At 44.4% G+C, this 1,153,433-nt stretch overlaps 2 protein-coding genes, 1 long non-coding RNA gene and 1 other non-coding gene across 9 annotated transcripts; 3 read left to right on the top strand and 1 right to left on the bottom strand.

Moving 5' to 3' along the window:
- Nucleotides 1-277,635: 277,635 nt before the first annotated feature.
- PRLR (prolactin receptor) lies at nt 277,636-847,747 on the top strand. 6 transcript variants are annotated; one of them, XM_086960520.1, is made up of 12 exons: nt 277,672-277,883; nt 461,104-461,186; nt 616,994-617,075; nt 652,287-652,356; nt 741,783-741,901; nt 770,988-771,120; nt 775,967-776,136; nt 784,861-785,021; nt 810,600-810,741; nt 834,684-834,783; nt 836,088-836,157; nt 845,216-847,747. In XM_086960520.1, exons 5-12 carry the CDS (start codon nt 741,832-741,834, stop codon nt 846,233-846,235), a joined length of 1,866 nt encoding a protein of 621 aa, XP_086816646.1. In that variant the 5' UTR covers nt 277,672-277,883; nt 461,104-461,186; nt 616,994-617,075; nt 652,287-652,356; nt 741,783-741,831; the 3' UTR covers nt 846,236-847,747. The 6 variants fall into 6 exon arrangements, with proteins under 6 accessions (XP_086816644.1, XP_086816645.1, XP_086816646.1 ...); XM_086960518.1 differs by lacking the exon at nt 616,994-617,075 and having other exon boundaries at nt 277,636-277,883; XM_086960519.1 differs by lacking the exon at nt 616,994-617,075 and having other exon boundaries at nt 277,654-277,883; nt 461,104-461,182.
- Nucleotides 336,172-339,699, top strand: LOC147726397 (uncharacterized). The gene is made up of 3 exons (XR_015309433.1): nt 336,172-336,893; nt 336,951-337,017; nt 337,545-339,699. It is a non-coding gene; the product is annotated as an uncharacterized LOC147726397 (long non-coding RNA).
- Nucleotides 387,998-388,215, top strand: LOC147726396 (small nucleolar RNA SNORA73 family). The gene has a single exon (XR_015309751.1). It is a non-coding gene; the product is annotated as a small nucleolar RNA SNORA73 family (small nucleolar RNA).
- On the bottom strand, nt 680,577-685,460 carry LOC147726395 (uncharacterized). The gene is made up of 2 exons (XM_086962932.1): nt 681,511-685,460; nt 680,577-681,427 (listed from the first exon to the last, which is right to left on the bottom strand). The coding sequence occupies exon 1, from the start codon at nt 683,269-683,271 to the stop codon at nt 682,228-682,230; it is 1,044 nt and encodes a 347-aa protein (XP_086819058.1). The 5' UTR covers nt 683,272-685,460; the 3' UTR covers nt 680,577-681,427; nt 681,511-682,227.
- Nucleotides 847,748-1,153,433: the final 305,686 nt, after the last annotated feature.

Raw genomic sequence — 1,153,433 nt, 5'->3', positions numbered from 1 at the left:
GCACATTCAATTGCATACACAGTAATACAATTTCCTTGAGCAATCTCAGAATCCATTTGCATCGTGCTGCCTGGCTATTGATACACTCAACCACGGTCATGTTATCAGACCAGAATACCACAGAGTGATCACTGAACCCTTCGGGCCAAGTTCTCAGGGCCACCAGAATGGGGAAGAGTTCCAAAAAAGCAATGTTACTTGTCAGTCCACTATCATGCCACCATGACGGCCATTTTTGTGCCGCCCACTGAGTGCCGAATATGGCACCAAAACCAATGCTCCCTGCCGAATCTGTCCACAGCCCCAGCTCCTCAGAGGACACCGCCGGTTTGTTCCAGACTATTCGACCATTGAAATCCGCCAGAAATGCCAACCAAATGCGCATGTCCTGGCGAACCTCTGCCGAGAGCCTCGTGCGATGATGACCCTCCTTCAGGCCGACCATGGCTTGAGCGATCGAGCGGGAAAAGGGGCGGGCCATCGGTATTACTCTTAGGGCAAAATTCAACTGTCCCACCAATTGTTGTAATTGATGCAGCTTAACCTTGGACTCCCTTATACACGTTTGCAGGCATGCCCTGAATCTTAACACTTTGTCACCTGGTAAACGAAAACAACCTTCTTCAGAGTCGAGCTCGATCCCCAGAAACTCGAGGCAAGTCGAGGGACCCACAGTCTTACCTGGTGCCAATGGCACGCCAAACTGAGTCATCAAGACACAAAATTCAGTCAAAGCTTGTCCACATTCCTGATCCCCGGCTGCCCCCAGAAACAAAAAATCATCGAGATAATGCATAACATGTTGAAACCCCGTCTTCTTTGTGAAGACCCATTGCAGGAAACAACTGAACTTTTCAAAATAGGCACAAGATATAGAGCACCCCATTGGCATACACCTATCCATGTAATAGTGACCCTGAAACATGAAACCAAGGAGACGCTGGTCGTCTGGATGTACCGGGAGCAACCGGAACGCTGACTCAATATCAGATTTTGCCATCAGCGCACCGGGCCCTAGGCGATTCAATATGGCTACGGCCTCATCGAAGGATGCGTACCGCACCGAACACACTTCCGGGTCTATTGCATCGGTTACGGAAAGACCACGTGGGGCTGATAAATTATGTATCAGCCGAAACTCACCCGGGTCCTTCTTGGGGACCACCCCTAAAGGGGAACACACAAAGTTAGCAACTGGTGGCACATTAAATGGACCGGCGACTCGACCTCGAGTAACCTCTTTCACGATCTTTTCCTGTACCACGGTCGTATGTTGCAAGACCGATATTTGGTTTTTACATTTCGCTATACCCTGAAACTCCCCCACTGGGATGCGGAAACCATATGAAAACCCGTTCCGCAACACCCCAGCTGAAGCGTGATCCGGGTATTCGCTGAGCCAGGGAATCATTGCCATGGTATCAATCGGAGTAGGTAAAGGCGCCCCTCGGACTATATCAGACCTGTTTGGCGCCTCCTCTACCCCCATTATCACCCGTTTTGGCTCTGCACATGGACTCAGGATGGGATGATTGCCCACACCCCCCACATTCGTGCCTAAATTTGCATGACCCCTGGGGCCTCGTACATTTACCCCTGTTAAAGTTCCAACAAATCCCCCTTTTACCTGCGTTGCAGATCGGCCTCGAGTGGCTGTCGTTACTCGTACTTGATCGAAAGGGCGTCCCAGCATATTGGCGGGAGGATTCACCCACGCTACTCCCTACCAATGGCAACTTCAACATACCAGTATCTTCCATTTTGGACCAAGACACAGAATCATAACAATCCCAAGTTACGTTTTTATCATGCTCTTTCGCTTTTCTGAAAATATTATCGTAACAGAACCATTGATTGCCCTCGTGTGATACAGAATACCCCATGATCCGTGACTGATAAATCGGCAGTTCGGACAGCAATTCGGGCCTACGTTCACCCATGATGGATGTAAAAATCCCCCACGCTCTGCCCCAAGTGCCAATGTTTTCATTTACCTTGAAGGCGGCCATCTTTGCGCGCCAAACACTCGGATGCATGAGCTCCTTCTGGCTCTTAACATGCTCCATCTCATAATGATCGGTAAGCAACGAGAAGATGTTTATATACTCCTCTGCCCATATCTTCTCTTTAATAGCCAGAGGGACATGTTGACCCAATTTTTCCCTTCGTGAGGGTGCAGACTCATCCCTTGCAATCGGCAATGGCCGCTTACCTGAACCGGAAGCTGTATCTGCGACTGGACCTGTCCCAGGTGGCTTCTCTACTGCCGCAGCCGGCGATGGTGCCTTCGCCGCTTCCCTTGTTTCACGCAGTTGCTTCATCAACACCCGCGCGTCGTCAGCCGTGGCGCCCTTGCTACCTTTACCCAACCACGCTGCTAACTGTGCTGCCAGCTCGGGCGGCATATCCTCCCCGGACACGGGGGTGACCACTACGGGAATCGGATTCCCCTCTTCCGGCACCGGAGTTGGTTCTTCGAGTGAGGTACAGGGAACCGGGATGTCTCCCCCAGCTGCTCCCCTTCTGGGCCTCTTGCCTTTCCCTCCCGGCGCTGCTCCTGCCAAAGGACGTTTCGGTCCCCCTTCCTCGTCTTTATCCGCCATTCGCCTCTTTAGCTCGGTCACCTCTTTCATAAGAACACGCAGCATCTGGTCGGTAGTCATTCGCTTTCCCGCTTTCTTGGGCATTCTCCAACAGAGTATCTGTAAAACAAACAAGAAAGATTACAACGCTCAAAATTGGCTCTTCGTTCCGTCTCGAGCTCACGTGCAGCGAGGAGGTGCAGCTTCAGAGCACAGGAACAAGAGGATGCTTTCTTGGCTTGTCGCTCCTTTTATCCGTCTTCAGGGCGGGCGTAAACCCGCCCCTGCCTGCCCCAAGGGCGTGGCCGGCCGCGTCAGTGTCTAGGCCAGCCCACTCCAGGGCGGGAAAAGGCGCGCCCCGGCTACGCCGCTTCGGGCATACCAGCCGAGACTCGCCTCCCGCCCAAGATGGCTTCCCGGGGGGATCGTGGTACTCCGCCATACGTTCGGGGGGACCGAATGGTCGCCCCTTTCCAGACTTGCCACTGCAGTGTGTGTGCAGTGTAAAATGCCATGTCGAATTGGCATTTAAAATCCCTTGCCAAGCCTTAAATATCCCTTTATTACATACAATTCACCTCTGAGGTAGGCCCTGGGTAGTCCAAGGGGGGAGTGTGCTGTGTAATCAAAGGTAGGATGTGTACTTTTTAGCTTTGCATGTCCTCACAGTGAAATATACCCAAATTCGTTTTCACTACCTAAAGGAAAGGTTCACAGGTTACATTGGGAATTTGTTATTATTCTTTATAAGCTATAATTCCTTAATAAAAAGGAGTAGATCTGTCATGTTTCACATCACTGGGATGGTAATGATAATTCCTCTTTACTGGTAACGTCGAATTTATCATTACCCTTTTAAAAAATGCCAATTGTAGAAAGATATTTGTAAAAAAAATAGATAATCCGACCACCTTATTTCTTTCCTGCTTTTTATTTTAGCAGAATAAGGACCAATATAGACCTCTTTTCATTGGTTATTATTCGTCAGACCTTTATATTTCAGACAATTATCTTATTTCAAACTATTTGCTTGGAAAGTGATACACATAAATCAAGTTACATGAACAACAGTCATAAACACATTGCAAATATAACAATTTCTGGGAACTATATAAAATAACAATTCAATTCAATTCAAAAGTGCTTTATTCGAGTATTACTCATAAAAGCAGACAAACAAACACATAATAAAATACAATTAAATTACAAGATCGAATATGACTTAAGCAGATTACACATTAAAAAGACAATTAGAATTACATTTCATCCTACTTTATACAATCCAAGGTGCAAAGTTCATATGATAAAAAACAGATTAAAAAAAAGCAATCCAATATCACTATTAAAAATCAATATGATTTTTAAAATTATTCATCAGATAAGACACCTCGCGTGGGAACAGAGAATAGATAATCTAGCAGTCTCTGTTCAACTAAGCAGAGAGTAGTTACCCTACTAGCAATCTCTGCCTAATTACCCACGCCCACCCCAAATACTTTGCAGTCGCTATTATAATCCAGATTAAGGAGGTAGATTTTACAATGCGTAGAGCTACCATACTACTTTTAGTACCCAGGTTTCTACACATAGGAGCCAACCAAACACGTCTGGGAGCGGAATATGCATAACAGGAGAACAAACCCAACGTTTCCTTTCCTTCCCCACATACTGGGCAAGTAGCTGGACCTCCATCTCTCCATTTTGATGTTAAGTTACGTAGAGGTAGAGAGCCAGCCCTCATTTGGAAAAACAGTTTCCTATCCATGGGTTTCGTTATGAAATCCCAATACATTTCATACGTAGGAAACAGCTTAGCTTCAAGGAAAGCAGTCGTCATAGACCCATTGTTATTGCTAAGCAGACTCCTGTTTAAAATAACGGTATACCAGGTAATACGCTTGATAACTGGCTGCCTCTTGATACTCCTACTTTCTCCCGCATTTTAGCTAGTATCAAATCAGGCTCTCTTAAAGATCCCCTTCCCATCTCCACCCTCCAAAAATTGGAAATACCTAATCTTAAAATTATTATGGAACTTCTCAATACCTCACTGCGTGAGTCAATAGTGCCAGCAGTGTGGAAACATGCCATGATCCTTCCCTTGTTAAAGAAAGAAAATGCCAATCTGGAAGTTTTATCCAACTTTCGTCCGATCTCATTGCTCCCAGCTTTCTCCAAAATCTTGGAAAAAAATGTCAATCTCCAGCTGATGCAATGTGTAGACTCCAAAAGATCCTGCATTCCTCTCAATCTGGCTTTAGGGTGGGTTTCTCCATCCAATCCACGCTCCTGGGAGTCACCAAAACTATTGGTCAACGGCTGGATATGTGAGATACTGTGCAACTCATATTACTTGATTTGAGTGCCGCTTTCAACACTGTATCCCATATGACTCTTCTTCAAGTCTTACACTCTTGGGACATTGTCAGATCAGCACTTATATGGCTGGCGATCTTTCTGTCTAACCCAACCTTTCAGGTTTTTTCCCCGACTGCAAGCTCTAAGCCCCAAGGTTTCCCATTATGGAGTGCCTCAGGCCTCAATACTTAGCCCTTTACTTTTCAACATATATGTCAGCCCTTGGCGACTATAGCTGAAGAGGCTGGGCTAACTATATACGCATACACGGTTGATACCCCAGCTTATCTTTTCCTTTTCGACCAAAGAGACATTTAGTGTGTCCTCTCTCAAAACCGGTCTACAAGAGATAGCTCCCGGAATGCACACTAACACGCTGAAACTAAATGGAGGAAAAACTGAACTCCTAATCCTTGGGGAAAACAAAGATCTCTGGGGCCCCCAACATTGGCCTCTTCAAATGGGTGACCTCCCCTAACCATCACAATCTGTCTGTAACCGCGGCATAATTATAGAAGAACAATTATCTATGCAACAGCAAGCAGTTAAGGTCGCCTCAATCTGCTTCACAATTTTGAAATGGCTCAAAAAAATTCTCTGGATGCTGCCACCTTCAACACAAAAAACTGTGGTCCAAGCCTTGATCGTGTCTAGACTGGACTACGCCAATGTCCTGTATTTAGGTGCTAATAAGGAGGTACTTCGGAAGCTGCAGTTTGTTCAGAACTCTGCTGCCAGACTTCTATGCCAGCTACCTCGAATGGCCTGTGTTTCAGGTCTTCACGACCTACACTGGCTCAGGATAGAAAATTGTTCCAACTTCAAAGCCCTTTGCTATATACACATTGTTGGACCTGCGATGGGCAAGCCCAGCACAAAGGGGGGTAGCTTGGCTCAAGTGTCAAGGCAAGTGAAGGCTGTCGTGTTAAGCCGGCTTTGACCCAATAATATCTTCTTGTACAACCACCAAAAAGAAGGACGCCACACCACTGTTGTAGAAAAATACGATTCCTTTATGTAAAATTTCTCTGTTGTGAATGGGGATCAATTAGGAAAGCACATTTATATTTCTTTTGGTCACAATTTGCTGGGTTTCGAGTTTGGAATAGATACAATAAATAAGCTCAGGATTACAATTCATCAATAAATAGAATAAATATCAGGAATAAATATCTTCAATAAATAGAATAAATATCGGGAATAAATATCTTCAATAAATATAATAAATATCACTTTCTGTTTAGCAGAATAAATACTGGTTCAGTTACAAGAACATTCACAGGTTCATTCTGGTATCGCTGCCACCAATTAAATACTTCAGGAACATTACATTTGCAAATACATTTCAGGTTGGAAAGATAACTCTTACAGTTTATGACGATTTCACCATTAATGTACACAGGCTTCTCTGGGCACAAAAGAAGTGTTGGACTCTTTAAGAATCACACGGGGGTTATGTGCGTGTATCTAAAAGGCAAGGAAAGACAGTGAACACTTCATTTACACTCGGCTGCCACCGGGTTGAGATCTATGTCTGCCGGTGGGGTCTAAGCGCGCCTAGGGGCTTTACCACTGCTAGCACTCAGGCGGCACCAGTTCAAAGTCTGTAGACTGACGAACGGGGCTGCCGAAGAGGTCACACGAACTTCGTCTCAGTCAAATAAATGCCGGTTCACAGTTCCTTTATATCACCGCTTCCCACCTGAAGAAACGGGCCCACCTCACATCGGCTGCAATCGGAAAGCGATTCAATCGGGTTCAGCACTTCTCTCACCAGCGACGGGTTCTCAGGGGCTCCATGGACCTCCCTCCGACTTCCTCAAACAGGGATGGTTCCCTCCCACAGCTACAGCCGCCGATTCACTGGGGAGGGGCAGAGACAGTAGTCCCGCCCAACGAACGCCGGCCTTTCCCTGCCCCGGCGCACCACCTCACCTCAGTCTGCGCAGGAAGCACTCTACGCCGGTGGGGCTCGGAGACGTCCGAGCTCCTTGCTGGAGGCGCCTGTCACAAAGGGGGCACAGTAGACGCTCGCGGTCGCGGCAAACTTGCTCTCGCCTCGCGACCTGAGTCTGTCGTAATTCACCACCGGGGGGGTGGGGAAGGCACACGGAAACGGCCACAGTCTCTTGGGGGTGACGAGGCACTCGCTGGGCAGGCGCTGTAGGTGCGAGGTCACCGCACACACAGCTGACTGGAACGCCAGTCAGGATCCACGCCAGTGACCCTTGCTTGCTCTACTGCCCGCACTACCAGCCGCCTCAGAGGTCAACAGGGCAGGTGTCAATCTGGTGTCAAGTCTGGAATCTCCTTCTTCACCTAGATCTGGAACATCATTATCCTATCTAGTCTTCTGGTCATCTAAAATGGCCGCCAGGGACTGGACCTTATATAGCCAGTGCCCTGAGGTGCTGGCTTGTGCCAGTAGGTTCTAGAACCTTCTTTGGGCTAAGCCAATGACATGGCACTTCTAAGAGGTATTTGGGACCCTAACAGCCACCATACTGGGGTTCTAGAGCAGCCATTTTGTGTACCTGAGGAAAATAAAGTAATTCCTGTCAGGAATGCGCGCCAAGTAAAAGGGCGCCAAAACCTTGAAAGGTCAAGGTTCATGGAGGCTCCAAGGGGAGTCACTCACATGAGGAAAAGGGATGGCCACCATTTTGAGGCCATTCATACAGGTTGCCAATCCAGTCTATAATGTCACAGGTTTCGCCAGGCGCTTTGTAAATAGGTGCCAAAAACCTTGTGAACAACTGGGCGTCAAGGAACATCTAGCCCCATGAAACAGCACACAAATGGTCCTGGTAGACAAAGAAAAGCAACAAATTTTGGGAAGTACAGGGGAACAAAAGAAATCATAGTGGTGAGGGGACTCTCAGAAGCAGACGGGTCTAACACACATGATTAAGGCCGCTACAGCACGACTTTATCTTAGGACCTTAGTACACCCATACCTCCCTATGCGGTCAGCCAATCGGGCCAAGTTTCAAGTCCCCAGGATCCACCGCGCACATATGGGCAGACGTTCCTTCGCTTATTTGGCCCCGTCTTTATGGAATTCTCTCCCACTCCCACTCCGCCAGAAGCTTAACTACCACAAGTTCTGTAAAGGATTCAAAACATGGTATTTAACCTCTAGAGTCTGTCCTTCTTCTCTCTTCCAGCACGGGTCCATAGGCACCGGGAAACCTCCAGGAAGCTGTTGCGCCATATAAATTAAAAAAATAAATAATAATAAAGGCATTGTCATTTACAATGCCAATAGCTCAAACTTGCGTGAATGCGAGACCTATTGCATTGTAAATGCTTGTTTCTATTTGGGTCTTATTTTGTTCATATTATCTATAAAGACAAATGGGGCTTTCGTAGAGGGGATGTCACCTCAAGGGGGGACTGTGAAGTACTAGATGACAGCATCCGCTTTTCGGCCCATTGTACCCTGAGGGGCTCTGATTTACAGACCTCCTGGCCCTGCTGGGTCCTTTCTTCAGTCATTTGGTGACATTGTTGTCCCTCTGGTTCTCCGATTCTCCAAATATATTGTTTTAGGAGACTTCAATATTCATCTTGACCAGGCAGAGGCCAGTGAATCGTCCGACTTTTTGGATAGTCTTCATCTTGCTCAACCATCCCAGTGGATAAGTAGTCCCACCCACCAAGCGGGACACATTTTGGATCCTTTATTAACCAATTTTTCCATCAAGGTGGAAGATCCGTGCCCAGTCCCCTGGTCGGACCATTTTTTAACCTATTTCTCTTGGGCAATCATCAATGGCGACCCCCCTGCTCGTAGCCACTGTAAACCAGCATTTTTCAAAATTGATCTGTTTGCATTCAATGATGTCTTGGATGCTTCTAGGCCTCCCCTCCCGGGTGATCTTGAGGGTGGCGTTGCTGGATTTAGAGACTGGATGACTAATGCCATGGACACGTTAGCATTATCATGTCCTCCCAGATTTTCTAGGGAGTTGCCTTCTAAACCCTGGTTCACCCTAGAACTCAAAGTGCTTAAACATGAATGTAAAGTACTTGAGCGAAGCTGGCGCCGTAGCGATATTTGTCCAGCAGCTAAGCTGCAACTTAGGCATAAACAACAAACCTACTGTGAGGCCATAACCCAGGCCAAAAGGTGCTTCTACTCAGCACGCATTGACTCTGCTAATAACAATGCCAAGGAAATCTTCTCAATTGTCCAGAGCTTTACGTCCCCGACTGCCCATGTAATTACGTCTCCATCGAAGGACTCCTGGTGGTACAATCTTTCTTGCTTCTTCAGAGATAAGATCTGTACCATACAGGCGTCTTTTGCGTCTTGTGATAGTGCCTTAGGGGTCTTACCGGTGACATCATCGGCTCACCCTATTCACTCTCTCCAGGCCTTCAGCCCCGTGGACCTGTCGGAATCTCTTAAAATCTTAAAGGGCCTGAAGTCAGGTTCTCTTGCAGACCCATGCTCAGCCAGACTGTTGACAGCGGCTGCTGAGACTATCAATGCCGAAGTGAACGGGATCATTAATCTGTCCATGCAGAAAACTTGTCATCCGGAGGGCTGCAAGCAGGCCGAGATTCTTCCAATCTTAAAAAAGTCTTCTTTAGACCCCCCCTAGCCCAGGGAACTACTGCCCCATCTCCCTCTTGCCCACTTTAGCGAAGGTCTGTTAGAAGGTGGTGACTAAACAATTCACTGAGTTTGTTGAAAGAGCAGGCCTCGTGCACCCAGCTCAGTCAGGGTTTAGGGCCTCCCACAGTACCGAATCAGCCTTGTTAGAGGTCTCAGAAGCCATCAGGGAGTGTCTGGACACCGGCAGCAGGTCGGCATTGATTTTCCTCGACCTGTCGGCGGCGTTTGACATGGTCACTCACTCAATGCTTCTCGCGACTTACCGAGATTGGGGTCTCTGGCATGGCCTGGAGCTGGATCAGGTCCTTCCTGGATGGATGGGTCCAGCAGCTCTGGCTTCCGCCGGCCTCTTCTGCTCCCCAGACAGTGACCACGGGAGTCTCCCAGGGGTCCTCTCTTAGCCCCTTCCTCTTTACCGTTTACGTTGCACCTTTGGTTTACTTGACAGAAGAACTGGGGGCGAAGATTATCGCCTACATTGACAATATCCAGCTTCTCTTTACATGGGGGAAAAATATGGACTCAATCTCTTCTACGAAGCACTGTTAGTCCTCCATTATTAAATGGCTTGCCTCCGCGCAGCTTAAATGCAACAAAAGAAGTCAGAGATTCTTCTCTTCAGGAAATTTCCACTTAAGTTTAGGGACACTCTCTGGCCACCAGAGTTCCCCTTGCCTATCTCTATTGGGAAGCCTGTTAAGAATTTGGGGGTGTGGTTCGAGGAGAACCTTTCCTTCTACACTCAGATCAAAAAGCTTTCCAGGACTTGCTTCGGCCTGCTCAAAACCCTAAGGAAGTTTCTCCTCCTTCTCCCTAGGGCTGTGAAAGAGGCAGTCATCCGTGACCATATTCTATCTCGGCTGGACTAAGCCAATGCTCTCTATGTTTGCATTCCTGGCTACCTGCTGAAAGGTGGTCCAGAAAGCAGCAGCTAGGCTTCTTCTTGACTTGCCCTCCAGAAGTAATGTGAACCACCATCTGCTCTCACTGCACTGGCTGCCCTTTGCTGTAAGGGTTAAGTTTAAATCATTAGTCATTGCACATTGTGCTCTCTACGGCCAAGGCCCTACTTAACTACAGAAAGGCTTCTCTTTCTATGCCCCTCTGAGACAATTGCGCTCCTCGTCTCAACTTCTGGCCCTGGCTCCCCGCTTTAAATGCCAGAGGTTAGGTGGCAGCTCTCTCGCATGGAAAGGTGCTGTGGCATGGAATGCCCTTCCCTTTGCTCTTCGGAACACCAATGACCCACTAACTTTTAGAAAGCTCCTGAAAACACATCTCTTTGATTTAGTTTCTTTTTCCACCCCTAGTATGGCTCCATGCCGGGACACTCATGAGTATCTGTGCATGTTATAAAATAACATAACATAATCTATTTTTCTAAACTGGTGTGGGATTATTTGGTGGCATTTTCACTGTGTTACTGTTTGAAGTGTTGCACAAATACTTTGTACATTGCCTCTTAAATTAAGCCTGCCTGCTCTTTGCCAAGCTACCAGAGGGTAAGCACAATTTAATGTATGTATGTATATATAACACACTTATAAAGCGCATTCTGTCACCCAACGGGCATCCTGGTGCTGAGATCAAACAGGTCCAGAAACACGATCAAAGAAGGATCATAGAGCAATTTCCTGACCTAGGAAACAAATGAGTTTTTAAAAGTTTTTTAAAAGAAGGGAGGTCTCCTGAGCATCTGAGCGACAGTGGCAGATCGTTCCACAGCTTAGATGCCGTGAAACCAAACGAGCGGCCACCCATTCGCTTTCTCCGGAACTTAGGAACAACCGCCAAATAGGCAGATGCAGAACGGAGAGCTCTTGCGGGGGTGTACCAAGTGAACATCTCCTGTAAGGGCAACGGTCCCGAGCCATGCAGAGCCCGGAAGACCAGACAAAGCACCTTGAATTCGATCCGTTGAGGGATAGGGAGCCAATGCAAGTCTCTAAGAGCTGCGGAGATGAGACAATGGTCCAGGCTTCTGAGAGGCGCAATCCTTCCAAATCTGCTTTCTGAAGCTTTTCAGCTGGCAGACAACGCGGATGAAAGCTATAACGCGCTCACCTAGCAAATTAAGACCACCTTGGATAAGCTGGCTCCGCTAAGAAAAACGCGAGACAGAACAAAAACTGCCATGCAATGGTTTTCGAGGGAACTTCTTCAACTTAAACAGCAGTGCAAACAGGCAGAGCGGAGATGGAGGAGACATTATCTGGCATCGGATAAGATTCTCTTCAAACAGGAACTGGCAGCCTACAAAGCACAGATTAAGTGTGCAAAAGCGAGGTTTCTGGAGGAGACTTTACTGTCAGCCTCAAACAAAGCACAAGCTTTGTTTAAAATTGTCAACGAGCTGTCACGACCGGCCTGTGCTACCACCGCTATCCCAGCCTCTCAGCTACTATGCGATTCATTGGCCAAGGCCTTTGAAGACAAGATCGCGACCATCCTGAGCAACCTGAATCCCACGACATCTGGGGCTGCTCATCCTCCTATATTGGAGTTGGAGGCTGGGTAAGCCAGGCTGGAAAGTTTCCCTCTCCCGTCTTTTGCAGAGTTTGGTGTCCTAGCGGATAGTGTATCCTCTGGGTCCCCCCTTGATGTACTTCCGCACAAACTCTGGAAAGTCTTTAGGGAAGAGTTGTACCCTCCTCTCCACGCAATTTGTTGCCAATCTCTTGGCTCCGCCCAGGTCCCGGACAGCTGGAAATTAGCAGTTGTTTCTCCATTACTGAAGAAAGAATCACTGGATCCCTTATGCCCCGCTAGTTACAGACCCATATCATTACTTCCCTTTCCGATTAAGATCCTGGAAAAACTGGTCACAAGACACCTGTCCAGCTTTTTGGAAGTTAATGAATGTCTGGATGCGGTGCAGTTTGGTTTCAGACCAGCGCATGGAACCGAATCAGCCTTGGTGACTGTCTTGAGTGACCTTCGTTCGCGTGCCGACTATGGACGAGCAGCCTTTTTAGTGCTGCTCGACATGTTGGCAGCGTTCGATATGGTCAGTCATGCCATCCTGACCAGGAGACTGGAGGAGGTTCGTGTGACAGGCCTGGCCCGGGATTGGCTTGTTTCATACTTGGCCAATAGACATCAGGTGGTTGCCCTGCCCCCCTTTAAGTCCACCGTTAAAAGGGTTGGTTAGGGAGTACCCCACGGCTCGGCCATCAGTCCTATTCTTTTTAATCTGTACCTCCACCCCCTGGTCAAGCTAATCAAATCATTTGGCATTTCAGTCACCAACTACGCTGACGACACCCAGCTTATTTTCTCCTTCGAAGGGGAGAATGCGGTGTCCCTGGAGACCTTTCACCATTGCATGGTCACCACGGCAACATGGCTGAGCAACAACTCGCTGCAATTTAACAGCTCAACGACAGAGGTGTTACACTGCTCAGTGGACCGGGTCCCTCGATCTCTACCACAGGACTTCTGGCCCCCCTCCTTTCAGGGCACGGCGGCAGCAGCTACCTCGGTTCGGAATTTGGGAGTGACAATGGAACCGAGTCTTCAACTGGACGGTTTCATTGACAAAACAGTATCCACCTGTATGGGCCTGTTGCGTTCTCTCGGGAAGATTCTTCCTCTGCTCCCTGTCAATGCTAGACCAGAAGTAGTGCGCAGCATCATTCTAAGCAGACTGGATTATTGCAATGCACTACTTCTGGGGGCACCTGCTATGGCGATAGGTAAGCTACAAAGAGTGCAGAATTTCGCGGCTAAGCTAGCACTCTCCCGCCGTCGTTCTACAGTGTGTATCTGACTTACCCTGACTAGGATTGTGGTTCCTGCTTGGGCAGGGTGTATACATACCTCTGCCAACCAGAAACCCAATTTTTAATATTGGTGATCAGCAGTGAGGACAGGACTTGTGTTGTGCAGTACCATATAGTAATGTGGTCTACACTACTATTCCACATCTAAGACCACTATGAGTTTTAAATTCTCTTTTTTGCCTCAATTGGTAATTTTTCTCAATTTGACCCCTGCTTCCCCTTTATCAACTTGAGACTCTTTGTTGTTGCACTAGTTATGAATTCTCAGAATGTCAATGGATCTCTTCTGCCTAGCATACTACACTGTGAGGGAGCTAAATGAGTTCTGCAAGGAGAGGGGGCTGAATGTGGGTAGGACAGTTCCAAGTTGAACCTACAGATAGTTCTCCGAGCCTAAGAGGAAGTCAAGAGGCTGCAAGCAACAGAGAGGAAGAACCATCAACATCATTGAGCGTTACAGCATGGCTGAGCTGAGGAAGGTGTGCACTGAGAGAGGACTGAATATCCCTAAGGTTCATCCAAAGTTTAAATATCAGATAGCCCTTAAAGCCTGGGAGGTGGTCCACAGAATGCAATTTGCACCACAGGAAGAGTCTGGAGAGTGCTACTTCACCACTCTAGAGAATGCAGAATCCTGGTCATACCTGATCTCAGAAGGAAGGCCCCAAGAGGGCAAAGGTCCTGAAAAGGACGAGGAGGAGGAGAAAGGAGGAGAGAGGGGGTCCTCTACTGGATCCTATGTAGGACGTGCTGTTTTCTCCCAAACCCCATCCCCTGAAGAGTTAAAGAACAGACAGGCTGAGAATGATCTGAAGCTGCAGTTGGTGTAGCTGGCTGCAGAGGAGAGAAAAGCTGAGGCTGAAAGCGCCTTGGAAGAGAAAAAGATCTTGCTGGATAGTGAACTGAGTCTCAGGGTGCTGGACCTGAAGATCAAACAGCTGACAGAGTCTAGCTGAAATGGTGGCAGCAATACTACAGTGTCCAGTGGTGAAGTATGGATCCACATACCCTTGGACTTGGTGCCTTAGTTCAAGAAAAGTGTTTAGAGGCATATGAGGTTACTCTAAAAGTGCACATAGCGTCGAAATCCGCCTACTGCTACAGGAGCAGACTCCGGGTGTTCTATTTCTTACTGATACCTGGCTCACAGAGGTCTCAGGCCCGGATATAGTTAAGGCCTTGCCCCTAGGTTATGTGATGAGCAGGCTCGATCGTCCAAATGGCCGGGGCAGAGGTATAGCAATCATTTGTAAGAATTCATTCAAGTGCCCTACTTTTGATAACCCGCTACCGGAATGTGAAAGTCTGGAATTTGCTATTTCCTTCTCCCCGACCTGCACACTTTCGGGTATTTTATTGTATCGTCCACCAGGATCTCACAATAGTTTCTGCAATGCTCTCCTTGATAAAATTACTCATCTCAGTAGTACTTCCTCTAATTTTTCCATCATCAGGGATTTTAATATTCATATCGATGAACCTGAAGCTCTTGTCTCTCAAATCTTTTGGCTGGATTGGAGACCCTAGAGTTGAAACAAATTGTAGAGGGACCCACTCACTCTGCAGGCCATCTGATCGACCATTTTTATACCAATCTTGCGGACATGCAGTGGAAGGAGTCACAATTTTTTCCATGGTCAGATCATGTGTTACTCTCATTTGCATGGACGCCAGCTGATGTCATCCAGTCGACTATAACAACCAATAAGATGGGCCGGATCGGGTCAAAACTTCCGGTGGCAGAGTTGGCAACCTCCTTAAAGAATTCTCTCCCATCACTTAAGGAGAATAACCCGACTGAAGCTAATGGTGCTTTCAATAAGTGGCTAGAGTCCTCCCTTGATCTCACCCTTCCTAAACTAAAAGTAGTGCACCGTTTCGGTTCCAATAAAATGCCCTGGTACACGGCAGAATTGAAAAGCCTCAAACGGAACTGTAAGAGGGTAGAGAGAAAGTGGATAAAGAATTTCGCCCTGGAAGATAAAATGGAATATAGAGCAACACTAAGGGTGTATAAGACTCAATTAAAATCGTCTCAGGCTGTATTCTATCAGCTGGAGATCTCAAAAGCTGCTAACTCCCCAAGGGAAATTTATAAGATACTTTAAACAAGGTCAAGGTGCACCACTTTAGAATTTGCAAAAAACTGATAACATTGATGAGGTTAGCAGCAATGATCACATTAATTGTTACTTGTGTTCTTTAAGAGTTCTTTTATTAAGTTCAGTTGAAAGTCAGAAAACACACAGGAACTACAGCCGACGCGTTTCGTCCTCTTGGGACTTCTTCAGGGCAAAAAAAGGATAAGAAAGTGTCCTTATATCTTCTCCCGTGGTTGTTAGGGTACGTAGATGTGTCTGTAACGTAATTACTTTGCTCAAAGGGGCATCCTGTTCAAAAAATATAGTAGTCTGTGGAGGAATCTGGTCTGTCAGAGCCGTTCTTGTTGTTAGGCGGTATATATATTTGTAGTCTCGTTCTGCCTAGGCTCTCTTTGTAAGGTATTTCAATATTGTATATATGATTCTCATCAAAATATGGATGATGGCCCAATTAGAGCTGGAACCAGGGTGGTAGGCATGGGATGTAGGTTCTGTCTGACTATCTATTGTAGTTTGCTTGTAGTAGGGGAAATGTATATTACTCCTCCTGCTTGGGCACTCTTAATAAAGTGAGCTAAAGCATCCCCTGGTTCCTAGATCAGTATGCCATGAAACGTCCTCCTCCGTCAGGTGCTGCTACCTGACGGAGGAGGACGTTTCATGGCATACTGATCTAGGAACCAGGGGATGCTTTAGCTCACTTTATTAAGAGTGCCCAAGCAGGAGGAGTAATATACATTTCCCCTACTACAAGCAAACTACAATAGATAGTCAGACAGAACCTACATCCCATGCCTACCACCCTGGTTCCAGCTCTAATTGGACCATCATCCATATTTTGATGAGAATCATATATACAATATTGAAATACCTTACAAAGAGAGCCTAGGCAGAACGAGACTACAAATATATATACCGCCTAACAACAAGAACGGCTCTGACAGACCAGATTCCTCCACAGACTACTATATTTTTTGAACAGGATGCCCCTTTGAGCAAAGTAATTACGTTACAGACACATCTACGTACCCTAACAACCACGGGAGAAGATATAAGGACACTTTCTTATCCTTTTTTTGCCCTGAAGAAGTCCCAAGAGGACGAAACGCGTCGGCTGTAGTTCCTGTGTGTTTTCTGACTTTCAACTGAACTTAATAAAAGAACTCTTAAAGAACACAAGTAACAACTAATGTGATCATTGCTGCTAACCTCATCAATGTTATCAGTTTTTTGCAAATTCTAAAGTGGTGCACCTTGACCTTGTTTAAAGTATTCCATAGTTCATGTTTTGAACCAACATTGTAACGGTGGGTGTTTTTGAAGTGTGCACACATATTTCCCATGTATTACAGTGTGGGTCTAAATCAATGTTGGGAGAATTTTTGACCAGGTGCTGTTCTGTTGGGAATCCTCCACCGTTGTTCTTTTTCTAAAAAGGAAATTTATAAGATCTTTAAGTCATTGGTTACCCCACCTAGTCCCCCGAATGAAGTGGTCGATCCCTTAAAACGGTGTGAAGAGCTAGCCAATTTCTTTAGCTTAAAGGTTGCTAGCATCTACTCCTCCTTCTGTGTGAAGTACGATGATAATGACTCCATGCACCCTACCGCGCTCATTCCTCGATTGGTTTCTTCAACAACTTTGGATGCTCTGCCCCTGATGGATCTCCCCACAGTAGAAAAACTCTTGGATAATCTTAAGTCAGGCTCTCCATCGGACATGGCTCCGCCCTCCGTCCTGAAACAAGTTTCAGAGGAGGTGGTCCCAGTCATGAGGGATGTGATCAATTCATCCCTTTCCACCGGAGTGGTCCCCCCACTATGGAAACAGGCCAAAGTTAAGGCTCTTCTAAAAAAAGCTAATCTAGACCCTGAGGATTGGTCCAACTACCGCCCTATCTCCCTGTTGCCAAGGATGAGTAAAATTACGGAGAAGTATGTAAACCTTGCCGTATCGGCCTTCATTGAAAATGAGGCAGTGCTTCACCCTACTCAAACAGGTTTCAGAATCAAACAGGGCACTGAGACTGCCCTGGTTGCTGTAGTGGAGGAAGCTAGGAAGATTGTACATGCAGGAGGCTGCGCAGTGGTGGTCCTTTTAGACCTCAGCGCAGCCTTCGATACGGTAAATCACTCTTTGTTGATCTGCTGTCTACGGGAGGCAGCTCCCCCTACATTACTGCGTTCCCCAGGGATCATCACTAAGTCCTACCTTATTTAATATCTATATGAGGCCTTTGGCTGAGGTGGTGCTTCCCTGGGGAATTAAATTGGTCACCTACGCCGATGATACTCAGTTAGTGGTCTCTTTAACTAGATCTGAGGCTGGGACCTCTGGAACAAACAATCTGCCCCTGTCTCACAAGGGTTTGTGATTGAATGGAGGCCTCATTTCTAAAATTGAATAGAACAAAAACTGAGATCATGATCATGGGGTACAAGGCCCCCATGAACCTCGATCCATGGTGGCCGAGCTGTCTGGGTCCTCCCCCTGCCCCAAAAAACAAATCAAGAGTTTGGGAGTTTGGCTTGATCCCTCTCTCGGATTTCAGGTGCAGGCAAGGAAGGTTGCCGCAACATGTTTCGGCCTGATCAAGGTACTAAGGAAGGTTTTGAACCTCCTCCCACCGGATGCCAGATGGCTCCTGGTCCAGTCCTTGATTCTCTCTCGACTGGACTACTCTAACGCACTCTATCTTGGAGCCCCGATGGGCACGATCAAAACTCTGCAGTCAGTCCAGAACTGTGCTGCCCGACTATTAGTCAAGGTACCTAGACACAGCTCGGCGAAGCCTGCTCTGCGTGCCCTACACTGGCTCCCGATGCAGGAGAGGATAAGATTCAAGGCCATGTGCATGGCCCACAAGTCTATCACAAATAACGGTCCTGCTATTTTGTGCCCACTCTTTTGCCCCTATCGACCCTCTAGAGCCCTTAGGTCGAGTGAACTTAATCTCTTGGCAGTCCCAAGGATCAAAAGATCCCGAATGGGGGGACGGTTGTTTTCCCTTCAAGCGCCCAAATTCTGGAACAATCTACCAGAGAACATCCGACTTGAGCCAAACCACCTCGTGTTTCGGAAACAACTTAAGACCTTCCTTTTCCGATGAGTGGCGGTGATTTGCCCTGGGTCAAAAGCGCTGGGATGCCTTAGGGTAGCTATGCGCTATACCAAGTGTGTGTAATTAATTCATTCACAGGATCACTGAGAAGGATTGGGGAGCTGGCATGTGGAAGCATATACCTAGAGATGGTAGGGATGCCCTACTGGCCCTGGAGAAGGGGGACAGGATGAGGTATCCCTCAATGAAGGAGACTCTTGTCAAGATGCATGGATTCGAGAAAAGTGCAGGTTATGATTCAGGTTCAGTCAAAAACTTTCTCACTTGTCCTGGGAGGATTTTGTGGGTTGCCTTTGCAAGGCACTGGATGGTTGGGTGAAGGGTAGTAAGGTAAACACCTATTTGAGGCTGTACAATGTGATGTCCAGAGAGCACACGCTCAGTTATGTTTTCCGAAGCTACGCCAACACCAGGTGGATTGCAAGTTCAGTCACCCCGGGTAGCTTGCAAAGGATGCAGACTTCTGAATGAGTACCAGACTATTTGAGAAGGCATTGGAGAGTGATCCTAAAGAGGGTGGTTTAGGTTCCCCTTAACAGATTGAGAGGGAGACATGCAGTGACAAAGACAGGTCCCAGCAGAGTAAGGGGATAAAGGGTCCCATGTCCCTTCTAAGGGTAGGAAGAGAGGTGGTGTTGAGTACAGACCCGGGGAGACGATCCACTGGTGAGAGTTCCACAGTGTCAGGAGAGCTGGGTGGGGCAGCTGTCACAGGCGCCCTACCGTTTCTGCTTTCTTGGGGTGCCACTGCACAGCAGAGGGTACAGAGGCCCAGGAAGTGGAAACAGTCCCAGTGGAAGGACAAGTGGGTCAGGAGTTGCCAGCTCTGAGAACAGAGCACCCCAAGACTGACCCTGGTGAGGCCACTTCTTGCCAGGTGGGTTCTATGCACTGTTACAGGGACAGAGGGCTGAGGACCTGCATCAGGCAGACTCTTGCATGACCCATACAGAGTGTGTCTCCCTTCAGGGGATAGTGGTACTCCCCTGGAAGGCCTGGCTTGCCAGGCACATGTTTCGCCTAAGGGCACAGACCTTGGGTTGAAGGACCAGTTTCAGGATACCACCCCTGAACTGGTGGGACGTAGAGTGGAAAAAGGGTGTAAAGCACCCAAGGCTGATGCTACCCACTTTGAATGACCGCAGGCGCAAGAGACCCATGGATGGCATGGCTCTTGACAATGACAGATGTAATTGGCTTCTGTTGGTTTTTTGTCCTCATGGACATAATTCTCCTTGGGTTGGAGACAGAAGTCTAGTCCTAGGGGTGGAATGGGCCACATCTCTTTGTTGTTCATGGTGGTTCTGTCTGCCTACTGGGATGCATCTGTGAGCAAGTTAACGCTAGGTGCTGCACACATGGGGTCTACAGGTGAAGAGAAGTGTTCCCCATGAGTCATCTCAGTAGACTATAGACAGAGGGATTCAACTGGGTTCAGAGAGTCATAGAAATGCCAAGTGCCCCTGTAGTAGTGGACCATTGTCCATGTTCTGTCGCCCTAAGCAGGGAAAGTCTATCAACATAATGTTTAGTCTACCTTGTCTTTAGGCTAGAGGGGCATCGTGTTTGAAATGGCCCTTTCTGAAGGATCGCCCCAAACGGTTTTTCTTCATCCTCCTTTTTTTATGACCTAATTTCTTTGGCTTTCGTACTCTGAGCACTTTCCCACAGCTAACCAGCGCTAAGGTGCATGTGCTCTCTCCTATAAACATGGTTGGATTGATTTATCCACATTTGGCATATTTAGCTTACCTATAAGTCCCTAGAAGAGTGCACTACATCTGTCCCATGCCTGTAAATTAAATACTGCTGGTGGGCCTGCAGTATTGATTGTGCCACCCACGCATGTAGCACTTTAAGCATGTCTCTGGCCTGCCACTGCAGTGTTTACACTGCCAAGTCGACTTGGCATTTAAACCCCCTTGCCAAGCTTTAAACTCCTCTTTTATTACATATAAGTCACCCCTAAGGTGGGCCCTAGGAAGCCCATGGGGCATGCATGGTGCTGTCTAATCAAAAGGTAGTATATGTTCTTTTAAGTTTTGCATGTTCTGGTAGTGAAACACACCCCAATTAATTTTTCGCCACTGCGAGGCCTCCCCCTCTATTCTATTCTATTTTAATGTTTTTGTATAGTGTATGGCTACCTGACCGGACCTTCCAGTGCTGACAACAACACACCAGCCGGACTACCAGGGAACTTCAAGCTAGTGCTGAGCTTAGAAAACTTGAGTTTGAGGAGTTTTCTGAAACTAGCTTCAAACTGATGGAATCTTAGCGAGGAGGGGGGGGGGGGGCATTCCAAAGTTTAGAGATGTGGTAAGCAAAGGAATGGCCGTTGCCTCTAGCTCTGTTCTTAGGCACAGTCAGGAGCCTTAGATTACTGGACCGTAGAGACCTCCTTGGATCACAGGGGGTGATTTGTTTCCGAATAAGGAGTGGGCCTTTCCCATGTGTAGGCGATGCATAATGCCTTAATGTGAATTCTTTTCTTCACCAGGGGCCAGTGCAGGGCTGCTAGTGCTGAACCAGCTGATTGATGAGTCCGATTTTTAGAAGAATCCTGGCTGCAGTATTCTGTACTACTTGAAGGCTTTATATTACATACTTTGGACTACCTACATATATGGAATTTTCATAGTCTAGATGTGAGTTAATTAGTCCTTTCTCTGCCACTATCCTGGTGGATATTGGTAGCATGGTGTAGGAATTTTCAGAGAGTTCTCAGAATGCCAAAACAGGACCCAGCAATTTTCCTGGACTGTGTTTCCATGGTGAGTTTGTCATTGATCGAAAAAAGTGGGTTTTTCACTGCCTGCGGGCTTTGGAATCTCTCCTAGGTATTCTGACCATGACAATTCTGTCCAATTTGAGACAAACCACAGGTACTTCTAGGACCCCACATTTTAAAGCTGGGACGGCTGAGAAGAGGGCTTCTTTACATACCTGGAAGCTTCTGTTGACCAGGAAGGCTTCTAGCTAGTTAAGGGTATCCCCTGAGATTCCTACTTCCTTTATCCTCTGAATGAGGGTTGACTGTGAGACAATGTCAGAGATCGCACTTAGGACTAACATTATCATAGCTGCTGAGCTGCCTTGGTCCAGAATTGACAGGAAATCCTCAGTAGCTACTAACAGGACGGTTTCAGGGGTACTGCTAGGTCTAAAACTAGTCTGGGTGGGGGGAGACTGGCATGAGTTTCCAGGAAACCAGAAAGGTGTTTGTTGATATGTTTTCCAATGCTTTGCTTGCTACAGGAAGTAGAGAGATGCTCTTTAGTTTTCTGCAAAGAGAGAATTGCAGTGAGTTTTATTTAGGAAAGGTTTTACTATGGCATGTTTCCATGCTGAGGGGATATTGCCACTTGCCAGGGAGTGATTAATAATGTCTGTTAGAGTGGACAGGAAAGTGTTACTGCCCTTTCCTAAAATAGCAGGAGTTGCCTGATCAAGCATAGATCCTGATTTTATCAACTTTAGGGTTGATTACATAATTTTTTAGCTTACTCTAGGGATTCTCTCATAGGTTAACATTGGGAATTGCTTATTACACTTTATAAACTACAATTTCTGATATAGAAGGAGTAGAATTATAATATTTCATAACACTAGAATGGTTATGATAAATCCTCTTTACTGGTTAAGTGAATTTATCATCACCCTTTTTAAATGCCACTTTTAGAATAATGGTGTTTTTCTGCCTTTAGCCGTGTGTGCATGGAGCCTGTCTCCTACAGATGTCTGTGGTGGTTTACAGTTGGACGTTATGCATTCCCCATATACAGCCACACACAAAGGGAGCTTAAGTGTAGCTGAGTGGCTATCCAAATCCTGATGGGCCTTCTTGGGCAGGATAGGAGGGAAACACGACTGGGTATAAGAACTCAATTTCTGACCCTACCCCTTCAGTACACTACTGGACCTGTGAAGAACTCTTCCAGGAGGAAGGACTGGTGTGCTACTATGAGGACTGAGACTGTGCTGGACTGCTGTTCTGGAAGAACTGCATGTATGCTGTGCTGCCCTGCTGCCTACTACCCGCTGTCTTGCTGAGGAAGGACTGGACACATCTCACTGGAACCCAGAGTGACTTCCAAGGCATGCTGGCTTGCCCCCTGTTTCAAGTTTCAGGGACATCAAAGACTTTTCATCAACCTGCAACAGGACCCTGGACTTTGTTTGCTGCAAGGCTTGCCATGCCAAGTGGTGCCAATCTAGTCCTGGGCCCTTGGAAGTCAAAATAAAGTGCTGCAATTGCTAGAATCCACGTATCAACATCATTGTGCCCATCAGAATTGGTGCATCTCCCTCAACGCTGATGCATCACTGCTGCTGCATGATGGGCCCGATGTAGGTAAATCTAATTTACCACTTCTAAAATACCGATTCATACCGATTCGGTATTTAAGAAGTGGTAAATTAGAGGGGGGGGGGGAATGTAGGTGATTATGAATCGGTAAATACCGAATCTGTAAGATTCGGTATTTACCGATTCTGTAAATACCGAATCGGTATCCCCCATTGATTCCTATGGGCCTTGAAGCCCATAGGAATCAATGTGGAATACCGAATCGGTATTTACCGATTCGGTAATTACCTATTCTTGCAAGGGTGCTACTAAATTGAGAAAAACCCTAATTTTAAGACTTTCGGTATTCACAGAAGGCGTTTAGGAGTCTGAAAGTTGGGAGTCCTAACTTTACTACTACTAAACTGAGAAAAATCCTAATTCTAAGACTTTTGGTATTCACAGAAGGCATTTAGGAGTCCTAAAGTTAGGACTCCTAACTTCTGTGAATACCGAAATGAGTAAGTGTCTTCTGTGAATACCAAAATGAGTAAGTGCCTTCTGTGAATACGAAAATGGTTGTAAGTTTAGGATTTTGTCTTAAGTTAGTTCTGTGAATCGGGCCCCATATGAGGAACTTGCTAACTTAGTTTAGACTAGATAATGCATAACACTGTGCAAGCTGATTTTGAAAAGATTTGTACCAAGGCAAGTGTGAACCTGATCTTGTGGTGATTTCCTTTCCTTGAAGATATTTATCATCTTTCTTCTTTTATGAGATTTACATTTAAAAAGCCTGATTTATTACATGCAGGGATTCAGCAATATAGACATCTAATTGTGTAAAATGTGAAGTTGAAAGCTCCATTTAGTTACACTGGTTTAGGTAACATTTTATTTCAGGTGTTAAAAATCAGATGCTCCTTAACCTGTTATAGATCATGAGAGGAGGAGATGTTTCAAAACGTGTGTTCCCTTTTCCGTTATGTATTTTAAATGATTTGTGTTTGTAAATATAATGATTATCATAAATTGTCAAATGATATGGATATATTCTACATATCATTCTAAATCACATGGACATGTTTGCCAATCCTACCATCTTATAATGAACTTCAAAGAAGCCCATGGTACAAATGTAGAGAGGACAGAAGAAAATTCAGTTGCATGAAAATTGTATCGGAATCAGCTGGTATATTCTCATTGTTTTGGGAATTCAAGGTAAGATGCAGAAAATTCAGGACTGTGCGGACAGAATGGTGGCAGAGACCGCCAAATCTGAAAATGCCACACATATTCTACCAATTCAGGTTGGAAGATGGTCCTAACAAGGGCCATATTGCATAACTTCAGACTCCTGCATTGATGTCTGAATGAGGAGTGGCCACCATATTGTACAACAACTATTGTGAAGAATTCACCAATGAGCCAAATGAAATGATTGCATTCCAGTCTGGGCACATGCTGGCATTTCACTCATGAATGACTGGGCAAAAACTGACTTAAAGCTTTGACCCATTGTAGTACAGCTTAGAGACTTACCTTTACCCATAGCTTTATCTAAAACTGAGAGCATGCACAGCACTTCAATATCTGAGGACTTCAGTGCTTTGCGGTTGGATATGGTATGCGTGAGGAAAATGGTTTATAATATTTTATGGTTATGAGACCTCATTGTGTAATAAACACACTGCCTGTATTGGGTCTAGTCAGTCAGTAATAACTTTATTCAATACTTTTCAGTAACATAAAAGTGTGCTGCAGATTAGATAAAAAGCATACATATTGAAAACAACTCTTCATATATACAATTCATTTTTGAATGGTCAAGAGAATAACTAATTAAGAAAGAGACCAATTTCATCCACTCAAATAGCTCATTCTGAAAAAAGTACAAAATAAAAAAAAAATGTTACTCAATCTTATCATGCAACTGTTATCCTGTAAGGTACTTTAGTTATGGTGATACCTCCCACAGGTATTTCCTTATTTTCAGTCCCTGCCATAAGAAAGAGGAAATTACACAACACACATATTGTGTGTGTAATAGTTGTAAAAATAAAAGAGCTGGCCGGCACTGTCTAAAATTAAATGTTTTAAATACAGGTAAAATATATCTCTTCTTAGGAATTTCATAAATTTTACAAAAGAATACCATGTGCAAGTTGGTTATAGGCAACACGCTGTCACAAGGGCACAATGTTCGATCTGGCAAAGAGTGGCACTTATTTAGAAACCCTACCATTAGAAGCAGCATCCTTTCCCTGAATAAGGTCAAAATAAACCTTTGCTGGTCATTGTGTACCCAGATCAACTATGGTTTCAAGCCCTCCTGGGGGGCGATTCAGTTATAAACAAGTACAGATGGTTTTATTCCTTCGCCTGCCCATCTCTCTCTCATGGCCTACAATGTTTCAATTGTTCTTTATCTAATAGTTTACAGGAATCTGGGTTAATAAAAAGATTTGCTAGGCCAATCTCCTTGCATACAGAGTTGACATATCTCAGCCATGGAATCTCCATCACATAATCTAAGTTCATTACATCCCTAAGAATTAATTTACTCAACCCCAATTCTTTGCACAACCAAATTGTGAGCCAAATCAATATTGTGCCAGCTTTAATGTATCAGAGATGTACAGGGTTCCCATTTCAGTGTGGGCTACATAGTTTGAGCAACTTGAGGGGAGGGATAGAATGGATTTAAGGAATGAGTCTTAGACCCTTGGATACTCTGTGTGTTAACCATTCCCCATACTCCTGCACTGTATCAGGGCCACTGCCACTGTTTTACTTATGTATATGGTGAGGAGTTCCCTTATTGCCTTAAAACCCAATTTCCTTGTGAACGTGGATCTCCTATTGATGGATTTCCCATTTGGCACACCTGTTAGTTATCATAGGGGACCATGAGTTCTAGATATCTCTAGATAGCAGAAGGTGGGCAATTTACTCTGTTTATGCCCCGCCGCATAAGGTTTTATCCTAGGTTTGGTCCCATAGGTCACTGTGTAGATTTTGGAGCTATTTAGTTTCAGATGCAGGTCCACCATAAAGGCAATGTGTTAGTGTCATCTATTAGACCCTGTAACCCCCTCCCAGTTCTAGAGATTAATACAGCGTCATCTGCATAGAGTAGAATCAGGAGGCAGAGCAAACCCAACATTGCTGTGTCCCTGGTGGATAGACCTTAGGCCTGACTACCCGATTCGTGCAGAGGGAGAACAGGAAGGGGGCTGTTGAAGATAGCTGAGCAATCACCATCGCTTCCAAAATGCATGCAGGTGTTTGCATTGGTATACAAATGCTTGATATAGTTGGTATTTCTTGCCTTGAACCCCAGATCCTCCATGATTTTTCACAGTCTTGAGTGCGAAACGCAGTCAAAAGCTGCAGACAAATCTAAAATAATCAGGCCTTATCAAAAGAACAAGTGTAAAGCAGTAAGAAGTACCAAAACATTAAATAAGAAAGAAACATGTCTCAACAGATTTTCAACACTAATTTATAAAAAATATATGTATTTATATGTTCAAATTCACATCTGAAAAACAAAAATCCACTGGAGGGTTCCTGAGATATGAATGTTTAAAGAATGAAACAGATAAATGCTTTTTCATTCAACAATAAATCATTACAATTTTCTGCGTTCGTGGTCAAACCTTGCAAAGTTTGGAAAACTTTAATATAGTTGTAAACTACTACTCTTGCCTGCCTTGGGGAACCAACTCTGGCAGGGAGCGAGCCATAGAGACCAAAGATGCCTGGTTGAACAGTAACCTTGCAGTGAAAGCAATCTCCAGTCCAGTCCGAAGCTCTGTGGGTGAACCACCATAGACTTTATTGGAGTGGTCCTGATGCAACAGAAACAGGATGCTGAAGATGCAGTAGGATGCTGAGAATGCTGAATCAGTGGTTGGGTTCATCCTGAGGCTAACTTCAGTCCATGAGTATGGTTGGCCGACTTTGGTGACAGTGGTCGATGTCCATGAAAGTCTGGTTGAAGTCAAGCCAAAAACCAGTTGCCACCAGTCCATGGTCCTCCGTTACAGTGAAACCAGCAGTACCCTTTAACTGGTGATAACTTATTTACTGGATGACCTAACTGCACTCCGATGACTCTTACGAGTGCATCAGACTAGGGTGCAGCACACTCTGTCTCCCAGGCTACATGTTGGTGGTCGCCAGCAGTTCGGTGTTCTTGGCTACCAACTCATCAGGGTAGGCTTCTTCAGCTTTCGTGGTCCTATAGCTGTAGCAGTAAGTCAGCTAACTGAAAGTTGTAGTCACGTCTGTCTAAGGTCTGGGGATGACTGCAGACACAGTCTTCCTTTGCTAGTCCAAGAAGCAGCAGGTACAGACCGGTCTTGGTGTAGCCTCTCTTTGCTGGGTCCAGAAAATAGCTGGGTAGTCCTTCTTTGGTCCACTTTCAGTACGGACTTGATCTGAGGTCTGGGTGACAGGGGTGTTGCTTTTATGCCCATTCTATGCCCTCCGGATATGTGGGGACTCCTAGGCAATAGGCCACCAGGTCACTCCCCGCCTAGTGATGACTTCCAGTGAAGTGTGGCATGAAGCTAGCCCAGAATGCCCTATTCTGCCCACTCTCAAGATAGCAAAACCCTTATTTTGGAGTGTGGAGATTCCGAGGCCTTCCCAGATGTGTGCCAAGCTGGGGGCCACACACACACAGGAAAACTAGTTTGACAATGGCTTCCCCCTCTGTGTCCTTTATGCCAACCTGTCTGCAAGAACAAATGAGCAGCACCTCTCATGTGTGTCCACCATTTGCCCTTCATGTCTTCCCTTTTGAAGCTCACCGTTTGGGCTCACATCCTGTTTGGCCTTCCGGCCAGAGAGAGGTGACAACTCTTCGAATGGCAAGTCCTTTGGGTTCCTTCCTAAGAGTCATTCTTACCGTACCCTAAGCAGGCAGAAGGCTGTCTCGTGTCCAGCAACTCTAAATGTTTAGAACTCTAAATGGTCACTGGAAAACTTTGGGCAACAAAGCGGCTACTTACCAAATTTGCCATTTGTGCAAAAGTTACATTAAATTCCCCTTGAATTATCACATTTAGTAGTCCCATTCAGAAGTTACCACTGCTGAGTTCTCAGCGTGTAATCCTGTCCTCATCAATGGGACTAGTAGTTTCCCATAGTAAAATCGACAAGCCACTGTTTTTTTTTCTATCAGGACATGTAAAGTTAAAAACTATGTGCCACATGTATGATCATTTCATTTTGTGACTTGCAAATTGCAATTTTTTGTGACTCGCAATTAACAAATCATAAAATGAAATGTACACCAGTGTCTCAGACGCTATTTGCGATTCACAAATGAGTTGTAAGGGTTCAGCCTCATTAAAATTCATGAGGCAGTTCGCAATTTATGACCCATTGGGAACGGCACTCACAGGGATGGTGTCCTGTAGACCACCATGTCTGTGACTGCTTTTTCAATAAAGCTGTTTTATAACAATAAAAATGTATCCTGTTTTTCTTAATAAAAAACTGAAACATTTCTGTTTAATTTTTTAAGAGAAGACAGAAGTCCATGGGACTACTGCCTGCTCTTGAAAAACGTTTTTACTGCCTATCACAAAGGGGAAGGGGCCAAGGGGCCCGATGAGGACCCCTGCCTGTTTGTGAATGGCTTACCCCCTACTTGAAGTAGGCAGTAAACTGTGATTGTTTGGCAACCGCATTCTGAGCTTTGAAAAATCGAACATTCCCCCTATGATTCGCTATTAGGAAAGGACTCCCTTAGCACTCCCCTTCCTAATAGCAACCTGCACCCCCAATTTTGCAAGTTGGTAAAAGGGTACCCACTCAGAAAATGGGGTTGATACATGCTGCAGGCCGTTTTAGCAGTCGCAAATGGCCCGATTTGCTGTTAGTGACTGCTAAAAAATTTTGTACATGTGGCTCTATATATTTAACATTTTAATATAATGTACCCTGCCTTTATGGCTCAGTAGGCCTGCCATTGGGGTGACCTAGAAGGAGGATTAAAAAGAAAGGTTTGGTTTGCCATTACTTTAAATTGCAAAGTCTTGTTAGCAGTTTAAAACTGCTCTGCAAGTCAGCAATGGCGGGCTGGGAGTAATGCTTTGCTTTGTCACACTCATGATTCCACAATAGGTGCTGCATACCACGAGGGGACTTTAACTTACAGGCCCTTGGTACCCCTGGAAACATATACTAGGGACAAGTAAGTTAACTTAACTTATGCCAATTGTGGGTGCATAATCAGTCATATACCTTTTAAGGGTCAGAGCACTGGCACTGAAGTCTACTTAGCAGGCCTTAGTGCACCTTCAGAGTCAAAAAACCAGAAGCATTAGTCCAAAACGTGGGGGAGATTATGCAAAAAGAGGCATTTCCTTATGGTAGGGACATTTCAAAATATAATGTATACTATGCAACATAATCATTTTGGCTACACCTGTCCAATCCATTGAGTGAATGGGGGGAATTACATCCAGAAACCAGCTTATTCCATCTATCTTAAACATGCACATACAAAGACCTGAATGGCAGAAGTACCAAGGACAACAATTTTGCTTAAAAAAAGAATCATCAGTGCCGGGGTGGGGCAAAGGGTTAGTTTAGACCAATTAAGTTGCAAACCTAATATCATTTAGACTCATTCAATTAAATCTAAAATGTGTGAAACCACTGGTCTGAATACCCTTAATAAAAAGATGAAGCTACTGAGAAGGTCCTATTGAAAGGAAGTATAGAAGGCAACATTATAATATCAACAGGGGTTATGGCTTAGGTTAATAAATGCACCAAGACCAACAGTTCTAAAGCCTTCTGGGGGGGGGGGGGGGGTTATCAATGAGATGGAAAAGGTGGTAACAGGGCCTCATGTGACAATATCATGGAGGAGGTTTGGGTGACATGGGGCCCGATTCACAGAACTAACTTAAGACAAAATCCTAAACTTACTACCATTTTCGTATTCACAGAAGGCACTTACTCATTTTGGTATTCACAGAAGACACTTATTCATTTCGGTATTCACAGAAGTTAGGACGCCTAACTTTAGGATTCCTAAATGCCTTCTGTGAATACTGGAAGTCTTAAAATTAGGAATTTTCTCAGTTTAGTAGTAGTAAAGTTAAAAAAATCCTAATTTTAAGACTTTCCGTATTCACAGAAGGCATTTAGGAGTCCGAAAGTTAGGAGTCCTAACTTTACTACTACTAAATTTAGAAAAATCCTAATTTTAAGACTTTCGGTATTCACAGAAGGCCTTTAGGAGTCCTAAAGTTAGGAGTCTTAACTTTACTACTACTAAATTGAGAAAAATCCTAACTTTAAGACTTTCGGTATTCACAGAAGGCATTTAGGAGTCCTAAAGTTAGGACTCATAACTTCTGTGAATACCGAAATGAGTAAGTGTCTTCTGTGAATACCAAAATGAGTAAGTGCCTTCTGTGAATACCAAAATGGTACTTAGTTTAGGATTTTGTCTTAAGTTAGTTCTGTGAATAGGGCCCTTTATTACCAACTTGTATGGCCCCACTGCTGCCAACCTAACTAGCCCAGATGGGAGTCAACATTACAGAAAATGTAACAAAATAGTAGCATTGATAGGTTTCAGCCCAGATAAGGCACTATATCTGAGTAGAAAATAAATAGCCGGATTAGATTGAACAGGGCCCCGGTCCCTAATGGACTGCCCAATTCTATATTTCGAGCCAACCCTGATATGTCGACCGAAGTCCTGACCCCATTCTCGAATGCGGTTCCAGCAATGAACATTGTTCCACAGTCCAGCAAGGAAGCATAGTGCAGTCAATTTATAGAAGTGGCCCAGCAGATAATCCTTCAAATTATCGGTTAATGCTCTAACTGATGTAGAGGCAAATGTCTTTGCCTCCCGAATATTGACCGATCTGTAAGAATATGCAATATTACAGGAAATAATCCCAATTAAATCAATCAGAATTTCATAGGGGTGAACCTACAATCACTAACCTATTAACCCTTTCCATACTGGCTGAGCTTGCTGTCTAAAAAAAACCTCCTATTTGTGTTTTATTGACCTAAAAGCTGCATTTGACTCTGTTCCAAGATCCATACTATGGCGGAAACTTGCTGGATGGGGTATTCAACAAGAACTTCTCAACGCTATCATACTCTTGTACACAAACACTTGGGTTCATGTTATGTTAGGTGATGGATCCAGACTGTCTTTTAGGAACTAAAACCTATAATGGCCCCAAACAAAGCTGTGCATTGGCTCCATGCCTTTTTAACCTTTTTATGTCAGATCTGTTTCAGCATTTTGAAAACAATAATGCCCACTCTCCCAAACTTGGAAATGAACCTCTTAAATATCTCCACTAGGCAGATGATACTATTTCACTCAACCAAACCCCAGTAGGCCTAAAACGACTAATCACTGCTTTTGAAGAATACATTAGAGTCAACTTTTTGAAAAATTAATGTCCAAAAAATTTAGATTATGATAATTGGCGCAATGAAATCTAAGACTCGACCCTGAAAAGCAAGAGATGGGCCAATTTAGGTTGTGATGACTTACAAGTACCTGGGCATTTTATTTGATAATAAAGTTTGTTTAAAAGTCATTTTAATGTTTTAAGAGCAAAAACATCCTCCATCCTCTCTAACATATGCTTTTAAGTCATTGCATAATTTATTAAGATGCCAATCGTATGATCATCTTCTTAAAGTCACGAGTGCCAAGTTACTACTGACTATTGCATATGGCTCACCCATAACCAATGGAAAAGACTCTAAATTATTGGAACCGTTTTTAATTAAGGCTTGGAAATCTGCCTTTGGAATTCCTAAATCAATCGGCCAAGCAGAAATTTGCTTGGAGTTAGGTCTTCGAAGAAAGTCCTTGGTGGTGCACGGGTCATTTTTGAAATGCATACATTCACTGTCCCTATCTGAACCTGACAATCTTAGCAAATAACTGTTTAAATTACATTGTTGCATTCATTTTATTTTCATTTGGTTTACATTACTTTTCACTTATTCATCATTCTCGGTACTGAGAAATAAAAGGGAATTGCCCAGTCTCGTATGCCTATTAAATAAACCAGAAAGGCAGCATTATCACACAAGTTCCCTTGTGCCACATTCGGTAGCTCAACTGCTAGAGCTCTTTTTGTTGGTATGAAATAAATCACTCTGAATATGCCGATGCTTTGGAGATCCTACATTCTAACATATTTTCAAAGCTTTGATCTGCAGCCAGGGTCTCTGGAAATAAATAAGCTCAGTTTTAAACAACTTTTAAAAAAATAGATAAAATCAAATTCATTTATTGCGGATGAAGAGGCTTTATCTGCAAAGGAGCATGCCTGGATGGTGATCACCACGCATCAGAGCATGGGAATTCAGCCTTATTTGACTACTTTCTTTTCATCCCGTATGAGAGACAAATATTTAAAGGTACGACTTGGCAGGTATCCCATTAAAGACAGCGCACCAAAATGGATTGAGCAATGGACAACTCGTGATTGTAGACTGTGTGTGCTCTCACAAGAAGATCTATTGCACATTGTTTGTGTCTGCCCAATCTTGCTTAATGCACTTCATATTCTTTTAAAGCCCTCCTTTCTTATTGTAGATGTGAAATCCGCCCACCAGTCTATCTTGTGCTTCAATCTCCTACCTTGCCAGTTGATAACGTGTTTGACCATTCCAGAAAGAATCCTTGCATCAGCAGTTTAAATACTTATATGGCCGGGATGCCTGTCACCCCCTCCCAACACAATCCCCAAGGATGGGAAGGAGGACGCAGTTCTGAACTTTTGGAAGGCGGGAGGGAGTTACCCTCCCGGCCGTATTTATTAAAATATGAAACAAAATTAAACATTAAAATAAAAGTTTCATATCATGTACAATTTTCATTTATTACATTTCGATGAAGACATGTTCATTGGCTAACCTTAACAAATCTCTAGTACAAAGATTTTCCTAGCCGAGTCTAATATCCTGCAAATGCATACTTTCTAAATTAAAATTGTACATCCTAGCATTACGGGCCAACGGCAAGGTCGCAACCGGTGTCAGATCCCTACTACCAAAACTCTCGCCCTCACGGTGTGAGTGGCGGCCGCGCAGAGGACTGTACCCTCTGTGCCAACTCCAATTTCCCTTGTCTTGTTGGGGGCCCCTCATTTTAACTCGACGCCATCTTAAAGGTCGTCCGAGGACCCGTGTGAGGTGTCTGTAAGAAGGCAGCGTGGACTCCCCCTCCCACCCCACACTGTCTATCACATCCGCCGTCGCGGATATCCAGGCCCCGGGAAATTCGTAGGAGGGGCATATAGCCGCCTCCTCCCCTGGAAGGGGCCTATGGCCGTCTTCCCATAGGCGACCCATACTTAGTGAGTGCCGCCTCCCCGTGGGAGGGGCCAATGGCCGCCTCCCCCCGGGCGCTCCCATCCATAGTGGGTGGCGCCCCCCTCTAGGGACCTTGAAATTACTGCTCACCGATCATGACCTTACCGCCCGACCAAAAAATAAATACGACATTTGATTACCTACTAAGGGAGAAAAAATCATCCTGTTTATTTGCAATATTTGTCTATACTACAAGAAAACAGTACCTTCAGACATTAATCGTATCATTAAACTAGACCGTCATATACTGCTAAACAAAGGGAAGAAGATGTTATCAGAGAAAATTACTTTAATGCAGAACTAACATTGCCATAAGGGGCTGGTGGGTGGGTCAAAATTGCTCCTTGTTCCGTCGAGGGCTCACGTGCAACGAGTGGGTGCAGCTTCCAAGCACAGGAACAAGAGGATGCTTCTTCGGATTCCCGCTCTCTTTATTCCTCTTCGGGAGGGCGTGAACCCTCTACTGGTATGCCTACTGGGCGTGGCCATCGGTGTAGGTGTCTAGGACAACCCCTCTTGGGCGGGAAAAAGGCGCGCCCCGGCTACGCCGCTTCGGGCATACCAGCCGTGACACGCCCCCCGCCCAAAATGGCTTCCCGGGAGGATCCGGGCCCCCAACCATACGTTCGGGGGGACCGAGTGGTCGCCCCTTTCCATATGGCCGGGATGCCTGTCACCCCCTCCCAACACAATCCCCAAGGATGGGAAGACGGACGCAGTTCTGAACTTTTGGAAGGCGGGAGGGAGTTACCCTCCCGGCCGTATTTATTAAAATATGAAACAAAATTAAACATTAAAATAAAAGTTTCATATCATGTACAATTTTCATTTATTACATTTCGATGAAGACATGTTCATTAGCTAACCTTAACAAATTTCTAGTACAAAGGTTTTCCTAGCCGAGTCTAACATCCTGCAAATGCATACTTTCTAAATTAAAATTGTACATCCTAGCATTACGGGCCAACGGCAAAGTCGCAACCGGTGTCAGATCCCTACTACCAAAACTCTCGCCCTCACGGTGTGAGTGGCGGCCGCGCAGAGGACTGTACCCTCTGTGCCAACTCCAATTTCCCTTGTCTTGTTGGGGGCCCCTCATTTTAACTCGACGCCATCTTAAAGGTCGTCCGAGGACCCGTGTGAGGTGTCTGTAAGAAGGCAGCGTGGACTCCCCCTCCCACCCCACACTGTCTATCACATCCGCCGTCGCGGATATCCAGGCCCCGGGAAATTCGTAGGAGGGGCATATAGCCGCCTCCTCCCCTGGAAGGGGCCTATGGCCGTCTTCCCCTAGGCGACCCGTACTTAGTGGGTGCCGCCTCCCCGTGGGAGGGGCCAATGGCCGCCTCCCCCGGGCGCTCCCATCCATAGTGGGTGGCGCCCCCTCTAGGGACCTTGAAATTACTGCTCACCGATCATGACCTTACCGCCACAGGCCGGATAGTTGACCGGCTATCCGGCCCCCCCACAAACTCCTCCTAAAGGTCATGCTTTCTCAAACCCCTTAGCCATGCTATGAAGTCTCCTATGAGTAAGACATTCCCCTCCCGGGACAAATGGACCCATGCGGAATACTGTGCAACTGCGCCGAGCGAAACAACCTACCAAGTTTGTTGTTGACTTTTTTCACTGAATGGTTCAGTGCTGACACCGAGAGGCCCCCCCGCCACACCTTCCTGGGAATCATGTGGGACCATGCTATCGTGCACCCCGGGATCCTTCTCGCCAGCCAGCTAACAGTAGATAAAACTCGCTCGAGTAGTACTCGCCGACCGAGTGCCACCATGTCATTGCCCCCCAGGTGTACTATGATTACAGATGGCGGTGACCTCTGCCGCCCTAAGAGTTCCTCGACAAAAGATTCAAACTGGTCAATACAGAGCCCGCCCCTTCCGTGGAAGGTCACTCTGTACCCGTATTCCCCAGCTGCGTGAGTCACGTCACCTGCTTTGAATATGTCCCCGGCCCGCCTCACGTATGAGTGGCCCACGACCCACACCACTCTCTCCTCAGCCGGTGATCTCTGACCGCTGGTCCCCTGGTGCCGGGTCGACTGCAAATTCCGCCCCGCATAACATGCTCGCGAAACTGTAAATCAAACAGAAGACAAGAAGCGTGAGTGCATGTAACTTGACTTCACAACATGTGCAATCGCACATACCTTTTAAAACAATTCGAGGACCATCGTCCCAGTTGTTTCACCTCTTCAACACTCTGACCCCTGGCTGTAGCCTCAGTAGCAGCCCCTATCCTAAAGGAATGGGTCCCAAAATCGCACGGGTCCAAGCCCGCCGCTGCGATTGCCATTGTCAGCACCCTCTGAAACTGAAACCTCGTCAGTGGGGTAGCATCAATGTGTCTCAGCAGGCTTCCCCCCCATGTATCCGCCCTTCACGCCAAATATTCCTCAACGCACTTTACCGGGCACATGGGGGACCCTCGCATGCGCTGGACAACAATACTGTCTCCCATAGCCCTCTGGTCAGTCTTGGACTTGGCTATTGTGACTACCATTGAATCACCCCTAATCAGGATGTGATCCCGACACAGACCTCCCTCCACATCTTTCTTATTCTTTGTGACCAGTTCGCTCACCCGCATAGCCCCATGGAACGCTAATGCGAAAGCGGCCCGGAACAGACCTGCTTCAAAATGGGAGGAACATGTCGTGGGAAGTATCGACATAAGCAGGGACAACCTTTCTAACCCAATCGGGCGCCTTTCGTCTACTGTACGACCTTCCAGGCGTTGCCAACCACGAAGGGCTTTCTTTACCAAAAAGGACGATGTCGGGTCCTTGACACCATGCGCCTGCGCCATGAACGAAATGGCGGCCCGGTGCCTATTGGCCGTTGCTACTGATCGACCTCCCATGTGTAATGCTACCAGAAACTTTAGGAAGCAATCCTCCTGACCCCATTTGTCCTCCCCTGCCGGACCCAAAAATGCACAATAGGAACGAAACGCTCCTTCGTATGCCTTCCTTGTCCTGGGGGCTAAGCTTGCTGCCACGAGGTCTTGTAATCCGGGGCACCGAGTAGCCAGAGTGCTTCGGGAAATGGTGCCGCCGCTAGGTCCGCGGAAGGTAGATAACCCCTGAAAGCCTGCATGTGTGAACGAGAGAATGCATCAGCAGCCTGATTCTGTACACCCGGCACATGTTTCGCCCTGAATTGCACGTTTAGTCTCATGCAAAGTAGTACAATTTCCTTCAGTAATCTCAATATCCACTTGCAGCGTCTTGCCTGATTATTTATACATTCAACAACAGTCATATTGTCGGACCAAAACACCACAGAGCGATCTCTGAACTCATCCGGCCATGCCATCAGAGCCACAAAAATGGGGAATAACTCGAGGAACCCAATGTTACCTGTGAGACCGCTGGTGTGCCACCACGTCGGCCATGTTTGCGCCGACCATCGATTACCAAAGATTGCGCCAAATCCCACGCTCCCCGCCGAGTCGGTCCACAAACCCAGCTCGTCCGAAGACGCTGGCGGCTTGTTCCACACCACTCGACCATTGAAATCCGACAGGAATGCCAACCATATGCGCATGTCCTGGCGAACCTCTGCGGACAGTCTCGTGCGGTGGTGTCCTTCCTTGAGACCAACCATAGCTTGTGCGATAGAGCGGGAAAAGGGGCGGGCCATTGGTATCACTCTTAGGGCAAAGTTAAGCTGACCCACTGCTTGTTGTAACTGATGGAGGCTAACTTTCTCCTTGCTAAGGCACAGTTCCAGGGAAGCCCTGAATTTCGCTACTTTCCCTACTGGCAAACGGAAACATCCCTCCACAGAATCGAGCTCAATCCCCAGAAACTCGAGTGAAGTGGATGGTCCAACCGTCTTACCTGGTGCCAATGGCACTCCGAATCCCTTCATGAGGGTGCAAAATTCCTGTAACGCCTGCGCACATTTTGTGTTGCCGGCTGCCCCCAAGAACAAAAAATCATCCAAGTAATGCATAACATGGCTATGGCCAGTGGCCTCGGTGAATGCCCATTCTAAAAAACAACGGAATTTCTCAAAATAAGCACAAGAGATGGAGCAGCCCATTGGCATACATCTATCCATGTAGTAACGTCCCTGGAACACAAAGCCTAACAGACGCTGATCCCGTGGGTGTACCGGGAGCAACCGGAACGCCGACTCGATATCTGACTTCGCCATCAGCGCTCCAGGCCCCAGGCGATTCAGCCTGGTGACGGCATCATCAAAGCATGTGTACCGCACCGAACAAACTCCCGGGTCAATCGCATCGTTCACCGAGAGACCCCTCGGAGCTGACAAGTTATGGATCAGCCTAAATTCCCCCGGGTCCTTCTTGGGAACCACTCCTAACGGGGAACAGATGAAATTAGTTACTGGCGGGTGCCTATATGGGCCAGCAACCCGGCCAAGGGCAACTTCTTTTGCAATCTTCTTCTCCACCACCGCTGGATTATGCTGAGCCGACAGTTGGTTTCTACAAAGTGGTTCCCCACGAAAATCCCCCGCCGGGATGCGGAAACCATATAAGAAGCCATTCCTCAACACCCCAGCGGAGACATGATCAGGGTATTCATTTAGCCAGGGGATCATTGCCATGATATCCACGGGGGTAGGTAGCGGTACACAATGGTCACCCTCAGTCTTGCTTGGCCCCTCCTCTACCCCCAGTCCCACTATTCCTGGATCTGCACGAACTCTCGGGGTGCGAGGAATTCCCGCAACCTGCACACGCATGTCTGAACTTACACGTCCCTTGTGGCCTGGTGCAATTGCCCCTGTTAAAATTCCAACAGACCCCTCTCTTACCCCATTCCCACCAGTCCTTGCTTGGTGGTCGCCACCGGGGCCCGCTCGAAAGGGCACCGCGGGCTGTTGGCGGGAGGGCCCCGACCCATTTCCGCCTAGCGAGGACGACTTCGTCGCGCCCGGCAGGAGCTGCTTCTGCCAAGAAATCGAGTCGAGACAATCCCACGTCAGAGATGAATCGTACTCCTTGGCCTTACGGAACTTCATATCGTAACCCATCCACTCATTGCCCTCATACGTTTCATAAAAATCCATTATTCGTGTCTGATAACAGGATAATTCGGCCAAAACCTCGGGCTTACGTTCCCCAATAATTGCAGTAAACATCGCAAAGGCCTTGGCCCAATTTGTGATTGTCTCATCAACCCTGAATCCCGCCATTTTTGCTCGCCATACACTCGGGTGCCACAAATCCTTCTGCGTCTTAGCACACTCCATCTCGCGATGGTCAGTTAGCAGAGAAAACATATTCACATACTTATCAGCCCAAATCAATTCTTTCGTGGCCAACGGAATATGTTGGACCACCCTCTCCCTCCTTGAGGGCAAAGACCCCTCCCCCGCCATTGGCGATGCCTGCTTACCCGGCTCAATTGTCGTTCCCGCTGTTTTTCCGACGCCAGCCGCCGGTCCTTCCAAGGTCACCTGTGGGGGGACAAGAGGGAGATTCGCCTTTGCGGCATCTCGCGACTGCCGCAACTGCTGCATTAGTAATCTGGCCTCTTCGGCCGTGTCCTCTGGTGCCGTAGCACCCCCTTTCTTCCTGCCGAGCCATGCGGCCAACTGGGCGGCTAATTCTGGAGGCATGTCCTCCTCGTTGGCGGGCGTAACAACCGGAATCGGTTGACCCGCGTCCGGGATTGGTACCGGGGCCTCGACTGGGATGACCGGGCTTGTCGGGGGTACCTCGGGAACCGGGACCTCCTCCCCTGTCGCCCTATTCCTGACCCATTTACCCCTACCCGCGGGGACAACTCCCGGCAATGCGGGGCCTATTACCTTCTTCGGTTTACCCGTATTGTTCATCGCAGCCATCTGCTTCTTCATGCTCGCCATATCTCTTATCAGCATGCGAAGCATCTGGTCAGTCCCGGACGTCTTTCCTGCCTTCTTGCCAGGTATTGTTATCGAATATTCGATCCAAGTTGATCAACACGGTCCTGGATCCTTAGCCTTAAAGTCACTGAAAGAGAAACACAAGAATTACCAGTTCTCAAAATTGCTCCTTGTTCCGTCGAGGGCTCACGTGCAACGAGTGGGTGCAGCTTCCAAGCACAGGAACAAGAGGATGCTTCTTCGGATTCCCGCTCTCTTTATTCCTCTTCGGGAGGGCGTGAACTCTCTGCTGGTACGCCTACTGGGCGTGGCCATCGGTGTAGGTGTCTAGGACAACCCCTCTTGGGCGGGAAAAAGGCGCGCCCCGGCTACGCCGCTTCGGGCATACCAGCTGTGACACGCCCCCCGCCCAAAATGGCTTCCCAGGAGGATCCAGGCCCCCAGCCATACGTTCGGGGGGACCGAGTGGTCGCCCCTTTCCATTTTTCATGTTTTTATAACATTGAGTGATTATTGTCTTACTATGTTACTTAAACTTCTTTTCCTCTTACAAGTTTATGCACTTGGCACTTTCCTGTCTATAGCTTGGATTAATTATATGACCAGACATTTACAGTGCTGCATTGTGCCAAGGCACATGGCACTTTTTTATCAGGACTAATGTATTTTTATGGCTAATGTTGGAGTATTATGTTTGTCGAATATGCTGTTTGTTTTGTTTGTACTGTAAAACATCAACTTTTGGTGTTTTTATTGATGCAAGATTAAGTAACGTCTCCCAGACACATCGTTCCCCACGCCCTCGCCTCCAGGGACTTCATACTACTCGGAGACCTGAACTTCCTCCTAGACAACCACAGCGATCGCAACGCGACTGTCCTCCTAGAGAACCTCACCAACATAGGACTGAAGCAACTTGTCTCCACCCGTACTCACACAACAGGACACACACTTGACCCCATCTTCTCCGGAGGAAACAACATTTGCTTCAGGCACGCCACAGAACTGCTCTGGACAGACCACCACTGCATCCACTTCTCCTTCTTGAAACGCACCGCACACAGTGCACGCCCCGCCCCCTCACAGCAGCTGGAACAAATTCTCTGAAAAGCACATCACCTCCACCCTCAACTGCACCCCTTCCCCAACTATAGCAGACGCCAACATAGCGGTGAGCAACCTCCACCAATGGATCGCCAACTGCGCCAACGCTCTCGCCCCCCTCCAGAACACAATGAGACAAATCAACAAGAAAGCCACTGGTTCACTACAGACTTCCAAGAATCCAGACTGGAGAAGATGTGCAGAAACAGCAAAACCCCGGAAACACGCTACGCCTACAATGCGGCCACCATGGCACACAATCATATCAATAAAGAGAGACTTCATCCAAGACAGAATCCGCTCCAACTCCCACAATTTCAAGGAACTTTTTGCCATCATGCAAGAATTTGCCAGACCCAACAGCGAAACAACCGACGTCCCACCCACCTCTGCAGCAAACTCAGCTCCTTCTTTCATCTCAAGATCAAGACGCTCTATGACAACTTTAACAACCAAGATTGCGGCACCGCCCCAACTCTCACCCCCATCAATGGCATCCTACAGACCCTCCTTACCTGGACCCTCTCACAACAGAAGACACCATAAAGACAATGAAAAGCATCCACTCCGGAGCACCTACTGACCCCCGCTGTGGCACATCTTTCACAGGGCCTGCCATTGCACCCGAACTATGCCAAACTATTAACTGCTCACTTGGGACCGCCACATTCACCGACGACTTGAAAAAGCGCTGAAGTCAACCCCTCCTAAAGAAGCCCTCCGCAGACCTGAAGGATCTCAAGAAGTTTGGGCCCATATCACTGCTCCCTTTTGCCACCAAAATCATCGAAAAAGCCATCAACACACAGCTGGCACACTTCATAGAAACCAAGAACATCATAGACACCTCTCAATCTCGATTCCGCAGCAACCACAGCACCGAGACCACCCTCATGATGACATCTGCGCCCTCTTCTACCAAGGCCACACATCAGCCCTCATCCTCCTGGACCTTTCAGCAGCCTTCAACACTGTCTCCCACCGCAAACTAGCCTCCAGGCTCCACAATGCTGGCATTCAAGGCACAGCCTTAGACTGGATTCGATCTTTCCTCTCAGGCAGAACACAAAGAATAAGACTCCCGCCCTTCCTCTCCAAACCAACAGAGATCTAATGCGGAGTAGCCCAAGGATGCTCCCTCAGCCCCACACTCTTTGACGTCTACATGGCCCCCCTCGCAACATAATCTCATATGCCAATAACACCCAGCTTATTCTTTCCCTCACCAAGGAGCTCAACATCACCAGGCACAATTTCAAAGAAGGGATGAAAGACGTTGAACCCTGGATGAGCAACAGCTGCCTGAAGATTAACTCAGAGAAAACAGAAGTCCTCATCCTTCGCTCCACCACCTCCGCTTGGGACAACAACGGCCCTCGGAAACCCACCCACCCCGACGGACCACACATGCAACCTCAGCATCATAGTCAATTCTTCTGATGGATACATCTGCCTGTGGAGTCCCCAGCGCCAGCATTCCACAGAATATTTTCCAGCTATCCACGCCGACGAGGATGTCACAATGCTACGGCTCCGCTCGCGACTCCGCATGACGTCACCGGAGCCATAAGAGAGCCTCATCAGCAAGATGATGTCAGTTCCCTTTTTTCTGCTCCGTCGACCCATAACATTTTTCTAGGACTCTCCATATTGTATTGTGTTACTTTGTAAGCCTTCATCTTTAACTGTTGCTGTTGCGATGGCTTCGTGGAGGAAGTCCAGGTTTAAGCCCTGTAGGGAGTGTGGGGGTCACATGTCGATCACTGACCCCCAGGATGATTGTCTATGGTGTTTGTCGTCTGAACACGACGTGGAAGACTGTTCCAGTTGCCGAAAGATTAACCCAAAGGTTCTAAAGGAACGGGAGGCCAAGCTTTTTATAGAAAAGGCAAAGAAGGAAGGAAGAGGGCGTAAAAGTTCAAAGTCCATTCATTGAAGGGTAAGGCTTTGAGGTCACCTTTGCCGGCTCCTTGATGTCGCTAGAAAAACTTGGTGTCTCCTTTGCCTTCTCTTCGGATGTCTCCTGAGCGATCTCCTTCTCCAAAAGGTACTGTCTCTGGCACCAAGGTGTTCACTGGATTCGGAGGGTTCACCAGTTCAGGATGCTCCCTCACCATGAGACTGAATGTGTGGCTCCGCCAGTGGATCCAGCTTTTCCGATGTCGAAGGCTCCTCGTGTGAATGTTGGCTGAACTCCATTTCCATGGTTTCCAACTCCAGGTTCAGATCCAGCGCATTCTTTCATTGCAATGTATGAAGTATTTGCTAAGGCAGCCTTCCCCTCCGGAGCACCTTTGGGGCCTGTGGGTCCGCTGGCCTTCAATTTGGGAGTGCCTCAGCACTATGCCAGGGCACCCTTAGTACCTTTCATGCAGATGGCTCCGCCATGGCAGTTTCTGGCTCTGAGGTTTTCAATGCGATTTACGGAGTCCCCGGCGCCGTCTGGTGGGCCTTCCTCTCGGCCTCGAACGGTGCCAATTCCACCTTCGGATCCTCCTTCGAGGTCGACTCCAGAGATGTCGGCGCCGCCGATGCCACAACCGAGGTTTTGTTCAAGGAGAGAGTCTCAGAGACTGCTGGAGGAAGAGAGATGAGATTGAAGAGGGTGAGTTAGAAGTATCTGTGGATGAATTTGAAAGAATTCAGGAGGCAAGTGGGCTTGACACTTCCCCTGAGTGGGAACTTTCTTCATCAAGAGCTTCCCCACCTCAAGAGGTAGCTGCTTATCATATTGTCACCAGAAAAGCTGCGGAGCTTTTGGATTTACAGTTGCCTACTGCTGAGTATAAGCTGAATTTGCTTAGTGAAGTTTTACATTCGCCTTTGTCAATAGTTGAGCCTTTGTTGCCCTTTAATGAGGCTTTAACTGAGCCTATCATGGAAGTGTGCTGTAAACCTCTCTCTTCTCCTGCTGTATCCAAATCTGTAGCAAGAAGATATAGAACTGCTCCAGGTGACCCACGTTTTTCTTTCCCCTCATCCGTCTCCAGAAAGTTTGGTGGTGCAGGCATCCTGCTCTAAACAATCTTCATGGGTATTTCCCCAGGCTCCTGCAGACAGAGACTCTAAGAAGTTGGAGCAATCGGCTAAAAAGGTATTTTCATCATCTAGAATGGCTCTAAAATCAACCAATGCTACCTATTTGTTGGGCTGTTACATACATGCTTGGATGGATTCTGCGAAGCAATTGGCGCCCAAATTGCCTGATGAAGAGCGTGGGACTTTTATGGAGGTTCTGTCGGATGCTCAGCCGGCTGTTCGACAGGTTATTCAATCTGGCCAGGATACTGCTGATTCGGTTGGCCAGAATATTGAGTTCCTCAATCGTTACCAGGGGACAGGCCTGGCTTAGATCCTTTGGGTTTTCCCCGGATGTTCAGGCTACCCTTCTTGATTTGCCCTTTGATGGCTCAAAACTTTTCAGTGAGAAGGCTGATTCTGCGCTTCAAAGGTTTAAGGATAGCAAGGCCACGGTGAAGTCCTTAGGATTTCAAACCCAGTCAAGGGGGTTTGGTTATAAAAAGTATTGTGGTTTTGGGAGGTCTTCCTTTCGCAGCTTGCGACAACCGCAGCAGCACAATCCGCTCTATAAGTCCTATAGAAGAAGAGCCAGAGGTTGTCAATGTGGTTCTGCCCGTAATCTCTCCTTCTCCTCTTCTACCTCCCTTGCTCCCCTTGGTAACACAGGAAAGCAGCCCTAGATCCCCATCCTGGATCATGTGGGTCCTGTAAGGTGTCGGTTGTCTCAATTTCTACAGGGTTGTAAATCAGTCACGTCAGACCTCTGGGTTTTAAACCTTGTAGAGAATGGGTACGCCCTTCCCTTTCAGGAATTTCCTCCACCTCTCCCTCCTTGTCAAGGATTTTGTTCAGAAGACCATTTACTTCTTCTACAGAAGGTGGTTCTTGCTTTATTACAAAAAGGTACTATAGAGTTATTTCCGGAGCAGGAAAGGGGTCAAGGGTGCTACTCCCGGTATTTTTGATCCCCAAGAAGGATGGCAGGTTACGTCCGATTCTGGACCTCAGGGTTTTCTATTTTTACCTGAAGCAGGAGAAATTCAAGATGCTGACCCTTGCTCAGGTTCTTTTGGCGTTCCAGCAAGAGGACTGGATGGTGTTGATCGATTTACAGGATGCGTATTTTTACATCCCCATCCTGAAGTCGCACGGGAAGTATCTCCGTTTTACGGTAGGGTTGCAATACTATAACTGCACCTCGGGTCTTCACAAAGGAGATGCCAGTGGGGGTGGCTCATCTCAGAAGGTCGGGGATTCCACTTTTCCCTTATCTGGACGACTGGCTGCTCAAAGCGGAGTTGCAGGAGCTGGTGCTTCGTCATCTGAAAGTGACAACTCAACTGTTGTTAAACTTGGGTTTTTCAATAAATGTGCCTAAATCTCACCTGCGCCTTCGCAGCGCAACCTGTTCATAGGGGTGGTAATGGATACTTCTGTGTGTCGAGCTTTCCTACCTCCGTAAATAATTCTCGGCATTCAGGAGATGATTCCTTTGTTTTACAATGGGGCACTTGTTCGGTCCTGAAGGTCCTTTGCTTGCTCAGTCTGTTTGCTTCCTGCATTCTGTTGGTCAACCATGCACGCTGGTACCTGAGGGCACTCCAGTGGTGCCTCTGTAGGTAGTGGTATCAACTCAACAGAGTTCTCAGGGAGTCAGTCAGAATCTCCAGAGAAGCTGCAGAAAAGCTGAATTGATGGAGTGTGCAGGGCAACCTGTCTCAAGAAAAACCCTTTCAGTGTCCTCCAACAGTGGCCACAGTGATCATGGATGCCTCCACTCTAGGGTGGGGTGCTCCTCTGGGGGATTTAGAGGTCAAGGGTCTTGGTCTCCGGAGGAAAGGTTGCTGCACATCAACCTTCTGGAATTGCGGGCGATAAGTTTCCTTGTTTGGAGCTCGCATCTCCTTTACGTGTTTCTTCCCATACCCTTGATTCCTCTGATTCTGAGAAAGATTCGCCAAGACCGGGCCTTAGTTATATTGATCGCCCCGGAAAGGCCAAGAAGGGCGTGGTACACAGATCTACTTCACCTCTCATCACACCTGCTGCTCTGTCTCCCTCTGAGGCCAGACCTCCTCTTGCAGTCGCAGGGGCAGGTTCTCCACCCCCACCTTCAGAGCCTACACCTTCATACCTGGAGATTCCCTTTGCGGTCAATTGATTCAGGTCCTGATGGACAACACTACTGCGATGTGGTACATCAACAAACAGGGAGGTGTAGGGTCATATCGTCTCTGTCGAGAGGCTCTGCGACTCTGGTCCTGGATTCAGAACCATCAGATTTGTGTGTTTGCAAATCATCTAGACGGACGGTGTGCTGAATGTTCGTGCAGACAGTCTCAGTCGGCATTACTCCGCCGATCACGAGTGGTGGCTTCATCCCGAGGTGGTCCATCACATCTTCCAGATGTGGGGGTCTCCTCGGTTGGACCTATTTGCCACTTTCGAGAACACGCACTGCCCGTTGTTTTGCAGTCTCCAGTATCCAATGCAGGGAGTGTTGGGGGACGCGTTTCAGATAGATTGGAGCTCGCATCTCCATTATGTGTTTCCTCCCATACCCTTGATTCCTCGGGTTATTATTATTATTATTATTATTATTGCATTTATTGAGCGCACAGCTACCCGAAGGTTTCCCGGCGCTTGCCTTGGGAACCCGTCCTGGCTTTTCCCTGTGAGATAGCCCCTACAGGGCATCCCCAAGGTGAAAGCCAGGCATCCCGCCACAGGGGGGCCGTTGTGGAGATTAAGCAAGCTTAATGCCCAGAGTTGCAGAGTGAGAAACCATGATTAGAGCAGGCACCGAAGCGAGAATTATCGAGTCCGTGGACATTTGAGCTCAAGACCCTGCCGCGTCTGACCTCAGCTTCCGGGTCTGCCTGCTCTACACCGTGAGCCACACTTCTCCATCTTCTTCTGGGTTCTGAGGAAGATTCCCAAGGACCGGGCCTAAGTTATATTGATCGCCCCAGATTGGCCAGGAAGGGTGTGGTACACAGATCTGCTTCACCTCTCATCACACATGCTGCTCTGTCTCCCTCTCAGGGCAGACCTCCTCTTGCAGTCGCAGGGGCAGGTTCTCCATCCCCACCTCCAGAGCCTACATCTTCATACCTGGAGATTGAACGGGGCAACCTGAGTTCTTTCTCTCTCCCACCGGATGTAGTGGATGTTATTTTATCGTCCAAGCGACACTCCACTAAGTCTATTTACTCTTCCAGATGGTCTAGTTTTGGTAAATGGTGTGGAGGGTGATCCTTTGATCCTTTAAAGGCCCACTGGTCAGATATTCTTCAGTTTTCACTGTTGTTGGCCTAGCAGGGTTGTGCTGTGTCCACTGTTAAGGGCTATTTGTCTGCTTTATTGGTGTTTCATTGTTTGCCGGATCAGCTGTCTTTATTTAAATCTCCCATTGTTCTGAGGTTTATTAAGGGCCTTACCAATAGGTTTCCGCCTACTACTTTTGATATGCCTCAATGGGATTGGAATCTTGTTTTAACTTTCTTGATGGGTTCCCCATTTGAACCCTTACATAGTTGTCTTTTGAGGCTTCTGTCTTTTAAAACGGTCTTTCTTGTGGCTATTACCTCAGCAAGGAGGGTGAGTGAGCTTCAGGCTCTTAGTTCAAAACCCCCGCTTTTGAACATACATGCTGAAAGGATGGTCCTCAGGACCAGGGATGCTTTTATGGCTAAGGTGGTTACTCCCTTCCATCTAGGGCAGTCCATTACTCTTCCCGTGTTCTATCCTCCCCCTCACTTTTCCAAGGAGGAGGAGAGACTTCACCGCCTGGATCCTAAAAGAGTGGTGAGATTTTATTTGGAAAGGACTAAGGACTTGCGATTGGACGATCAGCTCTTTGTGGGCTATGTTGGACGCATGAAGGGCAAGGCTGTGCACAAGCGCACTCTATCCAGGCCGATCATCTTGTGCATCAAGATCTGCTACGCCCTGGCTGGTAAGGAGCCTTGTGAAGGTATTAGGGCTCATTCTACCAGAGCCAAGGAATCTAATTCCGCTTTGGCCAGAGGTGTACCTGTAGCGGACATTTGTACGGCAGCGACTTGGGCCCCCCTCTGTACTTTCACAACGCATTATTGCTTGGACTCCAAAATGAGGAGGGAGGGCCATTTTGCGTGATCTGTCCTGCAGGACTTTTTGGTATAGAAGGGTGAACACCATCTTCCGGGAGTGGGACTGCTGTGGGAATCTATTCATAAGGTGAGGAATCCACAGGCAGATGTATCCATCAGAAGAACAAGCTACTTACCTTTGGTAGGGCTTTTTCTGGTTGATACAGTATCTGCCTGTGGATTCCTCACTGACCCACCCTCCTCCCCGATGTCCACCCTTGTATACTTAAAGGTGGCATTGTTTAACATGTTTGTTTTATATTTGTTTCTTCAATTTGCATTTGTGTGATTTATAGGAAATGCTTTTGCTCTTTGGCTTTCCTTTTGATTTTATACTATGTGTAGTTATTTGAATATTATGTACTATGTATACTTTGAATCTGTTGTCGGTCCACCTGTTAGCCTCGGAGGCATGGAAAAAATGGGTGGAACTGACATCATCACGCCGACGAGGCTCTCTTATGGCTCGGGTGACTTCATGTGGAGTCACGAGCGAAGCCGTAGCATTGTGACGTCCTCGTCGGCGTGGAGAGCTAGGAAAAACTTCAGTGGATTGCTGGCGCAGGGGAAATTCATAAGGTGAGGAATCCACAGGCAGATACTGTATCCACCAGAAAAGCGTTACCGAAGATAAGTAACTTGTTCTTCACTTACCATGAACAACCAGATTAGCGATGTGTCCTCCACATACTTCAACACCCTCCACATACTTTGCAAAACCGTCAAATGTATCCTCCTGACTCCAGGAAGACCGTCACTGACACACTCGTCACCAGCAGGCGGGACTATGGAAACGCTCTCTACACCAGAATTAACAAGAAACGCCAGACTGTCCAGAACGCCACAGCAAGACTTATCCTCGACATCCCACAACATGACCACATCACCCACTCATCCACGACCTCCACTGGCTCCGCGTCAAAAGAAGAATAACCTTTAAACTGCTCACACACCTACAAAGCCCTCCATAACACCGGCCCACAATACCTCAAACAACGAATCTCCTTCCACGCCCCCAAGAGAAACCATAGCTCTGTCGACCTCGCCCTAACTACGATCCCTTGCATCCACACGGCCACAGCAGGTGGCAGATCCTTCTCATACCTCGCAGCTAAGACCTGGAATTAATTCCCCCCTCGCATCCGACGAAGCCCGACACTGCACCAGTTGAAAAAGGACTTCAAGACCTGGCTCTTCGAATGACCAACGGGCTGCTCGGACACCCCCTAGCACCTTGAGACCCTCACGGGTGATTAGCGTGCTCTAAAAACCCTGTAACTGCTTTGACACTTAGATCATTTTGTTACTTCCATTTCATACGTTTCAGCCCTTCTAATATAGCACAGGGATCTATTTACCGCCATCAAGGAGCTGCATAGGGGCGTGGCTTGGGAGCCAATGGTGGAAGCCGTCTGACCGAAGAGCTCCATACCTAAGCCAGCAGTTATCCTGAAATCCTGAGGGATCCACGCCGCCAGAATCTGGGGGAATAGAGTAAACCCGCCCGGGGGAGAGGAGAGCTCCACAGACAGCACCGGAGTGCTGCTATTTTGTTTGCAGGCTCGAAGAACAAAGTGACTGAGAGCGGGCACAAGATGGCCGCCGCTGTCCCGAATCGAAACTCGGGAGAGCGGAGCTTGCGGTGAGAGCCGCCTTGATCGCGGCGTGGGAACGGAGGACTCTGGTGAGGCTGGCGGCGGTGATTGGGGACCCCCCGGCGGTCTGGGGAAATCAGTGGTGAGGAGCGGAGTGACCCCCTGAGGCGAGCGCACTGGGCTTGAGCTGAAAGCTGCCTGCACTGCGATTAAGAGTGGGGGCGGAGCTGCAGCGGAGGAGCCCAAGGCGCCGACAAGAGAGTGGAGCTCTTCCTGTTATCACGGGTGAGCGGAACCGGCCCTGCTGCCAGTGGGCAGGGAGCGGCGAAACCGGGATCAGTGAGCTGGGGAAGAGGCCATGGAACACCAGGATTTCGCAGGTAGTCTAGCAGTGCCTGCGGAGACGTGGAGCGTTGGTAGTGGCTCGGTGGGCCCAGGAGGAGGTCTCGAGGTGGTGATTGGGGGGCGAGGAGCTTCTGCCTGGAGCCTCTTCCTGTTTCCTGGGCCTCATCTTTGCCACTTGGGCTGCCGGTGCCTCCCGGTGACTGAGATATTTGTCCGACTGGCCCGAGTGCGTGCTGGTGCTGGCGAGGGCTCTTGAAGCCTGGGAGATGAGAGACGGTGTGGCGTAGTGACAGAATATACAGCCCACACGCTGGAACTGGCGTTGGTGCAGCAACAGGACGCTCACCAACGCGAGGAGTGGGAGAGAGTGCTGGGCAGTGGCCTGCTTGATTTAGGCGAGCTGCGTGGAGGTAGCCGACACTGTCGTTGAAGCGCCTACCCCTCACCATGGTGAAACCGAAAGGCAGGAAGGATGGAGCCCAACAGTCGTCCGATAACGAGTCCCCGGGACGGACGGACCGCGACGGGCAGGGTGCGCAGAGAGACCAGGGCCTACAGCAACAGCTCGATAAAATCCTATCAGCGATTACGGACAACCGTACCATGCTCCAACATGACATTGCGCAGGTCGCCACAGGGTTGGGCCAGCTGCGGGCGGACCACGCAAAATTGGCGGACAGAGTGAAATCAGTGGAGGGGGCGGTGGCGTTCATCGAGCCGGCGCAAAAGCACCTGAAGGCTGAGGTGGCTCATGCTCTGGATCGTATTGGTGTGCTGGAGAAGCGGACTGAGGATGCCGAAGGGAGGAATCGCCCGAGCAACGTCAGCTTCATAGGCCTTCTGGAAAAAGCTGACGGACAGGACATAGTACGATATCTTGAGTCCTGGCTGAAGACAGATGTGGCACCAGAGGGTTTATCCTCTTTTTATACTCTGAAACGAGCGCACAGAGTACCGGCCAGGCCGCCGCCACAGGGACGCCCTCCCAGACCGGTGGTGGCCAGACTGCTGCACTTTCGGGACAGGGATCTGCTGCTCCAGAAGGCCCGAACAGAGCATCCTTATCATGTCGGGAATAGTAAGGTCAACGTATTTCCGGACAATACCTTTGAGACCCAGCGACGCCGGTCATCATTCTTGGCCATTAAGCAGGAACTGAGGGAAGAGGGACTTCAATACTCTCTGTTCTTTCCGGCTCGGCTGAGAATCATTGTGGATGGCAAGACATGTTTCCATGACACTCCGGATGAGGCCTGTGCTTGGTTCGAATCTTGGAAGGATGGCCAAGACCGCGGAATGCGAACCGTCCCTGAGGGCTTGCCGCAGCGTAAATCGCAGAGAATCCGACAGAGACGACGAGGCCTGCAGAGACCTATGGTTCAGCAGGCAGAGGCGGACCGGCGAGGGGTGCTGGAGGAGATATCGGCGTTGTCGGGAGAGCGAGAGAAGAGATCCCCGGAAGGGACTGACTTGGAGAAGAACAAGGAACAGTCAGACACTGAAACTTCTGAAGTTGATGGTGTGCGTCTGCCGCAGGTCACTCCAGCGTTAGCAGATGGAATACTGGATGAAGGCTGAGGCTTCGGGAGGGGAGAGCGAGTTGTGGCCGCGAAGGACTGAGGATTCTGCGGGCCGAGGATTGGACAGCCTGAGGAAACCGAAGGGGTAATGGGGGGTGACGGGACTTTTATCCTTGTGTGAAGCTATATTTTGGGTGAGTTGGCTCCTATGGTGCTCTCGAGAGGGGTTTGGTGGCACTTTGGGGGGATAGTTCATTGCAGTTGTTAGGTATTTGGGGCTGGATTAGGGCGGATGAATGACAGAGGTTGAGCGGCAGCCCGTCGGCACAGGATCCCCCTCATTGCCCATAAGGCATTCCCTCAGCAACTGCTGGTGGGGTTAGGTGTGTGTTAGTTCTGTCATTGATTTGGATGGGGACTAGTTGTTTTGTTCTAGGACCTGTTCTTGGGGAGATGGTATTGATGCTTTGTTGGGGAGAGGGTTGGGGTTTGGGATACACCGGTGCGATCTCTGGAGTAAGAAATGTGAGACTGGAGCTACCTGTTGACAATGGGGCATACGGCTGATTTTAAGATGCATCACCTGGAATGTAAGGGGGCTTCACACGATGGTAAGGCACCACAAGATTCACGCATACCTAGTTCGTAGAGGGGTTCACATAGCATTTCTCCAAGAAACTCATCTCACTAAGGCGGAAGGTCTAGCTCTGCAAAGGCGGTGGAGAGGGCTAGTGTTTAAGACTACATACTCAGCTTTTACGCGAGGGGCCCTAATTTGGATTAGAGCTGGAGTCCCTTTTCAGGTCACAAAACAGACAATAGATCCAGAGGGCAGGTTTGTGGCTATGGAGGGTAGTTTGTGGGGCAAAGGCATAGGGCTCTGCAGTATCTACGCGCCTAATGTTGAGCAAACGCGTTTCTTGGAACGATTGTCGGGGTCGCTAGCTCATTGCTAGGCTGGTCTGGTGGTATTGGGGGGGACTTTAATTCTGTGACGGATGTATTGTTGGACAGTTCGCATCCCCCCCTGGCCGACTCCCCGGTACACAGGTTGACTAAAAGCAGGCTGGAATGGCAGAGCAGTTGGGACCTGGTGGATATGTGGCGCATGCACCACCCGCTAGACAAGGACTACTCATATTTTTCGGGGATGCACGACCTACATGTCCGGTTGGACGCGGTGTTGTGCTCGCCGCTGGTGGTGCCTGAGGTGGTACACACGGAGTACCTAGCGAGAACGATCTCGGATCATAATCTGTTATTATTCACTATGCATTGGATGACCGGGTTATCGTCCATCCCCACTTGGAGGTTAAGGCCTGAGACACTGGAGGACCCGATCTTCCAGAGGGAGGTGGGGGACGAGATAACCCATTATTTTACTGAGAATGAGGGATCGCCCTCCGCGAGATCGGTGGAATGGGACGCCTTTAAAGTAGTTATCAGGGGGTTCTGCATAGGGAAGCATGTAGGGGTGCGGAAGGTGCTGCTGCAGGAAGTAACCCGAGCCGAAGGCAAATAGCGCGAGGTTGAACGAGCGTGGCCTGGCCATCCTGAAACTCATGAGGAGGTAGGGACAGTGAAGGAAGAGGTAGCGGCGGGGGTGGAGAAACTGCGCTGTTTTGACCACAAAAATTATATTTTGAAGACGCATGCAGAGGGGGATAGGGCAAGAACGCTGCTGGCTTGGCTAGCTAATCCTGCGAAGAGAGGTTCTTCCATTCTGGCCAGGGAAGATAGAGAGTGAGTGGAGGTGTGTACCCAGAACAAGATCTTACACTGCTTTTTACAGTATTACGAAGACCTATACGAAAGCTCGTTGGTGGCGGCAGACTCCGACATTGATACCTTTCTAAATGGGGTTACACTTCCACATCTGGAGGACAACCATGCGAAATGCCTGGGTCGAAACATAGAGGTGGGGGAGATCAGATGCGCTATCAAGTATATGGCCCGCAATAAAACGCCAGGGGTAGATGGCCTACCGATAGAGTTCTATGGGAAGTATGTGGACGCACTGGCGCCGAGACTAGTAGAGGTGTATAGGGAAGGGAAAGAGTTGGGTCAATTGCCTTCTTCCATGCATGAGGCTTTGGTGATCCCACTCCAGAAGCCGGGCCGGTATGGGAAGAACACGGCCTCCTACCGACCGTTATCAATGTTGACCACCGACTATAAGATATTGAGCAGAATTCTGGCGACCCGCCTTCTAGAGCATATGACGATGCTAATACACGTAGATCAAGCTGGGTTCATTCCAACTAGGAACACATCCACAAATGTTAGGAGACTGGTGAGGATAATGGAGGAGGAGCAGCCAAGAGCGTGCCATCCAATGGTGCTGTCTGTAGATATTGAGAAAGCTTTTGATAGCCTGGAATGGATATATTTATATAAGACGATGGAACGCTTTGGCCTAGGATCTGACTTTGTGCTGTGGAGGAAGGTGTTGTGTGCATCGGCCGTGGCCAGGGTGCAAGTGGGCTCGCTGATCTCGTCTCAGTACCCAGTGGCGCGAGGTACCCGGCTGGGGTGCTCGCTGTCCCCCTTGTTATTTGTATTGGCTGTGGAGCCACTAGTGGCAAGGGCTTGAGCGGGCGAGTATTATGACGGATTGTGGTGCAGGGGAGGCCAGCAATATATTTCATTATAGGCTGATGACTTGTTGTTTTTTCTCGAGAATGCAGGAGGAGCGTTGGAGGGTGCAGCGGAATTGCTGTCGGAGTTCGGAGATATATCAGGGCTGCGAGTTAATTGGACGAAAACATACCTTTTCCAAATACGGGCTGGGGAGATCCAGCCAATTACGAGTAGGTAAGTAAGGTGGGAACCGACTTGTTTGGTGCACCTAGGGGTGCGGATCTACCATGGAGCCGCTGATATGCTAGAGGGCAATGTGGGACGATTCATCAGAGCATTGAAGGGCAGCATGCCATTCTGGGCAGCCCTCCCATTGTCGGTGACGGGCTGCATAGCCCTTCTGAAGATTATAGCGCTCCCTCGGCTGCTCTACTTTTTTAGAACATTGCCACTATGGATCCCGTGCTCGGTGTTTAAGACACTGTGGTTGCTAGTGGTGGGGTTCATTTGGGGCTCTGGTAGGCGGAGAGTGGCACAGACGACATTAATTAGGCCCAAGGTAGAGGGGGGATTGGCGGTCCCCGATTTCGAGCTGTACTTTTTAGCGGCCCAGTTGCAAGTACTGACGCAGGCTGTAGCTAGGGAATTTAGGGGGCCAGAGCTACGGAATGGTGACGGGATCCCGCACCAAGTTTTGTCTTTCATAGCTATGCAGCAAAAGCTAGACCTTAAAGATATTTTTATGGAAGAGAAGATGCTGAGACTGTGCTGGAATGGGTCACAGCGCAGAGAGGGAGTCTTGCACCATTATGCTCCCGAGATTCCACTGGGAATGGTGACGGCGTTGCCTCACGGCGGCGACTGGGCATCCTTGGAAGAATGGGAGACTGCAGGACTCCAAGTGATTAGAGATCTGTATGAAGATGGAGTACTGTTGCCATATCAGACCCTGCAGGACCGGTATGACCTTCCTAGGGGAGGATTTCTGGTGCATTTGGCACTAATACGGGCTATACAGGCGCACTGGTGAAGCGGTCTGGCGGAACATGGTACAACATCGGTGTGTCAGTATGCCATGATGGCAGCGGGGACCTTTAAGGCAGTTCCTTGCCTCTATGCTAGGATTCTATCTGAAGAGCTGGCTCCACTGGTTACCCTGAGAGAAAAGTGGGAGGCAGGCATAGAGAAACCTATTCCCGAGGCTGCATGGGCACAAATAGTGTGCAGAGCATGGAAGACCACGAGGAATGCGAGAGTCCAGCTGGTGCATTTCTATATCCTTTCTAGGGAGTATCTGACACCAGGGAGAATTAGGAAGTGCGTTGGGGTAGAAGAGGCGACGTGCCCCAGATGTGCACAGGCGGGAGTGGAATTGGAGCACATGCTGTGGTCCTGCCCAGGGATCGGAAGTTATGGGGAGGAGGTGGGCATTATTTTGAATGCCACCATGGAACGGCAGCTGCATTTTGATATGATTCAGAAAAGGGGGTGGTGATGAACAGAGTGTCTGAATTAAGCAGACCACTCTTACCCAGTCCAAAGATCAGGGCTTTATCCATCACCGTTATTTATCTCACTGCACCATCCCAGTTCAGAACCTGGCTATATGCAAATCAGTCTGCCCCTGGCCCAGTGCATCATGGGAACAGGGCAGACTAAACTACCAAGCCAATTCTTCACCAGAAAGGAGACAAGCTACCGGGGACCGGTTTCTGGCATTTCAGCCGTCTTCGGCCCGGCTTGCTTGAATCCTGATGGTGCAGTGAGAAAGGGACTCATGTCTGAGTATACCCTGCCACACCTATAGTGGCCAAAAACGATTCAGAAAAGGGGGTGGTGATGAACAGAGTGTCTGAATTAAGCAGACCACTCTTACCCAGTCCAAAGATCAGGGCTTTATCCATCACCGTTATTTATCTCACTGCACCATCCCAGTTCAGAACCTGGCTATATGCAAATCAGTCTGCCCCTGGCCCAGTGCATCATGGGAACAGGGCAGACTAAACTACCAAGCCAATTCTTCACCAGAAAGGAGACAAGCTACCGGGGACCGGTTTCTGGCATTTCAGCCGTCTTCGGCCCGGCTTGCTTGAATCCTGATGGTGCAGTGAGAAAGGGACTCATGTCTGAGTATACCCTGCCACACCTATAGTGGCCAAAAACGATTCAGAAAAGGGGGTGGTGATGAACAGAGTGTCTGAATTAAGCAGACCACTCTTACCCAGTCCAAAGATCAGGGCTTTATCCATCACCGTTATTTATCTCACTGCACCATCCCAGTTCAGAACCTGGCTATATGCAAATCAGTCTGCCCCTGGCCCAGTGCATCATGGGAACAGGGCAGACTAAACTACCAAGCCAATTCTTCACCAGAAAGGAGACAAGCTACTGGGGACCGGTTTCTGGCATTTCAGCCGTCTTCGGCCCGGCTTGCTTGAATCCTGATGGTGCAGTGAGAAAGGGACTCATGTCTGAGTATACCCTGCCACACCTATAGTGGCCAAAAACGATTCAGAAAAGGGGGTGGTGATGAACAGAGTGTCTGAATTAAGCAGACCACTCTTACCCAGTCCAAAGATCAGGGCTTTATCCATCACCGTTATTTATCTCACTGCACCATCCCAGTTCAGAACCTGGCTATATGCAAATCAGTCTGCCCCTGGCCCAGTGCATCATGGGAACAGGGCAGACTAAACTACTAAGCCAATTCTTCACCAGAAAGGAGACAAGCTACCGGGGACCGGTTTCTGGCATTTCAGCCGTCTTCGGCCCGGCTTGCTTGAATCCTGATGGTGCAGTGAGAAAGGGACTCATGTCTGAGTATACCCTGCCACACCTATAGTGGCCAAAAATGATTCAGAAAAGGGGGTGGTGATGAACAGAGTGTCTGAATTAAGCAGACCACTCTTACCCAGTCCAAAGATCAGGGCTTTATCCATCACCATTATTTATCTCACTGCACCATCCCAGTTCAGAACCTGGCTATATGCAAATCAGTCTGCCCCTGGCCCAGTGCATCATGGGAACAGGGCAGACTAAACTACCAAGCCAATTCTTCACCAGAAAGGAGACAAGCTACCGGGGACCGGTTTCTGGCATTTCAGCCGTCTTCGGCCCGGCTTGCTTGAATCCTGATGGCGCAGTGAGAAAGGGACTCATGTCTGAGTATACCCTGCCACACCTATAGTGGCCAAAAACGATTCAGAAAAGGGGGTGGTGATGAAATGCCAGAAACCGGTCCCCGGTAGCTTGTTTCCTTCCCAGTATAAGAATTGGCTTGGTAGTTTGGTCTGCCCTGTTCCCATGATGCACTGGGCCAGGGTCAGACTAATTTGCATATAGCCAAGTTCTGAGCTGGGATGGTGCAGTGAGCTAAAAAACGGTGATGGATCAAGCCCTGATCTTTGGACTGGGTAAGAGTGGTCTGCTTACTTCAGACACTCTGTTCATCACCACCCCCTTTTCTGAAGCATTTTGATATGGCCACGAGTGTTTTGCACTGGTTTCCTCATACATCTAAAACCAAGGTTACTAGCAAGTTTGCGGATATGGGATTGATACTACCAAAAAGAGGCAAGGCATTGGAAGGGGTAGAGAAGGCCCTTGTAGCTGGAGGTGGAGGGTGGAGTTTTTCAAGTGGGCCAGTGGCTAGAGTATGGTTCGGTATCGACAGGCAAGACGGCTTAGTAATGAAAAGGCACTGGAGGCGGCAGCAGCGTGGGAGGCTTTACTGCAGGCGTTACAGGACTACCAGACAGATGGGGTGAGAGAGGTGGATTAGCGTAGTAATGTGGGGGTGCCCGAGCGAGTACAAGTGCTTTGGAAGGTGGGGTCGGCTGTCACAGGCATTTAGCATAAGGCGACCATTGTGATAAGAGGATACGCATCGGTGAGGAGGGGGAAAGGGGGGGTCGCTAGTTGGGGATGATGTACGTCATGTATGGCTGGTAGTTTTATGTCATTGTTCTTTAGTTACCAGACTTGCAATTATAAGCTAGGTGGTTGGCGATGATAGCGGGGATACGGGGAAGAATGTCGCCGAGATTAAACTACATCGCTGGTTGTCCTTCTTGTGATTGTGTATAATGACTGTAAAAAACCAATAAAATCAGTTTAAAAAAAAAAATCAAGGAGCTGCATCAAACTGTAAGTCACAGGTTTTGAGCCTTACTGTTTTTTTCCTCAATCTGTTGTTATTCTAAGATTTCAAAGAGCTCCTGTGGGTATTAACACAATCTTGTTAGCACAAACAACCCCAGTCACTGCATTACTCTTTTTATCCTGACTTTGTGTTTCTCCCGACCGTTCAATAATGTCTACAAGTATGGACAAAATGATTCATTGTCTTATATAACACTTCCCTTATATTGATGTATACACTTGCATGATGTATTGTGTCTCTGTCTGTGGTTTAAAGCACTCTTACAGCCTACAAGGGGATGAGAGGAACTATTGAAGAACTAAATAAAAGTAATATAATATGTGCTATTTAAATCATTATTAGTATAATTAGTTAAATACACAAATAAATCTTGCATTCTTACAGTGCATACACATCTCAAATAGGGGAGGGGTGGGTGTTGAACAAAGTAAAGTGATACGCTGTGTGCCTTAGTTTGATTTCATTGCATTGACATTTAGGTGTTAGGATCCAGATGGCTTTGAGCCAGGAAGGTGCTTGAACAAAAACAAGCTGATGGTCATTTAACTCAGGGCGTTGTTTGTGCACGGCTAGAATTGAAAATAAGAAAGCTCATTGCTGCCTACAGGCTGCTGTTACGAACAGAATTCAGAAAATGTGTGGCCACTGCTGAATTGTGTTCCGGTGTCAGAAACACCAAGACAAACTCAGCATATTTCACTGTGTTGGCCAGATCCTAGCTAGATCCGGCCCAGAAATAGCTACCAGAAGCAAGATCCAGCACAATACCCCTACTTTCCAGCACTGTACACTATCCGATGCAATTGCGATTTTCCTCTTACAAATAATAATGCTAATTATCCAATTTGTCTAATACATAAAATAAATGCTTTTGCTTGTCAACTAACAATATTTGAGCTCTTAGCTCCTCGGGTGGAGGTGTGTTGCAAATGAGGCCAGTTTTCTGCACCTACCCGGGTGCGATCTAGAAGTGAGGGTATTTTGGGGAAAAAGTTGTTACAGATGATAAGGACATGCTAGGAGCACCAATCCCAATGGATCTTATCAGACTGATTGCTGGAGATACCCATGAGATTCCTAAGGGTTGAAAGACAATATCTGGGCTGGCCTTCTTAATGGTGAAGCATTTTACTGCTCTCTAGTGGAACAAAACATTTAAATTGAAGTTCAGGACCTGACTACTTGAACTTGCAAAATGTCATGACCTGGTGGGATGAAAATATGAAAGAGGTCCCCCAAACCTTGCGCCCTAAGGAAATTTGGTCCCCATGAATTACATATCTATTTAAAACTGATAGTAGGTTTTCACCACAATGGTGTGCTACCATATGATCTATGTATCTATGACATAGTCATTCCAAGGTTGGCATAGCAGCAATGCGGGGTGGAGGGATGTTGGGGCATTATTTTTTTAATTCGCAACGTATTTGTTGGGAAATGCAATTTCAAAATACATGTGTTCCACATACTGCATTATTCCACAGATGAATTTTAAAAACTCACATTCACTCGTATAGGACAAACAAGTAATTATTAATCCAATGATTACATGTGCCTGCTGGGGTGCCTGGAAAATTAACTACTCCAAGTATGGCCACTGTTTTGTCCTATGTGAGCGTGACAAACAAATTAGATTCAGAAGGCACATGGCTGACAATAGTGGTTGTTATTTTTTCCCTGTGACTGACAGCTACCAAAACAGAATGACAGTGACAGCTAGGAATCTCTTTGGCAGAGCTTTGATCAGTATTAAACGTTCTTTGATTGTCTATGAGCGATATGACTAGCAGATAGATTTGTGTCTTGGGAACACTCAAGTGGGAGTGAATCACATTTCATGTGAAGGGAGTAAGAATGAATGAAACCATTTAGCTGGTGAGTCACAGGAGTTACAGACACAAGCAGATGATTAAAACCAACTGGATGACCTTTCTGGAAGCACAGAAATATGGCAAACTCATACAAGTCACCCTGCCAACATATAAAGTAAATGTCCATGTTGATTAATCATTTTCATTGACTCTAGTTTTTTTTGCCACAGATATTACTTCCCTGCAAATCTCCTATCAATGTTTGAAAAAAATAGGCCTTTACAAATGTGCAACTTTAAAAGCATTCAGCTTCACTTGCAACACTATGGGCCAGATGTATGAAGCCTTTTGCAACTCGCAAAGGCCGAAATTCGCAGAATTTCGGCCTTTGCGAATCGCAAACGGCCTTTTTGCATGTTGTGGAATGTATGAAAAAATCGCAATTTAAGGAATCGCAAAAAAATTGCGATTCCTTATTTTGCAATAGCATTTAAGGAATCGCAATTTTTGCGATTCCTTAAATGCTATGTATGTAGCAATTTCAATTTGCGAATTTTGGTTAAGAAATCGCAAATTACCACCAACTTGTTGTTGATGGTAATTTGCGAATTCTTTAAAAAAAGCAAAAATTGTCATTTGTTAAGGTGGCATGTGACGCACACACATGCCCATAGGGCATGTATGTGCGCCATATGCACACACATGTACATTTCAGGGGTGCAGCAGGGTGTCTTTGAGACACCCCTGCACCCTTGAAATAATTCTCAAATTGCGATTAGCAAATTGCGAATTCGCAATTTGAGAATTACTTCACAATCATACCTATGGGCCTCCTGGCCCCATAGGAATGCATTGAAAATTATTCCTTATTTGCGCATTCGCAAAATGCGAATTCGCAAATAAAGAATATTAAGGAATCGCTAAAAAATAGCGATTTTGTACATACATTCCATTTTGCGAATTCTAAATAGCGATTCGCAAAAAATCGCTATTTAGAATTCGCAAATTGGAATCTTGATACATCTGTCCCTATATGTTTTAGCCTCTGTCATTATTTCTTTAAATGTAAGTATAGCACAGTTTGCTTGCATTTTATATTTCATTACCATTCAGCTTTACCCAATTTTTAAAGGCACATTAACAGTTTTCTTACATAGTGTTAAATCTTTCTATCCAGTGACTGCACCATGGACACCAACACCAAATCAAGGAAAAAGGTTTAGACTCACTACCAAACACGACCATGGCCAAATAGTCAGGCGTCACTGGTCCTGTTGGTTTTATTCCAGATTAAGGCAGCATTTTCTATTCCTTGGATCTTCAACAGTTTTTTTTACAAGAAAATAGGTTCCTTCATAGGCAGACTTCTCCCAGAAAGATCTTGGATCCTGAGTCAAGTGAGAGCTGCTTTCCAGACTCAGAAAAGCTTTCCAGTTCCAAACATTCAAGATTAATGATCCAGGAGTCATACTCTTCAGTCATTCATCACGCTAAACAGAATTCTTCCATGAAGGTAATCTTCATTCTTCAAAGTCTCAGGCAGTATGATTTCTTCTCCAAATCCTCCAACTGAACTTAGTCTAGGATTTCCTCTCTCCCATTCTTAACAGTTCATGATATTTGCTCCCTATACGATGAAAGTAGAACATATCCCTTCTAGGAGCATCTTCTCATCCTCACCCAAAGGGTATTGACACCTTCCAGTCTGTGGCATATAAAATAAAAATTCATATTGACTAATGACCTTTATTTTTGTTAATTAGGTATATGCTTGCAAATTCATTTCTTACTGATCTTCTAGCCATACAATTGATTTTGAAACTGCAAGTTAAAAATTGAACTTCATCCCATGTAACTCTCCTTTTAAGCATTAGTTTGGCACAGACAGGATCATGTACAACTCTGCCTAACTGCTCACATGGACTGACCACTCACTCTTGCACTTCCTAATCCCCACATCACCAGTCAACACACCCACCAGCACCAACCTACCCCCTCCCCCAATAAAACCATGACCCCACAACATCTACAACATGGGAGGACCACCAATCTGCAACACCCTCACCCATATCATCTAGACTTCCTTCAAATCTGCCACCTTTCCAGAAGACTGGAAGCATACAGCAGGCAACGCCCTCTTCAAAAAACCACCAGCCAACCCAAGCAAGCTGAGAAACTTCCGACTTCTCTATGCTTCCATATCCATCCAAAGTGATGGAAAAGGCAATCAACAAACACCTCACCAGCTACCTGGAGCTCCAGAACCTCCTGGATCACTCCCAATTAGAATTTCAGAGCAACTACAACACTGAAACAGCATTCATCGCAGCCACAGATGACATCGCACCACACTGGACCTTGGAGAAACCGCAACTCATCATCCTACTCGACCTCTCTGTGGCCTTTAATACAGTCTCCCACTACACCCTCATCATAAAACCACCAATTGCATGATCAACATAGAAAACTGTTACCAGCCACTCACCTGAATCCCAGGCAGTTCCGATAGGATCCCTCACTCACCTGAAGGTGACATGCTTCATCATATGGGTCCTCCTTACCAGTGAAGAAATGTAAATGTAAATGTAAATGTATGTATACTTGTAAAGCGCACTATCACCTTTCAGGCATCCTGGCGCTGTATACCACTGTGGAACCCTTCCTGGCTTTTCCTGTGAGATGCCCCCTACTGGGCACCCCCAAGGTGAAGCCAGGCATCCCAGCGCTTTCGTGGCCATTGTGGAGATTAAGCAAGCTATTGCCCAGAGTTGCAGAGTGGGGCCCATGATTAGAGTAGGCACCGGGGAGAGAACTATCGAGTCCGTGGACATTGAGCCTAAGACCCTGCCGGGTCGGGAATTGAACCCTGGTCCCGGGTAAGACCTCTGCATCAGGGTCTGCCGCTTCTAACCACTGAGCCACACTTCTCCAGAAATCCTAGTCTATACTGGGAGCTTCGACTTCCTTGCTGTTGTGAAGGAGCTCAGAGATGTTTTTTACTGTAAGGATGGGTACTAATTCCCATATGTGAGTATGATCGGTGTTGTGAGGTTGCAGACCCGTGTGAAAAAATAGGATAGTGAAAAATGTTAAAACTATGTAGAGTAGATGCACTACCTTGAGTTTTATTGTTGTGCTCTACCTGACAGTATTAAAACGTAAAGCAACACAGTAGTTTGGATTTAGAACCACTGTCAATTTATGGTCAACATGTTTCAGCCAAATGATCAGTTCCCTGTATCGATGGCTTTCATCAGGAAGAGCTATGATAAAATATTTGCTGCTGCTACAAAGTGTGAAAAATAATATTCATACAAAACCTGTATTCCTGTTTCTTCTTATCAGGTAATACACAAGGTATCCTCAATTGTAGGATAGCCCTGCCTCACCTCCAGCAGACATCTAGTACTGCTCTGACTTCTGGTTAGAATGTTTGTGTCATCGTGAAGTTGAAGCATGTATTCTTAATGTTTATGTCATCGTGAAGATGGAGCATGGATTCTTAATGAATTGCTTGATAGATGTCAACACAATTTTCCTGAAGCATCCCAAGTGCAGCTCAAGAAAACTCTGGACACCCACTTATCATGTGCTGAGTCTAGATGTCCCAATTGTAGTCCATTTGTCAAGCCAGAATCCACAAAACTTGTGCTTCTATGGAGCATCGAAAGGTTTTATACCAGGAAGGTTTATTCTTGGTAGATCCCTGCTAGTGCAAGAGTCTATTGCATGCTTCAAAAATCAAAGGTTCAGTTTCTTAGAATCTACCGCACCTGAGCTCAGAGCACAAAAAACAAGAACAGTTTTTTAGCAAAAATACCTCATGTTACGGCTGGGATGGGAGGGAGTGATCACCAGACTCACGCCACTATGGGACGCCAAGGCCCTCGGTAACCTGCGCAGCTCCAAGGGGTTCGACCAATGGGACAACATTGGGATCTCAGCGGTGGGCGACCTATGGACCAGAGAGGGTGTGCTCTCCTTTACGACCCTGAGGGAACAATACAGCCTTGCAGAAACCGAAACATACAGATACATACAAATCAGACACGCACTCCTGTCGGTGTTGGAGATTGGTGCGACGCTTCCGGAGTCGGCTCCGTTAGAGGACCGATTGCTTACAGACTACATGGAGGCCGGGGCAACCTCCCTCACTTACCGTAAACTCATGAATAACCTGCCGGACCCCCTGGGGAAACTAAAGGAGTACTGGGAGGACGAGATAGGGGACCTAGATGAAGCGGACTGGAACGCAGCCCTAGCATCGCCCAGGGAGGCAGGTATTTCCACTCGATTCAGACTGATCCAGTTCAAAGTGCTACACAGGGTCTACTACACCCGCACAACACTGTATAAAATACATAGAGCAGAACACCCACATTGCCTGAGGAATTGCGGGGAGGAGGGTACGCTGTACCACACTATATGGACATGTCCACATATACAGGACTACTGGCGGCGTGTCACACGCACGATCGGTCAGACCCTCCAGCACCCATTTGCACCAGACCCTAGGGTTTGTCTCCTGAATGTGTGGGGCCCAACAGATCTATCACTGCATGCGAAGAGGTGGGTGATCATAGGTGTAATGCTGGCAAAGCGTGATATCGCGAAAAACTGGGGGGCACAGGAAACACCGACACTGGCGCAATGGTGCAGAAATATGGATGTGATCATGTTGACTGAGCGGGCAGTATACCAGCAGAGACATAACCCTCGAAAATGGAACGGGACTTGGTCACCCTGGAACACTTATAGGGGAGACATCTGTGAGCCTCTGCCCGAGGAGGAGGATGGGGACAGCTCAGGGGATGACGAAGATCTGGATTGATGGGTGGGAAGGGGGAGTGGAACGTGGAGACAGTGAATGATACAGGGCCCTGGGAACCTACAGGTAGAGGAACATACTGAAATGTGTATTTGAACCAAGACCTGATAGTTGCATTTGGACACACCGATGATGATGTAAACAATTGTTATGAATAGTGGATCTTAACCCTAATAAGTAGCAGGTTGAAGTTGGGGGGGTAAAATATAAAAAAGTTGCTCTACTGATTATGGCAGCTGAATGTTGACGCTGCACTGAAAGCCTACTGTCCGTTATTGTGTACCATGTGACAGCAACAACAAAAATAAAATAATAAAAAAAAAAAAAAATACCTCATGTTAGATTGTTTCTTTTGTCGCCTTTTCCTTCTTCCAGGAAATCCGATGCTGGAGCAGTTGCCCGGTTAGGAGAGGATCCAGGACATCTGCAGCCTGAAGCAGAGAATTGAGGAACAGCGTGAAGACGGGGCTTGGCGAAAGGAAGCAGGTGAGTGCAGGACAAAGAGGCCAAGCAGGAAACCATGTGGGGGAGGGAGCAGCCTTTAAATAGAAATTGTCCTCATGTTTCTAGAAAACATCACCAGTTGATTTTTGGCCGTTTCTCCACTTGAGTTTGATTGGCAAGTGGAGTGACCCTTGACCCTGCTTGCAAGTCAGGCCGCACCCCACGCCGCACAGCATCTCCGCTGTGTCCGTGCCTTTCCCCCGCTGCTGCTGTAAGTTTGTTGCTCCTCCATTGTAATTGTGCCTGATTGTCCTGTAATTTTATTTCTTGTTGCCTACTCTTCTCTTCTGTGCCCCTTTGTCAATTGTTTCCATCACTTGCCCTGTGTTGCTGCTGACCCCCATTTTTGCAGCTAGTACCCCGCTCTTCCCTCCGTTCCCGCTGCTGCTCCCCTGCAGCCCCGCCCACTCGCCGCCCCGCTCCCGCCTCCCAGCTGCGCCTCCCTCCCACCTCCCCATATATAGAGGCCGCACCGCTAAGGCAAGCCCGTCTGCGCCCGTCCACCCCTGGACCGCGCCCAGCGCCAAGACCCCTGGCCCAGTGAATGCCACGTCGCCTGCCTCTGCTACGACTCCAGCACCCTCCACGCACTCAACGCTGGACGAGCACGCCTCTGCTGCCTGGCTGCCCGAAGAGCACTCAAGGACCCTTCTCCTGACGGAACTGCAGCTTCACCAGCATCCGGCCCACCAACCCATCTACTGAAGAACCCAACTTCCTCAGATGCATCCTGCTCAATACCCGCTCCGCCCACAAACAGGCCATTGAACTCTGGGGCCTACACAACACCAACGCCCCAGACGTCGCCTTCCTTAAGGAGACCTGACTGAACGCCTCCTCGGCACCCAACATCGCCATAGCCATCCCGGAAGGAAGGCTACAAGATCACCCGCAAGGACCGCACCAATGGAGTAGGAGGAGATATTGCCATCGTCCACAGAAACACCCTCAAAATCTCGATAGACGCCGACGACACCCTCAGCAACACCGAACACCTGCACTTCCAGATCCACACCCAACACAACCCTTAGAGGCACCCTCGTCTACAGACCCCCCGGCCCCCGACCGCAGTTCAACGACGCCATCGCACACAAGCCCTCACCTCCACAGACTACATCGGGGACCTGAACTTCCACCTAGAGAACAACAACAACACCTGCTCCTCCACCCTGATAACCAACCTCACCAACCTCGGACTCAGACAACTCGTCACAACACTCACCCACTTCGCCGGCCACACGCTTGAGCCCATCTTCTCCGCAAGCTCCCACGTCTTCTTCAACCACACCACTGAACTCCACTAGACCGACCACCCCTGCATCCACTTCACCTTCCGGAAACCCACCACACACCACCGCACTGAGCAGATGCCTCGCCGCCTCTGGAGCATGGTCACCGAGGACCAGCTAACCACCCCCCTCACCCAGAGCCCACTCGCGCACCCGACCATCCCCAACACCGCAGCCCGCAGCCTCGGACAATGGATCAACGACTGCGCCAACACCCTCGCCCTGCTCAAGAACCCCCCCAACACCCACACCAGCAAAAGAGCCAGCTGGTTTACTGAAGACCTCCAGGCCTTCAAGCCAACCTGCCGAAAACAAAAAAAACTGGATCCGTGAGCGAACACCGGAAAGCTACACAGCCCACAAGAACACCACCCGCGGACCCCACCACCTCATCAGATCTGCCAAAAGGACCTCCTTCAAAGACCATCTAGACAACAACGAACACAACAGCAAGGAGCTCTTCAACATTGTGAAGGAATTCTCCAACCCCAGCTCCAACACCAACGACATCCCACCGTCACAAGGCCTGTGCAACTCGCTGCCACCTTCTTCCACCGCAAGATCGCAGACATCTACGACAGCTTCAACACCGTCACCACCCCGGCAACCGCTGAGACCCCGCTCCCACGACCACCACCCGCAACAACCGCCTGCTCACCTGGACCAACATCAACGACGATGACACCATCAAGATCATGAACACCATCCACTCCGGATCCCCGGAAGTACCCTGCCCACACCACATCTTCAACAAAGCTAGCAGCACCATTGCTCCCCATCTCCGGAAAACCATCAACATCTACTTCAAGACAGCAACCTTCCCAGAGAGCTGGAAGCACGAAGAGATCAAAGCCTTATTCAAGAAACCCAAGGCGGACCCCAAGGACTTCCAAAACCACCGACCCATCTCCCTGCTCCCATTCCTGGCAAATGTCATTGAAAAGGCCATCAACAAACAACTGACCAGCTTTCCCAAGGAGAACAGCATCCTGGACCCATCCCAGCCTGGGTTCTGCAGCAATCACAGCACGGAAACTGCCCTCATCACCGCAACCGACGTCATCAGGACCCTGCTTGACAACGGAGAAACCGCGGCCCTCATCCTCCTGGACCTGTCAGCCGCCTTCAACGCGGTCTGCCACCACACACTACGAGCAAGCCTCCACAACGCCAGAATCCAAGAGAAGGTCCTGGACTGGACCACCTCCTTCCTCTCCGGCAGAACACAGAGTGTCTGCCTCCCCCCCTTCTGCTCCGAAGCTACTGAGATCATCTGCGGCATACCCTAAGGCTCATCCCTCAGCCCAACACTGTTCAACATCTACATGGCACCACTCCCACACGTCACACGATGGCACGACCTCAACATCATCTCCTATGCTGACGACACTCATCTGATCCTCTCCCTCACCCAAGACCCTCACAATGCTAAAACCAACCTCCATGAAGGAATAAAGGCCGTCGCCGACTGGATGAGAAACAGCTGACTGAAGCTGAACTCAGACAAGATGGAGGTCCTCATCCTCGGATCCTCCCCCTCGGCCTGGGACAATTTCTGGTGGCCGACTGCTCTAGGAGCACCCGCAATACCCACCGGCCACGCACGCAGCCTATGGGTCATCCTCGACTTCACCCTCTCCATGACGAAGCAGGTCAACGTTGTCTCCTCCTCCTGCTTCGACACCCTTGCATGCTTCACAGGATCTTCAAGTGGATCCCCCCCGAAACTAGAAGGATGGTCACCCAGGGCCTCATCAGCAGTAGACTGGACTACGGCAATGCACTCTACGCAGGAGCCCCGGCCAAACTCCTGAAACGCCTCAAACGCATCCAGAACGCCTCTGCACGCCTAATCCTCAGCATCCCCCGCCGCAGCCACATCACACCCCATCTGGGAGACCTCACTGGCTCCCCATCGGCAATAGGATAACCTTCAAACTCCTCACCCTTGCATATAAGGCATTCCACAACACCCGACCAGCATACGTCAACAGCCGACTCAGCCTCTACACCCCCACCCGCCAGCTCCGCTTCGCAGACCGCTTCGCAGACCGCTTCGCAGTCCGCGCCCTTGCCACGGTCCCCCGCAGATCATTCTCCCACCTCACCGCCATTACATGGAACACCCTCCCCACCCACCTGTTGTAGACCAAAGACCTCCTATCCTTCAGGAAACTCCTCAAGACCTGGCTCTTCGAACAGTAGCAGCGTCCTTCCCCCCCAAGCGCCTTGAGACCCCCATGGGTATGTAGTGCGCTTTATAAATGCCATAATTGATTGATTGATTGAAGTGCACCTGCCGCCAGGGTAATGGAAAGTTCAACTTGAGCAGAGTAATTAGTCTTGGCGTGTAACTGCTGCTGCCACCAGGATCATGGAACATTCAGAGTAGACAGAGCAATTAGTCTTAACAGTTTCACCCCATGAATTTGATTAATAGGTATACTTGTCACTGTTAGCAAGATTCTGGAGGGTTCATTTAGATTTGTAACGAGCAGACTATTGGGTTTAGTTCAACTGTCTGTTAAGGCCACTATGCCACCAGGGAGTGAACACACAGCAACCCACACCACAGAGAAAACATGACATTTGGGAAAGGAGGAGGAAACAAGGAAAGGGGGAAATGTTAAGGGCATAGAGGGTCGTGCAGTGACTGGGACCATGACACAAACTGGATGAGATCAAATTGCCTGAAACTCATATCTGACAATATGGAAGTGTTGATCTTCATGAACAAGAACTCTCCTTGGTAGTCCATCTGGTGTCCATCAGAGCTTGGATCTACATCCACACAAACTGACCACACCTGAAACCTAGGAATCATCCTGGACGAAAAGCTCAACTTGACAGAGAAGGCCAATGTGGTCAGCTCTCCCTACTTCCTCCTTCTTTGCATGTTCAGCAAAATATTCAGATGGATACCTCTGAATACCAGAAGCAATGTCACACTAGCCCTCATCACAAGCAGACTAGACTAGGGAAACACACTCTATACGGGAATCTCCAACCATCTCCTGCACTGACTACAAACCATCCAGATCACCGCAGAGAGACTCATCCTAAACATCCCACAGCACACTCACATATCACCACAGAGCTCCACTGGCTCCCTGTTTGGAAACACAGCCAATTCCAACTCCCTTTGCATGCGTGCAAGGCACTGCACAACATCGGACCAATATACCTGAACAACAGTCTACACTTTTAACAACCTTTCAGACATTTTTGCTCAGTGAGACTCTCACTCCCACACACTCCCACTAAGCGTGGGCGGAAAATCCGTTCCGCTCGCGGATTTTGCGGATTTTCGGGAAATCCGCAATCCGCGAGATTTGCGGATTTCCCGCAAAATCCGCAAATTCGCACGCAGCGGATTTTTTTGGCGGCGCGAGGCGTTGGTGATACAATTTTTGCGGCGCGCGGCGTTTATCATCGTTTGCCGAGTTGTTTTTTTCGATAGTTTGCGAGTGCTGCGCCATTTTGGATCTTGCTGTGTGATCCCGCGGGAATTGGCGAGCGCGATTACGTCATCGCGGCTTGCCAGCGATAGTTTGTCAACGCGAGTACGGCGAGATCACGTCTCGCGGTACTTCGCAATTGCGAGATTTGAGATGCGGCGAGCGAAAATATAAATTTGCAATTCTGCACAAGAAATCCACCAGCAAGCAGCATAAACCTTCTAGAAATGATGATTTTTATGTGAATAACTCCTTAGTTTGACATTTGCCTGCACTTTTTTAGCGAGGAGTCCATTTTGGGGAGGGGGGCAGGGGGGTGGGAGGAAGGAAGTGCCCCATAGTCTTCAACTTCCTGTTCCTGTTCAGCAGGCTCCTCCCAGTGCTTTGTCCATCTCCTGGTCACTTTTCATTCGGATGTGGACCTGGAAGGATTACTTTTTGTGGATGCTGCTGGATCTTTGGATTTGAGGCCTTTTTGACTTTCTTTGGATCACTGTTGGATTAGAAATTTTACAAGTAAGTTTGTTTGGGGCATTACAGTTGCTGCAACTAAAATTTTGGGATTTTCGATTTTTGGGCTGTTTTGGGGCCTTTTCCCCAGGGGTACTCAGTGGTGGGTGGACTGTGGTTGTCTTGAACTTAAACATCATGGAGGCCATAGATGAATTGGGATTGGCTGATTTTTCTGTGTTTTTCGATTTTTTTTTTTTTGTAAAATTTTGTGTTTTTCGATTTTTGACCTGTTGTTGGGGCCTTGACCAGGGGTAGTGAGTGGTGCATGGGCCTAGTCTTTCTGTGGGCTGTCTTGAATTTAAACATCATGGAGGCCATGGATGGAATGGGATTGTGCTGATTTTGCAGTGTTTTTCGATTTTTGGGCCTGTACTTGTGGCCTTTTCACCAGGGGTATTTGAGTCTAGCATGGGCCTAGTCTTTCTGTGGGCTGTCTTGAATTTAAACATCATGGAGGCCATGGATGGAATAGGATTGTGCTGATTTTGCAGTGTTTTTCGATTTTTGGCCTGTACTTGTGGCCTTTTCACCAGGGGTATTTGAGTCTAGCATGGGCCTAGTCTTTCTGTGGGTTGTCTTGAATTTAAACATCATGGAGGCCATGGATTGAATGGGATTGTGCTGATTTTGCAGTGTTTTTCGATTTTTGGGGGTGTTCATGGGGAGGGACATGCCATGTGGCTGGTGGCCATTTTGAGTGCAGCTACAGGCACTGGCCATGTGCTGGCAGGCAAGTGGCCATTTTGAATGCAGGCTTTGTTGTTAGGCCTCCAACCATTTTGCCTACTTTTCAACCTTTATTTATGCCCAGGGGTAGTGAGTCTTGCATGGGCCTAGTATTTCTGTGGGTTGTCTTGAATTTAAACATCATGGAGGCCATGGATTGAATGGGATTGTGCTGATTTTGCAGTGTTTTTCGATTTTTGGGCCTGTACTTGTGGCCTTTTCACCAGGGGTATTTCAGTCTAGCATGGGCCTAGTCTTTCTGTGGGCTGTCTTGAATTTAAACATCATGGAGGCCATGGATGGAATAGGATTGTGCTGATTTTGCAGTGTTTTTCGATTTTTGGGCCTGTACTTGTGGCCTTTTCACCAGGGGTATTTGAGTCTAGCATGGGCCTAGTCTTTCTGTGGGCTGTCTTGAATTTAAACATCATGGAGGCCATGGATGGAATAGGATTGTGCTGATTTTGCAGTGTTTTTCGATTTTTGGGCCTGTACTTGTGGCCTTTTCACCAGGGGTATTTGAGTCTAGCATGGGCCTAGTCTTTCTGTGGGCTGTCTTGAATTTAAACATCATGGAGGCCATGGATGGAATGGGATTGTGCTGATTTTGCAGTGTTTTTCGATTTTTGGGGGTGTTCATGGGGAGGGACATGCCATGTGGCTGGTGGCCATTTTGAGTGCAGCTACAGGCACTGGCCATGTGCTGGCAGGCAAGTGGCCATTTTGAATGCAGGCTTTGTTGTTAGGCCTCCAACCATTTTGCCTACTTTTCAACCTTTATTTATGCCCAGGGGTAGTGAGTCTTGCATGGGCCTAGTATTTCTGTGGGTTGTCTTGAATTTAAACATCATGGAGGCCATGGATTGAATGGGATTGTGCTGATTTTGCAGTGTTTTTCGATTTTTGGGCCTGTACTTGTGGCCTTTTCACCAGGGGTATTTCAGTCTAGCATGGGCCTAGTCTTTCTGTGGGCTGTCTTGAATTTAAACATCATGGAGGCCATGGATGGAATAGGATTGTGCTGATTTTGCAGTGTTTTTCGATTTTTGGGCCTGTACTTGTGGCCTTTTCACCAGGGGTATTTGAGTCTAGCATGGGCCTAGTCTTTCTGTGGGCTGTCTTGAATTTAAACATCATGGAGGCCATGGATGGAATAGGATTGTGCTGATTTTGCAGTGTTTTTCGATTTTTGGGCCTGTACTTGTGGCCTTTTCACCAGGGGTATTTGAGTCTAGCATGGGCCTAGTCTTTCTGTGGGCTGTCTTGAATTTAAACATCATGGAGGCCATGGATGGAATAGGATTGTGCTGATTTTGCAGTGTTTTTCGATTTTTGGGCCTGTACTTGTGGCCTTTTCACCAGGGGTATTTGAGTCTAGCATGGGCCTAGTCTTTCTGTGGGCTGTCTTGAATTTAAACATCATGGAGGCCATGGATGGAATGGGATTGTGCTGATTTTGCAGTGTTTTTCGATTTTTGGGGGTGTTCATGGGGAGGGACATGCCATGTGGCTGGTGGCCATTTTGAGTGCAGCTACAGGCACTGGCCATGTGCTGGCAGGCAAGTGGCCATTTTTAATGCAGGCTTTGTTGTTAGGCCTCCAACCATTTTGCCTACTTTTCAACCTTTATTTATGCCCAGGGGTAGTGAGTCTTGCATGGGCCTAGTCTTTCTGTGGGTTGTCTTGAATTTAAACATTATGGAGGGCATGGATGGATTGGGATTGTGCTGATTTTGCAGTGTTTTTCGATTTTTTTGTGCTCTATAACTGAACTGATGTTCCTCTGTCTTCCATTGCTTTTAGGTGCACAAGACTCAAGAGAACCACCAGTGCCAGGAAGAAGTCCTGCAGCGGTGTGTGTGTGCAGCATAACGTCACGCGACGTCACGTCTGGCCTCAGACAACTCTACAATTCGTGCAACTGCGGCCTGCTGTCTGACCTGCTCTGAAGAAGATGGCCCCGCCCCCAAAGAAAGTTCTCCGTAGCTCCTCTAGCAAGAAAGTTGCTAGTAAGGAGCAGAAGAAGCAAGTTACCAAGGAGGCTGGTGTGCCACCCGCCACTTTTTTTGGGAGCAAAAAAAAAAGTACGCCTGCAGCAGCAGGATCTGCTGGGGACCAACCTGAGAGCAGCACCCCTGCTCCATTGGGTTCAGTGCCTCCACCACCACGCCAACTGAAGTCAAAGCCCTTGAGTGCTTCAGAGGCAGTCAGTGTACTTCTCCAATCACCATCGACCAGTGATGTTGGCTCATCGCAAGAAAGTAGCAGCAATGTCCCTGAATCAACACAGGTTGTTGTAACTCATCTGACAAGTGTTGAACAACCACAGCCGCAACAACAACACCATGTGCAAGTACACGCCCAAGTACATGTGGAAGGAGAGGCAGCAAAAGGAGATGCGCAAGCAAAGGTGCATGGACGTTCACAAGTGCCCACAATAGTTGTTCCTCCCGAAGTAGGGGCACATTTGGAAATCGACAATGAAGCTGAGGTATCATTGGAAGCCACTCCTCCTGATGATCATTCATTGTCTTCCACATCCCTAGCAAGGAAAAGATCAAGGGGGGTGTCTACATCTTCTTCAAGCCCACCTCGTTCTGGTGCAAGTGATCTGTCTTGGGAACCACAACTGCGGTCTGACAGTGAGGCAGAGGCACACCATGATCTGACACCGTTACCTAAGCGTAAAAGGAAGGTCGTCCAAAAACTCAAACCTATGGAGTGTGATGAGGCTCAACAAGAAGTGACAGATACTGCTGGTGATGAAGCCTCTCACGATGACGACGAGCCAGTCATCACAAAGGTCACTGCAGCCCCACCGGGCATGCAGCAAAGAGACATTTTAACCCTATCCCGAGAAGCTGCTGAGCGTGATGATGATGTCGGCGAGGAGGCAATGGAAATGGAATCATTAGATTTGGAGTTAAGTAGTACACCAAAACCTACCGCTTCCATATTTCTTCGCAAGAAGGTACCCACCTCGTCCTCGACCTCAATTCGTGGTGGTGAAAGTGCAAAACGTACTGAAGTTCGGCAATCCACATCCTCCACTTCATCTGTCATTAGCAGCAGGACCACCACCACCAGTATCGCCGCCTCCTCCGGCCCCCGAAGACATTTCAAGTCTCCAGTTTGGGACTTCTTTAGTGTTTGCCCAAAAAAGGAAAACGTAGCCATTTGTAGCCTTTGTAAGCTTCGATTTAGTCGTGGTAAGCTTGGTTCTAACTATGGTACCGGAGGCCAGAGAGGTCATCTTGAGAGAAGGCACACTGTCGAATGGTTTCCGCACCTAGAGGCGGTCAAGAAAGCCGGAATTGCACGTAATGAAAACGTTGATTTGTCATCTGCTGATGACGAGGAGGTAGAAGAAGACGATTCAAACACTTCACTTACACCCAGTTCCCATGTCAGCAGCACACCCCATGGGAGCCACACTAAGAGTGTGGGAGAGAGTGAGACATCAATGCGGAAAAGTTCATCAGCGAGCGTAACTGGGTCGAAGAGATCATCATCATCCCGTAAATCATTGGTCCAGGGCAACATTAAAAAGATGTTGTTTACAGAAGCGCAATATGAACGCAACCACCCAATGACCCGTCTGTATAACACTAAGCTGGCTAAAATGCTAGCTCTGGACCTTCTCCCTTTTTCTTTTGTAGAAGGGGTTGGTTTTCTAGAATTAGTGACAGCGCTCTGCCCTAAATGGAAGGTTCCTAGCCGGTTCTATTTTGCCCGAGTTGCGATTCCAGCACTACATGAAGATGTTCTGAAGGTGATTGGGGCAGCTTTGCAGAAGAGTGCTGTTCACACTATACATCTGACAACAGACATGTGGACCAGTGGCGCAGGCGCTGATTACATGTGCATCACTGCACACTGGGTCTCTTTTTCAGGGGCTAAAGCAAAGCTAAACTCAGGTGTTGACACTAACATTGTTTTTAAAGGTGCTCGGAAACATGCAACACTAACCATGTTTGGTTTGGAGAAACGTCACACAGCAGAAAACATTTTGGATGTCTTTAACACAAAGGTCCTTAACTGTCTGTCCCCACTAAAACGCAAGGTTGGTTATGTTTCCACGGACAATGGCTCCAATATAGTTAAGGCCATGAGGGACGGTTACTATTTCAGAGTGCCGTGTTTGGCGCACTGTATAAACCTGGTTGTCCAAAAATTCTTGGGTAATAAACGCAGTGCAGCGTACAGTGTATTGGAGAACTGCCGAAAAATTTGCAAGCATTTCAGGCATTCTTTTAAGGCCCGCAAGCAGCTGAGGAGCATGCTATATCAATGTCAAATGCCAGTGAAAGCACTCATCCAGGAGGTGGTAACACGTTGGAACTCAACCTTCTACATGCTTGAGCGTCTGTATGAGCAGTATACGCAACTCGATCAATATTTCTTGAAAGAGGGTATAGAGGAGCTGAGGATGGGTGGGCCGCAATGGAACATAGTTGAAAGCCTAACACGCATGCTTCGTCCTTTTGAGGTCTTCACACGTGCAGTCAGCAAGGAGGACTCTAATTTGGGAAAAGCTATCCCATTGTTGTACATGCTGGAGGACCAACTGAAGGAGGTGTGTTCTGTGTTTCGAAAAGATGACAAAAAGAAAGACTCTTTGCTTCTGGCTGAGAAATTATTAGAGCTCCTACAAGGTGATGAACGTCTTAAAAAGATCCACTCAGAACAGCATTACATTTGTGCTACTATTCTGGATCCACGCTACAAAAAGGCGCTGGCAGGCAGAGCATTCTTTCCTTTTGCTGATGAAGATGTTACAAAGTACAAACGTTGGCTAGCCTTGTCAGCCAAGAAGTTTGAAACAGAACGGCTGGAAATTGAAGGAAATGGCAGTACATCAGCAGGCCATCCCCAGTCAAAACAATCCACTTCTGCACCTGTGGCTGTGGCACAAGTGACCTCTCAGCCGTTAAAGACACCGGCAACCGGATCATCTGCACGAAAGACAACTGAAACATTGGAGGCTGAAGAGGATTGGCTAGCTCTGCGTGGGTTTGGTTCTCAAAAGGTCAGAGGCACAGCAAGAGCTACGCAAAGTGGAGGAACCTTGGAGGAGGACCTTGAGTCGATGGTGAAGGACTATCTGAATGACTCCACAGAGGTCTATGTTAATTCTGACCCATTGGCGTATTGGCATGGGAAAAAAGAATTGTGGCCACAGCTCACCAACCTGGCTTTAAACTACTTGTCTTGCCCACTCGCAAGTGTGTCTTCTGAACGGGTTTTCAGTGCGGCTGGTGGGATTGTAACTCCCAAACGGAGCCGCCTCTCGCCCAAAAATGTGGAGAGGTTAACAATGATCAAGATGAATCAGCACCTCATACCACCAGATATAAGAGTACGAGAGAGCGTGCCGGATGAAGAGGAGGTGGCCAGCACCATAGATGAGGGAATTTCTACTCTGTCAGGTGGCACTGACCTCACCCTGGCTGAATTCGCAGAGTATGATGACGAAGCCTTATTCTTATTCCTGGACCGTGATACCGACTTCGAGCCCTGAAAATGAGACAACGAATCAATAACTTTCTTTTTCATCCTTATTCACTTTTATTCCTGTGTGTCTGTCTTTCTTTGTTGTGCACAGTTAATATAATTCAAACTTTAATCAGATAATCACAAAAACAAGCCCATCAGCAGAACTGTCTTCACTTGTTTGCTAATTTATTTGAAGGTGCCGCAGTCTGCATTCCTCAGGTTCACAAGTTCAGAAGAACATGCTCCTCTATCCTCCTCCTCCAGACTCCTATTTCCATCAAAGCAGAGGGCTGGTTTACGCCCAATGAAGAAAGACTCAGCACTTGTGGGGGTGTTGTTCTACCTCTTTGCAGGTGAGTTGACGGGTCTGGGGCCATTGCTGGGAAGCACTAAAAGTGGTTTGTGCCAAATCCGAGGCGGAAAATTTTTTGTGTTTTTGATGACTTGCTTGCCTTTGAGGTGCTCTTAGGGGGGGTTCCGTCTGTTTGTGGGTGAGTTTCGTGGTCTGAGAGCATTGCTGGGACACTCTAATCTTGATTGCATTTGCTTTTCAGGAAATCCGTCGTGCCAACCCCGACTTATGGCCTAGCTACGCAGCGCGTTTGGACCGAAGGCCCAGAAATATTGCAAGTATGAGATTTTGCTTTTGGCCTGTTTGGGGGTGTTATGCTTCTTGGCGGGTGGGTTGCCGGGTCTTGGGGCATTCCTGGGAAGGTCTAATACCGGGTAGAAGTGGTTGGGACAAAATCCAGGCCGATTTTTTTTTGGGCTATTTCAGACATTTTGCTCTATGTAGCGTTTTCGGGGGCCTGTTTGGGGGGCTTCCTGGTGTTTGTGGGTGAGTTTCGTGGTGTGGGAGCACTGCTGGCTATATATACTTTACTTTGCAAGAGGTTTGAAGCAAATCCATGGTGGCTGAGGGGACTTAGGGCCTAGCTGCAGAGCGCGCGCGGAGTGATTTGGGAAATTTGTGAAAAAGTGACTAAGTCCCCATTTTTGTACTTTTGCTCTTTGGCTGTTTGGGGGTCTTCTACTCGTTTTCTCCTGGGTTGACGGCTCTGGGGCCATTGCTGGGAAGCTCTAATACCGGATAAAAGTGTTTTGGACCAAATCCCAGGCGGAATTTTTTTTGTGTTTTTGATGACTTGCTTGCCTTTGAGGTGCTCTTAGGGGGGGTTCCGTCTGTTTGTGGGTGAGTTTCGTGGTCTGAGAGCATTGCTGGGACACTCTAATCTTGATTGCATTTGCTTTTCAGGAAATCCGTCGTGCCAACCCCGACTTATGGCCTAGCTACGCAGCGCGTTTGGACCGAAGGCCCAGAAATATTGCAAGTATGAGATTTTGCTTTTGGCCTGTTTGGGGGTGTTATGCTTCTTGGCGGGTGGGTTGCCGGGTCTTGGGGCATTCCTGGGAAGGTCTAATACCGGGTAGAAGTGGTTGGGACAAAATCCAGGCCGATTTTTTTTTGGGCTATTTCAGACATTTTGCTCTATGTAGCGTTTTCGGGGGCCTGTTTGGGGGGCTTCCTGGTGTTTGCGGGTGAGTTTCGTGGTCTGGGAGCACTGCTGGGACACTCTAATCTTGATTGCATTTGCTTTTCAGGAAATCCGTCGTGCCAACCCCGACTTATGGCCTAGCTACGCAGCGCGTTTGGACCGAAGGCCCAGAAATATTGCAAGTATGAGATTTTGCTTTTGGCCTGTTTGGGGGTGTTATGCTTCTTGGCGGGTGGGTTGCCGGGTCTTGGGGCATTCCTGGGAAGGTCTAATACCGGGTAGAAGTGGTTGGGACAAAATCCAGGCCGATTTTTTTTTGGGCTATTTCTGACATTTTGCTCTATGTAGCGTTTTCGGGGGCCTGTTTGGGGGGCTTCCTGGTGTTTGCGGGTGAGTTTCGTGGTCTGGGAGCACTGCTGGGACACTCTAATCTTGATTGCATTTGCTTTTCAGGAAATCCGTCGTGCCAACCCCGACTTATGGCCTAGCTACGCAGCGCGTTTGGACCGAAGGCCCAGAAATATTGCAAGTATGAGATTTTGCTTTTGGCCTGTTTGGGGGTGTTATGCTTCTTGGCGGGTGGGTTGCCGGGTCTTGGGGCATTCCTGGGAAGGTCTAATACCGGGTAGAAGTGGTTGGGACAAAATCCAGGCCGATTTTTTTTTGGGCTATTTCAGACATTTTGCTCTATGTAGCGTTTTCGGGGGCCTGTTTGGGGGGCTTCCTGGTGTTTGTGGGTGAGTTTCGTGGTGTGGGAGCACTGCTGGCTATATATACTTTACTTTGCAAGAGGTTTGAAGCAAATCCATGGTGGCTGAGGGGACTTAGGGCCTAGCTGCAGAGCGCGCGCGGAGTGATTTGGGAAATTTGTGAAAAATTGACTAAGTCCCCATTTTTGTACTTTTGCTCTTTGGCTGTTTGGGGGTCTTCTACTCGTTTTCTCCTGGGTTGACGGCTCTGGGGCCATTGCTGGGAAGCTCTAATACCGGATAAAAGTGTTTTGGACCAAATCCCAGGCGGAATTTTTTTTGTGTTTTTGATGACTTGCTTGCCTTTGAGGTGCTCTTAGGGGGGGTTCCGTCTGTTTGCGGGTGAGTTTCGTGGTCTGGGAGCACTGCTGGGACACTCTAATCTTGATTGCATTTGCTTTTCAGGAAATCCGTCGTGCCAACCCCGACTTATGGCCTAGCTACGCAGCGCGTTTGGACCGAAGGCCCAGAAATATTGCAAGTATGAGATTTTGCTTTTGGCCTGTTTGGGGGTGTTACGCTTCTTGGCGGGTGGGTTGCCGGGTCTTGGGGCATTCCTGGGAAGGTCTAATACCGGGTAGAAGTGGTTGGGACAAAATCCGCGCGGAAAAGCCTTTAGTTTTGGCACTTTTTGTAACTTAGGGTTCGTTAGGGTTAGCCCTAGCAGCAGGATTGCATGTGTTTCGGGGTGTTCTAGATTTTTCAAACTGAGTTCTGGGGTCTTAGAGCACTCGTGAGAATGTGTAATTTTGGTTGCAAGTCATTTGAAGAAAATCCATGGTGGGAAAGGGGGGATTTGGCATAGTTAAAGAAAGCCTTTGCCACTATTCTTAACTTAGGGTTCGTTAGGGTTAGCAGTATTTCTATTGCATGTGTTTGAGTGGGGGGGATTTCGAGTCTTGGAGCGATGCTGGCTATGGCTACTTTTGCTTGGTTGCTTGCAAGTGGTTTGAATGCAATCCACGGTGGGTAATGGGTAATTAGGGTACTTCGGCCTACTTTTACTTTCAAAGTAAGTTTTGTCACCAGTTTTCTGCTAGGCCTCGTTTTTTGAGATTTGATTGGGGGTCTTCTACATTTTTGCGACTGGCTTTAGTAAGGGTCTGGGTGGGAGCACTGCTAGGAAGATCTAATTTTGTTCTAAAACACAGTTTACAGTACACCTAGCTTGAGGGGCAAGATCCGATACATTAATTTGCCCATACTTATTTATCCTTCAAAAGGTGACTCAGAGTACGCACTTTCAAAAACATTGTACTGTCTACTAGGAAAAACAAATTGTGACTTTTTGCACTCCACAGCCTACATACCTTATATTTATTTATCAGTGGTGTTGTAATATTATATCACTTCCTGTTTTTCGTTGAATAATTACAGGCCGGGTTTCAGTCTCTGCAATGGGGAAAAAAGGATGGAGTCAGGCTTCACAGTAGCGAGCCACAATTCAGCATCAGGCAGGCAGTGGACAGGGTGTCTTCTGGTGACCAACATCGATGGACGAAGCGTCGGCTGCAATGGAGGAGTGCCGCTAATAGGAGGATTTTTTTTCTGCGGGCAACTTACTTACCACTTCCAACAGGACCACTACAACCACATAGATACAGTATCCCTTGCCTTTTTCTCTGACTGTGACTGCATTTCTTGGCTCTCTCTCTGCTTCTACATTGATCCCTTAACACATCACTTAGTCCACTCCACTATCACATCTGCACCACACATAGTCATTTGTAAGTGCTCCTACGTAATTCGCAAGTCGCAGCACGCCCCAGGCCGTAGAGGACTGGGATGGCCCCAATGATGAAGCATGTCACCAAGGGGCAACCCTGGTGAGTGAGGGGACACCTAGAAAAAAAGCAATTTCTCCTTTTCTATCTACTATACCTTCTGTCAGGTTACGCAGCCCCTAAGCGCCTACCGTACTATGAAACTACATTTCCCATGAGTAGGCGGGAGACTTGCAGACTATTTAGTGAGACTATATGAGAGTACCCTTGTATGTTAGGACAGCACTTCACTGATGCCTGTCTTGTCTTCTGTTACAGGTATCCTTTCCCTGCTGACCCTACCTTTACCCATCCCACATTTTTTATTTTAGTTTGTTATTTTTCTCCCCCGCCTAATGCCTCGAACACCCTGTGTTTACACTTCTGGGTGTTGGTGACATTTGGAGGTGGAACCATATTTGCATCGACTGGATCACGGGGAGTAAACCTGACACCTTCCAGACCAACCCCATTGAGTGTTGTTGTGAATGGATTTATAGTGACCAGCAAGGCTCTCAGGTATCTGGCTACAGAGACCTTATGTTGAATATAGTTATCAATATTTCCACCCACGCCCTGTACTGTCGCATTCTTTCTTCCACAGTTGTCGAAAGTACTAATTACTTTTAACTGACATGCATGCAGTTACAGTAGTGTATGCACTTTCAAAGATTGATGGATAGGTTTGTACCCAAAGATTTGTTTATGTTCACAATTGTTCGTCCATGCTGTGCTACTTTTTCTTGTCTCCCAAAACCTTTCCCAAAAACCCCCGTACCCATCCATTTTTCAAACCCTAACCCTCTTCCCCCGGGCTGTGTGGTTTTGATTGATGTGTGACTAAATTACAGCAATAAATCCACACACTTGCTGGGGAGGATAAGGTGATAGCAACAGGCTGGTGAAGAAATCCGAGGATATATTCTTACTCTGCTTGACAAAGACCCATGGCTAATGTCAAAGAACTTCAACCGAATTAGTTATACTTTAACATTTGTTAGGCTACAACGTGGCACTGTTCTAGTGTACTTCTGTCACCTGCTATATTCTGTATTGTACCTTTGTATTGCTCAGGAGGACAAACCAGATTTCATTTTCTTTTTTTCATAGGCAAGCAACTGCCACTGTGTCACACCACTAGTACCACCGCTATGAGGAAATTTTATCCGCCCAGGATTGCCAACCTTATTTGCTGTTTCCCGTGGAGCCAGCCCTGGGCCTAGCCCTACTTGCAAACAGAAATTACAGGTAAGATAGGCGTTTGGTTGGAGGTAGTATAATGGAGTATTAGGAGAGACGAGAGATTTGATTGACGGTAGTACTACTAAAGTCCTAGGACTATTCAGGAAAACAAACTTACTGTTATGTTAAACCCCCACCCACCAGACTCAAAAGCAGTAAAAAACAGGTATGGTCAGATAAAGTTTCAAAAAGTATATTTTTATAGCCCTAACAAAAGAATCTCCCGCAAGACCCTCCCTAACCCCAACGATTGTCCTTCAAAAGTCCCCAAAAATCACAACTCCCAATTCCCACCCCCCAAAAGTCTCTAAAAAAGGGGCAAGGGACACTATGGCAGGGTGCTGTTGGAATTAGCAGCCAGGGCATCATGCTCCTTGCGGAGGGTGGCAAGTTCGAAGCGGAGGCCCTCCACCACGTTCTTATAATTATGGACCTCCTGCTCCAGGTAGGACAGTCTGAGGGATAAGCGGCGCCGGTGTGCCTTGCAAATCCTGTGAGGGGCAGCTGCTTTCTTTGCTGCTGGGCGGTGGCGTTTGGCTTTGGTAGCCCGGCTCCGTACCGCTGGAGCACTGCGCTGGCTGGCAGCCCGCACGGAGGAGGAGGCAGCTGTCCCAGTGGACGTTGTTGTTGTTCCAGACTGCGTCTCCTCCTCCTCCAGGGCCACCAGCCGCCGATATTCAGCAACAGTGGCATCCAGCCTCCGTTGCCGGGCCATTCGAGCCTGCTCCTTCCTCCTTGATGGTGTCTTGGATTTGGAAGGAGAAACTACATGAAAAAAGAAAGACATAGTCTGTAACCAATGCTCCTTAAGATTAACACAAAATGATTGAGCAGAAAGTTGTCACAGTACAAGTAGCAAATTGAAAGCACAGTGCATAACTATTGAGGACAGTATCTATGTAACCTCCGACTTCTTCATCCTTGCTCTAACATTAGTGGGAGTTTAAGGAACAAATTCTACGAGCACTATGGACTTCTATTACAGTCGACTATGACAGTACACCACTCTTATTCTTCTTCTTCTCTCTTGTTTAGGAAAATTGGTACGTTATCTTATGCAAGCCGGCATAATGCCAGCGCAGTGAACTTGCACCCGAGAAAAACAGACGCACACCATGGTGAGTGAGACAGACTTGCGTTACTGTACCGGTCCAGTACATGCAGGTGGTGAAGCTCTTACTTTTCTATTACGGGTGGCACTGAGAAAGAATACTCTGTTAAAAGGGCTACTGCTTAATTAATTTAGCTTTCACCCTACAGTGCAAATGAGTATTAGAAAAGGAAAATGAAGAAGCTAAATTATCTGATTATCTATCACTTCACATGGGATGTATTTGATGACATATGGGATGACTTTAGGTGCTTTGCTTATTATTGAGTGAACAGTGATACCCCCACACATGAATGACGTACTACTACTAAACTAAAGTTATTAAGGGAGGTAGGGAGTGCCCACCGTAATAACTGGATATATGCTGTGCTTGCAGTTGCAATACAAACTACTGCTACTATTCATGGTAGTCTTTGGACAACGTTACAACTTCTTTTCCTTGCCTTTCCTACACTGGAACGGACGTGCGGGTGCGGTGTTACATGCTCTTCAAAGTAACACTTAGTTCATCCAGTGACCGTCTACTCTCTCTAGATTCACATATGCTATCTAAGAGTCAGATAGTACCATGAATGATCCAGGCATCCATCCATTCAAAGTATATTGCACACATACAGTTTCTGTCTCACCCACCCAGGCTGTTCTCCTTCCACCCATCCTTGCTTCATCATTCACCCAGCCATGCACCATACCATTTTCTTACCTTCCCAGCCACCTCGGGGACCAAGCAAACACATATCATTCTTCTTTGCCAGTCATCATTACATTTCTCGTGCTTCCACACTTACTTACACCCTTCTTTCGCTTTTCGTTCATCCCATCCATCAAGTTCACCTCAGATCTGATTGGGATTCTTCTCGCCAAAAACTTCACAGCTAAGTCGAAGTACATTTAGAGGAGGCTACTACCTGCTTTTTTTATAATACACCCGTGCAGAAAGCACACTCTGCAGTCTTCAATCTCAATGACTAAGGAATGTATAGCTTACCTCTGCCCGCCACCACCGTGTGAACCCTCACAGGCATGTCCTTTTCCGGCACTTGCACCGCCTCCTCCCCAGAGTTGTCCTCCTCGTCCAATGCCACCACCTCCGCGCTGGCCCCGTCTCCAGATGTTCCACCTACAAAGTACATTTAATAATGTTAGAATACACCACTCACTACTATATAATATTTGGTCTAGGAGGAAGAAAGAAATGTGAAAAAAAGTGTACAATTTAATAATTTTTGACTGTGTACTCTAGAGTAAAAATGTCCCTTTTTCCAGGGAAGGCTGTTGTCTTGCTGCACTTTTTGGCACAACTGATGAATGTTTGCTTTTTACTTTTTAACACGCACCACTTTTTCTCCTAACAGACAGAACCTTGACTTAAAACACGAGCAGGATCAAGTTCAAACCAGGTGAGAGCTCGGCTCGACCACAAGAAATGTGTCCAATTAATCGTCAGCACTAAGCACTTTTCCATTTTCAGTTACACGTTCACTTTTATGACAAACTTGAATTTAATAAATGTGTTTACTTTTAATAAAGCTTTTAAACTTAAATAGACTCTGTGGTTTTTGGTCCTCCAGACTAGAGTGGATGAGCTAAAGGTTTTCGAATTTTTGCAAGCATGAGTCCGTGCCTCTGCCATCGGTGACTTTGGGAGCTAAATGACTCTGCCACACTATCTAGTCAGTAAGGAGATTGGGGGTTCAACTACAAAGTCTGTTATCACTGAGGTATGTGGAAAGTCTAACAGTTACAGCACCTATTATAATTGATAAGCTAAGCGATGCATTATTTAGTGTCCATAGTTCTGTTTGTGCAGATTTGTCCCTGCAACAGTAGTAGAATGGATTGTCCTATCCAAACCAAAAGTAAAGTAGTATCTTATTATTTCTTGGTGGTGGTCATTCACCTTTTTATTGTTGGCAATGGTCAAAGCATAAACATTTAGAATACTTGAAAAGACATTATGGACAATCCCAGAGGACTACACTCAGTGCATAGAGCTATTGCTGACTAGAATGGGAGTCCAATGGAAATGCCAAATGTGCAATCTTAGTTAGCTACACAGACAGACTAATAAGAATAATCTAGTAATACCACACGGAGTCATAGGGATAAGAATTTAGATCCTGTCTACAAGAAGATCAAAGACGATTTAGAAAAAATCGAATGAGGAACGCTAGGAAAAAATAAGTACTCTATATTAAAATTAAAACTTACTGGGGCCAGCAAAGGAGCCCTCGACTGCCCGGTCCTGGCCTGCATCGACAACAGCACCCTCCTCCTCCTCCTCCTGTGTCCTCCTCTTGCCCCTGGGGGAAGCTGATGTACAACATGAAAGAAAGAAAAACAGAAAACATGGATGATATTTATTTCTCAACCAAATCAAACATTTAAAAAAGAACTAACAAAGTAACAAAATATTTTTGCGAAATAGCAAATAGGGAACGACTCCACGGGATATATTATTGACCAATCTCATGTGGTCGACTACGTCATTACTTTAGTATTGCTTGATTTGCGGACCGTCGAATTGGAAACTACCCTATGTAACTCACTAAACAAAGTACTAAAAAGGTTTGCCTAGGATTGGCAGGCAGCAGTCCGCAGCACGCAAAGTGACAGCCAAAGTCCATCGTGATTGAAGATCAGCGACAACACTAAAGTTTCCTACTACATTCACCAGTCATTAAAATACTCAAACTATTAATCCACCACCACTATTTCTTCTTATCGCCATGTGTACAAAGGAAGGACTGGACTTGAGTCTGTAGGGGCTGATTTATAAGGCCCTTGCGGCTCTTTTGCTCCATTGTTGCGTGACTTTTGTGACGCAGCGACAGCACAAAAGAGGCGCAATGGTGCGGCGTATATTAACAACGTGACGCATCTGGGAGATGCATCACGTTGTAAAGCCCTGCGCCAATAGGGGTGTTCCGGCGCAAGGGAGGGCGTTCCTGCGCAGGAACGCATCCTAAAAGTGGCTGAGGGAAATCTACAAGATTTCAATCAGTCACTTTGAGGACAATGATGCGTGACTCAAACCCTGCGCCTGCTTGAAGCAGACGTACGGCTTGACGCAGCATTGGGGAGATAGGGCACCCCAGAGAATTGATGGAGCTGCACCATCGTTGCGACGCAACTCCAGCAATGCGCCACCTTTACGGCACAGATGCGTAACGCTTTGGTGACGTTTTGGGCCCATGGCGCGCCGCATTGTAATACGGCGCACCATGGGTGATGGTGGCGTGACGCACAATTACTGGCGCATCCCTGCAACTTTGCAGGGATGCGCCGGTAATTAAAAATCTGAACCTTAGTGTGTAGCATTGCGCAGTTCTTTCAACTACACTCATACATAATTTCACAGGCCAATGAAATGAACACAAAATCTAAAACAAATAAGCATAGTAGCAACACTACTGAGAAGGAGAGCAGTGTACCTGAAATGCACAGAAGATTTTGAAATAAAATGTACCTACAATGTAATGAGCAGCATTATTGCTCTTGGTAAAAAACAAAAATTTGCAATATAATAACACAGCAGGAGAAAACATAGTAGTAAAGACATAGCTACTACTACTCACCAAGCCCGGGGATCTCAAGGCCAAGGAGGTCGAGCAGATCTCGCTCACGGGTCAGGACATCCGTCCAGCGGTGGGTGGCCTGGTTGTAGGTGCGCCAGACCCGAGAGTGGTGGTAAATGGCCTGGCACACCTTCTCCCACCGCTTCCGGCGCTCCCGGGCCCCGTACCCGGCACTGATCTTGCCGCCTCCCATGATGGTCCTTGGGAGGCGGCGCTGAACATAAAAAATGAGTTGGGCCACCTCCTCCGGGGTAAAGATCTCCCGTGGCATCACTAGCTCCCCCCTCAAACGCCCGCACGGGAGCCGGACACGGGGTGCGGGACCCTTCCCCTTCTCGGGATGCTTCCCGGCTCCCTTCACCATGGTCTGGGCGGAAAGGAATAAAGAAAATAGAATAGGGAAGAGAAGAAAAGAAAAGAGTTTACAAAAGTAGTTTAAAATTAACCAAAAGTAGCAGTAAACACAAAAATATAGGGCTAGAAAAATAGAGGGATAGATAATAAGTAAAATAGATTAAAAAAAACTTCAAACAAGCAAAGGATGGCAGAGATTGACAGAGGATACAAAGACCATGCCCAGAACCATAGCAATGAATGAGAAACAAGATGGCCGCGCCCGTTCACGACCGCGCGGGTAAGTTCGCGCGAGATTTTCCTTGCGAACACGCGCGAGACTGTACTGGCAAACCGCGGACTTTGCGAGATTACACTTCGCGCCCGGAAACGGAAATACGTCAGGCAAACAAGATGGCTGCGCCCTTGAACGACCGCGAGGGTAACTTCGCGTCTTGCGCTACGAGCGGCTCGCAAAAACGCACAAAACCTTGCCAACTAACACGCCGCAAAAAAAACAAATTGCATATTCGCACGAATTTGCGGCTTCCGAATCCGATCTTGCGCGTGTTCGCACCCCGCGAACCCCGCGAAATTGCAGAAAAACGAGTTTTTCAAAAGTGAAAGCACTCGGCAGGGGCAAGAGTTCAAACTCATCATTAGTAACAATTCCCGGTAGTGCTTCCTGACTGGGGCCCCTCCAGAATTCAGTTGCTAGTTGCAACAATTGTATGACCCTGCTCTGACCCTCACAGCAGGCTCATACAATAGCTACAAGTAGGCCACAAAGAAGGTCCTGGGGAAAAAAAATGCACTGCAACAGAAAGCAAAATTACAGATAAGGAAGCAGGTGCCAGACTGGAATTTTAAAACAGTGACACATTAATAAACTAACCCCAAATTAATTCATCTGAGTTGAAGCAGGGATGGTGTGCTTGCTTTTCCCCCCCATAATCTACAGTAATGATGAACCAGAGGGTGGCATTGATGTAACAGAGGGTTGCAGTGGTGAAACAGAGGGTGCTGGGAACCTGTGATGATGAACCAGACGTAGAAACAACATAATTCGCGACCGTTGCGCGACGAAATGTAAGTTCGCAATTGCGAACTGGTACGAAACCCTCGCGAACTGGCAGAAATCCTTGCGAACACAAAAAAAAAAAAAAATCCGCAAATTCGCAAGAATTCGCGGATTTTGCGGATTGCAAGTTCAAAAATCCGCAAATTCGCGAACGCGAGATCCGCAAAATTCGCAGATGTTTAACTCCCACATCCATAACCACAAAAGTAGAACAGGAGGTCAAGCTTTTTTCTACATAGCACCCAAGACCTGGAAAGACCTCCCACAACACATAAGGGTCTCCTCCTCAATTCTTGAAAAACTTAAGACTTGGACCTTTAAATAATTCTGCGGGGTCCGATACCCAACATCCTTCCTCTTCTGAATACACATGTGCTCTAGCACATGGATATCCTCATGGGTAATTAGTTGTGCCAAACAAATTTACATAACATAACATACCATAACACAGACTACATTTTAGTTTTAAATAATATATGGTTTTATATGACATAGTAACAGCTGTTTTACCTAGTGTTAAATTCTATATTCTAATTCCGAAAACAGGTTCAGAAATCATTTCAACACTCAGACATGTCCTGCAGTATTACATGACTGTTTCTCAGCTAATGTTATAGGTTTAGTTCCAGAAATGAAGAAAAAGCTTTTGCTGCTCATGTTTGGAGATATTGATGTGTTTTCAGCTTTTTGTGAGGACTCTACACCTAACACATACAATATGGCCCGTTGACCGACATTTTAAAAGGATGACTTTCTAATCATTAACATTTTAACAGATATTTTTCCCTTTGATCGACATTAAAAGCCAACCTATGAGTTGGTTCCACATCAAAGACCTCCATACTAAAACAAATGTCATGGCTTCCCAATGATTTAGCACACCATATTTCCTTAAAGTATGATTTAAAAGTCTCAATCTATACAAAATAAAATGTGAAAGTTAGTACATTCCATCTCCACCCAGCATTGACAGACACAGCCATTCTCATTCAAAAACATTGCCATCCCTGCAGAAGAAAAAAAGGGATTAAAACAAGTTTTAAATCTAAACATTTCCTGCCTCATTTTGAGGTTAGCCAAAGATGATATAGGAATGATAAGTTTATTGTGCCATGAATCCCATTGAATCCCATAACTGGGTTGTGAATTCTTCCTTAAAATATACCTAAAATCCTTTTCCCCAGAAGAGTTTATTTCCATTGTTACCTTCAATACATTTTTCAAATGTTTTACACGTACTAAAATACTGGGAGAAACCAAGGAGAAATGATCTTCTACATTTAAGACAACAGCTAGATCAAATGACTACTCAAGATCCAGAGAAATTTCTGCTTAAGAATGTTTATAAGATTTAGACTTACTTAAAACTTTCAAAAACAATCTAGTGTTATCAGAAATATGCCAGCCTTTTGATAAAGCCAGACGGTTCCCTTCCTATTAACTTAGATAATAAAGAGTCAAGACGAATGGCAAGGATGTTATCAAAAATGTTACAATCCAGATTGACAAGCAAGATGGGTCTATAATTTTTACATAGCTTTGTTTTCTTTGGGAAAACAACATATTAAAGCATCTTGAAAGGCACCCCCAGCCAAGTTAGATGATATAGAGTGAGTAAAAAACTGATGTAATTTAGGGGTGAGACATTTGGAGAAATGCATATAAATTCTATGGTAAATCCATCAGGTCCTCTCGCTTTTCCCTTTTTGCTGGAGCACATAGCAGTGAGAATGTCATCAATGAGAATGTCATCATCTAGTGAGGAAAAATCTATATCAAGATCGGTAGATGGTTTGATCGAGGGTAAATACAGAAGTATATCATCCTGATTTTCATGGGGTTCTGGAGTGTATAAATGCCAGAACAAGTTAGTAAATTCAGATAATATAGCTTAATTTTTATGAACAGTGCAGTTAGTGGTGGACAAGATGGAGTCTACTTTAGTCGGATATTTTTTAATTTTGAGATAATTAACAAGAAGTTTCCTAGCTATATTTTGTTGTCCGTAATACTTGGGGTTGGATTTAAGGAGATATGAAGTAACATTCTACATTGAAATTGTATAAAAGGTAAATTTAGTATGAATAAAATCCTTTAATAGTTTTTAGATTTAGAAAGGTAATAAGTGTGTTCTAATTATGTAATACGATTCAAAGTTTGAGTTAACTTCTTGGAGGAGGACTTCTCCTTGTGGGCTACAAAAGAAATGATGAAATCTCTGGAGGCAGCGTTAACGGTATCCCAGAGAGTCTGAGGAGAAATATCCAGTTGTCTCATTATCAATAAAAAAGGTTTTTTGCAAAACTTTCAAAGTTTTGAGGAAAATAAATATCCAGGAGAAGAGAATTGTTAAAACTCTATCGCTTAGTGCCAGGAATATCTGGACGAAGGTCTTAGTTCAGTGTGACAGGGGCATGATCAAAAATTAATACAGGATCAATTTCTGACTATATAATATGTTGTGCAAGAGACTTTCCCACAAACAAATAGTCAATTCTAGATTGGGAGAAATGGAAAGTGGAAAAAAGTGTAATCGTGTAGGGTAGGGTTACAGAGTCTCCCAGCATTGAATAGAGATCTCTGTTTTATAATATGTTATTTGTGAATGACTGGGTGATGGGATAAATTTGGAGTAAAGATCAATGAAGGAGTCCATAACCATATTTCAATCACCACCAAAAAAATTAAATAATTATCATCTAAATGCATTGATTTTAATAAAACATCATGCCAGAAAGATCTATCTAAATATTTTGGGGCATAAACAATCAATATTGTTACAGGTAATTTATTGATAGTTATAGAAGTAGCAACCCTTCTGCCCATTGAGTGTGAGTCTTGGTAGATAACTTGGATGTCTAAGGCTTTTTTACAAAGTATAGTCACTCCATTATATTTCCCTGTACCCGGAGAAGCAAAAATGTGACCAACCCATTGTTTTTCAAGTTTGATCATTTATTTTATGGGTAAATGAGTTTCTTGCAGTGATGGGCCTAGTTCCACATCCCATATTTACTCGGGAATCCCTGGTAAACAGACCGTTGGTGCCTGCTTAGAAGTGTAGAGGGGACAAATATCTTGTCTAATTAGATTTCACTATTCGGATTTACCATAACTTCGAATAATCACTGACTCCAGGTTCTAAGTTTAGTTAGTTTATTACAAAGCTAAGAAAAATTGGACATACACACACCTCAGAACCAGGGTGTAGAAATACATCAGAAAAAATACAAAGCCAAATCTACTGGCAAAGTTCAATCTAAGTATACAAAGAATGACCAGTTCTAAAATCAGGACACAGATAATCACTGTGCCAACATCAAGAGTATTCTTCATCCTTCATTCTTCAAGAGTATTCTTCATTTGAGGTTCATAAGTGAAATGCATTAGTCAGTCCCTACAATACAACTAACATGACATCCCGACTTAACATTTCCCTAGGCAAGTTCAGGAAAAAGGTGTCAACGGATGAAAACTTTCTAAGAAGTACACTCACGTTAAATGGGTCAAGCTACAAAGCTCGTTCTAAGATGCTCCTTTTCTCTTCTTCAGATCATATCACAAGATAATCCCATCTGGCTGGATACTTCCTTGTAGGTAACTTTCCTGTTGACTCCAATCCTCCTAGCCTCTGGCTCGATTACCTAAATTCCCAGGCCTTCTCCAGTAAGAACACATTCCCACATTATCAGCACACCTTTTTCAAATGTATCCTCTCCTCCCTTTGCCTAAAACAAAAGCATTATTCTAACTAACAAAGATGCATTCCTCCACCTGAACAGAAATGTGAGAAAGTAAAGATTCTGCATACACATGATTCAGTTATGAGAGCCAGGGAGAAATACCCATGAGGCCTACAAAATTGGCTAACATAAGAATCACTATATCTTTGTTAAATACACATATACATGAGCATTATTACTGTGCATGTTTAAATCAATGCTTTGCATGGCAGTAAATAATTTCTCATTGGTCATTTGCAAAACGAGCATTAAGACTTTTCCATTCAAAGCACAGTTACAATGCTAATTTCTTCATGTTGCACAAAATCCCTCTACCACATTACTTTACACGTTATTATATTTCCCATTCTAATGATCAAAGATTAACACAATACAAGAATATATGCGGGTGAAAACTACTTGTTATTATATTCCACCCCAACAAATTGAAGAGCACTATTGCGCTATTGCGCTCTATCCGTCCACCCCTCTGATGACAAGTGTCATCACAATCAATCACAATTCCTTGTAGAAAGAACCAACCTAAACAGAAGTTGTAGCCAGTATTCCCTGTCAAAACTTTTCTAGGCTCGTTAGATTCTCATAGTGACTGACCTGCAGTCTCCTCTCTCATTCCCTAAGAGATCTCTCAACCTTTTCTGACTTATGCCATTTGTAAGCTCTTATTACTCCAATCAAATGAATCACACAAACTACTACTATTATGATGGGCTGCAGAATGTAATCAAGAATTCACTTACCAAGATTTGCCAACCAACTTCCAATTTTTCCAAATCCTTTTCCGACCTTGTCCCAAACCTCTTCAATTGCCAGATCATGTCTCTCATGGTGAATCTCAGTGATGTAACCTATGTACTTTCTCAGATTCTTGCTATGGTCTGGGATATAAGTACAACACTGTTGGTGGGCCCTCAGCATTTTACAGACTCCGCCCTCTTTCTCTAACAACACATCTAAAGCAAGACGGTTCTGCTTCACCATAGCTCTTATCAACACCATTTCTCCATCTATAAGCAGCAGAGACTGAGCTGTATCCACTGACAACTTAGCCACAAAAGTTGACAACCTTCTAATCTTTATGCCGTTCAAAACCACTCACAAACTTGGTATCATTGCTCCAACTACATCTCCAACAATCTCTCCTGCAATTGGACCTCACCTTTCCCTATAGGATGATCCCTCTTCCAACGGACCCAAATCTTCAAAGTGATAAATCTTGGGAAACACAACAGCCACATAACATGTACCATACCAATTCAATGGCAATCGCACATACGCATTCTTTCCCACACAAAAAGTACACATTCTGCAAAATTTGTACCGCCTCTTCCAAAAACTTCTTCCCAGTGGCTTCAATTGTGAAAATATGATCACACACACTCTGTCCAACATGAATCTTATACTAATAGGCTTGTACCTGTTTTATACAAAGTTTAATACGAAGTCCAAAATCTAAAGCTATTGGAGTGTAACTCCCCTCCGCCATGTGTCCTTGGTCCACTCAAATATTCCTCCTCTACTATTAAATTTAACTGTTAGTTGTCTATGTCTCCTCTACTTGATCTATAAAATTCTTCTATATGGTAGTCATTATGCAAGTCAAATTGTAGCGATGAGTGTAAGCTGTGCCTAAGTTAGCAGTAGGTATGAAATACTTCCCTAGTCTCTCCTCATGCTTATAATAATCAAACATTATTCAGGTGCTTGTAAGCGGGAAGGTCTGAAAGCACCACGTCGTAATTAGAAAAGTAGTATTTATAATGACACTTCCCGTCAAACATACTAAGCAACAAACTACATGTGATACGCGTGGAATGGTATACTCAGATGTGAGTCCCTTGTTCACTGCACCATCAGGATTCAAGCAAGCTGGGCCGAAGACGGCTGTAATGCCAGAAACCGGTCCCCGGAAGCTTGTTTCCTTTCCAGTATAAGAATTGGCTTGGTAGTTTGGTCTGCCCTGTTCCCATGATGCACTGGGCCAGGGACAGACTAATTTCCATGAAGCCAGGTTCTGAGCTGGGATGGTGCAGTGAGCTAAAAAACAGTGATGGATCAAGCCCTGATCTGTTGACTGGGTACGAGTGTTCTGTTTAATTCAGATACTCTGTCCATCACCACCCCCTTTTCTGAATCGTTTTGTCCACCATAAGCGTGGAAGGGTATACTCAGATGTGAGTCCGTTGTTCACTGCACCATCAGGATTCAAGCAATCCGGGCCGAAGACGGCTGTAATGCCAGAAACCGGTCCCCGGAAGCTTGTTTCCTTTCCAGTATAAGAATTGGCTTGGTAGTTTGGTCTGCCCTGTTCCCATGATGCACTGGCCCAGGGATAGACTCATTTGCATGTAGCCAGGTTCTGAGCTGGGATGGTGCAGTGAGCAAAACGGTGATGGATCAATCCCTGATCTGTTGACTGGGTACGAGTGTTCTGTTTAATTCAGATACTCTGTCCATGACCACTCCCTTTTCTGAATCGTTTTGTCCACCATAAGCGTGGAAGGGTATACTCAGATGTGAGTCCCTTGTTCACTGCACCATCAGGATTCAAGCAAGCAGGGCCGAAGACGGCTGTAATGCCAGAAACCGGTCCCCGGAAGCTTGTTTCCTTTCCAGTATAAGAATTGGCTTGGTAGTTTGGTCTGCCCCGTTCCCATGATGCACTGGGCCAGGGACAGACTAATTTGCATGTAGCCAGGTTCTGAGCTGGGATGGTGCAGTGAGCTAAAAAACTGTGATGGATCAAGCCCTGATCTGTTGACTGGGTACGAGTGTTCTGTTGAATTCAGATACTCTGTCCATCACCAACCCCTTTTCTGAATCGAATACATGTGATACCATGCATCAGAGGGAAATGGTGATATTGAATCCTGACCTTCACTGACGCAGGCAACTGCATACAAACATAACAGTTTCCCACATCCATCGTGTACATAATCATACAGCAACTTCACATAGCCATTCAACGTGTGGGCACCCTTGGACAAATATACATGCAACAGGTGACTAGTCTGATCTAGCATACCCTTATCAGCTCCTAATGTATCCTCTTTTGTGCTAGAAGTGGTAGGTGTGGATGTCCCACCCCCTCAACTTCTTCCTCGTGGGATATTTTTACAGACATCATAATAACTATCGCTATAACTACTATTACTCCTACTATAAGTGTACCTATTATACACTTAGTTCTACAGTTCCGATTTCCGGACTCCATTTTTGACTGAGTTTGAGTTAACAAAGCAAGAGGATTAGTACAAAGTTTCTTACTTCCAATTAACAAAGTTCATGCACAGTTCCTCTGAGTCCTGGAAACCAGTTTCACAGTTTGTTGTACAATTATTTACACAATTCAAAAAGTCTTCCTTATATCTCTTTCTTCTTCTACGGAAAGTACCTACATTTCTTCTTCTTCTGCTCAGGCGTAGGTTATCTTCTTTAAACGGAAAGTGTTTTGTTTACTGTTCACAGTTCAATCAACAATCCCTCACAAGATCAGAGCCAACTTCATCAATGACACGCTGTAAAATTTCAAGATGCACTGCTGCGATCTCCTGAGCTGGTGGTTGATAACCGGAAGTTGGAAACAACAAATATCACAAAATCAAAATCAAAATCAAACTGTGCGAGCCACCCAGTATCGGAGGGTTTGGTACAGTCACGGTCAACACTCCATTAGCTTCTATTCCTGGGACCAACAATTCCATCTCAATTTTCAGTTCTGGACCTCTGCTGGACCTCTCAGTCTCCTGTTCCCCACTGTTTCCAGCATCTGTTACCAGATGAGTCTAATCTGTAGCAGTGTACCTCTGGCATGTCACTCTTGCTCTCCTTGATCTCCTTACTCCGTCTTATGCTTCCTCTGTGACACTCAGTTCTGATTCAGACATTTCCGATACAGGACTAGGTCCCATTCAGGAGCAAGTCTCAGATTCTATCACTTCTGTCTCAGAGGCCACGACTCCCTTGCACCCTCTGCTCTTCTTCTCGACACCGACCACTTTCCACAACAGTCTCTTCAGCTGAGTCTGACTCTGTACCACTCGCAACAGTACCATCTCCCTCATCTATACCTGGGACTTGTGTAGCGTAACCCCCCTAGGCTTGCTCTGGTGGGTAAGCAGCTTCGTCAGGAGCCCCCACAGCTTGGCTTGTCCTCTCCAGTGACCTCGCAACCATTGCCGATCTTTCTTCAGGGAGAGGAGCTGTTTATACCAAGGGTCCTGAAGCTCTGCGGGTGTGAGAGGTGTGAATCCAGCTCGGCAAGCCTCCACATTTCACAGCTGTATTTGTCACCAAAACCACTTTGTACGGATCTCTCCAGCGAGCATCAAGACAGTTCTTCCTCACATGTTTCCGGACCAGTATCCAATCACCTAGACACGTCATGACAGAGGCCCTTCGAAGTTAGTCCAGTTGCAGTTTCAACCTTATGAAGCACAGAACGGGCCACGTCAGCCAGTCCTCTGCAAAAATCAAGAATCAAATCATCAGTGATGTTTATCAATGCTGTAGATGGCGCTGCTGGTAATCGCATCTCTGTCCCCATTAAGATTTCATAGGGCAAGATGGCGGCCGCACGGTTGGCCAAGTGAGCTCTCGCTGCCAATTGTTTTCCCCACCTTCTACCAGTAGCATGACAGCATGGCACTGAGGGTTTTTTCCTGCGGCTAAAGCCTGCCGTTCTTTGAGGATTAGTGTGAGATGTTGTGGGACTTACTTACGTCCCAGTGGCTCGTTAGCGGTCTCCGGTTCACACTCATATGCGCTCAATTGCTGTGGCACCCCTGTGTAGAATCCATCGGGTCTCGTTGTGGGATTGGCCTGGGGCAGCTGAGACGAGGATGCCCCCAAGGAACACTTCAGCAGCTAAGCCTCGCACTGCCGGTGAAAGCACTGCCCCCCTGAAACACCCGGAAAATGCCCAAAGCAGACGACAGGGAGCAGCTATTGACACTGCAGCTGGATCTGGAAATAGTTGCAAGCTGGCTTCAGGGAAGAAAACAACTCCTGCAATCTTCTTGTTGGTCAAGAAGGGAAAGACCGCTAAGCAGGATGAGAGCCTGATGGAGGAGGCTGTCTTGACTGCACGGGTCTATGAGGTGAGCCCTGGACGGTTGGATAACTCAGGCTGCAGGGGTGAGGCTGAGGCTGTGACGACCCAGGGAAGGCAGGAAAGCTCCCAGTGTGACGCCGCAATACATGCTCTGGGGGGGCAGGAACTTCAAGTGCAGACAACCTCAGGGTATGCCTCGAACAAAAACACTCCAGAGTCTGCTGCTGCTGATGTGGAAGTAGAGCCCACTAAAGTGGTTGATGGTAGGCCCCACATAATGGATGTGGTAGAAGTGCCAGGGGCTAATGCAGGAGATCATTTTTTTCTATGTCTGATCTCTCCCCGGGAGAAATAACGGACTTAACCAATGTACCTGCCCAGGAACAGCTGCTTTCCACCTCTTCAGGTATAGATATAGCCTCAGGGGTGAATGGGACAAGGCCAGTCTAATGTATCTAAGCATCAGGAAGATTTCTCGCTGGCCGTTATCTATGAGACAATTATGTCACTTAGGGATGAAACCCTGGCTGTCAAATGACGGTGGAAAAAAGATGGGAGCTGCGGCAGTGGATAAATCTATTTCAGGCTAAAGGAGCTCAGGCATTTCTTTTGAACCTCGCAAAACTTAAGATAATATACGTGGACAAGATGCAGTTTTTCACATCTGAAGTTAAAGCTAAGGATTATTTACATATTATTACATGTTAGGAAAGGGTTCAGAAGTAGATCAAATCTGCTTAGAGCACTGTTTGTGGAGACCAGTGGCAGATGTATATCTCTAACATTAGCTTTTTGGATTTCAAAATGTGCTGTGCTTTGATATCTTCTTATGGTGTTGTAGGGATTGGGTGAACTGGGAGGAGGGGAGAGCGATCGGCAGGTGTTGCGAGGCTCTCCATCACTTTAGACATTGGGTCTTGCAGCCTCGTATTGGTAGGGTTGGGGAAGTCTCCGCTGGCAGTGGAGGTGCCAGGGTGGGCGAAGCGGGGTACCTGGGAAGGGGGGTGACTGTCTTAGGGGCACAGGGTGAAAAGTGAAAATAAGCCAATAGGCATGTTAATGCATATAAGAGGAAAGGATGTGATATTTTGGGAGAGAGGGGCCAATCAATGTAGTTTTAAAACAGGTTAATGATGAATGTTTTGTCTATATGTTCGTTCAATGTACTCAGTCTTAAAGGCAGGGCCAAGTGGCAAAGAGTTGCACAGGAATTTAGGACTATGTCCCCGATGTGGTCTGCCCTCAAAGGACGCATATTCCTTTGAGTAAGAATATGACACATATCTCCCGCCATTAACACATATCACGCCAGTAAGGCCGTGCAAGGTGGTTGGTATCTTCCGTCAGAGGGGAAGGCAGATGAGGACAAAAAAAAAAAAAAAAAAAAAAAGAATAAGGTGTTAAGGGATCTAGGGCCAGATGTAGGTAGGCATTTACCGGTCGGTAACGGCCGAATTCGGCCGTTACCGACCGGTAAATGCAATTTGAGATGTAGGGCCCTGTATTTTACAGAATCGGTAAATTTACCGATCGGTAAATTTACCGATTCTGTAAAATACCGAATCAGTATTTTTTCCGATTCGGTAAAATTGATATGTAGGTGGGACTCTTCTGAGTCCCACAAGCATTACAGAATCGGTATTTTACCATCAAATACTATTTGATGGTAAAATACAGATTCTGGTGTGCATGCACATGTGTACATGCACACCTGTGCCATATGACAGGCAGACCTGCCCTTAGGGCAGGTATGCCTGCCACATGGCCCCCGAACCTTTTTTGGGGGTGCTAGAGGGTGTCAAAGTGACACCCCCGCACCCTTGTCAGAATCGGTATTTACCGATTCGGTAAATACCGACCGGTAATGCCCCATTCATTCCTATGGGCTTCAAAGCCCATAGGAATGAATGGGGCATTACCGGTCGGTATTTACCGAATCGGTAAATACAGATATTTACCGATTCGGTAAAAGGAACATCTGGATGTTCCTACATATCCACCCCTCAGATTTACCGATTTTTAATTACAGAATCAGTAAAATTCGGTAATTAAAAATCGGTAAATCTCATTTACCTACATCTGGCCCCTAGTGTACAAGCTTTTGGTATGTACTTGGAAAGGCTCTAGTACAAAAGGTGCGGCCATTCTTGCCAAGAATAACATTTTAATGGTTGTCAGAAGTCTTGCAGACAAATATGGTCGCTGGGCAATGTTGGAATTGGTGGTCACTAATAAGAAGTTTACAATATGCTTGGTATATGGATCTAACCATGATGAAGCACAGATTCTAGGGTATTTGAACATTGAGCTGGCTTCATGGGCCTCCCCTCTGATATTGTGTGGGGATTTTAATATTCAGCTGGAAGAAGTATGACTGGAAAGAAGAATCGAGGTCAGAAGTTTAGAGTTTATAAGGTTCTACAGCAGCTTCTCTATGAGCATGGCCTAGATGATGCTTGGGCTAGGTTAACACACCCGGATCCAGGGTATACGCATTATTCTTGCCCACATCAAAAGATGATCTGGTTAGATTACTTTTTTGTCACTAACACATATTTATCAGAGGCACATATACAGATTATTCCTACAATTACCTCGGACCACAATCCATTGTTGCTTAAACTCATAATGTATGGTGTGGCACGTCCCTGTGCCTCTTTCTCCTTTGATAGGAAGCTTTTCCTTAATGAACTTTTTATCTGTCATATAGAACAGTGTCTAAATCAATTCCTGTGGAAGCAAAAAAAAGGCTTGGGTCTGTGTACTAACTGGCCTAGACCACTCTAATTTAGAACAACAAAACAGATGGCCAGTTAGATTATTTAGAATGCAATTGTACCTCACTTAGCCCAAAAAGTCCTAAGCGGGCACACTTTTCATTTAGTGATTTTTACTTATTTCATGAATTTTTAAGAAAACATTTGCATCTGTCCAAACATCAAGAATACTCAAATGGCAAAATTCACATGGAGTACGATACTACAAACGCACATTTTACAAACAGTATAAATGAGACAAATTTACAAAAGACACTATATACATGAAAAAGAAAAAACGATGCCACTATTCATTCAATGCATGGGGCACCAGTCCTGATAACATAGCAACAAACAAGGGGGCGTTCACTTCTTTTTTGCTGGCCTGCTTGTTTGACTGTGCTGGAAACTTTTTAGTTCAAAGGTCCAATCTCAGGTAGACAATGTCCCGAATTAAAGTCCTGAGATGCCCTTCCTGAATACTGTTCCAACACAGAGTCAACGCGTTTCGAACCCAGGCATTATTTGGGGGTTCTCCTCAGGACATGGACTGGAAAGTGGCCTGTTCTGTGGAACATACAAATAAATACATGATTGGTGTAAGAAGACTGATACATTTGTTGTCCCATTCTGACTCACACACCCTTAAGCTTGAGCTGAATGTACCTGATAAAAATCTTGCTGGGGCGACTGTGTAGCTTCTTGTGGAGGCAAATGAGATTCTGCAAGTGTACAAAATAAAAAATGCCAAAAGTCGCTACAGTGTTGTGTTAAGTGACTCAGCTAACAAAGATACATACACGTGATTAATAATCCTACCTCGCTTTAGTTTTCGTGGTCTAATCTCGATCTGTTGTGGTTTTTTATGGTACCCGATGCTGTGGACAACAGTTAGACATGGATTTAGTCACCCTTACTGGAGGTGTTTTTCAACGCTCAACTCTACTAGAGAGCGGAGAGGTTTTTTGCACATACCTTAAACTTCTAAAGGGAGTCTATCCGTGTTTAGTCAGAGTTGTCAGAGAAATGTCCATTAGAGATCATGGCCACCGGGTCGGTAAACATGACAAAATGAAGATGTTTAGAAAACTTGTCTTCCCAACTTCCTCATGTTGCAACTTGGGTCTTAAAAGCTAGTTGTTTGCTTACTTGTGCTCCATCTGTATTCACTCGATTCACCGAACGTATTTTTTTTTTGGCTAAGTGAGGTACAATTGCATTCTAAATAATCTAACTGGCCATCTGTTTTGTTGTTCTAAATCAATTCCTGGCCATCAATCACAACTCCACAAAATGCGGCACTTTATGGGATGCTTTAAAGGCGCGGTTCAGGGGGTAAATCCTGAGCTTCAGTTTGCATGCCCAAAAGCAACAAAGACAGTTTTTGCAGGGACTATATGATAACCATCAGCAAGCTGAATATGCTCTGAAACATGCCCTGCAGAGGAAATTATACATCACACAGTCACAGACTGAGGTGGCCTGTTGCAAGGCCAGGATAAATGGGGAGTGGGCTATGGATATTGCCAAGAAGTATTATCTTTTTAGGAGGGAGTGCTACGAGGATGTGGAGGAAACAGGTAGATGCTTGGCCAAGAAAATCAGATGTAAAAGGTACAAAATGCAATCACAGCCATTGAAGATCCAACTGTAGAAACACCGGTGGAGATTATGGAGGTTTTTAGGAGATTTTTTTGAGGAGTTATACTTGGAGGAGTATAACAGTCAGGACAAAACAGGAGGATTCTATAAAGATCCTTATAGGAGGACGATAAGCTCTGATGATTGGAGATATTTGGAGGAGCCTGTTGCTTTAGAAGAACATTTGGACGCTGTTGGTTCTTTAGCAGCAGGAAAGGCTGCTGGACCGGATAAGATCCCACATGAATTTTATAAAGTCTTTCTAGCTGAGATACAATCAGACATACTTACGATGTTTCAGGAAGCACAGAAAGGGGACACCCCACATCGTGGAATATTGCTAGTATTGTTATCTTTAAAAAAAAAGATAAATCCCCTACGCTACCAGGGTCATAAGACTCATTTCACTTTTGAACTGTGATGGGAAAATATAAGCAAAAATCTTGGCTTCACAACTCTCCTAAGTAATAGCCTCCTTGATCTCTACTCGCCAGCACAGATTTATCCCAGGAAGAGGCACGGTCACCACATTAGTAGAGTAGTTACCATGCTGGATGCGGCTACTCTGCAAAAAGCTCCATGCGGAGTAGTACTACTTTATGCAGAGACGGCGTTTGATGGTGTCTATTTGGAGTTTTTATGGGTGACTATGCGGTGGCAAGGTTTTGGGTCTGGCTTTATTGAAGCAGTTAGAGCGATGTCAATATCAAGGGGTACCCGACAAAGTTACCCTTGCTCCCCCCTACTCTTTGCTCTTTACATCAACTCCTTTTTGAATTTATTGGAGAATAGGTTAAATTCGCCGCCGGCGAGGCCTGGGTAGGATCAGGTTAACAGATTAGCGTATGCGGATAACATTGCAATAGTCTCGCTGTTTGCAGCTAGGGTTTTGGTAGAGATCGAGCAATTAGCATCCCTATTCGGGAAAACTTCTGGGTACAAGCTAATATAGCTGAGACCTTAGGAGTCTGCACAGATCATGCATTTTTAATCGATTCTCAGGTTATGGAGGAGGCAACATACTTAGGGGTACGTATCAATGCATGTCTGGATAAAACGGTACGGTCTAATTGGGACCCGATGGTGCATAAAATCAAAAGGAATTTAGACAGAATGGAAGGTTTACATTTGTCAATGGTGGGAATCTGTAACGTTATAAAGATGAATATTTTACCAAAGGTTTTGTATTATTTCAGGTCGGGCCCCCTGGAACTCACAGGGAAATAACTCCAGAAGCTTCAATTTATATGTGGTAGTTTTATATGGCCTCAAGGCAAACCTCGCCGCGTAGTGAAATATATGACCCTAACATGATCTCAAGGGGGCTGGGCTGGGCTGGGCCTAATTTTCTGTTTTATTATTGGGTCCGTCTACTTCAACATATGGGTATTTTGTTGGTTGAGGAAGGGGAGGTTAAGGTAGAGGAGTCCCCGCATATTTTTCAAATGCTGTTAGGTTTCAACGCAGAGAGGAGTTTTTTTCAAAATCTTGAGCCCAGCTATTACAAAAAAACCTGCTTTAAAGTGGTTCAGGCAGCTTATACGGCATGGCTCCAGATTCGAAGGTACCTGCAGATTGGTAAACTCAACTTCTCTTCCAGGGGATACTCATTAATAGTCATAAGCACTGAATTATCTCTGCTCATGAGCGGGAACCCGGAACACATAAACAATATACATATATATGTGTAAATATAACCAAAAGTACATAGTGCTAACTAATTATACACATATACATGTATAATAACCATAATATGCAGCCTAACATGTATACATAGGCTAATAAAGCCAAACCATACACACGTTCTGAAGCATGAAAATATGCTGTATCTAAATGCAATAAACAGGCATGAGCCTAAAATGCATTTCGTAACCATGAAAAACCTTTTATTTTCATCAGAAAACCTGCTGTAAACAGTTATTAGCCTATAAGGCTGCATATGAAAAAATGTCTTTGTACAGAAAATCAGACTGGCACCCTGCCTTTAAGGCCCCAGAGAATCTGCACACTTTACCTTTAAGGCCTCCAGGAGAACTCTGTCCCATCATGCACCACAATTAGGTCAGTTCTTTTTTCCGGCTTGTTCTGTGAGGAACCTGGAACTTGAGCTCTGCTCATTTGCAGTTTTTTTCTGTCAGAAATTGGTTTTTCTTGTCTTTTTTGACAATATATTACTTTGGTGGTGGCTTAATATCAATTTCTGACTAAACTGTTGGTGTTTTTTAGTCAGAATGCCACCTTTATTTTACAAATGTCCCTCCTGTGGGAAGAAGATGTCAAAAACTGATCCACACTGTGTGGTTTGTCTTCCAGCTTCTCATAAGGTGGAAGAGTGTTATCACTGCCTCAACCTTTCTCGCAGGACTTTAAGAGAAAGGGAGAAAATGAGGTTGCTGGGCCTTTTGGAGAGAGAAAACCGTGGTGAGAAGAGTTCCAAGATCTTCTCTGCTAAGCCATCTTCTCAACCCAAACGTCGAAGAACAGCTTCTCCAGAAGGTAGAACTAAATAACATCGACTCCAGGGAGCGTTGCCATCAAAAAAGGTGCGTTCGACGTCGAGATCCAGATCGCCGTCAGCATTGTCGGCGTCGAAGAGAGCTCCATCGACGTCGAGGACTTCGCCGGTGAGGCAAGGTTTAGTGTCTCGACAGTTGCCGCCGAAATCTTTTTCGACGTCGAGACATCTGGTGTTGATTGCAGTAAGGACGACGTCGGGGGCACAACGTTGGACGTCGAAGGAAGAGAGGCGTCCGACGTCAACGGATCGAGTGTCGATGTCAAAGGGTGCGACGTCAAGAGGGAGTCATTGATCGACCTCAGGGCAGTTGTCAGATGACAGACAATTGGTGTCCAGACAACGGACTCCATCTGACTCATTGGTCTCTGAGCACAGTGTAGTCTCCAGAGCCTCCAAGTCTTCAGCAGGGCTGCATATTGTGCAGGTTTCACCTGAGCGTGGAGAGCGACCTATTAACATGTCACCTAGGTGGCTGGAAAGTCTTAGACATTGGAAGATGCGTCCAGATGTAGGACTAATGGGGAAGAGGGCTCCGGTCCCTCAGATGGAGCTGCATAGAAGATCATGCTCGAAATCCCTTGTGAGAGAGAGATCACGTTCAGGGGAGCGTAGGAGGCAGCGATCGGCAACTCCTCAGAGGCGGCGTAGAACCCCTTCACCATCTTCTACGTCGTCTTCGTCTTCTTTAAGATCTTCGTATAGAGACTATTCTCCCACTATATCATCTACTCCGCCTTCCAGAGTGTCTCCTGTGGATGATTTGAGCACATTTAATGATGCGTTATGCCGTGGGGCGAATAAGTTCAACATCAAGATGGCAGTTCCTCAAGTGGCAACGTCAGTTATCTTTGAAACCCTGCATCACAAGACGACTGGCAGGCCTCTTCTGCCGTTAGTGCCCGGTTTGATAGAACCAGCAATGAGAACATTCTTAACTCCGGCCACGGTGGGTTCAGGTCCTTCTAGGATTGCAAAGAAGTACAAGGCTCCAGAAGAAGATCCAATATTTTTGCGTTCTGACCCACCTCCAGACTCACTTATTGTGGCGGCAGTCAGAAAAGCGCATTCTGCAGCATCTACCTCTTCTGCTCCACTTGAAAAGGATAGTAAAAGTATGGATTCCTTGGGGCGAAGAATGTGCAATACCTCTGGGTGGGTTATGAGAGTGGCCAGCGCGGCAGCCTTGTTGGGCCGCTATGATCGTCTGCTCTGGGACTCGGTGGCTCCTTTTGCAGATAAACTCCAGAAGGACTTCATGGAAATTGTGGAAGAAGGAGGATTGGTGGCTAACCAGAGCATTAGCGAGGCTGCTGATGCGGCGGATCTGTCAGCTCATGGTTATGCACACGGTGTTTGTGCTAGGCGTTCAGCTTGGCTTCGCCTTACTGGGCTAAAGCCTGAGGCCCAGAGGAAAATGGTGAATTTACCGTTTAATGGTTCGACTCTGTTTGGATCTCACGCTGACGAAGAGATGGCTACAAGGAAAGTGGAGTTGGACACTCTTAAGGCCGTAGGTCTTGAAAAGAAGAAAGAATTTAAACGTCGGGGCAATTTTCGTCCCTTTGATAAGAGATCTTTCCTGCAGAGGAACCAACAGACGAATTGGTCTTCGCAAAACCAAGGCCAAAATCAACAGAGGTCGCAATTCCAACAGCGACGACCTGGACGAGGCAGAGGCAATGGAAATAGGCAGCAGTCATCTGCTACCAAGCAGCCTAAAAAACAATGAACGGAGGCTTCCTCCACAATCGTGTGCCACTCCGGTTGGAGGAAGTATTGTGTGTTGTCTGGACGAGTGGAAACAGATCACAAAGGACAGATGGGTGCTGTGTATCATTCAAAGCGGGTACCTTTTGAGATTCAAGAAGCCACCCCCTGTCATGCGTTCTCTAAAGAGGTTATAGTGGAATATAAAGCGTTTACAACAGGAAGCGAACATCCTTCTGAAGGTGAAGGCCATAGAACCAGTACCATCTCAGCAGAGATGTCAAGGCCTGTACTCTCGATTTTTTCTCGTAAAGAAAAAAGGTCCAGCTATGGAGTTCAGACCCATTCTGGATTTGAGACGATTGAACAAATTCATTAGAAAGGAGAGGTTTCGAATGCTGGCTCTTCATCAGATCGTCCCTCAGTTACACCAGGGGGATTGGATGTGCTCCATCGATCTGAAAGATGCTTATTTTCATATTCCGGTATCCAGAAAACATCGCAAGTTTCTCAGGTTTCAAGTAGCTGCTCATCATTATCAGTACGCAGTACTCCCTTTCGGCCTGAGATCAGCTTCCAGAACATTTTCAAAATGTATGGCGGTAGTTGCGGCTTGTCTTCGAAAGAGACGGATTTTCATATATCCGTACTTAGACGACTGTCTTCTGAAGAGTTCATCCCCATCTCTACTGGAAGAACATCTATCGATATGTCTCCAACTCATGTGAAAGTTGGGTCTTCAATTCAATTACAAGTAGTCCATAATGAACCCCACCCACAAGATCCACTACCTGGGTGCTCAACTGGACACGGAAGAAGAAAGCGTGTGTCCTTCGGAGGAGATGTGGTCATCCATCAAGGCGAAGTGTTTTCTTCTCCTTCAGTCTGCACGTCCGACAGTTCGGCAAGTGTCCTCTCTCCTGGGGTCCATGGCATCGTGCATCTTCATCGTGCCAAACGCACGTTTGCATATGCGTCCTCTACAGCAGTGTCTGGAAGATCAGTGGAAACAGAGGACGGGATGCTGGGAGGATCGAATCCATCTCCAACAGTCTGCAAGAGATTCCATCTGGATGAAAAAGGCACACTTGATGAAGGGAGTTCCTTTTCATCAGGACCCACCAACGCAGACTCTGATCACAGACGCCTCTCTCCAAGGTTGGGGGGCGCATAAGGGCCCTCTGCAGGTACAAGGGCTATGATCAGACTTCGAGAAAGGATATCACATCAATCTACTCGAATTCAGAGCGGTCCATCTTGCTCTCAAGTCCCTGGCTCCATCTCTACAGACTCGGTCACTCCTGGTGCAAACAGACAATACGACTACAATGTATTACTTAAACAAGCAGGGGGGTACCAGATCCAGGACTCTGTCCTTAGAAGCCCAGACCATCTGGCATTGGTTACTTGCACGAGACCTGTCCATAACAGCGATTCACCTACCAGGGAGTCTCAACTCACAGGCGGACGACCTCAGCACAGACTTTCTCGAAGCGCACGACTGGGTTCTCAACGAAGACGTCGCGCACAGCATTTTCCAGGCGTGGGGAACACCAGACATCGATCGGTTCGCAGACGCGTCAAACGCAAAATGCCCCGTCTTCGCGTCCAGGTTCTACCAGAAAGGGTCTCAAGGGAATGCCCTTTTGATAGACTGGTGTCAAAACTTGCTGTACGCCTTTCCACCGACACCGTTGATACCAGCAGTGATCAATCGATTGTACAAGACCGACTCCCGAATGATACTGATTTGCCCAGAATGGCCACGCCAGTGGTGGTTCCCAGATCTCCTCCAGTTGTCAATAATGCCACACAGGAGATTGCCGTGTTGCCCGGATCTTCTGTCCAAACAGGAGGGGCGAGTGTTTCATCCCAATCTGCCCTCCCTGCGCTTGGCAGCATGGCTCCTGAAGTTATCCAGTACGGGCACTTACAGCTGAATCTGGAGTGTATGAACATGCTTAAGGAGGCAAAGCGACCTTCTACAAGACAATCCTACGGATTTAAGTGGAAACGCTTTTACCTTTGGTGTCAGAGTAAGGGTCTTGACCTTATTCATGGTCAAGAACAGGTGATCTTGCCTTATCTACTTTACCTTGCTGAATCTGGTTTGCAGTTTAATTCCATCAAAGTCCATCTTGCTGCAATAACTGCTTATTGAAAATTGCCAAAACAGATATCTTTCTTTCGGATGCCTGTGGTGAAGGATTTTCTGGAAGGGTTAAGGAAGGTGTATCCTCCAGTCAGGTCTCCTTCTCTACCTTGGGAGCTTAATGTGGTGTTGACTAAGTTAATGGGTCCCCCCTTTGAGCCCATACATAAAGCATCTTTACAACACTTATCTTGGAAAGTAGCGTTCCTGGTGGCCATCACTTCTGCTCATAGGGTGAGCGAAATCCAGGCTCTGTGTTGCAATGAACCGTACACAATTTTTCATGGAAACAGAGTGGTACTCAGAACTCATCCTGCTTTCCTGCCCAAGGTGGTGTCGGATTTTCATATCAATCAAACCATAACATTGCCTACTTTCTTCCCAAACCCTTCGAGTCCGGCTGAACGGGCTCTACATTCAATAGATCTGAAAAGGGTTTTGAAATTTTACTTAGATAAAACAAAGTCTTTGAGGCACACGGACCGTCTTTTTGTGAGCTATGGTCCTACAAATACTGGTTTGGCAGCGTCCAAGAGATCCATTTCTAGATGGATAGTGTCATGTATCCTACTGGCTTATCAGCTAGCCCACAAGTCTTTATCAGGTAGACCTAGGGCGCATTCTACGAGGGGGAAAGCTTCTACCACAGCTCTCCTTAGGAATGTGGCTATGTCAGAGATATGTAAAGCAGCTACTTGGCGTTCAGTGCATACGTTTACACGCCATTACTGTCTAGATTCTGATGCACAGTTTGATGCACAAGTGGGGCAAGCATCCCTCAGAAATTTGTTTGCTAAATCTAGCTAAACACTATGGTTTGAAAGTGTGGCTATGCATTTATCTGTTCGCCCGCTTCTGGTGGGTATGAGCTTGCTACTGTATTCAGTGCTTATGACTATTAATGAGTATCCCCTGGAAGAGAAGGATTAGTTACTTACCTGTAATCCTAGTTCTCTTCCAGGGGTATACTCATTAAAGTCATAAGCACCCTCCCGCCTCCCCGGGCGAGCAGTAGCATTGAGGTTTTTTCCTTGTCAATTTATATTATTAGTTTTAAGTGCAGATTCCTGCTAAAGTTTACTGTACCGTACAAAATAACTGACCTAACTGTCACCTGTGGTGCATGATGGGAACAGAGTTCTCCTGGAGGCCTTAAAGGCAAAGTGTGCAGATTCTCTGGGGCCTTAAAGGCAGGGTCCCCTTCTGATTTTCTGTACACAGATATTTTTTCATGTGCAGCCTTATAGGCTAATAACTGTTTACAGCAGGTTTTTTGATGAAAATAAAAGGTTTTTCATGGTTATGAAATGCATTTTAGGCTCATGCCTGTTTATTGCATTTAGATACAGCATATTTTCATGTTTCAGAACGTGTGTAAGGTTTGGCTTTATTAGCCTATGTATATATGTTAGGCTGCATATTATGGTTATTATACATGTATATGTGTATAATTAGTTAGTACTATGTACTTTTGGTTATATTTACACATATATATGTATATTGTTTATGTGTTCCCCGGGTTCCCGCTCATGAGCGGAGATAATTCAGTGCTTATGACTTTAATGAGTATACCCCTGGAAGAGAACTAGGATTACAGGTAAGTAACTAATCCTTTTATACGCCCACCACTTCTTTAGCAATCCCTGTCTCTGTCTTTTCTGATACTACGATGGCTAGATGGAGACGGAAGGGTGTCCTGACCTTGGGAGATTTAGTGGATAATAGTGGTGTTAGGGCTTACTCTTCGCTGGTTTCTGAATATGATCTTCCTAAGACCGACTTTTTTAAATACCCTCAGGTCAGGGATAACTTGATTAGAAAAGCTGATGTAGTGTGTTTGGCCCAAAACAGCAGCATGTTAGAGATAGTTAGGAGGCATGGAAAGATTGGGTCTTTATATCAAAGTTGTAGCAAAATACAAAGGGATCATCTGGAGGTGCAAAATTCAAAATGGACCATCAGGTTATCCCAGGGAGGGAATATCCTACAAAAATCCATTGCACTGGCTGATAAGCTTTTGTTTCGTCTAGCCTTCAAGCGCAACAATATAAAACAATGTTTAATTGATATTATACACCTGCCAAAATTGCTCGATGGGGTGGGGCAAATGTACACGCTTTGGGTTGGGTCAAGCTTATAGTGTGCACATGTTTTATGCATGTCCAGAGTTGAGACAGTTGATAAATAGGATGGAGGCCTTTTTGACGGCGGTCACAGGGGCACAGATTGTGATTACTCCTACAGTTAGCTTTTGGATGTATTGGATAACGCACTGGCATCTCAAGAGATGTCGGCATTTAGGTATTTAATAATTATCGCTGCGGCTGTGGCTAGACTATGCATAGCATTACTCTGGCGGCAAAAAGAACCCCCAACCCTTGAAATGTGGAGAGGAAGACTTTATTCTATGTGCAATTTGGACCACAGTCTATATGCCGTTAAAGGTCACCAGAAACGGGGACTGGGCGTTACGATCTGGGGGCTCTAGTGGATCATTTAGTGCCTCTGGGGATTTATGTCTTGCGGTGCCTCTGTCATATCTGAATTTTTTTAATGTTTTTGGTATAAACAAGGCAATCTATATGTAATTATGGCATTCAAAGGCATGATGATGTAATTGACCGCTACAGCAGTATAGTCATATAGAAGCATTATATGTATGTTTTTTTCTCCATTTTTCTTTGTTGTTTTATGTTCATTTTTCTGCTTTTCTCCGTTTCATTTTGTCTGTCCTTTCAGCCCCTATTCTCCTTTGTGTTCGAACTCAAGGTTGACCAGAATATCATTGTTGGTTCTATTTTTTTGTATTTGTCCATGTCTTTGTAATTGTATATGATTGCTTATTGGCTTAAAAAAAAAGAGTAATACAAATAAATAATAGAATTCAAGGGGCGAAAGTCCTGTCCTATCGGGAATGCTACATACCAAAGGCAATTCATCAGCCATTTCAAAGATGTGGAGTAACAGACCCTTACCATTTGCATTTTGGGAGTTCCATTAATCTGCTCCACCAGACCAGATTGCTCTGGTCTGTAACTACAGTGAAATCTCTGATCAACTTGTAAGGCAGAACATAACAGCCTCATAATCTCACTTTGGAAATGCATTCCTCTATCAGACTCCAATGAAGTTGGAAATCGGTAATGCGGAATCAGTTCCCTCAGGAACAGCTTTGCGCCTCTGAGACTAACACACCTTCTCATTGCACATGCTTTCACCCACCGTGAGAAAACGCCCACCACAACTAGCATGTATCTCAAGCCATTGCACCTGGGCATCTCAATGAAATCAAGCTGGATCCTATTAAAAGGACTCCTGGACTTTCCAATGTGACTCAGTGTAACCATAGTTTTCTTTCCAGCATTCATCTGTTGACAAGTAACACATCTGTGACACACCGCTTCAGCAAACAAGCTGAACCGGGGATTGAACTTCGTTTGTCTGAACACTCGCACCATTGCATCTCTCCCAATATGAACTGCTTCATGAATCTGTCTCGCCATAGGGCTCAGTAAACAATCCGGCAATACTGCTCGACCATCAGCTAAAATCCAAATACCATCATCTCTTTTTTCACAACCTGCTTTAATCCAACCAGCTCCTTTTTGTTCTGACACTTCTCCCTGCAGACACTTGACCTCATCTTAAGTGTCCGCTATGGCTAAAATCATGCTGAGCATGGTTCTTTCTGTGCTCTCTTCGGTATAGTCTCCATTGAAAATGCAACCTTGTTCAGCGCAAAAACGTGCAACTTCATTGGCATACCTGTTGCCCAATGATACAAAGTCCTCCCCCATCCCATGGGCAGTACATTTAACTACAGCTATTTCCTTTGGTCATTGCAGAGCTTCCTACAATTGTCTCGCATATTTCCCATTTCTGATGTGAGATCCTGATGATGTTAAGAACCTCCTCTGTGACCATAGCTGTCCGAAGTCATGAACCACACTGAACCCAGACTGGCTTGTAGATGGTGACTCGGATCTGATCCGAAACAAGGCATGCACGTGCCAAAACAATAATTTCAGCTACTTGTGTGGTCTGTACTTCCTGTAAACAAGCAGCTTCTACAACTCCAGTAATGGTACAGTGGTACAGACAGCAAACGCTGCTCTCAAATAACCCGTATTATCTCTTAGACATGAACCATCAACAAAAAGGATTTGGTCTGACTCAGGCAGTGGTTCATCAACAATGTCGGGTCTTTGTTTAGTGTAAAGTTTAGTCACACAGAGCCAGTCATGGTCCTCACAATCTTCCCCTTCAGTGTTCAGACTAGGCATCAGTGTAACAGGATTCAACACAGAACATCTTTTTAAAGTTATGTTTTCAGATGCAAGAATAACCTGCTCATATTGTGTGAGCCGCTTATTCGTCAAATGTTGGGTTTTGGTTCTTGTCACCAGGGGCTCAACTGAGTGTGGAACATAGACAGTAAGAGGATGACCCATCACAATGCTTTTACACTGTTCAGTGCTGACACCTGTTACAGCAACAGGTTTGAGACATCCGGGCAACGCTGAAGCTTCAGGATCTAATGTATCTGAAAAGTAGGTAACTGGTCAACGGACATCTCCATATGTCTGAGTGAGTACTGACAGCGCACAACCTTTACTTTCACAGAAAAATAAAGAGAATGCTTTGTTGCAATCAGGAATTCCTAGAGCTGGGGTGCAACACAAGCTCTCCCTCAACTCCAGGAAGACAACCAAACAGTCATTGTCCCATGGTACCGGATAACTCACATCTTTGTTTGTTAACCTCTGCAAAGGTTTTGCTTTCAGTGAGAAGTTGAGAATCCACGGGCAACAATAGCCAACCATTCCCAAGAACATCCTGATTTCCTTTTGCATGGTAGGCACATTTATTTTGATGATCGCCTCAATGTGGTCTGGTGACACCTTCCTGTTGCCTTTCTTAATGCGATTACCCAAATACTGAACTTCAGTCAAACAATATTGGAGTTTGCTCAGGGACACCTTGTGTCCATTTTCTGCAGGTGATTTAACAGTGCAACTGTATCGATCCTACAAGCCTCATTAGTATTATATGCAATCAGAAGGTTGCCAATGTACTGCACGAGTACTGAACTCTGTGGCAGTACTAGACTCTCAAGGTTCTTTTTCAGAATCTGAATAAAGAATGATGGACTTTCAGTTTACCCTTGTGGGATACGACACCACATTAACACATGATTTTACAGATGGAAAGTGAACAAAAAATTACTTTCCTCGTGTAAAAGTTTAGAAAAGAACGCCTGACATAGATAAATCACTGTGAACCATTCAGCCTCACAAGGAATTAGGAACAAAATCACAGAGGAACTCGGTACCACAGGACAACATGAATCTACAATTGTGTTGACCTTTCGCAGGTCCTGCACAATCCTGTATTTTCCACTCGGCTTCTGCAATCCCATTATGTGCGAATTGCACGAGCGCCCCATGATTTCTTTTAGAATGACCTGCTTGATTATTGACTCAATCACAGGTGTAATCCCTGCCACTGTTTCCAGAGTCAGGTTGTACTGAGGGGTTCTTGGAAATTCAGCAATTGGCTTGACCTGTATCTTAGCTGGTACAACCCCTCAAATCAGTCCTATCTCTTTCTCCTGTGAAACCCCACACTACTGGAGTGACAGCATCCCTCAAATCATATGGCAGATCTTCCACTGCAAACACGGGGAACATCTCTATACAGAGAACCTGATTCGCCAGTTTGATTGCAATGTCGTCATCATTAGTTTGCAGCTCTATTCCTTTGGGCACGCAATAGATAGTACAATTCCATTTACACAAAAGGTCACGACCCAATAGACATACTGGACTTGAATCACACACCACACATTGGTGTGGGTCTTGAAAGGTTCCTATTCTCACAGGTATCTTGTCTGTTAATGGATTCGTCTTTCTCCTGTTGGCAACTCCTATGACTTAGATCGATTGGCACGAGAGGGGCAGGTTTGGAACTACTGCGGACTTCATGGGTAGCACCAGTATCAATCAAGAATGTGATGGGATGACCGTCCACATCTGCCTCCACATACAGCCCTCTCTGGTCTAACTCTAAGACTGCTCCAATGGTACAATCTTCCTCCCCCTCAGGCACCGTCATTGTAACTGGTCGGGATCAAACTCATCCAGTGCAACAATAAAAGGCATCTGATAGTACACTTGATTTCCCTTTCTTGGGAACTACGGGTCTTCCTTTTCTCTGACTTGCGTGAACTGATGCGTTCTGGGTCTCTCCATCACTATATCCTTGCTTCCTGCCCAATGGTACTCCGCTTGTCCTCACTTGTTCTACCCTATCTTCATTCATCATCTGGACCAGCATTAGCTTATGCTTTATTTTCGCATGCTTAGAATCCACTTCGTCACTACAGTATCTGGCATATCGCAGAATCTCCTCCACGGACTTGTTTTGCCAGCAAATTAGATGCTGCTAAATCATGAAATCAATTTCTGGTCCCAATCCCAAGACAAACTTGGAAACAAGCTGTCCCATGTTCTTGGAATCCAGAGTGTCTAACCCACAATACTGCTTAAAGGCTTGCAATAGCCTTTCCTAATAAACATGTACTGTCTCCTTGAGTTCTTGAAAAGTTCGATCTATCTTGACCCAATGAATATCTTGTGGCGAGATCTTAGACTGTAACCATGTGATTACCTGCTCAAACTTTTTCATGACTAAGGGTCAAGGACCATACGTTATGGGTTCTCGATCCTGTTTGGCAGATGGCCAATCAACAGCAATTTTACAAGCAGACCACAAATCACTAGGTAACACAATGTCAAACAGCGTATTCAAAATAATCCACAATACGTTTGCGATTTTAACAAAGCGATCAACTTGTTTTTACCATTCAGCCGGTTTCTCTCTCAGCCGAGGAAAGTCGTTTGTGAATACTGCCAAATCACCCCTGCTCCAAGGCACATGCACATACCCTCCACTCTGTACCTCTCGCAATGGGTAAGCCTCTACTCCTACTGTTCCCCCTCCTCTCAGAGGTGGCGTATACCCTATCTCCTACTTAATATTCTTCTTCTTTGACCATCTATCCTCCCACTTCTCAAGCATACTTTAAGCACTTATTCCTACAACAAATTCTTGAATGTGCGTTTTCAAACCTATGACCCTTTTCTCTTCCAATTCCTGATCATTGTAATTTAACCTGTGGCTTCCCTGTAACATTTTCGTTTTGGACAAATCCACATCATACTTTGGTACCAATTCTGTTAATTTCCCATGAGCCCACCTAGCCTTGCGAGTAACATCCTTCACCATAAACAATAGCTCATCCTGTTCCTAAAGCTCTATCCTCTACACAGACTCCCACTGATTATCTTGTCCACTCCTACCGTCATCCGTACTACGTGTACACCTTGGCTTTTACTGTGGTCTTGATGGTTCCCTGATTTGACATGCTACCCTGTTCTTCCCTTTCACTGCTCTGATTTCTGTGGCGACTTTCTGTCACTGTATTCTGTGATATGTGCTGACCCCCAGAAGCTCCCAGATTGACTCCTACTTCTGACATCCTTCCCACGGGTCCTCTGACTGGAGCTTCCTACAGCCTCAAATCGGAAAGTGAATCCGCCAAGAACACTGATCGTACTGCACTACACCCAATGCGCACCCTTGAAGGGTCTGTAGTTGCTAGCAATGGTGGTACTAGCTTCACCAGGCAGAAATATGGATCACTTCCGTTTGCTGTAACATTTCCTCCTAAGTTGACTCTTTCCCTTCTTCCTGACGGTAGCTGACAACTACTTTCCCCCTGACTCGGGTCATACGCTGACACTATAGGTCCAATGGTGACTAGCACTGTAAGGGCTTCCTGTAAATGCATAGCAGTGTTAACTCTGCTAGTCTCTGTGCTACCTGACAATGGTATCCCCGTTCCTTTCATTGCTGTTGAAATCTTTCCCACTACTCAGCACTGGGATTAGCCTGTGGTACTCCCATTCCCTCCATGTTTGCTGAATTTACCAATTCCTGTCTTCCTTTGCCCAAATCTGGGTTGTATGGCGGAGGATGCTCTGCTAGAGACCTATCTAACAAAGTCTCATCAGTGCCACTATCGTCCTCGTACTTCCAGTTCCGAGAGTCTCCCTCTTTCACCAACAGTGGATATAACCTCTCTCCCTCAATGGTGTCTATTCTCCACTTCTTCAACTGTGCATCCCATCGGGCATCTTCACATGCCTTTATCGCTTTTTTCATCCTCCACTGACTTCTTTCCCTGCTCTTCGCTTGTGCTGCTCACATCCACGCGTCTAGTGCCTCAAACTGTGTTGGTCTTGGTGGAGGTTGCAATGAAGCCATCACTCCCCTCAACTGATGTAGCACCTCCAATCGAAAGGAGCCGTAATGTGGAAAAGCCAATTCTCCCTCCTTTTTCAGTAATCTTATGCCAATTTTGAAGCCAAACTATGGTTTGGAGTCCTACGTTAGTTGCCATGTAATTTGCCGGCGTATCTTCGGGTGGTGCTTTCTCACCCACTCAAGTTACCACCTCTCTAACTCCCTTACAAAGATCCCGTAATACTTTAAAGCATTGCATTATTGAATCAAACTATTTGCCCACAAGATGTTTTTCGTTTTAACTTCCCAATAACAACCCACCAATGCCAGCGCCGCGTTATACAACCGATCTATCACAACTCGGCACACTCCGACGTCACCCCTTTCCTTCCCTTCCCTTCCCTTCCCTTCCCTTCCCTTCCCTTCCCTTCCCTTCCCTTCCCTTCCCTTCCCTTCCCTTCCCTTCCCTTCCCTTCCCTTCCCTTCCCTTCCCTTCCCTTCCCTTCCCTTCCCTTCCCTTCCCTCCCCTTCCCTCCCCTTCCCTTCCCTTCCCTTCCCTTCCCTTCCCTTCCTTCCCTTCCCTTCCCTTCCCTTCCCTGCAAGCACATTCACGCATTGTCACCTACGACCCACGCTGACCACATGAGTCTTTGTAGTCCACCTTTGTGCACAAGGCTTCCCAAATGACTCTGACAAATCCATTCACACAAAAGTTCCCTGTCTCAGGTGAGTCGTCGAAAGTGCTTCATGACTTTCCACAATCATTGGCCAGACAATTACATCAAATCAGTGTATTCTACACTACAAATCTATCCTGGGATCTTAGGCTACTCTTCGAGCCTGACATCAAATCAAATCATCAGGAACCGCACACTTTTGGCCCGAAACCACATTCACTCGACTCTGATCCCTACCCTGCAAGACTTCAAACAGTCAAATCATCACAGCAATCTAACACACGACATCCCTATTCACTCCACCGTTCACCAATGTTCTCGCCTCACCGTCAATCTCTGTTGGTCCCCACCAAAGCCTGTCATTCTCTGCTCTCGAACTTTTGGTCTCTCAGTCTTTGGCGCCCTATGGGGCTCTACTCTTCTGGAACTTTCTAGAATCTCCCCTCACTTCAAGAGTAAAACCATCCAACATTGCTAATTAGAGATCATGCTGGGTTCTGTGTCCTAGATTTACTCAGGAACCCCTGGTCGACAGACCGTTGGTTCCTGCTTAGAAGTGTAAAGGGGAGATATATCTTGTCTAGTTAGATTTTACTATTCTGATACACCATGACTTCAAAGAATCACTGACTATAGGTTCTAAGTTTAGTTCGTTTATTACAAAGCCAACAATTGGACATTCAAATACCTCAGAACGAGGGTGTAGAAAAACATCGGAACTAATACAAAACCAGATCTACGGGCAAAGTTCAATCTACGAAGTATACAAAGAATGACGACTTCTAAAATCAGAACGCAGAGAATCACTGCACCAACATTAAGAGTATTCTTCATTTGAGGTACGTAAGTGAAAAGCATTAATCTGTCCCTACACTACCACTAACGTGATGCCACTACTTAGCATTTCCCCAGGCAAATTCAGGAAAAAGGTGTCAGAGCGTGTCAGAGAGTGAAGACTTCCTAAGAAGTACACTCACGTTGAGTGGGTCAAGTAGCATAAATCTACAGAGCTTGTTTCAAGATGCTCCTTCTCTCTCTGCCAGATCTCCTCTCCTAACTAAACCCCTGGGGCACTGTACCTAATTCCAACATCAAAATCCTAGGACACACCCATCCTTGTATCACAATATCATCCCATCTGGCTGGACACTCCTCGTAGGTAACTTTCCAGTCGAATCAGATCCTCCCACCCTCTGGCTCGATGACCTTGATTCCCAGGCCTTCTCAAGTGAGAAAGAACACCATCCCACATTATCAGCACTCCTTGTTCAATGTATCCTCTCCTCCCTATGCCTAACTCCTAAAACAAAAGCGTTATTCTAACTAACAAAGATGCATTTCTCTACCTGCAACAGAAATGTGATAAAGAAAAGATTCTGCATACACATGATCATTACAAATGCTTCAGTTATGAGAGCCAGAGAGAAATACAAATGAGGCCTACAAAATCGGCTAACATAAGAATCACCATATCTTCATTAAACTCACATATACATGAGCATTATTACTGTGCACGTTTAGATCAATGTGTTGCATGGCAGTAAATTAATTTCTCATTAGTCATTGGTAAAACGAGCATTAAGACTTTTCCATTCCAAGCACAGTTACAATGTTAATTTATTCACTTCGCGCAAAATACCTCTACCACATTACTTTACACGTTATTAAATTTCACATTCTAATGCTCAAAGATTAACACACACAATACGATATCCATGTAAACTTGAAGAGACATGGAACATACCTAAACGAAGGAATACAAGTATACTAACAATAAATTAGAACATATGTGCTGCAGGAAACATTAAGCATAATATATAACTGCCATTTAAAAGACCGATGAAAAGAAAGTTATCCGAAAAATTTTAATTACATAAAATCAAGTAATCCATATAATCAAGATTTGGAAATATCCACTGCGTCTCTGCTGCAGCTATGCAATGACATTTTGCAGGAGGGAGGGGTCTTCATAAGTAGTTGATTTGTTATTGTATATTACTTTGAATAAACAAGGGTGTAATAAAACAAATCTGGCATTGAGAGAATGAAGAGATGGCCGCATATCAAGAAATTTCTTCTGTCTTTCTGCTGTAGCTTTGACAAAGTCCTGCACAAAAAATAGGGTAGATCTAGATCATGAAATAGCTCCTTTGGCTGTTTTGATCATTTTGAGTAGATCCTAGTATTCTAAAAAATAAAGGAGTGAGGAGAATGTCCAGGTCTGTGTGCCCTTTGTATTTTCAAAGGAGGGGAGGTAGGCCGGTCTAAGACTTTGGGAAGAAAGGATTGGAAGAAAGATGTGGGATTGGGGCCCTCCACTCTTCAGCCAAACAATAAATGTGTAGATTATTTCCCCTGTCTTGATCTTCTGTGTCTTCAGCATGCTTTTTTAAGGACAAGGCTTCAGATTACAACATCTTTACAGTCAGCGCAGTATCCTCGAGCACCTCAACCCTTCATTCCATCTGATTAACTCTGTCCTCCATGTAAGTCTACTTTTTATCCAGAGTTTGAAGTTGCTTATTAGTGTCCTTCGTATAAAGCTTGGGCGCTTGGATTTCCTCAAGTAGAAGATCCACTGAGATTGTAGTAGTGCTTTTTATGGTCGAGGGAGGGTCCCTTTTAACTCTTTTATGCATTGAGGTATCAGAAGTTGTAGGCAATTTAGAGTACATTTTGGTCATAGAGGTGGAGTGAGAGCACATCAAGGTAGAGGAAGATGAGGAAGAATCTTGACAAGCACCACCCAATGTCCATCATATCCAACAGAACAAAGAAAGGATTAAGAATAGTAACGTTGGTGCTGTTTTGGGTAGCTGGTTTACTGGTACTGAATTGAAGGTTCATGTGTGGGGCAAAACAAAAAGTCAGGCAACACATGGGGCACAGTAACTAATAAAAGGTGGTAGGCAGATATAGCAGATACATAGTCTCTCCCAAAAGCAGTATTGTTGAAGAAACCTGAAGAATTATAGGGAAGTATTACTGCAAATGCCCCATTGCATTTATATGGAAGGCAGTGGTATTCTGAGGCAGCAGAAAGCGATTGCAATGCTGTGAGGCATAAAAAGAAGAACCAAAAGGGCGAGCACAACGTTCTCCTCAGTGAACCTGCCGAATTCTGTAAAAATTAGTCATTAATATAGAATGAAATTTATCTGCTACAAAATTGCAGCATCTGTGAGGTTTCCCTTGGTGTTTCTCACAAAGGAATGTGTTCCGTGAATAAGAATGTGGCTCATCTCCCCACCAAAGCCATCACAGAGCTCTATGAAAGGCGGCCATCCCGTAACTGCCCCAAGCCATGCCACTCTAAAATGAACATATCTAACATGTTTAAAATGTCATCTAAGCACCCTAATGCCTACTTTTTTGTGCTACACTGAGAGAGCATGGAAGGCAGAGCACCTTGCAGTCTAGTGTTTCTTATGAAGAAGAGACACACTCCATACCTTGTTAACAGCAAAGGGTGTCTATCAGTAGAGGTGTGAAGGCAATGTTGCCAGCAAAGCGCAAACACATGCTGCAGTAGCAGTCTTCTTCCAGGACTCAGCTTTATCGGCTTCAGGAGAAATATAGCATCTGTACAGTGTGAAGAGTGCTGGCAGTAGGTGAGAACGTCTCTGGCAGAATCTCTGGTGATAATCTGGGCGACGGACCTCTCCTGACACGTGGCCAAGTGGCAGCCCTTATATACTAAATCATATCAGAAATTGGGAATTTCTGACATAAATTTGGGAATGTCTGACATAGATTATGTGCATAAAGGTGCGCATCCCAGACATTTTCTTATGATCATATAAGGTAAAAAGACGCTAATTCAGACTACACTATTTTGGCTATATGTCTTTATCTGTTCTCATTTAACCTGATATTATGAAAAGCAGACATTTGTCCCAGACGAATCTTGCATCAAGTGTGGTATCTGTTAATTATCAGAGCTGCCTTCCACTAACCTGCTGCGTTCCTTGTAGGTGCTGGAGTCCTTGCTGGGCCCTGCTGTCTGCATGGTGGAGGCCACACCGCGCTGATACCGATCTGCTATAAAATGGCGGCCGCCGCAGAGCTGTAGACCTCCTTGAGCCAGAGAACCTGCCCGCCTGCATCATACTCCTGCGCGACCCCCTATACTGCGTGGGAAGTCGCGCCGGTGTGGGGTGCCTGCCTGTGCTGTGACATCGCCTGAGCCCGGTACCAGGGGAATGGAGGCCCGGCGGCGGCGAGCGGCGAGCGGCAGTGCGGCCTATGGGCCTCGACCCTCGGAGCGCCTGGAGTGTGGAAGGCCCTGGAGACTGGAGAGGCCTTCTCTGGTGGTAAGCCCTCGCTGGGGCATCCTGTCTGACCGGTGCCCGTCGGTGCTGGTGGCGGTGAGTGGGGCTGTGGTGTGACTGAGGCCCGGGTTGCGGAGGCGGGTTCGGGCCCCGGGGTTCTCCGTGTCCTGCGAACTGCGGCCGGCACGGGGCCTGGTTGGGGGGGCGTGCCTGATGTGGGTGCTGCACTTTGTGCACGGTCTTCGTGTGGGCCGGGAGTGTCAATCGACTGCCTGCAGGCAAATCAGCAGCCTTCTTTGCACCTGCCTGCGCCTCCACTGTGAGGCCCACATAGCGCATACACTTGGTATTCTTGAGGAGAGAGCATTGTGTGGGCCTACTGCGGGCAGTTTCACATGGGTCCTTGCTGAAGCAGTAAGGCTGCCTCCTCATTACGATTGCCTGTCCATTCGATGCTGCTGTAGCACCTCGCCCTATGGAGCATGTAGAGACATTGTGACCAGGGCCCGGGAGTGCATATCTGCGCAGTTTGGTGGTTCATGCAGAGTTCTTGCCTGTGGGGCACCCCTGATTGCGCGCCAATTGTCCCTGGGTGTTATATTTTGGAGCAGCTGTGGTGAGTCATGGAACTGGCAGCTGGGGGACACTATTGCACTGCGACCCTCCGTGTCGCCCCGAGGCCTGCGGGGTCTACCTGTTGACCCTAGCTGTGAGGGTAAACAACCATTACAACGCAACTGTTACAACGCACTGCTTTTACAACGCAACTTTTGCAATGCAGGATCTGTTACAACGCATGCCATTACAACGCATGCCATTACAATGCAGATGTCATTGCAACGCAGATGTCATAACAAATAATGTAATTACAACGCATTTTTGGGTAAGTGTATTATTATTTATTTTAAAAAAAAGTATTTAAGTAGGTTTTTATTTTAATAATTGAGTATTTTTTTGTTACTCGAGTATTTTTCTGAAGTTTAAAAAAAGTATGTTTTTTTATTTTTATTTTAAGGTATTAGTGTATTAATTTGCATATTTTGATTATTATCAAGAAAATAATTACTACTCTAGTATTAAACACACATGTTGTAAGAAGAACCTTTACAGGACTTTAAAAAAAAAATAATAATACTCTTTTTTTAAAAAAATTAATACATTATTTTGCATATTTTGATAATTATTAGGAACATAATTAATACTCTAGTATTAAACACACATGTTGTAAAAAGAACCCTTATAAGACTTTTAAAATGTTCTTTAAAAAAATAATACTTTTTTGTAAAAATTAATACTCTAGTATTAAATACTCATGTTGCTTTTAAATTTTTTTAAAAAAATACACTAGTATTTTAGAAATTAATACTCTAGTATTATAAACACATGTTGAAAGAATAGTAAAGTATTCCCTTATCATACACTTACCCTACTATTACTATTAGTGTAATTGGTACCCCTACACTATCCAGCACTTTGGAACCCATACACTATACTGCACTTTCCCTACTATTACACCCCACTTGAGTTAGAATAGTAATTGGAACCCCTACACTATTCAGCACTTATCCTACTATTACACCTCTCTGGAGTTAGAATAGAAATTGGAACCCCTACACTATCCAGCACTTTCCCTACTAATACACCCCCCTGGAGTTAGAATAGTAATTTGAACCCCTACACTATCCAGCACTTTCCCTACTATTACACCCCACTGGAGTTAGAATAGTAATTGGAACCCCTACACTATCCAGCACTTACCCTAATATTACACCCCCCTGGAGTTAGAATAGTAATTTGAACTCCTACACTATCCTGAACTTACCCTACTATTACACCCCCCTGGAGTTAGAATAGTAATTGGAATCCTTATACTATCCAGCACTTTCCCTACTATTACACCCCACTGTTGTTTGAATATTATTTTTTAACCCCTACACTATCCCGCACTTACCTTACTATTACACTCTTCTGGAGTTAGAATAGTAATTGGAACCGCTACACTATCCAGCACTTTCCCTACTATTACACCCCACTGTAGTTAGAATATTAGTTTGAACCCATACACTATCCCACACTTACCCTACTATTACACCCCCCTGGAGTTAGAATAGTAATTGGAACCCCTACACTATCCAGCACTTACTCTTATATTACACCCCCATGGAGTTAGATTAGTATTTTGAACCCCAACACTATCCTGCACTTACCCTACTATTACACCTCCCTGGAGTAAGAATAGTAATTTGAACTCTCACACTACCCTGCATTTACCCTACGATTACACCCCCATGGAGTTAGAATAGTAATTGGAACCCCTACATTATCCAGCACTTACCCTACTATTACACCCCCCTGGAGTTAGAATAGTAATTTGAATCCCAACACTACCCTGCACTTACCCTACTTTTACACCTACCTGGAGTAAGAATAGTAATTTTAACCCTCACACTATCCAGCACTTACCGTACTATTATAATCCCCTGGAGTTAGAATAGTAATTTGAACCCCTACACTATCCAGCACTTACCCTACTATTACACCCCCTGGAGTTAGAATAGTAATTTGAATCCCAACACTATCCTGCACTTACCCTACTTTTACACCTCCCCGGAGTAAGAATAGTAATTGGAACCCCTACACTATCCAGCACTTACCCTACTATGACACCCCTGGAGTTAGAATAGTAATTTGAATCCCAACACTATCCTGCATTTACCCTACTTTTACACCTCCCTGGAGCAAGAATAGTAATTTGAACCCTCACACTATCCAGCACTTACCCTACTATTACGCCCTCTGGAGTTAGAATAGTAATTGGAACCCCTATACTATCCAGCACTTACCCTAGTATTACACCCTCCTGGAGTTAGATTAGTAATTTGAATCCCAATACTATCCTGCACTTATCCTACTATTACACCTCCCTGGAGTAAGAATAGTAATTTGTACCCTCACACTATCCAGCACTTACCCTACTATTTCACCCCCCTGGAGTTAGAATAGTAATTGGAACCCCTATACTATCCAGCACTTACCCTAGTATTACACCCCCCTGGAGTTAGATTAGTAATTTGAATCCCAATACTATCCTGCACTTATCCTACTATTACACCTCCCTGGAGTAAGAATAGTAATTTGAACCCTCACACTATCCAGCACTTACCCTACTATTTCACCCCCCTGAAGTTAGAATAGTAATTGGAATCCCTATACTATCCAGCACTTACCCTAGTATTACACCCCCCTGGAGGTAGATTAGTAATTTGAATCCCAATACTATCCTGCACTTATCCTACTATTACACCTCCCTGGAGTAAGAATAGTAATTTGTACCCTCACACTATCCAGCACTTACCCTACTATTACACCACCCTGGAGTTAAAATAGTAATTGTAATCCCAACACCATCCTGCACTTACCCTAATTTTACACCTCCCTGGAGTAAGAATAGTAATTTGAACCCTCACACTATCCAGCACTTACCCTACTATTTCACCCCCCTGGAGTTAGAATAGTAATTGGAACCCCTATACTATCCAGCACCTACCCTAGTATTACACCCCCCTGAAGTTAGATTAGTAATTTGAATCCCAATACTATCCTGCACTTATCCTACTATTACACCTCCCTGGAGTAAGAATAGTAATTTGAACCCTCACACTATCCAGCACTTACCCTACTATTTCACCCCCCTGGAGTTAGATTAGTAATTTGAATCCCCATACTATCCTGCACTTATCCTACTATTACACCTCCCTGGAGTAAGAATAGTAATTTGAACCCTCACACTATCCATCACTTACCCTACTATTACACCACCCTAGAGTTAGAATAGTAATTTGAACCCCTACACTATCCATCACTTACCCTACTATTACACCCCCCTGGGGTGAGAATAGTAATTGGAACCTCTACACTATCCAGCACTTTCCCTAATATTACACCCCACTGGAGTTAGAATAGTAATTTGGATCCCCTACACTATCCAACACTTATCCTACTATTACACCCCCCTGGAGTTAGAACAGTAATTGGAACCCCTACACTGTCCAGCACTTTCCCTACTATTACTCTCCACTGTAGTTAGAATATTATTTTGAACCCCTACACTATACAGCACTTACTCAACTATCACACTCCCCTGGAGTTAGAACAGTAATTGGAACCCCTACACTATCCAGCACTTACCCTACTATAACACCCCCCTGGAGTTAGAATAGTAATTGGAACCCCTACTCTATCCAGCACTTTCCCTTCTATTACACCCCCCTGGAGTTAGAATAGTAATTGGAACCCCTACACTATGCAGCAGTTACCCTACTATTAGACCACCCTTGTGTTAGAATACTAATTGGAACCCCTACACTATCCAGCACTTACCCTACTATTACACCCCCTGAGTTAGAGTAGTAATTTCAATCCCAACACTATCCTGCACCTACCCTAATGTTACACCTCCCTGGAGTAAGAATAGTAATTTGAACCCTCACACTATCCAGCACTTACCCTACTATTCCACCCCCCTGGAGTTAGAATAGTAATTGGAACCCCTATACTATCCAGCACTTACCCTAGTATTACACCCCCCTGGAGTTAGATTAGTAATTTGTATCCCAATACTATCTTGCACTTATCCTACTATTACACCTCCCTGGAGTAAGAATAGTAATTTGAACCCTCACACTATCCAGCACTTACCCTACTATTACACCACCCTGGAGTTATAATAGTAATTTGAACCCCTACACTATCCATCACTTACCCTACTATTACACCCCCCCTGGAGTTAGAATAGTAATTGGAACCTCTACACTATCCAGCACTTACCCTAATATTACACCCCACTGGGGTTAGAATAGTAATTTGGAACCCCTACACTATCCAGCACTTTCCCTTCTGTTACACCCCCCTGGAGTTAGAATAGTAATTGGAACCCCTACACTATGCAGCAGTTACCCTACTATTAGACCACCCTTGTGTTACAATACTAATTGGAACCCCTACACTATCCAGCACTTACCCTACTATTACACCCCCCTGGAGTTAGAATAGTAAATTGAATCCCAACACTACCCTGCACGTACCCTAATGTTACACCTCCCTGGAGTAAGAATAGTAATTTGAACCCTCACACTATCCAGCACTTACCCTACTATTACACCACCCTGGAGTTAGAATAATAATTTGAAACCCTACACTATCCAGCACTTACCCTACTATTAAACCCCCCTGGAGTTAGATTAGTAATTTGAAACCCCTACACTATCCTGCACTTACCCTACTATTACACTACCCTGGTGTTAGAATACTAATTTGTACCCCTACACTATCCAGCACTTTTTCTAATTTTACACCTCACTGGAGTTAGAATAGTAAATTATACCCCTACACTATCCTGCTTTACACTACTATTATACATACCTTGAGTAAAAATATTACTTTTTACTCTTGTAATATCTAATATATATTATTGGATTATAACCCACTTGCATTTAAAAAAAGTAATTATATTTGTAGTAAATATAAATGTAACAAATTAATTAAGAGTGTATTTTAAATTAAAATTATTTTTAGAAATGTTATTATAAATTAATGAAGTTAAAAAAAATAGTTATATTGGTTGGAAAAATAGGTAGAAAATATATATTTTTTTAAATCTCATGCTTTAACATTGATTGCAATGAAAGGAATTGGACTAGATTTATTTCAATAGCTCTCTATGTGAATATCGCATACCTGAAATAAGAAGCTGGCTGGAGACTACCTGGGTTCGTTTTACATTAAAAAGAGAGTATGTATAAGGTATGAATAGTATAACATTTATATAAACATTTTAAATAAATAAAAATATACATGTTTAAATATAAAAGATTTGTAACATTATTTAATACGACTCATTTTATTGAAGTAAAAATGTAAAAAAATGTATTTCGTGACAGAGTTTATTTAAATATATTTTTGCACATTTTTTAATATTTTAAAAAAATTAAGAACATTTAAAAAAATAAATTTTAATATTGTTTAATAATAAATAAAGTTTAACCAAAAAATAGTCCTTTTGCTTTTTTTGCAGCTTGTGATGATGTATACGCCGCGTGAACTTCAAACGCGTAGGCAGCCATATTGAGGAGCGTCGCTGGACAGAGCAGAAGCATGGAGATCTGCGCTCAGGTAGGAAACTTTATAAAGTTTATATTTACATTTAAACAAGCATAGGTATATATTTATTGCAAGGAAAGAATAGGGAGGTGTAGAATATGTAAATAAGATGTTTACGTTATATTCCGCATGTTCACGAACACATTGTTAGAGTATGCCTATGTCTGGTCACGTGTTTGTTTATCTTTTTTGCAATGTATGCTTCAATAATTTTAAAAAGTAGTTAAACAATGGTTTGAAAATGTATTTTTGTGAAATTGTTTGTTCGGGATTCCGTCGGACACAGAAGAATTTTGATTTACGAACATTGGATTTCCACTGGAAAAAATGGATTGTTAATAGTGGAGGATTTAAGGAATCGTGGAATATATCTTTGGTTTCTTTTTTGGCTTTGAATTTCGATGGATTTACAATTTTGGAAATGGATTTTGAAGGAGTGCTGATTTGGAGTAAAGCTAGAGGATGGATCTTTACTTGTTTTTTTTTGGACTTTGGAATTCAAGAACAGCAAGATGATGGAAACATTTACGATTTTTTTGGATTTGGAGATTGTTTCGAATTGGAGAAGAAAATGTTTTTGACTGGAAATGTTTGTTGTAAACCGATCTTCAAAAAAGGAATTCCTTATTTTGGAAATGCCTTTTGTTTTTAAAAAAAAAGCAACAAGAACATTTATTTACTTGTTTTTTGGGAATGGTTTTGAAAAAATGGAATACAAAACAAGCATGGCTTTGGATTACATTGGATTGCATTAAAGAAAAGAAAAAAAGAAAAGAGAAGACATCTAAGGTAAGGTGACCCGACTTTTAATTTTGCAAAAATTATTTTAGAACAAAGCCAATTAAAATGCCAAATTAAATATGTTGTATTGTAATTTAGGGCAAAACAGGAAAGTAAAAGTGAAGGGAGTATTAGTAGTGGAGTATGTGTGCAACATTATCTAGGTAGTATGAAACCACACACAACAAAAACTGTTGTAAAGCTCCCAATAGTTGTTCTGACATTTCTCTTCATCTTTTAGAGATGCGTGGGTTCAGACTACCTGTTAATGATTGTGACATTCTCATTTCTTGAAAACTTTGCTCCTTCCTCAAAGTTTCCAAGAAATGATAGAAATTTGGATGAGGTTTGCCAATTGTGTGGTTGAAGGAGTTGTGCCATCCCTCTATGGCAATGTTTGTTTTTGCCTCTCCTTCTAAGCAGGACGTGTAGAAGTTCCACCACTCCACATGGAAACATGGCTTCCTCCTGCGACCCGACCTGCTTAGATGACCAATCCATGTGTCTTCGAAATAATTTAGCATGGGTGCCAATTTTTCTTCGTTTGTAGCAAAAAACTCTGATTCGATAATTGCAGTGTAGTATTCGTCTACACTTGTAGGAGGGACGAAACAAAGTGCAGTTAGTTTTTTAAGTTCGAATTGCAGTTTGCTGTCTGATATGTAATCCACAACTAGGGATGATTTTTGTATTTAATGCCAAAATGCCTGGGAAAAATGGAAAAAACATCCCTGAATTTGGATATCCGTGTACGTTTTGGAAATAACATTTATCATAGCAAATTCAAAATCAATAATTATTTTCCGAGGACTTTAATTGGATGTCTGAGATTCAACCACTGTTAAAAGTTCAGTGTATGTTGTAGATTGTTTACCTGGAAGCAAACTGTATACTAGGGGTACTACTGTATGGTTAATTTTTGCATGTATAGTGTATATTTGGGTGAAAGGATGGGGCGTACTTTTAAACGTTCCATCCATCCTCCAAATATCACTATTTTCTAACTTAGCAAGGTTACGGGGTGTGCTAAAAATAATTATTCGTTTTTGAGGGTTTTGGTTATCATGCATGATAAAGGTTTCATTAGAAATAGAAAGAGAGAGTTCAGGAGGAATTACAATGTCACTGAATGTCTGGGTTTAACTCTTTGAGGGTTACTTGCCTGTTCTTTACGTTGAATAATTCGTCTCAAATTAGGTATTATCGGCATACTACTAGCAATGTGGTCAGGAACATGTTGAGCTACCTCCCTTAAAATCGAACCAGAGGAGTCATTGGAGGTGCTTGCAATATTTTTCATTTCGTTAATGGTTTCTCTAACTTCAATCTCCATTGCAGAGGCAGAATGGTTATGCTCAGTTGTTTTTTCAACGGTGTCACCAAGAGTAACCGCTCTGCCTTTGCAATGGGATGAGTAATATTGCACGCACCTCCAATGTCTCCTTGGTTCAGTTATTCTTTCCTTGCAATAAATGTAACCTGCATACTGTAGCAGTTGGTTTCCTTTCCTGCTTTCAGTGTATGTTGCTGCTTTATCTTGAGACATGTTCTGAAACGATAAAAAGACAAGAAATTTTTTTGTACATTTTTGAAAAATGTTTTTATACATTATATTGCATTTACATTCCTTTATGTGGTTTCATTTTACTTTTTGTGCCCTTTCTGGCGTAGATTTAGGTTAGTTAACTGTTTTTGAAGATAATTACCTTGTTGCTGTACTTTGAGTTGATTTTTAGATTGTTCTTGATTCTGGATTGATTTATATCTTATCGGTCTGTTGGTCCTGTTCTTGAGTTGGTTTTCTTGTTATTGTTTACGAGTTTTCTGTAGATTGAAAAAAAATATATAGCTTGTTTAATTATTGGTTTAAAATACCCTATTTCTATGGGACAGAAATGTCAGTTTTGAAATGGTTAATATCAATGACCTTTTCTTAAAAAATAAATTTGGGGACAACAGCAAAACATTTTTAGAAATAAATTCAAAGATTTAATTCGTAAATTTTTAAAATAGTTGATTCTATTTGCTCACTTACCCTTTCTGTGGTAATAATATCTCTTTCAGTTTTGTCGAAAAAGAGATGTTCTTCCTTAGCTCTTGTGTTTGAAGAATAAAGATGATTTCTGTTTTAAATTTAAAAAAATATAACGGATGTTTATTTCTACATTATAGATATGTTATGTATTTTGAATGTAAAGAAACATGTTAAAATTGTTAGTTTAATTGACTGATTTAAAAAAAAAACAGTTTTTTCACTACACTACACCACCAATACTTTCATATTTTTGAAAAAGGCATTTTTAAAAACAATGATAGTACTTGTTCTATCTGGTGAAATCAGTTCATTTTACATCGTACATTATTTAAAAATGTACTTACCGAAAAAGTATGGTTTTTCGATGTGTTTCAGTAGTTTGTCATTTTTATGGAAACGTTTGTTTGGTGTTTCTTCGCAGCTTTAAGTTTTTGTCTGTAATTAAGAAAAGATTTTTTTTAAATCTATTTCATTAAAATTTCTACACACTATTTAAAAGTAAATTACTGTTTGACATTTTTTTAAATCACAATATTTTTCCTTAAGAATGTTTGCTTGCAAGTTTTAAATGTATTACATTCCGATAAAAGTGCATTTTTATCTGTTTCTATTTCTTCATATTAGCGGTTTATTACACTTTATGAAATGTAAAAATATATTTAGCTTACTTGTTTAAATGGATAGTTGTTTTATCGTTTTTCTTCAAAATAATTCTTATCAAAGTGAATTAGAAATTTTAAACATAATATCTGTATATTAATTTTTAAGTTAGGTAGATTTCGTAAAGTATTACTTTAAATATAGAATAGGTTACTTACTTTTTTTAATGTAATTTCAATGAGAGAAGCTCTGTGTCAGTCACGTTAGCAGTGGAGTAAAATGCGTCTGCTCTCGCTCGTAGTCATCCGACCACTGAGTTCAAAATGGTGGTTCACCTGTATTTATAGCTTTAATTGTGTGTCATCAATATTTTTCTAAAAATAATTGTTGACTGTGTCATTTTTTAATGTTTCATTTGATGTGAGGATGTATATTTTAATGTATTGTTTTAAAAAGTGTGCTTATTCTGTTTTGGTTCGGCCTTTCTCCTCCATTTTTTTTTACTATGCGTTCCATTTATTGTCATTGAAACTATTGTAGGACTGCTGCATTTGCGAGCTTCTAAAAGGGTGGCTTCTTTTATTTACGTTTGCTTACTCTCAATGAAGCATTTTTCCTGGCTTTTGTTTTCAAAACCTAATTTTGGCAAAATGTATTCTCCGTGGATTATCTATTTTTTTTAATTAAAATTTAAAAAAAAGATTTTTAAGTGTAATACCCGAGTATTAATTTAAATACTCGAGTATTACTTTTAATACTCGAGTATTTATTTAGTTAAAATACGTCACTTTTCGTAAAAAAATCCGTTCAGTTCATTTTACTGTTTTAATACATTTCCCCACCCAAAACCCCTATTTTCCTTGCATCCCGTGCCAGGTTGTAGGTTACAAAAATAATATTCATTATATTTTTTAAAATATATATGCGTTGTAATGGTATGTGGAGTATTGTCATGCGTTGTAATTGCACGTTTTTTAGTATTTATTACACTTGCGTTATAATGGTATGCGTTGTAAAATCATTTGTTGTAATGGTATTTGCATTGTAAAAAATGCATTGTAATGGTAGGCGTTGTAAAAGTGTGCGTTGTAACGTCATACATTCAGCTGTGAGGTGTCCCTGGGGGAGGTGACTGCCTTGGAGCATCGCTGGGTACTAGGAATCAGGCCTTGGAGTTGGCTACTTTGGGGGCCCCTCTGGGAACTTGACCACTTGGAGTGCTATTGGGGGCCCCAGTATCTGTTCCTCTCTGCACCAAACTGTGCACGACAACTTACACTCCCCATTATGGGGTGGGCAGATAAGAACCAGTCACGCCTTACTTTTGAGTACCGCAGGGCTCCCAAGACACCGCGGAAGACAGCCTCGGACTCAGAGGCTGATGTACACACAGATGGCCCCCCTCGCTCAAGGCCACATTGGTGGCAATGCAACGCACTTTACAGTCAATAGCCAGGGCGATGACTGCGGTAAACCATAGGAGCAGAGGGTCTCGGTGGCGGAAGATGGGCTGTCCACAGTGTCTGACAGAACCTTGAACATGGACAAGGTGCTATCCCTTATTCAAGCTCAAAATGAGGATTTAGAAGCGCGGTCCCAGTGCAATATTATTCGCATTACCGGGATTCTGGAATCTACAAATGTGGGAAAGATGGAGACCTATGTAGAGCACCTCATTACAGACATCTTTGGCACGGAACAACTCTCCAGAATGTTCATTGTAGAAAGAGCTCATTGCTCCCTGGCGGTGAGCCCGGTCCCGGAGCCACCCCCGACCTATTATAGCTCGTGTTTTAAATTACAGGGACCGCGATGCCATCTTGCACATGGCTAGGGAGAAGGGCACGATTTCGCATCAGGGTAACACTTTGGCCTTCTTCCCTGACTTCACGGTTGCTGTCCAGGCTGCCCGGCAGGAGTTTAGCGCTGTGAAGCAATTTCTGCGAAATGAGGAAGTTCCCTATGCCATGCTTTATCCCGCCTAACTTCGCATAGGTGCGGTGGAAGAGAATAAGATCCTTACCCTCCCCGAAAGCTGCAATGGAACACGCTAAGTCCCTGAAGCATAGGAAGCGAGACTCTATGGTGGCACTTGAAGAGGAAGACTAGTAACTTCTTGGCTTTACTGTGTTGCTAGATGTTGTAATTATGTTTCTTGTTTTTGATCACTGCATATGGTGTAATGGGTGCACAGCCTGTTTATGGTTTCAAAGGTAGCTTCTGTTCACCTGTGCGTTACACCCAATGAGAGATTTGACTGTTCAAGTTAACAGTTACCTTCTCACTCCTATTACAGTCCACTTTAACATAGGGCTGCTATTATGGGATTGTTGTGGGTCTTTCTGTCCATTCATGTAGGGTCCTGCTTGAACAGTTTGGGTTCGCTGTACGCTCCTATAGAGGCGTCAGGCACTATTGGATTTCCATACATTGTCCTTGGACATGTGATGCATTTTTTCTCCATTGTTTTGCTCGGTCGACTCCTGCTTTGCGGGAGGGTTCTGCCTCTGTGCCCTGTGACTTTTGGGAGTGCCCCAATTCTATTTCACTAGGGTAGGGTGGGGGTGGGGGTTGCGTTGGGTGTTGGGATGGCTTTGGCATGGTTGGGGTGCTGAAGTGGGTGGGGGGATGGGGGAATGTGGGTTGGGGTTTGAGAAATGTTCTTGGTTCTCTTCCAGTCATGAGATCAGACCGTATGGATTTAGTCACTGCATGTTATTTGACAATGTGAGATCTATTGCCTATCTGCTTTTGTCATTACCTTGTCATGAGTAACGCTCTTATGTTGGAATATTTGCGGCCTCAACACGCCCAATAAAATTAGGTTGGTGTTTGCGAGCCTTGATCGAATGGGAGTGCATGTGGCCATGTTGCAGGAGACACACCTGATGACCGAGTCGGCCCAAAAAATAGGTGTGCGTTGGGCGGGTGTAAGGGTATCATCTTCCTATTCATCTTATGCTAGGGGAGTGTTGATTTTGGTGAAAAAGGGGGTCCCCTTTACAGTGCTTTGAACTGAGATGGATGATTGTGGAAGGATAGCGATTGTGCATGGTCGATTGGGTGGTGAGAGAGTGCTCCTTGTGAATGTCTACGGGCCTAATATTGATGACCCTTCATTTTATTCGGATGTGCGGCGCAGAGTATTGTCGTTCCCGCCTGCGGCACTTGTGTGGGGTGGGGATTTCAACGTGTGGCTGGATGCCTACATGGACAGACATGGAGTCGTCGAGGCCAGGCCCAAATGTGCAACAGACACGCTTTTGGGGCATATAGATATGGGTCATATGCACAATATATGGTGTCTTCGCCATCCCGCAGCTCGGGAAAGCACGTTTGCATCGGCGGCGCATGGCTCTTGGTCCCGTATTGACCCCTGGCTCGTGTCGGAGGAGGTCTGTACTTGGACAACGGGGTTGTTGCATGCAGCCCGCTCCTTGTTGGATCATTCTCTGGTGTTACTGGAGATGCGTATCCCGGAGTGCTACTTACCATCTTTTGCCTGGAGGCTACGACCTTCAGAGCTTAAAGATCCTGTTTTTAAACAGACCATAGTGGCGGCGATTCAGAATTATTTTATCGAGAATGAGAGCACTGTAGAAAGTGCTGGAGTTACTTGGGAGACCTTCAAGGTCACCATCCACGGTGCCTGTATCGGGGCTCAATCGGGGGTTTTGATTGACATTCGGCGTAGAATTAAGAAGCTTTCTGCAGACATTTTGCATTTGGAGCACGCGTATGACCAGGACCCTTTGACATCCAAGCTGGCGGAAATACTTGACCTAGTATCCAAACATAATGAAACGGTTGATCGGGAGCTGCTACATTGCTCGAGACGTAAGATAGCTCGATACTATGGTGAGGGTGGGAGGCCTAGTCGATCTCTCACCCAAAAACCTGCGGAACCGCGCCGTCAGGAGGCTGTCACCGAACTGCTGGATAATAGTGGTGAGCCCCGGCATTCAGCTGGAGATCTCTGCGACATTGTGCTAAAATTTTATACCGATTTATATGCAGCTAGGGACTCTCCCTCCGCTGAAGAGGCGCATAACTATCTTGTCGATGTGGGTTGGGTTGGCTGTCCAATGGGCACCGGGAATACCTAGTGCAACCCTTTGATGAGGAAGATGTGTGAGAGGCCATCATGTCACAACAGACCTGAAAGGCGGCGGGTCCAGATGGCCTTCCGAGCGAGTTCTATAAAGCATATGCAGCGGTGTTAGCCCCACGACTGCTAGCAGTTTACGCTGAGGCTTATGAGACCGGAGTTCTGCTGCCTTCTCTCCGAGAGGCCCTCCATGTCACTTTCCTAAAACCTGATAAACCTCCCAATCAATGTGGGTCGTACCGCCCACTTTCAATAATCAATATCGATACGAAAATCCTCGCCAAGATGATCGCTATACGACTCCAGCCCTTGATACCCCTGTTGGTCCTTCCGGACCAATCTGGTTTTGTGACGGAACGTTCCACGACGCATACTTTACGAACACTGTTTTCCACATTACACTACTTTGAGCCTGACTTCCAAGCGGTAGCTTTCCACTTCGTCCACTGGTCCTACATGTTTACTGTACTGAGTAGGATGGGTTCCCCCTTTTTTCACACAGTGGCTAAAGGTACTATACAATGGACCGGTTGCACGGGTGCGTATGAATGGCAAGGTGTCATCTTTCTTTCCTATTGAGCATGGCACCCGGCAGGGTTGCCCCTTGTCCCCTATGCTTTTTTCATTAGCGTTAGAGCCACTGGCATGTAAACTACGCCAAAAGCATTCAGCCGATGCGTTGCGCTTCAGGCAACGCCCACTGATCGTTTCATTATATGCGGAGGATATGCTGATTTACGTCCGAGAGCCATCAGTGTTTCTGTCCCCGCTACTCAGGGAATATGTCCAGTTTGAGAGATTTTTCAGGACTTGAAATCAACTGGTCCAAATCGATGGTCTTTCCACTCACGAAGTACACTAAGGAGGTTGAACTCGATTTCCCATTTTCCTGGACCTCTGATCCTGTGAAGTACCTCGGAGGATGGGTGCATCGTGTCCCCGCAGTGGTGGTCAATGAAAATTATGGGCGTACAATTACCCGCATATCTGAGCAGGCTGAGCGGTGGTCTCACCTTCCCCTTTCATTGGCAGATAGAATAGCAGTCATAAAAATTGTCTTTTTGCCTAAGTTGCTATATTTTTTTGTTAATATACTCATTTGCCTCAACATAGTACTGTTCCGCACCCTGCAATCAGCTCTTCTGACGTTTGTGTGGGGAGGGAAACAGCCTCGTTGCCGATGGGATCTCTTAGTGCAGCCATTTGACAGGGGGCTTTGAGGCTCCAGACTTAGGATTATATTATTTATGTGCGCAGGCTCACTTTGCACATTACTGGCATTACCCGAAGCGCTTTCAGCCACATGTGGCTATAGAAGCAGATGCAGTGCTGCCTATCCGGCTGCTGGCGAAGGTCCTGTCGGGCAGCTCAGGTGGGCCAAGAATTGAGATAAACCCTTCAGAGTGCACGTGTTGGGCTTGGCGTGCGCTGGCAGCCAGGGCTCAGCTGCCCTACCTCTGTGCCCCATTACTACCTCTAGCATCTCACCCGGAGATATCAGCGGCGCGTAAACCTACTGCCCTGAAACAGTTAGCAGCTGCGGGTATTACAAGAGTGGGGGATTTATATAAGAAGGGCCGCTTTAAGACACTGCGTGAGGCACAAAATACTGTGGAGCGCAGATGCATGTTTAAATTTTCATATGTGCGCGTACGCCAGGCTGTTCGCGCGGTATATTCTGATTAACCGTCGGAGCCAACAGCGCTTCGTGCACTATATGCCTTACTCTCAGGTGAAGACCGCAAGAGATTAATTACGAAGTTATATAATTCCTCGCTGCGGGAACGGGATAAGGAGGAGTGCTCCTCATTGCTGAGCTGGCAGGCCGCAATAGGCCACCCCATCTCTCCGGAGATATGGACGGCGTGCTGCCAACTCACAGGCCGACTGCAATCTCAGAATTATTCACTTTAAATACCTGCATCAGGTTTACTACTTTCCTGTGCAACTATACAATATCGTCTGAGAGAGTCGGCGAAATGCGTGAGGTGTGGGGCTGCAGATGCGGATTTTTATCATGTCGCATGGGTGTGCAGCGGTGTGTTTGCTTATTGGACTTCGGCGGTTCGCATCCTGTCGCATCCTGTCAGACATGGTGTTGGAACCGGTGAGTTGTATGCCTGAGCTGTGCTTGCTGGGATATGTAAAATAGCTGAAACCAGCTAGCAGACGTATTGTGGCGATCTCCACTTTGTTTGCAAAGCGAGCAGTGGCGCAGCGCTGGGGATCCAGGTCAGTGCCCACTATCAAACAGCGGCTCCAGGATCTAGTTTATTGTGGGGATCAATTGAAAGTGTATGAGGAGGAGCTACCCGAATCCTCCCGCCCTAAGAACTTTTGGGCACCTGTTATGTCCTATTTGATGTCTAACCCTGATATACTCTGAACGTCACATATCATGAACTGGTTCTTTCTATTGTCTTTGAATTGCTCCTGTATGGGACGGCGATGCTAGGTCTAACACGTGTCAGAGAGAACTACCCATCCCCTTGGGAGTTCTGTTCACTAAGGCGGAAAAACCTGGACAGACCGTCAGCGTTGGCGTGGTCGGTACCAGGGCGATGTTCTACGATGAAATCCATCACCTGGAGGGAAATGGACCACCGCAACAGCTTTGGATTCTCCCCCCTCATCTGCATTAACTATCTGAGGGGCCTGTGGTCGGTTTGGACCCGGAAGTGAGTCCCGAACAGGTAGGGCCTCAGTTTCTCCAGGGCCCAGACCATCACAAAGGCCTCCGCTCGATGGTGCTCCACCTTTGTTCCCTGGGTAGTAACCTCCTGCTAATGAATGCTACTGGCTTGTCTAGGCGCTCCTCATTCAGCTGTGATTGTAATTGTAATTGTAAAGGCATTTCTAGAGCCCATGGCTACCCTAAGGCCTCCCAGCGCTGTGGACTCTGATCAGTGAATGTTACTAATTAGCTTGATGGAAATAGCATTGTTTTCAATAATCTACGGAAAGTAAGGTGGTCGTCCACCAGTCGGATGTGGTCAGGGAGGGCATTCCAACTTCTGGAAGCCACATAAGAGAAGCGCTGCCCTCCAAGTCTAGTTTTTAAGATTTTAGGAAGTATAGCAAGGTGTGTGTTGCCAGAGCGAAAAAGTTCTATTAGGATGGCAAGGGACAATCGTTGTCTGAAGTATTGGAGGGCATTTAGCAGTCAGGATCTTGTGTGTGACACAGAGGACTTTGAACTGGGTCCTTTCTGCCATGGGGAGCCAATGCAAAGAGGCTATAGCTCTTCTGGCTGATTCTCTACGGGGGACGTTCATGAGAAGTCTAGCTGCGCAGTTCTGCACCACCGGGAGACTCATTATTGTAGATCGTGGTGACCCAGCATAGAGTGCATTTGCATAGTCCAGGCGTGAGAGAATTAGTACTTGGACCACTCATTTTCTAACCTCTCATGATAACAGCGGGAGGACTTTCTTCATCATTCTGATTAAACCAAAGCAGCATCCAGCAACTTTCAATGCCTGGACTTTCATATTAAGTTTATTGTCCAGCCATACTCCCAGGGATTTAATTTGATCTTGGGGAGTGGGAGCTTTCCCTAGACACTTGGGCCAAAGGGTGACGACCCCCTCTGGAAGTGGTTTACCCAGGAACATCAATTCGGTTTTGGTTCCATTAAGTTGAAGAAAGGAACTTTCATCCAGGTAGAAATAGTTTTCATGCAATTTGCTAGAATGTCTAGGCCATTTCCTGGCTGATTGAGGGACACTATCAATTGGGTGTCGTCAGCGTAAGTAACAATTCGGATTCCAAAGGGTTCAACAATTTTAGCCAGGGGACTCATATAAATATTAAAGAGTTTGGGGCTCAGGGAAGAGCCCTGAGGAACCCCACATTTCAAAGGCATGCTCCTGGATGTACAGTTTCCCTCATAAACCCGGAAGGATCGGTCCTCCAAAAAGGACTTCAACCATCTCAGTGCAATCCCCGACACCCCTACTTCTCTAATCCTCGAGATAAGCAGGCGATGGTTAACGGTGTCGAAGGCTGCACTCAGGTCCAAGAGGAGGATCACAGCTGAGACTCCGGCGTCCCTAATCCTTCTTGTTTCCTCTGTTACAGCAATTAGAGCTGTTTCTGTGCCTTGTTGGGGTCTAAAACCTGTTTGTGTAGGGTGAATGCACCCATTCTCCTCAAGGAATGCTGATAGTGTAGCATTTACATGCTTTTCTGTAATTTTAGCGATACCTGGCAGTAGAGATATCGAGAGAATGTCTGGGTCGGTTCCTACTTTTTTTAGCAGTGCCTTCACCATGGCTTGTTTCCAGGGTGAGGAGACATTGCCAGTACTTAATGACAGGTTAATGATTTCAAGTATGGTGGGTCCTACTATATGAGAGACTTGATTTAAGACATTGGGTGGAGCCATGTCTTCTGGGGATCCAGATTTTAAACTGTTGAGATAGGACTTTAGGATTTCCAGATTCATAGGTTGAAAAGCCTCCAGGGTTTTCCCAGCCTCACTCTCATTGCTGTCCCCCTGAGTGGAATTCGAGGGCATGGTATAAGGAGAGAAGGTGCGATAGATTGATTGGATTTTAGAGTCGAAAAATTCTGCTAAATCATTGCATCGTTTGAGTATGTTCTCTGCTATAGGTGCGGGTGGAGCCGGGGTAGTGAAAATTCTAAAAATTTCCCACGGGGCATTAGCGGTTGCCGAAATTTTAGATTCATAGTAATTCAGTGGGTTTTACATATTTCTAATTTGTAAATTTGTATGGCCTCTCTGTAAATTTGTTTTTTTTCTTTAGAGAAATCTTTCCTCAATTGGCATTGTGATAGAACTGCTCCTATGCCATGCTCTGAGGCGTCGGTCTGGACAACAAATTCCCGGGAGTAGTCAGGGGCCTGGAGTACTGGGGCTGTGCACATGGCTGTCTTCAAGGTGTCAAATGCTTTCTGACAGGCAGGGGTCCAGTGCACCTTCTTAGGCTGTTTCTTAGAGGTCAATTCTGTCAACGGTCCCACCATGCTGCCATACCCCTTGATGAATCTCCGGTAATAACCGGTGAGGCCTAGGAAGGCCCTCATCTCTGTCTGGGTCCTGGGGGGTTCCCAAGCCAGGATGGCGTTGATCTTGGGTTAGAGGGGTGCCACCTGGCCGCTCCCTACCTGGTGCCCTAGGTAGACCACCGACCCTTGTCCAATCTGGCACTTACTGGCCTTGATGGTGAGACCTGCCCCGGGTCAGGGCCATCAACACCTCCCAGAGGTGTCGCAAGTGTTCTCTGCAGTCGGTGCTGAACACTGCAATGTCATCCAGGTACGCTGTGCTGAATTCTTCCAGCCCTGCCAGTACCCGGTTGACCAGTCTCTGGAAGGTGACTGGGGCGTTCTTCATCCCAAAGGGCATCACCCGGAATCGCTAGTGTCCGTCAGGGGTGGAAAAGACGGATCTCTCCTTTGCCCCTTCTGTGAGGGCGATTTGCCAGTCAGGGGGTCAGGTCTAAGGTGCTGAGGTAATGTACAGATCCCAGGCGGTCAATGAGTTCATCTGCTCGGGGGATGGGGCTTGCATCAGTTCGCGTGACAGCATTGAGTCCACGGTAATCCACGCAGAACCTCAGTTTGGGGGTAGTAACAGGTGCGGCCGCCTTTGGGACCAGGACCACTGGGCTGGCCCACGGGCTGTCAGAGGACTCAACTACCCCCAGGGCAAACATTTTGGAGACTTCCTCCTTAATGCAGGACTAAACTCTGTCTGGGACACGGTAGGCTTTGTGCCCCACAGGGGGGGGTGTCCCCAGTGTCTACATCGTGGACACACCAATCGGTGACACTGGGGACCAGGGAGAATAGATCGAAGAACTGTCTCAATAACTGGTGACAGTCTTCGTGCTGTTCGGGGGTTAGGGAGGGGGAGAGAACCACCCCCTCTACAGAGTCATCCTTTTCCTTAGCACACAGGAGATCGGGTAGAGGCTCAGTTTCCTCTTCCACTCCATCATCGGTGGCTAGGAGCATGCTCACCTCAGACCGATCGAAGTGGGGCTTGAGGCAGTTCACATGGAGGACGCTTAAAGGGTTCCTTGGACGTCCACTAGGTAGGTGACCTGGCTTTTGTGCTCCACTACTTTGAAGGGACCGGTCGACTTGTCCTGGAGAGCGCAAGGTTCAACCGGAGCCATCACCAGGCTGAAACTCTACCAGAGTGGCATTCTGATCATACCAGCGTTTCATTTCTTCCTGGCTAGCTTCTAGGTTTGCCTCAGCGAGTTCCCTGAATTTCCGAGTCTGATTCCTTAGGGCCAGGATGTATCAGAATGCATCTTGGGGAGGGTTCCGGGGGGCTGTCTCCCAGCCCTCTTTGACCAGGCTTAGAGGTCGTCGGACGGGGTGACCATAGAGCAGCTCAAAAGGGCTGAACCCTAAGGACTTCTGGGGGACTTACCAGTAGGCGAACAGGAGGCAGGGCAGGAGGACATCCCACTTACGCCTCAGGGGCTCTTCGAGGCCCATGATCATGCCCTTGAGGATCCGGTTGCACCTCTCATCCAGGCCATTGCCTTGGGGGTGGTACGGGGTGGTGAATTTGTAAGTAACCCCACATTCCTGTCACAGGGACTTCATGTATTGGAAATGAAGTTGGTCTCCCTGTCGCTAACTACCTCACTGGGGAATCCCACACGGGAGAATATCCCCATCAGGGCCCGCCCCACCATGGGGGCCATCACCGTTCGTAGGGGGATGGCTTCGGGGTACCTGGTGGCATGGTCCACTAGGACTAGGATGAATCTGACAGCTACTTGCAGGGTGCCTGAGACTCCCCCCCCCGCTCAAAGGAAATTTGGGCCATTATGCAGAGACTCTAAGAATTGTCTGCCGCAATGACGGGGCAGAAGACGTGAGGTTCAATTTGCTCCTCAGAGACCAGGTGACATCGGACAGCTGTGACACTCGCACCGGTGTCGTGGAGGGCCTCTACCCGGTGCCCATTGATGGTCACCCACTGCCGGTATTTCTTAGTGTTGGCCGGCAGCGGGGCTCCGGGGACCATTTCTCCATCTCCTCGGGGGACCAGGGACATTGCAATGGGCTCCCACTCCTCGGGAGCCTCTAACTCCTCCCCTAGTTCGGCAGTGGCTACCTGGCGGGTTGGGGCAACAGAGGGGACTGGCTTTTTGTATAGGGGACACTGGGTATCACTGGCGTAGTGGCCTGGTTGCTGGCATCTATAACAAGATGGCGTTCCTGAGCCCAGGTCTGCCTGGTGGGGCCCCGGGACTTGTCACTGGGGGAGACGGTGAATTTTGATGCTGGTTCCCTGGGGGGCTACGTTGGGGCCCTGGCTGGAAGTCCCGCTGCCTACCTTGGCCTCCCCCCTCACTGTCGGGGACCCTGCTCGTTCCTGGCATAGTCTCCCACAGGGCCCCTGGGGACCCGGGTGTTCACCCAGCGGTCTGCCTCCACATCAAGCCTTCTAGGGTTAGTAAGCTTGCTGTCAAGTAGGTGCTGGCGCAGTTCCACAAAGCAATTTAAGGACAGGTGCTCCCAGGCTATTATATCGAATAATTCTTCGAACGTGGTGACCTTGCTGCCCTTTATCCAACCTTCTAAGGCTCTGCTGTAAAAGTTAACATACTCTACCCAAGTGGTGCCAGGTAGTTTCTTGTAATCCCTGAATCGCAGCCTGTACATCTCTGGGGTGAGCCCACACCTAGATAACAGGGCCTCTTTCATGTGGCTGTAGGAATTCAGGACAGTGGAGGGTAGGTCTAGTAAGGTGTCTCGCCCCTCACTCAGGAACCTCCCCCACAACCCGGCCCCCCGATTCTTCTCCGGGACCCGGTGGGAGGTCATAGCTACCTCAAAGGCTTTAAACCACTGTTGAATGTCATCATTCCTATAGTATTCCTTTACATCTTTGGGGATGTGTACCTTGGCTTCTCCAGGGGGAGGGGCCCCTCGGTTCCCCGGGGCACGGCTTCCTCATTCCTAACCCTGACCTCAAGCTCCCTCAAACCCCGTTCATGTTCTAACTGGAGTTTCCTGCCCTCATGCTCCCGCTGTAGCTTTTTCTCTTCCAACTCCCCTTGTAACCTCAACTCTTCCATAGCTAACTTCCTCTCTGCTAATTTCAGTTCTCCCTCGATTTTGAACTTAGCTAGCTCTAACTCATGTGCTCTGCTTTTCTCTCGGTCCGCCAGCTCCTCCGGGGACAGGGCTCTCTCTGACACGCTACTGCGCGCAGGGGAGACTGCTCTCTCTCTTTCTTTAACCCTGGGTGTGTCCGGCAGCCCATCCCTAATGCTGTTTCCTTCAACATGAAGGGGAGGGGCTCAGGACTCCACCCAGGCCCTCAGGCCCTTTTGGAAATCTTCCTTGGTGCTTAGGCCAGTCGTAGGAATTCGAAAGTCTTTACAGAATTGTTTCAGCTCCCTATGGGTGTAACTTTCTAGTTGATCTTCCTGAAAGATTGGGTTCACGTTGTGTCCAGTAAGACCCATGGTTGTCGGGGGATGAGACTCTCCGTGAACCAGTTCTGGAGATAGTCGGACAAAAAGGGCTTAGTTTCACAACCTCAGGGCTACGTTAGGGCCTGCCCTCGCAAGGTAGTATGTCAGTAACTCACTGTACAGTACCCATAAATGCTAGTTCGTATCCTTCTGTTGCCTCAAGTGTTGGAATTGGAGGTCTCTGGGTGGTAGAGGTAGATACTTCTGACCACACAGGGACCCACCTCCTCCAGGAACGATGCCGAGCATTTTAGTCTGACCCTCAGATGGGAGGGTTATTCATTTATGGTCGTGCACAGTAAGGTCTCACCACACTACAAAGGGGCACCACACCAGTTGGTTATACGAATAAAGGGCTCTTCATATAACAATTGTCATCAGATTCGCAAGGTCAAGGAGTACACTATACAATCAGTTGGGGGGTAGGGGCATACCCAGGCATGTAGTGACTAAGGGACAGTTCAATCTGGATTAATCGTAGAGGCGTTCCCAGTACTCCCAGTCCCAAATGGGAGGTGGTCACGAGTCCAAGGGCACGAGGTACACAGCGCCCGGGCCGGTTCTGGGGAACCGTGGAGAGTAGCGGTGACATTGCAGCGGGAGGTACGAAGCGTTCTGTGCGGCCGACAATCCTCGAGCCACGTGGGGACTGCTGGACTGCGGATATGAGGCGTACCAGGCGTACAGCTCTCAATCCTCGAGCCACGTGGTACGGTGATGCTGCAGGTGCGGGCGTACCAGGTGTATGGCTCGCACTCCTCGAGCCACGTTGATTCTCTGGGGTTGCGGGTGCGTGGCGTACCAGGCGTATGGCTCTCAATCAAAGCTCGGCTTGCACTCCTCGAGCCACGTTTATTCCTTGGGGCTACGGGTATGGGACGTACCGGGTGCTCGGCTCGCGCTCCTCGAGCCGCGTTGATTCTTTGGGGCTGCAGGTACGGGACGTACGGGGTGCTTGGCTCGCACTCCTCGAGCCGCGTTGATTCTTTGAGGCTGCGGGTACGGGACTTACCGGGTGCTCGGCTCACACTCCTCGAGCCGCATTGATTCTTTGAGGCTGCGGGTACGGGGCGTACCAGCATTCAGCTCGAGCCGCGACCAGGTCAGCAGGGCTCAAGCAGTTGAAAGTGGACCGTCCATAGGGCTGAGTAGAGTCGCGACCAAGTCAGCAGGGCTCGATCCGGGGGTCACAGGACATACTTGAGGGTTGAGTCGAGCCGCGACAGCATCAGCAGGGCTCTCCGGGTGCCAGGGGTGAAGCGTACTTGAGATTCAAATCGGAAGAGCCGCGACCAGGTCAGCAGGGCTCTCTCGGATGAAAGAAAACGACAACCCCCCGTAGCAGAAAGGGGTGCCAGTTATAGTCCTTTTCTCTTTGAAGTCCTGAGCTCTCGCAGGCAGTTCCCTGGTGCCCCAGTGCTGATTGTGGGGGCTTCCTGCCAGCTGGCACCTCGATCCTTTTAAGTCTTGCCGCAGGGTTTCTAGACGACCGGCGGGGAGACGGACATCCCTGGGGGAGACAGGATGTGTGATCAAAACTACTCCACCCCCTCACTTGGGAGAGGCTTGCTACCCTCAGGCAGGGGGAGACAGCCTGGCATGGTGCATTTGGCGTCCAGGTTTCCCTTGGTTCGGGGCCCTGCATGGGGCTATGGAGTCAGGGGTCTTAGGGACAGGGTGATTTCTAAACTGGGCATTCAATCGTTCTGCTCTATAACTAGGCTTCATGAATCTGGGGGATTGGGGTGCTACGGTGGGATTTCTATTATTTCCCCGGGGTCATGGGGGATCTGCGAGGTCAGATGCCAGGGTTACCTTGGGCTTCGCACGGGGCTACTGTTAGGGGCATTGGGGCATCTCGCCTGAAGAGTGGGTCAGGCCTAGGGGGGTGGATGTAAGGAGGCCCACGCCAAGGATGCTAGGTCTAACAGACAGCGTGCTGTACCTGGCCTCCCTTTGGCAGAAGGACATTAAGGCAATTTTTATGGGGCAGAAGTGAACTAGGAGAGGGTTGGGGGGGTGGGGTGGGATGTTGAGACTGTAAGTTCCGATTATGCAGCTGTATTGTCTGGACGTCTGCCATGTATGACCTGTTTGAAACCAATAAATAGATCTAAAAATAAGTGTGGTATCTATGTCATCAATCATATGACTTGACAATTTCACAGTTCTTAGAAAAATAACAACAGATAACATCTATGTCTAATGGTAGGCATGGCACGAAACTCATGGCATGAAATTCAGAGAAAGCGACAACATCCATTGTCTAAGATTAAGAAAATGGGGACCTCCATTACCTAAGATGGAGTTAGGGCCTACATAAAATGGAGTCAGTCAGACCTTAGGAGCTTTCCATCAACAAAATGTGCTACAAAATACTATTCACATGGTGCATGTCTAATGTACTACTGCAAAAAAACAGTAGTAAGTTCAGCACCAACCACAGCAACTGCAGCACCTTACTATAGAACATAATGGAGGTTAGGACTTTAAATAAAACCCTATGGGGGCACATGGCTGACAGGACGCGCTCCTAAGAGGCTCCCGGCTGACCCCAGATTATCCAGCAGAATCCTGCCCTAAACTCGTCTGCCAAACCCACTTCCCTATTGCGTGCACTTCTACCTCATCGCTGCACCCCGATATCCTACTGAGCGGATCACAGGAGCTCCCCTGGCAGCAGTAGTGAGGAGTGCATTGTGACGGGCCTGGAGGCCGCTGTCAGGTGAGCCTGAGGGCTGAAGGCGCATGACTCCAGGGATCGCTTGTGCACCTTTGTGCCAGAGTCCCACCCTTTGGCGTTGGTATGGTTGCTGGTTGCTGGCTGCTGGCCGCTGGCTGCTGACATAGGAGGTTGTCGAGCACTTCAGAAGGATGTACCATCAGGCGGGTCCACTGCAGCTGGCCCCCGTCTGCTGCAGCGGGCCAGGCTGCGCAATATTATGAGGCTAGCTCCTCATTCATCACTGATGAGGGCGAACTGGAAGGTAATTCATATGGCTTGTGGGTGCCGGTAACCTTGTAATCGGAGGTGGGCATGTTGCAGCGGTGCACGGCCCTGATGGTCCCTGGCGAGTGTAATTGCAGAGTGAGATCTCAGGGATCCCTAATGTGAGGCAGAGGGACGGCTCCCCAACTTTGTTGCCATCGGTTGGGGCTGCGCCGCCTGCATGGCCTCATACACATTGGCACTGCAGTGGTGCCCCAATAGCAAGGCTGGAGGGGGGCCTCTTGAACCCAGTTGGTGTCTCTGTTGTACTCTGCCCTACCGAGACATTACTTGTGGGCAGTCCCAGATGTGCTGGGCCCCCCTGTCCTAAGATTATATGCGCAGGGCATCATACACCTGGTTCAGAGTAGAACTTCTGTCCGAGTCTATCCCAAAATTGAGCAGTATTATTGAAGAAACCGGAAGAATTATAGGGAAGCATTTCTTCAGATGCCCCATTGCATTTATATGTAAGGCAGTGGTATCCTGAGGGGCAGTTCTGAGGCAGTGTCTTGCCTCTACACATTGCAATCCTTGGCCCCCTTCTTCCTACTAATTGGTGCTCACTGGCCTGTCTTGCATTGGGGATCACAAATCTGAGACAAACTGGCCTGCACTTTAGTGCCTCCCACTCCCCATCGCACATGGGGGTCTCCCACAATGGGTGTAGAACACAGGAGCAACTTTCCCCTCTGGGATTTGTGTCACTGGGGTTGCCCCATATTGGGGGTGACACGTCCCGCTTTTGGTGTTAAGCTTGGTTGGTGGCCTTGGGGGTATGGACTTCAATGATTGCAGTCACCCCGGATTTCTACATGGAGAGGGATTAGCAGGCTGGAAAAACTCAGGGAAACGCCATGTAGTATTATACTACCCCGGTGCCTGCCTCGCAGTGCACTATATGTCAAGCCTCAGGTGGGGGGATTGAACTCTGAAACTTTCTGCTGCAGAAGCTACTAGGACGGAGATACTGGCGGCCATCCAGGGCTCTAGGGTGGTACTGGAACACCGAATTGAAACTGTGGCCCTCAAGGTCAAACTGCTATGCACGGACCTCCGTAAGGTCTCTGATAAGGTCCAGGTGGCCGTGGGTTCCACTGCAGAGCTCCAAAAGGGGGTAGCTACTTTAAAGAAGCATGTTGCCACGGTCATGTCCAGATCAGACTCCCTGGAGATGCGAATGGAAGATGTAGAAGGAATGTTGTGCCGCAATAATGTGCACCTGCTGGGGTCACTGGAACGGGTGGACTAGACTTCCACTGAACATTTTGTCTAAACCTGTATCTGTGACATTCTGAAACCTTATGGTCTCTCCGCCAAGATTACTATTGAGAGGGCGGAGATTGGCACTGGCAGCTATGCCTCAACCTGGAGTGCCACCCCATACCATAATTGGTTGCATATTGAACTACAAGATAGGAACTCCATCCTCCAAGCAGCCAGGGACACTGACACTGCCAGGTATGAGAACCAATGTATTTCCATCTATCCCGGCTACACCAATAAGGTGCAGGGGACAGGAAAAACATTCCTAGAGGTGAAAGCCAAGCTGCACTAAATGGGCCTTTGATTTATATTGTTGTACCCAGCCAGGCTGAGGGTGTTGTTTGGAGGGGCAAATCTAACTTCTTTGATAACCATGAAGATTTCTGGAGGTCTGGGACAGTTTGCCTAAGGAGAGTTCGGGACCCTGGAGATCTGGGGTCGACTGATATGAGCGGTCCCACCTGGAGGGCAGCTGTGGAGAACCTGCCTTGGGACAGTCGATCAACTGAGAGGAGTGGCCTGCAAGGGTGATTGAGATTCAGGTCAATGATACAATGGCATTAGCTTCCCTGGAACAACATTTGGAGCCGGAAGGAGGGGATGGGGGGGGGGGTTGGTTTTTTAGGTGGAGCCGCTAATACAGAACAATTCTGTCATTTAAGGAGACACTAGGAGATCTGCATATGTTTTGTCACTCTGCCTAATTACCATTTTCCACACACAGGTTGGGTTTGCATTTTCCTTTCCTGCTGCTCCTGGTTAGAGGAGATGTATGCAATGGGTGTTGTTGAAATGGAATATGAATTTTTGGCATGTTGCGTAATGCTTGCCTAGACTTTTAAAAGCATTATATTCTGTATTGGGGGTTTGGGATGCCACTCCATGTTAGAGTTAGGCCATGGTTGGTGGGTTAGGCTGTGGGTCCTGTAAGCAGGAATTACATTTGATTTGCAGTATGGTGAGTATTGGTATGCTGCCCATCCGGGGTGGGGAAGTTGTATACAGGTTTTTGTTCTCTGATCCCACTGTTTGGGGTTGCTTGTTATTTTTCTTTCAGGGCGAGATTGTCGAAAGTGCACATATCTCCTTGTTTGGTGGTTTTTGACATTGGAATTTGGAAGGGAGGGATCCAGGGTGGGGCCGCGTGAAGGTACACGCTACGCATGTGGATGATCAACTCAATAGTATCACGTGGAATGTCCGGGGCTCTGCAGTTGCTCCAAGTGCTACAGAGTCCACTCGTTCTTTAGGCACCATAATGTACAAATTGCTTGTCTCCAGGAAACACATTTTATAGGGTAGAGAACAGAGAAGCACAGCAAGAAATGGAGGGATCAGTTGTTTTCCATTTCTTACTCCTCCTACATCAGGGGGGTGGCCATTTGGCTAGCTCCAGGGGTACCCTTCAGGCACAACTATAGCGAAACGGATGTAGAAGTACAATATGTCCTGTTGCAGGAAACTTTAAATGGCAGGGAGCTCACAATACTAAACTCATTTGATATTTGATATTTGATATTGTGATATTTGATATTTTGAGGGGGTATTTCTAAAGTGCAGCGTTCGCTCCGGAGGGAGCATCATGGCGCTGAGAATCCTGAATGCCCGGTCGAGAGAAGGCGCGAGGGAGGCTAGATGGCGGCTCTGGTCCAGTCGTCGGGAAGGTTATAAATCCACGTTTTGAGAAGTTTTCTGAAAGGCTTCTCTAGGGTCTGATGTCTCAGGTATTTAGGCATGCTGTTCCATGCTTTGATGGCCAGGGCGCTTAAAGTTTTCCCACCTTTTGACTTCAAGTTGTGCCTGGCGGAGGACATGAGATTGTCTTGGGCAGAACGAAGGGAACGACTCGGGTTATAGTGTGGGAAGCGTCTAGTTAAGTATTTAGGGCCAGTTTTGTTAAAATCCCGAAAGGCAACGGTAAGTATTTTGAAGAGTATTCTCTTCTGGAGGGGTAGCCAATGCAGGGTATTTAGGGCTGCAGAGATTGAGGATTTGCGGGGTAATTTTAGGACCAGGCGGGCAGCCGTGTGAAGGACGCTTTGGAGCTTGGACAAAGTGGACTTTTTGGTCCCAGCAAGGAGGCCGTTACAATAGTCAATGCGCGAGATTATGAGGGCTACTGTTACAGTTTTTCTGGCCTCAAGAGGGAGAAAGTCAAAGAACTTTCTAAGAGATTTGATTATGCCGAAGCATCTGCCGCCAACAGTCCTGGCATGCTGGTCGAATGATAGATCAGAGTCAAAAAGTACACCGAGGTTTCTAGCAGTAGTGACGGTCTGGAGAGGGGCAACAGAGTTATCCGGCCACCAGAGGGCTGGGCAAAAGGAGGTGTTCTTTCCGATGGGGAGGATCTCTGTTTTGCTAGAGTTACAGCGGAGGTGGTTAGTGTCCATCCATTGGAAGACTGCAGTTAAGCAGTTTTTAAGATTAAGCTCAGCTTTGTTTGAGTTGTCCTCTAGGGGTACGATCAACTGAGTATCATCGGCATACGAGGTGACAGGTATGCCGAATGATTCAATCAAGGTAAGGAGTGGGATGAGGTAAATATTAAAAAGGAGGGGACTTAGAATGGACCCTTGGGGTACTCCAGAGGAGACCGTTTTCTCCTTAGATTGAAAAGGGCCGAGGGCGACAGTTTGGGACCTGTCGCTAAGGAATGATCTTATCCATGATAGGGCTGTGTCTGAGATCCCAATGTCCATCAGTCTGTTGATCAGGATAGTGTGGGATATGGTGTCGAACGCTGCCGTGAGGTCGAGAAGTATCAGAATGGCTTTCTTCCTCTGATCTTGCAGCGTTTTGATTGTGTCAGTCAGTTCGATCAAAGCAGTTTCAGTAGAGTGTTTAGGCCGGAAACCGGATTGTTGAGGATGAAGTATGTTGTGTGTTTCCAGGTAGATTTTGAGTTCTTTATAAACTAGCTGTTCGGTTATTTTTCCCAAAGCAGGGAGAAGGGTGATTGGGCGAAGATTGGTCAAGTCCACTGGGGATTTGTTAGCCTTCTTCATGAGTGGTTTGACAACACCCTTTTTCCATATGCGAGGGACAGATCCGGAACTGAGTGACGAGTTGACTATGTCATTGATGGTAGGGTTCACCACATCTATGATTTGATGGAGAATCTTGGGGGGGCAGGGGTCGGAAGGGGAACCGGACTTGCAGGATAAAATAGCATCTCTGGTTTGGGCCAGAGTGACAGGGGTGAAATTTTTGAGACTGCCAACTGGCGAGCTAAGTTGGTCGGGGTTAGGAGACCCTTGGGGGGTTTGAGGAGGGGGGAAATTCCTTTGGATGGAGGCGATTTTTTCGTCGAAGTAATCTGAGATCTTGTCGCATAGATCTTGGGATGGGGGGATTTCGGGTTGGAGAGCTTTGGGCTGGGTGAAAGTTTTTACTATGGAGAACAAGGTTTTTTGTTTTTGACTGGCTTCTTTGATGGCTTTTACGTAGAAGATTCTCTTGGCCGATTTAATGTTAGAGAGGTAGTTTTTCCTCTGTTGGATATAGGCGAGACAGTCGTCATTGTCGTAGGTTCGGCGCCATTTTCGCTCAGCTTTCCTGCAAAGTAAGTGAGCGGTAGCTAAGTCAGGGGTGAACCAGGGAGCATTGTTTTTTGTTTTTTTATGAATTTTGCCGGGGCGATTGGTGGGGCTCCGGTTTATAATTTCTTGTGTAATCCAGTTATGGAAGAGGTCAGCATCCCTTTCAATGTTACCGGATAGAGTGGGGAAGTGGGATTGAAGGATGGGATTAAGTATAAGGTTTTCCTGAACGGTTTTCCAGTTGACAGAGTAGTCACGATGACGATTTGTTTTATTGATAGTTTGAGGGTGGCTACTTGTGATGTGGAACGGGATCAGGCTATGATCTGTCCATATCTGGGGGAGTGGGGGCTGGGAGGTGAGAGAAGGGAGATTAGAGCAGACACCATCAAGGGAGTGTCCTAGTGAATGGGTGGGCAGAGTGACACTTTGTTGAAGATGGAAGATTTCAAGTGTCTGTAGAAAGTTACTAGTTTGTGAGTCAGATGAGGACTCAAGGTGCATATTAAAGTCTCCTAGAAGAGTAAAGTGTGGATAACGGAGTAGGAAGTGTCCCAGAGCGTCGTTAAGGGAATCAAGAAATTTGGAAGCATTACCGGGTGGGCGGTAGATCAGACCACCTGAGAAGGAAAGGGATTGGTTGAGTTTGATGGAGAAGCCCATACCTTCTGTGTCAGTTAGGGGATCTAAACTGAACGTATGACAGTTGAAGGTGTTTTTCAGGATAATTGCAACGCCTCCGCCTCTTTCTTTCAATCTATCTTGTCTATGAAAGGAATAGCCCTGGGGGAGGGCAATGGCTATATCTGGGTTGCTGTCTTCTGTAAGCCAGGTTTCTGTAATCATGAGACAGTCTAGATCGGAGTCTATGATGAGGTCGTGAATATCTTGGCTATGTTTACACATAGACCGAGCGTTTATCAGACCTCCTTTGAAGGGTGGCAAAGGGATCTTGGGGAGGGGGAGGGGAGGGGTTGAATGGGCTGGGACAACGGTGAGTGACCAGCGGCATTGAATGCAGCAAGCCGGGCCGGATACTTTTGACAGGTCAAGTTTGCAAGAGCAGTCGAGGTTACCTCGGAGTTGGTGGAGGTCGCTAGAGAGGTACCTGATATGTGAGGTGATTAGGGCAGAGTTTCCTGCGCCTGTCACGGTCTTGTCGCGGACGGGCGCAGACGGGCTTGCCTTAGGCGCGCCTTCGGCGCGCAAACGGCACTCCCGCTGCGCTCGTCCGCTGCGCGTCCTATGCATGCACATATCAAGGGATTAGAGGGGGCGTGGCCTAAAAAGGGGGCAGAGTCAGCGCGCACGCCTGGACTGATGGCGGCCGCTGAGTGCGAGCGAGGAAAGGCGCTCCAGCTATTGGGATCAGCTGTGCGCTGTAAGCAGGTAAAGCTCGAAGGTGTGCGTGGTTTTAAAAAACACAGAAAGTGACACCACACAGAAGAAATACAATTTTCACAATTTTAAAATCAAAGTGCGAGTACCGCCAGCTCCCGGCTTCCGCCTCAGGACTGGGACAGGAGTTTGTCTGTCTGCCGCTAGGAATCAGCGGGTTAAGTAGTGAGAGCGGGGGGCGTGGCCTAAAAAGGGGGCGGAGTCAGCACGCACGCCTGGACTGATGGCGGCCGCTGAGTGCGAGCGAGGAAAGGCGCTCCAGCTATTGGGAGCAGCTGTGCGCTGTAAGCAGGTAAAGCTCGAAGGTGTGCGTGGTTTTAAAAAACACAGAAAGTGACACCACACAGAAGAAATACAATTTTCACAATTTTAAAATCAAAGTGCGAGTACCGCCAGCTCCCGGCTTCCGCCTCAGGACTGGGACAGGAGTTTGTCTGTCTGCCGCTAGGAATCAGCGGGTTAAGTAGTGAGAGCGGGGGGCGTGGCCTAAAAAGGGGGCGGAGTCAGCGCGCACGCCTGGACTGATGGCGGCCGCTGAGTGCGAGCGAGGAAAGGCGCTCCAGCTATTGGGATCAGCTGTGCGCTGTAAGCAGGTAAAGCTCGAAGGTATGCGTGGTTTTAAAAAACACAGAAAGTGACACCACACAGAAGAAATACAATTTTCACAATTTTAAAATCAAAGTGCGAGTACCGCCAGCTCCCGGCTTCCGCCTCAGGACTGGGACAGGAGTTTGTCTGTCTGCCGCTAGGAATCAGCGGGTTAAGTAGTGAGAGCGGGGGGCGTGGCCTACAAAGGGGGCGGAGTCAGCTCGCACGCCTGGACTGATGGCAGCCGCTGAGTGCGAGCGAGGAAAGGCGCTCCAGCTATTGGGATCAGCTGTGCACTGTAAGCAGGTAAAGCTCAAAGGTGTGCATGGTTTTAAAAAACACAGAAAGTGACACCACACAGAAGAAATACAATTTTCACAATTTTAAAATAAAAGTGCGAGTACCGCCAGCTCCCGGCTTCCGCCTCAGGACTGGGACAGGAGTTTGTCTGTCTGCCGCTAGGAATCAGCGGGTTAAGTAGTGAGAGCGGGGGGCGTGGCCTAAAAAGGGGCGGAGTCAGCGCGCACGCCTGGACTGATGGCGGCCGCTGAGTGCGAGCGAGGAAAGGCGCTCCAGCTATTGGGATCAGCTGTGCGCTGTAAGCAGGTAAAGCTCGAAGGTATGCGTGGTTTTAAAAAACACAGAAAGTGACACCACACAGAAGAAATACAATTTTCACAATTTTAAAATCAAAGTGCGAGTACCGCCAGCTCCCGGCTTCCGCCTCAGGACTGGGACAGGAGTTTGTCACTCATACACCCCTAATGTTGATGATGGGCAGTGCTTTGAAGGGCTTCTGGACCTGTTGGAGGGCAGTGTGGCAGTGTGGCTGCACCCATACTCAGGGCGGGTGATTTTAATTGCATCTTTGATTGGGCGGAGGACCGATATCCACCCAAAGGGTGCACTAAACCACTAATGGTGGGCTCGCTGAGGAGGGTGATGCATAATCTGGGCCTGCTGGGTGGCTGTTAAGCACTGCACCCAGATGGTCACGAATATATCTGCCATTCCTGGTCCCACAATACCTATAGTCGACTAGACCATTTTTTGGTGGGAGGTCTGTATCATACTCCTAAAAACTAAGTGAAGCATTTGGGTCAATTTCTTTTTAATCATGCCCCAGCATTATTGACTCTGGCCTAGGGGGATAGAACTAGTAGGTTCAGGTCCTGGTAAATGCCTTCTGACCGTCTTGTGGCTGTAGCTTGCTGGGAGGAGCTGGTGACAGCTTTGGAGACCTATGACTTATCTAGCAGCAAACTGGTTCACCATGAACACTAAAGCGGTTGAGTGGGAAGTGCTCAAAGCGGTATTGAGGGGACAATGTATAGTGACAGTCTGTGAAGTTCTGAAGTGACTAATAGCAGACCTTAAAGTGCAGGAGGGATGCTTAGCTGACTTACAGAACGTGAAGCACATTGATTCTAAGGGTATATAGGGAAATGCAGACGTTCTGGCACACACTGGAAATGGCTGCCCTTAAATCCTACCGTCAGCTATTACACAGAGAGTGTGATCAATCTAGCAAGCTCCTGGCTTGAGTCCTCAGGCGTTAAATGGTCTGGAACATATGTGGACATCTATAGATCTGGCGACATGACATTTTGCCGGCCCTGTTGGACCACTTTAGGTTGGGGTGCCAGGTTGGCTCTACAGACCTTTAGGGAGAGACACATAGGTTTTTGGCTAGGGTTGGGCTCTCCCACCTGCTACGACCTCATGCAAGAATTATAGGGGGACCTTTCATTATAGGACTTAGGTACAGCCAGGGCAGCGTCAGTAGATTCAAGGCCCTCTGCGGAGATGGGTTTCCAAAGGAATTTTATCAAACCTACACTGCTGTCCTTAGGGAGAAGTTGCTGGAGGTCTTTTGGGAGGTGAAGGAGAAAGGTCCCCTCCCACTGACCATGCAAGAGGGGACAGTATGCTTAATGTTGAAACGTGGGGGAGATTTGGCTTACCTTACTCAGTTCAGTTCATTATGTCTTTATTTCGAAATAAAATTCATAAAAGACAGCATACAATACATAAAATTTGTTAAAAAACTGCAGACATGTCCCATAGTATTTAAAAAGTTGTAAGCATACGGCATGTACTTCATATTATGACAATTCATTTAAACAAGAGTTCAATTTCTTAATACGGATCAGCCACGCCCAACCCAGGAATTTAGCCACACAAATCACAAAAAGCTCAGATCTGATATTACCCAAACTTCTGCAGGGCTTCAAGGTGTCCCCTACAGTCAAAACTTCTACATAGAGGTTTCAGCCGTTTGTGTCGTGGGGCTCGATAAGCTGGGCAGGCAAAATACAAATGGCCAATACTTACTACATGATCCGGACACCAGGGACATTTATTGCTTACATTCTTCGCCCACTTTGTAGTGGAAGAGTTGATGGGGAGTGTACCTATGCGAAACTGATGGTACAGTTTCCGATCCAGAGTTTTACATATAAGATCCCAATAGGGCTCAAGGGAAGGTGTCAATTTGTGTCTTAAAAAAAGCCCCGTTAGGTTTGTGTCCGAGGAATGGGTAACCACAGTAGTTTTTATGGAGGCCCAGAATAGATCTTTGAATTCTTGTTTTGGGGGGAAGCTGGAACACCCGGGATTTATCCACAGCTCAGGAAAGCCCATTGCATACAAAACATGTTTGACTTCCCTGAGCCAGGGAATTCTTTGGGCACCCCACAATGATTTAACCTCATCCAACTCACGAGCAAAGAGGCTAAGCTCTGGGAGGTGAAGGAGAAAGGTCCCCTCCCACTGACCATGCAAGAGGGGACAGTATGCTTAATGTTGAAATGTGAGGGAGATTTGGCTTACCTTACTCATACAGTCCCCTAGTAATGTTTAATATAGATCTTAAGATATTATGCAAAATACTAGTGACTAGATTGCAGGAGGTGGTCCGCGAGTTGGTCCATGAGAATCAAAGTGACTTCATGCTGGCATGTAGAACTACTCATAAATTAAGCAGGTAGACCCATGAATTGCATCACGCCTTGAAGGGAAAGAGGCAGACGGCTTAGTTTCCTTTGTTCTCGGAAAGGCGTTTGATATGGTGGAATGGAGCTATTTAATGGCAGTGATGCGTGGCATTGGGTTCGGGCCCAATTTCTGCACCTGGATACGAGTCCTGTAAACTGAGTCCTCTATATGAATCAGTCAGGGTGGGTGGCCAGCTTTCAGAGTCATAGACAGTAGGTAGGGGAACCCGAAAGGGGTGCCCTCTTTCATCTCCTCTTTTTCCACTAGCAATTGAACCTCTTGCACTGTTAGTGTGCAAAGAAATGGAATGTTGGGGGATCAGGGTGAGTGACAGCAATCATATTGTCTCATTATACGCATGACGTGTTGGTGTATGTAAATCCCTGGTGTGTATGTTCCATTCCTGGTTCTTTCTGCAAAGTTTCAGGTCTAAGGGTCAATACCCGCAAGTCACTCCTGTTCCCCCCCGTGTGGACTGTTCAGAAAACAGATAGGCTAAGTACCTGATGTGGGTCTTAATTGGGAATTGGAGGGGTTTCGGTATGTGGAGACTTGGATCACACACACAGAGGCACACACCAGCTTAAAAATACAGACAGGGTATTGACGGGCCTTGAAGTTGTGGAACAGGCTCCCTCTTTCTGTAAAGGGAAGGGCAGCTGGTGCAAAAATGGTGTTCAACAAGAATTCTTAGCAGTCCAGAGCTCTGGACCACTAAGAAGTTTCAGACGCCCAATATGTTGACGCCCAACTCGGCAAACTGAATATACGTGGTGTCTCAACATGATACAGATGTATGACTCCATTAGCAACCAGTGGATACCCTTTGCTTGCTTTGCAACGCCTTGAAAAAATAAAACAGGCCTGCGCGCCAAGAGGGGGTGAGACACAAGTTAGCTGTGGTCTTAGAACCAGTTACTATGGCTTCAACAGTCACATTGGATTTCTGGTTCACCATGGAAAATAAAGACATAAGAAACACAACTTGTGATACTACCAATAATTTCTATTGGAACTGAAGACACATTTCAACAATACCAACTTGTCCTTGTCTTTATGCATACATTTGGACTTAATGGCATAGAGGTTTTCCCATTTAACAAGGACATGAGGAGATACTGATATCCCCATTATTTAAGGAAGGTCATACCTAGGAACTCTCACCCCTCTACAGTCGGATCTAGATTATACTCAGTGTAATGCATGTTTACAATAATGACTTACACATTTATAGTGTTTTCAGATACCTTATGGCACTATAAATACACAATTCCCTTTCCCTGCTGCACCAAACAGGATTCAATTCTATGGGCCTCTGATTGCAAACATAGTCATCTGTAGCGATCGCATTAACCAATAGAGGTTTCGTAAAACAAAATAGTGCATTTCCCACTAATTAGATTTACTTTCATTTACTTTTCAGTTAAGGTGTGCATTATTCTATATGTAGCTACTTGATGGTGAAAGATCAAATTGTTACAGAATATTTTGATCTTTTTAGCCACGTCTTTGATAACACCTCTGCACTCACTGGCCCATCCCCATTGCAGTATCCATACTTTTTTTAATTCACTTCAACCACTTAATGAATAGCATGTATGTGGGCAAGCCAACAAATTAACAAGGAGAGAGAATACAGAGCCGAGCCAAGGGTCTGACTATGATCTTAGAGCCTGTGCACATGCCAAACCCTTATACATTTGCTATTTAAAACATATACCAAACATCAAGTAAAATATGATAAAGTAGCTTCAAAATTCAAAAGAAGTGTATTTCTTTAATGTGAAGCACTGACTTTAATATCTCACATTATATTCTGTTAAGTTCTCCAGTATTGGATCTTTCATAGATTCACATGCATGAATCATCCACGTCGTCGTAGTGGGAGACCCACGGTATACATATAAAAGCAGTAGATAAAGTTACCCTAGGCTACCATGCAATGAAAAGTCAGTGCCATAGCCTATCCACCTTCTTTTGTAAAAAGAACCAAATCCAACCAACAGCAATCAGGCGACAGCACCCTCTAGAACAATCCCAAGAGAGGCTAGGTTCATCAGATTTTTGTTTAAAAAAATCGTAAATCCAGTATTTGTAAAGCGCAAACTACTCAGCTTTACGGGTCTCAAGGCGCTGGGGGTCGTGGTGGAAATTAAGTGAGCTACTGCCCAGAGTCACATGGTGCTGAGCTGATCTGCCGCCGGAGCCAGTGATCGAACTGTGAGCCCAGTGCTCCGAAGTCAGCTGCCCTGGCCGCTGCACCACACCTCTCCACACAGAGACTCAGTCACACAACAGAGAGAACGCACGTCGTGTGAAAGGGAGTCTACCTGCGCTCCCTGAGCTCTACTCAGTTTTTCTCTGTTTGTTCAAGTTTCTTACCAGTATTTCTTCAAACATGCCTTCTAAGAACGGTCTCTTCAGGTCGTGTGAATCATTTGGAAAAAAGAGCATGCATTCCGAAGACCCATATAAGGACTGCATTTACTGCCTTTACCCTCAACATAATGTAAAAGATTGCAAGATATGTGGAACCTTTTCTACTAAGACCCTCAAAGAGAGGGAGGGTAGACTACTGATTAGGCTTCAAAAACTTAAGGAGAATTCTGATGTTCTCTCTGAGGATGACGAGAGCTCTACCTCATTGACATCTAAAGAAACACCTAAAAGGAGAGAAGGAGCTCTTGAATCTCCTGAGGTTTCTAAAAAGAAGACATCAAAGAAATCTCGTCATGAGGAAGAAATTACCTCACAAAAAGGAAAGCTTCCATTTCTTGCTGAGGAAAAAAGCCTTAAAAAAGACAAAGACAAATCGAGAAAACCATCCTCAAAACAAGTTTCTCCTTCATCGTCGTCGAAGAAATCTCCATCGCCGACGACAGTCCCATCGACAACATTTCAGGTGATGACAAGTGCTGTGCCTCCAACAATCTAATCGTCGACGACAACATCGATGACGACTGCAACTTTTTCGTCGGCAACCTTGTCCTCGTCGGTGGTCCCATCGAAGATGGTTGTCCCGTCGACGAAGGTGGTTCTGTCGACGGCTACCTCTACGACTGTGACGACGACAATGTCATTGACGATACAGGCGATGGCTGAATCTGGCCCTATCATGTCCTCGTCGACGATGCAGACGTCTTTACCGTCGACAAAGTTGTTCTCCTCCTCGCCTGGCCGTAAGCATCCATCTTCCCTGCAGCTTACACGAATGTATCCATCGACGTTCTCATCGACGACACCATCGATGAGACAATTTTTGCAAAATCCTGCGATAATTTCTCCTTTATCTCCTTCAACGTTCTTGGAGGAATCTGATTATAAAGGGATGTTTTGATCTGCTGATTGTCCTTCCCAATTACATGTAAAGTACCAGGAAGATGATGACTAGGGTACACAGTCAAAATTTTGAGTAGGAAATTTCGACCTACCATAATATCGAGTATGAAATATCGAAGGAGCATAATATCGAAGTCAAGAATATCGTAGGACAGAATATCGACCCTAAGATAAGTAATATTGAAATTCTTTATATCGATGTTAGTAATATCGAAGTTAGTAATATCGATAGCATATATATCGATGTTACTAATTTTGATGACACTAATATCGATATTTGTATTATTTTATAGTTTTTTATTATGTATGTGTTATATGTTTAACTTAAGTAATTAAAATAATTACTATTATAAGTGTATTAATTTTATATAATAATAAATTATTTTATAAGAAAATTGTATGTTTTAGTACTGGAGCGGGTTGTGGGTTTATAGGGGAATAGGGTGGGAAGTCATTTAATTATGGTAAATTGATTATTAATTAGTAGGATTTATTAATAAATTATAATTAATTGGTAATTATTTGTTAATAATTGGAAAATAATTTTATTTAATTTATTAATTGATATATATGTTCTGTAGCGGGTTGTGGGTTTATAGGGGAATAGGGTGGGAAGTAATTTAATTATGGTAAGTTGAATAATAATTAGTAGGATTTATTAATTAATTATAATTAATTGCTAATTATTTTTAATTAATTGGAAAAAAAAATAAATCAATTGATTAATTGATATATATGTTCTGTAGCGGGATGTGGGTTTACAGGGGAATAGGGTGGGAAGTAATTTAATTATGGTTATTTAATTAATAATTAGTAGGAATTATATCATAAATGTAATTAATTGGTAATTAATTTTAATTAATAGTTAATTAATTTTAATTATTTGCTAATTAATTTTCATTAATTCACAAATGGATAAATGTGTTATGTTGTGGGTAGTGGTTTTATAGGGAAATATGGTGGGAAGTCATGTAAATTTAATTAATTAATAATGTATTAAAAATAATTGTATTGTTAATAATATAATTGTTAATTAATTATTAATTGGTCATAAAATATTATTAAATGGTATTATTTAAAATTTATTTTAGGTTAAATATATTTCGCTAAGCATGTATTTTATAATTATGTATAGGTATTGTATATGGTTTATATTTATTTAATAGTTTATATTTTTATAATTACAAAAATCTTTTATTTATAAGTATGTTATTTTAACCCTTATACTATCCAACACTTTCCCTACTGTTGCACTCCCTGGAGTTGGAATAGTATTTTTTACCCCTACGCTATCCAACGCTTTCCCTACTGTTGCACTCTCTGGAGTGGGAATAGTAATTTTTACCCCTACGCTATCCAACGCTTTCCCTACTGTTGCACTCTCTGGAGTGGGAATAGTAATTTTTACCCCTACGCTATCCAATGCTTTCCCTACTGTTGCACCCTCTGGAGTGGGAATAGTAATTTTTACTCCTACGCTATCCAACGCTTTCCCTACTGTTGCACTCTCTGGAGTGGGAATAGTAATTTTTACCCCTACGCTATCCAACGCTTTCCCTACTGTTGCACTCTCTGGAGTGGGAATAGTAATTTTTACCCCTACGCTATCCAACGCTTTCCCTACTGTTGCACTCTCTGGAGTGGGAATAGTAATTTATACTACTACACTATCCAACGCTTTCCCTACTGTTGCACTCTCTGGAGTGGGAATAGTAATGTTCACCCCTACACTATCCAACGCTTTCCCTACTGTTGCACTCTCTGGAGTGGGAATAGTAATTTTTACCCCTACGCTATCCAACGCTTTCCCTACTGTTGCACTCTCTGGAGTGGGAATAGTAATTTGTACCCCTACGCTATCCAACGCTTTCCCTACTGTTGCACTCTCTGGAGTGGGAATAGTAATTTTTACTCCTACGCTATCCAACGCTTTCCCTACTGTTGCACTCTCTGGAGTGGCAATAGTAATTTTTACCCCTACGCTATCCAACGCTTTCCCTACTGTTGCACTCTCTGGAGTGGGAATAGTAATTTTTACCCTTACGCTATCCAACGTTTTATATAATTAATTGTAAAAAATTAAATGTTTATTGTATTTTTTATATTAGTTACATTTTATTTATGTTATTGTTTTATGTTTGTAAATGTATTAGTAATTTAGAATATATTTTATTAATTTATAAATTAGTAAAATAATTATTAATACTTATTGTTCAGTACATATATATTATATATTTACTGTATATATTTAATTAATGTATTATTAATATATATGTATTATTTATTCATTTTAAACATTATTAGATACTTTTAACTATGTAGATTTTATTTATTAGTGTTATATACTTTATTTTACATTTATATATTTAAAGAAAAAAAAACGATATTTATAACATCGATATTTTTTACATCTATATTATTTTTTCGATATTTTTGTACTTACCATGTTGTAGATAGGATGTCGATATTCTTGCCATCGATATTGTTGACTCGAAATTCCTGTAGGTCGATATTTAGGAGGTCGAAATTCTGTCAGTGATCCGATGACTAGGACTATGGTGAATACTATCAAAAGGAATATCCCCCTCCTCATGCAAAAATGCAATATATGTAGCCAGTTTCTGGACCTATGGTTCACCTTCCTGTTGCGATGATTCAAGATCTTCAAGATTTGTTACGAGACTATCATACACGTTTTCCTTCAGCACCTGTTCCTCCACCTCCTCAACCTTCACCGCCAGTCGCTACACCACCTCATACTTCTGTGCCTGTGCCTAACCCGTCCCCGATGGGAGATACTAGTGGGCTGCAACTGCATCCTGATACCTCTGATGAGGGAGAGATGGAGAATACTCAGCCTCAGAATGGGATGACTATGTCATATCTACACCAGCTTCTCCATCTCCTCAAATGATAGAATCTCCACCATAGGACATCGGTGGCTTTCGTGCTTTAATTGAGAGATCAGCAGCATGTTTCCAACTACCTCTTACAGTAAAGCAATCAGACTGCTTTCTTTATGATTTTAAAGACACATCTAGGAAATCGGTTAGGTCTATCCCTATTGTTGACCACATATGGGAAGAAGGATTAAAAGTGAGGAGAACACCAGCCACTGTTATTCCGGTTTTGCTTAGAATTGACACAAAATATAAGGCTCTGGACGATGCTCCAGTGTGCCTTATAAGTCATCCTAAGCCTGATTCTGTTATCACACAGGCTGCACAACGAAGATCGAGGAATCCTCTAATGCCCATCACTGCTCCACCTGACAAGGAAGGGAGGTGTTTGGATAATATTGGAAAGAGGTTTACAACCACATCATGGGCAACTGTTCAAACTCCCAACGCTCTTGCGATTCTAGCCAGGTACAATCGACAGCTGTGGTCGGATATTTCCCAATGTTTAGATCTACTTCCAGAAGACAAAAAGATGGAAGCAAGGAAAATCCTGCTTGAAGGAGAGAGGTCAGCTTCCGAAATTATCAATGCATCCATGGATATTGCATCTTTGGGTTTCCGCCAGCTTGCTGGAGCCGCTATTCTGAAATGCCAGGGTTGGCTGAAAGCAACCATGTTCAACCCTGAAGCCCAAGCAGAATTTTGGATATCCCGTTTGATGGCGAGTCACTCTTCCGCAAGCATGTTGATGATGCTTTACAAACCATCAAAACAGATACTGACACGGCTAAGGCCTTATGAGTGCTCCAATTCAAGGAAAACCCCTTTCGTGGAGCACGGGGAAGAGGAAATTATTATTTTCGAAGGAGGTTATCAAAGGTACCGACATCAATCATACACCTCCTACAGGCCGTCCTACCAGCAGCAACAGCAAGATGGCGCACATCCACAGGCAGCTCACTCTAGCCCCTTCCCTGTGGGGGTAATTCCCCCACGGTGCAGTGGGGCGGGGGTGAGAACAGTACTGCGGTGCTGGTGACGCGACCAGCTTGTTATGAGTCACGGTGGAGCTGTGCTCATGACGAGCTGGTCTCGTCACGACCCCGCCCACTGATTCATTCGCCCGCACAGGCAGGAAATTAATTGCACGTGGGCGGAGTGCAGCTGTTATGACGAGACCAGCTCGTCATGAGCACAGCTCCACCGTGACTCATGACGAGCTGGTCTCGTCATGCGCACCGAAGAGGCTAGACAACCTAGAAGAAAACAACAGGCTCAGCCCAGAGATACGGGCTCTAAGCAGTGACAATGTTTTGCCGCCTGACACTCCTCTGAATTCCAGAAAGAAAATCCCTCTCTCTCATTTCTTGAATCAATGAAAAAATATAACATAAGGCAAATGGGTCCTAGATATAATAAGGTATGGCCATACCTTAGAGTTTACCACAATGCCACCTTATCACCCACCCCAAAGATCAACACCTCATAATCTTCAGTTATTAAAGAAGGAGGCTTTAATAATGCTGCAAAAAGGAGCAATAGAGCTTGTTCCACGTTTTCAGAAGGGGAAGGGTTTTTACTCTTGTTTTTTCCTCATAAAAAAGAAGAGGCTGGGGGATTGGTGTCCCATTTTAGACCTCAGAAAATTCAACAAATACCTGCTGAATAAGTCCTTGTGCATGGTCACTCTTCAAGAGATGTTACATCTTCTGAACCACTCTGATTTTTTAGCAAGCCTGGATCTGGAAGATGCTTATTTCCATAACCCTATTCACCCCAAGCATCACAAATTTCTACAGTTCACAGTGGCAGGTGCTCATTATCAGTTCAAGGTCCTTCCATTTGGCCTTCGCTCAGCCCCACAGGTTTTTACCAAGTGCCTTGCCCCCGTGGCAGCATTCCTACGGCTGAAAGGCTTGCCAATCTTCCCATGCCTCGACAATTGGCTGGTAAAAGCTTCTTCTCTTCGTCAGGCTTCAGAAAACATCTCTTTCTGCCTACAACTGTTCTACTCTCTGGATCTGGCAGTCAATCTTCGAAAATCCATTCTAGCTCCTTCTCAGAGGGTTCTAGGAGCACTGATAGACACTCTGCAAAACAAGGTATACTTATTAACAGAAAGACTGAACGCTATCTTGTCTCTGGCTCACAACCTTCACAAAAGAAAGTGCGCTTATGTACGTCTCCACAAATCCTTTCTCTGGATGTTGTCTTCTGCCATTCTCATGGTTCCTCATGCTTGGCTGAGAATTAGACCATTTCAAGAGCAGTTAGACGCCCAATTGCTTCAAATATCAGGATCATTCGACAACATAGTTTGGATAACTCCGACCATGAAAGTGGGACTTCTTTGGTGGCAATCTCCTCACAATCTCTCTCTGGGACTGCCATTCCTTTCTCCTCTTCCAGAGTTTGATCTAACAACAGATACATCTTTGGAAGGCTGGGGAGCACATCTGAAAGACCTACAAGTAAGCAGCAAATTGAGTCGCTCTCCAAAATGTACATCAATTTTCTGGAACTGCGGGCAAGTTCTCTAGCCCTTCAATCATTCCTCCCAAGGAAAAAAGCATCTTCAGTCCTCATACGCACGGACAACACTACCTGCATGCATTATCTGAACAAGGAGGGAGGGATAAGATCCCTGATTCTATCTTTGGAAGCTCAAAAGATATGGGAATGGGCATTACAGCATCAGATAACCATCAAAGTGCAGCATCTCGCTGGAATAAAAAACAACCTAGCAGACACATTGAGCAGGTTAAATCAATCGAATCACGAGTTGGAACTAAACCAAACGGTTCTCAACCGCATATTTAAAAAATGGGGAACACCCAACTTGGACATATTTGCGTCTCAGGAGAACCAGATATGCCAGTAGTTCTTTGCCAGCAGGGAACCTCAGACAGGGTCATGGGGGAATACGTTTTCGATCAGATGGTCAGGAATCTTTGCGTACGCTTTTCCCCCATATCCTCTAATCTCCAGAGTGTTGATGAAAATGAAGAGGGGACCGTGCCAGCTCATCCTCATTGCTCCACGTTAGCCTCATCAACACTGGTTCACAGAGCTTCTCCTGCTGGAACAGATCCTGCATCCTCATCCAGCTTCTCTGCAATTGAATGCCTGGAACCTGAGCACAATGAGTACAAGGATTTAGTCATCCCTCAGGATTGTACATTTATTTTGTCCAGGGCAAAAGCTGAGTCTACGTAAAAAACATAGATTGAAATGGAAACGCTTTTGTTCTTGGTGCCATCGTAATTGTATTCACCCTGTTGACTCTTCCCCAGAAAAAATCCTGCCTTACCTTTTATCCCTGTCAAGATCAGGTCTGGCTTATGCTTCAATAAGACTCCATCTTGCAGCCATCTCTCGATATAGACGGACATCGGATGCTTCTTCTCTTTGCTCTTCTTGCATCATCAAACAGTTTATGTAAGGCCTTTTCAGAACTTGTCCTCCTATCAGGCCACCTCCTCCTGAATGGCGCCTTAATATAGTCTTGTTACAATTAATGAAGATGCCTTTTGAGTCGATCCACAAAATAGAGCTCAACTTTCTCTCACTGAAAATAGCTTTGCTTCTCACGCTTACATCAGCAAGAAAAGTAAGTAAAATCCAAGCCTTCACCATCAAAGAGCCTTTCTTAAATTTCACAGCGGATCATGTGATGTTACAAACAAATCATAAATGTGTTCCAAAGGTGCCATTCCAGTTTTTCCTTAATGAACCAGTAATTCTGCGCACCTTTTTCCCGCATCCTTCATTTCCAGCAGAAAAATCTCTTCACTCCTTAGATTTGAAAAGATGCCTTAAATTCTATTTGCAAAGAACAAAGCACCTGCGCAGGACAGATCAACTCCTAGTATCCTATGGAACTGTTAAGCTAGAATCTGCGGTTACGAAAAGAACTGTCGCACATTGGATTGCTGCTACTACTCAACTGTGTCATGTGAAAGCGGGTAAACCGTTTACCACCAGAACCAAGGCGCATTCCACAAGAGCAATATCTTCTTCTGCTGCTCTCTTTGCCTGCGTCCCTCTGGACAAGATTTGCCATGCTGCTACCTGGAAGAATGATCATACCTGGGGGCGCTAGAGGGCGCACGAGCTAATGGCCGCACTTCAGTGATGCTCTGGCTGCCTGGCCAGAAACATCCTTCATATATCCTCTTAGCCTGCGGTTGGACGCCCAGGAATCACAGCGTTGGTGGACCTCCCTGCTCTGCAGCAGCAGTCCGATTTTGGGGAAGATCTGAAGTCCGATGCCTGACTTACGCGTCTGAGAACGTTGTCCGGGGAGCGCTGCTGCGGAGGGCTGCCGAGACGACCTGGACACCGGGCCACGCGAGGCCGCGGCTCTCCACGAGGTGGCTAGGCCTCGGAGTTGCGGAGTTCGGACTGCAGGGCGAGTGGCCTGCTGGAGGCTGGTCGGGTGGCGGCGGAGGTGAGTCTCTCCCCCTCTAGTGCCGCTGCAGCGTGTGGGGATATTTTGCACTGCTCCGGTGGCCCGCGGGAGGAACGATCGAATCTGGCGGCACCCGCCTGGGCCTAGCGAGGGGGTTGGACTTCTCCCCGGCCTTGATCCACGCATCCCTGCCGCGGCCCCAGAATCCTCCTGCGACCTTGCTGCATCTGGGTGCAGAGACCTGAGGAGTGACAGGAGACCGCCGGAGGACATCGGCAGTGCCCGTACTGCAGGTTTTGCTACCCGCGGGTGGCGCGTTGGGCCTTCCCGCGCCCCGCCGCCCGCCACCCCCATTTGTGCTCCTTGGGCCAAGATCTGCCTAGCTTTACTACAGCGCTCCACTACCCCGCCTCCCACCGCGGACATTATCGGCTGGCCCTAGTCGCAGGGGCGCGGAGGGGCGAGGGGGTCACTTGGACACTGCTGGCCTCTTTTCTCGAGTTGGCGACGCCGCCTCGGGCGTGACCGCGCGCGGGCAGCTGCCGAGGCGAGCGGACTTGTTTGGGAGCGGAAGGCGCTGGACCTCTTGCCATTCACCAGACCCATCGGGTGCTCACAGGCGGGGCACGATGGGCAAGAACGATAATAAACAGCCCAAGCTCTCCTTTGAACCTGCGGCCACAAAAAAACCCCTGCGTAGCACGACAGGAGCCGGCGGTGCCCCAGGACCGTCGGGCACTGACCTCCCCTCTACACCCAGGGATCCGGAGTTGCGAGTGCTGATGGAGGAGATGCGGCAGGGCTTCGCCACGATAGTGGACAAGGTTGATCGCTTGTCCTCCAGGATGGATGGTTTTGCGCAGAAACTAGAGGTCCACAAGGAGCGCTTGACGGAAGCGGAGCGACGCATCTCTACTTCAGAGGACACGTCCACTGCCCACGATGCGCGCCTAACCAGAATGGACAATATCCTGAGAGTGATAGCGGCGAAGAATGAGGAGTTGGAGGCGAGAAGCAGGCGCAATAACATTCGCGTCACGGGGATTCCGGAATCCACCAACACTGGACGTATGGAGGACTATGTAGAGCGCATACTCATCACTGCAGTGGGCAGGGAGGCCTTCTCCAGTCAATTTATAGTCGAAAGGGCGCACCGCTCTCTGGGTCCGGTTCCCAAGCCGGGGGCGCAACCGCGGCCTATCATCGCCCGGTTGCTTAACTACCGCGACCGTGACGCGGCGCTACGCGCAGCTCGTACGAACCGGAACCTGGCTTGTGATGGTGTACAGTTCTCCTTATACCCGGATTTCACGCCCATGGTGCAGGACCAGCGGAGGAAATTCTTGGATGTGAAAAGGAAGCTGAGGGACATGCAGGTGGATTACGCGCTTCTGTACCCGGCGCGGCTCAGGGTGACCCATCAGGGCAAACAACATTTTTTTACAAACCCGCAGCACGCTGAGGACTATGTTAAGAAGCTCCGCACTGCTAGGAGGGACAGGCGAAACGAGGATGAGGACGAGGCAGGTGGGAACCATGCCGAGCACGATGAGTCCTGATTGTGTCCTTGTGAACATTTGCTTGCTGACTCCCTGTTCTTGTGCTGATGCTGGACTTGGATTTTGTGGCCTGCTCCCGCCGGCGCAGTCCTGCCCTGCCTGTAGAGACATGGATGACTGATTCGTTGCCTTGCAGACTTGCTGTGGAGGGACGTGCGGGTTCGAACATTTTGCCCCACTGCTGGGATTGTTCTTGGATTGAGCAGGCTGCTGGCAGTGCAGGAGCCGGAATGGGCAGCAGCTGATACGTGGACGGCTAACCTGAACTATTTGGTAACTTCTCCGGATAGGGGGGCGGCGATGAGAGATGCTGGTTTGATGTACGGGCTTAAGCCTGCAGGGGTAATACATGCCAGGCACCACCCCTCCTTCTCTGTCTTCTCCGTATGGTATATGCGGGACGAGAGGGGAGTGTGGGGGTGTATTGGTGCGCACCTCTGATGTCCCCAGGAGGGGATTCCCCACATGGTTTTTCTATGGTTCTTGAGTGTGGGGTTTGGGGCGGGGGGGTCATGGTACTGGCAAGTTTGGGTTGCTTCAGTGGGTGGGGGGAGGTCCTGTTGTGCGGGGGTTGGGTTGCTGTGCGTGGAGGGAGGGGGGGTGTTTGACTGTTGGGATGGGTGTTGTTGAAAGTGGAGATGTTGTTGCGGATGACGTTCATGGCAGGTATGCAGGGACTGGAGTTCGGGTGCGTGTGTGCATGGGTGGTCGGATGGAGCGACTGTTCTGGACAGCAGGGAGATTGGCACTTGGTACGTTCCGACTGAGGGCTGGAGCGATGGCCATAGGATTCTTTCAGGGATATGGTGATAAACATGGGTGATAACGCTTTGACTACTGTCTCCATAATGTCCTGGAATGTTCGTGGCCTTAATGACCCCCGGAAATGCAGAAATGTAATTGCATATTTAGATCGGCATCATGTGCAGATAGCGATGCTCCAGGAAACCCACCTAAGCCCACGTAGTGTCCCTAAGTTTGCGAGCAGATGGGCAGTTGTGAGAGAGTTTTCCTCCTACTCCACGTACTCTAGGGGGACGGTTATTTTGATCAATAAAGAGCTACCGTTCCAGAAGTTGGGAGTGCGGGTGGATAATGAAGGGAGATATGTCATCCTTTGGGGAAGGCTGGGCACTGATGTGATAATGCTTGTAAATTGTTATGCACCTAATATTGACACTCCTGGTTTTTTCTTGGCGTTGTGGGGTCATGTATTGGAGACCGAGGCCACGCACATAGTCTGGGGGGGGACTTCAACTTATCATTACATCCTGGGGCGGATAGATCGGACGGTAGTGGACAATACAACACAAAAGCCAGGGACACACTCCAGGGCATACTGACAGAGGCAGGACTAGTAGATAGCTGGAGGCACTTACACCCGGCAGCTAGGGAAGGTACCCATTTCACTGCACACGCGCGCTCATGGGCACGGATCGACTACTGCTTTATCTCGCGGGGCCTAGCTGGGGGGGTCGTTCGGGTGAAACATCTACCTCGTACATACTCGGACCATTGCCCTGTACTGACCATTTTAGCCATGCCTGGTTATGCTAGAGTGCGACCACCATGGCGGCTCTTCCCCTCGGCCCTGCTGGACCCTGTCTTTAAACATGAACTTGGTGAGGAGATCGAAGCCTTCTTCCCTAGGAACAAGGGGTCTGTCGATAAGGTCGAAACCATTTGGGAAGCCTTTAAAGTGACTGTGAGAGGGATCACGATCTCTAAAAGCTGTAGTATACTAAGGGAAATAGTGCGCACATTGACTAAACTTGAAGCGGAGCTTAAGGCGCTAGAGGCAGGGATGGTCGGAAATCCCTGCCCTGACCTAGCGGTGCAATTCAGGGCCAAGCTGTCGTCCTATGAGGAGGAAGCGGCCAGAGAAGTGAAATTCCGAGGCAAATACTGGACGGCTAGGCGCTATTGTGAGGGGGATCGGCCAGGAAAGGTTCTTGCGGCACTTACGAGGCACCAGCGCTTCGCCACCCATATCTTAGAAATCGCTGATGGCGAAGGAAGGACCTACCAGGATTCTAAAGGAATTCAGGACACCTTCCTGCAGCACTACAAACGGCTATATGTTATGTTATGTTATGTTAATTTCGATTTATATAGCGCCAAATCACCAACAGGTCTCTTAGCGCTTGCTTTGGGAACCCGTCCTGGCTTTCCCTGCGAGATAACCCCTACTGGGCATCCCCAAGGTGAAGACCAGGCATCCCATCGTGTGGGGCCGTAGTGGAGATTAAGCAAGCTATTGCCCAGAGTTGCAGAGTGTGAACCCATGATTCGAGTAGGCACCGAGGCGAGAATTATCGAGTCCGTGGACATTTTGAGCTCAAGACCCTGCCACGTCGGGAATTGAACCCTGGTCCCGGGTCTGACGTCTGCATCAGGGTCTGCCTCCTCTAACCAGTGAGCCACACTACTCCACACAGCAGGTAGGCGAGGTGGAGTTCGGAAATTTCCTAGATGACATAGCACTCTGCTGGCTAAGCGATGGCGACAGGGCGTTCCTGGGATGCCCTTTCGAGCTGGACGAGATTAGGAAGGCGATCATGTCCCTCAGCAATGGCAAAGCTGCGGGGCTGGATGGTCTACCGGCCGAATTCTACAAGTGCTACATCGACATCATGGCACCGGTACTGAAGGAGGTCTTTGAGGACTCGCTAGAGGTGGGGATACTGCCGGGTTCCATGAGAGAGGTGGCGATCACTTCGCTTTTGAAGCCAGGGAAGAACCCGGTGGACACCGATGCCTATAGACCCCCGTCGCTGCTAAATTGCGACGCGAAGATTCTTGCAAAAGTGCTGGCGACTAGGCTGTCCCTGCTTATGAATACTCTGGTGCTGCCGGATCAATCTGGATTTGTCCCAGGGAGAGCCACATCCCATAACCTCCGTACGCTGTTCTCCCTTATACCTACCATTTCGCCTGATTTGCCGGTCGCTGCTGTATTCCTGGACGCCACCAAGGCGTTCGATTCGGTGGAGTGGGGTTATCTGTTAGCCATCTTGAGCAGAATGGGGTTCCCCCGGATATTCATCGCTTGGGTGACGCTGCTCTACACTTCTCCAGTCGCTAGGGTCGTTGTCAATGGTGTGCTCTCGGCACAGATGCCGATCACGAGGGGGACCAGGCAAGGGTGCCCCCTGTCGCCCCTGCTCTTTGCCCTGGCAATAGAACCGCTGGCTTGCAGGATCCGGCAATTGCACAAGGCCAGTGCCTTTAACTGTAATCAACGGCAGATTGGTATTTCCCTCTATGCGGATGACGTCACTCTGTATGTGCGGCACCCACAAGAACACCTCAACCCGCTTCTGAGAGAATTTGTAGCGTTTGGCGGCATATCCGGAGTGCACATTAATTGGAAGAAGTCGCAATTCTTCCCCCTCACGGCCTCAGTTACCCGTTTTCCGCTAGATTACCCCTTGGAGTGGTGCAGTTCTGACTTGAGATACCTGGGCATTGAAGTGTCGCTCAATAAGGACGACACTATCCGGTTGAATTATGGGGTGGCTATCTCACGGTTGACTGACAACGTGACCCGCTGGTTGGCCCTCCCGCTTTCGATGGCAGGCAGAGCATCCCTGATTAAAATGGTCGTCCTCCCACGTTTCTTATACCTATTCCAAAACATACCCTACTACCCAGGTGCCTACTTCTTCAAAAGGCTTCGATCGGAGCTGCTTCGCCTTTTCTGGGGCGGTCAGCAACCGCGCCTTAGCTGGACAGTCTTGACGCAGCCATATGATAGGGGCGGATTTGATGTACCCGATCTAGAAGTGTATTATCTCAGTGCTCAGGCTCAGCACGCTTATCACTGGGTTAGCCCCGCTCCCTTTATGCCACAGGTCGCTGCTGAGGATTGGATCGTGCATCCACTCCCGCTCAAGGGCATGCTGATGGGACTGGTTGGGGATGTCGAGACGCCTGCTACCACTGTTACCTCAACTATTGATGCTTGGCGGAGGGTAACCACACTGCTGGGTGCCCCTATGCTTTATTCACCGGCAATGCCCCTTGCATACCACCCGAAACTATCACTTTTATTGGAAAACGGATTTCGATCCATGTGCAACCGCGTACATCTTAATACATGGGGTGACTTGTTTTCAGGATGGAATGTTCCGTACCAAAGATCAGATATTCCGGACTACTCCCCCGACGCCCATGGAGGTGTTTTATTATATTAGGCTCCGACAGGTTATGCGAGACATTCTCCCTAGCTTCCCGGGGGAACCGGGGACGGTACTGCCATTGCATATCTTGCTCGTATCGGATGGCAAGCACTTGGTGTCAAAACTGTATGCAGCGCCCGATGGTTCTGTCTAAAGCGCAAGCTGACTGGGACTCTGAATTAACCACTGCACTCACTGATGAGCAGTGGAGGTATTGCTGCTCGGTCACGGCTAAAGTCTCCTCCAGCTGTCGATTGAAAATCATTCACTACAAGTTTGTACAGAGATACTATTATACTCCAGTCAGGAAGTTGCGATTTCGCCTCTCAGAGGACGATAGATGCGCTAGATGCCGGGCAGAAGGCGCGGGTTTCCTCCATTTGGCCTGGGAGTGTGGAGCAATACAGGCATACTGGGAGCAGGTACATGCTGCGCTCCAAGTAATGATTGCTGGCCCTCTTCCTCTGAAGCCGGTGGTGATGATGATACTACTGGGATATACCAGAAATGTGCCCAAGTCAGACCGTAAATTTGTTGATATCGCGTTGCTCCTCGCTAAGAGGAGGATTGCTTGCAGATGGGGGAGGGGTAGGGCACCAAAATTTAACGAATGGCTGGACGACCTCACGTATTGCCAGGACCAGCATGGCGTTTATGCGGAACTGTTGCCCGCCCACTGTACACCCAGGGACTTTTGGTCCCCCTTACAGGTCTACTGGTTGTCTCAGACGACTCACAGCGACTCCTCTGGGGATGACGGGCCGGTTCCGGGCCCGTGAGCGTATAGGTGCTTTACATCACACTCGCCATACTACATCTCACACGGTGGGTGGTACTTTGGCCCGCCTTGATTAGGGTGGCATGGAGCGATTGTTGAAGGAGTGTTGGTGAGGAGTCTGGGATGATTGTGGGTCATGAGATACTGCTTAAGGGACAGGCCTTTCTAACCCTCCCAACACTTTGGCACAATGGGACGGTGGGGGCAGACGTATACACTGGGTCCTGCGCTTGCACGTTGTTACAGATGACATCTGGGTTGGTGAGCGCTATGCACCGCTTTAAACTGTACTGAATGTAGATTGCCCTTACACTGAACACTCGCTGAGGTGCTGAGCGGTGCCGCGCTCTCTCGACACACATATGACACACTACTGCACATGGCGAAGCAGCTAGCTGACTGGTAGGGACGGAGACAATCGTGGGTCGGAGGGTTCTGTGGTAACTCCCTTACTTGCTTACCATCACACCTGTATGCGGAGGTGAGGTGGTCTCCCCCCTCCTTCCGCCCCTGACTGGATGCGGGGGGGGGAGGGTTCCCTGTTGATTGGCCTTCCACTGCTGGACATTGAGGGATGTGATTGCACTGTACTAGCCCTTGTGAAGATGATGCTTTTCCACTGAATGTACCATGAATATTGCTTTATTGGATTGTAGATGCTGTTACTGTCATGAATCTCTGTTGAACGCAACTAATAAAGGTTTAAAAAAAAAAAAAAAAGAATGATCATACCTTCACGCTGCACTGTTGCCTGGACATGGAACTTACAGCGAAGCAGCAGTGAGACAGGCTGTCTTGCGCCATCTATTTCAATACGGTAGGCCTCTGTCATAGAGATATATTTTGTTATATGTATATAACTTTATACAGCTTCCATATACTTATCAATAGATATGTTGTTAAATGTTCTCACATTATGAATGTTCCCACTCTAGCATCCTCTATGGTACAAAGCTGATAATACAATATTATTAAACGTGCATGTTTAGGAATCTGCTATATACTCTGATTCAAGCATGTGAATCTATAAAAGATCCAATACTGGAGAAGAAAATGAGTTACTTACCTGTAACTACTGTTCTCCAGTATTGGTATCTTTCATAGATTTAAGAAAAAGAGAGAGGGGGCTCAACTGTCCTAGGGGACCGAGCACTATATATCAGTAGAAATTAAGTATACCCCTAGGATCTAATTTGACACTTACCAATGACCTCTATTCAGACACATTCAATCATTCAAAACCTAATATACGCAAATCCTGGGGTGATCCCCCACACTGTCATTCCCCCAAGCCCGTCTCCCCAAATAAACTCACTAAAGTTGGGTTATAGCACATAAAACAACTGGTAATTTATTTAAAAAAGAGTTTTCGAAAACAATATCTAATCTTTAAAAACATAGAATCAGTCTTCCAAATGTTGGAGAAATGGAGATACAATTTCATTACCATCTAGTTAAAAAAAAAAATTGCAAATACATGTCATAATATCACAATATAATGGCAGAGACAAAAACCTTGAATTGGCCAAAAAGGAGGAAACCCTAGTGGCAGAAGGAAGCCTCAAATTAGATCCTAGGGGTATACTTCCTTTCTACTGATCTTTCATAGATTCACATGCGACCCACCCTCCTCCCCGGACAGGATTACTTTATTCTCTAAGCTTTAAACTTACACACTTGTGCTGGAAAATCTGAGGAACCTAGCCTCTCTTGGGATTGTTCTAGAGGGTACAGTCACCTGATTGGTTGTTGGTTTGGATTTGGTTCTTTTTTACAAAAGAAGGTGGATAGGTTATGGCACTGACTTTTCATTTCATTGCATGGTAGCCTAGGGTAATTTTATCTACTGCTTTTATAAGTATACCTTGGGACTCCCACTACGACGACTGAGAGGATTCAAGCATGTGAATATATGAAAGATACCAATACTGGAGAACCGTAGTTACTGGTAAGTAACTCATTTTATTTCGGAACTCACATATTTGAAATTGTACCATATGCATTGATGAAGTGAAAGAATTTTGGTGAAGTAAAATATTTAATACACACAAAGCCCTCGGGTCTGGTGCAACAATGGAACGCAAAAAAGGGGCTCATTACAGGGAGGTGACCATTTTAAGGACGGTTTCCTTCACACACCAATGGTGTCATGCTTCATCATTGGGAATCCTCCTTGCACCATGAAGCTAGTCATGGTGCGCGCTACAACCCCCTCGCTACGAGGGAGGAGCTCAGTGATGTTTTATATCAGAGGGGTTATTACCAATGTTCCCTCTAATTTTTTTCCTCTGAGTGCCGCAGTGGAGGGTCTCTGTGAGCTGCAACCATGGCTATGTGCGGCAGGAACCAGACTGCGCGCATGTTCAGAGCCACATGTCACTCCAAACGTTTACTTAAAAAAGTGAAAAGTTGGTTCATTTTCACACATACAGCGCCACGTTAAGGGTCTTAAGGCCAGGTGGCAAATTGGATAAACACACCATGACATGAATTGGTTACACAGGCAAGTACACTTCAGGTTTAGAAAAGAACAAGACTCCAGCGGTGGTACCATCATAGGATTTTACTAAATATTCTTAACTGGAGCACTGTTCATTAGGTGGGGAATTGTTGAGAGCCTATACAATATCACATATACACAATAAGTTACAAAATTGCATAACATATTTACAATTTGATGTGAAAGCTACTGAGTAATGTTGGGCTATCCCGCTAGAGATAGTTTGTAAAAAAGTGTGACATCCAGGCAAACATGGACTGTGGGAGAGGGCCGTTCAGACACGTCACGTGGCATCACTAGATGTGTGATAGGGTTGCTTCTCACGGCGATCCTTGCCATTTTTCCAGTGCTGATGAACTCTATTGAGGTCAACTTTCCCATTCAGGAGGTTGGGTGAACAAGGAAATTCACAAGGAGGACTGAGCCGCACACAAGCCATCAAAAGATCCCACCTGAAGATGACGCAGCAAGTGGCAAGCATAAAATGTCATAAAGACTTTCTACTTGAAAATAAGTTACTTCTCTAACACTTCTATTTTCTTGTATCACCTTTACTACACCAACCACCCCACACAATCCAGCCACTCTCTGCATTTTCTTTACCTTTTGCCATGTCAATGTTTTAACAGCTATGTGTCTCATTCACACACATTTGCATGTAATCATAATTACAATAGACCATGGATACTCGCAAATATTTTCCCAAGGGCCAAAAATATTTGGTTGTGGTGTGACAGAGGGTCGCACTGATGCATGCAGAGTAGTGGTCTGGGATTTGGGAGGAGTTAAGGTGGACTTGGAAAAGTATGTACATTTAATGGCTGAACAATGTGGTACAAAAAAACTTGGGATCAATACTGGCTTCTCCGCTTTACTTTGGCTGGATAACTGAAGATTGACAGACCGGCTGCAAAGAGATCGGAGTTTTGTCTAGTGGACGTTTTGACTCATTATAAAGTAGCGGAGGAGGTCAAAATGCCAGATGCAAAGCAGGTGAACCATGCAGATCACAAATTGCATGCAATGTAAATAGATCACTGCATTACTGCTTCTGTCAGAGAGCCCCTTTTGTTACTTGTAGTTTATAAGTTTAAATCCCAATATAGAAATGTGAGCTATTAATTATCAAAGAGCTGCATACAAACTGCAAGGTATAGATTAGAGCATTATGAAGTGGGGCTAGGTAGATTGGGGTGGAGTGGGGTAGATTGGAGTGTAATAGATTGGGGTGGAGTGGGGTAGAGTAGTGTGGGGTAAGTGGTATGGAGGGGAGTGGAGTGTTGTGGAGTGCCTTGGAGTGGAGTAGCATGTTGTATAGTAGAGTGGCGTAGAATGGAGTGGTGTGTCAGAGTGGAAGGGCATGGAGTGAAGTGGTGTTAAGTGAAGTATGCATGGTGTGGCAGCGCACTACCATTACAGACAACACATTTTCAATTGAAATGAGCATTATATTCATACCAAAAAAGGGTAAAACTCCACACAATGTGTGCATAAGTCATCACCTAGTGTATTGATGTGTTTTTATCATATTCAAATATTTGTTTCCATCACTAGAATTACAAAAAAAATTGCTTGATTTGTACTGATATTAATCTATTTTCAAAAAATCAGCACAGTTATTTTTTTTATGTGCTAGGAAAAAAAATCCTACACTCTCTCCTCTTACATGGATGCTCAGCAGGATTGTCGCATATATTGTCTCACTTTGAAGTTAGAGAAAGAAAAGTAAACACCAAGCCCCCTCTGAAGAGAGAGCTTGACATTTGACCTCTGTCTTTAAATGCACAGCAAATGGGACAAGTAAAAGACCAAGATGTAAAGACCTCATTACTAGAAAGTTTGCTTGTGGAAGAATACAGTAATCAAAGTTTGGGTAACAGGAGGGACAAACTCAAGCTGGACAGCCTAAAGCAAATAAAGCCATCAAATAGAAAGCATGAAAATGTGAGTTACAAACCCCAAGCCAATGGTAAGCAACGGGCAGAATGCATTCCTAGGTCAGCTTTCTGAATGTCTCCGAAATGTCTTTAGCAAACCAGACAGCGCAAGGCTTTCAGATAAAAAAATGAAAGCTGGCTGGAAAACGACACATTGCTGCAGGTAGGCAGGGAAGAAGTTCAGTGACAGACTAGGGGATGACAGGAACTGACAACATTGCTACAAGTGGGTGTAAAGCAAATATCAAATATCATGAAGGTTAATATCATGAACAGCTATTTTTGCATAGAAAGGTGCCGCTTCACTTTGGTACTTTGTGTGATCCTGTACCTCATTAACTCATCTATACATTTTAGTAGAACCTAGAAAATGTGAATATTGCCAATGACTCAATGGCCGCTTGTTAACAAAGTAGCCAATAGTACAAGGTGGGGGACAAATGCAGCTCCAAGAGAACCAAAGCCCGCTACATGTATATTTGCAAGAATTTGTAATAAGTCATTTTCCAGCCAAGTCTAAAAAATGTAAATCTTGGGAGGAGCCAAGATGGCGGACGGGACGGACGCTTGAGCTCCCGGCTCCGCAAGCCGTCTGGTTTCTTTTGGACATCCTGATCATTTATCCTGACCTGCGCCGTCCTACCACAGTGAAATACTGGCGCTGAAGTGACTGGCGTTCTTCCGGTACCTTTACCGGCGGAATTGGTGGCAGACTCGGTGTTTTTCCGACCTCCGGCGCTTCCCCTGGACCCTGCGCTGATGGCCGCCGCTGGACGCCGAGAGACGTGGATGGGGAGACGAGCTGGTGAAACGCTGCAGACCACGGGGGCGTAAAGCGCTGCCTGGACGACCGGAGTCGGACCCTTCCAACTGGGTCGGACTCTCCTTCGCGCAGCTTGTGGCGTAGACGATGCTGAAGCCCCCCCACGGTTAGCTCTCCACTGCCACTCCATTGAGAAACGAGCGGACTCCATCTTGGAGCGTCTTCCCTGTAGTGGACGGCTGCTACCCACGGGAAGCGTGGAGGACTCCCATCCTGTGCTGCCTCCGAGTTGCTCGCGGAGTTCCCCCGGCGGCTACATTGTTGCTTCTTCAGATGCCGCTCTCACCCCCGTATCGCCATTTCTTGTGCGCAGCAGGCATGGACATGGCGCCTGTTCTCCCTGCCGAGGCGTTGGCTGATCCTGGGTCTGCAGCGACTGGGGGCCCTTATGCCCTGGTGCCGGTGACCGCATCGCGTGAACGGGGGGATAATGCGGACCGGCTTCCGACACGGATTGACCCGACCTGCGGCGACATCCTGGCCGCTCTCATGGACTTGAAGGCTGAAATGCGGAGCACTGCCCGGGCACTGGTCCGGAGACTTGATGAAGCGCTGCCAGGCATGGGGCGATCCCGGCTGGATGGTCCCCCGCCGCCCCTGTTCCGACCCGGAGGGGATACAATGTTGCCAAATGCAGAGAGGGCGGTGAGGCATTCTCCTGGCTACAAGGTACCGAGTCTGTCCATCGACGATGTTACAGTTGCAGAGGCACCCTCTACTTTCGACGCGACGACTCTGCCTACAAACTATCCACCGGGGCCCGGCAACTCCTTTTCCTCGTCACTTGTCCCCCTCGCTGCCTCTATCATTGGAGCCCCTGGGGTATGTTTTTGCACTGTTTGGGACCCTGCGGCACAAGGAGTCTTCATTGTCCCCTCTCCTCGTAAGCGGCCATCTTGCTTCTTTGTCCTGGTTACAGGCGCCTCGCAGCAATGGACAGGCCTGGAGAAACTCTGCCGGTCCGGACAGGGTTGATGGATTGTCTGTTGTCGTATTGATTGGATCGGCTGGCGAGGACCTGGACTGAAACATGTTTTATGATATTGGCTGAGTAGTCTTTAATGTCCTGTTTTTCTGCTGCACGTTGCTGTCGATTTCTCCTGTTGCTTATTTCATCTGCTGGGGGGGGACCTGTGCTGGACTGAGGTACTGGGTGTTACTGCTTCTGCTTTACTGGGAGTACAGTTTTTTGTCATTGTGTTGTGTATGGCGCGGGAGACACTGACGGTGAGGGTAGCCGGGAGTTCGGTTGCTGGGTGGGCTCCTCCCCGCTTTTCCTTTTCCTGGGAGTAGTAGGGTAGTGTATTCTTCTCTCTCTCCCTATGTGCTACCGTGCTTTCATGGACTTTTTCTTTTCTTTCTTCGCTTGTATTCTATATTTCGGGTTCTCTTTTTGGGGCGACAGACACACTGCTAAGGGGGGGGTAGGCCATAGCCTCGGCATGCGTGTAGGGTGGGGGGTCTTCATCGGTTCGTTTTTTGTTTCTATGGGCCTTCTTTTTCTCTTTTTCTGTTTTTCTTTCTTACATGCTTTTTCCTGGGTCACTGGGTGGGATTGGTGTTAGGAGGGTAACGGCTGGGGGGCACACCTCGCTATGTTTTGTCATCCTGATATCCTGGATTTGTGCCGCCATTTTAGATATGTTTATTGTGAGTGGAATCTCCTGATGGACGTTGCCCATTTATTCCTTGGATGTATGTACTGTACACTGATCCGTTCTAGCTTCTGTATCTCCTTATATATAAAATTATTTAAAATTAACCTTACTACTTCCTGACACTTGGGGCACGCGGATTTACTGTAATACATATCGTAAGCTTCTATATACTGACGTGCTGCCGAGTGGATGTATACTTTGCTACCGAGCTACAGAATTGTCGAGGCCGGCCGGATGGTTGTAGGCCCGTATTTGTCTTATGAATCGTGCTCAATAAAGGTTTTCAAAAATTTAAAAAAATAAAAATAAAAAATGTAAATCTTCCTCAAACTGTAGGTACAAAGTAAGAGCCCTACATTTTGTGCACGCACCCACAAAATCCTTAAAACGTACACACCACTTCTGTCTAGCAGTCCACCGATGTTTTACAGCCATTTTTACATGTTCCTTAAAGCATTCTCTTAATTTACATCTGCACTGCCACTGTTTCAAGTCAGTTATTTAAACTGCACCACTGCTGCTAGGCTGGAAGGCATCCGTGTCTTTCGTAGCAAGCAGCGCAATGAGGTTTTATGTACAGAAGGTATTGTTGTGCCAAACTTTGACACAAGTGTGTTACTAAATGATTTGGCGGTACTCCGAGCGTTTAATGTATGCACAATTTTCCCGTTTGTGCAATCTAGCCCTGCAGATTGCACACAGCACGACTTTCAGTAAATCTAGCAGGCCTTACTTTATTAAGCTGGAAAGCATTCCCTCAGTTAGCATGCACACCAGGAAGGCACTTTGTAGAGTTTTTGATTATTTATTCCCCTGTGTCTTCAGTAGCCGTGCTAGCACTTCTCTGTGCCAGTCAGAGTAAGCATGGCTCCATTTGTGCACACATAATACATTGATGCCATGCTATCACCCTCAGCTGATATATACAAGTTCGCCAAGGGGCTGGGTGCCAATGAACTCTTCGGCCTAACATTTTTCTGAGACATTTTGCGTATTTCCATTAGTGTATAAAAATGAGTTCATGCCAGAGTCACAGCATCTGGTGCTGAGCCCCAGTCACCTTCTCAGTGGCAGTGTAAAATATCATGAGATTTTTATTATCTTGGCTCCTGCACCGCTTCTTTGGGCTTGTTAATTCCACGAACCCCAGACATAATTGCTGCGATAAAAAAAAAGCTGTAAAGTAACAGCAAATATTTATACAAACGCAATGCATTCGCCCTAGAGTTACAAAACTTTAAACTCAGGCGCGGTAATGCAAAGGTGGTCACTATGAATTGGATCAAGTAAAAAAAATAACAAATTCATTGATAACTGGAATCTACATTATTCTAGATGTTTTTGATAATGCCCTACCATGCACTTCCGCTCCTCTTCAGAATTACCCAGTCGGTTGTACAGCACGCGCACTACACAGTTAACAACAAAATGTTCACCAAATGTTTCCCTAATTTGCATTAAAAAAAGGTATACATACATACTTATGTAAGATCTAGCTGTGCCAGTTTGCTGCATGCTCTCGCTATGCTTTTCAGAGTAATTCTCACTATCAATAAACAACCATTCGCCTGGCCCTAGAGGCTGGCACTGGCAGCCGGAGAAGACACGAAAAAACGAATGCTTCCTTCAACCTCACTTCCCCAGCCATGACGTTGTGCGTCAGAATAAGGGCAGGTGGTTGTCAGCTGCTATTACTTTTACCACCGCCAACACGGCGTGTGGTTTTCAGGTTAATCTGCCTTGTTTGTAGACTTGTGTAGTATTCTTAGTGTTGTGCCTCTCAGGCACCTGTATTTAGAACCTTCATTTCTTTATGTTCCAGGGTTCTTCTTAGAATGTGAGTGTTTTGGCAGTTGATCTCTGTTCCTGCCTCAAGTGGGTGAAGATGAATGTGATGGATGGGATTGATGGTTTTGTGAGGGAAAATGTTTCTGATGCTCAGAATAAGCAAAAATTGTATTTTGATGAGAAGAAAAAATCTGTTCCTCACAATATTTGTGCTGGTGATGTTGTTCGCATAAAAAATCCTGTTCATGTTACCAAGGGGAGGAGCAAATTCTCCGAGCCTTTAGTGGTTGATAAGGTTTGTGGTAATGCTGTGCGGGTGAATAACAAGAATTGGTGGAACATTTGTAAAGTTGTTAAGATCAGTAGAGATGTTGATTCCTCTAATCACCTTTCTTCAGGTCCCAGTTCTGTTTCCCACAATGGATGTCTAAGTTCTGTTGATAAAGGTGGGAAGGGAAGTGATAGTAGTAAAATTGATGTATCTTTTGTGCCAAAGCCTCGCAGGAGTCTTAGGGTCTGTAGTATTCCTGCCAGGTTCAGATAGTTATAACTTTCTAAGTTATGTTCTGTTTTCAGTTATGCCCTTCTACTTTTACTTTCCATGTTTCTTTTCTTTTCTTTCCTTTTCTTTCTCTCCTGTGTTTTCTTCTTCTTATTCTTTCCTTGCGTTATCTTGGTTTTATCTTTCGCTGTATAGAAAAGAGGATAATGTAGTATTCTTAGTGTTGTGCCTCTCAGGCACCTGTATGTAGAACCTTCATTTCTTTATGTTCCAGGGTTTTTCTTAGAATGTGAGTGTTTTGGCAGTTGATCTCTGTTCCTGCCTCATGTCGCTGTGTTTCTCCTGAGCTAAATAAACACAGATTTAAACCCTCTTCTGGTTCATTCCTTGAGCTATTACTACAACTTGCTTTATTGTTTTGTAAGAAAAGCGAGGCTTTGTGGGGGGGTGATATTGAGTGCTGTTATTTAAGTATTCATTTTAATTGCAGCCCCCTTCACAATCTGCGATTAACATGAATACTTAAATAACAGCACTCAATCTCCCCCATCCCCGACCGCAGCCTCACTTTACTTACAAAACAATACAGCAAGTCTGCAAACTGTGCGTGTGTTCCAGGTCAATCCAAAAGTACACACGGCAGAGCTCGCCGCTGCGATTGGAAACAAAAGTTCAGCTAGTGCCCACCTGCCGATCGCGATTGTTTACTTCAAGGTGGTCACTTTCATGGTCCTCAGCAATCAGGAAATGCCCGTTTTTAGCGCCGCTCGCCCTAAAAGCGGCTGCGCAAATACTCTTGTGGGATGTGCACGCTCCACACATGGAACTGCGCGCTCGGGGGTACAGAAGTGCGCGGGTGTGCGGCCGCGTGGCTTATTGGGAACACTGGTTATTACTAAAACCCAATATGAGCTAGTGGGGTGTCATGAGAAGTGTAGTGCAAGTATGTGAGTGAGTAAAAACTAACTACAAGGTTAGCCTCCTGACCTTTATTTTTGCTACGCCTTGTGCTAGAGTTAAAACAAAATATATTCCTGAAACCATTAGATACAGTTGTACTGGATAGTGATAAACATATTTCAGCCAATGACCTTGTCAGTATCATGTGAAATGAAACAGGAGTAAACCCGTTACCCCAGCTGAGACCGGGTAAGTATGATGGCAATAGAACAACGCCTCAACTGGTATATCATACAGGGGACTGTTCATCAAAAGTGTATAAATCACATAGCACGGGAAAGCTATGAGGGAGACCAAGTTAGGGTGGAAGGGTTGTTATTTACATATAAAAGCACTGCAACACAACTAGATTGCAGTAACCATAGCAACCAAATGTGCAATGGAAGTGTTTCAGTGTGTGAACGCTGGAGTGACACAGGTGATTAAGAAAAAACGTGAGGCGGCAAAGAAACAATAAATAGTGGGGGTCAAACAGGTTGTTAGATCTGGGAGTCTCTAGTTGGCAGAGGTAGGTACCAATGTCTAAATAGGGACCCATGCTTCTAGTCAGGGTAAGGGGGATACACTCCTTAGATAACCCCTGCTCACCCCCTTGGTAGCTTGGCACGAGCAGACTGGCTTATCAAAGGCAATGTCTGAAGTATTTGTACAAATACTCACAGTAACACAGTGAAAACATCACAAATGGACTCCACACCAGTTTAGAAAAATAAAGTATCTTTATCTAAACTACACAAGACCAAAACGACAAAAATCCAACATACACAGTTCAAGGATATGATTTTAAAAGAGTTCTAGGGTTTGCGTCAAAATAATCTACAGTTGCATCACGTTTAGCCCAAAATACCTGTAGATGCGTCAAAGTTCCAAAGGGAGGCTGCAGCCTTGAAAAACAAGTGATGCGTCACTCCTGAGACCCTGGGGAGGCGATGCAACAGCCCCGCTGCACGCAGCGGGCGTGTTGCAATGAATCTGGTCTGTATGGGGAGGGATGCGATACAGTGTATGGATTCCAGTGCGCAGGTTCGGTAGAAAGCGTCTCGCATAGGCACGATGCGATGATCTTTGGGACGGCGTTGATCTCAGGTGCGACGGCGATGCGCAGCGTCGATCTTCTCTTCTCGCGGCCCCTTGATGCGATGGCTCTGTGAAGATGTTCGCAGCGACGTGATGCGGTTCGCAAACAAGCGGTGAGAAGATCTCACCTATCGACGACAGGCTCTGCTACGATACTCGCAGCAACAGGAATCTTCCCGCATCGGGGTGAAGCGTTCCGCAAGCGAATGATGCATAAGTATGGGCGAAATTTGTGAATTAGTGATCCGCGATTTGTGCGAAAGCGAACTCACAATTCGCAAAATTCGCGAATTAGTGCGAATTAGCAAATTTGCTGTTTTTGCCAGTTCGCGAGGGGTTTGTACAAGTTCGGGAACGCGAACTTACTTGTGCGGTTGCAACGGTCGTGACCATGTTGTTTCTACGTGTCCAGCCTGTTTGCGACCCTGTGGTTCATCGCGGCCACCCTCCGGTTCATCACTGCCACCCTCTGGTTCACCAATGCCACCCTCTGGTTTGCCACTGCCAGCCTCTGGTTTACCACTGCCACCCTCTGGTTCATCACTGCTATCCTCTGGTTCATCACCTTGGAGTTCACCACTGCCACCCTCTGGTTCATCACTGCCACCCTCTGGTTCATTACTGCCACCCTCTGGTTTGCCACTGCGACCCTCTGGATCATCACTGCCACCCACTGGTTCACCACTGTCACCCTCTGGTTCATCACTGCTATTCTCTGGTTCATCACCTTGTGGTTCCCCAATGCCACCCTCTGGTTCATCACTGCCACCCTCTGGTTCATCACTGCCACCCTCTGGTTCGCCACTGCCACCCTCCGGATCATCACTGCCACCCTCTGGTTCATCACTGCCACCCTCTGGTTCATCACTGTCACCCTCTAGTTCATGACTGCCATCCTCTGGTTCATCCCTGCCACCCTCTGGTTCATCACTGTACCCCTATGGTTTATCACAGCACCCTCTAGTTCATCACTGCCACCCTCTGGTTGATCACTGCCATCCTCTGGTTCATCCCTGCCACCCTCTGGTTGATCACTGCCATCCTCTGGTTCATCACAGTGTAGGAAGGTGGATACCGGACTATGGTTACCCCAGATTTTTTTGCCTAGTGTTTAGCTGGTTTTCGACTTAGTTGGCCTGGGATCCTGCTGATCAGGGCCCCAGGCCATCTGCTCTCTCTGTAAAATTCATATCCATGTACTTTAGGTACATTACTAATTGGGATTGGATCACCTTATCAGCCCCTGTACAGAGTAACAAAGTACTATTGGTACCCAGGGCATAGGTGCATCCAAGGCCTACCAGGGGCTGCAGCATAACTTTTGCCACCCCTGTCTGGCTATCCAAACTGACAAAACTGGATGATCACTCAGCTGGGGCAAGATGGTGTAATCACCCCTTGCTTAGATATAGTATACCTATATCTAAAGCTATATTTGGACACATATGCACCTATAAGTCATTCCTATGGCAGGCCGTAACAATCCTGGAGGCAGAGTGCTTGGTTTTATGTGAGATGGTGCTCTAGCATGAGCTGAGCCTGTCTGCAGCTTTTGGAACCATGTCCTTTAGCTGTTCTGGGATATTGCCATACCATATACTCTTAAGTGTATTATAATCCTCGCGGTTACTTGCTAACTTTGGTTTGGCTTTATCAAAACATGTCGTGTAAGGTGTCATACGCTTTGGAATACTATCCCCTCGCCATTTCTGGTGATGGGGGTAGCATTCCACCCTTCTAGAGGGAGAAGACATGTTAGTTTGCTTAAACGCGGTTAAATCTAACCAGAGCCTCAGCATCACAAAATGGATGCTGCTGCCACAGACCCAAGTCTGGCCTCCTGCTGCTGACCGAAACTCCGGCATTGGAGGCCTGGACAATAGGTTTCCTGTCGCAGGGAGATGAAACACCTCCCCAGATAGGAGATAGTGGATTGGGGCAGGGAGGGCTGAATGAAACTAGACACTGCCTGGGGCACACAAGGTGTCCCATGCAAAGTCCAGTTCAAACCGGTGCTGGGGCTCTCCATCCCCAGCACTGGCGTGAAACTGGACAAAGGGAAAGGGGTGCAACCACCCCCTTCCTGGGTCCCACTCATAGTTGGGACCTAGCAGGAGATCCAGCCCCTAGATTTGGAATAAAGGTAGGAGCTGTGCCAATGTAAACCAGATCACCCTGACTGAAACTTTGAAATGAAACTCTGGACCGTTCGACATCCCACTCGATGTGGAAGACTGAAGAATCTCCTTTGTGGTCAAGGAGTGGCCACCCTGTGCAAGCAGGCACCATCAGCGCATATAGACTTTCTTTGCTGTTGCTCCCGCCAGAGCTCAAACGACAGAGATCCACAAGACCCAGACTTCCAGACATCCAATAGCCCGATCCACAGTCCTGGCAAAGATGAGACCTGTGGAGGCAACGAGAGACGTGGAACCGGCCATCTTGAAAAGTCAACAAACTGCTTCCTGTGCAGCTCTCGAGACACCCTCGATGCTGTGCTTTGGGGTTTGAGAAGTACCATCCCTGAGCAGCCTGTGCTCCAAAGATCACCCCTCCACACTCACCAAGTGCTGCGTGGGGCCCTTTTGCACTTTTCCTGCTCGACACATTGTCCGATCGCTTGCCCGTTGGCTAGTGGCCTCTGTGACGACGATCCATCAAAACTACACTGCTGGTCTGGTTGCTCCAGACTGGCCCTAGCCCCCCTGAAAAGGAGCCATCGATCTGACCTTCCCGGTCCGATCCAGAAGACATCTTTGAGTCCTACTTGGGTTGCATTTGCCAAGGTTTGGTGACTCCAATTCAAGAACCGACACCGCCGACAGCAAGAACCGTTGTGCGACAACTCGTGTTCACCAGCTGGTCATCTTCGATCCTTCCTGGTCCACGTGGCAGTGGAAACAAACTACTCAACAGCACCTGATTGCAACCGGTCACTGCCTGGTTCCGTCCTGGTTCCATCCTGGTAGCTGGCTAGTGACCTAGACTCTGTCCCCTCTGCTTTCAGGTACTCTACATCTTCGATCCACCCTTGGATCCAACCGGACTCTTCTCTCCTGGCCGCCTGCAGCATCTTTACCTCCAGGCTCCATAGAACTCCACGAAGAAACCTGACGCACTTTGGCACCTATGCACCCGCTTCCTGTGGGTGAGGTAACAAGATTACACCGGTGCTCCTATAGTGGTTTACACCTCTAGTGTCCTAGTTTTTAGTGGCTAAGTTCTAGTCCAGTAGGAAGACTCCTAAACCTATAACTTTCTGATTTTTACGCACCATTGACTTGTATGGTAAATGCGGTTGCCTATAGACACTGCACCCGCATCCTGTGGGCCTCCTATGTCCTAACCTTTGTAAGTCCAGTGTAGGCCCAGCGATTCCCTAGGCCCTAGGCCTGTTTATTGTGCGTGGCGTGGTACTTATACCACTTTCTTAATATATGGTTTAAGTGGCCACCCGGCCTATCCATAATTGTGCATCTTATTGTATGTTATACTGTGTTCTTTGTTTAACGCTTGTGCTCCTGTGCTCATAAAGAGTCAAGGAGATTATTCTAGAAATAATACATATATTTTATAATATATAACTTGTGTGGTGTCTTTTTATTTGGTATTTAAAGGATTGCATATGGTAAAACAGCTGGCTTCACATGCCCTCTTGAGTTTAGCCTAAGACTGCTTTTGTCCATGCTACCACTAGGATAGCTGGTCTATAAGGTTGACTTACAACCAATAACCATAAGGGTCGTTTGGACTGGTGCAAGGTGCTCACTAGAATAGTGATCATCATATACCAGGGCAACTTCTCACACACAGCACCCTCTGGTTCGCCACTGCCACCCTCTGTATCATCACTGCCACCCTCTGGATCATCACTGCCACCCTCTGGTTTGCCACTGCCACCCTCTGGATCATCACAGTCCCCCTCTGGTTTATCACAGCACTCTCTGGTTCATCACTGCCACCCTCTGGTTGATCACTGCCATCCTCTGGTTTGCCACTGCCACCCTCTGGATCATCACTGACACCCTCTGCTTCAACAGTGCCACCCTCTGGTTCATCACTGCCACCTTCTGGTTGATCACTGCCACCCTATGGTTCAAGGCTGCCACCCTCTGGTTGATCACTGCCATCCTCTGGTTCATCCCTGCCTCCCTCTGGTTCATCACTGCCACCCTCTGGTTCATCACTGCCATCCTCTGGTTCATCCCTGCCACCCTCTGGTTCATCACTGCCACCCTCTGGTTTACCACTGCCACCCTCTGGGTCTTCACTGTTCCCCACTGGTTTATCACAGCACCGTCTGGTTCACCACTACCACCCTCTTGTTCACCACTGTAGATTATGGGGGAAAAGCAAAGCAAACCTTCCCAGCCTCAACTGAGATGAATTCATTTGGGGTTGGTTAATGTGTCACTGAATTTGAGCTTCAAGTCTGGCACCTGCTTCCCTAGCTGTAAGTGCTTCCTGTTGCAGTTTAATGTTTTTTTACAGGAGCATTGTGCCATACTTGTAACTATTCTCTGACCTTGCTTTGAGGGTCAGAGCAGGGTCAGAGAATAGTTGCAAGTAGGCAACTGAACTTTGGAGGGGCCCCTCAGGAAGCACTACAGGGAATGGTTACAAATTACCTTGTACTTTTGCACCTGCTAAGTGCTTTCAGTTGTGCAAAATTTGTTTTTCTGCAATTTCGCGAGATTCGTGGGGCGCGAATTCACACTAAATCGAACTCGCAATCCGCAAATTCGTGCAAAATAGCGGATTTTTTTTGCGAGTTCGCTGGGTTTTTTGCGTCTTCACAAGCCGCTTGCAGAGCACCGACCGCGAAGGCCATCTTTTGCGCGTTGCGTATTTCCGGTTCCGGGCGCTATTGGCAATCTCGCTTTGTGTGCGGCGCGCTATTACGAGTTTGCCTGTGATTTTGCGAGCTCGCAGGGAAAATATAGCGCAAACTTACTCACGCGGTCCTCTATGGGCGCGGCCATCTTGTTTTTCATTCATTGCTATGGTTTTTGGGCATGCTACCTTTCTATCCATCTTACATCTTTGTAATCCTCTGTTTTTCTGAACTTTTTTTTGTTTTTTTTTGCTTATTATCTATCTCTACAATTTCCTACATCTATATTTTGTGTTTTTTTTAACTTTTTGTTACTTTATTAACTACTTTATTTCTTTCGCTCTCTCTCTTATTTTTTTTCACACCTATTCTTCTTTCCTTTTTCTTGTGCCCAGCACCATGGCAAAGGGAGCCGACAAGGGCAAGGGGAAGGGCCCAGCACCCTGTACCCGGCTCACTTGCGGACATTTGAGGGGGAGCTAGTCCAGGCCAGGGAGATCTTCTCTGCGGTGGAGGTGGCCGCCTTGCTGGTTTTTGTACAAGTCCACCTCCCTAAGACCGTGGCAGCAGGTGGGCGGATTGCTTCCGGTTACGGCCTCCGGGAGCGTCGCCAGCTGTGGGAGAAGGTGTGCTGGCGCATGCGGAAGGAGTCTGGGGTCCGGCGCACCTACCAGCAAGCGACGCACCGGTGGAGTGACATCCAGGACTGGGAGCATGACATGCTAGACCTGCTAGGATTGGAGATCCCTGGCCTTGGTAAGTAGCTATTTAAAAACTACTTTTTTTTCTTTTGCTCTGTTATATTGCTAATCTATTTCTTTCCTGATGAGTACGAATGCTGCTGTTTCGATTACATTGCAGGTAAATTAATCTTTAAATAGCTTCTGTCATTGCAGGTGCTCGCCTGGTTATTGGCGTTGCTACTATGCTTACTTGTTTGCAACTTTTTACTCATTTGAGAGCATTACTGCGTAATGGTAGAGACAGTAGACTCAAGTCTAGTCCTTCTTTGTACTCCTGCTGCTGCCACTTTGAAGAGATAGTGGTGGATTAATACGTTGAGTATATTATTTATTACTTGTTATAGGACAATTGTTAGTGGTCTGCAATCATGATGACGGACTGTGTCTGTCACGCGACGTCCCGTGCTGCTGAGTGATGGCAGTCGTACTAGAACCTTTTTGTTGTTGGTGTAGTTAGTGAATTACATAACTTTCCTATTAGACGGTCTGCAAATCCTGCAATACTGTACTACTATCCTCCTAGTTGACCAGATCAGATGCAATTGTTGTTAATTTGTTTCCCCGAAATACTTTTAGATTGTGTTCAAAGAAATCAAATATTTTCCTAAAAACAATCATCCAAGTTGTGTTTCTTTATTTCATGTTCACCAGAAGCTCCCAGGGGCAAGGCAGCGACGGCGACTGAGACTCCGGTGGAAGAAGGTGGAAAGGATCAGTCCCTTGCAGGCTCTTCTGCTGGCCCCAGTAAGTTGTTCTATTGTTACATTAATACTTATACTTCCCTAACTTTTACAGCTCCTATTCATTACAAACTGTTTCCTAATAATTCTATGTTTTACAAAATAGTCTTTGATCTTCTTTTAATGTAGACTACTTTCTACATTCTTATCCTACCTCTACCATCACTCTCTGTGCTACTACTATTTATGATTATGAGTCGGTCTGTGTAGGTAGCTAAGCTTGCCCAGTCGGCAAACAGTGTGAAACAAAACTCTGATCCAGCAATAGCTCTAGGCACTGAGTGCAGTCCTCTGGGTTGCCCTTGCTGTCTATTCCAGTCTTCTTAATGTAAGTGCTTTGACAATTCCCAACAAGAAAATGTAATTGTTTACACCAAGTAAAAGGTAGCAGTTGCCTTTTTGATTTGAGAGGAGCACATCCCATACCGCTAGTGTTTCAGGGACTATTCTGCACACAAAGAAGTATGGACAAGTGAAATAAGACATTGTTGATGATAGGTGCAGTTCGACTTTCGACATAGCTCAGTCCGAACAGAAGTTGAACCCCCAATCCCCTGACTGACTATCTAGTGTGTCTGACCAATGATTTTACGACCCAGAAGAACAGAAGAAGACTACCGCCGAGTCACGGCCTATCTGAGTCACTGAAACATGACTGCCAAGTGCAGTAGTTCCAACCCTTCCGCTCATTCACTCATGAACAAAAACCACACAGTGTTTGTTAGTTTTAAAGTTTTATTTATAAATAAGAAATGAAAACATGATTTCTTTATTTTTAATAGCGTAGTATTCGGAGCGAGCAATGGTGATGGATGAAGACGACGTTAAAGTTTAAACAACATTACCATGAATTAAATTACTATGACTCAAACTTAATAATAGTTAACAGACACATGAAATGATTAGAATAACTGTGCGGGAGCCCCCACCTTCTTTAAAGTACTTAAAGTACTGCTGGTGATGACTTACTAGTAGTTGGTGAATCGTCTGGCAGAAGGGCAATGGAATCTTCTTTCTGTAATGAGAAAAATGGTGCACGTTAAGCAAGCATTCACCAGCTGTCATAAGAAGTTAGCATTTATTGGAATAAGCATATAAAAGGTTAACACTTCCTCCCCAAAACCGTTACTTTTTTTCAATCCCAGTAATAAAAAATGTGTTATGTAACATTTTCTTCCATTACAAGATAAAATAGGGGTTGTGTATGGCATCTGAAAATATGACATGTTTTTCCTAGACGTCACAACATCTGATGCGGCACAGATGACCACCAGTGCCGGGGCCAGCAGTGCGGAGGGGTCGACTCTGGATGCGGCGGCGCCAACAGGAGGAGCTGGGGGGGAAGACTCAGCGGCGGCGGACGGTGGTAAGTTATTATACTCCTTACTCATTGAAATGTTTTTGAGTAGGCTCGCAAAGGCGTGTATGATGTACTGTACAGTAGTACACAGTACACTACTATAAGTAGACTGTACTGTTAAGAACAGTTACTAATTTAGAACTACTTTTTGGGCTACTATCACTGAGAAGACAGTCAACCTTGACTTCTAATAGCATTAGCTGCGGTACTTCTCGGGTAATCAATGGCCCCCTCTATTTTACTTCAACTCAGCTGGCAATTTTTTTTGTGAAGCCAAGTCATATCAGATGTAGTTTAGGGATGTGAAGAACGAAAAGTTAAAGAAGGGTGAAACGAAGGACAAGCGAGTCTTAATATTTATGACTGTAAAGAATGCTTTTGTTGAATGCAATTCAAGATAAGAAGTCGGCGGTTTCCAAAATATAATGAAACGGGTGTTAGTTGGTTGTTGACAAAAAGAAATTTTGGTACATTTGAGACATTAAGAAGAATCATAGACGTACTTTGGAAGCCTGGATGTTTTCTTCTTTATCCTCATCGATAGCAGAGGTGTATGATGTAGTAGAGCAGATGCTGAGTGGATGAAGTATGGCCAGTGGAAGTGCCAGCCCTATAGAAAAGTAAGACATTCATATCCCCACCTGCATGTACTGCGAGTCTGCGTCATCATGGCCTGTGTCTTTATTTCTTGGGTGAAAGCTGAGTGAGCTGCCATTATGGCGGCTACCACAAGTTCACGTACCAGTAATTTCTTTTGCAACACAAGAAAAAAAAGTAAAAAAGGCCTTTTTTTAGTACTCTCTGACTATGTATGTAGTAGTAGTAGTGAGTCCACCCATAGTGCTGCTAGTGGAATTCCTGAAACTCCCAGTAATGTCACAGGCTTACAAAGACGGCGGAATGATACATGCCAAAACGTTATACTGTTACAACAGGTATCTGTGCACATGTCGCCTTTTACAGAGTAAATGCTGTAGGTAATCAAACAACACAACCAATAGACAAACAATGTGGAAGTAGTCTTGATAGAAGTTTTTCTTCAATTCAGATTTTATTCACCATGCCCAGCCAACACGTTTTTCGTTAGGGCTAGTAGCCCATGACTTCATCAGGGCTCCCGCGGGCAGCGGTTCCAAAGCTATTGCCACAATGGCTATATGCTCTCAGCCGGTTCGAATTCCGAGCCGGCTACCGGGTACTGTGGAGGTTCTCGCTGATTCGTCTCAGCCGTCTGTGTGATGGTTAATACCAAAGATGCGACACACCATAGGAGCATGCGTGTGCGTGGCAGGTTCAGCCGTACTGCTTTCCAGCGTCTCCGCGTGTAAATGTGGAAGTCATTTACACGCGGAGACGCTGGAAAACTGAGACGGCTGAGACGAATCAGCGAGAACCTTCACAGTACCCGGTAGCCGGGTCGGAATTAGAACCGGCTGAGAGCACATAGCTTTGGAACCGCTGCCCGCGAGAGGAACTGTCTGAACTGGGGTGGCAGATTGGGCTAAAGAATGGTGATGGATTAAACCCAGATCTTTTGACTGGGTGTGAGTGTTTGATTGATTCAGATGCTCCGTCCATCACCTCCCCCTTTTGTACCACCCGTAAGGAGATGGCTGTCCGGGCCAGGGGCCGTAAGCTGGAGGCTATTTGTGCCGAGTATTGCCGGTTGTGGGCTCGGGAGCATGAGGACACTACAACAACCAGTACATCCTCCTCCAGTGCCCCCGGGTCCACCAGCCACAAGCCTCCAGCCAAACAGAGCCGTGGCCCGACAGCCTCCCGCCGCCGCCGCACAGCAGCAAAAACAACAGCTGCCTCTCCCAGAGCCTGGATGGTACGTCAGTGCCACCTCCGAAAGCGAGTGGACTACCTGGAGCGGTTGGGCGAAAAACATCAGCGCCAGCTCTGGGACCTCCGCAAAGAGCTGCGGGACGTGCAGCGCAAACTGTCCACACTACGCCACCGGAGGAAGTGACTGTCCCTTCCCCTTTTTTAAAGACTGTTGGGGGGGGGTGGGAATTGGGTTTTTGGGAAAGGAAGTTTTTGATTTTTGGACATTGGTTTGGTTAGGGAGGGGGGGTGAGTTGGGGTAATTTATTTTATTTTTGTGACAACAACATCCATGATTTATATTTCTTAATAATTATATTTTTCATTCCAAAACACAGTATACGCGCTCATATTATTTTGTGTGGGGGTTGGCGGTGGTTACTGGACGTTTGGTTTTTCAAACTTACCAGCATGAATGAAACATCTTGTCCTGAAATGTACCAAAATGCAAGTAACCGAGTTAGTCGATTCAGTAGCCCTACTACTGTACTTTACTAGTAGTACTGTCAGTCTCTGCTCTCCTCCCAACTTAGTCCTAGCCCATTATTCTACTACCTCTCCAATATGCTTATCTTACCTGTGATTTGTGAATCACGGTTGGTGAATAAGGTTGGTTGTTGACTTGAATCCTCGAAGGATGCAATATCATTGTTGTGCTGGTAGCAGTAGTGGTACACACTGGCAGTATCACCATATGAAAATAAAGGAAATGAAACATTGAGTGGGCTGAGCGTAGCATTAGAAACAGTACATTAGATAGTACGGTAGAGAACAGTGCCCTAAATTGTAGCCTAAGCAGTGTTAAATTAATGTAAATATAAGAAGTAGTTGCGTGGAGTTGGACTGCTATAAGAAATTAAGGCAAAGGACACGTCATCAACGTAACGTAAGCATTAAGCATTTGATTGTTCACGTCGTGTAGGAGGAGGATGTTCTTATCAATCCACGATGGCGCACATGAACTTCTGATTGTAATGATTTTGGCTGCTTTGACCTTATCCTCCCCAGCAAGTGTGTGGAATTTATTGTTGTTGTCAGTCACACCACAATGAAATACCACACAGCCCGGGGGAAGAGGGTTAGGGTATGAAAATTGGATGGGAATGGGTTTTTTGGGAAAGTTTGGTAGAGAGGAAAAAAAACACAGCATGGACAGTCAAACAACAAATGAAGAGAAACAAATGTTTGGATTTGAACTACGAAGAAACAAGTTGAGAGTACAGGGCTGCAGTCATTACGCAATTTCACTTGCCTCTCCGCCCTCAGAGAGAATAAACAAGTAGAACATTAAATTACTGTTAAACATAGCAAAAACGTAGCAAATTTAGAAGCAGAGAGAAAAGAAATGCAGAGACACACTCATAGAAGTTCACAGCAATAACATTACTTAAAAGAAAAGTAGAAATGAATGGATACTGTTACTGTATGTTGTTGTAATTGTCCTGTTGAATTTTGGAAGTTGCATGCATCAAGCCATTCCAAGTTATTTGCGGTACTCCTCCGTTCCATCTGACGCTCCGTCGATCAATGTTGGTGACCAGAAGACACCCTGTCCACTGCCTTCCTGGCGGATGCTGAATTGCGTGTCGCTAATGTGAAGCCTGACTTCATCCTTTTTTCCATTGCACAGGGTGAAAGCCGCCCTGTAAATGTTGATGCAAAAACAGGAAGTGATATTAAAACACCACTGAGAAAAAAATATAAGGTACGTACGCTGTGTAGTGCAAAAAGTCACACTTTCAGTTTCAGAATCGACAGTACAATAGTTTCGAAGGGGCGTACTCTGAGTCTCCCTTTGAAGGATAAATAAGTATGGGCGAATTTTGCGGATCTTTCCCCTCAAGCTAGGTGTAGTGTAAACTACGATTTTAGAACAAAATTAGACCTTCCCAGCAGTGCTCCCAGACCCTTAAACACCGACGCTAAAATGTAGATTACCCCCAATCAGACCACAAAAAACATGCAATACTGCTACCTGTCTGAGGACTAGTGGAAAATGGTGACAAAGCGTACTTTGAAAGTAAAGTCGGCCCAAATCCCCCCTTTCCCACCATGGATTTTCTTCAAACCACTTGCAACTAAAATTAGACATTTCTCGACAGAGTAGACCCCAGAACCCAGTTGCCAAAATCTCGAACTCCCCCAAACACATGCAATACTGCTAACCCTAACGAGCCCTAAGTTAAAAATAGTGTCAATGGTTTTCTTCTACTAGGCCCTAACTCCACTTTGCCACCATGGATTTTCTTCAAACCTCTTGCAATCAAAAGTATCCATGCCCAGCGTTGGTCAAAGACCCCAAAACCTACCCACAAACACCAGGAACCCCCCCAAACAGCCCCCGAAAACTCTAAAGTGAGCAAAATGCCTGAAAATGGAAAAACTTTTTCACCTCCGATTTTCTCCAAACCACTTTTATCCGGTATTAGACCTTCACAGCAATGCCCCCAGACCAGTCAACCCAGACGAAAACAAGTTTAACCCCCCAAACAGCCAAAAAGCAAAAATTGAAAAATGGGCACTTAGAAATATTTAGCCCTAGTTCCAAAATCACTCCGTGCGCGCTCTGCAGCTAGGCCCTAACTCCCCTTTGTCACCATGGATTTCCGTCAAACCTCTTGCAATTAAAAGTATCCATATCCAGCGTTGCTCCCAGACCCCAAAACCCACCCACAAAAACCTGGAAGCCCCCCAAACAGCACCCCAAAGACAGGCAAGTGAGCAAAAACACAAAAACTAATTTCACCATGGATTTGATCCAAAACACTTGATTCTGATATTAGACCTTCTGAGCTATGCCCTCAGACCCCTGCAGCCACCCGCCAAAAAGCAGAACACCCCCAAACAGGCAAAAAGCAAAAATGGGCCTACTACCTTCAATTCAGTCTAAATACGCTGTGCAGCTAGGCCCTAACTCCCCTTTTCCACCATGGATTTCCTGAAAAACAAATGCAATCAACATTATACTGTACCAGCAGTGCTCCCAGACCCCAAAACCCACCACAAAAACCTAGAAGCCCCCCAAACAGCACCCCAAAGACAGGCAAGTGAGCAAAAACGCAAAAACTTTTTCACCTCCAATTTTCTCAAAACCACTTGATTCCGATATTAGACCTTCCGAGCTATGCCCCCAGACCCCTGCAGCCACAAGTCAAAAAGCAGAACACCCCCAAACAGGCAAAAAGCAAAATTGGGCCTACCTTCAATTCAGTCCAAATACGCTCTGCAGCTAGGCCCTAACTCCCCTTTTCCACCATGGATTTCCTGAAAAACAAATGCAATCAACATTAGACTGTGCCAGCAGTGCTCTCAGATCCCAAAACTCACCCACAAAAACCTAGAAGCCCCCAAACAGCACCCCAAAGACAGGCAAGTGAGCAAAAACGCCAAAAACTTTTTCACCTCCCATTTGGGCCAAAACACTTGATCCCGATATTAGACCTTCCGAGCTATGCCCCCAGACCCCTGCAGACACCCGCAAACAAAGCAGAACACCCCTAAACAGGCAAAATGCAAAAATGCAAAAACTCATACTTAGAAAATTTTCAGCCAACCAGTCAACATCGGTCCAAACGCGCTCTGCAGCTAGGCCCTAACTCCTCTTTCCCACCATGGATTTTCTTCAAATCACTTCCAATACAAATGATGCACTCCCAGCAGTGCTCCCAGACCCCCACACCCTCCCCCACAAATCTAGAACACCCCCAAACAGCCCCCCAAAAACATGCAATACTGGTATATTCAAAACATGGCAAATTGCGCTGTTCACAAAACATTGCTGTTTTCAGCAATTCCACTACTTCGATCCTCTTGAAACTCACCTGGACAATCACTTGTTCCAGCGATTCACAAGAATCTCAGCAAGGCAGAACAAGATCGAACCACTGCTCTTTGAAGAAGAAGAAGAAGAAGAAGAAGAAGAAGAAGAAGAAGAAGAAGAAGAAGGTCTACGACTAGTTTTCACTTAGCTTTCACCCAAACACACGCGCCCGCAAAACACCCAAAAAGGCCATAATTCTGCCAATTCTGGACCAAAGAACACCAAACCCCCCTACAACATTGCCAACATCATTATGAATGACCCTGCATTGGGCCTGCCCGAGCCCTATAATCAGCGTGAACCATATCAACTTATACCCAAAATCCCTAGTAAATCGCACTGAACCCTAAACCGTAGATATGCTTTGTCTGTCTGTGTCATGAGTTACAATTACTGTGTGAAAGATTAGATAATAACTAAGACAAGACATATGAATCATCCTTTCATGCACAAAAAACAAACAGCCATTGGTTTCATCAGAGCCAGACAGCCATTGCTGTCCAGTGCACGCCATCTTCTCAATTATTCATTACCTGTTCTACTTTTTGTCCGCATCTTCTTCGGAAAGTGAGGGTCCACAGGGCAGCCTCTCCTGTCAATATCAAAAGTAACTCTGTCAGCAATCAGCAAACATGTAGTCAGTCAGTAATTTCAGTCCAACTTGAGGGGACTCGTCGTAATCCATCCATCTGCCTTGAGGGAAATGGATAGGGGGAGTCTGGTGGAGGAGTATAAAGGAGCATGATTGAGTTGTGAACTTGTGAACCTCAGGAATGCAGACTGCGGCACCTTCAAATCAATAAGGAATATAAGATGAAGGCAGTGCTGCTGATGAACTTGTTGTGATTATGTGATTAGAGTTTTGTTGTGGTAAAAGTTGCAAAACAAAGAAAGACACACAGGAATAAAAGTGAATAAGGACAAAAAAAGGAAGTCATTTTCAGGGCTCGGTGTCAGGGAAGTAGAGCTCGTCCTTCAACTCCATGATTTGAGACCGGAGTAGGTCAGGTAACAGAGAAGAACTTCTGTCACCTAAGTCGGTGTCCTCTTCTTCCTGCATGCATTCACGTACTTTGTAATCTGGTGGTATCAAGTGCTGATTCATCTTGATCAGTGTTAACCTCTCCACATTTTTGTCCGAGAGCCGGGACCTTTTTGAATTTACAATGGCACCAGCAGCACTGAAAACACGTTCAGAAGATACACTTGAGAGTGGGCAAGACAAATAATTTAGAGCCAGGTTGGCGATCAGTGGCCATAGAGACATTTTCCTGTACCAATACAAAGACCTGTGTTGGCTCATCCAGATAGGCCTGCACCATCAACTCAAGGTTCTCCACGGTTGCTCCACTTTGCGTACCATCTGTGGCCTTCTCAGCACCGGAACGAACAAACCCTTGATGAGTTAGCCCATCCGCTCCGACAATATTATGGCTGGGCCTGGTGCAGGTGAAGATGATGATAGGGTTGCTGCTTGTGTCGTTAACAGCTTTGAGGGAAAGTGACTTCCTTCGGCCACAGATTCAGAAGATTCAGTAGTGGAATTTGACACTAGATCGCCTGCTGATTCAGTTGGGCTTCTGACGGTTCCTTGAATTCTCTGCCAATCTTTTTCGAACCGTCTGACTGACACAGCTATCCAATGTTTGTACTTTGAAACATCTGCCTCATCAAAAGGAATGAATGCTTTGCTGGCCACTGCCTTTTTGTACCGTGGATCCAGAATACTGGGACAAATGTAATATTGTTCTGTTTGTATCTTTTGAAGCCTTTCATTAGCAACTAGGCGGCTTAATAAGTTCTCCGCCAACAGATATGCAGCTTGCTTTCCACCATCATCTCTCAACGTTGAAGACACCGCCTTCAGTTGGTGCTCTAGCATGCGCAACAATGGTATAGCTTTGCTCAAAGAACAGTCCTCCCTGCTGACTTCACGCGTGAAGACCTCAAAAGAACGAAGCATGTCTGTCAGGCTTTTAACTAGTTGCCATTCCTCCGACTCTAGCCTCATGTCATTAATAGTAGAACCTACTGTAAAGATATAGTCATAGATTACCATGCACTGCTCAAACAGATGCTCAAGCATGTAAAAGGTTGAGTTCCAACGTGTTGCCACCTCCTGGATGAGTCCTTTGACTGGCACTTTACGTACATGTTGAATGCTCCGCAGCTCCTTCCGGGCCTTAAAAGAATGGCTGAAATGTGTGCAGATTCTTCGGCAGGTGGTCAGTAACTTCTTGACTTGGTTTTCATTTTCCAAGAAATCTTGAACAACCAGGTTTATACAGTGCCCCAAACACGGCACTCTGAAATATTCACCGTCCTGCATGGCCTTAGTGATATTACTGCCATTATCCGTGGAAACATAACCAACTATGCGATTTCTTGGTTGCAGCCATTCAGAGACCTTACTGTTAAACTCATCCAAAATGTTTTTTGCAGTATGACTTTTCTCCATGGCAAACATGGCTAATGTTGCATGTTTCCCAGAAACTTGAAAAATTGTGTACAGGTCAACAACTGCACTTGACTTGTCTCTAACCCCTGCAAAAGACCCTGCAAAAGAGACCCAGTGTGCAGCAGTGATGCACATGTATTCAAGGGCTTGGCAACTGGTCCACATGTCTGTTGTCAAGTGGATAGTGTGAACAGCACTCTTCTGCAAAGCTGCCCCAATCATCTCCAGCACATCTTGATGTAGCGCTGGAACTGCAACTCTGGCAAAATAGGACCGGCTAGGAACCTTCCATTTAGGGCAGTCTGTTGCCACTAATTCTAGAAACCCCACCCCTTCCACAAAAGAAAAAGGGAGACGGTCCAGCGCTAGCATTTTAGCCAGCTTTGCGTTATACAGACGTACCGTTGGGTGGTTACGTTCAAATGGTGCCTCCGACCAGAACATTCCGCTAATGGTGGACTGGATCATTTTACGTGATGATGATGATGATGAACTTTTCAAACCAGTTAGGCCCATTGATGTAGTTTTTCGCATTGGTGTCTCTCCAACACTCTTAGTGTGCCTCATAGATGTTGCAGGGGTAGAGGGTGTGGGTGATACCACTGCAGTGCTGCTGTCAGGGGTACTGGGTGTACCAGAAAAAATGGCTGTCGCTTCTTCACTTCCCCCCTGCACAATCAGATTCTCATCATCATCAGATTCAGTATCAATGGATACATTTGGATGTGTTTTTCTTTTGGCTTCCTCGATCTTCCTCATGTGTGCTTCCCACTGGATAGGGTGGTGTTGTTTGAGATGACCTCTCTGGCCTCTGGTACCATAGTTGGTACCAAGCTTACCCCGACCAACTAATACTCCTCTCATACCTGGACTGTGCTGCTGTTTCTAAGGCTCTCTGTCAACGGCTCGCGGAACCCGCTCCGCGGGTCCCGCTTCGGATTTCTCCCTCTGCTTGGCGCTTCTGTGGGGGTCCGAGAGGCTGCAGGGCTGCGAGTGGAACCCGGGACTCACACTCCCAAGAGTCCCGGTGTAAGCGGCCGTATCACCTGGCCCCGCTCTCCCTGACCGCCCCGCCCCACCTCCACCAATAGAAAAGAGGGAAGGACCCTGTGCTGCGTGGGATACTCCTCTCATACCTGGACTGTGCTGCTGTTTCTAAGGCTCTCTGTCAACGGCTCGCGGAACCCGCTCAGCGGGTCCCGCTTCAGATTTCTCCCTCTGCTTGGCGCTTCTGTGGGGGTCCGAGAGGCTGCAGGGCTGCGAGTGGAACCCGGGACTCACACTCCCAAGAGTCCCGGTGTAAGCGGCCGTATCACCTGGCCCCGCTCTCCCTGACCGCCCCGCCCCACCTTCACCAATCCCCGCCCATTGACCTTGGATCTACAAATACGGACACCAAACGCAGCACGGGAGCGCGCGCGGGACCGACCGGGGCGAAGACCGGGCAAAGAGCGGGCCGTTTGAGGCCGTTCGAGGACTGAGCGGACTGGACTGGCCCATCCTCTTTCGCCCATTGTTCCCTATTACAGAGGACCACAAAGCTCAACTCTTCGCCCTCCATTCCACATATTATTTGTTGCCTGGCCTTGCCCCTCGCTTAAGATATGTGCACTAGAATAACCAGGAGTAAGGCCTCTAAAGGTGGTCATCCAATTAGTGGTCCAATGGATGACTTCATTACCCGCACTAATTTCGCCATTGACCAGGAAATATCCAAGCTCCAAACTCGGGTATCTCTTGAGTTGGCAGCGGCTAGAAGATTGTCTGAAGTTATGGCTACCTCCCAAAAATCCTCCTTGGGCCCCATAGCTGCGGCGGTTACTCCAGAGCGCCCTCCCATTCCCCATTGTATAATTTCACAGGCTGAGGTTCATCCGACCCGCTCCCACTTGTCCCTTCTCCACACCACGTCCTACAACCCAACCTAGTGGAAGCGAGTGTACCTGCCACCTCTTGCACTCAGAATGTCACTACTATCATTCCCCCTCCAGTGGTTTTTAATGCCCCTAGTGCTACCCAACCAAACCGGAAGCCTCGCTCTCGTTCCGCTTATTCACGGAAGAAGGCGAAAGTCGCGGTGTCACAACACTTGGCACTGACGAAAGGCTCAACACCTACTATCAAAGGTGTCCGGCCTCTTGGGAAGCAGCCCCCAACGGAGGGAGGTGGGGCGGGGTCATCCACCGAGCAATCACCCGGTACCACCCTAGAAACCGAAGGCTTACAGATAGATGGTTTGGGCAACAACGATAGGGAATTTATAGATCTGGTATGGGAATCCCTTAAAAAGCTTCTTTCCCCTCTAGATCTCAGACTCTCACGAATCGAAAATAACCTACTTGAGATGGAAAAGAGCATTATTGCTCTGGCCACTCTCGGTTTGAGAAGTCTTGAGAACCAGGGCCTCCCTGTAGCCGATGCTATTCCTCCAGCTCCCACACCACAAGTACACCAAAGTCTGCCCACTATACCTACCACTGCACGCCCGGTCCCCAAACCGAGGACTGTGGCTGTGGGCCAAATGTCAACTACCACAATCCCTAAGGCCCCTAAACGGGCTTCCACCCACTTACCTGCTAACACTAAATCTGGTACAACTTCAAAACCCCAGCTTGGCGAGGCGACTATACCGCCTACCCAGGATTTCCAGGTAAAGAATAACTTTAGAGGGGGTTATATTGACCTTCCCCCGGAAGCCAACGACTTTGTAGTTGTGCTGACGGGAGTTCCTCAGATTAGCAGCGGCCAATATGAGAATCATTGGTCCTTGAAAAATAAAATAATGCATTGGCTTAATGTCAACAGACCTATTCCCAATGGCCGCAGAAGTAAAGTTCTGATGGTGCGCAGAACTTCCTGGGTGGGCCCAACTAGGAAAACGAATGCGGGGGATTGTATAGTTGTAACTTTTGATGATCCACACACGGCTCAGCATATATGTTCGTGGCCCTGCAGTGAAGGGTCCTCTGTCATCCCGAGGCCATTGTCCTTTTTCTATCCCCCACGTTCCATGTATAATCAGACGGACAACTGGTCATTAGTTCATCATCAACCAAGGAGAAACCACCATAACCATCAGGTGGATCCTCTTTCACATTGGAATGGTTTCCCAATCTCAAATAGATTCGGAGGCCTGGAGGAAGTAGATTGACTCTCCAGGCACTCTGGTTCCCACATAGCGGGTAATGTACTATCTTTGCCAGCCCATGGGTGTTCCGATTCCCTTTGTGTAGGCATCGAATCCTTAGTCACTGTCCATCCCTCTGGCTTAGTAAGAACATCATATAGCCCTATTTTTGAGGGGGGGTCGATAGATACGAGCAGCGCAGATCTAGCTGAGCTGACTGATCTGGGAGCTTTTAGCCCACAAGGTAGGAATGACCAGTTGGCACCCTCCCACATCTTACCCAAGGCCCCCATCCAGGCCACACTATCTGTAGGAACCCAGCCTGAGGGAATTATGGTCCCTACATCCTCCCATAAAATTTCCCAAGATGGGTCCTTAGAAAGGTTCCCCTTAGTGGCTGTGCCTATACCATCTGCACCTGCTCACTCTCCAAGCCAATCTACCATAGCTGTACCCCCGTTAAAGATTGTAAGCTGGAACGTGGCAGGGCTAAATCGGAACTTTGATAATCCAGAACGGAATGTGTTCTTAGAGCCATTTGACATTTGTATCCTGCAAGAAACCTGGACCCAGGAACCAAAATATAGGGTAGGATTTACCACCTATTTTGTCCCAGCTCTCCAACAAAGGGGTTCAAAGGGTCGCCCGTCTGGAGGCCTTTTAATATGGGTCAGCATTGCTCTGGGTCTAAAAGTGAGCCATAGGTCTACACATTCTCCCGACCTGCAGAGGATCTCAATACATTGCCAGGGGGGAAGGATGTTAGAGGTTTTCAACCTATATCTGAGGGGCGCCAGGAGCGGGACATCAAGCTTACCTCAGACAGGTCTTAGCAACGACCTAGCTGCTTGCAAGATCGACTCCTATATTCTCCTTGCAGGCGACTTTAACTGTTGTTTTGAACCCTTGGCAAAAGAAGATATTTTGGATTCCTTTGAAGAAGACGCAAGGAGGGGTATCCCGATCCTGTCCCTTGACCCGATTCCCAAATGGACACAAAGTGCGATAGACATCAATGCACTCTGTTTGGAACACAACCTGAGGTCAGTGAATGGTCGATCAAAATCGGACCTTATGGGTGCTAACACTTATAACAGAACGGGCTACACCTCCAGAATTGATTTTATTATCTTGAATTATAATCTCTGGCCTTTTCACCTAGACATGGAGGTTGTAGCATCTTGCGATAGTGATCATAACCCCCTTTGCCTAACCCTCTCTTCCCTTTGGCAAACTAAGAAGTACGATAAGCAAGTCCATATCTGGAAGTCATCCCATGAAATTGTTCCGTCCAATTGTGGCAGGCGTTTGAAGTGGGCAAAAGTTAAAGCAGACGAGGCAAGGTTGGCGCAAGCCGGGACCATCTTGTCTGTGCTGGAGCCCCGGCTTGACGCTTTAAACCCATCCAGTACAAAAGTTTTATCACTGTTTTCAGAGACTATAGTAGCACTGAGCAAACTGTTTATTATTCAATATACTAAGCCCAGGGTGGTTTCCAAAAGTGACTCCAATGCTAGAGACAAATGGTATTCCCCTAAATGTCGTATTGCTAAGGGGGAGCTTATTGCTGCGGTAAAGAGTAGGGACACAGCCGATATTAGTTCCGCAAGGAAATCCTACAAAAAAATAGTGGCTGAGGCAAAGGAGGCTCATGATTATCACTTCTGGTGTGACCTAACCGAAGCTAGTAGCATGAAGGATTCCAAAGGGTTTTGGGATCTCCTAAGAGCAAGGAATAAGCCCATTGACCAGCAAATAACCTGTAATATCTCGGGTGACGCTTGGTTTGCCCACTTCTCCAAACTTTATTCTGCTGCACTGGGCTTGTCTCTTCCATGTCCGGGATCCTTGTCCAACACAACAGTTAATCCCCTTGCTATTGACGTCCCTTTCACTAGCCAGGAAGTTGAAAGGGCTATTAGGGGCATTGTCCCCAATAAGGCTCCAGGACCCGACGGGATCCCAGGTGACCTACTGAAATCCTACCCAGCAGTGTGGAGCAGATTAATCGCTTCACTTCTAAATGAGGCTCTGCTAGGAGGATCTTTTCCTGACTCTTGGAGGGGCGCAGAAGTTGTGCCTATCTTTAAGAAAGGCAGCAGGGACGACCCAGCCAACTATCGCCCTATAAGTTTGTTGGATTCAACACAGAAGGTTGCGGGGAAAGTAGTCCTGGGTAGGATTTTGCAGTGGGCCGACGAGGGAAAGATCCTGTCCGATTTCCAGGCAGGCTTTAGAACAGGGACAGGCACCATCGAGCAAACATTCCGCCTTCTAATGATATATTGGAAGGTGGTGGTGCTGGGAGGGGGCACGTTATATCTAGTCTTCATAGACTTGAGAACGGCCTTCGACCTGGTCCCGCGGGCACTACTATGGAATGTCCTTGATGGATTAGGGTTACCCACCTACCTGTTGTTCTTGCTTAAAAAATTCCATGAAGACAATTTCGCCCAGATCAGGTGGGGTGTCCAGGGAGAAAAAACATCTCGCATCCCAGTAGACAGGGGCGTCCGCCAGGGGTGTGTGCTTGCCCCCACTCTGTTTTCTCTCTATGTCAACGGAGTGGTGGAGCATCTGCTGCAACACCCTGCGGATGCACCTACTCTGGCGGGGAGAAAAGTCCCAACGCTCCTGTTTGCGGATGACACCCTCCTGATCTCGAAATCCCCAGCGGGCATTCAGAAATTGCTTTCTAGCTTTAAATCCTTTTGTGACACCAAGGGTCTAGCTATAAATATAAGCAAGACCAAATTCCTTGTCCTTAACCCCCCCAAGAAATCCGTCGCCCCACCCGTTTTAGACTCCATCCCTCTGGAGAGAGTCAAAGAATTTGATTACCTGGGAATACGTTTGTGTGACTCAATGAGTTGGAAGGCACACCACCAAAAGGTGTTTCTGACTCATAAAAGGGTCACAGGAGCCTTGCTCAAGGAACAACGAGCCTCCTCCTTGAAACCAATTGGGGCAGTGCTAGATATCTACAGAGCAAGGGTTGTAAGCGCAGCTCTATATGGCGCAGAACTGTGGGGCACGCAGAGAGTTGATACCTTGGCCCAACTTGATAACAACTTCCATAAAGATCTGATGAGGCTACCCCACAGTACTCCTACAATCCCTCTCTTGCTGGATGCAGGTACTCGCCCAATTTGTGAGCAAGCAAAACTACGCCCCCTGCTACTCTGGTCCCGGATATGGAATGTCCCAGAATTGTGTAGTTACGCTGACGCCTTGAAAGATTTGTTGTCCCTCCCAGGTTGCAACAAGATACCCTGGTTCAGGGAGGTAAAACGATTGCTCTATGAGCTAGGATTAGGAGATGCCTGGGTCAGCAAAACAGCACCGCCCAAGCAGTTCCTAAAGAACGTTTACTGGTTATGGGTAAAAAACAACAGAATGCGTAACTCCAACCATTGTAAATCTGTTGCGCAGTTCTTACTAGTCAAGGAGCTCCCCCTCAGGGAACCTTATCTGGACTTAATTCACAACTCCGGAGACAGATCACTATACTTCAGATTCAGGGTGGGTGTTCTCCCCCTAGGATTGCTAACTTCCTCTTGGAATCCTCCTTTCCAAACGGTCCAGTTTTGTCCGTTTTGTGATTCAAGGGTTGAGTCTGTCGCCCACCTCTTGTTTGAGTGCAGTGTCTATGCAGCTCCTAGATTGAAATGGCTAAAGCCCTTGTGTAGGAGTCTAGGCACAAGATCACATCTAGAAGCCCTACGTATACTGCGCTCTGATGCCCGCCCATTCTTTGCATGCTGCATGGCAAAATTTCTTGGCTGGGCATGGCGTATAAGAACTGCAAGAGAGCTATTGATCCAGTAATGTGTTTTTTTGTGACCTGTTTTAGATACTAGTGTAAATATCTGTAAGGATATCTTAAATGTGTAACTTGTGTCTCACTGTTTTTATTACGATTTCCTACGGTATTTTTTATTATGCATCTTTGTAATGTTTTTATTTATGTTTTGTACTGCTTTTATGATATGTACCGTATCGAAATAAAGCTATACTACTACTTTACAAATCGAACAAACGGCCATGTTTTCCGCCTTTGCGCTAACAGTAAAAAAGTCCCAAACTGGGGATGGGTTATGTCTGCTGGTGGTGGAGGTGCTACTTTGACTTTCAATGCCAGATGAAGTGGAGGATGGGCGTGGCTAAATTCGTTTCAGTTGTTCACTTACAGCACCACTACTTGAGGTCGAGCTGGATGGAGGTCCATGCCGGCCCTTCTGACTAAAAAAGATGGAAGCTGTAGGTTGTGTTGGTGTTGTAGTTAACGCTGGTGGTACCAGTGCCACGCCGCCCATATCCCGCTCAGCAGCCATTCGGGCTAGGGTTAAAATGTCTGTCTGCTGCATGCCTGCTGGGGCTGGAGTGACGATTGTGATGACTGGGTCATCGTCAGACTGTTCATCAGCAGCAGAAGATACCACTTCTTGTTCGTCGTCATCACCCATAAGTGGAAGCTTTGCGGGAGCCTTCCTTTTAGGCTTAGCTACCTTTGTGGGCTCATCATGGGGTAACTCACTCTCAGACTGCATTGGTGGGTTCCAATCAACATCAACATCATCAGAAGGAAGGGGTTTGAAGAAGAACTTGTAGTATCCCTCCTTGACCTTTTTCTTGCTGGGGATCTGGAAGACAATGGATAATCATCATCAGGAGGAGTGGCTTCCTCGGATACCGTTTAAAAAGAAGAGGGGCCCCTTACAAATACCCAGTGGGCCTGGGGCACTATCACAGTGTATAAGTAGAAAAATCCCAAAGGGTAAAGCACTCATCCAGCACTTACAATTCTACAATTATTGTGAGGCTCACACTCATACCATTCACTCGACAAGGATGTACTACAACAATTACTCAGTGTATAACAAGGGCCGGAGACCTGTTTATACTCGTCTTATTCTTTATTCCGTTGACGTTGACGTTGAATATACAAGAAAGTTCCTATGATTAAAAAAGCTGAACATCAGCTAAACAAATTAAAACATTCCTAAATTTTTAAAAACACAATTAAAAACAAATACATATGTTGGACAAACAGAAGGAGAGTATTGCACCAGACCTACACAATTGATCTTGGAAAATTACACATCCCTTATTTGATTTCAATAATTCATTCAATACTTAACAATACAGGGTATATTTATCGTTTAAGTAAGGTGGATTTGGGGGATTGTGTATTCAAGAAGGTGCGTCGACGCGTTTCGATGGACTCAAAATTATTAAACCATCTTTGTCAAGACCAAGAGATCACTCTCCTATGGGCTGGATACAGTTAAACATTGCGTGTATACCTAAAGTTTTCCAGGGGTAGTGTATTTAGTTAGACACCGAAACTTGTTAGCCTCATTCACTCTGGCTGTCTATTTGTGGCTTATTCTGTGGTAACGGAATGCTGGGTAGACTGAAGATGTATCTAATCTTCCCTCTTGTTTATAAGGATTCACTTATTCCTTTATTGTTTCCGTTTTCCTTTTGGTCCTTCACTCTGTAAATCTGCGTGTGGGGCCACTTCTTATATACGTGCCATCCAGTTCCTCCTCTAATGTTTAGGGATTTTCTTTAGGGCTAGTTCATTACCGACTTGAATTATTAAAGTCTGTATCTTTGTTTTAGCATATCCCTCCGTGTATCGTCTTCTTCAATTGCAGGGTGCAATTGAAGATTAGGGAAGATTAGATACATCTTCAGTCTACCCAGCATTCCGTTACCACAGAATAAGCCACAAATAGACAGCCAGAGTGAATGAGGCTAACAAGTTTCGGTGTCTAACTAAATACACTACCCCAGGAAAACTTTAGGTATACACGCAATGTTTAACTGTATCCAGCCCATAGGAGAGTGATCTCTTGGTCTTGACAAAGATGGTTTAATAATTTTTAGTCCATCGAAACGCGTCGACGCACCTTCTTGAATACACAATCCCCCAAATCCACCTTACTTAAACGATAAATATACCCTGTATTGTTAAGTATTGAATGAATTATTGAAATCAAATAAGGGATGTGTAATTTTCCAAGATCAATTGTGTAGGTCTGGTGCAATACTCTCCTTCTGTTTGTCCAACATATGTATTTGTTTTTAATTGTGTTTTTAAAAATTTAGGAATGTTTTAATTTGTTTAGCTGATGTTCAGCTTTTTTAATCATAGGAACTTTCTTGTATATTTGTCAACGGAATAAAGAATAAGACGAATATAAACAGGTCTCCGGCCCTTGTTATACACTGAGTAATTGTTGTAGTAGATCCTTGTCGAGTGAATGGAATGAGTGTGAGCCTCACAATAATTGTAGAATTGTAAGTGCTGGATGAGTGCTTTACCCTTTGGGATTTTTCTACTTATTCCTCGGATACCTCCTCTTGAATAGCAATTTCCTGATATGCCCCTACTTCTGGAGAAACAAGCGTTGTAGGCAGTTGTGCCGTCCATGACCCTCTAGTTGTGCCTCTCCATGCGCCTCTCTTTGCACCTCTCCTTGCCCATGTACTTGCGCTTGTACTAGTTGCACCTGTGTTTGTGGCTGTGGTTGTTGAACACTCCTCAGCTGAGTTACACCCGGCGTTGATTGGATGGTACTTTCTTGTGATGAGCCAAGATCACTGGTCGATGGTGATTCAACAACCAAAGTGGCTGCCGCAGCAGCACTCATGGTGGTCTTGGACTTAACTTGGCATGGTGGCACTGAGCCCAATGAAGAGGAGGTGCTGCTTCCAGCTTGGTCCCCGGCTGACACCGCTGCTGCTGCAGGCGTAGTTTTTTTTCCCAAAAAAGGTGTCGGTGGGCACACCAGTCTCCTTGGTAGGTGGTGCCACTTGCTTCTTCTGCTCCTCCTTACTGGCAGTGGCACTGCTGACTTTTTTCGCTGAGGCGCTACGGCCAACTTTCTTTGGGGCCATCTTCTTGAGATGTCAGAACAGCAGGCCGCAGTTGCACGAGTTGCAGAGTTGTCTTGTCTGTGGCCAGACGTGACGTCACGTGATGTTGTGCTGCACAAACCGCTGCAGGACTTCCTCCGGGCACTGGTGGTTCTCTTGTGCACCTAAAAGCAATGGAAGCCAGAGGAACATCAGTTATACACACCAAAAAGTCGAAAAACACTCATAAATCCCCAGAATCCCATGCCATCCATGCCCTCAATGATGTTTAAATTCAAGACACCCCAGAGAAAGACTAGGCCCATGCATCACTGAGTACCCCTGGGCATAATGGTTGAAAGCAAGGCAAAGTGGGTGCAGGTCTCAGCACACTGCCTGGCTTCAAAATGGCCCCTTGACCCCCACCACATGGCCAGGCCCTGCCTGTACCAGGTCTCAAAATGGCCCCCACCCACATGGCAAGGCCCCAACAACAACCCAAAAAGGCGAAAAACACGCAAAAATCACTACAATCCCATGCCATCCATGCCCTCAATGATGTTTAAATTTAAGGCACCCCAGAGAAAGACTAGGCCCATGCACCACTGAGTACCCCTTGGGCATAATGGTTGAAAGCATGGCAAACTGGGTGCAGGCCTGAGCACACTGCCTGGCTTCAAAATGGCCCCTTAACCCCCACCACATGGCCAGGCCCTGCCGGTACCAGGCCTCAAAATGGCCCCCACCCACATGGCCAGGCCCCAACACCACCCCAAAAAGTCAAAAAACACTAATAAATCACCACAATCCCATGCCATCCATGCCCTCAATGATGTTTAAATTCAAGACATCCCAGAGAAAGACTAGGCCCATGTACCACTGAGTACCCCTGGGCATAATGGTTGAAAGCAAGGCAAAGTGGGGGCAGGCCTGAGCACACTGCCTGGCTTCAAAATAGCCCCTTGACCCCCACCACATGGCCAGGCCCTGCCTGTACCAGGCCTCAAAATGGCCCCCACCCACATGGCCAGGCCCCAACAACACCCCAAAAAGTCGAACAAACACTCAGAAATCACCACAATCCCATGCCATCCATGCCCTCAATCATGTTTAAATTCAAGACACCCCAGAGAAAGACTAGGCCCATGCACCACTGAGTGCCCCTGGGCCTAATGGTTGAAAGCAAGGCAAAGTGGGTGCAGGCCTCAGCACACTGCCTGGCTTCAAAACGGCCCCTTGACCCCCACCACATGGCCAGGTCCTGCCTGTACCAGGCCTCAAAATAGCCCCCACCCACATGGCCAGGCCCCAACACCACCCCAAAAAGTCAAAAAACACTCACAATTCACCAAAATCCCATGCCATCCATGCCCTCAATGATGTTTAAATTCATGACATCCCTGAAAAAGACAAGACCCATGTACAACTGAGTACCCCTGGGCATAATGGTTAAAAGTAAGGCAAAGTGGGTGCAGGCCTGAGCACACTGCCTGGCTTCAAAATGGCCCCTTGGCCCCCACCACATGGCCAGGCCCTGCCTGTACCAGGCCTCAAAATGGCCCCCACCCACATGGCCAGGCCCCAACACCACCCCAAAAAGTAGAAAAACACTCAAAAATCACCGCAATACCATGCCATCTATGCCCTCAATGATGTTTAAATTCAAGATACTCCAGAGAAAGACTAGGCCCATACACTACTGAGTACCCCTGGGCATAATGGTTGAAAGCAAGGCAAAGTGGGTGCAGGCCTGAGCACACTGCCTGGCATCAAAATGGCCCCTTGACCCCCACCACATGGCCAGGCCCTGCCTGTACCAGGCCTCAAAATGCCCCCAACCCACATGGCCAGGCCCCAACACCACCCCAAAAAGTTAAAAAAAACACTCACAAATCACCACAATCCCATGCCATCCATGCACTCAATGATGTTTAAATTCAAGACATCCCAGAGAAAGACTAGGCCCATGTACCACTGAGTAGCCCTGGGCATAATGGTTGAAAGCAAGGCAAAGTGGGTGCAGGCCTGAGCACACTGCCTGGCTTTAAAATGGCCCCTTGACCCCCACCACATGGCCAGGCCCTGCCTGTACCAGGCCTCAAAATGGCCCCCACCCACATGGCCAGGCCCCAACACCACCCCAAAAAGTAGAAAAACACTCAAAAATCACCACAATCTCATGCCATCCATGCCCTCAATGATGTTTAAATTCAAGATACCCCAGAGAAAGACTAGGCCCATGCACCACTGAGTACCCCTGGGCATAATGGTTGAAAGCAAGGCAAAGTGGGTGCAGGCCTGAGCACACTGCCTGGCTTCAAAATTGCCCCTTGACCCCAACCACATGGCCAGGCCCTGCCTGTACCAGGCCTCACAATGGCCCCCACCCACATGGCCAGGCACCAACACCTCCCAAAAAGTCCAGAAACACTCACAAATCACCACAATCCTATGCCATCCATGCCCTCAATGATGTTTAAATTCAAGACATCCCAGAGAAAGACTAGGCCCATGTACCACTGAGTACCCCTGGGCATAATGGTTGAAAGCAAGGCAAAGTGGGTGCAGGCCTGAGCACACTGCCTGGCATCAAAATGGCCCCTTGACCCCCACCACATGGCCAGGCCCTGCCTGTACCAGGCCTCAAAATGGCCCCAACCCACATGGCCAGGCCCCAACACCACCCCAAAAAGTAAAAAAAACTATCGGAAATCACCACAATCCCATGCCATCCATGCACTCAATGATGTTTAAATTCAAGACATCCCAGAGAAAGACTAGGCCCATGTACCACTGAGTAGCCCTGGGCATAATGGTTGAAAGCAAGGCAAAGTGGGTGCAGGCCTGAGCACACTGCCTGGCTTTAAAATGGCCCCTTGACCCCCACCACATGGCCAGGCCCTGCCTGTACCAGGCCTCAAAATGGCCCCCACCCACATGGCCAGGCCCCAACACCACCCCAAAAAGTAGAAAAACACTCAAAAATCACCACAATCCCATGCCATCCATGCCCTCAATGATGTTTAAATTCAAGATACCCCAGAGAAAGACTAGGCCCATGCACCACTGAGTACCCCTGGGCATAATGGTTGAAAGCAAGGCAAAGTGGGTGCAGGCCTGAGCACACTGCCTGGCTTCAAAATTGCCCCTTGACCCCCACCACATGGCCAGGCCCTGCCTGTACCAGGCCTCACAATGGCCCCCACCCACATGGCCAGGCACCAACACCTCCCAAAAAGTCCAGAAACACTCACAAATCACCACAATCCTATGCCATCCATGCCCTCAATGATGTTTAAATTCAAGACATCCCAGAGAAAGACTAGGCCCATGTACCACTGAGTACCCCTGGGCATAATGGTTGAAAGCAAGGCAAAGTGGGTGCAGGCCTGAGCACACTGCCTGGCTTCAAAATGGTCCCTTGACCCCCACCACATGGCCAGGCCCTGCCTGTACCAGGCCTCAAAATGGCCCCCATCCACATGGCCAGGCCCCAATAACACCCCAAAAAGTAAAAAAAACTATCAGAAATCACCACAATCCCATGCCATCCATGCACTCAATGATGTTTAAATTCAAGACATCCCAGAGAAAGACTAGGCCCATGTACCACTGAGTAGCCCTGGGCATAATGGTTGAAAGCAAGGCAAAGTGGTTGCAGGCCTGAGCACACTGCCTGGCTTTAAAATGGCCCCTTGACCCCCACCACATGGCCAGGCCCTGCCTGTACCAGGCCTCAAAATGGCCCCCACCCACATGGCCAGGCCCCAACACCACCCCAAAAAGTAGAAAAACACTCAAAAATCACCACAATCCCATGCCATCCATGCCCTCAATGATGTTTAAATTCAAGATACCCCAGAGAAAGACTAGGCCCATGCACCACTGAGTACCCCTGGGCATAATGGTTGAAAGCAAGGCAAAGTGGGTGCAGGCCTGAGCACACTGCCTGGCTTCAAAATTGCCCCTTGACCCCCACCACATAGCCAGGCCCTGCCTGTACCAGGCCTCACAATGGCCCCCATCCACATGGCCAGGCCCCAATAACACCCCAAAAAGTAAAAAAAACTATCAGAAATCACCACAATCCCATGCCATCCAAGGCCTCAATGATGTTTAAAGTCAAGACACCCCAGAGAAAGACTAGGCCCATGCACCACTGAGTACCCCTGGGCATAATGGTTGAAAGCAAGGCAAAGTGGGTGCAAGCCTCAGCACACTGCCTGGCTTCAAAACGGCCCATTGACCCCCACCACATGGCCAGGCCCTGCCTGGCCCAGGCCTCAAAATGGCCCCCACCCACATGGCCAGGCCCCAACACCACCCCAAAAAGTAGAAAAACACTCATAAAACACCACAATCCCATGCCATCCATGCCCTCAATGATGTTTAAATTCAAGACACCCCAGAGAAAGACTAGGCCCATGCACCACTGAGTACCCCTGGGCATAATGGTTGAAAGCAAGGCAAAGTGGGTGCAGGCCTGAGCACACTGCCTGGCTTCAAAATGGCCCCTTGACCCGCACCACATGTCCAGGCCCTGTCGGTACCAGGCCTCAAAATGGCCCCCACCCACATGGCCAGGCCCAAACACCACCCCAAAAAGTCAAAAAACACTCACAAATCCCCACAATCCCATGCCATCCATGCCCTCAATGATGTTTAAATTCAAGACATCCCAGATAAAGACTAGGCCCATGTACCACTGAGTAACCCTGGGCATAATGGTTGAAAGCAAGGCAAAGTGGGTGCAGGCCAGAGCACACTGCCTGGCTTCAAAATGGCTCCTTGACCCCCACCACATGACCAGGCCCTGCCTGTACCAGGCCTCAAAATGGCCCCCACCCACATGGCCAGGCCCCAACAACACCCCAAAAAGTCGAAAGAACACTCAAAAATCACCACAAATCCATGCCATCCATGCCCTCTTTTTCTTTTCTTTTTTTACTTTTTAGATTTTATTGCAAACAAGTCAGAAAAAATTACATACATTTTTTCTTCCGCTTTTTTGTATAAAGTACATAATGCATACACTTTCAGTATAAACAGAACCAAACATAAATGTTTTAACATTATTAAGATAGCCAGTTCCATACTATGTTCTCAATTCCTCTTGAATCCAAGACTGTAATGGTAACCAGATTTTCTTTCCCCTTTCCTTTTTTTCCCTCCTTTTGTTTCATAGATTGCTGATTCAAGATTAAATTTAGCTAATAGCCGGGCTCTCCAAATAGAGAAAGAGGGCGATTCAGAACTGATCCACTCTTGAGTGATACATGCTCGAAACACAGACATCATAATAAAAATCAAAAGCCGGTGTTCATCTTTGAGGGGAGCAGACGAAACCCCAGTTATAACCCATTCCGATGTTAATATGATTGATGTACCCAAAATATTTGAAAGAAAGCTCTGAATTTCATTAAGTATTTCAGTCAGTTTAGGACACCCGTAAAACATATGTATTGCGTCTGCTCCTCTCAAAGTGCATCTATTACAACATATGCCTGTGTTTATTCCCCATTTCATAACTCTAGCCGGTGAATAATAAAGATCAAACAAAACCATATTTTGCTGTGTACGTGAGCGACCGGACAGAAGAATAGAATTTGCACGCTCTATTGATTCCTTTATTAAAACATTGTCCACCCCCGATTTTTCTGACCATTTCTGTTGAATCACGGTTAGATCATCTGGAAGCATCGAGATAAGTACATTATAAAAAAAACAATCCTTTTTTTAACATAAAGGCTATCTATCAATACAATCTTTTTAAGACCCTGTTGTTCAGAGGATGTAATAGAGCTTAAAAAGCTAAATATCTCGAGATATTTAAAATAATCCTGTACTGATAGATTAAACCGTGATTGGAGTGCAGAGAATGTAATTATACGATTATCTTTCCACAAATCTCCAAGGTGAATAATCCCTTTATTCTCCCATTTTCTCATAGTGGAATCTCTGAAGATTGGGGGGAAGAAGTGTGGTGAGTTTAAAGGAGTAGATCTTAATAAATTTGGAATCATTGGGATTTTCTTAATAATTTTCCTTGCCCTGTATGCTGCAATTATCACCTTGAATTTTGTTTTTTTATAATAGCTTGGTTCTATAATACTTAGTAAGTGGCCGCGAGCTTCTGTACCTAAAGCAAATTCGTAGATAGATGGCGTATGTGATGGAGATATTTGGGCTTTAACTCCTACTATTAAAGGAGCTATAAATTGCAGTACTGCAGCAAGGTAATAGAATAAGAAATGTGGGACACCCCATCCTCCACTAAGTTTTGGAACAATCATTTTTTTGTAAGCTCTTCGGTTACCCCTATAGCCCCATAAAAATCTGCTTACATAGTTTTATTCCGAATAGAGACACTTCAGATCATATTTGGAGGGTCATTGCCTTAATGGACTAGGCAGAAGCTACTAAGACGCCTATCGGGATCACCCTATTGGATGCCGAAAAGGCATTCGATAAGGTGGCCTGGCCATATCTTTGGGACCTACTACATTTAAAGGGATTTGGCCCAAGTATAATAATAGCATTGAAAGCGCTCTATTTAAATCCAACATCATGTGTTAAATTCGGAGCTAATAAATCTGCTTTGTTTCCTATTCAGAGAGGTACCCGACAAGGATGCCCCTCTTCTCCACTTCTCTTCGCTATTTATATAGATATTTTTCTGAATGAGTTAAACCGAGCATCCATGCCCTCAATGATGTTTAAATTCAAAACACCAAAGAGAAAGACTAGGCCCATGCACCACTGAGTACCCCTGGGCATAATGGTTGAAAGCAAGGCAAAGTGGGTGCAGGCCTCAGCACACTGCCTGGCTTCAAAATGGCCCCTTGACCCCCACCACATGGCCAGGCCCTGCCTGTACCAGGCCTCAAAATGGCCCCCACCCACATGGCCAGGCCCCTACACCACCCCAAAAAGTCGAAAAACACTCATAAAACACCACAATCCACATGGCCAGGCCCCAACACATCCCCAAAAAGTAGAAAAACACTCACAAATCACCACAATCCCATGCCAATCAATGCCCTCAATGATGTTTAAATTCAATACATCCCAGAGAAAGACTAGGCCCATGTACCACTGAGTACCCCTGGGCATAATGGTTGAAAGCAAGGCAAAGTGGGTGCAGGCCTCAGCACACTGCCTGGCTTCAAAATGGCCCCTTGACCCCCACCACATGGCCAGGCCCTGCCTGTACCAGGCCTCAAAATGGCCCCCACCCACATGGCCAGGCCCCAACAACACCCCAAAAAGTCGAAAAACACCCAAAAAACACAACAATCCCATGCCATCCATGCCTCAATGATGTTTAAATTCAAGACACCCCAGAGAAAGACTAGGCCCGTGCACCACTGAGTATCCCTGGGCATAATGGTTGAAAGCAAGACAAAGTGGGTGCAGGCCTGAGCACACTGCCTGGCTTCAAAATGGCCCCTTGACCCCCACCACATGGCCAGGCCCTGCCTGTACCAGGCCTCAAAATGGCCCCCACTAACATGGCCAGGCCCCAGCAACACCCCAAAAAGTCGAAAAAACACTCACAAATTTCCACAATCCCATGCCATCCATGCCCTCAATGATGTTTAAATTTAAGACACCCCAGAGAAAGACTAGGCCCATGCACCACTGAGTACCCCTGGGCATAATGGTTGAAAGCAAGGCAAAGTGGGTGCAGGCCTGAGCACACTGCCTGGCTTCAAAATGGCCTCTTGACCCCCACTAAATGGCCAGGTCCTGCCTGTCCCAGGCCTCAAAATGGCCCCCACCCACATGGCCAGGCCCCAACACCACCCCAAAAAGTCGAAAAACACTCAAAAATCACCACAATCCCATGCCATCCACGCCCTCAATAATGTTTAAATTCAAAACACCCCACAGAAAGACTAGGCGCATGCACCACTCACTACACCTGGACATAATGGTTGAAAGCAAGGCAAACTGGGTGCAGGCCTGAGCACACTCAGCTTCAATTGCCATCCTGATAAATATCCTGTACTTAGCGGTGGTCAAAGAGATCCGACTGGCTGGATCTGAGCTTTGGAACACCTGAGGCTCCTACCGAGCGATTTTCGGCACCGTACCTGGCCTGGTCGCGCTGTGGTCCGTGGCCCTCGGAGGCCTGTTGGGAGCTGCAGGACGCGCCGGAGTCTCCCCTCTGGTGGCGCGCTGCTTTTACTGTGTGCCTGGACATCCCGAGTGCCGCTGGTGGGTGCTGCGACTGGCGGGGGAAGTGGACCACCCTCAGGCTGTGAGCGGAGGCGGAGCGTTGGAGGAGCTGCGGACTGCTTGAGGCCTCCGGCTGCGGCCGTGCTGCCCAGCGCGAGCGCGAGCGCCCGGCTCCACCTGGGCCTGCAAGACTACTAGGCGAGATCGGGGACCGGCGGCCGACGAAGCAGGTGAGGGTGTGTGGCGCGGGCCCCCTGGTGGCTCTGCGACTCCTCCTGAGCGCCCGTACACCTTGCTACTGCCAGCTGCGACCTCGGCCGAGCGGTTCGGCCGGTAGATCCTATTACTAGGGGAGGCCCCACCCGCGGGCGGCCCTTGACCGTTGGATCGCTGTGAAACGCGCAGCTCCCTGCTCAGTCTGGCTGCGGCCTACCTGCCCTGAAGCGACTGGACAGTGCCTGGTCTGGTGCTCCAGATGGAATCGGGGAGTGAGTGGAGTCCCGCGGTCTCTCCTGGGACAGGTGCGGCGGAGGACCGGGCCCTGCGAGCCCCCCTGCTCCCACATGCGGAGAGAGTACGATACCTCTGGGGGCAATTGTGACTCTGGACTGGATGTCTTTCCACAGGGCCCTGGCTATAGGTTGAGACCCGACTACTGGCCAACAGAACGCATTGTGCTTTGCCATACCGAGCTACTGTGAGGCTTCTCGCCTGTTGCTGCGGCCCTACCTCGGCCGTGGCGTGGGAGGTGCCTTGCAACATTACACGGGAGGCCTGCAGGTCTTCTCGCCCGGCCTGACTCTGCCTTTGGCCCCTGCGGGACTGTGCTTTACTACTGGGACTTGCGGCCTGGGCCCTGTGGGGTTGTTGGTCTTCCGGAGGCCCTAGCTAGGCGGCGGTCTGAGACTGCGGTGCCGCCATGGGACGCCCTGATAGAAATCAACCTAAACTCACCTTTGAAAATAAAAGGTTCAAATCCAGCGACCCCACATCGGCGGCGGAGAGAAGTGGTGTGGGGTCGGCTCCAGAGAGCGAGCCGCAGGATCCGGACGTTCGCTGTATACTGCTGGCCATGGAGAAGAACTTGCAGAGCAGGATCACCTCACTGGGTACAAAGATGGACGCTCTAACGTACCGCATGGACCGGATGGCGGAACGGTTGGACAAACACGCTGAACGCCTCGACATGTCTGAACACCGCATAGGTGAGGTGGAATAGGCGCAAACCACCCTCGACTCAGAGCATAAGCAGCTTGGCAGGGTGATCCAAACCTACAAGATAAGTCGGAAGATTTGGAGGCGCACTCTCGCCGCTGTAATATACGAATTACAGGCCTGCCGAAGAGTACGCAGACGGGAAACATGGAGCTGTTTGTGGAGGCCCTCCTGAAAAAAATGCTAGGGGAGACGGCTTTCTCGCCATGTTCGTGATCGAAAGAGCACACCGTACCCTGGGCCTGAGACCCAAGTCTGGGGCCCCCCGCCTCCCATCATTGCCAAGCTCCTTAATTACAGGGACTGTCACATTATGCTGCGGCTCGCCAGAGAAAAGCAGCCACTGACATATGAGGGCTCCACTCTCTCCCTATTCCCAGATTTTACTGCGAGGGTACAGGAGGCGAGGAGACAATTTGTGCCAATGAAGCGCCAACTCCGCGAGCTGGGAGCTGATTACGCCATGTTGTACCTAGCCAAGCTGAGAGTCAACCGCCAGGGGAAGTCCATGATTTTCACAGACCCGAGAGCACTCCAGAAAGTTCCTAAAGACTGGCGCAGAGAATCGCGACCTTCACCGGAAATAGATCCCCCCGACGACGCGGTGAACGGCTCCCTGGACGATCAAGATTGAGTCTATGTACTGCGACCTGAAGGAGCCCTCAATCTGCACTGCGACGCTGTCTAAAAGAGAGTAGTGCCCTATGGGGGCTGACTCTGTCATGTACACATTATGATACGGCTCTGGGGGACATTCTCCATTACTACAGCTGTGTTGTTCTAAGATTGTGGTCACATGGGGAGGATGGCAGGGGGGAGAAGGTTATTGTATGCAGTTTTAATAAGTTAACATAGCACCACTGTCTGACGCTACACCTCCTGAGATGAGGTCCACAGGGTGTTTGACGGAGTTTGGTGGTTTTGTGCCACCACGCCCGCTCCAGGCGATAAACATTGCGGCTGCTCCTCTATTTGCATAAGTTTACAGGGGCCATTATTGAGATGCTGGACAATTGCCTTAATGGGTGGGCCGCAATGACAACACAACGCTTTTGTAGTTCCATATGGTTTGAGGTTTACTGAGATGACACAGATGACCACTAGCTACGACTATTCAACCCAGTTGTAGGGGCAGGGGGGCGGGGGGCTGCAGCAAGGTATGTATCGAGATTGAGTGTTACATTTGCTGTTAGCGACCTACCTTTGCCCCGACGTGTTACACACATTTCTTAGTGAGACTCCTCCATCTGGGGGATCCTTTATTTTGTTTATTTTACTTTTGGTCTTATTTTCTGAGCGGGAGGGTGAGAGGGGATTTGGAATTATGCCGGGGTTTGTGGCGTGGACTGGGGAGGTTGGGAGGGTGGGTCGCGGCCAAGTTGGGGTTGGGCAGGCGTGGGAGGGGAGAGGGATTGACTTGAGGGGTTTGTTTCTGGCCCTGTTCGGGGGAAGGGGGAATTGTTTGTTCGATTGTTGGCCGGTTGGTAGTTTTGGTGGCTCAGCACGAAATGGCATGCACGTTGGACATGGGCGTGAAAGACGACTCCGGGTGACTTACTTCCCACTAGCTACCCACTATGACACAGCCGAATTGGGACACTGACACAATCACATTGTTGACATGGAATGTTCGTGGACTGAATGATCACAGAAAAGTCAGACGTGTGCTCCAGTTCCTCTGTAGACATGCAATAGATATAGCACTACTGCAGGAGACCCACTTGTACCCTTATAGCTCAATTCTCATTTACAGTCCAATATCATCCACGCTGCTGGTTTCACCTCTCATGCTAGGGGCGTCCTGACCTGGGTGAACCCTAGGGCCTCCTTGACATTGTCCCCGATAGACACTGACGGGGAGGTGCGCTATGCAATCTCTAAATGCACTGGCAAGGGAATGACATTGCACGCACATAGTCAATACTTATGGCCCCAACGTTAACTGCCCCTCCTTCTACACGAGATTGGCCTCTAGAGTGCGCAACCTCTGCGGCGATTGTGTTCTATGGGGGGGGTGATTTTAATATGGTTAGACAGCCTGCGCTAGATAGATCGGATGGCCCCAACAGGCGCCCTTCGACCTCTGCTAGAGTTCTTGAGGCAGAGATGACTCGGCTAGGACTGCAAGATGTCTGGCGCGCTCAGTACCCGTCCAAGGGGGGATACACGCACTACTCTGCTCGACACGATGTCCATACCAGCATTGACTATTGGTTAGCCACATCGCACCTCCTCTCTAGGGTACGGACGTGTACGATTCTGCCTCGAACCTATTCGGATCACTCTCCGATTCTTGTTGCTCTTCGCGCTCCGGTGGGACGCCCCCCCCCCTTTTTCCTGGCGCCTCCCTCCTTACTCGTTCTTAGATGACGTCTTTCGGGAAGAGTTAGCTACTGCAATTGAAGAATTCTTTGACAAAAACGTCAGCTCTATGGACTCTTTTTCGACGGTATGGGAGGCCTTCAAGGCCTACATACGTGGAGTGGCTATATCTAAGCATGCGGGTGTTCTTAAATCCATCAGGGGGCATTTGTCCTCACTTGAAAACAGGATTAAGGACATAGAGGCTCGTTGCCTTCACGGCTCAAATGAGGAATTGCAACGAGAATTGGCCCAAACGATTCGTGAATACCACAAGGAAGCGGACTCCGAGGTGAAGCATCTGGGGAAGTATGCCATTGCAAGATCATATGGCGAGGGTGAACGCCCGGATGTGGTATTGGCGCGGATGGCGCGGCAGCGCAGACAATGCGCGGCGACTCCTGAGTTGCGATGCCCACAGACGGCGGAGCAGATACCAGATGAGCAGGTTGCGGTCTGTTTCAGGGATTATTATTCCTCCCTATACGCCTCTAGAGGGCCGGCTTCTGAAGAACGTATATAGGACAACTGACCCATATCCAACTGCCTTGGCTAACTGACACACATCGTCAGATCGTGGCCCGGCCATTTGAGAGGGAAGAGGTAATTTGGGCATTGTCTTCCATGAGGGCTGGCAGCGTGCCGGGATGTGATGGCCTGACGGCGGCGTTTTATAAAACCTATTCAAATTTGCTGCTCCCTCACTTGTTGTCGCTTGTGGAGCACATGGCGGAGGAGGGCGAGATGCCCCCTACGATGCGGGAAGCCATCATAATTGCTATTCTTAAGCCCGGGAAGCCCCCGGAGGATTGTGCATCATATCGACCTCTCTCTGCTTAACGTTGATGCAAACGTTTTTGCGAAAATTATTGCTAACCGCCTCAGCCTGCTAGTCCCAACGCTGGTTGCCCCGGAACAGGCAGGCTTTGTACCCAATTGTAACCTCACATACAACCTGAGGACTGTGTTCGCGGCATTTCAACATACATGCCAGGACGTTCCTGCGGTGGCGGTCTTCCTGGACATGGAAAAGGCCTTTGATTCTGTTGAATGGCCTTTCCTTCGGCTGGTACTGTGGCGCATGGGAGTGAGCGACCTTTTCCTACAACTACTGAACACGCTCTATGCCTCCCCCTTGGCTCGGGTTCGCATAGGCTCCCTTACAACTGAGTCTTTCAATATCGGCTGTGGCATCAGACAGAGTTGCCCTCTTTCCCCCCTTCTTTACGCCATAATCGCTGAGCCTCTAGCTTGTGCATTGCGTGAATATCACAGCGACCGCGGTATTTGTTTACCCACGTACAATTTAATCGTGTCTACGTACGCGGATGACACACTACTGTATGTGCGACACCCGGAGGAAAACCTATCGACAGTGCTGCTAGAGGTGGTGCTGTTTAGTTCATTATCTGGTATTCATGTGAACTGGGGTAGGACTCTAATGTTCCCTCTAACACCTGCCACCAAAAGAATAGACTCGACTATCCGATACAGTGGACCACAGACTCGGTCCGCTACTTGGGAATTAGGCTGCACACGGACTTGGAGGTGGTGCTCAGGGAAAACTATGGGGTAGCTATTTCTAAGTTGGAAGATAATGTGAACAAATGGATAAACCTCCCCCTGTCATTGATGGGTCGCAAATCCTTGTTGAAAATGATCGTTCTCCCTCGCTTCTTATTTTTATTCAGCAACATACCCATGGTCCTATCAGGGACGTTCTTTCGTCAATTGCACTCCTGGGTGCTGAGTCTCACGTGGGCTGGGAACCAACCTAGAGTAGCATGGGACATTTTGGTGCGTCCCTATGAGGAGGGCGGCCTAAGTGCTCCTGACCTCGAGCTCTATTACCGAGCCGCACAGAGTGCTCACGCATTTGGCTGGATTCATGGCCCGGCCGGCGCGCCACATTTGCGCATAGAGGTGATAGTGGCTGATCCGACCCCACTACCGGCGCTGATGTCCCACCCTAGAGATCGATGGACGGGTATTCTTGATTCTTTTAATGCCGTTACTCATGCCTGGCAACATCTAATGGATGCTCAGGCCTGCTCTCTGCACCAGAGGCACTTCTGTCCTGGTGTTCGTGGCTCGACCCCTGCAGAGATAAAGGCGTGGTGACTGCCCTGACCAAACTGGACGTCGTCCGAGTGGGCTATTTATTTGCGGATGGCAGGGCCCGCACCTGGGAGGAAATAGACCCGGAGGGCGCTCCTGACACCCCACTCCTTTCTTGATTTCAGTTCCACAGAGTTCGGCACGCTTTGAAGGGGCTGCTGGGAGATGAAATGGCTGAAGCTCAGGTGGTTACTGTTAGGAATCAGTGAGGCTGCGAGAAACCTTGACATGTGTGATTGGCACAGGAATCCCGTTATTTTTCCTATCCCTAACCCCTGTAATGGATAGGTGATTTTAGACGCTCCCTAACACGCGTAAAGAGGCACGTCGAAACGTAGCCGTTGCTTGGCTTACTGTTCCAGTACCACGCCCCCCTTCTACTTCCTGATTCCTGAGCGCGTTCACAGCGGCGTGTTGCAGCGCCCTCTGGTGACAAACCTTCCTGCTTCTTGTTGCCGTTCCTTTCCGCTGTGCCCAGCTTTCACCGTGCTCAGTTGGCAAGTTTCCTTGCCGGTCTCCGGCATTTCTCGTTCGTAGCGCCCGAGCACGCACGGGCTGTTTCCCTTACCTTTTCTCACCTATTTTGCGGGCGTCCTGTTCGGCCCATTACTATCGCCCGTAACTCTGAGGCATTTAGAGGCGACTTTTATTCTTCCCTTTCATTTATCCCTTCTGAGAGTGAGCGCTCCGCCCTGGTTCTCCGTCGGGGCCGGGTGTCTCTCCTCCTGAGTGTGATAGTGCTCCTCTGTTCTGGCCCCAGCACAGCCGGTCGGTACACCTCATTCCTTACCTTGTTTTATTTTGTGTGTTTGCATGTGTGAGTCCTTTGTGAGTTCTGTCCTTCCTGGCCTGTTATTGGGCCTCCTGGATTTCCCCTTGAACTACAGAACTCATCTTTACACAACCTTCATCTGGGGTAAGAATTACCTGATTCAACCACGCATGTCAATGTTTTGAGTATTACATGTATGTCTAGCTAAGAGTATATGTTACATAGTGCATCCTGTTCTTTTTCATAGCCTGGACCACCACCTGAAGCACTTCTCCCTGTATGCTGACCCCCTCGTATGAGGAGAGTGGTGGACACTCCTTGGGTTTTTCCCTCATACTTTTAGGGGACAGTGGACAGGAGTGTGTTCCCTATCACATTCTTGCTTCTGTGTCCTGGAGGTAGTGGGATTCTTCTTCGTTCCCGTGGAAGCTGGCAAACCTGCTAACAGTTACGACATACGATTATATAGTGAACGCTAAAACGCCGGCCAAACTAGTCACAAACTTGTACCGTACTACGCTTTCGGAGCGGACAATTAATTACACTAAGTCTCGCCTTGCTTGGCAAGCCGACCTGGTGATCAAACTACCTGAAGACAATTGGAAATACTGCTGTGCAAACGTTAAAAGAGTGGATGCCAGGAACGACTCCGACGGTAGCTAAATGGTCATGCGACATGCTATACTGCTGTACGCAGACGGAGCTATATAGCGAACTACTCCCCCCCACCCCTCCCCGCCACCGCCCCGAGAACTACTGGGCACTGTATTTGGAGGGGAGGAATGCACAGGAGTCCCTTGACCCGACAGAGCCGCAGACAGTGGAGTTAAGGGACAGGAGGGATGACATAACACAACCCACTGATGTAGTAGCCACTACTTAGGTGAAAGCAGATGTAGACTTCAATTAGGGGAATTGAGTGGATACTGAGGGGACTGTAGAAGGCGAAGTGGAGTTTTGCGCAAGTGCTAGCATGGAAAACAGCAATGAGAACTGGACCAAATTCACTGTTTACCATGTATATAATAGTCAGCAATAAGGATGCCCTAGATTCGTTGGAACCTGCTTATGCCACTTGATTGTATAGCTTTGTAAATGCTGGATATATGCCACTTGACTGTATGCTTTTTTTTAAAATGCCAATAAAACAATTTTTAAAAAAACACAACAAAAAAAACATCTCATACAGAGATCATATGCACTTTAGCACTGATCAGCAGTGGTAAAGTTCCCATAGTCCTATTGCCAACAACCACAGGTCAGGAATAACAAGGGAGGAAGAAGCAAATGGTTTGAGTATTACCCTGCAAAAAGGGCCATTTCTAACACAACCCCCTTCCAGCCTAAAGGCAGGGTACACCAAATGATACCTTGATGGGATTCCCTGCTTAAAGCGATAGAACACGGAAACTGGCCCAAACACCAGGGGACTATTCCTGTTCTATGCCTTCCTGAACCTATTTGGATCCCTCTATCCATACTTTCAGCGCCCACTAGGCTAAACCATGGGGGACCCTTCTCCTCACCTGGGGACACCATCTGTGCAGCGCCTAGCCTTACTATGCTCACAGATGGGTCCACACTGGTAGACAGTACCCATATGGCCAACACAGAGGTGTGGCCCAGTCCACCCCCAGGGTGTGACTCCTGCCCCCCTCCCAGGGGCAACTCTGTCCACCTGGACAACCTCCCACAGTGGCCACTGACAGATATCAGTGATGAGAGCTAGGCCTCATGCCTGTCAGGCCTCTCTAACCTCTGTGGTGTCAAAAAGTGGGGTTCAGTAGCCCCAGGTGCCTGGCACCTTACCTCCACTCTCCTTCCGGCCAAGTCAGGTAGGGCATCCTGACATTGGCCCGCCAGCCCATGGTCTGTACTCTCAGGCTGACCAGAGGTCACAGGCAAGGCTCTCCTCTCTCTACCCCTCCTTCTGGGTTCCCGCACTCTCCTCCCAGGAGAGGCGCTCTCAGAACACAACTCTCCTACCAGTTCAGGACCTTTCTCCCACCCTAGGGTCTAAAACCTCGGGTTGCACCGGGGTCAGAGGCGAGGACTCCCGCTCTCTGCACCCCCTTCCAGAGGGCTGCACCCCCCCAACTGGGGTGGTACCTCTGGAAGCAAAACAGGTCAGGACACTGCTTACAGATATCCTTCCCTCCAGGTCAGGCAGAAATCAATGAATTAGGACAATGGTTCAAGGGCAGAACCAATCTCAGAAATGATTGGCCTGCCTCGTGGTAGTCTTTGAGTTTTATGAATTTTGTGAAGTATATAAAAGTATGGAGTAATTGGTTCCTTTGTTCAAAAACAAACCTGCCTCCTTGGGTGTTATCCACTCATTGTCTAATGCTTCATTCACCATACATGAAAAGATAGCCAATATCCTGTTGGTTGGATCGGTGTGCAGTGGAAGGAAAGACGTGCCCATCCCAAGTTGGTGTAGACATTAAGACCTGTATGTAGTTGTATCCTTTGTATCCTGTGGCTCCTCCTTTATCTGCCGACTTGATTATGATGGATTTGTCTTCGCTTAGAGCTCGTAACACCAGTTGTTCTCTCTTTGGTAGGTTGTGATAGACTGGAGGCAGTGGTCAGTTTTTTCCAAATATCATTTAGAACGTGTGTCGTGTGGAGACATCAGGGGGCTCCGAAAAGTTAGAATCTGAATATCAGAACACAAAAGTACCATCAGGTGTGAGAAGCAAGCAACAAAACTTACAAAACGCTTTTTGGAGAAGAACCACCAAACAGATGCCATGAGACGGACAGTCCTAGATAAACCCAATTTGTCTCCCACTACACCCAACATGACTAAGAGGTTATTGAGAATTGAACAGAGATGGGTGTTCAGGCTGGGTACATCAGAAAGAGGGCTAAACAATGAGATACCATGGCTATCCCTCTCTTAGACTTTTTCTTCAATCTTATTAGTATACCTATGCATAATGGGTAAGACTAAACTTTAGGGAAGTCAGGTCAACAACCTAACACATAACAGCTTCACACATGACCTATTCCATTTTCTAGAAATTGGTATGTGATTCTCCTCTCTTAATTCTTGTTTTATAACTCATAGAAACCTGGAGGTAGATATATAACACAACACAGAACAGCCATATGAAAAAGGATTCCAGGTCGCTGCTAATCCTATACTGATTTATATAACACATAGCCTTGTCGACACCTTCTGTGCCCCTACTAGAACTCAATATAATTTGGTTTCCCTCGACTGCCAGCAACCATTGGGTAACCAGTTCTTAGCATCTGGGATTCCGTTTATTATTGTTTATTTTCAACTTATGAAGTGGTCACATCATTTTCCACAGTAGCGGCAGTCTGTATACCTGATCAGATTCTACCAGTGCCCCTTTACACTATTTATTTATTTTTGAAGCTTATATAAAGCACAGCTAACCCCAACAGGGGTGTCCCGGCGCTTGTGGCAGGCGGCAGATGAGGTACTAGAGAGGGTCTAAGGGTTGGAGAACAGCCAGGTCTTTAATGAACTTCGGAAGAGCGTCTCAGACTCGACCACCCGCAAGGAGATGGTGGCTGTTCCAGGTTTTGGCTGTGATCACGGCAAAGGCTCTGCCGCCTATTCTAGAATGGCGGAAGGGTGGAGTAGCCAGAAGGCAGAGACTTTTTGTTCTGAGGACACTGCTGGACTGGGAGTGCTTGAGTCGAGCTCTAAGATAGGCTGGGCTGTGACCCTGACGCGATCTAAAGGCCAGGACAAGAGACTTGAATTGGATGCGTTTGTCACGGTAAACAATTAAGTTTCCTCAAGTGGGGAGAAATTGAGTGGCGATAAGGGATTTTGCATATCAGTCTGGCAGCCGTGTTTTGAACGATCTGCAGACGTCTGATCAGATAAGCTGGAGCTTCCACATAGAGACTGTTTGCATAGTCGAGATGGGAGGTGATCAGGGCATGGATGATGGTACGACGGGACTCCAGTGAAAGAAAGTGAAGGATTTTGCAGAGCATGTGCAGCTTTCCAAAGCAGGCCAAAGAAACCTAACTGATTTGGGACTTACACAATAGTCCATTATCAAACTGAACCCCAAGGTTCCTAGACGAATTCATCGACTTGGGAGGGGGATTCAGCTGAGATGGCCACCACAGGAATGTAGGAGGGGGGCTTGTTTGATTGAGAAATAGAACCTCAGTTTTGTACGAGTTTAGTTTCAGCGTGTTCTGCGACATCAAAGTGGAGATATTACATAAACAGTGTCTGGAATTGACAAATGCTGCCTCGGAGGGATCATCGAACGAGAACACCAGTTGTGTGTCGTCGGCATTGTAGATCACTCTTACCCCACAGGATTCAACCAGTGCCGCCAGGGAAGAGATATAGACCTTGAAGAAGAGGGGGCTCAGGGCAGAGCCCTGGGGGACCCCGCAATACAAGGGTTTCTCCTCGGAGACAAAAGGTTAGAGAGAGACTTGTTGAGTGTGGCCACTCAGGAAGGATCGAGTCCAGGACAGAGGGGTGCCCTGGATTGCAAGGTTTTGGAGTCTCTCTAGCAGGATAGAGTGAGAGACCAAATTGAATGCCGCCGACAGGTCGAGGAGCACTAGCATGGCTGATCTGCACGAATCCACATGTTTGCGGACGGTCTCAGAGACTTCAAGGAGGGCAATCTCAGTACTGTATCCGGATCTAAACCCGGACTGGGAGTCGGGGAAACGACGCCCATATTCAAGATAACTAGACAACTGTTCTTGAACTAGCTTCTCCAAAACTTTAGCTGGTGCTGGAAGGAGGGAATTGGGATGGTAGTTTTTAAAAACAGATGGGTCAGCATCCTTTTTTTTAGGATAGGTACTAGGAGGGCCTGTTTCCAGATAGAAGGGAAAGTACCCGAGCTCAGGGAGGAATTCCAGATTCGGTTCAGTGGCGTATTAATAAGGGGAGGCTAAGGTGTTAAAGAACTGCGCCAGGCAAGGATCCTGAGGTGATCCAGATTTTCAGGCGAGGAGTTTATGAAGTGAGGTGTCAGTGGGGATAGGGCGGAAGGAAGTCAGTGCATCGCCGGAGGCCGTTGCAGTGGCTGGGATAGGGGAAGGTGAAGATGGGGCAACCGAGGAGTAAATATCCAGGATTTTATTGTGGAAGTAATCAGATAGCACGTTGCAGAGATCCTGGGTAGGGTGAATAGTACTCAAGATGGCAGACGGGTTGTTGAAGTCTTTTACTATTTTAAAGAGAACGTTCGGCATGCAAGTCACCAAACAAGCACTCCCCGTTTCCGTTATATTCACTTGCAGTTTAGACGCCTTCACCCGATATCGATGTCCCAGTGGACACGTCACAGCGTCTCAGCGCATGATATCGGTAAGTCGAGTGATTTTTTGGGGCGTCTTCCTGTTAAGAGGCCAAGTTCCCTCCAGTGAGTTTCACCACTCGATAACCATTGCCTTAGATGTGGCGGGATTTGTGCCTTTCTGTACATATTTGCACCGTAAACAAGTTAGTAATTTACCGAGGTTGGTGTTTACCAAACGAGATGGCCAATAGCAGGTACTGGGCATAAAACAGTCCGTTTACTTGCTGGACTTGGCGATACATGCCTGCCAGTTTTAATTGCATTGTGTTTAATAATTATGAGCATTACTACACGAGGTCACTGTAGTAAGACACTCAATAGAAATGTCTTGTAAGAGTAGTTTATTTGATAGTAGACTACACAGCTGATCATTTGCTTGCCACATCCATCTCCACAGTCAGCTGGTCGTCCAAGTTAAAGCATAACATTGTATGTGGAACCTGATATCATGACATCACAAGCAAGATAACAGCAGTAACCATAAGAGAGACTATTAATACAGTATGTAACATTGAATATAGGATATAACATACCTCCTTTCCTTCAAACAAAAGAAAACACACACAAAAATGAAATAAAGCTATACCTAAAAATACCAATACTATACAATGTTAATCACTGAATCTGTGGAGAGTAACACTAGCTCTAGAACTCTTTCTATGTTGTCCAAAAGAATATGTAATGGAATCTTGCTGTTTATTCAATCTCGGAACATCAGGAATGGGACAAGACCGAGGGCCAGATGTAGGTAGGCCTTTACTGGTCGGTAATGGCCGAAAATCGTTAAAATCGGCCGTTACCGACCGGTACCCATGAAATGAGATTTAGGAGCTGAATATTTACCGAATCGGAAAGCATGAGTCGGTAAAAATCCGACTCGGTAAAAATGAGTCGGTTTTTACCGAAGCGGATTTTACCGATTACATAATTACCGAATTCTAATTTACCGAATCGGTAAATAAGAAACGGTAAATAAATGGCCATGGAGATGTAGGAAACACGAAAAATACCGAATTCACGGAAATTCGGTATTTATGATTCTGTATTTACCATGGAATGAATGCAGGTGGTAACCAGGTGAAGACTATAAAAAGAGACCCAAAATGCAACAGTGGTTTCAGAATGGTGGCTTTGTACGTCATTGCAAGGCAGTTGAGACTACAGTCAGCAAAAGAGAGGGAATGGCAAAGGGAGGAACAAGTGTACAGGCAGAGGATAACACTGTTCCAACTGACAGATCCTGAAATACTCCAGAGATACAGGCTACATCCCCAAACCATCATGGACTTGATCAGAGACCTACACCCACTCCTGGAGCACCCAACACCCAGGGCCCACGCCATCCCACCCCATGTACAGGTGCTGTGTAGCTTACACCTGCTTGCCTCCGGGAGCTACCAGAGTGTGATAGCAGCAGTGGGTGGTGTGTCCCAGAGCTGCCTGTCCCGCTTCTTCAGGAGGTTCCTTGACGCCATGATGCAGAGGATGGAGCATTATATATCATTCCCTGACACACCTGCGGAGCTTGCAAAAACCAAGATGGAATTCTATCAACTGGCACACTTCCCTCACGTGATAGGCTGCATAGATGGAACCCACGTATCATTCTGTCCACCTGCAGCCACAGGAACCGCAAGTCAACACACTCCATCAATGTCCAGGTCATATGCAACGCTGGCAACATCATCACAGACATCGTTGCTAAATTCCCTGGGAGTACCCATGATTCGTACATATTCCAGAACAGTGGAAATACACACGCCTAGTTGCTGGAGAATTTGGAAACGGATACCTGCTAGGCAAATTACATTGACACACCCTGACACCCACAGCAGATCATTGTATCATGTACATGCAACTAATGTCAATCTTACTCCTCCCGAGGCGACAGTGCATATGCCCTGCGGTCCTTTGTGCTCACTCCCTACCTCAATCAATCCACCAGGAGTGAAAGGCGGTACAATGTGGCACACAGATTCACACTGTAGAGTGCACATTTGGACTGCTCAAGAGCAGGTTCCGATGCCTCCACAAGAGCGGAGGGGCACGACAGTACACTCCAATCCTGTGCTGCAAAATCATAGCGAACTGTGCAATGTTACCCAATCTCGCCACCAAGGAAGGCACAGAGGTGGAGATCACACATCATGAGGACATTGATGATGACACAGAACAGGCAGAGAGGCCCATGGTACAGTAGCGGAACCTGCTACAGATGGGAGACTCAGACGGGCGGAGGTCACACAGCAATATTTCTGAGTAAGTAATGAGACACAGACAGGCATACATTTTGACGTACGTAGTTTAATTTACACTAAGCAAGTGCAAGGATACCACACTATGGTTAGAGGTAATATGAATGTCCACGACTGTATGGTCACGGTTAACACCACCGTGACCTGTCCCTTGGGTGGAGGGCATTGTCAATGTTTACGTCCACGGATCACAGGGTGGGATTGCTGTGGCTGTGTGTCATGGGTTACGGTGTGGCCTGTTTCTGACGAATGACGCCTGCCGCTCCTGCGTATCTCAGGGACAGGAGTGCTTGCGCCACTTCTGCTGGTGGACTCCTCACTTTCACCCACACATGTGTCGCCTCGAGTGGCAGTCTGTTGTGCGAGCAAGAGCTCCATGGCAGAGGTCACCCTGGCCATTCCCACTGATAAATTGGTGCAGCACTGAACCACAGCATCCTGCATCGCCACTGACCATCTGCACAGCAGGGAGGTAGCAGTCGCGAATCTATTAAGGGCTTTTGTCTGCTGCCGCACATCTACACGGGCCTTGCGCCTCTCCAAATGGTCCCTGTCCAACTTTTCACACAGGACAGTCATGCACTGTGTCATGTCTGTTATGCCAGATGCCATAGACTGCATGCTCTCTGATAATTCCCCTATGCCCTTGCCTATGTCATTCAGCTTGTTGTTGGTGGTGCGTGCCTGCCTCTGAACCCCCATCATTGCTGGACTTTGACCATGGTGGCCTCCAGACCGCAGAAGACCCCCTGACCGTGATGCTCTTCAGCTGACTCCTGTGACCTTCGTCCTCAGACACTGGCCTGCACAGCTCTAGGAGTGGGCAGCTGTTCAGCGTTGGCTGACTCTAGTTGGTTGCTGGGCATGTCAGCCTCATCCTCTTCCTCCTCTGATGTTTCCAGTAGGCGGGAGGGGGCACATCAAGACGCCTTGACCTTTCCAGCACTGGGGACGGAGTTGTCGGGGTGGGTGACTGTGCAGCCGCTCCTGACTCCTGACTCTCAAACATAAGAGGAGACTGTGGCTGTGGTGGTGTTATGTCCTCAGGTGACTTGGCTGACTGCTCATTGTCCTTCCCTCTGTGTGCTGAGCTGGTACCAGCTTCTTCCCTCCTCTTCTCCCTGGTCTTCGCTGTGCTGCGCGATGACTCTCCTGTGGAGAAACATGGACATTGTGTCAGTGGAGTTGTTCACCTGTGTTACTTGATTGAACACACTACTATCGCACATTTGCCTGTCCCTCATTTGCTTATGCTAGTACGGTGTTGCATCCCTTGCTGTATGGTATATTGACTGCATAGAGGTATCTACCTATGACTACATCTCCCATGATGCATTGCCGGGCATTGGTAAAACCTGTTCAGAACCTGTTCACAGGGTGTGGAAGGGGATTCGGGAAAAGGGATGATGACAATGTACATGCATCTTACCTTGTTTCTTTGCAGTTCTTGCGGAGCTGTCAGCGTCCCCAGTGCCATGGATGGATCCTAGCTCAAGGGTGGATTCCACCTTTTCCTCTATGTCTGTGAGTCATGGTGACCGGTTCCTTCCTCCCCCTGTTGCTGCAGCTTCTTTTCGGTGGGCAGCTAGCTTCTTTTTTGTTGTGATGCGGAGATCATACCACCGTTTTTTCAAATCGTCTATTTCACGGTGGGTGACCCCAATGGCATTTACCTTTCCTTGTATGTTAATCCAGGTAGTGTGCTTGATGGATTCAGCAACATGCAGTGATTGTTTCCCAAAAATCTTGCTGTAATGTTTGACAACCTCTGCAACAAGCACCTCCAGTTCTTCAGGGCTGAATTTAGATTTTCTTCTGCGCTCAGTAGCATCCCTCTGTCCATCCTAATTCTCCATGGTGTAGTACAGGTAAGCTCAGGGAAGCCTGCTCCTCAGTCTGTCCTCCTGCTCTCCTGACTGTTGGTTTCTGCACCTGCATGGGCGTGGCCACTCCCAGGTTCCTGGGGAGGGGTACTTGATTCTGATTGGTTGATTCCACTGAACCTTTGGGTTTGGGTGTGGTTGGTGTTCCTGATTGGTTCACAGGCTCACATGTTTGTCAGTTTCAAATTTCCGATTCGGTATTTTCCGAATTGGTATTTCCCGAATCGGTATATTCCGAATCAGTACTTCTCATTCATTCCTATGGGCCATGGGCTCGTTGGAATGTATGGGTTTTACCGATTCGGCATTTACCAAGTCGGGAAATACCGATTCGGTGAATACCGATTTCAGATTCCGACTGAGTCCGAATCGGTAATTTGTACCGATTTTTTACCTACATCTCCTTTTCCGATTCTTAAATACCGATTCGGTATGAGTCGGTATTTTAGAATCGGTAAAAATTAATTACCTACATCTGGCCCTCAGTCTTGACCACCTTGGATAAATTTCACCAACCACCAACCACCACCCTCAACTTGAACAGCATTGTTACAGATTCTAATACCTTTTACAGGTTCACCAAATTTACATTTTCCTTTCTTGGTGTGAACAGAATTCTTAATGCGATTAAAATCACCAATAGTAAGAGGAACAATCTTGACACCCTTTTTCTGTCAAACCATTTTTTCTCTTTTTCTGAGGAATGTCAGAATTGATTTTAAGTTTTTCCATGAGAAATTCAACATTTGTCAGAGAATCTATCCATTTCCCCATCCATCCTGGTCAAAAGCTAGTGTTAGCCTTTCTTCCCCTTAATAGGAGAAATTTTAGTAGATGAGTGAGGTGTAGTTGTGTAAAACCATAGCATACTCTCAAGCGAGCTATAAACATCATGTTTACCATTCACTGCCCACTTTACACACTAACCCACAACTCTGTTCAAACAACTGAAATTCTTCACTTACAAATTGAGTTCCATTGTCAGAAACCAGAAACTGTGGAAACCCCTCCCTCAGAAACTTGACAACAGTGGAGGAACTGGCCTCTTTGACCACCTTAATTTGAGGCCATTCAGATGTATAATCCATCAAAACCAATATGTACTTCATTCCTAAAGGTAGAATTTCATATGGCCCCGTTATGTCAATTCCAACTTTGACGGATGGACCAGACGGGCATTCGATGGGAGATAAAGGTGGTGTAACAACCTTCAATTTTTTTTCTGATGAACAGCAAACAGGACAATTTTCAACTGTTAAGCTGATCTCATTATCCATGCTGGGCCACCAGAAGTCTTGATGTACACACCGTTTGGTAAGAGTGATGCCTAAATGCCCTTCATGTGCTTCTTTGATAATTGTGGGTCTAAAAGAATGTGGTGGAATACGTTTATCACATCTCATTAGTAAACCATCTTCCACAGATATTTCAGACTCAACTTTCCAACATAGTTGAAGCATATTAGGCAAGGATTTCTCTTTTGGCCACCCATTTTTGACAAACATGGAAACTTGTTGTAGGAGATTATCTCCTAAAAGAGCTGCTCTCCAATCTGTTTCTGAACCAACTACAAGAACCGAAATATCTAGAGAAGCAACAAAACAATCTTCAGTATCTTCATCATTTAAATCTTGCAAACTGGTCCATTCACCAAACTCATTGCTCTGAGCAAAACGTGACAAAAAGTCCGCTCTTGTGTTTTTCCCCCAGAGATATGTGAAACCTCAATCTGATATTGAAGTAGTTTACTGACGATTCTGGTAATTCTTGGTGTACAACATTTACTGGGACCAGAAGATAATATTGATACAAGTGGCTTATGTTTGTTTGTGTAATCTTTATTGTTTAAGTTATTTAAAACCATAACAATGTTATAGTACAAATATAATATCCCTTTAAAATGATTAAAAAGTATTTTTAAAAAAAAGAACAAACATGTTAATTGTTTAGTCCTAAAACCCGGAAGCAGTATCCTTCTCATGATGCCAATTTAAAGTATGTTCATAATTCTGCAACATCATATTGTTGTCGATTTATGGTTTTTGCAAGTAGTGACATATAAAACATTTTAACGTTTTTTATAAAATTGCAATAAAGTTCTAAACATTATTGTTTTGGAAGTGCCACATAGTTTTACTCATAAAACAATAGAAATGTCATCATTTTACAGGTCAGCTGAGGGTCTGTAGTGCCAAGTTCTCTAATGATTGCAGATCTACAAGTTCGAATTTTGCTGTATGGACAATTCCCATCCAACTTCAGAGAACTCTTGTGGCCGTCTGATTTTCCCCAGCCAGGCTCAGTTACTATCGCTGCCAAGAATTTGGGAGTCTGGTTCGGAGAGGATCTGAGATTCGAGGCACACATAAAAAAACTTACTGCTGTGTGCTTCGGCTCGCTAAAAGCCATGAGAAAGTTCTTCCCGTATCTGCCATCATCAGCTAGAGAGTCGATTGCTAGAGCCTTAATTTTATCTAGGCTCGACTATGCCAACTCTCTTTTTAGCGGCACTCCAGCTTTCTTAGTTGCCCGACTGCAGATTATCCAAAATGCGACAGCACGGCTGCTGTATAACATTCCAAGCAGAGAAAGCGTGCAATCACACCTAAATAAACTTCATTGGCTGCCGATCGCTCAAAGGATAACTTTTAAAATCCTTACTTTAGCATTTAAGGCAGTCCATGACATGGGACCATCCTATCTAAGAAAAAGATTCAGCCGCTATGTCCCCACATGGCCGCTACGTTCAGCTGGCTGTAATCTCTTGAGTGTGCCCCGCTTTCAGCGAGTACGACTAGGAGGCTACTCGCTTGCTGTTGTCGCAGCTAGGACTTGGAACGCCCTTCCCCTCTCTCTGAGATCGACTGAAAATTTTGTTTCATTTAAGAAAGCACTAAAACTCATCTTTTTAGAACAGCCTATTAGTGTCATTTTTCCTTTAGCTGGCCACTTGCTTGTTTTCTTTTTTCGCGCCAGGATACTCTGGTAGTAATGGAGCGCGTTATAAAACAGCAAATAATAATAATAATAATTCCTCTGTCATTAAAAGTCTTTTTTAGTAATACGACGCGTTTCATTTTTAGGTTGGGGCAGACATATATTAGATGGATAATATCTTGCTAGGCTTCACCACATAAGCCACAGGATTTGACGCCGGTATTCTTCCATGATGGTTGTTCAGCCAGGCTTGGTAATACCCCAAATCTAGTTGCCATTAGCTTGCGTTTCAAGTGGGGCGAGTATGTTGCGCCGAGATATTCCGCCGGTCGGAGGGATGGAAAAGATTACAGAACCATCCAGCCGTGGGATCTTTTTGCTCAGGTACCTTTGTCTTCCAATAATGATTGTAATGTTGCCGCCTTGTTTGTTAAGCTACGGAAAATTTGGAATGAAGGGTTCTTCGCCCATAGATCCATCGTCTCTGTGTCATTCAACGCCATTTTCAAGAATTTGCCGTAGCTTGAGTTTGGATCCTCCTGGGCTTGTCACAGAGTGTCATTTAGTATATTAGATCGATTCTGCCACAATTTATACCAAGTTTTGATCACAGCATATTTTCTCCCAATTTCCTGCTTGATAAGGCCGAATCCTAGTCGGACCAGTGCCGGAGCTGCTGACTGTGGTAGACTGAAGACTTTTTTGTAGGCCTTTATTTGTAAAGAGTCTCGGATTTTTCCATCTTTACCATTTAACACTATGCTTGCATACGTTATTGCAGGTAGTAGCTTCGCGGCTATCAAGGATATTAGTGGCATGAATGAAGGACCATATACCTTCTTTGCGATAGCACAAAAAGCATAAATTATTCCATTTCCTTTTTTTCCAAGATATTGTTTCTGAAATTGAAAGTTCATTCTTTTGTCTATGTATATCCCCAAGTACTTATAGGTACTTACTGTTCCGAGGCACGTCTCTCCCATTTTGAATTGATACTGATAGTGTGAGTGCCATCGTTTTTGTTTTGGTATTGTTAATCTCCAGTGCGTTGGTATTAGCAAACATCAGGAGTTCATTAAGTGCTCTTTGTAGACCTACTCGGGTCAGGCTGAACAAAACTATGTTGTCTGCATACGAGAGATGCGTTATGGGCAATGTTCCCAAACGCGGTGGGTGTGTATTTGCTTGATCCAGTCAGGGTGAGTGGTCTGCCATAAAAATGTTGAATAAATTGGGGGCTAATACACAGCCTTGTTTTAATCCAATCTCAGTTTGTATCTTTTTGGATAATTTAGTACCATTCGCCATTTTCACACAGACCCACGTGTGCATGTACAGTTGTATAATGGGACGTAATATTGTTTCCAGAAGACCCAGATTCTGTCATTTGGTCCATAGTAGCCCACGATTCACTCGATTAAATGCGGATTTGAAGTCTATAAAACACAATTGTAGTGGTCTTCGCTGACATTTGCACTTATCAGCTATTGTGGCAAGGGCTAAAATATTTGTTGTAGTGCGACATCCTTTACAGAATCCGGTTTGGTTTAATGGAATCAGCCCGTTTGTATCCAGGTCCTCCAGGATTAATGAGGCGAAATATTTTGCTTGCACGTCCATAAGTGCAATTAACCGATAATTTGCCGGATCTGTCCTGTCACCTCCCTTGAAGATCAGATTAATGTTCGACCCCTTCCAGCTTGTGGGGAGGGTATTTGTTAAACTGATTTCATTGTAGAGACTTGATAGCGATTTTGCCCAATAGTCGGGATCAGTCCTGAATATGGCCTGGGGGATGCCATTATTCTGGCAATTTCTTCTACTGTTTGGCATTCTTCTACTGTTTGGCATTTACTTTCCAGGGCTATGATGGTGCTGGGATCTTGAGATCCAGGGTGATTCTTCCCTATGAGGACTGGGATTGGCGTATCGCTGTTAACATTAATTGCACGTTTCGTGGATGATATGTGATCTTCAAATGTTTTATTTAGATGGACTGCCCATGCATTCTCTGATACTGAGGCATTGTTGATCACTTTTTTTGATCTTATTGTGCCATTTACTAGTTCCCAAAAGAGCCTGTTGTTTGCTTGTTTGGCACTAAAAAGTAATTTCGTCCAGAGGGTCTCCTGTTGCGCTTTCTGATCCTTCCAGATTTGGATTTTATACAGCTTCTTGACGATCTTTATATCCCGCCATGTATGATTTGGGACTTTCTGTGTATTATTTTTACTCACGATCTTTCTCAGCTCTTTTCTTAGCAAGTAGGCCTTCTTAGACATGTTTATATCGGACTTGAACCTGCTAGTCTGTGCATAAATAATTTTTGGTGCCTGAATCAATAGTATATTCGTGAATATGGACCAGCTCTCTACTAGGTTTTTGCCGGATGTATTCTTAGCTTCAAATATTTCTTTTGCTAATGCTGATAGTTCAGGTAGGGTTATTCTTATTCTCATCTTATTCTTTTCAGGTTTGTTGTGGTCAATTGACCCATCTCTATGGGAGCCAGACAATGTTTTTGATGGCCTGTTTCCAGTTCAAATACCTGATATGCATGATCACTTCGAGTAGAATATTTGATCTTATATTTCGTCACACGTAAAGGCGAGTATATTCTAAGATTGACTGCCGCTGGAAACCCTGACAGGTCCACCGTGGAGGAGTGTCATCTTTAGTTCTACCATTTAAGACTCCCAAACCTAGATGTTCTAGTGTCAGGACCAGCTTTTGCCCATTTAAGTCATGTCTCTTTATTAATGAGGATGATTGTGGAGGAACCGACCATTGCTCGTTGTCCGCTATCAGCTGGTCATCTTCATCTGGTGTATGGATTAAATATGAATTGAAGTCGCCGGTTATTATTATCTCCCACTCTGGGTTTTCCAATCTTATAGAAGTGACTAACAACATCAGTTTTTCGGATTGTGCCTCTTTTTTTCTCGCGTTTGGATGAATGAAGAGATTTATTAATATTACTGTTGTTTGATTTTTAGGCCCCTGGACCATTTTAATTACTTGTAGGTCTGATGTCCCACTCGGTAGTTGTTCTGAATTTATATTTAGAGCAGTTGATATATAGGTTGCTAAGCCACCCTTCGGCCTACCATATTTGTGTGTTCCGGTTGCCTTTACTTGGTGGAGTGTATAATTAGCCACATCCTCACACTGCATCATCCATGTTTCTTGGAGGGCGATGATGTCATAATACTCCCAAAGTGCTGGGGCATTATCTTCCTCTAGTTCCTTTTTAGCACCAACGATATTCCAAGATAGAAATTTTACTGTACTATTATTGGTGTTTTTGCCCTTTGTGGCAAGTCATTCCGTTTTCCGAATATTTAAGGCTGGGGCCATTCAATTCCATTTGTTACCATCTTGTTGTGTAGTAGGACTCCCCGTAACATCTTTAGCGGGGTTTATTTTTCCTCTTGCTTTTAGTAGTACTGAGTAAACTGGACCCTTTTGGATTCTTTGGTTCAGTTAGTAGAGGTGAGGGATATCGTCTCTTTGTTGGTCTTGTCATTGTGATACCCCAACTTTCAAACTCTTGTCTGGCATTCATTTTTAGAACTACTATTTCTTCGTTTTTCCAGGTTGATAGTGTTGTTTCCATGCTACTATTTTCTTCTTTCTCGATGAATTCAATTGACAGCAGGTCTGAAGTGGTCAAATGCTTTAAGGTAGAAATTTCAGCTATTAGTCTTAATAAGTTCCCTCTATTGAAGAAATCTTGTTGGCCCTGAGAGAAATATTGGGGGGTCAATAGGATCTGTTTATTCCAAATATTTTCTTGATTGTTTCCCGATGGTTTGACTATTGGTGCTGCGCAATGAAGTACCTCTCTTTGACTGGTTCCATGTCTGTCGCCTGGCCACTTGTTGATTTTGATTATAAATGTTACCTTGGGTTCGTCTTCTAACGGAGGTTTTGTGTCCTTCCTCTCAGTGATGCCCTTTATTTGCACTGGGTTGTTCCTATCATCAAATGATTGCTTCACTGGAGAAAGTTCTGATACCTCTCTTTGATTACTTCCATGTCTGTCACCTATTTGTGTATTGATTTTAATTATCAATTTTTCCTTCAACACCTCTTCTTTTGGGAAGTTTCTTCGCTCCATCACTGTAATGCCCTTTCTTACCACTGCGTTACTCCTACAATCCAATGATCACTTCTCTTGAGTCTGTTCTGATATCTCTCTTTGTTTCTTTCCTGAGAAATCCCCTGTTGATTTATTGATTTTGATTGTGTAATTTTCCTTCTTTTCTACCTCATGTGGGGGGTATCTTTGCTCCATCTCTGGGCTGCCCATTGTTTGCACAGAATTATTCCTGATAGTGGTTGGTCGCTTCGCGAGGGTTCGTTTCGATGCACATAGATTTTGAATTATTAAGTGATTCATCCGTTTGTATATTATGACTTAATGAGGTCAACAGGGTGTGATCTCCTTGTTGGCGCTCTTCCTCTGCTGTAGACCTTTGGTCTATTTGTGTGCATGGCATTTCAGGACCTCTATTAGTTTTTTGGGTTTCGAAAATATGGAATCATTTCCTACTGGTATTCGTGTCTTGTATTGTGTTAGGATTGTTCTTTCTGGATTTCCTTGCTCTTTTTCTCTGTCTCTTGGTTTGCTGGCATATCTCTATCTTGCCTTGGCCCTCTTGTAAGGCCTGCTCAGCATTTGCATGGGCTACGTTTTTGTCTATGATCCTTATCCCATCGCTGCTCATCTTTGGTTGATCCTACCCGGAATTACTGTTATTATTATTGAGACTTCCGGTTTTAGTAGACATCATTGATGTTTCTGCCATGATTGGTGCATATGTGTAACCAGTAATAGAACTTTGAAGGTTTAGTTTTGAAGTCTTACTTATAAGATTTAGCTTTATTTCCCCACCATCGTTGATCTTTTTCCTTCCGTTAAGAATGCTTGTTAGATTCATTGGAACATTGCTTAGCTTATTGATTATTGGGCCACATACACAATATTTGCATACTACAGCGTTTATTTCTCGCTCCTTCATAGTTAGATCAGCTAGTGTTTCCAATTTTGTGTTGATTCCTATGATATATGAGGCAATTATATTCATCAGGTCAATCTGTGTATCTAACTTGTCTGACTGCATATTAAGCACTGTTATTGTGGTTTCCAGTACTTTTAATAGTGATGAATATGCAGACTGCTGGATCCCTTCTTTAATTTCCAATGCAGGCGTACCTCCACTACTATCTTCATTTCTATCTTGTTCCACAACTTTATCTGCTGTTAATCTGGTATTCTGAGCAAGACTTCCTGTGTTGGCACTTTGATGCAGCCGTACCGCCAGATCAGGATCGCCTTTTTTCGTATTGTGACTTATTAGGCTCTGAGATTGGAAGGGCTGCGCCAGTGTACTTGATATTTCAATAATTGGATGTGTGGGCTCTATCCCTTTTCTTATTGATTCTCTGCTCTTTCTATTCTCTGGGAAGTTGGTAAACTGTGTTTTTTGCAAGTTTCCGTTTCCAGAGCCTGCAGGAGATCTGTATTGTTTGTTAATGAAATTGAGTGCAGCCATGAATTGTTCTGTTTAGTATTTGCAGATTTGAGGTTATCTGAAATTTCTAAATGTATCTCTTCTGGCATTTGTTTTAAAGGTATTAGATGTAATACTGATTTAGGTGTTGAATGTGAATAGTCAGAGAAGTCAGTGGCGTGAACTTGAGCTTGGATGACTAGGTGACTATTATTCTGTATGTTTTTGCTCTCCAGGTTGTTGTTTTCAGATCTTAAAAGATTTTTTTGAGGTGTTAATGGGTTCAGAAGGCCCTCCAGTTGGCCTGTTTGTGATAAGATAGCTGTCGTGGGATCTTTTCAATACATGAATTTCCTATTGGTAGCCGGTTTTCCAAATATTGAATATTGTAAGGAAATTAATGGGCTTGTCTTTTCTTGAACTGATTTCTCCGGTGACTTGTCCATCTCCTTGGGTTTCTTCCCACCTTGCTTGCCCCCTTTTTGTGTCATTTGCTTTCTGGGTCTCCCGGACCTCATTTTTGCTTCCAATTCGGGCGTTTGCTGTTTTATTACACTATATGATACCGTTTATTGTTTATGGGGCAGTGTTCACTGAACAATTACTGCAACTGTTTCCTATGGATTTTTTGGGGGGGGAATTATTTTTCTTCCTTGTGATGCAGGTGTACAATTATGAACCAATTTATACCCCTACTTTAATCAGGGAGGGGATAAAAACTTCCTGTACCACGCAACACTGGTCCACCAATAAACAAGCCAGTAACTCTCTCAATTACTGAGTACTGGACTTCTGCACTCCTAAGCACTCTTGAGGCGAAGGCTACTGTATTTTCTTGACTACCATTCTGTTGTGTGAGAATAGCCCCTATACCTACCTGACTGGTGTTTACAGTTATACAGCAAGGTAAGTCACGGTCAAAAGGAGTAAGGGCATCACTTTCTTTCAAGGAACTCAACTCCTTTAAGAGCTCATTCACACTCTACACTCCACACTCATTTTGATGAGCACTTGAGTAAATTACTAATGGGCCTAACCATTGATGCATAATTAGGAATAATTCTTGAGTAATACTCCAACAAACCTAACAAAGATTTAACACCAGTTTTGTCTTTGGGTATAGGGGCATTTAAAATGGCATCAATTAGCCCTTGTCTGGGTTTAATTCCTTCATGTGACAGTAGATCACCAAGATATTCAATTTCTTTGCACAAAAATTAGCATTTCTCATTTTTGAGTACAACACATTTTTTTTTAAATCTTAAGAACATTCCTAATAATAACATCATGTGACTCACTGTCTTTTGCATAAATAAGAACATTGTCCTGAAATACAAGGACTCCTTCTACATCCCTCAACATGTTCTGCATCACCCTCTGGAACACTGATGCAGTGGAGGTTAACCCAAAAGGCATCCTCCGATAACGAAATGTTCCTAGAGGGGACACGAAACCAGTAAGGGCATGAGAGTCAGGGTGGAGTTCTGTTTGATGGTAGGCGCTAGCTAAGTCTAGCTTAGAAAACACACATGCCCCTCTGATACTGGTGAATAGATCACTAATTTTGGACAAAGGGTGTGAATAAACCCAGATTTCTTTGTTGAGTGACCTGAGATCCCCACACACACGTAATTGACCATCATGTTTTTGTGCTACAACGAGGGGAGACGGCCATAGCGAGGACTCAGTAGGTTCGATGTTGCCCTTATCACAACATTTCAACAGCTCCTTATTGAGGTCTTCCCTGACACTGAAAGGAACACCTCTGAGTTTGCGCTTGACAGGGATGGCACCATCCTTAACAATAATTTTGTGTTTGAAGCATGACATTTTTAACAAACCATCACTAAAGACAGAAGGAAATTCAGCTTTCCATTTAGTGCAGTCCTATTCGCAAGTAACTAACATGACTTGTTCTTTTGTTCCTGGTTTTAATATCATGCCAAAAAGGCCCTGGTGTAACCCCCCAAGAATGTTGAGACCCTTGACTGCTACGTAGATTTTGCCCTGATTCTCCTCCCCTGAATACAAGAAAATCTTCAATAAAACCCAACAGTTCAATTTTTCTTCCCTCATAGGAGACGGGTGAGCGATCAGTAGGGAAAAGGTCCCTCTCACCGCAAGTTTCATTAAATAGTTGCTGAGCTATCATGGTTACCCTAGCGCCAGAATCCACAAGTAAATGGAGCTTCTTATCACCAACTTGGCTTTCAACGATAGGATCAACACATAGTGAAGGATCACCAGTAAGAGGTATAGACGTTTCATCCATTAAAACTTCATCATGAACAACTGAGACAATTTCTCCACCTGAATCATCAGATTCTATGACGCAAGTTACAGGTTTCTTTTGAAAACTTTTTTGAGACAAACAGTAGCCAAATGCCCCATTTTCTTGCAATAGTTGCACATAGAATTAAGAGCAGGACATTTTGACCCCTTGGCTTGAGAAGAACTACCGCAGCGTAGACAAACATTACTTGGTATAGCTAAATCCGATTTAATTTTAGTGGGATTATTGCTGACCTTCTAGATGTTTTGTTCTTGGATTTTTTTGAAGAGCCAACAAAGTTGACATTTTCAACAGGTTTATCTTCAAGTTCTGTGAGAGAGATTTGAGAGGTCTCAATACTTTTTGCAATCTTAATAGTTTCATCAAGCCAAGGATTATCCATAGAAAGTAATTTTTGTCTAATTTGTGACAAACAAATTGGTCACAAATACGTTGTTCAGTGAAATTTTCAAAAATGCACACTGAAGCAAACTTTCTGAGAATGGAGATATAAGTGTCAACATCTTCATTCTCAGCTCGCTTCCTCTTGAAGGACTTGTGCCTGAGTACTGTTAAACTAGGTTGCTTGTCAAAACATAACTTAAGTTTAGCTACAGTAATTTGATAATCATCTAGCACATCACCATTATCAGCTAAATTAGGTAGATGTTTACATATTGATCTTCCCTCAAACCCAAGGGAATGCAGTAATAAACATTTCTTTCTTTCAGGACAATATCTTAAAACTCCAATAGCCCCTAGAAATGTCTCGAAAGCGTCAAACCAAATATCCCACTTAACAGGTGGTTCTCCCAGGGTTTCTAGAAAAGGAGGAGCATTAATCGACTGCATAGTAGACATCCTGCAGGAATGAAAAGTATATGAAACCTATGTGAAGGTTTTGCAAGTAGAGATAATACAGAGAAAAACCACTTACAGTTTGAATCCTGAAAATTCGCGTCAAAATTGAAACTAGTGTGCGTATCACTGGATGCCTAGCAGACAAGGTAATTTGCGTTGAGCTTGAAGTTAGTGTGCGAATAACCGTAATGTGCCTAGAAGATAAAAAGAAATTAGATTTGACTAAACTGTTGAACACATTAAAAAAATTAAGGAAAATTCAACACAGATGAATTCCAGCGTCAAAAGTACAGTAATATAGTGTACAAATAACTGCGATCCATGTTGTGGAGAAGTTGAGAAATAATAAAGTGCTTGATATAAATTGCTAGATTATAATTGTCCTAAATGCATCAAAATCCAAAAAGAAGAAAGAAGTGATATAAAATCGAGGATTTGAAAGTCTTGAAAATGTTGGTAATTATGGAGACAACAACTTGTAAAAGTCACTTGACTTCAATGTGACGTATTTTCAGCGTTGAAATAGAAGATTTCTTTTCGTGGTTGGCAACTTCTGGTTGGCAAAACGTGAATAAACTGGAATACAGTATCGTGGTTGGCAAACAGCGCTTCTAATACAGTAGAATTACAGAGTAGTGTGGTTGGCAGCGTAATAATTGGATGAATGTGGAAAAAGAATGTGATTGACAAGGGACGCTGTAGTGAGGATCCGTTACATGAAATAGAAACAAAGTCCAAGTTTGGGTTTCACCATTTAAGGTTTAATGGCAGAATAATCAACCCACGACCATTGAAGCAGAGAAACAGGTATGCAATGGTTACAGGAAACACATCACCATTCTAAGAACATGAAATAAGAACCTAAGCATAACATTCCTTAAAGAGCAAGTAAGGTAAAGTGAAATAACGCTATGAAGTACATACTACACATCCTTCCCCTAATAAATGAAAAAGAAAAGCAGATAAAAGAACACAGTTAAACAATATAAATGGATACATAAAAAACAAGGTTAATTCAAAACATAATCATGGACTCTCACTGGAACAGATCTGATTCTGCGACCAAGATCCCTACCATCACCCGCACCGATGGAATTGGAAACAGGCTGTAAATTGGGAGAGGGAGTAAAAACACTTGAATCACCCTGTGCTAAAAAGGAAGGATCAAGGAAAGAGGGATTAGTAGGAACTGAAGTAACAGATGGAGACATAGAGGATTCTCCAACTCCAAACCAATCAGAGCTGCAATCCTCAGGCAAATCAGAGGACTGCTTGTTGGAAGAAATGATCTTAGCTTGTTGGTCAGAGATTCTAATAAGAGCATTCTTGTTCCACCAACCCCTTTCAAATAAAAGAGCTGCAGAACGAGAAACTTTTAAAACCTTAACAGGAGCAGAAAATTTGGATTGCCCCTTAGTTATTTTAACCGGTTTCTTAATGATAACCCAATCACCAGAAACAAGTGGTTTTTCTGAGACATGCATGCGTTTGTCATAATTAATCTTGTAACTTTCCTGTTTGCTCTTAACATGCTCACGAATTTTAGTTAAATCCACGTTGACAACAGAACTTTTCATCAACCAAGATGGGTTCAATCTAGAAATGGGAATTCTACCTCGCAGTAAAACAAAAGGGGACACTCCTGTAGTACTATGCGGGGTACAATTATAGTTCCAGATCTTTTCACTTAGAAATTCGGCAATAACAAGTTTATTAGAACAGGCTGTTTGAATGGCTTCCTTCAATAAACGGTTAGCTCTTTCTACGAGGCCATTAGAAGCAGGACTATAAAGAGGAACCAACATGTGCTTAATGTCTAAATTGTTTAAAAACAAATTCATCTCCTGTGAGATAAAGTGCGAACCGTTATCTGAAACAATTTCATGTGGATAACCCTCAATGACAAATAAACCCTTTAAAAATGAAATTACAGCAACAGAATTAGGGTTTTTGACCAAAGAAAAATAGATCCATTTGGAAAAGTAATCAATGGCAACGATTAAAAATTTGAAATCATCATTGAAAACAGAAAATGGACCAGAAAAATCTATGGCAATTTTCTGCCAAGGAGACTCAGGCCACTCTACAGGGACAAGTGGTGCATTGGACAACTTCCAGTGTTTATCAGAGCATAGACACTGTGGGCATTGATTGACAAAGGTTTTAACCTGGCTATCGATACCCGGCCACCAATAGGTGGTTTTAATCTTATTGGTAGTACCAGTGATACCAGGGTGAGATTCATGGGCCAAAGAAATAATGGATTGTCGGATGCCAACAGGTGGGACAAACTTGTCTTGCCTGAACAAGATGTCACCTGACACCGATAATTCAGAAGCAACCTGTGCAAAATGATTTTCCTCAGTAGACATACTTCTATCCTTGGGCCACCCTTTAATCAAAAATTTCTTGACATTGAGTAAACAAGAATCGTTATCCATACTCTTTAACCACTCTTGTTTAGTAAGTTTAGTACCAAGGAGGGTATCATCAACGGCAAACACATACTCTATATCAGAGTTGACAAAATTACATGTGGACAAAGGAATGCGTGACAAACAGTCAGCACGAATGTTTTTGCCACCCGGTAAATATTTTATCTCAAAATTAAATTCTTGGAGACGTGCCAATAGTCTAACTAAGCGAGAAGAAGCTCGATTGGAGGAACTCTCACCAAGCATGTATATTAACGGCTTGTGGTCTGTGTATAAAAGAAATCTGGTACCCCAAATGTACATTTTAAATTTTTCCACAGACCATGAGCAAGCCAAGGCTTCTCGCTCTATGGTGCTGTAATTTGCTTCAGCAGAAGATAAGGAACGAGAAGCGAATGCAATGGTGCATTCCTCACCTTTAATCACTTGACTGAGAACAGCCCCTAGACCACGGGAACTAGCATCAACAGTAATAATGCACTGAACACCATGGGAAAAGGGCTTAATGGCAGGAGCAGATAGTATCAAATCTTTGACGGAGTCAAAAGCAGATTGAGATTCAGAGGACCACACAAATCTAGCATGTTTTTTTAACAGATCCCTAAGAGGCTGAACAACAAGAGCATAGCTCCTAACAAAACGAGCGTAATACTCACTCAACCCCAAAAATGCTCTGAGCGAGTCTTTATCCAGAGGAGGAGGAGCGTTTTTAATAGCTTCCAACAAAGAAGATTTGGGTTTAATACCATCTTTCGAGAGATTGTGACCTAAGTAATCAACCTTATCAGCCAAAAATTTACATTTCTTCTTGTTGACAGTAAGACCATTGTTTTGTAGAGATTTTAAAACATACTCCATCAAAATGTAATGTTGATCCAGGGATTCGGAATGAACCAAAATGTCATCCTGGAAAGCCTGAATGCCAGGACAATTATAAAAAATAGAGTCCATTAATCTCTGAAATATACTGGCTGCAGAGGCCAGACCAAAAGGTAACCTTTTATACATATACACGCCAAAGGGTGTAACAAAAGTTGTGAGAGGTTGAGAATTTAAAGATAAAGGAATTTGGTGGTACGCTGAGCGCAAATCGATAGTGGAGAAAAATTTACTACTACCAATGTTGGCTAGCATATCATGGATTTTAGGCAAGGGGTGTACATCAATAACAATATTACGATTGAGTACTCGCAGGTCTGCACATAAACGAATTTCCCCAGAAGGTTTTCGTGCTACGACGGCAGCAGAAACCCATTCTGAAGACTCAACTGGACAAATAATGTCTTGGGCAATAAGTGACTCGATGTGCTTTCTCAAATCCTCTCTTACAGACAGGGGGACCGGCCGTACCTTTTGGATAACAGGACAAGCGTTGTCTTTTAACTTAATATCATGTTCGAAATTCTTCACCAACCCAATCTTATCTTCAAAAACAACTTTGTATTTCTCTAAAACATTGCAAAGAATGGGGTCATTACAATCATCAAAGACAGACAGTATGGGAAGATCACCCAAAGCAACAGGTTCAGGATGACCGGGTCTTAAAATTATGCCAAGTCTGGCTTGGTCTTGCCAACCTATAATATCACGGCCATTGTGTGCAACATATATTTTAGTATATATGATGCGTCCTTTAAAATCAATGTTGTCTGGAAAATATCCTCGCATAGTTATATCAAAACCCCCGAAGTGAAATAACGCTATGAAGTACATACTACAGACGCACACGCAAAGATCCTCAATAATACAAAGTTCCAGTGACGAAGTTCAAGGAACATTCGTGGTGATGTGCGAGACTCGCTCTGAAAGTGATGCGCGAGACTCACTCACACCAGCAGTTCCTGCCACAAAGTTAAGTTGTTGCGTGAGGAAGCTCTCGCTATGAAGCGCGTGTTCTCACTGCACGAGAAAGCTCTCTCGATGATGCACGTGTCCTCGCTGGAGAGATGATAACTGTCATTGGGGAGGCGCGTGCTGGAAATGCTTGCCAAAGGGGACACAATAGATAAAATAACACACCGTTGTGTCCAGAGACTTGTACTGCAACTGAAGAATCGCTCCGGTTCCTACAACTGCTCGGGAAAACCGTAAGAAAGCAGGTAAGAGCGAGAATGCTTGCCAATGAAAGCCAAAGGGGATAAACATAAATAAAATCACCCACTGGTGTGTCCAGAGACCTGTGCTGCAACTGAAGAATCGCTCCGGTTTCGACAGTTGCTCAGGAAATCCGGATGGAAGCAGGTAAGAGCGAGAGCAACTGCTCATAAGCGCTCCGTATGAAAACGGGTAAAAGTGAGGGCAAGTGTTAAAATCCAATAGCTCAGACTGCTTCACTTGAATCTGCTCCAAACGCTCCGACTGCTTCTCTTGAAGAGCAGACTGTCATGGAAATAAAGAAGTAGCCAACAGTCTAGTAATGAGTTAAAGACAAAATATATTACTTTAGACCAGTAAAGCTTGATAGATGGATACAAAGCTGGTTGCTGTGAGAAATGTTCAGGATGATGAATTCCCTCGAAGAGTTTTGAAAAGAATTTAATCTTGACAATACTGGATACAGATGGAAAAAAATCCAAATTTGAAGAGATCTGGGTTCTGCTGTGTAGTCAAATCGCTGCCAAATTTCTGTAGCAAGCCACTCAATAGAAATGTCTTGAAAGAGTAGTTTATTTGACAGTAGACTACACAGCTGATCATCTGCTTGGCACATCCATCTCAACAGTCAGTTGGTTGTCCAAGTTAAAGCATAACATTCTATGTGGAACCTGATATCATGACATCACAAGCCAGATGACAGTAGTAACCATGAGGGAGATGATTAATACAGTATGTAACATTGAATATAGGATATAACATACACTTCCCTAGTTCTTCCCTTTTTTTGCACCTCTGATGCGTCGCCTCAGTCAAGATTTGTGTCATTTACCTGATGGCCATCATATACCAACAACATTAAATGCAACGGTGGCTAACATACTATAAATATTGGGCACAGAGAGCATAGGCTGCAAGGGTTTAGGCACAGTCTATGGTTTTTCGAGTTGGATTGCGAACACGCCTCCACTCCACTCATTACTCATTATGCTATAAATATCTGGTCTACTGCCAAAATCACCACAATCTAGCAATTATTTTTAGGGTCTGTATCTGATGAATGTGGAATCCACCTACATCTAGATTTTAATCTTCTATCTGAGTTGAATATGGTCTCTACTACTTTTTTATGCTTGTCTCTATCACCACAAATTGAGGAATATCTCCAATGCCACAACCTTTACCTAAGAGGTTGGAGTAGTGTGTGCACCTTAGGCAATTAGTCAAGGACAGATGGGGCATTTTACCTGATTATTGCAGGTCAGTGGCTCTAATCATAGATATTTTTCTAAGAGGATATATAATTCTTATAAATAGATACATCCTCTGAGAAATGACAGATTCTGATTGTTTCCTGTGTCAGCGATTTTGATGAAATAACTGTGTTTTGTTTTCTTCGCACTTTGAATTGTCAAATATGGGTTGATGTACATCACATTTACAAACTGACTAAATTGCGCGTTATGATGTTTATGTTTCACCCCGAGGTCCTACCGGTGAATCCGTCCTTTTGAATTGCGTGGATCACTGAATTAGTATTCATACTTGATACGCTGATGCAATGTTATTTTTCATGGTTTTTGTTCACTTTACACAGCAGTAGCTAACATAGAGATCCTAAAGTTAGCCACGATACTGAGAAGGTCATTGGCTGAGACATGTTGGTCACTATCCAGTGCAACTGAATCTAATGGTTTCAGTTGTATTTTTTGTTTTTAACTCTAGCCCAAGGGGTAGCCAGAATAAAGGTTGGGAGGCTAACCTTGCAGTTAGTGTTAACTCACTCATGTATTTGCACTGCACTTCTCACGACACCCTGCTAGCTCTCATTGGGTTTTAGTAATAAGACCTCTGATATAAAACATCCATGAGCTACTTCCTCGTAGCGATGGGGTTGTAGCCTGCACCATGACTAGGCTTCATGGTGCGAGGAGGATTCCCAATGATGAAGCATAACACCATTGGTGTGTGAGGGAAACCTTGCTTAAAAGGTACACTCCCCCTGTAGTCAGCCCCTTTTTTGCGTTCCACTGTTTCACCAGACCTGAGGGCTGTGTGGGAATTGAGCATTGCAACTGGGGATTTTGCCCTCACTGGTCTTTTAAATCTCCTCAGCCCCCTCTGTGTATATATAGAAATAACATATTTGCCTAAGAGCACACAATTTAAGCAGGGAAGCGATGATTTATCCACGTTCCTAATTTAACTTTGTACAAATCAGCCAGGAAATGGGCATTTATTTGTCTTTCTCTATGTTAAGGTTTTGGTTTTACTTCTTTGTGCATTTTTCTGCAGCTTTTATATGGTGTGAACTTGACTCAAAGGTACTGGTGCAGTTTACATGAGCACCACCTATATTACTCCAGGTCACATCCATTGTTTATAGACAAGGGAGTAGTTTGCCCAGAATCACAGGATGTTGAGCCGATGCTGAGACTTGAACCGGATTCCCCAGGTCCAAAGTTGGCAGTCCTGGCCCTAACACCACATCCTGTGTAGAAGGAGGGAGGCAAACAAAAGCCACATGAAAGCTCCGCTCGTTATGGGCCCGAGATTCCTACAGGACCTTGAGCTGAGCCAGAGCCAGGTTTTAGACTCAAGCCTGGCTCAAGCTTTCAGTGGCTCCCCCTCCTCTAGAATAGCTATATAATAGCAAAAAAGCCACTGATATTAGCATATGGTGTCCTGTGTTCACTTGCCTTCATTATGGGCTTTTTTTTATATTGTGTCAGATTAACCTGTGATCTGTTTTTATTTAACATCGTGTACCATTCATCTTATAAAAAATTACAAAAACACTGTCTTCTGGTTTTAAAGAGGATTGAGGAAAAATGTATTTAGTCAGTGGCTTAAGTGCACTATGTGTTATCTGGACGCCTAGGTTCAATCCCAGATTCCCTCCATTAGTAAATTGACTGACCTAAGTCAAATAAATCTACTTCATGTGTCTAGCTTCCTTGATAAGAGACATTTGAGAGCACTTTCAAGTAATTCAGTTTAAGATGGACTGTGTACAAAAAAACTCACTTGTATATTTTATTAGCCTGTAATGTTCCACCAGAGATAATAACATTGGCCATGAAGTGAGGGACACCAGATAATTGGTACACTTTGATCTCTCCTGGTGTTATGAAGAGGGAGTGTGAATTAATGTTTTAAACTTCATGTTTAGAAATGTTCACTTCAAATAAATGTCAATGCAATATTTTGCTCTAATATACTAAATTAAAGCACTACAATATGTTTTTTAAAGTTTTTATTGTATATGCTAAAAGAGGTTATGTAGCACGAGAGTAGCCATGTATGAGCAATAGATTCCATCATACAATTACAGAAGAGCAGCATTGGGTTATTTAGGTAGAGTTAGCACACATGTTTTTTTAATTTTTCTGTGTAACAAACTGGCCCATAATAAACTGTCTATCCTGCCCTCCTGCCCAGTTGCGGCTGTGTTAGCTATCAGGGTAGGGAAGTAGTTTAATGAACCATGTGGTGCTTAGAAGAAAGAGTTCTAGTGGGGACATCATGACAATGTGTTAGAGATAGGTGCCCTTGAACCACTGCCTTGTGTAGATGCTTAGATGTGGCATAAACAACTAGTACATAGAAACCAAGAGTATGTGTTAGGGGTTGATTACAGGGGAAGCGTATGATCCTCGGTGCAGTCTTTAAGCCCTTCACCAAAATTTCACACACCTGTGCAATAAAAGATTTTCTCAGATAAGTTCATTCCTCCCTATGTAACAGGGTGCTCTCGGATCGAAGCAAAGAGAGCAAGACCTTGTTCCGACTTACGATAGTTGGAGCAAGTGAATCCTTCCAGTGCAGAGTAATATTGCAGTTTACTGGAACAAGAGCCAGGTGGAGGAACTTGGTGAAGGGTTTCTCAAATTTAGGGTGGGTAATACGCCCAATAGGCCCACGTAAGGGGAAGTTCTTAGTACACAGTTGGTTGTGGTTGACAGCACTGGAGAACTGAAAGGAGTGTAGGGGAAGATCAAATCATATGCAGCAAATATGCATCTAATTTCATACAGCAAGGACATGCCATAGGGGTTCCTGGGTATATTTTGTTCAGAATATTTAAATTTAATATACTTGAAACAGGAGCTGTGAGATACTTTGTGGGGATATTCCAATATTTTAGCCCAGTCTGATTCATGCAGAGGTTTAGCCATGCCAGTCTCCCATTTAGTACAGAGAGAAGCCCTTGAGTGGTTCCTATGTTACAGGAAAGCCCTGTAAACCCATATTATCAGTTTGCTGCCTCTCCCTATGGTGTAGAGAATCGGGTACACCTCATGTGGGGTTTGTGTTAGGTGGTGGACATGAAATATGACATCTAATTGTTGCTTAAGATGTTTGTCAGAAAGGAATTAACCCCGGTGAAGACTGTAGTCTGCCATAAGGGTTTGGAAATCAAGTAGCTTGAAAGGCCTGAAGCATGCCACTGACAGAGTTGCCCTGAGTGAAGCCGTCCTGTGTGAGTGGGGAGGTCTAGTGAAGGCATTGTAGGAGCGCAGTGAGTTTACAGGTTCTAATAAGGTAAGAGAAAGACATGTGGAATAACCCCGGGAGGCACTGGTTAAAATGGTCATTAGAAAACAAAGAAAAGTGCAGCAAGCCTTCAAATGATTTACAGGTAAACCCCATCTCATGCAGGAGGTGGACAGACAGCCTGCAAAACACACATTGGAACTGTGCAGCTAAATATTAGTGCTCTAAATCCAGAAGTGCTAATCTAGCTACAGTCAAGGGTAGCTTTAGAATGGAAAGAGCTACCCGGTGGTGCCCCAGCACCCAAATCAGACGTGTTGAGGTGTCTGAAGAAGGAACTAGCGACGAGCAGGGGAAGGTGTGTAAAAAAATTCAATACAATAACCAACGTAGCACCACCATCTTCACTAGTGCTATGTGGCCCATAACTGAAAGCGTAAGAGAAGACCAAAAAGCAAACTGGGCTCAGAGGGACCATGCCTCTATGTCTGGATTTACATACTGCCAATCAGTGGGGGAATATTAGATATTAATTTCTGAATATCTACAGTTAACTGATTCCTATTTTCAATCTAGGCTCTAATTGTATAGAAATGGGAAAACACTACCATATGTTAAAGAAACACTTTTACATTACAAAACCTTTATCATGTTCTTAAATGTTGCTTGTGGTATTTACATCCCAAATAGTTTGAAGCTTCTGCATAAACTTTGGCACTAAGGGAAGAGCCAGAACCATTTTAAGACATGGACAGGGTAGGCAATTGCCCAAGGCACAATCTTTTACTGTGTCTGGTCCCTACTTACCCTTCACAAGCACGTCCCGCAGCCCATTGCACCAGCAGACTTTGTCAGAGGGGATGGGTACTACTTGTTCAATCACTTGACAGTGACTCTTTTGTTTCTCTCCTCTCTGCTGAGACAAATCCCTAGGTGCACAATAATTTCCAATACTCATGGCAGGCCCATCTTGTCTGAGTTTAGGAATTATCCCACCTTGTTCTTCCCTTCCTTATTTATCTGGTTCTTAGCGACAACCCTTTGAATCAGTTGTTGTGGATTTTCCGTCAGTTCTTGATTTCATCCTGCTCTTTAATTCTCTTTGATTGATAGTCAGGGCTCACAGTTCTGAGATTAATGTAGAGTCCAGGATGCACACTCTAGTGCTAAAATAATACCGACAATCTGTGGGTACCTCACTTACTCCAGTATTGGAACTTTCATAGATTCACATGCTGGTATCATTCCCCGTCGTTGGAATGGAAGTCCCCAGTATACATAAAATAGCAATAGCAACCATCACTAAAACAGAACCTAGGCCTAGGCCCAATCCTGTTTTACAACCTATCCACCTCTTTTTGTAAAAGAGACCACAAAAAATGAACAACCAATCAGATTGGCCTCACCCCCTAGAATCCTCCTGAGAGAAGCTCAAAACCTCAGAGTTTCTACCGCACATTGTGCAAGGAAGTCTCCACTGAGCTCTGATCAGTTTTGTTCATAGAACTTGGTTTTTACAACTTTTTCAACAGTTTTGTCTTCTACAATTCCACCAAGATGTCAGATAAAGAGAAGAAGGCCATCTATAAGGCATGTGCTACCTGTGCTAAGAAGAGTTTATATATTGAAGACAAGTACATGGACTGTATTTACCGTCTGTACCCAGACCACAAGGCTGCATACTGTAAGATTTATCTCACCTTTTCTACCAATACTTTACTTGATCGTGAAGGGCGTCTTTTAACCTGGCTCCAGAAGCTGAATTCAAGGAAGGAGCCAGCGTCCAGTGACAGTGATGAAACATCATCTGCGACCTCTTCTAGAAGGTCTGTAAAGAGGGGTAGAGCTTCTCTTTCACCTTCTGAGAAACGCCCTGGTAAGACCCTGAAAAAGACCTCTGAGAGATCTAGATCTACAGGGCTTAGTCCTGTCGAATTTCCTCACCAAGGTGCAAAGGAGAGGGTAGGACTATCAAAAGAAGTGAGTCTTGGGAAGAAATCCAGTTCTGTTCCTCCAACGTCACCTCCTGCGGCTTCAAACCCTTCAGAAAGCCATCATCGTTGACTTCTGAGGTAAAATCATCAAAAGGACTCACTCGTCAACGACGCCGTCATCCTCTCCATCGACTAAAACTTGAAAGGTACACTCTTCTTCATCTTTCACCCCGTTGACGGGCTCGTCGACTGTAGTTTCCTCGTCGACAGTTCCGGCACAGGGCTCTGTGTCGATGAGTTCAATGCCGGTGGTATTAGTAACGTCGACGATGGTTTCGATGACAACGTCGTTGATTGTGACGACGACGGTCCCGTTGACGATGTCATCAACGTTGAAAGAATGTCAATCTTATTTAAAAAACGTCAAATTACACCGGACATGACCTCGCCAAAGAGGGTGACTCCTTTACCACCTTCACTTCTCTTAGAAGAAGAGGAATCGGACGAGGAGGAAGGATCTTTTGGCTATGCTGATAGCCCTTCTCAACTTCACGTTAAATGTCAGGAGATGGATTCCGAAGGGGAGCACAAGGATTTTCAACAATATGGTCCTCCCTCTCAATATCAACGGGAATATCATCAGGAGATGGTCCAAATGCCCTCCTCCTTACTGACAGATTTACAAGCTATGCTCTTGGATTACAGGAAAAGATTTGCAACATAGCCTCCTGTTTCAGTGGGAGTACCAGCTACTGCTATCCCTCCTGCTCGTCCCGTGGCCACACAAGTACACATTTGTCACCCCGAGTGGGATGGGTATGCTCAGACGTGAGTCCAATGCACTCCACACCACTGGATTCAAGCAAGCCGGGCTGAAGGCGGCTGGAATGCCAGAAACCGGTCCTCGGAAGCTTGTTTCCGGTACAGGGAAGGCATGGCTTGGCAGTACGGGCTGGACTGTTCCCATGAGTCACAGGGTCAGACTGATTTGCATATGGCCATGTCTGAACTGGGGTGGTGTGGAGTGCAAATAAACGATGGATTTAGGCCCAGATCTCTGTACTGGGGTGAATGTATGACATTGTTCTGCATTCTGTCCATCAACTGTGTTTTTTGCACACAAGTACCACAGCCAATGATTGAAGCACAGGATGTTCCACCTGTTACGCCTGCCGTCCAAGATGACACCTTTGACGACGATCAAGGAAATGTCACGATTCCAGATCCAGATGTAGAGTGGAATGACTATGTTATTCCAGATCCAGCTTCTCCTGCTCTGGCACCTGTTGATTCCCCCTTGTGGATGTAGGGGGTTTCCATAACTTAATGGAGAGAGCCGCCAAACGGTTCGCACTGCTGATGACCAAGGTGGAAGTGGAGTGCTTCCTTTATGACTTTAAGGAGCCTTATAAGAAATCAATCAGGTCAATTTCGATTGTGGACCATGTTTGGGAGGAAGGTTTAAAGGTGATGCAAGATCCAGCTACGGTTATTCTAGTTCTACCTCGTCTGCAGAAAAAATATAAGGCTCTGGAGGATAGCCCAACCTGTTTGACCAGCCAGCCTAAACCGGACTCTGTAATCTCGCAGGCTGCCCAGAGGAAATCTAGAAATTCTCCGCTCCCCTTACCACTCCTCCAGATAAAGAGGGCAGGCATCTGGGTAATGTGGGCAAAAGATTTTCATCCATGTCCAGCCTGCTAGTCAGAGCTGCTAATTCGTTAACTATACTTGAACAATATGATTTCCCGATGTGGTGCGATCTGTCCCACTATCTTGATCAGTTGCCGGAAGAAGAAAAGAAGGAAGCTAAAAAGATTCTTCAGGAGGGCGAAATAGCATCGGCAGGAGTCATTGATTGTGCAATGGATATTGCAACAACAGCTTTTCGCTCCTTAGCTGGAGCGGCGGTTCTTCGTCGAGAGGGCTGGTTAAGGGCTACTTGGTTCTTCCCAGAAGTCCAGAACAAAATCTTGGATATGGCTTTTGATGGGGAAGCACTGTTTGGAAAACATATTGATGATGTGCTCCAAGATATTAAAAAGGATACCAAAACAGGAACATCCTTAGGGACTCTGCAGTACTGGAAGTTCCCATTCGGAAGAGCAGGGGAAGAGGTAACTCTCCTTACAGGGGAAGTTATCAACAACGGCATTACTCCTCATATGGTTCCCAATCACAATCCTACTGCCCTAGTTACAATCAACGGCAAAACCAATCTTCTTCGTCTTTCCTTCATTTGAACAACAGAGGAAGACAAGGTCGCCAGGGCAGAGATAACTCTAAGCGCCAATAGCGGCTTGCTGGCTCTGCCTACTGCCCCCTTTCCTCCTGTGTCATCAGTGGGAGGCAGAGTTTCATATTTCCTCCAGAACTGGCAACAAATAACATCGGACCGTTGGGTATTGAACATCATTCTTTACAGCCATAAGCAGGAGTTTTTCCAACCACCACCATTCAAGCCCCCTCGCACCACGATATCGAAACATCTCCGTCTGCTACAGTTAGAGGTTCATCAAATGCTCCTCAAAGAAGCTATATAACAGGTCCCTGTCTCTCAAAGGCAAAAGGGATTTTACTCCTGCTTCTTCCTGATCCGCAAGATGTTAGAAAAGTGGCGCCTTATACTAGATCTGAGGGAGCTCAACACCTATCTCATCAAACAATCTTTTTAGATGGTTTCTCTACAAGACATCCTTCGTCTTCTCAACTCAGGGGATTTCATGGCCACTCTGAAGCTAGAGGACGCTTATTTTCAAGTACCCATTCACCCAGCTCACAGGAGGTATTTTTGCTTCACAGTAGCCAAGAGCCATTTTCAATTCAGGGTTCTTCCCTCTGGTCTGCGATCTGCTCCACGGATCTTCACAAAGGTATTAGCTCCGGTAGTAGCTTTTCTACGAAGACAAAAGCTTCAAGTCTTCCCTTACCTGGACGATTGGTTGATAAAAGCTCCTTCCAAACAGGCGTTACAAAATAGGGTCAACTCAAAAGGAGTCACTGGGACCTGGGTATGCAGTATTATAGTCAGAGGGGTCCCAGAGCGGGAGGACAAATCACAGAGTACTCAACCACACCTTGGTATACATTGCATGAGATTAACAATTGGCAAATATTTGTGCCCAAAGGGGGAGGGGCGGGATAGAAAACGTGAAGTGGTAGGAAGTAGAGTAGGGTAGGGAACGTGGTGCAGGTCAAACATACTTATTTACAGACACTAGAGAGACAGGATTTATATTGGCTTCCCACGGGAGCCAGATATTAGTACCACAAATGTTCATAAGATTTCAAACAACCAAACTTCTGAAATCAGCAGTTTAATTTGTGCTAGGGGTAGATGCTAGTACGGGGGGTAGTAGTCTACGTTTTGACCCTGAGTGGTGTAGGGTAAGTGTTCCCGTACAGATGGGTCTTCATCAGGACGGGAAAAAGGGGGGTTGGGAAGATTCTGCTTGTCAACAAAGAGGCTTCAAAATTGGTAATCAGGCTGCCAGGAAGCTGTTGAAGATTACCGCGGTCCTCTTTCAAACGGGAGAAGCTGGGAGTCGCATGGCCATTCTTAGTTGGTGGAGCGATTTGTCTGGTTAATTCCAATAACGAACGAGACTCCTCCATGCTAACTAGTTACGCGACCCCCAGCTTCTCTAGTTTGAAAGTGGACCGCGGTAATATTTGACCGCCTCCTGGCAGCCTGATTACCAATTTTGAAGCCTCTTTGTGACAAGCCCAACCCCCCTTTTTCCCGTCCTGATGAAGACCCGTCTGTAAGGGAACACTTACCCTACACTACTCAGGGTTGAAACGTAGACTACTACCCCCCTTACCAGCTTCTAGCCCTAGCACGAATTAAACTCCTGATTTCAGAGGTTTGGTTGTTTGAAATCTTATGAGAAGCTGGGAGTCGCATGGCCATTCTTAGTTGGTGGAGCGATTTGTCTGGTTAATTCCGATAACGAACGGGACTCCTCTATGCTAACTAGTTACGCGACCCCCAGCTTCTCCAGTTTGAAAGTGGACCGCGGTAATCTTTGACCGCCTCCTGGCAGCCTGATTACCAATTTTGAAGCCTCTTTGTGTCTGCCCACCCCCCTTTTTCCCGTCCTGATGAAGACCCGTCTGTAAGGGAACACTTACCCTACACTACTCAGGGTTGAAACGTAGACTACTACCCCCGTACCAGCTTCTACCCCTGCACGAATTAAACTGCTGATTTCAGAAGTTTGGTTGTTTGAAATCTTATGAACATTTGTAGTACTAATGTCTGGCTCCCCTGGGAAGCCAATATAAATCCTGTCTCTCTTGTGTCTGTAAATAAGTATGTTTGACCTGCACCACGTTCCCTACCCTACACTACATCCTACCACTTCACGTTTTCTATCCCGCCCCGCCCCCCTTTGGCACAAATATTTGCCAATTGTTAATCCCTTCCAAACAGGCAGCAGAAGAATTAGTCATAAAATGTACACGCATGTTTGCCAATCTCGGCCTAACACTCAACAAGCAGAAGTCTTCTCTCCGTCCGTCAAGAACAGCCAGATTTCTGGGGGCCATTCTGAACACATCCGTAAACAAGGCTTTCCCAACCTTGGAGAGGCAAGAGAAGCTAATGTCCATGGCTTCCCGATTGTTAAAAAGGTCACTTTCAGTTCGTCTCTGCAAGTCCCTGCTCGGTTCCATCTCCTCATGCATACCACTGATTCCTCACTGCAGACTAAGAACGCATCCACTCCAGGAAGAGTTGGACTTGCAATGGCGCCAAGTCGACAGATCCTTCGTCGACAAGATCTCAGTTACCGAGGCCATGAGAGACGCCCATCTTGGTGGATGACCAAGGAAAACGTTTCTCAGGGTCTCTCTTTCAAGCTAGCCCCCGCTCCTCACATTATAACTATGGACACCTCTCTCGAAGCCTGGGGAGCGGTGTTGCAAGTCCTTCATGTGAGCGGCCGGTGGCGGCCTCCTCATCCGCTATTGCATATCAATCTGGTAGAGCTCAGGGCGATTCGCCTAGCCTTACAAGCCTTTCTTCCACAAATACAACGGTCTACAGTCCTTATACGTGCAGACAACACGACGGCCATGCATTATATAAACAAAGAGGGAGGCACCAGATCTCGACTGTTGTTGCAAGAAGCCCAAACAATCTGGGAGTGGGCAATTCAACAATAGGTATCACTCTGAGCAGAACATCTTCCAGGTGTCCTCAAGAAAGCAGCAGACAAGCTCAGCAGACTGAAGTCGGTCAGCCATGAGTGGGAACTGGACAACTTCACTCTTCAAAAGGTTTTTCACAGATGGGGCACACCTTCCATAGATCTCTTAGCCACTCCGGAGAACAAGAAATGCTGGTTCTATGCAAGCAGGATTCACCATCCGGGAGTGTTGGGGAATGCGCTTTCGATGGCTTGGTCAGGCGCATTTGTTTACGCTTTTCCCCCATTCCTCTGATCCCCAGGATTCTCAGGAAGCTCAAAGCAGAACCATGCAGGATGATTCTGATAGCTCTGACGTGGCCCAGACAGTTTTGGTTCACAGAACTTCACCTTCTCTCCCTGGACCTTCCTCTTCTGTTGCAGCCGATTCCTTCGCTGTTGACGATGTCCCAGGGCCAAGTCTGTCATCCGGATCCTCATTCTCCTCAGCTCTCTGCATGGCTCCTGAGCAGCGAGAATTTTGTGGGCTGAATCTCTCAGCAGAGTGTAAAGAAGTACTTTCTCAGACAAGAGCCCGAAGTACAAATAAGACTTACAGATTAAAAAGGAAGCGTTTCTGTATTTGGTGCAGCACAACTGACTCCATCCTTTTAATTTGGAGCCTCATGAAGTTCTTCCATACATTCTATCATTAACTTAAGCAGGACTGGCTCACTCTTCAATCAAGGTGCACCTGGTGGCGATTTCTCGCTTCAGACGCACATCTGCAGGCCCTTCACTCTGGTGAGCTAGGATCATTAAACAGTTTCTCAAGGGACTTTTCAGAGTTTTCCCTTCGGTTAAGCCTCCTCCTCCTCCTCAGTGGCATCTGAACTTGGTTCTCGCCCAGCTTATGAAGACTCCTTTTGAACCTATTCGCAAGGCAGAGCTGAAATTCCTCTCCTGGAAGGACTAACTTTGACTTCAGCTAGGAATTCGGGTGAATTGCAGGCTCTCACCATACAGGAACCTTTTCTAAAGTTCAAAAAAGGAATGGTGATTCTACATACTAACCCAAAATTCATATTTTCGGACTTTCATTAGGAAATTCATACTTTCGGACTTTCATTTGAATAAGCTGGTAATTCTCAATACTTTTTTTCCTCAACTGGCTACTCCCACGGAGAAAGCACTTCACTCTCTGGACGTTCAAAGGTGCTTAAAGTTCTATTTTCAAAGAACTAAAGACTTCAGAAAGTCTTCTCAAATGCTTGTGTCTTTCAGCGACCTTCGTAAGGGGTTTCCCCTTTCCAGATAGGGGATCGCTCGTTGGATTACCAATTCTATCCAATATTGTCACAGGGCAGAAGGCAAGCCCCTGGAAGGTAGAGTCCGTGCTCATTCCACAAGGGCAATTTCCTCTTCTACAGCCCTCTTTTCTGGTGTTTCTATCGGGGAGATCTGCAGTGCAGCAACCTGGAGCAGTACACATAAGTTTCCAAGACATTACTGCCTGGATGTGGCAACACAGAGTGACACAGCGGTCGGCCAAGCAGTCCTGTGGAACCTCTTTCAGTAGTGGTGAGATTTTCCTTTCATCCCTCCTTCAATGTTACTGTTTTATCAGCTCTCGCGCATTTTTGAACCGCATGTGTTAGGGTTCATGGACTTGACGTCCGCCTTTGATTGGGTGCAGAGAGGGAGGCTCTGGGAGAAGATGTTGCAAATGGGCATTGAACCGGACATTGTGCACTTCCTAGCAGCAATGCATCAGGATGTCACGAGGAGGGTACCTTATGGAGCAGATGGGGAACTATCAGCTACAATTGAGATGAACCTTGGGGTACGAAAGAGATGCGTGCTTGCCCCAATTTTATTCTGTCAGTATATAAAGTACCTAGAGAGCCACATTAAAACCGGGAATGTGGATGCTCCTCAGATAAGTGGCAGGTTGTTACCAGCATTTTTATATTCAGACAATTGTGTCCTAATGTCCAGAACTGGAGTGGGGTTGCAGAGGCTTTTAATTAGTTTCAATAATGTTATGGATGACCTTGGCCTGAAGACAAATGTAGCTAAATCTCACATCATGATGGTGGGCAAATCCCCTGTAATGCTAAAGACATGTTTCATAAATAATGAGAAATTGCTTTATGTGCCCACTTTCTCTTATTTGGGAATTCTTTTCGTATCAAAAAATACCTGGTCTCATCTGTTAGAGGCAAGGATCAGGGGTTTTAATCAAAGCTTGGAGGCAATATTCAGGTTTACAAAAAAACTAGGCTCCTGACCCATTAAGGTAATGACTGAAATCTATAAAGCACGTATGTGTGCTGTCACCGTGTATAGTGCTGGAGTTTGGGGCTTTTGCAATGTTGGACGTCTGCAGGGAGCTGAGAATATGTTTTTGAAACGCTTGCTGAGTGTTCCTAAATCCACCGCTGATACTATTTGTGATAGTGAGCTTGGGGTGATTCCCCTGTCCTTTCGTATACACTTGGCTCCTTTGTTATTGTGTATAAGTATTGGGATTGATTAATTTAAGGAACCTAGAGGCTAGAATCACATATATATTGATTATAACAGGTTACCTCTAGTACCATTGATTCGTACTGTTCTTTCAAAGGCAGGGCCTTAATTTTCCGTACCTGTGGTGTTCAATTAATGAACTGGTCTTTCTATATATTCCTTATCACATGGATCAGTGCACAAACATATCCTTATAACATTTTATAAACATACACAATGTGTAGTCAATAGACCTTCATTTTTGAAAAATAGTTTTACTTCAAAATTGTTTTGTTTTGTTTTCTTTTTCAAAATATTTTATACACTATATTCTTTCATATACTTATAGCTTGATATACAATTGTGAAAATAAATTATCTACAGTGCACAACCAAACAACAATCATTTTTACCATGACATTACATTAGTGCCATAAAGTCCTACTACATTGTCCTTATTTATCGGGATATATACTACTTACCCTCGATATTTGATCTTTTTCTGTGGTCCAGGTAACAGAGTGAAAAAGGTGTTAAGGTCAGAGAACACTTTTGTGTTTCTTCTCAAAAATCCAACCACTATGTGCTGGTTGTACTAACAGTCTCTTTTTCTTTTCGTTGACTCAACGATAGCGATACTCTTAACCTTAGGTTGTGGATAGGTAATTGAATGGGTAGGTTGATGTGCCGACGCATTTATAAAATGTTTTAAGGATATGTTTGTGCACTGATTCATGTGATAAGGAATATATAGAGCGACCAGTTCATTAATTGAACACCACAGGTAGGGAAAATTAAGGTCCTGCTTTTAAAAAAACAGTACGAATCCTTTGGTATTGTGGCATAACATTTGGGCGAAGGAAGCAACAGTTTGTTTTAAATTGCGCTATTATTACAGACTGTTTAAAATTGGAATGGGTGAGCACAATCCCATGGATCTCTTATGTCAAGGTACAACTGGAGACACTGGGCTTGTTAGATTGTTTTGAGAATCCCGGGAATATTGCCAAAACATCAAGGGCAAAGCTGAAACAGGAAGTTTTTAGCTCACTCATACTTGTTGAGAGACATACAGGAAACAACGAAAAAAGGGTTGTTGACCACTCACTTCTAGTCTGTTCTCCAGGCGTGGAGTTTTATTTATCCCTTCATCATAGCCATGCCAAATTGTATTATCTTATTAGGTTCTTGTTTGGAATCTCTCATCTGTTGGTTTCATATCCCCGAAATGTATATTCTGATGCCAAATTAGATTTATGCCCCTGTGACTCAGAATCAGCTCAGAGCACATTGCACTTTGTTTTTTTGTAAATTTAATACTAATGAAAGACGGGCCTCTTTAAAACCATTTTTAAAACTCCTAGATATTAGAAATTGTCGGCCCGCCCTGTGTCATCTTCAGCTTTTAAATGACAAATTCACTTGCCTAATGGTTTATAAATATATTTCTTCTGCATTTCGGATACGAAATATTGTTGGAAATTGACTTTTTATCCTATTTATTTTTCCCACAGTGATTATTGTTGAAACTCAATCATGAATTGTGTTGCTGATGCGTATTACACTTGTAGTTGTTTCCTTGTTTACGGCGATTACATTGGATCTTTGTATTCTATTTTTATTATGAAATGATGCATTCTTTTATGGATGGTTATAGCCGAATAAAGATTTTATGACTGACTGACTGAACCGCGTGTGTTTATGTTTTTTGAAGTTTCTAAGTATGCTGTTGACCATGGGAACTGTCTTTATGGTATATTTTTACTATGACTTTGTTCCTAGTTTGATATTACTCATGGTTCCAAAAATGTGCTGATAATGGCTAGCTACTCTGATGCAAGCATGGGAATATATGAAATTCCAATACTGGAGTAAGAGAACAAGTTACTTACCTGTAACTTTGGTTCTCCAGTATTGGAACCGTTCATAGATTCCCATGGGACCCTACCGCCTTCCCTGGGAAAGCTCAGCCTCTTCCATCTTCAGTGGTTTGATTACACAACGGGTACGAAAATCTGAGGTTCTCTCAGGAGGGTTCAAGGGGATAAGGCCAATCTGATTGGTTGTTCATTTTTTTTGTTCTCTTTTACAAAATAGGTGGACAGGTTGCAAAACAGGAATGGGCCTAGGCCTAGGTTCTGTTTTAGTGATGGTTTCTATTTCTATTCTTTGTATACCGGGGACTCCAATTCTGACGACAGGGAATGGGAATCTATGAAAGCTTCCAATACTGGAGAACCAAAGTTACAGGTAAGTAACTTGTTTTCATCCAGTACAACACAAACACAGTCACCTGAGGGATTTGTTTAGGTCATCACAGACCTCATGTTTATCAAAAGCTTAATTAGGAGTGTGGGTCATCAAAAGATTTTTGAGGGGTTCTCTTACCCTCAACTTATTGAGGCATGCTTCATCATTTGATGCCCTCTCACACCGTGGTAGGAACAATGCCTCCCCGGCAGACTCAACCTGAGGAAGCTAATCTCCCCCTTGGAGTTCTTGTAAATCTATGGTAGGGACAAAACACTTTGGGCCATATGAAGTTAGCCCAATACCGGTCGGTAACGGACAAAATTACCGAATTTCGACCGTTACCGACCGGTATTTAGGGTTTGAGATGTAGGAGGCAGGTTTAAGGATTCAGTAATTACCGATTCCTTAAGGAATCGGTAAAATACCGATTTGTTATTTTAAGTAATCGGTAATTACCGAATCCAAAAAGCTATGTAGGAGGCACTCAAGTGAGTGCCTTCTTGCATTCAGGATACGTTATTTACCATCAACTACAAGTTGGTGGTAAATATCAAAAACCTTTAAAAAAGCAATTTTGTGCTTTTTTAAAAGTGCCATGTGGGAGACATACATGCCCTTAGGGCATGTATGTTTGCCACATGTGCACACATGCACGATTCAGGGGTGCAACAGGATGTCAATATGACACCCTGCCACCCTTGAATATGTGCCCCCTATTACCGGTTAGGTATTTACCGAATCAGCAATAGTGAATGGCTTCCCATTCATTTCTATGGGCCTCCAGGCCCATAGGAATGAATGGGAATTACCGAATCGGAAAATACCAATTCTTACATACCGAATCGTACTGATTCAGTAATATTTACCGAATTGTTTCCTACATACCATTTACCGATTCTGAAATACCGAATCGGTAAAATTCAGTATTTTAGAATCGGTAAATGTAGATTACCTACATATGGCCCATGGTCCTGTTTTTTACTGTGGATAGGAAAAAGCTAAATGTTTTTGTTCAACTTGTCTAAACCAGCAGATAGTCACTTACCTAAACGTTTCCCAACATGTTTGCCAAGGATTTTATAATGTTCAGAAACATAATCACTTTGGGGGCTTGGCTTGGACGGCAATGCAGGCAGACGCCTAAGTCCGGGACCTCCGTCACCCTGAGCCAAAGAACGGCGAAAGAGTTAGCGAAACTGCCCTGAAAACAGCCCACGAGCGAAGCGGAAGGCGTGGGAAATACCAAGGTACAAAAGAGGTGCAAGTAGCACAGACCCAAGGAAGGAGGGAAGAAGTAACGAGCCAAATCGTGAGGAGCGTAGTCTGCTGGAGGAACCCAAGATGGCGGCGCACTAAGGAGCAGCGGTAGAATAAAAGCCAAACGCTCCGCAAGGAGAGAATGCAGAGAGGTAGCGTAAGCAGCAGCAACTAAGCTGAAGCCGTGCCACGGTGTTCGTTTGAGAGGAACCACGCACGCCGGTAGGTCAGCGCAACGACCCCGCAGGAGTCTAACGGCTGAAGGTACACCAGAGAAGCGAAACTGAAAGCAAAGCCTGGGTGCGGCCATTTTGAGGCAAGGCGGGGCAGCGGTAAACAAAGACATACACTGAAGAGGCAGCGCTCACGATACTGAGGAAGCAAACAGGCAAACCCCAAGGCGGGAGGTACACAAGAAGTACGCGCTTGGGCGAAGTAAGAACGAGAGGCCAGATAAGTATGCGCAACCAGCATACCGGAATGAGGAAGACACGGATCTAACCTCGAAGCCAGTCCAAAGCAACACTAACCTTCCAGGCATATCTAGCTGGCCGCTAACAGCGGGTAGGTCCGCGCAAACCACCAGGCAACGCAGGGCGCAAACCCAGCAGGCAGCAACAAGCTAGGAGCGAAGAAAACACAGCGAACTAGTAAATGCCGGCGCGGCCATCTTGCGGATGAGAGAGCGGAGCGAGCGGAAGCAGGGAAACGATCCCGCCATGAACATAAGAGCGCGCTGCACCCAGCAGAGAAGCTGCCACTAGCCACAAGGGAAAAACACACAAACAAGAGAATCCCCACCCGGCTGCATACTGGACACCTCTGGCGACACCCTCTGTCGAGGCAGCGGACCAAGGTAGCAGGCAGCGCTCAACCATCCGACACCCGCAAGCACGCACAGGATAGAACCAAAAGGGTAATCCCAACACAGTACGCGAAGAACACCGATGCGAACGATCGCCACAAGCGAAACCAAGCCCTAAAAGCACAGCCAGCAGACAACAAGAGGGCGAGTGACAGATAACCCACACAAGCTAACCCAGCCAACTAAGCCAGGAAAAAAAGCAAGGGTAGCAACCCAGCTCTAACGTGCCTAGGTGACAAACCGACGACGAACAAGAGGAAACAAGGTACCGGCCAGCAAAAAGAGCTGGCTTTCGCCAAGACCAGGACAAGGACAATAAGGTGGCCAAGCAGATTCAGACTGGATAGCACACCCGGAAACAAAGATACAGCAAGTGTTAGTATCAACAGATCACACCCGGCCACTCAACAGAAACACGCCCGACTGTGCACATACCTAGCGAGAAGAGGCTTCGATAAAATGGCGGGAAGAGACGAAAAAACACCCAGTGAAAACAAGAAAGTAAGGAAGGACGTTACCGAATCTCCATCGAAGCTGAAAAACCACCCTACAAATGAAATAACACTAGACACACTCCTCAGGAAGATAAACAAAGCAATGAACGAGCAAAAGCCATGAAAAAAACTATTGACAATATGCAAATGGAACTCACAGCCATAAGAGCCGATCAGAGCAAAATGAATGGCAGAATTGACGTGGCCGAGAAAAGGATAAGCGATCTAGAAGATAACACATCCAGAACAAACAGAGACATGCACTACGTGGTAAAAACAACCAGCGACCTACAGAAGATGTTGGCAGACCAAGACGATCGGAGCAGGAAGGGAAACATCCGACTCCTGGGGGTGCCAGAAGGCGAGGAGGACACAACTGGCTCATGCGCGGCTCTACTGGAAGACCTACTACCAAAACTGACTGGCTTAAAATTCGACAGGCATTTTGAAGTGGACAAAGCGTACAGGGTACCAGCAACAAAACAACTGCTGGGGAAGGGCCCGAGGCCGATCATATGCAAGCCACTGCGAGCAAACCACACGGAAGCCATTTTCGCCTTCGCTAGGAATAGCCAAAACGTGAAATGGAATGGTCAAAAGATCATCATAACACAGGACTTCTCTAAGCTAACAGTAGAGACAAGGAAAGGGTTCCTGGCGCTCAAAGACAGACTCCGGAAAGCGAACATAACTTTCAGCTTTGTGGGACCAGCCAGAATGCGAGTCACGGATAGGAAAGGCACAAGGATCTTTGATGAACCAACAGAGCTGCGGAGATATCTACAAGGCCCAGACCCCGAGGAAATGGAGGCACAAAGCCTAGGGGCTGCGAAAAGAAGAGCATCATCAGATGATTCCGAATTTGGTGCAGAAGGAGGACACTAGCAGAGACATTACCTAATTGCCGAACAGAAACAATCTACCTCAGCACAACAGATCTACCTCAAGACAATAGGCACGGAAGCGAGTCAAGAATCCCCAGGATCAATAACACTAAATAGGAACTTCACAAACAAGTAGCTACCTCGCAAGTGGCACCAAAATCAACGGGACACTCAGGCCAAGACACCACCTGTTACCTCAGGAAGATGCCAGACCAGCCACATATCCTTTGCCATCGGGGGTAATATGTTTACAAGGGATGGGCAGGAAGAAAAAGGAACTCGGGGATGATGGAGGGAGGGAGGACCCTTGCTGTCGCATGCCTACAGCACGATGACGGGGGGAGGGAGGGAGGGCGGGTGGGGTGGGGGGGAGAGGGAAGGGGAGCTGCATAGTACAGTTAGATGCGCCTTATTGTCTTCACATTCTTTCTATCTTTACCCTTCTTTACTTCCAGTCTATCTCCCAGGGGGGAAACCAAACAATGCACCAGGGCAAGCACAACAACGAAGAGGGTGGTACGCAGCCACACGAAAAGAGCTAACGAAAGAGACAAACCACCATGACTACACAACCGCACACCCAACCACTCTCAGACATAAAAGTGGTGTCCCTCAATGTAAAGGGCGTAAACCACCCTATAAAGCGTCGGAAAACCCTAGACTACCTAGCGAAACTCAAAGGGGATATATACGTCCTCCAAGAGACCAGGGTCTCTGAAGAGGACGCGCAACGCCTCAAAGCGAAATGGATAGGAGAGATAGTATGCTCACCGGCAGTGCACAAGAAAGGAGGGGTCGTACCAATCATAAGCAAATAAGCCAAAATCTCAATACACGAATACCACGCAGACACAAACGGGAGGGTGCTAGTCACAAGCCTGAGAAGAGGTGAGGAGTCGATTCACGTAGCCAACATCTATGGGCCCAACTCGGCAGACAAAGCCTTTTGGTAGGGAGTGGAGAACAAACTGAGCAACATTCCCCAGGGTGAAGTACTGATCCTAGCAGGGGGCATGAACCAGACCATAGATAACGCCATAGACAGACACCCACACAGAACCAGCCATGGACCACAAGAACATAGCACCCTCAAAAACCTCTGTGCCAAACTAGAGGTGACAGACCCATGGAGACTCCAACACCCAGACGCAAGAGAATACACCTTCTACTCACACCCACACAACTCATACAGCAGAATCGACTACATCTTCATGTCTGCCACCGACATACATCTCACCGACTCGACGGAGATTGGGCCAATGACAATCTCAGACCATGCACACATCACCCTCACGATCAGCGGCAAACACAACGAGAAGCCTAGCCGCAGCTGGCGACTAAACAGTGACATCCTAGAGAACCCGGCCAACATAGCGGAAATCGGGGAGGCAATTAAATAGTACCTCACATTCAACGACACTGCAGAGATACACAAAGGGACTCTGTGGGAAGCACTGAAAGCGACAATAAGAGGTAAACTCCTAAGCATCAAATCTAGAATGAACAAAAACAGAAACAAAAAAATAACAGAGCTAGTAAATCAGATCAAAGACCTAGAAAGAGGCCACTGCGCAAACCTTTCAGACAAAAATACTCTCACTGAGCTAACCAAAAAGAAGTATGAGCTCAACAAAATTCTGAGTGAAAGAGCATGCACGTGGATCAATACATATAAATCTATAAACCTGTGCTCAGCCTACAAAGCAGGGAAGGCTCTAGCAGGATACCTAAAAGCAAAGCAGAGACAACACTACATAGCAGCAATAACAGACAAGACAAACAAATCACACACATCCAAAAAAAAAATCCTAGAGATATTCAAAGATTTCTACAAAGAGCTATACACAGTGGACAAGGGCCTGGCAACAGACGGAGGCACGAGTCTGCTATACAAACTCAACCTTCCCAGACTCACAGACCAGCAAAGGGAAGCATTAGAAGGAGTGATAACGGGGGCAGAGGTAGAAATGGCGATAACCTCCCTTAAACCAAATAAAGCGCCTGGTCCGGACGGATACACGGCCGCATTCTATAAACAATTCCTACACCAGCTGAAGGATACCATGGTCGAGCTGTTCAAGCTCTGTGCGCAGAAAGGCAGCATGACTGACTCAATAGCCCAGGCTGATATCATAGTCATTCCCAAAGACGGGAAAGACCCACAGTTCCCACAAAACTACCGCCCGATATTACTCATTAATGTCGACTGCAAAATATATGCCAAAATAATGGCAGCACGGCTAAACATGTTCCTGCCCCACCTCATCCACAAATCACAGGTAGGATACCTCAAAAATAGGCTCTCTCAGGACAATACCAGACTCTTATATCATCTCATACATCGCACAGACAATATTCAAGAAAAGGCAGTCATGATCGCGCTAGACGCTGAAAAAGCCTTTGACAGGGTTTCATGGCCATTTCTGGACCGGTGCATGGACAAATTTGGACTAGGAGCCAAATATCGAAGTATGGTGAAGTCACTATACAACAACCCCATGGCCCGAGTAGTAGTCAACGGGGGCACATGAGTAACTTCCACCATAGAGAGCGGTACAAGACAAGACAAGGCTGTACACTCTCCCCAGACCTATTCCTACTAGCTCTGGAACCACTCCTATTCATGATCAGGAACAACCCGCAGATAACAGGCATTCGAGTCAGGGACAACACGGTTAAATTAGCAGCCTATGCGGATGACATTCTGATCACAACCAACAACCCGGATACCTCAATAGCGGCACTAATGCAAACAATTGAGGAATACGCCCTAGTTTCAGGCTACAAATTAAACAGGGATAAGTCTGAGTGCAAACCCATGAACTGCCATACAACGAGCACAGTCCTGGGCACATCGGGAATAACCTGGCAAAAGACACCCCTAAAATACCTCGGCCTCCTCTTTGGCAGAGACCTAAGGTCAATTCTCGACCACAACGATGAAGCGATCCTAAAAAAAATCAAAACGGAGCTAGAGTCCTGGAGTCCTAAATTCATTAGCTGGTGGGGAAGAGTAGAGTCCATCAAGATGATGATCACTAACATGCTCAATTACATGCTTAGCATGCTGCCACTAACACTGACTGAGGATTTCCACAAAAAACTCGATAAAACTATCAGCACATTCTTGTGGAGAGGGAAAAAGCCAGAATAAGCCTGCAAAAACTGAGACTATGGAAAGAACTGGGGGGGCTGAATATGATGAACTTCAAGGCCTTCCAAACAGCATGTCTGGCAAAACAAGGTATACACTGGATTATTCCTACTCCAGAATACACACCAGTCTGGCTCGATTTAGAGAGAGACATCCTGGGGGGTGCCAACCCTGTAGCACTACTCACAGCAAATAAGCACCCAGAGGCTAACAATCCCGTGCTCAAAAATACTAGGATAGCACTCTTGAGAGTAGACAAGGAAATGGAATGCACCGTCAAAAGGTCAAAATGGGAGTCGATCTGGCACAACTCAAAAATAACCTACAGAGGTAGGACACTGGCAAACAAAGAGTGGTATGAGAGAGGGATCACAACACCTGCTCAATTAGAAAAAGAGAAGAAAGTGTAATGGAAAAATCACAAAGGGTGCGCTCTTTCAACATGAAACTGTGTAGTTTCTTCACATGTTTCTTTCAAGATAGAGGATCAGACAACGGGTTATGATCATCCAATTGCTTTATTCATATCCAGTTGGTGCCATTATCCATTATTTTACAGATTCATCGTGATCATTGGAATTCATAAGCATTACTTCATGCCCAATGCATTTCGGGTTAAACGAGGTAACCCTTCGTCAGGAGCCAGAAAATGGAAACATAAAGGACCTTAACATTCAGCAACATACCATGTATTTATATAGTCATGCAATAAACAAACACTCTCTGTTACATAAACAAATGAACGACTATAGCGGAGCTGACTTAATTCAACGTGCAAAGCATGGTGATATGCAATCAGTGCTCTCAAAAACGAAAGCTGTGGGGTATAGTGCATAAAAGGAGATTAGATTTAAACTGGCGGTGTGAAATGAACTCGAAAAATATACGGAAAAACTAAAGGATAAAAGGAGAGATTAATAATAATGAAAACAGGTAACGGGCAGAGCTCAGACTTACTTGCAGAAGTGATGCGGAGTTCTTACGGCGTTCCGGACCAGGAAGTGATCGGATGCCTTGGGAACCAATGGGGAAGTTTCTTATAGTGAGATAGTCCGGTCACGTGGGACCGCGACGGGAAATGGGTGTGTGAATGCGAGCGAGCAAAACTCGCTTTAAATGAAGATAAGAATTGAGTCATCAGGAACATAAGGATGTATGAAAAGTGAGGAGTAAAAATAAATAACAAATTGTATATATACGGAGCAAAACCGTAAGGACTACAGAGAAAATGTAAACGGCATGCTGATAGGTGGGTTATGGTCACGTGGGTATAGAACTGAATGCGTAAACACGGAATGAGGAATGTGCATTCAAGTAGCAGTGATGCTGAATACGTAAACAAAGCCTGAGGAGTGATAATTAAAGTGACAGGCGCTGAATATGTCGTGCATTGGATATGTACTTGGGAAATGATATTAAAGAAAGAGGAAGGAACCTATTGTGAAAGAATATGACGAAAGAAAAATTTATGTAAATAGTGAGGAAAACGATGGTCAAAATCGAGAGGTATAGACATTCAAATACATAAATATATAAATATCATGAGTACATAAAACTTAAATAGAATGTGGATTCATATAACTATAGTCAAATGAGGGCGAGGAAGGGCCACTAGGTCCAGTGGTGTGCAACAATGTCAGAGAAAGCATGAAAATTCAATTCTATCATTAATCCCTGTCGGTTGCAGGGTATTTAATTTCTTGATCCAAAAAATCTGCCTGTAAACGCTGTTTAACAGGGTCCATGTTGCAGCGTTGTGGGAGTATCTGCAGTATAGTAAATTTCAGTTGTGCTATTTGATGATTACATTCAAGCCAGTGAGTTGCCACAGCAGATTTTGTACAAATAGCACAACTGAAATTTACTATACTGCAAATATTCCCACAATGCTGCGACATGGACCCTGTTAAACAGCGTTTACAGGCAGAATTGAATGTTCATGCTTTCTCTAACATTGTTGCACACCACTGGACCTAGTGGCCCTTCCTGAGTTTTATGTACTCATGATATTTATATATTTATGTATTTGAATGTCTATACCTCTCGATTTTGACCATCGTTTTCCTCACTATTTACATACATTTTTCTTTCGTCATATTGTTTCACAATAGGTTCCTTCCTCTTTCTTTAATATCATTTCCCATGTACATATCCAATGCACGACACATTCGGCGCCTGTCACTTTAATTATCACTCCTCAGGCTTTGTTTACGTATTCAGCATCACTGCTACTTGAATGCACACTCCTCATTCCGTGTTTACGCATTCAGTTCTATACCCACGTGACTATAACCCACCTATCAGCATGCCGTTTACATTTTCTCTGTAGTCCTTACGGTTTTGCTCCGTATATATACAATTTGTTATTTCTTTTTACTCCTCACTTTTCATACATCCTTATGTTCCTGATGACGCAATTCTTATCTTCATTTAAAGCGAGTTTTGCTCACTCGCATTCACACGCCCATTTCCCGTCGCGGTCCCACGTGACCGGACTATCTCACTATAAGAAACTTCCCCATTGGTTCCCAAGGCATCCGATCATTTCCTGGTCCGGAACGCCGTAAGAACTCCGCATCACTTCTGCAAGTAAGTCTGAGCTCTGCCCGTTACCTGTTTTCATCATTATTACTCTCTCCTTTTATCCTTTAGTTTTTCCATATATTTTTCGAGTTCATTTCACACCGACAGTTTAAATCTAATCTCCTTTTATGCACCATACCCCACAGCTTTCGTTTTTGAGAGCACTGATTGCATATCACCACGCTTTGCACGTTAAATTAAGTCAACTCCGCTATAGTCGTTCATTTGTTTATGTAACAGAGAGTGTTTGTTTATTGCATGACTATATAAATACATGGTATGTTGCTGAATGTTAAGGTCCTTTATGTTTCCATTTTCAGGCCCCTGACGAAGGGTTACCCCGTTTAACCTGAAATGCATTGGGCACGAAGTAATGCTTATGAATTCCAATGATCACGATGAATCTGTAAAATAATGGATAATGACACCAACTGGATATGAATAAAGCAATTGGATGATCATAACCCGTTGTCTGATTCTCTATCTTGAAAGAAATATGTGAAGAAACTACACAGTTTCATGTTGAAAGAGCGCAACCTTTGTGATTTTTCCATTACACTTTCTTCTCCTTACTCAAGGCACTGTTAGGCAGAGTGCGACAAGGATTGCGCCAAACTTAACCTCTCAATTAATTTTTCTATACACAAAAGGAGTGCACGGAGATACCTACAACTTCACAATTAGAAAAAGAGGACACTCCGCTCACATTTGGGAAGCTGAAAAAGACCCTCAACCTACCCAACATTGAATTCTATGAATTTCCTAAGATCAAAGCAGCCATCGCCAAAGCAAACCTCTCCAAAGGGAATCCCTCCATCATAGAATACGTGCAAAACCTCAACAAGATAGGTCACCAAACCGCCCATCTATACAAACTCATATGCCCACGCACGTCGACAATAAACACCAAAACCATGTCGTTCTGGGAAACAAAACACAACAGAACCTTCAGTGAGGAAGAGAAATCCAAGCTCTGGGTCTCAGCTTCAAAAAACAAAGTATCCCCGCAACTAGCGCAAAGAAAAAATTCTGGCTACTGCACAGAATGTTCTGGACGCCAGCCCGACTAGCGGCAATAGGCGCCACAGAAACCGACAAATGTTGGAACTGCCATAAAGAGAAAGGAGATCTGACCCACATCATCTACGAATGCCCCAAAGTCAAGAACTTTTGGAGCAAAGTGTATAACTTTATCAACACAATACTGGGGGGGGGGAACATTCAACAAGGCCTAGAACGAATTGCCACAGCATTTTAGGCCCCAGACCTAAAATCCAAGGGAGACAGGGAACTAGAGGACCTTCTACTCACAGCGGCTGTTAAGACAATATTAGCGAACTGGAAGAACACTAGCAAAGCAACATTTAAGAAGTGGTTTAACTGGGTAACCTTCCTGAGAGGCGCCGACAACATCACCGTGAAACACTCAGCGAACCATACAGCCAGAGGGGAAATGTGGGCAGCCCTAGACTCACACCTAGGAGCATACAAACCCCCGTAGACCAACAACATGCCAGTGGTCAACCGCGTACCCCCCACCCCCTTTTTTCTCTCTGCTTTCTTCTTTCTCTCTCTGCCAATAGAATTTAGGGGCAAACGAAACACCTGCCACGCAGATCAATATCAACGCCAAATGTAACTAGACACAACAAACGCATTGAGATTGTATGTCTATGCCCCCGCAACATTACTATACTGTATTGTATTATACTTGTAAAATCTTTTCAATAAAATAATTTTGAAATAAAAAAAGAAACATAATCACTTTTGCTGTTGCTTTTTCCTCAAGAAAGATTGGATAGACTTGGGTTGGGGTAATGCCCTTGACACAATGTTCAAGGACGTTAATTTACTATTGAACAAGGACATAATGTGCTACATGAATATACCATACCCAAAGTCAATCACTTAAAGACCAAGGTAAATAAAGTGTGCGTGTAAAAAACAGTAAAGAAATGCACTGATAAAGTTGTGGTGTATTATAGCCTCTCCTTTGATGTGTTTGTAAAATTGACCTTTTGTCCTAAATGTTGACCCTTGGTCCTGAAGTTCCCACTGTCCTGTGCAGAATTTGCCACCATGCCCGGTGGTCATCCTACCCTAGAAGCGCCTAGATTTGATTGACAGTACATAACTTTCCTCATGTGATTATTTTTTCTTCTCCACGTATGTACTCTTATCACATGCACCCAATTTGAGATGTTTTAATTTGATTCCCACATTCCTGAAAGTTAATTGCCCCCTAACCCTGGGTACTGGCAAACTCTGGACACTTTGAGTTCTGAAGGAAATCAGTTTCGCCCGCAGCAAGGAACATGAATGTTGCAAGCCTGGCTCCGCCTCTGCTGAGGAGAGCCGCTCTGCTCGCTGTAATCCTCACAGAGTAGACGGCGGCCGCAGAGCATCCGGCTGCGGGTCTCCCAGGCTTTCCCAGCTCTTGTTCTCCCCGAGCAGCCCCTTCCCAGCCCGGCCCAGGAGAGCCCCGGTACCCCGCGGCTCGCGGTCTTGTCAAGGGACTCACAGACCGAATCAAGCCCCCCAACGGCAAGGAGAAGCCTGTGAACCGGCATGGATCGCGGCAGCCAGGAAGGGGTGAGTGCTCCGGCTAAACCTGTTCTCGCAGCCCTGTTTACCTGCGTGCGGTGTCATTACCGCGCGTGAGCGAGGCGTGCGCCGCTGTGCGGGGACCCCATGGCCCCGTGGTCTCGTCGTATTTCAGCTGCTGTGCGTGGGCTCCGATGCTGCGCTGATGGCGTGCGTGTCTGCCTTCCGTGCGTGTGTGTAATGGTGCCTGCTGTGTATGTGTGAGCAGGCTTGAGTCTGTGAGTCACAAGCGAATGTCTGTTACTTCCAACATATGATGTCTTGGTTATGTATGTGTGTGCATGTGACGTCGGTTAATTGAAGTGTTTGCATTTACCCAGTCGTTTTGCCTTAATATTACTGCATTGTTTTTTAGTGTTTGTCTTGCACAGCACATATGTAACCATGCGTGCATGTTTGTAAACATATGCGTATTATATGCATGTGCGGCTATATTTCTATAGTTCGTGTATTAGTCATTTTGTCTGTTCGTATGTGTGTGTAATTTTTCCATATCCTCGGGCTCTCTGACTATATTTTAGAAGAGGTGATGTGTGTGTTTATTTGTCTCTTGGTCTGCGTATGTCCACACATCTATCTTTGTGTATCTTTTTATGCATCTTCGGTGTACCTATCTACCTGTGTGTCGGTTCTGTTCTGCTTATATTCGTACACACGTGTCAATTTTCCACGTTTTACATAGTCATTATTTTAATATTGTCGCTTCATTGTCGTTGCTCCATTGTTGTTATGTTGTGAGTGGTCAAGTTAACCAGCTCCATTGTTGTTATGTTGTGAGTGGTCAAGTTAACCATTAACCTATCTACCTACCTAAGTATGTATTAGTCTACCTACGTATGTGTGCTTGGTTTTGTCTATACATCTATCCGTATGCCTAAGTGTATTTTTATGCACCTGCCTTGATATCTCTGCATTTATTGTCCCTGTTCTGCTGGTGTCTCCGTGTACCTTTGATTCTATCTATCTATCTATCTATCTATCTATCTATCTATCTATCTATCTATCTATCTATCTATCTATCTATCTATCTATCTCTCTGGATGTGTATCTTTGTGTCTCTATATCTGTACATGAGTTTGTGTTTTTATGTACCGTACAGTCTGCCAACCAACCCATCCATCCGCTGGTATCGAAATAATACTGACATTGATGAAGTTCTGCTTAACTGCCGCTAAAGTAGAGTTATCTCCACTAGTCATTTCTACTATTTCGGACGCAGTAGTATAAATGTGATGTGCAGCAGTGGGCAGTGTTGTTACACATCGCTTCTTGCTGATGAGTAGGGCAGGGTGGGCTGGCTCACTCAGTGATCAAGGTGTATTCAAATCTCTACAAAAATACATGTGTAATTGCACTTCCTGATGGTTCATATGCTTTGCAAACATAGAGTTAAGTATATTGATACTGAAAGATTGATGGCCGCCATGTTAGCAGGCAGGATGATATATATATATTGTCAGACAGACAACTAGGTATACTGTGGGCTGGAATATTTATACTAAGATAGGGTTATTTCTACGTACATATACAGGTAGGTCGAGGGTTATAAAATAAAAAGAGGCATACGGATAGATAGATGTTTTAAAGTTTATATCATAATCTATGTTTCACAAGACACAAATATGTATGATTTGTTCATGATATATATGAACTGACAGGATAGTATATAGCAACATAAATAAATTGGTAGATTAAGAGGTAATGAATAAGGAAGATATATTTATGGATAGGTCGGGTTATGAGAGGCATAAAATAAGCTAAACATTTGACTGGATAGATATACAGGTAGACTGACAGAGAGGCGTATTATACGATAGACACACATTAAGTCAATGGATATATGTGTCACAGGGTTATTGTGAGAGAGACATACGCCTAGATGGATATATAGTTAGACAGATTAACAGGTGCATAAAAGGATATACTAGCACTCTAGTGGACAGATATATACATAGTTAAATTGAGAGGCATATCGCAATATATGCATACATTGAGTAGATGAATATATAGGTAAGCATATCAAGGGATATTCTAAGATATGTTTATGGTAAGAGTGGCATATAGTTGTAGAGAGATATGTGGTCAAATGGAGGGGCATATTGTTTAAAATATATAAATGAATATCAATAGAGCCTTGTATGGCAAGAAAGACACTTATATTCGCACATAGATCTAGAGAAATATAAAAAGATAATGGAAGATATATGACTAGATAGGCATGTAGCTATAGTCTGCGAAGACTATAGTTAAATGGACAGGCACTGATATATAGTAGTGTAGGTCAAAAGATTGATAAGTATACATATAGTTAGGTTTACAGGTGGATGCATACATATGTAGTTATAACAATAAGTACTAAGATAGGTGCACAGATGCATAGGCAGATAGGTAGATAGGGAGCTTAGCAGGTAGACAGACATACAACTGCATGTGTTTTCCTTTGTAGCCAGTATGGTCGTCTACATTTTTACTTGTACGTAATTTTCAAGCCTATGTTTCTGCTGCTTGCGTTTTGCCATGCCTCTCTTCCTATTTGTCTTTGCTTCTATGTATACGTGGTGTGCCCCTTGTCTCCCCATCGTTATATTTAAAATGTAAAGCCCCACCCCCGAGGGCCATATATTGTGCGCACGTGATGCCAAACAGATGCTTTGAGGTCTAAGGCTTTGGTGATTAGTGATTGTCTGACTGTGGATATTAAAGACTCGAGGTGAAGACCCCTCACTGGGTGGCTTCCTGACAGCTTCATTGGATAAGAACTGCGCACTGGGGGGTGTCAGTAGCCAGGTGCACCTGGGACCGTGACTCTGCGTCACACAGCTTTGGCGCCTTGTCATAGGTATGAGGAACTGTATAACTGCAGCTTTGATCCCACACCCTACATGGACCGAGTCCCAACGGCTGGGGATGCGGCCGCGGGGAGTGTTATGTACTGACAGTAAACAACTTACATAATGGCGGACAGCAGGTAGGGGGCCTGTGATGAATGCCAGTGAGATTTCCAGATGGTTTCTACTTGATCAGACGTGTTCGATATTTGTACCTTGCCCTCGATCTGTCCAGTGTAAACAAATATGGATACGTCACGGGGTAAATAACAGTATGCTCTGGAAACAATAGGCAGAAACGTCAAGAGCAAGTTCTCGGACCCAGCTGGATTATGAAATGCTCTCCTTAGATGTTTTGTAGATGTCCAAAAACAAATGAAATCACCTAGATTCCGTTGATCTTAGTAGGAACTGTTGGGCTTGGGTTTCCACGGGGGGGGACTCCTTTTCAGACGGTTAGGTGCAGAAAAAAACTGTTTCACAGACCCCATAAATCTGCTCTCTCCGGAAGGTTCCTTCACCTATAAAAAATGGTAAAATAAAATGTCTCAGACGCCGATACAAATCTGAACATGCACTGGTTATTTTGGTGACGATTTCAAAAATTTGGTTGCAAACTTTTCCCGTTTCAAACCTAGGTCGTTTACCGCTTTCACACGGTTGTCTTGAAGCTATATTCGTGTTATCGCTTTTTTTTTTAAGTAATCCCTTTCTTGGCTTGAACACGACAGTAGCGTATTCTTTTTGTAGTGGTATTGTTTTCAGTGATGACAAACAGCTGTTGTGTTTCACATGGAGCAGCAGAAGCTGTAATCTGCACCTTCTGCCAAATGATATAGCAGGGCTGAAAAAGTACATTTACTATTTTTGATTCGTCTCCAGATGGGCTTCCGGCAGACCCGAGAACATTCCATGTATATCAAATATATTTCCCTTCTGGCCGGTGCATATGCTCAGATGTTATGGGCGGCTGCAAGCCTGTCCTCGTATTCTGCTATCACAAGAGTAGTTTATATCAGACTCAAAGGCCCAGACCATCAAAATAAAACCAAAAAATCGCAATCACTTGCAGGTGTGCAATCACTTGCAGGTGTTTTAGGTCTCAAGCTTACACTGCCATGCCCAGACCTGTAGAGCGGTAGAGTGCTCTGTAGCGCCAAGACCTCTGAAGGAAGGTGAAGAGCATCAGGGATCAAGGGCCTAATTCCACCTTTCATCCCCCTTAAGACAGGATAATCTTTGGTGGCGAAAGCTATATTTGTTCGTTTAAGTGCAGGTCAGCCTCTGGCCTGGGTCCCATTTACTGTGAGTTAAGAAGACGAAGACAAAGGCAGGGGACAGCAATGACAATGGCGACCGTAACACGTGTTAGCTTTGCAACGTGGTCAGAACAACGAATGCGCCTTAACCACGCATTTCTTTGCCACGCATGTCGCTATGATGATATGCCTTAGATAAAGCGGCGTTGGACTTTAAAGTCCAACGCTTTCCCTATTGTTGCTCAGACTGGAGTAAAGTATTTTGTTCCGAAGTCAGGGGCGGCCTTACGCATGTGCAAGCTGTGCACCTGCACAGGGCCACCAAACCCCAGGGGCCACCACTCCAATATATATCCTTAATATAATAATCCTCTGAGGATGGATACATATTTGCGTGGCGGCCCCTGGCAGGGATTTGGTGGCTTGGGTTACACTTCCAAACACCCTGACCCCCCCTCTTCACTGGCCTCCGCGCTCCACCCCGCCCGGACCCCCTCTTCCGGGGCCCCCTACCTACGCTCCCTGCCCAGGGCTGCCATAAGCCTAGAGCCGCCCCTGCCGAAGTCCAGTGCTTTCCCTAAGGTAAGTCGTTGTAAAGACGTGCATGGTAAAGGAATGTGGGGTTAAGACGAGTTTGTTGTTCTGACAGCGTTGTTAAGGGACGTGTGGTTTAGCAACGCGTGGTTCTGTCATACAACTGACAAAGGCGTTTGTGGAAAACATGCAAGTCTGAGAGCAGTGTGAGGAATTTGGAAGGGCTTGGGGTTTGTATTTTGATGCACCTTTTTATTGTCTGAGTGAGTGAGTGCACCTAATTTATTAGGGATATTTATAGAGTTCACAGCTCGGGGGAGGCGCACAGTACTGTCCCTGGCAGTAGTGATGCCAAATCCACAGGTGATACAAGTCATGGGGCAAGTGTGCCCCCTAAAAGGAAAGGTGGCATCAGGGTGAAATGATGAGGGGAAAACATCATTGGGTAGTAGGCAGATCTCAGCTTAGTTTTATCAAGTGGGGAAAGGCGCAGAGGGGTGGGCATGTCTTAGGTGTCAGCAGTCCACTATGAAAAGAAAGAAAGCCTGTCTCAGTGTGGATTTATTTTGTATGTTTTTCGAGCCTGGTTAGGGAATTAAATCCATGTATGTGCTGCTATCCCAGTTCTAATCCAGTGAAGATGCTTTGCACCTTGCTTACCAAGTATTCTGGTTTATTCAAGTGAAAGGCCTTATATATAAACTGCATCAAGTTAAAGTGTTTCAAAGTAGGTGGGGTAGGTTTAAATTTCCCTGGTTGTGGTTACACCGGCTGTTGAATATTGTGCATACTTGTGGTTAGAGTGTATTTCCAGTTAGTGTGGTTATCCCCCTTCCAATATGTAAATTATGAGAGCCTTGACTATGGGGCAGGATTGATAGGTAGGAGAATAAAAGACTTGCTTTTGTGCAGTAGACTGGCCCACAACCATGCAGTCTGAGCCTGCTCCTTCACATGGGCCTTGCTGGAGAGGCTTGTGTCTTGGTAAAAATGTAGACATTTAGCTCCTGTGAGAGGTGGGGAGATGGCGAGCCTTCTGGGTTCATCCTCCCGAGCCCTGACTGAAATTAAGTTTGGATCACAATCATGGGCTTGGTGGGATTCATCCATGTTTTAATGTTGTCCAGTCATGATTAGAGCTTAAGAGTGTAACTCACTGGTGAGATTTTAAGGTAAGGTTGTAGTATTTTCAAGGTAATGGTGTGTATTGTGAGTGTGGTGGTGAAGTGCAGCATTCTTCTAAGCCAAGTAGACTATTCAGTTGCTCACTGTAGGCCTCAGAATAACACTTGCGCATTTTAGGTTTCTGAATAACACTTGCATTATAGTTGATGCTTCTTAATGCCTCTTCAGTATTTGATTTGCACCTTTTACCTCTCTTGATTATTATGTGTATCTTTTTGAGATAGTTGTGGTTATTTAGGATGAAGAAGAAACCACAGAGTTGGCATTTGTGATTGTGCTGTGAATATGAAACGACGACCCCTTCAGCCCTTACGATAATTTGAACTCTGAAAGCTGTGATGCACAGTCTGATCTTGTGCAGCTGGAGGAGGCAAGGATGGTCTCCTACTGCAACAGAGATTCCTTTCTCAGATAGATCCTTTGCATGCTAACATACCGAAGGGTGGCTTGCCCCCATGTTCTCTGGGCATACCAGTGTGGCACCCACATATTGCACCACATGATTGGAAAATTAAACAGTGGGTTGAAAGTAGTGGAGGACTCACCCCAGAGCAATGGACAATACCACATCATGTACTGCTGGCAACACTGCAATAAAAGATTCATGCACTAAATATATACTCGGAGCACGTTTTTCTTGAGGTCGGTACCTGTACCTGATTACGGCAACAGAGGTTCCGAGGTTCAGGACTTTTTGTTCATATATATATATGTTATGTTTTAAAACTTGAATACTTAATATTTATTAATCAAATTACGTTTAATTACAGTAAAAAAGTCTCATAATTACTTACAATTAAATTAATTTAGCAATTTTAAGCGGCATGATCTTTAAAAAAAAAAAAATATATATATATATATATATATATATATATATATATATATATATATATATATATATATATATATATATATATATATACATATATGGGTCGGGCACTTATATCTAACTTCCCTGCGAGTCAAAGGCTGAAGACTTACCTGCATGTAAAGATTCCTACTGTAATGACTCTTGATGTAAAAAAAAACCCCGACCATGATTTCCATGGTAACTCCCCATTTCTTAGGGACCGCTCAAGGAAAACTTAGACTACCACTATATTTTCGCATTACGCAATTATCGGTACCCGCGATATTGGTTATTCCGGGGGCTGGAATGCCAGGGCGGTTTTCCTGGCCATCTTGGAATGCGGGCCTTAGAGTTTAAAGCTGTGGCATAGTTTCAAAAACAGAGTACTATTAAAATTCATTTTCGCTTTGTCATTGCATTTCGTTTTCTGCCTACTTTTGAATTGGATGCTCCTCTTTTCTTTTTGTCTATCTTCTTTACAGATGTTTATTGACCACTATTTAATCAACTTTCCCAGCGAAAGAACGCATACATTGTTAATAACGCATTAATAATGCAGGTGTCTGACTGATACAAGCACGATTTTCTCACTTGAAATGACTCGTCGGCGTTAGGGCATCTGTGAAAATGAGGAAGGGTAAAAGTGTGTGAACGTTTCAGGACCTAAAAATATATATTTTTCTCCATGTTCGAGTGGAGTGAGTCTCTTGTTAAGACTTCGGCATCAGAGCTCCGTTACAAATTAACGGGTGCTCGACAATTACAAACCTGTTTTTTATGCAACTTTTGGTGACATGGCCTGAGCGCATTCCATAGCTGGTAGCCAATACCCTGTGACCCCTGCTCCTTTCTCTTGTGCACAGGCTACTGTGCAGCAATAATGAAAGACGGACATTTTTAAAGAGCACATTACATTAGCCGATGGATGCACTTGGAACCTCAACTAAACACACAAGCTTTGCTGTACAGAAAGTACTTTTATATATTCCTTACAGGTATTGAAATTTGTGGTATTGGTACAGATTTGGGAAATCTAGAAAATCTCCAAAACAATTTGGTAAAACGGTTCAATGGCGTCAAAAGAGTGAGTGACCCATGATCGGCCATTATATATCAATTATTTTAGCAATGGTAAAGAAAAGAGTAAGAGAACAGCCCTTTAAAAACTGACCTCTTTCCAAATGCTTAACAGAAATGTCCTTACAGAATTTTCTCTCATCCTGCTTTACTTTTTCCTCATTATCAGCCTGATTCATCATTGGGAAGTTTTGCGAGTCTGAAATAGCGATTCATAAGGAATCGCTATTCCAAACTCGCAAAACGGGATTCATGTACGAATAGCAATATTTTTTGCGATTCCTACAGATTCCTTATTTGCGATTAGCAATTAGCTAATCGCAAATAAGATAGCGATTTAAAGGGTGCCAGGGGTTTCCAAAGGACACCCTGTAGCACCCCTTAAATGCTAATTTAAACAGGTGTTGCGCACACACATGTCCAAAGGACATGTGTGTGTGCAACATGCAACTTAGAAAAATGCTTTTAAAAGCATTTTTCTGAGTTTTCGCTATTTACCACGAGGTTTGACCTCGCGGTAAATAGCGGCCCGAAATTGCGATTTCGCAATTTGAAAATGGATGATGAATTGCATTTAAGGAATCTCAAATAGAGATTCCTTAAATGTAATTCCTCGCAAATCTGCGAATTCGCTATTAACGAGTTTTGCATTTGGGATGATGAATCCCACATGCAAAAATTGCACTCGCAAAGGGCCAGATTCTCAGAATCTGGCCCTTTGCGAGCGCAATTACCTTTCATGAATCAGGCTGTATGACTTCAGAGATGGTGTTCACCCCCTTTAATGGCTTTTTGCGTCACAGTAACATATGGTCTGGTTTAGTGTTTGATGGCCAACCGTCTGCCAGAGTGGTGGAGGTACTTTTTGCCATCCTCCCGGACTACCTTCCAACAAATTTAGAGATGGACGCCAGACCCAGGGTCATCCCTGTACACTGAAAGTAACTGCCAACTCTTCAGTTACTTTCAGTGACCAAAATGGGCTGGTTGCCTTCAGTTTTGAGAGCTATTCAGCGAACTTTTTCAGAAACAAACTACTGAAGCGGAGTTATTTTAGAAAAAACAATAGACTAATGACCACCACGCCCTGGCAGTTTTCCCACAGGGCGTGGGGGGTGTTTATGTTTTCTGTCTCTTACTGCAGTGGTTCTCAACTTTTTTGACCCGCGACTCCCTTGATCCATTGGCCATTGCCTGTGGCTCCCCACTTTTACTTCTTTTGGAGGGTGGTGGAGGATGTAGGCCCAGCCTCTGTAGTACACCAACGCCAGGCCCTAGTGCTCCTAGATCTCTCGGCCGCATTTGACACGGTAGATCATACCATCTTGCTTTCCCGTGTCAGGGCGGCTGGGATCGGGGGCACTGCTTTGGTCTCCTTCCTGAGTGACCGCACCCAGGCCGTCCGCCTGGGTGACTTCACAGCGGACGCCTGGAAAGTCCAGTGCGGGGTCCCCCAAGGTTCCTCCCTCTCCCCCCTCTTGTTCAACCTCTATGTTGCCCCTCTTATCTTTTCTCTTCAACAAATGGAGGTCGCCGTATTTAATTATGCGGATGACCTCCAGCTGGTCTTTAACCTCTCCTCTTCGCCCTCTTCTGTCTTTAATTTTCAATCTGTCATGCTCCACATCCGGGACTGGATGAACCACAATCACCTTAAACTCAACCCCGATAAGACCGAGCTGGTGTTGACGGGTGGTTCATCCAGTCCCTGGTCCTCTCTCTTCTGGCCTCCTTCTCTTGGTCCTTCTCCTAAACCCTCTACCTCTGTCAAAACCCTCGGCATAAAACTCAACTCTCAACTCACCCTTCACTCCCAGGTTAGCGCTGTGGTATCTTCTTCTTTCCTTTCACTACGTACTATACGTAGGGTGTCCCGTTTCTTCACTTTCTCAGCTCTCAAACTCATCACCCTGGCCATGGTGGTGTCCCCCCTGGATTATGGCAACGCCCTGTATGCAGGCATCCCTGCATACAGCCTACGGCGTTTGCAGCAGATACAAAACCAGGCGGCCCGCCTGGTCTTCAATCTTCCCAAATTCCACCGTTCCTCCCCCCTCTTGAAATCCCTACACTGGCTCCCGGTGCGAGCCCGGATTCAATTTAAGCTCGCATCCATCACCTTCTTGGCTCGCCTGGACCTGGCTCCAGCATTTATCTCTTCAGAGATCACTCCCTACGTACCCACCAGGGAACTCCGTTCGTCCTCTCAATCCCTCCTCACCATCCCACGCTACCGGAAAAAGAAGTGGGGTGGCTCGAAATTTTCTACCCTCGCCCCGATCCTCTGGAACTCCCTTCCCCTGGATCTGCGGACCATCACCTTGTACCCGCAATTTCGGAAACAACTCAAGGCCCACCTATTCACAAAGTCTTTTAATTAAATCCCCACAGTCTCCCCCGCCTTCTTAGCCCTGGATCTTGTTAGTTGTAGCGCCAAGAAACCGCCGGTGTATGAGCGCTTTACAAGTATTTTAAAACTCAAAAAACTCAAACTTTCTCCCTGAAAACAATTGAGATGAAGCTGATGAAGGTATTATAATTATATATGAGTGTTTCATAATACTAAGGCAGCCCCTCCTACACTTCCTTGCCAATGCCTTTTTTTACAGTATCCTTTCAAATGTTTTATCCCACTTACAGTGCTAGATAGCAGCCCTATGCATATAGGCCCCATTGCCAAAGTGTTTCTGCACTTGAAGAATATTTGCATGCACTTCCATTTCAACCCATGTCATACGTGCGAACACACCTGTCTCAGCAGGGTGACTCATGATTTTTTAACCCCCATACAGCTTTATTTTGCTGTCTCCTCCCAAAAATTGCCTAAAAATCTATGCAAGTAAAATAAATTCCTCAGATTTTTTTAACATCCTTCTTTCTTGCTTCCAAATGTTGGCATTATGCCCTATATGGTGTTTTGCTTCCCTGTGCTCTAGGAGAGAGCAGGCCTGTCTGGAAATGTGTGTGTACTGAAAGAAATGTGGACTAGAAGTACCTATGATTCAAGTACAAATTTCAATACTTAATAACAGTTAGTGTGTTTAAAGACAGGACAACTGTACTTTCCTGATATCTTGTATTGGTATAAAATGCACTTGGTGAAAACAAAACAAGTCTAACAAAATTAATCAGGCATCATCCGCTTACTTTGGGGTGTGTGAACGTGGAGATCCAGTGAAATTTGGACATGCTACGTTTACAGCTTTAGGTATGTCACTTACAAATCATCAACATCATGCATTTAAGTCTCATTAGTTTAATTGAATCCACAGACCCTTGAACATTAAATGCATTAAAGTGCTTAGTGTATGACTTTCCTGGCTAGGTTTGATGGCTCCTCAGGGAGCCACGGCGCACAGTTTGGGATCCACTGCCTTACTGCCTCATTTTTCTTGGGGGTGATGGCCAAGGAAAAAAAGACATTACACTGTTCATCGTAAATTGGGCGGGCAAAGTAGTGTCCTTCCTCCAACAACCTCTATTCTATTGCAGGGAGTTTTCCATCGATTGAGCCAACGTAGACTCCGTTGATAAAAAAACGTAGGGTCTCATTACGATGGCAGGCGGACTTTCCGCTCGCCACCTTAACGGAAACGGGACCAACTGCCAGAGGTGTAGCGGTCCCGCGGGACCAATTAGGATTCGACCGCCACTCTGGTGGTCGCATCCATCATCTTTATCATTACAGCGGGCGGTGCTGTAAGCAGCACCCGTGCAATGTTAAAGTGGCATGTTGTGCATTGCCATGCAAAAACGTGAGAGGCACTTCGCGATGCCTGCCACCTAGTGCGGGGCAATGAAGGGGGTTATCATAGGTACCCCCCAAGTGCAGCCAAAACGTCGGGGGCCCGCAACGGGACCCCAAAGTGATTTACCGTATGCCTTTCCATGGCAGAGTCTCCGCCATGGAAAGGCACACCCGCCCCCAGCATCATAATATGGATGGTGATGCCTGCAAGGCACCGCCACCATATTGTGGGCCTTTTCCGCCCGGCAATTATGCAGATTGCCAACCGGCGGAAAAGCGTCGGACGGACTTTCCATCTGCCGCGGTACCCCCGCCATGTTAATATGGCAGGGAGTTATGGCGGACAGATCGCCACCGCCCAACCATCATATTAGGCCCCTAAATGTCTGTCCGTCCATCCTTCTGTAAATGAGGCGGGCAGACCGAGGATTTGTTGTACAGTGTACTTCGTCATGTTTACAACGGAGGACCCTATCCACCAACAGTCTAAATTGAACCCTCAGTGCGTATCAAAAGTCTGAATGGTCATTGAAGTATCCTGAAAATGTATCCAGGGCAGAGTACCGATATTGACCCAAGTCCTTTGAGTCTCACTCTGTTACCCAATTCCAGTAGTAGCCTTTTTATGGTTACAACATGCCTATTTACAAAACTGGACCCATTAGCCCTTTCCTTCTCAGAGGGAGCTGCATGTTTACATATTTCGGTTGCAATCACATTTAGCTTGGCCATGACACAACAAATCACTTGTTCTTGCCAACTTTGTAACAGCCGACCTGTTGCTTTAAAAAGAGCTTCCTTTGATTGTGCCAGTTTATTAATATTACCTTCAAAAGCATCATGGTGAACAACTCAGATGCACCACCTGCTAAACCCAACTGAATGTTGCCATAAAGACTCTGAAGTAGTTATTATTATTTTTCATTTCCTAGAATCAACATATTTAAACTCAGTGCAACACAAAAATTAGTAAATGGGCCAAAGTGGAAGGGCACAAACTAACAACACTGATCACCAATGTAATTACAGGCTGCTCATATCCATGCAATGTATTCAGGATAATCACTGACTATGGAAATAAGGTTACACATTTATTTTCCATGAATATTCTGATAACCTTGTAAACACCCTGCCCACCTAGACATATTTCGGACCCCTCTGCTCTCTGACAATCTGCAAAAAAGCGAACCAGTTATTTTTTAATATCTTTTTTAAGCGGCATACTCCACTGCATTTCACGTCAAATAAAATCTCAGGTAGCAGAAATGCTCAATATTTCTCACTGCTCAAATTGGGAAATCTTTCTTAAGAGAACTATCAAGGTTATTGCCTCAAATGTATGACGTTACAACTCATACATTTACAATGCATGCCTTTACAACGCAGTTTTTACATCGCAACATCCCTTACAACGCATTCTTTTACATAGCATGCCATTACATCGCATTTTCAGAAACTACCTTTACAACGCATTCCATTACATCGCATTATACCTTTACAACGCATACCATTACAATGCATTCCATTCCATTGCATTTAAGGTAAGTATTGGAGAGTATAGGTGTGATAATTACTATTCTAACTTCAGTGAGTGAGTGCAACAGTAGGGTACGTGTTGGATAGTGTAGGGGTAAAAATTACTATTCTAACTCCAGTGAGAGCAACAGTAGGGAAAGTGTTGGATAGTGTAAGGGTACTATGCGTTGTAATGGTATGTGTTGTGATGTAATGCCTGCATTGTAGTGACATGCATCGTAATGACATGCATTGTTTTTGACATGCAATGTAATCGCTGCATTGTAATGACATGCGATGTAAAGGATGTTGCAATGTAATGACTGCTATGTAAAGGTAGTGCGATGTAATGACTGCGTTGTTTCCCTATTGCCTCTCTTACAAAGCAACAGTGGGTGAAAGACAGAGGGTTAAAGGACCAGAGAGCTTTTGATTAGCATCTCATAAAAACTTCTAGGGAAGGGCATTCATGGTGCAGTCTCTGTTGTCCTTACCATGGGCTATTGTGAAATTTCTTTCATTGTACAGTCCTCAGAGTTCAAGCTGTCTCAACAATACACCATGTGCTGTAATTCTCTTGCGAACTTTTACAAAAGGTTATGTGTTGTTTCAGAGTGACCCAATAAATGAACTCTGTAATGCAACCAGAGCCTGGCCTTGGTGATGTAATGCTAACAGTCCATAAGCTTGGTGGTGTGTCACTGATAGTGCAGTGTCTTTAACCTGAACACCTGTTTCACAGTGGACTGCAGTTCTTGCCACTCATTGTGGACTGTTAAGTATATGTCAGGAAAAATTGCTGCTTTCTGTAAACACAGCAGGCTTCCAAGTTTAACAATGATAGGCCAACCCACTGCTTCCTCTTTACCACAGGACTTCTGCCTACTAATCTGCAAGCTTTATGCCAAAGAAGACGTTGGCAGGAGTTAACAGGAAGGACTTACAAATTCAGGAAATCAGTTACTTGGATATTCTCCCACGGTATCTGCTGGTACTCAAAGGAGAGGACAAGTAGGTGCTCAGATTCCATGTCTCATATGTTCCAGTTGCACTTCCATAATGTTTACATGACATGCATTTTCTGAAGAATTTAAGTGCACCCAAATAATTTACTTTCAAGGCTAAATAACTTGGCTTCCACTGCCCACTCTAAATTTTACTCCCCCAAAAAAGCTTTTTTTCATATTTTTCCAGGTGTTAAGTAGCACTCTCCAATGACTTCTGCTTTTCTATGACTGTACTTGGTGTTTTGCTAAAACTCATGCAAAACCTTTTGACTTAGCCACTGATTAGTGGCTTATTCTGGGAAGAACCTGGTGAGATGCCACCTATGTGCTCCCTACTTAAAAGGAGGGGTGGGAATCTGGGATGAAAGTGCACTTTCGACTTGCTTCTTTAGGCAGTATTAGGACTGTCTGATTCACACTGCTGTTCCAAGCATCGAAATGTTTGACGGAATGCCACAATTTAGCAGCATGGCTTCCAAAACCTAAAGAGCCTCAGGATTGGGCACTGGAATTCCTTGTCTTCTGTCACTCACCACAGTTCTGTTCCAGTGGAGAAGCCCTCAGACTGAAGGGTAGGCAGTGTGTCTCACTCACTGCCCATGACTCCATGTTCCTTTCATCCAGCCCGATCGCTGAACATGCCCTATATTTCTTTGATCCTGGTCGATAACAGCACGTGTCTCTGTTTCCCTGCAACCCGTGCTATTTTCCAGCCCACGTCTGTGTAATTTCCCACCGGGGGTGGAAGTTAACCACAGCAGAACCAGGGCGTCACAAAGCTGTGGAATGATACTCCTTGAAATATATATATGTTACTTGTCCCCTCCAACAGCAGCGCATCCCACTAATAGCGTCCTGCCAGTCTGAGTGCAGAAGTCTCACCTTCGTCTCCCCAGTTATGGGCAGAGGCCATTGTGAAATGTACTTTGTCCATCTAGCGGCCTCAGGCTTTAATGTAACTGTTACCCATCTCCAAACCAAAATGTCTGTGAAACATGACAGTGCATTCATTTCAATCCAGCATCCAGCAGTTACTCGTCATGCAGTCTTCCAGCGCCGATGTATGGTCGAAGGATCCAGGGAATTGGATAAAGGAAAAGCAGCTCCTTTGGAGCCCATTGAGCTCTGCCAATTAGGTGTTTTCCTCTTATAACACGAGCAGTATGGCTTGTTTTTAACACGTGAGTGCTGAGCTATTGGCTTTGCGAGTGTTTGTTTGTTTGTTTTAGTCTTGTCAAAAAGTTTTTTAAAAAGTTTTAAAAAACTCAAAATGGCAGCTGGGACATGACAAGAAATGCACATGCATGGGAAGCAACCTTGGAATGTTTTGTCTCGTAATTTATGAGAATAACCATTCTAGGATGTCCTCGTATTTATCACCAAGTACATCTTGAAAATGTATTCCTCATATTAGAAAAGCATTTTAAGGTGGAAGGTCTTGTGTGTGCAAATGTGGTGCCCTATCGGCTGCCATTTTGGCATTCTTTTAAAAGTTATGTTTACAGTTCGAAGTAGGCTGATGGCCATTTTCAAACCTTATATATTTTTTTTAAGTGCACAGGATGTCAAATTGAAAGAAGTGAGTTGCACAATAGCAGAGTGAAGCTGCTGGGAACTCGCAAAAATATTTTGTTATTAAAAAGGGAAATAAAAATAAAAAATAACAGTGAACTGTGAACAGATGAGCGCAAGTATGTTTGAGAAGCAGGAACAGAGTACAGGAGTGGGGAAATAAGCGAACATGGATAGAGCAAGAAAGGATGTGGTGCCAAAGATTACTAAAATACCCATACAAATATTTTTCTGATACCAGCAGTGGAAGGGTCTAAATCACTCAATGAGATCTATTGGAAAGCAGCTGTGCTGCAAGGGCTGGAGAAACGGAAGAATAAGGAGGAAAGACATTGAATAACGATGCAGATGACAGCTAGCCGAGCAAGATAAACCAATCTTGAGGAAGAGGCTGACCCAAATCACTCTCTATGTACTGTAAACAAGAGGTCTTATACAAACTAAAGATGTCAGTAGGCAGACCTAAAATCATGTGTTCTGCCTTCTCTGTGTGCCCATTATTCCTAAGAAAAAATCACCTCAGGGTATTTCACTTAAAAATAATTTTACGTAATTATTTGTTTATACTTTACTATAAAGCACACTCAATTTAGGGGTGTCAGTGCACTGTACGTGAAACTGAAGGAAATCAAACTTCACATTACAAAGGGAGCAATCAGGGTGGTGCATGCCAATTTAAATAGGGGGAGGTGTAAGAGAAGGGTGTATAAAAAGGAGTACGCGAGGTGGAAAGTAGTGCATGTAGAGAAGATGTAGGGTAACAGCAGAGTGCAGTCATCAGGTCAAAAACGAATAAAAATACACAGAACAAGAAGGTAAAGGTGAGTAAATGGGGAAGGTAGATTAGAGAGGGTAAAACAGATATACAAAAGAGTTTGAGGCAATATCCTTCTGTATCTGACCCTTCCGTGGGAAAAGTAAGTAAACACTTATAAAGGTGCACAGTTCTGAAAGTTCAACCCCTTACAACTTTCAATGAAAGAAAAATCCAACATAGATCAATTATTGTCGTTTATCACTCTTTTGTTTAACCCTTCGCTGCGGGGGTTATTCCCCCGCTGTGCTGGGGGTGAGGGGGGGCACGCACAGTGCCCCCATGCTCATGACGAGCTCAGCTCGTCATGAGCTACAGTGCTCCTGTGCTCATGACGAGCTCAGCTCGTCACAGGTGTATTGACTCCCGTGGAATGCTCAGCACAGCAGGGGAATTCTCCCCGCACCTGCGCGTTCCACGGGCCATGACGAGCTGAGCTCGTCATGAGCACCGGAGAGCCGTGGCTCGTGACAAGCTCAGCTCGTCATGAGCGTCGAAGGAGTTAAAAGACCATATTATTTCTAACTCATAGTCATACAACACAGAACTCATGACATTCCATGCACAATTGTAATGACTTATGTTCTTCTTAAGTCTATTCAAAAGAGCTTATTTCTTGGATCCTGTGGTACATATGAGTTCTTAAAGGGGAACACTTTGCTTTTGGCACAGAAGTTGTTGCCACAGCTTACTGATGTGTTTCTTGTGACATTTTAGGAGTGCGATTGCTCCGGAACATGGAATTGAGTTGCGATGTACACCAAAGTAAAATGCAACGTGGTCTCCTGTGAGAAATCATATGTACTACAGTATCCGAGAAATAAGCTCTTTTTCACGTAAATTGATAAAATACGTTTGAATCTATTGTCTTCAATAAGAACAGCTTTAAAATGAAGCCCTGAAGATGTCCCTCAGGACGAAATGATTTGGCTACTATGGCTCTTAATTTTAATGGAAGAAGAATTTGAACAAGGATAAATAACATTTTTTAAATACACTAAACGAAGAACATGAGCCATTGAAATTGTGCATGGAATATCATGAGTTCTGTGTTGTAGGACTATGAGTTAGAAATAATATGGTCCTTTAAACAAAAGAGTGCTGAACCACATTCATTGATCTAGATTAGAGAGAATGTAGAGAACGTTGGAACAGGCCATATACTCTGGGGAAAAGAATGAGTGAATGAAAGCAGAGGACCTCTTCTTGCTGGCTGCAGGTAGAAATAAGAACAACAAACTAGATGGATGTTGCTTAGCGGCTAGAGTTGCTGACTTTGAAGCTAGGGAACAAGGTTCGAGTCTGGTGGGAGGCTCAAGCATCCTGTGATTTTGGGCAAATCACTTAATCTCCCTGTGCCTAAAATGAATGTATCCGTCTGTCATGCAACTGAGGCTCAAATAAAGCGCTTCGATACCTTCGGGTCGAGTTCATGCTATATAAAACTGCAACAAACAAATAAATAACAGTGTCACCCAACGCGTTGGCCTCCGGTGCGCTGATCGCCCTCTTTCTTTAAGCTAAATAAGGTGCCTTCTCACACATATTGTTTTGAAACAAGTGCAGAACATTTCTATTAATAGCAAAGTACAATTGTACTCTTCACTTCATTCATCTTTTGCTCCGTCTTTGTTGAAGGCACACATCGGAAAGTAATCCACTAAAATAGAGCTTGAAAGAGTCTTGCGTGAAGCTTCACTGAATTTCACTAAGAAATGTCCGCAGGCCTTGTCGAACTGCGCCGTGTGCTTCACGCTTTCACCGACACCAGATACCGGGAGGAAACCTCCCGCCGAACCTTTCAGGGTGCTCTGATGAAAGATCTGGTGTCTGGGAGTTTACTGATCATCATGGGCAGATATGCTAACAATCATTTATTCCAGCAACACCCTTTGCATGAGAACCCACCGAGCTCTCGGTGGGCGGCCTGGCTCCCTCAGAACATCAGTAGGCAGAAGTCAACCGGTAGAAATACACAACCTACATTGTTCTTCTCAGGGGCTGTGCCCTGAAGTCAGTCACGCTCGGCCTCACTTGCTGCTGTGAAAAATAAACATGGTGCACCAGTGTGTTCACACACTTGTACAGTTCTGTCACTCAAATACTACACGTCATGAATCCCCCTCCAAGTTGATATTTCATGCACTGTTGAATTGAGTGATCATTTTCAAAATATTATTTAGAATGGCATAAAACGGCATAATGACTTTCTAGAATTCCCAACTAAGTAAACAAGGTAGTAACTTCTTATTTAGTGCTTAATGATCTTTTGACGGTTGTCTTTCAGGTGCTTCAGCACAGAAAGGCGATTTTATAAGCGTAGAATGTGAAGAAAGGTGTGTAGGGTGGAGAATGTGCCCTTTAGGTTGAGCAGGTGAGCTGATGTTCTGCGACCATGGCCCCTGAGAGTTTGGACCATGTGGAAAGCGAGTCTGACTAGTTGAGGCGTTTCCTGCAGATGAAGCTGAGTGTGTTCTACAATTTGGGACCTTGTACTCCAACGGACGGGTCTACCTTTGTGTCTCATCGTATCGTCTTGAATGATAGTTGTTCGATTGAGCTGGGAGCCAATGAGCACAGACTTAATGCTGGGGCAGACTGTGGTGCAAGTATTTTGGGCCTTTTCTCCCTTTCCTTTGATACCAGTTTCGATTGATGGGTTGTGGAGAGACTTTAGCTTTTATATGGTTCCTCTTACAAAGGTTGTAGCACATTCTGGCCTCCTGCTTTTGTAACTGTTGTAGCCTGACCAGAAGTGATTAGGGGCAGTCAGTAGTTCTGGTCATTTTTTCCACATGGTGGTCAGTTTGGAGTATTTGAAAGAGAAGAGAGAGCTGGAAATTAACCCTTTTGATTTGTAGAACAATTTGTAGAACAAATGACATTGCTAAGTCAAGGAGTATCTCTAGGTAACTCCAGGTTTCGTTTGGGTGTGATGTGCAAGGTTCAACGCCTCGTCAGCGCTACAACATGTTGCAGATAATATCTGGGAGGCTGGAAGAGTTAATGGTTTGGATATCAGAGGCCAGATACAAAGTGTATCTTTCTTCGTGTGCAAATGATTTAGGTGCCTAAAACAACTAGTCTGTGGTGGGTTGGGCAGGAACAGAGGGTTATAAACATCACCTTCCTAAGGGCAGCGGATGAAAGGAAGGGTATATAGAAGTCACCACATGGGCTGCAAGGCATGTGGAAGTTACTACATGGGTAGTACCCTGATGCTATAGCACTGCTTCGCAAAGACGCCGGCCTGGAAGCGATGGGAATGATATGTAAGGGAAATGGGCAAATCATTTGACTACTACAGCCAATAGTGAGGCAGAAGACGTAAAGCAAAAACTTCTGGGCTGAGCTCCCTTGCACCAGAGGGAAAGAAGTGAAGACACTAGGGGCCTGGTAAGGTAGGTCTTCACCAATATTTAAAAAACGCATTCATGTTCTTTACTGATATTACTTTGGAATTTCATTCCATACAATTATGTTCATTTTTACCAGCCACAGTAGTATTGAGAAGAACGCTGGTTATGTGTAATTTGGAACTATCATGTGTTTGTATTATAATAAAGTCAACTAAAATAAAGAACAACTAATTTAGGTTGTGTCGGGTCTTGATGGGAGAGGAGAGATGTACTCCCAGAATCATAAACCTGAGCTTCATAAATGGACAACTTTTGTCACTAAAACAATCCAGCCTGTAACATGCAAGTCAGGCAATACTAAACGATCCACATTTGTTCTGCCTATGAACAGTAGTGTCACTGCGGGAAAGTGTGACAGGATACAAGGAACAACAACAGTGTATTATTTTGCAGTACTTAACTGCTTGCTTATATTTGGTAACCCAATAGCATGATTTAGTGACAATTACTAGAAGAAATTTCCCTTAAATGTTGTCTTTAAGAATCTGGAACAAACTGAAGTAATCAAAAATTAAATCCATTCTTCTAAACCAGGGGGGTCCAACTTTGTTTTGCATATGCTAAAGCCATCCTAATTTTCAGGACATCCAGATGTAGTAAATGTACTAAATATTATTGTAAACGGGATATATCAACTACACAAGAATATCCTCTTAGGGAATAATCATCCTGAAATATGCCGTCGCTTAGCCCATCATGGAGCAACATCGGACCAGCTTTGGATGCACTTGATCTAGAGCACTGATTGATTGAATTAATTTTTGACAGTTTAATTAGATCAAGAAAATCAGAGAATGCTCAGGAAGAAAGAAAATATCCTTCTGTCTAGAAAAGAAGCCACTGCAAGAACCTTGCTTGAACTTATGATGGAAATATGTCAGTGCCTCTCCTTGAAGTTAATGGCATGTATACCTTAAAAAACAAATGAGACAAGATCTGTGATTTTGTGATAGCTCTGGGGCCCACCTGGATCATTTCCTGAAGTTTGGCCTGAAGGAGGCCCCGTAGACTCATGCCATGGATGAGGTTTTGCGGTTGCCCTGGACTACTCCCAGATTGTGCCCCAAAGGTGACTCGTGTAATAGAGGTGGTTTTGAGGCTGCCCTTGACGACTCCCAGATTGTGTCCTGAAGGTGACTCGTGTTAAAGAGGTGGTTTTGAGGTTGCCCTTGACCACTCCCAGATTGTGTCCTGAAGGTGACTCGTGTTAAAGAGGCGGTTTTGAGGCTGCCCTTGACGACTCCCAGATTGTGTCCTGAAGGTGACTCGTGTTAAAGAGGCGGTTTTGAGGCTGCCCTTGACGACTCCCAGATTGTGCCCTGAAGGTGACTCGTGTTAAAGAGGCGGTTTTGAGGCTGCCCTTGACGACTCCCAGATTGTGTCCTGAAGGTGACTCGTGTTAAAGAGGCGGTTTTGAGGCTGCCCTTGACGACTCCCAGATTGTGTCCTGAAGGTGACTCGTGTTAAAGAGGCGGTTTTGAGGCTGCCCTTGACGACTCCCAGATTGTGTCCTGAAGGTGACTCGTGTTAAAGAGGTGGTTTTGAGGTTGCCCTTGACCACTCCCAGATTGTGTCCTGAAGGTGACTCGTGTAATAGAGGTGGTTTTGAGGCTGCCCTTGACGACTCCCAGATTGTGTCCTGAAGGTGACTCGTGTTAAAGAGGTGGTTTTGAGGTTGCCCTTGACCACTCCCAGATTGTGTCCTGAAGGTGACTCGTGTTAAAGAGGCGGTTTTGAGGCTGCCCTTGACGACTCCCAGATTGTGTCCTGAAGGTGACTCGTGTTAAAGAGGCGGTTTTGAGGCTGCCCTTGACGACTCCCAGATTGTGTCCTGAAGGTGACTCGTGTTAAAGAGGCGGTTTTGAGGCTGCCCTTGACAACTCCCAGATTGTGCCCTGAAGGTGACTCGTGTTAAAGAGGTGGTTTTGAGGCTGCCCTTGACGACTCCCAGATTGTGTCCTGAAGGTGACTCGTGTTAAAGAGGCGGTTTTGAGGCTGCCCTTGACAACTCCCAGATTGTGCCCTGAAGGTGACTTATGTTGTGGCAATGTTCTTACAGTGTTTTGCTAAGCAACGTTAAGAGGAACTCTGTACTGCAGTGAACATTGCAACTTTTGATTTACAATAGTAACTAATCCTTCTACACCTGCGTAGCACAAAGGGAGAGAACTAACGCATATCAAATGACAAGTATGATCAAGTGTTTTATGTTTACTTCTATGTGTCTCTGATAGGTTCGTTTACTGGAGCCAAACAAACTAGACTTTGAACTCTTGTAGATTTCTCTTGGCTGCCATCCATTTTAGATGTTCTGCAAACGAAGTTGTACTACGTTATTGTTGAAGATAACGCAGGCCATATTTTTTGAAGATCCCAATTGTAGTAACAACGGAGGCACTTTTAAATAAATTGAAAACTGCATCATTTGCATTGATGGTGGGTGTTCTGTTTTAAAAGCCCTGCAGTCGAGTTTTGGCCCAAAAGTTTATTTGCAGACAAGGTAAATAGTGTTGATTTACTTCAGAATCAAAAACCAAACCTGCAACAACGTCTGTCATATCACTGAGCTTCAGCATTGAGGTCTAGACTAGGGATATGGAGGGCTCTCCTCAAAGCGCTCTAATGTTTGTTCATTTAGCTAAATGGTTGCTGTGTGAGTCTGTTTGGGTGGCAGGACCGGCACTTTAGAACCTATCTGGTCTATGCTGTAAGCACTTAGAGACCTTTTGGTGATTTGGCGCTCTACAAATATAAATTAACATAACATAACCGATGTAGAGCTACCTGTCTGGCACTCATGTGCGTTTTCCTCCATGGCTGAGCAGTGTCTTCCTTCTGCTCTTCCACGTATACCTGGCCACTGTGCCAGTGTACACATAAGTAGTAAAATTGTGGTCAACTTGTATATTTTCACTTGTCCTGAAGATGGTCTCGGCAATCAAATTCTAGAGACCGAAACGTCGACCAACGCTTTTTCTTTTTGATTATCACGTATTTAGTACAACAATGAAGAAAAGCGTATATTTGCAGACAAGGTAAATAGTGTTGATTTACTTCAGAATCAAAAAGAACTGTTTTATAATACTAGACGGCGGTATCTGTTGCCCGGGCAAGAGCGGTACTGAATCGTCACTGGGGATAGGAGAAACAGAAGGGAATTGTAGCTGGACTATGCAGACAAGATGGCAGGCTGAGTGAGTTAGTTTAACCCTCTCATCTGGCATATTCTGTGATATGCCAGTCTCCATTATGAATGCCAGTATGTCATCATAGCCTTCTATGCCTCCGTGGTTGTAACTTGAGAAGTTTTAATTTGGGTATAATATTAAGACCTGTTGTTTACAGTTCGTAGACAATGCAAGAAGTGTGGTGCAAGGCGCTATAAAATAAGATGAATTATTATATTAAGATCATGGTGATGTATGAATAAGTAGGTCGAAGTCTTCAGAAAAACTGCTAAAAAGTCGACTTGACCCTAGCAGGTGTGAAGGAAAGAAAATCAATGAGCTACCCTAGTAAACTAATTACAATACTTCCTGTTGGACCGCGATTTAACCCGCAGAGCTCAGTGGATAGACTTGGATTGACATGGTTGAAGACAGACTCGGAAGAGTTGCATAAACTGAGCTTCCGCACTCTTTCTACATTGTCTCAGCAGAAGTTACTGCTCCCAGGGAGTGTCACTGGGACAAGCAAAAACCAGGACAGGTGGACCAGGGGATAGCATAATAGCACTGGATGAACTATGATGCACTTTCAACCAAACCTGCAACAACGTCTGTCATATCACTGAGCTTCAGCATTGAGGTCTAGACTAGGGATATGGAGGGCTCTCCTCAAAGCGCTCTAATGTTTGTTCATTTAGCTAAATGGTTGCTGTGTGAGTCTGTTTGGGTGGCAGGACCGGCACTTTAGAACCTATCTGGTCTATGCTGTAAGCACTTAGAGACCTTTTGGTGATTTGGCGCTCTACAAATATAAATTAACATAACATAACCGATGTAGAGCTACCTGTCTGGCACTCATGTGCGTTTTCCTCCATGGCTGAGCAGTGTCTTCCTTCTGCTCTTCCACGTATACCTGGCCACTGTGCCAGTGTACACATAAGTAGTAAAATTGTGGTCAACTTGTATATTTTCACTTGTCCTGAAGATGGTCTCGGCAATCAAATTCTAGAGACCGAAACGTCGACCAACGCTTTTTCTTTTTGATTATCACGTATTTAGTACAACAATGAAGAAAAGCTTTTACAACCGTTACAGTGTAGTTGTTTTTTTCTGTATCATTTACTTCTTGTAACATTGTAAATATACTTTCCAGTACCCTATCTTTGATTGAATAATATATAAAGAATATTTTCTGTATACACCCGTTATCTCTGCTCTTTTTTTAATTTCATTTCATTGTAATTTTTTTTGATTATTTAAAGTGATTATTAAATTGAATGAATAACAGAACGTTAAATGTTTGAACATAGACCTCTATTCATTGGGGTCTTGAATTAAGTTTTCTTTAAATACACAAAATATTTCTCAACAAAATCCCTTGAAGGTACCTTTACCATATTAGTGTACACATACAGCCGTAGGTACAAATTTTACAATCAAAGGGCGGTGCTTACCACAGCTCTGCTGGACAATCTGCCTCAAACACTTGTCCCCCTGCTGTATATTAGTCGGTTATCCTGCCTCATATTCACTGGTCACTCTGCTAATTGACAGTTAATCTAGTTAATCTACCTTAACATGTGCTGGTCAGAATGCCTCACAACTTGACCTCATTTTACTTCTCACTTACTATCAGTATGTCTTTTATTCTGCAGGTTTGTCTGGACGAATACTTCATTGGTCAGTCGATCTTACTATAATGCTGTTCTGGTTTATTGAATATAATGCAGGCTCTCCATAGTATTGTGGTTTTCATTAGAAAGAACATGGACTTTTCTCCTAGGAAATGACTGCTCCAGCTTATAACATATAGGTCGCCAAAGATGTTGACTTCTTCACCTTCATAATCATACAAGCATATTTATAGCTTAAAGTACTAGAAACAGAAAATGTCCTCCTCTAGAACAACTTTAGTAAATGTTGTCAAATTATTCTTTTCAGACCACACCTTATGAGAAGTCTCAAAGCTTATGTTAAGCCTCAGGTAGTCCAAGGAAAGCCCCTCTATCGCCATGTGCTTATCTCCAGCATAGAGGGCATAGGGCATATGTAGGAAGCCGTTTGCGAATCGCAAAAAGCGTTTTGGTATGTATGGGTCACATAGCAAAATAAGGAATCGCTAAAATTGCGATTCCTTATTTTGCTCAACCTTTTAAGGAATCGCAATTTGGGATTCCTTAAATGCTATGTAGGGGTGCCTTGAAAATTGCGATTTTGAGCTTAAGGAATCTCAAAATACCACCTACTCCAAGTAGATGGTATTTTGCGATTTCCTGTCAAAATGCATTTTTTTTTTTTAAATTCGAAGTGCCATGTGGCGCACAGACATGCCCTTAGGGCATGTCTGTGCGCCACATGTACTTACATGCACATTCCAGGGGTGCAACAGGTGTCCTTTGGACACCCTGGCACCCTTGGAATTGTGATTCTCATAGAAAATCGCAATTTGAGCATGTAACTCCATTCATTCCCATGGGCCTCTTGGCCCATAAGAATGAATGGGACACTTGTTCCTTAATTGCGATTCGCAATTTGCTAATCGCAATTAAGCAATTCGCAAATTTGCAAAAAAATTGCGATTTTTTACCTAAATTCCATTTTGCAATTCTTAAATAGCGATTCCTTAAAAATCTCTATTTGAGAATCGCAAAATGGAAATTACCTACATATGCCCCTAATCACAAGTGATTATGTTTAGGACTGGGTCTGCACCAGCTGGGCTCAATGGAGAAACGGATAGAAAAGCCATTTCAGAGCTGTGGAAAGATATTTCAGAGTGTAAACTTCTTAGGATATTTAGAACAAATAGCAGTGTTTACAGCCATACAAAAAGGGTTGTGAACCCTTGTGCATGTTTGGCAAAAGGCAGAGAACCCTAATCCTGTTTCAGAAACAGTCCCCAACAATTAGGATTCTCTTTTGGTGATAATTTCTGCTTGAGTCTTGAGAACAGCATCTTTCTCTGGATGGTCCTTATAACTCTAGAAACCTCTAGAATTGTCACTTTAAAATATTGCCAGGATTTCTGCTGTCTATGTTGAATGTTTGCCTGTAGTTATCATGTAGTTGAATATGTTTATTGATATTTCTTCATAGGCGATCACAAGATTGGTCAATGGTACTAGACATATGTGACATGTATCCTGAAGACGCTGTCACACTCTTATTTAAGAATATCGTCCAGATGTGACCTCTTAGGCTGAAAGTCCACTAGAGGGTTAGAGAGTTTAGTTCCTCAAACGTTTTTTATAGTACTTGTTTCTACGGGTTTACTTTCTTAATATCGTTAAGATTTGTTTTACCTCAATTATGCTACTCAATTAATTGACCTCGGAAGGATAAAGGACTGGGTCGGCCACTTTAGGATTAAAACTTGTGATTGGCAGGTGAGTATTTAAAAGCCTGCTTTCCTGCAGGTTCTGGTCACTTACTGTAGTCACGGGTAGACATTACTCAGAAGAGAGAGGCTAAACTCATAATCATCTGTATTTTGAGGCGTGGGAAGTAGGGGTACAGTGGGTGCTGCAGTACCCCCAAAATAAGATTGCTGGAGTTCAGATGATAAATTAGCAATAAAGATAAATTTAGCATTTTATGTTTGTTATATATAAATGCAATTACAATACAATATAGGTCAAATGCCAGGCTGTCTTGACAAATTGCTGCTTATTGTTTTAACATGGAAATCGGCGTTTTTCTCTGACTACAAAGTGAGATTATTTTGTTATGTGATCATCTTGCTTAGTGTGAAAGGAAAGGCTGAAGAGTGTTAACTTTTTTGCTAACACACAACAAAACTTGAACTGTTCTAATATTTCAAACTATATCAGTAAATTAGAGAGCACAAATGAAGCATTTTCTTTTGTAATTCTGAAGTGTGAGAGAACAAATATTTTATTAGGATCAAAACAAACCAAGACCCTTTACTTGGTGGTGCACAAATTATAAATATTCACTGAAACCGGATTTCCATACATTATTGTTTGTGTATAGTGTTGTCAGTAGAACTACATGTCAGTGTAAATTCAGTGGCCATTTCACTGGAAAATATTCTGTATGTAAATGATAATATGACACCACACCATGCTTACGTAATATATTAATGACAGTGTGCTCCAAAATGGAACACCAGCTATATTCCACACCCATACCACTCTCCTGCTGAACGGGCGTGGCTCTATTGCTACACTTGTTTTTCACAGTCCCTATTACTTCAGGGACGTAATACTGATGGCAGCATCCCCACTCTGAAAATTGTTCCAGACCCATTATCTATATTCCCTGAATTCTGTGTTTTTGCCTTGTGCTTCACCGCTGACCTCTTCCAGGAAGGTGCAGGAGGTAGGACTAAAACGTCTGCCAACAGGGAGTGCCTTGTTTTGTGTACACTACGCTTTTCTCTTAAGCCTTCCTGCTCGATCACTGCGGAGAGAGGGTAGTGTGCGTGACTGGTGTTTCCCAACAATTATGAACGTTGAATGAAATCATTGTTTGCAGTCGGGCATTTTGCAACCGCTTTCGCATATGCATACATTTCCAACACAGGGCCTTAAGTTCATCTTGGGAACTTAAGGCCCAAGGACCCAGGACGCGCTATACTTGCATGTGTTTATACATGTGGTTCACTACAGTAGCGTCTTATAATAGACTAGTCGAACTGCAAATAATGCTCTATTTGTAATATCACAGCATGTAGTTTACATAGATAAAGCTATCTCTGCTACTACTAAAATACCAGAATACTCTTCGGACGAGATTTGCCTAACATTGGTCAACAAGAGCTGGTTCCATGCCAGATATTCAGGAAACGCCCAACAAATATATTTACATAAATGTTTCTAAGGAAATGATTAAATAATCAGTAGATATTCTGAACATAGTGCATGGGTTTTACTGTTGGACTCCCTTGATATAGACCATGGAGGTATCTTGGAGTGCCTCAAATCCTAGAATGACAGTGGTTTAGACCTTCTAGAAAAGCTTTTTGCTAATTCGGCACCGCTGGTAAGCTTCTGAAATCACACAGATACAGTCTCTAGGTATGCCTGACCTATGTATGCGTCTTTCCACTTGTTACATTGCCTTACACAGATGTCCATTCCATTTGTATTGATTTCCACCTCTCACTTTCAAAGGAGAAAATGTCCTTGTAACTTTCGGTGTTGTGGGTCAGTGGTGTTTCTTTCTTCAGCAGGAATATTGGTTAACTTGTGTGGATGATTGGTAATGGCCAGAGTTATTCCTGACTACTGAAAGTGCTGCAGTCCCCTACTGGGAGACAGTCGTGCTCTTTATAAGTGCAAAATAACAACGGTGTGTACAGTTCCTTCCTGCAACTCCATTTAAAATTAAAGATGCCTATCATTTCTACGTATATTTCTTTTCAATGGAAGACAAACTGTAAAGATTGTAAATCAACTAAGGTAGGCTGGACTGTGTTGCCTTGAGTTCACAAAGCAAGCACTGAACCTCGCTGCCGTCTTTGTTGCATTCCAGGTTGGACTATCAAAGGGCAGTGAAGGGGAAAAAAGTCTTACAACTCGTCACACGGTCGCAGATCAGCCAATAGTCACCGCGTGCCCAGGACAAGAGGCACGAGGGTCGTGAGAACCACACTTGCCAAAGCCACTTTGCCCTGAGCTGGATAAAGTACCTTTAAGAAAGCAAGAGTGCCTATAGGTATCCATTGCAGCAGGTCATTAAACACACCTTCCCCTCCATTAAATATATGATTTTAGTTCCCTGTTGATGACAATGCCAGTCATTAAATGTACTCTTCTGGAGACCTATAATGCAAGTGATGCCGTTTGCTTCTGTAGCTGTGGCCAAAGGCAATAATGCTGTTAGAACACTGGCCTATTGAGGGTAGAGTGGCCCACTTTAGACAAAGAAAACCAGAAAGACTAACTTTGGCATGTTGTAGCCTAATGCCCCCCAATACTCGCCCTCTACCACTCTCCCAGTATTCTTGTATTTTTGTTTGAATATATTTTATTAGTTTTCCAGCATTTATTTTCAGTGCACACTTAGGTATTGAGCAAGAGGAAATGATATACATAATCTGTACAACACCATAACGACTATACAACACAATGGTAATACATGGTGAGGTTTTTAGCATACTTCACATTGCTTTGGCAGAGTTGATGGAATATATGAAGAGAAATGGTGACTTTTTGTCTCTGCATATGTGATGCCGCATGGTGTTTTGCGCATTGTAGTCTGAGGTACAGGGATGAGATGTGGTGTGAGGCGGCAAGTTCTCTCTGTCGTGCGCCTTCCCCTGATCTCGTCAATTAGTTAGCTTGTGGTTTATCCCCCGTCGTGAAGTCGCAACGTGAATGATCCGGATTAGACAGTCATCTGTAACTAATGCTATATTCACAACTTTATATCAAACGTGTCAAAGGGAAACTGTTTTGGCACCCAAACTTAACCGAGAGGGAAAGAATAAGGAGAAGAAGATGACTTAAAGAGGAAGGATGAGGGTGAAGGTCTGGTGTGGTGGGAAGAGTGTCAATGTGTGTCTGCAGAGGTAAACTTTCAATGCAGAGGCGTGGGGTGATCGAGGTCATGTGAAGGGTAGGTCCCTCCCAGGGGGGGGGGGGGGGGGGTGGAGGGGAGAGAGGTTCCGCAGTGCCTGATGGGCACCGGGGCAGCGGTGTTGGGGCATTGGGGGTTCTAAGCAGTTGTCATGTCACTACTCTGCAACAGCGCCTCGTCATACAGGTACGGGTTGCGTCTTTCGCCAAACTGAGCCGGTGGGGTGTCAGTGGAGGCATAATGTTTTCTGTCCCAGACGTTTCCTAGAGCTGTCCTAGAGAGGGATGTGCCACTTAAGTGATCCCCTGGTCCAAGCTCGCCTGCTGGAAGGATTTCTGGGTTTCGTCCCAAAGCTGTGCAATGGGGAATTTCCTCAGCCCCGCCGTCCCTCCCTGTGCAGTAAGACACCTTCCGCTCCTGCCCAGTTGTCAAAGGAAGCGTACCAGTGTTTGGTATGTGGGGGTTCGCCCTTTTTCCACCGCTTGGTGAGGAAGCGCTTGACTGTGACGAGTCCTAGGTCCTGGAACCTAGCCGGCACCCTGTTGAGTTTGGTCCTCTTGTATAGTCCCAGAATACAAGCCTCCCATGTGTGTGGCAGGTCTTCGCCAGTACTCTGCTTCAGCAGGTTGGTCACTGTATCCCAATATGTTGATATGATAGGACAGGCCCAGAGAATGTGTAGGAGGTCCGCATCAACCAGGGAGCATCTGGGGCACGCAGTGGTGGTTGCCGAGAAGTATTTATTGATCTTGTCTGGTGACAGATAAGCGCGGTGTAGTATGTAAAATTATATGATTTTAAAGCGGGAGTTGCGTGGAATATTGACAGGGCTAGCCAGTACCATTGCCTATTCTTTGTCCGTCCATGCCCTCCCTCTATCCACCGCCCACTTATCTCGTAGTTGTTGGGTAGGGTGTTGTGTGTGTATCAAGATGGCCTGCGTCAGCCAGTGGACTATGTGGGTGCCATTGCCCATGACATGGAGGTATTGTATAAAGTGATGTGTCTGCAACTCTTCAGTCATGTCTCCCCAAGGGCGCGCAAGTATGTGTGTTATGGACGCGTGAAGGAGAAATTGCCCGGCTGGTAGACCTGTGTCCCTGGCCAGGACCTCAAAAGGAAGTAGGGCGCCATCCGCATACAAATCGCCCAGTGTCTCCACCCCGGCATGCACCCATCTTTCCAACACTGCCTCTGTCACCACTCCACCGTCTCTGGGGTGCCTAATAGCGGAAGCGCTGGGGCATAAGGCTTCACCTCGCGTGTTATTTTCAAGCTACGCAGGAAACACCTGCGAGCTACAGCCACATGTAGCTGCATCGGGCAGGGAGCTCTGGTCAGGGGGTGAAACAGCGTGCATATCTGCGCATGGGTCCAGGTTGTAACGTCCGTGGCAGTGTCGTCTAGGTTCCTGCCACTTAGCCATCCTGTCACCCACTGCATCTGGGCTTCCAGGTGATACAGTTCCAGGTTGGGAACCGCAAGGCCCCCAGCCTCCTTGGGGTCCCAGCATTCTTGTATTGTATTAATTTGTATTGTATTGAAATGATATAAGGGTATCTGAAGCACATCATCATGTATGTAAAAAATATGATTATGGATTTGTGCCCTGCTGATGCTAAGCCATTACGCCTGGTAAACATACTAAGGCCGTTGATGGGCATCATCTTCATGTATCTGATTTAAAATGCTTATGAAAGGAGTGCCTCTAATTACCAGAGTCCATGTTCATTTAGTTCTGCCTTTGTGCCTTGGAAAATACTACGGAAAGTTTTAGGTTACCAATATGGTACAATTTGGATGGATAAAGCACTTTTATACCTGTTTTTTTATCCTCAAACGTTTGTGAATGTTTAATATGTCTAGTTCTGTGTCCAGATCACATTTTACCCCTGAATAACACAGTTAGGAGGACAATGTATAGTGACAGGATATAAACAGGCTGTGAAATTTTTTGAACAAGATGATGAGAGGCAATGACAATTTAGTATAGTAACAAGTCAAAATAGCAAATAATGATTTCTTCACAGGTTTTCTTCTTTATGCTTTGAAATTACAGCCAATGCGTTTTACCCTTCGTAGCATTCGTTGGACTGTACACAGGAGAAAACTATCTTGAACTGAATGGATTTACTTGTTTAAAGACATCAGAGGCAACAGAAATAACCTAAGTGCTCATGTTCCTAGCTTTCTATGGCAAGGACACCAGAACACTGGATTAAACGATGGACTAACGTTACCTTTTTCTGCCACAGGCAGTTTGAAGTACGAATATTTGAATAGGTCCCATCATTAATTCTTGCCCTGAAGAAGCCCTTTTAGGGTGAAACACATTGGTTGTACTCATTTGTGAAAAGGAAATAAGAAATAAAGACATTTCAACGCATATCGAAGAAAGCCTGTGAAGAAATCATTATTTGCTATTGTTATTTGTTACTATACTAAATTGTCATTGCCTCTCATCATCTTGTTCAAATTGTATTTTATTTTACGTTTTTGGAGGGTACAGTAGCAAACGGCTGTCAGTCCAATCAACCTTACAAAAAAGAGCTTATGTTCTACTCCAATTTCTGATATTTTTTTTTTTTGTTACAGATCCATCTTAGATTGGTAAATAAAATAAAATGGCGTCTGCATCTTTTCATAGCCACCCACGATATGTGTGTGATTGCATGAGGATGCATGCTTCATTGCACCGGTTGTTTTCTCTTGGCCTATACATTACAGCATCAGCAAAAAAACAATTTCCAATGTTGTACAGCATCAACATCAAGCATTGGCGAGGCTAGCAAGACCCAAAGGGGAGACCTATTGGCTTTGACAATGCTTGATTGATATTTGCTTCAGGTCACACTTAATCATTCATAACTTTTTTCCACAAAAAGTATTCACGCCAAGCTTTCAGCATTTTCCTCTCATTTTGAGCATTATGAAGGTGCCCAGGTTTTGCAAGTTCCCCTTAGTAAACAAAGAAAATGGCCAATATGTGGGAATTATTTTGGAAAATGGTATAAAACTGATGAGTAAAAAAGTTTTTTTTTCTCATAAAATGGCATAAGCAAAAGTTCGCTGAGCTAAGATCACAATTTTCCCAGCTTTTAGAAGAAAGCAGAGTTGTAACAAATATTGCTATTATTCACTAAATGTTTTGCAGTTTTCTTAGATGTGGTCAATATTTCCTATTTTTGAGGTTCTCCTCACTTGCAGTCTGTAAGGGGATAGGTGTGTTACATCTGTCACCCTATTCCGATCACAGAGATATATTCTTTTTTTGTCCGTTGTCAAAAGCATGAAATGCTCAGAACCATCAAACAAGCTGCAGCTTTTAATGATTTTCCATTGTGTTTTGACCTTGCATCAAATCATAAGGCAACATTTAATGAATAAAATACGATTATAAGGGAATGTTGTGTGTTTTTTTAAATGTGCATAAGTGTTTGAGTTTAGGAATAGGGGTTGTTCTTACTACTCTGAATTTATCCATAATATTCAGTTATACTATGGGTGCTCCTTTGACATATTTTGTAGACAAAAATGTAATGAAATTCATTTGATAACAAATGTGATACTATTCTGCATTTATACACCGTTCCCAATAATAGGATGTCCTCAAAAAGGCCCTAATGTGACGTGGATGCAGCAAGATTCCTCCTTTAAATTTCAACAATATCAACAAGAGAGATAGGGCGCGAGTAAACACTCCTGTACCCCAACAAGTATATCTTCAACAACTAAGGAGTGACTCAGTGAAACGTAAAATACGTGTGACAAAAAAGAAATATAAGAGTGTCAGGTTTTGCAGAGGCCCCTACCCGATTAAGGTAACTGTAAGATTTGGAAAATTCCAATTTTAATAACCAGGAGGTAGCAACCCAGTGAACTGGTGTGATTACACCCAACTGGGAAGGACAAGTAAACCTCTGTTAAAAGGACCCTCACTCACCACTAGTTGGTGACATGATTCATCATTGGGTCCCCGCTGGTGTGGCCGAATGCCCCCCCACTTACTCTGCACATTTTTTTAGGTATACCCCTGTTACACTCACCACCAACCCGCTCCACTGTAAATGAGGCGTTGTAGCGCGCTGGGGGGGCATTCGGCCACCCCAGCGGGGACCCAATGATGAAGCATGTCACCAATTAGTGGTGAGTGAGGGTCCTTTTAACATAGAGGTTTACTTGTTCTTCCCAGTTGGGTGTAATCACACCAGTTCACTGGGTTGCTACCTCCTGGGTATTAAGATTGGAATTTTCCAAATCTTACAGTTACCTTAATCGGGTAGGGGCCTCTGCAAAACCTGACACTCTTATATTTCTTTTTTGTCACACGTATCTTACGTTTCACTGAGTCACTCCTTAGTTGTTGAAGATATACTTGTTGGGGTACAGGAGTGCTTACTCGCGCCCTATCTCTCTTGTTGATATTGTTGAAATTTAAAGGAGCAATCTTGCTGCATCCACGTCACATTAGGGCCTTTTTGAGGACATCCTATTATTGGGAACGGTGTATAAATGCAGAATAGTATCACATTTGTTATCAAATGAATTTCATTACATTTTTGTCTACAAAATATGTCAAAGGAGCACCCATAGTATAACTGAATATTATGGATAAATTCAGAGTAGTAAGAACAACCCCTATTCCTAAACTCAAACACTTATGCACATTTAAAAAAATACACAACATTCCCTTATAATCGTATTTTATTCATTAAATGTTGCCTTATGATTTGATGCAAGGTCAAAACACAATGGAAAATCATTAAAAGCTGGAGCTTGTTTGATCGTTCTGAGCATTTCATGCTTTTGACAACGGACAAAAAAAGAATATCTCTGTCAGCTCCAGAAATGTCTGAAAACTAGATACCCAGATGAGTCTAGGGCGATGTGGCCTGCAAGGTTGCAGCTGGTTTCTCTCACTCAGGATTAAGTGCAAATGCCAGTCATTCGCTCAAATCACAGAATGTTCGTACATTTCTGTGATGGAAAGTTTCAGAATCTGCAGGAATTGACGAAAGTCTTACCACCCACCATTTTCATGTGTCGCCCAATAAAAGCGGTACCCCACTTATGTGTGTGGGCCTATCGCCTGCAACAGGAAATTTCCCAAACTGCAACATGGAAACATCAAGATTTTTCCAGTGAATTTCAGTCGTTCTGGGAAGTGGTAGCTGTCTTTTTTGGGCCAAGGTTTGGCCTGCAGACAGGAAAGTCCACGAACCCCAGACATTTTTTTAAACTGGGCACTTTAGTGAGTGCAGACTTGTGTGGTTAGCATGGACCCCACTACGTATTTATACTCGGAATGACTTGCAAATTAAAACCTCTGCTACATTCACAGAATTTTTGTCACACTTCTGTGAGGGAATGTTCTTGAATCTGTATGCCTGCTGCAAAGAATGCATACCGTGTAGATATCAGATCCTTATTTTATGTCGATAGCTGCGTCGATTACTGCTTTAGTCACAGAGATCCTTTTGTTACCACAGTTCACAGGGTACAACCCTAATATAGAACAGCGACTGTTACGAACTGTCATCAAAGAGCTGCATACAGACAGCAGAAAATAGGTTAGGACGTTCTGTTTCCCCCACCAGGCTTTTTTTAACTATTCCTAATGTTGCTGTAAAATCTTTTTGGGGGAAGATATACATTCTTATTAGTAAAATCGGCCTTTACATGTGCTTGCAAACAAATTAACTGTATGTGAGAGAGGGGCTATGTAGAGATGAGGGGCACTTTTGCTTGGTGTTCGTGAGGGAATCTAAGGATGTGTTCATGGGGGGGTACCAAAAATGATTGTCGGACCGGGCATCAACAGCTCTAAAGCTGGCCCTGCAACCAGTTGATGAATGAAGGATGCGGTGCGTGAATGCTAAAGTAGGTATTACTCAAATTTGTCTGTGAAAAAAATACCTATTTTGTCCAGTTAAGAAAGGCATGAAGGTGGAGACCTGTAAGTAAATTCTTATAATGATCTCCAATACAAGTATATTGATCTGTATTTATCTACAGAGATGTAGGTTGCTTTTACTAGGTTTAAGTAACCGAAGCGAGCAGTAGGGAAATGTTAATGATTCCAGGAGCATGCACGAGTTCAATGGTATACCTAAGTTTTTGTTGGACGGCACAATATATACAGTATCTGGGAGAAAGACAGATGATGAAGGAAAGGGTGGCATGGCAGATAAGTCAGGTAAATAGAGAATTTTGGTTTCTGAATAGTAAGAATTAAAAGTGGAAGGCATCACGTCGCTGAAGGCACTGAGTTAATCAGAAATTATAGTCTGGAGAACAGATCAAATCTATGAAAAGGTAAAGAATATTTGTATTTCACTGGTGGATAGATGATGAAAAAGACAGAGCTGATTATGTGACAGAGGGCAGAGCTATGAAAGTTGAAGAGGTGAGTTCACAAACTGAACCCTAGGGCTCACCACATTGAAGAGGGTGTGCTGGCGAGCGTGAAGAGAAGTGGAGAGCAAAAAGGAGCAAACAGGGAGATTAGAGGAGAATCATTTAAGAGCCTTATCTGGGATACCAAGGGATGCTGCTGTCACTAACCAGGTAGGTCATTCGAGTGGTTGAAGGCAACAGTAAGATCAAGAGGATAGGGATGGAGGAAAATGATAAAGACGATCAGAAACGATGACGCTTAGAACATAAGTGAGAGCGGTCTCATTCGAATGGGGCTGGTGGGCTCCAGACTGTAATTAAATTGAAAGATGAGAGGTAAAAGATGAATCTTGAATTCCAAAGCAGTGTTCAGATGGGAAGAAGGGTCTACAGGGGCAGGATTAGAGAAGTTTGAAAATATTCCATAGTGGAGCCAGTGAGTAGGCGAAGACGAAGAGCAGGATGAGACAGGCCAGAACACTGAATTAAAGAGCTATGGGCTCGATCAATTGGGGATGTTTTTATTTGCTGTTCTGTGCATGATGATCAGTCTAGAAGTAAGGTGCTGGAAAATCAGTTGTGCTATGTAGGGTAAGAGTTTATGTGGGATGGAGCATAAGAGGGTGGGGGCAATCACCAGCATACATCAAAAAGTAATACCTTAGAAGACTAAGATAAAGGGTGCTATTATTTTGCAGCTAATGTAAGTAAGAGTAAAGGAAGGATGTGATGGTGTGGGACAGTTGCGATGGCTGGAATTTTAACAAGTATATTAAGTTGAGGAAGTCTGTGAATTTAGTTGAATCAAGGACAGGGGTAAAAGTACTTTAAAGCACTGTATATGCATTAAGGTCTTCTGGGTGTGAAATTCCCACCATATGTGAAAGCAAGATCGCACTTGTCTCCGGAGTGCATGGTTGCACGGTTTTATCCGTGGCTGTGGATGATGGGTCTTCGATGTGAATGTTTCTAAGGCGCAGTGGGAGTTGACAGCTTATGAGACCGTGTTACCGAATATGTCAAAGGGTCTGTTAGTTGGGCAATGGACCCTGCTTTTGTATATTTGCCGCCTGTGATTCTGCATATATTAATTTATGTCAACTTGCCTAAATTTGTAAGTATCTACAATGCAATGTACATATATATAGTGTACACATATTTAGATTGTAAATATGAAAGGAACTAGTGCATTGTCAAATATTGTCCCAATAAAATGTCCCAACCCCCTCCTTTTCACATTCTAATTTCTATGCTCTGATCTCAACTGGAGACACTCACTAGACTGCCTTATTTATAGCACCTCATATCCGAGTTGCCCCTGCTACAATAAAATTGTTCTTTGTAAAGTTCTCTGGCTCTCGTAAGGCTACATCTGCACTTTTTCAAATGTATTATTAAAGTTGTAGCTTACAGTCTTAAAGAAGTTGTGGCACAAGAGAACTTGTCTGAAGTACAATTGCCCATTGCCTCCTCGGACAAAGTGACAATTATTTAGGGAAAACGTATTATAACAAGAAGCAGCAGGTCAAACGAGGGGGTAGAGTAAAGTACCTATAAAATGGAGCAGTAAAAAGAAACGGAAAAGTTGACAGCATTTGGAAATCAAAGCTGGAGCAATAGGCTTATGAGGATTCTTTTTATAGAAACTCGTTCACAATCGATTGGAGGTTTCTGGGTATCGCCTACGCAGCGTGCACGCGCTGCATAGGAAAAAGACCTTTAGGAATGGATTCGCTTTTTCAGGAAAAAACGTGCACGTGTTGCATTGCCTTGAATGGCAACGCGTGCACGTTTGGCGATTCCCTTGCAGGAGTGAGAGGTGCCATGTGTTAGCACTTATCGCGCGCGCTCCCGCAAGGTAAACGCTGCGTGCTCCTGCTCTCGGCCGAACTCCCCCACCCCTCGCACTTGTTACTTTTAGCTTCACAGGGTATAAAATATGGTAGTTCCTAAAGAAAGAAATAAGTGACAAGTTATCCTGAAAGAAATAAAATGACTCAATGAGTTCTGGCATTTTATAATGCGTGCAATTTAATAACCTGAAAACATGTTTGCTCAAATTTGCCCTTCATATCCTTTTCGGATTCATGGGTGTAAGGTGTCTGAAACAGCAACACATGCACTGGTCTCTTCATTCCACTGAATTCCTAGAGGTCCGAGGAGTGAGGAAAGGGCAGCATGGTGCGAGGCGTCATGGCTGTGACTGTGGGTGGAGGAATTCAGAGCAATAGGTTTGCCCAAATAGGGACCCCAAAAATTGCATTGTGATATGAGGAACTTTGCACTAATAGAAACTCTTGCAGTTTATCTGGGCGAAACACCACTATTACAGTGAGAACAAATTATTTGTAAGGCAACAGAGAAAGAGCAATCCGGTTTATTAAAAACTTTGCTCTGAATGTATTTTTTGTTAGCATGAAACTCGCCTTTAAGCATACTTGTACCTGCAGGAATGACCGATTTAAGTTGATTTGCAACAACTTATACCATTAGTAGTGTACTCTGCAAACTTTAAACTGATTTTTGAAATCCGAACTTGTGTCTGCATTCTGAATTTTCATGTTGTGAATGCTTTCAAAGAGGTTTGAGGGGCAAAACATTATCTGCTCATAATACTTAAAAATATACCAAGTAGAAAGCCTGCACCAAGTTCCATTAGTATTCTGTGTTTTAAGAGGGAGGAACAGCGTTTATGTAAGCCACGTAAGCCCTTCAATTCAATCAACTTTTAATACGAACACTTTCTTCTGTACGCGGGCTTTATAACCACAGGACAAGGCTTACTGCTAAATTCAGAACCACAAGTTTCAGTTACTATATCAAAACTTTCCTTTTATTAACCCATCGATAGCAAATTGCCTTTGTCACATTATTTAAATGTATCCGCCCAAACCACCCGATCACAAATAAATTCATACCCACTGTTGTGGAGTCATCAACTAACCCTATGGGTAAGAAATCAAAGAGAAAAAGCTGTGAAACCGGTTTACCAAAGGGACTGAAACCACCATAAAACACGAATACCCTGATTAGATCCCCATACCTTCAGTAACCTTGGTAGACCGCCATGACCTGTAGCTGGGTGATGTGCTGGGTATTTCACTTAAGTTTTGTTTGCGTGCTTGAAGAGACAGCTGAGTTCGCTACCGAAAGAGATCTCTGAAGTGCGCTATGAAATCATATGCTTAGTAAAACAGAGGGCGTTTTGAATTATTGTGTTACATGCAAATATTTTCAATAGTGTAGCTGTATCTCATGTAAAAATTCTTTTTTGGGGTAGTTGTGCTCTGACTTCCTTTGTAAACCTGTGCCACTCAGCTCTCTACTTTTTTCTTTACCTCCATTATTTTTTTCTGCTGACTCGGCAGTTTTCGAGCCCCGTTCGGGGGCCATTAGAGTGGAACAGACAAGACTGCGTATAAAAAAAGCACACTTCACAAGTATTAGCGCAGAGGCCACTTCTTTAAAAAACAAGCATTGGCATAGCCAATAGGTCTCACCTTTGGGACCTTATAAGTGCTTAGCCATGCAACAGTTGATGTTGTTGCATCAAGGATATTTTGCTGCATAACTAAATACTTATAAGGTCCCAAAAGCGAGACCTATTGGCTATGCCAATGCTTGTTATCTTTGTTTTTCGTATATTTATATATACATATAAAAATAAACAGTTAGAATCCACTCCTTGAGATTAAGGGTGTCTCCTCCACAGTGGGGAACACCTTTATGTTTTTAGGTCCCCTCACACACCAACAGGCCCCTTGGTGTCATGCTTCATCATCGGGGTCATCGTACCCCTCTACGGGGTACGGCGTGCTCCGACCTACGGAGACGTGGGAGCACTTGTTAGACTATGTGTGGTGTTGGTGAGGGGGTATTTTGAATAAATGTGAGTGTATTGTGGGGTTTGGGAAATAGTGATAGTTAAAAATAACCTGGCTCGTGGGGTGACTAAAAATTATTTAATAAGCCCCCGGGCTGGTGCTGTTAAAAATGAGGGTGGGAGGTCACTACGCTGACAATGTGCCTTACCTCCTTTTTGTGTGCGTCGACATGTTTCGGTGCCAGAAGCACCTTCTTCAGGACGGGGTGCACAAATCCCCACCGTAGTCACGTTTCTCTAACTAATACCAGAATTTTCTAATAAAAGTGAGGAAAAATTACAGTGCAGGTAAAAGTAATGTACCTAGCAAAAAAAGACGTTGTCTATTGATCAACTGTGAGGTTCCGTGACAATCGTAAGTGGTGTTTTCGACTCGCATGAATATGGTCGAGTCTGGTATCTATGAACCACAAATGACGAGTTTAGTGGGTGTACGCGTTTTCGCTGTGCTAGCCTAAACCGTTTGTCTGTTTTGTGGGTTTCTTCATCTGAACCCACGGGTTCCATCTTAGATACGGCATCCATTTTGTTTCTTGCCCTCAAGTAGCCAGCGAACGGACGCTGTCCGCTTCGCGACCCTGGGATTCCCAAAACTCTTGCGGAAGACACGTTTCCTTTGAAGGTGTCTTTATGATGAGGGGGATGACACTGTAAGGCAGATGGCCCCGCTCGAGGCTCATCTCGCCGTGCCGGTCTATTGTCTTAGCTGTGCATCTCATTAGGCACGTCCCCTTTGATGCCTGCAGCTCGTGTTTCCCGATACCACCCCTTTTACACCCTTTTCGATCTGCTCACTGTTTCTGTCTTCCTTTGCACCTGTTTCTGTCTCTTCCTCGATTTGTTTACTACTGATTGGAATGTGCTAATGGTGGGAAGATGTGCTTTTACAGTTGGGAACTACCAAACGCCACTGTACTTATGTTCCGGGCCCTGAATACATGAAAGCGATCCCTTATGGTCTTTACGATGGGAACCAAGTTGTAAACCTTTGTGTACTGTGTTATCCTATGCATGAAAACTGTATAAAAGGAGCGATCCACAGATACAATTCGAATCAGACTCCTCGAACCTACACATGCTGTACTTCTTGTGACTTCTGTGTTCCCTGCAGTAATAAACCTCGAATCTTTGACGCCGAAGGAAGTGTCCCGTGTCTCTGTCATTTGTACGCCGGAACAGGTTACCCACGAAGGTTTTAGGTGTTATCCCTGGCACTGCTGGGTCTTAGAAAAACCCAGTCCTTCAACTGTTTTGGAGTTGTAGATAAACCTCATGAGCCAAAACGTCAGGATCTGGTGTGCTAACTAGCACGATTTCTACGAGGAAATACCTCCCGATCGATCCCTACGTGGCTCCGGTGATAATTATATTTATATACACACCTGTCACTAAATTTACAATTAAAATTTTAACAAATAAATAAATATGCAGGTATAAAAATAATGCAATATTTAAAACCCCCTGTTTTGTAACCGTGTATAATTACATTTCAACAACTAAATACAACGTGCAATTTTAAGCTAAATAAGAGTTGTTTATCTTAAAAACAATGCAGTAATATGAGAAAAGATGAGTGCGAGGGGCTAGACAGTACTAATATTTTATTTTGTTAATTATACAGTATAGACCTGATTCACAAAGTTGTCTTTTTTATGCCTTCAGAGAACTCACAAAGGGATTCCAGACAGAAGCATATGCATTAACGATTGCTCCACTGTGAGTGGAGAAAAATGTACACTCTTAAATCATAACCCAAGGATTGAGAAGTTGGCTTTCCAAAACATGGTTTGCCTTGCTTTGGGAATGCCCACAAACGTAGAAATAACTCCCCTTTTTACTGCAAATGATCATAGATGCACAATAAAAATCGCACTATTGTGTTAAGCTATATTAACAAGGAATAATGTCGCATTCTGGGAGGCGGTTTTAAAACACTTGAAAGGCGTAACGGGTGGTCGATTCAGCACTCAAGCCAACAGGTGCTCCTGGGACTACTACCAAAACCCAAGAGCAAAAATCTTACGAGGCGATTTCTGCAGCTGGGGATCGTGTTAGCAAAACGACAGATAGCAATTTGCTGGATGAGCGTAGTGCCACCCACACTGAACAATTGGACAAAAGATCTGGTGGAGAGGGCTACAGCGGAATTGATTTGCATGTGACAAGTCCAGATGGACGAAGAATTAGAAGATGATGCGAGAGCATGGCAGGATATAATAACAGAGGTCCCGCTAGAGGAAGAGCAGGGGGGTTCCCTCTCGCAGCTCACGGAGGATACAAATTGTCCGCCACGACCTGGAGGACTGAGATCCCGTATAGAGCACCGTAGGCCGGTGAGCCTACGGGTGGGCTGCAGCAACTGGCACTATACACAATTTTGAGGCCCATGATACACAGGTGGTGTATACCCTGATGATTCTAGGGGGTAGGAGGGGTGTTGTTTACAGTTAAAATTATTTAAATACGTTTTGGATATTGTTCTTCCATAGTCCACTATAGCAGGAAAAATGCAGCACAGGATGAACCACCCAAGGGGATCCTTAACAATATAAAATGTACCGTTGTGTTAGATACAAGGACAGGCTGCTTGTGTGTGGATTATAATTATACTTGCTACATACTATGATGGTTTGTGGATGAAACTCAATAAAAACATATAAAAAACAAGGAATAATGTTACGTTGAAAAAAAGAGATAAACTCTGCATGGAAACAATTTGTCAGTGTCTTATTTCTCCTCTGCTGTACTACCCTCCTCGTGCCCCCAGCTGGGTCTGCCTCAAATGCGTTCAGTGTCACACTATATTTATGGGCCTCCCGTTGGACACTTGTTTTGCTCACTGCAATGTTCCATGACATGAAGCAGCGGGGATGCTCTCTCTGCTAGAACAGAGTGATTCAACCACCCCTGTGAAGCAAGCAACATCATGATTAAAACCACGAAAGAGGGCTCCCACTGCTCTTCCAGTGGATAGATCACCCCCTTCACCGTAAATTCACTGCTATGTATTAGGTAGCTTTAGTGTCACCAACCAGTTTTATCATGTGCCGTAGCACCGCGTCCCACAGAATCCTAACTGTGGCTGCCATTTGCTACCACCCTGAAGCTGGTGGGGTGGGGAGTGTTTTCACTGCTTCTGTTTGGATCCTTGGGACCATTGCAATGCCACAGTCAAGAGGTGGGTGTGGAGGAGACAGATACACATTCAGAAATTGCAAACCAAAAAGAATATCGAAATGAATAGCGTAGGTGATAAGTCTGCAGAAAAAGTATTATTCCTTACACCCAAAATGCTGTATTTTGCCGGGGCACTTTCAGTGTGATTCAATTTCATTGTAAAAAAGAGCATGTGAGTCAGAGCAGCTGGTATGTAACAGATCTGTCGGGGTGGAAAACAAATGACACTCACCTCTGCACGGCACCATCTATCCTCCATCACCCCTCTGCTTCTCTTCCCGACTCCTAGAAGCAGAAAGCTCCCCTAAGCCAATTACGACGCTGCTGTCACCAGCATGACTGCAGCATCATGATTGGTCGGAGCAGCCTGGTTCGGCGCTCAGACAGGGAGTGAGAGCCTGTGCATTTTCTCCACCCTGGCTGTGCAATGCAGTCAGGTGTAGAACATGCTAAGTGAGCCTGACTGTTTGGCCGGCCAGCCAAACCCTCATGCGCACTTAAGTGCACATATTTCCTCCTCCACTTGCTCTAACAGCCCAGCCCCAGGCCACCCTAACTTTGCCCGCACTGAAAAAAAAATATCATTTTATTTTTCCTTCTTTGTACTGCTGTAAAGCAGTGGGGCTACGCTCCTCCGCCTTAGTGGAGGAGCCGCCGCTGGTGTGAGTGTTCAAAAGTTCTTTTAAAAGGAACAGGTGCAAGAAGGACTAGGCGGTACAGGGCTCTGTACACAGAGTTGAGTATCCGCATCTCGAGCCAGGGTGCATTAAATACAGAAGAATGAATAAAAGCATTTTAACAAATTGAAACATTATGGAAACCTCTGGCCTATTCACAAAGCTATTTACTTGTGTAAGTTTCACTCGCACTTAGTCTTTTGTTATGTATTGGAAGGAGTTTTCAAATTCATAAATTAATTTTGCACTCGTAAAGTCACTCAGACATCTACTTATTGGCTGGCAGCGGCCATATCAGGCTGAAATGCCTAGAGGTAATTAACAAAGCAGGAGAAAATCCCTTTCCAGGGTGGGAAAGGGACAGAACACTGCCAAAATGGAATAACAAGGAAGATAGTTCTCCTGATTGTGTACTGTTGTGTGTAGCACAGTGCAGCGATCTGAACCAAAATACCTCTGTAGAGATCATTGATAAGAGACATTGTGTGGTTGCTTGGAAGTTATAAGCGTTGTATGTCAGTCGAGCATAGGTGAAATAGAATGTGCACTCTGTAGTATGAGAAGGGTACTCCTAGCAGAGAATTGCAACTGCTAAAGCCACTTCAGTTTCCTTAGAACGTTTAATTCTTGCTTTAACTAGTTCTGTGATCCCGTTAATGTGCGTGTAAAGGCAGTACGAGTTATCCCTATCATCGAGCATGAATTTCCAGTCTGTCTTGTTCTCGTCCTGTATGTGGCCTGTGGTTCTCCAACTGCAGAATTCAGAAAGACTTAAGTCCTCCAAATCCGCTGTCATGGCTTGTTGGTGATACACAGGCACTCATGCGAATCTAAAGAAATTTGGGGTGTGTAATATCTATCACCTGACAACACAGAGATATTATATGGGGTCAAGGACAACAAGTTTTCATGTTTTTTTCTTCATAATGGACATGTAGGGCAAACACTTTGCAGCACAAACCTTTTCACTGCTGATTTAAATTATTAACTTATGGATCTTTGAAAGTAAATGCTTAGCATCAAACCGTAAGATTGTAACTTCATGCATAAGCTGTTCAGACTTGAATGCAAAACTTTTAGGGTAAGGGTGACTGCCTTAAGGAAATGCTCTCAGGAAATGCTGTGAACTCAGTTTGCATTACTAACAGTGGTTCCAGTATAAAAACATTGACACGTGTTTACAAAGTTTAACAATTCTAGGATACTTATAATGCTCCCAGAATGCTCTCTGGTTATATGCTAATATGCACACAAGTCGAAAAGCTAGAATCTTTTTATTGTCTTTTACAATAAAATGTGCAAAAAAAAGATAACTTGAATACAATGTTTTACTAAAAAGTTGTGTAATTTTGGATACAATTTCTTTAAGGCATCATTTGATAAAACATATTTGATGCATGCCAGTATTTAAAAAACGTATATTACTATTTGAGAATCAGCAAAAAGTCAATATGGACAACATCATGGGCAACATGAAAATAAATTACTAGACCAATTCCTAAAGAAACTCACAAAGTTTCAAAAATGTACATGCCGGTATACATCCTTGTATGAGTGCAGTGTTTACAGAAGTAAACCATACTCCTAGAAAAATTGTGAATTCCCCTTTCGAATGAGCAAACCTACATGAACACATTTGCTAATGTGAAAATGTGCTGGGCGTTTGCAAACTCACTTTCCCTGTATGCTCCTTTTTTCCCACCCTGGAAAATGGTTTACTTCTGCCCTTGTCGGTAATACATTTCCAACATTTTCCAGTGTGGAAAAGTTTGAAAGGAAGTGGTGAATACCCTTAAAAATGTAAATTTGTAGATGTGAACAGACTTACAGGGAATTCCAGTCCTGGAATGACAACTTCCTATCTACTTCCAGCACCTGTGAATAGATTTGTGAAAATGTGGCAACATAAGAGCATTGTTAGAATCAATCAATCATAGCATTTGTAGAACGTACTACTTACCCGTGAGGGTCTCAAGTCGCTGGGGGGTGGGAGGGGTGCCGCTACTGCTACTGCTATAATAGGAGCACTGGCAATATCAGAGAAGCTATTTTCAAGGTTGCCTTACCATAAGAATGCTGTCAAAATGTCTCACCTCACTGCATGGCACCAAAATGGATACGTGGATTTTTTTACAGGACAAGTATATTTAGGAAGCATCCAGCCACAAGTCGCTACTTTATAAAATTGCACACACCCGCTAAAAACCACTGGTGCACTTAGCACTATGGAAAGTTTGGTTACATCCTCTTAACAAGTGAAAAAGACAAAACACATCCACTCATTAACTTATATCTGGAGCCTAAGAATAAAGCAACTTCTAGATGTTTGCCAACGCGTCTTCTACATTTCTGGACTTTGTTTGGTTGCCAATAATTGTTGGGACCTGTGTATATCCCACAGGAGGAGGATAGAGCGACCTCATAGTTTTTCAGAAATATTGCTACATTTATCATACGAATACAACATTAATAATACAGAATGCTATTGAAATGATGATGTTTCTCAGGTGCGACTCTGTAGGTACAATTTAAAACAAAATGCTGTGCCTGCCATTGCAGGACTCGGGAATCTGTCCCAGTTTCCTGCAAAAGTTCAAATAAACAGGATGTGAGGAGGCAGGATAGGGACATCCTGACTGACTCCCAGGTACTTGTGGGGGTGGTAGGAGGCGTCCAAGGGACCCCCGAGTACCTAGATGTCTTTTTTGTGCCTTGGGTACTGCAATACTCCAGTGGGACCTAGTGTGGCCCTCTCTTGAAGTACAATGGTACTCTCTCGGGACCCAATGCTGCCCTTCTATGAGGTACCATGGTACTCTGGGGGAGCAGCAGCCGAAGCTCCTTCCATATAGAACCAAGCAAGCTTCCCAGAGGAAGCTTGCATGGTAGCGCAATAACAAGGGGGTGAAGCCTGAGCACCACGTACTGCAGGGGTATCATAGTACACAAAACATGTAAGAAGCCAGGCCCTGTGGCTAACCCCTCACTGCTGTTCATGAATGAAGGGAGAGTTGGTGGCATCAGTGATGAACCCATAGTCACATAGGGCATAGTTACTTAGTGTATATGTGGGTCCCAAGATGAAAATAGCTTGGAGGGAAGTGTGATTGTGCATGTAGAACGTTATGTGGTACTCGGCCTACAAATCACCAAATGTTGGGTTGTATTACCCCATGTTAAAACAATGTAAAGGCTGGTCACAGGTGTAGCGTGTTTAATTACTTCAAGACCATGGTGTCACAATGATTGAATGGTCATTAATGAGATGATGTAGCCTTACGGCAAAAGCGATCGACCTTGAAGCTGGGAAACCGTGTTCGAGTCTCGGCAAAGACTCTCAACATCCTGTGATTCTTGGCAAATTACTTAATCTCCCCATGCCTAACAAAAATGAATGTGTTCATCTGTAACAAAACTGGTGCTCGTGTAAAGCGTTCTGATACCCGCTGTCTCGAGTCTAGTTTGCGCTATATAAAACTCTAAAATTTCATGAATTATGTAATATGTGAGGTCATAAGCAATTCATGGCGGGGTATACATTACAGTTAGCTTAGTAAACTTCAATGGGTGAACTTCAGTGATTTTTCGTTTTTAAACCTTAGTTTTCATCTTATCTTGACACTTAACCATAACATCACTTTAATCTTTGTTTATTTCAGTAAACTTCTAGTTTTTTTATGTAAGCTATGCTGTTGTTACCATACCTAACTAGAACACAGTATTAACCTTTGTTTTTTTCAGTGTATATATATATATATATATATATATATATATATATGTATGGTTATGTGAGTGTGTGTTTGTGTACATGTATATATAAACTTTTGCGCGGTTGAGCCTAACTGTGCTGTCAAGTATATGTTACTATTTATGGGGAGTTTAGTTTGAAGGCATATTCATTCATCCTCTGTATAATGGCTGATGCAGAATACCGAAAGGAGAAAAGATTTGAGCTACTTGAGACATCAATTCCACATCTTAGGATTGTGTATGGAAAATTGGTATGGGGTGTTACCATGAATTGATTTAAACTTGCTGTGAACCTGATGTTTAGAAAGCATACCAAAACCAAATAGAGATTTAATAAAGTAATATTTAGATAATGAATGTATCATACATGCGAAATTACTACTGAAACAGAACATAGTTCATTCAGTTTTATAACATTGCCTTTTTCTTAAAATGAGGCAATTTATAGATGTATATAAATGTTGTGTGCATGTTTTATAGTCCAAACATAATAGAACAGCCTTCATCAGGAAAATGTTGCACTGTTTTTAATATTACATTTCAAGCATGGACCTATCTCTCTTAATAGGCATGATTTTCTTCAGGCAAGTAACAATAAGCTTTAGCCCATTCAGCTCTGTATAGAGATCCTGTAAAATAATTCATACTTGGACACATCTAGCATGTCTTGTCTTGCCATTAGTTAATTGTGACCTCTTGAAGATTTAGCATTCCCCTTCACTGAATATATTTTACTGGGTGGACCTAATCAATGTCTGATATGAAAAAGTCTCTCTCTGCTATGAGCCAAAATATATTGCCAATATGCCCTTAAATGGATTTGAATCAGTTGATGACAATGATGAGACCTGTAAGCCCCCTTTTATATGTGAACACGTCTTTTTCCATGGTTTATATAAAAAATGTTTTGCTTTACTCAGCACCAGTTTTCTCTTAGCCTCCTTTTGTGCTATTACGTATATATTATATTTAATATAATTTATTTTTTGTTTGGAGATGTCTCATCATGGCTTTCTTACCGTGGTTGGGGAGGCATAGCAAATGTTTTACAATATGTTAAGAGAAGGTGAATTAAAGCACATTTCTATTTGTACAAATGTTGATAGAAGCGATGCAGACAATGTAAATGGCCATATTTACACATTGAGATAGATATACAGACCACATGGAGTATTCAAGATATATTAGCAGCATGTCATAGCATATCATTACAGATATTTAAATTTACGACAACCAAACTAAGAAGTGATTTGAGAATACACTTCAGATCTCCAGTTCACTTGTCCCTTCAATACAAAACAGCAACACATCACATATTCTTGTACATAGAACAGGAAATATATGTTAGGCTCACACACTGATAGAATGTGCACTGCTACCCCTATTAATAACATCTGTGTAGTTTGCACTGTGGTTTGTTACGGAAATGGAGGCACATAGTGTGATGGCCGGGATACAGCTGAAGTAAAGTGCGGTGCTAAAAAATAGTACCTGGAAACGCAGGTGCACATATAAGAGAAGCGGTCAAGGAGCAGCTAACATAGTGGTGCTATGTGCCCAATCAGAAACCCGAGCAAAGATACAAATAAATCATTATTGAAGGGTTAAATAAACAAGGAAAGAAGATAAAATCCATTTATATTGTAAGGGTCCATGTATTACATATATCGGAAGCTAATCAACAAATAAATGGTTAATTTAGTGGTATTTAATTTGCAGATTACTAAATAATTAAATAAGTTAATGCAGTGATCCCTGAGGACAGTACAGAGACAAACAATGACACATAAGGACTCTGATACCTGTAAAAGAACCAGCCCTATGTATTTACAGAAATGCACTGTGTTCGACCTGCGTATAAGTTTATATTAACTTGAAGATGAAACCCATCATTGTAATCAAAAATATTTAGCAGAGGAGAAAATGGAAAAAATATTGTCTTTTACAAGTGCAAAGAGTATATTTTTAAATATACTTGCAAAAACATAGTGATGGATAAAAGGTAGTTAATTGAGTGTACTGTCCCATACTACTTACTCCCTGACCAATATACTTCTGAGGGCTTTCTGGTTGTCTATCTTTTCAGGTATCCAGCGCCGGCCTGGAAAGTCACAAGGGGCGTAGTGGCCACTTGCGACATCCCAACAAAATAGCACACCAGTGACGGATTACCAAATAGGCAAAGTAGGCCCCGGCCTATGGGCACCACTCCTTTTAGGGGCACCGCTATGACGAATCAAATAATATTGATTTGATCTTAAAAAGAAAATTACAATCAACTTGTCTTAAATATTGTTTCCAAAAGAGAGAAAAAAATTAATCAATTAAAAAAAACTCTGGGGCAGATTCACATAACTAATCTAAGACAAAATCCTAAACTTATTACGTTTGGTATTCACAGAATACATTTAGTAGTAGTAAAGTTAGAATTTTGTGCTCATAATTACATGGCACCTCATGTGTGATTGCCAATTCTTTGCCCTTGTCCTGCACTGCCTCCCACAGATGTGCCCAGAAAAAGAGGCAACTTCAAAGCTCAACCATGACAACACTTTCAAAAGTAAATCAAAAAGATATCAAAAGATGCCTCATAAAAATTGAAAGTACAGTAAAAATTACCTAGATATTTAATCTCACTAAACACAGTGGAGCACCATGAAAGAATTATTGAGACCCAAAGTGAGAACATAGGAGGAGTACGAAGGGCACAATATTCAATGCATGAAGAAGAAAAAAGAAAGACAATATTGCAGGAGGTGTTCCAAAGGAAAGAAGAGAAATAGAATATTCAAATTCGCTGGAAAGTAAAATGCAGTATTCAAAATGTGCTGGCAAGTACCACAGAGGTCAAATAAGCATGTGTCAACAAGACCCCTAGGTTCATGATCCCTCTCGACAGTTCAAGTCTGTTAGCTGGGTGTGTTCCGGACCTTGCGGGTCTGTGTACCGGACCTTGCGGGTCCTGAATCGGGATCAAATCCTTCCTCCCCCTCTTGGTTTGTCTTAAGTTAGGATTTTGTCTGAAGTTAAACTTAAGTTAAACTTTAGTTTGTCTTAAGTTTTGGTCTTAAGACAAAATCCTAATTTAAGACAAAATCCTACCTTTACTACTACTAAATGCTTTCTGTGAATACCAAAAGTAGTAAGTTTAGGATTTTGTCTCAGATTAGTTCTGTGAATCGGCACCGAAATCTTTACATTAAAGACTTTATAGAGAAAATACTGAATTCATGTAACAGTTGTGTGCACGTGTCGGCCAACAGCCGTTGTGAGCACTACTGTAGTGCTGCGCACCTCTGTTGGCCGACGCTGCCCTGCCCACCTAAAAGAACTCCCGCACCGCGGCGGAATTTGCGCCGCGGCTAAGGAGTTAACAACATAAACCTGAGACATCAGAATCACATAACCGTTTGTCGCCTAAAAGCTCATCTTCTGGCAGCTGTCAGTTTGTCCAAACATCCGGTGCATTGGTTATTAGGAGACAATTTGCGTGGGGGACCCCAAAATGTTGACTGTCTAGGTGCGCCCAGAGGGTTTAATGAGGCACTGTAGCACACTATGTACATACGTTGTGAAGAGATGCCAGTGATTGGCCATTGCTTGTTTACATATTAACTGGGAGGGAGGGATGGACTGCAGTACAGAAGATGTCATGCAGAGTGCAACTTTAGAGCTTCAGAACGTGAACACCTTAAATAAAGTGAGCCTGAGTCAGCAGGGGAGGTCCCAAGACCTGCAAGTGCCCAGGGCTGAAGCCCTTAGTGCCGCTAAACCCATCCGCACTCACCCAGGCTGAATTCCCAGATAATCTGAACCTCCAAGGGTGCATTGATATAAAAGTCTTCTGCAGCCCTAGATGGTTCACCACTGGTAGTATAGTATATGTGTGGGATCACTTGCAATTACAACATAGCTTTGTGATGGGCTCTGTACATATTATCTATTCATAGGTTCTTACACCTGTTCCTAGATGGAGATTACTAGTGAAAGATAGAAATGGCCGTATGTACCTTCATATTGATTTGCATGTCCCTACATTGATGCATAATGGTCCAAGAAGGTTTTGACTGTCCCAGATATTTGAATGAATGACCAGCCGGTGATCAGCAGGTCTGAACCTTGGGACCAATTCTGATTGTAAGAGGGGCCAGTCAGAATGGCAGAAACGGTAAGATGATTTAGCAAATTTGACTGACCGAGCTCTGTGTCTCAGACATAATGGTTTAGTGACAGAAATAAAATAGTAGGGTTATATTTGTGCATTAATTGAAATCACGCCGAAACGGATGGGAAATTGAATAGCATTACCCCAGAAAATCATGAGACCATATGGTGTATTCTCACAATACTTGAATCATTCTCTGATGAGATGTAAAGTTTTTGGAGGAGCATGGGCAGCAATAACATATTTGTGGTGTCTATCAGAGCTATTTACACTGCTGTCTACAAAGCCCGGTGAATGTCTCTCGGAGCATAAGATGTTTAACGGAAAGAAAAGAGATGTTATGTTATTAATGTACAAACCAGCACCTCCGGTGTGTTGTATCCAGTTTTAGAGGCCACACGCAAAAGGATAAGAATATGCTGGAGATGGTGCTAAGACGAAAAGTACAAAGATGGTGAAGATCTAAACAAGCAATAGGCAATGGACATGCATGACTTGCGGGGAATAAAAATGACTTGTAATTAACCGAGAGGTATTACTAAAACAGAGAAAGTGAGGATTTGTAGCAGAAGGTTAGAGGCTGATCTCAAAAATGCCATTAAGAAGTTCTTTACAGAACCAGTGGGAAAGTCAGGGAACTGTCTGCGAGCAGGAATCATGGGGGTAAGATGAGGACCAGGCGTCTGACAAACACATGGGAGTAATCATAGTGTGAGAGAAACATAGCCGGTGCTCCAGCGGCCAGGTAAGCAGGCAGCCTAGATGAGTCTGTCAGTCACTGCTGGCCCTGTGCCTTGTGCAGTTTGAGTTCTTCCTGTTATTTTGCACCAGGAAGCATTACTGTTGAAAAAACAGGTCAATTGGTGTGGCAGGCGAGGAGACAACAACGCACAAAGAACGAGAAGCAGATGTGGTGCAGGTCAAAACAACCTCAATGTAAAAGCAAACCACATCAGATGGATGCTAATGTCACGCAGACAAGAAAAACCTGTAATGCTGCTGACACGCACCGGTCTATGAATCCAGCCTTGCCCCCTATTTATTTATTTTCAATTTAGGTAATTGCATTTCCTGCCTCGTTAACAAAGTCCCAGAGAGTTTTGAGGGCATGTTCTTTTGAGATGTGTTGTTGAGTAGGAGTCTCATTGTGCTGCTACTGCCAGAAGCAAGAAGAGTACTGTATAACAGGCACGTGCTGGATCCACTTGCATCTCCCTATACGCTGGGAGCTACTTCAGAGACTTAGGCATTGTGATTCACTTGTACTGTCAGGAACATCTACCATGTTTATCGTGCCCCAAGAAGTTTAGATTGATGGATCCGCCAAAGGCCTTTTCGTTTCAAATCTTATTTACACTGGTGACATAATGGTTCAACAATCCACTGATAAGGGCCAACTGGCTCTAGCAAATGCTTACCACAATAAGCTAGGCTTTGATCGTAATATTTCAACATAAGCATATTAGACCTATGGTATCAGCCATAACGGATCCCAACACACCAATAAGGCTTATAGCTTGTCACCATAAACAACTCAGGCCTCCTGTTTGGAGTGTAAACTTTTCTACAAGACATAGTCACTGAATTAGAAAGATATAAAAAATTGCACTTGGCTAAGAAAAATACTCTCTCTCCTAACCGCAAACCTCTAAATCGGTGGGTAAATCTTTTATATCCATGTTTTGGCACGTGGGGTAACCAACAACAAAACTATAGCTTACTACGGTAATCTGTGAGGTTTCATTTAACAAGATATCTATCTGTAGGCTTTTATATATAACAATAACAAGGCCTGGGTAAAATTTAAATGACACCAGTGTAATTCATGTCATTTTGGGAATTTCGCATTCCGGTTGTTATGTGAAATTCCCGAAATTACACCATCACTTCACTTTGCTTATGTTCCATTTGTGGTATATATTTACAGTCAAACATGCCCTACACAGTAAAAATTTACCATGAAAACAGAGGAACAACTGAATGCAAACTGTTGTTGGTTGTGGCAGTTTTGTTTAAATGCTTTCCTGCACCAAAAAGTGAAACGGGACCAGTTTTAGGCTAAAATATAGCACAATATGATAGATTTCCCTTTCACATAATTTCACGTAACTTTGCCGTCATTACACAAATGCAAATTATGTGAATTTTTCATACACCTAGTAATACAAATCTACATCGAAATGCTTATTAACTTTAGCATATGCTTTTCACAGTAATTGCTCCAGGCCTTCTGCTTTTATTATAGCATTTCATAATAAAGAGATCATGTCAATAGCCATGATCATTGACTTACCACCATAACCGACTCAATCCTGCAGTATCAAGCATAAGCTATACCGCAAGCCAAAAAAGTGCAATACAAGCAGTCCTTTTAGTGGAAGAACACAAACCCCCAGATTCATCATTGTCATGTTTTGCGAGTCCTTAATAGCGATTTTTAAGGAATCGCGTTTAAAGACTTGCAAAACGGGATTCATGTAGAAATCGCAATATTTATTGCGATTTCTACAGCTTCCTTATTTGCAATTCGCTAATTGCTAATCGCAAATAAGGAATGACTCCCCATTCATTCCTTATTTGCGATTAGCAAATAGCTATTCGCAAATAAGGAAGCGATTTCAAGGGTGCCAGGGTGTCCAAAGGACGCCCTGTAGCACCCCTGAAATGGTAATGTACACTGGTGTTGCGCACACACATGTCCAAAGGACATGTGTGTGTGTAACATACAACTTAGAAAAATGCACTAAAGTGCATTTTTCTAAGTTTTCGCTATTTACCACGTAGTTAGACTTTGCGGTAAATAGCGGCCCCAGATTGCGAATTCGCAATTTAAAAATGGTTCATGAATTGCATTTAAGGAATCTCAAATTGAGATTCCTTAAATGCAATTAGTCGCAATTTAGCGATTTCTAGAATTGCGATTTTTGCATTTGGGATGATAAATCCCAAATGCAAAAATAGCGCTCGCAAAGGGCCAGATTCTCAGAATCTGGCCCTTTGCAAGCCGATTTCGGCTTGATGAATCTGGCTGAAAGTCTGCTGATCATATCCTGTTCTGAGGGGAAACAACATGTGGGTGGAGAATAAGCCCCTCTCTCAGTAGTACTGTGAAAGCTCTTTTTTGCTGATCACACAAGGTCAGAGGACAGTTGCACTGTCAAGCCAAACCTAAAAATCCATGTAGATTAGTGTAGCTCTGGGCATTCCATACTGGTCTCAAACACAAAACTGCACTTTGAATTCTAAAGTGCTGCGACTGCAATACATTCCGCATGACTACCCTCCTCCCATCTGCACTTCTGTAAGAGAAAAACAGACGCTGTAAATTATCTAGTTATCCAAGACAAATGAACAGCATGACAGTGTCATGCGTACGCCCCTGAAAGTTCAAGCTCAGACAGCCACACTGCTGGTGGCTTAGGCAGCTGGATATTTAAATAAAATAAACAAAGCTGTGTGGAGAGGAGCAACTACTTTCTGTGGACCCACAGAACTTCTGACCAATTAATATGTGCTACTAGCTACCAACAAGTGGGTGCAGACCCTCTCAGTAGTATTCCTGAAAGTTTTTTTTTTTTTTTTTTATGTTGGCCACTTAAGTCTAGAGTCAGCTACACTGTCGATCCAGATCAAAAAATGGTCTTGTTGCTGGGTTATGGTGGCACCAAATGGAGAGGTTAGTTTGTCTGGAGCTCTGATTTGGGGGCAGACCAGGCAGGGTTTGGAGGGGAGGCAAACATGGTGTTAGCAGATTTCCTATCCATAACACGATAGTGTTAGGGGAGTCATGAGAAGTTACACAGTGACAGTAAGGGTGGCCTAAGCAGAAGCTCCCCTCTGCATCAGTACCCAGACCACAGGCACTGTAGACTACTAAGACTCCATGAACTTCTTCAGAAGAGGGGAAAATGTGCATTCCACCCTTGGGGGCAAATGTAGTAATCCAAAGGAATACCAATCTCCATGGGGCGCATCCTCTCAGATGAGTAGAAGGTCCACATAACTTATGTAGAAGTGCAGGGAGCATGCACCATGGGGGGTTCATCTATTGGTGTACCTATGTTACCAGGGCTTTATGGGCATGCTACCCCTATACACAAATGCACATACCTTGCAGCAGAGAAGGATGTGGCCTAACGGCTAGAGAGGTTGATCTAGAAGCTGGAGACTCAGGTTCGATTCTTGGCAGGGACGCTCAACATCCTGGGATTCTGGGTAAATCACTTAATCTCCTTGTTTCTAACAAAAATGAATGTGTGCTTGTGTAACGTAACTGGTGCTCATCTAAAGCATCAAGAAATCAAAGGGGGAGTGAAGAGGGAAGAGGTAGAATCGTACTCCTCTTGATATTGTTATTCAACACAAGGATTCTACCGCCTTTATCTAGATATATTTGTGCATTTGAATGTGCTAATCATAATTAAGTGGTAAACAAATGACAATGGTGTGAAAAAATCAAGCACCCCCTTTTGTTTTTGTAAGGGCAATATTTTAGAAATTGTGAAATACCCATCACACACTGAAACCTGATTCAGTGTCATGCTTCATCATTGGGGAGTTCCCACCCCTCTATGGGACGGGGAGTGCTACGACCTAAGTAGATGCGGGAGCACTTTGAATCGTGATTGGTGATTATGTGTAGTGCATGGGATCGTGACAAATATGTGCAGTAGTTAAAAATTCCCTGGCTAGTGGAAAAAATAATTTTATTGCCTTACATAGCTGAGAATATAAAAAATGGGGTGGTGTAGATGGTGTACTATAATGAGTCACTTTCTACAGGGTCAACATGTTTCAGAAGCCATCCCCCTGGCTTTCTTCCTCAGGACCAAAAAGAACGTTCCCTATGTCACCTCAATAGACGATATACTAATATTTTTGTACATATGCCTGCTGGTCAAAAGTACTATTCTGTGTACACCTTATTTACGCAATCCAAAGGTATATACCAGTAGTGTATTGATTGTAAAATGATCTGTGTGTTAACGTCATTGCCCCATGAGCTGGCACGAGAGGTAAAAAGGCGCATATGTACAGACAATGCTGGAAGGAGCGTATTTACCCAGAATACCTTCTCTTGGCTCGCCGGAGCATGTTTACAATCAATATACTACTGGTATATACCTTTCGATCGCCTAACTAAGGCGTACAGAGTACAGTACTTTTGACCAGCAGGCAAATGTACAAAAATATTAGCATATCGCCTATTGAGGTGACATAGGGATCTTTCTTTTTGGTCCTGAGGAAGAAATCCAGGGGGATGCCTTCTGAAACATGTCGACCCTGTAGAAAGTGACTCATTATAGTACACCATCCACACCTCCCCATTTTTACTATTCTCAGCTAGGGATGGCAATAAAAAAATTTTTGCCACTAGCGAGGGAATTTTTAACTACTGCACATATTTTTCACGATCCCACGCACTGCACATAATCACAATCACAATTCAAAGTGCTTCCACGTCTACGTAGGTTGTAGCACGCCCCGTCCCGTAGAGGGGCGGAAAGACCCCAATGATGAAGCATGACACTGAATCAGGTTTCAGTGTGTGAGGGGTATTTTACAATTTCTAAAATATTACCCTTCCAAAAACAAAAGGAGGTGCTTGATTTTTTCACACCGATGTCATTTGTTTAGCACTAAATTATAATTAGCACATTCAAATGCCCGCATATCTATAGATAAAGGCAGTAGAATCCTTGTGTTGAATAAGCTCATCTAAAGCACTCTGATACCTTTGGATCTCTGGGGTTCTCCATGCTCCATGGCTGCAGTAACCCCGGCATGGCTGCCTGGTTGAAGTCACAAGGGCTGCCTCCTAAATGAGGATGACGTATGCTCATTGCTCCTGATAGGGTGGAACTGGAGGCGGGACTTGGGTGGAGGCGGCCTACTGTCAAATTCAAATATAGCATAATGTATATTGCTAATATCCAACTTATTACTTTGAGCATTCATTTGGATATGCATACCAAATACAAGTAGGATTGATACATTTAAGTGTATAAAAAAAATAGGGGTTTTGCATAGTGTGTTCATTTAGTCACCCCATTGTCAGCATCCCACTGTAATCATGTGCACTTTCGTCGGAGACATGGAGTAATTGCACCAATCTTACTAACTTTAAGGAACTTTGCTAGTTAATTTGTGCATCTTCGGGGAGGAGGGGGGACGTATGTGGTCAAAAAAAGGGTTTCATGGAGGAGACTGACCTCTCTGGCGGTCATGCGAAAACCCTTGCTTTCTGCTCGTGTTTGCAGTGCCAACCGGATGATTGTGGAGGAACGTCAGAGACTTTTTTCTCATTTCTAATCTTATCTGTGTTCGTTTTGCCGGGTTTGTGGCCTTGTATGTTTTTTCAGGCCTTATTCTTCTTAAACTATTAGTCGCGAAAAAGTCTCTATTTTTCAAGTGCTCGACGGCTCTAAAGCGCTGCATTGTATGATGAGACGGCATTATCCAGCAATAAATTCCGCGTGAGCTCTTCAAGCGTAGACCCGTACCCCGAGAAATGTTTGTTTTCTTTAGACACACTTGGCCTTTCAGAGGTATCCGTGGCAGAACGGCGAGGGATGTCACCCTCGCTGAGACGGAGAGTCACGGCGCCCTGGTGATAACGCGGCCTTCGCTTCACCGAGCAGCCCGTCGCTGTCCCAGTTTGCACAAGGCTTGTGTACGCAATTTATTAGCGACGCCAAAAAAAAACAGCTGTGCCAGGTTAGACGCAGGTTCATCTCCGGTCCCTCTGCTCCTCCCACTGTCTGCAAAAAAATTAGATTTAATGAAAAATCGCAGTGCACACATCCAGTGAGGTCACTGGGGGGAGTAATAGGCCTAGTATTGAAATACGTGCATGTCAGGGGTGCCTTGAATGTTTAGTACGCAAGCAGTGTTTTTGCAAAATTCCAGTATATTGGCGTTCAGAGGCAGCGAAGCTACTCCGAGTTCGCCCATCAAAATCAATTTACTTTTATGCTGAAACGGTCATGGACTAGGGCTTTTAGGCGCCAGGGGCCATGTTTTGCAAGATGTAACACAGCATATCAGCCCACCTTGCGATGCAAGGTTATTGCGCCTGCTCCTCTCACAGAGGCGTGCACCCCCCTGAAAGAAATGAGATAACCCGCTTTCCTGCTTCCAGGCAAAAGGACACACTTTAGAAGTGCCACAGCGGAATCACATGTCTCAGAAATATGTAACCTGCTCGGGTGGTTCGGTGTGATGACGCATTCAGGCAGGAACCTGCGTTCGCCTGCATGGTCAACATATTCAAAACCCTGGGGGCTTTCAGGATTTCATTCTTCAAAGGTCGATGACAGCAGAGGAGTACAGTTGGGTTGGGTAACAATAAACAATAAATAAATGTTGCTGTCAGTGCCATGAATCCCCTGCTGGGGTGAATGTGTCTTTACAAATATACATGCGAGACCATGTCAAGTTTGGAGTTTGCACATTAACGCCCACAATGAAGTGATCCCTGGAGAAACAGCACACTAGAACAGTCAGTTGGCCCTTTACAGTTTAGGCTTGAGCTTTTGGGGAACCTGAAGAGTCCAGTGACATAGGTTTACGTACGCAAATGTGTTTCTGTGGTGCAGTCCTAGCTGGAAAGCATGGGAGTGTTGTAAAACATTCCCCTTGGACTCTGAGATCTGCTCGGGCGTATACTTTCTAGAAAAGAGGTGGTCACTGACACTGAATCCTGCTGGAATAGTGAGACATATGAGAGAGAGGGTAGGGGAAGAGGTCTCACTACATTAACAGGGCTCTTGTGCTCTTGAGCAGATCAATATATGCTCAGAAAGAAGAGCTTCTGGTAAGCAAGCCATTCCAGAGCGTACTGCCCTCATTAACCTCATGCGCGCTAGCGGAATTCCGCTCCTGCTCTGAGATTTTTCAAATCGCACTTTGCGTGACGACCTGGGCTCGTCATCAGCGTGCGAGTGGGCTACGCCATTACGAGCCCAGCTTGTCATCAGCCTCGAAGGGGTTAAAGATTCTACAGCTTCCTATCGAGGGCAGTTGTAAAGCATCAGGCCAGGGAAGGCTTTTATTTGCTGGGGTAGTAATCTGATGGTATGAGGGAAGATACACTTGTGGGCAGCGTAGGAGAGGGCTCCATGGTCTTCACTGTGGCGTAGAGTTTAGCAGATTCTGATTTTTAATATAGGCTTCTACCTACAAGAAACCTTATCGTGTGTATTATGCTGTGCTTTCAATGCCAAGAGCTACCAAGAACCGTGGGCCCATCACTACCTTCTTGATGTCTTTTGCGTGCCTATGGCCTTAGTAGAGCTTAAGGGCGGTCCAAGCTTGAGGGAGGAAGGGATGGAAGATGCAGATGTGAGAGGAGTGGTTCTCTGTTCTGGAAAGCCTCTTGGTCTGGCAGACTCCGAGGAAGCCCTAAGAGGGAGAAGTGAGGGCCCACCTCATTCTGGGATAAGATTCGTGATAGTGCTGCAGAGGTGACTGGAGTGTATCACTTATAATCCCAGCGTGACCTCTCAGAAAGAGCGGAGAAGACAGGCTGCCATTAAAAGGAGCTCACTGATTGCTGGCTAACATCAAAAATAAACAGCTTATTATACTAAGCTGGTAAAGGGGTAAATATATATTATGGGTGAGAAAAGAGCCTCAGACCCCAAAGAGAATACTAAAGTCCTAATCATATTATGCAGCACAAAGAATGTAAAGTATTCACAAATACTGTCACTGATACCGTAAATGATACCCAGATTTTATCTGACAACTCAAAATGGCCTACTCACTCTTAGGTTAAGTGAGCATAAAATTCTCAACACTAAGAAAGGCAAGTAACAGATTTGATGCAACATTAGATTAACAACATGGTGCCTGGCTTTTAAAAAGCGTTTTCCCCGACACTGATATTACCCATGCCGTGACCGAAAGAAGGGCAGGATTTATTGTGCCTGGATTGGATGCTACAATTTGGTAGAGAAGAGAGAAAGCTGAAAAGTACAAAGTGGGACAAATTAAAAGACCTGACCCAAAGTAAAAAGGTGGGAAGGAAGCCTCTCATTATTACCTCCAAAACACAGTAGAAGCTAGCCCCCAGCAGATGAAAGGGAAACGGACTAATGTGGGAAAAATGAATTAAGATTGCAGTGGTACTAACTTTTTGACCCAGTCAGGGATGGGAGAGGAACATATTAAAAGTATTATAGCAACAGAAAATGTAAAAGGTAGTAAAAATGCAAATTCAAACGCCAGAGTTAAACCAAAGCGAAAAAATAAAGCAAGCTCGGCAGTGCATAAGATGGCTTAACAACCAAGAAAGGTGCAGTACTGCTGAGGTATGGAATGTAAAAGAAAAGCTGTTCATATGTGAACTTTAATTGCAGATTTCAGCCAAATCCTGCTGAATTGTAGTATAGTTCAAAATGTGGAACTGCAAATTTAGAGGATTTAAGTGAGCTTGTAGATGTTGAAGGAATACCCCGCTGAGATTTTAGAAAAGAAAGAGTCATTGAGCCTCAAGGACAGTAAGGTTCAGTATGTAAAGTTCTGGAAGAAATCGCCATAAGCAGGGAAAAACACGAAAATGTAACAGCTTTAGAGAGGAATTGAAAATACATATGGTTGATAAAGTTAAAAAATCATTTCTGATACATTTACTGTGAAATAGGGAAAAAGTGATTTGAGGAGTAGCCATATGGGAAGGTAACACATACAGATGGCATTAATAGGGATGCCGACATCCATGGCTTTTTGGATGAGTTTGGGTAATCTAATAACACTTCACAATTGTAAAAGACAAATGTAAACCGTTTTAGGTGGTGAATACATTAAGATATAAAGTACAATGATCATCTTGCAAATATGTGGTCTACAAGGAGTAGTTTAAAAAAAAAAGTTGAAGGCCATTTACTGACTAACAAGAACATAGATGAACTATCCTGTGTTTAATACCTTTTAAACTGTATATAAAGATTAAACTGATAGAAAACAAGACCCTGAAAATGTACTCATTTCAAATCAAAACAAGACCCTGAAAATGTACTCATTCCAAATCAAACGTTTCTTGGTGGAATAGGGGAACTTGCACAGAAATTCACTTAATTGGTGAGCTCAAAATTACAGACTGTCCTATGATAAAGAATATATGTGTAAATATGGCCATTGTTTTTGACAAAGCATCAGAAGGGGCAGCTATGAAGACACCATACACCAGCAAAACTAAAGAGAATTGATAACCAGCTTACACACTTCACACCACCAAAACTAAAGAGAATTGAAGACCAGTTTAGACACTTTACACCAGCAAAACTAAGGAGAATGTATAATCTGCTTAAATGCTATATACCAGCAAACCTAAAGAGAGTTGATAACCAGCTTAGACAGTTAACACCTGCAAAACTAAAGAGAATTGATAACCAGCTTAGACACTATACACCAACAAATCTAAAGAGAATTGATAACCAGCTTATACACAATACACCAGCAAAACTAAAGAGAATTGATAACCAGCTTACACACTTCACACCACCAAAACTAAAGAGAATTGAAGACCAGTTTAGACACTTTACACCAGCAAAACTAAGGAGAATGTATAATCTGCTTAAATGCTATATACCAGCAAACCTAAAGAGAGTTGATAACCAGCTTAGACAGTCAACACCTGCAAAACTAAAGAGAATTGATAACCAGCTTAGACACTATACACCAACAAATCTAAAGAGAATTGAAGACCAGCTTGGACACTTTACACCAGCAAAACTAAAGATAATTTATAATCTGCTTAGAAGCTATATACCAGCAAACCTAAAGAGAGTTGATAACCAGTTTAGACAGTTAACACCAGCAAAACTAAATAGAGTTGATAACAAGTTTAAGACTTCACGCCACAAAACTAAAGAGAATTCACCTTGCTACTCCAAAACTACGATTGACTGATTTATTTAAGTTATTATAGAGCGCAACTATCACTCCCAAAGGAGCATCCTGGCGCTATGCGAAAAGGAGCAAAGAGTGTCAGGTAGACATGTGCTGTATGTCAATTTATACAAGTGAAGAACAACATATATGTCAGTGGACCCAAAGATCCAAGTCTGCAAGGCTTTCCTGAATTGGGTTTCTGATTCTATCAGCCTTAACTGTGTAGGCATGATGATCTATGCTCTGCTTCTCAGCACTGCCAAGGATTTTCCTCCTTTAGTTTTGTATCTAAATGTAGGTCGTTTTAGAAGGTTTGCGGAGGAGGATCTAAGTGTCCTAGCAGTAATGTAAAAAGTGAACCTGGCCGCTATTTGGGTCCTAAGTCTCTAAAGGCTCTAAAAGTAATAAGCAGAACTTTCAATAGAATTCTTTTGTGAATAGGCAGCCAATGAAGGGTTTTAAGGGCTTCCGAGGCAAAAGATTGGCGGGGCAGTTTCAACTATACAAGGATGTACAAAAGTAACAGGTTGTCACATCTTCGAATATTGGGGGAACTACGGAAAAAAAAATCCCCCTTGCTACTTTTCGGGACCCTCTCATGTTGGTCCCACTCCATTTGTGAGCATTACATGCCTGTTAATTCCTTCACTTCCAAGTGAGGCATAAGGCCCTCTATCTTAAAAGAAGAATTTGATAAAGAATTGTTAGTACTTGAGTCCAGGATTGGTTTGCACATGGAAACCTCTCATTATATTTGGTGTATCGTAGTAGAAGGCATTACATTTGTCCTCAGGCCACTCACTGAATCATAGGATCAAGTATATGAGGTCCATAATCATGCATGGATTCATTTATCTTGTTTGGCTTTCAAGTTATTAGACTGTCTCACAGGTTTGTATCTTACTCCAAACAACCTTTGTTTATACATGAGTTTGAAAAAGCAGGTGCGAAATCAATATACTAACAAAGATCTCTGCCATCACTCTGTGAGGATGCTATAACATCCAAAAATATGTTAAATTGGCTAAGCAACTTTAATTGGACTCAACCATATGTATTTAAATTGAAGAAGGCGAAAAATGTACAATGAAGTTTTTTCAAGCGTCCACATGTTTCTGCCTTTACGATAGCCCCAGTCTTGAGCATACATGAAGAAAATAGTGCTAAACAGTCATTCCTACCTCCTTCTTTTGAGGGGGGGGGGGCTAAGAAATACTTGATAACTATTGCCAGAAATTCTCCATTTTTATTTGTCCATGATACAGAGGCTGTCCTAGGAAGGTTGGGAATGGGAGCAGAGAACATAGAATGCAAATATGGTGCCAGCTGGAAACACATCCCTACTTGGGGGACTGGAAAATATTGGAATTAATAGGAGGCCGGTAGGGATTTTGTAAAATTGTTAAATGTTTAAGACCTATGACATTGTTAATAAGGGGTTAAAAATGAGGACTGTTTCTAGTGGCTCTACACAAAGCCAGTTAGCTGTAAAAGATGGCGTGCAGCTGCAGATGTATATCATTGGCTAATATTAAGGAGCGCCAAAAATGACGTATAAGAAAATGTCAAACTCAAAAGTGCTTGAGTTTCCTACCACTTTACGACCTGTTTAAATGTACAAGTTGCGCATAGTGATGTCTGCCTCTCTGTAAAAAGTTACATGCCACAGTGGCCAGACCAAAATACAAATGTTCTTTTGTGCCGCATCTCTTGTTCCCAAATAGCATAAAATGGCATGCTGAATACTGGAAAGGAAATCGTAAACAATTCCTTTTTATTAGCGGAGTAAAGCAAGAGCTTCTCCGCATAGTGAAAAGAAGCCCTGTACAAAAATGGTTTATGGGGGCTCCATGTAGCTTATCCCTATCTTTATAGCCGGAGCTGTCCAGACGCCGTGTTAAATGGTTGGTTGAATTTGACCATACAAAGAATGGTTGGGTCACGAAGCTCAACATTAACATCAGAACACTTACTGAAGTTACTGGTTTCTGTGGCAGTGCAGCTGTTTTTTACAAAACACATGTGTAAAGTAATTGTCCGACAAAAATAAACTGAAGGCAGGAGTTACACCGTGCTCACCCTGTAGGTCAGAGAAGTCTGAATTTGTCATTTAAATACGAGTTCATAAGAGCTGCCGCCATTTTGAAAGGAAAGCCTATAGAACAGGAAGCATTTAGCATCCTATGAAGCAAATGCCAATGGACAGGTTGAAGGTTTCCACCTGCACTTACCTTGCCTCCTCTAGACCATGTAGAGTGCAAGCAGTAAGAACCACTGTGCATGCTATGTATGCTATGCAAGTGACTTCTAGTGGAGCACACTGCCACCGGTAGGGTCTCCTGGTGCTGAGATCAACAGAAGACCACTCATACAAGTTATAAATGCACAAAAACTGTAAATTAAATATGAAACTTTTCAAATGCTTCCTGAAACAGGAATGCGAGGAAGTGGAGCGTAAATCAAATGGGGGAACATTCCAGGAAGATGGGGCCTGGGTAGAGTGTATGGCCACCACACTTGTGTTATAGGATGAGAACGGGAACCCTTCAGTAAAGTCGGATTTGAAGAACTCCGCTGTCTAGATGCTCACGGTACATCTTACACCGTAGGCACTTAAGCCCACACAGGTCAGGGTTATTGCTTCTGAGGCGAAGGAGCATTATTCGTTCAATGGGGATACATTTGAGGACCTAAATTTAGCTGAAACACGAAATACTCGGAAAAGATCTCCGCAGAGATAGTTTAGGAAAAGAACGTGTCTCGTCTGATTTTTGTTCTAGCTTTTTCTAAGAAGGCGAAATTCGAGACGCACATTAAATTGTTGTTGAGTATTGACGTCGCCAGCAGAAGTATTTGTATGATAAACTGTCCTGAGTCCAATAATAGGTTTAGAAATTTGCATCGCTGGAGAGAAGAAGGTGCGTCCTTCTGTTATTTTATTAGAGCATCAATCTTGATGTGCTGTTGGTGAGTGCATCCGTTTGACTTTTTCTCTTTTTTACTGCTGATGGTTTTGTGCTTTTGGAAATTGTAGGTATTATAGGAAGGTGCCTCGCCGCCAAGCCTGTTCCTGTATACAGTAGGGTTGTGGTGCATCATACACCTGAATGGACTTGACAGAGTATGCACACCAGTATTTATTTACAGTTCTTTAGCTAAACGAATGCGTTGCTTTATCGGCATAGAAATTATTATCATATATGTCATTGACGGATTCTGCTGGGTGGTCCTATCAGACAGTGTGAACAATGTCAATGCATTTTTTTAAAATTGTTTTTCCCATTGAGTTTTACATAGCGCGAACTGACACACATAATGAACAAGGGAACCGAGAAAAGAATAAATAGAATGAGAAAATGCTTCAGCTGTTCAGATTTGTATGATAGTCAACAAATGCAGTAGATAGTGACGATCACAATAAGCTGTTGAAATTGACAAATCAAGCATTTTTCAAGAAATGTAATATTTAAAATAGTAGAGATAATATCACAATGTGGTGAAGTGCAAAAGTGAGTACTATTGTGACAGGGGGAGTCCCTGTAGCTCACATCATACAAGCGCGTCACATTACATTAGATCATTGGTATTTTCTAAAACAAAATAACGATTATCAGGAGATTCTGAGTGGAAAATGAGATTCTGAGAGGAAAAGCAAATAATATCAAATTAAAAAAGTTACTACAACACGACTCGATTCATTCAACAGATAAAATAAAGTCATGATTAATTCGTACTTCACACGTGGCAGTGTTCCTCAAAACACAAAGTATAAAAGGTTGTTAATAAAGCAGCCAAGTTATCAATTGAATAGAGTATGCTTCACACAGATGCAGTTTAGTATACATTAACATTTCGATCCTAGTTAATCGGTTTTGTTATTTGCCTTCTGCAGGACAAAAGCATTCATCATTTTTCACAAGGATTGCAGCTTACTTGTACAGAAAGTGATATGTGGTACCTTCCATATTACAAATGGGATTCACAGACTCGCCAAAAAGGTACCAAAAGTATAGAGGAATTGTTGGAAATCAGTGCAAAATTATTACTACAAATCCATTTGCATGTCTAGTGTTTTATCTGCTTAGAAATTAGAGCCTTGCTTGCTTAGAAAGTGCAGAGAGAATGAAATGATTGTAAGATACCACCATAAGTTGTCAATCTATGAACAGGGGATATGGCTTGTTGCCCTGGTGGAGACGCTCATGCCATTGCTAGTACAACTGAGAGTTCCACTGAATCCTCTCAGTTTAGTTACAGAGCTAACCAGTAAGAATGCGGTCTGTCAGTTTACTACAAAAGAAAAAATATGTATCGCATAGCTGGGGGTCATCTTTCATCCCAAGAGAGAAGTCTGGAAGATGTTGCTCAAAGAAGGCAGCCCTGGTTCGGAGTCAAGTCAAGTCATAAAATTTATATAGCGCACTACATACCCAGAGGGTTTCAAGGCGCTTAGGAAGGGGAGGAGGATTATTTGTCAAAAATCCACGTTTTAAGCTGTTTTCTGAACGCTAGGTGATTCTGGGTGAGGCGAAGGTAAGCGGGGAGTGAGTTCCATGTTTTGGCAGCCAGGTATGAGAAGGATCTGCCTCCCATGGTGGTCTTGTTGATGCGAGGTACAGTGGCGAAGGCTTGGCTGGAAGAGCGAAGTTGGCGGGAGGGGGTGTAGAAGGACAGTCGAGAGTTGAGGCAGTCTGGTCCGATGTCGTAGAGTGATTTGTGTGCGTGGGTAAGCAGTCGGAAAGTAATCCTCTTATTGACGGGTAGCCAGTGGAGGTCTTTAAGGTGACCAGAGATGTGTTCGTAGCGTGGGATGTCTAATATGAGCCTGGCTGAGGCGTTTTGGATTCGTTGTAGTTTCTTCTGGAGTTTAGCGGTGGTACCTGCGTAGAGGGTGTTTCCGTAGTCCAGTCGGCTCGTGACTAGAGCGTGGGTGACTGTTTTCCTTGTTTCGGTGGGGATCCAGCGAAATGTTTTTCTGAGCATGCGTAGAATGTTAAAGCAGGAAGAGGATACGGCGCTGACTTGTCTGTTCATTGAGAGTGAAGAATCCAGGATGACGCCAAGGTTCCGTGCGTGGTCTGTCGGGATGGGTGCATTTCCGAGGGCTTCCGGCCACCAGGAGTCGTCCCATGCAGAGGGGGATTTACCTAAGATGAGGACTTCTGTTTTGTCTGAGTTCAGTTTCAGACGGCTTTGTTTCATCCATTCGGCGACTTCTTTCATTCCTTCGTGTAGGTTAGTCTTGGCGGTGCTGGGGTCATTGGTGAGAGAAAGGATCAGTTGAGTGTCATCCGCATAAGAGATGATGTTGAGGTTGTGTTGGCGTGCGATGGCCGCGAGGGGGCTCATGTATACGTTGAAGAGGGTGGGACTGAGTGAGGATCCTTGTGGTACGCCGCAGATGATTTCAGAGGCCTCGGACTTGAATGGTGGGAGGCGGACTCTCTGGGTTCTTCCGGTGAGGAACGAGGTGATCCATTCCATTGCCTTTCCTTGGATTCCGATGTTTCTGAGGCGTTGTAAAAGGGTGCTGTGGCAGACTGTGTCGAAGGCTGCAGAGAGGTCGAGGAGGATGAGGGCGACTGTGTCTCCATTGTCCAGTAGAGTTCGAATGTCGTCTGTTGCTGCGATGAGGGCGGTCTCAGTGCTGTGTTTTGCTCGGAAGCCGGACTGTGAGGAGTCGAGGGATTTGTTGGTTTCGAGGAATGCGGCGAGCTGGTTGTTGACAGCTTTCTCGATGACTTTGGCCGGGAATGGAAGAAGCGAGATGGGGCGGTAGTTTTTGAGTTCGGTGGGGTCTGCTGTTGGTTTTTTCAGAAGGGCGGTGAGTTCAGCGTGTTTCCAGTCTTCTGGGAAGGTAGCGGAGTTGAAGGAGCAGTTGATGACGTCTCGGAGGTGCGGAGCTATGACGGAGTCTGCTTTGTTGAAGATGTGGTGAGGGCATGGGTCCTGTGGGGGATCCAGAGTGGATGGAATTCATCAGGCGGATGGTGTCCTCAGTGGAGATTGGGTTCCAGGCGTTAAGGGTGTTAACGGGGGGAAGATGGTCAGCTGATGGTAGGGTGGGTTGGCTTCCGGGTTGGATGTCAAAGCTGTTGTGGATGTCAGCAATCTTGTTGTGGAAAAAAGAGGCTAGGGAGTCGCAGAGGGTTTGAGAGGGGGTGACGTCGTTGGAGTTGGCCGAGGGGTTGGAAAATTCCTTGACGATGTTGAAAAGTTCCTTGCTGTTGTGGGCGTTGTTGTCAAGTCGATCCTTGAATGCTGTTTTCTTGGCTTTTCGGATCAGTTGGTGGTGAGTACGGATGGCGCTTTTGAAGGCGTCCTTGTTGCTGGTGGATGGGTCTTTTTTCCAGGCCTTTTCAAGGGAGCGGCACAGTTTCTTGGACTTCTTGAGGTCATCGTTGAACCATGAGGCCTTCTTGATGCCAAGTTTGTGTTGACGTTTTTTCAGTGGTGCTAAGGTGTCGGCGGTGTTGGATAACCAAAGGGTGAGGTTGGAGGCGGCTTCGTTGGCGTTAGAAGAGGGGGCTGGGGAGGTTTGAAGGAGCGATGTGGAGATCTGCTCCGTGGTGATTTTGTTCCAGTTTCTTTGTAGAGTTGGTTGGAGGTGGATGATGGGTTTCGGCTTGTTGTAGGTGAAGTGAACGCAGCTGTGGTCAGTCCAGAGGAGATCCGTAGTGTGGCTGAAGGAGACATGATTGCTGGAGGTGAAGATGGGGTCGAGTGTGTGACCTGCGATGTGGGTGGGGGAAGTGACCAGTTGTTTAAGTCCGAGGTTGGCTAGGTTGTCCAAGAGGGCGGCGGTGTTGCGGTCGTTGATCTTTTCAAGGTGGAAGTTGAGGTCTCCCAGAAGGATGTAGTCTTTGGAGGGGAGCGCGTGTGGGGTGATGAAGTCCGTGATGTCTTCACTGAATTTTGCGCGGGGTCCTGGTGGTCTGTAGAGGAGGGTGCCTCTGAGTGTGGTCTTGGGGTCGATGTGGATCTGGAGAGCTATTACTAATCTCCTGGGCCATCCCATCCAGCCATTACACCGAAAGCCACCTGTGGTCCTAGCTTGCCACGCTTCAAAGACAGAATAATCTCTGCCACTACAATTTCAACCTGGGACCCAACATTAAGACAAGGATACCATTTAGATGGCGTACTTCCAAATACTCTGCGGTGGTGAGTTATTATGCCAAACGATCTCAGGCTCCTTAGTTGATTCCAGGAGCAATGATACCTCAAGCAATAACCGCAACAACCCAACAACTAGACATAGCTTCCCAGTGGGATTTGCACTTGATAAACTATCCTCAGATAGCACAACAGTCACCGGTTTGATGCCCAATGTTAAACTTTGCGGTTTAAATGCCAGTGATGGAGGTTGGTGCTTTAAATGAAGCAAGAAGTGCAAGTTCCTTGCCGGCCATCTATCATGTGAAGTGCTGATTATGACTTATTAAAAGTGAAGCAGTCATGTTGAGATGTACCCAGTCATTTATTAACTCTATATATGATTTTTGTAGGGTGCTCTGGGAACATGGAGGGTTAGGGTGTAATGTAGAGAGAGAAAATGGGAAGGAGTTGCCGAGAATGCCTGTAGAGTAGTTCCGCAGCCTTGGAAGTGAGCGCTGTACTTTTGCACTTAAGAGGAACAATATTAAAGGAGAGAAGGTGTGATTGGGAATTAAAGACTAAAAGGCCTAGACGGTGCAGAGATCTTTCTTCCAAAATGGTTGCCTGTTAGTTTCAGGAGGCCTCCCCTATGTGTAAAGCATCTGGATGTTCCACCTTTCTTTTATGCTTTCTGATTCCGTAAATACTTTACCTATACAGGTAGTTGAAATGATTAGATCATTCTTTGCAGCTGCCTTCTCCTGATTAAATGAGTTCTGTAAAAACAAGAGACTAACAGAGGAGACTGCTTTTATCCACTCTAAGCCCATATCTCTTGAGAAAAAGTATATCTATATATTCTACACGTTTTTTCTGAGCCCTGCAAACATTTGTTCATTCTTATTGTACTGTCTTCGCCAACAAATAAGTATACGGCATATATTTTTCGGATACAACAGCAGGGCATGATTAACAAAAGCACTGCATGAGTTGCCATCATAATGGCAGGATTTATTTATTTTTGTGGTCTTTATCCAGGGCACAAGTCGGGGGTACACGCGGGTGGACGGCGTCCACCCACTTTTTCCACAGGGTGAACGCCATACACCCTGCCAAGAATTTGGGCCCACTGAATAATGTGCTGAACTCGTCCCGGTGTAATTTACAAACACCTGTACACTTTCAGCAGCCCCTGCACGTTGTCTGCTTTCGATCTCCAACAAGCAACAATGTGCAGCCGGGGACGGGGCTTTCTTATTTAACCTGTTGCGTGCTCCTTGGTGCTGCGAACGGCCAATGGCCGTCGCAGCCCGCCCACTCTTTAGAACGCCGGCACCGCGGCAAAAATTGCCACCGCGGTTAAGGCGTTAAAACTCCTGCTGGGCCCATAAAAAAGGCCGAATTTGAGGGGTCACCTGGCCTCCTTTTGTTCAGTCTCTTGGCTGGGAGCAGTCAGGAGCCTCACACCTGATGCAGATGAAGGGGGGGAAACAAAGACTCACACCTTGTTAGCACTTCACACATACTTAAGAGACAGCTTTTCACTTTGTTCAATCCCTGTTTAGGAGATATGCATGCACTGTAAGAATATCAGATGTGTTGGTCTTTCCCAGTATTTACACAAATCAAATTGCATTTATATAGAGCTTACTTGCCCTGAGGAGGCGTTGAAATAATTTAAGTACCAATATTTATTCTTGTATAGTCCTACTCATTCCAATGCAGGGTGTCAGAGTGCTTTACATCAACACATGCATATTACATGTACAATAAATTATATGTTTGTAAATTAATGTACAGGACGTGTTACATAAAACTGGGGGATTTGCAAGGTGTAGAAGCCACATATTATCTTCCATGGCCCACTGTGCTATTATCCTCGCAATGCGCCCAAACACATCATAGACCTGCTAAACACTTATGTGAGGGCTTTAGATCTGATGCCACTTCTTGTGATGCCACTTTCTGTAAAGTCGTGGCTTGTGATGCCACTCTTTATGATGTCGATTCCTGTGATGCTATGTGTGATGTTGTGCACCATATGTTGTGTGCTGTGATGTCGTGCATCGTGATGTCGCGCACCGTGATGTCTTGCGCCGCGATGACACTTGCATTCTACCAAAGTAGGTCAGTCCCCCCCACTTCTTTTTCTAGGACTTGTGCCCTGCCTTTTTCCAACATTTCTTAAGACACCCTGCACGTTGCTGCATGCACAGCAGTGCTCCATAAAGTTCTGCTGGAGCTTGTTGCCCTCGGAACCTAAGGTGGAAATCGGAGCCTTTTGCAGGACGGGTCGTACAAGTGAAAGTTGCATATTATGCCTTCAACTATTGGTAATTGCCTGTCAGGGAATGTGTGTAGGGACTGAGCATTGGTATATGTATACGACAGGACTAAGCATTAAATATTATCTATATGCCCCTTTCACCTTATACTAATTTGTTTCTGATCGTATTATCGTCTACAAACACCCAGGCCAATATTATCCCTGCCTGCAGTAGGCCTCCGCCAGACAGCGTCTGCCCTTGTAAATACATGTAAAGTGACACTACATTTCATGGCAGGAACCACGATGGACAAGAAAAAAGAGGGAGATCCCCTATATGCCAATATGGGACAGGGTAGGATAATGTTAAAACACAAGAAAGTCCCTAGTTGTCAGGGAGTGCCCTCTGTCACGGCCCCTTGTTCCCAAAGGACCTAGCGCGACTTCAACAATAGTGTTGAAGTCGCGCTAGGTCCTTTGGGAACAAGGAACCACGATGGGCCAGATTCACAGAACTCCTACTAATAAAAGAAATGTAGCCCCGTAGCATTACCGACTTTATGGAATAAAAAAAAATCCACTGGTACTCTTGGATCATTATACAAGTCATTCATATCCTTGAGTACTAAGATACATACACCTATAAAAAGAGCAGTAATGGCCCATTAGAACCACACGCAAGACAATAACCAACCAGTAGAGATTAGTTGTGCTTCAACCCTTGGAGTTCTACTGCTCATGAACCCTTAACCCAATGACAGAATATACTAACTGAGAAGGGAAGTGCTTTAAATATCACAAAAACATCCTGTCATTTTTCATCACTCGTATCCAAATAATATGAAACAGTCCATTGAAATGATGATTCTTCTTTCAGCCCATTAGTACACAGGAGTCAGTGGTGTTGAGCCCAACATTTGTTATTCTTCAAACCAAGATTTTCAACCCAGCCAACGCGTTTTGTCCTTCACAAGAGGTCTTCATCAAGGACAGAAATAATTGGCACTCAATCCAAGTCTCCATCCAGAAGATACTGTTTACTCATGATCTCACTCTTACTCCAATTCTTTCAAGTGTAACATCAGTTTGTTCCACATCCCTTTCACACATGCACAAAAACAATTTCTCATGCATATGCAAAAGGGATGCGGAACTAACTGATGTTATACTTGAAAGGATTGGATTATGAATGACATCATGAGTAAACACTCCTCATATACTAATGCCACATATGGAAATCAAGTGTACAATTCTGATGCAAAAATTTTACATATGTGCAGAAATTAATTATAGGGTACAGATGAATAATTGCCTTAACGCTTAGTTCCCTCAGCATCAGTTACCTTCTAATGTAGTAGTTAACTAAATTTAAAAGACATTTCAGGTACTGTACAGATAATTTTGTTGAATATCCCCCAAATTATCCAGACAACTTAAAGTCCATTTACTGTTTATTTATTCTTTATAATAAATACTGACCATTCATTTTATTCATCCAGTTTACCTTCTAAAAATATCTTTGACAGATCCTTCACAGAGATTTTCCCTCCTTATAATAGTCTCTGCAAACAACCGACATGTGTTTCGCAAATAACCTAAAATGGCTCTATGGTAGCAGCGGTGTGACCTGGCTCTGTGATAGCAGTATTGCAACATGGATAAGTGGCAGCAATGATATAACATATCTATGTGGTAGCAGTAAAAAGATGTCTTTGAGGAAATAGTGATGTGACTTTGTTATGTAGTAGCAGTTCTATGATATGCATAATTCGAAGTAAAAATGTGACATGGGTCTGTGGCATGGCTGTGTGGTGGCACGTGTAATAGGAGTGGTTTCACATGACCTTTGTGACAATGTTGATATGAAATACGTAATAGAGTTGTGTTATACGTATCTAGTAATATCGGGTGACATGGCTATGTGATAGGATTTGGTCACTGTGTGAAAATAGCAATGTTTTTGACATGGTTATTTGGTAGAAGAGGTGTCTAGGCAGGCAGTGTGGTAGCAGAAGAGTGGCTTGTGGATGTGACATCAGTGGTTTAACATTGTTATGTGACAGGATTGATGTAACACAATCATGGGGAGCAGTGCTGTGAAATGCCTGTAAAGCTGCTGGGGGGTGGGAGGAGATAACATGTTTGAGATGTCAGTAGTGTGACAAGTTTATGTCATAGTAATCCTGTAATGTAACTATGTGATGGCAGTAGCATGACATGGCTATGTGGTAGCAATGGGGTGATATGAGTATGTGGTATCAGTGATTTGAAATGCTCATGTGATAACATTGATACAACAGTCATATTGTTGGTCCTCCTTCGTCTCACCTGACCTCTAAGCCTCCTCCTCCCCCTTCACTCTACCCCCTTACCTCTATCTGCTCTATTCATCTCTTCTTTCCAGTTTTGGACCTTTGCCCTCTCCCGATGTTGTTCACTGTTTCCATCCTGTTAAACACTTGGACATTCTTCTGTGAACTTTCCCTCGTCTGTGGAGACCTAGCTATTTTGACTGATGCCCGATGGAGCTACCTTGCTAGCTATAGGGGAGATGGACTATGGATTCCCTCCTCGGTCGTCATCTACCCAGTCAGTCACTGGGCAAACTTCCCTGTGTCTCTCCTGCTGTCTTTTCACTCATCCTCTCCCTTCACACTTTGCCCGTCCCCCTCTCTGCTCTATTTGTCTCCCCTTCTTTTCTCCTTAATGTGTTGCTTATTTGATGTAAAGTTTAATTGTTATCATTTTTGTAACTTTGTGTAATCTAATGTAAAGCGCTCTGATAACTACTTATCTAGCCAGCGCTATATAAACTCATTAAATAAATAAATATCTTTGACACCCCTGACCATGCCACCCTTATCCACATCCTGAAGTCTCAATTGGGATTCACGGAAAATATTATTTAATGGTTCTCCTCCTACCATTTAAGTCTGAGAAAAATTCCCTTTGGGATATTCTGTTGTCATACAATATGTCCAATCATACCTCAGTATTCAACAATCATTCTAAAACATACATTGGGTCAGTACCATCAATACCAGAAAGTCAACATATAGACAAAAGTTATTTTCCGTGAGGGAAAAAATGTTATTCAACTAATTTGTATAAAATCATTTGTATTTCTTGACTTTCTGGTATTAATGGTACTGACCCAATGTATGTTTTAGAATGATTGTGTCGAGACTCATGCTGCTGTGGTTCTTGGCGGCGCTGCAGCAAGGTCAGAGCTGAGTTGAAGTTGCAGTCGTGGCGTTGCAAGCCCGGTTAGAGGTTTCCATGGCTTTGGTGTACACAGCAGCGATGTGTCAATTTCATAGAAATGTAAAGGTTCCAACTGACGCTCAGGGTCGATTTTCTTTGTTTGCAGCACGAAATTCACCTACAAGAGCCCAGCACTGAGTTTGGCACCAGTCAAGACTCACAGCAGAGGAGCCCAGGTGCTGGTTGCAAGATGCTGGCCAAATCTTTGATGTCCCTAAGACTTCAGCAATAGGAGGCAATCTCAGTCCAGCCAGATCGTAAATCTCAATCCTTTCACTCCCAGGCAAGAAACAGCATGCAGTGGGCCAACACAGGCAAGCAAACAGTAAAGTGGCAGTCCTTTCTGGCAGTACAACAGCTCTTCTTCCTGGTAGAATATCCTCAGTACAGAAGTGCGCTGGGTATATGGTATCAGAGGTCCAGTACGTATACCCGTTTTAGCCTTTGAAGTAGGGACACTTCAAAGAAAGATCTTTGAATTGCACAAGTCCCTCTCTTCAAACTTGAACAAACCCTCCGGACCGACTCCTCCTTCCGTGACAGTGGATCGGGGCTCCGACCTTGTCATCCGGATACCTCCTCCATGAGCATCAACTCATGAAGACAGCCGCCGGGACCTCGCAACGTGGGACAAGTCCGAGATCACCCTCGGGAACCTCCTCACAACTCGGTCATCACAGCCTTGCATCGCGACCCTAATCACCGGATTTATATCACAGAATCTAACTCCACTAAGCGACCCCGGCGCCATCAATTCTTAAACTTTTCCCGGCTTCTATCGAGGAACCGAGGACATCCCCTCCACTTAATTATCTCGTATTGCCATCAATACCGTCCGTTCACTGTATAGCACTTATTATTGAGAGTGCACAGTCATTATTTAATGTCTTGAACAATATGTACACAGGCATGTATAAATATATGTCCTGAAGATGATCCCATTTAACTCTCTGCCAGGGATTGAATCGCCGTCAACAGTCTTTACACCATATGCATGTAATATACTGTGAAGTTTTGTGTGCAATGGTGTTTGTATGTTACCTAAGTCTGATATATTTCTATGCCACCCAGACACGTTTTCCCTTGCCTGAACCCTGCCTTTATTTTTTTTTCCCTTTTCCCCTTGTGACAATAGGACGCTGGATGTGTCCCACTTGAATTTTTGTGCAAATTTGATTTGTTTATCTGATATTAAATCCTGTTTATTGAACTATAATATTTCCTTTTTAGGTCTCGTGGCGTTGAACAGCGCTTAAGCGCTGTCTCGCCAGAGATCTATTGTCGCTAAGTCTGCTTCACAGGAGACAGCACCTGGCCGCGCGCATCTTGAAAAGGCGTTCGGCGCAGGCCACGCGCGCGCGAACGCACTCGCTGTGGCCAGCTGCTGTCTCCTGGGAAGCTCCAACACCACACACGCATGCGCACACACAGAGACACACACACGAGCGCACATACACACACGCACGCATACAGAGACACCCCCGCCGTCGCACACATACACACACACATGCGTGCACACTTACACACACGAGCCCCCCCCCATCCCCTGAATACAGTCCCACTTACCGCCAATCCGGTGTTCTGTAGCCTCCGCGGGGCTCTCCCTCAGGCATGGGAGCCCCGCGTCACCACTGCTCCCCGGGCCAGGCACTCCGTGGGCGCTGCTTCGCACACAAGACGGAAGTCCCGCCCGCACGCTAGGTTTCGTTTTCATGACTGCGCGCGCACGTCTTGTTTTTTTTGTTTTCAATCTCCCACGTCCCTGTCCTAGTCAATGTTGGCATGTCTGCTAGCATCTCATACATTTTACAACGCTATTCACTCCCTCCAAGAGACCGCTTTTGCAACAGAAACAAACATTCTATTTGCCCTTTAAGTGATATTGGAAAAGGCGAGATTTTACGTGGAAGAAGGTGAGATAGGAACATGTTTGCCTACGAAAGTTTCTTTAGCTACTTCCTCGAGATACTATTGCCATGTATGTGTACGTGCGTGCTGCGACTACCCCTTGTCTTCTTAGGAACTAACCCAGTATTCCTGAATGCTACGGTCAGTGAATTCCTGATTTGTCATATTGCGCACATCTATATGCCCCCTCAGTTATCGTCACTTTTTTTCACCATTTTATGTCGCCCTTATTTTGATGTTCATTGCAAGGTGCCGGGTGCATCGTTTCAACCCAACTATGCGGAATATGACTCACAAACCAATTCACCTGTTCACAGATTTCACCCCGGCGGTACACTTTGTCTTTTATCCTTCTAAGGTCGATAAACAAATTCCGGTAGGTAACACTCATCTGTTTAAAAATGTGAGATGACGCTGGGGTAGAAATGGGTTTTTATAAAATCCACATTGAAAAATCGTAATTAGCTGCATTATGCCTGAGCATACGTATTTTCAGTGTTACCCCCAATTGACTCTGTAGCACTGTTTCGGTTTTTGCCCTTGGAACTTAAGTGAACCCGGAGACCCGAGTAAGAATCGTGCCTCCTCTACGTGCACAAATTGTATGACTTTGTGCAGGTCACTATCTCTGGTGGCTTCACAGTTCCCTTACCTGCCAAAATGCTGGCGCACCTATCAGCGTCTCGGTAACGTGCAGCACTGCACATTTTCTGCTCGGCAGAGAAGGTGCGCACAACACCTTGAAACACTGAAGTTTCTGCTCCGCCATTCCAAAGTCACCTATCGCAAGCGAGAACGCTCCTGCCGCATAATGCACTGCCGGGTGCCGCTTGGACACGAATCTTGCGTCCACCTCCACCCCCCCCCCACACCCCCCCCCACCTGCCTAGCTCCTGATGGATGGAATGCTTGCATTAATCTCAGTCACTGGTAATTATTCTGGCCGCATCACAATAGTTCGTTCCTTTGCCCAAATGCCACCGCAGTGCTGACCCTGCCATGTGCACACCATTCTTCACCCTACTCACTACAGAAGCAGGTAAATACGCAACAGCAGAGCACAGAAATCAGCGAGACGAGCCCTCTCCTGTGAAGACAAGCAGCGGAATCATATGAAGCTTAGACAAAAAAGTAGCTCAACCATGAAGTCAAACGAACTGGGTCGCCAAAATCTTGGGATGCCCAAGGCAGAGCATTTGAGATCTCTTTCACACAGGTATGGGTACCCGATCATTCTCAAAGAGGAACCGAAGACAAAGTACTGTTACATCAGTATTGGTATCCAGCCACTTATCGCTATTGCCAGCAGTCATTGTTTTGAGGTAGTCGGATGCATAGGAAGATGCTGTCATAGTAGGATGGGTGGTCCGATCACCCGACCACCCAGCAGACTAATGCAAGCTGTGTGAATAATAACACCTGTGAGCAACAGCATACTCTTGCACACACTCTCACTGCTCACCAATTCAAAGTTTGCTAAAAAATGTATGCAACGCATTGTCATACACAATGCCAATAACTCAAACTTTAATGCTGCGAGACCTATTGCATTGCAAATGCTTGTTTGTCTAGGGACCTGTCTAGGGACCTCCGTCTTTAGAAAATCGCTACTTCAGGCAGATCGATCTTCACGACTGCTGGGCCCTCTGAACTTTCTGTTCTCCGATCGCCCGCACCGCTTTCAGCTCCACCTACCAAGGAACAGTCTCCCGCACGGACTGGACTCATCCTCTGGTGACGTCATTCCCGCGACGCACCAGCCTTGCACCCACAAATCAGAAACTCTGTCCTGAAGATGATCTTGAATTATTAGGATCAAAACGCCTTCCACATTTCATCGCAATGCACGGCACCCAGTCAACTATGGTTAATGTCGAATGACTTTTAATACATGATCTATGACTGTGAATAACTTTAATGAACCATATATTCCTGTATATAATTGTCACTTGGTCATGTTGAGCCGTTCACTGTTTTTCTCGCACTTGTCACTTGCGCCGTCACTATGTGTGTCACAAGCACATTAGTGTGCACAAGATTTTGGGTTGCCCCTGCAATTTCTGCCTTCAGTGCTGATACAACTGTCTTATATTGTTTGTGCAATTCAATTCTATATCTCTAATACATGATGCCTTGGGCGCCATTTACAAGAAACCACAAGTCTCCCATTTTCCTTTTCTAGTAATGTTTTGTGCATACTTGTGAAATAGTCTTTTTCAATAATACCAGTTGAGACATTGTTGCTATTCTTAACTGACTAAAGTGGCATTTTCAGACTTGCAGTTTGAAAACCAATTCCACTAAAAGATGTTTTTTAAATTGTGAGTCCAGAGTCGCCAAACTCCAATTTTCTATCTGCTCCTGATTGGAAGTTACACTCGTAAAGTGTTAGAAAGCCACTCCAATGCTAGCCTATGGGTGAGATAGGCCTTGCTGTAGTGAAAAATAAACGTAACAGTTTTTCACTACCAGGACATGTACAACTTAAAAGCACGTCCTACCTTTTAAATACACTGCACCCTGCCTGTGGGGCTAACTAGGGCCTACCTTAGGTGTGCCTTACATGTAATAAAAGGGAACAGTTTGACCTGGCAAGTAGGTGAACTTGCCAGGTTGACATGGCAGTTTAAAACTGCACTCACGAGCTCTGCAGTGGCAGGCCTATGACATGTTTGAATGACTACTCATTTGGGTGGCACAAACAGTGCTGCTGGCCCAATAGCAGCATTTGATTTACAGGCTCTGGGCACACACAGTGCACTGTACTAGGGAGGAGAGAGCAAATGCACTTTAGCACTGATTCACAGTGGTAAATTGTTCAGACCCCTTAATCCAATAAAAAATAATGTCAGTAAAATAGGCAGATGAAGGCAAAATATTGGGGATAACCCTGTAAAAAGAGTCCAACACCCTGCTTCATGGTGTCCCAGAATCCATACTCCTTAAGGGCATCATACATAAGGAAACATGTATCATCAAGGGCCTGAAGAAATTTGATCACATGGCACCTATTGTGATGTAACTTTATCAGCTCCCTTTACCAATTTGCACTATCTATAAGTATAGCTGCACCATTCAAAGCCATCACCAGCTGTCTGACTGACAAGCGCACTATCTTTTGTGGCACTTGGCACATCTGCAGCCCAGAGACCATCAGTCATACTGGAGGCAGAGAAGTGTAAAAAAAGAAAATAAAAACACAACAACAGGCCTTCTCCACCTATGGTGCTAATGGGTTTGCTAACACATTGCAGCAATAGTGTGTATGAGTGCAGATCAGTAGCTGAAGGCTCAAATTACCTAGTGAAGAAATGTCAGGACTCATGGCATGACATGAAAGAGCCTGAAGCTCTTGTGTGATATGGTTTTGGCAGGCTGGCTGCAGTGGTGCTACATGGCCTCATGGCGGAGGGCAGCATTTTTGCCATTGTTAACGTGGTGCAATGGTATGAAACTATTTTGGAAGTTATCATCAGTAGAGTTATAAGAATATACGGAGGCAAAGGGCCAGTTCTATAGTATTTTAGCAGATTTGCTTTCATTAAAGCACATAAAATATTGTTGACCACTCTCATCTAAGGAAGGCACCTATAGCACCAAATGAAGTACACTTTCAAATAATTGTTCCTTCTTTCGCAGTAAAGATTTGTATAGCCCCAACCTAATGCTTCAAAACACTTCTGCTGACACATCAGATACACCCAACTTGTATGGAGGCTCCTGTTTTAGCTAGACATATCCTTGCTAATGCTATTCCCACCATAGCTCATGGCAATATGTATATTTATAAAAAACAACTCTCAGATGGGTTAAAATACTCCCATAATGCATTAAAAGTGGATTAAGTTTCAGAAAGGGAGAGTGAAATAGATAGAATGACAGACAGATAGTCATTTGTAAAATGCAATTATTATTTTGCAAAAATTAAAGTGAAGTGTTTCTCTGTCTGAAACAAAGTCTAAAAACCTTCACACGCAGCGTAAGGTTGGTTCAATTCCAGCATGGCCAAAAGCCTCACTTAGAGTCCATCAGGTAACCTGCCATATTGCCATATTTAGAGATCTCTGCTGGAGATCTCTGAGCTCCAGGTGAGCTGTGCCATGGGGGGCTTCTCTAAATGCAATTTGTTGAGCAGCCACCATGTTTTATGTAGCCACTCAGCAAACTTTGTGTTTTACCAAACAAACTCCCAAAGTTGGAGTTTATTTTTATAAAACAAAATTCTCTTTGGGACTGCCAGGCTTCTCCTGACAGTCCCGAAGAGACCCCAAACTGTTAACAAGATGGATGTTTTGCTGTACCTACACCAATGACCATAAGTCGATAGGCCTGTTGCTGTATGATTTCTACCAGTGCCAGCGGGGGAAGAAACACAGTGGCCCATCAGACTGTAAATGGTACAGGCTGGCCATCAGTCTGGTGGACAGGGTACGCCACCATGTTTGTGGCATATTATCCTGTCCATAAAACTCTAAATCAGGCCCCACGTTGTGTCCCTAATGCTTTGGGAAAAATAGTTTGGGGTTACAAGTCCGATATACCTAAAACATGGAGAAACGAAAGGCGAGCAGTAGTGGCATGGTGTTTCCCACACATACTATGGTTCCACTTTTCTCCAAGTGTTGATGTCATCACCTATGCTTCATTCCTTGCTGGATTTCTGATTTAAAAACCAGCTTGGGAAAGTGACCTACTGTGTTTGAGTTCAAAAGACAAGAGATTTCATACGATAAGTCCTTCGTAATAAGCAATGAAAAGTTTCTGAAGTTTTTAATATCATATAACATTATTAGAAATCAGATTATACACTATACAACAAGCCCATTATGTTATCAATAATTTTACAACTCTTAAATTAAGGGATAATGATGTGCTACTTACAGTGCTTAGAAACTGCAGAAATGTGGTATGAAGTGCTATATAAAAATAAATTACCTATAATTGAATGAATGAATAGCGGGATTTCTAGAGTGCATGGCAAGGTCCAGTCTGGATACAACCAAGGTCAAGATAACTGTTATCCTCACAGGCAAGGAAAGTATCGGAAGGAATTTATTAGCTGTTCTCATCAGATCGAAACATGTGCAGACAACTGTGTTATTTAGATTTTGTAGAGTCTGCTATTTGTAAAACGTGCCTACCAAGTTTGTCACTGCTTCTGCTTGGTTGTTGGGTGAGGGGGCCCCATCCAACCATTGAGCTTGCAGGTTAAGAGTGGAATTATGTCCAAAGCTAAGGAACTCTCTGTCTTGTCAGAGTTGCATTTGAGCTAATTAGTACCCATCACTTGAATATTACTGATATGCAGGGTTTAATGGCATCTTGGGCAATAGGTTCACATTTCTTGAAATAAAACACCCACTGAGAATCATCAGTGTAGGAGATTATCTTGGCCCCAAAAGACTCGACAAATGCTGCCATGGGGTTCATGTAGATGTTGAACAAAGTTGGGCTCAGGGCTGAGCCCTGGTGCACTCCCACCGAGCCACTGCTCATGCCCAACGAAAAAGGTAGCAAACAGACTTTTTGATATCTGTCATCAAGAAAGGAATCCGCTCACTTCAGTGCAGTGCCCCTGGTGCCTATGTAATGAAGACAGGCAATCGCCTGAAGTGTAGGACCCTATTAAACACAGTAGATAGGTCCAACAGTACCAAGACTGCTTTTCCACCTGCTTCTAAAGTGCATTTGCTCACTTCAGAAACTTCCAAGACTGCAGTTTCCGTGCTAAATGTAGGTCTAAATTTGGACAAGCTCGAATGGAGGAGCCGGTTAAACTCTATGTATTTGGAAAGCTGCTGATTCACAAATGTCTCCACAATTTTAGATGAATCTGGCAGTAGGGAGATAGGTCTATAGTCAATCAATCAATCAAAGACATTTATAGAGCGCACTACTTACCCGTAGGGTCTCAAGGCGCTGGGGGGAGGGGGGTGCCGTTACTGCTCGAACAGCCAGGTCTTCAGCTTCTTCCTGAAGGAGAGGTGGTCTTGGGTCAGGCGCAGGTCGGTCGGGAGGGAGTTCCAGGTCTTGGCGGCCAGGTAGGAGAAGGACCTTCCTCCTGTTGTCGCTCTTCGGATGCGGGGGACGGCGGCGAGGGCGTGGTTGGCTGATCGGAGGTGGCGTTTGGGAGCGTAGAAGTTGATTCGGTTGTTGAGGTAGCTCGGGCCTTGGTCGTGTAGGGCTTTGTGTGCGTGGGTGAGGAGGCGGATGGTGATTCTTTTGTTGACAGGGAGCCAATGCAGGTCTCTCAGATGTCCGGAGATGTGGCTGGTTCGTGGGATGTCGAGGATGAGTCTGGCTGAGGCGTTCTGGATCCGCTGGAGTCTCTTCTGGAGCTTGGCGGTGGTACCGGCGTAGAGGGCGTTGCCGTAGTCCAGTCGGCTGGTGACGAGGGCCTGGGTGACGGTCTTCCTGGTCTCGATGGGGATCCACCAGAAGATCTTCCGTAGCATGCGTAGGATGTTGAAGCATGCCGAGGAGACGTTGTTGACTTGCCTGGTCATGGAGAGGGAGGAGTCCAGGATGAAGCCCAGGTTGCGTGCGTGGTCTGTCGGTTTGGGTGCGGTGCCCAGGGCTGGAGGCCACCAGGAGTCGTCCCAGGCGGAGGGGGAAGAGCCCAGGATGAGGACCTCCGTCTTGTCTGAGTTCAGTTTCAGGCGGCTGGTCGTCATCCACTCGGCTACCTCTTTCATCCCTTCGTGCAGGTTGGCTCTGGCGGCGGCGGGGTCGTTGGTCAGGGAGAGGATCAGCTGGGTGTCGTCGGCGTGGGAGATTATGTTCAGGTTGTGTTGGCGTGCGATGGCCGCGAGGGGGCTCATGTAGACGTTGAAGAGGGTGGGGCTCATCGAGGATCCTTGAGGGACGCCGCAGATGACATCGGTGGCCTCTGACTTGTACGGTGGTAGGCGGACTCTCTGTGTTCTTCCGTCGAGGAAGGAGATGATCCATTCCAGAGCCTTCTCCTGGATTCCGACATTGCTGAGGCGCTGTACTAGGGTGCGGTGGCAGACAGTGTTGAATGCCGCGGAGAGGTCTAGGAGGATGAGGGCCGCTGTTTCTCCGTTGTCCATCAGGGCTCGGATGTCATCGGTGGCGGCGATGGGGGCGGTCTCGGTGCTGTGGTTGGCTCGGAAGCCAGACTGTGAGGGGTCGAGGGATCCATTCGTCTCAAGGAAGGCGGCCAGCTGCTTGTTGACGGTCTTCTCGATGACTTTGGCTGGAAACGGGAGGAGCGAGATGGGGCGGTAATTCTTGAGTTTGGTGGGGTCCGCTGTGGGTTTCTTGAGTAGAGCGCTGAGTTCGGCGTGCTTCCAGCTCTCCGGGAAGGTGGCGGTGTCGAAGGAGGTGTTGATGATGTCTCGCAGGTGGGGTGCGATGACAGCGTCGGCCTTGTTGAAGACGCGGTGAGGGCAGGGGTCGGTCGGGGATCCGGAGTGGACGGAGTTCATCGTGCGGATGGTGTCTTCGGTGCTGATCGGAGTCCAGGCGCGGAGGGTGGTGGTGGGGGGTGGTGGTACGGTCGTGGTGTGCGTTGGTTGGTTGTTGAAGCTGTTGTGTATGTCCGCGATCTTGTTGTGGAAGTATGAGGCGAGGGAGTTGCAGAGGTCTTGCGATGGGGTGATGTCGTTGTTTCCTGCGCTGGGGTTGGATAGCTCTTTCACGATGTTGAAGAGTTCCTTGCAGTTGTGTGCGTTGTTGTCCAGCCGGTTCTTGAATGCAGTTTTCTTGGCGGCGCGGATCAGCTGGTGGTGCTTCGGGTGGCAAGCTTGAGGGTGGTCATGTTGTCCGGTGTTGGTTCCCTTCTCCAGACTTTCTTGAGGGCTCAGCAGTTCTTCTTGGAGCTCTTGAGTTCGTCGGTGAACCATGGGGCTTTCTTGCTGCCGGGTCTGCTGGGCGGGGTCCTCAGCAGGGCGAGCTCGTCCGCGCAGTTGCTGATCCACTTCGTGAGGTTGTCGGCGGCCTGGCTGGGGTTCGCTGAGCTGGCAGGAGGGTGCTGGCTCAGGGAGGTGGCGAGCTGGTCGGCTGTGATCTTGTTCCAGCTTCTGCGGGCAGTCTGTTGCTGGTGGTGGTGGGTCGTCGTTCTTTTGAAGGTGAAGTGGACGCAGCTGTGGTCCGTCCATTGAAGCTCAGTGGCGTGGCTGAAGGCGATGTCTGTGCTGGATGAGAAGACTGCGTCGAGTGTGTGTCCGGCGAGGTGGGTGGGGGTGGACACCAGCTGCTTGAGTCCAAGATTGGCGAGGTTGTCGAGCAGGGTGCTGGTGTTGCGGTCGTTGTTGTTCTCCAGGTGGAAGTTGAGGTCTCCCAGGAGGATGTAGTCAGCGGAGGGGAGGGCATGCGGGCTGACGAAGTCGGCGATGTCCTCGCTGAATTGGGTGCGTGGTCCCGGAGGTCGGTAGATCAGAGTGCCTCTGAGGGTGGTCTTCGGGTCGGTGTGGATCTGGAAGTGCAGGTGTTCGGCGGTGGTAAGGGTGTTGTCGGTGCTGGTCGTGATACGGATGGTGTTCCTGTGGATGATGGCGATGCCTCCTCCCATCTGGTTGGCGGTGCGGTCCCTCCGGGTGATCTTGTAGCCCTCTGGGATGGCGATGGCGATGTCGGGAGCTGAAGAGGCGTTCATCTAGGTCTCCGTGAGGAAGGCAACGTCAGGGGCTGTGGTGTCGAGGAGGTTCCAGAGTTCGATGGCGTGTCTGTGGACGGAGCGGGTGTTGAGCAGGATGCACTTGAGGTGGGTGCTGCTGGAGTTCGACTTGGCGGGTGCTGGTGCGATGCAGGTCTGGATGCAGGTGAACTTGCAGGCGTGGCAGCTGAAGGGTCCGTGGGTGCGTCATGGTGTGGCGTGGTAGCACCCTGGGAGTCGACCGGCGTTGAGTGCGCTGAGGTTGGCGGCGGTGTACGTCAGGCGGGTCGGCCGGGGTCCTCGGGGTCCAGGGGTCCTGGCACTGGGCGCGGTCCAGGCGCGGACGGGCGTAGACGGGCGTAGACGGGCTTATCTTTGGCGCGCCTTCGGCGCACAATCGGCGCGCCCGCTGCGCGTGACCGCTGCGCGTTCGCACGGTCGCCATATATGGCGAAGTGCGCGGGGGGGGCGGAGCAGCTGGGAGGCGGAAGCGGGGAGGGTACAGAAGGCAAAAGGGGCGGGGTTAGCGGCGGTGGCGGGAACCGGGGAGCGGGGGCGAAGGGGCTAACGCACAAGCAAAAACAGAAGGCAAAAAAGCAATTTACAGGGAGACAGGCAAGTAACTTGCAAAATTGGGGTATGCATTTTTTAAATTGTTTTTAGAAGAGGCAACATCTTGGCCTGTTTCCAGTTAGAGGGGACTATCCCAGATGACAGAGATTTGTTCAGTATGGAATTCAGCACTGGATTGATAGCATTCACTCTCTTTGCTATAACAGAAGGAATGCAAGGGTGGTAAGGTGAGCCTGACCTAAGATTTTAAAATGGCATGGTTTGAATCCTCTGTCGAGAACGGATCAAAGGAGGAGAGTATGCAGGTGATGACTTGGGGGAAGGAAGACAGAAGACTGAGAGACCCAGTGTGTTGAGGCTACTTTAAAATTCCTAAAAAAGAAGGCCAATTCTTCACACCACTTGGCCAAGGGATCTCTGCTATGGTGGCATGCTACTGGAGCAAGAAAATCTTTGTACTATGGGCAGACATTACGATGGCCAGACTTCAATCAACTAGCTAGAGAAGTCAAACCGCACAGTGTCACGGATTCCATGTTCCAATTATTTAACAGAGGAAGACAGCAGTAGTTATGCTCATCATGCTGATTCAATGTGATTGAATCTCAAACCAGAGATGTAACCATTCGCGTTTCAAGATAATTACCCTTGTTTATAACCTATACGCATAGAACCAAAAAGCATGGCATGTATCATATATATGCAGATGTGCAGGGTTGAATATGTATTACTGTTTCTGAGCTGCAGCATCTCAAGGGCAGAAAGCTCAAATGGGTCTTTTTGCTTCTCCCCACATCAACAATGCTGCTATAGCATGTTACGCGATACTCAGCTGCATGTGTGGCTTATGCCATGCTGTTTGTTATGTTTTATTCATTATACAGAAAGGTATTTAGGCAGAACCAGAACACAGTCTCATTGAACAGGCCAACTGTACTAGCAGTGAGGATCCATGAGCAGGATGATACAGAAGGCACAAACTATGGAGCTCTGCTAATGCCCTAGTGTGGGATGTGTCCTTTGATCTGTAGTAACATCATCTTACACTCACCTGCAAATATGCTATTTATAGGCCACATGCCAACTCCATTTCCAATTATAAATATGATTTTACATGTAATTATACATATAATAAATATGAAATAGTACACCTTGTAACTCTATATAATTACTATTATTATAACTGAATTATCTGTATACACCCAACAAGCAGCTTTAATCACAGTGAATTATTCTAATTTGATTGACCTCTGGACTAAAGGTCATCATGATTTAGTTGAAGAGAGAGCTCATCAGCACTGAAAGAGCCAACTGAGTGCTCTGACAGCCAAGTGAATTTTCATACACAATTGGTGATGGTGATGATGAAGGGTGCAGTTAATATCTTGCAGGGCCTTCTTCACAGACAACAAATAGCTCTTCCTGAAGGCTCCAACGAAAATGTAGCATGTCCCTTTCTGATCTCAAGAACACTACTCTTCCTGTAGTTTGCTGAAGTAATTTTGTGTGCGTCTAGCGTGGGACACAACATGTAATATGTTGAGAATTATTGATATCCTACGAATTTGCAGGTATTTGAAACTATTTTGCCAGTCCACCATTGGCAATCACCCTTCACACTCTCTAACCTTAAACTTAGGACCATGAAAAACCAACCGTGACAGCAGATTCTCTGCTGTTCTAAGTTAGTCTGCAAGTGCAAATATCCACAGATCCAGCATCCGTGAATCAGTTTCTTGAATTTTGTGAGCCTAACCGAAGTTCAATTTTGGTCCTGCCAAAATGCATATGAGTGAGGACTGCACATATCCACAGTATGTCAGACCACAGCAAAAAAGTGGTTTTTATGTAGGAAAACCCGTAAGACAAGTGTACCCTGCCTATGACTGCCTTTTGCCAGCGAAGATTAGATATGCGTCCAAAGTGGGAAAAGCCAGAGAGAATTGTTATGGATACTCAAAAAGTTCTGCATTTGTGGATGTGCACAACTGGGTTTTCGCACTGTATAACAACCACTTTTCTCCCATTTCCCGTAAAATTTCTCATTCAATTGAGTTGACAGTGGTTTCTGTATGAATAAGGTGATTTGCATTTGTGAAAATTTCAAATCTTGATTCCACAATCTGAATTCCAAGTGCTGATCCAAAATGTTCCTCCCATAATGCCCGTACTAAAATATCTTGTCATTATAGCCTTCTGTGACTTAGGCCTAACCACAGATTTTTCTCTAAATGCAGGTGATGAGATCACCTACCTCCAGTGCAGTCTTAACTCCACTGGTTGCCTGTTAAATTTATATATCGGGCTCAAGACATATCGTGGACTCCAACTTATTATGGGATCTTTTCTTCTCCTGTCTCGCTCTCCTATAGAAGTTCTGCATCATAGCGTACACAGAGTTGACATGATGTTCTGTACCCAAGCCACTCAATTCTGGAGCTCCTTGCCTCTAACACGCTTACTCCTTTACCCACTCAATCACTAATAAGAACTGTGCACTGAGTAAATATTGATACCACTGGGTGTGGCGTTTATTGGGTAATTCATGGAGGCTCAGTAACATCATGCTTGGTTGCGGACCTGGGAATATGGGAAAACGTCCCACCAGCATGTTTTTCCCATTCCTTGTTGCACAAACTCTAAATGTTGGGTGTTTGTGTGCAAACTTTGTGCCAGGTTTCCACACATAAATCGTGCTGGCTATCACCCAGGGGGCTCACAATTCCCACCTAAGCCATTTGTTGTGGATGCAGCTCCCGACACTCTCATGTGCGCTCGGGAACATAAAGTAACTTGGAAATGTATATATTGAAGTTTACAGCCCAACAGACCCTGACTAGATGCTTTCAGCTCTACCTTTCCACTGTCACTACACCAGCCAGAAGTCTGGAACTAAAAGACCGTGACAGGCTGCAGGTAAAGAAATGGCAGGGTCTGGAGACACAGAGCGAGGATACACCTCAACCACATACACAAAATGTGATAATAATGCGAACATGGAGAGTGTGCAAGAACGTAACATTACCTTGACTCTGAACATATATGTTTAGCAGGTCTATCATGTGTACATTGGAGCGCATTGTGAGGACACCTTGCAATCCCCCAGTTAATGTAACACATCCAGTACATTCATTTACAAAAGTATATAATTTATTGTACATTTAATGCGCGTGTTGATGGAAAGCGCTCTGACATCCTGCATTGGGATGAGTAGGGCTATACAAGAAAAACAAGCATTGGCATAGCCAATAGGTCTCACCTTTGGGACCTTATAAGTATTTAGTTATCCAGCTCAATATCCTTGGTGCAACAACATCAACTGTTGCATGGCTAAACACTTATAAGGTCCCAAAGGCGAGACCTGTGGGCTATGCCAATGCTTGTTCTTAAGCTTATCAGTCCTTTGTTTTGTTAGTAGCCCAAACAGATACCATATTACTAGTGAATTCCGCACAAAAGAGTTTGAATATATTTTTATCTTTGATTGGATTTGTTATTGGATAATCTTACGTCACATCTATCGAGCAAGGCAACCGAGAGACCTTACACAAGCTTCTGAGGTGCAATGGAGCCCTGCCCTTTACAGTTTCTCAAATTCAGCCAAAGGCTTATATTTGTGAGATTTGGGAGAGCAAGGGACTCCTCCTCACAATTTGCATTACGCCAGTTTAACAAACATATTACACTGACAACCCACAAATCAACAAAATGCAAATTTCTGGTTTGGACTTCCTTGAAACGAGGTATAAGATGCAGAAAAGTTGGGCATGAAATCAATCGTACCCCAGATTTAAGAAAATGTGGAATAAATATCCACTACAAGTCCCCGGAGAGATGCCTAACAGGAGAAAGTATATAAGAATGAAGCATACACATCCAATAGTGAAATGCAATCATGACATCCCTACATCACAAGATGAAATTCTGACAGAACATTGAATAAAAATGTATAATTATCACATCTGACTTTCCTCACTAACATTCTGCCGAGCACTGGTAAATTTCTGTGGAAAAACTGCAGCTTTGGATGGCGTTCGTGAGGAAAAGTAAATCAAATGTGTTTATAAAAACATTTCTGCACAGTGTCAACTGGTGCAATTTCCTGGTGCATTCACTTTATTTCCACGTCTTTCAAACACGACCCAACGAAGAATTGGAGAGGCACTAAAGGGGGCCAGTGAGGGCAGCAACATGAAACATACGCTGGTTCTAGCCGTCTACAAAATGAAACAATTAACCAGCCTTTGGCACTAACTCAACCGAGCTTTGAAACAAATAAACAAAAAAGTACTGGCATGAAAATCTGACAGAAGGCCCCACCCCCCTCCTGGTTAAAACCTGCCACACAAACGCACTTATGATGAACAAAATAGAAACAATCAAATCCCAGAGATGATTAAAGCTGTTTCAAAATGAAAAAAATGCAGTCAACTCACAGGTCTTTATCGGGGCTCCGAGTTTATAGAGCAATATTCACCCATCCCTTGATGGCAATCAAAGACTCTGTTACCTCCAGAATGGCTGGAAACTGTAACAAGACACAAAATTCAACTTTAACGTTAGCGCGTCAAAAATATATCCTAGTTGAGAAAAAGAATGTTCAAAAGCGTGCTGCTCCTCACGAGTAACAGAGAAAGGCTGTCATGCATCAAGTGACATGAAACTCTCAGCTCAGCAAACAAGCTGCATGCCGGTGTGTCAATTTCGATCCAAGAACCAACAATGACATAAACGAACGAGTAAACTCGACCGGGGAAGGGAGTCGCCATGATGGAAGGAGCAACGTGATGGCTTGAGCACAAGCACTGAAATACAGGCACTGCCCGCGGCTGCGAAAGTTAATTGTGAGACGGGGGAGCAGGAGGTGAGCTCGCGACTGATGCGCATGCACGCGCTGGTGATAGCAGGGCTCCTCCAAGCAGGTAGAACACAGAAGGGAGTGGGGGCCAAGACATGCGCTGTTGACGAGAGAGGAAAGCCAGATGGCGCCTCTGCTCATAAGCGCGCGCCTGCACGCGTAACAGCAGGTTCTAGCTCACAAGCAAAAGCGCCTGGTTGCATTTTCTGAAGCTCACTTACTAAAAGTCTCACCACAGCAGTGCATGCGTTGGCTCAGGCGAGACCTAAATAGTGGTATTCAAATTATTTCAACGCCTCCTCAAGTGTAGTAAGCTCTATATGAATGCAATTTGCTTTGTGTAAATACTGGGAAAGACCAACACATCTTACATTCTTACAGTGCATGCATATCTCCAAAACAGGGACTGAACAAAGTGAAAAGCTGCCTCTCTTAAGTATGTGTGAAGTGCTAACAAGGTGTGAGCCTTTGTTTGCCCTGCGCTTCATTTACATCAGGTGTAAGGCTCCTGACTGCTCCCAACCAAGAGGCTGGAACAAAAGGAGGCCTGATGACCCCTCAAATTCGGCCTTTGTTAGGGGCCTAGCAGTAGTCTTAAATAAGAAAGCCCTGTCCCCGCCTGCACGTTTTTGCAGATGGAAAGCAGCCAACATGCAGACGCTGCTGAAAGTGTCCCAGTGTTTGAAAATTACACTGGGACGAGTTCAGCACATTATTCAGTGGGGCCCAAATTCTTTGCCGGTTGGACGCGTCCAACCGCGTATACCTCCGACTTGTGCCTTGCTATGCCTGATTAATGGCTCAACACTTTCACTATTTGGGCAGTTTTTAGACGAAAAAATCCTTTGGGCAAGCAGTACTTAAGTAAAATTTGTAAATGAATACATGAAGGACAAGCTGCCGCACCGTGATGACTTCACTCCTGAATCTTCAACGATTATGGCATCTGCTGTGGTACAAAGCCCGTGATACTTCATTCCAATTTAATACCTGCCTCGAAATGGAAATATATTTCATATGTGGCCCTTTTGTGCGTAGTTTAAATATAGACGAAGACATGGGTGTTTTTCTTCAGACCCACAGAATATTTCTGGGTGTTGCTGTGTTATTATCACTATGCCACTATCCAAAAGTTAGCGTGTTGCTTTGGTTCATTCGGATGGTTCTGAGGTCGCCATACAATCCCTGAAGTTCCGCTGAACCTGCATGAGACGAGGTAAAACAACACCTCTTTTTTATTGAGTTTTATTATTGATATTACTGCAGCCAGGAGTTTAAGCTCTCGTTTCGGGAAAGACCGCGGCTGTCCATGAAGCGACAGCCAGTGTAAACTTACATCCCTCTAAGAAATGGGATGACATCACCGACATAACTGGTGTGAGTTGGTCGCAACTCATTCTATAGAAAAGTGAGTATGGAAATGCACTTACCGTGCCTGGATCCCATTTTTGACGTGAGGAGTCGAAAAAATCCTCTCAGCCTCCGTGTCTCCATCCAGCCTGTCATAAGCTAGGCCAATTGATAGTTTTGACTGAGAAGAAACGACTTATTTTGTTAAAAAAAAAGAAAAAATGTTCAGTAAAAACGCATGTTAATTCACATAGTATATATTGATACCGCATTTTTGGTAAACGCTGGGTTGCCTTTTGGGAGTTCCAAGTTTTGAGGCCTTATACACCCAGGAAGCTTCTTAAAAGATCAATGGTTGGACAGATGACGGGTGCTGTTGGGTTTCTGATGAATAGTGGGGAGTCGGTATTGTGAGCCTTGGCACCAGTCAATGGATTCCTTTAAGGGGAGCTTTGATGCAGTCTCGCTTACAGAGGTTTAAGCACAATCTGGCTGCCTGTTTTTTTTTTCGTCTTCAGTGTCTGGTGATGGGTTTCTTAGGAATGACGTTGTAGATGGTGTAAGCTCCACACAGCACTATAACGTGTCTCTGTGTTGAGATTTGAAATATTTACCACTAAAAACGTGTGAAATTGATACAGCCTGTGTGCCCTGTAGGTCGTATCACGGAATGCATGTAGATAGGCAGGCAGACTGGGAGATGGAGAGCTCCATATTGCATCTTCTGAGACCACATGCGTCTTACGTGACCTGCCCATGGACATATGTGGGTACAGCTCTTCACCGGGCACAGAGGCTGAAGAATGTAATTGTGCATGCAGTTAAAGAAAAGAAGTGGGGAAAAAATCTAGAGATACTAAAACTCCTTAAGAGTTAATACAACAGAAAAGCCAATCAGTTTTGCAGGCTGTCACTAGGCAGGGATGTGGGATCAAATAAGTCTTACATTAAGTGAAACATTAGAAATAATTTTTCTTGGCAATTCAGACACAGAGAGGACCTCACAGTAATCAGAAACCAAAGATATGAAGATATGTTCTTCATTCTTTTTTTTTAACTTGGTCTGGTACAAGGGAGCCTTAGTAGAGGATTCGGGATGTGGGAGGCTGAATGGGCCTCGGAATCCTTACCACCACTCCGGTTGCATATATGAACACAAAGAGGACAGTACTGAAGACAGTTCTTCTTAACACTTTCTTGCTCCCTGAAAAGACAGATTCCATAGAAGGGACAGCACACAGCATCTTGGTGTTTTTAAGGTCTGGCTTGACAGCGCAGCTGTCGCCAGACAGTTATGTGAGAAGAATCACCATGAGAGCGGCTTTGGCTCCACTCACTTGATGGGAGCCAGGAGGCAGAAGTTTTGTGCTTCCACAAAAAAGTGCTTAACCCCTTCGCAGCGGGGGTAATTCCCCCGCTGTGCTGGGGAGCGTGCACAGCGCCCTCGTGCTCATGACGAGCTCAGCTTGTCATGAGGCACAGTGCTCGTGTGCTCATGATGAGCTGAGCTCGCCATGACCACACCCGTTCCCGAGGAACGTTCAGCACAGCAGGGGAATTATCCCCGCGTGTGAGCGTTCCACGGCTCATGACGAGCTCAGCTCGTCATGAGCAAGGATGGAGCTAACCTCTACACAACTGGTATTTTGTTTATTGATCCAGCTGCCTTAGCTTAAACTTTCAGGTGCACACAAATGACACTCTAAAGCTATTAAAGTGTCGTAGATTAGGTACCTAAGTGCATTAAAGAAGAACTCACCAGCAACAAAACCCGCTATAAAGCTTGCCACAGCCAAGAGTGGGGAGCCAGTGCAGTACAACCGGGCCACACAAGACAGGGTATCAACCTGCCCAAATATCCCAGCAATGCGTTATGGTGCCACTAATTACAATAGTCATAGCCAACCATGATGTTGGGGAGATTGAGAAATTCACCACAGCATAAAAGCAAATGAAAGAAACCTATCTCCAGTGAGACATCATTTGTAAACGTCTGTGAGCTTGGAGTCTCTGATGGCCAGCCACAAAGTTTAAACTTTGGAAACATGCAAGAGCCACCATCTTACTTGACCATTAGACCAATCGTGAGGTTGGCAGGCCCACTCACATCAACAGTTTCTCCACAAATGAAAGGACAAATCTCTGATCAGACTCCTCTCAGGGACTCCGAAATAATGACAGTTCCTGCATTTGATCATACAGTCAACATGCTCAGCGACACAATAAGTCAACGTTTGGGAATTCCTGCCAGCCCAGATGAAACAACAGGGGAAGCTCACCGAGTCATGAAAGCACAATAGAGAAAGAGGAAAGCAAGCTGGAGCAGAGACTATGTGCACCCCAGTCCTGGAGAAGCTAAGCACCTGAGTTCCTGGGGGAGGTCATTGAGGACTTAAAAGCAATCAACATGCCAAAACCAAACATAGAACCTCCCCTATGGCAGGAATGTGAAGCTCTTAGTAGGGATGCTTAGTCTATAGAATAAACAAAATCTACAGTGGTGGAGCCTGCACAGCCCCTCCCAGACTTTCAGTCCTGTTAGATCAGGACCCCAACAACGGGCAGCCCACAGAAAGAACGCAAGGCAGAAAGGATAAGGGGGGCGAGGTTAAAAACTGAATAACTTCAGAGGTTGTCAACAAAATCAACCATCCATCAAAGAAGAAGCCCCTTTACTGCTGCGGCAGGAAGCAAAAACAGAAATCATGAAACGAAAACTTCCCAAAAACAACGTGGTTAACAAACTATGCCATTTTTGATAAGTCAGGTCTTAGATAAGGAAGGAAGACATAACAGACACCATCCAACACTGAATGAGGAGACATCAGAACACGTCACTACTGAAAATCAACTATTTTAGACACTAAAACCCAAAGGGTCCCCACTAGGGTTCCCATTCTGCTCCCGGATTATGTCCCAGAGACTCACACAGCAAACAATCCTGTAACTGGCCATCCAGAATCTGCCAATCGCCTTCCAGTTCCAAATGGCGATCAGCACAGGACATTAGAAACCCCCAACCAGGTCCCAGGCCTCCACCGTCATGCATAGGGGTAATGAAAATTCTGAAATCCAAACCTCCCCATTCCAATTCTGGAAAGAACGAATCCTAAAAATACTGCCTCCTGAAAAAGGATGGTCTTAAACATCACAGTAGGGTTTGGCCTCTTTCAAATGCCCCAGGACAGGAGGTAACACAGACTTTCCTATTCTTGATTCAGCTTACATCAACCTCAACCAACCACCTCCAAGCAGATCCCTCCCAAACTAGCCCATACAAAGTCCATTTGCCTTCAATAGCGACCAGGCCTAAGGAGCCATAACCGACTCAACGCCAGTATAGAGGAACACATCAGAGAATCCCCAATAGGGCCACCAAGTGTATCTCTGTTCCACAAAAAATATCGGTCAGTGGCAAATGAAGACACTTTAAATCGAGGGAACATATTCAGACTGCAAAAGCAGATTCCCACACTAGTAGGGGTCCCTGCCACTGAAATTGAGCCTGTCCAATTCATCAGTCCAGCAACAGGGCACCACAGTGACTCAACCAAGGTCATTGGAGATCCACAGAAACAGCCCAGGAAGTCCTAAAGAATAGCAAACAATGTATGGACTGAGGGATCGTTGTGGATATCTTTCTTGAACTAGGGTATCCACACCCTCTGAGTTGGCTCAAAGACGCTCAGATGGAGATGGAGAAAACAATAGTCTCATCTATACCCTACTTTGTCCTCATGAAAGCGAAAGGGGCATCACCACGAAAGCAAATAAAGTCAGAGGCCCGTACCTAAACACCCACTCAATAACTCCACGCAGAGGGGAGACCTCTATGAACAAATGGGGGTGGATCACAGGAACAATCAACCGGCAGCCACCATCAAAGTGAACCAACGTTTTGTACTAAACTGAAGGACAAAAAGTAAATACTTGAATTACCGCCTTGGGATCTTGCCCTCCTACACGCAAAATATGCCCTGGCTGAGGCCAGAAGGGGAAATGACCTGTCGACTATGAGGCCTCGCGACTAAAGACCTCATGCACATCATCTGACTCTGCAATTGCACTTTAGGAATACATTGATAATGGCTGCATCCTCTTTCGAACCTGTAAGGGGTGTGCTCCTGCAAAAAAGCCATTTTGGCCTGCCTCAACTCAGCAGGCCAGAAAATAATTTTCCGGAGTGTATAATATCTCCTAGGAGTAGAGGGGGCTATTAAAAAGGCAAAAGTTACCTAACTGCCCCTAAGACATAAATCAAATCACACTCACTCCTTTAAATTGATTCTGTGTACATTGAACATTTTAGCTGTACCCCAGTATTTTTAACTGGCACTTATTTTAACAAATTGCTTCATTTGCTCATGCTAAAATCTTTAACAACTACTTTATTGTTCCCTTTTGCATTTGTACTTTGCTTAATGCTTTGATTTTCTTCAAATGATACCTCCTGTTTGCACTAGCCCTTCGCATAGTGTAATGATTTTAATTAATCTAACAATAAAGGTTGACTTGACTTAGATAACTTGATAATGTATGCTTTTTTTGTTTGGAAGCATCATACGTGGAAGGAGGGTTTTCATTAAACAACATTGATTTTTAGGTCTGCCTTAAAGTGCAACTGCCACCTCACCTTTTAACCTACACCAATATTTTCCTACAATTCTTTGCTTCAAAAGAAATACATATACCTTCCAATGCTATCTACTTCTAATGCTTCCCACTGCCGTGCAACGTTCCTTTAAAGTCAGACCAATTTGCATTGCCAGTGCTTGTCTTTATTGTAAATGCTTCTTACTTGTTCTCTTTTATATACTAAGGCCCTTATATAAAAAGCTATTTTATGGCTGGAAAGGCTCAGCTTCATAAAATCGGATCCTTTGTGACCCAAAATTGCATTTTTATATTCACATAACCAACATTTCGATTCAGTAACAAGTCATTGAATCACAATTTGGGTTTGGGAATACATACCAAATTGTTATTTTGAAGAAGCATGTTAAGGGCCTCCTTTTCAGAATTGGATTCCTTAAGGTATGTATTAATATTTTGCAACCAAAATTCAGTCACAGAACATGAATATGTTACCGCCAACTCAAAGGAGGTCTAAGCCATTTACAAACAGTTAGTGACCTCTTCCCCTTTGTGAATAGTCACAAAAACATTTCTTAGGAGTAGGCAGTGGTCCAAGCCTTCTCCTAAAAGGTTTGTGTATTTTTCTATTTTTTTAATGCATTACGTTTTCTTTTAAGTAAAATAGGCTGCATAAAAAAAAGATTGCTTTATTTAAAAATTGCTTCCTGACTCCAGCAGGCCACTTTGTCTTTGAAGGTAGCCAATTGTATTCATAATAATGAGGTAGGTCGGATTGCAACCCATTACAATTCAATATTTAATGAACGAACCTATTTGTACATAGGTTGGTTCGCAAAATATCAATGCAGTTGGTAGAAGTCGTTACGCTGATTGCAACCACTTCTCCCAAATGCATTTAAGTACATTTCATTTAAGAAATCACAAGTTGTGATTTATTTGTCGCATTTTATGATTTTTTTAAATCCATATCCTATCCATTATAAAGGGCCTTGGATTGTCATAGGTGCTCGAACAACAACCGGGTAACCACCAACAGGGCAGATCCAGTAACCCTAAGAACCTAAGTAATTACAATATATCAACAACAGTGTTTCATACAAACAAAAATTGGGGCATTATATGAACATAGAAGAAGGACTACAACTTTGCATCTGTCAAGAAGGATAAAATTACTTAATTGCCATAGAAACTACAGACAATGACGCAATAAGGGGTAAATCATCAAAGCAATTTTTACGCACCGTATTATTTGAGTTAACTATGTTACTTTCGCTAACGGCTGCTAACTAATCCTGCATTGCAACACATGAAAATATTTTAATAGAACGCATTTTGCCTCCCTCTGTCTTCAGAGGAGCGTCTCCGAAAATAGGAACGTGTGCCAAATTGTGAAGGTTGTCAGGACAGATGATGGAAAAACCAGCCAATCCGGGACGCCTTGTCACCCTGGTGTTTAAGTCTGTTTACTACTGACTTCATTTCCAACACTCGGCCCAAGTACAGATGCCACTCCCTTCCTGCAGCGCCTGGCAGGACTCGTAGTCACCAACATACCGCCCTCTGCAGTCTGATGTTTGACCCCTGCTTTCCTCTTTAGCCTGTCACCTTTTCACACGTTGCCCCTGGTACACACCACACGCAGGCCACCTGTGTTTGGACTTGTCAGTGCGCAAACACTGTTGTAGCAACACCAAAAACTATTCACCTACAGGTCAGATCATTTGACTTCGTCACTGCTTGTTCTGCTTCCTTGGAGCTTTTCAGGGTGGAGGCTGAACTTTAGAATATGGGGGTACATGGGTGCTTGCTTCCGGATTGTGCGCCACCTGTTTGACCAACATAGAAGGTAACATGTCTGAGGACATCTCACTGCGCCTCACAAATCACTTCCGGAAACGAGTAGTGCTGCTTCGGAGAAAAACAACTGCCTTGTTGCTCTCTGCGCCTTGTTTCCATTGCTACAGTATTCCCAGCCTGTCCTGTTGCTCCGGAGCACGGAAAGACGCGCATGCGCAATGCAGCACTGGCTTCCCGTGATCGACAGGTCTGCTGAACAGCAATGGTTAACGTCTTTTTTAGGGCTAGCCGAAATCGCAATTATTGTAAACCATTTAATGCACATAATTTTCCGAAAAGTAAGCTCATTCATTTCATTGGTTTGCTAGGATGGACGTCGAATACAAAATAAATCCCAGATACCAGCCAGCGACTGCTTCGAGGGAAGAAAAAACATTATAGAGGAAAGCACTTCCGGCTTTTAAACATCCGTCTGTTGAAACGAAAATTAACTGTTACATGATAACGGTAAAAAAAAGTAATTAGGCAAGATTACGCGAGTTCAGTGGAAGCTTCATCCAACCCTAAAATGAATACCATACATCTATTTAAACACGCGCCCGTTTATTAGTGCAGCCTTTCGTTGATTCCTTTAAAAGTGTCTGTATTTTAATTTACTCCTTAGCCACAGAAGGAATCTTGAATATTAATTCTGAGCAAGGACATAGCTATCAGCCCAGGCGTCTGAGGGACTCACGCCACTCAAAAATAATTGTTTTGTACTTTTAATTGTACCACCAGTTCCCTGCACCGTGGGTCCCAGTCTCCTTGCTTGCATTAGCGCCCATTGTACCTTTGCTACTCCACTCCCTCAGCTTCTAACTACACACGCGCAATGGTGTTTTCTACTTTGACCTGCAAGTTACATGATATCAGTAGTCAATGTGGAGGGGCATGGTCCATACATGATAACTATTCCACATTTGTAAGCTGCAATTGATATTATTTGATCTCCCTTGCACATAAAACTTCCTTCAATCAAATCAAGGGATTAAGAAAGGTAACGTTCAACAATTTTCCCCCTTGTTGGCACATAAGTTGGCCTGGTGGTCCAAATCATGGCCCATAAAAGGGTGCTCCAAATGTTGGCATTTAAGATAGCCTACATTAGCACATAGACCGTCTATGGCAATGAAATAGTCAAAAGCAAGCAAGCGAGGGGCAACATAAAAATAGCCATTGGGAAAATTTGGCTAGGTGATCCGGCTACTGGCCTCAGATGGTCCCACTGAGAACATTTGACACCCAAACTGAAGGGGGCAGATTTACAAGCCCTTGCGCCTCTTTTACGCCGCCGTTGCGTCACTTTTGTGATGCAGCAGCGGCGCAAAAGATGCGCCATGGTGCGGGGTATTTACAACGTGGCGCATCTAGGAGATGCGTCACGTTTTAAAGACCTGCACCACAAGGAGGCGTTCTGGCGCTGGGGGGGGGGGGGCGTTCCGGCGCAGGAACGCCTCAGTCACTATTAGGCCAATGCTGCATCAAAACCCTGCACCTGCTTGAAGCAGGCGTAAGGCTTGACGCAGCATTGGACAGATAGGGCCCCCCAGAGCAGACGCAACTCCAGCAATGCGCCACTTTTACGGCACAGATGCGTCACGCATCTGTGCCGTTTTTGCCCCATGGTGTGCCGCATTGTAAATGCGGCGCACCATGGGTGGCGAAGCTGCGGCGCACAAGCTGCCAGCGCCTTGAGACAATAGCGGGTGAGTAGCGCGCTATATAAATTGACTGATTGATTGATTGACAATAACTGGCGCATCCCTGGGGATGCGCCAGTTATTGTCAATCTGCCCTATGGTGTTTAAGCAGGTCCTCAGCTTCGTTGTATGCGGCCTCTGGAGCCCTTGCCGCTCATAGTGTCCTCCATCAGCCCACTGGAAAAAGTCAACTTCCACTTTGACGATTAAGTGTGAAAATACAACTGGTGAGTAGAGACAAAAGCTATGTTTACTCAGCCGGGTCAGCAAGAAGAGGTGCATAAGAACTAGTTACCCATGACCACAGACTAATATTGGCTCTGTGTTGTTTCCTGGTGCTTTATGGCTTTCAAACTTTAAAAAGATCATAAACCATTTCCCCTCATATGATTTCTATCATTTTAACGTTGCTTTACTTGTTAAATGTTTCCCCTTTTTGCTAAATTGGTTTGGGAATTTTACTGATTTTGTAGACTTGTATTGTTCTTGCTGCTTAAATATTTTACACTGAGAATAAGCCTGCAAATGTGTGCAATCGCTACCAGAGGTTAAGTCCGGGGTTTCTCCTTGCACTTTTCTCCTAGCAAGGTCCGCAGTCAATTCTCAAGTGAAGTTTCTTGCCCTGTCCATTGGTTGGCGTTTCCATTGTTTTTTCCATTCGTTATTGAGAGGGTATTAACACCCAATTTGGCAGGTGATTCATATTTTTCACCTGCAATTTATTGGATAATGTGTTGTGTACTTTGAATTATGGTTTAATGTTTACAATTCATTCTTGCATCGAAATTGTGGACTAGTGCCTTTATTTGACTTGCTGCAAATTTCGGTGTAGGAGCTGCTACAGGAGACTGTTGGGTACTACTGGCCTGAGTAACTCTAGACGGATTTCTTAAAATGTTGAAGTATACTTTAAGAGGTAGACATATTATCCATTTCCTTCTCCGCCCTTTTTTGATGGTGGTGTCACTGAGACAGGATAAACAGGTATGCTTAGGCGTGGTGATGAGCCTCATTACTGGACTGTTTCGTTAAGGTTTCACAATTGTTGTGCTTGTTACAAGGAACGCCTTTGTATAACATTTAGCAATCTGATTCCAGGCAATTTCACCTTCATGGGCAGTTGATTTGTGCAGATGCCTGGTATGAAATTCATGGGTCTTCGCATCAATTTCTCAAGACTCGCTGGATTGGTGCATAATTTAAGAAAATTGAAACTAAAGAGAATGTGTTGCTACCATTTAATTGCTGAGCACACTACTAAAATAATCCAGTTCTAATCCTCATCTCCCTGAGAAGTCTTGACAGACCATTCTGAGCCTCACACCTGAAGATTAAGAACGCAGCGATTAAGGGTTAAGCAGAGCTGATGAAGCCCTTAGTGGCTGGGCTCCATGAAGTGTCAAGTTGCTTCTTACAACAAATAATATAGGAACCTATCTCAAAATATTTTTTTTGTGAAACATATTTTCATTTTCTGCAGTTCACAGTAATGAAGGCTGCGCGAGTTGGAAGGGATCAAGGAAGCTAATGGCCAACCTCTCTTCTTACCAGCTTTTAACGTCTGAAATTACAAATATAGGGCCCGCTCTGTGTGGAAGGTGTTGAGTGTCAGACTCTCAGTAAAGGCATCCACATGCAACTCTCTGAAAGCTCAGCTCGTGATCAGTAGCCCTGCTGCGCTGGTGTCGTGTTCAGCAACATTTGTGATCTGCCACCTTGGTTGCTGGTTATTTTTCTGAATGTGGAACAACATCGTGCAGAGGACAGCCCTGTCCTTGAGGGTAGTATGGACCTTCAAAATAGCCAGTCTGTCTTACAGCTGTCTTCCTTTTCTAAGTTAGGTTTTGGTGCAGTGTGTTCATCTGTCTCTTGCGGAGTCACCGACATTACTTAAAATACGCAGCTGCCCATTCGTTTGGTTTCAGTTTCTATAGCTGAACGTTGTATTAGGCCACACGAGTGGCCAATAATGGCTTGTAAGAATGGAAGGTCTCCAGTCTATTCTACATGTGCAAGGCACAAAGCCTGCCACAATATTGCACTCACCATAACGTCATCAATTACTCTTAATACTGAAGGGTATCATTAGCAAGGCCATGGCTCCCTGCCTCTTAGATTGACTTCAACCTAGAGATGTTTTAAGGCATGGGCAACGTGGGTTCTGGCCCAGGGCCCCAGCCTTCCTGGGGCCTCCTGAGTGAGTATTGCCCTGATGTACTTGAATAATTCTTAAACAGATTGTTGTACATATCTTTTTCCTTTAAAATATTTTTAATGAGGGGAATGTGTGAGAGACATTTTGCAGACATTTTCCAGACAAATGTTGTGTTTATGTTCCATGCAACATTCTTAACAATGTTTCTTTTAGATCAAAACAGACCCTCACATGCGAGGAAGGGGAAAGAAATTATTTGCAGTAAACATTAGTGAGCTGCTGCTGTGTTACAATATTGAAAAACACCTCACTATCCCTGAATATTAGTTGTAAACATATTTAGAATTTGGACCAGTGTGCTTGTGAGCTGTCAGTGACTTGGCCAAAGAGGGCATGAAAGAGCTGTGACTGGATCACAAATTCAAATCTGTTCCCAACTGGGCCCCCCCGAAAAGTGTTTGGCCTAGGGCCCCCCAAATCCTTAAGACATCCCTGCCTCAACCAATCTGTAACCTCCACTTTTCTACAAGACCTTGTATATGTATGTATGTAAATGTATAGGCATTTATATAGCGCACTACTTACCCGGAGGGTCCCAAGGCGCTTCGACCGCTGCGAAACCCTTCCTGGCTTCCCTGAGAGATGGTCCCTTAATGGGTATCTCCAGGGTGAGACCAGGCATCCCCGGCGGTCTGGTGGGGCCGTTAGTGAAGATGAGGCAAGCTAATGCCTAGAGTTGCCGAGTGTGAACGCTGATCAGAGTGGGCACCGAGGCGAGAGAATTATCGAGTCCGCTGACCCTGGTCCAGAAACCTGCCGCGCCGGGAATCGAACCCTGGTCCCGGGCCGTCCTCTGCTCTCGGGTAGAGTATCTATGTAGCAGCCAGCCAACGTTTTAAGCGAGTCTTCACCACGTGTGTTGGAAGGGGTCAAGGAAGGTAATAGCCAATATCTCTTCCAGCCATGGACCAGTTGGACACTTCTGACAGATTTTAACATCTGAAGTTAGAAATCTAGATTTTGAACGGTGTACTATCCAGCGGGGGTCCATGCAGGTAAACACAGTGGGGCGGGGCGAAGTCAACGGAATAGGGAAAATAAATCAATAAGTAAATCCTATTCTGTCGTCTGTCTGCATTTCCTCCCCCCCCCTCTCCCCGCCCCACCTCCCCACAGCACTTACCTACACAGACCGCTGCTGGTGCTAGCATTTGGTTTTGCACCAACCCCCGGGACTGAAACCTAACCATCATTTCTCACTGCCATCATGTGACTTGGTTTTGACATAGAACTGCCCTGGGATTTAGTGTACACTCACAGTGTGGAGGAATGCCAAGCAGAGCACAGATTTCACCATAGCGATGTGTGCTTGCCCTACAAAATTCAGCAGTGCAATAACTAACATCCATCAAGAGTGCCAGCTCATTTTATGAGTTTCTGTCACGCCCTTGATTGCGGCAGGGCCCACACCTTAGCATTTTAAGAGGCGTGCTCACATTGCGCTTACTTGGCATTTTTCCTGATTGGCCTGAGGCTTTAGGGACTGCGGTGGCATCTAGTAAGGCATCCTGTAAGGATCAGTATGTGTGGAAATAAAATGGATTTTGTGGTAAGTGGCATAGAAGAGCTGATCTACTTAAGCGTGGGAGCCTGGACATATTTTGTGTGTGCCACCTGTCAGCCAACAGAAGGCGCAGCACCATACTATCCTGTGAAGGATGAATCAGTACCCGAGTATTATCCACTGCATTTCCTGCACCCCTTGAAGGATGGTGTGTTACCTCCAAACTTAAAAGTCGGCTCTTAATGAAACTGAAATGAGTACCATTGCAAATGTCATCAATACCTAGTCTTACAGACCCACGCCCTGTCGAGATGAGCCCTAAAAACGCGTAGCACTTGATCACCTGCACCTATAGACTGTCATTGGTGCTTTGTGGCTCTGCACAGGGCAACAGTAATTCCGCACACCACAGGATTACAGATGTGCATACTGATAGGTTGTTGGTATCCATTGCCCACCCTTGACAGCCCTTCGTGTTTATTGATGGTCTACTCACAAATCTGGCTATTGAATAACAAGGTCAGCATCGACTGCTGCATCCGAGGAAGCGATGAACAGATACATTAAAAGTATCACTAACTCTGTGTCTCAATGTGCAAATGTAATTTTTGTCTAATGAATCGAGAATTTCAATGGAAAAATACCTTACCCTGTTTCCACTCTATCTAACAATAAATTAAATGCAGGCGGATGTGTTTCCATAGGGAAGCATCCAAGAAGCACAACTATTCCAAAACAATACATGCTCTGGACCGAGATTGCAAATTCACTGCCAGCAAATTGACGCACTGATCTCAAAACAAAATCCCTGTGTGCAGAGAGTGGCTGATCTGGTTACAAACATCTCCAGACTTCCTGCAAGGCAGTGTTTTCATCCTACTGTGGTGACAGGTTTGTCTTTCTACCAGGCAGTGCAGTGACCAATCGTGCATCGCACTGCAGTTCAGTATTCCGATATGTTGCGATACATGGGAATAGACAGTGATAAATCTTGAATTCAGACCACACATCTCTGTTCGAACTCGTCGGTGATGTCTTTCATCACCGTGGAACCAGGCTGGCTGATAAGCTGCTCTGACCCTGAAATAGCAAAGCCGGGGCTGAGTGGCAGCTGCAAGTGTGATGCCAACATTCTCAAGGCTTACTCACTCTGAGGCCCTCGCTCCAAAACACCTTTTTTAAATCAGTGCAGAATGAAGTATCACACGGATGCTGGGCGCGCTGGGTCCGCGGCGCTTTACTCCTCTACTGGTGGCATCCCCTGTAAGTGAACTGCTGTCAGGTCTAGCATCAGAAGAGAACCCGAGAGTTTACATCGAACATATTTAATCATTTCACTATTAGCAGAATGGGGTACCACGCATTTACTCACGAGGCACTAAGGAAGAGGTTATTACGCATATGTCGGCGAAATAAAATAAGCATTGGCACAGCCAACAGGTCTCAGTGGTGAAACCTACTAGCCACTTACTTTTTTTACTTTGCTTCTTTGAATCTACAGCAGTGATCTTGAAATGCATTTTGTCGAGTATTAATTACTGATGGAAGCTTAACCCTTAGCTGCTGTAGCGTTTCTCCCTCCCAGCGCAGAGCCCTTCGATTGAGCAGGGGGACATCACGACTGTCATGTGCATCTTCTTCAGAAACACTGAAAGACAAGTCATCATCGGTGGAACTCCACCAACTGAATAATCACTTCCAGATTTTTATCCATGATCCTCTCCCTCAGGTGCAATCTTACTATCAGAACCTGCATCAGAGTTATCCTCCATTATCTGAGATAATGCCTGGGTGAGTAGCTGTCATCCAGTTAGATGCCATCTCAGTTAACCATCTAAAACTCTTCCTTAAATTCTGCTGCTAAAGAGAATGAAGAGTTACTATTGGAAATGATGATACACTGATAATTCTGTGTGCATGATACAAGCTGAAAGTTAGATAGCAATACAATACCGTGCAACTGAGCGTGTACTATAAAAGTGATAGAGGCAAGAAAAGCAATCACCTCTAGAAACAAGACAAAACACTTAGCTCATAGGAAGTCACTACATCTAAGAATCTGAAAGAGAAAAGAAAATACTTGGCAACTTGCTACACAAAATAAAGTAAACTAAAATGCAATTACATTTTCAGGGAAGGTGAAATGTTGAAAATTAATTAAGCTCCCTTGGTTTGCTGTCTCCCCCCCCCCCCCCAAAAAAAATCCATGTTTTTTTAAAAACGTTACTGTTTGGTAAACACAGCACACGTGCAGGTGTTAAGTCTGAACCAAACCTGGTAAGTCGCACTTCCCACGTCATAGTATATTTCTCTGTGGTGTGCGTTAAGCAAGTTGTTTTGAGTCGGATTTATTGTTGAGTATGTAATAGCCATTCTTTGAGCTAGGAATGGCGGCTCCTGGCTTTAGCTATCCTCCTATGAGAAAAGGACTTCACCATTCTTGTTTTCTCTTATCGCTGGACCGATTTTATTTTGGCAGTGGATTCTACGAAAATGCTATTTATTTTTCTTAGTATGAGATTGATTTTGGTAGTTGGCATTTCATTTCCTCCAGGTTACCTTGATTGTCAGTTTGAGACCAGTTTAAATCAATTTCAGTAACGGACACTAGCGTGTACTAACTATTTATTGAATGGGGCCAGATAGTCCAATGATGGTCAAACTAAGAGACTTGCCATAGTACTATGTCTGAATCATGATGGCTCACTTGTCTGGTATACTACATTTTCTAAGTCAGAAAGTGTAAACTGGTCAAGATCAGGCACATTGTGTCAAATCATTAATCTCTTCACTTTAGCTAATCTGGAGAACTGAGTTAAAATGTGTGATAATAGAACACTGCTCTAGCACAACTGCTTGAGAAATGCACTTTAGTAACTTGAAAAAAAAGATAATGTGGCACGATTTGGTGAAAATCCTTAACTTGTACGAAGCAGAACGTTACCTATGTAAAACTACACATGCACTAAAGTTGGAACAACTTCGGGTTGTCTGTGGCTTGCTGGCTGTGATTAGAAGTTAGTTCATTGGGATTATATCATGTAATTTTAATGTTAAGTGCTCTTATAACGCGCAACAGCTAGTCCAAGGAGTGTCCCTGCGCGAATCCAAGAGGAGTCCCTGAACTACACCACCCTCAATTACAGAAACAGATAGGTTTTTAAAAGTTTTTTGAAGGCTAATGGATCATGAGTATTGCACAGTGAAAACGGAGGGGCATTCCAACCCTGGGCAGCCTTAACAGCCAAGAAGCAACTGCCCATCTTATGCCGGATGAAGCGGGTACCCTAGCTTGAAGGAGGGCTGAAGAGCGCAGTTGTCTCAGCGGGACATAGAAGGAGAACTGCTTCTGTGAGTAGGCCGGCCCGTGACCATAGAGGGCACGATGCGCGATAATCAGGGATTGAAATGTAACCCGGTCCGCCACGGGAAGCCAGTGGAGAAGGCGGAGATGTTCCCTCATGCTGCACTTCTTATCAATTCCCAAGAGAAGCCTGGCAGCCACATTCTGAATGACCTGGAGTCTATTCAAAGAATATCCAGGGATGCGTATGTACAACATGTTAGCATAGTCCAATCGGGAGAGGATCAAGGCACGGATGACCGTCTCTTTGGCTGGCCTAGGGAGGAGGGGTAAAAAACTCCTTAGTGTTTTAAGAAGGCCAAAGCAGCTGCCTGAGAGCTTTTTCACCTGGATGGAAAAGGAGAGTTTATCCTCAAACCACACTCCTCGGTTTTTCGCGGATTTGCCATTAGGTAGGGGGAACCCGTGAGGCCCGCTCGAGTCTCTGAAGCCAGGGGGGAATTTCCGTAGAGAAGGATCTCTGACTTGTCTTCGTTACATTTGAGTTGGGCCAACGCAAGCCACTCGAAGACGGAAGACAGGCAATGCTGAACGAAAGATACAGAGTCCTCATCCTTTCCCCAGGTAAAGAGAGGCTGGGTGTCATCAGCGTAGACTATCACTTTTGCCCCCAACCACTCGGCTAGATAAACCAGAGGAGTGACGTAGATGTTAAAAAGATGGGGGTTAAGGGAAGACCCCTGTGGGACCCTAGTGGTGACCGGCTGCGGTGTTGAGGCGGCCGGTGGCAGCCAGACCTGTTGGGCCCGCCCTTCAAGAAAGGACCTCAGCCAGCCCCAGGCAGCGCCTGAGACACCTATCTCAGTGAGTCTGGTGAGCAACAGGAAGTGTGGTACAATGTCAAATGCCGCCAATAGGTCGAACATTACCAGTGCTGCTCTCCCGCCGGCGTCCAAGCACTCGCGGATGGCTTCGGATATTTCCACCGGCGCTGACTCGGTACTGTTAGAGGAGCGAAACCCAGACTGTGCTGGATGCAGAAAATGAGACCCCTCAACAAACTCTGAAAGTTGTGTGGTCACAACCTTCTCACAGAGTTTTGCTAAGCTGGGCAGGAGAGAGATAGGGCAATAATTCCCAGGGATCAGGGGATCAAGAGTGGGCTTCTTCAAGAGGGGAAGGATTTTAGCCTGTTTCCAGGCCTCCCCTACCCGCGCTTCACGAAGGGAGGCGTTTATGATCATATTAACTTCGGCTTTGATGTTCTCCGCCACTGCGGCAAGTAATCTTGCTGTACAGGGTTCCGTGGGCGAGCCCGATTTCAAGCCCTTCAGGATTTTAAGAGAGCTAGACAGATCCACGGATGAAAAGGCCAGCAGGGCGTGCCTGGAAGCAGCAGGCAAGATGGCAATAGGCGCAGCGACAGCCGAAGGTCCGGAGCAGTAGGTGAAGGCAGCCTGAATCGTGCGTATTTTATCCCAAAAAAAATTGGATAAAGTGCTTATTTTATCCATAACAAAATTGGATAAAGTGTTACACCAGCCCTCAGTGGCTGGGAGAGGGCACGATTGTGCTGCAGGGGACAATGGAGAAAATCTCCTTGGAGTTATTTTGTGCCTGTTCACTGCGGGTGGCAAAGTACTGCCTATTAGCCAGTGATATCGCAGTATAATAGTTTTTTTGTCTGCCCCTGAGAGTGGCCTTAACCAGGGGACAGTACTCACTGAGGCGCCCAGCATGTTCCAGTTTTTTACAATCCTGCTTAAGCACGGACAGGTCCAGGGTAAACCAGGGTTTAGATGGCAATCCTCTGGAGAACCTGGACGAGGTCAGTGTGGCATGCATGTTTGTAGAATTGGATAATCGATTAGAGAAGCCTGCCAGACTTCGGTCAAGAGCCGGGGTAAGTGCGGGTGGCCAGTATGGACGGTTCAATTTTTTTGAAAGCTGGTTTCCAGTAGCAAGAGCCCAGAGGGCAAGCCGAGGCTAGCTCCCAGGAAAAATGAGTGAGACAATGGTCTGACCAAGCGACTGGAAGCCATGATAGCAACATTGGAACAGATGGGGTCAAGAATATGAACTCCTTGATTAGTAGGGCGGGTGACCCTAGAGACAATTGGGCCAGCTGGAGGATGTCACCAAAAACAAGTGATTCACTTAATTGGGCCTGGTCAAGATGAATATTCAGATCCCCCAATACCAAGTATTGTGGGAATCGAAGAGCCTTGGACGTCACTGCATCACCCCATGATTGCAGGAAGGACCTAGCCGGGCCCAGGGGACGGTAGATTAGAGAACCTCCCAACAAAGAATGGGGGGAGAACCTGATGCTAAAATCCAGAGCTTTGCTATCCCCTCAGGCCTGAGCGTCGCCCCTAATGAAATCCCATGTGTCCCTGTACATGATCCCTACTCCACCCCCTCTTCCTACCAGGCGATCCGCCTTGGCAATTTTAAAGCCCTTAGGGGTGGCAAGAGCAACAAACGAGCTCTAGGCTAGAGTTAGAGCAGCAGCAGCAGCAGAAATAATGTGCAAATCGGTGACCGAACAGAGATACCTGGGTATGGTTGCTCTCTCTCAGCTGTGAAAGTGGCATTTGGGAGACCAGGCTTTTGGCCCATGATGTACTGTCCAGATCCACGCTGTAGGAGAACAAGCTTTTCCCGCAGTCTTCGGATTGCTGAGCTTCATCCTGTATATTCCTATGACTTAACAGAGTCCTCGGACTGTAACTGAGGAGGCAAATTATGTGGGGTACACAATGAAGCATGCTGCTGATGTGTGCAAGAGAGGGTGGGTGTGGTGTAATATAGCTCTTTGCTTCTGAGGTGGGTCAAATATTTCGTTTGTGAAATCCTTTGGCTGTACTAACAGTTTTCTTTTTTTCTTTAGCTTAACAATCTTTATGCTTTTGGGTAAGTAGCAGGGCAGGTACCAAAGTCTTAATAGTGTAATTACTTTAATAATAATCAAATTACGCTCTGAAGTTTTTCGTGCTCATGAGTGTGCATAGATGGCATGGATATTGTAGATGCAGACAACACAGCACCAAACTTTTAGTTGACAAGGGCTGAGTGCTGTTATATGTGGTTCTTGTTGTCAGAGGGGTTACTGCATAGGCTGTTTGGGCTAGGGTTCTGATTGGCTATTAGGGCTAGGGTTTCCTATTGTACTTAGGGGTTGGGGCTTTGATTGACTATTAGGGCTAGGGCTGTGATTAGTTAAATAGGGCCCAGTCTCTCATTGAGTTTAGGGTCAGGGTTCTGATTGGTTAGGTTTAGGGCTAGGATTTCACTGGCAATAGGGCTCAAGGCGCCTCAACCCAGGTGTCTAGGCTAAGGGTGGAGAGGACAAGGGCAGTTGCCTGTTTGGGCTTGGCGGAAAGGACAAGTACCATTGCCTGTCTGGGCCTATTCGGGTAAGGCCTATGACGTAGGGCCAGAGATGCTGCCCAATTTTCCCTTACGAGCTAACACCTTAATGCCTGCACATCCACCAACATCCAAACACATTTTAAGGCCTTCTACTTGTGCCCTACAAACAAACTCATACAGATTTCAATCTGTATTGAACCACTACACAACACTACCAAACCCAACAAACCACACGTACACACAATTCTGGGGAGAGGATGTGGCCTTACAGCTAGAATGTTGGTCAACCTCTTCGCTGGAGAATCGAGTTTGAGACTCTGCTGGGACACTCAATATCCTGTGATTCTGGGCAAATCACTTAATCTCCTCGTGCCTATCAAAAAATGAATGTGTTCGTCAGATACCTTAGAGTCAAGTTTGGGCTATTAAAAAAACTCTAGGAAAGAAACGAATTTCTACCCCAACTACAACCCTATGGCACCTGCATTCTCACACAAAACACAACTCCATCCACTAACACATCAACAACACAACACAAAGCCACACTCATAACTTTAATGCATACAGACACACTCTCCCTGTTCCAACAGAACACCAGCTCTATCTTCTTGCTCCTAACTGATCCCCTTTAATCATAACAAAACCTAAACTCAGCCTTCCATCTCACCATCCACCAACACTACCTCATCTTTTTACCAATTACACACAACCATACAATGCTAAAACTCCACTCTACCACACACATTTCCTATTCAAGTGATCAAATATAACACAAACACTCATAACTCTTGTCCATTGCCTCTTACACACCACACACTCTTGTCCAAAACACATCACCACCCCCTGTACTATTCAAATACTACTCACCAACAGTACTGCACATACAAATCTTTCACAGAAAACCACTACATCAAAATCTCCTCTCACTATTCCACAATAAACAAACACACAAATCTCAATGTATTATTTTCCTTACACATATATCCCCTTACTATGTAATCATGTATCTATATAGTAATTATTTTTATCCTATTTTACAAGAAAAAAATGACACTCTCAAAAGCTTTACTCTGTCCTACCTTTACTCTACACCTCTATCAATGTATCTTCTATCTTCACTCTCCCATCCCAAAGCTCAGACTACTAGAAAATTGTGGTTTCAATGTGATGATACAAAATTGCTCAGTAAACATGGATTTGGTCAACATGGACCACGTTTATTTAGAGAACAGGCCCAAAAGAACGTGGAAAAATGTGCTGTGCATAAAGAAAAATATTGCATTATACCTGTAGTCATTGATTATCCGCATCGCTGCGGCGGCTTTTCCCGCTGTGTGCGGCAAATTTCAAAAAGCTGCATTACATGACTAGCTCAGCTCGTCATCCGCACACGACCACCCTGGCTGATGACGAGCTGAGCTCGTCATCAGCAGCGAAGAGGTTAATATGAAAAAGATTGAAGGGCGCAGCGCAGAGCACCGGCCAGGCCAGCCCCTTCTCCCCTCTCTTCTGTTATGCATTTGCAGTAATCATGCTTACACGTATGAGTCAATGTTTGTATTCAAGCACAGCACCATTATTCTTGTTCTTTTTTACCTTTTTCTAATTAACCTCGCTTTGTATTGTACAACCATCGCCTTCTTGTGGAACTTTAATTAAATTTGTATTCAATGTTTATTTCAGGGTTGCATGTGTTTATATTGGGCTGCATTATCCCTTAATTTTGGAGCGATGAAGCACATGTTTTATGTTTTTTGATTTAGTTTATTTCAAAGATATCTATTTTAAAATCGAACATTTCAATGTTAAGTCTCTGAAATCCTTTTTTGTTGTTTTTAATGACGAGGTGGGTGACCCCTTGTGCCCCCACCTTCCTTTGACCCTACTCTTTAAAACGTTTCCGTTAACCATAAGTACTTTTTTGTCTTTCCCGTTTTATTTTGTTCTTTTTTTTGTTTACTGGGTGTGTCCCTTCCCCTCCTTCCTCTAACTAAACTCATTTCGCTTTGCTTATTTAACTTCAAGCCTCCCCTTACCATTACTTTGCCATTACTTTTCTCTTTCCATTAACATTGCCCTTAACCCATAGTACTTACCTGTGGATGTGTGTCACTATATCAAGGTTAAATTATCGATATCATATTAAATATTTACATCTTAACTCCACCCAAGCTTACCTTAGGGTATCGGTATTTATGGACTTATGAACATTTATTATGTCCTTTCCCTACAATGAAGTCGTAGGTCAAATTCATTGGATGCAATATTATCACCATGAGATATGGACATAGTGACACCTCCACCTCCACTGGCGACTTGAACCCACTACAACATACATTTATTTTATTTACTGCAGTTAACTCTGTTGCCTACATTTCCAGGAAAAGAAAGTTTGGTTAAACATTAGGGTAATTATCACATCTCCAAATAGATACCACATCTCCAGATTGTCTCCACTATCGGGTCCACAGTGCCCAGCTGTTGGACCTCAAGTAGATACATTAATCTGTATAGCTCCAATATGCAACTGGTCTTAGATCATACCATGTCTAGTTCTAGACAGTATAATCTGTACTGTTAACAATAAACGGAAGAGGGTCCCTGAAAAAATTGAATGAGTTGTAAAGACACCAGGCAAATAACAAGACTAAAACACACAAAACTCCCCTCACACATATAAATCTAACATTGGCAATAAGTCCATTAATTAGAGACTCCCACAGACCAATAATATTTTAATAAAATAATTTTTAGTTTATTTATTTATCAAGATAAATAAATCTATTTGATTTCTATGCATTTTTCTTCATTTTCATATATAATGCATGAGACATCACACACATTCAATAAAACAAGACATAAGCCCAGCACAATGATGTCGTAGGGGACCTATGAGTAAATATACATGTAACCATCCCAACCACCACATAAGAAAAAAAACAACAATAACTGACAATAAGCTAGACAAAACAAATTATGACAAAATACAATATGTAGCAAAAACAAACAAGAAAAAAAGGGCAGACACGTGTTTCGGAGATCCCATGTATATCAGCAAGCTCCTTCTACATGGCGTAATTTATTTGTATATTTTAGAAATAACCATATCTTGGCTGTAAACCCAGATATATAGATATATATATATAGATATAGATTTACTGTTCTGAACTCCACTTTTATGTACCTCTGCACAATGTATATATCTTAAGGTTATGTGGATGTGAAGTTAAAAATGGTAAATCTATATTTATCTATATATAATTACATCTTAGATGATGTGGGTAAGGGCCTGAGCTGACTTGAGTGGTGGGAACCAGGTTTGAGTCTCGGCGTCAACATACTGTGTTTATGGGCAAATCACTTAATCTCCCAGTACCTACAATTCAGCGTTTTGAGACCCTCACGGTGGTTTGCCCTGCTTAAAAAGCCTGGATTTTTTAATTTTTAATAAAACAAGAAAATGAATGTGTTTTTTTTGTAATGTAACTGGTGCTCATATATAGCATTCCAATACTTTTAGGTCAAGTTTATGCTAGATAAAACTTTTTTAAATGAAATACTTCTGCAGACTGAAGAAGTATAAACGCAGATGACAGTCCTCAATTCGTGTGATATTTGATTTTACCGGTGTCCAAACGTACATTCATTTAGAAATCTGCTCCCGCGGAGTACACAGTGAGAGTGGAGGCAGATGCGGCAGAAGGACATTAATCTTCCACTTACTGACACTGGTTGTTTTTGTGTGGAACTGAGGTTGTGTGTCCCCACTGTAGTATCTAGGGAAATCACAACAGGCTTGATCACGAATACCGAGAAACCACCGGCTCGAATTAAGCACTGCCAGGCAGACACCACGTGCTGGTCTCTGTGCATATCACTTATTGTACTCCATGTAAACCGCACTTGTGCGCCAAGCATGCAGGAAACCTTCTTGTTTGTAACCTAACAAAGCCAGACTTTGATGTGACGTCACCAAACTAATCCAGTGGGGTGTCTGTAACCTGTATCCCAAGAGACCCGGATGCAGAATGTATTTATTGTTGTTGCTTTTTACAGGTGTCTAGCATCTCAAGGTGGTCTGGAAGGTTCAGCCCCGCCTGCGCGTAGATGCAGTTTTTGATCCCAATAATAAAATCAGATGTCCTCTTTCGGAGGGCGCAGCGGGAGCGCTGAGGTCATCAGAGGTCTATTTCTACCGCAAACACGCTCTGTTCCTCTTGCGCTTGCAGTGAAACGGAGCCCCTCTCCAGGCACGTTTCTCAGCAGCGCTCCTCTATCTCACATGAATGCAGAGGAACATTCGGCGCACAGCTGTTGTTTTCATTCCCTCGCTGGTGTGGGTTTAACAGGCGCCATGGTGTGATGGGTGCACAGACCGAGTCTGCGCAGGCGCAGAGCCGAGCTGTGCGCTCTTTCAACAATTAAGTTACTTCTGTTAACTCAGCAGAGGGGTAGCGCAGCACTCAGATGAAGACAGGTTTTCGAATACCTTGCGCCAGCAAAGAGTCATGCAAAGTAACGCCTCCTTGAAGCAGGCGCTAATCTGGAGAAATGTTTTTATTTCTCAAACAATTTCGCGGAATTTATGTGCACATCTTCATAGAGCACACATCCAATGTGTGAAATGGATTACGCTTTGGAGTGGAAGATTATGCTTCCAGTACAAATCCTATACTAGACATCACACCCACAAAAGCAAAGGTTGTGCGTGATGCTTGGCAGCCTGTTAGCGCCCCAGGCACAGGGGGTGACAGCAGCAGCAGGGCATTTTGAATAAAAATGGCTTGACATGGCTCCCCTTCTGCAGTGCTGCCACTTTCTTGTTGCAGTGTGTTGCGCTAAACATTAATAAACTTGCCATGCAGAGCCAGTCTTGACTGTTGAACTGACGCACCTCCCCAGTCTGCATCTATCATTCTATGTTCTCAAATCATGTTTCTGGAGAACAACTCTCATTCATTGTATTACTGAATGTAATCTCATTTTTTTATACAGGTCAACATCTGCCTATATGACATCTTGGCCAAAGCCAGAAATCATGCCACGTCTGTTGTTAGATGATGGTGACATCTTGCTACCTGGATTCGATCTTTAAACTCTCTGGGATCAGTGCTCTAAACCTTTACTCTGCACAAATGGGTTTGCCACTGGTGGCGATGTGATTTTTATTTTAAAAATGTGGGTCATTTACAAAACATATTTTTGGATGCGCATTTGAACCTAAACTGTGCGTGTGATGTGTCCCAGTGGTACACCTCCATTTCCTCAGTACAATTACATGGATCATTTAATCAACTGTGAGAATGACCGGTACTTGCTATTACCTTAAAGTAACTTTAACTCCCAAATTGTTTAGAACTAGAATTAGTATTGTAAATTGGCCAAGTTAAGGCAATGGCAAGTCATGGCCAGGTAAAGGCCATGGTCTGATATGGTGGAAGTCACTGAAAAGGAATGTGAGGTTGTGGCATCCACCTGTGTCCTACTAGAAGCAACTCTCTGATTTAAAAGTGTACAGACTGCCTATGCAGCTCCAAGATCTGATTTTCTGTGTTCTGTCTACTGATCGACTGAAGATCAAGCAGACATGTCACCGGTGTCAATCTTGTCCTCTGAGTGATAGCAGAGCTCAAGGTCAGCATGATCACTATTGCACAATACTTTTTTGCACCTTGTAAAGGGTTAGCAATAAATATTTTAAAATATTGATGATGGATCTTCCAAGTGCCAGCTTCATGTCTTTGGGCATCACCGGGCTGAAGATAGGGGCATACTCTAGACTTCAGCAGACCATTATCCTTGCGTTTTCTGCTGTGAAGGAGCATAGATGCACCAGATTTATTGCATGGCCATTAAGGGACCAATAGAGCACTGAGACTCTGGACATCCATACTAAAATTTGGTTACTATGCATTTGCACATGTTGGCCACATTTTGCATATTTACCCCATGATCCCTTTGGCATTGACCTTTTTAGGTCCCAGCTACTAGACAGTGCACACACTGTCTGCTGCAAGACTATTGTTAGCTTACAGTGGTCTTACAGCCCACCCATTACTTACAATTGGTAGGCTTCATTGTCACTCTCATTTGCTTGCTTCTTATTTGTTAGCATGTGTGGGCTTTTCTTGTGTTTGTACAATTCCCCTGAGCATGGGCGTAGTATTTGTGTCTTTCAACTGTTTCTGCTTAGGCACTGCTTTTTACTATTTGTTTACATTCTCACGAGACTGTGAGTCTACTTCTCCCTTTGCACCGTGCTCGCTCATGTTGCTATTTTGCTGCCTGTTTACCTCCACTGCCATCCTCCTTGATGCCCTTGTGTGATTATACCATGCATTGCTTTTTCACCCATGTGTGTCTCCTTCCAGCTTCACGTTGAGCTTGCTAGTCCATTTGCACCACCACCTTCCTCTGTCTCCATTTGCTTCCCTCACCCACACCCTCCGTATTCTTTCCTCCTCACTCTGCCCTCTTCTTACTTACCCAATCCCCTGTGATTGCGAACAGCCCCACCTCAGTGTTGCTTTGACCCACCTGCACCTTTTTTTGTTAACCGATCCAACAAGGGTAGGCAAACAAACATTTTTTTTAAAACACACGTCATTTCGGATGCTTGCGCATGCTTGGTGCATGCACCTAGTCAATGATGTGACCAGCCATGTTATAGGATTTGTTTTCCTTTTTTTATCTCCCCTACAACTGTGCATGTGCTCTCACTCACGAGAGATAGTGTTTTCAACTAGGGGCTTGGAGCGCACCCAATGCTTACACTTTGTGGGAGTCAAAGTCTCTCTGATTTGCTGCCTGCCATCATCCCCTTTGGTATTGCCTTCTAATTGGACAGCACGTGCAGGATTCACTTCCTCTTCTTTCTTTTGGAGAACAGACCAAGTACTGATTGCTCCATTCTGATTAGGGTCTGTCAATGGCTGAGGTACTATTTTTCATACATTCATTGTTGTTGCTTCTTCACCCCCATTCCTCACTCCTCTCGTGTCCGTATTGCTTCTCCCCCACATACCCCCTCCCTGCTGTCCTTGTTGCTTCTTGCTTCCCACCCCCTTCCCTCCCATGGCCCACCCTCCAATTCTCCATGCTGTCTCCTCCCCCACCTTCCCGTTGTCTGAGTTGCCCCCGACCCACCATAACAAGAAAAAGAGATGTGACGTGCCTGTAGTGCGAATGTCATATCGCTTTTTCGTTTTTAGTTTTCTGTTTCCACACCGGAGCAATTTTTCTTATGCTGCGCAGCAGTCACGCTGCTCTACAACATGGCTAAAATACATTGAGAAAGAAGTCATGCTTCACAGCATCAGTGTGTTCTCATATGTGTCACAGTTTTTTTGTAGAAAAATGTGAAACATAGCATTCCCTTGCAACATACTAGTGATAATATAACAGAAGTTGAAAAATTCCCAAAGGTCAGACTAACAAGAAGTGATGCTTGAGGTACAAGTTCACCAGATCTTCGTGTAACCATCATCTTGTGTTTAGATAATGTTTTCATCGTTGCTGATTATGAGGAGGTCATCTCTGTGGTCCCTGGCTGTTATCTTTAGTGCACACGCGTTTATCACAGTTAGTACCAAGGCCATAGGAGTATATACCAGCATTCTCATTTCTACATTCTTTTTGAGGAGAGGGTGGGAACAGGATGACATTATTTGGGGTGCTCGAATTCATCTGCAGAAGAGGCAAGCCTGTCCTTCAGAAAGCTATTATTGATGTTACACCGTTTTAAATTGCCTCACGTTTCCTTGAAATGTTTTCTATACTGCAGCTTAACAGGTCTTAATTATTTTATTTTTCTACTACGGAAAATTATATTTCTCCGTTCACCCAGGCAACGCATCTGAGACTAAATTCCAAACCACATCAGTATTTTCAATTTGCCAAATTATTAAGCAGGATAAGGAAATATTCTAGACAGCATGTCATTTGAGTTATTTTTTATTTCAGCTGTGTGCTTTGGCCAAGTTTGCATCTTTCTGATCTGCGGGCCATTTCTCTGTCAACACTATTTACAACTTTGTACACTTGCTCATTGGTTCGATTTAACCAAGCCCTAGTCTGAAGGCGAAATAAATGTGAGAAATAAGACGCTGTCCACTTTGTGGATGAAGACCAAATCAAACCATACTGAGAAGCGAGGAATCATGAAGTTATGCTGCGGAGACCTATAAATCTCTGGAATGCCAGTGATAAATACATTTGTGAAATGTTCTAATGCTTTGGCTCAGAAAATCCATTTGAGAAAGTCAATCAAATCATTAAATGTAGAAGCTTAATTCATGGCAACTCTTCAAATTGTATAAGAGTTATGCATCTGAATGTAAGCCTGAGTTATTTTGGAAACCATTATGGGTCAGTGGAAAATTAATTTCACCTCCCTCTTCTCTGTAAGGCCTGAAAGCAGGTAAGGCAGCTAGACGCTGCAAAAGTGATTATTACTTTAGCTTTCTTGCTTTTTATACGTTCTTTTCCTGGGATAATACATTTCTTTTGGAGTTTATTGCGAGGGTTTTAACAGTTGACTGCTGTCAGACTGCTGTCAGAGGCGAAGGGAGTTCAAGTGACAGCAGCCATTTTGGGTGTGCTCTGTTCGAGGGCCATTTTGCGCCCTTCAAAAGAGGCTGATGCGTGCAGTGGGCACGTCACTGGTGCCCCAAAAGAACGCCAAAAGCAAGCCTGTCTGCACCTGGTTGATGCCAGGGTGGATGGCGTCAGGGTCCTGGCACTATGTCAGTTTCACATTCACAAAGAGCAAACAAAATATAAGAGATGAGGCCCACCCATGGGAATTACCCTAGCTGTGGGGACTCTGTCTGGTGCAATAAATGAATTGGACTATAGGATTAAGAGAAGATTACAGCATATTACCAAAAAAGCAAGTGCTGGCCTCACACACCCTTTGAGCATAATGCTTCATCATTAGTCATCCCTGCTCACTAAAGAATGCTCAGATGGCAGGCAGGCTTCCGGTGTTCGCAGGAAGCACTTGAGGACAAGAAATACATAATGGGAGCCACAGAGAGAAGAAGTAAAAATCATAGAAGCCTGCTCCTAGGAAATACCTTTATTTGGCAAGGGGGCAACAAGAGCATTAACATTTTAAGTGATGCACGACAGTGATTTCTCCTCCTGCATCATACAGATCAACATGTTTCAGCTGTGGTCCATGGCTTCCATCAGGACTAAGATTCCCTATTTGCTTCTGCAGTAAGCATACATTCAATTTGCCACATAGAGGCACACACACAAAAATACCATGTCTTCTGTTCCTGATAGATGCTGGAATGCTTCTACAGCATAACTGTATGGTCCCTCGTATTAGCTTGTGAGAACCTCATGGAGCAATGCGACAAGGGGAGCCTTGTAGTTGTTGCACATTCTACAAAGGTCTCACCCTGTCGAAGCACCTATATGCGCGCCTACTTCATCCCAACTATGTCAGTTTCCCCAGGCAAAATATAAATTATATGTCTGCTCAGTTGCACCTCAATTTGGAACTGGCCTACCAGGACTTCATCTACCCTGGTAACTGGGAAAATCAGTGTAATGCTTGTCACTTCTTGCTAAAATCCACCACAAACTGGTTGTGTTCTAGGGGGCATAAACAATAGCAAGATGGAGAACTTGTCTAAATTGCCAACCCTGGTTAGTCATGGAACCGATATTTTTAATTTCATTATGGACTATGGTCCTGATATGCTAGTTCTAACAGCAGCATGACTTTACCCAGCAGTCAACCCTGATACAGTTCTTGCTGTCCCAGAAGGTTATGGCATTAAGAGACTGGACAGAATGAGTAGAAGGGGTGGAGGTATAGCTATAATCTTTAAAGAGATTTACGCTTGTACACTACAACAGCATATTATCCCAGACTGCGAGAGCGCCCTTTTCTATATTGGCTTTTCTAAGAACTTTATGTTCTCTACAGCTCTTGTGTATTGGCCTCCTGGTCCTGATTAGAATTGATTAGAAATTTGTAGAAATTATTTCACCATGCGTTATGAGATAAGCCAATTGTAATGTACTTGGATACCTGAAGTTACATTTTGACTCTAGGTAGTGTGCCCATATTTCTAACCTGGTCAACGATATAAAAGCCACTCAGCTAACTTGGTGAAAGGTACTACACCGAAAGCAAGACATATTCTGGACCCAGTGTTTTCTATCCTAGCCTTCCTTAAATATCCAGACCTCTTTTCCTCTAGCCTGGATGACTCGTTATTTTGTGGCTCTAACACAGGTGATAAAGAATTGGACATGTTAGGAAACATGTGGATCCCAAATTAGCATAAACTAGAAACAAATTGACAAAGAGATATTTCGGTATTTGTTACTGCTTCATTTCCTAGTGATTGACTTTAACTTAGAAGATTCAGTGATGAATATTAATTTTTAGATCAACACTCTACTTGATACTGTTATCCCTGTAACAATGGTTAAACTGAAAAAGAAACCACCTATGCTCTGGTTTGCTAATATTATAAAAGGGCAAAAAAAGGAGTAACGTCCTTGAGCATGCATGGTATAGATCATATTATCTCACGGATAAAAAGATCTACTCAGCGGGCATTAAAAATTATCATAAGTGTTAGATCTGTGGGTCTCTAGTTGGCAGAGGTCCAAATAGGGTCCCTTGCTTCTAGTCAGGGTAAGGGGAATACACTCTTTGGATAACCCCTGCTCACTGCCTTGGTAGCTTGGCAGGAGCAGACAAGCTTATCAAAGGCAATGTGTAAAGTAGTTGTACCAACACCCACAATAACACAGTGAAAACACAACAAATGGACTCCACACCAGTTTGGAACATAAAGTATCTTTATCTAAACTACACAAGACCAAAATTACAAAAATCCAACATACACAGTTCAAGAATATGATTTAAAAAGAGTTCAAGGGTTTGCGTCAAAATAAACCACAGTTGCGTCACTTTTAACCCGAAGTACCTGTAGATGCAACAAAAGTTCCAAGCGGCAACTGCAGCGTAGAAAAACAAGCGATCGTCACTCCTCAGAGCCTGAGGAGGCAATGCGACAACACCACTGCATGCAGCAGACGTGTTGCGACAAATCCGGTCTGTATGGGGAGCGATGCGCTACCTTGCATGGATTCCGGGGTGCAGGTTCTCCGGTAGGGTGCATCTCGCACAGGCACGATGCGATGATCTTCCGGGCGGCGACGATCTTCAGTGCTGCGGCGATGCGCGGCGCAGCCTTGATCCTCTTCTGCCGCAGACCCTTGATGCAATGGTGTTGGACTCTGCGACGATGTTCCCAGCAACGGGATGCGGTACACAAGCAAGCGGTGCGATAGTTCTCACAGCAACGACAGGCACTGCGACGATATTCACAGCGGCAGGAATCTTCCCGCACCGGGGCGATGCGCTCCGCAAGCGAACAATGCTTCGGTTCTTGCAGCAGCAACAGGCCCTGCGACGATGTTCGCGGCGATGGGTATACTCTCGCACTGTCAACGATGCGCTCCGCAAGCAAGCGATGCGTGCAAATTGTAGATCTTCTTTTCTTCTTCTCCAGTTCCCCAAACAACAGGAAACAACCTCCAGAGGCCTCACAAATGGATCAAGCTCTCCAGGCAGGTCAGAACTCACACAGCAGAGTTCAGGGGAGAAGCTGGGGGTGAAGTCCCTTTGTTCCTGAGACTTCTTAACAGGAGGCCAGCTCTCCTCGGGCCCTTGGAGATCTCTTCAAGCAAGGGGACACAGCAACCTCAAAGTCCTTCCCCTCTCCTTGGCAGAAAAGCAACTACTAGTCAGCCTTGCAGCAGGTCAGTCCTGCTTCAGTCTTCCAGCTTTCTCCTTGGCAGAGGTTCCTTCTTGATTCCAGGATAAAGTTCAGGGGTTTGGGTGTCCTTTTTTATACCCATGTTTTCTTTGTTCTCTGTAGGCAGAGAGGCCTTTGCATGGTCCAAACCAGTTCTGCTCAGTCCTGGAGCACTCTGTTTACATGACTCCTTCTTTCCTTTGAGTGAGAGGGGCAGGGTCTTCAGCCGCCCAACGGGAGGTGGAGCCAGCATTGTGGGAGGCAGGCACAGCCCTATTCAGGCACAAGTGCTATCCCTTCCCACCACTCAAGATGCAGATGTAGCTATTCAGCCCAGTGCTGACTCACCCAGCCTCCTGAAGCCACCCCAGCCCCTGTCACTAACAAACCAGACAGTCAATTCACAAAGAGGCAAAGGCGCACAGAAAGGTTAGACAAGGAAACAACTACTTTCTAAAAGTGCTGTTTCCAAACACAGTATTTAAAAAACATCCTTCCTTAAAGATGGGTTATTAAATTCTGAGTTCAGGGATACCAGACTTCAATTTTCTATCCTGCTCCTATGGGAAGATATGCAGGTAAACATTATACACAGCATTCCCCATTATATCCTTTCAATAGTGAAAAACGAAAATGGCTGTAATTCACTATCAGAGCATGTCACCTTCACTAGTACATGCTCTACCTTTCACACACACTGCACCCTGCCCAGGGGGGTACCTTGGGCCTTCCATAGGGGTGTCCATTGTGTACAGAAAGGGAAGTGTTAGACCTGGCCAGTGGGGACACTGGTCAGGACAGCATGGCAGTTAGCAACTGCACACAGGCACTGGGGTGGCAGGCCTGAGACACCATTTTAGGGCTACTCATGTGGGTGGCATAATCACTGCTGCAGGCCCACTAGTATAATTTGAATCCCCAGCCTGGCACACTCAGTGCACTTTACTAGGGACCTACTGGTAAAACAAATATGCCAATCCTGGCTTACCATTCACAATAACAATTTATCTAGGGAGCACTTGCACTTTGACCCTGATCAGTAGTGGAAAAGTGCCCAAAGCATCTAAACCAGCAAAAACGAAATCCAGCACAGCGTCAAAAATACAGCAGGTAGAGGCAAAAAGTCAGGGGAAACCATGCCAAAGATGACAGGTCTAACAATAAGACAATCAAAAAGGCTTGTGTGAATTATTATGAATATTGAAGGTAGTCATAATTCCGCTAGGGAAATGTATGACATTGTTCACTACCTGCTCAACGTCTCAGATAAGTCTACTCTAATAGATAGATCAAATGACAAATGCAATCTATTAACAGATTATATTGTACAGAAAGTGAGGGATATTTATATTAATTTACAAGGAACGACATCTTCCTTAGCATAGGTTAAGACATAAGTCTCACCAGAGTTCTGGCCTAGACTCAATCGAGCCTATGAGTATGGATTGATTCCAAACTCTTTTTCTAGTATTAAATCTGGTTTGCCATGTTATCCTGCGTAACCGGATATATTAAAATAAACGGGATATATTATTTTTATGTTTTTTTTTAGATCGCTAAATCTATTTATCTTGACTGCAGTTCTGCACTGCTAGAAACCTGATGGTTATTCTTCTATAGAAAAAAAACCTTAATTAAATCATAAGCTACCAGAAAACTACCTGCCTATCTCTCTTTTGCCAATTCTAACTAAAGTACTAGAAAAATTCATCAATAGGCAACTGATAAACTATTTAAAGGAACACCACCTCCTACACAAATCGAATTTCGGCCAGCTCACAGCATGGAGACGGCCTTGCTAAAAGTTACTGAAGAGCTTTCTAATATTGTTGGACAAGGGCGGGCCAGCTGCCTTGATTCTACTGGATCTTAGGTCCGCCTTTGACACTGTTTCCCTCAAGGCTCTGATAAATAGATTAAATGACTGTGGAGTTGGTAGGAAGGTACTTTTTTGGTTCATTATTCCTGGAGGGATATTTGTTTTAAGTAATATCCCCTCCATTCTCCTCCAGGAATTTTCAACTTGAGTTTGGGATCCCTCAGGGTTTTGTCTTTGAGGCCCATGCTCTTCAATATCTATGTCCTGCCTTCTTCGGACATTCTCGAAAATATTGGTCTGTCACTGGAGTCTCATGCTGATGACGCGCAGCTCATTCTGTCACTGGCCTCTAATGATTCGTTTTAGATTTGCCTCAGGAATGGTATGGCATCTGTGGGAGAATAAATGAATACAGATTGTCCAAAACATAATGCCAACAAAACAGAGGTTTAAATTATTAGTAATCAGTCCTCTGATTGGGGATTGAAGTTCATAAGTGCTTTTAGTGACGACAGAACCGTGGATTGAATTAGACCAGAGCATTTAGTTCACAGTTTACCTTCACCAACATATTCGTACATTCTCTTCCTGCCTCCAGATCATCTTCTTGTTCGTTATATTTTTCCAGTTGAACTGCTTCGAAGGTATCCTGATTGATTGAATTTAAACACCAATAATAAATTCAATCATAATGACAAACATAGTGCATGGAATGTTTTGGAGGCCTTCGTTGATTATTTTCAATTGATTTGCACACGACTGTACACACTAGAACCAAATAAGACATATGCCTTGACTAGTGTTCTTGCATAATTTAAATTATATATTGCAAATGAATTCTTCCAACAAAAAGAAGTGGCAAAGCTGCTCCATGACTGTCTACCTACTGATGGCGCACAATCTACAAGAGAGCTAATGTTGAAACCTCCTATATTAAGGAAGCCATTAACATCATTCTGTGTCTGTGAAAGGGAACAATTTTCAAGTGCGAATTCATGTATTCAGTTCACAGCAGCCACAGTCGAGGGTTCCCAGGAGCACTGCTGTCTGTAATGTTTGTGAAGTCTGAAAAAAGTCTAAACTTTTCTCCGGACGTAGTTTAACATTTACAGGAGTTAATATCGGACTTATTTTCCTGAATCGAACCCAGAATGATTGATTCCGAAAATCTCATATTTTTCTGCCAAATAATAACAGCGAATCCCCTGGCATCATTCGCATTAGATGCAGAAGGGGGAATGGAGATTGGAGCCTTTTGTTTCAGCTCGCAAATCAACTTTGACAGAAGCCTAGTTAAAACCTAAAGCACCCATAGTAACTAGCTCAGAAATGTTAACTGCTCACTAATAAAATGGCTTTTTTTTTTAAATGCCTCAGGTTGTTTTGGTAGCTGGTCTGTCGTTATTTGCCGCCATCGACACTGTCTGGTAACATTTGTCTTCTGTAAGGATTTAGAGACTTTAATAGGTGTGTGGGGGGCGTAGCTTGCCTCCCACCCGCACCCCCGCAACACCCAACGCACAGCACACATCTGGCTGCTTCTGATAACGTAACGTGGACTAGAAGAGATGTAATAACTACAGGAATAACTGCAGCGAGAGACCAACAGCACTAACACAAACAGCACTCTTCACCAGGCAAACCACAAGCCAGAATCAAGCACCACCGCAGCGAGAGACCAGCAGCACTAACACAAACGGCACTCTTCACCAGGCAAACCACAAGCCAGAATCAAGCACCAACGCAGCGAGAGACCAACAGCACTAACACAAACAGAACTCTTCACCAGTCAATCCACAAGTCGGAATGCAGCACCACCACAGCAAGAGACGTAACAGCACTAACACAAACAGCACTCTTCACCAGGCAACTGCATCAAGCACCACCGCAGCGAGAGACCAACAGCACTAACACAAACAGCACTCTTCACCAGGCGAACCACAAGCCAGAATCAAACACCACCGCAACGAGAGACCAGCAGCATAAATAAAACAGCACTCTTCACCAGGCAAACCACAAGCCAGAATCAAGCACCAACGCAGCGAGAGACCAACAGCACTAACACACACAGAACTCTTCACCAGTCAAACCACAAGTCAGAATCCAGCACCACCGCAGCGAGAGACGTAACAGCACTAACACAAACAGCACTCTTCACCAGGCAAACCACAAGCCAGAATCAAGCACCACCGCAGCGAGAGACCAACAGCACTAACACAAACAGCACTCTTTACGAGGCGAACCACAAGCCAGAAACAAGCACCAACGCAACGAGAGACCAGCAGCACTAACACAAACAGCACTCTTCACCAGTCAAACCACAAGTCAGAATCCAGCACCACCACAGCGAGAGACGTAACAGCACTAACACAAACAGCACTCTTCACCCAGCAAACCACAAGCCAGAATCAAGCATCACTGCAGCGAGAGAACAACAGCACTAACACAAACAGCACTCTTCACTCGGCAAACCACAAGCCAGAATCAAGCATCACCACAGCGAGAGACCAACAGCACTAACACAAACAGCACTCTTCACAAGGCAAACCACAAGCCAGAATCAAGCACCACCACACCGATAGACCAACAGCACTAACACAAACAGCACTCTTTACCAGGCAAACCACAATCCAGCATTAAGCACCACCGCAGCGAGAGACCAACAGCACTAACACAAACAGCACTCTTCACCAGGCAAACCCCAAGCCAGAATCAAGCACCACCGCAGCGAGAGACCAACAGCACTAACACAAACAGCACTCTTCACCAGGCAAACCACAAGCCAGAATCAAGCACCACCGCAGCTAGAGACCAACAGCACTAACACAAACAGAACTCTTCACCAGGCAAACCACAAGCCAGAATCAAGCACCACTGCAGCGAGAGACGTAACGGCACTAACACAGACAGCACTATTCACCAGGCAAACCACAAGCCAGAATCAAGCACCACCGCAGCGAGAGACCAACAGCACTAACAGAAACAGCACTCTTCACCAGGCAAACCACAAGCCAGAATCAAGCACCACCGCAGCGAGAGACCAACAGCACTAACACAAACAGCACTCTTCACCAGGCAAACCACAAGTCAGAATCAAGCACCACTGCAGCAAGAGACTTAACAGCACTAACACAAACAGCACTCTTCACCAGGCAAACCACAAGCAAGAATCAAGCACCACCGCAGCGAGAGACCAACAGCACTAACGCAAACAGCACTCTTCACCAGGCAAACCACAAGCTAGAATCAAGCACCACCGCAGCGAGAGACCAACAGCACTAACACAAACAGCACTCTTCACCAGGCAAACCACAAGTCAGAATCAAGCACCTTTTGCAGTTGTTCCACCCCTGTGTCTGCCTTCCTTCTTGTGGATCCTGCTGACCTCCATAATGTGGGTCTGGAACTCGTAACCTATTGGTGACTGCACTAAAATCGGACCTTTTCAAGTCCTCCCGGCTCCTGTGTGTGTTTTTAGTGCCTTCCTTTCATTTCGTGTGTGCTAGTTTGGTCAATATTGTTTCTGTGTCTCTAAGGTGGGTTTAATACCGAACATAACAGCTGCAGCGCCTCGCCCGCGTGTCTTGTGATCTTTCCAGCACGCCTGATGCCAGCTCCCTGGCAGCACGTACATAATAACTGAGTTACAGGGTCATGCTTTTAAATGAATAACCACATCATATTACAGATTACGTAACTGTTAAAATATAGAGAATATCACGCTCACAGCATTACATAAAATTCTGGCACGTTCAGGCAGGGCTTGGCGAGTGGCAGCCGCCCACTACCGTCCTTCACATGTCACTCTGGGCTCCTCACGCACTATTTTTAGGTCTGGCTGAAAAGAGCTTTATTTTTGCTGCCACCTTTATGCATACAAAACATAAGGGGCTTTGATGGATGCATATTTAAATGTTTTCAGAAGAGGGCTGTTTTTGTGTAGGCCTGAAACTGCTTTTTAGGTCTGGCTTAAGAGAGAGTTAGCCTCATTTGCCAGGGTAAATAGTGTGCGATAAAGGACTGTGATAACAACTGGGCAAAAATGTGCATGCCTCGTTCTGGGAATGTTATTGGTGCTAATTCTCAACTTGATAATGTTCTGGCTGAAACCGCCTCTTCGGAAAGCATAACGCAACCTGCTTATGCCTCTCCGCTCAGTCATGCCAGCGCTACCACCAGCCTCACTACCACCAACGTATGCCTATTGGACAGAGTGCATTATTTATACTTCCTTATCCTAAGTGCTTTGGAGAAAATGTACATATGTGAGTGATATATGCATAAGGAAACAATTGTGAATATTATAACATGCGATAGGCAATGTATACAATGCATAACTTGCACAATATATTCCCAGCAATTAACTCTCCTTAAAAGTCCAATCCAATGAAGCCATTAATGGGAGACACCAGCCCCATTAGTAGTATAAGTTATGTAGAAATTCCACATATCGGGGCTAGTTCAGCTGGAGATTTTATTTTCTGCAAGCAGGCGAAGTGTCCAGTTGAAAACATGCAGGAATCGACATGGTGGGCCTCATTGCCACATATTAATAAGTCCAAGGGGAGTGAACAGTGGATTTTATTCTAAGACACTATTACTGAGGGCCAATGTGTATATACCACCTATATGTTGTCGACACCCACGCAGCCGTACATTAAGCATTGTTCATATTACTAGTTATTTCTGTATGGTATGTGAATCGACACATACGTTTTAGAATATTGTCCAGGTACATTGTTAGTGACGTGTGGTCTTTGCATGCTCTTTTCATTGCATTCAAGAAACACACTGTAGTTGATCTTGTGTTTAAAGTCAGAGCCTGGTGTCTCATAGCCACACTAAAAGGTATACTCCCCGCATAATAATACACTTGTAAGGGGCAGGGAAAGCAATACTTTTTCACTATTCTAAAAAGGATAGGTTTGGTTTTGACTTTAGTAAATGTTTCTTAGTGCTGCCAAAATTATATAAAACTGACCTAAACTTTCAATCCAACATAGTACAGTGCTAGTCTATGAAGCCCAGATCCATGGCAGAATTTATATATATATATATATATATATATATATATATAATCCCAGAATGGTTCCGCTCTCCTCTTGTTTTTAGGCGCTGCTGGCAAGTGCGTCGCTTCACGCGGTAGAACCAAACCGCAATGTATTCAAACTGCGTTTGTCCCCAGGGCCTCCCGGGTCCAAAACAAAAGAAGCCGCCACTGCAGTCAATGCATTTTTTCAGAAATCCTAAGTTTTATTATTCGAACCTCTGCAGCATGTTATCACAGCGAAAACCAACGCGTTTCGTGAGCTCCCAACTCACTTGATCACGGTTGTTACAAACACTGTTTGCTGAGAATAATTTAAAAGGGAGTCCCTCCCCCCCCATCGGTCACATGATTTCGACCATGTGCTTCTATGACACTATGGCCTTCTGGGATTCGTAGTTTTAACATTGCAAAATGTAATTTCATGTTTTTTTCACAGAAAAGAATTTTTTTACACCCATTCCCGCTGATTGACAGTTTTTGAGTCACAAATCCCTTTTATGTTATTTACATTTGGCATTTCTTATGTACCGGAAAAACACACAATCATTGTTTTTACTATCTACAACCCAGAGGATTGAGATTTGTATCAACTTTACAGTGAAAATGAAATCAAATGAAAATAAAAGCCCTCCAGTGGGCTGACTCAGTCATGTGAATGCCTCATTTATCATTTGCATATAACTTTTTGCAAATTCAGTGTTTCCAGTACTTTAAGTTTTTCTAACTCATTTCAATATACTTTTTCAAAATTTCAACAAACAAACCATAGGGTTATTTTTTATTTTTTCGTATGTCCCGGTCTGTTTCATTAGATCTTATTCTCAGCAAACAGTGTTTGTAACAACCGTGATCAAGTGAGTTGGGAGCTCACGAAACGCGTTGGTTTTCGCTGTGATAACATGCTGCAGAGGTTCGAATAATAAAACTTAGGATTTCTGAAAAAATGCATTGACTGCAGTGGCGGCTTCTTTTGTTTTGGACCCGGGAGGCCCTGGGGACAAACGCAGTTTGAATATATATATATATATATATATATATATATATATATATATATATATATATATATATATATATATATATGTATATATATATATATATATATATATATATATATATATATGTATATATATATATTTTTTTTTGCAACAAGAAAGAAAACCAAAATATATATATATATAAATACATATATATATATATATATATATATCCGAAAACAAGAAGCAGGGTCCTGCTGGGATTCTTCCTCCCGAGTCAGGTGGCGCACGTGTATCGGCGGATCGCAATGCCGATTTAGATTAAGAAAATCCAAAGTAATGCTTCAAAGCAAAGAGTTGCGCACTCAGGAATCCGATTTCAGCATAAACAGTTTATTTTCAGTTACCATGCTACGCGTTTCGACACACAATGTGCCTTGATCACACGTGAACCACCCTGAACAGTGAGGCTTGTTATGCTCCAAACAAAGGTAGGCATGGAAAAGGTGACTTAACATGGTAAACTTAACATTTCATCACTGAAAAAGTACCGCCATTTTGTAACGGGGTATTTGTGAAACAAGTTAAAATCATCTACTACTTATTCAACTGAGATGTAATAGCACCCTGCAGAAATTCATAACAAGAAATTATATGACACAGCAGAACGCTTTGTTGGTATGGTATTATCTAATCATACGGTAGAAGATCAGAGATGTATCGGTATTACCAAACATCGAGGCGGTGAATAGTCAACAGATGCACATGTAAAAGACATTTCGCCATTATTTTTTAAAGGGAGATCATTCCAACGCCTATCATATTTAATGTCAAAACATCCTAATGTGGAACTGCATAGTGCCTCACACAAGTGTTTCAATATGCATGCAGGGATATGAATATATCTGGGTTATCGGGCATCTACATTTGACTTACATAAGGTCTAGTGCCTATAGTCCTAGCGAGTATATGTGTGCCCCAGCCAGCTTGGATATTTATAATTTATTCGGTCTAGTGCCGAAAAACTGTGACTACATGTGTCTTTGTCGTTATATATATATACATATATATATATATATATATATATATATATATATATATATATATATATATATATATATATATATATATATATATATATATAAGGCTCAATCACTGCTTAATGTAGTAAAATTAACCGCACTCACATGGGGGGACGTTTTCGGTAAACCTCTTTATTGCGATGTGAACAGACGCATTTCGGCGTCAAGCCTTCTTCTGTGTTCATGACACCAGGAGGTTGGAACCTTGATAAAGTTTCGTCACAGCCCAGAAATCATTTAACATAGAGAAGGGACAACACAACCTCGGTAGAACATGGGTGCTATCTTAAAGTGTAGATGCATATTCGTGTACAATGCCCCATAGCATGCTTTAGCGCATCATATATACATCACTGTAAGCCTAAGTGTTCGCCAAGGTCTCGATTCATCAAGCCTTGACTGAGCTTCATGTTAGCGGGATTCCACTACCGCCGACCGCACCCGCTGAAGAGTGCTCCGTTGAACTGTGGAGACTGAGCATGGATATATATATATATATAAATATATAAAAGCTTATTTTGATTTGCTAGTAACTTTGGCGCCATTTGACGACTCTTCACAAAACTTTACCCAAAAAGTTCCTCCACCTCAGCTTCTTACTGGAAAGTTTTGGGGTGTTCTTTCAAGCAGGAGCTGAAAAAAAGTCCGGGTCCCCAAACACTTTTTCCCCATGCAACTTCCATTGGAAAAAATCGACATTAAACAAAAAACAGATGAACAGAATTACAAGTTTGGCAGAAAGCTAAATCTTTACCCGGAAGTCATGCCTTTTTGTTATTTGCAGTTAATCTGCCAATCTGTTAAATTATTTTGAAGAAATTAAGGTTGAAAAATTAGCAATATCTAGTGCTCTGGTGCTCCTGCGGTAAAAACTTCAAAATACAGCATTGTAATTTGCTGGACCTGCGGGACCAAGAACTGATATTTACTGGCTGCAGTATGCAGAGAAATGTTGTGTCAGCCATTACAGGACTCAAGGACTCCTAACAAAACAAAAATATAAAAACCATACATGGGAACATAATCGGGATACCCTGATCCCTAGACCCAGTGGGGGAGTTCCTAGAGGGACCGTCCCTGGGGACAAAATAAAAAATCTAATTATTGGGTTGTCACGGTCCCGCTGGACTCCTGCAGAAGCCAACACAGCCCGTGTCCTCCCGCTGTAGTCCACCTCCTGCGATGAGCTGGCCACAAGTCCTGGCTGCAGGCATGGCGGGGGCACGGGTTATAGTTTCCATTGCAGATTGTACAGCAGATGATGGATTATGTAATAAGCACAAAATCTATAATGATGTGAAACACGCTGTGGATGCGTAATCACATAATTCCAGAGGCCCTGCCTATGCCTTCAAGCCAGAATGCTTGCACACAGGTTCTCTTCTCTATCATAAAGTTTACTAATACTTTTGATGTAATGACTAGTGAAGGATGGTGCACACATGCAAAGTATTGTTCAATAAGACATAATCCTTGATCTTTCGAAAGGCCGTAACAAAAAAAGATTGTCTTAAAGTATGAGGGAGTCCATGAATACTAATAAACACCACACACACAAGTATATACATGTGCACAGACACCACGTAAACCAAAGACTACAAATAACGGTATATAATGAGTATACCATTTTAGTTGCATTCCACTCAAAGGGTAGGAAGTGAGTGGTCCAAGTCTTGGAAGTTGGTAATGCTAATAAATGCGCATAATTGAGGAATTCTCAATCTGAATACCTCTTCCCACCCTGGAAATAGCCTGAGGTTTTCTCCAGTCAATGGAGGCCCTCTGTAGAGTTATCTGCCATAGAAAACCCTGCACAGCACAAAGAGAAACCTTTGGGAAAAGTCATTTGACATTCCCAGAAGTGTGCCTGGATATGTGCGCCTCAGTATGCCTGGAAATCTGCACCTCGCGCACCTTTCCTGGTGTACTTTTGGGAATGTTTGTGAATCTCAAAAACAAAAAAGTATGCTTATGTTTGTAAACATTGCCCCATATTTATAAAACAAAGAGTTACCCCGGAGCTTTGCGTTTATGAGGTTCATGGACAAGTATCACATCCAGCCCAAGGTTTTCACTGGACAGTCTGGGGCTGGCAGTTTTCTGCATTCTAATTTATATTAGTTACTTCAAGTACTATAATGCGATGGGAATATTGGATTGGAAGAGCTACCACGTCTGGGGAACTCGTGGTTACTATTTTCTGTTAACTTTAGCCTGAAGACCTGCACTTTCAAATGGTTGAGAGGATTTTTCTTGGATTGACGTACAATGTTCATTGTCAGTAGTCAGAGTTTTCCACAAGAAAACAGGGACCTCTGATTCTGTGGCCCTTGTTTTTAGGGAGCCTGGAAGCAGCACTGAGCGAGGCTCGGTTTCCAGTCTAACTACCCCTCACTAACCTCCATCTATACTTCTGCTGCTACTCCAAAAATCCTTTAGTCACTTGAGGGGCGTGGGGGGGTCAGTGTCCTCACTCTTCTTCTGCAGGCAATGGCAAAACATAGCAAGATATCACACAGCAAAACCCCTCTTGCTTTTCAGTACTTCCTTGTTCCTGTGAGTCAGATGTTTCAGTGATTGACCAATGTTGCAGGCATCTGTTTGTAATCTACAGATAAACATGCCAAATGCCTGCATTGCCAGCTCGCGCAGTTATTCTCCAAGGGCCTACATACTTACTGAAAATATTACCTCCTTATGCTGCTCTATGAAATGTCAAGACAGAAGTGCCAATCTGTATTTCTGAACTTGAATCTCTATTATTCTCAAATATGAAACCCCACATGCCAGCATTAATGTGCTGCCTTCAGTGGCTGTTCTTAAAGTGCAGCACAGACCCTGCTGTGCCTCAGAGTGAGACAGGCCATGCTCTACAGGCTCAGCCACACTAATCTAATGCAATCTAATAGTAAAATATTATATTGACTCACTTTAAAACTTCAAATCCAGGCTGTTGGCATTTCCAATGCGTGGTTAATATTGGCAGAGACCTAAATAATTATGTCATTTACATTTTCTGGACTCTCTTGAAGTTATGTCTCCGATCTGCTGTAGTGTGTCTAGTGCAAAGCAGTTTGATGCAGCCACAAAGGTACCAAGCGTAGTCGGTGGCAGAACATCTGTAAAAGAAACAAATGTGCCCTGGTTGCCAGATGAGGGAACGAGGTATAGTTTCATGGATGGCAGCTCATATCCCTTCACCACCCTCTCCATTTGAAGCAATTTTGGAGGTATAACACTGCAAATCCCAAATGCGGGCTGATGGCTAAATCTGCTCTAGAATGAGCTGACATTATTCAAGTCAGCTTCTTTCCTAAAATGGATTGAAAATTTGATTGAAATATTGTAGTTGGCTACTATTAAAGACCCAAGGAAATGATGGCAATTGATCAATAATATTGATGGGAAAGTATTCAGTCACTGCCCTGACTGTAGTTCTTCAAATGTCTAGTCCAAACATGTCCAGGTTCTGTATGTAGGTAACTGTATAACGTTTGGACTATGAATCTAAACTGAATGCAAAGTTGTTGCAGGAGGAGCGCGAACACTTGACTTGAAAATAAAGGTTCTCTTCAAGGGGATACTCATCAATAGTCATAAGCAGTGAATTATCCCCGCCCACGTGCGGGATCCCAGAATCCTGCACGTGTTCGGGGATAATTCACTGCTTATGACTTTGTTGAGTATACCCCTGGAAGAGAACTAGGATTACAGGTGAGTAACTTATCCTTTTCTCGCATTGTAAAGGAGAGATTCGAGAAGGGTAGCTAAATCTCGATGAACATTACTATTGTGTAAATACTATCTGACATATGCTTAGACAGAATGCTGTTGTGGTGGTGGGGTGAGGGGAACAGCATTATTTGCCTGCTCCCGGATTACTCTGCAGTTTTCGACAAAGTAAACAGAACATAATATGGCAACAGCTTGTGATATGGAGAATCAATGGGAAAATGCTGAGGCACCGACTTTTAAATAAGAATATTTGGGTTCAAGTAAAAGTAGCAGATGGGCCAAGAATGTCTACATATTTTCTTAAATGGAGGTTTGGAGCAGTGATATGTGCTAGGTTACATGCGCTTCAAAACATATGTAGCAGATATGGGGGCATATTTTTTGGGATATAAGCAATTTCCATCCAAATTGGATAAGCAGTTAATATCCCTACTTCACTACGCTGATGATACGTTCATAATGAATCGGGCAGTTGTATCTCCACAATGGGCATTGCATGTCATGGAGCAATATAATATAAACATTATTTTGAAGTGAAACATAAGAAAAAAAAGATGTATTAATTTAGTGGGAAAGGAATTGGTGATAATAAATTAGAAAAGGTGGAATCTTATAATTATTTGGGGAGTTTGCTGGAGTCGCGATAGGGCTCTAAAGCCCATATCAATTGCCTAAAATCTTAGTATTCCTTCTTGACTCAGGCTCTTGTAAATTTTCACAGTCCCACACTAGTTCCAGTATTGACTGTATTTCAAAGCAAATTGTGTACTGCACTCATTTGGTGGGCATCTGCTTTTACAGAAGAATTATGACCCTGGAAGGATAAAGCTTTTGGTCAATATTACAGGACTGTATTTAAGCTTTCTACATCGTCCTACTTGGGGAACTATGATTATATTGGGCTTACTAAAACAAAAATTGGTTGGAGGCTCACTTTATATTATGTATTGTTGTGGCCTTTGACAGCTAATTGGAGAGCATTAACGTTGTAATTTGGTTACAAATGGGTTCAGGTTTGTGTTTGCAGTTTAAATAAGGTGTCAACAAATGCCATTTAGATTGAAAAAGGATCCTATGACAGTTTTAAATGAAGTAGTAAATTAAGACTTTTGGAATGAATGCTCCCATCAGACCGACCGGGTAATGTTGGCATGCTGGAAAAATTGATTTACCCAAGTAGACCGATTGTTTGTTAATGCAGCAACTTTATATCACAAATAGGGGAGGGGAGGGGATGGAGCCTAGAGCAGTCAACCTCGAAGTTGGGGAACCGGGTTTGAGTCTCGGCAACGAGGCTCAATATCCTGTGATTCTGTGCAAATCACTCAATGCCTCGTGCCTAACAAAAATTAATGTGTTCTTCTGTTACATACTGATGCTAATGCAAATACCCAATGTCTCGGGTCTAGTTCGCGCTATATAAAACTCTAAATAAATAAAATAATGTCAAAAAGCCACTGAAAGAATGTATTTTGTATAAATGTATGCATTTCAGATTATTTTTGCCTTCCACAGTAGAATCTACGAAGGGTTAATGCATTTTGATGAATAGAAGGATTGTTTGTCACTGTTACCACCTTTGAGGAGCAAAATATGAATGCTTAATCTAAGAAGGCTGTGAAGGCCTGGTTTCATCGGTCTGTTCTTTAGCTAGTGGGTAGCCTTTGTAGATTTTTAAATGAAGTGATTAAGGGATTGTCATATATTTAATTATGTAAAATCACATATTCATGCGCAATGTAGCTCAAGCTCATATCTCACCTTTTATGCCAAAATTGGCTGTACTTGAGATGATTTCTGCCTTATACAGGTGTGACATACATTATGTATGCCTGATTTTATAGTTTTAATTCAGTAAGAGAATAGAAGAACGTGTAAATGACTTTTTTTGAAGTAAATTGTTTTTAACGGGTAGCATTGTCGCTTGTGTTATGTATGGCATTTAATTTTTTTAAATCTTTTTACTTGTTTGCTGTGGTTTTAGTTAATTTTGCAAGTACATTACGTCTTCTTTATGTCTTCAATTCCAATTTTATTTGTAACCCTCTCCCTGTGCCTTTTGGCTCATCTACACAGCGTCTTGAGTCCTGCACATTCTGGCCTTTAATGTTCATACTCATCACACAGGACACAGAACCCTTTCCATGCAGGCCTCGCTAGGAACTCACACCTTTCCATTCTGTACCTTACACAATGATGCTGTGCCAATTTAACACGTTCCATCTGCCACTCCATGTGACAAGAGCACCATCAGGCACTCCCCAGGAGTACTTTCAAACGTCGGCCACACCAACAACCCGCGGTCTTCAAAACCAAGCACAGCCTGTGGAGTAGCGTGCTTCCCGTCTGTCAGAAGCACTGTGGTGCCTCCTTAGGGATGTGCAGCGCAATGTGAATTTCAGACCTGGCAGTCAAATGTACAATATTGTTTATATGGAGCTGAGGCTTGTCTGCATTACGTACCCACTGGCACAATCCCTGGACCAGGGAAAACACCAGCATAATTTATCCCTGATATTGAACTGTGTATGAAAACAAGTTATTTGAGTGGTCTAATCGCAATGTACGACAATAACAAAAGAGCTATCAGTCTCTACCCCAATTTAAAACCTGGATAAAAAAAGCTCTTGACGGGCCAGTAGGGCTTTTACATTTTTTATAATTAGAAACGTTATAGCTGGAAATTATTTCATATATACTATATAATTATTTTTATTGAAAAACACTTACATTTACTTAACGCTTACTTACCTCTCAATAAGTACAAACGCAGATAAATGCAAACACCCACTTCAAATTAGTGAATGATTAACATAAAAGGTAAATAATTAGATCATCTTAATTTTTAAGATAAGAACGCTGAAAAAGTACAATCTGATTTTTTTCGGGAAAACCCCCACCTCCTTTTTATTCTCTCACACCTTTTTCTAATAGACTGAAACTATATGAATTATCAGTCTCCCCATTTGCCTTCCAGCCCCATATCAAACCGATTTCCCCTTCTCTGATGACACCTTTTATGTTACATGCTATGTTATATGTTATCATTTATTTATAAAGCGGAACGTTTATCCGTAGGTATCTTGGCACTGCTTTAGCATTAAAAGTAATCTGATCTAATCTTAGAGAATATTAAACATTAGTTATTGAAAAAGCAAGCTTTTAAAGCTTTTCCGAAATGCCAGCGGTCAGGGATGGATTTCATATGTGTTGCAAGAGAGTTCCAGAGTTTCGAGGCATTTAATACAAAGCCAAGTCCTCCCAGGAGGCGCGTTTACAGTTAGGAATCATCAAATGTTTGCACTGCTAGAACGTATAGTTGTCTTGGTGGATTGTTCCACCTGAAGCTTTTTTGTAGGCATTCTGGGTCTTCAATGTGGGGTGCCTTATGTGTGATACAGGGCTTAAAAAAAGATTATTTGTCGGACAGGTAGACAGTGGACCTTATGAAGTGCTTGCCACGTAGAATGATATTTGGGAAGACCCTGAAGCATGTGTGCAGCGGTGTTTTGAAGGACCTGTAATTTATTTAGATTTGTTTTTAATGGTGTAAAAAGCAGAAGAAATTACAGATTTTATTTGGTGTCCATAGGTGGGTTTGTTGTCAATTTCGACTCTAAGATTTTTGACTTTATTTACTGGTGTTGGAAGGTTTCCCAGTTCTTGCGGCCACCAACTTGTTGACCAAAAAGAGGCGTATTTTCCAATAAGGATAACCTCTGTCTTTCCCTAGTTCAACTTGAGGCAGTTTGATCTCATCCATTCATTGGGTGCTATCATGCAATTGCTGAATTTACTATTGGTGTTTTCATTGCTGTTGGCCAGAGATACACCAATTTGGGTGGCATCAGCATATGACGTAATGGAGAATCCATAGGATTTGACAACGGTGGCCAAGGATTTAACATAAATATTGAATAATGTAGGGCTATGTGAAGATCGCTGAGGGACTCCACAAGCCAGAGAAAAAGGTTTGGAGACAAACAAACACAAGGTTACAGTCTGTTTCAAACATCACCTTGTGGATGACTGTATCGAAGATGGCTGAGAGATCAAGCACAATTAAATGCTGCTTTAATGCCACTGTCTAATGTGGACCTAATTTGTCTGTAGCTATGAACAGAGTAGTTCCTGTGCTATGATCACTCCTGAAACCATATTTAGTTGAATCCAGGAGTCGACTATCCTGTAGATAGGTTGATAACTGTTGCTTAATCAATTTTTCAACAATTTTGGCTGGGAATGGATTACCTGAAAGGGGGCCGTAATTATTGGGATCTTGGGTGTCCAGATTAGATTTTTTCCAGCAGTGGAAGGATAGAGACCCATTTCAATTATTTAGGGAATATTCCTGTAATGAACATGTTGTTAAAGATAGTGGTTAATTGATCAGCAATAATGTCCGTTGCCAATTTGACCACTGAAGGGGGGCAAGGGTCAAGTAGGGAGCCTGATTTAATGTCACTAAGAAGTTTTATTTCTTGCTCCTTCTTTTTGGGGCGAGAATTGATTTAGACCTAGAGATTCTGTTTGAGGAAGGTCAGAACTAACTGAGTTAGTGTGGAGGGCAAATTTGATAAAAATTGCTTTACCTTTATTAAGAAAGTCATTGGCTAGTGTGTTACAAAATGACTAGCTTTGGTAACAGAGGCGTTAGAGTAAGTGGCAATATTATCAACTGTCCAAAAGAGTTCTTTGGTTGAATTGTTTGCCAATTAGATTTTTTGCAAGAAATATTGTCTTTTAACTTCTTCTATAGCTCATTTATATTCTGCAAGATATAGTCTGTATTTTTCTTTTTCTATGTTCCTGTGGTTTAGTCTCTAATTACGTTCTTGTCTCCTACATTGCAATTTGAGTATTTTCAGTCTGCTTGACAACCAAGGTGCAGATAGTTTCCGTTTAGGATTTCGTGGACTCTTTATTGGTGCCAGGGTGGAAATAGTGGTATTAAGCCAATTAGAATAACTAATGGACAATTCATCTGGGTCACCAATTGCTTCTGGTTGGGATTCCATAAGGTGTAGGCTCGGGCTGAACCAGATGCCATGCTCTGCCCTTTTATGAAAATATGGTAAAGTTTAACAAGCACTGGCAAAGCCAATAGTTTTGACATTGATGATGTGATATTGATGCTTCCAAGAGCTTGTATATGAAGTGAGGAGCAAGCTCAGACATCATTTGAAAAATGGATGCTAAAGACAAAAGAAATGCTTTTTTTCTGTAGCATGCATTTTTTTCAGATACTTTTGTCAGCACTTGCTCAGTAGTGCTAACGGGCCACGTGCTAACTGTGAAGTAACCCCTCACAAATTACAATGGAGATGGAAGGACACACCCAAGCTGCCAATAGAAAAAAAGTGAGACAGACATGCGCCTTGCAGCTGAGCCAAGAATTGATTGACAACTTCTCAAGCTTAAGAAGCTAATGGTTGCAGGAGGCTGACCAGAAGCCTCTACAGTTAGGTGTAGAATGATATATGTTTGCCACGAATGCCGCTAGTGCCATACACTTAAACCTAAAAAGGGGCATTGGCAATTTTGTTCTGGCTTTAAGTCAATGTACAGATGAAAACACTTTTTCATTTAAGAGTGATAGTATTTAAATCTATTCATTTATTTCACGCTGTCTAGTTAGGACATGACACTGGATCCCTTGCCGTGGATAACAGCTGTGACCCCTGGCTTGCCTCTTGCTACCCCTGGCACTGCTTTTGCAACCCCTGGCATCAGAGGTGGCAAAATGAGTGCCCGGAACACAGGGGCAGCTCTTACTTATGGGCGCTGGTTTGAGCTCCACTTAACTGGTGCCTGCCTATTTTTTATTTTGCAAATATTGAATAATATTATTCACTAATAGTGGAATAAGACATTGAATATATTAGCTGGAATATGACATTAATAAACATTCTGTTAAATGTATGTTGTATGCATGCTTGCGGGTGAGAGTGTGTTTATGTGTGCGAGAGTGTGTGAATGTGTTAGCATGTGTATGCATGTGTAAGCATGTGCATGTGAGTCAAAGTAAAGGTCAGATGGCGTGCAATGTCACTTCCGCTACTCCAGACATTTTGGTGAAGTGACATCCATGTCTCTTTTATGGCACTGCAGACCCATAACACATGTAAATGTATATTTTTCTCGTTATGAGCTTCCTATGAGTTGAAAATCTGCAACTCAAGGTAATTAAGTTCCCCTGGTGAACTTTGGGACATATAACAAGTCGATGCTCACATTCCGATAAATTAAGGGCTTGTGTTAGCCTCGTGCACACTTTAGCTATGATCATAAATATATCTATTAGTTAGAACATTTCCAGACATGCGGCACCTCTGCATTGCCCCCTATACATGGCTTGCTGCTGATAACAGGCTTGGGGGCCAGACAGGTGTGGGTAGCCGGGATCTTGCAGTCTCCAACATTAAACAGCAAAGAGAATAGACTGCAGAGGGGCTGAGCCACTGTCAGCTTCTTCACAAAAGCTAATTAACGTTAAAAATAGCATCTTAACTCCATGAATCAGCCCTAATGTGCTGCGCTGCTAAGCTCTATGCAAACGAAATCCCACACAACGCGTCTGAAAACAACATGAAAGGCTCAGTGTGTTGCCTGTGAAACGAGTACATTTTCACGTCTGAAAAATATGCCTCATTCAGAAGCCTTTTTTATTGACTGAATTTGTGGAAGAAATTGTTTTTCTCTTTCGCTCTGGTATTAAAAAACATAAAATCTTCAACGCATCTGAAAGGTGAAATGTACTTTGAGGGCCCTGACGTGCTGTGCCTCCGTGGGCAGGTTTGAGAATGTCCACACAAAGAAATCATGTCAAAATCTGCTCCCGCAAGTTTACATCGTGAATGCATACAAATACTAACATTTCAGTTTCCCGAGGAACTGCTGGAAAATATTTGTGAATTTTTAATTTTGTCTATGCGAGACAGTTTCTCGTACATAGTTGTGCACAGAGAACAGCTGTGCATGGGAAATGTTTTCACCAAGGCGAAATTGCAATTTTCTTTCTCGATGAGCACGATAGGAATACATATTTGACTGATTCCAAAGTGGGAAGGGCTCTTGGACAACATTGTGAATATTAGTCACACATTTTCATGTTTCTGGGTGTTTCTAAACTTACCTGGGCATCACCGCTCGGATAACAGATGTACTGATGAAAATACTTGCTATATTTTTATATAGCACTTAAGAGCAAATTGATGTTGGATTGTAAATGCACGTTTTGTGAATATGTTGCACCTGTAGAGCATGACATTTGGACATATAAAACTAAATTAAACACACAACTGGCTTTGTGAACCAGACCACTGGTTTTCCATAGGCACTGCTTTCTACATCTGGTGTTTTCATAGGTATCTTGGAGCGGGTTCAGATTCCAACATATAATGTTTTATTGGGAGCTACAACAAGGAGGGTTCCAAGTATAACATCTGGTGCTTCAATTAGGCATAATGTTTAATATGTTAAAACACAGGGCTATGGAGACACTGGGGCTTTGGTATAATGACACCAGGTTGCAAGACTTGAATATTGGCTCCGAGACGCGGTCATACTTGCACAGGAATGTGGGGATAGCCGCAGTGACACAGGGACATACTAACACTTGGCTACAAAAATACTGGCACTAGAATGTGGAAATATGGATACTGACATTGAGACAGGGACACACTAACACTGGACTACACTCATACTGACACTAGTGACATAATGTGTTTGTATTTGATACTGACACTGAGACTGATATACTGCACTAGAATGTGGAAACGTGGATACTGACACCGACACAGGGACACACTAACACTAGGCTACACACATTCTGACACTAGGTTGTGTTTGTCATGGATACTGACACCGAGACAGGATCACTGACACTGAAACACTGACACTAGAATGTTTAAATATGAATACTGACATTGAGAAAGGTACACAGACACTGACATACATTGACACTGTGGAAACATGGACAGGGACACACTAACACTGGGCTACACTCATACTGACTCTAGAATGTGTTTCTCATGGATACTGACACCGAGACAGGGGCACTGACATACTGACACTAGAATGTGTTGACATGGATACTGACACCGAGACAGGGGCACTGACATACTGACACTAGAATGTGGAAATATGAATACTGACACCGAGGCAGGGACACACTTACACTGGGCTACACTCATACTGACTCTAGAATGTGGAAATATGGATACTGACATGGAGAAAGAGTTACTGACACTGACATACTGACACTGGAATGTGTTGACATGGATACTGACACCGAGACAGGGACACTGCCATACTGACACTAGACTGTGGAATCATGGATACTGACACTGAGACAGGGACACTGACATACTGACACTAGGCTGTGGAATCATGGATACTGACACCGAGACAGGGACACACTAACACTGGGGTGCAAACATACTGACACTAGAAAGGGGAAACATGGATACCGAGACCGAGGCAGGGAAACTGACACTAACATACTCACACTAGAATGTGGTGGCATGGATACTTACACCGAGAAACGTACACCCTGACGTTAGAATGTGCAAATATGGATACTGACACTGAAGCAGTGACACTGACACTGACATACTGACACTAGAATGTATTGACATGCATACTGACACTGAGACCGGGACACAGTTTTCTCAATAAAATGTACCACAATTGAGAGAGATTTAATTGGAAAGATTAATATTATTTAAAGTGAAATTAGAGCCAGCACTGGGCCACTGCCATAATGATTTTATCATGTTGAGCCAGGGATATTGATACAAAAACAGGGACACACTTATACTGGGCCACTGGCACACTGACAGTAAGAAGTGGACACATGGATTCTGATACTCAGAGAGGAACACAGACATCAACATACTGACACTAGAGTGTGGTGACATGGATACTGGCACTGAGACAGGGACTCTGTTTATTCAATAAAATCTACCACAATTGAGAGAGTTTCACTTGAAATTATTAATCATTTTTAATGTGAAATTTGAGCAAGCATTGTGGCACTGTAATGTGAGCAGATTTCTCCACTTTATTCCGTCTTCATTAAAACTTTGTTTTATGTAAATGTGTTGTACTTGTACCATGATAACCTAGCAGGAAGGCAGCAAATCGCTATACCAGGTCAAAGATACAGTCAATACGTGATTGGCGGGGTAGCTGATTTCTGAGAATAGAAGTGGACTGTATGTATATGTGTATTGGGAGGAAAATTAAATGGGTTCAAGTGTGTGGGTCTGCATCCTCCAGATGGAAGACGAGAAGGGTGGCCACTACATAGTAGACTAAATGTGAATCTTCCTTATCACTTGACCTTTCTGATTTGAGTCCTCACAATCCAACTGGTGGTACTGAATTTATCAATAGAAGTATCAAGAATTCTTACACTTCCACCCAATGGACACCCAATAATAAAATGTGTAAAAAAATGAATGGAAGAAGAAAGTTGGATGATAGGGTTATTATGAGTTTTCCTTAAACGTCAGTGCCTCATAGAGCCTGAAGACACTTGGGCAAGCCAGGTCCTTATGAAAAGAAAATGAAGGTGGACATTGCACAAAACAGTGCCACAAATCTGGCAGGCAGAACTGGAGACTTCTGGTTAAAACTGGCTGGGTTACACATGATTACTCTATCCAATGACATTTTGACAGATAAGCACCGTACATAGAACTTGGCCTTAAAATGAAGTCATCTAAACTTGGAGCACACTGCGTGTTTGTCCAGTGAATCAAAAAGTTGTTTGTCAGGTTTCCTGTTGTGCAACAGTATTAAGCAACTTCTTGAGGGCACGTGCATGTGTTGCTTTCATCAGGTGTAAATAATTATGTACGTTGGCAGACAGACCTCTAAAATTGTTGGCTGGAGCTTCATTTATAGCATGTTGCCTAAGCAAGGTGGATTCTATCCGATGCCAGTGTCAATTCCAGTGTTGTGTTTTGGAACAACTGCTCTACTTATCAAGTATAGGGTTTGCTTTTATTAAAATCAGTTCGTTTAATTATGTAGCCACCAAATTGTTGGCAAATCAAAGCCTCACGTGGTGATCCTGTTGAATAAAGAAAGGTCATATCCACAAAATTCTCACATTAACTTTTACATGATTTTTCTAAGCAGTAATTCAACAGAAATTGGATTTCCTAATAATACGTTGTTTTAACTTTGAAAATACTTCATTTCAGATCACATTTAAACATTCCTGGGCCCATTTCTCTGAGTGTGATGATATATCATGTGAGGTTAATTTAGGCAAGTCGAATGCTAATCTAATTAGCCACAAATTATAACATAGTTACTAATTTGGCTTCCATGAAAAAAATATGGCATTCTGTGGAGCATTCACAGTGTAGCATAGTCCAATGAACCGTGGTACATAGGATTCATAAGAATGCATGTTGTTTTAGTTTTAGGGCCTGTGGGGTCTTGCTACTATCCATTGTTTCCCAGTTAGTTATTTAACTGCTAAAGTTTGGTGAATTTCTGAGAATTTCACGAGCTAGATTTTAGGTCCATGGGACTCTATTGGAAGTATGTTATTGGCTTATAATATTAAAAAGGAGACATTATTTATTTATAAGCAACTCTATCTGGCATTATTTTCCTAAAACGGGATAGAGGGCTTATAACATTGAATAGCAGCCCCCTGTACTGCATCAGTGTGGTCGTACAGCCCATAAAACTATCCATGACTGAGGGAGACTCTCACCCATGGGAGGTGGATTTGGTGTGGTATGTCATGCACTTACCTCGTCCCAACCACAGAGACGACATTAGAGACGATGCGGGACTTCCTTTCACACCCAAAGACAATGCCAGTTAAGGAACTGAAACTTTAGAACTCACACTGTCCTCCTGGGGGAAAGCAGGGTTGACATAAAAGTTGAAAAGAGAGACATGCTTTACTGTATCTGTTCAGCGACTGTGCAAAACTACATAACAGGATTTGTCACTTCTGAGAGCATCTACGTTTGTGAGGTAGATGTACACTAGACCAGAACCTCTGGCTTTGACGCCATGCACTGGAAATAACAAGAGGAAGCATTTACCATCAGTACAATAACAAGTCTTTACGTATAATGAATATACATTGACTTTATTGACATAAACCAACACAAGTCCTCAGCCGCTCGGCTTGAGAGCAGAAATACCAAAATCACAGATTGGAGTGTGCTAGACACTCCTAGAAATAAACTTAAAATACAGATTGGAATTATCAGCGCTCTTCAAGATACACTCGAAACACAAAAAGAGGTACAAGGTAATGAATACATCAAAAACTTGGAAGTGCTTTCTCTTGCCACTACTGTTCATCAGGGAAACACTGGCGTAAAGTCTTTAATGCCTCAGTGGTGACAGTTCTAGCATCAAGGTTGCAGGGAGAGTCCGGAGTAGAAACACACAAGTCTTTGAAGACGGGGATACTCAGTCATGTTTACTACTGTAGGAGGTTTAGTGCACACTACCCTAATTTCAAGTACTTAGCAAGTTGTAGCAGTTGCCAATATCCAATTGGGGGGAGGCAAGGCTGCAGCAGTGGCGGCAGGGTGCGGGTGGGTTGAATTAAAAAAAAGTACCTGATCCTGCAGCCGCCTCGCGCTTCAGTGCTCCTTATCACCTGATGCTCCTGATGGTCCATGAGGCTGACTCCCCAACCAATCTAGACGCTGCTCTCATACTATGAGAGTAGTGCTGGGAGTGGCCTTAGTGGGCTGCTTTTATGTTCCACTCAGGCACGAGGAGTACGTGCCCTTTCTCCACAGCTGGGTTAGAAAAAAACCTAACTGTGCATGTCTGTTTGGCTCACCTAAGATGGCTGGCCAAACAGACATGCGCATTTAGAAATGCACAACCACTTCTCCCTTTGACCTCAGCCCTGCCCCGCCGTACACACTCTGGCTCAGCCGGAAAATGAAAAATAAAACAATAATAACATACGTTTTATTTTTAAGCTGCTGGCTCTTAGCCAGTGATGCGACGCACTTCCGCCATTGCGAAGGAGCCGCTGCTGTACTTCACCTAGTTCTTCAACTTGTCTGAAGTTCGAGGATGATCTCAAAGCCTTGACTCAGGGAGACATCTGAAGGGGTCTGGAGCAGCTGCGCAGAAGGGAGAGAGTAGGAAGACGTTAAGGTAGCGGATGCCACGCAAACCACCGGTTTGGAAGGACTTTCAGGAAACTGATGTGGGTATTGGTTCCAGCCGGATTCTTCAGGTGAGTGGGACGGGTTAAGATTGTTCTGCAGAGAGCGAGGCCAAGCCACTATTCAGGTTTAGGTGGGGTTACCTACCCTCTTGAAGGCTCAATGTAAGAAGCTAGATCTCGTGCAGCATGTGAGGCACATGTCTATCGGGAAGGTTCTCAAACTTTGGGGGAAACACGTGTTAGTACACTCTCCATGACCTTTCAGAATGGGCAGGTGCAACATGATGATCTAGACCAAATAACTGGAAACTATTGTATTGTTTTTGCTTGAATGTGGAAAACAACACCAAGGCCTAAGTAACAGCAAAAGCAAGGCTTGCCATTGGCTCACGAGATTCTGGGGGAAGCTTGCAGGGATTTAATGGAAAACCACACGAAGGCACTAGAAACTGCACAAGTAGATAATCCATTGGGTCACGGGATTGGAAATTATGGGAGGTTATGAGGGTGCTGGGGGAACACCAGTTATGTTGGTGCATCAGTCATAAGGGTGTTGGGGAGGACTAGCCATGAGGAATCCTGGGGCCGCATCAGTCATGAGGGTGCTGGGGGAACATTAGTTATGAGGGATGCTGGGGTAGCATTATCCATGAGGGAGCTGGGGGAACAGGAGTTATGAGGGATGTGGGGGAAGCATAAGTCTGGAATATCATAGCATGCATAGGGCGCCATAGGGGTAAAGCAACATGAGACTTGGGGCCCTTGAGCCCCTCTCCAGAATGGCATTCAACAGTAGGCAAGTTGTGGGTGCGACATGAACACTCACCAAATACCAAAACATTTTCGAAAATACCAATGGGACGGCTCACCAGTTAGGACTCATCCTTGGGTGCCATTGGGCTCCGCCTAGAGCGTCAAACAATGGAAAAACTGTGAGTGTTCTAGGTGGGACCAGTACCCCCAAAAATAAAATTAAAGAATGGGGCATGTGGCTGTAAAAAAACAGTACTAAATGAGCGGCCGGAGCTGCATATTTACTATTCACTGTTTCTGAATAGCGGCGCCCCATAATACTCTTCCTTGGATAATTCGCATATTGTTTTCTGCTTTATGGTGTGCCAATCTGGGCAGAGCCAGCACCTACATATGTGAGGCCCTGTAATGAGTGCAGCAGTCCCCAGAAATTGTTTTAAAGTAAGCATATGTTTCCTGGGCCTTAAAGCACGTGACCCCATGAAACGTTAATGAACTTTCCAAGCATTCCCAGGACTGGAGCTTTTGCTCTCCAGTTGGGTGTTGCAGGGACCCTTTGTGGCTGGTTTTATCCCTGCAGTATGTGGTCAGAGGTGTGTGAAAGAAAGACTCACACTCATATTTAATGTTGTGTAGTATAAAAATACTTTATATAAAGGTTTATTGATACACTTTGCAATGTTTCTACTAATAATAAATGTCTATGAATATTGTTTTGGATTTCATTGGCTTTAATGTTGAATCCTAGCTAGCGATTACTGTTTTACTAGGGTTATGAATTCTTGAAACAAGCAATAGTCTTGGCTTCATATATTGGCTTGATGACCCCCTGACAAAGTCAATAGGCTTGACTTGTATAGTGATGTGGTCGCCTCTTGACAAAGCCAATAGGATTGCCTTGAGATAATGATGTGGCCCCTTGACAAAGGCAATTGGCTGGCCTTTTAGATTGATTTGGTCACCCCTTGACAAAGCCAATGACCTGCCTTATTCAAAATGACACCACTTTTATACCGTGATGAGCGCTCTCATTGGCTGACTGTGCACGGGGGAAAGGGAGGTGGGTTGGCCACCATCTGTCCGGTTTGGCGCAGAGATGTTATAGTTAGGTATGTAGTAAGATCATACTTGGCTTAACACAAACTCTAGAAATTCACTGAAAAAAAAGCATAATTGATTTTGGATGCAAGGATGCATTTTGTGCTAAAAATAGCACAACAAAACAAGCCCCGTAACTAGTTGCCACTTGTGTCATGCCATTTCCACTGTTCCCATGCTCTTGTGTTACATTTGTGCAGTGAACAGCGTGGGATTACATAATGTGGTATAAAAGCATAATTTGGGGAATTTCATTTCACAAATGTAACCCAAAATTACAGAAACTATAGGAAATTACAATGGCGAAACAGAAATTTTGTCCAGGCTTAGCCACAGAACTAGGACATTAAAACAACTCTCAGGCGCAACCCGTTCCTGAGCTTTTTCAATCATGTGACTTTTTTGCCCCCTCTATTTCTAACTTTTCCAAAATTCGGAAACATTTTCACTCTGGTTCACGAAGTATTTTTGATGTGCCCATGTTTAATGAAGACATTAAACAAGGCGTTAGTTTGCCTCCTGTTTTACGTTGTTTGAATACAATCTGTATTTTAAGTCAGCTGTGTGTCGTTGGCAGGAACACCAACCATAATGAAATATTTCCCACCTCACTTTCTGAGAAAATGGAAATTGGTTTACACGCTAATGACACGATTTGTGCTGGTGACAGTTCTAAACCAGTATCTCATTTACAATGGAATTAACGCGACCGAGAGGCACTGCTTGGAAACCGGAGGACGTGTATATGTTGTGAAGTCAGGGAGAGAGAGCGGTGGGTCGTGAAGGCGGTCAGGGAAGAAGTATTGTGGCCATGTAAAGAAGCAGCACACGCACACTCATTGGGGCCACTAACACATTTTGAAATTTGTTTAAAGCAGTACTCCTGCAGTCAGAGCTTAATTTGAGCCCGTACTTATGACAGTCTGCTGCATGGTGGTGCTCTTTGTTTCATTCAGAGACGAGCATAACAACAGTTGTTTATTAATTCAATGCATTTTGAGAATTACTAATACTCGCTGCCAAAGCTATTCTTATGGCTTTGGGGTCTGGAATAGTCAGAATGGTCACACTTGTAGGAGTGTGATGGTTAGTAGTTGTGCTGTTCCTGTTATTGGCAGCGCTGACAGCAGCAATGGGCGGTGCAAGCGGAAGCAACCTCCTACAGAGGGCCCTGGCACTTCTATTTTTACAATGAAGCAGTGTCTGCAGTACGCATTTATGCTCTTCTATATGTCTTTGTGAATTGCCCCAAGACCGTCTAAAATGGGAATAGAATCAGAATCTTCAGTGTATGATCATTAACACTTCGTGCAAATCGAAAGGCCCGTGCCTCTTTTGCAGTTTTACTGATTGGGATCACAACTGTCACTGCCATTTCATAATGTAAGGGTATGTAAAAGAATAGTACTACTATGGCCCACATGCATCATTGCATCCGTTTGCGATTCCTAAATTGCAAAAATTAAGGAATCGCAATTTAGAAATCGCAAACGGCAATGCAGGAACAAATCGCAATTATTTTTGCGATTCAGTATTTTTCCTTAATTGCGATTCACAATTTGCGAATCGTAATTAAGGAAAACCCTTCCCATTGATTCCTAAGGGGCAAAAGGCCCCTAGGAATGAATGGGAAGGCATTCACATTTTGTGAATTTCATATTGCGATTCGCAAATAAATGCATTGCATTTAAGAAATCTGAAATTGCGATTTCTTAAATGCAATCGCAATTTTAGAAATCGCAACATGGTTGCGATTCCTAAAATTGCGAAATGCATGATGCATTCCAAATTAGTCAATTGCATTCGCAAACGGACGAAAATTGCGATTCGCACCATTTGCGAATGCAATTCACGTTGATGCATGTGGGCATAATGCCCACATGCATCAACGTCAATTGCATTCGTAAACGGCCGAAAATTGCGATTCGCACCGTTTGCGAATGCAATTGACGTTGATGCATGTGGGCATTAGTTCTGTACTCAAAAACCGGGCCAGGCTGGGAAAAAAGCAAAGAGCCCTGGCAGATTGCTCCTATGACCCCGGAGATCTGGAACTGTCGCTCCTCCGATTTGCACTGTGCTCCTTCCCCCTCATATTCCGGAGAGAAGAGATAGATGTCCAGGAAATACATCACACGTAAAGCTTTACCCAATCCGTCGCAGTGCCAGTAGATCTTTCCTGGACGCGCCCCTTCCGTTACGACATATCCTACGACTTCTACGCGGTTTCTCTCTGGCACAGATGCTGTTCTCCCCATGCTTAAGGTTTAATAGCACCGTGCGTAAGGTTTCAGAAGTAGGGTGCCTTTACCTAGCTTTGCTTTCCGCCTTATATGCTCTACATCTATATTCTCTCTCCAACCTTAAGCAGATCTCCTGGCGCCTTGCTTCTCTCTCTAGTGCTCTCCAAGTGGAAGGTTATACCGCCTCCTCCTATCGGCTTCACTTCATACCTGGTTTACTTCTGTCTTCTCCTTCTTTCTTGTCCCCTTACCTAAGATACTTCTGATGAAGCTCGACCTGAGTGCTTCACTATTCGCGTTAACGCTGTAGGAATCCTTGGTGCCCACCTTCACGCTGACCCTTTACTCTTACTGCTGTCCGGATTGTAGATAACCCCCCACTCAGTATGGTGCCCATGACTACAGATGATCCGTCACCTCCATCGTGCTCTGCTTACAAATTGGGTTGCTGTTTGCGACCTTCTCCATCGGTTTTGCGACCTTCTCCATCGGTTCCTTGCGTACTGATATCCGGCAGTAGCCGGCTTTAAGATCTGACTTTACCAACTCCTTACTTACTCTCCACGTCCCAATATACCCTATTTGGACCTAATCAATATTCCTTGAATGTTCTCTCCAGTTAGAGTAATGATTGTCTCCATGACTATATATCTGTTCTGCTTAATTGAGCTCTGAACACTGCATTATAACTAGAAAGTATGTCTCTTTACTTGAATCCTCACGTTTGCCTATACCTCTATGCCTGGTTTAGGGGTCTGGCGCCGCTGTGGCCTAGGCCACGCTGAAGCCAAATAACAACATTTTGCACAGAAAATCATTAATCAAGAGATGGCTTTTAGTTGGCGGGGTAAAGTGAAGTTTTACATATGCACCACAGTGCTGCCAATCAAAGTAACTGCAATAATATTACATTTGAAAAACAATACTTTTTCCTGTATAATGATAAAAGTTTCCTAGTGAATTAAATCAGATAACAGCGCTTTACAAAACTCCTAAATGAGTAAATAAAATTGCATAAGATAATGGTGCCCAGAATGGCATAAAAGGTGTGCAGCAATCAGAGATTTCTACTTCAATAACAAGATGGCTCAGTGCTTTCAGGCAGCCTCTTGAAATCAGCCTTGTGTTTACAGGTTTAAATCTAGGGGGTGAGCAGTGTTGAGTCGTGTAATAGTAACAATTATGCAAAAATGCAAGGTCTGTGGTCTTTGACTGTGACTATTCCAGCGGTTGCTGTTATCATTGCCCTATGTCTCTATTATACATCACACATTACGACCTCCGCAGCATTCTTTGTCACTGTCTTAAGGCGCGAGGTGAGGCCTCATCCAGGAGACATACTATTCTCTTGACCCCTGTACTAGTTATAAAGACTTTCCCCTATTCCTAGAGGCATTTAAGGCATGGGTAAAGTGGGCAATTGCCCAGGGTAAAGTGGACGATTGCCCAGGGTAAAGTGGACGATTGCCCAGGGCTCCTACCTTCTGTGATTCAGTTGGCTCTTTTTATCAGCACCGTGAGGCCCATTACTGAGTAGTTGTTGCGCTTTATAAGGCAATCTAACATAAAATAACCTTCTCAGGGTCCACTGGGAAAGTGAATTTTCTCTCTATTTGACCTCTGTCTATCCTATTCACCAATCTAAACCTCTCTCCCCCTCTGTCTGTCTCTACCTTTCACTGTATCTCTCAACCCGATGTCATTTTAAGATTTTATAGGGTCCAGAGCAAGATATATTTCAACTGTTTTTGGTGGGACCCCGTTAAAGTCCACCATATAATTGAGTATTGTCATCATGCAGGCTTGAAGTAGCTAGAAGAGTAGGTTTTGTTTTGCTTATAATTTCCATACAAGGGCCCCCAAATATTTATTTTCCAGGGCCACCAAAATCCATACGGTGGCACTTCCCCTTCCTAGGTGTAACCACCTTCAGAGGCACATCACTGTATCAACCCAGGAAGTGTCATCACTTCCTGTACGACGAGGCATAGTTGAGTGAGGGCGGTTTGGAAGGCTGAGACCATGAAGGTCAGACTCAGAGTAATGAAGAATATCAGTAAATAATGAGGACATTCCAGTCTAAGTCCATCCCAAGACTTGTTGCACCTGAACTAAATAGTGGAGTGGTGCAACTGAGAACTGAGGACATGTCGTGACTAAGCCTTTCTACGTCTGTTTTTCGAAGCTGTTGGTAATTGTGATTACACTGCTGGCACTTAGTCATCAGCAAATAATGAGCTGAAGAAAGATTTGGGGTGAGTCAAAAGAAGATAATTACAATCAGTAGGAAGACAACTTATGGCCATTATCTCCACCACTCAACATTGAGGGCGTTGGAGAATCAGTCGCAATTCAGGGACTACAGGGTTTTGATTGAATCTAAGCCACAATCAGCATGAAATGTACCTGCCATGGCCAAGAAATTCTGCTTGGAAGCTGCAAGCTAACTGCAGGAAGCCGCCTGCGACTAGAAGTGACTCACAGAGACAAGAAGTTCTCAGCTAAGCTTCCCATCTCACACTAATGATGTTCTGTCTGTCACATATGTTTCTAATTTTACCAGGTGAGTCGTATCTGTCTGCGCCTGTTGTATCTATTCATTACTCACCAATACCCGTTTGCAGTGAGATATCTGTTAACAAGACATGTGTCATCTACATTTGTACATATTTTACTGGCCAAATAAAACATTATCAACAACATACTCATTTCTTTCTTGGAGTGACGATGATGAATGAACTCTTTTGAAACCCCAAAAACAGATAATCTTGGATTTTTCTCTTTATCACTATTGCAAGCGAGGCTGGAAAGAACACTCTGGTCCCAGACTTGGAAGCAGTCTTTGGTACCTCAGTAAAGGTTAGCTAGTGGTGTAATTCAGTGTACTGAAGGCAGCTTTTCCAAAACAATGTTTAAATTCTGATCTGGTTATATTTGCCATAGGGCATGCGGGTTGTTATGTGCAGAAGGCCTCTAGCAGCAAATACCGGGATTTATTAAATACCCTCTCAAATGACCGCTTCAGTATCATTGATAATAGTGATAACAGTCACCAATCTTGTCTTAAAACAGGCCGATGCCCTAGCATTGGTGTTCACGGAAGCTTTCCAAATGCATTCACTAGACAGTGTTTACTTTCCACCCATCTGGGCACAGAAGTAGCCTGCTCTTCATAGGCATATCTAAGCGGGACCCACTGCTGTTCTTTTTTTTATTTTTATTTTTTTTATTTCAAATACTTTTATTGAGGTATTTACAAGGATTCTGGCTCCTACACAAGACATATTGGACCCCGTCCAAACTAGCTAAAATAGGGATAAGAGAAAGCGATGCGTGCTGGAACTGCAACAAACAAAAAGGGGACCTAGCACACCTAATAATCCACTGCCCTAAGGTCAAGAAATCCTGGAACAGAATAAGCGACTTCATAAACAACGCTCTAGGCCTCTCAATACAGCTAGACTTCCACGGGCTGACCCACTGCTGTTCTGTCCCACCAGCTGAATACTAGAAGCTACATTGAATAACATGTCATCTTCCCACTGCTGATATATGAACATTAGTTCCTATCTCCTTGGCAGGCATACCTGGCTCAATAAACATTATGGGTCCTGGCCGCCCGGTCAGCTCCAGCCAATGACTTGGTCAGGATGGCCACTGTAGGAAAGAGTACCACTCCCTCCACAAGGTCTCCAGGCTGATAAACAGGAATGTTATTGCGACTGAAGCAGCTGGGCAAGAACTGCTTTGACTAACATCTTGTTTTTCACTATCCTCTCTCTTTTTTATATGCTTTCTTCTTTCTCTCAAGTACCCTGTAATATCAGCAATAAATAGCTCTCTCATCCCAAGCAGTGAACATATCACAAGCCACAATACAAAAGGAAAATGAAAGCACAGCAAGGAAATAAAAATTCTGATTTGTCAAGGTCATTACAGAGATCAATAAAAGGGTAAGGCAATGCAGGATCTTAAAGCCACACACAGCACAGAGTGGATCAAATGAGAGTAAGAGATTGCAACGCATTAGCGTCAACATTGTGAGCAACCAGCACTTATACAGAACTCAAGGAGGGCATGAATTGGGTATAGGGCAAAGAGAGTTCAAGTGAGGAATGCTTGTGCTTTGAATAGGCGGTACCATATCTGGCTGGTGTGGAAGGGCGATCAGGGATGCATATAAGGGCAACAGAGTGCTGGCACTTTAAAATAAGACACAGGAAATGACACTGAAAAAGGTAGGCAACCAGTGGCTACAAAGTAGAGTAAACTAATGTACAGGTTAGATATGTTATATATGCTGATATGTGTTCTTATCTTCAGGACTAATTATAATGTAATTGGAAAATAGTTTTCAATACAAAGCATTTTTACGATCAGAACATTTCCAGCCGCAAAAATGTGCGCACATATGTTCAAAGCCGAATCTCAAATTGTGTTTGCAATTCGATATTTAGAGGTGGTGTGTTTTGGATGTTGCTTCCAAATACCATATCTGAATTGGATGTATTATTGTTTTACAACAGAATTCTGGTTGAAAAACATAAATAATTCACCGAGTCCTTGAAGGAGGTGGTAACCCATTCGCAAATGGGAAGGGGTCCAGTGGGACCCGTTCCCTTTTGAAAATGGAAAATTATATTTTTTAAGAGCAGGCATGGGCCCATGGACCACTGCTACACTTAAAAAATGAAACTTCAAAGTATAATTTTCTATTTTTTTAAATGCATAAAAAAAGATTGCTTTATTAAAATCCAATCACAGACCCCACAGGCCACCGTCCCTATGCTATCATTCCTAATCGGTTGCAAAATGCGACCTAGCTCGTTAATATTAATGAAGTGGGTAGATTTCCGACTCACTAGAAGTCGCTGTTTGAAACATGTACATTTTCTTACATCAGGAATTGCAATTTTCTAATTGCAATTCGGAAAGAATCGTAATTAGGAAATCACAATTCTAGATTTTGTACATGTGGTCCCATGTATCAATAATTATATATTACAAGTTTGCATGTGACGCACATTGACAAAAGCGTTATAGAAATAAAAAATAAACATGATATACTGCAGTTAAAAACAGGGTTAAATTATGGTTGTCTGTAGTTGATACAATATAATCTAACTATAACTATGCTTTATCCTTAAATATAATGCTTGGTAAACACTGTTGGTTGCCAAAATCAATGTTCTTGATGTACTTCAAATGTTTGCTGTTACATTTGTTCCTCCACATCCTGGTTTAGGTAAAGGGATTGCTTTTGTTTTCCTTTGCATTATCTAGCTGCTGCACTCACTATTCACAATTTCAAAAGGGATGGCCCTTGCGGTCTATCCCTTGACCAGCTTCACCGTCTCACAAAGGGTGGCCATGAAGAACTCTCCTTGGATAGTTTCACTGCCTCTGTTGGGGTGGTCCTAGCAGACTTTCTTATGGGCATCTTCACTGCCTCAGAAGGGATGGCCAGACAAACTCTCTGTGGGCAGCTTCACCTCCTCAGGAGGGATGGCCCCGCCATAGTACAGCTATCCAGGCACATTTACTCAAGCTCAGTAGATGCATAAAAGACTACATGGCCAAATACCGAGACCACACTGGTTTTGGTAGGAGAATATTAAGTTGCATGTTCAGTAAGCAAAGTAATTAATTCATTTACGGTTAATCCAAAGGTTGCAAGCAATGTTAAGACCTGTGCTGGCTGTCTGTTTGACTAACCATCAAGTGGCAGGGATACACTACATCTAGTACTGAATCTTTGGAACCCACCTCCACATCTGCATTCCCTAGTGCAGGACAAAATGGTACCAAGGCAAGCCTCTAGTTGTGCAGACTTAGAACTTCCCATGGGACTAACCTTGGGCCGTTTCTTTCATCCTGGGCTCCTGCCATAAAGTCTCATGGATTATTGGCCTGATGTGTCCTTCCCCCTCCCCCAACCTTTATAAGGCTCTTACTTGTAGTTGTTTTCTCTATCAAAGGCATTTGGTTATCTCTATAGCGTCACCAATCTTCAGGGGGTAACAAACGCCGGCACTGAAACCTCACCTTTTTAGCTACAAGCAACCAACTCTAGTGCCTCCTGCAAAGCCAGCAAGAATATGTCAATACCCACATCTATAACAAAGGGAACAAAAATTGTATGTACATGTTTGTAACTAAAGCCTCTTTGTTTATGCTTGATGTACAATTTGTGCTTGTCCTGGTCCTATCTGCTTAAATTTTGATCTGCTCAAGGGCCAGCTTTCAAGGCAGTGATCACAACACAATAATGAAAGAATGGGTGGAGTAATGTCTATATACTTGGCTGAGTCTCATAGGCACACTATGAAGAGGATAAGAACACCACATGGTTTAGTCTGTTAAAGTCACCGCCCTCCCCTAGATGTGACAAAACCCAAAGGGGATGGGTGTCTCTCTCTTCAGACTGCTGCCTGCTCTACGAGGTGAGAGGACATAGAAGGGTGTATCTTGTCAGAACATTGCAGCACTACATCACTTGCCACCCAAATGTCACACTGTGGATGATACAAATAGTCACATACACTCCATTATGCAGCTTCATTATATCTATGATTGACTCTCCCATGGACATGTTCATTGTCCTAAAAAAGAAGGCCTGATAGACTCTCCCTTGAACATCTTTATTGGCTGAAAAGGAAAGGACCTGATAGACTCTCCCATGGGAATGCTCCCATTGTCTTAAAAGAGGAGGTCCTTGTAGACTGCCTCAAAACCGATAGTCCCAGTAGATTCTCTCAAGGGTGGCTTCACTGTTTCTGAAGGTGTTCGACTTTGTTGACTCTCCTAAGGACATCTTTGCTATTTCAAAATTGATGGCCACAGTGGATTCTCCTATGAACACAGTCACTGCCTCGGTAGGGATGGCCCCGGTTGGCTTTCCTGTAAGAAACTCCTTTGTTTCAATATGGAAGGTCCCAGTGGGCTCTCTTGTGCGTAGCTTTACTACTTCAGAAGGAACAGCCTGGTTGACTTTCCTGTAAGAACCTTCACGGTTTCAGAAGCAATGACCACAGTGGACTCTTCCATGGTTAGCTTCACTGTGGACTCTCTCATGGACATCTTCATACGTCCGAGGAGATGACCCTCGCAGACTATTCCACACAAACCTTCACTGTTCCAAAGGGATGTCCCTAGAGGAGTCTGAATGAATGAAAGGATTTTATAAAGCGCACAAATACCCTGAGGAATCTTAGCGCTATGGACAGAGCATCAGAAACCAGTCCAATACCGAAAAAATGCCAAAGATCGTGATAACAAAATTAGTCTAAATCTTTGGTAAATAGCCAGGTCTTCAGCGGCTTTCTAAATTGCATCAGGGATGGTTATCAACCCAGCTTGAAAGATAATGAGTTCCAGCATTTTCCTGCCCCCGTGGAGAAAGCCCTACCTCCCCATCTTGCTTTATTTGACCTGGGAATGATGATACTTCGTAAGGAGCTAGATCTCAGATTTTTGCTTGGCCTGTACCAGGAAAAAAGATCCTGAAAGTACTCAGGGCCTGTCCCACTCGCCCATGGACATCTTCACAGTTTCAGAATGGAAGGCCCCAGTGGTCTCTCACATGGATATCGTTACAAGGAGGCATTACCAAATATGGTGACCACCATTGCCACAGGGTGCTTACCATGTGATTGGGTGAGTGCATGGATATTGCTTGGTGATTGGAAGAGTGCATGGGTAGTGCCTGGGTGACAGGTTGAGTGCAAGTGTAGCTCCAGGGTGAGAGGATGAGTGTATGCTTACAGCCTCATTTAATGGATGAGTGCAAGGGTAGTGCCTGTGTGATTGGGTGTGTGTATAGATAGTGCCTCCTGTTTTTAAGAAAATGGGGTATGGTGTGCAGAATCTTTTTTAACCCCTTCTTTGCGGGGCATATTCACCTGCAGTGAGGGGGGAGGGGGGTCGCGTGCGGCGCAGCCGTGCTGGTGACGAGCTTGCTCGTCACACTGCATGGTGGCGCTGTGGCGCTCATCATGACCACGCCCATTTTCGAACGTTCAACACAAAGGGGAAATTATCCCCGCGTGCGAGCGTTATGACTTGCTCAGCTCATCTTGAGCACAGCGCAACCGTGCCTCATGACGAGCTGAGCTCGTCATGAGCATGGAAGTGTTAACAACCCAAATTCTGCATATTTCTCCTTTTTTCCAAACCTTTTCACCTAATAAATGTCAGCACATTTTTATCAGGGGAATACTGTTAGGGTGTGTTAATTATCATACAACTTATAATTCCGATTTGTGTGTACAGGTATTGTAATTTCACCCTTAACTTGTAATGAGGGCCTATGTGTATTGGCAGTGATAACTCTGTGGGACAGCTGCGCTGGCAGAACTCAGGCCTAACATTGGGATGGGAGGGTGGGGAAGGGGGATGGAGCTTCTCCCCTATTTGAAAACCCTGGGGCAGATTTACTACTTCTGGCGCAACTCTGCTAATCAGCAGGGATGGGCCAGAAGAGTTGCGATGCATCTGCCCACCCGTGCGCCACCACTGATGCGCCGCATTTACAATGCGGGGCACCCTGGTGCACGGATGGGCAGATGCTTGTCGCATCCCTCGGCGGAAAGACGGCTCATTGCTGGAGTTGCGTCGCAAGCACGACGCAGCTCCAGCAAGGCTCGGGGGTGCCCTATCCCTAACATGCTGCATCATTTTTATGCCTGCTTCAAGCAGGCGCAGAGTTTTGACGCATCATGGCCTTAAAAGTTACTGAGTGAAAACTTGTAGATTTCACTCAGCCACTTTTAGGTGTCGTTCCTGCGCCGGAATGCGCCATCCCCACCCTCCCTGCGTCGGAATGCCTACATGTGGCGCAGGGTTTACAATGTGATGTATTTACCAGAGGCATCACGTTGTAAATACCCCGCAGCATGGCGCTGGCTTTGCACCGCCGCTGCGTCACAAAAGTGACGCAACAGCGGCGTAAAAGAGGCACAAGGGGCTTGTAAATCTGCCCCACCGTTTTCAGGAAATTGTTACCCTCTCCTTCCTTTCAAAATTATATTTCATGCAATCATGAGATGGAGAAGTCTGTCTCTAAGGGTGGAGAACACCACAGAGAAGTGTTCGCACCTCTATGGGAGGAGGATTCTTGATGGACAGAGAGTCTTGCATTGGAAATTGAATCTGCGCGAGGTGCTACAGGCAGCCTGCAGTTACAGCGGCTAAGCAGGACAAAAACATGCCAAAAAAAGGTAGAAAAGGTTTAGGAAGAGTTTTAAAAATGTGGAAAAATATCTCTGGTAAGAGAATGTAAATTGCTTGGTGTCTGAATGAGTCATTCTTATTGTCTTGTCACAAAACAGCAGCTAAAAATATCTGACTGGGGTAAGATGATGCTCTCGGCTCTGCCTGTGCCTGTGAGAATTATTTTCTAAAGCAAAAAAAGAACAAGAAAGAAGAATTTGCTTCAAAGCTTCTTGATCGTTACACCTTGTAAAAGACATTTAAGATGAGATTGTGTTTAGTCTGAATATTCTGTTCTGGCCTACGGAGAATGTATGCAAAACGGAAGAGAATATGTCTGCATCAGATTTCTCCAAAACACCAACCCAGAGAACCTCAATCGAGGGCGCAGGGACCCACCCGCAGTACCTGGTTAAGCAGGGGTGCTATTCAGGGCCGGACTGGCCTTTGCGGGCATTCCCCGGTGTGCCGCAAGTGTGGGGGCCGGTTTTGGGCCCCTAGGGGCCGTTTTTTTTACAGGACCGTTTTTGCAGCATAGCTTCAAAATCGGCCCTGTAACAAAATCGGCTGAAAACCGGCCCTGGCAAAGAGCTCGTCGCACCCCAACCCCCCCCCCCCCCCCCCACCCCCCACCTGGTTTTCGTTCCCTGTCTGGCCCTGATGCTATTGCAGCAGATTCCATTGTTTTATGACTCTTAGGTCATCACAAGTCAGAAGTTAAAACCAATACATTCTACAAGAATAAACTGTGAATACACAGCTAATAGATATGGGCGGCCCCTCTTCACACTCTGCAGGGTGGTCCCATTATTTTGTGTTTGCCTTGCTCTCTGGATTACAGTGCTTTCATGTATTTCACTTTATCCTTTAACTATGAATGGGTGTTGCTGAGGCTAAATACCAAAAAAAGGAGCAAAACACAAACTTTGGCAATTCAGGTATTTCCTAATTATAATAATATTGATAATTTTGAGAGAGAACACAATTAATTTTATTATGTCTTGGCACTCGAATTTTAGAAGTATGAAAGCCTAAAACGTTGACAAAGAGAAAGAAAAACTATTAAAATGACAGAGATTTTTTTAGAGGCCAAGGAAAGCAAGTAATATGCAATTTGTTAAGAAAAGAAAAATGAAGCATGAAGCCACAAGGGTACAAATGGGCACAGGAAATAAGGAAAATGGTATAAAAGAAGAAAAGAAAGAATGAAGGGTGGAAAGAAGAAAAGGAAAGATCAAAGAAATATAAAGGAAAAAGAAAAGCAGAAAAATATAATGAAGAACTGTGAGATGAAAGGATGGACAATTGAAGGAAAGAAGAGAAAGAAAGAATGAACAAATTGAAGGAATGCAACAAGAGACGATGCAAAAACGTCGGGAAAGAATGCTAGGACCAACATAACAAAAACAGATATAAGAAGAACACAAGGCTAGAAAAGAAGACTGATGGAATGGGAGAAGAATTGATGGAAAGAAAGAATGAACTACACAAAAAACATAAAAAAGACGATGGACAGAAGGAAATAAAGCATAATAAAACATAAGTTGGAAAGGATGAATGTGAGAATAGGGCAATACGGGTAAATGTGTAGTTTTGGGCGAAATTCCTTTAAAATCATGCCATAATAGTCATTATTTTGCATAATTTTCTGAAACTTTCCACAGGGGTACACTCCCTTATGACACTTACGCATGCGTTTATTGCTGTATATGGGTCAAAGATGGGATATTTAAATTTTTCTGACAGCTTCCTTGGCCTCAATAGGTGCCGATCAACCACCCAGCGCAGCCCATCCCCTGGGGTCTTCCTGACAATCAATTTTCTCACTTCACAACTGATATTAAGCACAAGACACCCAAAATATTTTCATGGTAAACATTTGTTTTAAAACCCGTGAGGTTTCAATATAGCAATGTTTATAGAACAAGGACTTGTGCCTCATTTTGGAGGACGTTTTGGTGGCTGTTTGCTTTCCTCCTCTCCTTCCATGTTTTCGTAAAACAGAGAGTAATCTGTTTACCTTTTCTTTTCTACCCTGTGCGCTCTTTGCACCTCCTCCCAGCCCTCCCTGGCTTCCTTTCACACTCCACCCCATCTTCTTCGTCTTTGTGTTTTTTGCAAGTCTAGTACAGTCATTTCACACATGCTGGTAGAACCAGCCCTAGTTGTCTCTGGGGTTGGTTTGATGGTAAGGGTGGGCTGAATAACTTTGAACAGATATGGAATTTTAGTCATAATTTGAAAATATAATAACCCAATAAATACTAAAACTATTTTTCCAAGTAAAGTCTCCCTACACGCATCTAGGGAAGGTTTAAGACCCATTCCCACAACTCCTTGTCAGCTGTGCTCATGTCCCAAGTCTCACCAGTGCAGTTTGGCACCAGAAACTCCAACCGTTTTTTACTTGGAGTACTCAAAGTGACAGAAAGCAAAAACATTATTCTTTCTTGGTGTTTGTTTTCATTGATTTTATTCCTAATATATAGCCCAGTTCCTCATGGTAACTTTCTCCTGGTATACTGTAGCTTTTCTGAATTAATTCCTCGAAAGTCTGGTGCCAGAATACTACAGAACGAAATTACCCAGTTGCACGGGAATGTTTGCATTGCTTATCTGTTGTATTGTCCATGTCACTGATAATGTACAGTCACTATAAGTTGTCAATTCACATGTACATGGTGTTTTGAGTAGTTTAAGATCTTTCTATAGCCAGCCTTAACCATTGGGTGGCCTCATGTTTCCACAATTAAAAAAAAAGTACATACTGTAATTGTATTTGCATAGTGCTTACTACCCCAGACGAGGCGTTGGAGCGTGTTACACCAGGCAGCACGCTGCTCCGGAACCCAAGGTTAGAGATTAGTTTAAAGTTATTGGGTATTGTTGCTCACTGAGATTAGTCCTGTGCGCTCAAGCTGAAACCCTTCCATGGCATTCACTCAAGTTTCTTAATGATAGGTTAACTTTATAGGAGTTACTTATAAACACTTTGGTAACCAGGTCGAAGAAGCAACAATAGGCACTCTGCACTACGTGTGAGGAACGTAGAAAAAATATACAATTAGCGTAGATGGCGCTCAAAGGAAAAAGTGTTGGTTACCAAACAACCCTATATATGTCCCTCCAAAAGGAGGACATACAATCTCAACAGAATAATCCCAGCACTTATAAATAAATTAATTATAATAAAGAGTCAATATCCATTCTGACAGTAAGTGACATAAAGTCCACTTTTATCCAATTCATCTGTTTGGTTCAAAGGAGGTGTAGTCCATAAATCTTCACAAACAAGGCTCGCAAAGTTCCGCAGAGCCACTGTAAATTCCCATCAATGGTAGGATTGTACAGACAAAATACAACAGTTTAGCCAATAATCCGGTTCAGCCTACACGTATTTCATCAACAGGTAAGTGATACCTCGACTTTTTCATGGCTGTATCTACACCAGTATTAACACTAATTACAGAATCAAAAATATGGATCGAATTATGTATAATTTCCCCAAAAGCAGAATCAACCTGCACCACACCCAAACCTTCCCATGTAATATTTGCAAGTAAACGATTTGTATCAAAATTAAAGAACCAAACTTGGTGCTTTCACAATACAGAAACTTGTTCAGAAATAGGAACACAAGATGGAACCACATAAAACTGGTAGAATATTTAAGATATTCCTAATTGAAAACATGGCATGTTGGTAGCCTAATTGTGGGCAGGTCATACAAGACCACCGATTTAAAGCCCAGATATTGTTTGTGGGAAGCAGAGAAAATGGTATGTTTGAAAAAGGTCCAACAAGTCACAAGAAGAGAAGAGCAACATAAGATTCTCAGCATCCATAAAAAACTCATGATGCCACTATAGGCCTGTCCGTTGCTCTAGACAGATGAGTTGATGATGGTTCTCTGTTAAGTACAATATTGCTTTGCTTGGACAGCACTGGGTTGACCCTCTCGTACAAAGTCAGGCTGTCCATTCTGTATTTTCCAGTAGATTCCAAGCATGAGGGGTGCCTTAAGACTGGATGGGAGGCAGTTTCCAGCCCTTGAAAGCACTCCGCCAATATGTTTGAATCTATATGCTGGAATCCGTGCCTGATTTGTAAAATAATATGTGCAGAGGCCAGCGTTTTTCTTAGATGCCCTCCACCTATGGGCAGATTTTGGGGTCTGTCCAGATGAAACCATTTACACATCTTGCCTCTTTCTTCCACCACCATACATATCGTAACTCTTTATCTCACGTTGCAACCCTGGTTTTGTCCTTTGTTGCTGTTTTAACATATTTATTTTCCTCATTTTTTCCCGATTTTTTGCCTTTGTCGTGCTTATTCTGGGTCAAATTCTGATGAAAAATCAGTCCTGGCACCCAAAAAGAGTGATGGTGCCCACACCTGCGACCTATGGCACAGATTGAGCACTGGCTGTAATATGCATATTTGTGTCCCAAGGATTTTGTCTTTGAGTGGGATGCCTCTTCCAAACCCACTGGAGAGAGTCAGATTGCTCGCTATGCTTACCCAACTGTGCATCACACAGCTAATTTAAAACTATTAGTCAGGACTGGGGATTTTCCCCTCTCTGGCCCAGCTTTGGTAACTAGCACATATTGTGTCGACATGCTCACAGAACGTGCAGTTCACCTTTTCACTATAGATTTATAGCCTACTGTGCAGGGCTACATCGATTGATAAAGGCTCTGCACCCAAGTTATAGGCCCGAGCCGCAGGCAAGGACCTCTAACAAGGGAGAGGGACTTTAACAGCCGGTATTTCGTGAGGCAGAAGGGCTATAAAGCAATTAGAAAATTCCAAACATTCCACCGACTGAGAGTAGAATGTTTTAAATTAAAAAGGGAAAAACAGAAAGACACACTTTCGAATGTTGGAGCAGAAGGCTTATGCCAGCCATTATTAGCCCTGAACCACTTTATTATCTTCAATGGAGTTCCCAACATTCTAAAGTTCTATCACAGTTTATAACATCTTATTTTCCAATTAGTTATTTGTGCGCTGAGTGGTAAACCTCATCTATATTTTGACAGCTATGCCAGCTGCACTCCTGCCAAAAATCTGTGGTATTGTAAACATAAATACAATAAACAAATGGAACAGCAAAGACCCAGGCCAGTCAAATTTGCGTGTATTACTGTGAAATATTGAAGCCACTTATATGCAAACCCCAAAAATTGCTTCTTTAAAATGAAGTAGACGAATATGTCAAGAAGTTAAACGCAGTTTGAGCAATTATACCGCCGGTGTTATTTTTATGCAGTAATCCTGCATTTTGTTTAATCGTGCTCTGATTTGTTGTGTGGTATTTGGCCTACGTTGTGAAATCTTTTGTTTTTGCAGAAAGGTAAGAAGTGGATCTCAGCCAAACAGAATTTTTTTACACACAGTTCCTGGTAGGGTCATCACATGAGAATAAACCGATGCTGGATATCACGTCAAGCACGTAGCTTTATTTGATCTTCTGCCGCTCCCTGCCATATCCTTTTACGCTTTTGACAACAGGTGTTTACACTACTCATCCTGGTTTAGGTTGAGGGATTTATAAGTACTTATATGCAAATTATTTCCTTCCTCAGAAAATATTTCCATATACATCATGCGCTTCTTGATCATCGCCCAACCCATGGATGCGGTGGTGTGGCTTTCAGTCCGAGAAACGGCCATGGCCCTAAAAAAAGAACATTGTGCTATGAAACAAATCATGGCTCCGCACTTATTTACTTATTTTGTTTTTTTTGCATTCCAAACAGAAGCTATTTTGGCAAGAAATTTACATAATAATAGTGACACTGTATATGAGTTCTGCACAGTTTACATGGTGTACGTGTATGACTTCATTACGAACTGGTTAGATAATAACAACTCCTACTTAGAATTTAAGAGTAGTGAGAAGTTTGGGTCACCAATATTTTTCCTAGGAACTCATCAGCAGGTCAAATCTGCAAATATTTATCAAGGGATCGGATTTTAACAGGTAAAATAATTATTGCATTCGGGCTATGCTCGTATTCAAGGACATATAATTTTTTGCGTATGAAACACGATGAATGATGATTAAGAAATAGTAGACAAGATTAACAAACACTGATCATATATGCATACAATACATGTTGGTGGCAGATGGATGAGAGTCAAGATGATTGTTTTAAGTGCATCCACTTTCCAGATTGAGAAGGTAATTCCCAAGGGCAGTTTACATCAAATAGTACTTTTACAATGTGCCAGCTTTCCAGGAAGAAATTGCTTTCCCGAAAATAGTTCCACCAAATAGAATAATGTCCACCAAATAGAATAATGAGTCATTCTTAAGACTCAATAACACCATTGGCCCATATTGATTTGTCTCTCGCCGCTGCTACATGCACGCATCTGCCAACCAAGGATTCTTTTCCACGATGAATGCCACAATTGTAGGTGTTTCGTGTAATAACCGTGGTACAATATATGTAACACTGAATTGAGAGTGCGCCCTCTAGGTATCTTAACCCTTCCTGCATATAGGTTGTTGGCTGATTCTGCTGGATAGGCATGTTAAAAGTTAAAAAAATAAAGGATTTGATTCACTAAAATAATTTGTAAATCCACTTAGGCATTAGCATACAAAATTTGTGAAGTGTTCTTCATTTTTGGTTTCACAAATCAGCTGTTTGTACTAAGAAATAAACGATTCAATTTTTGGATTTCCTGTCATATGCTTGCTGCCCTAAATTTTATCCAAAAAGTACACTCCTAGAGAAATGTGTAGATGCTTTGATGGGATCAAAGGGAACTTCAAATTAATGTTGGCCATGTGAAGAAATCCCTTTCCTGCATCCCTTTGAACTTTACCACACTTTCTAAACCATTTACTCCCACTGTATGCAAATGAAGTGTTAGAAATAAATAGTTGTGATTGCCAGCAAAGTGAATTTCATCTTGCATTAAGCTCCCGTGGGAAAACACCATATTCCATCACTCCTTATGAATGTGTGGACATTACTTGTCTTGGGGTTTTTCCCCAAGCATGAACATCATCTGCAGATGGAACTTTCTGTAAATCCTAATTCTGTGAATAAGAATCTACTATTTGCGTTAATAAGTGCTATATTTTGATTACACATACTTTGCTTACTGTACTGTCAATAAGGGCCACTATGTTTCACTCCATATATCCATTATACCCCACTATTCGGCCTTTCAAAGAATATTACATAAACACCCCTGTTGCCAACTCTCTTGTCTATTATGGGCCTGATTACGAGTTTGGTGGTGTGGCACCAGGTCCACCCCCTTCCCCACCACCAAACCCCTGATGAGGCCACCCACCAGATTATTATTATTTCTCGTGTCTGGATGGCTTTTTTTGGTGTTCCCACGCGGTGCCTTGAAAAACAGGCACCGTAATGTGAATGCCAAAAACAGTTCCTGCATGGCACAGACTGAATAGTTCATGCCATGTGTGTGCTTGTACACAGGGGGGCACATGTTGTGCCCCCCTGTGTGCATCCACAGGTGGAGGAGGCACAGGTTTTCTTGCCGCCAGGGTTTACATGGAGCAAGAACCTCCATGTAAACCCTACCAGAGAGGAAACTGGTAATATGCTTGGTGGGATCATTGCAGCCCTTCCACAAATACTGATTCCTCCTGACCTCCAAAATACTCCCTGGTGTTGGAGAGTGATTGTAGTTCTAGAGGGAGATGGTTCCATTCCTTCGTTACATCTACACATTCCTTTGGGGCATGTGTGTGCGCAACATTTGTACACAGATCAATTTCAGGGGTGCAACAGGGTGTCCTTTTGACACCCTTGAAATAGCATGCTCAATTTGCGAGTACCTATTAGGTACTCGCAAATTGTGCATGCAATTTCCCAATTCTTTGATTTAATTCCAGTTTTCCACTATTGTCAAATTCGAGCTTGCAGCACCTGCACTCTTGCCAGAATGCGGCTGCATGGGAGCTGCCTTTGTAAAGAGTCGTTTTTAACCCACAATTGATTGCTTTTACCATGTTTGTATTCTTGAATGCCTCAGCACTGCTTTATTTTCCTTGAGTTATTGTGATTGAGCTCATGTCTTTTGTTAGTCAGTTGATTCCAGAACAGTAACATTGTCACGGGCACAGTAGGAGGATGAATGAGGTGTCCTCGAGATACTTCATGCTAGTAAGAGGGTGTTCTCTTCACTTCAAATAAGGAGGTCAGAAAAGACGTACAAGTGCCATTTAAAGCAGAAAATCCAGGGAATTCTTCTTACTTCGGGCCAAGGTCTGAGGTCCAATACAGTCAGTTTGCCAAAGAGCCAAGAGCACTCTTAGTGCATAAGGCCAACATGGTAAATAGGCATTTAGTCTTACTTACATCAATGCTTGTTTTTATCCTTCTATGATTAGAACGTTCTAAGCTCGACTGTTGTGTAATTTGGTATCTGCTTTTGAGACAGACCTGCGTATGCGCCTAGCTGGTATTTGCCTGGTGTTTGTCTTTTAATATTAAGATGGCCAATTAAGGCCCAAGCTGGTCTTGCATTGGAATAGCTTTGACTCAAGGACTTAAGTCAGCCTCAGGTATGCTTTTCTCAGGCAGGTTCTTCACCTGTGAACAGATAATGGACATACTGTGAGGTGAGGGCTGAATTCAATACCCTGTCTTTTCACACAGATATATTTCAGTCTTCGGACCACACCTAGTTCCACATTCTTCTCAGACATGCAGCGGGTATATAAGTGAAAATGTCCTGTAGAAAGAGAAATATCATCCCGCATTTAGAAGGGGGTGCATTTCAAGCAACCACCTTAAACATAACATCCAACTAGAAACATCTAAGATCTAGTCATGTTTAAACAAACTTCAAGAGGAGAATATAGAAATAAAACACAAGTTTCGTAGACAAAGAATTGAAGCAATGCAACGACTCAGAGTTACTGTCAAATATTTCATAGAATTTGGAGCTTGTTAGCTATAACTTTTTCTCATTATCATTTTAATTTTTTGTTCAGAGGAAAAGCTACATTTTATGTATAATTATGTGGGGAGCAGTCAGCCGGGAATACTGCTGAATATAAATTGATGCTGCTGGTAGATTACAGAACAATGTGTTCAGGAGTATGAAGTAAGACATAATAGTTTTACAATATTGAGAGATTGGAAAGCACAGAACCCTACATTTTGGACATTTACAATGACCCACATGCCAGTACTCACCCACAGCTCTTGCAAAATCCCCTGTTCATCTGCAGACAGTCACCATAAACTGCACTGAATTAAGTTAAAGGACAATTCTTCCAAAATGAGCTGGCCGAAAATGCTAATGCTCTTTACTCAGTTGTTTCTTCAGTACAGTCCAGGAATTTGTTGTAGACAATATATTTATAGTTCTGACACATGTCCACAATTAGGAATGGGCAGGGTTTAATAGAAAAGATAGAACAATGGGAATTCCTATTAAATCTGAACAATTACTAAATCTTAAATATATTTTGATGTCTTCATTTCTGGGAAAATGGAAAAAATGTAGGTTTTGAAAACAAAATTAGAAAGTCAATGCCACAAAAAGTGATTTTCAGTCGCAGAATAAAATCAGTGGAATAGATGGGGCATATGCAAAAAGAGAATGGGACTAAAACTGATCTTGTAGATTTAAAATTCTGCTGGAAGAGCTGTAAGTTTGAATATTTTCAAATTTACAAAGATGTGAAGTATGGGGGCTTTACACAATGTCACCAGTGTGTGAAGTTCACAGCACAAACATGTTTTTACATATGTTTCGCATGATTCCAAACAGCTAAAGCCTATTTGTTTGCTTTTCAATTTTTGGGGTGCGTTACTTGGATTTTTTTATTTAAAAAAAAAAATCGCCATCAACTGGTCAACAATAAGGCAGGTGTAAACAAAATCTTGAAGTGTTTGGAAGAAGCCAAGTTCGAAACCTTTGCACATCCTTTAATGAGACAGTCTGGTCACTCAGGGCGACTTTCTTTTGCTGAAATATCAAGTTACCTTTCATGTGGTTGCCATTTTTTTCTCATGCAGGCTCTAGGCACTTCTGTTTTACCACTTTGAAAAAGTAGATTTGTGGGGCTTGGTTCATTTTACTACAGTTGGGCATTTCTCTTATATGTTTTGGCAAACAACATTTATGTTAATTATTTTTGTGATTTAAATACTTCATTTCATCAGTCTGCGCTTCTGCTCCATTGACCTCTTATGATGCAATCATTCTTTGTTGTTTATTAGGAATAGTATTATCTCATACTAGTTTTAGAATAACCCTCAAATCCCCCAAAGTTTGTGAATCTGAAGCAAAGTAACAACTTTTCTCAATGTAATACTCTTGTGCCGCAGAGTGACAAAGCACCCGTCCTTATCACAAACTTTGAATCTGAAAAATACCTGCCTCTACCATTGTTTCTTATGTATTCATAATTCTACTGCCAGTGGGTAGTTATGTACAATGTTGTGATGATATGATATTCCGCGACACCATTTCATGTTCTGCTTAGGCAGGTCTTTGTTACCCTGATCTGTTCAAGGATGTGATGTTGGTGAAAAACATGGACAAAAACAACTCAGTCAATGATGTACTCACTGCATTGCTGAGTATATAGCGGGTGAATGTCAAACATTTTAATTATTTTTTGCAACAGCTCCTTAAAGGGGGGTTATACAGTATTATCAGGGTCACTTGAATTATGTGGCAATGGAGGGCCACTTTTTGTTGCAACGTTACTAAATTATGGGGTAAATAAGGCAAATTATGCTGCAATATTCGATGCATTTCGTGACCCTATTACCTCAATATTTTTTTCATATTAACGCCGCTTGATACAAAGTGGATTCCAATTACTATGCAAATTTCAAAGGCTTCATAGGAAAGAAACATGTGCTCACTCCTCAGTTACTATTTAAATGTAATTTATCAGCAAAGAAAGGCTTAGGAACAGTTTTTTCTTAACACCATCCCTTCTAACTCCAAGATTAACAATGCACCTGTTAAGAAAATGTGTACAGGTAGCCTTGTTTTCACTTGAATGCAACACTGTTTACTGCACTCATGTACATATAAGCTTGCTGAGTGTAGCAGTTGTTAAGTACTAAGCAGAAATCCCTGCGTGTCCACACATCTTGTAGTAAAAGGTGTCTCTTTTATAGTTAATATTTAGAGCTGGTCTCCAGTTTGGGGTTTACTCGATCAGTCCATCCGGCTTCAAGAAGCACCGCTCCCGGAGAGCTGCAGAACACTAATGTTCATTTTATATGTATCATGTAAGTGTCTCGCTTTGGGAAACTGCAAGGTTCATTTATTACACCTTTAAAAGAGCAGTAAAATGTCTGGAACTTTTCTGTACTCAAGTGCCCTCTTGAAATTATCACTGCTTTGAGAACAGCATCTCTGTGGCAACATCAGTTTGCATGAATAATGAAACAAACCATTTTCATGACAAAGAAAAATTCTTCATTTATACCCTGTTTGACTTACATTTAAACAAGTAAGGATTTTTCTGTTGGAGCAACGGATTTAACTCATTAATGTCCTGCTTAGCAGCAGTTCATCTATCTATATCTGGCGGACTAGTAGAGGAGTGTTTTCAGTATTTGTCAGTGTTGCTTGCATCTAGCTGTACACCCTCTAGGGAATGCAGGGATGGCTGAATCAAGATGCACCATTCAAATCTCATCAAATCCGCCATAGTATGAGTGCTCATAATGATTTTCTGCTGTAAAATTAAACCATGTCATATATAAAGGGTGTTATCATGCACCTCAATATCTGGACGATCGTTCATTCGCCTAAATCTCAGGCACTGGAATGTTTCAGTCAACAAATATTTCTTTTCCTCCCCACATTAGAAGGTTCTTGCTTGATATTGCAGCTGTTTCTTCCTGTAGTTTTATATTATGGCTAATAACATTGTGTTCCCCTTACTGACATCTTTCTTGAATTTGAGTCGTCTCAAACAAGAGACATTAAGAAAAGCAAGCATTTGCAATTCAATAGGTCTCACATTTTGAGAGTTTGCGCTATTGGCATTGTAAACGACTAGGCCTTTTATATATGTGTTTTTTAAAACAGATAAATAAAAGGCCTTGTAGTTTCCAATGCCAATAGCTTAAACTCTAGCAAATGCAAGACCTATTGCATTGCAAATGTGTTCCTCGCCCATGCTATAAAGATAAAAACAAATGATAGGAGAGAGCATATCCTGCCTGCAACAGCAGACAGGTTAAAGCGATTTGAGAAAATAGCGCTCACAGGCTGTAATTAAAGCCTAGAAGTAACAACACACATAATAGTTGGAGTCCTCATGGGAGGTTACAAAATGAGGCAAGGCGGTACTAAGGAGGGACTACTAAGCATATTGACCAATGAAAACCAACGGTTTCCAGTGGAAAATGACACAAGCCAATGAAAAATGTGGGCGGAGCTTCAAGTCCATAGCTGAATACAGCATGCCTCGCAAAGCAGCGCATGCACTGCCCAGGTTCGACCTAATATGTTTGATAAATCGTGGAGACTTACCAAGAACATACTTACTTTACTTTAAGTAATTAGTAATGCTGAGAACTCTTATGGACTTGATAGTACATGACATAGTCTGCTTGCATGTTTATAATCAAGATAAGTTAGAGTGTGAGTTTTGAGGAATCAGTGAGCATGCTCTGTTTACCAGAAGGGTAATAGATTGAAATATTGATAAAGGAAATAGGACTCCCCAAATGAGTACTAGCGCCACCAAAAAATTTACTCTTGGGGATGCGGACTGGAGTGTATAACACAAGCGCTAAACTCTTTTAAGAGCACAAACTTTCAAACAGGCATTCAAAAAGGGCGTTTAGTACAGCACTTGGTTGATTTGGAATCTACATTAGTGGTTTTGCTCTTCCATTAAGAGTTAAGTATAAAATTGCCTTCATATCTAGTAGAATGGCTTGTGCATAAGTCTGAGAGAGCACATTCAAAGTTAACTAATATTTTATAGATGATTTGCCTTTCATACAAATGTTAGCAAGTGATAATACCTTTCTGTATGCTGGCATTGTTCTCAGTGACATGTCTTTAATCATTTCTACCGCTGGCAAACCAGGCAGTGCTGCCCCCGGTATTGGCAGTGGCACAGGAACCACATGCTAAATAGTTAAAGCTGCTGATGGCGTTGTGATCCAAATTAAATAATGAAGAGCGTGCGTCATCAGGGCAGGGAGACATCGCCAAACATAGGAATGTGAGTCCTGGAAACAAGAGACATGTTGCCAAGCAGGATGGATTCTGAAATGAAAAACACCTGTTGCATAAACAGTGGAAAAATTAAGAACTAGAGATGACACGCAATATAGGAGACAGTGTAATCAGAAAGGGTAGGTGCTTACTAAGGTAGTACTCCTGAAGAGATACCAACAAATGTATTTTTCCATTAACCCTTTTTGTATTGGCGCTGAACTCTCTCTTTCACCATGGGGCTGTGGCCCATTTGTCCCCTGGCAGGTTCTAGATGCCATGTACAAGATACCAGGAGCTTGGGCATGCATCAGGGTGGTTGGTGGAAAATTCCATAACACACAGAACTGACAGCCAAAGGTTAACTCTTGTAAGTTGTTTCCAAAAACCTACAATGCAATCAATCTACTCACGTATCCTAGTTTGGAAAAGCTATATCATTTCAATACGCCATAAATTAAGTAATTGACAAAACAGTAAACTGAGAAGAATGTGGGATTGCCTGCTGTCTTTTGAACATGATTTCCCCCAAATATTGATGAATGGGTCACAAGTTGAAAATACCATCCTTGACCAAAACATTGACACCAATCTTGTTTAAAGAAAGGATTTTCTGTTTGCTATGTAACACAATTTAGATAATTTCAGAAAGATTGTAGCCTAAAATCGTTGATATAATCATTGCTTGCTAATTTTGTAATAAACTGTCAGTGAACATGGCAGGAGTTTTTTGTAGGCAATGATGTGGGTCATAGGATTTGGTAAAAGGTTTTGGTACAGCAGCAAACCTTGCATTCACGGCCTGAAGCGAGAATGAGGCCCACAAATGAATGAACTCGGAGGTTTCAGAACAGATTTGTAGGTCTACAATTTCGCTCTTGTTTCATTAATGATGTTGAGCCACAGATTCAATCCATAGGAGTAAATTATACATTATTAGGATTCACTTATATATCAACAAAGTACACTCTACTGTACGCTATAAAGATATTGCAAGTCTAGGAGCTCCATTATCTTGCAAGCGTAACATGCTGAAAGCCATTTAAGTATCCTCTATTTTCCTATGCTTTGGGGTGCTTTGTTCCTTTTAATATATAGTGACCATCTTCCCTCTTCTTCACTCCATACGTCCTGTTATGCTTCCTCTGAAGCAAGAGACCTTTTTGGCTGCAGAGCCATCAATCTCAAACCACTTTAGTGTAAGCCACTTTCCAACACAACTGACTGTTTTAAATGCTTGCAACAAGCAGCTTAATGGTGTCTGCTAAGAACCGCAATGGTGACCTATGGTGGATGGTTCCGTAACCGTTAAAGGCTGGAAGAGACAGAAACAGATTGCTTTGCTAACATGAAATGGAGTCTTATCCATGTATTTAATTATTTAAATTGCCCTGCTGTGTGCGGGGCTGCTTTAACAGTTGTTGCTGTCTCTTGTTGCTTTTACTGTGACCTACATCCTTTTTTTTTGTTGCTAAAGTGTGATGATGGTGCATACTATGATACTATGGTGATACTATGGTGGTGGTGTGGAAGCAGTGCATACTAAGGTTTGACCTTGGTTGTACCCCAAGTTTACTTAATGTAATAAGGCATAAGATGTGTTATCATTCAGTTCAACACCTTTTGCATGCTCTGCATCCCACCCTTTTTATTGTACCCGCCAGAACCTGGTCTAATGGTCCAAAAGTATAAGGACAACTGGTAACTCTGCAGAAAGCTCGCACTGGGTTTGAATCGTAAGAGGTAGGGAAGCAAGTCAGATATGTTCTCCCCATTGGTTACTACTACTTCTGAGTTACATTCAATATCTTACTATTTTCCGGTTCTCAAAGAAAGGCTGGAGTAAGCAAATGGGTAGGAGGCAAACATATACATACCTAAACAGGTGAAAAAGTTTGCATAATAAAATTAGTTGCAAATGACCTTGTCCCTACGTACCCTTTCGAATTACTCCTGAAAAGTTCCAGGAGGGAAATCTCTTGCAAGGGGCTTTATGCACGAGCATGCCATTCGCGATGTTGCGCTCGTGCGTTGTTGCTTGCTTACATGTAGCTTGTTATTATATGAAGTAGACACTAGTGGGACTCATTGTGAAACACTTGTATCTAATTCATGAGCTGCTTTCCTGAGCAGGTTGTTTTGTGGGTTTGGCTTGTGAAGGCAAGCATCTCTCAAACCCGGGGTGAGGGGGGGAGAGGGGGTGGTAAGGGGAGGAGCGTATATATGGGTGTGGGGTGGCAGTCATGATCACTTAGTGTCTGAACCTGCTTCGGTGGATACGTCGTTTGAACAATAAATGTGAAGCTGTCACTTTACCCTGTCAAGTCTCTTCTATCTGTGTGCCTTCTCCCCACAACTGTTCACACAAGGGGTATGTGAGTACCTACAAAACTGAAGGTAACTTTATTTTCACTTACTTTTGTAGGCAGGACCTCTCTGTACTACCCTCCAATCAAACCTATACTAAGTTTCCAATTTCAGGAATGGAACTTTTTTATGGATAAATACTATTTTCAAGGATTAACATGTGGCAATCCTGAATCTGTGTATCAGGATTGGGACAATGGCATTCCAAATTCTCAATATTTGTAGCTAGGTTAGAGTTAGGTGTTAAAATTGTTTAGGGAATAGGCACCTCTGTGGACAGATGAGTTTGCAGGCTGCTTTAGTCATTACATTCCCACGTCCATGTTGTGCTAGGGATCCCGAATCTCTTGTTCTGGTGTCACAACCAATCAGTCAAGTATATTTTTTGCTGGCTGTGGGATCAGTGACCTGAAATATATTAAATGAAGGTCATGCAAACTAATCTATGAGTTTAAAACATCTAAAACTAAAAGGAATATTTAACCACAAGTTTATATTCAAACCAAACACAAAAAGAACAGCTTGTGCTCTTGTGTTTTGTAATCATCGTCTCTTTCACAAAGCATGAATAATATGTACTTGATCTGTAGATAGGAGTTTGATGTAGAACTTTTGGATAGAGAGAGTGTAATAGGGAGACCGATTTGTTGAGTTTGGTGATAAAAATTCTTCTTGAAAGATGTAATTGTGGGCATTATATTTCTGTAATTAGAAAAATGCAAACCTAAATACGATCATTAACATGTTCGTTGCCTGTGTGTTTGTGTGTGTGTGTGTGTGTGTGTGTGTGTGTAAAAGAGAAAGAGAATGCCTGTGCATGTAGGTGGAGTTTTCCATATGCACACTACAAAAATACAATTAATTAAACATGACTGTACTGTAGGTTTCTATGTATGGTGACACTGTAGTAAATAATGCCTGACCCCAGAGCCCTACCATGTGATCCAAAGAGTAAGTATTAACTGGCGGCAGGTCAGTGACTTGGATTGGTGGCAGAACTTGTTGAATCATATGTTGCTTTTAAAAAGCAGGATGGGCTTGGATGCAGCCAGTTAAATGTCATGTCAATGTGTAGCATAGCAGGTCAAGGCCTAGATCTTTCATGTGAAAGAAGAGGGCCTCAGATAATGGGTTGAGGTGTCAGGTTAGAAGCAGGCTCTCCAACCTTTTTTGTTATAAGAGGTACTTATGTTCAATTAAAATTAACACACAATACTAATGACTTACTACTCTTGTTAGAATTGTTTTTATGACCACATCAGATACGATTATACTAGTGGCCAGCATATGCAAGATTGCAAGTAACAATCACCTCAGTGCATCAGGCACAGTTGTCAACTGTAATGTAAAAAATGCTTTGCCACTGTGGAATACCAATGCATGTGTAATACATAAAAGCCATAGCTGCATGGCCCCGGGTACCAAGTTGATAATATTAGTAAGAAGTCTCCCCAACACCACATGATGATATCAGCATTAAATATATTTCGGAAAAGCAACCATGTTTCTCCAAACATCAGTCATTGAGTTCTGAAAATACACACATTCCCAGCTCTTCTCACTTTTCACTTTTGTTATAAATATATTCATTCAACAAAGCAAAAGCTTCTAATTTAGCAGGCTGGGCTGCACCGAGGCGACCCACATATATGTGGTGAGCTACCAGTAGCTTATGAGCTACTCGATAAAGAAGTCTTGGCTAGAATGTCATGACTTCGATGTCCTTTAGTCAGGGCAGTAACTTAGAAAGCTGCACTTTCAGGCCAAACAGCCCTCAGAGGATTGTGCAGCTGTTTGTAGATTTATACACTTAAATTGTTACATTAATATCTATTTTGAAATTACGGTTGAGCATTGTAATCCTTAGATCTTGGATTCTCTGTTGAGTCCTGAAAAAATCTCAGCCAAGCATTCTATTTGGTTTCTTAAGGCTCTGCTGCTGAAGATTCAGTTGCTTATGAAAGCTTCTCCAACAGGGTCGAACTGGGACAAAAAAATAGGCCCACGCACCAAAATAATAGTGGCCCCTATTTGTGAAGCAAATGACCAGAAACATGGTAAATGTAGGAAATCAACAGGAAAAGCCCGCCCACCTGGCTTTAAAACTAGACGCAACTGCTACAAAACTGGCACGCACACTGATCTGTCAGTTTAGCCCATCGGATAGTACCTTATTGCCCGATAGGCCAGCCTGACCCTGTTCTCTAACACAGTAACTACTCGCTGAGCACACATATGACACATGGTTTAAGGCATATACTGCTGATGTTTATTTAGTATTTTTTTCTGTGTTCGCTAAACTGATCATAGCACAAATGCTGATCACTGTGGAGACACCTTTTATTTTGGGTGGCATTGTTCTATTTTTCATTATATTGGCATGCAGTTCAGTTCTTACTAGAAATCTTTTGAAATTGAGTATTGTTCAGAGTATAACTAGTAACATATCTCGAAAAACGTCTTGCAGTTGTTCACATGGCTGTAAAATGATTATAATTCCTTGGTATTCTTGTGAAGGGTTTCTACCTGTGGTTTACACCTGAAGATAAGTGAACAGTGCGTTTTCTCCTCTTGTGGTGTGTAGATTTAACAGGTGAAATACTGACTACACAGTGTAACATTAAAACCAAGGCTGGCATTCCTCAGCTACACTTTATAGGTGGTAGGAGAACAGACATCAGAGTGATCAAAAAAAAATGTGCATATTTCTATCAAGTCTCATTTTCACAACTTGTAGCTTTCTCCTGCAGGTCAGATCTAATGGTATAGACGGTGGTGGAAATAAAACAGAAAAGAAAGGAATCAGTATTCATAGAGCATGCCCAGAATATAGTAACTTAAAAAAAAATAATAATGGATCTTGCTTCAGAAATTAGGTATTCTTACCACTGCTGGTAAATAGAAAGAACCACAATTCTTTCTTTAGAGAGGGAAAATACTGCTGGTTGTTGAAAATCACTACACCTACTTAGCACTGGTAATTAAATAAGGACTTGTAATAAGTGCATTACAAGGGCCTTACCCCATTGTATGTAGTAAGACTGCTCCAAAATGGTTGTGTTTACCATTAAAATGAAATTTAACCTGAGCTCGCATTTAAGAGGTGTAGGTAGGTGCGGTAAGTCCACACTGAGGTAGTGGCAGAGGAGTGTTATCAATCAGGTCCCCTTACGGCATCTTCAATTCACCCTTCTGCTTCTTACCACTGGTATGTTTTTCACCTCCGACAGTAAATGCTGTAAAACCGAAACCGATGCCTTCCACTGTTGGTATGTTTAATCCAAGGAAATAACTTGCCCACTAGTGGGAATGCCACATTACTATTTATCAATTCAATAGTTTTAGTGGTGTTTCTCAGAACTCTGCCATGAGAAAAGTTACATTGGCAGTTAAATTTACACTTCCTTGCCCTGTCTTTACGAATCATTCCACATCTTTAATTATCATGTGAACTTTAAATTTCAAAAGTTGATGACTATTACTCTAAGATTATTGACCAGCAATTAGTACAACAGTGTGTACTTGTTGTAATAATAACTATAGAGGTGCTGAGTAAGTGCTCAATGATAAATGTGCAAGTTTGACAAATTGTCTTGTGTGCCCCAAAACTGACAGATTTGGCCCTAGATTAAACTACTGAAAAAAGTAAAGAATATTGTAATGCAAGAACCTTCCATAACTCTTTAAATGTATATATTTACCTGTAAAATAGAGTGTACCTTAGTTTTTGTAAATGTAGAGTGCAACCTGCAGTACTAATTGTAGGCACACCATGGTGATGGGGTGGTAAGTGCCACAGCTGGTGAAGTTTAAGTATGAAACTTAAATATTGTGATAAATTCTTTTGGGTAATTGTGTTTTTTTAGGTCAAGTCTAGCACCAGAGTGCATGCGCTGCACGCTCTGCGAGACTGCGGTAGTAGAGTATGGGAGAGAAGCCGCGCCCACTCTCCTCCTATTTTTTTCATTGTCTTTCGTAAATGCTGCCTTCGGATTCATTTATCGGCTTGTTAGTCTCTCCTTAGTATGGCCTTGTCTTCATTTGTACCCAACCATGGTGACTGGCCCTTTTACTTCGGTTGTTACATGGGACCTGCTGTTTAGTCTGTAAGCACGATCTACTTTATTGAGTTTCTCTAACTGCAGGCCAGGCATGCGCTGCTTCAGCTGAAACCGCTTGTGTTTTTTTAAGCAGCATGGCTGCCCCCGTAACAGTGGTGCATGCATTCAATCATTTTAACCCAACATTATCTTGTGTCTGTTTCAACCCCCACCCCCAAGTAAAATGGATTTAGAACTGATTAGCGAAAGTCATGTGAAATCCAGGAAGCACACAATCCTGTGTTAATGGGCTGAAGCTGACAGCAGCACATCTGTGTTACATGTCATATGTACTAAATCCACCTGACCGGTTGTTTTCAAAAGCCTGTTTTAGTAAAACAACCTCACCACCAATACCACCACCAAATACAACCACCACCAGTGTCACCACCACCACAACCAATACCACCACCACGAATACCACCACCACCACCACCAATATCACAGCCACCACCTCTACCACCACCAATACCACCACTAATACCACCACCACCACCAATATCACCACCACTACCACCACCAATTCCACCACCACCAATACCACCACCACCAATACCACCACTACCAATACCACCACCACCAGTACCAATACCAATACCACCACCAATACCACCTCCAATACCACCACCAATACTACCACCACCAATACCTCCCCCACCAATACCAGGACCACCACCAACAATACCAGTACCACCACCACCGATACCAGTACCACCACCAATACCAGTACTACCACCACCAATACCAGTACCACCACCAATGCCACCATCGCAATAACACCACCACCAATACCAGTACCACCACCACCACCACAAATACCACCACAACTAATACCAATACCTTCCCCACCAATACCATTACCACCACCAATACCAGTACCTTCCCCACCAATACCAATACCACCACCAATACCACAATACCATCAATATCACCACCACCAATATCAGCACCACCAATACCAATACCACCACCAATACCATCACCAATACCAACACCACCAATACCAATACAACCACCAATACCACCACCAATATCAGTACCAACACCACCAATACCAATACCACCACCACCAATAGCAGTACCACCACCACCAATACCACCACCACCAATACCGCCACCACCAATACCACCAATGCCACCACCACCAATACTACCACCAATAGTACCAATACCACCACCAATACCACCTCCTAAACCACCACCAATACCACCACCACCACCACCAATATACCACCAATACCAATACAACCACCACCAATACCATTACCAAAAGCAGTACCACCACCACCAATACCGCCACCACCAATACCACCACCACCAATACCACCACCACCAGTACCAATACCAATACCACCACCAATACCACCACCATCACCAATACACCACCAATACCACCACCACCAATTCCAAGACCACCACCAACAATACCAGTACCACCACCACCAATACCATAACCACCACCACCAATACCATCACTGCAATAACACCCCCACCAATACCAGTACCACCACTAATACCATTACCTTCCCCACCAATACCAGTACCACCACCAATACCAGTACCTTCACCACCAATACCACCGCCAAAAATACCACCACCACCAATATCGACTCAACCATCAATACCAGTACCACCTCCACCAAAACCACCACCAATACCAGAACCACCAATACCAATACAACCACCAATACCACCATCAATACCAGTATCACCACCACAAATAGCTGTACCACCACCACCAATACGACCACCACAAATACCAATACCACCACTTCAGCGCTTCTCGCTCACTGGTAATAGTAGGGGCACTCTACGAGGCCGGAGCTGCAGCCGAGACCGTCTCTCCCTCCCACCATGCCTGCCATAAAGCACAGCCCACCCTGTACCAGGAGATGAAGCCGGAGTGTTTTTTGTTAGGCCAAAGATAGCAATGACATTACACAATGCCACACTGCACACTTATATCATGGAGAGGGCAGGAACTAGCTCCACCCTCCTGGTCTTCCTCCTGAGCCGCAACAGTGTAGTCACAGAGCGAAAGGTGTTGGAGCACTTTGTTAGTGTTTATCGCTCAGATCATATGTAGCTCTCACTTCACACTTTGTGTTGGTGTAATTTACAACACTTACACATCTTCTTCACTGCACTATTTATCACTACTTTGAAGACGCCGCAGGCCGTTCTCTTCCTCTGATATTTACAATCTAACAAGCATTGAGAAGGCCCCTTTTGTAATGCAATAGGTCTGACATTTGCAAGCGTTTAAGATATTAGTATTGTAAATGACAATGCCTTTTATTTATGTTTTAAAACCCAAAACATAAATTAAAGGCATTGTCATTTACAACGCCAATAGCTCAAACTTGCGTGAAGGCGAGACCTATTGCATTGCAAATGCTTGTTTCATATAGAGTGCAAACTGCTGTACTAACTGTAGGTACACCATGGTGGTGGGGGCTGATGGGGGATCCCCCAGCTGGTGAAGTTTAAGTATGAAATGTAGGTGTTACTATACATTCTTTCAGGTAATTGTGTTTTTTCATTTTTGTCCTTTTTTGTTTCTCAGAATGTACTTGTTTGATACACGTTTCATCACCCACTGCACCCTTCATATACACCACGTTCAATTCTTTATGCTGATCTTTGTTGTGTATTTTTCTTTGCAGACACATTTTGACATTGTGACAAGACTTTACTAAGGGACCTGAAAAGGGAAATGACAGCGCCTATTGGTGGAAAAGAAAGGCACGTAAGTCAAATACAGTACAAAACTGTGGAAAATTGAAAATGGAACAAATTATAAGACCTGAATTTCTACATTTTAATTATTATATTTCTTGCATCCAGAATAAAAGACATAATACACAAATAAAAACAGGAACACCCACTCTTCCGTTCTACTTTTAATTAGGGAAATGTAGCAGACACTGATACTTTACAGTGTGAAGTCACCAAAGACAAGGAGCGAGAGGGGTATTTTATAAGCGTGTGTGTGCATTTAAATGTAAATATATGTGCTGAACAATTTGCGTTAGGTATGCCATGCTTGTCTACACATATCAGTTGCTAATTAGTTCTCAAACTCTAAATTCATCATTTGAAAGGACATTTTCATTCTAACTCTGAATTTCTCTAGTCATGGATGATTATCTAACATCAATGCTCATAGCCTCAAACATGACATCACCAATAAGGTCACAAATATTACCACTGATCGACATCACATATACCAACCACACTCAACAGCTTCTGTCAGCAACTAAATGCCCTCAGAGGAATTATAGAACGAGGAAAGGATGCAGCTTCTTCATTCACATATTATTGGGATCATGGCAAACTTTAATAGAGATGTAATCCTTCAGGTCCACTGTCAGCACCCAGATGTCCCATGGAGATTGACTAGGGAAGGCAGCGTATTTTAGTTACACGTCCAGGTCATAGAAATCCATAAAGTAATTAGAGACCTGATTCACAAGAGGCAGCAGGTTCAGAGTGTCAGACATTTGGAGCAAAATGTTTGATGCTTTTTTTTTAATTCTCAAAAAATGCCAGGATCTGTAGTTTTTAAAGAGTATTCACTTGTACACAAGCTTTCTTCATATGGAGATATAGTTCAAAATATTTTCTGTTCCTATAGAGGGGCCCCTTCAAATTATAGGAGTGTACCATCCGCATTCCCACCCTTAAAAGAAAGCTCTTCTATTGTACTTGACAATAGTAATTGTTTTAATGTTCCAGGTTAGATAACTACTGTAAACGTCTTTGTCACTATCTAGAAAAAAAACAGTTCGTGGATTTCCACCAGATTTTTCAAGTGAACTTAACCAGAAACATCCACACTCCTGAACCTACAACCAAATTTGGGGATCCGAACATTCAACTACATTGACAGAATTATTTTGTTTGCAGATGTAATTTGCCCATGGCCAAAGTCTGCTTATGCTGGTTCAGTTAATCAGGCTTGGAAATCGGTGCACATAAATTAACATTTGCCACTTGAATTCAACTTATGTATGCAAATTCCTTTATGATCTAGCCCAACATATGTTTTTCCAACTGCAGTTCAGCCATCATTATCTAGGTGTCCTCCAGAGATGAAATAAAGAAGACAAGATGCTCCATTTACGCTAATAATTGATAAAACATCTCACAGATATTAAACATAATTCTAAGGTTGCAGTAAATTGTTATCAATAGAGCCCCTTATTGAGGAAAAGGCTGAATTTCAACTATCTGGAAACAAATGTCACAAAGTACAAGGTGGTGGCCCTTCAGGGGTGCCATCAATGAAATTGCTGGTGTTGGTACAATTGATCTCAGTCATTATGCCATTTGTAATGTGATGTCATAAGAAGTGGATTAGGGGTGCTATGATTATATAGCTCTCCTTAACTAGGAAATTGAGGGATTGATCATTACTATAATGGCCATTATCAGGGAATCTTGACTAAAATAACAATTTTCGGAGAAATATTTTAATCAAGTAGATAAATAACAATATTAACATATCTTAGCAGTGACCCCTTTGTACACTTAGTCATTTTACCAGCTTAGAAACCCATCTCAAGAGCAAACAATAGTGTGCCTTTACTACAAATATTTCAGCTCGGTTCAGGGTATTCTAATAAAATATTTTAATAAATGGTCACAATTTAGCAGCGCATCTACCCCCAGAACCTGCCGTGCAAGGCCTTAGCACTTAGCAGACGGTGTGGCCGAGTCTCATGAACTATAGCCAGTATTGGCAGGGATTATCTATATTGTGCCCAACAAGTACTAGAAACAGTGCACCATGTCATTAACCGCCTATCTCTTCCACAAAAATTCAACATGAGGTAGCAGGTATATTAAATATATTCATACTTACATGCAAAGCAGGTAGCATCTAAGGTTGATGACAGTGCATGGGGAGAAAGATCACCTTGAAATTCTTTAACATTCCAAGAATGTTGCAAATATAATGGAAATTGAAAAATAAATTATCACTTGAGGGCGCCTTCGAGTCAGTCCGGGGTACACAGTTAGTGCTGAGGATACAAGTGTAGCAGAAATATGTGGTACAGAATAGAGGAGCCAAGGTGGCACTGACTCCCTAAACTCGCCTCAGCACTCTTTTCAAGGTTGTCGTTGGTGGAGTGCGACACAGGTACGCTGACCAGTTGTATTTTTCATTGGTAGCCATTTGTGCAGTGTTCGTCTATTAATTGGCTGCTATGAAGTCTTTAGCCATTTGCAACAGTCTCTGGAATGCTCAACCACTGGGAGATTTAAACTAAAAAAGTAACTAAAATCGATGGCAGCAGGAAAAAGAGTGAGTTGGGAGTATTTTTCAACATTACACTCCTGGGAATGTAGCAATTACAATGTATTGTACATTAAATTCGTACATTTTACTTTCTTAAAATGTACAATGGAAAAACGTAGAAGAAAATGCACGTGCTCCATGGCGCAGTGCTGGTTAATTGTGACATAAGTGTAAATGTGTGTAGGAAAATGGTGATATAAGAAAATACTGTTGGTTGAAAATGCAATTCAGTAATCCGACACCAATGTTCAGTACTGGTATTTTGTACAGTGGCAGCTGTTACCTGGAAGCAGCAGTGTGGCGGAATCGGGGGATCAGGTGGGGATCAGGTTAAAAATAAATTCATTTACCTCTGAGCCGGGCCGCTGGCCGTCCACCGCCACCTTTCCTGCGTCCTCTTCCCGGCTTCTTGGGGAAACGAAAAGCAGGAAGCACCTGGGCTCCCACTCTCCTGGCAGCCAATCACAATGCTGCAATGGAGTGCTGTGATTGGTCTGCGCTGTGACACAGCGCTCAGCCAGGGGCTGGCATGTTCTCCACTCCGGCTGTAATGCAGCTTGCATTTGAGAACATGCTATGTGTGCATTACTGTTTGGCTGGCCAATCCCTCATGCTCACATCGAGAGTGCAAACCACTCCTCCCCCTGCTCTGAGATCAGCCGCGCCCCACAAAGACGCCGCAACTGGAAACAATTAAATGATAACTTGAGGTTATTATCATTTCATTTTTCCTTTTTTTGCACTGCATAGCTTTAGCAGAGGAGCCACCACTGATTGTGTATAATACATGAAATGTCCAAACAAATTGTGCACAAGTACTCCAACGCTGCGACTCTAATAAGTTAGTTAAAGGCGGGCTCTGAATCAGGACAGCAAACATTGTATTATCCTCATAGAAGGCAATCATAGAGTCTAGAAAATTGTATGATGCGTGTCCATGCGCATCAATTGATGGGACAAATGAATTCTACCATTTGTTATAATCCACGTGGCTGAATTGCATCATTAGACACCACCAGACCCACTGTCAGTTTTATACTTATGTCACAATTCAACAGCACCGCGTCATCAGATGGAGCTCCTGCATTTTATTTTCATAGAATTAAAATGTATGAATACAGTGCACAATGCAGTGTAATTACTATGTTCTCAGGAGTGTAATGTTGAGAAATACTCCAACGTACCCTATTGTTACAATCTATTTTAGTGGTTTTTTACATTTAAATCCGAGGGAACCATTGTTTAGGATTCCTAGTTCTTTTCCCAGAAACCCAGGAATACCAAGTTGCCTGGTGTTTTGTTCTCGGTTATGAAAATAAGCAGCAATTTAATCCGAGGAGGTCTCTGATAGGGGACAAGGAATAAAGACTGAATCAGGGGTTGTTCCTGGTACCGAGTCATCCTTAAATGAGGAGATTAATGGCCTCCCTGGAAGATAGAGGCAAGATACGAAATGTTCCTGCCTCAGATGCCCTTTCGGGTCCATTCCAGGGATAATAATGTGGTACTTCATGCTGCACTAATGAATGGAAACTTCTAAATCAGTCTTGAAGGCCTCACGGAGGCAAATGTAATAGATTCATCCTGTTTTTGTATGATTAGAACTCTGTGATTTTGTGCTGGACTTCACACTGTGAGAAATAATGGGCTCCATGCTGCGATTAATTATTAAATTCTTACGACTTTGCATTATATAATCGCTTCTGAGAGTCGCGAAGCGAAGTCAAATTTTGTCTACATGCCTTCACAAGAATAAACCTCATTCTCAAGCCAGGGCATGCCAGGATAATGTTCTGCATTACTAATTTATCGAGTTAACTGAAAATGGTCTTCTTGGTACAGCTCTGTGCCACAGGTGTGCTGTTTCTGGAATTTTACTGGCTGTCGCTAAAGCCAGCATGTGTAGGCTTGCTTGGTAGTTTTTGTTTACGAGATGTATGGTAATATAACATTTTAACTTTTCTATTTTTTCAGAGTTTTCTTTTTTATGATCCCTGCATTTGCCTATTGGTTATTCATAACCTGCTCTTTTTAAATGCTGCCATCCCTCTTAAGTCCCCGAAACTGCCTTCAAGCTGTCTTAATCATTCACCCATCTACGACTCCTTCTCGTACTCTGCAGTCCTTTCTATCCTCACTTCACCTCGCTAACTTTGCTCCTACATTGCTCCTTTAAATTCATTCATGCATTTCCCCTTTAATGTAGCCATCCATCCACGCTACTTACTTATTTATCGGCCCATTGATGTTCTCACACATCTATCCATTCATCCAACCATTGACTGATGTTCACAGTCACCTTGATCCACTCACCCATCCACACAATCACATACACTAACAAGCATTTGCAATGCAACATGTCTTGCATTTGCGAGAGTTTGAGCTATTGGCATGGTAAATGCCTGTTATTTATGTGTTATTTTTTAAACAAATAAATTAAAGGCATTGTCATTTACAATGCCAATAGCTTAAACTCTCATAAATGCGAGATCTATTGCAATGCAAATGCGTTCGGTACCCATGCTAAAAATATTTTTTTTAAAGCATTAGGAGGTGGCATGTCCTGCCTGCAACAGCAGATAGGACAAAGCAATTTGAGAAAATAGTGCTCAGAGCCTGTAGTTAAAGCCTACTGAGTAACAACACTCATAACATGGGGTTACTTGGAAGGTACTACGGAGGTTACATAATGAGGCAATAAGGGACTACTGAGCCTATTGACCCATGAACAGCCACAGTTTACATGTTCACAATGACATAAGCCAATGAAAATATGGGCGTAGAGTGAGTGGAGCTTCAAGTACCTACCTGAATACTGCATGCCTCGCAGAGCAGCACATGGGCTTCCCAGGCTCAACCTATAAATGAAGGAGCACTTTTACTTATAAGCAAGACTGACTGGTTTTTGCCGGTGCTTGATTTTTAGCCAGCAATCCTATGCGTCGTGTGATTAGTTGGGCCAAATTAGTAACATCAAAGAGTTTATAGGTTTGAGAATGCAACGTGCTGCCAGTTCAGGTAGTCAAGCCTGGACTGGATGAAGTTGCCTACAGGCAATCAATCAACAGTCAATCAACGCCATTCTTTCCTTTCCCATAATTTTGTTTTAGATACTGTCTTAGTGTTTTTGCATATTTGGAATATTACGCTATTTACAGAATGTCTAATGTATGAGCTGTCCCTCTTGTGCATATCATCTCTCTACCATAGTAAAGAGCTGGAGGTTTGTGGCAAGAACTGAATTCATCAGCATTCCCTGTTTTCATATATCTGTGTAAATAGAGTTAGTTACAAATCGCGATGGTAGACTGCTGTGTGTACCCTGCTGTCTTTGAAACATCTTATATCGTAGATACAGGCTATAACTGCGAGGATTCTCATAGTTTTAACTGTGTTTTCTGTTTCTTCAGTTGAGGGATTCTTATGTTGCTCCTGTGTAGTTTTGACTTATTTTGCTATTGCCTTTTTTCCTACTTTGTGGAGGATCTTCAGTCATCTATGTTAAAAAAAACCTATACAATACATAAGTACAACAAATGCGATTCTTAAACTCTATAAAGGGGAGTGCAACTTGGGTCCTGGAGGTTGGAACTATACTAGATTGTTGGGATATTCATATAAGATACATATGTACACAATGATCCTGAATGCAACCTTTATCCATAGTCAGAGTGACATCGGCTATCCTTAACCTCAAATGGACACTCCTACTCCATGTGATCGCATTTATGATGAGTTGGCTTAAAGTAATGTCATATGAAGCTATCTAGTGGTGGACCCAGTCACTTATAGTTCTTATCAACATTTTCTCAAATTACTTTGAGAGTATTGGAGGAACATATGCAAGTCAATGTATTTGTGAGTGGAGTTTCATGCTATTTATTCCACATATTTAATATTTTATTTTTCACTTGTTATTCTTTCTCATTTCATTTTTGTATTGCTGATTTCCTGTTCTTCTACAATCCTAAGTTCTTACCTTCCTGTAATAATTCATTAAACAACAGCAGAACTATATCTTAAGTAAATATAGCTTTTGTGCATAATTGACATTAAATGACATTTGGTCTTGTGGAGTGACGTTTACGTGAGGAAATTTCTCCTAGGGCTGGTCAGTTAGCATCTCTCGGACAGCACTCATTTGATCACTCAACTCACTCAGATTGCTAGTTGACCAACAACTGCCACCTGGAACGGAGCTTTTGTGACATATTCATGATTGGGGATAAGGTCTAGGCGTTCTTGGGTTTGTGATTATTCACCAAAAATGTGCAGGTAGTTTCCTCCAATACACCTCAATCCCCCAAAAAACTCGAATACATTCCTGTTGTCAAGGCAAGAATGAGATTTCAAGGTGAGAAACAGGAACAAACTCCTTCAGCATTGATGGGGATCAGAGGGAGAAGTTTTATCAAAAGAAAACACGTTATTCTTACTGAGCAAAAAGGGAAAAAGTAGTTTACAAGTGTGAATGCAGTTTTACCTTGTATATTAGTGTGCAGTAATGTACACCTGTTACATTTATGCTTACATATTAAGTTATGTGTTTGAGTATTTTCAAAGTCTATGACTTGTGTAGATATCCAATAGAACTATGCGAGGTCAATGAGAGTGCTTAACATTGTGGGAACTTATTCAAAACATAGGTATAAGCACATGGGAGTAAGATACAGATTTTTCATTACAGGTTTTGTGAAAAACAATCTATTATTCATATATTTTGACTCTTACATCTTTGAAGTGTCAAAATCATAAATTCTTATAAGTAAGCCGGGATTCTGGAGGAATATTGTTGGCTGACTGAGTCAGTATCATGGCCAACTAATGTTAAGTATTTCTTGGCTAAGCTTCTTAAAACAACCTTGCCAGGTGTACGATGGACCACTCTGCAATATCTGTGTCTGATGTGGGTATTGATGGATGTGCTCAGCACTTTCATTGAGTCCACTGCAAGGTAAAGCACATCTTAAAGCATTGCGGGTAAAATGGGAGAATATTAACTCTAACAATTTCAGTTTTAAGTCTATGAGAGTGAACCTTGGCATTGAACTCTATAGAAACCAATGTTATCCTTTGTGGAACTGCTAAAAGCCAGGAAATCGACCTATTGTGACTAAGCAGGACCTGGACAAAAGTTAGGTTGACTCACAAACTGCACATGGTTGGAAAGGGCTTTGAAATTAGGTCTGGCGGACAAAGTTAAATTAGGACTTTCACATCTTCAAGGAGTTCAAACTTCACAAGCCTACACTGCTATAATCACAAGGTTAGATACACTGTTTTGTTTTAGTCACTGCACTGGGTGCTTTTCTTTCCCCATTGTGGCAATGCCACAGGTTGTTGGGCTCCATGCAGGCAGGCTAGAATTGGACAACTGATTCATGGCCATTTCTTAAGTTATTTAGTTTGGGCAGCCCAAGTCCTTTTTCTTTTTTCCCTCAATTCCAATATAACAGATCCAAGATGTTTCTTAGAAGAAGTTCTCTCTACGTTTCACTCCTGTCAATTCAGCTTCAAAGGAATCATCAGCTATGAGTTGGTGTTGTGGGAGCTTTCAGGCAGACCTAGGAGAAGGCTTTTCTTCTACTTTTAAGGACAGTAACCACATTGTGTGCCTTAATTAACACTGATCAGGCAATGTGGATAGGTAACAGGTCCCATAATACAATGGCTTCCTAGGTATCATTCATGGTAAGAGTTTACTAATTTCAAAATGTGGGCTCCTATTACTGAGTGCAAAAAAGTACATGATATGAGTTGAATATACAGTTACCAGGCTGAATTAACCATGTATCATCATATGAATATCTTGATTTTACAAATGCTAAATATATGGTTGAAACAAAAACAGGTTTAGTTTTTTTTCTTCACAGTTCAGCAAAGGAGAATTACAACCAAAACAAAGTTTACAACCATAATACAGATACATGAATAATATAGCATAAAAAATTAACTAATCAGAGGCCTAGCATCATACATTCATATACTCAGAAAAGACTCCCCGTATATACTCTCCTAGTTGTCGTTTCCTAGTTCCTTTTATAGAATACAGGCTTGTTTCTAAATTAGTTAAATTGTACATTTTCATACGCCAAAACTGAAACCTAGGGGGTTCAGGATAAAGCCACTCAGAGGCTATACATAATTGAGCCACAGTCATTGCCACAAATACAAAATACCGCTGTTTATAGAAGGAATTTCCTTTGTTATCCGCTTGCCCGATCCCTAACAGAATTAGAGCTGGTGTAATAGTAAATAGTGCTCCAAAAATATTAGATACATCATTTTCAATATCCTGCAAAAAATTATTTAATTTAGCACAGGTAAAGAATATATGGAGGCTATCTGCATCATTTCCCCCACAAAGGAAACATTTGCCATCATAGCGATCTCCCCACTTATGCATGCGTGCAGGAGTGTAGTACAAGTTAAATACAGTTTTAAAAAATTCTACTTTTAAATTTGCAGATAAAGAGACTTCATTAGACCTAACAATTGCCTCTTCTACTGATAATTCCTCTCCCAATATGACAATCTACTGTGCATTGTGTTTCTCCAAATCATCCATTCTATATGAAGATAATATTCTATACAACACCCCTATCTTCTTATGAGATCTAACAGCCTCAATAAGTGGGTTTGGCCTCAATTTCAAATTTCTACGACTTAAAAAATCTCGCATTTGGAGGAATTCAAAAAATTGTGAATGAGACAGCTGATGTTGTCTTACCAAGTCCACATACTGGATAATAAGTCCCCCATCGACATATAAGTCAAAAACAGGTTTAAAGTGCTGATCCCGCTTAGATAGCACAGAATGTTTTTAAATGTATTCTTGGTTGGGAGACAATAGTTCTTTCAACCCAAAATGGAAGGAATCTGCAGGTATGTTCAGGGCAAATGCTGTGTGTCTGAAGCAAAGATAGGCGGGAATTAGGGTTTTGGAATTATGTAGCAAAAACGCCAGTGAGTCTTGGTGGGAGCAGGCATTTAATCTAATTGGTGAATATGCTTGATGGGGAACAGCAGATGGAGTCTTTAGAGTCAGAAAAGCGAATCCGAATGAATTCATAAGACCTCCTCAAGAAGCAGGAAGCATTAGAGAAGAAAAGTGGGATGACTTAATACATGTATCTACTTCGCTCGAGCGATGACAGCAGCAGAGAAAAGAAACAGGAACATGGAACAGATCACAGGGTCTGTGGGCGGGCACGCTGAGATCCATTTTTAAGCACCAACCCTGCTATAGCAAATTGAATGAAATTATTTTTTCTGTCTGTGTATACGTTAAAAATAGCATAATATATGGAATGGGTTAGTGCTGCCTGCAATGAAACACTCTGGGGGGTATTATTTGAGCAAAGTCCAGTCTCCCGCAGGTCTGGCTAATAAGAGGCTACACTTCTAATACCAGTGATACTTGTTCAGGTTTCAAGTTCAGTCGGTGCAGACTGAAGCACAGGTGTTCGGTAGTTCTTTCATTGCACCATTCTGTCACATGACGAGCGCCGTTTACTCAAGAGGAACATTAAGAGACTCATCAAATAAAACCAATTGAATTTCCCTTTCTGCCTATATGTACTTTACCTCTCTGAAAACCCTAATGCTTCATTTTGCGAACTTAGCCTCAAGCATGTTTTAGACCTTGGAGGCATGATGGCATAAACAGGAAACACATACTTGTTTTGTGCCTTTTCTTCATTTCCAGATGCTAGCATGGAGTTTGTCCGAGTTTTTGTAAGTACCGTGATCGGAGTCCCCTTGATATGGTTGTCTCAAATGGGATGGAAATGTAAATCTGTTAAAAGTCGCCAAAAACAGAGCCCTGGGGACTGAAGTCCTTGGGAGCCGCACAAGCTCGCTAATTCTGCGATCTTCCTCGCGCTGTCCCTCCCTTACCAAGCCGGGAGCCTTCGATGTATTTCGGACCCACTGCTCAGTCAATTCTGACCTCTGCACTGAGGAGAAGTAGTGGCATTGCTCACCAAAATAACTTTGCTCAATCAATATGTGTTTAATAAAACTCTTTTTATTGAGTTTCTGTATATACAACAGACATATATATATATAATTGACGCCTCTTCCATTACAACATGAATGAAATATGCTGTCCTGTCCATGGGCACTGGCACCTTCAGGTCAAGGAACAACAATACAATCAACGTCACTTATACTGGTGACAGCTGATAGTAGTTCTACCATGGCCCCATATTTTATTGTGTTTACGTGAACATACCTCTGGACTGGTACAACAGCTATATTTTTGGGAGCCAATCCATGCCACTTAGACCCACCTTATGGGGTGGTACCGCTTCTGACCTCTAGATTCTAGTATCTTTCTAGGACGGATGAGTGCCCAGGCATCCCAGGGTCCGCTGTCCTCTTGAGCGCCTCAGCTCATCTATCACTTCCGAAAGCCTTGCTGTGGTGAGACGTATCAGTATAGTAGACAATGAATGAATAACCTTGTGCCAATAGACTTTGATTATTAGACACATCGATGGCATGGAGGAAGTCATCCATTTCCACCCCACATCTAGTGACATTCGGGAATTGTGTTATGCACATTTTCCAGAGTTAAAATGTATCAGAGGTAACCGGCATAATGAACGGTTTCATCCCTTTTCCAGACTTTTATTGACTTTATGGGGAGTTGTGAGACATATGAAAATGAAAATCATGCTGTCTGTGCTGCAAGAAGAGATCTTTTTAGTGTCAGAAAATCCTCCATACCGCACCTTGGGTCACTGGGTCTCGCAGTCAAATACGCAGAGCCGGTTTAGAAAATATTAAAGTCGCTGGAAAATAATAGATACAGCCTGGGTGTTTCTGTGGAAGGCGTGAGCTGGTTTGCATACGTTGGGTCTTGTAATGCCACCGTCAAGCGAGGTATGAACAATATTGCCCAGATAAATTACAAGGAGTTTATTTATGTATTTAATGGCCGTTGTCCAATTAAAATGATTTGTCTCACAAAACCAACAACCATAAATTAATATTTGGTTCTGGCTCTCTCATTTCAAACATATTCAATCCTACAGGTAAGTGCCAGACCTTTCACTGTAAAAGCGGTGTGTCCTGGCTGTCAGAACCCGATATTGCAACATTATGAGCCTGTTGTGTCCTTCTTGTTATGCTAATGTATGTACACCAATTGAGATGAAACAAAGATCTTCATCACCAACAACAATGAAGTACATGTAAAGAACTAACGAATAAGTACTGATACTGACCGAATGCCTTTTCTGTTTCTGCGGCCACATGGGTCCCTGCAGGCCAATATGCTCTGAGTGGACAAGTTCTTTACAAATATTAAATGATGAGGATGACAAATAAAAGTAATTGTAGGGTTGTCTTTAAGGTGCACCTGTATCCCACATTAATCACACATGCATAACTTTAGTGGACACATTGTGCAGAAAAAAAAAACTTAGATTTACGAAAGCGTTCCTGGAGATAACATCATTATAAATACGCGGCGTAATTGTTGCAGACAAATCTGATAATGTGTTCAGCAGGGAACGACCAATACATTATCCACTCTTAATGATGGCATGACTGGGTTAACTGAATAACATTAATATATTAAGAATGCAGTAGACATTTTGATGCTTGGGTGCCTGGTGTAGATGAGAGAAAGCCGACATTAAGCTGCCAGCAGCAATTCTGTGGAAGGGTCTACATCTTTGGCCACTTAAAACTGAAATACTTACAGTCCACCCACACCCTATGCCAGAATTCCAAGCTCTACGGATATCACCTAGAGGCATATTTCTGGCACTTGTCCAGTGGGCCACAGTCTGGGAGCTCCTGTATTCAGCTGTGCACACAGCATGCATGATGAACACCAATTTTATGATTTTTACTCGGCCCCTTATATGACCTTTTCCCCACTGGTGACAGAGTAGGCCAGCATTTTAACATACAAGATTAGACTGAAAAGAGATTGTACCTATGTCTCCCAAAGGAACAACTGTGGGGCTGTGCAACTTAGCTCTACATATGCTAGTCAGAGTTCAAATCATACTTAACCCCGAAGATGCTTCATTGGCACCCTGTTGTGAAAAGGGCTTGATTTAAGACACAGTGCTTTGCAGAAAAAGCTTACTACAAAACTGGCCCTTAATTATTGAATAACACATTTTCAAAATACGTTGCTTGTATATATTTACAATCCACACATGCAGAGTTACTATAAGCCCGCCAGTTCTGGAATTCAGTGTGAGAGCTCAGCATTCTTTGCCCATGACATCAGGCTACGGAACTGAAAACAATCTCTATCACCTCCTGTTTAATAAGCAGCTACTGCCAAACTCAGCCACGAGGGACCACGGATGCAACTGAGCAGCTCTTTTACTGAAGCCTGTGACAGACCAATGAGCTGTTGTTCTGGAAGAGTATAGCTAGAAGATGTTTGGCTGAACACCCTGACCCCTACACAACACAACTCAGCCAAGCTGGAAACAGCCCAGTGTTTGTCTAATGTGCACTAGTCTTTTGTCTAGGTAAATCTTGGTCATTGATATTTAACTATTAGTAACAGATAGGGACCATTACAAGGTGTAGAACAACTTGAAGGAGCTTATTTTCTTGTTGCATGCAGCAACCTAGAACGTCCATGATACGATGTTAGAAGTGGGTGTCTCTGCTTGGCAGAGGTAGGTACCGTTGTCCAAATAGGGACCCTTGCTTCTAGTCAGGATAAGGGGAATGCACACTTTAGATAACCCCTGCTCACAACCTTAGTAGCTTGGCATGAGAAGACAGACTTATCCCAAAGGCAATTTGTAAAGTATTTGCACTCAAAACACACAAGAATACAGTAATAACACCACAAATGGACACCACACCAGTTTAGCTGAAGAAAGTGTCTTTGTCTAAACTCAACAAGACTAAAATGACAAAAATCCAACATACAGGTAATAAGATATGACTTTAGAACAGTTATTGCAAAAAGAAAGCTTGTAGAAAACGAATAGCTCCACCTTGGACTTCGTGATACCAATAAATCCAAAGTATGGTGCCTACCTCAAGGACCACGGTGTCGGGAACGGAGTCACATGGACCCCAATCAAACAGTACCTTGGAAACAAAGTCTATGAAGAGGCACAGCATTGAGGAGGTGAGGTGTCGGTGCACAGGTTGAGGCTGGCTCCCTGGCTGCCACGGGGGAGGTGAGGCGACATGATCGCTAGGAGGCGTCTTGTCGAGTCGAGGACAGGCATAGACGGTTGCATCGGTTGTGAAGCATTGGTTCTGGTGATAATGTAAAGTCGGCAACTTCGTGGAGCCACCCTCGGCGGTTATCGGCGCCGCGATAACAGGATGGAGGAATCGGTAAGAGCGCTGGCGTCAGGAAATGCTGGTAACTGCAGGCGTAGAAGGGTGTCGGAGCTGCGCTACAGGCTGGGCGGTGCGTTGTTCACTTCACGAGCGGTGCCCCTGGCCTTGGTGCAGGTCGCTGCATCACAGCGGCTTCTTTGACAACCTCAGAGACAGGTTTTCTTACTTCTCTTAGGTTTCTTCCAGCTCCCAACAGCTGAAACAACCTCCAGAGGCTGAAAACTTGAATAGGCACCTCCTGTCGGGTCAGAACTCTCAGCAATAGATTTAAGGGGAGTTGGGAGGTGAAGTCTTTGTGAGAAGTGTGGCTCACTGGTTAGCAGAGGTATACCCTGAAGCTGAGGTCAGACCCGGGACCAGGGTTCTATTCCCGACGCGGCAGGGTCCTGAACCCAATTGTCCACGGACTCGATAAGTCTTGCTTCGGTGCCCACTCTAAGCACAAGTTCACACTATGCAGCTCTGGGCAACAAGCTTGCTTAATCTCCACAACGGCCCCCCCGCGGCGGGATGCCTGGCTTTCACCTTGGGGATGCCCAGCTCGGGTGATCTCACAGGGAAAAACCAGGACGGGTTCCCAAGGCAAGCGCCGAGATGCCCAAGGGTAACATCGAGCGCTATATAAGAACACACATACATACATACATACATACCCTGAGACTTCAGAACTGGAGACCAGCACACTCAGGCCCTTGGAGATTCTTCATCAAGCAGGTTCACAGCAAAGTTCCAGTCTTTGTCTTTTATTGGCAGAAACAGCAACTACAGGCCAACCCCACACAGCACACAGCAAAGGGGCAGTACTCCTCCTCACAGCTCTTCAGCTCTTCCCATTTCCAAAGGTTCCTCTTAAGTCCAGAAGTGATCTAAAATTCTGAGGTATAAGATCTACTACTTATACCCATTTTGTCTTTGTTCTTTTTGTGCAAGGGTCTCTGAGCCCGATCCAAACCAGTTCGGTCCTCACTAGTGCAGTATGACACAGGGGGGCGGGGAGAAAACATTGTACAAGACCTATTCAGGTGCCTCGAAATCTCCTCCCACTTCTCTAAATGTAGTCAAGCCCCTATTCAGCTCAGAGCTGAGTCATCCATGAAGTGCCAGGCACCCTCAAACACTCAAACCCCCAAGCCCCCAACGCCCCCCCTCCAGTGGCTGTCTACAGTGAATGCACATCCCCAGTCCCTGTCACTCCAAAACCAGACCGTCAATACACAAAAAGGCAGAGGTACACAGAATGGTTAAACAAGAAAATGCCTACTTTCGGGCATTTTCAAATACACAATTTAAAAACCATCTTTACTAAAAGATGTGTCATTAACTTCTGAGTTCAGATAGCCTAAACTTTATTTCTTTATATTGTCCCAATGGGAAGATATACTTGTAGGATGGTACTAAGTATTTCTCATTCTATCCTATGGGACAGATAGCCTTTCATTAGTGAAAAATGAAATTGGCAGTATTTCACTAACAGGACAGGTCACACACAACTGTGCATGTCCTGCCTTTTGCATACTCTGCGCCCTACCAGGGAGTACCTTGGGCCTACCGTGAGGTGCCATACATGTAAGAAAAGGGAAGGTTAGGGCCTGGAAAGTAGGTGCACTTGCTAGGTCAACTTGGCAGTTTAAAACTGCATGCAGACACTGCAGTGGCAGGTCTGAGATACCTTTTCAGGGTTACTCATGTGGGTGGCACAATCAGTGCTGGAGGCCCACTAGTAGCATTTCATTTAAAGGCCCTAGCACACTCAGTGCACATTACTAGGGACTTATCAGTAAATCTATTATGCCAATCAGGGAGAACCAATTGAAATAACAATTTACACAGGGAGCACTTGCACTTTGACACAGCAGTGGCAAAGTGGTCCCCAAAGCATCTAAGCCAGCAAAAACAAAATCCAGCACAGCATCAAAAGTACAGGAGGTACAGGCAAAAAGTCAGGGGAAACTACTCTAAACATGCCAAGTCTAGCATATGAATACTTTATTTTAGAGCTGTTTGTAATAATCATTAAATATTACAAATCCTTCGTAAGAATCACTTCTCAAAGCCCCTATGGAAATTGGTTATTTTTAGCTATTATAATAGTAGTGAATCCAAGGCCAAAAGTCATGTACTGGAGACGCCTTCGAGCCAAGATCACAAAGCTTTTGTAAAGAATAATCAAATTCTTACTGGAAATTCAAGAGTAAGTCCTCTCTAAAGGAGGAGTAAGGCACAGCAGCTCACAGGAGCGTTGTAGGGGTTCCATACCTGCATTGTAGAAGGATTAGTGGAAGTGACTAAGTTGGCTGTGCACAGGCTGCATATGTGGGTCTCAGTGTTCTGGGTTATTACCTACAGAGTTGCCACCAGTTGGGATACACCAATGCCGACGTCTGACTCAGTCGGTAGCTCCACATATTTTTGCTTGTATTAGCTACTCTCTTCGTTCTTTCTGATGATGAAGATCAACACCTGATTTGCAAATTGTATAACTAGATTTTACATGCTTTCTTCACATTTCACCCCACAGTGAACCTCCTCGTAAAACATGGGCTGTGCAAAGTGCCTCATAAGAGGCATAAGGCTTACTGCCTTAAGGGTGGAGAGAGAACATTTGAATGCAGGCTGGGACACTACAGATTGGGAATGAGTGGAGGAGGAACTGTGTTATGTAATTTCTGAGAATGCAATTACCACTTAACAGGTACTGGCAGGCGATCTGTTTAAGCATGTGAAATGCACAGGTGATGTGCTCTGGCATTGTATGGTAATTATATCTTCAATGAGTGTCTTGGTGACTGTTTGTGTGAGGCTTTAAAAGTGTTCTCATAAAGTAGGATTAACTTTACATTACAATGACTGGCATCCAAAGAGAGGGCATGCTATATTGTTCTACTGTATGAGATGTGTTTTGAGGAGTTATGTTATCTTCTGTTGTGTTATTAGATGTTATGTTGTGCTATGTCATATCATGTTGTATTATTGAATATTATGTTGTATTTTACTATGCAGTGCTGTGTTATTTGTTACCACTTTATGCCACGTTCAGTTCTTTGTGTTTGAATCTGCTTTCCCCTATAATGTGCATACTTCTGTACAACGGTCATGTATGAGAAAAATAAATTACATTATAATGTTGCTGCTTATATGGTTTGTAACTTATAATTACAGTGTGTGTCAGACTTGTCTTCAGTGCAGCATTTGCTTAATGTGTATGAAAATGGTGTTTGCACTGCCATGTAGTGGCAACTGCCGCCTTTCTAAGGGGGTAGCAACAAAAGTGGGGGAGTGATTCGAATCAGGAGTTCAGAGGCTGGAATCAAATAATCATATTAACACAAACAGGTACCTCTGAAACCATAGAATGGACTTTACTTAAGCCACAATAGTTCTTTTTATTAGCTATTGGCTCCAATTACTTTGTTTCTATTTTTGTATTTTTTAAAGGTTCATCTCACCAAAACTCTTTGGACATACCCTCAGTGTTATGTCAGAAATTAGTAGCAATAAATGTCCAGGCTTTGTGTTAGTGATAAGGCTGTGAATGTTGAGATTCTTTGTGGGCAGGCAGCACGCTGCAGGTCCCGCTCCTGTGTTGACTGTGATCACACGAGAGCTCAGTTGCTCTATTGTTCAGTAGTGGTAATACTGCCTCTTCTTCTCATTGGATTGCCTCATGCTTACCCGTAGTCACCGATTTCTAATGCTCATAACTATCAATCAATCAATCAATCATAACATTTGTATAGCGCGCTATTCACCCGGGAGGGTCTCAAGGCGCTTGGGGGGGGGGGAGGGGCGCTACTGCTCGAACAGCCAGGTCTTGAGTTGTCTCCTGAAGGCGAGGTGGTCCTGGGTCAGCCGAAGGTGGATGGGGAGGGAGTTTCATGTCTTGGCCGCCAGGTAGGAGAAGGATCTGCCTCCGGCGGTGGCTCTTCGGATGCGTGGCACGGTGGCGAGGGCGAGGCTAGCGGATCGTAGCTGGCGGGTGGGCGTGTGGAAGGTCAGGCGGTCGTTGAGGTACTTGGGGCCCAGGTTGTGGAGAGACTTGTGTGCGTGGGTGAGGAGCCTGAACGTGAACCTCTTGTTGACGGGGAGCCAGTGCAGGTTCCTCAGGTGGCCGGAGATGTGGCTGCGTCGAGGGATGTCTAGGATGAGTCGGGCAGAGGCGTTCTGGATGCGTTGTAGTCTTTTCTGCAGCTTGGCTGTGGTTCCGGCGTAGAGGGTGTTTCCGTAGTCCAGCCGGCTGGTGACGAGGGCCTGGGTGACCGTCTTCCTGGTTTCAATCGGGATCCATTGGAAGATCTTGCGGAGCATGCGGAGGGTGTGAAAGCATGAAGAGGAGACGGCGTTGACTTGTCTGGTCATCGAGAGGGAGGAGTCCAGGATGAAGCCCAGGTTGCGTGCGTGGTCTGTCGGCTTGGGGGCGCCGACATCCACTGTCAACAAGTGTGAATGCACCAGTCATGCAGACAGGTCTCTGCTGATAGGGAGCCTGCAGTGGCCGACCGGAGTCTCCACGTTGACTTTCAGAGGATTTTGCCATTTATCTATTTTGGATTTAGCGACAAACCACCTGCTATCGACAAAAAACAGTCATATTTAATCTAGCTTCTAAAGCCACCTTGAAACTAAACATAAGTGTATCGCTTTGAGAAAGGACCAAGCCTGTGCACCATTAAGGGGTAAAGCACGTGTGTGCTGGCACATTTACATAAACCTCTACGCAACTAATGGCATATGAAACACCAATTGAATAAAATACGATAAATAAAGAAACTAGTTACCCAACTATTCTGATTCAAGTATTCGAGCTTTCAACTACAATTAAATTGTGGGACTCACTGACTCACCAGTACCTTTGTTTGCTTGATTTGACAGTACAGCTGCCTGCAAGAGCTATTGTAATTAATTCTTTAAGATAACATAAAGTGGGTAAGGCACCACCCTATAGGAGTATTACTGTCTCACCTCACGCTTTTTGCTGTTTGGCATATCATTCCTCTTTCTTTAGAGTGCTTCGATTCCAATGTATAAGAGACTATTTCACATCTCAAAATTATCTCACAATTTGTTAGTTTTCTCTTAGATGCATTGTACACAGAAAGCAACCAGATTTTTAGTTCAGTTTTTTTATTTACTGCAGCAGGCTTTTTAAAAATATTGTGATCTTGTTCTCAGTCCAAACCTAAGAAACGCTTCAGTAAGATTTCCCAAGGGACATATTTTCCTGGTTTCATTGTTTATGGGAAAACAAATCCAGAGTGTTTATTTACAGAATAACGCTTACCACCATTCAAGGAACATGTAATGCATTACAAATAAACAGGAACATAAACAAGAGTTATGGTCCAAGCATCATAAAACAAAAGACTAGAGTCAGGGAAAGGCCAGATAAGAGAAATTCGTTTCTGAAATTAGTTTCTGGAAACGTTCTTCGTCCTGCATTTACTTCTAGAGGTAGAGCGGTCCTAGCTCTAACCCTGCGGTTGAGAAGCCCCACATCACAGCTCGGTGTAAGGAGCTCCGGGCACCAGAGCAGGCTCAGCTCTGATGGTTACAGTCACACCCATCATAAGCCCAGAGAGCCAATGTGGCCTCCACCTACTGAAGTTCAATTCTCTATTCCATCACACCTTTACTGGAAGCCACTGCATCTTGTGTGCATTTGTAGCGGTGTGCTTCGCAGCATCCATGCTGTGTCAAAGGACGACTTATGCTCATGCAGCGGAGGTTGGGCCACACTGTATGCCACCCATTGAGCCAGTCTACAGTCTGAGACTGGCTGATCTGATGTTGGCGTGCACGGATTTAGTTGAATGTAATGTTAATAAAGTGATGCTTTGGTGTGTTGATGGAATGTTATTGTGCCCATGATGGATCCTTAGTCAATTTTTGGGTATGACCAGCTCAACCAAAACCTAGACTTTTTATGGGCATCATACAGCTTGCCTCTGACTTTGATTATTTCACATTTAAAACCAACAGATTGCAGGTTAAACATTGCAACTTGTCTGACTTTGGTGCTGTCCCTGAAAAGAAAGAATCCTTGTATACCATCCACACTTACACACTCACAAAGCCCTGAATTATCCGAGGATCCCTATGGTGAAAATACCACGGAAATGTTTCTTCCACATCAGGCTGATCCAGGTACTGCTGCGGGCACTTAGGTTGTCCTATAAAATTGCTTCTCCTCTTGTGCAGTTCGCAAGTTCTCTGACATCTCTCGCCTACTGTGTTGGCAAAAAGGTACATCCCAAAGAGTGGTTCACTTTCTCATCCTCTGCCTCAGGCTCTATCTTCTAATAATGGCAGGCAGAAATAGCAGAAAATGCAATTAAATATTTTTCGACCTATTTTATCAGCCTTAGAGGAACAAAACATTAAGCTGTTTGACCAAGATTATATCCTGTGGCTCTCTGGATAACAAATGTTGTCTACAGCAGGTGCCTTAGCCCCCTAACCTTACTTAAAATGCAGTCAGTCTGTGACAGTAAAATAAGCAGCTGAACAATCTTATTTTCCGGGTGTTTGTATTTAATTGAAATATTGGTGGCACACAGTGTGGCCCGATTTCTGCTCCATGACCATAAGTTGTCCTTTGACCCACAACAGTTCGGATGCTATGAAACACACATCACAAAAAATACATACAATGTGCAGTGGCTTCTTGTAAAGGTGTTATGAAATAGGGAATTGATTGGGGGCAGTATTTGTAAAAAATAATGCACATGAACCTGTAATTTACTAGTGACCCACAGGATGAATGTAATTGGCTTTGCTCTTCATGACTCTGTACCCCATCAAATTGCCATGCTTGATTCTATCACTCCACAATTTTTGACTTCCCAAAGTAAATATTCTCCATTTACAGCTTTGCGTCCAGGGTAAAGGGGTATCTTTATCCCGGGCTGCCATTGCTGCTAGGGCCGACCCACCTTCACATCTATCTACAGCTCTAGTTGTCTACAGCTTCTCTACAGCTCCTGGGAACAACCTGATTGTTTGATAAGGTGTTGTCTCAATAGTGCAGCATGTCACAGTGCCCTCTTTAGTGCATTTAGAAATGAATGATTACTTTTTTAAGGTTTATTTCAGGTCAGCTAGCTGTTTTTGCAAGTGGAACATTGATGGTTTTTGGATAACATGACTTCCTTCCAAGAGTTGTCAATTAGGTGAATAGTGGTGCTGAATTTTAAAAAAGGGTTACAATACAAGTGTGTCTGCAAACCTGTCGTTTATGGATGTATAGCCTGGCCTCTATTGAAAGGGTTGGTGTTTTTTGATTGAGGGGGGTCACATATCTTTTTCCATAAATGTCTCTCCTGTCGCCTACGACTGACTGGTTCATTGAGGTACTCAGATCTCTATAACATACCATAAGATTCCACCTATTTTTGCCTGTACAACTGAATTGTTGATTCTTGGGTATACATGGTGTTTGGTAAACAAAACTATTCTCTTTGCTGCACCCTTTGTCGTGGTTAGCACAACCTTTTTTTAATGTTTTGGTTTCAAGCTCATTTTAATAACAGTACATTTTATGCAAATGCATTGAACTTACATTTTACCTAGTACATAAAAAAGACTGTCAATAAACATCCTAGTAACTAAAATACATATTCAATTATTTGGCAGCTTTCAACTAAATTTAAAAAGGGATCAATTAATTTTAATATAATTCTCATATTACTTCCAAATCTTATGAAATGTTTTACTGACACCTATTTACTCCTTTCATTTTGTCAAGCCAAGCATAAAAGCATGGTGGGGTTTCCATCTGCCACTAGGTAGTCATTACCGTCCTACCTACTAAAGCCTCAATAAACCACCAATGTCTTACAGGTTTAGGTCCCAAATGGCCGGTGCTGCCATGCAGGATCAGATCACCGTCTGAATTTATCTGTATTTTAAGACGATTCATTACAAATTCACGGCTTTAAAACAGTGGAAAGACCCTATTGTGTCGATACAGTTCCAGAGTTTAGTACACCTTGGGCATTCTTCTGAGGTATTCGGAGTATGACTGTGGAGAAGCTCCGGGGTATATTATACGAGCCCTTGGGCTTAAAGATGCATCCTTTTAAAGGTTGTGCCCCATAGAGCCGTTGCAATATACTCCGAAGCTTCTCTCCAATATATGAAATGAACTTCTATTGATGTTTCTGGTTTCCATTTTATAACAATGTGTTCTTGAATAGCACAAGGGATGTTTCTTCAAAGGGCAGATATAGGCGAGCTAGAAGCCAAACCCTAACTGGATTGAACTTTCCCTATAAAGGGGCTTGGCTAGCTGTTTCGTATTCTCTATTTCAATAGAGGGGAAATTGCATGTTGATCTGAGAACATGTAAGTAGGAAAACTGCTACCACCCCATGTTAGTTGTTATTTGGTTTTATAAAATAGGCTCCCATGTATTCTGTTGTTGAAGTTGAAGTTGAAAGTGCTTATAGAGCGCACTGTGACCAAGCGGTTTCCTGGCGCTGGGTGATTACGGGTGATGGAAGGAAGCAACGGTGATCAGTGAGTGGAAAATGCTTGGGTAAACAGATGTGTCTGTGAATACCACAAATTCCCCCACTTCTCCCAATCCTATTTCTTTCCAGAATTTAAGGTTTAGACACACTGCATTAACTTACTGATAAAGTGATAATTTAAGTAAGACATGTTGTCTTTTCTAATGTTTGCAAATCGTTTTAGGGTTTAGAATAAAATTGGATGGGCTCTTCCAATTGCAGACATTCTCTTGCATTTGAAATCTAATTGCAACACAGACTCATGTATGTGGTATTTCTAGAGTATGAACCTGACCAGTAGTCAGTCAGTGGAGCCTTTAACTGGATAAAAGACGAGCATGAATTAATAAGTGATAAGAGAGGTAGCTGGTTTGTGGATGGTTAATGCATTGTAATGTAGTGTTCTTTAACACCATCAATGCTGATGGTTTTCCCCTCCTGTGCTGGCCACGATTTATTCCCATTGTTCATGACGAGCTCAGCTCGTCATGAGCACAGCTCAACCGTGCCTCATGACGAGCTAAGCTCGTCATGAGCACCGAAGGGGTTAAAGAGGTACATCCTCACTGTTCTCTAAAATATACCAGCTTTTCGGTGGTTCTCATGGATAACAGGATGTTTTTTTTTAGACCCTGGGTGAATGAAAGGAAAAGGACTGCTATCTTGTTTTTCCTTTTGTGCACCTCTTAGCCTGCAGTCAGATGGCATCTGGCTGTGCAGAGAGCCACAAGAGATGGTGAGCTTGTCAACTAGATAAGCGGGGGTGCTGGCCTTGATAGCTTTGTAAATGATGAAGTTATTTTTTATGATGGTGCGGTCTGCAGGGGAGCCAAAGGAGTTCCATTAGGATGGGGTGATATGATCACATTTCTTCACACCCTTGATGAGACGTGCTGTAGTGTGTATGATGCCCTTAAGGGGTGCCAGTGTAGCATCTGGGGGGCCATAGAGAACATTTTCAATATGGAAAATTTCAAGGGCTTCAACTGCATTTCTTTAGTTGCTTTCTGGAAGAAACAATTTGACTTTCTTTAGAAAAGGCGGCAGGTAGCAGGATGTCTTTGTGGTTTTTAGGTCAAGCCTGGCCAGTGCATGCGCTGATCTGGAAGGGGTTAATAGTAGACTTTACTTTAATAGATTTAAATTAATAGATTTAATCCTATCTGTAACCGGATGTGGGAGCAAATCACCATTATTATTCTGTTTTAGGGTAAAATAACAGATAACCAAATGTACGACTCTGTAAAACATTAGTGTTTGACAAACATTTGAGAAGAACAGACTAGATTTCTGGCCACTAGAGAGTTATGAAGTGTGATGCACTGTTATCAACCACCTGGACTCAGATTATGTAAAGGATGGCTTGCCCTGGTCTGCACAACAAGAACAGAGGTTTTGTGGATCTTTAAAAAAAATAATGCATGTATGAGCAAGCTCTTTGACTAGCTATCATTTACACAGACACAAATGGACTCAGCCTTTCAGTTGCTGAAACGTTAAACATTTATCTAACTTTAAATGGTATTGTGCTATACATTACTGTAGATGGCGTAGTGGTCATCAGTGCAAAGCGAAACAAGTGAAGCAGTGATTAGCTTTTGAAATAAGACCCATGGAACCTTTGTTATTATTGGGTGTTGTACCCATTTTCCGTACAAGAGTGGAAAGGGTTGGTTTTGTACAATTCAGGTCTGAGTTGTGGCACATCTTTACCTTGATGCACCAGCCACAGACCAGGCAATTACCCCTTATTACAGGTAATATGTTCCCAGACCAGCCTCAAACTCGTGCCTGCTCGGAAGGCAGCACACTTGTGAAAGGGGGACCAGCTGTTTGAAGCAACTGGTCTGCCTTTTGGTTTAAAGATGACAACTAGGCCTGTAATACAAAGTAGGCAGAAGTCCACCCATAGTAGTAAATAAAGTGCCCGGGGGCACAGAAAGCAGGTGCACATGTCCCTTGCATCACTGTCAATAATTTGGCATCTGAAGTTACTAAGGGTCACAGTCTAGACTGTGATTATGGCCAGAGGTGGTATGCTTGATCTGATGATGCACTCATTTTTAGTTCAAGCATTCGAGACCTCTAGAATATACTTTTCAACTACCTCTATTTAACTGTTTTGATTGAAAACGACCAACAGAGGTCAGTAAAATAGTAGAATTGCTTTCTACTGAGGGACTTTAGCATTCTCTAGATTCCAGTCCATCGAAATTGTCTTCCACGAGCACCCGTAGACAATAATATATTTTTCAAATCTTGAATTTCCAGTGATGTGACCAGCGACGAAGGCCCTGCTTTTATATTAAAAACAGAGCTTTGTACTATACCATTTCCAGCTGAAAGGCAATATTTCTTTCCACGTTTTCCCATACCTGGCATGCCACGCAGGTTGGTGCTTACTTTCCCTCCATGTTAAAGATCAGTAGATGTTTCAGCACCCAGGCTAATGTGCTGCATAGCTCAATACATATAAGGTCCCAAAGGCGAGACCAATTGCATGGCACATGCTTGTTTGATGTCCTACTGCTACAAATATCTGATATACTAATAGCTGAGGGCTACAAATAACTGGAGTAGCAATTGTATCCATACTTGAAGGTATGAAAAATTGTGGTGTGCCAATGGTACTGGTAACTAAGATTATTAAGATCTGCCACAACAATCAGAACCAATACATGAAGGCAATAAACAGCCAGATTATTAACTATACCTATGAATAAAGGCAATACATATCTGGTGTACCACTGGTAACTGAGCACTATTATCATCCTGCATATCAAACTGAAGGCTATAAATATCATACGAAAGGTACCAATGAATTCCAGTTAGAAATATCTGTGTACCAATGGTACTAGTGACTATGGGGAATTGCATAGCAATTGTACCATTATCAGAAGTCGAGAAATAGTGTATTCAAAGTACCAATAACTAATGGCTATAAAATAAATATCTGATATACTAATCCTACCAACAACTGAATCCTATAAAATCCTAGTGAATGGTTGGAGTCTGCAAATATCAGTACTTAGGTGCATAATTATACTGAACTATCGCAAGAGTGTACTTTGATCATTAAATGCCAACTGTGCTTTGAGTTTCTTATTAGTCAATTCTTTTAGCATCTATCCTGCGATGGTTGCTTATAATGTTCATCCTCACTATTTCCACATGTTGTGAAAGTACACAGGCTTTACGTGTCCTTGAATCAGACCTCATCCATTAGAAGGAAGGCAATGCTGACTTCATATGTTTTGAACAGAAAGAAAATGAGTAACATCTTGTTCTCACTGGGGTTACTGTTGTTGGTGTGTTCTGAATAACCACAAAGCTCGTCTCTACTAATTTATGCTCACAACTAACCATTAGGGCAATTTTCATAAATTGCCACACATTGCTAAAAACAAATGCCCTGTACAGTTTAACCTTTCCAAAGATGCCTTTGAACTTGTAATGTGTCTAGAAACAATTATCGAAAAAACTATTTTTTCAGTGGAAGGGTATAAAATAGGTGAAGAACAACATAAACTTTGGATAAAGGAATTACATTTACAACAGATGGAGAAAGACGGTGGGGTTTAATCAAGGGATATTTCAAGAAAAGATGGAAACACTGATTTTGCCTGGACAGGAAGAAAAATCCTATGACGCAAATGTAAAAAGAAATCATACCATCTGAGATAAAATTGTACTCAGCCTAAGTGAAAAAAAAAAAGATTACAAACGTTTTGAACTAAAATTTGATGGGGAAAGATTTCCAATTCTCTTGGGAAAAATCTCTGAGGGAACTTTTTATGTTCCTATCTCAGTAACCCCCCTAAAACTAGTTGGAACAAGATCCTGCATTCTTCTGTGTTGTAGTCGGAGGGGTACAGCCTACTAAAATCACAAACATTTATTGTGTTGTTAATAAAAAGTATTCTATCTGAGTCTGATAGTACTTTTCTGTCTGTTTTCATAGGAGATAAAGCTGTAGGGCAATCATAAACCTAAATCGGAACATTCAGTTATTTCCAAAGGCGTCCAGGAGGCCCTGCTCTGCCATCTGCCAATGTATTTGTGGCACCGGCAAATGCAAATTGATTGTTTTCTTCTTAATTGCTGGGAGGGCCAGAAGTGTAAGTTGTTCCCTAAATTGATTTGGAACATTAAGGCCTCGTGATTCATTTGCAATCAGTTGGAAAATCTCCATTTTGTACCATCAAGCCGAGGCGTGCATAATTGAGTTTTTTTCCAGAGGTAGCGCAGAGTTTTGAAACAAGCATTCTGCAAAGAGCTGTGAGGTAGAAACCCCTGCTTCGAATCAATGGTAATTGGCGATAGCAGAAGGTTGCATCACCAATGGACCTGTAGACATCATTAGGAAGTTCTTGCATGTCCATTATGCAGAGACCAAGAACACAAAATGACAATCCTTGTTGTCCTATTGGACGGGAGGGGGGGCACATCCAAATCCAAAAACAGTTAATACAGACTAAACCATAGGCAGGAAACATCAAATTGATCTAGCTGTCACAGAAAATAATAACTCTCTCTATACTATTACTTCTTTATCTTGGGTCTGCCAGGAGAATCAAGTAAGTGTGGGCTCAGTCCATGGACCAATGCTATGGAAAACATGCACCTAAAGAATTTCGTATTGAGAGGGCAAATACTGCTAGGTCAAAATTTTCTATATCTAGTTCTCCCTTAGGCATATACCAAAGAAATCAGACTGGCCTAATTACTAGGACTTGCAAGATGGAGGGCCTTGTGCTTAAGAACTGAGTCCATGAATATTGCCCAAAGCTTCACTGGAAGGCCAAAGGATGGATCACAAGATGGGGAATCTTGTCAGAGTCTGTTGTCACCCAGTTCAGCCCAAGCAGCAGCATTTTGAATCTTCTGGAATCTACCAATAAAGAGACAACTACAGTTTTCAATGTGAGACCCAATAAATGTTTTGAGTTTCAAACAGTCGAGAGCCTTATTCTTAAAGTATAAGTAGATGTACAAGCGTGCACATTATACATTCACATAGGTATGCAGGGAAGAATGTTGCAATAGAAGACACTGTGTCAGGAAGCTATGTACACATATACTTATTTAATGTTGCATCAAACCGCACCTTTTCATGCATATCTGTAGTACTGTATCTATTCAGTCGGGTTTATATGTGCATTTTTATAAGAATGGGATACTCCTATGTTAATATGTATTTGTACCTATGTGTGTAGAGTTTCATTCATATTTGTGACTATTCCCGTTGTGAAATTATGAATGAATGTATATATTTATGTGTTTATGTATGCGTGAATTGCACATTCACATGTATTGTTGAATGAACCATGTGACTTGGCCTTAGTCTAAGATGGCTTTACAGTGTACAATTTGCCGAATAAATTGAGAAAATCGTGCAAAATGTTGTTTACATTTTAGTGCAGAAAGCCATTTGTGTTAAGCGAGCAGACACAGTCAAAGTTCATGTACTAACCCCCTCAAGTTCACGTTTGAAAATGTAACCAGACCTTTATTGATCATAGTGGTTTACCTACCACTGGTGCAGCCAGTAAAAGGCACCGGGGCCCAGGTATGAAAGGGTCCCAACTGCACTGGCATTTTCGCCTCTAGATGCTGCTTCTTAGGCGCGAACAAGCTGTTTCACAGCCCAAACCTTCAGGTGAATGACTGACTTAATAGCAGGCAGGTGCCATGGATATTGTCCCCATTCTGCTGCTGTGACACTTCCAAAGAAAAGTCACACATTCAGCCAGGTTTGCAGCAGTGTTTTTTTTCCAGTACAGAACAAGTTCCTGGCACTAAAAATCAGCACAAGCTGCCCTATTCTCCTGTTACAAGCTGATCAATCTCAGGAGTGCAGAGGTTAGTGAAAGAGACAGCAATAATCTGGGTGAAAGGATAACCTCTTGCCACTGTAAAGCACAATCTGTGTTTGTTTGCAGAAACACTCAATGACTAGTTTACGAAAGTAAACCTAAAGCCACATAATTTAGGTCTAAGATTTCAAAAGTAAAATGCTGAAACATTCTATTCCCCACGCTCGATGAAGAGGACACGTGATGTGCAATGTGATGCCTACTTGTCTGCACTTCGTATACTAGAAGCGAAAGTTCTGTGAGGACTCCCTCATCATCATTTGTTCTTTCCATAAGGCTTGTTCAGGGGTCGGTGCAGATGTAATATTTTGACTGAAGCTTGCTAATGTGGAAGTAAAAATCCTCATGTACTTATGCATGTGCCATATACTTCTCAAACTAAGAATCCAGGGAGGGCAAAGTCAGCTGCTATGGTGAGCGATACCAGTGCAATCAATGGAGGTAAGCTTTTTTTGAGGGTGAGAAGGCCTGAAAAGGGGTGACCCTATTCAAGTCAATGGAAAGTATTTTGAATATTGAAAGAGTGAAAGTATTTCTGAACATGTAAGACTCTTTACTCAGAGGTAGTGAGATATTGCAGCCTTCTGCTTCCTCTTTCTGCTCACAGGAGCTGTAAGACCACTCCCCGGGGGTAAAGGGGGCAGGGCGAAAGCCTAGCGGATGGTCATTGATATCAGGCGTGTCTCCAACACAAGCTGTGTACAAGGGGGGGGGGACTCTCCATTGATGCTAAAGGAGTCTGAGCTAATGTCTGGTGGGTCGCTGCATCAAAATATTTGGGGCTAGTCCCCCGATGGTTGTGGAGTCTGTGTGGCTCAGCGCTAGGTATCCACATTCGCCATCAGCATCTCTAAAGGTGAACGTGTTTCATAAATTGTGTTTAGCCCTCCTTCCAGTCTCCAGTAAATATGGGTCACTTAAAACACTCCTACACTCCACATGTTCACACAGTGCAGTGTGTTGTTGTGTAGGGATTAGCTTCTGCAGCTAAGTGTGTAAAGAGCCAGATAATGTAAAAAGCTCTGTTTGAAACAAATATTTGTTGAAACCAGAAGGGAGCGGTAGTTCGTAAAAGTGATATTGGACACTAATTTTTTTTTAACTTTTATTTATTGACTTTTTTCATCAGTAACATACAAGCATTGTTTGGCATGTGCGAGGAATATACAGCAAAAACATGAGGAGACATATGGTAAACAAAAATCAGAATACATCAGTGTCAGCAGGCATGGACATAGGTTAGCAGTGTGGACAATCATACATTACCAATGAATACCAATATAAAAAAAGAGTAACAAGAAATCTGGAATTCGCCAGTACAAACTGCAACAGATACGGAACGTCAGGGGATATAACGTAGTTAGAGAAGAGGAATATGTTCTATCTGGGCCGTCATTAGGGAGGACTGTATTATACATTCAGTGGCTCAACTGTGGGTAAGCAACTCAGGGTTTTAGGGCGTGTCCACATCATTGCTAGGGTGCTCCACTAATTATGTCCATAGTGGGCCCCAAATGTCACGAGGACGAGAGGAGCGCGGAAGTAATTCAGCATAAGGGCATAGTTGATCTTGCCATAGTATCATGTCTGACAACCAATGTTTAAATTTGGGTGCCCGTCCCCTACCCCATCTGCAGGCCACCCGCTGCTTAGCCAGCACAAGACAAAAGGACACAAATTTCGGTGCTGAGCAGGGATTTGTTCAGTGTATCCTAGAAGGGATACAAGTGGGGATCTCGAGATAGGCACGGAGATCATAGTATCTAGAGCCGTGAGGACGGATATTGGGCACTATGGACCTGATTATGAGAGACTTATTAAGTTTTTGTGCTTGTGAGGATTGTTGTGAGATGTTTACCACACCCTATAATTACTGGGTATGATAAGGTTTCCACTCCATGTTACATTTCAGTAGGGCAAACTTGCTGGAACCTGTTGACAGGTCAAATCTGCCAGAATGTAATTTGGGGAAATAGACCCGGTAATTAACAGACATGTGGATTTAGGTTCACTGAACACCAACATCTGCATGTCATTTCTACCCTTGGAAGCGTTGGTTAATTCTCAAAAATTGGAAATCCACACCCAAACGTAGTAAACCAACATCAGAACAAATCTAAGGGATTAGATGTATTTCATTAAAGAATTTGAACGTTAGTGAGTTTTGGGGCTATCATGTGACAATTCGTATGAACAGCGTATGAGATAGGAAGGCATCGGAGATGAAACATGCATGCATGCGGAGCAGATGCTCGCATTATAAATCCTATTCATCATCATGATCGTCATGATAGACCGTGGCTAGTGCATGAAAATCATAGCTTGCTGGTGAAGTTTGAAGTAGATTGTGATGCTACCTGAATCACAGGTGAATTTGTATTTCCTTTTGAAATGGTAGTATTGTGATTTAGCAGAAATGCGGAAACAGTTTTTAAATAACTGCTTTGGACACAGGGCAACAAGCTAAAAAAAATCCAAACCGCACCTAGGAGAACCGAGTGTTTCCTTTATGGATTTGAAAATGGCCCATAGATTAGAATGGATTTCTGCAACCAGGACTTTAACCCAATTGATTAGTCTTTTGAAAAGGCATTTGGGCAGATGTACGACCCTACCAATTTGCAAGTCGCAAATTGTGTTGTATTGCGACTCATAAATAGGAATGTACAACAGTGTCTCAGACATGTTTGCGATTCCTAATGGGGTCGCAAATTGCATGCCTCATGAATATTCAAGAGGTAGATGCAATATGCGGCTCCATTAGGAATGGCTAGCACTCCCGGGTATAGTGGCCTGCAGGGGTCAGCAGACCACCATGTCTGTGACTGCTTTATAAATAAAGCAGTTTTTTTTAAATGCAGCCCATTTTCCTTAAAGGAAAACAGGCTACATTTAAAAATGTTAATGAAATGTTACTGTTTAATTTTTAGGTCGAGCAAGTGCTACTGCGAGGCATGCAGTAGTGGAGTATGACTTTGAAGCCCCGCCCACTCTCCACCCATATTTTTCATTGGCTTGCGTCATTGTCTTTCATAAACGCTGGCATCCAAGTATTATTAGGCTTGTTAGTTCCTCCTTGTTACCGCCTTGTCTGCATTTGTTACCTTCCATAACGGCTGGCCCTTTCAATGGTGTTGTTACATAGTCTGCTTTATAAGTCTGTGATCGTTATTTTATTTAATGTTCTTCCCCTATTCCACCCATTACCTCGCAGGACACCGTCCTCTTTTATATTAATTTTTACTAATGGCGGTTCCCTTTACTTTAGCAGCCGTGTTCATTATTTATTTATTTTGGAAGCCCGGTCCGCATTTAGCGGCTGCGCTTATTTATTTATTTTGTTTACTAACGCCCATGCTGCACTTTCACATTCAGAGAGGCCATTCCCCTATCTTTACACAAACCGCATCTAAAGAAAGGTACACAGCTGATATTAAAGTGAAAGCGCGGCATGGGCGCTTTTACCTAAAAAAACATCTGTTTGTCAACTTGACAAACGTATGCTTTTTTTTGGTCAAAGCCCCCATGCCGCGGTTTCACTTTAATTTCAGACACGCCCCTTTCTTTAGATGCAGCTTGTCTAAAGAAAGGGGTGCAGGCTTCCTGCATGTGCACACGCCACATGAACGCTAGTAAAAAACAAATATTTGCAATGCAATAGGTCTAGCATTTGCGAGAGTTTAAGCTCTTGCATTGACAATAGCTTAAATTCTCGTTAATGCGAGACCTATTGCTTTGGAAATGCTTGTTTAAGAATAAGCTGGGGTCCGTGGGACCACTGTCTGCTTGTAAAAAAAAATTCAATGGCAGTTACAAAGGGGAAGGATTCCCCTGGGATCCCTTCCCATCTGCGAGCGGCTTACCACCTCCTTGAAGTAGGTGCTAAACTACAAGTGTTTTGCGACTGCAATTACGGGCGCAAACCAATCATAGATTAAGGTGCGAGCCACTATTAAGAAGGGACGCCCCTTCCTAATAGCGAATCGCACACCCTATTTTGTGAGTCGGTAAAAGGTTACCAACTCGCAAAATACGGTTTTTACATGGGCCAGACCTATTTTGCGGTCGTAAACGGGCCGATTACCCGTTTGCGACTGCAAAAAACTGTCATACATCTGGCCCTCAGCCTCTTATCAAATCATGATTGAAAAATGAATCATCCTCAACTTGGCTTATAGGAAGCACTATTATCATGCTTTCCTTTGTAGACAGTATGAAAAGGACAAGTACAATATAGTTAAAGATATATTCTCTATATATCTTGGTGAGATTACTCCCACCTCGAAGACATAGGCTTGGATTGACGTTCATCAGAGTCAGAGACAATGTGTGACTTCAGAATAGGTTTGCATTGTATGCTGGGAAGTGAACTCATCTGACTGATTCTTAATTGTTCTGTGTAAACTGCTACTAGATCTAGGTGCATGACAGTATACATGCTCATTAGCAGGGGCTTTAACAGTCAGAAGTGAATACTCTGTGAAGTAATTTGCATTTGATAAACTATTGTTCCAATATCCATGCCGATTGGTTAATCTAGCCATAAAAGATGCTAACACGTGTTGTTTGTTCGCTGCTCCTCTTCAGATAAGTATGGTTTTGCCTCCAAACATTGCAGTGCACGGACTGGGGTATGGTTGTGCACATAGGGTAGATAAAGGGTGATGAAGTGGGAGGTGCATATTATGTCGGAGGGATTTGAGGAATGGCTTCTGCCGGAGGGACTGCGATGTTAATAAAAGGAGGGCCCGTTTTCCATTCACTGCACCCCTCTGTGTTAACGTTTGTGAAATGTTTGCCTCCCAAGTGTATTGAGAGTGAATTCGAGCTCAAAATGTGTACTTGTTCAGCAGAGCCATTTGAATTTTGAGTGGTCCTTCCCGAACAGTTATGTTATGTTATGTTATTTATTCTTTTGTATAGCGCGCGGCTACTCAAAAAGAGTGTCCCGGCGCTTTATGGAGAAGGAGGGCTGCAAGATGATAACATAACACCATTAAAAAGAAAAGAACAAAAGGCCAAAACAAATACATACAGGAATAAAACAGGCTACTGGGTAAACAGCCAGGTTTTAAGGCCTTTTCTGAAAGCGAGTAGGCTGGTAGCTCCTCGCAGAGTGAGCGGCAGAGAGTTCCACAACTGTGGCGCCAGTAGTCCAAAAGAGCGGCCTCCCAGGCGAGCTCTCTTCACACGCGGAACAACCGTGAAAGTGGAACAACAGTGAAAGTGCAAAGGGCACAATGTTTTACCATCCCTTACCTTTTCACAATGAAAAGTGCACATGAATTTATTACTGCTCAGGGGATAGAAGAGAATTTTTGCAGAGTCCAGGAACATCTATGGATGTCATTTAGGGGTCACCAGGGGTCGCAGGCCAGGGGCCTTTGCGACCCCTGGCCCCAGAGGTAGCAAAATCAATGCCAAGAAGAAAAGGGATGTCTCTCAATAGCAATATTAGGCTCAATACTAGTTTTCTGCTCATTGTTCTTACATCATTAGTGAATATTAGTTTATTATTCACTTTTAGTGTCAGAAAAAGTGGAACAGCAAGATGGAAAACGGGGCCTTTCCTGGCATCTTAAGTGAGAAAAATGAAAACGCTTCAATGTTTGTACGAGAGTGAGTTTGTGTGAGAGAGCATGAGTATGTGTGAGCATGAATGTTTGTATGGGGGATCGTTCGTGTGTGTGTGTTGTGTAAGTGAGTGAGTAGGTATAAGCAGTGCTCCTGGTTTTATATTCAGTTTTTAACATTTCTGTCTGCACTTTTCCATATTTATTTTTTATTAATTTTATCACGATTTTTCCACATTCATTTTTTCATGTTGGGAAAGGGAGAAGCTGCAATTGACATTTTTTCACAATTATTCAAGTAAAAATGTACATGTACTCGGCTTAATTAACGCGCATAGAGGCTTGATCGCTTAATGCAAACAAACTCTAACAATATCTATCTCACCTTACAGAGGACATGTATGACCACCACATCACAGCGTGAGCCACGAAGTGTTCAAATAGCCCAACCATAAATAGATAAGTGTACATTTTTCACTAGTGGCAGGAAGGATGTGAAACATGCTTTTTTAATGTTTCAAGGACGTATCCAATATCATAAAAGATCTGAGCTCACCCTTCTCCATGAAGGACAATGGAATACAAAAGTGTTAATTAAGACTGGTGAATAGTTGATGGCTCTCTTGAAGAGAAGCATTTCAAAATAAACAATGGTGCTTCACAGTGATAGGTCCACAAGTGAAAAGGTTTTCACTTGTTTATTTTTTAAAAGATTATTTAGAGACTCTGAGGAGCACAGGGATACAATGTCACTATGTTTTCTGGTGTTTTCCTTGTGTTTTTGCCTTTGCCTCCTGTGTTTTTGCTGTGTGTTGGACTTCGTTTTGCTAATCTAGATGCTTTGGGCATTTTGCCACTGCTGTTCAGTGCCGAAGTGCAAGTGCTCCCTTTGTCAGTTTGTCAATTTTGTTATGGATTGATGTTTTCATGAGTGGTTAATTTGGTTTACTGTTAAGTCCCTAGTATGGTGCACTGTGTGTACCCAGGGCCTGTAAACCAAATGCTGCTAGTAGGCTTGCAGCACTGATTGTACCACACACAAGCTGCCCTTCAACAAGGTTTCAGACCTCCAATTGGTGTGCCTGTGTGCAGTCTAGTACTGCCATGTCACCCTGGCAAGTGCGCCCACTTGCCTGGCCCTAACCTTCCCTTTTCTTAAACGGTAGTCACCCCTAAGGTAGGCCCTTGGTACCCCTGTGGGCAGGGTGCAGTGTATGTGAAAGGTAGGACATGCCCTGATGTGTGTGGTATGTCCTGATAGTGAAATACGGCTAATTTTGTTTTTCACTATTGTAAGACTATCTGTCCCCTAGGATAGAATGGGGAGTTTGCCCATAACATCTTATGAGCATTACTACCCATGGGAACAAGATAGGAATATAACGCTTGATATGCCTGAACTCAAAATGGTAAAATGCATCTTTTAGTGAGGGTGATTTTTATATTTAGGGTTTGAAAATACCACTTTTAGAAAGTAGGTATTTTCTTGCATAACCATCCAATGTCCCTCTGCTAGGTTGTGTATTGACTGTCTGGCTTTTGAGTGACAGGGGCTGGGCGGTAAGGAACTGACAGGTCACCTCCCCTGTGCTGCAGTAAGGAACCGACGCATCACCTTCCCCGGAGCAAGGGACCGACTCATCGCCTTCCCTGAGTGTAAGGAACCGACGCATCACCTTCCTTACGACCCTTTTTGCTTGCATTTTTTGACTCATCCAAGGTACTTTGTGTAAAAGTGTCACATCCAACATTTTCTTGGAACAGAACTGTTTCTACCTTTTAAAAATCATATTTCTAGTACTGTATTGTGGATTTTTGTCGTTTTGGTCTTGGTCTAAACTGGTGCGGTGTTCATTTGAGGTGTTTTAACTGTATTACTGTATGTGTTCACAAATGCTTTACACAAAGCCTCTGAGATAAACCTGTCCGCTCGTGCCAAGCTACCAGGGGGTGAGCATTGGTTATTTTAGAAGTGTATCCCCCTTACCTTGACTAGGAGAAGGGTCCCTACTTGGACAACGGTGCAAACTATTGCCAACTAGAGACCCCCTTTTCTAACAAGTTCAAATGAGTGCTAATGAGCGAATGAGTGCGAGTGAGTGAATGTAAGTCAGCATACGTGAGAATGTGTTGTTATGCTTGCAAACCTGCTGCTGGACCTGGCATGTTTCCTGGCTTATCGAAGTGAACTTGGTGAAATACTGGCACTAGCATACTGTAGGCGATACTTGTATTTGGGATACCCACAACAAAAAGCTAGTGCTTGCACACTGTTGGAACATTTTGGCATGGAGCATCTGTGAAAAAATGCCAGTGCTGGCAGGCTGGAGGAAATTCTTGGCATAAGTGGCACCTTTGGCAAATTGCTGCTACTGTTGCTGGCACTTTGGAGGAAGTTCTTGGCATAGGGGAGGACAACAGTGGCAATGAGAATGTGGTCCTTGGCATATTAGACCTATCCATAGGATAGAGCATGCGCAGTGTCCAGCCATTTGGAATTTCAGGTTTGTGGCTATCACCCGCACTCTGCTATGCATGGAGGCCTTATGCATATGGCAGCGTACCCCAGGCCCTACAAGCCTTGAATTATCATTTAGTATTGCACGGCAAATGATTGAAAGCGCACAGACCACCCAAAGATAGCTCAGTGTTTAGCTCAGTATTTTAAACCTGTGGGCAAATCAATTTACTCTATCAGTAATATCCAATAACACAATAGTATTTTGCATTATTGGAACAAGTTTGCACTTGAACTCTCGATGTCTAGTAAGGCCTACATGCACCTTTTGCATTTTGAAATGTAATGACTGCTGTTCACCTTCACCAGTTTGATGCCATCGAGCTGCGTACATGCGTCAGTGTACGACTTGAAAGGAGTTTCACTGCTGCAATATCTCATTTTCAATCTCTCTCCAAACAAGCTCCAGCTTTTCATCTCTGGGTCTCTCGAGGACACACGGAAGCACTGTGATTGCCTGTGGATATGTGTGTTGTTTCACCAAGATACTGCTTGTCCACAGAGATAACCTGCTTTGTTTACTTAACAGCACAAGGGGGTGAATTGCAAACCAAATAGTGCTGTGAACAAAAGACATAGAGCACTCCGAAAAAACATACATAACAAAGTAGTTAAATATAGCCTGGGCTGGCTCATAATAGGATGCAAGCTCCGCAGTGGTGAACACAATGATCTAAAGCAGCAATGGACAGATAACCACACCTCACTCTGACTTCTGAAGAAGTGGAGCTACCACATTTCCCAAGTTCACGAGTGTCTCATCCAGTCCAGGATTTTCAGTTGCATTCTGAGACTTGTAGTCCTGTGTATACCGTGATACAATTATGAATACATTCCCCAAATGCAAAGCAAAAGCCTGGACTGGATGAGGTACACATGCCTGGATGTGGTACACATGAAAGCTCTGCAGATGCTAAAGTTGTTGTTTCAGAAGCATAATGATCCAGTGCTCTTGGAGTGCAGGTCTGTAACCATCGTTGAATGACAGTTAACAAAATACAAAGCGCCTAATTCACTAAGATTTTTTTCTTTATTGTTTGTTATCTTTCGTAAGTTCTTAGATGTGGATTACTCCTGAATATTCAGGCCTGATTCACAAAGAATTTTCTGTTATTAGGTTTGTCTTACTACAGCTTTAGATGTTAATTATTTTGTAAATTTTAATAGTAGGAAATGCCTACTCTTGAACAATATATATATTTTTGTACTTAAGCATGTTTTACAGATTTCTACTCCTGGAAATCTGTGAGTATGTCGTTTGTGGGTGTAGTTAAGACGCACTTAAAATTATTCGTGAATCAGGCCTGAAATACCAACATTAACCAGGCAACATGGGGTGTTCTGATTGATATCCCACCCTGGAAAATGGTCCTTGTTTTTTTGGGAGTAGAATTTCAGGCTTTTGGGGTTTGGCTTGACAGCACAGCTGTCTTCAGAACTTATATGATTAACCTAAAAGGTTCTTTCGGGAGTATTACATGGGGGTATTTGGCTGTGCCCACATGTTGGATAGGAGTTGATGTTTTGATTGGGCAATGGTTGTCTGCTTCCATAGAAAGGTTGCTTTCTCTCCACACAGCTGTGGTCATTTTGAGTATTTATTGGCTGTATACACCAGCAGCAATAAGGCTGCTCACTAACACACATAGAGGCTCGAACTTTCTAGGGCACACTCATGGCATTGTAAAAGTGTCTTAGATATAAGTAGATAATTTAGGGTGTTTGTCTTTCTCTGACAGCAACACAGATCCTCTTCCATTCCCATCATTAATTTTAGACTTCATAGCGCAGTTGTGTGTTTTTGAGCAGTGTGGGATGCCCAAGGTTACAGTAATCCACATTTATTTTTAGTTCTGCCTTTGCAGCTCAGCTGTTTGTGGACCCTATGTGCTCAATAAAAAAAGAGCTTCTGAGTACTAGTGAGAGAGGAGCTTAGCCTTTTCCTCATGGTGGTTTCTGTAAGTAGAGGATTTGATTGGGCCAAATTTGTGTGCTTCCACTAAAAGGAGTACTTGTATTGCACTGTTTTGCTTTTGGCAAAGGTATATTCAGACTAGCATGGCTTAGTTAGTTATGGTGGTAATCCAGTGATTATGGCTATAGACCTGACCTTTTTTATTAAAAGGCAATAGGCTTGATGTATTTATTGTGAACACGCATGTGTTAAAGTCAATAGACATTTAAAGGTAGATTATTATCACGCTGCATTAAAGCTACAGATAAGTATTTTACTACATAGAATCTTACAGATTATCGTAGTAATCAAGGGTTTTGTAGAAATGTGGGTATAGAAGATTTGCACTGTGAAAATCCTTGTTATGACTGTTTATAAGACATAGTATTTAGGTGTACACATTTGAAAATGTATGACAAAATACATGGAGGATAAAATGTGGGAAAGTGTACCCTCAGTACAGTAGACCTGAGTATTTTATGGTGACAATACATTGATAACAAATATAGACCTGATTGGTGTGCAGGGGAAAGATATGCTGGTTGCCAAAGGACTGGTCTGTTAAATATGAAACTTTATGACAAAGACCATAGGCCTGGCTTATTTATTGTGAAAAGAATTTGTCAAAACCTATAGGCCTTTCACAGTGGATTGTAATCCTACTATGTTACAATCTGTAGAGAGGTATCTGGTTACATGTAATATCACAGATTACCATAGTAGACAAGTGTTTTGGTGTTTATCACCCACTCTAACAAATTCTTGAAGTAGAAGATTTTCACTGTGATGATTCTTATTAGGAACTATTGAGAGGGGTTGTGTATTGCTTTCCCAAATTTAATTCTGAATATATTTGTACATTTATAACCATATGCATGATGGTTGGAGTTGTATGCACTCTTAGTTGGCCTGTGTTGGTTATAGTGTGTAGCTATCAATCAATCAATCAAAGAATTTATATAGCGCACTACTCGCCCGGAGGGTCTCAAGGTGCAGGGGAGGGGAGGTCCTCTACTGCTCGAACAGCCAGGCCTTGAGCTGCTTCCTGAAGGCAAGGTGGTCCTGGGTCAGGCGGAGGTGGGTCGGGAGGGAGTTCCAAGTCTTGGCGGCCAGGTAGGAGAAGGACCTTCCTCCTGTGGTGGCTCTTCGGATGCGGGGGACGGCGGCGAGGGCGTGGCCGGTCGATCGAAGCTGGCGTGTGGGAGCGTAGAAGTTGAGGCGGCTGTTGGGGTATCCTGGGCCTTGGTTGTGTAGGGCTTTGTGTGCGTGGGTGAGAAGACGGAAGGTGATTCTCTTGTTGACCGGGAGCCAGTGCAGATCTCTCAGGTGTCCGGAGATGTGGCTGCGACGGGGAAGTCCAGGATGAGTCGTGCTGAGGCGTTCTGAATCCGCTGGAGTCTCTTCTGGAGTTTGGCAGTGGTTCCGGCGTAGAGGGAGTTGCCGTAGTCCAGACGGCTGGTGACGAGGGCCTGGGTGACCGTCTTCCTGGTCTCGGTGGGGATCCACCGGAAGATCTTAGGTAGCATGCGCAGGATGTTGAAGCACGACGAGGAGACGGCGTTGACTTGTCTGGTCATGGAGAGGGAGGAGTCCAGGATGCGTGCGTGGTCTGTTGGTTTGGGTGCGCTGCCCAGGGCGGGGGGCCACCAGGAGTCGTCCCAGGCGGAGGGTGAAGATCCCAGGATGAGGACTTCCGTCTTGTCCGAGTTCAGTTTCAGGCGGCTGTTCATCATCCACTTGGCTACGTCGGTCATCCCTTCGTGTAGGTTGGCTCTGGCGGTGGCGGGGTCGTTGGTGAGGGAGAGGATCAGCTGGGTGTCGTCGGCGTAGGAGATGATGTTGAGGTTGTGTTGGCGTGCGATGGCTGCGAGGGGGCTCATGTAGACGTTGAAGAGGGTTGGGCTGTGCGAGGAGCCTTGAGGAACGCCGCAGATGACTTCGGTGGCTTCTGATCTGAACGGGGGGAGGCGGACTCTCTGTGTCCTTCCGGCGAGGAACGAGATGATCCATTCCAGTGTCTTCTCCTGGATTCCGACGTTGCTGAGGCGCTGCACTAGGGTACGGTGGCAGACAGTGTCCAAGGCCGCGGAGAGGTCTAGGAGGATGAGGGCCGCTGTTTCTCTGTTGTCGAGCAGGGCTCGGATGTCATCGGTGGCTGCGATCAGGGCGGTCTCGGTGCTGTGGTTGGCCCGGAAGCCAGACTGCGAGAGGTCGAGGGATCCGTTCGTCTTGAGGAAGGTGGCCAGCTGCTTGTTGACGGTCTTCTCGATGACTTTTGCAGGAAACGGGAGCAGCGAGATGGGGCGGTAGTTCTTGAGGTCGGTGGGGTCGGCTGATGGCTTCTTTAGTAGAGCGCTGAGTTCAGCGTGCTTCCAGCTCTCCAGGAAGGTAGCGGTGTCGAAGGAGGTGTTGATGATGTCCCGCAGGTGGGGTGCGATGACAGCGTCGGCTTTGTTGAAGACGTGGTGAGGGCAGGGGTCGGTCGGAGATCCGGAGTGGATGGAGTTCATCGTGCGGACGGTGTCTTCGGTGCTGATCGGGGTCCAGGCGCGGAGGGTGGTGGTGGGGGGGCGGTGGTCAGATTCTGTTTTAAATGAATAGTTATGACAAAGCAAATAGGCCTGATAAGTATTTGTTAAAGGCAATACGCTTTTAAGAGATTTTTTGTTATTGCATCATTGTGCCAAAGCCTTTAGGCAGGTATTTTGTAGGGTGCCAGAAATTTGTGTAATTTGTGTTTATGTAATTAGATTAATTTTCAGAAAAACTACATGAATAGCACTATATTTTAGCGAGAAATACATAACTATTTGTAGTGTGCACACATTCCACTCAAAAACAATTGTGCAATGAACATAGGTTTGGCTTTTAACTGTTTGCTTTCTTTCGGTGCTATAATTTTGTAATAAACTGCAGCATATTTTTGAAGCATGTCATAATGGCATAATTTTGGAATATTGCATAACAATTTAATGCGAAATTCACAAAAGTATGCAAATGATATTAGCATAATTTAACTTTTCCCCAGGCCCTATTATTTTGATAAACATAATCTCACAGATTACAATAGTAGGCAAGGGTTTTGGTGAGCCACCTAAACAAACCATGAGGATATACGATTTTCACTGTAGTTTGTTCTTATCAGGCTCTATTAGTAGGGATTTTATATTATTTTGACAACTGTAACGTTGTACATTGTGTTTAAAGGTAAGAAATTGCAATGAAGAAACCCATATGAAAATAAGGCTATCTTCATTGTCATGTTTTACCTTTAAATAAAAACTATATACAGGTCTTTGACCCTTTAGAAAAAAATTGTCCTTTCTTTACATAACAATCATTTTTATGAGACTAACTTATTGAATAGGAAGGAATTCCCATAAATGAAACATATATGACAAACATTGTCTTTTTTCATAGATATATATATATATATATATATATATATATATATATATATATATATATATATATGGAGAACCAATGCTGACCTCTTTAGAAATCAGCGAGACACATGCTCCGGGCTCAAATGAAGGATTTATTTGGCAATTATGCAGTCGCTTCCTGAAGTTTGTGAAACGCCATGGCAGACGCGTTTCTGGCCCACATTGGCCGTCATCAGTGCCAGTTCCACAAGAAAACAAAATTTCAAGCGCTCCAGAGACCACTTCAATATCAGCAGTCCCTTGGCTCCTCCTCCTCCAGGTGAGTGTAGTAACAGCGTTGCACCTCCCAGGCGCACTGCCTGATGGAACCTGCAGTCCACGAGGTCCCGTATACCAGTGTATGGGACAACAGACTCACTTTCGTGCCCCCAATTGCTTGGCGCTTCCTGCATTCCACCACAGGGTTCCTGGGTATAATGTTCCGGCCATTACCTTCAAATGAGCCCTTATCAGGCAGCGCAATGCCGCCTCCTCTCTCCCCTTCGCGCAGACACACACCAGCTGGTTAGTACCTCTGCTAGGGGGGGCGCCGTGTTGTGCTTCTCACACTCCACCACAGTTTTTGCTGATCCACGGAGCTCCAGAACGAGAGGGCGTGCCCCTTGCCGGTATCAGCAGAGACCCGGCTACACAAGGAGAACCAATGCTGACCTCTTTAGAAATCAGCGAGACACATGCTCCGGGCTCAAATGAAGGATTTATTTGGCAATTATGCAGTCGCTTCCTGAAGTTTGTGAAACGCCATGGCAGACGCGTTTCTGGCCCACATTGGCCGTCATCAGTGCCAGTTCCACAAGAAAACAAAATTTCAAGCGCTCCAGAGACCACTTCAATATCAGCAGTCCCTTGGCTCCTCCTCCTCCAGGTGAGTGTAGTAACAGCGTTGCACCTCCCAGGCGCACTGCCTGATGGAACCTGCAGTCCACGAGGTCCCGTATACCAGTGTATGGGACAACAGACTCACTTTCGTGCCCCCAATTGCTTGGCGCTTCCTGCATTCCACCACAGGGTTCCTGGGTATAATGTTCCGGCCATTACCTTCAAATGAGCCCTTATCAGGCAGCGCAATGCCGCCTCCTCTCTCCCCTTCGCGCAGACACACACCAGCTGGTTAGTACCTCTGCTAGGGGGGGCGCCGTGTTGTGCTTCTCACACTCCACCACAGTTTTTGCTGATCCACGGAGCTCCAGAACGAGAGGGCGTGCCCCTTGCCGGTATCAGCAGAGACCCGGCTACACAAGGAGAACCAATGCTGACCTCTTTAGAAATCAGCGAGACACATGCTCCGGGCTCAAATGAAGGATTTATTTGGCAATTATGCAGTCGCTTCCTGAAGTTTGTGAAACGCCATGGCAGACGCGTTTCTGGCCCACATTGGCCGTCATCAGTGCCAGTTCCACAAGAAAACAAAATTTCAAGCGCTCCAGAGACCACTTCAATATCAGCAGTCCCTTGGCTCCTCCTCCTCCAGGTGAGTGTAGTAACAGCGTTGCACCTCCCAGGCGCACTGCCTGATGGAACCTGCAGTCCACGAGGTCCCGTATACCAGTGTATGGGACAACAGACTCACTTTCGTGCCCCCAATTGCTTGGCGCTTCCTGCATTCCACCACAGGGTTCCTGGGTATAATGTTCCGGCCATTACCTTCAAATGAGCCCTTATCAGGCAGCGCAATGCCGCCTCCTCTCTCCCCTTCGCGCAGACACACACCAGCTGGTTAGTACCTCTGCTAGGGGGGGCGCCGTGTTGTGCTTCTCACACTCCACCACAGTTTTTGCTGATCCACGGAGCTCCAGAACGAGAGGGCGTGCCCCTTGCCGGTATCAGCAGAGACCCGGCTACACAAGGAGAACCAATGCTGACCTCTTTAGAAATCAGCGAGACACATGCTCCGGGCTCAAATGAAGGATTTATTTGGCAATTATGCAGTCGCTTCCTGAAGTTTGTGAAACGCCATGGCAGACGCGTTTCTGGCCCACATTGGCCATCATCAGTGCCAGTTCCACAAGAAAACAAAATTTCAAGCGCTCCAGAGACCACTTCAATATCAGCAGTCCCTTGGCTCCTCCTCCTCCAGGTGAGTGTAGTAACAGCGTTGCACCTCCCAGGCGCACTGCCTGATGGAACCTGCAGTCCACGAGGTCCCGTATACCAGTGTATGGGACAACAGACTCACTTTCGTGCCCCCAATTGCTTGGCGCTTCCTGCATTCCACCACAGGGTTCCTGGGTATAATGTTCCGGCCATTACCTTCAAATGAGCCCTTATCAGGCAGCGCAATGCCGCCTCCTCTCTCCCCTTCGCGCAGACACACACCAGCTGGTTAGTACCTCTGCTAGGGGGGGCGCCGTGTTGTGCTTCTCACACTCCACCACAGTTTTTGCTGATCCACGGAGCTCCAGAACGAGAGGGCGTGCCCCTTGCCGGTATCAGCAGAGACCCGGCTACACAAGGAGAACCAATGCTGACCTCTTTAGAAATCAGCGAGACACATGCTCCGGGCTCAAATGAAGGATTTATTTGGCAATTATGCAGTCGCTTCCTGAAGTTTGTGAAACGCCATGGCAGACGCGTTTCTGGCCCACATTGGCCGTCATCAGTGCCAGTTCCACAAGAAAACAAAATTTCAAGCGCTCCAGAGACCACTTCAATATCAGCAGTCCCTTGGCTCCTCCTCCTCCAGGTGAGTGTAGTAACAGCGTTGCACCTCCCAGGCGCACTGCCTGATGGAACCTGCAGTCCACGAGGTCCCGTATACCAGTGTATGGGACAACAGACTCACTTTCGTGCCCCCAATTGCTTGGCGCTTCCTGCATTCCACCACAGGGTTCCTGGGTATAATGTTCCGGCCATTACCTTCAAATGAGCCCTTATCAGGCAGCGCAATGCCGCCTCCTCTCTCCCCTTCGCGCAGACACACACCAGCTGGTTAGTACCTCTGCTAGGGGGGGCGCCGTGTTGTGCTTCTCACACTCCACCACAGTTTTTGCTGATCCACGGAGCTCCAGAACGAGAGGGCGTGCCCCTTGCCGGTATCAGCAGAGACCCGGCTACACAAGGAGAACCAATGCTGACCTCTTTAGAAATCAGCGAGACACATGCTCCGGGCTCAAATGAAGGATTTATTTGGCAATTATGCAGTCGCTTCCTGAAGTTTGTGAAACGCCATGGCAGACGCGTTTCTGGCCCACATTGGCCGTCATCAGTGCCAGTTCCACAAGAAAACAAAATTTCAAGCGCTCCAGAGACCACTTCAATATCAGCAGTCCCTTGGCTCCTCCTCCTCCAGGTGAGTGTAGTAACAGCGTTGCACCTCCCAGGCGCACTGCCTGATGGAACCTGCAGTCCACGAGGTCCCGTATACCAGTGTATGGGACAACAGACTCACTTTCGTGCCCCCAATTGCTTGGCGCTTCCTGCATTCCACCACAGGGTTCCTGGGTATAATGTTCCGGCCATTACCTTCAAATGAGCCCTTATCAGGCAGCGCAATGCCGCCTCCTCTCTCCCCTTCGCGCAGACACACACCAGCTGGTTAGTACCTCTGCTAGGGGGGGCGCCGTGTTGTGCTTCTCACACTCCACCACAGTTTTTGCTGATCCACGGAGCTCCAGAACGAGAGGGCGTGCCCCTTGCCGGTATCAGCAGAGACCCGGCTACACAAGGAGAACCAATGCTGACCTCTTTAGAAATCAGCGAGACACATGCTCCGGGCTCAAATGAAGGATTTATTTGGCAATTATGCAGTCGCTTCCTGAAGTTTGTGAAACGCCATGGCAGACGCGTTTCTGGCCCACATTGGCCGTCATCAGTGCCAGTTCCACAAGAAAACAAAATTTCAAGCGCTCCAGAGACCACTTCAATATCAGCAGTCCCTTGGCTCCTCCTCCTCCAGGTGAGTGTAGTAACAGCGTTGCACCTCCCAGGCGCACTGCCTGATGGAACCTGCAGTCCACGAGGTCCCGTATACCAGTGTATGGGACAACAGACTCACTTTCGTGCCCCCAATTGCTTGGCGCTTCCTGCATTCCACCACAGGGTTCCTGGGTATAATGTTCCGGCCATTACCTTCAAATGAGCCCTTATCAGGCAGCGCAATGCCGCCTCCTCTCTCCCCTTCGCGCAGACACACACCAGCTGGTTAGTACCTCTGCTAGGGGGGGCGCCGTGTTGTGCTTCTCACACTCCACCACAGTTTTTGCTGATCCACGGAGCTCCAGAACGAGAGGGCGTGCCCCTTGCCGGTATCAGCAGAGACCCGGCTACACAAGGAGAACCAATGCTGACCTCTTTAGAAATCAGCGAGACACATGCTCCGGGCTCAAATGAAGGATTTATTTGGCAATTATGCAGTCGCTTCCTGAAGTTTGTGAAACGCCATGGCAGACGCGTTTCTGGCCCACATTGGCCGTCATCAGTGCCAGTTCCACAAGAAAACAAAATTTCAAGCGCTCCAGAGACCACTTCAATATCAGCAGTCCCTTGGCTCCTCCTCCTCCAGGTGAGTGTAGTAACAGCGTTGCACCTCCCAGGCGCACTGCCTGATGGAACCTGCAGTCCACGAGGTCCCGTATACCAGTGTATGGGACAACAGACTCACTTTCGTGCCCCCAATTGCTTGGCGCTTTCTGCATTCCACCATATATATATTTGTTATAAGTAGCAGACTCGAGCCCAGCTTCGTGTGTGTGAAGATTTTATTCACAACAAAATTGTCCTAACACCCGACACGTTTCGGTGCAGCTGCACCTTGGTCAGGGGTAAAGCAATTTTGTTTGTCAATACATTTAAAGTGTTCAAAACATAAAAAGTGAAGTAGGACTACCTGTCCCAACACACGTGAATGTTTGTAAGCGTGGCTGCCATATTTGAATGTCACAAAATTATAAGTATCAATACATTCACCTTTAGTGGGTTCTAAATTAACAATTTGATCACGCCATTTGACATTGTTTCATCCAACCAGCGTTTCACAAGATATTTACATGATTCCATTTCATATTTTGTATAACACGGTATCGTTTATATATTTCTACACATGTGGGCAGTTTCCGTTTGAGATTTATATATATATATATATATATATATATATATATATATATATATATATATATATATATATATATATATATATATATATATATATATATATCCCAAAAATCGCCACACTGCAAGCTGGAGCTGCCGATTGTCCAAATGACGAAGAGTAGACCCATCAATTGCTGGTGCAAAATTGCTTTTTATTAAATTTGTGCCAGCGCGTCCGCCATGACGCGTTTCGTCTCAAGAAGAGGCTTGATCACATGACATATATATATTATAAAGTCTTAGGGTCAGACTTTTTCTTCCATTGGTCTGCCTGAGTGGCTTTTACACTCTGCTTCTGTCCTTGACAGTGTACTGCCTGGGGTAATGGTTCACAGTCAGCTCTCATGCCTTAAGAAGGATGGCAGTTTCTGATCATGTGCACAACCACCTCAAAATGAATGCAATACAGTGTCGGGCTGGTCGGCCAGGCCTTTAGTTTTCAGTTTGCTCCATGTATATGCTCCATTTTAATTTCTTAGCCTCTTCTCTTTTTGTTTTACATTTTATTAAGACAATACTAAGGATTTTTCGGCAGTGCCTAAAGGTCTGCTTGCTTGCCAATCAATTAATCTGAAATTTGCTGCATCCCACGTGGCCCCTTCCTCTAATCCAGGAATCCATTTTAGAATTCCATAGTCCTTAGCGTACTTTAAAACAACAATAGACCATGAACACTACTACTTGCAAGATAGACATATGCTGCTATATTCATTTTCTGTATTGCACCCTGTTTAGTTGTTCGCATATGTTCTTTTTCCACTTTTCTTTTCGTGTATCCTGCTTATGCTGTTGAGTGGGCATGTATTTGTTGTGTCAGGGTGAATGCAACAGCGAGTCTGTGAGGGAATGAATGGATGCATGAGTGCAAAGATGTGTGACACAGTGTATGACTGACGTTATTTTGAGTGCCTAAACTATCATGGAACAAAAGGCACTTTCATTCATCAGCTAGACTTTTGAGCGTTGCCAATGCTTCTTCTTTATTGGCTATGGTCATGTAAAATATTTGTGAATACCAACAAATATCTTTTATAGGTTTTCCAAGCTTTTTGTATGGTGACTGCAAAGGCCATCGCCCAACCTACCTCTGAACAGCATAACACTGTTCTTGTGCACCGCTTTGTCACTCCTCCACGGTAGACATATTTAGACTTTTTATAAGTTTTCCTAAACTGCAGCTGCGAGGTAGGATCTTCCAAATCTGGCGCACGGTGTAACGCAGAAAATTAAATGTTGGATTACAGCATAGCTCACATGTTTAACGTTTCACGGTGGCTGCGTACACTGAGGTAATTATGCACCATACATGTAGCCATGCCTTTACAGGGTAGGTTGGACTTGTATGGTGCGGTCCATGCTGTCGCATGTGCAGTCCCTACTGGATGACCCAGCGGCCCACTGACCACACTCGTGATTGGCTGCAGCCTGCAGGAGGCCCGCTTAGCACCAGGGGCAGGACACCCTGGACTTGGAAGACTTCGCTGTGGTTCGACATGTGTGAATAATGGAATACACTCCCAAAGTAGGGCTACCCCGCAGGTGTCCACCACAACACGTGTTTTCTCCCAGCGCATGGGGGGACACTCTAATAGAGAGAATTCAGTGACCCAATGCCATGTTTTACAGGGTGATCTTTCATGAAGCCAGCATCGCTGAAAATGGGGCCAAGCCGGACACTATTCTTGTCAGAACTTTTTACAGGGTCTGGAGAAAAAAAACGCCCTTCAGGGAAAGACATCAGGGAATCTTACTTTTTTTTATACATATACAACATCTGGCACCCACGAGTTTGCAATTCCTTGTTAGTTGCTTCATCAATATTATAAAGAAAAGGCAGGCTTGCTTTATAAAAGTAAAAAAGTGCAGTGCCACGGACATACTTCCTCCTCACAGCTGCCGGCACCCATGACCTATAAACCTAAGTCCTAGCCAACCCCTGCCCTCGCTCCTTTGCCATTTCTACCACTGGCGGATACTTTGCACATACTTTTATATAAGATTTGTATTTTTCCTATTTGACATAAAAATAACAGAATTACTACTTGTAATTTCTTTGGCAGTCTTGCACATGTGTGGTATTTTGTATGCCGAGAATAAGAGATGTTCCTATTACCCTCACATAGTGGTTCACATTGCATCAAACTTGACAGGATGAAAGGCAGAGCCAGCATTGCCGGCTTCAACATTGTCACCTACTGACTGCTCACAGGTCTTAGTAGTGTGAATTGGTCTCATTCACTTAATTTACTGGTAAAGTAAATACAATTCCATTCTTTTATATTTCTGGCGCCACATGCTGTTGATACACAAAACTTCCATTGATTCTTGCTTCACCATGAACTAAATGCATCTGCAGTTGTTGTTCCTGCCTGGGAGCAACGAATTCAGATGCCATGATTGAACCGGGCAACTGTTCCATAACACGAGATAGAACAAAAAAGGGATTGAAACAATGGTAGGAGTCTCATATGTACATTCCAATTTTCAGTGCTTCAATTCCAGTAACTGCATGCCCAATAAACATAAGGCTGCCTTGCCAAGTACAACAATACCTTAAAAAGCTTGAAAGGGAAGAATGTTCTAACATGGCATTCCAAGGGCTAGCTGTCCCTTAAAAAGAAAATTAAGCTTTTAAAGTTGTACTACAACATTTCAAGGGATTAATATGCCTTAAAAAGCGAACTGGAATTGAAAACTCTAACATTATAATAATATGTATATACAGGCACACGCACACGCACACGCACACGCACGGTTTGAACATTGCTAAACGAGTGACTCTGTAAATCGGAGGTTTAGCAAATGCTAAAAGCCTTGTCCCTTTTTCCGATGTACTACATGTATTTACTGATTCGGAAAGAGTGTTCGTGAATTGCTAAATTGTTTAGAAATGGATGCCAATTTGTTATTTGGAAGGGGTGTGTTGTAGGCTCCTCTTCTATGTACCAAATCGGTATGCTGTCTATCAATGTGACAGAAAACCATTCACAAAACATTTGTACACCTCAAAGAAGGTGGCAACCCATTCACAAAGGAACACTTTCTCGTTTGTAAATGTAAAAAAAAAAAGTTTGTTTAAGAGGATGCAGTCGTCAGGCAGGAATGGCCTCCTATTTAACAAAAGAAAGAAACTTTTCTCTTTAAATGCAGTCCTATCTCCTTTAAGAAAAAGGGGCTGCACAAAAAAGGTTCTTTATTAAACAGTAATTACAGACATTGTGGTCCGCTGACACGAGAAGGCCACCATCATTGGGATGGCAGAGTATAGTAGTGGGTTGCAACCTCATTAATATTCATATGGAAAGTCAAATTGCGACCCACTAAGATTCTTTTGTTTACAAACTGATTTACTAGTACATAGGTCAGTTCGCAAAATACCGCACTGGTCACGAAAATATAGGTGAAAATTGCAACCAGTATTTTGTAACCAGTGTTATATCTGGCTCTAGATGTGCTGCTGCAGGACCGGGGAAATGCTGTAATAGAAAGAAGGTATTACACCCTATTTATTAAAAAATGCAATAATCACAGAAAAGGCAACTAAATGGTTACTCATCTTCTGTAAGTTCTGCAACTGCTAGCTCAGAGGAAGTGAATGAGACAGGTACCAATGCAAGCAAGAGGCAACTGTAAGGAAGCACAAACATCAGTTCAATGACTTAGCCTCACCAGATTAAACCAAGGGAAGGCATGGGAAGAAAACAAAAAAATATATAGCGAGAGAGGAGCCGATTAACTAACTACACGGAGAAGGAGAAAATCCATAAACTTACAAAGATGCCAAGTGATGTGAGAAAAAGGGGAAAGTCAAGACTCTTCTTAGTGGGTGCCAAATTGGAATAGGCTCAATAAATGCCTGACTTTTTAATACAAAATGGAGCTGTCATCTTGGGATAGGACCCACATGGTGCCACCCAACGCCCTGTTGCACTGCAGTCTGAGAGCCGGGCACCAGATCTACCAGTCTCCTAGCCTGGATCGGCTGTCCATCACAATGCTGAACTTGTTGCAGGACCGATCGTGGAGTTCTGGATCCCAGACCTGGCGAGAATGCACAGGTCCTGACAGTGAGAGAGAAAAGTGGCAAAAATATTTACCAGGCATTCCACAGTGAAGTGTGGTACAATTAATGAATTGCACCCTAGAGCAGGAATACCCATAGGGAATTTCGAAACTTTGTTTCCCAATGCTTGTTTAGCCCTAACAAGAGAAATATGCTTTACAATTCGAACATTTCATTCCATGGCATCCATAGCCCTAAAAAGAAGAAGCGATTGGAACATTTTATTGGCTTCAGAAATAGCCCTAACAGGAGGAAAGGGTTTAGAAATTCTGACATTAGATTCCACGGCATGAATAACTCCGATTGTCCAAGAGATATTATCTCTAAACGACTTGAGAATGTTTACCATTACATTTGAAAGCATGACTCACTCTGTCTAGAGCAGAGAACGTACTCGAAAAGGCAAACATTGTACAGAGATGGATGGCTCCAAAAAGACTGCATTTAAATGGAGTATCAAAGCTGTAAGGATAAAGAAGGGAAGGCATTCAAATTTATGAAAATGTCATGACAAGCAGACTGGGGTTCTAATATTTTATGGCTGCGTGTCATACAGCCATCAGATTGAACATCCCTTAGTGGTAACTAGAGGGTAGCAGGTGTTACATTTATGCTCAAACCAGCATGCAGTGCCTATATATAGCTTTGTAAAGCCCCATTCTAATGCCTTGTAAATTGTGTCAGTGTTTACTCTTTATTAAGAGGAAGCAGGCTCGAGAGTGTAATTAATTGTTGCAAAAAACATACAATAGGTGCATTATCACTTGATGTGAGTTCTTTGGGGTCAAAGGGCATGCAGTCAGTCTCGTTCCCCTATATATTTTAAAGGGAGGTGGCAAAGGGCTGAAGGGGATGTGTGTCCTGACCTTGTAATTCAAAGATTAAAACCACTGGAAAAGCACAGCAGTGCTATGTGACTTGCAAATGGATTAACTATTCTTAACTCCAGATCTATATACCTTGATGATACAGATACCAGCAAGGTACATATATGCGAATTGACGGTTAGTAATTCTATGCTTATTTATGTATAGGTGCCTTCATGATATTCTGGTAGTCGATATTATCGCCATGAGGTTTTAGCAGGTTGATATTAGAGCCTTGATATGCTGGTATTAAACTCGAGTAAGCAGTGCCTGCATTCTAGGTCTTTGATTTAAAGAGAAATTCATGGTAAACAAATCCATTGAATGGTCTTCTGTCCCTGGACCTTTACTTTCACTTTTCAAGGCTGGGAAGATGATGTGCACCCCTGTAATCACATATTGAATAGTTTGACTACCCCTGGGAAAAAGGCCTAATGTCAGTTCTTCAAAGAGGTACAGAGGCTAATTTCTGTCAGGGGGTGATGGTAGCAGGTATTTGATGTTTGTGTACTCCTGCCAATTGCAATATAAATGTAACCAAAGATTACGTACTGGACTTCTAGTTAAGGAGAAACATGAAGGTAAAGGGATGGTTGGTGGAAGAAATTTGGCACCCGGTGTGAACTGGTATTGAGCCACATCTTTGCTGCCACAAGTGCCACATTTTTCTACTTTTAAGATAAAACTAACACCGAAGGCTAATGTGGCCTTTAGAACCATTTCTGGTTAAAGTCCTTTAGTGTATGTTGTAAATCTCACTAGATGTTTATAAGTGCCTTGCAGAAGAGTACAACACTACACTTGGACTTAGGGCTTGATGTAGAGTTTGCCAGATGGGTTACTCCATCACAAACAGGACAGATAATCCATCCACCGTATTACAAGTGCATTATATCCTGTAGCACTTGTAATAAGGCGGACGGGATATGTGTCACGTTTGTGATGGTGTAACTCGTCTGCCAAACTCTGCATCAGGCCGTTAGTTCTGGCACTCTACAGTCCAAGCAGACATCTACCAGTGCCATTTCTCTTCTGGCTCTTCCTCACTTAGCGGAGTTCGTACCTCGCTCCCCATTGCATGGAGGGGAAATTGGGCACAGATTGACCAGATCCTTCCAAGCTCCAAACTTCCAATCAGAATCTGTCTCACTCTAATCAGAGACTGCTGGTAGACATGTGAAGTGAGGGCCACACAGAATGTGTAGCCTGCTGCCTGAGAGTTCAGCTGCAACGATAAAAGATTGAACAGTTGTTTTTGTTAAACATGGAACAGAGCTCTGAAATGAATCTGCCAGCAATGGTGCAATCCAATTGTTTAAATAAGTCGTCATTCAATGAAGAGATATTTACGGTTTGGGAATATGATCCCAAGTATTTTATCTTGCCAAAAGCAAACTGGAGAACTTCATGTTTGAAAAGTGCAACTAATCCATATCTGGATATGTTTATTATGCCTTGGACAGCTGGTTCAATCATTTCGAGGAATTGGAGTGATGCAGTAACTTAAAAGTGTAGGGGGTGGAAGCAGGGGGGTCCTGATGAATATATCCACACACCTCAGGAATGTAAACAAAGCAGATGGGGTGAGAGCATATATGGGTAAGTGATGGGGTGAGAGTATATATGGGTAAGTGTGATTGTAGAACAATCACCAAATTAGTAGAGTGGGCTCAGGTGTGAAATATACTTTGCCTATGTTGCATTCTTCCCTCCGCAAAAAGTGTTATCCAAAAAGTGAGCTCCCACATGCAAATCTGAACTCATTGATTGCCCCTGCTGGTATGCCCCATGTTAAAGTTGGCTTACGTCCCCTGAAGGGAAGACCAAATGGCTGGCCACTCTTTATATGATGGTAGTATCTATACATCCTCTAAATGTTGGTTCTTTGAATACTAGTACTGAGATGCTCACTAACATATGCTGTGTGGATGTTTAAAGTTCATGCTGTTTGCTGGAAATGTGTGCATTTCTATTTGCACACTTGTTGCATCATTCATGTGCTAAAATCTCTCTCCCTTTGACTCTGTGAAAGGCAAAATAAATGTAGGTGCTTGAGGAGTAATACATTTTTTAAATTATTTTACCAGGCTTTTAGGAGTCAAGCCTGTAACTCTTGATGTAAACTAAATGTGTGTTGGATTGTTTTTTGGAAACAGGAATCACATTAGTATTGTTTGACAATGGAGCTCTGATTGACATCACTTGACTCTGGAGTTCAGGTTGACAGTTCCCTGGAGAGTGCTTTGAAATCCCTGGACACTGAAATTCCTATTAACAGATCTGGACAATGGAGTGCAGATTATCAGCACTGGTAAGAGGATTCCACATTAGCATCACCGGGAATCAGAGTTCACATTGACTGAGAAAAGCAGTAGGTTTAAACTAACAACATTGAACCCTAGACACACACAGACAGAAATAGATTCCTGGTCTCTACAAAATATGATTCTTCTAGCTTTATATTCCTTCCAACAGAAATTCACTGCACAGTTGCATCCAATCCACCAAAGCCAATTCTGATATTATTTTATACTCCTTTAATTCGGTTTTTTATAGTGGTCACCACCTAGCATATAGCTGAGTTGGTGGATATCCCTTTTATGGATTGATTTTAGTTGGCCTGGTGACCAATCTTTTAGGAATACCACAGTTATTTAAAAAGTCTATAAGTCATAGTTAAAATTTGTTGGGAAAACCCTGTGTGTCCCTGATTTGATGCCAATTCTTTTTTCAAAGGCCTACTCAGAAAATCCTCCCTGGAGTAAAGCAATTGATATCCCCAGCAGATCAGTGCAGCCAAGGCTAAGGAGTAAATTCTCAGCAGAACAAATTTAAGCCTTAGAGTTTGGACTGGGACTGACATCCCCATGATGCAGAGTGTATGTAAATATTTTCCTTCAGTTTACTGTAAAATGGATCAAGACTTGAATGGAATGTATTCCACTCCATCTAGAAGTATGGCAGAGATTTTTCCTTTTTAAGCATAGAAAACATGCTTAAAATCTCTTTTCTCAAGAGCTCTGTTGAAGGCTCTTTTACACCCCTCGCTCCCTTCCCCCAATAAGCCATGCAGGGCCGGCCAGGGAACCCATAGCATCCGTGTCATATTTCGTCATACCATCCCCCTTACTGTGAATACCGAGTGCAGCAAGTGAAGCTGACCACTCCAAAGAGTAATTTGAGAAAAAATGGTGCATTCTGTGACACATTTGTCATTATATATTCAAGTGTATTAGATTTTAAAGCATGCTAAATGATGATCTTACTGGGCACCAGGATACAACAGTCCTTTTGGGGGCTATTCAATGATTCCTTCTCTATCACCATCCAGCAGTGCCTCTCATGTCTCCTTGGCCCCTATCTCATATGTATTTTATTTGTTTTATAGCACCTCTTATACCAGTGTAAGGTGTCCGAGCACTTCACATCACACACACATTCACACACACACACACACACACACACACACACACGTCCTGCGCATCCGAAGAACAACCACTGGTGGGAGATCCTTCTCCCACCTCGCCGCCAAGACATGGAACATCATCCCACTGAGCCTACGACAGACCCAAGACCTGCTGACCTTCAGGAGGATACTCAAGACCTGGCTGTTCGATCAGTAGCGCCACTCCCCTCTCCCCCCGCCCCCCCGCACACCTCCCCAGCGCCTTGAGACCCTCAGGGGTATGTAGTGCGCTTTACAAATGATTGATTGATTGATTGATTGAGAGACAATGAATCATACATGTGTAAATCAGTGTATAGAAAATGTTACAAAAGGCAAGAGGGAATACAAGGTGTAGGATTCATATTCCATCCATCCTGGTAGGCACTTTCTAATAGTGCTTGGTCTGAAGAAGCACACATTTAGGATAAAAAATTTAACAGTGGTTAGGGTTAACTTTAGTAATAAGAATTTTTAGACCATTTTTAGCAACATCATTATAATGAAAGACTGAAAAACCATTTTTTACAGAAGACCAATGTGGCTGACCAGGGTTCAGCACTTCTATTCCAAAGTGAAAAAAGTCCTTTTTCCGTGCACACCCGTCCGGAGCTTGTCGCACTTTCACTCCACTGAGAACCAGACAAAAACGTGAGGGTAAGGACGGTGCACCAGGAGCGAAGTCAAAGAGGGCTTCAAATGTATCCAAAATATCCTTTATTCCATAAGTTACTTTTTTTTGTAAATTGAACCACAGCCAACGCGTTTCGTTCTTTCGAACTTCGTCAGGGTTTATTATTTATCAGACTCAATGGTCCTACGGGTGGCGATTCATGTAAATTGTTTAGGGAGGACTAAATTTCAGACATCGATGTACTTGAAACCTTTAATACTTATACTTGTTGATGTAGAATGCACTCAATTAAAATTCTGAATGGTGATTTTACATAGGCACAGTAGTTATCATCAATAACCGGGAATATCTGATGATGCTTTATGTGTTCAAAAAGATTTCATCTTTACTGGCTGCAGACTGAAAAACCATAACTTTTCAACCTGTACCATGAAGCTTGTTTATATAGCCGAGATACCCGCCACCCCCTCTCAACACAATCCCCAAAAGGAGTGAAACCGGAAACAGTTCTTGAAGTTTTTGGAAGTGGGATGGAGTGACCATCCCGGCCGTATTTATTAAAACAAAATTAAAACATTAAACGTTTCATGTTATGTACAATTTCATTACCATATTGCGATGTTTGGCTAACCTTAACAGATTCTCTAATACAGAGGTTCTCCTAGCCGAACTAGCAACCTACAAAACATTTCTTGACATATTGAAATTGTACAACCTAACGTTTAAGGGCCAACGGCAAGGTCATAACCGGTGTCAAGATCCCTAACCGGACTTACCCCTCCCACTTGGGATGGGCGACAGCACGGAGGCGTACCTCAAGTGCAACTACTACCAATTTCCCTTGACTTGACGGGGGCACCTAAAACTCGACGCCAGTTAAAGGTCGTTCGAATACTCGTGTGAGGTATCTAGAAGGTATCGTGGCCCTTATCCCAACCCCACACAACTTACCGCATCTGCCGTCGCAGATGTCACTGGCCCCGGGAAATTCCCCAGGAGGGGGCTGTAACCCCTCCTACAAAGGAAGGGGCCTTGACCGCCTTTCCTTTACTTCCGGCGACCCATCCTTAGAAGGGACCGCCTCCCCATTGAGGGGCCAATGGCCACCTCTCCCGAGCGCTCCCATCCGTGTTGGGTGACGCCCACTCATAGGGATCTACTAATTAGTGCTCACCGATCATGACCTTACCGCCTACCAAAATAAATACGACAGTGCAAATTAACCTAAGAATACATTGGCCACTATGACCGAAAGAGCATACATCAAAATTCGACACTAACTGAATATCTTTAATGGCAAACATACTCAAAACGAACATTCTTTATTAACTCAAAATCAACATGGCACTACAACCTGGAAACGAAAACAAAACAAAATTAATCAACTTTATTATACACAACTGGCTGTCTTCAGGGGCTGGTGGGTGGGTCAAAATTGGCTCTTCGTTCTGTCCCGAGCTCACGTGCAGCGAGGAGGTGCAGCTTCAGGGCACAAGAACAAGAGGATGTCTTCTGGTCTTGCGTCCCTTTTTATCCGTCTTCAGGGCGGGCGTATACCCGCCCCTGCCTGCCCCTGAGGGCGTGGCTGGCTGCGTCGGTGTCTAGGCCAGCCCACTCTAGGGCGGGAACGAGCGCGCCCCAGCTACGCCGCTTCGGGCATACCAGCTGAGACGCGCCTCCCGCCCAACAATGGCTTCCCGGGGGGATCGAGGCACTCGGCCATAAGTTCGGGGGGACCGATTCGGTCGCCCCTTTCCATATAGCCGAGATACCCGCCACCCCCTCTCAACACAATCCCCAAAAGGAGTGAAACCGGAAACAGTTCTTGAAGTTTTTGGAAGTGGGATGGAGTGACCATCCCGGCCGTATTTATTAAAACAAAATTAAAACATTAAACGTTTCATGTTATGTACAATTTCATTACCATATTGCGATGTTTGGCTAACCTTAACAGATTCTCTAATACAGAGGTTCTCCTAGCCGAACTAGCAACCTACAAAACATTTCTTGACATATTGAAATTGTACAACCTAACGTTTAAGGGCCAACGGCAAGGTCATAACCGGTGTCAAGATCCCTAACCGGACTTACCCCTCCCACTTGGGATGGGCGACAGCACGGAGGCGTACCTCAAGTGCAACTACTACCAATTTCCCTTGACTTGACGGGGGCACCTAAAACTCGACGCCAGTTAAAGGTCGTTCGAATACTCGTGTGAGGTATCTAGAAGGTATCGTGGCCCTTATCCCAACCCCACACAACTTACCGCATCTGCCGTCGCAGATGTCACTGGCCCCGGGAAATTCCCCAGGAGGGGGCTGTAACCCCTCCTACAAAGGAAGGGGCCTTGACCGCCTTTCCTTTACTTCCGGCGACCCATCCTTAGAAGGGACCGCCTCCCCATTGAGGGGCCAATGGCCACCTCTCCCGAGCGCTCCCATCCGTGTTGGGTGACGCCCACTCATAGGGATCTACTAATTAGTGCTCACCGATCATGACCTTACCGCCACAGGCCCGGATAGTTGACCGGCTATCCGGGCCCCCCACCAAAACTCCTAGCTAAAGGTCATGTTCCAACGTTGTTAACCATGCTAAGAAGTCTCCTATGAGTAACTCATTTCCCACCCGAGACAAATGCACACCATCCCCCATATACATACTGTCATCATTAATACAACCGTGCGAGATAGAATGCAATGTCCTGGAACGGAACAACCTACTCATTTTGTTATTAAGTTTCCTAACAGAATGGTTCAAAGCAGGGATCGAAATAGCCCCCCGCCACACTTTTCGTGGGATCATATGAGACCACGCAATTATGCACCCCCGGAACTTTCCTCGCCAACCAACTTACGGTGGAAAGCATTGCCTCCAGGAGAAGTCGTCTACCGGTGGTGACCAAATCATTGCCCCCTAAATGTACTATGACTATAGACGGCGGTGACCTCATCCGCCCTAACAAACCCTCAAAGTAAGCTTGAAACTGGTCAATACAGAGACCGCCCCTTCCGTAGAAGGACATCCTGTACCCGTATTCCCCAGCTACGTGAATCATGTCACCTGCTTTGAATACGTCTGCGGCACGCCTCACGTATGAGTGGCCCACGACCCACACCTCCTTTCTCACAGCCGGTGATGTCTGACCGCTGGCCCGGTGTTGGGTCGACTGCATAGTCCGCCCCGCCTCGAAGGCTTGCGTAACTGAAAACCAAACAAAGGACAAGAAGCGTGAGTACATTGTTACAGCTTCACAACATGTGCAACCGCACATACCTCTTATAACAATTGGAGGACCAACGCCCCACTCGTTTTACTTGTTCCACATTAAGACCCCTGGCTGCAGCTTCAGTGGCAGCCCCTATCCGAAAGGAATGGGTCCCAAACTCACCCGGGTCCAAGCCTGCTGCGGTAATTGACATCGCGAGCACCCGCTGAAACTGAAACTTTGTCAGTGGGGTGGCGTCCGCGTGTCTCAACATTGTCCCCCCCCATGATGCCACCCTTTGTGCTAGGTAATCCTCTAAACACCTCACCGGACACATGGAGGACCCTGGAATCCTGCGAATGACTATGCAGTCTCCCACCCCACTTTGATCGGTTTTTGACTTGACAAAGGATACCGTCATAGTCTCACCCCTGATCTGAACGTGTTCCCGGCACAAACCCCCCGCCACATCCCGCTTGCTCCTTGCCACCAGCTCACTTATCCTCATAGCCCCGTGAAATGCAAGCGTAAAAGCGGCTCGGAACAAACAGGCCTCGAACTGAGACGAGCATATGTCGGGGAGTGTGGCCAGCAACTGGGACAACCTATCCAGACCTATCGGGCGCCTCTCATCTACTCTGCGACCCTCAAGGCGTTGCCACCCACGCAGCGCTTTCTGTACAGCAAAAGACGCTGTCGGGTCCTGGATATTATGAGCCCTGGCAACAAAGGAGATGGCAGCACGATGCCTCTGGGCTGTAGCCACCGACTTCCCAGCCTTACGCAAGGACATCAGAAAATGTACTACCCAATCCTCATGCCCCCAAAGTCCCCCTCTCTCAGTCCCCAAAAAGGCCAAATAAGCCCGAAACGCCCCTCCGTATGCCTTCCTCGTCCTTGGTGCTAGACTCTCTCCCACGAGGTAACGAAGTTCGGGGCACCGAGAGACCAGAGAGCTTCGGGAAAGGGTGCTGGCTCGGGGTCCGCTGAGGGAAGGAAACCCGAGAAAGCCTGCATTTGAAAACGAGACAGTGCATCAGCAGCCTGATTCATCACCCCCGGGACATGTTTTGCTCTGAATACCACGTTCAGTTGCATACACAGTAAGACAATTTCTTTAAGCAGCCTCAAAATCATTTTACAACGTGCTGCCTGACTATTAATGCATTCTACAACGGTCATATTGTCAGACCAAAATATGACAGAATGATTTTTGAAACCATCGGGCCAGGATCTGAGGGCCACCAAAATAGGAAACAGCTCAAGGAAAGCAATATTACTCGTCAGCCCCTCATCGTGCCACCATGTTGGCCACTTTTGTGCCGACCATTTTGTGCCGAAGATGGCGCCGAAACCCATGCTTCCCGCTGAATCCGTCCATAGACCCAGCTCTTCAGAGGACAAGGCCGGTTTGTTCCAGACGACTCGACCATTGAAATCCGCCAGGAATGCTAACCAAATACGCATGTCTTGGCGGACCTCGGCCGATAACCTCGTGCGATGGTGACCCTCTTTTAGGCCGACCATCGCCTGTGCAATCGAACGGGAGAAGGGGCGTGCCATCGGGATCACCCTTAAGGCAAAATTCAACTTCCCCACCAATTGCTGCAATTGATGCAGCGTAACTTTAGATGCAGTGATACACATTTGCAGGGCTGTCTTGAATTTCGATACTTTGGAAGCTGGTAAACGAAAACAACCCTCACTAGAGTCCAACTCGATCCCGAGGAACTCGAGGCAAGTCGTGGGACCCACAGTTTTACCTGGTGCCAACGGCACGCCAAATTGATTCATTAAAACACAAAATTCAGTCAAGGCCCGGGCACATTCATCATCCCCAGCGGCCCCAAGGAACAGAAAATCATCGAGGTAATGCATCACATTCCGAAAACCTGTTTTCTTCGTGTAAACCCATTGCAGAAAACTACTGAATTTCTCGAAATAAGCACAAGATATCGAGCACCCCATTGGCATACACCTGTCCATGTAATACAAACCTTGAAACGTGAATCCCAACAAACGTTGATCATCCGGGTATACCGGGAGCAAACGGAACGCTGACTCGATATCTGATTTCGCCATCAGCGTCCCGGGCCCCAGGCGATTCAACATGGCTACGGCCTCATCGAATGATGCGTACCGCACCGAACACATTTCTGGATTAATTGCATCGTTTACAGAAAGGCCATGAGGGGCTGATAAATTGTGAATCAATCGAAACTCACCCAGGTCCTTCTTGGGGACCACCCCTAAAGGAGAACAAACAAAGTTCGGTACCGGGGGGACAGGAAACGGGCCGGCAACCCGACCTCGGTTAACCTCTTTCCGGATCTTATCCTGTACTACAGTAGTATGCTGCAAGACGGAAAGTTGATTTTTGCACGACCCGACACCCTGAAAGCTACCCACCGGGATGCGGAAACCATATGAAAAACCGTTTCGTAGCACCCCAGCAGAAGTACGATCTGGGTATTCGCTGAGCCAGGGAATCATCGCCAGGGTATCAATCGGGGTTGGTAAAGGCGCCCCTCGGACTATATTAGACCTGTTTAGCGCCTCCTCTACCCCCATTTTCACCCGATTTGGCTCTGCACGAGGACTCAGGATGGGGTGCCCCACAACTACTACATTCGTGTTTGAACTTACAAGACCCCGGGGGCCTAGTACATTTGCTTCTGTTGAAATTGAAACAGAACCCCCTCTTCCCTGTATTGCCGGCGGGTCTCGGGTAATCGTTTGTACCCGTACCCGACCGAAAGGGCGTCCCCCCATTTTGGCGGGAGGACTCACTAACAGCACTCCCTACCAATGGCACTTTCAACATTCCCGACTCTTTCATCTTATTCCATGTTAAAGAATCGTAACAGTCCCAGGTTAAACTTTTGTTATGCTCCATCGCTTTCCTGAAAAGGTTGTCATAACAGAACCATTGGTTACCTTGGTGTGATGTCGAGTACCCCATAATTCGTGACTGATATACTGGAAATTCAGGGAGCAAATCAGGCCTCCGTTCCCCCAAAATTGCCGTGAAAATTCCCCAAGCATTACCCCAGTTACCAATATTTTCATTCACTTTAAAGGCGGCCATTTTTGCGCGCCAAACACTCGGATGCATCAGATCCTTTTGACCCTTAACAGTTTCGACCTCATAGTGATCAACGAGCAGGGAGAAAATGTTAACGTATTCCCCCGCCCAAATCTTTTCCTTTATTGGCAAAGGAACATGTTGCCCCAATCTTTCTCTACGAGAGGGTGTTGACTCATCCCTTGCAATCGGCAATGGCCGCTTACCTGCACCGGACGCTGCTTCCGTCCCTCGTGGCTTGTCTATCGCCGCATCCGGCGCGGGCACCTTGGCTGTATCACGTTTCTCGCGCAACTGCTTTATGAGAGCTTGCGCTTCGGTAGCCATGGCGCCCCCATTACTGTCCCCCAACCATGCTGCTAACTGTGCCGCCAACTCGGGAGGCATATCTCCGGCAGACGTCGGGGTAACTATCACGGGAATCGGATTCCCCTCATCCGGTACCGGGGCCGGTACCGGGGCTGGCGCCTCGAGCGGGGAACAGGGAACCGGGACGTCTCCCCCGACCGGCCCCCTTCTCGGCCTCTTTGGCTTCCCTCCGGCCGGTGGACGCCCCGATCCCTCCTCGCCGTCTCGCTCCGCCAACCGCTTCTTAATTTCGGACATGTCCTTCATGAGTGCCCGAACCAACTGGTCAGTCGACATTCTCTTTGCTCCTTTCTTGGGCATCCTTCCGACGAAGTATCTAAAAGACAAAGAGAGAGATTAAAACGCTCAAAATTGGCTCTTCGTTCTGTCCCGAGCTCACGTGCAGCGAGGAGGTGCAGCTTCAGGGCACAAGAACAAGAGGATGTCTTCTGGTCTTGCGTCCCTTTTTATCCGTCTTCAGGGCGGGCGTATACCCGCCCCTGCCTGCCCCTGAGGGCGTGGCTGGCTGCGTCGGTGTCTAGGCCAGCCCACTCTAGGGCGGGAACGAGCGCGCCCCAGCTACGCCGCTTCGGGCATACCAGCTGAGACGCGCCTCCCGCCCAACAATGGCTTCCCGGGGGGATCGAGGCACTCGGCCATAAGTTCGGGGGGACCGATTCGGTCGCCCCTTTCCATGATTGTAACATGAACTGCACAGTAACTAAAGAATGTCTGTAACAAAAGCAGTAATCCAGTGAGCCATGCACATAAAATATTGTTCTTTGATATGCATGGTACACGTTCTTTGTAGCAGGCATATTAACCCTCTGCGCTACCTTAGATGAGTCAACACTGTCACTGGACAAAACTCCCATCTATCTCCAGCAGGTACATTAATCACCAGAGTTAAATTGACACTTTTATTGCTGTCTTAAAACTGCTGAATATACAATGAGCTTTGCAGTGCTTTTAAAACTGCTGCACTGCAACAAAATCTCCGCCATCCTGGAGAAACAGCCAAATGAATGAATGAATAATTTTATTGCATAATTACTTAAAATCATTGTAAATTGTGCATCGGTGACATAAAATATCATTTAAAAACGATCCTCGCCCCTTTTGTAAACAATGACTTTGTGCAAGAAAATACAACCTGACATAGAACAATAATTAAAAAACGGACCTCGCACCTTTTGTAAGAAAAATGGCTTGCCAGTAACATCCGATACCTGGTATGGCCTTATTACTCATCTGATTTACGTGATGTTTAGGATTAAGGTCAAGTGAAAATACTCTTCCTATATGTGGGCATGTTTTGTCTGCATCTAACATCCAATTATAGTGACTATTTTTCTTGCCACCACTGAAGGTCACAACCCTACTTTGTAGCACGTTGATCTTAAGAAAACAGTAGGTTGCAAAGCAGTACATTTCTTCCAAATTGTGGAGCATCATCAAAAAGAATCAAGGGTTCTGCATACATTACGGTGTGTATGCAATTAGGCCCTGCCTGGGAGGAGAGAGATTTGAGGGGATAATTCGTTAAATGTAAAAATACTCTTGTTAAATCATGAAAATATAATGAGAACAGCTGGGGAGCTTGTAAACAACCTGTCTTTGCCCATTCCAGGTTTCTATTGATTGAATGAGTTCTCTATCTGTTCCTATTAGTACCTTGCACTATGTAAAGAAATGTAGAGCAGTTATTAATTTTAGAAGGTTCATCGGTATCTCAAGATTAGCCAATTTCTGGGTCTGTCAACGTGTTTGAGGACTGTTGAAAAATCAATAAAAGCCAAACATTCTGACTCATAAAAAAAATAAAAACTGTTAATCGTTTCTGCATGGACCAAATGTGATATATATATATATATATATATATATATATATATATATATATATATATATATATATATATATATATATATATATTCATAATAACTTTATTTCGACTATTACAGTCATAAAAGCTCAGATGTGAATAAAAAATCAACTAGACATTTTCATAAAATCTAAAAACTAAAAACCAATTACAGCATGAACCATGGTTTAGCACACAGACTACCAGTGGTTTTCAAATGGTAAGACAGTTTTAGAATTATATCCACTTTTAAAAAATATAAATAAAAATATTAAAACATTGTTAACATTGTACAATAATAGTTAAGATTCGCTCCAATTGATCACAGATAAATAATACAAACAGAGCTCTCTAGATATCAGTTTCCAGAAGGTGCCTTCTTTTCAGCCACATTGCCTGTAAAAATTTAGAAATTGCAACCACATACACCAGGTCCATATCATATTTTAGTATTCTAAAAAAGACATGATAATCCCTGATGCCCACGTTCCTACACAGTTGAATTAGCCATTTTGATCTAGACTGCTTATATGCTGAGCAAAAAAAAAATACATGAATTTATGTTTCTTCTGCTGCTCGACATCCGGGGCAAAGGTAACGGGCCTCATCTGACCACTTATTAGTTGTTGCAAATAGTGGCAGGGTCCCGTATCTAAATTGAAGGAATAACCTCCTCAAGAACAATAGGTTTATAGAGTCTAAAACTTGTTCAAATTGGTAATGAGTTTTTAAATTCAAGAACCCATGAGTCAAACTCGAACCACTGGTTGCTCGGATTAGGCTATCCAACTTGTGATGTTTGATTTCCTTGGATAACATTTTTTGGGAAGTGGCTGTACACGACTCCTCTGGAGAATCCCAGACGTCCTCCCTGCCGTTGGCATGAAGCAAATCTTTCACAAAAGACAACCAGGGAATACTACCCACGGCCCCATATAACACTAATATTGCTTTGAGTTCCTCCCGGTAGTGGCTCAACTTAGCTGTACTCCACAGCCGACGCCAGTATAACAGGGGGCGGCTCCATATTAAGTCCGCTACCGGAAAGATGCCCAGGTCCATCCTATGGGGACCTGTGGGGTATTTGTTGGAAGGGCAGTAATACTTCTAAGAAATTTATTTTCAGTGAGCGTCAATTTGGTGGCTATACTGTGACCCCAAAGTTCTGCACCATACATAGAGGCTGAACGTGCTTGAACCTTATAAATTTCCAGTGGGTGGCTGATTGCTTTTAAAACACAGCTTTTCTGTACTTTCCATAGTCCCCCTATCGCCTGTGTGAGCTTTAAATTCGCCCTATCAATTTGTGGAGCCCAGGACATTTTATCATTCAATGTTATGCCAAGATATTCATAAATGTGCACTCTCTCTAACGGAACACCGTCCATTAGTGGATGTGGATAAGTGGGTGATTTGGCATTAAAAAACATGTATTTGGTTTTACTGATATTGACTAGCAGTTTTCTCCTCTTACAAAACTGGGAAAATTCCCTCAGGACTCTTTGCATCACCATAGGTGACTTAGAAAGGAGCAGAGTATCATCCGCAAACATCAGTGCAGGGAATCTGCGGGATGATATTATCGGGGAGTCCAAATCTTTCGCAAGGAGTAAGTCATCTATTAGTCCATTAAGGAAGAGTGAGAAAAGGGTCGGCGCGAGCACACAGCCCTGCCTGACCCCCTTATCAACAGGGAAAGGATTTGTCAGTTTAGCATCTTTACCATATCTCACTCTGGCATAGGTACCCTCGTGGAGGCGTTGCAGTTGGAAACAAAGATACGGTGGTACCCCCATGGTCAATATTATACACCATAGCTGGTCCCTATCAACCATATCAAACGCAGATTTCAAGTCCACAAATGTGAGATAAAGGCTCCCCTTTTCTAAGACCACATGCTTCCAATATATCATCTGCAGCTTAAACAACTGATCTACTGTAGACATCTTTGCTCTAAACCCAGCCGGGAGTGGAGTAAGTATATCACAGTCTTCCATCCAATCCTGTAGTCTCCCTAGTAACAGCCTCCCATAAAGTTTCTGAGAGACGTCGATAGGGCTAATTGGCCTGTAATTTGAGGGTTCCAATGGGGAACTCTTTTTATATATTGGAACAATCTCTGCGCCTGCCCACGTTGGCGGTGCAGGGAGGCCATATTGGATAGCTTTAAACAGCGATAAAAAATATGGGGCCCAAATTACCTGCTCGCTTTTGAACGGGTCACCTGGATTTCTATCCAGTCCTGGGGCATTATTGGGCTGAAGTTTAGTTAAAGCAGACATCAATTCGGCCATAGAAAATGGGGGTTTCACAAAGAATTTGGAGGTTAAAATTACACACTGGAGCATGATTAAAACTTGCATCTGAATGGGAAGTAGAGTATAATTCCTTAAAATGTGAGTACCAAGCATCATCATTAATATTGGGGTCAAGTGAAGTTCTACCTTCCACATCCCCAAAATGAACCAAGTTCCAAAAGCTTTTCTATCTTTTTGGTCCAAGGCCTTCTTGATCTCCAACCATCTTTCTGTCTCCCTCTCAGCCTTCGCATCTACAATGGTTTTTTTGTAGGTCGCCCTTGCCTCCTTAATACGAGTGCAATCGGTGCCCTTTAGGGCGGCCAACAAACTTAATTTCGCTGCCTTACACTTTTTCGAATACCAGGATTTCCTAGTGCCACCTGGTTTATGATTAAGAGTACCGCTCTTAAAAAAGAAAGCAGCCAAAGCCAGGGTCAGTTCTTGATGTAGAAAACCTATTTCACTATGAAAGCTGGGGTGTATTGTATTTGCCGCAACGGCTCTAGATCTCTCCAGAACATGTATAATACTAGCGTAGAGATTTGCCATCGATTCCTCTGAGTGATTTATAAATTCAGTGGCAAAGGAGAGCGTTTCTTAAACAGATTTTTGGAGAGTATACATGTTTGTGTGAGTCCCGATTTTCAGTTGTAAATAATAAAATTGTCTTTCCTTCATTACTGGTGTGCCAGCTTGAGTTGCTTTACTTAGTGTTTATCCCATTTTTCTGGCCTATGGCATGAAGAGTGTTTTCACATGCCTCATTCTTGGTGCCCGAAACTGAGCCTCTAACTAATGCTAAATTGATGATAGCATTTCTAGGACATGGTCTGCACATATAGATTTTTATTCCAATAGGGTTTAATTTCAAGCATAAGATTCTACCTAAGGTCAGTTTTCCGTCAGATAGTTAAATCTACTTTACCTCTGGTTTGAAAGAACCTCATAATAGCAACTAAGGAATCTCAGATAAGTTCTGTTCAAAAGGCAAGCTATTGCTAGAATTTCTTTTATATAGGACTAGCATTGCTGTAAAAGACCCAGCATTTAAAATTGAAGGTGGATACAGTTTCTATATCAGGGACTCTAAATTTCAATGGCAGTAGGCTATGTAATTTTGTGTCTTAGTTTCTTCATCCTTCATTGAATGTGGGTTATGATATTCCTCAACAACTTTTTCTGAAGACTGACCTTCTCCAAAATTTGACCATTGGTTTGAGCCTTTAAGTTCTTAGTGTTTTGCTGTTGTTTCTGTTACGTTTGTTACCTTCTTGCTAGGGGAAGAAAGTTGGGATTTGTGGTAGTCTAACAGAAGAAGCTGAGAGCTTGGATATTTTTCTTGTGATGCTTTTGGACATAAAGGTGGCACAGGCATATTAGAAATTAGAGTTCTGGGGCATACCTTTGGCTAGTCATCGTTTAGCTGACTACCTATCGAGCGCCCCAAAAATAATAAATGTACTCAAGAAAATCTTCTTCTGATAGAATTTAGAGTTTAGTTTGTGTGAACTTCAGTTACCTCAATTTTACAATAACTGTTGTTTGCAGTAGTGGATTCTAGTATTACAATGGCAGCCCTGGAAAAGGTAGCACCAGAATTTACATAGAGTGCCTTGCATGTCCACTGGAAACAGTAGATACTGTTGTTTTCAGTTGTTTTTTTAAGTTGAGCCCACCATGCGGTGCAAGCAGTGGCGGCTGGTGGAATTTGAAACTGGTGGGGCGTATGCAGATTGAATAAAAGTATGTGAGCGAGCCTGATGGCAATAAGGGGGGCTCGGGGGAATTTTTTTTGTAAATTGGCATCTGTTTGGTGAGATTGTCAGCACTATTTCTGTGATAAATGGACTAAAAATTCAGTATTTCTAGGCATTCATAAATGAAAACTTACACATTATATCAGAGAATTTCTGGGTTGCCAAGTCACAAACACCGACAGGCCCTGCACATTTGTTAACTTGCAGAGGCGTTGAGACAGACGCACTGACACACACCACTGTCAGACCACTAACACATGCAGGCTTGTGTAAGGAGAATTACACAAATCAACATTCAGACACACAGGTTCAGAAGATACAGAAAAATTGTGCAAGTACTGAAGAGGAAAATAAAATATAAGAAACACCAACCTGAAGGAATCACAGTCTTGCAAACATTACAGCACAGGGATATCCTAGCGACAACTACCTGTTTGACCTGCAGAGCTCCTTTAAAACACATTTGCGTCAAGCACATGCAGAAGCAAAACAAGCACTGGCGTCTCGCAAAGCCAATATGCCTGGCATGCATTTTGAGCCTCAAATAATACATAAAACCCTGCTGCAGTGTAAAATCAAACAAAACGATCTGTATGCAGTGTATCTAGGAGATAAAACATCATTAGTAACGATTCAGAATAGTTTTTGAGAAAATCTTGCAATTGAAAGCGATAATATCTTCCTGAAACACATACAAGCACTAGTGAGACACTGTTTTGCCCCGCGACTCACCAGCCTCTTGGAGACCAGCTGAGCTGGGGTGCTCGCAATTCAGCTAAAGAAAATGGGGAACCCACTCACCACGAGAAGTTCGAGCCAGGGACTTGGCCACAGGGGTCATTGAGTCCAGGGTCAAGAAGGTGGAGAGGCCGAAGAGCTACAGGTGCGAAGGTAGCCCGAGGGTCAAATGGGGTCTGGGGGTCCGGAGATACACCGGTGTGCAGGTCTGTAAGACACTGCTCAGGCATGACGCGCCAGTTTTCCAAGGAAGCCACTCGCTGCGTCAGAGCAGAAACATGTCAAATATTCATCTGATGTACACACTAGACGAGATGGAGCTGGCCAACTCTTAAAGTAACACCACAGCCTGTAATTCACAACCAAGGGGTTCTGCACTTTTCAAAGTCACGAATCTGTTTCAAAATGCTTAGCAATTGCGCATATTTCCTCCTGAAATACTTGGCATGTACCATGTTGTGTTTCTCCAAAATCCCCCGGCCTCTCCCCCAAAAAATAATATTTTATTGCACTCTGTACAACGTAGTTCAATGCGTTTTCTGAGCTATATCCTGAAAATAAATCTGAAATCCTTTAGAAATTTAGCGCTGAAACAGCAAACTTTCGACGGAGTACAATGATTCTTTTGAGTGTCGAACACATGCTTTTATACACAACTAACTCCAAAAAAAGTCACTCTGGCCACAACACAGGCTTTTCTTTTTAAACTTAGCAGAGGCCAAACATTGAATGGGTATGAATTCGGACCTCTACTCTCACCATTAGGGCCAGTTAGTTACACTTTGCAAGAATGTCAGAGATACTTAAGAGTGCTCAACGTCCGCACCCTCAGCACTTTGCATGCAAACCAAAATTCACGCACTACATTGTACCTAGTACATAAAGCAAATGCAATCTGTAGAGGGCACCGTGTAGGAAACCCACACCCTTCCTTGCAGTGATGCCGTTCACTCCAGGCCGGCAGCTATGGAATGGGCTCTGAAACCAAACGATACTCATCCCTACGCCTTCATACTCGTGACCCTGTGAAGAAGCAAGGATATCGTTGGGTCTCTCGCCCATATAGCAGGGGCTTGGGGTGATTTTAGAACAACCTCCACTGCTTGGCTGAAACAGGAGCGCTGCAAAGCCGAGCTCCTGAGCCATCCCATTTTCCAGATTATCGACTGCGTGCACAGTGCAATCAAGAATTCTAGGAAATGCAGAGAGTAATAAATCTTGAGGGGCCCTTGGAGCACACATGCAGCTGAAAAACCGGGCTCACATTCTACAAAATCACCGACATCGCGCAATTTTCACATGCCAGGAAATGAGCACTATCCAAGTGCGTTTGTCTTTGCAAGTTGTTTTCGGAAAGCCTTATATTAAAACACCACTACAAATATAGAGCACTTAGAAGACACACCAGGAAAGCAGTGCACGCCGCTTTCTACTGACCACATTGTTAATTTACCCCGATGTCAGCCTCGTGTAAAGTGTCACGGAAGAGTCCTTTATTGTTTGCTTTAAGGAGTTACTAGCAAAAGCCACCCGAACTATACATGTGAGTGCAGCATTACTTTAATAATGTGTATTACATGAATACCATCCTTTCCGTCCCGCGACTTCCTGTTCACTGCATTTCCACACCATGTCAGCCACCCCAGAATTCATAGGGGGGCACGGGTTTGATGAACCCCGAGTTCTCACAAACTGCGCTTCAAAGATTAAATTAAAAAAACACAGCCCGCTCTCCTGCAGCGACAACGTGGACACCAGCCCCTCCCCCCCCACCGCAGGGCCCTGACCACGCCATCGGTCTGCACGTCTTCAGTGCACAGCCCAAATCTACGATTTTCCCTCTAACTTTGCAGTATGCTATCATCCCACATTTTCTTTTAAATTAATGTTCTTGTAGTCACTATGATGTGTTGCAGCGTCTACTCTCAATGACGTTTTCTTTGACAGATTTCATTATTGTAGGTTGTCAATTGCTATATGTGTCACCAAATGGAAATTGCTTCTCCAGTGTTTTTATCACTTTTAGGAACGCGGTTATGGTTCCCAGACTACTTGACCGGTGGGCAGTTGCGGCCGGCATGACTTGGAGCCTGGAGGTACGTGGGGGGAGGTATTAAATTAACCAGGTTAATTTAATTAATAAAACTTACCAGGCCAGGCATCTCCTCCGGTCCCGCGTCGCATCACGTCGGCTCTGCAATGGTGGAACTAACTTCTCCCCGCTCTTTTCTTTTGCCGCTCAACAGGAAACTAACTGCCAATAGAGCACGCACGGCGGTAACTCAGTCAATCCTGGCGCAGCATAACATTGCCACCGCGCCTGGATTGGTTAAAGTGCAGGGCTAATACTGCCCATTTTGAGACCCGGCTCCCCCGGGTCTCTGCCTGTGTTCGTGATAGAGGAGGAGGAGGAGGGAAGGGGCTACTGCGTGTGTGCGCATGCGTGGGCAAGTCCAAAAAATGACTTGTCCTAAATGCGCACACACTGCTGCTGCCCTCCCTGCCACGCTGTGCTATGCTATCTGCCACTGCCAGCCGCCTGCCACTCACTGCTACAGGCCCGCCCCCCACCCTTCCGCGATCGCATGACTACAGAGTGATGACTCACTCACTCCGATTCTCCGAAAAAAAACTGACTGCTGCGCTCGTAATTTTAATTATTGCCGGTATGCGCAGACAGTGTCAGACAGTGATGTGACGGTCGTCCATGGCTAGTGGGGCAACGCCCCAACGCCCCCAATGGACGAACCGCCACTGGGTGCAAGCTATCTGGTTGCAAAAGATTTATTGTGGGCTTAACAAGAACTTACATGGACTATGCCCACCCTTTGCTTGCTATTGGTTGGCTCGTCCATCTTGTGGTTGTCCATTTCTTGGATAATAGCCTCTTTCATATCTCTCTGATTGTCTAGCTTCTATCCTTCCACTGCTCACTTTTAGGGAACTACTTTTTTTATTTTTACTTAAGCACTCAATGAAAGTTCATGTTTTTTCCAGCGCTCTCCCTCATGTGCCTCTTTCCCCTGCGCTCTTTGTTTCTGTTGCGTTTGTGTTGCAACCTGTTTCTACTTTGCTCCACCCCCACACTCTATGACTTGCTCACTCTGTGTTGCTTTTTCCTCATGACCATGTTACTTTTCATTCTATGCTGTTTCCCCTCCGATAGCCCACTCCCTGTTGCTCCCCCACCCTCTCCTTCGTTTCCCCTCCCACACTCACCGTCTTTTTTTATTTATTTATTTTTGCAAAAGACCAGCAGCAAAATGCTTTTGGCACCCCACCCTGCCTTAAAAATGTAGAACTTTCATTCTACTTTTTTTCATCTAATTTAATTTACCCATCCATTTTCGATCTGTAAACAAAAAAAATGGTTCTCTCGTCATTTTGTAGGCTTGCCTGCTTCATGACACACAGGTAGCTACACAATAATTTGGCCGTATCATCACATTTTTTTTCATTTCTTTTTCTTTCTTTTTTTTTTTGCTTTTGGAGAGCATCTTGCTGATGCTGTAGAGCATCACCAACATACATTAGCAAAGCAGTAGATCTTAAAGGAGAGACATATTGTCTTTACAGTGTTTGCTTACCCTGGAGTTTGCATAGGTAGCACTGAATGTTGGAGCTATCAGTGGTAGTACTCTACGCTGGTGTTTACAGTGAACGCACTAAACACCAGAGGTTATACTGGCAGTGCTGGATTTTGTTAGTTGCACAGACAGCACTGCACACTAGATGTCGCTTTGTCAGCAGAATGTACTGGTGTTTACAATAGTAACACTCTTCTCAGGAGTTCGCAATGTCAGAACTGGACACAGAATTGTACAGTACTGCTCATAAATACCAGTCCATAGAATTAGAAGTGTTAAACTGTAGGCGTTTATTCGGAGTGTGCACAATGAACACATTTTACAAAGTATCTGTGAGCTCGGATGGCTAACAATTTATCTCCAAATCGTGCTGCTGCTCCTAACTGCTTTACGTCTGTGAAATCATAGAAGGGGTGATCCTGGTGAAGACAGGACCTGCCAAGGACCCCTTCCAGAGACAGACTTAATGGCTAAACCTTTAACGACTGGATTTTAATACTTTGCACTTGTAGTTAGCTATTATTAATTATAATCTTGTCCAGGCGCCACAGTCTTGAAAGAAAAGACTGCGGTTCCTTAGCACCCTCCCCCTCGTGTTCTGCCTCTTTGTGTTGCCCATGTTGTTACAGCCAGTACTGGAAGGATTATAACACTTGTGACTTCACCAGTCCAATCACTATTCTCTTAAATATAAGGATTCCTATAGCTGTTTGTGGCTGCCAAAAAAGGATGTGATGTTGGTGACAGGGCCGATTTAGCAGTGCAGCCACACTGGGCGCTGACCGGGATGGGGAGGGGGGGGGGGGGGAGTAACTGCGTGGGGGGAGGGGGCGCTGCATTTAGCAGTAAGGTTCGATTTAAAAGCACTTGCTGCAGAGTTCCTTGTGGGGCCAGATTTCAGGCAAAATAAAAATGGTATAACTCTTGTGATTAATGTTCCTGCTAGAGAGAGGGATCATTTTTTTCTAGTGGCAGTTTTGACTAGCCATAAAGTAGTGCAGAGAGTTAAAATGCCTGCTGTAAAGAACATAGCTGTATTTTATGTGAATAGCTGAGTGAACTAGTAAAGCCAGCCTTTACCAGCACTTTAAAACACATTAAATGTATTTGAGCGAGGGGCTATAGAGAGATGAGGGGAATATTTTTCCGGATGAAGTGAAGGAATCCGAGAAGGAGGTCATATGGGGGCAAAAAAGATTGTCACACTGGGCGCCACTAAAGCCTGCTATGGTTGGTGAAATCATGTTCCGGACATTTTCAGGGCTTTGTCGTAGTCGGCTATAACTGTGCAATTGAGATAAGGCCAGTGTTGTAATTCTAATACGATAGTGAAAAGGTGTGCCATACTCTGTTATAAAACGAATTCTTCCCTGCAGCTTGCACCACCCATCGCCACTCATCGCTGTCAACGACGGTACCAAAACAACTCTTTCGCCTGTAAATTCTACAGTTCAGATTATTCGAGCTCCCAAAACTAAAGGAATTGCTGGGGAGGTAGGAATTAGTCATTTTGAAAGCATGGTGTATTTATAAACAACCTTTGTTTGGCTCATCTCTAACTTAGATGAGCAGTGCCACGATGTGGCAGACTGTCATACCTGTGTTGTTGACGATTAAGTGCCGGTGCCGAGCACCTGAAACCAATTAAGTGCTGGTGCTGAGCACTGGAAACCACCAGCTCTAATTAAGCACTGCTTCTCTGTAAATCAGATCTAAACATAGTTGATTCCGTTTTTGAAGAGGCCAAGATTCTGACTAACACATAGAAAGCGTTTGAGATCAGGTTTTTCCATTGTGTGCTGTTTTGCCAAAATGACGCGGTAAAAAAGTGATTTTGCTTTTTATTTATGTAGCTGACGTTTTTGATATTGGTATATGGCCTCGGTGGCCTGCCAGCTGTCTGGAGTAGGTTTTCTCAAATCCATTGATGAGTACTGTCTCCCTTCTCCAGTGGAGCATCTCTCAATCCAGTGATCTTGTCTGTCAGTCTGGATGTATAAGTCTTCCTGTAGCACTGACTTTGTCTCCCTGTCTTCGTGTCTCACTCTATCCGGGTTCCTCCGTCTCCAGTGCTCCATGTCTCACTTTCTCTCAGTACCTGTTTCCACGTCTCTGAGAATCAAGGGCCATGTCTCCTAATCTCTGAGCATGACCCCCCCTGTGTCCATGACTCGGTTGCTGTCCCCGTGTCTTTGTCTCCCTGTTCCAGGGCCTCCTAGTCTACACTCTGACCCACTGTACGCACCAAAACCACGGCTGTAATCACAGGCCGGCAAATAATGGTGACTATAGGTCCTGTGTGGTGCATTGTCAAGATACACATTTGCAAGTCTAGAGATCATTCAACACCATGTTTGTACTGTGATCATTCGAGATACACTGTTGCAATTCTAGACATGAAGATTGTGGATAGGTTGGATGCATGGTTGCAGCTCCAGACATGAAGAGAACACTGCGTTTCTATTCTGGACATTTGGGAAACACAGCTGCAATTCCAGATATGAAGAGAATTCCACGTTTGAATTGTTGACATGTAGGATACACTGTTGACAAAGAGAACATCGTGTTTCTATTCTGGATATTTGGGATACACTGTTGCAATTCCATACGTGAAGATCACACCAAGTTTACATAGTGGACATTTGGGATACACAGTTGCGATTCCATACGTGAAGATCACACCAAGTTTACATTGTGGACATTTGGGATACACAGTTGCGATTCCATACATGAAGATCACACCAAGTTTACATTGTGGACATTTGGGATACACAGTTGCGATTCCATACGTGAAGATCACACCAAGTTTACATAGTGGACATTTGGGATACACAGTTGCGATTCCATACGTGAAGATCACACCAAGTTTACATTGTGGACATTTGGGATACACAGTTGCGATTCCATACATGAAGATCACACCAAGTTTACATTGTGGACATTTGGGATACACAGTTGCGATTCCATACATGAAGAGAACACAGAAGTTTGGATTATTGACATTTGGTATACACAGTCGCCCTTGCAGGCATGACGACAACACCAAGATAGTACTAAGGACAGCTGGGTAGGCTGAGCACTATAATGCACGTTCACTGCAGATGTAATGAGACACAGATATCAGAAGAAAGGTGATGCACTGATGCACATTTGATCTTCATTACTTTTTCACTATTAAACAAAAGCCAGATCTCAAAGGGTGTCAGAGAGCGATGAATTATTCATGCTGGTTAGGAGCCCAAGCTAACGAGTTTGACAGTGATGTTTATTTGTGCCGAATTCATCACTACTTGTAAAAGATGTCAAGTTAGCCCCCTGAGGCTATATTATTGCTTTATGTATATTGCAGATGCTGGTTGTTCAGAGCCTTGTTGCCCGGTGATGCATGGCCAACCTCATAACACTGGGTACAAGAAGCACTACGCTTGGCCACGCGTAGCTGTGCTTGTTTATTTCAAAGACTAGATGCACTATTTAACTTTTCTGTAGTAGAAGCACTGTCATGCCCAGGGGTTGTAAGTGCAACCTCTATAATTTATTCAACAGTCATTATGTTTGGAATTATCTGGTCTTCTGGCCCTACAGCGCTTGCAGGAGAGGTGATGTGGACACTTTTGTGTTAAGAACCCTACCAGCAGGAGTCAGCAAGGAACAGTAGGGCAGACATTCCGTGGTGTATGTCAGCACCAACATTTAGGGGTCAGTAGGGGCTGCCCTTCTCAATATTACCTTGTGATAATTGCATATCCCAAGAAACTCAGAGAGTTCATTTGATATGATGCCTCTGGGCTCAAGGTCACATAATGTCACCTTCTTTAAGTCCATGAAAAAGTCAAAAATGCTTTTGATGTCAAATGCGCTACTTCTATGATTTTGGTCAGTTAATACCAGTGCCTTAATGCTTGGCACATGCAAAAACAACAATTGATGGATAGAATGCAGAACAATGTCATACATTCACCCCAGTACAGAGATCTGGGCCTAAGTCCATCGTTTTTTTGCACTCCACACGACCCCAGCTCAGACATGGCCATATGCAAATCAGCCTTGACCCTGTGCCTCATGGGAACAGTCCAGCCCGAACTGCCAAGCCATGTCTTTCCTGGACCGGAATCAAGCATCCTAGGACCGGTTTCTGGCTATCAGCCGTCTTCAGCCAGGATAGCTTGACTCCAGTAGTGTGGAGAGCATGGGAGTCACGTCTGAGCATACCCATCCCACTCGGGGTGACAAATGCAAAAACCACAGTTGATGGACAGAAAGCAGAACAATGTCATACATTCACCCCAGTACAGAGATCTCGGCCTAAATCCATCGTTTTTTTGCACTCCACACCACCCCAGTTCAGACATGGCCTTATGCAAATCAGCTTTGACTCCGTGCCTCATGGGAACAGCCCAGCCCGAACTGCCAAGCCATGTCTTTCCTGGACCGGAATCAAACATCCTAGGACCGGTTTCTGTCTATCAGCCATCTTCAGCCAGGATAGCTTGACTCCAGTGGTGTAATGCTTGGCACAACATGAGCAGCTAATGCTCAATCTGCTTCACAAATGTCTGTAGAAGTCTTTGCAAATTCATACTTTTCCACATTGACATGAAAAATGTGACTGTTGCCAAAGATAAACTTGTTGAAAAAACATTCCATATCTGTGCTATTGAGCATTCAAAACCTGTGCAAAGCGTAACATGAGGAAAACGTGTGGAAACATTTTCCATTTTGATGTGGTTTCATTGCAGTTGCTAGGGATGAGGACTGGTGGTTAAGGATGAGTGCTGGTGCCTAGGTCTTAGTGCTAGTGTGTAGGACTTAGGGCTAGTGTTGAGGGCTTAGGGTTGTGTTTTAGGTTTCAGGGTTGATTTTTAGAGCTTAGAGTTAGTGTTTAGGGCTCAGGGCTAGTGTTTAGGGTTAGTTGTTAGGGTTTTGGGCTAGTTATTAGGGTTCAGGGCTGTTTTTTTGAGGATTTTGAGCTAGTTTGCAGGGCTAGAGTTCCCAGAGTTTATGACTCAGGACCTGTGTTTGTTTTGTGCATATAGGAATTGGTGAGGTTCGGCTGCAATTTTTTGTTTTTATGAGTTGTTTTGGCTGGATTTTGCTTGTTTTTGAATGAGCACAGGTGGGGAGACTTTGGGGTCCAAGTTATACCCGTTCTTGTGGTAGGATCAGGATATGGCTTGGTGAGGGAATCGGGGACACGTGTGATTTGTTTCCCTCAAATTTCAAAAGGATCAGACATGTGCAAGTGGTAGAAAACAAATTGTTTCTGAGGCGCCAGTTTGCAATGTTATTCAGAGAGACCTTTTTGGAGGTTGCCAAAAAATGCTTTTGGGGCGGGTCCAGTTGCTCCTGGTAAAAGTGGCTTTTATCAGTGAAGGCTGGGGGTATCTAGTGTGTGGGATTTTTTGGGAGATAATCGATCTGTGTGAAGGGATGTTTTAGGCCCAGTTTGTAATGGCAAAACACCTGCATTGGAGCCTAAGGGATGGAGCGGTTTTGCACATTTTTGGGATGAGATGAGAGGATGTTCCAGGTGGCTGAGATTCTCTAGTTTTGTTTGCAAGTGGTTTTAAGGAAATCAGTGCAGGGAAAAAGGTGCTTTGGGCCTAGTTTCTGGACGTGATTTCAGCATGACTTGAGGCCTAGTCGTGGTATTGCATGTTTTTGGGACCAAAATTAGGGGTGTTCCGTCTGGTTGGGACTGGGTTGGAGGGGTTGGGACCTATAGTGGGAATGTCTATTTTTAGATGAAGGTGGAATTTGACCCTGTTTTCAGAAGCCATTTTTCAACCATAGGCTAACATGGGGCCGAATGCGGTCATGGCAAATGAGCGCCACAGAAGGGTGTCTTAGGGCTCAGAGCAAGAACAGGATAGGCAGTAGGTTTGTGGAAGATGGCAAGGTGTGAGAATGGGTTTGGGGAGCGAAGGTCCTCCTCCCAGTCCTTGCCCTGTCAACAGAGAATTGCCCGACGTCCCACCTTGGATTGTCAAATTAAAAATTATTAAAAGTTTGTGAAAACCTGGCAGCAAATTACAGCTGCTGCTGCCACCAAAAGAAAAGAAAATGATGAAGAAATGGGGAAGGGAGTAACAGTGCAGTGTACTAGGATGTGGAGTAAAAGGGTGACAAATTGCCAGAGCTTAAGAGGAGGAACGATCTGGTTGGGATGGAGGAGTGTAAAAAGTTAAAAGAAACAGACACAACCAAATGGGAGGGGCAGGTTTAGCAGTGGATGATTTGTTTGGAAGCAACATAGAATGTAGGTGGGGTTTTCAGTTGGAATGTAGCAAATTAATTAGATAGCGGGAAAACACATGCATTCACATGCAGTGCTCAAAAAAGAAAACGTTTTTTTCCAGTTTGCAAGCAGTAGAAACGCATGTCATCCAGTCAACAGGGTGATAGACTGGTATGTTCTAGAGTAAGAGCAAACACAGAAGAGAGAGGAAAGCCAACCTATGGTAAGTAGTGGGATGACCCAAAGCCCTTTGTAAATATTGATATTGTCTACAATAGGTCTTTAATTAATTACAGACATCTAAACACTGCTTGTAGACAAGATCTACAACCAAGCAGAGGAGTATTTCTCCAATGTAGAAAAATAAAAGTGCTCATTCGGCGTATTCCATTGAAGCAACCTTGTTCTGACACAGCCTTATTTTTACTATCTCCATATTTGTTTTACAACTGCTTTGTGTAACCCACCTAAAATTATAGTTTTTTTTGTTTACTTGTGAGCATAGCACCAAACACGTCTGCAGCCTTTGTCAGGGAAAGACACAAGCATTGTATGTGGTGTCAACAATACACAGAGTGGCCGAGGGTGTTTTTTCGGTGGTGTATTGCATTGACAGAGGCTGAACTCTAGGACTGGCTTACCAGTAAAAGTGCTGTTGGACCATAGCTGTCAACAGTTACTTTGGTAATAGTTGGGTAGTAGAAATAGCTGACTAAGATAGTAAATGAGAGAAGAACTGGAGGGCACACAGGGCATAAAGCCCAAGGGCCGTTTTGTGGACAGAGTGCAGCACAATTGGGCAATTATAAAGCATCCATGCTCTATGGGGTCAGCTTGGTCAATGAAGTCAGATGCTAAGAGCAACCCTGTGGTTGATGGAAACACTCTGCCGTCAGCTATGGGCATGAAGCAGCATTCTAGCGCAATGGGTGCCGGAGGAACTGAAATTGATATACAGTTTAAAACGTCGCCGTCGCTAGCAGCATTACCTCTGATTGCAGACCCTGGAAGATCTGAGGCAAAGATGTTCTTGAACATATCAGTTTTAAGAATTGGCATTAGTTTTTGAATATATAGTTCAGGGCTGTCCACAGTTCCGGATCCATTCCCAGAGTTCAGCCTCTGTGTTTCTAATGGCTGATGGGATGAAGTGGAGTCACGTGGCAATGCTGCTGGTAGGTATACTGTGTGGGGCAGCGTTTGCACGCATGACAGACCATTGTTCCAGATGTGCGAGTCTGTGCACGCGCACACCTTACAGTCTCCCATCACGGCCCACTCACATGGATATTAGTAATCAATGGATATACCCTCCTAGGGGATGGCAGAGGAACAGCTCATTGTACCTGTTGAAGGGCAGTGCACCAATGTAGTCTCTCCAGCTGCCCTCCTAACTGATATTCAAGATCATCCAATCACAAATAATCAATGCCGCCCTGGTTGGTAATATAATTATTGCAGCTGGCTCATGCCTTGAAGCTGCCTCTGTAATGCATATAACTCTCGAAGGAAATTGTTGCCGCATCGCATCATAAAGGTCCTCAGCACGCTTGATGAAGAATATGTGGAAGTGGATGGATTTCACAGTGAGGAGCTGTCATCCCTCTCCCTTTTATGTAGACAGATTGAGTTCAACAGTGAATGAGAAGCTATATTGCTTGAACACGACCCTCTGATTACAGAGGGCAGTGATAATTAAGGCAGTGTGACCCTGGTTGCTAAAAATAGCACGTTTTCCTGCCCATCTAATAATACGGAATCAATCTTTGAAATGCCAATCTACTTGCATCTTCAGCACAAACTGTACATCACAGGCCGACGTGATGAGGTGGCATTCTTGATCCTGACAGACGCTGCTTTGCATCCACAGCGAGCACACACAGTTCAGCTAATATATCCATCACCAGAGATAAGGGGAAACCCATTCCAGAAGGATCTGAAAAGATGTATGGCGTAGAGTAAGTCTGACATGGGCTTGTTCTGGCACACGGCATCGCCTCTGCCGCCTTTCAGATTGATATGTTCCCAATTTACATTTGTTAACTTTATAACAAGGCGGTTTGAGCACAGATGGGTGCTTCAAGTGCAGAGATAACACCTAAGTACCACCATGCCATCAATTTTCCATTGTTCATTTGAAGATGTTTTTCAGCATGAACCAAATCTGCACAGTCATAGGGATGCAAAACAAATTAGAGAAGGAAATCTAAACGGAGATCAAAGGGAATTCAAGAGAAGACCAGTATTAAGCATTGGTCTCTCAAATGTATCATGGCAAGGTAAGTCTTGAGTTTGCCTCAAAATGGAAGATTGAGGTCAGGGAGGAAGGGATTTCAGTGAGTAGGGGGTTCCATTTAGTGGAGTTGGAGTTATGTATATCTTATAGCACGCTTGGAATTGGGTTTTGTTTTGTGTTTCAAGGAAAAGATTTCACTTTTACGTTTGTGTCGGCTGATTTCACACATACAGTGCATGCAGTTGCAGCTCTCACGGGTAAGATCAGTGGGGCGAGGTGGGGTGGGGTGGTGGAAGTCGACAGACAACAGGATAAGTAATATTAAATAGATAAATAAATAAAACCACTGACTTTGCGCTCACCACATCCCCGACTTAGCGATGCGGCGAGTGCAAAGAAAAGCGATGCAGTAAGCGCAAGTGGTTTTGTTTATTTAATATTAATTATCCCCTCGTCTGATGTCTTCCACCACCCGCCACCCCACCATACCCCCCCCCCGCTTTTCCCTGTGCGAGCGCACGGAGTAGCTGTATAAAGGTGGGTGTGATATATATGAGGGTTTTATATCAGTGGTAGGCATGTAGTAACAGTGAGAGTAACTTTAATTAGAACACATGTCAATTTCAGGAACCAAATAGAAGATCATTATCCTTTGTATTATCTAGCAAGTATGAGCACAAATGGTCTTAATTTAGAGCTGTAATCTTATCTAGTAGTGTTTCCATTGTGTTTTGTGAATGATAGCTTTGGAGCGAGCATGAAGAAATAGGATTTTGTATGAAAGTTGAGTGAGTTGACATAGCTCTTGTAGCAGGCAGATGTCCAGAACTGGATATGAATGTTGGAAATCCTTCGGTGATAGAATAGGGATTACTCACTCTGCACATGCTCTGAAAGTTCTTCAAAAGTCTCCACCAGACACATTCAAGCCATCGTCACCAGCCGCTTGGACTATTTCAACACACTCTATGTAGGAATTACCATGCACCTCCAGAAGAAACTGCAGACCATCCAGAATGCAGCAACCGGGCCTCCCCAGGCAAGCCCACATCACCCCTCACCTGAAGTAACACCCACGCCTACAAAGCCCTAAACAAACAAGGACCAACATACATTAACCACCACCTGAGCTTCCACCAACCCTCCAGACTCCTGCCTTGCACCTCTCTGTCCCTCACTCACATCCCTTGCATCCGCCGAAGCAACAGTGAAAGACGCTCCTTTTCCTACCTTGCAGTGACTTCCTAGAACAACCTTCCCCTTCATCTCCGGAATCCACCCTCCTTTCAGGAGGGGGCTCAAGACCTGGTTATTAAACTGATGCAACCCTGAGCAGAATGGACCTCAGTGCCTATATACCGTAGCAGATGATTAGCTGCACTTTATAAGCCCTGATTGGTGGATTAATTGGTTGATTAAGGAATGGTGTCATGAAAGGGGCTAGAGAGATACTTTCTTTAAGTAATGTTTAATATATATTTATAATTGCATCCAACAGGGCAACCCTGTTCCCCAGAACCTGGGGCCAATAAATAATATACCAGCTGCAATGGTTCAGGGAATGACATTTAAAAGGGATATAATTAACAACCATTCTAAGAATATATTGTAGGTGCCAGAGCCCTGTGCTCATACACATTCTTAATGTCTCCCTACTCCTAATTTCTACATTCAAATGCAGTTCAATTGAGGCAAAACATACATATGAATACACAGATGTGAACTCCCTGAAGTTCCAAAATATGGGATAAAACATATAGGTTGATCTATTGTAGTTAATTGTGGCTGGTTTGCTGGTGAACAACTCAAGTCTGTAATTAAAAATAAGTATTTAACCCACAAATTGATCACAAACACCATATCACATGAAAATGTTTGAAACTATATTCATATGTGATGTAACCAATGTGTAAAGTATTTTTGCAACACTTCAACCAGTAAAACAGCGCAAACACCACACAAAATGGCCCCACACCAGGATAGAAAAATAGAGCATAATGAAATAAATAAACAAGAACACAACGACAAACCACCAATCAGTAGAACCAGAATTTTGAATTTTTAAAGATTAAGCTGCAATATAGCTCCAAATTGCATAGAGCTCCAACCATGACTATCTGGTCGCGCTGGACCTGGTCAAAATCAAAAGTTCAGGCTGACTGCAATGGAGCATGGGTCAGATACAGTCTCAGGTTAGTCACGGTTAAGATTTACTTTCTCAAGTTTTGTGCTAAGAGTCCCGTTCGCGTTGGAGAAGGACTCAGGGAGCAAGGAGAGCAACACTGATGGTGGTCAGTGTGGCACAAGGAGCAGGCCAGGCATCGTGGATGGGCAGGAGCCTCCCGTTGGCAGTTTAGAGCCTCGCGTTGCCGGTCCTCTGCAGTGATTGATGCTTGCTGTGTGTAGAGACGGCTCGAACTTGTTTATAGTGAGAGTGGCATGGTTCCAGTGCAAACAGGCCCGTTTGCAGTCGTGAATAGCCAAAAGCCTGATTTACGAGCTCCCTGAGCCACACCAGGGGGCCAGGACCTGAGAGGCACATCTTGGGGGCAGAAACGCACTGAAGACAAGTCCCGTAGCTGGTAGGGAGCCTTTTATGTCCCTGAGATTCAAATCAGGCCAGTAGACTAGCCCTGTGAGTCACTCTGGGTCCCGGGTTCAAGATGGGTTGCAGATCCAGTTCTTCCTCCCCAGGCAAGAGGGCAGCAGGTCAGCACAACAGGGCAGTAGCTCGTTGGGAGTAGCAGTCCAGCAGAGTGACAGTCCTTTGAGGAGTACAGCAGTACTTCTTCCTGGCCGAGTATTCACAGGTTCAGATTACTGAAGATTTGGTGTCTGAAATCCTTCTTTTATACACTGGTGGTCTAGTTCTGGAAGGTGGGAGAAGTTTCTAGGCAGTGTCTTTGACATGCATGGGATTTCCTACCTCCCCTGACCTAGCTCCAAGCTGGCTGAAGTAACAATGCAAGGTTGGTAGGCCTTTTGTATGAAGTCATGCTTTACCCTATTCAATTGTAAGTGAGGCGTGGCCCAGCTCTTCCCTCCCCTCCCATCCTGGTAGTGATGGTCCTACCAATCGCACCTAAGATCTCATTGTGTGTGGCTGTGGCAACTGCATCCAGTTATGTGATCAGATACAGGCTGCAAGCACAAAATGGATGCCTGTAAATGGCAAATTTATATAAGTGGCATTTTCAGAATTCCAATTTAAAATCTGACTTCACCATGATTGAGGATTTTGAATTGTGATTCCAGATTGAAGGGGCTATCTCTTCCCATTTGGAAATTACACATAAAATGTAATAAGGTAACTCCAATGTCAGTTACCCTGTGGGAGAGGTAGGCCTTGCAATAGTGAAAGGGGTGTTTCACTACCAGGACATGTAAACCTCAAAAGTACATGTCCAACTTTTTAAATACACTGTCCCCTGCCCTTTAGGCTGTCTAGGGTCTACATTAGGGGTGACTAATATATATTAAAAGGAAGGTTTGGGCTTGGCAAAAGCTTTATTTTACCAGGTCAAAATGGAAATTCAAACTGCACACACAGGCTTTGCAGTGGCAGGCCTGAGACATGTTTAAAGGGCTACTTAGGTGGGTGACATAATCAGTGCTGCAGGCCCACTAGAAGCATTTAATTCATAGGCCCTGGGCACATGTAGTGCACTTTACTAGGGACTTATAAGTAAATTAAATGTGACAATTGGGGATAAGCCAATATTATCATGTTTTAAGGAGTGAGCACATGCGCTTTAACACTGGTTCGCAGTGGTAAAGTGCTCAGATTCCTAAGGCCAATAAAATAGGTTCAGCAAAAAATTAAAAGCAGAGGCAAGAAACTTGGGGGAAGACCACTCTAAGGCTGTCAGGTATAACGCATGGTTACGTTTGTTATCAGTGCACTGGAGGCATTGCCATAACTAAGGCAAATGTCACTAGCTTTAAAGCTTTGGATTGTAAACATGACATACCAGTGGCGTAGCAGCTCTACGGTCTCCTGTGTTTGCCACCCACAGCTGGCGAGATTCAGCCGATTGCTGCCCCTCAATGGGCGAACAGGCATATTGTAGAGCTGGGCCAATCCGTGGAATCTTGCCAGCACCCCCTTTGCTACTCCACTGTCACATATCTGCATTACAGTATTTTAACCTCTTCGCCGCTAATGACAAGGGTAACTCGTCATGGACTTTCCATTGATTTCAATGGAAATTACAGCACCAGAGTAATTGTACCTTAGCAGCCAAGTGGTTAAGGAAGGCTTTTCCATAACTTTTATTAGTATTTAATCTTGCATAGCTGATAATGTACCTAAATACAAATGTACATTAACACATGTATCCGTGAATATGTATATGTATGTGTTGGGTTTGTGTGTGTCTTGTGAAGAATTTATCTAATTCAGGAAAACCCTCTTCATCTCTTATCGCATACATCAAAGTATATAATTGAACCTACACACAGATCCACTCGTACACTTCAAAGTGATTCACATGATTCTGGCAGGAAACCTACCATTTTCCTGATGAAACCTCTAATAGACATAGAAAATTCTAAAACTATTGACTGATCTCAAATGTGGCCTATTCTGCAAAAATACTATAATGCTTAGTAAATCAAACGTTGCCGCAGTTTAATTTGATTAATGGGGGTCTGTGTGACTGCAGACTTCTGCAATCAAAGCCCTGAAGGATGGCCACAGATGGGACAGTGAAGACAGTGCCAGAGAGGATGATTATCTAGATCTGTCAGCTGCTTTCAACACCATTGACCACATTAATACTCATATGGCCTGCGGCCAATTTAGAGCTCAACATACTTGTTTGATGACTGTCCTGCGAGAGACACTTGTAACAGTGCCTGTTTTCTTTCTTCTGTGCACCATAGTGTGGCAGGTTTCAAATGTAATTATCTTTTGACTTTACGCCTTCATTGGTTTCTTATTGGTCGGCTTGGCTCCGACTCTGAATCCCGGACGGGCGAAGGTGCCTGAAACTTCATCTGGCTGGTCATCTGTATAAACCATGTGTGGTTTATCAACCTAAAAATTCCTCCCAGCTTTAACTGTCCACCAAGGTGATTGTAACTCGTGGGTCTCCTTCCTCTCATCTTTGTTGAGCTTACCCACCATTTTGATCTTCAATACCTATATTTCGGTGCCATCCCCTATAAGATGCAGCCTGGATCGCTCCTTTTTCCACTACCGCTAAGAGACAGAATAGCGATAACTCTTTGCTTAGTCCCCCCTTGAGAGCCTACATTGGAGTTCCTCCCTGTTCCTCCCTGCCCCCCTCTGTTTTTAATTGTCTCATCCATCTCTTGTTGCCCTGAGAAAAGTGCCACATTATCATGGTGTTTCACTGAAACGCGCGTCAGCGCATTGTCTGCTGATTTAAATGAATCTTTGATATCTAGTGGATGACACATTAATTATTACAAGTTTATTTTTCTATGGTTGTGTATAACTATTTAGAACCTGTGAGTTTGGATACTGTCACATTATAATTCAGTAAAAATAATACTGCATCAAAAAGTACTGAAAATATGGAGGCATTCTGCCAATATATTGCTGCTAGTAATATAGTAATATAGTAATAATAAGCTTTATTCGATTTTCGTAAAATCATAAAAGCACAACACATACATGTAAAAACATCACACTTAGTAGAAGCTTGCATATGAGATTTAACAGTTAATAAAATCAGCTATTGTCATAATCAAGTCTTAAAAGTTCATTCAATACAATACAGTGTGAGATGGAATCAGTGCTGACCAACACAAAAGGCATAGAAGGACCCAGAAAAAAAAGTTTTACAGCATGGTTTTCCGCAACAGCATGGCAGATCTTAAGAAACAAGATACCGCAAAGATCACATGCTCATCTTCGAGTTTTAACAGTCTTAAGAAGGCAGGCCTACAATTTCTTACTCCCCAACGTTTTACCAGAGGTTTTAAATAAAGTTTTCTAGGGGTGGAATAAAAAGAGCAAAAGAACATTAAATGCAAATTAGATTGAAGTGCGGTGTTATCACACGAACATGTCAAAGTCAGTGAAGACCAGTTGTTCATCTCCGGTACAGAAACCATACGAAAGAAAATACCAAAACGGAGAAGGGTCAAAAGCATTCTGTGATAGGGGCTGGGGTCCACTTTTAAATACTTTTGCATGCCTTCGTTAGGGGTGATTTCTTGAAAATTTAAGATGGTTTGTTTGTTCTTTTCAGTGTTTCATCTCAGAGTTTCCAGATGGGCGGTCAGTGTTTTCTTAAGAACTGATCTAGATATGCCCTCCAGGCTCCTAGGATTTACATAATAATCTAGGAGACCTATCTCCCTAAGTACAGATCTTACGTACGACAACCACCGGAAGTTTGCAACCCCATCTAGGGCCAAGCAGTCCTCCAGGAGGTCCCTATTAAAACTGGCCTCCCTAGTTGTCCATACCTTGTGCCATAAGAGAATTGGGGCCATCTTAATTGTGTCGCCCAAGTGCTTGACTCCAGCCTCTATGTGTGTCATAAATGAAGATGTAGTCTTTGGGACACCTAGAAGGTAGCTGATGAATTGGTTCTCACAGCTTTGCAAAGATTGGTCCTTCTCGATGCCCCAAAGTCCCGCCCCGTAGGTGGCTGTGGACACGCACTTCGCCTGATAAATTTGAACCAGTTCTTTGACTGGTTTACCACCCACTCTGTTGGAAAAAGCGCGTAAGGCGCCTATAGTGTGGATAAAGGCCAGCTTCCTTGCTTCAATCGCCTTTTTCCAGCGACATTTCCTGTCAAACATTATACCAAGGTAGCAAAACTTCTCTACGATGGCTATATTCTGTTTGTTCAGGAATACTTTACAAGGCACCTTACTGCGCTTGTTAGTGCATGGCATGGTAAAAGTCTTCGAAATATTTACTTTCAGCCCTCTATCCTGCATAAAACCTGCAAATTTAGACACTGCCCTCTGCAGGCCCACTTGGGTCTGGGACATTATGGCCGCATCGTCGGCGTACAGAAGGATTGGCGCCGGTAAACCTTTCACGGTAGGGTAATCGTTTTGAAAAAGAGAAAGATAGTGGCCCACTGAGTTAATATAGTAAGTGAATAGCCTGGGGGCTAGGATACACCCTTGCCTAACCCCTCTTGACAGGGCGAATTTGTCAGTACATTCGCCCTGCTTGCCAAATCGTACTCTTGCCCCGCAGTTATGATACAGTTCTCTAATGAAGGTAATTAAGCGTGCGTCAATACCCATCTCGGCCAATGTTGACCATAACAGAGAATGGTCCACGCAATCAAAAGCAGAACTCAAATCAACAAAAGTAATAAAAAGTGACCCGCCTCTAGCCTGCGTGTATTTAGCACAGAGAAGGGCCAGATTTAAACACTGCTCAGCAGTCCCTATACCCTTCCTGAATCCATATTGGAGATGTGAGACTACATTGTGTTCCTCCTCCCACTCTTGAAGTCTCTTTAAGATAATCCTCCCTGCTAATTTCATGAGGCCATCTAATAGGGATATTGGCCTATAGCAGGTTGGATCATCACGCCTGCCCTTTTTAAAAATGGGGACCACTATTGCGTCCGACCAGCTTTCTATAAACCCCTGTTGGTTGCCCTTGTTTCACACATTTGTGAGCAAGCGGGCCCAAAAATCTGGTTCAGCTTTGTACACATCTACCGGGGTACAATCTGGCCCTGGTGCTTTGCCTGATGCACTATCCCTAATTGCATCATGCATCTCCCCCACAGTAAATGTTATGTCAATGGGGAATGCACAGCCATGGGAATGGGTCTCTCTCCTACTGTCTATAGTTTGTGGGACAGTTGGGACCTGCCCTATTGGAGTGATTGTGTCAGCTGGCTTGGTATCCATGTACAACTGCCTAAAGTGTGTCAACCATCTATCACCTGTTATTGCCAGATCTATTTTATTACCTTTATTATTTGGTTGGTACAAGGACTTAACAAGTCTCCAGAACTTGGTGGTGTTTTTGTGGGCAGAAGCTTCTCTTAGTGTAGCCCACGCTTGCTTTTTTAAGGCCTGGGTTCTTTCTTTTAAAGCACATTTATATACTCTCCTAGCACTACGAATTGTGTCGGGGTCCCTAGGTTTGAGGGCCAAAGCTTTTTTAAGAGATTTTAAAGCTTTTGTACACTTCCCATCAAACCACCCTTCTCTAAATGAATGGTTATTATTCGCTGCCCGGGTCAACAGGTTTTTTATCCGCTGTTGGATGTTGGCGAAGGCGGTCATAACGGAAGAAGAGTCCGCCTGAACCTCTAGACAGAGGTTAACATCTTTTGCGGAATCAGAGAGTAGCTTTTTAAAAAATGCACCGGGAACAATCCTCTCCCATTTCACAACGTAGCCATTAGTTTTGGATAGATCTACGCTATAGGGATACATGGAAAGGGTAGGGTTCTTGGCATTACGTTCCTTTATTTTTACACTCATGGAAAGGGGATAATGGTCACTAAATACATCCTTGCCGACCACACACGAGGTCAGAATTCCAGAATTGGCAGTAGAAATTAATATAAAGTCAATAATTGAATTACAATCTCTACCAAAAAACGTTGGCTCAAACTGCACGGGTGAGGGACAGAGCTGGTTGGCAAAACAAAGATTGAATTTAAGGACAAATGTATTTAACAACATCCCCCTCTTTGTGTGCACAAAATGAGTTGGGTTTTCCTCGCCAAGATCCGCAATACCACACAAAGGAGAATCGGAGTGTGGGCAGATCGTGCAATTGAAATCCCCTACACACATTATTATTGCCCCCTTGAGATGATCCACAGTATGTGACAACAGGCGGGATATGTTTGACATAGTGGACTCCAGTTCAATATCACCCATATTAATATAAAAGTTCAACAGTACTATGTTCTCTAATGTACCCCACTTAAAAAGTAAAATTTGGAAGTGGGTGTTAGAGAAGAATTTATGGATCTTAACCTTTGCTGTTGTTGGGACATAGACACATAGCCCCCCCTTGTTGTGACCCTGGACTGATGGTATAGCAGGGGAGTGAAAAGTTTGGTACCCCAGTAGATGTACTTCCTCACAGCACCAGGTCTCTTGAAAACATAAGATGTCATGCGTATGAATAACATTCAGCCAAGCTTTGTTGGGAGCCTTGCTGGCTAGACCCGCCACATTCCATGAGATGAGTGAATTAGAGGCAGTGGCATTGCTGGTGTCTCCACAAATGCGGCCTAGATTCACACAGGGTAAATCTAGTTGTTGTGTTCTGGTAATATGGGTATGTGAAGGGCTCAAGGGATTGGAAGTGGGACCGTTGTTCACGGACTGTTGGGACTGTGGATGATCAGGTGACCATAGTTCATTCAGTGAATCCGTACCCGCTACTATTCTGCCACAATTGCTCTTAAGATGGTTTTTAGACAGGCTGGATAACGAGAAGTGGGTGGAAGTGCGGTAGCTGGTCCACGGGTCCTCCGAAGATTTTTCTGTGATAAACGGTTTATGGAGTCATTCATTGTCATCTAAGCCTGATAACGGATGATAGAAGTTGGACAAGGGTATATTCCAGAAATCTTTTGGGTTGTGAAGACATGGATCACCCCAATGAACGTTGGAGTTATGGGGTTTTCTTGGTGGTAATAGTGCCTGACTGGGTTGCGACCAGAAATCATTAGTGTTTTCAAATAGATTCTGATCCCTTGGTGTCTTCACATAGACTAAGCTATCTGGGACGGAAGGTCTATATGGCAATGGGGCGAAAGTATTCAAATGGTAGGGAAAAGAAGTGTTATGGCCCTTGTGATGATTATGAAATGTAGGAGTGTTAAAACCACCCGGGGTTTTTGAACGACCATAGCTATCAGGGTGGTAAGGTCTAGGCTGGGGTGGCGGTTTCCTCAGCATAGCCTCAGGGTAAAAATAGCTTAAATTATGAGTTGAAATTCCCCCCTCCCCTATTCCAGGGTACCAATCACTGATATAGGTTACCAATCTGTGATCCTTGAAATTGACTAAGATCACGTCGCCTTCAATATCCTTGGGTCTAGTACCTACCCAGTGGCATCGCCTGGCCGAGACGATATCACCATTAAGGTGAGGCGGGAGTGGTCTATTTCTCCTCAGCCAGTAGATGACCTTGTTTTTTAGATTGGCCTGGTGTTCACGATTACCTTCTGGCGGGGGCGGCACTCCTGTGAGGGCTATAACATAATTTAAGCATTCGGGGGGCAGATCTACGGTGTTCTTTGTTCTTCTATTTGAGTGATGTGGCACTGTGGGTGAGGGTTTTGAATTAGTGTTATTGTTGGGATGCGTACTATGGAGCATTGTGGAAGTATGGGGTTTTTCCACAGTCGTAGGTTTTTCCAATGCAGTTGTTTTACTGTTACTTTTATTGCTATTTTTAGCGTGTGATATAGAATTCTGAGCCGGTTTTCGTGGCCCGGGTGTTGGTAGTGCGATTGCCTTGGGTGTACCAGTCCCTGTCTTAGGTGTTTTAGATTCTTTAGAAGGCTGTGTTGGAACTCTAGGGGCATTCAAATTCGAGGAAGATGACTCCAATTGAACTTGTAAAATTTTTTCCACGTTCTCCCCTAATCTTTTGATCCTTTCGGTAAGGGGAAGGATCAATGCCTTAATGAGACAATCGATGTCGTCCAGTAGACCTGCATAACTAGGTACCGAGATGGAGCTGGAAGTCATCTCTTTCGCGGGGTCTACAGCCCCGGCCTTGTTTGAGATAGTAAATATGGTATGTGACGCTTGATTAGGGGGCACGGCTCACTTTTTAATTGTCAGCTTCTTTCTTCGCTTCCTTGGTGGGGAGCCAGAAGAGATTTTACTGGAAGGGGTTTTAGAGCTTTTAGTGGTGTCCCTAAGCGGTGGCAATAGAGGCTGGCCCACAGTAGTGCACTTGGTGTGGTGGTCAGATGTGCTTGGTGTGAACACGGAAGATGGAATGCCTGGATCATAAAGAAGAGCTGATTCTGCAACGGGGGAACTTAGATCTATTGGCTGGGTATCAGATACCTGGGGATTAATGGAATCCGAGATAATGATAATATCATTCTGTGCAGTGGGATTGGTCTGAAAAATGAGGGGAATGTCTTCTATGGGAGGTGAAATATTGGCGTGATCTAATGATGAGGTTAAATCCATTGAGGTTGAAAGGGCTGTTGTGGTTGCGTCCAAGAGTGTTGGAGGTCTTAATTTCAGCCTATCAATAGAAAGACGTCGACCCGCCCTTTTTTCGGCCAGGAAGAGCTCCCGGTCTACATCAGTCTTGATTTTGGCAAAAAATTTGTCCAAAGGGCCTAGCAAAGAAGACCCTTGTACGGCCGGTGCCTGCGTTGCCTCAGAGGAAGACATCACCACAGGCAGTAAAATGGGCGCATAAGCAAGAAGTAATAAAAGAACACTTAGTGAGTCAGGTGGATTACCGGGAAGGACTAAGAGAGTGGGCCCAGCCCAGCCTCGTTCGGCCCCGGACGGCCACAGGCGGTCCCGCCCTTGTCCCGGGCTTCTCCCGGCGCCCCCCCGCGCGCTCCCGCGCTGCGGGGATGGTACTTCCTCTTTGTAGCTGTACAAAGGTCACCGAGGGGGCGGGGCCGGCAGGGAGAGCAGCCCAGCTGGAGACGGGCGCGCGGGGACTCCTGGTCCGTGGAGTCCGCCGCTCTTTGCTCGCAGCCCTGCCGGTCAAACAGGTGAGGCCCCTTGTTGTGTCCAGTCAGCCGCTGCAAAACCGCGAAGCGGGACCCGCGAAGCGGGTCCGGCGAGGCGTGGCGGGTGCAGCAGGCTGTGTCAGAGGTGCTCAAGGAAGGGCACGGCGTCAGTATCAGCAATCCGCCGAAGATCCTCAGAAACGCCGCTTAAACCTTGTGGAGGCGGGGGCGGGGCCGGCAGGGAGAGCAGCCCAGCTGGAGACGGGCGCGCGGGGACTCCTGGTCCGTGGAGTCCGCCGCTCTTTGCTCGCAGCCCTGCCGGTCAAACAGGTGAGGCCCCTTGTTGTGTCCAGTCAGCCGCTGCAAAACCGCGAAGCGGGTCCGGCGAGGCGGGGCGGCTGCAGCAGGCTGTGTCAGAGGTGCTCAAGGAAGGGCACGGCGTCAGTATCAGCAATCCGCCGAAGATCCTCAGAAACGCCGCTTAAACCTTGTGGAGGCGGGGGCGGGGCCGGCAGGGAGAGCAGCCCAGCTGGAGACGGGCGCGCGGGGACTCCTGGTCCGTGGAGTCCGCCGCTCTTTGCTCGCAGCCCTGCCGGTCAAACAGGTGAGGCCCCTTGTTGTGTCCAGTCAGCCGCTGCAAAACCGCGAGGCGTGGCGGCTGCAGCAGGCTGTGTCAGAGGTGCTCAAGGAAGGGCACGGCGTCAGTATCTGCAATCCGCCGAAGATCCTCAGAAACGCCGCTTAAACCTTGTGGAGGCGGGGGCGGGGCCGGCAGGGAGAGCAGCCCAGCTGGAGACGGGCACGCGGGGACTCCTGGTCCGTGGAGTCCGCCGCTCTTTGCTCGCAGCCCTGCCGGTCAAACAGGTGAGGCCCCTTGTTGTGTCCAGTCAGCCGCTGCAAAACCGCGAAGCGGGTCCGGCGAGGCGTGGCGGCTGCAGCAGGCTGTGTCAGAGGTGCTCAATGAAGGGCACGGCGTCAGTATCAGCTGCTGTGTTGTATGAGAGAGAGTGTGGTATGTATGCAGTATGTTCATAGTTTTGATGGGTAGGTGAGGACTGTTTTTTCTCCTAATATATTGGATTTTTTCCTATTTAAAAAATAAGCTTTTGATTAAAAAAAAAGGAAAAGAAGAGACTGGCAATGATTGTAATTGTGAAAATAAAAATGAATGAGAAATAATATGCATGTACTCTGTGTTTCAATATGGCTCTATAATAAACGTAATGATCATTCCTGGCTGGCAGGACTTGCGGGTGGAAGTGTGCGGGGTTGCGCCTTGAAAGGGGGCTACGTGGGGGGGAGGGGTAATTTAGCAGCATTGTGACTGGTCGGGATACTGAACAGCCAGGGGTTAATGGGGAGGCCATTTTCTCCATGTAGGCTGCATGCAACTTACATGGATAAAAGGCAGAGTGCGCATGACTGGTTTGGGCGGCCCCAGGGGGCCGACCAAACAATCTTTGCGCACTCTGTTGTGGACAGGCACACCACTCATCTCCTCCTCTGCTCTCAGAACAGCCCCACCCACCCGTCCGCCGGAAAGTTATTACCATTTTATGTTCTGCTTCTCGCACTGCGAGAAGCAGTGGGGCGGCGCTCCTCAGCCCTTGTGGAGGAGCTGCTTCTGTTAATAATATCTATGAATATCTGGAGTTATACCCACCATTAATACAAAGGAGGTGGCTAAGAGGTAGTCTTTTTTCCTTAGTATTCTTATTGGTTATATGCATTGAACCAAAACCACTTTTTTGTTGTACAGCGCTCTGACACCTGTTTGCTTCAGCTTCACTTTATAGAAACGAGAATTAAATAAATATTTTTTTAAAACAGCTGTCACAGGTGTAGCTGAAATAACCGCAAAAGGAGGGCTTTTGTTCCACAAGCAGGACAAATAGAACAAAGAGTCCCTCAATAAGCTACACGCATATAGCATATATAAATGGTTTTGCAGTGGTTGCTCTTACACCAGGGCACACAAGTGAACACACAGGCCTCCACAGGAACCACCTACCTCTGACCTCCAGGGATAATATTACAAGGACAGCCTTAGCAGCTGCTAGGCTGCAAAAAATATTGTGAAGTGTATAGACAATTGTGGGAGCTTGTGGGCAATATAGTCAGTCAGAAGTCAATTGCTTCTCTCATTTTTCCTCAGTAGACTAGAGATGCTATATGCCGGATTCTTTAATACAAACACATTGTCTTTCCTTGTAGCCAGTCTTTCTCGTTACTCGAGAACATGCCAGGTTGTAACAGGATAGCAGTGCACATCACCTTCTGCTTCTCCACTCAGCTGGGTTGCATTTTTGCAAAGGCGAAATGTAAACACACTCAGTTGACGGCAATACCTAAATAAAAACCTTACAATAATATCCCTATCACAGAATAGAACTTCTGCAGCATTTCCTGCTCCATTTCATCAATAACCATGGAAGACTTCTTTATGTAATGTCGGCCTTAAATGTACTCCTTGATGATACTGACGGAGACTGACCTCTAGTAACCAGACAGAGTACTGCAGCTTCTCTTCTAACACACTGCTGTAGTTTGAGCATTTTAAAACATGGATGGCTTAAGTAGATACCAAGAATGGTAACTTGGGTCAAATTAATATTTTACTACAAATTGACATTTTACGTTCAATTTGATGATATTACAGGCGGAAAATTTAAGCCAACTCAGGATCTTTATGACTATCTCTAGAGTAATATTTTGGGACTAAATCAATATTTGAATAACATTTTCTACCCCTTGAAAACGTGTTGAATTATATGCATTTGAGTAGCTGCATACAAAAAGACCCAGACATTGCTCACTGGAAGGTGGATCTATGTGGTGACTGGAAATTTCATCACAGCCATTTAAAGGGAAGTACAATCTCAGGCACGGTTTGTGAATTATAGGAGGGAACAGAGGATTTGTCAATACTGAAATAGAGCGTGAGGATGCAAATATGCTATCGGAGAGCATTACTGTCACTTGTTTGTACACAATTATTGGAAAGACCACACCACCATGTTTTCATGATAGAAAGCAATTTTGTACTGCTTGGACAGGGGTCAGTGAGGCTTGCAGCTTCTTTGGCCAGTTGAATCACAAGCAACTGCATGAACGGTCACCTTTTTGGGGATTTAGATCTTGGTGCACTCGGTGCCGGTTCAAAAATTCCATTAAGCTTTGGTCCATTTTACTGGTGAGCGTGTTTCAACATGATATTTGGGGGTTATTTAGAGTTTGGTGAACAAGAGGGTGTCCCATCCTCACTAATTAGACGGTATACATGACCATGCACTCTAAATGGGGCAGACAGGACAGCCATTTATTGTTGCCAAACTCGAAATAATCTCATATATAGCATAAAAGCCTCTAAGTGTAGTTCACATAGTATAAAATTGCGTCTAAATGTTCTCATGTTCTTTCCAACGTTTCTAACTTAGCGTGTGTCAAAATCTGCTACTGAGCAATTTCCCCCCAAAAATACCTAAGAGGAGTTCTCCCATTAAAGCCCTATCGATTGGTATGTTACAACAACTTCGTTTTTTTATCAATATTATTCACTCAGAGTATCGAGTATTACCATTTGGCACTACTCGTTGTAAAAACTCATTGTGGGAAAAAATCTTTAAATCCCCTTCTCCTTGCCTATTGTATTTTGATCACTCTAGTAGACATATCCACCACTCGTTTTAACCCCTCCCATGCTCGTGACGGAACCGTTCCGTCACGAGCCTCGGGTGGGCTGTGCTGGTGACGGAACGGTTCTGCCATGGCCCGCTCGCCGCGCCTGCGTGGCGCGAATTCCACGCCTTCGCTGGGCGTTCTAATGAGCGGGCGGGCCCGTGACAGAACTGTTCCGTCACAAGCACAGCTCACCCAAGGCTCGTGACGGAGAGGTTTCGTCACGAGCACAGGAGCGCCACGCGGCCCGCCTCCCCCTTAGCGCTGCGGCGGAATAGCCGCCGCAGCGAAAGGGTTAAACATCAAATCAGTTGTTCAGGGCACTACAATCATTGGAAACTGGCACACACCATGCGCCTTTAACCCACAAAGGTGGAGGTAGTGCATGGTCGCTTACGAGTAATGAGAAGCTTACGATTGTAGGTTTTGAGTAGATGTTAATTTGGCTAAGATATCAGAGGGGTAGCTTTTGGCGGAATGCTTACTGCTTTGAAAAGAAGTGCCATAAAGAGGCACGAGGCCTAATTCTTGGACAGACAGTGACTCAGCCGGCGCGGTGGCAGTATGATGATGTAGCAGTTTGCATAGGGTAAACTATACAGAGTTCAGATAATAAAGTTTATGGCCTTATCTAGTGGAAAGAGATCAACTGAAGATTATTGCAATTTTTCAGTCTTATGAATACTAATGAGTTGCTTAGTGTTTATCTATGTTGTATTGTATTTGTTTCATATCATGTCTATATTCATTAATTGGAAATCCGCTTCTGTATGTTTGTTAGTAAAAAACAATCAATTCTTTTTGGATGAGCAGGATAGAATCGCAAGGTTTCTGGCTGAGGAGGTGAATTTCAGAAAGTGGAAAATGGGTAGAGTCAGTAAGAGAAATTGATACTATTGAACAGGGAAAGTATACAATGTATGCTGTCAACAGCAAAAACATTGGACCTTGATTTTAGAGAAATTCAGAATGAGTGACAATTATGCAATCTGCTTCCTGATCACAGTGAGACACTTTGTGATGCGTGACTGGATCTGAGGTATAAAAGGAGGAAAGGAGAAAATTATTTGGTTGTTCGTATTATATAACTGATTATAGAATCCAAATCACCAGGTAATCTCTGAAGGGGAGAAGTGTAGAGTGAGCAAAGTGGGGATCAAAGACTAAGCCTTGATGGAGACTACTGGTAGAAGGGTAGGTGTTGATATCTCTTAGTGTTAGGTAATTGACAAACAGAATAGTAGGATGTGAGCCAGTTGTGATCCATGTCACTAATGCTTGGTACATTTAGAGAAAATGGTAGAGTAAGGTGTGTGGCAGTTTTTAGGGCAGCACAGAGGTCCAAGAATATGAGGACAGCAATAATTTGATTATATTGGGCAATGCCAGGGCAGTCAGATATGTTTTATAATCTTTTCATTTATAGCTATTAAAGACACGTCGTTATATCTTGGAAAATAAGTTGTTTTAAGATACTGGAGGAGGACTTGTGTGGCAAGAGGGACCAGCAGATTTGAAACAAGTTGTGCACGTACCAGGTGTGAGGGAATAGTAGAAGAAAGAGGTCAGGCAGAGAAGAATGCTGGATGTGAGGGAAAGAGGTTTGATATGCTGGGAACTGAAAGAAGCTTTTGCTGCTGAGGGTGTGCTGGAAAATTTGACAGAAGGAATGAGTTTGGATGAGCATGTTCTGGGAATGTCTAAGATTGCAGATGGCTGAGGTTGAGATGTAGCTGGAAAGATAAGAAATTAGTGGTGGGACAGCCATAAGTGAAGCTTGTTCCCAAGACCCTAACGTTGGGGTTGGGCCAAACATGCAGACTTGGTTTAGTATGGTGTGAAAAAGAGAAGTATTGCTCTAAAGCAAAAAGATGTGTTTCAGAAAGTAGGTGAATAATACGTTGTATTGCCTGAAACCATCTAGTTAAAAGAACAGGAAACGTTCAATGCTAGTAGGTGGTGCTCTAATCATGACGTTTTCAGTCCTGAACTTGTTTTAAAAGTATCTTTGTCTTTACTAATATATGGATGGCAGCTGCTCATTGCTCCACTAACGGGGGGTAGAAGATGTTATAGAAAGTTCTTGATTTATTTAACTCTCCTAATTAAAGGGTGCTAATTACATGTTGGTATTCAATAGGATTTCCATAGTTAGAGACCAAAACTATGACTAGTATGAAGAAAATCAGGACACCTTATCTGGACTTCCTTTGTTTAAAATCCGCATTTCATGACATTGATTGTGTGCTGGCGAACTATGACAAAGGCTCCCGTTTTTATGGTATTTATTGAAATTTCTATCTGTATTTATCCATATTTATTTTTTGCAGATTTTATCTGCATTTATTCAAATTTACTTTGTTGCAGGATTGTATGAAAGCTGTGGGAGTTTGGATGGCCCAGAATTGTTTGAAGCTTAACTCCGATAAAACGGAGGTAGTGCTTTTTGGTAACAACCCTACATTCTGGACTCCTAGTTGTTGGCTGGAAGAGATGGGATCTCTACCTACGCCAATCAAGAAGGTAAAAAATCTAGGAGTCCTGATTGACGATAAACTGAGTTTCAGGGACCAGGTTAACCATGCTGCAGGTAACGCCCATGACGAGCTGGCTTTGTCACCAGCATCGAAGGGGTTAAATCCTGCAAAATAATAATGCCCCTTCTGCCGAAGGTAGCACAACAAACTGTAGTCTCGGCCCTTATAATGTATAGATCAGACTATTGTAATAGTCTGTATCTCACGATCCACAAAGGGTCGATTAATAAACTACAGATGCTGCAGAATGCCAGACTAATAGCTACACCTAAGTACAAGTCTATCTCAGCTAAAATAAAACAACTTCATTGGCTCTCAGTCAGTAAACGTACTCAATTTAAGTCTCCGTGTCTTGTATTCAGAGCCCTTCATGGAATCGGACCAGAATTTTTAAAAGGCCGTTTTCACTGGTACCTTCCAAAGGGAGCATTGCGGCCAGCCAACGCAAAACTAATTAACGTTCCTCTGGTAAAAAGAGCTAACTGGGGTGGCAGGAGTTTTACGGTCAATGCGGTTAAATCATGGAACGCTCTACCATTGGACCTCAGAAACATACCTAACCTTTAGCCTTTTAGAAAAGTGTTAAAAAAATGGCTATTCTAGAAATGATCAGGCAGGCCTGCTCTCACCCCAAGCCCACAGTGGGTCTTCTCATAGCGCCAGGACACCTTTGGGCATCAGTTCTATATGCATAAATAACATTAACATTAACACAATGAAGCTGATACTAGAATATAGCAAGCTATCTAATAAGAAGCAAGCAAATGAGACTGGCAATGAAGCCAACTATTAGTAAGCAGTGAGCGCCCTCTAAGCCCGCTGTAAGTTTTTGGTAAGCCCACAATAGGTCTTGTTACGCTCTCTAGGAAATGAGAGCTAATTATACATAAAACATGCAATATGTGGACAGCACCCATGTCCAATCATAGATCAGAGAGCTCTGAACCTTTGTACACACTGGGGCCTCCTCCCAATATTGATAAGGAGCAGCATTTGATCAGGGCCGGACTGGGAACAGAAATTGGCCCTGGCAAACTGCTTAGCCGGCCCCCTGGGAGGGAAGGGGGGTTGCGACCGAGCTGTTTCCAAGGGCTGGTTTCATCCGATTTTGTTACATGGGGCTGATATTGCCTTCCCCAGAAACAAAAATGGCCACCAGGGGCCAAAAGCCGTCCCCCACCCTGGCGGCCCATATGACACCTCTGGCGAGCACATCAGTGCTTAATTTGAGCCAGTGGTTTCCAGTGCTCGGCACCTTAACTTATGCGAGTCTGCCACATGGTGGCGCTGTCTGTCTTATTTAGAGATGACCACTACAACAGTTGTTTATTAATTCAACATACATTGAAAAAATATATATATATATATTTGCCACCCATTCCATTCTTATAGCTTTGAAGGGAATGGAATAGTCAAAATTGTTACACTTGTAAGAGTGTGATTGTTAGGAGTTGCCAGGGTACTGCGATTGGCTGCGCTGGCAGGGACATTTGGTGGTGCAAGATGCAGTGACCTCCTGAGGACGGCCCTGGCATTTATGTTTTATTACAAACTAAGCACTGGAGAGCATATTCAGATCCCTTGGAAATGAGATTCCTCCGGACTCTTCCAAGATCCTAGCCTGTTCGCCTCGAGAGACCAGGTGCGAAAAGAACAGTAAACACACCCAACATGGCTGCCTTGATTTGGCAGCTCTTCCGGGTACAGAGGACAGCCATGGTTTGTACAGGAACTCTGTGAAATGGAGGCTGTGGAGCAGCTCACCGTGAAGACTGAAAATAACGCTCCCGGCTGTTATGCAAACCAGCCTCGTGCTGCATAAAGTACCCAGCTAATAATGGGCGATGGCAAGAAAGAAAAAACCGGTGGAACCTGTTATGTAGTTTGACGAGGCTGAGAGGAAAGTAGGCCAAAGTTAGCAGAGTCCATGTACGCTGCAGATGAAATGTGCGGCGTGGTCTCTGACATCTTGCACAGATTGCCAGGTGGGGTGTTGTCTCTTTTGATGTGCTCGTTATTAGCCACAAGGATGAACCAATTCGACCTTTGAGAAGGATTTTATAAGGCACATAAAAGCGTGAAAAACACTGACTAACATTTTACCGAAAGTCTCAAAGAACATCGTCTTTCAAATAATGAGGCAAACCACAGAAGACCACGGGGGTCAAACACATGTCCAAAGCGGCACAAACGATTCACTGTGATGTATTGAACATTAATGTACATCCAAATGTAGACAGGCCTCACGCTTTGTTTTATTGAAAACCAAAAAACATTCTGTTCTACGATGTAAGATAATTAAACAGAACAGCAACATATGCAGAGGGACAGAGGAAACCTCATCCTGCTGGGGTACTAAAGCCTCCCCCTGCGATCTGCTCAGAGACAGCTTTTACCTGCTTCACGGAGCTATTACCATGAACACAAGGTCATCTGCAATTGATAAGTCGACATTCATCAGCCCCGGCCTTTACACCAACATGTAGCTGGGTCCTGCATCAGTCAGAAGGGTCTGTCTGCATGTGGAGGGCGGAGCTCAGGCCTTTCAATATTGAGTGTATTTATGAGTGCATTTATGAGTGGTGTCGATTGCTGGCGCGAACGCCCTCTCTACTCCCCAATCCTGTTTTCCTCGCCTTTAGCATCTCACTGTTAGCTTTTATGGAATTAATGTATGATAAAGCACCTCAGATGCCAATATTTCATAGTTTGGTGTCTCTCTCATCTTTCCTGCACCAAGATCGTTTCTCACTGAGCCTCTCTTTCATTGGTACGACAAAAAAGAAGGTCACAAGTCACATTTATGAAGGGTAAATAAACACGAATTCATCAAAAGGGGAATGGATCACTTGTCCTGCTCAACCATTGGGTATACAGGAAATGAGGATGTCCCTGATGAAAAAAGGCCCTCATGCATGTGATGGGTATGGTGGTATCTGAAGCGGTATATGTTGGTTCTCCGCTTTTAGATCACGTCAGTGCATAATCATTGGGTCTGATTTCGTTTTATACAGCCTCCACCAGGAGGTTTTTACCCATGGTTGACACAGTAGTGAGCCGGTGATAAAAAAAGGGGGTGTGTTAAAAAGACCTCAACCTAAGTTCTGCTACTTTATTCTGACTTGGTTGTGGGTCTAGTAAACTCTATAGGAGTGCTTCAACTTGGACTGAGTTACGAGTACTGGATGCCCGTTCAATCACCAAGTCCCAATTGAGATACTAACATTCGAGCAGGCACTATTCAAAGGCATTAATGACCTCGCTCGTGACACTCAGAAACCTATTCAGAACATTACCAGACCGGAACAACTAGCGCTGACCGCACTAAAACAGGACAGTGACATAGTCATAAAACCGGCCGATAAAGGCGGAGGAGTGGTCCTCCTAACTAAATCGGGATACGACCAACAATGCATGGACCTGTTGGCAGATGGAAAATTCTACAAAATATTATCAGAAGATCCCACACCAAGACTGCAAAGAACAATTGCAATGATGATTGAGGAAGGAGAAACGAACAATTGGATATCCAAAAAGGAAGGGGATTATCTTAGGACCAACACACACGAACCCCGTACTTCTACTCATTGCCAAAGACACACAAAGGACGACTCCCACCACCAGGGAGACCAATCGTGTCAGGAATTGGATCCATCCTAGAACCCCTTTCCCAATTTGCAGACCAGTACTTAAGACCACTTGTACCGAAAACTCCAACATACTTGAAAGATACAAGAGATCTCCTTAATCACATAAAAGACATCGAATACTCACCCAATACCATGCTTCTAGTTGGATTCGATGTCGAAAGTCTTTACACAAGCCTTCCACAAGAGAAAACTATGGAGACTCTGGAAAACATCCTGTTCAGCACCCCCTGGACATACAAAACACCCAGACACTTCGTTCTGGAGTGCTGCAGGATGGCACTAATGGAAAATTTCTTTCAGTATAAAGACAAATTGTACCTCCAATGTCATGGCACCTCGATGGGCAGTACATTTGCCCCGAGCGTGGCCGGACTGTATGTCAGCGCCTTTGAGGAAAAACATATCCTGGATGCAGCAAACAACCCCTATCATCAATGTATCCTTTTTTGGAAACGAAACATTGATGACATTTTTGTCATCTGGAAGGAAGATCAAGAAAAACTGACAGAATTTCACAACTGGCTCAACCAAAAAGATGACTGCTTGAAGTTCACCTACTGTGCCAACGACAAGAGCATTGACTTCCTAGATGTCTTATGCTGAAGCCAACACCTTACAAACCCGTACTTTCTTTAAGACTACAGCGAAAAATAGCTTGTTATCTTTCAACAGCTTCCACCCCCGACCTCTACGAGAGAACCTACCATACAGCCAGTTCCTCAGGTTACGACGCAATTGTAGTGACACAAAAGAGTACAAAACACAAGCTGATGATCTTTGTAAAAAATTGGAGGCTCGCGATTACCCTAAAAAAGTAATCGCCAAATGCAAAAAACGTGCTAGGAACCAAAACAGAGAGGCGCTGCTCGAATGCACCCCAAAAGACCAACCGAAGGATGTCCTCACATGCGTTACCACATACAGTGCCATGACGAATAACATCAAGAAAATAGTGAACAAGAACTGGCGCATACTTACGTCAGGCAATCTTGCATGGGAAAAACCAAGGTTTGCAAATAAAAGGAGCCGAAACCTAAAAGACATCCTGGTACACACGAGACCACCTCCAAAACCACCAAAACAACACACCAACTTATGGGGGAACCCACAAGTACAAGGACATTATCCTTGTGGATCGTGTTCTGTCTGCAGTCTGACAAAACCTACCAAAGAGCTTCAACTACTCCCTAACTTCAGATGGACCCTGAATAACCACACAAACTGTAATACAACACACGTGATCTACATGATCACATGTCCATGTAACCTGAAATACATAGGAATGACCTGCAGGAGAGCCAAACAAAGACTGTGTGAACACAGAAGTAATGTGAAGTGTAAAAAGAGCACTACGAAGATGGCGACTCACTATCTGGAAAAGGGCCACACCGTCCAAGACTTACAGTGGGTCATCCTAGAAACCTTGCCAAACAAAGACCACAATGCCGAGAAAGTCCTTTTCGAAAAAGAACAAAGATGGGTGCATAGGCTCAAAACTGATAGCGATGGACTGAATGATAATATACCCTGGCTGGCGCTGGCAAATAAATAAAATAAATTCTAGAGGACCTTGAACACAAACATCCCTAGGTTACTATAGTAACAGCAACCAACCAATAAGGATCCACCTACAGGGCCTATCCTCCGTATAAAACAACCTGGAAATAGAACCATTCATTTCCGGATCAGTAAGGGCAGAGCAGCGCATTGACGAAGCAAGTTGAGGATCGGGTGCAACAGGTAGCGAGACCGATAAAGGTGTTTCCAGAAACCGCAAGTATTGCATACCACCGACGCTAACTAACCCCTTCTTTACCCTCTAGCCCCTTCCAAGAGCTCTACGATCCGACAGGGGCGTGTTAATTAAATGCGCGAGGTAACAATTACTGAGCACTCACATTGAATCGCACAGTCATCCTCTATTGGCTCACCACCCCCACTACCCTAGTCAATATTGGCGTTCTTGATCGACACAAAACACTATGTAACCACTGTCGAATAGCAGGCTAAAAACCCGCTGCATGAGTATGGAGAGAAAAAGAGAGAGTTGACATTGCCATGATTGTTAACCGGTTTTTAAAGTATTGCCATTTTTTAGTTGTTTATATATTCATGTATGAATAGATAGAAGCAGCAACGTTCTGCTTGGTATGTATGTCCCCCCTTCCCCCAAACCCTGTATGTATGCCGAAACCATGTGCTTACTCTTTACAGGTACCGTAAGACCTCCAGTCCGAAGAAACGGGTTAATACCTTTTTCGTTCACGTTTGAGCACTTAATTTTTGTTTAATCCTCACCTTTCCCAACCACTGGTCCTGATGAATGCCCGTAAGTCCTATACCAAGGCAGTCCAAGGCAGAAACATGTCGACCTTCTTTTAGATACCTTCACTATTTCTCTCCCCCCCTTCAATTTTTTAACTACTCTGAGTGCATCCAGTACTCGTAACTCAGTCCAAGTTGAAGCACTCCTATAGAGTTTACTAGACCCACAACCAAGTCAGAATAAAGTAGCAGAACTTAGGTTGAGGTCTTTTTAATACACCCCCTTTTTTTATCACCGGCTCACTACTGTTTCAACCATGGGTAAAAACCTCCTGGTGGAGGCTGCATATAACGAAATCAGACCCAATGATTATGCACTGACGTGATCTAAAAGCGGAGAACCAACATATACCGCTTCATATACCACCATACCCATCACGTGCATGAGGGCCTTTTTTCATCAGGGACATCCTCATTTCCTGTATACCCAATGGTTGAGCAGGACAAGTGATCCATTCCCCTTTTGATGAATTCATGCTATTTTGGAAAGTGAATGGATCCAGAATCCACCTCCCTCGCCCTTGATTAGAAGGGTAAATAAACACAACACTTATGTCAACGAGTACCTGAGGAAATACTGCTTATTACAATATAATACTACTGTATTAAGAAGCAAATTCAATTCAACAGTATAACAAACATTTACAAAGTCAATAAGTCTGACTTGTCAAGTGATGCGGTTTCCAGTGTGGTGGCATTTCTTTTTCCAAATATATAAAACGGAAATAAAAAAACAATTAAAATGGCTTTCTGCCAGGTAGGTTGCAGTCTTATCCTTGCAATAAACAATAATCCAAAATATAAGGCACTTAATTGTAGATAAAAAAAAATAGTTTCTAGCTCAAACAAACTTACTAATAAAATGGTGATGTCTTCCTGCGCAGCAGAAGGCCCTTCGCAAATATTGACTAGTTATCGTTCAGTTGCTTATTGCTGCATTTGGTTGTTAAACACATACTCATTTAGTGAAATATTTTCCCAGACAGTGTTACCATGAGTTTAAGTATCAAAACAACTAAACAATACTATCACAAAATACGCTGCATTATGCCACATAATTTACCTTTTCTTGCTGCATAGTATAGTCAACCCGCTGCATAATTCGGTCCTCACCTGCCGCATAGTTCCAGTGACCCTGTTTGATAAATTTCTAGTGCTTATTACATTGTCACAGTCCAGAAAGTTCGAACTCTGACATCTATGTCAACAAGAACTTGCAGGACGTGGCTGGGTAGTGTCTTGCGCAAAACCAATAAAAATAGAAAGTACACATTTATAATGTTAGATGCTCTAGGGAACACAAACGCAACGGCCACTAGCGTGCCAAAACCAATCTACTAGAGGGACAGAAGAAATAGCAGAAAACAAACTTTGGTCCCGAGCAGTCAGATACAATATTTAGAGAAAAGAAATTTCAGTCCAAAGAGAATCCTCCAGACTGTGCCATTCAGAAATAAAAGTCTTTATCTTCTTTATATGTAGATTTAGAATGGCAGGTTCCAACAGATGGTTCCTGTATAGTTGAGTGTAGTCAATGTAGCCAAACAAACAAACAGCCAACAGCCAACACGTGTTTCGTCTTGGGGATAAATCTCTTAATGACTTCCTCAGGGCCAGTAACTTCTATAGTAATCTCATCATAATGGCTTCAATGTATCTGTATATGGTCCCATATAATAATGGTCTAAAAGAAACAATTAGATTCCGTCGTGTATGTAACGTTCCAAGTTACGCCTAATCAGAGCCAACGGAAATTTCTTAAAAATGGACTACTTGTTCAGGTCCAATCAGTTTGTCAGATCAAAGTTCATTTTAGTCTTAAATGGACTGGAAATGAAGGTCCAAAGTTTTAAGGTTATATAATAAATCCTAGATCAGGTCCCGGAGAGTGCTCCCGCCATCATTCGAACACCGTCAGTAAGAACTGACGGCGTTAGGACGGCGTAAGAACTGACGGCGTTCGACAGTGTTTTTATACAGCGATGAGTGTTATAAATGCACATGCCTTGCGGCACGTTTACTTTCTTTCTTTTTAATTTTATTTTAGAAGAGTCTAGGATGTCACACTGCGTCACCCCTTTTCTTTTCCTTTCCTATATAGGACTGTGTTATACACCATATATTTTGTTTAAGATCTTTAATTTAGTAACAGCTTATATACACGCAGTACCTGTTTCTATTCACTGATTTAAAGTGGTTACTAACTTTTCGTGTGTAACATTGACTAAACGCACAGTCATGTCCGTGATGGTATTAGGAAGCTGCATGTCTATGGTAAAGTAACCATGACAACCTGTTTTCGAGCAGTGTGTATTTAACTGAATTTACCAGTGTGTCAAGATGTAGTGACCAAGGCGTTCGCCATCGAAACACGTCTTGCTTTGCCTGGATTATTAAATCCCTTTTTGCCAGCACATCACGGAGTCTGTGCCTGATTGTTCCTCGCCGTCAGGATTGGGAGAAAAAAAAAATATATGTCACTCACTGCAGGCGCTGACGAAGGCCAACCTGGCCGAAATGCATTCGCCATCATTCCAGAATAAAGGGTGTTGTCTTGCAAATACCCTTCGAGGCTCCTGCTTCTTTTCTTCGAGAGGAGGCGTTTTCTTATATATATATATATATATATATATATATATATATATATATATATATATATATATATATATATATATATATATATATATATCCCAACAACTTGGCTCGGTTTGGTCGACCCCTGGCAATTCTCGTATCGGTGCAGAGCCCCGCCGAATTCAATTGTCAATCACCTCCTCTTACGGAATGAAAACGCACTCGTAGGATCTCTCTTTCCCAATTCTTTATCCATCCATAGTTCTCAATATACATATATATTTGTATATTGAGAACTATGGATGAATAAAGAATTGGGAAAGAGAGATCCTACGAGTGCGTTTTCATTCCGTAAGAGGAGGTGATTGACAATATATATATATATATATATAAATCTTTTTGCGATGTGTTACCTTTGCCCACTTGGGCTCAATTCAAAAATATTCAGAAATAATCAAATGTGGTCTCATAGAATGAACCGCACAATGTCAAAGGGTTCACGATTATTAATTGGGCACTAGACCCTATATGACAAAGGTATAACTCTTGAAGAGGTGGTACTTGAAATGCAGATTTACCTGTTTTATTTTCTAACACATTGCGATAACCGAATGCATATGTAAACGCTTGCTAAATTTATAAAAATGTGAAATGCTCTAATTTGCTTTATTTTAATTTTAATAATCGACAATGACATTAATTGTCTTTTATTCAATGTAAAATGAAAAATGTGTAGTTAACATTAAGAGTGTTGATATAAATTAACAATAGTTGTACCACATAGAAAACGCTGTGAAATTCCAGTGAGTTCTAAACTGGTAGTCATGACTACGGGGAAACCATTCAGAGATCCAATCACACGTTGACATGTTAAAAGTAATGACGAAATGTTGCTCTGTGTTGTGCGCAAGGCGGCTGTGACCGTCGAAACGCGTCAATCCAAGCACTAAGAAAATAAAATCTTGTTTCTGAAACGAGACCCCACGGAGTCAGCGCCTGATTTCTAGAAACTGATTGTCAGGATTGGAGAAAATATATATATATATATATATATATATATATATATATATATATATATATATATATATATATATATATATATATATATATATATATATATATATATATATATATATATATATATATATATATATATTCTTTTGGAGGGAGGTTTCGGAGGGAAAAAAAAAATAAAAATATATATATATATATATATATATATATATATATATATATATATATATATATCTCAAATCCTGTGTTATGACGCCTCGTACACTCCACGCGGATTCAAAGCAGGACACGGACCCAATTTCTTTTGTGCCTCAAATGTTTATTTCGGCCAGATGTCTGAGACGCGTTTCGCAGCGCGAACGCCGCTTGTTCACTTGACAATCACATTTGAGCGCGAAGGCTTATTTAAAGTGACAGTGCTGTGTGATACTATGACCACGTGATTACTCAAGTCATAGACATGAAAGAAATACATAGCAATCCAGTGTAATCCTTGTAAAATACATTGCTTATGTTTGGCGTTTGGTTGAAATCATTTGTACTTAATACATGTAAAATACAGTAGTACATAGCTAGATACTCTAAATCCAGGATTTCATCAAACAATAAATTACTGTTTGTCAGATCATGTTAAATATATGTAAAATACAATAATCCTTTGACCCTTTACCTCGCCAAATATGTTTCTGTTAATTATACATTCTTATTTCATGCTAATCGACAAAGAAAAGTTGTTTAAAGTGCTCAGTGATAAGTGCTTCCACTTAATTAAAAAAGATACCCAGTATCTTACTCATCATTTGTTACTTTTCATATATTCGTTCACTTTACCATTTTTTAAGTTTTGATGTACCATTTCCAATATATTTACATATTCTTTACCAGATCTTACAACCTGTTGCACATATTGTATCCATCCATCTATTTTCTATTTTACTATTTTACTTTATTACTTTATACATGTACACTTCATGTTTATGTTGGCCTTCCTCATATGTCATGTTATTCTGCTTTGCCCTCAAGTGTATTAGTAATATTCTATGTCACTCTCCTTCAACATCAATTTTTCATATCTAGTTCACCTTAATTTCAATGACGATCGTTGATAAAACATTGAATAAAATGTCAATAAAATATTCCTAAAATATTTACATCATCCTATATAATTCATATATGTACAATATATTTACAATATTCAAAGATTAATAACATAGATCATGGATGTTATACCTAAATTGATGTGTTTTTTATTGTTAGTTTTCTTGAAGCATTGGATCTAATTCTTTACTTTATCTTATCCTGTGACATACATTTTTTGATTTAATTACATGGTTATTCTAGGACAAACACGTATACATATCTTCTGTAAGGTTCAGTCCATGAGGATGTTTCGAATTCAACAGAAGGATATACCGTGTTTCAAGTTTACGTAACTTATTTTCTCGGTCCCCACCCCTCCTATTGGGGGATATTGCATCTATCAAATAGAACGTTAACCCTTTATTATTTGATGCATGATGCTTTCTGAAGTGGCGAGCCACTGGATACGTATTATCCATATTAGTTATGGCTCTTAGATGTTGCAGTATACGTACATGGGCCTGTAATTTACTAGACCCCACATAATTCAATCCACAAGGACAAGTTAGTACATATACTATGTATTCGGTTTTACAGTTTAGCATTTTGTTAATCACATAGGGTTTGGTTCTAAAGGGACTCAAATAGGTTTTTGTATTTACACCATGTGTGCAGGCTTTGCAGGTTGGACATCGTTTAAACCCCTTTAAATTCTGATACCAAGAGGGTTTGCCTATAATTTCTGGATCTGACACCACTAGTGCATCCCTCATTGAGGGGCCTCTGCTGTACGTAATGGACACCCTCTGCGGTAGCAGGGGTCCTAGTACTGGATCACTTAGGACTGCGGGCCATGCATCTTGAATAATTTTTTGTATGGTTTTGTGTTGTCTGCTGTATCCCACAACTAAACGAAAATTATCCACTTCCAGATCCTCTTGGCTTGGCTGTGAGCCTGCTTTTTTCTGGTCAGAATTTTTAACAGTTTTACCAGCTAATAATATGTCTCTCTCAATTAAGTTAGTTTTAGCTATAGCCTGATTTATAGTTTTCTTGGAGTAACCCCTGGCTAGGAATCTCTCTTTACTCTCCTGTTTGGCTACCTCTAAATCTTTCTGGGTACTGCATATCCTCTTTATCCTTAGCATTTCGCCGTAAGGAATACTTTTCACTAAATGGTGGGGATGTGAACTAGAGGCATGCAGTAGGGAGTTCCCTGCCGTTTTCTTTCTGTGTAGTTTGGTTTGTAGGGTGTTATCAATTACAAACACTTCCGTGTCCAGGAAACTCACCCTCGTGTCACTGATCTCGGACGTGAATATATATATTACCTACTGGCGGTCGCCAGTAGGTATATATAGTTAGGATTTTTTCTCTATGGGATTTTTGAAAATTCTATGTCTAATAACTTTGGCGTTTGTGGACGGAATTGGCTGAAATTTTCAGGAAAATGGAACATTTTGTTTCTGAGCAGCCCCTGACAATTTGGGGGGGTTTCATCAAGGGGGGGCCGAGAAAAAAGGGGGGTCCCAAAACGCGTTTTTCCCATGTTAATTTCCATAGGGCGGTTGGCCTCACTTTTAGCTCGAACGGCTGAATGGATTTGCACCAAACTTGGCAAAATTGTAGGGACTGTTAGCCCGATGTGCCTTTGCTAGGTCTCAATATATGTGCTCCAGTGGATTTTGAGTAATTTAGGTTCAAAAAAAGATATATATCTGGGCGGAGCCTAACCACACATCTGATCTGATTGGCTGTCAGCACTTCATCCAAGAAGTGTTGGCAGCCATCTTGGGACCAATATACATGATAGCACCTCATTAAAAAGCATTGTAGTTAATAGAGGGTTTTAGGACTTTAGTTACATTATAAATCATTTGTTGATGGTACCATACTCGTTTTAGGAATTGTGGTGGGTTCTAAGGTGATTTTACCATGTGAAAAAACCTTCTGCTGTGATATCATGAATATTGTTTGAAAGAAAACTAATATCTCATGATTTTCCCACAGTGGTTTGGAAGGGGATCTATAAGCTAAACTGAAAGCATATTTTCTGTAAATTCACATTATCTTTCTCAGTCATGTGAAAATGAAGTCTGACATTCTCAGTAAAACATGTACATCCAACAAGGACAGAGACTGTCAGTTGATTCCTTTGTGTTCTACTGCAGCCTCCTAGAGTGTTCTAAAGAACAACTAGAGCGCTAACAGTCCTACTTATTACAAAGGCATGGCACACCTGAAGCCATCTTGATTGGAATAAAGTGGTAACTCTTAAAACATTTAATTTAAAAAGAAACAACATGAGGGGGTATATTTTGCCATAGAAAGTATGATTAGTGCTGCAGAATGAAAAATTAGGGCACATTTTGAGTGACTTCTCAAATCCTTTTCTATTTCATTAAAACATTCTGACATGCAGTCTCCCAAAATGGCCACCAGAGACAAAAGAGCCCAAATGTAGCCCAAATATCACCCAGATGTAGCCCAAGTATAGCCCAATGACAGAATGTCCCAGAGTGTTCTAAAGAACAACTAGAGCGCTAACAGTCCTACTTATTACAAAGGTATGGCACACCTGAAGCCATCTTGATTGGAATAAAGTGGTAACTCTTAAAATATTTAATTTAAAAAGAAACAACATGAGGGGGTATATTTTGCCATAGAAAGTATGATTAGTGCTGCAGAATGAAAAATTAGGGCACATTTTGAGTGACTTCTCAAATCCTTTTCTATTTCATTAAAACATTCTGACATGCAGTCTCCCAAAATGGCCACCAGAGACAAAAGAGCCCAAATGTAGCCCAAATATCACCCAGATGTAGCCCAAGTATAGCCCAATTACAGAATGTCCCAGAGTGTTCTAAAGAACAACTAGAGCGCTAACAGTCCTACTTATTACAAAGGTATAGCACACCTGCAGCCATCGTGATGGGAATAAAGTGGTAACTCTTAAAACATTTAATTTAAAAAGGAACAAAATGAGGGGGTATATTATGCAATAGAAGGTATTATTAGTGCAGCAGAAAGAAAAATTAGGGCACATTTTGAGTGACTTTTCAAATCCTCTTCTATTTCATTAAAAAATTCTGACATGCAGTCTCCCAAAATGGCCACCAGAGACAAAAGAGCCCAAATGTAGCCCAAATATCACCTAGATGTAGCCCAAGTATAGCCCAATGTCAGAATGTCCCAGAGTGTTCTAAAGAACAACTAGAGCGCTAACAGTCCTACTTATTACAAAGGTATGGCACACCTGAAGCCATCTTGATTGGAATAAAGTGGTAACTCTTAAAACATTTAATTTAAAAAGGAACAAAATGAGGGGGTATATTTTGCCATATGAATTATGATTAGTGCTGCAGAAAGAAAAATTAGGGCACATTTTGAGTGACTTCTCAAACCCTCTTCAATTTCATTAAAAAATTCTGACATACAGTCTCCCAAGATGGCCACCAGAGACAAAAGAGCCTAAATGTCGCCCAAATATCACCCAGATGTACCCCAAGTATAGCCCAATGACAGAATGTCCCAGAGTGTTCTAAAGAACAACTAGAGCGCTAACAGTCTTACTTATGACAAAAGTATGGCACACCAGAAGCCATCTTGATTGGAATGAAGTGGTAAGTCTGAAAACACTCAATTTAAAAAGGAACAACATGAGGGGGTTAATTTTGCCATAGAAAGTATGATTAGTGCTTCAGAAAGAAAAATTAGGGATCATTTTGAGTGACTTCTCAAATCCTCTTCTATTTCATTAAAAAAAGTCTGACATGCAGACTGAAACATGCACTTTGAATACCAGCAGCAGACGTCCCTGGTGAGCAGTAGCTTTACTACAGTGATCTAATGTGCAACTAGAGTGCTAACATTCAGAATTTATGGCAAATGTGTGACACGTCTGAATGCCTTCTTGATGGAACCAAAGTAAACAAGCATTGAAAATGCAATAGATCTCGCCCTCGTTTAAGTTAAAGCCATTCTGTTTGTAATGAGGTGGCTTTTTAGCTTTGCTTTTATTAGTGTTTTTTCAACTTTCATGTAAATAACATGCATCTGTATGCATATAAGTATATGTATGCATGCATTTATGTTTGTATTTATATAGATATACAGATGATATATGTTTATATATGTATGTATATATATATATATTCACTGAAAAAACCATAGGCTATAGACCATATATAGTTAGGAATTAGCATTTACAAAACCTTGAAAATTCACTGAAAAAACCATAGGTTATAGACCATATATAGTTAGGAATTAGCATTTACAAAACCTTGAAAATTCACTGAAAAAAACATAGGTTATAGACCATATATAGTTAGGAATTCGCATTTCCAAAACCTTATTTTACTCACACAAAACCATTGAAATTCCATATATAGCTAGTTGCACTAACTATATATCGCGCACCCGCAATCCACTGCTGATGATGCCACATATTACATCATTCATGACATGGTCAGTGACATCACTGATGACATCACTGATGACATCTCAAATGACATCACTGATGACATCACTGATGACAACATCTAGTGACTGTATGTTTCTGTAAAGTTAAAATATGTCTTACATATTGAAGAATGAGTGGATGTGTAAGTGTCTGGATGAAGGATTTAGTAGGTGCATGACTGACTGTATGAGTGAGTGATTAAATGTGTCTCACTGAGTGCATGGGTTAGTGACTAAACTGTCTTAATTTGGGCATCATTATGTCTGTTGTTCTGTAAACTGTTGCATGTGTTGATAAGTAGCTATATGAGTAACTATATGGGTTATTGATTGGTTGCCCAAGTATTTGTATGGGAGACTGAGTGTGTGTGTGGGTGGCTAGCGAGTGGGGAACATGGCGGCAGCAGGCTGAGCTGCCGCGGTACTCTGTCCTAGCTTCTGCGGGGCGTTTGGTTTTCTTCGCCGAAAATGCGTTCTTTCGGTGATTCTGTGTGGCTCTTAAAAAATGATTAACTACAGCATTTCCTCACTGCTACGGAGTTTAATCTTTCAAGAGAAAAGGAAAATAAATCGGCAAAATACCTTTGGGTTTTTTTCTCGCGTGTGAGCAGCCTCCCACCGTGGTCCGATGTGTCTGCAGAGGGGCGTTTCCACAGTGATCACCACCGGATCCCTATTGCCGAGCTCTGAACCGGCTCGGCTGACACAGCAAAAATCTCCCTGGAAGTGGAGTCGTGCCGCCCTGGAGCTCCGTCGAGGTAGGCGGTTACGGTCTCTACGCAGAGACCTCAGCCCTGCAGCCACGGGGAAAATCGAGAGTGAAAATTTACTGCCACTGAGTATTATTGCGGTGGAAACAGGAACGGCAAATACAGCAGAGGCGGAAGCAGAGGTTGAGACGGCTGAAACGGTGGTTGCAGAGAAAATCGGATCTCCGAACCCAGGGGGCCCAGTGGATCCGGCTCCATTGAGGAAGGTGAAGGGGGGGCAAAGTGGGGACATAGTGGAGGAGGCAGAGGGTGTGAAAGAGAGCAATAAGGGTCGGAGAGGTAAAAGTCAGAAGCTCTTTACAAGGAAAGTGACCAGATCATACAAGACTAAAAGCAAACAGGAGGGAGGTTGTGCTTCACAGGTTCAGGCTCAAGTTCGAGTGGATAGACTGGAGTCTGGGGGGGGGGGCCCAAGCGGAGGGGGGGTCCGTAAGGTCAGATTTGAGCTGTACCAGCGAAAACAGAAGTACTAGGACAGGAAATAATTTCAGCAATATATTGTTAAAAACCTCCTCATATCTCTCTTCAGAGGTAAAACCCAAACGGGCAAAGAAAGGAAAGAAGGTTAAAACTATTCTTGATCCAAGCTCGAAGATAACGCCTTCATTAAGATCCTATTTTAAGGTCATTCCACAAGTTCTGAACTTAACACAGAATAACCCCTCTGAAATTCACATGCCCCAAGTAACGGCTCCAGATATAGTCATATCAGGAGATCAGCCTTCGTCGGGGTGTAATCAATTAAGTATGGAGACAGAGACGGGGGTGCAAAATGAGACAGGCAATGTAACAACTGATGTTGATGCTGTCGTGGTTGACCTTAACTTAGCTTCCCCCGCTATAGATATATTGTTAGAGCCGGGGGTAGGTAATGACAGTACTCAAAAGGACCTGAATAAACCCTCAGCTATCAGCAAAAATATTGCTATACCTATGACATCAACAGGGTTGGTAGGAGTTGTAGTCAGCAGCCTTCCGGTCGAAAATGGGCATCAGCAAACTGGGCACCAGAAAACTGACATAAATTCTGAGACAGCAGTAGCAGAGTCAACAGAGGAGACAGTAATTGCAGAAGAGAGAGAAGAGCTTGAAGGGTCAGATCATATACACTTCGAATGTCCTTTAAACTCAGATCAAAATATCCAGCCACAATTTACCTGTAATTTACCTGTATGCTCGGATAATACCGCTGGTTCACCTCCCTTACACACTAATATTCCCCCAGGTCTCTCACTCTCTTCAATTGCATCCATGTTCTCAAATCTATCGACTGATATTAAGCGTGGATTCGAAGAGTCCTCAAAAATACAGAGAGAGATCAGGTCTTACTGTGAGTCGCTCGACACCAAAATAGACGGGCTTTTTGTTAGAACTGGGGTCTTGGAGGAGACAACCGCTGTAATGTCAGTGGAACTGGAAAACGCTAGGGAAGAGATAATTAAACTAAAAAGCGTGGACATCGCGCTAAAGGACAGAATGGAGGTCCTTGAGAACAATGCACGTCGCTGTAATATTCGCGTATTACAAGTACCGGAAGGAAATGAGGGATCAGACATCAAATCATATATCATCCAACTTATCAAAAGGTCTCTCAATTTAACTCAAACTGAAGAAGAACTGAAAGCGGACATTCAACGGGTCCATAGAGATCCTTATAGACGTAATCCTCAGCGCACGAAGCCCCGGAAGATACTAGTTAACTTTCATACCTTTGTATTGAAGGACCAAATTCTCAACTTAGCCCTCAAACAAAAATCTCTGTCTGGTGGAGACTTTACGTTTCAAATAAGATCTGATCTATCAAGAGCAACTTTAGATAGACAGTGGGAACTGGGCAGAAGAATGGAGGCCTTTAAGAATCTGGGTGCATCAGTTCAATTGAGTTTTCCCGCAGCCCTGAAGATTATGCTTAACAACAAAATGCACCATATCAGCACAGTTCAGGCCGCAGATGACCTGCTGATAAGCTTAGGCACTCCTAAAAGATGAGGCTTATTGCTTACAAGCTCATAATATCGCCTAATAGCTCTGAATCAAACATACTATCTAATTGTTAAACTTGGGTGGGAAAAAAAAAAATATATATATATATATATATATATATAAAAACATATATATATTCATATGTATATAAAATAAATAAATAAGAAACAAATCAAAAAAAGGGGAAGAAAGGAGAAAAAAAAGGAAAAAAATAAATAAATAAATAAACTTAATTACCCCATTTCTCGTAAGTCAATCTAGCACATCCAGCAAATCGATGTAGCCTTCTAAACTCTAATTGAATACCTCTGGCGAGTTTTTATTTTCCAGAATAAATACAGCTCCGTAGAGCTAGGATTGGGTTAGGGGTACCAAACCCGGACGTGTTCCGGTGGATAATCAAGGGTTCCTCAAGGGAGGGTGGGTGAGATGGGTGAGGGGCACGGGGGGGTGGGGTGGGGTAAAAGGACACAAAATGTTTCTCATCTCTGAGTTCTTGATCATCTCTATCATTGTTAAAAGATGGACGGCATGTAAATCTCGGACCTATATCACTGGCAGTAAGTTTGTAAGATTCTGCCTCAATAGATACACTAAATATGAGCGCAGTTAGGATACTCTCCTGGAATGTTAATGGCCTGCGCACCAAACCTAGATCTAATACAATACAGCAATATCTTCGAGATTTTGATGCGCAGGTCATTATACTTCAGGAGACTCATTTGGTTGAGGCTGAGGTTCATGATTTGGTTAAGAAAAACAACTGGATAGATTTAGCCGTTACTACAACGCAGACACTTAACATCAGAGGGGTTACTATTCTTTTTAAAAAAACAATAAACACTAGACTTTTAGAGCAGAAAACAGATCCTGCAGGCAGGTGGGCTATTGCAACAGTAGTGATAGGAGGCTCACGCCTTACGATAGTGGGATACTATGGGCCTAATAGAGATGACCCATCTGCCCTAGAATCACTATTTTCTGAACTCCTACACTTTACAGAACCAGTTATAATAGCAGGAGATTTTAATATTGTACTCGATCCTTTACTAGATAAGACCAGTTCTAGTCGACAATATATTTTGTCGAAATCCAGAGACTTTTTACTTAAAACCATGTCACAATATGGCATTATAGACATATGGAGGGTCAGGTCTGGGCAGAAAAAAAGTTTTTCTTTTCGGAATTATAAATATCGTCATAGATCAAGGATAGACTTTTTCCTTATGAGTAGAGAGCTACTAAACTCAACAAAGAATGTTAGCTACTTGCCATCTCATCTTTCGGATCACTCGGCGGTACTTTTAGATCTTGAAGTACTTACTCATCCTCCAACCAGGTTATGGTCTATTGATAAGTCTTTTCTTACATCACCTGAAGATCTAGAGTATATAAAGGGCAGAATCAAAAGAATTCTTCGTAAGAAATATAGGTTCTGCTAGCCCAAGTACTGTATGGGACACCTTTAAATGTTTCCTAAGGGGGATCATTAAAAATAAGACTACGTTCCGTAGGAGGCAATATACCAAGGAAGTAGCATCTATAGAGGCGAATTTATTAATGGCCCAAAATGAGCTAGATACTTCTGAATCGGAATCTGTAACATCAGTAAAACTAGAAGAAGTGTTGAAACTTAAGGGGCAATTAGCCTCAACACTCAATCAACGTGTACTACAAAGGTGGGAAGCAAGTAAACTTGCCCACTTTGAATTTGGAGAAGGGGCAAGTAAATTGCTTGCGTGGAAGTCCAGGACCGACCGAACCCGTAATAATATAGGGGAGATAAAAACTAGTTCGGGTATTAAAACATCGGACGTAGAAATAAGGTCTGCCTTCAAAAACTTCTTTCAAAACATATATCAGGAAGATAATAATATCACTTCCGATAGTATAAAGGAGTGGCTGAGTAAGATCTCCTTGCCATCCTTCTCCTTAGAGCAAACGGCCTTTTTAGATCAGCCTATAACGGAAGAAGAAGTAGTGATGGCTATACATAACAGCAAAAATGTCAAGGCGGCCGGGCCAGATGGCTTGCCCGCAGAGATTTATAAACGTATTACGGAAGATATTTCTCCTTTCCTAACAATATTATTTAATCAAATTTTGTTGGAAGGAGATTTACCACCCATATCTTGGAATAATGCAACTATCACACTTATCCTGAAACCAGGCAAGCCCTCCACCGATTGCGGCTCTTATCGCCCCATTTCAATACTTAATACTGATTACAAGGTTTTTACTTCCCTCTTGGCTAAGAGGTTAGGTCAGGTTGCTCCTTCAGTTCTGCATTCAAATCAAAAAGGCTTTGTCAGGGGTCGCCAGCTCTATGAGCTGACATACGATTTGATTGGAGTAATAGATATGGCTTCTAGCTCTTCATTACCCCTGGCAGTTCTCACGTTGGACGCGACCAAGGCCTTCGACAGGGTCAACTGGTTGTACTTGTCGGAGGCCTTGGGAAAGTTTGGAGTGGGTCGGTCCTTTTGCAGAGCAGTAGAGCTGTTATACCATAGGCCATCAGCTTCTGTTATGGTAAATGGTGGTTTATCAGAACCTATTATAATAACTAGGGGAACTAGACAGGGTTGCCCCCTGTCACCCCTCCTTTTCGATCTCTACATTGAGCCGTTTGCTCAAAAAATTCGAGATGAGAGTAGCATTATACCATTTAAATATAGAGATTGGGAAAATAAGGTGTCCCTATATGCGGACGATATCATGATAATTACAAAAGACATCAGCTCTGCATTTCCATCTGCCATAAAACTAGCACTGGAATTTGGTAAGATCTCCGGGTATGAAGTAAATGCCTCCAAGACCGAGGTCATGGAATGGAACAGTATAACAACAGGGCTTCCAGTGCAACTCTGTAGCAGTATGAGGTACTTGGGTATAAGAATTGTTAAAGACATAAACCTAATTGCTTCTACAAACTTTAACTTAGTTGCCAAGGAATGTAGGAAGTTAATGGGCTCTTGGAGTCATCTCCCTTTAACGCTTTTGGGTCGCTCAAATCTAGTGAAAATGACTATTTTACCTAAGTTAACTTTTATTTTTAATAGTATCCCCCTATTTTTTGAAACCTCACTAATAGCGAAGATGCAATCTGATATATCTTCTTTTATATGGAAGAAGAAAAGTGTAAGAATAACATGGAAGAAATTAAGGCGGCGCAGGGAGAAGGGGGGATTGGCAGGCCCGGACCTTCAGATCTATGCCTGGGCTTTTCAGATGTCGCATGCCCGAATGCTCTTAAACACTCTATCAGATCATGGCATAGGATTAATGTTTAAAGCATTACTACAGTACGAAGGGATAGGGCAGAAGGGGTTTCTTTTTAAGTTTGGAGACCCCAAATTTTTCAAAAAAATCAAATTGAAGGTGTTGTCAGGCCTAGCAAAAACCTGGTATAATCTCAGAGTTGCTACCAAAATAGGATATTACTCAAACCGTTCTCCCATATGGGACCTTCCTGCTTCTCTTGGTTGGGCTAACGATGTATTAACATATCCACTAAAAGATGCTAACATCTCAACCTGGGGTGACCTGTTTGTAGAAGGGGTTATGCTATCCTGGGAACATTTAGTAAGTAAAGTGGGCCCCAATCTTTCTAGACTGAAGTACTTACAAATCTCAAGCTGGGCACAAGCACTATCCTCTCGGACATCTCGCCGCGTCCATTTGCCCATAGGTGGCAGCAGTTATTTGGAATCTTCTCTGTTAGATAAGACATCAGGACCAAAGGAGGTTTCTTTCTTCTATAATTCAATCTTGGAGGAAATGGACGGTGAATTCCATCTCCCGGATCAACTTTGGGGTTCCCTGTTGCCATCTGTTAATTTACATGAACTATGGATAACATCTTGCAATGTTCTCTGGGACTTAGTGAAACCGGCTTGGCTTCGTAGAAATCATCTTTTCACTATGCATAGGGCATATTATTCCCCACAAAGATTGTCTAAATTTACAAGAGCGGAGCCGGTTGCGTGTGCTCGATGTGGCCTAGTGGGGGCTTCAGACACACATATGTTCTATGAATGCCCACAGTTAACATCATATTGGCAATCAATAGGTAACAAATTAACATCTCTTACAGGCTCCACCGTTGTAATAGATCTTCGGTTGGTAATATTTGGAGTAATGGAGCAGAAACGCAGCCCTAATAATAACCTATTGTTTTATTCCATGTTGTTGGCCCGACGAGAAATATGCAAGCGGTGGAAAGAGGCTTCTCCCCCGACTTTCTACGACTGGTGCTCCTCAATGTTGCAAACATCAAAGATGGACATGTCCAGGTCTGGAATAACAAATAAAAGAGCATTTTGGCAGATATTAGTCCTATGAGTTTGAGCTGGGGTTTTTTTTTTTTTTTTTTTTTTTTCCCCCAGTTCCAATGATTACGAAGCCATGATACACTTCTTCTGCTAACACATCTTCGCTCTTTATTTAGCGATCAGGTGGCAAAAGCAATGGTGGTAACTGGCTATTGGTAAATATCTGTCTAACGCAAACATAATGGGGTTTTAAGGTGGAATAGTTCAAATGACATTGCTGAGGGGTGCAGACGGAATTGCACATCGAACATGGCCCCTTCCAGCCTTTGGCTGAGGCAGCGTGTCAGTCATACTATGAGCCAGATTACCCTGTCCGAATATCTTGACAGATTAGTACCATGGTGGAGATGAGGAACAAAAAAAAAAAAAAATAAATAAAATATTGAAGAATGAGTGGATGTATAAGTGTCTGGATGAAGGATTTAGTAGGTGCATGACTGACTGTATGAGTGAGTGATTAAATGTGTCTCACTGAGTGCATGGGTTAGTGACTAAACTGTCTTAATTTGGGCATCATTATGTCTGTTGTTCTGTAAACTGTTGCATGTGTTGATAAGTAGCTATATGAGTAACTATATGGGTTATTGATTGGTTGCCCAAGTATTTGTATGGGAGACTGAGTGTGTGTGTGGGTGGCTGGGAGGTGTATGACTCTGTGCATAGATGTGTGAGCAGTTGATTCACTAGATGTATGGTTTCAAAAGTGCATGTGGAAACAGCTGTATGGGCGGTTGACTGTGTGCATGAGTGTATTGGTGAGTGAATGGATATCTCAGTGCTACATGTCAAAGTAAGTACATATGTAAAACACAGTACATGTGAGAGTTGACATATATAAATAACTGTGCATAAGAGCCAGTGAATGTGTGAGTGGCTGTATGGATCATTGTGAACTTGTATCAGGGATTGTATAAGAGAGTAAATATGTGTTAGTATATGTTTGAATAAGTAAAGTTTGTATAACTGTATAGTTGAGGAAATGGAGGGGTGATTGATTCTTTGCATGACTGACTAGGTGTGTGAGTAACTCCATGGATGAGTGACAGTCTGTGAGTGTCTGTTTACACTGATTGTATCTAAGGTTATATTAGAGTCTGAAGAGGTTCATCGTATTATCACATGAATGATATCATCAGTGATGTGATCAGTAATGTCAAATGAGATGAACGAAAATTATCCACTTCCAGATCCTCTTGGCTTGGCTGTGAGCCTGCTTTTTTCTGGTCAGAATTTTTAACAGTTTTACCAGCTAATAATATGTCTCTCTCAATTAAGTTAGTTTTAGCTATAGCCTGATTTATAGTTTTCTTGGAGTAACCCCTGGCTAGGAATCTCTCTTTACTCTCCTGTTTGGCTACCTCTAAATCTTTCTGGGTACTGCATATCCTCTTTATCCTTAGCATTTCGCCGTAAGGAATACTTTTCACTAAATGGTGGGGATGTGAACTAGAGGCATGCAGTAGGGAGTTCCCTGCCGTTTTCTTTCTGTGTAGTTTGGTTTGTAGGGTGTTATCAATTACAAACACTTCCGTGTCCAGGAAACTCACCCTCGTGTCACTGATCTCGGCCGTGAATATATATATATATATATATATATATATATATATATATATGAACACCAAAGAGTCGCCCCTCGTGAGAACGCCACACACGGAGGATAACTGCACACAACAACACAGGTAGCGTAGTTTCGCAGCAGGTAGCAGCCCACCAAATGCGCCATACGCGTTTCGAGCTTCACGCTCTTGGTCACTGGCTGGCTAAATGAAGGAGAGGCAGGTCTGAAGAACTCATTTTATTTTTAATATTGGTCTTGCCCTAATAAGCGTCTGTGGCATTCTGGGAGTTGCAGTTTTGAATATGCCACATAGACTCGTGCAGTTCACTTCCCTAGTGGGCTCCGCCACCTTCATTTGAAATGTTCATTCCTGTTCGGTGGGGGGCTTGCAGTCCTTTTGCAAAGCTATATATATATATATATCCAATGAAGATTCCCAATGTTGAATCCCCGACAACAAAACCGGTACGAACCACTCAGTGTAGATTTCAATATTCGTGCTTTATTCCCCTTTTACTCCAGCAGCATGACGAGTTTCGACCGAGCAACCCGGTCTTGATCACATATATGTAGAATGTGTGCAATAACTCTTCCACGTGTGATCTCTCCTATTGGGACAACCTGGTGTTTTCTGTGTTTAGTGGCTGGTCCAGCCGCAGAGAGGTCCCGCTGCTCATCGAGCGGTTCTGAGTGCCCGCTACAGTAGGCGCTGTTGGAGCTGAGGGGGCCTGACCTCTGAATTACATTGGCGAGCAGAACAGCATTTGCCCCCAGTTCTTGCCTACCACTTGGATTTTACAAATAATCATACTTACCACTTGGATTGTATTGTGCACGGAGCGAGCAACACTCACTGGAGTCATTCGATATTCAAGTCCTGAAGCATGCGGACAACCAATACCATAATGCATCACTGCTGTCGCCCACTGGGGCGGGACTGTGCTTAATTGAATAAAGATGGCGAATTGGCAGAACACTGCTTCCTCCGTTTCTGTTGCATGCCAGTGATCAAGAGCTAATCAAGGCTTGAAACGTGTTTGGCTGATTGCAAAGGGAGTGACAAGGGTATGCTGAGCTGCAGCTGTCGGAGACTGTGTGCATTAACTCTTCCACGTATGATCTCTCCTATTGGGGCAACCTTGTGTTTTATAGCCCAAGGCCTCTGAGAAGGCTGAGACGTGTCATGTTGTCAGGCTGCTATGAATTTGAATAAAAATCACTCACCTGCAATCTTGGGTCGGCTCTAGTTTGTTCCTGTGGAGTCCCGGGCAAGGGGGGATTACAGGAGCACCAGAAACGATTTCCTCGGTATATATATATATATATATATATATATATATATATATATATATATATATATATATATTGCTTACAATTGAAAGGGTTAATACAGGATAGAACACAACTAATGACTAACTAAGCAATTTAATATTCATCCAATTTTTGAAGTGGTTAAGACTTAAGCGTACAATATATTCTTCCATAGTTCAACTCCTTTTCCTTCGATATTTAATTCCATAGAAGTGCGTAAGTGCACAAGGAGGAATTGCGTCAACATGCTGAACTAAATGTATTTGTGTGTCTTGTAGAAGAAGACAACAACAGGATAATTGCCATGCTTGTTATGCCATGAATAATTTGTTCAGTGAAAAGCAAGACCAGTCTTGAGCATTTAAGGCATATTAGCCGTAATGCAAACATACATTGACAAACCCAATAGACCTTGCTTGCATTTTGAGTATGAATAAAGGATTTTTTTCAAAGCCTGCTGCAGTGAAAAAAACACAAATGCAAAACTATTTATTTCTATTGAGATGGGATAGAGTCATGATTCAGTATACTATTGTGATATAAAATAGTCCCTCATGCATTTAGATGCAACCACTCTACAGGCAGGAATGATACACCAAGCAGCAAATAGCTTAGGATTTGAGAGAAATACTCCTCTGAGTGGAGCCAAAGTCCAGACTCTCTGTGGATAGCTTAAAGAATTGATAAAGAACAGATTATGGCTGCTGCTGTACTGTCAAACCAGACCTAAAAATATAATACTGAAGTGGAGGCAGCGCAGGCCTTCGGACGAGCTGGGCCCAGGAGCACCAATATTCTGAGGGGCGCAGCTGGGAGCTACCTGACTTAATATCATGCAAACAGCAGCTCGTCCATCCCACTTGGTCTCAATTGGGTTCCGTTAAAGACGTTGTAATCAGCATTTAATGTACCTCTGCATCATTGTGCTGCCCAGGCTTGACCTAAAAAGGACGCAAGCATATTTATCTGTTTGTGCAGAAAAATGCTAAATCTATTTGCGCACTGCATACGTCTTTAAAGTTGTTGAATTTCCCAGACTACTATGGGAGAAAGTTGACAAACCTTTTTTTTATGTAGAAAGACATTAGGCCCTAAACTGCTAATTTTTGTATCTAAATATACATATGCCTGGTTTATGCCGAATTCAATGGACGGAAAGCGCTGCCTGCTCACAGATTCCGTAGCCAGGCGCAAGTTGGTTCTTGCCAGGAAGTTCATAAAACCCGTGGGAAGAGCTATGCCCCAGGGGACTCCCCCCAGAGGTTGCTGGGTAATGTGAGCGATGGATGCTGTGTGTCAGAAAACACTTGTTGCTGTGCATCATCGGTGTCATATGTCATGCACATCACGTGTCATGCACAGTTGCCGGGGCGCTGGGTGATGCTAAGAACGGTGGTACTTGGAAAAGTCCAAAAGGGCCACAGGCTGATGTGCCCTGGCTGACAACAGGCTCGATGGTACATCCAATGTATTCTGGCACACACAGTATTTCCAGTTAGAAATTCAGGGCCACTAGTACCAGAACATAGAGATTGTTGAGTGCGGAACAACAATGCAGGAGACCCTCAAGAAAGTGAGTTTTGAAAGTTTATTTCTCACATTAGCAGGAGCCCTCTAGCCGCAGGTCCGCTCTCCATTGAAATCCCAAATGTATCTGGAAATACGGTTGCAGATACCATGGGGAAGGAATGCGGCCATGAACTCAAAGTGAGTTATTACATAACAAAAGTGATCATGCTCGTCATGTGCAATATCATCACTCGCATGATCACGCCTACGATCACACAATGTATTATATGGAAGGGGACACACCACCGAGATAAAGCCATTCAAATGTATGAGGGTACTCAAATCCGATGTAGGAGAACTAGAAACCAATAAAGGCATTTCCTAATGTATTTGAGTGTTTCTTTTATTGGTTTTTAGCTAGGCAGTGAGATATTTGCAGGTTGAGCCCATGTTTAAAATTGACCTGTTTTTCACAAACTCCGATGTTCGCACACCAGCAAACCACAAAACATACAAGTGCCATGAACACTGACCAGCACACACACGCACACTTTTTACAGGCTCATACATTTCTACACATCGCATTTAATTTGTACAACACAAAAATAGACGTCCAAAGGTTTTCACACGCATACACCCGCACTGGTTCCCATATCCGCAGGCCAGCAACATTCAGAAACTCATGCAAGTTAACCGACGTATATGTAAGGAAGCACAAACAGAAACAATACACATACAGGCACCCATGAACAGAGGCAGATAAGAACGCAGGCAGGTGACACAAATAACAAGCCGTGAAAGTGCACATCCCGAAACCGGAAGTTCGGGACTTCCGTCTTCTGCCAGAAGCCCGCGCCCACGGAGTGGATGGCCCAGAGGAGCAGTGGCGACGCGGGGCTCCCATGCCTGAGGGAGAGCCCCGCGGTGGTAGCAGAAGTCCGGAGCTTAGTTGTGGGAGGGAGGAGGCGTGGGGGGCGGCAGCGGCGGTGTGTGTGTATGTGTGTATGTGTGTCTGTGTGTGTGCGTCTGTGTGTGTGTGCATGAGTGGGGCGGCGGCGATGTGTGTGTATGTGTGTCTGTATGTGTGTGTGTGTGCGTGTGTGTGCGTCTGTCTGTGTGTGTATGCGCGTGTGTACGTGCCTTCGGCCGGCCTAAGTAACGCTGTGTGTGTGTGTGAGTGCGTAAGCGCGTCCACAGACCCTAATCGGCTCGTGCACCAGTGTGTACCACTTGGGAGGCTAAACAACAACAACAGGTCTCGCTGGCGACAGCGCTTTCACGCTGCAACGCTAGGCGAGACCTAAACAACCACAAGAGGGCCTGGTGACCCTGCTGAAGAGCATAGAGCTCCAGCACCGAGGATTTAAACAAATATGGTAAGTTCTCCTGGAGTCCTGGATTTAATGACCCAGTAGGCTTTCTTCCTTTTATTAATGTTGCTAGGGGTCTGCTGTACTTCCTGCAGCCACCCTCCCTACAACCTCAAAAGGAAAATGCTCGGTAGCACCTTCGCACCTCCTAGGGACATCACCAAGCTATAAACTGAACAAATTAAAATACCTCTTGTAGGGCATTATGGGACACTCCTTCAAGGAGCAGTAAATAATAAATGAGTGGCTCCTGCCGCTCATTTGTTATTCACTTTGTTTCAAATAAAATTATTGTTGTGGGTGTCCCGATGCCCAACAGGGACACTCAGGTAGTTAATTTTTTGGGGAGCCATCGCGACCCCAGTCGATTCCCCTGCGGGAGCTGGCATATATATTTTATGAAGTTGGTTCTCCAGGGCATTCACTCTGCAGGGGTCACTGGGGGCTGCAAGGGATGCGCCAGGGTCCCTGCAGCACCAACCAGCTACCCTTGCAGGTGCCAGCCCTTCATTTCTGTAGGTGGGTGCCCCAATGCTCACCCAAGGCACTCGCATTTGCCGTTTGTTGGAGGCCACATGGAGAGTCCCAAGGCCCACGCAGCCCTATCTTGTTCCCCTGCCAGCACCATGCTGGGTGCTAGCGGGATCCAACACATTTCATTTGCTCCCACCGGGCCTGAACAGCATTCTGTAACTGCTCCTGCTGGGTGTAAGCAAAGTTGAGCTCCTTGGTTGGGTGAATCAGGAACCAGGGAACCACAGAGTCCGGGGGGTAAGCGCTCGAGGGTAGGACACTGGAATGTATCATGCCACGGAGGAGGGAGTCACTAGGGTCAATACCAGCACAGGGAGAGGGGCGCACAACCCCCGCTTTTTTAAAGAAATGTGGTCCCTGGTGCATGGGGCCCCAACAGCTGCTCGGGAAGGGGAGATGCGCGCATCCCTCCCTTTTTTAAAGAAAAATCAGCCCCTGGGAAGGTCGTCCCTGGGGCCTAACAGTGGCTTGGGTAGAGGGGCTGCCTGCTCCCTTCCCTTTATTTAATAATCGGCCTCAGAGAATAGCGTCCCTGCCGCCTCAATGAGGCAGAGGGAGGATGTTTCGTGCCCCCTTTCAAGTAATCCCATATTACTCCAGGGTTCTTCAGGTTCAACCAGCAATCCTCGTCAATTCTACTTCCCTGTTAGTAATGGTGCCGCCACTAGTGGTAATTCCAGGGTGCAGGATTAGCACACCTTTATTTTACACACTTATTGACGAGGCCCAAGGTGCTGTGCTGCTTGGAGCAATGACTGTGGTCTAAAACTTTCAGAAATCGTCTTGGTTTCAGGCCCCTTCATGCGGAGGATTTGTACATGCAGGTCACTGGTGTTTACTTTTATTTAAGACAAGATACAAGTCTGTTGTTAAGGCCATCATCATACTTTGTTACCCTCTAAGAGACGAGCACAGTAAACATTTTTCTTACCCAGGGTACACTTTGGCTCCCATTGTAAACCCCAAGATAGACAACCTCAACATTACACAAACCTCGTTTAGCAGTTGCATTCTCAGTACCAATTCAGCATAAAAGGTAAGATATGCAAGCAATGAAATATGTGTGGCACATAAAAATTCACCAGAATGGAATCTCTTAAGCCTCGCAACTACGTGGAACAGCTTATTAAATACAAATTACTTTCTGTCAAAAAAGATTACTCTTTGCCACAACCATCACTGCCAATTTTTAGTTCATTAATTTTTATGACTCACTAGTTAAGCTTGTTTCTGAAAGATGCTTTGTCTCACCGTTTCCACGTGAATCTCAAACACCGTAGTCCCATGTTCACGGATTTCACTGAATGATGTAACAGTGGCATTTAAGAAACTGGCGCGATTTTAAATCTTAATGAGGAATTTGGAGATTCCAAAGTGGGAAAAGCAACTTTGCATTGGAAAAGGATGAGGCTGCAAAAATTGGAAAGGGAAAAGGGGATCTAGGAGAGGAATAGGATAAAGAGGAAGTTTTACATTAGGAATTGTTAATTCGGTTTAGAGTTCCTTGCAATGTTTTTTTTTATATAAATGCGTAAATAAAGCTAGGGGCCTCATGTGGAGGCAGGGGTTCTTAAAAGAGATGTGAACTTGTGGAAGAAATAATTTATATGGGTTAAGTTGGTTGTGTACACGAGTGCATTCATATCTATATGGGAAGACACTTATTTTGAACATTAAAAGAGTGTCCTCTAATGTGACCAGATGTTAAGACGAAGGATCAATGCCTTGTGAGGTAATAACCTGATTAATTAAAGAAGGCTATAGTTCTAGATGGAAGGAGGAGATTTTTAGCTATGTATAAAAGATGGGAATATTCTGATTTGATTGTAGGGGCAACATATATATTTTTTAATGTGAGTGGTAGTGGGAATACTAGCAGGAAACGACTGATATGGATAAGATATGTGCTCAAATGTATAAGGACAATTCGAAGCTGCTCAATTTTATGACACTACTATCAAGTTAATTAATGATGTCTTGGTAGGAAATTCCGCTGAGATAAGTGCCTCATGCAAGCTGTGACTTCTGAGTGTTCACAAGCATCGAGGAGGCAGGCCATGATATGGGGCTTTGCCTCCTCCCCTCCTATACGTACACCTGGAGGAGGCAGCTATGAAATTCTCGCCCAGCCAACGGACTGCGCTTTGGGCTCCTAAACTAAGGGAGGTCACTGGGGCATTTTACGTGTCACTTCTTAGTTGCCCTTTCCAACCCACTGAGTACTCTTTGTTCCTTTGGAATCTACTGCTTTGTAGTCTATAATCAGTCAGTTGATCTATACTTTTTGTTTTATAAGTACCTGAGCATGTATTGGGGAACAAATGTCTATTTTGATGGGGCAAAGGTGCAGCCGCAATTAAGGCATGCAAAAATCAAGCCTGTCCATTCCAGACCCTCATCCACCGTAAATCTCACTACTCAAATATCTCTAGATACTCCTCGTTTGTCCTATACAAGGCAGAAACTCACTGCTTCCAGGCAAAACTACAGTGAATTGAATCCTCTTACTATGGGCATAACAGGTCAGTAGCAAAATGCTAACATCTGACACCACGGCATACGAAATTCAACTCCATTCACTTATTCAACACAACCATCGAGGTTTGTCAAATAATTGTTAACCTCTTACCGAGACATGTCTGCATGAAGCCTCTAATTGGATTTGTCCTTTGCCATCCCCACTGGCTATAGTTCAGGATTTTAGTCTGTGCTTAATTTGTAAAAAACAGAAGTGCAGGTGCTGAAAATTTTGCCAAGGAGGCCACCGCTCACGTCTTCCTCCGGTGAGCCCCACTTTCAACACTCTCACTGCCTCAGTCTCTATCTTCTAACCTTGATCTGTTGTCTGTCCCCTAAGTCTTTGCTCTAAGAGTCTATCCTCTCGCCTCTCTGTTTTCTATCACCTTTGTCACACCTGTATTTCTGATTTGCCCTCTATTCATTTTAGCCCTGATTTTTTTTCTCTTCACTTTTATCCATGCTCTGCTCTCTCTCCCCTAGATCTTGGCTCTTTACTATCACTCTCTAGCAGTGATTAGCTGTGTCTCCATTTTATCATTTGTTTGCTTTTTATCCTCTGTCCTGTCCGCCACATTCTTTCATTCTATCTCCTCTCTTCTTAATGCTCTCTTCTTCACATCATGGCTGCTTTCTCTTTGTATCTGATTTGCTTTCCTCGTTTTCTTCTACTTTGCTCCGTTTTATCTCTCTCCTCTCTTGTTGTTTCTTCTCCTCTTTACTCTTGCTGTCTCTCATCTCTAACACTGCTGCAGCCTGTGACCCCTGTTGTCAGCCTGTACATGTCCCTGCTATTTTGAATTCTGCTTTTTCCTGTTGTCATTCCTAAAGAAGCGGAAGATGATGTGTTTTACTTTCTTACCTACACTGAGTGCAAAAACAAAATGTACACCAAATGAAAATGCTTTTTTTGCATATAATAATCAGTGTGGTATGACTGGGTTTATTGCGGAACAGGCAGCTGCTTGAGCACAGCAGGTCATGTCACTGCTAGTGCTGCCTGTAATTAGTAGTCCAGGGATGACGACGGCATCGGCATCCACTGCTCAGCTTGCTGTGATCCTGCCTGCTACAGCACAGGCATTGTCCCCAACAGTAACGCTGCCAATGCCTGTAAGTATGGCTGTGGTGCCCACTGGACTGACTCACGCTCAGCAATTACCATGCTGGCATGCAGCTCACAGATTCTACTGGTGACATCATGGCGCACAAATGTTGTGTTGGGCCACAGCTGCATCGAACACATTGAGGATAGCAGCAATGCAGTGCTGCTGGATATGATACTTTGGCTAACCAACAAGTGGAAAGTCCACACTTACTTTCATTTATTCTTCCTCAAGAGCCCTCACTCCCAAGTTCCAAATGCGCTCTTGCAGCTTCCTTGCATCAACTCCGTCATGAGCCAGCCCCCAGCTACAATTATCCAATGGGAAGTTTAGGCTCAGGCAGTGGCAGGGTGCAGCAGACTAGCGGAATAGAATGCAAGCCATAGTTTGTCGATGACTTCTTGGATTTGTGATCAGCGTGATCACATCATCACTAACGTGGTGATACACAATCATGCCTGCCTGGACAGGTGTATGCCGGCTTGCCTATAAACATTTACCAGACAGTCACCTTGCAATCTATGTTATTCTTTTTATATTTTCCATCTTCAAATTGTACTAGAGAATTTTTTAATAGTACGTTGTTTAGTCCTTCCCTGATGTAACACTTACAGCGTATGAAATGAGCATAGTTTGACCAACTTTTTTGGGCTCAAATTAAAATCATCTGCTCGACACTCTCAGGTATTATAATGTTTAAATCCCTTATGGAAGATGTGGGGAATGCCAGTCCCAATAATTCTATCTCCTTTGTCACCCTTAATGTGACCCTCTCGCTCCTGAGATAGTTAACAAGATGACCCTTACAATCAACCAGATTCTCCTTGCAAAGTCCTGGACCAGGCACCCGGGTTGGAAGGATTATTTTTCACCATTGGAGCGCTCTGCAACTCATCTCTTTCCAACTTGTATGTACTTTCTTTTTGGAAGCATGTTGTGGCCTCTCCTATGCTGAAAAGCTCTCTGCAAACCTCAGTATCCACAGTAACTGTTGGCCAATTTCACATCTTCTGGCAAGATACTGAAAAAAGATGTTAATACTCCTATCAACTCTTTTTTGGACCAACATTCTGTACCCAATCCGGTTCATAATCACAACATAGCCCAGATTCATTGCTGTTGGTTGTGGTCTATGTGTCACATTGGATATTGGTGTTGTGGCGGAGAAACACCATTGAGTCGTAAATCTTGAATAAAGTAAGTTTATTCTTATCGATAATTCGCAGTCCCTGCCAGACGTAGCCGACAGACCGCACCTCCAACCGTCACAACTATTCTCGTTTTTTTTAATCCCTCACCACCAACATTCTATGAGACCCGCAGAACACAGGACATAACACTTGGATGATGGAGACACAGTGGCTTTACCACTACTCCAAAGTGTGCTTTATCATTTTATATTTGTATATTGTTTCAAGGTGTGCTTTTCCAATTTTATTTTTGCTTATAATCTTTAGAAAATGGCCATTTATTTTGCTTTCACTTCAGGTGCCTGGTTAGATTGCGATTTATTTCCTTTCTTGTTTCTGAAAGTTGCTGGTTTAAAGTATTTAGATTACATATTACATTGTAGCTACCTGCATTTAACGTGCTTCTTTGGAGATGATTTCCTATTGTCGCCTTCATTAAAAATAAATGGCAAAGCACATGGCACAATTAAAGGATTGTTTGGAAACAACTTCACTAGTACAACACACACATCACTGAATGTTTTTTTAAATTTAATATTTTTACTGAAAGCAGTCTGTTTTCTGTTTATTTATCTGCCATATATTTACAGTAAAAAATGTAATACAAAATAAACCATGGCACCAGCATGCCAATGTGAGAGGTATTTGCTTTGCTAATGCTTGTTTTACCAGTGGACTAGCGCACAACGTAAGTAGGAGGACAGACCATCGGGAAAAGCAGCCCTAAAACTGAATCAGGCTGAACAAATCTGATAAAACTGATAAGATTTATCCTATGCATAAAATGGTGAGCAAGGAGGAACAACATCTGATGTTGGAAATAGATTACAAGGGAGAGGTGAGATCCTGGAGGTGTGACGTGTTGCACTAGTCACAGATTACTTTTGAGTGTTGGGAGAGGCACTTCTAACTAGTTGCAACTTGCTTCTGCACCGTTGCCAACTATGATTTCTCTTTCATTCTAAAGGAACTGGGCAAGTTAGTACAATCTATTTGGCCCACCAATGCTGCACAACCGGACCATTATGATGCATGGACTAAGATTCCACAATAGCAATGTAAGTATGTTCTAGCTGTCAGCAACAGATCATTTAGAAATAGAGTCCCAAGCACTGCAAATTATATAATTACCAAGTATAATTAGAAGGTCCTTGCCATAGGATGGGCAGTGCAAACAAACATTTGGTGCAGCGCCTCCAATTAACTTCTAGTGTTTTGCTTGGGTTGGTAAGCATTATATAAGGCAGCCAGAAAGTAGTATCAACATATTATGCATGCCACCTTTTTTGTGCATACAATCCTCTGTAAACAATCAGAATACCATCTGAGGGGTGAAACATTTAATACACTAAAAGGAAGTTAAAAAATATTCCCCAAAGTCTCCTAAATTTGCATTTTGTGTAGCAAGGTTGAGAGAATTACTGAGACCCACAATAGTTTAAAGGCCTGGTGCATCATCTTTAAGGGCTGTTTTCTAGGCCTGTAGAACTGTGGTCCTGAATAATTGATACTAAACTATGGGAGGTTGCGCTAGGTTTCTGCTGTTATGTTATGGCCGCGGTCACTGGAATTATGTAACAGGAGTGGACCAGATTATACAGCAGGGTTCATTAAATTATTTGACAACAAATGGCAATTTATGCAGCTCATTTTGGGATTTGCGTCTTTTAGTCAATTTTGATCCATTTGAGCTCCAAACAATTTATTTTGTTAAAATCTGAATAATATGAAGGAAAATGTTGCTGTTGCAGAATCACATAATTCCAGTGGTCCTGGGTATGGTGGAATACATCTCGAAAAAACATATAGGCTGTGGCCCAGTGCACAGAAGTGGAGGTTATGGTACTGTGGATCAGAGAATTGTCCAGCACTAGATCTACTATATTGGATTTTAGTGAACTCTTCAAGGTTTCTTGATTATTTGAGTTATGTTTGGCATTTTATCAATAGAGTATGAGTGGGGATCTCGCTGGTTGCAGCTTATTGGACAATAATTCCAGAACAAAGACGAATGGATACCCAGTGATTTCTGGCTGGCTGGGATGCATCAAAGCCAGACAGAATCCACCAGCCTAGATAGGATGAGTATGATACACTTGTCCGATAACCTGTTCTCTCCTTTGAATAGAGCATTCAGACTTATCATCAGTGTCAAAGTGTAAAGTGCTGGCACCACACCACCATCGCAACACACTGCATACCCTACCAAAGAGACTCCACACCATCTGTATAAAACACTGGACTTTGTATTACAAACACATTGGCATAAACATTGGATATATAATTTACAGTTATATGCAATTATCAAACTCTTCCATAAGCAGCGGAACGGCATGAATATATATGTACCACTCATGGATGTACACTTGCCTTGTTATTCCCTCAGCCCCGTAAGTAACATAAACCCATGTGCGTACGTCGCCAAGGTGTTCATGTTGCAAGCAATTTCCTCCCACATCAAAAGCAACAACAAAGAAAATGTAAGTAGGCTGTTCAGAGGTATTTCGCTTTCCCGCTAACACATTAGCATGAAACACAATATTGCCAATATTGCATACCCCGTACAGTTGTAAAAGTCAAGCAATCACAGATTTTGACTATGCCTCGTGGCCCAGCCTCTCAGCTACTCAAACCACCCCAGCCAACGATACATGTTGCACCTGCTGGCAACACTTTGATTAGATTGTCAGGAATAGCTAAAGCGGAAGGAAACAATTAAGTGTTCTCGTCCCTCCAGATTAGGTCCTCAAGCACGTAGAGGCCCCTTCACGAGTGCAGGATCGCTAACCTCCCATAAGCAAAAGACTGTGACACCAGAAGTTGGCATGCTTCCAAATTGGAGAAATGTTTCCCCTTTAGTGGAGCAGCAAACTGCAGGTGCTCCAGGCAGCCAACTGTGGGTGCACAAAAGACACAACAAGACCCCTCAGGTCCAGTCATGATATTCTCAACAACCGAGTACCTTGTGGCATGGGTCTGGGGAAAGTGAGCCGGAAACCTCGAATGGAGGCACTATCTCCCTCCTGATCTGGAGGTTGGGGACAGTCGGGTCCCACAGACTCAGCAAACTTCCCCCAAGACACCTCGGACACCACACGCTACGAAGTGTGAACAAGCACAGATTTCCAGGTTGTAAGCTCAGGTCCCCCATACTCCTTAAACTCCTCATGTTCCGGCACTCCAGGTGGACTGCTGAGCTTTACGAGCACACTCCTCTGCACAGTGTGATTGCGGCCTAGGTTGGGACTTTCCTTGTCCCAACCGATGATCACTTCCACCTGTTTCTGCCGCACCCTGCGCGGTCCTTATGATCTCGTGGAAAAGAGGAGATTCTTTCTGACTCTGGGATCTTGTGGACAGGAGGCCAGCCAACCGGACCTTGGAGAGTGCTTAGGCACTTGGGCTACGACTAAGATTATCGACTGCACAATGGACATTGCCATGACGGCTTTCCGCTCGCTAGCAGGCGCAGCTCTTCTTCGTCACCAAGGCTGGCTCTGGTCGACATGGTTCCGGCCGGAGGTCTATAACAAAATCCTGGACCTTCCGTTTGATGGGGAGGCATTATTTGGTAAACATATTGATGATGCCCTCCGAGACATCAAAAAGGATACAGCAAGATGCTTGGGAACCCTACAATATCGAAAGATTCCTTTCCGCGGAGCCAGAGGAAGGAGTACTACAACCTACAGGGGTTCATACCAGCAGCAACAATATCCTTCTTATAGTTGAATGCCTCATTCTTATTGTCCATCTTACCATCAAAGACAAGGCTAGACTTCTTCTTTCTCTAGGTCTAACTGTAGAGGGAAACAGAATCCCCAGGGGCGTGAAACCCCTAAGCGACAAAAGCGACGTACTGGCCCTCCCCGGCAACATCTGTGGGGGGGCAGGCTATCTCAATACCTTCACAACTGGCAACGGATAACATCACACCGTTGGGTACTCAACATAATTCAATGTGGCCATATGCTGGAGTTTGTTCATCTTCAATCTTCCAAGCTTCCTGCCACCATGCCTTCGAACATCTGTGTCTTATGCGGCTCAAAGTTCATCAGATGCTCCTCAAGAGAGCTGTAGAACTGGTCCCCTTTTCTCAGAAGGGAGAGGGTTTGTACTCCAGATTTTTTCTGGTCAAGAAGACACTGGAGAAGTGGCACCCCATTTTAGATCTCAGGAAGCTGAACACCTATCTCATAAGACAATCCTTTCGGATGGTGTCTCTCCAGGACATTTTACGCCTCCTCAACCCTGGGGACTTTATGGCCACTCTCGATATCGAGGATGCGTATTTTCACATACCCATTCATCCAGCCCACAGGAGGTTTCTACGGTTTACAGTAGCCAAGAGCCACTTCCAGTTCAAGGTTCTACCTTTTGGACTTCGGTCTGCTCCGAGGATCTTTACCAAAGTGCTGGCGCCGGTGGCATCCTTCCTCAGGAAGCAGCATTTTCAGATGTTCCCCTACCTGGACGATTGGTTGCTGAAGGCCCTGACCAGACGTGCAGCGGAAGAAACAGTCGACGCATGCATGCGTCTGTTCAGCAACCTAGGCCCGACTCTTAACAGGGAGAAGTCATCTCTCTGTCCGTCGACGGAAGTGCGATTCCGGGGGGCCGTCCTGGACACGTCTCTCAGCAAAGCTTCTCCATCCCCAGAAAGGCAACAGAAACTGATGTCCATGACTCAGTTGTTGCAAGGAAGAAAGTATCTTTCAGTTTGCCGTTACAAATCCCTGCTAGGAACCATTTCCTCTTGCATTCCTTTAATACCTCACTGAAGGTTGCGGATGCGTTCACTTCAGGAGCAGCTCGACATGCAATGGCGAAAAGTAGACGGATCCTTCAACGACAAGGTAGTGGTCACGCCGGCTATGAAAAAGGCTGCTTTGTGGTGGACGAAGGAAGAAAATATATCCTAAGGTCTATCCTTGTAGGATGGTCCTAATAGCTCCAGCTTGGCAGAGGCAGTTCTGGTTCATGGAACTTCACCTCCTCTCCCTGGACTCTCCACGACTGCTACGGACAGTCCCAGACCTCCTCACGATGTCCCATTTGAGAAGGTCTCGTCTAGCATACGGACCCTCGCTCCTTACACCTGTCAGCATGGCTCCTGAGCAGCGAGAGTTTCTTGGGCTAGATCTCTCGGAGGAGGTTAAGGAGGTTCTCTCTCAGGCCAGAGCTCCTTCTACTAACAATACATACCGTTTAAAATGGAAGCGATTCTGTATCGGGTGTCAGCAGAAGGGTTTTGACCCTTTTTCATCTCAACCTCTCCAAGTGCTTCGATATTTCCTGTCTTTGGCTAAAACGGGGCTGGCTCATTTATCCGTAAAGGTTCATTTGGCGGCAGATTCTCGCTAGAGACGCACTGCATCTGGACCTTCTCTCTGGTGAGCCAGGATTGTCAAGCAGTTTCGCAAGGGCCTCTTTAGAGTCTTTCCTCCAGTAAGGCCTCCTCCTCCTATGTGGCATTTGAATTTGGTTCTCACCCAGCTGATGAAGCACCCCTTTGAGGCGATTCATCGAGCAGATCTGAAATTCCTCTCTTGGAAGGTGGCACTTCTCCTAGCTCTCACTTCTGCAAGAAGAATGGGTGAGTTATAGGCTCTGACGATCCAGGAACCCTTCTTTCAATTTAAGAAAAATACAGAGATTCTAAGGAGTAATCCAAAGTTCATACCTAAGGTGCCTTCGGACTTTTATTTAAATGAGCCAGTGATTCTTAAGGCTTTCTACCCTCAGCCCTCTACACCGGCGGAAAGAGCACTCCACTCTCTGGATGTGCAGAGATGTTTGAAGTTCTATCTGGACCGTACTAAAGAATTCCGAAAATCTTCTCAACTGTTTGTTTCGTTTAGCGCTCCCCGCAAGGGCTTGCCCCTGTCCAAGCAGGGGATTGCTTGGTGGGTGGCTAGTGCTATAAGTTCTTGTCATTCAGCAGCGGCAAACCCCTGGAGGGTAGAGTCCAAGCACATTCAACAAGGTCCGTGGCTTCTTCTACGACCCTCTTTGCTGGGGTCCAGATGAAAGATATCCGAGGGAAGCAACTTGGAGCAGCACACACACCTTCACAAGACATTACTGCCTGGTAGCCTCGACACGGGAAGACACGGCTGTAGGCCAGGCAGTACTGAGGAACCTCTTCCATTGAGTGGTGAGCTTTCCTTTATTCCCTCCTTCCTTTCTTTCTTGTTATTGGCACATTTTCATTTGGGGTTTTATATGTACATTTGCTATTTATTCCTAATGTTAGTGCACTGTTTTTAATGTTTTTGCTTGAAGCATTCTTTAAAAAAAAAAAAGAGAGGAGAGGGAGACACAACAATGAGAGAGCAAAATGTGCTTCTGACTGCTAGCTACTCTGATACAAGCTATGAGAATCTATGAAAGTTCCAATACTGGAGTAAAAAAACAAGTTACTTACCTGTAACTTTGGTTCTCCAGTATTGTTAACTTACATGGATTCCCATGCGCCCACCCTCCTCCCCTGGGAAATCTCAGCCTTCAGCATGTTTTGTTATACTGTTACACAACGGCTACGAAAATCTGAGGCTCTGAGGTTCTCTCAGGAGGGTTCTATGGGGTGAGGCTAATCTGATTGCCTGTTGCATTAGTTTGGTCTCTTTTACAAAGAGAGGTGAATATGCTACAAAATGAGATGAGGCCGAGGCCTTTTCTTTCTCTTTTGTACCTACTGCTATGTTATTTTGGTTACAGAGACTCCCATTCCGATGACGGGGAATGATACAAGCTATGGGAATCTATGAAAGTTACCAATACTGGAGAACCTAAGTTACAGGTAAGTAACTTGTTTTCTTCCTCTTCAAGCGTGCCAGTGAAACGCATCCCCGGCCGCTTCGGTGCAGAGCTGCTTCACCCGTATGAACTGCGGGACGCCTGAAAAGAAATCTAACCAGCTTTGTATGTGGACTCTTTATGCAGAAGACTACAATAGTTCTTTTATCTATTCCGCTTGTTGAACCCAAGTGAGAATTTCATTGTATCATCAGTTTGGCAAACCTCCAAGAATGCATTCATTGTTTTCATTTTGCAGTTTTATATAGCGCAAACTTGACCTAAAGGCATCAGAGTGCTTTAGCATTGTGCTACATTACACAAGGCATTTTTTTGGGGGGGAAGGGGGGAATTAATTATTTCCTCAGAACCACCGGATGTTGAGCAAACGCCCCTGGTTCCCCAGCCCCAAAGTTGGCAGCTCTGGACAGGTCACATCAACAGAGTGGGCAATAGCCCTCACTCACATGGACGTGACCTGGCCTTGGTGTTCAGAGCACAAGCTGCCAGACCTCAGAGTCGCACTCACACGCTCCTTAGTCACACACATACACACACACGTTTGATTGTTTAATGTTTCAAAAGCGCCCAGGTGCTCGGGCCTACTCATCAGGAGAGCAAATGTCGACCATTTTGACAAGTGTAAATGTGCTTCACAGGGCGCTAACCAGCGGCTGTAGCCCTTCCTTTTTTTTTTTTTTTTTTTAATAAAAATTTTTATTTCCATAATTTGCACAATTTACACATCATACCATTTATACATTACATATCCTGCATTTCATATTATTTGCCTATAAGGTAAAGCATGGGAACACGAGAATGAAAAAGCCAAACACCAAAAAAAATACAAAAACACAAAAGAATAGCCCTTAGACTTACTGAGACCCCATATTCTCTTTCCATCTAGTTATGGGTTCCCATATTTTTAATCCTCTCATTTTACCCCTTATCCCTTTTCTGGAATAAATAGGCTTCTCCAGATTGTAGGCTGCTAACAAATTAGCCAGCCAGGTTTGCATGGTGGGTGGGTTTTTATCTAGCCATGCTCTAGCTATAGTCAGTCTATAAACTGCAGCAGCCACAAAAATAAACTCTTTATGTGGTGTATTTCCATCCTGATCCAACCCCAACAATAATACTGATGGTGTAAGGGTTATACGTAACTTCAAAGTCCTATTTAAAAATCGTTCAACATTTTCAATCAGTGTGTACAGCTGTGGACAAGTAGCAAAGACATGTATTATATCCGCCTCCGGATGGTTGCACCTTGCACATGTAATGCCCGTGGTTCCTCCCCATTTAGCTATTCTAGCTGGGGTAAAGTATAAGAAGTACAGAGTTTTAAAATGCTGTGATTGTAGGGGCGCCGAACATAAAACCATACGTGCAAGCTCAAGTGACTCTTGAAATAACTCCTTTGGAATACCCAGTTTAGCTGTCCATTTGTTGCTGAATTTCTCTATATCGGCTACTCTTCCTTTCACCAGGCATGCATACAGGCTCCTAATTGTACAATCTCCAGAGATTTGTATTTTCTCTAGAATTTCATTCCTCTGAAATCCTACAGGCCCTCCCTGTTTTCCACCCAAAAAACTCCTAACCTGGAGATATTTAAAAAAGGATCTCCCATCAATGGCAAATTTCGTCACTAGATCTGTGAACTGTAGCATCGCTTCACTCCCTCTGAGGTCCCCAATCTGACTAATTCCCCTTTCAGCCCAACCAGCCATTGTGCTATATGCAAAAATTGCTGCGGGTAGTGACCTATTCTTGTACAATCTAACATATCTGTTAAACCTGCCGAGGCCTGATTTCTTTAAAAAAACATTCCAGATTCTAACGGCAGCACTTAGTGTTTTAAACCTGGTCCTTTTGTAGTACCCATACTCCATACAATTTAAAAAACAATTTTCAACTTCTTCACCCAGAACAGCCTTATAGATTTCTGTCGACATACTTGTAACTTTTTGTGTCTTACCCCCTCCCCCAATTAGCCCCTGCATATACTGTAGGGCAGCAGCCAGATAATACATCCTGAAATCAGGGACCCCCCACCCCCCTTCTTCTCTTGGGAGAGCCATAAATCTATAAGCCCTTCTCGTCTTACCTTGCGCCCATATGAATTTATTCAGAATAATCTCTAATGAGTTAAACCACTTATTCTCAAAGAGAAGGGGAATGGCTCTGAAAAAATAGAGGAACTTAGGAAGAATTGACATTTTGATAACATTTGTGGTTCCTACAAGAGACAGATGTAAATTATTAAGTCTTTCCAAATCATTTTTGACTTTTGCCAATAGGGGGGCGATGTTAATTCCCACAACGTTATCAATATCTGCCGAAATAGCCACCCCTAAATAAACTGCCGAAGTAACCACATGCGGATCATTACAATTAGAATATCCATTTTCTACAATCTGGGTCTTTGCTTTATTAAGACTATACCCAGAAATTTGCCCAAATAGCTCCGCTTCCTGTTCAACTTGACCAATTGACACATGGGGGTCAGAGGTGAGAATTGCCACATCGTCGGCATAGGCTAGGGATTTGACAACGCACCCATTCACTCTAACTGGCGTAATCAAAGGATTGCCTTCTAATCTACGGAGCAATGGTTCTAAATACAGGGCGAATAGGAGTGGAGATGAAGGGCACCCCTGTCTTGTCCCCCTTCCTATAGTGACATCTGCTGAATATCCTCGGTTAACTCTGATTCTGACTATTGGATCAATATATAACCCCTGTATAGCCCTAATAAAACCCTCACCTATCCCCGACCACCTCAAAGTTTGCCATAAATACCTCCATGAGACCCTATCAAATGCCTTCTCGGCGTCTAAGAATAGTGCTGCCATCGGGTCTCCCAGTCCACCTGCAGCATCAAACATAGTTAGAACCGTCCTGATGTGCTGCGTTGTCCCTTTTCCCGGTATAAATCCATGTTGGACGGGGCTTACCAAACTCTCAATAACCCCTGATAGCCTTGTAGCTAATATTTTAGAGTAGACCTTGACGTCAGCATTCATTAATGTGATCGGTCTATAAGATCCAGTATTTTTTGGATCTTTCCCTTTTTTAAGAATTACAATAACATCTGCCCCTCCCCAGGACGGGGGAGACCCATCTCCTTTTTGTGCTGAAATCATAATATTAAACATATCGCTACATAACACATCCTTAAATACTTTATAAAACTCCACAGGGATCAAGTCCGGCCCTGCGGCTTTGCCTGATGGCAGGCTATTCAGTGCTGTATTAAACTCATCTAATTGTATTGCCATCTCAAGTTCTTCTCTTCCATTTTCAGACAATTTACAGGACTCAACTCCCCTTAAGTATCTCTCAATATCTGTAAAACTCTCTTCCTTCTCTGGAGTATATAGGGATGCGTAGTACTCCCTAAAGACCTCTCTTACTTGTTCTGTCTCGCTTACCAAGTTACCCTGTTTATCCTTAATTTCTTTAATATCAAAAGTAGCAAGTCTCTGTCTTGTGCGAACCGCCAATATATGCCCTACCTTCTCACTTAATTCATATGCGCTCTCCTTTTTAGCCAAATAATTACTTGCCTCCTTCTCTGCAATCCATTCTACTGCTTCTGCTTTCACAGCTATAATCCTATACAAATGTGGCTCTACTGGAGCATTCTGTATTAAGGCTATAGCAAGATCTTCTTCCTCTTTTATCAATCTCACTCTCACCTCCTCCAATCTCGCTTTCTCCTTCTTTTGTTTTGTTAATACATAACTAACTGTCTCCCCCCTTACTCCCGCCTTGAAAGCGTCCCAGACGATACCTAAGCTGGCAGATCCTCTATTAATTTCCCAATAGAATTTTATCCATTTTTCCATGTGACTTCTATATGCGTCATCTGTTAGTAAAGATCTTTCAAATGTCCATTGTGTTCTCATTTTCTGACCCTGTCCTAATTTAATAGTTATAATCAATGGACTATGATCAGATATTATCCGAGGTTGTTTCTCAATTTGGACATCCTGAAATATTGTCCTAGAAATTAAAAAGTAGTCCAACCTAACCAAAGACCTATGCGGGGCCGAAAAATATGTGCTACCATCTACCTGTTGTTGTGAATTAATCCAAGGATCTACCAGGGAATTATGTGTCACCAAATCTACTAGAGCCTTATATACTTTCTTCTTCCTCCCACCATAGTATCCACCCGTCTGCAAGCTAGAACCATCCGGAACATGTATGTTTAAATCTCCGCAACATACTATTGGCTCTGGCCATTGAGCTAATTCAATATCTAGGTATTGTAAAACATCAGGGTCATCCTCGGTAGAACCATATATTGACGTCAGTGTAAAAGTCTTTCCTTTAAAACAAATTTCAAGTATGACCCATCTTCCCCACTGATCTTCTTTCTTTCTTTTAACTGTTATCTCCCTAGTCTTTCCCAAAACCGCTACTCCTCTTGTTTTTGTCCCTTGTTTAGTATTAGCCAATAGCCTGTAGCCAAGCTGTTCCATTAAATAGCCTCTTGTACCTTCAATATGTGTCTCTTGTAAGCACACCAAGTCCAATCTCAAAGATTTTAGCAGTGCTGCCACCCTCAACCTCTTATTAAGACAATTAAGACCACAAACGTTAATTGAGGCAATTCTACACGTCATCGTACTTCCACATTTTCCTTATATGAAAAACTAACTTTTTTATATACCACATACTCTGGAATCTGTATGATGTGTAATTGTGCTGAGTCAAACATTGTATATCGTGCAGCAGTACTTCTTTCCCCCCCCCCCCTCCCCCCGCTCCCCCTCCCCACGGTTCCCACCCTGGTCTCCCCCCCCCCTCCACAGGCAAATAGGTCAACAGACCTATGTGTGACCGCTTTTGAATTGCGTCAGTCGCTTCCCCTCTCAGCCTAATCTCTTCACTTAGCTGAGTCCATGGTTCCCCTTATTGTTTATCCAATCTGTACTTATATTGTGACCCCAACTATCATATCCTAGTCATCAGCTTAAGCCCCCTTCCTGTTCTTCAACTCTTCAATGAACTGCTGGGCTTTAATTTCGGAAATAAACACTCTAGTTTTCCCCTTTGTTACAACCTTCAGTTTAGCAGGAAAAAGGAGGTATGCCTCTGACCCTAATGCCTGAAATGGTGCGATCAGCTGCCTGAGCCGCCACCTCCTCTCGACCGTGACATGACAAAAATCAGGCCTGGCAAAAAATGTAGTACCCTCAAATACCCTCTTACTGTCTGGTCTAGCTTTGGCAATAATCTCTTCTCTCAGCAGGTAGTTACCTACATTTATCAAGATCGCTCTGGGATAGGAGCCCTGTCCATCTTTCCTGGCCCCCTGTTTTAATGTAAAAGGATATCTATGCGCACGCTGTACCTCTTTATCCCACTGCCAATCTGACTCTGGAAAAGACCCTTTTAACAAGTTCACAACAAACCGCCTTGTGTCCTGCCCCTCAATCCCTTCTGCCACACCCAAAAGTCTAATGTTATTTCTTCTCTGACGATTTTCAAAATCTTCCAACTTCCATTGGAAGTCCTCCGTAAGTTTTTCTTGATCTGATTTAAAAGATTTGAAATCGCCCATCTCATCTTCCAGCTTGCCTGTCCGCTCTTCAGCCTCTGTTACTCTTTCAGCTAGTTCATCATAGAGCTTGTTCATTTTCCTCATTGTATTTTGTATTTTTTTAGCGTCCTGTCTTGCTCTACGGCTTTCTGCCCTGGCCTCCGCTTGCATCTGCTTGAGGGTATTAAACAGAAGTTCAGCTGGGAACTGATGGGTTGTATCAGAGCCTACTGAGGTAGGACCTGGGTTATTATCATCTACCTCTTGGTACGAATGTGATGTCGCTGAGTAATCCCATAATAACTTCTTCTGGGCCTCCTCAAACCCCCCTGCCAGCTGCCTAGATAATTGTAAGGACTTCCTTCTAAGGGTGGTATCCTTATCAATGCTTAAGTCTGAATCTGAATCTGATTGTTCACCCTCCTCCGAGCTGCCAGTGCTTGTTTGATCAGTGTCTGTCTCCTCATTCACTGAGAAAAAACAATCTCCCTCTGTCGATCCACCTTCAAGCTTGCCATCGCCATCACCAGCATCATTTTTACTTGTCAGGCTGAGAGAGCTTCCCCATGTTTTCAATGGCTCTAAACTTGCTAACTTCATTTCATTTTCCATGACCAGCAGAGCACCTAACATATCAGCATTACCCAACTCAGTCATGGGCCTGCCTTGACTTTCTTTGTTTCCCATATATTCTCCAGACTCAGCCTCAGCCTCAGTCTCATTAACAATTCCAGCGTTATTACCTTCTGGCTGCATTTTCCCTTCTCCAGTCTCAGTAACACTTCCTTCGATTTGCTGCAGCTTCTCTGGACGCATTTGCCCCTCTATCACTCTCGCTGCTGTGTCGTTAACGCTGGTTTCCTCACCGAGCTCTGCCTCGCCGCCGTGATCACGATTCGAGCGTTGCCTAGCAACCCCTGCTGTAGCATCGACTGCGTCCTCGAGGACGCTCTCCTGAGCGCCCGATTTTCCATTGTTTCCCTCAGGTCCCGTGAGTCTGTTAATTCCGCTGCTGCCAGCACTTCCCCGTCTTCCTCCCGGAGCCTGCACACCGTCCGTGCGTTGGAGGGTTCTCGGTGAGAAAGCTTCAGTCACGGTGCGGCTGTAGCCCTTCCAATGCAAATGTGTTTCAAAGAGCGCTAGCCGGCGGCTGTAGCGCTTCAAGTGCGCCTGTGTTTCAAAGAGCGCTATTTGGCAGCTGTAGCACTTCAAGTGCAAATGTGTTTCATGAGTGCTAGCCGGCGGCTGTAGCCCTTCCAATGCAAATGTGTTTCAAAGAGCGCTAGCCGGCGGCTGTAGCGCTTCAAGTGCGCCTGTGTTTCAAAGAGCGCTATTTGGCAGCTGTAGCACTTCAAGTGCAAATGTGTTTCATGAGTGCTAGCCGGCGGCTGTAGCGCTTCAAGTGCGCCTGTGTTTCAAAGAGCTCGAGCCAGTGACTGTAGTGCTTATTGTGCAGAGTTTTCAAACGAGGGGTTAATAGTGATAAGCAAAGCTTTCTCCTACAAGTGAGCAGTTTGTGTTATGTATTCTGGTGTGTTTGAGTACTGAGATCTCTCTCTCTCGTGTGCGTATGTACGTACGATAACAGCGAACTCCGTATGTCCTAGTGAAAAGGGGGACCCTGCGGACATTTTTCAAAACCAACATATCTGCGCTCGTGGCTGGACTGGGTGGGTGCAGGAGGGGCTGCCTCCACTCTGGCCCCGGTAACCCCAACAACTACCAGGACCTGCAGTCGCGGTGAGTTCTGCCCCGACACCAGGCACTGCGATAGAAAGGTCCTTCCCAGTGATTTCCGCCCCAGCCCCTCCGACACTCAGTGCATGGATAAAACATCAACAATGGCAATACACAAACTGTCACTGCAGGGTGCATTTCTCACGCTAAGGTGAGCACCTCCTTCCAAGTCATTATCGGCAGGATTTTCAGTCCCGACATTCTGTGTGCTCCCCCAGTGCAGTCTGTGCGCTGTATTCCTGCTGTGCTAACATTAAAGTAAACAGACTAACACACCCAATAGTACTGACCTGTAGGGTAAAAACTCAGGAATGACAAGAGTGTTTGTAATGTGGAAACAGACATGGTAATAGTGCGCCCGCGCTGGGTAAATTAGTAACAGTAACCTGGTCCTGGAATGCGTTTAGGATTTCAAAAGGGTTTTTTTTGTTAAAGATATTTTTATTGAGAGAATAGAAAGATAGAAAAAACATAAGAGAGAAGGGATGAAAGCACATGAATTGCAAATCAAAGAAGTGCCCACGCAGGGGCCAATGCAAAAGGCCGAGCAGCAGTAACAGTAAAGAAGGGCCGAACAGCGTCATCACTCAGGGCAGGAAAAAAGAGTTCAAAAAGAGTTAAAAAAATCTGCCCGGGACAATGTCAAGCCCCCCGAGAAAACCCGGAGGGGAAAGCCCGCACTGGCATCGGGCAAGGCTATCCAAGTCAGAGGCTTAGTCGACCAAGTCCATGTACGCCTCCAAGCGGTTCGGCCAGAAGGAAGACAACGCTACAAAGAAGACCATAAAAAATCAAATCGTCTACATCCCCCTCCAGAAAAGAAAAACCAACCAAACCCCCCCCGCCCCCCTATCCCCAGAGGCTCCAACCTCCCCGATACATCCTTCCCCCCCGTTGGTGGCAGCCTGACAACAACCATTCACACAAGCACAGTTCACACCTGAAACAGATGTAGGGCGCGTATGGTGGGTGGGCAAACCGCTGACGGCAACCCTCGAGAAAGAAAGCGGACCAGTGGGCCCCATCTGAAAGTAAAGTTCTTAAAGTTATTTCTGAAAATGTCCGCCATACGCTCCACACTCAGCAACCTCCACAACCTAGCGAACCAAAGGGAAAGAGCTGGGGCCTCCCTCTTTTTCCATGCAGCAGCCAGAGTCAATTTGGCCGCTCCCAAACAGAGCCAAAGAATGTGCTTGTCAGCCCTGGTTTGGTGCTCCAGAAGCGGGTCCCGAAGGCCCAGAAGCACGAAGCCAATGGAATCTGGAATCGGGTAGCCCAGGATCTCCCCAATATGAGACAGAATCTCCTCCCAATAGGGGCGTATGATGGGGCAATCCCACCAGATATGGCGAAAGTCCCCCAGGAGACCACAGCCTCGCCAACATCTGTCAGACGCGGAAGGAAAAATCCTTTTCAACCGGGTCGGATACAGATACCAATCTAGCATGGTCTTCATATGTGCTTCTCGCAGATCGACAGAATGATAAAATTTGTGCAGATCTTGCCAAAGATGAGACCACTCTTCGTCAGAGATATCCCGCCCCAGGTGCTCCTCCCACAAACCCATGTATCTAGGGCGAGGTGAGATAGCCATGGTTAACAGGAAATCATAGAGGAAGGAAATCACCCCCTTCATAGATGATGTGCGTGTGATGTAAGATTCTAAATCCGTGGGAGGCCTCGTCGCGGCGTCCCGTACCTCAGGGGACAATGCCCAATGCAGCAGCTGGGCGTGCCGGTAGCGCTCTGTAGGTGGCACTCATAGTCACGCATGCAATTTTGGAAGGTGAGCGGCTCATAGCCATGGAACAAATGTGTAAGTGCGTGGCAGCCCACCGCCTTCCACCCATCAAAGGGCCCTTCAACAAGAGCCGGCGGAAACGCTGGATTAAAGTGAATAGGTGTGAAGGGGGAAGGAAAGGAGGTCCATCTTTCATCACTAGAGACCGAATCCCAGACCTTCAGAGTGGTGCTCGTAGGGGTGCTAATGTATGCGTTGCGAGGCCGATCCCCCTTCGCCTTCCAAACCAGGTCCCATATAGAACGACCCGCCACACTCCTATCCATATGCAGCCAGTGCTTCTCCGACTCCATTTGGGTCCATTCAGCCAGCACCCGGAGTTGTGCCGCTTTGTAGTAAAGAAGCATGTCTGGAAGGCCAGCCCCGCCCTTCCTCAATGGACGGCGAAGCGTAAGAAAGGAGAGTCTAGCACGGCCCCCTTGCCAGATGTAACGCAGAACCATAGTCTTTAGACGTCGAAAAAAAAACCCAACCAAGGTAATGGGGAGGGCCTGGAACAGATAAAGAAGCTTGGGGAGCAGCGTCATCTTGACAGCATGCACGCGACCCAGCCAAGAGATAAACATAGGCTTCCATCGATTTAGCTCAGCCTGTATCTGAGTCAGCAGAGGAGGGAAGTTAGCCGCATACAAGGTGGCGATGGAGGAGGTCAGCCGGACCCCGAGATATTGTATGGAGGAGCTAGACCAGGACAGGGGCGTAAGCGGTCGAATGCGCTCTACCTCAGAGGGTGGAAGCGTGAGATTGAGAATGTATGATTTGCCGGGATTCACCCGAAAACCCGCCACTGCTTCGAACTGGGATAGCACGTCCTGCACCCGCGGGAGGGAAGTCCCGGGGTCAGCTAGCGACAAAAGGACATTATCAGCAAACAAAGATATTTTGTGCTGTTCCCCCGAAAAGGGGAGGCCCACAATATCTGGGTCCTCTCGCACCCTAATGGCAAGAGGCTCAATGCTGAGCTCAAAGAGTAAGGGAGATAGGGGGCAGCCCTGCCTTGTGCCTCGGGAATGAGCAAAAAAGTGTGAGACATGACCATTCACCATAACTCTCGAGCGCGGGCCATGATAATTGGCCCGAAGCATGTCTATAAATTTGGGAGAAAAGCCAAAAGCATGTAGAGTACCAAAGAGAAAGTCCCAGTCCACCCGATCAAACGCCTTTTCAGCGTCAAGGCCTAGCAGAACAGCTGGAATCTTAAAGCGCTCAGCTTTCTCGATCAGATGGATCAGCCGTCTAGTGTTATCATGGGTCTGACGACCCTTTATAAAGCCTGATTGATCCGGATGGATGAGGGCAGGCATAAGGTCCTTGAGCCGGGTGGCTGGGATAGAAGAATACAGTTTGGCATCAACATTCAATAGGGCTATGGGCCGGTACGATTCACATTTAGAGGGGTCTTTCCCCGCCTTGGGAATGATCGAAATTAGAGCCTCCGCCATAGTGCCCGAAGTATGGCCCACCTCCCTCATGTTATTGAAAAGAGTCACCAAGCGGTCTCCCAACTCGGATGCGAACGTCTGATAGAAGGAAGCCGTATAGCCATCCGGGCCCGGGGCCTTTTGCGGTTTGAGGGACCGAATGGCTGAGAGCACCTCCTCCCTAGTAAAGGGGGCCTCCAAGAGCTCGTTCCATTCCTTGGAGACCTGCGGAAGCGACAGGGCCTCCAAGTATGCTCGCTGAGCGTCCGGCACCAAGCGGTCCGCTGAGTATAGTGCGGCATAGAAGTCGCCGAAGAGCTCTGCCTTAACCGCATCCCTGTGTTCCACTACCCCGGAGGGGGTCAGAATGCCACCCACATATTCCCTCTCACGTTTATCACGGAGCTGCCGTGCTAGGTGCTTCCCCACTTTGTTGCCCTGAGCATAGGAGAGGCGCCGTAGGCGCAGGAGGGTATATTCAGCTCGATTATTATAGTGCGCCCTAAGCTTCCCCCGCACCGCAGCAAGAGGGCGAAGGGTCTTTCTAGAAGGATTCTGCTTATGCACAGTTTCCAACGTCGTCAGTTCCGCCTCCAGCGCCTCCCTCTCCTCGCGACGAAGCCTGTTCAGGGCGGAGTTCAATGCAATGCACGTGCCCCGTGTCGTCGCCTTGAAGGCGTCCCATTGGGTGAAGACCGAGGTGTCACCAACCTTATTAAGCTCAAAGAACTCACCAATGGCCGCCCTAAGCTTATTGCAGGATTCCTCATCCCGCGTAAGGGATGCCGGGAAATACCATTTGCGGTGAGGGGACGACTCTGGGGCCCAGATCAAGCACGTCGCCAAAAGGCTACGATCAGAAACCGAAAGTGGAAAAATGTTGCTATCGCGCAGGTCGCCCTGTAGAGATTGATGCACAAAAATATGGTCAAGACGGGAATATGTGTGGTGAACATGCGAATAGAACGTATAATCCCTAGTGCGGGGGTGGAGGGAGCGCCAGCTATCAATAAGGCCCAGACTCAACAAAGTATCACGCAGCTCCGGGAAAAAGAGACCCGTCTCCGTCCTCTGTTGATGTGAACAGTCAAGACTTTTATCCCAAACCAAATTGAAATCCCCCATCACAATCAACGCTCCCTCCCCGAAGTCCCCAATCACTCTCAGAAGAGCCTCAAGGAACCCATGTTGGCCCGTATTTGGAGCATAAACAACCACCCATGTACAAAGCTTACCCATGAGCATACCCTTCACCATCAACCACCACCCCTCCTTGTCCCTTCCGCACCCCCACAGGCTGAAATTGAAGGGAAGAGCGGAACAAAAGCGCAACCCCACGGTGCTTAGTAGTGGCTGAGGATTTATAAATCAGGGGATACTGCCTGTGCTTAAGTCTAGATTCATCTTTACGGGCCAAATGAGTCTCCTGCAGGCCCACCACATCTAGCTGATGATCAAGAATATACTTTCACACTTTCTGGCGCTTTTGAGGAGAATTGAGGCCTTTAACGTTCCAGGAGCCTATCGTAACAGGCGACATCGAGTCCAACACCCCCCCCCATCGCTCCAATCAATGCAGCCCACCGCCAGATACAAACCAGACATACCACAGCCATACCAGGTCCCCAGCCACCACCACCGGGATCCATCCCCAACAAGCCTACCTAAACCCACAGGAGCCTCAGAAACAGAACATAAAAAAGGGAAAGCAAAAAGTAGAAAGAGAACATTGAAAGTCGGACATGACCGTAAGGGTCGGGGGTAGAAGACCCTGGTAATGCCCCCCCCGAATCCAGGGTCGGGGTAACCCTCCAGCGGAGAACTGTCCCACAGAGTACCTGAGATGGTAGAGCCCCCCGGCTCCCACGAGCCGCTGTTGAGGGGGCCTAGGCCGCCGAGGAGCTGTCCACTCGGCTCGACTCAGTCACCTGGGCCACCGAGGCCAAAGCTTCTCCCCTTTCACTCTGGCTTGCCGATGGAGATGGCCCCTCTGCTACGCCATGTCGGCCCACTCTTTGCCATGCTGGGGATCGGGAACGGCGACGTCTTCTTGGAGAGGCGCTGGCGTCCGCCGACGCAGATGTTTCCTCCATTCCGAGCAGCTCCCTGGCGGCTGCTAATGTTTGCACTTGCACCAGCCTATTTTGCCACCGGAAGATAAGCCGAAAGGGGTGACCCCAGGAGTAGGACACCCCGTGCTCCCTCAGGAAGGCCGTGATCGGGCGGAAGTCCCGTCGCTTTTGCAGGGTGGAAGCCGCCAGGTCTTGAAAAAGTTGAGGGCTGTGCCCACGAAAAAGCAAGTTGTTGGTATTCCTCGCCTTCCGCAAGATCGTTTCCTTCAGCTGAAAGTCGTGGACACAAACCAAGATGTCGGGAGGCGGCGAGCGCGCGCCACGTGGCAGGCCCACCCGATGTACTCTGTCCATCTTGACTTCATTGCGATCGTCCTCCGCCAAAATGTGCAAAAAGAGAGCCTCCACATATTCCCGCAGGTTTCCACCGTCTCCATCCCACGGCACCGCTCGTATTCGGATATTATTGCGACGGGACCGGTTTTCCAAGTCCTCGCAGTGGGTCTGGAGGTCCAGATTTTGCTCGCGGAGCTGGAGCAAATCTTGCTGTAGTTGATGGACATCCCCACTGAGGCCCAAGTCGTGGTCCTCTAAGATCGCTACACGCTCGCCGATGCCGTCTACATCACGGCGGACCTCACGGAGGTCGGAGGCTAGTTGTGCTTTCAGCTCCGTAATATCCTCCTTGATGAAGGAAAAAAGCTCAATCAGGAAGGCCTTCGTGACCGGGCCATCAGCGTCGTCTTTGGTCGGCGACTTGCTTGGGCCGGGGGGCGATCCAGATGCCCCCTTGCCGGGACCATCCTTCCCCGGTTTATTCAGGCGAGACCTCGTCGACATGATGCGACACCTCAGCTCAGATGGTGAGAGGCAAGATGGCACCACCTCTCCGTCCGTGCGTCTTCTGCGCGGTCCAGCAAAGCTCCAGACAGGCCGGCGCCTCCTCGTCACCTCCGCTCGGCGACAACAGCCAGCTAGGACGCCGGGATCACATGCAGGCTCGCCACAATCCCAGTGGGGGGGACTCGCAAAGCAAGCGCTCCACTCGGTAACTTGCAAAAGTCCCGAGTCCCCTCGTGTGAAGAGTCGATGTCGCCCAGACAGAGCCCCATAGGCCGCTCTGGTGCTCGTGCGTCACCAAAGTAACACCTCGGCTAAGTCCGCCGTCCCATGTCGTAGCTCGACGGGAGAAGGAGCAGACCAATGCAGGACACCTCAGCGAACCCAGGAGAGTCAGAGCCGAGGCTGAAATCGCCCCAATGCCGCTAAACAAAGCTATGAAAGGCTCGGGTGCCAGAGGAGCTCGCAGGCACGTCTTACTCCGTCGCCATCTTGGCCACGCCCCCCTCAAAAGGGTTTTTAAGTCAGGGAAAAGGGCGCACTGCTAGAGGTGGACGCAAAAAGGTCTGGAAATCTTGGGTTAGAAAGTGGTGCAGAAAGGGTGAGGGGATAAGCCCTGTAACCCCCCAAATTTTGTGTTGTCAAAGGCAGGCACACTAGAAATATGCAACAAAATACCCTTGCACACAAACGTTACATATAATATGATGTGTCAGTGTAGACACTTGTACAATTAGAAACAAAGCCTGTGGACAAACAAGAAATTCATCAACTGGTTCATAAGAAATGCAGTGTTTAATGTTCTTTAAAGCAATCCAGCCGACACGTGTTTCGTCTCTAATGGGATAGTTCTCCCGCGACTCCTCAGGGCTATGATGACAAGATCAGTCTCTAGGGAAGCCGCTCCGCCGGTGGTAATTCCGACCTGGCAGGGCCCAGAACTCAAATGGCGTCGTGTTCGCAGCGCTGTTCGTGAGAGAAGACGTGTGTGGAATCCAATCTGCGATTGTTCCGTGTTCCGGGTTATCCGTCCCTTCCAACGCCGTATTGATTGACGCTTTGACAACTCCTTTGAATTCTAATTTAACTAAGTTTGTTTGGACAGCATTACCTTCAGACGGTGGACAAATTGAATCCACCAAGGTGTACGCTTTCCTAGGACCCGGGGACACTGTTGACTCCACCCTAGACCGGGTCCCTCTCCTTCTACGCGTGTACTACGCCATTTGAGTCCTGGGCATGTTTTGTAGATCCAGCACTCCAGAATCTTGGTTGGACACCACTGGTGAAGTAGGTAGAATTATATTTTTGATACACTGGTTACATACATTTTTATGATGCAGCTTGCATTATTAAGTATCTCTTTTTTAATAGGATGTGAGTAACAATGTTTCACTAAAAATAATTCAAATGAGTGATTGAAGAATATTATAAAAAAGTACCCCCATATTCCCAAGATTTGTTTAAACTTAATCCTTATACTTCTAAGCACCCAGTCCTGGATTCCCAAAGCCTGAAACCTACTCCTGTAAATTACCTCCTGTGTGTGGCACAGATCTCTGACTCTGGCATTCCCAAATCCCAAAGGCACTCCAGAAAAATCTATAACAGTCTTAAATTTCAAGACTTTCTCCAAGTTTACTTTTTAGGTCTCACCTAAGACAACCTGCATGCACTGTCGCTTGGGAAAGATATTGTTTACTACAAAGAGCTTGGAGCCTGCACATTGCTTACCATTCGTTGGCTTCATGACACTCTTATTTTCTCCCTCCTAACGGTCCAGCTCATGCGAGTTCCACTTCCTCTTCTTTCATCTGTAGCATGGACCAAGTACTGATTCCTTCACTTTGATCAGTGTCCTTCTGCTGCTCACGCTGTGATTTAGGTACTATTTGTTTCTTCTTCGTCATTGTCTGAGTTGCTTCTTCACTCCAGCCTCCTACACTTCTGTTGTCTGCGTTTCTTCTTACCTCCCACCCTCCAGTTGTCTCTGTCTGGCCACCACCCACCATTAGAAGAAAAAAACACTACAACGCCACAAGCTTGGGCCACACCACTGCACCTCTTGTCCCTCCGTTGACCAAGTTGCTTGTTATTTACCGATCTGCAGTTGCCATCCAAACTGTTTACATTATGTCTGTCTTGAAAGCAAAAACTAAAATGACAGAAGCTATAGTGGTGAGTGGGGATCATGTTTAAAAACAAAGTGCATTCTCTAGAGCAGCAAGCATGCCGCTGCAGGCTGCCTCGCTTCGCACATTCCAGGTGTAGGTGTGACTAAATAATGTTCTTGCCCGATAACATGTTCTGCAGTTAGATTTATTACCCTCCTTCCAGATTCCCTGACCTCTTGTTGCCAGATCCGATAACCATATCTGCTTTCTGGGGGAGTGTTTTGTGCTCAGAAGTGTCTGGTCTTGATTTTGGGCTAGCAACATTTATGTTGCTGAAAATGGAAAGCATTATGGGAAGTATTTAATTAAGAGATTGACGCAGTGCCGCAAGATGTCTTCTGCCACATCCTTTTTGATGTCGTGATTCTAGGCAGTTAGTGCTCTGTGAGAACTTCCTGCTCATGCGAGATGTCCACATGTAGCAGAATCCTTTAGAGATTTGGCCTCGGTCACCTTACTGAGATTGTCAGATTGACCACTCAAATATATTCACTCGACTCACCGTTACCTCTAGGAAGACGGCTTAACTAGGGGCAAAAAATTGGAAGTAGCCGATAAGATGTATATTCTTGTTGAACTTATTAGTCTTTTTTCAAATATATTTTATAATTTTGTTCTTATCTAAGAAGTGTGCATGAAACCATCCAGTGACCAGGAATTGGCAGTCAAGTGGGCCCTCAGCCAAATACTTTCTATGTCACGCCTACCAGACAATGCAGGTTATCTGTGTGCGAAAGACATATTGTCGGCTTACCAAGAAGATAGAGGGCCTTGCACCTTGCCTGTTTTTTGCATGCTTTAAAAATTATGTGGGAGTACGCGTCACATGTTTTTTTGTATCTCAGTCATGCTGCACAGCATTGCTAAAACCCAGTAGCAAAGCCAATAGTTCCCAAATTCGAGACATGTTGATTTTGCCAATGCTTGCTTTTTATAAGTTTAGAAATCAGTATGAGCGATTCATGCAAAATTGTGAATAAGCACAATTAACTTTCTTTTGACCTCAATTAAATATGGGTATTGCACGGTCTCTTTTCCCATCACAGGAGTAGATTGGGGTTTGTTTCCATGGTGAAATCAAAACTGCTAGCACAAGGTGGATTTCATTGATGCAGACTTCCCACCCAGGTAAATTCAATTTACAACTTTTAAAATGTTTTTTTTTTTAAATAAACAAATCTTGAATTTGTAGATTAGGAAGAAGCCGGCAGTTGCCAATATATTTTTTGTGTGCACCCAAATACTACTTGGGAGAGCAAACAAGTTTGTAACTCGTGACTCCATTGCTTTGTAAACTCAAAGAATGGATCTTGCCACTGAAGGATTTCTTTCCATAATATGACTAGCGAGTCGGCATTATTTTTACTGCTGGCATACACGAATATTTATTATTATTTTTCGCTTTGGTGTACAAGGTTTTGCTACTGTTCAGAAATGAAGCCAGCGGACCTGTCCATTTGTAGTGCCATGGTGTGTGTATTTTTTCCCAACTCATGCAAAGTTATAAATTCCTTAATAAACACTGGAGGACAGAGAACACTGCTTGGAACTGCCAGAGAAAGTCTTTCCTAATGGCACTTACTGGTATCTCCTCTTGAAGAACACTGAGTCAAACTCCTCAGAATGCAAAATAACCTTTCGGCCTAGCTCTGAGCAGGTTATAAATAACAGTGGAAAGGAGCAGGGTGTTGGGCAGGGGCTGAGGAGGGTGTTGTGGGGGTACACGGGTAGCACACTGTCTGGGATTAGAGCTCACAGACACCATTCACTGCCCTCCTCCCCAGTGCTAAAAGGGGTGGGTAGAGGCTGGGCTTCGCCCTGCCCAGAGTCACTGCATGTCTCCCACTCATGGTTTTTCAGGGTGGCACCGAGACCAGTGGTTCCATACAAATAATTATTTTGTGCTCAGATACATCCTACATCTTGTAGTGAGGTCATAAGTGGACCAGGCCTTTCTGTATTCGTGCTGGCTCAGCACAGTGCAGCAGTGCCGACAATGCTTCTTTGCACAAGTCGTTCCGGGAAATGGGAGTGATTAAAGCATATCAGCACAACATCTGTGATTTTATTTGACTCAAGGAATATGTGGTAATACTTGCTCAGTTTCTGTGTCTCCTCAGAACTCGTTACATGCTGGTAATGAATTCTTTAAGCATCTGCAGTCTCTTCCTCTTCCAACATTGTATGGGCATTTAAGGAAACCACAGTGGTCTAGTAAATGTTTACGGCTACAGAAAATCACAAAATCAAAGGAAGATGGGCCCTTCCTGACTCTAAATATATATATTTTTGTAGACAGCCATGCCTGATTAAGGAATTTAGTGACAAATGGAGACGAATATACTACATATCTATATTTGAGCAACATCTGAAGTTTTCAAAAACATATTTGAATGCACGTCTGGTTAAATATATTCAACTTCATACGTGTCACAGAAATGAAGGAACATTCCCTGCTTTCTTGGCTAGTCATACCGTACATGCGTGATGCCCCTTGATTCTACTGTAAACTGGTTGAATAGCAGGGTATGCTCAGACGTGAGTCCCTTGCTCACTTTGCCACTGGATTCAAGCAAGCTGGGCTGAAGACGGCTGGAATGCCAGAAACCGGTCCTAGGAAGCTTGTTTCCGGTCCAGGGAAGGCATGGCTTGGCAGTTCGGGCTGGACTGTTCCCATAAGGCACAGGGTCAGACTGATTTGCATATGGCCATGTCTGAACTGGGGTGGCAGAGTGGGCTAAAGAACGGTGATAGATTAAACCCAGATCTGTTGACTGGGTGTGAGTGTTTGATTGGTTCAGATGCTCCGGCCATCACCACCCCCTTTTGTACCGCTTTGTTCGCCATAAGTTGGCAGGGTATGCTCAGACGTGAGTCCCTTGCTCACTTTGACACTGGATTCAAGCAAGCCTGCCTGAAGACGGCTGTAATTCCAGAAACCGGTCTGGCAGAGTGGGCTAAAGAAAGGTGATGGATTAAACCCAGATCTGTTGACTGGGTGTGAGTGTTTGATTGGTTCAGATGCTCCGTCCATCACCACCCCCTTTTGTACCTGCAGCACTGATTATGCCACCCACTTCAGTAGCCCTTAAACATGGCTCAGCCCTGCCACTTCAGAGCCTCTGGCAGTTAACTTACTTGCCAGGCCCCCACCTTGCCTTTTACTACACACAAATCACCCCTAAGGTAGGCTATAGGCAGCCCGATGGACAGGGTGCAGTGTATTTAAAAGGTAGGACATGTACTTTTGAGATTTACATGTTGTAGTGAAAAACTGCCAAATTCATTTTTTACTACTGCAAGGCTTAATTCTCTCATAGGTTAACATTAGGATTGTCTTAAAACATCTTTTAAGTCTAATTTCTAATGGGGGAAAATAGAGATTTGGAGTTTGGTGTCTCCGGTGAGTTTGGATTTTAAATTGTAAGTCTGAAAATGCCACTTTTAGAAAAATGGAATTTTCTTACTTTAACCATTCTGTGCCTCTATCTGTCTCTGAATACAGGTCTGGGTTGGGAGACAGATGGGCTTTGTGGATTCCCTCTATACAGTCACACAAAGGGAGCTGGGGTGTGACACTTGCATCAGGCCGATGGACCTTCCTGCGATAAATTGGGAGGGAGGAGCTGAATAGGGCTTTGTCTGTCCCCACACCAAGAGCTGCCTACCCCTTCCCCTGTGGTGAGTCTTGAGCCCGGCTAGAAAAGGCACGGACCTTGTGATCTCCAAAAGCCTCTTTGAAGTCTCCCCCACCTCAAAGGCACATTTGGGTATATGTACTGGACCACTGACACCACCAAATCCGAATTTTGCTGGAACCAAGGACATTCTGCCTAGTTGAAGAGCTGCTGTGCCCTAGGAGGTACTGTCACTTTGCTAACTGCATTGCTGTGTTAGCCCCCTGATTGCAGAGCTGTAATAGGGACTGCCACTTTGCTACTGGCTCTGCTGTATTGGCCAGCTGCTTCTTTCCTAGGAGTGAGAAGCCCTGGACCTGTTTTCTACATCCTTGAAACAAAGTTTCGCCAAGGACTTGTTGGCCTGCCTCCTGTTCTCTAAAGTCTCAGGGTCAAGACTTCTTGCAACTCTGCTGGTTATGTTGGTCTCTGGCAACTGAGAGTCCAACCCTTGCCTGAGGTGCTCGTTCCAGTCCTGGGCCTCAGAAGTGGGTTCTGCAGCTGTTTTTGCAAAAGTCGATGCAGCTACACCTTTGTGCTGATCAGAGCCAACGCAATGTCCTCCGACGCTGGCGCAGTGCCAATACGACGACGAAGAAGGTCCTGACTGCGAGCTTCGACGACAGCGCAGTTCTGATCTGAAGATGCTGCTGCGAGGCTCGACTTCGACACAGTGCCGGTCCTTTGACACCAGCTGCAAGGCTGGAGTTTGATGCAGTCCCAATCCTTTGTCATCAACTGCCAGGCTCTACTCCGATGCATTGACCCGACTAAGTGAATCGGAACAGACTTAGGGAGTTCTCGACGTTGATGTTTGCGCTGTTACAGAGGAACTTTTCAGGAGGCCTTGTGTGGCTCCTGTACCGGCCTGCCGTTTATCGTGGTCTGCCTGAACTTCAAGTATTCTTTTAGCGCTATTGACTTCTAAGCACTGATTTTAGATGTAATCTTTAAAAAATCATATCAACTTCTACTGATTGGATTTTTGTTGCTTTGGTATTGTCTTACTCAGATAAATATTATCTATTTGTCTGAACTGGTGTGGAGTCTTTCTGTACTGTTTTCACTGTGTTAGTAATTTAAGTTTTGCACAATACTTTACACATTGCCTCATAAGTTAAGCCTGATGGTTCTCTGCCAAGCTACCAGAGGGTAAGAGCAGGTTAATGTGGGTTTTGTATCCGACTATCCCTACTTGGACAGGATGTATACCTCTGCCAACTAGAGACCCAATTCTGAACAAAAAAGTTAAATAGGAGTAGCGATAGTGGTGGTTCTTGAGGCAAGCATCACTTCACCTTCACTTTGGATGACTGAAAAGGAAGGATTTTTGCCCTATGTGTGCTGCCTGATGAGAAAAAAACCTATTCAGCTTAACTTACACAGTGGCCTCCGACCTCAGTCTAGAGAACATAAGAAGGTTGAACGCCACTGTGTTGAGTGCTGCCTACAGCTATAGCAGGATCAGATGGAGAGATCACCTTCATATGCAGTGCATACCACATCATCAAGCTGTGACACCAACACAATTTCTGTGTCATGATAAGGAAAGACGAATGATTGACATGCAATATTTATAATGGGAGTCCAAAAATGTATACTTTTTCTGACCACACTGAAGGAGGTGCGTATGTCGATTAGGGTGTCTATTTCAAGTTATGAGAAGAGGGTTAAAGTTAAAACGTATTTACGTAACATTGTAGCTGCCAATAGTTTGAGTGACGGGTATGTATTCTTGCCTTCTTCGCAAATACTATACTACTACTACTAATAATAATAGTACGCATGGCACAACTAAAAATGTTGCTACTTTAAAAACATCACCAGTACCTTATTGATTGTTTTTCGATGTAATTTATTTTAATGCAGGATGATTGCAGCCATGTTTTGGTTTTATTTTTTTTGTGGCTTGTGCTTCCAATAAAACAAAAAAAATAACCCATTCCACAGCTTACCAAAACCACGCCAATTGGTTATGCCAATGCGTGCTGTTAATTATTTTCTATTCAATTCAAATTGGACAATTCTTAATGTAAGGGAATTTGTCCCTTTAAATGGCCAGTAAAACCTCTTAATCTAAATAAAACAACACATATATTTAATCACTTAGTGATGGCTGCACGGCCAGCTTCAGCAATGGGTACAGCCTCCATGAAAAAGAATTATACAGCTAAGCAGAGCTGGGTGTCTGCAGCCCTCCCTTGTATATTCATTTTTTCTGCGCGACCACGTGCACTGACATTTCTGATTCTTTGCTGCAAAGCGGCGTCACTGTAATGACTGTTCAAAGGGTTGAAGGAGGTTTTTGTTGGAAGTGGTTCAGTAGAACAGCGCTGTCAAAAGAAAACTCAATGTTCCGACATAAAAATAGCCTTGGCTTTAGGAGGCCAAGACAGAGCCCTGTTTAACACAAGGTAACTGTGCCTGCTATGAGCTGTCTGTAAAAGCATCGTTTTAATCAAATAGCTGGGTATCTGAGACAAACATATGTATGAAAATCAAGCCCAAAACGGTGTGCTTTAATGAGAGTGGCTTGATGATCAACTTCGAGGAGAAAATCCGGACATGAAATAGTGGGTCAGCTGGTTCACCGAGAAGCCCTGGTCACTGTGCTTTGCGTAATCTGCAGGATTTAAGGTCAGCTTCCCTTACTAAATCAGCCCTTCATACTTCCTAGACTGGGAAAATGAACTTTTGCAAATTAGTTGTGTTCTCAATACTGCATATTATTCCAGGGGCAATCAATTTTAAATGTGGCTATCGAAATAGTCATAATTGATATCATAAATATTAATTAATGACCTTACATATAGCAATGACATTTCGGAATTCTGTGCTACTATGTCGCCAACTAAAGACATTTGGGATTCCCAAGGGCGTTCCTGCTCCATCACAATACACAAAACAGTACTCACACCTTGCACAAAACCAAAGATAGACAATCTTGGTCTTACCATGGGGGAGGAGTCACTGGCTTAAATACGTTTTATCCACACATCACAGTGGACTACAAATCGATGTCGATACGACACAGGCTGTGATGTGTTGCGGTTATAATTAAGATGGTGATTGGCTAGTAAATAGAGTGCACTCATTACTATATAAATGAATAGTACTACTGAGTGATATAAGTCAGTTATCGAATGAACAACACACTGTATTTTACTTTGTTTGGTGTGTAATGTTTTATAAGTTTACCAAGTGGTTTCTTTTTTAAATAATATTAGACATAATACAACTTCTAAGGATTATTGGAAATGCGTCCGAAGCTGTAGTGTTTTTCTCTGGTATTTTGTAGTATTTGCCTGCAATTTCTTCTGCCAACTAAACAGCTCCTATTTGCTGACATTTGCTATGAAGGAAGATGTCTGTAGGTAGCTATTGAATTTAATTGTTGTGGATGGCCTCTTAGAAAGCCCTTCAGATGCCTATTTCACGACACGTTGTAGTACATTTGACCTAGAGTGATAACCAGTAGCTGAGATTAATTTAGGCATTCCACCAGTCACTTTGGTAGTGGACTGGCTCTTCACCAAGATTTACTCTGCAGCTATTCGGCAACTATTAGCAACTCTGATTGACACCGACCTTCTTTTACCATGTTCACAAAGTTTTCACTGTAGCAAATCTGAAGATGCTTGAAGCATGCTTGATATGGTCCTGTCCCACTGTAATTCAGATGTATGTGCCTGAGTGCATTGAAGATGCTGCAGGCATGTCCAGATTGCTTCAGTGTTAATCTTCTGAACATGGTGTAAGGTAGCGGGATGAATACGAGAGGCTTCCTGGATCACTTCTTTGCATCAAGTACCTCATTGACATCTGGCATGTTGCTCTTTCTACTAGTTTCTGCTAGCTAACTACAAGCAGCCATCCCCTCGGGAATCAAGGTGTTAGAAAGTGAGTGTGATCTCTGCTAAAGGAAATGCTGTTCGCATTCATTAGTTTGCGAAGACGTGTGTAGGAGAAGTGTGCTGGTAGAAAAGATGTCTATATTTGAGCATGTGTGAAGAAGTATGTTGTATTGTGATGAAGGAGATGTGTGTGACAGTGTGTGAAGACATATGTAGTGTGCAGGAGAAGTGTGCTGGTAGAAAAGATGTCTATATTTGAGCATGTGTGAAGAAGTATGTTGTGTTGTGATGAAGAAGATGTGTGTGACAGTGTGTGAAGACATATGTAGTGTGCAGGAGAAGTGTGCTGGTAGAAAAGATGTCTATATTTGAGCATGTGTGAAGAAGTATGTTGTATTGTGATGAAGGAGATGTGTGTGACAGTGTGTGAAGACATATGTAGTGTGCAGGAGAAGTGTGCTGGTAGAAAAGATGTCTATATTTGAGCATGTGTGAAGAAGTATGTTGTATTGTGATGAAGGAGATGTGTGTGACAGTGTGTGAAGACATATGTAGTGTGCAGGAGAAGTGTGCTGGTAGAAAATATGTCTATATTTGAGCATGTGTGAAGAAGTATGTTGTGTTGTGATGAAGGAGATGTGTGTGACAGTGTGTGAAGACATATGTAGTGTGCAGGAGAAGTGTGCTGGTAGAAAAGATGTCTATATTTGAGCATGTGTGAAGAAGTATGTTGTGTTGTGATGAAGGAGATGTGTGAGACAGTGTGTGAAGAGGTTTGACCTCTGCTAGAAGAGCAGGAGTCTGTGAGCAGAAGTGATGCCCTTTGCTCTACTTCCAAGTGCAGGTCAAGGGGTATTCTGACCCCCAAGAGTGATAAGACTGATGGTATTGAAAGCCATCCTTGCGACTGCTTGCTGTACAATGCTTCACGTCCTCGTAGTATGGCTGGATGGGCATCTTTCATTTTTTTTACATTTGACTACGACCATTTCTGCTTGTGTGAGAACAAGACAACTTCTGCAGATATCATTTGATGTTCCACTTGGAGAACTGTCAGCTGGCAGAAGAGAGGGGCAGATTTATGTTCATTGTCTGTGTTTCAAAAGTACCTGGGGCCAAATGTACAACGCATTTTTATGGTCTCAAATGCTCCGATTAGGAGTTTACAACCAAGAATATGTTATTTTATTTTACTAATCGTGATTGCAACCACATACCAATAAAGCATTTGGAAGGGGCCTGTTGTAGACGTCCCTTCTAAATTCTTAATCAGATTTACATGTATCAGTGTTTTGAAACTGAAATGCCGTTGCAAATCATGAAAGAATTACTGGCTCCTAAGTTGAGGTGGCAAGCCATTCGGAAAAAGAAAAGCGATCCCTTCCTCTCGGTGAATGATATTTAAAAAAATGTTTGTTGGGGAGTAGGCAATGGTCCATAGAAGTGAACCACTGCCAACTATTAAAAACAAGTATTTTGTTTTTTAATGCACTTTTTAAATGTTTTTTTTTATTAGGGAAAACAGGGTGCATTAAAAATGGTTTACTTTTAGACGCCAGGATGGCCTTCGATATGGTAGAGTGGCAGTACCTGTTCGCAGTTCTACATCGGATGGGCTTCGGACCGAAGTTTCTATCGTGGGTTCGACTACTCTACACAGGCCCAATGGCCCACGTGGCGGCCAATGGCCATATCTCCCGAGCGATCTCTTTAGCGCGTGGGACTCGCCAGGGCTGCCCCTTATCCCCGTTGCTGTTCGCATTGGTCCTTGAACCCCTTGCGATCGTTCTCAGAACAACACCACTGTTGAAGGGCATCAGATGGACGGAGACCTGGGAGGATAGAATATCGTTGTATGCGGATGATATGTTGGTGTACGTGTCATCCCCCGAACTGAGTGTTCCGATTTTATTGGCACTCTGCGACAAACACGGTGCGGCCTCTGGCTACACAATCAACTGGACGAAATCGGTCCTTTATGTTTTGATGGGCCCGCGGCCAGTCCTCCCTGAGCACTGTCCGCTGGTGGTGACCGATGTCTCCTTCAAATATTTGGGCATCCATGTCACTAGCGATACGGCCGTCTTTACCGACCGGAACCTGACACCCCCCCTCCTCCGTCTGAAGGCAGACGTGAGACACTGGTCGTCCCTACCGCTCACACTCTTAGGCCGCGCTGCTCTGTTCAAAATGATGGCGCTCCCGCGCTTCCTATACGTCTTTGAAAACACGCCAGCTATGATCCCGCCCTCCTACTTGCAGAAAATCACCGCAGTTGTCACCACTCTGCTTTGGGGTGAGCGTCCCCCGAGAATAGCTCACCTCAAACTTAATCGCGGCTGGTACGATGGTGGAATTGCGCTACCGAATGTGCAGCTTTATTACTGGGCATCCCAACTCAAGGTACTCAACCAGTGGATCCATGCGTCACACACTGACCTGGCCTACATGGCGGACAGGGCCCAACTGGGAACACAAACTCTCCTGGCCCCCCTCTATAACCCAAGTCTCCTTAAGGACCTGATTGGCCCCACTAGACACACAGTTACCTTATGGTACAGAGCCCTCACCAAGCTACAGTGGAAGGGAATCATCACGAAGCTTACCCCGCTTTGGGATACCAAAAAGCTGGGCTGCCTACGGACCAGTAAAGGGTTCACCCAGTGGGACAATATAGGCATCTCTACGGTGGGAGATCTCTGGACGTCCACAGGGGTGGTTTCATTCGAGCAACTTCAACAACAATATGCCCTGGGCCCCACAGAAACATACAGATATATCCAAATCAGACACGCTCTCCTGGCGGTGTTGGAACCGGGAACTACAGTCCCGGAATCCTCCCCCCTAGAAGACCGGCTCCTCACGGACTACATGCAAACAAGGGCCACCTCGCTCACATACCGTAAATTGCTAAATAATCTCCCAGACCCCCTACAGAAATTGCGAGAAAAATGGGAGGATGAATTGGGTGCTATGGATGAGACGGATTGGAATGCTGCGATGGCGTCCCCGAGAGAGGCTGGGGTTTCGGCCAGATTCAGACTCATACAGTTAAAAATACTACACAGAACGTACTACACGAGGACCACCCTACACAAAATGCACAGGGCTGACTCCCCTCATTGTCTTAGGGAATGTGGGGAGGAGGGCACATTGTTGCACACACTATGGGGTTGCCCTCTCATTGCCAGATACTGGCAGCAGGTCATGCGCACGATCTCACAGGCCCTTGATACCTCCCTTACACCCGAGCCGCGCCTTTGTCTCCTGAATATATGGGAGGGCACTGATCTTAACCTCAGACAACAGCAATGGGTTACAATTGGAACAATGGTGGCGAAGCGTGATATGGCGCAGAGATGGGGGGTGGCGGAGCTACCTACTTTGGCGCTATGGTGTAAAAACATGGACAAATTGATGATAACTGAAAGAACTGTCTACAAACTCAGAGCGAACCCAAAGAAGTGGAACAAGGTGTGGGAGGCTTGGAATAGGTACAGAGGGGATCTGTGTGACCCGCTGCAGGAGGACGAAGACGAGGATTCAGAAGATGAGGAGGGAATGATTGCTTAACCTGTGGATCTCTGAGGGGTGGGACTAGAAATGTACTCTTGTAGTTGGAAACTCAGCTCACGCTATGCGGGGGGATGATGGGGGTGGGCCTGGGGTTGGGAGTCGGCGTGTTCTACTAGCATTTTCTGTTCTATATCGCTTCATGTCTATACACTACTATTGAGCCACTATGTTTGGTTTGGTTTTGATTTTTCGTAAATGAAACAAGACAAAATGAACCTTAAAAGTAAAACTTCATGACTCCGGTATTTACATCCTGTTGGTCTGCCATATCATCCTCATCCTGTGCTGCCGGACCGGAGGGTTGTCGGCTGAATAGCTGTGTAAAAGTACGTGACATTCTGCTCTTATCTCCTGTCATGATTACTGTGTAATTGTACTGTTGTAACGTGGATGATGAATATCAATAAAAGTTTTACACCAAAAAAAAAAAAAAAAAAAAAAAAAATGGTTTACTTTAGTGAAAGAGAATAACAGCCATGGTGGTCTTATGAACCTAGCAGGCCACCATCCCTATGATGACCACCAATCCGCGTGAGTCACAATTTACAACCTGCCTCATTATTATTACTGAGGTAGATAGGATTATTATTACAACCCGACTTATTACTACATGTGTCGGTTCGTAAAATGTTATACTTGTCACAGAAATATTGGTCTCATTGCAACCAGTACATTGGACCCCAGGTTTTTAAACACTTCTGAAAAGAAACCATTTGCTGTTAGACTGCATTAGGGAGGTCGGACACTCCAGTTTCTTCATACCAGTACCTAATTTCCTAACTTGCAGCCAATTTGTTTGTAGCTAAATAATAAATATGGCTCATTGTTGAGAGCATTGTGAGCAGTTGAGTAATGATATGTGAATCATGTTTGAAATGAAAGACTGGGGTTTGGACAAATGAGATACAGGCTGCCAGGTCATAATTTTTGTATGGACTCTTCTATCTCCCTTCCTTTACCATATGTACGTAACACCAACACTGGCCCAAGACGCACCACTAACAGGAGTTCAGCAACTTTGTGAAGTTTTTTTCTCAAACTGTCTTTATTGATTTTCTGGGCACAGAACGTACACATTACAGAATGACAAGGCAAAAGGACCTCATTAAAACCATTGACACCAAAGTTTAGCAAAGTATCAAACATATGGGTCAGCCAGTATGCACATATGCAAATTGAATATCTGGTTACAATATCGGTATAGAGCAAACTATAATAGACAACAGTAGGGCCCCTGTTTACCCTCTTCCCACCAACATCCCTGAAACCGAGGAAAAAAATACCCAAGAATAAAACGATATGTATGTAGAGTGATCAAATTGGTAGCTTGGAGGAAATGGGCACGTCGGGAGATTCCAACAAGTTGTTAGGGGGGTCTGGCCAGGAGGCTTTTCAAAGAATGTCAAGGCTCAGGTCTAGTAAAGATGGAGCATCGTTGTGCATGAGGAAATGGAGAAGAGAGGCAGGCTGACCGACAGAAACTTCACCAGGGGTCACCAGGCATAAGACTTTTTCGGGAATGTTAAAATATCAGTCAGGGGTTCCATGGTAAGGCCCTGCAACATGTGACCATGCCACTGTGACATTGAAGGGCCTGTAGGTTTCGTCCAGGCTACCGCCAATGCCATCTTAGCTGCTCCCAAGCATAGCCACACAACGGATCGATCTCCCACAGTTTGATATTTAAAGGATGGGTCACGTAGCCCAAGCAGGACACATTCTGGTGTGTGGGGAAGGGGATATCCCAAGATCTCCCTCATCTGCGCTAAAATCTCAAACCAAGATGGTTGTATCATGGGACAATCTCACCAAAATTTGGCAGAAGTCACCCAAAATTCCACAACCTCTCCAATATTTATCTGAAGTCTCTGGGTTAATTTTGTGCAATTTAAAGGGATGAAAGTACCAGTCTTAAAGGACTGTATAATGGAATGCCCCGGGACCAATTGAGCGATTAAAGCCGGGAATGTTGCTCAAAAGCTGCCACTGCTTTGGGGCAATTGTCGTACCCAGGATCTGATCTCATAGTGCCCTGTGTTGAGGAACAGCGAATGCCACTGTGGAGGTGAGGAGTAAGTAGAGAGAAGGGATGCAACCCCTGGAACCCCCTACAAAGCATACAAATTTATTTTTGGGGACCAAATCCCTTGTTGCTGCTTGCTGAATCTCCAGTTGCATCACCCAGTGTTTTAATTTGGTTTAATGGTAGAACTCTGTGGCTGGCCGGTTAAAATCAAGATGGCAGTTGTCGAATATCAGGAGTTTTCACTCATGAAAACAGTCGGAGATGTTAAGACAACTCCCCTCCTGCCATAGGTCAAAGGTACATAGGTTTAACGCTGTTGTAAAAGCCTTATTGTAATGGATAGGGGGTATGGGGAGGGAAAGGTTTGCACACCGTGTGAGTGGGAGACTTCACCCCAGGCCTTCAAAGTAGTTCTAATCAAAGTGCTTCAATACGCATTGGCAAGGCGATCTGACTTGGGCACCCAAATCAATTCAATTCAATTAAACTTTATTCGGTTTTGCAAATAAACCATAAAAGTTTCACAGATACAAATGCATAAAAACACTGGTACATATTTAAAACTCAGTAAAAACAGATAAAAAAATCAGACCCTCGACACAGTTCATAGTTAAAAACCTGGTACCCAGCCGCCCAAGATGTTCAGAACGATAAAGTGCAATGTGCCCGCAAGAGATAACACCCTGTTAAATATATCTCCAGCAGAAACTAGACCTATTAAGCTAATAAGACATCCCAAATCGTTCTTCCGGTGATCGCCCTGTCGACATATAGCCAATGCTTATTGGATTCCTTCAAAGAACATTCTGTCACTACTCGTAGTTGTGCCACCTTATAATAAAGGGGAAACTTTGGAAGGGCTAATCCCTTTGCCTCCTTTGGAAGGACCAATATTTTATGTGGTGGTCGGGCTCTACAACTCTGCCATATAAAAGCAGTAAGCATAGATCAAAGGGTAGCAAAAAAATCCGACCAACATCAATGGGAAACCCCTGAAAAACACTAAAAGTTTGGGTAACACTGTCATCTTTATGGCGTTAATACATCCTAGCCATGTCAAATATAGCAGGGTCCATTTCTTGAGGACCTGATGTAATTGTTGTAGGAGTGGTGGATAGTTAGCCTAGTAAAGATCAGCAACTCTAGGTGTGCTCTTGATGCCAAGATACATAATTTCCTTCTTGGCCAGTTAAAAGGAGGTAGAGAAAGCTAACTCTCCATCTCTCTAGCTGGAACGGCCAGATTAAGGGGAAACGATTACATGGACTGACCTTAAAACCAGTTACGGGCTCAAATGCCAGAAGTTCCTCCTGTAGGGCCATCAATGGCATTAGAGGGAAGTAAGAGTTAAGAGGAAATCGTCTACAAACAAGGAAATCGTATGATGTACTGATCTGAAGGGTAGGCCCTGGATGAGGCTTGTATTCTGGTTGCTAGGGGCTTGATGCTCAGGGCACACAGGAGAGGGGAGAAAGGACCCCCCTGTCTTGTACCTGTTCCAGTGTGAAAAAAGCAGAAGCAGTCCCATTTACCAAAACCCTAGAACGAAGGTTAGCATAATTGGCTTTGATCTCTGAAAAAAACCTGTCCCCAAACCAAAGTGACAGAGCGGTTCAGTCCACCCGGTCGAAAGCCTTCTCGTCGTCTAGTGCTAGAAGCTTTGTAGGTATTTATTTCTTGTCTGCTTTCTCCACTAGGTGGACCTCCTGTCCTAGGTTGTCATGGGTCTGTCACCCTGTAATGAGGCTGGATTGATCTGAATGGATCAATTCAGGCATAACCTTCTCCAGCCGGTTAGCTAATGTTTTGGTATACAGTTTCACATCAAGGTTAAGCAGAGCAACCAACTGGTAGGATGAAAACTTGATTGAGTCTTTCCCAGGTTTTGGAATGACAGATAGGAGGGCCTCCCCCATGGACAAGGTCACAGAGTGTCTCAGAAAAGTAGTCAAAGAGGCGGGCTGGGTGCAGTGTAACAAGTCTGAAATTAATGTCCTATAGAACTGTGCAGTACAAGTCTGAAATTAATGTCCTATAGAACTGTGCAGTGAACCAGTAAGGCCCCGGGATGTGTGAAATTTAAGGAAGTCAATCGCTTTCTGAACCTCCTCCTCACTAATGGAGTATTCTAAGAAATTGCGTTTGTCTGGGGAGATGTTGGGTAAGTTCTCTTCTGCTAAGTATGCCAGTTGTGCAAGGATATTTAGTGTCTGCCGTATAAAGAGTTTTATAAAAGGTACGAAAGGCATGAGCCGTCCACTCCTCCGTGTGGGCCAGTTTTTCCATCCACACTCTAAATTGGACCTATATAGTCCTTCTCCTGCTGGGCTCGCAACTGTCGGACCAGCTGAGTGCATACCTTATTTCCCTGCGTGTAAGTAGTCTGCGTAAGACCAAGGAAGTTCTGCCCTGTTGGTGTATTTGGCATTAATTTTCTTCCTCAACGCTCTCACCCTTCGTTGAAGAGTAAAAGTGGGTTTTCCTTATGGGCCCGTTCGACCTGGAGGAGCTCTTTCTCTAACTCCAATCTCTCTTGTGTCTTCTGTTGCGCGAGAATGGACATCAATGAAATGCATTTCTCCCTGAACACTGCTTTGAAGGCATCCAAGTTTATAGAGTAGTTAGTTTCCTGGGGGTCGTTCGTCTGGAAATAGTCACTAATATTTTTACGGATTTAGTCTCTAAAGAGAAAAAACACCTGGAAAAGAAGGCCTTGGAGCTGGCCAATTGAGGGTGGCATGATAGGAGATCGTGATGGGGATGAGGAAACTGGTGGCAGCAGTGACAGTATGTTACAAGGATTGTCTAATGAAGATATGATCAAGCCTGGAGTAAGAGCAGTGGCAGTGCAAAAGAAAAGTGTAATCTTTTGTCATTGGATTAGGCGTATGGCAGGCATCAAGAAGGCCAAGCTGTTGCAGCCCCCGTTTTGTGGAATGAGGAAAAGATTTGCGTGTGCTCTGTGGGTATGGGTTCTGTCTAAGCTAGGATCCCATATAAGGATGAAGTCTCCCATCATTAGGATTTCCCCCTCTGCAAAACCCCTCCTTAAAAGGAAGTTCAACTGGCCTCAGTTTCGGCAATAAATCGTAGTTATTTGACATTTGCTTCCCCTGAAAAAGCCTGTTACCATAAGAATTCTCCTACCCTTGTCAGCCTTAATAACCATAATTTGAAATGTAATTGAGGAGTGAAGCAGCAGTGACTCCATTATGTTTGGTACATGCCGATGATTTGTAAATGGCTGGGTATGACTTGTTGTCATCACTGCGTTTGAGGTAGGTTTCCTCTAAAGCAATGACATCAAAATGCCAGCCTAGCGTAAACTGTCAAAATTTGCACCTCTTAGCTGGAGAATTAAGGCCCTTAAAATTCCAGAAGCTAACATTTACATGCATGGGGATTAAAGGCATGGATACCTTGCTCTAGACTCCAGCCCACCGGGAATCCTATGTAGGTAGCATATAGCCATCTATGCCCCACTGACCCTCCATTCCGCTCAATCCCCAACTACCCTGCTCCACCCATCCTCATGTGATCTGGACATGAAAAAAAAAACAATAACAACAACATGAGAGCCAAGGTTCCCCAAAGAAAACACAACCTATCTGGAACCACTTTGTGCTGGGACCGTTGGTTCATATCCGCTAATTCACCCTGCAGGATCATTTGGTTTGTCGAAATTGGCAGTGCTCAGCTGTCCAATCAAGCTTTGTCACATCCTGCCAACAGGGCCTGATTCAGACCATTCCCCAGATTCACACCTCACTGGGGTCTACACAGGAAGCCTATGGAGAGCAACCTACCCGAGCTTGATTTATCAAATACCTTTCCATTAAAGATCGTCAGTAATACTCAAGATCGAGGGATTAGCAAACCCTTTCAAAAACAAGTCATTTGCCAGCACGTTTCCCCCCTACAGTGTCTGCCATTTTCTACCAGCCTTGAGGCGTGTTTGAACCATATAAGAGTCTCTCAAATCATTTGCATCTCTCTGGGATGTTATCAAATCCAGACAAGTACATTTGCAGCTCTCTCTAGATTGGTAAAATTATGCTGTTTGTTCTTGTATTCAGCGGCTATGCCAAAAGAGTATGTCCAGTGATATCTGATGTGACTGGCTTGAAATGTAGATGTCTCACCACGTTGGCCGGAGCAATATCTTGAAACAGAGAGCACATAGCACCTTGGAAAGTTACCAGGTCCTGCCTCCGGGTTGCCCGAAGAATCAGATCCTTAGTTTTAAACTCTTACATGCTCATGACGAGCTCAGCTCGTCATGAGCTACAGTGCTCCTGTGCTCATGGTAAGCTGAGCTCGTCATGGCCTTTAGAACGCTTGCACGCTGGGCTAATTCCCCTGCTGTGCGAACGTTCTAAAGAAACGGGTGTGGCCATGACAAGCTCAGCTCGTCATGAGCTACAGTGCTCCTGTGCTCATGGTAAGCTGAGCTCGTCATGGCCTTTAGAACGCTCGCACGCTGGGCTAATTCCCCTGCTGTGCGAACGTTCTAAAGAAACGGGTGTGGCCATGATGAGCTCAGCTCGTCATGAGCACAGGAGCACTGTACTGCATGACGAGCTGAGCTCGTCATGAGCATGGGGGCGCTGTGCCGGCCCCCCCAGCACAGCAGGGGAATGTGCTCAGCATGGAAGGGGTTAAAGGAATGCAACTTGGTGAGAATGTCTCTGGGACATTTCCCTTCCTGCGATATATGCAGACAAACCTTGTGGACGCTTTCCAGTCACACTTCAGCAGGCTCTTCCCCAGAAGGCTAAAAAACATGCCCACAACACTTGAGCACTCTATACCGACCCCAAACATCAACGCACTATAGGACCCAAAATCAGCACTGTTACATTATGGCACCAAGCACACAGGAGACTGGGATGGCACACAAAAATAACACAGGCAACATCACTCTGAGACACTGAGGCACTTGGAACACTAAGTAACAGTCCAGGCATTGAGAGATGGGATCAGATAGGTATCTCCGCCGTGAATATCCTGTGGTACGGAGGAGACGTCGTCCCATTCGTAGAATTGCAACGAGAATACGACCTTGTACCCACCTTCAAATTAGACATACTTTAAGAGTGCCATAACAAGAGGAACAGTGCTACCTGAGGCAACCCCGATAGAGGACAGATGGACCACAAAGCAATTTCCTTAACCTACCAAACATTGATTAATAACTCTGCTGATACCCTCAAGAAACTTTGAGAAAGCTAACAAACAGACTTAGGAATATTAGAGGATGAAGACTGGCTGGAGGCCACGGCCTCACTGAAACAATCAGCCATTTCATCAAAACTCTGATTAAATCAATTTAGGGTATTGCACAGGTCCTATCTGTCCTGCAGTACTCTAGCGAAGGTGGGAAGACTAGTAGACTCCAAGCATCGTAGAGTTTGTGGGCAGGTGGAATCTTTCTTTCATGTATTATGGCGCAGCCCAGAGATTTAAATCTTGAGAAACTGTGATACAGTACTTGCGAGAAGTGTGCAGGATAGTTTGCCACCCTTGCCTAAATGGTGCTCTCTCTATATATAAGACGCCACAGACCTTAGTCGCAATTAGAAAATCTGGGCGACTAGAGAACAATGATAGCCAAGCGCAAAATAGCCTGGACCACACACCAGCTCTAGCAGAATGAAAGAAGGACATGGACTGGAGCATTGTAGCAGAGAGAGCGGTCTATGAAAGCACGCGGTGCCCCAAGAAATGGGAGCAAATCTGGGGGAAATGGAATACCTACAGGGGAAAAGGATGCACCCACCCTCCCTTACTTACATGGGTGGGAGACCTCGAGAGTGACCCCATCTTACAGACCAGACAATACAGCCTGAAATAGTTTGCAAGTTAGTGAATGGGATAAATATACCAATGACACTTTAAATGTATTTGGCTGTTTGACAATTATATCTGATGTATGCTCTATCACATGTTTAGAGGCGTGGCTCAGTGGTTAGAGGCGGCAGACCCGGAAGCTGAGATCGACCGTGGACCAGGATTCGATTCCCCGCCTCGGCGGGTCTCGGGCTCAAAATTCCACGGACTCGACAATTCTCGCTCTGGTGCCTACTCAACTCACGGGGTCACACTCTGCGACTCTGGGCAATAGCTTGCTTAATCTCCACTACGGCCCCTCGCGGCGGGATGCCTGGCTTTCACCTTGTGGACACCCTGTCGTAGTTTCTCACAGGGGAATACCAGGACGGGTTCCCTAAGCAAGCTCCAGGACGCTTACGGGCAGCTGTGCGCTTTACAAGTCCAGCACATTTACATTTACATTTACATTTACATTTACATTTAATAAAGGGAAGTTTTTAAAACTAACATGCCCACAATTAAGGTCTCTAGATCTGGACCCTCCAGCATCTCCTCCAGTCCTCGGTGGTGGATGTTGTCACATCTGGATGGATATCTTTCATAGATTCACATTCCTGAATCAATCCCTGTCGTCGAGATGAGAGTCCCCGGTACATTAGTAAAGTACTGTCCCATTAGACATAGGCCTCACATTAGTAACATATCCAGGTCCTTTTGGATTAAGGACCAAACTCTAGAGAACAACCAATCAGCTGTCACCACCCTCTGGAATCTTCCTGGAAGGAGCTCTAGTCACTCAGATTTTCTACCGCACGTCATGCTAAGGGAGTCTCCACTGAGCTCTGCTCAAGTTTTCCTTATTTCTCCTTGTATTGAGCTATTTCTTGGATTCAAGGTATTTCTCTTCAAGAGAGTAAAGTCCTCCATTGTTTTCATGTCGGACACTCTAAAAAAAGGCCTTTTTAGGCCCTGTGGTACCTGCAGAAAAAAGAGGTTACACTTGGACGACCCCCATAAGGACTGCCTCTACTGTCTTTATCCAAACCACTCACCTAAAGACTGCAAGGTATGTCGTGCCTTTTCTAGTAAGACTTTAAAAGACTGTGAGGGAAGGCTTCTGACTTGGCTGCAGAGGCTTAAGGACAAAGAAGACCCCTTGTCCTCTGAGGAGAGTGAAAGCTCATCAAGATCTCCTCTAAAACTCCTCAAAAAAGGCCCAGAGATGTCTCTCCCGATCCTTCTTCGCAGCAACCTCCAAAGAAGACACACAAAAAGTCTTCATAGGCTTCAAAAATCAAGGATTTGCCTGCCAGGAAGTCTCCTCCCCTTCAAAGCTCACAGAAACCAGCTTCAAACCCTCCTACTCCTCCGCCAAGGGTGAAACACACTTTTAAAAAGCCTTCCTCAGCCCCGTCGATGACCATCTCGTTGACGATGGCTTCGACGACGACAACATCTCCTCACACAGCTACCGGAGTGACTTCGTCAATGACGACTATCTCCACAAATTTAGTCTTGTCAGCATCTCTTTCGTCGTCGACGACAAAGTCTTCATCGACGGCACAAACCCCTTTGTAGTCGACAATAAAGATCAGGAAGTCTTCATCGTCGTCGAAGATAGCGTTGACGACTCGCCCGCGCCGAGCACAACGATGAGTGCTTCGTCGACGATGATACGCACGTTCACGAAGAGTGTACCGTCGACAACCATTCCGTCGGCGACGGCTTTGTTGTTGACGAGGGTTGCATCATCGACGGCAGTGCCACTTTTGACCGTCAACGATTCTTCGTCGCCAACGAATATACCGACGACGACCTCGTCGACGACGCCAAAGTCAAGGGAAAACACATATTTTCAACAGAAATTCAGCAAACAAAGGCTGACGCCTTCTCTGACATCACCCAGTAGGGTCCAGCCTTTGCTTCCCTCTCATCTTTTGGACGAAGATGATGATTCTGACGAGGACAGTATGTTTCGAGCTGCAAGAAGTCCTTCTGAACTCAATGTTAAATACCAGGAGGACTCTGAGTATGAGGATTTAGATCTTGATGAACACGCATACTATTAAGAACGAAGCCATCATCAACAACCACAAATGGTTTATCTTCCTTCAGCCCTGGTCTCTGACCTACAATTTATGATTTCAGAGTACAAAAATAGGTTCTCTACCTCTGCTCTGACTCCTGCTCCAGTTCTCCCTCCACCTCAGATGGTGCAAGTTCCACCTCCACTGCTTCCTACCACTGACGTGCCTATGCCGCCTCCCCCCTCTACGGACGACGAGAAGGATGAGCCAAGAGAAGAAAGGGAAATTCAGAATACTCAATGACATTATGATGAATGGAACGACTATGTTATCCCTCTTCCAGCATCACAGTCTCCTCCTCAAGCAGACTCACCTCCAGAAGATATCGGAGGATTCTATAATCTCCTGGAAAGAGCGGCAAAATGCTTTCAACTTCCAATGCCTTATCACCAACAGGACTGTTTCCTTTACGATTTCAAGGAACCCTTTAAAAAATCTGTTAGGTCTATGCCTATCATAGATTATATCTGGGACCAAGGCATCAAAATAATGCAAAACCCTTCTACAGTTCCTCCAGTCTTGCCAAGATTGGATACAAAATATAGAGCTCCGGATGATGCTCCGGCGTGCCTTATAAGTCATCCCAAGCCTGATTCAGTCATAACTCAGGCAGCTCAACGCAGATCAAAAACCCCATCTGACCCACTATCGGCACCCCCGGATAAAGAGTGCAGGCGGTTGGACAATATTGGAAAATGTTTTTCCTCCAGGTTGGCTTTAACTGTAAGAGTGTCTAACTCATTAGCGTTATTGGGACGCTACAACAGGCAGATGTGGTCAGACATTGCACCTTACCTAGAGACCCTTCCACAAGACACTAAAGAGGAAGCAAAGAGGGTGTTGCTGGAGGGCAAATGATCGGCTTCTGAAACTATCGACTGTGAGATGGACATTGAATCCACTGGCTTCCGCAACTGGCTGGGGATCAGGCCTAAGGCGCCAAGGATAACTTTTAAGCAACAACATTCTGGCCTGAGAGCCAGACCAAAATCCTTGACATGCCCTATGATGGACAATATCTTTTTGAAACACATATTGATGAAGCTCTCAAAGGGATAAAAAAAAGATACGGATAGAGCCAGAGCTTTGGGTACCCTCCAATATAAAAGCACCCCTTGTCGTGGCTCACAGGGTAGAGTGCAATCTTCCTACAAAGGAGGCTACCAGCAGTACAGGTATCCTTCCTATTCCTCCTCTAACCAGCAATACAGACCACAATTTCAACAGAGGCAACAGACACAAACTTCCTACAACAAGTCTTCCTTTTGAGGAAAGGCTGGACGACAAAAGCACTCCGCCCAACGCCAATGACTTCTCTCTGCGGCTGATCTCCGTTTCACCTCCACCCTCTAAAATAGGAGGAAAAATATCCCACTACCTTCAAAATTGGAATCAGATCACAACAGATCGTTGGGTTCTCCAACTAGTACGGTTTGGACGCCTCCTCAACCTATGACTCACAAACATTTACACCTGGAAAAATCATCCATGATCCAGAAAGGAGCTATAGAGCGGCTACTGTTCATCAAAGAGGAAAATGTTTTTACTCCCGATTCTTCTTGGTACGCAAGAAGGGAAAGAAATGGAGGCCAATTCTAGATTTGCGGAATCTAAACAAATTCCTGAAGAAACAATCGTTTTGCATGGTCACCATTCAAGAAGTCTTGCAGCTTCTCAATGCGGATGACTACATATTGTTGGATCTCCAAGATGCCTATTTTCATATTTCTATCCACAGAAAACACAAAACATTTCTGAGGTTCACTGTGGCCGGCAAGCACTACAAGTTCTGAGTTCTGCCCTTCTGGCTCAAGTCGGTCCCGAACATCTTCTCAAAATGTCTTTTCCAAATCGCTGAATACCACAGGCAGCAGCATCACCAAGTCTTTCCTTATCTCGACGACTGGCTCGTCAAGGCACCCTCTCTCGAAAGCGCTAGAAAGTCTTCTGGAGCTTGTCTATGGCTTTTCAAAAAATTGGGTCTCACCCTCAATCCAGACAAATCAGTCCTACAACCTTTTCAGCAGATAACATTTCTGGGAGCTGTCCTGGATATGGTCCTGAAACAGGCTTACCCATCACAGGAACGACAACAAAAACTCCTGCAAATAGCAGAACGTATACAGCAAAGAAAGTCTCTTTCAGTTTGTCTATTCAAATCCCTTCTCGGAACGATGTCCTCCTGTATTCTTCTAGTTCGCTATTTTCGCCTCCACATGCGTCCTCTCCAAGATCTCACCACTCAATAGATTCAAGTAAACGGATCCTTCGACCACATCATACAGGTGACTCCTCAGATGGTCGCCTCTCTAAACTGGTGGTCTCATCCACAAAATCTCTCTCGAGGCCTACCTTTTATAACTGAAGCCTCTCCTCAAGTGATAACCAAGGATGTGTCTCTAGAAGGTTGGGGAGCATTCCTTCAGGAGCTTCACATCAGCCGGAAGTGGTCATCTTCCGAGCAAAGGCTGCACATAAACCTCCTAGTGCTGAGAGCAGTTTATCTAGTCCTGGCTTTCCTTCCCAGGATAAAAGGTTCACTAGTGCTCGTCAGAACTGACAACACTACGACGATGAACTACGTAAATAAACAGAGAGGAACTTGTTCTCTGTCACTCTATCAAGAATCTCAAAACATTTGGAACTGGTCACTTCAGCACGAAATGTCTCTGAAGGAGGAATATGTTCCAGGAAAAGACAATACATTGGCAGATTAGCTAAGCAGACTGCAGACAACGTGTCACGAGTGGGAGTTGAACCAAGATACTCTCAACACATCTTCCTCCAATGGGACGAACCACTGTTGGATCTGCTTGCCACACAGCACAACACCTAATGCCAACACTTCACAAGCTGGCATCCCCAACAGGGATCTCTGGGGAATGCATTTTCAATAGCATGGTTTGGCGTATTTGCCTACGCCTTTCCGCCGATTCCCCTGATTTCCAGGGTCCTGAAGAAGATGAAGGCAGAGCCCTGCACACTAACTCTAATAGCTCCAGCATGGCCTCGCCAACATTGGTTCACGGAACTCCATCTCCTCTCCCTGAAACTTCCAATTCCGTTGACACCATTTCCATCTCTCCTCACAATGGACCAGGGACAAGTCCAACACCCAGATACAGCCTCTTAAATTATCAGCCTGGCTCCTGAGTTCCACAAATTTCAAAACCTAAACATTCCTCCAGACTGCAGGGCGGTTCTATGTCGTGCAAGAGCAGATAGTACAAACAGGACTTATTCTTTCAAATGGAAAAGGTTCTGTATCTGGTGTAGATCTGTTAAGGTGCATCCCCTCACATCCTCTCCGGAAGAAATCTTACCATACCTTCTCCATCGCACAACTTCAGGCCTCACTTACGCTTCCATCAAAGTTCACCTGGCAGCAATCTCCCGTTTTAGGAGATCTTCCACAGGACCTTCTCTTTGGTCAAATAGACTGATAAAACAATTCTCAAAGGTCTATTCCGAACTTTCCCTTCTGTAAATTCTCCGCCTCCAACATGGCAGCTCAACACAGTCATTGCTCAAGCTATGAGGCATCCTTTTGAGACGATACACAGAGCTGACCTCAAATTCCTCTCTTGGAAGACTGCGCTTCTTCTGGCCCTTGCATCCGCAAGACGAGTCGGTGACCTTCACGCATTTACAGTACAAGATCCATTTCTTCAATTGAAGAACGATAGGGTGATTCTCCGCACTAACCCGAAATTTATACCCATAAGCCCGTCGGACTTCCACCTTAACAAACCTATTGTCTTAAAGACCTTCTTTCCAAATCCTCAAACAGCAGCTGAAAGAGCTCTACAGGTTACCAAGGAAAGGTTTTCCCATAACAAAATAAAGTATCTCTAGATGGATTTATGGTTCTATCGTCTTCTGTCATCAACTAGCTGGTCAACCTTTACAATAAAGAATTTGTGCCCATTCCATAGGGCAGTTTCTACTTCTATGGCATTGTTTTCAGGCGTGCCTATAACAGACATTTGCAGAGCGGCAACATGGAAGACGCCGCATACATTTACCAAGCATTACTGCTTGGATTCGGAAATAATGAAGGATGCTGCAGTGGGACAGGCGGTGTTGCGTCATCTATTTCAATAAAGGTGAGCCTTCCTTCCTTCCCACCAACCTCTCTCTCTCTTTCTAAATGCTTATTTCTCTGTTACTTCTATAACTTTTGCCATGAGTGTAACTTATTGCCCTGCATTTTAACATTGATATGTTTATTTACTGGGAGTATATGTATATTTTTACCTTCCTTTAGAAGAAAATAGTTTTTTTATCAACTGGTGCATTTATGCCTTGTGTACAAAAGGAAATGTGCTCATTATTGCTTTCTATTCTGATTCAGGCATGTGACTCTATGAAAGATACCCTAATACTGGATAAGAAATGAGTTACCTGTAACTGCAGTTATCCAGTATTGGTATCTTTCATAGATTCACATGCAACCCACCCTCCTCACTTGGATCGGCTCACCTAGTACTTTCAGTTGTACCTCTCTATAGCACTATGCTTACCAAAATCTGTGGGACTAGAGCTCCTTCCAGGAAGATTCCAGAGAGGGGTGACAGTTGATTGGATGTTCTCTAGAGTTTGGTCGTTCTCACTAAAGGACCTGGATATGTTACTAATTTGAGGCCTCAGGCCTATTGCTTTCTATGTCTAATAGTACATTACTTTACTAATTTACCAGGGACTCCTATCTGGATCACGGGGAATGATTCAGGCATGTGAATCTATGAAAGATACCAATACTGGATAACTGCAGTTACAGGTAAGTAACTCATTTCATCTTCGCACTTGAGAAGTGCCACTTGCAACTGTGATTTCATCTGGACTGTCTCAGATTCCATGGGTCCAACCTCTGAGTGAGCTTTTGGTGCTTTGCTTCGAGATCAAGTGTGCAGGCACAAACTTCAGGTGTTCCAAGGAGTTCTTTTTTAAAGTCATGAAGAGAGGATAATAGGTTCTCTTTTGTCAAGGCATGTCTCCTCCAATATCTGGTGCAGCGTTCAGAGCCTTTACCAAATTAGAGATCCTACTGGCTTACGGTTTCTTGGGCACCATATAGATTGTGTTTAGTGACAGTCCCCAGAGCCGTACTCAAAGGAGACCAGCAGGTAACCAGGGCATAAGTCAATTAGTAGGTTTTAGCAGTGTATAGAGGGGAACTAGACAAAGGCCCTGCTGATGGACTTTAGGGCATGCTGAGTTAAGAAAAACAGGCCGGTCCAGTTTCCACAGCAATCTCCACGTTCACACTTACCCCCTTGGCTAAAGGAGAGAGGCTAGTATGGCCCTTAGTAGAGAGGGTGTGGACTTCCTATTTAATAGGTAGGGGCCAATGGAAGGCCAAAGGCCCAAAACATATGGGCGCCCAGGCCGCTGCAGCCACAGTTTTGAATCCTTTCTACTGTCCATGGGAATCACTGACCATATCTCCTAGAGTCTATAGGGCTCCCGCAAACTAAGAGTCGTGGGATCACTGTGTGGCGTCATTTTATGATGCAAGTTTCACACTCCAGAGTCATAGTAGATGATCAAAATCACCTGTAGGAGGTTCGCATTGGAGCTTCTTGTGTTTCTTTGGAATTCCCTTAAAAGATGCCCATATTGCATGCACGTGCATGGATGACAGACATCCGGTAGTATGTTTTTTTTTAGTTTTTTTTTAAAAACTGTACTACATGATGGTCGCTAGGCAGGTATATTTGCCCGCCTCACCAATCTCCATAGGCGCCAGCTGCCACTGAGTAGCAGGTCACATATGGTGAAGGTAGAGTAAAAGGTTGCTTCTACCGCGCATTTGCTCTCAATAACAAGCTACATATGAAATGGCACAGTGGGAGGCATGTGGCTAGAGTGGAACTAGCTAATGGCACCCAACCCTCTGCTTATTTTTTATAGTAGCTTTAAGACTGAGGAGACCTTGGCTGCACCCCCAGTCGTTGAAGCACTGTTAGGCAGCAGTCCACATACAGTGGCCGTTTTATTAACCCTGGGTGTGCTGGGTGGCAGAAGCGAGTGTTGGTCAAACTCAATCAAGCTGATTTTTTAGTGTAGAATAGGGCTAATTTTCATGGTGCCTGGACACACACTCACCTTACGCACATTTTAACAACATTAATTGCCTTTCTTAAATATTATCAATTTTTCGTTGAAAACTGTCCCATTAGTTGCTTGGTTAGTTTCTATGGCAGTGTTTTGGGGATTCATTTTGCAGATATGTATAATCGAATGCACAGTGAAATAGTTTAAATATTTTCTTTACACCTCCCAGCGTTTTTATTGTTAGCTCTTTGTTGTCTCCTCTCCAAGTCTACTCCCCAAAGAAACAAGTGAGTGGGTTGGGGGACAAAGCAACATGGAGGAAAGGAGGGCGGGAGAAGAGGATGCGGGTGAGGGACTAAACAGGTGAGAGGGAATTCAGGACTATACGTTCAATGATGGTTGGTTGTCAGTACACGCACAATGGGGAGTTCGTGGAAAAGGCTGACGCGAGTACAGGGACAATGGAGAGTGGGTGGGTAGTAGGGGTGCAGCAAGCACATGAACTACATAGAACAGAAGGTGCTGGAACAAGCACACGGACAGTGAAGGGTGAGCGGGAGAAGCTGAGAGACCACATGTACATCAGAAGGTGGGCAGGAGGGGCTTAGGGAAACACATAAAGCATGGAGGCTATGCAGGAGGGGAATGGAGGCGGGGAAATACAGGAGGGAGACAGCTGGTAAACACATACACTCTCGTAGAAAGAAAAACAGAAAAAGTTGCACCTCACAAAGCGAGTAATGGAAGGACACAGTAATGTGTTCATGCTCCAAGGTAGGGACAAACGCAAGTAGAGGCAAGAAAGCCTAAGGAAACTGACGAATTAGAAGCCAGCAAATATGAGTGGCAATAAAGCCAACCAATAGTAAGTAATGGACGGGCAGTAAGCACACTGTAAGTTAACAAAATGACTTGCAACAGACAACGTATTCGCTGGCTGAGGCAAAACCGAATTACAAAATGTCTTACAACAGACATCATATTCAATGACTGAGGCACGATCTAGAAATGGTACCATTGTCTCATTTCTGTTGCTATTAGCGTTTGGGATGGGAATTAAGTAGGCCTTTTGTTTGACTGCAGATGCAACAGGGTGTGTATGATGTAACTGAGAGCACTGTGTGTTCTTTCATATATTTATTTTGCTGACATGATGCCATTTTAATTGCTGATTATGGCTTTTTGTTGACGAGCAACTTGCTGTTTGGATGCCATTCGGATCCATTTTTTTTAAACTGCTGTCATGATAATATATAGGATTTTACATATTTTTTGTTGACATGGTAACAACATGCATGCACATAGGTTTTCTTAAAGATGTAAAGAAAATACTGACCATCTCTCAGAAGTATCTGCTATGCAATTTTTAGCTTTCTACACCTATTAAGTTAATTGATTATAATATAAACTTCATCTTCTGACTCTGTTGAACTTTTTCAGCGGGTTCGCCCCCAGACTTTTTGCTTTTTGGTCTCCTGTTTTTGACCCTGTTTTTGTTGGTTTTGGAACTCTGGGCCCCTTTTCAGTGCTACTCAGTGCTGAAGTGCATATGCTCTCCATGGAAATTGTGTTTATGGATTGGTGTTTCCCTGTTTGGTTTGATTTACTACTAATTCCCTAGTATAGTGCATTGTGTGGGCTCAGGGCCTGTAAATCAAATGCTGCTAGGGGGCCTGCAGCACTGGTTGTGCGACTCACACAAGCATCTCTTCAAAGGGCTCTCAGACCTGCCATTGCAGTGTCTGCACGTTGCTGTGACTGCCATGTCGATCTGACAAGTGCACCCACTTGCCAGGCCCCAAACCTTCCTTTTTTTTGCATGTAAGGTGCCCCTCGGGTAGGCACACAGTAACCCCCCCCCCCCCCCCCCCCACCCATGGGCAAGGTGCAGTGTAGGTGAAAGGTAGAACATGTACTTGTGTTTGACATGTCCCGATAGTGAAATACAGTGGATTTTGTTTTTCACTATAGAAAGGCTATCTGCCCCATAGGATAGAATGGGAGATACTTTGCAACATCTTACAAGTATATCTTCCCATTGGGACAAGATAGAGAAATGGATTTTAGTATGCCTGAACTCAGAATGTAAAAATGCATCTTTTAGTAAAGATGATTTTTATGTTGAGTGTTTGAAAATACCACTTTTAGAGAGTGGGTATTTTCTTGCTTAACCATCCTATGTGCCTCTGCTGGGCTGTGAACTGGAGTGACAGGGGCTGGGGAAGTGCATTCTCTTCACACAGCCATTAGGGGGGTTGAGGTGTATCCTGCCTCACCTGGATGAGTCAGGGATGGGCTCAATAGACCTGGGCTGCATTTAGATTAGTGGGAGGAGATCTACTTGCACCTGAATAGCCCTGATCTGCCTAGGACAATGCTGTCTCCACCTCCTACCAGGAAGCTGGGCCAGAACTGTTTTGGTCTAAGCACAGAGACTCTTTGCCACAAGAGGACAAAGGGAAATGTGGTATAAATATTGGGGTCCAGACCCCGGAATTTTAGAACTTTTTTGGACTCAGAAACCTGCCATGAAGAGTTGGAGAAACTGTGAGGAGGAACTACCACTTTGCTGTGTGGGTCTGCAGTGGCTACTTATGTTTTGTGCAGAGAAAGGACTGGACTGAAATTTCTGCAACTTCTTTGTTTGAGTTTCTCCAAGTGCTTGAGGTAGCGCTTGCCCTCTCTTCAAAAAGTCTCAGGAACAGCAAAAACTTCACCTTCCTCTGGGTACTGCCTCTGGGACCGTGTGTCTCTGTTGCCATAGAGGGAAACTGCAATCCAACACCGACACCAAGACCGCCGGCAGTTCCGTGACCTGAAGGCACCACAAAGGGCACTGCCGCACCGCAACCCTGGTCTCACCCATGACGTCGACCCTGGCCGCCGAGCCGCTACTTGCAGTGCAACCAGTGGGCACCGCACTCCACACTGCCTCCCTTCAATCCGCTCTCCTGGTCTCACCGACAACGCTGTTGCCAGCTGACATCGCTACTGTGGTCTGCACCATGGTCTGGGGGCACCACTCATAAGCTACACGACGCACCGCCCCATCCCATCAACCACTGATCTTAGACGGATGACGCAGCATGCACCATAACGGTCAGCACAGCGATGAGCACCGCCCTGCTTTGCACTGCAGACCTCGTCTCACCGACATTGGACAACTGCCACAAACCACTGCCTGCACCTTTACCCGAGGGCACCGCACGCTGCAGCGCTCTGCTCCGCTTCAAACTGCAGCCTCGACGACCGCTACTGCCACATTCTGCTGGAACAAAAGGTACTGTTTACAATTCTTCTGACACCGACGCCAGTCTGTACCGACAAGGTTGACCGAAACTGTTGGATTTGGTTGTTTTCAGCACCGTGGTAGCACCTGACGGAGCTACCGACTTCAAGGAACTGCATTTCTGAGGTAATTCTTGCAAAGTGCATATTCTGATTATTGTATGTTGGAGTTTTATCATTTTGGACTTGTTTTACACAGATAAATATTGGTTATTCTTCTAAAACTGGTGTGGTGTCCTTTGGTAGTCTTTTCAATGCATTACTGTTGGTTATGTGCAAATGCTTCACACACTGCCTCTGAGATAAGCCTGACTGCTCATGCCAAGTTACCAAGGGGGTGAGCAGGGGTTATTTCTGTAGTGTATCCCCCTTATCCTGACTAGGACGAAGAGTCCCTATCTGGACAGGGTAACTACCTGCCAACTAGAGACCCCCATTTCTATCACAAACGCTCTTCTTTGAGGGTAATTTTTAACTTTGCTTGGGCAGCCTGTCCAGCAAAACGCCCCTACTTCCAGCTTCCACATTGTTGTAGCCCAACATGTTACTTAATTATGAGATTTCATCTTGACATATAACAGTTGCACAGCTATGACAAACATCCCCTAACAAAAAAGCCAGACCTATTGACTTTGTCCACGCTTGTAAAAGAGCTATCATTTAGCAAGTGCAACTTTGTTACCAAATCAACTGCCCATCATGCTATTGCCGTGGTATTCTGGTAGGGACAAGTCTTTTCCTGTCCAAAAGTTCTGTTTCTCTGTGCAAGGAGAGCTGCTTGAAATGTAATATATGATTCGCCTAGGATGTTACTCAGCTCTTAAGCATGGATAACTGCCAATCTTAAGGTTGTAAATTGCTTGCGGTCTTGAATCACATAGGTAAACAGTACCCAGTAGTCGCATCATAAATCTACGTCACAAGGAATCTCCTGGCAGATCTGAGTCACTCTCACATAAGGGAACACAATTCTCGGTAGGAGGTCCCATGCCACAAGACTCCCAGCAAAAACTGGCGGCTTGAATGTGTTGAAAGCACAGACTTCATCCTCTGACCCTTGATTCTCCCCGTTTCGGCCAGACCCAACATACCTTCGCTTTTTTATGAAGACCTTACAAAAGGTATGCAAATATAACTAATATGCAGATGTAAACTAATATAAGTTCAGCACTGAAATGTCATGTTCTCTTTATTGTTTATTAACGCTTATGTGTTTGTTTTTCTTCACTTTCATTGCTGTTTCGCTAGGGTGGAAGGGGGACGGCTTCCCCCTTCTACCCTGGGATGAAGTCAATAATGTTACAGGGTATTTGATTCAGGACCCAATGATTGACAGTCTCTTACTCTGAACGCCAGAGCCCCCCGAATGCACTTTTGTAACCAAATAATTTTGAAAACATACCTTACCCCCATTAGGGCATGTGTTCAGCAGGCTCAGTGGATATTTTTATACTGATAGTCCTTGTTAGCAAATACTAAATAACAATTTAATGTAGGTGCATTTCAGTGCTCATGGAGCATACAGAACAGAACAATACGATTGGTCCATGGACTTGTTTAAAATAAGCCCCCTGGACCTCGTCCGTTTTGTCCACGATGGTATCTCCGGGGGCCACCCTCTCCCTTGTGTCCGCAGTGCCCCGGGGTTTGATCATTGTGCTCATAGAGGTGGTGGCTGGTCCGTCATCTCGAGTGCACCAGGGTCACTCGACTTCATCTTAGTGTGTCCTCAGTGGAATATGTCTCTTCTCTGCAAGAACATCTTCGTGCAGTCATTCAGCTCTCTCACTTGTGGAGCTCAGTCCCTCAGACACTGACTTATTGTGATCACTACAGGCACGATGTGCTGCCACTGAAATGTAAATGTCACCCCTGCAATATTTATACGAAGCAATTAAGTGTTTCATTGGGCAGGGTCCGGTATCCATTCGTGAGATGATACTAAAAATCAAGTAAAGGGGCTTAACCCACATAAAATCTTATTAAACAGGCATGCTTGGGGTAGTAAGCTAAAGGTCAACAGCAGTACTGTGTGTAATATGTTACTGCTGTTATGTATCCATTATACTTATTTGTAGAGCATGAACATGGCGCAGGACCCTTGCTTCCTTGCAAATCAGACCTGTAGACCCCTTGCAATGAGGATCTTAGAAAATAGAATAAGGTCTCAAGGAAACCTATTTTAAGTGAGTTTTCAGATGTTTCAGGAAGGTCGGCAGGTTGGGCTCGAGTCTGAGCGCCTCAGGTGAACTGTCCCGTGAATGTTGGAACTTGGCAGAAGGTCAGATTTAGCTTTTTGGACTTTGTTTGGGGTATTTCCAGAAGCAGGCATGACCTGCTTCTAATAATGCTTTACTTATTGTTTGCTCAATACCACATTGTAGATTTTCAGAGAGACCCTTTAGACTCCTGAGTATTCGCTAAAGAATTATGAGTTGTCTACCGCATAACTTTCCATCACCAATTCCAATACAGTTGTGGCGGAAAGTAGCGTCACAGGCTGTAGCTTTCCGTCACAGGCTGTAGCTTTCTGTCACAGGCTGTAGCTTTCCGTCACAGGCTGTAGCTTTCCATCACAGGCTGTAGCTTTCCAAGGTAATAACTCGATTCAAGGGTTCCCATATGATGTGATTTTGTCATTTGAGTAATAGGCGAAGAATATATTTCTAAAGCTAACAGAGATTTCCTTGGATATCTTTGTGGAAGCAGAAATTCGTTGCCACAAATCCTTGGCTATTGACTTAGTCATTCATCCTTTCAATATATTAGATTGATAACAAGGTATTCACAATGCAGAAAGGTCTTTCTATTCAATAAAATGTAGTTATCTATAACCAAACCATGTGAGCTATCTCATATTATTAAATCTTCTTTTAGGACAACCAAGTCCTCTCTCTTCTCAAACCCATGCGTGAATTTTGTATTCAAAATTAAAGAACATCCAGTGATTATTGCGCTTCGAAAGTGCTCCATAAGGAGCGGGTGGGGACAAGTGACCACACAAGCGGGGCAGGTAAATGATATTTTACAGCAGTTCAACACTATCACAAGGTTAGCATGAATCAGATTTTCTAAAGACAAATGGTCGCTCTAATGGTCTGAAGATATTATTATCCTATAGCTGAGGGTAGCTGCCCCTCAAAAATATTTGAAAGTTAGTGTCCTGGTGGCAGCCCTTCCTGGAGGACCCGGGATTCTCAATGCGTATTAGTCGTGCTTTTGCAGCGCTGCCTGTCCTGGCTGGTTGTTTTAGATCTCGCTCCATCTGGCCCACGCTCTTTAGCCGGCTCTTCTGTAAATGACTCCAATAGTCTCTGTGGCTCCTTAAGGTGGGTGGGGTCCATTCTTTCTGGCTGTGGACAGCAAGTGAGGGTGGGAGATCTGATGTCTGTCCTGACATCCGTGTAAATTGTGGTGTGTGGGGGAATCACAACTCTATTATCTGATCTTTAATATTTACATTAGGCCACTCTGACATATTCAGAGGTGGTAAGGTCTTGAATCATTGAGACGCAGATAACGCCCCTACCACATTTATCTAGAGGGAAGGGACCCACAGGAGGACTACGCCCAGTTGTTGATGTTCTGACAAGAGGTCCTGCCTTAAATGGGTTTAAAAATAACAAAAAGCAATATAGAAAGAACACTCGCTTTAAAACCATCACCTTTTTATGAGGTACTAATTCCTGCTACCGCTTGGAGGAAAGTTACTTCCTCGTACATGAAAGTGGGTTAGTTGACGGGGTCCATTATAAACGTCCCCCAGCAGAGTACTCATTTAAGATGCTGTTGGCTTCCTCCCACCATGGATGGCATAATCCATTTTGGTATTACACTGCAAGTGGTAGATGGAAAAACATGACCCTGAATGGCCCAGCCTTTTGCTGGTCTTCTTCTGAGATACATTATAAAAGTGCAAGAATGGGTGAAGGAGTCGGATCTTCGGGCAGCCTGCCTTTCTCTGGTGAGTAAAGGTCGAAATGTCCCATTAATGTGCTTTTGCACCTGGTGCTTAATATGGAAATACATAAGTAAGTACAGGAGCCAAAGGTTTTTCTTAGGAGCCCACCACTGGTATTGCCGAGTACCAAATTTGTGGAATAACAAGCCTGCCTAGTCTTGATACCACCTCATGCTTCTTTTCTCTCCTACCCTACACATATTGTATCTTTTTCTCATCGGGCCCCTCCTTTCTCCCTTTCTCTCGGTTTTCCTATGTTTCTCAGCCTCCTCCATTCTCACTTTTCTGCCTTTCTCTCTCTTGCTCTGGATTAGTCAGATGATGAAAAATAAGTCCTGATACCCATAAATGTGTCGGCACAAATGAAGCACTGCTAGGACTGCTGAGCAGAAATGATCAGAAAGAAGGTAAACTGCTCCTTTTGGCCCTTCCAGTGCCTAGCTGAGCTGAGAAAGGTGGCAATATGCATTCTAAGGGGATCCCCTCGATTCAGCTCATTACAGACTCTGCATTCTGGGTGTTTTGTCTTATTTTGCTTCCATTGAACTGATTACACTAACACATCTGAATAAATCATTTGTAGGTGAAACGTTTAGGACACTGTAATAATGAAGTTCAGATAGCTGAAGTGTAGATTTATTTAGTCCTAGTTGCATCTTGGTAAATCCATGTCGAGCAGCCACACCAGGAGCAGCCTGCCTGCTGCTCGCCCATACTCCCACTGTCACACTTAACCTCAAAGGCACTCAAACATTCCATTCATCATCACCACTCCAACATTCCTCGCTGCACATTCACACTGGCTGAGCAGCTAGGGCCACATCAACAGGGGAGAAGCGTAAATAAGTAAACAAGATTCTACAGATATTCAATTCAACAGCGTCCATAATGATCTGGACTGAGGTGGTCACCATAATGCAATCCCTCTCCATCCAGGGAGTAGGGCCAGTCTGGGTGGCAGTAAATATTATACAAATGAGGATGCCAGGGTAATTATCACCATACAAGGACAAGTCATTGTTTTAAGCATTCTGTCAATTAATATGAGCTTTCTGATGGCTTCCGAAATTAAACACATACCTAAATTCACAGCTAGGTAAAGGAGAAACGTAGATGTACTAGCATGACTACATGTACGTTTGTTATTTCTTGCAATTTATCAGTTAGGAACAAAGGCAGTAAGAGAGCATAGTGGGTTAATGCATGCACTCTAAAAGACTGTATACCCTACCTCACTGGTTTGAATTCTGCCGGGTAACTCAGCATGTTTTGTCTAATGAGTCCGAGTTTGCAAAAAAAAGCAAAGGTGCAAGTGTCTCCCGGTAAGCACTATAGCACATGTATTGCTGATGGTTAGTTTTAATGTGACTTCTTCGGCAATATGGTAAACCTTCTTCTCTAAAAAGCACTTTCAGTTTTTGGCATTTGCTGCGCAGGAGCTGAGGATAAAGGGACTTTCTATCCCTGTTGTAAACTCTACTAATAAAGAGGAGAAACTTAACAGCAGCAATGCACAAAGAAAAAAGGGAAATCACCTATTCATAATCTACTAACTATTAATCCTGGTTTCCAGAATAGCATTCTACTCACCACAAAGGGCCTCAAAGCCTCGGCGAAGGTAATAAGCGGTATATAAATACAATTACAACTTTGCGTTCAGAGCTCTTGAGTTCTATGGGTCAGTGGGTGCTGATCCAGGCCAGGTATCGCCTTTGCAGGTGGGTACTAGTGTTTCTGCTTTTAAAATGGGAACCCAGAAACACAAGTCCAAGAATACAATGAAAACATATCTAGACTGGATGATTTACTCTTGCGTGGATCAGGTATCCTTGAGAAGTCTGTGTTCTGTGCATTGATGAGCCAAAAAACTGGCCAGTAGTGTGTGATATGTGCTTCCTTTACATTGACTGCATTAAATGCATGGCAACTTTTATCAGATAAATAAAAGCCTTGTTGACCACATATTTCTCTCTCATTATAGGTGATCACCAGGTCTTCTGCTCATGTTAAGACAAGGTTTGGAGCAACCTCTGCACAGATGACTGTCACAGGTACTTGGAAAATTGAGTGTGGGTATTAATATAGGGGGCCACCACTTTTGCAGTCCTAGAATACCCTATTATATATATAATTAAAGGAGGGTCGAGGACTAATGTATCTTTTTGTTAAACTTGTTTTATTGATTTTCAAGACATTAAGCATCAAACATGGTAATACATCCAATACTTGCCATCGCATGTAGCAGTTGGTTATCCATTTCGTTGTACAGAGATTGTGGGATAATGTGAGTAGTCTCCCCTTCACATGCATGTTCAGGTACTACCGTGATGCGCACAATACATTTTGAAACAACTCCCCTAAACTAAACCATCCCCTCCTCCCCTATCCTTCTCTTTTCCCATGAGTCAAGATCCTGTGAAAAGTTATTGTAATACTGCTTCCACTTATGAGCGGAAGAAAAGGAACGTGAGAAAGAAAACCAAAACTAGAATAGGAAAGAAAAGGAGAAAAACAAAAAAAACGAATTAACTTGGCCTGACTTGGGACCTGGGTGACGTGGAGGTGCAAACATAGCTTTGGAGTGGGCTCTAGTGGGGATAGCGGCACTATTAGGAATTGTAAAATATGTAATGCTCTAATGCTAGAGGCGAGAACTAATATTTAAAGAGGTCCTGCACCCATACTCTTTCAAAGTCACTGTATAATAAACACAGAGGAAGCAATACCTCAAGAGAGGGACAGGACAGGTCCTTATAGATGGAACAGCAGCTCTGAACAGCTGGATCGTGGGGATCCGAATGATCAGATCAAAGGGCCCTCACACACCTGGTAGGGTGTTATGCTTCATCATTGGGCACTCCTCCTCTGGCTGGCATTGCAATGCCTAATGTGCCCCTCACAAGAAGGCTCTTTCACGGAGATCTTCTGATCACAAAGCAGTATGATGAATGCAAGTGAGGGGGCGATAAAGGGTGGCGAAGAGGTGGTTTAAAGGGGTCTGAGGGAGACTTTAATAAAGTAGTGGTCACCTCACAGGATCCTCAAAAAAATAATACTTGATGACACCCACACTTGGCTAAAAAAACGAAAACACACAAATTGGAATACCAAAAACTTGCATTTAGCTTATCCACTGTGGAGAAGTGTGGCTCAATGGTTAGAGCGGCAGACCCTGATGCAGAGGTCTAGCCCGGGACCAGGGTTCAATTCCCCGCCTCGGCGGGTCTTGGGCTCAAAATTCCACGGACCTGATCATTTTCGCCTCAGTGCCTATTCCAATCATGGAGTCCCACTCTGCAACTCTGGGCAATAGCTTGCTTAATCTCCACAACGGCCCCCACAATGCTAAGGATGCCTGGCCTCCACCTTGGGGGTGCCCAGGAGTGGACGCCTCACAGGGAAAGCCAGGATGGGTTCCACAGCGGTATTCGTACAAGCGCCTTGAGACCCTTGCGGGTGAGTAGTGCGCTATACAAGTATCAATTTACTTACTTACTGTCGGTGCCAACTTCACTACATAGGCTTGACTACTAGACTCTGCCTTTCAACCCGCAGACGATAGGATGAATCGCGGACATAGCTCCAGCTTTACTTTACTGCGATCAACGGCACGAACGTACATAACCACAGAGCGTTAACCACTCCAAGGACTGGATAACACAGTGAGATACACCCACAGGCGGCTTTTAGAGTCCAAAGCCCTCGTTTGAGGGATACGAGTTGGCTGTTGCCACCGAATGCAAACAAAGCATTCCTGAAATAAAGCCACACAAAGACTTCTGCCAACTACTTGTTATTGTTTGTCAACTTCTATACGTTGCATCTTTTTACTTGCTATTCGTTCGTATTGCCTTTTATCCACCCTGTATACATGACTACCAGACCTATTTAGACACGCATTACTGAACATTGCATCAACATTAGCTGCCAACACTGCATGACAAAAATGAGTTTCCACTCTGTGGAGAAACGCCACACCCCAGTAGTGCCGGCCCGATGAGGCGCGCCCAATGATGAGCCCTGACACCCTACCAGGGGTGTGAGGGCACTTTGAGCTGATCATTCGGATCCCCCACGATTCGACTGTTCGGGCCTGCTAGTGGGTGTATTAGGGCCTGCCCAGTCCCTTACTTGAGGAACTGCCCCCTTTGTGTTTATTATACGTTTCCTTTTATATATAATCGTTTTAGCGGGTGTCAGGAATGTTGAATTGAAACAAGACTACAACTCCCAGAATGCACTGACCTCCTCACAGCTCTAGTGATATGAAGTCATCTGGTAACCTAACACTTGATTATAGTGCCCATGTTATTAGAGTCGTTATAGCGAAACATAAATCTGTGGGTTGTATTACTCAAGGTTCAGTAGTGTTACTGATATCTGTTGACTAAGCGGCCGATTCGCCAAATCAAACGGACAGCGAAAGTGACAGTGCATGTCTTCTCCCTCTCGACAGTACACACAGTGGCATGACTTGAACTTCGACTTGACCTTCGACTAAAGACAAGCCAATATATGTTTTTAAATAAGCTTTGTAAAACACATTAAAAACACACACACAAGGTTGCAGCCCGTTAATAAGCGCTGGTTGCTGACAGGCACAAACAGCCAGCTTGCAGCTTCTGAGGCCTGTATAAGCTAAAGCTATATTTAGATGTAAAAGGTCAGTAGTCAGTTTGATTATTTCAGAGGGCTTGCTAAACAGCAGTGCCTGTGGCTGCCTGGCGTTTCCCTTAGGAAGAGAGGCATCCTTAGGATGCTGGCTGTGGTCACCAGACCTAGGGTGACCATGTAGTTCCAGGTTATCGCAGACCTGGTTGCCACTTCTGGACTTTAATGTGACTACCAAAGGGAAACTGATGTGATGACATGCTGTGAGGTGTCCACCCTGCTGTAATGTGTAATGTGGGCCCATGTGGCTCTCATCATCTAGCGGACCTCTGTTGGGCCTCAGCGGTGTAGCATGGATACACTGGGACCTAGACCAAGCAGGGCTGGCCTTTGCTAAAATAGTGTCATGGGCGAAATCAAATTTTGCACCCTGCCCCTGCTCCACCTCCTCTCTGCTACCCACAGTGGACACCCCCCCCCCCCTTTTCCCCCCCATCCACCCCAATCTCTTTCTGTAGGCAGGAGCCCTCACCAGTTACTCTCAAACCCTATGGGTGCCCCTTCCTACATTTGTAATTATTAAGATCAGTTTCTAGAAGTCCTTTAAAAAATGTCTTAAATTAAACAACTGTGTTTGGTCCAATGTAAAGAGTGCATCCACTTGGATAAGCCTGTGTAAATACCACCATTGCCACTGGAATTATGTTGCAGGGTTGGAGTCCAGTGTATGCGTCAGGCTTGACTAAATTATACTGCAAAAAAAGCGGCGTAATGTGGCACATTTTGTGACAGCATTATTTCACTACTACTGCATTTTCATACATTAACATTGCCTGTGCAAATGTTTCCCCTCATTAGTACTAGTTCAACACCCAAATACAGCAATAACTAGTCAACCTTAGCAAAGGGACTTCCATTGCACGGTAACACGTGTCACCACATTTTTTATATAACTTTTGATCCGTTTGAACTAAAAACAATTATTGCAGATTATGCAGCAGATGATGGATTATGTGGCACATGCCGCAAATCTATGTTTATGCGGAAAAAGCCATGTCCACAGAATTACATAATTCCAGTGGTCTGGTTAAAATGTAAGAATATATGTAAGATAGCTCACTAGGTTAAGCACCATAGCTTTAATCCACAGCATGGTAACTCATTCCTTCATCTTTCTGCGGGCGACAACGGGCATCTCTCCCTCACTGTCTCTCTCTCTCAGCAAAAAAATAACAATTTAAAAAACAGACTCCTAACTGCAATTTACTTAACAGGGCCTTTGTAAAAAAGAATGACATGTTCTGCTTCAGGAAGAGGGAGGGCAGATTCGAAACCTGCAGCGCGGAAGAAACACAAAAATAGGGGCGGGGCATGTAAGTGAGGATTCCGGCTAAGAGGTGTAGGGCTTTGCACAGGAATCATCATGTTCAGTGGACGTTGTGTACAGCGCACACTTTTCTTTTTAAAGGATAAATGAAACCGGTGGCAGGGAACATGAGTGAGGCAGCGCACTATGGGTCACAATGTATTTGCTTTATTTTGTTCGGGTGTGCCAATCAATCAATCAATCGATCATTATTGCGAATGCAATGATCTCACACTAGTCCACTGCTTGTCACCAACAATGCCCTGTGTGCCCTTGCAAATAAATTGAACAATAGAGGGGCCAGTCCATGACAAGGGAGCAAGGCTGGGTTCTCCGGTGTTCCAACAGGTTAAGGAAGAAGGGAAGCTTTGCGCACAGAGGCTCTTCTGCGCTTCTAAAGCGCTATATTCACAAATGGTCCTGGTTTGCACGTCTGGTCACCAACAGGCTGGTGAGCGAGCGGGGACCCTCAACGGTAGGTGATCCTCGACTGACCGCATCTGTCACCTCCTCCTGGCTGATGTTAGTTGGGGGGAGGGGCTAGGAGTTGATTTGGAGAGTTCATTGGTCAGGTCCTCTCCTCACTATTCCCGCATCTGAATCCCTTTTTCAGATGCTAAATTAGACCTGAGAGGCCCTGGGAGAGCTGTAAGGGAACAGCGGGGGAAGGGCCGGAACCCATGGGGGGAAAACTACATTTTTATGGAGCGCCTCAAGAAACGGAGAGGCTCAGGCAACCTCGAAATAAACTTAATGACTAAAAGCATAGGTCATTGTCTAAGTAAATTCAGTGTACCCTACCTGAAATCTCGAGGGCATGTGCACAACTCACCCATGCCTAATGCCGAACCTCAATGCTAGCAAGGAAAATGGCTTCACAAAACTTCTTGTTGGATAGTAAAAACGTCAATAGAGTTCAGAGTGCCCCTCACAGCAACGCACCCCGGTGCCACTGCACCTGCTGCACCATTAAAATCCACGTTCTGTGTCCTTTCCCAGTCTTTAAATTGCTCAACTCAGTGGAGATAGGTAAGCAGGCACACCTGGGATGGGGCTCGGGATCCCTAGGCACATTTCAGGGTGACGAGTGAGCATTGGCGAGTCACACCACTGTACCCCATGTGTACGTACGTCTTCCACCTGGGAGCGTTGTGGGTGAACCATGACTTAATTCCTTGAGCAAAACAGAGCTTTTAATTCTGGGCTGCATTACAGAAACACCAGCATCATGAGTTAATCATTAGCAGGCTGTGTCTGACACTGGCAACCACTGCATGCCTCGGAGCCCCGGTTAGGACACCCTGTGCTCGCAGTAAAGCCAGCAGAGTGATGCAGAAACAAACACAAACAGGATACACCCGGTTAAAGGGAGAACGCCGGCGCTTCATTTATTTATCCAGGTGAGATTTATGCAGCGATGTTACCACCAGGTGGCGACACCACGTCGGTCACAGTTACACGGTAGCCACGAAGAAATATATAATGCGTGCTGTCCAGGGTAGGTCCAAGAGGGCCGGATACAACTGCACGTTTTCTGGCTATTTATGTAAGAAAAAATGTGCATCCAGTGGATCTAAATGGAAATTATTTACATCATCAATGGTTTGAGTTAGCCTAAAGAGCGGAGGGTGATACAGCCCTAATCCACAGTGATGTGGGGATGGGATGGTCTCTGGGGCTGTGGCACGAGCCTGAAGAGCTGACTTTGATCCAGCCCTACTGGACCGATGATGGACACCCCTACCATCAGTGACGCGGTGAGCCATATAGCTGCCTGGTGATGGGATGGGTGTTGTTGTGGGTTTTTTTTTTTAGTCGGCAGACCTGGTGGAGATGGAAAGCGAGTATTTTAGATGTTTTCAGAATTTGAGGAGGTTGTTCTGTTTCTAAGGGAAGAGAGTTTCAGAAATGGTGTATATAGGTTACTCTGACTGGGCGGCTTCTGGAATGGGTGCTAGGAGCATCAAGACCCTGGTTCTAGTGGAGTGGTCGGTGGTGAAGGTCAGTTCCATCAACTCCCCGTGCAGACAATCTGGCAGCAAGAGAGGGGCACCGCTCGGCAACACTATGCACAAGACCGTTCTTTTTAAATTCAGATTTATTGAAGTCTCTCTAATTGGGAGGTGATTTTTAGTGGCAAGCTGCGAGCACAAAATAGCAAAACACTGCATATTTGTAACCTACTTATGACGCTTCTGCAAACCTTGTGCTGTTGCTGTTTTCAAGAGACGAGTGGATGAAAAGGGAATATAATGACAATTGATGAAAGACGTGGGGAAGTAGCCACTATGCTGACGCCACACCTGATGTCAGATCAACAATGTTTCTTCCCTTTATAATCGCACTGCTCTTATATGGATGAATGACACATTCTGCTGCAGCCACCTGGGAGCAGGCACTGAGTGCTTGTGAGTACTAGACAAAAGGTCACAGGAACAACAGCCCACCTTCCATAAGGGCAGCGGCACCATTTCCCCTGAACAGTCCAGAAAGTTTCAGATTTGGGGACGTGCAGTTCTGATATTATGGGGTACGTGTCATGGTCAAGGAAGATATTTCCTTGCTGTGCTTGATTAAGTTAAGACTCACGTGGATGCACGTCATCATGGGCGTAGGAAGTGTGAGGGACGCGGGGGATATGTCCCCCCCCCCAGATTTTGGAGTGGGGGGGACACGGGGGACAAGGGTTTGGGGGACGAGGGACAAAAGAATTTCCCCTCTCCCTTCTGTTATTCAGCAGGGCCATTAGCACGCGAAAGCGCTACCTAAGGGCCCTGCACTTGACCTCCCTGGAGTCAAAGAGGCCACCCGCCCTCTTCATACCGATTTCTGTCTTTGTCTCGCTCCTCCTTAAGTTCTGATTTCAAGAGCTCTTATTACTCTCTCTTGCATCTCCTTTTCTTCATTTGTTTCTCTGTGAAATGGATCCAAAATAGGCGGACACTGGCTGGATATTTCCTCATTTACTGACCATTTTATAATTCCAAAGAAAAACCTCGGGACGGAGAGAAAAAAAATGAAATACCTAGATTAAGCAATACAGAGTGGTCAGCAGACAGGCCAGATTGTTATTTACACCCACACACATTAGAACCACTTTACAGAGTTTGCCAGTGAAAGCGCTACTTTCTTTTTTTCTTCTTTCTTTGAACAACATTGTTTTCCCACGGGAGGTGCACAATTTCTAAAGGGACTGCAATACCTGGTTGATGAGTGGAGTGAAAATGTTTAATATGATCGTTTTCAACTGTTTTCATTATTTTAGCTTATAAAATGTGTACTGCAGCTCTGTGTTCAGGGATGTGATTTTTTTTTAACCAAACTGCTTACATTTTGAAAGGATATAAGCGATGGACATTGAAACTGGTCCCTTCCTGGTCCTGTAGCCATGTCCTGAATTTTTCAGGCAAAATCACTTACTGATTTCTGAATAATGAGTTTAAATCTGTTACGGTAACCATGTTGTTCCTGAATACTTTTCACATGATTTGCTTATCTTGCATTCCTTATGAGTGTTTGTTTTTTTCAGGGTGTTATTCATTTTTTTTCAGGCAGCATTTTACTGTTGTCTAGTGCATACTTTGAACTTAGTTGCAGCATAATTGAGTTGTAGCTGAAGGCAGTGCAAGTTTCTCTCAGTGGGGCACTATGGTGTTAAGTGTGGGAGAGGATGTGGCACTTGACCAGAGCTGCTGAATTCGGAACTGGAGCACCATTTTCAGCCTTCATGACCAGTCCACCAGACCGCACTCCTGACAGAGCTCATTCCGATGCTACATGTTAGAAGGCCTGATAGACCTTAGAAGCCCTGGTGTCTAAGCACCCGCAGGTGGACCCTAACGGTGGCAAGTGTGAGTTAACCTGGAAGGCCTGTCCACCACAATCCATACTGCAGTTCACCTCCAGTCTTGCGAGCAGGCATACAAAGAAGCACACCCTAGATCGACAGTGACTGTCACTGAAGTCACAAGATCCTTGAGGCCAGTCCACCGCATCCATTGGTACCTCCATTGGCCTTTTTCAGCAGTAGTGGTGCAACTTACCAGGGGTTGGCAATGTAGGATTTGCATGCACACCAAACTTAGGGGGTGATTACAATCAAGGTGGAACCGCCATGTCACCCCGTCAATGGCGGTCCCACTGCCATTGGTGACTGCATCAACGCCAACCATATCACAATGGCGGGTGCTTTCCTGGCGGTCGGAAAGACCAACCACCACGCACCCTACTGGCTACTTGAGCCCGCCAGTGCGGCGGAGGTGCTCTGGATTCCTACAATGCTGGAGGTGCCTACCAGGCACCACAGTAAGGCTTACGATACCCCTTACCCGCCAGCCTATCCATGGCAGTTCACCTGCCATGGAAAAGTTGGCAGAAAGGGACATTGGGGCCCATAGCGGGCCCCTTTCCCCTCAGCCCCCAGACATGGGACCTGACAGAGAGCGTCCGCCTCCCCCTTCCGCTCCAAAACCACCGAGATAATCTGCAGCGTATCCCAAGGCTCATCCCAACCCTGTTCAACGTCTACATGGCACCACTCGCCCACGTCGCCTGACAGCACGACCTAAACATCATCTCCTACGCCGACGACACCCAGCTGATCCTAAACGAACCTCCACGAAGGAATGAAGGCTGTCGCCGACTGGATGAGGGACAGCCGACTGAAGCTGAACTCGGACAAGACAGAGATCCTCATCTTTGGCTCAACTCCTTCTGCCTGGGACGAATCCTGGTGACCAACGGCACTAGGAGCACCCACCAATCACGCACAAAACCTAGAGATTATCCTCGACCCCACACTCTCCATGACAAAGCAGGTCAACGCCATCTCCTCCACTTGCTTCAACACCCTCCACATGCTTTGCAGGATCTTCAAGTGGATCCCCACCGAAACTAGAAGGACGGTCACCCAAGCCTTAGTCAGCAATAGACTGGGCTATGGCAACGCACTCTACGCAGGAGCCCCGGCCAAACTCCTGTCACGACTGCAACGCATCCAGGATGCCTCCGCACGACTGATCCTCAACATACCCCGCCGCAGCCACATCACACCCCACCTGAAAGACCTGCACTCGCTCCCCATCAACAAGAGGATAACCTTCAAGCTCCTCACCCATGCACACAAGGCACTCCACCACACCGGACCGGCGTACCTCAACAGATGACTTGGCTTCTACATCCCCGCCCGCCAGCTCCGCTCCGCAGACCACGCCCTCGCCATTGTCCCCCGCACCTGAAGAGTGACCACCGGTGGCAGATCATTCTCCCACCTCGCCACCAAGACATGGAACACCCTCCCCATCGGCCTACGACAAACCGAAGATCTTCTAACCTTCAAGAGACTCCTCAAGACCTGGCTCTTCGAACAGTAGCAGTCCCCCCCACCAGCGCCTTGAGACCCTCACAGGTATGTAGTGCGCTTTACAAATGCTATGATTGATTGATTGACATGTCGGTTTTTACATTGCGGCAGATGATGCAGCCAGCAGCACCTGCTGCAATGCAAAATATAGGCACTGCGAACGCCATAGTGGCGGTTGCATTGTAATGCCTATCGTCGGGCCACCACCTTGAAGGCCAGCGGTCCCATTCCCCGATTCGATGGCAGACGGACTGAAGTCTGCCTGCCTTCGTAATCAGCCCCTAAGTTTGCAAACTTCATGGTCTCTGCTTCATGCACAAACACTTTTAACATGTGCAGCCTTCTTTCGGGCCATTGGAGTTATGCAGCAATGGTGGCTAAAATTATGTTGCAGTGTTGACTAAAGGATGCAACAATAAAAAGGCTGCAGCGTAATGCAGTGCATTTTAAGTTGCTTTATTATTTTAACATATTTATACATACTAACAGCCTCTGCAAAGCTTTTGACTCATTAGTACCTGTGTAACATACAAATGCAGCACAGGGAAAGGTGACCAGTCAACCTTTGCAAAGGGCCCTACACGTCACAGCAAAATAAGTCACATTTCTTTTAGTAATTTTTGAACCGTTTGAGCTACAAAATTGTTTTGGGTCAAATCGAAAGATTATGCAGCAGATGATGCATTATGTGGCAAATATGATACAGCCATAGTTAAGTGGAATTTTTTTTCCCACTTAACTTAATTTTGCCCCAGTATTGTAGTTGATCAATTTATAGGTTCCCAAAACCCAAAAGTCGAGTTTGGGCACAATTTGCATTTTAAAAGCAGTCCTACAACACAGGGCGACTTTTAAACTGACCTCAGGCTTCAGCAGTGCACACATGCAAACGCAGAAAGGGCTGCTGGCCTCTAAACTGCAATGCCCTAATATATTCTAGGGACTTAAAGGTAGTTCTAATCTCCCTGCCCTGTTATGAACTAGGGCCTTATAGGAGAGGTCATGCCAATCATAGGGGTACCCTAACCCATAGTGCACCCTAGTGTATGTAGGTGTTTTCACAGTATCTTTAAGTGCCTCTTTCAGAATAGTACTGGCCCTGTGCCTTTTCAGGCAGAGGACAGGGTCAAGTCAAGTCAAGTCAAAAAAATTTATATAGCGCGCTACATACCCAGAGGGTCTCAAGGCGCTCGAAGGGGGGTGGGGAATTACTTCTCGAATATCCAGGTTTTAAGTTGCTTTCTGAATTCTAGGTGGTTTTGAGTGAGGCGAAGGTGCATGGGAAGTGAGTTCCAGGTTTTGGCCGCTAGGTAGGAGAATGATCTTCCTCCCATGGTGGTTTTGTTGATGTGGGGAACAGCAGCGAGGGCTTGGTTGGAAGAGCGCAACTGGCGGGGGGGTGTAGAAGGAAAGACGTGTATTGAGGCATTCGGGTCCAAGTTCCTAAAGAGCTTTGTGTGCGTGGGTGAGGAGGCGGAAAGTTATCCTCTTATTGACGGGGAGCCAGTGGAGATTTTTCAGATGACCAGAAATGTGTTCTTTACGGGGGATGTCTAATATGAGTCTGGCTGATGCGTTCTGGATGCGTTGGAGTTTTTTCTGAAGTTTTGCGGTGGTACCGGCGTAGAGGGTGTTTCCGTAGTCCAGGCGGCTTGTAACCAGTGCGTGGGTGACCGTTTTTCTAGTTTCGGTGGGGATCCAGCGAAATGTTTTTTTGAGCATGCGAAGAATGTTGAAGCAAGATGAAGAGATGGCGTTGACTTGTCTGGTCATTGAGAGCGAGGAATCCAGGATGACGCCTAGGTTCCGTGCGTGATCCGTAGGGATGGGTGCTTTTCCAAGGGCCTCTGGCCACCAAGAGTCGTCCCAGGCTGAGGGGCAGGTACCTAAGATAAGGACTTCTGTTTTGTCTGAATTCAGTTTCAGACGGCTATGCTTCATCCATTCGGCTACCTCTTTCATTCCTTCATGTAGGTTGGTTTTGGCGATGTTAGGGTCTTTGGTGAGTGAGAGAATCAGTTGAGTGTCATCAGCGTAGGAGATGATGTTGAGGTTATATTGGCGTGCGATGGTCGCGAGGGGGCTCATGTATACGTTGAAGAGGGTGGGACTGAGTGAAGATCCTTGTGGTACGCCGCAGATGACTTCAGTGGCCTCTGACTTGAATGGTGGGATGCGTACTCTCTGAGTTCTTCCGGCAAGGAATGAGGTGATCCATTCCAGTGCTTTTCCTTGGATTCCGATGTTTCTGAGTCGTTGTAACAGGGTGTTATGACAGACTGTGTCGAAGGCTGCGGAGAGGTCGAGGAGGATGAGGGCGACTGTGTCTCCATTGTCCAGTAGAGTTCGGATGTCGTCTGTTGATGCGATGAGTGCGGTCTCAGTACTGTATTTGGCTCGGAAGCTGGACTGTGAGGAGTCGAGGGATTTGTTGGCTTCGAGGAAGGCGGCGAGCTGGTTGTTGACAGCTTTCTCGATGACTTTGGCCGGGAATGGAAGGAGCGAGATGGGGCGGTAGTTTTTTAGTTTGGTGGGGTCAGCTGTGGGTTTTTTCAGAAGGGCGCTGAGTTCGGCGTGTTTCCAGCTGTCTGGGAAGGTGCCGGAGTTGAGGGAGCAGATGATGACGTCTCCGAGGTGTGGTGCTATGATGGAGTCAGCTTTGTTGAAGATGTGGTGAGGGCATGGGTCTGTGGAGGAACCTGAGTGGATGGAGTTCATCAGGCGGATGGTGTCCTCAGTGGAGATTGGGTTCCAGTCATTAAGGATGTTTAAGGGGGGTGAAGGTACAGCAGAAGGTTGTGTGGGTTGGTCTTCGGGTTGGTTGTCGAAGCTGTTGTGGATGTCTGCGATTTTGTCGTGGAAGAACGAAGCTAGGGAGTCGCAAAGGGTTTGAGAGGGGGTGATGTTGTTGGAGTTGGCAATGAGGTTGGTAAACTCTTTGACGATGTTGAATAATTCCTTGCTGTTAGGGGCGTTTTTGTCTAGTCGGTCTTTGAATGCGGTTTTCTTGGCAGTTCGGATCAATTGGTGGTGTATGCGGGTGGCGTTTTTGAAGGCGTCCCTGGTGTTGGTGTTTGGGTCTTTTTTCCAGGCCTTCTCAAGGGAGCGACAGAGTTTCTTGGATTTGTTAAGATCCTCGTTGAACCAGGGGGCGTTTTTGCTGCCTAGTTTGATTTGACGTTTTTTCAAAGGTGCTAGGATGTCGACGGTGTTGCTTAGCCATTGAGTGAGGTTAATGGCTGCTTGGTTGGGGATCGATGAGTGGGCAGGAGGGTTTTGAAGAAGCGATGTGGAGATCTGGTCGATGGTGATTTTGTTCCAGTTTCTTCGCAGGGTAGGTTGAGAATGGTTGTGGGTTGTGGTCTTATTGTAAACGAAGTGAACGCAGCTGTGGCCCGTCCATTGGAGAACTGTGGTGTGACTGAAGGAAATATGTTTACTGGAGGTGAAGATAGGGTCGAGGGTGTGTCCTGCGTGGTGTGTGGGGGTATTACAGTCAGAGTCAGGTACCACCAGTACCAGTCAGCAAAACGTTGGGAAGTGCCCAGGGCACAGGATGGCTTTGCAACACTAAAGAAGCACACACTCAGAATTTAAAACATAACACCAGGGTTAGGGGGTTCTCTTTAATAATCAGAATTGATTTCTATCCTAATGAACCCATTTTCCAACATTAGGATAAGGAAATATTGGGGAAAAATCATAATGTTCTAATCTATACCTTGAAGTTTTCATGCAGCTCTTTGATGACGGTTAATAGCTCACTGTTCAATGTTAGGATTTTAACTTATAAACTGCAAATACCAACAGAATCTCTCAGACAAAGGCAGTAACTCACTGACCAATTTACATGATATGCATTTTGTGATCTGCGTGGTACACATTCTTTGCAGCATGCATATTAACCCACTGTGTCTACCTTACCAAGAATCAAAACTTCCACTAGACAAAACTTCGATCTCTCTCAATAAATAACATTAAACACCAAAGTTATCTTCACATTTTTATTGTTGCCTGAAAATTGCTGGAGACCAGGAATGCAGCAGCAGGTACTTTTCAAATCATAATGCACTTGCAAACACGACGCCCCCACCCTAAGTCAGCCGCCTATGTTTGCTTGGTGCATCAAAATGATTCATATACATGTTTTTTTAACATTTGGACTGATTACTATATGAATGTAAATAACAATAAAGCATAAATGAAAATTGTTACAACATGCCTGCTTTTCTTAATATTTCACTTCGAAAGTATGCGATTCTATTTGTTTAACGGTCGGTGATTTGTATAGGGTCACTGGAAAGTCCACAATGTTGTCCCTGTCCCCCCCAGAATTTTAGTGTCTCCTACGCCCCTGCATGTCATACTATTATTAGCTTTTTATGACCTGATTGCCATATACAGATTTTGTCAGAGGCATGAACCTGTAGGATTGGGAGAACCGAGCTCTAATGATTGGAGCTGTTAGATATATCTAACCTGAGGGTTGGTTCTGAAGCTGAAGGTTGGAGCTTGTAGGATCTCTGCGGAGATAACTTTCGTACCCTTCCCAAGTAGTTTCTCAGCTACTTTACATGACAAATAATCTCAGTGGAAGAGGAGGGTGGGAAGAAAAAGGGATACGTGAAGAAAGTTATTTAATGCATGTTGAATACATGAGACTAAGCTTAAAAAGTTACCCCCTTTATCTGAATTGCATGTAAGCCCCATGGGCGTTTAGCTAAATATTGGCCAATAATGTTATCGTTTGTTCCAATACTTCTGAACGATTTTTTGGTTGCAGAACTATCGTCAAGCACAAAGAGCTGGAATACATCACAAAGCTCCCTATAGAACTAGCTGTGATTGAGCTTCCAAGCATTTTCTTGGATTTCCTCCATAGGATAGAATATGCCTCAGGGGTTTTTTGTGCTAGTTTGTTTTGCCTAGCACTTATTCTGTAGCCAATATATTTACTCTTCCTCTCTTATTAGGAAAGGCAAAGGGTTATGCTGAAAGAATTATTTGGTCAGTCCTTCAGTCTCATCCTAGGGTTTGCTCTCTTACTCTTCCCTCCTTTTGAAATGTTCTACTATTGGGACCGATGTTGTCCTTTTCCGGTCCTTCCTGTGCTAATGTCATTTATATTTCTTGTAACTACCTTTCTGTGAAGCGCTCTGATACTCCCTGTGGTCTTGTCCGCACTATATAAAACTCTTTAAATAAATGAATACATTTACAATATATCTTTTTTTTAAAGTTTAGCATCCAGCACTGATTTATGGTAGTCATAAGTAAGTGGATTATTATTTGGAGTGGAGAAGTGTCCACCTGAAAGGATAACGTCACCATATGCTAGATGTCCTACAAATTAAATAAACCGGCACTTAAACCCAGATAATATGACACAAAGCAGTCAGACTTAAATCAAAGGCAATGTGTTAAGTCTCAGAGCAGGGCATAAATGGTGGAGGTCACACCCAATAAAGCACCATAACAACAAAGATTTAATAATGGGAACCGGAGATATAATTTTTTCAAGAATTAAAGTGAAAGAGCATCAAGACAATTTAAGCGCCCAATGGAAGTCAATGTTAACAGGAGACCGGGCCTAAAGTGCAATTTCAGGCCGAATGATATGTAGCCCAAGTAAGGATACCCCAAATGCGGTGTTTCTGGTTGAACTTTAAAAAAGTTCAAAAAGGGACCTTTTTACTATCATGAAGAAAAATGTTGACATTTCTTCTAACTCCCAATGCGGTATGTCACTATGTCATGTTTTGAGGAAAAAAAACCTTTCCACTCAGGATGCAGCTGAAACTGTAGCTGCGACCATTGAACCGAAGGCCAGATACCGGAAGCAGGTTGATCCTGCTGGCGCTCTGGACCTTTTGAGATTTCTTACTGAAAAATGGGACTCAGTCATTTTTCCAGAGGTACTGAGATCTCTACTCAGGACGAAGCTGAAGTCCAGGCTACCTCCTTGGAACTGCCATTAGATACCTTTTCCAGCGGGTCCTAATAAAGTTCTGGAGGAAGAGCTTTCCAAAGTTTCTAGGCTTTTTTCTGTTGCCCAAACAACTACAGTAATACACTTCTAAGGCCCACTGGGGCTCTGGGGAAGGCATTTGGAGACTTTCAGGGTGCGAGGCAGATGTCAACATTAATGTCCAGTCCTAAAATAACATGTTCAGCTTTTTTATGTTCATGGAGCCACTGAGGTGGTCAGCCTTATGATCTTTGAGCTCTTTCTGTCCTTTGATTTCAACTGGAACGGGGTCCACTCAGGTCCTTCTCACAGGTCACAGCTGCTAAGTACAGCAGGCTCAGTCTGCCTGGCATCCTTCGAAGTCCAGCAGTATTCTGAGGAAGGCTGTGCGAGGGGGCAGCTAACAGCCTGTTGGTAAGGGTTCTCTAAGACACTCCTAATCCCTCTCTGGCCAGTGGAGTAATTGTTCCCTGCCCCTGGCCTGCCTACGTTTTCCCTGGTTACTGTTTGTCTTGCCAAATCCATGATGGCCAAAGTCTTCAGCCACACTAAACTTGGGCTTTGAGAGTTGGGGTTCATAGTGGAGTGTACTATGGCAATAAGTACTGTTCTCCAATATCTAATCCCAAATTCCTGATTGAACCACAATATAAAATGAGAAGACTTGTAGAAAAGCAAAGCTGTATCTATCAATAACTAGACAGGGAGTGCACAGGGCTTGTGGTCTCGGACAGTTTGATCGTTTCAAATGTGCAAATGTTTTACTGCTGCCTTTGCAGCACTGTTATGTAGGAAATACTAGTGTTGTGCCAACAGGAGTAGGATCCCAGCCCTGAATATTCTGCTGAGCTCAGATGGATCATCATTGCCCATTCACATCAACCTGTCAATCAAAGTGGCCTATTGTGTGGCTCCTGGGAGGAATTTCACACCACATTACAGGCAGGTCAAGCCAGCAGCTGCAGACTAAGGCTAATTAGCCTATAGTGGCTCAAGCAAGTAGATCTGACTTTTCTGAAAGTTATATTTCCCAACCAGATAGAAAACAATTGACTACCAAAGAGCTGTAGTTTTTTAAAGACAGTTAGGAAAAGTTCTTGAACTGTTCCTGTGACTGTCTCCTAGAGGATAATGCAGAAATAGTGATTTAATCTGTTTTACCAGTATTTCCAATGAGAAGAGCTAAAGCCAATAGAGGAAAATAGCTTTTGGGGATTTCTTTCACTAAAAGTATATGTGAACATAAATTAGACATATACCACTTCTAGGCACTACGCACCCTACCTATGGCTGATAAGGTGATTTTAGGTTTCTATAACTGATAAGGTAATTTTAGGTTTGACTTATTAACTCTTAGGAGCAGGTTTTTAGGCATGTAAAAGAGTTTATTATTACAGCTCTGTCTTCAAACATTTGAGGTTGCAGGGGACCAGTCTTTAGAGGAAGCCTGTGTCGTGTTTTCAGTCACTAAGTGGATAGCACACTATAGTACTTCAGTCCACACATGATATTTAATTTTACATGCCATCTGTGTAGTTGTTGCATCATATACCATGGCCTTACAGTAAAATGAAATGTACCGAATTTCGGTTTTAAGCCAATTTCATCGTTGTTTTGGGGGTGAAAGCACATACACTGGGCATTGTATACTCTGTACCCGTATTAGAGCTCAGAAGGAATCGGCGAGTCACAAATAAAATTACAATAAAATTACAAACTAGGAGTAATCAATCAAATATGGGTCATTTTGCAACAGCAGTCAGTAAAAATAAGGCCAATCTGTTGGAGTCACATTGACTCAAGTCTCAAAGAATAACACTGCAGTTTAAAAATCCAATAATAGTTCTCCAACATGTATACTCTACCTCCTTGTCTGAATAGTTGCTTACAATATGAAGCCTGAAGCTGTAGAACTCAACCTTGCAGTCTTCATTGTCACTTTCACAGACACACAACTGTGAAAATATAGCCTTTGCAAGCACTTTACGCTGGTAACATTTTTCAAATTCTTTAATATATATAAACCTCCATCAGTGATATAGTGTGCCTTATATCCTACAAAATTGGGTCGCCCTCACGAGCCTTCGTAATGATTAGCTTTTATGTAGACAAGTAGCTCCAAAAAAATCTAGAGACTCGCTAATATCAAAAATTCTGGTCATGGTGGACTAAATTAGTCTTATCCCCCCCTTATTTGGCAGGACGACAAGCAAGCTATTTACAGCCACAATATCCCAAAACAATTGGTGTCTGTCCTTAAATTCAAAGTGCGCTCTAGCCTGTTGTCTCTCAATAATTAAAGCCACTATTTAAATCCCCCCGCTATATTCTTTATTAGATTTGAAGCCTGGTGTGGTTTATATAGAATTTTGATCACCTGTGTCCATATCCGTAGAGTCATGGGTTGTCAGAGACAAAGGGAGTGTGGTAGAAGGATGTAGTAGCCTGACCAAAATTATTCTTTTTAAACACAACATAACTTAATTGCAAAAAAGAGGCCCCAGGGAGACGACTTATGTTGAAACGTCCTAGTTATCTTGAAAACATAAATCTGGAAAATGGATCTAGCTTTCATACTAGGCATGTCTTCTGTCTGTGACCACCCTTGAACGGAGTCACTCTCTAATTATTCTGAAATCTAAATTGGCAGCTTTTGTTTCTCTCCTGGATAGGTGAAAGTTTATAGATAGTTTGGATGTTATCTTCTGTGGCCATATGTTTATTGTCCTCCTGTTCAGTTTTTGGCACACCTATGCAGATTTAAAATAGCTGTGAGAACAATTCAGAAGTTTCTTAATTGGACTGTTGTGAGGTATCAGACGGGTAATCCATTCTCTCAAGACGTGAAAATGGCAATTTAGCCTTGACGATACTCAAGAGTGAGGTGGCTTGTTTTGTCACTGGGAGCAAATACATTGACATCACACCATTCTATTAGCTCTTCAATGCATATCCACTGATGCTAGATCCATTTTCAAAACTGCATGCATTACTCGTAAAGACATTCACACTATCTGACCATAGCCAAAAAGCTGAAAATCTCTTAAGATCAATGGTCCCTATGCAATACTGATTCAATCCTTCCGGAATTCCTACCTTTCAAGCAATATACCATGGGACAATCTTTCTCTCCTTGTACTACTAGAATTTTGAGCTTCCCTATTCCTCACTGCACAACTGCTTCACGTTTTATATTCAAGAAGGATCTTAAACTTCTCATTTTTGAATGGTATTTCCAACCTGTGCCTTACTGTTTGTCCTGACCTTGAAGAGGAGACTTCTACGCTGCTGGTCGTCCCAGACTCGACCTTTCTTCCTGCTTTGCTGTGCCCGGTCTCCCTCCCGCCGCCGCTGTTGTCACCTTAGCGGCCGCCGAGAGGAGGGAGACTACAACTCCCAGCCTGCCCAGCGACCCGGATCCACTCCAGCGGGGTCATCGCGCCCTGAGGCGCTAGAAAAGCGCTGCTCCCTCGGCAGAGCGGGTGTCCTGACCTTGAAGAGGAGACTTCTACGCTGCTGGTCGTCCCAGACTCGACCTTTCTTCCTGCTTTGCTGTGCCCGGTCTCCCTCCCGCCGCCGCTGTTGTCACCTTAGCGGCCGCCGAGAGGAGGGAGACTACAACTCCCAGCCTGCCCAGCGACCCGGATCCACTCCAGCGGGGTCATCGCGCCCTGAGGCGCTAGAAAAGCGCTGCTCCCTCGGCAGAGCGGGTGTCCTGACCTTGAAGAGGAGACTTCTACGCTGCTGGTCGTCCCAGACTCGACCTTTCTTCCTGCTTTGCTGTGCCCGGTCTCCCTCCCGCCGCCGCTGTTGTCACCTTAGCGGCCGCCGAGAGGAGGGAGACTACAACTCCCAGCCTGCCCAGCGACCCGGATCCACTCCAGCGGGGTCATCGCGCCCTGAGGCGCTAGAAAAGCGCTGCTCCCTCGGCAGAGCGGGTGTCCTGACCTTGAAGAGGAGACTTCTACGCTGCTGGTCGTCCCAGACTCGACCTTTCTTCCTGCTTTGCTGTGCCCGGTCTCCCTCCCGCCGCCGCTGTTGTCACCTTAGCGGCCGCCGAGAGGAGGGAGACTACAACTCCCAGCCTGCCCAGCGACCCGGATCCACTCCAGCGGGGTCATCGCGCCCTGAGGCGCTAGAAAAGCGCTGCTCCCTCCGCGTCGCGGGACGCGAGCGGGACGCCCGGACGAAGCACGGACAAAGGGCGGGCCGTCTGAGGCCGTCCGAGGCTGGACAAGGTTGGGTTGGGCCCGTTACTCTGCTAAAAAACCTGATTCAAGGAGGTGAGCCTGTGTTATAGCTGGGGGTTATTTATTGAATTGTTGCCTCTTGAAGCACCTGTTTATCCTGTGCTTATGAAAAGCATCGTCTGTTAGTGAATTATGCCCGGCAAAAAGCTATCCCCTGCAAAAAACACTATGGACAACTATATCTTTCAGGTAGTTGCCAAAATTAATAGTGACAGGAGATCTTCGCTTGGCCTGAGTTCACCGTCTGCCCTGGGTTCACCAACTTCGCCGGCTTCAGCTTTTGCCGAATCCACGGAGCAACCTACCTCCTGCTGTCCACCTGTAAGTGAATCTGACCAAGCTGATATCGCTGTAATGAACCGGTCGGTCCTGATTGAGTTGGACAGCGAGAGTGAGGTGGAGACGGAGCAACAACTACCCGAGGACAAAGCCCCCACTCCGGTGCCCGCTCCACGATCCACCAGAGGGGCTAAAAAGCCACAGCCACAGCCGAAACGTTTTGGGCTCAGATCAAGCCGCAAAAAGATTGCATCGCCCCCTAGCAAATCAGCAAGGGAAGAAGATGTCACTCTGGATGACGTTTTTATGTCTCTTACTAGTGGTCAATTTAAGAACTTACTGAGTATGTTAGACACTAAGATAAAGGACATTGTTAATCCGCTGTTAGGTAGAATTGATAAACTTACTAAGGAAGTGAATCGCCTTGGGGGTTTGCTGAATCAAACTTTATCTGAAGTAGGCAAACTACCAGATGCTGTTTCTAGTAGGGTTGAGTCCAGTAAGGTCTCTTCTTCTTTGGTGGGGGGCGGGGCTTCTTCACTACCAGTTCCTCCGGTGGCTCCCTTGATATCCATTTTAGATAGTGCAGAGAATAAAGATGTTCCCTCGGATGCATCCTCCGCCCCAGAATCTGCAAATGGCTCGGTAGAGTTGATAGTTGAGGCCTCTCCATTGGTCTTGGTTTTAGCCAATGTCCCTCTTTTGCAGTCTGGTCAGGAAGAATCTACCTCATCCCTATTGTCTAAAGCACTTTATTGGTTAACAAATAACATGGTAATAACTCCTAGGGGTAGGCACCAATTGGCTGACGAAATAGTAAAGGCTAGAAGGGTGAGGTGGATAGGTAATAGTACAAAGAAGTTTATGGGTGACTGCGTCATCCTACATTTTTCTGACCCAGAGGTTTTGGCCAATATTCTACCCAACCTTCTACCTCCGCAGCGGAGATCGACTGAAATCATTCCACTCACCTTAGACTTTTTCTATCAGTGTAGTGGGAGGGTCTCTAATAAAACAATGCTAAAAACTAAGTGGAACGTTGTCCCAACAAAAGGGCGGAGGGAAGTGAGGCAACCAGAGAGGAGTCTAAACCTAGAGAATAGATTTTCAGCACTATCCAATCTTGATGCCTGTGATTGACTCTCTATAAATCTAAGTCAAGTACCACTAGCAAATGGGGATCAAAATTCGGATAGCTTATCTACCCAGAATGTTAATTGCCTTACCAATGATTTGTCAAATAACTTGGTTGTCCAACCAGAGGGTGAGGCCTGTGTACTAAATTCTTTCTCTGGATTACGCCAGGGTCGTTTGTCTGGAGTTGCTAACCTACTCTGCTGGAATATAGCTGGTCTGACATCCAAGCTCGATTGTGGGGACTGGCTTGGCTTTGTTACCCAATTTGATATTTGTATATTCCAGGAAACTTGGGCCTGCGACCCTGTCTTTGTATTAAGCTATCTGAATTTCTATGTGCCAGCTGTCAAGGGTCCGAAAGGTAGACCTATGGGGGGGCTTACTATCTGGATTCGACAAGCAATAAATTTCTCAGTTAAAAATATAGTTACTGGACACAATGATATCCAGCTTATTAGGATTTCAAATGACAGTACAGGGTCACTTGATATTTACAATGTTTATATTAGAAGTTCCAAAGGTCGGTCTGAAACATTACTAACCTTGGCCGACCTCATCGAGGAGCACTCCGTTAAAAATAACATTGTTATAGCAGGAGACCTTAATAGGACGTTTGAGCCATTGGTTGTGGGTGATGCTTTCACTGGTGCTGATGAGGATTCCTTCTGGGGCATCCCTGAATTACAACTGAAACCAGTCCCCCGTTGGACAGAGGACATTATAGCTATTAATGCACTGTGTCTTGAAAAAGGCTTGAGAGCTATGAACGGGAGAACAGCTGGGGATAGAATTGGCTCACCAACATTCGACAATGGGAGGCACAAAAGTCGAATTGACTATGTGATCTGCAGTTTGCATTTGTGGCCTGCCCTTTGTGATATGGAAGTCATCATAAGATCTGAGAGTGACCATAACCCCCTAAGTGTGACTCACAAATGGTGGCCTGCGGAAACAAACTCTAGCTGTATGAATGAATTCGTCCCTCCGCCCATTGTCCCCGAGAACAATATGCGTAGGCTACGATGGGACACTGTAGCGAGAAATCAGCAGGATATGGATATTATTAATAGTGAAACTGATCAAGCCATTCTAGCTATGGAACTGGCTAATGCCTCTCCTAAGGATCTGGGTGAAGTGGTCAAAATACACGATACCCTCTTTGGTAAGATCAAGGCGCATTTTCTAAGACCTGATAAACATAAGGGGGTTACTACCAGAAAAGATGCTAGATGGTATAACTCTGATTGTAGGAAGGCAAGACTAGACCTTGGCCGGGCAATCAAGAAGCGAGACTGTGCGTCTGTTTCTCTAGCTAGGAAAGAATATAAAGTATGCATTGCTAAAGCTAAGAAGGATTGGGACGAGCAACACTGGTGCAAACTGAAAATGGCCAGTGACAGGAAGGATTCCAGAGTATTCTGGAATATTGTAAAATGGGGTTCTGAGAGAGCTGAAGCGTAACCAAGTAATAACGTCTCACAGGAGGCATGGGTTGAATTCTTTAGTTTGCAGTACACTCTTAATACCCGGGTCTCAGTTGATGACAGTATAGCTATGAAGTTTTTTGAAGATGACAATTTTACTTTTAAAGAGATTATGTCTGCAATCTGTACAGTAAAGCGCGGGCGAGCTCCTGGACAAGATGGAGTACCCGCTGATATATTCTTAAATGATAGTGAACGCTGGAGCAAATATATACATTTGCTTATAAACTCAATTGCCCAAGGAGCAGATGTCCCTGATTCATGGAGGGGTGCAGTTATTATCCCCGTGTATAAGAAGGGGGACCGAGCTCAGCCCTGTAACTATAGGCCTATTAGCCTTATTGACACTGTGCAAAAAATCGTGGGTCGCGTGGTGGTCAATAGGCTTCTTGACTGGGCTGAGGATTTTAATATTCTATCTCCATTCCAAGCAGGTTTTAGAAGGGCAACAAGCACGATCGATCAAGTGTTCCGCTTCCAATTATTGCAGTGGAAAACCGTGGTTCTGGGGGGGTGTAGCCTGTTTGCGGCATTTGTCGACTTGCGGGCTGCATTCGACCTGGTCCCACGTGCAAAACTGTGGCAGGTCTTGCATAGCTTGGGGGTTTCGGATGAGTTGCTAACCCTGATACTGCGCCTCCACGAGTCTAACTATGCAAAAATTCAGTGGGGCGGCCACGGGATGGTCACTCCTGATTTCCGTGTTGAAAAAGGGGTCAGACAAGGGTGCTCAATGGCTCCTACTCTATTTACATTGTTTATAAACGGGGTAGTTTCTCGATTGGTAACTGCGAATGTTGATGCTCCTTCTCTTGCTGGACTAAAAATCCCCATACTAATGTTTGCGGATGACACGCTAATTCTATCAAAAACCCCTAGTGGACTACAGCGTGCTCTGACAATTTTTGAGAACTTTTGTGGGGAACATGGACTGGAGGTGAATACTATGAAAACTAAACTAATGAGCTTCAAGCCGCAGCGTAGCTTTAAGTCCAAAATTATGATGAGTGGAGGGCCTTTAGAGTTAGTTAAATCATTCACTTACCTAGGTATCCAAATAACTGATGACCATAGGTGGAGCCAGCATATAAATATTGCTATTTTACGACACAAACAAATAGCTGGCACAATTAATTCTGAACACAGGAAATCGCTAACCAAACCTGTTAAACCAGCCTTATTGGTATATGAAGCAAAGGCTATTGGGTCTGCACTTTACGGCGCTGAAATGTGGGGCTTTGAAAATCTTACTTCTCTGCAAGCCTCTGAAAATAAATTCTTAAGAACTCTTACCGGTACACCTAAAAGTACTCCGTTGTTGCCTCTCCGATACGATCTAGGAAGGAAACAAATCAAGGACTTGGCCAGATTACGCCCGATCTTGTATTGGCGCAGACTCTGGACCACTCCTGAGCTCTCACATTATGCCGCGGGTTTTGTGGATGTGATCAAAGCTGATGGCTTTCACAAGATAAGCTGGCTTAAATCATTGAAATGTATATTGTTTGAGCTGGGGTTGAGTTCTTTATGGCAGGACCCTGCTGGGACATCTTTCCCTTCTAAGCGTGTCTTAAAAGATATTTTTTGGGAATGGATTGCTACTAAAACTTCAAATGCTACAAGTTCTGGGTCCATGTCTTCGCATTTTCTTGAAGCTAAAATGTATCCAGTCTTGGAACCATATTGGGATACCATCTCCAAACCAGGTGACAGGAAGCTCCTATTCCAACTGAGAGCTGGTGCACTTCCTATAAAAATATTGACAGCTAAATGGGGTTCAGGTGGGAGTAGCACCTGCCCAGCTTGTGGGTTGGGGGATGAGTCTCTGGGTCACTTTCTGTTTTCATGCGGATCATATGCTATCCCAAGACGAGTATGGTTAGCTCCTATGTGCAGGAACCTTGGGACATCAAGTAGTTCAGTAGCTATGCGAATTATTTGTACGACCCAAGTTTCTTGGATCCTGATAGCTACAGCAAAATACCTGGGTTGGGCATGGATGCTCAGGCAGAGACTGCTAGTTAAATAACTATTCTCTGCCCGATAATTTAGACAGAGACTGCTAGTTAAATAACTATTCTCTGTGTGACAAATTAGCCCTCATGAATTTGACATTACTGCTTTTTATCTATCATGGACCATGTATCAAGATAGAGACTGCTAGTTAATCAACTATTCTCTGTCTTGATAATTGTTTTTTTGCATTTGTATAATTGCTTTTAGACTCCAGCGTTTCTCATCTTGGAAAGTATTTTTATCAAATGTTTTAATTCTTCTTTTAACTGAATGAATTTTTATATGTAATCTATGTGTTGCGTCATTGTGCTGGATTGTAAATTTAATCTGTTTTTAAATTCTTGTGTATAATATGCTTTTATGAGTAACAACTCGAATAAAGCACTTTTTGACTTTGACTTTGACTTTGTTTGTCAATGTGATCACTGCCTTTCGCTCTCAAGATCAGTTCTAATTATGAACTTTTCCTACTAATTTTAGTCTTTATTATATTGCCTCCTTCCTTTCTCAACTTCCTCTTTAAATGCCACACGTCTTCTGTATATTATGTCAATTTATTGTAATCTTAGCTGTTATTCCATATTATTCATCTGGAACTATTTGTGCCTTTGTAATGCTCCCTAGGTCTATTTGCAGTGTACTTTACTCTATGACTTGTCCCTGGTCTCTTATGATGAAACATCACCTAGTCTTCTATTAAATAGAGGGAGTCGGCAGGGCATAAGATGTAGTCAGTTAAAGAGAGCCTGAATTACAGTTGAGCAGTTGTACTTATAAAGAAATAATAATGATAATAATTATATGGTTTTACATTTCAAGAGTAGTAGTGAAGAACATCAACTCAAGGGCTCAGTGTTCATCAATCTTACTCATCTTATATGCAGGATATAGCTCACACGTCAGACCATGGATTACTCAGATAACATTTAGACTGGCAACAAAACAACCATTGAGGCGGTGGTGCATATAAGGATAATTACGCACTTATATAGCGCACGACTACCCGTAGGGATCTCGGCGCTTCTACGAATACCGCCGAGAAACACTTCCTGGCCTTTCCTTGTGAGGAGCCCACTCCTGGGCGCCCCCAAGGTGAAGTCAGGCATCCTCAGTGTTGTTGGGGCCATTGTAGAGATTAAGCAAGCTATTGCCCAGAGGTGCCGTTGGGGCTCCTGATCAGAATAGGCACCGAGGCGAGAATTATCAGGTCCGAGGAAATTGAGCCCAAGACCCGCCGAGGCAGGAATTGAACCCTGGTGCCAGCCAGACTCCTGCATCAGGGTTTGCCGCTCTAACCATTGAGCCACACTTCTCTACTATATACAGGCTCATTACAGAATTCCTGCTGCATGCTAACAGAAGATATTGACAGACACCAGGGCCGAGACAGTTCTCATGAAATACCCAGAGCGGATTCCTGATTGTCTGAGACGTGTGGGGTGGAGGGGGGCAGGAGAGGAGGCAAAGTCAGGGGCTACCTCTGCCGGTCTTCTATGTGATTTATAAGGTAAAAACTACCCCCTTGCTTTACGTTAAAAGGATATTGCAAGTCACAGAGGAGTTCAATAACCATATGTGGGAACGAGGCCAAAGGTACAGTTATTTTATACAGTATGGCACTCCAAGGAGACTTGCAATATCATTATAATGTATGCCAGGGCATACTTTATCTGATATAATACATGGACACAACATAATCTCTCTGGAAAACATCTTAAAACCTTGGTGCGTAGCTGTTACACATAAAAGAGCGAGCATGTTTGCTAACATGAAGAACCAAAATAACAGCTGTAATGAAAAATGAAAACACAGTAAAACCTGTTAGATATTTATTGCAAACTGACATATAGTTCAATAGGTCAGTTGGAAAAATTAAAATCTACACTAGCTCAAAAGGTGTGGAAACATGCGAAAAGTTTCTTGCTTTTCGCAAAATATTTAAGGAGTGCAAAAAATAAAACATGTTCTCGCTGCTTGTCATTGTAAGCTAAAAAATAGAGCAAAAGAATGAAAGGCAGTGTTCTGTTCTCGTTACTTTAAACAGCTGCTTTAATTATGCTCTGTGCCCTGAAATGACTTTCACCTCTGCTGCTGCCTAGGCACCAGGCATTGTAATGTCTGAACTCAACTGTAATAACTTATAATTGTAGAGTTCTGGCGTCTTTTCAATATAATCAGCAGCTGGGTGCGTCATTTATTATAAAGAAATTAGAGACTGGTACTTATACAGGGATCACAGAATTGTACCATTTGGGCCGTTAGGTATCACTAGTGACTCTCTTTGGATATCCACTTATGCTCTCCACAGTTTGCACACCTAAGTTCTCATGGTGTATCGTGATCTGCTTGTATCTTTAAATGACTCCACAACCTCTAGTCAATCTCCTACCTCTACCCCTACAGTGGTCTACCCTAAGCGATTCCACTACTTTTTCTGCCCAATATTGTTCTGTGCTGATCCATTGTGCTAGTTGGGCGAGGCTTTAGCAGATTTCCACGATGTGAAAATACTTCTTTGCCATTAACATATCCAAATCACTAAATCTATTGCCCACCTTCCTCTTCTTTGGATAAGGAAAGGGATCCAACAGCTTGCACTGTGGCTTCAGCAGGCCAGGTCTGTCTATCATCTTCGTACCCTTGGATCCACCTCCGGCCATTATATCTTTATTACAGGACATGTCCGAGTCAGTTGACATTTTACTTAAAATCCTATTATCAACAATCAAAATGGACAGTGGTCTGTATGCTTTTTCGTCACTCATATCTACCTCTTGTTTGGGGAGGGAATATTCATAGGTTCTTTAAATGGAGTCAGGCAATTTCTGCATGTGGTATGCTGTCCCATAAAGTTTTAACAGCTTTGGCACTAATTTGTCAACATATACTTTACAATATTCTGCTGGTAATCTAGTCAAACCTGATGTTTTGCCAGAGGCCAGGCTTTATTTCTTGTGTTAGAGTTCAGTGATATCTACGTTTTGGTGAGTTCCTGAGGATGACAAGAGGTAGAAGATGGATATTAAGAAAAACAGTAGACAAAATGGAATCTTATAGTAGCTGTTAATTGGCATTGAGTTAGTAGAGCTAGAAAAGGAGTTGCTGATGTTTAACCCATCTGAATCATTAGTCAGATATGAAGTGAGCCAATTGTGATTCTCCTATTACCAGGACTAGAGAATCTGAATTTTATTAAAGACACGGAGGCTGACATTATGCAATATCTTTTAATACAGTCTCCAAGCAGCCGCATATGTAATAATACAAAGGTTCCAGAAATGAACATTGAAACAAGGTAAATGGCATGAGCTGACAACAATCGGCCTCTTTTAAATCAAGCGAAGAGAAATAAGAATGTTCAAAGGTATCGGATTGAAGACTTGAAGACTTCTAAAGGATCCAAATGGAGATGTGAAGAAGAAAGTAACCCAAATGATTCAGCCAAAAGGACCTTAGGTTATGAAGAAGGGTTACCTGAAAAGAAAAAAAACAATGAATGTCTCTAGAACAAAACAAACTAAGATAAAAGGAAATAAGAGTTATTTCAAAGAAACACATAGGTCTAAATGTAAACCAATAATAAAGCATTACATAGGTATAAATGTAAACAAATAATCTATGTTGAAAAAAATCACCAAACACTAGGGAATGGCATGGGTGGGATAATGTCAGCCTCCGTGTCTTTAATGAAATCCAGATTCTCTAGTCATGGTAATAGGAGAATCGCAATTTCATTACAAGAACGGAGGCTACATTATGCATGTTGCTAGCTTTTTAACACAACATTAGACATATGTTCGATAGGTTTACAATAATGTCATGTAAGGGTACTAGCGTTCAACCAGTCGGCCACTTTTTAAAATGTCATCTAACTTACTCAGACCATAGAGATTTACTGGCCATAGCACCTCTAACAGAATGAGCTTCAATTTTCATTAAATCAATACCTGCTAAGTTCATGGCGGTCTTAACCCATCTAGCAATGGAAGTAGAGGATATAGCTTTACGAGGCTTAACAAAGGAAATGAGAAGTTGTTTCTCATCAACAGGATGTAGACTATACATTCTCTGATCATATACTCTCATGCACTCAACCACACAAAGTTTCAGGCAAGGATCGAAACGTGGATAGAAGATCGAATCAGAAATGGTTTTGGTTCTTCTGTAAATCTCGAATTTGACTCCAAAAATGTTGTAAGATCTGTTAGAGATCTCCAGGGCTTTAATGTCAGAGACTCTACGGCAGGAGATAAGACAAAGAAGAGTTGCAGGCTTGATTGAGACAAGCTTTCTATTCAGAAGGGAATTATGAGGCCAGGAGTTTAAAAGATCTAGAATCAAGTTCACATCCCAGAGGGTATCATATTTGGGTCTTGGGGTTCTCTTAAGTCAAATGCTCTTCATGACTCTGCAAACAATGACATTTTTACCCACTGTTTTCCCATTGACAAGTATATGACCAGCAGAGATGGCAGATCAATAGCAGTTGATAGATCTATAGCTTAAACCTTTATCAAATAGTTCGACCAGAAAGTTCACTAGATCAACAATAGGTGCCTGTAGGGAATCCAAGTTCCTTTCCAGGCACCAGCGAACCCAGAATTTGCAAATGTTATTGTATCTGTAGTGACTGCCTGGTGCCCAAGACTCTCTGAGGAGTGTTGCAGCTGATAACGAAAGTCCTGAGATTTTGTTGGATTTCCTGACAGTCTTCAAGCAAGAAGGTTCAAACTCCCTGTTTGGGTTAGGAGATGGGAATCTCTGTTTACGTCAGTAAGGAGATTCTCTAGAGAAGGTTTTAGGAAGGGAAGATCGCATGCCAGCTCCAGAGTGGTGGGGAACCATGCCTGGGATGGCCAGAACTGAGTTATCAGGACAAGTGAGCACTGGTCTTGTCTCACTTTCTGTAAGACTCTTTGGATCATGGTAAAGGGAGGAAAAGCATATGCGTTGATCCCTGACCAGGGTTGTAGAAAGGCATTCTCTGCTAGGGCACCAGGGTCCAACATCCAGCTGAAATAATTCTCTAGCTGCGACGTGAGACGGCTCGCAAAAAGGTCTATCTCGAAAGGGCCCCAAATCTTGTTCAGGGAACTGAAAACAAAGACGTTGAGCTTCCAGTCGCTGTGATCTAATAGGAATCATTGAATTCCAATGCTGAGATGTTAGATTTCCCTGGAAAGTATTCCGCAATTTTGTTTTCTAGACAGAACATCCAGAGTCTCCTTGCTAGATTGGAGAGATCGGCAGATTTCGTACCTCCCAAACGATTGATGTAAGCCACCGCGGACATATTGTCCATCCGTAAAATGACCGGCCTCCCCTGGAGGGATTGTTTGAAGCTCATAAGAGCATAAAGGCCAGCCGTAAGTTCCAGAAAATGTATGTGGTGAGATGATTCTTCTTGAGACCAGATCTCTCCTGTGTTCTGGTCCAAAAGGTATGCACCCTAACCGTGAAGGGAAGCATCTGATTCCAAAACAAAATCTGGGTCTGAACCGAAGATTGCTTTGCTATTCCAAGCTTCTAGGTTGTCCAGCCAACAGATTAGTTCTGATTTGGCATCCTGATCCAGGGTAATTCGATCTTCGTACCAGAGACCGGACCTTAGGGCTCTCCCTTTTATCCTTTGTAATGCCTGATAATTCAGAGGGCCTGGGAAATTCGCCTGAATAGAAGAACAGAGAAGGGCTAAAAGTCTGGCTAATTCCCTCATAGGAAGATCTTCTTGTCTTAAAACATGTCTTATTTCTTTCTTGATTTTTGTTATTTTGGTGGAAGGTAGAAGGAGGCACTTGGTGGTATCCAGATGATCCAGAGGAACTCCAGAGATTTTGAGGGAGTCAAGATATATTTTTCTTTGTTTATAAAGATTCCCAGACCTTCTAGAAGATTCATAACGGTTTCCAGATCTTTGAAAATTTGGTGAAGGACTTGATACATTATCAGAATGTCGTCGAGGTAAATGATAAGGCGAATACCTCTTTCTATCAGAAAAGAGGCAACCGTCCTCATGACCTTGGTAAAACACCACGTGGCAGAAGAAAGTCCAAAAGGAAGGGCCTTGAACTGATAAACATGATTTTTCCAAATAAATTGGAGGAAAGGTTGGTGGATTACGGCCATAGGAATGGTGAAATATGTGTCCTTTAAATCTAGTTTGACCAACCAGTCTTCTTTCAAGAGTAGGTCTCTCTGGAGGTGGATACCCTCCATCTTGAAATGCCTGTAGATTAGAAATTTGTGGAGATTTTTCAAATGTATTACAGGTCTCCAACCTTTCCCTTTTTTCTCTACGAGGAACAATATACTTATGAATGTTAAAGAATCCAAGGGAACCTCTATGATTGCGCCTTTCTGGAGCATAGAGGATATCTCCTCCTCTACTATTTTTTGTTTCTCCAAGAAGAGAGGTATGTCTTTTGGGAAGGAGGTTTGAAAGGGAACCTGAACAAATTCTATCATAAATCCCTTGACGGTGTTCAGGACCCATGGATCATGAGTTATTAATTTCCAATTCTGGAAAAAAAGCTTGAGTCTGCCTCCCACCTTTAAGGGGACAGAAGAGGATGCGAGGAGGACTTACTTGGTAGATTGGAGTTGAATGAACCATGGGATCTAGATCCTCTCGAGCGAGTTCCTCTCCCATGGTGGGGAAAAAAGGTAGGAGTGTTGAATTGCTGGTATCCCTGTCCAAAGCCACGGGATCTTTGATAGGTCCTCTGGTTAGAGAGGCCGGAAGAAAAGCCCCTTCTTCCGGCCCTTCCAAAAAGGTTACTGTCAAACACTCTTTTCATATTCTGTTGAGCCTTGTCTAGGGCTGTACATGTTGAGACATATTTCCCAAGGGACTTGATGAGTTCCTCTCCAAAAAGAAGGCCTTTTGGATTTGAAGATGGCTCTTTGTGGGCCATATCGGAAAGCTTGGGATCAATTTTGTAGAGAATTAGTCTACGCCTTTCAGCGATGCCCAACAGTATTAGGGCTCTTTGTCTCCAACCTCTGATAAGATCAGTATCAAGAGGTGTGCCATGATACTTCAGCTGAATTGAGAATTCTTGCAAGGGGGTCAAGGACATCCAGAAGACCGTCCTGGCAACCCTTAAATGATTTTTCTTTTTTTTTCTAAAAATAAATTTTATAAGCTCAGGGTCTAGATTGGGAGTCTGACAGGTCTTAACTTCAATGGATGGTCTTGAGCATTCTGCTCTAAGGATATTTCTAGTATCCCTTTCTATGAGTTGCGAAGACATTTTTTTATAAATTTTAAAACGTGGTCCTGTGGGGACCATTGTGAAGACCTAGGGTGCTTTAAGTTTAAGGGAGAAAACATTTCTTCCCCTAAGGGGTCTAGAATTTTGTCTTTGGAGGATGTAGGGGCCTCTTCCTCTGTGATGAAGAGATCATCGTCTTCTTCGTCTAAATCCAAGATGTATTCGGCAGGTACATCTGAAAATTCATCGTTTTAGGGGGTCATCTCCCATGTTATGTTGAGCACTATGAGAAATTGTGCCGCTACGGGCATCCGAGTTACTTATGCCGCGATGGGCACCCACCGATGTTGTGCCGCCAGAGACACCCTTTTGCGAGGACCTCCTATTAGATTAGAGGTGTTACGACCTCCCATATCCGAAGAGGTGATAGGACCTCTAGTGCTCATAGGGGTAGAGACTTCAATATTCTTACATGTTTAATTTGTTTACCCCTTAAATCATGATCATCATAATCAGGTATCTCATTAGATTTGTCTTCTTGAGAGGGGAGAGGTCTTTTGTGTGGGATGACCTGTCCAAGGGTCTCTAACATGCATGACCTCATTTCCCTTTGGAGCATTAGTCTAAAACATTCTTTATCAAAATTGGGAAAGGATGCGCTAGCCTGCTCTGAATCAGAGTCAGACATTTCCTACCCTTTTTTAAAAAAAATAAATAGAGAATCCCTTTAAATAAATATAAATTAGAGAGGGAAGCGTCAGATTAGATGTCCTCTCACCTTATACTTTCCTTTTATTAGTTAATATTAATTATATTTTGTAATTACAATTAAGGGCTTCAATCTCCTTTTCCCCCTTTTTTGGGGGGGAATATTTAGTCAACACGAGTAGAAATAGGAGTTACGGTGAACAATATTAAGTAAGTCTTGCTTGCGGTGAAAAACCTGATCGTCATCTGACGATCGCGAGCCTGGTTGCCATGGGGATGCTCGAAAGCAATCACCCGAGGGCTAGGATCAGCTGTGTAGCAGAGGAAAGGCCCTTGGCAGTTCTAGCGCGACGCGCTTGCTGCCAAGTTAACGTTCTTTAATTTCCACCACAATGCACCAATGCCTGCATTGCGGAGAAAGAGGGTGTCGGAAGGACTCCTTTGTGAGGAAATTAAACCGCGCGTGTTGGAGAAGCGCTTGAAAGAAGAAAATCAGGGTGAGGGGCGTGTTGTTAAAACGGTGGCCAAAAAAACAAAATTGCTAAAGGGTTACTTACTTGAGTGGCTGTGGAAGAAGAAAGGTTAATATTCAACAATTAATAATGCGAGGAAATACGCAGGGGAAAGGCAGGGAAGGAGATCTCTGTAAATTGGAGATCGGTAAGGGAGGAGGGTAAAGGAAGGAGGGGGGTTAGCCCGCACTAAAAGGAGAAACAGTAGAGATTAAAATCTATTAAAAATAACATGTAAAGAAGGAGTAATCATCAAAATAAAATATAGTAAAACAATAAGGAGTTACTTATCTGCTCGGAGCCGCATTTAAAAGAGGCAGATGTTGTCAGCTCATGCCATTTACCTTGTTTCAATGTTCTTTTCTGGAACCTTTGCATTATAACATATGCGGCTGCTTGGAGACTGTATTAAAAGATAGCACATAATGTCAGCCTCCGTTCTTGTAATGAAATTAAGGATTACACTATCAATGCTAGTATGAAGGGCTGTGGATAGATCAATGAGAACAAGTAGGCAAGCATTACCCAGGTCAAGGATCCATCATCAATAACTTGCACCAATGCAGTCTCATCAATGCACTTTGTTGTGAAGCTCAATTGGAACTCCTCACAGATAATGTTAAGTTGATAGGCTGTACCCCTTAAATTACATTTACATGGAAGGAAAGTTGAGAGATAAGCTGGATGTTACTAAAATCTTCACTACTGTTGAGGTTTTCTTCAGCAGACGTTGACATACCTCGATACAAGGCAGTCCAGGAAGCTATCTAGTGCAAGAGATTAATTAACTAATTTGTTTAGAAGGGAAAACGCTGCTAGCACACATCTTCAGTGATAGATGCAGGGATTGGATCTATGAATGATCTGGGCACTTCACTTTAGCTGTGCTTTTCATCAGATCACTTAGAATATTTCCACTAAGCAACCCTGGATTGGTTTTAGGCACTGGGGTTTGTCTGTGGAGTGGAAAGTAATGGGAAACTGAGTTTGATAGCTTTCATTTTCAAAGAGGTATCTGTGTTGGTTGTTAGCAGTGGGGGTTGGAAGTGGATGTCTGATGCTTTTCCTTTGTAAAGTTTTCAAACAACCCTACCTTTGTTAAGGTGGGTGAAAGAGTGCAAATAAATAAGGAGAACTAACAGGTGTTTCAAATTTCTGTCATTAGTATGTTCTGCTCTTAAAAATATGGAAAATATTTTTTTTTAAACCTAAAATGTATTGTCACTCTTGTAGGATTATTTAACATATCTACACAATAAATGTGTTATATGGGTTCATGTGTATCTGCTTAAACTCCCAAGAAATAGATCACCAAAAGTACATTTCAGACAGATATAGTATTCAAAATCTTCACCATCAACCTTTTTTCCCATCAATATCGACTAACTACAGCCACACATTGAACTGTTTTTTTCAACAGCCACCACTGGGTGCAATCTCGATTTCTGCAGTGTCCAATTCCCTGTGATTGCAAAAATAGGTCATTCTTGTACTCCAAATAAAAGGAAGTACACACAATGCTATGCAACTGTAGGACAGCTTTGGCAAAATAAACTTCTGTCCTAATAAAGGGTAGTGTACAAACAGTGCATGCGCTACCATTGGGCATTCCCATTTTAATGTAAATTGAACAGGTATCACATGCGAATTTTGGTGGGGTATAAAATCGGGTGTAGAGGAGCTGAAGCCAAGTTTTATTTATGACATGTATTTTAATTGCCTTTAACATATCACACAAGCACAGTGTGTCACTAATTAGTGTTAGCACCAAAGAAAACATCACAACAGTATTTATTTCAGAGAAATAGATGTACTTGGAATTCTGGGAACGGGGTGACATGGAATGCTCTCTCAGTAGCTATGCATCCTGCCCTTGGACCTGCTGCACATTGCTTAACCCCTTCGCTGCTAGGCCTTTTCCCCTCCCCTTTTTTTCCAACATCATGGGGATTCTTAAGGTATCCAGGGTTTGTGGATTCCCTTGGAGGGGTCCCAGAAATGAGCCAAAATACAGCACAATTTTTTTTTTTTTAGAAAAACGGGCTACAAATGAAAGCGTCTGGGTTTTTCCCTGCAAATGTTATCAAAAAACGGTTTGTGGGGCTGAAGTCACCATTTTCCCAGCTTTTAGGGAATGAGAGTCTTTTGTCTGAAAACCAACATTTTTACAGTTTTGGCATTTTTCTGGGACATAGCCTATTTTTGCTATTTTTAGTGCTGTCAACCTCCTTCCAGTTAATGGTAAAAATGAGTATGAAAGCAATAGTGGATCCTGGAAAGCTATAAGTTTTAGAAAGGTAGACAAAATTCTGAATTCAGAAAGGGGTCATTTGTGTAGATCCATCAAGGTTTCTTTATAGAAACTAACAGTTAAATATTGGAAAAATTGAAAATTAGTTGAAAAAAACAGCCTTTTGTGCCAACGTTTTCACCTGTAACTTCTTGTAATTATGATAGCTCTTTGAAAGCAATATACAGTTACATCCGCTGGACCTTCCTGGTTGTGGGGATATATAGGACTTGTAGGCTCGACAAGAACCACACAAACCCAGATTCAAAAACTGAGTAGCAATTTGCAATGGCTTTTTATTCTGTACCGGGTATATAGCAATTATTGTGTGAAAATGTATACATGAAAAAATCGGTATGAAAGACACCTATGTATTTTTGAAATGGGTTTAAAGAGTTTAGAAACAGTACATATTTGCACATTTTCAAAACTGGGAATACTCATACTAGCATGAGAATTATTGGTCATTTTTCAAAATGACTTCTTTTTTACACAATGTCTTTCATTTGGAAGGCAGAAATGCATCAAAACTCAACAGGTAATAACAGTTGCTTTACAAATCTGAATTACCCTAAGTCTCCCGATAAAAATGGTACCTCACTTGTGTGTGTAGGCATAGTGTCCATGGCCGGAAAGGGCTCAAAACCCAACGTGAACACACCACATTTTCACAATGAAAATGTACCCTTTTTTTGCGAAGTGGGTAGCTGTTGTTTTTTAACCCTAGCTCTGCCGGCAACTATGTAAACCTAGAAAACCCATACATTTTTGAAAACTAGACACCAAGGGGAATCTAGATGGGGTGACTTGACTGCCTGCCACCAGGTTCTGTTACCCAGAATCCCTTGCAAACCTAAACAATTGACAAAAAAACACATTTTCCCCAAATTTCTGTGGTGGAAAGTTTTGGAATCTGCGTGGATCACATATTACTACCCAGGCCGCGTTCCCCAAAGTCTTACGAGAAAAACGGTACCTCACTTGTGTGGGTCGGCCTAGTGCCAGCGACAGGAAACGGCGCAAAACACAACATGGTCACATCTCTATCTTGCAGGGAAAAATTATCCTTTTTGGCAAAGTGCCTAGCTGTAGTTTTTGTACCCTAGCACTGCCGGCACCTAGGGAAACCTAGCAAACCTACACATTTTTGAAAAGTAGACAGCCAGGGGAATCCAGGATGGGGTGACTTGACTGCCTCCCACCAGGTTCTGTTACCCAGAATCCCTTGCAAACCTAAAAAATTGTCCCAATAAAATACATTTTCCCCACATTTCTGTGGTGGAAAGTACTGGAAGCAGCGGGGATCCACAAATTTCCTTCCACCCCGCGTTCTCCAAAATCTTCTGAGAAAAATGGTACCTCACTTGTGTGGGTCGGCCTAGTGCCAGCGACAGGAAACGGCGCAAAACGCAACATGGTCACATCTCAATCTTGCAGTGAAAAATTATCCTTTTTGGCAAAGTGCCTAGCTGTAGTTTTTGTACCCTAGCACTGCCGGCACCCAGGGAAACCTAGCAAACCTACACATTTTTGAAAAGTAGACAGTCAGGGGAATCCAGGATGGGGTGACTTGACTGCCTCCCACCAGGTTCTGTTACCCAGAATCCCTTGCAAACCTAAAAAATTGTCCCAATAAAATACATTTTCCCCACATTTCTGTGGTGGAAAGTACTGGAAGCTGCGGGGATCCACAAATTTCCTTCCACCCCGCGTTCTCCAAAATCTTCTGAGAAAAATGGTACCTCACTTGTGTGGGTCGGCTTAGTGCCTGCGACAGGAAACGGTGCAAAACGCAACGTGGTCACACCTCAATTTTGCAGTGAAAAATTACCCTTTTTTTGCAAAGTTCTTAGCTGTAGTTTTTGAACCCTAGCTCTTCCGGCACCTACTGGAACCTAGCAAACCTATATATTTTTGAAAAGTAGACACCCAGTGGAATACAGGATGGGGTGACTGACTTGACTGCCTCTCACCAGGTTCTGTTACCCAGAAACCCTTGCTAACCTAAAACATTGTCCAAAAAAAACAAATTTTCTCCACATTTCTGTGATGGAAAGTTCTGGAATCTGCGTGTATCCACAAATTTCCCTCCACCCAAGCACTAATCCACGCACACCGCCAGCAAAGCGCCAGTCCACGCACACCGCCAGCCAAGCGCCAGTCCATGCACACCGCCAGCTAAATCCACGTACACCGCCAGCCAAGCACCAAACCACACACACCGCCAGCCAAGCGCCAATCCATGCCCATCGCCAGCCATGCGCCAAACCACACACACCGCCAGCCAAAGCACACTGCCAGCCAAGCAGCAGTAAACGCATACCGCCAGCTAAGCGCCATTCCATGCACACCGCCAGTTAAGCGCCAGTCCACGCACACCGCCAGCCAAGCGCCAGTCCATGCACACCACCAGCCAAGCGCCAATCCACGAACACCGCCAGCCAAGCGACAGACCACGCACACTGCCAGCCAAACGCCAATCCACGCACACCGCCAGCCAAGCGCCAATCCACGCACACCGCAAGCCAAGCGCCAGTCCACGCACCCCGCCAGCCAACCGCCAGGCTCCACACGCCGTCAGCATATTTAGGATTTTTCAAACAAAAAAAAACACAAAAAAATTGCAAATAGATACAAATCTACTAACACAAAATCTGAAACTAAATACATTGCACTAATGCCAACCTTGAAACAGAATACACAATTTTTAAACAATAAAGACCAGGCAGTTCACATTACCACTCATGGATACTCCCAAAAATTATTTTGCATGTGGTACGCTCTATAACAAGCAGGCACACACAGCCCAGGGTTAGAAGGACACCCGGGGCAGAAAAGACGAGTCTCCTTCCGCAAACCTCTTCGCCAACAGACTCTACATCTCCTAGTGGGAAAGTCTTTTGTAAATGTGGAAGGAATGTAATCAGGAAAGTGGCGATCTTTCAATCGAGCCACATGCTCCACCACTCCAAATCTAGGAACACTTACCTTTTCCACAACAACAAGGCTAGCTATCACAGAGTGCTGAAACTGAAGAAATGTTAGCTTTGACGCAGGAGAACACTCCTTGAACACAATAAAAGCATTGAAAGTTGCTAAGTTGAAAAAATGGATGGCCAACTTCTTATACCAAACACAAGCCTTCAAATAGCAGTGTAAGGTTCCAACTTCTGATCTACTCTGTCAACACCACCCATGTGCCTATTGTAGTCTAGAATGCACACATGTTTGTGCACTTCAGCAACCCGACCCCAAACAGGCACAGGTGAAGTACTCTCATCATGGATTGTAGTCAGCATGTAAACATCCCTCCTGTCCACAAATTTCACAGCTAGTAGTTCATCACTACGCAAGGAACTGTACTGACCCCTCTAAAGTTTTTTGCAAACAAGCTCTTTCGGATAACCTTTGCGGTTAGTCCACTTTAAACAATTCCCTAAATAACTGCACAGCAGTGTAGAAGTTATCAAGGTACAAATGGTGGCCTCTGTTAAACAGTCTTCTAGCAAGATCCCACACAATTTTCTCTGAAACTCCAAAAGTGGATGGACAACTAGGGGGGTCAATAGTGGGATCTCTACCAGTGTACACACGGAAATTCAGGGATGTAGAATTCCTACAGCCCGACGCCCAGGACATATTGTTTGGGGTCAAGGGCAACAAGTGTTAATGTGTATTTTGTCCTTGGGACAAGTAGGCCCAACCCCCTGCAGCACAAACCCTTTAACTGCCAGTTTGCAGTAGCACATTAAGGGCTAGGGAAGGACAAGTTAAGTTATTATTTGTGTGCCTATGGTAATGCTGTTCAAACTTGTATTTATGGTTCAGTAATTGAAATCCTTTATTATTAGGTGAGCGCTCTAAGTAAATGTAAGTTCTGACTGCACTACTGACAGTGGTTACAGTATAAAAATGTGTACTCACGGTTTCAAAGTTTAGCAATATGAGGCTATGCATAATGCTCCCAGAATGCTCTCTGATTAGATGCAAATATTTGCAGCAGCTTGAGAACAAGATTAATGACTCTTTGCTTTCAATATAAAATGTTCCTAAAAAAATGAATGTAGGAAAAAAAACATGTTGCTAAACTACTGTGAAAATTCAGGTACCGTTTCTTTGCAGCATCATTTAGTAAAATGTGTTGATGCATGCTAGTATTTCGCAAAAACACTCAAATTGGAAAATCAGTGTAACCAGCTTCAATAAGATCATGAGAAACATAAAAATAAATAAGCATTGGCAAAGCCAGTAGGTTTGAAATTAGTGGTCAGCCCTCTAGTTTTGCCAATACGTGACTTGTTTTGGCAGGGTTTCTGTAAAGCCTTCTTGATGTGAGAGCTGCTGGGCCCTCACCATTATAAAAAACATTGGCAAAAGCAAAAAAAAAATTGGTCTAAAAAAAGCACATACTGCCACATCAGTTACTGCCACTGAAAAAAACCACTCTGTGTGCCAACATACTCCCCGTGAAAGAGCCCAACGCCGCCACCCAAAGCGAAGCCAGACGATACAGAGAGAGGAAGAGAGAATTAAAAAAAAAAAAAAGATTGTGGTCAACGCCAGACCAAACTAGGGGCCCTATTACTAAAGAAAGTCTCAAAAGTGCACCCCTGGTATATGTCCTTGCATTAAGTGTAGCTATATAGCTTTCATGAATTCACAATAATCTACAGAAGTAGGGCAAGAAATGCACTACCAGAAAATATCCGTGAACTGCAGTTTAGCATGAGCAAATGTGCATGTGTAGATTTGCTCATGAGAAAACCAGAGTGTTTGCAAGGTTACCCTCCCATCAAGCACTCTTCTCCCAACTCTGGAAGAAGGTCTACGTCCGCCACTGTCAGGAGCAAATCTCCAACACTTCTCAGCATGGGAAAAGATTAGAGAAGAGTTGTTGAAAACCCCTAAAACATGCAAGTCAGTAGATCTGCACAGACCCAAAGGGCATTCCAATCCTGGAACCACCGCTCACCACTATCCCCAGTCCCAGCATGCAGATCTGCAGAAACGCGGCAACACAAAGGGATTGCTAGCATTCACAAGCATTTACAATGCAATAGGTCTCTCAGCATTAAAGTTTGAGTTATTGGCATTGTGTATGACAATGCGTTGCATAACATTTTTAGCAAACTTTGAATTGGTGAGCAGTGAGAGTGTGTGCAAGAGTATGCTGTTGCTCACAGCTGTTATTATTCACACAGCTCTGATGATGCACCTCACGCACGGGGCTGACGCAGTTATTAATCACACAGCTCTGATGATGCACCTCACGCACGGGGCTGACGCAGTTATTATTCACACAGCTCTGATGCACCTCAGGCACGGACTCACAGCTGTTAATATTCACACAGCTCTGATTATGCACCTCACGCACGGGGCTGACGCAGTTCGTATTCACACAGCTCTGATGATGCACCTCAGGCACGGGCTCACAGCTGTTATTATTCACACAGCTCTGATGATGCACCTGAGCACAGGGCTAACGAAGGTATTATTCACACAGCTCTGATGATGCACCTCAGCACTGGGCTGACGCCGTTATTATTCACACAGCTCTGATGATGCACCTCAGCACGGGGTTGCCGGCAGTTATTATTCACACAGCTCTGATGATGCACCTCAGGCACGGGGCTCACAGCTGTTATTATTCACACAGCTCTGATGATGCACTTCAGCACGGGGCTCACAACTGTTATTATTCACACAGCTCTTATGATGCACCTCAGGCACGGGGCTCACAGCTGTTATTATTCACACAGCTCTGATGATGACCTCACGCACGGGCTCATAGCTGTTATTATTCACACAGCTCTGATGATGCACCTCACGTACTGGGCTAACACAGTTAATATTCACACAGCTCTGATGATGCACCTCAGGCACAGGCTCACAGCTGTTATTATTGACACAACTCTGATGATGCACCTCACTCACGGGGCTGACGCAGTTATTATTCACACAGCTCTGATGATGCACCTCAGGCACGGGCTCACAGGCATTATTCACACAGCTCTGATTATGCATCTCAGGCACGGGGCTGACACAGTTATTATTCACACAGCTCTGATGATGCACCTCAGGCACGGGCTCACAGCTGTTATTATTCATCTGATGATGCACCTCACGCACGGGGCTGACACAGTTATTATTCACACAGCTCTGATGATGCACCTCAGGCACGGGCTCACAGCTGTTATTATTCACACAGCTCTGATTATATACCTCACGCACGGGGCTGACGCAGTTATTATTCACACAGCTCTGATGATGCACCTCAGGCACGGGCTCACAGCTGTTATTATTCACCATGCTCTGATGATGCACCTCAGGCACGGGCTCACAGCTGTTATTATTCACACAGCTCTGATGATGCACCTCAGGCACGGGCTCACAGCTGTTATTATTCACACAGCTCTGATGATGCACCTCACGCACGGGGCTGACTCAGTTATTATTCACACAGCTCTGCTGATGCATCTCAGGCACGGGCTCACAGTTGTCAAATTTGAAGGTAAATGAACTACAGTGTAGAATTCGGAGGTCTCAATCGAGAAATCGTCCCCACCGTAAAAGCTATGAAGACATGGAATTTCAAAATGCAGTTGTTAAAACAAGCATTTGAAAATCTGCATTTAATTAAGCACTAAATAGGTCAACTCGGATCTCATCTTGCCAAATAGCTAAGAACATATTCGTGTGAACGTGACACGCCTGGCCAGTGATAAACTCTTATAACAACTTACACCCCCAGGAGTACATGGCAGCGCATTTTTCGATGGTATTAAAGCACCAGCTCATGTTATCAGTTCTTTCATTTCGGCAACATGGAGACAAGACATCTTATTCCCTTCTGGAAACATCAGTCGCAAAATCCAACTTTGTTGATATAATCAAGAGTCACTAGCCCACATCTTCTGTTTCACCAGTACCCTTGGCACAAAAAGGAAAATTCTCCTAAAACGAATCCTCAGAAAACTGGAAATAGGCTCATGCAGCGAAGCAGTACCTACTTGGTTAACTGGCACGTCTGTACCCCTAGCTTGCAGGGGGATAACGTTTTTAATGCCGCTATTTAAAGAAATTACAACAATCGCCGGCCCAGCACATGCTTCAGCGGCTCCTATTTCTCTGAGCTCGCGATGGAAAATGTCCAAAGTGTGCTGAGCCGGAGCGGGGGACGGGGGCACGCTGAGGAGAGCGTCGGGCTGAGGTAGAGCAGGACAGGGGCTGGCCCGGACTATCTCCTGCGCCTTCAGAGAGCTGAGCTGCCGAGAACCACGAGAGCACACAGGAAGCTCTCGGAGGTGCCGAGAGTGGAACCAGCAGCGCACTCGCCTCCAAAACTTTTATTTTCAGCACACATCTCACCATTGACATTTCGTTCGAATGACTGCAAACCCATGTCCCCCATCATTAATTAGAAGGAACAGATACTTTGAACCTTTGTGCAAAGCCCCTTGTGATTAACAACTCAACGCAAACTACAAGCTAGTGGTGCGCGTGCACCACAGAGGAGCAAGGGGAGGGAGCACGGCAGCGTGGCTAACGTGGAGTGAAGGCCGCCGCCGCGCTGTGATTGGCCACCGCCCGCCGGAAGAAGGGACGTCCTCCTGTGGCCCGGGGCTCCCGTGGAGTGTGGAGAGCCCGGGGCCGCCAGCCGAAAGGAGACACAGCTTTGCGGGGCTCCCATGTACTGGAGGGAGCCCCGGCAGAGGAACCAGCAAGCATTGTTGGACAGCGGAGGGGGCACGAGGCACATTGTCGGTGCCTGCCCCCACCGCGAGAGCCACAGGCGTCCTGCCGCCGTCAGAGGAGCCCCCCTTGCAGCCGGTGAGTGTTTAAAGGCAGAGGGGAGAGAAACGGGCGCTCTCATCGTCTCCCGGGGAACCACTAACTAATCGGAGAGGTGCGACGGAGGCGGTGAGGCTCTTTAGGCGGGAGAGCACGATCACGCCCGTCCTGAGAGACAGGAGATGTTGAACGCACCACGCGACCTGATCGGATTACGGCAGGCGGCGCGTGCACATCTCTTGTCACTCCCTGTATCTCCTTGTAAGCTAAAACGATTGCAATAGAGTCTCGCAGCGACGATCGCTTCGCGATCGGTTCCCAGGTGCGAGACCTAAAAAACCACCACGGCATGAGCCCTGGCACAATCAGAGAGGCTATACTAGAGCTCCCATACAATGCGATTGCCGCCACAATCCGTCGCCGAACCACATGGCACCAAAGGGACAAGTGGATTTTGTTACAGGACAAGTAGATTTATGAAGCAACTTGCCCCATGGACAAGTAGATATTTTAATAAATTCCACACCCCTGAAATTAAAAACATACCCTGTCCTACTCTCAGACAACATATACAGCTTAATTTCATAGCGTGCCCTCTTGTTAGGGATGTACTGCCTAAAAACCAAACGACCCTTGAACAAAACCAAAGACTCATCAATAGATATTTCTTTCCCTGGAATGTATATCTCAGAAAATCGATCTACAAAGTGGTCAAGAACAGGCCGAATCTTAAAAAGTCGCTCACTTTCAGGGTGACTACGTGGCAACGCCAAAGAATTATCAACAAAATGCAGCATGCGTAGCAAAAGTAAATACTGATCACGAGTCATAACTGCAGGAAATATAGCTGTTGCCATGAAGGGGCTAGAAGACCAATATGAAGCCAGGTTCGGCTTCCTTAGCAAAGCCATCAATAAAGTCAAACCCAAAAACTTCTTAATCTCTTCCAGATTTGTGGGAGTCCACCGGGTAGCTCTAGAGTGGGGCCTAAGTTTGTCACTGTTGTCCCTCAAAAAACTGTTCAGCATACAAATGAGTCTGCAAAAAACACAGTTGATGGACAGAATGCAGAACAATGCCTTACATTCACCCCAGCACAAAGATCTGGGCCTAAATCCATCGTTTTTTTGCACTCCACACCACCCTAGGTCAGACAATGGCTATAGGCAAATCAGCCTTGACCCTGTGCCTCATGGTAACAGTCCAGCCCGAACTACCAAGCCATGTCTTTCCCAGACCGGAATCAAGCATCCAAGGATCGGTTTCTGGCTATCAGCCTTCTTCAGCCTGGATAGCTTGACTCCAGTGATGTGGAGAACCTGGGACTCACGTCTAAGCATACCCAGCCCACTCGGGGTGAAAATTGCAAAAAACACAGTTGATGGACAGAATGCAGAACAATGTCTTACATTCACCCCAGTACAAAGATCTGGGCCTAAATCCATTGTTTTTTTGCACTCCACACCACCCTAGGTCAGACACTGAGTCTGCTCAACAATCTCACCCAAAAATACATCATTCAAAAATAACTGAAAATACTGTATAGGCAAAAAATGTTCACAATCCACTCTACACCCAGCATCACCGCTAAAGGCAGGCAACTCCTGTTGCACCATGTTTGGATCAACCCAGAGTCCAGCACTTTCAGTAGGAAGCCTAGCAGCCTCAGGCTGCAATCCAGATGCCTCTTGCACCATCGGCACAGCAGTATCCTCCTCAAAAACAGGCACTTCATCTGCACTGAGAGAACCTTCATCATCCGATGATTCCATGTGGAGAGAAAACTCGATCTTCCCCTTCCCCCTCTCCCTCAGACGCACTGTCAGTCTCATAATCCGGCTCAGAGGAAGATTCAAGAAGCATACCAACCACCTGCTGAGCAGTCATTATATGGCAAACCATAATGATTACTAATAAAGGTAACTTGTCAAACAAGTCAACAACAACAAACACTTTGTACAATAAGTAATAAATAAAATGCACCTTTATCAAAAATACCTATACACTCCAAAACGATACCACTCACTTGCCAGAAGCAGCTAAACTCACCACCACGTACTCTGCACAGACACAGTATGGATCAACAATATCCCACAAAAAAAGAAAGAGAAAAGAAAATTACACATAAGACAATGCAAAACACATCACAGAGATTTTCATGCTCAAAACCCTAACTAAATGCCACTATGACACCACGTACCAAAAAAATTATCCATACATTACAATATTACTCATTTGGAGTACATACAACAAAAATGTTTTTACCTAAAAAATGCTACTATACAAAATTGCAGAACAACCACTGTCGAAACCACAAACAGGAATCAAAAGCTTTCCGCTAGATTTAAAAGGAGAAAAAAAATTACAATCACATATGCAAATAATGCACCAGTCCACCTGCCAAGCTAAGGGGTAGGTGGGCCTAATAGTAAAAGATTCAATATATAGTACACCTGTTAAAAACAGAGTTAGAGCTGGAAGAGTCAGAAGAAATTCTACTTGAAGACATACAGAGGATTCACCGAGATCCCTTCAGGTTGAACCCGAACCGCTCCAAACCTAGGAAGATCTTGGTAAATTTTTTGACTTACAACTTGAAGGAAAAGATCTTAGCATTGGCTCTAAAAAGGAAGAGTATAACGATAGATGGAATCTCTGTAGATATCAGATCAGACCTATCTCCTGCTACAGCAAACAGACAACGGGAGCTGGGAAAACGTATGGAACCGCTCAGAGCAGTAGGGGCTACAGTTCAGTTGAAGTTTCCAGCTTTCCTGAAAGTTATGTGGCAGAATAAAATGTTTACATTTCGGAGTACCGAGGAGGTGGATGAGTTTTTGGAGCAGTGCCAAGGAGAATGATATGCTCAGCACTAATGTTTAACTAAAAATATAATTGGTGTTGAATGCACCGCCACTCGAGGGCATCCAATAGGCCTATTGGCCACGGATGTCTTGGTTGGGTTTTTACAGGGGAGGGGTTAGCCTTTGGTTGAGGGAGGGAGGGGGGGTTGGGGTTGGGAGAGGGGTGAGAGGGCGGGATGGGAGAAAAACAAAAAAATATCCTCAGGAACGCTCTGGCCACCAGTCTAAGGAAAAGATGGGACAGCAGGGATGAGTGGGGTTAAGCCCGTGGAGCTAAGGTTCCTTACATGGAACGTTAACGGCTTACGAGTGAAGTCTAGGTGATAATTTTACAGGAGACGCACCTATCTGCAAGTGAGAGTAAAGAGATTTTTTCCTCTCAGCGGTGGATTGCCAATGCTTTTTATACTCCTCAAGAGATAGTGACTAAAGGTGTTGCAATACTGGTTAGAAAGGGATTTAATATTTCTATGGAAGATAAAGTGGTGGATAAGAGTGGAAGATGGGCAATTGTGAAATTGAGGGTAGCCGGGGAACAGCTAGTAGTGGTTGGTTACTATGGGCCAAATGTAGATGATGAAACACCCCTGGATGAGTTAGCTGCAGAACTGCTGGATTTCTCTGGTAAAATAATTATGGCGGGAGACTTCAATGTTGTGTTAGATCATAAACTAGATAGGTCAAATAATAGCAGGGCAGTAGTAAATAGCAGGATGGCAGCCAGGATAAAACTCCTTAATGCCCAGCAGGGTCTGTGTGATATCTGGAGAATAAAAGCAGGGCAAAAGGTAGGGTACACCTTTCACAACAAGAAATATAACCATAAGTCTTGTATAGACTATTTCTTGATTGATGTAAGATTAAAGGATGAGGTGGTGGATGTGGAGTACCTGGGGGCGCATCTTTCTGACCATTCGGCTGTGGCCTTGAAGTTAATACTAGGAGCAGAGGGTTCGACTTCAACTTGGAGGATGGATCGTACAGTCCTCTTAGATATGAAATATGTAGGTATCTTGAGGAGTGAGATTCAAGCATTTTTTTAGGTTAATGAGGGTTCGGCTAAAGCGGAAGTCGTTTGGGACACCTGTAAGGCTTTTTTGAGAGGGAGGTTGGGAGCACAGGGCGCCAAGAAAAGAAGATTATATCGGAGGAAAGTTTTAGATTTGGAGATGGAAATCCGCACATGGGAGGAGGCAGGTGTAGGTTCAGGGGGGGGGGACACTGGGTGAGGAGGAGGTAAAGAATAAGCTGTTTGAGTTAAAGCTAGAACTAACAACTATACTGTCACAAAGAGTTAAGGAAAAATGGGAGGCAAGTCAGTTAGCACATTTCTCTTATGGTGAAGGGTGCAGCAAATTGCTAGCTTGGAAAGCCAAAAAGGATTTGCTCCGGAATCAAATTAAGGGGGTTAAGACTTCAGCCACGGGGTCTCTGATAACTGAGAGTAAAGGGATAGCAGAAGCCTTCCACACCTTTTTTGAAGATATATATAGGGAGGATTTACACCCGGGGCTAGAAGAGATAGAGGGATGGCTGCTGGAGATGGACCCCCTCGCTGAGGATTTGAAGGTGCTGCTAAATAATGACATAACGGTGGAAGAGGTGGTCAAGGTTATTAAGGAGAGTAAAAGGGGGAAGGCATCAGGACCAGACGGCCTCCCTTCTGAAGTCTATAAGATTTTAGTAGAAGAATTGGCTCCGGTATTGTGCAATTTATTTAATAAAATTTTTATGGGTGGGGCAGCTATACCGTGTACATGGAATGAGGCTATTATTACTTTGCTACTTGGTAAATCCCCTAGATCACTAGATTCGTATAGACCTATATCACTGCTTAATTGTGATTATAAGTTTTTTACAAAGATTCTGGCAGATAGGTTAAGTCTCGTAATTCCTAAGTTGATAGACCAAGATCAAAAAGGCTTTATTAGGGGTCGTTATTTAAAAGAACTAACTTTTGCTCTTATTGGCAGTATAGATATGGCAGTTACAAACGATCTTCCCTTGGCGGTAATCGCTTTAGATGCCGCCAAGGCCTTTGATCGAGTTAATTTTGTTTTCTTGAAAACTCTTTTACAACATCTTAATTTAGGAAAGAGGTTTACTGACTCTATCTTTTCGCTCTATGATTTCCCGACATCCAGGGTTTTGGTTAATGGGTGTCCTCTGTCACCATTATTGTTCAACTTATATATAGAACCACTGGCTTGCAGAATAAGGAGCTCAAACAGGATTCTACCTTTTGGGGTGGCAAATTGGTCAAAAAAAATAGGCCTCTTTGCAGATGACATTGTTATTTTCTCTTCAAATTTGCATGGCTCTTTGGATGCACTGATAGATATTACTAAGGATTTTGGAACTGTTTCTGGTTATAAGATCAACCAAGAAAAAACTGAGATCATGGCTTGGAACTTACCCACAGAGGGGTTGGACATTAAGACGGATATGAGATATCTGGGGGTAAGGGTCACTCATAACATTGCAGATTTGGCTAAAATAAATTTCTTTAGAGTCAAACAAGAAGTCTCAGCCATGCTTAAAGGATGGATGAATCTACCTTTGTCGTTATATGGGAGAACAAATTTAGTGAAGATGATGATCCTGCCAAAGGTAACTTTTTTGTTTGAGGTTATTCCGCTTGGGTTTCGGAAGGAGTGGTTAGCCAAGCTCCAGAGTGAGATAGCTTCCTTTATTTGGGCATCAAAGGGGTCACGACTTTCGTGGAAAAAAATAAGAAGGAGGCTGTGTAAAGGAGGATTGGCTGCCCCGGACTTGCAAATTTATGCATGGGCTTTTGGGTTGAAAAATTGTAGGATGCTATTGGGTACCTGCTTTCAGTCACCAATAGGGGACTTATTTGGTGTGATGTTAAAGAATGGTGGTTATATAGATTTTGTTTTTTTGTATAAGTTCTCAGATCCTACGTTTTTTTTAAAGATTAGGCTGAAAGTTCTATATGATTTGGCGGAGATGTGGTATAAGATTAGGAAATTTCTAAAGATACCTTATTTGAGTTGTATGGCTCCAATTTGGGACTCTCCAGGTTCTCCGCCTTGGACAAAGGACTTATTGGCAATTTCATTGAAGAGAGAGGGTTCAGTTCGGAGATGGAATGACTTGTTTCAGGAGGGCAACTTGTTGGCATGGAGTGAATGCCAACAAAGGTGGGGGCAAGTTCTTTCAAGGTATAAATACCTACAGATTCAGAGCTGGGCGAGGAGCGCTGACATTCGAATTGGGATACAGAATGACTTTGAGGCAAAATTGGCGATGGAGGGGTCTTTTAAGAAGGAGGTGGCCTTGTGGTATTGGTCAATGTTGGAGATGGAAGATGGCCCCTTCTCACTTCCGGAGGTCCTGTGGAAGCAAAGCTTGCCAAAGATTGCAACAGAAAACCAATGGCAAGTATCTATGGCTATATTATACAGAGTGGTTAAACCCGCGAATTTAAGAAGAAACCTTCTGTTCACAATCCACAGGGCCTACTGGACTCTGCATAGATTGACAAAACTTAAATCAAGTGGAGTGGTGGAGTGCGCAAAATGTAAAACCCCCAATGCCGATGACCTCCATATGTTTGTCTTTTGCTCGGAAATAAGAAGCTTCTGGCAAGATGTGAGTAACTGTGTATCTCAAGCTCTGAACCTACAAATAGAGGTAAGCCCTGAACTTATAATTACTGGGAGGAATGACCTAGAGGAAAAAAGAATCAATGACAATGTGAAATTGATTTTTTATGCTATACTACTGGCACGTAGAGAGCTTTGTAAGTTGTGGGTCTCCCCCCTCTCTCCAAATGTTTTCGACTGGATAAAGTCAATGAGATATACAGCTAAATTAGATATGTTAAATCACACCAGCAAAAAAAAAAACTAACATTTTGGGCACCGTTTCTTATACATTTTGGGTGATTGCCATATGGGGAAATTTTTAATTGTTATGAATCGTTTATCGAACAAAACAACATTAATCCTATGATTAAGCCCCACGCCTATCTCGCTAGTATTTGGGCTGACACTCAGGTTCCATGAACGAGGATTAGACGGGCACACCGGACGGGTCAAATGGCAATAAGGGCTTGGATAATACGCTGGCCTGACTAGGTAGAGGTGAGCCGGATATCTCTTCCTCGATATACTAGCATACGAGATACAAAAAACCCAGCAGGTGGAACAGTTAGTGAACTGGGTGGCGAGTCGGCAAATGAGGATTTAAAAAAAAAAAAAAAAAGAAAGAAAATTTTTTTTTCAATATTAACCCCCATAAAAGGGGAGCAACCCTTGCCCTTGAGGCCACCCCCAAAACAATTTTTTTTTTAACTCTGGGGTCTAGTGGCTTCTGTCTCCCTTGGGGGCAGATGGGCCTAAAACACATAGCGCTACTCTGCCACTCAGAGAGGGCAGAAAAGGCCACAATCATCCTCCCATAAAGGGGAACGATCCATGTCCAAGGGGCGGCTCCCCAACATAAAAATAAACCATGGTGTCCTAGTGGCCCTACCAAAAAAAAAAACTGCCCAACTGCCCTTCAAGGTGATACCAAAGGGGATGATGGACGGAGCGCTTGAGCAAATCTTAACACTCACCCCCAGTCAACTGATCTTGGTTTAATCCATCATCATTGTTTAGCTCACTTCACCACCCCAGTTCAGACATGGCCATATGCAATTCAGACTGACCCTGTGCGCTTTGATTGCTCTAAGTTGGCAGACATGGGTCCCTTGCTCACTTTGCCACTGGACTCAAGCTAACCTGGCTGATGACAGCTGATTAGCCCGAAACCTGCCCCAGTATGGTTGTTTCCGGGCCAGGGAAGATATGGCTTGACTGTTCCCATGACACACAGAGTCAGACTAATTTGCATATGGCCATGTCTGAACTGGGGTGCTGGAGTGAGCTACACCAACCAAAACCTAACATCATGAGCATACCAAAATGGCCCCCAAAACGGAGTGACCCTTGCCCAAGGGGCCACTCCCCAGTACATTTATTACATTAGCCCAGTGGGAAGATTCTTCAAAAAAAACAAAATGCCAACCCAGGGGGCAGAGAAAGGCAAAATATATGCCCCAAAAAAGGGGGGGTGACCCTTGCCCAAGGGGGCACTCCCCACTACATTTACTCAATTGGCCCAGCGTGCCAAATACATTTTTGAAAATGTTAATCTGCCCCTCTCCGGGGGGCAAACAAAGCAAAAATGATGGCCCCCAAAAGGCGTCGCTCACCAAATAAAAAAAAACACATTGTGGGCTTCCTAAAATGGCCCCCAAGGTGCCACTCCCCAGCACATCCTAAAATTTACACTAAATGTAACCCCCCCTGCGTAAAATGGCCCACCAAGGGGAGTGATCCTTGCCCAAGGGGCCACTCCCCAGCACATTTGCCCAGTGGGCCGATTTTTTTATAAATATTTTTTTTATAAATATTTTAATTCTGCCCCCCCGAGGGGGTCAGACAAAGCCAGTAGTATTGCCCCCAAAAGGGGGAGCGACCCTTGCCCAAAGGGCCGCTCTCCGAACAAACAAACATTGCCAAATGTAAAAAAAAAAATCCCTGGCGTCTAGTGGGCATTCCTGCTGCACGATCGTGCAGCAGAAATGCACAAAAGAGGTATTGAGGGAAAAGAAAACCCTTTCCTTTCCCCCCGATGCCTCTTTCGGTGTAATCCCCCTCCCCAGACCCAAAACGTACCTTTCTTCTCCGATGCGTAGGAAGCAAATGGCTTCCTACGTGTTGGAAAACAAAAGGGAATCCTGCAATAATGTCAGCGCAACTTGCGCGCTGACGTCATTGATGACGCGGAAGAGCGGGGAGAGGGGTGCGGGGGGATGCAGGGGAAGGTCTTCCCATGCCTTCCCTGTAAAAAACTTTAGGATCGCGCACCCACGGGGGAGCGCCAGCTCGTCATGAGCACAGCGCGACTGTATGCCATGACAAGCTCAACTCGTCATGAGCATACAAGGGGTTAAATAATAAACTCTTTTATAATTCCTTCCTTAAAAAACCTGCTCACTCTTTCATGTGCCCCCCCAAATAATGGTTCCCATAGATCATGATCTGTGCAGCTGTTGCTCAGGTTCATTAAGGTGGACATTTTTCATCAGTAATGAAGAATTTACTCACTCAAAGTTTTTCAATAGCTAGATCGGTGTCCCCTGAATTCTAGCAAGACCACACAAATCTAAAGCCTAGATAGATATCCTGTGGTGTCTGTGGTAGCAAGTAGCATTAATTCAGTGAAGTGTCGACTCCCATAATGCTCTAGGATATGGAGAGTACTCCGCATGTCCACACTCCTCTTCTAGTGGTATCACACAGGTGAGTTTGTCTGTGCTAAAGGACAGTAAAATGCAAAAGCCAGATCAGTGTTTTGGGTCGCACATCAAAAAAAAACTCAAGAAAAGTCTTGCTTTTATTGTCAACATAGGGAAACATAAAAGAAAGGGAAATTATTGGGGTCATGTAGTTTGGAAAAATTGGCATCCTTCCCAAGCTATGATGGGGTTATTTGTGCTTTTTTTATTCACAAGGGCAGTAGAAAAAAACTCTTACTATGCTGTTAGCTGAATTAGCGTGAACTCTTGTGTCAGTTCCATCACCTCCCTGGCCCTGAGGCCCTCAAGTGTTTATTCATTGCAATTCTTAGGTCTGGATTGACAGCACAGGTGTTGAGAGACTTCTTACAATATGCATAAAATGGGATATGGATTTCTCTCTTTTAACAATTGGCTTTCTTTGACCATGGCCTGAGACTTTCTTAATCACATCTTCGGTCAGCCCAGGAGAGTATTTATCTCTATTAATGATTCTAGTAATAATTCTCAAAGCATGGAGCCTAAAGAAATATTCATTTGGAATGTTAATGATAATATCAACGTTTGTTTGAAGAAACCGTTATGTACCATGTCTGTGTAAATGTATGCAGAATTAGGCTCTCTATACACAATAGTTGATGAGAAAACTTGGAAATCCCTATTTGCTGTACGTTTGGGAGATAGACTTTTTGAGCCTGATATCCTCCTGAAGGACTTTCCGGAGAAAACATTGACAGGGTTGGTTACAGGTCTTTAGTTTTTTAATTTAAGAATAGAGAGACCATCATCAAATTATATGTTGCTAGAAAGGGACCTGCTGTTTTAGGCTAGAAGGACCAAGGTATATTGGATATAATCCTCAACCCTAATAGTCCTGATCCTATCATGGTTCTTAATGAGGGTGATTTAATTTGCGAGGAGATTTTGAAGAAATTTCCTAACGTTTTTGTAGGAGTGAGATTCCTATTGGTCTCACTGGTGCAGGGACACCCTTTAGTCGACTGGTTCACAAAATGAGGATCAACACTGGAGTGGAACAAAACACAGGTTTATGGTATCTCATGAGATGGCTCCGTCATACAGACACTGCAAGTGCCTGAGAGGGAACAAACTAGAACAGTCTAAGGCCTGCCTTTTATATATTTTGGGTACCATAGGAATTCACCAAAAACACCTTTGTCATGGTTACGTCACATTTTACATAACCCTCTAATGGTATTTTTACATAACGCTTGCACAACCCCTTATGCAACTCCTTAAACAATGCTTACATGCTGAACTGTGGAAACCATATAAACCCCTACCAACGACACATTGTAGATAGGCAAGGCAGGTTACAGGCGTTGGTGGGCTAACAGATTAGACATCTGTGCACGTAGGCCCTTCAGCAGGGCAGGGCTGCTTACTCTGACATGCAAGCATTATCAGTACAACCAGCTTTAAGTGAACACGTAACTTCTGACTTTTTGAAAGTCCCCGCAGAAACACAAAAATGGGGGCTGGTAGAGAAAATGGAAGAGGAGTATAGGCTAACTTAACAGAATACATGTCTTACCGTTCAACATTTTCAATGGAGGTATTGGCAACCTCAACGATTTTGAACATCATATTGAGTTAAAAACTGATGCATGTCCTAACGTACATAAGGTTAGACACATTCCTGTTCTACTGAGAGATGATGTTGAAAAAGAACTAGAAAAGTTGGTTAAGGCGGATATCATTGAGCCAATTGAATCCTCTGAGTGGATTTCTCCAATTGTAGTAGCCAGACGTACAATGGCAAGCTGAGGTTATATATTGACCGTAGGCACTTAAATAAAAATATTGTAGTGGACACATTTCCCCTTCCAAAGATCTCTGTAATGCTATCCCTTGTGAAAAATGCTGAGTGGTTTTCTTCAATAGATATTTCTGCTGCATGCCATCAGATTTCTCTTGCCGAAGAGAGTAAGCTGTTTACTGCATTTATCACCCCTTTTGCCTGTTTTCAGTATGAGACTTCCCTTTGGTTTAGCCTCAGCCGCTGCTATCTTTCAAAGATTAATGTACCATTTATTTGGCAAAATGAAAAATGTCAGGTGCTTCCAAGACGACATTCTTGTTTTTTGGGCAGATCAGAACACAGCAGGATTTTGAATGAAGTTCACACCATTCTGGAAACCAATGGATAAACAGTTGAGCATTCCAAGTGTAAATTTGCAGTCAAGTCTATCACGTATTTAAGTCATATTCTCAGCAGCGAGGATGTTTCTCCAAAACCCTCCTTAATTAATGCCATTTGCGGTGCTCCCAGTCCCAAGAATAGTAAGGAGGTCTGGTTTTTTCTCGCACTTGTAGAGTTTTACTCCAGATTTGTTAGTTAGTTTCACATTAGTCAATTACTCAAGAATAGGGTCAAATTTTAGTGGGACGTGGAATGCCAATCGGAATTTGACAATATCAAGTGTGCAATCGTGGAAGCCCCTGCCGTTAAGGGATTCAACCCTGATTTGGATAACATAATCACCGTGGGCGCCAGCAACAATGGTTTGGGTGGTGTTTTATCAGAAATGAGGTCTGATGGAAATGAAAATATATTAGCCTATGCTTCCTGTGCTTTATCTCCTACTGAGAAGAAGTTTTCCGTGACTGAAAAGTAAACCCTCACATGTGCATGGGCTGTGGAGCATTTTCGATCTTTTGTGTGGGGGAAGCCATGGAAGATACGAAGTAATCACAAACCTTTTTTTAAATTACTCACTACTGAAGGAATCTTGCATGTTTCTGCTAGAATTGCTAGATAATCCTTGCGCCTACAAGATTATATCTACAAAATTGTGTATGTTCCTGGCAAGAAAAATGTTATTGCTGATTTCTTGTCCAGATGTGACCATTCCTATTTGTATGTTCAACAAATTGCTTTGATTCATAACCATGGTATGTTAAATTTTGGCGAAAAAGAATGGTCAGATTGCTATAGTCCCGATTTTGATTTACAAAGGCTGTCTGGGTTTATCAACACTGGTTGGCCTGGTAAAACCAAACTCCCTAAGGCTCTTAAACCATTTTGGGAATTTAGACATGAACTCTCAATTACCAATGGATCCATCTTCAAAGGTGATGAAGTTATTCCTCCTCCTTCTTTAAGAACCAAAATCGTTAAACTTTGTCATGCGGAACATAGCGGAATTGTCAAAACTAAGCAAATAGTCGAACAATGGTTGTGGTGGCCTGGTATTGATGTCCTTATAGAGAGAATTGTATGTGATTGTTTGTCGTGCAGTAATTCAGATAAATCCTTGGTGACATTGAGACCCAAATGGGGGGGGGGGAGTCTTTTGTTCCAACCAAACCGTGGCATACCATTGCAATTGATATCATGGGTCCCATCGATTTGGAGAGAGAGTTTTTCATAGCACTCATTGATGATTTTTCAAGGTGGCCTGTTATAAAAAGTGCCAGTACGATCACTTCTGACAAAGTGTTGAAGTTTCTTGACAGGACCTTCATTGAGGAAGGTTTACCTGCTTAGGTTATTTCAGACAACGGTGTCCAATTTATGTCTAATATTACCCAGGAATATTTCAGGAGAGCTGGGATTAAACATATAACTACTTCTCTTTACAACCCTTCAGGTAATGGCATGATTGAAATATGTATATAATGTTAAAGAACTCTATTTAAATGGCTGTCCAAAATGGTTGTGATTGGGAATTACTTATCTTTAAAACTATGTGGATAAATAGAACCAACCCCTCATGATGCTTTAGAAGTGTCCCCTTTTGAGGTAATGAGGGGATGTGGTGCCAGAACTAAGTGTAATCCTGAATGGTTGTTGGAAACCTGTACCTGTTGGTGTTATCAGGTCCAGGATTGTCAACAAACATAACAAGTTCAAAGAGATGTATGATCAAAAACACAATTCCAAAGATGTTTGCATCAGGGTTGGCTGTTGGGTCAAGGTTAAAAAAAACCTTGGAACTAGTACGGGTGAAAGTCAATACTTTAAACATTTAAGAGTGACTAAAGTCCTCAGGAATGCTGTGCAATTATCTGATGGCAAGGTCTGGAACCTTAAGCGAGTGGCCATTTTTCGCCATAGTCTCAGCTGCTCTAAGAATGTAGCCTTTCCTGCAACTTCTCGCTCCGTTGATACTCATGCAGGGTGGGATATTAGTGCAGAGGAAACAGTTCCAACCAATTCTGATGGCAACTGCGACAGCATTCCCGGGGTGTACACCACTGAGCCTAGTTGTGTCAGTGGGGATTCGGCTTTTCCCACTGAAAATAATAATGTTGCAGTATCTGATGATGGAGGTTGCAATGTAAATGGCAATTTACCAATATGTGACAAACGCATTCGCTCAAAGCCCAAGTGGATGGTAGACTTTATTTGTGATGATATATCTTAACTTTGGTTTTTTTTTTTGCTTAAGGGGGGGAAGATGTGTTGTGTTTATTACTTTGTGTTATGTAACATTCTATTCCTTTGTTCCGTGTCTCGCTCTGCGATACCATGTCAGCACGGGCTTTGGAGTGCTGGTCAGTGGATGTTGGAGCTGAGCAGGGAGCGGAGGCGTTTGCTTTGCTGTACCGGTGTTTCCTTTAAATAAATAATATACTTGAAGCAGTCCTGTGTCCTACTCGACTTTACAGACTGCATGAAGGAAAACTTCCTGCGAAAGCCCTCTCATTTTCTTCCTTGTAACTCGCACTAATGTGCTAATGATGCATGCATTAGTACATGAAATTAAACCTATTGAATTTACAAATCCTTGTTTAGAAATGTTTTTTTCTCTACTATCACATTTTGGCTAATCCCTTTTATTATTTAACACAAACTATTAGTTTTGTAACTTTGGGATATATTTTGCTAGCAATGTTTGTTGCAGTCGTAACCAGTCCAAGTGGTTAACATATTTTTTCTCAAAAAGTGCAGCGTCATCTGGTAAATTCTATTAGCTTAGATAAGTTTCCTTAGCATATTCTGGGTAATGGGTGTTTAATAAATAATGTGAAAATGACCTAGGGGAGAAAATGGGCAGCCGGTTTATTTCTGCTATCTATACTACTATAATAAAGGAGAAACTTGCAGGCTTTGAGGCAAGTAAACGCGGGAACCACTGCGCCAATCTACACACCCGATACACAGTAGAAATCGGCAGGGTGTGTAGATGGTTATAGGCTATATAAACTTTAAAAAAACACCTTATTAAAAAAAATGTATTTAAAAAAAAGTAGTCCCCCCCCCCAAAGTAGCGCCGGCCGCGACGTGTGTGCTCACGTCGAGGAGCGGCGTCAGAGGACCGGCGGACAAGGCGCGGGGGAGGAGCTGCGGCAGACAGGCGGTGAGGAGCAGAGCAGCGAGGACCTGCACTCAGGAGCGGAGAATGAGGTAAGCAGGCGGGTGTCGGCCCAGGCGGGGGACAGGGAGTTACTAAAGGCAATGTCGGGGCAGGCGGGGGTCAGGGCAGGAGGGGGACGGGGACTAACACCTCCAGGCGAGGGTCGCGGCAGGCGGGGGACGGGGCGAGCGGGGGCACGGGCTGCTGGGCAATGTTGGGGCAGGCGGGAGTAGGGGGAAGCCTGAAAGCACCCGGACAAGGTCGGGCAAGGCTGCTAGTGTTTAATAAAAGAGCAGGTAAATAATCTTCTGTTCAGGGTATGGTGATGTAACTATGACGAATGAGTGCCCAGCAGCATAATATGCCCCCCTCCCGTCATAGGGCTGGAGCCAGAACTCCCACGGATGGTAGCTGATTCTTTAAGGGAATCCCCATCTGGCTTCAATTTAAAGACCTGTGCAGAAAATGTAAAGCAGCAGCCCTGTGCCAGGTGATGCTTGCATCTCCGTTGGTCCTGGTAAACTTACACAACTGTTCTCACAAATGAAAGGAGACACATGTTAACTGAAACAGCCTGCGTATATATTGATTAATAAACTGTAAATCACTGCTATAGCGGCCAACTGATGCAGAGGCAGAAGGGTGACTTCAAGCAAGTCTTGTAGTTTAGATTTTCGTTGATTTTTATGAGTTTACATGTCCCAGGATGCGTTGTGTTTTTGATGGAAAAGCAGGCCTGGTAGAACGGGATCTCTGTGCCAAAGAATCTGATTAAAGCAATTAGCTAATCAGCCCAGAAGGCGAAGTGGGTGGGATTGTTGAGGTAAGACACATGCATTTTTAATTTTACAATTTAGTTCTCATACCTTGTGTTAATAAAAACAACCATCCCTGACTAGTTAATGCCGACCTTGAGGGTACTCCTCCTAAAAGGGCGGGGAGAGGGGATCTCCTGTGCGGTGAAGTTGAGTGAAAGCTAAAGAAGAAAAGGAGGCTTTTCACCAGGGTTCCTGGTATCTCAAAGAAAGGTAAATGTGGGCCGCTGAATCAGCAACTATAAAAGCTGCTGGGGAGCTATTGGAGGTTTTAGTAACTGTGACAAAGCATCACACATCAATAAGACAACCTAAACAGAGACTAAAAAATTCTAAATGAATGTGGAGTAATGAGGCTACTGCCTCGGTATCCAAAAACTCACCACTGTCAGAAGGAATCTGACAGACGAAAACAAGACAGACAGGCCAGGTGGAGGTTTTAGTGTCATTAGAAGCATTTTGGTGACAAAAACGTATTCTTTTTTAGAAGTAGTGCAATAGTGTTGTCTTTATATCAAATGTTTCCACCGTCTGGTTGCGTTTTACTAAAATATGTTTTGAAAGCATATGCTTTACCATAAACGTTAAATGTATCTTCACAATTTGTAAATACTTCAACGGGGGGTGGTATGCACACCGTGTTCATCCATCTAATCCATGTTTATGACTAAACGCATTGCGTGCGAAACCGGGCCGTGCAAATCGCCCAGTGCACAAAAAGTTGAATCAATGAAGTGGGGAGCGTTCAACCACGCCCCGCTCCCGGTCGCACTGCTGGTAGGATCATCAGATCCTATTCCTGTTTCTTGAATATGTGTCCCAAAGTTCATCATGTTTTTTAATTAATGTCATCCATGTTTATTCCTGTTTAACCGTTTGTCTGTTATATTCCACCTCTACCAATAAGTGCATTTTGTTTTGTTTCACGTTATCCCGTGTGCACGTAAGGCCTCTTCGAGAAAATGATCACTCCATGCCCCAAAGAATTCAAAGCAGCCATTCTTTAATAGAACCCAATATAAGACTTGAGACAGGATGAAGTGACTTAATCTTTTGTAATGTTGTTTTTAACGGATCGGGAGGGCTTGGAATGGGTAGATTTTTCATGTAAAAATGATTCGCATAGATGATTTTGACGAGTTGTGTTTACTTAGCGGTAGAGGATTGGGATAAAATTAAGCGGGCTTGTATTAATTTTTGAAAAGTGTCCCATATATCTATTGACGTGTATATTTTGTACATTGTTCATGAGAGAACATTGAAATAATGGTTCTTTTGTAATTGTTATTTTAACAGCTAACCCCTGACGAAGGGCGAAAGATCTGCCCGAAATGCATTGGGTTCTATTAAAGAATGGGAGCGGGGCGTGGTTGAACGCTCCCCACTTCTTCACAATTTGTCACAGATCGGGATTTCTTAGCACTATAAATACATGTCACTATACCCCATTGCACCAATCAGGATACCATTCTGATACGGTCTCTAGACACACAGATATCTGCAGTGATCACATTAAGCTTTCATAGCTTGACCGTGTATTTCCTAAGTTACCTTAACTTGCATTTATTATAGTTGTTATTTATATGGTTAAATGAAGGTGAAAATAATTCAGAATCTTTTGCTCTTTTTATCCAGATCTCTGACCGTGCCCCAATACTTTTTGTATCACTTCAACCGAGCCATGCCATCATGATGTCACTGACTAATATAAATCTGTACACTATACTTTTCTACGATTTGAGCCTATATTTATTGTGTGGGAATAACATTTATTCTGCATACTCAAGATAAAAATACTGCCTTCCGGTGCAATCTCACGTCGGAAATCAGCTGTATTAAACTAATTGCGGACTTTTTTTGCATATTTATTTTTGTAGTTTCACTTCACCACAATAAATTCATGACAAGTACCAGAATGCAAAGAAACCAAAGACTAGGTGAACTACTTACACTGGTGATGGCATAACTTTAAAGCTGACGGATCCGCGTATTGAAAAAATCTTTACATTACAGCATCATATGCTATGTATGACCAAATGTTGAGTAAGGAAGGAGCCAGGAATCCTGTCTCGAGTGAATTATGATGCCCCCTAAACATTATTATTAAATAGCATATATAGTTAAAAGGTAGTTGGGTGCGGGATAAGGGAAAAGGCGCCACAACCAGTGGGTAAGGGTAGGACACCTAAGTATTATTCCAGGAGGCGCGGAACATTAAAAAATAATGAGGGATAAACATGCTGCAATAGCAGGACTTTTATGTTCGGGTTTACTCAGTGGCCAATGGAAAGCCACCAGACACCGCGCGATCTCAAGCCGGGCCATGTATAGTTGATGACACGTGGAATCCTATAGCCCTGTGAAATGAGGGGATTGCCTGGGTAATGTGTCTCTCTACCATGATTAGATAAGAGACCGTCGAAGGAGGCTACCGGTGGAGTGTGGGAACGCGATACATCTCGGCCCTGGCACGTGGGCGCCCTTGATTTTGCGGATGAGCGGTATTGATTGCAGTGTCTGCACGTGGAGCGGTGTATACATTGCGCAGAGCCTGGACGCAGCGCTTCCAGTGGGAACGGAGAGAAAGCAGGAGACGACGAGAGAGGGAGGCAGTACCACAAGGGGAGGGGATCGTTGCAGGGTCAGAACAGTGCAGCGTGCGTCACAGGAGGGAGTGCCCAAGGTGCTGTGGGCATTGACACAATCAGGAAAACTTGGGAAATTTTCGGCACGTGAATGATAGTTAAAACGCGTATTTACCGATTCCGATCAGCGTATTCACTGAATCCGTTCAGTGTTTAAGGTATTCAAAGTCCGGTGGAGCTCACCTAATTTGGCCCAATTTGTACAAATTGATAATTTCTCAGGCATCTCTGTTTACTTTTTGTGTATTTTATTCAATGCTATGTGTTTTGGCAAGGTGGTTAAATTATACCACATGAAGTAATCCTGCTCGGTTCTAGGAAAGGGGTTGGGACTTCACATGGATTGTCAGCAGCCTCGCACACGAGGGAGCAGCCGCGATTCATCCACAAACGTGTGACTAACCGGAGAGAGGCCGGGGACCCAGCGCTCTCTGCCGCCCAGCTGTCCCGGATACAGGAGCTCCGCTCTCAGTCTGGAGATCACCGAGAACCGCGGGGAAGAGGATCAGGCGAGGAGGACGCCACTGCCGGGGAACTTCGAGCGCGAGGCGGTGCCATGGCGGCAGCCGAGCTCCGGGCAACCCGAGGTGGGGAGCTGGAGCGGATAGTACCGGGAATCGGGGGAGGTGCACGACCGCGAATCCAAGGCCAGCAGCGGCTGTAGGACGCAGCAGGACGTGAGGCCGCAGCACTGTACGTATGACGCACGCGAGTCTCTCTGTACGTCTTTTTCCTACAGGGGGCATAGGTGTGACGCAGTAATGTTCGCACCAGGGGGAGCCTGAACCGTAAAGATGTGAATGTTGGACTGTGCTATTCTTTTTTGGCCGTTTTATGTAGCGCGAACTCGACCCGAAGGTATCAGAGCGCATTCCACGACCACCAGGGTGTGTGTGTGTGTTTATATAGATATATATATACGTATGTATAGCCCCCCCATCCTGCCCCCACACACAGGCGCCCTCCCCAGCTGTTGACAATAGTACGTATGCAGACAGTAGTCAGCTGCTAAGGGATTCTCTTATGTGTCATATATGGAATTTGAGGTACCGGGAGATGGATCTTGCAGCCGAGGATCACAACTGCCGGGAAGCACAAGAAGAAACTCGATTTGCCAAGCTGAGTACTTTACGACTAGATTTCATAATATTATAAATATCATTATTAATCGTGTATTCTTATTATACACACCCAAGATCCGGAACTTATTCCTGCAGAATGATTCCTCAATGTACGTCTGAAACCCGCAGACATACGCACAGGTGCTTAAATCATAAAGACATGAGCTGTGCATTCCAATACTTATCACACACATAACTAAAACGCCACATACGCCCACACTTCCAATCAGACCTTACGAAACTGTATTAAAACGGGTGTGTTTATCGTTCATTCTTCTTTACTACCATACTCTTTTAAGAACAGAGACTGCTCTTGTCATCAAACATGACAACAAACGCTTCCCACGGCAAATAAGCGTTCATCCATCCAAGCGTGACAGTGTATTGCAATCCTCGTCCACTAAAGCGCTTCAGCGCCTCAGTATGGGGATAACGCGCTATACAAATAAAGCTACAGTATAATACATGTTTTCCCTGTTATTACTTTTGGTCGTATTACAATCTATAAAATCACCTCTATTTTTTTATTATCACCGCTAATAATGTTGTGTGACATGTTTGTTTTTAGCTTTCCTACATCATTGGTATGTATCAAGGTAAAACATTTTCTCTCCTTCCCTCTTAAGCCCTTATCGTGTTCTTATGGAACTGACTTGATTCCAGATGAGAAAAATAGGAGCGTCATCAGTTAAATTGAGAGCGGTGGGCAGGGCGAGACTTTAGGGAAAATACGTTTTTTTGTCGGAACCGAAGTCTTTCGAATAAAATAGGCACAGATTTGAAACATTAAACATGCGCCATTGTCAAGTCGCGTAGCGAACACTACGATGTTTATTTTCCCTGACAAACACATTTGGAACAATGGAAAAGCTAGATAACTCCTTTTAATTATACAATCATTATTACTGTGAGTTTCGTTAAATATATTTCAGTGGTCAACGTTTGCGCTGCTCAAAGTTTGTGTATAGTTTGATGTCGTCTACTGACTTAGCTATGATGTTTCACCGGATCGATCCGGCTGTAAATTAAGTAGTAGAACGTGCCTGTCAAGAGCCTTCCTCCCCATAGTCTGGCTCCAAACAGATCGCATCTACCCATCTGCTGCACGTGCACCTTTTTAATAACCGCAGTTCTCCGTTAATGTGCCAGTCAAGCTTTTCACCGAAGTCCTCCGGCCGTGCACATTTTATATCACCTGCGTGTTATATCTAGTATTAAGGTGCTACATGCCGCTAAGCGTTATGCCTGTCTACATCCAATAATGCAAGTCTTTTTCAGTAGCAGCAAATCCATTTTTAAAAAGCGCGATGGCAGAGATGATCCAATGAGCAAACCTATGTAGTTTATTATTACTTAGGAGAACCACCAATGCTACAATGACAGATGCTCGTGTATAATGCGGCCTGCTCTGCCAGTCATGGCTTTTCAGACAACTGCACTAAGTTTTCTGGGTCTTGTAGTTTTCCTTTCACATGCAAGCACCCACAATGTTTTGGGGTGTGAGGTACTAAAAGGGTCGTGCCACGACTTACAGCTGTTCGCGATTAGAGAAGCATCCATGAATTTAGACCTCTTCCCTACGTGGACCATCCATCGCACACTCCTGTGGGCCCGAAGATTGATTTTTAACACCTTAACTGCGGCGGAAAAACCGACGCAGTGCGGGCGTTCTATTAGATGGGCGGCGCTGCGTCGGCCGTTGGCTGACGTCAGCACGCAAGGGGTTAACTTTCCAAAACTCGCCCGTTTGTGCAGCGTGGGCCAGTGGTCTTATGGCTTCCAAGTGGCTTTGTGTAATGTGTGACCTTGCTAGGCTTAAATGCCAGGGTCGGATTGGGATCATAATTTGGCCCGGGCACTGACGAAAAAAGTGGCCCACATTTGTGGGGCTTGGCCCACATTAGCGGGGCGTGGCCCACATTCACGGGCGTGTCCTTTCATGAAACACACAAGGAATGTAAGTGGGAGGATATTGTTCTTGGGAAGGACACTGGGCCAAGGTGACAATGTCCCACAAGCTGAGCACCTGAAAAACAGCCAGGCCCCTTTCTAATACCAAATTATTCCCAGCCCTATAGCGCAGGAGCATCTGAAAACAGTGAGGCCCCTTTCTTTTAAAAAATGATCCCCCTGCCCTCCAGCGCAGGAGCACCTGAAAACAGCGAGGCCTATTTCTCTTAAACAATTATTCCCCAGCCCTCCAGCGCAGGAGCACCTGAACAGCAAGGCCCCTTTCCATAAAAAAAATATTCCCCAGCCCTCCAGCGCAGGAGCACCTGAACAGCAAGGCCCCTTTCCATAAAAAAAATATTCCCCAGCCCTCCAGCACAGGAGCACCTGAAAACAGCAAGTCCCCGTTCTCTTAAAAAATTATTCCCCAGCCCACCTGCGCAGGAGCACCTGAAAACAGCGAGGCCCCTTTCTATTGCAAAATTATTCCCCAGCCCTCCAGCGTAGGGGCACCTGAAAAACAGCAAGGCCCCTTTCTGTTACAAAATTATTCCCCAGCCCTTCAGCGCAGGAGCACCTGAAAAACAGCGAGGGCCCTTTCTCTTAAAAAATTATTCCCCAGCCCTCCAGCGCAGGAGCACCTGAAAACAGCGAGGGCCCATTCTCTTAAAAATCATTCCCCTGCCCTCCAGCGCTGGAGCACCTGACAACAGCGAGGCCCCTTTCTATTACAAAACTATTCCCCAGTCCTCCAGCACAGGAGCACCTGAAAACAGCAAGTCCCCGTTCTCTTAAAAAATTATTCCCCAGCCCACCTGCGCAGGAGCACCTGAAAACAGCGAGGCCCCTTTCTATTGCAAAATTATTCCCCAGCCCTCCAGCGTAGGGGCACCTGAAAAACAGCAAGGCCCCTTTCTGTTACAAAATTATTCCCCAGCCCTTAAGCGCAGGAGCACCTGAAAAACAGCGAGGGCCCTTTCTCTTAAAAAATTATTCCCCAGCCCTCCAGCGCAGGAGCACCTGAAAACAGCAAGGGCCCATTCTCTTAAAAATCATTCCCCTGCCCTCCAGCGCTGGAGCACCTGACAACAGCGAGGCCCCTTTCTATTACAAAACTATTCCCCAGTCCTCCAGCGCAGGAGCACCTGAAAACAGCGAGGCCCCTTTCACTTACAAAATTATTCCCCAGCCCTCCAGCGCAGGAGCACCTGAAAACAGCAAGGGCCCTTTCTCTTAAAAAATGATTCCCCAGCCCTCCAGCGCAGGAGCACTTGAAAAACAGCGAGGCCCCAGCTATTTGTAAATTACTCAGCCCTCCCCAGCCCTTCAGTGCCTCAGGGCAATGGCTTGGCAGGAGAGGGGCTAAAGCAAAAACACAGCTTCTGGGCCATCCATGGGGGTCGGGGGAAGGCTAAGGTGAAGATGGTGCGGGTTCCCCACATCACCTGGCCCCCATAGTGAGACCCATTCTTCCTCGCCCACTATGCCCTGAATGAGAAGGGTTGTGGGCGAGGACTAATGCAAGCACTGTTTCTGGGCTGCGTGGGCCCAAGGGGGGGCCGAAGTTAAAATGGCTGATAGGCCTGAGCAACACCTGGCCCCCTGGGAGGCCGATTCTGGCACCCAATCACCCCTTCCCAGCCCACCATCTGCATGTTTGCTTGGCAGGGCAGGGGGTCAAGGAAATGCCACAGCTGATCATCGCTGAACGGTCACCCAGGGGAGGTGCTTTTCTCTCCCTGTCAGTGCTCTCTGTGGACTGGTAAAGGGGGAAAAAACAGCCCACAGAATGTACTGAGACACTGGCCCTTCAGCCTATGCCAGAGTGCCCGCAGTGCCAATCCGCTCCTGGTAAATGCCCTTCTAGCTAGTAAATACCATAGCATTTTATGCCTCTTAGGGTCACTCTTTACGTTGTAGGAATGTGCTAAAAAATCCCAGTTTACAAAGCGCTGCTGATTAAAAAGCCAGGACTGTCTGCAGGGGCCACATGGCTCTGCCTGCTATGGATTTGAAAGCCCACATCAATCAATCAAACTGTGCTTACATAGTGCAACATATTACCAGTAACGGTATCCAGGCGCTGGTCTGAGGGACTCAGTCGATGAGCCAGGTGTCGAGTCCTTTTCTGAAGTCTGCCAATGAGGGTGATGTGTGGAGGGGGAGGGCGTTCCAGGATTGGCGGTGAGGTGGGAGAAGGATCATCCTCCGGTGCCGCAGCAGCGAATTCACGGTGTCTGTGTGAGAGCGAGGTGAACAGAGGGTTCTGGGTGGCTGGTGGAAGTTTAGGAAGTGGTTCATGTATGCCGGTCCTTTGCCGTGGAGGGCTTTGTAGGCGTGGGTGTGAAGCTTGAAATGGCATCTCTTGTGAATGGGGAGATAGTGGAAGTCTCTCAGGTGTTGGGAGATGTGGTTTCTTTTAGACAAGTTTAGGAGCAGTCTGGCTGCTGTATTCTGGATCGTGTAGAGTCTTCTCATGAGTTCCGTGATGGTGCCTGCAAGGAGTGCGTTGCTGTAGTCCAGACAGCTGGTGATGAGGGCCTGTGTCACTGTTTTCTGGTGCCGGTGGGTAGCCATTTGAAAATTCTGCAGTGCATGCAGAGATTGTGAAAGCAGAGTGAGGAGACTGCGTTGACCTGTCATTTCATGGATAGTTTGCTATCTAGGAGGATGTTGAGGTTGCGGGCATGATCTTTCGGTGTATGCGTGGGTCCGAGTTCTGATGTCCCATTTAGTTAAATTACGATACGAGATCTTTATGCAGTGGACCCTTGCTTGTCTTGTCCTCTGAAGGATCCTGATGTACCTGGCTCCACTATTGACAACACATGTGGCCTGTTTCTCTTACTCCTTATGAATGGGTTTCTAGAGGTGGGTAGCTCAACAAATTACCAGGGCGAGCCAAAAAAAGGGTCTGGCTGAACTCTAAGAACCAAGGCAAAAGCCAAGCCCTGAGAATGTTTCTGTGTAAATTCTGCAACAAATGTTGCATAAAATATGATTAATTCTCTTTAAAATTCTAAAAAAGTGTATTTCTTTTAAAATGTGGATGGCTTGGCATTAATATGTTACGTTATATAATTGCACTGAGAGGTACTTAATAAAAGTGATCTTTTTCAAACATGAACTTCGAACCATTCCTGCCCCAGTGGCAACAATGCCATTAGTGAACTAAGGATCAAGTCAGTTGTCATGTGCACCCTGTTTGTGGCCCAGATTCTTATAAGTAGAGCAACATAATCAAATAAATTAAACATAATATATTTTTGTACAGCTGTTATGAAATTATATATTTAAAGATGTTTTCATATGTGGCAATGGAGAAAAAAGAGGATTGTGGAAATAAAATATTTGCCTAAGATCACATAATTTGCTTAAATGAGGAAGCAGGATTAATCCTATATTTTCTGGTTTCACTCCACATAGACCAGCCACTAAATGGGTATTACATTTGTCTCTAATCTTACCTCAAATTTTAAGGCCTTGTTTTTAACTCTGCGCATGAGGGTAGAGAAAGGGAACAAGGTTGAAGCTACATGAAAGTTGCTCTCGTTTTGGGCTTGATAATACAGGAGGACCTTGTGCCGAGCCAGAGGCAGGTAGTCCTCAGTTTCTCCTACTAAAGTTGCTTGCTACCAAGTTTGAGTACATACATGCTAACATAGAGCAGAGGTTGTGAGACTCTGCTCTCTGCTCTAAATGCACGGGAAGAACACTAAGTGAAATAGAGAACAGCTGATCCCTTTTCAAAGGGCCTGAACCTGATGCCTCATAGTTTTTTTTCTTTTAGTTTTAAGTAGTGGTAGATGAGCCACTGAGAGCTCAAGCCAGGCTCGAGTTCCAACTGTCCAAAATGAGCTGTGCTTTCATGTGGCCTCTGCCTGCCATCCATGCTCTAACCTAATGCGACAAGAATTTAGGAAAAAAACATTAACCTTTAGTTAAAAATAGGAGTGGGAAAACAACATCAATCTAATGGCTGATTTGGCTCAATGCAAAATTTGAAACCCTGGAATTTTTCCTGGTGTCCCTGCTTGACCGAATTGTACAATTCTGGGAAATTCTTTTTTTCACTCTGCTTCCTTTTACCTTGTTGCAGTGGCATAGGAAGAGAGGTGCTGTGGGTGCGGGCTGCCCCGGGTGTCATCACTGATGGGGGTGACAACATGGCAAAAATATGTGTTTTATGCAAAAATATGTATATTACTTCTAAAAGAAAGCACTGACGAAAGTGTTATGTACAAGGCCATATATAACGTTCACGGAAAGACTGCAGACCCTAGCTTTCATTTAGGCTGAAATAACGGTGCATGGTTTTTGCCATTGTTTATATTTGAGTACAGCTGTCATTGAAAGATATCCCAGTGCTTCATTTGATTCCTGGTCTACGAGGAAGTTCTCCTGAGAAGAGTCATATTTTAATTTTTCGAGGGAAGAATTGAAAGTTTGACGTCCTTTACTTGTCTCGAAGGAGGGAGGGGGACTCACTACATCACAATGGACTTTAACCCAATCTGTAACTAGTTTAGTAGGCGGGAGATTCAATTGAGAATACACAGCTTGCACGAGTGACCAACTCAATCAAAATGTGGGTTACATTTTAATATAAGTATTGGCAAAACCATTAAGTCTGGGTTTAATGTGCTAACGCAGTCAGCAATAACATATTAGCTCATTGGAGCAAGACACATAGGAGGGAGCCTCTAGGAGCAGATAGAGAGGGCTATAGCTGTAAAGCTGTCATGCTATTCAATACAAGCACTCAAATGGAGGTAGAAGGATACAGCCAGTAGCATTAGGTGAGAGATGAATAATCCACTGAGCCAAGAAATGACTGGAAAATTGTTAAGCCAATAACAGAAATGGTTGGTCATAAAAGCCAGTGGTTGAAATGAGTTTGCCCAAAGCATATTCTGTTGGACAACTGCACTGTCAAATTGCAGACCTAACAATGGGAGAGATGTACAAGGATAACTGATTTTATTAAATGACCACTGGACACAGGGGATCAGATAATGTCCATGACTATCGTTATGATGCTATCATTAATATTGGTATGAAATCAGGACTATCCACTTACCCTGGAAACCTTCTCGGGTGATTGGGATAGTGTACAAATCAACTTTTACATAACTTGTACTAGGACAAAATGATGGCACCAACTATGCACACTGAAAGACTACAATACAAACTCCATCAAAACAAAAGGGCAACACTGTTCCATCCCAAAATTCTATTGAAAACAAACTGCATAAAAGAAGACTGAGGGCACCAGCGTTTTAGAGCTTGAGCTATTTATTAAATTCAAAAACTTTTGATTATACAAATAAAGAAAACTGAGATCTCAAGTTACCTCATGTCACTCATGAGAGGGTTATTACGTCGGATTTTCTTTGCATTCTGGGAATCATATTTCTATATTTCTATATTTATAATGGCAAAATAAGACTACAATTACCAGAAAGCAAATAAAAAACAAGATTGGATAAGCTTCAAATGCTGTTACTATCAGGGGGAGTGGAAATTGGTGAAGAGTGGACCATGGAACTGTGCTGGGGAATTATATGGGTTGTGAAATGAAAATCATAAAGAAAACAATTGTGGGCTCTTCTCTGACTTGATATAAAAAAAACTGTGCCACCCTCTGAGCTGAAACCCAACCGATGAAAACACCCCCTCCACATGTTTTGATGAGCCCAGGAACAGTCTGGTGAGGCTGGGCCTTTGCTGATGAGCTCTCCTGTTGTGGACTCACTCCTCAGTAAAACCTGTGCTGCAGGAATGAGGCAGGCGACTCTATAACGAATTCATCCAGCATCCTGTGGGTGGGTCAGTGGGAAGATGCACATTAATTTAATTATTGTGCACACAGTCCTCTTTATCTTTTATAATTAGGACATATATTATCTTCCTCCGTCCTTGGAAAACCTGGTCTGTCTGGGTAAATGTGGGCTGTCAAAAACACACACATACATACACACCCTCACACTCTCATTCTCACACTCTGTCGGATAATAACACGTACACGCACCCATACACCCCTTTTCTTAATCGTTTTTTTCCCTTAGGAAGTCTTGCACTACTGCTGCCCCTGCTGCACCTGTCTGATCTGTTTGTGAAGCTTGATGAAACATTTTCTCTGGGTACTATTCTGAAATCAAACCAGATGGCATTGTCAATGCTTGTAGTCATGCCGAGCCCACATTTTATTTAAGTATCTTCTTATTGGGGTAAACACTTGTATAACACAATCAATAGAAACATAAACAAATTTGCTGCAAACAACCCAAGAGCAGAGCTCATCTTTGGTGCACTTTCGTGCCCCCCTCAACTTACATACTGCTGAAGCTGGATGCCTAGTGCCCCACAGAAGTTGGCACCTGACTGTGCACTCAACCATTCAGCAACGTTGAGAGAGTGTGTTGGAGGTACTCCAGTGGCTGCAGGATGTTCAATGTCCAGATTGGTCTTTGGAAGAGGGTGTAGGCGGTGTTGCTTTGATGAAAGGATCACGTAGCAACTTCCTGACAGCATGCCTGTTAGGGCAGTGAAAGTGAGTTTTTTTTTGTTGAGGATGTGTCTCTTTAATGTCAGGCATTTCATTGGTACAGTGCACAGAATTGAGGTTTGGTAGCTGCCATCTCTTCCTGTTGGAGGAGTTTGAAGCATTGGGAACGGCGGCAGGCGGCGTTGCCCTTACAGCCCATGTCAGTGAATCATGTTTAAGTGGCATTTTGGAAGTAGAGAAGGGTGGCCTGGCAGAGGCGTGCAAGGAGCTTTCATCAGTAGGTTACTGCGATTAAGTTCCGATATCCAATACATTTTTCTGTCAACAATCCAGTGATTTTGGTATAGTTCTTTGGTGGTGGCGGCAGATAGCTAGAATATTTAGTGGCTCAGGCTTTTATACCGAGCGCTCTCCGTTCTACCGGCACTGTGATTGGTGGTGCACTTTTTTGGGACCATGGATGCAAAGAATAAACTACGTAAGTGATTACGTCATTGCTCGGACGTATCTGATGATGACATTTGGCAATGAGGAATCTTGAGGAGAGGTAATGGACGATGGACCCATCGCTCTCTTGGTACTTTCTGACAATACGACTAAACCCAAAGTATTAATCCTAGATAGCCACATTCTAGAGCTGAGCCAATGAAGGTTTGTGTTCTGAGAGAATTTTGAATGTTTTCTGTGAATTTATACCTACAGCCAGTATGAGGTGAGATGATTGAGGGATAGGGTGGAGGTGATCTTCTCCACACATTCTTGTTTGTTATCTTAGCATCAGCTCAGGAGTCAGGGGATGCACAGGGTAGTTATTGTACACTTTACTTAAATGTGCTTAGAAACGGCAATTGAGCGGTCCGAAGCACTAAGAAAAAAAGGTTTGTTGGTTGGTTGAACAGGGTCTCTGTGTCCAAAGGAATGGTGGGAGATTCTTCGTTGAGGAATTTGCATATCCCATTCACGAGTGTAATTACAGATTTAATAAACTGGCAGTTTAGTTGTGTCATTATATGAACATAAAGCTGTAAATAGTTAGGTGTGTGCATGTGTAAATATTTGTTCAGAAATTGTATTAACGTGCACATTTGTGCGTGCACGTCATATGGATTTCAGCATATGTAATGTCTGTGTAATCTCAGTTCAAGAAGAAAGAAGTGTTTATATTTTTGTGACTTTTTTATGGACGTGACATTACTGAGCATATCTGAAAGGCATAGTAGGAAACACATGCCAAAGTAAAACAATTTTAATGCACATTTTTACCTATGAAAGCAAATAAAATATAAAGTGAAATGAAGTCAAGATGTAGTGGCACTAGAAATTAGAGCACGACCTATATATGAACAATATTATGTGAATATGAACAATGATGGACCCAGGAACTCAGAAATGTTTTAATGAGCACGAAGAAATGGAAAAAGATTTGGGGACCATGCCGAAAGTACAGGGAGGAGGTTGGGGGGGCTGGGAGAGTAACCTGGCAACTGTTCATCCTGATGGTATACTGTTATATTAACGTTGCTGATCACCACGGGGTTATCTTTTGGTATGATTATTGTTCACAGATCATTGTGACTTTGTACTATGAGCATTGTTCAGACAATAAAAAGAATATAAAAAAAGAAATGTTTTAATGCAGAAAGCATGGAGGCCCTTCCCATGGTCCTTTCCCAAGTTATGTGGCTCTAATGTGCTACAGAATGAAAAGTCTCCTAAGCATCATCTGTAGTGTTGGGCCAGGCACTGCTCTGAAACGGCACAGACGGAGCCTACCAAAGGTATTCACTGATGTGCAGCCTCTGATCTGACTTCACTTGATTGGCACCTTGTTTCCAAGAGTCTACCTTCTGGCGCATTTGGTGGAAAAGGGATAAAAAGAAACAAATTGCTTCTGAAACGTGTATAGTAGAAATGTACCAGCTCGGGCGATAAAGTATAAAAACAGGAAACCTATAAAAAAAATGGTCTAACACTACTAAAATCAATGTTACGATTCTTCACCTTGTCATTTTACTCCATCCTAGTGACATGTCAAATATTCTAACTTTGCCTTCCTCGGTACAAAGTTGTGCTCTTTAGATGTTTCCTCATTGTTTTAATCATAATGTTTTCAACAAGCTGTCATCCTGTTGAATGACCTTTCTGTTGGATGTTCAGATGTTATGTTCCTTGGCAGACAAATGTGGGATCATGTGGGGTAGAGTAGGCCCTCAATTTGGCTTGAGTTAAAGGCCAGAGAAACAAGAAGGGAGTGTTTGGCGTTATACGCACAATTAAGATGCCAGTGGTGTTTGAAAGAAGCTTCTTTAAGCCGCAAACAGATCAAAAAATGTGGTTTAATATAAAAAGGATATGACGCAAGAGTGTAACTGGCTATATATATGGCAAGATACGCAGGGAAAAAAGATGTACATTTTTAAAGGGTGGTATCAAGGGATATTGATATTGATCACGGCTCCGATTTTCTTCCATCACATTCTGATGGTGTATGAGATGCACCTATCAGACAGATGTGAGGTTCTGCACATTTTGTAAAGTTGGATGCAGTGAAAACCCCTTCCCTTTCTCCCCCCCCTCCTGCCGACCCAGGCCTGGACTGGCCGTAGCGGGCACCGGGCAATCCCCCGGTGCGCCGCACGGGTGGGGGACGATTTTAGGCCCCTGGGGCCGTTTTTGTTACATGGCCGTTTTTGCAGCAAAGCTGCGAAATCGTCCCTGTAACAAAATCGGTAGAAAACCGGCCCTGGTAAAGAACTCGGCGGCACCCCCAACCCTCGGAGGGGGGGAGGCAGAGCACTTTGCCAGGGCCGGTTTTGGTTCCCAGTCCGGCCCTGTGCCGACCCTAGGATTAACCCCTTTGCTGCAGGGGTTAATCCCCCGCTGTGCTGGGGGAGAGGGGGGCGCGCACTCGTTGAGCTCGTCACGGCCACACCCGTTCCCGTGGATCGCTCAGCACAGCAGGGGAATTATCCCCGCATGCAAGCGTTCCACGGCTCAGCTCGTCATGTGCCTCGAAGAGGTTATGGATGAGCAGTGATATGATCCAGAAATTGATTCTGGAAAACAACTGTTCAAAGACTCTAGGTTTGGATGTGGAATCACTTGTGATATACTCTGCACCAATATTAAAGCAGCCTCTTTTTGCAGTAATAAGAAGGGGAAGCTTGATTTTTCCTATCATTAGGGTCTCCTCCCTCTACCATACCTGTTGGAGAGTGTGGAATGTGATGACATTACTTTAATGACTGAAATGGTCGTTTGGCATGTGATGTTGGGAATGGGGGTGTGCCACTATACCGTACATGTGTAGATTTCTCTGCCGTTCTGGATGAGGTCAATTGAACCACCCTAAGGTCTAAAATTTTACACTGAACTGGTCCTCGATGTCATCTCCATGTTTTGGGTGACTTTTTCATGGTCCTGTTTAAAAAATACCTGATAATAAGGTATGGTCAGAACCTTGGTACAATAGCTGTTGTGTACCCCTCTCCTCTTGAATATCTCCTACGGTTATCTGGATTTGGTGACTTCCCTCTAAGGTTGGGATTCACACCTGTAAGCAGCCTGGTCCTTTGCAGATGACATTCTGCTACTTATTAATATAATAAGGAAGTTTATAGAGCGCCTGGTTACGCCTTCCCGGCGTGTCCCCACGCTGTGTAGAGAGAGAGCCAGTTCAATAGAAGAAGAAAAACACAAGCCCATAGCTAATCACAGAGAACTAGTTGGCAAACAGGTGAGTTTTAAGAAGGCTCCGAAACCTGGTCTCCGATTTTTCCATCCTCAGACAGACCGGGAGTTTGTTCCAGTTTTGCACAGCTAAGAGGCGAAATGAGCGGCCGCCCATTCTCGCTTTCTTAATCCTAGGGATTTCTAGCTGCCCTGTCCCGCCTGACCTCAACGTTCTGCCCGGTACATACCTAGTGATCAGGTTTCCCAGGTACATTGGAGCCTTATGCCAGAGGATGCGATGACAGAGAAGGGATTTAAACAGCACCCTTTTCTTGATTGGAAGCCAATGATGAGCTTCAAGGGCTGGTTTAGACGCCACCATTCTGAGTAGTCTCAAAATCAGTCGTGCTGCAGCCTTCTGCAGGATTGTAGCCATCTAAGATTCTTTTCTGGAGCACCCAGATATAAAACATTCCCGTAATCCAGACGGGAAGTAATAAGAGCGTGCGTCATCGTCGGTCTCGCCTCTAGCGGGAGCAGATCAAGTGTTTTGGTAAGAGTTTTTAGAACACCAATACATTTCCCCACTAGCCGGCGGATATGACCTTCATAAGAGAGGACCGGATCCACCCATACCCCTAGATTCTTAGTCTCCAGACAGGGTATAGGGGTGGGGGCTAGACATTGTGGCCACCATTCTGCGGTCCAGCAAGATTTGTCTCTACCCACCACCATCATCTCGGTCTTGCCTCCATTCAACTTTAAGCAGTTTTTATTCATCCAGGAGGCAAGCTCCTGCATGCCTTAAAGTTGGAAGCCTCGGCCGAAGGTGCCTGGGATAGGGAGATCAGCAGCTGGGTGTCGTCAGCCTAAGAGACTAATTCCACTCCAAACGCCTGCACCACCAAAGCCAGGGGAGACAAGTACAAGTTGAACAGAGTGGGGCTCAGGGCAGAGCCCTGAGGCACCCCCTGCTCTAGTGCAACCTCTTTGGACTGGAAAGTCCCACGGCTGACCTGGAAGCTGCGCCCTGTCAGAAAAGATTTCAGCCAGCCCAGCGCAGGACCCGAGACACCCCCTCTGTTCAGACACTGCAGCAAGGTGAAATGTGCCTCAGTGTCGAACGCCGCACTGAGGTCTAGCATTATTAGTGCCATGGTGTGTCCCGCATCTACTCCTTGCCTGATGGTTTCTGTGGCTCTTAACAGAGCGGTTTCTGTAGAGTATCCCGCCCGGAACCCTGATTGTGAGGGGTGCAGGAGATTAGCCGCCTCTATGTGCGCCATTAGTTGGATGTTGACCACTTTCTCCGCTACCTTCGCTACATAAGGCAGCAGGGAGATGGGTCTTAGATTTTCAAGAATATCATGGCTGAGAGTGGATTTTTTCCTGATTGGCAGGATCACAGCTCTTTTCCTGGTCACTGGCAGAATGTGAGATACAAAAGAGATCTCCAAAATGTGCCTAATATAAGGCTCAAGAGTCTCCAAACGCTCTCCTAGCACCTTGGGAGAGACATGGTCCCTGGGGGATCCAGACTTAATGCTGAGACAAATGCGTCTTAGGGTCTCTGGAGGAGGGACTGTGAAACGTTCCAGTTTCCGTCCCACTACACTGTCTCCAGTCACTTCCTCAAAAAATCCTTCATCCATACTCTTATACATCCACTCATTCTTCAATATGTAAAACATATTTAAAATTTAAAAAAACACAGTCACCGGATGATGTCATCAGTGATGTCATCAGTGATGTCATTTGAGATGTCATCAGTGATGTCACTGACCATGTCATGAATGATGTAATATGTGACATCATCAGCATTGGATTGCGGATGCACGAAATATATAGTTAGTGCAACTAACTATATATGGAATTTCATTGGTTTTATATCAATAAAATGTCCAGCTAACTATATATGGTCTCTAACCTATGGTTTTTTCAGTGAATATATATATAAGCTTATTTTGATTTGCTAGTAACTTTGGCGCCATTTGACGACTCTTCACAAAATTTTACCCAAAAAGTTCCTCCACCTCAGCTTCTTACTGGAAAGTTTTGGGGTGTTCTTTCAAGCAGGAGCAGAAAAAAAGTGTGGGTCCCCAAACACTTTTTCCCCATGCAACTTCCATTGGAAAAAATCAACATTAAACAAAAAACAGCTGAACAGATTTACAAGTTTGGCAGAAAGCTAAATCTTTACCCGGAAGTCATGCCTTTTTGTTATTTGCAGTTAATCTGCCAATCTGTTAAATTATTTTGAAGAAATTAAGGCTGAAAAAATAGCAATATCTAGTGCTCTGATGCTCCTGCGGTAAAAACTTCAAAATACAGCATTGTAATTTGCTGGGGGGCCCTCCTTCCCTAAGCATCTTATTGAAGGTGTCTTGCGAGAAGTTCTTACACTTTCTAAAGGGATAGTTATTAGTCCCTCCCTTCAGTGGATCTTCCATAGTTATGTCAATGCTAAAAGGCACCAGGAAATGGTCTGACCAAGGCACTGGAAGTGGCGTTCCTACCTCCACACCCTCCCAGCTGGCAAACACTGGATCTAGCAAGTGACCTAGCTGATGGGTAGGGGCACAGGACTTAAGATCCAGCCGCATGATCTGCAAGTCCTGACGCAGCTCAGCTGCCTCCTTATGCAGAGAGTCTTCAAAATGCACGTTCAGATAACCCAGCACAAGAAGTTTGTTCCGCCTGATCGCCAAGTGGGCAATGCCTTCTCGAAGACTGAGCTTAAAATTCCCAAGTGCTCCGGGAGGTCTATAAAGGAGGATCCCAGTAACGGAGGATTTGGGTCCTAGTTTTAGCACAAAGTGTCCGGCCTCACTGCTATTTACCAGTAAGGGTTCCAGGGTACACTCGTAGGGTCCCTTCGTGATGACTGCAATCCCACCCCCCTGCCCTCTGCTCTATCAACTCTGACTATAGTGTATCCGCGGAGTAGGGCCTCTATTATATCCGGGTCCGAATGAGACCCGGATATAATGTAGATGTAGACTTAAGTCTACATCATTAGGGCTTCCAAGAGAACTGGAGCTTCAGGCAGGTTTATTCGTCCCATAAAAACTGTCTGTAAATATATGTAAAACTAAAATTACACTATTGAGAAATTAGAGAGTAAAGTGTAATTGTGTTTTGAAAATATACATTGGAGACTGTTGACTCACATAATTATTTGAGAGTTGTGGTGGATCATAAACCAACATAGGGCATGTGATTGCCGCCAAAGGGGCATAGTGTTCTTGCTCTGACAGTAGGCCTTGAGGATACTACAATCTACATGCTGGTAATTAAGTTTTTGAACACAAACCAGGCCTATGCAGCTAAGGTTATACTTGTACTGAGACATGGTGCCGCAGTTGGATGCCTGTGAAGAGACATGGGTTTGCCAGAAAAAGAGAGTAGTAAATGCCGTCAAATTCAAGTGCTGCGGAATTCTATAGCATAAGAAGCCACACATGTTGAATGCTTCTTTGAATCAGGATGGGTTGTTGCCCTCAGGCTGTTGCTGAATTGGCCGCATTGTGTATCCCAGGCTACCCTATACTGTCAATTTATTTATGTAATTTTGGATCGACGTATGATAGCTGAGGCTGGAGAACAAATTCTTGCTCCTTTGTTCTCGCGATTTAGATTTAAAGATTGATGACAGCGGCTTACAATCAGCGCTGTTTTATCAAATCTGCTTGGTAGAAGTGATTATGTGGAGTTTTCAGTATTTTAAAATATGGCCTTCTCACTATTTGAAAAGAGAATCTTAGTAATGGCATTGAATAATACTAATTGTGTTTCTCCGTGATTGTGATTTTATGACTGTGGTGTAATTATTTACAATATTTGTTTGTGATATTACTTTCTGCAATATTCCTTTCTTAAGTTCCAGGATGTCCTAGTTGGGCAGCTGAAGCACTTTATAAATCTTTCATTCTTTAATTCGTACATAATCATAGTTGCATTGGATACATAATGGCAATGCATTCTTCTTTTAATGGCGATTCTGTGTGATAAACTATTGAGTTATTTATATGGTTTAATACATTGAGAATTAAGACTAAATGAGTAAAAACAAGGAAATTACCCTCATAAGAAAACCATGGCAGTAGTGTGGTTTGTTTACTTTTTACCAAGATGAGGAAAATAATTACAGAAGATAATACTACATGGCAAAGCAACATGGTATATACCTAAAAAATGTTTTGCAATGCCACAAATATTTTAATACAGCAGTAAGTGTAATCCGCAGAATGAAGTGATGTTATTCATTTCAAGGTGTACATTTCAATTACTTGTCTACATACCTCAGTAAATAGTACCCTTGTCTCTAAACATAAATATATATGCCTAGGTGTATAAACGCAATAGTGTATGTGAGCAGAGTCAGAAGGTATTCTCCCTTTGATAGCTGTTGGTCATCGGGGGAAGGGGGGGTGGAAGGGGGGTGTTACATTACCCCCTAATAAATGTATTTTCGAATGAATAGTTGTGTACAGGTGCTTTCAGTCGGGTATGGTGAGGTGTCAGTCGGATTTCACCTGTGATTTTTGCATGCACACACTGACAAAAACACACACACTCTCTCATCTCTGTTTTATAAACCCTAAAACATGTTTTTTTTTACAAAATATTGTTTCTCTCATTTAGTACTCCTATTAATCTGTGTTCCTCTCCCTTTCCACTGTCTCCTAAGTCCCTCTCATGCGCCCTGCTTGTCTTACAATGTATTTTAACAATATATGTCATCGTGATGGTAGGGAAATCTGATGCTCACACCTCCCTCCCCCCACAATCTCACTGACTAAGCTACACCCTGTTGTTCATTCTTCTAAATGTATTCTCGTGTTTTCTTTGGAGATGACATTTTCTTGCATAAAGCATCAATCGCTCATTTGCACCTGAATGGTCCGACATGGAGGGAAAGAACATGAAGTGTTACCTGCAAGAGTGAGCTAAGTAGAATCTAAGGGAGGTCGCCGTGAAGAAGAAAGGGGAGTGATGTCAAGGACCGGTGACAAAAATATCAAATGAGTGATTGGTATTGAGAGAGCCATAGAGGCAAAAGAGCCAGAGCAGTTTTTAGAGCTCTTCTGGTCATCACTTGCAGCAATTACGAAGCCGCTCAGGCGACCAGACGCCCCAGTTTTGCCCGGACAGTGGCTGTTTTCAAGGACTGTCCCGGCATACTGGCTTTTTCTTCTAAAACAAATACATGTCCTAGTTTTTGAGAGCGTGTCGGATGAATGTGCACATTAATCATAATGTTGTGTAGGCTGGAGAGCCCTAATAAGGGCAAAAGCAGTTGTGCAGGCATATATTTCAACCGGTCTTCTCATCACTCCAGGGACACAACTTAACTTATTTAGAGTCGCTTGCTGTGCCTGCCTCAGCCCGTTCAAGTAGCACAGCAGGATATAATCAAGTGATTCAAGACTGCAGAGCCTAAAAGCCAAGGCTGGTTCACCAGCAGCCTGACCCTGGAGCTCTTCATAGCCGGGGGTGTAGGGTGGGTGGGGGGGGGGGCGGAGGGAGGGGGGGGGTGTGTGTGTGCATATATACAGAAATTTAAATAGAGATTTAAGCTAGGCTTAAATGCTTTTACTTTCTTTGTCATCGATGCACATAAATCTACAGTGCTAAATTCTATGAAAGGGATGGACGTTGCAAAGCATGATTAGCTTTGGAAGTTTATGAATGCCCACAAACAAGTACTTTGGGGACATTCCGACCTTTTTTCACCCTGGAAATGATCAGAGATTTACTCTAGCCACTTAACTTCCCTTTGAGAATAGAAGGGGGGAACAGTTTACCCACAGATTTACTAGAGGTGTAAAGAAGAGAAAAGAATAGTTCATTTGCGCAGGTTGCCCCACTTCCCCTGTGCTGAATTCTAAACTGTGGGCAGCTTTCCAGGTAAACTACTGGGAATGGTGGAAAATTGTAAAAAGTAGTAAACCTGCCCCCATGTGAAAGTGTATTTCTATGGGTGCATGAATAGAACCCTGTCCTTTATTTAACCTTTTCGATACTTCGGACGGCCCCCGGCCATCCGACGTCACGGTGGGTGTGTGCGTCGGATGGCCGGGGGCCGTCTGATCTGCTCACGCGTCGGAATGACCGCCGCAGCGAAAAGGATAATTGAAGCAAGGGGAATTTGTTGCGGTTCTAATAAAGCATACATGATTGTTCAAAACTGAAAAGCTTATTATAGGAGAAATTGTTTTCAATCCCATTTTATTATAAAAATAGATGTGGTACTATTTCTCGGATTGGAGACAAGCAGAATAAAAACTAAACCAATCAAGACCATCGGTGTGTATTCAGTGTAATGGTTTTGTGGATAGTCTTGTTAGTTTGAATGGAAGGTATGGAATGGTTTTACTAGGCTCAGCGGTGTTTCTTAGGTGAAACACCCACACAGAATGCTTCAGAGCATCAGTTTGAATCCCAGCAGGGGTAAGTCATTCCTTAGTTAACCCATTTCTGTGGCGCAAGGAAAACATCAAATACCTTAGAATACTGTAGGAGATTGCTAAAAAGCATAGGTTTATTTATTTATAATACAATACAGTTTAATGGAGCATTTTAAAAACAGTGCACAATATTTATAGATCTTAAAAAGAGGAATTAAAAAGGTTTGCATTTACCTGTACGCATCATGAAAATAGCCAAAAGAGCTATTCCTCTAGGCGCTTTCCTAGGCTGAGATGTAATGCCATTGCACCGGTTCCATGCTCACCGCATTTGCGCCCTTCTAAAGGCAGATGTATCTTCAACACTGTCTGCCTTATCCGCAAAGCAGCCCCACCCTCAAGCTACCCAAGTATTTTCTGTGTAAGTTAAATACCTCAGCCTTAAAGCTAGGATCTCCTCCATGTCAAGAGACCGAGTACTCTTTCCCAAACCTACTCTTTCCATGTCTGCAACCACCCTGAGTGTAGAGTCCACTCGTCTCCATCCACCACTGGCAAGAAGGAACTGAAAACTTTTCTGGGTACACCGTGACTACCCTGTCTCACCACAACTAACTTGGCAAAGAATACTGTTGATAATATTTACTTCTAAATATATTATTCTTCCGCTGTCACTTGTAACTGTAATCTCTCCCCTCGCTGTATTGTAGGCCAAGTAATGATTGTTTCTATGTTTTATTATAGACTCTTAACTTCCTCGTTTATTCATATTAATGTTACAATAACAAATCCCATCAACTTTTCTCTATACAGCGCAATGTTACACTAACCATACTGTTCCTCCATTGTGTTGTTCAAACTAATGGCCTCATTACGATGTCGGTCGTAAAAGCAATCCGACCGACTACATGTCGGAATCGGTTCCAACTGACTCAGCTTTAATTAACCTCAGCCACTGGCAATTGTTAGAGCCACAGCCCAATCCATACGTTTTTGCCTACCATGCCACCTCCGTTTGCACTCAGCCATATGCTAATCAGTCTTGGCCCTGCTTCGCATGAGAACAGTCCAGGCCGATTGCCAGTGGCTGAGATTAATTCAGGCATTGCATCCATCACCTTGTTGTTTTTGCATTTGACATCTTTAGTGCGCCGGGTATACACAGATGTGGATCCCATGCACACACTGTCGCTGGAAGCAAGCTATACCTGGCCTAGGTTTCTTGTATTCCCTTTCATGGAGGGCCTGTCAGTTTGAGCTGGGCTGTTCCCATTGGAGCAGGGTCATGATTGATTTGCATATGGCTTTGTCTCCGAAACATGTCGACGCACACACGAGGTACTGTCCATTAACACGACAGAATCCACCTCACACTGCACTTCTTTTAACAGTATCAGCCGGGGTTAGGAATAACATTTTTTCAGATATATACCCACAAGCAAGGTACTTTTTAATTTTTCACCATGTCCCACCTCTCACATAAAATATCTCACATGCACCACACATAGTCAAAACCAAAAAAGTGCTCCCGGGTAATCGTAGGTCATAGCACGCCGCATTCCGCTAGAGGGGTGCGAAGACACCTATGATGAAGCATGACACCAAGGGGCCTTTTGGTGTGTGAGGGGTATTTTACAAAACACTAAGTGCTCCCACACCACTGTGGTGAACACTTCCCTTATACCTTAAGTTGGATTCCTTTTGTTTATACAAGTACATCTGTGGAGTAAGAATCCTTCTTATTTACTCTACTTCCCCCCTCCTGCTTTTTGTACGCGTTGGTGCATCAGCACAAACCTTATTATTGAAGGGGGCCACAGAAGTTTCTGCAGACCCTTCTATAATACCATTTTCTACAATGGAGATATGGTACTTTACCCCTAAGAGCTTTTACAAGCAAAGGGTCAGCCTGCACAAATAAGTCCTGCCCAGGATACAGCTGTGACGTGGAGGATGAACTACATGTCCTCTTCTTTTGTCCAGCGTACAGTAAATTCAGGAAACAATGGTTAGTACCTCTATGTAAAAATGTGGGTTTTTTACACTGTATACATGCTTTTAGAATTCTAAAATGTGATACTTCTGGACACATTGTATTTGCACTTTCTAAGTATTTGCTAGCCTTGTGGTTTAAGCAACGGCATTTAGCCGCAAATGAATGTTAAGGCCTAAATATTTATTTATAAGATTATTCTACTGTAAATAAGTGTATTATAAGTTGTATGAATTTTATTATTATTTATTGTGTCCACCCAAATGAATTCTATCCATAATCTCCTTTCAAATCATGTTTTATTTTTTATTCTTTTATGGTGAAAATAGCCGAAATAAAGAATTTATGATGATGATAATCCCAAAATGCCTGACTGTGCAAACGCCTGCTGTGCCATCAGGGCACTTACTCTAATACAGACATGCTGTTGTTCACCCAGTGCTACCCAGCTGCAATCACCGCTTGTCACTTGCTGCACTTCACTAGTGGTCCCTAACCCATACAATTTGTGGCCACAGTAGGGCATCTGCATGTGTGTTGATATGCATGTGTGTTGAAATGCATGGATGTGCGGTCTATCTGTGGGTGGATTCCAGCAAGCTGGGTGTTTTCGTGTGTAAGCACGAAATTTAAATCAAAGCTATTGCTTAATCAATGCTTGTCAATAAGATGTAAACCACAGGAAAGTAAATGCAGAAGGTGAAGAAGAGGAAAGGTTGGAACCTTACTTTTGTTTGTGCAGTGTTTGAACGAGTAGAATTAAACAGCGAGAATGCGAGAATATGCTTGTTCTGGATAGGTTAAATAACATTTTATTATAGTACACTTCGTCCTTTCAATATACATTTAAAAATTAAGATTGAATAAAAAATGGTTTCTTTTGCTCCATAGGCCTGCTTGCTGCTTGTGTTTTTCAACCTATAGACACTTCTGGAAAAATATTTTACAAGTATTTTTTTACCCATCTATCTTCTTTTTGTAAGTCTTTTGAACTCAACCATTTACATTTGATTTCAAACAAAAGTGTGATTGCATTTTGCTTTGGGTACTGTATGAAAATAAGGAAGTGAAGTTCTTGCTTAGCACAGAAACAGATAATCAATATCACTCACAGAGTTCAAATTCTTCGAACGCCAAACTCACTGAATCAGTTCCATCCAGTCCCTTTTGATGCAAAACGTATGTTAAGATCAGAAGACAAATCGCACTGAGCTACTATCAGACGGCACTATTTCATCTATCTTTTAATGAGATATGAAGAAAAATAAATGTGTTTGATATAAAGTTGAAATCGTATTCCTCTCAATGTAGTCCTCTCTCACGTTAATCATTAGTGCTACCTTTGGTTTTACTGTCTGTGTCATGTATAAATGAATAAAGTTCAAGGGTCTCAAATGTTTCTTAGGAGCAAGCTGCTAGGATAGCCAAATACCAAAGTGGACTCTATAGTTATATCACTCTTGCAGCTTCTTTCTCATCCCTGCTTTTTCCCTTTCTTACTGTTTTCCTATTTTTCTCTTCATTCTTTTATTCCTTCTACGTTTTCTTTTTCGCTCTTGTTCTATGTCAAAATCTGGTGATGAAAAACAAGTCCACATCCCTTAAAATGGATGCAGCTGACAATTACCTGCAACATCTGCATAAATTAAGCACGGAGGTCGAGACAAAGGGACTACATGGGGGTATTGCTCTTCACCTGCATCCCCGGGGAGATTTGTGTATGGCCCACCCTTGAACTTCCATTTTAAGAACAAGTGGAGAAGTGCATTTCCACCTTCTTTCATTCTGAGCCATCAATCTTTCACATTTCCTATCATCAGAGTTAGGACCAGTTGTGTGGATTCGTGCCGCTCTGTGCTGTTATATTTTTCAAGTCAGGCTTGACCTTAGTGAAGTATACAAAAAGTGATAGATGGAATACTTGATTTTATTTCAGCCACTGGTGATTACTTGGGCCACATCCCAATCCATCGTTATTCTGCCCACTACCTGGCTTGTGGGTATATATCTGAAAAAATGTTATTGTGCGTCGACATGTTTCGGAGACAAAGCTCCTTCTTCAGGACGGGGGCACAACTTCCCCACCTTACTCACGTTTCACTAGTATTATTACAAAAATTGTATTGATGTTAATAACAAAAAGTGAAAAAAAACAAATGTCTATGTGTATAGTAATAAAGGCTACAATGTGCCTACAGCGGTATTCCTCAGGTGCAATGCTTGTCAAGTATTGCTTGCTTGCTTCATGAGCATTCGGAACGTCTGGGGGGTGATTGCTAATATGCAAAGAACTCAGGATGAGTTGTCCTCCGTCTTACCCCACACCCTGCTCTGCCGAAGTCTACCAACACGTTCACGAGGGTGTGCCCCCTCGCTTTCATAGTGGTGTGTCCCCTCGCTTTCACAGTGGTATGTCCCCTTGCGAATAAAGAAACCATTTGCCTCTTCACCCATGTCATATCGGACACAGTAGCTATCGTAAGGTGCACTGAGAGCGCACTCCTGAGGGTGACCCTCTTGGGGAGTCCCAGAGACCCTTCAGTTATTCACTGCACCGACTGCAGGGAGATTTCTGTATGCCTATCAAATACAAGCTGGGTTGCTGCTTGCCCAGTAGGAGGCATCTGGTGTTTGTACAGCCAGTTCATCATTCACTAATGTGCCCTCCCAGGGCAGGCACAAGTGTTCAGTTGTACTGGGGACAGCACATTTGCAGTAATTGGGCGCACTTTCTATGTCTGTGCCACACTTACCCAGTTTAAGCTGCACTGTAGCAAAAACAGCCAGTGGGCCCTGTATTTAATGCCAGCCCGGGGAGCACAAGGCACTATTGACAATGGAACACTGTGTAATGTGTACTGGTAGAGTATTACGTGCTGTTCCTCTTGGGAGCACTGAATGCTGCACAGCATGACATCACTTTTGGGTCGGTGGAGCACTCGTAGTGTGCAGCAGGGGGCACAGGGTTTGATGTGTGATAGGTAGACATAAGGTGATGTCAAGAAGGCCTCAAGTAATCCTGCATGTGTCATTCATAAGAAGCTCGTCCCATCCAAATTTTGAGGTCTCGGCTCCAGACAGTTTTAGATGTTTGTTGGCAGATCTTTTGTTTTACAATACAGAATACATTTGGAGTGGGCTTTGGGGCTGCCTCTTGCTTATGATAGCATGTCTGTTTCTACGTCATATGCCTGTTCTTGAATTGGTGGCTTTCCTTACTATTCGCATGTTCATTCCACCCAACCTCATTTTCTACTCAATGCGTTCTGATTGGATGAATTGAATCCTTCCACTGTAGATTTGAGAGGACTCTTTTTGTGTGTGTGTTTCTGCTACTGCAAGAGGACTCTCTTTTTTGCGTGTTTTTGCTACTCCATTGGAATGCACATGTATCCTTTCTCTCTCTCCCTGATTTTTAGGTTGAGCATTCAAGCCCTCTTGTATATACTTATATATTAGTATATATTTCCTCTTGTACATACTTTACTGTATACTTTTATATTGGTATATATATATATATGCGTATGTAGTTTGTGGGCTCTGGAGATCATCCCTAGAACTAGTCTATTTCCGCTTAGGGACTTTTTTTCTGTTCAACTGCCTCTATTTAACCCCTTCCACACTCATGACGAGCTGGGCTCGTCATGGTGTAGCCTCCTCGTACACTGATGACGAGCCCAGCTCGTCATAAAACAATGAAAAAGAACAATCTCCAGCACAGGAGGGGAATTGCCTTAGCAGCCATGGGGTTAACTGTCTTAATAAAAAGGACCATTAGAGATCAGTAAAATACCAGAATTGCTTTCTGATAAGGGACTTTCTTTTTTAAAATTTTTCTGGCAACTGCCTCTATTTAACTTTCTTGATAGAAAACGACCAGCAGAGGTCAGTAAAATACCAGAATATCGTTAGCATTCTCTAGATTCCAGTCCATAGAAATTCTCTTCCACGAGCACCCGTAGACAATAATATTTTTTTCAAATCTTGTATTTTCAGTGATATGATGACCGAAGGCCTTGATTTTATACTAAAAACAGAGCTTTGGACTATACAATTTCCAGCTGAAAGGCAATATTTGTCTCCATGTGTTCCTATACCTGGTGTGTCACGCAGTTTGGTGCTTACTTTCCCTCCATGTTAAAGAACAGTAGATGTTTCAGCACCCAGGCTAATGTGCTGCATAGCTTAATACATATAAGGTCCCAAAGGCGAGACCGATTGCATTACAGATGCTTGTTCCTTTGGCACTCTTTCCCCCATGGGCTCTCTTTTACTTCCCTCCTCAATGCTCCTACCCGATCCCATGTTAATTATTTTATTTACATTTTTAGTACTATTTATACAAAGCCCAGTATCTGCAAAGTGCTGCCAGGCTACTCGTTTCCATTTTTTGTGCTGTCGCACTCTGTGCTCCCCTCCTGCTCCATTTGGAAATTGTTTTCTTCACAAGGGCCCGGCAGTGGCAAAGCGTTGCTGAGCCCCTCCCTTTGTTTTTTTTTGGGCTGACATACTCTTTGTTTTAAATTTTGTTAATTTGTAGTTTACCTTTCCCGCATGTGTCTGCCATGTTTTATAATACATGCCACACAAATATGCAAGCAGAACAACATATTCACAAGCATCAGGAACTCCTAGTTTAACACACCTGCAGCCACTGATAGACTGAGCCCCCTATGTACACATTCTTACATGCACCCATGGACATAGATCACCTGACATGCATTCGCCCATAGATGCTGACCAAAAGACTTGTTGCTTTATTGTGTGTTTGTATGGCACGTAATGCTGCTCTAAGACCATCTCAAAGCACTAGATGTGACAGGAGAGTGAACAAAAGGGAGCAAGAGAGATTACATTTGAAAGGGGCATGTGAATGGAATTATTTTCAGAAAATGTGCTGCAGCCAACCATAGGCGGCTGGTCCAGAAAAAAGACACAGGAGGTGAAAATGTGCTACAACAGAGGAAAGACAGGGGTAAAATGGGGTAGGGTTTAGAGATTAATTGGTGAAGTGAGGAGTGGAGAGGAATCTGCCAGGAATGTCAGGGATGAGGAGCAGAGATGCAGGATGGTAAGAAGAGGCACAGGTGGAGAGGTCATACGGGTGAAGGACGTGGGTGAGGCAAACTGGTAAATGCTTGAGGGCTGAGAAAAAGAGAGGTGCAAAGTAGGGGTGATATGCATGAGAGAAATGCAAGGGGACAAAGGTGCATGAGTGCAGTGCAGAAAGGATTGGGGGAAACAGGGAGGCCGCGAGATAAGGGCAGGACTGCCGGGGTGAGGGAGAGGTGTGCAAAGTGTGAACGCTTGAGGGGTCCTATGAGAGTGAGAGGCTCCAGAAGGGGAGGGAAGACTGTAAAGTGGGGGAGGGTAGTGCAGTATAACTTGGGAGGGCAATTTGTGGTCGGTCAGGCGGTGGGTTAGTTAGAGACGTGCAAGGGAGAGCTGGAGGGAAAGGATTGTGGGGAGGATGCATGCGAGTGAGGGGTAAAAGGATCGGGGGCCATATTTATTACGCAATGTGATACAAGAGCGTTGCAAACCGTAAGTCATATTTTTGAAGCCACGCAACCTTGCGTGGCTTCGAGTCCCTTCACAAATATGAAGTAATGCAAATGCATTACTGTGGCATGGGTAGGCGTTCCATGGGCATTGTGCGGATGTTCCTACACAACTCCTATGGTTTTTGACACACTCCCAGATTTACAAGACCTTGTAAACTTGGGACTGCGCCTAAAATATATGTCCCCCGCAGGAAAGGCTTAGGGAGGAGAAATATTTATTTCATTTTCCACTTTCTATGTTTGCTGTATTATTACTGCATTAATACGGCACATTCCTGCCCTTTCCTTGTGACGCAGCGCAGCAAGTCACTTGCTGCGCTGCCCTGCACCACAAACCATTATACCTCTACTTGTATTTTGTACGTTTTTGTAACCTGCACCCTTATCACTTTTTTCTCCTATAATGCACCGATTGCTACCTCATGTATATTGGTTGCTCACCAGTGTCACTTTTGATCCATGTAACTTATTGTTTGCTTTTGCATTTTGTTCCTGTATATCATTATTGGTCCTTCTGTGAAGCGCTCTGACACCTTCGGGTAAAGTCCACGCTATATAAAATTGCATTAAAAAAAAAAAACCTGATAAATATGGCCCTGTGTGTAGGATGTGAGGTGGTAGAAGGGGAATGACGGGGAGAGTTTCACTTGAGGGGCGATATGAGGGAAAGGTACTCGGGAAAAGGGAGATGGAGGTAGAAAGACAGGAGAGGGGAGAGAAGTACAGGATGGCGGTGTCAGAGAGGCTGCACTGAGGGAAGGAGATGAGATGGGGGAGAAGAGGTGCAGAAAGGAACGTGAGAGAGGAAGAGTTTACGGTGCAAGAGGCCAGCGAGAGTCAGAGGGGAGTGAGTGAGAGAGGCCCAAGAGAGGGAGATAGAAGTATGAGGGCGAGGTAAGGACGAAGGAAAGACGAGCGGAGGTGGATAGAGATGCAAACGGAGAAGGGAGAAGGTGACTTTTTGTGTGATATAAGTTAACGGGAGGAGAGAGGAAGGAGGGGGTGAGTAACGCGCATGGATGGGATGGTAAAAGAGACAGAGCGGGAGTCGTTGCATAGTTGTATTTTTACGGCCAGAAGAGCTGCAGGGAAAAAAAACCTTTGCAGTGACGGAGCAGAATAGCAGGAAAGCAAGAGCTGAGCATACCAGGGCGTCATAGACGCTATTTCCTTTACTCTGGTGACCCCTAGTGGTTACGTATTTTCATTGTTTATCATCAGCTTGTCGCACCATCACAACATATAGTTTTGCGAACTGTCGAAATGTATTTTAAATGTTTAAATTGAGCGATGTTTTTCTTCCTTTCCAGTGAGCAAGTGATCCTGCATTTCCCATCGGAGCAGAAATAAGCCATCAACATGCGGAAAATAACTGCCTCAGCCGTCACGTTTATTTTATTGCTTTTAATAAATACAGATTTGATGGACGGTGAGTAATGCTCCAAGAGTCTTTAAAGCACATTGTAAAAAGCGAATACATTGAACCCCAAACTGAGGTCGAAAGCCAAAATCCGTTGGTCTGTTATAGGACGTAACGACAGTTTTATAAGTGGAGTCTTCTGCTTTATGTCCCAGACTACTTGAAATTGCTCATTGTTTTACTGAAGTTTGGCAGAGACATTTAGTTAGTCGTTATGACCTAAAATAATAATAAAAAAAAGAACGATTCCACCTAGGAGACATTCATTACAAGAACCGAAAATTATAATGTGAAACTTCTTTTGCTACCAAATATTTTCAGCAGAGCAAACCTCTCACTTGAGTAAACGTCAGCAGATTGCAACCTTTCATTCGTCAACGTGATATACATTCATGCTGCGCTATTCGTGGGAAAGGAGAGCAGACTATTGTGTGACCATGTGTTGTGTAAACTGTGTCTTAATCTGTGCCCAGTCTCCGCCCAGCTGGGCGTGACCAGGCGTTACCACCGCTTCCGGCTGAACAAGGCAGCCCCGGGGAGAGATAGTATAGGAAAGAGGCGGGATGAGGGCGTAAACTGACGCACTCACAAGGCACCGGGGCACATCATGCTCAGTCCATGTCCAAGTTGGTGTTTCACTGACACCCTCTTTTCACAACCATACTTTTGGGTACCGATGTTGTTCAATGTGTAGTGCAATTAAATATATCAATATCTAGTTCGACAGATTACCATCTGAAGTATGATATTTTTTATAAACCTATTTTAACGGTTCCAACTAAGGGTAGGGAGTTGCTGTTCTGTCAATAATTTAGAAGTGCTTGCCAAGCAACCATCAGAAATAGTCGCAGATGTGTCAAAAGTTGAGTGGAATAGGATTTTCTGCATCCACGGCCGGTGGTGGGAGTAACTGCAGGGCGGTGACGTGGAGAGGGGGAGGGGCAGGGTGGGGGTAGTAATGCATGGATTATGGAGTTTAACAGGTAAGTAAACATATAAATAAATGAAACGAATTTTGTTGCGCGCTCTGCATCACTAAATGCGATGCAGTGCGTGCAACGAAATTAGTTTGAGGGGGAAGGCTTCATGACTGACTCGAGGCTTTGCCTGTCCTGAGTCATGCCCTCTCCCCCACACTCAACTATGGTAAGACACTTTACATTTGTGCATCTACATATATATTCAATGAAACAGCCAAAGGTTAAATCTTTGTTAGAGTTAGGAAAACGTTATTTATTCTTTCTATGCAAGCTGAACTTAAAATATACAAACATTAGAATTTCCTAATTTATAGTTATGCTTCACATGTATAATTTACTAGCCATCTTTAAATATAACTTTATTTGTTCTTTAGCTACAAACAAAAGTTAAATTGCAGAAAAATATACATTTCTGAACCTATACCTTTAACTTATAATTTACGCAATATCTTCACATTATTATAACTTATGCACCTTGAGACACTGCATTTAACTCAGTAGCCAAATTCCATTAACTATAATTTGCACCACCCCATACACTGCTTATACCGTTTTATGTTATCTCACTTATACCAGGTAAAATAATAGCATTTACAAGAACAGGTATGACATCACAAATCAAATCTTCTGTGAGAAGACAGTGCATGGTAGAGTGATGAGTTATAGGTAATGTAGTGTGGCTACTGAGTTTAATACATGGTATGGAGATGCGCATTTTATAATAATTTGAAAGTGTGGCGTAAATTATAAATGAGATGTATAAGTATAAATGTAAATTGTACTGGACCTTTTTTGTAGCTAAAGAATAGATACAATTATATTAATTTAAATGTGATCTGTAGATTAGACTTATAAGGTATAACTAAAGAATTTCTAATGTTTGTGTATTTTTTTTTATTGAATTTCAATAGCTATTTATTTTTAATTAAAAAAAAAATTTGAAATCTTAAAGTGTACTATTGTCGAGTGGAGTGTTATTAAGTGGAGTGTGGTACAGTAGAGTGGAGAAGAGTGTTTAAAAACGTACTGTCGTAGAGTGAAGTGTAGTACAGTGGATTGTGGTACAGTGGACTGGTGTAAAGGTGAATAGGGTACTTCTGCTGTGAAATGTATTTCGTATTGAGATCATAGAATGATGTGACTGCCAGTCAAGGGAAGAAGAATTCTCTCCTTACACTGTTGGGTGTTTCTTATGCAACATTATTATGTCATGACAAGGCAGGACTGAGATAAATTGCCCTCCTGCTGAGCTGTCAAGTAAAGCACCTGTCCGCATCATGTGTGACAGGAATTCAGTTTTTTCAAAATAACATCATCCTGAAATCTTGTATTTATAGTATTGGTTTTCATATAAATGTTGGCTAAAAAAACTGAACTTGCAGTAAGTGTGTCACATTTATGTGAACATACGTAAATACACTTTATAGTGGAAGAACAATGGTGGAGGTTGAACAGGGGGTCCAGCAGCAGCTAACACCTTTCAAAAGAAAGTGCATTTGTCTGTTCTAGAACTGTATCATTGCCTGTGCATCTTCTTTTTTTTATTTTTATAATAAAGCGTACTTAGCACAATTAGAATCCACATTTGTGGGACCATATGCATGCAGTGAACATTTTTAGTGTTCACTTGATGGGGTGTCCCACAGGCCATACATGATGTTGGCAAAATGCTTTGCTCGACCAGTTCTTTGCTCAAAATGGTCTGAAAGAGCATTAAAGCTGAGCAGGAGTACAACCACCTCTGGGGGCTGCTAGGAACCTAACCTGACTGCTAACGCTGCGACCCCACGCCTCTTCTTTTAGAGGGCCTGTGAGAGGCCTGCTACGGGGTGTACCCAATAAGGCTGCATCACACCACCCTGACACAGCAGAAATCCTAGCGCTGTGAAGCAGACTAGAAACTTTGCTAAAAAAGGTTTTGCTTACATTACGACTTGAGTATTACAGGGTCAGGTGGTGGCAATGCCATATTTATCAAAGCATTGTTTCACCCATGGCCTCATCCATAGCTTATCTCTTAACGCTTGGTCTGGGAGCAAAGCGCAGTTCAGTATCCTCCTCTGCTGCGCTGTATCCTGCTTGTAACAGCGGCCTGCAGCAGGGACCCATTGCTTCATAACAGCCACATTGCCTGGATTGCTGTCACGAGGTATAGGACTTAAAATTACTATAACATGCAGCCTGGCAGGTGACGAGATAGCTAAAGATTAGAGAACAGGAAGGCAGTTTGTGTGCAGGTCACGCTTCGGATTGTCTTGGAACCAAGGGGAAAAATTATGTTTGTGGCGGAGGCGAAAAATGTTGTCTGTGTGTGGGCCCAATAGAAGTCGCACCATTGGGTAGCCACAGGAAGCAACCCACTGTTGTGTCACTTCAGTGCATGCTCGGTTATAAAAGTATCTACATTTCAAGGTATGGATTTCCTGATGGTAAATGCACAATCACTCAGATTTTGGCACCATATTTCCCGAGAGACGAAGAGACTGAGTGGCACACAAAAAAACAAGAACAGTCAGAATCATCAAGGCTACAGCAAATGGTCACAGTACTTGCGTCTCAGAGCTTAATATAGTTGGGCCTGAGAGTCCTTTCACTAGACAATTTGCTAAGTCATTTGCAGTCTGTGTGACAAATGTTACACCTTGCGGGGATGCAGTAACACAAGATGACCAGTACTTGGCAGGGCTGACAGTACTATATCATACAGTAGAGTGGTAGAGTTGAATAGCGTATAGTGGAGTGCCGTACAGTGTAGTGTCATAGACTGCACTGCCATAGAGTGGAATAGCATATGATGCAGTAGCATACAGTGGAGTGGCGTACAGTGGAGTAGCATAGAGTGGATTTGCGTACAGTAGAATAGCCTAAAGTGGAGTAGCGTAGAGGGTACTTGCTTGGAGTGGCATAGAGTAGAGTGGGATAGAGTAGAGTGGAGTGCCATAGAGTGCAGTGGCTTACAGTGGAGTACCTACCGTATATTACAGTGGCTTCCAGTGGAGTATTATAGAGTGGTATAGCATAGAGTGGAAGTCCGCACAGTGGAGTTGCATACAGTTGAATAGTGTAGAGTGGATTGACATACAGTGTAGTGGTTTACAGTGCAGTGGAGAACAGTTGAGTGTGTTAGACTGGATTGGAATACAGTGAAATAGCTGACAATGGAAAAGCGTAGAGTGGAGTCATTTACTCTGGAGTGGCATACAGTGGAATAGTATATACTGTAGTGGGGTGGAGTGGAATAGCATACAGTGGAGTAGAGTGGAGTGGCATGGAGTGGAGTAGCGTGGAGCGGCATACAGTGGAGTAGAGTAAATTGGAGTGGTGTAGAGTGCAATAACATTAAGTGTTACTGATATGTAGTGACATAGAGTGGAGTGGTTTATAGTGTAGTCCTGTATAGTAGAATGGAGTATCGTACAGTGGAAATGGCGTAGAGTGGAGTGGCGTAGAGTGGAGTGGCGTAGAGTGGAGTGGCGTATAGTGGAGTGGTGTAGAGTGTAACAGTGTAGAGTGGAGTCACATATAGTGTAGTGGTGTACAGTGGAGTGTTAACGGATGTGAAGGTAAAGTGGCAGGGAAATTGAATATTTAGTGTAAATGGTAGTTTCTTGTAGTGTGGCTGAATAGTTTAAGTAATGTTAAAGTTCTAATTTTTAAAATACTTAGTTATGTATTGTGCTGCAGTAAACCACGGTACATGCACATGCTAAGGCAGTATGTGATTGGGTAATGGCCTGGTTAACCAAATACAAAAGGCAGCCATGTCATTTTCAGCACATTTTTTCTGCGATCTGCTGCGTTTTGGGTTTAGAGTCTTAGATCTAGACAAGTAGTAGATTTTATTGTTGTTCCCTACCTATTACCACTTTATTAAAAAGTTATTAGAAAAATAAATGTATTCATAATATTCTATATATTTTTGCAGGAGTTTAGAGAGAACTGCACATATTTTAAAACAAAAATTTAATGTAGCGTGGTAATTTGTAGGTATTACTGCTGTGTCAGTGTGCTGTTTCTGCCCCAAAAAAGTGGTGTGAGCGAGTGCTTGTTGTCCAGCGGGGAGCCGTGTGTGGTTGCACTAACCCAAGGTTTTGATACGGGGAGCACGTTTCTTTCTGCGGAACTCTGCTAACTAATTGCTGCCATACCTGCTGCCACGATGGATCGTCTGAAGTGCCGAGGGGACGCCGCACTCTGGAGGCTATGGCGAGTGCCGCTGTGAGCCGCCATTGACTCCTGATGTGAGGGGACTGCATCCCCCAGCATCCTGCGCGGCATTACTGCCGCTGCCCAACACGGTCAAGCGCATCAGGAGGTGCGGGAGCCGATTTCTTTCTGCCGAACTCAGCTCACTAATTGCTGCCTTACCTGCTGCCATGGAGGATCGTCTGGGGTGCCGAGAGCCCTCCGCACTCTGGAGGCTACGCCGAGTGCCGCTGTGAGCCGCCATTGACTCCTGACGTGAGGGGACTGCATCCCCCAGCATTCCGCGCGGCATTACCGCCACCGCCCGACACAATCACGGTCACCAGGAGGTGCTTTAAAAGCGGCCAAGGCTCCCGCAGCTCGGAACACGCGCAGGCGAGACTGTCCTCGCCCGTCTGTGACCGACTGAGGCCGGGCAGGGCCTATCCATTTGGTTTTCGTGTATCCTGTGACATTAACAGAACTTAAACTGTAAGTGTTTTAGATTTAACATCTTCCATCGCCTGGTGACCTTCCCTTAAACAAATGATTGGTCAAAGAATTTATCGACTTGTCCCTTTGACGAATTATCCACCCAATCCCCAATCCATGTGGTCTTATTTTGTAAATTCTATAAAGAACCCATAGAAGTGCTGGCTATTGCCAATTTTAAAAATATTGGGTCTTCGTAGATGTCGCCCAGCTTTTCTTGTCTTACAATTTTTGGAATATGAATGTTATGCAAAAAGTATTGCTCGTTTTCTTAAGTTTTGTGTTAAGCACTGGTCCTTGATTAAGCTTAGTTTTTACTAAGATTACTTAAACAAACTTTGCACTTTCCTCCCATTTTTAACATGTTTGCCACCAGCTTTTTAACGTAGGATCGAATTTTTGCACTTTATCCGCTGTTTTGCTTGTCATGGTTTTTTAATTCCTGGAATCCTAAATATGATGCAGTTTTATCCAATGTTTTTATGTACCTTTGAAATGTACTTTAATGGTTTTTATAATTTCTGAAAACCGAATAAAGGAATTTTGATTTGATTTGTTACTCGGTAGACTTGTTAGTGAAGATTTAAGTATGCTAAAATGGAAAATATACTGTAGCAAACTGCGTTTAAAAAATATAAGGAACTAGAGTGTATTTTTAATTTTTTAACATTCATTTTTTTTTTGGTGTGGTCACAGTGTACTTTTATCTTAAAATGTATAGAACCTTATAAATATTTTTTCTCTACCTACTACCATTATAATAAAGTTGTAATAAGTAGGGGAAAATGAAAAACCTAAAACTTCTACATCTAAGGGTGAAACGCAGAACACAGGCAAAATTTCTCTAAAAACAACATGGCTGCCTTTAAAGTTTGTAAAGGCATTCATTAGCCAATCGCATAATGATTTGTCTTCGCTTTGTACCGCAGAACTTCAGCGAAAAAGTTAATAAGTTAATAATGGTAAAAACTCTGAGGAACTACTATCATATATGTATGTATGTATGTATATATATATATATATATATATATCTCACCAAAACTCCTCCAGCAAGTAAAGAAGCAAGGGCCACAGCGGGGAATCAGGTGGAAGCCTTTATTTGGATGTGCTGGCATAATGCATTTCGGCCGAGATTCGGCCTTCCTCAGACGCCATTCACATTTCTGGAGACTCATTCACTCATCGAAATATCAGTGAATCGCCACACCCCTTCCTGTAATCACTGCTCACTACTTGTAGTTCATAGGAACTACAAGTCCCAAAAGTCATTGTTCAGGTAAGTGCTGCGCAGGGATTGTCCAAAATAGATTTGACGATGTGCAGGGAAATGTTAGTGAAATAAAATCAATACCCAGTTGCTGTCTTCACAAAAGAAGCTTCCTCCAGTCCCCAATATATACCCACCCTCATTTCCGCCAGAGATGGGGTATTGGAACACACCACCAAATATGTCCACTATTTCCTACAGGACAGCTTGTTCTATCAACAAACCAGAGGATTAGCCTAAATGGGCAGCTTTCACTTAGTTATGCCTGCCTACGGATGGGAGGAGCTGGTCCTTAGGGGTGGCCATAGCTATATGACTAATAATGTGAGAATGTGGCTACGCTATATAGATAATTTCTTTGTGGTGTGGCAGGGGACAAAAGAAGAAGCTACTGAATTTGTGAATGCTATCAATGTCAACACCATTAATCTTCATTTTACTGCAACTATTAGCCTACCTTTTTTGAATTTCTGGATACCCAAGTCTATATCAACAACCATAAGATGGAAACTCGGTTGTTTAGAAAAAAGAGAACAGGGAACTTGACTCTCCATGTGAGCAGCTCGTACCCCAAGCATCTCGTAAACAGTATACTCTATGGAGAGATGCTGCGTCTGCGACACATCTGTAGCACTGATGGGGACTTTCAGTATCACAGAGTAATAGCAGAGCGAGATTCCTAGAAAGGGGATATCCGGAAAACATCATAACCAAAGCCATAACTAAATCAATGCTTTTACCTTAAGGACAAACTGAGTGATAGCCAGCTAAATGCGGATTCAGATCAGGGCAACAAAGCATTTTGCATGATCATGAAATATAGCAAACAGCATAAACCCCTGCAGAAAATCATTCAGAAGAACTGGGCTATGGTACCTAATGACCCTGTGTTAGGACCCCTGCTACCGCAGAGGGTGACCATCACATATAGGAAAGCACCATCTACTCGTGACAAGATAGTCAAAACCAGCCCTGAGATAATTGAAAGTGGGAGTTGGCTTCATATGAAAAAAGGATTTTACAAATGTAAGACATGCAAGGCATGTTTGCACGGCATCAACAAAAGCACAAATAAAACACCTTTTAGTAAAATGTAAATTAAGATTTCCAAATTGTTGACCTGCAGAACAGAATATGCTGTCTATGCATTGTTGTGCCCTTGTGGCATACAGTACATAGGCAGCACTGTTTTGCAGGTGCATAAGCGTATATCGAAAGAGACACGTTAGTGATAGATTCCTTACCTTAGAATATTCCCCAGGCGTCAGTCTGGATCCGGAAAGTTTTTTGCTTAGCAGTACCCCTGTGCACCAGTAGGTGGCGTCGTGTGGCTCCGCGTCCGTCACTGGCGTTGTACGTGCCGGGATGACGTCACGGAGGCTACTTAGGCCATGCGCGCTGATGTCAGTTCTTTCTTTTTTTGCGCCAAAAGTGCAGATCCGGATTGAGCATGTACCTTGGTAATTTTTTGACCACTTTTTTAGACTTTTTGTCTCCTTCTCTTGTCTTCTGGGGCATGTAGGGATACCCGGCTTTGTGGGTCGTGCTGCTGTAATATGTCGGTAGCTGACCCCCATGATTTCTGCCTCTACTGCTTGGAGACCGACCATGACTCCCGGGACTGTCGGGACTGCCGTGCCATGGCCACAAGGCCTTGCAGGAGCGGTGCCGGAAGTTCCTGGACGTCCGGCACTCGTCACACCGCCGCCTCTTCGGGTGTAGGGGCCGTTCGCGGGACTGGAGCCGCCGCTCCTCAGGCTCTAAGTCTTCACCTTCAGATTACGGTAAGTGATGCCATGAGAAAAAGTTGAAGAAGCGCGTTCGCTTCCCGACGTCCCCCTGTCGCTCCCCGGAGGCGGGCGAGGGGTGCGGCTCCTCCGGAGCATAGGAGTGCCGCGGCTTACCCGCCATATCCGGGTCAAACAAATGCAAGAGTTTCCTGCTGCCAAGGACTGCCTGTTTAGGCCTCAGGCTCCAGCTGGCGTGCCCACGGGCCCGCAGTCCCGTGTCCAGATCCTATTGGCCCGGCGGCACCACCTCTGGTGCCGGCCCCGGAGCCCCTGGATCCAGCGCCCTCGGCTCCAACCCTGGCACCACAAGGAGCAGCACCACTGGCTCTGGCCCGGTGCTGCCCTTGGCTCCGGCCCCAATGCCGCCACAGGCGCTGCACTGGGTGCCGTTTATCCCACCCCTGCCTTCGTTCTCGGACCATTTTGTTCCAACCTGAGATCCCCATTTGGATGCGGCTCTGGTTCGGCCCCTCTCTGGCTCCGGCCCTGCCCCCGTGGCGTCTCCTTCTACTCCGGAGCCGGATGAGGATTGGGACGGCTCCAAGGACCCCCTTGCACGGCAGTGTGACTATGAGTAGGATTGGGTGGATGACCTTCAAGATGCGGGTGAACTTGATGTGTCTTCTGACCCGGAGTTTGCCTCCCCTCTGCCTACTATGGAGGAGTGGTACAAAAGGGGGTGGTGATGGACGGAGCATCTGAATCAATCAAACACTCACACCCAGTCAAAAGATCTGGGTTTAATCCATCACCGTTCTTTAGCCCACTCTGCCACCCCAGTTCAGACATGGCTATAAGCAAATCAGTCTGACCCTGTGCCTCATGGGAACAGTCCAGCCCGAACTGCCAAGCCATGTCTTCCCTGGACCGGAAACAAGCTTCCGAGGACCGGTTTCTGGCATTCCAGCCGTCTTCAGCCCGGCTTGCTTGAATCCAGTGGCAAAGTGAGCAAGGGACTCACGTCTGAGCATACCCTGCCACACTTATGGCGGCCAAAAGCGGTACAAAATGGGGTGGTGATGGACGGAGCATCTGAATCAATCAAACACTCAAACCCAGTCAAAATATCTGGGTTTAATCCATCACCGTTCTTTAGCCCACTCTGCCACCCCAGTTCAGACATGAGGCACAGGGTCAGACTGATTTGCATATGGCCATGTCTGAACTGGAGTGGTGTGGAGTGCAAAATAAACAATGGATTTGGGCCCAGATCTCTGTACTGGGGTGAATGTATGACATTGTTCTGCATTCTGTCCATCACCTGTGGTTTTTGCATTTGTCACCCCGAGTGGGATGGGTATGCTCAGACGTGAGTCCCATGCACTCCACACCACTGGATTCAAGCAAGCTGGGCTGAAGACGGCTGGAATGCCAGAAACCGGTCCTTGGAAGCTTGTTTCCGATCCAGGGAAGGCATGGCTTGGCAGTTCGGGCTGGACTGTTCCCATGAGGCTCAAGGTCAGACTGATTTGCATATGGCCATGTCTGAACTGGGGTGGTGTGGAGTGCAAAATTAACGATGGATTTGGGCCCAGATCTCTGTACTGGGGTGAATGTATGACATTGTTCTTCATTCTGTCCATCACCTGTGGTTTTTGCATTCGTCACCCCGAGTGGGATGGGTATGCTCAGATGTGAGTCCCATGCACTCCACACCACTGGATTCAAGCAAGCCGGGCTGAAGACGGCTGGAATGCCAGAAACCGGCCCTCGGAAGCTTGTTTCCGGTCCAGGGAAGGCATGGCTTGGCAGTTCGGGCTGGACTGTTCCCATGAGGCACAGGGTCAGACTGATTTGCATATGGCCATGTCTGAACTGGGGTGGTGTGGAGTGCAAAATAAACAATGGATTTGGGCCCATATCTCTCTACTGGGATGAATGTATGACATTGTTCTGCATTCTGTCCATCACCTGTGGTTTTTACTATGGAGGAGGGCGCTTCCTACACCATGGCCCAGCGTCGGGCTGCGGAGGCTTTCCATCTTGACCTCCCTATGGTGGCCCTTAAGACCAACTTCCTTACGGATGTGCTCCAGACGGCGTCTACGTCGTCGGAACCGCTGCCCTCTTTGAATGAGGCCCTTACCAAAGTCCTCTTGGGCACTTGGTTGCAGCCAGCCTCGGGAGCACCAGTGGATAAAAACCTGGCTAGGCGTAATAGTCCGGCGCCTGGTGATCCTGCTTTCTTGACCACTCACCCCATGCCTGAGAGCCTGGTAATTCAGGCTTTGATGTTGCAGAGTACCTTTCCCACTGCTCCACCGGATAAGGACTCTAAGAAGCTGGACCAATATGGCAAGAGGTTGTTCTCCTCGGCCAGCTTGGGGTAGCGGTTCGTTAATACCGCCTGCTTATTGGGCCGTTACTCCCACACAGTGTGGGATTCGGTAGCAGAGGTCCAGCCTCCGTGTTCTGAGGAGGTCCAGGTTGTCAAGGATGGGCAAGGATGCGGCGAAGTTTGCCATCAGGTGTGGTCTGGACACGGCTGATTCCTTGGGCAGGGCGATTTCCCCGACTGTGGCGTTGCGGTGCCATGCCTGGTTGCAGTCAACCGGGTTCTGGCTTGATGTCCAGAGCTCGCTCATGGACATGCCCTTTGATGGCTCCCGCCTCTTTGGTGACAAGGCTTACAATGCCCTAGAGAGCTTTAAAGACTCTCTGGCCACGGCCAAGTCTTTGGGTCTATCCATGAAGAGCACTGCTATTCCTGGGTTTATTTCCTTTCGTGGCCAGGGTAATAGCGTCCAGGCGTGCTCCTCCACAGAGCCTGTGCAGAACTCAACGTGGCCGCGGTCGTGGCTTCTGCAGGGGCTGGTCAGTCCACCTCCACCCCGCTGCTTCCACCTCCAAGCCTTCCTAATCCGAGCTTCAGGGGGCACCCCATGCCGGTAGGAGGCAGGGTCCATCTCCACCTCTGGTGCGAAATCACATCGGACAAGTGGGTGCTGCAGATAATCTGCCAAGGTTGCTCGCTCCCCTTTCTGTCCTCCCCTCCAGCCATGCCACCTCTGTACCACCGCATGTCAGGGGATCATTTGGCTCTTCTCCGTCAGGAAGTCTTGGCCCTCCTGGCCAAGGGGGCTATTGAGTACGTTCCCAATCAGGAAGTAGGGAGTGGTTGTTATTCCCACTACTTTCTGGTCCCCACGAAGACAAGGGGGCCTGCGCCCCATCTTGGACCTCCGGGACGTCAATCGCTTCCTCCGGATGGAGAAGTTCAAGATGCTGACTCTGGCTCAGGTCCTGACTGCCCTGGACCCCGGAGACTGGATGGTAGAGCAGGACGCATATTTTCATATCCTCATCCTGCCAGCCCACCGGCGTTACCTGAGGTTCATGGTGGGCCAGGAGCATTTTCAGTTTGCTGTGCTCCTCTTCGGCCTTACCAGCGCCCCTCGGGCGCTCACGAAAGTCATGGCGGTGGTCGAAGCTCATCTGCGCAGGTCTGGGGTGTCCGTCTTCCCCTACCTCAACGACTGGCTGTTGAAGGCGGGCTCGCCCCAGGCGGTTGTCGCCCACCTCCAGACTACGGCGGACCTGCATTTGCTGGGGTTCTCCGTCAACGTGCCGAAGTTGCACCTGAGTCCCTCTGAGAAGCTCCCTTTCATCAGAGCAGTTCTGGGTTCAACGCTGTTTCGGGTTTATCCTCCTGAGCAGCGAGTCCGGGATATTCGGGCTATGATTCCGATCTTTCAGCCTCTATCCCGGGTTTCAGTCAGGATGGCCCTCCGGCTTCTGGGCCTGATGGCCTCCTACATCCTGCTGGTGACACATGCCAGATGGCATATGCGGGCTCTGCAGTGAGACCTGAAGTTCCAGTGGGGCCAGCATTAGGGCAACCTCTCCGATCACATCCAGATCTCAGAGGGCGTTGCACGACAGTTGCAGTGGTGACTTACGAATCGCGATTGGGTCCGTGGCAGATCCCTCTCCCTTCCCCCACCGGAGCACACAGTGGTGACAGATGCATCCCTCCTGGGATGGGGAGGCCACATGATAGAGGTGGAGATCAGAGACCTCTGGTCTCCAGTGGAGTCCCGGCTCCATATCTGGTCTTCTGCGGGCTATCCGGCTTGCACTGAAGGCATTCCTTCCCTCTGTCCGGGGAAGTGTAGTGCAGGTGTAGATGGACAACACCACCGCTATGTGGTATTGTAAAAAACAGGGCGGGTAGGCTCTGTGCCTCTGGACATGGCTGAAACATCAAGGCATTATCTTGGTGGTTCAACACCTTGCAGGTTCTCTGGATGCCAGGGCGGACCAACTCAGCCGCTGGTGCATGGTGGATCACGAGAGGCGTCTGAACTCGGACGTGGCGAGCCTTGGTTAGATCTATTTGCCACCGAAGAGAACTTGCAATGTTATCAGTTCTGCGTGTTGGAATTTCCAAGGCGGCACTCGCTCGGAGACACTTTTCGTCTCAAGTGCAGCTGTGGCATGAAACTTTGGGAAGTTGTTCAGTACACTCCCGCGAAGGTTTTTGGCAAAAAAAAATAAAAATAATTAATAGTTGTTGAGTACACTCCCGCAAAGGTTTCTGGCAAAAAAAAAAAAAAATTGTTCAATATCGGCCCCCAGGGCCCTCATAATCTTTCAAATACTGAACGTTTACAGTTTCCGGTGCGACTCTCTTTTGCAATGACCATCAACAAAGCACAAGGACAATCGCTGCAAGTGTGTGTAATAGATTTGGAGAATCCGTGCTTCTGACATGGACAACTGTATTTGGCCAGCTCACGCGTCGGAAAACCTTCTGATTTATTTGTGTACGCACCAGACGGAAAAATAAAAAATACAGTGTATCCACAAGCACTCGAATAAATAAACAGAATTAAAACAACACTTTAAAATGTTTTCCATATTAAAATGAATAAGTTTCAATAAATATGCAATGTAAATTGAATGTTATCATAACAAGTTTCCTTAAATTTCCTTTCTTCTGAGATCGCAGCAACGCGTGACTGGTAAGCTAGTATATATATATATATATATATATATATATATATATTATCCAGTCTGGCTCCAAGTTTAGCAGAACCCCTGGCGCTTCTTACTCCGGTGCGATATTCCTCGGCCGAGCCCAGCCTTAATTTATTGCACACATCTCTTCCAAAAAGAAGAATTGAATACGCACTCACAAAGTCCTTGCGTTTTCCCTCGATTTATTTTATCTTGGCACCCAGTATTTCAGCACATAACATGTGCTGAAATACTGGGTACCAAGATAAAATAAATCGAGGGAAAACGCAAGGACTTTGTGAGTGAGTATTCAATTCTTCTTTTTGGAAGAGATGTGTGCAATATATATATATATATATATATATATACATATATATATACACACATACAAAAAACAAAGTTGCCCCACGGAAAGAAGCCACTACACACCATCTGAAAGGGCACACAGCAGTCTTTAGCGTTTCGGGAATGTGGAATCCCTTCATCAGTGACGGACTCGTTTGGCACTACAGGATCCATAAAGTGCTGACATTTCCGTTTCCCTTGCTTCCATGCCTGCCACTGATGAAGGGATTCCACATTCCCGAAACGCGTTTGGCTAAAGACTGCTGCGTGCCCTTTCAAGATTCCCTGTTGCAAGCTGCAATTAAATGAAGTAGACGAACAGATGGTGTGTAGTGGCTTCTTTCCGTGGGGCAACTTTGGTTATATATATAATATATATATATATATATATATATATATATATATATATATATATATATATATATATATATATATATTATATAATGTTCAAAGACAATGCAGCTGGTCTGGCCTCTTGTTGAAACCTGTATTAAAAAAGTAATTTCTGCTGAAATGTGCCTGCGAGGAATTATTTCTTTGCACATTAAGAAGACTTTTTTTTAATCACAGTGTGGTGTCAACAAACCTACTTACTGTGAACCCGAGCATGTGTCGGAGCCCGTTTGTTCAAGTTTCCAGTGCTGGAATCCGACATGCCCTCTCGGTCTGGTTTAGATGAAGGTTGTATAGAGTTATACAGTATTTGGGTATCTTTCATAGATTCACATGCTTGAATCATTCCCTGTCGCCGAGGCGGGAATCCCACTGTAAAATACAAAAGCAGTGCCATAAGTAAATAACAGTAGTAGGCTAAAAGAAAGCCCAAGACCTAAATCTTAGTAGCCTATCTACATCATTATAATGAAAAGAACCAAAAGTCAGGTCCAACCAATTAGCTACCAGCACCCTCTAGAACCTTCCCAGCAGAGGCAGTTCTCCTCAGATTTTCACTGCACGTCGTGTGGAAGGGAGTCTCCCGAGTGCCTACTTTCTTTTTTACTTAATTTCTTCAGAATGTCTGATAAGAAGACTTTTTTTAGACCCTGCAAGACCTGTGAGAAGAAAAAGGTCCATGTGGATGACAGGCATAAGGACTGCATTTACTGTCTTCATCCAAAGCATGCTGCTAAGGATTGTAGAAGATGCCGTACTTTCCCTACTAAGACTCTTGGGGGTAGAGAGGCAAGGCTACTTTTATGGCTCAAATCTTCCTCAGCTGAGGAGGATGACAAGGCCTCAACTTCAAGTAAAAGGGCTAGATCACATGACAGCTCTTCTAGTGAGGGAAGAAAACATCATATGGCTTCCCATTAGGTTTCTAACCATTCACAGAGGTCACCTAAACTTTCCTCTGGGTCAACGCTGTCTTCACCCTCTAAGGAATCCAAGAGACCATCAACTTCAAAATCCGAGAGTAAAATACAGGATAAAACTCTCACGTTTACTCCATCATCGATTGTTTCTATGGCTAATGTCTGCTGCCACCTCGTCAACGGCTACTGTCTCGATAACGACCATTACTTCACTTATTTTATCTACCAAGATCTGTCACGTCTAAGAAACCTGTTCTTAAAGACTCGTCGACGAGGAGTTCATCGACTTAGTCCCCGTCGACGACCGTGTCGACGTCGAGCTAATCGACGAAGGTTCCATCGGTCGAGGAAGGTACTGTTATCAATAAAGTCTACTTCATCGAAGTCTACGCGTCGACAATGTCGTCGCTGACGACTGTCCTGTCGATGACCACATCAGTAAAGATCCCATCGACGCCGAGTCCATTGACGAAGATCCCGTCGACGGCGGGTCCGCCGACGAGGAGCCCGACAACAGCCCCGTCGACGACGAACCTGTCGACGATAACCCCGTCAACGAAGAGCCCGTCGACGGAGAGCCGTCGACGAAGAAATCGTGTACGGCGATTTTACCTGTCTCCCAGCCATCAGCAGTGTTACTTTTGCCTTCACACTCAAAGCCCATATCATCTGCTCCTTTTCAATTGAAAACTTATGAAAGGCAGGATTACACTAAGATATCTTCACTCTTGCCATCTCACCTCTTGGAAACATGTCAATGATGAGGATGATGATGATGACGATGAAGAAGAGAAGGGACCATTTGGCACAGCTCACCATTCTTCGGAGCTTAACATCAAGTGTCAGGAAGAGGATGATGAAGAATACCAGGAGCACTATTATCAAGAGGAGCTTATGACCCCATATCATAGGTTTCTCAGAAGAGAGACGTGTCACAGAGAAATGATCTATCTTCCTCCAACGCTCATTCAGGATCCCCAGGCCATGCTGGCGGATTACAGCCAAAGGTTTCCCCCACAACAGGCTGTCCCAGAAAATTCACCTCCATCGACCGGGATCCCTGATGCATTACCTCAGTCTGAAGGTTCCTGCTTCGCTGCCTCATCCTTCAGGTTCATCGGAACAAGTGTATCTTGACACTACCTCCTCGAAGGAGGAGGTTGAAGAGGGTGAGTTACCTGACCGGACTAATATCACTGATCCTTGGGACCATTATGTCATACCGATGCCTTCTCCACCCATTTTTCAGCCTTCGGATTCTCCCCCTGAGGACATTGGAGGTTTTCATAACTTGATGCAGCGAGCAGCATCTAGATTTCAATTACTTGTTACAATAGAACAGACAGACTGCTTTTTACATGATTTCAAAGAAGATTCTAGAAAGATCACACAAGCTGTTCCTATCATGATTATATCTGGAATGAAGGAATTAAGATCATGAAAACGCCTGCAAATTCTCTGGCAATAATCATCCGCTATGACCACGAGATGTGGTCAGATTTGGCGCAATTTATTGACCTCATCCCTGAGGACCGTAGACAAGAGGCAAGGAAGATCCTTTTGTTGGGAGAACGAGCCGCATCTAAGATCATAGATTGTGCTCTGGACATTGCAAACACCAACTTTCGTCAACTTGCTGGTGCTGCAGTACTTGGACTTCAGGGATGGCTTAGAGCCACCCCTTTTTATCGACCAGAAGTACAGACAATAATCTTTGACATGGCCTATGATGGAGAGTCCTTATTCAGAAAGCCCATTGACGAGGCCCTCCTTGCTATTAAAACGGATACTGATACTGCTAAATCACTAGGTGCCCTGCAATACAGGATCATTCAGAGGTGCAAGAGGATGTGGTTTTGCTTCAAGAGGACAATATCAAAACCAACAGAGTAGGCAGTATCAATCACAGTGTAGACAGCCAATCGTCATACCGCCAGTCCTCATAGACTAGTTTCTCCCGTCAGGGTGGTCGAAAGCGATCGAACAATCAAGGTTGCGATACCAACAGGAAGCAATGGTTTACGCAGGGCTCCAGCCAAAGCCACCCCCTTCCCGTGGGCGCAAACATTTCAGCTTTTGTTCACAAGTGGCAACAAATTACTTCAAACTGATGGGTTCTCGTTCTAGTCAACAACGGTCACACCCTGGAATTCATCAAACAGCCACCTACTACTCCGCCCAGGGGTCCCCCTCCCCTCGTCTTCACTTACTGTTCAAAGAAGCTTTAAAGATGCTCCTCAAGAATGCAATAGAGAAGGTTCCATCGCCTCAAAGAGGAACTCGTTTCTATTCTTGTTTCTTCCTCATCAAGAAGAAGTCAGGGGAATGGCGCCCCATCATGGACCTCCGCAAGATCAAATTCCTCAAAAAGAAAAGTTTCTGGATGGTCACACTTTCCGAGGTTTTAAGCTGTCTAAACTAAGGGGATTTTATGGCTTCTCTGGATTTGGAAGATGCGTACGTCCACATCCTTATACATCCCAAGCATTGCAACTATCTTAGCTTTCTCAGTGACTGGTGTCCACTATCAGTTCAAAGTGCTCCCTTTCGGGCTGAAATCGGCACCAAGAATGTTCACAAAGTGTTTGGCACCAGTGGCAGCGACATTGAGATCTCGAGGAATACAGGTGTTCCCTTATCTCAACGATTGGCTGCTCGAAGGTCCTTCGTAGCAAGCAGCCGAAGATACTATAACAACATGACTGCATCTCTTCTCGTCTCTGGGTCTCACTCTCAACAAGAGAAAATCACAGTTGCGTCCTCTGCAAGTCATTCCTTTTCTCAGTGCAATGCTGGACTCTGTACAGTGCAAATCATTCTTGTCACAAGACCGCCAGTTACGTCTTCAAAATTTGGCAATCTCAATCTCAAAAAGAAAGTCAGTTTCTGTCCGGATGTTTGCTTCTCTTCTAGGGATGTGTTCATCTGCGATAAACCTCATACCCTTGGCACGGCTCAGAATGAGACCTCTTCAGGAGGAATTACATCTTCAATGGCAACAAGCCATAGGATCGTTCGACGATTCAATCAGGGTCACGTCGCGCATGATAGATTCTCTGCATTGGTGGTCTCAGACAGGGAATTTGGCTCCAGGCCTTCCTTTCCTACCAGCCGCTCCAGACTACATTTTAACAACCAACCCTTCCATGGAGGGATGGGGAGGTCATCTGCAAGATTTGCAGATTCAAGGAAAATGGTCCCAAGAACACCGGCAACAGCATATCAACAGGTTGGAGCTCCGCGCCATCTTTCTTTCTCTGCAAGCATTCCTTCCAAGGATTGCGGGTTCCTCAGTGCTGGTCCGTACCGACAATACGACCAGCATGTATTACATCAACAAACAAGGAGGAACAACATCGCCAACGCTTTCGCAGGAAGCCCAGGAATTGTGGGAGTGGGTCACATTACACAAAATAACCCAGAGGGCAGAACACGTCAAGGGTCTCCACAATACTCTGGCCAACACCCTGAGCAGGGCTCTATCGGGCTGTCACGAGTGCGAGCTGGAGCAGAAGCAGGTGAACAGAGTCTTCCAAACCTGGGGGAAACCAGCACTAGATCTATTTGCAACGAGGGAGAACAAGAAATGCCAGTATTATGCCAGCAGGTTCCCTCAAAAGGGATCTAGAGGGATTGCCCTTGTCATGCGATGGTCAGGGATTTGTGCATACGCTTTTCCTCCAATACCATTGATCCCGAAAGTGCTCTGCAAGATGAAAATGGCGGGTTGCTGTATCATTCTGATTGCACCCCGTTGGCCAAGACAGTATTGGTTCCAGGAGCTACTTCTACTATCTCATGACAAACCTATCCACCTGACTCCGACTCCCACAATGTTGTCATTGGACAGAGGTCAAGTGGTTCATCCGGATCCACAGTTGCTACGCTTGCACGCATGGCTCCTGATTTCTTAAGAGTTCAAGGATCTTAACATCTCTCAGGACTGTCGTGAGATCTTTGCCAAATCTCATGCTTTTAGTACGATCAAGATATATAGTTTAAAATGGAAGCGATTCTGTCATTGGTGCGAGATGAATAACATCCACCCTGTTCAAGCTCCTGCCGGAACAAATTCTTCCTTACTTGCTGTCCCTGGCCAAGTCTGGACCTGCCTTTTCATCGATCAAGGTTCATCTTGCTGCCCTCTCCAGAATCAGAAAGGGTACCAAACTACTTTCTCTCTGTTCATCTTCGCTTGTCCCCAGCTCCAACACCAACGACATCCCACCTTCGAAGGACCTGTGCGACTCACTGGCCACCTTCTTCCATCGCAGGATCACAAACATCCATGACAGCTTCAACGCCACGACCGCCCCGACAACCACCGACTCCTCCACCCCCACTACCACCATTTGCACCAACCGCCTTCTCTCCTGGACCAACATTAACAACGACGACACCATCAAGATCATGAACACCATCCACTCCGGATATCCGTCAGACCCATGCCCTCATCTCGTCCTCAACAAAGTTAGCACCACCATCACACCCCCATCTCGGGAAAGCCATCAACATTTCCTTCGAGACAGTTACCTTCCCGGAGAGCTGGAAGCACGCCGAGATCAACGTCTTACTCAAGAAACCCAAGGCGGACCCCAAGGACCTCAGGAACTTCCAAACCATCTCCCTGCTCCCGTTCCCGGCCTAAGGTCATCTAGAAGACTGTCAACAAACAACTGACCCGCTACCTCGAGGAGAACAGCATCCTGGACCCGTCCCAGTCTGGGTTCCGCAGCAACCACAGCACCGAAACTGCCCTCATCACGCCACCGATGACATCAGGACCCTGCTAGACAATGGAGAAACCGCGGCCCTCATCCTCCTGGACCGATCAGCTGCCTTCGACACGGTCTGCCACCGCACACAATGCACATGCCTCCGCGACGCCGGTATCTAGAAGGCCCTGGACTGGACCAACTCCTTTCTCTCCGGCAGAACACAGAGCATCCGCCTCCCCCCTTCCACTCCAAAGCCACCAAGATCATCTGTGACGTACCCCAGGGCTCATCCCTCAGCCCAACGCTGTCCAACATCTACATGGCACTGCTCGCCCACCGCACCCGACTGCACGACCTCAACATCATATCTTTCCCCAATGACATCCAGCTGATCCTCTCCTTCACCAAGGACCCACATCGCCAAAATCAACCTCCACGAAGAAATGAAGGCCGTTGCCGAATGGATGAGGAACAGCTGACTGAAACTGAACTCGGACACGATGGAGGTCGTCCTCCTCGGACCCACTCCTTTGGCCTGGGACGACTCCTGGTGGTCGAACGCACCAGGAACAGCTCCAACATCCACCGACCACGCACTCAACCTAGTGGTCATCCTTGACTCCACCCTCTCCATGACTAAGCAGGTCAACGCCATCTCTTCCTCGTGCTTCAACACCCTCTGCATGCTCCGCAAGATCTACAAGTGGATCCTCACCGAAATAAGAAGAATGGTCACCCAGGCCCTCGTCAGCAGCAGGTTGGACTATGGAAACGCCCTCTACGCAGGAGCCTCGTCCAAACTCCTGAAACGGCTTCAATGCATCCAGAACGCTTCTGCGCGCTTGATCCTCGACATACCTCACTGCAGCCACATCACACCCCACCTGAGAGACCTGCACTGGCTCCCCATAAACAAGAGGATCAGCTTCAAGCTCCTCACCCACCCACACAAGGCACTCCACAACACTGGACCGGTGTACTCCAACAGACGACACCGCGTCTACACCCCCACCCGCCTCCGCCTACCTCGCCCTCGCCACAGTCCCCCGCATCCGAAGAGCAACCTCCGGCAGCAGAACCTTCTCCCACCTCCCCACCAAGATCTGGAACACCCTACCCACCCACCTACGTCAGACCCAAGACCTGATGTCCTTCAGAAGAATCCTCAAGACCTGGCTATTCGAGCAGTAGCATCACCTCCAACCCCAAGCGCCTTGAGACTCTCACGGGTAAGTAGTGCGCTTTACAAATGCTATGATTGGTTGATTGATTGCCTGGAAACAATTGAAAGCTCTGTAATTGAGGCTGATTGCAGTTTGCATTTATAGTGATGGTCAGTGGATCAATATGTTCAGAATACATGATGATTCAATCCTTGGCCTGTCTGCAGAGCACAGAAGGTAATTGTCACACAAGTGCCATTTGTAATTTTCAGTTTATGTGAAAGTGTGTGAAGGAGGTACACAGCTGTTGAAATATTGACAGCATCAAAGGAAAAGAAAATGCTGTGTGTGTGAGAGAGAGAATAAGGTTCATAGATTCTCCTGCGATTTGCCTTTCTCCACCCTGCCTCAGGAGCTAGGATTTAACAGCCTAACACACAAAACATTCCAAGCCTCCTTCTGAGCCTCCTTGGCCTTGTCTCCTTTAGTTATTTGTGAGTGGTGGAAGATAGTGACAGGGTCCTGTGTCACCTGCTGCCTTTGATTAGTATTCAGTGCAGGCTAGTGAAAGCTAGCCTACTGGCATGAGGTGGAGCACCATTTGCAACTCCGTTGCCTTCAACTGACTTTAGATGTTAAATCTATTGCCTAAATAATTTTAGGAGAATTTGGGATCCAATGCATCCCCTTTAATGATATATATTTATATATCAGATTTTGACATCTATTACTACGTCGTTGTTTGTTAAAAGATCTAACAATTAAGTTAAGTTTATACTGAATTATCCAAGTACTGACCCAACTCTTCATACATTTAAGGCTGATAAAAAAAGATCACCAATGAATTGCGTAATATTAGGACCTATTAAGGTTGGTTGAAGCCACTTGAGGTTCTGGTGCGAGACGCAGACTGGTCCATGTCTGTAGAGATGAGACTCATGTGTGCTCCATTGTGGCTCTTGAGAGTGTGTTGAGTCTCATGAGTAAGTGTGCATTATAATTACTGGGAACTTCTTAACCAATCTTCTCTCTGAATGCTGTTGGGCATAGTATTCATCTTATGGGTGAGCTCAATGCCACTGTTTTTGAGTTTTCTTCTTGTTTTTTCTTTTATATCCTTGTTACAGCTACATTTTGGTTTTGGGCGACAGATGCTTCATGGGAAGAAGTATGGGGTGCGGAAGTTTGGGGAGGGACTTATGTTGGTCCTGATGGGATTTTTTTTTGTTCTAACTTTATTGTTACTTTTTAGGTTTTTATTGAGCATGCCCACCAATGCCATAATCTAGGTTTTTATAGCGGTTCTTGGATTTCCATAGAGGGACAATTCAGGCCCCTAGAGATTCTCCAAGTGTCTTATCACCATCACATCGCACACTCACATGTTCACAATACCTCTAGGAATAATAATAGTCTCTTAGACCGTATCTAGAGATCAGCTGTTATTATTATTATTATTATTATTATATTTTATAAAGCGCGTAGTCACCCGTAAGTATCCCAGCGCTAAGATCCAAACATCTGAGGATAACGGGGGGGAGAGGGGGAAAGGCAGATCAGGGGAAAAGGTGCGTTTTCAGCTGCTTCCTGAATCGGAGATAGTCTGGTTCCGTCCTAAGATCACGGGGAGGGAGTTCCAAAGACGGGCTGTTTTAACAGAAAAGCGCCGTCCACCCGTGCACACCTTCCTCACTCTGGGGATGGTGATAAGGTATTCCAGATCAGAGAGATATATATATATATATATATATATATATATATATATATATATATATATATATATATATATATATAGGCTCCCAGCTAACGTCCTACCAGGAACCACACAAAGAGACTCGCACTCCAGGGTCTGTGTTTTCAAATGTCTTTAATGGCAAATATATATATATATATCCTATTCTGCACTATATCAAGTGATACAGGCCAGATATAGTCATTTTGCAGGAAACCCAACTATATGGCACCCAGTGCCCCTTTGTCTGCAGCTTCGACTTTCCGAGAGGCTCCAGGGGAGTGGCCCTCCTGCACAAATCCCTTACTTTGACAGTAACCAAGATCCATGAGGATATCCAGGAGAGGTATGTAGGGGTTGAGGGCTGTGTGACCGCTAGACAGTACTACTTCATCTTGAGTTATGCCCCCACAGCTGCTGCAACCCACCCTCCAAGCACTCCGATCCGATGGTGGCCCTGCCTCTGGGTACCACCCTAGTGGGAGGAGACTTAAATGCTGACCTGGATCCCAAACAGGACACCTCAGCAGCCCCCCGCTCTGGCCAGCGGACTCAGGACCAGGTCTATTCCTTTTTAACGCCCCACTTGCTGAACTTCTACACTGAGCTCTATGCTGAGGAGGTGATACGATGGGGATCATTCTCCCGAAGCTTGGACTGTGCCACTATTGTTGTTATCCCCAAGGAGGGCCTCACTCTGGATCGGTGCTAGACCTACTGTTTGATCTTGCTTATTAATGCGGACATTAAGATCTTTGCTGAAGTTCTGATGGCTCGGCGGACCATACCCTACCACATCTCATTCACATTGCGGGTCAGAAGCACATGTCACTGCATCCGTCGAGTGCAGATGGCTCTCTCACAGGACCATGACCTCCTCCTTGTGGATTTTTGTAAGGCCTATGAAACTGTCTCCTATGTCTTCCTTGAGGTGGTCATCCTGCAGGCAGCTTGCTTTGAGAGCGCTGTTCCACAGAATTGTACATCTCTTCTACCACAACCTCACGGCTCAAGTTGAATGGCGGTTTTCCACCCCCTTCCAAATCCGCATGAGCATGCGCCAGGGCTATCCCCTCTCCATATTACTCTGTGCTCTGGCTATTTAGCCAATGGCGTGCCTCATACGCTGCGATGTGTGGATACTGGGCTGGAGGTGGAGGTGTGGGCTTGAAACCTGTGTGGCATTATACGCTGATAATATTTTGCTTTTTCTTGGAGACCCTCCAGCCTCTGGCTCCCGAAGCATGGAGATTCTTCGTCTCTATGGCTAGGCATCTGGTTTTCGCATTACTGGAAGTAAATCAGTATTGGTGGAGGTAAAGAGGGCCTCTGGGAGACGAGGCTGTTGCCCAGCTGTTCCCCTATGGCAGAACTCATTTAAATATTTAGGGATTCACATATCTCTCCTCCAGGACCTGGCCAGGACTCAGAAAACAGGGGTGAGTCCTTATGTCGCTGATCCAGTTCTTTCCCCAAAGGCTCTCTTCAGGCAGCTGACTGGCTCTCTTCAAGGAGGATTTCCAACAGTTCACGTGAATCCCAATCACGTGACCTGCTCTCATGCACGAGCCTTCAAAGCCTCAGCCATTTGCTTCCCAACCAGCGCTGCAGGCGTGACTCGCATCAAAGGCAGCCCAGCCCAGCTTCTCCCAGCAGGTAGCCCACCCCCCTCCCTATCTTGACTTTCAGTGACTTCACACTTCGTGCCCCTGTCCCTTCAAGGCAGCCCAGCCCAGCTTCTCCCAGCAGGCAGCCCACTCCCCTCCCTCTCTTGACTTTCAGTGACTTCACACTTCGTGCCCCTGTCCCTTCAAGGCAGACCAGCTTCTCCCAGCTGGCAGCCCACCCCCCTCCCTCTCCATATGGTCGCTCGAGTTCCAAGCTTCCCCAGTGTGCGCTCGTTCACTTCACTTTTTCACGGCCGCAGGCCATGACTCCTTTACCACTGATTTGCCAGTTGTAATGCTTTCTGTGTGCTGCTGTGAAGGCATTCTGCTTCAATTTTAAACATTAGGCCAGACACTTTTTCACGGCCGCAGGCCGTGACTCCTTTATAATGTTGTAAATACAAAACACTGACTATGCTGAACAATGTACCATTTAAAAATAGCTAATCATTATTTTCTTACTGCGAACCGGGTGTCTATAGATTAATCTTATTTCACCTGTAAACTTTGTGAGCAAATCAGAAAAGGGCCTTTTCTTTTGAGGAAAATAAATGTTTATTTCTAAAGCGCTACAACGTATCCAGGGTTTCTCAGCGCTAGATCGAAAGTTTTATAATTACATGTTTTTAAGCCTGCCCAGCCTGTGCCGTCTCTCCCTACCCCTTAACCCTTCACCCTGCCCCCACCTCCTTCTGTCTCCCAGTCCTTTGCTGTCGTCCAGTTGTTTCATCTTTGTTTGCCCTCCTCTTTCTCTTTCGTTCTCCCTCCTAGTCCATCTGTGAGCTGTCTTTATCTTTATCTTTCTGTCCCTCCATCTTTCACCATGTTCTTTTCCCCCTGTCGCCCTTTTCACTCTCTCCCTTCTTCCTCGCTCTCTCGCTTCCTTCTTCCTCTCATTGTTCTTCACGCTGGAAAGAACGTGAAACACAGTGCAAGAAAGTGTGTTGTGCATATGAAGCGGCGTAAAGCTTTCGAGACTAAGCTGCTCGTGTGGCATTATACCAACACTTTTATTAAGCTCACTGAGTCGATAATACTGATGTTTGTTGGTTAAGCGAGTCGGATATTGTGCACCGTGCGACACGGGTGTGCAGAGCAGATTGCCTCTTAGAACACGCTGAAGTTGTGCAAAGCACCCTGCTGCAGATAAAATAACACACCAATCCAGCTGGACATTGACCATCTATTAAACCCAGAGCACTTCAGTTCCGTCCCTCCTCCCCCCTAATTACATCCCTGTCACTCGAGCCCTGAAGCTTTTTACTGAGCCTGCAGAACCACGTCCTTTGCTCTTTTTTCCAAAGCATTGTTCTAGCCTCCAACCTCCCATCCCCAAATCGAGGGGCTTTTGTCCATGAGCAGAGATTTATCCTAGTGTAGGGGCACATCATAAGGGCTGTCACAGGGGCACACATTTTCGAGTAGTGAAGTGTGGACAGTTGATCCTTCATTAATACTCATTACAACTAGACTTATTCGGCAGGGGGGACACTAAATTATGCATCAAGGTCGTCTAAATTATGAGGCAAGAAAAGACAAATTATGTGGTACAATGTGCAACATTTTTAATACTTTTAATTCATTATTTTGTCATTTTACACATGGTAATGCTTTCTGGTGAATGATTTGAGCACCAGTTATGTTACACAAGGACACTTTCATTGTGTGGTATGCGCAGGGAGATAAAGTGATTTGATCAGAATCACAGGATGCTGAGCCCACGCCGAGGCTCTAACTTGGTTCCCCAGCAGCATTTGGCACATCAAAGGCTTCGCTGCCCCGTCCCCGCCGTCACTTATTCACGGCGACAGGCCTGCCCTCCTCTTGCTGTCTGTAGTTCTTTTATCCCCCGCCGTCGTCCTGCTGTCCGTGGTAACTCTCACTCATTGTTTCTGTTGCATATGTTTAAACTTGCTGTTATATCGGCCCTTGTGTAGCACAAGCAACGGATTACAAATGCTATAGGTGTCACATTTCCACAAGTTAACACTATTAGCATTGTAAATGACAAAGTTATTAATTTCCAAAATTTCAAAACGAAAACATAAATAATAAATTTGTCATTTACAATACTAATCCCTCAAACTTTACTAATGCGAGCCCTATTGCATTGCAAATGCTTGTTTACATTTGGCGTTGGCCCTTGATAAGGACCTGCACCATTGGAATAGCCTGCCTCTTAACCCGACAGTATACAGCACACTCAGTAAGATGATTTTTCTCCCCTCTATTTGAATGTTTTAGCGAGTTTCCCGTATCCCATATCCCGAAGGTGGTTCTGATCTCTGACCTCCAAACTCACCACCTTTATTTGGGTGGGTAAGTGCCATTGAGTGGAATTCAACTAAGCTCTGAAATCATTCTTCGGTGGGGGTTTGGCAGTGTCGAACATCTATGTGTACTACCTGGCAGCACCATTGGTGCCCATCAATGATTGCTTCACTGGAGGTTGGGATGACCCTGCCTACCACTTGGAACTCCACTTGATGTGTTTTGATGAGCTCCTTGGCCAGCACTATGGGAGCCATCTGTCCCAGAGGGTGCCCTCATGTACACGAGTGGTGATTTATTGCTGGAAAATGGCATTGTACCTTATTTGAAGTCACCACCATTTGACGGAACTGACTCCCCTGTGGCAGGGCATGTGACTTGAACAGCTCGGCAAACTAGATGACTTCCACCAGTGGGACTAAAAAAGGAGTTACTTATCTGGGAGATATGTACAAGGCTAGTAACCTGATGTTCTTCCACAAATGAAAGTATTATTACACTATAGCTAACCATCAACTGAGACATACCCAGTGGTCACATCTTCAGCGGATGCTCAGCTCCCTGAATACAGCCCCCTTGAGGCCAAGCTCTCAATGGGCTGTTTGGGAAATGGAGCGATATCTCGGGTCTACCGCTCCCTGATTTTTCCATGCTGGATGGCTTTGATACCTTTTGGCAGAAATGAGGGGGTTGGGTGGGTGAGCTGTAACGATGATTGGAAGAAGGTGTGCTGGCTCCTACGGAGTTGGCAATATCTGCAAGCCTGCGTACTGTAAAGATAAATTACCTACACATGACCTATTTATCTCTGTGTCAAACGCAACAGATGTTTTCTGCTACTCCTGCTGTGAGTGCACGCTACGCATTACCCCCCCATCCCCCGCTGACTTATTTTCACATGGCATGGGACTGTCTGGTGCTGCGATCCTTCTGGACTGGGGTGGATTGGAGATCTCAGCGGTACAGGAGCATCTGATTGAATTGGGTCCCCGAATTGTGGTACTGGGACTTGTGGAGGAGTTGAGGGGTCTGCAATCTGAAGGGCTCTTTATGGGGGGGGGGCTGTCTGGTAGCCAAAAGGGATGTTGCTCGGCTGTGGAAGCAGCCTACACTCCCCTCGATATGGCTGTTGCCAGTGGGAGTCCGTTGGTGCACCCAGCAAAGTAAGCCAATCTATGAGGCTCAAGGATGCCCTCAGAAGCATGATAAAGTGTGGTGCAAGTGTCTGTATTATTATGGACTGTCCTCATGAAAGGGTTGACTATTATTGGGTTGTCTTGTGAACTGTTGTGACTCTGAATGCTCAGGTTTTACTGCTTCTAATGTTGAATGGTGCCCCTGTATTAGAGACCTATTATCAACGAAAATGTAAAACTGTGGTAGCAAGTTAAATATCAAAGATGATGATTATTATTACTGTATTAAGAATGTTCATTATAACTGCAAAGAATTGATCTGAATGGAGAGCTGGATGGTCACCATCAGAAACTGAAAGTTTACATGTTTTTCAATTGTTCATCTTGAACTATATTAAAATCAACAGAGCACTTGCTTAACTACCTGTCTGGCTGTTTAAATATAAATCGAAGGCCTGGCCCCCAAGGCCCAACACCTTGAGACTTGGTGCCTCGCTTAGTACGTTGCACTCAGTGGCCTTCTTGCTCCATTTCATTTCATGGGTATGAGTAAAGTGTGCTCTTGCTAAATTAATTGGGGCACATATCCAAGACTGTAGTGCACAGGCGCCATTTATGACTGCACATGGAGGAAAATATTTAGAGGGCTCATTGACGTGGTGTAAATATGGAGATTTTCATTATACAGTTGCAGAAACTTAATTTTCATGCCACCCTTCATCCTGCATCATCCATTCAGATTCTCACCTTACTGCAGTCACACTCAGTCCCAGGTCCTTCAGGAGAGCACAGTGCTAATACATTAGAGAGGAGAATTCTCATCACTGACCTTTTAGTTTTGGAATGTAGGACAATGTAATGTTTGTGGAACTATACATTTACGAGATATGTTTATTAATGTTTCTGCTTGAGACTGCCTCACTACATTCGTAAAGGTATCTACCAAGCAGAGCCAATACATGTATTCCCTATTAGGCTCATCTGTGTGGTGAAAGCCACTTTCTAGCCAATCATTTGAGGATGTACTTTATAATAAATATGTATAATTAGAAATCGATATATCATTTTCTTCCACAGGAGAATCGCTTCCTGGAAAGCCTGTTAACATCACGTGCCGATCTCCAGAGAAAGAAACTTTTTCCTGCTGGTGGCAACCAGGTTCAGATGGGGGACTTCCAACTAACTACAGCCTGCTGTACCAAACAGAGGGGTACGGAGTAAAGCACACCTTCCTCATGCCATGCGACTAAGAATACCAAATCCTTTGGTTATTGTTGTAAATAAGATGGTGATAGATGACAAGATACTTCTAGTTGATTACATGTAGATTTATTCCAAGACACAGCTGAGTACAAACCTCGCCAGCTGACCAGACCATCAACTAACACAGGTAGAACACTCTGGTACAGGTTAGAACATTCACAGGTATTCCTGGAGTCTGAGAAGGTGAAAACACTAAGGAAGGGCTAATGACTACTGTCAGCCAAATTACAAGAAGAATCAATATAAAACAGTTGTACAGTCTAATGACTTGCCTAGTAGCAGATGTCGGAGGACCGCTTTGAGAAGAGCCCTTCCTTGTGCCACACTTATGACTTTCTCTCGTCCTACAAACTAGATGCCAGGTACCTACTCTGAAATGACGAGTTGGCAACACAATCCGCCATGACTCCTCAGAGTAGCTTCATCGAGCAGTAAAGGTTTAGTTCAAAACAGGTGCTGTGAAGGTTGAGCCTAGATAAAGTGTACTATAGTTACCACAGCCAGACTAAAGATCAAAATCTACTATTCATAAATCTATCAATAGTACAAATGTAACTGACTCAGATGAGTAAAGCAATAACATGACACAAAGAAAATGGAGTAGCAACACAGACTAACTAACTTATATTCCAACCATACTGTGTGTGATCTTCGGTATCTGACATGCAAACCTTTTTTGTTTCATTTTATTTACGGAATTGTTTTGAGATCAATATGGATCACAATTCTTTCAAATAGTACCTTCTAATATACTGTATATAAAATATAAAAGTCCATGAACCAAACCATATAATGTCTGCAACCTGTATGCAAGAAAAACTGTTCCTAGTACAGTGTTCATGATGAAAAGCTATTGATTGGGTAAGTCAGCTTTGTCTCCAGGCGTAGCCTTAATGTTGGACAGAACCTTTAAAGATCTATTACCTGCGATGCAACAGTGCTAATGACAGTAGGTTCAGGCTCCACATCAAAGAGAGATTTATTTATTTATTTAGTGTATTTTATATAGCGCACAGCTACCCCAACGGGGTGTCCCGGCGCTCCTGCACAGATGCTGAATCTTGTCCAATGGAGTTTAGCAGAAAAGAAAAGTTTTTAGCGCTTTGCGAAAAGGCAAATCCTCCTGAATCATCCGGATGGAGATGGGAAGTCTATTCCATTGTGAAGAAGCGCACACCTGCAAAGTTTTTCCCCCCGATCGGGCTTATTTGAATCTAGGGGTGGACAGCAGATCTACTGAAGTGCTAGATATGTGTTTGATCCTCTAGGGAAACTTCATCACGCAGGCACATCATCACTGCGCGCCATCACCCAGGTACAAAGGTCACTCAGAGGGACGTGCTTGTCCAAGCTTCTGGATCTGGCTAGAGCCCACATCAGCCAAACGCTGGACCCCAAGGGGACCACCAGGTGTGGCTCAGGCATACTTCTTTCGGCACTCGGGCCACTCACTGATTGTGCTCTATATCAGTTCAGATAAAGGCAGGTGGATACTGATAAAGAACAAGGTGGGAGCTCACTAAAACGACCTGGTAAATGTGGGCACAGGAAGGAGTGTGCTCATCAGGCAAAGAAATCACATAGCTCACCTGCACTTGAAGGTTAGTCTTGGACATCCGTTCTGTAGTCGGTGAATGCTGAGGGTTTTTGATGCACTCTGTTCACATTACAGGATTCTTTGTCCTGCTAAGCTGCAGCTACAGCACCCTAACTATATACAAAATCTCCCCCAAGCCAGCACCTTGGAATATGGTTGAGGGTGACACCAGCTTAGGGGTTACAGCATCCTAGGAGAACTAAGAGTGACCCTGTGGGTACTGCATCTGAATTGTACAGTCCCTGGCATTTAGGGCCCCTCAGGCTAGGTCTAAAAATGAAAGCTATAGGGGCACTTCAGGGACAAAAGAAAATATATTGGTAATTGGACATCTGTAGCTCCATTGGGGATATTCATCTTTACATGCATTTAATTCGTAGATAAGGTATTTTTGTGATCATTTTTCATATCTTCATGTCTGTGTTAGACCAGTGCTAGTGGATTCACACCTGCTTGGAGAAGTAGAGAGAAGAGGATTTAACTATTCGGAGACGGCGTAGCTCACAACTTATATTCCTTATAGCATATTTTCCTTGATTCCTTCAGTCTCTGCACAGTACTTCAGTGAGTCCCAAGCAAAACATCATCCAGCTTTGTTCCATGCCAGCCCAATCAATGCCAGATTTTCAGGTTAATCACTGCAATTATTCTGTTAGCTGTTGAGGCTTTTCTTCCCCCAGTGCGGAGCCCTTTTTTATATTTAGCATACTTTGCACTTACAGCTTCATAGCTCCCCCCACAAATGGTGTCCATGCCATATATGTGTCCTTTTTTTCTAACATCCTTTGGACTGTAAAGTTACCCAAGAGTATTTGGATTCCTCTGAAGGGCACTGAAAAAATAGCCAAAATATAGCTAAAAATGATAGTTTTTGTGGGGGGAAAGGGCTGCACAAGAAAGTGTTTTTTTCTTCTAAAAACGGTACTAATGAAACGTTTGTTATGTTAGGCTCATCATCTATTCAGCTTCTAGGAAAAAGCAGAGTTTAAAAAAACTAAACTACTTTTTCACCAAAGGTTTTTCATTTTTTAAATGTTCGTTCATTTTTCTAATGTTTTTGGATTCAACCTATTCTCACTTTGTAGTGGAAATAAATCATGAAGCTTATGGGTGATCCCTGAAACCTACACATTTTAGGAAATTAGAAATAAAATAAGATTTCAGCAAGGAGTCACTTATATAGATAGATTTTCCCAATTACATTTATTGTGGAAATTAAAAACATGAAAGTAATTTGGAAACATACCCATTGATGACAATGTTTTCATCTATAATTTTTTCTGTTGGACAGTTATGGTAATAGCCATATAATAGCCATATGTAGGGTTTGTGAGTTTTTGTGAGTTCTAAAAAAACATGCGATATCCAGAGCCAACAACTGATCTGCACCTTGAGATGAATATTCATTACAAACTGACGGTGCAGCAATTCATATGATAAAATGTAATAAATACAAAATAAGTGTAAAGGAACCTATGTATTTCTGAAAGTGCCCAAGACGCTGAGTTTAGGATCCGTTGTTATTAGTGGTTACAAACTTTAAATTTGGGAATACTTATACTATTTGTTTCAGCGGGCATTTTGAAAAAAGTGCTCTTTATTGCACACTTGCTTACATTTGGAAGCCAAAATTAGAGAAAAATGTAATGGGCAAAAACAAATGCTTTACTATTCAGTATTCTCCGGGTAAAAAAGCACCCCACTTGTCTGGCTTGGCATACACAACCTAGAGACATCCCATCAGCTAGCAAAATCCATGTTTTTTTTTTCAATTTGTGTGGCTGTATCACCCTACCAAACCCAAGAGAGTCCAGGTTAGTGTGAATTATAAGGATTCCATTACATATTTTTTAGATTAGGAGGGCCTTGCAAACCTCAAACTTTGGTTAAAAACATTTTCCTCACATTTCTGTTAGGGAACAGTCCACAAAATTCCTACCAACCAGCATTCCAACGTATCTCCAGACAAAAATATTACCCCACTTGTGTGGCTGGCTTGCACCTGCAACAAAAAAAGCCACAAAACAAAACATGGAGACATCCTGTGTCAACAATCAAAAGCAACGTTTTTATGATGTGGGTAGCTGTGGTATTGAACCATAGCTTGGCCACCACCCTGGGAAAGCTATCACATATGAACATTTCGGAAAACTAGACACTTAGGAGAGTCCATGGTTATGCGACTCATGTGTATCCCATTATATTTTCATACCCAGGAATCCTTGCAAACTCAAACCTTTGCTAAAAACTTGCAATGCCCTCACATGTCTGTGAAAAAAGTTCCTAAAGCTGTGATCAACAAAATTCCTACCACCCTTCATTCACACATGTCTTCCAATACAAATGATATCACACTTGTGTGGTTGGGCCTAGTGTCAGTGAAAGGAACCACTCAAAATTAGGACCTTGCAAAGTCTATATGGTCTTTGAGTGGCACCTGGACCCAGCCACACAAGTGGGGTACTGTTGTTTCAGGAGACCTGTGGAACTCCCCTTTCCAACGCTGTCTCCCACTTCCCTAGCAGTGCAGGGAGGTCAGAGTTATGCCTCATCGGAAGGGAAACTAGTGAGCACTAATGACACTCATTGGTTTAACTTAGACCCACTGTAACATCAACAAGCATGTTACAATGATCGGAAAGAAATTAGTTTTATGATGTGAGATAATGTTTCCCCTTATATCCTAAAAGCATTTTCCCAAAGGGAAATATTTCTGGTGTTAAGGCCAGAAACATTTTTTTTTCCAGTTCGAGTGACTGCTTCAGATTAACACTTGTACGATGTGAAGGTGGTGGAGTGTCAGCATTCTGCCAACGCTCACACTTACAAAGTTAATCAATTCCTATTCAGGTTCATGTAACTTTATCCTCGGTGGATATCCTCGTACCCTGTAATAGAGCTGACACTAATAAACCATCTTTGGACATCCATTTACTATGAGAGTACTGTAGCCCTTCTGAACCTATCTCTTGAATGTCCTCTTTCAGAGAAAGGTTTGAGAATTATGTATAGTAAATACCAGGGGAGCAGAAAAAGGAAACTACTTTGCAAGAACAAGCTGCTAGGGTAAATTAATAAATTAAGCTGAAAATCTTATGTAAACTCATTAATGTAGATAAGAGGTCAAACACTGTGTTGGTGAATCCACCTTTGCAAATATATTCAATTGTCTTTTTATCTGTTCTTTTTACTTTAGAAAAAACACTTACTCTGAATGTCCAGACTACAAAACCTCTGGTCCCAACTCCTGTTTTTTTGATAAAAAGCACACGTCAATCTGGACGATGTATGTTATCATTGTGAATGCAACCAACGACTTGGGAAGTACTACGTCTGATCCAGAATTTGTGGATGTAGCGTATATAGGTAAGTGTTTTGTATTTTTATGATACAGATCAGTAGAAAAAATAAATTGCTCTTGATTTGCCCAGTTACAGTGTAGGCAATTTTCTTTTATTTGTGATTTTATAGGTAGGCCAAATTGCAAAATGTGTCCATCTAATCAGCAGATGTACTAAGATCAATGACATCACAAGCTCCTAAATCTTGCTAACTATTTTCTCTTAACATGATTTTTGATGGACCCTCAGGTAAAGGAGCAAGAATGTTTTGTATCCTGGAAGTTTTCAACCTGTGTACCTTGAGATCATAAACTTTGCACACTCCTGCCATCTACTATTGGGTTAGAATCGTTACCAATTGTTTTTCTGTAAAAAAGAGATTTAAGTTTCACGGTGACTCATGAGGACTCGCCCTAAAACCCTCAGTGTACGATGAAACTCACTCTACCTCATGCTTTGATTGCTTTTTACCACGATTGGGTTCGGACTTCTCCTTGATAGTTCCATTCAGCTGCTCAAGGAAGGATACTACATTAGATTCTGGTACACCAGTACATCATGAAAGAACATACCAAAGTACTGGCCATCACAGAATCAACTGCCAACAGCTGAAGAAATGTACCACCAAGTGCATCTAAAATCCATCAACCTTCTTCAGTGCTGAATCATTGGAAGGTCTTACAAACATTACTTAATTGGAAGGAGGGTACTACTGACATTTTGCACATCCTAACCAGGAATCATTACAAAATTAAACAATGATTGGTATGCTATGAGTGCATATTCAGTAAAGCAGAAGATCTAAAGTCTACTAAAAGTGAGCAATCCCCACTTCATGTCATATGTCTTCATCTCTCAATTAGCTACTATCTGTTTTCTGGTGAAACCTTCCAGATCTCCCTATGAGAATTGTTTGGAAAATACCAAGTGACAAATGGTGACAGCAGCACATTAAAAATGAAAACGTATGCACATCTCACGCTCACTTGCCATGGACAGCAATGCTAAATAACTCATGCAGTCTCTGACAGCAATTCTGTTTGCTCAGTTACTCAGACTCTGGAAGATCCAAGATCATACAGAGATCTTACATGCCCAGACACTACACTAAGGCAGTGACATCACAGAAAGATGTCCTATTGTATCTGACAAAATGATTCACACAAGTCCTAAAACAACAGCCAGAGGGGTATGGCCCACTGGTATAAATCAATCAAAATCACCAATTGTGCATGAACATAAAATATGAACTTTCAAACCCAGGATATGACGGGGATCATGTAAAAAGAAGGGATCTCCTCACACCTAACATCCCACAGATATCATACTGCTTCGCATGCCCACTCTTACACTCAGCCTGTGTGGAAAATCACAATCTAAAGAGGAGTCTTGTATCCTGGTGCATTGTTGGTTTCTTCAGGGAGAGGCATCATCAGTTCTCTCAAAGCAAAAACATTTTCTTCAAAGAAAAACAACCAGAAACAATCCAAGCCAGATACTGAATGACAGGAGTGTTCAAAGCAAGTGAATCTACAGCACTATAGGCTGCAATTCTGTTGTTCCAAGTAAGTAACGTTTTTCTAATTTTTTCCATCTTGGTGTATACATGGTAAAATATTTGGGGCTCCATCCACAAAGAATTTGCTGTGACTTATTCTTATTGTATTTCTGGGTTACTACTACATTCAGAAATAAAAATATAGAAACAAGTCTCATCAGGAAACAAATGTATATTGTAGAATGGTGTATCCTGAGTTAGAAGTAAAACACTCAAATTAGTCCATACTTAAAAACGTGGTGTATATGGGTATTAATGATGATGTAAAAATATAGATTCTCCCAAATGTCCTGTATTATGGAGCAAACATTTGCTGTAAGCAGTGTAAGAGCAATGAATATGTTGTTCACAAATATGTGTTGCATATTCAATCCATGGGTGGTATAGCAATGACCCACACATATTACATAGATTTTGTTCTCAAACAACTCACCAAATGACTGTGTAGCACAAAAGCTCAGTTGACGGTTTCTGGTTAGAACATTGCCAGCATCGGTGAATCCACATCCTGGTGCAAATTGTATTTGCTGATGTTATATGAATAAAAAAGTGGCAAAAAACTCACCCACACTAGTCACTTCCTATGAATATATTTTGGGAAAGAAATGGGGACTACAGCAGAATAAAAATGAAAAATGTTGCACATCTCACAATCCCTTGCCATAGACGGCAGTGCTAAACAAGTCCCACAGCCTCATATAGCAATATTGCTTGCTCAGTTACACAGACTTTGCAGGGTCCAAGAGCATACAGATTACTCAGATGTTACGTACTCAAACCCTACACTGAGGCTGTGGCGTTACAGAAAGTTGTTCGATATTATCTGACAAAATGACCCACGCAAGTAATAAAACAACAGCCACAGGGGTAGGTGTCTTCTTGTATAAATCAATCAAAATCACTAACTGTGCATAAATATAGTCTAATAACCCACTGTAGAGGGCTGTGCCGGTTGGTAAAACCCCTGAACTTGAGTTATAGGCCTGAGCGGCATGAAAGGGCCTAAAATGAGGAAGAGGGCCTTTTAACAACCGGTATAGCCTGAGGCAGAAGGGCTATAAGGCTGTGTGAACATACCACCCACTAAGGGTAGAATGTTCTAAATTAAAAAGGGAGAAACATGCAGACAAACATTAAAATGTTGGTGCTCCTGGCTTATGCCAGCCATTACAATCCCAGAGTCACTCCATTGTCTTCATTAGATTTCTCAGCATTCTAGTATCAACTATAAACTTTCAAACCTGAATGTGTGCGTCACAGGTGCCCACTTTGACACATGGCCTGGCCATGTACCTGCCTTCTGCACTAAGGCGGCAGACAGCTGCACTTATCAGCTGTCATGCCCCCTGAGCCTAACGGCCAGTGCATTGTCAGTACTCCGGCCCAGGCAGGTAGAGGATCGGGCAGAAACTACAGACAGACCGGGCTTAGGCAGCAGCAGCTGCACAGGCTGGTCACTGTTTCGCCAAGGTCTACATTGAATTAGCCAAGGCTTATCAGTTTCAGCCAGTGAGGAATGCAGGCAGTGTCCTGGGTTCAACTCTAGTATTGGCAGAACTGATGTGTCCTCACTCTTACCCTCAGCACATATATTGTGCATGTGAGTTTGGGAAAGGGTAATGCACCCTGCAGTCACATACATTGCTCACTGTCATCTGTCTGTCAGAAGGTGTCAGCGCAAGGTCAGCGAAGCAGAGTGGATACACCTTCCCCCTCATTCCTCTTCTGACATACTGCACAGACACCCTTACGGATAAGGTATCTCTCTCTAAAACACTATGACAACTAATCAGTAATGTAGAAATGCTGAACTTCAATAAGAAGCTTTTTCTGCCATTTCTTAGTTCTTTTTCAAAATGAAACAAATTTTCCAAGCCCTTTTGTGCACGTTTTTTTATTTAATGTTAGAAAATCCTGTCATCTCAGCTAAAATGTATGGTTCAGATTAGAGATTTCCTCCTTCGTTAGATTAAAAGTATATTATTCGTAGAATATAGTCTTTCAGTAATCAGCATAGCTGTGAATATATGCCTACACAGTGCTAAAGCATTCTTTGATCGGCCACCATTCCTTTGCAAAGAGCACCCTTTTCTCCCATACCTTTTCCTAGTGAATTATATAAGACTAGCAGCCCGTCCCGACGTTGTCCGGGTATGAATTGCTGCCGGCCAGTAGTATATTGTTTTGTAGGATTTTGTTTTTATAGCATTTCTTATCTGTCACAGGCCTGTGAAACGCTCAAATTCACAGTGCACTGCTGATGCACTTAAGAGTGCGCGTTCAGTAGTGTGTGAACTCGAGTTTCCCTACTTTATTTTTCCTTGCAATATTATATAGCGCAAACTCGACAACATGGCATGAGCACAATTTACATTCCAGAAGAACACATTCATTTGTTGTAGGCACGGGGAGACAAAGCGATTTGCCTGGAATCATAGGATGTTGAGCTGATGCCGAGATTCGAACGCAGCTCCCCAGCTCTAAAGTTCGCAATTCTAGAACTTGTGGCGGGAGGTGTGTCTAAAAGTGTATGTCGGTGCTGGCCATCAATGAGAGAGACCTGTGCATTTTTCAAATGGGTGGTGAAAAAATATGAGTATGTTGCTGGAGATGTGGGCCGCCGTGCCACCAATGTACTTACCGGGGGGGGTGTAAACACCCATTATTCCGCAACTTTCTTTCCGCATACCATCACTCCGCATACTTTCATTACGAAAGCACCATGACTCCGCAATGCCATTATAACGCATGGCATTAAATTTTATATGCTTTTACCTCACATACATTTACAACATAATTCGTTGTAAATGCATGAATGGTAAAAGCATGTTTTTTTTAAATGTTTGGATAAGGTTAGTATGGGTATAGGGGTATATGTTTTGGGGTACTGAGGTATATGTTTTGGGGTGTTTGGGTTTTTTAAGGGTTCAGATATAGTTTTGGGTTATGGGGTACAGGGGTAGTTTTAGAGTTTAGGGATAGGTATGGGTTTTAGGGTACAGTGGTATTTTTAGGGTTCAGGGCTAGGATTAGGTTTTAGGGTATAGGGGTCTTTTTAGGGTTCAGGGGTAGGTTTGGGTTTTGGGGTACAGGGGTATTTTAAGGGTTCAGGGCTAGGTGTGGGTTTTGGGGTACAGGGGTATTTTTAGGGTACGGGGCTAGGTTTGGGTTTGGGGTACAGGGGTATTTTAGGGTTCAGGGGTAGGTTTGGGTTTTGGGGTACAGGGTTATTTTTAGGGTTCAGGGCTAGGTTTGGGGTACAGGGGTATTTTTAGGGTTCAGGGGTACAGGGGTATTTTAAGGGTTCAGGGCTAGGTTTGGGTTTTGGGGTACAGGGGTAGGTTCGGGTTTTGGGGTACAGTGGTATTTTTAGGCTTCAGGGCTAGGTTTGGGGGTACAGGGGTATTTTTAGGGTTCAGGGGTAGGTTTGAGTTTTGAGGTACAGGGGTATTTATAGGGTTCAGGTCTAGGTTTGGGTTTTGGGGTACAGGGGTAATTTTAGGGTTTAGGGATAGGTTTGGGTTTTGGGGTACATGGTATATTTATATGGTTAAGATGGGTTAGTGTTTAAGGGTGTTGGGGTATTTTAAGGAGTAAGGGCGGGTTATGATTATGGGGTGCAGGGGCATTTAAAGGGAGCAGGGTGGGATTAGCACACCATATGAGACATGGCATGAAGGGCGGAACGTACCACAAGCCCCCAGCGTTTGTCACGCCCCAGCACACGCCCACACCACAACGCAGACACGCCCACAAGGGACTACTTTGCTGGCACGGTTCTTTTACCTTTTAAATGCATATGGTGGGCATCTGCATAGCCTATGTCCTTCTGCTGCAACTGCCCTTTCCAAAGCTGTATTGGGTGTTGTGATTGGTGCTGTGGTTCCTGAGATTACCTGCCTCAAAGGTTTGGGCTCTCTCTTTATTATATTAGTTTAGATTTATGGTGGATTCATAGGGGCTTTTTACGAGAAGCCTTGAATTGCCCAAAGTTAACAGTGGGGCCAATCCTATGCTTCTATGAAAGTTGTAAAGGATTTTTGTAAGGCCATATAGAAAAGCATTATTACAAAGACATTAATACATTTAAAGGGCATGATCATGTCTATTAATGGAAAGTACAGCTACAATCAATCAATCATGTGTTTGTTAAGCCAACTACACACCCGTAAGGGTCTCAAGACGCCTGGGGGTGGGGGTGCTGAGGAGGGGGGGGGGGCTTCTCAGGTTCCAGTCCACCAAGTAGGGGGGTCTGTCAAAGGGCCAGGTTTTGAAGTTTCTTGCGAAGATGGAGAGCAATGTTGTCTGTATGAGGTGGAGCGAAAGGGCGTTCCAGGCTTTGGCCCCTTTGATTTATGTCCTTCTAGAGATTACACATACAAATATTCGATGATGTTCATCAAAATGTTTGCTTTGCATAAAAATACACAATAAAAATTGTCCAAGCTGAGGAAATTGCATCTGCATTTAAGATTTCTTATGTACCCTCCACTGAATGCCATTGGGAGCACAAACAGGCTTGAGAATATAGAATTCAACTCCCAAAGTAATTAATCTTAGCTTAGTGCAGACATCAATGTGTGGACCAAGCATAATATAGAAAGGTATCAGAATTTTATTAAGGTTGTATAACATTTTCTAAATATATATGGGTAGTGAGAAACCCTGTAGATAGTTAGAAAATTGGATACATTATATGTACAGTTAACAATAGCTGAGTGTGGCATATTCACAATGTAAATAAAGAAATGTTATAATGGTTCACCATTAAAATATTGGATGAATTACAGACAAGTGGTGCAAAGAAGACGTGGAACTACCATAAATATGATTAAAATGTCATTGCCTAGGTTGGCATTCTAAAAGCAAAGTGGGTTAAACAACACACTGAAGGCTCTAAAAAATATGTTACATGAATGAGATAATGAAAACCACCAAACATTATATAGAACACCAAGGAAAATTATTATTAAATATCCAACTTGCTATGAAACACTTTAAGGTGCTGAAGTATATGTACAGTAAAAATGAATAAATACAATTATGTATACAAGTAATTGATAGGCCAGCAATTAGTTGATCCCCAAAGAATCCTAGTGCATTGTAGAGGAATCATCGAGTGTTCTGGACCTAATTGGGGGACGATGTTTCGACCAGGCATGGGCGAATTTTGCGAATCTCGCGTTCGCGAATTTTGCGGATTTGCGAACTCGCAATCCGCAAAATCCGCGAATTCTCGCGAATTTCCAGATTTTTTTTTTTTGTGTTTGCGCGGGTTTCTGCCAGTTCGCGAGGGTTTTTTACAATGTCGCAAATTGCGAACTTACCTGTCGGGTCGCAAGTTTCGCGAACTTGTTGTTTCTACGTGTCCAGCCTGTTTGGGACACTCTTCTTCATCACTGCCACTCTCTGTCACCACTGCCACTCTCTGACTACTCATGCCACCCTCTGGCCCACCCATGCCACCCTCTGTTTCATCACAGCACCCTCTGGTTGTCCAGTCAGTGTACATTATTGTGGCAACGCAAGCACACCTTCCCTGCCTCAAGTGACCTGAATTAATTTGGGGCTGATTAATGTGTCACAGAATATTTTTTTAGCTGGCACCTGCTTCCTTAGTGCTTCCTGATTAGTGATCTTTTGCACTTGCTAAGTGCTTTCATTGTTGCAAAATTAGTTACAACACCTGCCCTGCCCCAACTGACAATAATGCATTAGGGGCTGATTAATGGATTTGAACTTCCAGCCTGGCTCCTGCTTGTCTCCCGTAGCTGTAATTCAGGACCTTTGTGGCATATGTGTAACTATTCTGAGGTTCAGAGCAGGGTCACATAATAGTTTCAACTGGCAACTGAACTCTGGAGGGGCCCCTCAGGAAGCACTACAGGAAATGGCTACTAATGATGAGCCTGAACTTTTGAACCTGGTAAGTAGTTACTTTCAGTTTTGCTAAGATCGTATTTCTGCAATTTTGCACTTATTCGCGGGGCGCGAACTCATGCGAACAGTGCGAACAGTGCGAGCAAAATCCGCTGCTCGCGGATTTGCGGATTTTGCGGGAGATTCGCGAATCTCGCGGATTGCGAATTTACCGAAAATCCGCAAAATCCGCGAGCGAAACGGATTTTCCGCCCATGCTTAGTTTCGACCCTGGTGCACCCCAGTTGGTGGTCGCTGCGGGTCTTTATCAAGACAGGAGGCGGACGATGACAGTCTGCAATGTAAGAGGCTAGGTATCAGAGAGAGTAAAGTGCACTGGAGGTTGCACAAGAGATTAAGGAGTGAGTGAATGGGTACTCACATAAACCAGCAATAGTGATTTGCCTGGTGTACTGCCGCTCCGTTGAAGGTCATATCTAATTAGGAAAAAGGTTCCTGTTAGGGTATCCGATATGGATGGACACGTTACAGTAGTTACATCCAGCGTAAAAATCTGAGAAACTCCAGTGGTAGATATGACTGAAAGATGAAGCCCTTAGTGGCTTGAGGACAAACTCAGTGTGTAACACTGGTATAAAACGCAAAGTACTGGAAGGTCCGTTGTTTAAGGGCCAACCTAAATTTAAACAGTGTCTCAAGCCATGCCTATTACCCCAAGTAACGTAGTGAGGAGATTTTAAGGAAAAGGACTCAGCGTTAAAGGATAGCAATCCAGATTACATATAAAAAGCCAGACCCATGAAGTGTGACTGTGCCTGTTTAAGAACCGTGCTGAGTGCTCAAAGCGGGCCTTCGAGTGGAGCACAATCGATTCTTGCTCAAGTTCAGTGGTTGGCTGTTCAGCTGGATGCTAGTGTGAAGAGATGCAGAAATCCGTTTGAGTGGATGAGACAAAATCAATTATTATGCCTGCATAGAAAATCTCAATTATTTTATAATTCCTACTTACAAGTATCACTTGTTCTTTAAAATTGAACAGGTGATACCTGCAACTTCTTCAGTCTCCTCTTTTTCATTTGGTTGGCAATCACAGTTGAGTTAAAGTCTGGAATCCCATGTGACCTCCGGTCAAAACAGCCTTCCAATAAACCTTGGATGTGTTTCTTGTAGGTTTACAGAATGGGCTTTCTATGGGGGAAACTATGGAGCCATAGCAAAGTGGATCTTCCTTCCAAAATTCTTGAAACCTTTTAAATTGAAATTGAATGTGGTGCAAAGTTGATGCTTTATATTGTCTCCATTTCTAAACAGTTCAGCTTCGTCCCCCGTTGAACGTGACTCTTTCTATAATCGCTGATCGTCCACATCTTCTGGTGAAATGGTCACCACCTTCGGAGGCCGATGTCAAGTCTGGTTGGGTAACCATTGAATACGAGGTGCGATTCAAATCTAAGAAAGCAAAGGAATGGGAGGTAAGCAGGCTTCAAGGAATTGCAAGTGTCATTAATGTTCCTCAAAAGACTGTTTAGGAAATTGTGTTATGCAGTAGTACTAAAAAAAGTATAGCTTTGTGTTACCTGTCAGCATTTGCTATTGCAATAAGCAAGATGTATGAGTTTTGGTAAGTTAGTTGGGTTTTATAAAAAAAAACTCCTCTTTCTCAAGCACAGTGAATCATTGCAACCAACATACACTTGAATTGCTAATAGCTTTCTAAAGAGTTACGTTGCAATTGCCACTATCAACCTTCTAATATTTTAAATACTCAACTACTGCCCATTTCTCTTACAGTAAAGAAGCATTAGCCAAAATACAAATCAGGAGCTTCGAGGGTGACACGAGCAACATTGCAAAATGTAGATTTCTGTAGTGACATTACAACACCTGCACCATTCACATCAGTGTCAGGGTCTGAAGAAGCCAAAATTTAAGTATGCATAAAGTGAAACATATCTATTTTTGCATAATATGCACACTTCTACCTTTGCAGTTAGCTGTACTAATCTGTTTTTTGAGTAAGAGGTACATTTGAAATGTTAAACGGCCTGCTTACCGGGGGAGCTGCAGAGAAAAAAGTATGTCACATTCAAAAAGACATCTCATCTGGAGAAGTTTGCAATTCTTGATCGTTGCTTTTACTTTTTGGTTATATCCCAGCCAGGCAATATGAGCTGAATGGTGGGGCACTATGAACAATTTATCACATGAAAAACATGCATTTTTCTAACTGGGAAATGTATAACAATATAGATTTCTGTAGAGTAATTTTAGAATATACATATAGTCAAATATGTTCCGTTCTGGTTCTGAAATTTTGTGATTTAATCATGAAACCTAAAGAGTGATTAAAAGACGAAACCAGGAAAGACTGTTGGCAGTATTTTTTTGTTGTTGTAATCTGTTATCTGTTTTTATGAGGAATTTTCATGCAGCAGTGGAAAATTCCAGTACTTAGACAAAATTGCCAAAGTACAAAGTACATTGCACACATCCCAGCTGCTCTCCAGCCAAGCTGGGAAGGGCTACCTTGGCTCCCCTCCCCCCATGCATCGCACATTTTCCTCAAGTCTCAGATATTAACCAGAAGCAAACTACAATCCAAAAACATTCTATATACCCTGTGTACACTCATTCAGTTCAATAATGTCGGACCTGTGGATTGACAACATTAGGAAAACCCTTCCTGTGGGTAATGACGTTTTTATGCTACTTAAATCCGGTTGTTAGTACAGCAGCAGCCCGCCGCACACTAGCCATCCAGCCCCAAAAGCAGGGGCTTAGGAGACACTAAAATTCTGGGGGGGACAGGGACAACCTTGTGGACTTTCCGGTGACCCTATACAAATCACTGCCCGTTAAACAAATACAATTGCATACTTTTGAAATGAAATATTGAGACAAGCAGGCATGTAGTCACAGTTTGCATCTACGCTTTATTGTTATTTACATTTACATAGTAATCAGACCAAATGTTAAAAAAGCATGTATATGAATCTTGCATCTTCATGCACCAAGCAAACAAAGGTCGCTGACTTAGGGTGGGGGCATTGTGTTTGCAAGTGCATTATGGATTGAAAAGTACCTGCTGCTGTATTCCTGGTCTCCAGCAATTTTCAGGCAACAATACAAATGTGAAGATAACTTTGGTGATTAATGTTCTTTATTGAGAGAGATCAGAGGTTTGCCTAGTGGAAGTTTTGACTCATGGTGAGGTAGCCACAGTGGGGTAATATGCCTACTGCAAAGAATGTGTACCACGCAGATCACAAAATGCATATCATGCAAATAGAGCAAACAGAAGGAGATGATGGATGGAGTGCTGAAACTTTTTAGACACTCACCCCCAGTCACAGATCTGGGTTGAATGCATCATCGTTTTTTGTCTCACTTTGCCACCCCAGTTCAGACACAGCTATATGCAAATCAGTCCCAGGATGCTTGTTTCCGGTCCAGGGAAGACATGGCTTGGCAGTTCGGGCTGGACTGTTCTCATGAGGCGCAGGGTCAAGACCGATTTGCATATAGCTGTCTCTGAACTAGGGTGGCCAAGTGAGCTAAAGAATGATGATGGATTCCACCCAGATCAGTGACTGGGGTGAGTGACTGCAAAGTGTCAGCACTCCATCCAACATCTCCTTGTGTTTGCTTTTTTCACCCTAAGTTGGCAGGGTATGCCCAGATGTGGGACCCTTGCTCACTTTGCCACTGGATTCAAGCTAGCCTGGCTGATGAGGGCTGTTAGCCCGAAACCGGACCCAGGATGCTTGTTTTTGGTCCAGGGAAGTCATGGCTAGGCAGTACGGGCTGGACCGTTCTCATGAGGCACAGGGTCAAGACTGATTTGCATATAGCTGTGTCTGAACTGGGGTGGAAAAGTGAGTTAAAGAACAGTGATGGATTCAACCCAGATCTGTGACTGGGGGTGAGTGTCTGAAAAGTTTCAAGTTTCACTCCGTCCATCATCTCCATCTGTTTGCTTTGTTCACCCTAAGTTGTGGGTCCCTTGCTCACTTTGCCACTGGATTAAAAACTGGCTGATGAGGGCTGATAGGCCAACACTGGTCCCAGGATGCTTGTTTCTGGTCCAGGGAAGACATGATTTGGCAGTTCGATGGATTCAACCCAGATCTGTGACTCGTGGTCAGTGGTCCGACCATCATCTCCTTTTGCTTGCTTTGTTCGCCCTAAGTTGGCAGGGTATGCCCATACATGGGTCCCTTGCTCACTTTGCCACTTGATTCAAGCTAGCCTGGCTAATGAGGGCTGTTAGCCTGAAACCGATCCCAGTATGAAAGTTTCTGGTCCAGGTAAGACATGGCTTGGCAGTTCGGGCTGGACTGTTCCCATGAGGCACAGGGTCAAGAGTGATTTGCCTATAGCTGTGTCTGAACTGGGGTGGCAAAATGATCTAAAGAACGATGATGGATTCAACCCAGATCTGTGACTGGGGGTGAGTGTCTGGAAAGTTTCAGCGCTCCGTCCATCAGCTCCTTGTGCTTTATCATGTAAATAGGTCAGTCAGTTACTGCTTTTGTCTGAGAGATTCTTTTGGTATTTGCAGTTTATAAGTTAAAATCTTAACAGTGATCAGTAAGCTATTAACCGTCATCAAAGAACTGCATGAAAACCTCAAGGTATAGATTAAAATGTTATGACTTTACCATAGTCTTTCCTTATCCTAATATTTGAAAATGGGTTCATAAGGATACAAATCAATTTTGATTATTAAAGAGATCCCCCAAATATGGTGTTATGTTTTAAATTCTGAGTTTGTACTTTTCTAGTGTTGCAAAGCCATCCTGTGCCCTGGGCACTCCCCAACGTTTTGCTGACAGGTACTGGTGGTACCTGACTCTGACTGACCCTGGCCTCTGCCTAACCAGGCCCAGGACCAGTGCTATGCTGAAAGTGACACTTAAAAATACAGTGTAAACACCTACATGCACTAGGGTGCACTATAGGTTAGGGTATCCCTATGATTGGCATGACCTATAAGGCCCTAGTACATAATAGGGCAGGGGGATGAGAACTACCTTTAAGTCCCTAGAATATAATAGGACATGGCAGTTTAGAGGCCAGCAGCCTTTCTGCACCTGCATGTGTGCACTGCTGAAGCCTGAAGTCAGTTTAAAAGTAGCCCTGTGTTGTAGGACTGCTTTTAAAATGCAAATTGTGCCCAAAATCGACTTTTGCGTTTGAGGAACTTACAAAATGATGAACTACAATGTTGGGGCAACATTAAGTTAAGTGGAAAAATGTTTCCACTTAACTATGGCTGTATCATATATTCCACATAATACATAATTTGCTGCATAATCTAACAATTTTACCCAAAACAATTTTGTAGCTCAAACTGATCAAAAATGACTAAAAGAAATGTGACTTATGTTGCTGTGGAGTGTAGGCCCCTTTGCAAAGGTTGACTGGTCACCTTTCCCACTGCTGCATTTGTATGTTACACAGGTACTAATGAGTCAAAAGCTCTGCAGAGGCTCTTAGTATGTATAAATATGTCAAAATAATAAAGTATCATAAAATGTACCGCATTATGCTGCAGCCTTTTTATTGTTGCATAATTTAGTCAACACTGCAACATCATTTTGCCCTCCATTGCTGCATAACTCCAGTGGCCCGAAAATAGGTTGCACATGTTAAAAGTGTTTGTGCATGAAGCAGAGACCATGGCGTTTGAAAACTTAGGGGCTGATTACGATGGCAGGTGGACTTCAGTCCGTCTGCCATCGAATCGGGGAATGGGACCGGTGGCCTGCAAGGTGGCGGCCCCACGATAGGCATTACAATGCGACTGCCACTATGGCATTCGCAGTGCCTATCTTTTACATTGCAGCAGGTGCTGCTGGCTGCATCATCCACTGCAATGTAAAAAAGAGACAGGTTACATATATCAATGCACTACGTGGCAGGCTCAATGTGGTGCCTGCCTCATGATGCAGTGATATGTAGGGGGGGCATCATAGGTGACCCCCAGGTCCGATGTCTGGGGGCTGGGGGGAAAGGGGTACGAACCCCCAATGTCCCTTTCCGTCATCTTTTCCATGGTGTGTGAACCGCCATGGATAGGCTGGCGGGTAAGAGACATCGTAATCCCTACTGTGGTGCACCACCACCAGGACTGTAGGAACCACAAGCTCCTCCGCTGCACTGGCGGGCTCAAGGTGCCCATCGGGTTTGTGGTGGTTTTCTTTCCGACCGCCAGGTAACAGCCTGCCATTATAATATGGCGGGCGGTGATGCAGTCACCGATGGCGGCGCCACCGATGGGGTGACGTGGTGGTCCCACTGCCATTATAATCACCCCCTAAGTTTGGTGTGCGTGCAAATCCTACATTGCCAACCCCTGGTAAGTTGCACTACTACTGCTGAAAAAGGCCAATGGAGGTACCAATGGGTGAGGTGGACTGGCCTCAAGGGTCTTGTGACCTCAGTGACAGAGTCACTGCCGCTCTAGGGTGTGCTGCTTCGTAGGTCTGCCCGCAAGACTGGAGGTGAACTGCAGTATGGATTGTGGTGGACAGGCCTTCAAGGTTAACTCACACTTGCCACTGTTGGGGTCCACCTGCGGATGCTAAGACACCAGGGCTTCTAAGGTCTATCGGGCCTTCAAAGGTGTAGCATCGGAATAAGCTCTGTCAGGAGTGTGGTCTGATGGACTGGTCATGAAGGCTGAACATGGTTCTCCAGTTCCAAATTCAGCAGCTCTGGACAGAGTGCCACATCCTCTCCCACACTGAACACCATACTGCCCCACAGAGAGAATCTCTCACTGCCTTCAGCTACATCTCAATTGTGCTGCGACTAAATTCAAATTATGCACTAGGCAACAGTATAATTCTGCCTGAAAAAAAATTAATAACACCCTGGAAAAAGCAAACACTAACACTCATAAGGAATGCAAGAATAAGCAAAGCATGTGAACTGTAATCAGTAACAACATGGTTACCTTAACGGTTTTAAACTCATATATGACTACAGGACCAGGAAGGGACCAGTTTCAATGTCCATTGCTTATATCCTTACAAAATGTAAGAAGTTTGGATTAAAAAAAAAAGTCTACCTCCCCAAACACAGAGCCGCTGTACACATTTTATAAGCTAAAATAATTAAAACAGTTGAAAACGATCATATTAAACGTTTCTACTCCACCCATCGACCAGGTATTGCAGTACCTTTAGGAATGGTGCACTTCCCCACCCTGGGAAAATAATGTTGTTCAAAGAAAGAAGATAAAAAGAAAGTAGCGCTTTTACTGGCAAACTCTGCAAAGTGGTGCTAATGTGTGTGGGTGTAAATAACAATCTGGCCTGTCTGCTGACCACTCTGTATTGTTTTATATAGGTATTTAATAATATTTTCTCTCCGAGGTTGTTCTTTGGAGTAGAAAACAGTCAGAAAATGAGAACATTTCCAGCCAAAGTGTTCTGCTCTTTTTTGGATCCATTTCACAGCGGAACAAATAAAGAAAAGGAGAGGCAAGAGAGAGTAGTAAGAACTGTCTCTTCAAATCACACAAGTGAGGAAGAGCGAGCATGAATAGAGAGAGAGAGGGCAGGAGGGCGCTGCCAGAGGCAGATCAGGAGAAGTGGACACTGTCCTTGCCTTCTCTGGGCATGAAGGCAAAGAGTTTTTTTACCTTCTCGGCCCTTCCCAGAACCGGAGCCTTACTACAGCATAACAAAGGGGCAGAGGCCGGGTGGCCTCTTTGACTGCAGCAGGGCAAGTGCAGGGCCATTAGGTAGCGCTTTCACGCGCTAATGGCCCTGCGATTAACAGGAGGGCGAGGGGTAATTATTTTGTCCCCGCGTCCCCCCACCCTTGTCCCCCCTGTCCCCCCCACTCCAAAATCTGGGGGGGGACATATCCCCCGTGTCCCCCACACTTCCTACGCCCATGCCCAAAAGAGTAGCCCTATCTAGGCAATCAGTTACTCCCTTTCCCATTCCCCTGTACAAAGGCCCCACTACAAAGGATGTTAGTACTTCTAGCCTTCGCTCTTTTACCGGTTTTCATTGCACCACTCTAATCTACTCCACTTTTAGGGCAGCTCCTTCCACTATTGCCCAGCTTTACACCGTTCTTTGCTATCTGCAATGGGGAGGCCCTTCAGTCGACTGCCAGTGAAGTGGTATGTACTTGCGGGCGTATTTTAATCTGGCATTCCTAGATATCCTGCAGGCTTGCGCTAGGGTTTATTTCCATTCTTTACCTCTAAACTGTCTGCCCAATGACCCTCCCATCTGGTATGCAAAGGCGTGAGGTCAGTAATCGTCATTGATAGAAATGTCCTGTAATACAGGTCATTAATTTACGCTCCCCACCAAAGGTGAGGAGGGTCTGCAAAAAGTCTTGCTTGCCCAGCCCTTTAATGTTTGGACCCCACATTTGGAGCAGAGCGCTCCTCAATAGTGCATATTTAAGAAATTTGGTCCCCGACAGGCCCCCCTACTCCATCAACGCCTCCATGATGTGGAGGGCTTCCTCGTCGTAGCAGTCCCCAATTGTTTCTATTTCCACACTGCTCTAGTCCCTCTGTCTCAACTCAGTTAAGTAGCACCCTTCCCGCCCCCTACCCGAGGCAGAGCTGGCACATAAAGTATGTGTCGCTTTGTTTTATTGATTGCGGCCTTTCAGTTGTGGAGCCCCACCACAAGGAGAGTGGATCTTCTCATCAATGGTACCCTCACTCCCAGCATCAGCACGATTAGTGTCCCATTGTGGCATGGCTTCCTGCCTTCCCCCATCTCTTCCACCTAAAGCCCCATAAGCTATTGGGCAAGCCATTGCAGCTGCCCTGAAAAATAGACCTTAAAGTCTAGGACACCATGGCCACCCTCAGCCATTGGGCATCGCAATATGTTCAAAGAGACCCAGTGACTAACCCCATCCCAAAACAATTCCTGCAGCAACACATTTAGCTCCCCGAACCAAGTCTATGGTACCAAAATCAGTAAGTTCATAACGTAATAAAGGACTCAAGGCAACATTACTATCTTCGACTTCAATTCACGCCATTTTTGGACATTTTAGCAATTGCCTGCAGGGCCCACAGTGTCCCTCCCAAGTTTCCCTCCCTGCCGTCGGTCACAGCTGGTACACCTTAACCCCCTGGTGCCGTAGTACTCTGGGTTCCCATCTAATGCCAGCGTGCACCACCGCTGGTGGTAGAGTCAGAATGTTACCAGTTATCGGGAAAGTGCAGGTTTTACTTCAGTTCGGCTGAAGGCTCGATACCCTCACCAGTTCCTTGAGAGGCTCAGTGCTCCATGCTATTTCTGTGTCGGCATCCCAGAGATACAGGAGCAAGTTGTTCGCATACAGCAACACCACCTGCTCCCAGTCCCCCAGCGGGACCTCTCTCCCCACTCCCTCTATCCTGAGCACACAGACAAACCATAAACACGAAGAGCAGTGGGGACAGTGGACAACCCTACCAACCCTAAACATCTCAGATATATACCATCCTATTCAAACTCTAGCAGAGGCTCCTGAGCATAATAGAGTAAGCCACTTATCGCACCCCTGTCCTAGGTTTATACGTGCCATCGCGGTGCTGAGGTACTCTCAGTGTATAGTGTCAATATTGTTCAGGAGGTATTCGTTCATCACTCTAAATAGCTGTGTAATATTTAAGGAGGTTTTGCGTTGAGGTAGTAAGCCACACTGCTCTTGGTGGATCAACACTGACAGATGTGCATTAGGCGGCCTGTACACCATTGCATTAAGCGCATCACTTTGAGGTTTTGGGATCAATATGATCAGGGCTTCTTATGGTGCCCCTCTCCAGAGCCACCATATACATTGCAGCCAGGCACTACGCCAGACTGTCCTGATAGGTGTGGTCGAACTCTACCGGCAGCACGTCGGATCCAGGCATCCTGTCCCGCGCCTGCTCTGAGATAGCCCACTTAATTTCTGCCTCCATTATGGACTCTCCCGGGCCCTCACATGACTGAGCGTGCAAGCGGGTCAGTGCCGCTCTACCAAAAATAGTTTCTATCACGTTCCCAAATGAAAGTTGCCATATAGTAATTGATAATGCTGAACAAATACATTGTGTATGTCACTTTGCGACACCATCAGCTCACCCTCTGTGTTCCTGGCTCGAGTAATGGGGCGAGTGCCCTCTAATTCTATTAAGCATGACTAAAAACGGTCCACTCCCCCACCCCCAGCGTAACTGGTATTCAAGAGTTGCCCGTATGTGATGATACTCAGCCGCTCTTGTATTACCGCCTGCATTTCCTTCTCCTCAACTCACCTAAGGTGCACTAAAGGGTCAGCAGGGAGCTTGGCAGAATTCTTAGGATTGAAAATGATTGACATATCATGCTAGAAAAGGACAATCGCTTCTGGGCAATTGAGGGAAGATCTCACTAGGGTGACCAACCGTCCGTAAATTTCACGGACAGTCCGTAATTTGGACCTCACGTCCGTTGTCCGTGAGGAAACCTTTTACGGACGCCTTTTGTCCATAATTTTGGCCATCACAGGGAGCAGCACTGCTCCCCTGTGAGAGGCCTCACCTTTCTGATGGGGCGCCTCGCGCTCCTCCGTGAGCAAAAGAGCAGCCCCTCCCCGCCCATTGTCATTCTGTTTCTGTATGGGGCTGATTGCCACATACAGAATGTCAATTGGGCAGTCTGGGCTGGTAAATCATGTGGCGGCCTCCTCCTGCCTCAGTGTACAGCAGGGCACTCTGTAAAATAAAAGGCAAAACGCTAATGCTGCAACTTTAGCAACGTGAGAAAACAGTTTATATAAAGAAGCCTGTAAAATAAGTTAAAAAGAACGGGTTTTCGTTCTTTCACTATCTCATCATTTTTTAACTGAAGTATTTTCAATATTATATTCAACAAAGCCATAGTTGCTGCTTTTTAGGGCTCGGCCTACATCACACGAAGTGGGTGTGGCTTCAGAGTAAGGGTGGGCGTAGTTCGTGAAGTAGCGCTACGCGAAGCTACCCGAAGTGCACTTCGCGAACTTCACGTAGCACTACGCGAACTTCACGTAGCACTACGCGAGCTGCGTAGTAGCATGTTCGCACTGTGCAAGATGTGTTTTCAATGATTGCACAGTGCGGACAAGCATCCGGCACTGTGCAATCATTGAAAACGGCATCTTGCACAGTGCGAGCTGTAGTTTTCTGCTGCTCGAGTAGATTATTACTCGAGCTGCAGCTTTCTCAACGCGAACTGGTAGTTTCTCATTGAGAGCGGTCGCGAGCATGCGCAACCACTCACAATGAGAAACCTTACCTCCCCGCGTTGAGAATCTCGCCGGGATGTTATTTTGCTTGCTCGCAGTCGCGAACATGACGTTCAGGACCACGAACATGCAAAAAATGAGCGCTGCACTACGCGTGTTCGCACTGTGCTACGTGCAGCTCGCATAGTGCGAAGTTGCGCAAACTTCGCAAACTCCGCGAGCGTAGCGTAGTGCTTCGCCCAGGCCTACTTCAGAGTCCTCTAGAGAGCAGTTCGCCGAGCTAACCTAGACATTCCAGAGAAGCGCGTGAATTGTGTTTGGAATTTATGGCAGCTGCTTGTCAATTGGCCCGCACATGGCTGTGTTTTTACAAGCCAGCACGCAATAGGCCATAGGCTTTTGAGCTGCTCCGCTTCCTGCATATTTCGTGCGAGGATGCGCACCAGAAGTCTATATTTCATCAATTACCAGCTGTCAGGGGCTGCGGTAATTGAAGCCAGATGGTCGTCGCGCATTCAAGTCAAGTCAAGTCATAAAATTTGTATAGCGCACTACATACCCAGAGGGTTTCAAGGCGCTTAGGAAGGGGAGGAGGATTACTTGTCAAATATCCACGTTTTAAGCTGCTTTCTGAACGCTAGGTGGTTCTGGGTGAGGCGAAGGTAAGCGGGGAGTGAGTTCCATGTTTTAGCAGCCAGGTATGAAAAGGATCTGCCTCCCATGGTGGTCTTGTTGATGCGAGGTACAGTGGCGAGGGCTTGGCTGGAAGAACGTAGTTGGCGGGAGGGGGTGTAGAAGGACAATCGTGAGTTGAGGCAATCTGGTCCGATGTCGTAGAGTGATTTGTGTGCGTGGGTAAGCAGTCGGAAGGTGATCCTCTTATTGACGGGTAGCCAGTGGAGGTCTTTAAGGTGACCAGAGATGTGTTCGTTGCGTGGGATGTCTAATATAAGCCTGGCTGAGGCGTTTTGGATTCGTTGGAGTTTCTTCTGGAGTTTTGCGGTAGTACCCGCGTAGAGGGTGTTTCCGTAGTCCAGTCGGCTCGTGACCAGAGCGTGGGTGACTGTTTTCCTTGTTTCGGAGGGGATCCAGCGAAATGTTTTTCTGAGCATGCGAAGAATGTTGAAGCAGGAAGAGGATACGGCGCTGACTTGTCTGTTCATTGAGAGTGAAGAATCCAGGATGACGCCAAGGTTCCGTGCGTGATCTGTCGGGATGGGTGCTTTTCCGAGGGCTTCCGGCCACCAGGAGTCGTCCCATGTAGAGGGGGATGTACCTAAGATGAGGACTTCTGTTTTGTCTGAGTTCAGTTTCAGACGGCTTTGTTTCATCCATTCGGCAACTTCTTTCATTCCTCTGTGTAGGTTAGTTTTGGCGGTGCTGGGGTCATTGGTGAGAGAAAGGATCAGTTGAGTGTCGTCCGCGTAAGAGATGATGTTGAGGTTGTGTTGGCGTGCGATGGTCGCGAGGGGGCTCATGTATACGTTGAAGAGGGTGGGACTGAGTGAGGATCCTTGAGGTACGCCGCAGATGACTTCAGAGGCCTCGGACTTGAATGGAGGAAGGCGGACACTCTGGGTTCTTCCGGTGAGGAACGAGGTGATCCATTCAAGTGCTTTTCCTTGGATTCCGATGTTATTGAGGCGTTGTAGAAGGGTGTTGTGGCAGACTGTATCGAATGCTGCAGAGAGGTCGAGGAGGATGAGGGCGACTGTGTCTCCATTGTCCAGTAGAGTTCGAATGTCGTCTGTTGCTGCGATGAGGGCGGTCTCAGTGCTGTGTTTTGCTCGGAAGCCAGATTGTGAGGGGTCGAGGGATTTGTTGGCTTCGAGGAAGGCGGCGAGCTGGTTGTTTACGGCTTTCTCGATGACTTTGGCCGGGAATGGAAGAAGCGAGATGGGGCGGTAATTTTTGAGTTCGGTGGGGTCCGCTGTTGGTTTTTTCAGAAGGGCGGTGAGTTCGGCGTGTTTCCAGTCTTCTGGGAAGGTGGCGTAGTTGAAGGAGCAGTTGATGACGTCTCGGAGGTGCGGTGCTATGACGGAGTCTGCTTTGTTGAAGATGTGGTGAGGGCATGGGTCTGTGGGGGATCCTGAGTGGATGGAATTCATCAGGCGGATGGTGTCCTCAGTGGAGATTGGGTTCCAGGCGTTAAGGGTGTTCACGGGGGGAAGATGGTCAGCAGATGGTAGGGTGGGTTGGTTTCCGGGTTGGTTGTCAAAGCTGTTGTGGATGTCTGCAATCTTGTTGTGGAAAAAAGAGGCTAGGGAGTCGCAGAGGGTTTGAGAGGGGGTGATGTCGTTGGAGTTGGCCGAGGGATTGGAAAATTCCTTGACGATGTTGAAAAGTTCCTTGCTGTTGTGGGCGTTGTTGTCAAGTCGATCCTTGAATGCTGTTTTCTTGGCTTTTCGGATCAGTTGGTGGTGAGTGCGGGTTGCGCTTTTGAAGGCGTCCTTGGTGCTGGTGGTTGGGTCTTTTTTCCAGGCCTTTTCAAGGGAGCGGCAGAGTTTCTTGGACTTCTTGAGATCATCGTTGAACCATGAGGCCTTCTTGCTGCCAGGTTTGTTTTGACGTTTTTTCAGTGGTGCTAAGGTGTCGGCGGTGTTGGATAACCATAGGGTGAAGTTGGCGGCGGCTTGGTCTGGGTTGGAAGAGTGGGCTGGGGTGTTTAGAAGGAGCGATGCGGAGATCTGGTCGGTGGTGATTTTGTTCCAGTTTCTTTGCAGAGTTGGTTGGAGGTGGTTGATGGGTATTGGCTTGTTGTAGGTGAAGTGAACGCAGCTGTGGTCGGTCCAGAGGAGATCCGTAGTGTGGCTGAAGGAGACATGATTGCTGGAGGTGAAGATGGGGTCGAGTGTGTGACCTGCGATGTGGGTGGGGGAAGTGACCAGTTGTTTAAGTCCGAGGTTGGCGAGGTTGTCCAAGAGGGTGGTGGTGTTGCGGTCGTTGATCTTTTCAAGGTGAAAGTTGAGGTCTCCCAGAAGGATGTAGTCTTTGGAGGGGAGCGCGTGTGGAGTGATGAAGTCCGTGATGTCTTCACTGAATTTTGCGCGGGGTCCTGGTGGTCTGTAGAGGAGGGTGCCTCTGAGTGTGGTCTTGGGGTCGATGTGGATCTGGAAGTGAAGGTGTTCGGAGTTAGCGAGGTTGGCGTCAGAGCTGGTTGAGATGCGGATGGATTTTTTATGGACGATAGCGATTCCTCCTCCTGTGTGGCCGGTACGGTCCTTGCGTGTGATCTTATAGTCTTCAGGGATGGCGATGGTGATGTCTGGGGCGGAAGAGGCGTTCATCCATGTTTCTGTTAGGAAGGCGACGTCTGGAGAGATGGTGTCTAGTAGGTTCCAAAGGTCAATGGCGTGCCTGTGGATCGAGCGGGAGTTGAGAAGGATGCATTGTAGGTGATTGGGGTCGGGAATCTGAGGTGTAATCGTGGCGGAGTTGGTGACGGTACCGGTGAATTTGCAAGAGTAGCAGGAGAAAGGTCCATGGGTGTGTCCAGGAGCGGCTTGGATGCAGTCGGGGTCGCGACCGGGGTTAAGGGCTAGGAGGGTGGAAGCATCGTAGGTAATGCGGGGGGGCTGGGCAGCGCGAGGGCCAGGGGGTGTGGCGCTGGGCGCGGTCCAGGCGCGGACGGGCGTAGACGGGCTTACCTTTGGCGCACCTTCGGCGTGTCCGTAGCGCGTGGACGCTGCGCGTGGGGGCATAGGTCATAAAAGGTGGATGGTGGAGGGGGTGGAGCGTGGGAGGGGCAGCTGGGAGGCGGGATCTGGGAGGAGCCACGAGGAGCTGCCGAGGGTAAACACTGCTTCAATGTCGGTAAATACTGCAAATGCACAATCGTCTCCACGCTGAAGCCAGCAGTAGTGCGCAGCAGGACCTCTACAAAGTACAAATAGGCAAAAACTACTGAGCGCCGAGCACAACACTGGAAAATACAATTAATTAAATAATTCTGCGCAAAGAAACGATACCGAGCGCTGAGTGCGCTTGATCAGCAGGCAGGCAGGTAGGCAGGAGCAAATGCAGCCAGCAGTGAGTTCAGCGTCTGGGGGAGGCAGAGGGCGAGGGGAGCAACCGCACAGGACAGTGTCCACTCGGTCACAAATGGTGGAGGGCCGTGACGCGTTAGCTGTGCTTGTGGGTGGGAGGGGCAGCTGGGAGGCGGGATCTGGGAGGAGCCACGAGGAGCTGCCGAGGGTAAACACTGCTTCAATGTCGGTAAATACTGCAAATGCACAATCGTCTCCACGCTGAAGCCAGCAGTAGTGCGCAGCAGGACCTCTACAAAGTACAAATAGGCAAAAACTACTGAGCGCCGAGCACAACACTGGAAAATACAATTAATTAAATAATTCTGCGCAAAGAAACGATACCGAGCGCTGAGTGCGCTTGATCAGCAGGCAGGCAGGTAGGCAGGAGCAAATGCAGCCAGCAGTGAGTTCAGCGTCTGGGGGAGGCAGAGGGCGAGGGGAGCAACCGCACAGGACAGTGTCCACTCGGTCACAAATGGTGGAGGGCCGTGACGCGTTAGCTGTGCTTGTGGGTGGGAGGGGCAGCTGGGAGGCGGGATCTGGGAGGAGCCACGAGGAGCTGCCGAGGGTAAACACTGCTTCAATGTCGGTAAATACTGCAAATGCACAATCGTCTCCACGCTGAAGCCAGCAGTAGTGCGCAGCAGGACCTCTACAAAGTACAAATAGGCAAAAACTACTGAGCGCCGAGCACAACACTGGAAAATACAATTAATTAAATAATTCTGCGCAAAGAAACGATACCGAGCGCTGAGTGCGCTTGATCAGCAGGCAGGCAGGTAGGCAGGAGCAAATGCAGCCAGCAGTGAGTTCAGCGTCTGGGGGAGGCAGAGGGCGAGGGGAGCAACCGCACAGGACAGTGTCCACTCGGTCACAAATGGTGGAGGGCCGTGACGCGTTAGCTGTGCTTGTGGGTGGGAGGGGCAGCTGGGAGGCGGGATCTGGGAGGAGCCACGAGGAGCTGCCGAGGGTAAACACTGCTTCAATGTCGGTAAATACTGCAAATGCACAATCGTCTCCACGCTGAAGCCAGCAGTAGTGCGCAGCAGGACCTCTACAAAGTACAAATAGGCAAAAACTACTGAGCGCCGAGCACAACACTGGAAAATACAATTAATTAAATAATTCTGCGCAAAGAAACGATACCGAGCGCTGAGTGCGCTTGATCAGCAGGCAGGCAGGTAGGCAGGAGCAAATGCAGCCAGCAGTGAGTTCAGCGTCTGGGGGAGGCAGAGGGCGAGGGGAGCAACCGCACAGGACAGTGTCCACTCGGTCACAAATGGTGGAGGGCCGTGACGCGTTAGCTGTGCTTGTGGGTGGGAGGGGCAGCTGGGAGGCGGGATCTGGGAGGAGCCACGAGGAGCTGCCGAGGGTAAACACTGCTTCAATGTCGGTAAATACTGCAAATGCACAATCGTCTCCACGCTGAAGCCAGCAGTAGTGCGCAGCAGGACCTCTACAAAGTACAAATAGGCAAAAACTACTGAGCGCCGAGCACAACACTGGAAAATACAATTAATTCAATAATTCTGCGCAAAGAAACGATACCGAGCGCTGAGTGCGCTTGATCAGCAGGCAGGCAGGTAGGCAGGAGCAAATGCAGCCAGCAGTGAGTTCAGCGTCTGGGGGAGGCAGAGGGCGAGGGGAGCAACCGCACAGGACAGTGTCCACTCGGTCACAAATGGTGGAGGGCCGTGACGCGTTAGCTGTGCTTGTGGGTGGGAGGGGCAGCTGGGAGGCGGGATCTGGGAGGAGCCACGAGGAGCTGCCGAGGGTAAACACTGCTTCAATGTCGGTAAATACTGCAAATGCACAATCGTCTCCACGCTGAAGCCAGCAGTAGTGCGCAGCAGGACCTCTACAAAGTACAAATAGGCAAAAACTACTGAGCGCCGAGCACAACACTGGAAAATACAATTAATTAAATAATTCTGCGCAAAGAAACGATACCGAGCGCTGAGTCCACTACAACGTGTTTTATTGCCAGCAATATGCACGATATATTCGGAAAAATGGGTCATTTAAGGGAGTTTAGGACCAATCTTGAATAAGAAATATGGTCCGTGTTGACCTCGCGAAGGGCCTTGCGCTTCTCTTAAAATGCAGTGTTCACAGCGCATGTATGAGTGGCATTGGTTTATTACATTCGTTATGGTTCACAGAGCGACTACGTTATAATGGATCACTTCTTTTCACCCGTTGTGTTTGAAACGCACAGAAAGTTTAACACGAGTAATTAAGTTGCGGCATCCGACATCCAAGTGCAAACGGCTAAAAACCAAAGTGTGCAACACCAAGGGACGAAACAAAACGTACTTATAGCAGCCTGATGAAGTCCGTCAGAGTTGGGAGTCCGAATGGCATGAAATGCGACTCATGACTGATACTCTCCAGGCTGTTTAAATCGCGGTGTACTTCGGGGGCACAATGTTTTTTAAAAAAAACAAATTGTGAGTGCAGAGTGTAGAGTAGTGAGTGCAGAGTGAGTGTGCAGAGTAGTGAGTGTGCAGAGTATTGAGTGCGCAGAGTAGTGAGTGCGCAGAGTAGTGAGTGCGCAGAGTAGTGAGTGCGCAGAGTAGTGAGTGCGCAGAGTAGTGAGTGCAGAGTAGTGAGTGCAGAGTAGTGAGTGCAGAGTAGTGAGTGCAGAGAGGTGAGTGCAGCGTGGTGAGTGCAGCGTGGTGAGTTCAGCGTGGTGAGTGCAGAGTGGTGAGTGCAGAGTAGTGAGTGCAGAGTAGTGAGTGCAGAGTGCAGAGTAGTGAGTGCAGAGTAGTGAGTGCAGAGTAGTGAGTGCAGATTAGTGAGTGCAGAGTAGTGAGTGCGGAATAGTGAGTACAGAGCGCAGAGTGAGTTTCCAGAGTGCAGAGTAGTGAGTGCAGAGTAGTGAGTGCAGAGTGCAGAGTAGTGAGTGCAGAGTAGTGAGTGCAGAGTAGTGAGTGCAGAGTAGTGAGTGCAGAGTGGTGAGTGCAGAGTGGTGAGTGCAGCGTGGTGAGTGCAGCGTGGTGAGTGCAGATTAGTGAGTGCAGATTAGTGAGTGCAGAATAGTGAGTACAGAGCGCAGAGTGAGTTTCCAGAGTGCAGAGTAGTGAGTGCAGAGTGCAGAGTAGTGAGTGCAGAGTAGTGAGTGCAGAGCAGTGAGTGCAGAGCAGTGAGTGCAGAGCAGTGAGTGCAGAGTAGTGAGTGTTCAGAGTGCAGAGTAGTGAGTGCAGAGTAGTGAGTGTGCAGGGTGAGCAGTGTGTGAGCGTGCAGGTGAGCAGTGTGTGAGCGTGCAGGGTGAACAGTGTGTGAGCGTGCAGGGTGAGCAGTGTGTGAGTGTGCAGGGTGAGCAGTGTGTGAGCGTGCAGGGTGAGCAGTGTCAGTGTGCAGGGTTAACAGTGTGTGAGTGTGCAGGGTGAACAATTCCAATCCAAACAACATAATTCCATTAAACACCACATGCATACACTCCATAACACATGGCTAAAAGACATTGCCATTTACAATGCCATTAGCTCTAACTCAAATAAATCTGAGACCTATTGCATTTCCAATGCTTTTTGTATTTTAAGCAACTAACAACCATTGACAAAGCCAATAGTCCTGGTTTTTGGTGGTGTAATGATACTTGCTGTATTATATATACATATATCTGGATGCAAAGACATAAACATCATAATACCAGTCGGGCGGAACACTCTGCTAGCGCTGATTTTTAGCCTAGGTGGTGAGTGCAGAGTGGTGAGTGCAGAGTGGTGAGTGCAGAGTAGTGAGTGCAGAGTAGTGCGTGCAGAGTGCAGATTAGTGAGTGCAGAGTGCAGATTAGTGAGTACAGAGTGCAGAGTAGTGAGTGCAGAGTAGTGAGTGCAGAGTAGTGAGTGCAGAGTAGTGAGTGCAGAGTAGTGAGTGCAGAGTAGTGAGTGCAGAGCGCAGAGTGCAAAGTAGTGAGTGCAGAGCGCAGAGTAGTGAGTGCAGAGTAGTGAGTGCAGAGTGCAGAGTGGTGAGTGCAGCGTGGTGAGTGCAGCGTGGTGAGTGCAGCGTGGTGAGTGCAGCGTGGTGAGTGCAGAGCAGTGAGTGCAGAGCAGTGAGTGCAGAGCAGTGAGTGCAGAGTGCCGAGTAGTGAGTGCCGAGTAGTGAGTGCCGAGTAGTGAGTGCCGAGTAGTGAGTGCAGAGTAGTGAGTGCAGAGTAGTGAGTGTGCAGGGTGAGCAGTGTGTGAGCGTGCAGGGTGAGCAGTGTGTGAGCGTGCAGGGTGAACAGTGTGTGAGCGTGCAGGGTGAGCAGTGTGTGAGCGTGCAGGGTGAGCAGTGTCAGTGTGCAGGGTTAACAGTGTGTGAGTGTGCAGGGTGAACAGTTTGCGAGTGTGCAGGGTGAACAATTCCAATCCAAACAACATAATTCCATTACACACCACATGCATACACTCCATAACACATGGCTAAAACACATTGCCATTTACAATGCCATTAGCTCTAACTCAAATAAATCCGAGACCTATTGCATTTCCAAATGCTTTTTGTATTTTAAGCAACTAACAACCATTGACAAAGCCAATAGTCCTGGTTTTCGGTGGTGTAATGATACTTGCTGTATTATATATACATATATCTGGATGCAAAGACATAAACAACATAATACCAGCCGGGCGGAACACTCCGCTAGCGCTGATTTTTAGCCTAGGGGTTTTAAACTACGCCCTTAATTACATCGAACACCCCCTTTGAAGAGACCCCCCAGTTTTTTTACACCACTTAAAGCCTTGGAAACAACACCATGTCACAGTCACCTCACATCCTGGCACTGCGCATCATGCATGACTCATGACTTCTACGTTTTCAGACTGCCTATGTGCAGGGGCATAGTGAATTTTTCCCCACCCCACCCCACCCCACCCCTTGCTTTAGGAACTACAGCAAGGTGAGGTTCTTGATGGGCCTCTTCTGTCTGCAACTCTGTAGACAAAGGCTCAGCTCATAATGTGAAAAGGTGGGTGAGTAAATAAGTGAAGGAATGTGTGAATGGCTGGATGGAAGACTGAAAGGATGAATGGATGAATGAAAGGGTGAATGGATAGATAAAAGAAAGGATGGATGGATGAGTGGAAGTATGGATGAGGGAAAGGTAAATAGATGGATGTATGGGTGGAAGGGTAGATGGATGGGTAAAAGGGTGGAAGGGTGTATGAAAGGATGGATGGATGAGTAAAAGCTTAGATGATGGGCGAGTGAATGGGTGGATAGATGAGTGAAAGGATGGATGGATTGAATTGATAAGACAAAGGGTGAATGTATGGATGGATGAGTGAAAGGGATAGATGGACAAAAGGATGAATAGATGAGTGAAGAAGTGAAAGGGTGGATGGATGAGAGAACGGATGGATGGATGAGTGACAGGATGGATGAGTAATAGGATCAATGGATGGAATAAATGAATGGATGAGTAAATGGATGGGTGGATGATGGATGGATGGATGGATACGTGAAAGGGGGATGGGGAGAGAAAGGGAGGATGAATGAATGAAAGGGTGAATGGGTGGAAGGATAAATGACTGGGTGGATGGATGAGTAAGTGAATGAATGAATGGCTGCATGGGTGGAAGGGTAAATGGCTGGATGGATGAGTGAATAGATGGATGGGTGAAAGAGTGGATGGGTGACTGAACGGATGGATGGGGTGAAAGGGTGGGTAGATGAATAATGGATGGATGACAGAAAGGGTGGATGGCGGGATGGATGAGTGTAATGATGGATGGAAGGATATATGGTAGATAGGTTTGCAAATGGTTGAATATGTTTGGATAGATGGAAGGACAGAATGAATTGTGAAAGACTGAATAATAGATAAAAGAATAAGTACACCTTGTAGCACCCATTATCTTAAGTAGCATTTCCTATACATACACTTTCACGTTAATATGAGTCATTGTCTTCATATAATGTGTGTGATGTAACGCACTCCGACACCCTGCCCTACATAATTGGGATGAGTACCACTATAAGAGAAATTAAATACACATGAGAGAAGGTCTATGTGAAGAAGAGGGGCACCATTGAAGGGTGATAGCAAGGCAGGACTGGCTGGACCGGGCATCGGGTGTTTCCCTGGGAGGCTGAAAAGGGGGGGAGCGATTTTGTTACTGAGGGCTGACACTGCAAAGTTCATTATATATCCAGTAGTTTTTAATCAACAATAAAAGCGGCTTCACTTATATTCAGGTGTGGTTCACCATTGTCTGGTGATTAATGTACCTGCTGGAACGAGATGCGAATTTTGAATTGTCTAAGGCAGCAAGCTGCAGTCATACTGAAAAACCGTGAAGTGCACGATTGTCTCAACCTAATATAAACCTCTTTTGACTTGTACTTAGATGGTTGTCTACTTACTTACATATATACTATTGCGCAACCACCCATGGGCGTAGGAAGTGTGGGGGACACAGGGGATATGTCCCCCCCAGATTTTGGAGTGGGGGGACAAGGGTTTGGGGAACGAGGGGACAAAAGAATTTCCCCTCTCCCTTCTGTTATTCAGCAGGGCCATTAGCACGGGAAAGCGCTAACTAATAGCCCTGCACTTGACCTGCCTAGAGTCAAAGAGGCCACCCGCCCTCTGCCCTTTGTTATGCTGCAGGAAGGCTCGGAGGCCTGGGAAGAGCAGAGAAGGGGGAAAAAACTGTCTCTTTTCCTTCATACCCATTTCTGCCTTTGTCTCGCTCCTCCTTAAGTTCTGATTTCAAGAGCTCTTATTACTCTCTCTTGCATCTCCTTTTCTTCATTTGTTTCTCTGTGAAATGGATCCAAAATAGGCGGACACTGGCTGGATATTTCCTCATTTACTGACCGTTTTATAATTCCAAAGAAAAACCTCGGGACGGAGAGAAAAAAAATGAAATACCTAAATTAAGCAATACAGAGTGGTCAGCAGACAGGCCAGATTGTTATTTACACCCACACACATTAGAACCACTTTACAGAGTTTGCCAGTGAAAGCGCTACTTTCTTTTTTTCTTCTTTCTTTGAACAACATTGTTTTCCCACGGGAGGTGCACAATTTCTAAAGGGACTGCAATACCTGGTTGATGAGTGGAGTGAAAATGTTTAATATGATCGTTTTCAACTGTTTTAGTTATTTTAGCTTATAAAATGTGTACTGCAGCTCTGTGTTCGGGGATGTAATTTTTTTTTTTTTTTACCAAACTGCTTACATTTTGAAAGGATAAAAGCGATGGACATTGAAACGGGTCCCTTGCAGGACTTGTAGCCATGTCCTGAATTTTTCAGGCAAAATCACTTACTGATTTCTGAATAATGAGTTTAAAACTGTTACAGTAACCATGTTGTTCCTGAATACATTTCACATGATTTGCTTATTCTTGCATTCCTTATGAGTGGTTTTTTTTTTCAGGGTGTTATTCATTTTTTTTTCAGGCAGCATTTTACTGTTGTCTAGTGCATAGTTTGAATTTAGTTGCAGCACAATTGAGTTGTAGCTGAAGGCAGTGCAAGTTTCTCTCAGTGGGGCACTATGCTGTTAAGTGTGGCAGAGGATGTGGCACTTGACCAGAGCTGCTGAATTCGGAACTGGAGCACCATTTTCAGCCTTCATGACCAGTCCACCAGACCGCACTCCTGACAGAGCTCATTCCGATGCTACACCTTAGAAGGCCTGATAGACCTTAGAAGCCCTGGTGTCTTAGCACCCGCAGGTGGACCCCAACGGTGGCAAGTGTGAGTTAACCTGGAAGGTCTGTCCACCACAATCCATACTGCAGTTCACCTCCAGTCTTGCGAGCAGGCATACAAAGAAGCACACCCTAAATCGACAGTGACTGTCACTGAAGTCACAAGATCCTTGATGCCAGTCCACCACAACCATTGGTACCACTGCCATCGGTGACTGCATCAACGCCAACCATATCAAATTGGCGGGTGCTTTCCTGGCGGTCAGAAAGACCAACCGCCACACACCCTACTGGCTCCTTGAGCCCGCCAGTGCGCGGGAGGGGCTCTTGGTTCCTACAATGCTGGTGGTGCCTACCAGGCACCACAGTAGGGCTTACAATACCCCTTACCCGCCAGCCTACCCATGGCAGTTCACCCGCCATGGAAAAGTTGGCGGAAAGGGACATTGGAGGCCCATAGCGGGCCACTTTCCCCTCAGCCCCCAGACATGGGACCTGACAGAGCGTCCACCTCCCCCCTTCCACTCCAAAACCGCAGAGATAATCTGCGGCATACCCCAAGGCTCATCCCTCAGCCCAACGCTGTTCAACATCTACATGGCACCACTCGCCCACGTCGCCTGACAGCACGACCTAAACATCATCTCCTACGCCGACGACACACAGCTGATCCTCTCCCTCACCAAGGACCTCCACACTACCAAAACCAACCTCCACGAAGGAATGAAGGCTGTCGCCGACTGGATGAGGGACAGCTGACTGAAGCTGAACTCGGACAAGACAGAGATCCTCATCTTCGGCTCAACCCCTTCTGCCTGGGACGACTCCTGGTGGCCATCGGCACTAGGAGCACCCACCAACCACGCACAAAACCTAGGGATAAACCTCGACCCCACACTCTCCATGACAAAGCAGGTCAACGCCGTCTCCTCCACCTGCTTCAACACCCTCCGCATGCTTCGCAGGATCTTCAAGTGGATCCCCACCGAAACTAGAAGGACGGTCACCCATGCCCTTGTCAGCAGTAGTCTGGGCTATGGCAACGCACTCTACGCAGGAGCCCCGGCCAAACTCCAGTCACGACCAACACATCCAGAATGCCTCCGCACGACTGATCCTCAACGTACCCCGCCACAGCCACATCACACCCCACCTGAAAGACCTGCACTGGCTCCCCATCAACAAGAGGATAACCTTCAAGCTCCTCACCCATGCACACAAGGAACTCCACGACACCGGACCGGCGTACCTCAGCAGACGACTCGGCTTCTACACCCCCGCCCTCCAGCTCCGCTCCGCAGACCACGCCCTCGCCATCGTCGAGTGACCACCGGTGGCAGATCATTCTCCCACCTCGCCACCAAGACATGGAACACCCTCCCCATTGGCCTACGACAAATCGAAGATCTTCTAACCTTGAAGAGACTCCTCAAGACCTGGCTCTTCGAACAGTAGCAGCCCCCCCCCCCCAAGCGCCTTGAAACCCTCACAGGTATGTAGTGCACTTTACAAATGCTATGATTGATTGATTGACATGTCAGTTTTTACATTGCGGCAGATGATGTAGCCAGCAGCACCTGCTACAATGTAAAAGATAGGCACTGCGAACGCCATAGTGGCGGTTGCATTGTAATGCCTATCGTCGGGCCATCACCTTGAAGGCCAGCGGTCCCATTCCCCGATTCGATGGCAGACGGACTGAAGTCCGCCTGCCTTCATAATCAGCCCCCAAGTTTGCAAACTTCATGGTCTCTGCTTCATGCACAAACACTTTTAACATGTGCAGCCTTCTTTCGGGCCATTGGAGTTATGCAGCAATGGAGGCCAAAATTATGTTGCAGTGTTGACTAAATGAATCAAAAATAAAAAGGCTGCAGCGTAATGCGGTGCATTTTATGATACTTTATTATTTTAACATATTTATACATACTAACAGCCTCTGCAAAGCTTTTGCCTCATTAGTACCTGTGTAACATACAAATGCAGCACAGGGAATGGTGACCAGTCAACCTTTGCAAAGGGCCCTACACTTCACAGCAACATAAGTCACATTTCTTTTAGTAATTTTTGAACCGTTTGAGCGACAAAATTGTTTTGGGTCAAATCGTTAGATTATGCAGCAGATGATGTATTATGTGTCAAATCTGATACAGCCATAGTTAAGTGGAATATTTTTTTCCAATTAACTTAATTTTGCCCCATTATTCTGGTTGATCAATTTATTAGTTCCCCAAACCCAAAAGTCGAGTTTGGGCACAATTTGCATTTTAAAAGCAGTCCTACAACACAGGGCTACTTTTAAACTGACCTCAGGCTTCAGCAGTGCACACATGCAAACGCAGAAAGGGCTGCTGGCCTCTAAACTGCCATGCCCTAGTATATTCTAGGGACTTAAAGGTAGTTCTAATCTCCCTGCCCTATTATGAACTAGGGCCTTATAGGAGAGGTCATGCCAATCATAGGGGTACCCTAACCCATAGTGCACCCTAGTGTATGTAGGTGTTTTCACAGTATCTTTAAGTGTCTCTTTCAGAATAGCACTGGCCCTGTGCCTGTTCAGAGGCCAGGGTCAGTCAGAGTCAGGTACCACCAGTACCAGTCAGCAAAACTTTGGGGAGTGCCCAGGGCACAGGATGGCTTTGTAACACTAAAGAAGCACACACTGAGAATTTAAAACATAACACCATGGTTGGGGGGGTCTCTTTAATAATCGGAATTGATTTATATCCTAATGAACCCATTTTCCAACATTAGGATAAGGAAATACTGGGGAAAAATCATAATGTTCTAATCTATACCTTGAAGTTTTCATGCAGCTCTTTGATGACGGTTAATAGCTCACTGTTCAATGTTAGGATTTTAACTTATAAACTGCAAATACCAACAGACAAAGGCAGTAACTCACTGACCAATTTACATGATATGCATTTTGTGATCTGCGTGCTACACATTCTTTGCAGCATGCATATTAATCCACTGTGTCTACCTTACCAAGAGTCAAAACTTCCACTTTTCAAATCATAATGCACTTGCAAACACGACGCCCCCACCCTAAGTCAGCCACCTATGTTTGCTTGGTACATCAAGATGATTCATATACATGTTTTTTTAACATTTGGTCTGATTACTATATGAATGTAAATAACAATAAAGCATAAATAAAAATTGTTACAGCATGCCTGCTTTTCTTAATATTTCATTCGAAAGTATGCAATTGTATTTGTTTAACGGGCGGTGATTTGTATAGGGTCACTGGAAAGTCCACAAGGTTGTCCCTGTCCCCCCCAGAATTTTAGTATCTCCTACGCCCCTGCAACCACCTCTGCGGTGTCTGTAAAACTTACCTTTTGTCCCCAAGTTTTGTCCTGAATTTTGACCTTTTGTCCTGAATTTTTGTCCTGAATTTTTACACTCACCGTCCTGAATTTGCCCCAATGCCAGTTGGTCACCCTAATAGTCACCCATGATACATGGCTGACGTCAATGGCAAAATTCTGGCACTGCCTTATTGTTTGTAATTATTGACATGAGAGCACCCATGAACATGGTGAGCATCCATGACAAAATGCTTGCCATGGCACTATGAAGATAATTACTGACGTATTGGAGAGATCATCCTCTCCACATTTTAAAATCCAATCTTGGGGAGCATCAGACTTCATTCGCTTTGCACGCCATAAACCCATTTACATTCTTAATGTGTTACCTTCTGCACCTATGGCTTTTGAGCAAATTTATTGAAAACCGCGCTCTGAAGTATGCTATTTTACACAATTAAAAAAAAATGTCTTTGGAGGGAAGAGTCCTTAAATGTATAATCCAATTTATTCTAACCGTAACTGTTTATTGTAATATATAATGTCATCCCACTAGTCAGATCAGTTTGGCTCATAGGTCATTTTGCTTCTAAAGGTTGGTCCTTTATAATTCGTCAAAGAAAATCTATTGTACTCATTCATTATTTTATTGCACTCATGGCCTGGAAGGTCTGGATTGTAGTCACATCTGTTTGACTCATAGTTCTATTTAGCTAGAGATCGCTCTGTTTGTTGATTCATAAATCAATATGTTACATTATGATTTTAATTTGCAATCTGTAATTTCTACCACTGTGTTTGAAAAATAATGTTCTTTCTTCTTCCTTCAGACACTAACTGCCGGTAAACAACGACAGCTCAAGGTGTTTAGTTTAAATCCCAGTGACAACTACATTGTGCAAGTGCGCTGCAAATCTGACCATGGGTTTTGGAGCATGTGGAGTCCAGAAAGCTACATCCAGATTCCAGACAGTAAGTGCTCAATTGTCACCGCTTAAAATGCAAAAGCTATGCTAATAGTTTTACATCAGCAGTTGCCGACCTGCTACATACTTGTTATTGGGATTCAACACAATCATTATTATTATTATTTATTGATTTATACAGCGCATAGCTGCCCCAGCTACGGGGCGTCCCAGTGCTACCCAAGAAACGAATGCCAAATGCCACTCTAACAAACCCAAAGAGTTAAGCCGGGAAGAGCCAGGTCTTTAAAGCTTTACGAACGTTCAGATGATTCTGATGTCCTCTGATAGAAAGCGGAAGGGAGTTCCAAAGTTGGGCCGCCTGGACCTTAAAAGATCGACCACCAGCCCTGGCTCTTTGAAAATGGGGGGTACACACCAATCCCAAGTTGGCGGAGTGAAGGGGACTGTTCGGGATGTACTGAACCAACAGATCTGCTAAGATCGGAGGGCCTTGTTGTGACAGAATTTTATGCGCTACGCACAAGGACTTAAACTGAATTCTATTGGCTATTGGTAACCAATGAAGTTTAGATACCGAACAGATAGCCAACAAAACTTGGGCAGTGCTAGCAAAGCACGGGCCGTGGCATTCTGAATTCTTTGGAGGCGTAAATTACAAGATTTATGAGCGCCTAGATAAAGGGAGCTGCCGTAAGCCAACCTGGCTAAAATTGTAGGCTGTAGGATAGTTTGGTGGATTTTTGGTTCAAAATATCTGAGTAGAGGATTTAACCCCCTCAAGAGACCAACACAGACCCCAGCAAGAACTTTAGATTGGGTGTCGAAAGAGAGATCCCTATCTATCCAAAAACCGAGATTCTTAACCGCCTCTTTGGGCGGTGGCGCTGGTTTAACTGTTCTGACCAAAGCGCACTGTCTCTCCCGAACACAAGAATTTCAGATTTAGCAGCATTAAGCTGCAAGCAGTTGGCTTTCATCCAGTCTGCGATTGCTAACAGGTCCTCCTTAAATTTAAGGAGATTATTTTTGCACTTTTTTCTAAAGGCAATAACTAGCTGGGTGTCATCGGCATAAGAAACCAATGACATCCCTCTACTTTTTGCTACTATTGCTAGGGGGTGAACATAGATGTTAAACAGCGCAGGGCTCAATATTGAGCCTTGTGGAACCCCATGCTTAATGGCATACACCTGCGAATGGTGCAGTGGTACAGCAACCTGAAAAGTTCTGCCTTCTTAAAAAGAGCGAAACCAGGCCAAGGCAAACACCCTGACCCCAATATTCTGCAGCCTACATAACAGGATGTCATGGGAAACAGTGTCCAAGGCGGCACTTAATCCAACAGAATCAAGGCTGCAGAATCCCCGACATTTAGGCTGTCCCGGATATCCTCGGTCACGGCCAGCAGCACCGACTCAGTGCTGTGGCGTGGGCGAAACCCATTTTGTGAGGGGTCGAGAATATTGTTCTGCTCAACAAATTCAGCAAAAACTGTATTTACATACGATTCAGTAGCTTTCCCTAAAAAAGGGAGTTGGGAGATCGGGCGGAAGGTGCCCGGGTCGGAAGGTTCCAAGGACGTTTTTTTTAACAGAGGAACAACTTTTGCATGTTTCCATGTTGCCGGCAATGATGCAGAGGTCAGTGACAGATTAATCCATTGCCTAACCGCTGGTAAAATTGAGTTGGAAACAAGACAGAGTTGGTCAGGTCTCAAGGGATCGTCAGGGGAACCAGATTTAATTTTAAAACAAAGAGATTCCGTCTCAGAGAGTGAAAGTAAAGGAAAGGAACACAGCGTTAATTCAGAAGTGACCAACCTGACTCAACTATTCTATCAGTGTTGACCCTAGATGAATGGGAGCAAGTAGTTGGAAGGTTATTATTAATGGTCTCCACCTTACGCAGAAAGAAACCTGCAAGTTCATCACACTGAGCATTGGAGGAGACTGGGGCATCCGCATTCACATTAGAATGTTGCATCTTTCTGAGAAGGGAAAAGATCATTTTAGGGGGATTCTTACTTTCCGTAATTATAGCAGCAATGTATTCAGCTCTAGCTTTCCGGATCAGCCTATGATATGTCTTAAATGAATAGCCGTATTTATTTTTTGCTTCCAGATCATGGTCAAGCCTCCATGAACGCTCCAGTTGCTTATAAACTTTTTTAGCTTTCACCAGGGTTTCATTGCACCAAGGATTAGGTGGCCCTTGTTTCTTCTTTGAACTGAGTTTTGCAGGAATGCTTATATCTAATGCCTGGGTCAGCCAGTCCTGGAAAAGAGTATCAGTTACCTCTATATTAGAAGGGAACTGTGGTTTCGAACTTGACAAAGAGTCCGACAATTGACTAACATCCAATTTATACCAAGGACGTTTCATCACAGGGCGGGGACAATGCGGAGCAAGTTTCCCTGGCTGCTGAACGGAAAAAGGAACCAGGAAGTGATCAGACCAGACCAAGGGAAACGGAGATGACACCGTAATTGAGCCCAGATTAGAAAATATAGGGTCGAGCAGGTGGCCGGCCACATGGGTACAATCAGCCACATGTTTTATTAGTTGACAAGCCTCTAGGTCAGCTACGAAACAGGCAATGTCCAATTTGCAGCTATCTTCCAGATGAAGATTTAAATCACCTAAGATGGTAAAGTTTGCTGCTTTACTAGCAAGTGGAATAACCTTATTCACTAAGGCTTGCCTAAATACATTGGATGGGCGGGCAATAGATAAGCAGTCTCGAAACCGGTAAATTGTGATTATGGGTGATTTTTAAAAAAGCATTTTCACGAATATCCTCCTTCCTAAAACTACATGAAAAAGGCTCCTTAAGGATTAGTGTAATACCTCCACCACGCTACGTTGATACATACTATAGCCTGGGGGAAGTTCTGCACCAGAGTCCTGTGTTAGTCAGGTCTCAGTCAAAAAAATTCCAGTTGGAGATTCGTCTGTAAGTAGGTCAAATATCTCTGTGTGGTGTTTTGCGAAAGATCGGCAATTTAAGCTGAAAAACCTTAGCCTGGTTGAGCCTGAAGGGGGGATACCACTCCTAACAGTTTTATAGTTAAAAGAACATTGTTCACACAGAAATGAATCGATCAAAGGAGCCCAAATATGCGTTGAACAACTAGAACAGTTTGTGTTAAGCGATAGGAGCTCTGAACGTGTATACATTAGCCTGACATTTGTGATTTGGACAGAATGACTGGCACCTGGCAGCGTCCCAGCGCGGACGGGCGCAGACGGGCTTGCCTTTGGCGCGCCACCGGCACGTCCGCATCAGGTGCGATTTAAAAGGTCGGTGGGCAACAACAGCCACCTCCGTGATGCGGAAGCCAGTAATTTTATCAAACACAAGTGTGGCAAATTCTAAAAACGAGCAGGTATTTTAAAAAAGTATCTGAAAGTATTTGAAAAAAATCATTCAACCAACTCTAGAGAAAGATTCTGGCCTGGAATACTCAAATAGCAGTTGTAATCTCATGTTTAGAAAAAAGACTGCTCTAAGTCACCAGACAATAGTTAATCAATCCCTAGCATTCAGTCTGTACCAGGACACTAGCAATTCTGAAAATTAGTAATATCATTGATGACTTTCTTTCACAGATGTGCCCAGACCTGGATACATAAAAGATGCTATGGATTACATCATAAGATTCAGAGATGGAACAGCCTTACCACTTCTGTACCGCTCATTCTCGACTATAGTCGGCCCTCACACAAGCAAGTCAGGACAGTCCCTTTAAATTCACCAATTCAATATGGATGAGTCAAATTAGGGAACACATTATCAGTCCTTGCATGTCAATGGGCATGTACAATCATTTGCTAGTTAACACAATTATTTGAGATTAAATATTAGGTGTATTATTTTATTAGGTTGTTCCATGTAAACTTTGCGTACCCCCTTGGTAGCTTGGCAGAGCAGTCAGGTTTATCCTAGAGGTATGTGTAAAGTGTTTGCGCAAGACACACACACACACAGTATTATATAAAAATATGTATCTGTATTGCATATAAACATAGACCAAAACAACATACACCAATAATCAATTTGCCAACCAGGCGATTGTCATAACATCACAGTAAGTGGAAAATTATAAAGACTTATGTGTTGCACACTTCATAAAAATACCATCACTGTACATATTATGCAGCTTCTGAAATAATACTCGTTACCCTGTCATAGCAAGGTATAATACTACACATATCATAACATCAGGCCTGAAATGCAGCAGTTAGGTTAGAATGAAAACACTTAAATCACAATGTGCCCCTCGTAGGGCAGAAATCACAAAGCCATGCCATAAACATTCAAGGAGCAGCAATCTGCACTCCTAATACATGATATATGGTACTGTGCACAACATGTAGGTAACAGGGACACCTGCACACCTACCAAAGGAACTGCAGTACTTGATGGACTTCACCAGAAGAGGACCTCTATCAAGGGTTTCCCTCCCGTCCTGCTGCTGGTTTAAACTTTTCAGGGCCCCCAAGGTATGGCAAACCTGGGGGAGGGGACCCGGATACTGTAGACACAAATGGGGAGACTGTGCTGGGTCCCCTGCAACCAGGGCAAAAAGAAATTAGGCCGCTCTGTCGATAACGGCGTGGAGACATCACTGGGTGCACCACGGCAGGATTTCAACAAGGCAGCTGCCCACAAACCTGCGGTGCAGCTGCTGCAATATAGCCCAGTGTAAGAGCCAGGCTGGGCCCAAGGTCACTTCTGAAATGGGCATCTGCTGCGGGTGGACTCCTTGGTCGGGGTACCCCACTCTACAGGGGTGATGCTAGCTGTGGTGAGTGGGCGAGCTCTTCAAACAAATGGTGCAACACTCAGGCTGTCCCCACCTTAGTTGTTGGCGACTTTGCACATGGTGCCTCGTACACAGGTGCAGGCGGGGCTGGGGCATGGCGATGCTGCCCCAGGGTAAACTCTCCACCAGTACTACCTGTTGGACCGGGACTCCCTGCAGCACTACGATTAGCACGTGAGACATGCACAACTTTAATTCCCTCTGTACATAAACAGGGCTCAACAGGCGCTGTTGGAGATGGAGACATGCTGCCAGTTGCAAATCAGGAGCACACAATAGCACTAGCCATGCACTGTTTGGAGCCAGGAACAAGTTAGCCTGCACTTGAAGTGAAAAATAAAGCGCTCACCACACACTGAGAGCACTGGTGGGACCACACAAGCAAGAAAAGTAGGCAACAGGCCAGCACATAGGGTCCTTACAGGCAAAAAGGCAGACCTTCCAGCAGGTCAGCACAACAAAAACAAGTCCAAGTGATGGTTTTCCTGACAGCACAGCAATCCACAAGTGCAGTATGTAGAGCCAGCAGCATCTGGTTACAAATCTCACACAGTGCCTAAAGTCATGGGGTTAGAGTCCCTGTACTTCTACTCAAAATGTGGAGGTAACTTTAAACAAACTTTTGAAGTGCACACCACCCCCATTCAATCCCCATGCCCTGGCTCCATACACACTACAGGGGGTGGAGAGAACATTGTAAGCGGCCAGGCTCAGTCTTATTCAGGTGTCAGTGACAATTCCTCCCACTGTCTAGCTCAGAAAGACCCATCAGGATATGCAGAGCACACCTCAGCTCCCTCTGTGACTGTCTAGAGTGAATGCAGAAACAGGTCCCTGTCTGTCTAAACCATTGGAGTCAGGCTGCAAAGCACAAAGAGTCATACGCTCATAGAAATGCCCACTTTCTAAAAGTGGCATTTCTAAAATAGTAATGAAAAATCCACCTTCACTAATAATCAGGATGTATAACCCTGCCCATAGGGCTACATAAGACCTACCTTAGGCGTGACCTATATGTAGTAAAAGGGGAGTTCAAGACATGACAAGTAACTTTAAAGGCCAAGTCACTGGGGCAGTAAACTGTGTAGTGGCCTGAGACACAGTTGAAAAGCTACTTCTGTGGATGGCGGTAGCAGCTCTGCAGGGCTATTAGTGACATTTAATTTACAGGCACTGGGGAAATGGGATACCACTGTACAAGGGACCTACAGGTAAATTAAATATGTCAAACAAGTGTAAGCCAATCATACCAAGTTTAAAGGAGAGAGCACATGCACTATAGCACTGAACAGCAGCGGCAGAGTGCCCAGAGTCCTAAAGCCAACCAAAACAGGTCAGAAGAAATTCAGGAGGAAGGATACAAATTTTGGATAACTCCGAAAAAAGGGCCAGGTCCAGCAATATACATGACAGTTTGCATTTAACTACCCCAAAAATCAACACCCCCTCTATTTATACAATGGCATTTTCCAAGCACAATGACCAAAACAGAAAGCTTCCCAAATTGTAAATAACTGTAATAAAGACCTAATCTCTCAAAAAGTGTATTTTCATGTAAAATTCAAGTTTTGTAGTAATAAATGCACAGCAGTGCTGAACATACATGGGACTCTTTCACAAAACACCTGGGCATACAGTCACAAATTTGCAATTGTAGCTCTACTGATAGGGTTGAAGCAAATTTGCAACTTTTTAGGAATTCAGTGATGAACATGTTCACAAAACAGCTAAGAAAAGGTCCTAAATATGGTCCCATTTGTTACAGCTATGTTTTTCAGCACATTTCTGATTTTTAAACCATTTAGATAGCATTCATGGAGAACTCCATGAAGCCTCTGGAAGTAGCCGATTAACAGGAGTTCCCGCGTGTGTCTCTATTTCCTCATATGGAAATAGAACAGGTGTACGATTCTGCATGCGAAGATGTGAAGAAAGGTATTCTTCCACTTGTAGAATTCTTTTTATTTTTCTTCTTGAGAAAATAGTTGCACCACCACCATAAATGTTGGGGTTACCCCCTTCTTATTTCGACCCAGAACACAGTTTTACTACATTTGGCCATGGTAAATTTATAAGTTTTTTTAAAGGTAGGACCATACCTGTAAAATGTTTGCTGAATACCCAGAAATTACTGATTCTTGGTGTTTAGCAGCTTATGCTACTTCACCGATATAGGTAGCCTCATGTGTAAGATCTGCCTCTAAACATGCTCACATTGAAATTCCACCATACAGAAGAAATATGTATGAGAATACCTTCCCACCATTCCTAAATTTTGTGAATCAGAAATTTAATTTTGCTCTAACAAATTTCAGAATTTTCTGACTCCGAAGAAGAATATTGCCCTTGCAAATGCGGTTATTTATGAAACATATGTAAACACAATTATATGTATAAGTGGTTTCATGGAGATCTACTTGCACATTTTTGATTAAAACCCTCAGAGCAAGTTTATAGGTGTTTATCACATTTCCTGATGGATCTGCCCAAAAATGCCAACATTTATTTATTTTGAATTTGTAATGCGCCTGGCTGCCTCAGCAACGAGGCGTCACTTTGCATCTACATTTATTCACACAGAAATTTAACTTTTCTGTATGAACAAACCCATTTGCAAATGTAAAATGTTGCCACTAAAACATTCAGCCATCTCTAATATTATTGTGTATTGTGATTTCTGTATGAACAAACCCATTTGCAAATGTAAAATGTTGCCACTAAAACATTCAGCCATCTCCAATATTAGTGTGTTTTGTGATTTCTAAAAATGTACACCCTAAATGCTTAGTGGATCTGTGAGAAATTAATAACTAGAATCAATGCAAATTAAATGCATATTGTAAAGTTATTTTTTATACTTACTTCTTACAGCAGGTAACTCCTTCTAGGTGAGTGTAGCCAATCTGATCGCTCTACCTGGAGGTAAGTTTTTACAGTCTTCTAAGGTTAGGGCTGGCTTTTCCTCAGGATCTTAAGTGTCTGGTGAAGCTACAACTAGCCGCTAAATGGGGCCTTAAAGGATTCAGAAGTGCTCACTGCTGTAGCTATATTTTCTGATGTACAACCATCAGCAGTTTCTTCTTGTTCTTTACTAAGGTATAGGACCCCTTTGATGATCCTTTATCATGAAGTTAAATTGTTTTTCAAGGTACTGAAAAACGTTGGCATGTTTGCTTGCTAAGCACTAATAGCATTTACTCCAGTATTGGAACTTTCATAGATTCACATGCCTGAATTATTCCCCGTCGTCGAGACGGGAGTCTCCGGTACATAAAAAAGCAATGCATAGCAGTATAGCAAACTGAAAAGAGGCCTAGGCCCATTTTCCTTTTGCAACCTATAGCCTTCGTTATGTAAAAAGGCCCAAACTTTTCCCTGAACCAATCAGCTGTCCTCACCCTCTAGAACACTCCTGAGAGAACCTCTTGCCCCTCAGATTTTCTACCGCACGTTGTGCTAGGGAGTCTCCTTTGAGCTCTGCTCAAAATCTTCAATTTATACTCTGTGACTGGAATTTGGGAGTTCCCCTTTTTCTAGATTGAGTTTTTGGAGACTTCTCTATTTCTTCTACCATGGCTGACAAGGAGAAGAAAAGCTTATTTAGAGTTAATGCGCTAATGCGGCCCTGACATGTGGCATTCTCGTCCCTTCTGACCTCCCGCCAACGGTCGATCTTCACGACCCAACCCCCCCTGCACCTCAGATCACCACCTCCTTATTGATCTATTACCTTAACACCCGTTCCCTCATTCGACATCAGCTTGAAATTTTTCAACTACTGCATCAAAGCTTTGTCGATATCCTTCTCTTAGCAGAAACATGGATTACAGAAGATTCTGCCCCCGATATTCTTGCTGCAATCCCTACGGGATATTATATCATGCACGCCAACCGGCCTGCTGGAAAGACTGGTGGCGGAGTGGCGGCTATCATTCGCTCTATACACACCTTCTCGGAGATCACGATGGCCCCCATTCCAAAAACAGAACACCTGGCGCTTCAATTCACCTCCCCTAAATCATCTTTTGCCTGTGTTATCTTCTATAGACCCCCTGATCCTATGCCTCTCTTCCCCAAACTCTTCAGCGACGCTATCGCTCAACTGACTATCAACCACGCTAATATCATCGTAATCGGTGATTTCAACTACTGGCCAGCGGATGTCCATGAAAGCCATTTATCAGTGGAATTCACTGAACTTCTCAAAGGCATGAACCTTTCCCAACATATTCACTCCCCCACCCATCTGAAAGGTCATACTCTAGACCAAGTCTGGACATCCAACCTCAACATCTCACCCCCCTCAGTCTTTCCATGTTCCTGGTCCGACCACCATTTCATCTCCTTTCACCTTCATCTTCACACCTCGCGTCTTCCCATTCGCACTAAGAACAAGATGGCTCGCAATTGGAAAAGGGCTAATCTTCCTGACTTCCACGCCTCACTGGCATCCTCGGCACCATCGCCGCTATCCTCAGTAGAGAATCAGGCTGAGAAACTCGATGAATGGTTACGCCTAGCTAGCGATAAAGCTGCCCCCCTGAAAACAATCAAAACAATGCGCCCCCATGATGCTCAACGTTGGTACACGGACCAACTTAAAGCAGACAAACTCGCCCTGCGGCAAACAGAACGCCGTTGGCGTCGCCACTACGACCCTCAACTTAAACTCATATACACTGAGTCCTTAAAAACCTATAAAAAATCTATTTTGGAAGCCAAGACGGCCTACTTTTCACAAAAAATTCTGAATTCGAATAATAAAACGAAAGACATCTTTTCAATTGTAAATGAGCTCTCCCTTCCAGACCGAGTCACCCCCCAACCTCAGCCGACACAAACTCTATGCGACTCACTCAATTCTTATTTCATAGAAAAAATAACAACTATAAAACATAATATCCCTACCCCTGCATCTCCTACGCCTCCTCCTCTGCCTCCCCCAAATACTAGCACCTTGACTAAATTCCCACCGATCTCTCTACAAGAGTTTTCATCACTTCTTCATAAAGTCAGTTCGGGATCCCCTAATGATTGCTGCCCCCCGCAGGTTCTTAAAGGAGCCCTTCTTGCTTGCCCGGGCCCCCCGCTAGCATTACTCAACAACTCTCTTGCTACCGGAGTGGTCCCATCCTCCTTCAAGCAAGCTGCCGTTTTACCAATTCTGAAGAAACCCAATGCAGACCCTACAATACTCAGCAATTACAGACCCATTTCCCTCCTCCCCTACTTAGGCAAGATTCTGGAAACTTACGTGACCCGCTGTTTGAACTCTTTCATAGAGCAATCATCGTTTTTAGATCCTCAACAAGCTGGATTTAGACCCCTCCATTCCACCGAGGCGGTCATAGTGGCAGTCATGGACACCCTCAGGAAAGGAGCTGACAAAAACATCTCTCAAGCCCTTGTCCTATTGGATCTCTCAGCGGCATTCGACACGGTCGATCACACCATCTTGATCGACCGTGTCTCTAATGCCGGCATCCAAGGAGTGGCCCTTGACTGGCTCAAATCCTTCCTCCACCAGCGCTCACAGTCCGTCCACCTCTCCACTTTTTCCGCACCCTACACTCCCCTTCACTGTGGTGTCCCACAAGGCTCGGCACTATCCCCTCTTCTTTTTAATTTATATCTCCAACCACTGTTAGCCACCCTCCGCAACTTCCCGGTCACAATTTATAATTATGCCGATGATCTGCAGCTAATTTTCCCTGTCGATTCCCTCCCCTCTTCCCGCACCAACTTCCAGTCCACCATGCTAACCATAGCAGAGTGGATGTATCACAGCCACTTAAAGTTAAACCCCACCAAGACCGAGCTCGTCTTGGTGGGTGGCCCCAATCACCCATGGAATGCCTCCTTCTGGCCTACATCTCTGGGGACGGCACCCACTCCTGTGAGCTCCGTCAAAAGCCTGGGGGTGATCATCTCCCAAGATCTATCAATGAGACCTCACATCAACGCGGTAACTTCTGCCTGCTTCTTCCACCTCAAGCGAATTCGCAAGATCAGCAGGTTTCTTAACAAAGAAGCCCTGACCCAGGTTGTCATTGCGCTCATCACCTCCAGGCTTGACTATGCCAACATCTTGTACGCAGGAATTCCTGCATATCACCTCCATCGACTTCAGTTGGTGCAGAATCAAGCTGCCCGCCTGATTTTCTGCCAGCCCAAACACCAGCACGTCACCCCCCTACTCCGTAGTCTGCATTGGCTCCCTGTTTCAAAACGCTGCATCTTCAAACTGGCATGTACCACCTTTAGGGCCCTCGAGGACGCAGCTCCTAGGTTCATCTCATCAGCCTTGTCCCGTCATATTCCTGCCAGAGCTCTTCGCTCAGCATCTTTGAATCTCCTTGAGGTCCCCAGATTTAAAAGAAAAAGGCACGGTGGCCTGAGCTTCTCTGTCCTGGCTCCCGCCACCTGGAACTCCCTGTTCGAGGCATGTGGGCTGCTAAATTCATATCTTAGCATTAGATCGCCACCTAGTGTTGGGTCCGGATGATCGCACATTGTTGTCCTGGAAGAGTCTTCGAAGTATCCTGAGATGGGTGGCTCCTCCCCTGGACTACAGTGCGCATGGGCATCGGCTCCATCCCCAGATTGTTTTTTTCCGCCATTGGGTTCGGATGCGGTCTCGACGTCTCTCCGTCGGAACCGAATAAACATCAATCTTTACGGCCAAAAGGCTTGGATTCTTTACGTCGGTATTGTTTGCGTACGGTCTCGAGTTCTTCCGTCTCTCGGAGCCGGATTCAGCGGAGTTTGTAACACTCTTCGGACATCGAGGCCTTCTCATCGCGACTCGACAACAAGTTCCCAACATGGAGCGGAGTCCGTTTAAACTCTGTCCGCTCTGTGGGTCCAAATACCCACACATAGACGTGCATCCGGTCTGTAATAAATGCCTTTCGCCGGACCACGACGAAGGCAGTTGCAGGGCCTGTGCGAGTTTCAGGTCGAAGAAGACTCTCACGATTCGGCGCGCGGTGCGCCTTGTGGCCAAACAGGCGGCCCCGGATCCAGAAAACATCTTCGACGACCAAGAAGACGAGGACCAGAGCCATCATCTTCAAATCTCCCCGCCCGAGACGGAGGTCGAGGCCGATCCGGAATATGACGACGACAGAGTCGTGGATCAAGACCTTGAATACGTCGACGAGGTAGGGGACGACAATATGGTTTATGGGGCCGCGGAAGATAGCTCAGGGGACGAGCTATGCCCCGAAGTGGACGGACATCAGGAGAGGGTCGCGGGATCGCCTGTCGGCCTTACCCAAGACCCTGGAGCGCAAGCCACGGCCTCGCCTGCTGGCCCGGCCACGGACACACTTGCTGCGCCAAGGGTTTCGAAACCGAAACTGAAAGCAACGGTCTCGGCAGCACCTAAGATGGCCGACCCGAAACCGAAACCGAAAGTCAAGGACACAAACGTCCCTAAGATGGCGGTCGTCACCGCAAAGACACCTACACCGGCAGCCTCATCGACTCCGTCGACCTCCGGTCCACAGAAGTCGAAGAAACACGCCGATTCCACAAGGTCAAAATCGGCGCCGGAGGAGAGATCCGCTAAAAAGAGTGGCACGCACAAAACTAGCGCGTCGGCGCCGGCAAAGCCAGCCAAAGCAAGCGACACAGCCCCGGCTCCAACGGGGACATCTGCGCATCGCTCCAAGGACTCGGGGTCGGCGCCGTCCATCCCTCCAAAGGAGCACCGGAACGTCGCTTCCGACGGCAAGGCCGCCTCGGCGGTGCCAAAGACATCGGTCACCGACGCATCTCTCGGTGCTTCTTCACTACAAAGAATTAGGGAGAAGGCTTTTTCTTCGTCGACGCCAGCGCCATCGACGCAGAAGGCGGCAGACGTCCCGGTCAAGCCCGCAAGTAAACTCCTCTTCCTTCTACCGCCAAAAGTGGCGCCGAAGGCCTTTTCATCGAGATCGACGCCAAAGAAGGCGGAATCTTCTACGGCAGGGCCATCTTCGGGTCAGGTGCTCGACCAGGAAGAGGATTCGGAGTGTTTCATAGATGCGGACACGGGGAAGTTAACCCTTTACAAAAGAAAGATCACTTCGCAGCCGGTGGAATCCTATGTCATTCCCCTAAAGAAGAAAAAGTTTCCACAAGACGCCTCAGGCCTCATGGAACCTATCCAGCCTCCTATGGGAAGGAGCCCAACACCGTCTCCAGACCACTCTGAAGGTGAAGGCTATGGTGAAGATGAACAATACACGTTCCCAGCCAATGAGCCTGAGGCACAGCCAGATTCATATGATGTCATTGGGGACCATGGCACCCAAGACATGGGACAAGACCCACAGACTTTCAGTACACGTGCGTCCCCTACAGAGGATTCTACAGGTTTTCATGCACTCATTGAAAGGGCAGCTGCTAATCATGATGTGGACATGCATGCTGACCCAGTTGAGGAAGACTTTCTGTTCGACACCTTTGCAGTTTCGGAGAAAACAGTAAAGACACTGCCTATGCTCAAAGGGGTCCTCAAGCATGCTGCGGACATCTTTAAGGAGCCTACCAGGGCGAGGGTGGTCAACCCACGTATTGAAAAAAAATACAGACCAGCGCCTGCGGACCCTGCATACATTCGAGGACAGTTGCCGCTTGACTCCCTGGTGGTCGCAAACGCACGCAAAAGGGCCAACTCCCAGTCAACGGGTGAAGCTCCTCCCCCGGATAAGGAGTCCAAAGTGCTAGAGGCAGGAGGCAAAAGAGTGGCTGCCCAGGCTGCCAATTTCTGGCGAATTGCAAATACACAGGCACTACTGGCACGTTATGATAGATCACATTACGACACACTAGAGCAGATTGTGGAACACCTGCCTCCGCAGTTTCAAGAGGGCACCAAAATGATTATACAAGAAGGGCAACTGATCTCCAACGCGGCCATAAAGTGTGCACTTGATGCCGCGGACACAGCCGCTAGGGCCATTAACACCAGTGTTATGCTCAGAAGGCAGGCCTGGCTCCGCATATCGGGGTTCAAACCTGACATTCAGACAACCATACTTAATCAACCAGTCAACCCGGATAGACTGTTTGGTCCAGATGTTGACACCACCCTGGAAAAAATTAAAAAAGATACTGAAACTGCTAAATCTATGGGGGCCCTACAATCACAGCAGTTTCGTGGCAATAATTTTCGACGCTCAGGTGCCCGTGGAGTCACCAGAGGACAGTTGGGTCAGCAGTCACAGTTCCCTAGAGGTGGAGCACAATCCTCGTACCCCAAACAAAACAAGAGGGGCTACAGGGGAAACAGCAACAAAGGACGCGGCAAAGGAGGCAACAATTCACGCTACTCTGCCCCAAGCAGCCAGTGACTCGCTGTCACTGCCCCCCGACCACTTAACACCTGTCGGGGGGAGAATACAACAGTTCCTGCCCGTCTGGATCAACATCACCACAGACAGGTGGGTGCGACAGCTTATCCAGTACGGTTATTGTCTAGAGTTAAAATCCACTCCACCCAACATTCCACCAAGGCAAAGGCCTATGTCCGCAGAGCACTTGCACTTATTGCAGCAGGAAGTGTTGGTGATGCTGCAAAAAGGAGCAATCGAGCTCGTGCCAGTGGGGGAGGAAGGCACAGGGGTCTATTCCCTGTACTTCCTCATTCCAAAGAAGGATGGATCTCTCAGACCAATTCTGGATCTCCGTCCCCTCAATCTGTACATACTGTCAGAGCATTTCCACATGCTTACACTGCAACAGATTCTTCCTATGTTAAACAAAGGAGACTTCTTAGCAACCTTAGATCTCAAGGATGCTTATTTCCACATTCCGCTACATCCGTCCCACAGGAAGTACCTCAGGTTCACTATCCAGGGCACGCATTATCAGTTCAAAGTCCTACCCTTCGGAGTCACAACTGCCCCAAGGGTGTTTACCAAGTGTCTGGCGACAGTGGCAGCGCACCTCAGGAGGCAGAACATCCATGTCTATCCCTACCTCGACGACTGGCTCGTTCAAGCCAGGTCGGAACAGCAGTGCGCCGCGGACATGTCAACTACCATTCATCTCCTTCACGACCTGGGTTTCTCGTTGAATTACCCAAAGTCACACCTTCAGCCGGCACATGTCCGGCAGTTTCTGGGTGCGTCAATCAATACCCTGACGGCCAAGGCGCAACCAAACCAGGTCAGGATAGACGGCATACAGTCTCTAATCCAAAAATTCAGACCGGGACACTCACTTCCAGCAAGAGTGTTCATGCAGTTGATAGGCATGATGGCCTCCTGCATCTTCATAGTCCCGCACGCACGGTTGCATATGCGCCCGCTACAGGAGTGCTTAGCAAATCAGTGGACACAGGCTCAGGGACAATTAACAGACCTAGTGTTGGTTACCAGTCGGGCATACAACTCTCTGCATTGGTGGACTCCACACAACCTTTGCAAGGGCCGACTGTTCCAGGAGCCAGTGCCACAGGTTATCCTGACAACGGACGCATCTCTCCAGGGATGGGGAGCTCATCTGCTCACTTTCACAGTGCAGGGACTATGGACGACGCAGCAACAGAAGATGCACATCAACTATCTAGAACTGATGGCGATCTTCATGGCGCTCAAGTCCTTCATTGTACATCTGTGCAACAAGGTGGTGTTAGTCCGGACGGACAACATGACCGCGATGTACTACATCCAAAAGCAGGGGGGCACCCACTCACCACAGCTGTCTCACCTGGCTCAGAGCATGTGGAAGTGGGCCATTCAGAGGAACATCTTCCTCATGGCAGAACACCTCCCAGGGAAGGACAATCAGATGGCGGATCTGCTCAGCAGATACAGCCATCAAATGCACGAGTGGGAGATACATCCATCGGTACTCCAGCCGTACTTCCAAAGGTGGGGTCGTCCAGACATAGACCTGTTCGCCACAAGGGAGAACACAAAATGCCAAAGCTTCGCCGCCAGGTTCCCACACCCCCAATCGCAGGGCAATGCGATATGGATGAACTGGTCAGGCAAATTTGCTTACGCTTTTCCCCCGACACCTCTGATACCACTGGTGGCGAGAAAACTACGGCAACACTCGATGACACTTATCCTAGTTGCTCCAACGTGGGCGCGCCAAGCCTGGTACACCACGTTCCTCGAACTCTCAGTGGTGCCGCATCAAAGACTGCGCCTCACGCCCAGACTTCTGACGCAGAACCATGGAGAAATTCAGCATCCAGATCCGCAACAGCTCAACCTGGCGATCTGGCTCCTGAAGTCTTAGAGTTTGGATACCTCAACCTACCTCCTGAATGCATGAACATCATCAAGGAGGCGAGGAAGCCATCAACCAGAGCATGCTATGCCGCAAAGTGGAAGCGTTTTGTCATTTACTGTGCGGACAATGACATAAACCCGCTAGATGCATCTATCCCAAACATCATTTGCTATCTGTTACACCTTTATAAGTGCAAACTAGCGTTCACTTCTATTCGGATACACCTATCCGCCATCGCAGCTTACCTTCAAAACAGGCAGCATCTCTCAGTCTTCAGGGTGCCTGCCATTAAAGCGTTTCTTGAAGGTCTGAAACGAGTCATTCCCCCAAGAACACCGCCAGCTCCGGTGTGGAACCTCAATGTGGTCCTCACCAGACTGATGGGACCACCATTTGAGCCACTGCACTCGTGTGACCTGCAATTCCTGTCGTGGAAAGTTGCTTTCCTAATTGCGATTACGTCACTAAGGCGGGTTAGTGAGCTGCAAGCGCTCACAATACAAGAGCCTTTCATTCAAATTCATCCAAATAGGGTAGTGCTACGTACTAACCCCAAGTTCCTTCCAAAGGTGGTGTCACATTTTCATCTCAACCAAACTATCGATTTGCCGGCATTCTTCCAGAACCCACAAACAGTGGCAGAAAGAATGCTCCATACGTTAGACGTACGGAGGGCATTGATGTACTACATAGACAGGACACAACACTTTAGGAAGACGAAACAACTCTTTGTTGCCTTCTCACCACAACACAAAGGCAACCCGATTTCCAAAGCGGGAATAGCCAGATGGATTGTTAAGTGCATTCAGATCTGTTATCAAAAAGCCAAGCGCACTTTATCAATACCCCCAAAGGCACACTCCACACGCAAGTTGGGGGCATCCATGGCTTTCCTAGGAAACATTCCTCTAGAGGACATTTGCAGAGCAGCCACGTGGGTTACACCACATACCTTTACAAAACACTACTGTGTTGATGTACATTCCAAACAGCAAGCGGCTGTAGGGCAGGCTGTTCTCAAAACACTTTTTCAGGTTTCTGCAGCTGGCACGGGCAACCGCCGCTAATGGAGGGACTGCTATGTATTCTATGCTAAGATATGAATTTAGCAGCCCACATGCCTCGAACTGAATATGCTACTTACCAGTATGCATCTGTTCTTGGCATGTAGGGCTGCTAACATTCATATCGCCCACCCTCCTCCCCGGTGCCCGTCGCAGCTGCAGATATACTATTGTATTCAATCATTAGCATGGACATCCTTTACACTTTTCACTCCATCCTCTGCCACAATGGCGAAAAACAATCTGGGGATGGAGCCGATGCCCTGGCGCACTGTAGTCCAGGGGAGGAGCCACCCATCTCAGGATACTTCGAAGACTCTTCCAGGACAACAATGTGCGATCATCCGGACCCAACACTAGGTGGCGATCTAATGCTAAGATATGAATGTTAGCAGCCCTACATGCCAAGAACAGATGCATACTGGTAAGTAGCATATTCAACCCCTCTCTCTTCGTCTCTGTCTGTAGCTTTCGTACTCTCCTAAAAACTCTGCTCTTTCAAGCGGCATATGACTAATCCCCTTCCTGGATCACCGCAATCTTTATCATGAGCGCCAAGAAACCGATGGTGATAGTGCGCTGTATAAATAATTTTAATAGAATAATAATAATAATAATAATAATAGAATAGAGTTTGTGACACCTGCTCTAAGAAAAGGCTTTATACAGATGATCCTCATGAAGACTGTATATATTGCCTTTACCCAGATCATCAGGCGAAGGAGTGTTAGATTTGTCGCACTTTCTCCAATAAGACCATGAGAGATCGTGAAGGAAGGCTTCTACTCTGGCTCCAGAAGGTAAAGGCCAGGAAGGAGATCCTCTCAAGTGACAGTAAGGAGTCAACATCATCCAGGAGATCTCAAAAGAGGAACAGATCTCCACAGGCTCATACCTCAGGTGAGAGGCCTGAAAAAACCCCTAAAAAGACCGCACCAGGGTCTGGTCGCAGTCCCTCAAAATCTCCTTCAGGAAAGTCTAAGGAGAAGCAGGGTCATGCTTCAGAGGAGAAACGGGCTAAGAAGACTTCATCAGAGCCATCGACATCTCCTCCAAAGTTAAAAATTACCATTAAAACATCTTTTTCTACACCTTCTGAGGTGAAAAAAATCTGTGGCGTCGACGAAAACGCCATCGTCATCGACGAACACGGAGGTAAAGGCTGTACTGCCGTCGGCGCTTCCGCCGTCGACGATGACGACGAGCCCTTCATCGACGAAGGCAGTGATGACCACGTCATCGACGACATCGACCATGGGATCGTCATCTACGACGACGGTGACGACAACGTCTACGATAGCGTCGACGGTTATGATATCGTCTACGGCGGCGACGACGACGATCTCATCGACGGGCTCGTCGACGATGGAAAAAACACCGGAGAAACGTTTTTTGGCCTGGAAAAGAACAATAACGCCAGAAGTTACGTCGCCAAGTAAGGTATCACCATTGGTTCCTTGTCACCGTCTGGAGGAGGAAGATTCGGAGGAAGAGGATGATGGTGGTCCTTTCGGATACGCTAGCAGCAAATCTCAACTAAAGGTTAAGTACCAGGAAGAAGACTCACAAGATGAATTTGAGGTTTTTCAGAGTCATCCCCAACATCACCATCACCAGGAACAACGAGAAGAGATGACAAGTGTGCCCTCTTCGTTGTTGAAAGAACTTCAGTCTATGCTGGAAGATTATAGAAGAAGATATCCTACACCTCAAACGACTAAGGAAATCCCTGATGTTACACCTCGGCCACGCTCTGTCCCGGGTATGCCGGTGCGCAGACGGGAGATCCTGCCGGAGCCTTTGCCTAAGTCTCCGCCATCGAGACATCAGCGTGATCCTGACACTACTGATGAGGAGCATGAGGATGGGGAGATTACGGATCCTAGCAAGGAGTGGGACGATTACCTCATTCCTTTACCTGCGTCCCCTTCACCGAAACCAGTGGATTCCCCACCAGAGGACATTGGGGGGTTTCATAACCTGATGGAAAGGGCCACTAAAAAATTCTCGCTTTCCATGTCGGAGGATAAAGCTGAATGCTTTTTATATGACTTTAAAGAAACCTATCGCAAATCATTTGATCTTTGCTGATTGTGAGCCATATTTCGGAGGAAGGCCTAAAGGTGATGGAATCACCAGCTACAGTGACCCCAGTACTTGCGAGATTAGACAAAAAGTATAAAGCAGCCTGCCTTTTGGGTCACCCCAAACCGGATTCGGTGATTACGGAGGTGGCGCATTAGAAATCAAGAAACCAGTCAGCTCCGATAACAGCACCCCCGGACAGAGAAGGAAGAAGGCTGGACAACGCAGGGAAGAGATTTTCCTCGATGTGAGCTCTGTTATTAAAGTCCGCAAATGCTCTAGCCATCCAGGGAAGGTACGACAGGCAAATGTGGTGCGACCTGTCACGTTATATTGACCACGTGCCGGATGCGGAGAAGCAAGAAGCCAGAAAGATTCTTTTGGAGGGGGAGAGGACTTCAGCAGAAATCATAGACTGCGCTATGGATATAGCGACTACAGCTTTCAGGTCTCTAGGAGGAGCGACTGTGCTGCACAGACAAGGGTGGTTAAGGGCTACGGCATTCAGACCGGAGGTCCAAAATAAAATCTTGGATCTTCGTTCAACGGCGAAGACTTATTCGGCAAGCACGTGGATGACGCGCTGCAGAATATCAAGAAAGACACTGATACTGCCAAAGCTTTGGGAACTCTGCAATACAGAAAGGTTCCTTTTCGTGGCTCTAAGGGTAGGGGCCAAACATCATACAGAGGAGGATATCAGCAAGGGCGATATTCTTCTTATACCTCCAGTTCTCAACCCTACCGTCAGCAGTACACACAGCGACAATTGGGAGGTTATTCCAAATCTGCTCCAAGAGGTAGAGGAGGTCGTCAGGGTAAGGACGCCCGACGACAATGACAACCTGCGAATGCTGATCACACCGGATATACTGAGATCGTATGTTCCCCTGGGTGGAAAAATTTCCCGTTTTCTTCACAATTGGCAAATAATAACCACGGACCGTTGGGTCCTGAACATTATTCGATTCGGCCACACTCTAGAATTTCTTCAGACATCCCCTCGGACGCCACCGATGCATCTCAAGGTCAATCATTTGCATCAAATCCGGAAGGAGATTTGGACAATGCTCCGAAAGGGAGCAATAGAACCGGTACCGAATTCTCAAAAAGGAGAAGGATTTTACTCCCGAATTTTTTCTAGTCAGGAAAAACATCCTACAATGGCGTCCTAAACTGGATCTCAGATCCCTGAATACTTATCTCAAAAAACAATCATTCCGGATGATTTCTCTACAGGACATCCTTCTTCTTTTAAACCCAGGGGATCATATGACCACCTTGGACTTACAAGACGCGTACTTTCATGTCCCAATCTATCCTGCACACAAGCAGTAACTTCGTTTCATGGTGGCTGGGGAACATTACCAATTCAAGGTACTGCCTTTTGCCCTCAAATCAGCCCCAAGAGTGTTCACAAAATGTCTGGCTCCAGTGGTGGCTGTATTAAGGAAACAAAAACATCAAGTATTTCCTTCCCTAGACGACTGGTTAGTCAAGGCACCAACAGAAGCACTAACCAGAGCGTCAACGGGGGCGTGCATAGACTTGTTCACCAAGCTGGGATTGACTCTGCACGAGAAAAAATCATCCCTTCAACCAAAGAAACCGATAACTTTTCTGGGAGCAATCTTAGACACGGAGAAAAACAAAGCGTTCCTCTCCACAGACAGACAACAAAAAATAGTGTCCCACTTCCAGAAATTTCTAAAAAGAAAGTATCTTTCAGCACGCAGGTACAAATCATTGCTGGGGTTAATGTCATCTTGTATTCCCCTTGTGCCTCACTGTAGATTAAGAATGCGGCCGTTATAAGAACAGCTCGACCTCCAATGGCGTCAAGCACAGGGATCCTTCGAGGATGTGGTGCGAGTGACACTGGTCAGGCAGCAGCGTGGTGGACGCAACAGCAAAACGTCTCTCAAGGACTCTCATTTCTCACGACTCCCGCCCCATTGGTAGTAACTACAGATGCGTCCCTGGAAGGATGGGGGGCATTTCTGCAGGACCTGCAGGTCAGCGGTCGATGGAAGTTAGAAGAACAACAACTGCACATAAACTTGCTGGAACTAAGGGCAGTGCGCCTCACGTTGCTGGCTTTCCTGCCACGAATCAGAAGTTCGTCCGTGTTGATAAGAACAGACAACACGACTGCGATGCACTACTTAAACAAGCAGGGAGGCACAAGATCTCTCACCCTTTCTCAAGAAGCGCAGAACATATGGAAATGGGCTCTAGAACAAGGAATATCCATGTCTGCAGAACACCTACCAGGGAATCAGAACACCATAGCAGATATTCTCAGCAGGCTCAAAACTTCTTGCCACAAGTGGGAGTTGGACCAGGGGGTCCTGGACAGCATTTTTCGAGCATGGGGCAAACCAATGGTGGACCTCTTCGCCACAAGGGAGAACAAGAAATGCTGGTTCTTCGCAAGCTGGCTTCCCCAGTGGGGATCCTGGGGAATGCGTTTTCGATGGCATGGTTCGACGTCTTTGCCTACGCTTTCCCCCCGATTCCCCGGTCCTCAGGAAAATAAAGAAGGAACTGTGCAGGCTGATCCTGATAGCCCCTTGGTGGCCCAGACATCACTGGTTCGCGGAGCTTCTGCTGCTGTCAAAAGCACAACCTATTCGCCTCCAGCTGATACCATGGCTCCTGACATTGTCCCAGGGACAAGTGCTCCATCTGGACCCGAAATCCTTGCACTTAGCAGCCTTTCTCCTGAGCACTGTGACTTCCAACATCTGAATATTTTGCAGGAGTGCAAAGCATCCTATCAAAGGCTAGGGCAGAGAGCACAAACAAAACCTACAGGATGAAGTGGAAGAGGTTTTGTCTCTGGTGTCAACGGAATGGTGCCCATCCTCTGACGACGGCACCTCACGAAATCATCCCATACATCTTGCTGTTAGCAAAGTCTGGATTAGCTCACGCTTCTTTAAAAGTGCATTTAGCTGCAATATCCTGATACAGGAGATCTGCATCAGGTGATCCTTATGGTCAGCCAGGATCACCAAGCAGTTTATGAAGGGATTATTCAGGGTTTTTCCCTCCAATTAAACCTCCGCCACCGCTCTGGAATCTCAACATAGTATTGTCTCCATTAATGAGACAACCTTTCGAACCCAAACACAGAGCGGGCCTTAAATTCTTATCTTGGAAAGTGGCGCTTCTCCTCGCCCTAACTTCAGCTAGGAGGGTTGGAGAACTACAAGCTCTCACAAATCGAGACCCTTTTTTGCAGTTCAAAGAGGACAGAATGATTCTGAGGACTAATCCAAGATTTATTCCTAAGGTGCCTACTGATTTCCATTTGAATGAGCCATTGGTGTTGAAACGATTCTTTCTTCATCCAACAACAGCAGCGGAAAGAGTCTTACATTCATTAGACGTTCAGAGATGTCTCAAGTTCTATCTTAAAGAAACCAAAGGTTTTCGAAGATCTTCACAGCTGTTTGTCGCCTTCAGTGCACCCAGGAAGGGTTTTCCTTTATCAAAACGTGGCATTGCCAGATGGAGTTCCAGTGCAATTGTGTACTGTCATCAGGCTGCTGGGAGGCCTCTGAACTCACAAGTTCGTGCCCATGCGACAAGAGCAGTGTCCACATCTACGGCGTTATTTGCAGGAGTGCCTATACAGGATATCTGCAGAGCAGCGACCTGGGCATCTACTCACTCATTTACCAAGCACTACTGCTTGGAAGCAGCTGCAGAGACGGAAGCTGCGGTGGGAGAAGCGGTGCTGAGAAACATCATCCAGTGACGGTGAGCCTTTTTTACATCCCTCCATCCTCTTTTGTCTTGTTTACAAAGTCACATTTATGATACTGTACTAAGCTTTATAATACACAAGTTGTGTTGCACAAGGGTGGAATATAAGGAACAAATGTTCTTTGTGATGTTACTGCTCACTATTCTAATTCAGGCATGTGAATCTATGAAAGTTCCAATACTGGAGTAAGAAAGCAAGTTACTTACCTGTAACTAGTTCTCCAGTATTGGAAGCTTTCATAGATTCACATGCACCCACCCTCCTCTCCTGAGAGGCTCACCTTGGATTTGGCACGGCAAGTGTTTAGTATGCACAAGTGCGTGAAAATCTGAGGGGCAAGAGGTTCTCTCAGGAGTGTTCTAGAGGGTGAGGACAGCTTATTGGTTCAGGGAAAAGTTTGGGTCTTTTTTACATAACGAAGGATATAGGTTGCGAAAGGAAAATGGGCCTAGGCCTCTTTTCAGTTTGCTATACTGCTATGCATTGCATTTTATCTACCGGAGACTCCCGTCTCGATGACGGGGAAAAATTCAGGCATGTGAAGCTATGAAAGCTTCCATTACTGGAGAACTACAGTTACAGGTAAGTAACTTGTTTTCATACGTTACACCTTTCCTGGTGAAAGACTTCCTGTACTTTTCAGGAGTGACAGGCCAACATTTTGTCACTTTTGACTGACTTCAACGACTTTCCCAAAGGCAGCTGTGAATGGCGTTGTACTTTGTATTGTATTTCTGACTTTTTTTAGGCAAGCAGGAAAATAAAGTCCACTTCCACAGGCATGGCACTAAAAAAAAAAAATCTGTGCATTTTCAATCTTACAGTGATCACTAGGACAAAAATACTTTTGTTCACAAGCCTGTTAGGTACTGTTTGTGATTAGCTGTTATTAATGCCACTGTTCAGTGAACTTTCTCACATATGTTTGAAACGAATGTCGATAAAACATGTGAGCTTCACTGTAATGTTGCAGATAATCTATAAATTCTCTCTCTTGTAGACTTCCCAAGAAAAGACATGACATTATGGATATCGATCGCTGTGTTGTCATTTGTCATTTGTTTGACAATCATTTGGACAATGGCTCTTAAACGCTGGAGGTAAGTCCACAATTTGTGTAAAATTGGAGTGATGCTTATAATTGTTGGTTGTTTAGTGGTTGAGTCAGTAGCAGGAATTGTTCTTTCATCGCCTGATAACTCATTCTGAAATACAGATCAGCATGCTTCAATCCCTCATTCACTAAGAAAGTTAAATCCTCAAAATGTTGCAAGCTGTTGATTAATATTTGAAACTTTTGGGGGCTGTCAATGACTACTTGAAACTTCAGAGGGCCATTCAGACATTGCAGGAGGATGCATCCCATCCCAGAAGCCTTTCAGAGCTCCAAAGTAGATAAATGGAGCTTTTTTAATGCACATTTTCCTCCATAAAAAAGTTTTGCTACATACAAGATCAAAAGCAGAACAGCTAGCTGCGTCCTACTTGTAAATAGTTCCTTGGCCATAATGCTAACATTTACCCCAGCATGTTACAAAGTTTTGACATCATACCACAAAACATTTTGCACAAATACAACTTCCCATCTTCTCATGGAATACAAAACCCTTGAAGACCCCTATTAGGCACATCTTTTTTAGGCCAGTTACAAAAATAAGACGATCCTTTCTCTTTGTTTGCAACCGCTCTGAACATCAAGAGGTCATTACATAAAAGTCCCAATGTTGAAATCAAGTTTAAACAATTTTTCTCCCATAGCTTTGACCTGTCCATTTTAGACATTGGTGGTGGCAGAGGGTATGAAGTTCACTACCAGATGCTAACACCACCCACCCTCGCCTCAGCAGTTTTCATTTATATTCGCAAATACACATTGCGAGTGAGTCCCACAACCTTCCACTGCTGGCATTGAATAGCAAATACAGCTCAACAGAAGGGGATTTCTTTGCCTTCTCTCTATCAAGCGGAAGTATTTGGGCCAGACAAAAGTAAAGTGGAGAGCAGAAGAAAGGTGTCGCTAACCATGTTTTTCAACCACCCAAGTGAGTCTGATTACTGTGTGTATTTTCTCTCTGCTCTGGCAATACAACCCAGTGCAAATAATACAGTTCTGTCCAGTGATCTGTATTATACAGTATATAACAATGGCAACCAAGTGTGTTGAGAACCCTCCTTTTCCAGTATTTCCCAGGTTTCCTGTCCCATAACTTTAACAATACCTTCTACAACACAGTATAGAATATAGTTGAGCAAAACAAAGCAACAAAGGAACCCATTTCTATTGAAATTTGTCAATTTAACACCGATAAGGTACGATTTTATTTGGGGGCTGGTTTCGTCAAAACTTTGAAACATGCTTGCCTGTCTTTCCAAGTGTTCTTACTGCTTTGTTTTATCTTTTTAGCATGTTGACTTGCATCCTGCCGCCTGTTCCAGGACCCAAAATAATGGGCTTTGATAAGCAGTTGCTTAAGGTATGTACTGAGAGGTGAATGGTAATATTGATGTGTTGTCAGAGTAGGTGGTCCTTTTCTGCAGGAGTGTGGGAGTGTGAGAATCCATTTGTGGTAGGTCATCAAGGGATAAAATGATTTTTCTAAAAAGTGAATGTTCTAATACCAACAGTCTTATGAAAACAAAAAACTCCTTCTCCTGAGTTTGGCAAAGGATTAGTGATGCTAGATTCCCCTGGGGGACGTTTGCATCAGTGGGAAGGATGTAGGTATTGCGTAGGTTACCAAATTTACAACTTAATATGTATCAGACCAAAAAGTATCATGAAAACATTGCATACACAGAAATTAAAAGTTTCGTTCATTTATTCAAATAGTTTAAATATAATAACACAATATTTCATAAAAACAATCTTGTGCACATTCGTCTTTGCTGTTAGTCAGCTATTTCTAAAAAAAACTCCAACCACCGAGACCTCCATCCACCCCCACGGCCACCACCCGCACCAACCGCCTGATCTCCTGGACCAACATCAACGACGATGACACCACCAAGATCATGAACTCTGTCCACTCCGGATCTCCGTCAGACCCATGCCCCCACCACATCTTCAACAAAGCCAGCACCACCATCGCACCCCATCTACGGAAAGTCATCAACATCTCCTTTGAGACCGCTACCTTCCCGGAGAGCTGGAAGCACGCCGAGATCAACGCCTTGCTCAAGAAACCCATGGCGGACCCCAAGGACCTCAAGGACTTCCGACCCATCTCCCTGCTCCCGTTCCCGATGAAGACAAAGGCGGTCAACAAACAACTGACCAGATTCCTCGAGGAGAACAGCATCCTGGACCTGTCCTAGTTCCGGTTTCGCAGCAAGCACAGCACCGAAACTGCCTTCATCGCAGCCACTGATGACATCAGGACCCTGCTGAACAACGGAGAAACCGCGGCTCTCATCCTCCTGGACCTGTCAGCCGCCTTTGACGCGGTCTGCCCCCGCACACTACGAACACGCCTCCAAGACGCCGGGATCCAAGAGAAGGCCCTGGACTGGACCACCTCCTTCCTCTCCGGCAGAACACAGAGCGTCTGCCTCCCCTCTTCCGCTCCGAAGCTACCAAGATCATTTGCGGTGTACCCAAGGGCTCATCCCCCTGTGCAACGCTGTTCAACATCTACGTGGCACCACTCGCCCACGTCGCCCGACTGCACGACCTTAACATCATCTCCTACGCCGATGACACCCACCTAATCCTCTCCCTCACCAAAGACCCCCACACCGCCAAAAACAACCTCCATGACGGAATGAAGGCCGTCACCGACTGAATGAGAATCAGCCGACTGAAGCTGAACTCGGGCAAGACAGAGGTCCTCATTCTTGGATCCACCCCCTCGGCCTGGGACGACTCCTGGTGGCCGACCGCATTAGGAATAGCTCCAACGCCCACCGACCACGCACGCAACCTAGGGGTCATCCTCGACTCCACCCTCTCCATGACGAAGCAGGTCAACGCGGTCTCTTCCTCCTGCTTCAGCATGCTCCGCAGGATCTACAAGTGGATCTCCACCGAAACGAGGACGGTCACCAAGGCCCTCGTCAGCAGCAGACTGGACTACGGAAACGCCGAACAGCGGGAGCCTCGGCCAAACTCCTGAAACGGCTCCAACGCATCCAGAACGCCTTTGCACACCTGATCCTTGACATCCCCCGTCGCAGCCACATCACACCCCACCTGAGAGACCTGCACTGGTTCCCGTCAACAAGAGGGTAACCTTCAAGCTCCTCACCCACGCACACAAAGCCCTCCATAACACCGGACCAGCGTACCTCAACAGCTGACTCAGCTTCCCCCCCCCCCCGTCCGCCAGCTCCGCTCCGCCAACCACGCCCTGGCCACCATCCCTCTCATCCGAAGAGTGAGTTCGAGCCATATGGGCTGCTGAATTCATATCTGTACATAGATCGCCGCCTAGTGTTGGGTCCGGATGATCGCACATTGTTGTCCTGGAAGAGTCTTCAAAGTATCACGAGATAGGTGGCTCCTCCCCTGGACTACAGTGCGCATGGGCATCGACTCCATCCCCAGATTGTTTTTTTCCGCCATTGGGTCCGGATGCATGTTGGTTCACTCAAGGTCGGAATCGATATAAAACTTTCCTTTGGCCTAAAGGCCTTTAGTTTAGCATCGGTATTGTCTTGCGATCGGTGCCCAGTTCTGTTCCAGCTCAGTTCCCGAGCCGGACATCCAGAGGAGCTGCGTGGCTTTTCGGCACTGAAGGCCCGGTCGACGCCAGAGGCCTTATCGACGAACCATCATGGAACAGAGCCCGTTCAAAAGATGTCCCTTGTGCAACTCGAAATATCCTCACATCGACGTCCACCCGGTGTGCAACAAGTGCCTGTCGCCGGATCATGATGAAGCCAGCTGTATGGCTTGTTCCCGTTTCAGATCCAAGAAAACGATTCGACTTCGGCACGCAGCTCGCAAGGAAGCACAGCAGACGGCACCTGACCCGGTGGACATCTTCGATGCCGAGGATGATGAGGAAGCAGACCGGGAGGTTCGAGAGAACCCGTCTAATCCCGCATCGGAGGTCGACTCCAGCTACGGCGCGGATGTTGAGATGCTCGATGCAGAAGATATCATCGACGAGGTAGGAGACGACGATGGGGCCTTTGGGGCCATGAAAGATAGCTCAAGCGAGGAGCTAGGCCCACAAACTGATACTAGGGCCAAAATACCGCCGAAGGCTCAGGTCGAGGGATCGCCAGATGGCCTTACCCAAGATCTTCCAATGGGTTCTACAGCCCCGCCTTCGGGCCCGGCTTCGGGCATTTCTAAAGAGCTGCAAGTTGCCAAACCGAAAGAGAAAGCTTCGGTGTCTACGCAACCCAAAGCACAAGAGTCGAAATCGAAACCGAAAGTGCGTATTGCTTTGGTCAGCTCGAAGTCCTCTGAACTATCGGCACCGACGAAGCATGAAGCAGTTATCGACCCGAAGAGGCCGTTAAAGGGCGTCGAGCTAAAGACTGGCACACCAAAACCACCGGTCAAGGTTGTCGACCCGACGAAATCGGCGCCGAACACCGTCGACACCCACAAAGGACTCGGAGCTCAGAAGGTTCTCGAGCCTACACATCGACCGGACAAGGCTAAAAGTGGTGGAGCCCTCGAGTTCACACCTGGCAGGGGCTCGAAGGATTCCGTCAAGTCAACGCAGCCGCCCGCTTCCTTCTCGAAGCAAGTAGCAGACTCGCTGAAGCGCATTAGGGAGAAGGATTCGGGTGTCGAACTGAAGGATGCTCCACCTCCAAAGACTGCCGATAAACCTAAAAAGCCGTCTGCACCCATCCACTTCACGCTGCCGCCGAAAGTGGTACTGAAGGCCTTCGGCCCTAAAATGGCAGTCGAAGCTCCCAGGAAGGTGTCAACGGAGTCGAAGTCCACAACTGTGGTACCAGCCGCAAAGCATCGACAACCCTCGCTCGAAGAGCAACAGGAACAATTCATCGATGCCGAAACTGGCAGACTTTCTATTTATAAACGAAAGATCGCCACGGAACAGCCCATGGAGTCGTATAAAATACCATTGAAGGAAGGAAGAAGGATTCCACTACAACCCCAGTTCTTGTAGAACCTATATCTCCACGTGACCAAAATTTCTCGCCAGCTTATTCTGATGTGGAAGCAGGAGAGGGTGAGGATGAGGAGAACAGCTATCCTGTGGACACTGATCCAGATGATCAGAATGAACCCTGGCCAGATGCTACTGACCCAGTGGATCCACACACTGCCCCAGACACTCATGTGTATGCTGTAAAAACATCACCTACTGAGGATTCAGCGGCGTTCAATGCACTTATTGAAAGGGCGGCCAAAAATCATGATGTCCAGCTCCATGCTGACCCTATTGACGTGGATTTTTTGTTTGACACCTTTTCCACCTCAGAGAGGACTGTCAAGACTCTGCCTATGCTGAAGGGTGTCTTAAAACATGCTGGGGAGATATTCAAGGAGCCTACAAGGGCCAGGCTGATTAACCCCAGAATTGAAAAAAAGTACAAACCGGCGCCTGTGGACCCTACCTACATTAAAGGGCAGTTGCCATTGGACTCTCTGGTTGTTTCCAATGCCCGGAAGAGGGCTAACTCACAAACAACGGGTGATGCTCCTCCCCCTGATAAAGAATCTAACGTGCTAGAGGCATCAGGGAAAAGGGTGGCAGCTCAGGCGGCTAATATCTGGCACATTTCAAACACTCAGGCACTCTTAGCCAGGTATGACAGGGCCCATTACGACACACTGGAGACCCTGTTGCAACACCTACCAGATGAATATAAGGAGGCAGCAGAAATGCTCATACAGGAAGGGAAGCTCATATCAAATGCTTCTATCAAATGTGCACTGGACGCAGCAGACACCGCGGCCAGAGCAGTTAATACAAGTGTCATGTTGAAGCGACATGCCTGGCTCAGAATCTCCGGGTTCAAGCCAGAGATTCAAACCACCATTGTAAATCAGCCAGTAAACCCTGACCATTTATTTGGCCCAGAGGTGGACACCACCTTGGAGAAAATCAAAAAGGACACTGAGACTGCAAAGTATATGGGGGCTCTCCAGTCCCAGCAGTTCAGGGGTGGTTCTTTTCGTCGCTCAAGCAATAGAGGTGTTTCTAGAGGCCAGCTGTCCCAGCAAACGCAGTACAATAAAGGTGGAGCGCAAACCACATACACCAAACAAAATAGAGGTGGCTATCGTGGAAACAGCGCCAAGGGCAGAGGTCGTGGAAACAACAGCTCCAGATCCTCCGCCACGAACAAACAGTGACGCCTTGTCACTGCCCCCCGACCATACAACACCGGTCGGGGGGAGACTCCAACAAAAGCTTATCCAATACGGTTATTGTCTCGAGCTAACATCCACTCCACCCAACATACCCCCAAGACACCGTCCTATGTCCACAGAGCATTTGCACTTATTGCAGCAAGAGGTACTCATCATGCTGCAAAAAGGTGCAATCGAGCTCGTGCCTGTGGAAGAAAGAGGCACAGGAGTGTACTCACTGTACTTCTTGATCCCAAAAAAGGACGGGTCCCTCAGACCCATACTGGACCTCAGACCCCTCAATCAGTACATTCTATCAGAACACTTTCACATGCTAACATTGCAGCAGGTTCTACCGTTGCTCAGTCAGGGAGATTTCCTCACAACATTAGATCTGAAGGATGCATACTTTCATATTTCGCTACACCCGTCACACAGAAATACCTCAGATTCACCATTCAAAATCAGCATTACCAATTCAAGGTCCTCCCTTTCGGAGTGACCACGGCACCCAGGGTATTCACAAAGTGCCTGGCGACATTGGCTGCACACCTACGGAGACAAAACATTCACGTCTACCCTTATCTGGACGACTGGCTTATCCAGGCAAAGTCGGCCCAGCAGTGTGCCGCCCACATGTCCCACACCATTCACCTTCTTCACGATCTGGGATTCTCACTGAATTACCCAAAGTCCCACCTTCAACCCGCCCACATACGGCAGTATCTGGGCGCAACAATAGACACTCTGGCAGCCAAAGCACAGCCAAATTCAGTGAGGATCAGCAGCATTCAATCGCTGATACAAAAAAAAAATTCAGACCTCAACACTCGCTTCAGGCACGAGTGTTCATGCAGTTGATAGGCATGATGGCCTCCTGCATCTTCATAGTCCCGCACGCAAGACTACATATGCGTCCGCTTCAGGAGTGCTTAGCATGTCAGTGGAATCAGGCTCATGGACAGTTGAAAGACCTAGTGTTGGTAACCGGTCGTGCAACTACTCTCTGCATTGGTGGAATCCACAAAACCTTTGCAAGGGACGACCGTTCCAGGAGCCTGTGCCACAGATCATTCTGACGACAGACGCATCTCTCCAGGGTTGGGGAGCTCATTTACTCCACTACACAGTGCAGGGACTATGGACAACGCAGCAAAAGAAGATGCACATCAACCTTCTAGAGCTGATGGCTATCTTCATGGCAATGAAGGCATTCAAGGTACATCTGTGCAACAAGGTCGTGTTGATCCGGACGGACAACATGACAGCCATGTACTACATTCAGAAACAGGGAGGAACACACTCTCCACAGTTGTCTCATCTAGCTCAGAGCATGTGGAAGTGGGCCATTCAGAGGAACATCTTCCTCATGGCGGAACACCTCCCGGGCAAGGACAGTCAGATGGCGGACCTGCTCAGCAGGTACAGCGACCAAATGCACGAGTGGGAGATACATCCATCAGTACTCCACCCGTACTTCCAGCGGTGGGGTCATCCAGAGATAGACCTGTTTGCCACAAAGGAAAACTCCAATTGCCAAAGCTTTGCCGCCAGGTTCCCACACCCACAGTTGCAGGGCAATGCAATATGGATGAACTGGTCAGGCAAATTTGCGTACGCTTTTCCCCCAGCACCTCTAATACCACTGGTGGCACGCAAACTGAAGCAACACTCGATGACGCTCATCCTGGTTGCTCCCACGTGGGCATGCCAACCATGGTACACCACGTTTCTAGAACTCTCCGTGGTACCGCATCAAAGGCTGCACCTCACACCCAGGCTTTTGACGCAGAGCCATGGCGACATTCAGCACCAAGATCCGCAACAGCTCAACCTGGCGATCTGGCTCCTGAGGTCTTAGAATTTGGCTTCCTCAATTCGTCTCCTGACTGTATGGATATCATAAGGGAGGCAAGAAAGCCCACCACCAGAGCATGCTATGCGGCGAAATGGAAGCGGTTTGTCGTTTACTGTGCAGACCACAATATCAACCCGCTAGACGCTTCCACTCACAACATCATTTGTTATCTGTTGCATCTATACAAATGCAATCTGGCATATGCTTCCATTCACATTCATTTGTCCGCAATAGCAGCTTATCTACAAAACAGGCAGCATCTCTCCCTTTTCAGAGTACCAGCCATTAAAGCTTTTTTGGAGGGACTCAAACGAGTCATTCCTCCCCGGACCCCACCAGCTCCTGAATAGAACCTAAATGTGATCCTCACCAGACTGATGGGTCCACCTTTTGAGCCTCTACATTCCTGCGAGATTCAGTTCTTGACGTGGAAAGTGGCTTTCCTGATAGCGATCACTTCACTGCGACGCGCACTAACTATCCAGGAGCCTTTCATACAAATTCACTCCAACAGGGTGGTGCTCCGCACTAACCCAAAATTTCTTCCTAAGGTAGTTTCCCAGTTCCATATCAATCAGACTATTGAACTGCCTGTGTTCTTCCAAAATCCTGAGTCAGTGGCGGAGCGGATGCTCCACACACTAGACGTCAAGAGAGCCTTAATGTACTACATTGATAGGACCAAAGATTTTCGGAAAACAAAACAGCTGTTTGTTACCTTTTCGCCACAACACAAAGGCAACCCCATTTCCAAAGCAGGTATAGCCAGGTGGATTGTTAAGTGCATTCAAATCTGCTATCAAAAAGCCAAGCGCACTTTAACAATCCCCCCACGGGCCCACTCCACCCGCAAGCTGGGGGCCTCCATGGCGTTCCTTGGAAATATTCCTTTAGAATAGAGCAGCCACATGGTCTACCACACACACATTTACCAAACACTATTGTGTAGATGTGCACTCCAAACAGCAGGCAGATGTAGGGCAGCCTGTTCTAAAAACACGTTTTCAAACTGCTGCAGCTGGCACAGGCGGCCGCCGCTAATGGAGGGACTGCTATGTATTCTATGCACAGATATGAATTCAGCAGCCCACATGCCTCGAACCGAATATGCTACTTACCAGTATGCATCTGTTCTTGGCATGTAGGGCTGCTGACATTCATATCGCCCGCCCTCCTCCCCGGCGCCTGTAGCGGCTGCAGCAATCCTAATTACTCTTAGCATGGTCATCACTCACGGTGTTACACTCCATCTTTGCCGCAATGGCTAAAAACAATCTTGGGATGGAGTCGATGCCCATGCGCACTGTAGTCCAGGGGAGGAGCCACCTATCTCGTGATACTTCGAAGACTCTTCCAGGACAACAATGTGCGATCATCCGGACCCAACACTAGGCGGCGATCTATGCACAGATATGAATGTCAGCAGTCCTACATGCCAAGAACAGATGCATACTGGTAAGTAGCATATTCGTTACCGGCGGCAGATCATTCTCCCACCTCGCCGCCAAGACATGGAACACCCTCCTCATCCGCCTACGGCAGACCCAAGACCTACTGACCTCCAGAAAACTTCTCAAGACATGGCTCTTCGAACAGTAGCAGCATTCCCCCACCCCTTAGCGCCTTGAGACCCTCACGGGTAAGTAGTGCGCATTACAAATGCTTGATTGATCTATTTATTGATTGATTGACTCAGTATTTCATCCAACTTGTAACTGTGAATCTGTATTTAATATCAGAAAAATATGTGTCTTGATTAGTTTGATGTGTTATGCAATACATAGAACAAAATATCGTTTTGCACATGGGCCTACATACAAATGCCACAATAAGTAGTGCTTATAAAATAACTTATTAGTGCAGATTTTGTTTGGTTTTCATAAACACAGAAGAAAAATCCTTTCTGGTTCAGGCTTTCCGCTTTCTGTCCTTCACCCTTAACACTAGCCAAAAGAATGCTAATACCAGACAAATTCAGACTCCAAAGAAGGTCACATTGTTTACACTGAGAGCTACTTTAGTGTTTAAAGGGTACTTGATGTGTATGTTGTAAAAATGGGAAGTTTGATATTGGCCAAGAATCCCATAGTAAGGGCATTGTTTCAGATGCCTGGGGGCTGATCTGTACGAGATGTGAAACCTAACCTTGAGAACGCAAGGAGAATACAATAGTAAAAATGTAGTAATTCCCTTCTTCCTTCTGGCCCAACCACAGCATTGAGTACCTGTAAGTTGGCGATGTCTCATTAACTTTGCAGCACCCTGAACCCCCCCTTGTGATATATGCACAACAGGAAAACCTAGTTCATAATTACTGTTTGCAAAACTTCACCCTGTTATATCTATGTCTTTCACTCAATATGACATTTAGTCTCTTGTTTCTTCTTATCAGACAGGAAAATCGGAAGAGTTGTTAAGTGCCTTGGGCTGTCAAGGTTTTCCACCAACATCAGACTGTGCAGATCTTCTGGTGGAATTTCTCGAGGTAGATGACAGTAAAGAGCAGCTGATCTCTAGCCACGACAAAGGGCACCCCAACCAACCCACGAAGTTACCACATGCTGAAACAGACAATGATTCAGGAAGAGGGAGCTGTGACAGTCCTACGGCACTCTCGGAGAGATGCAAAGACTCCAGAATCTCTTCGGCAGCTCTTGACACCGATGATGTTGGTGAAATGAAAGAAAATGCTGCACCACAAAGTACCATAAATTGGGCAATTCAAGGTCCAATGTCTGACAAACAGTTGTCAAGTGATGGAAAACCAAACCCATGGCCTGAAGGAGGAACAGTCAGTAATCAGACTCCCACATCCTCCTACCACAACATTACTGAAGTCTGTAAATTGGCCCTTGGTGCCATGAATGCAAATATGTCATCACTTTTAATGGCCAATGAGGATAAGAAGCAGCCAAAATACTTTAAAACCATTGAGACGATTAGCGAGGAGAGCACAGGGAAGCAGAACGAGTTGGAGTACATGCACTCCAGAGCTTTTGACCAGGACACAATGTGGCTGTTGCCCAACCTGAAGGCATCTTTCATGTCTCCAAAGACAATGGATTATGTGGAGGTTCAGAAAGTTAACCAAAACAATGCACTTGCGCTGATACCAAAACAGAAGGAAAGCCATGGAAGAAGGGACCAGTATCCTTCTACGGGTCCGAGCAGAGAATATACCAAGGTGGCACGAGTGGAGGATAATAATGTCCTAGTACTAATGCAGGACTCAGGATCTCAGAGCACTCCAGTGCTCCAAGAACCATTTAAAGAGTTTTCACAGATCCTCCAACCACAACAAGCGGAGAATAATTTGGGTAAATTTAATGCAGGGAGTCACATTGAGATCAAGGGCCAGATGAGCGCACTGGGTTACATGGATCCAAGTGCCCTGGCTCCCATGTTTAGTTAAATGAAAATGTGATCATTGTGAGTACTTGTTTGGGTAAAGCCACAGAGTAAATAACATGTGATCAGACTCAAATATATGCCTAAAGCTTAGTAGCTTTTCACATCTTTTATGCTTCATGTTAAATCAAGTAGGTTCTAAAAGCTAACAGCAGAACAAATGATATTGTTTTCTAGTATTTGTATCTTTGCTGATTTCTTTCTTGCTCACAGGTACAGAATTGTCATGTATTTGCAGAAAATATACACATGACTAAATTGTTGGCACACAGTAAATGTGCATTGCGATAAAGGGGCATGACTTGAATTTGGTATATAGAGGAAAAAGCCAAAATGAATTGTGAACAAGTCATAAAATGTCGGAGGATTTTATGAGACATTGTAAAAAACTGTATGTCCTAATCTTTTCTTTTGGTATTTATTGTGTTTGGACAGGCAGACACAGCAAAACTTCTTGGATAGCTCTGTTTGCGCTCTGCACCAGGCAAACCAATACAGTTGACTTGCTGTTGGTCAAAGGCATATTGAAACTGCAGCAGGATAAACAGTGATTAGCACAGAAAATTTCTAATGTACTCATTTGCAAAAGTGTTCCATTAGCGATTACTTCCTATGGCAAGGTATGTGGGCAATTCCATGTCACTGGATGGTCTGCTAGTTGAAGTATTGTGCTGCCATTTAGTCATAGTTTTCTAGTTAAAAAGAACAAGCCCTAGAGAAAAGGGTTGTTCTGATGAACTTTTCTAAAGCTATCACTGACTTACATCAGCGGATCGCTTTCTGCTCATTCAGATCTATGATTCAAAAGCAGTTCGACTCTTTGTACATTAGATGGTCAGTGCCGTAGAAGTGGTATCCTGGCTGCAGTACCTTTCATGAGTAGCACTGTTGCCTCAGTGCAGGAATGGAATAATTGTATATTTTATTTCTTAGCAAGATTGGAATAGATTATACAGCAGAGACTGCAGGACTCTCAATACTCTCCATTATTCTGGTTCAAGCAGCGAGTATGGTACTAAGCAGCCAGCAACAGCTTGCACATTTTAACAAGAGCATGCATTATGAAGACAAGCCTGTCCAGATAGGGGCACATAGCTGAATTCAGATTCTTCAATAGCGTAGTAATCAAGACGCAATATGTGTGCATTATTTTCCTTGTCCATTGAGCATGTTTATGGGCCAGGGATTTTGGCGTATTGCTGTGTCTATATCCGGTCTTGCTGCTTGCTCAGCCTGGTATCCCATCAGCTACCTACATGTATATGTACAAAATTCTGGTATATAAGAAGTTCAAATCCAGTTATTCTGCCAATCTTCTTGCCTACTGTATAAGGTAAATCCTGTTTAACCTGCAGCTCTTTTTTACCATCTCTCTAGGCTGCTCTTTGGAATTTGTTTAATTATATTGTGAATATTTTTCCCTATAAACTGTATCCAATGGCCCAAGTTCTAAATTCTTGCCTCTGCTGAAACATACACTGTGATCTACACTATCACTACACCTGTATTTTTTTTTTTAAGAAAACGTCTATGTTAAAAATTCCTTCTCCAGCCTCATTGTTAGACTTTACTTTTGGATGTAGCTGTCAGAATGAATTTGTACGTCTTACTGTCCTACTCACCGTGGTGTTGCTTCTTTTAAAGTAAAATGTAAATCCTAAGGCCACTAATGTGCCATAAAATAAGAGATTCAACATTCCTTTAGAAGAAGACACTTTTTGAACAACGTAGGAAGTGATTAACTGTTTTAGTTATAGGCCAAAGACATTAGAATTTATGTGGGTGCTATGTTTCTAATTTTATGGAGGCAGGCATCAGATGCAGGGCCAAATGCAAGTGTCTCTTCTCTAAACGCAAAAAGAACAATTGATGTACAGAATGTAGAACACTGTCATACATTCACCCCAGTACAGAGATCTGGTCCTAAATCCATCGTTTTTTTGCTCACCTTGCCATTCCAGTTTGAGCCCAGCCATATGTAAATCAGTCTTGACCCCGTGACCAATGGGACAGTCCAGTCGAACTGCCAGGCCAGGTCCTCCCTGTACTGGAAACAAGCTTCCTAGGACCTGTTTCGGGGTTTCACCCCTCATCAGGCAGGATAGCTTGACTCCAGTGGCATGGAGAGCACAGTATCCTGCTTATGACACCTCCTTCAAAATACAGGACTATGGAAACACCTGAAAAGAGAAAGAGAATGTTTTTTCCAGAAAGCAAAAGGGTTTAAATCATCTTGCTTGCTATTTTATAGGCATTAACCTTTTGTGATAAATTGGCAGAAAATTTCCCGTCAGTGGTTTGCCCCTCGTTTTTTGCATGCATAAGTTATAAAGTCGTGTAAAAGAGCAGGGAACACCTGTGACCAATGACTATTGTACACCTTTGATACAAATAGACGTCACATTGGAAGGTGCCAGACTTAAGGAGGCTTTACATTGCCTCGATTGCTACAACCCCCTAGATTCTATATTGTCTTTAACTTTCTCATTATTTCAAACAGCATTCTAAATATTTTATCAAGTACAGTAGTGTCCCGCTTTTATCAACAAGGGCCAGATCCTTGCCAGATTTACTGTAGATTTGTTGTCTATATAGAGGATTCCCCTTAGATAATTAAAAAAACATGTTTGGGTTAGGCACTGTTGAACCAAAGCTGGGCACCTATTATCTAGTGTAACCAGGGATCTTTGTACATCAGTTCACTTTTATCAAGGCCAACATTTTATATTACTATCCAGTGACCAATAAAACTAATAAGAAATACGAAATGAGGACTTGCACAAACCCTTTTCACTACGACATGAGCCCAGCAGAGTATCATATGCATTGGCTACTATGTTTTCAATCAGTAGACTCTTCTCCATCAAGAGATTGGGATTTACAGCACATCAGATAATCCCTGTGAAGTGAGGAACAGAAGATACTTGTTTGCATGCCAAGCTCCATGTTGTAAGCAGTGAAACATATTTATGATCATTATTAGTATACAGATTTTATGTACATGAATATGAAAAAAACGGTGCCGCACCTTTGAACAAAGTTGCATTTTACTAACTCTACTGACAAAGTGAGGTGAAGAGTAGAGCCATGAAAATAAATATTACATGTCTGAGGAGTACTTTTTAGCAATGTGGAAACTCCACTGACATAGGGTTCATTTGCACATTTAATTTTGTTCTATTTTTTCTTCACTTGGAATATAAGTTATCATGTGGTGACATTCCATCCCCTTCAGTTTATGAAAAGGCAAGTGTGTGGGGGACCTGTTGCACAGGCATTTCAGCACCTACATCTTTTTCAAGTCAGCATGACATCACAAGTGTAATCATTGTGGCAAAAGATGTTGCTGGTAATTTGAAGATCCTCAAACTTTATGGGCCGCCACCATATTGCCAACGTTTTTCCTATGTGCACACCTATTTTTCTGGCTGCAGCACAAACTTACTAATGTAAAATATAACCACCTGGCATAGTGTCCTCAGTAACAAGCACCATCTCTGCCTCTAAAGATCTGTGGTACAGGATTCTGGACGTTGTGGTCTGTTATATGGGCGTGCAGATGCTACACCTAATGTAATTTGATCACTTAAATTAAGCATTCTTGCTCATGTAGTAGTAAGTATGGTCCCTGTATGTTTTGCTTACTTAAATCATGTTTGTTTCATTAGTGGCCATTTTTATGATACTGCGGAGTTTACATTGAAGTAGAAGAGTTGTGTTTTTCCCAATTTCTCCGTTACACTACAATCAACTTTTAACATATTCCCCTTCAAAATATCTTTACTCATCACTATTCTATCAGTTCATCAATGTATCCGTGTACCAGTACATCAATGTCTTGGATACAAATTGATCTAAGCTAAAGATTCATTATATCACCCTTTGAATATGCTAGTTCATAATTGTAATTTGTATCTTTTCCCATGAAAAGTCCTGTTTTAACTCTGTTGTAAACCTAATTCCAGTTTCTCTCTATTGCAACAAATGAACCATTCAAAGCCCTTTCGAGGGTAGAAGTGGTGATTTAACTAAGTTTCAGTCTACATTGCACTGATCTCTTATTGCGGGTCAAGTAATAGTTCATGTCTCTAGAATTAGCCTGATCCAGACAGCTATGAGCACCCCGGTGGCAGTAAACGGAGCTAACTATCCTATTTACATAAATAATATTTTTTTTTCAAAATTAGCCTCCTTTTTTACCATAATTTGTTTGGAACGCTGCTCTTAACTAAACCAATATCCATGAATTTGATTAAGGACAAATCACCAGTCAGATCATCTCCCATTCTCCCATTCTTTCCCCAATTCGAAAGCGTCTCCCAAGGTTCCTCAACCCCCTTGTGAGATGTCTCTAGTGTCTAGTCTCTTAAGAAGAAAATGACTACTACAAAAACACTGTGTATGCTCCTAAATTAAGACTGCTCACATTTTGTGCATCCAGCAATATATTGTAAGAGATGGGTAAATCAATATGATCTGCAATCATTTTCTTTTGGGGTTTATTGTAGACCCTCAATTAGGAAAGCTTTCACAGACTCATTTCCAACATATATGATGGATATAGTTTTGGTACAGTTGTGTAGACCTTGTCTGCTGCTCAACTTTTTTTTTTAATGGAATTTGGTGACGCAATTATAGCCACCACAAAGTATCATAGGATCACTCGTTAAAAGTTCCTTAGACAGAATGAGCCATTGCAAATGCAGGTTTTGAATGAAAACTCAATGCACAAGAACGTTCAACAGCTTCCCTAAAAAAGGCTGCAAACACTTTATTTTAGGCTGCCGTACTGTAAATAGCCTGAACACAGTACTTTAGGATGTACACACTCATGCACACCAATGTATTTTTGATGAATATTTTTCTATCACTAGCTGATACCAACCATTTTCTAATTCCCAGTATCAGGTTTCCGATGCAGCATCACAACTGCCATTGGCTCAGACTTATGCATATTATGCCATATGCATCTAGAAATGTTGCCATGCTTCTTCAGAATGCTTAGATTTCCACTGACTCCAAATACATTCAGCAACTCCCACCAGTCAAGTGTATAATGCGTAGCAACGTAGAGGCAACATTAAATGAACATTTTTTCTGATATTACTTTAATGCATCTATGGTTGTATGTTTATGGCCAGTCTCTACTGAAGTACAGGGAAGGATGTGTAGTGAGTGTAATCCACACACAAAAATGTAGTAGCACCCTGGCTGAATAATATACCTCAGCTAATCGTACAAAGTCTTTTACTAGTTGTGATATACGCATTATGTGATTTCCTGCAGTAAACAATGTGACCATTGGCAGCTACTGTTGCCATTGTGGTCTATGAGGGGTGGCAAAGGCCTATTTGAACTGTGACCTAGAAACTCTAAGGAAATATTTGTGTTAGTGTCTTAATATGTGCCCATATGTTTTGCTGACTACTTGTCCATGTGAATTGTGGTATTTCTTTTGTAACACAAGTAGATCTTTCTTGCTTTGCATACAGCTTGGGTGTTCAATTTGATAAGACTAGCCACATTTAACTTTTTTTAGGGATATTGCTGAGCTTTTCCTCTTTCGTCCAGCTGTCCAGTCAGGATATTAGCACCTTGCTCTGGCTGAGTATGCACTGCCAGGTTATCGAGTGTAAACACTGATTTAAGTACAACTATAAATCTGCTGTCCTAGTGAAAGGTAAACAAAACTATTTTGAGCAAGCTCTGAAAGTATGTTGCAAAGTTAAAATGTGTACATAATGTATAGCTTAAAGTTCTGGTTCTTTGTGCCACGATAGGCAAGTAAATATATCAATGTTTTTCCTCTGAAGAAAGCTACCTTAATGATGCTAACTTTTTGGCCACAGATACACTTCATCAGACCCACAATGAAAATGTTGTAAAAAAGAAATATATGACAGGACATCAATATAGGGTTACTCATAGTAATCAACAAGGATTCTTCCTGTATAGTTCTTCTGTGCCTTTTAAAAATTCCTTGCAGAGCCTCTTAAAGTGAACTATTCGTCATGAAAGCTCACAAGTAAAGTACTTTTATAGACTAATTAAGGTTTTGATGTATCAATTTGTTTGTTTGGTTGATTGATTTTTATAATGGATTAGGTATAGTCATTCTTTCTTATTAGTTTGGCTATTCAGTAATGACTTGTGGACAAAATAGTGTTCTGCAAAGGTAATTTTTTTAAAGAAACTAATGATGCAGTCCGTCTCATGATTAACCATCTGGTATTGCAACTCTCAGTAAAAGGAGCTGGATGGATCTTTGCATAAGAGATGCGTTTGCGAATCTCTTGAATGAATTCAGTACACGTAAGGATTAGTTATCAAACATTCTGCTTCTGATACATCTTTGTAGGGTTGTCTCAGTTGCATTATTTCACAAGTGATATCTGATATTTGGCTGCATTTATCAGTAATCATTGCCCAACTAATAATCATCAATATGCCACTTTGACTGTCCTTATAACTTTTGAAAGTCACCTTCAGATGCGTATTATTTTAGTATGCCTTCAATACCTCATCTAAGACGTGTTTTATCATTTGATTATTTTAGCAGCTTTGAAGACAACTTTAATTAACTACATTCCGCCGTAACACTACTGACAGCACTTAAGTCCCCATAATCTTTTTGTCTAGTATGTTGCTGTATAGGCTTAACCTCAAGTTACTCACAAATATTGATATAATGGCCACACAGAATAAAAGATAGGCCAGTGCTTGTTTGAGTATCGTTCTAATTTATTCTCCACCAGCTGGTTTGTGTTTTTCTATAACCTAACTAAGGTTTGAACCTTCCAATTCACTTTTCTTGTTACCTGTATATCATAGATTGAGCTCTGAACTTTAAGTCTTTAACTGTGGATTGAATCCCCATGTTGTTACTCTCTATTACAGACAACAATAACACAGCCAGTCCTTTGCAGGTATTGGCTTTGCTTACTAACTTGAGCGACTTCTTAATGCAAAATGAACTTTCAGCTTTGTAAACAGTCCCTTTGTAATTTATAGAGACTCTTGACTCTTCAGCCAGTTTACAACCTTGCTAAATCATTTTGTCTTCTTCAAGTACTCTCTTTTCTTTCAGTTGTGTAAAGCATTAGTTCCGTCTGTTAGATTTAAAGGTGGGAAGAAAAACACTTGCTTGTTAAATAATGTCCAGTCCTATTATTATTAAAATATGTTGCTGCCAGAAGCAATGTGCTTTTATGTGAAAGAATGCTCTTAGAATACACCAGTGTTCCTCCTCTGCTCTGACAGAAAGATTTCAAAAATAAATACTTAATTTATAATAGATATTGAGTGTCACTCAAAGTTAAAGATATCTAAAAACTTGCATGCGCAAGTTATAACACAATATTCATATACATGCTTTGTCTCACTTAAGAAATTTAAACTACAGTGTACCTTTCTAGGGTGCTTATTAGAGAACCAGAAGGGTTCTTTTTCTAACTCTTCCCTCAACCAACAATTAAGGGATCATAGGCAAATCCTTATCTCCCAATGTCTCATCTGTTTTCTTAGCTAAAGAGACTACCCACTAGTATTAAGAACTGCATAATAGAAATTGAGAACTTTCAGTTGAGACTCAAGGTGAATACATTCAGTGTGCTGTCCATCATGAAATAAAATGTACAAAGCACTTTATACTTCATTTAGGATTCTGTGTTAACATCCAGCTAAGATGTTTGGTGTTGTGTTGAAAATCAAAGAAAGAGGACGAGAGTTGATTATGAATCGGGGCTGTTTTCAGCGTTTCAGTGACCTCATAGAGTACTTGGGCCATTACTGGCTATCATCACTCTATTTACTTCTCAGGTTTTGAGTGGTCGATATATTATGTACACTGTGTAGGTTATGTGTCATGGTCACTGGTGCACACAACATGCAAACATATTTCAGAGCCCATCAGTGGTATGTCATTCACAATATAGATTTTTGCCATATTTACTGCAGTAGTATGTAGGTTCTCTTGTAAGACGTACCTAGTCACCACTGCTCTAAATGTTCCATAGTTTGAGAACCCATTACAAAGAAAGGAGCACCTTGGGTTAATTTATTTTGTTTAGAAAGCTGTCTATGTTTGCTTAAATATCAGATTATTGCTTAAAATGTGGGGTTAGGTTAAAGCTTTGGATTGGCACATGAACAGCAATGCTTCTTTAATCTGCCATTTGATTTATGTGGTTCTTTGAAAATACAGTTACATTTGTTGTTTCCTAAGAAAATGTAACAATCACAACTATAAAAATACAGTGTTGTATGTAAATTGTTGTAAATGTTCTTTTAATATTGCCCAACTGTAGGTTAAGTGCTTGTTATTCTAATGATTAGAAGTTAAGGCATTGAGAACATTCATTTTTAAACTGCTTTTTTGTATGTGCTTAGACTATGGTAGAGCAAAAAATGTGTGCATAGAATCCAAACAGGCCCTTTGACCTAGTACAAGGGTGATCCATTCTCTCTGATTGACATGATGCCAGTCAGAGACTATAAATATGCCTTGCTCAGTGCCTGTACTTGAATCTCCAACTCTGTTTTTTTAATCCAAACCAACCCTTTTGAAACCATCAAGTAAAACTTTTCAAAAGCTCGATTGGCGTAGCTCCAAAAACAAAACAAAGCAAGGCTGTATATGTATATGTAACTTTGGCTTGGGATACCTACAGGCCAGGTTCCATGGCAAGGGTAAGGTGCATGGAGAACCATTATTCAAGCAGCAAATAGTGATCCATTATACAGGGAAGCTGAGAGCCTGCATCTATGAAGGCAAACATCTCTTTGTAGCATTACATGGATATGATATACTTCATTTCTGTGGATAAAGGATTTCAGCCAGGTATTTTGTTATATTCTGTATTGAGTATATTTAAAAAAATCAATACAAAATAAGACTTAAGAGATAACATATTGTTAATATAACGAACAACATAAAAGTAGCAATCATTCCAGTTTACATCATGACCATTATAAAAAAAATTGTACACTTTTCATTAGCGTACAGAAACTTCCGAAATTTTTTTTACAGTACCTGCAAAAGCTTTCTTAATATTGCATTACAAACAGTACATCGTTTCCCATATAGTTTTGTACAACCTTTTTAAAAAAAAAGTGCTGTTTGAAAGGTTTTCCTTAACTCAGTCAATTCTGGACGTAAACATAGTAGATGCTCCATTGTTTCCTCGTCCTTAGTAAAATTACACACTTTTCGTATCTTATCTAGCTCAAGCCAAGCACACTCAAATTGTAAAATAGCAATATATAGGAGACTTTATTTGACAAAATCTATTTTCTTTCTTGCATCCAAGTTTGAATCTAAATATGGTTGTAATAGTATATGTTTAATGTTCCTAAGTCACATTTTAGTTCAGACTATACTGTTTTAAATCATTAAAATATTACGCTTTTTTTTAAATTTTCAAAACTTGGGCAGTGTCTATGGATGATACTATGACCAGTGATGGCAGTTGGCACTCACAGATCACTTTGTTTAAGTGTCTTGCAATAAGTGACTGAGTCTCTGAAATGTTTCAAAATGCCTCTTTGTGTATAAGGCCTTTCAGAGAGTTTTATTCTGCTTCAGTGCAATTGCATGTGTAATTAAAAAACTGAATAATGTTAAATAAAAATAACTCAAGCCTAAATTCTAGTCTCAACCTGCAATGAGGTGTTGGATTTCTAAGATTATTAAAACAACATATTCAGCGTATAAAACTTTTTTTAAAATCTGAAAGTGCAGTTGCTTCCTCAATATACTAAGGATCTGTATAGTAGTGTGAGAAATATTCAGGAGTTTGAAGCTGTTAAGGTTGGTTCCCATTTCCCAGCCCCTGTGCTTGTTTGAAAAGGGGCCAAGTGAAATATCTGGATTTTAAGTTTAAAATATGGTCTTTCCAATTTAATTTGCAGTCACCTGTGACACTTAAGTATAGATAGAGGAACAATCAACCACCCAGTTAAATGTCTTTTTGTTACACACAAAAGACATTATTTTGTTAAACAAAAACAATTTAGAACATTGTATTCATGTAAGGGATTTCATTCTCTGCGAAGGCCAGTTTGAGTTGTTGTGTTGGGCATCTGTATATGACTAATTTGAACCCTTCAAAGCTGCGGCGCAAATCATTGTTTTGATCAAGAAAACTTTGAGTGTCAGAAATATCAAGAACAACAAACAAGCTAAAATGAATAAATCTGAGTGTAGCTCAGGTAAAAAGTGTAGTAAAATTGGATCAAACCCCAAACCGTGCAGTATTGCCACCAATGGTTCCCATCAACTTTGGAAAAATGTTGTAGAGTACTGAAAATGACATTCCAAAAGCTTGGAAAATTTTCATTCCACTGCTTTTGTAGCTACTACGTTTTTGGACATGATGTCATCTGTCAGAAAATTAGCCTTGAGACCAGTTTGTTAAAAGTTTAGTAGCTTGCTGTCTGATATTAACAGGCATGTAATTCAGGTGATTCAAACAAAGCAACAGTTTGCTCAAATGACCCACCATTCACTAAAAGAAATACAGACAGACTCATCAGTTGTATTTTTGAAATATGCCTCCCAAACCTGATGCTAAATCAGTTTTAAGTTTTGTGGTCCTCGCATGGTTTTCTTTTTTCCTGCACACATTTCCAGGGTGTGCTTCTTCATGCAGAACAATACAGAAAACCACAATTTGTACCTTACATGTAGAACATTACATCTGAAAATGATTAATGAAGAGAACTGAACATTCTGGTAATATCACAGATATCACAAACTGTAGGCAATAATTTGCACTCCTATTATAAACACTCATAGCACAGTCCTAATGTTGCCATTGTTGCTCTCCCTTAAAGCTCAAAATATATATTGCACATAGAACATGATGCCCTGTATACAGTGTACTTTCTTAGTCCTAAAATAAATTTTGAATGATTGAAGATAGTTGAATAGAACCTATATTAGAGATAATACAATGAGGTTTTTGGTAATGCTTCCTGCTAAGGTACCTCATTTTTCTTGTTTGTTCCTCATTCTCATGTTGGAAGGTTGGCTGGGCCTAGACTTTTTACAGTGCCAATAAGAGACAAAACATTTCCCTACTGAAACACAGAGGCTGACCAGTCACATCACAAAGGTAGTTTCCCTTGCTTCAGATAATGTACAGGTGTGACCAATGGCACACTGTAACAGCAACTTCAACACTATCAGCTAGATTCATTAAGCGAAATGCGCTTGCAAAAGGGCCAGATTCTGAGAATCTGGCCCTTTGCGAGTGCAATTTTTGCATTTGGGATTCATCATCCCAAATGCAAAAATCGCTAATAAAGAATTCGCAAATTTGCGAGGATTAGCATTTAAGGAATCTCTATTCGAGATTCCTTAAATGCTATTCATGAAACATTAAAAAATTGCGAATTCGCAATTTAGGACCGCTATTTACCACAAAGTCAAACTTCGTGGTGAATAGCGAAAACTTAGAAAAATGCATTTAAATGCATTGTTCTAAGTTGCATGTTACACACACACATCCTTTGGACATGTGTGTGCGCAACATCAGTGTAAATTCACATTTATGGGGTGCTACAGGGTGTCCTTTGGACACCCCTGCACCCTTGAAATCTCAATTTAATTTTGCGAATCGCTATTTGCGATTAGCAAATTGCGAGTGTCTTCCCATTCAATCCTATGGGCCTCTAGGCCCATAGGAATGAATGGGGAGATATTCCTTAATTGCGACTCGCAATTTGCGAGTCGCAATTAAGGAATAATTAGAAATCGCTATTTCTTGAGTGATTTCTTGATGAATAGCATTTTGCTATTCCTTAATAGCGAATCGGTAAATTTCGCTATTAAGGAATCGCAAAATGTGTTCTTAATGAATCTGGGTGTATAACTTGAAGGGGTAAATAGCACCAATTAAAAAAAACCAAAAAGAGTTCTAAACATGAGAGACATTTATTACCTTTTACTGGAAACATCTTATTATTATTAATAATGTTTTGTCCTTTTGAAATGGATTTGAGGTTGTATACAATCTGACACATTATTGATATGCTTTCGGTCATTCAAAACAGGCTATTGAGCCTCATAAGTGAATACATAGTGGTAATAGGAGTGGCGCTGGGCCAGGGCGACTGACGCTGGACGCTGGGGATCACGGTTTGATCCCTGGCTCCGGCGGCAGGGTTCTGCCCAGCACCATGTGACTCTGGGCAATAGCTCGCTTAATCTTCCCAATGGCCCCCAGCACCGAGATACCCCTTTGGGGTGATTAATGCGCTATACAAGTACTGGATTTACATTTTTACATTTACATTTAATAATGCAGTGTGCTGTGAAAACCATTATTATGTTCACAGTTCAGTTTAATCTGAAATTATATTGTAATAATATTATTAGTAAGGACTGTGGATGCCACACATTGTCAGAACCTGGTTGCTTCAGTGGAATCATCATTTCGGACAGGCCTGTGTAGTGTAATAGTTCAGAACGCAATGTTGGAAGATGGCATGTAACCTCAGTCATCCAACTGAAAAACAAAAACTTCTAAGTCAAAAAATATGTTTTGTGGTACTACTCTGAGTTGTAGAGAGCTTTCTTTGTCTTGCAACACATCATTAAAACACCAGACTATTTTCATTGACTTTAGTTAATAAGCACACAGTAACTTTAGACGGTATATCACTCAACGGAACAGTCCGAAAGTGAAGCTTGAGCTTTATGAATCCATTATGGGAATATGGAGTGAGAGTTCTAAATAATGTACTCTTAGAATCTTGCAGAAAACCTTCTCAGGACATAATAGTCAAAAAAGTGTAGTAGGGAATGTTTGTCAGGGTGCATTTCAACAACCTACAGCCAAGAATCCACCAGGAAACATTTAGCATGAGGTCTACTAGAAACCATTAATCAAAGTATCATGTATATACCCTTTCCCAGTAAATCATCATTAATCCTTTATTAAGGGATCTTTTAGAAAACATTCATCATAATACTCAGCATAAGGGATTCTTGTACCAAACCTTCATCATGAAATATTTGTGAAAATCATGATTATATGATAGATTAATGTTTTCTACTCTGTTATCTTTTTTTCAGGGAATCTTGCATCCACTTGGTTGTCTTTTCAGCTGTGTCTGAGGTTCTTGCAGGAAACCTTATTGTCAAAAATATCATAAGATCTTTAGAAAACCTTCGTACTAATTTACGTAGGGATATTTAGTATAAATTGTTCAACAGGAGGTCGTGAGGAGCCCTGTAGTCTTTTAGAATAGCCAAAGAGGGTGTTAGTATGGGGCTCTTTAACAGTTCATTTATTTCACATTCTCTATAAACCTTTTCTAGGACTATTCCAGAGCACCTTCACTATCGAATTTCCATGTAGACCTTCACCTCTAAAATGTATCTTGCTGGGAATTACTTTTAATCTGTAATATTGATCTCTGTTGAGCTCAATTCAGCCCCGTCTACCCACACAGATCCACTGAATGAATACAGTTACGCACAAATCATCTTTATGCTATCCCCCAAGCAACCCCATTTTGTCTTTAATATGTGTATTTATTTATTTAAAAAATATGTAGTGTTACCTCTCCACTGCTCACATACATTTGATATACACAACCAAGTTACCTGTTTGACAGTATGTAGGGTGGGTTAACAATATTTATTGTAGAATTGCTCAAGAATCTGCATTCAAGCACAGTTCCAGGTTTCATCTTTGAGTCGAAGTCATTATGCTCATTAAACGGATAGATATTGCAAATGGCTACTTTATTAATTCATCCAATTTATACTAGGACATGTGGCTGTTCTGTTCTGTATTAGTGGCAAAATGAATTGTGTATCATTCACTTCAACACATATTTGGTAAAGCAGCAAGCTCCTTTGCAAAAATAATTATTTAAATGCTTCTGCAAAAAGCGATGGATGCACATTATTCTCAAAACCATCTGTACATGAGCGTGGTACACGGGCATACCAACCAAGACTTTGTTCCTGTGGCACTGATGTGCGCAATGGAGCCTATTTCTGGTACCTCTGCTATGTAATGTTGTACATAGGTGACCTGTCTAGAAGAACCTATTGTTACAGAGTCGGTATTTAAATGCGAATACAGGGGAGCTTCTAAAGTGACATAAATGTGTTCTAACCTTTTTCTAATGATGATTTGAATACATTTTACAGCCTTTGTCAACCATTTTGCTTCTATTTTAGATATAGATGAATATATATGTCAGTATAACACTGCACTTTTTTAATCCCCTGGTATGTGCAAATATTCTTAACTAATTTACCAAATACTTAGTTGGTGCACCTTTACAAAGCTTGTTTATGTTTTTTTATTTTGGTGAATCAGGAAATGAATTTCTATTTTGTGCATAGTTGCATATTTCTCTTTTTCTGGGTCAATATAGATGTTTAATAGCTATAGAAATGCATCATCTGTATTGATTGACATTGAGATGCATGTCCAGTTAATTCCAGTGAGCTAGCGAACACCAGCATTTCTAGTTCTTAACTACGCAAAGGTATACTGACAACAGATATTCTGTAAATAGTTTTAGAATTATGATGCGCTTATCAGAATTTTAATGAAATATTTATTCTATTGAATTTTGTTGAGAGTAACTGTCTGAATGTGCTCTGTGATTAAACACTCTTGTATCTCCCGTGAATATGGTTAAGAGAAGGTTCCTGTCTGGAGTTAATGTCAGAGGGACCTCATGATGAATGGAGAAGCTTAGCTCTGAATTTAGGCCTTATTTACTGTTTGGTAGGTGGACCCTCAGACATAGCCTTGCCAGGCAGCCAGAGATGTCTATGCCTTCTGCATACCATCACAGGGCTCTGTTGAAGTTAGTGAAAATTTGCTGGACAGTTGCAGTGCTTAATGTGCCCACTCAGCAAAGAAAAATAAAATAAATGTCCCTTGTGTGTTAAGTGTTTTTTCCCAGCAATTGTTTTGCTTCCCTGTTCGGGATCACCTGGCTGTCCTTTGCAATCCCAAACAGGAATAAAGTACATCAAAACAACTGTGCTAAATAGGCAATGTCAGTTGAGCCGTCAGTTAAAGGTTTCCATGATAAGAGTATCTGATGGCTGAAATATCTCAGTTAGCCAACTCTAAAGAGATTAATTATAATGCCAGAGAATATTATTGGGAATTCGGATGATACCTTATGTTTTTTATAACGATTGACTCAAGTAAATAAATAATGCACACACCTGGGAGAACCTCTATGGATTACAAGTGAATGTTATAATCAGGTGTGAATATATGATGGATAGTGCATGGTGTTATCCTCTTAAGGAGTGTGTCAAATAACTTTCTTCATTTCAGGAGAAGGCTTTACCTAGATTCTTATGTTATGCCCTAAAGGGCTGGAGGGCATTCTTTTGAGAGCATCTAATAACCAGTTTATAGATTTGTGGATTGCACAGTAACCAAAAGGTGTGCAGATTAGAGGGCCCCTAGTGGATAATTGCTAAGGATAATGTCATCCAACATGTTTGTGGTGAAGCACACTGTGTATCAAACTCAGAATAAGCTCCCAATTTCTGATTTAAAATGTAATTGTTGGTACCATCTGTTTTGCCAAAATTCCCTGACCAAATACCAGGATGTCCAGTCTGGAAATGACCAGAAAAAAGACTATTTTATGCAGCTTTATATTTGTGGTGTTAGCATATAAGCTTGGGGCACGTCGTGTGTAAGAGGTCCGTCCCCACTTCTAAAAGAGTCTTTTCTGCCTTTTCATGTGTCCCACTGATCAGTACATATGAGCAACCTAACAGTATGGTTGCTTCTGAAGTGTGACATAAGTGGGCTCTCCTAACAATCTCTGTTATCCGGCTGAAGTCAATATCTGAAATAAGAATGATGGAAGAGGGATAGTACTTTTAATCACAAATAAGAATCTAACCCAAAGCTGATAGACAGCTTTACCCGGATGTGAACCACATCTTCTCTGCCTTTCTTCCAAACCCTTCCCTTTCTCACTTGCTGTGCTCCAAACATTTCATGTCTGGATAACTGCAAGCTTAAAGCAGGGACACCAGGGACTATTGAATTTTCCCAGCGTTGGCAATGCTTCAAGTTAGTGTTATATGTAAAGCACTGCAGTGAACGTCTGTACCAATCTTTTGATCCATAACGATAGAGCTTCTTTTTGATTAACAATCATGTTCTGAGGTTGTTTTATTAATAATTACAGCTATAAATGCCTCTCTGAAACAGTTCCAAAAATATATCAGAGAGTTCTCATTGGAAAACATGAGTGAAGTATAGTAATTTTAAATTGATTCACAAACTATTGATTAACATTATATCTTTTCACACATTACTGGATGAATTGCACTTTCAAGGGTAGTGCCTGCCAATCTTACCCTTTCCAAGGCCTCTTTCTTCAGTTAAATGCTGTGGGCATCTCTTCATAGGAGGCAAATGTTTGCTGTCTATTGTATGCTTAATCATGGATGTCATATTTGTGTGGGTAATCTAGTGTTTGCCCGCCCCTAGAATGAGTAGCTTCAGCACTTACATCGAAAACCTGCTCACGCTACATACAGTAAAGCTGGATTTGCTTTCTCATGGGCAAATAGTTCTTTGATCTTACAGCTACCTCTACGCTTGTACAAGCTGGCACAGCATGTGCCATTAGAAAACAAATATTTTAGCATATTCATACACTTAGTCCGGAAAAGTATTGTATATCATTATAAAATGCTACCTATATCCGAGGAAGGTTTTCTGGTCACCTTACCCAAACCTGTAGCTATATAGTTGCCATTTATCTTGTGCCACATTTTGACCGTCATCGACTTATGTTTGAGACCCAGTCTCCCTACCATACCTCATCTCTATCAACATTTATTTTGTAATACTGTGGTTGCATAAGAGAAGCTTTACTTTAGAAGATACTTCTTACCACATTGTATGATTTGCTAAACTTTGGTGTACATCAGGTCAAAGATTCCTTCTTCCACCATCAATGCAAACTGCATAACTTCACACAGGACAATCAGGTATTTGTCAGATCTAATAAGATGAGTGAACCAGGAATACATGTAAACATTTAAATACATTACTAATTATCAATTAACTTTTTAATTTTTTGAGTTGTGACAAATTAAATAAAGCATAGCACTATTCTACAGCTGCCCCCTCGCCAGCCCACAGCATGTTGATGAGAACACAGATCAGAAGTCAGCAGGAATCTTCCCACTTTCCTCGTCATTTTACCATATTACATATTTACCTTTTTTGGAGAGAGGTTATCAAGCTGGAGAGAGGGGAATATACGAGGCACTACTCAAGGGCAGGGTAATTGTTCCCTGCATGGCACTTTATATGTTTTGTGCATCTCAGGGTTACTGTGGAAGATTATAAGATCTGACAGCGAATCCTGGTGTTCCAGGCTACGTTTCAGCCGAAACTCAAGGGGAAAGCTATGCCAGTTAGATGAAAATGAATGGTTGTGATTTATTGTCTGTTCATTATGTGTAAAACAAATGTAAAGCAGCAGCAACCTTGTATACTGATTACAGGCTGTTGAAGCATTTCTAATAGAATTTTATATAATGTATAGTATACAAATGAAATATTTTTCCAGTGGCTAAAGCTATGTATTACAAGTGTATCTCCACTTCTCACAAGAACCTGTACGCTGCATTATGTTCCTCTGCACAGTGCCCCACACTGATGCAAGTGGACAATACATGCTTTTTACATGACAGATACTATGTACACTCATTAGTCCAGCAATGTCAACATTGTATTTTAATACTGGGCAAATAAATCACTTGTGTAATTTATAAATTGTCTTGTTTTCTTTATATCACAAGACACCATTATCCTGGTTCACATTGGTGCTTCATGATGATGTGATGCCGTACCACTAACAGAGATTCTCAATGGGTCTTCAGGGTCACACCTGCGACAGTAGGCTTGTGCTCTGCGAGCCCTAACAGTGCCTTGCCACTCCTGGACTCTAAGATCGCAGAGGGAGAGCCAGGAATAGAAGGGAAACAGGGCTCAGATGAGCAATGTTTACTTGCTGATGAGTGAACAGAACTGGGCCATTTTAATTCATTAGGTTATGTGTCTCACTTCAGAATGTTTTTATTTTGCATATAGTTTCATTCTTAAGTGCGTACGATGCACACTAAAATGAATTGAAATGTTTCTTTTCTGCTGGTGAATTACAAACAAACCCAGTTTATTTCAGGTTTCAAGTAGCAGCACAGTTTATTCCCTTACTCTTATTCTTCTGAAATTCCTATATGCCCACGGAGGACCCATCTTCCATGGAAAGGAGAAAAGAAAATCAAATCCAACAAAAGAGGAGGTCTTCAAGTGTTTTGCTTGCCTCACAAGGGGTACTTGGCTGCATACCTGTCAACATTCTGTGACCAAAAAGAGGCAGGAAATTCCAAGTTTTAAACCCACTAATTAGCAGAAAAGATAACAAACTACGATTGGATCAATAATGATGACTTTACAGGACATCTTATTGTACTGTACGGTACTCACTGAAATGAAATTAAACAATGGCATCTGACCCTGATTATACCATCACATGAAAAGAAATGGCCCAAGATAAATGTGTGCTCTGTTTGCTTTGCCAGGTTGAATCTTGTTATTTATTTGCACCTTTTCGGCACCTCCTTTTCTCCAGTTGACGGCTTGGGTCCTTTATATGAAATGTGCCTGTGGACCCCAACAGAATTCTCTGCCTGAACAGCGGCCGCACATTCTCCCCATTACATCTGCCACCCTGGCTGGTGTTGGTGTAAACGAAGACACAGAGTGCAATGGTTTGATCACTCCGGACAACACCCATATATTAAGTGTGGCCTAAGAAGGAGACAGCATAGAGACACAAATCAATAAAACAATTATACTGTATGAAATAAATTCATTACATTTGACCCTATGCATCAAAACTCAAAACCGAACAATGCCGCTATAATTGCAGAGAGTTTATACACTCTAAATTACAAATGGTAAGAAAAACACATGTATTTCCTTCAGTAACTATTATGGTATTTTAAAAATCATGTAGTGTTTAACTGTGGAGTTTAATGATGTAACACCTAAGATGTTATGCTCAAAGGTCATATATGTGACAATTTCCTGAAAAGACGAGTTTGTTGTCATGGGGGAGGGGTCCAAGTAAACAGGTTGTTACTTCCACTACCCTTAGCGTTTTTGTGAATCCACTTCCATGGAGCGTCTAGGCTGGTTTCAGCAGTTTGAAACATAAATGCCAAATTAAATCTACAAAGTTGTCCTAGTGATGAATAAGTTATGTTTTTCACTGTCTGCTTGATGAAAAATATTTACTTATGCTAGGAATATACAGTCGTAGATTTTGCTCCATGATTAAATGTCTTTTCAATTGTCACAATCTCAGTTTATTTTAATTTTCCGATATAGATATGAAAACGCACACTTAAATCACAATAGAGAAGTAAATTGCATTTTGGATAGAGTTGCCTGGATCATAGTAGCCTGACTCCTTTTGACAGTAAGTCATCCACCATAGGTTGCTATTGCTACACTTTTGGCTTGATAAACTTGTAGCATGGCTCCTGTCGGTTTCTTCCCGACTTTAGAGGCAAAATTAAAAATTGCTGCATTGACCTGGGCCAGGTCCCCTTTTTTCCTCAGAATTAAGGGGTCCCATTTTAGATGGTCATCAAACAGGACCCCTAGATAAGAGAAGACACTCATACGAGGAATTTTATCATTGCTAGATCTAAACTGAAAGCTCCTTTTTATCCAGTATTGGGGTATCTTTCATAGATTCACATGCTTAGAATCACCCCCGCCGACGAGGTGGGAGTCTCGCGGTACAAAAGAAATATACATTATAGTCATAATAACATTATACCATAGGTTACAGTGCACAGAAAAGTCACTACAATAGCCTATCTCAGCCTTTTTGTAAAAATAGCCAAACTTTGGAAACCAGCCAATCAGGCAGTAGCACCCTCTAGAACCATCCCCACAGAGAGGCAAACACTCAGATTTTCTACCGCACCTCGTGTGTTAGGGAGTCTCCCTGAGCTCTGCTCAGTTTTTTCCTTGTTCCTTTCTTTGTGAGGAGAAATTATGTCTGATTCTAAGAAAAGCTTGTTTCTAGCCTGTTCTTCCTGTGGGAAGAAAAGACTTCACTTTGAGGACCCACATAAGGAGTTTATTTATTGCCTCTACCCAGCACACAAGGTTAAGGACTGCAGGATTTGTAGGACCTTCCCTGCCAAAACCTTGAAGGATAGAGAAGGACGTCTGCTAGTTTGGTTGGAGAAATTGAAGGCATCATCTGAAGGAGTTTCTGAAGGTGAAGGCAGCATTAGTCCTCAAGTGTCCACTCCCATCTCTAAGAAGAGAGATAGATCTGGAGATCCTCCTGAAAAGATGAGTAAGACCTTAAAAACTTCTTCCTCTGAAGTAGGTCACTCTTCCTCAAAAAAAGAGAAAGTCTCTTCTGAGGTAAAATCTAGAGATAATCGAAGGTTTCTCAGAAAACTGCCTCTAAATCTCTTCAGGACCCTCTATCGATGGCTAAATCTTCGTCGACGAGGAAATCACCACAGAAGGTGAGTGGGTCTTCGACACCGAAGAAAAAAATACCGTCGACAAAGCCTCTGTCGTCGGCGTCATCGACGAGTGCCTCTTCATCGTCGAGAGTTCTCACCTCGTCGACGCCTGCTTCGCCGTCGAAGATTCCGTTGACGATGCCTCCGCCATCGACGAAGATTTTCCCGTCGATGACGAGACCGCCGCCGACGACGATTCCACTGTAGACGACGATTCCGTGGACAAGTCCACCGCCGTCGACGATTCCGTCGACGAGCCTACCATCGACGACGACCTCACCGTCGACGATGATAAATGTTCCCTCATCGGCGTGTCCACCGTCGACGACGACTTCGACCATGACGTCGACGACCACCTCGTCGACTATGTCTTTACCGTCGACTGCGACTATGATTTCAACGTCGTCGATGCCAATTGTTACTTCTATATCTGCAGAATATGAGTCACCGTCAACGTATATTTCTTCTACGTTAAAGCGTGCAAGACCTGCTCCTTTACAGTTTACACCTGTTTTGAGCTCTAAATTGTCATCCAATAAACAATTTTATCATGATGTGTCACACATTTCACCATAGCCATTATTTGGAGGATTCTGAGGATGACGATGATCCTTATGGGCAGGCACGTGACCCTTCCCAGCTCAGGATAAAGTATCATGAGGAGGAAGAAGAAGAGGAATATTATGAGCCTTGTGAGTCATTGAGAGTGCCACAAGAAAGTTTCCATCAGGAACCTATGGTTCAAATGCCAGCAGCTTTGCTACAAGATCTTTCGGCGATGCTTAAAGACTATAATAGTCGTTTTCCTCCAAATCCAACTCGGAAACAAGTTTCTACTCCTGTAGATATACAACCTTTAACACCTGCAACACCAGTTTTTGAGCCCCAGGTGACAATACCTTTGCATTTGTCGCAGGATGAAGATAGAGACACGGTAGCAGATGAGGGAGAAATTCCTAATTCACCAACTACCGTAGATGAATTGGACGATTATCTGATCCCAGATCCAGCTTCACCTATTCCTCCAGCTGCAGACTCTCCTCCTGAGGACATACGATGTTTTCACGCCATCATTGAGAGAACAGCTACAAGATTTCACCTGACCATGCCAGTACAAAAGACAGTATTTTTTGTATGATTTTAAAGACCTGAACAGAAAGTCCACACGTTCCATTCCCATAATTGATCACATTTGGGAAGAAGGAATAAAAATCATGAAAACCCATTTTCCATTCCTGCAATTCTGCCTAGGATTGATAAAAAGTACAAAGCACCAGATGATACCCCTGCCTGCCTTTCAGGTCACCCTAAAGTGGATTCCGTAATTTCTCAGGCAGCGCAGAGAAAATCTAGGAATCCTTCCACTCCTATAACAGCTCCTCTGGATAAAGATGGAAGGCGTCTTGATAACATAGGCAAGTGTTTTACAACCATGGCAGGTGCTACAGTTCGGGCGACGAACTGCTTGGTTATTTTAAGCAGATATGACCGACAGTTATGGTCGGACATCTCGCCATACATAGAGTATTTACCTGAAGACAAGAAAATGGAAGCACGGAAAATTCTGATAGAAGGTGAAAGATCAGCTTCTGAGATCATAGATATCTCTGTAGATATAGCATCGCTTGGATTTTGTCAGCTCGCTGGAGCAGCTACATTAAGACGACAAGGCTGGCTTAAGTCTACAAATTTTCGACCTGAAATCCAAACAAAAATACTTGATATGCCCTTCGATGGTGACCTCTTGTTCGGCAAGCATATTGATGATGCTCTTCAAGAGGTAAAGAAAGACACAGATACTGATAGATCTTTGGGTGCTTTGCAGTGTAGAAAGACACCTTTTTGTGGAGCAAGAGGCACAATTGGAAGAAGATAACCAAACACAAATGGGTATTAGATAATATAAAATTTGGACACACCTTGGAATTCACCAAATTTCCTCCTCCGAATCCACCTCTGAAAAAGAACCCACCACATCTCTCTCTTCTCAGGGAAGAAGTGGAAGCTATGCTATCAAAAGGAGCAATAGAGAGAGTTACAACAACAAAAGAGTGACTATTACTGTGAATTCATAAGTGACAGAATGTCCCTACCTAATGGAAAACACAGTGTTGGAAAGAAAAAGGGAGGGAAAAAATTCATAAGGACAAAAGACTAAAAAAGAAAAAACTTATTTCTTAAAAGAACCCTCAGTGAGTGCTCAGTGATGTGAGTGTGTTATAAAAGATTCCAGCTGGACCCAAAAAAACGTTATTAGTGGACCAGCTGTTCACATTAAAAACAGTGAGGCCACGTGGTGGTTTGTATTAGAACCCCGGTGTCCAGGTGTAGATGGTCAACATATATTACTTGTGCTACGAAAATCTGAGGGATTGCCTCTCTGTGGGGATGGTTGTAGAGGGTGCTACTGCCTGATTGGTTGGTTTCCAAAGTTTGGTTCTTTTTACAAAAAGACTGAGATAGGCTATTGAAGTGACTTTTCTGTGCACTGTAGCCTATGGTATAGTGTTATTATGACTATAATGTATATGTTTTATTGTACCGCAAGACTCCCACCTCATCGGCGGGGATGATTCTAAGCATGTGAATCTATGAAAGATACCAATACTGGATAACTGAAGTTACAGGCAAGTAACTCCTTTTCTTGTGTGTTTACCTACCTTCATGGCATAGGACTTAGTGTTATTGATGATCAGGTCCCGTTCTGTCATAAATCCCAAGAAGGCAGTTAAAAGGGTTTGTAAGCCCAGTTTGGTTCTGGATATTAGGACGGCGTCATCTGCGTAAAGCAAAACAGGAATGCCCCGCCGTCCTACATAGGGAAAATCAGCTCCAGTTGCCAACAGCATGCTCTCTAATTCATTAATATAAAAATTAAATAAAAACGGCGTCAGAATGCAGCCTTGACGGACTCCTTTCTTAATCTCAATGTCCCTTGAAACCTGCAGGTCTTGTGAGAACCTAACGTTAGCTTTGGTTGATGAGTGCAAGTCCTCAAGAAAATTAACAATACTATCTTCCACCCCCAGTGCCCCCAAATACTGCCACAGCTTGGACCTATTAACACAATCAAAAGCGGATGACAGATCCATGAATGCAAGGTGGATGGTTCCGGAATGCGCAACAGCATACTTGCTCACTACCATGTATAAATTAGGGCACTGAGCAACATTTGAGCGCCCCAGCCCGAAACTGTACTGGATGTCCGACATGATCCTATTCTCTCTGCCCATGTGGTTAATCTTTGTAAAAGGACCCGACTCACCACTTTGACTACTGAATCGATAGGCTAAATAGGTCTGTAGCAGTGAGTACTATTTCTGTTGCCCTTCTTGAAAACTGGGACTATAGTGGAGGAAGCCCAGGAGTGAGGGCACCCATTCTTTGCCGCAACATTAAACAGAGATTCTTAAATCGGGGCCTAGAACAAGGGGGCTTACTTAAATAGATCAGGGGGATCCCGTCTGGGCCAGGTGCTTTGTTATCAGTTAGCCCTAGTATCCCTTCCACGGTCTCACTCCTGTCGAAGCTGATCACATCAGCCTTCCTGTTCCGGGGTTCACTATGGTTGAGGTTGAGCGGGTAATCAAACACGGTTTTAAAATAGAGTACCCACTCGTCTTCTGTGATGTGGGCCACAATGCCCTCCCCCCCTGCCTTGTCGAATAGGGGCCCATTCACTACGCTCTAGAACAGCGAGCTATTCCTCAAGATACTAGAGTCAATCAGCTCCTTCCAAGCGTCTTCCTTCAGGGCTTCGTTTCGTTTGGCCAGGGCTAACTTGTATTCCGTGCGGCATGCACGGACCTCAGATTGATTTCTTGGGTTGACCGACAAAGCTTCCCTTAGCCGATTTGGAGCAATGGGAGTCAAACCATCTGGGGCCATGTGCACCTCTGCCTCTGGCCGGAGCACTTAACAATTCCCCCACTTTTTGTGCTAATACTTCATAGGCCTCAAGAATCTCGTTGGGAGTGGACCTTTCAGAAGTGCATAGTTTCATGGGCACAAGCTAATTTCACCTTATTGTAAAAGCTGTCTGGAGATACTTGGGACCACTTTAGTCTACGCCTTCCATCTTTTGGTATCAAGGTACCACTGATGGGGACCTTACCTCTTTTTGTCGCTAAAGGACCCAGCATGTTAACTGTTACAGGATTATGGTCGCTAAATTCGCTGTCTATGAAATTAAAACCGTTAAAAAAGGATTGCAACGACGCAGAAATTAGAATAAAATCAATAAAAGATCCTTTTCCATTTCCTTTAAATGTTGATATAGGGAATTTATTGGCTGTGTCAGTTAGGGACATCGTGACCACCATATATAATTCGTTCAGCATATTATTCAGCAGTTCCCCTTGACAATGGTGTTCAAAGTTAAGAGCCGCTGTGCAAGGGAATTTTTTTAATTTTGCCTCTAAAGTGGGGAAGAAACGGACAGGAACTATGCCACAAGTTTATCAAGCCAAAAGTGTAGCCATAAAAGCAACCTACGGTAGCAAGATTTGGGGACATTCGGCAATAGAGCCCCTCCAGGTTGTGGAAAATGGATTCCTAAAAAGATTACTATGTGTCTCGCAAGGAACCTCGAACATGGTAGTACATGAGGAACTGGGGGTCCCTTATCTAAGTGACACTCTTGCTCTGCAGCCCCTGCCCTTCTGGCTAAAGTGTTGGTTAAATGATGATATAACCCTTATCAAACTGATTCTAAAGGAATGCCTGGCCCTAGACAATATAGTAAGTATCCCTTGCCTTAATTACATCAAAAGAGAATTTGAACGGATTGGGAGGGGCGTCCTATTCTGTAAGCCTGATGTTATTGAAAAAAAAGGATTTTGAATTGACCAAGATAGCCTTTTTGAACTAAAGGCGATTAGATCAGGAGGCAGAAGAGGTACGGAAATCGAGTGTGCAGGCATACCTTCCCTTAAAATCAATGCCTCTGCCAGAACCATATCTTATGGCCTCCATGACGTCACACTAGAAGTTCCTTCTAACAAGGTTCTGGATGAATCTTTTCCACCTTCTGCTGGTAAGACCCAAGGGGGCCTCAAGAGGTCAAGTGTTAACTTCCTGTGGCTGTGACGGAAAGTCTCCACAGGACTTGCTGCACTTCATGTTCTTTTGTAGACTGTATGCAGTCCCCAGGAGGCATTTTTAGTTCCTATTGTAAAGAAATTGAATTTTAATCAAGTCAGACCATCACTTATGTATCTACAACTGTTGAAGGATAATTACATTATTTTTATTGTAGGGTTTTTAAAAGCATCGCTGAAATCTAGGCACTTTATGGATATGTAAAGGCTCTTCACTTAAACATGTTCACAGATGATGTATTGTATGGACATGGTGTTTGTTTCCTTTTTAACATCATGTCAATAACCAATTGATTTAATGTATGTATTTGTGTAACTTTTTTAGTTTTCTAAATATTATCCAAATAAAGTTTTTTGACTGACTGACAGTAAGTCGCTATTACCAGGAAGCCTTTAACCACAAACACAATAGTTTCAACACATGTGTTGGACCTGTCAACCTTAGGGTGGTCTTCCCCTACATTTTTTGCCCTTTTGCCTCCCATTTTCTCCTTACCTTTTTGTTGGACTTAGGACCCTGGACGCCTCAACACTGTTAAACAGTGCTGAGGTGCAGGTGCTCTCCCATAAAACATTGTGACACTGGCATATCTGCCACAGGCCTCTGCTACCCGCAGTGAGGCCTAACACTCCATAGGTTAACATTGGGGACCACCCTTTATGGAATAACTTCTGACTAGGACCTAATAAGTCTGGCATGTTTGGTCTTGTTGGACTCAGGGCGGGAAACCCTTTCCAATGATATATGGAGTTTGGGCACTACTCTTTTAGAGAACCCACTTTTAGAAAGTGGACCTTTTCCTGCCTACATTTAGCCTGGGGACTGTAGACTCCCCCCTCCCCTCTGCATACTGATAGCCTGCCTAGGTTGGGAGGTGGGAGTGGTGATTCACACCTTCTCCCCTGGAATGGGCTGTGAACAGATGCCCACTGCAGCCCTAATGGCCCTGTCTTTCGTCACTGTGACAGCCAGGTCAGGGAAGGCAGGGAACATCCCAGAACTACCTGGACTCTTTCAGAAGCCCCTGCCCCCAGACCCTTCCAGAGACTTCCACCACCTTCCAGTAACTGGACTGTAGAATATATAAGGTAGGGTCCTGGCCTCACATCTTTGTTACACCACTGGACTAAGAAGACCCTCTGCCGGAGTGAAGACTGCTGCATCAGGAGAATTGTCCCTGTCTACTGAGGCTGACTGCTACCAGGAACTGCTGCCCCACTAGCTGAGCTGCCCTGCTGCATGCTGATCTTGCCCTGCTAGAGGAACACCAAAGACAACATCTCCAGAGTGTCCACTGGTATCTTTCCTCTTTGACTGCCCCTCTGGAGGATGAGGGATCACAAGAACTGTAACTATAAGGACTGTCCCTGCAACACTGTGCATGAGGAAGCACAAGAACCATAGGAACTGACCCCACAACGCTTTGCATTCAGGACTGCGCCTGATATCTTTCCTGGCCTAGCTGGGGGCGTGCGTTCTATACTCCGCATGCGCTTTCACCAGGAGCCCATATTGTCCCAAGAGGGTTCCCTCCGCGACCTCCTCCGATGTGGTAGTGAGGAGGCTGGGAGATTTCCTCCGCGACCTCCTCTGATGTGGTAGTGAGGAGGCTTGGAAGCCCCGTGCCCACTTTCACCGCCGCTGGCCCGAGTTATCAGCTAAGATCCCACTCGTTGGGTGGGAGGAGGGCTTTGCATTTTTAGTCACCCCTCAGGCGAGGTGGGCGGGTGCCCATGACCAAGGGGGCCCCATGAACAACTGTGAGGCTGGCACCGCCGCTGGCCCGAGGTGCCAGCAAGATCACCCAACGAGGAAGAAACTACACAAAAGTTTCCTGGTTGCGAGGCATTGCCCGGCAACAGGACGTCGACTTCCAGGCCGTAAGGGGAGCTGCGCTTTGGCTCCGGAAAGCAGCTCCGATCCCCAGGAAACCGCTCCGATCCCCTTGGGAGGCACCAACAGGACTACAAAGCCCCGGTCACAGGGCCGCCCCGGAGTAGACCGCCGCGAGAGACCCACTCCCAGGTACACCAACACTCTGACATGCACTGCTGCTTGCCGCGTTGCCTGGGCTGACAGGAGGCGGTCAGCAGGGCTGCTGGTTGAGCGGCTGAGGGTAGTGGAGGTCAGATTTCGTAAGGGCATAATCCTTTTTCTGCCATTCACTGCTCAAAGCGGGCTACCTGTAGTGGAGGGTTCCGCTGTGAAACAAAATGCATCAGAGCGTGCATTGGGCACCACAGAGCATTAGTCAGAGGCACCGTCACTTCAACTAACTGTTACTCCCGGAGCCCCTAATCAGCTGGGGGTAGGAGGGGGCTGAAGTTACGCCTCCTGCTTACAGTAATCACGTGAGGATGCTTGCGGCAGCACCAGGGTCAGCATTGTAGCTTACTGCCCAAACTCTTTGCCCCGAACTGAGTAAAGGAGTTAAAGGACCCATCTATTTCACCAAACTGCTGCTAACAGAGCCCCTAATTAGCCAATGAGAACCCTACGTACAGGTTCCTTTATAGTCCCGAGATTGAACTGATGCCCGCATAGTACCCCCATAAAAGACTACCGGATTTGATGACTGTTTTCCTTATTAACAAACCTGACAGTTAAAAACTCATGATTCCTGTGAAATGTTTTTTTAATTGTTGATCTTACCTGAAATACAGATAAAGATATTTTTATTTTTTATAATTCATTGGTGTAGTGTCTTTTTGTGCACGTTTTACTTTGTACTGTTGATGGGTGTTGCACAAATACTTTACACATTGCCTCTTAAGTTACGCGTTCCTGCTCTGCGCTAGGCTACCCTGTCGGAAGAGGTGGTCTCTATTTGGACTAGGGTGCATACCCCTGCCAACTTGAGACCCCCGGTTCTAACAACATGTTAAGGAAGCTTCTAAAAATATGAAAATTGTGTGATATCCGGAGATTCCTTAACCTAAGTGCCCCGAACAAAGTCCTGATTTTCTAGCAAAACAGGAATCCCAAATGGAAGCTAAGAATCTCCTGTGATTAATGGATGCATGTCCTGTAGGTATCAGAAAGGGTTCTGGCAGTTGTAATAGCAGGAACTGACTTGTATCTTAATTTCTAATCTAGAAAGCTGTTCACTACCTGACTAATATTATTATTTATTTGGGGCTTGTCACCAATCGCTTTAAGACCTACACTATGGTTTGTGGCCCTACGTAGTCCCAGAAGGTGAAGAGTGTGTGTCTTCAGGGCAATCCCATTATCTCCACCCAGGACTTTTCATATCTAGGCATATTTTATTTTATTTATTTATTGATGTGTTTTATAGAGCGTGAACTTGACCCGTTAGGGTATCAGAGCGCCTTACAGGAAAGCAAAGCAATATACAGAAGATTTTAAACATACCTAGGGGAAGAAGAGCACGTATTTACAGTTGACATAATCAATTAACCAAGACGAGATACAAAATTTACAGATTACGTTTGCAATTGTTCAAGCCAGGCCCCAAGGTTCGGAAGGGGTGACAAGGTAGTGGATGGCCATAGGTTGGGCCATGGCGGTGATTAACGTGATAATTGGCAGAGAAATTTGCCCATAAGGAAGGTTTTGGCATCCTTTTTGTAGCCAGACAGAGGGGATTCTTCTGATTTCGGGTGGGAGAGAGTTCCATGTTCTTGGAGCGGCCCCTGAGAAGGCCCAATTGTAAGTTATTTTTTCTCCAGAAAATGTGCAGGTTGGAGCAGGGGGTCTCTAGAAGATCGAGAATTTCTGATTCCTCCGGAGATTACAAGTTTCTGGGACAGATAAGCGGGGGAGTTAGAGTATAGCGCTTTGTGCGTGATGCATGTTAGTTTTTGTTTTAAATCTTTTATTGAAGTTTTAACAAGACAGACATAGGACACATCAACAATACAGGCGTGCATGCGATCGCCCGGCAAGTAGCAGCTATCCCGCCCTCCCCAAACGGCGGAGCCTATTGGTGCTGCATAGAATGTGTCCATGAGTGCTGGGGAGGCCCAGTAGGCGAAGTGAAGCTCCGATCCGGTCCTTTGAACATCCAACCATCCCTCCCCCTCCCCGCTCCCACTCCTATCCCACCCGGTTCCCCCCCTCCCCGGTGTGGCAAGTGCAGTGATATCGGTTTTCGTGAGGCCTGCTGGATAGGCAGGATTCAGTTGGGTGATCGCGGTTCCCCCCGGAAGTCGTCCGGAAGTCGGAGCACCCTGAGGTATTTTGGGCAGGTAATTTCATTAAATTCCTCCTATAGGAGAGAGACGAGGGGCTGCCATGTCTCGAGGAATGCGTCCCGTGTTTGAGTGAGGGAGGCCTGTATTTTCTCCATTCCCATAATATACCACAGGCGGTGGAGCCATCCTGTATGAGTAGGCTTCCTAGGGGTGCCCCACAGAGAAAGGATGTGTTGGGTGGCTGCCCCCATCGCTAGCCCCATCTGTCTGATGCATGCTAGTTTGAGTTGCATTCTTGTCTCCAGGGGAAGCCAGTTGAGAGCTTTCAGGTGTGGGGAGATATGATCGTATTTCCTTGTGCCGGTAAGTAGTCTTGCAGCAGCATTAAGGCAGGATTTAAGAGGTGTCAGGGAGATCTTAGGTAAACTCAAGAGGGTTGAGCAGCCGTATTCCAGTCTAGAGATGACGAGTGCTTGGACTGCCATTTTCAGGTCGAGAGCAGCGAGGAATGGTTTCAATTTCCTAAGGTAACTCAGGTGGAATCTGGCTGTTTTGGCCATCGAGCTAATGTGGTCCCGCATGCTCAGGTTGCTATCAAGGGTAATTCCCAGGGATTTAGCAGAGTTCACAAAGGTCGGTGGGCAATTTAAGGCTGTGAAGGCTTTAATCCATAAATGCATCTCGAGGTTGGTGTTGGGAGGGGAGATCAGGAGAAATCATTGATAACAATATATGGGGAGTGGATGTAGCCTAACGGTTAGGGCAGTGGACTTCAATAAGCTCAACATCCTGTGATTCTGGGCAAATCACTTAATCTCCTCTTGCCTAACAAAAATGAATGTGTCCTCATGTAACACAACTGATGCTCATCTGAAGCCCTCTGATTCCTGTTTTCGGTTCAAGTTCGCGCTATACAAAGCTTCGAGATAAAAGAAAAAGTATATATAATTACTTAAAAAGATACATTTACAATAAATGGTATTCCAAAAGCAGCCATGGTCCTGAACAGGGCCACAAATACTAAATAATGCTAGATTAGTTGTAGCTAATAAACCTTCCTACTTCATCATCAGTGCCAGCCAGTGACATGTGAAAGTGGTGGGCGAAACAACAGCATCAGGTCTCAGGGCTCACGAGTAATGGGAACAACTTTATAGCCCTGCACCCCCATCAAATTGGTTTAAAAGTTGGAATAATTTAATTTAATGAAATAAATAAAAATAAAAGTACTTACCGACATTGGTTTCACATGTGCAGGGAAGACCTCCGTGACACTGGACCACCATTTATTTGGTGTCTTCAGAGAAGGAAGGCACTACACTGTTCTCAGAAACCACGGAGCCTGACTCAGAAGTGAAGGGTCAAAAAACCTTACTAATCCTGGAGCTGCTTTTATGCCATTTTCAACATGAGAGTAATGCCACGATTGGTCGGAGCGGGCTAACACAGCACTCCTTTTCAGACATGAGGCTGTGCCTGCAGTCTCAAAGGCTGTTACACAGCTAGTATTAGTGTGGGTTGAAGTGCACATGTCGAGCTGGCCATTGCAAGACAGCTGGTCAATCCGACATGCACACTTTTGGCATCAGGCAAGTAATTCCTGCTGCCAATCAGCAGCAGGAATTGCCCGAACCAAGACACAGTGCACTTAACTAAAATGGTCATGTCCATTGACCTTTTTATTAAATTATGCTTGCAGCAGTTGCTGCATTCACAGCAGGTGGGACAACACTCCTCCGCCCTAAAGGAGGAGCCTCTGCTGATTATCTGCTCCTGCGATATAACTTCAAATTCTAAAAAAAGATTGACACAGAGAATAGCAGCACTTCCCATACGTGTGATAGTTAGTGAAAACCAACACACTCATTATTTTTAGTAACTTTATTAAAGTTTTAGTGGAGAAATAAGTGGTACATATCTATTTCTGAAGTCAACCTCCAAGAAAGCATATTTTTACTAATGGTGTGTAAAACTGTATATTATTTGTGCATTTTCATTTAGTTTATTGAATGCTACTTATGTGAGGGGGGTACAGGTCAATTATTGATTACATTTTAATTTCAAGAACTCTAATGGGTTGGGCAAAGGGGTGGCATAGAGGTGACAGTTTCGAGTGATCACAACCCCCTGTGGCTGGGATTAAGTATCCAAAGGCACGTCCACATCATCCTTAGTTGTCAAATCACAGGGCTCCACTTGGATTGGCCTGGCCGAATGCTGATCTGGTGGCCCTGATGGAAAATGTGTGTATTAACTATCTTGACATGCTGAACAATTGTTTATCTCTCTCAGATTACTTGTGGCCAACCAATTTGCCCTGTTGGGGCTCACAGCCTATAAACTAATTATGAAGTCAACTAGATCTGCTTACTGTGGGGCCAACTGGTTTGGCTCTTCTTGCAGAAAGGTATCAGTAAAACTACACATGACTCTGAAGGAGAAACCAAGGAACAGTTGTAAGATATGACTGTGTAAAAAATGTGTCCTACAAAATAGGTGCAAGGGGCTCCAAATTGATTCCTGGGGAGGCTGGTCCTGACCTGTAGGCAGAAAAACTCATGGGCCTTTTGGAAGGTGACTAATGAGATTGGCACTTTGGGAGCTATTGATAACAATGTCATCACTATTATTAGTCCAGACATAGTTTAATCATTTTAGTGCTCTATAAGACTCTGGTAGTCCCCCGGAGAGCTCTGAGATAGAAGTTGCTATCCTTATATCCATGAAGGTTACCCTAGAAGGGATCTGGGAGTCCATTATGAAGTCTCCATCTAATACAGGCCCCAGGACCTGATGGGGAAACCATGGACTTGTACACATCCTTACCAGATTTTTGGGCCCTATTGCTATGTAATTAGTTTAATGCTTTCTCCAATGGGCTCTCATGATTCATGGTATAATGCTATTGTCCCTATTTTGAAAAAGTGAGACCTCCAGTCTCCAAGCTGTTATCGGCCAATCTTACTGTTGGACTCTGCCGTGAAGATTGCAAGGAGGGTCATGCTGGAGCTTCTTTTGATATGGTTCAGGAAGTCATGCTCTCTGTCAGAGTTGCAGTATGGTTTCCAGTAAGGACTAGGCATGGTGGAGCAATACTTGAACCTGCACTTGCTTATAAGCATGTAAACCATTACTAAGCATGGCTCCATCAACCTGGCCTTCATGGACCGGGCCGTGTGTGTTCAACAGCATGGTATGATCCAAACTGTGGACCATATTGACTGATTTGGGGGTGGATTTAGGGTTTGTTGAATTTTTGCGGGCTTTGCATTATGACCTTTCCGCCTCTGTTAGGTTTGGCTCTGCAAGGTTGTGTACTACTAGTTTCAAGCTGGGTAAAGGCATCCGCCAGAGGTGTGTTTTGGCCCCTTTCCTATTGTTTATAAATGGCCTTAGCTCCAGCCTTTCTGCCTGTACTGGGATGTTCCTCATATCGTCAAGAAAAAGGTTCCCACATTACTTTATGAAGATGATGGCGTCTTAATTGGGAGAACGTTTAAGAGTTTAAACTTTCTGTACCAGGAGTTTGTCAACTTTCTGGGGACATTGGGGCTTGTCACCAATCGCTCTAAGACCTACACTATGGTTTGTGGCCCTATGTAGTCCCAGAAGATGAAGAGTGTGTGTCTTCAGGACCATCCCGTTGCCTCCACTCAGGACTTTTCATATCTAGGCGTAGTCTTTGATGCTAGCTTGAACTGGGGACCCTGTAGGATTAACGTTTGTCAAAGGTGTGCTAGTGCAGCTGGATGCACCTATAAGAGCCTAAAACATTGGAAGAAAGCCAATGGCCCCATTGGTGGAGGGTTTTAGGAGTAAATGTCTCCCCATAATTACTTATAGGGATGGAATCTGAGGCTATTCGAAATCTACTTCCCTCCACGCAAAGAGAATAGGGGTTTGTGGTGCCTTTTTGGAATTCCCCTGGCTTGTTCAAGAGCTTGGTGTCGTGTATGTGTAGCAATAAATTGGCCCCTCTGGCATTGTGGTGTGCAGTTTGGGCAAACCTGCATGCAGGCTTCAACAAGGAGGTGATCCTCGACTATCTTGCAAGTGACGGAGGCTTGAAAATACCATGGCTACAATATATCAATAGAGAAATGTCCAATCTGGGGAGATCTGAACTTTTTTTTAATCCACCTGCCATGTCCAAGTCTGACTTATTGTGGGTCTGAAATGTGTTTAAAACTATGAAACACCTACGAAGAGAGGAAGCCAAGGCCTTAAATAATTCCATTATAAACTGGAGCTGTATTTAGCATAGGTTGATGACACTTGAAATAGAGTTCTTTTAACTAAATTTAGGGCCTGATTTAGATCTTGGTGGATCTGGAACAGCCATTACTTTTCCACTGGTTTCTCCATCGGCCTACTAGGTGGTCCAACCACTCAATTTAGATGCTGGTGGGTCTATGGGTGATAGTGTGCACGAGTGCCGCTGTCTCCATCAGAATTTTCCTCCTGTGGCAATAACCCAAAAGGCAAAAGCGGCTGATGGAGGGAGTCCAGCCAAGATTTCCGCTGGGTCAATCACAATGTGCCTTCCCACCGTCGTAACTGCGGTGGGTAAACCTCCACAAGTGAGTTGGCAGTGTCAAAGGTATATAAAGTAGAAAATTACCTTTTTTCTATTTCCACTTCCATTTCCTACATAAAACTGTTCATCCGAGTCCTTCCTTTGCTGCTGCTTGACCCCGTTCTGGGTAGGTGCTCCACACACCGCACAGCACCACCTGTGTACTTGTGTACTCCTGCCTGCCGCTGCTTCAAGCACGCCTTTCTTGTTGGTACTGTTGTTGCTGTATTTGCTGTTTCTGTGACCTGTAATCCACTGTATTTTATGCTCAGCCCTTGCACTCCCTTGACCAGACTTGCTTGGCCCCGGTCCTCATTTCTGCCGCCTTTTTTCCCCCATTGTTACCCGTTGCGCCATTCCCGCCACTTACTCCCCTCCAGCCCGCTCCACTCCGTGCCCATTTGTTGCCCTGCTCCGCCTCCCAGCTGCAACTCCCTCCCACCTCCCCTTATATGGCAGTCCCTGCGCAACTGCGCCACTGGCGCACCTAAGCAAAGCCGGTCTGCGGCCGTCCATGCCTGGACAGCACCCAGCGCCAGAACCCCTGGTCCCCTGACAGCCACGATGCCAGAATCCGATACAACACCAGTACCCTCCACACACTCAACAGCGGACGACAACACACCTGCTTCCAGGTCCCCCAAACTGCTGAGGTAATTGAAATTTTTATGGTCAAGTATGTCCCCTAACGTGTACCCCATCGTCTTCATGTACGAGTTTAAAGTGCATGTAATTTCCCTCCGCAACCGAATCTGAAGACGCAAATACATTTGCGTCCAACGTTAACATGTCCTCTATCAGATCCACCATGAATGGATTGATATTTCCGTTCCTAACTATGCCTTGCCAACGTCTTTACATGGTGCACTTTCACGTTTTTCCTGGCTCTGCAGAGCTAGGCCCTGATTTCTGCCATCGAACCACTCTTTGTCTCCGTCTCTGAAAGCTGCAGCGTGGAGATGCATCCCTGACCTCTGCCTTACTTCCTGCCAAACGAAGCGGTGCCTGGCTCGGCCTGGCCTGCCTGCCAAACAGTATTTCGCCTTCAAGTTATCAGTGTAGCCGGCTCAGCCTCCTCGAAAAACACATTCCTGTCTAGTGAAATAGGTAAACAGCTCCCCGGCTGCAGAGCAAAGGGCCAAGCCTCCCTGTCTCCCTCATGTAATTCATAGCTCCTGTTACCATGGTAGGCCCATGGCCCCGCGCATTACACTTAGACACATATGCATTCAGTATAGAATAGCCTCTGCCCGAGAGACCTTTTACTTCAGATTACACCTACCCCAAATACAAGATATCAGACATGCTACAGGAACAGGTTGGTCTGACATGCCAGACGTCTGTCTCTTCTACTAGTGCTAAAAGTCAGACCCTTTAGCTTTCTCCAGACACACGTAAATCACACGTCATACCAGCTGCACGCACCCAGGTTATAGGTCTTAGCTGACTTTGCAGAATCTTCTATGTATCCACCCACTTATGACACTTTTCTGTGACGTTTCCAGCACACACCTCCGTGCACGCCTTTGTACACGCCTTTTTGCTACGCACATTCACTTGTCACGCCTACTGTATTCATTGCTATTGCACCGTTATACTATATATGTCATGTACTGTTAATAAATCGTTGACATCTTTTTGCCATCATTGCATATACCCCCGAACCCTTGTATTGATGGAATTGATTTCTATGGCTCGAGCCATCCTGAATTAAAGCCCGTATGACTCAGACACCCCGGACTCTGCCTCTCATTTGATTGAGCTATTCTTTTACTTGTCATTATACGGAAAAAAAGTATACGGTAAATTATATTTACCACATAATTTGGCGCCCGAATAGGGGCCCCTCCCCCACCCCACGCGCCAGCGATGCGTCGCAGGCCTTGCCCCCTGCCACAGCCGTGACGGACTTCTATGCGCATCTGCAGGTTTTCCTGTATCTCCCTCAGGCCTACGGAGGTGACGGAGACTGCGATCGACATCCAGACGAGGCGGTGAGGAGTGCGGATGATCCCGACCAGAGCCCAGCCGAGAGAACAGTGTCCGAGGTGTCCAGAGGCCCACCTGTCCGAAACGTCGAGGCGCATGCGTAGTGCGCAGCAGCAGCAGTGACGTCGTAGTGGTCCAGTCCAGTCGAGTTTCCGAGGCCTTCCGTTCCGTGCTTCCCGTGAGTACCGTTGCTGGGGACGCATCAAGACGGGTGCATTGATTTGTATCCGGTCAAGACGGGTTTGGGTACACAGATCCGGTCTGCACTGTTGTAGCAGTGTATCTGTACTGTTTAGCAGTGCATCTAGTAATTCAGTTATTCAGCGGTTCAGATTAGTTTTCGTTTTAGAATTCGTTAATAGTCAGTATCTGTTCGAAATGTTTCAATGTGTCTAATATTGTGGTATGCGTGATTGTTTGCATTTTTTTCTGTGTTCATTGTGTTTGCGTTCACATAGGTAGCGATGCCTTTGTTCTCGAAGTTACGACAGATAGGAACTAGGAAAGGGATACTTGAAGAAGCTGTTCCCATCCCACCCAGGGACACTCCAGGACATTTTATGTACCATAAACATGGCTTAGATGCCATACTGTACTTAGACTTATGGGTGGAGTATACAAAAGACCTGGCAGAGAATCAGAGATGGCCCGTTACAGGGACATGGGATGCCGAGTGCATCATGAGAGTAGAAGAAGCGTTATGGAAAAAGAAAGCCAGACAATTACAGAAAGATGCCATTGAATTGTGGCGCAAAGAATCGCATAGGCGGACAGAGAAAGCACTCAGAAAAGCAGAGAAGAGTAGAGAAGATTCTGAAAAAGCTAGAGAAAAGGAATTACTAGAAGAAGGACAGCGAGTCAAGATCGAACAACATGAAAGACAGAGTAATGCCCTTATAACAGGATTGTATCCAGTTCTAGCCGAGGGCCGAGGGACCAAGACGACCCCAGAAATACCAAAAGATCTGCCCCCTCCATTAGTTCCGACCAAAGTACGTCATAAACAGACCGCAGCAGATATTTTCCTTTCTTCCTATTTAGATGATGTAGTTCCCGCATATACCAATGTACCTCGACAACCCGCTAATAATGATCAGCCACCTGATCAGCCACAGCATCTTCCTGCTGACCTAGCCACGACCCCTCTTCGTCATCAAGTTCCTGCACCTGTTGTCACTTCCCCTGCTGGTCCCCTTACTCTTGGTCCTAACAACCCTTTTGGTACAGATACGACGCAGAGGCAGTCGTCCCCGATAACTATACCTCCCCCACACACAATGACGACAAGTCATGCTCACGGTTCTGCCTCAGGAGGTGCTTCAGGAAGTTCCCATCACACTCCACCACCATTACACCGAGTGACAATGAGAGAAATAGCAATGACGCGTACACCTAAAGCAAGCCTAGCCGAAAAACTTAAAGAGTACCTGACAGATTGTAGATACGATCCAGTACCTGGCAAGACAGGAACCATGATGTTAGCCTCACTACGTCTACGCCGTGTTACGGACTATCTGCTGTTATTACCAGACATGCCAGAACATCTAGATAACATATATCATTTTGTTAGAACAGGAGAAAGGCCAAAATGTGTTCGCGAAGCCATGGCACACGAAAAAGTTGAGACACAAAGTATGATATTGCGTTTTCTGATTAATTGTTTGATAAGAGTACTGGACAAGCCAGGCTTTTCGCAGGAAGAGATGGAGGGATTGACGAGATGGAGTCAGAATATTGCAGATTGTAAGCATGATAAAGAGAAATGTATAGCGGCCATGACTAGAAAGATCCGTAAAGAAATACTAGCAATACATGCCAGACGGGAGACTGACAAGCCTCTCGAGTCAGACGATAAAGACACCTCAGAGGAGGACGAACCAGAAGATTCAGCAGTGACCCAAGTGCCTCCAGGCACGATAGCTTACGAAGGTAGGGCGAAACTCCCTAAACAGTATTCTCTTGATAGGCCTTTTGATAGACCCATTCGCCTAGAAAACAAGAAACGTTACTTTTCCCCGATTCCAGAGCAATGTTCCCTTGAACATGTTTTCCAAGTTACTGATAAAATCCTGAAAGAAAGAGTAGGTTATCATGAACTCAATACCTTGCGTGATCAGGAACTGGGCCGGTCCGCGGTCCAATGGGCCGGGGATGACAGTATATATAAAGATGACTTAGTAGTGCAAACATTTTTAAGTCTTACTCCAGAAGAACAGCGACTAGCTGGTATATACATGACCCAACATCTTATTGTACAGTACGAGAATCAACAATCTGATCCAGGTCCGTTGTATAACCTATTACAAGACTTACTCCTGAATAGAAGGAGAGGCCTAGGTACTGATTTAATTAATGTAATTCTCGAAGATCGCCATAAATACAGGACGTTTTTGACCCCACGTTTTGTGCCTGTTCCACCCCCAGTAAGCAATCCATTTCACCTAGACAGACAGAACCCTTTGCGAGAAGTACATCCCATCCGGAAACCAGATGATACACTAGAACGCGTATTTGTATATACGCCTATAACTAAAATGGAATTATTGGAAATGAAGAAAATAGTGCCAAGTCATGATAAAGATCCCGCTGGGTTTCACCGTGAAATAAAAGACATGTTACTCATGGGAGATTACACATATTCTGATATTATGAAAATACTGAAAGTGTTATTACCGGCCGGTATTTACGAAAAACTCAAAGAAAAAGAATGGGAGGTGGGAGACAAAAAGATTAATTGGACTGAATTGGAAGATGAAGACAAGGGTCGGACCCCAGGTTTAGGTCTTGGGGATAAGACTAAAGCGTTACCAGGATTATTAGTACAGGTTTTGCCAAGATTGTTGACAACTAAAAAGGAGGACTGGGATGCAATCTCAGCCTGCAAACAGAAACACGATGAAGACACTAGTGATTTTTATTCCAGATTCGAGAAATGTTTTATCATTAATAGTGGCCTGAAAACAAGTAGTGAGTCATACCCACACCTATTTGTAACCAAATTGGTCGAGAATTCCCTACCCCAAGTTAAGAACCGTGTATTGAAAGTCGAGAGCACATGGCAAGCAAATACGCCACCCCAAATGTTACAAATGTTACAATACCACCAGAACCGAATCAGGGAGGAACATGAACACGAACAAAGACGAATGAAAGACACGAAAATGAAAATGTTAGTTGCTCAGTCAGTTCCAGCTGATGGTCAGAAAAAGGGTACGACACAGTCCAACAATTCGGCTGCTCCCGTTAAAGGGACATGCAATTATTGTAAACAGCCAGGCCATTATGTAAACGAGTGTGCAGTTCTGAAGCACAATATTGCCACAGGTAAAACCAAAGAGAGGCCACGTCCACCTAGACAGGACCAGGTCCAACAACATGTTCCACAGAATGTACAACCTATGCATGTTCCACAACAGACCGTAGCGGTACCACAGCCCCAACCCATTGCCGCGACACAGCATGTCACACAACAGATGTACCAGTATGCACAATCTGATTACCCCGATTATCAGCAGTACACATGAAACAGCCTAGAGAGGGAGGTTGCCTTGCCTCTTATTGAAGTTCCTGTAGATCAAGAGGGTCCTTATGTACACAGTCAGGTATTAGGAAAGGATAGAAAGTTTTTGATTGACACAGGGGCAAGCAGAACCACCATCAGTCATGACGAGGTTCCAGGGGCACCCCTCTCAGGCTCACAGAATGTTTCCCTTGGATTTTCAGGAAAGCCTATTGTTAATGAAGTATCGAAACCTGTTCCCCTTGCAGTTGGTCCATTATCCCGTACTACAGATTTATTGCTTACGAAATCATGTCCAGAAAACTTGCTTGGTATCAAGACTCTTAAAGCTCTAGGAGCTGTGATTTGTTGTTCTCCGGAAGGAGTAAGGTTGTTTCTTCGTGATTTCAAGGGCCATTAAGTGTTGAGAGATTTTGATCCCAGGTTACAGAATGTTCCTGCACATTTATGGGCACAAGGCCCCACTGATGTAGGTTGTATGCACATTACACCATACCGTGTCACACTCAAGCCAGGAGTAGTGCTGCCCCGAATCCGACAATACAAGTTATCGCCTGATGCTGTAGTGGCTTTACTGAAAATCATTGACGAGCTCATTGCCCAAGGAGTGGTTGTAGAAACCGACTCCAATGTTTGTAATTCCCCTATCATTCCGATTCTTAAACGCACTGATCCAAATGCACCTCCAGTCTATCGACTGGTGATTGATTTACGAGAATTGAATAAATGCATTGTACCACAGTATCCTGTGGTCCCAGACATCTCTTCATTATTGACAGCTATTGATTCAGAGGCGACGTTCTTTACTGTAATCGATCTCAAGAACGCCTTCTTTAGTGTCCCCATTGACCCGGAAAGCCAATATCTTTTCGGATTCTGTTTAAATGGCCGTAGCTTCAAATTTGCACGCGCCCCTCAAGGATTCACAGAAAGCCCCAGCATCTACAGCCAAGCGTTGAAACGACAACTTGACAATATACGCATGCCTCCTAACACTGCCCTACTCCAATATGTCGATGATCTATTGATCACCGCCCGGAGTGAACCAGAATGTGAACAAGCATCACTGACAGTTTTGTTTTTCCTGGCAGACAAGGGACACAAGGTGTCTCCTTCGAAGCTGCAATTCTGCGCCCAGCAAGTGGTGTACCTTGGGCACTCGCTGTCCAAGGAGGGGAGACAGCTGACACCAGATCGTATACAGTTAATTGCACATCTTCCACGACCCAAGACACAGAAGGAAGTACGAGCCTTTATTGGACTCACTTCCTATTGCAGACAATGGATTCCTCAATATGCATTTCTAGCTAAACCACTTATACAGTTGACAACACAAGAGGCAGCGTCTTTGTCTGTCCTCCCATGGACTCAGGAACATACACAAGCTTTTGATGAATTAAAGAAAGCCTTATGTCAAGCACCTGTTTTAGCGACACCATGTTACAGCAAACCTTTTACACTTTTTGTCACAAAACGCGATGGCACAGCGTTATCGGTTCTCACTCAGGTTCTAGCAGACAAATACAGACCGTGTGCTTATTTTTCGAGCACATTAGATCCGGTAGCCCAGGCCTTGCCTGCGTGCTTAAAATCAGTTGCAGCAACAGCCCTAGCAATCAGACAAAGTGATTCCATTGTATTAGGACACCAATTGACTGTACAGGTTCCACACTCTGTGGAAGTTCTCCTGAACAGAACACAGACTCAGCACTTGACCATAGCCCGACTGACAGGTTATGAATTGACATTATTCCAACCACACATAGAAATCAGACGTTGCAATACACTGAATCCTGCTACACTTTTACCATCAAGCACATCAGATCCTACTCCACATGACTCCGTGGAGGTCATTGATACAATCACGAAGCCCAGACAAGACTTGACAGATGTTGCATTACCCGATCCAGACCTGACACTTTATGTGGATGGTTCATGTATGAGAACAAGTACAGGAGAGCTAGTGGCCGCATATGCAGTGACCACTGAAACTGAAGTCTTAGAAACACATCGCATTGACACCCTGTCAGCCCAAGCAGCGGAGCTCATTGCTCTGACCCAAGCCTGTATACGAGCCAAGAACCTTAAAGTAAACATATACACAGATTCACGTTATGCATTTGGAGTCGTACACGACTTCGGTGTCCTCTGGCAAGAAAGAGGTTTTCTGACCTCTCACGGAGCCAAAATCCAGCATGGTCCCCTCATTCAAGCTCTGTTAGAAGCAATACATTTGCCTACAGCCATAGCCATCATGAAGTGCAAGGCACATACAAAGGTCACGGACACAATTTCCCAGGGTAATGACTTTGCGGATCGAACAGCGAAACATACAGCACAGACTCATACTCATACGACTGATATGACAAAGACTGATGTATCATCACTGACACATTGCATGACAGTTAGGGACCCCACCCAAGATGTCATTGACATACAGACACATGCTACTCCAGATGAAATCAAGAAATGGGCTGAACAAGGAGGGGTCCAGACTGAACAGGGATGGATGACGAGGGGAAAGACCACATGGTTTCTCCCCGACTCTATGGTCCAAGTAATTATCAACACTGCACACAGTCCAGCACATTTAGGAGAGAAAGCCATGTTAGACAGTATACAGAATCTCTGGTTTAACAAACATTTACGAGCAGCAGCAAAACAGAAAGTGCGTACCTGCATGATCTGTTGTCAGTTCAATCCAGGAAAAGGTATTCCCGTGGAGCGAGGTGGATTTCATCCTCCCGACCATCCTTTTGAAGTCCTCCAGATGGATTATATTCAGATGGACAGATGTAGAGGTTTTAAATATGTCCTTGTAGTTGTATGTGCCCTATCCCGATGGACAGAAGCATATACCGTCCCATATTACACTGCTCCGACCACTGCCAAGCAGTTGGTTCGTGAATTTTTCCCACGGTACGGTTTGCCCCGTGTCGTATATTCGGACAATGGTCAGCCATTCTCGTCCGAACTCATGAAGCAGGTTTCCCTTCTATTAGGTTATCAGTGGAAATTCCACTGTGTCCGACATCCCGAGGTGGCAGGTCTCGTGGAGCGACATAATCAGACTCTGAAAACTCGTCTTGCCAAAGTGTGTAAAGAAAAGGGTGTAGATTGGATAGTAGCTTTGCCAGTTGCCCTCTTTTACATGAGAATGGTAGCCCATTCTAGGACAGGGCTATCTCCGTATGAGGTGGTCTTCGGTAGACCTCCTAATATGTGGGGGACGCCTATGCCGAGAAAGATTACTGATGTTGAAAGTACTATGCTGACAGATTACCTTGCTTCCTTGATGTCTGCACTACAATCATGTCGTTCACAGGTTGCAGCAGCCTTTCCAGACAACACCGAGGTGAAGCCGCATGAGCTGGTCCCCGGCGATGTAGTCGTTGTGCGCAACTTCGACCGGTCAAGCCCTCTGGAGCCCCGTTGGAAGGATCCGAAGATCGTCTTGTTAACCACCAGGACTGCGGTGAAGCTCGAAGGAAGAAAAACTTGGCTCCACTCGAGTCATGTGAAACGATTTTATGGACTTCCGCCAAAGACTGATTCCCAGCCTTGCCACATTCCAGAGACTGATACTAAACTCCCCCTGGTAGAGAAAACTCCTCAGCAGGAGTTCCGTATGAAGTTGAGGTCTAGTAAGTCAGACAGTTTAATTGTTTAAGTCCCCTCCTGGGTGAAGCGGTTAGACAGTTTCTTGACATGTACAAGTTAGACCCCAATAGAGAGAGAGATAGACAGGAGATCCAGAAAAGAAATCATTATTGCAAAAATCTCCGTAGTCGATGTATCTGCACACTGATTATTATGTTTCTTCTGAGTCTTACGTTAATTTGCATCAGTTGGATGTTATATATGTATTTTCCGATTGCACATTCTTTTCCTAATGACACTGCAGAGCACACGTTTAGTGAACTACCCCCTCATGAATTGTCTTATTGACTTGCGCTGCGCAACAATACATTCATCTGTATGTTACACCATTCTCACCAGATCAACATTGCTACTAATTGTTGGATATGTGGCCGACTCCCTCCCTATCAGAATTACAAGGGAGCTCTGCCCCTCTTTCCTTACCCGTTTACACATAATGGTTCCTGTGGTGCATGGTTTAGTTTAATATCTTCTTTAGACACTGAATCCAGAGTTTCCCAAGGCAAATGGATATGGGGGAACCTGAACACAGTCATGAACAAAGCATGTTTCCCAAACGAAGAAGGTCTTCCACAAATGACAGGGACCGATCTAGAAAATGAAGTGTATGGATTAGGAAATTTTACACTTGACCTCATGATATTAAATGTTCAGTCAGAAACTAGTCCAGACTTGCCATCTATATCAGTTTTACCAGCAAAAGGTGTATTATGCGTCAGAAAGAATGGTTCAGTACATCTAGGCCATAGTGACTGTACTACTGTGGTCGAATTCAGTGATGAAGGCAAGTCTACATTCAAAGCTTCCCGACATTCCTATTTCATTTGTGGCCATACAGCTTATGTACGTTTACCTCTAGACTGGGATGGTACTTGTTTCATTGCATTTCTATTGCCACCAGTTTTTCTAGCCCCATCTGACTATCACAGGAATTCCCGCCTCAATCTTGTTAGACACAAGAGAGATCTCCCCATAGTTGATCAGACTGAAACCGCATGGGAACAATATACAGATTTCAATAAAGGATTCTTTCCCTATTTGGGTACTGTCTCCAATAGTAAACTGATACGCAAATTAACCAGAATTCTCGAAGCAGTAGTGAATGAGACTACTTCAGCTTTGGGCAACTTAACAGAGGAACAGTCTGCTATGAGACTTGTTGTTCTTCAGAACCGCCTTGTCCTTGACGTCATCCTGGCCGATAGGAGCGGAGCTTGTAGAGTCATCGGATCCAGTTGTTGTGTGTTTATTCCTAATAACGCGCCATCAGTCTATAAGGCCATCACCAGACTTCACGAAATTGCCCATCAGATTCATCAGAATCCAGGCTCCTGGACTTGGTCCGGTTGGCTCTGGAGTGTAATAACAGCCTGGGGATGGAAGTTATTGTCATTCCTAGGGATTATGTTGGCCATAGTATTCAGTTGTTGTCTATGTCTTCAATGTGGGCCAGCGATTTGCGGCTTGTGCGCCACAGCTTGTATTCCCCGTTCAAGTTCAAGTTCCCATTCCCGAAGAAAGAAAGAAGAACAGATGATGTTATATGAACAGATAGATGGTCTCATGAAAATAGATATATCCTAATGGGTCCGTAGGGGACAAGGAGGGAATGAGGTAATTGAAATTTTTATGGTCAAGTATGTCCCCTAACGTGTACCCCATCGTCTTCATGTACGAGTTTAAAGTTTAAAGTGCATGTAATTTCCCTCCGCAACCGAATCTGAAGACGCAAATACATTTGCGTCCAACGTTAACATGTCCTCTGTCAGATCCACCATGAATGGATTGATATTTCCGTTCCTAACTATGCCTTGCCAACGTCTTTACATGGTGCACTTTCACGTTTCTCCTGGCTCTGCAGAGCTAGGCCCTGATTTCTGCCATCGAACCACTCTTTGTCTCCGTCTCTGAAAGCTGCAGCGTGGAGATGCATCCCTGACCTCTGCCTTACTTCCTGCCAAACGAAGCGGTGCCTGGCTCGGCCTGGCCTGCCTGCCAAACAGTATTTCGCCTTCAAGTTATCAGTGTAGCCGGCTCAGCCTCCTCGAAAAACACATTCCTGTCTAGTGAAATAGGTAAACAGCTCCCCGGCTGCAGAGCAAAGGGCCAAGCCTCCCTGTCTCCCTCATGTAATTCATAGCTCCCGTTACCATGGTAGGCCCATGGCCCCGCGCATTACACTTAGACACATATGCATTCAGTATAGAATAGCCTCTGCCCGAGAGACCTTTTACTTCAGATTACACCTACCCCAAATACAAGATATCAGACATGCTACAGGAACAGGTTGGTCTGTCTCTTCTACTAGTGCTAAAAGTCAGACCCTTTAGCTTTCTCCAGACACACATAAATCACACGTCATACCAGCTGCGCGCACCCAGGTTATAGGTCTTAGCTGACTTTGCAGAATCTTCTATGTATCCACCCACTTATGACACTTTTCTGTGACGTTTCCAGCACACACCTCCGTGCACGCCTTTGTACACGCCTTTTTGCTACGCACATTCACTTGTCACGCCTACTGTATTCATTGCTATTGCACCGTTATACTATATATGTCATGTACTGTTAATAAATCGTTGACATCTTTTTGCCATCATTGCATATACCCCCAAACCCTTGTATTGATGGAATTGATTTCCATGGCTCGAGCCATCCTGAATTAAAGCCCGTATGACTCAGACACCCCGGACTCTGCCTCTCATTTGATTGAGCTATTCTTTTACTTGTCATTATACGGAAAAAAAGTATACGGTAAATTATATTTGCCCCGCTCCGCCTCCCAGCTGCAACTCCCTCCCACCTCCCCTTATATGGCGGTCCCTGCGCAACTGCGCCACTGGCGCACCTAAGCAAAGCCGGTCTGCGGCCGTCCATGCCTGGACAGCACCCAGCGCCAGAACCCCTGGTCCCCTTGACAGCCACGATGCCAGAATCCGATACGACACCAGTACCCTCCACACACTCAACAGCGGACGACAACACACCTGCTTCCAGGTCCCCCAAACTGCACCCAAGGACCCTTCACCTGCCGGACCTGCAGCTTCACCAGCATCCGCCCCACCAAACCACCACCAAGGAATGAACCAAACCACATCAGATGCATCCTCCTCAACACCCGCTCCGCCCGCAAACACGCAGTTGAACCCAGGGACCTACTCGACTCTACCGCCCCAGACGTCGCCTTCCTGACGGAGACCTGGCTGAACCCCACCTCAGCACCCGACATTGCCATAGCCATCCTGGAAGGCTACAAGATCACCAGCAGGGACCGCACCAATGGAGTAGGAGGAGGAATCGCCATCGTCCACAGGAACACCCTCAGACTCTCGAGCAACACCGACGACACCTTCAGCACCGCCGAACACCTGCACTTCCAGATCCACACCAACACCACCCTCAGAGGAACCCTCGGACACAGACCCCCCGGACACTGACCACAGTTCAGCGACTCCATCGCTGACTTCATCAGCACACACGCCCTCGCCTCCACGGACTACATCCTCCTCAGGGACCTGAACTTCCACCTTGAGAACAACAACGACACCAACTCCACCACCCTGATTGACAACCTCGCCAACCTCGGACTCAAGCAACTCGTCACAACACCCACCCATGTCACCGGCTTAACTCTTGACCCCATCTTCTCCGCAAGCCCCCATGTCTCCTTCAGCCACACCACCAAACACCACTGGACCGACCATCGCTGCATTAATTTCACCTTCAGGAAGCCCACCACGCACCACCGCACCCAACAGATGCCTCACCGCAGCTGGAGCAAAGTCACCGATGACCAGCTAACCACCACCCTCGCCCAGAGCCTACCTGCCGACCCCACCAACCCCAACACCACCGACCGCAACCTCAGACAATGGATCCACGACTGCGCCAACACCCTCGCCCCGCCCAAGAAACCCTCCTGCAGTCACCCCTCCGACCACCACCCGCACCAACCGCCTGCTCTCCTAGACAAACATCAACGACGTCGAAACCTGCAAGATCATGAACACCATCCACTCCGGATCACCATCAGACCCATGCCCACACTACATCTTCAACAAAGCCAGCACAACCTTCGCACCCCATCTCTAGAAAGTATTCAACATCTCCTTCGAGACAGCAACCTTCCCGGACAGCTAGAAGCACGCCGAGATCAACGCCTTACTCAAGAAACCCAAGGCGGACCCCAAGGAACTTCCGACCCATCTCCCTGCTCCCGTTCCCGGCAAAGGTCATCGAGAAAACCATCAACAAGCAACTGACCCACTACCTCGAGGAGAACGGCATTCTGGACCCGTCCCAGTATGGGTTTCGGCAGCAGCCACAGCACCGAAACCGCCCTCATCGCCGCCACCGATGACATCAGTATACAAGAAGGAGGTCCCAGTGAACCGTTAAACATTAATCACATTTATTCACAATAAAAGTAAATACAGACATTAAACAAGGCGCATTGTCAAATAATCACAATGAGCAAAATCTACAACACATTAGACACAAATACATTAATCATAGTGCCCCAAGAGAAGAGAAAAGAGGGGGGAAAGGAGGGATTAGCGTGATGCTGTGAAGAAGAAGAATGTGTGAGAGAAGATAGTAAATGTGACAACAGATTATTTCAAAATTGTGAAACTAAATTGGCTCCAGATCCCTGAGCCAAGAAATTAAATCGTTGATTTCCAAAAGTTCATCAAGAATTATGTGTATGACGCTGGTATTCAATATCCAAAAATAGGGGCGGCATCAACTGAGATAAAAGGGAGTAGCCTTCGACGTTTCGACCCCACACTACAACTGTAGGCGTAGTTGAAACCTTACGCCGGGGTTTTTGTCAGGACTTAATGTTGATGCCCAAATAAGTTATTTACAAAAAAAACCCAAAAAAATAACTTACACATAGGTGCTGCTGTCAGGCGCTCAAATGCCCATCAAACTGTGGATAGCCCACCACAAGTATGTAGCCCATTAGGAGGGTCAGGGTGTGGCGCACATGCTTGGCATGTTGGAACGACTAGCTTAGCAGGACTTCTGATAACTTCTGCGTCCAGCGTCGTTGGTCCTACCATCCCTTATGGCAGTGAATGCTGGGCAATTGTAGACCCCCAAGGTCCACACCTTCTTGGCGATGGCCTTCTATATGTCCATCTTTTGATGTGAATTGACCTGTATGGATACAACAAATGAAAAAACAAAAAAACAAATTTTTGGGGGAACTCTTTGTTTGTCTTGATGTAACACAATTTTGAGAACTCAATCGCATACATTTAAAAAAAATTAAAACAACATAGTTTCTATTTTTTAATTTTTTATAAATAAAAGTACCCTGTTGAGTACTCTAATCCCTTGTTATGACCTTATTTCACCAGTCCAGGCCAGTGACATCATCTAGGCTGAGTTATTTGTTGAATAATACAAATAGCAAAAATCATGTAATTTGGGATTATATATATATGACGCTTGAGCACCGAAAATAAAACTTGAGCACAGAATTGAGGACCGTGTCTGTATCTTCCTTGCCACGGGGATTGTGGTTTTGTGTTTTTCGATACGGAATTTGCACAAATATATATATATATATATCCACCTCCAATTCGGCGAAGAAAGCTTTGATGGCCGCTAGCAGCGGCGGGCCGGGACGGGATCGCCACTCCCCCGTATCCAATCGACAGTCGTTCTCACTTCCACACAAGAACGATATCCGGGCCCCAGTTCCGTTCCAAAGTGTATTTATTTCAAGAACGCACTCGACGCGTTTCGGGAAACAAGTTCCCTTGTTCACGAGTGGAACTTGTTTCCCGAAACGCGTCGAGTGCGTTCTTGAAATAAATACACTTTGGAACGGAACTGTGGCCCGGATATCGTTCTTGTGTGGAAGTGAGAATGACTGTCGATTGTATATATATATATATATATATATATATATATATATATATAATCCCAAATTACATGATTTTTGCTATTTGTATTATATTATCATATTATATATATATTTTTAAATGTATGCGATTGAGTTCTCAAAATTGTGTTACCTCAAGACTATATATATATATATATATATATATATTTTTTTTTTTGACATAAAGAATGCGGCACAACAAAGTTCCAAGTTGATTTTATGAGGGTTTATTGCTCCAGCTCAGACCAACGCGTTTCAGCCTAGGAACAGGCTTTGTTCACGGTAAGTGAGCAATCAACTATGTTTACTATTTATCCCACCTGGCTGTTAAGGTGCATTGTGGGATTTGTGGTTCATTTAATAAAAAGGGTTATTTTGCATAATTCTGACATGTAGCAATTTAAGCACTTAATTATCAACATTAGGTACTTTGACATTGTGTTAGTCATGAATACTCTGTTGTGACAGTATTAACACATTTATCTAGTTCTTAGCAGTCACAGTTGAGAACTTATAGCTTCAATTGTGGTATAGTACCATAAATCAACAATAGTCCATTATATGTTTTCGACACATTACTCGGTATAGTACCCTATTTAGATAGATCAAGTATTTACAGTTAACCATCGCAGTTCGTTTGGTTAGTCACTGATGTTATTCTAAATGTACATAAAGTTCCTCGTCAAAGTTCCTCCCTCTGGGCATTTTTGTTTTAAGTCTGATAATAAATTCAGTTTGTCGTAGTTTGCGTTTTCTATTGCCCCCACGTTCATCCATATCAATCATATGTATCCCATATTAGGACATGGCTCTCTAGTCACTTTTCTGACAGGTTGCCATGTGTTTGGCAGTGACATAAGACATGTCTTTGTTTTTAACTGCTCTGATGTGCTCCAGAATGCGTTTCTTTAGAGCACAGGTGGTACTTCCTATATATTTGGATCCACATTTGCATTGTATGATGTATATTACGTGTGTGGATGAACAGTTTATTTTTCCAGTAATTGGGAAACTTTTTCCATCAGTTTCTTCGAAGGTAGTTTTATTGAGGCCAATTTTGCATGCCTTGCAAGCGTTACATCTTTTAAATCCTTTTCTTTGGTCTGTTAGCCAGTCTCTTTGTTTTTTGGGTTTTTTCTCTTTGAAATGGCTGTGTACCAATTTATCTTTAAGCGAGGAAGTTTTTTTGTAGGTTATTGTTGGTTCAGTTCCTACTATCTTCCCAATATCAGGGTCCCCTGATATCAAGTGCCAGTATTTTTTTATTTTGCTTTTTATGATTCCACTTTCTTTATTGTAAGTTGTTACAAAGCGTGGTGGTCCTTTGGGATCGTTGGTTTTCAATTTTGGAATGAGTATTGTTGTTCTGTTTTTTTTGGCCGCTTTCTTTTTGCATTTTTCCAAAGTTTGTTGACTGTCTCCCCGTGTTCTCAGCCTTTCAGCAGTTTCCTCAATTTTGATTTCTGCATCTTCCTTTTTTGAACAATTTCTTTTCATGCGATTGAATTCGCCATATGGGATGCTTGCCAGTAATGGTTGACGATGAAAGCTGGTCCCATGTAGGATACTACTGGTTGCTGTTTCTTTGCGGAATAGGGTCGTATGTATCTGCTCATCTTCTACATATACTCTCAAGTCTAGGAAGTCAATTTCTTTTTCACTGGTTTTATATGTGAAATCTAACCCAATGCTGTTGTTACAAAGTTTGGAATAGTAGGAATCAAATTCAGTTTTAGTGCCATTCCAAATTAAAAACAAATCATCGATGTAACGGACCCATAAGATCAGTTTCTCCAGGTCTGTTTGGTTTGAGGGGTCCCATACTATGATATATTTTTAAATGTATGCGATTGAGTTCTCAAAATTGTGTTATCTCAAGACTATGTATATATATATATATATATATATTCAATCGCGCTTGCTCCTGCTGCAACTTCCTGCCGGATTCACAAAGAAGACAAGGCAGACCCAATTTGGTGCTTTGATTTTATTTTTCAAACACCACCAAAGCCCTCACGACGCGTTTCGGCAGATCCCTGCCTTGATCACATATATATTTGAGCAAGCAGATAGTCCTGCACTTCCAGTACTCCGTCTGGCGAACAAAGACCACCCGAATCCCAAAAGTGAGGCAATGGATGTTTATTTAGACCAGGTCAAACAGCATAGCGTACTGACCCGTTTCGGGCGGATGCCCTTGCTCACAGTTGGTCATTAGAAAAAAATGCCGTATTTTTAAATGCTGTAGTGCACACCATCTGATAATAGACATAAACAACATACTTCGTTATTTGTTTTTGTGGTCCGGAAATTGGACAGAAGGTGATTAAAATATTGCCTTCAAGCTAAAATTCATATATTGAATAAATTCATAATAATTAGAATGGTCTCTGCATAAATGCATAAATGCATAAAAACAGATTCTCATATATATATCATAGTCTATACAGTACTTGTGCAAAAATACGCAGATGTAAACAGATATAACTCTGCAAACAATCGCAAAATGAAAACATTGAAATTTGTGCAAATATTCGCAAGTTAAAAGTATTAATTTATATACTTAAAACCTCATTAAAATGGAACAATTCCACATTACAATTCCATGAAAGGAATGTGCAAACATCTGCAAATGTAAACATAATGATCGTGCAAAATACGCAAATATTGTATGTACTGTGGCGACTATTGATACTTTTGAAGTGATATTAAACATGTGGGTTTATGTCACATAGCTGGGACATCAGAAAAATGATGGCAACACCTCTGTGGTCCAGACTTCTCACCTAGTCAACTAGTATGTTTAAAGTGCATAAAAGTCCCATGATTTAGTGTTATTTCCTGATGCAGCGAGATTTCATAATCAATACCTGCATCCTCTGAATAACTGATGTGATAAAAAAGGAAATATAAGCAAACAATAATACATATTTTTTAAGGCACTGAAGAAACTGTATGAACATAGTTATGGGTGGGGGACAGCCTCTAAAAGGTTTTATATTCATTCTCAAAAACAAAGTGGCGAGGCAGATATTCATATATATATATATATATATATATATATATATATATATATATATATATATATATATGTATATATATATATATATATATATATATATATATATATATGTATATATATATATATATATATGTATATATATATATATATATATATAACTTACTGGCGGTAGCCAGTAGGTAGTTATAGTTAGGACCAAGTTTCCATAGGAAGAAAATTTTTTGTTTTGCTTATAACTTTGGCGTCGTTTGATGAATCTTCATGAAATCTTCCAAACTAATTTTTCGTTCATATCAGTTCCTATGTTGAAAGTTTGGGGGTGATTCGTCACGGAGGGGCTGAGAAAAAGGGGGGTCCCAAAACGTGTTTTCTCCATGTTAATTTCCACAGGAAACTTTAGACAAGTCTGTAGGTCGAATGGGTAAACAAAATTACTCCAAATTTGGCAGGGAGAAGGGTCTTCGTCTAGAAAGTACACTTTTGTTTGTTTAGTGTAAATCCGTTCAGACGTTTTGGAGAAATATCGAAATTTACAGATATCAATATTTGGGAATTCTGTGATCTGATTGGCTGAGGCGTTACGAGCACAAGCTTGCTGATTATTGGCTGCGAGCGGTTGCAACGAGAAATTGTAGGCTGCCATTTTGCGATTCTATTGACGCGAGTAAGGGGTAAAAAGGGCAAAAAAAGTAGGAAAGAGGAGGGTAGGAGCACTGAAACGTCTGTGGAGTGTTTAGGGTGTGCTATACAGTGAGTGTGAAGTGAAGTATTTACCCCTACCGGTGCTGTTTTGCCCAGAGTGAGATGGTGCTGAGGTGAGGTGTCAGTACAGTCGGGAATTAAAACTTGCGTCTAAACCGTGAGATGAGTGCCTTAAACCGATGTGCTCTGGATGCTGTAGCGTACTGTCGGAAGTGAAGTATTTACCTGTGCCGGTGTGAAAGTGCTGTTTTGCCAACTGTGAAATGGTGCTGAGATGAGGGGACGGTACACTATAGGATGCAAGCGTGTGCCCAAATCGTGGGCTGAGTGCTGTAAACGGATGTGCTCTGGGCGCTGCAGCATACTGGCCGAAGCGAAGTATTTACCTGTGCCGGTGTGAAAGTGCTGCTTTGCTCACTGTGAGATGGTGCTGAGGTGAGGGGCCAGTACACTCAGGGATGAAAGTGTGCGCCTAAACCGTGAAGTGAGTGCTGTAAACTGATGTGCTCTGGGCGCTGTAGCATACTGGGTACTGTAGCATAGCTGTGCAGGTGGTGTTAGCATGCGTTTCGACTATAGCGGGAGTGGGAAGCAAACTACTCACTGGTACCGGTCTGAAGACTCAGGGATGAAACCGTGAGCCTAAGCCGTGAGCTGATTGCTGTAAGGTGATGTGCTGTGGGCGGTGTAGGATACTGGCCGCTGTAGCATACTTGTGTAAGTAGTGCTAGTATGCCTTTATACTATACAGGGAGTGGGAAGCAAACTACTCAGCTCTACCTGTCTGAAGACTCGAATGTAGTGTTTTAGCAAGCAGGAATAAAGAAATAATCGTGAAGAATATAATGTAGAATGTTGCAATGCCACAGAAGACTAATGGTGAAATCAGGTGTGTCTAAGAAAGTGGCTGCGTGTAATAAAGCAATTGAGTTGGAAGGTTATATAAAAAGTGTGTTTATTTAAGTGCCATAAATGGACCCACTGGTGCAAGAGCTATGGCATCCAGCGAAGGCAAACTGCAACATGTTCTGCTGTATTCACACGTAAGCTCCTGTATCAGTGAATTCCACATTACTTATAACAGTTCCATGTGACATAAACAATATCTATTACACTTGAATGACTCTAAATTCTATAAGGAAAATAAAGGTAGGATACGATTACCAAAGTATCCTTTAAGAAAACAAAGATTTCTTTTCTTACGAAAATGCAATCATCAAACTTTTTAGGTACCCTGGTACTGCTTTTTTGTAACACACAATTATCAACAGTAGAACAGTCAGGAATATGTTGTACAGTAGATTCAATCTGGTGCGTGTCAGAATTGGTTATAGTTCTACCCACATTGGAACTTTGAGGAGGCATACTAACATTGTGCTTCTGATCAAACCATACATTGTCTTCAGCTGTTTCAAAAAACATTCTTGTGCAGAGAGCTTAAGCATCGAGCTGTAGCAAACTCCAATATCTTCTGCAGTATTCAAACCGAAGCTCGTGCATCAGTGAATTAAACATTACATGTTACAGTTCCATGTGACATGAACAATAGCTATGGCACATGAATGACTAAATTGTATAATGAAAATAAAGGTAGGATACGATTACCACAGTGTGCCAACTGGTTCCTAAACAATGTTGTGTTTTTTGATCTTCATCGGCAGCTTGTGAGCACAGGCTGAAGAAGAGTAAATTTGTGTGAAAGGGCTTTGTGGATAACAGGCAGGCAGAGAGACGTATGCACAAAGAAAAGAGATGGTTTCAAAATGGATGTTGGGTTTAGGCTAATTTAGCAAGTAAATAGCGTATTTGCATAGGCCATACATCACCGATCCCTGGTTAGAGTTGAGACGTAAGGGGCAATAATAAAAACAGAGTTCAAATGCATGAGCATACTTAGAAAGTTATTATATGAAAGTAGTACAATTGAAGTGCATTAAAAAAAATTAAAGGAAAAAGTCAAAAAAGATGGAAAAAATCAATCCAAGAATAACGTGAGTTTCTTACAAGTCTTTGTGATTGCAGTCCGTAAGTTCTTCAGCGGCTTGCGTAATGTTGCAAGAGGTCATTGTTGCCATCGTGTTAGAAAAGCGAAGCAATCCAATTCATATCCTCGAAGGAACAGTAATGTTCCTCGAATGTTGGAGCAGCAATTTGAATTGGCAGGCAATCTGAAATGTTGTCATAGGTCACACGTTGCAGAAGATCTTTTGCGGCTGCGCAGAAATCCCATTCCGCCAAAATACCTTTTTGCGTGGCATCCGCCATAGCCCCAGTGCCCGAACAAGTTCATGGTTTTCAAGCTACTGCATTAGCTGCTGGATATCGGGAGCGATTGTTGGGATGTTGGCAAGGCATAGATCCATTCGCCAGTCAAATTGGCAAGTTTTGCAATAAAAAGATGGTTGCACACAGATTGCATATGTGTACATAAATGCATGTTGTTGCTGGCTCCGATAATAGATAGAGGCAGGCAGCTGAAAAGTAGTTCCCTTTTTTCACGGTATTGATGTAGCTTTGCGTAGAGGCGTATACTAATGAAAACACATACAAGGGGTGCTAAGGTTTGTAGTGGCCTCAAACGTCTAACGTGTACTCAAAAGGTGAAAGTATAGACTGTAAGGGTGAGAGAGCAAAGCAAAAGTAAACCCATCAGCCCACCCATTGGCGAAACTTCATCATCTGGGATTTAGAAACACCAGCCTGGTATCCACTAGGTGTCTCACCTTAAGAGGAATGTGAGCACAACAGCTAGTGTATGGTACACCAGTGATGGAAATCTGGGTAGCAGTGTATAAAGGGCTGTGGGAAGTGAAAAAAGTTGCAGTGTACAAAGCATATGTGCCATTAAGAAAGTGGTGAGATAAAATTGACTAGCATGGTGCCTAATACACCTTTATTCAGACGGTCACCATGGTGACAAAATTAAAAGCAGAGTGTGAATGGATGTAAACATATATTACCATTCATGGGTGAATCAATCGGTCGACATGTTTCAGCCTAAGGAGGCTTTCTTCAGGACCTAATACAACACTACTGCAACTGTGGTAGTAAAGAAATATCTGAATGTCTAAATATAAGTGTACATACCATGCCAGTGACAATAACCTACCAGCCTTGTGTGGGTAAATTGGTAGGAGATGAAGTTATGGTATATTGAAACCAACTGCTCCTGAAACACAAAAACAGTGTATACAAACAAACAGGTACCCGTGTTGTAAATACTAACACATTTTTTTTGTGAAAGATGAGATATAAAGACCACAGAGACATTGCTCTATTACTGTGAATTGATTAGTTAATTAATCACTCACCCGCAATTTTGCTAGGAGATGGCCTCGCCTGGCGCACGCTCAGGACAATGAGGCCCCGCTCTAATAAGAAATTAAGAAAGGAAAAACACCAACATAATAACTGATTATGCTGGAAGCCTATATATTTCTTAGACCACTCGGTGTTTTAAAAAGGCAAAAGTAGCAGAACACTAGTATTCGCTGGCCACATTAGTCGATGTTGAGATGTTAGTGGAAATGAAAATTTCAAAAGTTTCTGGTAGCAGTTTACATATAAGATATTATTATGAAATAGTTCTGTGTATAGACTCACTATTCATATCATAATGAGCAGGCAAGAGCAGACAAAATATTAAATCCATTCATGCCTTGCAGTAAGTAGGTTCATAAAGCTTAAATAGATTGCCAGAGTAAAGCTTAAGAACATAAAAAGATGGAGAAATAGCAAGCATTCCAATAAAGTCACTCGTGGGATGCAACAGCAAGCTAACAGCCAAGAGCTATTGAGCACTCACCTGTCCGTCGGTACCTCGAATCCCTTCTGAGTCGAGGGGAAGGTAACTCGACGGACAGGGAGGTCTGTCTAAATATCGGTGCAGCAGACCAGATAGTAAACACTAATTGGAGTCGTCCCTGACAAAGAAAAAGAGCCAATGCGTGCCTCGTGGGGAGCTGGATGTATGCAGGGGCTGCAAAATACGTCAAGACAACTGATTGGATAGAGACGTGTATAGGCAGTATTGATTGGTCGGGTCGCTAGCCAATCGAGGAACATGACCCTCGAAGCGGACTCATCCACCTCGCGAACAACCACATCATTGTTGACATGTTTGCCGCTAGAAAGCACAGTGAAATGTGGCATCAAAATATTATATATTGTGTGACGCGAGTGGAAACAAAGCAAGCGCGTCTAGATAGTGCCGATTGGTCGATGCACCTAGTAAAAGGCAGCGGCGCACGCAACCTGCGAAACAGGCCAGCTCCGTCAACCTCACAAGCGTTGTAGTACATCCGCTACAGTGTGCATAGTGGCATCCAACATCACGTTTCACATACAAGGGAAAGAGAAATGCAGAGAATGTGTGGGCTTCGATAACAGACAGACAGGCTAGTAGAGAAAGACTGGAAGCTGATAGGATCAGAGGCTGGCCAATCCTGTCGCGCAACCTGTCTCAACCGCCAATGAGAGAAGCCCCGGCAATGTCCCGTGTTTGCCGGAGTTCCTTCTATCTAGCGCACTCAGTACGAGAATCTTAGCTTATATAAACCAAAGGACTGAGTATGTTTACATCCCTGTGTCTGAAGAGCCCCCGACGGCATCCGTCTGGAGAACCGGGCACCACCCAAAAACATTTTGGGCAAATTGAAAGACCGCAGGGTAGTCTGATAAAACGTGTGTGTGTCTGCCTTGTTGGTAATGAAGCTAGCCAATAAGGGCACAAAGGTCGTCATTACCCAAAAATAAAACTCGGATCATCGAGAATAGGAAAAACGCAACAAATTGATTGATTCACCCATGAATGGTAATATATGTTTACATCCATTCACACTCTGCTTTTAATTTTGTCACCATGGTGACCGTCTGAATAAAGGTTTATTAGGCACCATGCTAGTCAATTTTATCTCACCACTTTCTTAATAGCACATATGCTTTGTACACTGCAACTTTTTTCACTTCCCACAGCCCTTTATACACTGCTACCCAGATTTCCATCACTGGTGTACCATTCACTAGCTGTTGTACTCACATTCCTCTTAAGGTAAGACACCTAGTGGATACCAGGCTGGTGTTTCTAAATCCCAGATGATGAAGTTCCGCCAATGGGTGGGCTGATGGGTTTACTTTTGCTTTGCTCTCTCACCCTTACAGTCTATACTTTCACCTTTTGAGTACACGTTAGACATTTGAGGCCACTACAGACCTTAGCACCCCTTGTATGTGTTTTCATTAGTTCATTAGGGGTAGGGTGTTGTCAGGTCTTTAATCTTGTATCCCCCATAGACCCTTTCCACTTCTGTTTGTTCCCTAGAGGCGTATACTGTCTGACATGGTTGTTACCACAGGGAGCGCAGACATTTTTTACAAGCATAAATAGTAGTAGGATGGCCGCAAACAGAGCGAGAATTATGGGCACTGTTCTTGTTATTCCAGAGATGATCGAACAAATGAAGTCTGGTATTATACCAAAAACAGTTTGAACGGCTGTGGAAGGCCGGAGGAGACCATGTTAAAATAGTGTGCCAGACCTTGAGTGTCAGATGTGTTGAAAATTGTGTAACAATTCGTAAACTGTAATGGGAGGTTTGTATTTAAAAGGTACTGTATTTTACTTGAAGTTTGTGCTATCTGCAGTCGATAATTTTCTTTTGCAGACGTGAGGGACATTTCTGTTCTGAACAAAGGCGCTTTCTGTTTGGTTAGTTTAATTAAATCTGTTTTCAAAGTAGGGACTGATGGCCAAGTTGAAGTTTGTGAGTTACTTTGTGTGGGTGGGAATAGACATTGCCACAGGAAGTTACTCGGTTGGAAACAGTAAGGACATACGGTATGCCAGCTCACATTCCGTAGGAGTGAATGTTATTGAGAAGCAGATAACTGCCATTGGAAAGCTGTGTGAATGTTGGTCTAATTGTGAGAGGTGGCGTTCTTATAAGAAAGCACCAAGATTGGGGTCTGTAAGCTTAGAAACAGCATTTAATTGGACATTCTTGGATAGTAATGAATGTCTGCCATTGTGGTCGCAGTGTTTACCTGTGATAAAAAAATTCTGTATGCTCTTTAAGAGAGCGATATGTAAATGGGAGAAACTACTGGTCGTGTATAAACGTGCTGCCTTGAATAATCACATACAACATGACAAACAACATGTACACCTAGCAGACACAATGACACTACTTACTGAGGGAACCGTGGCTAGCCATGTACACAAACCAACCATGTCGAACAGGTACCAACAGTGGAACGGTGTCGATCCCACAATGGACGATGTTAGAACTGCATCTGAGAGTGGAGATGAAGGTACTACCTTCAAACAGGTGCAACCAACTCTAGGTCCCAACAGTGGAACGGTGTCTTGATCCCACAATGGACAATGTCCGATATTACCTGCTGCTTTCTTTTCACAAAACTACCTCCGTTGAGGTGCATCACACTCTGTGCTTCCGTAGCTAACTGCTGTACAGGATTATTTAGTTTGGTTGACTGTAGCCGCTGGACTATATCGTGGTCCAGCAGGTCTGAACAGTGAAATGGGGTCTTGATTCTATGATTGAGGATGTCAGAATTTAAAGCCTGTGATTATTTCCGTGTACCACCTCCGACCAGGTGCAACCAACTCTAGGTCCCAACAGTGAAACAGTGTCTTGATCCAACAATGGACGATGTCCGATATTACCTGCTGCTTGGTTTTAATAGATCTCCCTCCGTTGAGGTGCATCAGACTCTGTGCTTGCGTAGCTACCTGTTGCACATGATTATTGTGCTTAGTTGACACCAGTCGGTGGAGTACACTACGGTACGAACAGTGAAAAGGGGTCTTGATTCTATGATTGAGGATGTCAGCAGTTAAAGTCTATGGGCCCGATTCACAGAACTAACTTAAGACAACATTCTAAACTTACCACCATTTTGGTATTCACAGAAGGAACTTACTCATTTTGGTATTCACAGAAGGCACTTACTCATTTGGGTATTCACAGAAGTTAGGACTCCTAACTTTAGGACACCTAAATGCCTTCTGTGAATACCGAAAGTCTTAAAGTTAGGATTTTTCTTTTTGGGTATTATTTCAGATTTATTGATTGTGTCTCATTATACCACAAGTTGTGGTTCTTTTACAATATAATATTTTTTGTATTATTTCACATCTACTGTTCCTATTCTACTGCAGCACAAATTATTGATTCTTTTATTATTGAATGTCTGTATTTGTTCCAATGATTACTGTTGTAGTTGGTGGTAGCAGCAACCTTTCCCTGAGGGCTGGTTTACACTCAATCTACACGCAGCCACCACAGACGTCACTGGATATGTGACTCTGGTAATAAAAAGGTGTCGAGCGCATGTGTCCGTACCCACTTCCACTATCTATCTGTGTCCGTGCGTTCATTATCTATGCATGATACTGCCCCTGGGCTGTACTACATTACATTGTGCTGTGGACAGAGTATGCAACCATGTTACCTCTGATAGTTCGGAAAACTATGGGTATGTAACTTTTTGGTGTATGGGTATCACAGGTGGAAGGCTAGTTTACAGTTGATGAATATTGATGAAGATGGTAGTTGCATGTTGTGTGTAGTGTAAGATATGTGTACATAGCAAAAAGTTAAAAAAATGCTCTCTAAGCAGAAGAGGTGTGTATCATCAAATGCTGTAGAGAGAATGACTAAAATGGGTGGTGTTTTGTAACTGCTACAATGGGAAACGTATTGAACTAATCAAATACTTTTTTTAAGGTCACATGACAATCGTGCATTCAGCGCGCAAGGAGACCGCACCCGACGCAATTTTGAGAAAATATATTTACTATAATATAAGTTTATTACAGCTAAAAAAATATAAATGTTTAAAATATTTAAGATTATCACTTGGTCTCATATACACTTTAAAGTTATTTACATATACTTTTGAGACATAGGACAGGGCCTTGCAGCGTGCAGTCATTGCTCACGTAACGCGTAGCGGGCACAACCTCATACGTACATGAGGTAACGCGCGGCTTGGGACTGCGTACCCGTCGCATACCAAATTTGCAACTGGCGGAACCTCATACCTATATGTTGTTACGCTGGACAAGGTGCCACGAAATCGTGGATACGAAATGCGCATCATTTCAATATGGTGGATATGATTCACGTGCCGATGGCGCTTGGTAGGCTGCCGGTACGGGACTTTAGTTTTCTCAACAAAAGAAAATTATATACATATTTTTGGGGTTGATATACAATATTACATAATTTTAAAAGTTAAAAAAAGGATAATAGAGTTGCAAAATATTGTACTAAAAATTATAGGTTTTATAAATATTAAAATATGAAATTAACATTTAAAAAACCTTTGAAATTCACTGAAAAAACATAGGTTTTAGGGGTGTTATAGTTAGCTGGACATTTCACTCGTAGAAAACCATTGAAATTGCTCCATTATAGTTAGTTGTACTACCTATAACTCGCGCGCTTAAATCCACTGTTGATAATGTTACATATTACATCATTAATGACATGGTCAGTGACATCACTGATGACATCAAGATGACATCATCCACATGAGAATCTGATACATCTCATCATACACTAGTATAACCTTTCAACACTCATTATAACATATGGAGTACCATATTTGAAACCACTGACACACCAATACAAGTTTCTAAAAACCCACTCAGTGATTCCTAGATCTACACTCACATCTAAACACTTACCTATAAACTAACTCATAAATGCTAACAAAGATCAATAGAACACTATTAAATATACTTATACATGTACATCGACATTTCACAAACACACATATCCTATTCACTTATGCAGTCATCCTGATCACGTATGCAAACAATTGATCATACTTACATTTACTAAGCTACACACTTATACAAATACCACTTCATGTATTGATATAGATAGTAACTCACACTTAGTGTGTTATAAAATCACTATTAAAAGTATATCATTTTCGATTCAGTCACTCATACAATCACTGAGTCTTATGTATACTTATTTATATACAACAACTCTAACATACACTGCCTTTTATATTTCTACTTTGTTGGACATGTATCATTGAAAAATACATTTACTCATCACCACACCCATTAAGAAATTCACTCACCCAAACAACTGTTTCCACATACAGTCTTAACCTCATATACCTACTAAATTAACTATTTACACATCTTTGGACAGTCACACACCTCCCACCCAACCACACACACATTCACTATCCCATAAAAATATTTACTTAACTAATTAATAACTAATATAGACTTTCACATAGCTAGTTATTAACTTATATAGTAGTTTACACAACAAGAGATAGAGTGATACAGATATTCGCACAGATTAATCTTAATCTCATATATTTAGTGAGACACTTTAAATTAGTCACTTAAACAGTCAATCACAGTGCTACTAAATCCTCTATCCAGACACTAATACATCCACTCAGTCTTCAATGGAGATTGCTATATATATAATACTTGTGTAAATATCGAACCAAACCACATTCACTGGATGATGTCATCAGTGATGTCATTTGAGATGTCATCAGTGATGTCTCTGACCATGTCATGAATGATGTAATATGTAACATCATCAGCAGTGGATTGCGGGCGCGCGAGTTATAGTTAGTACAACTAACTATAACGGAGGAATTTCGATGGTTTTGTACGAGTGAAATGTCCAGCTAACTATAACACCCCTAAAACCTATGTTTTTTTCAGTGAAGATATAGATATATAGATAGATAGAGATATATACATATATGTTAATTTGCACAAAAATATGATATATTTCCAAAATTATCATATTGTTCATTTTGTAGATTTCACATGAAATTATTACATATAAATATATATATAGAAATGCACAGCAAAAAAAAAAAAAAGAATAGGATGTCAAACGCACACCCCATACTAATATTGTGGTGTTGCATAATTATAATGTGTTTCAAAATACACACCATAGTATTTAAATGTAATTTAAAAAGAACCAAAACATCATTTCAATCACTACACTTCACTCGGGACATTCTACTGTTTGCTTGAATAAAAAAATTGTCAGAATTACATTTTAATTTTAAACATTTACCTGTACCTATGGTGAGCCTTACAGTTGTCTGAACAAGGACAGTGCCTCAGTAGACAACAACTCCAGCTCCTCTGGCAAGAGGGTTGGTGCCCTGTCTCCTGCTTTTCCTGGCATTGTGCGTCCCAGAGGTCGAAAACAGCAGAAAACATTGAGGATGTGTTTTTGGTTGCATTGTTAGGAGGCAAGTGAGTTTTTTTACACAACATGCAAGATTATCAACAGAGACGGACACATCCATTGTCTTTCGTACTTTGCTTTCACATATGTTAAAGTATGGCTGTGTCTGTCATTTCAAACCCACTACGTGGTCATTTTCTGCTGACTTCAGTCTCATTGGAGATGCCTGACATCGAGGTCAGGAGTCCGCCATTTTAGACTGTGAAATAGTTTGTTTATGAATGTTAAGTGTGTCACCACCATTCAAAAGGGTGGCTAGTTTGTTTACATATAAAAAAGGCTAATGTTATTCATTTATTTCGACAAGAAGAATATAATGTAGTGCTGTTGTTAAATGCAATAGTTGTGCGGATTTGTATACATTTCCATTGAAGGAATTAAAAATAAAATGTATAAGAAATAGAATTTGTAAAGAATACAATTAAAATATATTATTTACAGATTAATTCTTACCAAAAAGTAGACATATAAAAAGGTACATTAAAAAAATACTTTTGTGTTAAATTATTTAGATTTTTTTTTAAACTACATGAAATGTGTATTTCATTTTAAAATATGTTAGCAAAATGTATAACACATTTTTTAATTTACATTTCAGACATATAAACGCAGGGAGAGTGATGAGATAACAGCCTTAAGTTTTGAAACCATTTCCAATTAAATAGGGAAACTATTCTTGATTTGTGTCATCAGCTAGAGCCAGATCTTCTGCCTGACAATAGGAATCACACATCAATGACATCAATATTGAAATGAATGGCAGTACTCCATTTTGTGGCTACAGGATCATTTTCAGTTGCAGTTGCATTGTCTGGTGGAATGTCACAGCCAGCTTTCAGTGCTGTGCTACAAGAAGTTATTTTTTCACTGTTGATACACAGTAACAACTTCATAAATTTTCCACAAAGTGAGGATTTTGCCAATGTGAAGGGAGATTTTTATGCTTTTGGTCACCTATCACAAGTGGTTGGAGCAAACGATGGCAAACATATTACCCTTGGCCCACCACATGACAGAGAACTAGTCTACTGCAATCGGTAAAAAACATCAATTCAATCAATGTGCATGTTGTATACTTATATAACAAAAGGAGGGGAGAATTGGAATCGGTTATGATCCAAAAGGGCTGAGATTACCACTCACGGAGAGTGAGTGGAAGGTCCAGCCGCAGTCGCAGCACTGGGATTGCGGACAACAGAAAGGAGGCTGGGCTGTTCCTAAAAGAAGGAAGGAAAGGGCGGTCACTAAGGTGCGTGGGGCAGTGTTCAATGGAAAGCTAACCCTGGGTATCCATTGTGTTGGATAGAATGGCCTCACACACCCTTGCGAGTGTCATGCTTCATCATAGGCAATGTTCCTTGTTGGGTAGGCGGTGCAATACCCAACGGGCACACCTCAAAGAGGGGCTCTTTATCGGAGAACTTTTATCTAACTGCCTATGGGTGAAGTGTGGGTGAGGGGCCAGAACAGAGTAGACGGTGTGGGTGAGGATAAAATGAGGCACAAGGTACCAGAAAGCAATTTTATTCTGGTGGTCCTCTGCCGCAAATGAAATAAAGATTAGTCTGTGCTCGCTGGAACTTGTTTCCAAATACGAGACAGTACTAAGTTGTGAAAGGTGTGGTCAACATGTTTCTCACTTAAAGTTCATTGACATGCGATTCTTCAGGACCTATTATATATCAAAACTACTATCTACAGAAAGATGACCTGCAAAAGTGTCAGTTTACAAAAAGCACACAAATTGTACTACTTGTTTAACACCTGCTCTTGCCTAATAGTTAGAGTTAATAGGTGTCAACAGTGCCCAGCAGGTCTGACATCAGGGGAGAAGCCATTGTAAATAAGGTTCGTACTGCCTGTGTCAGTATAGTTCATGCCTACCCATCACTGCCGGATGTTGTATACTTAAAAGATTTGTACAGCACAAGCATGTGTGCGCATTTTCCATTATCAACACATGATTCCTTTGTACTACAGAACAGCACCATACCTCTGCAAATGTCACACCTTGGACGTGAGGGCCTGGCTTGTTGGTAAGTACAATCCATATTTACATTTGTTTGTTAATTTCAAGTGTAATGATCAAAAATAGTATGTAAGTATTGGCTTTTTTTTCATTTCATATAGGAGACTCCTCTTATCCTAACCAACTAAGGCTGTTAGCACAGCTGAAGAATCCAACAATGCCAGGGGAAACCCGCTTCAACAAGTCCATAGAAGTACATGGATGCCAGTGGAGCGGGCTTTTGGGATCCTTAAGACCAGAGTTAGATGTCTGGATAAGACCGGTAGAGCCCTCCTCTACTCACCCGATAAGGTGTGCAAAATCGCCATGGCATGAAGCATGTTACACAACACAGCCCAGAGACAGAACATCCCGTAGATTGCAGAGCAGAGGAAGAAGACCATAATGAGCCTCTGGGTGACGATGTGGAAATGCCAAATGAAGATTATAGTGGAGAAGAGGAAGGAATTCTCTTACGCCAAGATGTTATTGAAAATTTCTTCAGATAGTATTTAGTCACATATCATGACATTACATTTAAAACCAACTTTTAATTTAATTAGAATAAAGGCCAGCTAGACATTTTTGTGAAAGGGCAAGTTAACCCCTTCGATGCTGGTGACGGAACCATTCCGTCATCAGTCACGGTTGAGCTGTGCTGATGACGGAATGGTTCCGTCATGACCACACCCTGTTCTGGAATGTCCAGCACCGGGGATGAATCTGCGCCGCACGGAAGCGGTTAAGGTAAATCCATGGCACAGATGTTTGTTGATCTACGTTTTGACACATTGAATACTGTATTTATTTACATTGTCTGTCTTTGATTGTTGTTAGGAAATGTGTCCTCAAAGTTTGGCATTTGTAATGCCATACAAATATATATTTTTGTTAGTCTGTTTTAGGTCCCTTCTCCATGTCATCTTCATTTGGACATTTCAGCATTGGGATCTTTGCAGTTATATACTGTTGTTGCAAAGTACAAAGAGAACATGGATGTAAAAGACACACACACTTTGGATGTACAGATCTTGTACAAATACAACTTGCACAGTGGTTGAATTGTAATTGTTAAGATTGCATTTGCTTTCTGTTGATTGTTGCCGCGAAGACAACATGTGCTGCTTACATTGCTCTAACCACATGTAGTAGGCCACCCAAAGCATACAAATGTCCCTTCGCATTGTCAAAATTCACATTTTGTGTTAACTATCTGCAACTGTTGATGTGTCTCATCATTGAAGGAAGAACATATTGTAGTACACCACTTACAGTTGGTTGTCACATTCCACCAGATACAGCAACAGTGTATTAGAATGATATGTGGCCACAAAAAGGAATACTGCCATTATTTCCCTGTTGGTGTTATTTATGCAGGCTTCCAATTGTGGGGCAGACTCTCTGGCTCCAGCTGATGGTATCCCTCAATAAGAGTTTGACTATTTAATCATTTTTTTTTATAATCTCCTGTTTTCCATGGTGACACGGTCTGGAACTGCGAATGTAAATAGTGTAAGAATTTGTTAGGATCTTTATACGTTATAATTTATTAGGAAAATATGAGAAACTTTCTTTATTCAAATTAAATAATATACTGAACTAGTTTTTGATTTTTTTTATCTTAAAAAGGTGAAAAACATTACCTGCATGGAATTTGTTCATGAATAAACAAACTTTTTTTTAATCAAACTTTTTCAAATGTATGTTGTAACTAAAAAAGTTAACTTGAGCAAATACATACACCAGTCTTTGTTTTTATTTTCACATTTTTATTCAACAAATCCAAATAACCTAAAACAGAATGTAAACAAAAAAACATAAAAAGTCAATCATCATGAATGAAACTAATATTGAAGAGCCTAAATTGTTATAAATCCAATGTCCAAAATACAACTGGCATCAAAAAAGTAAATGTGTCCAGAAAATTGTCCACAGAGTGAATGGTAGTCACACACTGGAGAAACATAGGTTTTGCATCTCTTGCTGGCGGAGGTCTTGTCATCCTCTCCTGGTGGTGCAGATGAACATCTCCTCCTGAGGGGGACTGGTGAATATACTGTTACAGCGACTGAGGTGGGTGCAGGTGTAGCCTCTTGTGGTAGGGCCTTCCTTTATGTGGCTGAGACAGAAGTAGTAGACCAAGATGTTGTTAGACCACAGAAAGAGGAAAATATTGCTGGAAAAGCCCTGCATGACTCTTGCTCCTGCCAACAAAGAGGATCAGAGTTTTGTCTAGAGGCAGTTCTGACTCTCCGTAAAGTAGCGCAGAGGGTTAATATGCCTGCAGCAAAGAACATATCGGTATTTTATGTGGCTAGCTGAGTGGATTAGTAAAGCCAGTCTGTACTAGCACTTTAAAACATATGAAATGTATGTGAGAGAGGGGCTAAGGAGAGATAAGGTGCACTTTGAGCCGGGTGGTAGTGAGGAATTCGAAGAGGAGGTCATGGAGGTAGGCCAAAATGGACTGTCACAACAGACACCACCAGCGCTAAAGTTGGCCCTGCCCCACACAAATACAAATCAAGTAACTTATGTCTTAGCAAATGGAAACAATGGATTAACTCCATTCATACAGCGACCAAAAGTAATTCAGTCATCCGAAGTAGCCGGCAACACAGCTTTAAGGCTCTCCAAATAAGATTGTGCTGCTTCAACCTGCCTGGACAATTGTGCACCCAACTTGAATTGTTTTTTTCTCTTTTCCTGAAGGGCCGTTCTAGGCATTGAGCTGAAATATGGGGGAAACAGAAGTCGCTGGCCTATGCATATGACCTCCTGTGACTTAATTCCCATTTAAACACTGCAGACCATGCAGCACTTATCCTAACTGGCTTATTTATCATCCTCAAATGTTTTCTGCAATTTCTTAAGGTCACAACTCCAGGGGCGTAGCTTAGTCAGTGAGATTTGGGGTGAGGGGCTGAATCTCAAATTTTCCAATTTAAAAGGCAACAGGGAGGAGACAAGCAAGGTTCAGGATAGGCTCTTTCCATGAGGACATGGGTCAGTACTGATTTGCATCAGGTGGGCCTTGTCCAGAGTGGCACAATGGGTGAAAAACGATGGGTTGGAATGCTACCCAGAATGAATCACAGTGGGAGATTATTCCATTGCATTTCACCTTTGGGGTGTTACTTTAGCAGTGGTATACCTGGAAACTTGAGACTGCACAACTTTCACAAAAAAAAGGCAAGCCTTGGGTCTGCGTTGGCTCTTGCCTTGGCTGCACGTGCTGAGCCAATAAAATGTTGACTTGTATTTCTTGCAACAAAATATTAAAAAATGTAACAATCTCTTCAAGTTTCAAAAAAGTGTCATGTATTTCACCTTAATATATCGGATGATATAATTACATTGACAGACATTTATTGAAAGTGATCGTTTTTAGAAAGATTCATGGCTCACCCCCCCCCCAATGACAATGCCATTGGTGAACTAACAGGCAAGTCAATAGTCATGTAATCCTAAAGTTGGTCTGGAATGTCATTACAGATTGAGTAACCATACAGTCTAATGAATGAATTATTAGAGGTGCTTGTACAGTGCACATCCTGAACTGAAGTATTTTTATTGTTCCCTCTTATGTGATAATAAAGAAAAATTATGCTCTGTGAAATAAAATATTTTCCTTGGATCACACATTTTGACATGCAAGGAAGCCAGTATTTATTCCAGGTTATCTGATTTCCCATTTTGAAATCCATACTGTCCTGTTCACATCAAAATTAACTGCTTTATGTTTCTTGGTTCACAGTTAGAAAAACCAACACAAAGACAACACACCTAACGCAGGGTCCACAGACCCAACTAGCAAGCCAATATTCTATTTATTTAGGGGGTGTCACTCCCCAAACCCCACTGAAGCTACGTCCCTGCATATCTCTTCTTTTCAACTTCCAGTCAGCCAATAGGACTCAAACCTATTGATGTTACCTCCCAGTTTTGGAAGTAGATTGTTTTTATCAGAAATGTGGAGGGCCATAAATACCTCAGTTATTTGTAGCTTACTTTAATAGGTCCTCGGTAGCAGTCTCAACCCTAAACATATGAAGCCATTCAGCTTGCCTTCCACTGACGCAAAGTAAAACTCAAAGGCATCTATCAATATATGCATCCTAGTGTTTGCTCATGTCAGTATGGTTCTTCAGTCTTCCATGCACCGTAGCCCAAGTCCTGTTGAAGGGAACAGATTGTCCCCCTCTGGATCACAAGTTCCAACTTGCCACAAGAGGCTGAAGGGTCCCTATGCTGAGCCTTGAATAGGTGATATTCACCAGAAGCCTCTTGACATTTACACTAAGGCAAGATCCTGCTACATAGGCATGGCAGTATCTGTGGCCCCTGGTCCTGTCTCACGTTTCTACTTATGCTGCCACCTCCTTTAAGATTCAGTTATTTAGCATAAGCTTGGTTTTCACTTCAATGTGACTTCATCTCCAAAGATTTTCAAGCCAATAGCTGCTACCTTGGCTTTTTCTAATCAGAAACAGGACAGGAGGTCCACTACTCCAGCTCATCTCTCCCTCTCAAAAACACCATTTATCCTCCAAACACAAGAAAACGTGTGCTTCCATGTTTGTTGCAGACTTGAAGAATCAATCAGAACCTGCACTGTGAAATTAAAACCACCAAAAAGCAGTTAGTAGTTATTGCCAAAATACATTAGGTTAAGTTTAATGTTAGTCTGATTACTAAATGCTGTGTTGAAACATGGAGAGATTCCATCTTTCCTATAATGATGTATGGTGTAGAAAAAATAAATATGTTGCCACAAATATCTCCTTTCTGCTGAACAAATTTGAAGAAATAAAAATCAGTTCTAGTTTTTCTTGTTTACAGTGCAACTGCAGTTATGCTCCATCACCTGAATTTCACAGTTGCTTCTGCTCTTGGCATCATGCATTGTGCAGTTGGACATCTATAATAAGTTATTACAGTTGAGCCACCACATCATTTCTTTATTACTGATGCATCACAAATAGCCTGTAATAAGGAAGTTAGAGATGGGCTTTTGTACAGGTATTATAGGATCCCATGTATTATGAAGAACATTGAGCGATATAAACGCAAATGGTAAACATAACATAAGCTAATAAAGAAAGCTGGTTAAAAATGTATCCAGATTCCACTGAATGAAGATAATGAATGATGAGGTTTCTCAATCTGAAATAAAAAGTAAGTTAAAAAGGAAAAGTGCATCCAAAAAATGTACAGCAGATTTAGCTAGAGGTGGAAAGTAGTAAATCGAGGATAGCATCCTAATTTAGGGCACATAGGAAATGGGGGTATTAGTTGAAGGGGCTAGGTACCCACCTCAAGTAATAACCACAATCAGTGTGAAGGTGAAACACTTAAGTAACTAAATTAACCTGAGCTCAACACCCTGATAGGTATGGCACAGAGCACACAGTCTTAAGTTAGAGCCACTGTGTAAAGAATGTATATTTACCAAAATAGTAATAAAGTCAAAACGCAATAAAAAAATCCCAAATAAATTTAAAAACATAGAGTACATTTTAATGAATAAAATAAAAATATATAACAAAAATCCAAAAAAGGAAACCAGTGGTATGAATATTTAAAGTTTAAATACCAAAATAGCACCAAAAAGTGTTAAACATCCACCACAATCATTTGGTTGCGCTTGACTGGTATCTCAGTGCAACTTCAGGCCGACCTAGATGGAGCATGGGTTGGATACAGAAACCAGGTTCGAATCGGTCTAAAGTTTTACCATCAGACTTCGACTCTGAAAAGTCAAAAATCCTCTGCAGAAAAACCCAACAGGCTATGGCCAAAGAGAACTCCAGGTCATCAGACAGACACTGGGTAAGATCTTGGTGAGAGCAGAAACATTTTAATTTTTCACCCAAGGAAAATCCCTTTCAGGCCATATATGTTTTGTGTCTTCAACCTTTGAAGAGTTCTACCTTTAAACTTAGTAAAATTATTTAGAGCTAAGATTCTTCCAGTAAGGCAAGGCTGTAGAGTTCTACCTTTAAACTTGAAAAAATATTTAGAGCTAAGATTCTTCCAGTAAGGTAAGGCTGTAGGGTATATCTGAAGAAGGTTCCACAAGGCCACATACCTTCGTTGTGACGTCCTGCTAAATCACAGTTGATGCCGCAGAAAAGCTCCAAGCGAGAGCAGCCTGAATCTTTCGCCCAGCAACAAATCACCCATGTCAGATTAACTTGACAGGTTAGTCCAGGTCCTCCGGCGGTCTTTGGAGCCAACAAGGTTCTAAGTCCTAGGTTTCGGGAAAAGTTAGGAAGCTTACACGTTGACTCAAGTGAAGGGTCCAGGACCTTAGGGACGGTAACTGGGTTTCCTGAGTCACTCAAGCAGATACTAGCAGCAGTATATAGTGGAGGCCCAGTTGGATGAAGTCAGCTGGAAATTTGCAGGAAACGCTTCTTGCAGCTTGTTGTGTCCCTGTATCTTAAACAGGGGATCAGCCTGAGGGGTGCCTCTCCGGGCAGTGATGGCGCAGGTGTGAGGAGCCACGATCCAGCCGCCACGCCGCAGTTGCATTATGGGAGGAGTCCGAAAGCTTGGCGATCCGCAAGCCGCCCTGAGACTGACCGTTACTGCTGCCACTGATGTCTGCTGTGGCCGGGCACAGAAGCACTGTGCGAACTTCGCGGAGCTGAGCGGAATTCCGCTTTTCGGGCAGCCTTATTATTCATCCTGCTGCTGCCAGGAGCTGGGTAGAACTACGTGGGACTTTGCAGGCGGGTCTCCGTCGCTTAAGGATTGAAGCCGGGAGGGCCATCGGGTTTGGAATACACTTAGCAGAGAGGAGGCAGAGGGCAGAGAAGGAGAACATGACCACACAGGGGCAGAAAAGCTTAAAGACAAGGCTTGTTTCGGCGCAGGGGGATGGAGAAAAGATGGAACCACCACCACCACCCAAAGGTAAAAGAGACATGGGGGCTATTAAGAAAAACACTGGTAAAACAGGCTTAATGAAGGAACTGGGTGCTGATAACACTGGGGGCAGCCCCTCTATAAGTAAACACTTTACCGTTCTTAAGCCCACCACTACAATTATGGGATCTGGCACAGCGTCCTTGAAGAAGGGAAATAAAAATTTTATCACCGATGATCACGGTGATCCGGGCCAACTTTCGCAAGCTGTTCCGTTGCTGGTTGGTCTTGCAGATGTAGGGCCCCCTCTCAAGCTTAGTTCCTTTACCCGACCTCCCGGAGTCTAATACTACGGTTAGGGAGACAGATGGGACAAAGGCACAACCAGCTTTAACCCCCAGGGAAACCAGTGAAGACCACAGAATGGTGTTGCAAACACCCATTAACTCTGACCCCTTACCTCCTCTGACGCCCGATCCCACTGGCGAAAACTTTTATTCAGTGTCAGATGGATCTCTAACTGATAAATACAAAATATGTTCTAGCGTCTAGAATGTAATGGAACCAAAAGAAACAAACAACTCATCCAGAATCAAAGTGAGGTGGAAAGAGATACACAAAATATATCGTGAGTGCAGATTCCCATCATACACCAGAAACGGTGATCGGCTTCATCATTTGGGTATCCTTTGTGTATATGGGTGACAATAATGCTCTCTGGAAATCAGAGCTAGCAAATGTCACAAAGGTATAGAAACCAAGATGAGCAGAGTGAAGTGTATGGGAACAAATATATGTGCAGTGCAAAAGGTGAAGTGCAAAGACTAAAATTGGTGCGTGAACAGACTATGAATTTTTATTAATGTCTGTCACGATCAAAAGTTAAAAACTGAATACTAGGAACAGTTTTAACTAATAGCTGTCCTAGATACTAGTGGTCAACATGTTTCAGCACATCTGGCCAGAAGTAAGGCCAAGTGCTTTCTTCAGGACCTCTAAAGAAAAAACAAACGTGCTCTTATCACTAACAAATCGTCGTAAAGGATATAGTGTGAGATAGAGCTCTCACAAATCCAGTATCTCTCCTTGTCTCAGCAAATTTCTGAAATAGACAAAAAGAAGAAACACACAACACATATGATTCTTAGAAGAGATAAATGGATCAATGGTACCATCTACACATGTGGGCTAACTCTCATATACCATCACGTGAGGCCATTAATTAGGGCAAGGCTCCATCTTACCTCAAGAGTATGGAGGATCAAGCCTCACCCCACCTGGCAACAACTCAGGATAAAGGAGGCACCGCTCTAGAAAAAAATATAATACACCAACCTGAAGTTCTTGGAGTGTCTCACATTCAAACATTTAAAAACAGAACAAAGTGTCAACAGCACCCGGTACAGCTCAACCTTTCACTGCGCTAGATACATATACACCATCATCATGACACTATTAGATATAATATAGTAGTGTCTCCACAAATTGCAGACTTACAATAAATCATAGTTGTGTGGTTAAGTCACAGCAAGAACATACATAGTTATAGGTCACATGTATCATTATTGTGACGGTGGACAAAGTACGAAATGCGATTCGTGCCCCTGTGCAAACAATAATAATTATGCCATCATGATTGATCTTTATTTTTAAACTGTGTTGTGTTGCCCTAAATCTCAGGACCTGCAAGTCTCAAACGATCACAAAGTGTTCGAGTAGCGTTACCCCCAGTTGCAACATACAAGAACGAACAGCGCCCCAAAGCTAGCGTCATACACTCACCTAACCGTCGGTACCTCAGACGGTCTTCAGATCTCTAACTGACACTGGTAATGAGGATTCTTCTTCAAGTGAAGATGTTTTGCTCGACGAGGGCAATAGCGAGGAAGAGGCAGATCTTAACAAAGTCTCCAACACTGTGCTTCGGAAAAGGCAATCACGGAAAAAACGTAATCAACTGAAATGGGACTATTCAGATACTCCAAGTCTACTTTCCCCTGGTAGTACATCTACATCTAGCGCATCACAACTGGTGGCTCCAAGAGCTTTGGCGGAAAGCACGGAGGTGCCTTCTTTGTCATCAATTTTGAACTCTATTAAAATGTTTCAGGAGGAGGCCCTGTCAGACAGTCTGTCTGCCAAGACAGCCGCCAAGAAACTACAAGATGGTATAAGGAAATTAAATAAGGTCTGCATGGACATTGGAGATGGGGTAGCTATGGTGGAAGCTCGATCGGAGACACTAGAATTGGAAGCCGCCAAGGCTAAAGAGCAGGGGGGCGCACACGTGGCCTGGCTAGTAGACTTGATGACTAAACTTGAAAAGCAGGAAAACAGACAATGGCGGAATAATCTGCGATTGATGGGGATTCCCGAGGGAATTGAAGGAGAAGACCCCCGAGGGTTCATAGTAAAATTACTACAAGCCGCATTCCCCACAGATACAACTGGAACTGGGACCAAGAAATACAAAGGGCCCACCATTTTCCCTTCAATATAAAATTGAGACGGGGTGATAACAGCACGAACAAGAAGCCCAGGGTGTTTCTGGTCTTTTTTGAAAATTTTCTCTTAAGACAGCTGGTCTACAAAAAAGCCAGACCAAATTCCCAGAAAGAAGTGAATGGAGTTAAATTCTTTGCAAAACCGGACTTTTTTCATGCAACTGTAGAACGGAGATGGAGACTTCGCCAGCTAATATCTCTGTTACAACAACAAGGGGCTCAAGTCTATTTAATGAACCCGGCCAGATTGAAAGTCCTTTTCGATGGCACAACTCAAGTTTTTCTCTCAGAGATTAAAGCGGGGGAATTCCTAAAAGAAATTACAGGGCGGAAGAGACTGAATTAACCAATATCCAGGGACATAAGGGACACAAACTCTGAGTTGAAAGGATCACAAAGGCATCTCTACTGATTGGTAGCTGGAGGGGAATTTTTTTAAAATTAATTTTCCCTTTTTCTTTCTTATGTGTGGCTTGGTGGTTGGAGCTCACACATGCCAACCATCATACCATCTTGACTTCTCATTGGGGGGGGAGAGGGGAGGATAGCGTATAAACTACTCTCTCGACCTAAGGAAAGAGGGGGCTGTGCGTTGCCAAATATAAAGCTATACTATTGGGCAACAGTCTTAAAGTATAGCACGTTCCTATTGCATGACGTTTTTGACCCAGACCCTACAAGACTACCATCTCCATACACATTACTCTTGGGGGAAAGTACTATGGGATGTCTACGGAGACAACTTGACTTTGGATAATATAAACAAGTCTGGTTTAAGACTTTAATAAGTGCATACCGGGTATTTACCAATATTCGAAGAACTTTTGGGCTGGGTAGACTAAATCATTACACCCCCATTAAAAATAACCCAAATCTGCCATCAACTTTGGAAATTCATACTTACAGAAATGGTATAGAGCAGGAATAACTAAATTGGGGGATCTAATAACTCCATCCGGGGTACGGCCCTTTGATGAGCTAAAGGACCAATTTCATTTAAATGAGAATCAGATTTACTTTTATTGTGCTGTTAAGAATTTTCTAGCACTTAAAGCTGGCGGGCTTGCAGGTTTTATAAGGCTAGAATTCATAGATAAAATACAGGAACATAAAACATCCCGGATTGGTGGAATTCATTCAATTTTAAATGCTAAAATGCCAGATGATCTGGAGAAAATTGATGCAAAATGGCAACTGAAGTTGAATACCTGTCAAGATGCTTTTCCTCTAGCACTAAAATTTGCTCATAAATATCTGTTGTCATCTAAGCTACAGGCTCAATTCTATAAGTTTGGATTTTTTCTTTGAATTACCCCAAATAAAATAGCAAAGTGGGGAACCGAAAGAGGAACTCTGTGTCCCAGATGCTCCGAGTATTCTACAGACCAGATACACATGTTTGCAACATGTCCAAATTTAAAATCTTTACTAAAAGATGTTCAACAACTTTTAGGAGTAGTACTGGCTCAAGATATCCAACTTACTCCTACAACTATCATGCTAGGCCTAGCTGATACTATTAGCACCAGGGCAGGCGGCGCTTTGATATTTGTTGCTATGACCATTTACAGGATTTGTCTGGCCTCACACTGCAAAGATCCGACCCCTCCTTCATTCGCACAATCGCAGGCCAGGTTACTGGCCAATTGTAAACTAGAGAGTGCCATCTATGCTAAAAAAGGTAGACAGTCACAAAAAAGTGGGCTGGAGATTTGGGAACCTCTAATGAATTGGTTAGAAGGGGTAAACGTAGAGATTGTTTAGGCCTGCTCTTTTTCTGTTAAGTGTTTAAATACAAGGAAGGTCTTATAAAGTTGAGACTCTCTTGCTTTTTATTGTTTCTTTTATATCTCTTTTTCCCCTTTTCTTTCTCTACACTCTTCTTGATTATATTCTCTTTTTTCTTTTCCATTTTTTTTGATGGTTCTTCTTTAGTAATTGTAAAATAGTACCGTATTTTCCGGCGTATAAGACGACCCGGCGTATAAGACGACCCCCTACTTTGCCTGAAAAATTTTAGGTTTTGTGCTATACTCGCCGTATAAGACGACCCCCACTTCCAGCGCAGTCCAACGCAGTCCTGCATAGCCATTCCGAGAATGTACCGGTATTTTGAACTTACCGTATTAGTCTAGTCCTCCTCCTGTGGGTGAGCCGTAAGGCTTTATCAGTGGACAGTGTTACCTAAGCGTTTATTTTACAAACTCAAAGACTGAACTCAAACAAATTGGTTGTATAAACAATCTTGCTTTACTCGCAATATTTTTATTTAGAACCATATGAAAAACTGTCACTTCTGAATATACCGGTACGGTACGGTAAACATAAATTAGTGCATGAAACAGTGCAAGTGGATTAAACTTCCCATAACCTTCCATAAATCCAAGGGATTTCTACAGGATTTACAACGTTCCCTTTAAAAGCCTTCAAAATCCTCCTCTTCGTCATCTGATCTCATAAGTAAGTCAATGAGATCTTGTGGTACATCTGTAAGGCAGTCATCGTATGGATCTGGTACCAATTCCGTATCAGATGATGTGGTCTCTTCTTCGGCATCCTCTTCACCTTCCCACAAATAGTCGTCCTCCATACCATCTAATGAATTTGATATGCCACACTTCTTGAAAGACTTTATTACAGTTTCTGCATCAATGTCGTTCCAGGCCTTTATAACAAAGGTGCACAAAACATCCAACTGTGGAGCACGCATGTTTCCTCCTTTTGTGAATGTTTTTTCACCGCTAACCATCCACTCATTCCACTGTTCTCGGATGCGATCTTTAAATGGCTTGTTTAGGCACACATCCAGTGGCTGCACCAACGATGTCAATCCTCCAGGTATAACTGCAGCATCTGTTTTTATTCTTGCCAGCCTTTGCTTGGTGCTTGGAGTTAAATGAGCCCTGAACATATCCCACACCAGTAGTCCACCTGGTCGCCTGCTCCATACATTATCAAGCCATAGCTTTACCCCTTCTTCATCCATCCATCCTTTCTCATTCACATGCACAAAACAACCAACAAGGAACTTGAGTTTCGGCATTGTTTTTCTTTTGAAAATAACCATTGGTCTCAGCTTTGCGCCATCAGCTGTGCATGCTAGTACCACTGTGAAACTGGACTTCTCATGTCCTGTTGTTTTTATTAAAATTGTCTTTTCGCCTTTTTGATGGACAGTTTTGTTGGCAATCATATCGAAATTCATTGGAGTTTCATCCATATTTCCGATGCTACTTAGCGCATAGCCATGTTCATTGCGTAGCCTAATAACGTAGCGATGGAAGCTATGCATTTTGGCATCAAGATCCGCAGGTAATTTCTGGGCAATTTTTGTCTTTTGCCGCAATACCAGATTATGCCTTCCCATGAATCTGGTACACCAGGATACAGTGGCCTTAAATCTGTGGCTGAGATCTGGATTAGATTTGGCCCACTGAAGTGCAACCAATCGGATTTTATTTCGGGTCACGACATAACCGCTTTGCCGATGCTCGGCCACCATGTCTGCTACATGCTTTTCGAGTTCTGGCCAATGTGGGGTGCCTCTTCTTAATGCACACTTGCCCCTTGGCATACTCCGTAATGCTTTCTCATTTGCTCTCCAGGCCCGAACCATCTTTTCTGTCACTCCATATTGTCTTGCAGCAGCACAGTTATTAAGTTCCGTGGCAAAATCCACAACTTTAAGTTTGTAACTGGCTTCATATTTCCTTCTTCTTGCCACTCCTGGAGCCTTGCTGGGTTCTTGACTGCCAGCCATTTGCACTGGATGCGCTGCTGGAGCCTTGCCGGGTTCTTCACTGTCTGCCATTTGCACTGGATGTACTGGTGCTGTACAGTATGAACAGGTGCAGAGACTGTCTTCAACACCACACGCAAATACGGCATGTGCTCACCAGACTGCCTTTCCTCTTCGCAACAACCAGCCAATCACGGCAAGTGCTCTACTGCCTTCGGTAACATTCGGGAACATTCTACAGTCCCCTTTCTATGCCCACGCCCATGTCAAGCAGAGAGGGGCGCGTGCCAAAACGTGCCAAACGTGCCAAACGTGTCAACACACCGGGCGCTGCCATCTTCGGCGCTGGCTGCCCGTTACCATATACCGTATTTCGGACGTCCTGCTGCCTCGTCCTGCTGCCTCGTCTGCCTGGGGATGTGCAAGCGGTTGGAGGGGCGTGTACAGCGGCAGCGGCAGACGAGGTAAGACTCATGGCGCCATTTGCTCGCTTGTGAAGCGGTTTGACACCTTCGAGTGAAGTCCTTGCTATGAAAAAAACGCTCGCTTTCGATACTTCATGGCGCGGGGCCTGGGTGTGGACGTTGCCAGGGCCGGTGGCTGTATTTTTTAACATAAGGTGTGTTGTTTCTTGTTACATACGGTATTTCCTATTGTGAAGCCGTCTGACACCTTCGAGTGAAGTCCTCGCTATGAAAAAAAAAACGCTCGCTTTCGATACTTGCACAATTCATGGCGCGGGGGCTGGGTGTGGACGTTGCCAGTGCCGGTGGCTGTATTTTTTTAACATAAGGTGTGTTGTTTCTTGTTATTTCCTATTGTGAAGCGGTCTGACACCTTCGAGTGAAGTCCTCGCTATGAAAAAGCGCATGAAAACATACCTTAACATTTTGTACCCGGCGTATAAGACGACCCCCGACTTTCCAGAAAATTTTAAGGGGTTAAAAAGTCGTCTTATACGCCGGAAAATACGGTATTCGTCATCCTATTGCTCTTTTTGATTTTACTCTGAATGTACAGATTGGTGTCAGGGTGGGGCATTGCAATGAACTTCTTGAATATTTGGAATGCTTTTTATTGTGTTGTATATTGATAAATTAATGATAACATTTATAAAAAAAACAAAAAAAACAGGGGATCAGCCTTTTGGTCCTTGAAGTCCACTTCCTTGTCCTGGGTAGAGGACTGAGTGTAGGTCCTTTCTTTTGCACTCTTTTCAGATCACAGACAGTCGGTACAGTACTCTTATGTTTTTCCACAAATGTACTGAGGAGGGTACTGTGGGTGTCACTTTAATTCCTGGCACCAGCCTGTGGGTGGGGGGTGCTCCTGGACATGATTTCCAGGGATCCTCCCTAACCAATAGGGTAAAGGTTCCTGGGGCAATCCTCCCCACATTTGCAGCACCTCATGTGCACCCTACTACAACCAATCCCACAATGTCCCTCTCTGACCAAATTCAAGCTGGTGAAACCTTTTCCCCTTGTGCAGAGCCCGTATGCCAACCCCATAGGTGTGGCAAGGGACATGAAAAACCCCTCCTTTGTGGTCACTCTAATTAGTTCTCAGGGCATCTTCTCTTCTACTGAGATTGGGACTTGCCTGACTGGGTAAACAAACAATGGGCCTTTCCCAGGTGTCAGCTAACATTTGCCTATGACAGGGTAGGCCTGAAGTTAATCAAGTTCCTGGACCAGATGGTCATTCCGATTGAGGAACAGACCTGCTTCCCATCCCCAAGGTCTTTGTCTTAGCTCTTTGAGCTAGTTCACAGCTCATCAATGGGGTTATTTAGCCCCAGAGTGGCAATTGGAGCGCATATAAATGGGCCTCCAGAGGCTTTAGAAAGGAAGAAGTAACTTTTTAAAAGTAGCTTTTCCAAAATATTTCTTATAAATCTTACTTTTCAAGTGAATTATGTCTTTAATAATTACTTCAAAAAGCCCAAGAAAAAAATCTGTTGATGTTTTTAGCTAGATATACCATTAATAAATGTAATATAGTATTCCAAGTCTTTACTATAGAAAAAACAACTTTGATGCAATGAAAATAGCATTTGGGTACCTGTCATTGTAAGGACATGTTAAATAGTAAACGTTTCAATGTGGGGGTGCTATAGCGAGATGGTAGCACGCTAGTGCTGCTCCACAGGACCTGAACATAAAATGGCTGAAAATGATCACAAGCAACACCTACAAACATGCCATTTGAACACGCTGAGGCATCGGAGTACTGGAGGACCCGAAATATGTGGCGGTGCGTGCTGTCTGATCCTGTAATTGCCTCAAACATGAGTTTGTAACTGATGGACGCGGTGGCCAATATGCAAAACAAGATGGCGGCTGCAATTATTTCCTGATCACGAGCTGATGCCGTAGCTCACAGACCAAAGATCCAACCGCAGCCTGTATAGGGGAAGAGTGAGATTATATAGCATGGAGTGCGGTGGTAACGACAATTGCTGACGGGAGCACCTAGATCTGCCCTGTGCACTCTGCATGACGCCCACTTACTGCATGGCCCACGCATCTGGAAAAAAGAAAATGGCGGCCATGACGGAGGATAAACCTTGTTGAGACATTGTCTAGCAACACGGAGCTGTGTTCTCTGCACCCCTAAAACACTGCACATAAGACATGGTGTTGCAGCACCAGCATAAGAATCCAGCCCTGCGAGGTGCGCGTTGGAGGGTGGTAGCTGCAGCTATATATCACAAATAACGAGGCCGATCCGCGACCCATGCACAAAAGCATTGCGCTACTGCAGCACTTGCTGGAAAAGGTGCCAACAGTAGCTGATGCCCACTGGAGCAACTGACACTGACCCTGCACCACATCCTTGAACACCTGCACATGCACAGCCCCAAGTGCCTGGTATAGCGTGCTACATGTGGACCATTCCAATAGTTATGCATCTGTGAGGAAATGCCATACTTCCAGGGACATAGTGGCAGAATACGTATCTGTGCACATCGCTGGAGACAACTAATCAACAACAGCTTCCCAACAAGGATGCAATTTGTGGGACAGCTCCAGATTCACTTTTCAAGTGCCAGTAAGGAACACCGGGCTGGGAGGCAGATGAGCAGTACTACACTGATACACACAGGAGTCTGCCTCTCATTCCTCTGTAGAAGCTGCCACATCTACATCCCCTTCTCACTGAGTGAGACATAGCTACATGCTACAACATGGGCAAGCTGGACAAGCAGCAGCCTAAAATATCGTTTGATACATGATGCACGCCCAGGAACACACAAGCTCTGTCTGACACTGAACTAGATTCAGAACACAACCGTGAATCTAATATGGAGGCTGCTCTCAATGCTATTCGGCAAAGTTTGCAAGCAATCAATGGCAAAATTGATGCCCTCACGCTGCGAGTGGATCAAAGGACAGCAAAACTTGACAAACAAGGTGAGCGCCTAGATGCAGCAGAACTGCGAATCTCAGCAGTGGAGGACGAATCAGGTGCCATAGCCACGAAATGTGCCTCCATGTAAAAACTTTTGGAAGTCACCAAGAATAAAATTGAAGATTGAGAAGTCAGATCATGACGAAACAACGTGCGCATAATGGGTATACCGGAGTGCGCCAATACTGGGCGGCTAGAAGCATACAGAGAGAATATGCTGAAAGACTGTTTTGGTACAGAAAAATTCTCCCTGCTGCTCATTATTGAAAGAGCGCATCGATCCTTAGCACCACCACTGCCTCCAGGAGCCCCACCACATCCTATAATTGCTCAGGTGCTAAATTACGGAGACAGATATGCAATGCTTCAGCTTGCCAGCGAAAAGCAAAGGATCATGTACCATAACTATGATGTCTTCTTCTATCCAGATTTTACCCAAACGGTGCAAGTGGCACGCAGGGAGTTTACAGCAGTCAAGAAGAAACTCAGAGAATTGGAAATACCCTACCCGATGCTGTATTCTGCAAAACAGTGTGTCACTCACGACGGAAGATCAAGAATATTGACTATGCCGAAAGCTGTCCAAGATTTCATAAAGCATGGATCAAATAAGCGTAAATCCAAGGAAAACTCTCCTTCCACATCGCAGGCTGAAGACAACAATAGTGAACTATAAACAGAGCATACTTAATATGGTAAGACTACATAATGCTGGATCAACTGCTATTCGCAGCCCAGTGGTATCTACTGTTGAATGTTGAACAAATTTGGGAAGGAGGTAAGCTCTGTATACCGTAAAGACAATGTAATCTATATACATGGCACCTGGACGATATATACGCCTCAATGTAATGACTGACTGTGAAAAAGATACTTATCGACACATGTGTTAGATACTGCTGTTGTACATATGGAAAGTGGCGCCACAGGACTAGTAATAACACACAGTCATACTTGTCTATAACCCAACTGATAGAAATGATGATGCTGCAGTGACTGCCACGTATGCTCATACTATACCATGAGCGATATATGTACAAGCATCAGACACACATGGCCTAATGAGGTACATACTAACCAACTATAAATGTACAGGAGTGGTGCTCTACAGATAAACCGGACTCTACTGAGTGACTAAACCTATGAACTGTAATGCTTGTTATACACTCATCCATAGGCCTTGAATCACTGTATACGTTTTCATGTTTTGATTAGATAATGCCTAGCAAAGATTGATCTGTACAGGTGAGGTGGCCACTCGGCCTAAGCCAGTGGACCTAGTATAAAATGGCACATAAATACAGCTATGTGCGACGGAATCCATGCAGAAGAAGGAATGCATGGAACCAAGGTGCTTCCAGACTGATACTAAAAAGGATGAATATATATAGGTAATTTGTTATAACAAGACAAATGGCACAACAATACCTTTTGAAATGTTGATCATTATATGACCAATTACATTATTTACGTTCTGGCCACATCCGTTATGCGGGGATTGATATGTGCACTTCGACCCCCCCCCCTCCACCCCCTTCAATGTTGGATCCCTGACAGAGTTGGATGTTAAATGTTTGTTTTATGGTGTTAATTCTTTGGCATGATTGGGATGCTGAAGTAGAAGGGGGATTATTGGGTATTTTTGTTTTTCCAGCCACAGTTATAGCAATTACAAGATTTTGGTAATGCATACATGGAGATGGATACTATCACATCTACTACCAGAAAGCATTATTAGGTGTAGATACTACCTTGCACATGATACACCACAGCACACTTCGCTACTCACCTCAAAATGGAAAATAAGAAAAGAATTTCTGTACTTTGCATGCTAACGTCGAATGTCCGTGAGCTTAATTACCCCGGGAAGATAAGGCAAGTCATTGTGTACTTAGATAGACACCACGTGCACATTGAACAGTTGCAAAAAATCCACTTAGGGAAAGGTACTAAATGTCCATGGGGTGATGAATGGGCTGAGATAGCACTTACATCCTCCTACTCAACTTACGCAAGAGGTGTTCTTATACACTTTTGGATGAGTACAGTAGATATATTATAATCACTGGATATATGCAAACTACCTGAATAGGCCTGATTAACACATATGGTCCTAATACTGACAACTCTTCCTACTTCAGCAATATTTGGGACCAATTGAGAACTCTACCGCAAATGGAACTCTTGTGGGGTGGTAACCTCAATCTAACGTTTAGCTGGACAGATCAGGTACTACAAAGAACCCCATAAACAAGCACTCAGGGTAATGAAGGAGGGTATGTCTGAATTCGGAATGTTAGCTATTTGGAGATTACACAATCCTCATACATTGGAAGGCACACATGTATCTATGTATCACAATAGTTGGACGCGTATAGATTATTGGTTGGTAACAGAAATAGCCAGCACATGGATAAGGAATATACAGAACCTCCCCTGGACCTTATTGGATCATAACCCTATAATGATTACACTAGATTTTCCACATTACACCCCCGCCCTTCAGCTGGCGTTTTAATGCTAAGGCATTGCTAGACCCTCTTTATAACACAACCGTACACGTTGCCATAAAAGAGGATTTTCGCATTAATGCAAACTCTGTGTCAGATGCTAGTCTGTTATGGGAGGCTTTTAAAGCCACTATACGTGGCGGTTGCATTAGTACAAATGCTTGTATACTACACGACATTCGCACCCAATTGCAACAGTGTGAAGATAAGTTGAGACAGTTGGAAACAGAATTTGAATGTACACAAAACACTGCCACACTAGGGAACATAAAAGACCATTTGGCTAAATATCAAGAATTAGCAGACAGTGAAATGCTATACCTATCACACCGCCAGATGGCTAGAACATATGAAGAAGGGGGCAGACCAGGCCAAATCTTATCGCACAAAATATATAACTCATGTACCACGCATGTGGTTACCAATATTAAAGATGCACAAGGAGTACAGCAATATGTCACAGCCGAAATACTCAAAACCTTCATGACCACTTATGGTGACTTATATGCGACATGTAACACTGCTGACATTCGTGAGATCCTGGACTATCTGGAAGTCATAGCCATAGCTTGGCTGTCTGACAACCAGAGGGACTATTTAGCGCAACGATCACTGTAGAAGAAATCACAGACGCCATAAAAACACTCCCAAACGGTAAGGCCCCGGGCCCCGACGGTTTTACAGGAGAGTTCTACAAAGCCTATGTTGACCTAATATGTCCGTTTCTTGTAGAAATGTACCGGAATGCACACAAAAACAAATATTACCCCCCCCCCGACGTTACGAAAAGCCTTAATTGTAGCGTTATTGAAACTGATAAAGATCCTACCTGCAGTGACTCATACAGTCCGCTGTCATTAATAAATACAGACACCAACATTTTAGCAAAAATAATTGCTACTAGGCTACAACCACTGATGCAAAACATAATATTACCCAACCAATATGGATTTATTCCCCACCGCTCGACATCGCATAACATACGCACCCTGTTTGAAATATGACACCAAGTTAGAAGCGATAGCGGTTTTACATGATGCTGCCAAGGCCTTTGATTTGGTGGAGTGGGAATACTTATTCACGGTCCTGCAGAAAATGGGCCTGCCCCCTATCTTAATTACATGGATCCAAATCCTAAACAACAAACCAGTGGCGAGAATAAAAGTAAATCTGCACATATCAGACGTTTTCCAAATACAATGTGGCACGAGACAGGGATGCCCCCTTTCACCGTTGGTATTTGCTATAGCGCTAGAGCCAATACGGTACCTACCACACACAGCAGTGGAAGATGGGGATGCCAATAAGATCCCACTATGTTGTATTCTGCCACATTCAAACCTCCATATCAACAGAACATAAATAAATACCATAAAAACTACGAAGTTGGCATGACATCGCACGGGGAAACTAATGTAGAAACTACCTCTATATGCACCATCTTTGCCAATTCAACATCATCCTGCACTGACAGTGACACACACTGGAAATGGCATGTCCATGCTACAACAGGTGGGTACAACTTCTATGGGGGATTTATACATAGACGGCAAATTCGTTGATGATGCTGACCTCAATTACATACATATAAAACATTACTTTTTCAAATTCACCTTCAACAGACTTAGGCGGGCTATTAAAGACCTGTACACCACATTCCCCGCTGAGCCACTGACATTGGCAGCGCTACAAATGATCATTACCAACCTAAATAATGCACACATGGTATCCAAAGTATAAAAATGATTACAAGATGACATTGCAGGAAATACTGACAAAGCCAGAGACCGATGGAATTTCCAATTAGAGACACCACTATAGGAGGAAGAATGGCAAAATAGCTGCGCGCTAACAACCCTACTTACACCAAATGGCAACCTTCGTATTCTTCACTATAAGTATCTACATCAAATATACCACAACCCACTCAAATTATTTTGAAGGTAGATGCTAGATGCACCCGATGTGGAGAAGATAACGCTGACTTCATACACCTGGTGTGGAATTGAACAACAATCTATCAATTTTGGGAAGATGTTACAAGGACACTAAGTTAAATATTGGAAACATCAATAGAATGTACAGTGAAAATGTGCCTGCTGGGCATAGTAGGAAAGCTAAAAACGGCCAAACGTAGACTTTGCATTATAGCAATATTGATTGCAAAAAGACGTGTATCCATGTGCTTGGGTGGTAGAGGGTCGCCTAGCAGGACAGAATGGTTAACTGATCTTGTTTATTGTAAAGACGCCTTAAAAACGTATGAAGAAGAACTACCAATGGGTGCCAGACCAAAGGAATACTGGTTGCCATTATCCGAATATTTGAGGTCCAACCCAGATTTGCTGTCCACCCTAGCTGAATAATGGTATATATTACCCTGAACTATGTGTGTGTAAAGGTTACCGATATATCTGCAATATAAGTATGCTTTCAGTAATTGATATTCATCCTGCATTACTGTGATCTGGGATGTTTTCTATGGGTTCCATTGTTCTTATAACACTAAAATCCTTTGTATGCACATGATAAAAAGTTCAATTAAAAAAAAAAGTTTAAATGTCATACTTTTGTATACCAAGCACACTTCCTTATGAGCTGGAGCACCTACTTGGGAATTTATTTATTTATTTTATAGCACTTGTAAGGCGCACAGCTACCCACAAAGGGTTTCCCGGCGCCAGACCCGCAAGACACACGATACCACTGGAGAGAGAACAGTCAAAGCAATTATTTGTTGAACAGCCAAGTTTTTACGCTCTTTCTGAAATTCACATAGCTTTCCTCCTTGCGTATGTGAATAGGCAGTGAGTTCCACAGCGTTGGGCCCAGGTAGGAAAAAGATCTCCCGCCTATTCTGGCCCTTTTGAACCTTTGTACCACAAAGTTCGCAGCTGTGCCTGAACGCAGACTGCGATTTGGGAGGTAGGGTTTAGCAAGGGCCTGTAGATATTTGGGGGCAGTGCCAGCTTTGATTTTAAATAGGTAACTCAGGGCCTTAAAACGAATTCGATTTTCAACCCTAAGCCAATGCAGATCCCTGAGATGTTTGGTGATCCTAGCGGATCTAGGGATTTTGCAGAGCAGTCTTGCCGCAGCGTTCTGCACTAGTTGCAGACGCTTTATCACTGCCTTGTTTGAACCCAGGTATAAGATGTTACCGTAGTCAAGCCGAGATGTCACTAAGGCATTGACCACGGTCTTCTGGGTGGTAGGTGGCAACATCCAGACGATTTTGCGTAACCATTTAAGAATGGTAAAACATATACCTGCCACTTTGTTTGCTTGCTGAGTCATGGATAGATTGTCATCAATGATGACCCCAAGGTTTCTAACCTGAGAGGCTGGAGGTGGAAGTTTACCTAATGACGATGTCCAATGGGAATCGTTCCAGAGATCTTTACTATTCCCTAACAGGAGGACCTCTGTTTTATCTCCATTTAATTTGAGTTGGTTGGCTGACATCCAACTAAATATTTCTTGGAGGCCTACTTTTAATGCAGATGGGGTAGACAAGTCGGATTTGGAGAGTGAAAACAGAACTTGCGAGTCATCTGCATAAGTCATTAAACTTAGACCAAAGTTTTCTGCAAGATTGGCCAGTGGTCGTAGGTACAAATTAAAAAACAGAGGGCTCAAAATTGATCCCTGTGGCACACCGTGAGGAGAGTGGAATACCTCAGAGCATGCCTCCGAAGAGGAGATCTGGAAAGTGCGGAGGGATAAGTAAGATCTAATCTATTCCAGGGCTTTGCCTTCGACACCATTCTCCCCCAGCCTGTCAAGCAGTATGGAGTGAGAGATGGTGTCGAAAGCTGCACTAAGATCTAACAAGACCAGTGCTACTGTTTGGCCGTCATCCATAAGCTCCCTGATCTTTTCTGTGACCCCGAGCAGGGCCATCTCGGTAGAAAAACCACTCCTAAACCCAGATTGGGATGAATGCAGGAGCTCATTGTTTTCCACATAGGTTGAAAGTGCCTTATGGATATGCCTCTCTAAGATTTTTGAAAAGGCAGGTAGTAATGAGATTGGGCGATAATTGGCCAATATCATAGGGTCTGCGCCTGGTTTTTTAAGTAGAGGGCTGACCATAGCATGTTTCCATAGAGCAGGAACTATGGCTTGCTCTATGGAGGCATTCAGTATCTCTGCTATGGGAGTCAAAGCAGCGTCCTCTAGTTTGTTTATGATACTGATAGGAATAGGGTCACGTGGGGAACCCGATTTGATCAATTTTAGTAGTTCCTTCAGTGTGTCCAATTTAATGGGAGGCCAGGCTTCAAGATGACAGTTTCCTCTAGGGACTAGGGAGGTGTTTCCTTGCTTGTCTGTGGTCATGCTGTCATTTTTAATATTAGAGACAATGTTCTCAATCTTATTAGTGAAGAAAGAAGCCAAGTCCTGGCATTGCTGGGTATTGAGAGGGGTAGGTTCTGCTCTAGAGTTCTCACCAGCTAACTCTTTTACCGTGTTAAAGAGAGTCTGGGATTTGTTTACGGCCATGTTAATAGTGTTGGTGACATAGCATGCTTTGGCTTTCATGTATGCTGAATGGTAACAATTTCTGGCCTTTCGGTAAACTTCTTTTTGATATAGGTCGTAGTTTTTTCGCCACTGCCTCTCTAGAGTCTTACAGGTAGATTTTTCTTTCTTCAGAGCTTCTTTGAACCAGGGAGCGGGAGGGCGATGAACTTTCCCTTTGCAACGGGCTAAGGGCAGGCAAGTGTCAACGGCGCCAGTTAACCACTTTTGTGTCGACTCTGCAATGCTATCCATATCTCCATCTAAATATGGGTGATCTTCCATCAAAGCATTGTTCAGATCCTCCAAGTTTAGGGATTTCCAGTTTCTTCTAAAAGATTCTGAAGGGGTCGAAATTGGACCTTTTTTGGGCTTTAGTGAAATAGCGAAACTTTGTAAAAAATGATCTGACCAGAGAACAGGCGTGGTGTTAAGCCATGAAAGTTCTTTCATATTTGAAATTATAGGGTCCAACAAGTGTCCGGCTTTGTGAGTTGGACCACTATTTCGTAGCGTCATGTCTAACACCATGAGATCATCTATTAAGTTTTTTCATCTCTTGTTGTTGTCGTCATCTAGATGAAGATTCAAATCTCCTAGTAAAGTGAAATTTTGGGCTTTCAGATGTTGGGGTAGGATGAAATCCGCCAAATCATCTGACCAAGAGGGATTATGTACTGGCGGTCGGTAGATCAATAAGCCGGAAAAGGTAAAGTTAGGACTGAGGGTAATTTTGAAAGATGCTGCTTCGCAGTTCAGGATAACTGCAGGTTCAAAATTGCACACATAGTCTCTGCTGTAAATAATGGCGATACCCCCTCCTGTTTGGCCTACCTGATCTCTCCTAGCAATAGCATAGCTCGGGGGGAGGGCGGTTGCAACGTCAGGGCCCGATCCATCATGAAGCCACGTTTCAGTTAAAAATATGGCGCAGGGCTTTTTGTCAGTCAATAGGTGGAAAATATCTAATTTGTGCTTGGGTAGTGAACGACAATTTATCAGAAAAAATGTGAAATCGTTAGAACTCTCTCTCTGTTGGTAGGATTTAAAATCAGTACCCTGTGGGGTATCAGGATAGGGCTGGTAATTAGTCAAAGTAAGGGTACACTCCGGGCATGTTTGTGCACCAGCTAGTAGCGGATTCAAGGTTATACAGGTGTCATGGCTAATGGGGCGTAACGCCCTGAGTTGGGTACCTGTTAGCATACCTGTAAAATAGGAAGGGCAGAGATTCGTGCCCTATGTCCCGGCCTGGCCCGGACGGGCACAGACGGGCTGACTCTGGAATGTTTTATTGATATTTAAAAGGAGGGTGCATGGCTGTCAAAAGAGGGTATTTTGACAGGTCTACCTTGCAATTTTAAAACTGCACAGCCAGGCTACAAAGGAATGTCTGCAGTCATGTTTGCATTATAACTGCAGTTGATGTCATAGTGAGTATTGCAGAACACTGGTGACATTTCACTCCTGGCCCCTGGGGCACTTGTGTTCCATATACTGGGTCTTATAGGTAAGTTACATATGCCAGTTATCAGTATGCCATTTTTATTCTTTTGAAAGCACAGGCACTGTACCACTGATTACCAGGGGTAAAGGTCACAGTGTTCTACAGCCAGCAAAAACAGTGAAGGCAAAAACATGAGGGTAAATCACTCAAAACACACTCTTTTCCAACATGGCAAAACAAAAACCTTTTACCAAGCTGGTGGGCCTTCTTGAAGCTTAGCTTATGGTTGTTCAGAATACCCATAAGACTTGCACTACATATATAAACTTTAATTGTTATACATATTTCTGTTGTTAAGGTCCTCAGCATGCTTTTTCAGAAGACAAATGTCTGATTTTAGCTTGCTTACTTTTGGAGTCACTTCCTTATGTCACTGAAACGTTGCTCAATTTCCATGACTCTTTGCTTCACGGAGACCCATCCATCATCAATCTTTTTAAACCTCTCATTAATATCCTTCAATACGGCTGTCGTGCTGTGACCTCACCTAACAATGTTATCCAGAAAGAGATTAGCAAACCAAATGGGAGAAGATGGTAGACCACTTTTTAAGTCTTTTTGGATTAGGGCTACTCGATCCTGCACTGCTTTTCATGCAGGAAGAGAGATCAAAAGCCATGGTAAAAATAGTTATTAACTTCTTTTAATAATCTTATGACACCTGGACATTCCCAATAACATTATGTAGCGGATAGAAAGCCGAAATAGAGATGGCAGTAGATGAAATAGTGGTAGAGAAATTCTACTCCAATGAAAAATAACTAGGCCTGGGAGAAATTTTTATTTACTCCCATTCGTATAATTCTAAGTAATTTGACACAAAAATCCTACTGCAGGAGCACCAGAACAAGGAACTTAGGGCCTGATTACGATGCCGTTCGTACCGGTTTCCACAGTCCTGTCGGAGGTGGTCTGACCGCCCCGATTTCATCAGAAAGCTGTCAGTCCAACCGCCGGATTACGATGCATGCCTCCAGTACTCTGACTGACCACTGAAAGACTACTGAAAGCTTTTCTCCAATTACCAAAGGTGGTTGGAGAAAATCAGCATCCATAGGGCAGTAAAGGGGTCTATGACCACCATCGAATTATGTTGTGGGTTTCTGATGACCCGACCGTGGCAGTCCTAACGCCTGCCTGGAGTTGTTGAAAATGATGGATTTAGGGTGCATACTCACTCAAATCAGCTTCTCCCAACAGTCTTCAGCATGGATCCCTTTCTCCAGGTCCCCGTACACTGCAGCAGCTGAACCCCGAAGACTACGACCCTCTGGGCGCTGGAATTGAGGTAAGTTTGTAGGTGGCATGTATCCATATTGACTGGACTGTGTACTGATTACCACACTCCAGCAATGGGGTACCATAGAGCACAAGGCATATTCCCACATATGTCATGCATGTGTGTACATATCACTTGTCACATGGTTTTGTAAGCACTTTGACATTACTTGCTGCATTCCGACTGGCAGACGGGCTCTCCAAGCTGTCGGAAGCCAGCTGGAATGACTAGTCAGATTCCTTTCCGACCGCCTAAATCAAAATTAAGTGTCAGGAAAGTAATCGACTGGCCCATTACAATGTGGCTCGGGAAGCCTCCAACCGTTGGTCGGAGCCTTCCGAGCTGCATCGTAATCGCCCCGTAAATGTTCAATAGTTTAACTCCCCTATCAAACAGAGAGCCCTGCTGCAATTGTTCAAAGTGAAAGAAATAGACACGGCCATCCACCAAGTAACCCATCTAGTGGCCAGTGATGTACTGCATCAGCAGTTTTACTGGTTTCAATCCAGTTCCAAGCATCAAGCACTATGAAAATAAAGGGCACATCCATACTCCTAAATGGACTGATGTTTGTGTTAACGACCAAGCATGCGGACATAGATGGGCGATGGGTGGCATTTTCAGAGCAGACTAAGGGAGCCTGCTGCTGTCTGTGTACCTAGCCTCTGCCCCAAATGAAGGGAAGAATCAATTCTTTGCAGACTTCCTGCAAATAGTTGCAGACACTGCCAAACGCCAGAAAATAACAGGATGGGATTTCAATTGCATCCTTAACCTAACACTGAATTGGTCATCCACTCATGAAACATGCCCCAAGGCTACCTTTTCCCTTTCTTGCGGCATGGAGGACTTAAACTTGGAGGATGTGGATACAAAATGGTACCTCACTTGTGTGGGTGGGCCAAGTGCCCGCGGCAGAGAAGGGCCCAAAACATATTGTGAAGACATCAAAATTACCTATAACAAAACAACATTTTTGCAAAGGGGCTCACCTGGTTTTTGGCCCGTGCTCTGCGGCCATCTAGGGAAATCTACCAAACCCATACATTTCTGAAAACTAGAAACCTGGGTGAGTTATGGCTTGTGTGGAGCCCCCAACGTTTTCCTACCCAGAATTTCCTGCAAACCTCAAATTTAGCTGAAAGAACCAAATTGTTCTCAAATTTCTGTGTGGGAAAGTTGTAGCATCGCTGGGCTGACAAAAATTTCCTACCACTCAGCGTTCCCCCAGGTCTCCTGATAAAAATGGTACCTCACACGTGTGGGGGGCCAAGTACCCGCAAGGACCCAAACGTATTGCAGAGCCATCAAAATTACTTATCACAAAACGACCTGGTTTTGCAAGGGGGGAGCACCTGGGGTTTTGGCCCGGAGCTCGGCGGCCCACTAGGGAAAAACAGGCTGCATTAATAAAAAGATTGCTTTATTTAAAAGCAATCACAAACATATCAAACAGGTCACCATGCATTTGGAAGTAGCCAGTTGTAGTGGGTCACAATTTGTGACCTACGGTATGCGTATTAATAAGTTAGGTCGAATTACTACGTACTATGATTCAGTTTTTAGTGAACTAACCTGTTAGTACATAGGTTGTAAAATATCAATGCATTCCGTAGAAGTCGGAGTGCAAATTGCAAGCACTTCTACCTAATGCATTTTAGTATATGGCAAATTGTGATTTTTTTTATCTGTAGCAATTTACGATTTCTTAAATGGAATGTTTGTACATGAGAGCCTAGGTTCTTTAAAAATGTATGCTATCAAAAGTTCTTCTCAACTTTTTTGTCATAGTTGGTGCATTAGCATCACTGCGGCCAATTGCACAGCTATCACGTTTCACAAGTCCATCCATCAGTAACTTGTCCAGTTCTGTTTTTCTTCGTTGCATTCTGAAACTTGTAGCATCAATTTTATAATAATAATAATAGTATTAATAATAATAATAATAATAATAATAATAATAATAACAATAATAATAATAATAAAATAATAATAATACAGGCGTTTGTAAAGCGCAACAGCCACCTCAAACAGAGTTGTCCCGGAGCTAGAGCAATCAAAGTATGCAGATGAAAACCAAGAAGCCAAGGACCCATTATTCCTCCCTGAAAAGCCAGGTCTTAAGCTGTTTCCTAAAAAGAGGCTCTGCCTCTATGATGCGTAAGTCACCTGGCAAAGAACTCCACAACTTAGCTGCCCCAACCGTGAAGGATCTGCCTCTTAGGCAGGCTTTGTTGAAGCGGGGTGTGCAGAGCAGCCTTTGTGAGTTGGACCTTAGAGATCTTGTCTGCTTTTGGCCACATAGTCTTTGTTTTAAGTAGCTGGGGCAGTTACCATGAGTGGCTCTGAATGCCATTGTCAGCGCCTTGAACTCAATTTTTATTGCCACGGGTAACCAGAGGAGTTCTTTTAAATGCGGAGAGACATGATGTCGGAAAGGGACCCAACGAATCAGTCTCGCTGCCACATTTTGTACCATCTGAAGGCATCTAATTAGGTACTTTGGTAAACCTAAATAAAGGCTGTTAGCATAGTCCAGTCTAAATGTCACAGTAGCCTGAACTATGATTTTCCGGCACGCCTCAGGCAGTAGATGCAGGCATTTTCGCAGATTTCTTAGTTTACTGAAGCAGGTGGCTGTCACCTGCCGTATCTTAGCCGAGAATGACAAATCAGACTCCCACTTCAGACCAAAGATCCGCAGCTGGAGGTGACTCTTTCCCGAAGAACATCACCTCCGTCTTTCCTGGGTTGAGTTTTCAGTTTGTTGTTATTCATCCACAACACAATATTTCTCAGGCAGCCTCTGAAGCTCCTGAAGGAGTCCTTGGACTGCTCTTTAAAAGAGAAAACCAGTTGGTGTCGTCAGTGTAAGAAATTGCTTTTACCCCCCAACTGGCTATCAGAAAGAACAGTGGAGCCAGATAAAGATTGAACAAGAGATGACTTAACGCTGACCCCTGAGGGACTCCACACCAGAGCTGTTTCGGTTTGTACACAAAGGGCTGTAGTGAGACCTTCTGAAAATGATTGTCGGACCTACACAAATAAAGACCCAGTCTGCAAAGAGAAAACTGGATTAGATCAAATTCTCACACACAGAACTGGAAAACTTGAGAGTTCTTAAAATGGATTGCAATAGTGTAGCAAGGAGGTCAAGTAGGGCAGGCTGGCTGACATACCCCTTTAAGCTTGCAACGCTCCAAAAATAATGTCTGTAGCAATTGACACTCGCTGCATCTCATTGCAGCATACCTGGATAAAAACCTGCCATAGCGATAACGTTGCTACACACCTGGTCCTCCTATCTGTAGTAAAGAGCATCAGATTGTCACAGATGTTCCAACAAAAACTGGGTAACAACCAACTTGGCATGACCTGTAACTCTAAGAACCAGGGTAATCGCAATATATCAAACAACAAGAGTTAACACAAACAAAAACAGGGGCATTACATGGACATAGATAAAGGATTACAGCGTTGCCTCTGTAGAGAGGGACAGAATGACTGAAGTAAGACCTTCCATGGCAAAAGAGGATCATCTACAGATGAATCCTTTTCAATATTGAATCCTAGCTGGTGGTGAGGGATATACGCGTCTTACCCAGCACAGATAGTGACCATAACCCACATGTTGTATCTCTTTTACAGACCTAATCTAGTAGTGCATACTCCCAAAAGCGCATCAAAGGAAGGAGATCTGAGAAGAGCGGTTAAGTGGAATAGTGAAAAATACATGTATTTTGGGCAGGATTTGAGGAATTAAATTCAGGGTAATGTTGAGGAAATGCTACTGAAAGGGGATTAGGAACCTGATGATGAAAAGATACTGGTTGTATTTGAACAAACCATTGAGGATATTATACCCTTTAGGATGACCTCCAAGAGTGTGAAGTATACAAATGTTTTATCATACTGGCAGTTCGTTTGACTCTGAATGTTGGTTGAGAAAGAAGGAGTTATGTTATTATGCCCTTGTGAGGCACTATGACAGCGCAGTGGCGGGCAGTACTTTTATTAGATTCAGACTGAAATACAAAGAATTGATCTAGGGGAAAAACCATGAAAGGCGGTTTAAACTATTCCAAACAATTTTTGGTCGCTCAATACATGGGGCCTTATTTATGAAGGACTTGCGCCGCCGGTGCGTCACTTTTAACATGGGAAAAAGTGACGCACCGGCGGCGCAAGTCCTTCATAAATAAGGCCCATGGTGTTTTAACCAGTGTAGGGACAAGAAAGCTACCTGTATATGCCCACAGGATTGGGTTTTACATGTCACTGGTCATTATGCCTCAAGCAGGCAGAGTAATTGTCCCAACGGGTTATAATAACTAGATCCAGACAATCTCCCCGGGAAGTGCATGGTTGGGATTTCACCAAATCAGAGTTTAAAGAAGCCACATTACACCAAAAGCCTAATAAAGCCCCGGGCCCTGATTTTGTGCCCACAGGCTGATCTTTCATTATGGGCTCTGCTTCTCACTAAAGTATTTAATGCCATTCTGAAATTTGGAAAAAACCCAAAATCTTGGCGAGGGGGGCGATAATTCTTCCACAATTTAAGAAAGCTGTGAGAACAGTCCAATCCAATTACTGCTATTATAAGGGGCAGGTAAGATCTATGGGAGCATGCTTTCCAATGGTATTCACGACTGGCCTGCAGATAGAAATATGCCAGCGGATAATCAAGCAGGCTTTGGAAGGAGCACTGGAGCAGTAGAACAGGCCATGTGCTTATATTCTGTATGTACTAAATATACAAGACAAAGGAAGGTCCCACTCTTTTAAATATTTGTTGATTTGGAATCAACTTTTAATTTAGTAGACAGGGGCCTACTAGGCTAGCGTTACAACAGCATGGTCTGCACTAGTATTTGGTCATAGCCTTGCAGAATCTGCATAGAGATACAGCTGCTCAAGTGCATTATGGATCTGGGGGGAGAATGCACGGGGAGCTTTTTGATAACCACCGAGGTGCAGCGAGGGTGTGTGTTGGCCCATCTGCTTTTTTCTTTATTCCTGAACGATGTCGGAACATACCCAGATGGGCTGAATGTAGATTGCCTGAAGCTCGGTAGCTCGTGTGTGCCTGTATTGTATGTGGACCACACAGTTTTGCTTTCTCTTACCGAGCTTTCTATGTAGAAATGTCTTGTGCTAAGAAATACTTAACTATCAAAGTTTCTGAGTCTAGATTTGATACTGGAACCAAGTATTGAGTTAAAACACCCGTTTTCAGTGAACAGTGCGAATTTAGAACAGGTAAACTATTTTAACTAACTGGGAACTCACTGTGACACTAAACAGTCTTGGAAGCAGCAAAGGAAAAAAAACAGTCACAAGCGGCACTTATTAGAAAGAATAGGGGGCAGTGATTGGGTTCATTACTACATGTTTATAGGGCAAAGGCAGTTACAGCTCTAATATATGGAGCTACAATTTAAGGCTGCACAGATTCCTCCACTCTTCAGCAAATTGAGAGTAGGTTTCTGAGAGTGTTGTTGATGCTGGGGCATATGCCGTTAGCATCATTACATTTGGAAATGGGCATTAGACTCATTTCTTATGTTAAAGTCCTAGCCCCAATAATTTGCCGGGTATGCCTATAGAGAAATGATTTATCAGGCATATTCTTGGACGCTATAAGTAAGGTCGCCCATTATCCTGGGATGCCCTGCTGGAACCATGTTTGCAGCACCTTCACGCAGCTGAAACTCAACATTATTTGTGAGGAACCCATGGCGACTAATGGAGAAAGTCTTTGAGGTTTAGGAGATTTTTTGGCAATATAAAAATGAAATGATATATGATTCTACAAAGAGATCCTTGTCCAAAAAAGCACAAATCCATTGCTGGCTTTGAATCCTATTCGAATGATATCTACCCCGGAGTACGGCGCTTCTCATTCATGAAATTCCACCAGGGGACCCTTCCACTGAAGGCTTATTTTGCCAAATGGAGTAAGACCAAGGAGATTGCTGATGTGTGCAATTGTGCCAGGAGGGAAACTGAAACTATTACCCATGGCACAGATACCTTAGCTCTTTATTACGGGACTGATCATCCAGAGATATATTGTGCAGTTTCTCTCTACAGTTGGAGTGCTTGGATCTCAAGTGAAATTTTAAATTGTATAGTGTGGTATTTATCACTTAATGTTTTAATGTTTTTAAAATTCTATAAAGGTATTTTACTTTTCTTATGCTTATTCTTGAATGTATGTATTGTTATGTCAAATGCTGGGAACAATAAATAATGATGACTGCAGTAAGAAATAAATGAATGTGCTTGTCACACACAGTATCATCTGTGCCAAAAGCTGGCTTTCTGCTAGCGACTGCCATCTAATCCTGCCTTGGAACACATGAAAATTTTGCAACAGAATACAATTTGCTTCTCTCTGTATTCAGTGAAGCCTCTCAGAGTATCAGGACCTGTGCTAAATTTGAAGTTTGTCAGATTAGATAATGGAAAATCCAGGAAAACCGGGATGCTTTGCCATCCTGGAGTTTAACTCTGTTTGCTACCGACTTCATTTCCAACACTGAGTGCAAGTACAGATGCCACTCCCTTCCTGCAGCACGTGGCAGGATTTGTTCTAATTTTTATTGATTAACCCCTCCCATGATCGTGACGGAACCGTTCCGTCACAAGCCTCGGGTGGGCTGTGCTGGTGACGGTTCCGTCACGGCCCTCTCGCCGCGCCTGCGCGGCGCGAATTCCGCGCCTGCGCTAACGTTCTGAAGCGCGGGTGGGGCCGTGACAGAACCGTTCCGTCACAAGCACAGCTCACCCGCGTCCCGTGACGGAGCAGTTCCGTCACGAGCACTGGACCGCCTTGCGGCCTTCCCACCCCCTTAGCACTGCAGCGGAATAGCCGCCACAGTGAAGGGGTTAAAGCTTCCTTTATTCTGTTGCTGAACCAAGGTTTCCGACATGCCTCCCTCTGCAGTCTGGTGTTTGACCCCTTGGGGTCATTTTACTCCTCCTCCCTAAGTACTTCTGGAAAGGAGGTAGCGCTCCTTGGGTTAAAAACATCTTCTTTGGGAGTGAGCACTGAAAGACGCGCATGCGCAGTGCATCACTGGCTTCCCTTGTTCTACATGTCCTGCCCTACTGTAATGTTTGAGATATTAATCAGGGGTGGGTGCAATTGTAAACTTTTCTTTCCACCTAATACACCTCATTTTCCACATAAGTAAACGTATACATTTCACTGATCTGCTAGGACATACTTCGAAAACAAAAGTAATTTCAAACACCAGCAAGCGACTGCTCCTACTCCCAGCAACTAAAAGAAACATCTTGAGACTGGGGCTTGGACTGTACCACCTCGCTGCACATCGTGGGGTGGTCTTGATTTTTATCACCCACGTATGTGTGGGTTTTGATTGAGTCCTACACTCCGTGCGCTGGTTGAATAAAAACCTTTAGGTGTGGCTAAGTTCGGCAGTCATGTGCCAACACTACACTAACAAGTGTCTCTGTGTCCGATCACTGAGGGCCTGTACACCTGTCTGGGACACCTCTACACTGGTGACAAGACGGGTATTGGAACACTTGCCCTGCTGCCACCAGTCAGGTGCTCGTTCGCGACCCACAGCCTGTCCCTAGCCTATTCCTGGCCCGCCAAGCATGTTGTGCATCGGCCACGCAGACTTAAGCCCTCCCAAACAGTGGTCGAAGTGAGGGAAAAAAAGTAGGGGAACTGTGGGTGGAGAAACGGGGGGCGGGAATAACAGAAGATTGGATCAGTGGGAGGAGTCAGGGGCGTGGCTAGAAATAGCAAAACATACCAATTTTTAGTATGTTTAGCATTTCACTGATCAGTTACAGCTTATAACGTTATTTAATTCAAACAATGGATAAACATGTTTATTTGAGGTTTAATTCAGAAAAAAGCAAACACTCATAGGGAATACAGGTTTATGTAAAGCGTGCAAAATATAAGCAGGAACAACATGTTACCTTAATGCTTTTACTCTCATTGTTCAGAAATCCATGAGTATTTTTTGTCTCAAACATTGAGGACATGAATACAGGGCTCCTCCTGTACACGTGTGTTAAGCAGGGCTTAGAAGAGAAAGGGACACTTTGGGAGAATCTAGACTCACGGAAACCCACAAAGGCTCCTTCATATTCATGTCAGCCAACTAGCTGCTCAATCATAATATAGCAAAAAGAATAACTTGTGGACAGAATGCAGAACAATGTCATACATTCACCCAAGTACAGAGAACTGGGCCTAAATCAATCGTTTTTTTGCTCACCATGTCATTCCAGTTTGTACCCAACCATATGCAAATGAGTCTTGATCCTGCGCCTAATGGGAACATTCCAGTCCGAACTGCCAAGCCAGGTCCTCCCTGGACTGGAATTCCAGTTTGTACCCAACCATATGCAAATGAGTCTTGATCCTGCGCCCAATGGGAACATTCCAGTCCGAACTGCCAAGCCAGGTCCTCCCTGGACTGGAAACAAGCATCCTAGGACCAGTTATGGGGTTTCACCCTTCATCAGCCATGATAGCTTGAATTCAGTGGCATGGAGAGCACGGGGCCCACGTCTGGGCATATCCGTCTCACTCGGGGTGACATTCAAAAAGAAAAACTGATGGACAGACTGCAAAACAATGTCATACATTCACCCCAGTACAGAGATCGGGCCCTAAATCCAACGTTTTTTTGTTCAACGCTCCTGTCCTTTCACTCCTCCTGTCCGTTCACCGCTCCTGTCCGTTCACTGCTCATGTCGGTCCAACGTTCCTGCCCGGTCATTGCTCCTGCCTAATCACTGCTTCTGCCCCGTCACCTCTCCTGCCCGTCACCTATCCTGCCTGTCACTTCTCCTGCCCCGTCACTTCTCCTGCCCCACCACTTCTCCTGCCCGGTCACCACTCCTGCCCGGTCACCACTCCTGCCCAGTCAGTCTCCTGCCCAGTCACCTCTTCTGCCCAGTCACCTCTCCTTTCCTGTTGCCTCTCCTGCCCCGTCACTGCTCCTGCCCCTGCCCCATCACTTTTCCTGCCCCGTCACTTTTCCTGCCCCATCACCGCTCCTGCCCATTCACAGCTCCTGCCCGTTCACTGATCCTGTCTGGTCAGCACTCCTGCACGATCACCCCTTCTGCCCCATCACTTCTCCTGTCCCATCAGTTCTCCTGCCCCGTTCACTGCTCATATCCGCTCACTGCCCCTATCCGTTCACTGCACCTGCCTGGTTACAGCTCCTGCTCATGCCTAATCACTGCTCCTGCCCTGTCACCACTCTGGCCCAGTCACTTCGCCTGCCCCTTCACCTCAACTTTCCTGTCGCCTCTCCTGTCAACTCACTTCTCCTGCCCGTTACTTCCTGTTACTTCTCCTGCCTCATCACCTCTCCTGCATCATCACCTCTCCTTTCTTGTTGCCTCTCCTGTCCCGTCACTGCTCCTGCCCCGTCACCTCTCCTGCCCCGTCATCTCTCCGACCCTCTCACTTTTCCTGCCCCATCACATCTCCTGCCTATTACTTCTCTTGCCCGGTCACCTCTCCAGCCCCATCACCTCTCCTTTCTTGTCGACTCTTCTGCCCCGTCACTGCTCCTGTTCCGTCATTGCTCTTGCCCGTCACTTCTCCTGCCCCGTCACTTCATCTGCCCTATCACTTCTCCTGCCCAGTCACTTCTCCTGCGTGTTACTTCTCCTGCCCGGGTCACCTTTCCTGCCCCATCACCTCTCCTTTCCTGTCGCCTCTTTTGTCCCGTCACTGCTCCTGCCCTGTTCACTCTGTGTACAACATTGACAAATTACACAAGGGGGCAAGGTCCCCACAGTACTTTGGTTAAGGCATGGGTACTCACAAACTTTCTCTCGGGCCAAATTTACAGTGTAAACTGGATTTGTTGCAGAGTGTAGAATTATATTACATACAAAGTTACAAGCAAGGTTGGCTTCTCAGCTACCAGTAGTAAAAGTTTGCAAGATCCTCACCTCCTCCCGAAAAATCGAATATAGGGAAAGCTCCTCTGTAATCACTAATTCTGATCTCACTGGCACTTGATATGCTAAAGGCAGGCGGCGGGCGCATTGTCATTCGAAAGGGGGTAATCAGCCTCAATCGGAATGACAATAGGCCAGCCCTCAGCCTGTGCGAGCTCAGGGAGGGGCTGCTGCAGCCTCTGGAGTTCATGAGAAGCGCGAGCAGCCCCAGGAAGCTGAAAGAAAAAGTTATTGTTTTAAAGTAGAACTATTCTTGCCATCCCGGGATGCTTTTTTGAAAGACAGAAGTAGGGGAACGCACTCAAATATTTTTTTAAGTAGGGGCTTGCCGTGCCCTTCCTTTCCCGCCCACTTCTACCACTGCTCCCAATTAGAGATAAGGACCACTAGGCATGCGTGGCGCTCGTGTGCATCCTAAGCAGTGGGCCGGAGTCGAGCAAGGTGGGCATTCCTGGTTTCCCAGCTCTATATGATCTCTGCTCTACATTACCGTGGTGCCTTGCCCTTAGTGCTGCAGCCCTGTACTGCCTACCCTGCCTCCTGATTGGGTGCAGTACAGCACGCCCTGCCCAACAGAGCTCTTGGTCCAACTGATAGTAGATGCCCAGGACAAATTGACTGCTGGACCATGTGGGCCCCAGGGGAAGGTGTCCCAGAACACGGCTCAGGCCGGCCCACACCCTTGTCAAGAGGACACTTGCAGCCCTAGGAAACACACCCTGATAGATTGCTTCCCTTGAACAGGCGGCTGTACCATGCCCTCCTTGTGGTGACAATGTTCATGCCACAGAAGGACCTCGGTTTTCAGTCAGTGCTTTCCATAACGCACCCTTGCCGCAGCACAGCCAAACAGCACCATGTCCTCCATTCCGGCAAAAGAGCTGTTTATTGTTGATGGCACTCAAATGGAGAGATTGGGTGGAGGCCTCCAGGTCATTTTGAGGGTGCTGGCATCGCAGTCGAAAGGCACCGAGCCCTTCCTATTTCACCTTCGTAAGAAGGACATTTGTAAAATATTCAAGATTTCGGTTGAGGCGACACCCAAGTCATACGCAATTTTACTCAGAGTTCTCAATGCACATTTTGAGCTGATAGCAAACAAGGATTATGAAAGATCTATTGCCCACATGCATCAAGCATTTTTGGAGTCGCAAACGGTGCGATTCCTTAAAATCGGCCATTTGCGATTCCAAAAATGCTTTTTGGGATGCATCATTGCTTTTTGTTTAAAATCGCTAATTTTGCGATTTTGGAAAATGCGATTGTATTTAAGGAATCGCAATTTTGCGATTCCTTAAATGCAATGCATCATTTTTTTAAAAATTGCGATCTTGAAGATTGCAAGTGCAAATTACCACGAGGGTGAACCTCGTGGTAATTTGCACCCATGGAATGCATCAACATTTTGCGAATTCCAATTTGCGAATTCGCAATTACCATTGATTCCTATGGGCCTTTTGGCCCATAGGAATCAATGGGAATTGCGAAATCGCACATTTGAATTCGCATAATATTTGCGATTCGGTAAAAATTGCGATTTTTACCGAATCGCAAATATTATCCACTTTCAATAATGCATACCGTTTTGCGATTCCATATTTGCGATTCGGTAAAAATCGCAAATTTGGAATCGCAAAACGGGAGTTTGATGCATGTGGGCATATGTTTTGACAAGTCCGTCGAGGTCAACAAGAGCCAGCAGAGTCACTCAGCACCTTCCATGGTCAGCTCAAACAACTTGAGAGCACCTGAGGCTTTCATGATGAACAGGAGGAGATATGGGGCCAAATAATACAAGTCTGCCCATCTCCGAAAACTGAGAAAGAATGTTTCCAAGGAATCTGGGAAATCTCTGCAAGAAATGTTGGCACTGGGACAGAACAATCTAAAGCCATAACATTCCATATGGAAGCTGCTCTTTGCAGGCCTATCAAGACAGAGCCAGTCTATGACGTCCAATCACGCTACAGTCCGGTAAATCAGAAATGTATGCAGAAAAATAATAAAGAATGCGGATCCTGTGAAGGACCCCCGCACAAGCTGAATGAATGTCTCGCCAAAGGTAAAAAAAATGAGCACCTGTATCAAATATAACCATTTTGCAAAGGTCTGTCGGTCATCAAAGAACAAGTTCCAAAATGAAACAGTGCAGGCCATCATGTCTTAGACTGATGGTTGCTCCCTCTCCGGTATAAAGAGCAGAAGCTACCATCTCCCTTTACAAAAATGGGAATATCCTTATCCAATCCTTAGACCGCAATCTAGCCATGTTTGACAATTGTTTCCCCATCATTAAGAACAGCAGTAAATCCTTCCCCTCCCTAGGAGGCGGCAGTTCCTCAGATGACCCCCAGACTCCTCAAAGTGTATAATCTCACATCCTTGACACCTCTTTTGACCCTACCTTGGCCCCTCGTGGCTTCCACTTAGTAACCACCACACATAATAGCAACTTCCTTCTATTCCTGGTGGGACTGAGTCCCGCTGTGCTGCCACCAAACTAGTATGTACGTTCACCTTGCCTCTAGAGCAGCTAGCTCTGACTGACTAAGCTCCATAAGTCACGCCATCATCCCGGTTATTCCCTTGACCCCCAAACTCATTACGGCGGATATTGGGAGTGCATCCAAGACTCTCCCTATATCAGAATCGGTGACACCCCCAATATCTGAACTATTGAACTGGGCTAGCAGCATGCCTCCTACGTCCCCAATATTGCCTCTTAGCCAAGGGTTGCACCTCTCATTCCCTAACCTATTCCACAATACTACCCTGCTTCTGCAGGTTCTTCCAGGTCAATATCCTTCTAACACTTCTTCCCCTAACTCACCCTCCTTGCTCCCAACCCCAAGTCTCTAAATCCCACCCCACCTCACATCTGCAGGCTCTTCCAGGCCAGGTTCTTTCAAGCCCATCATCAACCAATTCTCCCCCTGCAGGGTCCCCTGCCCCAAGCCTTGGAAACCCATCCCCACACTTCATTGGAAGCCAGACTAGATGAGATCACACTTTACTTCCAACAACTCAAAGCAGATTTTAGAAGCCTATTACACATCACTTTGGAACTGTCTGTTAATCAGAAGTTAAGTTGGTCAACCAAGTCTAACCACCATAACCACGCGCTCCCTTCTAACTCTGGCACCAGGCTTCCTGCTTGCCCCCCTCCAACAGGGTCCTCGTCAAACATGCCCCCCTCCCGCCCCATATGGAAAACTGCACCCCACTCTAATGACCTCTCTCTGCCCTCTAGATTTAAAGATCCACTGTCTGACAAGGATATTAATTCCCTCCTACTCTCATATGATCCTACACACTCTGTCTGCCACAACAACAAACATGCACCAAATAGAAGCAATGCTTATAGACCCTTTCAGAGAACCTAGTGTAAACCCCAGATCCTTAAATGAGAACAACCTTACATGAGTCACCACCACACTTTCTACCCCTCTGGACACCAAGCCAAAACTTGAATGAATGCCTTTTAGCCGCAGATCAGCAGTTATACATGCTGCTGACATTGCTGCCCTCAACCTGGCACAAGGTCTTGACCTCGTAATGCTGATTAAAACCTGGCTAAATAACTAATCTGCACCCATCCTGGACATACTAGTGCCTCCTAACTACAACCTCATTAAGTTAGATTGTTCTAGCGGACAAGGTGGGGGCATCGCTTGTATACATCGTAACAGTCAAACTAGCCTGGCTGATGAGGGCTGTTAGCCCAAACCGGTCCCAGGATGCTTGTTTCTGGTCCAGGGAAGACATGGCTTGACAGTTTGGGCTGGACTGTTCCCATGAGGTACAGGGTCAAGACTGATTTGCATATAGTTTTGTCTGAACTGGAGTGGCAAAGTGAGCTAAAGAACGACGATGGATTAAACCCAGATCTGTGACTGGGGGTGAGTGTCTGAAAAGTTTCAGCGCTCCGTCCATCTTCTTCTTGTGTTTGCTTTGTTCACCCTAAGTTGGCAGGGTATGCCCAGACGTGGGTCCCTTGCTCACTTTGCTACTGGATTCCTGCTAGCCTGGCTGATGAAGTGTGTTACTCAGAAACCAGACCCAGGATGCTTGGTTCTGGTTCAGGGAAGACCTGGCTTGGCAGTTTGGGCTGGACTGTTCCCATGAGGCACAGGGTCAAGACTGATTTGCATATAGCTGGGTCTGAACTTAGGTGGCAAAGTGAGCTAAAGAATGATGATGGATTCAACCCAGATCTGTGATTGAGGGTAAGTGTCTGAAAAGTCTCAGTGCTCCGTCCATCTTCTCCTTGTGTTTGCATCAGTGAAACAAGTGACAGGCCGTACACATGTGGGTCTTACCGATTGGGGTTGCGAAAAAGTGAAGCAGCCCAAGGACGTCTGCATCTGAGTGCATATGCGACTTCCAAACATCGCCATCAAATTGGAGCATCACCTGAACCCCACAGTAGACAATATCCTCAGGGAGCTAAGTGAGGCGAAGCGGTTTTAAAAAGTTGACCTTCACTCGGGATATCATCAACTACCACTTCACACTGAATTGTGGTATAAACCACCTTCTCAACTCATGTGGTAGTGCAGAAGTATCGCTTCCTCATCTTTGGCTTATCCAGTGCCACTGAAGTCTTTCATAACTCTATCCAGGAAACGCTCAGTGGCTTGATCGGAGTCATTAATGTCAGCAGCGGTATTCTGATATATGCCAAGTCAATAAGTGAACACCATGAACACCTCTGTGGAGTCCTCTAAAGAATCAAAGACTCAGACTCCATTGGGTGAAGTGTGAGTTTTTGAAACAGCGAATCAGTTTCTTTGGGTATACCTTTTCGGCAGAGGGTGTAGCGACAGGTCCAGAGAAGGTGCATGATGTAATGGAATCCCCGGTGCCCACCAACAATTCGGAAGTACAGAGCATCCTCGGCATGGTGAATTATTGTGGAAGATTCATTCCAAACCTCACCCAGCCTATTTGCGAAGTCACAAGAAAAATACCACATGGACCTGAAGTGCAGAGTAGGAAGACACGTTTCGTAGGACCAAAGAAGCCCTGTCCGCGGATACCATTCTTTCCTATTTTGACCCACAGATTCCAAGAAAGTTGTGGTTTATGCCAACCCAAAAGGATTCAGGGCTGTTCTCATACAGCAACAGTGACATGGTGTGCTGGTCTCAAATTGAGCAGAAAGCCATCGCCATACACTGCAGGCATTTTCATTTATACGTGTATGGACACCCTTTCGTAGTCACAACGGACCACAAACCCATGGTGCCCCCGTGCCAAGGGTCGGCATCCAAGCCACCACCTCCTATTGAGAAATGGATGCTTCAAATCACAGGAGTATGACTACTGTGTCGAGTACCAGCCAAGCACCACCAATACTGCTGACTACGTCTCCCTCCTTCCCTGTGCTGCAACCCCCAAGGAAGCAGAGGAGACAGAAAAGTATGTCTGGTATGTTGCTGAGAGGTCCAGACCACTCCCTTGCCAATTGCCTGCAGGCCACCCAAGAAGACAAATGCCTACAATTGTCAGTAGCTGCCATCCATTCTGGTGAGTGGAGAAAATTTAAAGCACACCTGTCACAGAGGACCTCAGAGGCTACGAGAGTCCAGGAATCTCTATTCAAAGCCAATAACTCTTGACAGATGAGGGTAGGTGCCTGCTCAGAGGATCGGTATATCCCAATAGCCTTACCATTTAAGCCATGCAGCTAGTCCACTAGGGCCACCAAGGGGTGGAAAAGACCAAGAATAGGCCACACACAAAAGCCTGGTTCCCAGGCATGGATGAGATGGTAGAGGCTGCAGGAAGATCGTGCCAGTGATGCCAAGTAGCCAGTTCCCCAGAAACCTCTGCCCCCGTACTCAATAAAGAAGGTCCCTAGCAGTCAAGGAAGTGCGCCAGCCTTGATTTTGGGCACCTAATAGATGAAAGATATGCTTTGATTGATGACTATACCAAAATATCAGATATAGAACTACTTGGGTCACAACTAGCCTCTGAAGTCATGGCGAAGATGGAAAAGATGATTGCCACCCATTCCCTGCGAACAGACAATAAGCCACATTTTCAGGGCCAAGAATTCACAGATTACCTAGAGTCCTGGGGCATCAAGCACCAGAAAATAGCACCAAGCTGGCAAATTTAAAAGTGGAGTGGTTCATGCTCACCTTGACCAAGGTGATCCGCCTTGCTCATGTCGATCAACAACCAATGGAGATGGCAATTTATAGGTTCCTACATGAGTATCGGTAGACTCACATTCTACCATCGGCCAAGCCCCGGGGCATTCCAGCATGGGACCAACCGAAATGGGCACCAGATCCCGTTAACAATGCAAGTGCTAGGAGGAGCCAAGATGGCGACCGGAGCAGACGTGTAGGCTCCCGGCTCCACCAGCCCTTGAGCCCCGCACCGTCATCCTGTTTACTATCCTGATTGATTCAGGCGGCGGACCGTTTGGGAAGATGCGCTGATTCCGCCTGTGTTTCCCCGAGCTCTCAGCCTGCCCGGGGGTCGGAGATACTTGCAGGGCTGTTGGCGGCCCCGGACCCTCGTCTGCACTGCCGCTCGTCACCGGACCTCGGTGGAGTAATGGCGGCCGGGTTACCCGTGTAGCGCCGAGGACTTGAAAGCGGTGCCGTTTCCATGAGACGCGGTCCTGACTGTTCTGCCTGCCGCGATCTATCGTAAGCTGAGCTTGGAATGTGCTCGCTGGGGCGGGATGCTTCGGAGGTGCGGACCCTTTATGCAGAGCCGAGTGTGTGCTACGTGGGTCGCTCAGCAGCCGGACCCGATACAAGCTGCCTGCCTCCCTGTCCCAGCGTCCAGCCTGACACAGGACGGCTCCAGGCGACAGGCATTTGATTGAACGCAACCCTGGTGGCATCAGAGACCTGGACTGGCGCTCGCCTGTGCCGCATCTGCCCCGTCTCCTGTACCGTATCATCGGTCCCATGGCTTTGTTGAAAGACCCGTGGCACAATGGAGGACACCCGTTACTGCCTACGGACTGTGCCACCCTGCCTGCGCCATGTACCAGCTCGCATGCACCTTATTGGGATGCGGAGACAGAGGAGCTGCAGCCACCACCGTCAAGTGAGCCCATTCTGGCCGCCCTGTGTGACTTTCGCCTAGCTATGCGCAGTAGTCTCCAAGTATTGGGTGCACAACTTGATAAAATGGTGTCCCGTCCGGGACGGGAGTGCGATGTCTGCTTCCAGACAGGATTGGATTTGCCCCTGCCGTCTTGCGGCGATACAGTGTTTCCCCATGATTGCAGTGACTGTGTGCTTTCTACTGATTCCATCGGCGCCCGCGGCCGGCCGCCCGCCAGACCCGCTTGTGCTACTTTGTTTCTCCCTCCTCCGGAGCCTGACTCATTGTTGCCCTCGCCATTGCTATTGACTCGGGAACCGACAACGCAACCTCTGGCCCCCTCCATGGCTTCTTCACCGTGGCATTCGCTTCTTTCCCTGTGGCACCAATTTTCTCCAGATACCCCGGCGGACCTATGCCATGTGGACAATGGACTTTGTGGTGACTATAGACGGCCATTTTGCGCTCCTGGTAGTCTTCCTTCTTCCATGCGGCCATTTTGTTTCTTTATGTCTGAGGAGATGGGGTTTCCCAGGGGAGTGTATGCAGGGTCGCCTCCACGATCGGGTCAGGGCTAGGCTGCTTTTGTTTGCCATCGACTCACGGGCTGGCGGGGTCGGGGTTGGAACAGTACTGTATGTGCTTTGTGCGCACACCGTGTAATGACTTTCTCCAACTGTATTTGTATTGCCATTTGCTAATGTACTGATGTTTTGTAGGAGGAAGATATATTGGTGGCTGGTGGGACCGGGAGCGTGTAGAATTGGCCCTCCTCGCGATCTTCCTGGGAGAAGTAGATTAGCTTGTTCTTTTCTCACTCCCTATGTCTCAAGTGTGAAAATTTTCTTTACAATCTTTAAACGTTTTTCTATCTTCTCTTTATTCTACTCTCGTTCTCCTCTCTTTTCTATATTTCGGGTTTTAAAGGGCGACAGGCACTATGCTGGGGGGGGGGGCAGGCCGTAGCCTCCGCATTGGTGTAGGGTGGGGGGGTAATTTACTATTTCTAATTAGTTCTATGGGCCTTTCTCTCCTTTTATGTTTCTGCGCTGTACTTGCTTCGATTCTGGGTCCGGGTGTAGGGTTGACAGAGTGGGGGCGGCACTGAAGGGGTGCGTAATTGCTGATGTGACTATCCTGTTGCTGAATTGCACCGCCTCACTGCCTGGGATTTTATTTTCCATTGTTGTTAAATAATGTTGCCGCTCTCCCGTGATGTGAAGATACCGTGCGGACTCGAATCTCCTTGGTTCTTATTCTTCACTGACTTTTTCCCTGATGAAACTACATAAAAACTTTAAAATTAACCTTCATTTCTCCTATCCCCTGGTGTCACGGGTCTCTCCAGTGTAATATCCATAAATCGTTGCTATTGTTGACCGTTGATGCTGAGGGGGCGTAATGTTTGTATCAGTGCTTAACCGTGTCGTGGCCGGCCTGACGGTTGTAGGCCCGTATTTGTTCTTTTTATATGCACGAATAAAGGTTTTCAAAAATTTAAAAAAAAAAAAAAAAACAATGCAAGTGCTCTCAGCAAGAGGGTATGAGCAACCAGCGAGCCAGCAACAAGCGTAGAGCTCTGCTTTCCGACATCCACCGGAAGACTCTGTATTTGTCAAGGATAGATACCCGAGCAGCAAGTTCTGGTTGCCGTTTGAACGCCAATCACTGTCTTTAATGAGATGCCAGGGCACCATGAAGACAGCCTGCAGAGGTGATGAAGTACTCTCTTGCAACATCTCTTTCTTCAAGGAGGTCAAAGGAACACCAAGAAAATCTGATGACTTCTCCATGGACACTGACCTTGTGTTAGAGATGGATGAGGGAGCACTATCCTCAACTGTGACCCTAACTCAGACCCAGGTTTCTGAAGGTCCAGATGTGACACGGTCAAGCCATGCCTCTGCACAATGCCCCCAAGTAGCACCTTGGAGCTGGAGTGCTCTGCTCCAAGACCCTCAAGGTGGAGTGACCACCGGAGGTGTCATTTGGGAGACAACCCAGTGCCATCCACTCGCATGAAAGCCTTCTAAGTCTGATGACTCTGTGATACTGGGAGCTGGCTATTCAGATGTAAGAATGAGGATGTGGTAATGTTATGAGGTGTCGATGTGTAATGTTATGTGTTAGAAAATGTTTGTTGCTATGTTTTATAAAAGTTGGGGAGGAATGTGCTGTACCACCTCTCAGCACACCACGGCGTGGTCTTGATGTTTATCACCCTCGCACCTGTGGGTTTTGGTTGAGTTCCGAGCGCAGGATGAATACAAGCATTGGGTGTGGCTAAGCACGTCAGTCACCCACCACTACCACACTAACAAGTGTCTCTGTGTCCTTTGTAAGGCCCATTACCTAGGGACTGTATGCCTGTCAGGGCACATCTGCCACTTTTCGTCTTAAGCCCACCTGCCACTGCTGTATTAGAGAATAACTGGTTTACAACAAAATTAGCCAAAGTATGTATAACACGTGAAAAAAGGAATTTAGCATGATTATGCTTGTGTAATGAAACCTTCATCCAGCCCTAATATTAATACCATCAGTCTTTGAGAACGAGTGACTGTTAGTGCAGCCTTTCCTTTATTCCTTTACAAATGTCTGTAGTTTGGTTGACTCCTCAGCTACAGAAAGAACCTTAAATATACCTTACTTCGGAGCAGGGGCATTGCAATCAGTAGTTCAGCAGGTGCAGTGACACTGGCACCAAGGGGTCTGTGGGGCTCTCTGCACTTAAAAAGAATTGTTTTGTACTACCAATTACAGGGATTGTGGACCCCATTTTCCTTGTTTGCACAGGGTCAATGGCACCTTTCCTAGCCCACTCCGCAGTCTAACTACACAAAGGCAATGGTATTTTCCGCTTTCACCTGCAAGTTTTACAAAACCATTTGTCTATGTGGAGATGCATGGTCCAAACATGGTAACATTCCCACTATTGTAAGCTAAAATGATATTATATATCTACCTTGCACATAACCCTTCTTTCAAATGCAAAAGAATAAGTAGGCCCATAAGCTCTTCCTGTACTCCAAATTTTGGCACCTAAGGTATCCTAAATTAGCACATAGACAGCCTATGTGAGTGAAATAGCCACAAATTGTAAGTAAGGCTGCGAGCAAGTGGCAATGTGAAAATGGCCATCGGATAAAGGTGGCTAGGTTATCCCGCTTACTGTCTTCAGATTGTCCTACTCAAGAGTATTTGACACCAAAATTGAAAGTGTAAGCAGGACCTCAACTTCATTGTGTGTGGCCCTCTAGATCCCTTGCCAGTCACAGCGCCCCTCCATTTCCCCACTGGAAAATACATTTCAAATCCCACTTTGAATATTTAGGTGCCCATTAGGATGTAGGGCGGATCGCCACCGCCATGCACCGCCCTACATCCTTCCCCGCCTGCCACCCATTTACCCCCCACCATATTAGTATGACGTGGGTACCGTGGCGGACGGGAAGACTGTCTGCCGCTTTTCCGCCTGGTCGACAAGTCAACCGGGCGGAAAAAGGTTTTATATGGTGCGGTGTCTGCTGGACACCGCCATCCATATTGGCATGGGGGCGGAAACATGCCTTTTCCTGGCGGTGTTGCCGCCATGGAAAGGCATACAGAATTCTCTTATGGGGGCCCTTTGCAGGCTCCCAGGGTTTGGGGGGTAGGGTTGCACATAGGGGGTACCGATGGTACCCCCCTGCATTGTCATGGACATGGTGGCGAGCACCTTGCGGTGCCTGTCACCTTGTGCATGACAATGCACGCAGTGCATTCCCAGCATTGTGGACACAATGCTGGTAATGGAGGATGCCACTGCCACGGTGGCTGTGGCATCCTCATTGCGCATGCGGGACCGCTGCACCACTGGCGGCTGGTCCCAGCACCGCTCCGCCCGCCATCCTAATGAACCCCTAAGTGTGAATGTAAAATTGGTGAGCAGGGCTACCAGCTAGGTTTGCCCGGCCAGGTCTGCATTACAGTCAGCCTGAAAATGTTTATAAGGCCTAGTCAACCATGACCATCGACTAATATTGGCACTGGGTTGTTTCCTGGTTGTTTTTTACATTAAAATTTCAAAAAATTCTAAACCCTCTCCAATTATATGATTTTTTTAACCTTTTTAATATTGCTTTACTTACTAAATTTTTTACTGGTTGTTTTTTGGACTTGTAATGCTGTTGCTGCTGAAATGCTTTGCAGGTATTTCTCTGAGAATAATCCTGCTGTTTGGTGCTATAGCTACGAGGGATAAGCCAAGGGTTTCTTCTTTCTACTCTACCTAGCAAGGCCCATTTCTTTGGCTGAACGTTCATGTCCTGCATGCAGGGTTGCCTTTTCCCTTATTTTGGTCCATGCATTGAGAAGGCACTAAAACCAAAGATGGTCTGCTAGGTTTTGGATTCCTGAAGGAGGATTTCGTTTTAATCTTAAATGAGGCTCTTAATTAATGTGAAATTAGTAGCATTGCTAATGTTGTTAATAGCTATGTTTAAAGGATCTCCCACTTTGAAGGTGAACCCTAAAAGTGGCGTAGCACTCGATCCCTTGCACCCATGGACTATCATTGGTGCTTTTCGGCAGATGAAACCCTCACTATGGGGCAGTGCAAAGGCCACCTGCAATTCTGTAAACCACAGGATTACAGATGTATTCATAGTGAAATTGATAGGTTGTTTGTATCCATCGCTTACCCTTGGCAGCCCTTCTTGTTTATTGATGGTCTACTCACAGGTCTGGCTATTGAATTACAAGGTCAGCCTTGACTGCTGCATCCGATGAACAGATACATTAAAAGTATAACTAGCTCCAAACCCCAATGTGCACATCATTTTTGTCTAATGAATCGAGAATTTCAATGGAAAAATACCCTACCCTGTTTCCACTCTATCTAACAATAAATGAAATGCAGGCGGATGTGTTTCCATAGGGAAGCATCCAAGAAGCACAACTATTCCAAAACAATACATGCTCTGGACCGAGATTGCAAATTCACTGCCAGCAAATTGACGCACTGATCTCAAAACAACATCCCTGTGTGCAGAGAGTGGCTGATCTGGTTACAAACATCTCCAGACTTCCTGCAAGGCAGTGTTTCCATCCTACTGTGGTGACAGCTTTGGTTTGCCTTTCTACCAGGCAGTGCAGTGACCAATCGTGCATCGCACGGCAGGTCAGTATTCCGATATGTTGCGATACATGGGAATAGACCGTGATAAATCTTGAATTCAGACCACACATCTCTGTTAGAACTCGTCGGTGATGTCTTTCATCACGCGTGGAACCAGGCTGGCTGATAAGCTGCCCTGACCCTGAAATAGCAAAGCCGGGGCTGAGTGGCAGCTGCGTGTGTGATGCCAACATTCTCAAGGCTTACTCACTCTGAGGCCCTCGTTCCAAAACACCTTTTTAAATCAGTGCAGAATTAAGTATCACACGGATGCTGGGCGCGCTGGGTCCGCTGCGCTTTACTCCTCTGTTGGTGGCATCCCTTGTAAGTGAACCGCTGTCCGCACCAGCATCAGAAGAGAGCCCGAGAGTTTACATCGAAAATATTTGATCATTTCACTATTAGCAGAATGGGGTACCACGCATTTACTCATTTTATAATCGCCCTATTGTAAGTTTACTCTTCTCTCTGACTTTAAACATTTTGTCAGAGGAAACAACTGTTTTATGCGGGGAAACACGAGGCACTAAGGGAGAGGTTACTAATCATGTTTCGGTAAACTGAAAAAGAAGCAGTGGCAAAGCCAGCTGGTCTTGGCTGTAAAAAATACTGGCCAAATTACTTTTTTTTTATTTCGCTGCTTTGAATCTGCATGCATCTACAGCACCGATCATGGAATGCACTTCGTCCAGTATTAATTACTGATTTTTAAAGATGGTCGCTTAACCCCTTAGCTGCTGTAGCTTTTCTCCCTCCTAGCGCTGAGCCCTTTGATAGAGGTTTGGGGCACTTCATGCTTAAGTATTTCTTCATTTCTTTCCACAAAATGTATCCAGGACAAATTTGTTTACTTTTATCCCACATGTTTGAGGCACCAATCTGCCAGAGTACTTCCGGGAAGGGTGTTGGTGTTGCCTCCGCAGAGGGAAGGTGTTCCCTGAAAACCTGCATCTTGAAGCGAGAGAGTGCGTCAGTAGCATTATTCAACACACTCGGGACATGTTTAGCCTTAAACTGTATGTTCAGTTTCATAGATAGCAATAGTTGTTCTTTCAGCAGGCGAAGGATCATTTTACACCGTGCCGCCTGTTGGTTGATGCCCTCTACCACCGTCATGTTATCTGACCAGAAAATCACAGATTGATTACGCAGATGGTGAGGCCAAACAGTGCCACCCAGATTGGAAATAGTTACAGGAAACCAATGTTGGATGTTACACCATTCTCCACCCACCAAGCCGGCCAAAGCTGTGCCACCCATTCTTTCCCGAGTATGGCACCAAATCCCAAACTGCCCACAGCATCGGTCCATAAACCCAACTCTGCAGAAGTAGTGGAAGGACTGGGCCACACTACCTTACATTTGAAACCCTCCAGGAATGCCATCCAAATACACATGTCCTTGCGAATCTCAGACAACACTCTTGTGTGATGTTGTTTTTCTTGTAGGCCTGTCATAGCCTGTGAGAAGGAGCGGGAGAATGGTTGCGCCATAGTTATGACTCTCAGTGCAAAGTTCAACTGACCCACTGTCTGTTGTAGCTGATGCAAGGTTACTTTATCTTTTGTCAAACAGTGTTACAGTGTTGCAGTGCTGCTCTAAACCTCACAATTTTTTCTTTAGGTAACCTGAAACACCCCTGCCCAACTCAATGCCTAAAAATTCTATTGTGGTTGCTGGACCCACCGTCTTTCAAAAGCACGCATGAGCACGCAAAATTCCTGCAATGCCCATGCGCATTCCCGGGAGCCCGACGACCCCAGAAAGAGAAAGTCATCCAGATAATGCATGACATATCGGTGCCCTGTCGCCTGTCTAAAAACCCACTTCAAAAAAGAACAGAATTTTTCAAAGTAAGCGCAGGAAACAGAGCAACCCATTGGCATGCACATATCCATGTAGAATTTGTCCTGAAATTTAAAGCCCAGAAAGTGGTGATCCAGAGGGTGTACAGGCAGCAGCCATAAGGGAGACTCAATATCAGATTTGGCTAGTAAGGCCTCAGGGCCCAGAACCCTTAGCATATCTACTGCTTGGTCAAAGGAGGCACATTTAATGCTACAGGTTTCTTCATTTATGGTGTAATTTAAGGAATCGCCTCTAGGGGCTGACAGATTGTGAATCAACCTAAACTCCCCCTCCTCCTTCTTCGGGACCACTACAAGGGGCGAGCAAACAAAATTGTTCACAGGTATATGGTCAAAAGGACCCACTATTCTGCCCATGCATAATTCTTATGCAATTTTTGTAGCTGCTACCCCCGAGTTGGTCCTTAAAGAAAGCTGATTTTTACACTCTGGTGTCCCCATGTAATCAAATGCAGGAATCCTGAAGCCCTACTAAAAACCTTCTTGGAAAGTCCTAGCCGTGGCATGATCTGGGTACCTGTTTAACCAAGGAGTCGTAGCCATAACATCAATGGGTGAGTGTGTTACCTGTTGTGTCCCCTCCTCAATCCTGTTTCTTCTTTGCCCTATAACCTGCCTTCTTGAGGTATTTAAATTCTGGGTGAGAAGGGTTGTTGCAGATAGAACATGCATGTCTGAGCTTACAAGTGCCTTGTGCCCAGGTGCATGTCCGTCTATTAAAATCCCAACATGTCCCTTTCTGTCCCCCCCTGAGCCTGGACTAGGAGCTGTGCCCATGGTTTGGGGTGGCCAAAAGGGCTGTGACGCTTGAAATGTGGGACTCAAATGTTGGACTGCGTTACCCAGCTGCCCTGGCCCAAACTGATCCAACCATGAGAGCGTGTCGACTCAGTCGCAGGAAAGTGATGGGTCAACTGCTTTGCCCTTCCTGAAATTCATGTCATAATCCTTCCACCCTACACCCCCATATTTTTCATGAGACATAGTGATCCTGAGTTGATAACAAGCCATCTCTGCTTGTAGATTAGGTGAACGCTCAGCTATTATTGCCATAAATACAGAGAAGTCCCTGATCCAGTTGCTCAATTTCTCCTTTACCCTGAATTTCAACAATTCAGTGCGCCATTCACTCGGAAGCATTCAATCTTTCTGTTTCCTTGAATATTCCATTTCCCTATCATCCACCAGTAGGGAACAAATATTAATGTAAGCACCAGACCATTCTAATTCTTTCACTTCACGTGTTACATGTCTGGCTAAATGTTCCCTTCCTGTGGGTAGCACACCTGCGCCCAGCAATGGCAGTGTCACTTCCTTACCTATTGCTACAATCCAGCTGGCTCCGTCACCTTGTCTTTTTTATTGCTGGGCGCCGACGCCTCATTGTTGCCTCCTGCTAATGGAACCACCCCTGTTGGTTGTGGGAGAGATGGAGTACCCAGCCCTTCGCCTGGCATCCCACTTGGAGCTGCAATGATCTTTGCCACCAACTTCTTTGCCTCTGCCAACGGATCCTCCCCTACTTCCTTTGCCCCTACTGACATTGGCAACATCCCCCCCCTTCCTAGCCAAGGGAGAACTGCCGCTATCTGTGCCACTACCTCCTGTGGGATCTGATTGCTGCCTGTTGGCACTGTGACGGGATTAGGGACCACTGGACTCGGTACCGGTATCACTGGACTGGGTGTGAGCACCACCAGGATTGGTGTGGGGACCACCCGTATTGGTGCGGGAGCCACTGGACTTGGCGTGGATACCACTGGCATGTTGGTGGGGACCAATGGAATGCTTGTAGGGATCACTAGTATTGGTGTATGGCTCGCTGGTGTTACTGGAACTCCTGAGGGACTCTCACCAGAAGGAATCTCCCCTAGAGGTTGACATGGCATGGGGGCTTAGTCCCGATTCTCCCCCTTCCTGGGCCTAACCTGCCTGGGGATTGGGTCCAATTCACCCCTGGGCTTTGGGGGCACTATGGTTTCCTGAGGTCTGCCTACCGCCTCACTCTGCCCTTCCACTTTTTGTCTGAGCTCTGCAAGGCTCTGCCCCAATTTTTCTACCTTTACCCATCTCCTACCCATTGTCACCATCCTACGCATCATTGACTCCATCATATGTTCCATGTGGGAACGCTTCATGCACGCTTACTGGCCATTGCTCCTGAGCCAACATTTGCAAGGTAATTTATACACTGATAGGCAATAACACCGCAAACCCAATGTTATCTATACCTAACTTATGTCTTTCACTGAGAGCCTCCCCACAATGTTTGCCTGACCTGGAAACCTGTCCAGGTGCTTACCTGAGCACTGTTGGTGTACACAAACCGGCCGTAAGCACCACGCAACTGGAGCCGCGCAACATCAGCTAACCTGGGTGTTGGGCAAGTAATCTCAAGGCAGGCGGCCCACAGAAGCAGTGAAGTGCAGGCCTGTCTGTGACCTCTGATGACCGAGAAAACCCTGTGTCTCCTCCGATGTGCCACTGCGGAGTGTCTGTGCAAACGTGGATCCTGTAATTATAACACTGATCGTTATATGACTGATCCCAGCTATGCCCAATGTTTGTTTCCTTAACAAAACGATTTAAAACAGAATGCCTTTTTGAATGCCACAACATTTATCCTAAAACAGTAGTTAATTACCTGTACCCTAAGTACTGCACTTTTAAGATAAGGACAAATGCACTGCCCCACTGTATTCTAAATCAGCAGTTACAAATGCCTTCCCCACCCAAAACGATCAACCGTCTTCTGAATGTGCCCCTAAACCATTGTGTCCAAAAAACAAGCTTAAAGTCATTTGCAAAATCGCCTTCGTGCTGCACCCCTGTTAAAAATGCCACTGCATTTTTTAGTACGGGCACACATGGAAGTGATCTGGTGAAGAGGCAGACAACGGCCTCAAACACCTCCCAGGAGACTGGATGGCTCGGCGGCAGTGCAAGCAGAACGAGGCTGCTGGGGGGAGAGCAGGCTACCTTCATACAATCCTTTCTTTTGTGGGGTCGCTTGTCTCCAAAATCATTCAATCCTCCACCCGCTTCAGACTGCTTGCCCCTTTAAAGGCCTTGACCCACCAAGACCCTCCTCGCGGTACCTCCACTGCGCGAGTGCGCCATATTCGACCAAGCATCCGTCCCAAATAGTCTGCAGGACTGGCTCCGAAAATGAGATCTCCTCATCTCGCCGTCTCCTTGGGAAACACAGAATCACCTGCTGCCGCTCTCCATATGTCCACTGCTGCACGTTCTCCGTCTGACGCACGTTCTCCCCCGAACCTGCAGAGGGGCGAGAAAAGAGAAACAAGCCGCAACACGATCCTGAAGCCGCGATCCTGATGCCGACGGGATCCTGATGCTCTTGAGCCCTCGCGATCAATGACCTGTAATGAAAAAATAAAAAGAATTACAGCCTCCTAGAGGCTGGGGGGAGTCAGGCCGTGGAGCGTGGGGTCAAAGAGGCAGAATCCCGCACTCCCCGGCCTTTTAACCCCTCACTAGCCAGGCCGGTTCTATCCGACCTGGCCTTTGCTCCCCAGTGACCCGGAAGTGATTCAATCACTTCCGGGACACTGATGAGCCCTGGGTCCAATCCGCCATAAGGCGCGCCAGCCGCGTCTTTGTGATGCGGCGGGCACGCCCCACCACAGAGAGCGGGTGGGGGCCGGGTACCCGCCATACTTGCGGCGGGCCTAATCCGGCCCCAGCCTTTCTCTTACTTACTTTGAGGCCCTCGTTCCAAAACACCTTTTTTAAATCAGTGCAGAATTAAGTATCACCCGGATGCTTGGCGTGCTGGGTCCGCTGTGCTTTACTCCACTATTGGTGGCATCCCCTGTAAGTGAACTGCTGTCAGGTCTAGCATCAGAAGAGATCTTGAGAGTTTACATTGAAAATATTTAATCATTTCACTATTAGCAGAATGTGGTACTATGCATTTATTCATTTTATACTTGCCCCATTGTAAGTTTACTCTTCTCTCTGACTTTAAACATTTTGTCAGAGGAAACAACTGTTTTATTGCGGAGAAACACGAGGCACTAAGGGAGAGGTTATTAATCATGTTTTGTTAAACTGAAAAAGAAGCAGTGGCAAACCCAGCGGGTCTCGGCTGTAAAAAATACTGGCCAAATTATTTTTTTTTTTGCTTTGCTGCTTTGAATCTGCATGCATCTACAGCACCGATCTTGGAATGCACTTCGTCCAGTATTAATTACTGATGTTCTCAAAGATGGCGGCTTAACCCCTTAGCTGCTATAGCTTTTCTCCCTCCTAGCTTTGAGCCCTTTGATTGAGGTTTGGGGCACTTCATGTTTAAATCTTTTTTAATTTCTTTCCACAAAATGTATCCACGACAAATTTGTTTACTTTTATCCCACATGTTTGAGACTGTAAATTACCCAGAAAGTATGGATCTCGACTGCAGGGAACCGAGAAAACAGCCAAAATGGAGCAAAATCAGTGCATCACATCTGCCTTCTATCTAAAAGCGATCCCTATGAAAACAAGTCTAGGCTAAGCTTTGACTCTCTCTTTAGGTCTCTGTCTCACTCAGAGGCCTGACTTATACTGTGCAGCTGCCAGGTGAACCTTTACTAATGAAGGAGAGAAAGACTAATAAAATATTTAGCAACTTGCTACGCAAACAAGTGAAACTAAAATGGAATAACATTTTCAAGGAAGGGAAAATGGTGAAAATTAATTATGCCCCGCGAATACCGACCCCAGAAAAGAATCCATATTTTCAAAAAACTTTATTGTTTGGGAAACTGCTGCCTCTCATCAATCTAAAAAAAACATTGAGTAGAATTAAAAATATTTGTTTGTCTTCAAAAAGCACATGTTGCATAGTGCCCCTTGGCAAGGAAGGGAGCTACTTTGTGTGAGCATATGCTACATGTGAAAGGGCCGCATGCTCTCACTCACAGTGAGCATAGCCAATGGCTAAAGCGGGCTGATCCATTACCCCATTGCTGGATCCTGAAGTAGGATTAACGCAAATGTCAATGAGACAACAAAATACCAATGGATGAAGTGGGCTGACTCATTGCCCATGATGTATCGAGCAGTGGGTTAAATACAAACAATATGTGCCCTTGGAAGATACACAGGTTCTAGTTCCAGAGAGGACAACCCCCACCACCCTCCTCCCCCAAAAAGTTGTTTCCATGGTGTATAGTGGGATTAATGGTCAGTGATCATGGTCCCTTGCTTCGATCCCCGAGCAGGAATTTATGGCCTAGGGGCACCATTGGAAAGGGGAGTCCCTACCCTTTCCAATGATGCCCCTCTTGATAGGTTTCCTACCCGGGGTGGCAGAAGACCCATAGGCAAGAGCAGTGTAAATACAAAATGACTACCAAAATTTCATTTCCCCTCGGAGATTGATAACACCATTATTGGCCCGATCTCCCTCCCCGGAAAAAGAACTTACTTAAATATAATTATGCGCCTGGCGGAGGTCACTCCAAAGATTCCCTGGTTGGCTTGTGGTGGGTGTTTCGTACTCCTGGATTGCATCCTAGGCGCGCTCTACAAACAGGCATCGTTTGGTTAGGGGCTTCCACTGGGGAGAGAAATGCCACCGGGTGTGCAGAGCTCCCCTTACCTGCTCCTGAGTATGCTCCATCGCGTAGGCTGATGATGTCATTGCACCTTATGGCGTGCTATCATCATTGATGGTGGACAGGGGGCTGGGACTGTGCCTGGTGCTCTTGAGGAAGTGATTCCACCTAGACTCCATTAATATTTAAATTGGAGAAGCCTCAGGTGCAAGTACCGGAAGTTCCGCAAAGACCCCCAAGTGGACGAATCTTTCATGTTCACAGCACTACGAAGTTTATGCGGTGATTGCGAATGCTTTGTCAACCATATTTAAGTAGTTATTGCATTTTGTTCTAATTTAACATATTCCGTTCAAAGATGGCCATAGAGAATGAATGCCCATCCACTGCAGCCTTCTTTGAATGGGATTTGTTAAAAAAGAGGAGGGATAGAAACAATAGATCCTGTACTCCTGAGGCACAGCCGGGAGCTTTGTTCGAAAACTGTATTTTTAAAAATTGTGTGTTAAATTGATTTTAATAATTGCGCACCTCTCCCTCACCTGCTAGTCCGGTTGGGGCACTTATTCCTACTTCTTAACACCCATGCAGCCGATCTGAACGCTGCCACGGGATAGGCAATCGCCATTACCGCCATCAGCGAGCGAGCCTTCTGGCAGGCCACGCCCACTTCATCAGGCCACGCCCACTTCACCAGGCCACGCCCCCCGACTACTTAAGGAGCTGACTCTCAGCTTTCTTCAGATTCTGTACTCCTGAGGCACAGCCGGGAGCTTTGTTCGAAAACTGTATTTTTAAAAATTGTGTGTTAAATTGATTTTAATAATTGCGCACCTCTCCCTCACCTGCTAGTCCGGTTGGGGCACTTATTCCTACTTCTTAACACCTGTGCAGCCGATCTGAACGCTGCCACGGGATAGGAAATCGCCATTACCGCCTTCAGCAAGCGAGCCTGCTGACAGGCCACGCCCACTTCATCAGGCCACGGCCACTTCACCATGCCACGCCCCCCGACTACTTAAGGAGCTGACTCTCAGCTTTCTTCAGATCCTGTACTCCTGAGGCACAGCCGGGAGCTTTGTTCGAAAACTGTATTTTTAAAAAATTGTGTGTTAAATTGATTTTAATAATTGCGCACCTCTCCCTCACCTGCTAGTCCGGTTGGGGCACTTATTCCTACTTCTTAACACCCGTGCAGCCGATCTGAACGCTGCCACGGGATAGGAAATCGCCATTACCGCCATCAGCGAGCGAGCCTGCTGACAGGCCACGCCCACTTCATCAGGCCACGCCCACTTCACCAGGCCACGCCCCCCCCGGACTACTTAAGGAGCTGACTCTCAGCTTTCTTCAGATCCTGTACTCCTGAGGCACAGCCGGGAGCTTTGTTCAAAAACTGTATTTTTAAAAATTGTGTGTTAAATTGATTTTAATAATTGCGCACCTCTCCCTAATCTGCTAGTCCGGTTGGGGCACTTATTCCTACTTCTTAACGCCCGTGCAGCCGATCTGAACGCTGCCACGGGATAGGAAATCACCATTATCGCCATCAGCGAGCGAGCCTGCTGACAGGCCACGCCCACTTCATCAGGCCACGCCCACTTCACAGGCCACGCCCCCCGACTACTTAAGGAGCTGACTCTCAGCTTTCTTCAGATCCTGTACTCCTGAGGCACAGCCGGGAGCTTTGTTCGAAAACTGTATTTTTAAAAATTGTGTATTACATTGATTTTAATAATTGCGCACCTCTCCCTCACCTGCTAGTCCGGTTGGGGCACTTATTCCTACTTCTTAACACCCGTGCAGCCGATCTGAACGCTGCCACGGGATAGGAAATCGCCATTACCGCCATCAGCGAGCGAGCCTGCTGACAGGCCATGCCCACTTCATCAGGCCACGCCCCTCTTCCTGCATAAAATCATGTGCAGCACTCGGACGCGCAGCGGACGGGCGCAGCGGGCGCGCCGTCAGCGCGCCGAAGGCGCGCCAAAGGCAAGCCCGTCTGGGCCCGTCTGGGCCCGTCCGGGCCCGGACGGTCCCAGGCCCAGCCACTATGCCCATTTCCCACAGGAAATGCCCTGCCTATACCAGAGATATGCTTCTGGCCCTGAATACACAAAAACAACCCACCTGCAATTACACCCATATGGGCGATAACCCATTCACCGGCTGCAGTCTCGGCAATCCACCCTGCGCAGAAGCTGAACGCGGTGGCCTACAATTAGGCCTACTCAACTGCAGGTCGCTTGTTAAACACGCCCACAAAATAAACCTCTTGATCTCAAACCACGCCATGGACATTCTGTTTCTTACTGAAACATGGCTCACTCCCAACAACGGCTCTGACATTGTCAACGCACTCCCTCCGGGCTACCAAATTTGCTCACTGAATAGACCGCGTGGCAGAGGAGGCGGTCTAGCCATAATATTCAAAGATTCCCTCACCTGCAGAATCTTGGATGGCAACATCAAAGACTGCGAAAGCTGCCACTTCACCATTCAAATCTCACCAGTAACATCTCTGTCGCGGCTGCTTGTATATCGCCCCCCCGGCCAACTCGCCGAGTTCCCCAGCAAGCTCATTGACCATGTGACTCTCGAATCTACGACTTCCTCTAACTACCTCTTATTAGGGGATCTCAATCTTCACTTTCTGGACCCAGTCGACACTCACGCAGCTGACCTCCTACTGGACATCTCCTCCATTGGTCTCTGCTTAAAGAACCCACAGGCCACTCACGACAAAGGACAGTTACTTGATCCTATCTTTACAAACATTCAAGATCTTAATACCCGCGCGCACCTCCCCCGCCCCTGGACTGACCACTTCCTGGTCCCCTTCGAATGGCACATCTATACTCCCCCACCCCAACTGCCCAAAATCAGAACCCTTATCAGACGCTGGCATAAATTGGTCCCTGAAGAATGGGCAGCCAAACTCAGGGAAGACACCCCCCCCCCACTCAAAACCCCATTACCGCCGAAACTGAATTTAATACATGGCTCACCCAATCACTGGATTGCCTCCTACCGAGATCCAGCACCCTTAAACGTACCAGGAGAGTTAACCCCTCCCCCTGGTACACCCCTGAATTGAATCTCCTATGGAAGGAATGCAAGAGAAATGAACGCACATGGAGGAAAGACAAGACAGCAGACAAGAAAGAAATGTTTCGGGCTTCCATAAAAACTTACAAACGCGCGCTCCATAAAACCAAGAGCTCATTCTACGAAGATAGAATTAAAAACTCGTCCTGCTCTGCTCAGGAAACCTTCTCCATTCTTAAAGAACTTCTTCATGCCCCAGATCCCCCTGCGAAACCCCTGGACCCCAAAGCCGCGGAAAGTAAATGTATCAAACTGGCCACTTTTTTCCTCGAGAAAATTAAAAAAATTCTCTCATCCCTACCCCCCTTCGACGCCGGTCGCACAGACGGAGACCCTTCCAACTCTCCCCATAGCCACAGTCATTCCCCCGATGCCCCCACACCCCTTCTCGATACTTTCGGCCCAGTATCCACGGAAGAGGTAGCGGCGACGCTGGCCACAATTAAAAGTGGTTCCCCCAGCGACCCGGCTCCGCTACGCTTCCTGAAAAAAGTGTCCACCACTATTATCCCTCCTCTCACGTCCCTCATCAATGCCTCCCTTACATAGGGAGTAGTCCCTCCCAGCTGGAAAGCGGCGGTGGTCAAAGGTCTTTTGAAAAAACCTTCACTGGACCCCCAGGACCTAGCCAACTATAGGCCAATCTCCCTCCTCCCAGGAAACAGTAAAATCACGGAGAAGCTAGTGAATAAAAAACTATCACTATTCCTAGAAAGTAACAACCTACTTAGGAACTCCCAGACAGGCTTCCGCCAAGGCCAGGGCACTGACACCGCCCTCCTGGCGGCAGTAGAGAAGGCCAGAAGCATTCTGGACACAGGAGGATCAGTGGCAGTGATCCTCCTGGACCTCAGTGTGGCCTTCGACACTGTCAATCACCAGGTTTTAATCCAGCGCCTGAGAGACATTGGAGTAAGGGGCACAGCCTTGAAGTGGCTCATGTCTTTTCTAGATGGCCGCTCCTTCCAAGTCTGGGAGAATGACAGCCACTCCCCCGCGATCCCCCTCCGCTGTGGAGTACCGCAGGGCTCATCTCTTAGCCCGACGTTATTCAACGTTTACATGTCTCCGCTGGAGGAATTGGTCACCCCGTTCGGCGTGACGATCATCAATTACGCCAACGACACCCAGCTGGTGGTGACCCTCTCACACCCTCACCAAGATCCCTCCGATCTACACAGCTGTCTCACTGAAATCCACAGCTGGATGAACACCTCAGCGCTGAAACTGAATGGGTCCAAGACCGAAATCCTGCTGCTTGGACATAAAGGGCCCTCCTTGCCGCCTAACATCTGGCCCGACTGCTTAGCTGACCCCCCTGCCACTAAGGAGGAGGTTAAGAGCCTGGGCGTGTGGCTCAAAAAGGATCTGAGCTTTAGAACTCAGGCCAAAAAGACGGCAGGAATATGCTTCGGACTTCTCAGGGCATGCAGGAAGGTCTTCCCCCTGCTTCCCGGAAACTGCTGATCCAGGGCCTCATCTTGGCGAGGCTAGATTATAGCAATGCAATCTACCTGGGTGCCCCTGAAGCTACATTCAATACCCTGCAGAGAATCCAAAACGCCGCGGCCCGACTACTCACTCACACCCCGGCCAGATCTTCGGCAAAGCCAGCTTTGAAGCTTCTTCACTGGCTCCCAGTCAGAGAGAGGGTTGCTTTCAAGGCCCTCTGTCTGGCTCACAAACTTCTCCATAACAAAGGCCCACCCATTCTCAATAATTTTATCATTCCCTACAAAGCTACAAGAGCTCTTCGATCAAGCCGCGAGAACTTTATTACTGTTCCCAGAGTAAAAAAAGCTCGGTCTGGAGGCCGTCGCTTTTCGGTACACACTGCTAAACGTTGGAACAGTCTCCCCCGGAGACTAAGAACCGAACCAAATCTCCTCCAGTTTAGGAAGGCACTGAAAACTCTTCTCTTCCCCTGATTCTTCGTCCCTTCCTCTGCTGTTCCCTCCTGAATTCAGGTTCAAGCGCTGGGATGCTCAAGGGTTACTACGCGCTCTACAAAAACCTTAAATAAATAAATAAATAAAATAAATAGACCCTACCATGCACTGAACGAAAGGTCTGAAATCAGCAGGGAGTTGAGATAGATAATAAAGCTTACAATAATAAGCATGGGGCTGATACACAGCGCCCTCACAGTATATGCTATGTATTGGAATACATAGACTTGTCTACAGACAGCTAAGGCTGTCAGTAGCTAATACCTAAAAATGGAATTTAAGGAATTCTGATCATTAGTGGGCCCCTAATGGAACTCTAAGAAAATATAATAAAGTTCCCTTGTGGACTAATCACACTTTCTTATAAGGCATAGCTTATTGAATTAATCAGTAAGCCTTCATATTTACACAGATACACAAGTTTGTTATCTGATTTTTTGTATTTTATTCATTTTTTCTTTTTCTGTAGTATATCAAAAAATACTTTTTTTCTTCTATTTTTACTGTTTTCCTTATGTATTCATCATTTCATTGACATTTGTTATGATCATGTCAACATTAAAATTCAGTGAACAATTCCTTTATCTTTACAATATATACAAAAAACAATTCTTTTACAATGAAAAACAAAACACCCTGTCTGACACACACCTACTAACATTCACACCTGCTCATTCATACAATTATACACACTTCTTATTTCAAACCAAAACAGTTTCTAAGGTTGAGGTAACACAGATATTAGTTGTGTATCTCCACGCCAGGTCTACGCGCGTTTCGGTGGGCTTGGACCACCTTCCTCAGGACCAAACAAGAAAAAGTTTTTCTCCACAACGTGTGTGTACAGGGTACCTGAAATTACAAATATAATATAATGTATCTGTGACAAATCTTTAACCAAAGGAAGGTTGAGTTAATCTAACATATTTCATCTGTGTAACATTTAATGATTACTGTGAGGTATCAAGTTACACCAAATTCTCCCAACGCAGACCGGGTGTGTGACTATCTTATAGGTAGATAAGAAAAATAGAGAACCTGATTGCAATGTGACCCTATGTTAGTAAATTGTCACATTTGATCAATTTATCTCAATTGAGTGCCTCATTAAGATGTTCTAAGAGATCTTATCAGAAATTTTATTTTAGTCAAAAATATGAGGCCCAATAGAGAACCTAATTGCAGTGCCACACTATGTTAGTAAATTGTCACATTTAATCACTTTATCTCAATTGAGTGCCTCATTAAGGTGTTCTAAGAGATCTTATAAGACATTTTATTTTAGTCAAAAGTATGAGGCCCATTATCTCAGAGATTAAGAATTGTAAGTGTACTTTCACCTTTGGTCTAACTAAGTATGAGGCATGTTGTCTCAGAGATTAAGAATTATGGGTGTGTTCTCACCTTTAATCTAACTATGTCCAGATATATAATATATGGTTCTCTTTATTCATCTATCCACTTAATTCGTATCTTTTCAATCATTCAGGAGGTCGAATATTGTATCCCTAAAACGAAATATAAGGGTTTTAAAACTCATTCCTAATTTCTGTAGGCATGGCTAGTATCAATGTTGCCAAAGTATTCTTACCTAGGACTGAATAAAGGCAGTAGGTTTAGAGGCTGTACTTGTCAGTTTTCTTCATGTGTGCAACAAGAAGAGGAATTTTTTAAAAGGGCTCTGTTTTTGTTCTGAAAATCAAATTGAGTCACTTAAATTCTACTATTTCTAAATCAGTATCTCATATCTGTTGTCATATCATTGATGATCCCGAGTTGACTAACGTTTGTATCCGTCGATAACTTATTCTCTGTAGCTTTTAATCTTCAAATTCGTCAGATATCTCTTTGGGTTCAATTACTTCCACAATCTCTCAGTCATGGTAGTCTATGATGAGGAGTGAACATATTGATATTTAGTGCTGATAGTATATTTAACCCTTTTCTGCCATCTGAATTTCATGCTGTCTATAAAGTATTTTTTGTACAGTTTTTTCCCAGAATACATGTCTCCTATATTTAGGTATTAAAATCTCATTGGTTATATTAAGCATATTGAAGCTCACTGCCATACTGAAGTATGTAGTCCTACTGACTATACATATGTTTTATATATGTATTCTTCATGCCTATATTACCCTAAAGTTTTCGAATTTCAGTTCACAGGCATAAGATTCATACAAATTTGACATATTCTGCGACATTTACATAGAAGTCTCGTACACTCCATATTACTGGACTTATTATTTTGGATATTGGGTTGTAGCCTTCTCTCTATCGCTAAAACCGTTTATATTAACCTTAAGAATTTTTATATTTAAAAAACGCTACAGATCTGGTAAAAATACAGCATGCACTTAATTATTAATTGGTCGAAAAGTCCTTTTATTGTTGGGGCAGTGTTGTTAATAAGATAATGAAATGAGACTTCTCTCCTATACAGCAACGTATTGAACTCTACAATACAACATGTGGTGCAAAAAGTGCAATATATTTGGAAAGGATATTTTTAGTAAAATGCTAAACTCGAGTGTAGCCCTTTTGAAATAACACAAAAAACTCCAGGTAACTAAAACTTCGCTAAAGAATACCAAAGAGTAGCCATCCAATTGTGCTCATACCTCTCTGTTCGTTGTTTCAGGTATATAATCATCATGCCCCATCTCTTCTGTGCGGAAAACGCCATGATGTTTGTTTTTCTCTTTTGGAAGTCATTATATAAACCCGGCGAATGCGCGGGAACCTAATTCTCTGCGTACTCTAACCCGGAAGTAATCCGACCAGGAAGTGGTTAGCTATCTTTAGCCTCGCTTCCAAGTAGGGAAAGGCGGGCGCCATGTTTGAATAGGCTTGCGCCTTACCCATTATGCATTATGATTTAGTCACTGTTTCGAAATGTTACATTAGTCTCGCATAAAATTACCATAAGTGTTAGAAAAGTTTAACTAATATCGATAACGTTGGTTTTTTATTGTTACATTAATTGTTCTCCAAATTATGCTGAAAATAAAAAGGAAGGGGGGTAACAATTTAGCACAATATTAATTTTGACTCAATTAAGAATTGTTTATTTGAGTTCTCATTTTGCTATATTTATTTAATTAGATTTTGAGCACTTAACAAATATCATCAAAGGGTTTGTTTTCCAAATAATGATATCTCGTTGGTAGTCATGTCATATCTTTCATCTTTTAAAACCCAGTATTAGATGTAACTCTGTTTACCGGAGGAGAACCATGTTGTTACAATACTGTGCTAAAGATGGCATGTCATACTGGTATTGGGTAGCGCTTTGCAAAGGATTTGGTTATGAGTTATTAGTTATGGAAATGATAGAAGGTTTAGAGAATTGTGTTACATCACATGTATTCATGTTTAATTTTATAGATTTCACATCAATTTTTCTTTGTATTCTGTACCTTAAACCTAAGATTAAATATTTACCTGGGCCCTCTACAGATAGACGTAAAAATATACAACTGGTCATTTACAAGGTCTTTGTGACATACCAGGCTACATTTTCATTGAGTCCCCTACGGAGACTATCAAATTGGAAAATCCAGAAACTCTTGCGTTTTCTAGAAGTATATTCCATCGGTTGTCCTGTTTTATGTTGCACTTTCTCAAGTATTTTCATAAACAAAAAGAATCCAACTGAAGGTCAGAGTGAAGTGTTCAACACTGCGGTGTTGGAGCACTTGGCGTTTTGATAAAATACCCCTCACACACCAAAAGGCCCCTTGGTGTCATGCTTCATCATCGGGGTCTTCGCACCCCTCTAACGGGATGCGGCGTGCTACGACCTACGACTACGCGGGAGCACTTTTAAGTTATTGACTATATGTGGTGCATGTGTTTGGGTGTATTTATAAGTGAGTGGTGGGCCGTGGTGAAAGGATAAAGAGTACCTGGCGCGTGAGTATGCTCGAAATTTTATTTATTCCTAACTCCGGCAGGTACTATTAAAAGTAGTGCAGTGCGAGATCAGATCTTTCGTGTTAATGGACAGGATCTCAGGTGTGCATCGACATGTTTCAGAGACAGGGCTCCTTCTTCAGAACAGGGGCACAACTGCCCCACCTCACTCACGTTTCATTAATATTACCAAAATGTATTACAGTTGATAACAGAAAAGGTGAAAAACTATGTGTATAGTATTTTAAGGCTATGGTGTGCCTACAGCGGTCTGCTACAAGTTCATTGACCTGTAAGTAGAAGTACAAAAAATGGTTACCCATGTAGCGGGTAGTTCAAACAGGTGCAGTCACCTGGAACCATACCATGTGCTTTAATAAGCCCTGTAAAGAGAAAAAACACTGACAAAACATACAACATAGAAACATATATTACTAGGAAAATACTGGAAGTCAAGGTCATACATATGAAGCTTGCTTGCTTGCTTCATGAGCATTAGGAACGTCTGGGGGGTAGCTAATATGCAATCTGAAGTGAGAGGTAATGCAGGTATAAGTATTCATTCTCACTTACTTTGTTGGTTTTAGAAGTGGATGTTTTTTACTTCATACTCACGAGCTCGGGATGAGTTATCCACCGTCTTACCCCACACGCTGCTCCGCTGAAGTGAGGAGAGCTCAGGGCGATCGCTATTTATGCCCTGACTGTTGTTAATTGTTTGCCTCGTTGTGAGAAACGGAAATGCAAAAGTGACCAAACAAGGGTATTCCGCCGATTGGAGTCGAACCGGAGTTAAATTGAATAATTATATGCCCTTGTATGGGATATCCGATAGCGCTCGGTAGGACTCGGTAGCTCCGTGTGGTCAAAGGAGCAGTCTGATGTTTAGCGCATGCTCAGAGGCGTATTGCTCTATCGCGCATGCGAGAGGTGTTCCAGTTATCACCCGCGCATGCGTGGACAGCGAAAAGGGACGAAAAGTGTTTGTAACAGTAGAATGCACAGTCTCATTATTGCGATTGCAGAGAAAGGTTGTACAGTACAGGAAAAGTGTTTGTAACAGGAGCAGACACAGTCTCATTATTGCGATTGCCGAGAAAGGTTGTGCAGTGCAAGATCTGCCACAATGTTTGTAATAGGCTGGGGATTAGTATATATTTGAACCCTTTGCCATAATGATAGGTGTTATGATACCGTTGATCAATGGGTTGGATTCTAAATCGAATCTATGAACAGTTATTATAGGTGTAAGGGCAGTAATAGATATCACCGATTGGTAATGTGTCAAGATGCTCAGTGGGACAGTTGTCCCCAGGGAACTTCATCGTTCAGACCTGTAATGTGGGTTCCTAGACGGAACACCCATCTTTGTTCTTTCTGGAATAGACCCACATCAGATGGCAACTGTTCAATCACTGTCCACCTTAGGTCATTAACGCAGTGTTGGGCATTGAGATAGTGTGTTGCCATTTTTGTTGTGCTTTTATTGCAACACACATTGCTTTTTTGCTTGTTCATGCTTGTTTTTATGGCCCTGGTGGTCATGCCCACATACTCCAAACCACACGGACAGGTGATAAGATAAACCACGTTCTTGGTGTTGCAGTTTGTCATCCTCCGTTGCTCCCAAGTGGTGCCATTTCTGAAAGTTAATGTGGTGCTCTTTTGTGTAAGATGGCAACTGCTGCAATTTCCGCATGGGAAGTGACCTTGTACTATGGATGGTTGTGTGGTTCCAAGGGCGGGCTTAGGTCTTGTGTGCACTAGGATGTCTTTAAGGTTCCGCCCTCTACGATGAGCGAACATTGGTTTTTCCAAATTTAGTTTTCCACATGTCAGGATACCCCAATGTTTATTGATGATCTTAGAGACTTCATTAGACATGGTGTTGTAAGTCGTCACGCATATTGGTCGTTTGACTTCTGTGGGTGCCTTCTGTCTATCCTCCAGTAGAGCCTCCCTGTTGTTATTCTTTGCTCGTTTCATCGCTTTGTTGATGATTTTCACTGGGTACTGTCGTAGTTTTAGTTTCTCTTTCAGATCACAAGCCTGTGTTCTGAATTCCGAAATCTCAGTGCAGTTACGCCGTAGGCATAAAAATTGGCCATAAGGCAAGTTCTCTCTGAGGTGATGCGAATGAAAACTATCAAACCGCAGAAGACAGTTCCTTGATGTCGGTTTGAAGTGGGTGGTTGTTTTCAACCTGCCACCTTCCGCAGTAGATGTTTAAGTCCAGAAAGACCAGTGTTTGGTTAGAGACTGAACTTGTAAATTGTAAAAAGGCATTCTGATTGTTTAGCCATATTAGGAAATCGTTTACAGACTGTTGTTCACCTTCCCATATGACCAGGATATCGTCTATGTACCTTTCCAAGACTTAATGTTTTGTCTGTAAGGGTTCTGAGTGTGGAGAATTTTAGTTGTTTCTAAATGATGTACATATAACCCAGCCAGACTAGGAGCAAAAGTACTGCCCAAGTATACACCAACGTAATTCCACCTCATTGTGATTAAAGTCTAAACAGTGCTGCACAATGGGTGCTGATGTTTTTTTCAATCTTACTGATGACTTTTGTTCACTGAATCTGATGCGGAATTCCCATCCAGTCTCGCCAATGTATGCAAGACCACACGGACATATGATGGTATAAATGACATTGCTGCTCCTGCAATTTGTCAATGATTTTAAATTAACTTTAAAGTTGTTATAATTCATTGAGTCAGTTATAATTGCAGCATCACATGCGTGGCATGATACGCATTGTGGTTACCACAAATTCGGGGTTAATCCTGTAATGGTTGTCTGGGTACTACCTGCCTTGCATCTACTTCTAGTGTGAACTAAGCAATCTTTTAGGTTCCTGTTTCGTCTGTATGCTACTAAAGGTTTCAAAAGATGAATCTCACTCTCATCTGTTTCCAATATACTCCAATTCCTATTTATTAGGTTTTTGATCCTATAATTCAACGGCGAATGATTAATAACACAAGTGATTCTGTCTGAGGGCTTCCGTTTGGTACCACTCAGTAAAGAATCCCGGTCATAGTATTTGGCTCTTTTAAATGCTTGTCGAATCAGTCGATGAGGGAAGCCTCTTAAAAGGAGTCTCGCTTTAAGTGCTTCTCCATGGCGTTGATATTCCATCAGATTTGTACAATTTCGGCGTATCCTAAGGAATTCGGCAAAAGGAATTGAGTTTTTCTGGCAATGTGGGTGGAAGCTCCCAAACTGAAAGATAGTGTTTTTGGCAGTTGGCTTCCTGAACAGACTTACTTCTAGTATGCCATTACTGCCACTTATTTCTATGTCCAGAAATTCCACCTTGTCACTGTGGTAATTGGAAGTGAACCTGAGATTAGGATCACTCAAATTTAACCACAGTATAAAATCTGCCAATTGAGCCTCAGTACTACGCCAAACAAAAAGAATATCATCAATAAATCGGCGCCACAAAAAACATTTTCAAAAAAGGGAGCAACTTCATTGTACACGTACTTTACTTCCCATTCGCCCATGTAGGCATTCGCTACACTTGGGGCGCAAGAAGCTCCCATGAGCCTGTTCCTCATACTAAGCGGAATTACTAATTTGTCCATCCATTTCTTTCTTTATTTCTGCGAGATTCGCCATAAAAGATCATAAAATTATTCAAGCATGTTAAAAGAAACATAACCAGTTAAAAATGTGTAATCATATTTATTTATTTATTTATTTATTTCACTTGTATAGCGCATATATCACCCGAAGGTCTCAGAGCGCTTGCAGAAACCCCTAGCAGAAACCCAGATATGGCAAGGGCAGATCAAAAAAGCCATGTTTTTACCAGTTTGCGGAATCTCAGGTAATCAGGTTCCGTCCTAAGCTGGAGGGGAAGAGAGTTCCTGGCCTCGGGTGCCGTTTTACTGAAGGCCCTGTCGCCGTTTCTAACCGTGCGGACCCTAGGGACACTCAGAAGAGACTTGGAGGACGATCTAAGAGTCCTCACCGGGTGGTAGGCCTTCAGCTTTTGTTCAAAGTATACCGGGCCATGTCCATTGATGGATTTATGGACGAGGCAGCACAGTTTGAATTTAATACGCTTTTGTATTGGGAGCCAGTGTAAAGTTTTTAGGCAGGGTAATGACGGGGAGCGGGAGGGAAGATCAAGCACCAGTCTTGCAGCGGTATTCTGCAAGACCTGTAGGCGGGCCAGCAAGGTGGTGTTTGTTGAAGCCAAAAGTGCGTTCCCATAATCAATTCTGCTGATGATGAGACCCTGCACTAAAGGCATGCGTGCCGAGAGGGGGAGCCATTTAAAGATTTTCGTCAGGCTGCGCATCAGGCCATTGCTCATGCCTACTACTTTACTGATATGATCAGACATAGATAATTTATTGTCGATCGTTACCCCGAGATTCCTCACTGAGGATTTGGGTGATGGGCATGGGCCAAGCGAGGCTGGCCACCAATCATCGGACCAAATTTTGTCTGCCTTTCCAAACAGTAGGACCTCTGTCTTTCCTGCATTCATCATCAAAAAGTTCCTGGTCATCCCGTCATGGATGTCTACCATGCAGTTCTTAAATCTCATTTTAGTTAGATCAGGATTCTGATTGATGGTGATCAGTATTTGGGTATCGTCTGCGTAGGATACGGTTCCGAAGCCATGTGTTCGAATGACCTTAGCAAGAGGGGATACTTACAGGTTAAAAAGTGTAGGGCTCAATATGGACCCCTGTGGTACGCCCTTATCGTTTTCATAGAGGGTGGAAGAATGAGCGCCCACCTGGACCTTAGACCGTCTGTCAGTCAGGTAGCTTTTTATCCAACCTAGTGCGGGGCCCTCGACACCAATCTCAGCAAGACGCTCTAACAGAATGAGATGAGAGATGGTGTCGAAGGCCGCAGACAGGTCGAGCAAGACCAATATGGCAGACCATAGCAGAGGACGTGATCATAGGTAATCATACAATAAAAACAACAAGTAGGATGACAGTGTTCCAGTTAAACAAGGCATAGATATTATACAATACATAGTAGGCATATTGATCGAAGTGTGGGATATCTCACAATCAAGTAGCAGGATCTCTATGGAAATACTTGGATGGATTGTCATTCCAATTGGATGAAAATCCTTCGCTTACGCCACATGGCTTCCAGAAATTTAGCAACATTAATGACAGTCGCACTCGCTAAGTCTGATTTAAAAATTCTTTACACCTGCATACAATGTTTAAAACCCATGTTTCTACAGTGTGGTATGATCCAATATCTCCTATATCTCAGATAAGCTGCACAGAAAAACAATATGTGCAAGTCGCTTTCCAGTTCGCTGTCACATGCTGGACAATTTTTAGGAGTAGAAGAGCTCCATTTACTGGTAAAGCTCCTGATTGGCAGTGTGCCAAACCTCCATTGTAAGAACAGTTTCCTAGTAGCACTGGGACACATGTCATCTAAAACATGCTTGAATCGATAAAAATCTTTGGACCTTAAAAATGTTTCTGACAGGGTGCCTATTTGCATATCCTGAATAGAGGCCGAAAGTTTCCGTTCATGGTACAGTTTAGCCAAGGTTTTACGTGCAACCCTGGAACAGGCAACCTCTGGGTCGGACCATAATTGATAAAGCCCCAATTTCCCAAGTTCATTTTTCACATAGTTGATCCACGGGTTTTTCCCTACATTTGTGAGACTCAGAATTTCCTGTAACTCCAACCTGTAGTTACTAAGCTCCGGAGTGGTCCAGAGCCTCTGCCAGTAAGCCAAAGGTTTGAGGCCCAGGTCCTCATCTATCTCAACTTATTTATCACTTCTTCTCAGAATCCCTTTAACAACCGATAACTCACTCCAAACCTCTTTATACTGCAACAAGTCATCGTGCAATTTCCATCCATTATTATTAGGTACCTTTTTTATCACTCTACCTATGATCACGTCCTCTGCTATGGCCTGTTTTCAATCTGATTCCTCAATGGCATGACAAACATCAACCAGATTCGCCACAATCCATTCATCTTCATCAGACCTCTCTTCAGTGTGCTCCAATTTATCAACAGGTAAACGAGATAAACAATCAGCGTTTACATTTCTAGTTTTAGGAACATACTTTAAAATAAAATTGTATTCCTGTAAACGATAAATCCACTTGGCTATGCGTGGAGAAGCTCTTCCCACACCAGCTGTAGAAAATATATCAATAAGGGGTTTGTGGTCTGTGTGAATTTCAAAATTGGTTCCCCAGACGAAAGGACGAAAATGCTGTACTCCTCACCAGCATGCTAAAGCTTCTTTTTCAATTGTAGAAGAGGTGCCCTCAGCACCTTTGAGAGTGCTTGAAGCAAAGGCTACCACTCTTTCTTTTCCTGCATGTAATTGCATAAATATAGCACCCAAACCATAACCACTGGCATCAGTTAGAGTAATACTTTTATCATTGGATTGAAAGGTCTTAGGGCTGTGGCTTTAGCAACAGCTATTTTGATATTATCAAAAGCCCTTTGACATTCATCCGTTCACACATACGTCACATTCTGCTTCATCAGTTCACGTAAAGGAAAAACACGATTTGAAAAATTACAGATGAACCTCGAATAATATTCGGCCAGCCCCAGAAATTATTTTAACTGGTCTTTATCTTGAGGAATGGGAGCCCTCTCTAAATCTTCAACCAGTTTAAGTTTGGGTTTGATCCTATGTTGGGATAGGGTATGACCTAAATAATCTATTTGAGATTTGCAGAATTTGCACTTTCGTAAACTTATTGTTAGACCAGCTTCCTATAAGTACAGTTCTTAAAATCTTATCATGTTGACAATTGTTTTCACCGCACACCAAAACATCGTCTTGGAAGACCAACACATTGGAAACATCTTTTAAAACTCCTTGCATCACTCTTTGGAAAACTGCAGAAGCAGATTCCAGTCCAAAAGGCATTTGAATGAATTGCTATGCCTCTTCAGGAGTTATGAAAGATGTCAAATGTCTAGATTCAGGTTGCAATAAAACTTGATGGTAAGCACTTGACAAATCCAAAGTTGAGAACACTTTTTCCATTGTCCACACTGGCAAGCGTTTCATTAATTTGTGGTAACGGATGACGATCAACCCATATACACTCATTTAAGTCCCTCAAGTCCACACACATGGAAATACTGCCATCAGGTTTTCGAGCGATTTTGGTTCAATTATGCCTTTCTCACATAATCTGTTCAATTCCTTCTTGAGAGGCTCTCTTAATGTTAAAGGAACGTTTCGAACCTTATGTACTTTTGGTATAGACCTGTCTTTAAGAATTATGCGGTGTCTAAATTTCTTCAAACAGCCTAAATTATTTTTAAACAGATTGGGAAAACTAGATATCCATTCATCTATGCATTGTGGTTCTGTCATCAACACCTGTAAAGGATGGTTAGGATCCAATACAATTTTTAAAGCTTTTTGATCTAACCAACCTAATATTGACTTACCTTTCTCTCAACATATATTTTGGCAGTGGCTTCTCTATTGTGAAACATAATATTTGCGATAAAATAACCAAGTACAGACAATTTTTGGCCACAATATCCTACAGGATTTACATCACCTGTTTGTAATTCTTTGGAACCCAAATCTATCCACACCTGCCTATCAATTATGGTGATAGGTGAACATGAATCAGCCTACAAAAGTAATTTTTTGTTGTCAACACTAATAATGCATATGGGTGGACAATATATGTTTTTAAGTTTCTCCTTGCTCTCATTTAACTCATAGACCACTAGAACTTCTAAGTCACTTTCACTTCCTGAATTCATAAATAATGTTTACCATTTGTTTTGTACAGGAAATGTCACTCGCCTTGGAAACCCTAGAGAAATTACCTATCTTTTTACATTTGTAACATCTACTTTTTAGACCAGGTCAGTGAGATGCATCAGCAGTGTGCCTATGGCATGTGTAGTGATGCTTATTCTATGTATAGTTGTAGATTGAGCTGTATTAGATCTGCATTAGATAGTGTTAGAATATTTGCATGTCATATTGGAATGTTTGCATGTCATGTAGTGTGATGCTTAGAGTGTATGCCAGTCCTGAGTTCTTCTTCAAGCTGGCAGCACCTTTATTGCTTACTGCTTACTTCTTTCTGAATAAACCCAATATTCATCTATACCTGTGTGTTGGAGTCACTACAGATTTGGCGACGAGACTGGAAAGAATATTTCCTAAATTACGTAGCCAATCTTGAAGATGTTAGTGGCTCTTTCACGCCAGAAAGGAAGAAAAGAATTTTATTATTAGGTCTTGGTCCTGAAGGATTAAGAATTTATAATCAACTGGATAAAACTGATAGATCTGCTGGTGATGTTGATGTTTTCAATTCAGCACTATTGGATATGGATGATTATATTTCTCCTTGTGTCTGCATTGCTGTCACCAGACATTCCTTCTTCCAACGCAAGCAAGAGAAAAGTGAATCAGTGGAGGATTACGTTTCCGCATTAAGGAAATTAGCTGTTAAATGCAAATTCGCCCAACTTCATGATGATCTTATTCGTGATCAAATTGTCATGTACACTAAAACTAAAACCATACATAATAAGTTGTAGGTTGAAGGTGAAGAAATCATCGCTATGGTTAAAAAGGCGGAACTTTCTGAACGTTGTGCTAAAGCTTCTCTTTCTAATGACAAAAAAGAAACTGAAACTGAAGTTGTCAACAAAATTTTTGAAGGGAAAATTTTGTTCAAAATAACAAAGATTTCAGGTCTGGTAATTCAAAGAGGGAAACCTTTGATTCAAGGAAGGGTTCTGATCCTGTTTGTTATAGATGTGGGAGTCATTCTCATCTTGCTCATTACCCTAAATGTCCAGCTAAAAACACTAAATGCTTAGTTTGTGGGGTCATGGGGCATTTTGCCAAGGTTTGTAAAAAGAATATGTATAAGAATTTCAAAGGCAAAATTGCATGTATTCAAGAAACTGAACATGATGTTACTTCATCATCTGATGAGGAAGTGTTACAAGTACAGAACATAGTTTAAAAAAAAGTTGTTTTGAATATTTCTGGTGTTGATTCAAGCAAACCTTTCTGTCAAGTTTCTTTAGGTGGAATTCTTACACAACTTGCTGCAGATTCAGGGTCACCCTATACTATTGTTAATAAGCGTGTATGGGAGGAGAAATTTGTTAACCAAATTGGAAGTTGGCTAGAACCTTCTGATATTTCACCTGTTAGCTACACGGACAACACAATTGAGATTTTAGGTTTCAGGGTTTTAATTATTAGATTTAAAGGGAGACATGCTACCTGTAAACTTTATGTCTCTAAGGATGGACCATCTGTTCTTGGTTGGAGGGATCAGAGAAGTTTACATATAATTTTGGATCCTAACAGTAAAGAACAGGTTTTGGTCTCATGTACTAGTGAAGACACTAAGAAATGGGTTATTGATGAATTTCCGTCTGTGTTTACAGGAACCATTGGTAAGCTGAAGGGTTTTACACACCAAATCAGATTAAAGGATAAAGCAGTTCCGAAAATTCATAAAGCTAGGAGTATTCCTATCATCATTAAAGATGAGGTCAAATCCGAATTAGATAAATTGTTAAATTCCAACATTATTGAAACAGTAGAAGCTGCTGAATGGGTTTCTCCATTGGTCGTCGCACGCAAGGCCAATGGAAAGGCCTGTTTGTGTGTGGATTTGAGATATTTGAACAGCCAGATTTTGGTTGATCAATATCCGCTTCCACGTATTGACGAAATGTTGTCTCTCACCAAAGACGCAAAGGTTTTCTCCACTTTAGACTTATCTGCAGCCTATCATCAGGTAGTCCTTGACCCTGAAAGTAGCCATTTAACTTCATTTGCCACTCCGTTTGGTTGTTTCGGGTTTAAAAGAATGCCTTTTGGCTTAGCCTCTGCCGTGGCAGTATTTCAAAGGTTAATGACTAATCTTTTTGGACACATCAAAGGGGTGATTTTCTTCCAGGACGATATTTTGATCATGGGGAAGGATAAAGCTCAAAATGACAGTCTCCTGAGGAAAGTTCTAAAAATTCTAGCAGATAATGGTTTAGTTGGGGAACTTAGCAAGTGTAAATTTTCTGAAAAGTCTGTTACGTACCTCGGACATGAAATTTGTGATGGTGGTATTAAGCCCAAAGCGAAATTAGTTGAAGCTATTGTTAACTCACCAGAACCTAAGTCTAAGGATGAGCTAAGATCATTTTTAGGATTAGCTGAGCTTTACTCAAAATTTATTAACCAGTTTTCACAGAAAACCTTTAATATGCGTGTGTTAATGAAGAACAAATCACCCTTTTTGTGGGATGATAAATGTAAAAATGCATTTAATGAAATTAAATCTGCAATAATCAATGCACCTATGTTGCAAGGATTTGATCCCTTTGCAAAGACTTTTCTAACCACTTATGCTAGCGGAATTGGTTTAGGTTGTGTTCTGTCACAGGTTTCTGAGCAAGGCAATGAAGTTGTCATAGCATTTGCTTCTCGTTCTTTATCGCCTTGTGAAGAAAAATACTCTGTGATTGAGCGTGAAACCTTGGCTGTGGTGTGGTCAATGGAACATTTTCGCAAGTTTATTTGGGGTAAGCAATTCATTTTACGCTCTGATCACAAACCTTTAACTAAGCTTCTTACCACCGAAGGGTTGAGCAGGGCGTCAGCCAGGATTGCAAGGCTCTCAATGAGACTTCAGGATTATATGTATTCCATTCAATATGTACCTGGAGCAAAGAATGTAGTTGCTGATTTTTGAAGTAGGCTACCTTTACCAATGAGAGAAATTGATCTAAATTTGTGGAATGATTGTTGTGTTGCAGGAGTTTTTTCCCGTTCTCAAGGCCTTTCAAAAGATGAATGGGAATCTGAATCTGTTAAAGACTTAACTCTTGAAGCTGTTAAGACCAAAATGAACCAAGGTTGGTTTGTCCAGTCAAAAGCCGATGTCCATTATAGGCCATTCTGGGAAGTCAAAGATGAACTCAGTGTTGATGGTGATTTCTTGTGCCGTGGTGACAAACTTGTACCACCTTTAGGAGTACGTCAAAAGATTATATCTATAGGGCACGAGGGACACCCTGGTATATCCAGAACTAAAAAGAATGTACAAGCTTTATACTGGTGGCCCGGGATTGACATGGAGATTGAGAGGTCAGTCCGTGATTGTGTTCAATGTGAATGTTCTGACAAAAGTCAGAAGACACTTAATCCCCCAATGTCATCTCTTAATTGTCCCAAATTACCATGGGAGGAATTAGCTTTAGATATTATGGGGCCAATCATGTGGCAAGATGATTCTGTCAAGTATATTCTGGTTCTAGTTGACTTATTCTCGAGGTGGATTGAATTGAAGGTTGTTGGTAAAGTAAACACTGACACCGTTATTGCATTTTTGGATGAGTGTTTTATCAGGGAAGGTTTACCTGCCTCTATTTTAACTGACAACAGTGTTCAGTTCAAGTCTGATGCTATGAAAGTCTTTATGGATTCTACAGGCATTAAACAAAGATTTTCAGCTGTTTACCACCCTCAAGGTAATTCTGTTGTCGAGAGGGTTAACAGAGTCATTAAAGGGACCTTACAACTTGCCAACAAGAATAGAAAAGATTGGTACAATGAACTTGATAAAATGTTGTGGTCGTATAGAATCACAGTTCATGAGACCTGTGGTGAAAGTCCTTTTGGTTTGATGAGAGGCAGATTTCCTTACTCCAAGTTGAATCCTGTGTGGATGGGCAGAAGTAAGGAATATATTTGGAATGCTGACAAGGTTATTGATAACATTTGCAAATCTCAGGACAAGAGTAAATTGTATTATGATAGAAAACATGGGACTAAGGAAACTCATGTTGGTGTTGGTCAAGTTATCCAGGAAGATTGGTAAACTGCAGCCTCGTTTTTCGGATCCCAGAACCATTACTAAAGTTATGCGTAACACCGTTATGTTGGATGATGGATCCATTCATCATATGAGTAAGATTGCTTTGGCCAGGGGGTCTGATCCTCTTAAAATTAAGAAGCGGGATGTGGGCGATGTTGGTGAATTTTGGTGGTTGTCTCCAGTTTTGCTCTCAGACTCTAGTTTGGTTTCTCCTAACAAGGATGTTTGCCATGACAGTATGGTTATTCAACCTTTGGTTCCATTGGTTGACTCTGAGGTTCTTGCTGAGTCTTTGCTTTCATCTCCTCAATCTTCCTTTCCACCCATTCCTTCGAATCTTGGTACTGACCATGCTCAGATTTCCAGTAATGCTGATTCGTCTGTTGATAAGGAGTTGCAATCCCAAATTTCCACCAGAAGTGGAAGGAACATTGTGGCTCCTAAATTCTTAAATGATTATGTTTGTAAATAATTATTTATCTGTCTGAATTGTTTTTTTTTATATTTAAGGAGGGGGATGTGTAGTGATGCTTATTCTATGTATAGTTGTAGATTGAGCTGTATTAGATCTGCATTAGATAGTGTTAGAATGTTTGCATGTCATATTGGAATGTTTGCATGTCATGTAGTGTGATGCTTAGAGTGTATGCCAGTCCTGAGTTCTTCTTCAAGCTGGCAGCACCTTTATTGCTTACTGCTTACTTCTTTCTGAATGAACCCAATATTCATCTATACCTGTGTGTTGGAGTCACTACACTTCCACATCTATAACATGACCTTCTGAAATAATACATTTGTTTCTTATCCATGTTGTTTTTATCTTCTTGTTGAATAGTTTTCTTGTGGCTGATAGCACTACATATCTTGGACGAATTAGCCTCCACATTAGACTCAGTTTTAGATAATTCTTTCACATACTGTGACGTGTTCTCAATCCGTTTTGCAATTTCTAAAGTCTTTTCTAATGTGGGATCCTTTAAATCCAGAAACTTTTCCTGAATTTTTGAATTGTTAGTAGCATTTATCAATTGATCTCTAATTATCTCATCTCTGAGATCCCTGAATTTAAATGTTATAGATAATCTTCTTAACATAGCTATATACTGTTTAATCTTATCCCCATGTAATTGTTTGCAGGAAAAGAATGGGTGTCTTTCTACCACTATGCTCAGTTTATTTCCATAGTTTTCAGCAAGTGCTCCAAGAGCTAGCTCATAGACATCATCCACTTCTTCTGTTGCATCATCTTCTGTACTTCATATATTGATGACAGGTTTGGGCAGAGTTTTTAGGACTTTCCTCCCTTCTACATCTAGGTTTAATTTCAACATAGCAAATTTCCTGCTAGCAACATATACTTCTCCACCAATTGCTTCCAAATACATTGTAAAAGCATCAAGCCAATATTCCCAATCCATACACGTAGGACCAGGCTCCTCCAAAAATACAGGAGGTGGAAAAATGAATTGCGTTGTCATAGTGAAACACCAGTTTCAAGTGAAAACAAACTAAAAATCAGGAAATATTACTTAAGAAAGTCTTGAAATGTGTGAAGGAAAAAAAACTCAACAAAAATTGTTATCCTGAGCACTCTGTGAACCGTATTTAAACAATTAATATTGAGTACTGGTGGGTGCCCTCGTCGTCGCACGTAGCCTACACGTGCCTTAGAGAATCAAACGAATGTTGAGGATAGAGACACTAGCCTCTGGACTGGGCTCTCCGATAATTACGAAAACAAAGTTTTCTCATTCAAGTTCATTCATGTTTATTCAGTTCATAACATTTTCAATTTAAATTTGTAATGTAGTTGTTGTTATTCATTCTTGCCAACATAATGAAATTCTTATGCTGTATTATCAAATGCATAAATCCACGTTTTTAGAAAATACCCAATGCATTTCGGGTCAAGCAACAAACGTGACCCTTCGTCAGGGGTCTATGAAAAAGAAAACAAACAGGACCAAATTAGTCACCCTTCTAGTAAAGGAAATGCTTAACTGTGAAAGCGTAACGTGATTCTCACTCAACGTTGTGCGGAAGAAGGAACTGGAAAAGTGCAAAAAGTCGTGCGCAACAGTAAGACTAAGTACCCCCAAATGAAATGTTCGTCACGCATACCGAGAAATATAAACAAATTGAGCAGAAGAGTGCTCCACCTCGGTGCTCTAAAAGAAAATTACTGGCTTCTCACTAGAAGTTCAAGCGTACAAAATGCAAAAATGCAGAAAACCTTCAACAAACGAACATAAATCACTTACAAGCTCTCCGGAGCGTTCAAGCTTCCATGGATTCCGCAATTAACCACAGTCTAACTACACGGGTGCTAATAGGATAGACAGTGTATCACGTGACCACGGTCACAACCAATGGTGTTGCGGGACCGTGGACACGTGAACCGGGTGATGTGACTTCAAAACAAAGACGCGCTCTTCAAGCAACCCTGCAATAACACTCGGGCAGCGCTGCTACCTTGTGGATCTGTTGACCATCTGTCATTACACACAGGAAACGGAAAAACAGGACATAAAGTAAAGCAAAATCTAAACATAAATAACACGCGAAACCTTAACATAAATGGAAACGCAAATTAAGTTACCAATACTACGTTCATAATGTACACAATTGAATATACTGTGTTTTTTTTTTTTTTTTAATTTGTTTTTTTTTTTTTTTTTTTTTGTCCTCATTAGCCATAAAGTCGATCCAACTATGCTCTTAGCCTCTCAGACACGAGGACCGTCCCCCCCATAGCACCAAGGAGCCCAATGCTGAGCTCCAGGTGCCCAGAGAGCCGGCCCCCATGCTTCCAGCAGAGCTTGAATAGACGTACTCCCTTCAGACCAGTTCGGCCAGTTGTCCAGTTGCTGTACGATACCACCCTTTTGGACAGAGAGATTTTAGGCCTAATCATCGGACCCGGGGAAAAAAAAAAAAAAAAAAAAAAAAAAACCCCGGGTAGGCTAACTATCCCTCCTCCAATCGATCAAAAGGTGCCAAAATGTAAGAGATCGAGGGCTGCATGTTCTCATTAAGTCCAGCTTTGAAGTTGCGTATAATGAAGACAGCCACTCTGCATGCGTTGGGGGATTTATGTTAATCCAGTTTTTACAGATCTCTCTTCTAGCCAGTAAGATGGCATAAAACAGAAAATCTCTCTCTGATCCCTTGATGTTATGATTTAATCCGAAGATGACCAAAGACCATGACCACGGGATAGTGACACTAAGAATAGATTCGAGTGTTGTTCTAACTTCATGCCAAAAAGTGGCAATACTCGGACAGTCACAGAACATATGCAGGTCTGACGCTGCTAGTAAGGAACATTTACTACAGCACTTCCCTGTTTGGAATTTCGACAACCGTTTAGGAGAGTAATATGCTCTATGAAGTGTGAAGAAATGATTGCGCCTCAGCCATGCTGGCTTGACGATTTTATAGAGGAGGATAAAAGATTTCTCCCAAATATCTCCCCTATCTGGTTCTCCCTCAGCACCCCAAAGCTTTTCCGGGAGGTTAAAGTCTCGCTCTCCATCCTCTATAATATGCCAATAGAAGAGTGCAACTTCTTTTTTCCCCGCCGGTCTTTCCACTAGGATATTCTCTAGAGGGCTCTCCTGTCCCATCATTCCTTTCTTCTTAATTTGAGTCCGAATCCAACTTCCTATTTGTAGATATATTATCCAGGAGAGTGGTGATGTTACTTTAAGCTTAAAGATATCCCAGCCCAAGATTGTTCCTTCCATCAGCAGATCCCCCCACTTTGTGATCCCTGCGTCCAGCAGGATTCTTTTGACTGTGTTGGCTTCCTGTGGTGCTAGTCCAGGTAGGTCCCAAATTGGGGCATGTTCGGATAAATGTCCTATCCCGATCTTAGATTTTATTTGGGACCATTCTTTTAAGCTACTCAATAGTGTCTTTAATCTAATTTTTTTTAAAAACTTCTGGTGGCCGAACTTGAAGAGAAAACCATTCACTGGAAGGTCCGAACCCAATAACATTGCCTTGTACATAAGCCCATTTGCATTTTCTCAGGGGAGCTTAAGTAACATCCTAGAGTGGGTCAGATGAAATGCCCAGGCATAATATTCCAGGTCTGGCAAAGCGAGTCCCCCTTTTTCTCTTCTCCTTCTCAGCTTTTTCCAAGCTAATCTGCTGGATTTATATCCCCAAATGAATGAGTTAATGTTTTGCTGGCATTTTGCAAGCTGCTTGGTGTCAAAAATTAATGGAATGGAATTAAAAATGAAAGTGAATTTCGGGAGAATACTCATTTTTATCAGGCTAGTTCTCCCATAAATGTTGAGCTGGAGAAAAGACCAGGCTTTCATAAGAATTTGGGATTCTCGGGAAATACGGGCTAAGTTGTTTTGAGCCAAGTGATCCAGATCTTTAGTTATTGTGATGCCAAGGTACCTCATTGAGGATTTTGTCGGAAGTTGAGGATTGTGAATATTCCAGACCATAACTTCGGTTTTTCCTGCGTTGATCTCGTAACCAGAGAATTTCCCAAAATTTTCCGCTTTCTTTATAATGATGGGAAATGTCAATATAGGATCAGTTGTGTATATGAGAATGTCATCGGCATAGAGGCCAATCTTCTTTTCCCAGCCCGAAAAATTAAAATGTGGGATGTTGGTATCCTCCCTAATGGATTGTGCAAACGGTTCTACATATAAATTAAAGAGAAGGGGGGACAGGGGGCAACCCTGTCTTGTTCCTCGGCTGATTTTGAAAGGAACTGTTCGTGTACCGTTTATTAATAGAGATGCTCTGGGGTTGCTATATAGTAAGCCTATAGTCCTACAAAATTTGGGTCCCAAGTGAAATTTAGTCATTATTAAATTTAAGTATGCCCAATTTACCCTATCGAACGCTTTAGTAGCGTCGAGGGTCATGATAGCCAGGGGTAGGCCGAAAGTTGAGGCAATATCCGAGGCTCCCACCAAATCATAGGTTAAATCAGCCAATTGCCGACCTCTGATAAACCCCTTTTGATCAGGGTGAATGATCGAACCAATCTCGCTTCCCAATCTCGCAGCCAAAATTGAAGTAAAAATCTTGTAGTCATTATTGAGAAGCGAGATTGGGCGGTATGATCCACATTCGGCTGGGTCCTTGCCAGTTTTTAATATTAGAGCTATATTGGCTTCCCCCCAGGAGCTTGGTGGTGTCTGCCCTCTGATCATTATGTCATTAAAAAGATTCGTAAGGACAGGGGTAAGGGTGGAATTGAGTGTCCTATATAATTCCCCAGGGAGGCCATCTGGTCCCGCGGCTTTGCCCTGTGATAATTGCTTGATGGTGTTATAGACTTCTAATTCAGTGATCTCCTTATCTATATTCTCTGTTTGGGAACTTTCCAGTTCCGGGAGGATTATATTATTCAGCCATTCGTTCCTTTCATCTTCATTGACATTCAAATCCTCTGTGTATATGTTCTGGAAGAACTCCCTAAAAGCTTCTCCTATGGCCGTAGTTGTTGACCTACTATTGGCTTCCCCGGTGACCCTCACTTCTTTAATGCAATTTCTTGATTGGTCCGCTTTAATTTTCCAGGCCATCAGTTTTCCTGCAGATTCCCCATATTCGAAGTGGGCAAGTTTACTTGCCTGCCATCTTTTATTAATTCTCTCCTGCAATAGTGTGTCTAGCTTGGCTTTTAATTCGGCTTTCTCCTCTTGATTATCTGAGGGGCGCTGTTCTAGTGATTCTAAAAGAATTAATTCTTGCTCAATATGTCTTATTCCTTCTTCATATTTCTTTCTCCTGTATGAGGCCCTCCCTGTAATGCACCCCCTGATGAAGGCCTTCCAAGCCTCCCATACTATAACCACGGAGGTAGAACCTAAATTTTGGTCTAGGAAGGAGACTGTTTCCTGCGTCAGATAATCTTTCTCCTCCTCCTCCAGTAGAATTGTACGGTCGAAAGACCAAGAATGATGGGTAGGTTTCTGATCTAATTTTAGAGAGAAAAAGATGGCAGAGTGGTCTGACAAGTGTAGAGGGAGGTATGTTATACTTTTAACCAGGTCTTTGATAGATCGACTAAATAGAGCATAATCAATTCGTGATTTATGTCTGTATTTATAGTTGTGGTAAGAGACTCCCAAAACCTTGCCGGACCTTTGTCTCCATAGATCTATTAGGCCAAGGTTCGACATACATCTGAGCAATGTATCCCTCATATTACTATGAACGACCGCTCTAGAAGTGGGAGATATGTCTAGCTTTGGATCTAGGACAAGATTAAAATCTCCCACCCATATTATGGGATCAGAACAAGTAATCAAGTGGTTCTGCAGGATGTTTAAGTAAGAAGGGTCATCCTGGTTAGGTCCGTAATAGCTGACGATGGTAACATCCTTCGAATGTAATTGAGCCTTAACTATCAGCCACCTGCTGCTTGAATCTGTTTCCCAGCTCGTGATCTGGGCCCTTGCTGCTTTTTTAAAAATGATGGCTATACCACGAATGCTAGTGTTGTGATCTGTAGTTATAAATATGTCAACCCATTTGAGCTTCTTAAGTATGTCTGTGATCTCTTGTTTGTTCAAGTGCGTTTCCTGGATCGCAATGATCTGCGCGGGTGAGTCCCGTAGGTACTGTAAAATTCTATTTCTTCTAGCCCTGACACGCAGACCATTTACGTTCCAGGATAAAAATTTGATGTCCGACATTAATATATAAGGAAGTTGCCCTCCCCTCTCCTCTGATACTTTTTTTTGCAAAAATGCCTGTTGTTCATTGTAACTCTTGCTATTTTGACCAAGCCGCCGCTTTGGAATACTGATGGATCTATATCCTTTATGATTTTAAAATTCGGTTTATGAGGACTTTTATATTTTGCCTTCCCACCCCCCCCTCCCCTGGAAAACCCCCCCAACTTACTCTGGCTTGATGTGTTGCCAGCTTGTCGTCTCTGACGTTTTCCTGCTCCATGCCCTATTATCTATATTATTGGTCACTATGTTTAAGATGAAGGCAGTAATGACTCATAAAGCCCTATTTTAGGTCTTTTATAAAGTGATTATACTATTAAAGATACTTAGGTGGCCAAGGGTGATTTAGAGCTGTAGTGTAGGAGCTAGAAGTAAGACCCAGTACGCTTTTACCCCCAGACTATTGAGGATAAGTATGCTAGGGGTATAAGTTCTGTGTGAGATTCCATGTTTAATAAACTTATATTTAATTGTCTGTCCTACTGTTTAGTTTTCTTATGTTTTTAATAACGAAACTATATAACGTCCCATAAGTATACACATACTTTTGTGTATTCCGTTTAAAAAAAAAAAAAAAAAAAAAATTCCTTTTTTCTCTTTTTTTTTTCCTTCTCTGTATCTTCTTCCCTCTTTCTTTTCTTTTTTCTCTTGCTTTCTTTTTTCCTTGCTTTTCCCCTTCTTCCCTTTTTTTCTCTTTTTTTTCTCCTTTTTTCCCTTCCTTTCCCCTTTCTTTCCTTTCTTTACCCCTTTCCTCATTTATCCTTATTTCTTTTTTTTTTTTTTCCTTCCCCTTCCCCTTTTCCTTTTTCCCTTCCAACTCCCCACCTTTTTATCCCTTTTTTTCCTTTTTTTCCTTCCCTTTTCTTTCCTCCTTCCATTTTATCATTTTTTTTTTCTTTCTTCCCTTATCTTTCACCTTTTTATTTCCCTTCTTCCCACTTTTTTTTTTCTTTCTTCCCTTTCTTTCCTTCCCTATTTCCCCCTATTTCCCCTTCATGAGTTTTATTCATTTTCCAATTATTTCCTATTCTTAATCTATTTTTATTTTTTTATTTTTTTTCCCCTTTTTACTCTTTTTTTTCCTTTTCCTTTACTCTCCTTTCTTAACTCATTGAACAGATTGCTCTATTGTTTATTTAATTATTTATTTTTCACCCCTATTCCGGAGGATTCGCGTGTTCGCTGATAGTCACAAGTAACTCATCAGCTTCAAAGGGAGACTTGACATTGTACATTTTATTATTGTACATTACCCTTAGAAAGGCGGGGAATCTCATTTGGACAGTAGCTCCTAAACTTCTAAATTTATCCATCCGTTGACCTAGTTCCCACTGTCTATCCAGTGTAGTTTTGGACAAATCCGATCTCACTTCAAAAGAGAAATCTAGGGTTTTCAAGGTCTTAGCTTTCAAGGCTAAAGTCAAAATCCTTTCTTTCAGGGAGTATGTTAAGAAATTTACCAGTATCTTCCTTGGTTTATCTCTACCTTGTTTAAGGCGGAACGGATCTCGGTGTACCCTTTGAATATCTGTTTCTATCTCAGACAAAGGTTCATCCATATTTAGAGAGTCCTTTAATATAGTTGCGACAAAGTTCTTTAGATCTCCTCCTTCTTTTCCCTCCGGTATTTTAAGAAGCCGTAAGTTGTTTCTTCTAGAGAAATTTTCTAGAGACTCAACCCTCTCTTTGACTGTATTGCCTTCTCTTCTTAGTGACTGAATCTTTCCCTCGGCGAGCTCCAGTTTTGCCTTGAGTTCTTCAACACTGTTCTCTAATCCCCCAGTTCTTAGTGAAAGACCATCCACCTTGGACTCTAAATTTTCACACATTGTCCGGATCTCTGATTGAGTGAGTCTGGACTCCTCAAAACATCTCTTTGATTCCTCAAACCCGTTTCTGATCTCTTTCCTCATACTGAGAAGTATGGCTTGAATGGTATTGTCGCTGCCATTATCTTCGCAACCCCCGCTGCATTGATCCAAGTCATTTGTGTTACTTCCCGCTGCTACAGTGGGGGCTACAGTGGGGGCTTGCTGATCTGGAGGAGAGGTTGCGGTTGCATCTGCTGGATCCCCCATCTCTATGCCTCTAGCTAACTCTCCTTCACCTACCAGATTCCCTTCCTTATCTCCCAGATTAGCAAGTATACCTATGGGAGGTGTAGGAGGTATAACAGTGGTTATATGTGTAGCCTCTTCCACTGATGAAAGTGCAGTCTGGGTACAAGGAGGTTTTTGAGCCTCCTGATTTATATTTAAGATCTGGGGTAGGACCTTAAAATAAGACTTCAGTGAGGGTGTGATTCGGGAACTTTTACTAGTTTTTGTTTTGGAGCCCCCCTTAATCAGAGTGGCCTTATGTGGCAGCTCTTTCGGGGCGATATACCGCAGCTGATGTTCCTTACCCTTCTTCGCTGACCTTAAGACAGGGGGTTAAACGTATCAGTTGCGGCCTCGTAGCTAAACTCAAACTCAGACTCTTTGAGGGGCTCACCCGCTGGGCTTTTTTCAGTTCCCTGTGCTTGGGCTATATCACTAGCGCCTGAAGCAACCACTAATTCCTTGTTTTTATTGCTACCCTTTCCCTTCCCCCTTGCTTTCCGCTTCCCCAGGGTTCTAACGGAGGTTATATGCGTATTCTCCTTCACAATCTGGCTAGAGGTAGAGGTAGAGGTTTTTTGTGCGTTGAATCTAAAGAATTCAGATGCAGGGCCTGGATTCTGCAAGGAATTATATCCCTGTATGTCTGCGAGGTTCTGACTACAGACAGGCTGTAACTCACCTCCCAGAGCGGATACCACCCTCTGCTGGTCCCCCTTACCACCCCAAGTGGTTATTGCAGCTTTTCTTGTTGATATGCTGTGGACCGCTGCCCTTCTGCTTCTTCGGAGCTCCACAGCTGCGTCGCCCCAGCGGTAAGGTGCGGGAAGAAAGGACTCCCCCCAACACATTGGCAGTTCTATTCAGTCTTGTTTTTAATGCAGCACTGATACTATTCTCCGTGTATATGTAGCATCTTGGGCCAAGCCTGAGCCCTACCGAAATGGCCTGAACCAAGCCTGTCCGGAATCGTCTCAACTCAAGCAAAATATAGCTAACTTTATTAGATTTTGTTTTTTTCCCTTTTCCTCCCCTCTCAATAGGAGTGTCTGCCCCCTTTTTTTCGATTCTCAACAGACTTGTCCCTGCTGACCTGGTCTAAGGGCCAAGATCTCCCCTTTTTCTCCTTTTATCTCTTTGTTCCACACAGCTTTTCACTGCTTTCACTGCTTTCACTGCTTTACTCGTCACTGTCAGAGCGCCTCTGCAGCTCAGCCGGCTGCAGCACACCACGAGGACAGCTCGGATTTCCTGGAACTTGGGACCGGAAAACTCCACTCGCTTTCTCCCCTTTCCCTCTCACCTCCTCTCAGTCAAAAAGCCCCCGGAGCCCGCTCCAAACCTCTAGGTGAACTCTTAACAGTCCTGGTGAAATCTGTCTGCACCGTTCTCGATCTCGATCTCCTGCAGGTCAGGTCAGTTATCCGCCGCTCCCAAGCTCCCCGCGCCGCTCTCAATCACCGCAGATCAGCTGCCCTGCAGCCGCGCCTTCTCCCTTTCACTTCCCTTGTTACGGAGCCAACGGAGCCTGCTACAACACCTGCTCAGATACCGAAAGTGCCGGTAAGGTTCCGAGGTCTTCTTCCTCTGCTTGCATGCACAAAGACCAATGTTACTAACGCATAACGCCCGGAGCTTCGCCAAAGACGAGCGCACCGCTCTAACTAGCGGCCGCCATGTTTTCCCCAGTCACAATTGAATATACTGTGTTGTTGTGCTATAAACCATGACCCTAATTCAGGGTAACAGGATATGGAACAAGTCAATGTACCCAATCAATGAGTCATAAGACCCATGCATGTTCAATGCGATCATTCAAACCCATGGGATGGGCGGAGTTAAGTTTTTTAATCCAGTGGAACTCCGCTTTGAGTCTTTGTTTCATGGGATCCATGTCAGGACGCTGATGGATAACCTCGATCACCATAAATTTTAATTGTGATATTTGATGATTCCTTTCTTTCCAGTGGCATGCTATAGCTGATTTGAGATTGTTGAGTCGGATGTTGCTTTTATGTTCCATGATACGGACCTTCAGTTTGCGTTCTGTTTGCCCGATGTATACCTTGCCACATGGGCACTTGATCAAGTATATACAATTTGCAGTGTCGCAGTTCCCGGAATGCTCTAATTGAATGGGGACCCCTTTAGTGGGATGCATCAAGATGTTACCACAAATAACATTGTTGCAATGTATGCAATTAAAACATTTAGACATTCCTTTCCAGGTTTTCTTCTCTTTCCTTGAAGTGTTGAGCACTTCTTTCAGGTTTTTTGACCTTTGATATGCGAAAGTGATGCGTTCATTGTATAAATCTTTCAGATCTGGTTCAGATTGTACCAAATACCAATGTTTATTGATGATTCTTTTGATTTTCTCTGAATCTGATGAATATTTGAGTACACATACGGTTTTTTGACTGGTAGATTTGATTCTGGGTGTCAGCAAATCGATCCTCTGTATTTTATCAACTTTAGCCATCGCTTGTATTAGGACATCTTCAGGATACCCTCTTAGTTTGTATTTGACAGTTTGTTGCAACATTGATTCTTTTGCTTGTTCTCCGTCGGATGTTATTGTCTTCAATCGTGTGTATTGAGAGAAGGGCAAATGTTTTTTCAATGGCTCAGGATGGAAACTTTGAAAGAGCAAACTTGAGTTTCTATCGGTAGGTTTCTGGAAAACTTTGGTACTGATCTCATGATTGGAAATATTGATTTGTACATCAAGAAAAGAAATGGAGTCCTTAGATATGGTGTGCGTGAATTTAATCCTTTCATTTTGATCATTAAGTATTTTGATGTTGTCTTCCAATTTTTCTTTTGATCCACACCAGATTAAGAAAATGTCATCGATGAATCTCTTAAACATGGTTAAACCTTCAGTCCATGTTTGATTGGCAAGTATATGGTCCCTTTCAAATTTTTGCATAAAGAAATTAGCATATGAGGGGCCCCCCCCAAAGCCCATAGATGTTCCGTTAGATTGATTAAAGAATTTCCCATTCCATTCGAAATAGCTGTGATACAGTGCGTACTGCATTAATTCCAAAATCAAAATTCTCTGGTGTTCTTCAAGTTCACTATGCAATAGACTCCATTCTAGAGCCTCAATACCCTCTTTGTGTGGAATGGAAGTATATAATGCAACGACGTCGATCGTGCATAGCCAATAGATTTCACTTGGTATCAATTTCACACTGTTTAACATGTTTAAGAAGGATGTGGTGTCCTTGATATATGTTTCGCTTTTCTGAACAAGCGGTTGTAGAAATTTGTCCACGAATTTTCCAATGGGTTCTGAGATAGATCCACAGGCCGAGACGATGGGTATAAATGGTGGTCTAATGGGGTCCTTATGAATCTTAGGCAGCATGTAAAGCTGCGGTCTCCTGGGATATTTTAAGTGAAAGAAAGCATGTGTCTTTTGGCTTATCCACTTCATGGTCAAAGCGCGATCTACAATCTGGTATAGAATTTTTTGATACTCTGCTGTAGGATCTGCGGTTAATGGTAAATAGATTTCCTGATTTTGAACATGATTGTTAACACTTGACGTATAAAATTCCGTGTCCATTACGATCAGGGCGCCGCCCTTATCGGCTTTTTGAAAGGTCAATTCGTTATCATTGCTGAGGTTTTTAAGTGTGTTCCATTCTTTGGTGTTTAAATTCGGCCTCTTCGGTTTGCTGAAAGAAATTTTTTGAATGTCAGACATGACTGATCTTTCGAATGCTTCCAGGGTTTTGTGCGTGGTTGGAGCACAGAAAGTGCTCGGAGGTTTAAACTCTTGGTCCCAAGTTGGTGTAAGGTCAGTTTGAGTTGTGTCCTTAAAGAAGTACCTTAATTTTAGATTCCTGAAAAATTTGAATAGTGAAATTTCCGTTTCTCCAGAATTAGACCTGTATGTAGGAACAAAAGTGGTCCCTTTGTTTAATACTGCCAGCTGCATGGGAGTTAATTTTTTCTCAGAAATGTTGATCACTAGGTTGTTTTCTGTACTTGACTCCGTGTTCGCTTTGCGATTTTCTCGGCTGTTTCTTTTCCTCTTTGCCCTTCTTGTTGTGATATGATAGGCGGAGCGTTTGCTGCTGGACTTATATCTAAAAAAGTCGGTTGTTGGACGTTTGTTTGACTGATTGATGGTACCACTGTTTGTTTGCTGGTTTTTGTTAAAGGTGGTCTGTTCTGCGCTATATCTGTATCGGATACTACGCTTTCTTGTGAGGATGTGGTTGCTGATTGTTTTTGTTGGTGTTGTGGTTGCCATTTCCTTTTATTGTATATTTTAGCCCAAGAGTACACCTCTTCCAGTTTATAGTCTAAAGTATCACGGCGATACTTGCGGATTTTCCTTTCGTTCACCTCTTTTGCGTATCGGTCCAGTTTTGAGTTGACGTCTTCCAATAGTTTGTCTAAATCAGGGATTCGGTTAAGTTCCTCTTTCACAGTCTTAATCTCTTCTTCTATTTCCAACAACACTTTGGATAATTCCTCTACTATCAGCAGGATCAGGTCAAGGGAACATTTATTTAATATTTGATACCATTTTTCCAAAATTTTTTTGTTGTTGGAGCAGAGCATTGGCTTGAGCGCTATCCTGAGTCCCCTGGGGATCCTTTGGTTTCTATGGTAATGAATTAGAGTGGTTGCGTGCAACCTTTGGTTACTTAGTCTTACTGTTGCGCACGACTTTTTGCACATTTCCAGTTCCTTCTTCCGCACAACGTTGAGTGAGAATCACGTTACGCTTTCACAGTTAAGCATTTCCTTTACTAGAAGGGTGACTAATTTGGTCCTGTTTGTTTTCTTTTTCATAGACCCCTGACGAAGGGTCACGTTTGTTGCTTGACCCGAAATGCATTGGGTATTTTCTAAAAACGTGGATTTATGCATTTGATAATACAGCATAAGAATTTCATTATGTTGGCAAGAATGAATAACAACAACTACATTACAAATTTAAATTGAAAATGTTATGAACTGAATAAACATGAATGAGAAAACTTTGTTTTCGTAATTATCGGAGAGCCCAGTCCAGAGGCTAGTGTCTCTATCCTCAACATTCGTTTGATTCTCTAAGGCACGTGTAGGCTACGTGCGACGAAGAGGGCACCCACCAGTACTCAATATTAATTGTTTAAATACGGTTCACAGAGTGCTCAGGATAACAATTTTTGTTGTCACAGAACTACAGCCTCCCTCATCCGTGAGCACCACTCCTGAAAATGCAATTGGACGATATAGCACTTTCTACCACCAACAGAGCTGAAACATTAGTGTATACCACAGAAGCAGCCAATGAAATATATGGACTCATCCAGGAGACCAAACGCATCACCCCTCAAAAAACCACTACTGCGCAAATTCTAAGACAATTTGAATATATAAGTAAGAAAGAAATAAACCAAAGGTTGCACGCAACCACTCTAATTCATTACCATAGAAACCAAAGGATCCCCAGGGGACTCAGGATAGCGCTCAAGCCAATGCTCTGCTCCAACAACAAAAATTTTTGGGAAAAATGGTATCAAATATTAAATAAATGTTCCCTTGACCTGATCCTGCTGATAGTAGAGGAATTATCAAAAGTGTTGTTGGAAATAGAAGAAGAGATTAAGACTGTGAAAGAGGAACTTAACCGAATCCCTGATTTAGACAAACTATTGGAAGACGTCAACTCAAAACTGGACCGATACGCAAAAGAGGTGAACGAAAGGAAAATCCGCAAGTATCGCCGTGATACTTTAGACTATAAACTGGAAGAGGTGTACTCTTGGGCTGAAATATACAATAAAAGGAAATGGCAACCACAACCCCAACAAAAACAATCAGCAACCACATCCTCACAAGAAAGCGTAGTATCCGATACAGATATAGCGCAGAACAGACCACCTTTAACAAAAACCAGCAAACAAACAGTGGTACCATCAATCAGTCAAACAAACGTCCAACAACCGACTTTTTTAGATATAAGTCCAGCAGCAAACGCTCCGCCTATCATATCACAACAAGAAGGGCAAAGAGGAAAAGAAACAGCCGAGGAAATCGCAAAGCGAACACGGAGTCAAGTACAGAAAACAACCTAGTGATCAACATTTCTGAGAAACCATTAACTCCCATGCAGCTGGCAGTATTAAACAAAGGGACCACTTTTGTTCCTACATACAGGTCTAATTCTGGAGAAACGGAAATTTCACTATTCAAATTTTTCAGGAATCTAAAATTAAGGTACTTCTTTAAGGACACAACTCAAACTGACCTTACCCCAACTTGGGACCAAGAGTTTAAACCTCCGAGCACTTTCTGTGCTCCAACCACGCACAAAACCCTGGAAGCATTCGAAAGATCAGTCATGTCTGACATTCAAAAAATTTCTTTCAGCAAACCGAAGAGGCCGAATTTAAACACCAAAGAATGGAACACACTTAAAAACCTCAGCAATGATAAAGAATTGACCTTTCAAAAAGCCGATAAGGGCGGCGCCCTGATCGTAATGGACACGGAATTTTATACGTCAAGTGTTAACAATCATGTTCAAAATCAGGAAATCTATTTACCATTAACCGCAGATCCTACAGCAGAGTATCAAAAAATTCTATACCAGATTGTAGATCGCGCTTTGACCATGAAGTGGATAAGCCAAAAGACACATGCTTTCTTTCACTTAAAATATCCCAGGAGACCGCAGCTTTACATGCTGCCTAAGATTCATAAGGATCCCATTAGACCACCATTTAGACCCATCGTCTCGGCCTGTGGATCTATCTCAGAACCCATTGGAAAATTCGTGGACAAATTTCTACAACCGCTTGTTCAGAAAAGCGAAACATATATCAAGGACACCACATCCTTCTTAAACATGTTAAACAGTGTGAAATTGATACCAAGTGAAATCTATTGGCTATGCACGATCGGCGTCGTTGCATTATATACTTCCATTCCACACAAAGAGGGTATTGAGGCTCTAGAATGGAGTCTATTGCATAGTGAACTTGAAGAACACCAGAGAATTTTGATTTTGGAATTAATGCAGTACGCACTGTATCACAGCTATTTCGAATGGAATGGGAAATTCTTTAATCAATCTAACGGAACATCTATGGGCTTTGGGGGGGCCCCCTCATATGCTAATATCTTTATGCAAAAATTTGAAAGGGACCATATACTTGCCAATCAAACATGGACTGAAGGTTTAACCATGTTTAAGAGATTCATCGATGACATTTTCTTAATCTGGTGTGGATCAAAAGAAAAATTGGAAGACAACATCAAAATACTTAATGATCAAAATGAAAGGATTAAATTCACGCACACCATATCTAAGGACTCCATTTCTTTTCTTGATGTACAAATCAATATTTCCAATCATGAGATCAGTACCAAAGTTTTCCAGAAACCTACCGATAGAAACTCAAGTTTGCTCTTTCAAAGTTTCCATCCTGAGCCATTGAAAAACATTTGCCCTTCTCTCAATACACACGATTGAAGAGAATAACATCCGACGGAGAACAAGCAAAAGAATCAATGTTGCAACAAACTGTCAAATACAAACTAAGAGGGTATCCTGAAGATGTCCTAATACAAGCGATGGCTAAAGTTGATAAAATACAGAGGATCGATTTGCTGACACCCAGAATCAAATCTACCAGTCAAAAAACCGTATGTGTACTCAAATATTCATCAGATTCAGAGAAAATCAAAAGAATCATCAATAAACATTGGTATTTGGTACAATCTGAACCAGATCTGAAAGATTTATACAATGAACGCATCACTTTCGCATATCAAAGGTCAAAAAACCTGAAAGAAGTGCTCAACACTTCAAGGAAAGAGAAGAAAACCTGGAAAGGAATGTCTAAATGTTTTAATTGCATACATTGCAACAATGTTATTTGTGGTAACATCTTGATGCATCCCACTAAAGGGGTCCCCATTCAATTAGAGCATTCCGGGAACTGCGACACTGCAAATTGTATATACTTGATCAAGTGCCCATGTGGCAAGGTATACATCGGGCAAACAGAACGCAAACTGAAGGTCCGTATCACGGAACATAAAAGCAACATCCGACTCAACAATCTCAAATCAGCTGTAGCATGCCACTGGAAAGAAAGGAATCATCAAATATCACAATTAAAATTTATGGTGATCGAGGTTATCCATCAGCGTCCTGACATGGATCCCATGAAACAAAGACTCAAAGCGGAGTTCCACTGGATTAAAAAACGTAACTCCGCCCATCCCATGGGTTTGAATGATCGCATTGAACATGCATGGGTCTTATGACTCATTGATTGGGTACATTGACTTGTTCCATATCCTGTTACCCTGAATTAGGGTCATGGTTTATAGCACAACAACACAGTATATTCAATTGTGTACATTATGAACGTAGTATTGGTAACTTAATTTGCGTTTCCATTTATGTTAAGGTTTCGCGTGTTATTTATGTTTAGATTTTGCTTTACTTTATGTCCTGTTTTTCCGTTTCCTGTGTGTAATGACAGATGGTCAACAGATCCGCAAGGTAGCAGCGCTGCCCGAGTGTTATTGCAGGGTTGCTTGAAGAGCGTGTCTTTGTTTTGAAGTCACATCACCCGGTTCACGTGTCCACGGTCCCGCAACACCATTGGTTGTGACCGCGGTCACGTGATACACTGTCTATCCTATTAGCACCCGTGTAGTTAGACTGTGGTTAATTGCGGAATCCATGGAAGCTTGAACGCTCCGGAGAGCTTGTAAGTGATTTATGTTCGTTTGTTGAAGGTTTTCTGCATTTTTGCATTTTGTACGCTTGAACTTCTAGTGAGAAGCCAGTAATTTTCTTTTAGAGCACCGAGGTGGAGCACTCTTCTGCTCAATTTGTTTATATTTCTCGGTATGCGTGACGAACATTTCATTTGGGGGTACTTAGTCTTACTGTTGCGCACGACTTTTTGCACTTTTCCAGTTCCTTCTTCCGCACAACGTTGAGTGAGAATCACGTTACGCTTTCACAGTTAAGCATTTCCTTTACTAGAAGGGTGACTAATTTGGTCCTGTTTGTTTTCTTTTTCATAGACCCCTGACGAAGGGTCACGTTTGTTGCTTGACCCGAAATGCATTGGGTATTTTCTAAAAACGTGGATTTATGCATTTGATAATACAGCATAAGAATTTCATTATGTTGGCAAGAATGAATAACAACAACTACATTACAAATTTAAATTGAAAATGTTATGAACTGAATAAACATGAATGAACTTGAATGAGAAAACTTTGTTTTCGTAATTATCGGAGAGCCCAGTCCAGAGGCTAGTGTCTCTATCCTCAAGATTCGTTTGGAAAAAAAACTCACTCACATCAATTGGCAAAGAGCATCCAATCTCAAATATCGTAATATAAACAGATACAAAGTAATGCAATGAAGAAAAATCTCACCCTGTGCCACCAAGCTGAAGTTCGTAAACAGCACAGCAGCATTAATTACAGAGTTTAGAGGTGAAAATTGCAAATGCAGCGAAATAAAAATAAAAATTACTGATGCTGACACAAATGCTTCCTCCGAAATGTCAGTGCGTGCCGCGTGATCTCATCAATGAGCTTCACTCAAGTGAGCGGTCTGCGTAATAGGAACAGGAGAACGCTTTATTCCTCCAAGATGGCGGCACATTGAACTCGTGCGTAGCACGTCACACGTCATACGTAGTGCGCGACTCCACCATCACACAGAGTACTAATAGAATCAGGGCTCCGGTGTATTCAGTACGATGATGGCAGCAGCTCAAGCATTCAGCACTCGCGCCAGAGTGATGATTCAAAATGGCGCGGGTGCACACCGAGACTCCAACGACTTCCAGAAAACTGACAAACACCGAAATGTAAGTTTTTTATGCTACTTACATGTGGTCTTCGTAAAAATGTGGTTCCACAATATCTGCTCTACGCACACTGGGGAGGGTCTTCAGGGCTTCCAAGGCGGCAATCAAACAATTTTGCCTTGAGGACATACCCAATCAAAAGTAAAAAATGCTGAAAGTTTCGCTTTTCTGTTTCATAAGATGGATCCCACCCTCGTCACCATTTTTGAAGAGGATAACAACAGTATTCTTTAATGAAGTACTTTATTAAGCATAAGAAGAGTACCCCCCAGCAGCCATTCCTCATCCAGCTCAGCTAGTACTGTCCTTGGATTTCACAATCCAGAATCCAGTGACAGAGCCAGCTGTTGCTATGATCTGGTTACCAAAGCAATAGAACAAACATGTCATGTTACATGTTAATAGGACATAACACTTAGTGCACAAGCGTTTTTCACCGTTAGTGCCAAGGCCATTAGAGTAAGTTACCAGCCTTCCCATTTCCACATTTTTGTTGAGGGAAGGGTAGGAAACAGAATGAAATTGTTGGGGTGCTCAAATTCATCTGCAGGAGAGGCAAACAAGTCCTTTAGAAAGCTGTTATTGATGTTAAAATGTTTTAAATGGCCTCACGTTTCATTGAAATGTTTTCTTTACTGCAACTTAACAGGTCCTAATTATTTTATTTTTCTACTATGGAAATATTTATTTCTACTTTAACCCAGGCAACGCATCTGAAACTGAATGCCAAAGCACATCTGCATTTTCAATTTTCCAAGTTATTAAGGTGGATAAGGAAATATTCTAGACAGCATGTCATTTAAGTTATTTTTTATTTCAGCTGTGTGCTTTGGCCAAGTTTGCACCATTCTGATCTGCGTGCCATTTGTTTGTCAACACTATTTACAACTTTGCACACTTTCTCATTGGTTCGATTTGAGCAAACCCTAGTCTGAAGGGGAAATAAATGTAAGAAATAAAGACACTGTTTACTTTGTGGATGAAGACCAAATCAAACCAAACTGAGGAGTGAGGAATCATGAAGTTATGCTGCACAGACTATAAATCTCTGGAATGCCAGTGATAAATACATTTGTGAAATGTTCTAATGCTTTGCCTCTGAAAATCCATTTACGAAAGTCAATCAAACCCTTTTGTAAACCCTTATGAGTCAGTGGAAAATTAACTTCCCTCTCTTTTCTCTGTAAGGACTGCAAGCAGGTGAGGCAGCTAGATGCTGCATAAGTGGCTAGTACTTTGCCTTGTTATTGAATTTTTTTGGGTAGGAGGGTTAGTTGTGCAACCCTGTTGACCCTGTTTTCTTTTATCTTGCTGTGTTGTGTTTGTCTTTCTTGGTTGTCAATAAAGCGCCGGGACACTCTTCTGAGTAGCCGAGCGCTATAAAAGACATAAAATAACATAACATAACAAGTTGTTGACTGCTGTGAGCAAACACTTTCTTCCCTTCTCCCTGTCCCCTGTCAGTTGCGGAGGGAGTTTAAGTGAGAGTCGCAATTTTGGCTGTTGTTGGTTCAAGGGCCATTTTGTTTTATGTGCAGTTTAGTTGACCATCACATACCTCCCTCTCAAGCCCCTCTTCTCTTCAGAAGAGGGCTAATGCCCAGACGCACTCCTGAGGTGAGGCAGTTAAGTGGTTCTTACTTTCACCTAGTTGAGATTTATTCGGGGGATTTAACCGTTGACTGCTGTGTGCAAACAATTTCTGCTCTACTTCCCGCTCTGCGGTCAGTTTTGGAGTGAGATTGAGCAAGAAGAGCCAATTGTTGAGGCTTGTTTTGTTTCATGTGTGGTCTAGTTGATCTCCCTCTCAAGTCCCACTCCCCTTCGAAAGAGGCTGAGGCGTTCTGCGAACGTGCCACTGGTGCAACAAAGGTGCGCCAAAAGCCAGCTCGTCTGCGCCTGGACGACTTTGGAAGCAAGGCACTATGTATTTCTATTGGGTATTTATTAAGGTCACAACTCATCCCCAGAGGCATATCCCGGGGCTAGACTTTATCATTACTGATTTTGACCATGTACCTAGAGTGGGTATAGCCATGTCTTCAACTTTTTCTGAATTGTTAACAAATGTAACACAGTGCGTAAATTGTAAGGGTGCTTGTTCCACTGAGTGGAGGCAAAAAAGTTAAAAGAGCTTCCGCCCATCCGGGATTTTTTTATTCTTCTGCAAGATATTGGACGCTTATTGGCTGACCTGAGTTTCCATGTGTGTTTGAGAAAGTTTCACATTCACAAAAAGCAAACAAAATATAAGAGATTAGGCCCACCCTTGGGAATTACTCTAGTTATGGGTGCCCTGAGTCTTTGTCTGATGTAATGTGTGAATAGGACTTTAGGATCATGATGCGGCAACCCGAGATTACAGCACATTACAAAAAAATCTAACAACTGGCCTCACACACCCCCTGGGTGTCATGCTTCATCGGTAGCCGTAAAGAATGCTCTAATGACAGACAGGCTTCCTGTATTCTCAGGAAGCACTTGAGGATGAGAAATGGGTAATGGGATCCACACAGAGAAGAAGTAAAAATCTTAGAAGCCTCCTTCTAGGAAATACCTTAATTTGTTGAAGGGCCAACAAGACCATTACAATTTAAGGAGTTACACAGGAGTGATTATTGCTCCTGCAACATACAGATCAACATGTTTCAGCAGGTGGCCCCATCCAGAGTCCGTGGCTTTCATCAGGACAAAAATCCCTATTTGTTTCTGCAGTAAGCATACGTGCAATTAGCCACACAGAGGGCACACACACAAAAATACCATGCCTTCTGTTCCTGCTGGATGCTGGAATGCTCCTACAGCGTAACTGTATTGTCCCCTGTCTTAGCTTGGGTGAACCACATGAAGGAATGTGATGGGGGGGGGGGGCTTGTAATCGCATATTCTTCAAAGGTCTCCTCCTGCTGAAGCAACTATATGCCCGTCTGCATCCTCCCATCTATGTCAGTTTCCTCAGGCAAAACATAAAATATACATCTGCTCAGCTGTGCGCACTGTGCCCTAATTTGGAACTAGCCTGCAAGTACTTTATCTGCCCTAGTAAGTGGGAAAATCAGTGTAATGCATGTGACTTTGTGCTAAAACCTTCCACAAACTCTGGTTGTAGCTTAGGGGGCGTAAACAATGGCAAAACTTGCTAAGTCTGAATTGCGGATCCCTAGTTAGTCATAGAGCCGATATTTTTGATCTCACCCTGGACTATGCTCCTTATGCCCTATCTCTAACAGGGGAACCCCGACTCCGGTCCTAGGATGCTTGTTTCTAGTCTGGGAAGGACCTGCCCTGGCAGTTTGGGTTGGACTGTTCCCATTGGGCACAGGTTAAAGACTGATTTGCATATGGCTGGGTTCAATATGGAATGGAATGGGGAGCAAAGAAACGATGGATTTATGCCCCGATCCTCTGTACTGGGGTCAATGTAAGACATTGTTCTACATTCTGTCCATCCATTGTTCTTTCTGCCTATTTCTAACAGCAACTGACTTAAATTAGCAGCCAACCTTGATACAGCTTTTGCTCTCCCAGAATGTTATGGCATTATGAGTCTGGAGAGAATGAGTAGAAGGGATGGAGGTATAACCATCATCTTTAAAGAGCTTTATGCAAACCCTATACTGTACTAGAACAGCTTACTATCCCAAACTGCAAGAGTGCTCTTTTCTCTATTGGCCTCTCCAAGAAATGTACTTTCGTTGGAGTTCTTTTGTATCAGCTCCCCGGCCCTGATAGGAATTTCTTAGAAAAAGTCCTAAAGGCTATTTTACCATATGCTATTAAGTCAGCGAATTGTAATGTACTTGGAGACCTGAACTTACATTTTGACTCATGTACTTGTGCCCATATTTTCCTGTCAATGATATAGAAGCCTATCAGCTAACCCAGTTACTTAAATGCTGCTACCCTCAGCCGGACATATTTTGGAATACAGTGTTTTCTAGACTAGGCTTCCTTAAAAGTCCAGACACCTTTTCCTCTAGCCTTAATGGACCATAATTACGCCATTCTAATGCCATCTTGGGAAACGTGAATAAGCAGAAACTGGAATAAGCTTGATGTAGAGAAATGTAATTATTTGTTAATGCTTCATTTCCTGGTGATTGACTTTAGCTTAAGAAGATTTAGTGAAGAATATTAATTTGCGGATCAACACTGTACTTGATACCATTATCCCTGAAACAATGCTTAAACTGAAAAATAAACCACCTGTGCCCTGGTTTTGGCAATATTATAAAAGTGCAACAAAAAAAACAACGTGTAAAGTCTTTGAGCATGCATGGAATAGATCATATGATTGTACGGCAAAAAAGGTCAATTCAGCGACCATTAAAATGATCATAAGGCAATCAAAAAGGCATGTGTAAATATTTCCGCAAAGGAAATCTTTGACACTGTTCATTTTCTGCTCAATGTCTTGGATAAGTCTACTCTAATAGAACAAATGATAAATGCAATCCATTAGGAGAGTATTTATTACAGAAGTTGATGGATATTTGTACTAATTTACACGGAATGAAATCTACTTTAACATAGGCCAGGACATGAGTCTCACCAGAGTCTTGGCTTAGACTCTTTTTAACTAATGAGTATGGACTGTATCTAAACTCTTTTTCTAGTATTGAATCTGGATTGCCTTCTTATCCTGTGCTAACAGATATGATAAAAAGGGCAGAAGATATTACCTTTTGGATTTTTCTGAGCTCAATAAATCTATCTATCTCAACTGCAGTGTTTCCGCCCAGCTAGAAATGTGCAATGGTTATTCTTCTATTGAAAAAACCTTCATTAGATCATAAGCTACGTGAAAACTACAGGCCTATCACTCTTTTGCTAATTCTGACTAAAGTACTAGAGAAAATAACAATAGGCAACTGGTTAACTATTTAAAGGATCACCACCTACTGCACTCCTGACAAGCGGGCCTTCAGCCGGCTCACAGCATGGAGATGGCCTTGCTTAAAGTTACTGAAGAGCTTCATCATATTTTGGTCAGCTCCCTTAATCCTACTGAATATTAGCATTGCCTTTGACACTGTTTCCCACAAGGCTCCGCTAAATAGATTGAATGACTGTGGAGTTGGTGGCAAAGCACTTTCTTGGTTCATGTCATACCTGGAGAGAAGATTATTTTAGGCAATATCTCCTCCATACTCCTCCAGGAAACTTCATCTTGAGTTTGGGGTCCCTCAGGGTTCTGCTCTGAGTCGCACACTCTTCAATATCTATGTCCGGGCTGCTTCAGACGTTTTTGGAATTTTTGCTCTGACACTAGTGTCTTATGCTGACGACACGCAGCTCATTCTGTCACTGTCCTCCAACGATTCATGTTAGATGTGTTTTAGGAATGATATGTCATCTGTGGCGAATGGATTAATACAATTTGTCTAAAAGTTAATGGCAACAAAACTGAAGTTTTAATTATTGGTAATCAGTCCTCTAATTAGGTCCCCACTGCTGACAGGAGATACTAGGACCTAAGCCTGCTGTAAAAAGTTTGGGAATTTTGATTGAAAACTCATTCTCATTTGAACCCCAAACCATGGCTGTTACTTCCTGTTGCATTCACCTACTGAGAAGTTTGAAGGAATTTCATTGGGAGTTTCTTTTTTCTATTCATATGACAATTGTTCACTCTGTGCCCGGACTACTGCAATATCCTCTACCTGGACATTGCTAAGAATATCAGGAACTAACTGCAGATTTCCCAAAATACAGTGGCAAGGCCGCTTTGCCACGTGCCTAGATCTGTCTCTAGGCGGTTTCACACTCTATATTGGCATCCTGTGGATAAATGCATGTGGTTGTCCCATCATGCCATGCATAAAGCGGGTCAACCCATTCTTAATTCCCTTATTATGCTGTATTGTCCTACTAGATGCCTGAGATCAGCCGAGCTTAATCCGGCAACGATTCATGCTCTGCATAAAGCTAGTCCACCCATTCTTCATTCCCTCGTATTGCCCTATCGGCACTCTCGATGCCTGATATCAGATGACCTTAATCTTGCAATAATTCTGCATTTTAAGTTAGTCATGTAGGGAAGCAGATTTTTTCACTTCTTAGGTCCCAATTATGAATCAAGTTGCCAACTAGCATCCGAAATAACACAAACTATAACACTTTTAGGAAACAGCTCAAGACCTGACTCTTCTAGTGATGGTCCCTGGTGGACTGGGCAGCCCGATTTCAGGGTAGCCAAGCACAATATAAACTCTCATAATATAACATAATGTTGCACAGCACATCATAAAAAGTACCAGGGCTGAAAGATACATCAGATCAGATCCAGGATGTCTCCTTCACAAATACCCAGGCCATGCCAAAGGATTCTTCCAGATCATTGTGCCAAGAAATTGCATGAATAGGAACAAAAAGTACCTAAAGTTTGGGCCCCATGGTTTGTACAGAAGTATATTTATGAGTGTAAGCTCCATTCATGGATCAACTCACGTCAAGCTTATCCTTATGTTTCCTAATCAGTCTATTTAGGTTCATCCCCAGAGAACTTCCTTTGTTCTCTTTGTGGTCTTCTCAGGTGTTTTATGCTGCTGTGTTCTGCTTTAACCATCAATTTCTCTTTCATTTGGACGGGACCTGTATATGAAGTTAGCAATGGTAGCTTATTTTTGGGTGGTTCTTTGAAGGTGAATAAGGCTGCACTATGGTTCTTTTTGGTAATTCTATTTGCCTATTATATTTTGCCCTCTGTTTATTAATTTTGCACAGCCGGACTCAGCCAGGTGCACAAGCCTCAGCCACACATGGTATGGTAAAATGGTGTCGCTTTACTCTTCCAGTCAAGCCCAAGTAACTGTATGATTGCACTGACTGCCAGGCAGTCTCTGGGTCTCAGGCTAAAATCCGAGAATAATAAAATTTTATATATTTTTCATAGGACAGTGTAAACGTGAATGTGCACATCAACATGTGTCCACATGCAACATGCCTGTTGCATGTGGGTCAGACATGGAATGACAGCTATGATTTCTCAGAAAAGCTGCTATGACCCCATTGCTTAATTTGAGCTGGGTGTTGATGGTGGAGGCCACAGGCACTTATTGTTCCCTATCGCAAGAGAGGAAAAAACACACAAAACGGAAAGATGGAGGAAGAATAAGATGACAAAGCCGTCACAAAAGGAGAAAGCAGAAATCCTGTAAGAGTGTGATAAAGGGTCACAGCGTGTCTGGTAGGGGATTAAAAAAGTATGAGGTGAATTAAAGACTACACAACTGTGATATGTCGTGCACTGGCATTTCATTGCACCAGCAGTGGGCACTGAGCAGAGCTTTGGACACCGGCACTCATTCTTTTACAAATTAAGCACTGACTAACACATGCGAGCTCTGCTGCAGGACCCATGCCTCAAAAGGATCAATATAAAAGCAGTCTTGTATTAGTCCTCAGTAACCACGGCAGTAGTTAATATTACAGTTAAATCCTAAAGTAAATTTTTCTGAAAGAGGTTAAATCTGTACCTGGATTCTATTTACATAATACAGTTGTTAGTTATGAGCTATGGAATATATGGTGGCTATGCCATGGTTAAGTAACTTATCTGAAAAGTCTGTAGCCCGGGAGGTTGGTGAATGTCCGGGACCAGTAGAGAGTTAACATAATCCTGGTTAATGTATTTTCTACTGAATAGACCATTGAATACTGGCAGCAGTTATAGAGACTCCCTTACAACTGAATTCAAGAGGATGGGGCACCTAAGTCAAGTACAGAAGAAAGCAAATAAAAGAATGCCAATTTTACCAGAAGAACTTTGCTCCACAGGGGTATGCGTGATTTGGGAGTTCCAGAAGAATGCAATGAATTTGGAGCATCCATCCAGCCATTTCGGTTAGTAGCTTTCTATGGGGGTTTTTTCTTTAGGGAAACCTTGCCACATTGAAACGTTGTTACCTTGGTGTACTGATAGCTCATACTGAAGCTTGTTTCATCTTAGTTCTTCTCCACTCCTTGAACACGTTGAAAACAAGTCTTTGCTGTGCTGGTCTTTATGATCTACCAGAGTTGAAGGGCATCCAATAGAAGTTCACAAGTGCTTTTAGTGACGACAGAACCGTGGATTGAATTAGACCATAGTTTGTAGTTCACAGGTGAGCTTCACCAGCATATTCCTACATTCTCTTCCTGCCTCCAGATAATTTTCTCCTTTGTTATATTTAGAGAGTATCCTGAATTGATGAATTTAAACACCTATAATAATTTCAATCATAATGACAAACATAGTACATGGTATGTGTTAGAGGCCTCAGTTGATTATTTTCAATTGATTTGCACAGGACTGTACACAATTAAGGCATAAGCCTTGACTAGTGTTCTTGAGAAGTGACATAGCTGCACCATGATTGATCAGCCATTGATGGACCAGAATCTACAAGGGAGCTAATGTTAAAACCTCCTTTATTAAGGAAGCCATTAACATCAATCTGTGTCTGTAAAAGGGTATGATTTACAAGTCCAAATTCATGTTTAAAGTTCACAGCAGCCACTGCCACGGGTTCTCAGGAGTACTGCTGCAATCTTCGTGAATTCTGAAGAAGTTTGACATTTTCTCCAGACATAGTTGAACATCTGCAGGACTTATTTTTGTGATTCGAACCCAGTATGATTATTCCAGAAAGTCTCATCTTTTTGAATCCATTTTATGAAGACAAACAAAGGGCCAGATTAAAGCTTTTGAGGATAAATTGACAAACAATATAAGTATCCCTCACAAACCCTTCTTTATGATAGAGATTAAGGGAGCAGGACAGAGTAGCCTCCTATGCTGCCATTATATGTACCACCAGTAACCATCACACACAGCAGGTGGCAGTTACTTCAGTTCTTTTGTTAAAGGATATAATATAGGAACACATGTGTGCACTCCACCGGGGAGGAGGGAGGGTCTCTTAGGACTATAAAAGGAATACCCCTAAGAGAGAAAGGGAGTGATAGGTAATAAACCTTTCCTTCTCAAGTAAAGGGATTTCCATTTATGGGATGATCCAGAGGGTCAACAGTTCCCCTAAAAAAAGAAATGAAATAGCTCTACTGGTCTATGGTTGTAAAGAATAGTACCAAACTTCCGGTAGTGTGACGATGACAGATACATTCATAGAGTTTAGGCCTTGTCCACAGTACAAACCCTTCTGGGATGTTAAATCTAAGCCCAGAGACAGACAACTCTATGTTCAATTCTGTGTAGGTTCACTACCAGTGAATTCCTTTATGTACAAATGGCATAATTCAAATGATAGCAAGTGCCATTTGTGTGTAGAATTTGCGGAGATCTATTCACACATTTATTCGTCTGTCCGGCCTATAAGGCCCCCCCGGAATAAATGGTTGAAACCCTTATGTAAAAACATGGGTACTAAGTGCAGGACCATTGCAATGTGAATATTATTGACCAACATAAATTAATCATTTGTAATAGCAACTGCCAAATTCTTACGTTGGATGTGGTCAATTCACAAAAAAAATGTTAAAGACCTCAGTGCCCACCTAACCTAGTGATTAGCAAAAAGAGTAAGTTGACACACAAAATGGTTAGGTAATAGGTTATATTGGTAGCCCGACTAGTAATATATAGTAAACTAGTAACTAGTAAACTTTTGTCTGGCACAATCGTGGTTATAGGTTTAGAATTCTATTTTTATTCTAGTGCTGTATTTACTGCTGTATATTTGACAGTTTCTATGCAAACCTTTTTATGGCCACTTGCTGTCACACATTTCTTTCTCTTTTTCTTTTATTTTAATTGGTCTTTTTTTATGACATTTTTATGCAATAAGAAATTTCAAAGTTCTTATATTAATCTTTTATATATGAGATGTAATGGTTTTATGATTAGTTGTGAATCTTTTAATCTATATATGGCCTCAAAGCCCTCAAACTCTCACTGTAAATACCCATGTACATATGCCAATCACTATGAGCATAGGGTGTACGCACCCCTAATTGGAATGTAGTGTGTATTGTTGCGAATGTCTTTTTTGATCATGGCGATCGAATTAAAGATTATGAACTAGAACTAGATTTTCATTTATAGTCATAAGCGTTGAATAGAAGAGCAAGCCCATCCCCATATAGCGTGGTGGAGTAGACAGAGGGTAAAGTGGATAAGTCAAGCAAAGAGATTTCTGAGGGAAGCCTTCCCTACTTGAAAGTCTGCTCTAGCGTCACAGTCTAGGCAGTAGTGTTTGCTGAATATATGCACTGATTTCCAGGTAGCTGCTTTACAGATCTCTGGAATAGGAATAATGCGTAATAAAGCAGCAGTAGCTGCCTTTCTCCTAGTGAGGCGTGGTTTGGGTTTAGCTGGGAGATTCTTTTTAGCCTTTAGGTAGCACAATAATATGGAAGACACTCTCCAACATGAGATGGATTGTTTGGAGGCAGCTAGCCCTGTACAGAACAAATAACTGGTCTGATTTGCAAATGGCTTTTGTTTTGTCTAAATAGATTTTCAGATCTCTTCTCACATCCAGGGAATGAAGAATTATTTCTGCTGGAGTAGAGGGATTCTGAAAGAATGTAGGCAAAGAGATTGTCTGATTGACATGGAAGTCCTGTATCACCTTAGGCAGGAACTTTGGGTAAGTTCTCATAACCACTTTGCTAGAATGAAATACAGTATTTGGTTCATGAGAACATAGCGCTTGGATCTCACTAACCCTGTAGCCGATGTGATTGCCACAAGGAAAGCAGTTTTCCAAGTGAAGTGTTGGAGAGATGCCTTGTGTATGGGTTTGAATAGGTTGTGCATAAGGCGTGAAAGGACTACATTAAGCTCCCATTGGGGAAGGGAATCTATTCAATCCAATCCAATCCAAAAATCTTTATTTCGGCCATTTAGGCCATAAAAGATACATAAAAATACATACAACAATATTAAAATCATCATTGAAATGCATACAAGAACAAGTAACAACATTTCTTACCATTTAAAATCAAGTAAATAAAGTGCATAAAAGGAGGAGCAACACAATTCATATCAATGAGAATAAAATAGGCAATATGATGGAAGGCATTACCAACGGGAGCCAAAAGTTACAATAAGACATTGGCAGAGACATTCATCCTATGTTGGTTTAACCTTAATCAACTTGGACCTAATGCGCCACATGGCGAAGAGATATTTTGAGACTGCAAAAACAATGTGGGGGCAGGAATCAGATTTCAATATTCTGTAAGATGTTAAACAGTTCCTTATTTCCATGTTCCTACATAGGGGCACCAACCAATATTTCCTTGGAGACTTATAGGTGGGGCAAAAAAACAGAACATGGATTTCCTCCTCATCACACGAATTACAGCCAGGGCATAATTTGCTGTATGAAAAGCTTCCTTGCCGTAATCGGGTAGATGAAGTCCATAAAAGTTTCAAGCTTATAAGAATTTTTGGATTGAATAAAACAGTGATTTAAGGTGCCGATACTGGGTGCAGTCATGTGGGATGCAAGATTTTGTTCCTTATATGCTTCCACTAGTCTTTTCCGGGGGACCTTGTTGCAACCAATTTCTGGAGCCACCCACAACTCATTAAAACCAAGCCGGAACAATTCTTTTTTAACAAAGGCTAGCCAAGGGATCTTGTCATTGTGGTTTAAGTTCATAACATGCACAAGATCTTGCCTATAGTGACTAAGCTCCTTTGTTGACCAGAGTCTATGCCAGAATCTTATAGGTTTGGATTATAGGTCCTCCCTGATGGACGGTAAACCCAGATCAAGACGTAAGGGAAACAAAGGAGTTGCAGTTGGGAGGGCCAGAAGACGCCTCATGAAGTTATTTTCAACACGTACCAGCTCAATTGCAGCTTGGTGCCCCCATAGTTCACTACCGTAAAGTGCAGCAGGTTTCGCTTGTATTTTGTACATCTCAACTGCAGGAGCTATAGGTTTGTATGTTGAGGTGTTTGTAACCTTTAAAATAGCCCCAGAGAGTTGAGAAAGCCTTATTCGCGAACTTGCGATCTGTGGTCCCCATGAAAGGTTCTCTTGGAGGGTTACGCCCAGGTACTGAAATGTTTTGACCCTCTCTAGAACCGTGGAATTTAGGGATGGATTGGGTCTAGTTTTGGAGGTGGGGTTAAAGATCATATACTTGGTCTTCCCTGCGTTGATCTCAAGGCCGTACTGCCTACAGAAAAGACCAAAACCATCAAGGATTCTCTGAATTCCCATGGGTGATTTGGAAAGCAGGAGGGTGTCATCAGCAAACATAATTGCCGGCACCCTCCTGCCTGCCAAGACCGGGGCGTCATTGTCCCTAACATTAACTAAGTGTGAAATGACACTGTTCACGTATAGACAGAAAAGAGTAGGGGCAAGGATGCAGCCCTGCCTGACCCCCCGGGAAACAGGAAACCTTTTTGTCAATACTCCACCCTGCCCACATCGTACCTGGGCAAAGTTGCCCTGATGGAGTCTTATTATGGCCTGGAGTAGATTGGTGGGCACTCCCATCTCCTTTAGGACCTCCCAGAGTTTTTTCCGTGGTACCAAATCGAATGCTGACTTCAGGTCTACGAACACCATGTACAATATCCCGCCCTCGATGGTCACCGATTTCCAGAAGAGGAGGACGAGGCGGAAGATTTGATCCATGGTGGACGTATTTTTCCTGAAGCCAGCCTGGAGGGGACTTAAGATTCCATTTTCCTCCATCCAGTCCAAGAGTTGATCCAATAAGAGTCGTGAATAAATCTTCTGGGGGACATCTATCAGGCTGATCGGCCTGTAGTTGGATGGGAGCAGAGGACAGCCCTTCTTAAAGATTGGGACTATCTCTGCCCCCAGCCAAGTACAGGGGATCGCCATTCCACGTGCAAGTGAATTAAAAAGGATGTGAAGATAAGGCGCCCAGATCTCTGGATGGGACCTAAAAAGGTCACCTGGTAATTTATCAAGGCCAGGGGCCTTGCCCAACGCTAGACCGTCTATTGCGCTAACCACTTCTCCTAGTGTAAACTCCAAGGTATCTCCAGGAAGGGAGAGGAGTGTTGCAACAGTGGCATCGGTATTCTCTAGGACATCTGCATAGAGTTTACTGAAATGTTCTTCCCATATATGTGCTGCTATATTGGGTTCAACTGCAGCTTTGGGTTCCCCTGAGCCAGTAGTGACTAAGGACCAAAATCTTCTTGAGTCCTTAGTTGTTAGGGCTGCTGAAAGATCCTGCCATCTATCCCAGTCCCAGTCTGACCTCGCACGAGCCATTGTGTCCTTATACTGTCATCGCAGAACGGACACCCTGGTACGGGGTACGCCCTCTTTGACTGCGGTGATAAGGTCAGATTTGGCCTTTCTGCAATCAGAGTTGTACCAGGTGGAAGTTCTAGTCTTGTGCTTGGGCTTAGGCACCTCTGGGTAGAGAACCTCTCCCAATGCTCCCACTAAATCTTCGTGTATAAAAGGTAGGGTTTTATGTAAGTCCTGAGTACTGGATTGACTAATTAGTTCATCCAAAGCCTCAAATTTAGGCAGCACCAGATTGTAAATTTTCCCAATATTTTCTTCCGACTTGGAAAATTTCTGCCATCTCACCCTACGCCTGTTTGAGGTTAGTACCAGGTTTCCCCGTTCATCTCTTTCCTCCGGAGGAGAAGGTCCGGTAGGTTCAGGGAGATAGGCCAGGGCGAGTAAGAGAGCATTATGATCACTATCAGTGCGGGGGATTATATTAAAATCCTCTACCTTTGGCCAAAGACTGGTATCAACAAAAATGTAGTCCAGTCGTGACTCATGATTTAGTCTGTTGAATGTACATTTTGAAGGGGTGTCTGAGGGTGTGCGTCCGTTGCAGGCTCTTAGTGCAAAGTTAAGAGTTAATGACATGATTTGGACCGCAAGTGGAGACCAGGATCTGGGATGGGGCGATTGACACACTGGAATACCCCAGAAGTCGTCTTCTGCCGTAAGGGCCCCTTCCCTCAAGCCCTCTAAGGGCTCAAAATGACAATTAAAATCACCACCCATTACCACCTTATAGTCGGTCGGCAACTGACCCAAGAAAGACGCAAGGTCTTCAAGTGTAGTGGACTCCGCCGTTGGGCCTACTGGGCGGGAGTAAACATTTATTATTGCCAACTTGGGGGCGCCCGTCCAGTTCAATAGAACGCACTGGATGTCTTGAGAGAACGTGGCTATATTTTCCGCTGTGCAACCAATATGAGACGCTATCCACACCGCCAAACCACCCGAGGGCCTCCCCTTGCCATTTCAGGTAGCATGGATTTCAAATATTGCGTAACCAGATTTAAGAACGGGTTCCCTCGCCCATGTCTCTTGAAAGAGGCAGATGTCATTATTTTTTATTAGGGAGTCCCATTCTTCAGTGTGTATTTTATTAAAAATACCTGCAACATTCCATGATAGTACCCTCAGGGTTCTAGAAGGAGTGTACAATGTGGGTCCCTGCCCCCCTGAGGTATCACTACCACTGCATACATATGAGATAGGAATCCCTGGTGGACTGTGGTTAGGTGTGACTGGAAGGGTTTGGATCGTGCCATAGGAATCACCTGGCAACTGAGGAGGGGAGTTAGCACCGGAAACATAAAAATTAACATTCTGTACACTTAAGCCCCTCTCTACAGCTGAATGACCAGGGAAGGACCCCAGGCGTCAATCACAGGAATCCAAGCCAGAAAAAACTTCAAATCTGTTGCTAACTTCCAAAGGTGTAAAAGGAAGCAAATGGTCCATCCCCCCTGTTTGAGAAGAATAGTCCGATCTCCTCTAATTAGTACCATAGCCCCTTTGTGGGACAGGTTCCCACCCATGAGCATTCTTTGGAATCATGGGGCCAGGGTGCAAGGGGAAGTAATGGTTGTTTTGTTTTGGACCATTAATACGTCAGGGCCATAGGATGCCATGGACATGACAGGGGAGCTACTAGGGCTCTAGGGTAAAAATAGGTAATATCACACGGCATAATTGATTTGCCTAAGTTCCCTGGCATCCAGCTCAGAATGTGCCTAACAGCTTCTGGGTCCCTGAAGTTAATCACAATCAAGTCGCCCTCTATGTCTTTCTCCCGCCCCCCCCCAACCAGGAGAGTCGGCGCACGTGCACTATATCCCCGTTAACATTCTCCGGGAGTGGTCTATTTTTAGACAGCCAGTAGATGGTTTTATTTTTAAGTTGCTGTGGACCTTCTCGCTTAGCTGGGTCAAGGGTGGGAACACCCGTGAGCACCACTACATAGGGTAGTGATTCCGGAGGAAGTTCAACCTGGGGATCCTACGTTTTGCTACTTTGCTAGGGGGTTCCCTCTCTCCAGCCGGCTGCATTGGTCTTGTAGCCATACTGTTTCCACCCTTCGGGATGGCACCATTCATGTGCATGGCAGGTCTAGAAGGAATGGCAGAGGTTGTAGCTCCTAAGGGATTATGGGACACTGCTTTAGTAGGAACATTGGGCATAGGAAATGAGGCCGTTGTAGTGGTGATGGAAGTTGTATGGGCCACCTTGGCTAGATTAGTAGATGTTGGATGGGCCATCTTGGATACAGGAGATTTTGAGCTATTAAGTGAACTGACTGCAGTCAGTGCTGTACTAGGAATAGAAGGGGCCTTCTGGTTGACCGGTCTATTAAGAATAGCCTGTTCCAAGTTCCCTAGCCGTTGTTCAATGGCCAATAGTCTTTCTACAATAGGGGAAGTAAGCGTCCTGAGCATTTGCCCAAGAAACTCCAGGGTGGGGGCGAGCGGGAGAGTCTCCTCGGAAATTGCACTTGGGGGGGTAGTAACAAGTGTGGGTGGTGGTGTTTCTTGTGTAATCACTGTAGAGATAACAGGTCTTGTACCCACAGTTGGTTTAGAAACAGAGGCCACACCCCCCCCCCTTTCCCCTTACCAAATTCAGAGTGACTAATTTTGCCCTTTTGCATAGAACCCCCCCTTCCTCATTCTCTTTTTGGGCGGGGGACCATGGATTATCTGGGCCTCTATCTTCCTCGGTTGATTTTTGGCAGTGGTTTTTCCAATATGGAGGGGAGCTGGCGTAGCTTTCTGGCCTACATCAGAATTGCAAGGTGGTGGGGGGGCGACAGTAGGTAGGCTAAATGGGTCCCCAAGAGAAGGCGGTGTGGGAGTAATGTCCTTTAGAAGTTCTGGAATTCCCTGGGATGTGAAGGGATCCTCAGTAATAGGGGTCACCTCTGTACTAGATAATATGATATGCGAGGATGTAGCCAAAGGGGGTCTGGCCTTATAACCCTTGATGGAGCGACGACGCTCCACCCTTCTCCCCTCTAGAGCTTCTTCCCTTTCAATTTCTGAAATAGATTTCTTAAAATAATTGTCTAATGTGCCCTTATTAGGGTTTACCCCCACTGTCCCAGGTGAGGCCGTGTCCATGATGGCAAGGGAATACACAACTGTGATAGTTATACAGGAGTAGCCGTTCTGAAAATTACCTAGCCAGGCAATAATAGTGGAACTATACTAGCACAGAATATTAAGGTCAGGAACGCGGTACAACACATAGAAAAAATGTATAAACAGTTTTATACGTAGAGAACTCAGGTCTGGGTAACACACATGAGAATGAAGGGGACGGGGTCCAGCCCAGCCTCTCCAGCCACCTAACGGCCACACAACGGCCCGCTCTTTGCCCGGTCTTCGCCCGCGCTTCCGTCCGCGCGCATCCCGCGTACGCTTGCGGAAGCTGGGCTAAGTAGGAGGAGGAGGGGGCGGGAAGAGGCACCAGGTGCGTGCGATTACCTGGCGCTAGCACCTCTGGGCCTCGCAGTCCCGCTCCCGCTGGCAAACTCGACTCCCTCTGCAGGTAGTGAAAAGCTGGAATGGAAAACACGGGCTGGCTCAGGCAGAGTTCCAAAATCCCCTAGGGCAGTCCCTCAGCTACGATGGAGCACACGGGCTCAGGCAGAGTTCTGGTTTCAGGCACAGGCAATGCAGGAACGATAGAGCACACAGGCTCAAAGTGCAAGGGTCCCTTTGGAAAAATAAACGGCAGCAGTTGGAAGGGCTCACCACACTTCAAGAAACAAGCACGACTGTGAGGGAATCTATTAGGAGAAAACACCAACTTCAAGCCCTCTAGGAAATCCTTGATGATGGGGATTTTGAAAAAAGAGGTTTGTGATGAACATTTTCTGCAGGCACTAAGAGCTGTGTGGTAAAACTTTATAGAAGAGAATTGCAAACCAGATTTTGCCAAATGGAATAAGTATGGAAGAATGACATCTTCTCCGGCAAGTGGTAGGGTCCTTGTTGTTGGATGGACACCATATGCAGAATCTCTTCCATTTGAAGGCATAAGCAGAATGGGTGGAAGGACTCTTATCTTCTTTATGGCTCTCCATGCAGTCCTGCGGCAGATTTAAATGTCCATATTGCACTATTTCAGGAGCCATGCTGCCAAATTTAAAGAGGGGAGATTGGGATTAACTATCTGGCCTCCAAATTTGATTGAGTGCAAAAATTATGGTCACAGTGGAAATATGTTTTACCATGAAATCAAAACATCACCTTGATAAATCAATTATTACGATTTATTCACATTCAAAATATGCTTATATTCATTTCTAGATGACAGCACAATTATCTGTACATTTCTACAAAGGTGCTCCAAGAAAGGGAAGGAGAAGGTCCTCAAAAAGGTGTATGCTTGTGAGGGTTGTAGGAAAGGAAAGCCAATGTGTAATATATACATCACAGACTGATAGAGGCCTATCCAGCCACATGAAGGTAAATTATGCAAGAAACTAGGGGGCCCATTAGGATGTCGGGCGGATTGCCCCCACCAGGCTGGTGGTAGCCACCTTCAGCCTGGCTTGGGCAATCCGTCCGACATCCATACTAGTATGGCGGGGGGGTGGGACCTCGGCGGACGGAAAGACTGTCTGCCGCTTTTCCGCCCTGGTCGCCTTGCAGCCGGGGCGGAAAAGGAATAATATGGTGGCGGTGTCTATTAGACACCGCCAGCCATATTATGATGGTTGTTTACAGGTGCCTTTCTGCGGCGGCGATGCCGCCACGGAAAGGCATGCGGTCTTCACTCTGGGGGCCCACTGCGGGCCCCCAGAGTGAAGGAGAGGTGGGGGGTGCACACGGGGGTACCTGTGGTACCCCCCCTTCATTTGCATTTACAAAGCAGCAGGCACCGCGCAGTGCCTTCCGCTTTGTAAATGCAAATGCTGAAAGGCATTTTTAGCATTGTGGCAGGCGGTGCAGAGAGCACGAGCCGCCATAATGCAAAAAATACAGGATGTGCCCGCAACTGTGGTGGGCTCATCCTGATACCCCCCCACTGGACCACCGCCCTTATGGTGGGCGGTCCCGCATACCGACAGGATGGCGGGCTGACAAAGTCTGCCCGTCAACCCAATGACCCCCATAGTATCCTCGTGACACAGGAAATCAATTTCTGTTGTCTATACGTTACAAAACAAGAAAGACTGTTCACGTTTCGACCCCCTTAGTGTGTATGGGTTATTTCTTTCATAATTTGCCTTCATGTGGCTGGATATGTCTCTATCAGTGTAATCAGAATAGTAACGTTTACCCCTTCACTATTCAACACTTTCCCTACTGTTGCACTCACTGGAGTGGGAATAGTAATTTGTATCCCTCCGCTATCCAACACTTTCCCTACTGTTGCACTCACTGGAGTGAGAACAGTAATTTTACCCCTCCGCTATCCAGCACTTTCCCTACTGTTGCACTAACTTGAGTGGGAATAGTATTTTTTTTACCCCTCCTCTATCCAACACTTTCCCTACTGTTGCACTCACTAGAGTGGAAATAGTAATTTTTATCCCTCCGCTATCCAACACTTTCCCTACTGTTGCACTCTTTGGAGTGGGAATAGTACATTTTACCCCTCTGCTATCCAACACTTTCCCTACTGTTTCACTCACTGGAGCGGGAATAGTAATTTGTATCCCTCCGCTATCTAACACTTTCCCTACTGTTGCACTCACTGGAGTGGGAATAGTAATGTGTACCCCTCCGCTATCCAAAATTTTCCCTAGTGTTGCACTCCTTGGAGTGGGAATAGTAATTTGTACCCCTCTGCTATCCAACACTTTCCCTACTGTTGCACTCACTGGAGTGGAATTAGTAATGTTTACCCCTCCGCTATCCAACACTTTCTCTACTGTTGCACTCACTGGAGTGGGAATAGTAATGTTATCCCTCCGCTATCCAACACTTTGCCTACTGTTGCATACACTGGTATTGGAATAGTAAATGTAATTATTCCGCTATCCAAGATTTTCCACAACGTTGTATTTATTGTATTGCGAAATGTATGTTTTATTTTTTTCTAATAGGTAAATATTTGAATTAATTATAGAATGGTTATTTTTTAATTTTATTTTTATTTAATCTAAAAGTTAAAAAATTAAATAAAGCTAATAGCTAATACATTATTTTAAAGTAAATATATGTATATGTATAAATTATTAGGTTTGTGTTTATATTTTTTTTTAAATCTCGTTAATTTTTTATATTTAGTTAGAATATATATTATATTTAATTATTTTATTAAAGATAACATTGATATTTTATATATTTAGCATACATTTTTTTTATTTTAGTTTTATTTTCAAATCAATATTTTTTACATCTATATTTTTAAATTCGATATTTTTTAATCAATATTCTTGTACTTACCTGTTAAAGTATTGGAAGTCGATATTTTTGTAGTCGATGTTTTTGTAGTCGATATTTAGAAGAACATCAATGTTTGTTACATCTATATTCTTTAGGTGTCAAGGATTTGAGATGCAATGTTAGTCAATATAGAATAAAGCTGTAAGACCTTTGGTTGGAAATGCAATCGGAATCCCCGTGTCCTTATCTGGTCCATTGTTGTCCGTAAGATTGTATGAACTGTATACCGCACAAACGTTTAATATTGATGTTATAATGTAACCTTAATGATTTCCTTTCTGTTCTATTCTTTTGCTCCAATTGAATGTTCTGTAAACTGTGCTAATAATTGGCTTAAAAAAAGCATTACAATTGCTGTATAATATTATTTTACATTTTAAAATACATAATAAATAATATTATTTTGATAACATTATTTAATACATATTAAAAATATTTTTCTGAGTTATTAAAAATGTAATTTCTTTGTTAAGATATATGAGCTCACAAAAATATAAAAAACATGTTTATTAAAAAAAGTAATACTTTCCAAAAACTATATTATTTTGTAACAAATGTATGTTTAAAATATGTACAATTTTACATAAACATAAACATATACAGATGATATTTTTTCTATTTCTAATAAAATGTAAAAATGGCAAAATATTATTTTTGTTACAATTCTAATATTTAACAATGTATATGATATGTTGTATTCTAGAATAACATTTTTTGGGTGTTTAATAAAAAAATATAATAATATATGAAAACTGTACTTCTCTATTGTACTACCACTGTAATACATAAAAAAAATCTACACTATACACTTTACAAATTAACTATTCCAACACCATTAAAACTAGATTCATGGGGAGGAGCTACAACGGCAAACAAGATGGCTACTTAGGTTCCCGGCTCCACCGACCTCCCCATTCCGCCACAAGATCCTGCACAGTATCCTGACCTTACGCCCAGCCTCTTTTTGTATGAAGTGTTCCTCACTCCGATGGCGAAATCCCAACATTTTTATCGGCTAATTTAATGAACTTACATCGAGTTGAAGATCGTGGCTTGTTCCAGCGGTGAAGCCGGGGCCTCGAGTATCTGCAAGGCCGGCCTGCAGTGCAACAACATCGGCTGGGGGACCTTGGCAGGGTCCGGTCGATCGTAGTGGAGACTTCGTCTATGCCTGAATTTGGTGGCAATTGTTTTCCTTTCCCAGCATCGAGAGAGAGGTGACCTGCTTGCTGACTGTGGGTGGGGATCCCCGTCCCGCGGACCCGATATAGATTCCTGCCGGGGCTCGGCGGGTCGGGACCCCGGCCTGTGGTGTTATGCCAGGTTACCGCGGCTGTGGTTAACGACAGGTCACCATCCACACTTGCCCTCTCGTAATCATGTTCGCTCCCCCTGAAAATGCCAGTTTCACCCGGGGAGTTGATTGTGACTGGTACTGAACTTGATACCATGGATCGAACGGCATCAGAGCTATCGCTGAGCCCAATATTGGCAGAACTTTGGGCGTTTCACTCACAAATGGATGTGTCCTTCACTAAAATGGATGCATGCCTAACTGGGATTCTGCTCGAGGTACCGGTCCCTACGGTTGAATCAGCAATCTACAGCCATTCGAGCAGCGGCCATTTTGACTTTGGGTGAGGACCCCCTGGGGGAACGAGTAGGGAAGCGAACATCGAAACCAACGGATGGCGCTCTGGAAGATTGTGTCCCCGAGGCCGTGAGTGTATCACTGTACCTTTCATCACCATTGACTTTGGAAGTATCGTGTGGCGTCCCCCCCCCCCCAGAGACCTGTGCTGTAGACTCTCCCCTCATCGTGTGGTTGTCTCTCCCTTCTTTGGAGATTCTACGATCCCGGGGCAAGAAACATTGACGGTCCAGCGAGGGGAGGGAAACTTTCAGTGCTTGAACTTTTCGTAGAGTTATTAGCTACAAGTGGTAATGGATTGACTTTTGATGGCTTCCTTCTCATTTATGACTTGTATGTGTGCTCATGGGTCTCTCTGGGGAGGGTTAGTGTGCTGGTTCGGAAGGTTCAGGGTTATGCCAATTGCATCGGAACGACTTGGAACTACTGTTATGGACGCTTGAACTGCAACTGTTTGATTAAAGAGGCTGGGGGGTGTATCACAGTGCCCCCCTGTGGTCCTTTGTAAGAGAAGCTCTACATCCGTCTTTTGCGACAGGGAGTGTCTGTGTTAGGCGGGGGGACAAAGGGGTCGGGAACATCGTATGACTATGCCCTCCTCTATTCTTCTTCTTCTTTCCTTTAGGGTTTAGGTTAATGGGGTGACAGGCACGCTGCTAGTGGGGTTAGGCGATAGCCATCGGCAGGGGTGCAGGGTGGGAGGCTGGAGGTTTTTTATTTTATTTTGTCTTTCTTATTTTCTATGGCCTTTTGCCTCCCTTCCCTTTATTCCTTTAGGATCAGTATGGTTTGTGCTTTATTTTGACTCATTGTGACCTGGTATTTAGTGCCCTCGCTTCTTACGTTAGTCGAACTTCTGGGTGGGCAGGCCCTGAGAACTGGCGTTCACGAAAATGTATATTGTTCTGTTGTTTATTCTGATTCGTAAGTCTTAACGCCAGAGTCCCATGAATGGATGTTTTTATCTGCATATCTTGTTTTCTTGGCCTGTCCCCCGTATCCTATTGTTAGATTGTATGGCACCTGATCCGCCCATTTAAATAATATAAAATAAAACCTTTATTATATCCTGTAATTTATCTCTGCGTTCTAGTACAAGATCCATCCTGAATCGCTGCCGGACCTCAGGGTTGTCGGCTGAGGAGCTGTGTTATATTTTGATACATCGGGTTTTACTTCTGTTTAGCGGCCGGCCCCTGCGGTTGTAGACCCATACTTGTACCTTATGAATGCTGCAATAAAGGTTTTAAAAAAAAAACTAGATTCATGGAAATTACTGGATACTGAAACCTACAAATTAAATAATTAAATATTCCTTCTCCAGTATAACTAAATTCAGGATAAGCACTAAACACTATAGATTAATTATTCTTACACCAGTATAACCAAATTCAGAGAAAGTGCTGGACACTAAACCCTGCAAATGAAATATACCAAATCAAATATAACTAAATTCAGGGAAAGTGCTGGACACTAAACCTTAAAAATTACTATTTCTTCTTCAATGCCACTAAATTCAAGGGAAGTGCTGGACACTAAACCCTACAAATTAATTATTCCTACTCCAATATACCGACAATCAAGGAAAGTGTTGGACACTAAACCCTCAAATTAATTATTCCTACTCCTATATAATTCAATTCATGGAAAGTGGTGGACACTAAACCCTACAAATTAAATATTCCTACACCAATGTAACTAAATGCAGATATAGCAATAAACAGCAAACCCTAAAAATGAACTATTAATGCTACAATAAAACTAAGGGGGTCATTCTGATGGCGGTCGGGCCACATCCGACAGCTCACCGGCTGTGATCGGACCACCATCTGCTGCTGCAGTCCGACCGTGGCATTTCAATGCGTGCGGTTGGAGGCTGCAGGCGGAGAGACAGTCAACGCTGCCGGGCGGGCTCAATGAGCCCATCCGACCATTGGAGGGTCAGTAATCCCTACAACAGGGGCGGTGTCTGCTCAGACACCGCTGTAAAGGATTACAGTGTCCCTTGCCGGCTGCCCTTTCGTGGCGGTTTGCCTGCCATCAAAAGGCAGGCAAAAAGATACTTTGAGAACCCCTAGCGGACCCCCTTACCCCCTGACCCTCCGCTATGGAATTTAATTACAATTAAAATTATCAAAATATAAAATACCATTTCTATATATGAATTATAAAACAGTAATAAACAATAATAAACATACTGTCAACATAAAACATTTAGACATAAAAACTTAAATCCATATTGCAAAAAACAAAAGCATATTACCAACATTTTTATAATAACACATTTTAAAAATATATTAAACAATGCATTTTTCACATATAAAAAAGATATCCGCTACAAACACTACATCCAACTACTAAGCATTTCTATATTCTACACATTTTATAAAAAAAAATTCAAACCCCAAAAACTATTTTATATATAATCTTTTCAAATATCCCATTAAATACAAAACATTTCGTTAATATTATAAACACAAAAACAATACACATTTTTTTATCTGCTCCCCACTGTTAACCCCTTAAAACCGAATATCCCGCTCCTAAAAACTTTGGGCCTCATTAGGATGGCGGGCGGACTTTGCCCGCCCGCCATCCTTGCGGTAGTAGGGACCGCCTGCCATAAGGGCGGGGGTCCCGTCTGCAGCATTAGGATGTGCCCACCACAGTGGCGGGCGCATCCTGCATTGCTACCATTGTAGCGGGCTCCCCACTGTTAACCACTTAAAACCGAATATCCTGCTCCTAAAAAGCTTGGGGCCCCAATTAGGATGGCGGACGGACTTTGCCCGCCCGCCATCCTTGTGGTAGTAGGGACCGCCCGCCATAAGGGCCGGTGTCTCGTCTGCAGCATTAGGATGCGCCCGACACAGAGGCGGCGCATCCCGCATTCCTACCATTGTGGCGGGCGGTGCACTTAGCACCGCCCACCACAATGGCAGGAAAGCATGCTGTGCACTTCCATGCACAGCATGGCAGGCACCACGCGGTGAAGACAGCAGCCAGGATCACACAAGAACTAAAAATTGAGATCCAGAAGATTGAGGTACAATTAAGCACCTATATATCTCCAGCTGATCTGAAAGTCAGGTTAGACGAACTGAATCAACAAATGACGGAGTTCAAATACACGTCAAAACAAAGCAAGTTAAACAAACTAAGAAAGGACAAAGATAAATTCACACCGGAGGGGGCATACCCCTATACCAAGCTCGACTACGTGTCTAAAAACCAGAACAGTGACATTGACAGTGATGGTTCCGACAATGGTTCATCAGGCTCCAACTCAAGTGGCAACCAAGGGTATAGACCCAATAGAGGTGGATGGAGACAGAAAAGACAACAATTTCCAAGACAGAGAGGGTGGCGAGGATACCCTCCTCAGTTTTCCCAATACATGGGGCCAGCACCCTTCACTCCATTCCAGTTTGGCGCCCCTAACACTGGGCATTGCTATCCACAATGGAATCCTGAATTCGATGGCGGATTCTACGGTCCACAGCCTTTTTTAGGCACCCGCCCGGGACCATGCGGGAGAAACAGGAAAGGCAACAGTGTCTCCTGGGAAGACCAGGATCCAGGCAACCCGCGAATGACCAGGAGCATGACAGGCTCCCTCCCCAACCAACCGTCAACCAGCGGCAAGAGAGGGACCTAGTAGTGAATCTAACTCCAAAACCCCTAACCGAGATACAGAAAATAGTACTGAACAAAGGCCTCAGTTTTGTGCCAACACACAAACCAGACATTTTCAAATTAAATATGGAAATGCAGGACTTCATCAGGAAACTGAAATTACAGACCTTTTTCCTTGACAAACCATCAACTGCAACGGCAACTGATACAGGCCTACGACTCAAGCCCACTTTCACCCCCCCGGACTCTATGCTCCCAATCGAGCTACTGACGTTTGAAAATGCGATTATGACAGACGTCAACAAGCTAAATTCATCAACTACAAAAACGTTCCACAACACAAGTAGAGAGGAACAACAAGCCATCAAGGAACTAGCTGACGACAAGGACATCATAATTAAGGCTCCCGGTTTTCCGTTTAAACGGATTTTTACATATAAATACAGACAGAAAGCTTTTTGGTTTTTCTCTGTATTTATATATAAAAACGGGAAAATACTAATAAAACCAATGCTCCTCCTGCCTCTGTGTGCTGTAAAATCGAGTCAGAGGTGCACAGTGGCAGTCAAAATAAATGGGAAACTGCTGCCCCATAGACGGGGGAACTGGCAGCGCTGTGTCTGCAGAGACACTCCAGCACCCCTCACAGCGGTAGCTCACACAATCCAATTGTTGTAGCAGTGCAAGCAGCCCATGTCCATTAAGAGGTGTGAAAACACCACAGGACATCGGCTGCAGCTCCAGCAACCTTTTGTTTTTTTTTAGGTCTCACATGTGGCATCACTGTTGTGCTGTAAACATCCCACGCCACCTTAATCCCACCACGTTCCAGGCTGGGAACATTTTCGGGTAGTGTTGACAGGACATATTTCCTGTCTGAGTGATTTTAGACCCATAAAACTGCTGCTGCTGGCATTGTTTTGGTAATTGACGCACATTGCAGGCTCGTGAAGAGTGTTATAGGAGCCGATTAACAGTGAGAGACTCACATATATCTGGACTGCAAAGGATGTCTGCCCTCTCCCCCACTAGGCTTAGTTTGCATTTCCCAGCTCGCATCTTTCTTAGGACCGAGGATTCATTATCGTTTTTTTCCCCTTCAAAACACCAGCTTGGTGCATTGCGGGGCATGTAGTTTTGCTGTTAACAGTACAGTTTCCAAACCCCAGCATACAAAGTGTGCTTGCTGTTGACTAAAATCCGAGAATTGCTCACTTCTCGGCTACGTTTTAAAATTTTACAAAGTCAGCTACTCCATAAAAAAAAATGCTTGTTTCACATGTAAATTAAAAAATAAACTCTGCTGTCACTTTTATTCACATCAAGCATTTAAATAAACATTGGAAATATGAATCTTTTTTTCATTTGCGTATCTTTACAAAACAATAAATAACCTCATAATTTCAGAGCTAATGCATTTTCAAAATATGCAACGAAGCCATAGTTGTTGCTTAGTTATTTTATGCAACTAACTACCATTGACAAAGCCAATAGTTCTGGCTTGTTACTTGTAGTATTATGTTACTGGATGCGATGACAGAAGCAGTAAAACACCAGGCAGATGGCACACGATGCTAAGCACAGATTGTTAGTTTAGTTTTCCCCACACCACTTTCAAAGGTCACCAGCTGCCACTGCATGAGGGGGATTGAGGGCACAACAGGAATTGGGAGTATTTTGCCACAAATCGGAGTGGGCCGGTGAGAAGGGTGGGTTGATTAATGAAAGGCAGGACGGTTTTTAAAAGAGGTGGCCGTGGGTGTAGTCGATTTAATCTAAACTGTAACTAGGATGGGGCACTGCATTTAAACATAAGAAAGGAGGATCACATGTAAACGGAGGCCTGGGGACATAAGCGAAGTGATGTGGCACATAGGAACTAGAGACAGGGAAGAGCAAAGTTAGGGCATCGCCGTTTGACGCAGAGATTGGGAGCTAGAGCCGCAAGGGGGGAATGTGCCAAGGGAGAAAAATCCACAGGGCTTTACATATGCCGTAGGCAAGAGATTCTTAGGAACTGCGATGTGCATTGGGAGAAATTTGCAAAATATGTCTTGGGAAATATGCACTGTTGTGCTAAATAGTTGGAGAGAGTTGTGCAAGGTGAATATGACACAAGAGCGAACGCTAAAAGCAGTGATAGGATTATGGGAGGGTCGTTCAGCGACAGCAATTTGCTCCTTGATAGAGGATGGAGGGGCTGGTATGGAAGAACGCTGCAGGCGGTGTTGTGCTCAGTGGAGGAGTGAGAGGCATGCTTGCTGGTATGTGGGCAATGATAGAGAACTGCATGTATGAGGTGACTTGGTAGAGACATATTCTGGCTAGAATGTCCCCAGAGGCTGGGTTTGTTGCAAGCAATGATGTGTTTTGGGAGAGAGAGGTGCAGTGGGTGGAGTGCGATGGGAGAGAAAGCTTCAGGGAGCGTTGTTCCAAAAGTGAAACAGCTGCAGAGGAAGTGCGGTGCTATGGAGACAGAGAAAGGATGTGGACGCATCCATGAGATATAATTCTTTAACAAGCTATAACAACCTAGTGCAAGTGTGCATGCCAACTTAAATAAATGTGGAAAAATACTAGCTTTAGCGTTTTTTTTCCTTGCGTCAAAAATAAATGTGGATAAATACAGATAAAATGACCAAAAAATAAATATGGATAAATACAGACGGAAATGTGAAAAAAAATAAATACCATAAAACCGGGAGCCCTAATCATAATCGAACCGGCAGACAAGGGTGGTGCCATTGTTCTACAGACTGCAGAGGCATACGACATTGAGTGCATGAGATTGCTAGAAGACAGATGCAACTATATGATCCTGCAACAAGATCCAACAGAGAACCTACGAATAAAAATTGGTGGCATGATTGAAGAGGGATTGGCACATGATTGGCTCAGTAAAAAGGAAGGTGAATTTCTCGCACAACCAACACCCCGCATTCCCTACTTTTACTGCATGCCAAAAATTCATAAGAACGTCACAAACCCACCAGGGAGGCCGATAGTTTTGGGCATCGGATCTATATTAGAACCTCTGTCCAAATTTGCAGACGCCTTCCTACGCCCCCTGGTACAGTCAACCAATACCTACTTGAAAGATACCAAGTGGGTTCTTCAACTTCTACAGGACATGACTTTTGATCCTGAGACGCAACTACTAATCAGCTTGGATGTGGAAAGCCTCTATACGAGCTTGCCTCACGATGAAACACTCATGATCATCGGAGAAGTCCTCTTTAGCACACCGTGGAAATACCAAACACCGAGAGGCTAAGTATTGGAATGCATATCCCTGGCACTGCAAAAAAACTTTTTCCAATATAAAACCACCATCTACCAACAAACCCATGGTACCAGCATGTGTAGTACATTTGCTCCTAGTCTGGCCGGACTTTATGTACACCACCTGGAGAGTAACAAAATACTCCACACCCAGAACCCTTACAGAGATAATATCAAGTCATGGAAAAGATACATAGATGACATTCTGGTTATATAGGAAGGTGACCAGCAATCTGTCAATGACTTTCTGGTTTGGCTCAACAACCAAAATGCTTTTTTTAAATTCACAAGCTCAGTCTCTAACCATACTTTGGTTTTTCTGGATCTAAACATACACGCAGAAGGAGGAAGGTTGAAAACAACCACCCATTTCAAACCGACATCCAGGAACTGCTTGTTACGGTTTGACAGTTTTCACCCTCGTCACCTTAGAGAAAATTAACCTTACGGCCAATTTTTTGCGCCTCAGGCGCAACTGTACTGATGTATCAGATTTCAGAACACAAGCAGGAGATCTTAAAGAGAAGTTGAAACAAGGTCAGTACCCCATCAAAATCATTGACAAAGCATTGAAAAGAGCAAAGAACAATAATAGAGAGGCTCTTTTGGAAGACCGACAAAAAGAATCCACTGAAGTCAAAAGACCAATCTGCGTGACGACCTTCAACACCATGCCAAATGAAGTCTCTAAGATTGTGAACAAACACTGGAGCATACTGATATGTGGCAAACTTGATTTTGAAAAACCCATGTTCGCTCACCGAAGAGAATGGAACCTCAGGGATATGTTAGTACATACCAGACCCAAACCACCTTTGGCGACACAACCATCCATAGGAGTGCAAGGACACTTTCCCTGTGGGAACTGCAGCAGCTGCCACCTCACACAAAAAAGCACCAGACTTAATTTCCGGAACGGAACAACCTGGGAACAAAGGAGGATGACCAATTGTAACTCCAAAAATGGAATATATCTCATCACTTGTCCCTGTGGCCTGGAGTATGTGGGCATGACCACCAGGGCTGTAAAAATACGAATGAATGAGCACAAAAGCAATGTGCGCTGCAAAAAAAGTACAACAAAAATGGCCACGCATTACCTCACCGCAAAACACTGTGTGAATGACCTAAAGTGGACAGTCATCGAACAGCTACCTTCAGTGGCAGGCCTCTTTCAAAAGGAACAACAATGGGTGTTCCGTCTGGGCACCCACATCAGTGGCTTGAATGATGATGTACCGTGGGGACAACTCTCCCACTAGACTACTGACTCAAGAATCTCCATATTTATTACCTAATGATGTCCCAAGAGGAAATAACCACACTTCAGTGTCCATACCAATCTATGTTATAAGGGTCTAAGTTGAAAAAATATGCTCGAACAATCTGCACAAATGATAGACCAACGCCGACATGCATGCGCGTAGGATCTTCGCTCATGCGCAAAAAGATATGTGAGAATTAGCTGTTCAGCTACACACGGATATGCCATACAAGGGCATACAATTAACCTGACCACAACGGAACACCCTTATTTGGTCAAGTCGTTAGGGCATGTAATTAACCTGTCAACATCGGAATACCCATACTTGGTCATGTATGCATATCCGGCCGCCCAGACCAGCAATCAGGAGCCGGGTATAAAATGTGATTGGTGCTAGCTCTCCTCACACCAGCGGAGCAGCGTATGGGGTACGACGGTGAATAGTATGTCCCGGACCTGTGAGTATGAAACAGACAACTCCCGTTTTTCCAAACAAAATAAGTAAGTGAGATTGTACTTTAACTCCTACACTATCTCTCACTTCAGATTGCATAAAAAGCAACACCCCAGACGTTCCTATTTGTTCATGAAGCAATCAAGCAAGCTTCATAAGTAAGACCCAGACTTCCAGTTTATTCTGGTAATTTTTGTATCTTTGTTGTATGTTTTGTCAGTATCTTCCTTTACAGGGCTTATTTAAACGCATGGTACGGTTCCAGGTGACTGCACCTGCTTGAAATACCCGGTACATGGGTGACCATCTCTTTGTTTCTTTTTCCTACAGGTCATTGTACTTGTATCATACCGCTGTAGGCACATTATAGCCTCTTAGCATTTTCACTTTTGATAGTTATCAATTTTTATTACATTTTGATACTTTAAAAAAAACGTGAGTAAGGTGGGGAAGTTGTGCCCCCGTCCTGAAGAAGGAGCTTTGCCTCCGAAACATGTCGACGCACACCAGAGGTTCTGTCCATTAATAGTACCAGCCGGAGTTAGGAATACATTTTTTCGAGTAAACTCATGTGCCAGGTACTTTTTAAACCTTCACCACGTCCCACCACTCACTTGTAAATACACCCAATACACATGCACCACATATAGTAATTAACTATAAGTGCTCCCACGTAGTCGTAGGTCCAGCACGCCGCATCCCGTTAGAGGGGTGCGAAAACCCCGATGATGGAGCATGACACCAAGGGGCCTTTTGGTGTGTGAGGGGTATTTTACAAAACACTAAGTGCTCCAACACCACTTGCTGAACACTTTCCCTCCCTCTGAGTAGGATTCTCTTTGTTTAATAAAAAAAAAAACAAATTAAACATTGGCTGTAATATACATATTTTTGTCTCAATTTGTATGATGTTGTCTAGAACGCCCCTTCCCAACCCACTGCAGAGGGTCAGCTTGTTCACGACGCTTACCTCAATGTACAATGCGGTGCTGATTTGATTTTTTTTGCCAGGACTGGGGTGTTTTCCCCGTCTGTGCCAGCTTTGAAAAACAGTGCATATTGTGTCTAAAGGCTCATAGAACATACAGTACATATTTATTTACTAAATGTTTGTACCCTGCTACCCACGGCTACAGCAATTGATGAAGGCCCTTGGTGTTTTGTGTTTTACTGTTCAATTTAATATATAATAAGTATTGTCTCTTTAATTTTTTTTAATTACATATTTCCTGCACATTCTTGCTTTGTTTACATTTGTAGGTCTCCCTTCGTTTCAATTGCTTTGTCTAAGGTTCTGGATTAGGCAGAACGGGATAGAAGAGCTGGGCAGTAGGAGAGACAGGACGTGAATCAGAAGCTGTACTGTTGGTGTTTCTATAACGCAATAAATCCTCCTTTAAGAACTTATTCTTGCTAACAGTACTTTACAGCCCTGAACGAAAGTCATAGGCCAAAGCCACAGGCAAGGGCCTTTAACACCTGGTATAACCTGAGGCAGAAGGGCTATAGGGCAATTAGAACATTCCACCACACTTACAGTAGAATGTTTTAAATTGATGGAGCAAGGACTTGTGGAAAAAGAGACTTGCTTGGACGCAATCTTCTTGTGTAACCTCTAACCCCATACTAAACTTGTATTGTGGAAATAACATGCATTACACAACATTTATAAATGAGAACAAAGCTTGCTATGTGTTTTATTAACCAGTAACTCTAGAGTGATTCTAAAATGGCCGCTAACTGAAATTCTTTAGTGCACATGTGTCTACTGCATTTACGTAGTATGACGTATCTTTCGCATGGTGGGAACTTTCTGCACTTGCGTAGTAGTTAACAAAATGGCCGCTTGAAACTCACATACTTGCCACCTGCTTGCTGGAAAACTAAACTTAGCTATTTTACTAATGCTAATGCGGGGAGAGTAATAATAAGTAAATGGAATTAGAGTAGAGATAGGTGGTAACAGTGAAACCATTTATTTTTGATTTTAACATTTGTATTTTTGACTCTTTCAATAGTGCTTATTATTGGCCTAGAATCATGAGCCACAGTCACTCCCTCTCATTCTGCCGCACATGCGTATTGCAACCAGCTGGAAGACGGTCAACTTGAACTTCAACCAAGGCTTCAAGTGGATACTTTCATGAGAACCAGAATGACAGTCCACAGAAATGCATGGGAACCTGCAGAATGTTTCATAATTTGTGACAATTACATTGTGAATGCAGGTGGCAAATAAAGTTTGAATAAAGAATTAAGGGGATGGGTTTATTAATAAAGGGCTAACTGAAAAGAGTAATAAGTAAGCATGGTGTGATGATCACCCCCCCTGGCCTGTCCAATCAGAGTTAGTAATTTTATAAGTTTGAAACATTAATGGGTAGTACCAGCATACAGAAAGGTATAATTGAGGTAACATTAGTTAGTTAGTGAGAAACTTGAGACCGTGATGCTGTCTGAGAGCACAGAGAGTCTGGAGACAGAGATGCTCAAGAAGAATCGAATTGCTGAACCAATTATCTAAGCAAATTAATTTAGAAGATGATCGCAGAAGAATCTCGAGAAGGAAGAGAGTGTCAGAGAGGGGTGCTACCGAAGCGTCGGTGATAGAGAGGTCGTCTGTCTTGTCCTGATTCTTGTCCTAATTCCTGTCCTGAAGCCTTTGTTCGCCAGATCCTTACTGGGGGCCCTTACCAATTCCTAGGCCTGGGAGTTGGTTTTCACACCATTCTATGCAATTGTAGATATATCTGTGTATGCGCTTATGTGCTTTTCTCTCTATACTCTCTCTTTCATGAAGTGTCATTGCAAAGTATAAATGAATGCATTTTGATTGATTATTTGAAATCTGCCTTCCTGTGAGAGACGGAGTTTGTTCTGTACTGTGTAGGTGGTTCACGTGAATTAATCTCAGATAAAACTTTAAAAGTCATCCCGACTCTGTGATCATTTTTAAAAGTCATCCTGACTCTGTGATCATTTTCAATGTGTAAGTATATTGAAATCATATGTCATTTCATCATCAACTAGTTCAACTAATGGTCCATTGACCAGAGGGGAGAATTTTTTGATCAGTTAAAAGATTAGTTAGGGAATAGAAATAACTAATCTAGGGAACTATAAAAAACATGACCCCAGCGGTTATTGCCAGTGTGTTGTGAATTGAATTTATGGGCCCAGGTGAGTATGTTGTGTTAGATTACCCGTTGCTGGTAACCACCTGGATCAGTTTTCATGGTAGCAGAGTTATAGTTATTATTGACTAGTTTGGTGATTAGTATTGATTATTGATTATTGTTGTGTTATGTTTTTTTTATGTTGTCCAAAATTTCCTGGGGAAAAAATTAATAGTGGGTGCCTATAGGAACCACAATGCAGTGAGGTTACACGTCTGTTGGAATAACACTGAGAAGCTAGGTAGGGTTGTCAATGTTGAACTAGGGACTATTTCGTGTAACGGTGAGAGTGATTGATAGCAGAGAGTTCGCTGGTGAAACTGTTATATCACCTAGTAAGGGTAACACTGAAGGAGTAACAGTTCTTCCGAGCTTGATTGAAGGGAAAACTGAAAGTTTTACTCGTAGTGTATGAAAAGTAAATGGAAGGTTTTACTCAAAAAAGAGCGAGCAGGAGGTTTTACTTGCAGTAGAAATAAATGTACTATCCTTTGTTTTAGTGGAACAGACAGAGTAGTGCATGTTTATATGTTGTTGTGAATGGATTTTATTTGAAAGAAAAGTAAGGAAAATAAGTTTACGCATTACCTTGTAAAGGGAGGGTCAATTGCCGGAGTTGCACTGACGTCACAGGGAGCGGCGCTGGGATTGATTGAACTAGCAGGTGTGTGACAAACGTAGATTGTTATGGAGGGGTTAGTAGTAAGGAGCAGAACTGACGTCATTCGAAAGGCCGCGCTAGCTTTGGTCAGATTACCTGTGTGACCTGGTGCCTGATTGGAAGCCTTTATTTATTTATTTTGAGTATTTGTATAGCGCAGCTGATACCTTGCAGGCTTCCTGGCGCTGGAGAATACTCTACTGAGGAGTAACCGAAGTATAAAGCAAGCGGGAGGATTTAGGGGAATAAACAGGTCTTGATACGTTTCCGAAAGGGAAGAAGTTGTGAGATCTGGCGTATGTCAATGGGCAGACTGTTCCATAATTTGGCCGCTGCAACCCTGAAAGATCTACCCCCGGTTCTGGCTTTGTTGTATCTGGGCACCTTTACCAGACAGGCCGAGGATGATCGCAGGTCTCTGGTCGGAGTGTACCACAGGAACAGAGCTTGCAGAGGTCTGGGCCCAAGTCCGTGCAGAGCCTTGAAGACAATGCAGAGGGACTTGAAAGCCACCCGCTGCTTTAAAGGTAGCCAATGCAGCTCGGCCAGGGCTGCTGTGGCCGAAGACCTTCTCGTCCAGCCAAGAGCCAGCTTGGCAGCGGCTGACTGAATTCTTTGAAGCCGGTCCAGCAGCGTGACTGGAGACTCAAGGAGCAGGGCGTTACAGTAGTCAAGGCGACTGAGAATAGTGCACCTGACTATCAACGCCCGGGCTTGTGCAGGGAGAAGTGGCATGATTTTACGCAGGGAACGTAGCAGAGCTGTGCAGATCCCCACTGTTTTAGCTACCTGGGTTTCCATACTCAGCTTGTTATTGAGCATGGCTCCCAGGTTGCGGACCGAGGAAACTGGCTGAGGTTTGTCCCTTGTCTCTGGAGGCCAGAAATCACTCGGGAACTGGCGAGGTATGTTGTTACCAGCGCAAAACAGAACCTCTGTTTTGGAGGAGTTAAATTGTAGGGAGTTCCTGTGCAGCCACCCAGCCGTCTCTCTTAGGCAGTCGTGGAAGGAAGTTAAAGGGATGGAATCTTCTCCCTCCCAGGAGAGTATGAGCTGGGTGTCGTCCGCGTAATTAATCGTTTTTATCCTGAACGACTTAATTAACGTGATCAACGGTTTGAGATACATGTTAAAAAGGATGGGACTGATGGAGGAGCCCTGGGGAACTCCCTGGGGCACAGGTGCGAATGCGGATTGGAATGGGGGGAGGGAGACAGCCTGTCTCCTGTCCCGCAGGTAGGAATGAAACCATAGCAGAGCTGTGCCATCCACACCTGCTTCACCGAGTCTCTCCAACAGCGTCCTGTGGTTGACCGCATCGAATGCGGCAGACAAGTCCAGCAGTATCAATGCTACTGGCTGGCCCCTGTCTGCACGCATGCGAAGATCCTCAATGGCTGTCAGGACAGCTGTTTCGGTACCGTGGGCAGGACGGAAACCGAATTGGAGATCGTCCAAGAAGTTGTTCTGCTCCAGGTGAGTGGAGAGGCAGGAGCTGACCCATCGTTCGGCGACTATCGCTGGAAATGGCAGTAGGGAGATGGGTCAGTAGTTAGAGAGACAATCTGGGCTCAGGGAGGGCTTTTTTAGGAGCGGGGTGACAAGCGCCTGTTTCCAAGGGTTTGGGACATAGCCACAGTGCAGGGACTGGTTACATATTTGGCGCAAAGTGCCGAAAAGTTCTGTTCCAAAGCTTTTCCAAATTTTTGGAGGCAGGGGGTCAAGCGGGGAACCCGAGGTAATTCCGAGCGCCAGTCTTTCAAACTCGGATTCAGAAATAGGGGGGAATTCCCGTAACCTAGCCGTAGGGCTGGAGCCTAAAGGCGTCAAGTCCTGAGAGCTGATGCTGGCCTGAATAAGAACTACATTTTAATTAGCTAGTGAAATTTTGTATGCTCAATTCTCATCTGCCCTTTGGTGCGAGACACCTTGACAGGAAAATTCAAAGTTTTGCAGATTATTGTTTTTATTTGAGTATCTAAAATATATGGAGAAGGAAAATTTAAAATCTCTTCAAGAACAATAAACCGTTTTGATTAGAGAGGGAATTCCTATTCCGCCACCTAAAATGCCTGCTTCATTAATGATGATGGAGAGAGGTTATCATAAATGTGTATGGATGGAGAATTGGATGGAATACACAAAGGATGATGGCGTTTTGGCTTTCCCACAGCAGGGTACCTTTAATGGAAGAATTTTACAGACTTTTAGGATGCGGTTGTATGATTTAGAGCCAAGACCTAGATTAACTCAGTATGATGCATTAGAAGAATAGGAGACTGAGTCATTTAAGAGAGAAAAGGGTCGAAGAGGAAAAATTTCAGTATTTTATACCAGAGGTATGAAAGGGACGTGTGAAAAACAAATGAAACAGTGAAGAAGAGCAATGGTATCAGAAGGATTGTATCCTGTATTAATGGCTGGTGAACAAACAGGGAGTAAGTGTGAAGAAAAATCAAAACACTTGAGAATCAGATGATGAATTATTAGAAGACATTTTGAATAAAAACCCACCACCGTATCAAGAAGGCCCAAGTAAAGTTATCCCAAGTGCTACAATGTTAGGACCACCCTTAATTCCACAGGTTATACATGAGCAGACAGTAAATAGAGTACTATATGATAAAGAAAAAGAAGCATTAAATAACAATAGATAAGAACTAATACAGAAAATAACTCAGCTAAATTTAAATCCTGAAGCATTGACAATACCCGTAACTATATGTCCTGTTGTTCCCTTGTTTGGAGACAAGGTAAATTGTCCTAAAACACAATCTGCATCAATTCCTTTGAATAATCACAGAAAAGAAATTATAGTAACAGATGACCAAGCCTGTGAGTGTGATTCAGTAATTTTATTAATGGATTTACCGATAAGAGACAATGTGAGCAAAGCCCCAAGAGAGTTATACCTAGTAGTTCAAAGGAAGGAAGGACAGTAACATCCTCGGGGGTCAGGAGTGCCACATCAGTATCACCAGAAGATTTAGAGAGATGGGCACAGGGGATTGAAAAACAGAGTTCACCTCCTAAAATATTAGATATTTACAAATTGAAAGTAGAATTGAAAGAACTGATTACTAGAAATGTGGGAAAAGATAGATTGAACACTTATGATGAAGAAGAATTGTTGTTTGTATTGAGGAGTATAACTAGAAATGCTAGCCTGTTTCATGAAAAATTGACAGAACTATCCTCTGAGTTGACATGGGGAGATCAAAGGCATTACAGAAACCTTACTGAGTGGATTTTACTGACAAGGATTTGAAAAATATGAATGTGTCAGGAAGAAAATTGCAAGTAAAAGAGTTATTGAGTATTTTGCAGACGTACAGGTTAAGGAAACGTCTAATGCATATTTGATTAAAGAAACAGGGAAAGTAGAAAGATTGTGTCCCATCATCTAAGCAAATTAATGTAGAAGAAGATTTCTTCCATGTTCCATGAAGTCAACAGGATATTTTATCTTTTACAAGCGAGTTCTCAAAACTGAGAGAGAAGCCAGTTGAATGGTATAGACAAGTCGAAAGGTTTGTGAAGGTTTCAAAAGTTTTGTTGAAAGATGTAGATGATCTGTTTGATGTAGTGGTGCCTTCAGACTTATGGACAGAATGTAAAATCACAGTAGATTGGCCTAGTGAAGAATATCTGAGATATTCAAAAACAGGAGCACCCTCAGATGATGTAATGAAGAAATACCACCAAGTAATTACATTCTTAAAAGGAAAGATACATCCAAAAAAAACAAATTGGATACAAATAGATCGAATTACGCAAGAGCCAAATTACTCTGTCACGCCTATTGTGAAAGGTTACTGCAAGTATTTAAGCAGTATAGTGGATTTGAAAGCATTGGGGATAAAGATATGGGACATTTTGTATATCGATTTGTTACTGGATTGAAACCTGAGATTAGTCAAATGATTCAAAGACATAAGATTTGTTGGCAAAGCAAGACCATAGATGAAATATTAAAATACACTAAATATTGTGGGGATAATATTGAAGATAGGCATAAGAAACTAAAAGAAAAGATGATGTGGACACAAGTGAAGTTGGCATAACAACAGGGAATAACATTTGATGGTCAAACAGATGGACAGACAAAAGAGCAGGGTCAGAGTGATAATGTAGCCAATAGTGGTAAACAAAAGGGACGAATGAGCAGAGAGGATGCGAAGAAAACATTTCCTTGTCATGGATACGGAAAGCTTGGACATTGGAAAAACAAGTGTAAAAATATTCAGAATAATAATGCGCCAAATCAAAACTTAAATCCATGGACACAGAATGAGGGATCTACGAATCAACTGCAGCAGGTAGTTAATCAGAAGTATCAGTTGCCACCTGCTCCTATTCCGAATTTTGTGAATCAGACACAGTACAGTGCGGACACCGGATTTCCAGGAAGCGGTAAGAAAATTTCTGTTGTTTCACAATATTTTTTGCAGAACAAAAATGAAGAAGAGATGTTGATGCAATGACGGTGCCTGAAGGGGGAGAAAGAGAAATCCGTACTTGGCGCATCCTTACTGGTAGATCAGTCAGGTCCATTTATTGATGGAAAGATGGACGGTAATGACATCACTTTTCTATTGCACACTGGTGCTACCTGTTCTACTGTGAGAACAGCAGACATCCCAAACCTAACCCTCTCGGGAGATTCAATCCAAGTGGTTGGAGTAGCTATCCAGCAAATCAGAATCCCAATTACAGAACCTATGGAGGTACAAATCAGAAAAATCAAAGATATGCATACATTTGTAGTCTGTGATTCAAGTCCAGTGAATTTATTAGGCAGAGACCTTTTGTGTAAAATGAATTACATGATCTGTTGCACACCAGATGGTGTTTCTTTTCAAAACCCCTGATGAAGACATGGTCTATAAAATAATTCTATCTAAGCAAGCTACCAAAGTAGATGAAATGTATTCATTAATAACAGAGAGTGACTTCCCAGAAGAGCTAAAAACTACAGTAAATCCATAAGTGTGGGATTTCACTGGAAAGGAAATTGGTTTAATGGTAAATGTGGACCCAGTAAAAGTGACTGTGAAAGAAGGTGCAGTTTATCCGAACACCCGACAATACAAAATGAGACCAGAAGTTAAAGCAGGAGTAGCTTCTGAAATTGAGCGAATGATTAAACAAGGCATTCTAAAAGAAATAATGAGCAGTCCTTGTAACTCACCTATAATGGGTCTCAAAAAGTCTAGCGGGAAGTACAGGATAGTGAAGGATTTAAGAAAAATCAATAAAATTGTAGTGTTGTGTTGTCCAGTGGTGCCAAATCCAGCAGTAATTTTGTATCAGATACCTTGGAATGCTGGATGATTTACTTTAATTGATTTGTGTCAAGCCTTTTTCTCAATTCCATTACACCCTGATTGCCAGTACCTTTTTTCTTTTATATTTGAGGAACGCATGTTAACATGCAATCGAGTTCCTCAAGAGTATACAGAGAGTCCATTTATTTTTAATCAAATTTTGAAAAAGTGTCTAGAAAAGTTAATTAGGCCCAGAAAATCAGGTCTAGTGCAATGTATTGATGACCTGCTTGTGGCAAAACACAATACAGGAGTAAAATATTTGGGTCACCAAATAGAAAGAGGAGTGAGAAAAGTGACCACAGAAAGAATCAGAATAATAAGACAAATGCAATTGCCCCAAACGCAGAAATAAACCAGAATGTTTCTTGGAGTTGTGGGCTACTGCAGACAGTGGATTGTTGGATTCTCCCTACTGGCGAGGCCTTTGATCCAGATGACACGAAAAAGAGCAAAAGATCCAGTAGTTTGGGATGATGAAAGTGTAGAAGCGTTTGTGAAATTACAAAGCTGTTTATGTGAGGCCCCAACCCTAGGAATGCCTAACTACACAAAAGAGTTTGCACTGTTCTGTTGTGAGAGGGAAGGTTGTGCACTCTCATTCTTAACCCAGAGATATGGATTAAGCCGACGTCCAGTGGCCTATTTTTCAGCTACTTTGGATCCTGTGGATTCAGCTTTACCTGGCTGCTTAAAAGCAGTTGCTGCTACTTGTACAAGTAAAGAACAAAGTGAAGCAATTGTGATGGGACATCCAGTGAAAGTATATATCCCACATTCAGTCAATATTTTATTAACAAGGAATCAAACACAGCCTCTTACCCCTAGTCGGATGATTAAGTACGAAAGAGTAATTCTAGGAGCAGAAAATGTGACAGTAATCAGATGTACTATGATGAATCCCGCCACACTATTACCAGATCCCCAATGTGAAGAAGCGAAAGATGAGACAGAACATGACTGCTTAGAATTTACAGAGATGTGCACTAAGCCACGTCCTGACATACAAGAGGAACCACTGAAAGAGCCAGAACACAAGTTATTCGTTGATGGCTCTTGTCTAAGACTTGAAGAAGACGGACTGAGTGCAGCCTATGTTGTATGAAAATTGACTGGGGTTGTTGAAGCTTCCTGTTTAGCTGGAGTGAAATCTGCACAAGTAGCCACATTGATTGCTTTAAATAAAGCATGCAAAATTGGGTAAAATTGAGTCACCATATTTACTGAGAGCCAATATGGTTACGGGTTGTGCATGACTATGGCCAGTTATGATCGCAAAGGGGATACATGACTTCTTCAGGATCCCCTATTTGAAATGGAAAATTTGTGAAAGATTTATTGGAAGCAATACAATTGCCAAAAGAAATAGCAGTGGCAAGTGTGCTGCTCACCAGCCAGGAAACGACAAAGTGACAGCTGGTAATCATTACGCTGACCAAGTTGCTCAGTATTGTGCTACAAATAAAATGTCAATAAACAGAAAAATGGAATCAGCTGCCAACTTATGTCATTTTCATTTTTTGAGACATGGGAAGAGGTGAGACAGTTGCAGGAGGAAGTGGAAGAAAGTGAAAAGGAGCATTGGATAAAGCAGGCTTGTGAACGAAGGGAAGCAGATGGTGTGTGGGTGTACCATGATGGCAGGCCAACTATGCCAGAGTGTTTGCTCTCACAAATGGCAAGAATGTAGCATGGAGACACACATGTAGGCAGGGGTGCTTTGATACAACAATTCAGACAGGATTGGTACAATCCAAGATTTAGGGCAGTCGCAGAAAGTCTTTGCCAGAGTGTTTAACTCATCAACAAATAAATCCAGGAAGAAAGACAGTGGTTAGTTGGGGAAAGATTGGGAAAACAGAGGGGCCATTTTTGAGAATACAGCTAGATTTCATAGCACTACCACTTTGCAAGGGATTGAGGTACGTCCTTGTGATTGCTTGTTTGATTTCACGGTGGGTGGAGGCATACCCCACAAGAAGAAATTACAGCATAAATGTTGCTAGACTATTGTTGAGGGAACTCATTCCAAGATTTGGTTTTCCAGTAACTTTGGAATCAGATAGAGGAACTCACTTTAACAATGAAATAATTCAAATAATCTGTGACGCATTCAACATCAAACAGAAACTGCACTGTCCATACTGTCGAGAGGCTTCGGGAGTGGTTGAACAACTGAATGGCACAATAAAATGAAGACTGGCAACGGTGCGTGCACCAACTTCAATGAGTTGGCCAGATGCGTTACTTCTTGTTCTGATGGGACTCAGGAGTATTCTTGACAGAAACACAGGTCTGAGTCCCCATGAGATTATCATGGGAAGAGCAATGAGACAGGCATTTATACCAGGACATAGATTGCTGAATATAACTGATGATCCCGTATTGGATTATTTGAAAGGATTGGCTGACCTAGTGCTTTCTATCTCTCACCAGGTTGGAGAAGACGCCGTCACCAGCCAGCCAGAATCAAGCTCAGATTGGGTAGTGGTAAAGGAAAACACAAGAGAGTTGTGCCTAGCACCAAGGTGGGATGAGCCACGACAGGTCATATTGGTAACTACCACAGTAGTGAAGTGTGCAGGGCTGCCAAACTGGGTGCATGCTAGCCATACAAAAAGGGTGCCAGCCCCTGGTGAAGAAAGGCCACAACTGACACAAACATTTGAAGTTGCTGAAGGTTGTACAGTCGAAGATCCTGGAGCAAGGGACTCTAGAGAGTTTGACAACGAACAATCGAGCACAAGTCAGGAGGATTGGATACCAATAGTTGTCATATCTGAAGTCTTCATCAAAACATGGAGTAGAGTAAAATTAGAAGAACAGGTGAATAGTGAGGATCAGACAGATATGGAAGAACATGCTTAGGAAGAATTGAACAAGGAAACTAGAGATTCTGAGCAGGATCAGATAGGGACAGAAGAACATACTCAGGCACACAGACCAATTGAAAGACCTGAGCAGGGACAGATAGGTATAGAAGAACACGTTCAGGCGGCAGAAGACAAAATTGTAGTAAGACCTGATTCGGACCAGTTAGGAGAAGAAGAACAAGTTCAGGAAAGAAAGAAAAGAGCTATCTGAAAGAGTACCCGAACAGGAACAGGTAGAAACAGAGGAACAAGTTCAGCCAGAAAAAGCCACACAGACAAGTCCTGAACAAGGAAAGGTAGAGAGGAACTCAGAAGGCGAAAAAAATCAAGTTGTGCCGCAACGTAACAAAAACAAAAGGGCTCTTTAAAGAGACCAAGAAGGTGAAAGTGCAGTGCAAGTTAAAAGAGTCAGAAAAGGTGACAATTGGCCAACAGGGATCAAACGGTTAAAATATTGTTTACAAACAAGGAATGAAGATCCAGAACAAGTAAATGAAGTTGCAAGTCAAATTCAGCCTGAACAGTCAATTGTTAAAAACATTCGTAGAAGTTCAAGATTGAAAGTATTAAACAATAAGTTCAAAGGACATGAATGGACCTATTTGATTCTTGAAGAGTTTGAGAATCTAGATATTAATGAAGAATATGAAGAAGACGTAAACGTAGACCAGACTGACGAAGGGGAAGTGAGACCTCCTTGAAAGCGCTCAGAAAGTCTGATTCCAAATTAAAAGAAAGAAGAGAAATCTTCTTGAACCTGTCATGAGCAGGCGCTGATTGCTATACAACTGTTGAGCACATGTAAGGCAAGACTACATCTCCCATAAGTCCTATGGGCAAGGAGTCAGATGGCCTTTTAACAGACGCTATAAAAGCCCCACCTTACTGCAAACAGGTGCTTGTCAATCCTGATCAGCTGTGCACTCGCGAGGACAATGAAGAGAAATCGCTCCCGCTGTATCCGGCATATAAGGTTAGTGGTTAACGTTTCTGTGTTCTGACAGACTCAAAATGGTAGAGACCAGAGTTGCAGAAAGACCAAAACGAAATTGTATAAAAAGATGTTGTAGGGTTTGTATATCTAGTTTGTTGTTAGTGATACTAGTATGGCTATTTTTAACGTTAGCAGTTCCTTAACTTACGATAACGGATAACAAGAATGACACTAACATTAATGAAAAGACAGCTAACATGAAAGGAGATAGAGTAGAATTAGAAGCATCATATGAGATAGATTTACATCACACAGTAACTGACAACAATACCTCTTTAAATGTATTTACAAAGTTATTCTTTCAGTATGTAGATACCATGGAGATTAGTGATTGGTATGTTTGTATGAAATTACCTACTTCAGGACCTGAGGGAGTGACGTATCACCATTTACCTTTAACTTATGGGATTTCTTGTAGTGTACTGTCAAGTTCATTTTATAGAACAGGGAAATTACAATATTATTATTCTAATATAGATGGCATGTTTACAGAAATTCATAGTTGAAAGAATATGAATCCAGTACGTAGTAGTTTAGATGCACAGTTTATGGGTGAATTTTTCCTAACAATGAAGTCACTAGGTATAGAAAAGGCACCTAAAGACAATCTAACATGTTCATTACGTGAAGAAGAGAAAGTATTTTTGAGTTTAGTTGAGGAAAGGAGGCGAGATTTCCAAAGAAAAGCTGCTGAACAGAAACATCACATTCCATCATGGGCAGAGAATGCAGGAATTTATACACCTGGCAAAGAACATTCTGCAATGACCCTAGATTTCGTAAAGACTGGGAAAATATTCCTCCATACATTAAAGACAGACTGTAATAACCAATTTACTGGTTCCAGTGAATGCGAACATAACTTCCTAATCTTGGGAGGTTGGGGACTAAAGGGGGAACTGAAGTTTACTACATGTGTGGGAATAAAGCTTCTTTTAAGCTGCCTGCCCGGTGGTATGGGTGTTGCTATTTTGGAAGTTTTTCCGAAAATATACCATGTCAAAGAATCACTGGAAGCAATGAAAATACTAATGAACTAACACATAGAAAAAGAGCTTGTTTTTAGGAAATAATAGGTGACATATTCAGTGCATTGATACCTTCAGTGGGAGTCATACTTAATGCACATAGAATCTGTCAATTGTCAACAGTGGTTGATCGTCTTTCGACTGATACTGCTGGAGGCTTCTTGATGATTAATGCAGAAATGGTTGCAATTAGGTCTATGGTTTTGCAAAATCGACCTGCGCTTGATATAATATTAGCTAAAGAGGGCGGAGTCTCTAAAATGCTGAAAGCGCAGCATTGTTGTACTTATATACCAGACAAAAAAATATAAAAAAACTGCAAGAAGAATTGAAACCACTGGAAGTTGATAATGTATGGGAAAGATTAACAAAAAGCATTTCTTCAGTAAGGAATTGGTTTTCCAATATAGGGAAAGGTGTCCTAGGACAAGTCATTTTTTCTATTATAGGTATAGCAATAACAGTGTTAACAATAATAATATGGTGTAAGTGTTGCACTAATAAACTGAGAAGAAGGAGATATGAGATAAATGGAAAGGGAAACAAAAGAAATTATGAAGAGATTCAGTTGGAAGAAATGAAAGGCAAGTTATATGAGCAAATGAGAGGATTAAAGAACAAAGATGAGAACAAGAACAGAAAAGGGAGAGAAATTGAAAAATGCTAAAGTTGGCATCTGATGAGGGTTGGGTAATTTTGTGATGACTTTTAAAATGTCATCAGAGAGGATATTGATGGAGCAAGGACTCGTGGTAAAAAAACTTGCTTGGTTGCAATCTTCTCGTGTAACCTTTAACTCCGTACTGAACTTGTATTATGAAAATAACATGCATTACACAACATTTATAAATGGGAACAAAGCTTGCCTATCCATTTTATTAACCAGTAACTCGAGAGTGATTCTAAACTGGCCACTAACTGAAATTCTTTAGTGCGCATGCGTCTACTGCATCTATGTAGTATGACGTATCTTTTGCTTAGAGGGAACTTCTGCACTCGAGCAGTAGTTAACAAAATGGCCGCTTGAAACTCACATGCTTGCCACCTGCTTGCTGGAAAACTAAACTTTTTCAATAGTGCTTATTATGGGCCCAGAATCGTGAGCCACAGTCTATTCCTTCTCGTTCTGCCGCATATGTGCAGTGCAACCTAGCTGGATGACGCCATGTCAACTTGAACTTCGTCCAAGGCTTCAAGTGGATACTTTCGTGAGAACTGGAATGATAGTCCACCGAAATGCATGGGAACCTGCAGAATGTTTTATAATTTGTGACAATTACATTGTGAATGTGGATGGGAAATAAAGTTTTATATAAAGAATTAAGGGGATGGGTTTATTAATAAAGGGCCAACTTAAAAGAGTAATATGTAAGCATGGTGTGATGATCACCTCCCCTGGCCTGTCCAATCAGAGTTAGTAATTTCATAAGTTTGAAACATTAATGGGTGGTACCAGCATACAGAAAGGTATAATTGAGGTAACATTAGTTAGTTAGTGAGAAGCTTGAGACCGTGATGCTGTCTGAGAGCACAGAGAGTCTGGAGACGGAGATGCTGAAGAAGATTTATATTGCTGAACCAATTATCTAAGCAAATTAAGTTAGAAGATGATCGCGGAAGAATCTCGAGGAGGAAGAGAGTGGTGCTACACAAGCATCGGTGATAGAGAGGTCATCTGTCTTGTCCTGATTCTTATCCTAATTCCTGTCCTGAGGCCTTTGTTTGCCAGATCCTTCCTGGGGGCCCTTACCAATTCCTAGGCCTGGGAGTTGGTTTTCACACCATTCTAGGTGATTATAGATATATCTGTGTATGTGCTTATGTGCTTTTTTCTCTATCCTCTCTCTTTCATGCAGTGTCATTGCAAAGTATAAATGAATGCATTTTGATTGATTATTTGAAATCTTCCTTCCTGTGAGAGACAGAGTTTGTTCTGTACTGTGTAAGTAGTTCACATGAATTAATTTGAGATAAAACTTTAAAAGTCATCCCGACTCTGTGATCATTTTTACAAGTCATCCTGACTCTGTGATCATATCCAATGTGTCAGTATATTGAAATCATATGACATTTCACCATCAACTAGTTCAACTAAGGGTCCATTGACCAGAGGAAAAAACGTTTTGATCAGTGAAAAGATTAGTTAGGGAATAGAAATAAGTAATTTTGAGAATTATAAAAACATGACCCCAGTGGTTATTGCCAGTGTGTTGTGAGTTGAATTCATGGGCCCAGGTTAGTATGTGGTATTAGGTTACCTGTTGCTGGCAACCCGCTGGATCAAAATTAACAAAGGAGAAGCAGGAGTGTTCAATGTTTTAAATTAAAAAGGGAGAAGCAGAAAGACAAACTTTGGATTGTTGGATCAGAAGTTTTGCACCTGCCAGTATTAGCCCTGAGTCACTTCATGCCCTCAGTGGAGCTCCCAACATTCTAAAATTCTAAGACAGTTTAAAGCAGCTTATTTGCCAATTAGCTCTTTGTTGATGAGTGCGAAACCTCATCTATATTTTAGCAGCTATGCAAGCTGCAATCATCCCAAATATCTGTGCTATTGTAAACATAAATACAATAAACAAACGGCGCAGCAAAGTCCCATGCCAGGCAAAGTTGTGTGTGTTACAGTGAGATGTTGAAGCCAGTTAAGTGCAAGTCAAAAAAATTGCTTCCTTAAAACGAAGTAGATAAATATGTCAAGAAGTATATGTCAAGAAGTAAAACGCAGTTGGAACAATTATACAGCAGGTTTTATTTTTATGCAGTGATCCGTCATTTTGTTTAATCGTGCTTTAGTCTGTTGCGTGGTTTTTGGCCTACGTTGTGAAATCTTTTGTTTTTGCAGAAAGGAAAGAAGTGGATCGCAGCCAAAATGAACTTCAAACTCAGTTCCTGGTAGAAATGCTCCAGTGACATTAAAAAGGCCCATCACATAATAATAAACCGTTGTCAAATATCACGTCAAGCACGTTGCTATATTTGATCTACTGCCGCTCCCTGCCACATCCTTTTACAGGTGTTTACCCTGCTCAGCTGGTTTAAGTTGAGGTATTTGCTAGCATTTATATGCAAATTATTTCCTTCCTCAGAAAATATTTCCATATACATCATGAGCTGCTTGATCACCGCCCAACCCATGGATGCGGTGGTGTATTCAGCAGGTGTGGCTTTCATTCTGAGAAACAGCCATGCCTCTAAAAAAGAACATTGCGCAATAGATCGAAACAATGCTCCTCACTTATTTACTTATTTAGTTTTTCGTATTCTAAACAGAAGCAATTTCGACAAGAAATGTACATAATAACAGTGACACTGTATATGAGTTCTGTACAGTTGAAATGGAGGACATATATTACTTGATTACAAGCGGGTTGGATAATACCAACTCCTGCTTAGAATTTAAGAATAGAGAGAAGTTTATGTCACCACCACTCCAATAGTTTCCCAGGAAATCATCTGCGGGTCAAACCTGCATGTAGTAAAAGTGGGATCAGATTTTAAAACATACAATCATAATCATCCTCATAAAATTTGCTGCCCTTAGAGCCTTATGGCCTAATAGTGAGATAGTCTACCACTCTTCGTACGAAAAAGTTCATTGTGTGGACAGACTGATTTTATCTAAAAAGCTTTTCACCTACTGACTGCCCCCTGATCCCATAGTAATCTATACCAGTTTCCAATCCCCCTGAGTTCGACCTATGGGGTAAGAGTTAAAACTGGATTCCGGGCAGTGATAACCTGCTGAAACCCCAGAAAAAAAAGTTGAATCGATCACCACACCTAGCATGCAGTTCTTGCCATGTAATAAATGTACCCCTCAACAAAAAATGGCCCAGTTATTTAAAACCACTAGCATTCCAAAATCATAACTGACTGTGATACTCTCTGGCTGACATATTTAACCTCCTGTAATAAAAAATACTTAAGGCCTACTGGAATGAGCTTAGATAGGTGAAGTGCTTGAAGTCAGGGGCCAAACCCCTGATCAACCCTATATCTTGTTTTCTTTGGGAGTATGGCTGCCTTAATAAAAACCAGAAGCTGGTATCCCGCTTCCTGGATCATTTTGTCTATAAAAAAAAGAACGACTGTCCTCCTTCGATCGATTAATCTTTCTAACTCGTCTAAGAAAGATGCTTCATAATATGTCTGCACCTGAGGTAATGTCAACCAACTAGTTGGAGTACAGAGAGGTTTACCCTGAAATCCTTCTTATTCTATACGAATGCCTAAAAAGTGCCTCCAGTTCCATAATATAGCTTGTATTGTCTTTTATAGGGACATTTGAAATAAGAAATAGCAATAGAGTTAAAAAGATATTTTAATGTGTTACAACTATCCCCTGATAGTGGACCGGGCTTTGAGAGTGGGCCGGCTGCTGAAGAGAAGGATGAAGATTTCTAACTGAAGTATTAAAAAGAAGCAGATCAGTTTTGTTCTGGTTAATTGTATATCCACCAATTATTTTAAATTGCTCAATATCATCCAACACCTTTTGGATGATCTGCTTCTCTGGCATAAGAAATAGAATTATATTGTCTGTGAACATTTTTAATTTGGCCATCCCTATTACAGGGGCTTCAATCCCCTCACGCTCCCAAAGTCACCATGCCAGGGGCTCTATAAAGAAAGTGATTAAGATTGGAGAAAATATCTACTAACCCTGCAAGATTTGAATTGACAAACATCTTCGCTTGTGCCCCTTGATACAGATTTGCAGTATTGTGCTGAACTGTGCAGAAAACCAAACCTTGCCAGGCCATAAAAAAGCGCATCCCAGCTAACCAGGTCAAATTCTTTCTCTGCATCGGCCATTATCGCAGCTGCAGGAGTCTGCTTCACCGCAAAGTAGTCCAGTGCATGTATTGGAAATCCAGTGTTAGCCAACATCACTTGACCAGCCACAAACCCTGCCTGATCATTATGTATTACAGAGCAAACACATGGAGATAATGGACAGAGCGCTGAAACTTTTCAGACACTCACCCCTAGTTGCAGATCTGGGTTGACTCCATCATCGTTCTTTAGTTCACTTTGCTTGCCCAGGTCAGACCCAGTCTTATGCAAATTAGTCTTGACCCTGTTCCTTATGGGAAAAGTTCAGCCCGAACTGCCAATCCAGGTCGTCCCTGCACCCGAAATAAGCATCCTGGGTGTTTGCATTATGTATTACAGCCTGGGCTGTCGGAGTGAGGCGAAGAGCCCATATTTACATCAAAAGCTTATCCCTTTTCAGCAAGGTCATTTTTCGATATGAGTTGATATCCCCTAGGTTTTAATCTTTTTTTTAAAAACTAACAACCGTAGACTTTTTAAAGGATGAGATAACCTCTCAAATAAAATTAAACAAATCCGTCAAAAAAGGTGTAAGTTGACTCGCAAATACTTTACAAACCCAACCGGAAAATCATCATTGCCACTAGCCTTCCAACTGGGCATTGTGACAAGAGCTTTCTGAATCCCTAGTGCTGACATGCTAGAGGCCATTCTTTCTAGCTGAGAGTTTGCCAATTGTGGCAACCTGATAGACTGAAAATATTGGGATATACTGGCCTGTGGGATCGTATATTTACTTTCATACAAAATCTTGTAATGCTGCAAAAAAACTTGGGAGAGTTCAGCCCTATCAAAAACCACTTCCCCAGTCAGTGGCTTTTGTAGCTCATTAATAAATGCAGCATCATGCTTAACCCACGTTGACCATGCAAAGAATTTTCCAGTCATCTGAAAAACTCTCAAGTTATTAATTTCCTCCAGGATAACAAATTCTCTCAAGTTGTGCTTGGCTTTACCCAGCTGGTTCTCTATGGGGGATTGTCGAACCTGAAGGCTTACATCTACTGCAGATTGAAGCTCAGCTATCCACTCCACAGGAATTTTAGATTGCTGAGCCATATAAGCAATAATTTTCCCCCATGCAGAAGCCTTAAAGGCTCTCTAGGCCAAAAACAGTGATACTGTACCTCTGTTCTGATGAAAATGAATGTTCTCATATCTTTTAACCAATTTTGGTTAGTAAAAAAGTTCTGATCCAGATGCCACTGGGACCTTTCCCCTCCGATTGCATCAAACTCCACAATAATGGTGGCCAAAGAATGATCAGAAGATGAATTAGCCCAAATATCTGAGCTTACCTATTTAAGTGAATGAAAAATAAAAAATAATCAATATGGGAAGCTTTATAAAAGTGGTGCAAGAATATTGTAACATTCCCAAATGATCCCTACGCCACGGATCAATTTGTTGAAAGTCTTGCTTCAGCGCATCAACTACTTGTTTGGTTTTGGGCTCTAATTCATCTGAGTTTTATTAGATTTATCCCATACCAAATCCTGAATATAATTAAAGTCACCCCCTATAATTATTGGACGCTGTGCTCCCATAGCAACATTGTTATTCTATTTTACTGAATATGGTTAATCAATAACTGGGGCGTAATAGTTGACCACATTTAAAGGATTACCATTTCCACTGACTTTTAGCCAAATCCACCTTGTTATGTTATGTTATGGAATGTATAGAGCGCCTGGTTACTCCCGCTGGAGTGTCCCTGTGCTAGTATTAACTGATAAAACTCCACATGTCAGACAGTCCAGTTTACCACAAGGAAGAACAGAGCTGCGCTGTTTCCTAAAGAGTTAGTGTTTTCCAAAAACGAGCTTCATATGACTCTGCTTCCAGATCCCTGGGCATAGAGTTCCACAGCATAGTTGCTAGGAGTCTAAAAGATCTACCCTCAAGCACATTCTGTTTACTCTTCGAATCAGAGTTAGTGCAGCTCCAGAAGACCTAAGTTGTCTGGAAGGAGTGTATTTTTGAATCAATGGGACCAGGTAACCTTGGCCCTTCTGATTAATTATCTTAATGATTAAGATGGTAAGTCCTGTGCCTAGGGTGGATCATTTAGGGATGTTCAAGAGTAACAGAGCTACAGCATTATGTACTCTTTGAAGCATCCCCAGCTTGCCTTTAGAAGCATCCAGGAAGAGTACAGTACACTAGTCCAGGTGGGATACCAACAAAGCCTAGATAACTTCTTTCTTGGCGTACCTTCCCTGGGTTTCTCTAATAACTTGAGAAATCAACCAGTCCAATCCTCTGCCTGGGTAAACTGTAACTCCCCTTACAACTAATCCAGCGGAGACAAAATAAACCTTTTTGTAATACTTCAGGATAAATTGCTTTTGAATGGATCTTCTGTAGAAATCGAACTTCTTTAGAAAAAGCGGTCAACGATCTAATTAACCCCCCGTACTTCTGCTTATTTGACACACTATTGACATTACAGGAAATACATCTGACTTTAAAACCCATTACATATAATTCCTTTTCTTATTAGTGACTTTCCTATGTGATATGTTGCTGAATATCATGATCAAATATGATTCTGCTAATTTCTGCATCCACCTCACCAAACCCCACCCAAAGAAGCCCCTAACCCCTGCAGTAGGGGACTCACCCACATTATCCTTATTGCTACAGTAGTGACCCTCCCGGGGTGCCATGGTGTTGCACCCTAGTTGACAAGCAACCCACCCTCCCCAAACTCCAAAGCCCCCATCAAAAACCTGCTCAAGACACATAGGATCTTGACCTGCTAAGTCAAAACGTCAAAACCTACCCTGGCAACATCATCAACATCCTTGACCTAATTCAACACTCCAAATGGCAGTCAACACACAGATCATATTTATACTCAATTAAAAATCTTTTGCAGGAGCTCCTGAGCCTCTGGTAAATTGGTAAACATATGAAACTGCCCTTTCAGCAAGACCTTTAACTTTGATTGTTGCGCAATTGTTGCTTGAGCACCCTCTACTTTAAACAAATACAACAGTGAGGTATTTCTGCTGTTGAAAACTGTTTCTTCTGTATGGCCTTGGCTAATATGCGCTCTTTAACACGATAGTCAGTGAAAATAACCAAGATAGTGCGTGGCACTTTTGAATTTGGAAATGGTTGTACTGGGACCCAATGTTCTTGTGGAATGATCAAATGGCCTGAATATTCCAGCAAGACATGAGTCTTATGTCTTATAAAATAAAAGAGTCTGATAGAGTGTAATGTTATTCTGAAATTTGTAGGGGTGCATCATAATCACTGGTAGTCCACACCCATATGTTCTCCTGGGATGAATGGAATATTAATCATTAGAAAATGTGGATGTAATAATGAATAAAGTATGTACAATGGTAGGATTTTAATTTGTGTTAGTAGAAAAGTGTAAACAATATTTGAATGTAATAACCTATTGCAAGTGCGTAATGAATCAGTTTGGGTGCAATGTAATGAATTAGATTTAAATGTGCACTCTAAAGTCTGCATAGACTGTAAGCGTGTCCCTATCTGTCCCCCAAACAAAACAATTGATGGACCGAATGTGGATCAATGTCACACATTCACCCCAGTCCAAAGATCTGGGCCCAAATCCATCGTTTTTTTGCACTCCACACCACCCTGGGTTAGACAATGGCGATATTCAAATCAGCTCTGACCCTGTGCCCCATGGGAACAGTCCAGTCCGAACTACAAAAGCCATGTCCTTCCCAGAACGGAATCAAGTAACCGAGGACCGGACCGGTTTCGAGGTAACACCTCTCATCAGCCCGGCTAGCTTGACTCCAGTGGTGTGGAGTGCCTGGGACCCATGTCTGAGCATCCCCAGCGCACTTACGGCGGAATTTGCAAACAAAACAATTGATGGACCGAATGTGGATCAATGTCACACATTCACCCCAGTCCAAAGATCTGGGCCCAAATCCATCGTTTTTTTGCACTCCACACCACCCTGGGTTAGACAATGGCGATATGCAAATCAGCTCTGACCCTGTGCCCCATGGGAACAGTCCAGTCCGAACGACAAAAGCCATGTCCTTCCCAGAACGGAATCAAGCATCCAAGGACCGGACCGGTTTCGAGGTAACACCTCTCATCAGCCCGGCTAGCTTGACTTCAGTGGTGTGGAGTGCCTGGGACCCACGTCTGAGCATCCCCAGCGCACTTAGGGCGGAATTTGCAAACAAAACAATTGATGGACCGAATGTGGATCAATGTCACACATTCACCCCAGTCCAAAGATCTGGGCCCAAATCCATCGTTTTTTTGCACTCCACACCACTCTGGGTTAGACAATGGCGATATTCAAATCAGCTCTGACCCTGTGCCCCATGGGAACAGTCCAGTCCGAACTACAAAAGCCATGTCCTTCCCAGAACGGAATCAAGTAACCGAGGACCGGACCGGTTTCGAGGTAACACCTCTCATCAGCCCGGCTAGCTTGACTCCAGTGGTGTGGAGTGCCTGGGACCCATGTCTGAGCATCCCCAGCGCACTTACGGCGGAATTTGCAAACAAAACAATTGATGGACCGAATGTGGATCAATGTCACACATTCACCCCAGTCCAAAGATCTGGGCCCAAATCCATCGTTTTTTTGCACTCCACACCACCCTGGGTTAGACAATGGCGATATGCAAATCAGCTCTGACCCTGTGCCCCATGGGAACAGTCCAGTCCGAACGACAAAAGCCATGTCCTTCCCAGAACGGAATCAAGCATCCAAGGACCGGACCGGTTTCGAGGTAACACCTCTCATCAGCCCGGCTAGCTTGACTCCAGTGGTGTGGAGTGCCTGGGACCCACGTCTGAGCATCCCCAGCGCACTTAGGGCGGAATTTGCAAACAAAACAATTGATGGACCGAATGTGGATCAATGTCACACATTCACCCCAGTCCAAAGATCTGGGCCCAAATCCATCGTTTTTTTGCACTCCACACCACTCTGGGTTAGACAATGGCGATATGCAAATCAGCTCTGACCCTGTGCCCCATGGGAACAGTCCAGTCCGAACTACAAAAGCCATGTCCTTCCCAGAACGGAATCAAGCATCCGAGGTCCGGACCGGTTTCGACTGGGGTGAATGTGTGACATTGATCCACATTCGGTCCATCACCTGTTTTGTTTGCCTATCTGTCCCCCATCAGCCAACTAATACATCTTCAGGAACAGTAAATTCTATCACTCAATTAATCTGCAAGTTGTGTGCAATGCTAAGCATATCAGAACGGACATTGTGGCACAATTTCCAGGAAGCACCCATGATTCCTATATATTCTGGCACAGTGGCATCCACAGGCGTCTGCTCAGGGGTGAATTTTGCGAAGGAAATCTACTTGGTACACACATATACCTATTTGCTACATTAATAAAACAAATGTAATTGCATAACTGTGGCTAACCCTTTGCTTTCCACCCTGTAGGTGACCGCGCATATGCCGTGTGGGACTACATCTTGACACTGTACCTCAACCCAGCCACACCACATGAGCAGAGGTACAATGCGGCACACATCAGCACACGGAATGTGATAGAACCCACCTTCGGAATACTGAAAGGTCATGTTTGCATTCTTCACAAGACTAGTGGAGTGCTGCAGTACAGCCTAGAGACCTGCCGCAGGATCATGGCTGCAAGTGCCATGTTGCACAACATTGCCACCAGAAGAGGCATACACATAAAGATGTCCGACAGTGAGTCTGAAGGGGACGACCAACCACCCGCACAACAACGACAGTCACATGTGGCGAACTCAGCAGAAGGGCAGAGGAGCCGTGCACGCATCACTCAACATTATTTCTGAGGTAGGTAATGATGAGCCATAACATCCAAATGGTGAACGCAAAGGGATTTATTGACATGAGCCCATGTTTAGCCAAAATCATATAGGTGCAAAATATAACTGTGATTGCATTAAGGTCAGAAGTCAAATTAACTGTTCCACGCACTGGATAGCAATCACTAGTTTGTAATTGACCATGGTTACCACACCACTGTCAAAAAAGGAGGATATGCCTGGCTAGCATCTCCTGCCACGCAGCCTTAGCCTCCTTTCGCCTGCACCTGATGTGTGACTGGAGATGTAGTGCTGCGTGAACTGCGCCTCCTGGCAATAGTCACTGGCACCGACAGGCTACTGAGGCTCGATGCCTCCTCACTCCCCTCCTCCCCTGTCAAGTTGAGGCCACCCACAGTTCCGGCCCGGAGATGTGCCGCAGCAGTGATCACTTGACCTAGGGCCCTGGCAACATCCCCACAGAAATGTCCAAGATCAATTTGAATTGCCACGGAGCACCGTGCTAGCATCGCAGTGGTGTTGCTGAGCTTTTTGGTGGCCCTTGTGTTGGCTGATATGCGGATCATGCCCTGGCGATGCCTCCTCCGCTTAGTGCTTTGTCCTGCAAGCTCCTGTAGGCTCGAGTTTGGCTGCTTGTTACCCTCTGCAACCACTTTTGTCAACTCACGCACACTGTCTGACATTGTGCTGATGTTCTTTGCCAGTTTTGAGATCTGGAGATTAATTGATCCCATGTGTCTTCCCTGCAGGCCCTGCAAGCGTAACATTTGGGACTCTATGCCTCCATTCACATTCGTAGCCTGCTCTTCGCGTGCAGCATTATGGGTCCCGGACCTGCGCCGTCGTCCTAGGTTGGACCTGTGCTTGTTGTGGTGGTGGTGTTGCAACACAAGGCTGGCTAGACCCTGTAGTGGGTGCAGGAGTCAGCTCAGCTTCCATTGGCTGCAGAGAGGGGACACATGCCCTGCGTTTTGGTGGTGGGGTGGTGTGCATGCTGGGGCCACTGGAGTTTCAACATCGGTCTCAGCAGGTGTCTCTGAGATGTGGAGGCGGTCACTATCTTCGGAGTCTGCCTCGTCTGCATCTGTGATGTGAAACAGTGCAATGTTAATTTTGGTGAATCCTACAAATATTTTACATTTAGCATACTAAGCTCACATTAAATCACTGACTGAAAACACTGACTGCCATGAATTGTAGCTGTGTTTTGCTTGCCATTGTTGCTTTTGAATGCCGACTTGGCTGACATGACAACAACTCCCATGATGCATCTGGTGTATGAAGGATAGCGTAGGCTGGGGTTTGATCTGTACACTGTGATTTGCCTGGGTGTATGTGCACGATTATACATTACGCAAAGGATTATGCCTGCATGCATCTTACCTTGTGGGGTAATTGCTGCGCCAGATATGTCCAGCTGTGTGACTCCAACAACTGCCTCAGGCTGGATTGTCGCCTTCACAAGGTCCTCCAGGGCTGTGTTGTTGGATGCAGTTGATGGTCCTCCTCCTGTCGCACCTGCTTCCTTCAGCCTTTCGGCTATGCTCTCTTTGGCACGTGTCCTCAGGTCATACCACCTTTTTTTTAAGTCATCAATGCTGCAGTGTGTGACACCCACAGCATTCACTTTTTTTCTTAATGCGCAGCCATATCTTTCTTTTTTCTGCCTCTGGCACTTTCTGAGACAATTTGCTAAAGAGCTTGTCATGGCTTCTGCTGACCTCCTCAATAAGATATTCCAGTTCACGCTCACTGATCTTCATCTTCCTCTTCCTGGCCGTGGCACTCTCCCCTGATGCTGTTTTCTCCATCCTGTGTCAGACAAAGTTGCTGGATACAGATTAGGAAGTGTTTCAGGTCAACTACAGTACTCTGCCTCCTCCTCGGTACTCCTCTGGGCACTGAATGAAGCATCGGCTGGATGACTTCCTGGTTGTGATGTCATCAGCCTGCTTCCAATACAAAACACATTTTGCGATTTTCGCTATTAGCGATATCGCAAATAGCGATCTCGCTAATAGCTATATCGCAATTTGGGATTTGTTGGTTTTGCGCCTTGCATTTGTGTCCTCGCAAATCGTTATTGCGATTATTTGAGAATCACTATTTCTTTGCAAGTGGCTTTATGCATTCCTGATAGCGATTTTTGAATTGCGATTCCTTATTTTTCACAATTAAGAAATCGTTATTTGGAATTTTGATGCATGTGCCTGCTAGAGAGCAATTCAGAGATGCACGCCTGGGATCACAGGGTGACTTCAAGTTAATTTTTGTCACTTTTTTTTGTTGGGCAGGAATTCTCTTTCCATGTGAAGAAATCTCTTTTCCTGCATTGAACTTTGCCACACGTGTTACACCGTTACACCGTTTACTCCCACTATACGCAGATCAAGTGTCAGAAGCAAATATTTATGATTCCCAACAAAGTTAATGCCATTTCACATTAAGCTCCCGTGGAAACTCACCATATTTCATCACTCCTTTTGACTGTGTAGAATTTACTTGTCCTGGGATTTTATCCCACACATGAACTGTGCTATCTGCAGATGGAAAAGTCCATAAATCCTAATTCTGTGAATAGGAATCTACTGTTTGAAATCACAAGTTCTATATTTCGATTACACACATTCTGCTTACTGTACTGTCAAGAAGGGCCACTATGTGTCATGTCCATTATGCCATATACACAATTAATGACCCTGTCAAAGAAATATTACACTAACACCCCTCTGTTGCCAACTCTTTTGCCCATTATGTCACTCTGTCATATTGTTCCTGTTACGAACTCTCTTGTCCATTATGCTTAATTTATTGTATGGTGCCTGATTTGGCATGCCAAAGAAATAATCACAAGTTGCTAAACAACCTCTCATGAGATTAATAATAATAATGGGCCCGATTCACAGAACTAACTTAAGACAAAATCCTAAACTTACTACCATTTTGGTATTCACATAAGGCACTTACTCATTTTGGTATTCACAGAAGGCACTTACTCATTTCGGTATTCACAGAAGTTAGGAGTCCTAACTTACTCATTTCGGTATTCACAGAAGTTAGGATTCCTAAATGCCTTCTGTGAATACGGAAAGTCTTAAAATTAGGAGTTTTCTCAGGTTAGTAGTAGTAGTTAACTGAGAAAAATCCTAATTTGAAGACTTTCGGTATTCACAGAAGGCATTTAGGAGTCCTAAAGTTAGGAGTCCTAACTTTACTACTATTAAACTGAGAGAAATCCCAATTTTAAGACTTTCGGTATTCACAGAAGGCATTTAGGAGTCTTAAAGTTAGGAGTCCTAACTTTACTATTACTAAACTGAGAAAAATCCCAACTTTAAGACTTTCGTTATCCACAGAAGGCTTTTAGGAGTCCTAAAGTTAGGAGTCCTAACTTCTGTGAATAGCGAAATGAGTAAGTGCCTTCTGTGAATACCAAAATGAGTAAGTGCCTTCTGTGAATACCAAAATGGTACTAAATTTAAGATTTTGTCTTAAGTTATTTCTGTGAACAGGCCCAATATTATTTTGCATACAACCAGTCTTATATGATATCTTGTGAATTATGTACTACCATTATTTATTGCAGTTGTATCTTTCACATGAATAACTATGTACCATTTTAGCGTATCTTTTATGTCTGTTATGTGTCTCAAAATAATAAAAACTGATTTTTTTTATAAATGATTTGTCAGCCTATGGTGATGTTGGCCTAAGATTAATCTGAAACACAAAGAGAGGGACGAGTTGCTAAGAAAAAAGGTCTAGTACCCGTGGTCACAAGGTAATACGTCTTAATCACTAGAGGGTAACTGTTCCTATGAGTAGGTGCTAGCCCATTCAGCAGTGTAGAGTACAGGTGAAGAGCAGCAGTATTTGACAATCCGCCTATCTACATCAAGGAGTAAAGGTTGTATGCAGGGGAAATCCTCCAATTTGGAGAGTAGCCCTCACACACCTGTTAATGTGTAATGCTTTATCATTGGGCATGGCGCTGCAGTCCCCCACAAGCCCAGCGAGAGGGCTCTTTGGCAGAGATCTTTTTAGAAGAATGCCACAGTGGTGAGTACAGGTGTGTGGGGAGTGTGCAAGTGAATTAAAAATAATGTAACTGTACCCTAGGTAGTGTTTATTCTTGGGTCTGTTTGATATGATTAAAAACAGAAAAGCAAGGAACTCATGTACACTTCTTTTAGTGAGGAGGGTTTGTTCGTTATTTTTCAAATCAGGTGAGTAGTGATATAGGTCAATAGTCAGGTCGACATGTTTCACACCTGATTGGTCCATAATAAATCATAAGGCGATTCATCAGGACCAAGAAAAGATTAGACTAGAAAAGTATAGAATAGGGGTTTAGAAGAAACACAAAATACACTCTGTTATTGTAACCCGAGGCGAGCAAATGGATGAGGGTAGATACGAATAGCAGTTACCAGGAGGCCAATGTAACCTTCTGAGATGCTTGTTTTCACCATTGAGGCATCCCGGATATTATTTAGGGTGAAGTTGGACCTACACGTAGGAGTGGTCGATATCAATTGGGTTCAGATACACTTACCTGAATCAGGTTACAATAACAGGGTGTATTGTGTGTTTGTAGTGCTTTGATTGAGGTGCAGAAGAGCAGCATCTCAAAGAGAGATGTACTGGGATTCCATTCGGGTAAGTGTCCATGGGCTACCTTATCCAAATATTTGAACCTGACTTTTTCAGTCATGAATTTGAGCAATCTCTTTGAAGCAGGGGATCTTTTGGTTGATTGACAGATGTCTTCAAGATGTTGCTAAGTGTTAGAAATGGGGCTCTCTAGTTGGCAGAGGTAGGTACATTTGTCCAAATAGAGACCCTTGCTTCTAGTCACGGTAAGGGGGATACACACTTTAGATAACCCCTGCTTACCCCTTGGTAGCTTTGCATGATCAGACAGGCTTATCTCCGAGGCAGTGTGCAAAGCGTTTGTGAACACATACAGTAATACAGTGAAAACACTACAAATGGACAAGACAACAGTTTAGAAAAATAAGTAATCTTTATAACCCACACTTTCTGTCCAGGCAGAAACTCGATCAGAGTGGCATTCTGATCATACCAACGTTTCCTCTCCTCCCGGCTGGCTTCCAGATTCGCCTGAGCGAGTTGTCTGAAGCGCTTAGTCTGGTTCCTGAAGGTCAGCATGTAGTCCTGGGGAGGTTTACTGGGAGCTTTCTCCCAGCCTTCTTTGACCAGACTTAGAGGTCCTCTCACAGGGTGCCAATACAAGAGTTCAAATCGACTAAACCCTAAGGACTTTTGCGGTACCTCCCTGTAAGCAAACAAAAGGCATGGTAAGAGGACGTCCCACTTATGCCTCATGGGTAATCAAGCCCTTCACGTCCTGTTGAATCTCTCAACCAGCCCATTACCTTGGGGGTGCAAAGGAGTGGTGAACTTGTAGGTAACTCCTGCCGCAGGGACTTCATATAGTTAGATATGAAGTTGGTACCCCGTTCAAATACCACCTCTCAGGGGAACCCCACACAGGAGAACATCCCCATCAACACACGACCCACCAAGGGCTGTCACAGTCTGGAGAGGGATGGCTTCTTGGTACTTGGTGACATGGTCTACCAAGACCAGGATAAACCTGTTGCCCATGGCTGTATTGGGATCCAGAGGCCCCAAATGTCAATACCCACCCTCTCAAAAGGGGTGCTGACCACAGGGAAAGGTTGGAGAGGAGCTTTAAACTTTCTCCCACTCTTACCACTTGCCTGGCAAGTCTGGCAAGACCTACAATGAGTATCAGAACTCTTACACATTTGAGGCCAATAAACGTGGGTGACAAGCCTTTCAAAGATCTTGTCTTGTGCCCCAAATGTCCTGCCAAAGGCACATCATGAGCCAGACCCAGTAGGAAGGCCCTGAAGCCCAGGCACAGCAACCTTAGCCAAGGGAAGCGCTCCAAATCATTGCCTAGCAGACAGTCAACAAGCATGGCTAGCCTCACAGCTACTTTCAAGGTACCTGAGATCCCCCCACTCAAAGCGAACCTGCGCCACTTTGCAGAGGCACTGAGTTTTCAGCTGCAACTACTGGGTAGAATGTGTTGGGGACCACCTGCTCTTCAGACACCAGTCGACAACTGAAAGCTGTCACACTGATTCTGGTGTCTTTCAAAGCCTCTACACTGTGGCCATTGATGGTCACCCGCTGCCTGTACATTTTAGTGTTATCAGGCAGATGAGCTCTTGGGACCATCTCACTGTCTCCTAAAGAGACCACAGACATTTATGTGGGCCCCACCCCGTCTTGGACACCCGACTCCTCCCCCAAGGCTACACTAGCCATTTCCCGGGGCAATGCATCAGTGGGTGCCGTGGTACCCTTCTTGAGGCACCTAGGATCTCTTTGGAAGTGGCCCACCTGACCACAACCCTAGCATGGCCTGGGACCCCTATGAACAGGCTTACCTGTCGGGACCCATGGCTTCTTTTCCCTGGGATGCTGGGAACCCTTACCTTGGCTCCCTTGGGAATTACTTTGGGGTCCTTTTTGGAACTCATTCTGTTTACCCTTGTCCCCCCACTCTTCTGGGAACCCTTCCCCACCTTTGGCAGAGTCTAGCACACTACCTTTTTAGACCCTGGTGCTGACCCAGTGGTCCGCCTCCACAGAAAGCTTCCTGGTGTCAGTCAGCTTACTGTCAACCAAGTGCTGGTGTAGCTCTGGAAAACAATTATCTGACAAGTGCTCCCATGTAACCAAATCATAGAGCCCCTGCAAATTATTCACTTTGCTACCCTTCACCCAACCATCCAGTGCTCTGCAGAAATAGGACATATACTCCACCAAAGTACTTGTCTCCAGCTTCTTACAGTTTCTAAATTTCTACCTGTACAGCTCTGGGGTTAACCCATACCTTGCTACTAAGGCTTTCTTTATGATGGAATACAACATCTGATCCTCCGTGGGCACTGCTAGCAATGCTTCCCTTCCTTCACTGATAAAGTGGCCCCACAACCCCGCTCCCCAATCTCTTTCAGGGACTCTGTGGGATCTCATTGCTAACTCATAGGCCTTGAATCGCTGACCAATGTCCTCATGCTTCATGAAATCCTGAATAACCTTCTTGGAGATGTATACATTCTCTTCACCAGGCACTGATGGTGCACTGCCACCATTGGGATTGGTCTCTAACTTTTGGCTTTCAGATCCAACTCCTCAACCCTCTTCCATGCTCTAAGAGCATCTTCCTCTCTTCCATGGCCAATTTCTGTTTCTCTAACTCCAATTTCTTACTCTCCATGTCACACTCCTTCCCCAGCCTGTGTTTTGTAAGCTCCAACTCATGCACTCTGCTTCTCTCCCTGTCCTCCAACTCTTCTGAGTCAGACCCTTTGAAGACACACTGCTGCCCCCCCCGGAAGGAAACTTTCCTCCAGTCAGGCCCAATAGCCCATCCAGCTGCCCATCTAAATTCTCTCCCTCCAACATAGGCTCCTCGGTATGCTCACTGGCATTCCTTGATTCCAAACCAGGCCCTCAGCGCCTTTTGGTATTCCTCCTTTTTGGTGTGGCCTCTTACAGAGATTTGACATTTTCTGCAGACTGCTTTAAGTTGTGGCACAGTGAATTCAACTTCAATATCCACAGATGCGAGTGATGCTGGTTTACTCATGGTAAAAACTGGCAGTTCTCAAGTTCCAAAAAATTCCAAGAAAAAAGTTCTACTAAATGTATGTGGTCGCATAATGGTCTGCACTATACTTGTACCTTACACTAATCACGGTATGTAAGACACAAACGAAAGTCCAGATCCTCACCACTGACCACCAATGTTAGAAATGGGGGTCTCTAGTTGGCAGAGGTAGGTACCTTGGATCAAAAAAGGATCCTTGTTTCTAGTCAGGGTAAGGGGGATACACTTCTAAAATAACTCCTGCTCACCCCCTTAGTAGTTTGGCACAAGCAGACAGGCTTATCTCAGAGGCAGTATGTAAAGCATTTCTGAACACATACAGTAATACAGTGAAAACACTACAAACGGACACCACCCCAGTTTAGAAAAATAAGTAATCTTTATCTTAACCAAACAAGACAAAAACAACAAAAATCCACAATACGGTAATACAAATATGACTTTCAAATGGTAGACACAGTTCAGTTCAAAGCAAATTTCAGATGAGACACTATTCAAACAGAGTACCTTGGATACTTTGCGCACACAAACGAAAAGGGTCTGAGAGAAGGTGATGCGTTGGTTCCTTACACTCATGGAAAGTGATGCGCCGGTTCCTTGCTCAGGGGGAGGTGATGGGTCGGTTTCTTACTGCTGAGCAGGGGAGGTGATGCATTGGTTCCTTACCGGAGAGGAAGTTTCTTACTGCATCCCCCAACAATGCGATGATCCGGTAGAATACATGGGTTCTTGCAGCCGCACAGCAGGGCTTGCGTCAGAATCGGTGCAGTGATTTTGGAGATCATGCACTCGATGCGGCATGCAGCTATTTCTTGAGCTGTGGGCAGGCGCTACGGCGATTTCTTCGGCAATGCATCAGAAACAGGTACGGATGCGTCACGCTTCTTGGTGTTGCATTGATTTTCCAGCTCCCAGTGGAAAACAGTCTCTAGAGGTCCAAAACAACAGTAGGCACCTCTTTACAGATCAGGACTCCCAGCAAGGAAGTTTAGGGGAGCTGGTGGTGAAGTCTTTGTGTCCCTGAGACTTCAGAACAGGAGGCAAGCTCAGTTTCAAGCCCTTGGAGATCTTCTTCAAGCAGGGAACACAGCAAACAGCAAAGTACTTTCTCCTTTCCTCGGCAGGAAGTAGCCACTGCAGGCAACCCTAGACAGCAAACAGCACAGAGTCAGTATTCCTCTTCAGCTTCTCCGGCTCTTCTCCTTGGTAAAGGTTCCGCTTGATTCCCAGAAGTGATCTATAAGTCTGGGGTCTGGGATCCTCTTTTTATACAGTAAGGGCCGGATGTAGGTCGGTCGGTAACGGCCGAAAATCGGTATTTTCGGCCGTTACCGACCGAGATTCACAAAATGGTATGTAGGGCCACATATTTTACAGATTCAGTAAATTTACCGATCGGTAAATTTACCGAATCTGTAAAATACCGAATCGATATTTTTACCGATTCGGTAACAATGAGATGTAGGTGGGACTCTTCTGAGTCCCACAAGCCTTACAGAATCGGTATTTTACCATGAAATCCAACTTCATGGTAAAATACCGATTCCGGTGTGCATGCTCATGTGTGCATGCACACCTGTGCCATATGACAGGCAGACCTGCCCTTAGGGCAGGCATGCCTGCCACATGGCCCCCGAATCTTTTTTGGGGTGCTAGAGGGTGTCAAAGTGACACCCCCTGCACCCTTGTCAAAATCGGTATTTACCGATTCGGTAAATACCGACCGGTAATGCCCATTCATTCCTATGGGCTTCAAAGCCCATAGGAGGTAATGCCCCTTCATTCCTATGGGCTTCAAAGCCCATAGGAATGAATGGGGCATTACCGGTCGGTATTTACCGAATCGGTAAATACAGATATTTACCGATTCGGTAAAAGGAACATCTGGATGTTCCTACATATCCACCCTTTAGATTTACCGATTTTTAATTACCGAATCGGTAGAATTCGGTAATTAAAAATCGGTAAATCTATTTTACCTACATCTGGGCCTGAAATCCTTTGTTCTCTGAAAGCAGAGAGTGTCTGTTCCCAGACAAAACCATTTCTGTCCTCACTGATGCAGCTTCCTGGCAGGAGGTGGGGACAGCATTGTGGAAGGCAGACTAGGCCTATTCAGGTGAAAGCAAATCTCCTTCCCCTAATCTCAATGAAGTCCAGGTCTATTCAGCCCAGCCCTGACTCATCAGACTCTCTGGAGCCACTGCACCTCCCCAGCCCCTGTCACACCAAAAGCCAGACACCCAATACACATCCTGGCAGAGGTCTTTGGATGGCTAAGCAAGAAATTACATACTTTCTAAAAGTGGTATTTTCAAACACGGAATGTAAAAATCACCCTTACTAAAAGATGCACCATAACATTCTGAGTTCAGGCATGCTGAAACTTAATTTTCCTACCTGGTTCCCAGGGGTAGTTATGTTTATAAGATGTTACAAACAAACTCCTCATTCTATCCTATGGGAACAGGTCGCCTTGCAATAGTGAAAAACAAAATTGGCAGTAATTCACTATCAGGACATGCCACACACATCAGTGCATGTCCTACCTTTTAAATACATTGCACCCTGCCCACTGGGATACCTTTGGCCTACCTTAGGGGTGACTAACATGTAAGAAAAGGGAAGATTAGGGCCTGACAAGTGGGTGCACTTGCCAAGTCGACATGGCAGTACCAGACTGCACACCAGCTCGACGATGGCAGGCCGGAGTTACATTTACAGGCTGCTTATGTGGGTGGCACAATCAGTGCTCTAGCCCAATAGCAACCCGAGCCTTCGTTTGCCCGCTATTTGACATGCGCCGCCACTGGTGTACGTGTCAGATCCAACGTATTGAGCAAACCTGAATGTGTTCTACAGTTGCTCGTGGGGGATGCGCAAGAGTTATCCCTTTATATATTCAACTGTGTAAACATGTGAGCTGAACACTACTCAATGTTTATCTATGCAGAAGACATCTTGGATATAGATGCTTATTCATTCTGAAAAAACTTAAAAAATAGCTAAACACAGCGTATTTAGCATGACAATGGGACATAGCATAAACTGTTACACAAGTGCCCAGCGATAACATGTGCATTTAAACTGACGTTGTCATTTCTTGGGATCTCTGCAAAGATAACCTTGCGCCATTCATGCAGATGAAGTTGGTAGACCATTACTCTACACTGGGACATACACATGAACAAGTGGAATGGCTAGTGCTGGAAAAGATGATCATCCACCAAAGAGGAGGCAACATTGAGAACCAACTTAACTACAAAGAATTCCGGTGGATACACACCATTGAGGCAATAACTCACGGCCTCAATGAACAGGAAAAAACCTATGAACAAATGAGTAGACTGTAACATTACGTTCAGATGGACCCTGTATCCCAAGCCCACGCCCAACACCTTGTCAAACACCAAGTCCCAGCCCTGTCATCTGTGTTAGTCCAGGTAGTAACATACAGTAACAAGGCCGCATCATCCATCCCAAGGGGGACTCCTTTCATGTTTACTTAGGTTACTCAGGAAATTGTGCGCACAAGTAATTGATAGATAGTGATTCTTTCAGGATTTAAACATGTAACATATCCAAGTGTATTGTCTCTGTTTAGGCCAACTTAACCTAAGCCTGTATACGTTTGTTTATAAACCAGGATCGTGCAATGTACACACTTTATATTTTGTGGTTATACCAACTAAGTCATATGCAAAGATCCTAAGAAATGACAACGTCAGTTTAAATGCACATGTTACCGCTGGGCACTTGTGTAAATTTTTATGCTATATCCCATTGTCACTCTAAATATCTATCGGCTGCAGACATCTGTACCATTGTGACCATACCATGCGGGAGCCTGTTCCTATACTTTGGATTAAGTCCAAATGTCTGTACATTAAGCATACCTTTCATAACCTCGTTCTAAAGGCCAAAACATTATGTCCCTCGTAATTAAGATATGCACTTCGTCTTAGAGGCTAGATTCTGCCACAGACTTACTTACAACCTGAGCGTTCCTGCCAGGTTATCTGTGTTTAGCTATTGCTTAAGTTTTTTAGGAATGAATAAGCATCTATATCCAAGATGTCTGCAGCACAGATAAACATCGAGTAGTGTTCAGCTCACATGTTTACACAGGTGAATATATAAAGAATAACTCTTGCGCATCCCCCACGCGCAACTGTAGAACACATTCATGTTTGCTCAACACGTTGGATCTGACAAGTACGCCAGTGGCGGTGCATGGCAAATAGCGGGCAAATGAAGGCTTGGGTTGTCATTTACTGACCCGCACCCGACGGATTGAGACGTCCCGGCTTCTCTGCCCAAGTTATCGACACGGCGGCACCTCCCCACACAAACTTCTATACTGCCCAATGCAGAAGATTCGGAAGTCACAAAAAGATAACCTTGCGCCATTCATGCAGATGGAGTTTGTCAGCTGACCATCTCCACCCATAAGTTGAAGATAAGTCGAAAGATACACCTACATAAATCAAGGCTATCCTACATATTTCCAATCCTGATGAAGACCCGCCATAGATGTACTTAAATCACCGCAATCATCTAGGGTCGAAACGTCGACGTTCTCTCTATGTATCCAACCACACAGAGTTTTCAACTACTAAAGAAAACATTTACTCTCTTGAAACTATTGTGTTGTACAGTGGATATGCTGAATAATTTGTTTTGTTTTTTGTATACATGTATGATATGTTTTGTTCTTGTGTAATCATTTGGAACACTCAGTCACCATTCACGACTCACTCCCCTAATGTACCCTTATTTTCTGTATTGTTGTTTTGGACGGCTTGCACTATGCTCTCTGAAATAATATGAAAAAAGGTTAAATACTAAAGATTTACCTTCTTATGCAAAGTGTGGTCAGTGTGTCTATTTGCTTTTCTGATTAATCATACAACAGATATTTCTTTCTTTTTGTATGCAATACGTTTTCAAAGCAATTGCGTTTCCCAACATAACCACCTTTTTTGTTTAAATTCCCTGACCCAGGTTCTGAGGGTTAGTGGGCTACTCCATTATTTCTAATTGTAGCCCAATAGCAGCATTGATTTTATTTGATTTGATTGGATTTGATAGATTGATTTGTAAATTTATAGAGCGCAACGATTGCCCATGGGCGTCTTGGCGCTAAGATAAATCCTTTCCAGCTATATGGCAGTGTCTGATGTTTATTCGAGGAAAAAGCCATGTTTTTACTTCCTTTCTAAAGGTTTTCTAAAGATGGACAGGTTTTTATGTTCAGAGGCAGTTGGTTCCATGTACGTGCTGCATGTATCAGGAAACTTCTCCCTCCCCAGTTAGCTCTTTTAAATCTGGGAACAGCAATTAGTTTCATCTGGCCCGATCTCAAAGGTCTCATGGGTTCATTCTGTTTCAAGTGGTCCCTCAGAAATTGTGAACCTTTTCCCTGAAGTGCCTTGTAGTTTAGACAGAGTGATTTAAATTTCACCCTCTTTTCAATTGGCAGCCAGTGTAAATTTTTCAGTCTATGTCTGATTGGCTCAAACCTGGGTATGTCTAGAACCAGTCTAGCTGCTGTATTGTGTAGGCGTTGTAGTTTATCTATGATCTTTTTCCTGGCTCCGGCATATAGACCAGTCTTGCTAGTGCTAATGCTGTAAGAAATGGGGGTTAGCCAAATCTCCAAGGGGGTAGCATGGCATCCAGCGGGCAGGCCAAACTTCGAGGACATGTGAAGCATTCACGCAGTACCCACAGACGACACACCAATCACACCACAACAGAGTCACGACACCACCTTTGGTTGGAAAAAGATTAAGTTTAGTGATGTCTCCAACCTGCAAGGTAAAAAGGAACAAGATAGTGGTAGTCACAACAAGGCGCCAACTGGCACCAGAGCCAAGTACATCATGGGGAATTATTTACATGGGACAAAAAGGGGTGAGTCCATAGTCCATAGCTGAAAGGAAAAAAGATGGTTTACTAAACACTAGACCTGGGGCCAATCTGGCGGGGCCAACTCAGGCTCTCATCCTTAGGAGGTTGCTGTAATTGCAAAATCCAACATTATGCATAAATATACCTCATGCATTATAACGCCAATCCCCACCCCTGTAAGGGAAGTACAACAGAGCATCACAGCACATATTAGACAGGAGCACCTGTACGAAATCAGTACTGCAGCTCACAAACTTGGGGCGTAGCCAGGGGCCTGGAATAACTCGTCAGGCCAACATAGGGGCACACCTGTAATAAAAGGGCACAACCCGGTTTACTCCATCATCCATGTGGGTCTAACACATCAGCCTAAACGCATTTACCATTCGGCACACACCTTAGCAGGAATCCGCAGGGCATTGAATGAGAATAAACATTTCAATACATGTAAATCACTTCCTTAAATGTAAGACATTTCATTAGCCGTTGGAACCTTTCCCATAGGGGTAAACACTGCATCAGCAACAGGAGAAATTCCTAAGATTGATCAGGCCGGTATCACCTTTAACCTGGGGCCTGAATATTTAGCAACCCAACAGTAAACTCAGGGGGCAGGTAGCAGTCACAATAGCAATAGGCCCAAACAGATTTAATATGGGGCAGCATGAGGGCCTCGACATTAGGTATAGGCCTTACTCATGCAGCCGGATCCACGGCGCTTCTCCGGGGCATCTACAACTTTCGCCCCGGCTGGAACACTTAACATAAACCAGGCCTAAACAACTGGGAACCTGGGGGCCTAATACTCACTGTCTCAACACTTAGGCCTCACTACTGGCCTCAGGGTCGTAACAGGGCCAGGCAAGCTAGGCTATTCCCCTACCCAGGGGTTCTTTCCCTCCTAGACAGTCCTCAACCTGGTAATTTGGGCTCCCGCCCAGTTCACAAGCCTTTCCTTAGAGGGGCCACATTGGCAAGGAGTGTCCCCACAACACTGGTCCTCGGGGGTGGGCACCGATATATGCCCCGATTTGCTCTCTCCAGCCCCCCCCTCACAGTCTCAGTAAGGCCCCACTCACCGGCCTTCACTCGGTGGCTCCAGCGAGCCGCAGTATGTGCTGCAGATGGCAGGGCTCCCGCTCCTCACGGAGCCCTGCAGGCGACGCGCTGTTCTGGTGGGGGCCCTGCCCGGCGAGGCACTCTTCTAGCCGGCTTCTCTCCCGGCTTTGGTTGGGGAGGCGGGGCTGGCACCGACAGTGTGCCCCGGCCCCGCCTATCCTCCCGGCCCCACACTCAGGGGCTCAGACCGGCGGGGTGGCCTCCCGCCCCGGTCACTTCAAATATGGGCTCCCTCTTGACCACGGGGGCCCCGTTCCGCTACTTCACCTGGGTTCCCCTCCCTCAGGGGGACCCAGGGCTTCGCGTGGGCTTCGCCCGGGTTCCCGTGGCCTCCCGGGAACCCGGGGCTTCCGTGGGCATCTTCCGGCCGGTAGCCCGCGGGGGCGCTGTCTCCGCAGGCACCGACAGTGTGCCCCGGCCCCGCCTCCCTCCGCAGCACGTCTTCCCAGCACCGGCCCCAGTCCACAGGCACAGACTGGCGGGGTGAGCTCCCGCTCCGGTCGCTCCCACGGGGCCCCCCTCACAACCACGGGGGTTCCGCACTGCACTTCACCCGGGTCCCCCTCCTACCTCACGGGGACCCGGGGCTTAGACTCGGCTCCTTTCCATCTTCCCGGCTACCCGGGCCGGCAGCCAATCAATGCGCGGCGTTGGCGGGGGCGGGCCGATGACGCGGCCGGACGCCCCCGTCACATGACGCAAGTGACGCGGCCTCAGGCCTAGCGCGGTCCCTTCTTCACTTCGGCGGCCCTCTCCTGGTACCGGGGGCCGCCGCAACGATACCCACCACAGTGGGGGGGTCCCACAAACGCCGGGCTGCGGCGGTAAGATCGGCGGCAACTAGGCGCAATCCTCAAGCAGCGCCACAGTCTCCTCAGCGGCAGTAAGGGGTAGGCTCCCTTTCAGTTATTTATTTATATGGCGCTATCCTCCTCAGAAAAAGGGTGCTTTTCACAGAGCACAGCTCCTCCTTTGGCCCACACAGCTTTCAGGGTCAACAGCTCTCCGGGGGCCACACCAGCCCCAGCGCTTCCACACACAGCGCTCTGCAGGCAGTCCCTCACAGCGTCAGAGCTTCCACAGGGGGGGGGGGTCACCACTTCCTTGGGGGCATCAACCTCCCCAGAATAGCGCTTGATAGACAGAACCTCACAAGGGCAACAGTTCCTCCAAGCAGCCCAGGGGGCACACTCCTCACCTCCTGGGGCTTCGGTTGCGCTGCGCTGGCGCAGTTCCAGGTCCAAACAGCGTCAGTGTCCTGGATAGGGGCCCTCCCTTGTCAGGGGCCCATGGGGACAGCAGAGGGGGGGGTTTATAGGGGTACAGGGCCCAGCTCACAGGCCCATGTGGCGGTAGCACCTCACAGCAGGTCCCCTCTCTTCCTTGTCCCAGCGCTGACTGACACTCTGGTGGCACTTCTCCCTATTTATACCCTCCTCTCTCACAGTGCCAGGACCTTCTAGAATGTTGGCAAATCTGGCCTAAACTGGTTCTAGGGGAGGGGGTGAGCACCCCGGGTGCCAGGCTTTCCCTCCAAAAGCTAGGGGTTGCTGGGTATTAATGACTAGACCGCCAACCTAACGCAGTCAGGTGGCACTACCCAGGGCCATGGCATCCATTTTAAGAACACAGTACATTTTAGTCAGGTACATTTTTAAAATGGGGATTGTTTTCTGCACACCATTTAATAACATTTAATTTTACCACAGGGCACCTCTTACCACACATGGTCCATACATATTTATTACCATGGGGGAGTCATTCAAATTAGGGGGGCAAAAAGCGAAAAATTTTGGGGGAAAAAGGCCAAGTCCAACACTACTGTTTTACGAGAATCTTGTGGTAGATATGGAAATAGTTTTTTTATCATTTTTAAGATGTACCAGAGTGATGATGACAGCTTGTTGGCTTGAGCTTCACTTTTTCTGATGACCCAGGGCATCTGCCCATGTCCTTGGGCCACCAGGCGGGGGACCAGATGTTTGTGTCACCCCCTATTATCATCACTTCACTCTTGTCTCCATTGAGCTTCAGGCAATTCCTTTCCATCCATTGGCTGACCTGTATCATACAATGTTGGAATTTTTCTGCTGTTTCGTCTATGTCTTTGTTGATGGTCACTACAATCTGAGTGTCATCCGCGTATGATATTGGGGTGAAACCACAGTTTCTTATTATCTCTGCAAGTGGGGCAATATAAAGGTTAAAAAGGGTGGGACTTAATGATGATCCCTGCGGAACTCCGCATGGTAGAGAAAAGGCTTTAGATTTTGATCCTTCTACTTCTACTGTAAAAGTTCTGTTAGCAAGATAGGATTCAATGAGAGTACACGTTGAATCATGTATTTCTGCTGTTTTTAATCATTGTAAAAGAGTTTCATGACTGACCGTGTCGAAGGCCGCCGATTAGTCAAGTAATATCATGGCGGCCTTCGCTCCATTGTCCCTCACTTTTAGGAGTTCTTCTACTGCTGTAATTAGAGCAGTTTCTGTTCCGTGTGCTTCCCGGAAGCCAAACTGAGAGTCATCCAGCCAGTTGCCGTCAATCAGGTAGCGGGATAGTTGTTTATTCAGGAGGTTTTCCAATATTTTGGCAGCGAAAGGAATTCTGGCTATGGGTCTATAACTGCTTGGTTCGTCTCTATCCAGATTGGGCTTTTTTAGTAGTGGTCTAATGGAAATCTTTTTCCAGTCATCCGGAGAGGTGTTGGTATCCATTATTTGGCCAAATAATTTTGCTAGTACAATGCTCATTTGTTCTGAACAAATGTGCATTATTTTGGGCGGACATGGGTCTGTTGGGCTGCCTGAATTAATGTTAAGTAATTCCTTTTGTATTTGGTCTTTTGTTGGAATAGTGAATTGGAACATTGTAGGTTGGACTGGTTGTTCCTCTAAATTTATTGTTTGAGCTATGACTTTCTCTGTTTGATTAGTTTTATCTGATTTGTATTTTTTAAAAGAATCGTAGACTGACGAGACTTTATTTACAAAGAAAGTACCCAAAGTATTACAAAAATCAGGGGATATTTCTTCTGGCATGTTATTTTCTATTTTTGAAAGTTTTTTGACAGTGGAGAAAAGAGTTTTGCTAGAATTTTTTGATTCATTAATTTTTTGGACAAAGTATCTGCTTTTCTCTGATGTTATTATTTTTTATAGCTAGCGAGTATTGTTTTGTATTCTAGTATTTGCTGTACCTCATAGTTTCTTTTCTGCTCTTCTACATTCTTGTTTTTTCTCCTTCAGAGCTTCTGAGAACCATGGCTGTGAAGGGGTTTTTCTTTTGAGAGTGATTTGCTTCATTGGAGCAGTTAGTTGGACTGCGTTCTCTAGCCATGTATTAATTTGTTTACAGGCTTTGTTGCTGTCTTCATCTAAAGTTGGGTATGAGGAACATAAAGTATCTATGAGTCTTTGGGGCTGGATTTTGGACCATTCATGATATGTGTTTTTTTTGGCTTTGACCGGTCTTCCCATATCTTGCGTATTTTCTAACTGGAAAGAGACCATCTTATGGTCTGACCACGGGATCGAGAGCGTGTCAGTTATATTTAACTTCTGACATGAGGTAAAAATTCCATTCAGAGTGTGGCCGGCGCAATGCGTATCTGTATATACTTTCTGCTCTAAATCAAAATTACCTTAGGGTCTGATTTTTTTTTTCTAGGTGTACATTAAAATCTCCTAGAATTGTATAGTCACAGTATGCCACACTGGGCTTAATAGTTCAATTAGAGGTGTTTTAGCATTTGGTGGTCTGTAAATTAATAGACCACTAAAAGTATAATTATTGGTCATTTTTATTTGAAAAGATAGCGTTTCACAGTCTGGGTTACTTCCTTTCTCTGAACTTTTAATCTGTAGTCCCTCCTTCGCTAAGATTGCTAAACCTCCTCCTCGTTTTATTTTTCTGTCTGCTCTATAAATGGAGAAGCCCTCTGGGATTGCTAGAGTCAGATCTGTATCTGAGGCTTCATCTGCCCATGTTTCGGTTACGAACAGAAGGTCCAAATGTTGACTTTCAATTAGCTCGGCTGTCTGAACATTATGCTTGACCATAGGTCTAACATTTAAGAGACCAGCTTTAACCCCTTGCGTGCTGATGACAGAACGGTTCCGTCATCAGCATCGGTTGAGCTGTGCTGATGACGGAACCATTCCGTCATGACTCCGCCCGCGCAAGGCGGAGTCAGCACAGGCGGAAAATACGCCCCGCACGCAAGGGGTTAATAGATGTTTTTCTGTAAGTTGTTTTTTCAGGTTTGTTATAGTTTATGCTAAGATCTCTGATCTGTGAAAAGGCGAATGTTCGTGAGCAGGTTGGACATGTCTTACCTTCCTTATATAGATCAATCGGATTACACCTGGCATGAGGTCTTAATGCTAGAATCTCCTGGCTGGAGTAGACATGTCTTCTGCTATATATGTGAGTTTGGTCAGGGGGCATGGCCATGGGCCCGGTCTCGGCGCGGACAGGCGCAGATGGGCTTGCCTTAGGCGTGCCTTCGGCGTGCAAACGGCGCTCCCGCTGCGCTCGTCCACTGCGCGTCCTAGGAATACACATGTTTTATAGGCGTAGGGCGGTGCCAACAGGGGGCGTGGCCTCCTGATAGTGGGCGTGCCCTAATTTCCTCAGTGATGGCGGCAATGTTTGTTTTCAGCCCGTAACAGAGCTAATATCCCCTGTGCGGGGCTCTTTAAGCACAATGGCTCTTGTGATCTGGTGCCCAGGGGGGAGAACGTGCAAATTAAGAACTAGTAAGTTATTACCAAAGTTTTAAAAAACTGCAGGTTTCCTCCCGGCTTCCGCCTCAGGAGATAGTGGGATCGTATCTAAAAAACACTTGTATTCAGCGCTTTTTATGTCGTAGGCTGGGGGCGGGGCCTCCTGATAGTGGGCGTGGCCTAATTTCCTCAGTGATGGCGGCAATGTTTGTTTTCAGCCCGTAACAGCGCTAATATCCGCTGTGCTGGTCTCTTTAAGCACAATGGCTCTTGTGATCTGGTGCCCAGGGGGGAGAACGTGCAAATTAAGAACAAGTAAGTTATTTAGCAAAGTTTTAAAAAATGGCAGGTTTCCTCCCGGCTTCCGCCTCAGGAGATAGTGGGATAGCATTGGATTTACAGGCCCTGACTAGTAAGTCCAACATGCCAATTATGGAACACCAATCCATAACAATGATTCATAAAGGGAGCACTTGCTCTTTGGCACTGAAAAAACAGGTGCAAAGTGCCCAAAGCATCTAGACCAGCAAAACGAAGTCCAACACACAGCAAAAACACAGAAGGCAAAGGCAAAAAATGCAGGGGAAACCCACACCAATAGTGCCAGGTCTAACACTAAGTTTTCAATATACTCTGACCAATTACTACTTTTAATTGTTTAGGGATAAGTTATGATGTATGTTACATTGAATTTCATTTGTCAGCACTATGTTCACCAAGGTTTCTTGGCATCAACCGCGAAACATAACGTATGAAAGAGAATGAAAATTAAAAATACTTTTAACATTCAAGGAAAGTAAAGAATCAAAGCAATGGTTAAAACAAGAAGAACTCACGTTTCTTATTGGATATATTTATGTTGGAGAGGGAGTGTATTGCTAGGGGGAGATGGTTCGATTCCTGTACCTCAGCTGCAGAAAACGCACTTTCCCTAAAAGTCACAGTATCTGTCTTTAGAATGTCCAATAGAAATTTGTCACAGGAGCACAGCTCTCAAATGGGTCTCTGTTAATGGAACTTAGCTGTCCAAAAGGTACTGTTTCATTGATTGAACGTGCTGTTTTTGAGGAGCCAGGGCAATGTTTTGCCTGGAGAAGATCTGTAAGTTAAATTCTTCTTTGTTCTTGCTTCCCTTTAATATTTTTGTCTTTGATTTAATTACAGTTTTCCACTATTACCACATTCCAGCTGCAGCACCTGCACTCTTCCCAGAATGCGGTTGCCTGGGATCTGCCTGTCTAATGAGTTCTTTTTACCCCACAAATAATTGTTTACCATGTTTCTCTTCTTGAACGCCTCAGTTCTGCTTTATTTTCCTTGTGTTATTGAGATTTAGTTTATGTCTTTTATTAGCTGCTTGATGCTAGATGAAGAAAATCGCACAGGCACAGTGTGGTGCCTGCCATGTTGTGAATGGAAGTGCACAACATGCCTTCCTGGCATTGTGGCGGACTGTGCAAAGTGCACCGCCCGCACAATGTTAAGAATGCAGGATGCGCCTGCCACTGTGGCGGGTGCATCCTAATGGCACCCACGGAACCCCCGCCCTTATGGCGGACGGTCCCTTTTTACGACGGGATGGCGGGCGGACAAAGTCCACCCCCCATCCTAAAGTACCCCTTAGTGTTTGTATCTTCAAGGATTATGTTTATCCTTCTCTGATTAGAACATTCTAAGCTAGACTGTTGTGAAACTTGGTATCTGCTTTTGAGACACACATGCTTATGCACCTAGATGTTATTTGTCTGTTGTTTGTCTATCAATATTATTGTGGGAATTTAAGGCTCAAGCCGGTCTTGCATTGAAATAGCTTTGGCTCAAAAGCTTAAGTCATTCTCAGATATGCTTTGCACAGGCAGGGTCTTCAACTGTGAATAGACAATGGGCATACTTTAAGGTGAGGTATAATTTCAATACCCTAGGCCTCATTTACTACAAGGAGACGCAGCGCTGCACCTCAAGCCATTTTGCTGTGCCAAACTGCGTCATTTTAAAAGCACAGGGATGTATTAACAACAATATGAAGCATCCGTGTGCTTTCTTCTGCGCTGGTGCACAATTTGTTGTCATGTGACAGCGCAGGCACCCTTGCATCATGTTGCCAGGGTGCCTGTGTTGCAGGGATGATTGTTTTTGTGCAGGAAGGAATGCCTTCCTGCACATTAAACAATAATAGATGGGATTTTCCTCTCTCTCTATGGCATAGAAAGAGGAAACAACTAGGAGGAATTAAAGTATTTCTTCTCGATGCACCACTTCTACACCTCCCCTGGGGAGGCTTAGGATTGTGACGCGTTCCCAGCTTTACAAAACATTGTAAATTTGGGAATCTGTCATGTTCCGTGTATGTGGCGTGGTAACAGCCGCAGCAAACCATGGAATGCCCCTTTTATGTAGAGCAAAGCGTGAAAGGAGCCCATATTTACAAGGCCATGAAAAGTCACACAGAGTGAATTTATGTGGCCTTGTAAATATGGGCAAGCCCATTTCACTGCTGGTGCTTGAAAAAAGTGCCACATCAGCGGCACAATGGGCTTGTAAATGAGGCCCCCTGTCTTTTTACACAATTATATGCCAGTCTTCTAACCACACTTAGTTCCACATTCTTCTCAGACATATGGCTGGTGTAGGAGTGAAAATGTCCTAAGCAGAGAGAAATATTACTACACAATTAGAAGGGGGTGCATTTCAAGGAAAAAACATAAACATAATCCAACTAGAAACAGCTAAGATTTAGTCATGTTTAAACAAACTTCAAGAGGAGAATAAAGCAATAAAACACGTGTCTAAAACATAGAATTTGGAGCCTGTTAGTTATAACTTGTTCTCATTATTTTCATTTTTCATTCAGAGGAAAAGCTACATATTGGATATAATTATGCGGGGCAGAGTCAGCCGGGAATACTGCTTAATATACATTGATGCTGCTGGATGAGTGCTCGGTAGATTACAGAACAATTTGTTCAGGAGTTTGAAGTGAGATAAAATAGTTTTACAATCTTAAGAGATTGGAAAGCACAGAACCCTACAGTTTGGACATTTACAATGTCCCACATGCCAGTTCTCACCCACAGCTCTTGCAAAATTCCTGGCACTATTCACCTGCAGACAGTCAAAATAAACATAAGTTAAAGGACAGTTCTTCCAAATGAACGGGCAAAAAATGCTACTGTCATCCCCTTTACCCAGTTCCTTCTTCCGTACAATCCAGGAAAATGTTTTAGACAATATATTGTTAGCTCTGACACATGGCCACAATTAGGTGTGGGCAGGGTTTAATAGAAATTGGAAATTTCCATTAAATCTGAAAAATTTGAAAGACCTTAAAATATTTTTCTCTGGCTTCTTCTCTGGGATCAGGAAAACGAGAAAACCACTGTCACTAAAAAAGATTTTCGTTCCCAGAAAAAAAATCAGTGTAATAGTTGGTCATATGCAAAAAAGAGCATGGGACTAAAACAGATCTTGTAGATTTAAAATTCTGCCCGCAGAGTTGTGCAAAGTTTGCATTTTTTTTAATTTGCAAAAATGTGCAGTACTTTACACGTCACCAGTGTGTGAAGTTTCCAGCAAGGAAATGTTTTTGTGGGAGAATTTTCAGCTGCACATTTTTGCATAAAAATTCAAACAGTTAACGTCTTGTTATCCTATAAATGCCTTCATTTTGGGGTTTATTACTCACATGTTTTAAATTCTTTAAAACACGTTGCCCTCTTCATCTAGGTCAACAATAAGGCAAGTGTGAAAAAAAGCTAGAAATATTTTGATGGAGCAAAGTTGGAAACCTTTGCACATTCCTTTATGAAACAGTCTGGTCACTTGAAACTACTTGCATTAGCTGAAATATCAAGTTACTCATAATGTGGTTGCCAGTCTTTTCTCATGCACTCTATTGGCACTTCAGTTTCACCACATTTGTGGGGCTCTTGTTCGTTTTACTGCAGTTGGGACTTTCTCATATATGTCTTGGCAAGCAACATTAATGTTAATTATATTTCTGATTTAAGGGCCAAATGTATGACAGATAATTGGGCCGTGCAAACCCTAAAGAGCCTTTTGCAATGTACTAATCCAATTTTGAGAGTTGGTAAACAGGGTTTGTGAGTCGGTATTAGTAAGGGGCGTTTCAAGGGTGTTCTTTCCTAATATTGAGTCGCAGGAGCATGTATGAATGTTTTGTGACTGAAATACGGTCAGAAAAAATTCATATTTTACTGACTCCATCAAGGAGGTGGTAACCCATTTGCAAACAGGAAGCGGGCCAAAGGGACACCTTACTTTTTGTGAATGTGGGCACCAACAGTTTTCAAGAGCAGGCAGTGGTCACTTGACTCATGCGACTCTATTGGTAATTGCAAACAGTGTCTGAGACACTGTTGTACATCACATTTTGTGGGTTACTAATTGCAAGTACTTAAAAAGGCGCAAGTAGGAGCTCGCAAAATGTTTCTGACGTACATGTGGCCGTCGATGCTTTTCTCATCACTTTGAACTTAGGCTCCACTGACCTCTAATGATGCAATCATTGTTTGTTGTTTATTACGGATAGTATTAGCTCATACTAGTTTTAGAATAACCCTCAAATCCCCCATAGATTGTGAATCTGAAGAGAAGTAACAGCTTTTCTCAATGTAAACCTTCTGGTGATGGAGAGTGACAAAGCACTTGTCCTTATCACAAAATTTGATTCTCAAAAATACCTTCCTTTACCACAGTTAATGTTATTTTATTTATGTATTCATATGTCTATTACCAGTGGGCAGATATATATAATATTGTGCTTATATCAGGGGCGGCTGGTGCCCTTTGAAAGTGATAGGGCGAGTGAAGTGCCCCAACACTTCTCCAAAAAACTTAAATTAAACACCCCCCTCCAAAACCTCGAAATAAAATACCCCCTCCCTCCAAAAGTCCTAACGAAAACATAACACTAATTACAAAATAAAACACAACCACTACACTTACATGCATTTCACATATCAAATAAAATAAAATAAAACAGCACTTATCCATGGACGTCGTTTCCTTCTCTGTGTTCTTCTCCTTCCCTGATGCATGAAGAGCTCCCATAACCAATCCATACGTTTCTCTCAGGATGTTAAATAGCATGAGAGAAGGGCCTGGTTTGGATGGAATGGGCTGGCTGCACGCTCCTTCAGACTGTGGAGGCCTGTGCTTGGTCTCCACCCAGCAGTCCAAGAGCTTCAAAGTGCGAATGTTACTTTAGCCGGCCCAAAACAATCAACTAAACTGACATGCGCACTTTGGAGCATCTAGTGAGCCCTGCTTCAGTCTCCTCTGCTGCCAATCGGAAGCAGAGTACAGGCGCAGCAATTCTCCGGGCTTGGGGCTAGGGCTGCTGCTGTGCGTACTGTGCCAGGGAAAATAAAATGGCAATAAAATCTTTTGCTGTCATTTTATTTTCCCTGATTCACTTGAAGCAGGCGGGGGGGATGATGCTCCCCCTCCACGAGAGGAAACCGCTGCTGGCTGATATGTTATTTCGCTACACCATTTCATTTTCTTCTTAGGCAGGACTTTGTTACCCTGATCTGCCTAATCATTTATGGATGTGATGTTGGTGGGGGTGCATGGACAACCAAAATGGCTGGCTAGGCGCATCTCCATAATGCTTCGGCCAAGAGGAGCACAATCCTACTACACCCTGCGGTCTCAACACATATGGAACACGGCGTTGCGTAGCCAATTGCGTTGGGGTCTCACTGTGCTCATAATTTTGCAAATCCGACCTGTGCCCCCTGTCTGGTGAGACTGGAAAGCTTCAGCTTGGCCATGGCCAGGAGGGCGGTCGAGAATGACTCAGCACATCAGTGGTGCGACGGTCTTAAGATCAAGTGGCACATGTGACCCAGACTGGGCCACGCACAGAGATTTCCCGGCTTGGCCAGACTGGGCCACACACAGAGATTTTCCGGCTTGGGCTCTGGACTTCTATCAGAGCCGCCCGGGGGCCTGAAATTTGTGGATACAGGCTGCCTGCAGAGATAGTGAATCCTTGGTCCTACATTGACACCAAAGTGAGTTAACCTGTCTTGCGTGGTGGCCGGTTTGTGAGCTGGATTTGGAGACGGCCCGATGCGGGGGCCTGGTGGCTTTGAGCACATGTGTCTCACAGCCTGGATGGGCTGATTGAATGCAAGGACTACTGAGGCTGGAGCCGCTATAGACAGAGAAGCAGTAGAAACTACAGTGAGGTGTGTAGAAACACCTTAACTCAAATATTCATCATAAGTTAGTGGCAGGGACACTGAAAGAAGAACTCTCAGGGGCTGCTGGGTTCCTGGGGTTCGGACACCTATGCCTACCGCACATGTAGAGAGCTAATTGCAGCTGCTTCCTTGGAAGGGCTGTGGGTCTGGTGCTGAGCAGCTTTAAGTACAGAGAATGAATAGTGAAACCTACTCCCGGGCTGCGTGCACAGAGACCTGCTGTGCAATTAGACGACTTCGAGAGACAGGAGGAGAAGCTGGGGTTGCCTACAATTGCTATCCAGTGAGGGCACTCCAAGCATGGTTTCCTTAGTCTCCACTCATACATCCCCACAAGTGGACCTACAATGGTGAAAGATAAAGAATCGAATGTGGTGCAATGAAATAAAATAGTGCATTACACAGTCCGCGGACCGAGTCCCCAGGAAAAAGGGCTGTGGAATAATATGGTGCAGGTACCTTCGGACCAATCCCAGGGCACCGCTGAAATGCTGGCCGAAATCCCTCGGATTCAGGCAGGCTCTGGAAAGCAAAATATATGTAATGTCCATCAACATTAATCATCTGCACCCTCATCTTCGTAAGGTGGTGGACAGGGTGACCACTACTGAAGTGGCGACTCTTAAGATGGAAATCAAGGACCTTAAAGCCAATATGGCTGGCTTCAAGTGCAGTGTGACACAAGAGGAGAAACGTGTGGAAGATGCCAAAGGATGCTCCAGGCACAACAATCTATGCTTTATTGGTTCCCCGGAGGAGGGGGAAGGTCCATCTATGGGGGTGTTCCTGGAGGAATGGATCACTAATTCACGCACATAAAAGTACCTTTAAAAATACTTCTCAATAGAGAGAGCCCACAGAGCGCTGATGGTGGTGCCACGCCCAGGGGTGCCGCTACCAGGGTTGCAACCTAGTGTAATGATTGCCAGCATGTGTACCCACAGCTCTCTGAGATATGAGGACAAATGCATACAGGTCTTTCTGGACTACAGGAAGAGGGTACAGGACCTCTGAAATACTTTTTTATTTGTTAAAGGACAGTTGAGAGAGCACAGAAACATAAACTACAGCCTGATGTATCTAGCCAGGCTGTATATCCAATACGATGGGAAAGTACACATCTATGACACGGTCTAGTGGTTGGAGTATCTGGGTCTGGGCCAGGAAAGAAACTCAACCCAGCAGGAACCGAAGGACCAGAGGTCGCAATGATTCCAGCGCATTAAACCAACATCCGAGAAGCGACATAGCTCCTCACTATCGTTGGAGAGAGAACCTATCCTGGTTTCTGCAGATGGCACACTGAGGAACACATTGGAATCCTTGGAAACACAAAACCCTGTCTCACAATTGAGTTGTATCCAAGAGACACAAAGCGACGGCACTGAGGTGGAATGAGCGGATGTCCGATGGTACACCACAACTGGTGGACACGGAAGAGTATGTAACACTATTGACTTTGTACTAAGCTGCGTTAGTGAACATGATGAGACCCTGAAATATTATTATTGTTGCTTGCAAGCATGTGCATCAATATCTTCTTTTAGCTATATACAGTGCCTCTTCACCCTCATAGCTGGGTGAGACCATGGGTGAGGAAGACGCAGATGGCTGAGCACCACTTAGGGGCTTGCGACATTCGAGGTCTTGGCTACCTGGATAGAATCAACTCTGAATGTCGGTAGGCACATAAGTTGAGGGTGGGAAGGATGAGCGCATGGTGCAGGGTTTGCAGTCACCTATGGCCATTTGTTGAATCAAGGGGGGTCCACAGTTTCTGCCTGTGGGTGGAATACAGGAGGGATATTTCGGGCTACAGTTGTTACAGTTTGAGTTTTATAAATAGGGTGCTTCCAACACTGTTTGATTTCTTGGAATGTGTTATGGGCTGCATCAGATTAGGGTCCTAGCCTGTATCTTTATCCTGGGGCCTAAGTATAAAATGTTAAATTGGAATGCGAGAGGTCTCCATAATCCGCAATAGAGTGTATGCCTACCCCCGACGATACAGAGTAGAAGTAGCCTACTTACACGAGACCCATTTATAGCGGGATTGTGTTAAGTATTTGAGGTGACGTTGGAGAGGACAGGTGTATGCCACGTCATATTTTGGGTATGCCAGAGGGGTTTTGATATGGATTGGCCTGGAAGTGACATCTTAACACATGCACTCAGATTGACAGGAATGGGAGGTATGTCATAGTGGAAAGAATGTTAAATGCCCACAAGATTTGCCTTATTAATGTTTATACCCGTAACATTGATCATGGTGCATTTTATGTAGAGGTGCTAGTGGCAGTGTGGGGTTCCCTGATGGCGGAAATCCTTCTGGTGGGGGATTTGAACTGTGTTTTGGATGGCCTGGTGGAGAGAACACCCCAGCGTCACGACATAAAGCCACATATCACAGCAGCATTGTGGCAGGCGCAGACAAATTTGGATCTAGTTGATATCTGGTGACTTCATCATCCACAAGGCCTGGAGTATTCATGTTACAACCCAGCGGCAAACACATACAGCTGGTTGTACTACTTGCTGATCCATACGCCGCACATAGAGTACTTGAGATGCATTACTTACCCTTTATGTCTCAGACCATTCACCGTTCATGATCACCTATGCATTGGAGTGGCTGCTACCCTGGGTACCCCTGTGGCGGCTTAATGCAGAGGCCTTGTCAGAACAGGTCTTCCAAGAGGTAGTGTCGGAGGCCAAATGACAATACTTTGAGCATAATTAGAATAGCACGGAGAATGGGGCCATGAAGGTGGTACTAAGGGGGTTATGTGAGCTATGGGATCAGCTTGAAAAGCATGTTTGTTATACTGGGCGGAGGCGCTGGTACATGGAGGGGGACAAATCAGGTCACCTTCTGGCACGCCTGATTCAGTCAAAGGCAACTGTACCCCCCGTCATGGCGCTTATTGACAAAGGGGTAAATATGATATTTGACAAGAAGGCGATAAATGATGTCTTTGTGATACATTTAAGAGCAGCTCATACAGTGACGCCTTGCGGGGATGCTTTTGCCTAGCTTCTGAAGTATTTGGAGTATCTGCAGCGGCAGTATCTTTCTTGTGAGGACCGAGATTCAAATGGGGCCCCTGTGACATGGCAGGAAATGTTGGTGGCCATAGGTGCAGTGAAGAATGGCAAATCGCCTGGGGGTGATGAGTTCCAACAGAATTATTCAAAACATTTTCAGGGACACTGGTGGACCAACTGTTAACTGTTTGCAATGAGGCATTGGAAAAGGGGGTGCTCCCGAATTCCATGAATGAAGCACTTATTGTCCTAATACCAAAACAGCGGAAGGACACTCTAGAGGCAAGTTCATATTGGCCTCTTTCCATGCTAAATGTAGACCTAAACATACTCAAACATGCCCCACATCTCCCTCAGTTGGTCCATACAGACCAATCAGGTTTTATACCATACCGAATTAAAATGCGAGACCGTAGCCTAACACATGTGAAGCATACTCCAGTGCTAGGAGAAGACCACAATGCTATGGCCTTTTTGGCCATAGAGCAAGCTTTTGACTTGGTGAGGTGGGACTACATCTGGTAGGTCCTGGATAAGGTGGGGCTGGAGCACAACTATATTTCTGAGATAATGCTCTTGTATGGTTGCCCAAGGGCGAGAGTACGAACAGGTAGATATGTTTCTGATGAAATCCCTTTATAGAGCGGCATCAGATAGGGAAGCCCCTGTCCCCATTAATGTTTGCATTGGCTATGGAGTCACTAAAATGTCGCCTTCGACAGATGCTACGGATATGGGGAATTCACTTTGGCAGCTTCGACAATGTTGTGTCACTTTACCAAGATGATAATATGATATACTTACGCAGACCGGATATGCGACGTTTAACACTCCCATTTGCTGGAGGCATGGATACCCGGGCGTGTTGATAGCTTTAAATATTTAGGCATTTACAACTGACATATGGGGAGGGTGATTGCAAATCTGTGCCCCTCTGTAGCTTTGTAAAACACTCTGCGGCTATCCCTGATGAGGAAGATATCCCTCATAAAGATGGTGGTCCTACCTTGATGCTTGTATGCACTTCAGGGAGCAATGAATGAGTTACTGAAAAAGGTGTTCCGGGAGCTTGACTGCTTGCTGGTGTAGCTCCTCTGGGCTGGTAAACACAGTTGGGTAAGCCTGAGAACCCTCCAGAGAGAATGGGACCGGGGGAATGGAGGTCCCTGATCTGGAACTATATTACTTAGCAGCACATCTGCAGCATGCTATACATTGGCTAGATGGGGAACAGAATTGGGAGAGGATCTTGCTGGATGGTACCCACAATGGCCACCAGTTGGGGTGTTGGTGATGCATGGGGAGTGTTATGACTGATGTGTTTCTGCATCTGATTTACCAGATGTGCCGGTTGGGGGTGAGAGCGGTGCCATAGGTAATAGGTAGAGTGCTCTATGCACCGGAAGTAGATATATGGATAGTGCGCCCTTTTGAGCAGATGACCTGTATAATGGCAATAGACCGGTGGCAGGAGGGAGGTTGTATAGTGCTGTCTGATTTGTATCCAGCGGGTCACTTTGTAATTATGACAAATGCGATGGAGACATTGACATTGGGGGGGAAGTAAATTTCTCCAATATGCTAAGAGAGCAGCCATGGCCCAACATCTTCTCCCACCATTCCCGGAGGCCCCTAAGCCCTTACAGACTTCGGGTGGAGACAGTCTGGCAGTGTGAGAGTGGAGAGACATTTGAGCCTCATGACTGGTCAGATACATACAGCAGTACAAAGGGTCTCCACTAGCATGCAGTTCATATTAATAAAATGTAATATGGTGCACATGACATATCTCTCACCTGGGAGACTACATGCGATCTATCCCTCCTGATCTGTGGGCTATCCACGGTGCGGGCAGGCATGGTAGATTTCCTGCATGCTGTGTGGCACTGCCTGATTATAATGATATACTGGACTGGGATACCACGTCACCCACGAGAGGTGACGGGTTGGGGGGGACATGTATAATTAAACAGTGTGCTCTTGGACTCCTCCCCGATAACCCAAAGAAAAAATTGAGCGCCGGTTTACAACGTTAGGGCAAATTGTTGCTAGAAGACGAATAGTGATCATCTGGATCAGCCCTAGACTCCCCAAACTAGAGGACTGGTGCAGGGATTTGTTCGAATGGGCTGGAGTGGAGGAGGCACACACGAGGCAGACCCGTAGAGATGACAAGGTGGCAGATGATTTACTCTTCGGGGGACTATGTTACAAGCAGTGTTAGAGTCTCTGTTTGACGGTCCAGTGGAGGCGAAAGACTGAAGGAGTAGGGCGGTGGCTGAAATGGGCGAGAGGAGTAGCTCAGTGGCACAGCCGGTGGGACATTTAAGGTCCAGGTGACTTTTCATGACCTAAGTAGAGGAATGAGAGGGCTCTGTTAATAGTAGTTGCATAGTCGAACAGAAGCAAAAGAGGTGGGGTCGGGCAAGGGGTATGTTTGAAATGTTGATGGCCATTAAAAGATAATCCTTAGAGTTCTATATATTCTGCTTGGTTGTAACAAGAACGAGGGAGCATATCATCAAGCCCCGGAGATAAAATTATCGCCACTTTAGTGACCGTTTTCGGATGGAAAGCGGCGATAATTTTATCGCCTAATCAGCAAGGTCACGCTATCGCATGAATCCTTGCATTATCGCCCTCTCCCCCAACGCCCATCTTTGCATCTCTAATGAGATGCAAAGTGGGCGTTCCTGCCCTGACATAACTGGAGAAATGTCGCTAAGCGACATTTCTCCAATTATCAATGGGCACGCTAACCTGCAGAGCGACAAGAAAAGTAGCGATAACCTCTGTTATTGCTACTTTCCTTACACCTGCTTCAAAACTGACTTAGCCATGATATCCTATGTAAGGTGAAGATCATGGCTAAGTATGCCTTGCCCTATCAGAAAGCTTTCACCAAACCTTGTGCGATTATCACTGTATTTCCAGCGATAATTGCACAATTGGCAGCTTGCGCTCTGAATTTTATCGCTTCGGAGATAAGCGTTGCTGATAGCACTCTATCTCCGCGATAAAATTCCGAGCTGGCCGCGATAATTATCCTCGCGCAAGGAGCGCTGAGCGATAATTATCGCATGGCCTTGATGATATGCCCCATGTGATTTGAATTGGACTTTAAAGCTTCTCTTCTTTTTGATTACTGTCTAACTGCTATAACTGTGAGCCGGGTATAGATCCAGCAGTGCTAGGGAGAGCTGGGGCATGACTGCTTTTACCAGACAATGTTTTAGAGCAGACTCACACGATGCAAAGATGCATGGCCGAGAAATGTACATTTGACAATCATTATAACTGGTTGCTTGGAATGCACTTCGAAATAACAATAAAGAAATGTAATTTAGAAAAAAAGGATTTGATGTTGGTGAAAACATGGACAATGAGAATGCAGTTAATGATGCACTCACCGCATTGCTGAAACAACAGTTGATGGACAGAATGCAGAACAATGTCTTACATTCACCCCAGTACAGAGATCTGGGCCTAAATCCATCGTTTTTTTGCACTCCACACCACCCCAGTTCAAACATGGCCGTTTGCAAATCAGCCTTCACCGCATTGCTGAGCATATAGCGGGTGATGTCAAACATTTTAAGCATTGTTTCAACTGCTCCTTAAAGGGGGTGTATACATTATTATCAGGGTCACCTGAATCATGTGGAAATGAAGGGCCATGTTTTGCGGCAAGTGTGGCAAATAAGGTAAATTACGCCGCATTATTTGGGGCATCTGTGATCATATTATCTCAATATTTGTTTATTTTAACACCTCTTGATACCAAGTGGATCCCAATTAGTATGCAAAATTTAAAGCCTTCATGGAAAAGAAATGTGTTCTCATTCATCAGAACATATTAAAATGTTTTTTACCAACAATTAATAATGTTTCTTTGTAAGCAAGTTTGGGAACACTATTTTCTTATCACCATCCCTTCTAACTCCAAGTAGTAAATTACCCGAGCTCCGCTGCATTCACGCTGAAAATCGAGGCAGCAAGGGATCCTGGCAGAATATTTTGTGGGTCATGGCATGTCTGGCGATCCGTGAGGCAGGACGAGAACCCCTAGGGATTGGCAATAATCCTATATGGCTGCCACGCGAATCTTGCCCAATACAGGGATAGGAGCCGGGCGCCATTACAGAAAATAACATGCTGCTGTTGAGTACTCATGCTTTACCGGGACAGCATGGGACCGCTCAACTCTCTGATCGCCAGCTTGGAGACTGAGTCGTGCTAAGCCTAGGGTCCTGATACATTGATGTTTGGCATCGCCTAGCAGCAGATCAGGCCGGCATGCCTGACTTCAAAAGCTCAGGGAACCTCATCGAGATAGAGGCATATGGCCCACCTGGTCGATGCCTCAGCCAAATAACAGCCAAATAACAAGAAATGTCGCTTTCACTCAGGCCTCTACTCTGCTGAGGGCACACTAGTGCTTCTGGGTGACTGCCAGATGGATAACAAGAGGGCCTGTGTATTTGCTTAGCAGCTCCCAGTCTATGTAGTGTCCTGCTGGACACGTTCTAGTTGTTTTACTTTATAACCCTACACTGTACACCCACCCACCACTGGTGTCATGAGTCAGGTGACCCAGTCAATAAAGGGGGCGGAGCGCACATGCTCTTGGCCCATTCACTAGCCAACTATCCCTGTGTCTGCGTCTCTTTCATTAACATATTGCGGACCTAAGGCCCGACATTACACTTACGACGAGGCGGGTCTTTCCTGCGTGTGCAGCCACTGTTTCGTCGTGGAAAAAAAAAGGGGGGGAGAGAGCTGCCCGCCTAGAGGGCACCCCCTGTGAATTGGCGCCGGACACCGAGAAGCCCGCGGGGCATGTGACGAGCCCTGGGCGATAATGAGAGGGTGACTGGGAGCCTACCCCGCACCTCTCAAGCTGGAGTGACGAATTGCCGAACGACCAGAGCCCACCTGCGCCGGCCGCAACTGAGCCCGTGGGGATGCGTGACCTGAGGAGACCGGGAGCCTGCCCCGCACCGTATGGGCCTGCAGAGAAGTGCCCGGGAGAAAGCGGACTGACCGGAGCCAACCTGCGTCGGCCGCAACAAGAGTGACCCCCGCTGAGGTGAGGCGCGCAGGCCGGAGGTGAGCCGGTGCACCAGGGACGGCCCACAAATATAGCAAGGCCAGCGGAGCCCACCCGCGGCCTGCCAGCAGCGACCCCTGCCCCGCCGCGTGTGAGATGAGAGACTGCGGCGGCGGGGTGAGTGAGCCTTGCTAGGTAGCGCCAAATTCCCTGATGGAGTGGGACCTCAGCGGGAGCCCACCCCGCACCTGCTGCGCCCCTGATGAGGGCATGTGCAGTGTCCCACGGAAGTGAGTGCCGAATGGAGCCCACCCGCATCGGTCGAAGAAGCCAGCCGACTGAAGGGACGAGGTGACCGGGAGCCCACCCCGCATCTCGTGTGCCTGCCAGCACTTACTCCTGCCCCCGCTGCACAGCACGTGACTAAGGCAGCTGCGGCGGTGGGGCAAAAGTGCCTCAAGAGAGTGCCCGCAGCATGTGGAGAGCTGCAGGGCACAAACAGGTTAAAGCGGATCCCACCCGCTGCGATCGGAACTTGACAGTGGCGACCCCCGGCCTGTCCCACCACAATGAGAGAGGGGCAGGCAGGGAACACAACTGCTGATAAGCGCACAGCCTCAGGTGCAAGTGCATGAAGTGGAGCCCACCTGCACTCACCACGAGGCCCCTCACCCTGCAAAGGAGTAACACGGAGGCCACCCGCATCTGAAATGACACGAGCCCCCCCACCAGACCAGAAGAAAGAGCATTGCAGACACAGAAAAATAAAGGCACTAAAATAGCACTTACCCTGGTGGAGAGGATGTCACTCGGAGCAGCAGTATGACCTGGGGAGCCAGGCAGAGCAAAGTCAGGCCGTGATCGCAGCATGCAGAAAGATGCTGGTGAGCTGTGACGAAACAAAAGAACATTGCAGCACCACTGCCATTTAGTGGCCGTTTCGTGCTACTGCCTTTGGCTGGAAAACTGCAGAAAAAAACAAGCCTGTGGTAAGCCAAAGCAAAGCAGACTCCGAGCAGAGGACAGGCTACAAAGCACCCCTTGAACAAGGCACGTGCACAGCAGCACAGAGACTAAACAGCATGCCACATCCAACAAAACACTGCCACACCCGAATGACGCAAAGCCACCGCACAGCCTTGTGGTGACAAAAGGGGGACGGCTCAGGTTTGCACCAGAAGCTCAAAGAACGTGCCAGGAGTGCAGGAACTCCACAAAGAACACTCAAAGGCAAGCAGCAAGTGCGCCCAGAGGAGTTCACAAGTATTGCAGCCATCAGCACACAAAAAGAAAAGACCAGGAACGGTCAACGGAGCGGTGACGCAACCCTCCTGCAGCACTACACAGACACCAATGCCTGTACCCCCTACACGGGAACACCAGCGAAAGTCACAGGAGCGGTGGCGTAAACCCCCCGGACACAGTGAAGCACCCGAAGAGCGCAGACAAAAGTGTGCCATGGCAAAAGCTTCGCAACTGAAATGAACAGTGATCACGCAAATCACCGGAATCATAAAGACTCCCCAAGGATAGCCGACCGCCCAGTCTGGTCGCAAAGAAGAGCAAGCAGACCACCCAGTCTGTTCGCAAAGGAGAATCAAGCCAGAAGCGCGCAGGAGGTCGCACCAGTGAACCTGACTCCACGAGCTCTCTGCGACAATCTGCCTTTTGGGCAATTCCTACGAATCCGGAGGAATTGCTCCAACAAAGACCATTACTTTACAGATTCTGAGGATCTTGCCAATCGACTACAACAACGAGGCTATAGTTGACGCCTGGTCAAGAAATCAAGAAAACGTGCCTGGTTCTATCCACAAGAGGAATTACTCTCACCCAAGGACAAGGGAGACCAACAAAAAAATAGAATTGTCTGTGTAACTACATTTACCACGTTCAACAAACAATTAGGGAGGGTCTAAGGGCAAGTTTAACGACCGACCAGATATAAGCCCCGGACTCAATGCACAACAACAAATAATATCTGGGGGTCAGAGAGAAAGTCAGTAAGTCAGGCAAGAAGGACCCCTAAAGCAAAAGCATGCAAAACAGTATCAGTGAGAAATAATAGTTAGTAGACGGCCAAGTCAAGGCTCAAGAGTATATGGAGAAAAATATTGTTCCCATCAGAAGCCACACTGTACCGCCCTTGTTGTCATCATTTGGGTTCTCCTTACCCAGGAGACACAACGGCCGGTAAGTTGTTGCCGTGACCGAGATGTGGTATGAGGGCAGAACAGAAAGGTATGTTAGTGGCTAATGAAAAAAAGCAGTGTCTGGTGGTTGGAGTGAAAAGTGAAGGGTAATAATAAAATTAGGTGAGTTGGGTGGAAAAAGAATTTTATTAATATCCCCCAATCCCTAAGATTAAAAGGCAGGTGTGGGTGCAGGTTTTAAATAATAACCGCACTTATTAGTGGTCAACGGGCAGTCTTCAGTACTGCTTGGGGGGGCCCCCCCAAGCAGTACTGAAGACTGCCCGGAGACACCGACGGAAAGAGCGGTGCTCCTTTTACCTGCGCTGCAGCCAGGTGGGGTGAAGCCTCTCAACCTACATATATGGTATACGGTTGAGTACGCCTGGATCTCCAGGTGATATTTTTTCATTATTTATCTCATTGTCATTCATAAAGCAGTAGTGTATTTCCAAGGTCCTGAAGAATGCATTAGAAACTCCTTTCTTGTGAATGCAGAAACATGTCGACCACTAATAAGTGCGGTTATTATTTAAAACCTGCACCCACACCTGCCTTTTAATCTTAGGGATTGGGGGATATTAATAAAATTCTTTTTCCACCCAACTCACCTAATTTTATTATTACCCTTCACTTTTCACTCCAACCACCAGACACTGCTTTTTTTCATTAGCCACTAACATACCTTTCTGTTCTGCCCTCATACCACATCTCGGTCACGGCAACAACTTACCGGCCGTTGTGTCTCCTGGGTAAGGAGAACCCAAATGATGACAACAAGGGCGGTACAGTGTGGCTTCTGATGGGAACAATATTTTTCTCCATATACTCTTGAGCCTTGACTTGGTCGTCTACTAACTATTATTTCTCACTGATACTGTTTTGCATGCTTTTGGTTTAGGGGTCCTTCTTGCCTGACTTACTGACTTTCTCTCTGACCCCCAGATATTATTTGTTGTTGTGTAACTACATTTACCACCAAAAGTAATAAGATCAAACGCATTATCAATCACCATTGGCAATTAATATTGGATGATGGCAACCAACCTGAGACACCATTACACGCTTTTAGGAAAGCTAAAAGCGTCAAAAACTATGTGGTACGGTCACTCCTACCAACTCCTGATGAGCCCACTATTACCTCACTATGGGATTTGCCCCCTGTGGTCGGCCATTTCAAGTGTGGCCACTGCAAGGCTTGTGACACTGCAATCCAAATAAAGGAATTTCAACATCGCCAACATAAAATCCGGCTAAAGACACACAGCAACTGTAATACTTCTAACATTATCTACGCGATAATATGCCCGTGTCAAATGATCTACATTGGCCAAACACAACAAAAAGTCAAGCGAAGAATTCTCCAGCACATGAGCAGGATCAGATGTGAGGTTCAGGGCGCGCCCCTAGTAGACCATTTCAAATTGGCAGCACACCCCCCTGAGAGTCTTCGATGGGTGGTAATAGAAAAAGCAGGTTTGGCACCACGGGTGGCAACATCACAAGTATCCTAAATACATGTAAATTAAAGTGGATGTTCTTCTTTGATTCTATTGAGAAAGGCCTCAACGAGCAAGACAGCTCTTTTTCACAACTAGCAACCTTGCCCTGAGTCCCCTTCTATATGAACACACAACATACACTGTTTCTGAATTGGCCTATACCCTCGTGTGAGAGATACGCCATAATACCAATTTTATATCCACAATCATGTGAAAGTGTTAGTGCGACCAACAACTGAATTGGCCTATACCCTATTGTGAGAGGTACGCCATGAATACAGTTTAATAATTAAGTATGTGTTTTCATTCATCCCTATATAATATAATCATCGTAATTACTGACAATGTTCATTATGGCCTTACCATCATGTGATAGGTTCGCCATATTCATGTTCCAACTACCCTCACAGGTAATAGGTCTTGCTGATTGACACTATACCAAATGGTTACACGTTGCTTAACACCTTATCACTATCGTTGCAATCTGTATAATCATGATAATGAGCATCGATTACGTATTCTAGATGCCAAGTAAATTTTTTTTTTTATTGTTGACATACTAACCATAATCTAAATAATTTGCTAATGTCACGTTTTTATCAATAGGAATAATATTACTGATATTGATAATAATCGAGAGCCTAGGCATCTAACAAATAGCGCGGGTCTGTCTTTCACATCTATATGTTAGTCCCGAATCACGTGGTGCGGTTACCATAGTAATACGATAACTAGGAAACTCGGCTCGCCATAGCGATCACGAGCGGCGTTCTCTGCTAGATACACTCGGCTGGGGATAAGTGCGCCTTCGTTACTCTCTCAACCTTTGGCTGCTCGCGTTTGCGGGCAGTACTAACGATCCCCTATTCACATTGTCCTCTAGATACCACGGAGTCAATATACCCACGGACCTGATTTCCAAGAAACCTCCACTTTTGGTAAGCCTTCGGACATAGTTACCAATGTCGTACACGTCCTGCCTTTTCGGGATAACATATGAGGATAACGGGTTCTCCATGTTCGTTCACAGATATTACTGAATGACCATCTCTGAATAATACGGTTGGACTCGTGCCAATACAATTTATCATTGGGGTAAGCCCTTTCTATATTTTTGTTTTTAACTTGTCGCTACATTTCATCAAGCCCATTTACATGTATCACCTGCTCTTCGTGTTCTTTCACAGACACCGCGGAGTGATCCCTTGTGATAATTACAATTTTAGACCCTGTGCAATTCTACCTGCCAACTAAGGTAAACTGTGAACAATGACAGCGACGCAAGTTGTTTTAATTCCCTATTGCTTGATAGTGATAGGATCATTATCTTGTTTTAGAGTTTGCCATAGTCACCGCCCCCGGGCCGGCTTACAGCTCCAACCGCTCTAATATAACTACTCTAGTGCATGTGGATTATCTTTTCTGGTACTAGGACGCTTTTGTTAAGTGAACAGCACACTGGTTGGCTCACTTTTTCCCAGACCCATAGGCCCACATGCATCATCCCGGGATTTTGCGAGTTCTAAAGTGCGAAAAATAGCGATTCGCATTTTAGAATTCGCAAAACGGGATGCATGATTATTTTCGGTAAAATTATGCGATTCGGTAAAAATCGCAATTTTTACCGAATCGCATAAATTACCGATATACAATTTTGCGAGTTTGTTATTCCCATTGGTTCCTATGGGCCGAAAGGCCCATAGGAAGCAATGGAAAGGCAATAGCAAATTGCGATTTTCACTTTGAAAATCGCAATTTGTTAATGCATTTCATGGGTGCAGGGGGGGGTCCAAAGGACCCCCCCCATGCACCCCTGAAATGTATTTTTCGCATCATGTTTCACACACACATGTCCTAAGGTCATGTGTGTCCGTAACATGAATGTTGAAAAAAATGCATTTTCAGCGTTTTAAACACTTTTTGCAAATTTACCGAGTGGTTCAACCACTCGGTAAATTTGACCACCTAATTGCGATTTCGCAATTTGAAAAGTAATCATGCATTGCTTTTAAGAAATCACAAATTTGCGATTTCTTAAAAGCAATCGCAATTTTAGAAATCGCAAAATTGTTGCGATTACTAAAATTGCTTGATGCATCCAAAAAAGCATTTTTGGAATCGCAAACGGCCGATTTTAAGGAATCGCACCGTTTGCGACTCCAAAAATGCTTGATGCATGTGGGCCATAGTCCCTATCAATCTCAGATATCTCCCTTTCCTCATATATGAATTACCATATGGAGACGTTAGTCCAGTCAAGTATTTGTAACACGAGCAATAACCTTAACGGTATACTCTCGTCTGGAGTTTGGTGTGCTTTAATTGTGCTTGACTAAACAATATGAGGCATATCCCATTATCAATTAATATAAATCTCCTTTATTTTATATATATCAATCAGGTTGCCTGCCCCGCGTTTTTTTTCCTGATGAAGACCCCACAGCAAGGGCACCACTAATCCCTGCAAACTTTTGAGGGTCGAAACGTCGACAATAACCTGTTTGGTCGTCAACTTCACGCCAATATTTTGCGAAGTATGATATGTTTTGATTTATGCATCGAACCAATGGTCTTATGTTTTTATATAAGAATTAACTCGTCAATACAGTTTTGTCAATTGGCTGATTTTACTGTCACTAATTCCCTTCCATCACACCATCCTCACCAGATCACCTTCTCCTCCCCCCCGGGGCACTGTACAACCGATTAAGATATTATTAATTGTTGAGTATATTCAGTATACCTTGTCCCATTGTGAATAAAACAATGTGGATGCATTCATTGTCTCTGTAAATATTCTTTGAATTGTTTTTATTATATCACACTCACGCTGGGACCCCTCCTTCTCAGTACCAAGGCAGTCTAAGTCAAGCGCATCCCTGCTCCCGTCCGTAGATGCCACAGGTGAAAATCAGCACTGAGTGCCCACCCTCACACTGCCTCAAGATGGAGTCGACAGTGGCCCCACAACAGGCAAGCGAGGGTCCCCACACTCTACGTGTCAAGCCGCCACAGACACGCTACCTAAGCAAGGCGGAAGCACATGGCTGCCAAGTCTCTCCGGACATCCAACACTCCCAGCAAGTCACCAACACCTGTCTTCCCGAGTCACTAAATGGCTGGCAACCACCATCACCCCAGCCATCAGCACCTACACCAAACAACACCACTGCCAGAGATCGGCAGAGTGGACTGGCAAGAGGTCCGAGAAGTTTACATAAGACGTGGTCCGCGAACAGGAACCGACAAACTTTCGACATCATCAAGAACTAGAAGTAAAACTATCAACAGGAGAAGGTTGCGCCAACCGGTCCAGTCACAGAGTGAAAAGGAAGACAGTGTCCTACAGCTAGGACAACACCAGAGGGAAACAGGCAGAGTGCACGCTGCCTGGAGAAGCCTGGTCAGGAAGACAAGGACAGCGAGATGACCAGACCGCTTGGCGGAAAGGAAAACAGAGAAGAAGGGCACAACGCCATGAAGGAAGGAGAAGAAGAAAGGAGTCATGTGGCACGATGCCATGACGAATAACAACATCCAGAAAGGTGAGAAGAGATGTGACAAGTCTACACACCCACCAGAAGAAGAGGTGACACGCACCACAACACAGCGTACAGTGACCCACATGTCCAGGAGAACATGGATGGCACTAGGAACAGAACAGGTATCTATTTACAAGTTCCCCGATGACCGGTCGACTACAGGAGAGTACAGGCTGGACCATTAGTGACACCTATCTTTGGGATTGAGCGGAAGATTGGATGTGGAGAGCGCTCAGACGTCCGGCAAAAGGAGAACTGACCACTCCACACCAGCCCGTGGATATCCAAGGGGCGAAGGCCTCAGGGACACCGGTGGCAGAGGGTCCCGACAAGAGAGATGGATCCACCGCCGTCTATCCTGCACGTCCTGGGAAGAAGAGGAACTTGTGCGCAAAGGCAAGAGTCAACAGCCACCCTCCAGGTGGGTCTACGGACTGCAAGGTAGTAATCTCATCGCCTTCTCCATTCACACCCAGACTGTGTATTTGGAGGAACGCTGCAGAGAACACCCAGCCCAGCAGAAACCTGAAGAAGAGGGCCTCTGGGACATCTCGTGGCAGGAGAACACCCGCGAGAGAGGCGTCCCAGTGAGAGGGATGTCCTTCAACCACTCCCTCCTCTGCAATGTGAAGCCAAGCTGCCTACAGTGAAGAAACCAGATGGAATTTGAATTTGAATTTAATTTGAATTTAAAAACATTTGTATAGCGCACTTCTACCACGCGGTTTCTTGGCGCTTTTGGATTTGCGAGGAGACAACAGGAGCGGAGGGAATCTAGACATTGTAGGCACGGGAGAAGAGTAGAGTTTTAAGACCTTTCCGGAACTCGATGTAAGAGGATGTCATACGGAGTTCCGTCGGAAGGGAGTTCCAGAACGCAGGAGCGAGAACTGCAAATTTTGTTCCGCCTGCCTTTTTCTTTCTGAAACGGGGGGTAGTTAGCAGGGCCTGATGGGTGGATCAAAGCTCTCTACCCGGCGTGTAGGGCTTGATGGCGGAGCAGATGAACTCTGGGGCGGTGCCCATTTTGGCCTGAAAGGTGGTACAGCCAAGCTTGAACAAGGCTCGCTCTTTCACCGGCAGCCAGTGCAGAGCCTGCAGTAAGGGAGTAGCTCGGTGGAATTTGGGCAGGCCGTGAATCAGGCGGGCGGCCTGTTTCTGCACTAGCTGCAGACGGTGAATGGCGTAGGCTGGGGACCCATTGTAAATGATGTTGCCATAGTCAAGGCGCGAGAGCACCATAGCCATCACTATGATCTTTAGGGCAGGTAGAGAGAAAAAGCGAGAGATCTTCCAGATGGTTCTGAGGGAAAAAAAGCAGGAGGAAACAACCGAATTGACCTGTGAGTGAACGGAAAGTGAAGAGTTAAGGAAAATACCAAGGGTTTTGACCTTGGGGACAGGGAGCGGGGGGACACCAAGTGAAGGAGGCCAGTGGGAAGGGGACCAGGGACTGCAACCACCTCCGGTCAAGACTAACTCCGTCTTGTCCGGGTTGAGTTTGAGGTGGTTGCAGTTCATCCAATCCTGGATGAACAACATGACGGATTGGACGTTCAGGGAAGATGAGGAAGAGTGGGAAAGGTTAAAGATTAGCTGGAGGTCATCGGCGTAATTGAACACCGTGACCTCAAGCTGCTGTAACATAACAATAAGAGGGTAGATGTATAAATTAAACAAAAGAGGGTAAAGTGAGGAACCTTGGGGGACTCCACATACAACCTTACGAGAGGCAGCGGTGAAACCAGCTAGATGGACCGCCTGAGCCCTATCACTCAGGAAGGACTCAAGCCAGGCGAAGGCCAGGCCCTCTATGCCCGCCGCCCTGACACGGGTGAGGAGGATGGAATGGTCCATCGTGTCAAAAGCGGCGGACAGGTCTAAGAGGATGAGGGCCTGCGGGAGGTTGGTGTCAATGCCCTCGCGTAGGCTGTCCATCACTGAGGTCACCACCTTCTCCGTAGAGTGGAGGGGGCGGAAGCCCGCCTGCCGGGGGGAGAGGCAGTGATTAGTTTCCACATAGGTGCTCAGGGTGCTGGTTACATGGGTTTCTAGAACCTTGCCCAGGTAAGGCAGAAGGGAGATGGGACGGTAATTAGAAGGGGATGAAGGGTCGGCACCTGGCTTTTTTAGGATGGGGATAACAGCCGCAAATTTGTGAGCAGTGGGGACCACTCCATTGCTAAGTGAGTCATTCAAAAGTGTGAGGGGAGGGGTAGGGCAGTTTAGGAAGATTTCTCTCAGGATGTGAGCAGGGGCAAAGTCTAGGGGGGAGCCTGACTTTACCTTTTGGAGCAGGGGGAGAAGCGTAGCCTTAGTCAGGGGGGGGATGGAGGTGAGTTTGGAAGTGACAGCGGGTGGGGAAGGGTTGGTGAATGTGGGGGAAGGGAGGGGGATGTTGGCCTTGATCTTTGCGACCTTATCAACGAAGAAATCGTTGAGTGAGTCGCAGAGCGGTTGGGAGGGGGGGATCGAGGCCGTGGCTCTATTAGATGAGGCAAGCTCATGTACTGTAGCAAAGATTTTTTTGGTTTGGGATTCTGCTGCCAGTATCCTGTTAGAATAGAACAGGGTCTTGGCATCAAGGATGCCTTGCTTATATGCCTTGAGCACGGAGAGGTAAGTGGTTTTTTTGGCGGGGCAGTATTCTCTTCTCCATGAGCGCTCTGCTCTGCGTGCGGCCAGTTTCTTCTCCTTGAGGTCAGGGGTGAACCAGCGGTTAGCAGCATGGGCTCGCTTGACCGCGATCCGCCTCAAAGGGGCAAAGTCGTCGCCTGCCTGGGTCAGCCAGCCATCGATAGTGGCCAGTTGGACCGGGGCGGCGAGGCCGGAAAGGTCGGTGCAGGAATTGGCTAGGGATGAGCAGAAGGATGGCATGTCTGCCTTACCCCATTTTCTAACCCAGGTGTTCTTGGGAAGGGGAGGTTTGGCTGCTGGGGCTAAGGAAAGGGGGGATGTTAGGGGGAGTAGTGGGAATATTCAAGGTCCAAACCTGGTCGAGCGAGTGGCCATGCACGTGGGTAGGGCTGTGAACATGGGGGGTGAAATTGAGACTGGTCATAAGGTCGGTGAATTCTTTGGATAGGGGGCTTTTGGCAGGATCGTTGGGCCAAAAGTTGAGGTCGCCCAGGACCAGCACTGACGAGTTGTTGACGACCAGTGTTGCGAGAATGTCCTGGAGGCTGGAAACAAAAGTGGGAGTGGGGTGGGGGGGGCGATAGATGAGAACAGCAGTTAGGGGGGCCGAATGAGAACTAGCGCGAATTATCAAGCAGTCGACTTCAGAGATGGGGGGAAAAGGAAGAATCTGAAAGTGGAAGTCAGTATGAGCTATCAAGGCCACTCCACCGCCTCTTCTGCCCTCCGGTCGATCCGCTCGGATGATGGAGTATGAGGGTGGAAGTGCGGCTAAGACATTGGGTAGGGAGTCGGCCTTAAACCAGGTCTCTGTTAAAAACAAGAGATCCGGATTGTGGATGTCGAGGTAGTCGAATAGCTCATACTGATGACTGACTGCTGATCTGGTGTTAAGAAGCGCAGCTGTGGTGTTAAAAGTCGGCGTGTGGGGGACAGGAGGAGGGGAGAGAGTGGGGGAAACAGTGCAGGGCAAGGGGGAAGAACTTGGTATGGCGGCAGGTGGAATGGGCGGAGGTCTCGAGAGAAGACTTAGGTTTTGCAACAACTTGGACACATGTGAGCTGATGGTACCTGGGATCCAATGGGAAAGAAGATCAAGGGATGAATACGTCAGCGGTGGGACATGAGGAGGTGCCCCTTGCCCCGGCCTGCCGCGGACGGGCGCAGACGGGCTGGACTCTGGCGTGACTCCGGCGCGCCTACGGCGCGCCCGCTGCGCTCGTCAGCTGCGCTGACACATGGGGGACGTTTAAATGGAGGAGCAGCGTGGGGGGAGTGGCGTGGGTGGGGTTGGGCGAACCAGCCCAAACCAAGATGGCGGCCACTGCCGCTGGGAGCCTAGGATGTTATCAGCTGCCAGCCAGCCCCGCCGAGCCCCTAGGAAGCAAGGTAGGAAGTTAGAGATACCTGTAGATTTTCAGTGCAGGTTAGACACAAAAAGATCACAATTTAAAAATTAAAGCGTGTCGCCGCTTTTAATCAGCGTGACAGCGCGCTAAAATCAAAGTGCACAAACGCAGCCCTCAGCTCCTGCAAGCAAGCCCACAGCCACTGGGCTGCTCGCAATCGCTGGGGAGACGTCAGGATCACTCCTAAATGGAGGAGCAGCGTGGGGGAGTGGCGTGGGTGAGGTTGGGCGAACCAGCCCAAACCAAGATGGCGGCCACTGCCGCTGGGAGCCTAGGATGTTATCAGCTGCCAGCCAGCCCCGCCGAGCCCCGCCGAGCCCCTAGGAAGCAAGGTAGGAAGTTAGAGATACCTGTAGATTTTCAGTGCAGGTTAGACACAAAAAGATCACAATTTAAAAATTAAAGCGTGTCGCCGCTTTTAATCAGCGTGACAGCGCGCTAAAATCAAAGTGCACAAACGCAGCCCTCAGCTCCTGCAAGCGAGCCCACTGCCACCGGGCTGCTCGCAATCGCTGGGGAGACGTCAGGATCACTCCTAAATGGAGGAGCAGCGTGGGGGGAGTGGCGTGGGTGGGGTTGGGCGAATCAGCCCAAACCAAGATGGCGGCCACTGCCGCTGGGAGCCTAGGATGTTATCAGCTGCCAGCCAGCCCCGCCGAGCCCCTAGGAAGCAAGGTAGGAAGTTAGAGATACCTGCAGATTTTCAGTGCAGGTTAGACACAAAAAGATCACAATTTAAAAATTAAAGCGTGTCGCCGCTTTTAATCAGCGTGACAGCGCGCTAAAATCAAAGTGCACAAACGCAGCCCTCAGCTCCTGCAAGCAAGCCCACTGCCACCGGGCTGCTCGCAATCGCTGGGGAGATGTCAGGATCACTCCTAAATGGAGGAGCAGCGTGGGGGGAGTGGCGTGGGTGGGGTTGGGCGAACCAGCCCAAACCAAGATGGCGGCCACTGCCGCTGGGAGCCTAGGATGTTATCAGCTGCCAGCCAGCCCCGCCGAGCCCCTAGGAAGCAAGGTAGGAAGTTAGAGATACCTGTAGATTTTCAGTGCAGGCTAGACACAAAAAGATCACAATTTAAAAATTAAAGCGTGTCGCCGCTTTTAATCAGCGTGACAGCGCGCTAAAATCAAAGTGCACAAACGCAGCCCTCAGCTCCTGCAAGCAAGCCCACTGCCACCGGGCTGCTCGCAATCGCTGGGGAGACGTCAGGATCACTCCTAAATGGAGGAGCAGCGTGGGGGGAGTGGCGTGGGTGGGGTTGGGCGAACCAGCTCAAACCAAGATGGCGTCCACTGCCGCTGGGAGCCTAGGATGTTATCAGCTGCCAGCCAGCCCCGCCGAGGCCCTAGGAAGCAAGGTAGGAAGTTAGAGATACCTGTAGATTTTCAGTGCAGGTTAGACACAAAAAGATCACAATTTAAAAATTAAAGCGTGTCGCCGCTTTTAATCAGCGTGACAGCGCGCTAAAATAAAAGTGCACAAACGCAGCCCTCAGCTCCTGCAAGCAAGCCCACTGCCACCGGGCTGCTCGCAATCGCTGGGGAGACGTCAGGATCACTCCTAAATGGAGGAGCAGCGTGGGGGGAGTGGCGTGGGTGGGGTTGGGCGAACCAGCCCAAACCAAGATGGCGGCCACTGCCGCTGGGAGCCTAGGATGTTATCAGCTGCCAGCCAGCCCCGCCGAGCCCCTAGGAAGCAAGGTAGGAAGTTAGAGATACCTGTAGATTTTCATTGCAGGTTAGACACAAAAAGATCACAATTTAAAAATTAAAGCGTGTCGCCGCTTTTAATCAGTGTGACAGCGGGCTAAAATCAAAGTGCACAAACGCAGCCCTCAGCTCCTGCAAGCAAGCCCACTGCCACCGGGCTGCTCGCAATCTAGTAAAAGATAACATCCCTCAAGGTTACCATCTGGTCATCATGTTCGGCGTCACCCCAAAAGCAAGATCTCAATGGACTGAAGAACACACTGCCAAGGCGCAAGTCCAGAAGAGCACGCCCACCGAGAACCAGGACGCCGAGCCCAAGAGAACGAACGTTTCAGCTGCAAGTTTCCACCGTCGTCATCTAGCAGGCAGCTGAAGAGCCTCCTTCTAAGTTTACGATATTGCATATTCATGTTTTTCCTCCCACAGGTTAGGACTTTGCTTTTCCTCAATTATTATTAAAGTTTGGGAGGAATGTAGTGTCCTGCTGGACACGTTCTAGTTGTTTTACTTTGTAACCCTACACTGTACACCCACCCACCACTGAGGTCACGAGTCAGGTGACCCAGTCAATAAAGGGGGCGGAGCGCACGTGCTCTTGGCCCATTCACTAGCCAACTATCCCTGTGTCTGCGTCTCTTTCATTAACACAATGTTGGCCTAGGGCCCGACATTACAGTCTACAACCTAAGGACAGCCTGTCCAATACAGAAGAAGGGCCCTACAGGGTGACAAAAGATTTGACACAGGGTGCAAGGTCCTTATCCCTGGGGCAGACCAGGGATAAGGTTACCGCTCCGGAGCTGACACAATTTGAGGAGGACAGCTTAGGGGAAGGCACTCTCTTGGACTCAAAGGGGATGACCCTGCTGTATATTGCATGATGACTACTACCACCACTAGGCAATGGACAAGTATGGAGGCCTGCATATATCCTCGTTCATTAAACGGCAGACCCCACGCTCTCTTAAACCCTATTCAGGCTTTGAGTCACAACTCCTTAGGAGGAGACTGCATCCGAGTACAACAGTGCAGGCTCCTCAGCAGCTGGTTGCCATCTGGGCAATGCTCCCACTGCTTTCTGCTTTGAATGAATGAATGAATGAAAATTGCACTTGTATAGCGCTAAACTACCCGGAGGCCTCGTAGCGCTTGTGACTGAAGTTGCTTAACGCGGGCTCAGGGCAGATCAGCAGAATTTGGCGTACAAGTGTGTTTTCAAGGCTTTCCTGAAGGACAGGTGATTACTGTTGCCTCGAAGGGATAGAGGGAGGGTGTTCCAGAGTTTGGCCGCAGTATGGGAGAAAGAGTGGCCTACCCATCAAGCTTTCCTGACTCCGGCGGAAGTAGCCAGCCGGAGGGTGCAGGAGCGGAGGGAACGGGACGGGACGTAGGGAGTAGCCAAGGGATGCAGAATGGCAGGACCTGTGCGATGAAAGGCTTTGTGTAGGATACACGTAGCCTTAAATTGTACTCTTGCCACTATAGGGAGCCAGTGAAGCTCCCTTAGGGCATTCCTCGCTGACTGCCAGCGAGGGAGATTGTAGAGTAGGCGGGCCGCACTATTTTGTGTGACTTGGAGCTTCTGGGTGGCAAAGGTCGGAGCTCCCATGTAGAGGGCATTCCCGTAATCCAGGCGGGAGAGTATAAGGGCCTGGACCAGGATCCTCCTTGCCTGGAATGGGAGCAGAGGGAGCACCTTCCGCAACATCCTCATAAGCCCAAAGCAGGTGGCGGCGGTCTTTGTGGCTTGGACTGAAAAGTCCAAAGCTTTATCGAACCAGATCCCGAGGCTTTTTATTTGGGACTTGGGGACGGGGGTCAGGCCCAAACATGGTGGCCAGATGGATGCAAGAACAGAGGGAGAAGGATTGCCCAATAAGATGACGTCTGTCTTCTCCCCGTTAAATTTTAGGCAGGATGATTGCATCCATCTGGCAACAGCCTCTAGACAGGGGCCTAGGGTGTGGGACGATCCCTCAGAGTGGTCTAAGGAGACCACTCTGAGGCCTGAGCCTCCACTCACAGAGTACATGCCTCTAAAAAAGACGCAGCAGAATAGAGTGTCTAGTTACTTCCAATCAACAGAGATCAGAGAAGTGCACCCTTTCACCATGGGAAACAGTGCCATGGCATTAACCAAGGAAAATCTCCTGGCTTCATTGCAAGACTTCAAGAAAGAGCTGAGAGAAGAATTTGACTGGGGGAGTGTGTGACATTGATCCACATTCAGTCCATCACTTGTTGTTTTTGCAAGAGAGAAGAATTGAAAGCAGACCTGTTCACCTCCCTGGATGCTCTTTGCTCAGACCTCAATACAAGGCTCTCAACACCACAACAAGATGTGGACCTCACGGGAGTTCGCACTCTGGACTTGGAAACTAAATGTCAGTCCCTAGAGCGGCGAGTGGAACAACTGGAAGCCTCTTCTGCTCAACTCCAGGACCAGCTACATGGTACGCTCTTAAAATGCAAAGACTTAGAAAACCGTACGCGATGAGATAACATTTCTCTACGAAATCTGGCAGAAGGATTGGAGGGCCCAGACCTGAAAGTGTTTGTGGTGGGCCTATTTTCAGAGCTCCTAGAAGAGGAACGGGCCAAGGTCAAAATAGAACATGTTCAACAAATGGGTCCGCCCGTGGCTGGTGATGGTACATGACCCAGGGATGTCCTTGCCAAGCTACATTCTTTTAAAGTGAATGAAGCGATCTTACAAATAGCGAGGGAAAAGGACTCGATCTCCTTCCAAGGGACAACATGATCTGTATTTCAAGACATTGCTCCAATCACACTGGCCCGCAGACTTAATTTCCGACGTCACAGATAAATTGTGCCATGATCTCATCAAATATAAGTGGACCTACCCCTTTAGCCTCGCATTTGAATACCAAAATAAGCCCTACCACTTCATGGAAGGGGCGAAAGCGGCGACTCTGTTGGGCTTACCATCCTCAGATTTCAGAGATCCCGAATGGCCCGAGAGAGACCCACCACAAGCTTGATGTCGGTAACTGAAAGTCGACATTGGCTTTCACAGAGACATTCGAAAAGACGGAAAGTATTAAAATGACCAATGCAGACCGTCCGCCCTGACCACTGCAGCCATTCCATTACAAGACTCGACTTGTAGTATCATTTCAACTGTTTAATCTTCTTTTTGTCTTACCAGCTTTGTAACTCCCCTTGTTGCAATAGTACTCCTTGTTCACTCATGATCGCTATAAACTTTATTTGCAACAGTTGCTAATCTCGTGCAAAAAAGGTTTTTCTACCTTTAACATGGCACTGATTAATTATGTTAATTTGTCTAATTGAGAGTTTTGATTACTCCTTACCAAAGCAAGGTTCCCATTTGTTCTGGTTTGTTTTTTATTGTTTGGTTTCCATGAATGAGGGAATTTTGATTTATGCTGGTGGGGGGGGATTCAGGAACAACTATCACTCTGTCTGGGGAGGTGGGTTGTCGCTGGGGCGGCAGGGAACAGGGGCTCCAAACTGTACCTATATTTGACAATTTACCCATAATATGTCATGGTGTTGACAACATAGACCTGGAACTTTAAAGTTCCAGGTGGCATACGGAGGAGGACTCCTCCTCCGTATGCCACAAATCGTGGAAATACATCCTGGATTAGCGGCCTGACATAATAGCTTTGCAACAGATGCACCTTAAAAGACGTGAGAACTATAGACTGCGTAATAAAACATACCCCTTGATATACCAATCCTCAGCCCTCACTAAGCATAATTGGGTAGCCCTCCTTTTCAGTTCTTCTCTTGAATTCTAACCAACTGGTCATACAATCAAATAAAGAGGATATTGATGGTGAAAGGGAACATAGCGGGTTGAACATGTACAGTAGCTACCGTCTATGCCCCCAATACTGCTCAGACTACTATTTTACAATCCTGCCTCACTCTTCTGGGGATGTTTGCTGAGGGGGAGGTCATGTTAATGGGAGATTCCAACTGATATGGCACCCTGATCTAGACAGCACTCGTCGGCATTTTCACTGGAAGCTTTTCCAAAGCCCTGAAGCAATCATTCCGCTCCACAGGCCTCATTGATGCTTGGAGAACCACCCATCCAGTGGCTCGTGATTACTTTTCAGATTTGCACCACACATACTCACACATTAAGCCAATACCTTGAACCCTCTATATCACACTCAGAAATCCATTCCATAGCCTTATCAGAGCATGCATCTTTGGCCTCGACATTGGGGTGGGCCCCCTAACACATAAATATCATAGGTGGGTCTTCCCTAGTTCACTAATAAGAGACTGTCTCTATCGAGATTAACTGAGTAAGACCATCAGAGTCTTCTTTAATGCAAATTACCCTGGGGATACTAACTTAATAATTGGTTGACTGTAAATCTGTTATTGGGGGGAAATGCATTTCATTCCAAGTGACTTTAATCAAGCAAAAAACCCAAGATAGATTAGCACTAGAAGAGGAATTGCAACAAGCAGATCGGGCTCACTAAGAAACGCTTCCCTGTCTTTGCAACGGAAAGTGACTGCACTGAGGGGTAAGCTAAATGCAATATACACAAATAGGGCAGAGTTCACTCTGCTGTGTCTTAAATTTGGGACTTACAATCAGGGAAATAAGGTGGGAGCCCTCTTAGCTGACCAATTTAGCGAATTAAAGATGAGAAGGAATACTTTGGTCACATTAATTTAGAAGTTGGGAGTGTATCAACAGGGACAAAGACAAAGCTCCATCCTTTTAGAGATTTCTACAAACAATTGTACACAGCCAAGCCACCTGCGACAACAGCCCAACGGTAATATCTAAATGACAAACCCCTTACCCAATTTACCAAGGACCAAAATGAGACTAGATAATCCAATTAGAGAACGAGGTCCAAGCTGCCATCTCTGCCATTAAAGTTCCTAAATCGCCCAGGCCAGATTGCTTTGCGGCCCAATTTTATAAAACTTTCAGTTCTGATTTGGTACCCCATTTGACTGCACTGTCAGTCAAATAGCTACCGCTTGAGAGGTTACATTCTCGATGAGTGAAGTGCTAATTTCAGTTCTACCAAAACCGGGAAAGACCCACACAACTTCGTGTAGGCCCATCGCTCTACTAAACCTAGATTCTAAAATATATTCTAATATTTTGTCATCTCAATTGGAAGACATCATGCCAAATCTGATCCACCCAGATTAGTGCAGGTTTATTAAAGGGAGACAAACACATGATATTCTGAGGAGGAGGATCCATCAGATCAAAAATGCCACTGGAAAAGGTGTACTGGCATTCCTATTGGCGCTAGATGCCAAAAAAGCTTTTGACCGGGTGGATTGGTCCTTCCTTTTTCACACTCTCCTCAAATTTGGCAAGTGCAAACGATTTATTAACACGGTCCAGGATAATTTTGCAAATCCTCTTTCGCGAGTAATAGTGAACGGGGAGGGGTCTGGCCACTTTAAATTTGAGCGGGGAACTTGCCAAGGGTGCCCTCTCACCCCACTCTCATTCACCTTCAGTATAGAGACTCTTGCAGCTAGGGTGAGAGAGGAGAAAGAGATTTAAAGCCTGCCCCTTTTGGTCTATTAATCAAAAAATATCACTTTTTGTAGACAATGTGCTCCTCTTCCTGACTTTGCCTGTCACCTCCTTAGCAATCCAACAAAAGGAACTAGCTATTTTTGAGGAAGTAGCCCACTATCATATTAGTCTCCACAAATCTTTTATCTTGAACCCCCATCGGAGATGGAGACGCTAGCAATTAGCACCCCTTTCCAATGGGTCAAAAAAAGAGCTCTCGTACCTGGGGATTGAAAATCACTCCCAAGATATCCGCTCTGTATGGGGCCAACTATTTCCCGCTTCTTCCACAACTAACAGCGGACCTCATAAGTTGGGCCATTATGTATTTATCATGGTTTGGCCGCATTCAACCAACAAAAAGACAGTCATAGCATGGTTCTTATTCCTTTTTCAGGGCCTTCCCATTGAAGTAGATCGAGTACTCTTCACAAAACTCCGCACTTTAATGACAACATTTATCTGGCAGGGTAGTAATGCCTGAGTCTCCTAAAAATTATTGTGTTTGCAGAGGGGGACGGGAGAGGTGACTTTACCAGACTTCCTCTTTTATCATAAAGCGGCTCAGCTGAGAGTGATCTCCGAAGGGTCCCTGCAGAAATCAGACAAACACTGGCTCCACATGGACTAGGCAAAAGTGGGCAGATCTATCTGGGACTTGCTGTTGAAACCAAAAGCTGGCGCCCGAATGCATACCTTAGCACGCCCACGATAATGTCCCTCTAAGCATGGGATGACATGCATCGCTCCACAGCTTGGACCTCGTTCTCCTCCAGGTTCACCCTGATTCATTTTAATCCAGCCTTTCCCCCGGTACTTAAACCAGGTCCCTTTGATCTCTGGAGAGAGGGTGAGTGTCTCACCATCTCAGACTTGTTTCATGGAAGGAATACCCTTACATTCGAAGTATGTCAGCGAGACTTTGGACTCCCAAATTCTGAGAGGTACCACTATACACAATTGAAACACTGAGTACTCCGCCCAAATGTGAGAGAAGCCGCCATTAGAGAACTCTTCATCATTGAGCAATTTGTAAGACATGCGAAATGAGCTTAGAGTACTTTCTCCTTTCTCTGTTCGCTTTTAATGGATATGTGCCACAAAATTTGACCACGGCACATAGACTTCTGGTCCACTATACTAGGGGAAGACCAATGGCGAAAGTTAAGGTGTTACATACCATGGTTTAACCACTCTGTGGGAATGAGAGATGCCCATTACAAATTATTATGCGACTGGTACTAATAACCTACCAAACTCCAAAAAATCTTTCCCAGTATGACTGACCTTTGCTGGAGGGTGTGTGGATTGCTGAGAGATTTCCATCATATATAGGAGCACTGTCCGATAATTCACCCATTCTGGTCTGAAATGTTAGCACAGATTAAAGACATACTGGGCTACCCGATCCACTTCACGCTGGGTTTGTCCTATTGGGATTGTGGGACTCATCCCTCAGCTATCAAACCTCAAACGATCGCTCAATCTTATTGTTATGCCTAGGGGCAGCCAAGACAACGTTGGCAGCCGCGTGGAAAAAAACAAAAGCATCCTCGATTACACAATGGCATGCCAGATTGTGGCAGTCCTTGACAATGGAAAGAATGACTGACATACTCCTGGATAACTTTAAGAACTTTGAATATATATATGGGGTCCCTTAGTTGCCTTCCTGTCCATTGCCCCACTCGAACACGGGCACTTCATCTTTCCAAATATAATGTTTATTGTTTATAGTTTTTTTTTCTTTTTCTTTTTTTTTGGGGGGGGTCATTATTGGACAATAATTGTGTCTCTCTAATACAGACTACTTTTTGGCAGTGTTCTCACTGGAGCATTTGTTCACAATAGCGGATGTCATTGCACATTGGAAACTGTTTGTCTCACTGACGTTCAAATGTACACTGCTGATCCCGTTGTTGATTAATGACATTTTATATTACTGTGCCCCGTTAAAACTCAATAAAGAAAATGTGACAAAAAATGTGCACAGGTAGCCTTGTTTTCATTTGAATGCAACACTGTTTACTACACTCAAGAACATATAACTTTGTTGTCTGCTGAGTGTAGCATTATTGCAGTACTAAGCAGAAATCCCTGCGTGGCAACACATCTTGTTGTAAAATGTGTATCTATTCAAACATTTTTTTCCAACACATTTTTATTAAGTCAATAGATAAGACAGCCACATCTTGAACAGGAGAAACATATTTAGTTTTGATCAGAATAATAAGAGTCAATCTGGTGACTTTCATATGTCATTTGCAGAATAAGTAAATACACATTTTGGCTTGTAAACAGCAGCCCATAACTTTACAACCAAGTGTGCCATGTACAAAACAGTAATCTGTTTACCATAACTTGCAAGCCAATTCCCATGAGATGCAGGCCACTCTGTCATCTCTTGTCTCCCTGATCTATCATCCAGAAGTTTCCGCATCAGTAATGCTTGGTGGAGGGGGGTTCCAAAATAAGACCTTGAAAATCTGCCCATCGTTTCCAAATTTTGAAGTGTTTCTGTGGCCAACCTCACGCCATAAATATGAGTTGCTCCATGCTCATACACCAATCTAGACTCGCCCTCCATGCTCCAATTTTGGGTGGAGCTGGTGATCCAGCGGGCTACCAACCTGCGGACATCTATCACTAAATACTCATCTGGGCCCATAAACACACTCACTCATATTGGCCGGTGAAGATCAATTTTATAGGGCTAAAATTGAAAATGTATTTGCTTATCAATTCTCTAATCTATTACTGATCAGAAGCCTTTTCTATAACTAATGGATCTATTTTAGTTGAATAGGATTTGATGATTATTACCTAGGTTTATCTACCTGATTATCTCATTGAATAACCACAGACTCGGGCACGTTTTAAATGTTTACCTAATTAATCATAGGAGCAAAACAAATAACAGTGTTAACTCCATCTTCTGGAGGAAGTAGGATCGGTCTAGCCAAATTTAAAATAAGATTTCACAACAACAAGTACCTCAGGAAAGAGAGGAAAGAAAGAGAAAGCACTTTGACACAATACACAGAATCATATTTACCTAGGATGGTGCAAAAATCAGACCCCTCTGGCCAAGAGTTAATGGGCCCCTTAGAAAGTTCAGGTGACAGGTACTTCAGGGCAGGATAGATGACCTCTTCTGTAATTTTCCGCAGCTCATTGTTTTAAGTTCCCACCAATTAATTTGTTCTCCCAAACTTTATTTCCCACCCATATTTGTAAACTTTATCAACAACAATTTCACACTTGTCCATTGAATCTTCAGGATGTTCAGCTAGTTCCCAGGACATGTGCGGAGAACTTCCTTGGACGAGGTTCAAAACTTGAGCTCACTGTTTTGGAGTTGTCCCTTTTGCGCCTGCGGGCAAACCCATGTGGGTATCAGACTTTAGCATCATTCAGAGGCCAGAATGCAAACTAATAGAGCGGTCAAAGGAAAAAGTTTTAAATTCAAAATAAAATGATTTCACTGTAGACCACCTATCTCTACTCTAATCCCATTTACTTATAAAGACTATTTATGCATTAGCATTTAGTATATCATTCGGTTTAGTTTCAGTAAAGCAGATGCTTAGAACGTGAGTTCCCAAGCGGGCATATCAGATGTCATTGCGCAGAAGCAGAATTTTCCCTCCAAGCGTAAAGACCTCATGCAGCTGACGCATGCACAGTACATTTTCCGGCATAAGCAGCCATCTTTAGTCACACTCGGGTTACTTGTTAGTAAAACATATAGGCATGTTTCCTCTATCTAGAAATATATGGAATGTTGTGCATAATTAGTATTACAAACATTATTAATACTTTGTTACTGTACTATATGAGAGGATTGCGTCCGAGCAAGTCTCTTTTACACAAGTCCTTGCTCCATCAATCCCCTCTCTGATGGCATTTATGCCATCATAAACTACTTATACCCAACCAAATGCCAACTTTAGCACATCTCAATTCTCTTTTCTGTCTTTTCAATTTCCACTTCATCTTATATGTTTTTCATTTATTTCTATAATTCTCCTTTTAATTCTTCAAGTTTAATGTCTTCGCATGTTCTCTTTTTTTATGTTAATTTATTTCATACCTTCTTCTTCTACAGCATTTGCACCAAATCATTATTATTAAAACGATCATAGTTATTCTGAGTATAGGTAGTATTACCTGAGCTACAACTCCTTAGCAAATCAGCAAACCATGACCCTATTGATGTTAGGCTATTTGTTAATTTCTTACATACACTTTCAATTTCCAGGGGTTTCAAGTCCTCTTCCAATTTTGTAATACTTTTAATGTATTTCCCAATTTCTACACTTTTGTCAGGAATGTTTGTGCAACAATGTTGCACTTTCAGCATTTTACAGGCTCCACCCTCTTTTCCAATAATACATCAAGGGCAAGTCGATTCTGCAAAACCATCGATCTGAATGCAACCATTTCGGTATTGATCATCAGAAAGCCTCCAGCAATATCCGTCGATAAACAATCAACTACTGTGGACAATTGACAAATTCTTCGTGAATTCAGAACTACTCTCACTGATGGTAACAATGCACTAAATATGTCTCCTACTATTTCTGAAAAACGAGCTTTCTTATTAGGGATTAGTTCATTATTGTTTTGATTGTTTCCAGTGATTCTCTTCACAAGATATACTTTAGGGAATACTATTGCAAAATAGGAACTCTCATACCATCTTGCAGGTAGCTTAAAATAAGCCTCATTTCCACATATGTAATACATTTCAGGAAATACTGGATCAGTTCCTCCTTTTACTCCCCATCCTCCAATAACCAAGAAGTTATGTTCACATTCACTGGAACCAATAAATACTTTGTTATAGTCAGTCTTTAACCTATGGAGAGAGATTTTTCCTTTCTTTTCGAAATCTAGGGACATTGCAGCCTGAGTCTTGCCAGATATATACATTTTTTCCTTCTCAGCCCATGGTGGAATATGACTTTTCTGTTTGTTGGTCTTCTTCTGTAAATCCTGTCTCCTTTCTTCTACTAAATTTAAAATATATTTTCTTCTTCTTTTAGTGAACAGGTTAAGCTATGCTTGTGCGCCTCTGCTATTTCTATTAAATTTTTTGTTAAGAAAAATTCACCTATAAACTGTAAGGCTAGGCTACTATGTACTGGATTCATATTCTTTCTAACAGAAACCTCTGAAAATATTACATTGAAGTTTGAATAATATGACTACAATTTGCCTGTTTTATAGAACAGACTTGTTAATACACTACATGAAATGCCAAATGTTAGTGCTACATGGTGATATGTGACACCTGCTGCTACTGAAGCTGGTAATTTCATACATGCATAACAATCACTAATTTCCATAGTGTCTACGTATTGAAACAATAACTTGGTGAAAACATTTAAATCTGTGTTATTATCTGTTACCGTGTGATGTATTTCTGACTCCTCCGATGCTTCTAATCCTACTGTATCTCCCTTTAAGTTAGCTAATTTTTCCTTTGTGTCTGTACTATTTCTCTTTTCTACGCTCATCAAATATGGTATTGCTATAGTTAAAATTAACCATAATACAATAACTACTAAAATGTTACATATTCATATTCTACAGCACTTCTATAGGCAATTTTGCATTGGTCTTTCAGCAACTCAATCCTTAGCCATTTTAAGAAGATTTCTCTACTTTATTTACTTTATTTCAGTGATTTTAAATCTCTCTTATTATTTCAAGGGGGTCTCACTTCTCCTTCATAAATCTGATCAGCATTTATTTCTTAGTCACTTTCTTCAATTAAATCTAAGTTCTCAAGTTCCTCAAGAATCACATAGGTCCACCCAGGGCCTTTGAATTTTTTAATCAGTATTTTTAACCTTTGACTCCTTTGCCTGGGGTTCTCGTTTGTCTGTCCTGACTGACTAGTGACTTCATTCTCTTGGGCAGGTTCCTCATTTATTGTCTTTAGGTGATATTTTAGTCTTTTGACATATCTAGGCCAGTTTTGACCTTTTCTAACCCTTTTGTTGTGCACTGCACTTTCACTTTCCTTGTCACTCTCGAGTGTTCTTTTATTTACATTATGTTGTGGCACTATTTGATTTTCCTCGTCTTCTGAATCCCTCTCTAACTGACCTAGTTCACGGCTTCTTATTATGACATAATTTGCCTGAAAGTGTTCTGCTTCTTCTATCTGGGCCTGTTCAGGTTTTACTCTAATTTGCTCTTCTTCTTCTTCTTCCTGAACTTGTTCTTATTTTCCTAACTGGTCCTGCTCAGATCTTATTGCACTTAACTGATTTGTAACCTGAACGTGTTCTTCTAAGCCTATCTGTCCCTCCTCAGATCTGTGAATATTTGGTTCACCGATGTCTGAGTGTATTTTTCTGTCCGTATCCGTTCCTGCTCAGGATCTCCAACAATCTCAAATTCAATTTCCTGAGCTTGTTCTTCTATACCTGTCTGGTCCTCTCTAGTTTCTTGCTTTTCTAATTCTGTTCTACTTCTTGTTCTTATGCTTACATCAGGTATGTCAACCGCTGGTATCCAATCCTCCTGATTAGTGCTTGGCTGTTCTTGATCAGCTACTTCAGAGTCTGTAATTCTAGACGCTTCAGCTGCACAACCTCCGGCACCCTCAACTGCTGGTATCAGTTGAGGATTTTCCTCATCATGAGCTGGTACTCTCTTGGTATGCATGTATCCTGTTAGGCAAACCTGCACATTTCACTGCTGTTGTTGTTACCAGTATGACCTGTTTTGGAGTACTCCACCTGGGTGCTCTCGGGTCTGTTTCTTCACCACCACCCAGTCTCCAGGATTTAGGTTATGTGCTTGATCCGGCTGCCTGTCACCTGTGTCTTCTCCAACCTGGTGAGAGACAGAACACACTGGGTCAGCCAATCTTTTACAATAGTCTAATACCAGATCATCAGTTATACTTAACAGTTTGTGTCCTGGCATAAAGGCTAATCTCATTGTTCTTCCCACGAGTATTTCATGGAAACTCAACCCAGTGTTCCTGTTAGGATTGTTTCTGAGTCCTATCAGAACGAGAGGAAATGCATCTGGCCAAGAGAGTGATATAGATGCGTGTACTTTTGCCAATCTTGATTTTATTGTGCCATCAATTGTTCTACCAACCCAGATGCCTCTGGACGGTAAGCACAGTGCAATTTTTGTTAAATTTCAAATGCTTCACAGATCAACCAAATTATTTCATTATTAAAGTGAGATCCTCTATCTGATTCCACAGCTACTGGAAAACCAAAACGAGGTATCAGTTCTCTCAATAATAATTTGGCAGCTGTTATGCTGTCATTTATTCTTGTAGGATATGCCTCCACCCATGGTGAGAACAAACATGCTATGACAAGGAGGTTCTTCAATCCTTTACATGGTGGTAACTGAATGAAATCAACCTACAGCCTCACAAATGGTCCTTCTGCCTTTCCAATTCGTCCCCAACTGACCACTGTCTTCCAACCTGGGTTATTCTGTGACAAAATAAGCATCGCTGGCAAAGGCTCTCTGCGACAGTCCTGTACCAATCTTGTCTAAAGACTCTGATCATGACATTTCCACTTATGTGTGTATCTCCATGGTACATTCTGACCAATTGTGAGAGCAAGCAGTCTGGCATGACCGGTCTACCAGCTGCATAAATCCAGATACCATCTTCTGCTCTCCTTTGAAATCCTGTTTTTATCCAACCTTCCTTTTCACTTACTTCCACCTCATCCTGTAAATGTCTTACTTCATCCCATGTCTCTAATGCTGAGATAAGCATAAGTTGGCATATGATTCCAGTGGTTTCAATTTTCTTGTTTACTGCCATTTTGGTTTTGGCACAGTACTGGGCAACTTGGTCAGCATATTGATTACCAGCAGTCACATAGTCATTTTCAGACTGATGTGCAGCACACTTGAGCACAGCCACTTCTTTTGGCAATTGTATTGCTTCTAAAAGCTCTTTTACAAACTTTTCATTTTTAATAGGGGTTCCTGAAGAAGTCATGAAATTCCTCTTCATCCAAAGTTAGCCAAAGTCATGCACAACCCCATAACCATAGTGGCTATCAGTGTAAATCGTTACTCTCCAATTTTTCCCAATTTTGCATGCTTTAAATAAAGCTATTAATTTGGCTACTTGCGCAGACTTGACTCCTGGTAAATAGGATGCTTTGACTATTCCAGCCAATGTACAGACATCATAAGCAGCACTTAATCCTCCCTCCTCATGCCTCGTGCACGAGTAGTCTACAAATAGCTAATTTTCACATTCTTTCAGAGGCTCTTCCTGTATGTCTGGGCGAGGTTTGGAACAATATTTAGTAACATCTAAGCAATCATGTTCAATAATCCCTCACTTCCTCTCCATGCACATCAGGTGATAGAGTAGCTGGGTTTAAAATAGTACACCTGATTACTGTTACAGTTTCTGCTCCTAAAAGAATTCTTTCATATTTGGTCATTCTACTTGGAGTTAAGTACTGAATTTGTGTTCTAGTTAAAAGAATTTCCACTGAATGAGGGACATAGACTTTTACTGGGTGTCCCATCACAATAGATTCCCTCTGTTCAAGACGTGTGCAATCAGCAGCCACTGCTTTCAAACAACCAGGTAAAGCAGAAGCTACAGGGTCCAAAGTAGCAGAAAAATATGCTACCGAACGTCGCATCAACCCATGTCGCTGGGTTAGTACCAGCGTCGGATTGGTAACGGGGGCATTCGGGCAGTGCCCGAGGGGCCGGTGTCCGAGTTCCTGTTGTGGGCTGCTTTTTTGAGCAGTCTGGGGGCCGATTTGGGTGCTGTCTCTATTGTTTGAACTGCCAGCGGCCCAGTGGGTGTCTGAGTGACCTTTCTATAGGCAGATGGGCGCTCATTACCTCCTGTTTAGCAACAGGCAGAGGTATCACTCCCTTTGTCTTGCTGGCAGGCCCATTAATGTGTACACATAACAAGCGGGGGCAGGGGCCTGAGTAGAAGTGGCCTCACTTGTTTCCCCTGTGTGTTTCAGCAGTGTAAACTAACACGTGCATTTCCCCCACCCTTGCTTTTTTTAATAAGATTACACCAAAGCAGTCATTTCAGGAAAGGCATAATGCAAATGTGGGCCGATTTTTTTTGCGTGCCCGGGCCGATTTTCAATCCCAATCCAACTCTGGTTAGTACTGATAAAGCACAATTATCTAGTTCACAACAAAATAATGCAAATTCTGGCATACCAAGAGCAGGAGATTCACACAAACAATTGCTTAACTTCACAAAAGCCTCCATGCTTTCATCATCCCATTCGATAGGGTCTTTTGCTCGTTTTCTTGTCATTTTTATTAGTGGTTTGGCCAGTAGGGAAAAACCTACAATCCATTGCGTACAATACCCTACTACACCAAGAAACATTCTGATTTCTCTCTGGGTTTGTGGTAATTGCATCTGTTTGGTTATTTTTATTCTTTCAGGTGTCACTCTCCTCACTCCTCTTTCTAATTGAGGTCCTAAATATTTAACTCTGGTTTGACAGAATTGCAATTTGCCTGGTGACAACTTGTGTCCTCTGTCAACCAAATGGTTTAACAAACCAATAGAATAAAGGACACCATCATCTCGTAAAGTTGATGCAATAAGCAAGTCGTTGATATATTGGACCAAATCTGAATTTCTGGGCATCAATAGTGTTTCTAAACACTTTTTCAGAATCTGATTAAAAATTGAAGTGCTTTCTGTGTACCCTTTAGGAACCCGATTCCATACATAGACATGATCTCAAATTTGAATGAAAAAAAATACTGGCTATCTGGGTGTAATGGGATGGAGAAAAATGCATGACACAAATCAATTACTGTAAACGATCCTGCATTCCATGGTGTTTGATAGAGAATTACTGCTGGGTTAAGCCTGCTGGGTTAAGCACTATAGGACAAAAAGGCACTACAATTGTATTTATTTTTTGCAGATCCTGCACTATCTGTTATTTCCCATTAGGTTTCTTAATGACAATTAAAGGTGAATTACAAGGAATGCTCATTATTTCTTTTAAAATGCCTTGTTGAATCATTCAATCTATTTCTGCTGTGACACCTGCTTTGATTTCTGGGCTCATTTGATATTGTCTTGTGTTTGGGTAGACAGTACCTTCTTTTACAGTCACTTTTACTGGATCCACATTTGTCATTAACCCTACTTCTTTTCCAGTGAAATCCCACACTTCCGGATTTACTTTTTTCAATCAGATTTCGAAAAGCACCACCCAATTAGGATAAATTGCCACTAAGCTTGATTGGTAAAGTTCATAAGCAAACAGTAGTTCCAAATGGAAAACGCTGAATCCGTGGTTGCAAAAGAGTTCTTTTAATATGCCAAGAGAAACCAGCCAACGTGTTTCGTTCCGTCAAGCGGAACTTCTTCAGGGCTGTAAATTATAAAGTGAAACATACAAAAAACCCGTGTAAGTAGCTTCCAACAAAAAGTGTGTACCATAAAAGCTATGTGCAATGACATAACATGACCCAAAAACAAATCACAGTTAAAAACATACTCCAAGTTAAAATAGCAGCATTCTCCTCTCCACACTACAGTTTATGTACATTTTCCAAAAACACTGTGCTGCAAATGCAATATCTAATGCAGGTCTCATTATAGACCCACGACGGGACCTGACCATCGGGGTAATTTCATCAAACAACGGTCATTTATATCTTAATTTTATCAACTGTTTGTTATATGTAGGTACATCATCCATGAAATATTTTTTGTGTGCAATTGCAACCAACAGAACCAGCATTGTCCTTGTTATAGTTAATAGTCAGAATTCAAACCTAGCACATGTTTCAGCACCAAAAACATTTTGTTAAGCAAAACAGGTCATTTCGTCTTTCATTGTCAGAGATTTTGGTATGTATACCTCCCATGCCAATGGCGCAAAACCATGCCACACGTTGAAGCAACAGTGAACACTCTCCAAGTAAAAACTCTCTAGAGCAGTCTCAATGGATTTAAAACAGTGATATAACACTTGTCAATCTTTAGCAATCAATGAAATATTGGTGTGATTCCTACCGCAATAATGTACACGAAGGTAGGGATATATTCCAATTCACAAAGTCTGTTTGAAACAGGAGCCAAATCCTTCTATCTGAGCGTCCGATAGGTATAATCTTCATCTAAGAGTACATGCAACAAATAGGTGCCTGAGAGAAACAGATATTCAAAATGTCCTAAATTGGTTATATATGGAATAGTAACCAATTTCAGGTCTTTGTTTAGATAAAGGGATGTATACATATAGGTTTGTACCTTTTGTGTTCACGAAATGTTGTTGTCAAAGGGCGCTCACTTATCTTCACGTCCCATATTTTGACGTATTGTGTGTTCCACTGGGCCCAAGTGTTGGCCTACAACAGTTACGGAAATTAAAAGACAACAAAGAACTATCAGTCATGAAGATATGTTGAACCTGTCCTAACAATATGTTATCACTCTTAGGGTATGAATCTAGGTACACCGTTCCGTCTAATGGCCTACCTTCAAATAGTCTGACGTGCACTTTGTTGGCACCGTCGTGTATTCAGTTCCAATGGTCTAGAGTTGGCTCCAGATGTATAGTCGCATTGAGGTAATTACCTGCAAATCAATATGAGTATATATATTCATACCGAAAAGGTTACATGGCTAGTAGTATCATTTTAGTTATCTTAATCTCTATAACTACCCCTTTAAAAGCCAAAGGTGGTTCCCCAGGGTATCGTCTTCAATATCCCTTATGTCTGTGACGATTACGGCAGGAAACTATGTTGCACCTCGCTACGTTACCACCCGTTTGAGTTACACCTGATTCTAATGTTTAATCTGTAATGGACACCAAACCCACGAGGGAAGTGCCCATGTTATAGATACTTGTTGTTCCGAGTGTTAATCTATATCGGTAATGCATTAACACTTATTCCAAACTGAGGTGCATATATCCGTAATAAAAACGACCTTAACGCTATTGTTTAGATTGCAAGAAACATTTATATATAAATAACGTCCGGATGTGGACCCATATCGCCAAGATATTTAGGGACTACAATATAAGCCTACCGAAATGGGTCTAGGTCTGTAAGAAGGGTCTCCTGTTAGTCTTACCTTTTGGGGTCGTATCTCTCTCCCCAGTTGGCGTGTTCACGGTCCGCGCGCCAAACACTTCCCGGCAGATTATCGGAGCCGGCCTCCTTCAGGCTGGTTGTAATATAACCACACCCTCCTCACGTGTGGACGAGGGAAGATCGCGCATCCCGAACCACTACTTCCTGGCCCAATACGGCCGCCATTTTAAGCTAGTCAGTGGGGGTATATCACAGTATTTAGTAATAGGGATTGAAGCGTATATCGGGAATAAAGCAAGCGGTAGTATCTTAACATTCGTGTGAGTCGATTCCTGTGCAACTAAGTGCAGTTATAGTATGTAACCCAAGTGAATCGGTACTGTATAAAGTGGCCCATTGTTTGCAATTAAGTATAAGATCCAAGCATTAGGACACATTTAGACATATTCATTGACTACATAGGTGTTATATGAGTTGACATCCTAGTGAGTTATATACCTTTGTTGAAAAACTAACAGTAGTCCATCCTATTAGGTGGAATACATTGTATCAGTAAGGAGAGATTGTCACCGTCGCCACATGCGCAGCACAGAAATGGCGCCAAGACAACAGGGTATACACAACATAATCTCTTATTATAATGTTTCCCGCAACTCAATCAAGAAGAGAGGGAGGACAAATTATTTGTTTTGTATTCATAAAATCCTATATACAGGTGAGACTATTGTGTATGCAACTGATAATTGGGGAAAGTGGGTTTTGGATGTGGTTCAGCCTGATGGTAAAAGTAGAAGAGAAACCAGATCATAATTGTGGCAACATGACCTAATGGTTAGGACTAAAAAGGGGAAGCAGGACATCACTTTGGCAGTGGCCCAACCTGAATAGACCAAAGCCAATATGTACATAATTCAAATGGTGGATGATCGACATATTGCGGATTCTTGAGGATAGCAATGTCTCCATTATTTCAACTTAGATAATAGTGCATTTCATCCTCTGTGTTGTGTCCCCTTTCCACACATCTTAAGCGACATATCCAAGCTGCTTCCCTTTTCCTGAGGGTAAGTTCGCGATTTCCCCCTCTAGGGTGTAGTGGTATATGATCAATACCATGAAACCATATGGTCCTGTTATCCTTGTGATGTTCCTGCATGTGGTAGGTCATGGGGTACTTCAAATCATAGTTTTTCATGGCCCGAGTATGTTCCTGAATCCTGAGCTTTAAAGGCCGCACAGTACTCCCAACATATATCTTATTGCAACCACAGCCAATGACATAAATCACATGGCTAGTGTTGCAATTAATGTAATGCCTTATTTCATATTCTCTATCTGTATTGTATTTGAACTTCTTGGTTTTATTCAGACCAAGAGGGCAAATGTTGCATCCTCCACATGTATAGAAGCCCTTCGGTTTTGTCTGCATCCATGTTCCTGTCTTTTTCTAAATCGGATAACTGGGACACAAAATATTGCGTAAGGTTTTGCCTCTCCTGAAGGTAATACTAGGTGTCTCATTGATTACCTCTTTCAGATTTGGAACCTCACATAGTAATTTCCAATGTCTTTTCAGGACCTTGAATACTTCTGTGCTGTTTTGTGTGTATTGGGTGGTGAAAGCCATCCTGGATTTGTTATTCTTTTTATTGTTTTTTGCCTTTTTGATAAGAGTATTGCTACGTGTGACAGTTAGAATTCTCTTTTCAGCCTTGTCCAGGGTTTTACTGTTATAACCTCTATTAGCAAACCTGATCTTGCTGTCTCTTATCGCATGTTTAAAGTTCTCTTCCTTACTACAGTTACGCCTTATGCGCACCATCTCTCCATATGGAATATTGTGGATGGTTGAGCTAGGGTGCGCACTGGTAGCGTGTAGTACGCTATTACAGGAGGTACTTTTGCGGCACAGATTGCTCTGTATGGTGTTCTTCTCAACAAAAAACAGTATGTCTAGGAATTCTATTTGGTTGTAATCAGATTTCACTGTCAATTGTATGTTATAGGGATTATCGTTTAGATAGTTGAAGTATTCCGATAGTTGTGTGTCATTCCCTTTCCAGAGCATGATGATATCGTCGATATACCTCCCCCAAAAGATGATCATATCCATCCAGGGGGAGGCATATTTGCCCCATGCGTGTTCACGTTCCCACCACCCCATGAAGAGTCCCGCGTACGAAGGAGCAAATTTGCTCCCCATAGCGGTCCCCCTTATTTGATGGTACCAGTTGTCTTTGTGTAGGAAAAAATTCCTAGATAGAATTAGCTCCGTCATTTCCATCAACATCTCATTGTGATCAACGTGATCTGCTGTCCTCATTGATAGAAATGACGAGAGCGCTCTGATACCAAAATGTTGTGGTATACATGTATAGAGCCCAGTCACGTCAAGCGTGACAAACATCAGATCCGCAGACCATTCCAGGCCATCCAATTTCTTCAAAATATCCCCTGAGTCCTGTATATAGGATGGTAAATTAGCCACAAGGGGTTGCAGAAACCCATCGACATATTGTGAGAGACGCTCCGTAGGGGAACTGATTCCCGATATAATGGGACGTCCCGGTGGGAAATTGCCCCCCTTGTGTATTTTAGGCAATACATAGATGCATGGTGCAGTTGGATGTATGACCTTAAGGTATCGACATTCCTCCTCTGACAGAAGACCGACTTCACCCCAATCTTGTATTCGATTGTTGATGTGGGTGACAAGAGATGGAATGGGATTGTCCTGTAGTCTTTTGTAACAGCTAGTGTCACTTAGTTGTCGAGCGATTTAACTATCGTAGTCCACAGTATTCATCACAACCACGTTTCCACCTTTGTCGGCCTCCTTTATTGTGATGTTATTATCTCTTGCCAATCCATCAAGTGCCAGTCTTTCCGTCTTTGTTAGGTTGTTTTGTTTACGTGTGTATTTATTAGGCGAGTCAATCATTCTGCAAAAGTCTTGTGAGACTCTTTCATTAAACAGATCAATGTTTTTGTGTGTATTTGCGGGAATGTATTTAGAGCGGGCCTTGAGACCACTGTTTATGGTGGTGTCCTCATCAATATTTAAATCCGAACGGATTTCCTGTAATGAGGGATTGTCTCCAGTCTCAATTGATAACAATAATTGTGCATTTTGAAGGTCAGAGATGGTAGTGGTGCATTCAGGTTTGGTGTTTAAATCACAAACAGGAATTCCAGGATAGTTTAGAAAATGATCTTTTAATTTCAAAAGTCTTATGAACTTAAACAAATCCACCATCAGTAAGGTTGGATCTCCAACCTGAGAAGGACAAAAACTTAGACCTCTTTTCAAGATGTTTGTCTCCACATCTGTAAGTTCGCGGTCTGATAGATTAACAATAGACAGGGCGTTATCAGCAGAAATAGTATGGTCATTATTAGAATCAATATCAAAAGGGGGAGTCACATCTTCTAGGTTCTCTTGGACCTGGTGTCCATTGGGTGTACAGTTCCGCCCCTGGGCTGTTTTGCTTTTCCACCTTTTTCCCCCCTCCTGATTTTGGGTCTGGGTTGGTATTGGGTAATTTTGTGCCTTGGCGGATGCGTTCCATCTCCCATAAAAAATCATTACGTCTTGGAGATGCAGCCTGACATGCCCCCCCATCTTTCGAGGATGAGCTTCCCATAGAGGAGATTGAGCTGCTACTAGCGCTTAATGATTCTTCCCTAGGACGTTTGCCATCACCTCCCTGTTTTACATTATCAAATTTGTGGGCAAACGTATAAATACGCCCTGTCCTGTAATCATTATCGTCGCGCTTTATTTTGCGTAATTTCTTATCCCGTAGGTAGATCTGATACCTACTTATGACATCATCAAAAATTTCATAGTTCTTTTTTATGCTATCCTTTAAGCTGGATGTGTCTATTTCTCGTTCCAAATCTAAGATTTCCTGTTTGAGAGCCGCAACTTTCTTCTCAGAATGGCGGATTAGTATTTTCTTCATCGTATATGAGGACTGTTTCAAATTCTCTTCCCAATCTCTGAGGGCATCGTCATCCAGGTCCTCAAAAGTTGGGAAGATCAAGATCCTCAGGCCCCTCGGAATTTTCTGATTATCTAAATACTTCTGTAGTGTAATTCCATCCCACCATCTGGACATCTCCAACTTTTTTAATCTCTCTAATTTGAGAAATTTTGCACGAAGGCCTTCTGTGCTAGGTTCTTTAGCCGTCGTGGCACCTACAGACTGGCTATTGCCAAACAAGCTCGATGCCATCTCCTCTCTAGTGTCTTTAAATTTGGACATGATGTTATAAAATTGAGTCTTGGTTGTACTTAAAGGGTGCGAAAACAATGTGTTACAGTCTTAAGTGTTCTATTCACAAATCAAACAAACATGTCAATAATACAATTTGGAATGGTTTGGATTGTGCAATCAATGGGCCCAAGAGATAAGGTTTCATACAAGACAAGCGGGACAGTTTTCAAGCTACTTACACGGGTTTTTTGTATGTTTCACTTTATAATTTACAGCCCTGAAGAAGTTCCGCTTGACGGAACGAAACGCGTTGGCTGGTTTCTCTTGGCATATTAAAAGAACTCTTTTGCAACCACGGATTCAGCGTTTTCCATTTGGAGCTACTGTTTGCTTATGAACTTTACCAATCAAGCTTAGTGGCAATTTATCCTAATTGGGTGGTGCTTTTCGAAATCTGATTGAAAATTGTTCTTTTCCTAGGGTGTATCTGGGATGTACTCCTGGGACAGGGAGTATTCGAAATTGCACACCTTTCGCAAGAATTTTCTCATTTAAATACTGGTGATATATGGGTTGGTGCATTGAAGGTGTAAAAGTGGCCCACTGTCCCGCTTGTCTTGTATGAAACTTCCGGATTTACTGTCAATTTTAATTCATCAGGTAAGTCATCCTTTGCGTCATTGAATACATCTCATCTACCTCTGTACCTTGTTTTGCTGGCATTATTTTGTAAATACCATCTTCATCAGGGGTCTAAATTGCAACTCTATCTGGTGTACAATAAATGGTACGGTTCATCTTGCATTGTAAGTCTCTTCCTAACAAGTTTACAGGGCTGGAATCGCACACTACAAATGTATGCATTTCCCTAACTGCCAATGCATACCACCATGGGTTCTGTGATTGGAGTTCTGATTTGTTTTTTTGAAACACCTACTACTTCGATTCCTTCACCCGAGATGGGTAGATGTGGGAAGTCTGCTGTTCTCACAATAGAATGGGTAGCACCAGTATCCATCAAAAAGGTAATGAATTTTCCTTCTACCTTTCCATCAATATATGGACCTGACTGATCTACCGGTAAGGATGCGCCAAGTACGCACTCCTCTTCCTCCCCCCCTCATGCATCGTCATTGTTCATCTTCAGAAGAACAACTGCAAAAGAAATTGTGACGTTACTGAATTTATCTTACCACTGTCTCCTGGAAATTCGGCGTCCACACTGTACGTTGCTCTGTTCACAAAATTTGGCATAGGGCAGGTGGTAACTGACTTTGTTGTTTAACAACCGGTTGTGGTTGATTCAATATCACCTCATTCTGCGTCTGTGGATTTAAATTTTGATTTGGGCTATTACTATTTTGAATATTTTTACACTCGTTTTTCCAATGCCCCAATTTTCCCCACCCATGACAAGGAAATGTCTTCTTTGCTTCCTCTCTGCTCATTCTCCCTTTTGGTGTTCCCCTACTATTTTCATTCTGTCCAGATCCTCTAGTTTGATCATTATTCTGATTATTTAATTTAAGCTCTTGCTATTCTGCCAATTTTACTTTTTCGTCTAACTTTTTGCGTCTATTTTCGATCTCTTCTCCGCAGTATTTTGCATACTTTAAAACTTCATCTATTGGCTTTCCTTGCCAACACAACATATGGTTTTGAATCATCTGACAAATCTCAAGGTCTCAGTCCAGATAAAAACCGATATACAAAATGTCCCATACCTTTATCACCAATATTCTCAAATCCACTATACTGCTTGAACATCTGTAGCAGACGTTCATAATAAGCATGTACAGTCTCATTTATCTCTTGAGTTCTGTCTATTTTTATCCAATCTGTTTCCTTTGGAGGAATTTTTCCTTTTAAGAAAGTAATCACCTGGAGATATTCCTTCATTACATCCTCTGAGGGTGCTCCTGTTTTCTCAACTCTTGGGTACTCATCACTAGGCAAATCAGCTGTGATTTTACATTCTGTCCATAAATCTGCAGGTACCACTATGTCAAACAGACCATCCAAATCCTTCAACAAAACTTTAGAAATTTTCACAAACCTTTCAACTTGTCTATACCATTCAACTGGCTTCTCTCGTAATTGTGGAAAATCATTAGTAAATGATCAAATATCTTGTCGGGTCCATGGAACATGCACATATCCTCATTCTGGTACCCCTCTCATAGGGCATAATCTTTCTGCCTTTTTAGGTTCTCTTAATAAATATTCTGATGCGGTCCTATTTGCCTGGGATTCCTCCTTTTTCTTTGTCCATCTTGTTTTCCACCTGTCTAATTCTCTCCATTTCTGTAATATTATCATTAACTTCTTAATCTGTAATTTTCTTCCTGACACATTCATATTTTCCAAATCTCTGTCACTAAAGTCTGCTCTATATGGTTTCTGCAATACCTTTCATCTCTTTATTTCAATTCCCATTTCGGAAGCAAGCCTGTCAATTTTTCATGAAATATTTCTACATTTCAGGTTATGCTCCTACATATGAACAACAATTCTTCTTCACTGTAAATATTCATCCTGTCTAGTGTCACATTCCCAGCTATCATCTCTTCCAATTCTACTTTTAATTTATAAATGTCCAAAATCTATGGCTGTGGATTGGGTTTGTCTATTCCCTGTGACCACCTTTCTAATTCTTCTGGTGACACTATTGTGGCACTTTTAGTTCCTGTGGGGGTTTCTAATCATATTTCTTTTGAACAACTGGGTGTAACTCTTCTTGAGGTTTCATTTATCTGTTGTCTTATTGGCAAATCCATTAGTGATATTACGGATTCATATTCACTGGCTTGATCTTCAACTATTATGTTCTCTTTTCTAGGTTCTAATATGAATGAATGAATGAAAGCCATCTTATAATGCGCGTGTTGGAACTGGGGTAGCCTGGCCTAGGGCAAGACTAACATTCAGAGGCACAGTGTAAAGGTAGCAGACCACCCAAAAGTAAAACCACGCAATAGCACTCAAAAAGAAAACGCTACACCAAAAATGTGGGAAAATACGTACTGCTTTATATAAAAATAATATACTCTTCAGTTTCAAATTATACAGTGTAAGACATTTCAGATTATCTTAGTATCAACAATTACACCTCTAAAGCTGCTAAGCCAATTATTAATTAACTACTTCAGTACTCTTTAACCTTATTATTCAATCACCTTTAGCAAGTAACTCCTTTCTTTTCTCAAACAATTGATTAAGTGCAACAATTCAGCTTCAGTTGGAATCACAGTTCAATACATATTAGTTTCAATAGGAATCACAATACAGTACATTACCATCAGTCTCAGAGTCAGTTAGGTAAGGTTACTATGTAGTACACACTCTTGGTCTCCTACAGCACTACTAGCCCCTTCTTTCTTAAACACAGTTACTGAAGGTTTCTCAAATATTGGATTTTACTTTGACACCAGCAACCTTCCTTTGTTACTCGCTCGCTCAAGCTACTCCCTTCACCAATTCCATTTATAGAAGGACACAACTACTGACCACTGTGTCTCCCTGCAGGCTTGAGCACCACTTAATTGGGTGGAAGTCACTTCCCCACTGAACTACCTCCTTACTTGTGACTTCAAAGAGTTGGGGTCGTCCTGCGCCAGGCTGATAGAAGAACAGCAATGAAGGGGGGTCGAGGAGTTGAGGCTGGGGAGGCCCTCCCGCCTCACAACGCTTCACACAGCTCACTTCCCCGCCCCTTCCTCCCCACTCGGGCCCGCTCCTCTGCGTGGCGCTCGAGGGGAAGGTATGCCAATTTTCAACTGCCACAGGCCACTTTCGGGCCTTTCAGATTCCCCCTCCCGGCTCGGCCAGCTCCTCTGCGTGGCGCGCGAGCCGAGGGAGAAGGCGGGACTCACTCTGGGTTTCCTGAGGCGGCCGGTGCTCCGTCTGATGCTCGGCGGGGCCGCTTCCCTCTCAGACCTGCGCAGTAGCGCTCGCCCTGATGCTATGATACTCCGCCTACGCAGCCAGGAAGGAGGCGTCCACCCGGCCTGCTCGATCCTAGGCCCCTCCTGCGCCCGGGACACTACAGCGCTGGGGCATGCGCGAAGGAGCAGCGTCTCCTCCTTGGAGATCGCGCACTCGCGTCAGCGCCTCCCCTCACTCTCCTCACCTCCGGGGACCGGAGAAAACACTACCGGACGGCTCCTCACCTCCTGATCCAGCCAGTGCTCCGCACGGCGCCGCTTGACTTGCGCCAGTCAGGGCAATACAGCCTGTCACTTCACTGCCACCTCCACCACAGGTAGGAAGAGGGACACGATGGCGATGTGGCGCTAGGGGAGAGGGGGTTTCCAGCAGTCGGTCTGCGACCAATGAATGAACCGGGTAAGGGGAGGGGGCACCAGGATTAACCTCACTTCGTTGGGAACCCTTGCTGCAACAACCTCACTAGGATCCTTAACCTGGAACAGTCTCTTTAGGATCCTATGCTGGGTAGAGTACTACACTCTTCAGTAGAAGAAGGTGTTTGGGAGGGATTGGTCAGGGGTTGAAGGGGACAGTCTCCCTGTAGTGGCTGTCTGTCACAAGGACAAACTAACTGCTCCCAGTGCGTCCTCCTCCTCTCACCACTGCCTCACTCCTCCACTCTCTGGTCAGCACAAAATGGCTTCCCCGCATTCCGCCTTATATAGGCTGCCCTTCAGTGGTCCAGAATGGACTAGAAGGTTCTAGAATGCCCTATGCTAGGCTATGGCCAAGTTCTGGGTGTGACAGTTGGGGCAGTTGGTGGTCACCATTTTAGGTGGTGCCAACTTTCCTGTCAGAACAGGCCTCTGGGCCTGAGGTAAAAGATTATGAGGGGGAGAAAGAACACCTATCCCCCTGGCCAACACCTACAAAAAGTCAGTAGACAAAAAATGATCAAGGGTATGAGGGGCAAAAAGGGGACAAAATAAATAATAATTAGGAGGGACTTCGCCAAAAAGCCAGACAGGTCTAACACGCGTCCCCCCCAGCTGAAAGTGGGGAGAACTACCCAACCCCTTGGGAGTCCTCATTACTAAGGCGGAAATACCTGGAGAGACCGTCTGCATTGGCGTGGTCCACTCCAGGCCGATGTTCCACCTGGAAGTCCATTCCCTGTAGGGAGATGGACCACCTCAACAACTTGGGATTTTCCCCCTTCATTTGCATCAGCCAACGAAGGGGTCGGTGGTCAGTCTGAACCAGGAAGTGCGAGCCAAAGAGGTATGGGCGCAGCTTCTTCAGAGCCCACACCACCGCAAAAGCTTCCCTCTCAATGGCACTCCACTTCTGTTCCCGGTGAAGCATTCTCCTGGATAAGAAGACTACAGGTTGATCCAGGCCCTCTTCATTCAGTTGCGATAACACTGCCCCAATGCCATGTTCTGATGCATCTGTTTGGACAATGAACTCCTTGGAGAAGTCTGGGGCCTTCAGGACCGGTGCCGCACACATTGCCTGTTTCAATTTCTCGAAAGCTTGCTGACAAGCTCCCGTCCAAACTACCCGTCGAGGTTGTTTCTTGGAGGTGAGCTCTGTGAGGGGCGCTACAATAGTGCCATACCCCTTCACAAAGCGACGGTAGTAACCTGTGAGGCCCAGGAAAGCTCGGACCTCAGTCTGTGTCTTGGGGGGTTCCCAGGCCATGATTGCCTCAATCTTCGCCTGCAGGGGCTGCACAGTCCCCCTACCCACCAAGTGTCCAAGGTACACAACCGACCCCTGCCCAATCTGGCATTTGCTGGCTTTGATGGTCAATCCAGCTTGTCTCAGGGCCTGGAGAACGGCCTGCAAATGCTGCAGATGGTCCTCCCAACTGCTACTGAAGACAGCAATGTCATCCAAGTAAGCAGCAGAGAAACTCTCCAATCCAGAGAGGACCTGGTTCACCAGCCGCTGAAATGTGGCAGGGGCATTCTTGAGCCCAAAGGGCATCACACAGAACTGGTAGTGTCCCTCAGGCGTGGAGAAGGCTGATTTTTCCCTTGCTCCATCTGTCAAGGAGATCTGCCAGTACCCTGAATTGAGGTCAAAGGTACTCAGATATTGGGCAGCTCCTAGCCGGTCAATCAATTCATCCGCCCTAGGGATCGGATGAGCATCAGTCCTTGTCACTGAATTCAGTCCTCGGTAATCCACACAGAACCTCAGTTCAGGTGTGGTGCCTGGTGGTGCGGCTTTTGGCACTAGCACCACCGGACTGGACCAAGGGCTGTTGGAAGGTTCAATTACTCCCAGCTCTAGCATCTTGGCAACTTCTCCATGGATGCTAGCCTTCACCTTGTCAGACAGCCGGTAGGTCTTCGACTTCACTGGTGGGCTGTCCCCTGTGTCCACGTCATGGGTACACAGGTGGGTCCTTCCCGGGACAAGGGAGAACAATGAAGAGTACTGCTCCAGGATCTGGCGGCAGTCCTCCCGTTGCTCTGGAGTTAGAGTAGGAGAGAGAATCACTCCCTCCACTGACCCATCCTTCTCTTGGGACGAAAAGAGATCTGGGAGAGGTTCGCTTTCCGCTTCCTCTTCCCCGTCAGTCACCATCATCAACATGACTTCGGGCCTCTCATGGTGGGGCTTGAGTCGGTTGGCATGCAGCACCCATAGGGGCTGTCGAGGGGTCTTAAGGTCCACCAGGTATGTGGCCTTACCCTTCTTCTCCAACACCTCAAAGGGGCCTGTCCAGCGATCCTAGAGGGCGCTAAGCTCTCCAGGCTTCATCACCCACACTTTCTGTCCAGGCTCCAATTCCACCTGGTGAGTATTGTGGTCATACCACTCCTTCATGACTGCCTGGCTGGCCTCCAAGTTGTCAGAAGCTTGCTTCCACAACTTTGCCATTTGGCTCCTGAAGGCCAGCATATAGCTCACCACATCCTGGGGGGGTTTCCTGGGAGACTTCTCCCAACCATCCTTCACCAGGCTGAGAGGACCGCGTACAGTGTGCCCATACAGAAGCTCAAAGGGGCTGAAGCCCACTCCCTTCTGGGGCACTTCCCTGTAGGAAAAGAGTAAACAGGGTAGGAGGACATCCCATTTCCTCCGCAGGCTCTCGGGCAGACTTCTGATCATGCCCTTCAAGGTCTTATTAAACCTCTCAACCAGTCCATTCGACTGGGGATGATAAGGAGTGGTGAACCGGTAGGTCACTCCACACTCCTTCCACATTGCCCGCATGTAAGCTGACATGAAGTTGGTCCCCCTGTCAGACACAACTTCCTTGGGAAATCCCACTCGGGTAAAGATTCTCATTAGGGCTCTTGCCACTACAGGTGCAGTGACTGTCCTCAGAGGTATTGCCTCTGGGTACCGTGTGGTATGATCCACCAGAACCAGGATAAACCTGTGACCAGCTGTTGTTGGTGGATCCAAGGGCCCTACAATGTCGATGCCCACCCTCTCAAAGGGTGTGCTAACGACTGGAAGTGGTTCCAGGGGAGCTTTTAGCTTCACCCCTGTTTTCCCACTGACCTGGCAGGTTACACATGTCCGACAGTATGTGTTGGACGCCACTTTCATCTGAGGCCAGTAAAAGTGGAGGACAAGCCGTGCAAAGGTCTTGTCCTGGCCTAAGTGTCCTGCCAGGGGTATGGCATGAGCCAATTCCAAAAGAAAGGCTCGGTACTGTTGCGGGACTACCAAGGCCCTTGATGAACCAGGCAAGGGTACCTTGGGTTCACTGTAGAGGAGTCCATCCTCCCAGTAAATATGGTAATGTCCCGTAACATCACCTGCTGCTTGGGCTTCAGCCTGTCGCCTCAGTCCCTCAAGGGTGGGGCACTCCCTCTGCCCCTTACAGAATTCCTCTCTGGTGGGACCTCCCTCCACATGCCACTCCGCAGGGATGGGTAAATCCTCCAGAGAGTCTACTTCCCCCTCCACGGACTCCTGGTCCACCACCGCAGGTGGCCGATCTGTCTCATGGGGTGTGGAAGCCGGAGCAGGCTTTCTCTGTCTCCGGGTCTGTCCCTTCTTAGCAGCGGGTTGGGCCATTGTTCCAGGCTCCAACCCAGGCGAACTCCCTCTCCGGGCAGTCGCAGACCGTGTACTGACACAGGCCCAGTCAGGTGTACCCAGCATCGCAGAATGCGTCCGGTATTCCACCTCTCTCCAAGTGTTGTGTTCCATGTCATTCCCCAACAGACAATCGACTGGCACGGCAGGGCTTACGGCAACTCGAAGTGAACCTGCAACCCCCTCCCACTCAAAGGAAACCTCAGCCACTGGATAGTGACCCATTCTGCCATCAGCCATCGCGGCGGGGTGGAGTACATTAGGAACAACCTGCTCTGGAGACACCAGCTGACTTCTCACCATAGTCATGCTGGCTCCTGTATCTCTCAGAGCCTCCCCTCTCTGGCCATTGATGGTAACCCATTGCCCATACTTTGTAGTATTTGGGGGCACCTGGATCTTTGGCACCATCTCCCGCTCTCCCAGGGACACTAAGGTGACACCGGCCCACTCACCCCCCTTATCTAAGGGCAACTCCTCCCCGAGCGCTACACTAGCTACTCCCGGTGACTTTCCTCCGGTGGGAGGGGGTGGTCTCTTCGGGCATCTGAGATCTCCCTTATAATGTCCAACACCACCGCATTCAAAACAGTGTAGAACCCTTGGCTGCTGGCTTTGGCCAGGATTAGGGTTTCTGGGCGGGTTTGCCCTAGGGGTGAAACCTGCTCCCTTCCCTTGGAAGTTATTTTGGGGACCTTTAGAGAACTCTTTCTTTTTCTCTCCCCCCTCCTTCTTCTGGGGGGCGCCCTGTCCGGCTTTTTGAGATTCCCCTCCAGTCCCCTTAGAGGACACCCGGGTACTTGCCCAGATGTCCGCCTCCTCTGCAAGCTTCCGGGGATTGGTCAGCTTGCTGTCCACCAGGTGTTGGCGCAGCTCGGGAAAACATTTCTCGAGGAGGTGTTCTCTCAAAAATAGATCGTACAGCCCCTCATAATCCTTTACCTCACTGCCCTTGACCCAACCCTCTAAGGCCTTTCTGGCGTAGTCAAGGAAGTCCACCCAGTTCTGAGTACTTAATTTGTGGCTCCCCCTAAACTTCTGTCGGTACCTTTCTGGGGTAAGCCCGAACTTCCTTAACAACGCCAGCTTCATGGTGGGGTAGTTTGTCTGTTCCTCTGGTTCCAGGGCCAGCAAGGTGTCCCGACCAGCAGGAGGCATGTACTCATACAAACTACCCCCCCAGTGCTTCTCCTGCACCCCATGAACCCTCAGAGAAACCTCATAAGCGGCCAGCCACTTAGCTATATCGTCCCCCTGACTGAAGCTCGCTATCAGGTCTTTGGGTAAGTAGGGTTTGGTCTCCCTGGCTGTCTCCTTTGGTTCGCTGCCACCATTCCTACCAGGAGAGGACCCCCTTCGCAGGCTTTGGAGCTCCAGCTCCTTCAATCTGAACTCGTGGGCCATCCTCCTCTCCTCTTTCTCCTGCTCCAACTTAGCCAACTCCCACCTTAACTGTCTTTTCTCCCTCCTATCGGTGAGCTCGGCTTCCGTTAGGCTTCCCCCAGAGATGCTACTGCCCCTTCTGGAGTAGGACACTGGTCCTGGGAGTAAGTTTTCCCCTTCAGTGTGGAATAACTCTTCTACCTCCCCCACCGTGTCCTGGTCGGCCTCTTCATCCTCCTCCTTCTTTCCTTGGTGTGCCTCCACCCAAGCCCTAAGACTGGTCTGGAGCTCCCCCTTCCTGGCACCATGTTTGAAAAATACCCCCATTTGTTGGCAGAACATTTTCAATTGTGACACGGAATAGACCTCTAGGTTTTCCACAGTGTAAGACATTTCAGATTATCTTAGTATCAACAATTACACCTCTAAAGCTGCTAAGCCAATTATTAATTAACTACTTCAGTACTCTTTAACCTTATTATTCAATCACCTTTAGCAAGTAACTCCTTTCTTTTCTCAAACAATTGATTAAGTGCAACAATTCAGCTTCAGTTGGAATCACAGTTCAATACATATTAGTTTCAATAGGAATCACAATACAGTACATTACCATCAATCTCAGAGTCAGTTAGGTAAGGTTACTATGTAGTACACACTCTTGGTCTCCTACAGCACTACTAGCCCCTTCTTTCTTAAACACAGTTACTGAAGGTTTCTCAAATATTGGATTTTACTTTGACACCAGCAACCTTCCTTTGTTACTCGCTCGCTCAAGCTACTCCCTTCACCAATTCCATTTATAGAAGGACACAACTACTGACCACTGTGTCTCCCTGCAGGCTTGAGCACCACTTAATTGGGTGGAAGTCACTTCCCCACTGAACTACCTCCTTACTTGTGACTTCAAAGAGTTGGGGTCGTCCTGCGCCAGGCTGATAGAAGAACAGCAATGAAGGGGGGTCGAGGAGTTGAGGCTGGGGAGGCCCTCCCGCCTCACAACGCTTCACACAGCTCACTTCCCCGCCCCTTCCTCCCCACTCGGGCCCGCTCCTCTGCGTGGCGCTCGAGGGGAAGGTATGCCAATTTTCAACTGCCACAGGCCACTTTCGGGCCTTTCAGATTCCCCCTCCCGGCTCGGCCAGCTCCTCTGCGTGGCGTGCGAGCCGAGGGAGAAGGCGGGACTCACTCTGGGTTTCCTGAGGCGGCCGGTGCTCCGTCTGATGCTCGGCGGGGCCGCTTCCCTCTCAGACCTGCGCAGTAGCGCTCGCCCTGATGCTATGATACTCCGCCTACGCAGCCAGGAAGGAGGCGTCCACCCGGCCTGCTCGATCCTAGGCCCCTCCTGCGCCCGGGACACTACAGCGCTGGGGCATGCGCGAAGGAGCAGCTTCTCCTCCTTGGAGATCGCGCACTCGCGTCAGCGCCTCCCCTCACTCTCCTCACCTCCGGGGACCGGGGAAAACACTACCGGACGGCTCCTCACCTCCTGATCCAGCCAGTGCTCTGCACGGCGCCGCTTGACTCGCGCCAGTCAGGGCAATACAGCCTGTCACTTCACTGCCTCCTCCACCACAGGTAGGAAGAGGGACACAATGGCGATGTGGCGCTGGGGGAGAGGGGGTTTCCAGCAGTCGGTCTGCGACCAATGAATGAACCGGGTAAGGGGAGGGGGCACCAGGATTAACTTCACTTCGTTGGGAACTCTTGCTGCAACAACCTCACTGGGATCCTTAACCTGGAACAGTCTCTTTAGGATCCTATGCTGGGTAGAGTACTACACTCTTCAGTAGAAGAAGGTGTTTGGGAGGGATTGGTCAGGGGTTGAAGGGGGAACGTCTCCCTGTAGTGGCTGTCTGTCACAAGGACAAACTAACTGCTCCCAGTGCGTCCTCCTCCTCTCACCTCTCACCACTGCCTCACTCCTCCACTCTCTGGTCAGCACAAAATGGCTTCCCCGCATTCCGCCTTATATAGGCTGCCCTTCAGTGGTCCAGAATGGACCAGAAGGTTCTAGAATGCCCTATGCTAGGCTATGGCCAAGTTCTGGGTGTGACAGTTGGGGCAGTTGGTGGCCACCATTTTAGGTGGTGCCAACTTTCCTGTCAGAACAGGCCTCTGGGCCTGAGGTAAAAGATTATGAGGGGGAGAAAGAACACCTATCCCCCTGGCCAACACCTACAATAAGTCAGTAGACAAAAAATTATCAAGGGTATGAGGGGCAAAAAGGGGACAAAATAAATAATAATTAGGAGGGACTTCGCCAAAAAGCCAGACAGGTCTAACAGCGCGACTTAGCCCAACGGGCATCAAGGCGCCTATCAAAGAAATATAATGCAAAAAATTATAAAACCGGGGCCAGGTGCTGGATTATCAATATGCCTCAGCAAAGAGCCAAGTTTTTAATTCCTTTCTGAAGAGCATAATAGAAGGTTGAGTCTTCAGTACAGGGGGGAGGTTGTTCCAGAGTTTGGAGGCCAGGGAAGAAAAGGCCCTTCCCCCCCACCTGACTCTGCGAAACGGGGGGACAGATAGGAGATTCTTGTAAGAGGAGCGCAGATTTCTGCTGGGAACATAAGGAACCAGCAGGGATCTTAAACCTTCCGAACATTCGCTAGACAAGGCCCCATAAACAAGGCACAGGATCTTAAAAGTGATCCTTGCCTGGATCGGGAGCCTGTGCAGGCTTTTCCTAGCGGAAGTGGCAGAGGAAAGACTGGTGGCGGCAAGGACAAACCTAGCAGCCGCGTTTTGGACAATCTGCAGGTGTTGAATCAGGCCTTTATTGATGCCCGCGTAGAGCGCGTTGCAATAGTCTAGCTGTGATGCGACCAGAGCGACAACGACCTGTTTACGGGCTTGTAGGGAGAGATATTGTGTGATTTTCCTCAAGATCTTGATAATACCCTAACAAGTTGAGACCGTCCTGTTTACCTGCTGCACCATGTCGAGCGCGGTGTCAATCAAAACGCTCAGATTCCGCGCTGATTTTGTGGGCGGGGGCAGGCTCCAAGAGATGGAGGCCACCAGTCACTAGACCAGACATCCTGGTCTCCGCCGAAGACCAGGACCTCGGTTTTCTCTCCGTTCAGCTTCAGTGATTTCAAGATCATCCACTGCGCAACTGCCTCCATGCAGTTCCTGAAACTAAGAACGGAGGTACTCACCAAATGGGAGAGAGACACCATAATTTGGGTGTCATCGGCGTGTGACACCACATCCATCCCAAAAGATCTTACCAACCTGGCAAGTGGGGCCACATAAATATTGAAAAGAGTGGGCCGGAGAGCCGACCCCTACGGGACCCCACATTGCACAGGTGTAGCTTGGGACAGGAACTCTCCCAACTTGACCTTCTGCTCCCTCTGATTGAGGAAGGAGTCCAAGAGACTAAGGGCTCAGCCCTCCACCCCTATCTCCCTAAGACGAGCTGTTAGGATAGAGGGAGATAGGGTGTCAAATGAAGCTATTAGGTCGGGCAGGACCAGCAGACTGGTATGGCCCTGGTCGACCTTCACACAAATGTTATTTAGGACCACTGTGAGAGCCGATTCGGTGCTGTGAAACTTCCGGAGACCATGTTGTGACTGGTCCAGGTGGCCAGAGGTGTTTAAAAAGGCCATAAGGTGTTGATTGAGGTGTGTCTCGAGCATCTTTGCTTAGGCCGAAAACAGAGATATTGGGCGAAAGTTTTTTAATATCTCCGGGTCTAGGGATGGCTTTTTCAGCAAAGGCTTGACCACTGCCTTTTTCCAAGATATAGGAGTGCCCATGACTGGTGGTTTTGAATAATTTCCTTTATCCCCTTACAATGCAATGGGACAACAGGGCCTATAGTCACTGGTATAGTCAAAGCTTCAGGGTGTGTTCTCAATTGTGTTATTTTCTGTATTAATTTGTCTCTATTTTTATTTATTGCTTCGCTTTCTTTTTCCTGGAGTATCCTTTCATTTAATGAGTCAGGCAAAATTCGAGGAACTAATGGTGTTTCTAAAGCAGGGGCACTTGGAGTAGTTCTACTGGGTCCCTCCTGATATGGTGGAGGATTCTTAGTTAGGATATTTTCCATAAACTCGTCTTCTGGTTCTCCACAACATGTCATTGAAAAGTGCTTAGTTTTTCTAGTACACTTGACTCTAACATTAATACAGGATACAATCCTTCTGTGACCATTGCCTGTCTCCATTGTTTCATCTGGTCTTCATGTGATTCACACATTCTTTTAGGATAAAATCCTCTATAACCCCTAATAGAGGCATTTGATCGAGGCCGATCTAGAAGTATCTAGATTGGCCTCGATCAAATGCCTCTATTTCCCATTCTTCCAAAGCTTTATATTGTGTTAACCTGGATCTAGAAATAGTTCTTTATTTTCTGCATAAGTGACAATACAAACTACACTGTTAGTATTACCACTTCTATTTTGCCAACCAATTAGTTCTTTTGTTTACACTCAGGTTTCTCCAATCCTATTGCAGCCTTTATTCTTTTATCTAATCATGCTCTAATTTACACAATCCGCTTACCCAATACTAGCATGGCTCTATCGTGACATCAGTATCACTCCTCAGTACTGACCCCTCCTTTACAATATCTCTGAAAATCACACACCCGCTGCTTCGACCAATCCCAGCCCAGCTCTCTGTGATGTCAGTGCGACACCTGACCCCTCCTTTACAATTCCCTGTCTTGTCACACACCCGCTGTCTCAACCAATCCCAGCGCGGCACTCTGTGACGTCAGCGTAACTCTGGCAGCTGATTCTCCCTTCCAAGGTAATACGCAAACTTATTTTACTATAAGCTTTACTAAAATTGTCATTATTAACAACATAAAAAAATTTGCTACTCTGTCTGTTTCACTAAACTAAAAGAATGGTTGATTTATTTTACTATGAGTAAAACCTTCTGCTTACTCTTCATACACTGTGAGTAAAACCTTCTGTTTACTCCTCACCCAAACTCAGAAGAACCTGCAACTCCTTTAGTGTCACCCTTTCTGGGTGATATTGATAGAGCGCGCAGGTCGCCCGACCTTTAGATTCACCAGATTTCACGCACTTGGGCCCATGACGTGATTAATGACAATATTTTTGTGAGTCGGGCGGGTTAACGCGCCACTATCAGTACTTTGTGTGTGTTTACCTTTAACACTACTACTTATGGACCTGACTTACCACAGACACATATTCTCCTGATGAATCAGGAGCTAGCAGTAGACAAGAGATAAGATAATAATCTAAAACACTTTATTAATCTTATAACACTTTGAATTGTATTGACCACATACACCTGGAGGGTTTTAAAAGTTTTATATAGTAAGTAAAATTCAGAGTGACAAGACTATAAGACTTATACAGATCAAAATATCAATAATCAGGATTACAACTATAATATAGCTATGGATGAGTGCAAGTACCATTGAGTGCGGGTGAAAAACTACGGGATAAGGGAAACAAGGAACATGCTATTCAGATTCAGGCTTATACTAGGGCAGGTGAATCAAAACAACATTAGTCAGTGGAGTGCTAAAGTCCTACAAGTGATTCAAACCCTAATCTTAGTCTAACTATTAAACTAAACTTAGATTCTAGACATCAATAAAGTTGATCACATTAATTAAGTAATACAATTTCAATATGCCCTAAAGGAAAGGGAAAAATGGAACATTACTAACAAACAGTTTGCATTTACGACATTGGAGATGTAAGAGAGAATATCATGGGCATAGAGGCTTTATTTAAAGAGCAGGAGGAATATGGATAGAAAAACGAACACCCACAGATAATATTTACCTAGGGCAGGAATGAGGACTAACCCTGGCCACGGGTCAGCTTTGGGAAAGACGAGGACAAGGACCCTCAAGGATTTAGGATGCCAGTAGGTGAGCAGGTACAGCTCACGGACAATCAGGACAGGATACCCCTCAGGATTTGGGTCAGGACTGGGCTCACCAAAGGGCACGACCAACACCTGCAGCTTCGGATGCAACGCCTGCGCTACCCCCTCTCTGCACGGAATCCGCCAGTAACCCCGATTGGGTTCTCGAATCTCCCAGCAAAGTGCTTCGCCAGCACTTAATCCTATTTCCACCCCTTGGAGTTTGTGGAAATCTCGGACAGAAAGCTCCGCAGCTCTCTGTATCAATCACCTATAGAATTCGTAGGGTTGGTGACAGGTCTGCTACTCGGACAAGTCGGACAACTTCTCTAACTAAACTAGGCTAGTTATACTCTTTTCGGGTCCCTAGACCACCCACAAATGTTGCAAGTGACAGGGTCCCCAACTTATGATTGGTCAGGAGAGGTGGTTAGGTCATTGTCACCACCTAAAATTCTGGGTTCCCATATTTAATATTCAATTTTTCAGTACCCACCCCTTACATTCCTGTTCCCAGGCATACGTGTAGAAGAGAACAATAGAGCACACAGTGGAAAGAAACAAATGTAACGCTTTCAGGTGAAATTCAGCTTCTTCTCCCTGGGTTAAGGGGCAGGTTCCCAGGAGCATCTCAGCTTCGGTAGCCAGCTGGCTGAGTTCCACTGATGCAAGGCTCGGTTCTCATGTCACGTGATCGGGTCCGCATAGACTTCTAAGATGGAGAGGCTCCCCACTCCCAGGCCCCCAGATACACGGTACATGAAAAGGAAGCGAAAACAAATTAGAAACACAGGAAAAAATGAATACACTGTACACCATGATAATCTACACTGCACCCCTTACTTTATAATAACTATAGCGGTTAGGAGTTATGCAGAAATAGACAGAAGTGCAAAGCGGCATGGGCAAGCAGAGAGAGTGTTTAAAGACAAGCGGCCATTTTAGCAATAATGCGCATGAGCGAAAACATCCCTCCAAAACTGCGAATGCGTCACATCACATGGGTATGACCGACGCATGCGCAGACTGGATTTCTGCGAAGCAGCCATTCTGTAGTATGCAAGCTTTGTTAGGATTAATAGACACATAGGCAAGCGTCTCTGGGACACCCGCTTGTACTGTAAAAAATGCGATATTAATGACAAACGGGATTGGTTAATACTATTACAGGTTTAACGAGGTTCATGAATGTGAGCAAGTCGCATTACGTGCAAATCCTTGCTCCATCAATCCCCTCTTTGATGATATTTACTATCATCACTATTAATGGAAACAGATGCCAACTTCGTTTTCCCACATATCACTCATCTCGATTTCAATACATTTGTTATTGAGCTTCTTCTCAGCATCCTTATTAGGATGGAAACTCTTGGCCTTTTTGTAGATTTGGTTTCTCAACTCTTCTAATTCAAGTTTGTCAATATTTCTCTTGACTCCTTTCTTGTTTACCATATATTTCTTTCTGCACTTTTGACATTTTCAGCAAATAATTATAATAAACACAATCAAACTTATTCCAGCTATTAGCATCAGTATTTTCCCAACAAGACTGCGTCCTATGTTAGAAAACCAACTACCTACAGAGGAGAGACCATCAGTCAGTCTCTTCCAGGCACTATCAACCTCCAGTAGTTTGAGTTCCTTTTCCAAATTAGTTATGTTTTGCACATATTTCTTAATTTCTACGCTCTTATCAGGAATGTAAGTGCAACAATGTTGCGCCTTCAGCATCCTGCAGACTCCGCCCTCTTTTGCCAATAAGGTATCAAGAGCAAGTCGATTCTGTAAAACCATTGATCTGATGGCAACCATTTCAGTATTGACCAACAGGAATCCAGCAGCAGTGTCAGTAGATAACCGATCCACTACTGCAGATAATTGGCAAATACGGTGAGTATTCAGAACCACTCCCACTCCAGGTATCAGTGCACTAAATATATCACCTATAATTTCTCCTACACTTTCACGTCTACTACGTACTAAACCATTAGTATTTTCATTGCTTCCAGCAGCGTTGTTCACATGGTATATTTTCGGGAAGACAATGCCAAAATAGCAGCTTCCATACCAGTGATCCGGCAATTTGAAATAAGCCTTGTTTCCACATATATAATAAATTCCGGGTAACACAGGTTTTGACCCATTTTTGAAACCCCCAACCTCCAATTACCTTGTAATTATGTTCGCATTCACTGGAACCGATGAATACATTGTTATAATAACTAGTCTTTTCTCTATGAAGACAGAGTTTCCCTTTCCGGTCAAAATCCAGCAACAGTGCAGGATTTGCTTCGCCATTCGAGGTGCTTTCCATGTTTTCAGACCATTTAGGAGTTTTCTGTCTCTTATCATTTGCCTTTCTTTGGAAACTCTCCCTTCTCTTTTCTGCCATTTTCAAAACATTTTCTCTTGTTCATGTAATGAACAAGTCAAATTATCTCTGCGAGCTTCATTTAAATCTATGTCACCTATAGTCAGGAAGTATTCTCCCATGTAACGAGTCACTTCGCTTCTAACATGTACAAGGTTCAGGTTTCCCCGAATAGGATGTTCAGAAAAAATCACATCAGTGTTTGAATAGTAGTACTGTAAAGTGCTTCTATAAAATAAGCTTGCTAATATACTACAGGAAATTCCATAGGTCAGGGGTAAATGGTGATAGGTCACACCTTCAGCAACTGAAGTAGGTAGCTTCATGCAGACATAACAATTTTCTATTTCCATAGCTTCTACGTAATGCACTAAAAAATTTGCAAAGACATTTAAATGTGATCTGTTTCTCATTTTGTGAAAATGCAGTCCTTCCTCATCTGGTGCTTCTAAGTCAGGTTGGGTTTGTTTCAGGCTAACTGAATTGTCACGTCTTTCTACACTTTGTGGTGTTTCTTCGGTATGTACAACTTCTGTGTCTGGGGTCATCGATTTAGTAGGGTACAAGTTAGTATCTTTACTTATCATAAAAGGTATAAAGACTGTTAGTCCTATCCATACTACTATACCTATTGCTACGCTGCATAAGCATATTTTACAGCAAGTTTTACAACAATTCCCTCTAGGTCTTCCATTCACATTTGAATCAGACATTTTTCTTTTGCTCACAGGTGGCTTTCCAACCCCTCTTTGTTTCTCAACACAAGAGGCTTACGCAGTTTTACTTTCTAGTTGGGTCCTCTTCCTCAGGACTCAGATCCTCAATCGAATCATTATCGCTTCTGTCGCTTACTTCGGGATCATCAATTTCTTCCAACACTAAATAGGTCCATTTAGGAGTTCGGTAGTTTTTGTTTTGTCTTTTTATCCTGGTACTGCGTCTATTTTGCTGAGTTCCTGCTCTCTGTCTTTCACTAGCAGCTCTTTTATGGTCTTCTATTTTCTCTTCCATTGTTTTTAGTCTTAATTTCAGTCTCTTTATGTATCTGGGTTCACTTTTCTTCTTGAGCCTTTTAGATATTACTGTAGTTTGGCCCTCTTCACGAGCTCTTTTATTTTCGTTCTGTTGTGGCACTATTGTTTTGGCAGTGTCTTTTTCCCTTCCTGTCTGACTAGTTCCAGGTCTTTCTTCAGTTTCTTCTGCCTGGTTTCTAAGCTGGCCTTGTTCAGGTATATATTGGATTTGTCTTTGGTTTTCAACTGTTTCTGGCTCTGTCTCCTGAACACGTTCGTCTATGTCTATCTGTTCCTGTTCATGCACTTCGAACCCTTGATTTTCTTCCACATGAACTTCAGCCCTAACTACTATCTGTCCCTTTCCAGTTTCTGGATTCTTTGGAGGTGTGTCGATGACTTGGTCTGTCCCTACTTGACCTATGTCCTGATCAGGTCTGACGTGAATCTCGATAACCTGCCGTCTTCTTCTAGTCCTGTCTCGTCCTCACTATCCCACTCTCTATCTAGATAGGAATACTTTCTGGTTCTTATTGGATCAAGAATCAGATCATCTGCTGGGAACCATTCGTCCTGACTGGTGCTCGGTAGTATGACATCAGCTAGATCCGGACCTTCGTCTGGAGTCTCCTCAGCTGCACCACCTTCAGCTTCAGTCGCTTCTTCTCCGGTTACCTTTTTGGTATGGCTGGCGTGGATCCACTTTGGCACGCCGGCGCACTTCACAGCAGTGGTAGTGACAAGGATCACTTGCCTCTGTTTTCCCCACTTTGGTGCAAGGCAACTCTTTCGGGTGTGTTTCTTCAACACAACCCAATCCCCAGGTTTCAGTTTATGGGCTGGAGTTGTTGGCCATTCAACAGCTGCCTCCCCAATCTGGTGAGAGATAGAACGCACTTGGTCACCCAGCTGCCTGCAGTATTCTAGTACCAAATCATCAGAAATACTTAGCAGTTTGTGTCCAGGTACCCATGCCTGTCGCATCACTCTTCCCATTAGTACTTCATGGGGGCTTAGGCCTGTCTTTCGGTTTGGAATGCTTCTCAATCCCATCAGGACAAGAGGCAAAGCTTCTATCCAGTTCAATCTTGTAGAGTTACACATTTTTGCCAATCTTGATTTTAGAGTGCCATTTACTTGTTTGAATATTCCAGAAGCCTCTGGATGATATGCACAGTGCAGCTTTTGCTCAATTTTGAATGCCTTATAGAGTTCGTCTAAGATTTCGTTGGCAAAATGCCCACCTCTGTCTGTTTTAATTGTTTCTGGAAAATCAAACCTAGGTATCAGCTCCCTGAGCAACAATTTAGCTACAGTAATGGCGTCATTTTTCTTTGCAGGGTAGGCTTCCACCCACCTTGAAAATAGGCAAACTATCACTAAGACATACCTATATCCTTTGCACATGGGTACCTGAATAAAGTCTGCCTGTAGTCTGACGAAGGGGCCTTCTGCCTTTCCAATTGTACTTTGCTCCACTACAGACCTCTTCCCTGGGTTAAACTGCTGGCTCACCAAACACCTCTGGCAAAGCATCTCCGCAATGTTTCTGAACTTTGAGTTATAGAACACTTCATGGAACATACGGCACATCGCATCCCTCCCAATATGTGTGTCTCCATGGATCATCCGGGCCATTGGGGCAACCATGCTATCTGGTAACACAGGCACACCCGTCTTATCAACCATAACACCATCCCTTTCTCTGGGCTGACATTCCTCAGTCTCCCATCTTTGCTTTTCCTCCTCCTCTGCTGCTTGCTGCAACTCTTTCAGTTCCCTCCAAGAGGATACATTCTCAAACACCATAAGTTGGCAGCTGTTTCCGCCCCCCCATAATTTAATTTTTAGCGACATTTTGTACCGGGCACAATATTGCGCAATTTGGTCAGCATATCTATTTCCGGCTGTCACATCGTCATTACCAGATTTGTGAGCAGCACATTTGACCACCGCCAATTCTTTGGGTAACTGGATTGCTTCCAGTAGGTTTTGTACCACTTTTCCATTTCTGATAGGGGTACCTGAGGAAGTCATGAATTCTCTTTGCAACCATAGCTGGCCGAAGTCATGAACAACCCTGTAACCATATTGACTGTCAGTGTATATGGTTACTCTCTTATTTTTCCCTTGCTTGCAAGCTCTTGCCAATGCAATTAACTCGGCTACTTGGGCAGATTTTATTTCACTTAAATAGGATGCTTCCAGGGTTGTTTCTAGAGTGACTACAGCATAGGCAGCACTCAGCCCTCCATCCTCATGTCTCAAGCAGGAGCCATCCACAAACATCACGAGGTCCTCTACAGGTAGATCCGTTTCTTTTATATCAGGTCGTGGTTTGGTGCTAAACTCAGTTAAGACAATGCAATTATGTTCAATTTCACCCTCCACTTCTGCATTTTGGGTGATTGGTAACAAGGTTGCAGTGTTCAAGACATTACATCGGGAAATTATCACATTTTTTGCACCAATAAGAATTCTCTCATACTTAGTCAGCTGACTAGGTGTGAGGTACTGGGTCTTGGTTCGGGTCAACAGAATCACAACTGAATGTGGAACATAAACTGTTACAGGATGTCCCATGACAATGTTTTCACTTTGTTCCAGACTAACGCAAGTGGCAGCTACTGCTTTCAGACACCCAGGCAGTCCAGCAGCCACTGGGTCCAGAGTAGCTGAAAAGTAGGCCACTGCACGTCTGGTCAGTCCATGTTCTTGTGTTAGGACTGAGAGTGCACAATTGTCTCGCGTATCACAGAACAATTCAAAGTTCCAAGAATAATCAGGCATTCCTAATGCAGGAGCTGAGCACAGACAATTTCGTAATTTTATCCAGGCAGTCATGCTTTCATCATCCCAGCTAACTGGATCATATTCTCCTTTCTTGGTCATCTTTATCAATGGCTTGGCTAAAACAGCAAATCCCACAATCCACTGCCTGCAGTATCCCACAACCCCTAGGAACATTCTTACTTCCTTCTGGGTTCTAGGTAACTCCATATCTCGAATTATTCTAATTCTTTCTGAAGTAACTCTTCTGATACCTTTTTCTATCCGGTGCCCCAGATATTTCACCGAATTTTGACAGAACTGCAATTTGTCAGGTGATACTTTATGTCCTCCTTTGCCTAAATGATTCAATAAGCCAATGGTATCAGTAACACAGTCGCTTTGACTTTTAGACGCCACTAGAAGGTCGTCTATGTACTAAACCAAACCAGATTCCTTTGGCAGGACTAAGGACTCAAGGCATCTTTTTAAGATCTGATTAAAAATGGAAGGACTTTCTGTGTACCCCTGGGGAACGCGATTCCAGACGTAGACATGACTGTCGAACTCAAAAGAGAAAAGAAATTTGCTGTCTGGATGCAATGGGATGGAAAAGAATGCATGCCATAAGTCAATGACAGTGAACCATTCCGCATTCCATGGAATCTGGTACAAGATCACTGCAGGGTTTGGCACAATGGGACAGCAAGGTACAACGATCTGGTTTACCTTTCGCAGGTCCTGCACTACCCGGTACTTTCCGCTAGGCTTTTTAATTCCAATTATGGGAGAGTTACAAGGACTGCTCATTACTTCCTGTATGATATTTGACTCCAGTAACCTGTTAACTTCCAATGCAACTCCAGCTTTTACTTCTGCACTCATTTTATACTGTCTAGTTTTCGGGTAGGTAGCATTGGGTTTAATGGCTATTTTAACTGGATCCACATTTGACATTAATACTACATCTCTCCCAGTGAAATCCCACACCTCTGGTATCACCTTTTGTTGGAGTTCTTCAGGTAAGTCGTGAATTGTCAGAGCTTTGATTGCTGCATCGGGCCTTAGCAACATAAGTTTGTACAGGCCGTCTTCGTCTGATGTCTGAATCTCGACGCCTTTCGGTTTGCAAAAGATGGTACAGTTCATTTTGCACAACAAATCACGTCCCAGTAGATTCACAGGACTAGAGTCACAGACAACAAATCTGTGCATTTCTTTGGAATTTCCTATAGAAATCTCCATTGGTTCAGTTACAGGTGTACTAATTATCTGATTTGATACGCCCACTACTTGGATAGCTTCTCCCGAGAGGGGTAGGTTTGGAACATCCGCTGTTCTCACAGTCGAACGGGTAGCACCAGTGTCCAACAGAAAGGTGACGTCATTTCCTTCAACCTTTCCTTCAATGTATGGCCCTGTCTGGTCTACCGGTAAGGAGGCGCCAAGCACGCACTCCTCTTCCTCCCCCCTCAGGCCCCGTCAGTATGGTTCATTGCAGAGGAATGTATCATTTACCAGGAATTGTGAAGTTGCTGCATTTCTCTCATTCCC

Source organism: Lissotriton vulgaris, chromosome 3_1 (assembly GCF_964263255.1).
Source record: "Lissotriton vulgaris chromosome 3_1, aLisVul1.2, whole genome shotgun sequence".
Lineage (NCBI taxonomy): Eukaryota > Metazoa > Chordata > Amphibia > Caudata > Salamandridae > Lissotriton > Lissotriton vulgaris.
This window is presented reverse-complemented; position numbering and strand designations above follow the sequence as displayed.

Excerpts from the sequence above, each read along its gene's own strand:
- LOC147726395 (XM_086962932.1), bottom strand. The coding sequence starts at position 683,271 with ATGGGTCCTGAACACCGTCAAGGGATTTATGATAGAATTTGTTCAGGT.
- PRLR (XM_086960518.1), top strand. The coding sequence starts at position 741,832 with ATGCGGAAAATAACTGCCTCAGCCGTCACGTTTATTTTATTGCTTTTA. Across the intron at positions 771,121-775,966 it reads CTGCTGTACCAAACAGAGGG|AAAAAACACTTACTCTGAAT; the intron begins GTACGGAGTAAA and ends TTTTTACTTTAG. Across the intron at positions 776,137-784,860 it reads TGTGGATGTAGCGTATATAG|TTCAGCTTCGTCCCCCGTTG; the intron begins GTAAGTGTTTTG and ends ATTTCTAAACAG.